This window comes from Lissotriton helveticus, chromosome 2_1 (genome assembly GCF_964261635.1).
Source record: "Lissotriton helveticus chromosome 2_1, aLisHel1.1, whole genome shotgun sequence".
NCBI lineage: Eukaryota > Metazoa > Chordata > Amphibia > Caudata > Salamandridae > Lissotriton > Lissotriton helveticus.
This window is the reverse complement of record NC_136059.1, coordinates 1,310,703-2,415,813: the sequence shown is the minus strand read 5'-3', so window position 1 is coordinate 2,415,813 and position 1,105,111 is coordinate 1,310,703. Positions and strand designations below refer to the sequence as shown.

General features: G+C 49.0%; 3 protein-coding genes across 5 annotated transcripts; 2 read left to right on the top strand and 1 right to left on the bottom strand.

The window, feature by feature from the left end:
• The first annotated feature begins 80,911 nt into the window (after nucleotides 1-80,911).
• LOC144817650 (histone-lysine N-methyltransferase NSD2-like) lies at nucleotides 80,912-265,071 on the top strand. Its single transcript, XM_078674370.1, has 12 exons — nucleotides 80,912-81,023; nucleotides 108,407-108,678; nucleotides 117,958-118,082; nucleotides 155,173-155,268; nucleotides 163,820-163,888; nucleotides 167,259-167,341; nucleotides 171,594-171,863; nucleotides 199,068-199,184; nucleotides 230,126-230,267; nucleotides 231,817-231,923; nucleotides 243,689-243,881; nucleotides 262,419-265,071. Exons 3-12 carry the CDS (start codon nucleotides 118,001-118,003, stop codon nucleotides 262,670-262,672), a joined length of 1,413 nt encoding a protein of 470 aa, XP_078530496.1. The 5' UTR covers nucleotides 80,912-81,023; nucleotides 108,407-108,678; nucleotides 117,958-118,000; the 3' UTR covers nucleotides 262,673-265,071.
• Nucleotides 265,072-292,762: 27,691 nt separating this feature from the next.
• Nucleotides 292,763-590,484, bottom strand: LOC144817647 (uncharacterized). The gene is made up of 8 exons (XM_078674368.1): nucleotides 590,332-590,484; nucleotides 542,246-542,306; nucleotides 479,897-480,108; nucleotides 463,513-465,315; nucleotides 397,494-397,796; nucleotides 395,567-395,659; nucleotides 360,022-360,096; nucleotides 292,763-294,605 (listed from the first exon to the last, which is right to left on the bottom strand). The coding sequence occupies exons 3-8, from the start codon at nucleotides 479,985-479,987 to the stop codon at nucleotides 293,230-293,232; spliced, it is 3,741 nt and encodes a 1,246-aa protein (XP_078530494.1). The 5' UTR covers nucleotides 479,988-480,108; nucleotides 542,246-542,306; nucleotides 590,332-590,484; the 3' UTR covers nucleotides 292,763-293,229.
• Nucleotides 590,485-590,917: 433 nt separating this feature from the next.
• On the top strand, nucleotides 590,918-780,257 carry INTS10 (integrator complex subunit 10). 3 transcript variants are annotated; one of them, XR_013606935.1, is made up of 18 exons: nucleotides 590,935-591,183; nucleotides 608,066-608,133; nucleotides 610,011-610,114; nucleotides 610,394-610,533; nucleotides 652,717-652,798; nucleotides 678,140-678,280; nucleotides 689,474-689,645; nucleotides 702,402-702,571; nucleotides 704,159-704,292; nucleotides 706,670-706,823; nucleotides 717,425-717,507; nucleotides 718,511-718,663; nucleotides 730,756-730,864; nucleotides 753,557-753,636; nucleotides 754,476-754,638; nucleotides 757,589-757,682; nucleotides 759,294-759,504; nucleotides 779,866-779,987. XR_013606935.1 is itself a non-coding variant. In XM_078674366.1 (18 exons), the coding sequence occupies exons 1-18, from the start codon at nucleotides 590,995-590,997 to the stop codon at nucleotides 780,020-780,022; spliced, it is 2,271 nt and encodes a 756-aa protein (XP_078530492.1). In that variant the 5' UTR covers nucleotides 590,935-590,994; the 3' UTR covers nucleotides 780,023-780,257. The 3 variants fall into 3 exon arrangements, 2 of the variants coding, with proteins under 2 accessions (XP_078530493.1, XP_078530492.1); XM_078674366.1 differs by lacking the exon at nucleotides 759,294-759,504 and adding an exon at nucleotides 758,736-758,813 and having other exon boundaries at nucleotides 779,866-780,257; XM_078674367.1 differs by lacking the exon at nucleotides 759,294-759,504 and having other exon boundaries at nucleotides 590,918-591,183; nucleotides 779,866-780,257.
• Nucleotides 780,258-1,105,111: the final 324,854 nt, after the last annotated feature.

Genomic DNA, 1,105,111 nt, shown 5'->3' with positions numbered 1-1,105,111 from the left:
GGTTACATGAATGCAGCAATCAGGATAAAGCACAACAGCAATCAGGTTAGTACGTGTACCATTAGTTATGCACATATCTCATGCCCTAGCAAAGGGAAAGTGGATTATGTCAGATGCATTCAGTAGTTTACGCAAGGGTAACCACATACAACAACAGTCCAGCACAACAGACATCAGTATCACATATGCCCTGTAAGGTAAATAAAAGAGGTTAGGCATCTGTCACCGAAGCCATACAGAGCAGGTGCCATCCAAGGCATGTGCTAACCAGCAGACACTACTCCGGCAAGTCAGTGTCAGCGCATTTCTGTCAGGTAGATCAAGCACTCTTACCTGTGTATTCACGATCCCTTACCTGTAAGGTGCTTGATTGGTTTTACAGAGACGCTATGAGCCAAACTCCCAGAAACCCTATCTTACAACCTGTGGTTTTTTAATTAACACTAGGGGGATGGATAGCAGTCAGGGAGAGAGGCCGGAGTCTGACGCTATTTATATTCTTGTAGTCGACCTGCGAAGCAACAAGAAACTCCTTAGAACATTATCCTTTTAATAGTTTTTACTTTTAAAGCACTTTTAACTTTATTGTAATGAGAAGTCTTTAAACTCCTACCTGCGATCTACTAAGCTAGGCTTCGCGTCCTGGAAGTCGTTGTCTTTTGTAGTCTGGTTGAGGAGATGTAGTTCTTTAGATTCCGAAGGTAGTTGAATTGTCCGCCCCCAGAACTTTGTCGGAATATGGTTATTCTGTGTGAAACAGCATAAATCATTTGCATTTTCTCTTATTTTTACCAATACATTTTATCAAAACTACCTTGAAATTTACTCACTTAACATTCTCCAAATGTGTTGCTCAAATCGACTTCTCACTTTTGAAATGCAGAATTTACAAACATCCTAAAACATCACAGATCCTAAAATAATGCTGTAGTTTAACACCTTGAAGAAGTCTCTAAATTATTTTGTGTCCAAGTTCCTTTTCATAAAAAGTGTCCAAAAATTATTCTTTTACTAGCGGTGGGCGCCTTTCCCAAAAGAAGCGTTACTTAGCTCTTTCTTTCTTTGCAGGAAACAGATGCATCACGGTTTTCAGAAGACTGAAGACTCTGGCCAGGGTTCCGTTTCTAGGATCTCCGGTGATTAATCTTCCAACGCGTTGCTCCTCTGAAGTGTCTGGAAGGCTAAGCACCTTCTAGAATCCCGGGTGTGGCTTTTATAGTCCTGCCACACCCCGGGACACCCTTTCAGCCGCACGCGTCAACTTTGCCCTCACGCTGTGTTGAACTGCACACAGCGCGAAAGCGTTAGTTTCGAACGCGTGCAACCTTTTAAACGCGTGTTTTTCTTTCTGTAATACCGTTCCTTTCACAAGCTGCACACTGTGCCCAGATCACTGTACTTAATCCTTATCTACAAACTACAGTCATTGGCACGGTTATTTCTGCTCTACCTGCGCGATCTCTCAGCAAGTATAGAAACGTACATAACCAAACAAGCATTGGCAAGTTCCCAACCAAACACAGATCACAGAATGCACATTACAGTTATATGAACATACTTGGAGTGCTGGATGCACGGGATAGGAGTGGGTTTCATGAAGGGAGAAGTTCTTTGGATCACTCCTTTTGGAGGGATTCATTGAGGATTAGTTTTATTGAAGAAGCTGCGACTGCTGAATCATGTAAATCATGACAGTACTCTCCCCGCAGAATCCCCCCTAATGCCGTGGGGACCGGTTTTGGTTTCTCTGGATATCTGTTATGAAAGGTTTTTAGGCATCGTGGAGCATTTCTTAAATTAGCAAGGGGTTCCCACGAGTGGTCTTCTGGACCGTAACCTTTCCAGTATACAAGATAGAACAATTTGCCTTTCACTCTTTTGGAATCAAGTATTGCTTTTACTTCATACTCGGGCATACCCTCTACCTCTACAGCCGGGGGATGACTCAGTAATCTGGTTTCTGGGTTGCATGGCTTAAGCAAAGAGACATGGAATAACGGATGAATACGGTAAGTAGCTGGCAACAACAATTTCATGCTAACAGGATTAATCACCTTTTCTATGGTGAAAGGACCTATGAATCGTGGACGAAAGGTTTTATGGCATTTTAATTTTAGATTTTTCGTTGCTAACCATACCTTGTCACCTACTGAATAAAGTGGTGGTTTACAGCGATGTTTGTCTGCAAATTTCTTTTGAGTTTCCTTTGCATGAGCTAAATGTTGTTGAGCTTTTTGTTGAACAAAAACCAAATGATTTACATATTCTGTGACTGCTGGAGTGACAGTTACGTTTTTACCTATACCTAACATGTCTTTTGGATGGAAGCCATGTACACAAAAAAAAGGAGACATACCAATTGAGGAATGATCGGAATTGTTGTATGGAAATTCTGTAGCCCATAATACGTCAGACCATTCCTGATCACAAATGGCCGACAAACATCGCAAGAATTGTTCTATAGTTTGATTTGTGCGTTCAGTTAATCCAGCAGTATGTGGATGATAACTGGATGACAAGCGCACTTCCATGTTTAGGGATTTTCCTAGGTTTTGCCAAAAATGCGAAACAAACTGAGATCCCCTGTCCGAGAGTACTACTGAAGGAATTCCATGTAATTTGACAATTTGTGAGCCAAATCAAAAGCCGAAGGAAGCTTTTTTAGGGGAATGAAATGAGCATATCTAGAAAAGTGATCCACAACAGTTAGAATGGTGGTGAAGCCAGACCTAGTACGAGGCAACTCTACAATGAAATCAAGTGATACTGTATGCCATGGTTGTGGCGGTATTGGTAAGGGTAAAAGCAAGCCATGTGGAGATCGATGAATTGCTTTGTTTTGACTACAGATAGTACAAGTATCTACAAAATTTTGGATGTCCTTGAGCATTGTTGGCCACCAAAACCGCCTTTTAATTAGTTGGTACATTTTCGTTACCCCAGGATGGATTGACAGAATGGAATCATGGTAAATTTGTAACACTTTTTCCTGTAAAGGTTCATTGGGAGCGAACACCTGATCATTCATACATAATACATTTTCTTTCCATTGCAACAACGGATAAACCTTGTTCCAATCTTCTTTTGATTGACTTTTTAGAGCTTTTTCAATGTCCGACAAAACTTCAGAATCAATAAGTCCTATACTAAAGCGTTCCGCTGGAATAATTGGATGAACTGTTTCTTGTTTAACATTCAAATCATCACTTGGACCGATTCTGGATAATGCATCAGCCTTGTTGTTATCGTTCCCAGGGCGATACGTGATGATGAAATCATAATCATTAAAGAATAGAGTCCAACGCAATTGACGAGGAGACAAAGCTTTAGCAGATCTAAGTGATTGCAAATTTCTGTGATTGGTATAAATGGTCACAGGATGACGAGCCCCCAGCAAGTAGTGTCGCCATTCTTTGAACACAGCTTTTATGTCCAATAATTCTCTATCGGCTATGGCATAATTTTGTTCAGTGGGAGATAATTTTCTGGAATAGTATGCAATTGGATGCATTTGCCCAGTATCTTTACTTCTTTGGGATAGGATGCCTCCATCTGCAAATTGAGAGGCATCTGCTTCCACAATAAAAGGTTGAGAGGGATCAGGATGTTTTAATATCGGGGCTGTTATGAATTGATTTTTTAAATCTTGAAAAGCCAATTCAGTTTCTGAGGTCCATTCGAATTTCATGTTTTTTCTTAACAGTTTAGTGATAGGAGTTACCTTTTGTGAAAAATTGTTTATGAACCGTCTATAAAAATTTGCAAACACCAAAAAGCTTTGGATTTGTTTCACTGATGTGGGACTAGGCCATTCTGTAATTGCTTGAACCTTTTTTGGGTCCATTTCAATTCCAGCTGGACTAAGGATGTATCCCAAAAAAATCCACTGTGGTAACATGGAACAAGCTCTTTTCTAATTTTACGAATAAAGAATTTTGTAAAAGCTGTTTCAGAATGGCTCGTACTTGCTTTACATGCTCAGATTTTTCTTTTGAGTAAATGAGAATATCATCTATATAGACGATACAACAGATATCCAGGAAATCCCTTAACACTTCATTTATAAAAAACTGGATTGCGGCTGTAGCGTTGCACAGTCCGAAAGGCATTACCTGATATTCATATAGTCCAAAATTTTGTACGGAATTCTGTCTTCCATTCATCTCCCTCTCGGACTCGCACCAGATGATATGCTCCACGCAAATCCAGCTTGGTATAAATGGTGGCATCTTTGATCTGGTCCAGTAATGTTGGAATTAACGGTAGTGGATATCGTTTTTTACTGTCCCATTATTAATTGCTCTATAGTCAATGCACGTGTGCAATTCTCCTCCCTTTTTTGGAATGAGAAAGAGAGGCGAAGAGACCGGAGACTTAGAATGTCTAATAAATCCGTTAGCAAGATATTCATCAAGGTAATTACGTAAATGTTCATTTTCTTTTTCTGTTAGCGCATAAATGCAGCTACAAGGTAAAGTCACCCCAGGAAGTAAATCAATCTGACAATCGAAATCTCTATGAGGAGGCATGGTGTTGGCCTTCTTTTTATCGAAAACATCCACTAAATCTTGGTATTCTTCAGGAACTCCAGCAACCACCAAGACACTTTTAGATTCTTTTGGAAAATCATATCCTTGTATTAACAATTCAGAATCTGGGTATTGTTGGAAACACTTGGCATGACAATAATCAGATTTAAGCAGCATAGTTCTATTTGTCCAATCTATGTAAGGATTATGAAGTACTAGCCAAGGAATGCCCAGAATTAAACCAAATTGAGGAGCATCGATTATATCAAAAATTATCTCCTCTACATGTTTCTCAGCACAAGTCATTCTCAGTTTTTCAGTATGATGTTGAATAGGTCCTGAGGTGAGTTCCTTACCGTCTACTGGTCTAACAATTTCTGGAGAATCTTTAACTACTTTTTGCAAACCCAGTTTTCCGAATAATTGAGTGTCAATAAAATTACCAGTGCCTCCAGAATCTATTAAAGCATCTATAGACCAAGACCGGTTTTTATCTTGTTGTGATTGAAGAAGAATCCGCATACTGAGATGACAATGAGAGGCTGTTGGAGTTAAAGAGGCCAAACTGGTATGTGCACTCGATAGATTAACCTCAGTGTCTACCGAGTTTCTTAGTTTTCCGACTGTTGTATTGCGGCAACTTCAGTAGTTTTAGTTTTTGGTCTTACAGGTCGTGTGGTACAGTCTTTTACAAAATGGCCTGTTTTTCCATAGTACATACACTGGTTTAACTTCCTACGCTTTTCCCTCTCGTCCTTAGAAAGAGGTCCTCTAATGGTCCCTATTTGCATAGGTTCAACTGGGTCTAACTTAGCTGTGGAAGGCTTTATCTTAGAATTTCCTCTTTCTTTAAACATTATCATCATATAATCTGACTTACCTCTTTCACCCTTTCTTTCATAAATTCTATGATTGAGTTTAACGACTAGATCAATAAATTCCTCGCACTCAGTTGGTGGATCTAAGATTTGTGTAATCATATCTTTTAATTCGTCGCGTAAACCGCGATAGAACAAAGACACACGTTTTTCTTCTGGCCATTCTGCTTCTATGACCAGTCTATTGAAGGTATAAATATAATGTAACAAATCTGACTAACCCTGTTTTAAATTAAGTAGTTCATGATCCGCTGTTTGAACGAAGACATGTTTTGCAAATAATTTTTTCATGGCCTTTTTGAACCGTCTAAAATCATTTAAAATCGGATCATTTCTCTCTACATATGGTACAGACCACAAAGCGGCATCACCTCCTACATATGATAAAATGAAGGCAACCTTGGAGGAATCATCGGGAAATGTAGTAGGTTTTGCCACAAAATGTAACTGGCATTGATTCAAAAATATTGTAAATTTGTTACAGTCTCCATAAAATCTCTCTGGGGGTGCTAAAGGTACTGTAACAGGAGTTATAACCTGGATCTGAGTATTTGCCGAGTTATTCGGTTTAGTGTTCCCACTATACAAAGTTTGCATGGTCGGTTGAAAAACGGGAGGTTTAATATAAGACTTTTTGGCTGAAGTTAAGGTCCAAGTTGTTGGACTAGGGGGTTGTAATCTACTCTGAATTGCTGTTACATCCCTTCATAATTCTGCATTCTCTGATCTTATTTCTAATAGCATAGCAGCTATATCCTGCAGAGATATCTGCGAAGTTTCGTCCATAGCGTCTGGGCAAACCTTTTTTCGTGGGCTTAGCCTTCTGTCAGGTAGATCAAGCACTCTTACCTGTGTATTCACGATCCCTTACCTGTAAGGTGCTTGATTGGTTTTGCAGAGACGCTATGAGCCAAACTCCCAGAAACCCTACCTTACAACCTGTGGTTTTTTAATTAACACTAGGGTGATGGATAGCAGTCAGGGAGAGAGGCCGGAGTCTGACGCTATTTATATTCTTGTAGTCGACCTGCGAAGCAACAAGAAACTCCTTAGAACATTATCCTTTTAATAGTTTTTACTTTTAAAGCACTTTTAACTTTATTGTAATGACAAGTCTTTAAACTCCTACCTGCGATCTACTAAGCTAGGCTTCGCGTCCTGGAAGTCGTTGTCTTTTGTAGTCTGGTTGAGGAGATGTAGTTCTTTAGAGTCCGAAGGTAGTTGAATTGTCCGCCCCCAGAACTTTGTCGGAATATGGTTATTCTGTGTGAAACAACAGCATAAATCATTTGCATTTTCTCTTATTTTTACCAATACATTTTATCAAAACTACCTTGAAATTTACTCACTTAACATTCTCCAAATGTGTTGCTCAAATCGACTTCTCACTTTTGAAATAAAGAATTTACAAACATCCTAAAACATCACAGATCCTAAAATAATGCTGTAGTTTAACACCTTGAAGAAGTCTCTAAATTATTTCGTGTCCAAGTTCCTTTTCATAAAAAGAGTGTCCAAAAATTATTCTTTTGCTAGTGGTGGGCGCCTTTCCCAAAAGAAGCGTTACTTAGCTCTTTCTTTCTTTGCATCACGGTTTTCAGAAGACTGAAGACTCTGGCCATGGTTCCGTGTCTAGGATCTCCGGTGATTAATCTTCCGACGCAATGCTCCTCTGAAGTGTCTGGAAGGCTAAGCACCTTCTAGAATCCCGGGTGTGGCTTTTATAGTCCTGCCACACCCTGGGACGTCCTTTCAGCCGCACGTGTCAACTTTGCCCTCATGCTGTGTTGAACTGCACACAGCGCGAAAGCGTTAGTTGACACGAACGCGTGCAACCTTTTAAACGCGTCTTTTTCTTTCTGTAATACCGTTCATTTCACAAGCTGCACATTGTGCCCAGATCACTGTACTTAATCCTTATCTACAAACTACGGTCATTGGCACGATTATTTCTGCTCTACCTGCGCGATCTCTCAGCAAGTATAGAAACGTACATAACCAAACAAGCATTGGCAAGTTCCCAACCAAACACAGATCACAGAATGCACATTACAGTTATATGAACATACTTGGAGTGCTGGATGCACGGGTTAGGGGTGGGTTTCATGAAGGGAGAAGTTCTTTGGATCACTCCTTTTGGAGGGATTCATTGAGGATTAGTTTTATTGAAGAAGCTGCGACTGCTGAATCATGTAAATCATAACAATTTCTGCCAACAGGTTCTATGCCAAGCAGTAGATGTGTCAGAGTAGCTGTGATCTGAATAGCGAGAGTGTTTCCTTGTGTCAGGGCGCAGCTATCTAGTTACAGTATCCCTGTTCATGATGACGTGCAATCCTTTCATCAACCAAATAATGCATCCTCACCTCTGGGAACCCCAACATGTCAGCATAGTATAGCCCACGCTAGCAGGCATTGATTGAGAGGGAGCCATAACTGGCCCCGTTGTCAGCATCTCATTCTTAGAACTATAAATCCAAACCAAGTTTCAATAAACCAGGAGCCGAACAAGTTGCAAAACAAACAAATCTAAAACACAAAAGTGTGTGCGTGTAGGGTGCGTATTCCGCTGATCGTGGTGTGGACAAGGCAATGTACTCACGGGCCGCCACAGCGGGGGGGGGGAAGAAGGTAGGGGGGGAGAGGGGAGGGGGGAGGAAACGTGGCCTGTGCAATGACATACAGGATCGTATGGATATAGCTATGCGACCGTACAGCGGTTATATCTGCTTCATACAAAGGGCGCCGGCATTGGGGTATCTTCAAAGTAAATCACTTTTCGCAGTACCATCCTAGAATCAGAGGGATAAAGGGGAAGCGTTCCTATATAATGCCTCTCTGCAAACACACCCGGTGAAAAGCGGCCAAGATGTCATCCCAGGCCAGGGCGATAGGGTGTTTACGAATACCTGCGGTCTCCTCCCTATGCAAAGCAACGCCCTCTGCTCTTGCCCAATTATCAAATGAATGGCGCCAGTGTATGACCTGTGGTGGTTCTCCATGTTTCCAACGTTTGGTAATGAGCCGTTTTGCAGTTACGAGTCCTAAGTCACAGAACCTGGCCGGGACTTTCGTCAACTTTGTCCGCCTGTAAAGGCCTAAAAGACAAGCCTCCCATGTGTGTGGCAATCCACCTCCCGCCCCAGCCGCCAGTGTGGACGAAACTACTGTCCAATAGCTATGCAGGGAAGGGCAGTCCAAAATCATGTGTAACAAGTCTGCATCTATTAACCCGCATCTAGGACAGGATGTTGTCTCCAACCCAAAATAGCGATTTATCTTGTCTGGGGACAGGTATGCCCGGTGCACAATGTAGTAGTGGATGATTTTAAATTGGGAATTGCGCGGGATGTCGAGCGTTCCGGCCAGTGCCCTATCCCATTCCTTGTCGGTCCAGTCCCACCCCCTGTCTCTAGTCCACTTATCACGCAAGCGCTGTGAGGAAAATTGTGTATGCATGTGTAAGGCCTGCGCTAGCCAGTGTACCAAATGAGACCCATTCCCCATCACGTGTAGATATTGTGTCAGTAGATGAGGGGGTAATTCCACCGATAGGTCCCCCCAAGCGTCTGTAAATGTGCGTATGAGCGCAGCATGTGTGAGGAATTGACCTGCCTGAATTCCCGTTCCAGCAGCCAGCGTCGCAAACGGGATCAATGCGCCTTCCTCGTACAGGTCACCCAGTGTGTCTATATCCACCCGTAGCCAGCTGCCCAGCGCCGCTTCCATAAGTGTCCCCTCTCCCCAGGACGTCCCCAACAACGGCAGATATGGGGCATATGGCTTAATGTTGTTTGTTACCTTAAGGCTGCGCACGAAGCACTTCCGCGCCACCGCCAGGTGTATTTGTACCGGGCAGCGGGACTTGGACAGTGGATGAAAAAGTTCATGGATCTGTGCAGCAGACAAAACCGTTGCAGTTGTGGCGGTATCCGTCAGATTTTTCCCACCGAACCAGTAGGCTACCCACTGCAGTTGTGCAGCTAAGTAGTATAGCTCATGGTTCGGTACCGCCAGTCCGCCAGCCTCGGCCGACGCATACAGGGTGCGTAGTGCGACTCTGGGTCGCCCCGCGTTCCAGATCAACCGTCTGGTTAAACTTTCCAGTTCACGAAATATACGAGCAGGGACGTAAACCGGCAGATTGGCTTAAAAATACAATAGTTTGGCCAGTACCACCATTTTTGACTGGGTGATGCGAGCTGGGACATTCAGTGGGAGCGAGTTCCAGAACGCAACCTGTGCAGTGAGTGAAGAGATCGCCCGCACTAGATTCCCTTCCAACACATCAGCAGGGTCTCGATAGATAAACAGCCCTAAATACCGAAACGTGGTAGGGTACCACACCATTCGTTCTCCTTGAACAGCAATGGCGCACTCTTGTGTGGCAGCATTAAAGGGATAGACACCTGATTTCGCCTAGTTTACCCGAAGGCCCGACATGTCGCCGAATTCACGAAAAATATCAGTGAGTGCCTGTGGGAAGCTGTCGTGTTGCGGCGTTTGCCGTTTCCTTGGGGGCTACTAGGCACATACGGGAGACCGGAAAACTCACATCCGGCGGAAGTCGAGTCCCGGTCCAGTCTTTTACTGTACCGACTAGGCAAGCACTTCCGGGGGAAAACGCATAACACCGCGTTTCCCCGCCGGGTCTGCGCTTTGGATTCAAGTTGAATCCCCGAACGCCAGATCCCGCCTGCAGTGCCCGTAGCAGCATCAGCGCAGGAGCGCTAAGACTTGGTTTCGTATTTTACCCGCTTTGCAGCCACGCAGGAGCGCTGCTGGTTCTCTCCACGTTTCCCACGCTGGGAGCGCTGTTTGCTACTAACACTAACGCCGCGCTGGAGCGCTGTTGGTTCCATCCTCGATTGCCGCACTGAGGGAGCGGCAGGTTTCCTTATGGTTTTCCGCGCTGAAGCGCTGTTGCTTTTCCTTACCTTTTATTTTCCTCAAACCTGTCACAGCGCAGGAGCGCAATTGATGATTTTACTTTTGCTTAGAGGGAATGCCACATATTGAGTGCTCTTCACCAAGATTGCACTAACGCGCAGGAGCGCTATACATTGGGTGTTTCACACGCGCAGGAGCGCATTGCTTTGGGTTTGTTCTACGCGCAGGAGCGCAGTACTTTGTTTGTACATTACGTGCAGGAGCGCTATTCTTTGGTTTACCTGACTTTGGAGCATCAATCCAACCCTGGGTACGGCAGACTGCGCTACGCTGGTGAGTCCGTGAGTGAACAGGCTTTCTGTATGTGATTAGATGTCTGCAATAGAAAGGGGGAGGTGAGGTCATTCCCTAATTTAGTCTTCTTTGTCTTCCAGTTGGCGCCATGACCCTACCCGAGCTCCACACAGTCCAGGCCTTTTGTTCCTTTCTGGCTTCCTTCCCTGTTCCCATCTCATCCTTACCGTGTATTACATTCTGTGCGGGTCAGGTGGGTACAGGGGCGGTGGCTCCTTTCGTCTCTGCGGAATCGCTTCACAAGAAGAGGTAAGACTTGTGGGTCTCTGACAGGCTTTCTGTATGTGATTAGATGTCTGCAATAGAAAGGGGGAGGTGAGGTCATTCCCTAATTTAGTCTTCTTTGTCTTCCAGTTGGCGCCATGACCCTACCCAAGCTCCACACAGTCCAGGCCTTTTGTTCCTTTCTGGCTTCCTTCCCTGTTCCCATCTCATCCTTACCGTGTATTACATTCTGTGCGGGTCAGGTGGGTACAGGGGCGGTGGCTCCTTTCGTCTCTGCGGAATCGCTTCACAAGAAGAGGTAAGACTTGTGGGTCTCTGACAGATTCCAAAGCCCACATTATCTATTCCGCCCAGACATGAGCGACCCGGAAATCACCTTGCAAGACATGGCTGTCATGCTAGCTGCCATGCAGGCAGAGAATCTCAGCCTGTGCAATGATATGACAGCCATGCGGGGCCAATTAGCTGCTGGTGTCACCAGTCCTTGGGGAACCACCCGGAGCCCCAGAGTTAGACAAGAAGGGCTATTGCGACCACCCACGTTCACCTTTGGGGGGTCCTCCACTGCCACCAATCAGGACACTGCCATACAAGTCGTCACACCCCACCCAGTACAGCTGGCTCCTCCTGAACGCTTTTACGGAGACAGCACCAAGTATGGCGTTTTCATCCATCAGTGCCACCTGCATTTCATGGTCAGGTCATCAGCCTTTCCCGACAACGCATCCAAGGTCGCGTTCGTTCTGTCTTACATGGGCGGGGATGCCGCCCAGTGGTCCATTGCTTTGGTGGAAAACGATGACCCCAAGCTTAACGACTTGCCAACGTTCAAGGAGGCCATGAGGCGAATGTTCGCTCGTCACACCTTTGTGCAGGCAGCAGACAACGAGCTGCTCAACCTCAAGCAAGGCAATAACGACTTACTTCACTATATCACCATGTTTAGTAGGCTTGTCATTAAGGGCCCAGTGGCCGGAGTCCAAGAAGGTGTCGATATTCTATCGGGGCTTGCCTGACGACCTGAAAGATCTCATCTCACAGTTGCCCAATCCGCCTGATGAAATAGGCCCTTTCATAGATTTAGTGGTCAAAATGAACTTCCGCTTACAGGAAAGATGGACCGAGAAAGGAAAAGGCAGTGACAACCGCTTCCTGTCCTTCGGAGACAAGGGCGCGGAAAAGGGCAAGGAAGAAGCTGCTCCCCAGAGTGACAAGCCTGAACCTATGCAAATAGGTGGCGTCAGAGGACCCATAACAAGCCAAGAAAGGGAAAAAAGGAGGAAGCAGAACCAGTGTCTGTATTGCGGCAAAAGCGGACACTTTGTTCGAGAGTGCCCGGTAAAGCCCACACAGCCACGGGGCAGAAGACCCTTTGCATTGCCCATCACCAAAGGAGACAAGTCGGGAAACGAGGCAACCCAGTAGACAAAGGGGTCCGTCCTCTGGGTTTTTCTTCCGGCACCTCAGCGATCCCTGCAGTATTCGATGGCAGTCACCACGTAGGAGTGGAAGTGACCTTGCGGAACCAGGCAGGCAGTTCTTGGCTAGTGACCGCTATGTTGGACTCTGGGCCAACAGGTAACTTCATCGACACAGCCTATTCGCAAGTCTTGGGCATAAAAACAGTACCCAAAGCACAACCGGAAACAGTTAAGGCAGTCGATGGAACGGACCTGACTTCCGGCCTTATCAGACATCGTACCGAAGACCTGACTATGTCCCTTGCAAATCACCACGCCGAACACATCAACTTCGATGTCATCGACGCTCCTCAGTTCCGGGTCATTTTGGGTCTGCCATGGTTGGTAAACCATAATCCCCCCACCGATTGGGTGTCACGAATCATACACCTGGATTCGGAACACTTCTGCAGGTCCTGTTACGTGATGGACGACCCACGAGGTGATCGCACCATACAAGCACGCTCATTACCCTTACATGGCATGGGGATGGTTACCCAAACAGAAGTCCCCGAATATTACCTGGACCTGGTGGAAATATTCGACAAGAAAGGAGCCAACACCCTACCACCACATCGCTCCTTTGATTGCCGAATAGACCTGATACCCGGCTCAAAGTTACCATGTAGCAGGATTTATTCCCTTACGGAGAAGGAGAACATCCATCTACGCTCCTATTTGGACGAATATTTGAACAACGGGTTTATCCGCCATTCCAGGTCTCCGGTGTCCTCTCCTCTCCTTCGTATCGAAGAAGGAAGGCGATCTGAGGAACTGTATCGACTTCAGATCGATGAATGCCATCACAGTGAAGAACCGGTACCCACTTCCGTTGATCTCCAACCTCTTGGATCAGGTAAAGAACGCCTCCATCTACACCAAACTGGACCTACAAGGGTGCTTACCACCTAGTCAGAGTCCGGAAGGGCGACAAATGGAAGACCGCCTTCCAGACGAAGTTCGGTCTTTTCGAATACCAGGTCATGCCTTTCGCACTCTGCAACGCCCCCGCAGCGTTCCAGTATTTCATCGATGAGGTGTTAAGGGAATACATCGACGTCTTCTGTATCGTCTATATAGACGATATCCTGATATATTCGCAGAACATCACAGAACACATCCAACACGTGCGCTCCGTACTCCAAGAGTTGGGAAGGCATCGTTTGTACGTAAAGCTGGAAAAGAGCGTTTTTCATGTCGACTCTGTTGAGTTCCTGGGACACATCATCACTCCAGCTGGCATCCGAATGGACAACAAGAAGGTAGAGGCCATTTTACAGTGGCCCGCTCCGGAATCAGTAAAAGGGGTCCAACGGTTCCTGGGGTTTTACAACTACTACCGACGATTCATCACGGGCTTCTCCGAAATGGGGGCTCCTATCACACGCTTACTGTGCAAAGGGGTGTGTTTTTGCTGGGATCAGAAAGCAGACGACGCGTTTCAGGAGCTAAAAAGACGATTTACCACAGCCCCTGTTCTGGTGCACCCGGATACAGAGCATCCCTTCATAGTGGATGCGGACGCCTCAAAAGACGCAATAGGGGGCGTATTGTCACAAAGGGACCCCAGCACTGGACTAACGCATCCAGTGGCTTTCTACTCCAAGAAACTCCAACCCGCAGAACGCAACTACACCGTGTCTGACCGGGAGCTGCTGGCGATAAAAACAGCATTCGAGGAATGGCGGTACTACCTGAAAGACGCCAAGCACACCGTCACCATCTACACAGACCACCGGAACCTCCAGTTCCTACGCTCAGCACGTGCCCTCACAGCCCGACAGCTTCGATGGATGTTGTTCTTTAATGAATACAATTTCGTGATCACGTTCCGACCCGGAAAAGAAAACGCCAAGGCGGACGCACTGTCACGACTGGACGAAACCGATGAAGAAACAGTTGCCTTCGAGCCGGTTCCCATCATACCGGAACACTTCCAGGGCGTGGTAGCGTCCTCGGAGTTCATGACTCAGGTGCACAAGGACACAAACCTAACCGATCCAACCATCCTGGCACAAGGACACGACGGGGTGACCCGTGTGGATGGCTTGCTGTACAAGGGAAGCAAGTTGTACCTACCTGGAGAACCTAGTCAGAAACAAGTCATCCACATGTGTCACGATCACGTCCTCTCTGGCCACCCTGGCTACCACAAAACGCTCGACCTTATACAGAGACAGTTCTGGTGGCCAACGTTAGTGCCTGACACTAGAAGCCATTTGTCGAGTTGTGTCGTTTGCCTACACGGCAAGAACAGATCATAACCTTCTGTTAGTCTGCTACGTCCCATCCCCATTCCCGTACCACCATTCCCATGGCACACCATCTCCATGGATTTCGTGGTTGACCTCCCTCTGACCAAGACTGACCACAACACGATACTCACCATAGTGGACCACCTCTCGAAGATGGCTCATTTCGTACCTTTGACGAAGATACCCACAGCCACTGAACTAGCCTTGGTCTTCGTGCACAACGTGGTTCGCCTCCACGGCATTCCGGCAGTGGTGATAACGGACCGGGGGTCACAGTTCGTCTCCCGTTTCTGGAAAGAGGTGTGCAGGATCTTGGACATGGATGTACGCCTTTCCTCCGCATACCATCCCCAGACGGACGGACAAGCTAAGAGAACGAACCATACCATGGAACAGTACCTCCGCTGTTTGCTGCTTATGGTTGAGAAGGAATGGTCTGAGGTGCTATGGATGGCGGAATACGCGTACAACAACAGCAAACATTTGGCCATTGGCATGTCCCCTTTCTTCTGCCTCCAGGGACGTCACCCCAGCACCTCTGCCTGGGAGGAACCTCTGGACAGCCAGTTGCCAACAGTGCGGGCGTATCATGGTACCTTGTGCAGCCTCTGGCAACAGGCCCGGTTCGATCTGGCCAAGGCGAAGGACTCCTACAAATCGCATGCCGATGCTCACAGACAGAAGGAACCCGAATACCACATGGGTGACAGAGTGTGGCTTTCCATTCGGCACCTCAATGTGCATGGTCCCAAGAAACTGCTGCCCCGTTATGTGGGCTCTTTTGTCATCGAGAAGGTGGTTAACCCTGTTGCAATGCGGCTCTCGCATCCTCCACGTATGAAGATCCATCCGGTCTTCCATGTCTCCCTTTTGCATGCAGTTCATCCTGGGAGCACCGTCCCGTCTCCTCCTTCCCCGGTGGTGGTGGAGGACCATGTTGAGTACGAGGTCAGGGCAATCTTGGGTTCCCGTCGTACCAGGGGGAAGCTCCACTACCTAGTGGACTGGAAGGGGTACGGTCCCGATGAGCGGTCCTGGGAACCCCTGTCCCATGTGCGCCATGCTCCCGTTTTGGTCTGTGCTTTCCATCTGAGTCATCCGCTTAGCCCTCGCCCTGCCTCTCCTTTCTGAGTCCGGGTGGTCTGTTTTAAGGGGGGGCGGGGTACTGTCGTGTTGCGGCGTTTGCCATTTCCTTGGGGGCTACTAGGCACATACGGGAGACCGGGATACTCACTTCCGGCGGAAGTCGAGTCCCGGTCCAGTCTTTTACTGTACCGACTAGGCAAGCACTTCCGGGGGAAACCGCATAACACCGCGTTTCCCCGCCGGGTCTGCGCTTTGGATTCGAGTTGAATCCCCGAGCGCCAGAACCCGCCTGCAGTGCCCGTAGCAGCATCAACGCAGGAGCGCTAAGACTTGGCTTCATATTTTACCCGCTTTGCAGCCGCGCAGGAGCGCTGCTGGTTCTCTCCATGTTTTCCACGCTGGGAGAGCTGTTTGCTTCTAACACTAACGCCGCGCTGGAGCGCTGTTGGTTCCATCCTCGATTGCCGCACTGAGGGAGCCGTAGGTTTCCTTATGGTTTTCCGTGCTGAAGCGCTGTTGCTTTTCCTTACCTTTTGTTTTCCTCAAACCTGTCACAGCGCAGGAGCGCTATTGATGATTTTACTTTTGCTTAGAAGGAGTGCCACATATTGAGTGCTCTTCACCAGTATTGCACTAACGCGCAGGAGCGCTATACATTGGGTGTTTCACACGCGCAGGAGCGCATTGCTTTGGGTTTGTTCTACGGGCAGGAGCGCAGTACTTTGTGTTTGTACATTACGCGCAGGAGCGCTATTCTTTGTTTACCTGACTTTGGAGCATCAATCCAACCCTGGGTACGGCAGACTGCGCTACGCTGGTGAGTCCGTGAGTGAACAGGCTTTCTGTATGTGCTTAGATGTCTGCAATGGAAGGGGGGAGGTGAGGTCATTCCCTAATTTAGTCTTCTTTGTCTTCCAGTTGGCGCCAAGACCCTGCCCGAGTTCCACACAGTCCAGGCCTTTTGTTCCTTTCTGGCTTCCTTCCCTGTTCCCATCTCATCTTTACCGTGTATTACATTCTGTGCGGGTCAGGTGGGTACAGGGGCGGTGGCTCCTGTCGTCTCTGCGGAATCGCTTCACAAGCAGAGGTAAGACTTGTGGGGCTCTGACAGAAGCAGGTCAGGTCAGCAATATAAAGCAGCAGATCGTCCGCGTATAGGGACACCGAATGTATCCTGTCCGCTAACCGTATACCCCAATTTTCGCCCAAGGCTTGCAGCCGAGCCGCTAGGGGCTCCATCATGAGAGCGAATATAAGAGGGGAAAGGGGACACCCCTGTTTAGTGCCTCTCCGTATTCTTATCGGGTCGGAAATGAGTCTGCCTGTTCGGACTCGCACTATGGGTCTCTGATATAAGAGCTCCACCAACTGTATAAAGCCCTCACCCAGGTCATATTTGCGCAACACCGATGTAAGGTAAGGCCACTCTACAGAATCGAATGCCTTTTTCCAGATCAAGCACCAAGCATCCTGAATTAGGACACCGGTGCGTAGCCTGACTCTGTACACAAAATAGTCGTCTGGTGTTATAGTTCGTGCTGCGCGTAGGCACAAACCCATTTTGGTCAATGTGGACAAGAGTGGGTACCAATGGCGCCAGCCTCTGCGCCAGTGCGGATGCTAGGAGCTTATAATCCGTATTGAGAAGTGTCAGTGGACGGTACGATCCCAAATTGGCTTCATCCCTGCCCGGCTTCAAAAGTGATATAAGGTTCGCCTCGTTGAGGGTGGGAGGAAGGGCAGTCGCCGTGAACATGCGCAACAGTTCCGGGATCAATATAATGGAAAAGGCCTTGTAAAACTCCGCGGGTAATCCGTCGGGTCCCGGGGTTTTACCATTTGAAAGAGAAAATATGGCCCCTCTAAGTTCTTCAGATGTAAGCGGCGCTCCAAGTTCGTCACGCTGCGCATCGGTGACTTCCGGCAGTGGCAGGGGAAATAAGTACGCCGAGAGCTGCTCGACAGTAACCCGTATTCGAGAACGGTAGAGGTCCTCATAATGTTTCAGGAAGGCATTGTGTATGGCTTGTTGTGTGTATACAGTCGTATTCGGTGCCGTGGTTATGGACATCACCGGTATGGCACGGGTGTCGCGTTTAATCAACCAAGACAGCAGCTTGCCTGGTTTATCGCCAGAGGCATGTGAGGGTGCCGAGTGTGCAGCATAATTCAGATGTTTCAACCTGTCTAGTAGCATTGTGTGGCGTTCCCTATTCGCCATCAGGCCCGTGTCATCACCCACAATCGCTTCACGCTCCCCGTCAATCAGTGCAGATTCAACTTGAGTGAGCTCTCCCTCAATCTGCCTGCGCATCCCTGCTTGTGTACCCAGACAGTGGCCCCTTACAACTACCTTGAAAGCGTCGCACTCCATCTGTGGAGAGGAGGCAGTGTCAGTGTTCTCCTCGAAGTAGTTCAGGAGACGGGTTTCAAGCGCTCCTCTAAATGGGGCATTAAGGAGAAGATCCGGTTGAAGGTGCCAGACAGGCACCGGTGGGTGCAGACGTTCCCAGGCGAAGTCTAAAGTGTGGGGATTATGATCAGAGTGGGTGCGGCCTAAATAGCAGGAATCCACCACTTGGGATAGCAGATCACTCATCAGCATATATCTGTCCAATCTGACATGGAGCGTGTGGGCGCCAGAGTAATATGAGTATGTTTTCATATAAGGGTTACGTATCCTCCAAACATCATGAAGATCCCACTGAGCGGCCCAATCCGTGAGCGCCCTCATAGCCCCGATCACCGGTGCACTGACGAAGGGGGGAAACGAGCGATCCAAGGCAACATCTAGTACACAGTTATAGTTCCCCCCCCCCCAACAGGAATGGAATTCCATGCCATGGCGCAAGCACTGCCGAAAGTTGCTCGAAAAAGCGAGACTGCTCTGTATTAGGGGCATAGAGGGAAGCCAGGACAATGGGCTGCCCATCTAGGGAGCCTTGTATTATTACATATCTGCCGTCAGCGTCTATCATGCAGTGGGAGAGCGCAAAGGGAACTCCAGGCCGTACCCAAATCAGTGTTCCCCTCGCAAAGTCTGAATATCCTGTAGCATAAATTTGTCCCCTCCATTTGCGGCGGAGCGCCAGTGTCTCCGCAGCTGTGTTTCTTGTAACAGTGCTATCTGGATGTGTTGCCTCTTAAGATAAGAATAGATTTGGTAACGGCGGGATGGTGTATGCATACCTCGCACGTTCCATGTACAGAACTTAACCATAGTCATAATAGTCATCCATTCTCAGCGCAGCCGTTACCCACGCACGTGCTTCGTCCCACATCCGCACATGACTGCCCAGACATATACTGTAAACAGCAATAGATCGCCACACGCACCTATCACACATTGATAAAAAAGATGCAGAAAAATTAAAAAGGAATTATCCTGAAAACAAAAGGAACAACAATGCAATACTAAAAGCTCTAGAGAGCTGAAAAAACGTTAGTTCAGGGGGAGGTCGCTGAGCACTCAACTCTGAAGGCAAAAAATACCCAGCACGAGAGCTGGTGGAGGGTGCCTTCCCCCACAGGCCGCTTTGGTCCCTTGGACTAGTTCCAGCTGTTACCTGCTATGATTCTGGAGCACTCATCAGGCGGGCCCCGGCACCCCCCGGAGACAAGGCAGTATCAGCAGAGTTCCAGTGGGGCAGAACGGAGACAAGGAAGAGCCTATCATGGGGCACAGAAAGGGGTTCATTGCCGGACAAGAAGGGCCAAGCAGGTCAGGTGGTCGCTAGTGAATAAAGTCCGCAGTTTGTGGCGTGACGTCCGTCAGATCCGCCGATATTTGCGAGTCCAGCAATCCATATATGCGTTCATCATTGCTGGGGAGTTCTTGGGGACTAGTTTCCAGGTGCGGGTCCTCTTCCAACGAGCAACTGATTTCCACCACCATCCGTAGAGCCTCCTGCTGCTCGCTGTGCATGAGTTCAGTTGGAGGTCCTATACCGGTTCCTGACCGTGCCTGCCCCGACGGCGAGAGTCTCCGCTTGCGGCGATGTCGGGGCCCTCAAGTGCGTCGCACAGTTGACACGGAGGGCATGGCGGCAGGCGCCGGTGTGGTGCCCGAGTCCAGCCATGTCTCCACCTCTTCCGGAGTACCGAAAAAATTAGTTTTGTCTTGGGCCACCACACGCAGCCGCGCCAGGAAAAGCAAGGAGTACTTAAGCTCAAGGTTACGGAGGCGCTGCTTCACTGCTAGAAAGGAGTGTCTTTGGTGCTGTACCTGTATGGTGTAATCAGGGAAGAACATTATCTTTGTGTTTTCAACCCTGACTTCGGAAAGCTTCCTTGTCTCTCGTAATACAGCATCACGATCCCAGTAATTCAGTATTCGGATAAGCATGGGTCTCGGGTTGGAGCCCTCAGGGGGGGGTCTCGCTGGTACTCTATGAGCTCGTTCCACCACAAAGTGTGGAGAGAGGGATCCCTCAGGAAGGAGTTACATAAGCCACTTTTCCATTCGCACTTCTGGTTCTCTACCTTCCCATCTTTCCGGCAGTCCCACAATACGCACATTGTTCCTTCAAGCCCTCCCTTCCGCATCCTCTGCGTGGTCTTCTAGAAACTCTACACGATTGAGGAGGTCCTGGACATGCTTATCCGTCTGTTGCACTTTGGGCACAACATCCGCTACCGTGTCTTCAAGGGTGGCCGTGCGGTCGTACAATTTCTTGTGATCAGCCCGCAGGAGCATAAGGTCAATGGCCACGCCATCGATCTTTGTCTCCAGTGACGTGCGAGTGAGTTGTAGGGATTCTTCCAAGCGCTCCATGGCTGCCAGCATGGTATCCAGTTTGGAAGCTGTCTGGTCCTGGTCCGCCGATTTCACCATCTTTCCCTTTACCAGTGCGCCGCCAGTGCCGGCTCTCGTCTTGGGTCCCCCAGACATGGGCAATATGGTGTAGGTCAATGTGTTGCCGCTCTCAAAGAAAGTCTTCAAGGAATCAGAGAAAATCCTGGTACCCGTGCCAATAAGAAAGCGTGGGTCGAAGGAGCAACAGAGGAACAGTAACTGACACGTGGGCAGCCGCCACACTCACCAGGAAGGGCGTCCGCCGCTCGGGGAGCACGATGGGCCTCTTGGAGTACGACCCCCTCCTTAGTCCCAAGTTTCCAAGCGGCATATGCTCCACCAGTCGGAAAGGCTCAGCGCTGATATTGAAGACAGTTCCCGACCCGCACCAAAACAGGCCGCTTGGTCAGACAGTCGGTCAGTCAGGCCCGAAGATGTAGTCCTCAGGGGCCGCCGATTCTCCGGCCAGAGCTGAGTCCCTCTCACAGCGCCCGGGCTCGGGCTCACCCGGGTCTCGGTCAGGGTAAGCCGGTCAAGATGGCCGTTCCCGTCCGTCACCTCCAAGCCAACCGGCACCCCCCCATCCGAGTCACAGGCACCAGGGGGTCTGGGTCATCATCCGATCGAGCCCTGCCGGAAGCAGGAGGAATGCAGGTAGGACCCCGTCCATCCCGGGGGCTAGCCACTGTCTGGTTTCCGCAGGGCCTATTCCGCAATGCCCGACCTCGGACTCACGTAGGCGTCCACGCCGGCAGAGCAGGTCAGCAGTAGGGGTCGGCGCCTTGCACCCCCACAGCAACGCCGAGGGACCACCTTTTGGCTCCAAATTTCAACCAAGTGCAGGGAACAGTCTCATGCTGCTCGGCTGCCGATGGGGACCATTTGCAATGAGTCTTTACGGAGAAATTGCCTGTGTAAGGGGAGCTCTGCACGGAGCTCTACCCAGGCACGTCTGCTGCCATTGCGTGCTTCGCCACACCCCCCTGAATGCAGCCTCATGTCCTGTGCAGTGAGGAAGCATTGCCCCTCTCCCCATGTCCTACGCCCATCTTCTTACAGTGAACATCTGGATGCTGTGCAAGGATTGATTCAAGAAACTAAGGTCTCCGCACTTTATGTTTGAGCTCTGAGGTGAGATGTATAGTAGATAACTAATTTAGATAGGCAGCATTGGTGCTTTTTCTGTTTATATTACATAAGGCTGTGGCTTGGCCTTGCTGCTTGGGAGCCCATACCCAGTGGTGTTTGGTAGTGCAAGGAGCAGCATGACATTTTGTGTGCACGTGTTTGTTCATGCACCATCAGGATTCAAGCAAGCCGGGGCGAAGACGGCTGTAATGCCAGATACCGGTCAGATACCGGTCCCCGGGAGCTTGTTTCCTTTCCAGTAAAGAATTGGCTTGGTAGTTTGGTCTGCCCTGTTCCCATGATGCACTGGGCCAGGGTCAGACTAATTTGCATGTAGCCAGGTTCTGAACTGGGATGGTGCAGTGAGCTAAAAAACGGTGATGGATCAAGCCCTGATCTCTTGACTGGGTAGGAGTGTTCTGCTTAATTCAGATACTCTGTCCATCACCACCCCCTTTATGAATCGTTTTGGCCACCACAAGTGTGGAAGGGTATGCTCAGATGTGAGTCCCTTGCTCACTGCACCATCAGGATTCAAGCAAGCCGGGCCGAAGACGGCTGTAATGCCAGATACCGGTCCCCGGAAGCTTGTTTCCTTTCCAGTAAAGAATTGGCTTGGTAGTTTGGTCTGCCCTGTTCCCATGATGCACTGGGCCAGGGTCAGACTAATTTGCATGTAGCCAGGTTCTGAGCTGGGATGGTGCAGTGAGCTAAAAAACGGTGATGGATCAAGCCCTGATCTTTTGACTGGGTAGGAGTGTTCTGCTTAATTCAGATACTCTGTCCATCACCACCCCCTTTATGAATCGTTTTGGCCACCACAAGTGTGGAAGGGTATGCTCAGATGTGAGTCCCTTGCTCACTGCACCATCAGGATTCAAGCAAGCCGGGCCGAAGACGGCTGTAATGCCAGAAACCGGTCCCCGGAAGCTTGTTTCCTTTCCAGTAAAGAATTGGCTTGGTAGTTTGGTCTGCCCTGTTCCCATGATGCACTGGGCCAGGGTCAGACTAATTTGCATGTAGCCAGGTTCTGAGCTGGGATGGTGCAGTGAGCTAAAAAACGGTGTTGGATCAAGCCCTGATCTTTTGACTGGGTAGGAGTGTTCTGCTTAATTCAGATACTCTGTCCATCACCGCCCCCTTTATGAATCGTTTTGACCCAGTAATGGCCGCTTGAATCGAGACCGAAAGCGGCCTGTTATAAGGCCTTAAGAAGACCTCGCTCTGCCGCGATCTTTAAGAAAAGTACAAGGCGGGTCATTTGAGACCCGCAACGCTACACAAGCTGTCCTGAGGTGGAAGCTGAGCCCCAGGACTCAACACTCGAGTAGCCCGTGATGCCTGTCTGGGCTGTGGCCAAACTGGACAAAGGGGAAGGGGTGTAACCACCCCTTCTCCTGGCCCTCCCATAGGTGGGGCCATAGAGTTAGTCCATCCCCTATTTTTACTATAAAGATAGAACCTCAGTCCCTAGGACTTTAGATTACCCCGGACGAAACTCTGCAACATATATCTTGGACCTTCGACATTCCATATCGACTGGAAGACGGAAGAAATCTCCCTTGTGGTCAAGGAGTGACCACCCTGTTCAAACAGGCACCAACTGCATCTTTGCCGGTCTGCATTTTCGAGGCTCCCGCCGGATCCCGAAGAATCTGCAACACAAGACACAGACTTCCAGACATCTTTTACCCGAGCTCCCAGCAAAGCTGAGAGCCGTAGCAGACACGAGGGACGTCGGACTGGAACTACTGGACATCCTGCATTTTGCAAGCTGCACCTACTTCCTGAGGTATCCCGAAGTTGTACATTGGGGTGCTTGAAGCCCCAACCTCGAGCACCTTTTGCACTGAAGCTCTGAGGCCCACACTCCACGAGTGTCCCGTGGGCCCACTTTGTGCATTTCAGCTCGACGCGTCTTCGTGGTTCCTAGTCCGTTGGCTAGTGAGCCCCCAAGAAGACCAATCTTTGATTTACTTTGCTTTCCTGGTTGCTCCAGGCTTGCTCCAACTTCCCTGCAAAGGAGAAGTTCCTCAGACCTTGCTGGTCTGCACCAAAGCCAATCTCGACATCCTGCGTGGATTGCATTTGCCAAAGCTTGTGGGGTCCAATCCGGATTCCGACACCGCAGTCCACTAGATCCTTCGTGGGACAGCTCAAATCCAGCTCCTGGTCATCGTTGACGCTTCCTGGACCACGTGGCTGAAGAGACAAGCTTCACCTCTTTCACCTGAAATCACCTGACATTGGCTGGCAACTTCCCATCGCCTTCCTGGTCACTGGCAAGTGACCCAGACTCTGTCCCATCTGCTTTCAGGTTCTTCAGATCTTCAATCTAACCTTTGATCCACCCGGATACTTTTCCGCTGGTCGTCTGCAGCACTTCTTCGCAGCGCTCCATTGGAATCGACGACGAAACCATACACCAAAAGACACCTATGCACCCGGCTTCCCTGGGTAAGTTAACACGAGTACTCCAGTGCTCCCATGGGTCTTGACTCTCGAAGTGTCCTAGTCTAAAAGGGTTCCATCATAGTTAACCTTGAAGTGTCCTTAAACTGTAAATTTGTAACTTGTTTGTTTTCCCATAGAAAGTCAATGGTACCCCACGGCTGTGTTTAGACACTGCACGCGTCTCCCGTGGGCCTCCTACATCCTAACCTTTGGTTGTTCTTAGAAGTCCCAGCGATTCCACAGGCCCTAGTCCTGCTTTCTATTCCACACGTGGTTCTTATACCACTATTTTATTATATGGTTTGTGAGGCCCCTAGTGCATAACGTATACTGTGCAACTTATCTTATGCTAAGTAAGTTCCTTGTATTGTACTTTTACCTCTGACCTTATAAAGAGTGCAGACGGGTTGCGTTTAGATTAAATACATATATATTTGATATATACCTTGTGTGGTGTTCTTTGATTTGACCATTCAAGAGATTATAAATGGTAAAACAACTTGCTTAACTAGCCTCTAAATCTTAGCCTGAAGGCTGCTCTCCACAGCTACCACTAGGATAGCTTTCTATAAGGTTGACTTTACAACCATCATCAATAAGGGTTGTTTGGACTGGTGCAAGATGTCTCACTAGAATAGTGGACATCATATACCAGGCCAACTTCTCACACCCGCGACGCTACAGAAGCCGTCCTGAGACGGGAGCGGAGCCCCAGGACACAACACGCGAGTAGCCCCTGACGCCTGATTGGGCAATGGCCACCAATCTCAGAATCACTGAGGGAACCAGCCAGAAGAAGGGCCACTCGAAGACCCAGTGCACTGGGAGCCTCCCATACAGAGTGAGTGGGTCATTTGAGACCCTTGAAGGATACGGGCCGTCCTGAGACGGGAGCGGAGCCCCGGGACACAACACATCAGGAGCCCCAGATGCCTGACCTAGGATTGGCCGCCAACACAGAAAGCGACCAGCGATAAGGCCACAAAAAGACCTCCGACGGCCTCGATATTCTGCAACAAGGACTCAAAGGTCAGTGTAGGTGGCCCCTAGGTGCCTGGCCCCTAATGGTCTACTAGGGTCAAAACAAGGACCGGTCACAAGAAAGTCTCAATCCAATGCCCCTCCAACGCGGCCTTGGTTCCATAATGCCTACCCAGGACCTAATTCTCCGATCCACCGCCACATCTAGACAGAGGTATCCCTGTCACCTATAGAGAATAACAATCAATCAATCATGCCATTTGTATAGCGCGCTACTCACCCGGAAGGGTCTCAAGGCGCTTTGGGGAGGGGTTTGCTACTGCTCGAACAGCCAGGTCTTGAGTTGTTTCCTGAAGGCGAGATGGTCCTGTGTCATCCGGAGGTGGATGGGGAGGGAGTTCCATGTCTTGGCTGCCAGGTAGGAGAAGGATCTTCCTCCGGCGGTGGCTCTTCGAATGCGTGGTACGGCGGCGAGGGCGAGGCTTGTAGAACGTAGCTGGCGGTTGGGCGTGTAGAAGGTCAGGCGGTCGTTGAGGTACTTGGGGCCCAGGTCGTGGAGAGATTTGTGTGCGTGGGTAAGGAGCCTGAACGTGATCCTTTTGCTGACGGGGAGCCAGTGCAGGTCCCTAAGGTGGCCGGAGATGTGGCTGCGTCGGGGATGTCCAGGATGAGTCGGGCGGAGGCGTTCTGTATGCGCTGGAGTCTTTTCTGTAGTTTGGCTATGGTTCCGGGGTAGAGGGTGTTCCCGTAGTCCAGTCGGCTGGTGACGAGTGCCTGGGTGACTGTCTTCCTGGTTTCGGTCGGGATCCATCGGAAGATCTTTCGGAGCATACGCAGGGTGTTGAAGCACGATGAGGAGACGGCGTTGACTTGTCTGGTCATCGAGAGGGAAGAGTCCAGGATGAAGCCCAGGTTGCGTGCGTGGTCGGTTGGCTTGGGTGCGGTGCCCAGGGCCGGGGGCCACCAGGAGTCGTCCCAGGCGTAGGGCGATGGTCCCAGGATGAGGACTTCCGTCTTGTCTGAGTTCAGTTTCAGGCGGCTGTTCTTCATCCACTCGGCGACGTCTTTCATCCCTTCGTGCAGGCTCGTTCTGGCGGTGGCTGGGTCTCTGGTGAGGGAGAGGATCAGTTGGGTGTCATCGGCGTAGGAGATGATGTTGAGGTTGTGCTGGCGTGCGATGGCAGCGAAAGGTCTCATGTAGACATTGAAGAGGGTGGGGCTGAGTGATGATCCTTGCGGTACGCCGCAGATGACTTCGGTGGCCTCGGATCGAAACGGGGGGAGGCGGACTCTCTGGGTTCTTCCGGCGAGGAACGAGATGATCCACTCCAGTGCCTTCTCTTGGATACCGATGTTGCTGAGGCGTTGAACTAGGGTGCGGTGGCAGACGGTGTCGAACGCTGCAGAGAGGTCCAGGAGGATGAGGGCCGCTGTTTCCCAGTTGTCGAGCAGGGTTCTGATGTCGTCGGTGGCTGCGATGAGGGCGGTCTCGGTGCTGTGGTTGGCTCGGAAACCAGACTGCGAGGGATCGAGGGATCCGTTCGTCTCGAGGAAGGCTGCAAGCTGTCTGTTGACGGTCTTCTCGATGACTTTGGCAGGAAAAGGGAGGAGCGAGATGGGGCGGAAGTTCTTGAGGTCGGTGGGGTCCGCTGTTGGTTTCTTCAGTAGCGCGTTGAGCTCGGTATGCTTCCAGCTCCCTGGGAAGGTGGCGGTGTTGAAGGAGGTGTTGATGACGTCCCGGATTTGGGGTGCGATGATGGAGTCGGCCTTGTTGAAGACGTGTTGGGGGCAGGGGTCGCTTGGAGATCCGGAGTGGATGGTGTTCATCGTGCGGGCTGTGTCTTCAGTGGTCACCGTGGTCCAGGTGCGGAGGGTGGTGGTGGGGGGGGGCGCTGGTTCGGCGGTTGGGTGTATGGCTGGTGCATCGAAGCTGTTGTGGATGTCGCCGATCTTGCGGTGGAAGAACGAGGCGAGGGAGTCGCAGAGATCTTGTGACAGAGTGATGTCGTTGTTGCCAGTACTGGGGTTGGAGAACTCCTTGACGATGCTGAAGAGTTCCTTGCTGTCATGGGCGTTGTTGTCCAGTCGTTCCTTCAGTGATTTTTTCTTGGTGGTGCGGATAAGCTGGTGGTGCTTGCGGGTGGCTTGTTTGAGGTCGGTCATGTTGTCTGCGGTCTGGTCGAGGAGCCAGGCTTTCTCGAGGGTGCGGCAGTTCTTCTTTGAGTCCTTGAGTTAGTCGGTGAACCAGGGAGCTTTCGTGCTTCTTGGTCTGCTGGGAGGGTTCTTGAGTGGAGCGAGGTCGTCGGCGCAGGCGGTTAGCCACTGTGTGAGGTTGCGGGCTGCTTCGTTGGGGTCCGTTGTGCTGGCGGGTGGGTTCTGGCTGAGGGAGGTGGTGAGCTGCTCGGCGGTGATCTTGCTCCAGCTCCTGTGGGGAACCTGTTGCGGGTGGCGGTGGGTCGTGGTTCTTCTGAAGCTGAAGTGGACTCTGCTGTGGTCGGTCCAGTGAAGTCCGGTGGAGTGGCTGAAGGTGATGTGCTTGCTGGATGAGAAGATGGGATCAAGCGTGTGGCCGGCGTAGTGGGTGGGGGTGTTGACCAGTTGCTTGAGTCCGAGGTTGGCGAGGTTGTCCAGCAGGGCGGTGGTGTTGCGGTCCTTGTTGTTCTCCAGGTGGAAGTTGAGGTCCCCTAGGAGGATGTAGTCAGTGGAGCGGAAGGCGTGCGGGCTGATGAAGTCCGTGATGTCTTCGCTGAATTGTGTGCGTGGTCCAGGGGGTCTGTAGACGAGGGTGCCTCTCAGGGTCGTCTTTGGGTCGGTGTGTATCTCGAAGTGGAGATGCTCGGCGGTGGCGAAGGTGTCGTTGGAGTCGGTCGTGATGCGGATGGTGTTCTTGTGTACGATGGCGATGCCTCCCCCAGTCTGGTTGACGCGGTCTCTCCGGATGATCTTGTATCCGTCTGGGATGGCGATGGCGATGTCGGGCGCTGAGGAGGCGTTCATCCAGGTTTCGGTGAGGAAGGCGACGTCCGGTGCTGTTGTGTCGAGCAGGTTCCAAAGTTCGATGGCGTGTCTGTGGATGGAGCGTGTGTTGAGTAGGATGCACTTGAGGTGGTTGTTGCTGGTGCTCGGCTTGGTAGCTGTGGTGCAGGTCCGGAGGCAGGTGAACTTGCAGGCTTGACAGGTGAAGGGTCCGTGGGTACGTCTCGGGGTGGCTCGGTGGCAGGCTCTTGTTCGGTCGGGTTTGAGTGCGATGAGGGTGGCGGCGTCGTAGGTCCATCGAGGTCCAGGGGTCCTGGCGCTGGGCACGGTTCAGGCGCAGACGGGCTTGCCTTTGGTGAGCCTTCGGCGCAAAATCGGTGCGCCCGCTGCGCGTACGCGAGGGCATCATAAGTAGGGAGCCGGGTGGGTGGATCAGCTGGTTGGCGGGAGCGGGGCGGCGAATGGGCTGGCGGGGGGCGGGGCCGCAGGGAGGCAGCGGCGGGAAGAAGCTGGTGCTGGCGGGCGGCTCAGCGGCGGCTGGGTCGCCCGAGCAGGAACAGGATTCTGGCACAGGAAGCGGCAACAGGAGGCAGGCAGCAGAGAAGCGTGGGGGCGACCAGGCCTGAGCACAGGCACTGCAGTCGCTCCCGAACCAGTGGACGCGGTCTCTTTAAGTAGGGAGCCGGGTGGGTGGATCAGCTGGTTGGCGGGAGCGGGCGGTGAATGGGCTGGCGGGGGGCGGGCCGCAGGGAGGCAGCGGCAGGAAGAAGCTGGTGCGGGCGGGCGGCTCAGCGGCGGCTGGGTCGCCCGAGCAGGAACAGGATTCTGGTACAGGAAGCGGCAACAGGAGGCAGGCAGCAGAGGAGCGTGGGGGCGACCAGGCCTGAGCACAGGCACTGCAGTCGCTCCCGAACCAGTGGACGCGGTCTCTTTAAGTAGGGAGCCGGGTGGGTGGATCAGCTGGTTGGCGGGAGCGGGCGGTGAATGGGCTGGCGGGGGGCGGGGCCGCAGGGAGGCAGCGGCGGGAAGAAGCTGGTGCGGGCGGGCGGCTCAGCGGCGGCTGGGTCGCCCGAGCAGGAACAGGATTCTGGCACAGGAAGCGGCAACAGGAGGCAGGCAGCAGAGGAGCGTGGGGGTGACCAGGCCTGAGCACAGGCACTGCAGTCGCACTCTAATGCTACAGCCCCCCCTTACTAGGAGATCAGACCAACACCAACTCCCAAACCCGGGCCCAGAGAAGCCCTTCTCCGCACGCCCTTTCCCCCACTGCTCCCTCCCTCCCGAGAGGCAGTACTCTTACTCCTCTACCCCCCCACCTGACCAGACAGCACTCTCTCCTCTACACAACATTCCATCCTATTGCACACTGGAGAGAATCCGCTTTCCTCACAACTCAGACAAAATGCTACCGGCCACGCAATTGGCTGCCGCCCCTCGAACACCAAACTACCTGATACTCCATGGACCGAACTACTTCGCAATAACTTCCCCCCCAACCTCTCTAGTAAAGCGAAGAAATACTTCAAACATTATTCGTAGACACTTACCACTGCTGCTCTAGAGGGCAGATAAAAATGGACTTCATCTTCCACACTGAAAGACCCGACAACGGGACCATCATTCTTAACACACATCTCATCATCTCCAAAACCACCATTACATCCCACAGCCGCAAATTGACGACCTCTCTCCCGAACCACCAGACGATGAGCGGTAATATCTCCATAACCATGTACGCAAATGGCACAGTCCAGATGCAGGCTAAGAGCGTTAACCTTGAGGTCTTCGACTCCCTCTCCCTCTCATTAACAAAGCCCACCGTGCTCACCACACAAACCGGACCGACCCCACCCTTCACCCCAGTGAGCCTTCCACGACAGGGGAGGCACCGGAACCCTCTCTCATCCTCTTCGAGATCCCCCTCCCTGCCATCCCGAGGCACCTACTGCAACTCTGCACCGCCGAATAACGGTCACACACCCACTGACAGACAACCTGCCCACCCTTGCCCCCCTCCCTTCCTGCCATCCAGGATCGAGCATTACCCTCAAGCTCAGCCTCCTCTCAGCCCCTCCCCTTCTTCATGCCACACGAGAGCTGACTCCCGTCATGAGCCAGCACTCCCCCTGCCCATGAGCCCTCCCATAATCAAACCAGGCAGGAAACTCTGCTTGAAATCCTGATCCGAGGCCTGAATGAAACTATCCAACCTGGCCACGACCCGAAAGCCTAATCAGCCACCCACCATGCCACCAATTCCCACCCAACCGAGTTGTGGCAAGGTACCGCCTTCCAGCGAGAACCATGTCTCCCCCCAGATCCCGACCCTGGTCCAACAGAAAGGGGAATGATAATCACTCCGAAAGACCCAGAAGAGCAACAGCCTCACTTTCCTCTCAGGAAGCGTCACTTCTAGCCTCATCCTATGTCCCCCCCAGCGAATTCCGCCCCCAAATTCACGATCCAAGTAATCCCAGGAGTTAGAAGAGAACACCCCCCTCCAAGAGACCCTAGACCCCCAGCCCACCTAGCCTTCCCACCTAGAGCCCAATCCACTGAGAACAGGAGCAAAGAAGGGCCCCCCATCAACTGCATGCTCCTAAACTGCAGATCTGCCTCTAAACATGCAACCGAACTAGCAAAAGCCATCCTCTCCCATGACATAGACATAGCATTCATCACCGAGAGCTGGCTCAACAATCTCTCCTACCCCAGCATGGACATGCTGGTGCCTCCCGGATTCACAATGATCAACAAAGACAGGCAAGTGCAAAAGGGTGGGGGCATAGCAATCATCCACAAGAACCACATCTCCATCACGGAAATTACCTCCTGTCTGTACAGCTCCTTTGAGAGTCTCTCAGTCAACCTCAAAACACGCGATACCAGGCCTACACTTTGTCATCTTCTGTACCACCCCCCCAGGCAACTCCTCCGAATTTGGGGATTACCTCTCCGACCTGATTCCCATTGCGCACTCGGCAACTCTAACATCATAATTCTGGGCAACCACAATCTAAGATGGAACAAAACAAAAAACCCGCTCATTCAAACCCTAAACAACCTACTACTAGAAAACAATCTGACCCAACATTGCTCTGAAGAAACTCACCATTGAGGAGCAATTCTCGAGACAATTATTGCCAAAAGCAACGCAGTCTCCATCGACCACATCCTTCCCGTAGACTGGCCCGATCACCACATAGTTCTTTTCCACATCAACCATGCGGTCCTAACTCAACACCCCAAGCAAGACCCCCCCCCAATGAGTCAGGAACACAGCTCAGATCCCTCGAGCTGACCTTGAAGAAAGAATTAGCTCGCTCCTCCCCAACACCACTGATAACCTCTCAACTACCAAACTCACCTCTCTACAACTCCAATAGGACGCTCACCCTGGACCACCTTTACCCCATGTAACTAAAAAAATCCAGATCATGGTTCACCAATGTGACGGGGCGGGACTGAACCATGACAACCCTAACGGAGAACTCGATATCGAAGGGTGTCAAGACTGGTGGTCAGCTGTTCCCCTTTCTGTTTCCACCAAACAGCCGATCTCTCCCTGGCCGGACGAATGGATGCGCGCAGACTGGTAAGTGACATGGGGAGCTGATGGGGAATTGGAACACGGCTCCTTTAACTGTGCCGTCGTGGGAGACGAGACTCCACCCGCCTGCAACGTCACATCCTCAAAAGAGGGTGGAACCCGGACATGGGCGGACAGTGTTTCCCGAGGAGGAGAAGACGGACGGATCTGGAGACTGAGAGCGGAATCGGAGGACGGCGGAGAGAAACCCCTGACGAGCCCAGCTGTGGACTACAAGCCAGGAGGCCAACGACCCGGTGACTCGCCCCGCCACGCTCCCGAGGGAGAAGTGTGGCTTGCAAAGGTACGGGGCAAAGTGGCGGGCTGGGTAACTCGTAATGTGCTGTAAATGAGTGAGAGTGTTTCTAGCATAGCGTAGCCTCCTGTACCCTTTCCCTCACGAGCACAAAAGGCACGATAAGGTACGCTGAAAGACACACTCCTTCACTTGGTGTCCCTCACACCCTGGTCCCTTCCTGACTACGAGGGACGTCAGACTGACTCCTTGTTATCTCCTTTCTTTCCACGCACGCCTGGAGTTGAGGTCTTGGAGCCCCGATGACCTCAGAACATTTCCGGTCTGGAGAACGCTCGACCACTGCGTGATAGAAGCCCCCTGGAACTTTCACCCCTCCCGAAAGGAGTCAGGACGGAGCCCGACGAATTTGCTCGAATTCGACAGACTAGTAGACGGCAAAAAGCATATCTGAAAATAAAACCATCTTTAAAATCTCTGTTTAAAGTGTCAGACTCGCTCCCTCCCACCACACCAGCAGCTGCTCCCTTACAACCACTGATATTAATGACGAAAGAAGACATCTAAGAGCCGCAGAAAGAATCTGGAGGAACAATCCCCCTGCCCTCCATCGCGATCAACTCCAAGCAGCCCGCAGGAATTACAAAAAGCACATTAAGAACAAAAAGACAGCTCTCTTCTGCTCTGCGCTAGACACCGCAAAAAACCAACCCAAAGAGCTTTTCAATATCATCAGGAATCAAACCTCTAAGCCTATGACATTCTCAGCACAGGCATACAAAGAACGATGCGACAACTTCGCCATCTTTTTCAATGACAAAATCGCCAAGATTGATCTCTCACTTGGCTCAAATCTTATACCCTTCACCGAGGTCAGAGCATCCGAAACTCACGATAGCGCCTCCTTGAACCCCCCTAAACATTGGTGGTCCTTCATTTTCATCCAGGAAGCAGGAAGCAGAGATAGTCAAACTAATCTCCAATGCTAAACCCTCATCCCACGCCCTGGATCAGCTATCCCCGCACCTGGCAAAGGACCTGAAGCTCATCCTAGCCCCGCTAGGGTGCAAGATCATTAACAGCTTACCGAGCTCTGGAATCGTACCTGACTGCTTCAAAGTGGGCCAAGTCACACCACTGCTGAAAAAGCCAGGGCTAGACACTGAGGGTCTGAACAACGTCAGACCTGTATCGAACTTGCCTCTTTTGTCCAAAATCCTGGAAAGATGTGTACTTCCTCAGCTGACCCAACACTTGGACAACATCAATCTCCGAGATCCCCATCAATCGGGCTTCAGAAAGGGCTGCAGCACTGAAACCGCAATCCTCAATGTCATAGACGATCTACTCAAGTCACTTGACTCGGACCAATGCTGCCTTCTCATCCTCCTAGACCTATCGGCTGCATTTGATACAGTCGATCACAAACTGCTCATCAAGGTTCTACAAGAAAGGGCTGGTCTCCAAGAGACGGTCATCCACTGGTTCTCTTCCTTTCTCCACAACCACTCAAAAAGAATAAAAATTAAAAACTTCAAGTCCGACCTCCGCCCCGTCATCAGGGGTGTTCCACAAGGGTCATTGGTCTCCCCTCAGCTTTTTTTTAACATTTACATTGAACCCCTTACCACTCTACTCAGGAAATCCAACATCCCCTTTCACTTATATGTGGACGACACGCAGCTTTAGCTGGAAACCACCTCCACTGATGACATACAGAGACTCAACGCCACGCTCATAGAGGTTCAACACTGGCTCACAATCAACCACCTGAAACTGAATCAAGAGAAAACGGAAATACTCCTCATCTCCAACTAAGACGAAAACCCCCAAATTGAAGAATGGCTCAAAGCCATTGACGCCCTCAATGGTAAACCTCCCCCTGGCGGATTCGGTACAATCTCTAGATATCACCCTAGACCCGAAACTGGACATGAAAAAACACATTACAAGATCGCTAGAAGTGCCTTTCTCAACCTAAAATTACTATACAAAATACCACCCTTCCTCCCGCCCAAGGACCTCCAACAAGCCACCCAAGCGCAGGTGCTCTCCAGAATTGACTATGGGATTGCAGCCTTGACTGGGACAGCAAAATCACACCTCGCCCCCCTGAAGACAACCTTCAATGCAGCAGCCAGAATGGTCACCTGAACTAAGAAATTCGAACACATCTCTCCCGCTCTCAGAGAACTTAAATGGCTCCCAATTGAGTTGCGAGCAAGCTTCAGAACAGCCTGCCTCATGCACAAAGCCCTGCACACAGACAAACCGGAATACTTGGCCGCCAAACTCAAAAGGGCCGGCCAGTCCAGGAACCTCAGGAGCTCCAATACCCTGCTAATCATCCCACTGAAAACTTGTAAGCAAAAAACCGCAGCCAAATCATTTGCAGGACATGCCCCAAAATCTGGAACTCCATCCCGCCCACATCAGAACTGTCAGCCTCAAGGCCACTCCTCTGGTTAAGCGTGATGCCAAAAAGGGGTCCACCTCCAGACTCCCCCAACTCTGGATAATAGGAACACAGAGTAGTAAGGTAGTCAGGCGAGGGAAAAAATGTATGAGGGAACCACCCTCGGAAAGTGGGAAACCTGTCCACTGGCCGAGGGATTCTGTGTCTGTACATAAAACATATGAGCCTTCAGCTTCTGACTTCAAAGCCTTCCCTGCATACATTCATCCAACAGAAACAAACACAGCTCCAAAGAAAAGGGGTTTCCTTCCTTTCCAATCCTAGGATGGTAAACGAACCCCAGAAGAGAATAAGACACTGATGTCGTGTAGAATCTCCAACCAGAGATGTGAAAACAAAAATAATAAACTCAGGGTCCAAAATATGTATCCATAATCCTTGGTGTATGGAAAAACACCCTATTGTACATAGGCTCTTCCTTCAGCGCGAGGACACTGGGGAACAGTTCCAAACTATATCACCAGATACTAACATCCACTGCTCCTTGCCACATAGAGAAGGAACACTAAGTCTGGGGTTAGTGTGCGAGCGCTGCAGATAGCGCGAAGGGAATTGTCGTCAATAAAACAAACAAAGAGCGAGCTCGAGGCGCGTTTACGTCAACGCGAGCCCAGAGCAGGAAAGTATTCTTTGAAAAGCGCTTCTTTCAGCCCGTAGTCAGGGATCAATCCGGGAGGAAATAAATGCGAAAGGCAAAAGAAAACAAATGAACTTCCTCCGTGATTGCAATGTCCAGCACGGCCTCCGAAGGAAGAGTTCTTACTTGGAGACGCGCTGAGGGAGCGCGTTAAGAAACCTCCGGCGAAGGACACAGCCCGCTGCAACACTGGAGGGAGTCTCCACGCAACTCGCGTGAGACCCGGGACACAGAAAACAGGAACAATGTCAGATTACGCGCACCTCCGCCCTAGCGTTGCTGTCTAATATAGACGATGCTCCTCCCCTACAGGATTTCTGGGAGATGTAGTCCTGAGTGCATTTACTAAAATCAGGTAGGCGCTCTGGACGCTGTCAGGCCAAGTCAGCGCCTGACATGAACGACCCCCTCGTTTCCAAAATTCAAGAACCTACTCACGATAAGAGCCAAGGAAGTACCTTAGCCGGCTCTCCATCTTACCTTAATTTTGGGCCCCGATGACACTGACTCGGATCAAGAAAACTTTTTAGACACCCGTCCTGTTTGAACAAGGAATCTGCTCGGATGCTCGTCTTGTTCGACCTGCACCCTTTGCCTGTTCGCTTCTTTGTTCGTTCTTCACCCGGCTCGAACCCTCATGTTCTACCAAATACCTGTACCGTCTATTTGTACATAATTGTATATGCTGTGAAGCGCTCCGATACCCTCGGGTCCAGCTAGCGATATATAAAACTCTTAAAATAAAATAAAGTACAGGACCACCTTTTTAGTGTGTAAATGGAGTGTGCGTCATTGTTTCCTAAGAAGATCAACATAAAGGTACTGCTGCGAGTCGACTCTTCCCACGCTCATCCGCATATCCTCATAGAGGCCTTTGTATTAATTTATGCACCCAGTTTTCCATTGTCAAACTATTTATGGCAGCAATGTTGCTTCCCGTTCAGTGAGCAAAAATGATGGATCCCTTGAACCATTCAGATGTTGTGCCAATATTTATTTGCCAAACGAAGCTTGTGTTCAGCAATACTTGTTTATGCTGTGATCCCTGTGTCCTGTAATTCATACAGTAATATTTGGCACGCGTTAGGGAATGTATATAAGCCCCAGTTCAGTTCTCATATTTTTTATTAAACATCTTGGCTAATCCATAGTTTAGCTGAAACTTTATTTCCTGCAATGCAAACACAGAGAAGGAATGTGAACCTTGAAATGCAATGACACTAAAAATGATACAGCACAGCAAGAAGATAGTCCATACATAACACACTTGTGTGAGAAAGTGCCATTTTAAAAAAAAATGTAAACTTTTATTGAAGAAATAATAGAGCAATTACAACATTTTTATGCTCCTGTATCACATATAGACAGTGCCCCTCCATCTTCTCGAATATCTAAAATGCATTTGTATCTTGTATCACATTTTTCTGGACATCATAACAGAATAGGGATGAATCCCAACATCGAACTCCCAGTCTCTCACGGAACCTGAAAGAACCCTTTAAATCAGAAAGGAGAGTAAAAGGGCAACAGAAATGAAAAGATAAAAAATAGCAAACAAAAAAGAAAAAACGTCATCCACATCAGAGTCCATGCACTTCCTCCGGTATCATAAGTCTATCTGGCCGGTGGACTGAGCCACGCCTCTTGAGCAAGTGTACCCCACCCACGTTCTTGTTAATCAGCTGAGGTCCCTTCCTGGTTGAGTAGATATGTTCTCAGCGGCTCCCAAATGTCCCTGGGCCTGGAGATCTCGGGCAGTTCCTCAGCATTGGTCACCAAGTTATCTCTGCAATACACCAGGTCTTTAAGCCATAATCCCGCTTTCGGCCTGCTTCTACCCCCCCAAGTCATAGCTACCCTTCGAGCCGCCATCAACAGTGCAAGGCGCACGAACTTGCTAGTTACACCTTTAACGTGAGGCACACAGCACAGCAAACAGGCAAGTGGCTCACATCGCAGCCCCCACATTCACCATTTCATTCAGACAAGTCACCACTTTTTCCCAGAATTCCCACACCGCTTGGCAATCCCAGGCCAAATGGATGAAGTCCGCGGTGTCATGGCCACAGCACCTACACCTTGCATTCGCACGCAGACCATATCTCTGCAGTCTCATCGGGGTATAATAAACCTGATGTATGTATTTAAAGTGTATGATTCTTAAATTGCCGTTCATACATAACGTTCCTCTTAGCCCACAAATGTGTTGCCAGTTTGCTTCCGTGATGGGTTCAGGCAGACACGCCGACCATTTTTCCCAGCTGCGATCCTGGCCCTCCACAGTCTCAAGCTTTATCAGTTTGTATAAGTTTGAAACCAATCCTTTGTTGCTGGGGCCAGTGAGAGCGTATTGTAAGGAGGTCAGCGTGGGTGGCTCTTGTGGATATGTGGGATAATGCACCTTGAGTGCCTGACGCAATCTATGTATCGCAAATCGGAACATCAGTGACTGGTTGTTAATGTAAGTCAGATCGTCATCCGCTATGATTGAGCCGTTTACGTAAACATCCGCCAGCACTCTGAGTCCCGCCCCAGCCAAAAGTCGAAGTGACGGTGTTTCCTGCGTGACGGACAACTCGACATGGTGCTCTAAGGGTAACGCTGGTGCGTAGAGCGGCAGTTTCTGCGCCAGCTGTCCAATTTTTCCCCAGGCGCATATGGTGGTATCCACTGAGTTAATTTCCTCCCTCGGAGTACCCCGTCTACGATGTGTGATCACGCTGTGCAGCGGGATCGGGCCGCATCTCCCTCCTCTACCGCGACATGTGGCGTGAAGGCGTGTTCCCTGTACCAGTAATATAGATACTGTGCTTGTGCACTTAGATAATACACATAGAAATCCGGAGCTTCGAACCCGCCTCTCTCATAACTCTTAGTTAGAGTCGTCCATTGTACCCTTGGCATGTTTACCTCCCCATGTCAGCCGAATCAATTGGCCCCTTAGCATCTTAAAAAATTGTTGGGTAAGTACTATGGGAATATTAAGAAATAAATAAAGAAATCTCGGCAGCACCACCATTTTTATCAATGCAATACGATCTGCTAACGACAGCGGCAACGTTATCCAACCATCCACCTGCGATTCCAACACCGTGTAGGCCCTGCCATAGTTTTCCCTCATCACAATCTGCGGGTCTCTGTGGATCCAGACCCCCAGATATTTGGCCGGTTCCGCTGTCCATATCAACGGGAATTCCAACTCCGGACAGGAAGTCGAGGTGGTCAGCGGTATGATAAAGGACTTGTCCCAGTTTATGACGAGCCCCGAGAGATGACCAAATCTGATATATTCTCTGAGGAACCCCATACGCCGTAAGATATAGTGAAGGTAGTGCCATTCGACCGAGTCGAACGCCTTGGCTGCGTCCAGAAACACAGCTGCCGCCTGTAGTTCTGGCTCCAAAACGTGGAACATGGAGAAGACCGTACGCAAATTATAGGATGTAGATCGTTCGGGTATGAAACCTGATTGATCAGGCAGTACCAGTTTCTGCATTAGTGGTTGAAGGCGAGTCGCCAGTATCTTGGCCAGAATTTCAGTATCTATGTTGAGCAATGATAAGGGGCGATATGAATCGCATCTGTCTTACGGCTTGTCTTTTATGTGCAATGTAATCACCATTGCCCTCCGCAACGAGGGGGGCAGTTCCCCAGACTCATGAGGAGGTCTGCGTATGTTTTATAGAATTCCACCGTCAGTCCATCTGGACCGGGTGCCTTCCCAATAGCTAAGGTTGCAATCGCGGTTTTCACGTCTTGTTTGTCTATCGGGAAGCATAGATATTCTCTATGAGCATCAGAGAGACAGGCACATGCCACGTCCTCCAGGTATGTATCCATATCTGCTTCCGACGCTGTCCCATGGGACTTATACAGCTTTGCATAAAACCCACAAAATTGCTCCAACACAGCTCCCTGTTCAACATGTTCACCTCCCTGATCATCTACTATTCTGTCTATCCTCGGTTGTTCCAGATGTGTCTTGATCTTAAGCGCCAGGTTCCTTCCTGGTCTGCCCCCTCCCCGTATCTCCTAGCCGTGTGTCTATGCGACAGGTATTTCACATCCGTGTCTGCTAGTTCTTCAAATTCCCCTAGCACACTTTGTAACTCAGCCAGCGTATCCGCTCTGGGATCTGCCTCGTATTGACGCTCCAGTTCGCGTAAAGCAGTCTCTTTATTTCCTAGTTGCCTGCGTATATCTCGCAATATGCCAGCCGCTGTACTAATGCAGACCCCCCGTATTGTAACTTTGAAGGCCTCCCATAAGGTGGCGGCCTCTTCCACAGACCCCTTGTTCAGTTGGAAGTATTGTGTGATAGCAGTTCTGACTGTCGACTCATACACCGGGTCTAGCAGGGCTTCGGAACGCAAGCGCCACGTGAACGGGGGACGGCGCATTGAGGGGAATACCACTTCTAGTAGTACGGGATTATGGTCTGACAATGTACGCACCAGCGGCTGAATCTCCCTTACCAGTCCATTACATCCTCCCCTACTAGCCAATAGTCCAACCTCGACCAGCTGCCGTGGGCTGCCGTTGCATGCGTACCTGCTCTCACCTGTGGGTTCCGAACCCGCCACGCATCCAGCATACCAAATTCCTCCATCACACATCTCAACGCCTGGGCCACTTTGGGAGTACGATGCGTCAGGGGGTTAGACTTGTCCAGCTCCGCATCCAGATAAGTATTAAGATCCCCGCCTAGAAATACTGGGACCTCTGGCCACTCTCTCAATACCCCACACATTTTCTGAACATAAGTCACATCATCTGTAATGGGGCCATACATATTAATAATAGTAACCATTCTTCCCTTCAGTTTGCCACATACCATCACACATCTCCCATCCTCGTCCACATATGTGTGCAGAGGCTGGAACTCCACTCCCCTTTTTATCAATATCATGACCCCGCTGGCATAGGCAGAGTAAGAAGCTGATAGTCTAAAGCCAGCCCATTTGCTGGCTATTCCCCCCTCTGTATATTTGGTGAGATGTGTCTCCTGTAATAGAGCTATGTGAATTGCGTGCCTATCCAAATACGTCAGCACCTGTCTGACCTTCTTCGAAGAGTTCAGCCCCCTGACGTTCCATGTCAGCAACTTCATGGTATCCATCATGCCTTGCCAGGCCACAGGAACTAACTAATTTATAACCCCAGTCAGGGTGCTTCACGTGCTGGCCCAGGCCCATAATCATCCAGCCTTTTTCCAAGTGTAGGAGAGTGCTCGTGTGGGTCAACAAAATAGAAAACAAAACAGATACTACATGTAATGAACCCCTTACCCGTCCCTCAAACCCACCACCCACTCCAACCTCCCAATCAGGTCGAGATTTAGTCCCTCCCCCCCCCAACAATATTCATGGAGCTCCATGTAATTCACCAATCGGTGAGCTCCCGCTATGGGAAGTGGGCCAGCAGCGAACCCCCACACTGTAGTGTGGTCGCCGACCATCAATTAATTTGCCTCCCCCACCCGCCATTTTTAAGCAGGCCTTGAACACAGTGGCCCTCGCAGTATATTAGTCAGTTCCACAGCTTACATGGTCAATACATTGCGAATCACCCTCTTCCTATTCTGGGCAGACCAGAGTGCCCGCAACGCATCCACCTCTCCGCCCAACCACTCCCTTGTCAGCGCCTAGTTCCAGCTTGATCAGTCCTAATATATCTCCACCTAGTCCGTATCATTTAGACCAGGGTCTTCGAGTGTCTTGTCAGTTAGTGGAGCTGTCTTCCTGCCCTTGCAGATATGTTTAGTAAATTTCAGCACTGATTTCGCATCTGTAAAGAAATGTGCCTGTTCCTCGTGCGTGATCTTTAGTTTGGCTGGGTAGAACATGGAGTACGGTACAGAGGCCTCCCGCAACAGTCTTTTCACCGGCACGAACTCCTTCCTCGCCGCCTGCACTCCAGGAGTGTAATCTGGGAAGAACGATAGCTTTTCACCTTTATACATTATCGGTTCTTTAGCCCTGGCCTCACGTAGCACCACATCTCTGTCTGCATAGTTCAAGAGGCGCGCTATTATAGGCCGTGGTGGTGCTCCCGGCTTGGGCCTGGGGCCCAAAGACCTGTGAGCCCACTCCACTATCATGACAGCGGACAGGGGTGATCCAAACAGTTCACGCAGTAGCTCCTCCACAAACGTCTCCATTTTGGATATGGGTGTGGTCTCCGATAAGCCTATAATTCGCAGGTTGTTACGCCGAGAGCGCGCTTCCAAATCCTCATTTTTGGCGCTTATGACCGCCAGTATCTTTTCCATCTGCAGAATCTGCGTCCTTGATTCAGCTTGCGCATCATGAGTGTCAGAGACTCGGTTTTCAAGAATGTCCAACCGTTGCTCATGTTTCTCCACTTTTTCCTTAACCACAACCAATCCGGCAGCCAGAGCGTCTATCTTGCCATCAATGGTTTTCATGCCAGCTCTGAGTTCTAATAGTATAGATCGCGTGTCGTCAGCCGCATCTTCTTCTGAGCTCAGGTTCCCACCCTGCACTCCACCATCGCCCGCTCCTTCCACTGCACGTGTGCTGCGTTTGTTTTCAAATTGTAGCTTAGCCTGTCGCGGTTCTGTCTTCCCCATGGTTGGCACCCCCACAGGGTCGTGCTCGGACTGCCTCTATATAAGGGCCCCAGCTCAGGTGTAACCTGTTGCAGGCGGGGACGCTTTCTCTCCTGCTTTGTCTCCAAGATGGCGCAGGTGAGGTCTCCTCTGTGCCCGGGAGAATGTATTCTCAAATTGCATGCAGCCCTGCAGTGTCTTGTTCAGGGCCTCTCCCCGCAGCCACGTGTGGCTTAAGCTGCACAGGGCCCCTCAGTCGGCCAGCCCCGGAGCCCAGGCCAAGAGGAGCACTGTCCACTACTCCACGGACCACCAGGTCAGGCCAGCAGCCCCCTGTTCACCCGGCAGCCCCCCGCAGCCACCCAGACCCCCCCCAACCTGAAAACGAGTCAGGGCTGATCCCGGTCTCCGCAGGTAAAGCCCCCCAGCTCCCGAAGGACAGCCCCCGACCTGCACCAGATCCCTGTGAGTGCAAGCACAAGCCTACGGCCCTCACCACTCAGCGTCCGGTCCGGCACCTCGCCTCAGCAAAATGGCGCCCGGTGTCAGCTCCACCGCCCAGCAATCTAGCCCCGGCCCATACAATGCCCCACTCACCCCCGCCTGGCTCCTCTGACCTCACCGTCCAATAGAGCCCCGTCACCGCCGCGGTCAGCCACTTCTCAGCACTGCCTCGGACCTCCTCTGCAATGGAGCCGCATACGTCCTGAGCCGCGCCTCGTCTCTCGATTCCTCGCAGCTCGCTTTTTCGTAGGGAACTTCTGCCGGGCAAGCCGAGGGCGGCGCAGTCACCACAGCCGCACTCCCCTCCGGGCAACCAGCGCGATATTCTTACTTCTCCCGGTTCGCCACCAATTCAGCAGCACACAGCCAGCAGACCTCTCACTCCTATGGACGCCGGCTCCGGAGCTCGGCCGTTACCATCAAATCGCCGCCATTTTCCTCCAGCCGGCTCTGGCTCTGTGACCGCAATATGTTCACTTCTCGGCCACTATTTCAGCCGTGTTTCCATCACCACGACCCCCAGCAAAGGAGTCGATGTTGCGCCGTGTTTTAGTTGCGGATGGGTGCTCCGGCATAGGATGGTATCATAGGATGAAAGAATCGGCTAGCGGAGCTCCTTCACCAGGCAGCCATTCCGCTTCGCGCCAAAGCCACGTCCCCTAGAAAGTGCCATCTTTCTTGCATTGGTAGGCCCCCAATTTTTTCTGAACTGCTGATGTGCTTTGAGTGTGCCCTGGGCTCCTGCCACCCATGTACCCAGGGCCTGTGTTCCTTCCCTAAAACTGTGTTGAAACTAAAACCCAATTGGCATCTCTAGCCACCTGTCAGCCCCTAGTAAATGGTACCCAGGGCATGGTGACCAGAGAAGACCCCTAAGGCTGCAGCACTTATTGTGCCACACTTAGGGGCTCTGTGCCCTGACACCCACACACTGCCTTTGCAGGCTGAGTGTCTAGGTACAGAACTAAACAAAGAGTCGACATGGCACACATCCCTGTATGCCATGGCCACAAGACCCACTGCCCTGGCATACATCAGCCATGCCTCTAGCTGGGTGCCCTATGCCAGTGGTGAGGGCCCAGGGGCATGAGCCCTCTACCCCTACATTACCCAGGGCCATTCCTGGGCACTGTAAGTGCAGTGATGCCATTAAGAGTATATGGTGCTAGGAGGTTGTCATTACGAACTCCACAACACCATAATGGCTACACTGAAGGCTGACAAGTTTGATATCAAACTTCTCAGCACATTAAACCCGCACTGATGCCAGTGCAGGATTTAATGTAAAATGCACCAAGGGCATCTTAGAGATGCCCCCTGAAAACCTAACCTACAATCCACGTCTGCACTGAGAGGCTGCCGAGGCGGCCACCCAGCAGACATGTTGCTGGACCCCTGGGTGGAGAGCTCCTGGGCCTGCAACAATGCACATCCTGGGCGAGGTGCTAGGTCTCCTCCCCCAGGATGGGCAGGGGGAAGCTTCAAAGGCATTCCGCCCTTGCGAGCTTCTCCAGACCATTTGCTGTACCCAGCAACTGGCCCCCACCACTTCTGACACCCACTCTGGTTGGTAGACTGGCTGGAAAACTTACGTCAGGAAGGGGGGCTGTGCCAATCCCACCCCTCCGGTGGGGGAGACGAGGTGAAGCAAGGCCCGGGCTCCGGCCATCTTGAAGATGGGGGGCCCTGCCCAATCACATCACAGCTAGGCTCCTGTCCCCCTCCTACAGGAGAGGAGCAGGCAAGGGGGTGTACCCACCCCAGGACAGGGACCTATTGGTCCCTGCGCTTGCCCTACCTGTAACGCCCCTAAATTCAATATTTAGGGGCTCCCTGAACCTTCCTTTCTCAGATCCCGATAAGAAAAGAAGATCAAGAAGAAGACCCGACGTGCAGCTGCTAACCACAGGACAACAACAACTGACTTGGCCCCAGCCCTACCGGCCTGTCGATCCTGGAACCTGCTCCTGCCTAATCCCGGTGACTTCTGCGGACAGCAACCTTGGGACACCCAGAGGACCTGCCTGCCTTGACCCTCTTAAAGCCTGGGACTCCCATCAGCAGAGGCTCTGCTGCAACAACACCCCATGTGCCAGCCAGGAAGCTCCGGACCAACCCACTCTGCACCCGCCGAGCCTGAGTGATCCAGGACCACGAGGACTTCTCCCCGGTTACTGGGACCCGAAGTCCAGTGCCCAAAGACCCTCCTCGGCGACCCCGACGACGCCTGCAGCCTCAGGACAAAGGACCCCTCCGACCGCGACCAGCGGGGGGTAAGATTTCCCGACCTCAAAAGACACCCCTGCACCCGATGCCCCACGTCTCCTTGTGCCCAACCCCTGGGTGCCTACCTATCCTCCAAGATCCCAACTTACCCCTCGAAGTGTTGATTGCTCCAGAAGATTCTCCATCCCCGAGCCTGAAGCCTTCGTTCCCTTTTCAAGTTCCTAATTGAATAACATAGAGCGCCCGACTGCTCAAAAGCACCCTGCACCCCGCCGCCCGAGTGCCCCTGGTCGTGCAACCTTTGCCCTAATCTACTTCCCCATTGGCCCTGAGCAAGTGACCAGGAGCCCAGCTCCCACAGCCACGTGGCTTGCTATCCAGCAGCCACCAACCGGAGGCCCCCTGCCCCTCATTGGATAACCGTGGGCCTAACTACCTCTGCACCCAGCCGCCCCTGTGGGGGTGAACCAACTGTACCTACCTGACCCTGGGGGACCCCTGAGTCCAGGCCCAGAACCCTAACTTCACCAGTCGAGTACTCACCTGGAAACCGATAACTCACTTACCTGCCATTGGATAACATTGACTGGTTTGACACGAGTTTTGGAAACTTAAAATATTCCCATAAAATCAACTGCATTCCGAATTCGGAAGTATTCACCTGTGCTCAGGAGAGAAGCCAGTACTGCATCTTGAAGCCCAGTACTGAACCGCAGAAGTAATCGTAGCCGGGTTTACTAGTAACTTGAGTTTTCTCCATAGGACTCCATTGTCTGCTTTTCTGTGAAATTTCTTCTGTCTACTTTTGAAAACTTGAAATATTCTTAAAAAATCATACCGAATACTGAAACGTAATTACTTACCTGTTTGAAGTTGAGACCCCAGTGCTGGACCTAGGAGCCCAGTACTGGATTACAAAAGTAACGAGATCGTACTTTAACTGCAACTTGATTTTCCTCCCATTGAATAACATTGCCAGATTTTCATTGAAAAGTTTGTGTGTGAACTTTTGAAATAGCTTTATATTTCTTAAAAATTATTGCAATAGCCAAATCGTTTTTGCTGAACTGTTTCCTGCTTAGACCCCAAGACGGAATCTAGGATCCAGTCCTGGGATTATAAAAGTAATCGATAAAGTAATCAGCTGCATTTATGTAGAAAAACCTATTGAGCTCAATGCTAAATTGTATTTAGAATTGTGTTGCCTACTGCAACCCCTGAACCTAGTGTGTTTACCAAGTTTATTGCCTCTTTGCAAAGTAATTACATGAGAGTACTCATATCGAGAAAAGTATATTTTGATACCTGTTGGTTCTAAAAATAAAACAACTATATCTTTCGATATAAAAACAATTGGCCGGGAGTTCAGTCCTGGAGTGTGTGAAACCCTTTGCTGACTGAGTGTGTACAACAAATGCTTTACACTGTCCTCTGGTACTGCCTTACTGCTCGAGCAAGCTACCACTTTAGAGAGTAAGGTCACACCTGGTTTTAACCTCTGTTATACATCTGGGGTCGGTGGACACACTGTACCTTATTCTGGTCCAGTATATATAGAGCCACTTTCTCACATTGGTGGGTCAGCGGTGGGATACTAACTTGAATTTGTTGGACTACTTTGTTACCATCTGATCACACGACAGAACTCATAAATTGCATTTAGAATTCTGAAATTGTTTTTTCCGAAATACTAAAAGTCTGGTAGGGCCTTGGTTAAGTCCCATTAGAATTTTTAGAAAAATAAAAGTCACTACGGCTAGGGTAGAGGGTTAGAACTGTCAGGTTAGAATGTCTCAAAAGAACCCCGCTATTAGTGAAGATAACAAAAAGGACCTGGTGGAGGAGCTCGACCTCACACCTTACTTGCACTTGAATTTCAAGGAATTGAGGTCCCTGTGCAAACTTGAAAAAATAGTCATGGGCCGGCATCCAACCAAACAAGGGCTCCAGGAGCTCCTGGCTGAGTATGCAAAAGACCACCCCTCTGAGCAGGGTGACATCCAGTCAGAGGAAGAAGAGGTGGAAGAGGAGCATGGTAATAATCCCCCCACCATCTCTAGGGAAGTAAGGGTCCCTGTACCCTTAACTCCAAGAGTCAGCCTCTGGGAGCCTGGGAACCACACAGGTGGACTGGGCCCCAGAGAACACATCGGGGAGAGCCCCAATGAAGAGGACAACTTCTTAGCAAAGTTGGCCAAGAGGTTAGACCTAGAGACCCGACTCCTGGCTCCTCTGCAAAAGAAAGGAAAGAGATGGGCTTAGCCCCCATCTCTGGTGGCAGCAATACCAATATTAAGGATAAAGAGCAATCTTATGATCCTACAATCCCCAGAGGGATTGTCCCTAAAATTGAGGAAGGTGATGACATCACCAAGTGGTTCACAGCCTTTGAAAGGGCCTGTGACATCAGAAGACTAAAGAAACCTCTCTGGGGGCACTTCTCTGGGAACTGTTCTCTGGTAACTGCAGAGACAGGCTTTTGACCCTCTCTGGGCCAGATGCAGGGTCCTATGACCTCATGAAGAAAACTCTGATTGAGGGCTTTGGACTCACCACTGAGGAGTAGAGAATTAGGTTCAGGGGGGCTCACAAAACCCAGACCCAATCCTGAATAGATGTTGTGGACTACTCAGTGAAGACACTGGATGGTTGGTTAGCTGGACACAATGTGCATGATTCTACTGGACTTTACAATTTGTTTATGATGGAACACATTTTGAGTAATTGCACATATGAAAAGTTGCATCAGCATTTGGTAGACCTAGGTCTAATGTCTCCCCAAGAATTGGGAAAGAAGGCAGACCACTGGGTCAAGACTAGGGTGACAAGGACAGCCGCTGGAGGTGACCAAAAGAAGGTAGTCACAAACCCCCCCCCATCAAAAAGGTGGTGAGAATCCCCCAGATAAAAAAGTCTGAGTCTTCCGAAGGGCCCCAAAAACCTGTTCAGGTGGGTGGGTCCCAAACTACTCCCTATGAGCCTCAGCCGGGGGCATGACCAAGATGGCGGCGGAGTAGGACGTGCTTTTGTGTCCCTCCGGCGCCTGGCCGTTCTTAGCTTTGTAAAGCACCCTTTCCGGAGCCCGGTTCCTGACGTTTGAGTGCCTCTACCTCTCCTCGAGGCGGTGTGCCCTGTTATCGGCGCTCAGCCTTCCGCCTGACGGCGAACCGGGAGCGACTCTTGGTGCGGCCCGCAGCATGGCGACCTCCGGCCTGTGCGCGAGGCTGTCGCGGGGCCCTCCCGAGTGAGGTCGCTGGACGAGGAGATTCCTGGGACCCCATCGGCAACTCGAGAGGTGACCGGAGAGGAGGGCGGACCCAGACGGCGCTTTGTGGCGGCGCCCCGGTGGAGTGCAGTGAACTGGGCGCCCAGTAGGGGAGGAGCGCATTCTCCAGCCCTGCGGACTACGCGGATTCTGGGCCTGTGCGGCCCGGACGACTGAGGGGACGAGCGGAGCGGGTGACGGACCGCCGCTCGGTGGGCGCTGCAGCGGGTGCCAGTGGCAGCGACCTTGGACACGGGGGCGGCCCGCCCCATAAAAGACCTGCCGCGGATCGGAGCGGCCCTTCAGGGCTTGGATGCCGAGCTCTCCTTGCCAGTGGGGGCTGGAACTGTACCCAGCCATTCAGGTGCGTGGGAAGTGTCCCCCGGCTGCGCTGCCCTACAGACAGTGGAGCTGAGCTGCTCGCCCGGAACCCGGACCTTTAGGGCCTCCATCGCTTGTGCTGGTGGGCCCTGGTTGGAGCGCGCTGTGCCCCCACCCCGCGCTGTCTCCTTCAGCGCTTCGGCCCTGATCATTGATCGACTGGGTGCCGGTTGGCCATGTGGAGTGCCCCATTGCAACGAAAGACTGTCGGTGCCGGCCTTTCTGCCCGGGTGGCGCCGAGCTCGGAGGCCTAATGGTGAAGCGCGGCACGTGTGGCTGATGAGAGGCCTAGCTGGACTTGTGGGCGCTTGGGCCTTGCTGTGCGGGTGGTGCGGCGGTCTCCCCTGGCTCGGGGGCGTCTTGAGAAGGAGGGGCCCCCTGTGCTCTGCCATGGCGGTGGCTAGGCTGAAGAAAGATAAGCTGGGCAAGGATGGCTTGCCGAAGAATGCAGCGCAGGCCGTGTCCCCGGTAGCTGACAAGTCCCCGGGTCGGAGCCAGGCGGAGGAGCCTGCGACCAAAGCCTTTATGTTGGAACTTTTTGCGGCAATCAAGGAGGACATTGCGGGGCTGCGTACCCTGCGGGAGGTCTGAAGGGACGTAGATGACGTAGGAGAGCGAGTAGCCACGCTGGAAGAGCACGATCTTGAGACAGGGGGGACATACATCAGCTTCAGCAGGATGTCATCAGGCTGACCGAACAGAACCTCGACCTTCAGGCACATGCGGAGGATTTGGAGAACCGGTCCCGCCGCAACAATATCCGAATCAGAGCGGTGCCGTGGAAGGGTGAGGGAGCGGATCTGCGTGAGTATGTCAAGGCCCTCTTTAAGCAGATCCTGCAGGACGAGGAGGTGTTGGAGATTCGTATGGACTGAGTGCATCGCGTAGGTCTGCCTAAGGGCACAAAGGCACCACCACCGGACATCCTCGTTTGCGTGCATGATTTTCAACTGAAGGAACGCATCCTCAGGATGGCGCGAGAGGTCGCCCCTCTGCAGTTTCGTGGGCATAATCCAGTGCTCTTCTAGGATCTTGCGGCGTCCACGCTGCAGAAAAGCAGGGATTTCAAACTGGTCACGTCACATCTGCGAGACCGCAATATCGCATATATACGTGGGGCCACCCGTTACGACTCATTTTCCGCTGGCAAAACAAACTGGTTCAGGTTCGTTCGCTCACAGCTGCCATGGACCTCCTCGGTATGGAACACACGGAGACGGAGTCTGCTGGCGGTAGCAGTACCCTCAGACGACGGAGACGCTCGGCGGATTGGCAGAAGGTGGGCCGCTCTGTACCCAAGAAAGGGCCTGATCCCTCAGTATGTCTCCAGGAGAGGGGTGCAGCTATAGCCTCCGTGGCTCTGGTTAAGGCGGCGACACAAGAGGCTTCTCCGGAGGTGCATTGAGGCCTGGGAGGGTACATTTCCGGCGTCGAAGGGGGGCATCCCATGCAGGTACTCTAGTACGCCCTACTGGATGAGTGAGTCCCGTATCGGGAATTGGAAGACTGTGGACTGGTACCTCTTCCCCTTGCCATTGTGGCCTGTATTACGAACTTTCGTATCTCACTTTGTCCTTTTCTGCTCCTGTTTGGTTCTGTTGTGGGGGGGTTCGGGTGTGTGTTGGGAGGAGGGGAGGAGGGCAGGGGGGGGACTCCGCATCAGATCTCTGCCGCTTGTGTATGAATGTGCATCTTTGCTACTTCCCTTTGTGCCAATTGGTGTGTGCGCTAGTCATGTGGGTCGGCTGTGATTTGCCCTGGAAGTGCTTTGAAGAGCATGCGATGCTGATCTGGTTGGAGTGGGATGGCTAGGGAGCTGAAAGTGGTGAGCCTCAATGTCCGGGGGCTAAACAATCCAGTGAAACGCTCTGCTGTCCTGTCCCTCCTTGAGCAATCTGGGGGGGATGTTTGCCTCTTGCAGGAGACACACCTCCTCCACAAGGATGAGCGTCGAATGCGAGACAGGAAATTCCCACTTCAGTTGTGGTCCTCGGGCCCGGCTAAGAAGAACGGAGTTGCCCTCCTTTTCAGCTCCCGACTGCGATGTAAGGTTTTGACCCAACTGGTAGACATACGGGGGAGATTTCTGGCGGTGCGGGTGCAGTGGGGAGACACGACTTTCACCATTGGGTCCTTGTATGCACCGAATACACGGCAGGAGCCTTTTCTGCGCACAGCTTTGGCCGAGGTCCTTGTGTCCCCTGATGCTCTCCTCTTGGTGGGAGGGGACTTTAATCTTGTAATGGATGAGACTCTCGATAGATCGGCGAATAGACTGCACAATTCTGGGGCCTGGTCTGCAGAGGGGAGGCAATGGTTGACGGATGGTGGTTTGCATGATGTGTGGCGGCTACCACACCCCCAGGAGCGCTACTACACATATTACTCGGCCGCACACCAGACATACGCGCGCCTTGACCACTTCCTGGCTTCTTCAGCCCTGCTACCCCACCTCCAAGACGCGGACATAGCCCCTTGATCCCTTTCGGATCATGCGCCCCTGACGGTCACGATTACCCTATGCGGCATGCGACCTCCCTCAGCTGGCTGGCGGCTACGCGACTCCATGCTTAATGCTGACTCTGTAGTGGCGAATATTAGGGACACTATCACACATTACTTTGCCGAGAACCCAATTGGAGACATGGCGATAGCATCTGTTTGGGAGGCACTGAGGCTGGTGGTTAGGGGGGACCTTATTGCTTTAGGAGCCACGTATGCCAAGCTTCGCAGAGATAAAAGGGAGGAGCTGAAGAAGGAAGTGAGGGGCTTGGAATCTGTCCATAAACGTACTGGGGCTCGCAGGGTTTGGAGGGAGCTCGAGACCAAGAGGCGCATGCTGAAGCATCTGGATCTCGATAGGGCGGAACACGCGCTGCTGCGCCTGCGTCACAAATTCTACCTGAGTGGGGACAAGGGGAGGTAAAATGCTTGCGCATCGTTTGCGGGCTCAGGCCCAATCCCATCCCATCATGGAAATTCGCGACCACCAATCCGTGTCCCGTACCACTGACTCCAATATCGTGGCGGCCTTCCGCCGTTTTTACCAAACCTTCTACACAAAAGAGGGTACACCGCCCGTAGATGGTGACCAGTACATTGAGGTGGCTGGCATTACGCCCTTATTTGAGAATGCGGTTGAGGACCTGAACATGGAGATCCGTGTGGAGGAGGTTATCTCTGCCATTGCCCGACTAAAGTTGGCCAAATCCCCCGGGCCCGATGGCTTCTCAGCACTTTTTATAAGACTTTTTGCCGGGAACTGGCTCAGTTTTTGACCCGCCTCTTTAACTCGTTCCTAGACACGGGCTCGGTCACGCCCTCTATGTCTGATGCCGCCATAACGGTCATACTTAAGCCTGGCAAGGACCCCGCTGATTGTAGTTCTTACCGGCCAGTTTCCCTCCTCAACATCGATGCCAAGCTCTTTGCGGGCATCCTTGCGGCACGGCTTAGCCCTCTCCTGGATGGAGTGATTGAACCGGATCAGTCGGGCTTCGTTCCTACCAGCCAAGGTAGTGACAACTCTAAGAGATTGCTGCACCTGCTTGATGGAGTCCACCGCGCAAAGACCCAGGCCTTCCTCTTATCCATCGACGCGGAGAAGGCCTTTGACAGGGTTGAGTGGGGGTTCCTTTTCCAAGTATTGCAGGCGTTTGGTATTAAAGGTACTTTTTTACGCTGGATTCAGGCCCTATATGCGTCTCCGAAAGCGGTCGTGCGTGTCAATGGCTGTAGGTTGGACCCATTTTCTATCTCCAGGGGGACGCAGCAGGGGTGTCCCCTCTCGCCGCTCCTATTTGCGTTTTATATGGAGCCCTTTGCCCAGCGTGTCAGGTCCCACCCCGACATTGTGGGCATTCGATTTGGAGCTGACGAGCATAAAATCAGTCTGTACGCTGATGATGCTATTCTGGCTCTACAGAACCCTGCTGCCTCTTTACGCTGCCTCTCTGCGGAGATTCGGGCTTTCCATGACGCGGCGGGCTTTTAAGGTTAATTTGACCAAATCTGAAATCTTGAACATCTCCGTCCCGCCGGAGGAAGTGGCTGACCTGCAGCGGGATTTTGACTTCCGCTGGGCGCAGTCTGACATTACGTACCTGGGCACCCACCTTGCTGCGACTGTGTCCCAGACGCTTTCCTTAAACTACACCAAACTGATAGAACAAACTACCAAATCTATCTCCGCATGGTCGCGCCTCAATCTGGCCTGGTTTGGCAGGTTGGCGGCTATTAAAATGACTCTTCTGCCCAGAATACTTTACGTTTTTCAAATGCTGCCCCTCACGCCACCGAGGGGTGCCCTGAAGAAACTCCAGGGCTTGTTGAATAGGTTTTTCTGGGATAACAGCGACCCCGGGCAGCGTTTGCAACGACCACTCTCCCGAAAGCAGCTGGTGGTTTGGGCTTCCCCCATCTTACGGCCTATTTTCAGGCCTCCTGCCTTCGCTTTGTGGTTGAATGGAACAGACCTGAATCGAGTAAGCATTGGTTGTTCATGGACCAGACTGTGGCGGGTTGCAACATCTGGTGGGAACTCTGGCTGCCTCGCAAAGATAGGGCATAGGGGCTATTATCCTTGCCGGTGACGTCCCCAACACTCAAGGCGTGGGATCGATTAGCACTCCGTAAGGGTTGGATGACCTTCCCTTCACCCATGACGCCGATTGTAGACAACCCCGCCTTTCCCCCTGGCCGTGCATCGCCGATCTTCCGCCGTTGGCGGGAGAAGGGCTGTAAGAGGGCGGGTATCCTTTTTGATCTGGAGGGGCTTGTCCCCTTTTCGGAGCTACGGTCGGAACATTCCCTACTGGACGTGTCGGATGGCTTTTCTTACGCACAGGTGGCACACTGGGTGACGCATCCAGCTAACGTGGCGTTGATGTCACGTTCCCTCACGGCCTTCGAGCAATGGCTTCTGCGCAAAAAAGATGATCGGAGCCTTATCTCTGAACTATATGCCATGATTTTGCAAGTGCGTTGGGAAATAGAGCTGGGGCGTCCACTCTCGCAGAGAGAGTGGGAACAGGTATTCTATCGCGCGCATCATACTACTGCTAACACAGCGGGTATGGAGTCGGCCTACAAACTGGCGACGTAATGGTACTATACTCCACCGTGCGTTGCATCCTGCGACAAGGCTAAATCCAGCGTCTGCTGGAGGGGATGCGGTATGTCCGGCAATCTCCTGCATTTGTTATGGTACTGCCCTAAGCTAGAACGATACAGGAAAACGGTTCTTGATGAACTAGATGCTGCGTTCCAGATCACATTACCTAGGCTCCTCGAGCACACACTGTTGGGCCTCCCACATCCCTCTTGTTTCACTCTAAGCACGCTGCTAGGGCGACAAATTGCACTAGGACTACTGACTGCACGGCAGGTCCTGCTGGCGCGCTGGGGTTCCCCGGACGTCCCTGATGTGCGTGACTGGTTGATGCGCCTGTGGCATGCCTTAGCGATGGAACGTCTCTCCTTGAATATGGATGGCAGGGGGTCCGATTATGCTACTCTGTGGGCTCCGTTTCTGCGACTTCTGTCTAAGGAGCTTAGAGAAGTCACATGTCCGAAGTACCTACAAATCCTACAGCTCATTCCCCTGAGTCCGATGGGTGCTATATCGGTGCCCTAGTTCCTAGGGACGGATCTGTCTGGGTCAGAGGGGTGGGTGAGCTGCACTTAACTTGGCTGATTGTGGATGCGGAGTGGGGAGGGAGGGAGAGGGTGGTTTGGGGGGGATCGGCTAGGGGGGAATGGGTGGAGGGGGGGTTTGGGGGTGTTTTCTCTGTTTTCTTTTTGGTTCTTGTTGGTTTTCTCCTTTATGAAAATTGCGGACTCCGCTTCGCCGGTGGGGGGTGCCTATGATTTTTACTACGCGGGACCGCCCTCCGGGTTGTAGGTCCAAACGCTGTGTTTACTTATTGCTTGCTTACACCCTGCCGGCGAGTCGATGTAGGCAGCTGGGCTGTGTATGATGCTACCTGGCCGCATAATAAAATGTTTGATTCTATGTGCCTCAGCCCTATAGGGGGAAGATCTTTGATCCTAACAAGGCCTATTGTAGCAACCGTAAGAAGTTGGGACACTTAACTGTAGACAAACACTGCCCCTACAACAAAGCCCTTAAGGCACCCAGTACAGCTACTCCAGGGACAGTGAATCTACAGATGGGATCAGAGGAGTGCCCAGAGCAAATCTGGGAATACACTCAAGCTAGTCTAGTCTCCTTGGGCAAAATGGAGTTTGCCACTGTAGCTGGTTGGCCACCCAACAGTAAATAGTATTTGCAATACCCCTCCATTAATGGAACTAGTGTAGAAGCCCTGAAGGATACAGGTGCCGGCCTCACTATGGTGAATGAAAAGCTGTTTTCTCCAGAGCAATACTTGATTGGGAAAACTTACCCAGTCACCAATGCTGACAGCATTACCACCCAACACCCTATGGCTATGGTGACATTAGGTTGGGGGGAGGTTACTGGCCTGAAACGGGTAGTGGTCTCTCCACAATTGACAGCTGACTGTCTGCTTGGAAATGATCTAGAAATCTCAGCCTGGGCTGAGGTTGAGCAAGTAACCCATGCAGCCATTCTGGGTATCCCTAGACTGGTGTGTGTCCAAACCAGAGCACAAAGCAAAAAGAAGGGTGAACAAATAGGTTTGGAGCCTGGAAGTATGGCCCAACCAACCAAGAGAAAAAGCAAGCAGACTGGGGAACCAGCTTCTATACAGCCAGCCTCTCAGGACACCTCTCCTCAGGGAAAGGACTTGGAAACCCTAGAGGGAACTGAGCCTATGGAGCTTGAGCCTTACCAGGTGGGACTCCTGGGCCCAGGGGGACCCACTAGGGAAGAGCTGTGCCAGGGTCAGCAAGACTGCCCCACTCTTGAACACCTGAGGGAGCAAGCTGTTTCAGAAGCACAGGGAAATGTCAGTGGTAAACCCCAGAGCTTATTGGGAAGAGGGATTACTGTATGCTGAGGCAAGAAACCCCACTCCTGGAGCCACCAGGAGGGTGGTAGTGCCACGGAAGTACAGGGAGTTCCTCCTAACTTTAGCTCCTGACATCCCCCTAGCTGGACATCTGGGGCAAACAAAAACTTGGGAAAGGCTAGTTAGTCACTTCTACTGGCCCCAGATTAACCAAAAAGTGAAGGAGTTTGTGAGCTCCTGTGTTACCTGTCAGGCCAGTGGCAAGACAGGTGGCCACCCAAAGGCCCCCCTGATACTACTACCAGTGGTGGGGGTGCCCTTTGAAAGGGTAGGTGTGGACATTGTGGGTCCACTTGAACCTCCCACAGCCTCAGGGAACAAATTCATTCTAGTAGTAGTGGGTCATGCTACTAGGTACCCTGAAGCAATTCCACTTAGGACTACTACAGCACCTGCAGTAGCCAAGGCCCTCCTGGGTGTCTTCACCAGGGTAGGGTTTCCAAAGGAGGTTGTTTCAGACAGAGGTTCTAACTTCATGTCTGCTTACCTGAAACACATGTGGAAGGAGTGTGGGGTGCAGTACAAGTTCACTACCCCATACCTCCCACAAACCAATTACCTTGTTGAAAGATTTAACAAGACATTGAAAGGTATGATCATGGGACTCCCTGAAAAACTCAAAAGGAGATGGGATGTCCTGTTGCCATGCCTGCTTTTCGCTTATAGGGAAGTGCCACAGAAGGGAGTGGGCTTTTCACCCTTTGAACTTCTGTTTGGTCATCGTGTAAGGGGACCACTTTGTCTTGTGAAAGAGACAGTTGGGAGAGGCCTCTCCAGGAACCCAAACAAGACATTGTGGACTATGTGCTTGGCCTAAGGTCCAGAATGGCTGAGTACATGGACAAGGCATCCAAGAATCTTGAGGCCAGCCAGGAGCTGCAGAAGCACTTGTATGACCAACAATCTGGGCAACAGGTGTGGGTTTTGGTGCCAGTGGCACCAAGGGCACTCCAGGACAGATGCAGTGGCCCTTACCCTATCCTGAAGAAAAAGAGTGAGGTCACTTACTTAGTGGACCTGGGCACCAGCAGGACACCCAAATGGGTTATCCATGTGAACCGCCTCAAACTCTACAATGACAGGGCTGACCTCACAATGCTGATGGGGACTGATGAGGAACAGGAAGCAGAGAGTGAACCTCTCCCTGATCTCCTCTCTACCAGCCCAAAAGATGGGTCAGTGGATGGAGTAGCCTTTTGTGGGTTTTCTGATCCAGAGCTCCTTGCAAGGGAAGCAGAACGCTGGGAAAGTGTGAGAGGTTGTGAAGAGTCATTGGTGAGTGATTCCGAAAGTAGTGGTTCAGATATCTTCCAGCCCAGAGTGGTGGAAGAGGCTCAGAGTAGTACAGCTAGGTCCCAGTATAGTGAGGGGGTGTAGGGGCTTACGGCCTGTCTCAGTGGAGCAGGAGTGAGTGTGTGACCGAGGGTCCCCAGATGCCCGTAGCCCTATCTCAGAACCTGGGTGGTTTCTTGAGGGAACACCAGGTTGGGGACCTAGGCTGTCCTGTTATTCTACTTGAGGAGGATCTCCTAGTGTCTACGGAACCTGGAGCATCTGTAACTAGAGCTCCGGGGGTTCCAGTGTCCGGCAGTGCTACTCTAGTTGGGCGGGCACAGGAGTCCGAAGTGAGGAGTGATTGGGGGATGAGTTCCCCAGTGGAAGAACCAGTGGACCAGAGACTAGTCAGTTGGGCTAGATTCCCTTGGGGGGACCTGGGTGACACCACTTCTGGTCGGGGGGATCTTCGCGCACTGTCAGATGGACAGGGGACGGGAGATCTGCGCCAGACAGACAGTCACACGACATATGGGTCATGTGTTAGCCTCAGGGGGATGGTGTTTAAATCCCCAGAAGTCCTGGAGTGCCAGGCAGTTATTACTCCAAAGGTTCTAGACCAGAAGTTGGAAGGCCAGGTTCAGGATACGCCTGACCTGAAGGGTGGGACGTCTGTAACCAGCGTCCTGACCAGTGCTTCTTCCCGGGATACCACTCCAGTTGGGAGGGTGCAGAACTCTGGAAGGGGGTGCAGAGGGTGGGAGAGCCCGCCTCGGAACCCGGTGCAACCTGAGGGGTTACAGCCAAGGTTAGGAGAATGGTGTTCTAAGGGTACCCCTCGCAAGAGGAGGAGGAACCCTAGACGGAGAGGTAGGGGGAGGAGAGCCTCCCCTGAGATTCCTGGTCCGCTTGAGGGTGTAGACCCTAGACTGGAGAACCAGTGGCAGTCTAGCCCTGTCCTACAGACAGGAAGAGTGGAGAAAAGCTACTATGTACCAGGGGCTACTACCCCCCACTCTGTGAATAGGCACGGACCAGTGGCACCTGGGTGGCCCAGGGCCTGGTCCTGGCCGCAGACCGCTTGGGAGTACCAGTGGGGTAGCCCAGTTGTTCCAGACAGTGGTTTTAGAAGGAATCCCATGGGTTCACCGTGGCGTAGAACAGGAGGGTGTCCCTGCTGTAGCGGGCCCGCGTCCGTGTTCTATCGCCCCAAGCAGGGAAGCCCATCACGGTGGTGATTGGTCTACCCTGCGCTTTGGCTGGAAGGGGGTTGTGTTGGACTTGGCCCTTCTGGCAGGTTCACCCCTAAACTTTTAGCTTTTTATGGTAACCCAGTGTTAGTGATTTTTGGCTTCTACGCACTTTACCACTGTGTCCCAGGGTAAAGTGCGTGCGTGTAGTAAGGTTGGCCTGCCCTCCCATAGGAATGCATGGGGAATGTATGTGTCCCTGGTAGTTCCTGATGCGTGGGGAGTGCAAGCTCGAGTTTGGTATGTACGGACTCGTGTGATTAAATGCTGCGCGATGATGTGTGCAGCGTGAATGTGTCTAGTGTGGAAGTGCCACTTCTAGAAGTTGGTGTGCCTGTGCAGTGAATGTACTGGCTTGTGATTGGCTGGAGCTGGCTGGTGTGCCAGGCTCCAGGAGTCAGGATGGGTGTGCCCCGGTGGTGAATGGGAGATCTGCATGTTGATGGCTGGGGAGGAGTGCACCTGGGACCTGAATAGGGCTGGGCTTTCCCCCACACAATAATGGCTCGGCCCCCTGTGGTGCGACTGATGACCCTACCCATCCTGTGAATAGGCAGAGGGGCTGAGCAAAACAAAGTGCTCAGGAACCAGTTGTATCTGGTTCACCCCTTGCCTGCACCCTTGTAGACAAAGGGATTTGCTGTATAAAAAGGGCTGTGTCCCCTTGCAAAATGTGCTTCCTGATCCTACTTTGAGGGGGGGCCTGCTGCTGCTGCTGGGCGCCAGGAGGACCGCCACTGGGGATTGCCTCCCTGCCTAGGAGGACCCTGTGTGCTGGCCCCTGGGTCCAGCCTTGCCCCCCCCCACCTCCTAAAGGACTTTCATGGGACATTTTGAACTGTAGCGCCTGGGAGCGCTCTCTTTTTCATCCTGTGGGCGCTGGATTTCTTAACTGCTTGGAAAAGCGCTTTATTTTCTTAGGAGCGCAGCGCTGCTGTTTTCCCTCGCAGCGCTGAGCCGCCTGTCTAGAGGGACTCCCCGGTGTGGGGTCCCCCCTGGTGTCTGGTACTTTGCGGCGCGGGTGCCCACTCCGCTCAGCCTGCCGCTTATTGCCCCTATTTCTCACCCCGTGTTTGCCTCCACCTGCCAGGCCGCTGCGCTGCCTGCAACAACCCGAAAGTGCCCCAGAGACCCGGAAGTGCAGGCCAGCGAAGGGACAGGAAGCGGGCGGGAGCCCACCCCGCGCTCCTGTCCCCAGAAGAAGATTGCTGCCGCCTAAACTGCTGTGAGCCTCGGAGGCTCCAAAGAGGAGCTGCCGCCCCGCCGCCTCCATCAGCAGAAGCGGAGAAGCTGGTGAGTGACGCGGTGGGAGGGAGTACGGATATAGTTAAAGCCCACGAGGGCTCCGGGCACCATTGCCTGCAGAGGGAGCGTTGCAGCACATTGCTGGTGCCCGCCCCCTCCTGTAGCTGCTCAGTGGATTGTGGGGCGCCATTGTTCGTAAAGGCCCGGTGGGGGCCCGGGCATAATCATTGAGCGGCCCCGAGAGGCAGCGGGCCGCTCCACCGGTGTTTCCGCTCACCCCAGGGCCCCACAGTTGTCGTTTTAAGCCCCGAGTGGCTCCCGGGGCATTCCGTTGCGAGCCCCAAGTCCATTGCCCAAGTTGAAGAAGAGAGGGGGCGTCGGGGCACATTGCCGGTGCCCGCACCCCCGCAGTGGTATCGTCATTTAAAGGCCAGATTGAGTGGTAGAGCGGCCCCCATTGGCAGCGGGCCGCTCCCACCTTGCCCCACAGTTGTTCTTGAGCCCAACGAGGCTCACAGGGCCACGAGTATTTTGGTGGCCAGAGCCTGCGAGGCTCCTGCATCCAAGGGGGCAGGTTGTGTTCAGAGCCCACGATGCTCCACCGTGTTGGTCCCATTGTCTCCACAGCTGCCCAGCACTTAGTGGGCAGCTGCTCCGTTTAGGCCCCCCCCCCACCTGACATTTTTGACACAGGTTGTGGCCTATGTGTTTTCTGCTCAATTGTTCTTACCTGCACCTCTGAATGTGTTTCTATGCATCATGTGTTATGCTTTTATACCTACACCCTTAAATGTATTGTGATGCTTAGTTGGTTGTTCCTCCTAGTACAGGTGTTGCTAGTGAGGTTCCAGTTCCCTGCGTGATATTCTCCTACGGTGGTTAGGGTTGCGTAGGTGGTACTTACCTGTTACCAGTGATTACTGGTTGTGTGCTACATTGGCTATTTGGTTCTACAATTGTTCTATGTGCTAAGGGTTATCCCTACAAAGTGCTAATTCTACCAAGTGCTAGTTCTAAAAGTGCTTATTCCTGGCAGTGGTCCATGTGGCCCTGTCCTGTAGATACATCCCCTGTAAATTCTGCCCGTGCCTGTTGGCACATTGTAAAGTGAGAGTTTTTATCTAATGTGTTTTGGTGTAATACAAAGGCTATTTATATATATAACCTTGTGTGGAGTTTCCTTTGTGGTGGGCCTTGGGTGTTGTTGCGGGGTGCATGCGCAAATACTTAGATTACATTGCCTCCGGGATAATCCTTACTGCTCGCGCCACGTTGCCTAGAGGGTGAGCAGGGGTTATCTTTGGCGTGTAACTTCCTTGCCCTGACTAGAGTGGTGGTTTCTGCCTGGCTTTGGCGCAAGCCTCAGCCAACCAGAAATCCCATTTCTAACATTGGTGGCAGCGAAAGGATCCGGATTTGTGTTTGCGCCGTACCACAGCAGTAGCTGGCTACACCACAAAACTCTGCATTTTAGATAATCACATTTAGGGGATTATTGTTTTTAAGTTTATGCTAAAAGTCATTTCTTGGGAAATATGGTTCTTGTGCACTGTGAGTTAGGTGTCCCTAGCTCTGGGTGGTTTTCTATCCCCTAAGTGCAGTTTGAATTTTCTGGATTCACCAGAGGGTAGGATCCAGTAGTAGCAGCGTAATAGTGTCCAGTACATTTTTTCCCCGCCCCGCTCCCAGAGTTTGGTACCTGTGTCACGTGTGGTCAGGTTGAGAAATCGGGAATCTAGCCCAACTGACTAGTCCCTGGTCCACTGGTTCTTCCTCTGGGGAACTTATCCCCCAATCACTCCTCACTTTGGACTCCAATGCCCTCCCAACTGGAGTAGCACTGCCGGACACCGGAACCCCCGGAGCTCTAGTTACAGATGCTCCACGTTCCCTAGACACTAGGTGATCTTCCTCAAATGGACTAACAGGCCAGCCTAGGTCCCCAACCTGGTGTTCCCTAAAGAAACCACCCAGGTTCTGAGATAGGGCTACGGGCATCTGGGGACTCTCAGTCACACACTCACTCCTGCTCCACTGAGACAGGCCGTAAGCCCCTACACCCCCCTCACTATACTGGGACCTAGCTGTGCTACTCTGAGCCTCTTCCACCACGCTGGGCTGGAAGATACCTGAACCACTACTTTTGGACTCACCAATGACTCTTCAGAACCTCTGGCACTTTCCAAGCGGTCTGCTTCCCGTGCAAGGAGCTCTGAATTAGGAGACCCATATTCCGACAGGTGTTGGCGCAACCCTGGCGAACAACAACTCGGAAACTCTGAACACCTTCATTTCCAGATCCACATCGACCCCAAGACCACACTCAGAGGCACCCTCCTCTACAGACCACCAGGACCCCGCGCAAAATTCAGTGAAGACATCGCGGACTTCGTCACTCCTCACGCGCTCCCCTCCAAAGAATACATCCTTCTGGGAGACCTCAACTTTCACCTTGAAAAGATAAACGACCGCAACACCACCACCCTCTTGGACAACCTCGCCAACCTCGGACTTAAACAACTAGTCACTTCCCCCACCCACATCGCAGGTCACACACTCGACCCCATCTTCACATCCAGCAATCATGTCTCCTTCAGCCACACTACAGATCTCCTATGGACCGACCACAGCTGCGTTCACTTCACCTACAACAAGCCGAAACCTATCAACCACTCTCAACCTACCCTGCAAAGAAACTGGAACAAAATCACCACGGACCAAATCTCCGCATCGCTCCTTCGAAACTCCCCAGCCCTCTCTTCTAACGCCAACGAAGCCGCCGCCAACCTCACCCTATGGTTGTCCAACACCGCCGACACCTTAGCTCCACTGAAAAGACGTCAAAGCAAACCTGGCAGCAAGAAGACCTCATGGTTCAATGACGATCTCAAGAAGTCCAAGAAGTTCTGCCGCTCCCTCGAAATGGCCTGGAAAAAAGACCCAACCACCAGCACCAAGGACGCCTTCAAAAGCGCCACCCGCACTCACCACCAACTGATCCGAAAAGCCAAGAAAACAGCATTCAAGGATCGACTTGACAACAACGCCCACAACAGCAAGGAACTTTTCAACATCGTCAAGGAATTTTCCAATCCCTTGGCCAACTCCAACGACATCACCCCCTCTCAAACCCTCTGCGACTCCCTAGCCTCTTTTTTCCACAACAAGATTGCAGACATCCACAACAGCTTTGACAACCAACCCGGAAACCAACCCACCCTACCATCTGCTGAACCTCCTCCCCCAGTGAACACCCTTAACGCTTGGAACCCAATCTCCACTGAGGACACCATCCGCATGATGAACTCCATCCACTCAGGATCCCCCACAGACCCTTGCCCTCACCACATCTTCAACAAAGCAGACTCCGTCATAGCACCGCACCTCCGAGACGTCATCAACTGCTCCTTCAACTCCGCTACCTTCCCTGAAGACTGGAAACACGCTGAACTCACCGCCCTTCTGAAAAAACCAACAGCAGACCCCACCGAACTCAAAAATTACCGCCCCATCTCGCTTCTTCCATTCCCGGCCAAAGTCATCAAGAAAGCTGTCAACAACCAGCTCGCCACTTTCCTCGAAGCCAACAAATCCCTCGACTCCTCACAATCTGGCTTCCGAGCAAAACACAGCACTGAGACCGCCCTCATCGCAGCAACAGACGACATTCGAACTCTACTGGACAATGGAGACACAGTCGCCCTCATCCTCCTCGACCTCTCTGCAGCATTCGACACAGTCTGCCACAGCACCCTCTTACAACGCCTCAATAACATCGGAATTCAAGGAAAAGCACTTGAATGGATCACCTCGTTCCTCACCGGAAGAACCCAGAGAGTCCGCCTTCCTCCATTCAAGTCCGAGGCCTCTGAAGTCATTTGCGGCGTACCACAAGGATCCTCACTCAGCCCCACCCTCTTCAACGTATACATGAGCCCCCTCGCGGCCATCGCACGCCAACACAACCTCAACATCATCTCTTACGCGGACGACACTCAACTGATCCTTTCTCTCACCAATGACCCCAGCACCGCCAAAACTAACCTACACGAAGGAATGAAAGAAGTTGCCGAATGGATGAAACAAAGTCGTCTGAAACTGAACTCAGACAAAACAGAAGTCCTCATCTTAGGCACATCCCCCTCTGCATGGGACGACTCTTGGTGGCCGGAAGCCCTTGGAAAAGCACCCATCCCGACAGACCACGCACGGAACCTTGGCGTCATCCTGGATTCTTCACTCTCAATGAACAGACAAGTCAGCGCCGTATCCTCTTCCTGCTTCAACATTCTTCGCATGCTCAGAAAAACATTTCGCTGGATCCCCTCCGAAACAAGGAAAACAGTCACCCACGCTCTGGTCACGAGCCGGCTGGACTACGGAAACACCCTCTACGCTGGCACCACCGCTAAACTCCAGAAGAAACTCCAACGAATCCAAAACGCCTCAGCCAGGCTCATATTAGACATCCCACGCAACGAACACATCTCTGGTCACCTTAAAGACCTCCACTGGCTACCCGTCAATAAGAGGATTACTTTCTGACTGCTTACCCACGCACACAAATCACTCTACGACATCGGACCAGATTGCCTCAACTCTCGACTGTCCTTCTACACCCCCTCCCGCCAACTACGCTCTTCCAGCCAAGCCCTCGCCACGATACCTCGCATTAACAAGACCACCATGGGAGGCAGATCCTTTTCATACCTGGCTGCTAAGACATGGAACTCACTCCCCGCTTACCTTCGCCTCACCCAGAACCACCTAGCGTTCAGAAAGCAGCTTAAAACGTGGATATTTGACAAATAATCCTCCTCCCCTCCTAAGCGCCTTGAAACCCGCTGGGTATGTAGTGCGCTATACAAATTTTATGACTTGACTTGACTTGACTTGACTTTGAGAATCATTCCAACCAATACGTCAAAATCATCTTCCGTGTGAACTCGTACCCAATCAATCAGTGTCCCAGAACATTCATCCTCAAACTCTTCCCAAAATTGGTGAGACAGTTTCCTACTGTCCCTGAATTTCAACCTATACTCCTCTTCTCGGCAAACAGGCACCATACTCTGGGATTTGGGAATGGGACTTCTTGCACTGGGATCTATATAGCTGCCACCACTGGACTCAACCATCCCTGGGGAATCCAGAAAATTAAAACTGCGCTCAGGGGACAATCTACCCTTCTGAGCTAATCTCTCTCTGGCAATGGCCCTCTCAGCCTCCGCCATCCTCTCCTGCACACCCAGCTGCGCTATTTCCTTGGCATGCTCTAACCTGAGCTTCTCCAAAGCCAGCTGGTGCTCCATTTCTTCCCTCCTATCTAGCCACTCCTCTGGGGACAGGGACTGGGAAAGGGATGAGGTACTGCCTCTGCTACTGGACCAAGCAAGGGACTCCCTAACTATGGGGTCTTCACTATCTGCTGGCATACATGCACTGTCATCTTCTTCCTCCTCTTCAGGGCTCCCCTCAGACCTACCACCCTCATGGCGTGCGGCCGGGTCCTATCTTCCTCACTGCGCTCACGTTCCCAGTCATCCTTCTGCCATTGGATTAGGTTATCCCTAAGCTTGGACTGGGTGTCTGACTCATTCCCTGTGATGTCTCTCTCCTCACAAAACTGTACCAACTCATGCATACTGTACCTAAACAGACCCCAGGTTAAAAGAAGATTCCATCTTGGCAGGATGCTCACAGACACGTGCAACACATGAGACTTAACTGTCTGAGCTGAAGCAAGAGTACACAATTCATAAAGTATTCAGCAAGCTCCCTATCCCAGAGAACTCACACTCACTTGTCCAGTGCAACACACCATTCATCCACACACAACCCCCCCCTCGGACTGGTATGGCAGTTTCTACCGCCCCTGGTTTCTCAACCTGACCACACGTGACACAGGTACCAAACTCTGGGAGCAGGGCGGGGAACAAATGTACTGGACACAATTATGCTGCTACCACTGGATCCCACCCTCTGGTCAATCCAGAAAATTTAAACTGCACTTAGGGGATAGAACACCACCCAGAGCTAGGGACGCCTAACCCACAGTGCAAAAGAACCACATTTCCCAAGAAATTACTTTTAGCATAAACTTAAAAACAATAATCCCCTAAATGTGATTATCTAAAATGCAGAGTTTTGTGGTGCAGCCAGCTGCCGCTGTGGCACAGCGCAAACACAAATCCGGATCCCACCGCTGCCTACCAATGTTAAAAATGGGATTTCCGGTTGGCTGAGGCTCGCGCCAAAGCCAGGCAGAAACCACCACTCTAGTCAGGGCAAGGGAGTTACACGCCAAAGATAACCCCTGCTCACCCTCTAGGCAATGTGGCGCGAGCAGTAAGGCTTATCCCGGAGGCAATGTAAGTTAAGTGTTTGCAAATGCACCCCCAGCAACAACATCCCAGGCCCACCACAAAGGAAACTCCACACAAGGTTATATATAAAAATAGCCTTTGTATTATACTGTAACGAGGTAGGAAGGCTGGACCTTCTGGAATGGTGGAGTCCTTGCAACACTGATTCGCCACCTCCTTCTTTCCAGACGGACCAGTGGAAGGACGGACTGAGCGACCTCGAAGAGGAGGAAGAGAACCACGGCCCCTTTAACTGGGCGTTTGCAACCGAGGAGGAGAAACCGCCCCCGGAGGACGTCAGCGAAGCCGGATTGGTTAAAGGACCGGAAGTTCAAGTTCAAGTTCAGGTATTTATATAGCGCACTACTTACCCAGAGGGTCTCAAGGCGCTTGGGGAGGGGGTTTATTATTTGTCGAATAGCCAGGTTTTAAGTTCTTTTCTGAAGGAGATGTGGTTTTGAGTAAGGCGGAGGTGAGAGGGAAGTGAGTTCCAGGTCTTGGCAGCCAAGAAGGAGAAGGATCTGCCACCCATGGTGGATTTTCGGATGCGCGGGACTGTGGCTAGGGCTTGATTGGACGATCTCAGTTGGCGGGTGGGTTTGTAGAAGGATAATCGAGTGTTGAGGCATTCGGGTCCAAGGTTGTAGAGGGCCTTGTGTGCGTGGGTGAGAAGACGGAACGTAATTCTTTTGTTGACCGGGAGCCAGTGGAGGTCCTTAAGGTGTCCGGTGATGTGATCTTGGCGAGGGATGTCCAATATGAGTCTCGCTGATGAGTTTTGGATGCGTTGGAGTTTTTTCTGCAATTTTGCAGTGATTCCGGCGTACAGAGTGTTACCATAATCCAGACGACTTGTGACTAGTGCGTGGGTCACAGTCTTTCTTGTTTCGAGGGGGATCCAGCGGAAGATCTTTTTGAGGATGCGGAGTACGTTGAAGCAGGAGGAAGATACTGCGTTCACTTGTCTGGACATCGATAGAGAAGAGTCTAGGATGAAGCCAAGGTTATGTACTCGGTGTGTGTGAACACCCCGGAGAAGGCGGAAGAGATCACGAAGCGGAGCGGAGGAAGCGAAGAAGCCGAAAAACATCCAGGAGAAGACGGGGAAGCAGAGAAGGAAGGAGAGCCAGGAGGCCAACGACCCCGTGTATCGCCGTGCCACACTCCCGAGGGAGGAGTGTGGCTGTCACAGGTACGGCGGCGTTGGGCAGCCTGGGTGGGGAGCCGGAGTGCTCGAGTGTAAATAGTGTAAATAACCCTGTGCGTCATTTCACCTTGTGGTTCTTTCCTTCCCTCCACTTCCCTTTTCCTCCCTCGTACCTCATATCCTAGACCTCACCCTCCAGAGCACTGTACACTGTCGAAAACGAGCACGTTGTACACTTGGTCTATCCTCACCTACCCGGGCCCCTCTAGGTGCACGCCCCTAAGAGGATTTGAACTAACTGCCTCCCTCTTTGTTGGTCTCTTGCATGTCGCGGAGCCGGCGGTCGACAAGAGAGGCAGCTCCCCGAACCTCACCAACTGACCAGAGAAGAACACAGCCACGGATCCCAGCGCGTTCACCCGTGATCGACTGACCCAGCGGAGGCGAAAAACTTTTGTGTTTAAAAGTGCTCTGAAAATAAAACCCTCTTTACCTGCATTACCTGGTGTCACGGTCATCCCTACTCCCACGCCCACACTGGTGTCAGAAGTGGGATCCGCCCCCGCAGGACCGACCATGGCAATGGACCAGGTGATACAAACACTCATAGACGGACAACAGAAGCTGGAATGGGCAATCGGCCAACAGATCAACACCGCGGATGCCGACCGAGAACTGTTTCGCACCACCATGACCCAGCAGATGGATAATTTACAAAAGGCGGTACAAGCCCCTAGCACTGCTCAGATGGATAGAAGACCGCTGGGACCACACCCCTCAGGAGTTGCTCTGCAGAAATACGTGGCAGGGGAAGACCCCGACGCGTTTCTCCTTAACTTTGAAAGGGCAGCGAGGGCATGTGGGTGGCCCGAAGACAAATGGCCCTTCTTCTTAGCCCCGTTACTGACAGGAGAGGCCCAGACTGCCTATCAGGTTGCCAACCATTCTGGGACTTCTTCCTACTACGAAGTCAAAGAGGTGATATTAGACCACTTAGGGATGGATGCGGAGGCCTATAGGCTCCGCTTCAGGAAGGAGAAGGGAAACACGGGAGAGAACCCCAAGATATTGTACCTTAGAGTTAAGATGGCCGCCGAGAAATGGCTGAGACCTGGAAGCCGGAGTAAGGAAGAAGTAATGACAAGTATTATACTCGAACAATTCATGGAGGCCTTGCCGTACGGCACACAGAGGTGGCTAAGACAGCATCCCGGACTGACAGCAGCTCAGGCCATCGAGATGGCTGCGAACTATACCAGGGCAGCCCCCCGTTCCTTTACCTGGGATACAGACAAGAGTGGCAAGCCCAACGTAACGCCGTCCAAACCAGAAAGAAAGAAACCATTCCCCGAACCCGTAAAACCACGTCCCTTCAGAATGGAAGCACCTACAATGAAGGGACCCCAATGCTTTGAGTGTGGGGACTGGGGTCACATAGCCCAGATGTGTCCCCACCGAAGACCCTCCGAAGAACCCATGGAGGTGGGCTACATACCCAAAGCCGTGATGTACACCGCTGAAATGGGACCGTCATTCTATGTAAGGGTACGAGTAAACCACAAACAAGTAAAAGCCCTACTTGATTCGGGATGTAGGCAATCAGTCATACAGGAACGACTGTTGCACCCTTCCCAGATAGGACATGAAGGAACCGTACATATCAGATGTGTGCACGGTGACGTAAAACCCTATCCCATGGCCCGCATAACCCTTCACCCGAATGGTACGGAGCACGATGGCCTGAGCTGCTGTCAGTCCGGGATGCTGTCTTAGCCATTTTACAAGAGGTCACAGCCTCTTTTTATACACTAAGTCCCTTTGTCTTAGGGTGCAGGCAAGGGGCGAACCAGATACAACTGGTTCCTGAGCACTTTGTTTTGCTCAGCCCCTCTGCCTATTCACAGGATGGGTAGGGTCATCAGTCGCACCACAGGGGTGGAGCCAGCATTGTGTGGGGGGAAAGCCCAGCCCTATTCAGGTCCCAGGTGCACTCCTCCTCCATTGAGGTACTCCCTTTTTGTATTCATTTTTTGGCTAACATTACCCACTCAGGCCTATTAGTTTACCGACCTCCTAAATCCAAGACCTCCTCCCTGACGGACTTTCTAGATTATGTCCTCCAGGCTAGCTCGCGCTATGCAAATTTCACCCTTCTTGAAGACTTTAATCTCCATGTGGAGGACACCTCGGATCCGACAAGCTCCAATTTCATCTCCACACTCTCTGACGGTGGTCTAAAACAATGGATCCACAGCCCCACTCATAAGGCTGGACATACTCTTGATCTGATATGTTCCAATCTGCCAGACTTAACTACTAGTGATCCTTACCCGGTGATCTGGTCCGACCATTTCTTTATTCCGTTTTCTTTCCGTCTATCTCATCAAGAAAGACCTTGAGTCCAGGCCAAAACTCTCGGGCGTAACTGGAGCAATATCTCTCCAGATAGCCTTGAAGCTCACTTGGGTACTACAGCTCCGAGGGAGGCCACTGACCTAGACTCTAGGCTGAACAACTTTAATAGCTGGATTTCTTCTGCTATTGACTCAATTGCTCCCCTCAGGCCAATTAAAACATTCCGTTCTGCCCCTCCGCACCGTGGTTCTCAGAAGAACTACGTAAATGTAAGTCTGCCTGTAAACTCTTGGAAAGGCGCTGGAGACTCTCATATTCCTCAGATAGTAAATTGGAATATAAATCAGCACTCAAAAGGTACAGAAAAAAGATCATAGATCATAAAAGAATCTACCTAGAGGAAAAAATTAATAAAGCTCATGGCTCCGCCAGGGAGATTTTTCAGACCGTGAGATCTTTCACTGACCCCTTGGCCCTCAAACGCCAGTCCCCAGTCTCACAATCCCTCTGTAACCGTCTATCAGATTACTTTGAGGATAAAATTGCCACCATTTATGACTCCTTCCCCAGAAAAAATTGCTCTGATCTTACCCATAATTCTACATCGAACACAACCCCTGACTCGGTCCCTTCCCAGATCTTATCCAACTTTGAAGAAGTCTCCCTTAATCTCTCTCTAGCAGAACTATCCAAATGTAGATCGGGCTCACCGACCGACCCATGGCCGGCCAAACAATATAAAGCCTTGGCCCCTTTCCTTAATCCTATCCTGAACAGCATCTGGAATGACTCTCTCCGGACTGGCACCTTTCCAGACTCGTGGAAGCATGCACAACTAGTTCCAATCCTCAAAAAGGCTAATGCTGACCCTAATGAGCCGGCTAACTATAGACCCATCTCTCTGTTACCGGCCCCAGCCAAGGTATTGGAAAAGCTAGTGCAAAAACAACTTGCTAGTTTTCTGGAAACCAACGGGTCATTCCATGATTCGCAACACGGATTTAGACAAGGCTACAACACGGAATCAGCTCTGATAGAGATGTCCGATGCTGTGCGTTGAAAACTTGATGGAGGCTCAGAGGCGGTGCTGGTGCTGCTGGACTTGTCGGCAGCATTCAACACCATCTCTCACTCTGTCCTCCTTGATCGTCTACATGCCAAGGGCATTCAGGGTCAGGCCTTGAAGTGGCTATCCTCCTTTTTTGTCCAACAGGACTCAGGCGGTCTTCACCCCCCGTATACTTCCAACAGCCGGCCACTAAAGTGGGGAGTCCCTCAGGGCTCCTCCTTAAGCCCCCTTCTTTTTAATGTTTATTTTTCCCCGCTTGCTGAGATGATTGCTCAGTCCGGAATCAAAGCCACCTCATACGTGGACGATATCCAACTTTTGTTCTCCTATGATAAACTCTCCCAATCCACCTTTGATCCTTTAAAAGACTGCTTACGTAAAATTGCATCCTGGATGGACTATAACTGTCTCCGACTTAACGCCGGGAAAACCGAGGTCCTTTTTTTCCATCAGCCGTCCCCCTTGGACCCGAACCTTTGGTGGCCACTCGATCTGAGCTCCCCCCTTTCACCAAAGGAATCCGTAAAGAACTTGGGAGTCAGATGGGACTCCAACCTTTCCTTTCATGCCCAAGTACAGACAGTATCAGCAGCTTGCTACTCCAAAATTAGGATTGTAAAAAAATGTATCAACTTCCTTCCTAATAACACCAGGAGAGCCATAGTCCAAGCACTGATCACCTCTCACTTGGACTACGCCAATGGTCTGTACATTGGTTTGGCCACAAGGCTCAGCCATCGACTACAGACAGTTCAAAACGCTGCGGTTCGATTGGTATGTGGTTTATCCCTTAGAGAGCACATTTCTCCTCACCGTCGTTCGCTTCACTGGCTGCCAGTACATAAGCAAGGTGAATTCAAAGCCCTCACATTAGCTCACAGGGCAATTAAAGGACAAGGCTCTGCCTACCTGTCCTCCTGTTTGCGCCCTTATAAGAATGTGAGATCTCTTCGCTCCAGCTCCAAAAATCTTCTTACCACCCCCAGATTTAACAAAACCCGCTCTGGAGGGAAAACCTTCCAGGTTTGTACCGCCAATCACTGGAACAAACTCCCTCGTTCCATCCGGATAATCCCGGACAAGCTCCCCTTTCGTAAGGCATTAAAAACGTTCCTCTTTTGCTGATTTCCTCAGGAGTAAGACTTATTTACACTCTCAGGAGCGCCGGGACACTCCGTTGGGGTAGCCGTGCGCTATATAAAATACACTAAATAAATAAATAAATATCTGGTGAGAAGGCGGCCTGATGCAACATATCAACTGCTAGTGGAAACCCACTGGTATGCCAGATGCACTGCTGAATAAAGTATGTCACTTTTGTCAAATGAACAACCAAACAGTTGTATGATATCAAATACACTTTTATATCATTCAGAAAAATCCATTATACACTTTCTTGGATTGTTCTATGAACTAAAAAATCACGTCATGCTGAAATACATGATGTCAAGTGATCAAATTTGCATTTTCAAAGCATAATGTGTATGTAAAAAAAATATCTTTGTGAGTGATGAAAATCACATTAACAATGCTAAACAGTTTTCTAAATCATGCCCAATGCATTTGGGGATGTGATCCCTTCTTCAGGGGCACTGTAAAGAAAACAACAAGAAACCAGTATGTAATGTAACTACGTAGTAAAAACAATTGTTGCTAACTTTGAGATAAAAATACATAAAAATGATGTCCAAGGTAACTCTCAAATATGGAAATCCAATATATATCTGATGCCCATTCCCTAATGTACCAGCTGTGTGTACAGTTTGGAAAGCAGTGAATCTAGGATAAAATATAACGTGCTATTCTCATAACAGAAGAATACAGAGAAGATAAATGCGAACCAACATACCTACACCGATCGTTTGTGTATTTGATGAGCAAACTGGGTGAACTGAGATGAACAGAGGAAAGGAAAAAGAGAGAAAACTTGACCAAATCGTTTGTCTGACATGCATTATTTGTGCAATTTTGTTCGTTTAATCATCTGCCCTACATCCAGTGTGATTGCAGAAACTATGACCGAGCCAATGCTTACTTACTAAGACCGTATGCTGTGTGACCACAGCGATTCGAATACAATGTGACCAAGGTGGGGCGATATCTATCTGTGGATGAGAAAACCAGATACTTTTCATGAAACTAAATGCCCCGATTCGACTAGACTGTTTCTGTAATGAATATCTGAGCTTGTACTTACTAAAATGCTGACGCGGAGGAATTGCCAGAGCTGCACGGCAGAGCCCGAGTGAGCCTAATCTACCCCCACGACGGAGTTCTGACTCCCTCTCACCTGCTGTACTGCCGCCTGCAGCGTCCCCCTCCCGCTGCCGCTTTTGAGCAAGAACTGCGGCTGCCGAGCGGAGGGGGACCTTGAAACTACATCCCCCAGCAGGCCTAGCGGCGCCAGCCGCATTTCCATCGCGCCAGGCGGCGCATAAAGGAGGCGTCACCCCCGCGTCGCGGGAGCGCGCGGGAGCGCCGGGGCTAAGCCCGGGCAAAGGGCGGGCCCTCTGTGGCCCTCCGGGGACCGAGGAGTCCGGGACGGGGCCACCCCCCTGAGATCCTGCTTAGCTGTCACCCACTAAGGTAAATGCCAATGAAAATTTAAATCATCTGCACTCGCAAGCTATCACCTCTTTATCAGCAATATTGCCTACAGCTGAAAATAACTTTGCGAGGATGAGTAAAAGTCGAAATACCCCTGTGACCACAAGGTCGGCTACCAGACTGAAAGTTGTCACCAACAGCCCTCTTCCCACAATAACCGCCATAGACTTGATGCTACAAAAAACGATCAATGTCGTGGCGGATGCAATTCAGGACTCCGAAAGACGCCTCTCACTTACTCCAGATTTATGCTTCCCCGACCTTTCTTTACACACCACAGGTAACATAAACATTCTGGATAACACTATAAACTCTGAGGAGTCTATTCTAACGTTGTCATTTACAGGGCTTCCTAGTCCCCAAACAAGAGACAACACGCAAACAGCTTTGCTTATCTCACCATCAGGCAACAGTAGGAATATCAGTGCTGCACCTACCGGTGAAAACAGCAGTAACACCCATCTGTCACCTATAGCTCACTTACACTCAGTAGCCCCTTCCTCGGGTGGTTTGACATCTACAACGACGAAACCGGTTACCAAAGTCAGTCGCTTGATAAAGAGCAAAGTCAGGACTACTGGCACACGAGGTAAACTTAAGTCATCTATTGTAAAAAAACAAAAATCTCACCTCAAGGCCAAACACCTCAGCTTAGCTAAAGACATATGGTCTACATTTAGACTGGCTAAACCTGCCCCAGAGAAGGCGACCCTATGTCCTTTTATAAGCAGTCAAGATCCAGACCTGTTCTTGAATAAAGAGACGACAGTACCCATAAACACGTCCAAACACACCACAGCCAGGGCTGATTATACAACGATAAATACGAAATCACTTCTGAGTGACCTTGAAAGCCTGATTAAGTCCCTTCTTTCACCTATTAGTGAGAGAGTCCTTAACATTGAGAATGCCTTAGGGAAGTTTGAAAGGGCTCAAAATGACGCAACAACCACCTTGCTTAAAACATTGAAGGTATCACAACCAATTTCTACCTTCACACCAGCCAGTAATTCTCTTGCTTTGATTAGCAATAAAAACCCCAGGGTAAAAAAAGCCGTAGCTACCCCTACCCTTGCTAGTAAGCAAAATCAGCTAAAGACTCCCCTAACCACCCCAGCGACAACTCAAGATAGAGGTACCATCATATCCCACCCAGTGGCAGTCATACCAAGCAGCTCTCAAACCCCACATGATGCAGAGACAGAAGATTGTGAATGGGCCGCTGAAAGCTCCCCAATTAAAATAGCAACTACCCAGGTAGAACAAACGAGACCAACTAAAAACCACAAACAGGGCATATCTTCAAAACAATTAGGTGCGACCACGACAAAACCAGTGGTAGATAAGAGACCACTTCATGTTAACCTCCCGCCTGAATCTAGCCCGTACACCATTGTAATGATTGGTGTACCTAAATTAGTGGGGGACAGGGTAGAATCACATGGGGACTTAAAAAATAAGGTGAGCCATTGGCTCACAATTCATAGACCGATCCCTAAACACATTAACGGTCATATTGCACAGGTAAGAAGAGTAGACTGGGTGGGAAATAGATTTAAATCGACTGAGGGTGATTGTATAGTGGTAACCCTTAGGGATAGTCGTGCTGCCAGTTTTATAAGTAGCTGGAAAAGCGGTGTGACAAACAGCTTGATCCGTACCATGGCCTTAAGTTACTTTTATCCAAATAACCATGGTCATTGTCGTACACAAGTGCAGTCAACTTACGGACAGGAGGGGCTGCTTGAGCCAATAGTTGATAATTCATTAGGGGCCTATACATTGCCCATGGGTCCATTTACTCGAACAAATCATACCGACTATAGGCATGAACAGCCATGGCAGAGCAGACCTAGCAATCATCCTAGTAGATATCAGGAGAGAAGCGAGCTTTTTACCCGTCCCCAGCAGCAGCTTTTCTCACATCCCCAATACTTAGATACACAATATGGGGTACCTATTTCTAATAGGTTTGATGCTTTTCATAATATCGACTACTTAGACGAGATCGATTGACAAATCGTATCTCTATCCTCCTACTCTATTCCTGTTGAGCCCCCAACTAAGGCAGCTTCCCTTTATAGAGCATTAAGCATCTGCCCAGAGTGCATAAGTGTTTCCTCCCCGGAGGCCAGTGAAGCGTCTAGGGCAGCTCCTTCAGTACAACTCCACGAAAATACATTGAATGTGAGTGGGCGCAGTCACTCAGGTTCCACCCACTTAACTCAACGCATAGTGCCCAGTGGAGTAAAAAACCCTCTAACCACTAGTAATGCATTGCAAGAACACTTAATAATGGATCACGGGGTTCAAGCAATCTCTCCTCCCGCAGATCAGGCCCAGACAGCTGGCTTGGGTCTTACTGAACAACGCTCCATACATCTTTTATCTTGGAATATAGCCGGCTTAGCCGTTAAGGTTAATGATCCAGCGTGGTTAGCCTATGTAAAAAATTATACCATTCTATGTTTTCAAGAAACCTGGCTAGCAGATGAAAATGCACACATTGAGGGCTTTCAAAGCTTCTACCTACCAGCAACCCCATCAAATAGCGGAAGATCCAAAGGGGGCCTGGTAACTTACATAAGCCTCGCACTCAGCTGCCAGGTCACAAACAGAGCATCGGACAACAAACATATTCAAATCTTAGTGCTCAGGAATGGTAAAAAGGCACTGACACTTATTAACTTTTACAATGCCGTGTTATCGAATAAGGAGTGTAATATTCTCAAATTACAAAACCTCTTAGAAACAAAAGCGGATAGTCTACCTCGAAATATCCTTATCGCTGGAGACTTTAACGCTTACCCCTGTGGTAACCCTGAAACGACACCTATTGGCCTCTTAGGCTGCAACAGGAGGTCTGGCTTCCATTTTGATCACTCGCCCCGAGGCACCTGTATTAATAACTTAATAGATGGTAGGAATCTAACCGTTGCAATGACCACACTGGAGGACTCACACCAGTTCAACGTCCCCACGTACAAAGGCCACGGTAAAGGCTCCTACATAGACCACATGTTTCTTTCTAGAGATCTAGTTGATTTAGCCACTGACTTTGAAATTCTAACAAGCATCTTCAGCGACCATAATCCTTTGTCGATCAGGATTGGAGGTGACCTTTTTGATCACAGGAAGCCTCGACCTGATCATGGTGTCTTAAAACCCATCAACGGAAATCGTCGCCTGAAGTGGTCAAAGGTCAACAGCGATTCCTTGTATGATTCAATTACTACTAGCTGTGGTAATGACCTAGATCTTTGTGTTTCTCCATCTACTTTGCCCGAAGCGACTTTGACTGCCTTTGCCGCTGTTGTTGAGAAAATCGGCCAAATGTTGTCAGTACCAATAAAGGGACATCATGAACACCAACCAGGGTGGTTCGATCAAGCCTGCTCAAAGGCCGGACGAGACTTAAAAAAAGCACTTAAGGCTACCCCAAGAGATCCTGCCCTTGTCAAGTCACTGCGTTCTAATTACAAGACAGTCCTGGCAGCCCGGAAAAAAGAAGTAAAAGCCGGTGTTTGGGAGAAGCTATGTGATCCTGCAATTCTGGGTAATAGCTCCAAGTTCTGGAGCATTGTAAACAAACCTATGTTTGACGTCCCCTTAAATTCCATGGTCGGGACTAACATACCTGAGGAAGAGTGGATGTCACATTACAGCACAATTTTTAAAAGTGATAATTCGCAAGCAGACTTTGTTTTTAAATCCTCTGATGATAATGTGTTGTGTTTCACAGTGGGAGAGGTAGAAAAGGGGATACAAGGATTAACCTGTAACAAAGCACCTGGCCCCGACGGTATACCACCCGACCTATTCAAATCAAACATTCTCTTATGGGCTCCAGTCATCACAGCAGTTGTAAATGCAGGAATCTTGGCTGGTTGCCCAAAAGCCTGGGGGTCTTCTACCATTGTCCCTGTTTTCAAGAAGGGTGATCGTGGTAGTGTTACATGTTACAGACCCATATCCCTGATCAACTCAGTCACAAAGGTGGTGGGGGGTATTATCCTAAACAGATTAACAGCCTGGGCCAACGATAATAATATACTGTCTCCAATACAATATGGGTTCAGACCAGGCCACTCCACGATAACCCAATGTCTGAATCTATATTTAATAAACAGCAAATACACTCTAGCAAGAAAAGGGACGATCCATATGGCCTTTATGGATTTATCGTCCGCGTTTGACTGTGTAGACAGAGGCAGGCTATGGGAGGTACTGTTAAAAATGGGGGTGGAACAAAACCTGGTCAATCTCCTTGTTGACCTCCACTCGGACACAAGAGCAAACGTCCGTTACACCCATGACTTGAAGGTAACCAGAGATTTTAGAATAACCCGAGGTGTCAGACAAGGGTGCATCCTTGCCCCTTTTCTTTTTAATCTTTATATTAATGAGCTGGAGGAGCACTTATTAAAAACTGGTACAGATTTTCCTTACATTGGCAAGAAGGGCATACCTGTCCTATTATATGCGGACGATGCCGTTTTAATATCCAGAACGGCGCTCGGTCTCCAAATTTTGCTAGATTCTTTTAATGACTTCATGAACTCCCGTGGCCTGAGTATTAATAATTCGAAATCCTTTACAATGACGACAGGCGTATCCCCAAAAAAAATATATCCTCACTTTGTAAATGGAGATAAAATACCCACTACAAAGACCTTCTCGTACCTTGGTGTTCTTTTTGACCACAAATTAACTTGGGCACCAGCAATACAAAAGAAAAAGGGCGAGGTAGTGCGGGCCAATGCGGCAATACTGTACTTCACCAGGAAAATGGGCAATAGTCCGGTGGCTGCTGTCTTGAAGTTATATCAAGCCAAAAGCACCGCAATTGCACGTTACGGAAGTGAAATATGGGGATCAGAATCACTAGGTGCCCTTGAAGTTACTGAGAACAACTTCTTAAAACAGGTTCTAAGGTTACCTAGGGGGACGGCCAACTTCCCGGTACACGAGGAACTTGGCATCCCACATCTAAGTGATAAGCTGGCCGTGAATCCTTTGTTATGCTGGCTGAATAGCTGGCTAAACCCAGCCATACCCCTTACCAGAAACATTCTTCAAGAGGCACTACAGTGGGATGGTAGACTCAAGATCCCATGGTTAAAATACGTAAGAATGTGGCTTTTTGAATTAGGCCGACCAGATTTATTTTTATCCCCCGAAACAATAACCAAAACTGATGTAATCTTTGTCAGGAACACTTTTATGCTGTCCAGGTGCATGACACGGGAGGAAAATGAATACAAGAAAAGCAGTGTGAGACAGTATGCCTTAACCAAAACCTGTTTATATATGGAACCCTACCTGTCCTGGCCCATGTCTGGTTATGACCGTTTTTTATTAACAAGGTTCCGATTTAACATGTTCCATTTTTTATTAGCTGTACCAAGTGGAGCGCATAGAGGACAAGTGCTGCCAGCTTGCGGCTGCGACAATAAGTCTCCGCAAGACCTGGCACACTTTTTATTTTTCTGTCAGTTTTATACACTCCCCCGTAACCTGTTTTTAAAACCTTTACTTAAGCACCTGAATTTTGTACAATTCAGACCTGCACTGTGTCACCTTCAAATGCTAAATAGTGAATGTACCATGTTTATATGTAGTTTCCTAAAACTTGCAGTTAAACATAGAAAAAGCATGGAAGGGTAATTAACTCTGCTGCTGATTGTACTCCCACTTTTAATGTATTTTATCCTTTTTAACTATATTACTGTGTAGATGCTTGTGAATATCTAGTTGTATTTCTATTCTCCCCATTTCATTATTACTGTATGGATTAACTTTTATGAAATGTTCTTTTATGATTGTTATATGCAAACAATCGAATAAAGATATTCTATTCTATTCTTCTACTAAAATGCTGCTTGCAAATCACTGTGCAGCTGCTGAAGACCAACCAATGTGTTTTCTTCCACACTAGACACATTCACGCCGCACACATCATCGCGCAGCATTTAATCACACGAGTCCGCACATACCAAACTCGAGCCTGCTCTCCCCACACATCAGGAACTAACATGGACACATACATTCCCCATGCATTCCTATGGGTGGGCAGGCCAACCTTACCACACGCACGCACTTTACCCTGGGACACAGTGGTAAAGTGCGCAGAAACCAAAAATCACTATCACCAGGTCACCATTAAAAAGCAAAAAGTTTAGGGGTGAACCTGCCAGAAGGGCCAAGTCCAACAGGCAGGCAGGCACCCCCTCACCCCTGGGGCAGGGCAGCCAGGCCCCCCCTCAACCCTGGGGCAGGGCAGGCAGGCTCCCCTCACTCATGTGGCAGGGCAGGCAGGCCCCCCTCGTGCCTAGGGCAGGGCAGCCAGGCCCCCTCACTCCTGGGGCAGGGCAGCCAGTCTCCCCTCACTCCTGGGGCAGGGCAGCCAGTCTCCCCTCACTCCTGGGGCAGCCAGGCCCCCCTCACCCCTGGGGCAGCCAGGCCCCCCTCACCCCTGGGGCAGGGCAGTCAGGCCCCCTCACCCCTGGGGCAGCCAGGCCCCCCTGACCCCTGGGGCAGGGCAGCCAGGCCCCCCTCACCCCTGGGGCAGGGCAGCCAGTCCCCCCTCACCCCTGGGGCAGCCAGGCCCCCCTCACCCCTGGGGCAGGGCAGCCAGGCCTCCCTCACCCCTATGGCAGGGCAGGCAGCCCCCCTCACCCGTGGGGCAGGGCAGGCAGCCCCCCTCACCCCCTGAGGCAGGGCAGGCAGCCCCCCTCACCCCTGGAGCAGGGCAGCCAGTTTCCCCTCACCCATGGGGCAGGGCAGGCCCCCCTCACCCCTGGGGCAGGACAGCCAGGCCCCCCCTCACCCCTGGAGCAGGGCAGGCCCCCCTCACCCCAGGCATAGCTGCCAAGGTTTCAGATTGCCATGTGTGACATTTTTGTAATTTTTGCGAAATTATGAGTGACATTTCAACAACAATGAGTGACACTTTCTCGCGGGCAAAAATCATGCAATGAAGACTTGGGAAAAATCTAAATATCAGAAATTACAGCCATTTAAGACACCAAGAAGTTCTTGAAAATGCTGCAGAGCACCAGAAATGGAAGGGCACTAACCCTAGTACGCCCCCTGGCCAGCTTCTGCCTGAAAAATCTGGAGAGTATGATGAGAGGACTCAGGGGCCTCTGAAAATGTCACAAATGTGTGAGTCAGTCAGTGCCGTGTGTGCAGCTGAGGCTGAGCTCTGTGTGACATTAAGAGTAGAGACACCCGTCACACTACTCCACGACAAGTTAGCCCAGTGGCCACGTAACTACTGCATAACACACTACACACACAGACTGGCAGAGTCTCAGAATGGCAGAGAGCACTGTCTGAGCACTGCAGGCTGCCTCAGACAGTCAGACAAGTGTTACTAGTAAAGTTCTACTAGTACTTACTGTGTTGTCTTCGAAGTTCTTCAACTTCACTACTCTCTGCTAGCCACGGGTGACACCGGGCAGTGGGCGCTGAGCCACACGGTAGGCGGGGGGGGCCAGACCTCTGAGTGCTGTTAGTGCTGCACCTGCAGGTTCTCGTTGGACGGCGCGCCGCACATCATGATCATGCCAGCCCTGCAGCAGTGTGCGCCAGTCTCCCCGCGGCACATGCAGCGCGCCGGCCCGATCATGCTATAGTGCAGCCACAGGTGAGGCCTCATGCATGCCGCGCTGCCTGGCCATGACATTGTGTGAGAGACTGCGCAGCGACTCTGAGTCCCGTCGCCGCGCATTCTTCACGTGCCTCACACGGACTTGCCGCCTTCCTGACTCGAGTGTCTCGTGCTCCTGCATTCAAATCCCCCGCCCCTTTTGCCTACTTCCTGCTTCCTCCGGGACATGACTGCACTCTCTACCGCCGCGGCCAGCACATCCGGATTATTAATCCCGGCCCCATGCTGCCACGGTGATTGACAGCAGTATCGACTGCTGGTGGCGTGCCCTGTCAGGTGACAAAATGCGTGACAATGCATTTCAGTGCGGTGATGTGGATCACCGCACTGAAATGTGTGAGCGTCACACCTGTTGCGTGACGCTTGGCAGGACTGCCCTGGGGCAGGGCAGGCCTGCTGCACCGGCTCTGCCAGGGTAACTTCTGCATCAAGAGCTCTTACCTCAGCATGCAGCTGGTTTGTTTAAATAGTAAAATTAAGATATTGTATTTGTGCTTCTACATTTAAAGCAGAAAATTATGTTTTTTAATGACTTGTACAATCAATGGGTATTAAGCTAATTTTTATGTAGCTGTCGCTCGTTAACCTAATTATAAAAAACCCAAAAAACAATAGTAATGGAAAGGCAAAAGAAAGGGGAACTAAATTAAAACTACAAGTCCCAGAATGCACGCTTGACATATGCCTGAGAGGAAGAGTGCGTGCTGCTTGAAAAGAGTGCTGTGGCAGCCGTAGAATGGGCTTCGGGTGCCCTTACCCAAGATGTCGGCCGTTCGAATAAGACAACTGTGCCCGTCCTTGCAGACGATAACGGTGCCCTTAAACAAGATGGCAGACGCCCTCGGCAGGAAACGATTGCCCTTATCCAAGATGTCGCCCGTTCCCATAAGACAACTGTGCCCTTATCCAAGATGGCACCCGTTCTCATAAGACATCGATGCCGTTATCCAAGATGGCGGACGTCCTAGGAAGACAAAGGGTATCGTCTGCTTCCCTGAGGCAAGATGGCGGCCATCCTCACCCAAGATGGCCGCTGCCGGGCCAGTGTTTGGACACTGCAAGAGGAACAAAGACCCCAAAGCCGAGGGCAGCGGCGGAGCCGGAGGGGCCGGGGCGGAGAGCAGGTGAGACCCGGGGGGAGAGGTGCAGGACAGTGGGGGGGAGGGAGGTGCAGGACAGTGAGGGGGGAGGGAGGGAGGTGCAGGACAGTGGGGGGGGGGAGAGGGGTGCAGGACAGTGGGGGGAGAGAGGTGCAGGACAGGGGGGGAGAGGTGCAGGACAGTGGGGGGGGGAGGGAGGTGCAGGACAGTGGGGGGGAGGGAGGTGCAGGACAGTGGGGGGAGGGAGGTGCAGGACAGTGAGGGGGGAGGGGGGTGCAGGACAGTGGGGGGGAGAGAGGTGCAGGACAGTGGGGGGGGGGAGGTGCAGGACAGTGGGGGGGGGGAGAGGGGTGCAGGACATTGGGGGGGGGGAGAGGGGTGCAGGACAGTGGGGGGGGGGAGAGGGGTGCAGGACAGTGGGGGGGAGAGAGGTGCAGGACAGTGGGGGGGGGGGAGGTGCAGGACAGTGGGGGGGGGGAGGTGCAGGACAGTGGGGGGGGGGAGGTGCAGGACAGTGGGGGGAGGGAGGTGCAGGACAGTGGGGGGAGGGAGAGGTGCAGGGCAGTGGGGGGGGGGGTGCAGGGCAGTGGGGGGGGGGGGGGTGCAGGACAGTGGGGGGGGGGAGAGGGGTGCAGGACAGTGGGGGGGGGGGAGAGGGGTGCAGGACAGTGGGGGGGGGGAGAGGGGTGCAGGACAGTGGGGGGGAGAGAGGTGCAGGACAGTGGGGGGGGGGAGGTGCAGGACAGTGGGGGGGGGGAGGTGCAGGACAGTGGGGGGGGGGGGAGGTGCAGGACAGTGGGGGGGGGGAGGTGCAGGACAGTGGGGGGAGAGAGGTGCAGGACAGTGGGGGGAGGGAGAGGTGCAGGACAGTGGGGAGGAGAGAGGTGCAGGACAGTGGGAGGGGGGGAGGTGCAGGACAGTGGGAGGGGGGGAGGTGCAGGACAGTGGGAGGGGGGGAGGTGCAGGACAGTGGGGGGAGGGAGAGGTGCAGGGCAGTGGGGGGGGGGTGGGGTGCAGGACAGTGGGGGGGGGGGAGAGGGGTGCAGGACAGTGGGGGGGGGGGAGAGGGGTGCAGGACAGTGGGGGGGGGAGAGGGGTGCAGGACAGTGGGGGGGAGAGAGGTGCAGGACAGTGGGGGGGGGGGAGGTGCAGGACAGTGGGGGGGGGGGGGAGGTGCAGGACAGTGGGGGGGGGGAGGTGCAGGACAGTGGGGGGAGAGAGGTGCAGGACAGTGGGGGGAGGGAGAGGTGCAGGACAGTGGGGAGGAGAGAGGTGCAGGACAGTGGGAGGGGGGGAGGTGCAGGACAGTGGGAGGGGGGGAGGTGCAGGACAGTGGGAGGGGGGGAGGTGCAGGACAGTGGGGGGGGGAGAGAGGTGCAGGACAGTGGGGGGGGAGGTGCAGGACAGTGGGGGGGGTGCAGGACAGTGGGGGGGGGGGAGAGAGGTGCAGGACAGTGGGGGGGGAGGTGCAGGACAGTGGGGGGGGAGGTGCAGGACAGTGGGGGGGGGAGGGAGGTGCAGGACAGTGGGGGGAGGGAGGTGCAGGACAGTGGGGGGAGGGAGAGGTGCAGGACAGTGGGGGGGGAGAGAGAGGTGCAGGACAGTGGGGGGGGAGAGAGAGGTGCAGGACAGTGGGGGGGAGAGAGAGGTGCAGGACAGTGGGGGGGAGGGAGGTGCAGGACAGTGGGGGGGAGAGAGGTGCAGGACAGTGGGGGGGAGAGAGAGGTGCAGGACAGTGGGAGGGGGGGAGGTGCAGGACAGTGGGGGGGGAGAGAGAGGTGCAGGACAGTGGGAGGGGGGGAGGTGCAGGACAGTGGGAGGGGAGGTGCAGGACAGTGGGGGGGGTGCAGGACAGTGGGGGGGGAGAGAGGTGCAGGACAGTGGGGGGGGAGGTGCAGGACAGTGGGGGGGGGGAGGGAGGTGCAGGACAGTGGGGGAGGGAGGTGCAGGACAGTGGGGGGGAGGGAGGTGCAGGACAGTGGGGGGGAGAGAGGTGCAGGACAGTGGGGGGGAGGGAGGTGCAGGACAGTGGGGGGGAGGGAGGTGCAGGACAGTGGGGGGGAGAGGTGCAGGACAGTGGGGGGGAGAGAGAGGTGCAGGACAGTGGGAGGGGGGGAGGTGCAGGACAGTGGGGGGGGAGAGAGAGGTGCAGGACAGTGGGAGGGGGGGAGGTGCAGGACAGTGGGAGGGGAGGTGCAGGACAGTGGGGGGGGTGCAGGACAGTGGGGGGGGGAGAGAGGTGCAGGACAGTGGGGGGGGAGGTGCAGGACAGTGGGGGGGGGAGGGAGGTGCAGGACAGTGGGGGGGAGGGAGGTGCAGGACAGTGGGGGGGAGAGAGGTGCAGGACAGTGGGGGGGGAGGGAGGTGCAGGACAGTGGGGGGGAGGGAGGTGCAGGACAGTGGGGGGAGAGAGGTGCAGGACAGTGGGGGGGAGGGAGGTGCAGGACAGTGGGGGGGAGGGAGGTGCAGGACAGTGGGGGGGAGAGAGGTGCAGGACAGTGGGGGGGAGGGAGGTGCAGGACAGTGGGGGGGAGAGGTGCAGGACAGTGGGGGGGGAGAGGTGCAGGACAGTGAGGGCCCTTGTTGACTGGAGCATGTACTGCTTGCAGTAGTAGCCCTCTTTCCCTCTTTCTTTAGGCTTCCACTTGTGTGGGCTGTGTGCTCTTCAATGCAGTCACCTGATTTTTTGTGTCTTTTCTGCTGGTGGTGGGAGTCCACTTTTGAAGCTTGTAGTCCTGTGGGTTGTGTTTTGTTGCAGTCGCGCCCTCTACGAGGCTCCTACCTTTGTTGATTCCACACATTTGTGTCCAGTTTCCTGTAGAGGCTTCAGGTGATGTCGTTCTTTAGTTCTCTGTGGTATGTAAGGGGGAAGAGTCCTTCATAACTTCTGTCCGGCTTACTCTGAAGTTGGAGCTCACCAGGCAGGCGCCTTTGTGGGGACCAAGCCTCGTCCACAGAAGGGTTAAACTCGCCGTCATTTCCGTGTAAAGTTGAAAGTGCTTTTTAATGGAGGTTTCCACATCATCGAATGAATATCAAAGAGTTCAGTTATATCAGATCCAGGGGTGCTGCTCAGTCTCCTCTGAAGGAGGCCTGGGGTGCGGGGTTAAATGCTGGTATTCAAGAACCGCGTGGATCTTGCCTTGCTCTATCAACATAATTCAGCAGCACACGGACCAAAGAGACCTCAAGAGGCTTCTACTGCTATCAAACAGATTAATATAATACCCTCGCCAGGGACATGCCCTGCGGGCATCGGCTGCTGTCGGTGAAGAGAAGGCAGCATACCTGCAGGGGCTGCAGAGGTCAAGGGGTGGGCAGTGCATGGGTACAGGGGGCTGCAGAAGTCAAGGGGTGGGCAGTGCATGGGTACAGGGGGCTGCAGAGGTCAAGGGGTGGGCAGTGCATGGGTACAGGGGGCTGCAGAAGTCAAGGGGTGGGCAGTGCATGGGTACAGGGGGCTGCAGAGGTCAAGGGGTGGGCAGTGCATGGGTACAGGGGGCTGCAGAGGTCAAGGGGTGGGCAGTGCATGGGTACAGGGGGCTGCAGAGGTCAAGGGGTGGGCAGTGCATGGGTACAGGGAGCTGCAGAAGTCAAGGGGTGGGCAGTGCATGGGTACAGGGGGCTGCAGAGGTCAAGGGGTGGGCAGTGCATGGGTACAGGGGGCTGCAGAGGTCAAGGGGTGGGCAGTGCATGGGTACAGGGGGCTGCAGAGGTCAAGGGGTGGGCAGTGCATGGGTACAGGGGGCTGCAGAGGTCAAGGGGTGGGCAGTGCATGGGTACAGGGGGCTGCAGAGGTCAAGGGGTGGGCAGTGCATGGGTACAGGGGGCTGCAGAGGTCAAGGGGTGGGCAGTGCATGGGTACAGGGGGCTGCAGAGGTCAAGAGGTGGGCAGTGCATGGGTACAGGGGGCTGCAGAGGTCAAGGGGTGGGCAGTGCATACCTGCAGGGGCAGCAGAGGTCAAGGGGTGGGCAGGGCATACCTGCAGGGGCAGCAGAGGTCAAGGGGTGGGCAGTGCATGGATACAGAAGGCTGCAGCAGGTCCAGTGGAAGGGTATGCTTACGGTGGTCGGAGAGGGAGGTATTGTTATACCACGCAAGGAGGGGTAGTGATGTTAAATAAAATACATTTATACTGGAACGAGGGGTGCATTCGGTAAACGCTCTGCATGTATGTGATGGGGTACAACTAGTGATGTGCTTGCTTTAATTAGTGTGCTACGATTATGTGTAGATCTGTATAATCTGTTTTAAGTATCTCTGGTGCGCATCACAGTTTGTCACAAAGTGTTGTGTCTCTACTCAGCTCTTTACAGTTAGTTCCGGTGTACTCATTTATGTGCACGTCCTTTGTACTGTATAGTAATGTAAAAAATGCAGTACCTTTGTACTTTTTCCTGCAAAATTACAATGTGTAAAGCAATGTACATGTGTTCGGCTCTGTCCATTCGGTGCTGAGAAAATACATTTGTGCGATAATTGATGAACACTCATTATTCATAGAGTAATGTACACTCGCTATATGTTTGGTTCTGCAGACGTCTAACGTGTTGCACATCTGATGAAATATAGTTTATAGATTATAACGCGATTTCACTTATTTACACAGTGTGCGCTTATCCTGTGCATTTATTTATCATGAGAAACTTATGTACTTGGTGCTGTACGGTTGTCACGTTTTCATTTATCTAGAGTTGGAAGGGTCTTATTTTACATAGCTCGTCGTATATTGTATTCTAAAGCTATATGGGTGCACTCAGAATTGCACAGTTATTGTTTATAAAGCATGCGTGTATTTACTGCCTTGGTTATGAGCTGTATAGAGGAAGCCAGACGAGTCAGTTCAAGTGGGACGGCTCAAAAAGAGAAAAGACTACGCCAGAAAAAGCTCTTTTCCAATGGCTGGCCACCGTTTAGCATAAACGGGGATGCCAGCCAATGGGAAAGATGGGCGGGGCTTAATGCCCGATACTGAAGCTCCCTCAAAAACATTAAATCTCAGCGAGCTGCTCATTTGCGCAGCCACGTCAGCCAAGACCTAAAAACCACAGGTTTCAGGGGTGTTATAGTTAGTTTGACATTTCACTCATACAAAACCCTAGAAATTCCCCCGTTATAGTTGGTTCAGCTAACTATAACTCGCGCGCCCGCAATGCACTGCTGATGACATGACATGGTCAATGACATCACTCATGACATCACTGATAACACTCAAATGACATCACTGATGACATCGTCCATCTGATAAATTGATGCATCTTCTCACACCCTAATACAACCTTTGATACACCCACTCTAACTTACAGACTGCCATTCTCAAAACCATAGACACTCCAACAGCAATAACTACATACCCACTCACTGATTCTTAGGTCTACACTCACATCCACTCACTCACCCGTACAGTCACTCATACTTATGGTCACCCAGTACAGGACTATCATATGCACTCATACGCCTATATAGACACTCACACACCACCACTCATCCATAGAGGTACTCACACACCTAGTCAGTCATGGAAATAATTAATCACACTGCCGTTTACTCATCTATACAGTTATACACACACCAGCTCAAACACTCATACAAATACTAGCACATTCTTATACAATCACTGATACAAGCACACTCTCATCCATACAGCCACTCTCAGAATCACACACTCTACTTATAGCCATTTAGATACTCCAACACACATATATACCCCCTTTCACATATGTAGTTACTCACACATGTACCACTAAGATATACATTCACTCACTAACACACCTATACACACACTCACCCATCCATACAGTCCATCACAGATGTACTCTTATCTTATCTTAACCAGAATTTGTACAGCGCACGTTCACCTGAGGGTTTCTTGGCGCTAACCAACATGTCTGGAGACTACACCCGAGAGAGAGAAAGGGAACTAAGCCAAGGTCTGCGCAAACAGCCACGTTTTGAGTTGCCGCCTGAACTGAAGAAGAGTAGTAGAGGAGCGGATCTCCAAAGTGAGGGTATTCCACAGCTTAGTTGCAAGCGTGGCAAACCTGTGCCCTCCCTTACGTTGGAACTTAAAACGAGGAACAATCAAAAGAATTTGAGAGGCAGACCGAAGACTGCGGGCGGGAGTGTATTTAGGCAGGAGTTCCTGAATGAACCTGGGACTACGTGCATAAAGGGCCTTGAACGTCATACAGGCAACTTTAAAAAGAGTGCGTTGTACAATAGGAAGCCAGTGAAGTTGCTTAAGCAGCGGTCTAGCAGATTGCCAGCGAGGGAGGCGATAAATGAGTCTAGCGGCTTGATTTTGGACTAATTGCAGACGCTTGCTAAGAGCAGCAGAGATACCCAGGTAGATGGCATTGACATAATCCAAATGTGATAACACCAGGGCCATTACAACCTAGGTAAGGGCAGAAGGAGTGAGCAGTCGGCTGATCTTCTTTATTTTCCGGAGTTGGAAAAAGCACGATGACACCACAGCATTGACTCGGGGCCTTAGTGAGAGCTCCTCATCGATGGTCACTCTTGAAACTATGCACCCAGTGAATCACCCACTCATACATCAATGCACAGTCACACACACCCCACCCACATAAACACTCGGGTACCCATACAGATACTCAGACAACCAATCAATAAAACATATAGACACTCATGTAGCTATTCACAAACCTTTGTAGCCAGTTACACACCAACAGACAGACAGATACAGACATTCACACAGTTTAGTCACTAACCCATACATTCAGTAAGATACGTTTAATCACTCACTTATAGAGTCAGTCACGCACCTACTAAATCATCCATTCAGACATTTATAAAACCACTCATTCTTCAATACGCCTTTCCCTATATACATTAAACATATTAACTTTACAGAAACAGTCACTGGATGATGTCATCAGTGATGTCATCAGCGAGTTAAAGTTAGCTGAACTAACTATAACGGGGGAATTTCTAGGGTTTTGTACGAGTGAAATGGCCAACTAACTATAACACCCCTGAAACCCATGTTTTTTTCAGTAAATTTCTAAGGTTTTTTATATGCTAATTTCTAACTAAAACATGCCTGAAACCTATGGTTTTTTCAGTGAATATGTATCTATCTATGTATCTATCTTTGTATCTATGTATCTCTTTGTATCTATCCCAGTAGGTAGTTATAGTTAGGACCATTTTCCATAGGAAATCCGCAACATTCTATTTGGAATAACTTTGCCGCAGGTTGATGAATCTTTGCGAAATCTTCAAAACTAGTGGAGCGCTCCCGTCCGCTCCTATCCTGAAAGTCTTGGGGTGATTCGTGAAGCGGGGGCCGAAAAAGAAGGGGGGGTCCCAAAACGTGTTTTCCCCATGCAATTTTCCATAGGACCCGTTCATCGCGTCTACAGCCTGAACTATTGAACAGAATTACACCAAATTTGGCAAAGAGGTAGTAGTCCTCTAATCAATTACTAATATAGACTTTTACGTAGCTAGGAACCAACTGGTGCAGCATTTTACACAACTGACAAAGTGATACAGATATTCACACAGTTTAGTTATTATCCAATATATTTAGTGAGACATTATAAATTAGTCAAGTAAACAGTCAATCACACTGCTACTAAATCCTCCATCGAGATAGTTATATATGCATTCAGTCTTAAATGCAGATTGCTATATATAAAATACATATTTAAATAATAAACCAAACCACATTCACTGGATGATGTCATCAGTGATGTCACTGACCATGTCATGAATGATGTAATATGTGACATCATCACCAGTAGATTGTGGGTGCGAGAGTTACAGTTTGTACAACTAACCAAAACGGAGGAATTTCAATGGTTTTGTGTGAGTGAAATGTCCAGCTAACTATAACACCCCTGAAACCTATGGATTTTTCAGTGACTATATATATATATATATATATATATATATATATATATATATATATATATATATATATATATATATATATATTACCTACTGGCGGTCGCCAGTAGGTATATATAGTTAGGATTTTTTCTCTATGGGTTTTTTGAAAATTCTATGTCTAATAACTTTGGCGTTTGTGGACGGAATTGGCTGAAATTTTCAGGAAAAAGGCACATTTTGTTTCTGAGCAGCCCCTGAAAATTGGGGGGGGGTTCGTCCAGGGGGGGTCGAGAAAAAAGGGGGGTCCCAAAACGTGTTTTTAACATTGAGTTTTCCATAGGGTGGTTGGCCTCACTTTTAGCCCGAACGGCTGAATGGATTTGCACGAAACTTGGCAAAATTGTAGGGACTGGTAGCCCGATGTGCCTTTTGTAGGTCTCAATATATGTGCTCCAGTGGATTTTGAGAAATTAACGTTTAAAAAAATATATATATCTGTAACAGCGGACCGGGCAGCGCTCTGGTTCGCGGACTTTTCGCGCAACGGAGCTTTGTGAAGCGAAGCTGATTGGTTCTCCGGCGTCTGTCAACATTCCAAACAGTCCGTAGCGGCCGCCATCTTGTCTCTCGGTAGGATCGAGAGACAAGAGGAGGTCAAAACAAAGGGGGAAATAACTATAAGGGGGCATAGTAGATCCTCGCTGACACCCTAGGTTTGATGTGGAGGTTTTAAAAGGGCCCCGCGGGGCAAAAAAAAATAATAATAATAATAATCGAACGGCTGAATGGATTTGCACGAAACTTGGCAAAATATTAGGGACTGGTAGCCCTATGTGCCTTTGCTAGGTCTCAATATATGTGCTCCAGTGGATTTTGAGAAATTAACGTTCAAAAAAAGATATATATCTGTAACAGCGCTCCGCTTCGCGTAACGGAGGTTTGCGAAGCTGATTGGTCATTCTGTCACTGGGCTATAGTTGGGCTACATCTGGCTGATATTTGGGCTACATTTGTTTTTTTGTGTGTCTGGCGGCCATCTTTGGGCTACATTGGGCTACATTGGGCTTCATTGGGCTACATTCGGCTAATTAGCAAATAGCTCATCGCAAACTAGGAATGGTAAAGAATCGCTATTTATTCCTTAAAGTTCGCTATTTAGGAAATGCAAAAAACTTTGATGATACATATGGCGGTTCATCTCTAACAAGATAAGAAGCATAGGGATACATTTATGATGACTGGCGCATCACCAGGGATGTGTTAGTCATTCTGTGCCGCTGTTCCGTCACCTATGGTGTGCTGCATTTACAATGCGGCGCATCATGGGGCAAAAACAGCACAGATGCGTGATGTATCTGTGCCGTAAAGGTGGCGCATTGCTGGAGTTGTATCGCAAGTGTGATGAAGCTCCAGCAAGGGTCGGGGGTGCCCCTGTCGCAGGGTTTCTGTTCTCACACAGAACTGTGGACAGAGGATTGGAACCTCGGCGAATGCATTGCTGGAGTTGTATCGCAAGTGTGATGAAGCTCCAGCAAGGGTCGGGGGTGCCCCTGTCGCAGGGTTTCTGTTCTCACACAGAACTGTGGACAGAGGATTGGAACCTCGGCGAATTAGGGTGTCCCAAAACTCACGTTAGTAATCAAAAACTCCTTAGCAAGCTAGGTACAGTGTCACATTGGATATAACAAACTCTCAATGTTTAGACAATCCAGAATATGAACTTATAGTACCTCAGGATACGTGGAACTCATGAACAGTCGGTCGTTATAGATTTCTTAGAAACCAGAACATGGAGTTAAGAAGAACAGATGTGTATTTGAAATGTTTATTTACTAATGCCGTCTTCTCAGGCGTAGTACCTTAGATAATAAAAGTACACATATTATCAGTAGCAAAATTACCAGCATAGTTACTAGTACATAAAAAGTGAATGGTGATAGTATGTTAACATGCTGTAAATGAATAAGAGTTAGCAACACTTATAAGCAGCCGCGGGCCGTGGAGGGAGTTACGGTGAGGCAGGGAGGCGGGGAGGGGGAGAAGCAGGGTGGAGAATACAAGTACACATATTATCAGTAGCAAAATTACCAGCATAGTTACTAGTACATAAAAAGCGAATGGTGACTGTTGGAAATGGGATCCCCGGCTGGCCAGGGCTTTCGCCAAAGTCAGTCAGAGACCACCACTCCCAAGTCAGGGCAAGGGAGTTACACGCCAAGATAACCCCTACTCACCCTCTAGGTAACGTGGCGCGAGCAGCAAGGCTAAACTTGGAGGCGATGTAGGTTAAGTATTTGCGCACGCACCCCAGCAACAACAACCAAAGGCCCACCACAAAGGAAACTCCACACAAGGTTATATAAAAATAGCCTTTGTATTACACCAAAACACATTAGATAAAACACACACTTTACAATGTGCCAGAGGCACGGGCAGAATTTACAGGGATATGTACAAGACAGGGCCACCTGGACCACTGTCAGGAATCAGAAGTAGCACTTTCAGAAATAGCACTTAGTACATAGAATATAGCACAAAATAGCACACACCCAGTAATCACTGGTAACCAGGACCTCACTAGCACCACCTGTACTAGGGAGAAAACAACCACCTATGTATTACAATACCTGTAGGGGTGTAAGAGGAAAACACATGATGCAATGCATAACATTCATTCAGAGGTGTAAGGGGGAAAACACATGATGCATCACAATACATTCAGAGGTGTAAGGCACATGACGCATAATCAATACATTCAGAGGTGCAGAACAAATACCAACTTCCCCAAACTCACCAGTCACCACCTGTGACTGTCCCGGTGTCCCAATGTCAGGGCCTAAACGTGGCAGTTGCCCACAAAGTGCTGGGCAACTGGAGCAGGGAAAGTTAGCGCAAAGTTGGAGCCTCTCTGGGCTCAAAGAACCACCACTGTGGCACTGGTGAGCCTCTCTTAGGCTCTCTGACCAGTAAAGGGGGGGGGGCTGCTGAGCCTCTCAGGGCTCCAGCAACAAAAAGGTGCAGCCTCGCTGGGCTGTGGGGTCCCCCTCTCTGGGGACCCAAAGGGATGAAGTTTGCCAAGAGCCTCGCTGGGCTCTAACTCAACTGGTGCCCCCGGGGCCCCTCGTGACTCAACAGGAAAATGCCCCTGAGCCTCGCAGGCTCCAACCAACAAATGCCGCCTTTTCGAGCCTCTCAAGGCTTTGCAACAGAAAATGCCCCCAGAGCCTCTCTCAGGCTCCAACCAACAAATGCCGCCTGGTTGGAGTCCCCCCCTCTGGGGGACTCGAGACGCAGAAATTGCCCCTGGAGCCTTTCGCCAGGCTCCACAACAATGAGCACGGGATCGCGCTCCTGGGGGGAGTGGGGGGCGGACACCGACAACGTGTCCCGGCGCCCCTCCCTTCTCTACTTTGGCCTCACACCCCCTCCCGGTCAGCTCCACTCACCGGCTGTCTCGAGGCGGCGGTCTCCTTCTCGAGAGCTCCCGCTCCCCGGGGCTCTCTCTGCAGACTTCTCACTTCCCTCCTGGGCTCTCCCTCGCTTTGGGAGCCTGGGGGGTCAAGGAAAGGTGCCGGCTTCTCCCTTTACCGGAGCACGGGGTGGGCTCCCGTCAGCTTCCGGTTTGCCTCGATGTCCTGTCCCCGGCCCGCCTGACTTCCGGGTCGCGGGGGCGGGCTTTCCGTCCGGGCCGCGCTCGGATTGGCCGGCCGGCCAGCCACTTCCGGGTCGTCGCGGGCAGCGCGGCGGCCCGTTCCAGGCACTCGTAGGCGGGGGATGAGTTTACCGAGGAGTGGGCTCCCTCGAGGTAAACCTAAAATATAGCGGCAAGGTCCCTGGCAGGGTGGGCACCTGCCAGGGGGCAAATTAACCAAAATAAGCGAGGTGGGCACTCGCTAGGCAGGCAAAGCGCTCCTCAGCGCTAAAGGGCAATTTACAGCGCTCCCTGCGCTAAATGCCAAATACAGCGCTCTCAAGCGCTAGAGGACCAAAATAGAGCGCTCCCAGGCGCTATAAGTAAAATAAAGGTCCCAGGTGCCCTCAGCAAGCAGGGCAGAGTCCCAGCAGTCTTTGGGCAGGCAGGGGGGACAAGGCTGGGCCCAGAGCCAGCACACTGGGTCTCCAGGCAGGAAGACACCCCAAGTGGCGGTCCTCTGGCCCAGCAGCAGCAGCAGCCCCCTCAGGATCCTGGAAGAGAACAACATCTGTGGGGACACAGCCCCATTTTTATACAGTGCATTCCTTTGTCTGAAGGTGCAGAGTGGGGGCGGAACCAGTCGCAGCTGGTTCTTGAGTACTCTGTTTACCTCAACCACCCTCTCTATTCACTGGCAGGGCTTGGGTCATTAGACACACCACAGGGGGGCGGAGCCAGCATTGTGTGGGGAAAACCCAGCCCATCCAGGACACAGGTACACTCCTCCCACACATCACTCATGCTAATCTCCCACTCACCACCGGGCAGACCCATCCAGACTTCCTGGAGCCTGGCATGCCAGCCAGCTCCAGCCAATCACACGCCAGCACCCTCACAGCACACGTACAGCCATGTCTAGAAATGGCGCTTCGCTACTAGACACATACATGCTGCATACACCGTTGCGCAGCATTCACTCACACGAGTTCACACATACCAGACTCAAGCCTGTACACCCCACGCATCAGGAACTACCAGGGACACATACATTCCCCATGCATTCCTATGGGCGGGCAGGCCTAGCTCAGCACATGCACTCAGAGTGCGCACGCACTTTCCACTGGGACACAGTGAAAGTGCGCAGAATCCAAAAATCACCATCTCCAGGTCACCATTTCAAGCAAAAAGTCTAGGGGTGAACCTGCCCTAAGGGCCAAAGTCCAACATAACCCCCTTCCAGCCAAAACGCAGGGGAGACCAATCACCACCGTGATGGACTTCCCTGCTTGGGGCGATAGAACACGGACGCGGGCCCGCAACTGCAGGGACACCCTCCTGTTCTATGCCACGGTGAACCCATGGGATTCCTTCTCAACACACTGTCTGGACCAACTGGGCTACCCCACTGGTACTCCCAAGTTGTCCGCGGCCAGGACCAGGCCCTGGGCCACCCAGGTGCCACGGGTCCATGCCAATTCGCAGAGCGGGGGGTAGTAACCCCTGGCACATAGGAGCCATTTTCCACTCTTCCTGTCTGCAAGACAGGACTAGACTGCCACTGGTACTCCAGCCGAGGGCCTACAACCTCAGGCGGACCAGGAGTCTCGGGGAAGGCTCTCCTCCCCCTACCTCTTCTCCTAGGGTTCCTCCTCCCTCTGCGAGGGGTACCCCTAGAACGCCATTCCAACCCAGGACTTATCCACTCAGGTTGCACCGGGGTCAGAGGTGGGCTCTCCCACCCTCTGCACCCCCTTCCAGAGGTCTGCCCTCTCCCACCTGGAGAAGTTCCTCTGGAAGAAGAACCGGTCAGGACACTGGTTACAGTCGTCCTACCCTTCAGGTCAGGCTGATCCTGAACCTGGCCTCCCAACCTCTGGTCTAGAACCTTCGGTGGAACAATTGCCTGGCACTCCAGGACTTCTGGGGATTCACTCGCAATCCCCCTGAGGCTAACAAATGTCACATCTGTTGCGTGACTGTCTGTCTGGCGCAGATCTCCCGCCCTCTGTCCACCTGACAGTGCGTGACGATCCCCCAGACCAGAAGTGGTGTCACCATGGTCACTACACGGGAACCTAGCCCAACTGGGTAGTCCCTGACCCACTGGTCCTTCCACTGGGGAACTCCCCCAATCACTCCTCACTCTGGACTCCTGTACCCTCCCGACCGGAGCGGTACTGCCAGACTCTAGAACCACAGGAGCTCTGGTTACAGACACTCCAGGTCCTCTACTCACTAGGAGATCCTCCTCAAGTGGACTAACAGGACAGCCTAGGTCCCCAACCTGGTGTTCCCTCAAGAAACCATCCAAGTCCTGAGGCAGGGCTTCGGGCGTCTGGGGAACCTTGGTCTCCCCCTCACTCCTGCTCCACTGAGCCAGGCAGTGAGCCCCTACACCCTCCTCGCTATCCTGGGACCTAGCTGGGCTACACTGAGCCTCCTCCACCACGCTGGGCTGGAAGATCCCTGAACCACTACTTTTGGAGTCACTCACCAATGACTCTAGAGAACCTCTGGCCCTTTCCCAGCGGTCGGCTTCCCTTGCCAGTAACTCTGTATCAGTAAATCCAACTTGCAACAGGTGTTGGCGCAACTCTGGCGAACAACCACTGAGCACCTGCTCTTTGACAATAAGATCAAACAAGACTTCAAAATCAGAGTCAGTGTGAACCTCTACCCAAGCCCACAGTGCTCCACAACATTCATCCTCAAACTTCTCCCACGACTGGTGAGGCAGCTTCCTACTGCCCCTGAATTTCAACCTATACTCCTCCTCTTGGGAAACAGGTACCAGACTGGGGGAACTGGGACTGGGATTTCCTACACTGGAATCTAAATAGCTGCCACCACTGGACCCAACCCTCCCTGGGGGATCCAGAAACTCAACACTGCGCGCAGGGGATAGTCTACCCTCCAGAGCTACTTCGCCTCTGGTGGAGGCCCTCTCAGCCTCCTCTATCCTTTCCTGCGCTAAGACCCTCTCGGTCTCTAGCTGTTGCTTTCTAATGCCCAGCTGTGCCATAGCCTGGGCATGCTCCAACCTGAGCCTCTCTAAAGCCAGCTGGTGCTCCCTTTCTCTCCTCCTATCTTCCAGCTCCTCTGGGGACAGGGAAAGGGATGAGGCGCTGCCTCCTATGCTGGACCCAGCAAGGGACTCCCTATCTATGGGGTCCTCACTATCTGCTGGCGTCCCTGTGCTATCATTTTCTTCCTCCTCTTCTGAATCTTCAGGGCTCCCCACAGACCCACCACCCTCCTGGTGTGAAGCCCGGGCCCTTTCCTCACTGCGCTCAAGGTCCCACTGACACTTTTGCCATAGGATCAGGCTGCTCCTAAGTTCGGACTGAGTGTCTAACTCATCCACCCCTATGTCTCTCTCTTCACAGAACCTTACCAACTCTCCCATACTGTATCTAAACAGATCACAGACATCAAAAGCAGGCACCATTCTGGCGGACGTTCTAGTGAAGAGATCACACAGGGAACCTAGGGGTCTGAGCTAACACAGGAGTACACAATTCACAAGGTATTCAGCAAGCTCTCTACCCCAGAGAACTCACACTCACTTGCCTAGTGCCACACACCATTCATCCACACACAACCCCCCCCTCGGACTAGTAAGGCAGTTTCTACCACCCCTGACTTCTCAACCTGACCACAAGTGACACAGGTACCAGACTCTGGGCGCGGGGCAGGGGAACAAATGCACTGGACACAATTGCACAATGATACCTTCAGGAGAAGAAAATATGAAACTTCCAAAAAAAACAATCCCCTTAAAATGTGGTCATCTAAAATGCAGAGTTTTGTGGTGCAGCCAGCCGCTACTAAGGTACAAGGCAAACACAAATCCTTATCCCGCCGCTTGCCGCCAATGTTGGAAATGGGATCCCCGGCTGACCAGGGCTTTCGCCAAAGTCAGTCAGAGACCACCACACCCAAGTCAGGGCAAGGGAGTTACACGCCAAGATAACCCCTACTCACCCTCTAGGTAACGTGGCGCGAGCAGCAAGGCTAAACTTGGAGGCGATGTAGGTTAAGTATTTGCGCACGCACCCCAGCAACAACAACCAAAGGCCCACCACAAAGGAAACTCCACACAAGGTTATATAAAAAATAGCCTTTGTATTACACCAAAACACATTAGATAAAACACACACTTTACAATGTGCCAGAGGCACGGGCAGAATTTACAAGGGATTATTTACAAGACAGGGCCACCTGGACCACTGTCAGGAATCAGAAGTAGCACTTTCAGAAATAGCACTTAGTACATAGAATATAGCACAAAATAGCACACACCCAGTAATCACTGGTAACCAGGACCTCACTAGCACCACCTGTACTAGGGAGAAAACAACCACCTATGTATTACAATACCTGTAGGGGTGTAAGAGGAAAACACATGATGCAATGCATAACATTCATTCAGAGGTGTAAGGGGGAAAACACATGATGCATCACAATACATTCAGAGGTGTAAGGCACATGACGCATAATCAATACATTCAGAGGTGCAGAACAAATACCAACTTCCCCAAACTCACCAGTCACCACCTGTGACTGTCCCGGTGTCCCAATGTCAGGGCCTAAACGTGGCAGTTGCCCACAAAGTGCTGGGCAACTGGAGCAGGGAAAGTTAGCGCAAAGTTGGAGCCTCTCTGGGCTCAAAGAACCACCACTGTGGCACTGGTGAGCCTCTCTTAGGCTCTCTGACCAGTAAAGGGGGGGGGGCTGCTGAGCCTCTCAGGGCTCCAGCAACAAAAAGGTGCAGCCTCGCTGGGCTGTGGGGTCCCCCTCTCTGGGGACCCAAAGGGATGAAGTTTGCCAAGAGCCTCGCTGGGCTCTAACTCAACTGGTGCCCCCGGGGCCCCTCGTGACTCAACAGGAAAATGCCCCTGAGCCTCGCAGGCTCCAACCAACAAATGCCGCCTTTTCGAGCCTCTCAAGGCTTTGCAACAGAAAATGCCCCCAGAGCCTCTCTCAGGCTCCAACCAACAAATGCCGCCTGGTTGGAGTCCCCCCCTCTGGGGGACTCGAGACGCAGAAATTGCCCCTGGAGCCTTTCGCCAGGCTCCACAACAATGAGCACGGGATCGCGCTCCTGGGGGGAGTGGGGGGCGGACACCGACAACGTGTCCCGGCGCCCCTCCCTTCTCTACTTTGGCCTCACACCCCCTCCCGGTCAGCTCCACTCACCGGCTGTCTCGAGGCGGCGGTCTCCTTCTCGAGAGCTCCCGCTCCCCGGGGCTCTCTCTGCAGACTTCTCACTTCCCTCCTGGGCTCTCCCTCGCTTTGGGAGCCTGGGGGGTCAAGGAAAGGTGCCGGCTTCTCCCTTTACCGGAGCACGGGGTGGGCTCCCGTCAGCTTCCGGTTTGCCTCGATGTCCTGTCCCCGGCCCGCCTGACTTCCGGGTCGCGGGGGCGGGCTTTCCGTCCGGGCCGCGCTCGGATTGGCCGGCCGGCCAGCCACTTCCGGGTCGTCGCGGGCAGCGCGGCGGCCCGTTCCAGGCACTCGTAGGCGGGGGATGAGTTTACCGAGGAGTGGGCTCCCTCGAGGTAAACCTAAAATATAGCGGCAAGGTCCCTGGCAGGGTGGGCACCTGCCAGGGGGCAAATTAACCAAAATAAGCGAGGTGGGCACTCGCTAGGCAGGCAAAGCGCTCCTCAGCGCTAAAGGGCAATTTACAGCGCTCCCTGCGCTAAATGCCAAATACAGCGCTCTCAAGCGCTAGAGGACCAAAATAGAGCGCTCCCAGGCGCTATAAGTAAAATAAAGGTCCCAGGTGCCCTCAGCAAGCAGGGCAGAGTCCCAGCAGTCTTTGGGCAGGCAGGGGGGACAAGGCTGGGCCCAGAGCCAGCACACTGGGTCTCCAGGCAGGAAGACACCCCAAGTGGCGGTCCTCTGGCCCAGCAGCAGCAGCAGCCCCCTCAGGATCCTGGAAGAGAACAACATCTGTGGGGACACAGCCCCATTTTTATACAGTGCATTCCTTTGTCTGAAGGTGCAGAGTGGGGGCGGAACCAGTCGCAGCTGGTTCTTGAGTACTCTGTTTACCTCAACCACCCTCTCTATTCACTGGCAGGGCTTGGGTCATTAGACACACCACAGGGGGGCGGAGCCAGCATTGTGTGGGGAAAACCCAGCCCATCCAGGACACAGGTACACTCCTCCCACACATCACTCATGCTAATCTCCCACTCACCACCGGGCAGACCCATCCAGACTTCCTGGAGCCTGGCATGCCAGCCAGCTCCAGCCAATCACACGCCAGCACCCTCACAGCACACGTACAGCCATGTCTAGAAATGGCGCTTCGCTACTAGACACATACATGCTGCATACACCGTTGCGCAGCATTCACTCACACGAGTTCACACATACCAGACTCAAGCCTGTACACCCCACGCATCAGGAACTACCAGGGACACATACATTCCCCATGCATTCCTATGGGCGGGCAGGCCTAGCTCAGCACATGCACTCAGAGTGCGCACGCACTTTCCACTGGGACACAGTGAAAGTGCGCAGAATCCAAAAATCACCATCTCCAGGTCACCATTTCAAGCAAAAAGTCTAGGGGTGAACCTGCCCTAAGGGCCAAAGTCCAACAGTGACAGTATGTTAACATGCTGTAAATGAATAAGAGTTAGCAACACTTATAAGCAGCCGCGGGCCGTGGAGGGAGTTACGGTGGGGCAGGGAGGCGGGGAGGGGGAGGGGCAAGGTAGAGAGGGCTCCACCCTGCTTCTCCCCCTCCCCGCCTCCCTGCCCCATCGTAACTCCCTCCACGGCCCGCGGCTGCTTATATCTCACCCTCCCTAATACACATATTATATTATTTGCTAAGAAGGTCTCTTTGTGTTGGTTTAGGGCGTGCCTATACTTTAGTGTCTTAGATTTGAAGGAATCACATCAGCATACACCAGCTCTCTCTTCATGTGAACCGCATCAACTGTTGTGTATGTGTGTTCGGCAAAGCAATATAAAACCCGCCTCATGCCCAGAATTGGCAGAAGTTGCACTTATGTTATGAGTATGAAGTCGTGGAGATCAGACCTCATAACAATTCTGTATCGTGTTGTTCTTGAAACTTTAGCACTCGCTGTACAGATATAGTTTAACAAGTAAAGCAGATAGTAGACCAATAACATATTATTCTCATGTAAACCACGATGAACTACTAGGTGGAAAGCTACAGCAACAACTAAGTGTCGTGTGCAGAAGTTGCAAAAAAGGAAAAATGGCGTTTAAACCGGTAATGAGCCCATGCTAACTTAACACGGTGTAAAGATATCCAGGACCTAGATGACACCTCCTCATGATCCGGAAACGAACTGAATAAGATAATAGAAGTGCCATCTCATGAGAGCAGATTGCAAGTTTATATGTGGACGGTCCGCAAGGTAAAGCATTAAAAACTAGGAAAATTTAATGCTAAAGAAAAATAAAACAGCCAAGTACTTTATCGAGTCTTAAGCCAATAGGCAAGGTAAATAATAAAAACTTGACAAATAAGTCAATGAATTGTCAATGAAATGCTAGTACTCAGCATATCAAACATGAAAAAGGTCTATGACATAACTGTGTATGCAAAATAAGCTGCAACAGCCTCCAATAGGAAGTCACCGTCTTCATCCGAAAACAGTTCAGCCATCCAATTTAAAAGCGGAAAAGAACATACGTGCTCTCCCAGCACCGGATCCTCTATCACCATCAGAGGACAGCTCGGTGGGTTTTCAAGAAAGCTCTGTTCCAAGAAAGACTGTGCTGCCGCCAGTAAATTCCAGGGACCAAGTAGTCCATGCATCAATGCCACAGCCATAATCCTTTCGCCAGGACAAACCAACTCGTGAGCAATGATAGGAGTCATCAGCTGATTAAAGTCGACGTCAGGAGAAACCGGTCCGCAGAGACACAAATCAATGGCCCAATCGAAATCACAGGTCAGGCAGTGAAATACAGGCTGGACACAGGTGAAGTAGGAGAACCGAAAAGATAATCCATATGCCGTGCTTAATATCGCCAACGGCATTGTGCCATAATATTCTAGCATGCGATTGCGGAACAGTGTCAGCAGCTGCAGGGTCGGAGGTTGCATAGGAGGGACATCCATATTTAAAAATGTAAAAAAGCACAAGAGCGTCCGCTGGTAATGCAAGTAAAAATGCCAATCCACGAACCAGAGTGCAGAAAATACAATGAAAGGAAGCAGGGATGACTCCAAAGATTTTCTCAAATGAAGTCACGAGACCACTGGTAACAACTTTAAAAAAGTGTGCCAGGGACTTTGTGGAGGATGCGTTAAAGATAGTCGGAAACATGTTGCTGAAATTGAAAGGCAAATCTTAATTGAAAAGGGTGTGCACCTCTGTACGGGTGTTCGCTATGTGAAGTACGAAAGTTTCACGGGCCGAACTCAAGGCCACCTCTCTCTGAGACAAAAGAGCTCTTATTCTTGCCATGCCGTTGAAACGTGTCCCAAGGTTGGTATTTGTGGCCAGATTGAAAACTCCCTATGTTCATGTGTGGGAGGAAATAGAACATTTCTGCAGCAAATAACCCGTTCACTTACTGTTACGATAAAAGGAATACTTTTAATTAACTCAGAACAATCTTCATTATTGAGCATCAAATAACTACCATTTTCCAACAACTTGAACGTGGGGATGATAGCAGGAACTGGCGTGCCTTGCAACACGCAAGCGATATTTGGTCGGTGTTTGTTGCATGAACCGTGTAACTGTATGTGCCTACACATTAGTGAATGATCTGGCGTCTCAGTGCATTCCTCTCCATTCAGATAAACTTCTTGATCATCTTTGAAACATCTGTATGTGTATGGAAGCGACCAGACCTCATGAAGAAAAGCACTACCTAAAGGTTCATAACGACCTATTGGTATATATTTCATACAATTTGAAAACTTATATAAAGCAAAAGGCAGCGTTATTAAACCGTGGATAAGGCATGTTGCCAAAAAACCCGCAATCCTCTGCTGATGATGTCACTGAGCATGTCATGAATGATGTAATATGTGACATCATCAGCAGTGGATTACGGGTAATGGTATCTCTAGTTTACTCCCTTATAGCTGTCTTTCTTTTAACATAAGTGTCTGTTTCCTTCCCTTATACTTACTGTTTTTGGTTCGCTTCCGGTTCGCGAACTGGGAAGCGAACTAAGAGAAATAGAGGTTGGCACAGTTCCAAATATTGTACCAATTTTTTAATAACGGGGAGGTAGTTCTGAAAAGAACTTTTTTTTTTATTTTTCTGAACATTTTTTTACTGTTTTTGAATTTTTCGGAACAGTTTTATATTTTTTTGGGTTTTTCTTGGAGGGGGCAATGAAAACGATTCATTGTAAAGGGCTCAACAGGAGCAACAAAACAAAAAAAAGAAGTATTTATTATTTTGGGCGTTTCGGACAAACTTGCATATGATAGTCAATAGCTCTGTTGATCAGAGTGATGCTTTTTTCTCCGTAGGAAATGAATCCATCGCAAAATGCGCAGATGTGTTTTACATCACCAAATCTCATTTGTATATTTGGCACCATCTCCCTGCCCTCTGGTCCCGTTACTTCCGGTACAACAGATCTTCTGGCCATAATAGGGAGATTATCTAGGTCGTTCCGAAACTGTGCAGCACTGTAGTTGTTAGGATGCCACCTAGTCATATGGCGATGCATTGTGTAGTTTCCGAAACTGTATTTTTTGTCGGTCCCTCTGGACAGTCTATCTTGACATATAAGGCAAGTTACGTATCTTGCATTTACTTTTTTCTGACCTTTGGGAATTTTAAAAAATTGCCAAATGAAGTTTTCTTTCCGGTGAGACGTCCTGGGCTGCTCAGGCAAAAACTGCCTCTCTTCGTGCTCGTCCTCCTGTTCCTCTTCTTCTTCTTCTTCTTGTTGAATTACAACTTGAGCAGGTGGTCCACTCTTCCTTGAATGTGGTGGAGGTGGTGGGGAAGCACCAGCTGAAGCTACTAAAGAAGCCATTGCTCAGTGATCACAAAGGGTCTTTCTCTCACAATGATGAAAGTCAGAGTGAGGAAAGAAGGAGGGATTTTCATCATTTGGGAAAAACAAGAGTTCTCAACCAATCAAAAGTGTTCATTTTAGATTATATGACCTAGTCTTACATCATTAGGAAACCAAAAGTGAAATGAACCAATGAAAAGTGTTATTACCAAGTCACATGACTTGCTGTGTTTACGTTAAGCGCTTTGCAGGGCCTCCCGGTTTGCTTCCAGAAACCTGCGCTTTGCGACTCGCTTCGCGTACCAGTTCGCTAACGTAGTACGTCATATGACGTATCACGCGACAACGTGAAACGTCATGCGGACGGGAGGCGTCACGATGTTGTTTTGTAACGCGGCACTTGCGGTAAAGAAACGTTTACCGGCTCGCGGTCTATTTCGCGGCATCAAGGTCAGCTAACGGGAAGCTTCCCGATTTGCGAAGCGGGAACGAAGAAAAAAAAATATTTAAAAAAAAAATTATTCATAAACATATAAAATATATTTTTGGATTTAAAGAAGAATACATTTTACAGCTACAGATATTAGCTGTTAAAAAACCAATGAAATTCACAGAAAAAACCATAGGTTATGGACCATATATAGTTAGGAATTAGCATTTACAAAACCTTGAAAATTCACTGAAAAAACCATAGGTTATAGACCATATATAGTTAGGAATTAGCATTTACAAAACCTTGAAAATTCACTGAAAAAACCATAGGTTATAGACCATATATAGTTAGGAATTAGCATTTAAAAAACCTTATTTTACTCACACAAAACCATTGAAATTCCATATATAGTTAGTTGCACTAACTATATATCGCGCACCCGCAATCCACTGCTGATGATGTCACATATTACATCATTCATGACATGGTCAGTGACATCACTGATGACATCACTGATGACATCTCAAATGACATCACTGATGACATCACTGATAACAACATCCAGTGATTTTTTTGTTTCTATAAAGTTTAAATATGTCTTACATATTGAAGAATGAGTGGATGTGTAAGTGTCTGGACGAAGGATTTAGTAGGTGCATGACTGAATGTATGAGTGACTGATTAAATGTGTCTCACTGAGTGCATGGGTTAGTGACTAAACTGTCTTAATTTGTGCATCATTATGTCTGTTGTTCTGTAAACTGCTGCATGTGTTGATCAGTAGCTATATGAGTAACTATATGGGTTATTGATTGATTGCCCAAGTATTTGTATGGGAGACTGAATGTGTGTGTGGCTAGCTGGGAGGTGTGTGACTCTGTGCAGATCAATCTGTACTTGTATCAATGATTGTATAAGAAAGTAAGTATGTGTTAGTACATGTTTGAAAATGTAAGGTGCTCTATGTTTAACTGTATGGACAAGAAAATGGAAGTCTCATTGATTCTTTACAGGACTGACTAGGTGTGTAAGTAACTCCATGGATGAGTGGCAGACTGTGAGTGTCTGTATAGGTGGATGAGTGCATATGATAGTGTTGTAAAGATGAGTGATTGTATGTATGAATGATTGTATGGGTGAATGAGTGAAGGTGTGTGTAGACGTAGCAATCAGTGAGTGCGTATGTAGTAACTAGTATTGGTGTGTCAATGGTTTCAAAAATTATACTCTTTTTAACACTGGGTGAAAGAGAGGTTATATTAAAATGTGAGGAGATGCATTGTATTGTCACATGAATGATATCATCAGTGATGTGGTCATTGATATCAAATGAGATGTCATCAGTGATGTCATCAGTGATGTCATTTGAGATGTCATCAGTGATGTCATCAGTGATGTCACTGACCATGTCATGAATGATGTAATATGTGACATCATCAGCAGTGGATTGCGGGTGCGCGATATATAGTTAGTGCAACTAACTATATATGGAATTTCAATGGTTTTGTGTGAGTAAAATAAGGTTTTTTAAATGCTAATTCCTAACTATATATGGTCTATAACCTATGGTTTTTTCAGTGAATATATATATATATATATATATATATATATATATATATATATTATACAATATACATTTGAATATTGTTCATTTGACATCTTGGAAAGCCTTTTTGTTAGAGAGTATTGCACAAATAAAACCCCAAGCCTTATTCTGAAAATATTCTGATGTTTTTTATTTTATAAAAGTGAAATCCTTTTCAGGTGGTGGTGTGTTTTTTTGTTGTTGTTTTTAATGCTTTGTCGTGTTTGAGCTTCCGTGTGGGAGGGCAGTATTTTTCATTACCTGGGAGTGAGAAGCAATACACCAGCTAAAGGATAACGTCCAGTGTAAGGTGACACTTCACCAGGGGTGTCCCTGTAGAATGGGCAAGTTTCCTACACCACCCCTTCTTGTATTTCAAGACTGAGGAAAAGGCCTGCTGTTGCTGCGACCGGAAGGAAGTAGTCTTCCTAACACGGAGCCTGACTCTGCCTAGGACTACAGGGCCATGTTCTCTGGAGCAGTGTGTATGAATGTAGATGGATAGAAATTTAATAAACAAAAACAAACTGTCTTGGCTAATGCCAGACATCATCAGGGCCCCAATTCTAAAAGAAAGTCACAAAAGTGCACCCATGGTATATGTCCTTCCTTTAGTGTAGATTTACGACTTTCATGAATTCACAAGAATTTACAGAGGTAGGCCTGGAAATCTTAATCCCAAAAAATGTTTGTGAACTGTATTTTAGCTTGGGCAAATATGCATGAGTGGATCTGCTCATGTGAAAATCTGTTGAGCATTTGCAAGTTCACTTCCCACCAACCCCTTTATTCCCACCCTTGAAGTTTCACTTCTGTAGTTAATTTTCAACCTTTTTCAGTGTAGGAAAAGATTAGAGAAAGAGCCGTTGAAAACCCTTGAACATGCAGGGTTGTAGGTTTGCACAGACTCAAAAGGGCATTCCAACCCTGGAAGTATCGCTTCCCACTACGTCCAGCCCCAAAGGTACCAAAATCAGGGAATAGTCAAGATTCAAATCTTACTACAATATGAGCGCTGGCATTTATCAGAGCTCTTATATAATGAGATTGCTGCCACAATTTGTCACCTCAGGGCATATCATGAATGGGACAAGTGGATTTTTTACGGGACAAATAGATTTACCAAGCATCCTGTACTATGGACAATTGGCTCTTTTTATTAAATTCCACACCCCTGCTATAGTTTCTGGAAAAACAGACAATACCAATCACAAGGCTTGCTCAGCTGTTCTACCTCCACTCATCCCCCCCCTCTTCCCGTGTCCAATAGGTCCTCCGGGAAACCAGCAACATGCCTCCTAAGTTTGTTAAAATGAGGATCACCGACGTAGGTCATAGCTGGGGCCTGAGATGGCTGTGACACCGAGACTATCTAATAGTTCTGAGCTCCTCCCTCCCTGCTTGCTCCTCTTAATACTGTACTGTGAGAGGTGTGGCGCAGAGGCCAGGGTGGCTGACTCCGGAACGCGGGCTCACCGTTCGATCACGGGGGCAGCTCAGCACCATGTGACGCTGGGCAATAGCTCACTCGATCTCCCGGACGGCCCCCAGTGCCTTGAGACGCTTAGAGCTGAGTAGTATGCGCTTTAGAAATACCGGATTTAGATTTTACTGTAGCCCAATTGTTAGACCTAGCCATTTTTGCAAGTTTATCGCCAAACTTTTTGTCTTTTACCTCCTATTTTTCTGACTCTGTTTTTGTTAGTGCTGGGACTCTGGGCACTTTATCACTGCTGACCAATGCTGAAGTGCATATCCTCTCTGTGTAAATTGTGATTCTGATTGGTTATCTATGATTGACATATTTTATATACTGGTAAATCCCTAGTAAAGTTCACAGGTGTGCCAGGGCCTGTAAATCAAATGCTACTAGTGGGCTTGCAGCAGTGGTTGTACCCCCCACACACGAGTAGCCCTGTAAATATGTTTCAGACCTTACACTGCAGAGTCTACACGCAGTTTTAACTGTCATGTCGACCTGGCAAATGCACCCACTTGTCAGGCCCTAACCTTTCCTTATATGTAAGACACCCCTAAGGTAGGCCCAAGGTACTCGCATGGGCAGGTTGCAGTGTATATGAAATATAGGTCTTGTACTGGTGTGTGTTACTCCTCCTGATAGTGAAATACTGTGCATTTAATTTTATACTGTTGAAAGGCTGTCTGTACCATAGGTTAACATGGGAGCTGTCTGGTAACATTTTGACAAGTGTAACTTCCCATTGGGACCAGATAGAGTAATACAGTTTAGGTTCTCTGTTCTCAGAATTTATTAACACACCTTTTAGTAAGGGTGGTTTTTAACTGGGTTTGAAAATGCCATTTTTTAAAAGTGTGCATCTTCTTGCTTTACCATTCTGTGTGCCTCTGCCCTTTTTGTCTATTCACCGTCTGTTGGAGTGACGGGAGCTGGGGATGTGCATTCACTAGACGGTCACAAGGGGGAGTGGAGGTGTGTCCTTTCTTCCTGGGTGACTCATAGCCAGGCACAATAGACCTTTCTGCATTTAGAGTGGTGGTAGGAGTATTTTTACTGGGACCTGAATAGGCTCGCTCTCCTTTGGATAATGCAGTCTCCTCCTCCTGCAGTTAAGGTTTGGACTGAGCTCAGAGACCTTTGCCACAAAAAGAACAAAGAGGAAATGGGGTATAAGTAATGGACCTAAAACCCCAGAACTTTAGATCACTCCTGGAATCAAGAGGGACCTCTGCCAAGGAAGAAGAGCGTTGAGGTGTACTGCCCCTTTGCTGTGTGTTGCTTTGCTGGGTTGGCCTGCAGTTGCTGCTTCTCCCAAGGAGAGGACAAAGACTGGACTTTGTTGTGAAACCTGCTTGAGAAGGATCTCTAAGGGCTTGTGTGTGCTTGCCTCCTATTCTGAAGTCGCAGGGACACAAAGTCTTCACCGACCGCTTCCTTGAACTCCACTGCTGGGAGTTCTGACCTTCTATGAAAGCTTGAAAATCAATAATTCTGTCTGTTAGCAGCAGTTTAGTTCAACGCAGCACAGCTGTGCAGGAGAAATTTTTGACGCACTGTCTCATGTGGCCAAAGAAATCGACGGGTCACCTGCCCGCGACCCGAAGAACCAACACATGCCAAGTCCCGTGCACCAATTTCCGAAGTCCAATATCATTGCACCGACCGCAATGCAAGCCCTGCTGCGACTAAAAGAATCAATACATTGTGGAACTGTGGCTGAAGAAATCGACGAAGGGCATGTGTGACCACCACCGCATCCACCTCCAGCGCATCCAGATTTCCACGCATCGCACTTGTACGCCACATCAACGCTGGGGCTGCAGTAAGAAATTGACGCATCACCTCCCCTCACAGTAAGAAACGGACGCATCACCCCCTCTCCAGTAAGGAACTGACGCATCACCTCCCCTGGAGCAAGGAACTGATGCGTCACCTTCCCAAAGCATAAGGATCCGACGCATCACCTTCCCTGCAGCTGTTTTTGCTTGTGGTTTTGACGCATCCCATGCACTTTTTGCTAAGAGTGACTCATCTATACTTTCCTATGAACAGAACTGTTTACCTTCTAAAAATCATGTTTTGATATCTGTATGTTGGATTTTTGTCGATTTTTAGTCTTGTTTGGTTTAGATAAATCTACTTTATTTACTGGTGTGGTGTCCATTTGTGGTATTTTCACTCTGTTACGGTGGGGTATATACAAATGCTTTACACATTGCATCTGTAGTTTAGCCTGACTGCTGTGTGTCAAGCTACCAGAGGGTGAGCACAGGTAAACTTAGGTGTGTACTTTACTCATCTTGACTAGAAGAAAGGGTCCCTTCTTAGACAAGGTGCCTACCTCTTCCAACTAGGGACCCCCAGTGCTAACACCGATGTACCATCCCTAAAGTGCAGTGAATCTGAATCATGCTTTGGTTTTCACAGGTGGATGCTAAAGAAGGGACCCCCGTCCGCATACCAGAGGCTCCTGAGGCGCAGGGATCATGCCGGCTGCGGAGGTATGAAGAGTTGAGCGGGGCTGTGCTTCTCCCAGGTGACAAGATGTCAAAGTACTGACAGTGCTCCGATACTGGCGGCTCTGGGAAGTGTGGAGTCGAGCAGGCGTGCTGCTGGGAGATCCGCTGTTGGAAGAGAGTGCCCCCCTCCATTGCCTCAGGCCAGCAGAGCGCTATTGGACAGCCAGCATTACTGCACAGGTGAGCATGGCCGTGGGAACGAGAAGAGCCTGCAGGTATCACTGTGGGTGCAGGAGGGGATCTGAGCAGGTGAAAGAGGGCAGTCTGCAGGTATTGCTGTATGCAGAGGGACTCTGGAGCTCTGAGCAGGCGGGAGAGGGCAGTCTGCAGGTATCACTGTATGCAGAGGGGCTCTGAGCAGGCGGGAGAGGGCAGTCTGCAGGTATCACTGTATGCAGAGGGGCTCTGAGCAGGCGGGAGAGGGCAGTCTGCAGGTATCACTGTATGCATAGGGGCTCTGGGGCTCTGAGCAGGCGGGAGAGGGCAGTCTGCAGGAATCACTGTATGCAGAGGGGCTCTGAGCAGATGAGAGAGGGCAGTCTGCAGGTATCGCTGTATGCAGAGGGGCTCTGAGCAGACGAGAGAGGGCAGTCTGCAGGTATCGCTGTATGCAGAGGGGCTCTGAGCAGGCGAGACAGGGCAGTCTGCAGGTATCGCTGTATGCAGAGGGGCTCTGAGCAGGCGAGAGAGGGCAGTCTGCAGGCATCACTTAATGGAGAGGGGCTGGCGGCTGTGGGGAAGAGGGGTGTGTGAGCATCAGTCTGCGGCGTTTGTTGCTCAGGAATGCTTGGTGCTGAGCTTGGAAGCAGAGAACGCTGCAGGAGTGCGTTACATTGAAGACAATGAATCAGTTATGGCGCACGTGTGGTACTAGTGGGACTGTAATTTTAAGACTAGAGTACTAGGGTCCTAACCGTTCTATCCACACAATGCTCCTGATCCTGACACCCTGTGCGGCCCACTTGCTGACTCTCCATGGATGCCACCCTTCAGGCATTTGCGCCTCGTTGTGTGCCCTGCTGAGATGCACCAGAGGAAGCTGATGAAATCATCTGGTGGTGGCACCCCGACACTGCGAGGGGATGGAGCGGCTGATCCCCAATGAGCGCCGCAACACAGCAGGGGTCATTTGCCCAATATTTGGATGGGATTGCTATCCGCCATGTTTGTTGTGCTCCACGCGGGCAGACTACAAAAGTGGACAGGTGAGAATGTGAAAGGACTCCCACGATGCGCAGCCTGAGGCCTGATGAAGTTTACTACAGATGACCTGACATCAGCAGCGAGGGGTGCAGATCGAGCAGCAGACATATTGTCTGGATTCGGTAAATATATGGAAGTTTAACAGAAGGGGACCATTTTTTCCTGAAGAATATTAATGGGTTTTAAGTATGCTTGAGCAGAACTGGGGACATTTAGAGAAGTGCTCTAGCTTGAAGACTGAGCCTTATGGATCCAGGAATGGCCCACATGGTGGAGACACTTTACGTCCCTCAAACGGAAGGCTGCCCACCCTGGAGTGAAACGGTCTGATAAGCGCAAGTATTCACTGAGCATTGGAAGACAAGGCAGTGGCAAAGCCAAGGCAGAACCGCTTGTAGAGAAAGAAAAAATGTGATGGCTGCTTCAAACCGTGGATTGACTGATTCTGAACATCGTTTGAAGAGCCTCTGGTTGGCCCAGGAGACGTGCAGCAGGCCAACCGAAATATAGTTATTCTTTGCCTTAATGAATGAAGGTCGCAGCAACGCCCAGGATAGATTTACAACTTAAGACCATTCTAAAACACATAGTTCACAGCTTCATTGTAGGTCTGGTTCTGTCTCAAAGGGGGAGGAGCAAGTGCAGGGGTTTGATGGATTCCCGTCCAGTTGCTGTTTTGTTAAACTTTGTGTTTTGGCTGCAAGAAGAAGGTCTGGGCATTCACAATAGATCGCGATGGGCGGGGGTGTAAGAGTGGGGGACCTATTGGAAGATATCTTTAAATATCCTACCCTCATTGCAAAGTGATTGTTTCTACGTGTGACTCAACCCAGCTTGCTTTTAGCTCCGAGGGTGTTTTTGAAGGGTTCAGTCCCTGGAGTCATGTAGACAGGGAAGCAAGGCAGCAGTAGCCTAGATTGAGCATCCCGCCCCCACCTCCTTTGCGCCCTCCATGAGTATCTAATCATGCAGTTCACCAAAAATAATGGCGTACAGCAGATAACACAGTTCAGCAGTGCCTTCGACGTGTAGAAACAAGATGCCAAGGAATTTGTTAGTGTGTGATGCACCTGCTAGCAGCTGTGAGTGGAGGTTTCAATACTATTAATTCTTGGTCACCCTAAGCAAGCTGGGAAAGCTTGCCTCAGGTGACCCCAAATTAACCAGGGAGCAGAGCAGCTTTTGAACCACGCAGTGGCAGTGCACTCGAGGATGGCCGCGAGCTCCAGAGCCCCATATGCAGGACGACCTTCTCCAAAATGTTTCCCCCATCCGTTAAGAGCATTGGAGGGTGTAAGACCCTGGCTTCACCCAATGGTATTGCACTGAGTGAAGCAGTGACAGAGCGTGCATGGATTACCAGGACATATGTGATCTGTAATCCGCTCAAGGCTGAAGTGACAGTCCTGTTGTGCAAGACCCATCTAGAACAATTGACTGAATGCGTTAGTGTAAGTCTGCCTATGTGTTCACCACCTTAAAGCTCAAGGCCTCCCTCGTAGCGTCAGACAGACGCGAGACCCACCCTCCAAAGTGGCCCGTCGCCCTCGCAGTCTCAAGCCCCTATGATGCATATAGTGACTGCATCGTTCGGTCAGATATGGAAGCATCCAGGTCCATGTTCTATCGACTCACCCAAATGAAGTGGGCGGACCTCAGTTCAGGGCACTGCTAACGGAGCGAATGGGTCAAACTTTGAGATTGTCTCAGGTAGCTTAAACAAACCATCCTATAGAAAACCTTTGTAGACGTGTGCAGTGCCATCCCTTTCTCCGCTGCAAGAGGTGTAAGGATTATACGCCATCAGTTGGCAGTCGTCTTGCCAGCTATTCATTCCTATATTCCCACGACGCCCTGTGTTGGGAAGAGTTCAGATGGAAAAGATTCAATATTCATTCCTATATTCCCAAGACGCCCTGTGTTGGCAAGAGTTCAGATGGAAAAGATTCAATATTCATTCCTATATTCCCACGACGCCCTGTGTTGGGAAGAGTTCTGATGGAAAAGATTCAATATTCATTCCTATATTCCCACGACGCCCTGTGTTGGGAAGAGTTCTGATGGAAAAGATTCAATATTCATTCCTATATTCACGAGACGCCCTGTGTTGGGAAGAGTTCAGATGGAAAAGATTCAATATTCATTCCTATATTCCCACGACGCCCTGTGTTGGAAAGAGTCCAGATGGAAAAGATTCAATATTCATTCCTATATTCACGAGACGCCCTGTGTTGGGAAGAGTTCAGATGGAAAAGATTCAATATTCATTCCTATATTCCCGAGACGCCCTGTGTTGGGAAGATTTCAGATGGAAAAGATTCAATATTCATTCCTATATTCCCGAGACGCCCTGTGTTAGGAAAGAGTTCAGATGGAAAAGATTCAATATTCATTCCTATATTCCCACGACGCCCTGTGTTGGGAAGAGTTCTGATGGAAAAGATTCAATATTCATTCCTATATTCACGAGACGCCCTGTGTTGGGAAGAGTTCTGATGGAAAAGATTCAATATTCATTCCTATATTCACGAGACGCCCTGTGTTGGGAAGAGTTCAGATGGAAAAGATTCAATATTCATTCCTATATTCACGAGACGCCCTGTGTTGGGAAGAGTTCAGATGGAAAAGATTCAATATTCATTCCTATATTCACGAGACGCCCTGTGTTGGGAAGAGTTCAGATGGAAAAGATTCAATATTCATTCCTATATTCACGAGACGCCCTGTGTTGGGAAGAGTTCTGATGGAAAAGATTCAATATTCATTCCTATATTCACGAGACGCCCTGTGTTGGGAAGAGCTCTGATGGAAAAGATTCAATATTCATTCCTATATTCCCGAGACGCCCTGTGTTGGGAAGAGTTCAGATGGAAAAGATTCAATATTCATTCCTATATTCCCACGACGCCCTGTGTTGGGAAGAGTTCTGATGGAAAAGATTCAATATTCATTCCTATATTCCCGAGACGCCCTGTGTTGGGAAGAGTTCTGATGGAAAAGATTCAATATTCATTCCTATATTCCCGAGACGCCCTGTGTTGGGAAGAGTTCTGATGGAAGAGATTCAATATTCATTCCTATATTCACGAGACGCCCTGTGTTGGGAAGAGTTCAGATGGAAAAGATTCAATATTCATTCCTATATTCACGAGACGCCCTGTGTTGGCAAGAGTTCAGATGGAAAAGATTCAATATTCATTCCTATATTCACGAGACGCCCTGTGTGGGGAAGAGTTCTGATGGAAAAGATTCAATATTCATTCCTATATTCACGAGACGCCCTGTGTTGGAAAGAGTCCAGATGGAAAAGATTCAATATTCATTCCTATATTCCCGAGACGCCCTATGTTGGGAAGAGTTCAGATGGAAAAGATTCAATATTCATTCCTATATTCACGAGACGCCCTGTGTTGGGAAGAGTTCAGATGGAAAAGATTCAATATTCATTCCTATATTCACGAGACGCCCTGTGTTGGCAAGAGTTCAGATGGAAAAGATTCAATATTCATTCCTATATTCACGAGACGCCCTGTGTTGGGAAGAGTTCTGATGGAAAAGATTCAATATTCATTCCTATATTCACGAGATGCCCTGTGTTGGAAAGAGTCCAGATGGAAAAGATTCAATATTCATTCCTATATTCCCGAGACGCCCTGTGTTGGGAAGAGTTCAGATGGAAAAGATTCAATATTCATTCCTATATTCCCAAGACGCCCTGTGTTGGGAAGAGTTCAGATGGAAAAGATTCAATATTCATTCCTATATTCCCAAGACGCCCTGTGTTGGGAAGAGTTCAGATGGAAAAGATTCAATATTCATTCCTATATTCCCAAGACGCCCTGTGTTGGGAAGAGTTCTGATGGAAAAGATTCAATATTCATTCCTATATTCACGAGACGCCCTGTGTTGGGAAGAGTTCAGATGGAAAAGATTCAATATTCATTCCTATATTCCCACGACGCCCTGTGTTGGGAAGAGTTCAGATGGAAAAGATTCAATATTCATTCCTATATTCCCGAGACGCCCTGTGTTAGGAAAGAGTTCAGATGGAAAAGATTCAATATTCATTCCTATATTCCCACGACGCCCTGTGTTGGGAAGAGTTCTGATGGAAAAGATTCAATATTTATTCCTATATTCCCAAGACGCCCTGTGTTGGGAAGAGTTCTGATGGAAAAGATTCAATATTCATTCCTATATTCATGAGACGCCCTGTGTTGGGAAGAGTTCATATGGAAAAGATTTAATATTCATTGCTATATTCACGAGACGCCCTGTGTTGGGAAGAGTTCTGATGGAAAAAATTCAATATTCTTTCCTATATTCCCACGACGCCCTGTGTTGGGAAGAGTTCTGATGGAAAAGATTCAATATTCATTCCTATATTCACGAGACGCCCTGTGTTGGGAAGAGTTCTGATGGAAAAGATTCAATATTCATTCCTATATTCCCACGACGCCCTGTGTTGGGAAGAGTTCATATGGAAAAGATTCAATATTCATTCCTATATTCACGAGACGCCCTGTGTTGGGAAGAGTTCAGATGGAAAAGATTCAATATTCATTCCTATATTCCCACGACGTCCTGTGTTGGGAAGAGTTCAGATGGAAATGATTCAATATTCATTCCTATATTCACAAGACGCCCTGTGTTGGGAAGAGTTCATATGGAAAAGATTCAATATTCATTCCTATATTCATGAGACGCCCTCTGTTGGGAAGAGTTCTGATGGAAAAGATTCAATATTCATTCCTATATTCCCACGTCGCCCTGTGTTGGGAAGAGTTCTGATGGAAAAGATTCAATATTCATTCCTATATTCCCACGACGTCCTGTGTTGGGAAGAGTTCTGATGGAAAAGATTCAATATTCATTCCTATATTCACCAGACGCCCTGTGTTGGGAAGAGTTCATATGGAAAAGATTCAATATTCATTCCTATATTCATGAGACGCCCTCTGTTGGGAAGAGTTCTGATGGAAAAGATTCAATATTCATTCCTATATTCCCACGTCGCCCTGTGTTGGGAAGAGTTCTGATGGAAAAGATTCAATATTCATTCCTATATTCACGAGACGCCCTGTGTTGGGAAGAGTTCAGATGGAAAAGATTCAATATTCATTCCTATATTCCCACGACGCCCTGTGTTGGGAAGAGTTCAGATGGAAAAGATTCAATATTCATTCCTATATTCACGAGACGCCCTGTGTTGGGAAGAGTTCAGATGGAAAAGATTCAATATTCATTCCTATATTCACGAGACGCCCTGTGTTGGGAAGAGTTCATATGTAAAAGATTCAATATTCATTCCTATATTCCCAAGACGCCCTGTGTTGGGAAGAGTTTAGATGGAAAAGATTCAATATTCATTCCTATATTCACGAGACGCCCTGTGTTGGGAAGAGTTCAGATGGAAAAGATTCAATATTCATTCCTATATTCCCAAGACGCCCTGTGTTGGGAAAAGTTCTGATGTAAAAGATTCAATATTCACGAGACGCCCTGTGTTGGGAAGAGTTCATATGTAAAAGATTCAATATTCATTCCTATATTCCCACGACGCCCTGTGTTGGGAAGAGTTCATATGGAAAAGATTCAATATTCATTCCTATATTCACGAGACGCCCTGTGTTGGGAAGAGTTCAGATGGAAAAGATTCAATATTCATTCCTATATTCCCAAGACGCCCTGTGTTGGGAAAAGTTCTGATGTAAAAGATTCAATATTCATTCCTATATTCACGAGACGCCCTGTGTTGGGAAGAGTTCAGATGGAAAAGATTCAATATTCATTCCTATATTCCCAAGACGCCCTGTGTTGAGAAAAGTTCTGATGTAAAAGATTCAATATTCATTCCTATATTCCCACGACGCCCTTTGTTGGGAAGAGTTCTGATGGAAAAGATTCAATATTCATTCCTATATTCACCAGACGCCCTGTGTTGGGAAGAGTTCATATGGAAAAGATTCAATATTCATTCCTATATTCATGAGACGCCCTCTGTTGGGAAGAGTTCTGATGGAAAAGATTCAATATTCATTCCTATATTCCCACGTCGCCCTGTGTTGGGAAGAGTTCTGATGGAAAAGATTCAATATTCATTCCTATATTCACGAGACGCCCTGTGTTGGGAAGAGTTCAGATGGAAAAGATTCAATATTCATTCCTATATTCCCACGACGCCCTGTGTTGGGAAGAGTTCAGATGGAAAAGATTCAATATTCATTCCTATATTCACGAGACGCCCTGTGTTGGGAAGAGTTCAGATGGAAAAGATTCAATATTCATTCCTATATTCACGAGACGCCCTGTGTTGGGAAGAGTTCATATGTAAAAGATTCAATATTCATTCCTATATTCCCAAGACGCCCTGTGTTGGGAAGAGTTTAGATGGAAAAGATTCAATATTCATTCCTATATTCACGAGACGCCCTGTGTTGGGAAGAGTTCAGATGGAAAAGATTCAATATTCATTCCTATATTCCCAAGACGCCCTGTGTTGGGAAAAGTTCTGATGTAAAAGATTCAATATTCACGAGACGCCCTGTGTTGGGAAGAGTTCATATGTAAAAGATTCAATATTCATTCCTATATTCCCACGACGCCCTGTGTTGGGAAGAGTTCATATGGAAAAGATTCAATATTCATTCCTATATTCACGAGACGCCCTGTGTTGGGAAGAGTTCAGATGGAAAAGATTCAATATTCATTCCTATATTCCCAAGACGCCCTGTGTTGGGAAAAGTTCTGATGTAAAAGATTCAATATTCATTCCTATATTCACGAGACGCCCTGTGTTGGGAAGAGTTCAGATGGAAAAGATTCAATATTCATTCCTATATTCCCAAGACGCCCTGTGTTGAGAAGTTCTGATGTAAAAGATTCAATATTCATTCCTATATTCCCACGACGCCCTTTGTTGGGAAGAGTTCAGATGGAAAAGATTCAATATTCATTCCTATATTCCCAAGACGCCCTGTGTTGGGAAGAGTTCTGATGGAAAAGATTCAATATTCATTCCTATATTCACGAGACGCCCTGTGTTGGGAAGAGTTCAGATGGAAAAGATTAATTGTTTATTCCTATATTCACGAGACGCCCTGTGTTGGGAAGAGTTCTGATGGAAAAGATTCAATATTCATTCCTATATTCCCACGACGCCCTGTGTTCGGATTAGTGTGGGTTGGAAGAGGCCCTTTGCCTACTTCTTGAATGAGGATTGAAAGAGAGCCATTTTGAGTTTGATTTCTTGATTTCATCATTTCTATCTTGCTTCTTTTTTTGATGTATTGTTTATTATTTACTAAAGGTGGGAAATATAACTGGTATTTTCTGTTTCGCATATTTATTGTCCTTTTAGAGAGGTAAGGGGATTGAGCTGAAGGGGCTGAACGTTTGCAGTTAGGACCGAGGTGGTTGATTGGGTTCAGAAGGGGCAGTTTCTGTAGTCTCTGGCTGTAGTTAATATTGGTGTTAATAGGGTGCAGTTTGTTCAGTGTTTGGCTGTAGTTGTAAATGTGTCAATGGGACACTGCTTGTGCAATCTTTGGCTGTTATTATTGGTGTGAATGGGCTGTTTGTGGAGTGTTTGGTTGTTGTTATTATTGGTGTCGACGATCTGTTTGTGGAGTGTTTGGCTGTTAATGGTGTCAACGTGCTGTTTGTGGAGTGTTTGGCTGTTATTAATGGTGTCAATGGGCTGTTTGTGGAGTGTTTGGTTGTTATTAATGGTGTCAACGGGCTGTTTGTGGAGTGTTTGGTTGTTAATGGTGTGAATGGGCTGTTTGTGGCGTGTTTGGTTGTCATTACTGGTGTCAATGTGATGTTTTTGGAGTTTGGTTGTTATTAATGGTGTAAATCGGCTGTTTGTAGAGTGTTTGGTGGTTGTTGTTAATGGCGTCAATGGGCTGTTTGTGGAGTGGTTGGTTGTTGTTATTATTGGTGTCGACGATCTGTTTGTAGAGTGTTTGGCTGTTAATGGTGTCAATGGGCTGTTTGTAGAGTGTTTTGGTTGTTATTAATGGTGTCAACGGGCTGTTTGTGGAGTGTTTGGCTGTTATTATGGTGTGAATGGGCTGTTTGTGGCCTGTTTGGTTGTCATTACTGGTGTCAATGGGCTGTTTGTTGAGTGTTTGGCTGTTGTTAATGGTGTTAATGGGCTGTTTGTGGAGTGCAATAGTCCAGGCTGCAGTTATCAATGGATTATAGTGTGTTTGCGGGTGCAAAGCTAGGATTCACGTATGGTTGTCATTGCAGGTTCATGTAACTTTGGACTCCGCTATCTCTGCTCTTCCACAACATGGAACCATTGAAAGAAAATCGAAAGCGACCCTGTAAGAAAAAAATGAACCGGGACAGAGCTTTGAAGCTGCTGGTTAAAGGTTTGTTTGATTATTTCTAATGTATGTTGACTTGTGTTTGGGTGGGCAGCGTTGTGGTGTTGGAGGGAGGGGTCGGTGGTGTTGGTATTTGCATAGATCTGTGCATTTTGGAAATCCAACAAAGTCATGCCTCCCAAACAGTTATGCTTAGACTCTTTCTGGTTCACTACAGAATTATTGACAGCGGCGGCCATAGGTAACACCCTCCCAAAGCAGGGACGCAGGTCTGAGCAGTGGAATCCTAGAGCTGCTGGTAGCAATGTCCTTTCTCCCTGGGCTGCCCATGTCTGTCGTCTTTCCCTGCGTCTGTCACGTCAGAACGGCTCAGGGAACCCCATCCTTCTTAGCATGGCAAATGTATATGGCCATTCCACGGAGTCAAAAGCTTTCGCTGCGTCCAATAAGGCCGCAACCGCCGGTAACTCAGGATCCAACTGGTGGAACATGGCGAATATGGTTCTCAGGTTTTGCATTGTGGACCGAGTCGGTATAAAACCAGCTTGATCCGGTAGTACCAGGTTTCACATTAAGGGTTGTAGCCTCAGTGAAATGATTTTTGTGAATATTTTGTTGTCTATATTTATTATTATTATTATTATTATTATGGATTATTAACGATAGTGATCGATATGATTGGCATTATACTGGATCCTTGTCTGGCTTAGGAAGGGTGATCAGCAGTGCCTCTCGTAGTGAGGTCTGCAACATGCCTTCTTCATATGCCTCTTCGTACGTGGCAGCGAGGTGTGGGATAAATAAATCTTTTTATTCTTTATAAAATTCCCCAGGTAACCCATCCATGCCAGCGGCTTTAGCGTTTGGGAGGGAGTTTATTGCTTCTTTTATCTCCTCTTCAGTGATATGGCGACAGAAATATTCACGGTGTTCGTCGGATAGCCATGCTAAGGCAATATCTTCTAAATATTTGTTAATCTCAGTTATGGATGTGTTTGACCCAGCAGAGTAGAAGTGTGCGTAATATTCAGAGAAGCGACCTATAATGGAAGGGGTGTCGTATTTAAGTGCAGCCTGCACGTCTATTATCCGGGCAGTGTAGGGCCCTGCTTGTGCGGGATGTATCGTACTGGAGAGCGAGCGTCCCGGACGGCCTCCTTCCCCATATGTGCGTGCAGTGTGCCTTTGTGAGAGATATTTGGTCTCAGTCTCTGCGAACTCATGGTATGTATCTACTTTTTGTCTGATTTTGGTCAATATCTTGGGGTCTAGAGTATTCATGTATTCTAGTTCTAGTTTTTTAATATCCTGTTCAACCATGGATAGCTGTCTTTGGATGTCCTTCAATATTCCGGCATCGTTGCCTATGCAGATCCCCGGATAGTCACTTTGAAGGCTTCCCAAAGCGTCCGGCACTGTCCACTGAGCCTAGTCTGTGATGACTCCTTGAGTTAATGTACAGCACAGTGATCTCTTCAAAAGAAATGTAGAACTTAATGCTAGCAACACACAGCTGCGTAGATCTGTGGTTTGTAACATTACCAAGCGGATATGGCTTGTGAAGGCATGAGTGTACCTGAATCTGATCTCTTACTCATCCTGTTTTGCCAGAGAAGTATAGCCGAGTGTGGTCCCTCATCCTACAGGAGCAGAGCAGTTGAGCTGAATGTGTCCACTTACCTAGACCTGTGGGACCGGATTACGATGGGTCAGTGTGGCCACGTACTGATCCTGTGGGAACACAGAAGTATAGCTGAATGGGTCACTCCTTCTGTGCAACTGGAGAATTATAGCTGAATGTGTCACTTACTCGTCCTGTGTGACCACAGAGGTATAGCAGAAAGTGGTCCGTTATCCTGTGGGACTGGAAGAGAATAGCTAAATGTGGTAACTTACTCATCCTGTGGGACCAGCAGAAAATAGCTGAATGTGTGGTCACTTATTCCTCTTGTGGGATCAGACATGTTCACCAGTTCATCCTTTTATTTATTTATTTTTATCACACGTGCCACCTCAGACGAATCAACCATAGGCAACTTGGCCTTATTCCTGCTCCAATAGAAACAGTCCAAACTCCCAGGCTACGTCGGGCCTGAACCGGAACTCCGGCAAACCCAGATTGGGTTCAGTTTATTTGGGCCTCTTCAGTATAGTTCATCTTGAGTCCTGTTACACAGTTGGCACTGGACCTATGTCTGGGGGGGCCTGTTGCACTATTTTTATATTTTATTTATTTACACAGCTGCTGCCCTCAAAAAGGTGCCCTGTTTGAAACAATAAGGAGGTCAGGAGAAAAAGAGCAGTTTTGGAAGAGCCATGCTTTGAGTGTGTGTTTATTTATTTTTTTAAACCAAGATGTGTTTGATTTGTCAGGTTAGGTGGAAGTAGTTCAGCTGGCAGTAGAGGTAAACAGCCTGCGTTGTGCAATGCCTTATGGGCAAAACATTGGCTCTCCAATGGATTGCGTATTTGCTTAGGAAGCCAATGCAGGTAAGAGGTGCAGTGACATTTGAGTGACCTGAAGACCATCTAATGCTGAGTTAGCGATGCCACAGCAGAGGGCAGTTCCATAGTCCCGCTGGAAGTGATAAGTGCCTGTATGTGGTCTTTCGGGATGACTGAGGACAACTGCAACATTTTTAAAGTCCAAAAACCTCTTGAAGTGGCTTGGTGTCCTTGTTTAGTCCTTGTCTTGTTCTGCTAGAGAAGGATCGCTAGGTTCCATAGTGTGAGAAAGCACCGGCCCTAGGGTGTCTGGCCACCAAAGAGAGGACCAAAGGCTGCCTACTTTTTTATGTTATGTGTAAAGCGCTATCACCCGGAGGGTATCCTGGCGCTGAGCAGGTGTGTGCGTAGCCCTGCCTATGGTAGGTTAGTAAATTGAAAATCCAGGTCTTCAGCTTCTTGTGGAATTCCAGAAGGGAGGAATTGGAGGCAGTTCCACAATCTTGGAGCGATGTAAGAGAGCGCCCGTCCTCCTGATCTGGGTCTGTGTATATGTGGGATGCTGGCAATTAGGAGTCCTGCAGAGCTGAGGTGTCTGGGTGGTTGGCGGAAGGAGATGTGACTGGTAGGTGAGGCCTGGGTTGAGTAGTGCCTTGAATGATGTGTGTGTGAGGAGTTTGAAATGAGTGTGTTTGTGTATCAGTAGCCTGTATAGTTCCCTGAGGTGTGGTGTGATGTGAGTTCTGTGTGGGAGGTCCAGAATCAGTCTGGCTGCCGAGTTCTGGAGAGTTTTAGTCTTCTAGGGAGTTGTTTGGTGATCTTGGTACAGAGGGTGTTCCCATACCCCAACTTGCTGGTGACAAGGGCTGAGTGAAAGCTTCTAGGGATGCTTTGGAGCCATTTGAAGATCTCCCGCTGCATCTTCAGGGTGTGGAAACAGAATACAGTGACGATGTTGACTTATGCGGTCATGTCCAGTTTGCTGTTGATGATTATTCGGCGGTTCCTGGTGTGTGTCCGAGTTCGGCCAGCCGACAGTTGGAGACCCCATGGTGAGATGTTGTTGCAGAAGATCACTACTGCTGTCTCGTTGGTGTTGAGACATTTGGCTTTCATCTAGTTGGCAAACTCGGTCATGTAGGCGCTGAAATTGTTTCTTGTGTTAAAGGACTTGTCCGAGAGGAAGATTATCAGTGAAGTGTCATCTGCAAACAGGAGGGTGTTGCTCCAGAGGGATCCTGTATGCACTGGAGAGGGTGCGGCTGAGCGATGAGCCTTGAGGCATTCTATAGATGAGTTTGTGGGCCTCCAAGGAGTGAAGTGTCAGGCTGATGGCTTGTGTTCTGTCCGGCCAAGATGACCCAAGGCTGGTCTTCATTAAGATGGAAATATTTTCTTTCATCCAAGCTGCAATGGACGTCCTGCAAGAGCAAACTTAGTCTGTGTCTCTGGGAAATTTAAATTCTGGAGAAAATGACCTGGGAGTCGGCTTCAGTTTTAACATAATTTCATGTGAAGGATCTCACCAGAAGGGCTGTAAACATTAACGAGGGTAGGACTAAGTATTGCATCAGGTGCAGAACACTGCACATGATGGTAGTTGGAGCGGAGCTAAAAGGCGCTATTGAGATTCCTTGGGCTCTATTGGAAAGAATGGAGGTAAGCCATTTAAGGGTTTAAAGACCGATCCCAGAGTCAAAAAGCTATTTGAGCAGTAGAGAATGTGACCGTGTCGGGTGCCGCAGACAGGTCGAGTATGATAAAGATTTGACGGAGATTGTCTGTGATGATCAAAGCCCATTCCATGCTGTGTGGGGCTCGAAAACCAGATTGGGAGGGGTCTACAGGAGAATTGGCTTTGTGACAAGTGGTCCGCTGAGTATCACCCTTACAATGAACTTCGTAGCCAGGACTGAAACTGGGCTATAATTGGAAGAATCTGTGGGATCTTTCAAAACCATTGTCGGAGGTGGCCAAACGTTAGTGAAACTGGGCTATAATTGGAAGAATCTGAAGGATCTGTCAAAACCATTGTCGGAGGTGGCCGAATGTAAGTGAAACTGGGCTATAATTGGAAGAATCTGTGGGATCTGTGAAAACCATTGTCGGAGGTGGCCGAACATGAGTGAAACTGGGCTATAATTGGAAGAATCTGAAGGATCTGTCAAAACCATTGTCGGAGGTGGCCGAATGTAAGTGAAACTGGGCTATAATTGGAAGAATCTGTGGGATCTGTGAAAACCATTGTCGGAGGTGGCCGAACATGAGTGAAACTGGGCTATAATTGGAAGAATCTGTGGGATCTGTCAAAACCATTGTCGGAGGTGGCCGAACGTAAGTGAAACTGGGCTATAATTGGTAAGAATATGTAGTATCTGTCAAAACCATTGTCTGAGGGGCCGAACATGAGTTAAACTGGGCTATAATTGGAAGAATCTGTGGGATCTGTCAAAAGCATTGTCGGAGGTGGCCGAACGTAAGTGAAACTGGGCTATAATTGGAAGAATCTGTGGGATCTGTCAAAACCGTTGTCGGAGGTGGCCGAACGTAAGTGAAACTGGGCTATAATTGGAAGAATCTGTGGGATCTGTCAAAAGCATTGTCGGAGGTGGCCGAACGTAAGTGAAACTGGGCTATAATTGGAAGAATCTGTGGGATCTGTCAAAACCGTTGTCGGAGGTGGCCGAACGTAAGTGAAACTGGGCTATAATTGGAAGAATCTGTGGGATCTGTCAAAAGCATTGTCGGAGGTGGCCGAACGTAAGTGAAACTGGGCTATAATTGGAAGAATCTGTGGGATCTGTCAAAACCGTTGTCGGAGGTGGCCGAACGTAAGTGAAACTGGGCTATAATTGGAAGAATCTGTGGGATCTGTCAAAACCATTGTCTGAGGGGCCGAACATGAGTGAAACTGGGCTATAATTGGAAGAACCTGTGGGATCTGTCAAAACAATTGTCGGAGGTGGCCGAACGTAAGTGAAACTGGGCTATAATTGGAAGAATCTGTGGGATCTGTCAAAACCGTTGTCGGAGGTGGCCGAACGTAAGTGAAACTGGGCTATAAGTTTAAGAATCTGTGGGATCTGTCAAAAGCATTGTCAGAGGGGCCGAACATGAGTGAAACTGGGCTATAATTGGAAGAATCAGTAGGATCTGTCAAAATCATTGTCGGAAGTGGCCGGACATGAGTGAAACTGGGCTATAATTGGAAGAATCTGGGATCTGTGAAAACCATTATCGGAGGTGGCCGAACGTAAGTCAAACTGGGTTATAATTGGTAAGAATCTGTAGTATCTGTCAAAACCATTGTCGGAGGTGGCCAAATGTAAGTGAAAATGAGCTATAATTTGAAAAATCCGTAGGATCTGTGAAAGGCGTGGTCAACGGTAGTTGAAGGTGTGCATGTACCCACTTTTCTAGACGAGTAGCACTAGTGATAGACTTGTTGCATAGATCTGCTGAAACTGGTATAATCAGTTTCTTGCCAAGGCTCAGATTAAAAGGCGTGCAGGGGTCACAAGGCAATCTAGTGTTAATGGTGGGAGCGATTATTGAGAGCATCAGGAGTAAAAAGTTTGAATTTCTCGATTTTCCCCATTGTTTGCAGCTGACTAAAAATTCAGGATATCAAGAGGCGCACGGTCTGTTTGGGAATTGAAATTGACTTGTGTAGCTATGCTATATTCTTCAGGTTCAGTCTTTTTCCATGGACGAATGATGACAAAAAACAAGGATTTGCCACATAAGGTGTTGTGTAGTTCCTACAAATCTATATAGGATCTGTACGTTTAGACAACATAACCTAAGGGATTGGCGTCCAGACTGAATCCAGACACCCTCAAAGGCTACGTTTGCCTTTAGATCAGCTAGATCGCAGTGCCACCATAAGCCCCCTAACCTTACCAAGGAGCGAATCATTTCTGGCATCGAACATGACATTCCTTGGTCCTTCAAGGATCATGGAAACAGTACAGCACTTTTCGCTCAGTCCCTTGTGCTCACTTGGTCTCAGCGAGGTACACAGAATAAACAATGGGGACATTTTCAATAAGCCTTTATTGAACCAGCGTCATTCTACTTTAAAGTACGTGCGCTGTGACGACCATTTTATTTTTTAAATATCTTTATTTGTATTTTTTCTTTTTTCAAAAGTACAGATGACAGTATACATATATCAAGCAGGGGTCAGTTGGCTACATTAAACGTGACGGATAGTGCAAATTGTGACCTCCATGCGTGCGTCGCTTTCAAATGCTCAAGAAAGTGTTCTTTTATGTCCATTGGAATCGAAAGATACTTGTCTTGCCCTCCGTGGTGTTCTCATTTTGTCCCTACGCCCAAAACGGTATTTCATGTGAATGTCTGTAACTGATCTTGCAATTGGGAAGAAAGGATGGGGCAAAATATGATACAAATTGCAATCAAGCAGGGCCATCGTCTCTTTGCGATGCCAGGGTCAATGTGTATGTGGTATCAGTGTAGTGTTGCCTTCCCAACACGTCCGTGTCAAGCTCACCACTCCGTCCTCGCCAAGAAAACCTGATAGGCTGGGTGGCTAGGTTACACCTCCCTCCCTCCGTTGGTGTTTGTGTATTTTGAGTGCAGCCCATTTTCTCATGTCAATCCTTGGTCTATCTTAAGCTTGGAGTATTGTGTCTAGGGGTCCGTCTCCGTTGTACATCAGCTGCTTGGGAAGAATTGTTTCCCCCCTCTCTATCCATGCGTGCCAAATCCGGGAGTATGGTATCCCAGTACTGTGCATTGGCGTGTTTGCGTAATCCGACTATTTCCTCTCTGCGCAGTGATGTACTTTCTACTTGTGCCCACACCAAGAGCCAGTTTTTCCAGCTGGTAACGACGGGTGCGGTACAAAAAGGGGGTGGTGATGGACGGAGCATCTGAACCAATCAAACACTCACACCCAGTCAACAGATCTGGGTTGAATCCATCACCGTTCTTTAGCCCACTCTGCCACCCCAGTTCAGACATGCCATATGCAAATCAGTCTGACCCTGTGCTTCATGGGAACAGTCCTGCCCGAACTGCCAAGCCGGTAACGACAGGTGGTCAGTGTGTTTCCATCTCTTGGTTATTAGTCTCTTTGCTACTATTAATCCTAGGTCTATGGATCTGGATGTAACCTTGTGGTTCTTTGATCTGGGCAAAAGGCCTAATGTGCATACCTTCCATGTGTGTGTTATTGGCCTACTAGTGCATGTTGCAAGTGCCATGGTAATTTCTTGCCAATATGTATGCAGGGAGGTGCAGAATCAGAGCATATGGAGGAGGTCCGCGTCTGTCTGTAGACAGCGTGGGCATGCCAAAGTCGTAACGCGAAAATATTTGTTTAGCTTGTCCGTGGAGAGGTACTTGCTTTGCGTTATATATGTCTATATAAGCCTGAATTTAGAATTTCTCGGAATGCAAGTGAGGTTAGGAAACACCGTTTTCCATTCATGGTCCGTCCACTGTTGTCCCAGGTCTGCTTCCCCCCGTAATCGAAGGGCTGTCATTGGTTTCATTGTGTGAGTAAGTAGCGCCTCAGCCAGCCAGTGCAAAATGGGTGATCCGTTGCCCATGATGTGTAAGTATTGCATCCGGAGATGCATCGCCGGCTCGGAGGTGATATCAACCCATTTTGCGGAAAGTGATTTAGTGATTGGATTATGCAGTAAGAATTGTCCTGCGGGCAGATTGTAATACTCCTCCAAAGTCTCCAAGGGTATTAGAGCGCTGTCTGCATAGAGATTGCCTAATGTACATAATTCCGCTGCATGCCAGCACCCCGTTAAAGGTGCCCTTCCTGCCCCTGGGCGTCCCCAGAAGTGGCAGTAACTGGGCATAAGGGACCGTATCTCTGGTGAGGTACAGGCTCTTCCTGTAACAGCGGTTTGCTAAAGGTCTGTGATGGTCCCGGTGGTCGGGTAAAAAAGGCGATATAGCCGAGATTGGTTCCAGGGCGGCTGCATGGTGGTTGTATCTTCTAGGCCCAGAACTGCAAACCATCTCGTCACCCATTGACTCCATTTCAATTTCAAAAATCTTTATTAGGTTATTCATACAAACAACCATAAAAGCACAATTCAATAAAAACACAAAATTAGATCAATCTAAAAACCACATCCAGAATTATCAGTCACAATTGATCATGTACAGTGCAATGTTAAAAACAACAATTCTAGACAATTAACCCTCCATGCTATTTCTAAATCTTAGGGCTAGTTTTAAAAAGCCATTGACTCATTGTCAGTGAAATTGCTCTCCCACCTTCGCAGCTCTACCATCAAGTGATACCCTCCTGAGCCCCTGCAATCTTAAGTGTTTGTGTTCGAGGCCCTCCTCCACCCGCAGGTTATACCTGTGCCTCATCCCTGGTGATCCAGTTGACCTCTAACTCCTTATCTCACTCCGCTTTTCCTCTTTTTCTGCTCTGTTTTCACTAGTTTTTCACCCTCATCTGTATTCCAGCCTTTTCACTCTTTCATTCTCTTTTCTTCACTTTTTCTTTTTCCCACTTTTTGTGGCAGTTTTCCCCGCTGCTGCTTCCCCTGAACCCCCCTTCCACTCCCCCCAGCATGACTGGTCGATGACAGTTCCCCTCCCCGCCTCCCAGCTGTCCTGCCCTCCCCGACCCCTACTTAATGGCGGCCGCTGCGTGGTTGCGCAGCAGGCGCACTGCTGGCGCGCCAAAGGCAAGCCTGTCTGTGCCCAACCGTGACCAACGCCAGGAACCCTGGACCTTCGCACCGCCAATGCTACGACCCAGCGGCACTCCACGCACTCAACCCAGGTCGCAGCAACAACTGCAAGCTAGCATCACCATCCGACACCCACAGACCCTCAGCTGCCACCGCTGCTGGCACACCTACAACACCGCCAGGAATACGGATCCAGCACAACCCGCTCGCAAGAACACTCCCGAACCCAAGACACTGCAATGCATCCTCCTCAACGTCCGATCCCTCCACAAACACACCACCGAAATCTGGAACCTCCTTAACAGCACCGCCCCGGACATAGCATTCCTCACCGAAACCTGGACTAACACCACTTCAGGACCGAACATCGCCATTCCCCAAGGATACAGGATCTCCAGGAAAGACCGCCCCACCCACCCGGGAGGAGGAATCGCCATAGTCCACAAATCCACCCTCCGCCTGAGCACACTCCCCAACGAGCCCACAGACCTGATGGAACACCTTCACTTCAAGATACTGGTCAGCCTTACCACCACCCTCCGAGGAACCCTCATCTACCGACACCCCTGGGCCCGCGGACCACTCGCCACCTCCATCACGGACATCATCTACGCGCATGCCATTGCATCCACCAACTACACCCTGCTGAGAGACCTCAACTTTCACCTCTACAACCAACTGGACCCCAAAACCACATCCATCCTGGACAACCTCAACAACATCAGACTCCGCCAGATCGTGACCGAACCCACGCACTCAGCAGGCCACACCCTCGACCCCCTCTTCACAACAGGAAACTCCATCACTTCAGCCACACCACCGAACTCCCATGGACAGACCACTGATGCGTCCGTTTCACCTTCAGAACTCCCACCATACAGAGACACCAGCATGTGCTCCCACAAAGAAACTGGACCAAAATCACCAACGACCAGCTCACCTCCTCGCTCAGCAACTCCACCCCAACCATCGTGGGAGACGACGACCCCAACACTGCAGCCCGAACTCTGCACAGATGGATCCCCGACAGCGTGAACACCATAGCCCCCCTCAAGGTAAACAACAACACTCATGCCAAAGAAAGCCAGATGGTTTATCACCGAACTTCGAGCATCCAGACACACGTGCCACCGCCTCGAAAAGACCTGGAGGAACTCCAAATCCACAGATGACCATAACAAATTCAAAGCGGCCACCAACGTCCACCACCAACTCATCAGAAAAACGAGAAAAAAAGCAATTGAAGAAAAAATCTCCACACAACCACAACTGCAAAGAACTCTTCAGCATTATCATGGAGTTTGCCGAACCCACCAGCGAATCCACTGACATCTCTCCCTCTCCAGACCTCTGCGACAAACTTAGCACCTTCTTCCACCTCAAAATCAAGAACATTTATCAATCAATCAATCATGCCATTTGTATAGCGCACTACTCACCCGGGAGGGTCTCAAGGCGCTTGGGGGGAGGGGTATGCTACTGCTTGAACAGCCAGGTCTTGAGTTGTTTCCTGAAGGCGAGATGGTCCTGGGTCAGCCAAAGGTGGATGGGGAGGGAGTTCCAAGTCTTGGCAGCCAGGTAAGAGAAGGATCTTCCTCCGGCGGTGGCTCTTCGGATGCGTGGTACGGCTGCGAGGGCGAGGCTGGTGGACCGTAGCTGGCGGGTGGGCGTGTAGAAGGTCAGGCGGTCGTTGAGGTACTTGGGGCCCAGGTCGTGGAGAGACTTGTGTGCGTGGGTGAGGAGCCGGAACGTGATCCTCTTGTCGACGGGGAGCCAGTGCAGGTTCCTCAGGTGGCTGGAGATGTGGCTGCGTCGGGGGACATCCAGGATGAGTCGGGCGGAGGCGTTCTGGATGCGCTGGAGTCTTTTCTGTAGCTTGGCTGTGGTTCCGGCGTAGAGGGTGTTTCCGTAGTCCAGTCGGCTGGTGACGAGGGCCTGGGTGACCGTCTTCCTGGTCTCGGTCGGGATCCAGCGGAAGATCTTGCGAAGCATACGCAGGGTGTTGAAGCACGATGAGGAGACGGCGTTGACTTGTCTGGTCATCGAGAGGGAGGGGTCCAGGATGAAGCCCAGGTTGCGTGCGTGGTCGGTTGGCTTGGGTGCGGTGCCCAGGGCTGGGGGCCACCAGGAGTCGTCCCAGGCGGAGGGCGAAGATCCCAGGATGAGGACTTCGTCTTGTCCGAGTTCAGTTTCAGGCGGCTGTCCTTCATCCACTCGGCGACGTCTTTCATCCCTTCGTGTAGGCAGGTTCTGGCGGTGTCGGGGTCTCTGGTGAGGGAGAGGATCAGCTGGGTGTCGTCGGCGTAAGAGATGATGTTGAGGTTGTGCTGGCGTGCGATGGCTGCGAGAGGTTTCATGTAGATGTTGAAGAGGGTGTGGCTGAGTGAAAATCCTTGCGGGACGCTGCAGATGACTTCGGTGGCCTCGGAGCGAAACGGGGGGAGGTGGACTCTTTGTGTTCTTCCGGCGAGGAACGAGATGATCCACTCCAGTGCCTTCTCTTGGATACCGATGTTGCTGAGGCGCTGGACTAGGGTGCGGTGGCAGACCGTGTGGAACGCAGCGACAACTTCGACGAAGACAACCAACACACTGAACCCTCACCAGCCAGCCCCGACACCCTGAAGCCAACGATTGACAACTGGACAGCCCTCACCACCGAAGACAATCAAGTCCATCCACTCTGGGGGTGGGGGGCCTCTGTCTTCAACAGAGCGGCCGACCCCATCGCACCCATTCTCCGCCACACCATCAACCGCTCCCTGACCAACGCCTCGTTCCCAGAGGACTGGAAACACGCCGAGATCAACGGCCTCCTGAAGTAGCCCTTGGTGGACCCCACCGACCTAAAAAACTACAGATCCATCTCCCTGCTCCCATTCTCAGCGAAAGTAATCGAGAAAGCCATCAACGGCCAACTCGCCACATTCATCGAAGAGCACAACATCCTCGACTCCCACCAATCCGGTTTCAGAAAAAAACACAGCACAGAAACCGCCCTCCTCGCCGCAACAGACTACCTCCGCTCCCCACTGGACAGAGGAGAAACAGTAGCCCTCATCCTCCTCGACCTCTCAGCGGCGTTTGACACAGTCTCTCTCTGCACCCTAATACACAGACTCCACGACACAGTGATCCGGGACAAGGCCCTTGTCTGGATCCACTCCTTCATGTTTGGCAGAACGCAGTGGGTCAGACTACCCACTTTCCACTCGGACCCCACACCCACCACCTGCGAGTCCCCCAGGGGTCCTCCCTCAGCCCTACGCTCTTCAACGTCTACATGGCTCCGCTCGCATCCATCCTCAGAACCTACGGACTCAACATTGTGTCGTACGCAGACGACACCCAACTCATCCTCTCCTTACTTAACAAACCCAACACCGCCAGACACAACTTCCAAAGAAGGCATGGAAGCCGTTGCCAAATGGATGAAAAACAGCTGCCTACTACTCAACACTGACAAAACAGAAGTACTCTACCTAGATGTGCAATGGTACTGTGTGTCTGTCGTCCAAAGATGACAATAGCTGTGACATTTGTACATAGTTATTTAGTTATTATACAGAAGATGGTAAAACTGCAGGCATGTCCTAGGCAGGGTGATTAATATATGATACTAAGAATCCTCATGCATAATAAATGAGGCTAGCTTTCGAAGATAGCCACACAACGTTTATTTGGTACATAACTAGGTAAAAGGTCAGTGCCAGAGCTGTTAAGTAGAGCCAGGTAGGACAAATGTAGGTGAAAGGTCCTGCAGCTACCTAGGCCTATATTGGGGTACATTGGGGCTCATAAAGGTAATGCACCCTTAATGCAAAGATAAAGAGAGAGGTTGCGGCTGAGTATACGTTTTTATTGAACCCCACAGGGACACCTAGTAACAGCCTGTGGTATTGCACCCTTTCCTTGAGACGTAATAAGGGAATAGAAAAACGCATAGCGCCGCAAGTGCTATTAAAGGAAAAAATAGATAGAAATGAATTGCTACATAACTAAATAAATAGAAAAGAGACGCGGCATCTGCCTGACTTTTTTTCAATCTATTTACTTTTGTAGCAATCGCGGCACGCCGCACTTTAACACTAAACATGTGAAGCGAATGCTAATGAAGTAAATAAATAGTTTGAAAAAAAGCTTTACTTTGTTCATTTTATAGTAAAGCAGGCTTTAAAAAATGTACCTCCTCTGCAGCATCACAGGTTGCACAATTGGGATAATATGTCATGCCTCATATGGCAACAACTAACCAGGGCGGACTTCAAAAGCCGGACAGGACAGCATGTTGGGTCTCCTTCAGCAAAACATTAATTAACCAAATATTGCTCACTAACTGTTAATGAAACCTAGAGAGTAAGGACACATGTCAGAGGGCCTCTCCTCATTGGAGGTAACCACGGAAGAGAGGGCGGTACCAAGGAGTGACTACTAAGCCTATTCACTAATCAAAAGCCACTGTTCACAAAGGACAGTAAGAGGGGTACACACGGTGTGTGACCGGTGTCGGCTGAGTGAGGAACTCTAGGCTGCCTCAGAGTACCTTTCCTCAGAGGCCCAGGTCCCATCACAGTGTCTGGCAGTGAGTACACACGGTGTGTGACAGGTGTCGGCTAAGTGAGGAACTCTAGGCTGCCTCAGAGTACCTTTCTTCAGAGGCCCAGGTCCCATCACGGTGTCTGGCAGGGAGTACACATGGTGTGTGACAGGTGTGTCGGCTGAGTGAGGAACTCTAGGCTGCCTCAGAGTACCTTTCCTCAGAGGCTCAGGTCCCATCACAGTGTCTGGCAGTGAGTATACACGGTGTGTGACAGGTGTCGGCTGAGTGAGGAACTCTAGGCTGCCTCAGAGTACCTTTCTTTAGAGGCCCAGGTCCCGTCACGGTGTCTGGCAGGGAGTACACATTGTGTGTGACAGGTGTTGGCTAAGTGAGGAACTCTAGGCTGCCTCCGAGTACCTTTCTTCAGAGGCCCAGGTCCCGGCACGGTGTCTGGCAGTGAGTACACACGGTGTGTGACAGGTGTCGGCTGAGTGAGGAACTCTAGGGTGCCTCAGAGTACCTTTCCTCAGAGGCCCAGGTCCCATCACGGTGTCTGGCAGGGAGTACACATTGTGTGTGACAGGTGTCGGCTGAGTGAGGAACTCTAGGCTGCCTCACAGTACCTTTCTTCAGAGGCCCAGGTCCCGTCACGGTGTCTGGCAGGGAGTACACATTGTGTGTGACAGGTGTCGGCTGAGTGAGGAACTCTAGGCTGCCTCAGAGTACCTTTCCTCAGAGGCCCGGGTCCCATCACGGTGTCTGGCAGTGAGTACACACGGTGTGTGACCGGGGTCGGCTGAGTGAGGAACTCTAGGCTGCCTCAGAGTACCTTTCTTCAGAGGCCCGGGTCCCATCACGGTGTCTGGCAGGGAGTACACACGGTGTGTGACAGGTGTCGGCTGAGTGAGGAACTCTGGGCTGCCTATGAGTACCTTTCCTCAGAGGCCCAGGTCCCATCACGGTGTCTGGCAGGGAGTACACATTGTGTGTGACAGGTGTCGGCTGAGTGAGGAACTCTAGGCTGCCTCACAGTACCTTTCTTCAGAGGCCCAGGTCCCATCACGGTGTCTGGCAGGGAGTACACATGGTGTGTGACAGGTGTGTCGGCTGAGTGAGGAACTCTAGGCTGCCTCAGAGTACCTTTCCTCAGAGGCCCGGGTCCCATCATGGTGTCTGCGCTTTCACATATCACAAGTATATGTTTGTGGAGGTGTAGATGCACACGCCTGCTCTTTTTGGCCAGGAAATGGTTGAATATGGATACTGTTACCATACTCCCATGGGTAAAACAGGCGATAACAGAGTCACAATTCAAGAATCTGCTCCAGGCAGCACCCAGCATTGAGCTTCATTCATTGAAATGTCCAGTGGCCGATTTAAAATGCAGTAGTAAAATGCTGCAAATCGGCAGCATTTGGGTGAAAAGTTGTTTTAAGATATGCACGAGGCTTGTGTTCTGGAATCTTGAAATCATATTTCCGAGGAAACATATTGGCAATGTAAAGGCCATGAGACACATGTCCAATGCACAGATCATCACTTGCATCTTTCCTGAGCTACTGTGTTAAGGGAAGCACATTCTAAGTCAGTGAGCACTCCACTGTGTAATACAGTGAGCGGGTGCAGTGGTACCCCACCCCTGGGGCTTTCTGCAAGGGCAGTGCTAAAATTCTAGTTCTCATTGACGCAACCACACCGAGGTAAAACACGAAGCGCAGGCTGCTGTCCTTCGCCTCCACCGGAACATGTCGCATATTGAAAAGTCTAGAGCCTTCTTATCCTCGTCTTGTGTTCCTTTAGTTGAGTTTATTAACGGTGCAGAAAAGCCCCTCTTCTGTCATCCATGATGTGGCCATGTCTTGAGTGCCATTCTCCTGCTCTTCCCATACAGGTGCTCCACACCTCCCTGCACAGACTTCGAGCCCTGTCCCAGGAAGCCCTATGGACTACGTCCGCCTCAGACACCCCAGCAAAGTCTGGCCTCGAGTGCCAAAGGGCCATGTTGTGGCGAGGCTGGTCATAGTGCCACCTGGTAGGTAGCGTTTACTCTCTTTTGAGGTGGTACATATTAGAAACTCGTCACTGCAGTCAGGGTCTAAAACACAGCATGTCGCTTCCAGGCCTTGCCTTGCACATGACCATCGAGTCTTCTACGAAGTGGGGCCACCTACAACAATTGACTAACATATTATGAAATAAAAACTTAAACGAATTTAAAAGTAAAGTATGGCTCCAAGTTCTACCCTCAGTACTAAAAAATCTTTCTAAGATTCTTTTGTTTTGTGGGGTAGACTAATGGCCCACTTAAGGCAGGGGGAGCATCTCAGAAATTGGCTTTAATTAGGAGTTCTGCTAAACAAATGAATATTTGTTTTCTTCTCCCAATCTTTTCCCTGTTCCAAACACACATGTATTCCTGTCATCTACTCCCCTCTCTGTAGAGCTCATTTCAGTCTTTTTAGTTTGTGCCTGGCCTTGTTATCTGTTTCTGAAAGGTTTTCAAGTGACTGGGTCCAAGAGAAAAGAAGCATTGGCATAGCCAATAGGTCTCGCTTTTGGGACCTTATAAGTGTTTAGTTATGCAGCACAATATCCTTGGTGCAACCACATCTACCGTTGCATGGCTAAACACTTATAAGGTCCCAAAGACGAGACCGATTGGCTATGCCAATGCTTGTTTTGAAGTCGCAGCTAGTGATTTTTGAAAAGTGGTGGGCCGTAATACTTACCCAGAATTGTAGCGCGTAAAGAGCCTGACATCAGAGCAGTGGCGGGGCTCTTCGCGCTACATCTACCCTCCGCTCAGTGTGGAATGAGTTTCTCAAAGGAGAGAGTGATCCTGCCATGTACAAGGTACCAGGTGAGCCTTTCCATCGTGTCTGACGGCCTGGCTCCCTTGTGCTGACACAATGGCATCTTCCTTTCACCTTTTCCTACTCTTCACGCTTGCTTACTCATTCAGTGTCTTTTGCTTACTGTGATGTTTTCGAAGATTATTATTTTAGCTGTGATGCCTTCAATCATTTTACACTCGCACACAATTCAGAGTGTCCACGCCCTGTAGCGGCTGACGAAGAAAATGAACTGCTGATCTGAGCTCTTTCATAGTTGGCTTGGTTAATTCTCTTTTGGTGTTGAATTGAAGGTATGCATGCATTATGTTAAGTGTTAAGGTGTTTTTTAATGGGAGGAAAAGAAAGAATAAGGTGTGTACAACTAAAACTGAACCGTAATTATTGTTCAACTATGCAAGTATAAAGCGAGAGGTAAAGAGTATACTTATTTTGAATCACCGCATTGTGAGCACTGAGTACATTAATTACCGCAGAATCTTACTTGTGGTTCAAAGGAAAAACTGAAAAATAAGTGAAACTGGTCTTTGTGCATTTAGTTTAAAGGAAGCCTTATTCTTAATGATGTACTACAAAGGAACGTAAAAAACAGCAATTGACAGTTTGAAATTTCTATTGCATAGAAAACTCAAAATGCCTTTGTTCTAGTTTGTTCCTTTGAAACGCCACATTTTGTCACAAAAATAGTAGAATATGAATCTTTAAGCAGCATATGACGTCGCACAGGAATGGCACAAGTTATTTTAATCACCGCTCTTCTTTAAAGTACATTTAAACAAATCTGTACGTGCAAATAATACAAAATATATTTCCTTGAGTTCTCTGCAATATGTAGAAGTATGTGACCTATTGATGACCCCAGCTGTACTTGATTCGACTACAAAAGATAAAATGCGATAAAACGGGAGCTACTCGATAAGCCCGAATTTGAGTGTCCCTGAAGACCTCCGCATTAGCGTCTTGTGGGTGATGTCTAGATTAGATGGCCGTCAGGTATGTGTGCGCGAGCGTGGTCATCAGAGCAGCCAGATCTGCTCTGCTAATGGCTGACAGCGGAGACTGCTGCAGGGGGAATGTGCGTCGGATAAAAATGAGCTTGAATGACCGGCAACTCTACCAAGCACGGACTAATGGTTTAAATTCAAACACGCGAGTGGTGCGCGCCCTCGTGCCACAGCGAGCCAACTGTTTTGAATTATTGCGCACACGTCTGTGCATGATAATTCAAAACAGATGGTGCCAGTGCGGGTAACCGCAATCAAAAGACGTAGACGGAGCAAAGACGGGACATGCACCCGCCTTTGCCCAATTGCGTGCTGTCTTTCTTAGAATGACACATGCAAACGGCAATAGCCTCTGACCAAAAACAAACCACACGCACGAGTGTGGGGTCAGATTTTGAAGCCCCCTTATAAAAAGTCTCGCAGAGCAGCGCTTGCGCGTTGGCTCAGGTGAGACCTAAAAAGGTTCATCTGAAGCATCCCCTGGTGGGGTTCCTGCACCTCCCATGAGCTCTGTACGTCTGTGACCCCACAGCATCCCCTGGTGGGATTCCTGCACCTCCCATGAGCTCTGTACTTCTGTGACCCCACAGCATCCCCTGGTGGGGTTCCTGCACCTCCCATGAGCTCTGTACGTCTGTGACCCCACAGCATCCCCTGGTGGGGTTCCTGCACCTCCCATGAGCTCTGTACGTCTGTGACCCCGCAGCATGCCCTGGTGGGAATCCTGCACCTCCCATGAGCTCTGTACGTCTGTGACCCCACAGCATCCCCTGGTGGGGTTCCTGCACCTCCCATGAGCTCTGTACGTCTGTGACCCCACAGCATCCCCTGGTGGGGTTCCTGCACCTCCCATGAGCTCTGTACGTCTGTGACCCCACAGCATCCCCTGGTGGGGTTCCTGCACCTCCCATGAGCTCTGTACGTCTGTGACCCCACAGCATCCCCTGGTGGGGTTCCTGCACCTCCCATGAACTCTGTACGTCTGTGACCCCACAGCATCCCCTGGTGGGGTTCCTGCACCTCCCATGAGCTCTGTACGTCTGTGACCCCACAGCATCCCCTGGTGGGGTTCCTGCACCTCCCATGAACTCTGTACGTCTGTGACCCCACAGCATCCCCTGGTGGGGTTCCTACACCTCCCATGAACTCTGTACGTCTGTGACCCCACAGCATCCCCTGGTGGGGTTCCTACACCTCCCATGAACTCTGTACGTCTGTGACCCCACAGCATCCCCTGGTGGGGTTCCTGCACCTCCCATGAGCTCTGTACGTCTGTGACCCCGCAGCATGCCCTGGTGGGAATCCTGCACCTCCCATGAGCTCTGTACGTCTGTGACCCCACAGCATCCCCTGGTGGGGTTCCTGCACCTCCCATGAGCTCTGTACGTCTGTGACCCCACAGCATCCCCTGGTGGGGTTCCTGCACCTCCCATGAGCTCTGTACGTCTGTGACCCCACAGCATCCCCTGGTGGGGTTCCTGCACCTCCCATGAACTCTGTACTTCTGTGACCCCACAGCATGCCCTGGTGGGATTCCTTCACCTCCCATGAACTCTGTACTTCTGTGACCCCACAGCATCCCCTGGTGGGGTTCCTGCACCTCCCATGAGCTCTGTACGTCTGTGACCCCACAGCATCCCCTGGTGGGGTTCCTGCACCTCCCATGAGCTCTGTACGTCTGTGACCCCACAGCATCCCCTGGTGGGGTTCCTGCACCTCCCATGAGCTCTGTACTTCTGTGACCCCACAGCATCCCCTGGTGGGGTTCCTACACCTCCCATGAACTCTGTACGTCTGTGACCCCACAGCATCCCCTGGTGGGGTTCCTGCACCTCCCATGAGCTCTGTACGTCTGTGACCCCGCAGCATGCCCTGGTGGGAATCCTGCACCTCCCATGAGCTCTGTACGTCTGTGACCCCACAGCATCCCCTGGTGGGGTTCCTGCACCTCCCATGAGCTCTGTACGTCTGTGACCCCACAGCATCCCCTGGTGGGGTTCCTGCATCTCCCATGAGCTCTGTACGTCTGTGACCCCACAGCATCCCCTGGTGGGGTTCCTGCACCTCCCATGAACTCTGTACTTCTGTGACCCCACAGCATGCCCTGGTGGGATTCCTTCACCTCCCATGAACTCTGTACGTCTGTGACCCCGCAGCATCCCCTGGTGGGGTTCCTGCACCTCCCATGAGCTCTGTACGTCTGTGACCCCACAGCATCCCCTGGTGGGGTTCCTGCACCTCCCATGAGCTCTGTACGTCTGTGACCCCACAGCATCCCCTGGTGGGGTTCCTGCACCTCCCATGAGCTCTGTACGTCTGTGACCCCACAGCATTTCCTGGTGGGGTTCCTGCACCTCCCATGAGCTCTGTACGTCTGTGACCCCACAGCATCCCCTGGTGGGGTTCCTGCACCTCCCATGAACTCTGTACGTCTGTGACCCCACAGCATCCCCTGGTGGGGTTCCTACACCTCCCATGAACTCTGTACTTCTGTGACCCCACAGCATCCCCTGGTGGGGTTCCTGCACCTCCCATGAACAATGTACGTCTGTGACCCCACAGCATCCCCTGGTGGGGTTCCTGCACCTCCCATGAGCTCTGTACGTCTGTGACCCCACAGCATCCCCTGGTGGGGTTCCTGCACCTCCCATGAACTCTGTACGTCTGTGACCCCACAGCATCCCCTGGTGGGGTTCCTACACCTCCCATGAACTCTGTACGTCTGTGACCCCACAGCATCCCCTGGTGGGGTTCCTACACCTCCCATGAACTCTGTACGTCTGTGACCCCACAGCATCCCCTGGTGGGGTTCCTGCACCTCCCATGAGCTCTGTACGTCTGTGACCCCGCAGCATGCCCTGGTGGGAATCCTGCACCTCCCATGAGCTCTGTACGTCTGTGACCCCGCAGCATGCCCTGGTGGGAATCCTGCACCTCCTGTGAACTGTGTGCTGAATCAAGATCACAAGAGCTGAATCAAGATCACAAGAGCTGAATCAAGATCACAAGAGCTGAATCAAGATCACAAGAGCTGAATCAAGATCACAAGAGCTGAATCAAGATCACAAGAGCTGCACCAAGATCACAAGAGCTGCACCAAGATCACAAGAGCTGCACCAAGATCACAAGAGCTGCACCAAGATCACAAGAGCTGCACCAAGATCACAAGAGCTGCACCAAGATCACAAGAGCTGCACCAAGATCACAAGAGCTGCACCAAGATCACAAGAGCTGCACCAAGATCACAAGAGCTGCACCAAGATCACAAGAGCCGAACCAAGATCACAAGAGCCGCACCAAGATCACAAGAGCCGCACCAAGATCACAAGAGCCGCACCAAGATCACAAGAGCCGCACCAAGATCACAAGAGCTGCACCAAGATCACAAGAGCTGCACCAAGATCACAAGAGCTGCACCAAGATCACAAGAGCTGCACCAAGATCACAAGAGCTGCACCAAGATCACAAGAGCTGCACCAAGATCACAAGAGCTGCACCAAGATCACAAGAGCTGAACCAAGATCACAAGAGCTGAACCAAGATCACAAGAGCTGAACCAAGATCACAAGAGCTGAACCAAGATCACAAGAGCTGAACCAAGATCACAAGCGCCGAACCAAGATCACAAGCGCCGAACCAAGATCACAAGCGCCGAACCAAGATCACAAGCGCCGACTCAAGATCACAAGAGCCGACTCAAGATCACAAGAGCTGAACCAAGGTCGCTTGGGGGCTCCCTTGGCTTTTCTGATGTAGCGTGAAACACATCGAATTATTCTTGGAGACTCCACCTGGCAAATAGTGCACTTAAAAGCCCACAGGGTCAGTAACATTCTCAGCATAACATGATTTTGAGGCTCGCATAGAATTTCCGCCCAGTGAATGACAAATGTTCTGTTTTAATACACATTCGGCCAGTAAACCTGGTGCGATGTGAATCACCAGATTCTATTTTACATCTCAATCTCGGGCAGATCGTACCCTCCAAACACTCTGGGCCAGTTGTGTCAACCTAACTCGTCTTAAAAAAATCTTTGACAAGATATTTCACCATCCTTCCACTAAAAGAATTAGAAGCAAATAATGCAGTTGAAGCACGTTTATTTAGTTACTGCTCTGTCCTGCTTCATTTACCTGCACACAATAGTTGTATGTTATTTTCTGAATATGATGTTAGTATAGTAAACAGCTTGGCCACTGTTTGGGGGCAGCTGCCTCATATCCTAGCTCCATAGCACAAAGAATGTTGAATATATGTTATTTAGTACTGTGTGACCACTCTCGCCAAATATTTTTGAATTTGTAATGCTTGGGTAGTGCTTTAGCAAGAAACTCACCCCAAGTTTGATACGATTTGCCCTAATATCATACATTAAGGATAGAAACAGAGCAAACACGCTTTATTATAGATGATACCCCCACATCAACGTGCGGGTCCGGGATTACCAAGGGTAAGAGATGTTGGCCTAGTGTTCCATGTGTCTCGCATCGCACTGCACTCAGTACCCCTTGTCTAAGTAAACGGATCAGAAAAATCTTTAAAAGTCTTATGTATTTTATACATTCCAGTCCCTCTACCGAGCCACTAGGCAGCAAATACGGAGCTGTTGTGGAGCAAGCATGGGTGAAGGGAACACACTTTGATGCCACTACAGCTATTGCTGCCATTTTAGTGAATGAATGCCATGGCAGCTCCGGGCTGACGTTCAAACCTACAACGTACCCCTCAACACAAATGGGAACAGATTATGAAATAGCAATAACACTCCTAAAAATAATTTGCAACAGTGCTCGAACAATGAGAATGTGTAAGATTCTTGCATGGTTGCCCCCACTTGTTGCTGAACTGCTGATGTGCTTTGACTGAGTGTGCCCTGGGCTCCTGCCAATCAGGTACCCCGGGCCTATGTTCGTTCCCTAAACTGCATCGCAACCACAACCCAGTTGTCACTCTTTGGCCACAGGTCAGCCCCTGGTAAATGGCACCACAGGTACTCAGGGTACTGTGACCAAAGAAGGCCTCTAAAGGCTGCAGCCCTTATTGAGCCACCCTTAGAGGTCCTGTACCCTGACACACACACACTGCCTTTGCAGGCTGCGTGTTTTGGTGCAAAACAAAGTGAAGAGTCGACATGGCCCACGTGTGCCATGCCTACAACCGACTGCCCTGGCATATATCCGTCCCACCTCTAGATGGGTGCCCTATACCAGTGGTGAGGATAGAGGTGCATGAGTCCTGTACCCCTACAGTGTCTAAGTCCATTCTTAGACATTGTTAGTGCAGTGCTGCCATTAAGAGTATATGGTGCTGGGAGTTTGTCATTATGAACTCCACAGGACCATAATGGCTTCACTGAAAACAGAGAAGGTTGGTATCAAACTTCTCAGCACATTAAACCCGCACTGATGACATTGTGGGATTTAATAAAAAATGCACTCAGAGGGCATCTTAGAAATGCCCCCTGAAAAACCTATTGTGCCACCCTTGGAAGCCCTGTACCTTTACACTCACACACACTGCCTTTGCAATCTGTGTGTTTTGGTGCAGAGAAAAGTGAAGATTCGACATGGCACACATCCCTGTGTCTAGAACGTGGGTAGTCACTAGCACACCTGTTTTCAAAAATTGCTGATCTACTTAGTGAGAAAGATTCTTACTAATTCTTCGGGCGTGCAGCTAGGTGTCATAGGGCTGCCTGTCCCTAGGGAGTTTAATTCTGAGAGTGAGGGTACGTGACGTTCTGTCACGACCTTACCTGGTGCACAGCTAATTTAATTTGTATTCCACTTGTTTCACTGTTTCCCAAAAAATGATATACTTCTGATCTCAACTCTTCACAACTTCTTTTATTGTGAATCTAATTATCTTTTACTTTTCTTTATTGTTTTCATTTAAAATTCTGATTTTTCAAAATGTGCTTACATACACATTTTGTTATTAATTCATAACAACATACAGTGTAAATCTTGTGTGTTTCATGAACAAATTTATCACAACGTTGCATATTGTTCAGTATTACAGTGCAACATAAACGGCGATTGTTGATTGTTGGGCCCGATGCATTTTGGGACAGGCATCCCTTCCTCAGGGGCCACTGTAAATAAAGCAATGTGATATGCTGTTACATAACAGGCTTTTGTTCATATTAATAGATCATTCTCATCATTTCAGCTGAAAATACAATATTATACCTGCCACTCAAAAATGCTGAGTCTCACATCAGGTTATCTATTCATTAATAATGTCATATAAACCCATATCATGATTCTGAACAATACATTCTGAGTACTTCAGCGTGCATTCACACGTGCTTGTAACGTACTCATTTGTACACATCAGTAAATAACTCTAAGCAGTAAATTAGGTCGGTCTTATTCGTTCGGTCGGCATGCAGTGAAAGGTGACTTTTACCGCAGATGCCGAGTGGCAATACTGACATACTTAAAGAGACAACATCGTGAGACACTGACTGTTTGGGGAGTGCGAGCTCTGCCCTGCGAGGTCCGTTCTCTTTGGATTTGGCTGCTTTGTCCTGCTGTTTTACCTCGCGGTACCCGCTCCGCGGGTCCCGCTTCGCCTGTGTGACTGGGCGCACCATTACTGCGTGTGGAGAAGGGGAGCTGCTGGAAACTCGGGAAGAGGGCTGCGAGCGCCAGGTGAGGATCAGGGACTCCATTGCCCAGGAGTCCCTGTGCTGCCATCATTCCCTGCACCTGGACGCTCTGCCTCTCCCTGCTGGACACGCCCCCTAAGCTCCGCTGTAAAGAGCCTGCTCGCCTTGAGCTCTTTGGGAGACACTGACTGTTTGGGGAGTGCGAGCTCTGCCCTGCGAGGTCCGTTCTCTTTGGATTTGGCTGCTTTGTCCTGCTGTTTTACCTCGCGGTACCCGCTCCGCGGGTCCCGCTTCGCCTGTGTGACTGGGCGCACCATTACTGCGTGTGGAGAAGGGGAGCTGCTGGAAACTCGGGAAGAGGGCTGCGAGCGCCAGGTGAGGATCAGGGACTCCATTGCCCAGGAGTCCCTGTGCTGCCATCATTCCCTGCACCTGGACGCTCTGCCTCTCCCTGCTGGACACGCCCCCTAAGCTCCGCTGTAAAGAGCCTGCTCGCCTTGAGCTCTTTGGGAGACACTGACTGTTTGGGGAGTGCGAGCTCTGCCCTGCGAGGTCCGTTCTCTTTGGATTTGGCTGCTTTGTCCTGCTGTTTTACCTCGCGGTACCCGCTCCGCGGGTCCCGCTTCGCCTGTGTGACTGGGCGCACCATTACTGCGTGTGGAGAAGGGGAGCTGCTGGAAACTCGGGAAGAGGGCTGCGAGCGCCAGGTGAGGATCAGGGACTCCATTGCCCAGGAGTCCCTGTGCTGCCATCATTCCCTGCACCTGGACGCTCTCCCTCTCCCTGCTGGACACGCCCCATAAACACCCACTCCCTATATTAGGAGCAGCTTCCCCCGCGGCGCGGGAGCGCGTGGGAGGGCGCCGGGAGAAGCCCGGGACAAGGGCGGGACCGTCCAAGGCCGTCACAGGCCGGAGTGGGCTGGGCTGGGCCTACTCTCTTGGTTTTGTTCGCTAGACTGTGCAGAAGTAACTGCTGGAACTGTTGGAACCATTGAACTACCAAGGTGTTTACCTGCCCTGTGAGGCATATCTGCCCATCTCTGAGTAAAATAATGCCTTCCCCGGTAAGGGAGAGTACACCACAGAAACCGGGAGGAGCGAAAATTGGGACACTTGAAAATTATTTCTCACGGGCAGTGGGGGAGGCTGACAAAGAGGGAAACTTGTCCAGGCTAAGGGCGGAACGGAGACGATCAGTAGATAATCTGAAAAATACCCCCATGGGAGAACAATCTATCACATTTAGGGAGGAGCCTACTCGCATTGAGGATGTTCCACTCCTGCTAAGGGAGTGTGTTACCACCCCACCAGTTGGGATTAGGAGTCCAGCTCTGGTCATTAGCCCCAGCCCCACCAGGGGGACTATTGATTTAATCTCACAACCGCCCAAAGTTCACAATGATAGAAACCCCAAATGGAAAGCAGTGAATACACAAGTAATTTTGGGACCCCCTCCAAAAAAGCGTAGGAGAAGGGCAAAGGGAGCGCAGGGAAGTAGTAAACCCAAGACTTCACACTTGGACTTTGGCAAATCCTTAAAAAATCCCGCATCTATAGTAAAAGTACCGGCAGAGTCACTCCCAAAATCTAACGTTCAGGAGAATACATCTCCTGCCCGGATTGATAATGCAGGGACCAGTATTGTTAATGTCCCCCTCTCTGTTGTGCCGTTGGGAAATGTGGAATTTCTGTTAAGGTCGCTGCTACTTCCAATCAGCGAAAGTATAAAAAAGATTGAGATCAGGCTAACCATATTGGAGGCTACATTGGGAAGTCTGAAAACTCGCGCTGGTCGACAGGGAAGTGACCCAGAATCTAGTACCACCATAGTGGCCCCACAAGGGTCGGCACCCCGGGTAGAAAACCCAGCTCCACCACAAGCTGTAAAGGGTGTAGTCCCGCATCAATCCCTAAACCCTAAACCTGTAACTACCAACCCACTCTGTGTAAATACACTTAATCCCTCTCTTGTACCAGTAGCTTCGGCACACCCGGTAGATAACATCTTCCCAGACCATCAAAGGAAGCCCCCTGCAAGACCCCGTCGTCCCAACTTACCACCAGAGACTAATGACCTTACTGTGGTTATGGCAGGGGTCCCGCAACTTGATGAAGGAGAAGTAGAGGATTTCTGTGCCTTAAAAACCAGGGTAATCAAGTGGCTAAACAGAAATAGACCCCTCCCAAGACATCTTAATAATGAAATTATAATGGTAAGAAGGGTCCCATGGGTAGGGAGAACCCAAAAAACCATACCTGGGGACTGTTTACTGGTGAGTTTTAGGGACAAGGGTACGGTGTCGCACATATGTCAAGGGGAAAACATATCAAGGGAATCTACCATCCAAACCCTTCGTGTGTCCTTTTTTCCCATCGCCCCAGGCCCATTTTACCCACCCCAAAATCATGATAGACGGGAGAGGGCTGGGAGAAGGGGGAATCACCAGGCCTTTCAGCCTAGGCCACTATTTGGCAGACCAGTACCTCCTCTCCCTACCTATAATCGGTTTGATTGCCTGAACGGCCTAGAGGGGGTGGATTGACAAACAGAGAAGGCCCCTAAGGAGAACATAGAAAAGGGTGTTCAAGTATTAATACCGGAGGAGCAAAGACACCGGACCCCGCAAATTCAAACATCTAGGGCGGAGGAATCTATGTTCTTTGAAGATAAGGGTATGGCTGTAGATGGGTTGGTGGGAGGAGGTGGGGGGGACACACAAGGGGAGTTGCAGGAGATGGGATCAAGGAGTCAGGGGGGTGCAGTATTGGGTGGAGAGGACATGAGAATTATTTCTTGGAATGTAGCGGGCTTAGCTGGAATATTTAATAACAAGGAGTGGGTTGACTATGTCAGGAAATTCAATGTTATTTGTTTACAGGAGACATGGGCTGTGGTGAATAATTACCATCTTCAGGGTTACAAGTGCTTTTTTGTCCCCGCCCGAAAATCCAGTTCTGGGAGAGCAATGGGGGGCTTAGCTGTTTATGTAGATTTATCCCTCCCAGGTATCTGGTTGTCTCTTGACTGGAATTTGTATGGAATACAGGCAGTTCGGTTTTCTGGTAAGGGGTTGAAATTGTCTGTTTTTAATTTTTATAACAGTGAGACATCAAATTCCAATTCACCCCTACTGGCTGAACTTGACCAGAGGCTGGGTCAAGAAATTATGTCTCAGAACAAAGGGCCGTATCATGGCGTACTTTTGGCAGGAGATTTTAATTGTCACCTCTGTCCGGCACTAATAAAGGCAAATACAGATTGGGCGCAATGCCCGATTGAGAAGGGGCCGCATTTTGTACATACGCCGACTGGGGCTGCTCTTGGGTTGCTTCGGGTTAAGTATGACCTAGAGCACACCATTAACATGATAGACCCACAGTTGGACGGTATGCTCCCACCAACTTTCAAGGGTAGGGGCTGTGCATCTATCATAGATTACATCTTGGTCTCGAGACCGTTGATTAATAAAATAATTAGTGTAGGGATAGAGTGGAGCGGTTTTAGTGATCATAATCCGCTCACCTTAACGTTTCTTTACAAAGCGGGCAGTGTAACTAAATCCCGTTGTCTAATCGAGGAGAGGGCCACTGATCAAGGCAGGAGATTGAAGTGGTCTAAAATTGATGGGGCACAGTTTTATAAAACTCTGGGCGATAAGGGTCTAGTGGCCATTAATGATTGTTTAGATTTGGAAATACAGGGTCCAAGGGTCCTGGAAGCGTTTGTCCACATTGCTAATCTAATTGACGAATTATTGAGATCTAGTGGGCCCATACGTAACCAGGCAAGTCCCCGCTGGTTCGATAGAGATTGCTCTAAGGCACTGAGGGAACTGAAATGTTCCCTCAAGACGAAACCACGGGATTCACAGATTATTAGGCTCAGTAGAGAAAGGTATAAAAAAGAGATTAAAAGGAGGAAACTTGCCTTACAGGCAGAAGCATGGGCAGATCTAAGAGAAGCTGGGGAAAGAAAAGATTTAGCGGGGTTCTGGAGAATCATCAATAAACCGACCTTTTTAGAAAAGGATTCTCCGGAGATAGGGGCTAATATTCTTCCGGAGCAATGGGTAGCCCATTTTAGGGGTTTATATAATTACGAGCCGGGTACCCATGTGGAACCACCGGAATTTTTAAGTCAGGCCCCACCAGTTACATTCACTCTTAAGGAGATTATGACAGGGATGGAGGGTCTAACAAAAAATAAAGCCCCGGGCCCGGACGGAATTCCGCCAGACCTGTTCCTCAGTAATATAGATCTATGGGCTCCCTTGATGACTAGGGTCTTAAATACCGCTATTACCTGTGGTCTCCCCCCTTCATGGTCCAAGGCGATCATTGTACCAATTTTTAAGAAGGGTAATAGGGATGACCCGAAGTGCTATCGGCCCATTTCCCTGATTGACGTATCGGCCAAACTTTTGGGAAGGGCAATCCTGAATAGACTGACCGAATGGACAGAAGAGAACAACATCTTCTCGGATACCCAGTATGGGTTCAGGATAGGGAGGTCCACCAGTGACCAGTGCCTAAACCTATATATGCTGACTGCCAAGTATACCCTGGCTAGCGACGAACCCATGTATATGGGATTCATGGACCTGGCAGCAGCATTCGATCACGTCAACAGAGGAAAGCTGTGGGATATGATGTCAGGTATGGGGATAGAAAGTGGCCTAATCACTATACTGAGGGAACTGCATAGTGACACCACGGCCAAGGTTAAATTCAACAGGGAGGGAGGCCTGTCTGACTCCTTTCCATGTAGGAGTGGAGTCAGACAAGGTTGCATACTTGCCCCTTTTCTGTTCTCTCTTTATATCAACAACCTGGAGCAGTTCCTTCTGGGTTTAAAAACAGACTGCCCGAGGGTTGGGCTGCGGCATATCCCCGTCCTGCTTTATGCAGATGATGCGGTTTTATTAGCAAGAACACCACGCAGCCTACAAACCCTGATAGAGGGGTTTGTGGAGTTCATGAGTAACCTAGACCTATTTGTTAACCTAGGGAAATCCTATGTGCTTCTGGCCGGCAAAAAACCTTTCACCAAATTTGTTTACACAATTGGCTCACATTGCTTGGAGCAGGTCAAGACGTTCTCCTACCTCGGGGTAACTTTTGACGGTGCCCTGCAATTTACCCCTCTGGTGACGGAACGTTGCACAAAAATGATCGCTTCTAATGGGGCAATAGCCGGATATGGCAGGAGGGTGGGCAGATGGAGTCCGGAACAGGTGATGAATCTGTACGGCTCCATAACATGCTCCAAAGTAATTTATGGGGCAGAAGTCTGGGGGTTTGTGAATACAATTAGTATCCAACAGGAAGAAAATAGGTATTTGAAAGCAATCCTGAGGGTGCCACCCAGCACGGCTGGTTTCATAGCCCACAGGGAGTTAGGGAGACCATATTTGGAAGATTTAGTAAAACTTAGACCTATAGTGGCGTGGTTAAAAATATGGATAAACCCGGATGCGCATTTAAGTAGAGAAATACTATTGGACTGCCTAGGTAGGACCCATTCAATGCGCATCCCCTGGCTCAAATACGTGAAAAATACCCTGGAGGAGATAGGGCTGGGGAATCTTTTCACGAACCCTGCCATTATTTCAGCACAGCACAAGAAACTAGTAGGGGAATTATTTTTGGGGCAAGAAACCCAACGTCGAGCTGATGCTGAAGGAGTGAAAAAGACTGTAAGGGCCCATGGATTGGTAAAAAGTGTGGAGGGTATGGAGCCTTACTTATTTCTTCTGCATAATGCACAGGACAGATTTTTAATGTGCCGTCTCAGACTGAATCTGCTCCCCTTCATGTTGGCTATACCTGCAGGGTTTACCTCATCTATTGAGCAGAAGGGTCCCTGCGGCTGCGACAATCGGTCTCCGCAGGATACCCTTCACTTTGTTTTGCTTTGTCCCTATTTCTCCATGCCCAGGCGTAGATTCCTTGTAAATATTTTTAAAAAAGCGCGACTGGAACACGCCAGGGATGCCCTAGTATTTCTGTTAAAAGCCTCTGACCCATTAACGCTATGTAGCATTCTGAATTTTATTAAAGTCGCTATTCGTTTAAGACAGACAGGCGGAGATGAATGAAAAATTGTGAATTTGTATTTATTTGGCCCTTTGTTGGCAAATCTTTTTACTGTATCAATTATGTACAAGGATCCCAATTAGTATTTAATAATGTTTTATTCTTATTTGTGTATATAAATTTGCTTTTATGGTGTTTTTTATTCACCGAATAAAGATTCTTGAATTGAATTGAATTGAGTGCTAAGGATAATCCATGCTTCAAAATCCCTCCCCATGCTCCTCAGAAAGAAACATGTCGAGAAGGCCACTCTCGCGGAACACCGCCTTCACTGACCTTTTATTCGACCACTAACCTGTGGTTGGATTTCACGTGATGTCAACAGTGCCGACAAAGACTCTGTGAAAAAAACATAAACCTTAGTTTGAGTGGTGCACAGCTAATCTATGCGACTATTCGCCAGTGCTCGCATGTGAAAAACTGAAGTACCTAATTCATAGACGATCGCCTGAATATCTGTAATAAATCATACAAACGGTACTGGGTGAATACGGGAAAGCGCACCGTCAACAAGGTAACTCAACATAAAGATGCAGGTATATGGTGATTAATCTCCCGTCTCGCTGACTGCTTACCTTAAGTTATGCTGCAAATTACATCGTACGTGCCATCATACTTCAGTCTGCACTGGAAGCCCCGCCCCCTCTCAGCCCATATTTGTTATTGGCTTGTGCCATTGTCCTTCGTAAATACTGGCTTCTGATTCGTAAATTGGTTTGTTAGTCCCTCCTAGGTATTGCCTTGTCTGCATTTGTTACCCATAACTACTAGACCTTTTACTTGGCTTGTTAGACGGTCTGCATTATAAGTAGGTGAGCACTATTTTTGTTTAATGACACTGATGGCGACAGTGGCAGCCGCTTATGTTATAGAGCGCTATGCAGCTCTATCTTGCATGCTGAGCGCAGCGCACGCTTTAGGGACACCGCGCTCTGTTTCTTTAAAAAAAATGTTTTACAACTTCACCATTGAGCGCGGCGCTCGCTACACGGACACCACGCTCTGCAATACGACCGGTATTGACTTTCCCTTGTGCTTCTTCCTCGCACCACCTACACTTTGTCTCTCGACCTCACTCTCAAGCATTCTTCGCTTTCTCTTCCTCCTCATAATCTTCCTGTTTCTGCCTTTCTCTCTCTTGCTCTAAGGCTAGTCTGTGTTGTCAAAATGAGCGCCGGTGCCCAGAACATCAAACACTGTTGCTTCTCTTTTACCTGAGAGAGCGGAGTGCCTTGAGATGTACGAGCAGCCCGGACCGCTCAGCAGAGGCCGCCTCCACAGTGTACACACACTAGTTCCCCATTTGTGGGAGGTGGATGTATGACCCCTGCTCCTGCTCGACCCCTGCTCCTGCTCCACCCCTGCTCCTGCTCCACCCCTGCTCCTGCTCCACCCCTGCTCCTGCTCCACCCCTGCTCCTGCTCCACCCCTGCTCCTGCTCCACCCCTGCTCCTGCTCCACCCCTGCTCCTGCTCCACCCCTGCTCCTGCTCCACCCCTGCTCCTGCTCGACCCCTGCTCCTGCTCGACCCCTGCTCCTGCTCCACCCCTGCTCCTGCTCGACCCCTGCTCCACCCCTGCTCCTGCTCGACCCCTGCTCCACCCCTGCTCCTGCTCGACGCCTGCTCCACCCCTGCTCCTGCTCCACCCCTGCTCCACCCCTGCTCCTGCTCGACCCCTGCTCCACCCCTGCTCCTGCTCGACCCCTGCTCCTGCTCGACGCCTGCTCCACCCCTGCTCCTGCTCGACCCCTGCTCCTGCTCGACCCCTGCTCCTGCTCGACCCCTGCTCCTGCTCCACCCCTGCCCCTGCTCGACCCCTGCTCGACCCCTGCTCGACCCCTGCTCGGCCCCTGCTCCTGCTCGACCCCTGCTCCTGCTCGACCCCTGCTCCTGCTCGACCCCTGCTCCTGCTCGACCCCTGCTCCTGCTCGACCCCTGCTCGACCCCTGCTCCTGCTCGACCCCTGCTCCTGCTCGACCCCAGCTCCTGCTCGACCCCAGCTCCTGCTCGACCCCAGCTCCTGCTCGACCCCTGCTCCTGCTCGACCCCTGCTCCTGCTCGACCCCTGCTCCTGCTCGACCACTGCTCCTGCTCGACCCCTGCCCGACCCCTGCTCGACCCCTGCTCCTGCTCGACCCCAGCTCCTGCTCGACCCCAGCTCCTGCTCGACCCCAGCTCCTGCTCGACCCCTGCTCCTGCTCGACCCCTGCTCCTGCTCGACCCCTGCTCCTGCTCGACCCCTGCTCCTGCTCGACCACTGCTCCTGCCCGACCCCTGCTCCTGCTCCACCCCTGCTCCTGCTCCACCCCTGCTCCTGCTCCACCCCTGCTCCTGCTCCACCCCTGCTCCTGCTCCACCCCTGCTCCTGCTCCACCCCTGCTCCTGCTCCACCCCTGCTCCTGCTCCACCCCTGCTCCTGCTCCACCCCTGCTCCTGCTCGACCCCTGCTCCTGCTCCACCCCTGCTCCTGCTCGACCCCTGCTCCACCCCTGCTCCTGCTCGACCCCTGCTCCACCCCTGCTCCTGCTCGACGCCTGCTCCACCCCTGCTCCTGCTCCACCCCTGCTCCACCCCTGCTCCTGCTCGACCCCTGCTCCTGCTCCACCCCTGCTCCTGCTCGACCCCTGCTCCTGCTCGACGCCTGCTCCACCCCTGCTCCTGCTCGACGCCTGCTCCACCCCTGCTCCTGCTCGACCCCTGCTCCTGCTCGACCCCTGCTCCTGCTCGACCCCTGCTCCTGCTCCACCCCTGCCCCTGCTCGACCCCTGCTCGGCCCCTGCTCGACCCCTGCTCCTGCTCGACCCCTGCTCCTGCTCGACCCCTGCTCCTGCTCGACCCCTGCTCCTGCTCGACCCCTGCTCCTGCTCGACCCCAGCTCCTGCTCGACCCCAGCTCCTGCTCGACCCCAGCTCCTGCTCGACCCCTGCTCCTGCTCGACCCCTGCTCCTGCTCGACCCCTGCTCCTGCTCGACCCCTGCTCCTGCTCGACCACTGCTCCTGCTCGACCCCTGCTCGACCCCTGCCCGACCCCTGCTCGACCCCTGCTCCTGCTCGACCCCAGCTCCTGCTCGACCCCAGCTCCTGCTCGACCCCAGCTCCTGCTCGACCCCAGCTCCTGCTCGACCCCTGCTCCTGCTCGACCCCTGCTCCTGCTCGACCCCTGCTCCTGCTCGACCACTGCTCCTGCCCGACCCCTGCCCGACCCCTGCTCCTGCCCGACCCCTGCTCCTGCTCGACCCCTGCTCCTGCTCGACCCCTGCTCCTGCTCGACCCCTGCTCCTGCTCGACCCCTGCTCCTGCTCGACCCCTGCTCCTGCTCGACCCCTGCTCCTGCTCGACCCCTGCTCCTGCTCCACCCCTGCTCCTGCTCGACCCCTGCTCCTGCCCGACCCCAGCTCCTGCCCGACCCCAGCTCCTGCCCGACCCCAGCTCCTGCTCGACCCCAGCTCCTGCTCGACCCCTGCTCCTGCTCGACCCCAGCTCCTGCTCGACCCCTGCTCCTGCTCGACCCCTGCTCCTGCTCGACCCCTGCTCCTGCTCGACCCCTGCTCCTGCCCGACCCCTGCCCGACCCCTGCTCCTGCCCGACCCCTGCTCCTGCTCGACCCCTGCTCCTGCTCGACCCCTGCTCCTGCTCGACCCCTGCTCCTGCTCGACCCCTGCTCCTGCTCGACCCCTGCTCCTGCTCGACCCCTGCTCCTGCTCGACCCCTGCTCCTGCTCGACCCCTGCTCCTGCCCGACCCCTGCTCCTGCCCGACCCCTGCTCCTGCCCGACCCCTGCTCCTGCCCGACCCCTGCTCCTGCTCGACCCCAGCTCCTGCTCGACCCCTGCTCCTGCTCGACCCCTGCCCGACCCCTGCTCGACCCCTGCTCCTGCTCGACCCCTGCTCCTGCTCGACCCCAGCTCCTGCTCGACCCCAGCTCCTGCTCGACCCCAGCTCCTGCTCGACCCCTGCTCCTGCTCGACCCCTGCCCGACCCCTGCTCCTGCCCGACCCCTGCTCCTGCTCGACCCCTGCTCCTGCTCGACCCCTGCTCCTGCTCGACCCCTGCTCCTGCTCGACCCCTGCTCCTGCTCGACCCCTGCTCCTGCTCGACCCCTGCTCCTGCTCCACCCCTGCTCCTGCTCGACCCCTGCTCCTGCTCGACCCCTGCTCCTGCCCGACCCCTGCTCCTGCTCGACCCCTCCTCCTGCTCGACCCCTGCTCCTGCTCGACCCCTGCTCCTGCTCGACCCCTGCTCCTGCTCGACCCCTGCTCCTGCTCGACCCCTGCTCGACCCCTGCTCCTGCTCCACCCCTGCTCCTGCTCCACCCCTGCTCCTGCTCGACCACTGCTCCTGCTCGACCCCTGCTCCTGCTCGACCCCTGCTCCTGCTCGACCCCTGCTCCTGCTCGACCCCTGCTCCTGCTCGACCCCTGCTCCTGCTCGACCCCTGCTCCTGCTCGACCCCTGCTCCTGCTCGACCCCTGCTCCTGCTCGACCCCTGCTCGACCCCTGCTCCTGCTCGACCCCTGCTCCTGCTCCACCCCTGCCCGACCCCTGCCCGACCCCTGCTCCTGCCCGACCCCTGCTCCTGCTCGACCCCTGCTCCTGCTCGACCCCTGCTCCTGCTCGACCCCTGCTCCTGCTCCACCCCTGCTCCTGCTCGACCACTACTCCTGCTCGACCCCAGCTCCTGCTCGACCCCTGCTCCTGCTCGACCCCTGCTCCTGCTCCACCCCTGCTCCTGCTCGACCCCTGCTCCTGCTCGACCCCTGCTCCTGCTCGACCCCTGCTCGACCCCTGCTCCTGCTCCACCCCTGCTCCTGCTCGACCCCTGCTCCTGCTCGACCCCTGCTCCTGCTCGACCCCTGCTCGACCCCTGCTCCTGCTCGACCACTGCTCCTGCCCGACCCCTGCCCGACCCCTGCCCGACCCCTGCCCGACCCCTGCCCGACCCCTGCTCCTGCCCGACCCCTGCTCCTGCCCGACCCCTGCTCCTGCTCGACCCCTGCTCCTGCTCGACCCCTGCTCCTGCTCGACCCCTGCTCCTGCTCGACCACTGCTCCTGCCCGACCCCTGCCCGACCCCTGCCCGACCCCTGCTCGACCCCTGCTCCTGCCCGACCCCTGCCCGACCCCTGCTCGACCCCTGCTCCTGCTCGACCCCTGCTCCTGCTCGACCCCAGCTCCTGCTCGACCCCTGCTCCTGCTCCACCCCTGCTCCTGCTCGACCCCTGCTCCTGCTCGACCCCTGCTCCTGCTCGACCCCTGCTCCTGCTCGACCCCTGCTCGACCCCTGCTCCTGCTCGACCACTGCTCCTGCCCGACCCCTGCCCGACCCCTGCTCCTGCCCGACCCCTGCCCGACCCCTGCTCCTGCCCGACCCCTGCTCCTGCCCGACCCCTGCTCCTGCCCGACCCCTGCTCCTGCTCGGCCCTTGCTCCTGCTCGGCCCTTGCTCCTGCTCGACCCCTGCTCCTGCTCGACCCCTGCTCCTGCTCGACCCCTGCTCCTGCTCGACCCCTGCTCGACCCCTGCTCCTGCCCGACCACTGCTCCTGCCCGACCCCTGCCCGACCCCTGCCCGACCCCTGCCCGACCCCTGCCCGACCCCTGCTCCTGCCCGACCCCTGCTCCTGCCCGACCCCTGCTCCTGCCCGACCCCTGCTCCTGCCCGACCCCTGCTCCTGCCCGACCCCTGCTCCTGCTCGACCCCTGCCCTCGTTTGACTCCTACTTGACCCCTGCCCTCGTTTGACTCCTACTTGACCCCTGCTCTCGTTTGACTCCTACTTGACCCCTGCTCTCGTTTGACTCCTACTTGACCCCTGCTCTCGTTTGACTCCTACTTGACCCCTGCTCTCGTTCGACCCCTGCTCTTGTTTGACCCCTGCCCCTGCTCAACCCCTGCTCCTGCTTGACCCCTGCTCTCGTTTGACCCCTACTCGACCCCTTTTCCTGCTCGACCCCTGCTCTCGTTTAACCCCTACTTGAGCCCTGCTCCTGCTCGACCCCTGCTCTCGTTTGACCCCTGCCACGAGCTCATTCCATAGCAAAGATTCCGTGACTCAGTAGAAGGGTAATCTCATAGGCGCGTTTCTGCTCTTCTACAAGAACATATATTGCTGCACAGTCTCAATCATGGACCGTTGCCTGGTCAGCGGTGACGTCACGAGAGAGACACAGGGAGTGCTTTTTCTATTTGATCATGTCTGTCACTACAGTCAGTAGATTTGAGATGTGACCTTGCGCTTAGAGCTGTGTACTAAGGATCTACTGGGGAACCAACTTCTGGCCCTGGCATTGGATCAACATCCTGCGACGCTGGGCAAATCACTTAAACTCGCCATCTTGATAAGATATCGAATTGTAATATTCTTCAGGTGCTCATGTAACGCGCTCTATTTGCTCAGCCAAACTTGGGCTGTGCAAAAAAAAAGAAATTATTAAAATAGCAGTGGGAGGTCTGAGCATTGACTCTACCAAAAGACACTCCTTGCGGGTTACACCACTACCAACCTGCGCCCTAGAAAAATTGAAGTCATTCATAAAAACAAAACGTACTGTATATTAGTCACTTCCCCCTTTTTTATAGAATGCAAAGAAATTGTGTAAATATTCCCAAAGCCCTGAAGTTTGTCCTAGAAGACACGTCATTCATTCTCTTCATTTAAAGCTCTTTTAATTGCAGAGAAAGCAAACAAATAACCAATGACACTTAAAGTACATTGTAGATCCAGTCAACCAATTGCATCCCTTCTGACTGAAAGTTACTTTGTGTTGATTTTAAGGTGGTCACTTTGGAGAGGTGTCTGGCTCGGGTGGATGGGGGATTCATTGCCTGCAGGGTACAAGGTTCTTCTGTAATCGCGTCAATGGAGTATCTGTGTCTTTGTTTACGCAGCAGCGGACTCCGTTTGGTCTCCGAAGTGGAAGAAGGGCGTTGAAAAGTCCCCTGGTTCGTTGAAGGGTGTGTGGACCGTGAGGTTACACCGACTCGGTGAGTACATGCCTCCTTCCGGATCTTTATTCTGATATTTCACATGCGGAGCTTCAGTGTCCACCTGTCCTCACAGGATTCGTACCCCCAGGGGCAGGGGAAGCAGAGGGGGCACACATCTCTCTGCATTAATAAAAACACTGCACCCCCTCCCTCAATAAAGCGATGACCATCTTCATGGTCGAATGGCCGTTGAAAGCGGTTTGAAAGGCAGCATCTGTTCTGGAGGCCATGAGACATTTATTCTTTTATGAATACTCTTTCCATTGTCGCAACTTGGGTGTCGTTTAAGTGACATACGGCTCACAAATCACATTTTTATGTTAATAGTTCACGAGCTGTTCAGGTGTTTGTATCGACAGCTTTCACTACTGGTATCTGCTTCCTGTATGTGGGAAGCACTGCGGAAATGGCTGACATTGTAATCCATGTGAAGAACCATGTGAGACTTTAGGAAAGGAGAAAATCTCATGTTTTGTCCAATTGGTGGACGTATAATCATGCTTTGAATCGTGGTTTTGACAACTATCGTGTGATCCGGAATGTACCTTTGCTGGAAGTCTTCTTGTTACAAAGCCATAGGTTGCTTTTACTCACTGTCTGAGTTTGCACGGCCAAGGAGAGGAGCGGATAGAAGTAAGGAAGAAGGCTGAGTGTGAGAGTTGAGCGTGAAGCCAGACCGCTTGGTCTGCCAGGCTAAGGCGCTTGCTGTCTGAGAAAGTAAGGAGTGAGTACCAACAATCAGGATACAAATTTGAGTGAATTTGTGTTCCTCCATCTTTGTTTCTCAAGCTCTGCCACTTCAGTCCTGGGCTTCCATTTCTTTGTCTCCTGTCAGTTCTGTAGCCTTGATTCTCTTCATTAGAAAAAATCTGAGTAAAGGCAGATTTTACTAAAACATTTGAAAGGTAAACTCGTAACTGGAACATGCTGTCCCTTGAAACGGAAGATCACACCCCTCCATGTTATAAAAGCAGCACTTTAAGGCCAGAGTAGGAAAGTGTCCCTTTTTGAGATGGTCAATCCCACTTTTTCCCTGGTACCTGATGCAATTTTGACGGACGTGCACTGGGTTCCAGCTATCCAGGTCCCGACTTCCAGTTCTCTTTCCCTAAAACCAGCTAACTGTGCAATTGTTCCCTGTATATAAACAGGTTTTAGTTGCAATAGCCCCCGCCCCCCTCCCCACACACTTGTTGCCTGATTATAGATGTGTACGGCTGTCCCTGCTAACCAGGCTCCCAGTACCAGTGTTCTTTTCCATAAAAACTCTGTACAGTTACTTACCCCCCCCCCCCCACACTTTTGGCAAAACCTTTAGCACCCTCTGTGGGTCCCTAGTAAATGGGCGCCTGGTACCGAGGGCCTGAGGTTTTAAAGCGGGTCTGTAAGGGCTGCGGCATGTATTGTGCCACCCGAAGGGACCCACCAAACTCATGCAGACTCCGTGCAGGCTGCATGAAATGATGCTGACAAAAGTGAAAACCAGACATGGCACAAGTGGTCATACAGGGGGCGTAGTGACACCAAGGGTAAGTAACGTATTGGCTACTACCCTTCACTACCCATAACTCCCCTAAAGTCAGGATTCAAGTTGCCCCGGACACCAGGAACGCCCATTCCCCTGACCAAAGAAGAAGAGCAGAAGAAGCAAGAACTTTGGACTACTGGTGGACTTTGGCGCCAAAGCGTGCCTTCTCCTGTCCCGACAATCGCGTCAGCCCGACTCGTCCTGCAGCTCTGCATCCTCCAGAAGCCTCGTAGGGACTCCAATTCAGAAAAGGGGGTGGTGATGAACAGAGTGTCTGAATTAAGCAGACCACTCTTACCCAGTCCAAAGATCAGGGCTTGATCCATCACCGTTATTTAGCTCACTGCCCCATCCCAGCTCAGAACCTGGCTATATGCAAATTAGTCTGTCCCTGGCCCAGTGCATCATGGGAACAGGGCAGACCAAACTACCAAGCCAATTCTTCACCAGAAAGGAGACAAGCTTCCGGGGACCGGTTTCTGCCATTTCAGGCGTCTTCGGCCCGGCTTGCTTGAATCCTGATGGAGCAGTGAGCAAGGGACTCATGTCTGAGTATACCCTGCCACACCTATAGTGGCCAAAAACAATTCAGAAAAGGGGGTGGTGATGAACTGAGTGTCTGAATTAAGCAGACCACTCTTACCCAGTCCAAAGATCAGGGCTTGATCCATCACTGTTATTTAGCTCACTGCCCCATCCCAGCTCAGAACCTGGCTATATGCAAATTAGTCTGTCCCTGGCCCAGTGCATCATGGGAACAGGGCAGACCAAACTACCAAGCCAATTCTTCACCAGAAAGGAGACAAGCTTCCGGGGACCGGTTTCTGCCATTTCAGGCGTCTTCGGCCCGGCTTGCTTGAATCCCTTGCTCATTGCACCATCAGGATTCAAGCAAGCCGGGCCGACGACGGCTGAAATGCCAGAAACCGGTCCCCGGAAGCTTGTTTCCTTCCCAGTATAAGAATTGGCTTGGTAGTTTGGTTTGCCCTGTTCCCATCATGCACTGGGACAGGAACAGACTAATTTGCATGTAGCCAGGTTCTGAGCTGGGATGGTGCAGTGAGCTAAAAACGGTGATGGATCAAGCCCTGATCTTTGGACTGGGTAAGAGTGGTCTGCTTAATTCAGACACTCTGTTCATCACCACCCCCTTTTCTGAATCATTTTGTCCACCATAAGCGTGGAAGGGTATACTCAGATGTGAGTCCCTTGCTCATTGCACCATCAGGATTCAAGCAAGCCGGGCCGACGACGGCTGAAATGCCAGAAACCGGTCCCCGGAAGCTTGTTTCCTTCCCAGTATAAGAATTGGCTTGGTAGTTTGGTTTGCCCTGTTCCCATCATGCACTGGGACAGGAACAGACTAATTTGCATGTAGCCAGGTTCTGAGCTGGGATGGTGCAGTGAGCTAAAAAACGGTGATGGATCAAGCCCTGATCTTTGGACTGGGTAAGAGTGGTCTGCTTAATTCAGACACTCTGTTCATCACCACCCCCTTTTCTGAATCATTTTGTCCACCATAAGCGTGGAAGGGTATACTCAGATGTGAGTCCCTTGCTCATTGCACCATCCGGATTCAAGCAAGCCGGGCCGACGACGGCTGAAATGCCAGAAACCGGTCCCCGGAAGCTTGTTTCCTTCCCAGTATAAGAATTGGCTTGGTAGTTTGGTTTGCCCTGTTCCCATCATGCACTGGGACAGGAACAAACTAATCTGCATGTAGCCAGGTTCTGAGCTGGGATGGTGCAGTGAGCTAAAAAACGGTGTTGGATCAAGCCCTGATCTTTGGACTGGGTAAGAGTGGTCTGCTTAATTCAGACACTCTGTTCATCACCACCCCCTTTTCTGAATCATTTTGTCCACCATAAGCGTGGAAGGGTATACTCAGATGTGAGTCCCTTGCTCATTGCACCATCAGGATTCAAGCAAGCCGGGCCGACGACGGCTGAAATGCCAGAAACCGGTCCCTGGAAGCTTGTTTCCTTCCCAGTATAAGAATTGGCTTGGTAGTTTGGTTTGCCCTGTTCCCATCATGCACTGGGACAGGAACAGACTAATTTGCATGTAGCCAGGTTCTGAGCTGGGATGGTGCAGTGAGCTAAAAAACGGTGATGGATCAAGCCCTGATCTTTGGACTGGGTAAGAGTGGTCTGATTAATTCAGACACTCTGTTCATCACCACCCCCTTTTCTGAATCGTAGGGACTCCAGCACTCCGCCAAGCCGTCAGCATCTCCCTCGAAGTGGAGGAGCCACTAACCTGCAGGCACCCACCGCAGTGCCTGGTTCATTGTTTTGATAACCTTGATGACTGTTTGACTACAGGTGCTTCTGACCCTTCCACTCACTCCTATATCACACATGGAGGAGTCCCCCCATCTTCGAGATGACAGGGACTGAAAGATATACTTCACCTCACCTTCACCTTAGGCGGTGAAGTTGGCAGAGGTGGGCACACCTCCTATTCTTCCTGGTTTTCCCACCCAAAGTTGGGGTGTAAACTGGGGGCTGCCATCTGCTGCTCACAGCAGAGGCCTGGGGGTCGCTTTGCAAAGACGGCAGGCCTTTGAAGTTTCCCCCTCGAGCACTGTGCTCATCCTGGGGGAGGAGGTGTGACTCCTTCGCCCAGGATCTGCTTTGTTTCTGGTCTCCGAGAGCAGGGGCTCTCGACCCAGGGATCCAGAAACATGTCTGGTGGTGGCAGAATGCCTATAGCCAGTCACAGACCACACCCCGATCGGTAGGTTTTAGGGGCACCTCTAAGATGCCCTCTGGGTACATGTTACCATAAATCTCACACTGGCATCCGTGTGGATTTATTGTGAGGAGTAGTTTGGTACCAAATACCCCTGGGTTCAGATAACCCACATGGTGCTGTGGAACTTGAGTTGCCGAGTTTCCAGCCCGTGTACTCTCTATGGCTTCCTTGGCACTTATAATATTGGGAAATAGACCTAAATATTGTACTTGAGGTTTAGTGCGCCCTGCCAGAGGGCTTGTAGGACACCCCCGCGCCGCACGGCCACCAGCTGCTGCGTGTGCCCCCCCTGCTGTGCCCTCTGCCTCGCTGCCAGCCGCGCTGCCGGCCGACCCTGCTCTCGTTGCTCTGTCCTGTTTTTAAAATCATTTGTGCTTGTTTTTTTCCCTCGTTGTTTTTGCCCGTATTAAGTGTTTTTTGTCCAGCATTTGTGCTTGTATTGCATAGTTCTGCCCGTGTTAGCGTGTTTTTTGATTCTCATTTGTGCTTGTTCTCCTCGTAGTCGCTGCCCGCTCTCCTTAGTTTTTCCCGCCTCCCTCGCCGCCCCCCGCTTCCTGCCACCACCGCCGACCCCGCCCCTTTTTTCCTTCTGTTCCCTCCCCGCTCCCGCCTCCCAGCTGCTCCGCCCACCCGCGCACTTCGCCTTAAATGGCGACCGTGCGAACGCGCAGCGTTGACGCGCAGCGGGCGCGCCGATTGTGCGCCGAAGGCGCGCCAAAGGTAAGCCCGTCTGCGCCCGTCCGCGACCGGATCGCGACCAGCGCCAGGACCCCTGGCCCCCACCGACGGAAGCCGACCCGACGAACCTACAACGCCGCCGATCTCATCGCACTCAACACCGGCCGCATCCCAGGATGTCATCGAGCCGCCCCGAAGCACACCCACGGACCCTTCAGCTGCCACGCCTGCAAGTTCACTTGCATCCGGACTCACCCTGCACCAGCACTCGCCAAGCCGAACATCAGCAGCAACCACCTCAAGTGCATCCTGCTCAACACCCGCTCCGTCCACAGACACGCCGTAGAACTCTGGAACCTCCTCGACACCACCGCCCCTGACGTTGCCTTCCTCACCGAGACCTGGATAAACGCCTCCTCAGCCCCAGACATCGCCATCGCCATCCCGGAGGGCTACAAGATCATCCGGAGGGACCGCACCGCCAACCTGACGGGAGGAGGCATTGCCATCATCCACAGAGACACCATCCGCATCACGACCAACACCAACGACACCCTGACCACCGCTGAACACCTGCACTTCCAGATCCACACCAACCCGAAGACCACCCTCAGAGGCACCCTGATCTACCGACCCCCGGGTCCACGCACACGATTCAGCGAGGACATCGCCGACTTCGTCAGCCTGCATGCCCTCCCCTCCGCCGACTACATCCTCCTGGGGGACCTCAACTTCCACCTGGAGAACAACAGCGACCGCAACACCATCAGCCTGCTCGACAACCTCGCCAACCTCGGACTCAAGCAACTGGTGACCACCCCCACCCACCTCGCCGGACACACACTCGACGCCGTCTTCTCATCCAGCAAAGACGTCACCTTCAGCCACGCAACAGGACTCCACTGGACGGACCACAGCTGCGTCCACTTCAGCTTCAAAAGAACGACGATCCACCACCACCAGCAACAGGTTGCCCGAAGAAGCTGGAACAAGATCACAGCCGACCAGCTCACCGCTTCCCTGAGCCAGCACCCCCCGCCAGCTCAGCGAACCCCAGCCAGGCCGCCGACAACCTCACGAAGTGGATCAACAACGGCGCGGACGAACTCGCCCCTCTGAGAACCCCGCCCAGCAGACCCTGCAGCAGAAAAACACCATGGTTCACCGACGAACTGAAGAGCTCCAAGAAGAAGTGTCGAGCCCTCGAGAAAGTCTGGAGAAGGGAACCAACGACGGACAACATGACCACCCTCAAGCTCGCCACCCGGAAACACCACCAACTGATCCGCGCCACCAAGAAAAATACATACAAGGACCGGCTGGACAACAACGCACACAACTGCAAGGAACTCTTCAACATCGTGAAAGAGCTCTCCAACCCCAACGCCGGAAACAATGACATCACCCCGTCGCAAGACCTCTGCAACTCCCTCGCGTCCTACTTCCACAACAAGATCGCGGACATACACAACAGCTTCAGCAACCAACCAACGCAAGCCACAACCGCAACAACGCCACCCACCACCACCCTCCGAACCTGGACTCCGATCAGCACCGAAGACACCATCCGCACAATGAACTCCATCCATTCCGGATCTCCGACTGACCCCTGCCCTCACCACGTCTTCAACAAGGCCGACGCTGTCATCGCACCCCACCTGCGGGACATCATCAACACCTCCTTCGACACCGCCACCTTCCCTGAGAGCTGGAAGCACGCCGAACTCAGCGCTCTTCTCAAGAAACCCACAGCAGACCCCACCGACCTCAAGAACTACCGTCCAATCTCGCTCCTCCCGTTCCCGGCCAAAGTCATCGAGAAGACCGTCAACAAACAGCTGGCCGCCTTCCTCGAGACGAATGGATCCCTCGACCCCTCACAGTCTGGCTTCCGAGCGAACCACAGCACCGAGACCGCCCTCATCGCTGCCACCGATGACATACGAACTCTGATGGACAACGGAGAAACAGCAGCCCTCATCCTCCTGGACCTCTCCGCGGCTTTCGACACTGTCTGCCACCGCACCCTAGTACAGCGCCTCGGCAACATCGGAATCCAGGACAAGGCACTGGAATGGATCACCTCCTTCCTCGGCGGAAGAACACAGAGAGTCCGCCTACCACCGTACAAGTCAGAGGCCACCAAAGTCATCTGCGGCGTCCCTCAAGGATCCTCACTGAGCCCCACCCTCTTCAATGTCTACATGAGCCCCCTCGCGGCCATCGCACGCCAACACAACCTCAACATAATCTCCTACGCCGACGACACCCAGCTGATCCTCTCCCTGACCAACGACACCGCCACCGCCAGAGCCAACCTGCACGAAGGGATGAGAGAGGTAGCCGAATGGATGACGACCAGCCGCCTGAAACTGAACTCGGACAAGACGGAGGTCCTCATCCTGGGCTCCTCGCCCTCCGCCTGGGACGACTCCTGGTGGCCCCCCGCCCTGGGCACCGCACCTAAACCGACGGACCACGCACGCAACCTGGGCTTCATCCTGGACTCCTCCCTCTCCATGACCAGACAAGTAAACGCCGTCTCCTCGTCTTGCTTCAACATCCTGCGCATGCTACGTAAGATCTTCCGGTGGATCCCCACCGAGATGAGGAAGACGGTCACCCAGGCCCTCGTCACCAGCCGACTGGACTACGGCAACGCCCTCTACGCCGGAACCACCGCCAAGCTCCAGAAGAGACTCCAGCGGATCCAGAACGCCTCGGCCAGACTCATCCTCGACATCCCCAGACGCAGCCACATCTCCGGACACCTGAGAGATCTGCATTGGCTCCCGGTCAACAAGAGAATCACCTTCCATCTCCTCACCCACGCGCACAAAGCCCTACACGACCAAGGCCCGAGCTACCTCAACAACCGGATCAACTTCTACACTCCCAAGCGCCTCCTCAGATCAACCAGCCACGCCCTCGCCGCCGTCGCCCGCATCCGAAGAGCGACAACAGGAGGAAGGTCCTTCTCCTACCTGGCCGCCAAGACCTGGAACTCACTCCCAACCGACCTGCGCCTGACCCAAGACCACCTCTCCTTCAGGAAGAAGCTCAAGACCTGGCTGTTCGAGCAGTAACGGCACCCCCCCCCCCCAACCCAGCGCCTTGAGACCCTACGGGTGAGTAGCGCGCTCTATAAATGACCTGATTGATTGATTGATTGATTGTAAGGCCTGCTAGGGGTGGGGGAGACTTACCTACACCTTAGGCAGTGCTGGCTTGACTTTGTCAGGTTATTTTTGTCTGCACCAGGGCATGCATGCTGCAGTGGCAGTCTGCATGGCCTAGTTGAGGGGTCCCTAGGGGTCCCTCTTCAGTTCCAATGCCCTTGGTACCCAGGGTATGTTTTACCGGGGACCTATAGGGGGCCAGAAGGACCAATTGTGGAACAGTTTTTAGGGAAGAAGCTCTGGCACAGAGACCTGGTTGGCAGGAACCCTCTGCACTACAGTTGAATGCTTCGTCAAAACCAGGCAAAATATGGGGGCTGTCCATGTCGAAAGAGGCACTTTTCCACAATTCCGTCAAGTGTTTTTACTTTTTGAACCTACTAATTAATGCAAACTTCTCTTCTAGATCCATTGTTACTGAAGGAAAACCGGGTGAAGGTTACATCTGCGCGGCTGCGGAAGCATATATCTTTCGGTAAGTCCCTCCTGGGATAGCGAGTGCAGGAACGAACGGTCATCATTCATATCCTCTGCGTTGCCTTGCCCTCTCTTAGGTACTGCACAGAAATGTTTAAAATAAATGTCAGCCTTTGCCATTGGCTCAAGATTGTTTCAGTCACCGACCCTTCATGTGTTTTACTTGGTTCCACAGCCTCCTTTGCATAATTACGATTGTGATTTAGTCTTATCTACATAATCGCACGCACAACATATCAATTGTAGTAGAACCCCAGAGGCTACATTCTTGGTATAAAAGAACCGCACCTTCACTAGTCGGTGAGAGGAGATGCTTCCACGCTGACCCAAGACGCTGGGGTCGTGGCACACCAAAGCTTCAACACGCAGTGGTCCGACATCCCTTGTGGGGTGTCCAACTCGAGACCAAGACGGGGTCCTTCATTCTTGCCCCTCAGGTAATGATGGCTCTTTCCTAGGGCATTCTTGGCTTTACACCCGCACACATGCTACACTTAGGTACACTTAGGCAGTGTCCGCATCGTAGGAGTACGCTTGGTTACTGTCATGTGTATATACCTGCATATATTCACTGTTTTAGCACCATGGTAGAATTCTACCTTCTATTTACTCTGTTGGTGCTTGTAATCTTACGTTCGCTTCTGTCTATTGATTGTTGCAGCAAACAAGTTTTATACGAGAAGGACGCGGGTTCAATAAATGCTTATTGAAAACGTCCCTAATGTTTATTCTGTGCATCTCTCTGAGACCAAGTGAGCACGAGTGACTGAGCTAAAAGTGCTGTACTGTTTCCACTATCCCTGAAGAGTCCTGGGTTGTCATGTTCAATGGTTGCCAGAAACAATTCGCTCTTTGGTAAGTTTGGGGGACTTCTAGTGGCACTGTGAGCTGGCTGGACTAAAGGCGAACATATCCTTGGGGGGTGTCTGGAATCAGTCTGGACACCAATACCTTCATTTATGTTGTCCAACAAACCCGCAGATCCTATGTAGATTTATAGGAACTACACACCAGCACCGGAACCCTGCCACTAGGCGGGAGTCCCTAGGCCCCAACTCCGCCTTACGTTAGACAGATCCTCCGATCAATCTAAGGCCCTTCGTTCCCGGCCGTCTAGCCTTGAGGTCTCGTCTCTCTGCAATCTTCCTTCGTGCCTGTCTGTCCCTGTGCTTGGCCTTCTGTGCCCGTTGTCGTCTGTGCCCTCTTTGTTGCGCTGTCTAGTCCTTTTGTACCTATTTTTCTGACTGGTCTCTTGTACCCATTTTGCCTTTTGAGCTTTGTTCTTTTTTCTTGTTTTGACCATCTTTGATGCCTTGTTTCATGCCTGTTTTACCCATTTCGCTTTGCTCCATCTTTGGGCCTGTAATTGTGCTCCCTCTTCCCTCCTCTTTACCTGCTTCCCCAACTCTCCCTTGCCCAGCACCATCAGACTCCTCCCCATCCAAGACCTCCTTAATGGTGACCGCTGCGCCAAAGGCAAGCCTGTCAGCACCCGGACTGCGCCACGGATCCTAGTCCATCCGATTGACACTGCTACACCTCAGCTAGCGCTAAACACTGAAAACCGCCACAACTGCTGCACCATATCGCAAAGTAGGTCCTTTCTCATGCTCACTGCCGCTTTTCCTGCATCAACCCTCCACGCCACCCTCCAAACACCTCCCACCTCACCCCATATTGCCTGCACGCTCCTCAACAACAGATCTCTCTTCAAGCGTGCCACCGAGATCTGGGATCTCATCGACACTCACTCCTCGGACATCCTCTTCCTTACAGAGACCTGGCTGAGCCAGTCTTCGACCACCGCCTTGGCCATGGCCATCCCCCCACCTGGATTCAAGATCCTGTTGCGACAAGCCACACATCCCGGGATGAGGCCTCAGTCATCTACAAGGACACAGTCACCTGCACGACCTCTTCAGATGAACCAACCGCGCTCAATGAACACCTGCACTCCCTACTACAGATCAGCCACTCCACGACCATCTCCGACGCCCTCACTAACGACTGCCAGGACCGCGCACAACCTTCAGCAGCCCCCTCGCCATCAGCATCAACGACTACCTCCTACTCAGTGACCTCAACATTCATCTCGATGACCCTAAGGACCACAATACTACTGACCTCATAGAAGGCCTCAACAATATCGGCTTCGCACAGCTTGTGCTCACACCGCTGGGCACACACACCACCCAATCTTCACGTCCGCAACAAGATCACTTTGAGCCATCTCTCCCTGCTTACATGAACAGACCGCTCCATGGTACACTTCTACATCGGTGCAACCCACCAAACCTAAACCGACCATCAAACTCAGCCGCATAACAGAAGCAGATTGGACCCATGGTCTCCGATCTAACCAACCCACACTGGCGACCCTCAGAAAGACCTACCCACTTTCAACAACTGGATCACAGAAAGCGTCAACAATGTGGCCCCAATGAAAGAAATCAGACACACAAGAACTCATGCTCCACCATGCTAGTGCACCAAGGACATCAGACTACAAACACCACTGCAAGCAGCTGGAAAGAAGATGGAGGACCAGCCAAGACAACACCTCCAGAGACACCTCCAAATCCACCCTCAGAAGGTGCAAGGTACAGATCAAAGAAGCCAGCAAAGTCGCCCTCGTGATCAGACTCGAAACCTGCTCCAACACCGACAGAGAGCTCTTCAACATCGTCAAGGAACTTACCAACCCGACAGCTGCCACCAACACCATAATCTCCTCGGAAATCCTCTGCGACAACCTTTCAGACTTCTTTCACAACAAAATCTGCAAGATTTAGTCAAACTTCACACCCCAACCTACCATAGAGGACATCATGACGTAACCTCCCACCACCACCAGGAACACCCACCTCCTGTCTAAAGCCCCTTCCCCACAGATGACACTATCCAAACCATGCAGTACAAGCTTCATCGGCGCTCCAAGGGAGACTGTGCCTTCCACAGCACTAGCACTGACTCGAAACTGTAGCAGCTGCAGTTGTAAAGACTTCCTGTTTGGTGGAGGGCTTTATCTTTATTCGTAAACAGCGTTGGCCTTTAACTGTTTTAGATGCTGCCAAACAAACCCATGTCAAATTAAACCCTTGACCCCCCCCCGGAAAGTCGGTGCAAAGATTTGATTGCAATTGTTGTTCGATCCTGTTTTTGTAAATTGAGTGTCATTGAGTCTTGCATGCATGGAAATTACTCCAGCCTTTGCGGCAAGGCTGCTCCTCTAATTGTTCTTTAAAAACCTGTGCCGTTCTCCTCTGTCCACAAACTATTCCAACTGATGGCAGTAGCACTGCTCCTAAAGTACTGAGCTAACTGTGACTGTTGCGTATTAATTGTTAGTTGTTCTATATTTCCCACAGCACTGAAGGAAACAGATGTTTATTTGCAACATATAAAAAGCAGTAAAAATGACCTCAAGCCTCCGCCTTATAAACCCATAAAGGTACGGTGTTCTCAAGACCTTGGTCCGTTTGATTATGAATTGTAGTTAACATGTGGATCCCTGATGGTTACTGCGATGCTTCTGCCTGATGTGTACTGCAATGCTTCTGCCTGATGTTTACTGCAATGCTTCTGCCTCATGCTTCTGCCTGATGTTTACTGCAACGCTTCTGCCTGATGTTTACTGCGATGCTTCTGCCTGATGTTTACTGCGATGCTTCTGCCTGATGTTTACTGCGATGCTTCTGCCTGATGTTTACTGCGATGCTTCTGCCTGATGTTTACTGCGATGCTTCTGCCTGATGTTTACTGCGATGCTTCTGCCTGATGTTTACTGCGATGCTTCTGCCTGATGTTTACTGCGATGCTTCTGCCTGATGTTTACTGCCTGATGCGTCTGCCTGATGTTTTCTGGGATGCTTCTGCCTGATGTTTACTGCAAGGCTTCTGCCTGATGTTTACTGCGATGCTTCTGCCTGATGTTTACTGCAATGCTTCTGCCTGATGTTTACTGCGATGCTTCTGCCTGATGTCTAATGCCTGATGTCTACTGCCTGATGTCTACTGCCTGATGTCTACTGCCTGATGTCTACTGCCTGATGTCTACTGCCTGATGTCTACTGCCTGATGTCTACTGCCTGATGTCTACTGCCTGATGTCTACTGCCTGATGTCTACTGCCTGATGCGTCTGCCTGATTCGTCTGCCTGATGTTTTCTGTGATGCTTCTGCCTGATGTTTACTGCAATCCTTCTTTCTCATGCTTCGGCCTGATATTTACTGCGATGCTTCGGTCTGATGTTTACTGCAATGCTTCTGCCTGATGTTTACTGCAATGTTTCTGTCTGATGTTTACTGCAATGCTTCTGCCTGATGTGTCTGCCTGATGTTTACTGCGATGCTTCTGCCTGATGTTTACTGCAATGCTTCTGCCTGATGTTTACTGCAATGCTTCTGCCTGATGCGTCTAGCTGATGTTTACTGCAATGCTTCTGTTTACCGTGATGCTTCTGTCTGATGTTTATCGTGATGCTTCTTCCTGATGTTTACTGGGATGCTTCTGCCTGATGTTTACTGTGATGCTTCTGCCTGATGTTTACTGTGATGCTTCTGCCTGATGTTTACTGCGATGCTTCTGCCTGATGTTTACTGCGATGCTTCTGCCTGATGTTTACTGCGATGCTTCTGCCTGATGTTTACTGCGATGCTTCTGCCTGATGTTTACTGCAATGCTTTGCCTGATGTTTACTGCCTGATGTTTTCTGTGATGCTTCTGCCTGATGTTTACTGCAATCCTCCTTTCTCATGTTTCTGCCTGATGTTTACTGCAAAGCTTCTGCCTGATGTTTAATGCGATGCTTCTGCCTGATGTTTACTGCGATGCTTCGGTCTGATGTTTACTGCAAGGCTTCTGCCTGATGTTTACTGCGATGCTTCTGCCTGATGTTTACTGCGATGCTTCTGCCTGATGTTTACTGCGATGCTTCTGCCTGATGTTTACTGCGATGCTTCTGCCTGATGTTTACTGCGATGCTTCTGCCTGATGTTTACTGCGATGCTTCTGCCTGATGTTTACTGCGATGCTTCTGCCTGATGTTTACTGCGATGCTGCCTGATGTTTACTGCAATGCTTCTGCCTGATGTTTACGCTGATGTTTACTGCCTTATGCGTCTGACTGATGTTTACTGCAATGCTTCTGCCTGATGTTTACTCCGAAGTTTACTGCCTGATGCGTCTGCCTGATGTTTTCTGGGATGCTTCTGCCTGATGTTTACTGCGATGCTTCTGCCTGATGTTTACTGCGATGCTTCTGCCTGATGTTTACTGCAATGCTTCTTCCTGATGTTTACTGCGATGCTGCCTGATGTTTACTGCAATGCTTCTGCCTGATGTTTACTCCGATGTTTACTGCCTGATGCGTCTGCCTGATTTTTTCTGGGATGCTTCGGCCTGATGTTTACTGCAATGCTTCGGCCTGATGTTTACTGCAATGCTTCGGCCTGATGTTTACTGCGATGCTTCGGCCTGATGTTTACTGCAATGCTTCTGCCTGATGTTTACTGCAATGCTTTGCCTGTTTACTGCCTGATGCTTACTGCCTGATGCTTACTGCCTGATGCTTACTGCCTGATGCTTACTGCCTGATGCTTACTGCCTGATGTTTACTGCCTGATGTTTACTGCCTGATGCGTCTGCCTGATGCGTCTGCCTGATGTTTTCTGTGATGCTTCTGCCTGATGTTTACTGCAAAGCTTCTGCCTGATGTTTACTGCAATGCTTCTGATGTTTACTGCAATGCTTCTGATGTTTACTGCAATGCTTCTGCCTGATGTTTACTGCAATGCTTCTGCCTCATGCTTCTGCCTGATGTTTAATGCAAAGCTTCTGCCTGATGTTTACTGCGATGCTTCGGCCTGATGTTTACTGCGATGCTTCTGCCTGATGTTTACTGCAATGCTTCTGCCTGATGTTTACTGCAATGCTTCTGCCTCATGCTTCTGCCTGATGTTTAATGCAAAGCTTCTGCCTGATGTTTACTGCGATGCTTCGGCCTGATGTTTACTGCGATGCTTCTGCCTGATGTTTACTGCAATGCTTCTGCCTGATGTGTCTAGCTGATGTTTACTGCGATGCTTCGGCCTGATGTTTACTGCAATGCTTCTGCCTGATGTTTACTGCGATGCTTCTGCCTGATGTTTACTGCGATGCATCTGCCTGATGTCTACTGCCTGATGTCTACTGCCTGATGTCTACTGGCTGATGTCTACTGGCTGATGTCTACTGGCTGATGTCTACTGCCTGATGCGTCTGCCTGATGTTTACTGCAATCCTTCTTTCTCATGCTTCGGCCTGATGTTTACTGCGATGCTTCGGCCTGATGTTTACTGCAATGCTTCTGCTTGATGCTTCTGCCTGATGTTTACTGCAATGCTTCTGTCTGATGTTTACTGCAATGCTTCTGCCTGATGCGTCTAGCTGATGTTTACCGCGATGCTTCTGTTTACCGTGATGCTTCTGTTTACCGTGATGCTTCTGTCTGATGTTTATCGTGATGCTTCTTCCTGATGTTTACTGGGATGCTTCTGCCTGATGTTTACTGCGATGCTTCTGCCTGATGTTTACCGCGATGCTTCTGCCTGATGTTTACCGCGATGCTTCTGCCTGATGTTTACCGCGATGCTTCTGCCTGATGTTTACTGCGATGCTTCTGCCTGATGTTTACTGCAATGCTTCTGCCTGATGTTTACTGCAATGCTTCTGCCTGATGTTTACTGCAATGCTTTGCCTGATGTTTACTCCGGTGTTTACTCCGATGTTTACTGCCTGTTTACTGCCTGATGTTTACTGCCTGATGTTTACTGCCTGATGCGTCTGCCTGATATTTTCTGTGATGCTTCTGCCTGATGTTTACTGCAAAGCTTCTGCCTGATGTTTACTGCAAAGCTTCTGCCTGATGTTTACTGCAAAGCTTCTGCCTGATGTTTACTGCGATGCTTCGGCCTGATGTTTACTGCGATGCTTCGGCCTGATGTTTACTGCGATGCTTCGGCCTGATGTTTACTGCGATGCTTCGGCCTGATGTTTACTGCGATGCTTCGGCCTGATGTTTACTGCGATGCTTCGGCCTGATGTTTACTGCCTGATGTTTACTGCCTGATGTTTACTGCCTGATGTTTACTGCCTGATGTTTACTGCCTGATGTTTACTGCCTGATGTTTACTGCCTGATGTTTACTGCCTGATGTTTACTGCCTGATGTTTACTGCCTGATGTTTTCTGCCTGATGCGTCTGCCTGATGTCTGCCTGATGTTTTCTGTGATGCTTCTGCCTGTTTACTGCAAAGCTTCTGCCTGATGTTTACTGCAAAGCTTCTGCCTGATGTTTACTGTGAGACCTATTGCATTGCAAATGCTTGTTGAGTGGTGTATCAGTTATTGGTCATGCATGCACAATAAATGTGTTACGCTCCTATGTGTTAGGCCTAAGGCTGCTCATCCACACTACCACTAATAAAGCACTTTGGGGTTACATTGAGCCCTGTACTGTTCTGGGGAATCTCTGTACTCTGTGCACGGTATAACCACGCAGTGGCATACCATCTACAGAGCCGGCTCCCTAAAACCAGTGTAGAGGAAGTAGTTCTGAAACGAGTGGTACTTGGTGCCAGAGATGTATGAATCTGTGCATATAGTAAACTAAAATGTTTAAATATAATTTTAAAACTAACAATAGTCTTTATTTTGTTTCTACAGCGGAATACACGCTGCGGTAAAGTTCATCGCCTTCCAGTGGACATTTCCCAGATCCCGAAGTGTAACTGCAAGCCGACATCTGAGAATCCATGCGGGTTCGATTCTGAGTGCATAAACCGAATGCTGCTGTACGAATGTCATCCCCAAGTGTGTCCGTCTGGCGAGCGCTGTCAGAACCGTAGCTTCTCTAACCTCGAGTATCCAGAGACCAGAGTTATCAGAACCAAAGGCAAGGGGTGGGGCCTGGTGGCCACGAGAGACATTCGGAAGGTATGAAAGTCAAGTCTGTGTTTATCTGTTTGTTCACCCCAGGGTCTCCGAGTTCTCCACCCAGAGGATCGATTAATTTGCTGTGATGACTGTTATGAGGAGCAGTCGCACCACAGCTTGTTAAAGCCAGGCGTCCCCTGGATCGCTCTTCTCTATGGTTACTCGTGCACCTGCCCCTTATGCGTGTATCACTCGTCGAACAAGGCCCTTTTTTGGTGAGTACAGTACATGTTTCAGGAATCTCTCCCTGCAGAGTGGTCCTGGTTTGATCCTGACCTTTGCCCCTGACCTTTGCCCCCTCTGCTCCTGCTGTTCACAGTGAACTTCAGGTCCCGCTTACGATACAACAAGCAGTACTAGTTGGTGACTCACTCAAAGCCTGTGCCTAATGTTTGCAGAACCTTGTTTCTGGTGAGTTCCTGTCTATTATGTGCTAGAATTTATCTGAGATTGCAGAGGAACCGCCTCCAGTGGATTAAGAGATCAGCTTCAAAAGTAACCCTGGACTTCATGGGGTGAAGATGCTGTGCCTCGCAAGGGGGATTTGGAACTCGGGCTTTAGTAGGTTTTTAATGGCACAGGAGATGGAAATTGTAGGAAAGTAGGATTTGCTTTCATGGTTACCGCCACTTTTTGCTGTTGTCATTATGTTTTTCTGACTCGTCTGACTGGCATCCTGCTAATCAGGACCCCAGTCTCTGTTCTTCTTCCCCAAAATGAAAATGGCGAGTATTTGGGTACACTCCAGATTGGCTACAGGTGTACCCTTGTAAGTCCCTAGTATATGGTACTGAGGTACCCAGGGCATTGGTACACAGGGGTCCCCCATAGGCTGAAGCATTTATTATGCCACCATGGTAGACCACTCAAATTGTGACTACAGCCCTGCCATTGCAGCCTGTGTAAGCGGGTGCTAGCACCACTGCTTTTAAAACCTATGACACCCCGAAGGCAGGCCTTTCAGTCCTGAAGGCAGTGTGCTCAGTTCTAAGTGTGAGGGTGCCACTGCATGAGCAGGACACCCCTACAATCCTCTGAGTCCATTCTCCCGGGTTGTAAGTGCATTAGCCGTTATGTTACATAGTGTCCATGCGTAATGCCGCGATGGCTAACTCTAAACTGGCTGTCACGAATCCTGGCTAGGGGCACCGTGGTCACAAGGAGAGGGTCGCTGGAAGGATGTAGTGTTGATGTGAGGTCACACTCCTTGCTGCCTGCAGTGGTGGAACAGCACCAGTCCGTTATATGGTAGGCCCTGTCTCGACCCAGTCGCGCAGGTGACAACGGACGCTTACCTTACTGGGTGGGGGGCTCACTCTCTAACGACTTGACTGAGCAGCTCATGTGGCCGATCCATTAACAGGGTTTCCAGATCAACTACCTGGAACTACTGGCTGTCCAGATAGCCATCAAGTCGTCTCTCACTTATGTTCAGCTCAAGGTGGTCCTTATTCACACAGGCAACATGACTGCTGCGTTCTATCGACAGAAACCGGGCAGAACTTGCTGACCACAGTTGTTTGTGAAACATCGCTTGCCCCAGTATTGGAACTTTCATAGATTCCCATGCTTTGTATCATTCCCCGTCGTCGGAATGGGAGCCTCGGTAGTATAACAACCATAGAAATAAAAGAGAAAAATAGGCCTAGGCCTCATCTCATTTTGTATCCTATCACCCTCTTTTTGTAAAAGAGACCAAACTTTTGCCAGGACCAATCAGAGCAGCCTCACCCCATAGAACCTTCCTGAGAGAGCTCAGAGCCTCAGATTTTTCTACCGCACATTGTGCTAGGGAGTCTCCACTGAACTCTGCTCAGTCTTTCTCATTCTTACTGGTTATTTCTTCAATTTTTGCTGAAATCAAGACATGTCTGACAAGGAGAAGAAGGCCTTGTTCAGGGCCTGTGCCTCTTGTGGGAAAAAACGACTTTTTGTGGAAGATAAGCATGACAACTGTATTTATTGCTTATACCCGGACCACAAGGCCACAGACTGCAAAATTTGTCGAACCTTCTCGACCAAGACACTTCGTGACAGAGAGGGTCGGCTTTTGACCTGGCTTCAAAAGATGAAGACTCGGAAGGAGGCGCTTTCATCTGATGAAGAGGATTCAACATCTCTAGCGTCCTCTCACAGATCCAGAAAGAGGGATAGGTCTCCCCCTGGTTCTTCTTCGGCTGAGCCCCCTCTTAAGGCCCCTCATAAGATCTCTGACAGGTCTGAGAGGGCTGGTCCCCTTCAATCTCTTCACGGAAGTGAAAAGGAGAGGCAGGGACAGGCAGCTGGATTGGTTACAGCCTCAAAAGACAAAAAGGAGGTTACTATCACTTCGTCCAAAAAGGAAAAAACTGGTGACAAATACTCTTCTGTCACTCCAGGAACCGGGCCGGAGAAAAAACAGCGTCCGTCGATGATGAAAACATCAGGTACGTCAACGACGATTGCTTCTGTGAAAATTCCCGCTGTTTCCTTGGCTCCGTCGACGGGCTCGTCATCGGTAGCAATCTCCACGTCAACGACTTCGTCGTCATTCAAGGTTCCCGGTTTGTCGACGATAGCTTCTTCCACGACGATGAGCTCCGGTAAGGTGCTGTCGACGCTGATGGTGATGACGACGAGTTCGTCTACGAAACAGTCGACGATCATTCCGTCGACGACCAAGATTTCGTCGACGAAGACCGCTGTACCGTCGACGATTCCATCAACAATACCGTCGACGACTGCTGCGCCGTCGACGAGATCGTCGACGGGTCAAAAAATGCATTTTCCACTGCAGAAGATGAAAATTACACCGGAAATGACGTCTCCTCGACGAGTTTCGTCGCATCCACCGACAATGCTTCTGGATGATGAGTCGGAGGAGGATGAGGATGAGAGTGGCCATTATGGGGATGCCTACAGTCCCTCAGACTTGAATGTAAAATTGCAGGAGACTGACACGGAGGAATATTACGAACATACACGTGGCCAACAGTTGCATCACTATGTTCCACAAGAGCGACGTCCGCCTGGTTTAGGGCAGGACATGGTGGCCATGCCCGCATCTCTAATCTCTGATCTTCAGATGATGCTGCAGGACTATAGAAACAGGTTTCCTTCGGAACCTTCAATGCAGTCTGCGCAACCTCCTCCTCAAGTGTTGTCACAAGCGCAGCCAGTTATCGGTCTGCCTCCTTCGCCAGTGGTGCCCCTCACGCCACCACCGGTTATACCTATGGTCCTTTCCCGGACACCGGATCCCGGACCAGCTAATTCTGTCCAGCAAGATACCTCTTCGGACGATGAGGCTGTACAGGTGAATCCTTTGACTGATCCATTGCAGGACCCAGACTTGGATCAGGGTGACAGTGGGCTACAAGATCGCCACTGGTGGTGATACTTCTATCTCCCCTCCAGTTGATATAGGGGGGTTCCATAACCTGATGGAAAGAGCGTCAGAGGTTTGGACTGCCGATTACGAGAGAAGAGTCTGAATGTTTCCTCTATGACTTCAAGGAACAATACAGAAGATCTGTCCATTCCCATAATTGAGCATGTGTGGCAGGAAGGTATGAAGATCATGCAAAATGTTATTCCGGTTCTCCCCAGACTGGAAAAGAAGTATAAGGCCCCAGAAGGCAATCCAGCTTGTCTTCTTGGACAGCCGAAGCCTGATTCGGTGATCTCACAGCCCGCCCAAAGCAAGTCAAAAAGCCCGTCAACACCTTTGACTACACCTCCTGACAAGGACGGTAGGCGCCTGGATAACGTGGGGAAGAGGTTTTCTTCCATGGCCAGCTTGCTTGTTAGAGCAGAAAATGCTCTCGCCATTCTAGGCAGATACGATCGCCAGATGTGGTGTGACATGGAACCGTTTGTGGAACAACTACCAGACTCCACAAGGGATGAGGCCAAGAGAGTGCTGATGGAGGGAGAGAAATCCTCCTCTGAAATTATCGACTGTGCTATGGATATAGCTTCCACGGCTTTTCGGGCCTTTGCAGGGTCAGCGGTGCTACGTCGCCAGGGCTGGTTGAGAGCCACCTGGTTTCGTCAGGAGGTCCAAAATAGGATCCTGGATCTCCCTTTTGATGGAGAGATGCTTTTCGGTAAGCATATTGACGATGCTCTGCAAAATATTAAGAAGGATAAAGACACGGCGAAGTCTTTGGGATCACTCCACTACCGTAAGGTCCCATTTAAAGGCGCTCGTGGCAGAGGTTTCTCTTCGTATAGAGGCAACACCCAACAGCGATGTTCCTCGCAATCTTCGCAGTCTTATAAGACCCAATACTCAAATCAACGGCAGGGACAATCGGCGTCTTACTCTAGCCAACCTCCGCGAGGGCGTCCGAACCGTCAGGGACGTGACAACGCCAAGCGGCAATAGCGGCCTCCTGGCTCTACCTACTGTTCCTACCCTCCCAGTCACATCAGTGGGGGGCAGGATATCTTTTTGTCTGAACAGCTGGAAGTGTATAACATCGGACCGGTGGGTCCTGAATATTGTACAGAGTGGCCATACGTTGGAATTCCAAGATCTTCCTCCAACAAGAGCTCCGGGCGCCATCCGCACAAAACATCTGGGACTGCTCCATCTCAAAGACCATCAATTGTTCTCAAAGGGGCAATAGAACCGGTACCTCTCTCTCAGAGGGGCAGAGGTTTTTATTCCAGGTTCTTCCTGGTGCGGAAGACGGCAGAGACCTGGCGCCCCATACTAGACCTACGAGAGCTCAACACTTATCTCCTCAAACTCTTTCAGGATGGTCACTCTCCAAGAAATTCTTCCTCTTTTGAACCCAGGCGACTACTTGGCGTCTCTGGATTTAGAAGATGCGTATTTCCACATACCGATACACCCAGCTCACAGGCAATATCTCCGATTCACAGTGGGCAAGAGCCATTTCCAATTCAAGGTGCTTCCGTTTGGCCTTCGGTCTGCACCTCTGGTTTTCACCAAGGTGTTGGCACCAGTAGCAGCTTTTCTACGAAAACAATCCCTGGAGGTTTTCCCTTACTTGGACGACTGGCTCGTCAAGGCTCCATCTTTCAAGGAAACCTCTCAAGCTGTTTCGACATGCATTCAGTTGTTCAGTCACCTGGGCCTTCAGCTAAACAAGCACAAGTCAGTTCTACAGCCCTCCAGAGCCACACGGTTCCTTGGGGCCATTTTGGACACCACGCAATGTACAGCTCGTCCTTCGGAAGAGCGTCAACAGAAGTTGATGGTATCAGCTCGCCAACTGTTCCACAAGAAATGCCTTTCAGTCCATCAATACAAATCCCTTCTCGGGTCGATGTCATCCTGCATACCTTTAATACCGCATTGCAGGCTGCGAATGCGTCCTCTGCAGGAAGAACCAGACAAACAATGGCGCCAAGCAGAGGGATCATTCAACGACAAGGTGTTGGTGACATCAGCAATGAGAAAGGCATGCGAATGGTGGCTGGTACAAGGCAATATCGCACAAGGTCTGACGTTCAGAATTTCACCATCCCCCCTGATCGTAACCACGGATGCCTCTTTGGAAGGCTGGGGAGCAGTGCTCCGAGAGCTTCAAGTCAGCGGGCACTGGAGTCCAGAGCAGCGCCAGTGCCATATCAATTTTCTGGAGCTGACGGCCATTCGGTTGGCTTTGCAGGCTTTCCTTCCCAGAGTTTGCAACCATACAGTGCTGGTCCGGACGGACAATACGACGGCCATGCACTACGTCAACAAGCAAGGGGGAACGAGGTCGCAAACTCTGTCCACAGAAGCTCAGAGGATCTGGGATTATGCGATTCTTCACAGCATCACTCTGAGAGCCGAACACCTGGCAGGTTCTCTCAATGTCACAGCGCATGCCCTGAGTCGCCAGACAGAGGTGAATCACGAATGGGAATTGAATCAGTCCATTCTGGAGAGTGTGTTCTCGGTTTGGGGGACACCAACCATCGACCTGTTTGCCTCTCCGGTGAACGCCAAATGCCGGTTTTACACAAGCAATGTTCACCATAAGGGATCCCTGGGTAACGCCCTTTCGATGGCCTGGTACAGCGCATTCTTTTACACTTTTCCTCCAATTCCCCTCATTCCTCGAGTACTCAGGAAAATGAAGGCGGAACCATGCAAGATGATTCTCATTGCACCAGCATGGCCCCGACAATTCTGGTACACAGAACTCCTGCGGCTCTCCCAGGCTCCTCCAATTCGCTTACAACCAATTCCGTCCCTGTTGTCAAGGAATCAGGGACAGGTTTACCATCCGGATCCGAAATCGCTACACTTGACAGCGTGGCTCCTGAACAGAGAGTACCGTCATCTGAATTTCTCCCAGGAATGTAGAGAAGTTTTGTCACAGGCTCGAGCACCGAGCACCAATAAAACTTACAAGACAAAATGGAAGAGGTTCTGCCTGTGGTGTCAAAGACAAGGTCTTCATCCTTACAAATCTCTGCCTCATCAACTATTGCCATATATACTATCATTGGATAAGTCTGGGTTGGCGCATTCGTCTGTGAAGGTACATCTTGCAGCCATTTCAAGGTTTCGGCGCAGTTCTTCAGGCCCTTCCTTATGGTCCTCTAGGATTATTAAACAATTCTTAAAAGGCTTGTTCCGGATGTATCCTCCAGTTCGCCCTCCTCCGCCAGTTTGGCAGCTCAACCTTGTCCTGGCTCAACTCATGAAAGCTCCGTTTGAGCCTGTGCACAAGGCGGATTTAAAGTTCCTGTCTTGGAAACTTGCCCTCCTCTTAGCTCTAACATCAGCGAGAAGAGTTAGTGAGCTTCAAGCCCTCTCCATAGTGCATCCATTCCTTCAATTCAAAAAGGATGTTCTTATTCTTCGCACCAATCCGAAGTTTATTCCTAAGGTGCTGTCTGAGTTCCACTTGAATGAACCTTTGATTTTAAAGTCTTTCTTTCCGCGCCCTTCTACGCCTGCGGAACGCACACTACATTCTTTGGACGCTCAGAGATGCTTGAAATTCTACTTAGAGCACACACGACCCTTTCGGAAGTCGACCCAGTTGTTTGTGTCCTACAGCGCCCCACGGAAGGGGTTTTCTTTGGCAAAGAGTGGCATTTCCCGCTGGATCTCCAGTGCGATTCAATTCTGCCATCAGGAGGCAGGCAAGCCGCTGGACGGAAGAGTCTTTGCACATTCCACAAGGTCTGTGGCATCGTCTGTGGCTCTTTTCTCTGGAGTCGCCATTAAGGACATATGCAGGGCAGCAACGTGGAGCAGTACACATACCTTCACGAAGCACTACTGCCTGGAGTCTGCTGGACGAGACGACGCGGCTGTTGGTCAGGCAGTCCTGCGGAATCTTTTTCTTTGAGAGGTGAGCTTTCCCTACGATCCCTCCATCCTGGTGAGCACATTTTGTTTATTGTTTTGGTATGCTATAAGTATTGCTAATATGGTTATGTGATGCCATGTATCTACAAAATGTGTCTTTGTGATTTACTGCTAGCTACTCTGATACAAAGCATGGGAATCTATGAAAGTTCCAATACTGGGGCAAGAAAACAAGTTACTTACCTGTAACTTTGGTTCCCCAGTATTGGTAACTTTCATAGATTCCCATGCGCCCACCCTCCTCCCCTGGGAAAGCTCAGACTTTTTACGAGAGATAGTGGCGGTTTGCACAACGGCTACGAAAATCTGAGGCTCTGAGCTCTCTCAGGAAGGTTCTATGGGGTGAGGCTGCTCTGATTGGTCCTGGCAAAAGTTTGGTCTCTTTTACAAAAAGAGGGTGATAGGATACAAAATGAGATGAGGCCTAGGCCTATTTTTCTCTTTTGTTTCTATGGTTGTTATACTACTGAGGCTCCCATTCAGACGACGGGGAATGATACAAAGCATGGGAATCTATGAAAGTTACCAATACTGGGGAACCAAAGTTACAGGTAAGTAACTTGTTTTCTTATGGCCAAATGCTCAGAGTTAACGCAAAGTCCACCTCCTAGCAGAATACCTGCAAGGAGTGGATACCGACCTGGCAGACATTATCGGAAGAATGCAAATCCATGAGTGGGAACTCTACGGCAGTGGGGGGGTTCCTCTCCCTGGTACCTCATGAGCTCAGCCCGACCGGCCTGACCTTCTGACGCAGAGCTGGGGACACTCCGGCGCCCAGAGCCCAGGTAGCTGAACTTTATGATCAAAAGACACACAATTGATGGACGGAATGCAGAACAAATCAAAACATTCACCCCCAGTCAAGAGATCTGTGTTAAATCCATCATTCTTTTGGTCACCATGCCACCCCAGTTTGTTCTACATTCTGTCCATCAATTGTTGTTTTTGCATTGGTCACTCCGAGTGGGACGGGTATGCTCAGACGTGAGTCCTGTGCTCTCCATGCCACTGGAATCAAGCTATCCTGGCTGATGAGGGCTGAAAGTCCGAAACCGGTCCTAGGATGCTTGTTTCCAGTCCAGGGAGGACCTGGCCTGGCAGTTCGGGCTGGACTGTTCCCATTGAGCGCAGGGTCAAGATTGATTTGGAATGGCATGGTGAGCAAAAATTCGATGGATTTAGGCCCAGATCACTCTACTGGGGTGGATGTTTGACATTATTCTGCATTCTGTCCATCGATTGTTCTTTTTGAACTTTATGATCAGGCTTCTGAGGTCTAATGATTTGGCTACCTCAACTTATCACAATAGACTGCGATTGTCGCAAGGAGCGCTCAGGCCTCCAACAAGAGCCTGCTGTGCAGGTGCATGGAAACGGTTTATGCACTATTGCGCTCTGACAACTCAACCTGCTCACGGCAGCAGTCCAAGATATCATCTAATATCTGCTTCACCGCCAGAGGCAGGCCGTGCTTATACTTCTGTTAACTTCATTTGGCCACCATCGCGGTTGGCCTTCAGAACTGCGAACACATTTGAATTTTTGAAGATTCAGTTATTATTAACCCCTTCGCTGCGGCGGCAATTCCGCCGCAGTGCTAGGGAGGCTGGGGGGCCGAGCGGCGCTCGCATGCTCGTGACGGAGCCGCTCCGTCACGAGCCGCGGTTGAGCTCTGCTCATGACGGAGCAGTTCCGTCATGGCCCCGCCCGCTCAATGGAACGTCCAGCGCGGGTGCGGAATTCGTGCCGCGCAGGCGTGCCAGCGGGCCTTGACGGAACCGCTCCGTCATGAGCACAGCTCAACCGATGCTCATGACGGAGCGGCTCCGTCATGAGCATGGGAGGGGTTAAAGCCTCAGTGGAGGGACTCAAGAGTACGTCTGCTCAGGGTGCCGCCCGCCCCTATGCGCAATCTCAATATTGTTCTCACCAGAATTTTGGGCCCTATTTTCGAACCACTTCTTGTGCCCCCCACAGTATCCCTCCTGGAAAGTAACCGAGTGTCCGTTGCCGCCCTCAGGCATGTCCGTGACCTTCAGGCCCACACTCTGAAAACCTTTCTTCCAAGTTCCGACAAAGGGTAGTCCTAAGGAAAAACTCTACATTTCTCCCCAAAGTGGTCCACCTCAACTCGATCTTGGATGTAGATCCAGACACAGAGAGAGGTTGGCGGCTCGGCTCCCTCTCCGTGCTAGAGGCTGCGGATTAAACTTCCTGGGGCACTGCCATTTGGTAGATGGTTGGAGGGAGGAATAGGGCTGCTGAATCTGTTTGTGGAGGGGATATTTCAGGTGAGGCGCTGCCTTTTGTCTTTGTTGACCAGAGCGGAGTACACAACCCTCTCTCCTCTGAGCGTGGTCTAGGCTGGAGACCAACCTTCTGTGAGGGGCATAGCTACACAAAGCCTGTGTCTGGGGGCAGCCAGGCGATGACGTACAGGCAGGGTCTCGATCAGGTCAAAGTTTTCAAACTCAAAGGAGAAATCAAGGATGCGGGGTGCCAATTCCATAAGTAATGTATACTCCAGAACAACTGCCAATGCTGCCAGTATGGATCACAAGATTTTTATTTTTATTTCCGTCATACGAATTAAACACTATGAGGACGAAGTTGATATTTTGAATTAATCTTGAAGTTTTAATTTCTATTTAGTTTATCATTTTTTCATTTGTTTCAGCGGATTTTTTGTACATTACAAACAAAGGAAAACATATCTACAAAAACATTGAATCAACATATATACCTCTAGTCAATACTATACCCCTTGGTATCAGTCATACACAATCACTCTCTACAGGTTCTTACATTCCACACATTCACACTCAAATATTTTACTCGCAATAACCATTTTTATGTACATTTCATATACAATTTGTACAGGAACCATAGTATACTTTGTACACGAAATCAACTCAAATACAAGTATTATTTATATTTCCTTATGGTTCACAAAGAAATAAGGTCTACGCGTTTCGAACTCCCTTTTGTTAAGGGGTTCTCATCAGGACCGTAAACTGTGAATGAAAAAAGAGAAGGGACTCTTATTAATTCTCAGATATTTACACCTAAAAGCTGTTTTGTGGTTCAACAACCACCTTTCCCCGTCTTACCTCTCTAGTGAATCTTCTAATTATGGGGTCTTTTAATTCAACACGACGCAGAACCACCTAGATGGTAAGTAAAGCATGAGCGACAAGCGGAAAGCAGAATGAGAGAAGCTCATATGTTTTTATAAGGAAAACGACAATTCTGCACTTTTCTGCTTGGCTAGTTTGAGCTACAAAAAGAACATAAGGCTCAGCAGCTCATTTCTAAGATGATCGTATAATGAACCTGCCCGTTTATGTAGGAAAGCCCTTCAACGCAAATGTGTCGCATGGCACTGAAATAAGGCATGGCGTTGTTACCCAAGTCAATGATGCTTCTTAAATTGATGAATGAAATGCTGACTTACCTCAAAGATCAAGTCAAGATTGTAGCCTGTGACATGGTTGATGCACAAGAGATCTCTTCACGAGGTGCCCAGCCCGAGGAGCAGATCACCGCTCTTCAAGGTGTTTCCTCTCCGCTGTGCCATAAGCAGATTTACCCATGACAAGATGTACACTGAAGGATTTCTTGTTTACACCTGAACTTGTTTCTTCGCAACAACTGTGCAGAAAAGGTGCCTCACCGCGACTCGACACATGCCGGGCAGATGTTAAAGCCCTAATCTTGGCGACTGCAATGTGGTTCCCAAACTGTACCCAGAGTGGATTGTGAGCAGAGAACAAGATGTACTCAAAAGATGCTCGTGCAACTACCAGCGCCTCCAGCCAAGCGTTAACGCTTTATCAAAATAAAATGAAGCAAGCAGCAGAGCATGGAAAGCACTCAACATAGAAAGGGCGGAGAGTGGTTATCAAGGACAAACTGAAAACAAGATCATATTTTCAGACATCTTTCAGGTATGATCTTCGGTGCTCTGTGAATGCATCCACAGCTTGATGGCGCTGGCTCGCTCATGCCACATAACCGTACAGAAGATGAGGATTGCAAAACAAATTCTGAAGATTTTTTTTTTCCTGTGCCTCTCAGATTTTGAACTTTGATGTAGTTTATCTGTCCGCTCTGTTCCTCCTGCTGGAGCCAACCCCATTCATGCCTGGCCATGGGGGCTATCTGGGGCAAACAGTATACATGTCAGAAACACACCATATGCTTCAAAAAGAGTGTGGTTCTGATGGGTTCCTGTTTCTGTGATGGGGCAGACTACAGCAGACGGGGAGGGGCAGATGGCAGGAGACTGGGAGGGAGGAAGACCGGGAGGGGCAGACGGGAAGTGGGGCCGAGGAGGAGGACGGCAGACTGCAGCAGACAGGAAGGAGGCTGACAGCAGGGAGGGAGCAGACAGGAAGGGGCAGACTAGGAGGGTCAGGCTAGGAGGGTCAGGCTAGGAGGGTCAGGCTAGGAGGGGCAGACTAGGAAGGGCAGACTAGGAAGGGCAGACTAGGAGGGTCAGGCTAGGAGGGGCAGGCTAGGAGGGGCAGGCTAGGAGGGGCAGACTAGGAAGGGCAGACTAGAGGGCAGACTAGGAGGGTCAGACTAGGAGGGTCAGACTAGGAGGGTCAGGCTAGGAGGGGCAGGCAGTGAGGGAGCAGACTGGGAGGGGCAGACTAGGAGGGGCAGGCTAGGAGGGTCAGGCTAGGAGGGGCAGACTAGGAGGGTCAGGCTAGGAGGGTCAGGCTAGGAGGGTCAGGCTAGGAGGGTCAGGCTAGGAAGGGCAGACTAGGAGGGTCAGGCTAGGAGGGTCAGGCTAGGAGGGTCAGGCTAGGAGGGTCAGGCTAGGAGGGGCAGGCTAGGAGGGGCAGACTAGGAGGGTCAGGCTAGGAGGGTCAGGCTAGGAGGGTCAGGCTAGGAGGGTCAGGCTAGGAAGGGCAGACTAGGAGGGGCAGGCAGTGAGGGAGCAGACTGGGAGGGGCAGACTAGGAGGGGCAGGCTAGGAGGGTCAGGCTAGGAGGGGCAGACTAGGAGGGTCAGGCTAGGAGGGTCAGGCTAGGAGGGTCAGGCTAGGAGGGTCAGGCTAGGAAGGGCAGACTAGGAGGGTCAGGCTAGGAGGGTCAGGCTAGGAGGGTCAGGCTAGGAGGGGCAGGCTAGGAGGGGCAGGCTAGGAAGGGCAGGCTAGGAAGGGCAGACTAGGAAGGGCAGACTAGGAGGGTCAGGCTAGGAGGGTCAGGCTAGGAGGGTCAGGCTAGGAGGGTCAGGCTAGGAGGGTCAGGCTAGGAGGGGCAGGCTAGGAGGGGCAGGCTAGGAGGGGCAGGCTAGGAGGGGCAGACTAGGAAGGGCAGACTAGGAAGGGCAGACTAGGAGGGTCAGGCTAGGAGGGGCAGGCTAGGAGGGGCAGGCTAGGAGGGGCAGGCTAGGAGGGGCAGGCTAGGGGGGGCAGGCTAGGAGGGGCAGGCTAGGAGGGGCAGACTAGGAAGGGCAGACTAGGAGGGTCAGGCTAGGAGGGGCAGGCTAGGAGGGGCAGGCTAGGAGGGGCAGGCTAGGAGGGGCAGGCTAGGAGGGGCAGGCTAGGAGGGTCAGGCTAGGAGGGTCAGGCTAGGAGGGTCAGGCTAGGAAGGGCAGACTAGGAGGGTCAGACTAGGAGGGTCAGGCTAGGAGGGTCAGGCTAGGAGGGTCAGGCTAGGAGGGTCAGGCTAGGAGGGTCAGGCTAGGAAGGGCAGACTAGGAAGGGTCAGGCTAGGAGGGTCAGGCTAGGAGGGTCAGGCTAGGAGGGTCAGGCTAGGAGGGTCAGGCTAGGAGGGTCAGGCTAGGAGGGTCAGGCTAGGAGGGTCAGGCTAGGAGGGTCAGGCTAGGAGGGTCAGACTAGGAGGGGCAGACTAGGAGGGGCAGACTAGGAAGGGCAGACTAGGAGGGTCAGACTAGGAGGGTCAGGCTAGGAGGGTCAGGCTAGGAGGGTCAGGCTAGGAGGGTCAGGCTAGGAGGGTCAGGCTAGGAGGGTCAGGCTAGGAGGGTCAGGCTAGGAGGGTCAGGCTAGGAGGGTCAGGCTAGGAGGGGCAGACTAGGAGGGGCAGACTAGGAAGGGCAGACTAGGAGGGTCAGGCTAGGAGGGTCAGGCTAGGAGGGTCAGGCTAGGAGGGTCAGGCTAGGAGGGTCAGGCTAGGAGGGTCAGGCTAGGAGGGTCAGGCTAGGAAGGGCAGACTAGGAGGGGCATACAAGGAGGGGCAGACGGGGAGGGAAGCAGACAGCAGCAGACTGGGAGGGCCAGGAGATGGGAGCAGGGCAGATCGCAGCAGACTGGGAGCGGGGCAGATCGCAGCAGACTGGGAGCGGGGCAGATCGCAGCAGACTGGGAGCGGGGCAGATCGCAGCAGACTGGGAGCGGGGCAGATCGCAGCAGACTGGGAGCGGGGCAGATCGCAGCAGACTGGGAGCGGGGCAGATCGCAGCAGACTGGGAGCGGGGCAGATCGCAGCAGACTGGGAGCGGGGCAGATCGCAGCAGACTGGGAGCGGGGCAGATCGCAGCAGACTGGGAGCGGGGCAGATCGCAGCAGACTGGTAGCGGGGCAGATCGCAGCAGACTGGGAGCGGGGCAGATCGCAGCAGACTGGGAGCGGGGCAGATCGCAGCAGACTGGGAGCGGGGCAGATCGCAGCAGACTGGGAGTGGGGCAGGATTCAGCAAATGGGAGTGGGGCAGATGGCAGGAGACGTGAGAGAGGTAGACAGGACAGGGGCAAACAGGGAGGGGGCCAGAGGAGGAGGAAGGCAGACGGCAGCAGCCGTGGAGGGGTCAGACTACAGCAGCTTTCACACCACATGGAGGAGAAGAGGAGCGTGAACGACGAAAGCACACAGGAGCAGCGCCTGGCCATCTCGCAGGGGTGCATAGGAGGAAGCAGGCATTGCAACCGTGGGGCAGTGATGAGATAGCTGGGAGGGGTAAAGTAGGGGTCGGTTTCTATAGCCAGGAGCACAGAGAGGGCATGAGGATGGCAGAGAGTAGTGTGGCCTGTTGGCCAAGAGGGCAAAAGCAGCAGAAAGAACCTAGTGAGGCGATGGATCAGGAGAGCAGCGTCCTGAACGAGCAGACGCCGTCGCCTGAAGGTATAAAAACGAGTAAAGTTCAGAAGAGAAGACTAGTGCCTGGTATGAGGCATATACGAAGGTTGGGGTTTATCGCGCCAGCGTGTATCTGAGGAAGAGCTATCAAGTGCTCCAAAAACTCTGTACCTTAAATCCCAAGAGATGAACTAGGTGAGAAGGTGCCCTCTTTCTTTCATGGTTGCCCCCACTTTTTACTGAACTGCTGCTGTACTGTGACTGAGTGTGCCCTGGGCTCCTGCTAATCAGGTACCCAGGGCCTGTGTTCCTTCCCTAAAACTACATTGAAAACAAAACACAATTGGCATCTCTGGCCACAGGTCAGCCCCTGGTAAATGGTACCATAGGGACCCAGGGCACTGTGACCAGAGAAGACCCCTAAGGGCTGCAGCACTTATTGTGGCACCCTTAGAGGTCCTGTACCCTGACACACACACACACTGCCTTTGCAGGCTGCGTGTCTTGGTGCAGAACAAAATTGAAGAGTCGACATGGCACACATCCCTGTGTGCCATGCCCACAAACCCGCTGCCCTGGCATCCGTCAGTCACCCCTCTAGCTAGGTGCACTATACAAGTGGTGTGGGTACAGGAGCATGAGCCCTCTGCCCCCACAGTACCCAGGGCCATTCCTGGGCACTGTAAGTGCAGTGATGCCATTAAGAGTATATGGTGCTGGGAGGTTGTCTTTACAAACTCCACAGCACCATAATGGCTACACTGAAGACAGAGAAGTTTGGTATCAAACTTCTCAGCACATTAATCCCGTACTGATGCCAGTGTCGGATTTAATGTACAATGCATGACAGGGGGCATCTTACAGATGCCCCCTGAAACCAACCCACATCCCGTGTCTGGACTGAGAGGCTGCCACACAGCAGACATCTTGAGGATGGGGAGCCCGACCCAATCAGAGCTAGGCTCCTGCCCCCCTCCCACTGGAGAGTGGCAGGATAGGGGGTGTACTCACCCTAGGACAGGGACCCATTGGTCCCTGCCCTTGCCCTACCTGTAACGTCCCCAAATTTATGTATTTAGGGGCACCCTTAACATTCCTTCCTTGGATCCCAATAGAAACAAGAAGAAGAACAAGAAACCAGAAGACCTGCAACAAAAGGAGGTCCAAAAGCACCCTGCACCGAGCTGCCCGAGTGCCACTGGGAGTGTAGTATCTGTCCTATCCTACTTCCCCATTTGCCCTGAGCAAGTGACCAGGAGCTCAGCTCCCACAGCCCCGTGGCCTGCCTGGAAGCAGCCACCAACCAAAGGCCCCCTGCCCGCCATAGGCTAGCTTTGGGACTACTCTCTCTGCACCCTGCTGCCCCTGTGCCTCTGAGTGTGTAACAACTGTACTTACCTGACCCTGGGAGACCCCTGAGTCTATGCCCAGAACCTTAACTCTGCCAGCCGAGTACTTACCCAAAGACCGATAACTTGATTTTCTCCATAGGGTATCATCGACTTTTGTAACTTTAAAATATTCACAAAAAATCATCGGATCAACTAATTCTGATTTACTCAACGGTTATCACGAGAGATCCCAGTGCTGTATCTTTCAGCCCAGCACTGAACCTGAAAAGTAATTATAACCGTGATTTACTGTTAACTCAATTTTTCTCCATAGGAAGACATTGCCTGGTTTTTACCAGAAATTATTCTGTCAATTTTCCAAACTTACAAATATTCCTTAAAAATCACCTGTGTAACAAAAACGATTTCTTTCAACTGTTTACAGGAAATGCACCAGGGTTGAATCCTGGATCCAGCCCAGAGTTAGAAAAACATTTGTAAAGTGATTTTATTGCATTTACTTAAAACTTCCCATTGAGCTCAATGTTATATTGTGTTTAAACTTGTGTTGCATATTGCAACAACTGTATCAATTTCATTTAAAGGTCTACTGCTATTTGAAAGTATTCAATTGCAACATCTCATACTGAGAAAGTATTTATGTTACCTACTATGGTTCTAAAATAAAACTACTATATATTTTTATATACAAATCAATTGACCTAGAGTTCAGTTCTTGAGTGTGTGAGACCATTTGCTGACTGAGTGTGTACAACAAATGCTTTACACTGTCCTCTGATACTGCCTTACTGCTCGACCAAGCTACCACTTTAGAGAGTAAGGTTATATCTAACTTTAGCCTCTGGCAAACCTCTGGGGACTGGGGACTCTGTGCACACTGTACCTTACTTTGGTGCAGTATAAACAGAGCCACTTTCTTACAGAGGTGAAGCACAACTCTGAGTCCATGCCATCTTAAAGATGGGGGGAACCCAGCCAAACAAGGACAGGCTTATACCCCCCTTCCACTGGAGGGTGGCATAATAGGGGGTGTACCCACCCCAGGGAAGGGGATCATTGGTCCCAATCTTTTACCTACCTGTAACGCCCCTAAATCTAGTAATTAGGGACACCCCTGAACCTTGCTTCCTCAGACAAGAAACCAGTGTGTCCTGCAGCCAGCATCCTCAAGAACCCTGAGGACCTGCCCTGCTTTCCAAAGAAAAGACTGTCTCCTGTGAACTCTGGATTTGTTAACCAACAGACTCCAGGTCCGGCAAAGACCACGAGTCTGCACCACTCTGCACCCGACTCCCACAGCCAGAGATCCAGTGGCCAAACACCAAGAGGAGGACCCCCCGCGATCCTGACCCGAGATCCTGTGAACCCTGAATTGCCTCAAGCCTCCAGCTGACGCCTGCAGCCTCAAACCAGAATGTCCCCCCAACCTCCACCAGGAGCTGGTAAGAAGATCCTACCCTAAAAGGCACCCCTGCACTCGCTGCCTCGCTGCCCAACCGACGGTGCCTAACCAACCCCCCAAACTCCCAACTTACCTCTCCAAGTGGTGGTCACACCCAGACGACCTTCGTCCCGAGCATGCAGTGTGTTTGCAAACTGGAGACTCCCCACTGAAAGCTACAGGGCACCTGACGCCAAAAAGCACCCTGCACCCGCCGCCCCAATGCCGCTGAGGTTGCAACTTTTGTGCTGGCTTGAACCCCCATTTCCCCTGGGCTTAAGTCCAGGAGCTTTACTCCCACAACCCAGTGGCCTGCTCGTCAGCAGCCACCAACCGAAGGTCCCCTATCCCTCATTGGATAACAATCAATCAATCAATCAATCATATAATTTGTAAAGCGCACTACTCACCCGTGAGGGTCTCAGAGCGCTGGGGTTGGGAATGCTGCTACTGCTCGAAAAGCCAGGTCATGAGGAGTTTTCTGAAGGTCAGCAGGTGTTGGGTCTGCCGTAGGTGGATGGGGAGGGTGTTCCAGGTCTTGGCGGCGAGGTAGGAGAACGATCTGCCACCGGAGGTCGCTCTATGGAAGCGGGAGACTGTGGCGAGGGCGAGGTCAGCGGAGCAGAGCTGGCGGGTGAGGGTGTAGAAGCGGAGTCGTCTGAGGTACGTTGGTCCGGTGTTGTGGAGTGCCTTGTGTGTGTGGGTGAGGAGCTTGAAGGTGATCCTCTTGTTGATGGGGAGCCAGTGCAGGTCTCTCAGGTGGGGTGTGATGTGGCTGCGGCGAGGGATGTTGAGTATCAGGCGTGCAGAGGCGTTCTGGCTGCGTTGGAGCCATCTCAGCAGTTTGGCCGAGGCTCCTGCGTAGAGGGCGTTTCCGTAGTCCAACCAGCTGCTGACGAGCGGTTCCCAGTGCAGTCGGCCACCAGGAGTCGTCCCAGGCCAAAGTGGTTGATCCGAGGATGAGGACCTCTGTCTTGTCCGAGTTCAGCTTCAGTCGGCTGTTCCTCATCCATTCAGCGACGGCATTCATTCCTTTGTGAAGGTTGGTTTTGGCGGTGTGGGGGTCCTTGGTGAGGGAGAGGATCAGCTGGGTGTCATCGGCGTAGGAGATGATGTTGAGGTCGTGCAAACTGGCGACGTGGGCGAGCGGTGCCATGTAGATGTTAAACAGAGTTGGGCTGAGGGATGAGCCTTGGCATACGCCGCAGATGATCTCTGTTGCTTCGGAGCAGAAGGGGGGAAGGTGGACGCTCTGTGTTCTACCAGAGAGGAAGGATGTGGTCCAGTCCAGGGCCTTCCCTTGAATCCCGCCGTTGTGGAGGCGTGTTCGTAGTGTGTGGTAGCAGACTGTGTCGAAGGCGGCTGACAGGTCCAGGAGGATGAGGGCCACCGTTTCCCCGTTGTCCAGCAGGGACTTGATGTAATCGGTGGCGGCGATGAGGGCAGTATCGGTGCTGTGGTTGCTGCGGAACCTGGACTGGGAAGGGTACAGGATGTGGTTATCCTCGAGGTAGCGGGTCAGTTGTTCGTTGTCGGTCTTCTCGATGACCTTTGCCAGGAACGGGAGCAGGGAGTTGGGCCGGAAGTTCTTGAGGTCCTTGCGGTCTGTCTTGGGTTTCTTGAGTAAGGCGTTGATCTCGGCGTACTTCCAGCTCTCCGGGAAGTTTGCCTTTTCGAAGGAGGTGTTGATGACTTTCCGGAGATAGGGTGCGAGGGATGTGCTGGCTTTGTTGAAGATGTGGTGTGGGCATGGGTCTGACGGAGATCCGGAGTAGATGGTGTTCATGATCTTGATGGTGTCGTCATCGTTACTGTTGGTCCAGGAGAGCAGGCGGTTGGTGCGGATGGTGGTCGTGGGGGCGAAGGGCTCAGTGGTTGTTGGGGCGTTAGTGGAGTGGAAGCTGTCGAGGATGTCTACGATCTTGCGATGGAAGAAGGTGGCCAGCAAGTCGCACAGATCTTGCGAGGGTGGGACGTCGTTTGTGTTGGAGCTGGGGTTGGAGAGTTCCTTCACGATGTTGAAGAGCTCTTTGCTGTTGTGCGCGTTGTTGTCTAGGCGGTCTTTGAAGGAGGCCCTTTTGGCGGATCTGATGAGGTGATAGTGTCTGCGGGTGGCGTTCTTGTTGGCTGCGTGACTGTCAGGTGTTCGTTCACGGAGCCAGATCTTCTCCAGCTTTCGGCAGGCTTGCTTGGAGGCCCGGAGGTCTTCAGTGAACCAGCTGTCTTTCTTGTTGATGTGACTGTTGGAGGGTTTCTTGATCGAGGCGAGGGTGTTGGTGCAGTTGTTGATCCACTGTCTGAGGTTGCGGGTGGCGGTGTCGGGGTCGGTGGGGTCGACGGGTGGGCTCTGGGCGAGGGTGGTGGTTAGCTGGTCTTCGGTGACTTTGCTCCAGCAGCGGAGAGGCACCTGTTGGGTGCGGTGGTGCATGGTGGGTTTCTTGAAGGAGAAGTGGATACAGCGATGGTCGGTCCAGTGGAGGTCGGTGGTGTGGTTGAAGGAGATGTGGGGGGCTTGTGGAGAAGATGGGGTCAGATGTGTGACCAGCAGAGTGGGTGAGTGTTGTGACGAGTTGTCTGAGTCCGAGGTTGGCTAGGGTGTCGATCAGGGTGGTGCAGTTGGTATCGTTGTTGTTCTCGAGTTGGAAGTTCAGGTCCACGAGGAGGATGTAGTCCGTGGAGGCAAGGTTGTGTGTGCTGACGAAGTCGGCGATGGAGCCGCTGAACAGTGGTCGAGGTCCGGGGGGTCTGTAGATGAGGGTTCCTCTGAGGGTAGTGTTGGGGTCGGTGTGGATCTGGAAGTGCAGGTGTTTGGCGGTGCTGAGGGTGTCGTCGGTGTTGGTCGAGTCTCTGAGAGTGTTCCTATGGACGATGGCGATTCCTCCTACTGCTCTGTTGGTGCGGTCCCTGCGGGTGATCTTGTAGCCTTCCGGGACTGCTATTGCTATGTCAGGTAACTAGGCAGGGTTCAGTCAGATCTCCGTCAGGAAGGCGACGTCTGGGGAGGTTGAATAGAGTAGGTCCCAGAGTTCAACGGCGTGTTTGCGGGCGGAGTGGGTGTTGAGAAGGATGCATCTGAGGTGGTTGGGTTCTTTCCTGGTCGGCAGCATGGTGGGGCGGATGCTTGTGAAGCTGCAGTTCCGGCAGGTGAAAGCTCCATAGGTGCTTTTCGGGGCGGCCAGGAAGCAGGTGTGTGATCGTCTGGTGTTGAGTGTGTGGAGGGTTCTGGCATCGTAGTGGTGTCTGGCGTCATGGCGTTCGTGGGGTCCAGGGGTCCTGTACTGGGCGCGGTCCAGGCGCGGATGGGCTTGCCTTAGGCGCTCATCATCTGGTTTTACCGTTGCTATACTTTGCATCCAGCTCGTGAAACACATGGACTAAATAACTGAAGGGAACGTCGCTGTCATGGGCCACTAGCAAGGGGCTATCAAAGGGCAGTCAAGGTCTGGCGACTTTTGTACATAGGTGGTATTTGTGTCACCGAACCTAGATGAACATCAGTAGACCTTTGTACAATGTCCCCAGCAAAGATGCAGTGAAGCAGGATTAGCGTGATGTGGGCTCCTGAGGCTGGACGCGTACTGTTACTGCATCGTGATATGGTGCCTTTATAGCCATGTGGATTCAGCTCAGGGACACTCTGCTCGAAGTAACCAGATCTGAGGCAGCCTTAGTGAATGTGAGGATATTGTTCCTGATTCTGTGGACCTACATGGAGATGGCCTGTTACCTTGTTGGCACTTCGTCTTCTCCGGTCTGATGTCTTCGTAGCACCTGGTAGCAGGTGTGCTGGGAGCCGCTGGAGGTGGTGCGATTGTTAACCAGGTAGGTGGATGTTAGCGGTAGATGATTTTGAGAGAGCTATTCTAAGGCTGCCTTAGATTTCTTTGTGATGTATTCCTGAGGGTAAAGTCGGTTCCCAGGTGATATAGTTTTGGGTGAAAGTTTGAGCTTGCGTCTGCTTAGGTTCGTATTGCTGAGCCAGGTCTAAACTCCTTATTGTTTGTTATTCTGGCAAATAGTAGGATTTCCATTTTGTTTGGGTTGGGTTGAACTTCAGGTAGGTGGTGGACGTCTGGTCTCGATTCGGTGGAAGCAGTGTGTGAGGCATTGGTTGTCTGGAGCAGAGCAGACTTTCAAATAGGATAGTGTGCCGAGCACTTCACAGATAGAATAGTGGTCCCCGCGATCAAGCAGTGTATTCTGGGATTTATACCAAAAACTAGAAGTTTGCAAAACATGTATACTGCTGGGCGCTTTGCTCGCTAGGCGAAGAATAGCCTTACATTGGCCAAGGACTAGCCGCTGGCTCATGACGCAAGGGTTAAGGATATTATAGAATGGACCACTGCAGAAAAAATTCAAATGACAAGGGATTGACAAGATGAAAAATTAACCGATGATTTGATGGTGTAGATGGAAATAATCAGGTTATTGACTGATTTCCCAGACACCATACTGCCTCATGGGACTCGAAACGGGAAATGTTTCCAGAAGGGAAGCGGTCTGACCAAGACTGGGCCAACGTTAATGAGACTGCGGCCCGGGCGTGCAGTGTTGGTTCCCCCTACGGAGTCCAGGTCACCCTGGCTGTGGATCTCGGATCAGTGTAGAATACAGGAAGGGAAGGTAATAAAGTGTAAATGAAGATGTTTGCTGGTAAAGGACTGAAGTGCTGCGGCAACACCACATTCTGTGGTTTTAATGTTATCATGAAAATTGTGAATGTTGGTGCTTTTCCAGTGTAAATGAATACAAAATAAATTAGTAAAAAAGTAGGTTATCGTGTAGTGGTCATCTGTCACAGCTTTTGTTGGCTTTATTTATCATTTGGTCAAAAGAGGACTCTTGATTCCTGCAGCCACTGAGGCCTCTACGAATACTTCACTGTGTTCAAACTCTTGCATCTCCTCAATGAGACCTGAATCGAGGACTGTCCTCATCTAATGGATGCACCTTTTCAATCTGAAGCTACTTGATAACGTGGATCTATTGACTTGAAGGCTGCTTACTTGGCTACAGTCTCTACCAGAAGCATTGAAGTGCTGCAGGCTTTTTCTTTACATAAATACGGTTATCCTTTTTTCCTAAAAGTTCTTGCAAACGGTTACATTCACGTGACTTATCGTCCTGTTTTCCAACCTGACTGTCAAGTTGCAAGGCTGAGGAGTCTCAGGATTCCAGGCTCTGAAGTTATCCCTGTAAAGGATATCCGTTACGTTTCCAGTACTCTGTGCTGCTTGACTTGGTGGCCGAAGCCTGGCCTCACATGCTCTCACTCCGTCAAGGTGCTCTGGAATCCGGTTCTCAACCCGCTGGTAGTGAACGTGGAGGGCGCAACAGTTTTAAAAAAATGCCCTTAATCCTCATTCTGTCCGTCTTGGCTCTGTTTTCCATTAGCATGTCTCCACCAACCTTCAATGTTGGTGATATTTGTAGATAATGATGTAGTAGTTAATGTGACACTGGTTGGAAAAGGCGCCTACACACACTGATGGACACGCACACATTCTTTTAAAGTTGGATGGTTAGGTCTCGCAGAGAGACCTATTGCCACCCATCCACAAAACGGACTTTTTACGATGAGGATTTCCAACAGGTCACGTGAATCACGTGACCACAAGCTCCCCGTGCACGAGCTTGCATTCGATCATCAAAGGCAGCCCAGTCTCCCTCACACGCAGGCCGTCCACCCCCCTTCCTCTCCACCCCCTCCTTCTCCAGCGCCTGCCTTTCGTGTCTCGCATTTGATCATCAGAGGCATCCCAGCCCAGCAGGCAGCCCACCCCCTCCTTCTCCATATGGGCAGCCCACCCCCTCCCTCTCCTGCGCCTGCCTTCTCTCTCGCATCGCCTCACTGCTGCTTGTTTTTTTTTGCTTTCACTACGTTCTTTCATTTTATTATGGCGCACTTGCACCTTTCTGTTGTGCACTGGGCACCCAAACATCGTTTTTTTAATTTAAATTAACAACACTGAACGCTCGACAATGGCGCCTGCCTCCTGCAGCCTCCTCCCGCCCCAGATGCTGCTCTTACAAGTACAATCAAATATTTTAGTATTTTGCTTTCCCTTTGCTTTCTAAGGATTGGCGTATTCTCTAGATTCAAGTTGCAGGCAGCCCACCCCCTCCCTCTCCAGTGCCTGCCTTCCGTGTCTCGCATTTGATCATCAGAGGCAGCCCAGCCCAGCAGGCAGCCCACCCCCTCCCTCTCTATATGGGCAGCCCACCCCCTCCCTCTCCAGCACCTGCCTTCTCTCTCGCATCGCCTCACTGCTTATACCCCTAATTATTCACTTCACAAGCCACATACTTGATCCATTACTTGCGGACAAACTTTTCATGTGATACAAGTCACAACATAAGTACAAAGTGTGGCGCACGAATTGGATTTGGCTGTATCCGTCATTGCATCTAAATATATGAGACAAGTTTGATGTTTTGTTTAATTTAAAAAAAAAAAAAGTATTTCTACTGCGCGCAAACACGCCGACTACAGCCTCTCTGTCACTTAGCTGCACGTTCTTTATTCCCCCTCCCCCCTCACTCTCATGTACGCTCTTCACACTATTCTGTGGACCATCAGGTTTTTTTTTTTTTTTCGAGGGACTGGGGGCGCCGTCTGGGGACAATACCACACCAGGATACCAAAGTGCTTTAAGCACAGCCATAAAGGTTTGTTATCTGTTGGCGGACATCCCCTGTGAAATGCAAATCGGAGCTAAAGGAAACGACAAACACAACGGCTCATCCACAGTCACATCATAAGTAGCAAGTGTGGCGCCCGGCTGGTTCCTTTGCTGTTTTAGGTATTGCATATCGATATATGATACAAGTTACATGCTTTTGGGAGTTTTCATTTACTGAAAGCAAACACGCAGATGACAGCCTATCTTACTTAGCTGCAACTTCGTCCATTCCACCCCCAGGCCCCCCCTCCCTCTCATGCACGCTCTAGTATTGAGCGTATTGATCTGGCTACAGATTCCTCCAAAATTTTAGGGATAAACATGCTAACACGCACACCACAGCCTACCTATCACTCAGCTGCACGTTCGTTCAGTTCACCTCACCCCTTCTCTCTCAGGCACGGTCTTTGCTCGCCAACCACAAGACTCAGGGCACAGACTGCATTACTTGCGTGCTATTCTTTTCGGTGATACAAGTCGACATTTAATACAAAAAGGTGATACAAGTCACACAAGTACAAAGTGTGGCGCAAGACTTATTTTGCAGTTTCGGTCATTGCATACAAATATATGAAACAAGTTTCATGCTTTAACGCAAACACGCAGACCAAAGCCTATCTCTCTCAGATGCATGTTCGTCCATTCACTCCCCCGCCCCTTCCTCTCATGCACGCTCTTGGAGCACCATTTTATTTTTTCTCAAACTCCAATACTCTGGCCACACACACACACACCACCAGCCATCAGTGCACGATTTCATCAGGCATACACACACATCAGCCAACAGTGCATGCTTGCACCAGGCACACACACACACACACACATCACCAGCCATCACTGCACAATTTCACCCGGCACACACAGATACACCAGCAGGCATCACTGCACAATTTAGACAGGCATACACACCACCGCCCGTCAGTGCACATTCTCACCATGCACACACACCACCACCAGACATCAGTGCACGCTTTCACCAGGCATACACAACACCGGCCGTCAATGCACGCTTTCATCAGGCGCACGCACACACACACGCACACTTGCAACAGGCACACACACATCACCAGCCATCAGTGCACAATTTCACCCGACACACACAGATACACCACCAGCCATCAACCAGGCCAATTAAGACATGCTTACGCCACGTACACATCCTATCAGACGATAGTGCATGTTTCTTTCACGCACATACAGGCCGTGACTCGCATTTCTGCCCAGCCAAACCTCTTATTTACTACCTTGCTCTGCTCTCGATTTAAACCTGTTCCAATGGCACAATATATGTTTTACTTTTACTAAAAAAACAATATCCGCGCAGCTATTTGTTACAACACAGCTGTTTGGTTGATGCAATTGAACGATGTTTTAAGATGGGCACAATCGATGTTATGTGCATCTAATGTTGTGTAATGTTACTTTCATGGCAGCAGGGCTTTCTGTGCACTATCAAGTGGCACTCTCCTCCAAGATGACATGGCCACATTACTAAACTTTTAGCCATTTTCAAGTGCCATATTTGCAAGTATTGGCTCATGTGTGCGAGAACCTCAGAGAAAGGCCCCAAAAGTTCTTCCTTATACTTTTCAGATCATAAGTAAGAAGTGTGTCGCATGATTTGGATTTTGAAGTATATGTTATTACATGTAAATATATAAGACAAGTTTGATGCTTTTGTTAATTTACATTCTTTATCTTTACTGCGCGCAAACACGCCGGCTACAGCCTCTGTCAGTCTGCTGCACGTTCTTTATTCCCTATCTTACTTAGCTGCAACGTCGTCCATTCCACCCCCCCTCCCTCTCATGCACGCTCTACGCTCTCCAAACACAATACCCAGGCCACATACTCCTCGGTCTCCTTTATTTTTCTTATTTATCACAAAAAAAATATTCACCTGGCCACAGATTCCTTCAAAATTTTAGGGATAAACATGCTAACACGCACACCACAGCCTATCTATCACTCAGCTGCATGTTCGTTCAGTCCACCTCACCCCCTCCCTCTCAGGCACGGTCTTTGCTCACCAACCACAAGGCTCAGGCCACAGACTTCATTACTTGCGTGCTATTATTTTCGGTGATACAAGTCGACATTTAATACAAATATGTGATACAAGTCACACAAGTACAAAGTGTGGCGCAAGACTTATTTTGCAGTTTCGGTCATTGCATACAAATATATGAAACAAGTTTCATGCTTTAACGCAAACACGCAGACCACAGCCTATCTCTCTCACATGCATGTTCGTCCATTCACTCCACGCCACACCACCACTCCACGCCACACCACCACTCCACGCCACACCACCACTCCACGCCACACCACCACTCCACGCCACACCACCACTCCACGCCACACCACCACTCCACGCCACACCACCACTCAACGCCACACCACCACTCAACGCCACACCACCACTCAACGCCACACCACCACTCAACGCCACACCACCACTCAACGCCACACCACCACTCAACGCCACAGCAACACTCAACGCCACAGCAACACTCAACGCCACAGCACCACTCAACGCCACAGCACCACTCAACGCCACCGCACCACTCAACGCCACCGCATCACTCAACGCCACAGCAACACTCAACGCCACAGCACCACTCTATGCCACAGCATCACTCCGCAACACTGAAGGCCACATCATCACTCAGCACCACTGAAGGCCACAGCATCACCCAGCACCACTGAAGGCCACAACATCACTCGGCACCACTAAAAGCCACGGCATCACTCAGCACCACTGAAGGCCACAGCATCACTGAACGCCACAGCATCACTCTTTGCAAACAATCAACAACAACAGGTTCTAATATGTTCTCTCAATGTTTTAAGCTTTATTAGAAATGTTACAAAATAATGTTAATATTTCACCTCTTTTCTTGGATTTTCATCACAGTAAAATACACTGAACATAATCTTCCCATAAGTTATTTGCAAAACTTTAAGCTATTGCCACTATACATTACAATAACTTTTATTTAAGTATTAATTATTAAAACAAATAAAAGCCATTGTTGTTTGTAATATTAATACTTCAAAGTCATGTAAAGACAACACATATTGCATTAGAATGCTATAGGTGTCACGTTTGGAAAAGTTAAAAATATTGGCATTGTAAATGACAGCTGGTAATTTACCTACTTTCAATACCAACACATAAATAAAATATTTGTCATTTGCAATACCAATACCTCAAACTTTCCTAATGCGAGACCTATTGCATTGCAAATACTTGTTTTTATTAGGAAACTGTTTCGGTTGTGACAGAGCAGGAACCAGTTCTGTGAGTACCATAATAACCTGAAAGTCATTGTTTCCTTTATTCCTTGCAGGGAGAATTTGTAAATGAATATGTTGGGGAAGTTATAAATGAAGAGGAGTGCTTGGCACGGATAAAACAGGCGCAAGAGGAGAATGCCCGTCACTTCTACATGCTGACCATTGACAAGGTATGTCGCGCATTCTGGCTCGTACGCATTAGTGTAACTCTGTGCTTTCCTCTGCTCGGAGAAATGTTTTAATCTTCAAAACATAAACAAGAAACCTTGCGCCCTACGATCCTAGCATGCGCACACGATCAATAGACTACACTGCAGCTCTGAATCTGAGTCCATCATAACCTTATACAGGCTCTTAGCGTGTCCTGGAGTCCCTGCTACGAGTCTATCATAACCTTGCGCATGCTCTTAGCGTGTCCTGGAGTCACTGCTCCGAGTCTATCATAACCTTATACAGGCTCTTAGCGTGTCCTGGAGTCACTGATCTGAGTCTATCATAACCTTATGCAGGCTATTAGCGTATCCTGGAGTCACTGCTCTGAGTCCGTCGTAACCTTACACAGGCTCTTAGTTTGTCCTGGAGTCACTGCTCTGAGTCCATCATAACCTTATACAGGCTCTTAGCGTGTCCTGGAGTCACTTCTCCGAGTCCATCATAACCGTATACAGGCTGTTAGCGTGTCCTAGAGTCACTGCTCCGAGTCGATCATAACCTTATACAGGCTCTTAGCGTGTCCTGGAGTCACTACTCCGAGTCTATCATAACCTTATACAGGCTTTTAGCGTGTCCTGGAGTCACTGCTCTGAGTCCATCGTAACCGTATACAGGCTGTTAGCGTGTCCTAGAGTCACTGCTCCGAGTCGATCATAACCTTATACAGGCTCTTAGCGTGTCCTGGAGTCACTTCTCCGAGTCCATCATAACCGTATACAGGCTGTTAGCGTGTCCTAGAGTCACTGCTCCGAGTCGATCATAACCTTATACAGGCTCTTAGCATCTCCTGGAGTCACTGCTCCGAGTCAGTCATAACCTTACGCAGGCTCTTGGCAGGTCCTGGAGTCAATGCTCCGAGTCTAGCATTACCTTATACAGGCCCCTTTTTGCATGGTTGTAAACCGCCCTCACTCCCCCCCCCACTTTTTGCCTGAAGGTTGATGCTCCTTGACTGAGTTTGCCCTTGGTTCCTGTCAACCAGGTACCCAGGGCCTATGTTCTTTCCCTAACCCTGCATTGACGCCTAAACCCAATTGGCATCTCTGGGCACAGGTCAACCCCTTGTAAATGGTACCACAGATACCCAGGGCACTGTGACCAGAGAAGGCCTCTAAGGGCTGCAGCACTTATTGTGCCACCCTTGGCGGTCCTATACCTTTGCGCACACACACTGCCCTTGCAGGCTGCGTGTCAGGGTGCAGAGCAAAGTGGAGAGTCGACATGGCACACACCCTGTGTGCCATGCCCACAAACCACTACCCTGGCATACATCAGTCACCCCTCTAGCTGGGTGCCCTGTGCCAGTGGTGAGGGTACAGGTGCATGAGCCCTGTGCCCCTAGAGTGCCTAAGTCCATTCCTGAGCACTGCGAGTGCAGTGCTGCCATTAAAAGTATATGGTGCTGGGAGTTTGTCATCACAAACTCCACAGCATCATAATGGCTTTACTTAAAACTGAGAAGTTTGGTATAAAACTTCTCAGCACATTAAACCCACACTGATGCCAATGTGGGATTTAATGCCAAATGCACTCAGAGGGCATCTTAGAGATACCCCCTGAAAAATGACCTACCACTAGTGTCCAGGCTGAGTTGCTGCTTTCAGCTGCCACCACCCGACATGTTTCTGGATCCCTGGGTCGAGAGCCTGCTGCTCTCTGGGGCCTGAAACAATGGACATCCTGGGAGGAGGTGCCAAGCCTCCACCCCCAGGAAGGGCAGGGTTCACGGAGGGGAAGCTTCAAAAGCTTGCTGCCTTCATGAGCTACCCCAGCCATTTGCTGCTCCCCAGCAACTGCCCCCCACCGGTTCCGACCCCCACTTAGGGCAGGAGAATCGGCAGGAAAACCAAGTTGGGAGGAGAGGTGTTCCCACCTTTCCTCGCCTTCCCCACCTGAGAGGTGGAGAACCTGACCTTATGGGCCAGGTGGCGCAGGGCACGCCTAGGATCTCCGGGTTCACCTGCCTCAACAGACAGTGACACGAGACACTCTGTTAGGCGTAGAAAAGTAGATTTATTAGCTGCAGCTAAGTACAGTTATCTAAGAAGTACCACACAGGTAGGTTCTCAAGAGACTGCCACTTCAATCCGTGGCGCACAGTCTATTATACAGAACAAGTTTACAATGACAACTCCCAATATACACAAAACTGACAAATAGGAATAGTTCGAAAACAAGCTATCGGATGTCTAAAACACACCCTCCTTTCAGACCCCGTGTGCTCTCCTCCCCTCCAGTTAATCAACACTAGTGCCCGTAATTCAATTTGCAGGTGGCAAAACATGTGTAGAATGCTTCAAAAGAAGGGCTATGTAACAAGAGAATAGCGAAGGCCAGTTAAACAAGATAAAGTTGAGAAGAATGGTGGGACCCAAACAGTGGAGTAAGACATGGATTAATCAGTCTAGACATGGCTTTGCGAACTCGGCCAGACCCTGACATCAGTGCCGTACACAAGGACAAGGGTTGTTCATTAACAGGAAAGACACGGAGCAGCTGAAAAAGCAGAAAGACCATATTTACCGCGTTAGCCGTGCTGCCTGAGTGAGGCAACATAAAATGGCGGCTAAACACAAAATGGCGGCTGTATGCGAAGTGGAGCCGAAAACTACGTAACCTCAGACCCTCCTTTTGCCATACTCAGGCAATGCACAAAGGGACCCATGTTAGTCTGAGTCGATATCAATGGTCATGAGGTCATTGAGGTGTTGTTGCACCATAATCTTAATATTTTCTGTCTGCTGTGCTACTGGTTTGGAGACACAGATTGTGGCACAAAGTCCACAAATGGCTGTGCCACACTGTAGACGGAGACAACAGGAAAAGATGATCGCTAAAATCATTCCAAGGAAAGTTAGTACTTTCCATCCCCAATTGGACAGTAGTCCCCAAAACCATCCCATCACAACAATCTCCAGTATCTTGGTGAATAGACTCAGAGATGACATGTAGCTTAGAGATGGCTTGGTATACTGTAGGGGCATTGTCAGGAATATAAATGCAACAACAGGCTTATCTCTTCCACTACACTCTTTAAAAAAGAAGTAAAAGCTATCCTCATGGCTAAATACACTTGATCTATCATCTCGAACTCTGTCAACACCTTGCACCGATCTGTTTTGCATGTTTGACTCATTTACTTATTTGTATGAGTTGTTTTATTACTCACGTGATGGCTTGCAGCCACCTATTTGTACTATGTGATCTATTGATTTATTGTTTGACTATGTTCCCTCATGTACCCCTCTATGTAAAGCGCTCTGATATCTGTGAAGATCTTGTTCGCGCTATATAAAACTTTGAAAATAAAATAAACAACTAGATCCAATCAGTTTACAGACTCCTCCTTTATCTGCAAGAACAATGTCTAAAACCATTCTATTCTGTAAAGTCATAAGTCGATCCGCCTGAAGTTCGGCGGTCAAATTCTTTAATGCTCCGGAAGTTACATTGATTGTGGCATCAACCACACAAACTAACTGTCTGATATTTCTGCTATTGACCATTGGACCCCAAAAGGGAAGAAACCCTTTCAGAAAATCCCCTCCTTCTTGTCCTGCTGTATCTTCCGAATCTACAACTCCTCTACCAACTCTCTTTCTGTGATAATCAGCAGGAGCAGTATATGTAGGGGGGAGGAGAAAAGCTATATAACACGTTCCCGAGAAGTATGTGGGAAGCCATGTATAAGCTTTGTCATGACATATAAAATATGTACCTTGAGATGTCACCAGTGGTACGGGAGTAGAAGGAGTATAAACATAAGTATGGGAGCAATTACTCCTCTCTTGCTTAATTTTGGTATTCTGGCCGTTTATTTGTAAGCACAAATGACCTCTTTGTGGTAGAACCCAAATTGGTGTAAAACTCTGCTGCTTAACCTTGTCAGTGAGGCTGAGAGTATAACGAGTTATATTCCACCCATCGTATGCTTTCTTCTCATCTTTTGGAATCTTGCTAATGTCAGCAATCTTTGCCATCGTTACAATACCCTTTATCAAAGGACTGTGACTGAAATCCACTTCACCATTATAGGATCCACCAGAAGGATATCGAAGTAAGTTCTGGTATGCATTGGAAAACATAGCCAGATAGGCACAAGCAGAACCTTCATACGAAAATGGGAGGACTAGATACGGCATCGCTCTTTGAGTATTATGTGGTATGAGACCACAAACCCAACAATCAGTAACATTTACTATCAATTGATGCTGGTGTAGCAATTGAATGAACGAATTGTTAAGATATTCCATTCTTCTCATTTGCTCGTGATCTGGGAGTGAGTAAAATTTATGCGGAGAAACAGTAGAAGAGGGAGTTAGAGGGACAGAAGTGGGAACAGGTACTAACTGTAGGACATGTATAGGCCATCCTATGCATGCTAATAAACTACATAAACATACTAAAACACACAATGCTACGCCACAACGACTGAATAATATTTTCTTATAATGAGCTCTTGTCATCATTTTAATACCACTCCCTTTTCCTGTACTATCCATTACTCTAAAGGCGTTGCTCACGATAATCTTACTTAATCACTTGGCTGTGATTGTTAGCCGTCCTATGACACTGCAAGTCCTGTTGACCTAGTCACTATTCAGGTCACAGCTCAAGACTCCTACCGTGACCCTGCAACTTGATGGATAAAGGAAAAAGGACGTTATCTTTTTTAGACAAAATTAAAAAAAAATATATTAAAATTGTCTTTAGGCAACCTCCTTCTCAGATTGTATCGTCTCTTTCCGGGTATCATTTGGTCCTTAAACAAATTTTCAGGATCTGTTGTATTGAGTCTTAAATGTACAGGTACAACTTCCTGTAAGATGTCATCGTCTTCCTTCTCTGAGCTAGTCCAATCCAGGCGTGCACTGCTGAACGGTACGAATCTGGGTACCTTCTCACACTCACTATCACCGACACCTTCTCGGACCCACTGGTCATAAGGTAAAGGCAATGGTACCCGTTTGCAATGCACGCCGTGGATCCAGTTTTTCTTTCCGACGACTTTGACAGCTGTACGAGTTGTGAGTAACACTTGTCTCGGCGGCCCCCAATGAGGTTCCAAGTTCTTTTTCCTCTGGAAGTTCTTCAGACACACCCAGTCCCCAGGCTGGATGCAGTGTCCGGGATCTGAGGAGGCCTCCGGCAAAGCGTTTTGGACCTGTTGACGAAAAACATGCAATTTAGTGGTGAGAACATGCAAGTAGTCAACCAACAACGGATACGGAATGTCTGAATACTTTTTGGGTCTGGGGATTCCCCAAACATTAGCTGGGCGTCCGAAAACAATCTTGTATCGGCTAAGCCCCAAACGAGAATGAACAGTCGTTCTAGTTGAAAGAAGTGCCAAAGGCGAGGCATCAGGCCAGGAAAGACCTGTGCTGGCCTGAATCTTTGCTAATTTAAGTTTGAGAGTGCCATTATAGCACTCTACCAGACCCGCTGACTGAGGATGGTTTGCCGCATGGAATTTGTCTAATGCCTAGACCCACACACACCTTTTGCATAATTTGACCTACAAATTCACTTCCATTGTCACTCCAGACAATGCGCGGCAAACCAAACCTCGGGAAAAATTCCTTCAAAAGTATTTTTGCAGTGGACAAGGCAGTGTTGTCCTTTAGGGGGTAGGCCTCTATCCATCTGGAAAAGGCACAAACCACCACCAGGACATACTTGAGATTGTTAAAGCGTTCCATATGGATATAGTCTATTTGCAGTACCTCGAATGGGTACGTAGGGGGTGCAATGTGACCTGCTGGAGTTGGAGTTCCCTTTCCTGGATTGTGCATCAAACAAACAATACAGTGTTTCACCACATTTTCTGCACATTTAGGAATACCTTCATTTTGCCATACTGGAGCTAAAAGCTTGCATATACCCCTTGCATTAATATGGGCTGGTCCTTGAGCCATAGTAACTACAGGCAGTACATGCGCATCTGGTAACAACCATCGTTGATGCTCTGACAATTCCGTCCAACATCCCATACTATCCAACATTCCCGTACTTTCTCTCCACGTACTCAATTCTTTCTCGGTGGCCTCCTTCTGAATCGCTTTCACGCTTTCTACTGTGTCTTCACACATACCACCTTCTGCGACCCATCTTGCAGGGCCCGCAACATACATGCGACTTTCAACATTCCTCGCTGTCTCCCTCGCTATTTCATCCACAATTGCATTTCCTTGACCCACGTCATCAGTAATCCTTTTATGTGCACTGCACTTCACAATCGCTATTTGAGTAGGCAAAGCAAGTGATTCAAGAAGGTCAGTTACCAACTGACCATGCTGTATCTTGGTGCCGTTGGAGGTAAAGAATCCTCTTTCCTTCCACAAACGACCAAAACTATGGGCAACGCCAAACGCATACTGACTGTCAGTATAAACAGTCACTCTTTTCCCTTTCGTCAACACACATGCTCTTGTCAACGCAATCAACTCTGCAGCTTGCGCTGAATTTTGCGAAATGCGTGCAGTTTCTACCACTGTGTGCAAAGTTGTTACTGCATAAGCAGCTGTCGTTTCGACATTAGGAAGCTTGAAACAAGACCCATCTACCCATAGGCTCCCATCCGGATCCGCAAGTGGTGTATCCTTCAGGTCTATTCGACCCTTTGTTTCTTCTTCAGTGCGAAGAAAACAATCATGCTGATCTTGTACATGTTTCGCATCCAAAATAGGCAACAATGTTGCTGGATTCAGAACATTACATCTTTTTATGTGAATATGGCTGGCTAAAAGTGTTAACTCATATCCAGACAAATGGGCACTCGTTAAGTGCTGGGTTTTCGTCCTGTTAAGAAGAGTGGCACTGCATGTGGCACCATAACATTAAGGGTATGATCTAACACTAGTCCAGCAGATTGACGAATAGAAATTGCCGCTGCTGCTGTTGCTCTGAGGCAACTAGGTAATGCCTTAGCTACTGGATCTAATGTTGCCGAAAAATAGGCACACAGCCTTTGTTTGTCGCCGAATTGTTGCGTCAGAACTGATAATGCGCAACCTTCCCTTTCATGGACATAGAGCGTGAAAGGTTTACTGTAATTCGGAGTACCCAACACAGGAGCAGAACACAAAGCAGCACATAAATCAGAAAAACTCTTCTGACATTCATCAGTCCAAGGAAGAGGCTGGGGCGTATCTTTAAGTGTAAGTGCCAACAGTGGTTTAGCAAGTAGGGAAAAATTCGGAATCCACTGTCTACAGTAAGAGGTAATGCCTAGGAAAGCACGCACTTCTCTTTGTGTGGACGGTACAGGCATCCGTGCAATTGCATGAATACGTTCTGGGGTCAATCGCCTTCCCTCCTTCGACAAGAGATGACCTAAATAGGTAACCTCTTGTCGGCAATATTGTAACTTAGAAGATGATACTTTATGATGTAAATCAGACAAATGTTGTAAGAGCGACACAGTTGCAGTTTTTCAGATATTTTCCGAATCAGCAGCCACTAACAAATCATCCAAGTATTGGATAAGAGTAGCACCCGAGGGCAAAGAAAAGGTGTCAAGCTGAGACTTCAAAGCTTGGCTGTATATTGAAGGACTTTCACAATAGCCCTGAGGTGCACGCTTAAACCGGAAGCTTCGGCCTCCGAGAGAGAAGCCAAAGAGATCCCTACTTTCTTCAGCAATAGGAATGCTAAAGAAAGCGTTCTTAAGATCAATAACCGAAAACCAGACCGCTGAAGCAGGAATCGTAGTAAGCAAAGCAGTTATATCTGGCACAACAGGAAACTAAGGGACAACAATTTTGTTGACCTCTCGAAGATCAATTACAAAACGGTACACAGGTGGCTGAGAGGGATCAGTACGTTTAAGAATAGGCAAAACAGGGCTATAGAAAACATTCCCTCTAGTCTCTTCGACCACACCTTTCTGAACTAAATCATGAACAATGGCCAACAATGCTCTCTCACCATCACTAGATATTTTATATTGAGGAACATGTGGCATCTTAACATTGGGTTTAACGGTAATCGCATATGGTGGAATTTGCAATAAGCCAACATCATTCAGACCCGTAGCCCAAAGTGCAGCAGGAAGTGAACGCAGTTCAGGTGGTAGCTGTTCTTTACATACATACATCGGAGAAGTCAATTTATCACCCAAAGTGAGGAGCACACCAGAGGGTGAACAATATAGCGTAGCATGTAAACGTTTCAATAAGTCCAAACCCAATAAATTCTCTCCGCAACCTGTTGTTAAAAGGAGCGGAGCTTCCAAATCGTATGGACCAATAGAAATGGGCAAAGGACAAGAAACCGGATTTGAAACTGGGGCGCCAGAGAATCCTACAGAAACATTTGTTAAGCCAGACAAAGGTGCCCCAGGGAGTTTAGAATGCATTATGGAACTTCTCATTGCACCAGTATCCAAGAGAAATGGTTCTGTAACACCTAATGCCATAACATTAACATAAGGTCCTTCCTGATCTACTGGAACTGATACGACTCCCTTACTTTGCCTATGGCTGTCCTAGCTAGTATGAAAATCAACGTCCTCATTATCGAGACAATAGTCATCATTGTAATATTGTGCAGATTGAGAAATCTGCTGATCAAAGTAATTTGTAGAATCCTGAGGGGGAGAGGGACGTCGTTCCTGAGTCGACGCACCACGTCCCCTACCTCTGGATATGGACCGAGAATCACCACGACCCCGTGGTGCTAATGGTCCACCATACCGCTGCAATAAAATTGGACAAGCATTCTTAAAATGACCATCTTCCTTACAGTAGGCACACTGATTAGGTCTCAATGGAACTCGTGGAACTGAGGGTACCGGTTTCTGCAACAACCTCTGAAACTGCGGGGGGCTGTTGAGATTGGGGCTGAGCAGAACGAGGGGGATAAGCCTGTTGCAGAAGAACCTTCGTTTTGAATTCTTTAATCTTTTTCTCCGCTTTCTCCTTACCTTCCTTATCCCTATTCTCATAATATTGAGCGGTAGCCAATACCTGGGCAGTGGAAGAAACAGCCCACGAACTCTCTGATTGTTTTAATTTATGCGATAATTCTGGAAGTAAATTAAAAACAAATTTATCTACGAACAATCGCTGTCCACCTTCAGTACTCATGTCTTGACCACTATGGTCGATGAAAGTCTCTTCGAAACGCGTAAAGAAGTCGGAGACACTTTCATCCGTCTTTTGCTTACACGCCGCTAACTTATCCCAGTTAACGCGCACTGCAGGCATCATAATTTTCATCAAATCTATTATTTTTCCAGGTAATTCCGTAATCAAGTCATCCGGTTTGGCACCACCTATTTGTCCTGCAGCTGTAATAGCAGCCCAATTACCGCCTAAACTGCATCATGATCCTGTTTACGAATCTTGGTCCATATTGCCTGTGGGACTACATTTCCCATAAGCAAATCAATGTCTGCCAAATTCATAATACAAGCGTCCACAGTCTGGGACAACTCTTTATAATACCCAGCAGGATTCTTACGAGGGTCCGGTAAAGACTGTTTAAGTGCCAATACTTCTGACCGTTTCCAAGGATCATGTACCCATATACGCTGAAAATGAGCAGGGACACCAGGAACATTACCTGCCTGTGCAACCGCATCTCTCTATATTGGAGGAACTTCTCGCATCGGATATTGTGCCATCGTACGACGAACCGTGGGATCAGGCTCAAGAGAATTTTGAGAGAAAAAGGCGGATCGAAAAGTAACAAGCTTTTGAATAGCATGTTCTACAGCAGGACCCACAATAAGTCCTTTATCAAATTGATCCTGTACTTTGAATAAATCCTGAGGAGGTGAATCCAGATCCACATCTCCCCATCCTTTAATCAGAGTATTGCACATAGCATTGAACACGTATCTCTGTTAGGCGCGTTCCAAAATATCATGTACACTGTACTGTACACTACTCATAATCCAATTACGAGCAAGAGAATCTAATTTAGTCCGTTCTTCCAAATCCGGAAACTGACTAAGAGATTGTCTCCTAGACGACGCAGGAGAAAAGTAGAGAGGCCCAAGAAAAGGCGACAAAAGACCTGAAACAGTGTCGACTAAACTTCGTCGAGCTGTAGGGGAATCTGACACTAAAACAGGAGACAACTTATTCTGTAAAACAGAAGAAGAATCCGTAACAAAAGAAACGACAGATGGAGGAAGCTGAGGCACAGAAGATTGGGGTACAGAAGTCGCTGGCAAAGGGGGCGGAACTGGAATCACAGGAATAGGCAATTGTGCAGGAACCAAAACCGCTGGATTAACAGCAGGTTGTAATGGCGGTGCATTAGCACCTAACACATAAGGTGGAGGTAATGTCAACAAATGGGACATAAAAGAATCATCATCGGGTGTTTTACTCTTTGATACAGTAGGTAACACAGGATAACATCTATCGATTGCCATATGATGTTGTCTTTCCGACACCTCAATCACCTGATCAGCTTTGTCATTTTTAAACTATTGGGCAGCCTGTAAAATCGACATACTCTGCTCTTTCTTATCTTTCTTCATTTGCTTAATTTCTTTCTGTTTGGCTTCCTTACGCAAGAGGCGAAAAGAGTCAAACATTGCTGGCCGGGCTTTTCTCTTGAATAGAATTGTTTCCAAATTATCTAATATATCGGGCTCAAAAGAACCATTTTGTGGCCACTGTAAAACACCATCCTTTTTAGTATATTGGATCCATGTTTCATTAAAAACAATAGGACCCAGACCATGTTTCGAGTAAAGCTCGGAAGTAGGAGTTCCAACTGGGGGAATCGGACAAGAATCCTCTAGCCGGGAATCCCTAGAATAACCAAAACAGCAACATTTCTTAAACTTACTAAATCCAGGCATTTTGTAACGAACTGGACTTCCTTACAAACGTCAAGGGATTTTTGGACAATAGAGTCACAGCACAAGCGTACTTACCCCTTGGCTTCGGTTAGCGCGCTAATCGAATAACAAAAACAAAGAGTGGGCGCTAGCCACAAATACTTAACTCAATGTTTTTCTCACGCCAACAGATGTCCGTCTAACGTCTCGCGATACCAATCATCACCAAAGGGCCAAGGCAGGGCGACAGTCGGGCAGCAGTCGTCAGCAGCCGTCGGGAAGGAGTAGCCACGCTTCAAAAGACCTTCGGTCCACTTCGACATGCAGGGGTCGCTCACGTGGTTCGCGAAGTCCTCCAGAATTTTCTTGCGAAGCTCCTCATGACTCTCGGGCAAAAACTACTACCGCTGAAGTCGCCCACACGTTGGGCCGCCTATTGGAGAACGTGACCTTATGGGCCAGCTGCAGCTAAGTACAGTTATCTAAGAAGTACCACACAGGTAGGTTCTCAAGAGACTGCCACTTCAATCCGTGGCGCACAGTCTATTATACAGAACAAGTTTACAATGACAACTCCCAATATACACAAAACTGACAAATAGGAATAGTTCGAAAACAAGCTATCGGATGTCTAAAACACACCCTCCTTTCAGACCCCGTGTGCTCTCCTCCCCTCAGGTTAATCAACACTAGTGCCCGTAATTCAATTTGCAGGTGGCAAAACATGTGTAGAATGCTTCAAAAGAAGGGCTATGTAACAAGAGAATAGCGAAGGCCAGTTAAACAAGATAAAGTTGAGAAGAATGGTGGGACCCAAACAGTGGAGTAAGACATGGATTAATCAGTCTAGACATGGCTTTGCGAACTCGGCCAGACCCTGACATCGGTGCCGTACACAAGGACAAGGGTTGTTCTTTAACAGGAAAGACACGGAGCAGCTGAAAAAGCAGAAAGACCATATTTACTGCGTTAGCCGTGCTGCCTGAGTGAGGCAACATAAAATGGCGGCTAAACACAAAATGGCGGCTGTATGCGAAGCAGAGCCGAAAACTACGTAACCTCAGACCCTCCTTTTGCCATACTCAGGCCATGCACAAAGGGACCCATGTTAGTCTGAGTCGATATCAATGGTCATGAGGTCATTGAGGTGTTGTTGCACCATAATCTTAATATTTTCTATCTGCTGTGCTACTGGTTTGGAGACACAGATTGTGGCACAAAGTCCACAAATGGCTGTGCCACACTGTAGACAGAGACAACAGGAAAAGATGATCGCTGAAATCATTCCAAGGAAAGTTAGTACTTTCCATCCCCAATTGGACAGTAGTCCCCAAAACCATCCCATCACAACAATCTCCAGTATCTTGGTGAATAGACTCAGAGATGACATGTAGCTTAGAGATGGCTTGGTATACTGTAGGGGCATTGTCAGGAATATAAATGCAACAACTAGATCCAATCAGTTTACAGACTCCTCCTTTATCTGCAAGAACAATGTCTAAAACCATTCTATTCTGTAAAGTCATAAGTCGATCCGCCTGAAGTTCGGCGGTCAAATTCTTTAATGCTCCGGAAGTTACATTGATTGTGGCATCAACCACACGAACTAACTGTCTGATATTTCTGCTATTGACCATTGGACCCCAAAAGGGAAGAAACCCTTTCAGAAAATCCCCTCCTTCTTGTCCTGCTGTATCTTCCGAATCTACAACTCCTCTACCAACTCTCTTTCTGTGATAATCAGCAGGAGCAGTATATGTAGGGGGGAGGAGAAAAGCTATATAACACGTTCCCGAGAAGTATGTGGGAAGCCATGTATAAGCTTTGTCATGACATATAAAATATGTACCTTGAGATGTCACCAGTGGTGCGGGAGTAGAAGGAGTATAAACATAAGTATGGGAGCAATTACTCCTCTCTTGCTTAATTTTGGTATTCTGGCCGTTTATTTGTAAGCACAAATGACCTCTTTGTGGTAGAACCCAAATCGGTGTAAAACTCTGCTGCTTAACCTTGTCAGTGAGGCTGAGAGTATAACGAGTTATATTCCACCCATCGTATGCTTTCTTCTCATCTTTTGGAATCTTGCTAATGTCAGCAATCTTTGCCATCGTTACAATACCCTTTATCAAAGGACTGTGACTGAAATCCACTTCACCATTATAGGATCCACCAGAAGGATATCGAAGTAAGTTCTGGTATGCATTGGAAAACATAGCCAGATAGGCACAAGCAGAACCTTCATACGAAAATGGGAGGACTAGATACGGCATCCCTCTTTGTGTATTATGTGGTATGAGACCACAAACCCAACAATCAGTAACATTTACTATCAATTGATGCTGGTGAAGCAATTGAATGAACGAATTGTTAAGATATTCCATTCTTCTCATTTTCTCGTGATCTGGGAGTGAGTAAAATTTATGCGGAGAAACAGTAGAAGAGGGAGTTAGAGGGACAGAAGTGGGAACAGGTACTAACTGTAGGACATGTATAAGCCATCCTATGCATGCTAATAAACTACATAAACATACTAAAACACACAATGCTACGCCACAACGACTGAATAATATTTTCTTATAATGAGCTCTTGTCATCATTTTAATACCACTCCCTTTTCCTGTACTATCCATTACTCTAAAGGCGTTGCTCACGATAATCTTACTTAATCACTTGGCTGTGATTGTTAGCCGTCCTATGACACTGCAAGTCCTGTTGACCTAGTCACTATTCAGGTCACAGCTCAAGACTCCTACCGTGACCCAGCAACTTGATGGATAAAGGAAAAAGGACGTTATCTTTTTTAGACAAAATTAAAAAAATAATAATAATTGTCTTTAGGCAACCTCCTTCTCAGATTGTATCGTCTCTTTCCGGGTATCATTTGGTCCTTAAACAAATTTTCAGGATCTGTTGTATTGAGTCTTAAATGTACAGGTACAGCTTCCTGTAAGACGTCATCGTCTTCCTTCTCTGAGCTAGTCCAATCCAGGCGTGCACTGCTGAACGGTACGAATCTGGGTACCTTCTCACACTCACTATCACCGACACCTTCTCGGACCCACTGGTCATAAGGTAAAGGCAATGGTACCCGTTTGCAATGCACGCCGTGGATCCAGTTTTTCTTTCCGACGACTTTGACAGCTGTACGAGTTGTGAGTAACACTTGTCTCGGCGGCCCCCAACGAGGTTCCAAGTTCTTTTTCCTCTGGAAGTTCTTCAGACACACCCAGTCCCCAGGCTGGATGCAGTGTCCGGGATCTGAGGAGGCCCCCGGCAAAGCGTTTTGGACCTGTTGACGAATAACATGCAATTTAGTGGTGAGATCATGCAAGTAGTCAACCAACAACGGATACGGAATGTCTGAATACTTTTTGGGTCTGGGGATTCCCCAAACATTAGCTGGGCGTCCGAAAACAATCTCGTATGGGCTAAGCCCCAAACGAGAATGAACAGTCGTTCTAGTTGAAAGAAGCGCCAAAGGCAAGGCATCAGGCCAGGAAAGACCTGTGCTGGCCTGAATCTTTGCTAATTTAAGTTTGAGAGTGCCATTATAGCACTCTACCAGACCCGCTGACTGAGGATGGTTTGCCGCATGGAATTTATGTCTAATGCCTAGACCCACACACACCTTTTGCATAATTTGACCTACAAATTCACTTCCATTGTCACTCCAGACAATGCGCGGCAAACCAAACCTCGGGAAAAATTCCGTCAAAAGTATTTTTGCAGTGGACAAGGCAGTGTTGTCCTTTAGGGGGTAGGCCTCTATCCATCTGGAAAAGGCACAAACCACCACCAGGACATACTTGAGATTGTTAAAGCGTTCCATATGGATATAGTCTATTTGCTGTACCTCGAATGGGTACGTAGGGGGTGCAAAGTGACCTGCTGGAGTTGGTGTTCCCTTTCCTGGATTGTGCATCAAACAAACAATAGTGTTTCACCACATTTTCTGCACATTTAGGAATACCTTCATTTTGCCATACTGGAGCTAAAAGCTTGCATATACCCCTTGCATTAATATGGGCTGGTCCTTGAGCCATAGTAACTACAGGCAGTACATACGCATCTGGTAACAACCATCGTTGATGCTCTGACAATTCCGTCCAACATCCCATACTATCCAACATTCCTGTACTTTCTCTCCACGTACTCAATTCTTTCTCGGTGGCCTCCTTCTGAATCGCTTTCACGCTTTCCACTGTGTCTTCACACATACCACCTTCTGCGACCCATCTTGCAGGGCCCGCAACATACATGCGACTTTCAACATTCCTCGCTGTCTCCCTCGCTATTTCATCCGCAATTGCATTTCCTTGACCCACGTCATCAGTACCTCTGGATATGGACCGAGAATCACCACGACCCCGTGGTGCTAATGGTCCACCATACCGCTGCAATAAAATTGGACAAGCATTCTTAAAATGACCATCTTCCTTACAGTAGGCACACTGATTAGGTCTCAATGGAACTCGTGGAACTGAGGGTACCGGTTTCTGCAACAACCTCTGAAACTGCGGGGGGCTGTTGAGATTGGGGCTGAGCAGAACGAGGGGGATAAGCCTGTTGCAGAAGAACCTTCGTTTTGAATTCTTTAATCTTTTTCTCCGCTTTCTCCTTATCTTCCTTATCCCTATTCTCATAATATTGAGCGGTAGCCAATACCTGGGCAGTGGAAGAAACAGCCCACGAACTCTCTGATTGTTTTAATTTATGCGATAATTCTGGAAGTAAATTAAAAACAAATTTATCTACGAACAATCGCTGTCCACCTTCAGTACTCATGTCTTGACCACTATGGTCGATGAAAGTCTCTTCGAAACGCGTAAAGAAGTCGGAGACACTTTCATCCGTCTTTTGCTTACACGCCGCTAACTTATCCCAGTTAACGCGCACTGCAGGCATCATAATTTTCATCAAATCTATTATTTTTCCAGGTAATTCCGTAATCAAGTCATCCGGTTTGGCACCACCTATTTGTCCTGCAGCTGTAATAGCAGCCCAATTACCGCCTAAACTGCATCATGATCCTGTTTACGAATCTTGGTCCATATTGCCTGTGGGACTACATTTCCCATAAGCAAATCAATGTCTGCCAAATTCATAATACAAGCGTCCACAGTCTGGGACAACTCTTTATAATACCCAGCAGGATTCTTACGAGGGTCCGGTAAAGACTGTTTAAGTGCCAATACTTCTGACCGTTTCCAAGGATCATGTACCCATATACGCTGAAAATGAGCAGGGACACCAGGAACATTACCTGCCTGTGCAACCGCATCTCTCTATATTGGAGGAACTTCTCGCATCGGATATTGTGCCATCGTACGACGAACCGTGGGATCAGGCTCAAGAGAATTTTGAGAGAAAAAGGCGGATCGAAAAGTAACAAGCTTTTGAATAGCATGTTCTACAGCAGGACCCACAATAAGTCCTTTATCAAATTGATCCTGTACTTCGAATAAATCCTGAGGAGGTGAATCCAGATCCACATCTCCCCATCCTTTAATCAGAGTATTGCACATAGCATTGAACACGTATCTCTGTTAGGCGCGTTCCAAAATATCATGTACACTGTACTGTACACTACTCATAATCCAATTACGAGCAAGAGAATCTAATTTAGTCCGTTCTTCCAAATCCGGAAACTGACTAAGAGATTGTCTCCTAGACGACGCAGGAGAAAAGTAGAGAGGCCCAAGAAAAGGCGACAAAAGACCTGAAACAGTGTCGACTAAACTTCGTCGAGCTGTAGGGGAATCTGACACTAAAACAGGAGACAACTTATTCTGTAAAACAGAAGAAGAATCCGTAACAAAAGAAACGACAGATGGAGGAAGCTGAGGCACAGAAGATTGGGGTACAGAAGTCGCTGGCAAAGGGGGCGGAACTGGAATCACAGGAATAGGCAATTGTGCAGGAACCAAAACCGCTGGATTAACAGCAGGTTGTAATGGCGGTGCATTAGCACCTAACACATAAGGTGGAGGTAATGTCAACAAATGGGACATAAAAGAATCATCATCGGGTGTTTTACTCTTTGATACAGTAGGTAACACAGGATAACATCTATCGATTGCCATATGATGTTGTCTTTCCGACACCTCAATCACCTGATCAGCTTTGTCATTTTTAAACTATTGGGCAGCCTGTGAAATCGACATACTCTGCTCTTTCTTATCTTTCTTCATTTGCTTAATTTCTTTCTGTTTGGCTTCCTTACGCAAGAGGCGAAAAGAGTCAAACATTGCTGGCCGGGCTTTTCTCTTGAATAGAATTGTTTCCAAATTATCTAATATATCGGGCTCAAAAGAACCATTTTGTGGCCACTGTAAAACACCATCCTTTTTAGTATATTGGATCCATGTTTCATTAAAAACAATAGGACCCAGACCATGTTTCGAGTAAAGCTCGGAAGTAGGAGTTCCAACTGGGGGAATCGGACAAGAATCCTCTAGCCGGGAATCCCTAGAATAACCAAAACAGCAACATTTCTTAAACTTACTAAATCCAGGCATTTTGTAACGAACTGGACTTCCTTACAAACGTCAAGGGATTTTTGGACAAGAGTCACAGCACAAGCGTACTTACCCCTTGGCTTCGGTTAGCGCGCTAATCGAATAACAAAAACAAAGAGTGGGCGCTAGCCACAAATACTTAACTCAATGTTTTTCTCACGCCAACAGATGTCCGTCTAACGTCTCGCGATACCAATCATCACCAAAGGGCCAAGGCAGGGCGACAGTCGGGCAGCAGTCGTCAGCAGCCGTCGGGAAGGAGTAGCCACGCTTCAAAAGACCTTCGGTCCACTTCGACATGCAGGGGTCGCTCACGTGGTTCGCGAAGTCCTCCAGAATTTTCTTGCGAAGCTCCTCATGACTCTCGGGCAAAAACTACTACCGCTGAAGTCGCCCACACGTTGGGCCGCCTATTGGAGAACGTGACCTTATGGGCCAGCTGCAGCTAAGTACAGTTATCTAAGAAGTACCACACAGGTAGGTTCTCAAGAGACTGCCACTTCAATCCGTGGCGCACAGTCTATTATACAGAACAAGTTTACAATGACAACTCCCAATATACACAAAACTGACAAATAGGAATAGTTCGAAAACAAGCTATCGGATGTCTAAAACACACCCTCCTTTCAGACCCCGTGTGCTCTCCTCCCCTCAGGTTAATCAACACTAGTGCCCGTAATTCAATTTGCAGGTGGCAAAACATGTGTAGAATGCTTCAAAAGAAGGGCTATGTAACAAGAGAATAGCGAAGGCCAGTTAAACAAGATAAAGTTGAGAAGAATGGTGGGACCCAAACAGTGGAGTAAGACATGGATTAATCAGTCTAGACATGGCTTTGCGAACTCGGCCAGACCCTGACATCGGTGCCGTACACAAGGACAAGGGTTGTTCTTTAACAGGAAAGACACGGAGCAGCTGAAAAAGCAGAAAGACCATATTTACTGCGTTAGCCGTGCTGCCTGAGTGAGGCAACATAAAATGGCGGCTAAACACAAAATGGCGGCTGTATGCGAAGCAGAGCCGAAAACTACGTAACCTCAGACCCTCCTTTTGCCATACTCAGGCCATGCACAAAGGGACCCATGTTAGTCTGAGTCGATATCAATGGTCATGAGGTCATTGAGGTGTTGTTGCACCATAATCTTAATATTTTCTATCTGCTGTGCTACTGGTTTGGAGACACAGATTGTGGCACAAAGTCCACAAATGGCTGTGCCACACTGTAGACAGAGACAACAGGAAAAGATGATCGCTGAAATCATTCCAAGGAAAGTTAGTACTTTCCATCCCCAATTGGACAGTAGTCCCCAAAACCATCCCATCACAACAATCTCCAGTATCTTGGTGAATAGACTCAGAGATGACATGTAGCTTAGAGATGGCTTGGTATACTGTAGGGGCATTGTCAGGAATATAAATGCAACAACTAGATCCAATCAGTTTACAGACTCCTCCTTTATCTGCAAGAACAATGTCTAAAACCATTCTATTCTGTAAAGTCATAAGTCGATCCGCCTGAAGTTCGGCGGTCAAATTCTTTAATGCTCCGGAAGTTACATTGATTGTGGCATCAACCACACGAACTAACTGTCTGATATTTCTGCTATTGACCATTGGACCCCAAAAGGGAAGAAACCCTTTCAGAAAATCCCCTCCTTCTTGTCCTGCTGTATCTTCCGAATCTACAACTCCTCTACCAACTCTCTTTCTGTGATAATCAGCAGGAGCAGTATATGTAGGGGGGAGGAGAAAAGCTATATAACACGTTCCCGAGAAGTATGTGGGAAGCCATGTATAAGCTTTGTCATGACATATAAAATATGTACCTTGAGATGTCACCAGTGGTGCGGGAGTAGAAGGAGTATAAACATAAGTATGGGAGCAATTACTCCTCTCTTGCTTAATTTTGGTATTCTGGCCGTTTATTTGTAAGCACAAATGACCTCTTTGTGGTAGAACCCAAATCGGTGTAAAACTCTGCTGCTTAACCTTGTCAGTGAGGCTGAGAGTATAACGAGTTATATTCCACCCATCGTATGCTTTCTTCTCATCTTTTGGAATCTTGCTAATGTCAGCAATCTTTGCCATTGTTACAATACCCTTTATCAAAGGACTGTGACTGAAATCCACTTCACCATTATAGGATCCACCAGAAGGATATCGAAGTAAGTTCTGGTATGCATTGGAAAACATAGCCAGATAGGCACAAGCAGAACCTTCATACGAAAATGGGAGGACTAGATACGGCATCCCTCTTTGTGTATTATGTGGTATGAGACCACAAACCCAACAATCAGTAACATTTACTATCAATTGATGCTGGTGTAGCAATTGAATGAACGAATTGTTAAGATATTCCATTCTTCTCATTTTCTCGTGATCTGGGAGTGAGTAAAATTTATGCGGAGAAACAGTAGAAGAGGGAGTTAGAGGGACAGAAGTGGGAACAGGTACTAACTGTAGGACATGTATAAGCCATCCTATGCATGCTAATAAACTACATAAACATACTAAAACACACAATGCTACGCCACAACGACTGAATAATATTTTCTTATAATGAGCTCTTGTCATCATTTTAATACCACTCCCTTTTCCTGTACTATCCATTACTCTAAAGGCGTTGCTCACGATAATCTTACTTAATCACTTGGCTGTGATTGTTAGCCGTCCTATGACACTGCAAGTCCTGTTGACCTAGTCACTATTCAGGTCACAGCTCAAGACTCCTACCGTGACCCAGCAACTTGATGGATAAAGGAAAAAGGACGTTATCTTTTTTAGACAAAATTAAAAAAATAATAATAATTGTCTTTAGGCAACCTCCTTCTCAGATTGTATCGTCTCTTTCCGGGTATCATTTGGTCCTTAAACAAATTTTCAGGATCTGTTGTATTGAGTCTTAAATGTACAGGTACAGCTTCCTGTAAGACGTCATCGTCTTCCTTCTCTGAGCTAGTCCAATCCAGGCGTGCACTGCTGAACGGTACGAATCTGGGTACCTTCTCACACTCACTATCACCGACACCTTCTCGGACCCACTGGTCATAAGGTAAAGGCAATGGTACCCGTTTGCAATGCACGCCGTGGATCCAGTTTTTCTTTCCGACGACTTTGACAGCTGTACGAGTTGTGAGTAACACTTGTCTCGGCGGCCCCCAACGAGGTTCCAAGTTCTTTTTCCTCTGGAAGTTCTTCAGACACACCCAGTCCCCAGGCTGGATGCAGTGTCCGGGATCTGAGGAGGCCCCCGGCAAAGCGTTTTGGACCTGTTGACGAATAACATGCAATTTAGTGGTGAGATCATGCAAGTAGTCAACCAACAACGGATACGGAATGTCTGAATACTTTTTGGGTCTGGGGATTCCCCAAACATTAGCTGGGCGTCCGAAAACAATCTCGTATGGGCTAAGCCCCAAACGAGAATGAACAGTCGTTCTAGTTGAAAGAAGCGCCAAAGGCAAGGCATCAGGCCAGGAAAGACCTGTGCTGGCCTGAATCTTTGCTAATTTAAGTTTGAGAGTGCCATTATAGCACTCTACCAGACCCGCTGACTGAGGATGGTTTGCCGCATGGAATTTATGTCTAATGCCTAGACCCACACACACCTTTTGCATAATTTGACCTACAAATTCACTTCCATTGTCACTCCAGACAATGCGCGGCAAACCAAACCTCGGGAAAAATTCCGTCAAAAGTATTTTTGCAGTGGACAAGGCAGTGTTGTCCTTTAGGGGGTAGGCCTCTATCCATCTGGAAAAGGCACAAACCACCACCAGGACATACTTGAGATTGTTAAAGCGTTCCATATGGATATAGTCTATTTGCTGTACCTCGAATGGGTACGTAGGGGGTGCAAAGTGACCTGCTGGAGTTGGTGTTCCCTTTCCTGGATTGTGCATCAAACAAACAATAGTGTTTCACCACATTTTCTGCACATTTAGGAATACCTTCATTTTGCCATACTGGAGCTAAAAGCTTGCATATACCCCTTGCATTAATATGGGCTGGTCCTTGAGCCATAGTAACTACAGGCAGTACATACGCATCTGGTAACAACCATCGTTGATGCTCTGACAATTCCGTCCAACATCCCATACTATCCAACATTCCTGTACTTTCTCTCCACGTACTCAATTCTTTCTCGGTGGCCTCCTTATGAATCGCTTTCACGCTTTCCACTGTCTCTTCACACATACCACCTTCTGCGACCCATCTTGCAGGGCCCGCAACATACATGCGACTTTCAACATTCCTCGCTGTCTCCCTCGCTATTTCATCCGCAATTGCATTTCCTTGACCCACGTCATCAGTAATCCTTTTATGTGCACTGCAATTCACAATCGCTATTTGAGTAGGCAAAGCAAGTGATTCAAGAAGGTCAGTTACCAACTGACTGACCATGCTGTATCTTGGTGCCGTGGGAGGTAAAGAATCCTCTTTCCTTCCACAAACGACCAAAACTATGGGCAACGCCAAACGCATACTGACTGTCAGTATAAACAGTCACTCTTTTCCCTTTCGCCAACACACATGCTCTTGTCAACGCAATCAACTCTGCAGCTTGCGCTGAATTTTGCGAAATGCGTGCAGTTTCTACCACTGTGTGCAAAGTTGTTACTGCATAAGCAGCTGTCGTTTCGACATTAGGAAGCTTGAAACAAGACCCATCTACCCATAGGATCCCATCCGGATCCGCAAGTGGTGTATCCTTCAGGTCTATTCGACCCTTCGTTTCTTCTTCAGTGCAAAGAAAACAATCATGCTGATCTTGTACATGTTTCGCATCCAAAATAGGCAACAATGTTGCTGGATTCAGAACATTACATCTTTTTATGTGAATATGGCTGGCTAAAAGTGTTAACTCATATCCAGACAAACGGGCACTCGTTAAGTGCTGGGTTTTCGTCCTGTTAAGAAGAGTGGCACTGCATGTGGCACCATAACATTAAGAGTATGATCTAACACTAGTCCAGCAGATTGACGAATAGAAATTGCCGCTGCTGCTGTTGCTCTGAGGCAACTAGGTAATGCCTTAGCTACTGGATCTAATGTTGCCGAAAAATAGGCACACAGCCTTTGTTTGTCGCCGAATTGTTGCGTCAGAACTGATAATGCGCAACCTTCCCTTTCATGGACATAGAGCGTGAAAGGTTTACTGTAATTCGGAGTACCCAACACAGGAGCAGAACACAAAGCAGCACATAAATCAGAAAAACTCTTCTGACATTCATCAGTCCAAGGAAGAGGCTGGGGCGTATCTTTAAGTGTAAGTGCCAACAGTGGTTTAGCAAGTAGGGAAAAATTCGGAATCCACTGTCTACAGTAAGAGGTAATGCCTAGGAAAGCACGCACTTCTCTTTGTGTGGACGGTACAGGCATCCGTGCAATTGCATGAATACGTTCTGGGGTCAATCGCCTTCCCTCCTTCGACAAGAGATGACCTAAATAGGTAACCTCTTGTCGGCAATATTGTAACTTAGAAGATGATACTTTATGATGTAAATCAGACAAATGTTGTAAGAGCGACACAGTTGCAGTTTTTCAGATATTTTCCGAATCAGCAGCCACTAACAAATCATCCACGTATTGGATAAGAGTAGCACCCGAGGGCAAAGAAAAGGTGTCAAGCTGAGACATCAAAGCTTGGCTGTATATTGAAGGACTTTCACAATAGCCCTGAGGTGCACGCTTAAACCGGAAGCTTCGGCCTCCGAGAGAGAAGCCAAAGAGATCCCTACTTTCTTCAGCAATAGGAATGCTAAAGAAAGCGTTCTTAAGATCAATAACCGAAAACCAGACCGCTGAAGCAGGAATCATAGTAAGCCAAGCAGTTATATCTGGCACAACAGGAAACTGAGGGACAACAATTTTGTTGACCTCTCGAAGATCAATTACAAAACGGTACACAGGTGGCTGAGAGGGATCAGTACGTTTAAGAATAGGCAAAACAGGGCTATAGCAAACATTCCCTCTAGTCTCTTCGACCACACCTTTCTGAACTAAATCATGAACAATGGCCAACAATGCTCTCTCACCATCACTAGATATTTTATATTGAGGAACACGTGGCATCTTAACATTGGGTTTAACGGTAATCGCATATGGTGGAATTTGCAATAAGCCAAAATCATTCGGACCCGTAGCCCAAAGTGCAGCAGGAAGTGAACGCAGTTCAGGTGGTAGCTGTTCTTTACATACATACATCGGAGAAGTCAATTTATCACCCAAAGTGAGGAACACACCAGAGGGTGAACAATACAGCGTAGCATGTAAACGTTTCAATAAGTCCAAACCCAATAAATTCTCTCCGCAACCTGTTGTTAAAAGGAGCGGAGCTTCCAAATCGTATGGACCAATAGAAATGGGCAAAGGACAAGAAACCGGATTTGAAACTGGGGCGCCAGAGAATCCTACAGAAACATTTGTTAAGCCAGACAAAGGTGCCCCAGGGAGTTTAGAATGCATTATGGAACTTCTCATTGCACCAGTATCCAAGAGAAATGGTTCTGTAACACCTAATGCCATAACATTAACATAAGGTCCTTCCTGATCTACTGGAACTGATACGACTCCCTTACTTTGCCTATGGCTGCCCTAGCTAGTATGAAAATCAACGTCCTCATTATCGAGACAATAGTCATCATTGTAATATTGTGCAGATTGAGAAATCTGCTGATCAAAGTAATTTGTAGAATCCTGAGGGGGAGAGGGACGTCGTTCCTGAGTCGACGCACCACGTCCCCTACCTCTGGATATGGACCGAGAATCACCACGACCCCGTGGTGCTAATGGTCCACCATACCGCTGCAATAAAATTGGACAAGCATTCTTAAAATGACCATCTTCCTTACAGTAGGCACACTGATTAGGACCCAATGGAACTCGTGGAACTGAGGGTACCGGTTTCTGCAACAACCTCTGAAACTGCGGGGGCTGTTGAGATTGGGGCTGAGCAGAACGAGGGGGATAAGCCTGTTGCAGAAGAACCTTCGTTTTTAATTCTTTAATATTTTTCTCCGCTTTCTCCTTATCTTCCTTATCCCTATTCTCATAATATTGAGCGGTAGCCAATATCTGGGCAGTGGAAGAAACAGCCCACGAACTCTGATTGTTTTAATTTATGCGATAATTCTGGAAGTAAATTAAAAACAAATTTATCTACGAACAATCGCTGTCCACCTTCAGTACTCATGTCTTGACCACTATGGTCGATGAAAGTCTCTTCGAAACGCGTAAAGAAGTCGGAGACACGTTCATCCGTCTTTTGCTTACACGCAGCTAACTTATCCCAGTTAACGCGCACCGCAGGCATCATAGTTTTCATCAAATCTATTATTTTTCCAGGTAATTCCGTAATCAAGTCATCCGGTTTGGCACCACCTATTTGTCCTGCAGCTGTAATAGCAGCCCAATTACCGCCTAAACTGCATCATGATCCTGTTTACGAATCTTGGTCCATATTGCCTGTGGGACTACATTTCCCATAAGCAAATCAATGTCTGCCAAATTCATAATACAAGCGTCAACAGTCTGGGACAACTCTTTATAATACCCAGCAGGATTCTTACGAGGGTCCGGTAAAGACTGTTTAAGTGCCAATACTTCTGACCGTTTCCAAGGATCATGTACCCATATATGCTGAAAATGAGCAGGGACACCAGGAACATTACCTGCCTGTGCAACCGCATCTCTCTATATTGGAGGAACTTCTCGCATCGGATATTGTGCCATCTTACGACGAACCGCGGGATCAGGCTCAAGAGAATTTTGAGAGAAAAAGGCGGATCAAAAAAGTAACAAACTTTTGAATAGCATGTTCTACAGCAGGACCCACAATAAGTCCTTTATCAAATTGATCCTGTACTTCGAATAAATCCTGAGGAGGTGAATCCAGATCCACATCTCCCCATCCTTTAATCAGAGTATTGCACATAGGATTGAACACGTATCTCTGTGTAGGCGCGTTCCAAAATATCACGCACACTGTACTGTACACTACTCATAATCCAATTACGAGCAAGAGAATCTAATTTAGTCCGTTCTTCCAAATCCGGAAACTGACTAAGAGATTGTCTCCTAGACGACGCAGGAGAAAAGTAGAGAGGCCCAAGAAAAGGCGACAAAAGACCTGAAACAGTGTCGACTAAACGTCGTCGAGCTGTAGTCAAGTCAAGTCAATAAATTTGTATAGCGCGCTACATACCCAGAGGGTCTCAAGGCGCTCGAAGAGGGTGGGGAGTTACTTGTCAAATATCCACGTTTTAAGTTGCTTTCTGAATGCTAGGTGGTTCTGAGTAAGGCGAAGATGAGTGGGAAGTGAGTTCCAGGTTTTAGCTGCCAGGTAGGAGAAGGATCTACCTCCCATGGTGGTTTTGTTGATGCGAGGTACAGTGGCAAGGGCTTGGTTGGAGGATCGTAGCTGGCGGGAGGGGGTGTAGAAGGACAGTCGTGTGTTGAGGCATTCGGGTCCGATTTCGTAGAGTGCTTTGTGTGCGTGGGTTAGGAGCCGGAAAGTAATCCTCTTATTGACGGGGGGCCAGTGGAGGTTTTTCAGGTGGCCAGAGATGTGTTCTTTACGCGGTATGTCTAATATGAGCCTGGCTGAAGCGTTCTGGATGCGTTGGAGTTTTTTCTGGATTTTTGCGGTGGTACCGGCGTAGAGGGTGTTTCCGTAGTCTAGTCGGCTCGTGACCAGAGCGTGAGTGACTGTTTTTCTAGTTTCGGTGGGGATCCAGCGAAATGTTTTCTTGAGCATGCGAAGAATGTTGAAGCAAGATGAAGAAACGGCGTTGACTTGTCTGTTCATCGAGAGTGAGGAGTCCAGGATGACGCCCAGGTTGCGTGCGTGGTCAGTCGGGATAGGTGCTTTTCCAAGGGCCTCTGGCCACCAAGAGTCATCCCAGGCGGAGGGGGAGGTGCCTAGGATGAGGACTTCTGTTTTGTCTGAGTTCAGTTTTAGGCGGCTGTGCTTCATCCATTCGGCTACTTCTTTCATTCCTTCATGCAGGTTGGTTTTTGGCTATGTTTGGGTTTTTGGTGAGTGAGAGGATCAGTTGAGTGTCATCAGCATAGGAGATGATGTTGAGGTTGTGTTGGCGAGCGATGGTCGCGAGGGGGCTCATGTAGACGTTGAAGAGGGTGGGGCTGAGTGAGGACCCTTGGGGTACGCCGCAGATGACTTCAGTGGCCTCTGACTTGAATGGTGGGAGGCGGACTCTCTGGGTTCTTCCGGTGAGGAATGAGGTGATCCATTCCAGTGCTTTTCCATGGATTCCGACGTTTCTGAGGCGTTGTAAAAGGGTGCTATGACAGACCGTGTCGAAGGCTGCGGAGAGGTCGAGGAGGATGAGGGCGACTGTGTCTCCATTGTCCAGTAGAGTTCGAATGTCGTCTGTTGCTGCGATGAGGGCGGTTTCAGTGCTGTGCTTGGCTCGGAAGCCGGATTGTGAGGAGTCGAGGGATTTGTTGGTTTCGAGGAATGCGGCGAGCTGGTTGTTGACCGCTTTCTCGATGACTTTGGCCGGGAATGGAAGGAGTGATATAGGGCGGTAGTTTTTGAGTTCGGTGGAGTCAGCTGTGGGTTTCTTCAGGAGGGCGCTGAGTTCGGCATGTTTCCAGCTTTCCGGGAAGGTTGCGGAGTTGAGGGAGCAGTTGATGACGTCTCGGAGGTGCGGTGCTATAATGGAGTCTGCTTTGTTAAAGATGTGGTGAGGGCATGGGTCTGTGGGGGATCCTGAGTGGATAGAGTTCATCAGACGGATGGTGTCCTCAGTGGAGAGTGGCTTCCAGTCATTGAGGATGTTCAGGGGGGGTGGGGGTCCTGCAGGGGGTTGGGTGGGTTGGTCTTCGGGTCGGTTGTCGAAGCTGTTGTGGATGTCTGCAATTTTGTTGTGGAAGAATGAGGCTAGGGAGTCGCAGAGGGCTTGAGAGGGGGTGATGTCGTTGGAGTTGGCCGAGGGGGTTGGTAAATTCCTTGATGATGTTGAATAATTCCTTGCTGTTGTGGGCGTTATCTAGTCGGTCCTTGAAAGCGGCTTTCTTGGCAGTCCGGATCAGTTGGTGGTGTATGCGGGTGGCGTTTTTGAAGGCGTCTTTGGTGCTGGTGGTTGGGTCTTTTTTCCAGGCCTTCTCAAGGGAGCGGCAGAGTTTCTTGGATTTCTTAAGATCATCGTTGAACCAGGAGGCCTTCTTGCTGCCTAGTTTGATTTGTCGTTTTTTCAGTGGTGCTAAGATGTCGGCGCTGTTGGATAACCATTGGGTGAGGTTGGTGGCTGCTAGGTCTGGGTTTGAGGAGTGGGCTGGGGGGTTTTGAAGAAGCGATGAGGAGATCTGGTCGATGGTGATTTTGTTCCAGTTTCTTTGCAGAGTGGGTTGGGGGTGGTTGTTGGAAGTGGGTTTGTTGTAGGTGAAGTGAACGCAGCTGTGGTCAGTCCAAAGGAGAGGTGTGGTGTGGCTGAAGGAGACATGTTTGCTGGAGGTGAAGATAGGGTCGAGTGTGTGACCTGCGATGTGGGTGGAGGTGGTGACAAGTTGTTTAAGTCCGAGGTTGGAGAGGTTGTCCAAAAGGGTGGTGGTGTTGCGGTCGTTGTTCTTTTCAAGGTGAAAGTTGAGGTCTCCCAAAAGGATGTAATCCTGGGAGGGGAGCGCGTGTGGAGTGATGAAGTCCGTGATATCTTCGCTAAACTGTGCGTGGGGTCCTGGTGGCCTGTAGAGGAGGGTGCCTCTGAGTGTGGTTTTGGGGTCGATGTGGATCTGGAAGTGAAGGTGTTCAGAGTTGGCGAGATTGACGTCTGAGCTGGTTGAAATGCGGATGGATTTCTTATGGACGATAGCGATACCTCCTCCTGTGTGGCCGGTACGGTCCTTGCGTATGATCTTATAGTCTTCCGGGATGGCAATCGTGATGTCAGGGGCTGATGTGGCGTTCATCCATGTTTCTGTTAGGAAGGCGACGTCCGGAGAGATGGTGTCTAGTAGATTCCAGAGGTCGATGGCGTGCCTGTGGACCGATCGGGTGTTGAGCAGGATGCATTGTAGATGGTTGGGGTCGGATATCTGTTGTGTGATCGTAGACGAGATGTTCTTGGTGCCGTCGAACTTGCAGGAGTTGCAGGAAAAGGGTCCATGGGTGTGTCCAGGAGCGGCTTGGACGCAGTTGGGGGAACGGCCGGGGTTAAGGGCTAGGAGGGTGGTGGCAGCGTAAGTAATGCGGGTGGGGTGGGCATTACGAGGACCAGGGGGGCTGGCTCTGGGCGCGGTCCAGGAATCTGACACTAAAACAGGAGACAACGTATTCTGTAAAACAGAAAAAGAATCCGTAACAAAAAAAACGACAGATGGAGGAGGCTGAGGCACAGAAGATTGGGGTACAGAAGTCGCTGGCAAAGGGGGCGGAACTGGAATCACAGGAATAGGCAATTGTGCAGGAACCAAAACCGCTGGATTAACAGCAGGTTGTAATGGCGGTGCATTAGCACCTAACACATAAGGTGGAGGTAATGTCAACAAATGGGACATAAAAGAATCGTCATCGGGTGTTTTACTCTTTGATACAGTAGGTAACACAGGATAACATCTATCGATTGCCATATGATGTTGTCTTTCCAACACCTCAATCACCTGATCAGCTTTGTCATTTTTAAACTATTGGGCAGCCTGTAAAATCGACATACTCTGCTCTTTCTTATCTTTCTTCATTTGCTTAATTTCTTTCTGTTTGGCTTCCTTACGCCAGAGGCGAAAAGAGTCAAACATTGCCGGCCGGGCTTTTCTCTTGAATAGAATTGTTTCCAAATTATCTAATATATCGGGCTCAAAAGAACCATTTTGTGGCCACTGTAAAACACCATCCTTTTTAGTAGATTGGATCCATGTTTCATTAAAAACAATAGGACCCAGACCATGTTTCGAGTAAAGCTCGGAAGTAGGAGTTCCAACTGGAGGAATTTGACAAGAATCCTCTAGCCGGGAATCCCTAGAACAACCAAAACAGCAACATTTCTTAAACTTACTAAATCCAGGCATTTTGTAACGAACTGGACTTCCTTACAAACGTCAAGGGATTTTTGGACAATAGAGTCACAGCACAAGCGTACTTACCCCTTGGCTTCGGTTAGCGCGCTAATCGAATAACAAAAACAAAGAGTGGGCGCTATCCACAAATAATTAACTCAATGTTTTTCTCACGCCAACAGATGTCCGTCTAACGTCTCGCGATACCAATCATCACCAAAGGGCCAGGGCGACAGTCAGGGCAGCAGTCGTCAGCAGCCGTCGGGAAGGAGTAGCCACGCTTCAAAAGACCTTCGGTCCACTTCGACATGCAGGGGTCGCTCACGTGGTTCGCGAAATCCTCCAGAATTTTCTTGCGAAGCTCCTCACGACTCTCGGGCAAAAACTACTACCGCTGAAGTCGCCCACACGTTGGGCCGCCAATTGGAGAACCTGACCTTATGCGCCAGGCGGCGCAGGGCACGCCTAGGATCTCCGGGTTCACCTGCCTCGACAGACAGAGACACGAGACACTCTGTTAGGCGTAGAAAAGTAGATTTATTAGCTGCAGCTAAGTACAGTTATCTAAGAAGTACCACACAGGGAGGTTCTCAAGAGACTGCCACTTCAATCCGTGGCGCACAGTCTATTATACAGAACAAGTTTACAATGACAACTCCCAATATACACAAAACTGACAAATAGGAATAGTTCGAAAACAAGCTATCGGATGTCTAAAACACACCCTCCTTTCAGACCCCGTGTGCTCTCCTCCCCTCAGGTTAATCAACACTAGTGCCCTTAATTCAATTTGCAGGTGGCAAAACATGTGTAGAATGCTTCAAAAGAAGGGCTATGTAACAAGAGAACACACAAAGAGAATAGCGAAGGCCAGTTAAACAAGATAAAGTTGAGAAGAATGGTGGGACCCAAACAGTGGAGTAAGACATGGATTAATCAGTCTAAACATGGCTTTGCGAACTCGGCCAGACCCTGACATCAGTGCCGTGGACAAGGGTTGTTCTTTAAAAGGAAAGACACGGAGCAGCTGAAAAAGCAGAAAGACCATATTTACCGCGTTAGCCGTGCTGCCTGAGTGAGGCAACATAAAATGGCAGCTAAACACAAAATGGCGGCTGTATGCGAAGCGGAGCCGAAAACTACGTAACCTCAGAGGTGGGGTTGGCAAAGGTGGGCACAACTGTCCTCCTAACTTGGTTTTCCCGCTGAATATCCCCCTGAGAGAGCCCCTGGGTAGGAATAAGGTCACGTTAAAAGAATGTCTCATTTTTCGTCATTATAATTGCAGATGGCTTCGACTATGCTTTAGCTTCTGATAAGCATTCATTAGTGTTCTTTCTTTTGTCTCGCGCCTACTGGTTGGGTTGGTGCCTAAGGTGAGCCTGCAGATCTTACGGACCTTTCTTGACTCATCTTCATTCTCAGGCTATAAGGTGATGAAATAGTACTCGACCTTTGAGATGTGTTTTTTCCCTTCGTCTTTGTTCTTCATTTTTACCTTACATTCTGGTTCAAGATCTCATAATTCACAAGTCTACTCCTGTTATGGTTTGTTTTTCAGGACCACATTATTGATGCCGGCCGCAAAGGGAATAATTCCCGCTTCATGAACCACAGCTGCCAGCCCAACTGCGAGACCCAGAAGTGGACAGTGAATGGGGGCACCCGAGTCGGCCTCTTTGCACTATGTGATATTCCAGCTGGTAAGACCGTGTGACCTACTTGTTTTCTATTAATATGGAACAGCCTGCATCTAAACAGATGAGTTCTTATTCCTTCCATCTAGTGTTGGGTTCAGACATTTGAGAGTTGTTTTTGTTCGAATAAGTTTCTTGAGTCACAAAATGTGCTTCGACTCACCTTGGTGTACATTTCGCATGGGTACCGACTCTGTAATCGATTGTTTCTGACATGCACTGAGCGAGCTCAGCTTTCCTCGTCGTCAAGGGAGTGAGACGGCCAAAAGTACTTTGAACAAGTGCAGAGGACCGGCCCGCACATGAAGATCATGACCGGGGCTTTCAGTATCCCTTCAGCCCCTTTGAACCACATCACCGGTATGTGGTCACAGGAGAAGTCCCATGCTGAGGCAGAGCACCACTCCCACTGGAGCTGGGCGTTGAGCCCAAAGTGCGGATGCTGAGAAGGCAAGCAATGTTGTGAAGGCTTATGTGTGGTATACACGAACAGTATTTGAATCATCCATGTTAAGTTTGCTTAGAGGGCAGTGTAATGTTAAATTATTATGGTAGTTTACTAGTTCCGACAAGTGCGCCTCTACCCAGGTTCCCTGGAAACAAGGAGAGCGGCAAAAGAGTGGCAGTTGGAGTTTGGGGTGTTGGCAGTTGGGGGTTTGTGGGGGCCAAATGCCACCTGGCTCAAACAATTCCAAACAATTCCACCACTCAATTCAATTCAAAAGACCTTTATTCGAATTTCATAAAATTCATAAAAGTACATACAATAAAAACAGTCCCATTCTCTATACAAATCTATTTACAATAATCATAATCCTTCAAATGTATACAGCTCTCATTAATCAGGGGTTTTCCATCATTTTACGTACGCGAGTTATCAATCTCAAAAAGGTTCTAATTGGAAAAGTTAATTCATCTGTGTCCAAAGAAAGCAACATTAAATAAGACTCCGCTAAAGAAAGGGGTCTTCGTTCCACCACTCATAACAGAGACAGCAGCAGGTTTACCACCAGCGAGCCAGCAGGAGGCACAACAGAGGCTCGTACAGGGATAACACCAGGGGTAGGAGCTGCCACCCACAGACGGTCACTTGCTCCACCTACCCCCATAGTCTCCTAACCTCCTCCCACACCCATCCCTTCTACCCTCCCCCTTCTTCCTTAGGGAGAGGATTTGCAACTTCCTCCCGCCCAGGGAGGAAATCACAGCTGCTGTGCATGAGAGAGCAAACCCCACACAAATAGCCTTTAGGCCGGCAGCTGAGCAGGCATGGGTGGTCTGGGTGTGAGCGCCTGTATGGATGGTAAATAGCTGCAGCTATTTAGCTCGTATTGTGCGCGTCTCCATAGTACACGGGCGAGGCTTCATTAAGCGAGCGAGTATTATGCTGAACAATGCTTGGAGATGTCACCTTACCATATTTCTTTTCACTTTTATTGTTTTGTACTAGGAGACTAGTTTTAATGGGAAATACTTCATGGTGAAAGAATACTGATGTAGTGCACAAGTTTTTGAAAACGTGTAAATTGCAAATGTGTACTCTTGTTCCATTTAGGAGTGGAGCTCACCTATAACTACAACTTGGAATGCATTGGTAACGATAAGACTGCGTGTAGATGTGGTGCCTCCAACTGCAGCGGCTTCCTTGGAGACCGTCCAAAGGTAGGTGACAGCGAGGATGTCTATACTTGTATTCTGATCATGCAGAAATGTAATTTAGTGATCACCAGAAGGTCCCAACTGCGACCCTTCGATCTCAGAAGTGTCAAGAGCAGAAGGTAAACAAAGCCCTGATATGCACAGTTTGCTTCCAGTAGATGGAAGGCTACACTAACTAAAATAAATGCATTCAGCACACTTCATGTGCACAACAAAGATTTTTTTAAATAAAAAAAAAACATTAAATGAAAGAAACACATTTGTTTAAATTCATCACTATGATTTAATATTGTGATCACATAGGAAACAAGCATTGGAAATGCAATAGGTCTCGCAGCATTAGAGTTAGTGCTTTTAGAATTGTTTATGGTTTTTTGTGTAAATCTTTAGCATTTTTGTTTCCTGTAGCCAATGCTAAAGAATTAAAAAAAAAAGCCATAAACATTTCTAAAAGCTGTAACTCAAATGCTCCGAGACCTATTGCACTGTGTGAGGGTGAGGGGTTGAGGGTGAGTGAGGGTGAGTGAGGGTGAGGGTGGGTGAGGGTGAGTGAGGGTGAGTGAGGGGTTGAGGGTGAGTGAGGGTGAGGGGTTGAGGGTGAGTGAGAGCGAGGGTGAGTGAGGGTGAGTGAGGGTGAGTGAGAGTGAGGGTGAGTGAGGGTGAGAGTGAGTGAGGGTGAGGGTGAGTGAGGGTGAGTGTGGGTGAGGGTGAGTGAGGGTGAGGGTGGGTGAGGGTGAGTGAGGGTGAGTGAGGGTGAGGGTGAGTGAGGGTGAGGGGTTGATGTTGAGGGTGAGAGGGTGAGTGAGGGGTTGAGGGTGAGTGAGGGTGAGGGTGAGTTAGGGTGAGGGGTTGAGGGTGAGTGAGGGTGAGGGGTTGAGGGTGAGTGAGGATGAGTGAGAGTGAGGGTGAGTGAGGGGTTGAGGGTGAGTGAGGGTGAGTGAGGGTGAGGGCGAGTGAGGGTGAGTGAGGGTGAGGGTGAGTGAGGGTGGGTGAGGGCGAGTGAGGGTGAGTGAGGTGTTGAGGGTGAGGGTGAGTGAGGGTGAGTGAGGGTGAGGGCGAGTGAGGGTGAGTGAGGTGTTGAGGGTGAGTGAGGGTGAGGGTGAGTGAGGGTGAGGGGTTTTGGGTGAGTGAGGGGGAGTAGTTGAGGCTGAGTGAGAGTGAGGGTGAGTGAGGGGTTGAGGGTGAGTGAGTGAGGGTGAGGGGTTGAGGGTGAGTGAGGGTGAGGGTGGGTGAGGGGTTGAGGGTGAGTGAGGATGAGTGAGAGTGAGGGTGAGTGAGGGGTTGAGGGTGAGGGTTTGAGGGTGAGGGTTTGAGGGTGAGGGGTTGAGGGTGAGGGGTTGAGGGTGAGTGAGGGTGAGTGAGGGTGAGGGGTTGAGGGTGAGTGAGGGTGAGTGAGGGGTTGAGGGTGGGTGAGGGTGAGTGAGGGGTTGAGGGTGAGGGGTTGAGGGTGAGTGAGTGAGGGTGAGGGGTTGAGGGTGAGTGAGGGTGAGGGTGGGTGAGGGGTTGAGGGTGAGTGAGGGGTTGAGGGTGAGGGGTTGAGGGTGAGTGAGGGTTTGAGGGTGAGGGTTTGAGGGTGAGGGGTTGAGGGTGAGTGCCACAGATCTGAATGTATGTAAAACAACACCCTTCTATTATTTATTGTTATGTATGTAACTGGGCTGCACAAAGAACACATCCGTCCGACTGTGATTGGTAACGGTGGCAAAAAATGAGCCTGGGCTAGCGAGAACAAATTCCTTCATAACAATCCTTTCACAGTGCTCCTCAAGCCTACATAACCACTCAGTCTCAGATGCATTTAATTCATTGTATGCGCCACTCCTGTCAGTGTAAGGTGTCGGAACACTTTACATCACACAGATTACAGAGAGACAATCAATCATAAGTGTGTAAATCAGTGCATAGGAAATGTTACATACGGCAGAGGACAAGAAGGTGTAAGAGCCACAGGCCATCCATACAGGTAGGCAGGATCGTTTCAGAGTGCTTGGTCAGGAGTATCAGAAACTTAGAATTTAAAACCTAGCAACATGGATGGGGGTTCTCTTTAATAAGAAGAATAAGAATTGATTTCTACCCAAATGAACCTATTTTGCAACATTAGTATAATGAAAAACTGGGGGGAAATCATAACGCTGTAGCCAGCCTATCCCCTGCAGTTTGCGTGCATCTTTGATAAAAGTTACTTGCTCACTGTTTCACATTAGTATTTTAACTCAGAAAGAGTTAGAAACTATATGGTCTCTCTGACAAAAGTGTAACCCACTGACCTATTTACTTTACATTATACGCACTTTGTGAGCTGCACGTTCTTTGCAGCAGGCATAGTAACCCTCTGCGCTACCCTACGATGAGTAGATACTTCTATTACACAAAACCTCGATCTCTCCCTCGCTCTCTAAGAAGTACATTAATCACTGCAGTAATTTAGACCTTTTTATTGGTGGCTGAAAATTGCCGGATTCCAGGAAAGCAGCAGCAGGTGCTTTTAAATCATCATATTAGCGCCCCCACACAAAGTCAGCATCTGGTGCGGTGGCACCGGCCGCACCGCTCTAGAGCCGGCCCTGTTGTGCCCCCAGCATATTCTAGAGCTTCATTTTCTCAAATTCCCCACTCTATACAGGTGTCATTGCTTGAATCCAAAGACCTGCTAAAAGTAATTTGTGTTTGTTGTCCTTTGCGGAAACAAGCTGCTGTGTATATCTAGTCTGCCACCTCATCTGAGGGTGGTAGGATAACCACAGGGGGAAGTGTGGTCTGCGGGTTAGCTCTTGTGACCGAATCGAAAGTACTTGTAGTCAAATCCTGGCTTGTTTTGTTTCCTCTCTGGGAAAGATTGGTTCATGCTCACCTAGAATTGCTTTGTGTATATCTGAAGTGGTTTACATAGCACAAAATGCCTTACAGTAGTTCATGGCAGAGCACGGACAAGCAGATGATAGGTTGTTTCTGGTCTACCATTCTGGAAGTCTTTTTTCCATCTTTTTGGTGAGGAATCTTGCAAGTGTGTCTGGTGTACGTCACAGTTTGGCCTGTGATGCATTACCTCAATGTGAGTAGAAACTGAAGCAGATTTTGCTCTTGCATGGTAATCTAGTGACATAAGGTAACAAAACCAGTGAGGGCACGCAATTAAAGGACCTTAGTGGTCACTGATAAGAGGACACAGAACGTAGGGGGCGTACACCCATTACAACGATGTGCTTACTTCGCGGCGACAGCACAACGCAATTTCAACATCGCGGGAAGCTTTACATCGTAAGGCGTAACAACGCAAGCCCTTGCATCGCATTGTCATTCACTTTGCATGCAATTAGGACGAATGGACGTTTCTTGTTTAACGCATGCCCTAGCGTATAGAATTCCCTATTTACAGAATGCAAATATAGTAAGTACTTTGCGTATATTTGGACAGCTGGTGAAAAACGGGGACCGTCCTGGCAAATCCGCGACGCCTGGTCCCCCTGTGACAGAAGTAATCTCTTTTTATGGGAAATTATAGGTCTTTCTTTTCAGCGTTGATGGTTATGAATGAAATCGTGCAGGAAGCTATGGTAAGGATTGCAGACACTCACTATGTTACAAAAGTGAGAGTTTCTAGTGTGTCTTCTAATTTGAGATTTGGCTAGTAAATTGAGTATCAGAATTGCTAGATAATCTTATTAAAGTTGCATAGCCAAGCCCATTCATTTGCCTTTCATCATGCCACTCTGCTGATCACTCCCACCTGGGATTGCTGTGGCGAAGGGCGTGGAGTGGAGAAAAGAATTAAAAAGTCCCTGGCGCACATTACCTCCCATAGTCTTCTGGAACGGCAAAAGCCTCTCCGTGCCCGACTTCATCCTGGCAAGTGTCAACATAGGAGAGTTAGCTTGTGGAATACAGCAGTAGAGGAGGGCTGTGCCCTGTCCCACCTTGCCTGCCCCTTATGTCACCCAGTGGAGGACCGGTGGGTCGGAGGAGTGGGTGCATGCGTCAAATAGATGTGGCATGTTTTTAAAATTTTATATCGTATTCCGAGGGTGAGTGTTATTAAGGCATGTGAAGGAGGGACTGAGTCGAGCGATTATAACTACTCTAGTTGCCATAAATGTTTACCAAAGTTGCTTATACTGTAAACATTCACACTTTATTCTTTAAAAAAAAAAACTTTATTTAAAATGTCATCATGACATAAACAAAACCAACAGTAACCCCCAGGTATGGGAGCATTATGGTGTGTACAATAGAGCAGTGTATCGAAGAGGACACCGGTAACGTCAGCTGGTACAGTACTGACAGCGAGTCCTGGAAATTGGGAAGGAAGTATAGGCGGCAGCGAACCCAATGAGAGCAGGGCTCATCCGTCATATACAGTGCGGGTCTGCAAGGCCGACTCAAGCCACAGAAAGACCACACTTGCAGTCAGGAGTTCATCTCCGTGGACTCCGATACCCGCAGGTAGTACTGTAGGGGTTGCCAAATGCCCCTTGGTCTGGAGGCTGGGGGCTGACGTGTGGCATACAGTTCACTTGTTGTATGCAGTGGGCACATGTCTGCTCCCTCAGTGTAGAGTGATTTCATGCTTAGCTAGTAGCAGTGCAATAGCACTGAATTGTTGGACATTTTTTTGGGGAGGAGGCAGGGGAGGAGAGGAGGAGGGGGGAGGAGAGTAGGGGAGGCACGGCCTAGCGGCCGTGCAATCAAGTAGTGAGGGGGCGGAGCTGGGGGAGGCTGTGGAAGAGAGTAGGCAAGGCGACACGGCGGGAGGGGGCGGAGCGGGTAAACAAAGACGGACATGCACGCGCCCGTGACTTTTAAGGTCAATGCGCATGCGCATAAGCTTAATGCGCATGCGCATTGACCTTAAAAGTCACGGGCACTGCAAGGAATCGCCACGATTCCTTGCAGTGTGGATAAAGAGTGGATAACTCGCAATACTCTCGCCTTGCTCGATGCGCATGCGCATCGACAGGCGAGACCTAAAAAGCATTGGCAACGCAAGGTGATGAGATTTTTTTTTTATTATTTAAAGGATATGCCATGGGGGAAAAAAAAGAAAAGAAATTATGCCTAAACTTGGTGACATATGCTTGCAATATCAATTTTGAATAAAAAAATAACAATCACATTCAATTTGAATAACATAGTAAGGGGCCATCCCAGCAGGCAAGTTTACTTAGAACGGGTACAGAAACTCTGAACAATATAATTCTTAGTAGCAAAAGAAAGAGCTATTGGCTTGGAATTACGGTAACCTGCCGGCACAGTTTATGCACCCACAGCACACGGCAGCCAGTGGACGCAAGGGGCTCACCCACAGCACACGGCAGCCAGTGGATGCAAGGGGCTCACCCACAGCACACGGCAGCCAGTGGATGCAAGGGGCTCACCCACAGCACACGGCAGCCAGTGGATGCAAGGGGCTCACCCACGGCACACGGCAGCCAGTGGATGCAAGGGGCTCACCCACGGCTCCATGCTGGACACTACAGTGGGAAGAAGCAAAATGTGACTGACTGCTGAACATAGCAATGGACGAAGAAACTGACCCAGAGGGGCTCTATAGATGTGTATATTTGTGTTTCATTTATGACTCTTTTTATTAACCTGAGGGTTCCAGAACTAGAGCGATCTCTAAGCCACTCCGAACGATGTGGTTCTGTATTTCCTTTCAAGTGTCCACAAATCAAAACTTCTTACGGGATAAGGAGTAAATCAGAGCAGTAACAGTTCATAGTCAGTACGTGAGCCACACGGATTATTACCGGGGGAAAGAACCACGACTGTTCCTTTCTTCGTAAATGTGTCTTGGACTTCTTTTAAACACCAGGCTGTAGTGCTATAATCACAGCCAAAACCCAGTGACATCACGTCATTATATTCAGTATTAAAGGTCATATGTCACTTGCTGAGTGTGATGTCCCTTCGGCTACACCTACCATCTGATGTATCAAGTTGTATGTCTATTACAGGGACGTGTTAGTCACTGGTCAAGCTCGTTGCTACGTCAGCACAACGCTTGATGTGCCGCGTTCACCTCCTCTTGTACAACTCTGGCGCAGTGCCTGGAAGTGTGGGCACGCGACACAGGAGCATCTTCTGCAGGACACGTCTCTGGTTTAATTCTTGGTTTGCAGTTTCCTTTTATGGCAAATAGTGGCAACACTAACCTCATCCCAGAAGATCACGCCCAAGGTGAAGGACCGGAAAAGCCATGAACTCCACTTGCCAAAGCAGCAGGGCCGCCTCTTCCATGGAGACAATTTAACTCAAAGATGTTACAGCTACATTGCAACAGACATGGCAGTTAATAGCTTAATTTGATGTTCTTGTGGTGGGTTTCAAAACCACTCTACCTAGCCAGGTACTCTGATCTTTTCACGCCTTCTATCACAGTCATCACCCGATGCCTGAGACTGGTGGTTTATAACTCTTCTCATTTCACGGGTAATTTCCTGGTCACAGAAAGATGTCCACGTGGCCCTCAACAAGATAGAGCCCTGTAAGGGCTGGAGTTTCTTGTGTCAGCTCAGACGAGCTTCAACAGGAGGCTCCTGTACCCACGTATTCCTGTGTGGTTGATGAGGGACACGTGGACCTTGCAGTAGGTTTCCTTCTTGGGGTCGTCCGTGTAGTAGGAGCTCCCAGTGACTACGGAAGGGTCTTCATTAAGGAACGTCAAGAAACCCTCTGCAGTCCTCAAATGATTCCACCTTTGTTTGGCAAACGGTTGTGACCTAGAGACGAGGGCCACTATTGAGGGCTTTTATCAAATGTATCAAAGGCCACAGTTTGAAAAATCCCCAACACATTCATGAAGCTCAAGCTTAAGTCTGTGCATGATGGAAAGGGAAGCCTAGAAGACTGTCTTTGCTGCCACCAGAGATGTGTGTATCTCCGTGTTAGAATGTATTCATACAGACGTGCCGCTGTTACATGTACAGAAAAGGGGGTGGTGATGAACAGAGTGCCTGAATTAAGCAGACCACTCTTACCCAGTCCAAAGATCAGGGCTTGATCCATCACCGTTTTTTAGCTCACTGCACCATCCCAGCTCAGAACTTGGCTATATGCAAATTAGTCTGTTCCTGTCCCAGTGCATGATGGGAACCGGGCAAACCAAACTACCAAGCCAATTCTTGTACTGGGAAGGAAACAAGCTTCCGGGGACCGGTTTCTGCCATTTCAGGCGTCTTCGGCCCGGCTTGCTTGAATCCTGATGGTGCAATGAGCAAGGGACTCACATCTGAGTATACCCTTCCACGCTTATGGTGGACAAAATGATTCAGAAAAGGGGGTGGTGATGAACAGAGTGCCTGAATTAAGCAGACCACTCTTACCCAGTCCAAAGATCAGGGCTTGATCCATCACCGTTTTTTAGCTCACTGCACCATCCCAGCTCAGAACTTGGCTATATGCAAATTAGTCTGTTGCTGTCCCAGTGCATGATGGGAACCGGGCAAACCAAACTACCAAGCCAATTCTTGTACTGGGAAGGAAACAAGCTTCCGGGGACCGGTTTCTGCCATTTCAGGCGTCTTCGGCCCGGCTTGCTTGAATCCTGATGGTGCAATGAGCAAGGGACTCACATCTGAGTATACCCTTCCACGCTTATGGTGGACAAAATGATTCAGAAAAGGGGGTGGTGATGAACAGAGTGCCTGAATTAAGCAGACCACTCTTACCCAGTCCAAAGATCAGGGCTTGATCCATCACCGTTTTTTAGCTCACTGCACCATCCCAGCTCAGAACTTGGCTATATGCAAATTAGTCTGTTCCTGTCCCAGTGCATGATGGGAACCGGGCAAACCAAACTACCAAGCCAATTCTTGTACTGGGAAGGAAACAAGCTTCCGGGGACCGGTTTCTGCCATTTCAGGCGTCTTCGGCCCGGCTTGCTTGAATCCTGATGGTGCAATGAGCAAGGGACTCACATCTGAGTATACCCTTCCACGCTTATGGTGGACAAAATGATTCAGAAAAGGGGGTGGTGATGAACAGAGTGCCTGAATTAAGCAGACCACTCTTACCCAGTCCAAAGATCAGGGCTTGATCCATCACCGTTTTTTAGCTCACTGCACCATCCCAGCTCAGAACTTGGCTATATGCAAATTAGTCTGTTCCTGTCCCAGTGCATGATGGGAACCGGGCAAACCAAACTACCAAGCCAATTCTTGTACTGGGAAGGAAACAAGCTTCCGGGGACCGGTTTCTGCCATTTCAGGCGTCTTCGGCCCGGCTTGCTTGAATCCTGATGGTGCAATGAGCAAGGGACTCACATCTGAGTATACCCTTCCACGCTTATGGTGGACAAAATGATTCAGAAAAGGGGGTGGTGATGAACAGAGTGCCTGAATTAAGCAGACCACTCTTACCCAGTCCAAAGATCAGGGCTTGATCCATCACCGTTTTTTAGCTCACTGCACCATCCCAGCTCAGAACTTGGCTATATGCAAATTAGTCTGTTCCTGTCCCAGTGCATGATGGGAACCGGGCAAACCAAACTACCAAGCCAATTCTTGTACTGGGAAGGAAACAAGCTTCCGGGGACCGGTTTCTGCCATTTCAGGCGTCTTCGGCCCGGCTTGCTTGAATCCTGATGGTGCAATGAGCAAGGGACTCACATCTGAGTATACCCTTCCACGCTTATGGTGGACAAAATGATTCAGAAAAGGGGGTGGTGATGAACAGAGTGCCTGAATTAAGCAGACCACTCTTACCCAGTCCAAAGATCAGGGCTTGATCCATCACCGTTATTTATCTCACTGCCCCATCCCAGCTCAGAACCTGGCTATATGCAAATTAGTCTGTCCCTGGTCCCCGGTAGCTTGTCTCCTTTCTGGTGAAGAATTGGCTTGGTAGTTTGGTCTGCCCTGTTCCCATGATTCACTGGGCCAGGGACAGACTAATTTGCATATAGCCAGGTTCTGAGCTGGGATGGGGCAGTGAGATAAATAACGGTGATGGATCAAGCCCTGATCTTTGGACTGGGTAAGAGTGGTCTGCTTAATTCAGACACTCTGTTCATCACCACCCCCTTTTCTGAATCGTTTTTGGCCACTATAGGTGTGGCAGGGTATACTCAGACATGAGTCCCTTTCTCACTGCTCCATCAGGATTCAAGCAAGCCGGGCCGAAGAGGCTGAAATGCCAGAAACCGGTCCCCGGTAGCTTGTCTCCTTTCTGGTGAAGAATTGGCTTGGTAGTTTGGTCTGCCCTGTTCCCATGATGCACTGGGCCAGGGACAGACTAATTTGCATATAGCCAGGTTCTGAGCTGGGATGGGGCAGTGAGATAAATAACGGTGATGGATCAAGCCCTGATCTTTGGACTGGGTAAGAGTGGTCTGCTTAATTCAGACACTCTGTTCATCACCACCCCCTTTTCTGAATCGTTTTTGGCCACTATAGGTGTGGCAGGGTATACTCAGACATGAGTCCCTTTCTCACTGCTCCATCAGGATTCAAGCAAGCCGGGCCGAAGAGGCTGAAATGCCAGAAACCGGTCCCCGGTAGCTTGTCTCCTTTCTGGTGAAGAATTGGCTTGGTAGTTTGGTCTGCCCTGTTCCCATGATGCACTGGGCCAGGGACAGACTAATTTGCATATAGCCAGGTTCTGAGCTGGGATGGGGCAGTGAGATAAATAACGGTGATGGATCAAGCCCTGATCTTTGGACTGGGTAAGAGTGGTCTGCTTAATTCAGACACTCTGTTCATCACCACCCCCTTTTCTGAATCGTTTTTGGCCACTATAGGTGTGGCAGGGTATACTCAGACATGAGTCCCTTTCTCACTGCTCCATCAGGATTCAAGCAAGCCGGGCCGAAGAGGCTGAAATGCCAGAAACCGGTCCCCGGTAGCTTGTCTCCTTTCTGGTGAAGAATTGGCTTGGTAGTTTGGTCTGCCCTGTTCCCATGATGCACTGGGCCAGGGACAGACTAATTTGCATATAGCCAGGTTCTGAGCTGGGATGGGGCAGTGAGATAAATAACGGTGATGGATCAAGCCCTGATCTTTGGACTGGGTAAGAGTGGTCTGCTTAATTCAGACACTCTGTTCATCACCACCCCCTTTTCTGAATCGTTTTTGGCCACTATAGGTGTGGCAGGGTATACTCAGACATGAGTCCCTTTCTCACTGCTCCATCAGGATTCAAGCAAGCCGGGCCGAAGAGGCTGAAATGCCAGAAACCGGTCCCCGGTAGCTTGTCTCCTTTCTGGTGAAGAATTGGCTTGGTAGTTTGGTCTGCCCTGTTCCCATGATGCACTGGGCCAGGGACAGACTAATTTGCATATAGCCAGGTTCTGAGCTGGGATGGGGCAGTGAGATAAATAACGGTGATGGATCAAGCCCTGATCTTTGGACTGGGTAAGAGTGGTCTGCTTAATTCAGACACTCTGTTCATCACCACCCCCTTTTCTGAATCGTTTTTGGCCACTATAGGTGTGGCAGGGTATACTCAGACATGAGTCCCTTTCTCACTGCTCCATCAGGATTCAAGCAAGCCGGGCCGAAGAGGCTGAAATGCCAGAAACCGGTCCCCGGTAGCTTGTCTCCTTTCTGGTGAAGAATTGGCTTGGTAGTTTGGTCTGCCCTGTTCCCATGATGCACTGGGCCAGGGACAGACTAATTTGCATATAGCCAGGTTCTGAGCTGGGATGGGGCAGTGAGATAAATAACGGTGATGGATCAAGCCCTGATCTTTGGACTGGGTAAGAGTGGTCTGCTTAATTCAGACACTCTGTTCATCACCACCCCCTTTTCTGAATCGTTTTTGGCCACTATAGGTGTGGCAGGGTATACTCAGACATGAGTCCCTTTCTCACTGCTCCATCAGGATTCAAGCAAGCCGGGCCGAAGAGGCTGAAATGCCAGAAACCGGTCCCCGGTAGCTTGTCTCCTTTCTGGTGAAGAATTGGCTTGGTAGTTTGGTCTGCCCTGTTCCCATGATGCACTGGGCCAGGGACAGACTAATTTGCATATAGCCAGGTTCTGAGCTGGGATGGGGCAGTGAGATAAATAACGGTGATGGATCAAGCCCTGATCTTTGGACTGGGTAAGAGTGGTCTGCTTAATTCAGACACTCTGTTCATCACCACCCCCTTTTCTGAATCGCTGTTACATGTACAAGCAGTTCCTTCTCGCTGTCCCAGGATGGATGTTAATAAAATACAAGGCCAGTAGCTTTTCCACAAGTCACCCGGCTCATTTTCAAAATACAACTTGGCTTGTTTTGGCTGCTACGGGAAATAACAAACTATGAAGACTGACACTCTGCCTCACCCTGAAGGCAAAGAAGGCTCTAGAACCAAACAAAGGCCTTCTGGGTCTCAGAGGCTCAGGGGGTTCGCACATGGCAATGTGCAAACATGCGTACCCAGGTGCACATCCCATAGTGGCGAGCCCTCGTCAGCTCTACCATGGAGTCCTGTCTGATGAGAATCTAGGACATTGAGGGACCGCTGAAGGCATCTCCAGATGATCCACAGTATACTCGAACTATCAGGAGAGGCCGTGAGATCGACTTTAACATTGCGTCCATTGTTTTGCATGTTCGACAGAGCAGCCTTTTCAAGGGTGCACCGAACTTTCTTCCTTGCTGGGGTCTGCTTTTTTTCTCCACTGTTTTTTTTTCCACTCCTCCCTTTTTATACAGCTAATTCTCTTGCTCCTCCCCTAAAACAGCAACAAGTAGTTTCAATCATTTTAAGGTCCTAGTATTTTAGTGATATGAGAGCTAAAGAGTTCGTTGTTTTTACAACTCGCTTGTTGTCCCTTTTCCAGAGCACATCAACCCCCTCAGACAAGAGCAAGAAGCCCAAGAAACAGAGAAGAAAAGCAGGAGGTGATGGAAGGAAAGTCTCGGAGGATTATTGCTTCCGGTGCAAAGATGGAGGTAAACTGCTGATCTGCGACCGCAAGCTGTGCACAAAGGCCTACCACCTCTCCTGCCTCGGCTTGGAAAAGCCCCCTTTTGGTAAGCACTGAGTTGGTATACATCTTCATACGAGTGAACATCCTTCTGTTGAGTGATGTTTTGTGTATCCTCAGGCAGCTGTGGATGGTTCGACTGCTTTTGTCCTGATAGCAAGACATGCTTGTTTTTCAATACCTTCAAATTCTCATTAGCACATTCCGGTGCTGACATTAAATCAACAACTTTTGCGTAGAATGTGATTTTTGGCAACAGCTCCTCATCGAAGACAGAATTCCCTTTACTGTTGTTCACTAACATGTTAGGTGAAAGCCGTGCTTGTGCCACCCATGGGTTTGCATATCACTGCATGGTCAGTGAGGTACTGGGTTTTTAAGAACCGGCACAGAACCGGCAACCCAGCGGTGTCAGGGTACACCCAGAGACCTCGAGTCCTTGCTGATTTAGACCACAGAAACTCAGTCTTCTAGGTGAAGTCGAGGATCGATTTTTATTGGCTGCAACCAAGGTAACAAGTGTCCTAGAAGTACAACACACGGGGAGTATATTCTCAGGAGACTGCTCAACTTCACAAAACCAGGCTTCTCTTTTTATACGAAATATTCAGCTTCAGGCAAACATTCTTCGAATTTACAGTATACCATTGACATATTTTAAACACAAAGGGAAAGCAGAGTCATGATGACATGTCCATATTTCACTTCGTCCAGCCCACAACAAATCACCCGGCAAGGCCCGCCCTTTCATCAGATATAGGTGGACCCCCAATAAAAACGGGCACCTCCTCATCATAAAGCAAGTGAAGCAAAAAGAGTAGAGACAGATGTGAGCAAGATACGGCAGGTGTGTGTGCGATGAAAAGGTTTTATGGCCTGTTGAGCCCTGATGCTATCTTGTTCGGCCACTGGGGAGGAACTGACCTAACAAGTTCGGCCTGGGGCAATGGTTCCAACTTGCACAGGTCATAGGAAAGTCGATTAAGGTATACGTGTCCTTTTGGGATCGAATTCAGCTGGATTATAAGCCTATGTAAAGGGCAACTCACAAAATGGCTGCCATACATAAAATGGAAACCGAGGGTTCTGAACGAAAATGACGATTTCGAGGTGAAATCGTCACTCGAATATGCTGAAAATGCTTGTACATGGTGTACTCGTCATTCTCGGTCTTTTGACACCAAATTCGTCATGTTTCAACGAAGTTTAATTCTCGAGTCCAGAATTATTTATGTGAGTCCAGAATTTTCAGAACCACAAACCCTCCTTTTGCCCTTACATAGGCAATTAATCTATCCTCATGTTAATCTGAGTCCAGATCTATATTCCTAAAGTCATTGAGATGTTGCTGTAACATCATTCTAGTACTTAGTTCATCTCTTGATACAGGCTTCCTTACACATGATGTAACACAGAGGCCACATATTGCAGGAGCACACTGTACGCACAGACAGAACAGGAAAAGAATGGCTAAGACCATCCCAATGACCATCAGAATCTTCCATCCCCAGGCGGATATCAGTTCCCAGAACTATCCCATTAATGACCAATCTCCTTCATCCACATGAATAGATTCGGAAATCTTATGTAGTTTGGAGATGGCCTGGTACACTGTTGGAGCGTTATCTGGGATAAAACCGCAGCAACTCGATTGGATCAATCTACATACCCCACCTCGGTCTGCAAGTATGACATCTAAAGCGACCCTGTTCTGAAGGGTCATAAGACGATCCGACTGGAGCTCAGCAGTCAAGTTACTAAGGGCACCAGCAGTTTCAGTCACGGTGGACTCAACTACCCTTGTCAATTGCCTTATGTTCCTGCTGTTTGCCATGGATCCCCAGAACGGCAGAAAACCCTTTGCAAAGTCCCCAAATTCTTGACCTGCAGTGTCTTCTTTGCTCAAGACACCTCTAACTACCCTTGTCCTGTGGTAGTCTGCCGCTGCTGTGTAGGTGGGAGGCAACAGGAAGGAAACAAAACATGAGCCCGAAAAGTCAGGGGGCAACCATGTATAGGCTCTATCATGGCAGATGAAATAAGTTCCCTTAGCGGCTAAAAATGCAGGGGAAGTCTGAGACCCAAAAACATACGTTTCTGTAAAGACACTTTTCCCTAACTGAGCTCTGGGATTCTTGCCAGTACCTTGCAGACACAGGTGACCCTGATGGGGTACAATCCAGATCGGGGACGATCCCTTAGCTTGCTGTTTCTCACTCAGAGTAGCTTCATATCCGGTCACGTTCCAATTTATATATGCAAATATCTCATCGTCCGGGGTATGTTCATAAGAGATTTCTCCCTTAATCATGTCGACTATACCCTTAACCAAAGCACTATTCTTGGGATTGTCTTTTGCAGAACGTAGGGGGTGGACTTCACGGGCATATATGAACATTGTTCTGTATGCCCACACAGAACCATTATGGCTGAAAGGCAGAACTAGATAAGGGATACCTTTATCTGTTGTTTGAGGCATAAGACCACACACCCAACAGTTAGTCGTGTTCATTACTAGTTGGTGTTGGTGCAACAGCTGAACAAAGGAGTTATTAATGAACTCTAACCTTCTATTGGATTCATGGTCAGGAAGAGGGTGGAAAGAATGAGAGGGAACAGTAGGAGGAGGTATGGGCGATGCAGTGGGTGCAAATGTTACACGAAAAGAGAATAAAACATAACTTATTAAGAATATCATCATACTGAATAACATACAAATGCACAATATTAAGAAGCTTTTCTTTGTCATCACTTTACATAATTTGTGTTTAAAGTTCGTTGGTTTGGCAGGTCTCTCCACATCAGGAAACTCCATCCTCTCTAAGGTGCTGCCCGCGGTGGGAGGTTGACTCTGCTAAGGGATGCTTCTGTCAGTCTAGGGCAACTCCCTTGGACCAACCAGAACTACCGACCTAACGTCGTCAGCTGCACCCCAAAGACTTTAAGCAATCGCGGCCCTAGCAGCGGAACCCGGATGGCGGTTCGAAAAACAAAAATAAGCAAGTTTCTTAGATGGGAGAGCTGCACTTTCAAAAATAGTACTTGGGAGGGAAAAGGATATATTTTTTATTAGTCCATGGGTCTTGGTCTCAAACTGTAAAAGAAATCGCTTTTATTAGCTCGTATTTCAGGGTCTCAAATTGTAGCGCTTTTTCCCTGGTACTGTCTGGTCCTGAAACAAGAGTTCGGGCTCTGTAGTGCTCAATCGCTTGGATGGTGGCACAGCCTCTTGAAAAAATTTCTCACTTTCACGTTCAGAGTTAATTCCTTTCACACGTGCATCACTGAAAGGTAGGAGACGTGGCACGTTGTCTGTTTCTGAGTCAGCGACACCCCTCTGGACCCACGGGTCATATGGCAGGGGTAAAGGTATCTTTTTACAGTGGACCCCATGGATCCAGTGCTTCTTCCCCTCCACTCGGACAGCCGATCTTGTGGAGAGAAGAACGAGGTGCGGTCCGGTCCACCTGGGCTGGTCGTTCTTGGTCCTCTGGAAGTTTCTTACCAGCACCCAGGATCCAGGATTTATAGCATGTCCTGGAGTCTCAGAGACCGTAGGCAGGGTGTCGTGTACCTGTTGATGCAAAACACGCAATTTAGCCGTCAATTCATACAGGTAATCAAGCAAAACAGGGTGTTCTAGTTCGCTGAACTTAGTGGGTCTAGGCACTCCCCATATATTGGCCGGGCGGCCAAAGACAATTTCGTAAGGGCTAAGTTTCACTCGCGAATGCACAGTCATTTTGGTGGATAGGAGTGCTAAAGGGAGAGCGTCTGGCCATTTAAGACCTGTGCTCGCTTGGATTTTGGCCAATTTAAGTTTAAGCGTGCCATTGTAACATTCTACTAATCCAGCTGATTGGGGGTGATTTGCAGCATGGAACTTCTGGCGAATGCCTAGCCCTTCACATACATTCTTCATTACACGACCCACAAATTCACTTCCATTATCAGACCAGACCATTCTAGGCATTCCGAATCTAGGGAAGAACTCTTTCACAAGGGCTTTTTCTGTGGACAAGGCAGTATTGTCTTTTAAGGGATAGGCTTCTACCCATCTCGAGAAGGCACAAACGACAACGAGTACGTACTTTAAATTGTTGCACCTCTCCATGTGGATGAAATCTAGCTGCAAAACCTCGAACGGATACGTAGGAGGTGCAAAATGACCAGCTGGAGTTGGGGTTCCCCTACCAGGATTGTGTTTCAGACACACCATGCAATTCTTGACCACATTCTCTGCACACTTGGGAATCCCTGAATTTTGCCATACTGGAGCCAACAACTTGCAAATCCCTTTCATGCTAATGTGAGCCATTCCATGAGCCATTGTAACTACCGCAAGCACGTACGCATCGGGTAACAACCATCTCTGATGCTCTGACAATTCGATCCAACAACCATTTGCATCCATTCTACCCGTACTTTCTCTCCACATGCTCAACTCTTTCTCTGTGGGATGGTGCAATGAGCTAAAAAACGGTGTTGGATCTAGCCCTGATCACTTGACTGGGTGAGAGTATTCTGCTTAATTCAGAGACTCTGTCCCTCACCACCCCTTGTTGTAAATAATTTTGTCCACCCTAAGCGTGGAAGGGTATACTCAGACATGAGTCCCTTGCTCATTGCACCATCAGGATTCAAGCAAGCCGGGCCGAAGACGGCTGTAATGCCAGAAACCGGTCCCCGGAAGCTTGTTTCCTTCCCAGTGTAAGAATTGGCTTTTGTAGTTTGGTTTGCCCTGTTCCCATCATGCACTGGGACAGGAACAGACTAATTTGCATACAGCCAGGTTCTGAAACTGGGATGGTGCAATGAGCTAAAAAACGGTGTTGGATCTAGCCCTGATCACTTGACTGGGTGAGAGTATTCTGCTTAATTCAGAGACTCTGTCCCTCACCACCCCTTGTTGTAAATAATTTTGTCCACCCTAAGCGTGGAAGGGTATACTCAGACATGAGTCCCTTGCTCATTGCACCATCAGGATTCAAGCAAACCGGGCCGAAGACGGCTGTAATGCCAGAAACCGGTCCCCGGAAGCTTGTTTCCTTCCCAGTGTAAGAATTGGCTTTTGTAGTTTGGTTTGCCCTGTTCCCATCATGCACTGGGACAGGAACAGACTAATTTGCATACAGCCAGGTTCTGAAACTGGGATGGTGCAATGAGCTAAAAAATGGTGTTGGATCTAGCCCTGATCACTTGACTGGGTGAGAGTATTCTGCTTAATTCAGAGACTCTGTCCCTCACCACCCCTTGTTGTAAACAACTCTTTCCCTGTGGCCTCAGCTTGAATAGACTTCACACTCTCTATCGTGTCTTCACACATTCCAACATCACCAACCCATCTTGCAGGGCCTGCAACATACATTCTGCTCAAACATTCCTTGCAGTTTCTTTCGCGATTTCGTCCGCAAATGCATTTCCACGACTAATACCATCAGTCACTTTCTTGTGAGCACTACATTTCACAATCGCCACTTGCAAAGGCAGGGTCAGTGATTCAAGAAGCTCATTCACCAACTGACCATGCTGAATCTTAGCTCCATGTGAAGTCAGGAACCCACGTTCTCTCCACAATCGCCCAAAACTGTGAGCCACACCAAATGCATACTGACTGTCGGTATAGACAGTCACTTTCATTCCTTTTGACAACACACATGCCCTCGTAAGTGCAATTAATTCTGCTGCTTGAGCTGAATTATGTGGGATACGTGCAGTTTCAACAATTGTATACAAAGTCATGACAGCATATGCTGCAGTCGTGTCACCATTCGGGAGCTTGAAGCATGAACCATCCACCCATAATGTACCATCATATTCAGCAAGAGGAGTGTCGTAAAGATCAACTCTTCTTTTCGTCTCTTCTTCTCTTCTAAGAAAACAATCATGCTGTTCTGAAGCATCTGATTCCTCTACAATTGGCAATAACGTAGCTAGGTTTAAAGTACTGCACCTTTTTATGTGCACATGACTTGCTAACAATGTCAATTCGTACCCTGACAATCGAGCACTGGTTAAGTGCTGTGTCTTGGTTCTGTTTAACAACGTGTCTACTGCATGTGGGACCATCACGACTAGTGTATTATTCATTACTAGGCCAGCAGACTGTCGAATATAAACAGCTGCTGCCGCTGTGGCTCTTAAACAACTTGGCAATGCTCTAGCTACCGGATCCAAAGTCGACGAAAAATACGCGCATGGGCGTTGTTTGTCCCCAAATAACTGAGTCAGTACTGACAATGCACAACCTTCCTTCTCATGGACATACAATGTAAAGGGCTTACTGTAGTTGGGGGTACCTAACACAGGAGCCGAACATAATGCTGTGCGCAATTCAGAAAAACTTTTCTGACACTCTTCAGACCAAGGGACGGGATTGGGTGTGTCTTTACATGTTAATGCCACCAAAGGTTTGGCTAATAACGAAAAATTTGGAATCCACTGTCTACAGTACAATGTAATGCCCGAGAAAGCACGCACTTCTCTCTGTGTTCTTGGCACACTCAATTTTGCTATTGCCTGTATTCTTTCTGAGGTCAGTTTCCTTCCCTCCTTCGATAAGAGGTGACCTAAGTAGGTCACTTCTTGTCGGCAGTATTGTAATTTGGAAAGGGACACCTTGTGATGCAAATCACACAAATGTCGCAACAATGACAATGTGGCTTCTTTACATATTTCCTCAGTATCTGCAGCAATGAGCAAATCGTCAACGTACTGTACAAGAGTAGCATTTTCAGGTAAAACAATCGTATCAAGCTGTGTTTTGAGAGCTTGACTGTATATTGATGGACTTTCACAGTAGCCCTGGGGAGCGCGTTTGAAGCGGAAGCTGCGTCCTCCTAAACTGAAGGAAAAAATATCCCTGCTCTCCTCAGCAATCGGGATGCTGAAGAAAGCATTCTTCAGGTCAATCACCGAGAACCACGTGGTAGAAGCTGGAATCATAGTCAATGTGGTAATGTCGGGGACAACTGGGAATTGTGGCACAACGATTTTATTCACCTCTCTGAGATCAATCACAAATCTGTACACGGGTGGCTGAGATGGGTCAGTTCGTTTTAAAACAGGTAGAACGGGACTATTGCAAACGTTGCTTCTTGTCTCTTCAATCACATCTCTTTCAATTAACTCATAAACGATCGCTAGCAAAGGTTTCTCGCCCTCACTAGAATTTCTATATTGGGGAATTCGTGGCATTTGAACATTGGCTTTCAATGTTACAACATATGGTGGAATTTCTAAAAGACCGACATCATTAGGACCAGTAGCCCAATGAATATCTGGAAGAAACAACAATTCTGCTGGAAGTTTGTCTCTCGACAAATACATTGGAGAAACCACTTTCTTACCTAAAGTAAGTTGTACTCCTGAAGGAGAACAGTACAAAGTCGCATACAATCTTTTTAACAGATCTAATCCCAACAAGTTTTCACCACAACCTGTTGTCAGGATAAGGGGTGCTTCTAATTCACGAGGACCAACAGAAAGAGACAAAGGGTCAGAAATCGGGTTTCTAACTGGGGCGCCAGAAAAACCTACAGAAACATTCATTTTGCCAGACAAAGGTGCGCCAGGGAGTTTGGAGTGCATAATAGAACTCTTTGTAGCACCAGTATCCAACAGAAAAGGTTCTGACACACCTGATGTAATCACCTCAACGTATGGTCCACTTTGATCTACTGGAACTGAAACAACTCCCTCTCTGTGTCTATGGCTGTCCTAGCAATCATTACCTTCCCAATGTTCATTTTCTGTATAGTAATCATCAACATAGAATTGAGCTGTCCTGTCTGATGCATTATTTTGCTGATCGAACCTATTCATTGAATGTTGTGCTGGAAGGGGACGTGCGTTCTGGGGGACGTTTCCACGTCCTCTACCTCTAGGCGCTTGCTGAACACCACGACCTCTTGTGTTTGAACCACCATTTGCGTGGTGTAACAGAATAGGGCCATTATACTTGAAATTACCCTCTTCCTTGCAGTATGAACATTGGTTGGGGCCTATAGGGACACGTGGCTGAGTGTACTCGACTCTTTGCGAGTTCCTCTGATACTGTTGAGGCTGCTGAAAATTATTCTGATAGTTATTCTGACCACTATTATTCTGATTACCACCACCACGTGGCGGATATGCTTGCTGTAATAAAACCTTCGTTTTCACCTCCTTAGTCTTCTTTTCTGCTCTATCTTTTTCGTCTTTGTCTCTATTTTCGTAATATTGTGCTGTAGCTAATATCTGTGCTGAAGACGAAACTGCCTAAGAACTTTCTGAATCCTTTAACTTTTTACACAACTCTGGAAGCAGATTGTGCACAAATTTATCGATGCACAGTCTCTGACCACCTTCTGTGGTCATATCTTGACCACTGTGGTCGACAAACGTTTCTTCAAACCTGGTGAAGAAATCTGATGCCGTTTCATCTTTCTTCTGCTTACACGCAGACAGCTTATCCCAATTTACATGTATTGCAGGCATTATCGTTTTCATGTAATCAACTATTTTACCAGGGATTTCGGCTATTAAAGGCTCAGGCTTAGCGCCACCAACTTGTCGGGCGTCTGCAGCAGCGATATTAGTCCATGAGTCACCTAATTCCTGATCATGATCTGTATGACGAATCTTACTCCATAAAGGCTGTGGAACAACATTCCCAAATAACATATCGATATCGGCTAAATTCATTATACATGACCTAGCAGTCTGTGACAACTCTTTGTAATACCCTGCAGGATTTTTGCGCGGATAAGGGAATGTCTGTTTAAGGGCTAAAACTTCAGCTCGCTTCCATGGGACATGTACCCACACACGCTGAAAGTGTGGCAGAATAGGTGGGTCAACAGTTGTCACCCTCTCTCCATTGTGGGGGAACTTCTCTCATGGGGTACTGTCGCGCCTTTTTCCTACCAGATGTACCATGTTCAGATTGTGATCCAGAAGTGCCCCCCTTACTCCGATATGATAACAATATCTCAATTGCTTGCTCGACATCGGGACCTACGATCATGCCCTCTCCAAACTTAAACCGTACACGACACAACTCCTGCGGGTTGAATTCTAAATCATTGTCTTCCAAATCCTCGCAGAGGAAAACACACATTTGTTCAAAAACATATCCCTGCGTCGGTGCTTCCCACTGACGGAAGACTTCCGTGACAGACTCTACATCATATTTTACAGTATCCATAATCCATTTACGAGCTAAACGATTCAATAAATCTCTCTTGATAGTCAGGCAGTTGACTTCGCAACTGTCTTCGTCCTGTGTTAGGGGTTGTAGTAGGCGACCCAAAAAGAGGTGAGAAAATATTAGTTACAGTGCTGGCCATTCTCTGTCGAACGGAAGGAGAAACTGAAGGGAGAACAGGTGGAAAAACGGGGTAAGATAAGGCAGAAGTAGAGGCAATAGCAGAGGGAGCATTAGGAGAAATAGAAGGTGCACTAGGCAAAGTCGCCGAAGTCATAGGTGAAGTAGATGTAGTCGGTGGGCCTTGAGGAGGCTGCACCGAAGAAGCAGGATCCAGCTGAAGAGCAGCTGGTGGTTGCTGTAGAGGAGCAGGAGGCAATGCAATCATAGGTTGCGCAACTAAAGGTTGCGGAGGTGCTGTAGGATTCTGTGCATAGGGGGTGGTGAACTTAATAAATGCGTCATTAACGGATCTTTTTCAATGTTTTTCGCTGCATCCTGCTTGGGACGCGGCAAAACTGGATAGCACTTATCTATCGCCATTTTACGTTGCCTGTGCAACTGCTCACTCATCTGTTCTTCTTCATTGTCTTTAAACTGCATAGCAGCTTGCATTACGGAAATATTCCCTTCTCTCTTATTTTTCTTCTCTAATTTAATTTCCTTCTGTTTGGCTTCTTTACGCCATAGGCGGAAAAAGTCAAACATCGCCGGCTGGGCTTTCTTTTTGAAAATTTTAACTTCGAGGTTATCTAAGATTTCGGTATCAAAGCTACCATATTGGGGCCATTTTAAAACACCATCTTTTCTGGTGTATTTGATCCATACTTCATTGTATGTGATGGGGCCTACTCCGTGTTTGACGTATAATTCGTAAGTTGGAGTTCCAACCGGAGGAACCGGGCATGAGTCCTCCAATCGGGAGTCCCTATTATTACAACCAAGACAAAACAAATTCCCAAGTCTAAGACCAGGCATCTTCGCTCTCTAGTCTAGTTCCAAACTTCAAAGGATTATCGATTACGATATTTCTCGTGAATACACGAGTCCTTCGACTTTGGTGCTTGCAAGTACCAAAATGATCCCAAAGGATACCCAAGACTAAGACCAACTAAGGACTGGGAGACGCTCCACTTATACTTAACTGAGATATCGATGACGTCACCAGAAGACTCGTCTTAGTGTTTCGCTCTACCAAACTTCAAGGGTCCAAATCAGGGCGATAGCCAGGGCAGCAGTCTTCTGTAGCCGTCGGGAAGCGGGGAACCTCGCAGCAAAGACCTTCGGACCACGTCGACATGCAGGGGTCGATGAAGTGGTTGGCCGTCCTCCGGAATTTTCACACGAAGCTCCTCACGAACCTCTGGCTGGACTGGTACCGCTGGAATCGCCCCAAACATTGGGCGCCAATTGAGGTACTGGGTTTTTAAGAACCGGCACAGAACCGGCAACCCGGCGGTGTCAGGGTACACCCAGAGACCTCGAGTCCTTGCTGATTTAGACCACAGAAACTCAGTCTTCTAGGTGAAGTCAAGGATCGATTTTTATTGGCTGCAACCAAGGTAACAAGTGTCCTAGAAGTACAACACACGGGGAGTATATTCTCAGGAGACTGCTCAACTTCACAAAACCAGGCTTCTCTTTTTATACGAAATATTCAGCTTCAGGCAAACATTCTTCGAATTTACAGTATACCATTGACATATTTTAAACACAAAGGGAAAGCAGAGTCATGATGACATGTCCATATTTCACTTTGTCCAGCCCACAACAAATCACCCGGCAAGGCCCGACCTTTCATCAGATATAGGTGGACCCCCAATAAAAACGGGCACCTCCCCATCATAAAGCAAGTGAAGCAAAAAGAGTAGAGACAGATGTGAGCAAGATACGGCAGGTGTGTGTGCGATGAAAAGGTTTTATGGCCTGTTGAGCCCTGATGCTATCTTGTTCGGCCACTGGGGAGGAACTGACCTAACAAGTTCGGCCTGGGGCAATGGTTCCAACTTGCACAGGTCATAGGAAAGTCGATTAAGGTATACGTGTCCTTTTGGGATCGAATTCAGCTGGATTATAAGCCTATGTAAAGGGCAACTCACAAAATGGCTGCCATACATAAAATGGAAACCGAGGGTTCTGAACGAAAATGACGATTTCGAGGTGAAATCGTCACTCGAATATGCTGAAAATGCTTGTACATGGTGTACTCGTCATTCTCAGTCTTTTGACACCAAATTCGTCATGTTTCGACGAAGTTTAATTCTCGAGTCCAGAATTATTTATGTGAGTCCAGAATTTTCAGAACCACATCAGGAGAAGGGCATCCACCAGCTGGCCACTCAATGCATCTACCAGGCAGTGACCATAAGTACAGAGACACTAAGCATTGATGGCTGCACGGCCCTCTGCTCCAGAACAGTGAGGGAGACGAAGTTACAATCTGGCACATGAAGTGTTTGGTACCTCGTCTTGATGCTGCAGACCTTTAAATGTATGGATGTGCTTCACACACTTCAATGTTTCTAATCTTTAGAGCTTTGTCCCCTTAACCTTCTATTCTGAGAAGAAGCGGCAAGTTCTTCTAACAGGTCATTTATATAACCCTGGATCTTGAGAACTAGGCAGCAAGAGTTGCAGCATCTCTGTCTTTCGGGTGTGTGTGCAGAGAGAGCTGTATCCAAATGTCTTAGCTATACTAAGGGCAGCTACAATTTTGCATTTCGCTCATAATTTGTTTGTTTACTGTGTTTGACACACAAGCCACCGCCTGCTGTACAATGTACTGATTTCAGTGAAAAAGAACGTAACTCAGACACAACATTACTTCAAGTGCCATGCAGTTTCAGACCTTTTGTAACGTTTAACGGGTGGCCTTAACGTGCTGGAAGCTGTATTCAGATTCTAAATTGCTACTAATAAGCTGCAGGCTTTGCTCAGACTGCTTGACTTTGTGTAAAAATTGTGAAAAAATAATGCCATAGAAAGTGCCACATTATGCCACATGATTGCCTTTTCTTGCAGCATAAATCAGTCACCCATCCTTAATTTGATCCAACATTGTTGCACGATTCCAGTGGGTTTCGCTATCCCTTTCATGATGCTCGTGTTTGTCAGGACACACGGATGCAGAAAGGTAGAATACGCATAGTGAGAATGAGACAATCCAGGGGAGCCTCTCCGAGGCACAGTAGTAGTATTCGCATTTGTGTAGTGCTTCATATCTTACGTACGAGTCGACAAAGCACGGTTTCAGGTAGTACTCTACACCGTGAGCGGGCGCCTGGTTGCAAGAGTGTTATGCTCAATGTGAAGCAGATTGGTGTGGTGCACGAGTGACTAGAGTGGTGTAATCGGGGCTTGTGTCGCAGTGCTCGGTGTGATGAAGGGTGTGGTGCACGAGTGACTAGAATGGTGTTATCGAGTTGCAATGCTTGGTGTGATGGTGGGAGTGGCGCATGAGTGACTAGAGTGGTGTAATCAGGTCTTGGGTCGCGATGAGGGTGTGGTGCACGAGTGATTGGAATGGTGTTATCGAGTCTCAATGCTTAGTTTGACGGAGGGTGTGGTGCACGAGTGACTAGAATGGTGTTATCAAGTTGCAATGCTTGGTGTGATGAAGGGTATGGTGCACGAGTGACTAGAATGGTGTTATCGAGTTGCAATGCTTGGTGTGATGGTGGGAGTGGCGCACAAGTGACTAGGGTGGTGTAATCAGGTCTTGGGTCGCGATGAGGGTGTGGTGCACGAGTGATTGGAATGGTGTTATCGAGTCTCAATGCTTAGTGTGATGGAGGGTGTGGTGTACGAGTGACTAGAGTGGTGATATTGGGTCTTGAGTCACAGTGCTTTGTGTGATGGAGGGTGTGGTGCACGAGTGACTAGAGTGGTGATATCGGGTTTTGGGTTGCAATGCTTGGTGTGATTGAGGGTGTGGTGCACGAGTGGTGTAATCGGGTCTTGGGACGTGATGCTTCATGTAATGGAGGGTGAGTTGCACAAGTGACTAGAATGATGTTATCGAGTCCCAATGCTTGGTGTGATGGAGGGTGTGGTGCACAAGTGACTAGAATGGTGTTATCTAGTCGCAATGCTTGGTGTGATGGAGGGTGTGGTGCATGAGTGGCTAGAGTGGTGTAATCAGGTCTTGGGTCGCATTGCTTGGTGCGATGGAGGGTGTGATGCACGAGTGACTAGAATGGTGTTATCGAGTCGCAATGCTTGGTTTGATGGATGGTGTGGTGCACAAGTGACTAGTGTGGTGTAATCGGGTCTTGGGTCGCAATGCTTGGTGTGATGGAGGGTGTGGTGCACGCAAGACTAGAGTGGTGTAATCGGGTGGTGGGTTGCAATGCTTGGTGTAATGGAGGGTGTGGTGCACGAGTGACTAGAATTGTGTATTCGTGTCTTGGGCCACAATTCTTGGTATGATGGAGGGTGTGATTAGTGAGTGACTAGAGTGATGTAATCGGGTCTTGGGTCGCGATGCTTGGTGTGATGGATGGTATGGTACACGAGTGACTAGAGGGGTGTAATTGGGTCTTGGGGCGCGATGCTTGGTTTGATGGATGGTGTGGTGCACAAGTGACTAGTGTGGTGTAATAGGGGTCTTGGGTCGCAATGCTTGGTGTGATGGATGGTGTGGTGAAAAAGTGACTAGTGTGGTGTAGTCAGGTCTTGGGTCGCGATGAGGGTGTGGTGCACGAGTGATTGGAATGGTGTTAACGAGTCGCAATGTTTGGTGTGATGGAGGGTGTGGTGCACAAGTGACGAGTGGTGTAATCGGGTCTTGGGTGGCAATGCTTGGTGTGGGGCAGGAGTGACTAGAGTGGTATAATCAGGTTGTGGGTCGCAATGCTTGGTGCGATGGAGGGTGTGGTGCACAAGTGACTAGATTGATGTAATCGGGTCTTAGGTTGCGATGCTTTGTGTGATGGAGGGTGTGGTGCACAAGTGACTAGAATGGTGTTTGTGAGAAGTTGGCCTGATATGCAGTGCTCACTATTCTAGTGATCACTATGTATCAGTCCAAACAACCCTTATTGATGATTGGTTGTAAGTCAACCTTATAGACCAGCTATCCTAGTAGCATGGATACGAGCAGTCTAAGGCTAAGACTCTAGAGGGCGTGTTAAGCCAGCTGTTTTACCATCACATTACCCCTTGAACACCCAGTGAAAGGACACCACACAAGTTGTTATGAAAATAAACAGTGTATTTATTTATAACAAGACTACCCTGGCTCTTTATGAGACAGGGAGCTAAGCACACAACAAAACTCTTATAAAAATACTTCAAGTCACACAAATGCCCGAGGGGCACGAAAAACCATATACTACAAAAATGGATGATGCTCTCGACGTCGCTGGACCCAGGATTGGGGCAACAAGTCTTGGCAAATTCAAGCCCACGCGGTGGACCTAAAATGGCGTCTGGAGTGGACCAGGAGGGTCCGGGGTGCTCCTCTCTTGGAAGGGAGCAAGGGCCAGTCTGGAGCAACCAGACCAGCAACAGTGATGTCGTCGGGCGTCGTTAAGAAGGCCACAAGCCAGCGGGCTAGTAGCCAAACAACGCGGTGAGCAGCAAAAAGCAGAAGGGCCCCACGCAGATCGTGGAGATGCTGGGAGGCTGAACTTCGGTGCTGCGGCTGCTCAGGGTCGGGGCTTCTCGGACCCCAAAGCACTCACCAGAGGATCCCTCGGCGGTCGTGCTGGAAAGAAGTCGTGTAGTCTTGAAGATGGCCGGTCCCTCGAGGTCTCGTCGCACCCACGGTTCTCAGCTTGGCTGTAGAGGTGGGTAGAGGTCAGAGGTGCCAGGGAAGCCGGTTCTCGTCGAGCTGGGCAGTCAGATTCCGGAGGAAGGACTTGCAGCAGACCGCAGTGTTCTTAAGATGGTGCCTGCGGATGCAGGGTGACTACTCCTTAGTCACAAGGGAGAATCTTGAAGAAGAAATCTTGATGTCCTTTCGTAGAAAGTCGTGTCTTGATTCCAAAGATGATCTAATTTGGAAGGGGGCCTGCTCCTACCTTTATCTTGGAAAAGGGGGCTGGCACGCGACTAAGTCCTGCCCTATGGGTGGGACCAGGAGGGGGGTGGTTACACCCCTCTCCTTTGGCGGGCTTTCCCCAGCTCAGGGGCTGGTGTGCCCCTGGAACTGGTTCAAGCCGGCCTATGCACAGTGAGCACCGGGGTGCCACTTGCAGTCACCTTCCTCTGTAGCCCTGCCTACCTGGAATACACAAAACCCTGTCTGGGACGGTGCTGGCACCACCCCTGGCAGGAAACCCTTTGTCCTTGCCTCCTGTGCTGGGAGGACTCCCAGCAGCAGGAGGGCAGACTTGTGTCTCGGTGGCAGCATCCATCTTGTGGAGCTGAGGCTATGTCTGACTTTACCCGGGGTTACAGGTTACATACATGTCGTGTCCCTCTAGAAGGGTGGAATGCTAACCCCGTCGCCAGAATTGGCGAGGGGTTAGTATTCCAATTCGTATGACACCTTACTCGACATGTTTTGATAAAGCGATACCAGAGTTGGCATATAACCGCGAGGATTATAATGCACTTAAGAGTATATGGTATGCGATATCATGGAAACGGCTACGGGATGGATCCCGAAAGCCGCAGACCGGCTCAGCTCATGCCAGAGCACTATCTCACACGATTCCAAGCACTCTGCCTTCAGGATTGTCAAGGCCTGCCATAGGAGTGACTGATAGGAGATCTGTGTGTCCATTTTTAGGGTTAGATATAGGTATACTATATCTAAAGCAAAGGGTGATTACACCACCTTGCCCAGCTGTCAAGCAGCCAGTTGTGTCAGATTTTGGATGGCCAGCCAGGGGTGGCATAATACATGCTGCAGCCCCTGGTAGCCCTGGGTACACCTATGCCCTGGGTACCTAAGGTACACTGTACAGGGACTGACAAGGTGACTCAGTATCCAATTAGATATGTACCTAAGGTACATGGAATCCATTTTACAGAGAGAGCAGTAGGCCTGGGGTCCTGAATAGCAGGGCCCCAGGTCAACTAAGTCAGAAAACCAGCAAAACACCAGGCAAAAAGTTGGGGGCAACCATAGTCAGGGATCTACCTTCCTACAGTGTTATCGAGTCACAATGCTTGGTGTGATGGATGGTGTGGTACACGAGTGACTAGAGTGGTGTGATCGGGTCTTGGAGCGCGATGCTTGGTTTGATGGATGGTGTGGTGCACAAGTGTAGTGTGGTGTAATCGGGTTTTAGGTCGCAATGCTTGGTGTGATGTATGGTATGGTACACGAGTGACTAGAGGGGTGTAATTGGGTCTTGGGGCGTGATGCTTGGTGTGATGGAGGTTGTGGTGCACAAGTGAGTAGAGTGGTGTAATCGGGTCTTGGGTCGCAATGCTTGGTTTGATGGAGGGTGTGCACGAGTGACTAGAGTGGTGTAATCGGGTCTTGGATTTTGACAGACTGACTGCAAGGTTGTTGGGCTCAGGTTGAGGTTTGTAGTTGTATATGGCTGTGATTTTGTTGCTGAAAAAGTCTGAGAGGTGGTTGCAAAGCTCTTGTGTTGTGGTGATAGTGCTGACAATGGCTGCGGGTGAGGTGAAGTCTCTGATAATAGGGAAACATTATGTGCTGCAATTGGAGGTGGTGTTGATGCAGTTTGCTCGGTCCTTCTGCCTGGTGTTCCGAATTTGGTGGTGGCAGTCTCAACCAATATATGAATTTCTCCTTGTCCGTGGATTCCTGGCTCATTCCAATGAGTTCTCCCAGGTACCAGTTACCAGAGTTTGTGTTCTTGCTGTTTAGCTTTGTCTGCGAGGGGGCAATGGTGTTGGTGCAGGTGGTGTTCCAGCCATTGAAGTTCTTGATGTCTTTCGCTAAGTTTCTGGTATGCTTGAATTGGTTCTTGGAGAGGGCGGAAGCTCCATCCTTCTGTGGTATGTTGCTCTAGCAATGGCGGGCCTGGCCTGCGGAGGTTGGTCTTCTGGTGTGGGTTGTTGATTTTGAAGCTGACATGGGTGAGGGTGGTCCAGGTGATGGTTTTCTGATCATGATGTTGAATGTGATGAACATTGGGTCCAAAATGTGCCCTGTGCCATGTGGGTGGGGGGGAGACAGTCTGATATGTGTTAGGTGAGTTTAAGGTTTCCAAGAGGGCGGGTCAGTGAGGTCCTCTAAGTGAAATTTGAGGTCTTCTAGGAGGATGAAGGTGCTGGAGGCGATAAATAGTAGTGCGACAAAATCTGTGATGTTGCTGGTGAAGTTGGCACAGTTGGTGTTGATGTTTTGTTGATCAGGGTGCAGAAGTAGGTGCAGGTGGCGGTAATTTGCAGCTTGACGGAGAGGGGCTCCGTTGTGGAGCTGATGCCGCTGATGGTGTCCTTGAAGATGATGGTGATTCCCCCTCCTTCTCTGTTGCCGGTGATATTGACAATGTCTGGTGCCGATGCTGGGGTCATCCATGTTTTTCTGATGAGGAGGTCGTCCGTGGCACAGTCGTCCAGCACGTCCCTGAGCTGTGTGCTGAGTGAGATTGTTGAGCATGCATCAAAGTGTTGTGTGGATGGAGGTTGGTTGGAGCGTGCCTCTATGCGTGGTGTCCTGGGTGCTGTTGGTTTAGTCATGGTAGGTGTTGGAGATGTAGGTTGTGCGTGTTAGAAACATCAAGAGGTGCAGGCACCTTCTGTGTTGCACGGCAGCAGTGCAGTGAGCAGCGGCTGGAGTTGAGGGCACAGAGAAACGTGGCAAGGCAGTGATGTCAGGAGAGGGTCAAGGGTCCTGGTGCTGGGTGCAGATGGGCTTTCCTTTGGCTTGCCAGCTGCATACATTTGCATTGTTGCTGCCATCAAGCAGGTCCAAGGAAGGGAAAGGAGTGGAGGTGGCGGTCATGAGGCTGTAGGGTGTGCAGTAGTCAAAGAGCAGGAAATCAGGTTCGGAGTGCTGTGGGACGAAGCACGGGATGACAGGCATAGGTGCAAGGTAGAGAAGAGACCCAGCAAAACTGGTTGAAACCTGAGGGAGAAAGGTATAACAAAATGGATCGAAACTGGGAGGGAGGCACAAAAACAAAACTGTTTAAGAACAGTGCGAAACAAGCACAAAAAGAGTGACCAGTGACAAACGAGTAGAGCGAGAGAGTAGCCGTCCATAGTCTCGAGGATCTGGAGGACGGGTGCAGGTATTGGGAGCCACTAGGGTCTAACCAGCTGCGTGCATGTTGTGAGATATCGTATAACAGACTGATTGTGACTGTGCAGGGGGTAAATCCCAGGTCTGTCCTCATACAGTGAAGGCTGATAATGTACCTTGGATGAAGTCACTGAGCCGCTCTGCCGAGGGCGACATTGCCTTATCTCCTTGTATGTTCTTCTGGGACCTGTGTGTGTTAACCTGTCTGCCTTTGTCTGCAGGGCGGTGGGAGTGCCCCTGGCACCACTGTGACGAGTGCGGGAAGCCATCTACTCTTTTCTGCTACCTCTGCCCGGTTTCCTACTGTAAAGAGCACCAGGATGTGGAGCCATTCCTGTCTGCTGCCAATGGACTCGTCAACTGCACAGATCATGAGAGTGATGTAGAAAACGAGCCGGAGGTGCCCGCGGCCAGCCCTGCCGTGGAAGTCACAGAGAAGGATGAAAATCAGTCCAAGACCGCAGTCGCCGACTGAGCTCTTGTAGTGAACCCTGGTGAATCCTGCCAAGGCTTGGAGCCATGTACCTACGGACCTACAGACAGGGCCTTGAGAAGTCTGTTTTACTCTTTGTACTGTAAACGTTACATTTTCAGGAAATATGGCATTGTCGACTGTCGTCACCTGTAGCAAACGCTGCATCTGCACTGAGACCACTTGCACCCAGTCACAGTATTACACACTTCAAGGAGCTGTGACAAAAGTCACTTTTTTTAAATAGCCGGAATTTTTTTAAATGTGAAATATTTTTTTAGATTGTAAAAACTGCTGCATTGGTATGTGTGGTGCCATTTAGCAGCCATTGTTAGAATTACTGTAATAAGACTGACCCATTATTGTTACGGGCACGGGTTGGTGTGTTTTATGTGGACATAACTTTTGCAATTGTAGCAGAATTTTCTTTTTGTATGTAACCGTTTTGTTTGTTTTTTTATATTTAAGAAGTAGCATTTGGGACCTGTGAATAGTAGTGTGGCACAGTGTCGTACATCTGGTAGCAGGTATCGTCCTGTTTAGCTGTGACTCACCTGCTGCCTCTTTTGCACCTTGACAGTCCTGTCCCGTCCCCTTTACAGCCCCTAAAGGATATAACATTTGCGCCTTGACTCCCCCGCGTTACCTCCTCCCGATGCTGCTTCCTTAAGCTGTCGGCATGATTGGACTAGTACCAGAATACGGTTGGTACAGAAGTCGTTGCTGTGCCCGAATGACCCATACACTGCCCCTGGCTGTGGAGATGCAGGAGGAGTGTAAAGTGCACTAAAGAGAGCCGGGCTCTGAAGAAGGAACGAATGTCTTAGCGAGATGTTGAGTTTGGAAGAGCAGCAACTCTGGCCACTTAGTGATGCCTCCCTCACCCCCAGTGCGCCCATGGACTTCTCTTGTTTCCCTAGACCAAGCCCATAGGGCCAACTTGCTGCTAATAGTGGCCTCTTGTCTACCAAATGAGACACATGTTGAAAACTTTGTGGAAGAGATACCTGGCCTCCATTGCTGTCAGGGGCACACACTTTTGCAAGACACGCACTTGAGCATAAGATATTTGGTCTCGCCTGCTGCAATTCTGATGTCTTTAGTAGATGGTGGTGCTAGATCAAAACCCAAAGCAAAGATATGAAGGGATGTAGCATATTCCATGGTTCCCATCTTGAGGAATAGCCTCTTTGTTACACCCCCGTCTCTTAAGTGTGCTGGTGGACATAACACCCTGCGGGCCTATGAGGTTTATCTGCACATTGCCTTGTGTGCCAAGGGAAGTCGTTCCTGGTGTATGGTGTCCTCGGCACCTGACATACCAAATTGGACCAGAAGGAAGCCCCAAGTTCCAACCTACATCACTTGGAGGTTAGAGCAAGGAGACGGCAGCTGTCACCCACTTGAAGCTCCTGTCTCACCTGCACTAGCTGGGAGCCCCGCCCCCTTCCGTCATGGGTGTCGTACTGCAGCACACGGAGGTTTCAAATAAGACGAAGCTGCCACCACAACGCCAGCCAAGACCTGTCCTGCCCTAAACGAGAACATGCCACCCAGCGTTCACTGATGCCACTGGCTGTCTTAAACCGCAACCCCCTCAAGTTCTCGAATAGTCAAGCTGTTCTTTTTGGACTCCTGGCTCATTATTCCTGCTTTAGCTGTAGTGCGACTAACCCTCCACCCAGGAACCAGAGTGCAAGGTGACAGGGAGAGGGTCTAGTGTGGACCCCTGAAAGGAGACCTTACAAGCGAAGCATAGAGAGGGGATACAGGAGGCAAACATGGAGGAAATGACTAGAGTGGGTTCACATAAGGAGGGAGCGTTGAAGAATCGTAGTGTTTCATTCAGTCACTTTAGAAAGGGTCGATTCACGAGTCTCTGGGAACCGGTCGGCTCCTGGTACTTGGTACTGGTAGCGAGCCTTTGACCTATGACAGTAGGAATTCACCTTTAAATCCGTTAATCGAAATTTGATCGAGTATTTTTCCAGTTCTGTCTTAAACATTCACAGAAGCAGTGTTACTTGCGGTGCTATTAAGTGTGATATTGTCTCTTATTCCAGTGCCACATGTGGCCAAGTCTTTACTGTATTGGATCGCTTGTCAAACGTTCTCCATGTGGCTGCTGGTGAGTTCTTTTAAAGTAAGTTATATTCACAATTTGCATCCTGCCTTACGTCATTAAATTATGGTAACATGGTAAGATTTCAACCTTGAAGTCCGCTGGCATCCTTCATCTGAGCGGAAATGAAGAAAGGTCTATTTTCCATGATTACTGATGAGTAAAATGTGCACAATATAAGCCTGAGTAAGATGCATGGAATGAATTTTGAGAAACAGGAATGTGTGTTGCTACTTGAAGTGTTTATTAAAATAAAATTTCCTATTTTCACTTTTGAAAATGTGTGCACAGTCTGGCTGTGGCCAGGTGCCTGCAGGAGGTGGTTATTTTACCCTTGGCCACGTCCCCAAATCCTTCTAGTTAAATATACACCTGTTCTAACTCATCTTTACTTTCAGGTGGGGGGTGGGGCTCCTGAGATTTTGTGTGCTGACGTGACAAGAATCGTTCCAGTGGTTTGAATTACGTTTGTCTCTGGGACACTTGTCTAGCTTTACCAGTTGGGCAGAAGGCCTTCGATCCAGGAGGGCTGAGAGTTTCCGGACATCTGCATGAATTGTATCATGTGCCAGTGTGGGTGCGGACACAACGCTGTGCATACTCCTGCCTCTAGTGTGAGGCCGGACCGTTGAAGTTGTTATGGTTCAAAGAGGTCTTTCGGGTCACTGCTTGTCCTGTGATGACTCCATTAGTTGGTAATGGCCACGATTCCATTGTTAGATTATTTTTCTTCGCCATCGGGTTTAGACGTCTACTGAATGGGCGGCCTGACTCGATGCGTACCATGCTGTTGTTTCAGGTTCTTACAGTTCAACCTTCCACTCTCACCTTTGAGGAAGATTTTGACACCTGGGGTCGACTTCTACTTTTTTTAATACTTCCCCCTTCCACGCCGACGCACTTCAGAGACTGCTGCACGACACTAAGTCCTCAATCCACTGGGCAGCTATGCCCTTTGAGGGCTTTGTGCTCTATCTTCGTTCTTTGACATTTGAGATTGTGGTGGCATAGAGGTTTCTGGAACGGGCACCCTTCAGGAAATGCCCTTTATGCCACATTAAGTATCCCTGGGCTGATCACCACAGCATCCGTAATCTTTGCCTCGTGCCAGACCACCACAACGCAGATCTGAAAGAAACAGGTTAGTATTAGATTCCTTACCTTAGAATATCCCCAGGCGTCAGTCTGGATCCGGAAACTTTTGCGTAGCAGTACCCCTGCGCGTCGGTAGGCGTCGTCTGCAGGCGTCCCCTGCGGCTCCGTGTCGTCGGCGTCGTGCGCCGTGATGACGTCGCTGGAGTATATAGACGCCGCCTCCGCGCGCTGACGTCAGTTCTTCTTTTTTCCGCGCCAGTTAGCGCAGACCTGAAGAGCAGTACTCCGGTCTTTTGACCTAAGTTTTGTTAACTCTAACTCTTTCAGGTGCCGGTAGGATGCCCGGTTTTAAAAGTTGTGACGGGTGCGACCGCCTGATGTCGGTCACCGACCACCATCGACTCTGCCTCCGGTGTCTGGGCGCGGACCACGACGTGGAGTCCTGCGTCGACTGCCGGGCCTTGACGAGTAAGGCTAGGCGGGAGCGGTCCCGCAAGCTACTCGAGCTCCGGGTGTCGGCCCCGCGTCGAGAGCGGTCCCGGTCCGGACGGAGGTCGAGGGAGCGGTCGAGAGAACGGTCGCGGAGCCCCCCCACGAGCGCTCCGGAAGTCGTCACCATTCCTCCGGTTCCTCAGGTAAGCGACACAAGAAGTCGGGGCGTCATCATCGTACCCCCGACTCCCCCCGACGCCCGCGTGATGCGGCCGGGGGTTCGGGTGGCCCCACCCCCGCGTGGGTCGCCGACGCCGTCTGCCCCATACCCGTCGGTCCCTGGGGAAGGCGCGTCACGCGAGGAGATTGAGGAGTTCCTCATGGCTATGAGGGCGCTGTCTCCTCCGGCGGGGCCTACGGCGCCTGCGGGCCCGTCGGTCCCGTCTGGGGGCCCGAGCGGTTCGGGTGCTCCTGCCCCGACGCCGCCCCCGGCGCCGCTGGGCCCTTCAGGGTCGTCGCCGGCTGGTCAACCGGCCTCTCCGGCGCCGATTCCATCGGGGCAACCCGTGGTGCCGCCTCCGCGCGGTGCCGTGACTCCGACGCCGGTTCCGGCCGACGTCGGGGCTCCGGCGCCGCGCGGTGCCACCCCCATTCCCTCTCCGAATCGGGTCGCGGAGTCGGACCGGCATCGTCCGACGCCGAGTCCGGCGCCGTTGGGGCCCCTTGGCTCCGAGGCGCCGGTCTATATCGTTGACTCAAACTATGGCGATGAGGACGATTATGGAGAGGGTTGGGAGGGGTCTGAGGACCCTCTGTCACGAGAATGCCTGTACGACGTGGACTGGGCAGGTGACTTGGGTGATGCCAGTGGTCTGGACGAATCGCCTAACCCTGGGTTTGTCTCGCCTCCCACTGTGGCGTCGGAGGCTGGGGCTGCCTATTCGGTGGTACTGATGAGGGCTGCCAAGGCCTTGAACCTTGAGCTCCCCGTCGCTAAGGTGAAGCCTAACATCCTCACCGAGGTATTCAAACCGCAGTCATGCCCACAGGAGCCTCTGCTGCCGTTTAATGACGCCTTGACGGATGTCCTTTTGGGCACGTGGTCCAGGCCCGCTTCCGGTGCGCCTGTTGATCGGAACGTTGCCAGGCGCCACCGTCCGTGTTCGGACGACCCGGCCTTCCTGTCCACCCATCCCTCCCCTGAGAGTCTGGTGATCCAGGCCTCCACTTCCCAGTCCGCATTTCCGTCGGCTCCGCCCGATCGGGAATCTAAGCGGTACGACCAGTATGGCAAGAAGGTCTTCTCGTCCCTGAGTGCCGGACTGTGGTCTTGCAACACCGCATGCCTCTTGGGCCGCTACACCCACTCTCTGTGGGATACGGTCGCAGAGTGCCTGCCGCAATGCCCGCAGGAGGTACGGGACAAGCTAGGCCAGGCTATGGTTGAAGGCCGGGACGCGGCGAGGTATTCCATACGGTGTGGTCTTGACACGACCGACTCGCTGGGCAGAGCGATGTCCACGACGGTGGCGATTCGTCGCCATGCTTGGCTGATATCCGCCAACTTCTCGCCGGATGTCCAGAATGCCCTGATGGACATGCCATTCGATGGCAGTCGCCTGTTCGGCGACAAAGCGGACAACGCGCTTGAGCGCTTCAAGGACTCCAGGGTCACGGCCAAGTCCTTGGGTCTCTCGACCCAGCGCCAGCAAACGGGTTCGTTTCGCTCCTTTCGTGGCCACGGAAGGGGCGGTCCCACACGGGCTGCCAGCCACGCACCGCAGAGCGCTCCTCAGCGCGGTGGCGGCCGTGGATTCCGCCGTGGTGGCGGTCGGGGACAGCGGCGAGGTCAGTCCACACCTCCCCCCGCAGCAGCCTCCAAATCCTCCTAGTCCGAGCTTTCAGGCCCACGTGACGCCAGTGGGTGGCAGGGTTCGCCATCACCACTCCCGCTGGCGCACTATCACATCGGACAGGTGGGTGCTGCAGCTCGTCCGAAGGGGCTACTCCCTCCCCTTCGAGACCACTCCTCCAGCCATGCCACCGCAGAACCACCGTGTGTCGGGGGACCACTTGACACTTCTGCGGGAGGAAGTTACGGCCCTCTTGGCCAAGGGGGCCATCAAGCGCGTTCCTGGGCCAGAAGTAGGGTGTGGTTGCTACTCCCACTACTTTTTGGTACCCAAGAAGGACCTACGGAACGTCAACGGCTTCCTCCGGAAGGAGAAGTTCAAGATGTTGACTTTGGCTCAGGTCTTGGCTGCTCTAGACCCACAAGACTGGATGGTAGCGTTGGACTTGCAGGATGCGTATTTTCACATCCCTGTCCTGCCGGCCCACCGGCGTTACCGGCGGTTCACGGTAGGCCACGAGCACTTTCAGTTTATCGTGCTCCCATTCGGCCTTACCAGCGCCCCACGGGTGTTCACGAAAGTGATGGTGGTGGTCGCAGCTCATCTGCGCCGGTTAGGGGTTTCAGTCTTCCCCTACCTCGACGACTGGTTGTTGAAGGCGGGCTCGCCCCAGACAGTCGTCCACCACCTTCAGGTGACGGCGGACCTCCTGCACGAGCTGGGGTTTTCCATCAATGTGCCGAAATCACACCTGTGTCCCTCTCAAAAGCTCCTTTTCATCGGAGCGGTTCTCGACTCGGCGCAGTTTCGGGTTTATCCTCCGGAACGGCGGGTCCGGGATATTCAGGCCTTGATTCCCATCTTTCAGCCGTTATCCCGGGTCTCGGTCAGGTTGACGCTGCGGCTTCTGGGGCTGATGGCCTCCTGCATCCTTCTGGTGCATCACGCCAGGTGGCGGATGCGGGCTCTGCAGTGGGACCTGAAGTTTCAGTGGGCCCAGCATCAGGGCAACCTTTCCGACCATGTCCTGATCTCGGAGGGCACTGCGAGACAGTTGCAGTGGTGGCTACAGGACCGCGATTGGGTCAGAGGCAGATCCCTCTCCCTTCCCCAACCGGAGCACGTGGTTGTGACGGACGCGTCCCTCCAGGGCTGGGGTGGCCACTTGGGAGAGGCGGAGATCAGAGGCATCTGGTCTCCGGCGGAGTCCCGGCTCCATATCAACATGTTGGAGCTGCGGGCGATTCGCCTAGCACTGAAGGCATTCCTCCCCTTTGTCAACGGGAGTGTAGTGCAGGTGTTCACGGACAACACCACCGCCATGTGGTACTGCAACAAACAGGGCGGTGTGGGGTCGTGGACCCTTTGCCAGGAGGCCCTGCGTCTCTGGCAATGGCTGGAACGTCAGGGCGTGACTCTGACGGTTCAACACCTGGCAGGTTCTCTGAACGCCAGGGCGGACGAACTCAGCCGTCGGTGCTCGGTGGATCACGAATGGCGTCTGAACTCGGACGTGGCGAAAGGCCTCTTTCTGCAATGGGGAGAGCCTTGGTTAGATCTATTCGCCACAGAAGAGAACGCGCAATGTCATCAGTTCTGCGCGTTGGAGTTTCCAAGACGGCACTCGCTCGGCGACGCCTTTCGGCGCGAGTGGAGTTGCGGTCTGTTGTACGCCTTTCCGCCTATACCACTTCTGCCCAGAGTGCTGAAGATGATCAGGTGCGACCGGGCCCAAGTTATCCTTGTGGCTCCGGACTGGGCTCGAAGGTACTGGTATCCCGAGCTACTCAGCATGTCAGTCGGTCCCTCGATCCGCCTGCCCCTTCAGGAGGACCTTCTGTCGCAGCAGCAGGGGACGGTCCTCCACCCGAACCTGTCCAGTCTCCACCTCCATGCTTGGAGATTGAGCGGCGACAGTTGAGGCCATTTGACTTGCCTCCTGAAGTCTGTGATGTGATTCTGGCAGCCAGGCGTCCCTCCACAAAGTCGGTATACGCCTGCCGGTGGAACAGATTTGTGGCATGGTGCACAGCAAAGGCTGTGGATCCCCTTTCTGCCCCTCTCTCCGAGGTTCTCCTCTTCCTTCTCTCTCTTGCCCAGCAGGGCTCTGCTCTGGGCACTATCAAGGGCTACCTTTCTGCCCTTTCCGCCTTCTTAAGGCTACCTGATCAGCCATCTTTGTTCAAGTCCCCTATTGTAACGAGATTCTTGAAGGGCATCACGCACATGTATCCACCTGTTCCGTTCGTGATGCCTCAGTGGGACTTGAACCTGGTTCTGACATTCTTGATGTGTGCTCCCTTTGAGCCGCTTCATTCCTGTCCTCTCCGTCTTCTCACTTTAAAGACGGCCTTCCTGGTTGCCATCACCTCTGCCAGGAGAGTGAGTGAGCTCCAGGCTCTGTCTGTTAAACCTCCTTTCTTGTCCGTTCATCCTGACAAGGTGGTTCTTAGAACTAGACCTTCTTTCCTGCCCAAAGTAGTTTCTGCTTTTCACATCGGGCAGTCCATCACCTTACCCTCCTTCTTCCCGCCTCCGCATCCTTCAAAAGATGAAGAGCGGCTCCATCGTCTGGACCCAAAACGTGCGCTTTCATTTTATATGGATCGCACACGCCAGTTCCGGGTGGATGACCAACTGTTTGTTGGCTACGTGGGTGAGAAGAAGGGAAGGGCGGTACAGAAACGAACCATCTCTCGGTGGGTCGTCCTGTGCATCAAAGCATGCTACTCTTTGGCTCGGAAGGAGCCTCCTGTTGGGCTGAGAGCCCACTCCACTCGGGCCACGGCGGCTACTACTGCCCTGGGCCGGGGAGTCCCTTTGCGGGACATTTGCCAGGCGGCTACGTGGGCCTCGCTGCACACCTTTGCGAGGCATTACTGCCTGGACAGTCAAGTCCGGAGGGACGGCTTCTTTGGCCGTTCGGTCCTCCAGGATTTTCTGGTGTAGGATTGTCTTGGTTCGCAGACCCACCACCGGGGTTGGTATTGCTGGGGTATCTATTCTAAGGTAAGGAATCTAATACTAACCTGTTTCTTTCAGATGAACAAGTTACTTCCCTTCGGTAACGATATATCTGTAAGAAACAGTAGTTAGTATTAGATTCCTTACCGCCCCACCCATCCTCCCCGTTCTGCGAACTGATACCTAGGGTTAAGGACATCCCTTTCAGGGCCCTAGTTTCACATGGCACCAGTGTTAGTTCTCACATGGCTCTGCGTGTTCTGGCGCGGAAATGCTGTGTGCAAAGAACTGACGTCAGCGCGCGGAGGCGGCGTCTATATACTCCAGCGACGTCATCACGGCGCACGACGCCGACGACGCGGAGCCGCAGGGGACGCCTGCAGACGACGCCTACCGACGCGCAGGGGTACTGCTACGCAAAAGTTTCCGGATCCAGACTGACGCCTGGGGATATTCTAAGGTAAGGAATCTAATACATCAACAAGACCACCATGGGAGGCAGATCCTTCTCATACCTGGCTGCTAAAACATGGAACTCACTCCCCGCTTACCTTCGCCTTACCCAGAACCACCTAGCTTTCAGAAAGCAACTTAAAACGTGGATTTTTGACAAGTAATCCTCCTCCCCTTTCTAAGCGCCTTGAGACCCTCTGGGTATGTAGTGCGCTATATAAATTCTCTGACTTGACTTGACTTGAATACTAACTACTGTTTCTTACAGATATATCGTTACCGAAGGTAAGTAACTTGTTCAATGTGCATATTGCCTCACATTCCGTTGCAAGAAAACCCTTCTGTCTCAGTGGGACAGGTACTGTGCTAACATCAGGGCCAATAAATATAGACCCAATGGGTACAATAGTGTAGGAATCTGTCCATCCGGGCAGATATTTAATATACAAATGAATGTAGTATTTATAAAAATTAAACAGAAAACAATTTTAAATGGGACACAAGCCTGTGTCCTACTTAAACAGAAAAAGACGTACAACATAAAGTAAAGGGTTCAGGCAAGGAAATTTGTTTGTTATAACCACAATTCTCATAAAACAAACAAAATATCAAATGGACATTTTAGGCAAGCGTATATGGTGTACAAGGTGTCGATGGTGTTTCGATCCCTTGAGGAGATATTGGGATCATCTTCAGGACATTTAAATAAGTATGCCTGTTTACAAATGACAAAATTGCCTGAGTGAAAGATCAGGTTGCCTGAGGAGGCAGGGGATGTAAGGCTACCTGCCGAGGCAGGCAGGAGACCAAGCAATGTGTTCTCCGTTTAGGTTCTGGTATAGCGAGATAGGGGATGAACCGATCAGAAGGGTTCCAGTGTAGGAAAAGAAATTGTCTGGGCTGCGGATGCGGTATAGGTCGGGTTGCCGATTGGCAACCCTCTCATCGTTAGATGTCACGACCGGAATAGCGGTTCCCAGGTAACCCGACCTATACCGCATCTGTGGCCCAGACAACAATTCCTTTTCATACACTGGAACCCTTCTGTTCGGTTCATCCCCTCATCTTGCTATACCAGAACCTAAATGGAGAACCCATTGCTTTGTCTCCCGCCTGCCTTGGCAGGTAGCCTTACATCCCCTGCCTCCTTAGGTAACCTGATCTTTCACTAAGGCAATTTTGTCATTTGTAAACAGGCATGCTTATTTAAATGTCCTGAAGATGATCCCAATGTCCTCTCAAGGGATCGAAACACCGTCGTCACCTTGTACACCAAATACCCTTGCCTAAAATGTCTTTATTTTTCGTGTAATGGTGTCCATTTGATATTTTGTTTGTTTTATGAGAATTGTGGTTATAACAAACAAATTTCCTTGCCTGAACCCTTTACTTTATGTTGTTCGTTTTTTTCTGTTGAAGTAGGACACAGGCTTGTGTCCCATTTAAAATTGTTTCCTGTTTTATTTTTGTAAATACTAAATTCATTTGTATAGTAAATATCTGCTGGCTGGACAGATTCCTACACTATAGTACCTATTGGGTCTATATTTATTGATTCTTTATTCTTCCCTGTCTGGGGACCATTGTTTTCAGAAACAGTCCAATTACCCAAAGGTCCCTGACCAATACAAATTGGGTCCCCTTGTTCCTGTATAACAGGGCTAACATCAGGATGCAGCTGCCACCAACGAAAGACATCCTGGAGCCAGACCTACTTGACGCTGAGGAATAAGAGCACGTTGAATCCTCAGGCGTCCCAACTCACCAGCTCAGCCTGGAGGTGATAGACTCCAGCTGCTCTGACGCTAAGGAAGATGATATAAAAGGGGCTACACCCATGGTAGTGAATATGGAAGTCGAACCTTACTATAAGCCCATTAGGAGGCCACGCACTGAGGCAGAGCACCACTCTTGCGAGAATCTGGTGTCCAAGAAACAGCCGCCTACAGGTCCTTGACAGGATCCCAATGGTGGCGGCACTAAGTGAAGGCATTGGAGCTGAAACAGGATCTGAGAAAGGGCCCAACCCTCATCGGCCTTCCAGTCCTAAGAAACCTGCTACCTAAAGCCTCAACACCCTCCGAAGCCGATAGCACAGCTGGCAGCCTGCCCGCCTTCCGCATCGATGTCTGCATTGGCACCAAGCACTTCTTCCTTGGTTGGGTCAGAACTCTCTGAACGGTCAGTACTCGAAAAGCTGTGCAGTGAGAAAGAAATGGATCTTGATTCACCCTCGTACAGGGAACATTTCCAACAAGCATCTCCACTAAATACTACAGAGCCTTTGCCAAGGAACAGGAAGCTGGCTTCCAAAGAGGAACCTATACCAGACACAGCTATGGAGCCCACGCCAATGCCTAAGAGACCCAAGACATGGCTACCAGCCTCCTCCTTACATTTGCTTAATACTTCCAACTTCATCTCCACAATACTACCCCCCAAGGATCACCACACTTATTCAGACACTGGCTGCCATTACAACATCCACTGAACTGTGAAACCCACTTCCATCCCCAGCCTGTGAAGGGCACCAGCAACATTTAGCAACATGAATCCTTTCCGGAATCACATGCTGTGTATCTATCCAGCAAGCAAGTGTTGTAGTCCGGGATTGAGTTTTGTCCTTTTGTTTTTTTTGTGTGTGTGAGGTGGGAGAGGTTGTGTGTGTGGGAGGTGCATCGTCAACCACTATGCGGGGTCAAGTCCATCCCTTGAGTGACTTCAAATGGCAGCTGCAAGTGCCTGTGCTTCCCTGCCTTCGTCAGATTTGTTTCCCCTCCATTGGGTCTGGAAGCACACCGGAGGAGCGCTGAAGAATCTCCAAATATCTGTAGAGAAGAGAAAGAAAAGAGCACTGAAAATCACCACAGGCCACGAGGAACATCGAAGCCCAGGTGAAGAGCACACTTTGATCCAGGGGCCCGTTGCTGAAGGACATGTGGCCAGAGAATGCAAAGGAGAGAGTCAAATAAGGGATCTGGAGCAGTCCCCATTTCATTTCTGCCCCAACTACCACCACAAGTTCATGCAGAGGGATCCTAACGAGGTCTGTAACCAGTGTCTTCCGATGGATCGCAACGCCAAAGCCTGCATCAGTCTTACCGCACACTCTCAAGGCTGGATTGAAACAGAGACTTGCACATTACGCCATGATCAGCACCCAGAAACCACATAAATCTTAAGGACCTGGGTCTCACCTGCGATGACTAAGAAAATGTCGTAGAAGCCGAGTCAGTACAGGGAGAAGAGTCGGACGCAGAAGGGAGCTTTGTTGACATCAAAAGAGCGGAAGCAGCTAGGAAAGCGGCGAGGAATGCCCAAAAAAAGGTAACTAAAATCCCAAAGGCAACCTTGGCGTCAAAACACTGATAATTGAAGGTCGGCACAGACACAAGGAGCAGCGCGGGTCCTGACCAAACAACCCTGATGCCGGGAGGTGCAAAGAAGGTGCCAAAGAAAAGAGCCAAGGAGGCAAAGGACACAGTCGGTTGTCTCAAAGGCGGAAAGAAAGCCCCCTCATGGCGACTAACACCAAATGCTCGCTGGAAGTAAAAAAAAAAAGACATCGACTTGAGGCTGAAATTGCTTCACTCCTGCAACATGAGGAGGAGTTCTATGCCCTCCCCCACCCTCACCCCTGTCATCCCCTCCTCTCAAGATGTTTCTAGTCCCAATGAAACCCTCAAAATTGTGGGACGTGGGAGAAGAGTTGACAGACATCGAGATGCCATTGACCTTGATCCAGACGAAGAAGGGCAGGCGGACCTCTGATCACAAGGAGGAAGAGCCCAGCGTGATGGAGAAACGGGGTCGGTTTGACAGCGAGTGACAGGGTCTTGATGCCGAATCTCCTGAGGAATGAGCCAACAGTACCTACCCCTTGTGGCCCTCTCACCTCCCGGATGATCTGTCTATGTACAATGGACTAATCAAGAGGGCAGCAGACACACATGGAGCCCAGCTAGAGGAAGAGAGGGAAGAATCATGTTTCCTCCTCGAAACCCTGATGGTATCACATATGGCGAACCTATACCTGCCCGTGCTCCCCAGCATTCAAGAGCAGGGCAAAGAAGCCTTCAAGGAACCTGCCACAGGCCGGGCGGTTACTCCACAGGTAGATACAAAATATCATCATTCGATCCAAAGCCCCCAGTACACCAAGGAGAACGTACGGGCAGACTGTCATAGTGGCCACAGCGAGAAAGAGAAACTACGCCTCCATATCGATGGGCCACCTCCAGAGAAAGCAAGAGAATGGACCTGGCAGGAAGGCAGATGGAAGGGAGGCGGGAACGCAATGGATAATTGCAAATTCCAGCCCTCTCCTCAACAGATACAGCCACCAACAAAGGGAGGAGATGGAAGGGCTCATGCAGCACCTTCCAGAGGAGTTCCGAAAGGGTGAGAACAGTTATCCAGGACGGCAAGAACATCACCAACTTCTGCCTGAAATCTGCTCTGATACAGTGGATGCTGCTAGCGGACAGATGTACACCGGCACCGCACTGAGTAGGCACGCATGGCTCAGGATCTTCGACTCCAAGGCTCAAGTACAGGCATCCGTCATAAACATGGCTTTCACAGCGGAGGCCCTGTTCTGGGAACACTGTGGACAAAGCACTCCAACAAATCAAGGAGGACAACGAAACGGCCAAGGATATGGGGGCCTTATAGTTCAGTGGTATCTTCAGGAGGGGAGGCGCCTTCAACAGACGATCATCAGGCAGAGCGGGTTTCTCACCAACCCAGCAGCAACACCAGCAGAAGGGATTCATCCAAACATGTCGCACTCCAGCCTGTTCCACAACAATGGAAACAGTCAGCGTGGGAGTCCTTTTGCGTAAAGCTCATAGGCAAGGGGGCAACCAGTAAGTGATGGTGGTGGGAGGGGGCAAATAAGTGACTCGGAACAACCAACAACCCTGCGACATAACATCAGTAGGGGGAAGAATAGGAGGATTCCTCCAGGAATGAAGGACAATATCCTTGGATAATTGGATCTTGAATATAATAAGACACGCTTAGTGCATAGAACTCACCAAACCACTGCCTCATCTTCCCCCAAAGACGAGACCGCTAGGGGAACAAGAACTCCCATAGTTACGAGACCGGGTCAAGGAACCCATTAAAAAGCAAGCCATAGAGAGAGTTCCTAAGAGGGACACAGGCAGCAGTATCTATTCAGCATACTTCCTTCTACCAAAACAAGGACCCAAAGTACCTAAACAAGACCATATCAATGCAGCATTTCAAAATGACGACTGAACAAGACGTGATCCTGCTTCTAAGAAGGGTAAACTATATGGCCACGCTAGACCTAAAGGTCGCCTATCAGTGAAACACATATTTTTAAATGAACAAGGGGGGCCCGAAAAAATGGCTGAGGACCACGGGTTTTAATACTATTTCAAAGAACAAAGGTACTAAGCAAAAAATGGATATACAGACAATATTTAGAGTATAGCCCACGTTGGTTTACTATCACAATCCAATGTCCAGCCGGACATGGAGTTTTATTCATACAGATAAGGAATTTAAGTCAAAAATACTTAGAACAGCAAAAATAGTGGGGCACAAGCCTGCACCCTGAAAGAACCGGGAAGTGTGGGGGATCGGGGTAACAAAACAAACAATAGAACCAAGAGACAGATACAGGCAAAGACTTTGAGCATCGGCCACCTGCATTCAGTTTTGAATAGCAGCAAGTTTGACCAAAAATAGATACCACAATAGTTATTGGACATTTGTGGCCCTATTTAGAAATGTCGACGTTTCGATCCCTATTAAAACGGGATCATCATCAGGACTAGAATTAACATTTGCCTAGTACAGAACATATGGTGCCAATCGGCAGGAGTTCCAAGCAGTGGTTTTGGAGGGATATTTAAGGCGGAAAATGAGATAGCAGCCGCTTAAGTTCTTGTTGTTGCTGCGTGCACGATCGCAGGTGCTCACCTGCAATCGCGCACGCCACGGAAACTGCACACCGTTGCTGTCCACAGATTCTTGCCATTATGCAAACTTGAGCGTGCCCCCTAGCTGACACGGTACGGCACCCCACCAGCCTCCACTGTGGCCCCACAAGCCACCATAGGAGAGTGACGGCTGCCCTCTCCCTCCTGCCCTGCCGCTTCAACTCTCGCCACCTCCTGGGCAGGTGACCTCATCATTGGTGCAACAACAAGAACTTAAGCAGCTGCTATCTCATTTTCCGCCTTAAATATCCCTCCAAAACCACTGCTTGGAACTCCTGCCGTTTGGCACCATATGTTCTGTACCAGGCAAATGTTAATTCTAGTCCTGATGATAATCCCGTTTTAATTTGAGCAAGGGATCGAAACGTTGACATTTCTAAATAGGGCCACAAATGTCCAATAACTATTGTGGTATCTATTTTTGGTCAAACTTGCTGCTATTCAAAACTGAATGCAGGTGGCCTATGCTCAAAGTCTTTGCCTGTATTTGTCTCTTGGTTCTATTGTTTGTATTGTTACCCCAATCCCCCACACTTCCCGGTTCATTCAGGGTACAGGCTTGTGCCCCACTATTTTTGCTGTTCTAAGTATTTTTTACTTAAATTCCTTATATGTATGAATAAAACTCCATGTCCGGCTGTACATTGGATTGTGATATTAACCCAACGTGGGCTATACTCTAATTATTGTCTGTATATCCATTTTTTGCTTAGGACCTTTGTTCTTTGAAATAGTATCAGTGAAACACAGACACAAGAAATAACCCAGATTCCTCATGGACGGAGTACACACCAATTCAGAGTGCTTCCCTTACTCTGCACTCCGGATGTTCACAGAACACAGTCACAAGAACTCCATCGGCATCACGACCAGCTCAGACGATAACCTCACAGCCGCCGAACACCTTCACTTCCAGATCCACACCGACCCCAAAACCACACTCAGAGGCACCCTCATCTACAGACCACCAGGACCCCGCACTCGATTCAACGAAGACATCACTGACTTCATCAGCCCACACGCCCTCTTCTCTGAGGACTACATCCTACTGGGAGACCTCAACTTCCACCTGGAAAAGAAAAACGACAGCAACACCACCACCCTCCTGGACAACTTGGCCAACCTCGGACTAAAACAACTTGTTGATACCCCCACCCACTATGCCGGGCACACGCTCGACCCAATCTTCACCTCCAGCAAGCACATCTTCAACCACACCACAGCTCTCCACTGGACGGACCAAAGCTGCATCCACTTCAACTACAAAAAGACCACGACCCACAACCTCCCTCAACCAATCCCTCGAAGAAACTGGAACAAAATTACCACCGACCAGCTCTTTACCTCGCTTCACAATAACCCTCCTGCCAAAACATCGGACCCAAACCAAGCTGCCACCAACCTCACACAATGGATCACCCACAGCGCCGACGAACTAGCACCCCTGAAAAACCATCTAAACAAGCAAAGTAGCAAAAGAGCCCCCTGGTTCAACGATGACCTTAAGACATCCAAGAAGCTCTGTCGTACCCTCGAGAAAGCCTGGAGAAAAAACCCAACCACTGACAACCTAACCACCTTCAAGAACGCCACCCGCAAACACCACCAACTAATCCGATCCACCAAGAAATCTGCATTCAAGGATCGACTTGACAACAACGCCCACAACAGCAAGGAACTATTCAACATCGTCAAAGAATTTACCCACCCCACCGCCGGCACCAACGGCATCACCCCATCCCAAGACCTCTGCGACTCCCTAGCCTCTTTCTTCCACAACAAAATTGCCGACATACATAACAGCTTTGAAAACAAGTCCGGTGACCAGTCCACCCCACCCACCCCCGAACCAAATCCCCCCTCTAACAACCTTTACGCCTGGAACCCAATCACCACTGAAGACACCATCCACCTGATGAACTCCATCCACTCAGTATCGCCAACCGACCCATGTCCCCACCACATCTTCAACAAAGCAGACTCCATCATCGCACCCCATCTCCGAGACGTCATCAACTGCTCCCTCAACTCCGCCACCTTCCCAGAAAGCTGGAAACATGCCGAACTCAGCGCCCTTCTGAAGAAACCCACAGCAGACCCCACTGAACTTAACTACCGCCCCATCTCGCTCCTCCCATTCCCTGCCTAAGTCATTGAGAAGGCCGTCAACAGTCAGCTCGCCACCTTCCTCGAATCCAACAAATCCCTCGACCCTTCACAGTCCGGCTTCCGAGCCAAACACAGCACCGAGACCGCCCTCATCGCAGCAACTGACGACATTCGAACACTACTGGACAACGGAGAAATAGTCGCCCTCATCCTACTTGACCTCTCCGCAGCCTTTGACACGGTCTGTCACAGCACCCTAATACAACGCCTCAACAACGTCGGAATACAAGGAAAAGCATTGGACTGGATATCTCGTTCCTCGCCGGAAGAACCCAGAGAGTCCGCCTTCCCCCTTTCAGATCGGAGCCCACCGAAGTCATCTGCGGCGTACCACAAGGATCATCACTCAGTCCCACCCTCTTCAACGTATACATGAGTCCCCTCGCATCCATCGCGCCCCAACACAACCTCAACATCATCTACGCAGACGACACCCAGCTGATCCTCTCCCTCACCAAAGACCCAAACTCCGCCAAAACCAACCTACATGACGGGATGAAAGAAGTGGCCGAGTGGATGAAGAACAGCTGTTTTAAACTGAACTCGGACAAAACGGAAGTCCTCATCTTAGGATCATCCCCCTCTGCATGGGACGACTCATGGTGGCCACCTGCCCTGGGAAACGCACCCAAACCAACGGACCACGCCCGCAACCTGGGCTTCATCCTGGACTCCTCCCTCTCGATGACCAGACAAGTCAACGCCGTTTCCTCATCATGCTTCAACATCCTACGCATGCTCAAAAAAATATTCAGTTGGATCCCCACCGAAACAAGAAAAATGGTCACCCACGCACTGGTCACAAGCAGACTGGATTACGGAAACACCCTTTACGCAGGAACCACAGCCAAACTACAGAAAAAACTCCAACGCATCCGAAACGCCTCAGCCAGACTCATACTTGACATCCCCCGCCAAGCTCACATCTCCGGTCACCTGAAAGACCTCCACTGGCTCCCCGTCAACAAGAGGATAACGTTCCGACTCCTCACCCATGCACACAAAGCCCTTTACGACCTAGGACCCGAATGCCTTAACACGCGCCTGTCCTTTTACACCCCCACCCGCCAACTCCGTTCGTCCAATCAGGCCCTAGCCGCTATCCCGCGCATCAACAAATCCACCATGGGGGGGGAAGATCCTTCTCCTACTTAGCGGCCAAAACCTGGAATTCTCTCCCCACCCACCTTCGCCTTACACAGAACCACCTCTCCTTCAGAAAGCAACTTAAAACTTGGATATTCGATAAGTAAAGTACTCCCCCCTCCTCCCTCAAGGGCCTTGAGACCCTCCAGGTGAGTAGTGCGCTATACAAATTCTGAACTTGAACTAGAACTATGCCTGGCAGTGGTGGCAGCGCACCTGAGAAGACTGGGTATACACATCAACCCAGGCCGGGACGACTGGTTGGTAAAGGCAAACTCGAAACAAAAATATTACAGGGACCTGCAGTCCTAAATATGCTTCAAAACCTCAGTTCAGCTAATTGTTTCTGACTTCCAGCTGGCATAAGCTGCAAGTCTCTGCGATTGAAAGTTACCCCAAATAGCTAAAGTTGTGAGTTTTACAGGGCTAGCATTAAGCTTGAAGGTTGGTTTAAAGTTACTCTTCTATCCTCAGGACATTACGAAGGATTTAACTGTATTAATCCTCTGGTCTATCCCCTCCCTGAAGGAGCTGAAGGCATCAAGGAGTCCCCGCAGTGCAGCAGGAGTGCGGCCCGTGATGACAGCGTCATCCGCATATAATAAAGCTGGTATTGGGCCCTTTCCAGTGTGGGGCATGTCTCCGCACCTGAACACTAGCTCCCTCCCCAGATGGTTGATATGGAGGGAGTAGAAGCTCCTTCTCTAGACGCTTGATATGGAAAGAGTACAAGCTCCCTCCCAGATGATTGATATGGTCGAGCATCACCAGATCACAGGTCAGGATACGTGGGGAGACCTCATTGGGGTGTTGGGCCACTTGAACTTGGGCTGTGGGTGTCAGGTGCTGAGTGGTGCAGAATCGCAGTGCATCCGGAACCTGGAGGTGAGTCTTGGGACGAGCAATTCTGGGGCTCACGAGAGACAAAGTCTGTAGGAAGGTCGCAGGGCAGGTCCTCCGGGCTCTGTGGTTTGCTGGCTGCTGGACACGCAGAGGTTCTTGCTGTAGGCAGGCTGTAGGTGAGACAGGCCAGTGGCGCTGGGGCCAAGGCAGTTGGTTTCCTCTTCGTCCAGGGTTGGCACGGCTTTTTGGTTCTTCTTTCTTCCTCGAATCTGAGGAAGCAAGGTTCATGGTCACCTCAAAATACTAAATTTAGGGGCATTAAATGGGTGGGCAGGTCAGGAGCAATGGGTCCCTTCCTTGGGGTGGGTACGCCCCCTATTATGCCACCCTCCAGTGGGAGGGGGCAGGAGCCTTACTCTGGTTGGCTGTCTGCCCCCATCTTTAAGTTGGCGAGGACTGAGATTTGTGCTTCAGCTTGACTCCCCTGGCTGAGGGGTGGGGTTAGCAAAGGTGGGTATATCTCTCTTCCTGGCATGGATTTCCCTCAGATTTTCCTGTCCAAAGTGGGGGTCAGAATCGGTGGAGCCGGTTGCTGGGGGCAGCACAAGGTAGGGGAGGTATCCAAAGGCATCAGCCCTTTGAACTCCCTTTTGTGGACCCTGCCCATTGGGGAGGAGGCATCACACCTCTGCCCAGGATGGGCTGTTTCTGGACCCGGAGAGCGGAAGCTTCCTCAAGGGGTCCAGCAACCTGTCTGGTGCTGGCAAATGTTGGGCACCATTCAGGAACCACAACAGGGCTGGTTGATTTTCAAGGGGCATCCCTAAGATCCCCTCTGTGTACATTTTTCATTAAAGCCCACACTGGCATCAGTGTGGGTTTAATGTGCTGAGAAGTTTGCTACCAAACTTCCCATTTTTTAGTAAAGCCATTATCGAGCTATGGAGTTCGTAGTGACCAGCTTCCAGACCATAAACTCTTTATGGCTTTACTGCACTTACAATGTCTATGAATAGACACTGTATGGGGTACAGGGCTCATGCCTCTGTACCCTCACCGTAGGGCCAGTGTACTCCGCTGGAGAGGTGACTCACCTAAGCCTTAGGCAGTGGGTAGTAGGCATGACACACAGGGATGTGTGCCATGTTGACTCTTCACTTTTGTTTGCACCAAAACACGCAGCCTGCAGTGGCAGTGTGTGTGTGTGTGTGTGTTGAGGTATAGAGCCACTAAGGGTGGCACAATAGGTGCTGCAGCCCTTGGAGGCCTTCTCTGGCCACAGTGCCCTTGGTACCCATGGTACCTTTTACAAGGGTGTTACCTGTGGCCAGAGAGGTGCCAATTGTGGAAACAAAGGTACAGTCTTGAGAAAGAACACAGGCCCTGGGAACCTGATTGGTAGGGACCCAGGGCACATCAAGTCACGTTGCATCAGATGTCAGGCAAAAAGTGGGGGTAACCATTGAAAAAGGGGCACTTTCCTACACCCCCCAAACTGCGCTGGATGATGTGCACCCAATATTGGGCCCGTACATACTAAATGGGCGCCTTTGCACAAAACAGATTCAGACATGGATATGAGGGCTTTCGAGCAGTGTAAGAAGGCTTTTCTTTCTTGCCCTGCGCCCTAGGGTGAATCCGACTCCTTTACAGACATGGCTGACAGCCCTTCCCCTGGCTTTGATGCAGAAGATGACTCCCCCCACGGCGACGCCCCTGACGAGGCTGGGCCCTCTAGGCCCTGGAGCCCATCACTGACCCCCTGAACCCGCTGAGCCTCTAGGCCACGCTGCAGAGGACTCCTCTGACATGTTGGATCCAGATGACCTTACACATCCCGCTCCACGGAGTGAGTATTCCATAGAAAGTATCCAAGTACATGGCAGGGTCGCCTTTGGAAACCGCTGGACAAACAGGTAAGAGTGTGACTTAGGGTGGAATGTCCTCGTCCTTCCCTTCCTGGCAAGGTAGTATTGACCCCGGAGGTAGATCCCCAATTGGCCGCTTTCCTCTAGAAGTATACTAGGGATTCGAAAAAGGGCATAAATAGGTCCTGACTATCTTGCCATGGTAAACTGTTGGACATTTGTTCACCCCTCACAAAAATCTTGGATCTGGTCGAGGAGGCCATGACATCTGACACCCCGGAGTCACTGTCTGGATGGGCGCAGCACGCTGTTCCCTTTCTAGGGAAGGTGACCTGCACCTGATCAAAGGAGCTGTATTGCTCCCTCCTCCTGGAGGTTGACCCCCAACTGGGGGATTTGGCTTCCACAGAGGCTTGCAAGGTGGGCTCTTCGGAGAGCCGATCATTAATGAGCACTGCAAGTTTTTAGCCACGTTTAACTCCTTAGACAAGGTGCAAGTGTTGTTAAGAAGATCTTCAACCCACACATTTATGTCGAGGCCAGCCATGGTAGAGGGCACGCGACCGGCCGCCTCTACACCCACGGCCCTCCAAGAGGATTCAAGAAGTCCCAGGATCAGTCCGAAATACAAGAATTCTACCACATGCACAAAGAGATCATTATGGCTGCAGGTCCGGAGGTTCTGCCAGAGGACAACACCAAACCCACAAGGCGCCTTGATGCCTTCGGGCAAAGTTGCGCGTTTATAAGCTTACTTTCAATTCAATTTACTTTCAATTAGGTGAGAGTTTGCACTTCTTCCCAACTAAAAGTAGAAGGTTGGTTGGCTCTATTTGTTTGAAACTGGGAGCAACTTACTTCTGATGCCTGGGTACTTTAAACCGTCCAAGGCTTTTCATATAGGGGAGTTCTATGTGTTCCCGGTCCAATAATTCTGTCCGCATATGCCGGTTTTTGCAGATCAGGCAACCTTGATCGATCAGGCAGTAGAGGATCTTCTGCAAAAAGAAGGGATCACCTGGACCGGTTTCCACCCTCGAGGTTTCTTCAGCGACATCATTTTGGTGGGCAAGGCTGATGGTGAGCAACGACCAGTGATAAACCTCAGACAGTTCAACGGCTGGTTGGTCTACCACCATTTCAAAATGGTAGGTATCTATCTTTTGAGTGACCTTCCGCCTTTCAATGACTGGATGGTGTGCCTGGACCTTAAGAATGCGCACTTAGCGGCCCCATTTATCCCCCTCACCGCAGGTTCCTGTAATTCCAGGGCGAGTGTACGAGTTTACAACGCTGCCATTCGAACTCTTTTTGGCCCCCTCGTGCTTCACCAAGGTGCTCAAACCTGTGGTGGAAAACCTCAGGGCTCGAGGTCTTCATCTTATCCTCTACTTAGATGACCTCTTCCTGTTGGATCAGTGTCCAACTGGACTGACGCAGCCGTTGCAGGTGGCAGTGGATTTGCTACAGGGCATAGGTTTTGTTGTCAATGAGAGGAATTCGTTCCTGATTCCTTCCAAACAGACAAAGTGCCTCGGTTTCGTCACAGATTCACTGGAAAGATCCTTAAGTCTTCCTTCTCAGAAAGTAACCAAGATTCACACAGAGTTGAGAAGGATGCTGTCCAGGTCCACAACCTCTCTCCGACAAGTGGCCCGTATTGTGGCTCTTCTCTCCGACAAGTGGCCCGTATTGTGGCTCTTCTCTCCGACAAGTGGCCCGTATTGTGGCTCTTCTCTCCAGGAGGAGATGAGAAGGTGCCTTGACCACATGGTGGTGTGGAATGGTTGGGCCATTTTCGGTTCAGACCCGGACATGGGGAGAGTCCAATGCCCGCAAGTCAGGCTGGGTAGCCCGCTATGAGGACTCCTTTACAGGAGGACAGTGGTCCGCAGATGAACAGCAACTATATATCAACTGCTTGGAGTTCAAGGCCGGATCCTTCACGCTCAAATGCTGACTGCAGTGTCCTCCTGAAAATAGACAATGTGTCAGCAGCGAGATATATCCATAACTTGGCGGTGTGGGGGTACCAAATCCAAGGTTTTAGCATATCTCACCAAGGAGTTTTGAACAGCAGAGTATCTCCCCGGAACGTCCATCGTGGTGGCGGGCTGGAGCGCCAGAGCTTGGACCGTGAGTCTGTGGCAGTTGAATCCCAGGGTATTCTGGAGACTGGATTCCATATGGGGTCCTTTCTCAGTAGACCTGTTTGCCTCCCGGTTAGACCACCAACTTCCCAGATGTTTCAGCAGGAAGCTGGATCCTCTGGCGACGGCCATGGATGATTTCTCCAGGACTGGTAAGTGTACACTTGCTGTAGTAGCTTCATTTTGGTATTCACAAACTACAAATGTAATTTTACTACTAGTAAAATTACTAACAGTAAAATTTAACTCGTAGATTGTGACTGGTATAATTACTAGTAGTAAAATTACACTCACTGTTTGTGAATACCAAAACATCGTAAAGGAACTACAGCAAGTGCACACTTACACCAAAGTGTAAGTTAACCTTTGTGAGCCAGGCCCTGTGAATGAGGCCTCTGTGGGCCCAGTTCACAAAGGGAAATTTGCACTTTGTAGTAGGTTTACTGCAGTTTTGGTAATCATAACCTGTGATTGCTGTTTTACTAATAGTAATTGTACCAGTAGTCAAAATTACAGTAGTAGGTTCTGAATACCAAAAAGTAGTACAATTACAACAGTAAGTGTAAACTTATACAGAAGTTTACATTTGCTTTTGTGAATCAGACCCTCTTTTTTATGGCTTTAAATGTAAGATTCCATTTGCTGGTTTCTGTCAATATAATATATACTTTTGCGTGTTACTGGCAGTTATAAAAACTTTATTTTTCACTCCTGCGCCATGGACTATCACTTTTGTGATGACAATTAAATCGGCCACTTTTAAGAATGCAGAAACCTTGTCTGTGTTTCATTTCGTTATAAGAGTCTGCAAAATGGAAAAATATAAAAGCACCTTATTAAATATATGATACACACATGCTGTTGATTGCACTAACATGTCCACCAAAGTCTTTTCCATACTGCGTGGAAGAAGAGATACGTAATTTATGACATATCTATATATGTGCAGCGACAGACAAGTACTTAAAGATGTAAATCTATAAGCTTTCACCCAGCATGACCAATAACCAGAAGATTGAGGTACTACAAGTTTATCATTTCATTACCTCTGAGAATACCTTAACAGCCCGCGTTCCCCCATGTCTCTGATATGTACCATCAACCCCAGCAGCCTCTTGAATTCCACTACATCCTCAACCCTTTGAACAAGTCCCATAAAGAAAAGCAGCATTCCACACCACTGTGACGGACCCCCCAGAATCTCTGCAATCACAATCTTTAAGACCGCATGAACTGCAAATTCCAGCAGTCTCCCTTCCTGAGTCTGTACAATCTGATAGAGACTGCTAGCTGCAGATTCCGTACCTTCAAATTTCCCAGGCATCAGGCTGGAACCGGAAACTTTGCTCAATCAATACACCTTGCGCGTGCCGTCGGGCAGCTCCATTCTGTTCCGCGTGACGTCATAGGTGTAACTATATAGGTGCCATCAGGCATGCGGACGTTAGTTCTTTTCTTTCTGCGCCAGTTAAGCGCTGATCCGAAGGGAGCTTCCCCTCTGTTGCTTTTTGACAGGCCTTTTTTCGACTTTGGAATTTTCCCCAACATTGTGTGCGAGGATGTCTTTGAGGATGACCGTTTTGATAACTTGTGTTGCTTGTCACCGCACGATGTTTGTTACCGACTCCCACCTCCTCTGTATCTGGTGTCTTGAGAGCGACCATGATTCGAAGTCTTGCTAGGACTGTCAGGCTATGACTCCGAAGGCCTTTCTGGAGCGAGCTATGAAGCTCCTTGCGGCCTGGCAGTCTACACCATCCAGCGAGAATCAGCAGAGGTCCCGGTCCCAATGAAAGAAGAGGTTGTGGGACTGCTTCAGGAGCCCCATGTCGTCTTCGTCCGACTCTAGGTCTTCGGAACACTCTGGAAAGAGGCACAAGAAGAAGAAGTCCAAGTGGAATTCATCTTTGTCTTGATTGTCGTCCATCAACGAATGAGGTAAGGGGCACCGACGCTCTAGGCACGGTTCTGCAGAACCAGAGCCAGGCACTTTGCGTCTCTATTCCTTTCTGGGAGCCGGTGCGACCCCCGCTCAAATTAAATAATTTTACGAGGCAATGCGCTGTGTTTTCGACCGGGACGGGCCCATACCCTAAGGCCCTGCGGAGTCGGAAGGGGCCCCATTGGATTCGACGCTGTTGGCTACGACCACGACGCCGGTGGGGCTTCAGGGATCCGAACAGGGACAACGCAGGTCATGCCAACACGACCTCCCCGGCGTTGGACCCAAAGTCAGTGCCTTTGGTGCAGCCGGTGCCCACCGGCAGTGCCAGCCCATTCCTTATTCCATACGTCACATAGTCGAAATGGCATAGCTCGACACCGATTCCGATGTCAATTGAACCAAGAGGTTCCATGTTGTCACTTAAACACTTTGAAGATGTTTGAGGCTCGGAAAAGGAATGGGAGGGGTCTATGGACCCTTTTGAACACCAGGATCTCTCTGCAGAGCAGATGGACTGGTGTGGGGATCTTGGGGAGACCAGTGGACTGGACACATCCCCAGATACTGGCATGCTGCCAACTGTGGCTACGGAGGAGGGTGCATCGTATTCCATGATGGTTAAAAGGGAATCCGAGGTCCTTGCACTAGAGATTCCCTTAATGCAGGTTAGGACTAATATACTGACTGAAGTGCTTCAACCTTTGAACCCGTTTTGCCCTTCAATAAGGCACTAACTGATGTCCTTCTAGGCACGTGGTCCAAGCCTAGCACAGGGGCTCCTGTGAATAGGACAATTGCAAGCCGCCATCGCCCAGCTCCGGGCGACCCAAAGTTTCTCAGCCAACACCCCACTCCTGAAAGCTTGGTGGTGCAGGCCTTCCACATCACAGGGCACGTTACCTTCTGCCCCTCCGGATAGGGAATCCAAGAATCCTAGAATCACTTGGGAAGAAGATGCTTTCATCCTCAAGCCTGGCATTGCAGTCAGTGAATAACGCATGCTTATTGGGCCATTTCTCCCACTCCCTTTGGGCGACAGTTGCCCAAGTGCTGCCGCGAGTCCCGGAGGTGGTCTGAGCTGTGCTCTCTCAGGCGGTTAAAGATGGGAGACATGCAGCGAAATTCACCATGAGATGTGGCCTGGACACATCAGATATTCCAGTGCAGAGCGATTTCTTCAATGTGGCCATGAGGCACCACGCCTGGCTTAGGACAACTGTCTTCTTGGGGAATGTCTAGGCAAATTTGATGGACATGCCATTTGGTGGAACCCATCTTTTTGGGGAGAAGGCAGACATGGCCCTAGTAAGGTTCAAGGACTCTCAAACAACGGTCAGATCCTTGGTCTGCTCTTCTACACCTCAATCAATCAGGGTTGGTAAAGCACAACTACTCACCCGCAAGGGTCTCAAGGAGCTGAGGGGAGGGGAGGCTGCTCCGATGAGTGCTGGGGTCATTCGAAGAGCCAGGTTTTGAGGTCCTTCCTGAACTGGAGCACTATTGGGATTTGCCAGAAGTAGAGGGGGAGATCGTTCCAGGCCTTGGCTGTGAGGTAGGAGAAGGACTTTCCTCCCGTTCTGGTCTTGTAGATGTGTGGGATGGGGGCTAGAGAGAGGTCAGCTGATCGGAGATGCCTCTTTGGTGTGTGGAAGGAGAGGCAGTTGTTTAGGTATGCTGGTCCGATGTTGTGGAGGGCCTTGTAACTGTGGGTGAGGTGCTTGAAGGCTATTCTTCTTTCTATGGGGAGCCACTAGAGATCTCAGAGGTGTTGGGGAATGTAGTTGCGACGGGGGATGTCTAGTGTCAGTCTGGCTGTGGCGTTCTGGACTGGATCTTGTGGCCAGTCTAGCTTTAACCCCTTTTGTGGCAACGGAAGGGGTTTGCAGCCGTGTTAGCTTATCGCAGCCATCGTCCTGCGCATACTTCCCAAGTTGTGCAAAGACGTGGCCACAGTTCATTCTGACCAAGGAATGTAAGCCAGAAGTCGCCTGCCACCCTGCCTTGGCAGCTACAGCCTCTAAGCACTCCTAGTCTGGTCTGCAAGACCACACCACTCCACTTGGTGGGAGAATTCATCATCCTCTCTCCCGCTGGAGGTGCATGACATCGGACAAGTGGGCCCTGCAGATCATTCAGGAGGGCTATTCTCTGCCTTTCCTTTCTTTTCCTCTTCCCATTCTGCAAAATCAAGAACAGCTGGCGGAGGATAATTTAAAGTTTCTCCAGGAGGATGTTACAGTTCTTTTGACCAAGGGAGCTATCGGGAGGGTCACAAATTCAGAAGTAGGCAGTGGCTGTTATTTCCACTACTTTCTGATTCCGAAAAAAAATAAAGGGGTGCGGCCCATTTTAGATCTTCGGACCATCAATAGCTTCCTCCGGAAGGAGAAGTTCAAGATGTTCACTCTAGCTCAGGTCTTATCTGCTCCAGACCAAGAAGACTGGATGGTAGCATTAGAGCTGCAGGACGCATATTTTTACATCCCGATCCTGCCGAGCCACAGGCGTTACCTGCGGTTCAAGGTAGGCGCTAGTGCTTTCAGTTTACCATGTTCCCCTTTGGCACTTACCAGTGCCCCTTGAGTGTTCACCAAAGGTGATGGCGGTGGTCGCAGCTCTACTGTACAGGTTAGGTGTGTCAGTCTTCACCAACCTTGACGACTGACTGTTGAAGGCGTCCTCGCCCCAGGCAGTCATCTCCCACCTTCAGACTACAGCGGACTTCCTGTATTCGCTGGTGTTCTCTATAAATGTGCCGAAGTCACACCTGACTCCGTCTCAGACGCTCCCTTTTATCGGGGCTGTTCTGGACAGAGTGCAGTTTTGGGCCAATCCTCCCAAGCAGCGAGTCCAGGATATTCAGGTTATGATTTTGATGTTTCAGCCTCTATCCTGGATTTCGGTGAGACTGACTCTGAGACTGTTGGGCCTCATGACCTCCTGCATCCTGTTTGTACTGCATGCAAGATGGCGGATGCAGGATCTGTAGTGGGTTCCAGTGGGCACTGCATCGTGGGAAATCTCACTGACGTGGTTCAGATCTTGGAAGGAACTGCAAGAGATCTGCAGTGGTTGTTGACGATCCATCATCGGGTCAACGGCAGACCCCTTGTCCTTCCCCAACCAGATCTCACTGTAGTGACAGATGTGTCGGGGGCTCCACATCAATTTGCTGGAACTTAGAATGATACGGTTGGTATTGAAGACATTTCTTCCCTCTGTCAAGGGGAGGTTAGTGCAGGTGTTCAGACACCACTGCCATGTTGTACTGCAATAAGCAGGGCAGGGTGGGGTCGTGGACCCTTTGTCGAGAGGCCCTGCATCTCTGGACATGGCTGGAACAGCAGGGCATAACCTTGGTGGTTCAACACCTGCCAGGTTCTCTGAACTCCAGGGCGGACAAACTCAGCTGGTGATTCTAATTGGATCACAATTGGCGTCTCTAGTCTGAGGTGGCGCAAGCTTTCTTTCAACAGTGGGGAGATCCTTGGTTAGATTTGTTCTTCTCCGAAGAGATTGTGCAGTGTCGGCAACACTGTGCGCTGGAGTTCCCAAGGCAGCTATCGCTTGGCGTTGACTTTTGGTCATGTGTGGAGCTCAGGCCTGCTGGATGCCTTTCTGCCCATACCACTCCTGGCCAGGGTTCTGAAGATCAGGCGGTCCCAAGTCATTCTTCTGGCTCCAGACTGGGAGAGTCTGGTATCCTGAGCTTCTGCAAATGAACATCAATCCTACGATCAGGCTGCCCCTTCGGGAGGATCTTCTGTCACAGCAGCAGGGGAGGGTGCTCCACCTGAACCTGTCAGCTCTGCGCCTCCATGCGTGGAGATTGAGCGGTGGCAGGTGATGGTTTTTGATCTTCCTTCTGAAGTATGTAACGTTATTTTGGCAGCCAGTCGGCCCTCCACTAAGACGGTATACACCTGCCGTTGGCATAAATTTGTATTGTATTTTACAGAAATGTCTATTGCCTGCTTTCTGCTTCTCTTTCCACTGTTAATCTATTCATTTTAACCCTTGCCCAACGGGGCTCTGCTTTGGTATCTCTCAAGGGTTAACTTTCTGCTCTATCTTCCTTTTTTTTTTTTTTTGCAGCTTCCAGACCAACCCTCTCTTTTTAGGTCTCCAATTGTAAATAGGTTTTTGAAGGGGTTGGCTCCCTTGTTTTCCCCCCACACCCTTTGTTGTGCCGCAGTGGGACCTTTATTTGTCCTCGCTTATCTTATGTGTGCTCCCTTTGAGCCTTTACACAACTGTCCCCTCCGGCTGCTTACCATCAGCCTTTCTAGCCTAGAAACCCACAGTATTCTCCCTTCCTCTCAGTCTTTACACTCTGAACCCATAGCTTTTTCCATTAGGCTCTACATTCACAGTAGTTTATCCATTTGTCTGTTTATTCTTTACTGAAAATATTTGTTTCCTGGCCCAGTATCTTGTAGACTGTGTAAACCCTAGAACTCCCCCATTTCTATGTCTACTTTTAACCCACGGCATGCCACATACAACTGAGTCAATCCTCAAGATGTTCCTGCAGCCTAAAGGCAGTTACCTCGTGGGGCGATGTCGTCCTTAGTCTTACCTATTGAGGTGGCGCCCGAGTAGCTATCCAGGAGGCCGGATTCGATTACTGTGGGGTCTACAGAGAACACAGGACTCTTCATAGAATGCTTCAATGAATGTGACGGTCAATGTTTCTGAAACTTCTCACCTGAACACCAAAGGCTCTTTTCTGGCCGCAGAGATTAACAACTTGATCAATACGTCAACGAAGTGGAAGACATTTGATGCCCCTCAAAAATACTAAAAGCAAACCTGTTGCGTGCGGCTTTACCCATGATTTCAAGAGATAGCATTTAACATATGTTACAAGCACCATCAATGTTTAACGATGCTCTGCACTCAGTCACGCCCTGCACAGAGCTGTGACTTGTGATCATCGGTCGGGACTTCAATGGAATTAAAGTATAATATGCTCGGCAGCTCCTCAAGCAGACTTATACAGCTCATGGAACTCCAAAGAATGTGAGCAATTGCGTTAGTACATAGGGAATGAGCAGAAGGAGCTTCTGAGACAGGCATCTCCATTTTCAACATATTTACTATTTAATAGCGAAGAAGCACAGCTCACCCTGCTTTGACTCACACCGATATCATACTTTACAGAAACAGCTCTTTCATCCTAAATCGGTTCAATTATTTTTAGCGTTGACTCTGTGTTCCCCTTCGAACCTTGATATGTTTTCAAGAAAGTAAAATGGATGAACCACAGACATGTCTTTATCTTAAGATTACTGTGTTCTGTATATGCAATTCCTTGCCTTTATTTATTCAGTAAGCGTTAAGGACTGATGTTATCCTTATTATTCATATGTCTTTTTTTAAATGTTCTACTTCTGTGCATGAACATTCGTAAAACCCCACAGCAGCAGTGGGGTGCAACAGTTTAGTCTAAACCTCAGGTGAGGTCTCTGGTTAATATGGTTTTCTTTGCACAGGTAGTAATTTAGCTTGTGTAGCCCCATGCCCCCCACCCCCAGTTACTTTTTCACGGTGACGGTGATTCACTCTCGTCTCTTTCATTCGACTCTTCTCTCTTGTGTACTCGTCGTTGATGTGTATACAGATTTGACGAGCAGCTGAAACTCTTCTCGCACTCTGTACATGCGTATGGTTTCTCTCCAGTGTGTGTCCTTAAATGTTTAACAAGGCTTGAGTCACAGCTGAAACCTTTCCCACACTCTGTGCATTCATAGGGTTTCTCTCCAGTGTGTATTCTCTGATGCATCAGCATCCGGGAGGAGTAATTGAAACTCTTGCCACACTCGCTACATTTGTACGGTTTTGTGCCCATGTGGATATGCTGATGATTGAGCAGAACTGAAGACTGCGTAAAACTCATCCCACATTCGCTACAAGTGAATGGTTTTACCCCTGTGTGGATCCGTTGGTGAGTGACCAGGTTGGAAGACTGGTTGAAACTCATACCACACTCCCCACACTTGTATGGTTTCTCTCCCGTATGTATCCGTTGATGTTTGTACATGGTGGACGAATCAGTAAAACTTTTCCCACATTCAGCACATGTAAATGGTTTTTCACCTGTATGCTTCCGCATATGACATTTTAAATGATGTGGGGCATTAAAGCTCTTCCCGCATTCGCTACACGCATATGGTTTTTCACCGGTGTGTGTCCGCTGGTGGGTACGCAGATTAGTGGATATAGTAAAGCTCTTCCCACATTCAGTACATACATATGGTTTCTCTCCAGTGTGAGTTCGCTGATGTTTGGTAAGGGTTCCTGGGTCAGCAAATCTTTTGCCGCAGTCCTTGCATGCATGGGGTTTCTCGCCTGAATGTATCCGCTGATGCATCTTCAGGTATGAAGGCTCGCGGAAGCTCTTGCCACATTCACTACAGGCAAATGGTTTGGCTCCAATGTGAATGCGCTTGTGTTTGATGAGGTTGGCAGACTGATTAAAGCTCATTCCACATTCACTGCAGATATAGGGTTTTTCTCCTGTGTGTATCACTTTGTGCTGGGTCAGATTCTGTAAACTGCTGAAGCTTTTACCGCAGTCACTACAAGTATGTTGTTTCTTCTTTTTCTGGGTCTCTTCACTGTCAACGCTTGCTGATTTCTTTCCATATTCTCTAAAAGTATATGCTCTCTCACCTGAGTGTATTTTAAGTTGTACTGTGGACGTTTCTGATTTGCGGGCTCTTTTTTCACTTTGGTTGGGTTCAGCCAGTTTTTTTTCTGCTGAAGTGCTCTGCTTTCTTTGGCATTTGTTTAGCCTTTTGTATGTCTTTTTGGGGCCTTTCCTTGACTGAATCTTTATTGATTGTGGTTTCTCTGCATTCAGCGTGTCATTAATGTCTTCAAGTTTCCTCTTCTTGAGTTTGTTCTGCAATCTGCTCCCTTATAGAAAAAAAAAATAAGAAAGGATAATGTAACTTACTCTGTACGCATCTGTTTGTTGCATGTCGTGCTGTAGATTCGCATGCTGTGCATACTCCTGCCATGTAGTGATGGACGTGTTTATCTTTGAAACGTCATTTGAATCACAAGGTCTCTGTGACTCCTCCTCTGGTCTTGGATGCGCATGGGAACTGACTCCATTGTTTTTCAGTGGCTGGGCGAGAGTAAGAATAGAGCAGACAGTAGAACAGAATAGTGACTTTGCGTATAGAGATTAAGTATTAATTGAAAGAAATCTGTAACAAACACTGACTTCTGGGGAGGAGAGTGGGCGCATGTCAATCTACGGCACCACATGCAACAAACAGATGTTACAGGAAGTGACATAATCCATTTGTAGCAGGTGTGGCTGAAAATACACATGCTATTTATAGACTCTAAAAGAGTACTCCCCTAAGTGGTGGCTGGCTCTGAAATCCTAAGGACAGTTCGCCCAACTTTAGCTTTTTGCCCAGCAAGAATATGCACACCTTAGTGTTTTGTGAAAGTGAGTGCGTTGAACCATGTGCCCGCTTTATAAACGTCTGCTATGGTAATGTTTCCTACAAAAGTCACAGTAGCGCCTGTTTATGGGTGGAGTGAGGATCGAGCGGGAAGGGAACGTCCTTTGCGTACAAGTTTAGGATGAACTTGACACTCCACCTGGCAATTTCCAGCCTTGGAACTAGCCAGTCCATTACGAGGTTTTGCTAAAGGATATGGTTCGAGCAATGCAGTACATTAAAGAAGGCTTGAGATCAAGTGTGTGAAGAGCCCTTTGAGCTACCGAGTCTGGGTGTGGAAAGACGACGGGCAGCTCAATGGTCTGATTAAGGTGGAATGGAGAGACCCTTTTTGGTAAGAATCTAGTATAGGTTATAAGAACCACTTTGTCCTGATGTACCTGGAAGAAAGGTGCCTAATAAGTCTTAGAGATATTATAGCTACCATGACAAAAACAACAATTGATGGGCAGAATGCACTCACCCCCCTACAGAGATCTGGGCCTAAATCATCGTTTTTTTTTTGCTCATCATGCAATTCCAGTTTTAACCCAGCAATATGCAAATCAGTCTTGACCCTGTGCCCAATGGGAACAGTCCAGCCCGAACTGCCAGGCTATGTACTTCCTGGACTGGAAACAAGCATCCTAGGACCGGTTTTGGGGTTTCACCCCTCATCAGCCAGGCTAGCCCGACTCCAGTGGCAAAGTAAGCAAGGAGCCCATGTCTGGGCATACCCGTCCCACTCGGGGTGACAAATGCAAAATGAACAAATGATGGACAGAATGCAGAACAATGTCATTCATTCACTCCAGTAAAGAGATCTGGGCCTAAATCCATTGTTTGTTTGCTCACCATGCCATTCCAGTTTGGACCCAGCCAAATGCAAATCAGTCTTGACCCTGCGCCCAATGGGAACAGTTCATCCCGAACTGCAAGGCCGGGTCCTCCCTGGACTGGAAACAAACGTCCTATGACCGGTTCCCCAGCCAACTAGAGATGCCCTTATGCTTAAGGTCACTTGCTGAGCTGGGTGTGCAGTGGGCCTGCTTTGCTACAGATTGTTACTTCCACCACTGCAGACAGCGATGAGTGTTGTTGTTAACAACACTAGATCCTCCATGTGTAGCAACTGGCTAGAGACATTCCGAAAGTGGGCACAAATGTAGTCCGGCATGCAGCTCTATGGCAACGCAAGAAGCCATCATTTCAAGAAGGTGCATTACTGTCCAAACTGGAAGTGGCTGAAAAAGAGGGAGAAGCTGCTGGAATGCTTGGACCCTCTAGGAGCAGAGAAAGCTTTGCTCACTACAGAGCTCAGTACTGACCCTAGGAAGGGTTGAATCTGAATTGGCTCAAGTGAGCCTTAGCGGCGTGGACGGTGAATCCCAGGTTGTGCAGCAGGAAGATTGCAGTCTGAGTGTGGCTTAAGCACTACTGTCAGCTTGGTCTCTTTATCAGCCAATCTTACATATAGGGGAAGACCTGAGTTCCTCCTCTTAAGGCGTTTATGGCTAACACTGCTCGGCACTTTGTAAAGACCCTTGGACTGTGTTGACAACTAAGGGTAGTACTTTGAACTGAAAATGTTGAGCCCTTACCATGAAGCGGAGGTAGCACTGATGGATGGGGATATGGAAGTAGGAGTCCTTCAGGTCTATTGTGGTCATGAAGCTGCCTTTTTTCAGAAGAAGGTTGTCATCCTGTAGAGGGGCCATGTGGAAATGTTCTGACAGGATGTATCCGTTGTGAGGTCGAAGGTCGAGGATGAGTCTAGGGGACTCGTCCTTTTTAGGAAAGAGGAAGTACTGGGAGTAGATGTCTTTGCGTGGATATTGCAGGGGCACTGGCTCTACGGCTCCTTTGAGTAGGAGAACCTGAACCTCCTCTTGCTGCAACGTGAGATGTTCTCGGCTGGGAGTGTGGGTGCAGGGCGGAATGTTTGGGGATGCTGAAATGAGATGTAGCCAGTAGCTGGGCTCGATGATGGATGGGACACATCTGTCTGTGGTGCTACCTTTCCAGTGGTGAAGGAACTGTTGAAGTCTCCTGAAGACAAGTGTTGTGTGATCGTTGGGTGGGATTCTGGAAATATTTGGTGGTCGAGGCTCCCTTACTAGGTATGTCTCTACCCCCGACCTTTGCGCTGTTTCCTCAGAAAGAGCACCACGTGAGGCCTCTGTTGCCAGGGGTATGATTAGGTGGGTGGCTTTGAAACACCCACTTAGCTGCTGTCTCCAAAAGGACCCCCTGCCACAGGATACCTTTGTGGTCTCAGTATCTTTCCTGATAAACCTGTGGTACAATGGTATCAAAGGTACTCACTCGAGGAGGCATAGTCTTGAAGAGTGGACTGGAGCTGGCCGAAGAGGAGGGAACATCTTCGGGTGTTTGTACCTCCTCCGAGAGCTCCTCCTCAACTGACTATGAGACAGCAGGGCTGGGCTTATCTGCGCTGGTGTAGAGACTTTTTACTGTGGAGCACTGTGCAGTAGTCCCAGTGGCTCTCATCGCACTCCGGCGAGAGGCAAAGATTGCAGATGGCATGAAGATTGTCCCAAGTGCTATTTAGAGCGACACTGGGGACATTTCTTGAAAGGCGTCCATTCCACTACCTCAGGTACTTTGATTATGTCTTTATTCTCCAAAGGATAGGCGTGAACGCACAGCAGCCTGAAGAGCCTCGAGGGCTTGAAAAACAACGGAACTGGAGGAATGGAAGCGGCACCATGAGCAATGGAAGAAGCCTTCTCACAACAAGAGCGAAAGAGAATGGACTCCAAGGCCCCGATGGGTTCCGACAAACTTGCCGACACAGGGAGTGCACTGTATCATGTCTGAACCCAAGGCAGAGAAAAAAATTCAAACAATGGCATCAGAACCCATTCACATCCAAGACCAGAGGAGGAGTCACCAAGGCCTTGTGACTCAAAAGACTTCTTCAAAGATAAACAAGTTGCAATTTCCCAATACTAGATGGAATGAGTACGCACAGATTGTGTATCTACAGCCACACACATGCTGCGAACACTTCATTTCAAATTGAGGCAGGCATTTGGTGACAAAACTGCTAGCCATAGTTTAAGTAATAAACAATGAAACACAATTTAAAGGTTTTTATAGAGGTTACTTTTAAAACGTGTACACCAGAGTTAGTGGTAAGACAACTCAGTCTGAGCACCTGTTGAATTTTTTTTACATGTATTTATATATTTTTTCTTTCTCTTTCTTTTTCCCCCCAACAATGCTGATAGCATATGCCTGGGCAGGGTAGGTGCGAGACGCAGGAGCTGGGGCCTGTTTGCAAATTAAGGGAAATCCCGTATTCCATTGTCAAACACAGAAAGACTCGCACTCCAGCATCATATTTCAGAGAATTAATTGGATTGGATTGAAATGAATGGCAACACGATTCGACCGCTAAGGTCTTTTTCACAAGCCAAGTAGCACATGAATACAATCACCATTTAAAGTGTAAATAACATAAACATAGAAAACATACAGCCAGTCAGTGGTGATTATTCGCATAGAAATCGAGGATAGACTACAACACTTTTGTAGAATCCTCTCATTCTGATATGTTCATTTTCACGTTTCATAAATATTTCAAAAGTATATAACTATCACATTTGATTCCAGACCACATTCTAAAATTAAATATTATTAAGGCATATGCTAGAGCTCCTATGCATGACATTTCAAGATGAATGACTGACATTGCATTATGTCAGCTCGTAAACTATTCTTTTATATTGATTCTCCACAAATCATTACAAAGCAGAGTGCACGACTTAATGAGGCAAAACCGCAAGGGTTGAGGTTGAAACTAACGGCTGTGAACTTGTCCTCACATGAACTAACTGAGGCGCAACAGTCCTTATTGGAACTAGGTCTAACTTTTTGCCCCACAGCGAAAATTTGACTATAATAGATGGACATACGTAAATCGAAGTTAATTAATATGTTGTTACAGAAGAGCAAAGAAGTGAATTCACCTAACATGTTATATGATATGAGAAGTCATGATCAAACCCTTATCTGTTTATGTTTGAAAGATATTGAAGGCATGGCTTGTCTTGTTGAGTTAAATGAAGGGGTAGGAGAATGGTCAAACGAGAAAGAACTCTTACAACAGCTGGGTCTGGAAGCAGGAGGGGCTGCCACTACTAAGTTTAAACCCAAAAGAATGAACAGTTTAGCAGACATATTGTATTCTGGATGACTTTCATAGATGACATCTTTAGGGTATGGAGTGGCACTAGAGAGGTTCTTTGAGGTGATAGCCGAGAATGAAACCAACCTTCGCGTCACATATAGGTGTGATCAGCGTGAAATGAATGTTCTGCATGTGTGTGTTAGAGTTGAGAATGGTACGATCTTGACCAATCTGTTTAGAAAAGCGACTTCAGGCAACAGTATTTTGCGTGAAGTTGTCACCATCCACACAAACTCAAGTGGAGTATCCCCTTCGGGGAACTCACCAGGGCGAAACGCAATTGCAGCACACAACAGGCCAATGAGGAAGAAAAGAGGAGGATGATGGGAAGGTTCAGGAAGAGGGTCTACCTGCAAACGGTGTTAAAAGCAGCAGATCTGAAGACCTCCACTCTGCTTATTAAGAGGCCCAATGGATGAGAAAAAAGTTAGATTGATCACTACATACAACACGGAGTCAGCATCTCTTTGAAATACCCTCAGCACTCCCTGGCATATGATTAGAAATGACCCTGTGATAGGCTCACGTTACCACACACCCATTGGTCACATATAGGAAGTCCCGATCAATGAAGGACGTTAGCGAATAGCTAACTGTGTGGTAGTAAACAGCAAGGATGGTTGCCACAGCAGAGGGGTTTCTTTAAATGTGGTAAATGTAAAGCGTGTGTTGGCAGTAGAAACAAGAAAACGTACCCATTACCAACAGGAAGGACACAGGACATTAAGAAATACAGATTTTTGTGTATATGTGATCATAAGTCCCTGTGAGAAAATGTATGTGGGGAGAATGATTTTCCCAATGAAGAAGAGGATATCAAAACCCATAAGAGCAATCGGAAAATGTGATTTGAGCTATTCTACAGCAAGGCCTTGGTTAAGATACCATAATCAGAATCCTGGCAGTCCCTTTTTCTTTGGCGTTCACAGTGTTGAGGCAAGCCCTAGGGGGGAGACCGAGGGAGGCAACTAAGAATCTTGGAGTCCAGATATATTGTGTTCCTTGGTAGCAAGTCTCCCTTTGGGATTAATGAAGATGAGGAACTTGTTGTCCACACTGGATGAGTGGCTGATCGTGTTCTGAGCTTATTATCTGCTTCCAGTGTGATCATTGTTTTCCCTGCGTGTACTAGGCTATGGTGGGGGCTCCCAACCATGATCCAGTATCAGCAGGAGGCCTAGTCTGCATGCACTTATAGTAAGTGACTAATACTAGACAATACGGCTAGTATGTATGTAAGAGAGCTATTGCTATAGTGTAACCGTGGATTAGAGTTGAGTTTCCCCTTGTGTTTTTAATTCCTCCCTTTTTTTATCTATTTTTTGCATGTTGTTCACCCTCTTATTCCCATTGCTTTTATAAATCTTTGAGTGTTGGCTGCTGCTTTTTATTTATAATTTTTATTTATTGATTGTCACAATAACCATTGAAACTAAGATACAGTACAGCTTAGCGTTAACTGTGGTAGATGTTGATATCCGGTCCATACACATGCATAAGTCATCAAAACAATAATTAATTACGACAATCCTGGATAAAGGGGGAGAGGGAAGTGCATATACATTCCTGTCATGTTGGTGTCTACCTAACAGATGTTTGGACAAATTATCTCTGCTTTTTTGGCTAAAAACCGGAGATGAGGCCCTTGATAATATGCCCCCACAATACTATGGTAAACATAGGAAGTGCATTTGCACTAGGGTGTGGCGATGCCTCGCCGAATCCCCGGTTCTGTTGGAACGATGATACCTGTAAAGGTCAAATACAGTCCGCCTGGTGCGGCTGTCCCCACTGCATTGGCATGCTTAAAGGAAATATAAGCTGAGTGGTCAGCAGTTGTTCAATGAGACTCAATGCAGCAAACCATTAGGAACGGTGACAAGGTCCCTCTAACTAGCCGAGAAGAGATCCGCACTTGCACCAGAGTCTGGGATATTTGGTGAGTGATGTGTGGAGGGGGATCCACGCTGTCGCCTGACTTGGAGTAGGCTTGGCAAAATTCCTGAGCGTTGTGAGGGGTGTCAAAGTCCACATCTACCTTTAGGCGGGCGTGGTAAAGCATCCCATAACGCAGTCCTAGTTTGCTAAGGTTTGCCTTGACTCCCTCATATTTCTGTTGGGCTTCCTGCACCATCGCAGTGAAGTCCGGGTAAATAGATATGGAAGACTCCTGCCACTCAAGTGGGAGTTTCTTTCGAGCCATCTGCAACGTGGTGTCCCTGTCTTTGAAATTGAGAAGACGGGCTATTATTAGTCTTAGAGGACAACCTGGATTGGGGTGCAGCCCAAGCATGCAGTGCTCGCGTTCCACAACAAAGGTCGGGGTGAAGGAGTATCGACCGAACATATCAATCAGCAGCGTCTCCTTAAACCCATCCAGTTGCCCTGTATTGGTGGACCCAGGTAGACACGCTACTTGTATGTTGTTGCACCGCCCCTGCTCCTCCAAATCCTCATTCTTGATGGCGATCGATTTGAGTAATTTCTCTATGCGCTCAAACTTTTTTGTGGCTTCGGCACCACCATCCTCCAAGTCGGAGATCCTGGCGTCTGCTTTTGTCAAGCGCCCTTCATGTTTATCAAGCATGATGCCCATAGCGTCTAGTCGCTTATCAAGGGACTTGAAACGGGTGTCCAGGACTTTAAAGCCCGTCCTGAGTTCCACCAGCATGTTCTCTGTCCAACCCACTGCGTCCGCAGGTGCACCACCTCCTCCGCCATGCCGGATCGCTGGGCCTCTTCGTCGCGGCCGTTTTTCTTAAATGACAGTTTACGTTGTTTTGGGTCACCATGCCCTGACCCGGGGCACTGAAAAAAGAACTCTGGGCAAAGTGACTGCTGCAAACAGCGCAGCGCAAGGGCAAGCAGGGTGTGCCGCAGGCCCATCTCTACCATTGACCCAGACTCACAGTTGTGGGGCCTATAGATGCGCTGTCCGTCTCATGGCGTGTCCCAATGTTGTTTTGAAAGCCTGGGAGAGGGGCAGGAGCATCAGCCGATGCCCTGTGGGTGCCCTGCCTGGGGTTGTTGCCGCGCGTCAGCAGGGAGGCTCCTAGGGATCATTGCGGCACTCGGCCTGATGGGGTTGCGCAAGCAGAGCTCACTGTATTAAAGCTCAGGAAGCAGGACGCCTTCGCTGCCACCGCTCACCTTTCGACCGCAGCGCCCCTCTCAACTACAGGGTTCCGGCTCTACCGTCACTGCCGTCCCTCCTTCCATGCAATTCCCGCCGGCGCCATGCAACGCAAGCCCCCGGCTTCACACCGTTTTCAGGCCAGCAGTGTTGAATCCATCTCGGCAGACGGGTGCTCTGGGGGTGAAGCGTGGCACTGGCTACTTCCGGCACCGCTCCCACATCTTTGCAACAACACAGCTGAGGCAACCGCCACCCGGGTGGTAGGATCCCAGGAAAATCGGCAGAGCTTCTAGCCTATGCGGCCATCACGGTCGGCGACTTGGCCATGCCCACTGGCTGCTGCTTTATTGTCTAACCACATTGAGAGCCGGTTGATCTACTAATTCTTGGGCCACTTGGCCAGAGCTCGAGTTTCAACCTCAACCCTTGCGATGCGATTTTGCCCCAGATAGTCATGCACTGTACTGTAAAAGAATAGTTTACGAGCTGACATAATGCAATGTCCGTAATTCATCTTCCAATGTCAAGCATAGAAACTCTAGCATATGCTTTAATATTATTTGATTTTAAAATGTGGTATGGAATCAAATATAATTATATACTTCTTAAATATTTGTGAAATGTGAAAATGAACATATCAGAATGAGAGGGTTCTATAAAAGTGTTGCTGTCTATCCTCGATTTGTTTGTGAATACCCAACACTGACTGTTTTCTATGTTTATGTCATTTACACTTTAAATGGTGACTGTATTCATGTGCAACTTGGCTTGTGAAGATCTTTGCTGTGCTGTTCATTTCAATTCAATACAATTAATTCTCTGAAATATGATCCTGGAGTGCGAGTCTTTTGACACTGCAATACGGGAATATATATATATATATTCCCTTGAACATTTATCATATTTCCGCGTCCATTAAAACATCTCTACTCAGTCATCCAGCGGAAAAAGAAAGTAGAAGGCACACTTCCGTGTATCACCAGCAATCCTTTGTTTATTCAATTACATTAAGGTGCAAGAGAAAAGTGACCTATGCGTTTCCATGTCCTTCAACAGGGTTATAGAATCTCTTAATACAGAGTGTCAATGTAAGGAACAATCCTTTAACCGTCACCAATCAAAATAGTTCAACACCTGGATTGTTACCCTTAGTTCTGTCTTAAACCAGTCAGCATTTTCTTTTATGCACATACATTTGTGACACATCTTATTAATTTTACAAAAGTATAAGAAAAACTCTCAACATAAGGAAGTATATATTTTTCCACATTGACATCCCTTTTCCTTAAAATGCATTTTTCCAAGGGGTCACTGTTTTAATTTGTGAATTACATTATATCCAATTTGTGGTATATCATTTTTTTTCTTTTTTTTTTGTCCTCAGTCGCATTTAACTCTCTTGAGAAAAAAGAAACCAGCCACCATTCGTAACCCTACTGATTGAGCTCAGGAGTCTTAGCATTTTGTTAGCTCAAGCAAGGGTACGTTTAGTAGGCAGGAGGAATATCAAGGGGTGAGGTTAGTTTTTTTTACTCCAACTCGATCTTTACAGACCTGATGGACCATATCAGTGACCTGGAAGGTAACAATAGTCCATGGAGGAACCAAGAAGAGGCATAATCATAGGACCCGGCGGACCCCCCCCCAGGACTCTCTATCTCCACTGAATCAGTAAGTCCCACAACGCGATCTTTTTCTTACTACAGGTTCTAGCTATGTCCATCTAGGATACTTCATATAGTGAGGACAACCATTCTGAGTGGGTTGGTGCAGTTTGATCCACCCAATACTTGCAGATGTGTCTACTGGCCATTAATATTGCATAGAATAGTAAAGATCTAGCAGGACCGGTGATGCAGTCATTAAGGCTGAAGATAATTAGGGGCAGAGTGATGTCTAATGATACTTTCAGGATGGACTCAAGAGTATTCTTCACATTTTCCCAAAAGGGCCGGATAGAGGGACAATCCTTAAACATATGAACGTCTGGTGCTTCAGGCATCCCACATTTGTTGCAAACTTTCCCTTTAAAAAATGTCGATAACTTGAGAGGGGAAAAGTACGCTCTATGAACCGAAAACAAATGATTCCACTTCAACCAAGCAAGTTTAACTATTCTATGTAGGATTTTAAATGAGTCCAGCCATGCGAGATCACACTGAATATCAATCTGCTCTCCCCATAACTCATCTGCAAGTTTAAAGACACCATCCACCACCTCCTCAATTGCCCAATACCATACTGACGATACAGAAAAGGGGGTGGTGATGAACAGGGTGTCTGAATTAAGCAGACCACTCTTACCCAGTCCAAAGATCAGGGCTTGATCCATCACCGTTATTTATCTCACTGCCCCATCCCAGCTCAGAACCTGGCTATATGCAAATTAGTCTGTCCCTGGCCCAGTGCATCATGGGAACAGGGCAGACCAAACTACCAAGCCAATTCTTCACCAGAAAGGAGACAAGCTACCGGGGACCGGTTTCTGGCATTTCAGCCTCTTCGGCCCGGCTTGCTTGAATCCTGATGGAGCAGTGAGAAAGGGACTCATGTCTGAGTATACCCTGCCACACCTATAGTGGCCAAAAACGATTCAGAAAAGGGGGTGGTGATGAACAGAGTGTCTGAATTAAGCAGACCACTCTTACCCAGTCCAAAGATCAGGGCTTGATCCATCACCGTTATTTATCTCACTGCCAGAAACCGGTCCCCGGAAGCTTGTTTCCTTCCCAGTGTAAGAATTGGCTTTTGTAGTCTGGTCTGCCCTGTTCCCATGATGCACTGGGCCAGGGACAGACTAATTTGCGTACAGCCAGGTTCTGAAACTGGGATGGTGCAATGAGCTAAAAAACGGTGTTGGATCTAGCCCTGATCTCTTGACTGGGTGAGAGTACTCTGCTTAATTCAGAGACTCTGTTCATCACCACCCCTTGTTGTAAACAATACCATACTGAGACCTCCCTTTTACCCGCCGGTCTCATCACTAACTGTTCTTCCAGTTTACTAACCTTCCCAAATTATGTGTTTTGACAAGACTGGGCTTGAGCCCAGCTTTTCAACTACTTAATTCTGGAGAGGCCAATCCCTACTCTCTCGTATAGCTCTTCCCAGGAGAGTAAGGAACCATCATTTAACAGCTCTCCCTACACTGTGATCCCAGAATCTCTCACTGGTTTAACCCCTTCCGTGCGGGGGTAATTCCCCTGCTGTGCTGGGGGGGTGGGGAGGCGGGGGGCACGCACAGCGCCCCGGTGCTCATGACGAGCTCAGGTCGTCATGAGGCACAGTGCTCGTGTGCCCGTTGACGAGCTGAGCTCGTCATGACTACACCCGTTTCTGTGGAACGATCAGCACAGCAGGGAAATTATCTCCACGTGTGAGCGTTCCACGTCTCATGATGAGCTCAGCTCGTCATGAGCACCGGAGCACCGTGCCTCATGACGAGCTGAGCTCATCATGAGCACAGAAAAGGTTAATCAAACTATCCTGGAAGCATACGGGTGTACCTGGGAGTCTCACAGTGGCGCTGAATTTGAGAAGTAGGTGAGCCCCACTTTGTTTCTTATTATGGTCCAGTTTTTTACCATCTTTTAGTTTAACTTTTTTGAAAAATTGTTGATCTCCGAACTTAAACATAAAACCTTCCTCCGGTAACCCTGCCCCTCTTAACATAGCCCGAAACATCTCTCCTCCCCCTGTACTAGTGGGCATTTTCAACAGCATTCTTGAATTTGAGAGCTGAAATGCCCAGGCATAATATTGCAAGTTAGGCAGTGCCAATCCTCCCTTATCCCTCTGTCGCCTAAGCTTCTTCCATGCCAACCTGGTAGCTCTGTACTTCCAAATAAAGGAATGTAATTCTCGTTGACATTTTTCTATCGGTGCTTGTCAAAAAAGAGCGGGATGATATTAAAAAATAAGTGAGCTTAGGCAGGATTGACATTTTTACAAAGTGAATCCTCCCAAAGATGGATAAGGGAAGATGAGCCCACGATTTTATCTGCTTTTGACAGTCTTTAAAAACACGCTCAAGGTTATATTCTGGAATTTTACCTACCTACTATATGATTCTAATCCCCAGATATCGCATAGTGGACCCAACTTGGTGTTGTGTTTCTCCAATATTCCATGCCATTATTTCAGTATTACTAGCATTGATTTCGTAACCTGAAACTTGGCCAAATTCTTCCGCTCGTTTAATGACTGTAGGAAAGGCTGTATCCAAGTCAGCTGTTAGAATGAGGATATCATCTGCGTACAGGGCCACCCTCCTCTCCCACTCTCCAAATTTAAAGGAAGTGATGTTATGATCTTCCCTAAGTACCTGTGCGAATGGTTCAATGTACAAATTGAAGAGCAGCGGGAAGAGAGGGCAGCCCTGCCTCGTGCCCCTAGTGATCTTAAAAATATCTGTTAGCGTACCATTCACTAGTAATCTAGCTGTCGGGCCTGATATATCAGATTTATGGTACGGCAACATTTTTCTCCCAGATTAAATTTCCTCATTACCTCAGACAGGTATCCCCAGTTTACCCTGTCAAAGGCCCTGGTTGCGTCTAAGGTTAAAACTGCCAAGGGGAGTGTAAAAGTAGAGGCAATATCGATTGGGCCAACCAGATCGTAGGTGAGATCCGCGAATTGGCGCCCTTTAACAAAGCCCTTTTGATCTGGGTAGAGAATAGTAATCGGCCACCCCCCCAACCTATTTGACAAGATGGCAGCGAAGAATTTATAGTCATTATTCAGGAGTGAGATTGGTCGATAAGACCCACAGTTAGTTGGGTCTTTACCAGGTTTCAAAATCAATACAACTGTGGCCTCACGCCACGACTTAGGGGTGTTTTCTCCCTTCAAAAGTATATTGTTGTAGACTTTGACTAAAACTGGGATGATAATCTCTTTTAAAGATCGATATAGTTCCCCTGGAAGCCCATCCGGCCCGGGCGCCTTCCCTCTTTTGGACTGATCTATGACCTTTCTTAATTCGTCTTCTGTTATTTCCTGTTCTAAATCTGACTTTTGATCCTTACGTGATAGTAGGCAGGATGACCTTCTCCAGCCACCTTTTTCTTTTATCGCTGTCCTCGATGATAGACTCATTGTATATATCTTGAAAAAAGTCACGGAAGGCCAAACTGATGTCTTGGTTTGAGGAGCGAGATGGTAGCTCACCTTCTACTTTTATCTCTTTTATATGGTTACGGACCTGATATGTTTTGGCTTTCCAGGCGAGTAATTTCCCTGCCCCTTCTCCAAATTCGAAATGGGAGATTTTGCTTGCTTCCCATCTACGAGTTATCCTCTCTTGGAGAATACACTCCAACTGTTTTGTAAGCGAATCTAGGGGCATATTACCAAGCCCGCGATAAATGCGTCAGCGACTTTTTAAAGTCGCTAACGCATTTATTTTTCCATCGCACTCTTACCAATACGTCTCTAACCTGAGTTAGAGACGTATTCTTGACGTCATCGATCGCCCCGCGCTGGGGGCGATAGATAACGCTAATGGGATGCAGGGTGGGCGTTCCCACGTCCAACCACATGTAAAATGTGGTTGGAGGTGTGAACACCCTATTATCCAGGCAGGCGTTGGGAGAAGGAGACCTGCGATAAACTCATGTATCGCAGGTCTCCCAACGCCTGCTTTGACCAGGTGTTAGGCATTGATAACATGGGGGTGTGGATCCTAAAGCTGAATCCACCCCCCATATTAGCAAGGCACACATTAGTGCGTGAAAAGAACGCTTGTTTTCATCCGCTAATGTTCCCTATTGCAGACTATCGCCGGATTTAATTTCACCTACGTATTGCACGTTGATAATTACGCGCTATCACGGTGATTAAATCCGGCGATAGGGAAATGTGCAATGTGCTTTTATTATCGCACATCTTGTTAATATGCCCCCTAGTTTGTCCAGATCCTCCTTCGAATCCATTCCTGTTTGGCTATTCAATTTATCCTCAATTGCCTTCATTTCTGCTTCTAAGCCCATAGTGGCTTCCCTGAAGTTTTGTTTTCTGAAGCTTGCTCTATTGGTAATACAGCCTCTCCAAAAAGCTTTCAAAGTATCCCAGACCACGGAAATATTGGCTGTATCCAGATTAATGTCAAGGAAATATTTAGTTTCCAAGAGGAAAAAAGTGGTTTCATCTTCCTCAAGCAGAATTGTTTGATCGAAGGACCAAGATCTAGCCTGCTGTTGTTGTAGTAATTCTAAGCTTAAAAGAATTGCAGAATGATCAGAGAGATGCGACGGCAGATAATCAATATATTTAACTCTATCTTTAAGATTGTAACTGATCAAAGCATAGTCGATTCTAGACTTATGTTTATATTTCAAGTTTCTAAACGAAACTCCCAGTTGGTCACCGTCCCGTTCCCTCCATATATCAGATAAACCCAACTGGTCCATGATTGTCAAGAGCAGCTGCCGAGATTCAGAGGGGACTGCTGCCCTGGAATTTGGTGATTTATCCAACTTGGGATTCAATACTATAATAAAATCACCCACCCAGATTACTAGATCTGGGAAATCGATAAGTTGGCAACGAATGGCATTGAGATATGAGACGTCGTCCTGATTAGGACCGTAATATCCCTCTAAGGAGAGAAATATACCCCCTAAAGAAATCCTCAAAATAAGCCATCTACCACTATGGTCTTCCCTGTATTCCAATATTTGGGCCTTGGTATGTTTTTTAAATAAAAACAGCACCCCTCTGATATTTGCAGACTGATCAGTGCAGATGGAAACATCCGCCCATTTCTGACTTTTTAAGAATTCTTTTGTCTCGGTCTTAAGAGATGGGTTTACTGGATGGCAATGACCTGCGCCGGAGAGTCTCTTAGATATTGTAACATTCTAGCTCTTCTACCCTTCGTGCGCAGGCCATTGACATTCCAGGACAAAATCTGCAGAGAGGTCATGATATTTCTTCCTTTGCCTCGACAGGTAGCCCACTAACTTTCCACCCCCCACAGCCTAGCCCTAACCATTCCTGAGCACAAACGGCCGTATGGACTCCATCTCTCAGGTCACTCCTGACTTTTAACATGAGTAGTACTGACAGGGTCTTGATGAATGAGGAATTTTTTCCCTCAACCCCTCTGTGCCCCCCTCTGATCGCCCCTCACACCTTAGGAAACCCTTCCCCTTTAACTCTGGTCTGATGAATCACTAGGTTTACGTCCTACAGCCACTCTCACCTTCCCTTTACCCCAATGTTTTGTCTGTGACAGTGTGTAAAAAAAAAGAAAAAAAACAACCGGGCGACCTCATAGTGTATTTATATATGTACTTTCTCTATATCTCTCTTTTTTATTTATTTATTTATTCTTTCTTTTTTGCTCTTTCTTCCCTCTTTCCTTTTTTTCCCCTTAATCTTTAATCCCAGTTCCAATTTTCTTTTTGTTATTTAACGCTATTTATCACTTAATTTTTTTTCTTTCATTTTCTTTTCTTTAATCTCTTCCTCTTTTCCTTTCGCCTTCCCCGTTTCCATATGGCGTAATGCTTAGCTAATAAACCTCAATCTATTTTTAATGTATGCCTTCAAAAATTTGATTTTCTTTCAGATATACCAAACCTGAGACATAAACAAAAAAAATACAGATTAGGAAATAGAGAAGAGATTGAAGGAATGAGACTTGATGTCCGCAGAGGACCCAATAGGAAGAGAAATCAATTAATTAATTAATTAATTAATTGTGGGCTTATAAAGCGCTAGAATCGACTCCCGAAGGAGTATCTCTGCGCTGTAGACCGCTGGGGAACCTGTCCTGGCTTTCCCTGTGAGATGGTCCCTACTGGGTATCTCCAAGGTGGAGCCAGGCATCCCCGGCGTATGTGGGGGGCCATTGTGGAGATGAGGCAAGCTAATGCCCAGAGTTGCCGAGTGTGATCCCTGGTTAGAGTGGGCACCAAGGCGAGAATTATCAAGTCCGCTGACCCTGGTCCACGACCCTGCCGCGTCGGGAATAGAACCCTGGTCCCGGGCCGTCCTCTGTTTCCGGGTCTGCCGCCTCTAACCAGTGAGCCACACCACTCCATCAAGACAGACCGACCCTACCATATCATATCATATTCATTCCTTCCCAGAAGATGCATTACTTAAGGATTCTAGTAGCTAGTCTGCCTCAGATGGAGATCTAATATTATACATCTTGTTATTAAACAATATTTTTTGGAAAGCGGGAAAGTTTAGTTGGCCTGTAACACCAACTTTCCTAAATTTTTACATCCTTTGACCCAGTTCCCATTGGCGCTCGAGTGTAACTTTAGAGAGATCCGAGCGCACCTCAAAAGAAAAATCACTGCCTCTTAGAGATTTAGCCTTCAGAGCCGAATTCAAAATCTTCTCCTTAACCGCATAGGTAAGGAAATTGATAAGAATCTTCCTAGGTTTAGCTCTAATAGGATTGAGGCGAAAAGGGTCCCTGTGGATTCTCTGTATATCCTTCTCCAAAAAGTCCTCCAGCTCCTAGAGATTTAAAGACTGCTTAAGGAGCATGACAACGAAGGTCTTAATATCAGTCCCTTCCTTACCCTCTGGGACCTTCAAAAGAAGTAGGTTATTCCTACAAGAATTATTTTCGAGTGACTCCACTTTGTCCCGTAGAGCATCTCCATCTCTGCGTAAAGTTTGAATTTTTTTCTCTGCTAACCCCAGATTTGCCTTAACCGAGTTATCCAAGGACTCAGTCCTTGAATTTAATAAATCTACTTTTTTTCCAGGATTTCACACGCCGCTCTGATCTCGGTCTGGTTATCTGCTGAAATTGCAAAGCTTTCTTTCATATCTTCTTTTAAAGAAGCAAATAAATCTTCTATCGAGCTCCCGACTGAGCTTTCTGTAGCTCCTCTTTCGATCTGTCCCTGATGCGTAGTCTGTCGTTCCAGGGTAACCTCAGAGACTTCCGAGGGCCTAGGAGCTAAGGCTAGTGCTGAGGGTAGTGTAGGGGTTTCGGGAGTAGTAGCGCTAGTGTACACGTGCATGGGCAAACTACTAGAGATTGCCAGGGGCTCTTTGGAATCCATAGTGGCAGAGATTTTAACAAGATTGGCAGGACCTTTGAGTTGGGGGAGTCCCCTGTTTTGAAATAGTCAGGATCTGAGGCTGTACCCTAAAGAATGAGCGTAGATATGGTGTGACTCTGACACTGTTATGTTTAGTAGATCCTTTATTTCTAACTTCCTTTATGCTCCTTCCCTTCATCTGATAATTCTGGAAGGCTGTGTTGTGGGCAGAGGAAGTCTCCCCCTTAGCTGTTCCTTCCTGGTATTGAACCCCCAATATCTCTTTTGTCTCTATTATGCCTTTTGGGGCACTCAGCTCTTTGTCCTGCCCCGCAAGGCTGCCTGCTTGCCCAGTTTGTCTAGGTATGCCCTCCCCCCGCTTCCCCCTCCTCTTACCACCTCTCTTACCAGCACTTAATATGGGGGAGCCTGGTTCTATCCCCTCCTCCTGCTCTGCAGCTCGAGACCCCTCTTGTAAAGAGAGGGTCTCACTCTTACCACCTCCTCCACCACCGCCATCGCCGCTGTACTCCTTATTGTCCTCTGGAAAAGACTCCTCTCCACTGGCTGCTCGTGGAAAAAAATCACCGATCCAGCTTGTTCTGCCTCTGCCGCTATTACCCCGGAGGAGACCGTGGGCCGCAGCTCTGCGACAATTTGTGGTATATCATATAATATGAGTCATATATATGGTAAAGTACCAGAATGATTTAAAGATTAACAATGCCAAGGGGAAGATGTGCTTTCCAACAATTCACAAGAATATAAAGAATTGACTTGATGCAATTCTGGCCAAGTCCTATTGATATGCCGGTTCTAATGTGCAGCAGTTCTTCTAAGCCCAATATTTTTGTGCTTATGTACTTACACAAAATGTTCTTGTGCAGAATATTTTAAACTAAACAAATGTGGACGGATCCACTATGTTGGTATGATACAATCACAATTATGGTAAGTCCATGGACCCATTAGGGTTGTTTAAAAGCCCCTCACACACCAACCTGGTTGGTGTCATGCTTCATCACTGGGGTCCCCAACGGGTGGCCGTATGGCCCCCCAGTTGTGCTACGATGCCTGATTACAGCGGAGCTGGTGTGGTGTGAATGTGTGATGTGATGTGAATTACTGTTAGGAATATCTCTGAGAATCCTTGCCTGTAAACTTTATTAGTGTGGCTCAGGGTACGGTTAAAAAATGTGTAGTGCAACTAGTAGCAAATTATTGTCCTTAGTTGACTATGTGAGTGCATTATTGTCCCCCGATTAGAAACATACGAAAACGCTCACTAAGAAGGGCCCACGCGACCTACTCGGGAAGTCGTAAATCATTCCCTTATCCACTCCTGTTTCTATCGGAGCAAGGAGTCATGGCTGACGGCAGTTTGGAAACCACGTGACATCTGACCGATGCTACATAATCCACACCGTTTTCCACCCTCTCCACCTACAGGCCAGCAGAGAGGGGTAGGTTCAGAGGTGATCTCCAGCGAGAATTAAGTGAGTTGAAATTTAAACTGCACACTACGTCCAGCCAGTCGGGGCAACGCTTTTCTACATACATGATACTATTGTATAATGACTTGCAACAAATTAGTTCTGTCTGGTGCTGACCAGTTTCTCCCGCAGCTGTGTCATGGACCTCTGCCTCACCTAAGGGGTATTTCTATCCCGAATTTCAGGTAAGGTCTTGAGGCATACCCTTTTGTGTTCATGAGAAGGACATGGTTTCACCACGTAGTCCCTCGCTTATGATCATTGCCGCTAATGTAAATTACATGGTTACTTTTATCCACCGTCGTCCAGAGAATACTTTGCAAATGAGATGTGTCGCCAGAGATGTGTGGTCACTGATGTTTTTATCCTTTGAATTCCATACTAGTGACCCTGCCTTACAAGGGTACCGGCTGTATTTCTGGTACTTATGCTCTGACCAACACCAAGCTTTTGGCCGTCTGTACTTTGGGCTCACATCTATTGTCCCTGCATTTCTTTTCTGAATAGTATTCCCTGTATGTCATGGGGCTCTGCATGTAGGGCTGGTATTTCATGGGCCTGTGACCACCTAATACTCTACCTTTTGGGCTCTGACTTTATTACCTTACTTGCAGAGCGATTCATGTCTCTCTTGCTTTACCCTTAGTTTCGGTGCCTCAGAGCTTGTTAGTCTGAGGCTTGCTCAGTTGCCGGGCTCCCACGAGCTCTCTTCAGCAGTGAGCGGGCGGTCCTCCCACAGGTAGCCTTCTGGCCCCCACACAGCGGGGTGCGTTGCCCACCTCTCTTTTGTGCCTCATGACCTGATTTCGCCCTGCCTCCACCACCGCGTTAGTGGTAGGCTAGAGACAGGACATTGAGTGCGTAGCCCATTTTGTCTCCCAGTTGTTCTCTACCTGGGACATTTCCACTCGGCTAGCACGTTAATAACATAGCCAACAGTATATCCGTGTATATGTATGACTGCATTTTCACAGTCAACCATTTTTTTGTCCCCAGCCCTTCCGAATTTAGGATTTGGATGCCACCTCGAGTGCGTACACCTAGGGTAAGGCACCATTAGGTCACCCGACAATACGGGTAAGTATCATAAATGGAAGATCCTGATACTGTGTGTGGCCACATCTGCACTGACGTGTATGCATGTGGCACGGTTTAAGAGAGTGCGTGTAAAATATGTTCACATTGTTCTCGTAACACTTGTCTCTTTTCAGGGAAGACGCTGACCAGCAGATCTCCCGAACGGTTCAAATACCTACTAGCTGGTTCTATGCTCCTTAACCACCAACTAAACTTGGTATGCGTGGTTGATTCACCTCAGTCTGCACTTTTTTGGTCCTGAACAAAGCCACGTCACCTCCACGGAGGGCATAGCGGCTGAAAGATGTCGACCGCTTCGAGTCTACGACAGGTTAAATTCTTCTGCCAAAGCCCACTTTTATTTAATCCTGACCTCTGGATGTCCTATTAAAGGTTGTCCTGACATACCATGGAGTTACTTTTAATCTCACTTATACCTTCTTTCTGCACTCCCTCCACGCCCGGCTCAACTAAAGGTTTTAGAATACCTCTTGAAAATATCATAAACATTCCTGAGCTTCTCCCTCTCAGTGAGGGGGTTGTAGCCCGCAATGCGACTAGGTTCGCAGTGCAAGGAGCTCACCAATGATGAAGCATGCCACAGTCCTTTAAAAGGGATCTCCTGCACTCCTTTTTCACTCTAGACCCCGGGGGGCTTTTTTGTGTTGCCATAAACCCTGTACCTGCCAGCCCTGCAGTGCTGTGTATAGCCCCTGTGTATCCTATCCCAGCAGAGCTGTGTGTATAAACCCTGTTCACACACACTCAGATAGGGGGAAAAGCAAAATTCCACTACTCGAGCCTCCCCTTGCACATAAGCTTTACACACAGTGAGGAGTAGGGAAAGTGTAAATGATTGGCGCGTGCTTTCTGAAAAAATACTGCCCTCACTCACAAAATTGTGACATGCTTCATCATTGGGCTTGCTTCAATACGCCCCTGCACAGACCAACGCCATGGGGCGGAGTAAACGGAGGGGAAGACAAAACTAACATATAGTATGGGATCACCGAAAGAAAAGTGCAGTGAAGGTAAAACCAGCTCGGAGGTGCCCCCTTTCGACTGTTTATACCTGGGCCCTCTGGCTAGGCGTAAAAACATGAAGGATGGTGTGATAGGAGAAGATTAAGAATTCCTTCATCCCTCCTTACTGCCAATTTGTCGACATGTTTCTGCCGTTAGTTACGTGCCCACAGTGTTGGGTCACACCGGAATTCCTCAGTACCCTTCGGATCCCAATTTGTGTAACCCTCTGTACCTCGCTTAGGTAATGTCGGGAGGTCACTGACATGTCTAAGTGAGGTAATAGCAACTAAAAAAGCTACTTTCAAAGACAAGAATTGTAGGGAACAGTTGTGCAATGGTTCAAATGGTGGACCCATAAGTCTGGTAAATATAATATTAATATTCCATGCAGGTGCAGGTGGACTTACTTTTTTATGGCCTTCCATAAACGCCTGATTAACTGGTACCACAAGCGAGGACAAATGCTACCTGTTTTGTAGATAGGCAGCAACTGAGACTAGATTTAAATGTGTAGAAGTGTAAGCGATTCCTGAGGTTTGTAAATGCAAAAGGTAGCAGGCAATGTTTTGGACAGCTGCATCAACAGATTGCTTTGTTTACTGCGACAGTAAAAAAGAAATCATTTCCACTTTGAGGCATAACAAGCCCTAGTTGTAGGTCTAATAGCTTATTTATGAATGTTCATACATCCAGGTGGAAGATTCAGGAATTCATTTTCTAGGACTTAAGAAGCCAAAATGCCAGATTGAGCGCCTCTGGACTTGGGTGCCTGATTCCGCCACGGTTCTCAGTAAGGAGGTCCGGGTCGAGGGGACGCTTCTTGTGGGAACTACTGAGAGTTTTACTAGTGTGGCAAAGTGGTTGTCCTTCTCTGGGAGGTGTTCCGCCAGCTGACTGATGTTGTGACGTTGTGCCCAATGCCAAATCGTCTGAGCTAGAGAGTCCCCACCCCCCTTTTTTAGGTCTCAGCTAGCCGCACGGAAGCGCGTCTCCGCCGAGAACCTATTGCTGCCGTGTCTGCTTCCCAGGAGACAATCCTGGCCACGCGCATGGCGATTTGAAACTGCCACGCGCACGCGCGCTGTGGCCAGGCGCTGTCTCCTGGGAAGCTCGAAACACCACACACGCATGCGCATACACACAGACACACACACAAGCGCCCATGCACGCACGCACATACATACAGAGACACACCCCCCCACATACACACACACACACAAGTGCACCAATGCCCCCCCTCCCCTCCCCGCCGCCGTCACCATCACCGTCGCACACATACATACACACACGAGCATACACACACACACACACGAGTGCACCAAGCCCCCCCAGCCCTTTTAAACTTACCTGGCCAATCTCGGAGGACTCTGCTCTCAGCACGCGGCGCGCAACCTCCTGCTGGCGCGGCCCCGGGGCTCTCCACTGCTCACAGGAGCCCCGGGCCGCGAGACGCATTGACTCCGCCTGCCTCCTCTTCCGGTCCGGACGCGGCCCCGCCCCCGTCACAGGCGACCTTGCCTGACTCCCGGTGCGGCCGCTGCGGGATTCCGGGGGCATTTTCTGTTGCTCCCCCTCCCCCTTTTGCTCCTGCTGCTTGTTGTTTCCACTGCTCTGCCCTTCCAGTCCGCCCCTTGAAGACTGTTGTCTGTCTTCTGCAGGCTTCGCTGAGGCAGAGTTTAAGTAGTCAGGGAGGCAGAGCGTACGTTCAGCATGGACTATCCCCTCTGCATCTATGCCCGGCAAGGTAAGAATGGAACGAGCGGAAAAAGTGGTTTTTGACCAATTCTTTCACTTTGGCAACTTTTACAATGTTGTGTTTTTTTATTGTTTACATTTCGTCTTTTTGCTATACAATTGCATTTACGGTTTGTTTCAGCTTTTGCACTCACTCTAGCTGCCACATGCATCTAATACATTTATTGGACATTGGGTTTGTAAATTAAGCTACCGACATTCTGCAGCCTGCCGTGGGGCTGCTTCGAGGCAAAACACCACATCGGCCCCACCCCACGCACACAGAATACACACCAAGGTGACGTGGGGTCTGGTCCAACGACAGAGACACAAACCCAACAGGCTGAAGACACACTCTCATTTCACCACTACCCCGAATTAGCATTTCAGGGTTTTTACATTTTAGACAGTTATGTGATATGTTTATTTGGGCGCCGATAGTATGAAAGTTGCTTGTTTTTCCAAACAAGAAACGTTATTTATTTTTTTAAACAGAAAGTGAAATCCTGCACAGACTGTTCTGCTGTCTGCTGTCTGTATACCCAGCACATACGATATTTCAGTGTGTACTTTCAGTGATCATGCCAGGCACTACAAACAGCATATTTCGACTACAGAGGTCGAGAGTTTTGAACTGCTGTCTGCAGGGTTCAGGGGCCCCAGCTTTCACTGGGCGACAGACCTTCTTTACATGTCATGCACAAGACACTTCAAAGGGCGTGACGAAGAGCCGGCATCATGTATAACGTCTGTGGTTCATCACAATTACGTCACGCTCAATAACATGAAACCACCGTGGAATTTGGACTTTGAAACCACTGCTTTTATGAGAAAAAAAATCAACCCACGCGTCACCCCCCCCTCTCTCTGTAAATAAGCACGGGTGTGTACTTAAGTGTACATGTATGTGCATTACATGATTATAAACATTCCCTCTTAGGCACAGGCACAGATCTGTACGAGTACTGATGTGCGCCATTCAGGAGGTAGCTAGGGGGATAAAGATGAAGAGTTGCGGGGCAATAGGGCAAATAGGATGATTGATAATGGGATCAGGCAATGGGGATACTGGTGTAAGCTTGAGGGCCAGCGTGAGTGGCATTGAGAGATAAGGGCTTTGGTCTTGAGCACACAGCAGAATGTACACTGTTATGCACCATGCATGCTTTGAGGTGAATGCATTAATACTGCACATTCACAATAATACTCGTCAGTCTTATTTATCTATGACATCTCAATCCTAACAGGATCCTATACTTTATTCTTGCTATGACGACCAGATCGTATGCGGCTCTGTGTGTGGGTGTGTGGCTGTGTATGTGTGTGTGTCGCTGTGTGTGTCTGTGTGTGTCTCTGTGTGTGTGGGTGTGGCTGTGTGTGTGTGTTTTTGAAACATAAGTAAAATGTGTTATTTGCAATGTTAATAGCTCAAACTCAGGCAAATACGCGACCTATTGCATTGCAAATCCAATAGGTCTCGCATTTGCGAGAGATTAAACTATTGGCATTGTAAATGACAATGCCATTTATTTCTCTGTTTTCAAAACCAACACATAAATAAAAATATTGTCATTTACAATGCCAATAGCTCTAACTTTTGCAAAGGCGAGACCGTAAATGCTTGTTTTAAATAGTACATGGTTGTCATATAGTCCGTCCGGACTAAGGCAACCTTTCCTATTGAGTTAGAAATGCTTTCAATGTTCGGTGAATAGATTGAAGCTCCAGGAAGGAAGTTAATGTAGAGACCCCGAACTGTGAGATCTTGTAGGTGAGCACCCCATCCTGTAAGATATGCATCCTCTCTGAGAATGATCTGGGGAACAGGGTGGAGGAATGGCTGCACTTTTGACGAATTTTGTGTGTTCCACCACTGCAGAGAGTGATGAGTGAGGCTGTCCACCAACAGTAGATCCTGTAACTGACCCTGTGATTGAGACCATTGGCGTGCCACACAGTCTTGCCGCGGGCACCTATGCAGTAGAGCATGTGGCACTATGGCTCGGCAAGATGCCATCATGCCTAAACGTCTAATAACTGTTTTGACGTTATGTGTTGTCTCGGTTGAAACTGCTCTATCAATGTCTGGATGATTTGAATTCAGCCTCTCCAAAAAGCTTTCAAAGTATCCCAGACCACGGAAATATTGGCTGTATCCAGATTAATGTCAAGGAAATATTTAGTTTCCAAGAGGAAAAAAGTGGTTTCATCTTCCTCAAGCAGAATTGTTTGATCGAAGGACCAAGATCTAGCTTGCTGTTGTTGTAGTAATTCTAAGCTTAAAAGAATTGCAGAATGATCAGAGAGATGCGACGGCAGATATTCAATATCTTTAACTCGATCTTTAAGATTGTAACTGATCAAGCATAGTCGATTCTAGACTTATGTTTATATTTCAAGTTTCTAAACGAAACTCCCAGTTGGTCACCGTCCCGTTCCCTCCATATATCAGATAAACCCAACTGGTCCATGATTGTCAAGAGCAGCTGCCGAGATTCAGAGGGGACTGCTGCCCTGGAATTTGGTGATTTATCCAACTTGGGATTCAATACTATAATAAAATCACCCACCCAGATTACTAGATCTGGGAAATCGATAAGTTGGCAACGAATGGCATTGAGATATGAGACGTCGTCCTGATTAGGACCGTAAATTCCCTCTAAGGAGAGAAATATACCCCCTAAAGAAATCCTCAAAATAAGCCATCTACCACTATGGTCTTCCCTGTATTCCAATATTTGGGCCTTGGTATGTTTTTTAAATAAAAACAGCACCCCTCTGATATTTGCAGACTGATCAGTGCAGATGGAAACATCCGCCCATTTCTGACTTTTTAAGAATTCTTTTGTCTCGGTCTTAAGAGATGGGTTTACTGGATGGCAATGACTTGCGCCGGAGAGTCTCTTAGATATTGTAACATTCTAGCTCTTCTACCCTTCGTGCGCAGGCCATTGACATTCCAGGACAAAATCTGCAGAGAGGTCATGATATTTCTTCCTTTGCCTCGACAGGTAGCCCACTAACTTTCCACCCCCCACAGCCTAGCCCTAACCATTCCTGAGCACAAACGGCCGTATGGACTCCATCTCTCAGGTCATTCCTGACTTTTAACATGAGTAGTACTGACAGGGTCTTGATGAATGAGGAATTTTTTCCCTCAACCCCTCTGTGCCCCCCCTCTGATCGCCCCTCACACCTTAGGAAACCCTTCCCCTTTAACTCTGGTCTGATGAATCACTAGGTTTACGTCCTACAGCCACTCTCACCTTCCCTTTACCCCAATGTTTTGTCTGTGACAGTGTGTAAAAAAAACGAAAAAAAAAAACCAGGCGACCTCATAGTGTATTTATATATGTACTTTCTCTATATCTCTCTTTTTTATTTATTTATTTATTCTTTCTTTTTTGCTCTTTCTTCCCTCTTTCCTTTTTTCCCCTTAATCTTTAATCCCAGTTCCAATTTTCTTTTTGTTATTTAACGCTATTTATCACTTAATTTTTTTTCTTTCATTTTCTTTTCTTTAATCTCTTCCTCTTTTCCTTTCGCCTTCCCCGTTTCCATATGGCGTAATGCTTAGCTAATAAACCTCAATCTATTTTTAATGTATGCCTTCAAAAATTTGATTTTCTTTCAGATATACCAAACCTGAGACATAAACAAAAAAAATACAGATTAGGAAATAGAGAAGAGATTGAAGGAATGAGACTTGATGTCCGCAGAGGACCCAATAGGAAGAGAAATCAATTAATTAATTAATTAATTAATTGTGGGCTTATAAAGCGCTAGAATCGACTCCCGAAGGAGTATCTCTGCGCTGTAGACCGCTGGGGAACCTGTCCTGGCTTTCCCTGTGAGATGGTCCCTACTGGGTATCTCCAAGGTGGAGCCAGGCATCCCCGGTGTATGTGGGGGGCCATTGTGGAGATGAGGCAAGCTAATGCCCAGAGTTGCCGAGTGTGATCCCTGGTTAGAGTGGGCACCGAGGCGAGAATTATCAAGTCCGCTGACCCTGGTCCACGACCCTGCCGCGTCGGGAATAGAACCCTGGTCCCGGGCCGTCCTCTGTTTCCGGGTCTGCCGCCTCTAACCAGTGAGCCACACCACTCCATCAAGACAGACCGACCCTACCATATCATATCATATTCATTCCTTCCCAGAAGATGCATTACTTAAGGATTCTAGTAGCTAGTCTGCCTCAGATGGAGATCTAATATTATACATCTTGTTATTAAACACTATTTTTTGGAAAGCGGGAAAGTTTAGTTGGCCTGTAACACCAACTTTCCTAAATTTTTACATCCTTTGACCCAGTTCCCATTGGCGCTCGAGTGTAACTTTAGAGAGATCCGAGCGCACCTCAAAAGAAAAATCACTGCCTCTTAGAGATTTAGCCTTCAGAGCCGAATTCAAAATCTTCTCCTTAACCGCATAGGTAAGGAAATTGATAAGAATCTTCCTAGGTTTAGCTCTAATAGGATTGAGGCGAAAAGGGTCCCTGTGGATTCTCTGTATATCCTTCTCCAAAAAGTCCTCCAGCTCCTAGAGATTTAAAGACTGCTTAAGGAGCATGACAACGAAGGTCTTAATATCAGTCCCTTCCTTACCCTCTGGGACCTTCAAAAGAAGTAGGTTATTCCTACAAGAATTATTTTCGAGTGACTCCACTTTGTCCCGTAGAGCATCTCCATCTCTGCGTAAAGTTTGAATTTTTTTCTCTGCTAACCCCAGATTTGCCTTAACCGAGTTATCCAAGGACTCAGTCCTTGAATTTAATAAATCTACTTTTTTTCCAGGATTTCACACGCCGCTCTGATCTCGGTCTGGTTATCTGCTGAAATTGCAAAGCTTTCTTTTATATCTTCTTTTAAAGAAGCAAATAAATCTTCTATCGAGCTCCCGACTGAGCTTTCTGTAGCTCCTCTTTCGATCTGTCCCTGATGCGTAGTCTGTCGTTCCAGGGTAACCTCAGAGACTTCCGAGGGCCTAGGAGCTAAGGCTAGTGCTGAGGGTAGTGTAGGGGTTTCGGGAGTAGTAGCGCTAGTGTACACGTGCATGGGCAAACTACTAGAGATTGCCAGGGGCTCTTTGGAATCCATAGTGGCAGAGATTTTAACAAGATTGGCAGGACCTTGGAGTTGGGGGTGTCCCCTGTTTTGAAATAGTCAGGATCTGAGGCTGTACCCTAAAGAATGAGCGTAGATATGGTGTGACTCTGACACTGTTATGTTTAGTAGATCCTTTATTTCTAACTTCCTTTATGCTCCTTCCCTTCATCTGATAATTCTGGAAGGCTGTGTTGTGGGCAGAGGAAGAGGTGTGGCGCCGCGGCCAGGGCGACTGACGCTGGAATCTGGGGACCACGGTTCGATCCCCGGCTCCGGCGGCAGGTTAGCCCAGCACCATGTGACTCTGGGCAATAGCTCGCTTAATCTTCCCGACGGCCCCCCAGCGCCTAGAGACCCTTACGGGTGATTGTGCGCTTTACAAATGTGGACTTTACTTTACTTTACTTTTTCCTTCCTGGTATTGAACCCCCAATATCTCTTTTGTCTCTATTATGCCTTTTGGGGCACTCAGCTCTTTGTCCTGCCCCGCAAGGCTGCCTGCTTGCCCAGTTTGTCTAAGATGTGCTTTCCAACAATTCACAAGAATATAAAGAATTGACTTGATGCAATTCTGGCCAAGTACTATTGATATGCCGGTTCTAATGTGCAGCAGTTCTTCTAAGCCCAATATTTTTGTGCTTATGTACTTACACAAAATGTTCTTGTGCAGAATATTTTAAACTAAACAAATGTGGACGGATCCACTATGTTGGTATGATACAATCACAATTATGGTAAGTCCATGGACCCATTAGGGTTGTTTAAAAGCCCCTCACACACCAACCTGGTTGGTGTCATGCTTCATCACTGGGGTCCCCAACAGGTGGCCGTATGGCCCCGCAGTTGTGCTACGATGCCTGATTACAGCGGAGCTGGTGTGGTGTGAATGTGTGATGTGATGTGAATTACTGTTAGGAATATCTCTGAGAATCCTTGCCTGTAAACTTTATTAGTGTGGCTCAGGGTACGGTTAAAAAATGTGTAGTGCAACTAGTAGGAAATTATTGTCCTTAGTTGACTATGTGAGTGCATTATTGTGCCCCGATTAGAAACATACGAAAACACTCACTAAGAAGGGCCCACCTGACCTACTCGGGAAGTCGTAAATCATTCCCTTATCCACTCCTGTTTCTATCGGAGCAAGGAGTCATGGCTGACGGCAGTTTGGAAACCACGTGACATCTGACCGATGCTACATAATCCACACCGTTTTCCACCCTCTCCACCTACAGGCCAGCAGAGAGGGGTAGGTTCAGAGGTGATCTCCAGCGAGAATTAAGTGAGTTGAAATTTAAACTGCACACTACGTCCAGCCAGTCGGGGCAACGCTTTTCTACATACATGATACTATTGTATAATGACTTGCAACAAATTAGTTCTGTCTGGTGCTGACCAGTTTCTCCCACAGCTGTGTCATGGACCTCTGCCTCACCTAAGGGGTATTTCTATCCCGAATTTCAGGTAAGGTCTTGAGGCATACCCTTTTGTGTTCATGAGAAGGACATGGTTTCACCACGTAGTCCCTCGCTTATGATCATTGCCGCTAATGTAAATTACATGGTTACTTTTATCCACCGTCGTCCAGAGAATACTTTGCAAATGAGATGTGTCGCCAGAGATGTGTGGTCACTGATGTTTTTATCCTTTGAATTCCATACTAGTGACCCTGCCTTACAAGGGTACCGGCTGTATTTCTGGTACTTATGCTCTGACCAACACCAAGCTTTTGGCCGTCTGTACTTTGGGCTCACATCTATTGTCCCTGCATTTCTTTTCTGAATAGTATTCCCTGTATGTCATGGGGCTCTGCATGTAGGGCTGGTATTTCATGGGCCTGTGACCACCTAATACTCTACCTTTTGGGCTCTGACTTTATTACCTTACTTGCAGAGCGATTCATGTCTCTCTTGCTTTACCCTTAGTTTCGGTGCCTCAGAGCTTGTTAGTCTGAGGCTTGCTCAGTTGCCGGGCTCCCACGAGCTCTCTTCAGCAGTGAGCGGGCGGTCCTCCCACAGGTAGCCTTCTGGCCCCCACACAGCGGGGTGCGTTGCCCACCTCTCTTTTGTGCCTCATGACCTGATTTCGCCCTGCCTCCACCACCGCGTTAGTGGTAGGCTAGAGACAGGACATTGAGTGCGTAGCCCATTTTGTCTCCCAGTTGTTCTCTACCTGGGACATTTCCACTCGGCTAGCACGTTAATAACATAGCCAACAGTATATCCGTGTATATGTATGACTGCATTTTCACAGTCAACCATTTTTTTGTCCCCAGCCCTTCCGAATTTAGGATTTGGATGCCACCTCGAGTGCGTACACCTAGGGTAAGGCACCATTAGGTCACCCGACAATACGGGTAAGTATCATAAATGGAAGATCCTGATACTGTGTGTGGCCACATCTGCACTGACGTGTATGCATGTGGCACGGTTTAAGAGAGTGCGTGTAAAATATGTTCACATTGTTCTCGTAACACTTGTCTCTTTTCAGGGAAGACGCTGACCAGCAGATCTCCCGAACGGTTCAAATACCTACTAGCTGGTTCTATGCTCCTTAACCACCAACTAAACTTGGTATGCGTGGTTGATTCACCTCAGTCTGCACTTTTTTGGTCCTGAACAAAGCCACGTCACCTCCACGGAGGGCATAGCGGCTGAAAGATGTCGACCGCTTCGAGTCTACGACAGGTTAAATTCTTCTGCCAAAGCCCACTTTTATTTAATCCTGACCTCTGGATGTCCTATTAAAGGTTGTCCTGACATACCATGGAGTTACTTTTAATCTCACTTACACCTTCTTTCTGCACTCCCTCCACGCCCGGCTCAACTAAAGGTTTTAGAATACCTCTTGAAAATATCATAAACATTCCTGAGCTTCTCCCTCTCAGTGAGGGGGTTGTAGCCCGCAATGCGACTAGGTTCGCAGTGCAAGGAGCTCACCAATGATGAAGCATGCCACCGTCCTTTAAAAGGGATCTCCTGCACTCCTTTTTCACTCTAGACCCCGGGGGGCTTTTTTGTGTTGCCATAAACCCTGTACCTGCCAGCCCTGCAGTGCTGTGTATAGCCCCTGTGTATCCTATCCCAGCAGAGCTGTGTGTATAAACCCTGTTCACACACACTCAGATAGGGGGAAAAGCAAAATTCCACTACTCGAGCCTCCCCTTGCACATAAGCTTTACACACAGTGAGGAGTAGGGAAAGTGTAAATGATTGGCGCGTGCTTTCTGAAAAAATACTGCCCTCACTCACAAAATTGTGACATGCTTCCTCATTGGGCTTGCTTCAATACGCCCCTGCACAGACCAACGCCATGGGGCGGAGTAAACGGAGGGGAAGACAAAACTAACATATAGTATGGGATCACCGAAAGAAAAGTGCAGTGAAGGTAAAACCAGCTCGGAGGTGCCCCCTTTCGACTGTTTATACCTGGGCCCTCTGGCTAGGCGTAAAAACATGAAGGATGGTGTGATAGGAGAAGATTAAGAATTCCTTCATCCCTCCTTACTGCCAATTTGTCGACATGTTTCTGCCGTTAGTTACGTGCCCACAGTGTTGGGTCACACCGGAATTCCTCAGTACCCTTCGGATCCCAATTTGTGTAACCCTCTGTACCTCGCTTAGGTAATGTCGGGAGGTCACTGACATGTCTAAGTGAGGTAATAGCAACTAAAAAAGCTACTTTCAAAGACAAGAATTGTAGGGAACAGTTGTGCAATGGTTCAAATGGTGGACCCATAAGTCTGGTAAATATAATATTAATATTCCATGCAGGTGCAGGTGGACTTACTTTTTTATGGCCTTCCATAAACACCTGATTAACTGGTACCACAAGCGAGGACAAATGCTACCTGTTTTGTAGATAGGCAGCAACTGAGACTAGATTTAATTGTGTAGAAGTGTAAGCGATTCCTGAGGTTTGTAAATGCAAAAGGTAGCAGGCAATGTTTTGGACAGCTGCATCAACGGATTGCTTTGTTTACTGCGACAGTAAAAAAGAAATCATTTCCACTTTGAGGCATAACAAGCCCTAGTTGTAGGTCTAATAGCTTATTTATGAATGTTCATACATCCAGGTGGAAGATTCAGGAATTCATTTTCTAGGACTTAAGAAGCCAAAATGCCAGATTGAGCGCCTCTGGACTTGGGTGCCTGATTCCACCACGGTTCTCAGTGAGGAGGTCCGGGTCGAGGGGACGCTTCTTGTGGGAACTACTGAGAGTTTTACTAGTGTGGCAAAGTGGTTGTCCTTCTCTGGGAGGTGTTCCGCCAGCTGACTGATGTTGTGACGTTGTGCCCAATGCCAAATCGTCTGAGCTAGAGAGTCCCCACCCCCCTTTTTTAGGTCTCAGCTAGCCGCACGGAAGCGCGTCTCCGCCGAGAACCTATTGCTGCCGTGTCTGCTTCCCAGGAGACAATCCTGGCCACGCGCATGGCGATTTGAAACTGCCACGCGCACGTGCGCTGTGGCCAGGCGCTGTCTCCTGGGAAGCTCGAAACACCACACACGCATGCGCATACACACAGACACACACACAAGCGCCCTTGCACGCAAGCACATACATACAGAGACCCCCCCCCACATACACACACACACACAAGTGCACCAATGCCCCCCCTCCCCTCCCCGCCGCCGTCACCATCACCGTCGCACACATACATACACACACGAGCATACACACACACACACACGAGTGCACCAAGCCCCCCCAGCCCTTTTAAACTTACCTGGCCAATCTCGGAGGACTCTGCTCTCAGCACGCGGCGCGCAACCTCCTGCTGGCGCGGCCCCGGGACTCTCCACTGCTCACAGGAGCCCCGGGCCGCGAGACGCATTGACTCCGCCTGCCTCCTCTTCCGGTCCGGACACGGCCCCGCCCCCGTCACAGGCGACCTTGCCTGACTCCCGGTGCGGCTTTCGGGGGCATTTTCTGTTGCTCCCCCTCCCCCTTTTGCTCCTGCTGCTTGTTGTTTCCACTGCTCTGCCCTTCCAGTCCGCCCCTTGAAGACTGTTGTCTGTCTTCTGCAGGCTTCGCTGAGGCAGAGTTTAAGTAGTCAGGGAGGCAGAGCGTACGTTCAGCATGGACTATCCCCTCTGCATCTATGCCCGGCAAGGTAAGAATGGAACGAGCGGAAAAAGTGGTTTTTGACCAATTCTTTCACTTTGGCAACTTTTACAATGTTGTGTTTTTTTATTGTTTACATTTCGTCTTTTTGCTATACAATTGCATTTACGGTTTGTTTCAGCTTTTGCACTCACTCTAGCTGCCACATGCATCTAATACATTTATTGGACATTGGGTTTGTAAATTAAGCTACCGACATTCTGCAGCCTGCCGTGGGGCTGCTTCGAGGCAAAACACCACATCGGCCCCACCCCACGCACACAGAATACACACCAAGGTGACGTGGGGTCTGGTCCAACGACAGAGACACAAACCCAACAGGCTGAAGACACACTCTCATTTCACCACTACCCCGAATTAGCATTTCAGGGTTTTTACATTTTAGACAGTTATGTGATATGTTTATTTGGGCGCCGATAGTATGAAAGTTGCTTGTTTTTCCAAACAAGAAACGTTATTTATTTTTTTAAACAGAAAGTGAAATCCTGCACAGACTGTTCTGCTGTCTGTATACCCAGCACATACGATATTTCAGTGTGTACTTTCAGTGATCATGCCAGGCACTACAAACAGCATATTTCGACTACAGAGGTCGAGAGTTTTGAACTGCTGTCTGCAGGGTTCAGGGGCCCCAGCTTTCACTGGGCGACAGACCTTCTTTACATGTCATGCACAAGACACTTCAAAGGGCGTGACGAAGAGCCGGCATCATGTATAACGTCTGTGGTTTATCACAATTACGTCACGCTCAATAACATGAAACCACCGTGGAATTTGGACTTTGAAACCGCTGCTTTTATGAGAAAAAAAATCAACCCACGCGTCACCCCCCCTCTCTCTGTAAATAAGCACGGGTGTGTACTTAAGTGTACATGTATGTGCATTACATGATTATAAACATTCCCTCTTAGGCACAGGCACAGATCTGTACGAGTACTGATGTGCGCCATTCAGGAGGTAGCTAGGGGGATAAAGATGAAGAGTTGCGGGGCAATAGGGCAAATAGGATGATTGATAATGGGATCAGGCAATGGGGATACTGGTGTAAGCTTGAGGGCCAGCGTGAGTGGCATTGAGAGATAAGGGCTTTGGTCTTGAGCACACAGCAGAATGTACACTGTTATGCACCATGCATGCTTTGAGGTGAATGCATTAATACTGCACATTCACAATAATACTCGTCAGTCTTATTTATCTATGACATCTCAATCCTAACAGGATCCTATACTTTATTCTTCCTATGACGACCAGATCGTATGCGGCTCTGTGTGTGTGGGTGTGTGGCTGTGTATGTGTGTGTGTCGCTGTGTGTGTGTGTGTGTGTGTGTGTGGCTGTGTGTGTCTCTGTGTGTCTCTGTGTGTGTGGGTGTGGCTGTGTGTGTGTGTTTTTGAAACATAAGTAAAATGTGTTATTTGCAATGTTAATAGCTCAAACTCAGGCAAATACGCGACCTATTGCATTGCAAATCCAATAGGTCTCGCATTTGCGAGAGATTAAACTATTGGCATTGTAAATGACAATGCCATTTATTTCTCTGTTTTCAAAACCAACACATAAATAAAAATATTGTCATTTACAATGCCAATAGCTTTAACTTTTGCAAAGGCGAGACCGTTGCATTGTAAATGCTTGTTGTAAATAGTACATGGTTGTCATATAGTCCGTCCGGACTAAGGCAACCTTTCCTATTGAGTTAGAAATGCTTTCAATGTTCGGTGAATAGATTGAAGCTCCAGGAAGGAAGTTAATGTGGAGACCCCGAACTGTGAGATCTTGTAGGTGAGCGCCCCATCCTGTAAGAGATGCATCCTCTCTGAGAATGATCTGGGGAACAGGGTGGAGGAATGGCTGCACTTTTGACGAATTTTGTGTGTTCCACCACTGCAGAGAGTGATGAGTGAGGCTGTCCACCAACAGTAGATCCTGTAACTGACCCTGTGATTGAGACCATTGGCGTGCCACACAGTCTTTTGACTAAAAACACTCCGATTCCCCTACCATGGACAGATGAATGCCAAAATGCTTTTCGTCAGTTAAGACAAGCTCTTTGTTCTGCACCAGTGTTAGGCACACCAGATTACACGAAGGGTTTAACACTCTATGTACACGAGAAAGATGGGTGTGCATTGTCAGTTCTAGTACAGACACAGGGGACGCCTTTGCCTGCCGTAGCGCTGTTCCAGGCGCTGTTGTTGGATTCCTTGCAGCCTGTTGTTCCTGTGGCCACTGCTTGCCGCACCCGCTCCGCGGGTGCCGCTTCGCCCCATTTGGCTGGGGGCAGCTTCTTGACTTTGTGAGGAGCTTGGAGTTGGGCGTGGGAGCGAGGCGCAGCGGGGCTGCGAGCGTGTGCAGGGACTCCATTGCCCAGGAGTCCCTGCGTGACCAGCAAGACCTTCCGGTCCGCTCTCCCCGTGGCCCGCCCACCGCCCACAAACGGTCCCTATATCCGGATCCGGGTCTCCCGCGGCGCGGGACGCGCGCGGGACATAGCCCGGGGCGAAGACCGGGCAAAGAGCGGGCCGTTTGAGGCCGTTCGAGGACAGAGAGGACTGGACTGGCCCACCCCCTTTTGCTCGATATCTTTGGAAACCATCTCAACAACCGAGAGGTAAAGACTTATCTTCGTCTCCATGCACCTAGCGCTATGAATACAAGGGTAACCCGTAGTAAGACCTCCAAAGGTGGGTCACAAATTAGTGGTCCCATGGATGACTTTATTACCCGCACTAATATAGCCATAGACGAAGAGATATCTAAACTCCAAACACGGGTCTCGCTAGAATTAGAAGCCGCCAGAAGAGTGTCCCAAGTCATTGCACTTTCCAAAAAATCCTCTCTAGGCCACATAGCCACTTCAGTCACCCCCGAGCGACCAGCCCGCCCTCATTGTTTAGTCACTCAGGTCGATGTTCATCATTCCCCGACCCCTGCTATTTTCCAACTGGCCCTAGGAAGTAAAGATGAGGTAATTCCACCGACACCACCTAGTGTGTATAACCCTGTCCCCATTGTACCCCCTCTGATAACTTTGTCTAACACTAATTCTAGTGGCAAGCAACCAAAAAGGAAACGCAATTCTCGCTCTGCCTATTTTCGCAAAAAAGCGAAAATTGCTGTTCCCAAAGATCTGCCAATGACTAATGTCACAGCAATTAATGCTGGCGCAGAGCGTACTCTTAACACACAGCCACCTAGTGAGGGAAAGGGTTTATCTACCCCCCCTATTAATACCCCAGTAGGTGAGGACCCTGATGTGGACGGCCTAGGCAAAAATAACAAAGAATTTATAGAGATGGTTTGGGAGACACTTAAAAAACTTTTGTCACCCCTAGACCTCAGACTATCAAGGATAGAAAATAACTTGCTAGAAATGGAGAAGAGCATCATCGCTCTGGCCACTCTTGGGTTGAAAAGTCTTGAAAACCAGGGTATTACAGTAGCTGACCCAATGCCACAAGCTACCGCATGTCAAACTAACCAAATCCCCCCTTCAGTATTACCCACTATAAAGCCCGTCCCCAAACCAAGGACTGTCGCGGTGGAGCAAGCTCGTGTTAAACCAAAGGCTCCTCCACGGGGCTCCACGCGACATCCACCACCCTCCAAACCTGAAATGTCTAATAGACCCATTCCCAGTGAAACCCAGGTTCCCCCAGTTAAAGACAACTTTAGAGGTGGCTACATTGACCTCCCACCAGAGGCCAATGACTATGTGGTTGTGTTGACGGGTGTTCCTACGATAGGCAATGGCCAAATTGAAAATTATTGGTCGTTGGAAAATAAAATAATACATTGGTTAAATGTAAACAGACCAATCCCTAATGGCAGAAGGAGCCGCGTACTGATGGCTCGCAGAACTCCCTGGGTAGGTCCAACGGTGAAATCCAGTCCTGGGGATTGCATAGTAGTGACCTTCGAAGATCCACACACGGCGCACCACATTTGCTCTTGGCTCAGTAATGATGACTCTTTAGTTACACCTAAACCACTGTCCTTTTTTTACCCTCCCCGACCAAGCCGCAACCAGGGGGATAATTGGACATTGGTTCAACATCGTCCGTGGCTGCGTAATCCCAGGGGCCATAAGGAAACCCTCCTACACTGGAATGGCCTCTCTACTTACAACAGATTTGGGAGCTTAGAGGAGGTGGATTGACTCCCTGTGCAACCAGCCAAACAACCCCGAAGGGAAATCTTGTCATCGCAGGGGCAACATCTCAATGCTGGTCCTGCTCCTGAGCTTGTAGCAAGCCGAGTAGGACGATCAAACAACCCATTGCTTGATGGCGAGCCATCTATATCCAACACAACGGAAAATCCTAGCAAGGATGATTGGTCACTCTTACCCTGCATGACCCCTCCTGTACCTACCTCTACTGAACTATCAGGGTCTACCTGCTTTGGCCTTCACGTGACCTCTAATTACCAGCAAACCGAGCCACCTGCGAGGTCTTCTAACCTTGTGGCCACGACTGTTTCTCCATTATTTACTGTCTCTTCCAAGGCTTCTCCACCCGGTAATTTTGTTCTAAAAATCCTATGTTGGAATGCGGCCGGGCTCGGTCGTAACTTTGACATCCCTGAATGGAATGATTTTCTGGAACCCTATCATATTTGCCTTTTCCAGGAAACCTGGTGTTTAGAACCAAGACATAGAGTGGGGTTCTCCACCTTCTTCATCCCCGCCGCCCAGCATCAAGGATCTAAAGGTCGCCCTTCCGGCGGCCTTATCATATGGGTCAGTATTGCACTAGGCTTCAGTGTAAAAGAAAGGACTACTCAGTCACCAGATCTTCAGTGGCTAACGATAACCCACAAAGGGGGAAGAAACATGGAAGTATTCAATATCTATCTAAGGGGTCCTAAAGGCGGTGTATCCCATCTACCTTCCACAGGCCTAAACCGCAATTTGGCTGCCTGCAGCGTTGACTCTTATATAATTCTTGCAGGCGACTTCAATTGCTGTTTCGAGCCACTGGCTAGAGAAGACATTTTGGACACCTTTGAGGAGGACACCAGGAGAGGCATCCCGATTCTGAACCTGGATCCGATCCCTAAATGGTCACAAAATGCAATAGAGATCAATGCTCTTTGTATGGAGCACAATTTGAGATCGACAAACGGTCAAACGGTGCTCACACATACAATAGACCAGGGCATTCCTCAAGAATTGATTTCATCATGCTCAATTACAACCTCTGGCCATACCACCAAGACATGGAGGTTATAGTGTCGGGTGACAGCGATCATAACCCACTATCACTAACCATTACCCCTCCCTGGCAGGTTGGAAGCCATGGTACACCCGATCACAAGTGGAAATCTTCCCATGAATTAGCCCCCACAAACTGTAGTAGACGCTTGAAGTGGGCGAAAGTCTTAGCAGACGAAACAAGGATGACCCAAGCCGGGACTATTCTGGCAGGAGTGGAGCCTCAGATGGACACTTTAAGTCCCACTGGTAAAAAGATCTTACCCCTATTCACTGAGACTATAATGGCACTGAGTGACCTATTTATTGTTCCCCAATCCACTCGTAGGGGTCCTTCGAAAACTTTTCCCAAACCGACAGATAAGTGGTATACTGCTAAATGTCGTACAGCTAAGAGGGAACTTGTCGCCACATTAAAGTCTAAAGACACAGCTAATATTAGGGACGCGAGAAAATTTTATAAAAAAATCATATCTGAAGCCAAGCAGGACTATGATTCTAATTTTTGGGGAGATCTAGTAGAGGCAAGCAATAGGAAGGATGCTAAGAGGTTCTGGGACCTACTAAGAGCTAGGGAAAAGCCCACTGACCAGCAGCTAACTTGCAATATTCCTGGGGACGTATGGTTTAACCATTTTTTGAAATTGTACTCCGCTCCTCCAAGTGTGTCTCAGTTAGCTTGCCCACCTCTGGGTTCACTGCCTAATTCTATAATTGACCTCCCATGTCCTGATGGTCTATTCACCAGCTTGGAAGTAGAGAGAGCGATTCGATGTATTGTTTCGAATAAAGCGGCAGGTCCCGACGGAATTCCAGGAGACCTAATTAAAAATTACCCTCCTTTATGGAGTAGACTAATTGCCTCCCTTTTGAATGAGGTATTGTTGGGCGGGGTTTTTCCTGACTCGTGGAGGGGTGCTGAAGTCGTACCTATTTTTAAAAAAGGCTCTAGGGACGACCCGGCGAATTATCGACCCATTAGTTTATTGGACTCATCCCAAAAGGTAGCAGGAAAGGTGGTACTGGGCAGGATTATCCAGTGGGCCGATGAAAATCGGATTCTGTCAGATCTTCAAGCAGGCTTCAGAACAGGAACAGGCACAATCGAGCAGACGTTCCGCCTTCTTATGATCTATTGGAAAGTGGTGGTGCTGGGAGGGGGCAGTTTGTACTTAGTCTTTATTGACTTGCGGACTGCCTTCGACCTAGTACCACGCACACTTTTATGGAACGTCCTCGATGGGCTAGGCCTCCCTCCTTATTTGCTGTCGTTGCTTGTAAAATTTCATGACAGGAATTTTGCCCAAATTAGATGGGGTGTACAGGGAGAGAAAACACCTCGCATCCCCGTGGACAGGGGCGTCCGACAAGGGTGTGTGCTTGCCCCCACTCTGTTTTCTCTTTATATTAACGGAGTGGTGGAACACCTTCTTCAGCAGCCATCAGATGCACCCACCCTGGCTGGAAGGAAAATCCCAACGCTCCTATTCGCGGACGATACCCTCCTTATTTCGAAATCACCAATGGGCATCCAATCGTTGCTCTCCAGCTTTAAGGCTTTCTGTGATGGAAGGGGCTTGGCTATAAACATAGGCAAAACTAAGTTTTTAGTCCTTAACCCGCCCAAAAAGTCTGTTTTTCCACCGGCCCTAGACTCTGTCCCACTTGATCGAGTCAAAGAATTTGACTACCTGGGTATACGTATCAGTGATACCATGAGCTGGAAGGCACACCACCAAAAGGTGTTTCTGACTCACAAAAGGGTGGCAGGTGCATTGCTCAAGGAACAGCGTGCCTCACCACTAAAACCAATTGGGGCCCCCTTAGATATTTATAGGGCAAGGGTTGTGAGCGCGGCACTATATGGTGCCGAACTGTGGGGCACTCATAGAGTTGACACTCTGGTTCATCTTGAGAATAACTTCCACAAAGACCTCATGGGTTTGCCCCACAGCACACCAACAATCCCACTGCTGCTAGATGCAGGTACCCGGGCAATATGCGACCAAGCGAAATTACGCCCGCTTCTCCTATGGTGTAGAATCTGGAATGTGCAAGAACTTAGCAGTTATGCAGAAGCCTTAAATGACATTATGTCCCTACCGGGTTCACATAAGATCATCTGGCTTAGGGAGGTCAAAAAGCTGCTTTATAAATTAGGACTAGGAGAGGCTTGGGTCAACAAATCTGCACCTCCAAAACAACAGCTAAAGAAGGCTTATTGGGCATGGGTAGACAATGAGAGGGTTCGTAGTACAAATCATTGTAAATCCGTAGCCCTGTTTCTGTTAGTCAAAGAAACCCCGTATAGGGAACCTTATTTAGACATTATCCAGAGCGCATGGGACAGATCATTGTACATTAAGTTTAGGGTGGGGGTGCTTCCATTGTGTGAGTTTACTTCCACCTGGAAACCGCCCGCCCAAACCGTACCTTACTGTCCCTTCTGTGATCTAAGGGTAGAGTCCGTGTCCCATGTGTTGTTCGAGTGCAGTGTCTATGCAGCCCCGAGACGTAGGTGGCTGAAGCCCCTTTGCAGGTGTTTGGGAACTCGTTCTCACTTAGAAGCCCTACGTATACTACGTACAGATGCCAGACCCCTCTTTTCCACTTGTATGGCAAAATTCTTGGGCTGGGCCTGGCGCTTAAGAACGGCAAAAAAACTACTAATCCAGTGAATGAGCCCCCCTACCCAATATGCTGCTTTGTATACAAAATGTTTTAATGTTAATGATTGTTGATAAAATTGTTTTTAAAGATGTAAGAAATGCTTTTATGATATGTTTTTATCGAATAAAGCTATTTGAAACAAGTACAGACACACGGTGATAAGCAGCGTCCCTGTGCACACTTTTCTGCAGTTCTTGATCCTGTTGCTCGTGCATTGCCTGTGTGTTTCCGTTCATTTGCAGTGATAGCTATGTCCATATGTCAGAGGGAAGGGATAGTTTTGTCACACAAACTGTAGGTGCTAGTACCTCAGGCAGTAGATGCCCTTTTGAATCAGACCAAGATACAACACTTAACTAGTGCTCGCCTGACAGGATACAAATTGACACTGTTAGCACCTCATATTACCTTGAAGAGGTGCGCAACACTGAACCCAGCCACTTTGTTGCCATATCCTGTGACTCAATCTCAATCAAAGAAGCCTCATGATTGTATATTCCTTACTGAGGAACAGACAAAGGGTCGCATCGATTTGCAAGATACGCCCCTTCCAGATATAGATGGGGAACTGTGGGTTGATGGGTCTTGTTTGAAGTTACCAGATGGCACAACAGCAGCTGCATATGCAATTACCACACTTGAGACAGTAGTGGAAACAGCTCTCATACCTCAGAAGTCGGCTCAAGCATCTGAACTAATTGCTTTGACACGAGCGTGTGAACTTAGTACTGACTTGTGTGTGAACATTTACACAGATAGCCGCTATGCTTTTGGAGTGGTTCATGATTTTGGCCTACTCTGGAAGGAAAGAGGGATGCAGATAATGCACGGAGAATTAGTGCATAATCTCGACTGCACTTACATACCCGAAGAAAGTTGCTATTATGAAGTGTAGCGCACACAAGAAAATCATTGACAAAATAGGACAAGGTAATGCCTTTGCAGATCGCGTAGCTCGTGAGACTGCGATGCAGCGAAGCACTACATCCATGTACGTAGTGAAGTCTCAAGTTGAGCGTTGGCATGACACTAGAGAGGAAGTATTGGATATACAGAGATCTGCCTCTGTGGAAGAGCTTGAGCAATTGTCTAAAGAAGGAATGTTAGATGATGAGGGCTGTTGGCGTAACAAAGAAATGAATAAATGGAAATTGCCTGCAGCCTATTTACAACCTATGGTTCAAATGGCACATGGGCTGGCACATGTTGGAGCTCTAGCAATAACTAAATTGCTTACGCAAGTTTGGGAGCATCCTGAAATTGCCAGCACAGCTAAAAGAGTAGTACAGTCCTGTTTGATCTGTTGGCAGTATAATCCTGGAAAAGGGACACGCACTCCTACAGGAGGGTTTGCTACACCAACCGCACCTTTTGAAGTTTTTGAAGTTTTGCAGATGGATTACATGCAACTTGAACGCTGCAATAATCTGAAATACGTCCTAGTGGTGGTATGTGCCTTCAGCAAATGGATAGAGGCGTACCCTACACAGGATAATACTGCTCTCACCACAGCAAAGGTGCTTCTGAAGGAGTTTTCCCCTAGATATGGTGTCTGTAAATTTTTGTGGAGTGTGGATCTCACACCGCCCCCGTCTCAAACCCTTTGCGACGCTTTATCAGAATTCTTCTTCAGCAAAGTTGATGACATTTACAGGGTTTTCGCCAATAATGCTATTCTCCCCCACAGGCCATCCATTCGACCTGAAGGACCCATTCTCTCACAGTTTTGTGAGGTCACGTGTCCGGAGGTGCTAAAAACAATATCCACCATCAAATCGGGATCGGCTCTCGACCCATGTCCCTTGAAGGTCTTGAGACCTATCATGGATGCAGTCTTACCCTCCATAACAAACATCTGCAATTCCATGTTTAACACCGGCATCTACCCCGAGTCACTAAAGAAAACCCTAATAAAACCGTTGCTCAAAAAACCCACCCTCGATAAAGAAGAACTCAAAAGCTACCGCCCAATTGCTAGTCTCCCACTACTAGCTAAAATAGTGGAAAAAATTATGAATGCCCAACTTTCCTCCTTCATCGAGGATAATAAATGCCTAGATGAATCTCAGTTTGGCTTCCGTCGCTTCCACGGAACCGAGACGGCCTTGGTCAAAGCGGCGGACGACATCAGATCCATCCGGGATGCGGGAGGCACCGCCGTCCTGATATTATTAGACCTGTCGGCTGCCTTTGACACGGTCGACCACACCACCTTGGTCGACCGTGTCGAGAGCATAGGCATTCAAGGTAACGCCAAAAATCTTCTGGCCTCTTTCTTGGCCAACAGGACCCAGGTCGTTACTGTGGGACCTTTTGAATCGTCTCCCCTGTCATTACCGTGTGGAGTGCCCCAAGGCTCATCCCTCAGTCCGACACTATTTAACATTTATGTGTCGGACCTTGCCAATGCCATCAGGGCACACGGGATGAGCCTCACTTCATACGCCGATGACACTCAATTGGTCCTAGCCGTAAAAAATGATGGGCTTCAGAAAGCCAACATGTTTAACCAGGGTATGTCGGCTATCGGGAACTGGATGTCCCACAATTGTCTGAAGTTAAATTCCGATAAATCGGAGGTGGTACTTTTTGGCAATCTCTCTCCGGAGTGGTCCCCCATTTGGTGGCCATCATCCATGGGCCAGGCTCCAGTCCCGGTCGACAAAGTGAGGAACCTGGGAGTCATGTTCGACAACCGCTTGAACTTCCTTCCACACGCCAACCAGATATCCTCCTCAGCCTTTTATAAACTTAGGCTCATTAAAAAAATTCTGCCCTTCATACCTGAAAACATGGCGAAAACGCTGGTAAGCTCCCTGGTGCTCTCTACCCTAGATTATTGTAATGCTTTGTTTCTAGGGGCCCAGGAGAGAGTGTTAACAAAAATGCAGTCCATACAGAACGCGGCCGCCAGGCTCTTAGGACGAATCCCTAAATTCCACCCGGTTTCACCCACCATAAAACAACTTCACTGGCTTCCGGTGAGGAAGAGGATTAAGTTTAAGACCTTATGCCTGGTATATAAGGCGCTACATAACGCTGCTCCATCGTTCTTTACTCAGAACCTTACCCTCTACTGCCCATCCAGAGCATTGCGTTCTTCCAGCTCCCTGGACTTGGTGATCCCCCGAACTAAATCTGTCAACTGGGGTGACAGAAGATTCCTTGTTGCTGCTCCAAAACTATGGAACTCTCTGCCTCACTCTATTAAGTCCAGCACTTCCTTATGGTCTTTCCGAAAAAACCTTAAAACTTGGCTTTTTAATCAATGATCTCCTGGCCCTCTCGTTGGCCAAACATTGCAGTTACTCAGCGCCGAGATGCCCACGGGCCTTCGTGTCGCGCTTTACAAATGTTAAAATAAATAAATAAATAAACAACAGACCTCATTTTATTGGGCAAGTTGTTGAGCATGTTCTGAAAGGATTAGGGATCAAACAGAAGTTCCATACAGTCTTCCACCCGTGGAAAGATACAATGCTACTTTAAAATTGAAGTTGGCGATAATACTAGCTTCCACGTCTTTAAAGTGGCCAGATGCATTAGCCTTGGCATTGTTGTCCATAAGATCGGCGCCACATTCACGATCTGGTCTCACCCCGTACGAAGTGGTCTTTGGGAGACCGATGAATATCTGGGGAGTTCCTAAGCCACGCCCCGTACATGATGTTCCTTGTGTTCTGATGAATGATTATTTGGCACAGTTAACCGACAGTTTGATCTCTACTCATCAACAGGGTCGAGAAGCGCTTCTTGATAGATCTACAGGTGAGGCCCACAAACTCCGTCCTGGCGACTATGTGATGGTCAAGGTCTTTGACAGATTAAACAGCCTGGAACTGAGGTGGCGAGGTCCAGAGCAAGTGCTCCTTGCGACAAGGACAGCAGTTCGAGTGACGAACAAGAAGAACTGGGTCCATAGCACACACTATAAGCGTGTGGCACCTGCCTTGGTGGAACCTGCTGTGCTGACCGACCATCGAGAGATTCTGGAGACGGAGAAAGGTCAAGCTATCTCACCTGACGAATCTGCGGAAGTCTTCCCGGACCACATGATTCCTGGAGCATCGCGATACCACTTGAGACTGAGGAAATAATCTGCAGTGTTGAAAAAGACTGGTTGAGCTACCGCCCCTGGTTAGTGAAACGGAGAGCCGATGTGGCAGGGGGGTGGGGGGGATCAGCCCTGCGTTAGTGTAGTGACACCTGTCTTCGCCCGTGGTGAAGAAATCAGCGGCTGCCCAAGGGATAAGAGCTCCAACGATTGTTTTCAATGAGTTTTAGAAAGATCAATTATCGCTGTTGCTGAAATGAATAACAAAAGAATCATTTGTGCTGTAGGGTTTGTTGTTGCTCTGGTGGTTATGGCGATAATCACCTGGTTTGTTGAGAAAGGGGCTCCTGCTCGACGGCTTCTTGTTGCCACTACTCCAGCTTCAGTGGAACATCATTATTTTGCACTTCCCTACCATGAGCAGAAACATCGACAATCCTACTTAAATAACACATTCATCCAGATGTTGCATCATACACACAATGCCACGAATGCTACCAACTGTTGGGTGTGTGGAATGATACCTGCACACCAAAAGAAGGAAGGAACATCTTTTATTCCTCTATCGTTTTCCCATAATGGTTCTTGTCAAGCTTGGTACGCTCTTTTGTTTGCTCTCGGAATGCCCTCAGTAGGAGGAATTATCTTTCGTCTGAATAAAGTATGCTATCAAGATGAAGATGGTTATCCTCAAGCTAAAGGAACTAAATGGGAATGGGAAGAGTACCAACCGGACAATATATCAACACCATATGTCTTCACGAATATGAGGAACCTTAAAGACAATGGACCTTGTGTAATTTCTGTAGATAACAAACCTTTTCCATTTAGCTGCGTAGCATGCTCTAGTGGTCGGTTTACATCCATTCTTAAGAAGGGTCATGCAATCTGGTGGTAGATTTTGATATCCAAACTCTAGGACTTCAGAAGCCAAATCGCTAGGTTGAGCTCCTTGGGGTTTGGGTGTCTGATTTTGCCATGGTTCTGAGTAAGAAGGTTTGGGGTGAGGTGAAGCTTCTCGTGTGGAACTACTGAAAGTTCTAGAAGTGTGGTGAACCATGGTTGATGAGCCCATGTGAGGGCCACTAGAATGAGGCTGAGAGACGACTGCCTGAGTTTCTGAAACCGAAATGGAAGGAGTGGGAGAGGCGGAAAAGCGTAGGCAAATATTCCTGACCAATTCATCCATATGGCATTGCATCAGGATAGAGAGTGCGGGAACCTGGAGGGGAAGTTTGGGCATTTTGTGTTCTTTGCAGTTGCAAAGAGATCTATTTGTGGAAAGCCCCACCTTTGGAGGTACGGAGGAAGGCTTAAGGGTGGAGTTCCTCCTGGTGGACTCGTTGCCTCATCTTGCTGAGGAGGTCGGATTTCCCGTCCGGTCACGTCGCTATCGATTCACAGACGTTCCAGTGCCTACATATTACGAGCCATCGGGCACGTATCTTGATGATTGCATAATATAAAGAATGAGATATTGACGAGGCGGACCGGCATAAAATGATTAAATGTGACTGATTCTAATATCCTGCTTTATAAGGAGAGTCAACCCTGCTGATATAATTCATGTGTCGACATTACATTTAGTGTACAGTACATAAGGTTTTTAGAACGTGTTATCTCAACTAAGAAGTTGAATTCCTGCCACCACGAGGCAATCAACCCTCTGAAGTAACCCTGGTGTCACTTAAATCAGCAACCTGGGCACGAGCATTCACTGAACATAGTGCGATTTTTCGGGAATGGGGCATTAAAATCTACTCCCATAACCCCCCAGGTTATCCTCTGCAGCTGCTTAACCACCAGGACACCCTGAAAAAAGCCGAAACTATAGAATCAGGAGCCAAACCTAGGCCTTATTCCATTTTAAGAAACACCCTGGGGACAACGGAGGGGAACCCAATTCCCTTGAACATAATCTCCAACCTGGACAAAACGCAAGACTGGAGGTGGCTCCCAGCAGCCCTGTCTCACAACAAAATGGCCTGACCCCCGAGAACTTATTCTTTTAAACTTAAATTGTAAGACCTCGGTCCCACCGACATCCCGAGCTGTATCACTCGTAAAGCCCCCAATTTCGGGCCAAGAGTCCTCATTTACTTTGTGCTCATGGAACATCAGTGGTTTCCATAACAAAAACATTAACTTGGATACACACTCTTTTATATTTGGGCACACAGTAATAGCACTTCAAGAAACATGGGCCACCCAAAACTCTCCAGTAACAGGGTTCATTGAATTTTGGAAACCAGCAATTAGAGACCGTCTCAACGGCCACCCCAAAGGGGGCCTGTCGATCTATGTCTCCGAAAATCTAAAAGGCCCGATTGTGTCTTTAAATTTCGACGAAGACTGGCTACTGCGTGTCAAAATCTATTCGAGGAGCAAACAACGTCCACTCCTGTTGCTTAATATCTACATCAATCCCAGTACCCGCACAAAAAAGAACCATCTAACTCGTCTAATGAAAATCGTGCGGGCCCTGGCTGCGGATCAACCCCACGCGGACTGTAGAATCCCAGGGGACTTCAACACCAATCTTTTTCAAGGTAATACAGAAGATTGTGAAGGGCTAACCCCATTTTCATTTGCAGAGGTAGAAGAACAGTCCAAACCATCAAACCAAGGCTACTGTTGAGGTTCCGTGACGATTTTAACCCGTGTTTTCATCATTGTCGTAAACACATGATTTTGGTATCAGTGAACCGCAAATGATCCATTTAGTATATCCTGGTGTTTTCGCTATGCTACGAACAAGAGCACTCCTGTTATGAACACATTTCTGATCTACCCGTGGCATCCATCTTAGAACACGGAAGCCATTTTGTATTCCTTGCCCTCACATAGTCAATGGACACGCAATGACCTCTTTTCATTTAAGGACACGTAGGCTTTAACCGGCGATTCACCTTGCTAGTGACACGTGCACCTTAGGCCAGCAATGCTGTGGCAGCATGACTCGGCAAGAACTGCCTCCCCAGCCTGAGGCCAGTCCTGCTATACTGGTTCTTGTGTCCGTTAGCCTGATCATGATTAGGCGGCCGAAGCTGGTAACCGTGCCCATTTACGACCCACAAACATCTCTTATCCTGTCTTTCTATCTTATGCACCTGGCTCTGCTCCTTTCCTTCTGGGCCTTTATTAGGGGGAGGTAACGAAATTTACGATGAGGCGGTCCGGGTCTTGAATGAGAAATTGACATGGGATTATGATGGAATAGTGGGAACCCCTCATTCGTAATGTTTTGACATCAGATACTGTTGACGATTCCTGTACGACGCCAAATATTTATTGTTTAAGACACGAATGTTTAGAACTGTGGTAACATGTAAAGAATTTGCCCCGAGCAGAATATTTAGTATTTAAGGAGTAACCCTCTTTGTACAAATTGAACAGGCTCCTAGACACTGCCCGTGTGCAGTTTCTGTGACTTCTGTGTCCCTGCAGTAATAAACCTTTGGTCTTTGACGCCACCATCGAGAAGCCCGTGTTTCTGTTTATTTGTGCACCGAGACAGGTAGAACTCCGGGGTCTTCGGGTGTTATCCCTGACACCTCTGGACAGAACCAAAAAGTCCAGAACTCCAATTGGCGCCCAACGTGGGGCGACGTCATTCGGTACCGGTCCAAAAGCCTGAAGAGTTCGAGGAGCTTCGTGTGAAGATTTCAGAGGGAGGCGCCCCGCTTCATCGATCCCGGCATATCGCAAAAGTGGCCCGACGTTCTCTTCCACGAGGGTTCCCGTTCAGACGGCTGCAGTGGTCCGTTGCCTTGACCGTCGCCCTGTCTTGGACCCGAGGTGCAGTCCTTAGTACGGCGAGACGTGACGGGTTTCTCCTTGGTGACGTCTTCAGTGCCTCAGTTAAGTATTTTGTGAGGGTTGCTCCTGTTTGAATAATCCTTTTAGTTCTCAGTTCAGTTCAGTTCTGTAAGATTATCACTGGTTATTCTGGTTACGATAATCATTCTGTTCAGTTCAGGTATCGATACATGTGTCAGTTCTGGTAGGCCTAAGTTCTTGGTTCGAGTGCGCATCTTTTCTGTTTGTGTCTTGTTTGTTTTGTGTTCCGGATTATAAAATGGTAAGTCGGAAAAATTGTATGTTGTCTTGTTTTAGTTGCAACAGTGATTCCCAGTTGGAGGACTCGTGTTTGGTTCCTCCGATTGGAACTCCCCTTTATGATCTATATTGCAAGTTTGGTGTAGGCCCTATCTCTTATAACGAGGTATGGATCCACTATACAGAGAAAGATGGTGTCCTTAGTTGGCCACTACATGGTAGTTTTGAACCTGAAGTTCTCGATAATCTAGAAAGAAGGTTGTTTAAGAAGAAAGCCCGGCCGGCAATGTTTGATTCTTTCCGTTATTGGCGAAAAGAATCTAAACAGAGAGAAATTAAAAAATTGAAGAAAGAACAGAAAGAGCAAGAGTTGACTTTAGAACAGTCTGCTAAACAGCTGCAACTCAACGAGTCTGAGAAAACGAGGGAGGTGGCCAATAGAGAGCGTAATTTAGCGATAGACAAGTGCTATCCTGCTTTGCCATCGAGTACGGCTAAGATAGTAGAGGACCCTGAAAAGGATTCCCTGTTGTCTTACTTGTTACGATCACCCCCACCGTATGCACAGGGTGCTACGGCTCCACCTATACCGAATGTTCAATTACCGGTTGCTGGACAACCTGGTGTCCCTGTTCCCGCTCCCCTGAATCAAGTTCCTGTACCGCCTGTGGTCAATGTTAATGTTCCTTTGACAACGCCTCTTCTAGGGTTGCCGGCTTCTTTGCCTATGCCTGTGTCGCTCACACCTGCTAGTTTACAAACTATTTTGCCTGCTACTCCTACTGTTCCTGATCTATCTGTTCCAACTGCTACTCTATTTACTGCTTCTGCTAATATTATGACTCCGCTTTCTGTTCGTCGGAGAATCACTGATTCTGTCTCTAATATTCTATCTCCCTTCTATAAAACTCTGATTAAGACTCCTACCTCTGACTCTGTACAGAGACGTAGTCAGCTTCCCAGTACTGAAGAAAGAGGAATACTAGATTCCACTGCTCTTAGATGGGTTTCAAAAGTTGGAAGATATAATGTACAAGATGTATTAGATACATTTATGCAATGGAATGAACCGACACAACGATATGTGTTCGATGAAATGTGTTTCCTTCTACGTGAGGAATTGGAAGAGGATGACCCTGAATCAAATCTAGGAGAATTAATTAATGTTCAGAAAGAGTTTGCTGCAGGTATGATAGTTGGTCAAAATATAAAAGAAGCGATGGAACTAATTTTAAGTTATAGGAATGACCCATCCCTTCGTTCACCAAGAGAGTTAGAGAAACGTAGTACGAAACAAAATCGTCAATATCCAATGAGAGAGGTTCCACCAATTTGGCGTGAAGCTGTACAAGCTAATGCACCGCTTGGTATTGCAGCCGCTCCGGCACAATTCCAGAGAGTATGGATACATATTCCATGGAAGCGAGCTGAAGTATTAGCAGTGAAACAGGCCTTGCCAGATCCACGTAAAAATCCTGCAGGGTACTACAAAGAGTTGGCTCAAACAGTTGACGCTTGTGTATTGAATCTTGCTGACATAGATCTGCTATTTGGTAATGTAGTACCACAACCAATTTGGGCTAAAATTCGTAAAGAGAATCATCCAGTTGCCCTAGGTGGTGATTGGGCAGCTATAATTGCAGCGGATGGTCAACAAATAGGTGGTTCTAAACCTGAACCCTTAATTGCTAATTTACCTGGTAGAATAATCGATTTAATGAAAACCCTAATGCCAGCATTGCGCGTTAACTGGGACAAATTGTCCGCGTGCAAACAAAAGAAAGACGAAAGCGTCTCCGACTTTTTCACAAGATTCGAGGAGACTTTCGTGGATCATAGTGGTCAGGATATGAGCACAGAAGGAGGCCAGAGATTATTTGTTGATAAATTTGTGCACAATCTGTTGCCAGAACTTAGTGGTAAATTAAAGAATTCTGAAAGTGCGTGGGCTGTCTCTACGACTGCGCAAATACTTGCGACTGCCCAGTACTATGAAAATAGGGATAAAGAGGAGAAAGAAAAAACAGATAAAAAGACGAAAGATTTAAAAACTAAAGTACTTTTACAGCAAGCATATCCGCCTCGCACGAATCAGACTAACATGCAGCAAGGGTCCTATCAAAGAACGGATTATAATTTTCAAAGGCCACAATACCAATGGAATCAATGTGCTTATTGCAAAATGGAAGGTCATTACAAAAGTGAGTGTCCAGTTCGAACGCAAAATAATACTGCGGCTGCTCAGAGAGGTCGTGGTAGTTCTATGCAAAACTCTAGAGGTCGAGGACGAGGTGCTATGCCTCCGCAGACGAGTGATCGCCCTTCTAATTATTTCGACCAGCGAAATGGACAATCTGCCCAACAGAATAGGTCTCCACAGTATCATGTTGAAGACTATTATGAAGCTAGTGAGGAAGTTCAGCAAAGTGAGTACTAGGACAGCCATGGACAAAGAGAGGGAGTAGTATCAGTTCCAGTAGATCAGAGTGGGCCTTATGTCGCAGTAGCAACATCAGGTATAGTCGAACCGTTACTGTTGGATACTGGTGCAGCAAAAAGTTCTATCATACATGCGAAACTCCCTGGCGCACCTTTGTCTGGCTCAACAAATGTTTCAGTAGGTTTTTCGGGCGCCCCTGTTCATAACCCTGTTTCTGGTCCTTTGTCTATTTCTGTTGGACCCTGTCAATTGAAAGCACCCCTGATTTTGACGACAGGTTGTAACGAAAATCTGCTTGGTTTAGACTTGTTAAAACGCCTGTACGCGACATTGTACTGTTCTCCAGCAGGAGTACAGCTTACGTTGGGTAAAAGAATAATCTCTCCGATGTACTTGTCGATGGATGCGCTCCCACCAGAGCTGTGTTCACTCCCTGATACTCTTTGGGCGACTGGTCCTAATGATGTAGGTCTATTGGAAATTCCACCCTATATAGTAACTTTGAAAGCAAATGTCAAACTTCCACGAATTCCACAATACAGGATCTCTAGTGAAGGTGAGCGTGCGCTCCTACTGATAGTACAAGATCTGATCAAGAAGGACGTTATAGAAGAAACTAGAGGTAATGTCTGTAATAGTCCTGTACTGCCTATTTTGAAAAGAACGGACCCAACAAAACCTCCAGTATATAGGTTTGTAATTGATCTTAGAGAGGTTAATAAAATTGTGATTCCACAGTTTCCTGTGGTTCCAGACATTACTGCATTGTTAACGTTGATTCCTGCTACAGCAGCATGGTTTTCGGTTGTCGACTTGAAAAATGCCTTTTTCAGCATTCCGATAGCCAAGGAAAGCAGAGATATCTTCGGTTTCTCTCTAGGAGGACGAAGCTTCAGGTTTAAACGCGCTCCACAAGGCTATTGTGAAAGCCCATCCATTTACAGTCAAACATTAAAAAGCCAGTTAGATTCCTTCATACTTCCTCCTGGTTCTGCTTTAATACAATATGTTGATGATCTTCTAGTGGCTGCTGATGACAAGGAAACTTGCAAAACAGCTACGATTTCTTTATTACATCACTTGTCAGATTTGAATCACAAGGTGTCACCTTCAAAAATGCAATACTGCTGCCAAGAAGTGACCTACCTAGGTCATCTCTTGTCAAAGGAGGGAAGGAAGTTGACCCCAGAGAGAATAAAAGCAATTACACAGATGAATGTTCCTAGCACGCAGAGAGAAGTACGTGCCTTTTTAGGTATTACCTCATATTGTAGGCAATGGATCCCAAATTTTTCTCTTTTAGCAAAACCATTGGTAGCCTTGACTGGGAAAGGTGTTCCGAGTCCGGTACCATGGTCTGCAGAATGTCAGCAGAGTTTTTCTGAATTGCGAAATGCACTGTGTTCAGCACCTGTATTGGGTACACCCGACTACAGTAAGCCATTCACGCTCTATGTCCACGAGAGAGAAGGTTGTGCATTGAGTGTGTTGACACAGAAATTTGGTGATAAACAACGCCCTTGTGCGTATTTTTCATCAACATTAGATCCAGTAGCTAGAGCATTGCCTAGTTGCTTGAGAGCTACAGCCGCAGCTGCAGCTTCCATTCGACAATCTGCTGGTTTAGTAATGAACAACATGCTAGTGGTCATGGTTCCTCATGCTGTGGATACACTCATGAACCGAACCAAGACGCAGCACCTCACCAGTGCTAGATTATCAGGTTATGAACTGACACTGTTAGCTAGTCACGTTCAGATCAAGAGATGCAATGTATTGAATCCAGCAACATTGTTGCCGACTAGCCAAGAGTCGAGTGATTCCGAACCACACGACTGTTGTTTCAAAACTGAGGAAGAAACAAAAGGACGAATTGACCTAAAAGACACTCCGTTATCAGATCCAGATGGAACGTTGTATGTTGATGGGTCTTGCTTCAAATTGGAGAATGGTGATGTGACTGCTGCTTATGCAGTAACGACCTTGAGTACGATTGTGGAGACTGCAAGAGTGAGTCAGAATTCTGCCCAGGCTGCAGAATTGATCGCGCTAACAAGAGCGTGTGTTTTAGCTAAGGGAAAGAGAGTGAATGTGTTCACAGATAGTCAGTACGCGTTCGGCGTGGCCCATAGTTTTGGCCGCTTGTGGAAAGAGAGAGGTTTCATTACGTCCCATGGGACTAAGATTCAACATGGTCAGCTAGTTAATGACTTGTTGGAATCTCTAACCTTGCCGACTGAAGTTGCGATTGTGAAATGCAGTGCTCATAAAGCAATCACGGATGATGTTGGTCGTGGGAATGCTTTTGCTGATGAGACTGCAAAACAGACAGCTAGAAATATGATGAGTAGAATGTATGTTTCAACGTCTGCAAGATGGATTTCTGAGTCTGGAATGTGTGAAGACACAGTGGAAAGCGTGAAAGAAATTCAGAAAGAGGCGACTGAGGAGGAAAAACTTGCATGGAAAGAGAGCACGGGTAAAATGGACTCGAGTGGGTGTTGGATTGACTTGTCGGAACAACAGCGTTGGATGTTGCCTGATGCGTATGTGCTTGCAGTAGTAACGATGGCACATGGAACAGCGCACATCAGTTCAAAAGGGATTTGTAAGATGTTGGCTCCGGTCTGGAAGAATGATGGGATTAGTAAGTGTGCAGAGAGAGTGGTGAGAAATTGTATGGTATGCTTGATGCATAATCCTGGCAAGGGAATCCCCACACCTGCAGGTCATTTCGCTCCTCCTTCCTGCCCCTTTGAAGTGATCCAGCTAGACTTCATTCACATGGATCGTTGTAATAACCTAAAGTACGTCCTAGTGGTAGTTTGTGCTTTCTCCAGATGGATCGAAGCATACCCGCTAAAGGACAATACTGCCTTATCCACTGCCAAAATTCTTCTTAAAGAATACTTCCCCAGATACGGAATGCCACGGATTGTATGGTCAGATAACGGAAGTGAGTTCGTAGGGAAAGTTATGCAGAGTGTGTGTGCCGGCCTAGGGATTAGACAGAAGTTTCATAGTGCGAATCATCCCCAGTCCGCGGGTTTAGTCGAGGGTTACAATGGCACCCTTAAACTGAAACTTGCTAAGATACAAGCATCCACGGGTTTGCCCTGGCCAGACGCATTGCCTTTGGCTTTGCTATCAACAAGAGCAACTGTACATTCTAGAGTAGGGCTTAGTCCATATGAAATTGTTTTTGGTCGTCCTGCAAATGTTTGGGGGGTACCTAGACCAAAAGAATTCAAGCAGCTGGAATACCCAATGTTAATTGATTACCTTTTCGACTTGACTGCTAAATTGAGTCTTATTCACCAACAGGTTTTCGATGCATTGCCAAAGCCACCGGAGAGTCCAGGCCATCAGCTGAAACCGGGTGACCAGGTGGTCATTAGAAATTTTGCAAGAACGAAAAATCTTCAGCCCAGATTCATTGGCCCTTTTCAAGTCTTACTAGCAACGAGAACTGCTATTCGTGTGGCCGGAAGGAAGAACTGGATCCATACGACACACGTCAAACGTGTGCCTCTGCCACTTCCTTACGACAACTGGGTAAAGAAAGGAATCGGTGCCTCTGAAACGGAACAAGTCCCCAGGTTCATACCTTTCAGCGATGCAGAACTGATCACGGATACATCAAACACTGACTCTCCTCCTGAAACTGCTCTTTTGAACCCTGAACATTTGTCATCTGAAAACGTGAACATTGCAACGTCGGCTGAAAATACACTGTTTCCAGATCAGACAGCTCCTGCAAAACTGAGATACAACTTGCGACCTCGCAATATGGACAAATAAAGCAGGAAACTGCCTATTTTCAGATTTGAATTTTCTATACATTGCCTCCAGCCAGGAAGTTTGCTAATACTTTGTATTTTTTTCTTTTTGTTTTAAAATTGCCTTGCCGTCTGGGTAGCCGTAGGGTCGTGGCTGTGTGCCTAGTTGAATCTGCGGGGGTCAGACACAAGGTCGATCTTTCTGTTAGTTCTGGGAACTCCCAGGGCTGATAGAGGCATTTTCATCTACGTACACATCATCAGTGGTCGCGAACGGTCGTAGAAGATGGAGCTTCCTGAGCTGCAAAGAAAGAATGTAATTTATGTTCGCAGAAATAGACTGTACAGAATACTTCACAGCAAATGCTTTCTAATGCAATGTGCAGTTACATTTTAAATTGTTTTGATAACGTTGGTGGGTGGAATCATCTTTGGTGTACATTTGATTTTTATGCCAGTAACTACAGTACCTCCCCTTGATCCTACTACTTCTACGGTTTCTTCTATGCATTCTTTTCACTCATTTCCTGAACACGAACAAGCTCGACGCTCAGAATTTATTAACAATACATTTGTACAGCTCTTGCATCAACACCAACTGGTAGTTAATACTACAGACTGCTGGGTGTGTGGCTTGATACCTCACACTATGGATAAAGGCATTCCCTATCTAGTCTTGCCTTTTAGCTACAATGGATCATTTCAGGCCTTTCAGACCATTTTTTCATATGCCCTTGAGACCTATCCTCCGCGTCCACCACGGTCCACTAAATACAACTCAGCCAACAAAGCTTTAGTCCAGGGAATTATTGACATGATTAAAGACGTCAATAATACTCCATCTTACCCTAGAGATGAATTACGGGTGTATTTGAGTTGGAACTCTACAGAGTATCGCCTTAGTTTGGGAGAAAGCAAGCGTAAAAGCTCCACTTCAGTTTGGGTCGTGCCTCACCGAGGTCAGGTCTGTTTGCAAGGAAATGGGAGAAATCTGAGAGCTCAGCTAGGGAGGAGTGAGTGCGTTGAGACTTACGTATTTCCGTCTAACTCCTCCCCTGCCTTTCTGACTGCTAGGGGTACCTACTTCATCTGTCAGGACAGAGCATATACATGGCTGCCTGCTGACTTTTCAGGTTCATGTTATATTGCTCGATTGTTACCTCCGACATACACTGCTTCTTCAGATTATCACAAGACCAGAGTAGCAAGAGGTGTCTTCAGCAAGGAAGATACCGCTGGTCAGGAAGCTGGAGACTTCTTCAAAGGTTTCCTTCCGTTTTGGGGGCCTATGGCCAATAGTAGAAATCTACGTCAACTAACACGGGTAGTTGAATCTACTATTACAGAAACGGCTGGTGCCCTTAGTAACTTAACAGCTGAGCTTCAGGCGGATCGTCTCATGACGTTGCAGAACCGAATGGTTCTAGACGTAATACTTGCAGATCGAGGTGGGGTATGCAGAATGATCCAATCGAGCTGCTGTGTTTTTATTCCCAATAATGCACCGACTGTCTATGAAGCGATCTCTAAGCTACACAAGATTTCCGACTCTATACACGTAGACAAGGGAAACTGGTCCTTCATGGAGTGGTTTTGGACTCTGGTATCAGCGTGGGGATGGAAGGTTCTGATGGTCATTGGTGTCATCCTAGTATTTCTGTTCTCGTGCTGCCTTATTATCCAATGTGGTCCCGCTTTGTGTAGTCTCTGTGCTGCAACCTGTTTCAGAAAACCACCTGCATTAGGAGAAAAGGCACGAGACAGGATGATGATGCAACAACATGTTGCTGACCTAATGAGCATAGAGTTAGACTCTGACATAGACTGAGTAATTGCCTATGTAAGGGCAAAAGGAGGGTCTGAGGTTCCGTGACGATTTTAACCCGTGTTTTCATCATTGTCGTAAACACATGATTTTGGTATCAGTGAACCGCAAATGATCCATTTAGTATATCCTGGTGTTTTCGCTATGCTACGAACAAGAGCACTCCTGTTATGAACACATTTCTGATCTACCCGTGGCATCCATCTTAGAACACGGAAGCCATTTTGTATTCCTTGCCCTCACATAGTCAATGGACACGCAATGACCTCTTTTCATTTAAGGACACGTAGGCTTTAACCGGCGATTCACCTTGCTAGTGACACGTGCACCTTAGGCCAGCAATGCTGTGGCAGCATGACTCGGCAAGAACTGCCTCCCCAGCCTGAGGCCAGTCCTGCTATACTGGTTCTTGTGTCCGTTAGCCTGATCATGATTAGGCGGCCGAAGCTGGTAACCGTGCCCATTTACGACCCACAAACATCTCTTATCCTGTCTTTCTATCTTATGCACCTGGCTCTGCTCCTTTCCTTCTGGGCCTTTATTAGGGGGAGGTAACGAAATTTACGATGAGGCGGTCCGGGTCTTGAATGAGAAATTGACATGGGATTATGATGGAATAGTGGGAACCCCTCATTCGTAATGTTTTGACATCAGATACTGTTGACGATTCCTGTACGACGCCAAATATTTATTGTTTAAGACACGAATGTTTAGAACTGTGGTAACATGTAAAGAATTTGCCCCGAGCAGAATATTTAGTATTTAAGGAGTAACCCTCTTTGTACAAATTGAACAGGCTCCTAGACACTGCCCGTGTGCAGTTTCTGTGACTTCTGTGTCCCTGCAGTAATAAACCTTTGGTCTTTGACGCCACCATCGAGAAGCCCGTGTTTCTGTTTATTTGTGCACCGAGACAGGTAGAACTCCGGGGTCTTCGGGTGTTATCCCTGACACCTCTGGACAGAACCAAAAAGTCCAGAACTCCAATGTGGTCTGGGAGAACTTTGCGTGCTGCAACTCCACAGCGCAGGATTTCTGGTAATGAATGGAAGATCCAAAAATGACACTCCTCCAAATTGGTCTTGGACAAATGGCCGCAAGCATTCCTATTTAGATTATACCATCTGCAACTCGGCTTTGCTGAAACACCTGGGCAACTTTAGCATCCACCCGCGAACTGAAAGCGACCATCGACCTCAGTCCGTAATCCTTAAAATAAAGCCAGAGTTCCACAAAACCGCTCCAAACACATTCACAGGAACGCACTGTGACAATTTGAAACGCCTAAGATGGAGCGATGACATAATACCCCTCGTTAAGGAGGCAAGCCAGGCTTTTATTTCAGACTGTTCTGACCCGGGGTTTTCTCCAGCCGCAGCATGGTCGACGCTTTGCGTACAACTGATATCCCTTTTCCCAATCAAACACCATTATCAGATGGACTCGGCTAGTCGCCAGCACTCAATCTCACGAGAAACAAGGGCACTGAAGACATCTAGGAACAGCGCCCTGCGGTCTCTAATGAAATCTCCGGGAGATGTCGAGCACCGTAAGGCGTATAAATCTGCACAAAAACTGTTCAGGCAGGCAGTACAGAAAGAAAAGCAACTTCAACAAAATGAATTCTGGTGCAAATTACTATGGGAAAGTAAAAATTGCAACGCAAGAAAATTCTGGGCCTTAATTAATCGCCAGAACTCCAGCAAGTGCAGCTCTGGGTCAGCTAACATTCAAGAAGACAGTTGGTTCACTTTTCTGGCAGAGCACTTTAAGTCCCCAGAAGGAACAGCGCTTACAGATACATGGGCTCTCAGGCTGACTCAAACAGGTACGAGCAACAGCTGGAGTGGGTCCACTGGTTGCTTGGACCCCTGCACCGACGATCTCCAGATCACTCAAGAAAGAGTCACTACAGTATTGTTAAAAGCAAGGTCGGACGGAGCCCCGGGTCCCAATGGCCTACCACAGAATTTATTTAAATCAAATATACCATTTTGGTCGGGTCATCTAACCAACCTTTTTAAATACTCCCTCAGAACCTCAATTATACCGGATTCTTGGCGTGGGGCAATAATCCACCCAATTTATAAATCAGGCTCCCATTCATCCCCAAATAACTACAGACTAATTGCTCTCTTGGACATTGAGGCTTAGCACTACGCCAGCATTCTCCTGAATGATTTGAGAGCATGGGTGGACGTGAATAATCTGATCCCAATGGCTCAAACAGGCTTCACTGCTAAATCCGGGACCATGACCAACTTATTAACATTGGCCATAATTGTTGACAAAGTTTGCGCCACATCCAGGGCGTTTTTTTGTTGTTTCGTTGATTTTAAAGCCGCCTTCGACCGGGTCCCCAATGCAGCATTATGGGGAAAGTTAAAGAAATGGGGAATCCCACGAAAACTCCTGGAGGCAATTATTCAGCTACACTCAGATACATGGGTTCAGGTGAAGCTGGGGTCCGGCACACATCTCTCCCGGAAAATAAGGACAACCAGGGGTGTCAAACAGGGCTGTGTGCTGGCCCCGCTTCTCTTTAATCTGTTTATAGCTGATTTGCCGACAGCCCTAGAAGAAACCAACAGCCACCCACCAAAGATGGGCGGAGCTCCCATAAGCAACCTGCTCTACGCTGACGATTTAGTGCTTTTTAGTCTCACACGAGTAGGGTTACAACGGCTCCTGGCTAAAATATACAATTACACCACTGCAAATCAACTAGAGGTCAACCTAAAGAAAACCCAAGTGGTCACCTTTGGGAAAAAAAGAAAAGCCGGGGGAGGATGGTTGTACAACAACATGAGTATTGCAGTAGGAAGCACATATAACAAGCATTGGAAATGCAATAGGTCTCGCATTAGGAAAGTTTGAGCTATTGGTCTTATAAATGATTTTTTTTTATTCATGTGTTGTTTTTGAAAATAGCTAAATTATTAGCTTTGTCATTTACAATGCCAATAGTTATAACTTTTCGCAAATGTGACACCTATAACATTTGTAATGCAACATGTTTTGTATTTACGTGACTTTGATGTATTGATATTCCAAATAACAATGGATTTTAATGTTTTTAAATAATTAATACTTAAATAAAAAAAAGAGGGGTCATAATCAAACTAGCCGCAACGTCCATATAACTATTGTTTTTGATTCAAGAGAAATTAATACGATTCTCTTTAGTCAACAAGGACGTGATCAATCCATCCCGTAGGGGTAGAGGCGCTGAGCTCAATTAAGCAAGGAGAGGCCTCGGCGCACCCATTGACGCGCTGTGTAATTTTCAACAAGCAGTTCACCAATCAATCCAAACGTGACTGTCTCTGTACTAAATTGTAGTCCGCGACAGTACTATTTTAAATATCTCTTGCCCAAACACTGTAGTCTATTATTATTAAAACATGGAAAGTCCTGCAACTGGATGGTATATTCAAGTGAAAGCATTCCCATGAAAGAAAAGCAAATCATCTGAGATAAAGCAAAGGGGGGAGGGGGAAGCAGACAGCCTCGGCTTCGACTGTCTCGCGACTCCCTCCCCTGCCACACTGAAAATGGGAAAGACAGTTTAGGACCTGCAGTTTTTAACAGTTCAGACAAAATGGAAGCTGCGCTGTGATTGGCTATGGCAGAGTAATGTCTTTAAATAGACACAATTACTTTTTTTCTGCATTTTGTCCGGATTGTGTATTAAGTGTCAGCTTCAGATTTTTGGTAGAAAGGTAAAACAAATTTAAATGGCCTGCTCCTCTAGTCATAAGGTAAAAAGCACGCCCATAAAAATTAGTATCTATCAAATAGGGTTAGCAAGAAGTTTTCGTGCAATTTCAATTTTTCAATGACCTGAACTGATTGCACGAATGACACCTACAATAATAAGCAGTTTTTGTGCGGTTTGAAATTTACAAACTATCTGCACGATTAACCTCTAAATTGGTATTTCACAATGGAATCTCCCTTATTTTAAGTAAATTGCCGGTTAAATAGCGGTTAACGATTAAATGAGGGGTGATTTTATGTTTAAATAGAAAAAATTGAAGGTAAGCTTATTTGTGCACTTTAGCACCCCTGACATGGAGTATTTTGTATAGTAACTAAGAAAACAGCAGAAGCAATAATGAATCCACGTTTACCTCAGTCTGGCATCTTCAGTCTTTGATAACCTGCCGATACGAAGTGCTTGAAAAACGGTAAGGCTCGAGACCACGTTTATTAAGAAAACCATCTGAATTTTAAGAAAAAAAACTTGATTCGGGCGACATTTTAATCTTGAATGTTCTGTTAAATAAAAATACATACGAAATTACGTGAACTGCTCAGAATTCCGGGCACTACGACAAGCCTCTAGGTTTCTGCAGCTTATTTTGAATCCGTTTATTTTTAAAAACAAATAGTTTTTAATAGGTGTTCCATTAAGCTGTCAAACCTAAAGAGGTTACATTGGGATTCCATGGCTGTATAGAAAGACAGCCTTTAGTTAAAACGCAATCTAAAACGGTTGAAAATTGACGATTTGGTTTCAAAAGGGGGGCGCGGTGGTTTCCATCGTTGTGGCCCAAGAAAACGTGCCTTATAGCAAGACGGAGGGCATTGCTGTGGGAAGGGGGGGGAGGAGAAATGAGACACAGCCGAGTAAGGGGGCGGAGCGGGGAGAGCGGCGATGAGGGAGAGACACGGCCTGGCGGCCGTGAATAGTGTGAAGCAGCAGGGGCCTTTGAAGTGAACCTAAGCTTCACTTCAAAGGTGTGGGAGGAGTGAGGAGTGATACAAGTTGCGGCTGATTCAGAGCGCACGCTGGGGGAAGCTTGTGGGGCGGAGCGGGAAGAGCTGCTGGGGAACAGATGGCTGGCGATTTGATGCTGTGCACGCGCATTTTAACTCATTGCGCTTGCGCATTGACCTAAAAGCGCACGTGCACTGCATCAAATCGCCAGTCTGATTAAACTCTGTTTAAGCCCTTATAGTCTCGCAAGCTCAATGCGCATGCGCATTGACAGGCGAGACCTAAAAACCTAGGGGTTAATCTCGACTCAAGGGGCAATCTTGCGAAACAACGTAAGGAGATATCAGTTAAAGCTGTGACCTTACAGGTGACCCTCTCAAAGTTCTCAAAAAAGTTGCCCAGTCCAAGCCTAACACCCTTTACTTGAGGAAATGAGAGCAAAAATTGGCCCGACACTGTCATATGGTATTGAGACTTTTAACCGCATGCGTGCTAGCGAAATTCCGCTCCTGTGCTGAGTTTGTTAAAACCGCACTTTACATGACGAGCTGGGCTCGTCATGAGCGTGCGAGGAGGCTACCTCATGACGAGCCCAGCTCGTCATGAGCGTCGAAGGGGTTAAGGGTAAACTAAATAAGATTCTAACCCAACACGTCACTAAAATCTACAAAAAGGTCCTCCGCTTGCCCAAAAGTGCCTCTGCTGCTCAGATTAGGCTAGAACTTGGCCTACTAAACTACGAAGTCTCTAGCACTGGCACGTTTTTAAATTTTTGCCATAAACTGAGACAAGCAGATGCAGGCTCACTGGAGTCACTAGTTTGGCTAGATATCATCGAGAAAAACCCAGGGGGCTCATATGGTCGCCTTTTTAAAGACTCCATCTTAGAACTCTCCGCCGGCGACCTATGGGACCTCAACCCCAGCATGTCAGTGTTTAAAAGCACCGTCAAGAAATGTGTCAGGATGAGTTCCCTCATTATTGATAAAAACCTCCTTGCCAAACGTATACACGCCTGGGCTATTATGAACTCGTACGGGCATTTAGCTCCCGCAACCTACCTGTCATGCACGTATTCCCTGCACCTAAAACTTAGTTTTATGGCCATTAGACTCGGTGACTGGCAATTTCTAAAAGATCTGCCAGGCTGGCGCCGTATGCCCGATGTACTATGGAGCAGAGGGTGCGGAAGGACGGTTGAAACAATGGAGCATGTGATTTGTCTCTGCCCAGCACTCATGTCACTGCGCAGACTCAAATTGAAAGCGGAGTGGAACAGGCTGGGAATTCAGTCTTGCAGACAGGCAATCATCGCGGCCCTAAGCCCAGAAAACACAGCTTTAAATATAGGCCTCACAACCTACATTCGCCTTGCATATCGCCTCCTGTCGACAACAACCTAAATCAAATTGCAAGATTTTTAAACTGTTAAAAAGTCTTTTTATCTTTGCATTTTCTTATAACCCGCTGCTATTGAACTGTTGCTGCTATTTTTATTCGTATTCATTTTTAATATTTGTAACTATTTGCTAACGGTTGTTTGGTCCACAAGTCCATTATTGCTAATTACTGGTAACATAACTTTCTTCCCTTTTAAAGTCAGTTTAATGCTATTTGGATTGTTTACAATAGGGAGTTGTATAATGTCTCTGACCTGTACTTACCCATCGCTGCTTATGTGTTGCTAGTTTTTAGTTTTCTCTTTTTTACATTGTGTATCGTTGTTGGTGTTTCTTTTAAGGATATTATTTTATATCCAAATAAAGATTTCATTAATTACAACTAATAAAATAGCCAAACTGTCAGTGGCTTTCTTTTCGATATTAACAATACTAGTATTCCCTGGGTGTGTTTTATTAGTCTGATATCTAGCTAAGGTCCTGAGGAAGGTGGTGCTACCATTCTTTGAGCCACCGAAACGCGCGTCGACCAATGCTGGTCAGATCTTGCTAATCGCAGTCACTCTAATTGGTCGCGGAGACTCTGCAACCTTTTGTCTCCTACTCTCCAGATACATGTATTAGTGAATGTGGTATGAGTGCATATAAGGTGGTATGTATGAGAGGTAGTATGATTGAATGTTTTCTTTTGTTTTGTGTCTCCGGCCATTGATTCAAAGACTGTATTCAAATTGTATGTAATAATTATGCAATTTTGTTTGTATATGTCTAAAATATTGGTTTTATATATAAAAAAGCAAAAGAAAGTAAAAACATTTTTGATAAAATAAAGAAACCAAATAAATAATGTTAATATTTACAAATATGCTTATCTTTTGGTATTTTGTTGTTGTTTAGCCCATAATATCATTTTTTTACTTATAAAAGAAATCTAGGTCACGAGGGAGTCATTTCAGATTGTTTTATAACTCCTGTGTATCCCGTCCCAGCAGAGCTGTCTGTATAAACCCTGACCTTGCATCCCATGCAGTGCTGTGTATAGCTTCTGTGTATCCGGTAAGAGCAGAGCTGTGTGTATAAACAAACAATGTCCCCCCTGTCCTGCAGTGCTGTGCATAGCTCCTGTGTATCTTGTCCCAGCAGAGCTGTTTGTAGAACTTGTGTGTCCGCTATGCTATGAGACTTGTACATCATAGACATGTACACTATTGATGCACACACTGTCCCAGGTGGTCTGTGCGTATAACTCCTGTACCCCCGCAATGGGAGACATGTACATTGAAGACGTGCATTTTATTAATGCACACACTTTCCAACTGCTGTACCCACTATTCGGAGACGTGTATATCAGAAATGTAAATGTGTACAAGTCTGATATCTGCTATCCCAGCAGCACTGTGTGTACAAGTCTGATATCCGCTATGCCAGGAGCACTGTGTGTACAAGTCTGATATCTGCCATCCCAGCAGCACCGTGTGTACAAGTCTGATATCAGCTATCCCAGCAGCACCGTGTGTACAAGTCTGATATCAGCTATCCCAGCAGCACTGTGTGTACAAGTCTGATATCAGCTATCCCAGCAGCACTGTGTGTACAAGTCTGATATCAGCTATCCCAGCAGCACTGTGTGTACAAGTCTGATATCAGCTATCCCAGCAGCACTGTGTGTACAAGTCTGATATCAGCGCTATCCCAGCAGCACTGTGTGTACAAGTCTGATATCAGCTATCCCAGCAGCACTGTGTGTACAAGTCTGATATCAGCTATCCCAACAGCACTGTGTGTACAAGTCTGATATCAGCTATCCCAGCAGCACTGTGTGTACAAGTCTGATATCAGCTATCCCAGCAGCACTGTGTGTACAAGTCTGATATCCGCTATGCCAGGAGCACTGTGTGTACAAGTCTGATATCTGCCATCCCAGCAGCACCGTGTGTACAAGTCTGATATCAGCTATCCCAGCAGCACCGTGTGTACAAGTCTGATATCAGCTATCCCAGCAGCACTGTGTGTACAAGTCTGATATCAGCTATCCCAGCAGCACTGTGTGTACAAGTCTGATATCAGCTATCCCAGCAGCACTGTGTGTACAAGTCTGATATCAGCTATCCCAACAGCACTGTGTGTACAAGTCTGATATCAGCTATCCCAGCAGCACTGTGTGTACAAGTCTGATATCAGCTATCCCAGCAGCACTGTGTGTACAAGTCTGATATCCGCTATGCCAGGAGCACTGTGTGTACAAGTCTGATATCTGCCATCCCAGCAGCACCGTGTGTACAAGTCTGATATCAGCTATCCCAGCAGCACCGTGTGTACAAGTCTGATATCAGCTATCCCAGCAGCACTGTGTGTACAAGTCTGATATCAGCTATCCCAGCAGCACTGTGTGTACAAGTCTGATATCCGCTATTCCAGCAGCACTGTGTGTACAAGTCTGATATCTGCCATCCCAGCAGCACTGTGTGTACAAGTCTGATATCTGCCATCCCAGCATCACCGTGTGTACAAGTCTGATATCAGCTATCCCAGCAGCACTGTGTGTACAAGTCTGATATCCGCTATCCCAGCAGCACTGTGCGTTCAAGTCTGATGTCTGCTACCCCAGCAGCACAGTGCGTATAGGTCTGGTACAGGTCGGCTGGAATCACTATTGTGTATTGCACCTCAGTGGGGCTTTGGAGAATAATCCATTATCCCATCAGAGATGTGTACAGATTTGCTTATCATACTGGGAGCGTGCACTTCCTGAATCCCCTGAAAGTTAAATGTAGATGGCTTGTACCTGTTGTGGAAGATGCTGCCTTCTTGAGAGGAGTGGAGACAGCTGTCCTTCTACTGGTCTGCAACAAATCTGGATCTGCAAAAAAATACAATTTTAATATTTGTAAACTCGTCTCAAAAAGCTAGACCTTCTATTTAGAGTGATCTATTGCTTGATTGGAACGCTCATATGGCAAACAAATTACAAGTTAAGGAGAAGTCCTGCAGCCACTGGTGAGATGTAAGGTGCCCGCATATCATACTTGCTGGAACGCGGATCTTATAGGAGAGACGGGTGATGACATCCTCGCTCAGTGGACATTCTGTCAGAGGTTCACGGAGACCCGCTCCGCGCTCAGTGGATGGTTCTATTGCAGTAGTATAGACACCGTCAAAGAGTCACTATGCCCTCCTATTCGCTTAAGAGACAATCTGTTTGAAGTGTCCTCAGACACCATAAGAAACTCTCCATTACCCACTCCAGGGTCAGTAGGCTAACACGTGACATTACATAGGCATTGTTAGATTTGGGGGTCTCTAGTTGGCACAGGTAGGTACTTGTACAAATAGGGACCCTCTCCTCTAGTCAGGACAAGGGGATTACACTCCTAAAATAACCCCTGCTCACCCTCTAGGCTGCGAGGCACGAGCAGCCAAGGCTTATTTCAGAGGCAGTGTGTAAAGCATTTGTGACCACACACAGTAACCCAGTGACAACACTACAAATGGACACCACACAAGGTTTTATATAAAAAAAATAAGTAGACTTTATATAGAGTTAACACAAGACCATAAACGACAAAAATACACAATACTGTTACTTTAAGATGGTAGATTTAGAGGAGGAGCTTAGCGCGCACCCAAGATGGTCGCGTGAGCTTAGAGCTCCCGGACCTTCGCCACCTCCACCGATCATCCTGCATCTTATCCTGATTTAGACGACGGGCTTTTGTTGTCGTGACCCTGCTGATCATTTATCCGTTTTCAGGTTGTGATTTGGTCCTTGGGAACCGAAGATAAGGACTTTTGAACATTTCTGGCCTGCTCCAGGGTACCGCCCCGGGCTTGCTTTCTTTGCCAGCCGGGTGGTAATCGAATAACAACGGCCCAGACGAGACTTCCATGCCCGGTCTCCTACTTTCGGTTTCGATTCCTGTGATCTGGCCTCATTGACTTTGCCTTGATCGCCCTAGCTGCTTGTGTCTTTCACTGTCACGTCATCATTTGGTGAGCTGGACTTTCGCTGCTCTTTGATCAGTGGCTGGCCCTCCACTTATTCTCCGAATTGATCCGGGCACACCGAGTGTAGCCATTTTTACTAGGTCTCAGAATACCCTCTGGGGCACACGACCTAAAATGGCCACCAAGCCCGAGGCGGAGAGGCGCAAGACCAGACCGGCTACTCGAGGAGGTCCTGTACAGTCCAACGTAATGGATCGCTATACCCTCACTAAGGGCTCTCCGAGTGGCCTGACTAAACCCCCGGTCACCTTCGGGGACGAATCCCTGTTGGGTGAAGAACCGTCGTTGAAAGACGTCATGGGCGCCATTGCTGGGATGAAGGCCGTGTTGGGACAACAGTATGAGGCCCTGACTCATAAGCTAGACACGGTTGCTATAGATGTTACTCTGATCAGGGCAGACCTCGCAAAGACTAACGAGAAGGTCAAATCCCTTGACTTGAAGACATCCAGCCTTGTCACCGATGTCTCTGAATTGCAGACGGAGGTCGGTAATTTGAGATCCGCCCGGGACTACCTCACTCGACGCTTGGACGATTTTGAAGGCCGCGCACGGCGGAACAACGTCCGATTGGTTGGTGTCCCGGAGACGACGGACTCGTCGGCGGTGGACCTACTGGTGGAAGACCTTGTCCTGAATCACCTGGCACCTAAGGGCCTGAGCAAGTTCTTTGCAGTGGAACGGGCCCACAGAATCCCGAGTGGCCCGCCCAAGCTGGGAGCTTCTCCGCGCCCTATCATTGCGCGGATCTTTAACTTTCGTGACAGGGATGCGATACTACAGGCATCCCGCACATCGGGCCCTACGAAATATGAAAACGCCGCGGTCAGCTTCTACCCGGACTTCACCCAACAGGTTCAGAAGCAGCGATTGGGCTTTCAAGGAGTGAAGAAGAGACTGAGAGAAAGAGCCATGAAATATGCCATGCTTTTCCCGGCTCGTCTGCGTGTGATTCACAATGATAGAACATTTTTCTTTGACCATCCTGGAGCTGCTAGTGACTGGTTGGACTCGTTGCCCCCTGGACGGGAACAATTTGAACATTCGGAAAACTCCGCTGGAGCAGAGGGCGGCCTGATGGAGCAGGAATAGGGAGTGAATCGGCTCCTGGACCAACATATTGACTTTCGGCAGCGGTTTGATGCTATGCTACGATTGTCCGCCATTGTGTTGTCTTAATGGGGTGTGGGAGGGGGTCGGGTGTGTCTTTCTCCTCTGGGGTTCTTTTTGTAGATTAGTTGAATGTTAGGGCGACAGGCACACTGCAAGTTGGGGCTGAGTCTTACGCAGGGGTGCGGGGTGGGGGGTATGCTGTTGTACGGGGGGGTTGGGGGGTTCAAGTTTAGATTTTTTTGTTTTATTCAAGGCATGGTACTGTTGATCTCCTGTGTTGCAGTGTCACGGCTGGTGTGGGGGGGGACCTGGGGTGGATTCTGGGATGGGGGATAGGGGACTACGCATTCTGTGTTGGAACGTAAATGGGTTGGGAGACAGGATTAAACGGGGAGTAGTGTTACAGTTGCTAAGACGCTTATCTCCTGATGTGGTTTTGCTTCAAGAAACGCATTTGCTTGGTAATACGTGCCACGCCATGAATAGGTGTGGATACCGTCTTATAGCCCACTCGGGTTTCACTTCCGGCTCCAGAGTGGTGGGCATTTTGGTTCGGACCTCCCTCCCTTTTGCCGTTGATGATGTTATACTAGATGATAGGGGGCGTTATGCCGCTATTGTTGGGCGCTGGGAAGGGAGGGTGATTACTTTGCTCTCGGTTTACATACCCCCGGGCCTCCAGGCCACGACCTATGCTGATTTGGGAAGAGTGATCCTGGGAGTACCCGAGGGTGTGCTTGTAGTGGGGGGAGATTTCAACTCAGTAGTGTCTGGAATGTATGATCGTCTCCCGCCCAGAGTCCTTGTTAAGTCCCAATCCTGGCTGGGAGACTTCCTGGAGGCACTGGGGCTGACCGACTGCTGGCGTTTACATCATCCTGGGCAACGGCAGTATACCTTTCACTCCGGGGTCCATGGCAGCCTTTCAAGATTGGATTATGTTTTGATGCCCTCCTCCCTGGCTTCCCTCATAGCGGAGGTGAAACATCTTGCCAGGGGTATTTTGGATCACTCCCCGCTGTGGTTGGTTGTGAATGCTCGTATGGGGTCGGGAGGTCGGGTGGCTCCGATTAACCCTTGGTACCTCCGTGATCCTAAGATTAGAATGGAATTACTTAAAGCGATTGAACATTACTTTACTGAAAATGTGGGTTCAGTGTCCTCTTCTGTCTCTTTGTGGGAGGCGTATAAAACTGTCATTCGGGGACAAGCCCTCTCATCGATTGGCAATGTTAAAAGATGTAAACGGGAGGAGGTTGTCCGTCTTGAAACTGAACTGACTGTCCTTGAGGGAGAGCTGGACTCTGGAGCCTCCCCTGAGAAGCTGCATTTGTTAGACCTCAAACAACACGAATATAGAGCACTTGTGACTGACGCTGCGAAAGAGATGGGTCGTGAACAGCAAGGACGTCTGTATGATGTGGGAGATAAAGCTGGGAAATTGCTTGCTTGGTTAGATAGGAGAGAATGTGCGAGTCGAGTTATCCCTGTCATAGTTGATGTGAATGGTGAAAGTATAACCGACCCTGCTGGGATCGTTGCGCGGTTCGCAGAGTATTTTCGGGTAGTGTACTCCCCTGTGTCCGATAGACCGGAGCAGGACTCCCGACTGCTTCTACGTGATATCTCGCTGCCTTGCTTGTCTGACCCGGAACGGGGCCTGCTGGACGCTCAGCTCACGGTTGATAAAATTGCGACCGCTATCCAAACGATTCGCTCCGGGAAGGCCTCTGGCCCTAATGGACTCCCTATCGAGCTGTACAAGCTCCGTCCGGATATATTGGCGCCGTATTTGCGATCGATGTTTCTGGAATCCCTGGAGAGAGGGTCTCTTCCTCCTGATCAAAGATTGGCCTCCATAGTGGTTATTCATAAGGAGGGAAAGCCGCGTGACCGTTGCGAATCCTTTAGACCTATTTCTCTGATCAATGTCGAACCTAAGATCTTGGCCAAAGTCCTGGCTACTCGTTTGGCAACTGTTATAGGAGATCTTGTTCACCCGGACCAATCCGGTTTTATATCACATCGCAATACGGCACTTAATCTTCGGCGCCTTCATGGAGTTCTGGCGCGAGCCGGGACCCTGCAGGAGTCGGCCATTTTGGCGTCCTTAGACGCCACTATGGCGTTTGATACGCTTGAGTGGCCTTATCTTTGGGCGGTCCTTTCTAAATTCGGCTTCGGGCCCACCTTTATCCGTTGGGTGCAGCTGCTTTATGCTGACCCTCTGGCACAGGTGGTGGTGAATGGGCGTGTTTCAACCTTCTTTGCGCTCGGCAGGGGTACGCGCCAGGGTTGTCCTCTGTCCCCACTTCTGTTTGCTCTTGCTTTAGAGCCATTGGCGGCTTGGTTGAGATGGGAACCGTCCTTGAAGGGTATCAGATGGTCTCCGGACTTTGAAGATCGTATATCTCTGTACGCAGATGATATACTCCTATACCTTACGTCGCCCCGGAAGTCGTTGATCGTCCTTTTTGACGTTTTGACTTCCTTCAGTAAAAATTCCGGCCTGGTTATCAATTGGTCGAAATCTTGTGTTTATGTTCTTTCCGGCGATGCCCCTCTCCTACCACGTGGATGTCCGATTTCGGTGGTAACCGAGGGATTCAAATATTTGGGGATCTTTGTTACCCTGGACCCCACGCTTCGTTACGAGCGCAATTTGTTGCCCCCTCTCCGGCGTCTCCGGGCGGATATAGAAACGTGGAGCAGACTCCCTCTCTCTCCCCTGGGTCGAGCGGCGTTGTTTAAGATGATGTCGCTCCCCCGATTTCTTTATGCGCTTCAAAACACGCTTGACGTAGTACCTGCCGGTTATTTCCGGGAGATTGAAAGTCTACAGCGACAGTTGATTTGGGGAGGCCGTTCCCGTATTGCCCTTTCGAAGCTCACGCTCCCCTGGTACGATGGCGGCATTGCACTCCCGGACATCCGTCGATATTATTGGGCCTCTCAATTAGGAGCCATCAATCACGGCACCTATGCCCCCTCACTAAACCCGGCCTTTGCGATGGACAAATGGTTGCTACCAGGCGGCGATTACAACAGAGCTTTATACGCAAAATCGGCCGGCGGATCTCTTACGGGTCCCACTAAGACAGCGGTGCAGGTGTGGTATCGGGCTACGGCGGCCACGGGATGGGCTGATAGACCAACCCGGGCTACTCCACTCTATGCCTCGGGTAAACTAGGCTCCCTTTGGCAGTCGAAGGGATTCGATCGATGGGACATGATTGGGATCAGCAAAGTCGAAGATGTATGGGTCAAGGGTAGGATCAAAACGTTTGAGGAATTGAAAGTTGAGTATGGATTGAATGATAGGGAGTCCTTTCGGTATGCGCAAGTCCGGCACGCAGTATTGTCAGTATTCCCCCGAGGCTCGGACGTGCAGGAAGCATCCCCGCTTGAAGATAGGATACTAGATGGACATATCCCCAATAGCACTATCTCGCTCATCTACAAAAAACTGATTAATACCAGGATTGATTTATTGGAAGGCCTTCGAGGGTTGTGGACCAGTGATGGTCTGGAACTCGATGATGAAGATTGGCAAGCCGCGATCTCTTCTCCGAAAGAGGTTGCTATTCCGGCACGCCTTCGGTTTGTCCAACTTAAAATTCTGCATAGGGTGTATGTGACTGGTCCGCGTCTGGTGCGAATGGGGTTTTCGGAGGATGGATTGTGCAGGCGGGGTGCGGCATGGTGGCCACGTTTCTTCATATGATTTGGGAATGTCCTGCTGTACTGAGCTATTGGAACCGCGTGCATGCGGTAATGAGTGAAGTTACGGGTGTACGACTGATGCCTGAGGCGCGAAGGTGCTTGTTGAACGTCTGGGAGCCGAATGATTACAATCTGGCACAGCTTCGGTGGGCGACCTTGGGTAACATGATTGCCAAGCGTGACATTGCCCAGCTATGGGGCGCCCAGAGGCCCCCGACAGTCCTAGTGTGGAAACAAAACATGGACTGGTGCATGTTTCGAGAAAAAACGGTTTATGTTTCCCGTGGTAAACCTAACAAATGGGGGAAGATCTGGAATCAGTGGAATACGTATCGTGGTGATATATGTGCCCCCCCCATGTCGGAATGTGATATTGATTTGTCTTCCTCCCAACCTGATGTTTCCTCCACAGGAATATAGATGTTTTGTATACTTCTGGTCTCCTTTCCCCCCCCTCCAACCAACTTATTGTCTGCGAATACTTTGATTAATGTTTGTAACCTCCCCCACGGGCTAGCTAATGACACGTTTCTATTGTAATGCCTTGCCAATGTTTGTTTTTCTGTTTTCATGTTTTTTAATTTTCAATAAAAAGTTACAAAAAAAAAAAAGATGGTAGATTTAGCTTAGTTCAGTTCAGTTCTTAAGATGCAATACTTTGCGTCAATGTACCTTACGATGCATTGCGCTTCCACGACAAGCAATGTCGCAGCGAGGGAAATGCGGCAAAGTTCAGGTGCAAAGAAATAAAGACGTGGAGATCTTCCAGATGCGGGACGCTTCTCCAGGGATGCGAGAAGTTCTCAGTTCGATGTGTTGACTTCAGCTGCGACACTCTTCTCCCACGATGCGTGAAGCTTCCGCACGATGCGACAACTACAGCGGCGACATCCTTGTTCAGAAATGCGACAGCAGCAGCTCCGACTGCGGTGTGCTTCTCGGGGATGCGAGGCGCTTTCCTCGATGCGGTGCAATGCGACAGTTCCAGCGGCGGCACCCTTGTTCAGAAGTGCGACGGCAGGCACAGCGACGGCGACACGCTCCGACCTCGTTACGAGACTCTTCTTTTGATGTAGTGCCGTGCGACAACTCCAGCAGCGACACCCTTGTTCAGAAGTGCGACGGCAGGCAGCAGCGATGGCGACACGCTTCCTCTTCGTTGCTGCACGCTTCTCTCGATGTTAAAACCATCTTCACTGTTCGGGCATACTAAACTCGAATTTCTACCATGTTCTGAGTCAATTAGGATTATAAGAATGTAATATTCTAACTGCCCATTCTGGCCTATGGAGTACAGGTAGTCTTGCAATAGTGAAAAACACAAATGGTTGTAATTCACTATTAGGACATGCCACACACATCAGGGCTTGTCCTACCTTATACTTACAATGGACCCTGCCCTTGGGCCTACCATAGGGGTGTCTGATATGAAGAAAAGGGAAGGTTTGGGGACTGACAAGTGGGTGCACTTGCCTAGTCAGCATGACAGTACCAGACTGCACGCAGGCTCTGCAATGGCAGACCCGAGACACACTTTACAAGGCCGCTTCTGTGGGTGACGCAACCAGTGCTGCAGGCCCACCAGCAGCATTCGGATTTACACGCCCTATGCACACTCAGTACACTAGACTAGGGACTGACAAGTAAACCATAAAGCCAAACATGGAATAATACATCAATTCACAAAATGGAGCACTTGCACTGTGGCACTGGACAGCAGTGGCACAGTGCCCAAAGCATCTAACACCAGCAAAAACACATGAGGCAACAGCATAAATGGAAGGGAGACCCACGCCAATGCTGCCAGGTCTAACAGGCATCATTAAAGGCTCACCAGGTGTCTAACTCAGTGGAAAACCCTTTAAAACAAAATATATATATATAGACAATGTTACATGTAAGATTTCCAAAGTCACTTGCCCTGCCAAAATATATGTTCCAGTTACTTACCAAACACCTTTTCCCAATTTTCTGTATCAACGTAATCACTGCACACAGAATGTCGTTGAACCATGCTGTGGGACTTGGTAACAGCGCAGGACAAATACATGTGTTCAATTATTTCTGGTGCAGTAAAACAGGATCCTTTATAAGGCACAATGTATTAACACCTTGGCTGCTAGAGATATTTTCCTCCTGTGCTGCATTCCATGATTTTCCATTGTTCATGACAAGGTCAGCACGTCATTAGTACAGCTCCAGTGTGCCTCATGACGAGCTGAGCTCGTCATGAGCATGGAAGGGGTTAAGGAGACTGAACTGTACCCAATAGAATTCTAAAGGGTATAACATTTACTACTGTGGTTAGCCTGATAGAAGTAGAGGAGTGCAAATACTCGACTATGTTTAGCCAGGTGTGTCTTTTCCCATAAGCCGTCTGGTAGGGGCATTTATGGGAAAGAACGGACCTCAAAGGTTTTGTTGCCGAGTCTATTCGCTCTTTTCCGAGCGCCACGTATCTGCAGTAAGTGTCACAAACAATCTGAACGTAATCGACCAAATCATGATGAACCGGATTCGAAACTGTGTGCTGCTTCTTAACACACCGGGGCCCATATTACAGATAGTCAAGGGGTGCGTGGCTGTGTGCATCAACGTTTTGCACCCTCGGGCTCTAGGGTATTGGACAGGCCGCAGATGCTTGTGCGGCCCTATCTGTAATACTGATAGCTCAAATGTTGGACCAGCGTTATCTTCAAGGCGCGCTGCCTCAGTTTCATGGGCGTGGCCCCATTGAAAGGGGCGTGGCCCCATGCAAAGCCAAGGGGGGATCACTTCGACTCTGCGCAACGCTGAAGTATGGACTCGCGCACACAGGCAAACATGCTCTTAGGAGGCATACTGACAATACAAAAAGGTGCCTCCCAGCTGATCCCCCCTCGCCCCTCCCCCTCCACTATCCTCATATGACCGAATCATTTGCGCGCAGCGTTCACGCGCAGCGGTCGCGCCCCATGCGCGCCGAAGGTGCGCCAAAGGTAAGCCCGTCTACGCCCGTCCGCGCCGGGACCGCGCCCAGCGCCAGTCCCCCTGGTCCCCGCTTCACCCATCCCTCCCGCATTACATACGACGCCCCCACCCTCTTAGCTCTTAACCCCGGCCGACTCCCTAACTGCGCCCAAGCAGCACCAGGACACACCCATGGTCCCGTCAGCTGCCACTCCTGCAAATTCACCTGCATCAAGACCCACACCAAACGAACAAACACCAAACAGAATTCCAACACCAACCACCTTAACTGCATCCTTCTCAACACCCGCTCGGTTCACAAACACGCCATCGACCTTTGGAATCTACTCGACACCATTTCTCCGGACATCGCCTTCCTAACAGAAACCTGGATGAATGCCTCTTCAGCTCCAGACATCGCCATAGCCATTCCGGACGGCTACAAGATCATCCGTAAGGACCGCACCATTCAAACAGGAGGAGGCATCGCCATCGTCCACAAGAACACCATCCGCCTCTCAACCAGCTCAGAAGACAATCTCGCTATCACCGAACACCTTCACTTCCAGATCCACACCGACCCCAATACCACACTCAGAGGCACCCTCCTCTACAGGCCACCAGGACCCCGTACAAAATTCAGCAAAGACATCACTGACTTCATCAGCTCACACGCCCTCCCTTCTGAGGACTACATTCTACTGGGAGACCTTAATTTCCATCTGGAAAAGAACAACGACAGTAACACTTCCACCCTTCTGGACAATCTCGCCAATCTCGGACTCAAACAACTTGTTAACACCCCCACACACTATGCAGGACACACACTCGACCCTATCTTCACTTCCAGCAAGCATATCTCCTTTACTCACACCACACCCCTCCACTGGACGGACCACAGCTGCATCCACTTCATTTACAATAAGACCACGATTCACAACCACCCTCAACCAACTCTGCGAAGAAACTGGAACAAAATCACCATCGACCAGATCTCCACATCGCTTCTTCAAAAACCCCCTGCCTATTCAACGAACCCTAACCAAGCCGCCATCAACCTCACACAATGGCTAACCCAAACCGCTGACAAACTAGCGCCCCTGAAAAAACATCAAATCAAACAAGGAAGCAAGAACACCCCCTGGTTTAACGATGACCTTAAGAAATCCAAGAAGCTCTGTCGTTCCCTTGAGAAAACGTGGAAAAAAGACCCAAACACTATCACCCAAGCCGCCTTCAAAAACGCCACCCGCAAACACCACCAACTAATCCGGACAGCCAAGAAATCAGCACTCAAAGACCGACTAGACAACAACGCCCACAACAGCAAGGACCTTTTCAACATAATCAAAGAATTCACCAACCCCACCGCCAGCTCTAACGACATCACCCCCTCTCAAGTCCTCTGCGACTCCCTCGCCTCATTCTTCCATGACAAAATCGCCGACATTCATAACAGCTTTGACAACCAACCCGTAAACCAGTCCACCCCACTCACCTCCGAACCTGTTCCTCCTCCGAATAACCTTTTCGAATGGAACACAATCACCACAGAAGACACCATTCGCCTGATGAACTCCATCCACTCAGGATCCCCTACAGACCCATGCCCCCATCACATCTTCAACAAAGCAGACTCCATTATCGCACCCCATCTCCGAGACGTCATCAACTGCTCCCTCAACTCCGCCACATTCCCAGAAAGCTGGAAACACGCCGAACTCAGCGCCCTTCTGAAGAAACCCACAGCTGACCCCACCGAACTCAAAAACTACCGCCCCATCTCGCTCCTCCCATTCCCTGCCAAAGTCATCGAGAAAGCCATCAACAATCAGCTCGCCGCCTTCCTCGAAACCAACAAATTACTCGACTCCTCACAGTCTGGCTTCCGAGCCAAACACAGCACCGAGACCGCCCTCATCGCAGCAACAGACGACATTCGAACACTACTGGACAACGGAGACACAGTTGCCCTCATCCTCCTTGACCTGGAATTCAAGGAAAAGCATTGGACTGGATCATCTCGTTCCTCGCTGGAAGAACTCAGAGAGTCCGCCTCCCCCCTTTTAAGTCAGAGGCCACCGAAGTCATCTGCGGCGTCCCGCAAGGATCATAACTCAGCCCCACCCTCTTCAACGTCTACATGAGCCCCCTCGCAACCATCGCACGTCAACACAACCTCAACATCATCTCCTACGCGGATGACACCCAGCTGATCCCTGATCCTATCACTCACAAAAGACCCAATCACCGCCAAAACCAACCTACATGAAGGGATGAAAGAAGTAGCCGAGTGGATGAATCACAGCCGTCTGAAACTGAACTCGGACAAAACGGAAGTCCTCATCTTAGGTTCATCCCCTTCCGCCTGGGACGACTCTTGGTGGCCAACGGCCCTAGGAAAAGCCCCCATACCGACGGACCACGCACGGAACCTGGGCATCATCCTTGACTCCTCACTCTCGATGACCAGACAAGTCAACGCCGTCTCATCATCATGCTTCAACATCCTGCGCATGCTCAAAAAAACATTCCGCTGGATCCCCACCGAAACAAGGAAAACGGTCACCCACGCACTGGTTACAAGCCGTCTGGACTACGGAAACACCCTTTACGCCGGTACCACCGCAAAACTGCAGAAAAAACTCCAACGCATCCATAATGCTTCAGCCAGACTCATACTAGACATCCCCCGCACAGACCACATTTCCGTTCACCTGAAAGACCTTCACTGGCTCCCCGTCAACAAGAGAATAACGTTCCGTCTCCTCACCCACGCTCACAAAGCCCTATACGAAATTGGACCTGATTGTCTCAACACGCGCCTTTCCTTTTACACCCCCACCCGCCAGCTGCGTTCGTCCAACCAAGCCCTAGCCGCTGTTCCGCGCATCCACAAAGCCACCATGGGGGGGGGGGTAGATCCTTCTCCTACTTAGCGGCCAAAACCTGGAATTCCCTCCCCATCCACCTCCGACTTACGCAAAACCACCTAGCCTTCAGAAAACAGCTTAAAACCTGGATATTCGATAAGTAACCCTCCCCCCCTTCCTCAAGCGCCTTGAGACCCTCTGGGTATGTAGTGCGCTTTATAAATTTTGACTTGACTTGACTTGACTTGGCAGGGCTCCAGCAGGGACACTTTAAGGATTTCGGGGGCTCTGGGCCGAGCGTAATTTAGGGCCCCAGTTTGTAACAGCTTTGGAATTATGATCCAACTTCAGCTCTTTCCTGCTCTCTTTGGCCAGGTCACTGAAAGTGCACATGCCACATGGTCCAAATTCCAAATGTGTTTACATCTAATATTCAAGGATAGTGATGTGATTCCAATATTAGAATACACAGCAGCAGCTCACTTATATCACTGTAAATAATCTTTTCAGCCCCTGCCCATTTCTCATAGGTGAGGACCTGGTTGGATCTAAAAGGAACTTTTTAATGGATGTTGTAAACTGTTGAAAAACTAACATTTCGCTGAAAATGTTTGTTACAGACTCACACAACAATCCCATTAAAATCAAAACAAAGGAAAACAGTGTTTAAAACAATCTGGCCAAGAATTATTCAAGGTCACCAGAGCTGGCTGTATCAGGGGCCCTCCTGAGAGGCTGAGGCCCCAGGTCAGGGCCCACTTTGCCCATGCCTTAAAACATCTCTGCTCTAAGGAGGACATGAAGGGAGATCCTGCACCCGCCACCAGGGGGGGCTCTAACCACTCTTTAAAGTGCACAAATAAACACGGAGCGACTTTGAAGCAGCCGCTCTGTATTTCACTGACTCTGCTGCCCCCAGAGCAGAGCAAGTTCACAGCTGCCCCGGGAGCGGCACGCTCATCGCAATAGGGCGCGTTGTCCCTGTTTGCACCTGGTGCACCTATTCAAAGGTGTGCCGTGGCTCTAACAGGGAACGTGTGCCCTGTTAGTAATACGGGCCCAGATCCGGAGGCTGCATCTAAACAAATTATCTTTCAAATTTCCACAAACTTATGGTCAGGAAACCTGGAGATGACTGGATCCAGAATCCTGGAGTTGCTCGAGCAACTCCCTAAAAAGGAAAAGAAACATACAAAATATACGGCCAACCCAAAACTGGAACATCTGCTTACTGGACCACCCTCATAAATTGTTGACTGGAAGAAGAAACATTCCCTCACTCCCTCAAAAAAGGATACGCAAAACCCCTACTAAAATTCCATTAGCTGATACTGAAGAAGTTTACTTCAGGCAGAAACTGGATCACCTATCACGGGCAAAACACAGGAAAGTGGATTCAACAAATAAAACACGGCATGAAGAATAGCAACTTACCTGACCGAAGCACTCGTGCTTTACAGAGCGGCGCGGCCCTCGGCCAGCAGCCAATGTGAGATGAAAATGTGTGGAGTTTTAATGACACTAGACTCAGAGATATTAGATAAAGGAGGATCCTGCCTTCTAGAGGTCTTTGACGTGGTGACCCAACTTCACTAGAAAAGTATCAGGGGGGCGGGGGACGGCGCGGTCCGAAACGGTTAAGATCTTACCTAGTTTACATTTACAGTTAAAATGGAAAACCTCTAGAATCTAACCCCATCGTCATATGTAGAACCACAAGCTCTGCTCTAGATCCTTTACAATTTACCCTCGATATAGAACCATTCAATGAAGCAACCAGAGAACGCGCCCTAAAAAGAGACCAATACGCTGATGACACCGAACTCTCTATCAAGACAAGCTCAGTCCAAAACGCTCTAAATGTCAACAAAGGCCTTGAAACAACATGGATATCAAAGAACTTCGGAAAGCTCAATACAGACAAATCTTGTGTCTCCTGATTCTACTAAATGAGAAACTAATATCTGACCACAAATTGATACAAAACATCTAAGAATTTAGAAACTAGAGCAATGTTCGTAAGTAAAGCCACATCACAAACAATGCTCAACGCCAACTTCATACCGGTTGTAACTTTAAATACTTGAGCCCAAGTTAGATTTACAAACTAAAGTCCATGACCTTCCACCGACCGAGCAGACACCTGCGATCCACCGCCCTCTTCACCACAGACACCCTCCAGATCCACCGTGGCAACGGCGGAGGAAAGCTCTATCTCAAACTTGGCGACCAAACTTGGATCGGCCTTCCCCTGAACCTCAGAGTCACCTCATCACTCCACGATGGGACCTGATATTTCAAAGTTCATAAAACAAAAAACTCTGCAACATTCAGTCTCCAGCGCAGTATGCAAGATGTGGAATAAAATTCCTCCGGAACAGATGAAGACCCATTACACGCATTATTCAAATATAAAATAAAAAATTACTCTCTCGACATTAATTACCAATAATCTGCTGCCTTCCTGCTCATCCAGCTTTGTGAGACAAGTGTGGTATTTCTAAAGCGCAAACTCAGCCAAAAGGCAGATGAGCGCTGTATAGGGTCACAGACAAGTCAACGAGTGACAAGATAGGCAGCTGGTATGTGCGAGGTTCATTATTATCGCTACGACTGAATCTCATCATGTGAGCCGCATTTTGCTTCTTTCTTCATGCATTTAAATAAGTTACTTACCTTCATTAACACCTTATCTGGTACAGACTCTATCGAGACGCAGTTTCCTTACCTTAGAATATTCCCGAGGCATTAGACTGTATTTGGACATTTTTGTGAGCAGTACCCCGGCATGCATCACAAAATTATTTAAACGGGGGGGTTTTAGGGAAAATATTTAAAGACAAAACAGAATTTTATCCCCAATCTAAACATTAAATATCACAAAAAAAAACGTTGGTCTGATAAAAATAGATCTAACAACAACTGACTAATCTGAATTGATTATAAGAGTCCTTTTAAAGAGGATAGAATCCCATCACCCACCGAGGTGGCGTGCTTCATCATCTGGGATCTCCCGCACAGTATTTGCAGTAGCAATTCCATTTCTAAGGTCCTGATGAAAGCCTGGATCAGATGATCCATAGGCTGAAACATGTAGACCTGTCATCCATTTGGACTTTTTTCAGTTATTTGTTGGAAAATGTACACGCACTGTTCTAGTTTTGACACCAGGATAACGCCTTTTAAAGTTGTTTTGTGTCCTGGTAGCCAATTTTAAATCACTCTGTTTCACACACAATTGTCACATGCACTGCAACCATCACCTCTGGGATCATAGTAGATCCCATCTTATGCTACTCTTTAACCGCATCGCTGCGGCGGCTTTTCCCGCTGTACGCGGCAATTTTAAAATTACCGCGTTACATGATGAGCTTAGCTCGTCATGAGCGCACGGCAGGTTACGCTCATGACGAGCTGAGCTCGTCATCAGCCCGGAAGGGGTTAAAACATCCGTGAGCTCCCTTCTACCGTTGAGAAGGTCGCAGCCCTTGGTTTCACTAGGGTTTGCAGCTAAGAGGAGATCCCAGATGATAAAGCACGCCACCTCGGTGGGTGATGGGATTTTGTCCTCTTTAAAAGGACTCTTAGAATCAATTCAGATTAGTCAGTCGTTGTTAGAGTCTATTTTTATCAGACCAACAGTTTTTCTAACAGAAGCCCGGCACACCAAAAGGTGGCGCCAATGGCGTCGGAAGTGATGTGCTCAGTGCCCATATAGGTGCCCCCCCCACCGCACTGGCGTCAGTTTCTTTTTGCAACTTTCCATGGCAGAAGTGCGAAGTCATGAAGAACACTGACCACTACTGTGTAAAACTGGAGTCCTTGAAAGAGGAAAGCCCTTTACTCTGAATCTGTTCACAGAGCAAGGAGGAATGCTTGGGTCAGTAAGGAATCCGCAGCTAGATAGAGTCACTCCCAGATAAGCATTACCGAAGGTAAGTAACTTCTTCATGTGATAGAGACTTCTATCCGCAGATTCATTACCTTACAACAGATACCCAAGTGATGGGACTGCGACACAGGTTACATTAGAAAGTCCTCTTGTACCTGAACTGGCATAATACCCATCTCGACAGACCTGGCTGTCAAGAGAGTAGAGCTTCCTAGAGAAGCCCACTTTGCTAACTGACAGATATCCAGGACGGGTACTCTGCGTGCTAACGTGCTTGCAGCCTTGGTTCCAGCAGAATGAGATCGCAGGCCCTCAGGCAGCCTCTTCTTGGCCAATGCATAGAAGCGTTTGATGCAGAGCACGCTCCATCGTGAGATGGTCTGCTTATGCTCCGCCTTTACTATTTTCGCTCTGGAGTACTCTACAAACGTTGGTCGTCCACCTGGAACTCCTTTGTGCTGTCATGGTAGAACGACAATGCTCTGATTGGGTCCAACTGATGGAATCTCTCCTGAGCCTGTAGCTCACTGACCCTCAGGGCAGATGTTACTGCCAATAGAAAGGCTGTTTTAATAGTAAGAACCCTGATAGGACAGTTATGTAACAGCTCGAAGGGAGCGCACATCAGGAACGTTAGGACTAAATTGAAGTCCCACTGACGCATGATGCAGGGAGAAGGTGGGAACATGTGATGGAGACCTTTCAAAAACCTATGTTCAATAGGTAACTTGAACGGGATGGTTAATCTGACAACCGCAGCATTGCCGAGATGGTAGAAAGATAGCCCTTTAAAGTGTTCAAAGCAGAGCCCTGCAGGGCCAGAGTAAGAATAAACAGAAGAACTTTGGTCTGTAGACCATGCCACTAATTTGCCCCAACGGCAGGCATATACGTCTTCATGGAGGGAGGCCTTGCTGCCAAGATAACATTGCAGACTTCGAGCAGGAGGTTGAAAGCTGTCAATAGTTGCCTCTCAATCTCCACACATGAAGGCGAAGCGTTGTCAAGTCCGGGTGCAGAACCCCGCTCAGTTGATGTGACATAAGATCCTCCCAAAGAGGTAGTCTCATCAGAGGGCTCGTACCATGCGCAACAGCTCGGCATACCAGACTCTCCATGCCCAAACCGGAGCCACAAGAATGACTTTGGCCCGGTCATTCCTGATCTTCTTGAGAACTCTGGGCAGGAGTGGTAGTGGCGGAAAGGCGTACAGGAGGCCTGAGCTCCACTCAAAATGAGTCTTCGAGCATGAGCCGCCCTGGAAACGCCAAAGTGCGAAACTGCTGCATTTTCAACAGAGGCGGACAGATTCAACCAATGTTTTCCCCGTTCTTGGAAGAGACCTTTAGCCACGTCTGGATGGAGACGCCATTCGTGATCTGCTAGGCATTAACGGCGGAGTTCGTCCGCCCCCGGCGTTCAGAGAGCCCGCCTGTTGTTGAACCACCAAGGATATGCCCTGCTGTTCCGGCCATGTCCAGAGGCACTGTGCCTCGACATAGGGTCTACAGCCCCACCCTGCCCTGTTTGTTGCAGTACCACATGGAGGTTCTGCTGTTCGTGAAAACCTGAACAAGCTTTCCCCTGATTGAAGGAAGGAAGGAAGGCCTTTACTGCCAGTCGGATCGCTCTGAGCTCCAACAGATTGATGTGGAGTCCAGCTTCCGCCGGAGACCATAGTCCTCTGATCTCCACCTCTCCCTGATGGGGAATATAGCCCAAAAGTGATGCATCTGTCACAACAGTGTGCTCTGGGTGGGGAAAGGAGAGGGGTCTGCCACTGACCCAATCGTGGTTCGCTAGCCACTATTGCAGGTCTTTTGCAGTTCCCTTCAAGATCTGGACCATGTCAGAGAGATCCCCCCGATGCTGTGTCCACTGGAACTTCAGGTCCCACTGCAGAGCCCACGTATGCCGGAGGGCATGTGTCACAAGAAGGATGAAAGAGGCCACAAGACGCAACAGCCTCAGAGTCAGTCTCACAGAAATAAAGGATTGAGGCTGAAACATGAGTCTCATAACCGGAATATCCTAGACTCGCCACTCAAGAGGGTAGGCTCGAAACTGCACTCTATCCAGGTGTGACTTCGGCACGTTGATAGTAAACCCCAGCGAGTGCAGAAGGTTCGTCGTAGTCTGAAGGTGGGAGATGGCTGCCTAGGGAGAGGCCGCCTTCAACAGTGAATCATCGAGATAGAGAAAGACTGGAACTCAGCAGATGGGCTGCAACCACCGCCATCGCTTTCACGAACACCTAAAAAAGGCACTGGTAAGGCCAAAGGGGACCATGGCACACTGAAAACACTTTTAGCCTACAGTGAACTGCAGCCTGTTCGCAGGCAGGACGGGGATGTGAAAATAAGTGTCCTGTAAGTCCAGTGATACCATCCAGCCTCCTGGTCGCAGGGCAGACAGGGCTTGTGCGAGCATTTCAAATTTCTTTTTTTTCAGGAATTTATTTTACTTTATTTTAGGAGTTTTAGATGGCGCTGACCTGACCCGGGGGTATCGGTTCGCTTTACAACAGTGACAATTAAGAAATTACACTAGTAGAGGGGTCTTGAACATAGAGATTCTGGATTAGCGAGTGTTGTGGGTTCCTGAGGTAGTGGATGGGTCGTGAGGTAGCTTCATTGAGTGCATTCTTGAGGTAGTGCGAAGAGATTTGCAGCAGCCTCGCCTTACAGACCTATTTGTGTGGTGGTGGACTTTAGTGGATCCTTATGATGCAGAGTCTGAAATCTACAGGATCATGGTTGGCGTGTAGGTGGCAGCTATCCATTTGGAAGAGAGCGGTTGAGGAGGTAGGCTTTTAGGAGTTTTTTTGAATTTTGTGAAGGACCGGGTGGTCCTGATATCTACTGGGATGGAGTTCTAGATTTTGGGCGTGTTTCCGGCGAATGATCTGGTTGCGTTTTGTTTGTTTGCGTGCTTTCATGGGGATGAGAAGGAGGGAGTTGGAGCTCCTGAGGATCCTTGTTTGGCCTGCCTTCTTTAGTTTGGCGGCCAGGTAGTCCGGTTTTCCTGTGTGTAGGGCTTTGTGCGTGAGGCAGGCAGTTTTGAAATTTGCCTGCTGTTCCACCGGGAGCCATTTTAGTTCACTTAGGGCAGGTGAGATGTGGTCGTACTTACTGATTCCGGTGACCATTCTGGCTGCCGCATTGAGGGTTGTTTTGAGGGGGGCTAGTTGGGCTTTACCAGTGCCGCTTAAGGTAGCGTTACCATAGTCTAGTCTGGATAGCACCAGTGCTTGTGTAGCTTGTTTGAGGTCTTTGGTGGGGATGAATGGTTTAATTTTGTGGAGAAGTTTCAGGTTAAGGAAGGCAGACTTTGCAGAGTTTTTGATGTGGTGTGTCATTTCCAGTTTTGGGTCAAGGGCGATTCCAAGAGATTTTACTGAGTTAGCCATGGTGGGAGTGCAGCTTAGGGCATCCATATCCTTGAGCCATTCTACAATTTGTTGGTTCTCTTCCTTGTTGGAGATTAGGAGGAACTCTGTTTTGACTTGATTGAGTTTGAGGTGGTTTTGGGACAGCCATTGTTGAATTTCTTTAATTGTGTTATTGAGTCTGGAAATGTCGTCTCGGGAGATAGTTTCTAGATAAATCTGGGTGTCATCAGCGTATAGGTGGAAGGGGATCTTCGCGTTTTTGAGTATCGTGGTGATGGGTTGTATGTATATGTTGAACAGTGTTGGAGACAGCACGGAGCATTGGGGTCTGCTGACTGGGCACAGGTCGGATTCAAAGTCTTTGATTTTTATCCTTTGCGATCAGTTTTGTAGGAAGGCTGTGAACCAACGGAGGACCGTCTCATCTGCGCCAACACTTTCTTGTAGGGCCTTGATGAGGAGCTGGTGATCAACCGTGTCGAAGGCAGCCGACAGGTCTAGGAGAATGAGTAGGTAGCAGTGATCGGTATCCAGTGATTTACGGATGTCATCTGTGATGCTGAGAATCGCTGTTTCAGTGCTGTAGCCTTTCCTGAAACCTGATTGGTGAGGGTCAAGAAGGCTGATATTGTCCATTTGCTGAGTCAGTTGAGAGAATGCACATTTTTCGAGGATTTTGGATAGGAGGGGGAGATTGGAGACGGGTCTGAAGTTGTTTAGATATGTGCAGTCAAGGCTTAGTTTCTTAATTATTGGTGTTACTTGGCCAACTTTAAGGCAGTCAGGTATGCTTCCGGTTCTCACTGAGCTGTTGATGATTCTGCACCAGAACGGGGCTATGGAGAGTTTGAGTTCTTTGGTCAGTAGGTATGGTGTAGGGTCGAGGGCGTGGGAGGCAGGATTGGTGGTGGAGATTAGCTTGATAATCTCGGCTTCTGAGATGGGATTGAAGGATTTCCATGCATTAGTGTGTAGCCGGCAACTGTTATCTATTGCAACTGGGGGCGGGTTTACGGATGCAGAGTTGGCGTTGGAGTCTGTGTCTAGTGAGAGCTCAATCTTGGAGATTTATTCTTCAAAGAAGGTGGCGAAGTTTTTGACACAGTTCCTTGGAGGCCTGGGTAGAGGATGCGACGGGTTTGGAGGTTTGCTGTTTGATGATTTTGAACAGTTCGTTGGGCCTGTTTTTAGCTTTGTCCAGGGCAGAGCAGAAGAAGTTGGATTTAACGCTATGGATATGTTTTTTGTATTTTCTGCTAGCTGCTTTGAGTCGTTCAAGTAGGCACGTGAAGGTTTTTTTTCTCCAGAGTCTTTCTGTGGCTCTAAGTTGTCTCCTTTCATTGTTGACATCCGTATTGAACCAGGATCTGGATGGGATGTTTCTGGGTTTTTTTAGTTTCAGGGGGATCCAGAATGGAGGTCATGGATGTGTTGTAGTGGTCAGTGAGTTCTGTTGTGGTGATGTTGAGTTGTTTATTGACTTTTCCCTTCAAGTCAGTCATGTTGACCTGGGTGAGGTTTCTGGTCCATTTTGCCTATTCGCGGGTGGGTGGTTGTAGGGTAGCTGGTTGGGTGAGGTGGAAGAGCATTAAGTGGTGGTCAGACCAGTCCACGGGCAAGGTGTGCATTATTGCTACTGACTCTCGTTTGGCTATGATGGCATCAAGGGTTGATCCTTTGTTAGGGGTCTCTTCTGTGCAGTGTTGCGAGAGGTTGTTGTTGAGAAGTAGTTCCTTCAGGTTGCGTACTGGCGGATTGTTGGCGTCATTCCAGTGAAGGTTGAAGTCGCCTAAAATTAGGTTGTTCGTATCTTGAAGTGAACAGTGGGCAATCATGTCGGACAGGTGTTCAGTGAACGCAGCTGAGTTGCCTGAGGGGGGGTAGATAAGGTTGCAGGTTAATGATTCTTTGTTGCTTGTACCAGTGGTGGTGGATTCTTTGTTGCTTGTACCAATGGTGATAGTTAGGCATTCAAAGGTGTTATAGTTGAAGGAGTCTGCTTCCGACTTGGAGATATTGTCTCTGTGGATGATTGCTATGCCTCCTCCTCTTTGGTCTTTTCGGTCTTTGCGAGTGATTAAGAAGCCTGGGAGGACAAGGGTGTCCAGGAGAGGTAGGGAGGAGTCCTTGAGCCAGGTTTCAGTGATAAAAGCTATATCAATGTCATGGGTGAGAATGGATTCTGCAAGTTCGGTGGCATGTTTGATGGCTGATCTGCAGTTAATGAGCAAGCAGCTTGTGGGAGTCGTCTCTATTATGGGAGTCTTTTTAAGGGGAGCCCTAGGGATGACCGTGCGGGTGGTCGACGGTCTAAGTGATTTTGTCGAGTCGTGTTCTCTTCCTAGTTCGGTGATCACCTGTATTTTGGATTGTAGGGTGATAGTCCTGAGCTTGTCGTTCGGGTAGGCAAGGACCGCTGCCTCACTCTCGGATTGAGGAATCAGGAAGTACGACCACATCTCACCAAAATGGCTCCCGGTGGAACAGCGGGCAAATTTCAAAACTGCCTGCCTCACGCACAAAGCCGTAGCTACACACAGGAAAACCGGACTACCTGGCCGCCAAACTAAAGAAGGCAGGCCAAACAAGGATCATCAGGAGCTCCAACTCCCTCCTTCTCATCCCCATGAAAGCACGCAAACAAACAAAACGCAACCAGATCATTCGCCGGAAACACACCCAAAATCTAGAACTCCATCCCAGTAGATATCAGGACCACCCGGTCCTTCACAAAATTAAAAAAACTCCTAAAAGCCTTCCTCCTCAACTGCTCTCTTCCAAATGGATAGCTGCCACCTCCACGCCAACCATGATCCTGTAGATTTCAGACTCTGCATCATAAGGATCCACTAAAGTCTACCACCACACAAATAGGTCTGTAAGGCAAGGCTGCTGCAAAGCTCTTCGCACTACCTCAAGAATGCACTGAATGGCGGGGGGTAAGTGGGGTTGCTCGAGCGTGTCGGCCCGTTGTGTGTCGGGAGGTGGGGAGAGCTGGCGGTGGGAGGATGGGGGTCCTATTCTCCTTGGTGGATGTGGGGAGGGTGTCACACGGAGGTGTGTGTTTGCGGTAGTTGGGGTGTACCGCCGAGGTAGGAGTCAGTGGGGTGTGGGAGCCAGGTAAGGAATGTGGAGGGCCGTGTTCTTCCATAGGGCGGTGTGCGGGGTGTCACATAGCGAGAGGGGTGCGTGGTGTCTAAAGGGTACCGAGGCGGTAGGTGAGTTCAGGGGGGCGGGTGTGTTTCTTCTGGCAAGGGGGACGGGTCGGGCGGAGAGGGGGAGCATGAGAGGGTGCATTCCGGAGAGTGGGGAAGAGGGTGTCAAATGACTCTAGATTGTCATTATTGGCTTGTATTAGAACCGTGCCATTGTAATATATGGTCACCGGGGTGTTACTCATACGCCTTGCGCGGTCTGGGAGTGAAATTGACAGTTTTTAGCTATGTGAGGTGTTAGTGGTTTTGGAGATGTTGAGTTGCGGTCGTAAGATGGATTTCCAAGCTTCGTGTTTATCAGTGTGGAAGATAAAGTCCATTTTTAACTTTCCTTTGGCAGAGCAGTGATAGATGTCTGCGAAAAGGGATTCTGGATGTTGCCTGATCACTTTTTGTTTGAAATTCTTCTTTGCTTTGGAAGAAAGGCTGGGGGGGAAGTTAATCGAGAAGGAGTTCAAGCCAGGAGGGATTACATGGTTCGAAGAGGGGTGGTCACTGTGGGTTGCCGAGGCGGGGGGCATATTATGAGAGGGGACGGCTCTGTGTTTTTGGGAGTGGGTAGGATGCTCCTGGAGGGCGTTCAGCGAGTAGTGGGCGGGTGGTGTAGAGATTCGAGTTTCTCTAATTAGTGGGTCGGACGATTGTTTCAGAGGAGGGGTGGATTTGGGTGCGGATGGAAAGGAGTTGGGGGTCGCCACTATCTGGAGTTTCTTTCCTGGGCACTGCTCTGGGGCATTGGCTGTAGATTAGTGACGTTAGTGTGTCCGTTCTCTTAGGCCTCCACTTGTCTGGGGGGAGGGGTTCTCCTCCGTGTTGAGGGTGGAGGGGCTCTGTCCGTGGCAGAGGTATTGCTTCATGATGGGCCGAAGTGACCAAGTGAGGAAAAGATATAGACAAGGTCAAGGCTTGCACAGCGTGTCGCTTGGTGCCCGTGTCAGAGACAGTTATTTACCCTAGGTGGGGTAGTTAGGGACTGGGACTCTCTGCCCTCTTCCTGCGTTGGGAGGGGATCACAACCCCGGTTGGGCACTGAGATTGAAAAGGTGCAGGTCTAAAATAGGACAAAGTCCTCTGTCATTGGACACCAGAAAGTAACAGGAATAGCAACCTACTTCTGATGCTGGCACCTTCTCTATAGCTCCGCTGGCCACGAGAGCCAACATGTCATAAGCAGGTGGCACGGGCCGGGGTGGTCACAGAAGGGAGGGAGTAGCCCCTCTGGACACACTGCAAAACCCAATGGTCGGATGCTATTGACCTCCACTATGCAGCTGATTGTGTATGCTGCCACCCACTGGATGCCCATGATATTGTCAGAGGGCATACTAAAGTTTCTTGGAGGCTGCTACTGCTGATGGTGGGTGGGTGCTGAGGGGGTGAGCAGGTGTGGACTGGCTCGGCCTTGGCCACGTGGTCTGTGGGGGGCGCATCCTCAGGCCACAAAAGAATTGTGTGTATTGCTGGCTGGGGTGGCTGAGCGTGAACAGACATGGTTAGAAGGGGGGGGAGACAGGCCTAAGAACCTCGCCGTAGCTCTGCATTCCCAAAATCAGAGTCCACCTTCTCATCAAAAAACAGAGAGCCATCAAAGGGCATGTCCATGAGCAAGGCCTGGATATCCCCCGAAAAACCAGCGGTTCTCAGCCTATGGGCCAACGACGATGAAATCTCTGTGCCCAGGGAGTTAGTCGTAACCAGCCCCAAGTGTATAGTGAACTTAGTTGCAACCCTCCTGTTAGACCTGTCAGCCCTAGGGTGGTCTTTCCCTATTTTTTTCGCTTTTGCCTCATTTTTCCCACCTACTTTTTGTTGGCCATAGGTCTCTGGGCACCTTCCCATTGCTTATCAATGCTAAGGTGCAGGTGCTCTCTTCCCCTAACATGGCTGCCACTGACCCCTGCTACTGCAGCGTGGTCGTTATAGGCGCACTCTAGTAGCCAGGAGCTGGCTGGAACCCTTAAACATTGTTGCCATACCAGCCTGCCAGCCTGCCCATAGCTAGAGTGAGGAAGCTCCTGGAACCTTCCAGAATAGGGGAGTGGACACCAACTGCCACTGCCAACTGCCAACTAACGCTATAAAAGGAAAGTGAGGGAAACTTTCTAGTCAGTTGGGGTATCACTGACCTGGGTGACCCACGCAGGAGACTTTGGCGGTAGGGTCTAGTCAGGGGCCTAAGCCACTGGGAGTGACAGGGCTTAGGTGCTGCCTTCCAAGTAGAGTGAGGAACCCTGAACTAGCCCACTGATCTGGCCCGGCGGGAGGGGAACCCAGGGACCACCTGAAGTGACCTGCTGAGGAAATCCTCCAACTCAACCCCCCCCTCTCAAGGAACCAAGAACCTCCTTCAACCAAAGGGCGCCAGAATCCATCAGCGCCAAGAAGAAGAACATCTGCTTTGACCAGAACTGCTTGGGATCAACCAGGTACCGGGCTGTGTCACCTCTGCGCCCCTTGCTTCAACCTGGGCCCCCAGTGCTGTCCGGCCTCATCCCCCTCGCTAAACTGAGTTGCTGGGTGCTTCGTTCTGAGCACTAACCCCACCTTGAACTGCGGCCTGAAGTGAACTGCCTGTTAAGCGCTCCCTCCGCGTAGCGCTAGAACTCTGACCTGCTGCCTGTGGCCCAAGCGCTGTATGCCCCTTAAGTGCTGCGGCACAGAGACCCTCTGTGGACCCAGAGACTGTTAGTGCGGAGGCGCCACTTGTCCCCACGTGTTGTGCCCCCGGCGAGCGCTGCAGGAAAGAAAGCGCTGGCCGGTCCACTCACCGCAGCGGAGTCTGCTCCCCAAGCGCTTCCTCAGTTGGCGCGAAATCACCGCCGCAGCCCGTGAAGTGCTGTCATCTGCCCCCGGTGGCCCTCAGTGCCAGGAGAGGGCCGACGCCGTGTCGTTGTGGGCCGTGTCCGGCCCGGGAAGGCGATCGGGAAAAGTGCTGCCTGCTAGTGCGCCTGGGAACTCTGGTCACCGCCGCGGCCTGTGAGGAAGGACCCCTGAGGAGAACGCCGCGCTAGGCGGGCCCAACGAGGCCTGAAGCCTCAACCCGGCGTCACGTGACGGGGGGTGTGCCGCGTCATCAGCCGCGCTCCTGCCTTCTTTTCCAGCCATTGGAGGACGCCCCCGTGGGTCGCGCTGCCATTGGCGGACGAGGGCGCGCCTCCCCTCAGCCAGCGGTGATTGGTCCTGAGGTCCGAGCAAGGCCAAGGGAGAAGCCGGGTCCGTCCTGCTGCTGCCCGCGCTGTGTCCCCGACTGGTCCCAAGGCCGGAGGAGCGGGGACCGGTCCCACGGCAGCGCAGGGCAAACTAGAGGGCTCCCGAAGGTGCCCGAGCCCTCCCCCCAGCGAACTGAACCGCCGCAAGAGCCCCGAGGGGGCTGAACAACAAGGTAACCCTGGGGGAGGAGGGCGGAAGGTCGAAGGAGGCCCCGAGTTGCCCCTCCCCTGGGAGAAAGCTGTAGTTGGGCCCCGTTGGCCCCAATTGACCCTTCAGCCCCTAGAACTGGGCAAGAGCCCCACAGACTCTGTTGGGGGCATCCATTCTGAACTGGAAACCCCTGGTTGGGGAAATTAGTTGTTACAGACAACGTCTAGGCCTACTCCAGGGAGAGTTGATTCCTGCCATAAGAGAGATTTATGCCTGAATAGGGAACTGTTTATTGTTGCCTTCTGAAATGCTCATTTTGGCCTGATGTGTTGTTTATCTATGCCCAGTGAAAGGCTCATCCTTGCTTGATGATATGTCTAGTCATGCGTAGTGAAATGTTCTGCCACTATCTAGAGAAAGGTTATAATCTTGCCTAATGAAATGTTGCTTCATTTTAAATGTCATGCTTTAATCCTGTCTAGTGCAGTGGTTACTGAACACCTTCCAGTATATGCTGAAATGTTCTACGCTAGGTTAATGACCTGTTACTTGAATGTCTCTCCCATGACTTCTTTGCAGGTGCTGACTAGGAGCAAGGCTGATGCCGGGCCTACCGTTATTTAATATTTATTTATTTAAGAATTTATAGCCGAGCAATGCAAGAAATGTGTTGTTAATGGAAAGTAATAAGTTGTACTTCTGTGATTTTTGATTGCCCTGAGCTGAAACCTAGATAAAACTTATTTATTTGAATCAGCCATACTGGTGCGGTCTCCGGCATTGCATGCCCTTATTGTCTCAGTGGATGCGTGTGCTGTGTAGTCACTTTACACCTAAGCTTTTGGGTGCCTACCCGCTCGAGCCAGGCTACCCCCGGGGAACTGGTGACCCCAGTTTCCTACACCTCCCATCAGCATCTGTTCGAGAGAGTATGGCTCAGGCCTCCTCTGAGACCAAGGCAGCACTTGCGCAACCAAGCCCCACATGTTCTGGGAGTATCTGCGCAAGAGCTATGTGGGGTTCACCGACCGCAGGGCCAGGCTGGTGGAAGAGATCATCCTCTTCCCCAAAGTATCCAGCCTTTTGGATTCTCGGTCTAATGGAGTGGGAGGGTGTGCACTGTGGTGAACTTTGGAGGTGGAGATATGAGCCATCAGACTATCAGGGTTGGGGTGTTGGGTGAAGAAACTGGCGGGTGATGGCGGCAGGCAATTGTCCTATGCACAGAAGCCCCTGTGCAAGGCTTGGGCCAGGCTCTGAGTAGGACATCCGCAAGGGCTTCATAAAATGGAAGTAATGGTTCTGTGGGGGCAACTCTTGGTTGAAACACCTCCGTCAAGACATTTGCCTTGACTGCCACTGAGGGTAGCATAAGGTCCAGGATCTCAGCCGTCCTTCACACCACCATTGCGAATGAGGTATCTCCTCCATAGCCACGGTACAAGGAGAGACCCGGCCAGTGTCTGGGGAGGTGTCCAGTCCACTGGCAAGCGCAAGATCCTCGTACCAGTTGTCCTCCGTCTCTTCTAACTGGTACCCATAAGGGTTTGCAGGCTCCTCCATTCGTTCTCCAAACCAGGCCTATCATATGAATAAGGCACTAGTTCCGTCATGGGCAGTGTGTCCCCCACCAGCCCTGCTCCGTTTTTGAGTCGGGGTTGACGATGGGGATGGCGTCAGCACTGGAGCAGACATCGGAGAAGGTCGAAATGGTTTGACCGGCAGCGCTATGGATCCACAGGGCTTGACTGGCACCGGAGGCGAACCCAACAGTGGAAGACAAGAACAGGTCCTCCTGAGCCTGCGGGGCCCAAAGGTGCTGCAGCAGGGACAGGCCGCCCAAATATGAGGTGCTTGGCGTCTTAAAACTTGCATAACCATGCGGGGGTTGCTCCAGCTACAGGAAACTCTGGGAGGTGCAGAGATGATCCAGGAACAGGCTGCACCACAGAGCTAGGCCTCGTCTGCTGACGCTGCCTCACCTCATCAGATGACTTTAACAGATGTGGTGAAGTTGAAGATCTTTCTGACTTCTTGCACGTCTTGTGCCGGTGGGAATTACCTAATTTTCCCGACGACCGTGACAACAAGTGCTTGGAGTGGCTCTTTGACTGATCTCTGGACCTACCTCTCGACCGGGATTGTGAGCGTCGCAGCATCACACATCAAGCAGCTTGAGGGAATGCTCCCTCAAAGCCTTGGGGTGCATGGCATGGCAATAAACAGGTCTTAGCATCATGGTCGCGCTCCAAGCGCAGAGGCGTACTAAATGTGGGTCAGTCACCGACATTTGAAACCAGCCTTCCTAGCAGACATCCTCGATGCACAAGGAGACAGAGTCTTCAAAAACTTGACAAAACATTGAAAAAAGGTCAGTCAAAAATTGCTGGGAGTAGCACTTCTCTGGAGCTGTGTTGACGGGCTTTGAAAGAAAAGAAGTGATGTTAGCGTGCTGGAATGGCTTTGGTGCGGATGATGCCCCCTGCTGGCGTGCAGGGGTACCGCTCACGAACATTTCAGTATCCAGTCTGAAGCCTGGGGAATATTCTAAGGTAAAGAATCTGTGGCTAGAAGTTTCTATCAGACCTGAGCGTTACCCCAATGTATGGAACTCTGACATCAACCAATGTGACCGATGCTATATAAAACCACCAATTTACAAATATCAAAAGAGTAGCTTTACCTACTGCATCAAACCCTGTTGAGCAGCGTCTCTAGAAGAGAAGCATTGAGCAATAATTATAGATAATTATTCCCAGAAAAACAACAACACACACTTTTCCTTGCCTCTCCTTCTTCAAAGAAGGATCAGAGTCACCAATCCCTGTGAGCCTGAGAATTCTGCTGCAAACCAGGATATCAAGCCGAAAGCGCAAAATACACTTGACTGTACAGGGCCGGCTACTGCAGCAAAGGTGGCCAATGAGATAGCCAACTGAATGGAATGGAAGGATCCAGCAGGTGCCACAAGCGGTGCATGCGGTACCAGGGCCGTGGATGTGTGTGAACCGTGTGACAGTCATCAGACAACTATGCAAGGAGGAGGTGCTATACCTTCCCTTGTAAATAGCATGTCAATGTTGTGCAGCAAGAGCAGACACTGCACGGGTGGAATTCTGCGCTCACATTTACGGTAACTATTACTTACAACGGAGTGACTTTGAAAGAACAGTGGTGGAAAACCTCTCGGCGGAGCCTCTCTGACCCCTGTTCCATACTTTGCCTCTGCTCCTCATTATGGACCCGTCACAGGCATCACATGTACGAGTCTACGCTTGAACGTTCATACAACAGCACTGTGAACTCGAAGTAGCGTAAGACTCTCTCCAACTTACCCTGCGTCTTGGAGACCAGATCAGTAATCGCTCAAACAGCCCAAATACCAGCTCTTTTATGAGAAGCTCCTTCTCCGGCCTCGCTGTGAACACCTGGAGCTCCCTGCCCTTGCACCTACGGCAATCACCATCACTGCTGCAATTCAGGAAGGACCTCCAGACCAGGCTCTTCGACTGACCCGCAGACCCAACCCCCAAGTCCACCCCCTGCCCCTTCAGCGCCTTGAGACCCTAACGTGGGAGTAGTTTACAAGAAACTTGATTGATGAAGCGCAACATTTGTTGCTTCGACTGCTTTTACCCAATCTAGTGGTGCTGAGTGTATCGGCTTGGAGTGAACAAAGGCTTCGCTGGCTAAGGATTCATGCCAGGGGGAGAGAAGACTGAGAGCTCTATAGTTCCTTTGAAGAGCAGAGCAGAGAGGAGCATCACATTCTACGTCATGTCCAAACCTCAAACAATGCTTGTGTCCTTCAGTGCTATCCACCCGCCGTTGACGGGTGCAATGGACACCTGAGCTGCGGATCTGTTGATTGGTGGAGCTCAGAGCAAAGTGAGACGAAACACGTCGCGAACAAGGATACAATGCGAGAGAGGGTCATAAGAGCGCGCTAAGGCTTACGAAACGATGCCCTTGGGATTTCATTCTTTACAGAACCAAGTGGAGATGTACACATATTACTGTTACATTATACACATTTTTATATATATATATATATATATATATATATATATATATATATTCTGCAAGTTGTCGCTTTGGTAAAGAAAAGTTCACCAACAGTGTCCAGCAACAAAGAGTCGACCCAGAAGTGCTGGTGCAAGGTGATATTTATTCACGTAAAGCCAGCGCTGCCGCCATGACGCGTTTCGCCTCCAGGGAGTCTTGATCACATGATATATATGATGATGATATATATGTAATTGTGAATTGTACATACAGCTCCTGAGGTTGAGTCCTTTGACACTTGTTGGGCGAGCGAAGGATGGAACCTTTCTGAGGTGAACCAAGAGGGGGGGAGAAGGGTCAATAATTGAGCTCCGATCCTCGCGGATTCCTCTTCCAGATTAGAGTATAATATTGAGATGTTATGTTATGTTATGTTAAAATGCGTTTATATAGCGCACGGCTACTCTAAAAGAGTGTACCGGCGCTTTCCACAACAGCTACAGTGTAAAACATAACACAGAGAACAGATCCCAAAAGCAAGAAAAAGAAAATCCACCTAAACAGAAAGATTAAAAAGCCAGGTTTTCAGGTTCCTTCTAAATTGAAGCAAATTGGGAGTGCTGCGAAGTACCAGTGGGAGCGAGTTCCACAACTGGGAGGCCTTGAGGCTAAAAAAACGCCCCCCCATACGAGCCTTCCTCACCCGTGGGACCACAACAGTAAAGAGGGATTCAGAGCGAAGAGAGCGGGCGGGACGATAAAACACCAGTCTCTTCTGTAGATATCCCGCACCTGAGCCAAACAGAGCTTTGTGCACCAGCGTCAGGGCTTTAAACATAATCCGTTTACGGATCGGCAGCCAATGCAACGACTGCAGCAGCCCAGAAGCCCGTGTTCGTCTATGCAAACCAAAGATCGCACGGGCTGCAGAGTTCTGTGCCACCTGCAGGCGCTGGACCAGATAGTCCGGTAAACCTAGAAAGAGAGCATTGGCATAATCGAGCCTCGACCCGATTAGCGCCTGCACTGTAATCCGTCTGTGCTCCGCAGATAGTAAAGGGAGAAACTTGCGGAGCATTTTCAGAATACCGAAACAGGTGCCGGACAGGCCGAGAACATGCGCTCTTAAAGAGAGCTTGTTGTCAAGCCTAACACCGAGGTTCTTGGCAACCTTGGGTTTTCTCGTTAGTGAGGCTTTTCAAAGATCCCTTCAGGTATTGCCCGTATATCCTTTCTCGGTTTACAAATGTACGCGGTTTGAGCACAGGGCGGACACCATCGTACCGTGGCCATCCAGGCTGAGATGAGGATTGTTGACGCTCCTACGATGCTTTGATTCATGAATATACATTAGAATACTAGAATTCAGCTTACAGGTGCAAACCAGGCACATCTGCCCTGTAATATTCAGAAATGTAGAGATCAGTTTGTGTACAATGCACATTTGTATTGTGTGTATGCTGTTGAATACTAATAGTGAATGCAGTTCTCTCATTGTGATATACTTGTTGCCAAAATGCATTGTTTCTCCGAGCTCATTTCATATCGTTTTATCATCTTAAAAGCATGACCACCCTTGCCTCCTTTCCATTTTCTGCTCTCTACAGGCAGAGGCCAGGCGTCCTCTGGACGCAGCAGTGGTAGCCCCAGTCTCCACCCGCCACAGGCACACCCTAAGCATTCATGTCACTATCGCTTGGGGTACAACTGTTGCCCACATTTAGAAGAGCGCCGGGGGGGGGTACGGAGAGGACACCTTCCTACAGCTATGATTTATTTTTTTGTAAATCATAATAGTTTCAGAGTCTCAGACCCTCAGCTCGTTTCTGTAGCTTTTGATTTACACGCAGGGGGTATTTTCAATGCCAGTTTCATGAGCTTTCATTCACTTCAGAGGTTCAATTGTTATAACACTTTCTTCTCATGAAGTATGTTCTGCCTCTCACCCCCAGCACAACAGAAATATCATCTAGAACAACCGATCACTGTCGTCTCTCAGAACAGCGTCTGCTGCCTGGGACACATGCAAAGCTGGACTGGCCACTTCAGTGACAAGATAACCATCCTTATCTTTGATATCAAAATGAATCCCAATTCTATGTCTAACCGTAACTTCCAAACCACTTGTCTGCCCCCCACCAGTCACCGAATCTATCAATATTACAGCCACAATTTATGATAATAATCAGCTTCGAAGACACCTGCTTAGGGCCTAACTGAGTCTGTGCTTCAGAGTCCTAGGCTCGGATCTCTTTTACTGACTGACTGACTGAGGGTATTTATAGAGCGTGCTTATGCCAAGGCATCTTGGCACTGGGTAGAGTGAACTGAGCGCTATATCAAAGATTAGCGTTGTGGAAAGCGCCTGCTTTTAATAGCTTTCCTAAAGATAGTGTGAGAAGGCTGAAGACGGAGCGAGACGGGAAGGGAGTTCCATAGTTTGGTCGCCAGGAATAAAAAACGTTTACCTCCCCAACTAACTCTTTTCATCTTGGGAGGGAGAACCAACCCAGTGTCCATAGACCTTAAGCAGCGCGAAGTAATGCATCAGGGGAATAGTGATTGTACGTCTTCCGCCCCTCCTCCATAGAGGGCTTTATGCACTAAGCACAGGGCTTTAAACTCCACCCATCGTCTCACCGGAAGCCAGTGTAGTTGTTTAATGCTTGCTGAGGGGGAGTGGTACTTAGATAGACCATACAACACTCGAGCTGCAGCATTTTGAAGTGACTGAAGCTTATTAAGCTGTTTCACTCCAGTGCCCAAATAAAGCGCATTGCAATAATCGATCCTCGATAGGATAAGCGCGCCCACCTTTGTTTACCTGAGGGAAAACGGGATAAAAGGGAGGATGTTACGCAATATCTTGAGTGTAAAAAAGCAGGCGGAGACTACTTGATTTATTTGAGGGGCGCAAGTAAGATCTTTGTCCATGAAAAAACAGAGGTTTCTTGCCTTAGACATCCGCGACGGACAAGTGCCAACTTCAGGGAGCCACAAAAACTGGTTCCAGATTGAAGGTTTATTGCCAAATTCCAGAATCTCTGTCTTTTTGGTGTTAAGTTTAAAAAAAGTTGACATTCATCCATGAAATCACAGAGGAGATGCAATCACGAAACCGTTCTGCTGACATACTATCGTTTTGAGGGACCAACACCACCAATTGCGTGTCGTCAGCATAAGATACGAGCGCGAGACCATACCTTTTAATTAGTCTTGCCAAAGGGTTAAGTAAATATTAAACAAGGTGGGGGAAAGTGCCGAACCTTGGGGGACTGCACCCGGGAGGGTGAACCGTTCCGATCTGAGGCCGTCTCAAAATATTATTTGTTCCCTGGAGTCAAGAAAAGAGGTGAGAAGGGTCAGGGCCTTACCACTGACTCCCACGGACTGCAGCCTGTTTATTAACACTGTATGGTTTACAGTGTCAAAAGCTGCCGTGAGGTCTAGCAGTATTAAGGCCGTCCTACCACCCTCATCGAGCATCCTTCGAATCTCCTCTGTAGCCATGATCAGAGCTGACGCGGTCGAGTGTCGAGCTCTGAAACCATGCTGGGTGGAATCAAGGATGGTATTATCCTCAAGGTAGGCAGTCAATTCCAGATTGATAGCTTTCTCCAAGACCTTAGAGGGCAGAGGTAAACAAGAGATGGGGCAGTAGTTTTTGGCCTCCAAAGGTTCAAGTGATGTTTTTTTTAAGAATAGGCCTAATACAGGCCATTTTCCATCCTGCAGGAAAACACCCCTTTCCACTGACTAGATTTAGTAATGGGGTCAGTGCGGTGCTTTGCTGATCCCTAGCTAGATGTAAGATGTCTGGGGGGCATGGATCAAGTGGAGACCCTGACTTAGTTTGTGAAAGTATGTAAGTATGTGTTTTCCTACTTTACATATATTCCCTGGCTCTTTTAGTTTTCTGTGTCTACTCACCCCCAGTAAGTCACTTTTAAGAGCTTCCTCTCATCTGCTGGAAGTTGTCATCGGAGCAGAACTATATCATTGTATTACATGATTCATTACCTGAATGGACTCACCTCATCGTATTTTATTAATCATCACCTGAACGGACTCACCTCATCGTATCACATTAATAATCACCTGAATGGACTCACCTCATTGTATTACATGAATCATCGCTTGAACGGAATCACCTCATTGTATTACATGAATCATCACAAGAACGGACTCACCTCATCGTATTACATGAATCATCACCTGAACAGGATCACCTCATCGTATTACATGAATCATCGCTTGAACGGAATCACCTCATCGTATTACATGAATCATCACAAGAACGGACTCACCTCATCGTATTACATGAATCATCACCTGAACAGACTCACCTCATCGTATTACATGAATCATCCTCTGAACGGACTCACCTCATTGTATTACATGAATCATCGCCTGAACTGACTCACCTCATCGTATTACATGAATCATCACATGAACGGACTCACCTCATCGTATTACATGAATCATCACCTGAACAGACTCACCTCATCGTATTACATGAATCATCCTCTGAACGGACTCACCTCATCGTATTACATGAATCATCACATGAACGGACTCACCTCATCGTATTACATGAATCATCACCTGAACAGGATCACCTCATCGTATTACATGAATCATCGCTTGAACAGACTCACCTCATCTTATTACATGAATCACGCCCTGAACAGACTCACCTCATCGTACTGCATGAATAGTCGCCTGAACTGACTCTCCTCATCGGATTACATGAATCATCCCCTGAACGGACTCACCTCATCACATTAAATACATCTTAAGGCATAACTTCTGACTCAAAACAAATCTGCAAGAGATGCATCTTTTCTACATTATTCAATTGAGCAAAAGTGTGTCAAGTAATCTATCAATGTTCTTAAGAGATGCTCTATTCCTTGAACTAATTCGAAGTCTGGTCACAAATAATTAACACATCAACTCACGAACCTTTGTGTCAAGGTGATCAAGAAGATGCTATTAACATCTGCAACAATATGTACACAAAAAGCCCACTGGTTCACATCACGGCAATCACTACCTCAGGCAGCTGTTGTGTTATCGTGCATCTGACGTAGACTCTCAAAAGAGGCGATGTTTGAACGCCTCCGAGACCAATGTCGCCAATAACCTAGCTAAGCAAACACAGGGAGACGATATACGGAGCGCTGAAACTTTTTAGACACTCACCCCTAGTCACAGATCTGTGTTGAATCCATCATCATTCTTTAGCTCACTTCGCCACCTCAGTTCAGACCCAGCTTTATGCAAATCAGTCTTGACCCAGTGCCTCATGGGAACAGTCCAGCCTGAACTGCCAAGCCAGGTCTTCCCTGAACAGGAAACAAGCATCCTGGGACCTGTTTCTTGGTAACACCCTTCATCAGCCAGGCTCGCTTCAATCCAATGGCAAAGTGAGCAAGGGACCCACATCTGGGCATACCCTGCCAACTGGACTGTTCCCATGAGGCACAGGTTCAAGACTGATTTGCATATAGCTGTGTCTGAACTGGGGTGGTGCAGTGAGCTAAAGAATGATGATGGATTCAACCCAGATCTGTGACTGGGGGTGAATGTCTGAAAAGTTTCAGCACTCCGTCCGTCATCTCCTTGTGTTTGCCAATAACCTAGCTTTACTGGCTTCTGACTGGCCACCCTCAAATGGCCTAACGCTGCCTTTTTCAGCACAAGGCTCTTACCTTCAAATTAATCACTGCCCTCCAGCGAACAAAGCCTCAAATACTACATTTTACTGCCAAAGTGGTGGCTTCATTTTCTTGATGTCTTACCCAGTCGGATTAAGCGCACAGTCCAGGTGCCTTTCAATGCAGAGTGAATCGGATCAGGCTGGTCGCTCCCCTTCTGTGGCTGCGCCAAGGCTGCTGCATTGGAAAGAGAGAAGAGATGTTGATATAAAGTGGCTTTGAACCTGCGATATCTGCGCATGCTCCGGAGGAACCCTCTTCAACAGGCAGCAAAGAGTGTAGGGCATCCCTCAGATAAGGTACGCTAGAAAACTCTCCTCAGATAAGCCATGCAAGAAATGTCCTTTACGCATGCCAATGGCACCAATCCGCCTGGACATGCGCTGCTCCTGAAGGAAGCGCACACAGCCAGCCCTACCCAAAAGTGAATCAAAGCTATGGTGCTACCAGACAGCTGCATAGTAAGGCACATTGGGCCTATGCCTCTCTTCTCATACACAATACCTGACATGCCTATATACAAGTTATTGCAGATACAGTGACCTCAGCACACAGCTGGAGACCTGATTTCTGTGTACATTGCAGAATCTGTAAACTTCTCTAGCTCCAGTCATAGGTAGTGCCTGGCGGTCCTATGCATACATATGTGCACGGAGTATTTCAGTACAAAGAAGGTCTGTTGACATGATAACAAGCTCCAAAGGAAAGGGTATGAGACGTCCGGGCTTGTCGATAGCAAGGTGGCTTCCAAAATGTAAAAGATATGCTTTGCAGTGGCTGGTTTCAAGGACTATGCATATATAAAGACATTTAGGAGGTCATACCTCGATCAGTACACATCAACATGTTTATAATGAAACCCCTCTCATATTGATACACATAATGAGGTGTGTGGTGACAGGGCTCTGAAGTGAAACATTGTCAGATCTATACAGACAGCGAGATGTATGGTAACAGTGCTCTGAAGTGAAACACAGCTCAATTTTATACCCGTAATAAAGCGTATGGTGACAGGGGTCTGAAGTGAAACGCCTCTCAGATCTATACACATAACGCAGTGTATGGTGACAGGGCTTTGAAATGAAACACCTCTCAGATCTAACCACATACAGCCTCTTTACAATGTCAGTCGGAAAGCATTCCGACCGACTCAGAATAATTTCCAACCGAATTGGATTCTGGGAGTCCGACCGACCACTTATGTTTCCGAACACCGTACGATCAGACTCCCATTGACTTCAATGGGAGCCTGTGTTGTGACCGACAACACAGGCTCCCATTGAAAAAAGGGGTGGTTGCGGAAAACCTTGCACCCTGTGGCAGACACCCCTTGGTGCCTGCCATACCATGCATGGTTGGAACGAAGGGACCCATGGGAATCCCCATGGGCACCAACCGGAGGTCTCCGGGTGAAGGGGGGCCTGTCACGGGCCCAAAAACTCTGATTCCAACAGCTGATCTGTGTCGGACAAACTGAGTCAGAAAGGCTGTTCGAATCTGACATTGTAATGCATCGGTCAGAAACGTGGCCTGTAGACCTGTACGATTCGGCTCCGAGCGACTCGGTTTCTCCGAATGTTGATCGGAACCGAGTCGGAATGACCGAACGGTTTCTGACTATTGTCATCTGTTGGATGAGTTTCCTAATTAGTCGGAAAAGCGAGTTCCGAATCAGATTCGGACAAACTGAATGCCTTTTGGAGCATTTCCGACCAACATCGTAATCGGCCCCTTAATGAAGTGTATGGTAACAGGGCCCTGAAGTGAAACACCTCTCAGATCTGTACATATAATGAGGTGTATGGTGAGAGGCTCTGAAGTGAAACACCTCTCAGATCAATGCACATAACGAGGTGTATCAAAGCAGGGCTCTGTTATGAATCACCTCTCAGATTTATACTGATATGGACATGTATCTGATGACAGAGCTCTGATGTTAAACACCTCTAAGGTACATACACACAGTAGCATTTCTTTGGTGATAAACGCATCATGGATGTGAAAGTCTTACACAGGCTCTGACTTGTGGCTCCTCGTGCAGATCGTCCCACATCCTGGTGGGGGGCCTTGTCCATCTCCGGCTCGGCTGGAGTTTGCTGGCTCTTTGGGCTGGAGCCTGGTCCACATTGCTTGAAGGTTTTTAAGGTTAATTGCTGTTTTTTATTCCTTCCACTCTGTTTTTTATTCCTTCCACTCTTAACTTCTCGACACCTCTTTGCTGAAGCAGCTCGTGTTCTGGGCAGCCCCAGGGCATGGATGCGGTTGGCAATTCCTTGCCAGATCGCTTTTTTGGCCTCTGCTCCAAGTTTTTTCCCTGTTGAAGCAAAAAAACTTTAATTAAACTGCAGAAGAGCAGGGTGTATTTGAAATCCATGCGCTGAGAGCACACGCTTCTAACCGCATAAAAAAGGAACACAGGTTTAATGTTTAGATGGTAGGCAGCTCAGGCGAGTGAGCAGGTGGGGGTATGGAAGGAGAAGGAAGAAGAACTCTCAAGAACAGGAAAAGGTCCTCACACTGGGAGATCCTGTCATCATGTGAGTCTAAAAGAACCCAACGAGTCCCAAAGCTGCTCTTGAGTCTGAGGAAACATCCCCATGTGTCACAGCTGGCCTTTGGGTGTGAAGGGAAGAGGAGGAGGTCCCATGACTGGTGTATGAGGGGAACACCCCTGGGTGTGTCATAGCTGGTGTATGAGGAAAGAAGACCTGGGTGTGTCATATCTGGTGTATGAGGGGAGAAGACCTGGGTGAGTCATAATTGATATATGAGGGGAGAACACCTGGGTGTGTCATAACTGGTGTATGAGGGGAGAAAACCGGGTGTGTCATAACTGGTGTATGAGGAAAGAAGATCTGAGTGTGTCATAACTGATGTATGAGGGGAGAAGACCTGGGTGTGTTATTACTGGTGTATGAGGGTAGAAGACCAAGGTGTGTCATAAGTGGTGTATGAGGAGAAAGACCTCGGTGTGTCATAACGGGTGTATGAGGGGGAAGACCTGGGTGTGTTAAAACTGGTGTATGAGGAGGAAGACCTTGGTGTGTCATAACGGGTGTATGAGGAAAGAAGGTCTGAGTGTGTCATAACTGATGTATGAGGGGAGAAGACCTGGGTCTGTCATAACTGGTATATGAGGGAAGACCTGGTTGAGTCATAAGTGGTGTATGAGGGGAGAAGACCTGGGTCTGTCATAACGGGTGTATGAGGGGGAAGACCTGGTTGTGTTAAAACTGGTGTATGAGGAGGAAGACCTGGGTGTGTCATAACGGGTGTATGAAGGGGAAGACCTGGGTGTGTCATAACTGGTGTATGAGGAAAGAAGGTCTGAGTGTGTCATAACTGGTGTCTGAGGACAGAAGATCTGGGTGTGTCCTAACTGGTGTTTGAGGGTAGAAGACCAAGGTGTGTCATAAGTGGTGTATGAGGAGGAAGACCTCAGTATCATAACGGGTGTATGAGGGGGATGACCTGGGTTTGTTATAACTGGTGCATGAGGGTAGAAGACCAAGGTGTGTCATAAGTGGTGTATGAGGGGAGAAGACCTGGGTGTGTCATAACTGGTGTATGAGGAAGAAGACCTGGGTGCATCATAACTGGTGTATGAGGGAAGACCTGGTTGAGTCATAAGTGGTGTATGAGGGGAGAAGACCTGGGTGCGTCATAACTGGTGTATGAGGATAAGACCTGGGTGTATCATAACTGGTGTATGAGGGGAGAAGACCTGGGACTGTCATAACCGGTGTATGATGAAGAAGGTCTGAGTGTGTCATAACTGGTGTATGAGGGAAGAAGACCTGGGTGTGTTATTACTGGTGTTTGAGGGTAGAAGACCAAGGTGTGTCATAAGTGGTGTATGAGGAGGAAGATCTCAGTATCATAACGGGTGTATGAGGGGGATGACCTGGGTGTGTTATAACTGGTGTATGAGGGTAGAAGACCTGGGTGTGTCATAAGTGATGTATGAGGGGAGAAGACCTGGGTGTGTCATAACTGGTGTCTGAGGACAGAAGATCTGGGTGTGTCCTAACTGGTGTATGAGGGGAGAAGACCAGGGTGTGTCATAATTGGTTTATGAGGAAAGAAGATCTGAATGTGTCATAACTGATGTATGAGGGGAGAAGACCTGGGTGTGGCATTACTGGTGTATGAGGGTAGAAGACCAAGGTGTTTCATAAGTGGTGCATGAGGAGGAAGACTTTGGTGTGTCAACGGGTGTATGAGGGGGAAGACTTGGGTGTGTTATAACTGTGTATGAGGGAAGAAGACCAGGGTGTGTCATAACTGGTGTATGAGGGAAGAAGACCAGGGTGTGTCATAACCGGTGTATGAGGGAAGAAGACCTGGGTCTGTCATAACTGGTGTATGAGGGAAGACCTGGTTGAGTCATAAGTGGTGTATGAGGGGAGAAGACCTGGGTGTGTCATAACTGGTGTATGAGGAAGAAGACCTGGGTTTGTTATAACTGGTGTATGAGGGTAGAAGACCTGGGTGTATCATAACTGATGTATGAGGGGAGAAGACCTGGGTGTGTCATAACCGGTGTATGAGGAAGAAGACCTGGGTGAGTCATAATTGGTGTATGAGGGAAGAAGACCAGGGTGTGTCATAACTGGTGTATGAGGGGATAAGACCTGGGTGTGTCATAACTGGTGTATGAGGGAAGAAGACCAGTGTGTGTCATAACTGGTGTATGAGGGTAGAAGACCAGGGTGTGTCATAACTTGTGTATGAGGGGAGAAGACCTGGGTGTATCATGACTGGTGTATGAGGGGAAAAGACCTGGGTGTGTCATAAACAGTGTATGAGGGAAGACCAGGGTGTGTCATAACTGGTGTATGAGGAAGAAGACCTGGGTGAGTCATAACTGGTGTATGAAGGAAGAAGACCAGGGGGTGTCATAACTGGTGTATGAGTAAAGAAGATCTGGGTGTGTCATAACTTGTGTAAGAGGGAAGAAGACCAGGGTGTGTCATAACTGGTGTATGAGGGGATGTTAGGACACAAATCAGTGCCCCGCAGCAGATTACGGTATAAACCCCAAGGAACTACAAGACCCAGAACAACCCCCGCCCAGAACTACATTTCCCAGAGGGCATAGCAAGGAGCATGCGCGCGGAGTGCGCCACCATAAAACAGACCAGGAAGTCAGCAGACGGCGTCGGATATTCTGAGTTCAAGCCGCAAGACCGCATTGCCGAGGCTTCAAGGAAGGTGAGCTTTGGATTCCGGTTAAGGGTTGTGGAAGTCGAGGGCGCTATTGCCGAAAAGCGTCACAGTCACAAGACCGTCCCTGTTATTACGAGTATTTGTGAATCCGTCCCCCCTTTGAACCTTCCCAGTCCCCGCTCGAGGGTTATCGAGCGCTTGGGACTCCGTCCACCCATTGATCCTTACCAGTACCCGCTCGAGGGTTATCGAGCGCTTGGGACTCCGTTCCCCCCATTGACCCTTCCCAGTCCCCGCTCAAGGGTTATCGAGCGCTTGGGACTCAGTCCCCCTTTTGAACCTTGCCAGTCCCCGCTCGAGGGTTATCGAGCGCTTGGGACTCTGTCCCCCCTTTTGAACCTTTCCAGTCCCCGCTCGAGGGTTATCGAGCGCTAGGGACTCCGTCTCCCTTTTGAACCTTGCCAGTCCCCGCTCGAGGGTTATCGAGTGAGAGGGACCACGAACCTTCTTGTAAAGGCCCATAACAGGTTGGCCAGTTCATCCCGTGGGTTGCCCTCCGTTGGAGAGTGTCGGGACCGACACAACTGCGGAGGACGACTAGAGGAGCACCAACCTCCTTGCTCTTAACTCGAGTGGCATTGTCGGCCACTGCTTAGCACGGTGTCCTCTGTTGGTGAATGCCGGGACCGGCATTAGTGCAGAGGACGGTTGGACCTACCATCGTTACTCCTACACAGGGTGTCTATCCACCGTAACGTTTTGTTTACTGTTTCCATCTGGCAGTGCAGTGCGATAATAAAGAGCTGGTTTACATAACACGGCCGGTCTGTTCTCTATTCTTGCGGTACAGACCTGTGCGTTCAAGGGGGTGTTCGGGTTACCCAATCCCGAGGAATCAAAGGATTACAGGGGAGACCTGAGTAAATCATAACTGGTGTATGAGGGAAGAAGACCAGGATATGGCATAACTGGTGTATGAGGGGAGACCTGAGTGAATCATAACTGGTGTATGAGAGGTGAAGACCAGGGTGTGTCATCACTGGTGTAGGAGGGGAGAAGACCAGGGTATGTCATATGTGGTGTATGAGGGGAGAAGACCAGGGTGCTTCATAATTGGTGTATGAGGGGAGAAGACCTGGGTGTGTCATAACTGGTATGTGAGGGGAGAAGACCTGGGTGTGTCATAACTGGTGTTGTCACGTGGCCGGTAGGGACATTGTCGACATAACTAAGTTAGCATTAGCCTAGCAGCCATGATGCAGCTTTTGCGCACATTACTACATGGCTTTAGTTTTGCAAGACTCTGTTTATGCCTTTCACATGAGAACCTTCTGCTGTGTTCAATCTCTGCCTGTTCCTGGAGTTTAGTCGTAACATTGCGAGCATAGTCGATAAACAATGCCCCCTTGTTATTCTGTTCTGGTCAGTCCCTAGCACCTAGACAAAACATGATAATGCAGCTGCTGCTGGAAACTCGTGCTTTGATAGTATTGGAATACATGTTTAGGTAACACACATGGAGAGGGAGCTTTCCAGGGAGAAGAGCAATGCGGTTCCTATGATGTAAATATACCATCTAGGCCCTAAGGTATGGGGTCTGCTGACAAAACCCAGAGATCTTCTATTATAAAATAATACTTATTCTTACCAAGGGCAGGAAGGTAAGGCATTATAGTCTTTTCTCCATTGTCTTTATATGATGACATCTCCCTTTATGATATATGGCCTAGCTGCAATGCTAACTGCATTTTTATGCTTGTTGTGGCCCGTATACTGCATTTTAGAGCACAGTAGTTAAAATAAACATTTTAAACTATAAACTATATGCGTGTCTCTGTCAGTTCTTATTGTGGACAAGTATGAGGGTGTGAGCGAAAAGGTGTGTCTTGTTACTGCGATTCCTGAGAGATCCGGGAGTGTTGTGTTCTGGGGTGTCAAATCATTTGCTTCTTCGTGAGTGTGTAGGAGATCGAGTGCAACACTATAGCTAGTCGGTCCTGGGCTCGTGGGCACTAAGGTGGTGGGAAGAGTTAGCCCCTACACACCGAGGTCCCATAATACTGCGCATAGTTCTGTGTATGTGCAGAATGCATGCAACATGCCGCCACCAATGTTTGGTCTGGTACTTATTCATGGGACCCCTGAGTAGCGATTGTCCACAATACCCTCTCACCAGTTGCGGAGACGTCCGTGGTGACAGGGGTTAAACCTCCTATATTAATTTGTATTGGTTTTTCAGGCTTGATGTTTAAAAGGTATTTTTTCTTCACCCTGTATTGTGCTACCGATTTCCAGGTTTCATTTCCATAGTTTATAATGGCACAACCGATAAATATTGCTCCGCCTAACTGCGCCGCGGTTACTGCTCATTTGATACCGTTTCAAAGTTTTTTTACTCTTGGGTTAAGTTTCCAGCAGTTGATGGGAGCGATAACTTCTCTCATGAATATGAATGTGGTGCAGTTCCGTAGCTTTATCATCCATATTGTTAACTTGAAGTTCTGTTATCAGCTTGGGAGCACACCATATGGTTTAATGGCACCCTTCCTCACCATTTATCTGTGGTCCGTCTCAGCCCCTTATCGGTCGACGGGGCCACACGGCCCGTTTTAGTACGATTTACACCACATCCAAATTATCTTGGTGTTTCACACGTAGTATATGCATTTTACACACTTAATTCATATACACAGAAGAGTCATTCAATACTTGTCACATAATGTACCGGCGGCTCTGGCTGGTGCCGCTCAGTCACCAGGGCAAGGTGGTGGCGTGGTTATCAGTCTTATCATGATTCCTGTGGATAAACGCAGGATATTTACAATGAGCTTACCTAAAGGCCTTATTCCCAATCTGGCTGATTGCACCACTTGGGGAAAGTGTCTGCGGCACTTTATTCGCTGTGTTTTGGCACCCCCTCTGTGACTGTACTTCTGACGGTTCTTAAAAAGGTTCAAGATGAACATGAGGCAGAAGCAGCCCTGGAGTTGGGGATGCAATTGGTTGGTGTTTTCCCTATTGTCTCCGACATGATTCTTGCTAATGTCATGGGGGAAGCAGTTAGCTTGCAGGTGAGTCAGTGCCTTGAGGAAGTGGCTGACGAGGATAAACAACCTGAATTGCCAAAGATTTTTGCAAACGTTTATAAATCATTGGGGCGCAATAATCAGCGAATTAGACCATTTACTTAACCGCAGAATAAGCTCCCGCCTGAAAAGGGGGCGTCCAGTTTTTCCTAAAAATGCTTGGAATATGAATCAGCGGCAGCAACAGCAGAAGCAAGGTTTGCATGCGGGTTCACAACACCTGAAGCTTCTGAACATAGATATAACTTGAGTGACCGCTCTAAAATTAAGACACCAGAGAGGTTTCAAGTTACCGATCAGCGCTCTCCTCGTTCCTTACAGGAATCATCAGATCCACAATTCGGTGGTAGGGAGTGACAGGATCACAGACAAGGTGAGACAACTCTGCAACAACATGATCCGCCACACTAGTTTGACGTAAAAGCCAAACCGAAGGGATTACCTCATTTTCGAGCCCCATTTCAGAAGAAGAAAGTTGCCGCTTTAACAGCAAAGTATGCCTCAGACGGTGAGAACCCTGCTCCTTGATTGGAGTTGGGCGGTGACACTCCTCAACAGCGCTTTGGAAATTACCATAGTGCGGGAGACACTCTATCCTTGTCTGGAGGTGAGAGCAACTGATACTTTTATTACAGTGGGACAGCAGATACACAAGTTGTACCCCAGATAGGCTTTAAGAGATAGTCCTCCAAATTGACCGCGAGTGGAGGATGTGATACTCCTAAGTTTTTCGAGTTACATCTCTGAGGAAGCTTACGCCTCAGAATGGGCATAAGCCCTAGTGCCGGCTGTGTATCATAATCAGGTGGGCTGGGATAAAGATTCCCCACCACATGAAATTTCTTTACGATCTTTGCACAGCCTCAGGCATAATATCAGATTAAACGTGAAGCAAAAGCATAAGAAAGTGAAATTTTGACTCATTTGGAATATCAGGGTGTCATTGAGCCCTGTGTTTTATCCATGAATAATTCTCTTTTTCCGACATCGCAACCGGATGGTTTATATCGAATCGTTTTGGATTATAGACATTTAAACAGCCAGGTTCGTATAAATTTTCAGTTCAAAACACACACAGCTCTGCATTAGTGAATAATATTGTATGTAAAAAATACAAAACAACACTGGATATTTCCAATGTCTTTTATAGTCACAATTTGGTTCCTGGTACCCGTGACTTGACCACATTTACTGCGGTCTGCAATCAGAAGCAATTTACGTGTTTACATTTGGGCTATAAGAACAGTCATGGGGCTTTTGATGCATGTGTTGTGTCTCTTTTGCTCGACATAGACCCTGATGCTTTCTCATACGCCAATTACATTTATTTGACAGACAAGTTAATACCGCTTCGTGTCTGTGTGGATCGCATCATACTGTCTTTTGCTAACTTGGGCTACAAATTTGATTTGCTAAGTCGCACAGTGCCTATTAATTGGTACATTTCTTGGGCTACGAGCTCAATAACGAAGGTAGGGCTTTGGCTCCCACTTTCTGGAGAAATGTGTACAATTGCAACCTCTGTCCACGTTGAAAAAACTGCAATCCTTGCTGGAATTTTCAAACTTCGGGAGGACATACATTCCTGATTATGCCCAGCGTATCAAACTGGTTTACGCGTTGATACAACTCTCTTTTTCGTCTTCCAGCTAGCTTCCGGAACATACTACGATTCTTTGGTCTTTGCAGTCTGACCTGCTTGCGACCAACTTCTTGTTAACACGTGACAGTTCTACAGACTTGGTCATACGAATTGTACCTGGTACAGTAGGTTTGACTTGTTTGAGATTCAATGAGGGAGATACAGTCCCCATTGCTTACAAATTGCACTTGTACACATCGGCTGAGCTGAGTTCTTCCACCATTGAGAAGATTCTTATAGCAGTCCAGATGGCGATTCTGAAAGAACGCTCTCTGGCGCAGGGAAAACGCATTCTTATGGTCTCGCCTGTACCTACTTTAGAGGCAGTGACAAAGGCGAGTGTTCCGAATTCTAAACCTTTGCATCTACGTTGGATACAATGGGCGCGTTTTTAATATCGGCTGATGTCATTTTTATCTTTAATACTTCTTTGCAGACAGAGGAGTTTTTACAATATGAACATGTTAACCCTTCTCCGTTGTCTTTGCTTACTCTAGATCAGGTCAAATGTATCATGTACACCGGCGGATCTGCTCAGCCAGCCGTTGAGTCAAAGCACGCGTATTCTGCGGTTTGCGCTATAGTGGCTGGCTCAAATGAAAATGGTGAATTTAAGTCTTCCATATTCCATACACAGGTGCTTGGGGACTGTGCAGCTCAATTAGAGTAGCTGTGTGCTTTGATTTTGACTCTAGAATTCGCTGATCCTGATGTGAACACTCTTGTTGTGTGCGATTCTTAAGACTGTGTACAAGCTTTCACAGACAACTTGTTCTTTTGGTCTCAGAATGACTATAGAGACTCTAAAGGAAGCACAATAAAGCATAAAACGCTTTGGGTACGAGTGGCAGAACTTAACAAACATTTGCCACTCACACGTTATCCATACTTTTGGACATCAGTGTGTGGGAGCACATGTTGTTGATAATTCTTTGGCTGATGAGACAGCAAAATCTGCAGTGGCCACATGTACAGTAGCAGCAGTCACTAGGTCCATGACTAAAATTGATAATGAAATTCTAGCGGAAAATGCTGCTACGTAGAGTGGCATGTGTTCCCACAGGCTTTCCCTTCGAAATATTCCTATCATTTGTCATCTGAGCAAGTCCGAATCGCTACAATACCGTCCGTTGGGGATTGGCTGATTCCCAATGAGGACCACAGACTTCCTTTTATCATAGCCGCACATGTAGGCATGGCTTCTGCACATGCCGGAGTATCTGTGACTTTTTCTATTTTACAGCAACGTAATTGGTGGCGTGGTTTATACAAACAAACCAGTAATTATATACTGTTTTGTGACATTTGCCAACATATTAAGCCCTCTACGGTTGCGCGTCCACCACATACACAGCTATATATTTCAAATCAGCCATTTGATTGTATTTATCTTGGTCACTGTGGTCCTTTGACATCTGACACTGCATATAAACATATTTTAGGTGCAGTTGATTCGTGCACTCGATTCCTTTGGGTTTGGCCACAACTCAGTGCTGATGCTCAAAATGTCATTCAAGATTTGTGTGTCTTACTTTTGCCTGTGGCACCTTCCATATTGACCAAGGTCCTGCGTTTGCCTCTAAGGCTTACAAGGATGTAATGAGGTCTCTGGGGGTGCTGGTGCAGTTTTTGTCTCCATACAGGCCTGAGGGCAATTCTATAGTGGAGCAAAAAACCGTGACTTAAAGCAACCTTTGACAGCTAGAGTCTTAGGTACTGGCAGGGGTTGCCTGACTCATTTGTATGGGGTTCAATGTGCACTAAATAATCTCCCAAGTAAGGTCTCTGGGTGGGTGGACACCATATGAAATGCTCTTTGGCATTAACATTTTTGTCTTATGAAAGAAAGAGAGTACCCTCTGGACCCAAAGGAACTGGGTAGAGTAAGACTAAAAGAATTTATAGGTGTTCCCTGGGTTATTAATTCTTATTTAGAGAGACACCATGTGCCTACGTGCAGACAAACGGCTGTCACTCACACATTCATTATTAGTTACCCAAATATGTAGAATTAGTGTATTGCATCCCATTTAGTAGTAGAACCACAAAGGCATCAATAATTTGGCATAGAACAGTTAATTAAAATTCATGAATCTTTTATTCTTAAAAAAGCAAATACGTGTGCTTGAAAAATGGAGCCATACACGTTCCACTTATTAATACAGTGCCTAGTGCGCGTTAATTACACATCTCAAATATACACAGTTTTAGTAAAATTAAAAACAACATGTAACAACCAAATTCATAAAAAATTATTTTTAAAAACCCTTGTCAGGGGTGTCGACGCGTTTCGGTGGATAAGGCTCTGGGCCCCACCTTCTTCAGGACAATTTATATAACATAGATCTGTATTTCCTTAAGCTTAAATATGAACCGGTTCATATGAATTTGGTTGTTACATGTTGTTTTTAATTTTATTAAAACTGTGTATATTTGTGATCGTACCAGTTTTTTGTAGACTCATGTTCTACTTCCTCATCTGCGACAACCCCTCCAACATGTACACGTCTTTTCATTGCTTGGTTCAATAAGACTTACCTGGTCCCACCCTGGACATACATTTGGATGGTGCTCTCGTTTATATTCCTTTTCATGTGGATTGGGTTTGAGACGGTGTTCTTGCTCATCAATGGTCATATTTGCCTGAATGCTCTGCTGTAAAGTTTGTTGATGGTGTTCTAGCTCCACATATGTCATCCCATATAATGAAAAGAGAACAAGCCCTCGTGAACATTTCGGCCTTCCCTGTTGCTGTTGGCATGGTTTGGGATAAAGTTGCTTTCGATATTCATGGTCCGACTGTCGTGTTTTGGCAGCTCCTGAGTTAGCGTTTAGCACAGCTACACGGTCTTTTCTGTTAACTTGACCAAAACGAACGGGGGCCATTTTGAATCCCTCTGACTTCCGTTTCTTATGAACACGCTGCCTCGTGGTCAGTGTGCCCTTTCGTCCTTTCTCGATATCCATGGTCCCTTATTCTGCTCAGCAACAGGCTATTTTTAGTACTGGTCAAGCGCACATGCGCATCATGCATTTACTGGTCACTCTTTAGGAATGTTGGTACTAACTGACCAGTGCTATTTAACTCCTCCCACATGCTGGCTGTGTTCCAAAAATGACCTTATATGTACCTAAAATGTGTAACTTGTGACCGCCTATCTTTTTATTGCTATTAAACTGTATAAAAGAGGTCGCGCACCAATGTTCGGTGTGCTACTTCTTACACTGCCGAAGGGTGCTGTAGGAATGTATCACCACCCCATGGGGTCTTAATAAACTTGTCTTTTACCTTTTCCAGTGTCCGTGCCAACTTCTATACTAAGGTGTTCGAGAGCTTAGCAGAGTATGTAGGCCTGATTTGAACCCAACACCACAATTGGCGACCACGAAGGGACTCATCGGCGACTCGGATGCCCGAAGGAGAGGTCGTGACGAAGGTTAGGAAACTCGCCATGGACGCGTATGCTGCCACTGAGTGACCCGAGTCTTGGCACCCACGGTGTGTTTTTCCTTCCTTCCGATCTGACCTTCCAGGTGGCGCCGGTCTCCGACTGAGATTCTGATCTTGGATTGTCGTGATGTGCCGTTTTGGCTGATTTGACCACAGAACTTGGCAGTTGGACTTTGGACGTTTGAAAATATTTGGTAAGCTTTTGATTGGCGAGGTAGTCTACTGACACTTACTGTGGCTTTTTTAATTTTGAATTTGAATTTGTTTGAAGTTAGCTAACGTTTGAATCTTTGAATTTGAATTTGAATATGTGAAGTGCACCTCACATAGGCAGGCATGTAGGGATATTTCTCTGATATTATTTGATTTGAACGGTACACCGCGTTAGGTGTCATTTTTGTAGTATCGCGTTCTCGTGGTACTTTTTGAAACATGCCTGTTTTTAGCACACTCCGCAGGATGTGCTGTCCGGAAAATGGTACCAATTATCGATTAAGTAAAAAACAGCCGGCTCCCCCAGAGGGGACTCCAAATCGTGAAATGTATGTCAAATTCGGTATTCCACCAATAATGTATAGTACATTATGGCATAAGTATACTAAGACTGATCGCGAATTACAGTGGCCACTATATGGATCGTTTGACATTCGAAAGGTACAATATGTAGAGCAGTGTTTGTTTCAGCGAAGGTCTAGACAAGATATGTTTGATTGTGTGCGTATGTGGGAGAAAGAGGTGCGTGAGCGAGCGAAGCGTGAGGAAGCCTTGGCGGAGAAAGTGCAGCGGAAGGCTGCACATGACAAAGCTTTACAGCTACAGGAGAAGGAATTACAGGAAAAGAAAGAGAGGGAGAGACGAGAACGCAATTTACAGGTTAATGGTCAATTCCCTATCAGGCGTCCTCTTTATCCAGTCCTTACTAATGAAACAGATGATTTTTCATTACTAGATCGTTGTCCGCCTCCGTACATCGCACCTACGGCTCCGAACGAGGAATCAGACGAGGATAGTGATCGAACACAGCGTACCAGGTTACATGCGGAACGAACTGCGGAATTACGTTCGTTTGCACGAAAGCTAAATATTAATACTGTTACTGTTTCTGACATTACTGCGAAAATGGAACAGTGGTCTGATCAGGAGCGACTGTATTTTTTAGATCATTTTGGAGATGAAGTTGTTGAGCGGTACAGAAAATATTCTCTCGAGTTAGAGCCAAAGGAGATATCCGAGGGTCGTGAGAATTTTCGTAAAGGTCTTTTTGTTCTTTCAGATGCGGACGACTTCTTCAAGCGTTTGATTCAACTGCGAAATGAGGCGACACGACTACGGGAGTTGGCAAAGTCGAAGAATTCGTCTGCGTCCGGAGCGACGGGGATATCCAAAGAATGCCCTATCTTTGAAACAGATAAGATTGCTGCGATTAATGTTAGACCTATGCGAGAAGCTGCGCCTTTATATGTCCCTCATAAAGGGGATGGCACAGATGATGATAAAAGATCCAAAGATGCGAAAGGGTATTTTGTACATAACTGGGTTTATACGCCTTGGAATAGAGCAGATGTTATGGCGCTTAAGAATGCTTTACCTGATCCCCGTAAAAATCCTGCGGCTTTTTATGAAAATGTTGAAAGCGCGATTTCTTCGTGTATTATGACGTTAGTTGATATTGACCTGTTTTTCGGGTTGATATTGCCTCCTGATATGTGGAGAGCGATTCGTAAGTTTGATGACCTCACGACTCTCGGGGCCACTTGGAAAGATCTTGTTCAGGCTGATTTAGATAGAGAACCAGCATGTAAGCCGTGTCAATTAATATTAGACCTTCCACAGGCCATACTAATAAAATTAAAGACTCTTGCTCCCGCTAAAAAGATTGATTGGACTATGTTAGCTTCTTGTACACAAAAAATGGATGAATCGGTTTCTGATTTTTTCTCTCGCTTCGAGGAAGCGTTCCATGATTACAGTGGTCAATCATTGACAGAAGATACAGGCAGGCATTTATTCGTTGATAAGTATGTGGCTAATCTCCTACCGGAGATTGCGAAACGATTAAAAGCGAGTGAAAGTTCATGGACCACAGCAACCCCTGCTTCTTTATTGACTATGGCTCAATATTATGAACGACAGGAATTGGAGGCAAAAGAAAGTAGTGAAAAGAAGGCGAAGGATTTGAAGACGAAGGTAATGTTAGCTCAGGCAAAAAACAACAAGTGATGGACTGAATGTGGATCAATGTCACACACTCCCCCAGTCAAAAGATCTGGGCCCAAATCCATCGTTTTTTTGCACTCCACACCACCCTGGGTCAGATAATGGCTTTATGCAAATCAGCTCTGACCCTGTTGCCCCATGGGAACAGTCCAGTCCGAACTACAACAGCCATATCTTTCCCAGACCGGAATCAAGCATCCGAGGACCGGACCGGTTTCGAGGTAACACCTCTCTTCAGCCCGGCTAGCTTGACTCCAAGTGGTGTGGAGTGCCTGGGACCCACGTCTGGGCATCCCCAGCGCACTTAGGGCGGCAATTGCAAAAAACAACAAGTGATGGACTGAATGTGGATCAATGTCACACACTCCCCCAGTCAAAAGATCTGGGCCCAAATCCATCGTTTTTTTGCACTCCACACCACCCTGGGTCAGATAATGGCTTTATGCAAATCAGCTCTGACCCTGTTGCCCCATGGGAACAGTCCAGTCCGAACTACAACAGCCATATCTTTCCCAGACCGGAATCAAGCATCCGAGGACCGGACCGGTTTCGAGGTAACACCTCTCTTCAGCCCGGCTAGCTTGACTCCAAGTGGTGTGGAGTGCCTGGGACCCACGTCTGGGCATCCCCAGCGCACTTAGGGCGGCAATTGCAAAAAACAACAAGTGATGGACTGAATGTGGATCAATGTCACACACTCCCCCAATCAAAAGATCTGGGCCCAAATCCATCGTTTTTTTGCACTCCACACCACCCTGGGTCAGATAATGGCTTTATGCAAATCAGCTCTGACCCTGTTGCCCCATGGGAACAGTCCAGTCCGAACTACAACAGCCATATCTTTCCCAGACCGGAATCAAGCATCCGAGGACCGGACCGGTTTCGAGGTAACACCTCTCTTCAGCCCGGCTAGCTTGACTCCAAGTGGTGTGGAGTGCCTGGGACCCACGTCTGGGCATCCCCAGCGCACTTAGGGCGGCAATTGCAAAAAACAACAAGTGATGGACTGAATGTGGATCAATGTCACACACTCCCCCAGTCAAAAGATCTGGGCCCAAATCCATCGTTTTTTTGCACTCCACACCACCCTGGGTCAGATAATGGCTTTATGCAAATCAGCTCTGACCCTGTTGCCCCATGGGAACAGTCCAGTCCGAACTACAACAGCCATATCTTTCCCAGACCGGAATCAAGCATCCGAGGACCGGACCGGTTTCGAGGTAACACCTCTCTTCAGCCCGGCTAGCTTGACTCCAAGTGGTGTGGAGTGCCTGGGACCCACGTCTGGGCATCCCCAGCGCACTTAGGGCGGCAATTGCAAAAAACAACAAGTGATGGACTGAATGTGGATCAATGTCACACACTCCCCCAGTCAAAAGATCTGGGCCCAAATCCATCGTTTTTTTGCACTCCACACCACCCTGGGTCAGATAATGGCTTTATGCAAATCAGCTCTGACCCTGTTGCCCCATGGGAACAGTCCAGTCCGAACTACAACAGCCATATCTTTCCCAGACCGGAATCAAGCATCCGAGGACCGGACCGGTTTCGAGGTAACACCTCTCTTCAGCCCGGCTAGCTTGACTCCAAGTGGTGTGGAGTGCCTGGGACCCACGTCTGGGCATCCCCAGCGCACTTAGGGCGGCAATTGCAAAAAACAACAAGTGATGGACTGAATGTGGATCAATGTCACACACTCCCCCAGTCAAAAGATCTGGGCCCAAATCCATCGTTTTTTTGCACTCCACACCACCCTGGGTCAGATAATGGCTTTATGCAAATCAGCTCTGACCCTGTTGCCCCATGGGAACAGTCCAGTCCGAACTACAACAGCCATATCTTTCCCAGACCGGAATCAAGCATCCGAGGACCGGACCGGTTTCGAGGTAACACCTCTCTTCAGCCCGGCTAGCTTGACTCCAAGTGGTGTGGAGTGCCTGGGACCCACGTCTGGGCATCCCCAGCGCACTTAGGGCGGCAATTGCAAAAAACAACAAGTGATGGACTGAATGTGGATCAATGTCACACACTCCCCCAGTCAAAAGATCTGGGCCCAAATCCATCGTTTTTTTGCACTCCACACCACCCTGGGTCAGATAATGGCTTTATGCAAATCAGCTCTGACCCTGTTGCCCCATGGGAACAGTCCAGTCCGAACTACAACAGCCATATCTTTCCCAGACCGGAATCAAGCATCCGAGGACCGGACCGGTTTCGAGGTAACACCTCTCTTCAGCCCGGCTAGCTTGACTCCAAGTGGTGTGGAGTGCCTGGGACCCACGTCTGGGCATCCCCAGCGCACTTAGGGCGGCAATTGCAAAAAACAACAAGTGATGGACTGAATGTGGATCAATGTCACACACTCCCCCAGTCAAAAGATCTGGGCCCAAATCCATCGTTTTTTTGCACTCCACACCACCCTGGGTCAGATAATGGCTTTATGCAAATCAGCTCTGACCCTGTTGCCCCATGGGAACAGTCCAGTCCGAACTACAACAGCCATATCTTTCCCAGACCGGAATCAAGCATCCGAGGACCGGACTGGTTTCGAGGTAACACCTCTCTTCAGCCCGGCTAGCTTGACTCCAAGTGGTGTGGAGTGCCTGGGACCCACGTCTGGGCATCCCCAGCGCACTTAGGGCGGCAATTGCAAAAAACAACAAGTGATGGACTGAATGTGGATCAATGTCACACACTCCCCCAGTCAAAAGATCTGGGCCCAAATCCATCGTTTTTTTGCACTCCACACCACCCTGGGTCAGATAATGGCTTTATGCAAATCAGCTCTGACCCTGTTGCCCCATGGGAACAGTCCAGTCCGAACTACAACAGCCATATCTTTCCCAGACCGGAATCAAGCATCCGAGGACCGGACCGGTTTCGAGGTAACACCTCTCTTCAGCCCGGCTAGCTTGACTCCAAGTGGTGTGGAGTGCCTGGGACCCACGTCTGGGCATCCCCAGCGCACTTAGGGCGGCAATTGCAAAAAACAACAAGTGATGGACTGAATGTGGATCAATGTCACACACTCCCCCAGTCAAAAGATCTGGGCCCAAATCCATCGTTTTTTTGCACTCCACACCACCCTGGGTCAGATAATGGCTTTATGCAAATCAGCTCTGACCCTGTTGCCCCATGGGAACAGTCCAGTCCGAACTACAACAGCCATATCTTTCCCAGACCGGAATCAAGCATCCGAGGACCGGACCGGTTTCGAGGTAACACCTCTCTTCAGCCCGGCTAGCTTGACTCCAAGTGGTGTGGAGTGCCTGGGACCCACGTCTGGGCATCCCCAGCGCACTTAGGGCGGCAATTGCAAAAAACAACAAGTGATGGACTGAATGTGGATCAATGTCACACACTCCCCCAGTCAAAAGATCTGGGCCCAAATCCATCGTTTTTTTGCACTCCACACCACCCTGGGTCAGATAATGGCTTTATGCAAATCAGCTCTGACCCTGTTGCCCCATGGGAACAGTCCAGTCCGAACTACAACAGCCATATCTTTCCCAGACCGGAATCAAGCATCCGAGGACCGGACCGGTTTCGAGGTAACACCTCTCTTCAGCCCGGCTAGCTTGACTCCAAGTGGTGTGGAGTGCCTGGGACCCACGTCTGGGCATCCCCAGCGCACTTAGGGCGGCAATTGCAAAAAACAACAAGTGATGGACTGAATGTGGATCAATGTCACACACTCCCCCAGTCAAAAGATCTGGGCCCAAATCCATCGTTTTTTTGCACTCCACACCACCCTGGGTCAGATAATGGCTTTATGCAAATCAGCTCTGACCCTGTTGCCCCATGGGAACAGTCCAGTCCGAACTACAACAGCCACACCCCCCTTTTCCAAAATGTTAGCTCAGGTTCAGGCTACGAGAGGAAACAATAGAGGAGGGCGAGGATCGTACAGTAATGCTCCTCCCCCTCGTTCTGACATTTCTGTGAATCAATGTGCATACTGCAAACAGTTTGGGCATTGGATTGCAGACTGTCCGGTGTTTCGAGAGCAGCGTAATTTGAGGGGACGAGGAAGTGGGAGGTCTAGAAGTAATTACGGGGGGTCAAGAGGAGGCTATGGAACGACTGATCGAGGAAGTTATGGCATGAATGATCGCGGAGGATATGGAGCAAGGGGTCGTGGTCAGACAGACTATAATACGTTTGATAATCGTAATCAATATCAGATAAATGAGGGTGGTTCTGCTGAACCACGGGATGAGCACTATGCATAGGATTGCGTAGGATGGGGTGTGGAATCGGTTGAGGTACCGGTTGATCAAAGGGGTCCATATATAGAAGCACATGTTCTGGGTTCTACTGATCAATTTCTGGTCGATACAGGAGCTACTCGTAGCGCCTTGTCCAAATACTTGGTTCCAAGGGCTCCCCTGTCTGGCGAGGTAATTACAGCTATAGGGTTCGATGGAACACCTACTTCTAGCCCACTGTCTCAACCAGTTGCATTTCATGTTGATAAATTTGCTGCCCCTTGTCCTTTTTTGTTGTCTCCAAATACACCAGATAATATTATGGGACTCGATATGTTAAAACACTTTCGCGCCACTATTCGCTGTGCCCCAGAAGGAGTGCGAGTTGTGTTGAATGAGAATTACCCAGAATTAGAACGAGTGTGTTTTCTCCATGAATCTGAAGTACTGGCCTCTTTACCGAAAACGTTGTGGGCCACTTCCGATACGGATGTGGGGCGGATGATAATTCCTCCAGTACGTATTACTGTAAAGGAGGGAGTATCTCTACCACGTGTCCCACAATATAAGATTTCCCGAGAGGGTGAACTTGCTTTGATACACATTGTAAATGATTTGATTTCGGCAGAAGTAGTTGAGGAAGTCCCCTACAATGTTTGCAATAGCCCCATTTTACCGATCCTTAAAAGAGATACAGATGCTAAGGTTTACCGTTTCATTATTGATTTGAGGGAAATAAACAAGATAGTAGTACCTCAATACCCGGTGGTGTCCGACATCACCACGTTGCTTACGTTGGTTCCTTCGACGGCAACTACTTTTACAGTCATCGATTTGAAGAATGCCTTCTTTTCGATCCCTGTACATCCTGACAGTCGATATCTATTCGGCTTTACATTAAATAACAAATCGTACAGATTTTGTCGAGTTCCTCAAGGCTATACTGAAAGTCCTAGCATTTATAGTCAGGCATTAAAAAGACAGCTTGATTCCTTTGAATTACAAGATGGAGTGGCTCTTATTCAATATGTAGATGATATCTTACTTGCTGCAGACACGCCAGAACAATGTGAGAAGAGTACCTTTTCCTTGCTTTCCTTCCTGGCCAAACATAATCATAAAGTTTCGAAAAAAAAGCTGCAATATTGTAGACCAAAGGTGACCTACCTCGGTCATCTTTTGTCTAAGGAGGGCCGTGCATTGACACCAGATCGAATTCAGGCAATCCTAGACACTCCAGTTCCTCGCACCCAGAAGGATGTTCGTGCCTTTATAGGTTTGACGTCTTTTTGTAGGCAATGGATATTAGGTTTTTCACACATCGTTAAACCATTGTTGGCCTTGTTGTCTAAAGATACACCGATCCCCATTGAATGGACGGATGAATGTCAGAATGCTTTTGAACAATTAAGACAAGTTCTTTGTTCTGCACCAGTGTTAGGTACACCTGATTACACGAAGATTTTCACATTGTATGTACACGAGAAGGATGGGTGCGCATTGTCAGTGCTAGTGCAGACACACGGAGACAAACAGAGGCCTTGTGCTTACTTCTCGGCGGTACTCGACCCTGTGGCTCGAGGATTGCCTGGATGTTTTCGAGCAGTTGCAGCAACAGCAGTTGCGATACGACAAAGTGAGGGAATAGTTTTGTCACACAAATTGTTGGTGTTAGTTCCCCATGCGGTAGATGCGTTACTGAATCAAACGAAAACACAGCATCTAACCAGCGCCCGTTTGACAGGATATGAGCTAACATTGTTGGCGCCGCACATCACACTAAAACGATGTACGACACTGAATCCTGCTACTTTACTGCCGGATCCTGTTGCTGAGACTCAGAAGGAAGAACAACATGATTGTGTTTTTCTGACTGAGGAACAGACAAAGGGTCGTATCGATTTACAGGATACACCGTTTCCAGATGTAGATGGGGAACTGTGGGTTGATGGATCGTGCGTGAGGTTACCAGATGGTACGACTTCTGCAGCCTACGCGATCACGACACTTAAGACAGTTGTAGAGGCAGCACGAATACCCCAGAAATCGGCTCAAGCAGCTGAACTGATAGCCTTAACGAAAGCATGTGAGTTAAGTACTGGACTATGTGTGAACATTTACACGGATAGTCGTTATGCTTTTGGAGTAGTGCATGATTTTGGCTTACTCTGGAAGGAACGAGGATTTTTGACTTCACACGGAGTACACATCATGCATGGAGAATTGGTACGCGATCTCCTGAATGCACTGTTGTGCCCAAAGAAAGTTGCAATAGTCAAGTGCAGTGCACACAAAAAGGTGACGGACAAAATAGGGCAAGGCAATGCTTTCGCAGATCGCATTGCGAGAGAGACCGCTATGCTGCAAAATAATTTCCCCATGTATGTGGTGAAGTCACAAGCTGAGCGGTGGCATGATGCTAGAGAAGAAATATTAGATATACAGAAGTCTGCATCTGAGGCAGAACTTACGAAATGGGCCACTGAAGGAGTATTGGATGATGAGGGTTGCTGGCGTAGTAAAGATATGGAGAGATGGAAACTACCCATGGCCTATTTACAAACAATGGTGCAAATGACACACGGGCTGGCACACATTGGAGCTCTCGCAATTACTAAATTGCTTACACGAGTTTGGGAAAATGCTGATATTGCAAGCACGGCTAAGAGAGTAGTACAGACTTGTCTGATATGTTTACAGCACAATCCTGGACAAGGGACTCATACTCCCAAAGGAGGGTTTGTTCCACCTACTGCACCATTCGAAGTACTGCAAATGGATTACATCCAGCTGGAGCGCTGTAATAATCTCAGGTATGTCCTAGTGGTGGTGTGTGCCTTCAGCAAATGGATTGAGGCTTACCCTACGAAAGACAATACAGCATTGACAACAGCTAAGGTGTTACTCAAAGAGTACTTCCCGCGCTATGGTGTTTGTAAACTTATGTGGAGTGATAATGGTCCTCATTTCATTGGGAAAGTAATTGAGTACATCCTGAAAGGATTGGGAATCAAACAACGATTCCACGCAGTCTTTCACCCACAATCAGCAGGTTTGGTCGAGAGATACAATGCAACTCTGAAACTGAAGCTAGCAAAGATAGTGGCATCCACATCTCTGAAATGGCCGGATGCTTTGCCTTTGGCATTGCTGTCCATTCGATCAGTCCCACATTCCCGATCTGGCCTCACACCCTATGAAGTGGTGTTTGGAAGGCCGATGAATATTTGGGGAATTCCAAAACCTCGTTTAATACACGATGTGCCTTGTATAATGATGAACGATTATTTGGCACGATTAACAAATGATTTGCTTTCTATTCATCAACAGGTTCGAGAGGCGCTCCCTGATAACTCCACTGGTGAGGCTCACGATCTCCACCCTGGGGACCACGTGATGGTCAAAGTATTTGAGCGATCCAGCAGTTTGGAACCGAGATGGCATGGCCCTGAACAAGTGCTGCTGGCTACACGGTGTTGGACAGGCCACATGAAGGGCCGCTCTCCCCCGGCCCAACCAGGCCCGAGCCAGCCACGCAAGTACCCCACACCACCATTGCACGTCCACCGTCCCCGCAGGGACCCCTACACTCGAACCTGTTGACCGCGTAGGCCGACCCACTACCGGCCTGCGCGCCCATCCTGGGCGCCATCTTGGACACTCCACCACGAGGCCGCCTGGCCCCCGATCGACCTCAACCCTGGGCCTGGCCAGGCCCCAGACATTCCGGCACCAACATCCACCCAGGAGGTGAGCGGGCTACTTGGTCAAGTCAATGGGAGCAAGAGGTGTCGATGGCTCTCCCCCGCCAAGTACCGCTCGCCCATCGCCTCCCCGGGCGCTGGCTCCACCCCCCTGCTGGGTGTCTGAGCTCCCTCATCCCGGACCTCCCGACCTCCAAGTGCGAGGGTCCGGACATCAAAGCACACCAGCCCTATAACTGGGGCAGCTCCAGAGCAGGACGGGAGTTGTATCTTGGAGTCGAGAGACGCAAAGAAGAACTCATCCTTGACGGACTACTGGCGCTGCCGTAGCTCTGTCTTGTGCACCCTCGTCTTGCCTGCTGGCGCTGCCGCGGCTTTGGGAACCACCCTATCCTTCATCATCCTCGGGACCTGCTGGCGTGGCCGCGGACCGTTTGTAACCACCACCTTCATCGGGACCTGCTGGCTCTGCCGCGGACCGTCGTCTTCCTTCATCCATCTCGGGACCTGCTGGCTCCGCCGCGGCCCGTTCATCTACACCACCGAGCTCGAGGATTGAGAGCTATTTCCATCTTTTTGGTAACAAGACTGTCCCGCTACCCCTTTCCCAAACAGAGACCAGAATAGAGGGGACCCCTGAGTCCAGACCTCCTTGTACCCTTCTACCGTACTTGAAGAATTGCCTATAAAGTATCGTTGAACTTTATCATTGTGTGGTGTCCGTCTGTGGGGGGGAAGTTACTTGTCTGTACGATTCACTGGAGACGGCTCTCCCCGGAGACCTCTCCCCTTATCCTCGGCCGACCCTCCCGGTCCGTCTAACATTGGTGGCCAGCGACGGGATCCGAATCACCGCATAAACCGTACAGAGAGTAGCTCACCCCACGGCGAATCACGATGTCAACTAAAGACAGCGGATCAACGGAGAAATTCCAGATGGAGAAATTGGACGAGTACAGCCATCGTGAACTTAAACAGTTCTGTATCGAATTAGGTATCGCTACCACCGGACTAAATACCAAAGATGACTTTAAGCAGGCCCTAGAATCCTGGGCAGAAACCGGGGCTGCCGGAACCCCCGATCAAGACATCGCAGCACAAACCCCCATGGCCCCTGAAGAACGAAGAACGGGTCTCTCGCCAGACGAGATCCAGGAACGAGAAAGAACCCGACTACACGAGCTGGAAATGGCCCGGCTCAAAATGGACGTTGAACTGAAGTTGGCCGAACAGAAAATCAACTTAGAGCACCTGCGTCTCCGAGAAGAAAGAGAGGAGAAACAGAGACAAAGGGAGCTCGAAGAAAAGAAACTGGCATATGAACATGAGCGGAAATTAGCTGAAATCGACCTACGCAAACAGAATAAAGAAGCAGGGGTGCCCGAGCAACCCCACACTCCAGGGGCAACAGAGAAGAAGGTACACATCCCCAAGGATGTCGTTCGAGAATACTTCCGAGAGGACGACATCCAGCAATGGTTTAAGGCCTATGAAATCGCTATGACTGCACACCGGATCGATAGAAGCGATTGGGGGGCCGGTCTGTGGGGGAGATTCCTCAATGAGGGCCGCGACGCCCTGCTGCAACTCCCGGACCACCAGATGACCTCCTATGACCATATGAAAGCTGCACTCCTCACCCGCTATGGCCTCACACCCGAGATGTACCGGCAGAGGTTCCGAGACTGCACCCGCATCCCAGGTACAACTTGGGTGGACTATGTCAATTACTTTAGCCGAGCCTTCGAGGGCTGGATCAAAGGAAGCAGGGTCACAACCTACGAACAACTGTTCAATCTTATGGTATGGGAGCACCTGTCGAACAATTGCTTCATTGAACTTCGCCAGCACCTCCTCGACAGCAAGTTAACGGATCCCCGGCAGCTCGCAGCCGAAGCAGACCGGTGGGAGATCACCAGAGTGAGTCGAAATGGGTCCTGCGAACAGAGCCGGAACAACAATGGTCAGCACCGTCCCCGAGGAGGTGGAGGCCAAGGACGCGGAAGAAGCAACGCTCCGGTCACCCCCACTACCAGCCCCACCCCCCCGACCAACCGGGGCAGCACCCCAGCGCGACCGGGACATCGAGCCAATGTTACCTGCCATCGATGCCAACGAGTCGGACACTATGCAAACGACCCAAACTGCCCCCAGTACCAGAGCCCAAGACCCCGCCAAGTAGCCGCTGCTGCTCTGGGGGAGGAACAGATCTCAGAGGAACAAGAAGAATATGAACAGGAACACCAAGAATGGGAGCCAGCCGCCATGGCTCTCGCCTGCCTAGGGGGGAGAGACATGGTCCCGCGGGTCCCCCTACCCGCTAATACCCAGAAGTACAGCCAATGGGTGGGCATCAATGGACGCCGGGCTGAAGCCCTTCGTGACACTGGGGCCAGTGTAACAGCCGTCCGCTGTCACCTGGTGAACCCCGAACAATACTTACCAAACATTCTCTGCCCTGTACGCTCAGCCGATAACTCAGAAAGTCTGTGTCGGATGGCCTGCGTCCCCTTCGAATGGGGAGGGGTCTCCGGCATGTTGAAGGTGACGGTCCGAGATGATGCCCCCGTAGACTGCCTCCTGGGTAATGACCTGGAAAGCTCTCCATGGGCAGCAGTCGAACGAAAAGAGCACCTGGGGATGCTGGGCGTCCCGGACTGGGCGTGCGTCACCACCCGGTCCATGACCGCCCGTGCCAACACCCGCCCAGAGGAACTCGAATGGCCGGCGCCACCGCCTCCGGTCGCCCCCGCCGAAACCACCGACCGTGACGTCCCCCCCGGACCAGCTCAACCTCCAGACCTCGCTAACCTCGACCAGTGGCCTCAAGAGGGGGGGCCCACGCAAGAACAATTTCGCCAAGAACAAAAGACCTGTCCCTCCCTCGAGGGACTCCGCCAGCAAGCGCTAGCCCAAAGCGCAGGGGATACCTCCGGAACTCACTGGGTCTACTGGGACAATGATCTGCTGTACAGTGAGCAAAGAATCGCGGAGCTGGGGGCCAGCCGAGTCCTAGTGGTACCCCTCCGTTTTAGAGACTTTCTGCTAAACCTGGCCCACGATGTCCCCCTGGCAGGACACTTGGGTCAAGACAAAACCTATAGCCGCCTGGTGACCCACTTCTTCTGGCCCAAAATGAGGGACAATGTACACCAGCATTGCCGATCTTGCCCCACGTGCCAAGCCAGTGGGAAGAGCGGCCGCAAACTGAAAGCCCCCCTGCAACCTTTTCCCGTGGTCACCACCCCGTTCGAGAGGGTCGGAATCGATATCGTAGGGCCCCTGGACCCGCGCACAAAACAAGGCCATCGATTCATCCTGGTGCTAGTGGACCACGCCACCCGCTACCCGGAGGCTGTTCCCCTGCGGACTGTGACAGCCCCGGTAGTCGGCCGGGCTCTGATGGGGATCTTCTCCCGGGTGGGCTTCCCCCGGGAGGTCGTCAGTGACAGAGGCACGAACTTTATTTCGAAATATATGAAATCTCTCTGGCAACAGTGCGGGGTTACCTACCGGTTCACGACCCCCTATCACCCTCAAGGAAACGGACTCGTTGAGCGGTTCAACCGCACGCTCAAAGGGATGATCGGGGGGTTGGAAGAGCCCCTCCGTCGCCAGTGGGATGTGCTGCTGCCGTGCCTCCTCTTCGCATATCGAGAGGTTCCCCAGAAGTCCCTGGGCTTCAGCCCATTTGAACTGCTATATGGACACCCCGTGCGCTGGCCGCTCAGCCTAGTTAAGGAAGGCTGGGAGATGCCCCCTCTAAAGAACCCACCAGATGTTTTCCGCTACCTCCTAACACTCCGCAACCAGACCCGACGATTCCGAGAACTAGCAAAAGCCAACCTAGAGGCCAGTCAAGAGGACATGAAAAGGTGGTATGACCGGAATGCCTCCTCCATCGAATTTGAACCTGGGCAACAGGTATGGGTGATGTCCCCCACCGAACCCTGCGCCCTACAAGACAAGTGGACAGGGCCCTTCAAAGTGGTCGAGCGCAAGGGTCCGGCTACCTATCTCATCGACTTGGAATCTTCCCGGAACCCCCTCCGGGTCCTCCACGCTAACAGACTGAAACCGCACTTTGTACGGACAGAACTCAGCCTCCTGATGGCCACAGACAATGGGGCTGAAGAGGACTCCGAGCCCCTCCCGGACCTCCTACGAACGCAGGAGAAAGACGGCTCCGTAGATGGGGTCCGACTCTCAGAGGCCCTCACCCGAGAGCAACGCCAGGAGTGCCAAGTTCTCCTGTCACAATTCGCCAGCCTGTTCTCCCTCACCCCAGGTGTCACTTCCTGGTGTACGCACGATGTGGACACGGGGGACAGCCCCCCTATCCGCCACCGGGCCTACCGCGTGCCAGATCGGGTACGGGCCTGCATCCAGGAGGAAGTAGCCAAAATGCTCACGCTCGGGGTCATCGAGCCCTCAGACAGCCCCTGGGCCAGCCCTGTAGTACTGGTCCCCAAAGCAGCTGCCCCCGGCACCACACCAGAACTCCGGTTCTGCGTCGACTACCGGGGCTTGAATGCGGTCACCAGGACAGACGCACATCCCATCCCCCGGGCAGATGAACTAATCGACCGCATGGGAGCTGCCCGCTACCTCAGTATCTTCGACCTGACGGCGGGCTACTGGCAAATCGGCCTCACACCCCGGGCACAAGAACGTTCTGCCTTTTCCACTCCCGATGGCCATTACCATTTCACCGTCATGCCCTTCGGCATGAAGAATGCCCCAGCAACATTCCAACGGCTCGTCAATCAGGTCCTGGCGGGGCTCGAAGGATTCAGCGCCGCCTACCTAGACGACATCGCTGTATACAGCAACCAGTGGTCCGAGCACCTCCACCACCTCCGAGCAGTGCTGCACGCCCTTCAGCGAGCCGGCCTCACGATCAAGGCCAGCAAATGTCAAATTGGGCAAGGGTCTGTAACCTACCTCGGGCACCAGGTGGGAAGCGGCCTGGTGGCCCCTCTGCAGCTAAAAATTGCCGCCATCCAGTCCTGGCAGCCCCCCATTACCCAGACCGAGGTACGAGCCTTCCTGGGCCTCACGGGCTATTACCGAAGGTTCGTGAAAGACTATGGGACTATCGTGAGGCCCCTCACAGAACTCACGTCAAAAAATCAGCCCCAGAAAGTCAACTGGACCCCAGAGTGTCAAGCTGCATTTGAACAATTGAAAGCCGCCATGTGCTCCGCCCCTGTGCTCCAGGCCCCCGACTACAGCCGGGAGTTCATCGTCCAGACGGATGCCTCAGACCATGGCATTGGGGCCGTCCTGTCTCAAGTGAACACCGAAGGCCGGGATCAACCGGTGGCCTTCATCAGCCGGCGACTCCTACCACGGGAACAACGCTGGAGCACCATAGAGAGGGAGGCCTTCGCGGTGGTATGGGCCCTCAAGAAGCTCCGGCCCTACCTTTTTGGCACACCCTTTCGGGTACAGACCGACCACCGACCCCTGCAGTGGCTGATGCAGATGCGGGGGGAAAACCCGAAGTTACTACGCTGGTCCATCTCCCTACAAGGGATGGACTTCACAGTTGAACATCGGCCGGGGCCAGATCACGCCAACGCAGATGGCCTGTCCCGGTTCTTCCGCCTCGACGAGAAGAGTCCCCAAGAGAATGGGTAACTCTCCCCGCCTTCAGCTGGGGGGGACGCATGTTGGACAGGCCACATGAAGGGCCGCTCTCCCCCGGCCCAACCAGGCCCGAGCCAGCCACGCAAGTACCCCACACCACCATTGCACGTCCACCGTCCCCGCAGGGACCCCTACACTCGAACCTGTTGACCGCGTAGGCCGACCCACTACCGGCCTGCGCGCCCATCCTGGGCGCCATCTTGGACACTCCACCACGAGGCCGCCTGGCCCCCGATCGACCTCAACCCTGGGCCTGGCCAGGCCCCAGACATTCCGGCACCAACATCCACCCAGGAGGTGAGCGGGCTACTTGGTCAAGTCAATGGGAGCAAGAGGTGTCGATGGCTCTCCCCCGCCAAGTACCGCTCGCCCATCGCCTCCCCGGGCGCTGGCTCCACCCCCCTGCTGGGTGTCTGAGCTCCCTCATCCCGGACCTCCCGACCTCCAAGTGCGAGGGTCCGGACATCAAAGCACACCAGCCCTATAACTGGGGCAGCTCCAGAGCAGGACGGGAGTTGTATCTTGGAGTCGAGAGACGCAAAGAAGAACTCATCCTTGACGGACTACTGGCGCTGCCGTAGCTCTGTCTTGTGCACCCTCGTCTTGCCTGCTGGCGCTGCCGCGGCTTTGGGAACCACCCTATCCTTCATCATCGTCGGGACCTGCTGGCGTGGCCGCGGACCGTTTGTAACCACCACCTTCATCGGGACCTGCTGGCTCTGCCGCGGACCGTCGTCTTCCTTCATCCATCTCGGGACCTGCTGGCTCCGCCGCGGCCCGTTCATCTACACCACCGAGCTCGAGGATTGAGAGCTATTTCCATCTTTTTGGTAACAAGACTGTCCCGCTACCCCTTTCCCAAACAGAGACCAGAATAGAGGGGACCCCTGAGTCCAGACCTCCTTGTAGCCTTCTACCGTACTTGAAGAATTGCCTATAAAGTATCGTTGAACTTTATCATTGTGTGGTGTCCGTCTGTGGGGGGGAAGTTACTTGTCTGTACGATTCACTGGAGACGGCTCTCCCCGGAGACCTCTCCCCTTATCCTCGGCCGACCCTCCCGGTCCGTCTAACACACGGACTGCTGTGAGAGTCACCAACAAGAAGCGGTGGATACATTCAACGCACTGCCGACGTGTCTCTCCGGATCTGGTGAGCCCTGTGGTGCTATCCGACTACAGAAAGATTTTGGATACAGAAAAGAGCCCAGCTGTCACGCCTGATGAATTGGAGGGAGCCTTCCCGGACCACGTTGTTTCTGATAAAGTGAAGTACAATCTACGTCCCAGGAAATAAGATTCCCTTTTGTGTTTTTGAAACTGGTTGGTAACCGCTCTCAGGTTTGTGAAACGGAAGCCGGGAATATCAAGGGGGGGGATCAGTTCTACCCAGTGTAGCGACACCCGTCTTGAATCCCGGAGAACAAATCTGCTCCTCCCATGTATCACAATGATTATGTTCTGTACCATGATTTCGTGCTGAACAGAGTTAAACGAACGTTAGATCTTGATGAAATTGATCAGACTGATACCACTTTACAACAATATGTAGATTTCAACTTGGGGTTATTTTCATTTGTAGGAGCTGCACTGAATAGCAGGAAGATAAGGCGGCTTACACGTGTGGTGGAAGCTGTCGCCAATGAAACTGCCTCTGCTTTAGGGAATATTACTGAGGAATTGCAAATTACCAGAATTGTAGCGCTCCAGAATAGAATGGTTTTAGATGTGATACTAGCTGATAGGGGTGGAGCATGCCGCGTCATCGGGAGTAGTTGTTGTGTGTACGTGCCAGATAACTCACCTTCTGTGTATGATTCAATTACGAAATTACATAAGATAGCTGCTGAGATCCATCCGGAAAATGGAGCATGGACTTTTTCTGGGTGGTTCTGGACTCTGCTTACTACTTGGGGTTGGAAATTATTAACGATTCTCTGTGTCTTTCTTGGAGTACTATTTACCCTTTGTCTATGTATTCAATGCGGCCCTACGTTATGTTCTGTATGTATCACAGCCTGTATTCCGTCCAAACGAGCTATTGTTAAGCAAGAGAAACTGATCAACGACGAAGTATTGAAACTAATGGCTATTAACATTGATGATGAACATTCTGATTATGTTCAGTATGAGGTAGCTTTTGCTAAACGCTAAAAGGGCCGTCTGTCGTGTTTTGGCAGCTCCTGAGTTAGCGTTTAGCACAGCTACACGGTCTTTTCTGTTAACTTGACCAAAACGAACGGGGGCCATTTTGAATCCCTCTGACTTCCGTTTCTTATGAACACGCTGCCTCGTGGTCAGTGTGCCCTTTCGTCCTTTCTCGATATCCATGGTCCCTTATTCTGCTCAGCAACAGGCTATTTTTAGTACTGGTCAAGCGCACATGCGCATCATGCATTTACTGGTCACTCTTTAGGAATGTTGGTACTAACTGACCAGTGCTATTTAACTCCTCCCACATGCTGGCTGTGTTCCAAAAATGACCTTATATGTACCTAAAATGTGTAACTTGTGACCGCCTATCTTTTTATTGCTATTAAACTGTATAAAAGAGGTCGCGCACCAATGTTCGGTGTGCTACTTCTTACACTGCCGAAGGGTGCTGTAGGAATGTATCACCACCCCATGGAGTCTTAATAAACTTGTCATTTACCTTTTCCAGTGTCCGTGCCAACTTCTATACTAAGGTGTTCGAGAGCTTAGCAGAGTATGTAGGCCTGATTTGAACCCAACACCACACGACGGAGGCCCTGAACATTCCATACGTGTTCCGCGTTTCATTAGGAGATATGGTATGACCGGACATACACTCAGATAACTGGGATGTTCAGGCCGTTCATTCATTGTTTTCGGATTTAAAATATGATGCGGTTATTGATGCAGAAGATTTGTATTTGAATTTGGCCAATCATGCAGAGTTATTCTGTTAACAACATAATGGTCATCTTTTCTTGCATAAAGCCAAAACACTGAGACCGGTTTTTAATTTTACACAGTGGGAATATTGTCCAACTCCTTTACGAGGGAGTTCTAATTTGGCCTTACGTGCATGTCTAATTCCAACTCAAACTTTGTTTTTAAGTGACACTTGTTTTGGTTTGGCTACCGCCAAAAATTTGAATGTTCCTTCTATTCCCTCATTAGCTGAGTATGATACATGGCGTACACACACCAATCACATGCTTGATGTATTGCTTGCTATGCTTCAAACTGGTATTTTGACCCCTTGGCGTGGTTATTATGGCCAACAGGTTCAAATGCATGTCAACTGCGTTTTCTTAATGCAATGCCAGGTTTCACACAGAGCAGATCTGATCCTCGTTTTCTACATTCTCATTCAGTCACCACGTATTCGGTGGGTAAAATGTGTCAGCAAAGGTTGGGACACTCCACCCTGTCTTCAGTGAAACAACACCTATCCCTTTTGTCGGGTGACATCGATTGGCTGATTTTACTTTAGGTCCAATATCACTTAGATCAAAACTATTTATTTATGAAGCATATAAGGAACTGTGGAAGCTATCGCAGATGGAGGCTGCGGTGCGCCTGTGCCAAATTGTCCAAGCTAATTTGGAAAAAGTTCTTGCAGTGGTAGAATAGCATTAATACATTGTCTTCCCGTATTTACACCTAGGATAATGTTGTTTCCTCTGTTACTGTACAGAATTATGTATTTGTGTTGTATCATGGTCAAAATCAATTGCGCTCTGTAATGCAATTTGTATGGACGTTACAAACGTTCAAAATGGGAAAAGTTCCATGGGATTATTTGAATGCTTCTGCACTTTTTTACCCTTTAATTTGACCGATACACAGAAATGTATGTCCATGAAAGACACAACTTACACGTTGTTACATATAGAACAATTAGAGCAGTTACCTTTTTCTGTGCCAGAGACTGAGTCAGCTGTGTGGTTAATACATGGAGTTATTTCACTGCCCTTCTCACTATTTCAATTTACATCTTGCATGAAACACTTCCCAGTTGGACGCTTTGAGCCTCTGGGAAGTGCTCTTATTCATGAATTGTGGTCCTTACCTATTAGGTGTCAGCGAGAGGAGAAGGAAGTTTTCTTAACAGGGGAGGACTGCGATTCCACACTAGGACATTCCCTAGTTTGCAAACAAGTTAAATTGCACGGCGCCCATCAAGTGTCGGCACCTAATCTGACTTGTTTTTTAAAAGGAACGCCCTTTTGAATAACCACGACTGCTGTGGCTTACGGGCTGGCATCCCGTATATAGTAACGGTTTTGCAACGTGCTACTTGTTGCAGCAATGTCCTTTTTCCACCGCCGCATGGGACTGTAGATAGTTCGCTTTGGCCTTCCATTCCAACTCTGAAAACAGATTAAAAAAAACTAAACAAACTCAAATCGCTATTGTTTCAACAAGAAGTGGCTCTCACATCAGCGCGAGAGACTTTTGAATTGCAGGTGGCGAGAACCTCAGGTGAGATACATCCGATGCTAAACAAAAATCTCCCACTCCCTTTTGGAGAGTTAATGCATCAAAAATGTAATGCGTCTGTTACTAAAGGCCTTGCTCATATTTGTAAACTTGTGGGACCCGGCCTTGTTTCCTCTTTTCAAATGATGTTTGGAGTAATACAAGCTTTTATTCATTCTATTTTTTCCAGCGCCTTCTCAGGGTTTCCATTGATCCTCTTACTGGCGTGTTGGTACTTCTGCTCCTGTTACACAATGGCTGCCCATCTTGTCGTACTGCACAGACCCGGCCAATTGCAACTGTACCAAGACCTATTGCAACAACTATTTGGATGTTTGCCATTGGCAACGCTTGGTGTGAGTTATGGACTTACCTTTCGATTCGCCTACTTCACTTGCGTGCAACCTGTGTTCTATTGCCGTCGGTGCCCTTTCTGCTGGGCTTTGGATATCTGCCTCTTCAATACATCCGGCACTGACCTGGTTTATGATCTGTTAATCTGTCCACAACTGACCCATGACCAGGCCTGTTCTGGGTTCGGCCGTTTGATGCGTGCAGCTGCACTTGGAGTATTGGCAGGTTTGAATACCTGTGAGGTTGCACAGCGCCTCTTGCAACGGAGTTTCATCGAATATCACGCAAGTTGCCCGGATATGCTCCTGGAGGCATTGGATTATGAGAAGCACGTGTGTTGCTTCGAACTGCTCAAATGGATGACGTCCCTCTTTGCTAGGAATGACAGGGATGACCTTTTGGACTAGCTTGAATTTCATGGTTCAAGGAATCTGGTGAATTTTCCGGACACGCCTTAAATACTTTTAAACTAGAATTTTAGCATTTTTATGATTTGGCTGTTTTACAAGCATTTTTTCACTCTGCTTACAGTTGCTTTCTGTTTTTCTATATGCTACGACCTGCCCAAGGGGAGGGTGTCATATGGCCGATAGGGACATTGTCGACATTACTAAATTAGCATGAGCCTAGCAGCCATGATGCAGCTTTTGGGCACATTACTACATGACTTTAGTTTTGCAAGACTCTGTTTATGCCTTTCACATGAGAACCTTCGGCTGTGTTCGTTCTCTGCCTGTTCCTGGAGTCTAGTCTTAACATTGCGAGCAAGGTCGATAAACAATGCCCCCTTGTTATTCTGTTCTGGTCAGTCCTTGGCACCTAGACAAAACATGATAATGCAGCTGCTGCTGGAAACTCGTGCTTTGATATTATGGGGATGCATGGTTTAGGTAACACACACTCCTCGCCACTAAGCTGCAGCCCCTCATGCCACTACTTGTACTGCCCGACCAGGCTGGGTTTATTCCGGATCGCTCCACCTCCCTCAATTTGCGCACTATATTCGCCATGCTACATGTTTTAAATCCCGATCTCCCTGCAGTCGCGGTCCTATTGGATGCCGCGAAGGCATTTGATTCCATAGAATGGCGATACATGATGCACATACTCCGCAGAATGAGCTTTCCTTCAGTATTTTTGAGGTGGATTCAGATACTATACACAGACCCATCAGCGAGAGCCCGAGTGGGTGGAGACACATCCGAGCAATTCGCAGTGGGCAGAGGAACTCGCCAGGGTGCCCTCTCACCCCACTAATTTTCGCCATTGTCCTAGAGCTGCTGGCTTGTAAAATACGTCAGATACATAGGGCGGCGGCTCTGAACTTTAATAATCATCCGGTTGGAATTTCGATGTATGCGGACGATATGGTCCTGTACGTTCATGAGCCATGCACATACCTATCCCCTATTTTGCGCGAATATGTTAAATTTGGCCTATTCTCCGGTTTACACATCAACTGGGATAAGTCTGTGATAATCCCCCTGACGGAAATAACCACCCCTCCAACAGTCGAATGCCCATTGGTTTGGTCGGCAGACCCTGTTAAGTATTTAGGGGTGTGGATACATAGAGACCCCAAGATTGTGATAACCGAAAATTAAGGCGCTGCGTATGCGGCATTGGTTGCGCAGATAGACAGATGGCAATGTCTACCATTGTCCCTAGCGGATCGTATCTCCATCATCAAAATGGTGGTACTACTGAAATTCTTGTATCTCTTCTGTAATATTCTGATTCCGCTCACCCTCCACTTTTTTAAAACGCTACAGACTCAGCTCTTAAGACTCGTATGGGGCGCCAAGCAGCCTCGCATCAGCTGGAAAACGCTGTCATTAACGTACGACAGAGGGGGATTCAACGCGCCGGACTTTTATGTCTACTATCTGTGCTGTCAGGCACACTACGCATATTATTGGTATAAGCCGCACAGTTTTGTTCCACATGTCGCGGTTGAAGCGGGTGATGCCCACCCCATTCCTCTGCGTGGTATACTGACACACACACGCCGACATACGCCCAGGGTGGAGATCAACACACTCGATACCACGGTGCTGGCGTGGCAGGCAATTGGTCGTCGGAAGAACAAACTCCCACTGTTCGCCCCTGCACTGCCCATTGAGGGACACGCAGCACTGTCAGTTGGGGGGTACGGGGGTCTGTGCGGGCACTAAGGGAAGCTGGAATCACACACATGAGTGACCTATTCCTGGAGGGTACATACCTCACGGGGGACGACCCAGCCTATATCCAGAATCCAACGCTCCTCTTCCAATTTACATGCTATAGGTTGCGGCGCGTGATGAAAGAACACTACACGAGTTTCCCAGATGAACCCGAGACTCTGCCCGCTTTGCAAAGTACAAATTACAAGTACAAATTACATTACAAATGATCATCACCGCACCCACGAAGGGCAAACTGGTCACTAAATTATATAAGGCCATACAAAAAGACACGCCACACTGCTAAGCCCCCGGCTTGACCCGTTGGAATTTAGCTATGGACACTAACATAACGGAGGAGGAGTGGCTGGAAATCTGCTCGGTAACGGGGCGTCTGTCGTCAAACAGTAACCTTCGCATTATCCACATAAAGTTTTTGCATCGTTTATCACACTCCTCACTGGCTGTGGAAAATAGGGCTGAGAACGACTGCTAGTTGCAAGAGGTGTGGAATGGGAGAGGCGGGCTTTGTCCATGTGGCATGGCAATGCGTCCGAGTCTTTCAATACTGGGAGAAAGTGCTAGCTCTCCTTGCGAACATGACTGGGTTGTCTCTAGTCAACACACCTGCTCTGTGTCTGCTGGGGTACGGTCAGAACCTGAAGGGGATCATTGGGAGATTTGTGCAGCTGGCTCTGCTATTGGCAAAGAGGCGCACCCTGTTTACATGGGACAGTAAACGATATCCAAAAGCAGACTGCTGGCTCAAGGACATGGTATACTGTAGAGACCAACTGAACACTTATGCTGAAGAATTGCCACGTGCTTCACGCCCTAGAGACATATGGTCGCCACTACGTGAATACTTACTGACCCAGGCTGAAGTTGATTCGGATTGACTGTACATACCCTGACTAACTTTTGTTGCAGGATGAATACTTGTGCATGGTAAAAGAGAAAAAGTTGTGATGAGGTGTTTGGGAGGGAGGTAGCTTCCAGCGAGACACATCAAGATGTAAGTTGATAGCTATGATCGTAATGATAATTATGCAACAATGTGCGATATGACTTTTGGCACTGTTTTCTGTTAATTATTTTTCCGATGTTTTGGTTATGGGATACAGAGCAAGGCATTGTACTACTGTAACAAGCCATGATGCACGCCTTCTATGTGATGACTTTATGCTCAATAAAAGTTTTACAAAAAAAAAAAAAAAAGTATGCCTCAGATGGTGAGAACCCTGCTCCTCGATTGGAGTTGGGCGGTGACACTCCTTGACAGCGCGGTGGAAGTGACCAAAGTGCGGGAGACACTCCATCCTTGTCTGGAGGTGAGAGCAACAGATACTTTCATTACAGTGGAAACAGCAGATACACAAGTTGCACCCCCTGATAGGCTTTATGAGACGGTCCTCCAAATTGAAGGTGAGGGGAGGACGTGATACTCCAGAGTTTTTCCCGTTACGTCTCTGAAGAAGCTAAACAAGCTTATGCGGCTGAATGGGCATAAGCCCTAGCGCCGGCTGCGTATCATAATCAGGTGGGCTGGGATAAAGATTCACCACCACATGAAATTCCTTTACGATCTTTGCCACAGGCACAATATCAGATTAAATATGAAGCAAAATGTATTTATTTATTTACTCATTTGTATGGCGCAACGAATCATCCCCAGAGGGATCTCTCGGCGCCTGAGAGAGGGACTCCCAAAGGGCAGTAGAATCTAAAACAGCCATGTTTTGAGTAGCTTCTTGAACTGTGCGAATGTAAAACAGGCCTGAACATCCTCTGGGAGCCTATTCCAGTGCTGTGGGGGCGAGATGAGAAAAAGCCCGGCCGCCTATTCCGACCTTTCTGATTCTCTGAGTACACAGTAGAGAGCGATTGCTAGATCTTAACTGCCGCGTTGGTCTGTACCATTCAAGTTTTTTCTTCAAAAAGGTAGGGCCGATCCCCTGTAGAGACTTAAAGACCGTACATAATAATTCAAAGATGGCCCATTTCCTGATGGAGAGCCAGTGCAGTTGATGTAAGAGAGGAGCAGAGGGTGTATGTGCCACCTTATTCAGGGCTAGGCGGGCTGCCGTGTTTTGGACCACCTGCAGTTGTGATGCCAGGTCTTCCCTAATTCCCACAAGCAGGGAGTTGCCATAGTCTAGTCGAGTGATCAAAGGTGACTGAATCAGAGACTGCCTGGCCGCAAGAGGGATCCATGGGAATATCTTCCTAAGAATCCTCATTGTTCCAAAGCAGGCGCCCGAAAGTGATTTAACATGTTCTTCCATCGACAGTTTGTTGTCGATTCTGATGCCTAGATTCTTCACTCATTTCTTTGGGGAAGGTGCCGCTCCCAGTTCTGAAGGCCACCGATCTGAGGTCCACAGCTCTTCTGCTGTCCCAAATAGCAATATCTCGGTTTTGGTGTAGTTCAGCTGAAGGAAATTTTTCCTCATCTAGCTTGCTATAGTGGACATGCAGTTTTTGAACTCATGCTTTGTTATTGTGACATCTTCCTCTATAGGAACAATCAATTGCATATCGTTGGCGTAAAATATTGTCTCAAACCTGCAGCTTCTGATAGTGTTAGTCAGGGGAGCGACATAAATGTTAAACAAAGTGGGACTAAAGACAGATCCCTGGGGAACTCCCTTGTCCACTGTGGTCATTTGAGACAAAAGAAAGACCAACTGAACACATTGTGACCTGTAAGTGACATTTTGACCCAGTTGGAATATCAGGGTGTCATTGAACCCTGTGTTTCATCCATGAATAATCCTCTTTTTCCGGTATCGGAACCGGACAGTTCATATCGTATCGTATTGGATTATAGACATTTAAACAGCCATGTTCGTACATTTGCAGTACAAAATACACACAGCTCTACGTTAGTGAATAATATTGTACGTAAAAAATACAAAACACTGGATATTTCCAATGGCTATTTTGCTCACAATTTGGTACCCGAGACTTGACCACATTTACCACGGTCTGCTATCTGAAGCGATTTACGCGTTTGACTATGGGCTATAAGAACAGTCCAGGGGCTTTTGCTGCATGTGTTGTGTCTCTTTTGCACGACATAGACCCTGATGCTTTCTCTTACGTCAAAGACATTTATTTGACAGATGACGAGTTAATACCGCATCTTGTCTGCGTGGATCGCATCATACTGTCTTTTGCAAACTTGGGGTACAAATTTAATTTGCTAAGTCGCACATCACCTATTTATTGGTACTTTTCTTGGTCTAAGAGATCAATAACGAAGGTTGGGGTTTGTCCCCCCACTTTCTGGGGAAATGTGCACAATTGCAACCTCCGTCCACGTTGAAAAAACTGCAATCCTTGTTGGGATTTTTCAAATTTGGGAGGACAAACATTCCTGATTATGCTCAGCGTATGAAACCTGCTTTAGGCGTTGATACAACCCTCTTTTTCGTCCTCCAGCTGGCTTTCCGAACATACGATTCTTTGGTCTTTGCAGTCTGACCTGCTTGCGACCAACTTCTTGTTAACATGTGACAATTTTACAAACTTGGTCATACGAATTGTCCCTGGTACAGTAGGTGTCACTTATTTGACATTCAATGAGGGAGATACAGTCCCCATTGCACTTGTACACATCGGCTGAGCTGCGTTCTTCCACCATTGAGAAGATTCATAGAGAAGTCCAGATGGCGATTCTAGAAGAACACTCTCTGGCGCAGGGAAAATGCATTCTTATGGTCTCGCCTGTATCTGCTTTAGAGGCAGTGACAAAGGCGAGTGTTCCGAATTCTAAACCTTTGCATCCACGTTGGATACAATGGGCAAGTTCTTTGACATCGGCTTATGTCATTTTTATCTTTGACACTTCTTTGCAGAGACAGGAGTTTTTACAATATGAACATGTTCATCCTCCTCCGTTGTCTTTGCTTCCTCTAAGGCAGTACACATGATTCATTTATACCGACGGATCTGCTCAGCCAGCCGTTGGGTCAAAGCACGCGTATTCGGCGGTTTGCGCTATAGTGGCTGGCTCAAATGCAAATGGTGAATTTAAGTCTTCCATAGTCCATACACAGGTGCTTCGGACTGTACAGCTCAATTAGCGGAGCTGTGTGCCTTGATTTTGACTCTAGAATTCGCTGATCCTGATGTGAACACTCTTGTTGAGTGCAATTCTTACTACTGTGTAAAAGCTTTCACAGACAACTTGTTACTTTGCTCTCAGAGTTACTATAGAGACTCTAAAGCTGGCACAAGAAAGCATAAAACGCTTTGGGTCGGAGTGGCGGAACTTAAAGAACGTCTGCCACTCACACATGTTATCCATACTCTTGGACATCAGTGCGTGGGAGCGCACGCTGGTGATGATTCTTTGGTTGATGAAGCAGCCAAATCTGCAGTGGTCACATGTTCAGCAGCAGCAGTCTCTAGACCATGACTAAAATTGATAATGTAATTCTAGTAGCAATTGCTGCTACGAAGGGTGGAATGGAGTACCCACAGGGTTTCCCTTAAAAATATTCCTATCATTAGTCATCTGAGCAAGTCCCAATTGCTGCAATAACGTCCATTGGGGATTGGCTGATTCCCAACGAGGACCGCAGATTTCCTTTGATCATAGCCTCACATGAAGCATGGCTTCTACACATGCTGGAGTCTCTGCGACTTTTTCGATTTTACTGCAACGTTATTGTAGGATGAGGTTGGTAGCCAATGGGCTACTAGGTTCCCTGCCTCCCTCCTGATGACCACTGCCTGAGAAGTGCGTCATCTGGCTATTCCAGGATGCACTATTCTGCCCCCTCCCAACATGGTGTAACCCCTCTCTCAACACTCAGAGCTCCTTAGCTCAACCTCAGAGCTGCGGCCTCCAAGGGGCTGCGTTTTGACAACGGGCTGCTCCCCTCTTGTCCCCAGGGACTGCCTGTCTGTCAAAACAAGAGAGTGCACCTCTCCTGAGTGTTACCCATTTGCCCTTCAAAAGCAGCTTCTACTTTGAAGCTCGACTAGTGGGCTTGCCAAAAGGAGATAACAGCTCTTCCCATGCAGGTCCCTATTGCCTACTTTCCTGGGTGTCATTAGCACCTCCCCCCAGCGGGCAGACAACTGTCTAAAGGACAAGCCCTGTGTACATCAGTAAAGGGGCATTTGAAGGGTTGGGAAACTGAAGTGGCAACTTCTAAAGTTGCACTTTGCCAACCAGTGACATTAAATTCTATTTAAGCAATCTGATTTAATGCATTGATTCGTTTGATACCAGACAGTACTAACCTTAGTAGCCCCATTCCAAAGTGGGCAGGGCAAGAGTGCTTTTTTTATTTTTTTTATTTGAACAGAGCATATGGTTCATGATACATTATGTACTAAAAAACAATCATCAATAATCAATAAGGCAGCTTTTTAACTAAAGCGGCTAAGCTTATAGTCATCCAAGAAACAAAGTGCAAAGTGCAAATTTATCTTATTACACAGCAGCAATGAATGAAAAAAGATTTCCTAATACACCTAAAGTGCAAAATCCGTAAGTTGCTGAGGCAACTAAACCTGCAATCATTTGCCATACAAAGTGCAAAGTGCCGATTTATAAAAATTTAAAGTGCAAAATGCAAAGAAATTCCTACTACACCTAAATTGCAAGTGCTAGTGCCTACTTATCAACAATTTATAATAACTCATCATATACATACATAAATGTAACAAATATTTAGAAAAGAAAGATACTAATACTCCTAGACTACAATTTGATGAAGATGCAAATGTCTCTTAATAAAAAGCTGCTGCATTGCTCTACCACTTCCAGTATTATGAACACTCTTTAATCTTCTCTAATTCTTTAAAAAACTTCCAATTTTTTTTGTCACTCCTACCCTCATGGCATAGGCTTCTTCAAATCGTTGAGTCCTTTTCATTTTATTAAACCATTTCAGTTGGGAAGGGACTTCCCTAGATCTCCAATTTGGTAAAATTAGGGAGCGAGCTACCAAGCTACAAATAAACATAAAAGCTTTTTCAGGTTCAGATAATATTATTTCCCCTCTTACAAATTCCGAATAAAGTGACTTCAACCTCAATCGGAATTCTCCTTCCAATTGCTTGCTCAACATCTGAAAAGACTGTCTCCCAAAAAATCCTTAAGCCTGGATATGAAAAAAAGGTGTGGTACCACCCACCTTCCCCATCTATTTGGCATCGAAAACACTTGTTTTCAACTCCCGGGAATCTTTTACTTAAAGTAGCCGGAGTTCGATAAGAAAGCCATCGTGATAGGAAGGCCATCCTTTTATAATTGGCAGCTCGTAATGCTTTACTTCCTAAAAAGCTGCCCGACTCACACTCCTTCCCTGACAGCCTACATCCAATCTCCGGAGTTATTTCCTCCAGGTGATTGTTTATCACAGGGGCAATTTATGTAACAATCTATACCAGTTTCCTATCCCTCTTATATGGGCCCCATAAAAAACTACCACGAGGTGATTGAGGGAATCCAGCATACCACTAGTGTTTTTTAACAAAGAGACAATTCGTAGATATTCAAGAAAGGTCGGGTTCCTGTGGCTCTCCGTCCTTGCCAATACTTCCTGCCAGGAAATCGGCCCATTTTGCATTATCAAATGCCTTAGCTCAGACAGTCCAGAACCTTCCCGGATATTTATATGTCTTAATTGTAACTGAAGGCCGAGACTAACACATTCTCTATTTTTTAAATACTGGAGACCCGTCAAGCTAATTCTTTTATAAAAGGACTGAAATCTGAAAGAATAATCTCTTAAAATGTTATACCGTGTTTTTTTGGAAGTTTTTTAAAAATACTGGAGTTGTTGATCCAATTTCCTGTATCATTTAACTATAAAAAAGCTGTCTCTAGTAAAATTTGATCCCATCAAGCCAGACAGTAAATCCAGAAACGCAGCCTCATAATATGTTCTTAAATGCGGCAATGCCAAACCCCCTTGCTCTATTGGTAGCTGTAACACATTCAGTTTGACTCTTGGAGCTTTCTTACCCCGAATAAATTGCCTGAATAAAGTATCAATTTCCCTGAAATATGACTGATTTATTTTTATCGGGACATTATAAAATAAAAAGATTAGCAGCAAAAGTATGGACATTTTAATCAGTGATACCCACTATCGATAAGGGGAGTAATGTCCATTGCTCTGACAGTTTCTTAATCTTACCCTTCATTCTCAAATAATTTAATTAAAATAATTGCTGAAACTGTGTAGGTACATATATCCCGAGATACCTTATAGGGTCAGTTTTCATCGCTTGTTGTTTCAGACAAGGTGGAAAAGCATTCAGATCGGCATTAAGGGCAAGAACCTCTGTTTTGTTCGCATTGATTTTGTCCCCGCCTATTTTTTCGAACTCAGAAAACTCCCTCAAGACACTTTCAAAATTCACTCTATCTGGAGTTAAATACAAAATGATGTCATCCGCAAATAATTTAAGTTTAGCCATATTAAGGATCGGTGATTGGATAGCGGCATTATTCCGTATCTTTAAAACCAAAGGTTCAATAAAAAAAGGTAAAAAGTAAGGGCGAAAGTGGGCAGCCCGGTCTGGTCCCGCGACTTATTTTGATGGTTCTTGCACAATTTGCATTTATAATAATCTTCGCTGTAGCCCCTGGTAGATATTACGCAACATATCCACCACTTGTGCAGGAAACCCAAACCGGCCAAGGGTAGCAAGCAGAGTTTTCCAGTTCACAAGGTCAAAAGCTTTTTCTGCGTCGACCATCTCAATGCTCGCTGGGATGGAATTTGTGCTAATGTAATCCAGGGCATGTATTAAGAACTGTGTATTTGCTGCCATTGATCTGCCCGCTATAAAGCCTGTTTGATCCCTATGCATTGCCTCCTGTGCGGCTTTTAGAAAACGCTCTGCCCATACCGTCATCAAATGTTTATAGTCAGAATTCAAAAGGCTGATAGGCCTATATGAATTTATGTCTTCCGGATTTTTATCTTTTTTAACAAAAGACACAATTATTGCTTCTTTAAACACAACTGGAACTGAGCCCCCCTCTCTAACAAAATTAAATAGATTTTTCAAAGGGGTAGTAAGTTCCTTAGAGAAAACCTTATAAAACTCAACGGGGAAACCATCTTGCCCGCAGTTTTAATAGCTGCTAAAATTTCACTCATCTCAACTTCCCTTTTCAATTCGCCAGTCCGATTCTCCAAAAGCTTTGGAACATTCATATTTTTAAAATATTTCTGGATTGACTTGTCCCCCACTAAATACTCTGTAGAATACAACCGGCGAAAATGGTCCATGAAAGTTTGCAAGATATCGCTACTATCAATTATTTCTAAGCCAGTCAGAGGATTTAAGTTTTTCGATAATATAGCGGATTCTTGCTTTTTTCTAGTGGAATTTGCCTAGAGTTTTCCAATTAACTGGCTTTCCTCATACACCCTCTGTTGGAATATCTGCGAATTACACACTTCTTCTAAAATAAAAAAACTCCTTCAACGCTATTCTTGCCTGTTCGTATTTATTTGGAAGAAACTGGAGTTGATGAGCATATTCCTAGTCCACTTCTGATTGTATTTGAGCTATCTTACCCCTCCGTGTGCTGGACTGGGCCGACCGTATAAGCTATTATGTGCCCACGGGCTGCTGTCTTAAACCCTCCCCAGACAGAGAATGGGGTAGCGGTATTCTCATTAACCTGGAAATATTCCAGGATCCATTCTCTAAATCTTTTGACCCACTCCTTATTTTGCAAAAGGTGACGATCCCCCAAGTATAAATTCCACCCCAACATATGCATGATCTGAGAAAGAATTACATCCTACACCGACGTCTTCAATCTGAATCTGAAAAAAAATCTATTCGAGATGCCGTTCGAAAATGGTGCGTATAACAAGTGTAAAATTCCTTATTTACATTCGCTTCCCTCCATGAATCCACCAATTGGTATTCTTGTATAATGGCTCCCACTATTTTTTTTGTGTTTGGCTTTAGTTGTTTTTTATTGTTATTCGAGGTGTCCTTTCTAATGTCCTGTATAAAATTAAAATCCCCACCAAGTATCACCTGCCCTGAAGCTCCAATCAATAAATCGTAGATTAGTACCAGAGGTCTTGTATCATCTGAAATAGGACAATAATAGTTTATAAAATTTAACGTCTTCACCTGTAGCTTGGTTGCAACCCATATACACCTCATATGTGTATCTCTATGGACTTCTAAAATTTCCCAGGGAAGTTTTACTTGAGAAGTAAATTGCTACGCCTCTGGCTACTAAACCAAAAGATGCAAAAATCGCTTTAGAGAAAACTTTAGGTCCAAAAAGTTTCGGAGATTTCGACTTCAGATGTGTCTCCTGTAGAAACAGAACTTCGGAATTTAATGAAGATAGCCATCTAATAAGAGAGCGCCGTATTTCTTCTTATTTAATATTCCATTTACATTGGCTGGCAGGTTCTTGCATTTACTAGTTTCCATAATTAACTATTCCTAATATATTTTCCAAACCTTCATGAACCTTCTGCTCCTGCTCTTTTCTCTGCTGTGCAACCCCCCCTCTCCCACCCAAAAAAGCTACTAACCACCCCCTCGAAATGTGGAAAAGCCCCGGACAGCCACGCTATCCACATTCCGACCCTCCCATCTAACCTAATGGGTGTCATGAAATTACACCCCAAGTGACCCCACGAACCCTCCCCGAAAAATTATCAACATCATAGAGTTAACTACCTAGCTGACTTGTAGTATGTGTAAGGAAAGTGCAATAAATGACTCCCCCAAATGTAGATTTAACCAACAATTCCTCACCATATTATGGGTCGAATTAATCAACAATCATATCTCCACCAGAATATATACCCCCAGCAGTATCATAGAGCCCCTGTGAGATATTGCCATTAGCCCATCTATCCATATATAATTCTTCAAGATTAGACCCTCCTGACATCTCCTTTAGCAGTGCTTGTGCCTCTTCTACATCTGAAAATATGAAACATTTCCCTTTCACTAAAACTCTGAGTTTCGACTGCTGAGCGATTGATACTTGTGCATCATGAGCTTTAAATAAATGAAGAATTTTAACAAATTCTTTTCTCCTCTGTGCAGCAGCGGCAGTCATGTCCGAGAATATGCGGCATTTACTAGTCTCTGTCACAGACAATTGTCTCTGCTGGAACACTTTTGACAGGATTCTCTCCTTAATCCTGAAATCTGCGAAATTCCACAAGATAGTTCTGGAAATGGTAGAGTTAGAGAAGCGTTGTGCAGGAACTCTGTGTGCTCTTGTGATTGTAAGGTCACCCTCAAATTCCGGGAGTACATTCTGTTTAATGAATGAGTTCACCCACTGGATAGGTTTGGTACCTTCTATACCTTCAGGGACCCCTACAATCCTGAGGTTTGACCTGCGAGAATGATTCTCAAGTCCTCCACTTTGGCCTCAAGAGAATTTTTCTTTTCTGCCAACTCCTTAAATTCTCCCACAACCATATTCATTTGATCCTCCAGTACAGAGATTCTAGTGTCAGTCTCCTGTAGTCTAATCGGGAACCCAGTCATTGTCTCTTCAATTTTCCCCAATCTCACATGCAAGGCAGCAATCTCTATTTGCTGTGCTTTTTTCATCTCATGTATTTCTTCTAGAATTAAATTCAGCATATCTCTAATGTCTAGCTGATACGTCGCCTTGGTCTCTGAGCTTTGGCAGGATTTAGTGAACAAGATGTCAGTGTCCACATTCAAACTTCCTACCTTGGGATCTATCTGCACCAATGGAAGCAAAGGGACCAATGGAACCTCTGGTAGCACTTCTCTTGAGCTCTTATTTGCAATTTCCACAGTAAGAAAATCAATATAGGGTTTTTACAGCTCGAATCCACAAAAGTAGAGGTTCCACTTTTTAACATACAGCGCCTTACCTTAGGGCTCATTAGGCTTTCCATAGGGGTGACTTACATACATCAACATTCATTAGCAAAGCCAATAGTTCTCACCTATACATCGGCTATTTGCTGTGCCAATGTGTTTAGACATATTTAGGCTGTCCGGTTTTAGGTTTAAACCTATAATAACTGATAAAGCCCCACCGGAAGAGAAATAGCCCTCACCAGTGTACACATATAAACACTGAAAAAAAACCTGCACAACCACAAACTAAATGCCATTCAAAGAAAGGAAAAGGAGAGTGAAAGAGTCATTTTTATTCCTTCCTAAATGGGCCAATACAAGGTAACTTTGTTATATAAGGTAGCAGTAAGGAAGACTGGGCTAACATTATACTATTTGAGTTTTGTTGTTTGGGGAGGTCTCTAAAATATTGTTTCTTGTTCCTTTTTTCAGTTTTGTGGTCTTTGGTCTAAAGATACAGGATTTAGAAGCATGTTTTGGGTATTGTTTATTTATTTTATAAATTGTAAAGAATCAGGTATCTAAATTATATTTGATCTTTTGGGCTACGTTTGAGTCTTTCACTGATAGGAACAATGTAGGTTTTATAGGAATCTTTTCCAATATGTACCATCACATTTACCCACAGAGAATGGGTAAAAACCCTTCAAACATCAGCCCCCTTTTCTAGTGAGTCAGTATTGATAGTAGGTGAACTGCCAAACACCCCAGGCTTTAAACATTCAATGCAAGCTTGGTATAGTCACAGGTATATGTGAGTGCAGTCACAAAGTATCTAGGATACTGGTGAAAACATCACACCAGACTTTTGGAAAACATGAAACGCAGTGTCACTTGAAATGCTACTGTAAAAAGCTCTTACCAAGTTCAACAAAGATTGGAGTGATATTGTTTGTATTTGCAGTGATTCAGCTACGTATAGAAAATGTTGTGTGATGACCTGTCAAAATCGATACCTGAGCTGAAGTGCTTCCCTGTAAGAGATTCTTGCCACTTGTTAGATCGTATGCTGAAAGCATCTTTACAATCTTCAGAGTCAAAGAAGAATGCTATTGAATATTTTAGACCATTCTGGTGCACTGTTTTGTTATGCGCAGAAACTAAAACGCAAATATTTCTCATGTTGTGCTTTGTGTAGCCTCAAAGTAAGAGTCGTCTCAGTTGTGTCATGTAGCTGGTGGTTCTCAGTCCTAGGGGCTATGAATGCTATATTATCCATGTGGCAACCGTTTACAGAACCTTTGCTGAGTGATGATGCAAACGGCAAGAATTGTGAGGAACTTTGGTCGCATATTGATGGTCACATATTGATAGTGATCTGAAAAAAGTACACTCTGCTGCATTCTTAGATTTTTACAGGAAAGCATAACTGCTTTAGTGGACATGGGGGGTCCTGATTGCAGGGTGGAAGTCCCACAAGAGTCTCTATGGTCAGGCCGAAGTCCAGTCACCACTTGACTTTTAGTTGCCTGGTGTCACGGCCACAGGTCAATCTTTCTTGGGTTGGCAACTTGCCATCTAAGGGTTCCAGCAGTTCCAACAACAATCCTGGGCTCAGTAGACTCAGGTGCAACTCTGTCTCTTGGTCCCAGGTGCTGCATGGTGGCGATGGTAGCAGCTTCAGGACTGCGGGATACCAATTTGCTCCAGCAGGATTCTTCAACTGTTGTGTCTCTGTGCTGAGAACAGGAGGCCAGTGACTGGCCCTTGGAGTCTATTGGCTTGAATGGGCTCTGGAGACAGCCCCTCTTTGAGGAGGACACAACAGGCACAGTCCCTCTCTTCACTAGCCACTGGGTGCAGCAGGTGCAGTTTTCAACAGTGAAGCCTCTCAGGGTAGGATGCAGTTGATAGTTAATGGCCAATCAGGTTCCCTCCCTCTTGATGTAATCCTGTCCCCAGTGCCAGCCAGTCTGTCTAAACAATAGATTGCCCCTCTCCTGAGTGTTACCCATTTGCCCTTCAAAGGCAGCTTCTCCAATGAAGCTCGTCTTTTGGGCTAACACCCAGTCCTCTCCTGGAAGAAGGAAACCTCCCTCCCCTCCTCAATGGCAGCATTGTGAATGGTAAGGACGCCGACCAGCCAGGAAAGGCAGAATGCTCATGACTGGTTTGGTCAGACCAAACATTCAGCGCCTTCAGAGTGGGCAAGCCACTCCTCCCCTTCCCTAGAGCAGGACCGCCCACCCCCAACCAAACACTTCTGCTTTCTCACACTGCGAGAAAGTAGTGGGGCGACGCTCCTCCGCCCACATGGCGGAGCCGCCCCTGCTAACATCTGAGTAGCTTCCCCAAGGAAGGAGGTAACACCGCTCTCCCATGTAGGCCCCTCTTACCTCCTTTCCTAGGAATCGTTAGCAAGTCACCCCAAGCGGCCAGAAATCTGTCTGCAGGACAAGCCCCATGTACTTCAATAAAGGATAACCGAAAATGTTGGGCAACTTAAGTGGTAACTTCTAAAGTTGCCACTTTGCACACCAGTGACATTAAATTTGATTTAACCAATAAATCGGATTTAATGCACAGATTCTTTTAGTACCAAATAGTACCAACCTTAGTAGCCTTAGTGAGCAGGCTGGGGTGCTAGCCTGAAACCCTTTACTTGCAAATGGGGCTACTAGCCTTTCCACAGTAAAATTGACGATTTAAGGTTTTTGCTGCTGCAACATGTAAAAATTACATCTTCCATAGATTAACACACATCACCCTGCCTTAGGACTCATTAGGCCTGCCTTGGGGGAGAGTTACATACATTAAAAAGAAAGGTTTGGGCTTTGTCATTACTTTAAATGTCAAAGTCGAGTTAACCGTTTTAACCCGGCCTTTCAGTCTGCAGTGGCATGTTTTTCCTTGTGGTACCCATGGGGGCACAACTAGCGCTGCCATCCAAGAGAGAGATTTCAGCCTTCAAGCCCTGGGAACCCCTGGTAGCATATAGTAGGGACTTTCAAGTAAGTCAGGTTATGCCAATTGGGGACAAACCAAATAAACATACACTTTTTTTAAAGGTCAGAGCACATGCCCCGAGGCAGGACATTACAAATCTACTCTGCGCCAGGCAGGACGTAATAAACATCTTGCAGGACCAATGTTTCCTCTAATTTTTTTCCTCTGTGTGCGGCAGTGTAAGGTCTATGTGCGCTGCAACCAAGGCTATGCGCGCCAGTAACCAGACCGGGTGTGTGGGCTTAGCCTAGAGTAGTGGCGGGAGGCTGCCTGCTGGTTGCTTCCTGTTCCTCCACCAGGATTAAGAACACGCGGCCAGGAGCGGACTCGGAAGCAGCGCGGAACCTGCAGTAAAGGTACCTACCTTTTAAATGTATTCCCAACCCACGCTCCCGCGAGCCTGCCGGCCTCGGCTGCATATGTTCCCCTTTCAACCTAGGACACACTCCAAGCAGTGAACCTGCTCCCACTCCAACTCTTGAGGCACCTGCCATACCAGGTCCCAGTCTCCCTCTAAGCCACCCTCCTCGGGTAAACCAAAGATGAATAAGAGAGACACTCGTCATGACAAATGCAAGGTGCCCAAGAGTGACTCGTCACCATCCCATTACTTCTGCTTCAGACAGAAGTCAGTCATTCAGCATTCAAAGGACCTGACTCTGCTTCCATCCTCCATCTCTGAACTCATGCCGAAACTGGCTGCAGCTTGCCCAAGTGTGCTGGGTCAAGGTTTATTGCTGATAGAAGCCTTACTGGAGGCCATGCTGCAGCTCCGTAGGACAATGCCAGCTCACTGTAGACAGCGTTCAAGTCCATCTCAGCCACAGAGACCCACAGTCGGGCTTTTGTTCACGGGGCCTGTCCTAATGCCGACCGACTCAGTTGGACTGCCACCCGGCCCTCATCTGTGCTGGCCTACAGCTTCACTACTGTGGTGGAAGCCCTAATGATTCTGACTGCTCTGGCGCCTGCTCTGACCTCAGTGGTGCCTACTCCAGAGCTGACGCGGACACCTGTCTCCGATCTGGAACCAACATCAGCCCGGACCAGGTCTGTCTTTTTGTGGGATTGACAAGGAACAACCAACTTTGGAGGAGCTCAAGTCTCTTCCCCAATGCCAGTACTATCGTAGAATCGACTTCTGATGCTGTTCGAGGGCTTCAAGACGCTCCACATAATGAGGACGACGACAGGGTGGACGGTTTACTCACCCATCATTAAACAGATTTCAGTCTCTTCTTAGACCTACAGAATGCTATTAGTGTAGATGTCTTCCAATAGACTGATATCATCTCCCTACCAGGCCCTTCCCACACTGAGGAGAGTAGTTCATTAACAATTAGTCTATTTTAGAGACATATTCAAATTTCCCAATAGAACTCTTGCAGCGTGGGCCGACAGCTTCACAGCTTTAGTTCCTTTCAACAAAGCTTTGATAGGAAAGCTCTTAGCAACCGGTTCTAAACCATGTTCAACTCCCTCTGTAAGCCAATCCGGGTTAGAGGACATAAATATGCCACAGAATACCCATCCTTTCTCGCCCAACTAGAGGGGGCTTGGTGATTCAGGTATCTACCAGCAAGGGAAATGCCAGCACAATCCATACTGCACCTCCGGACAGAGTCAAAGCGCGAGTCAAAGCCACCGGATTTCCTTGGCTGCCCCTCCCGCGTGTCTCCATTTCTCCTAGTCTCCCTTCCTTCCCAGCAGTATCTGGACTCCTGTGATCCGAATTCCACCCTCTAGTGCCTATGGCGCCTCCTCGCCCTGCATGAAATACACAGTGCTGGCCTGGAGGAATTGTTACTGCAGTCAGCATCGCCATCCTGCCCCTTCCACACCAGGTCATGTATTTCGTGCTGTGGTCTAGATACTGATGAGTTACATGGTGCCAGCAGCAACTCTGATTTTAAATTAAAATCTGCACTTTTTTTGCACTAGACATCCCTCTTCTCAGCTTTCTATTGCCTCAAGGCACAGTGCTTTGTTGTTGCTTCTACAACTAGGTCACAATATTTTTGTGATCGGCGCATCTTGTGCCTGCCACAAAAATACCAACAAGAAATTGCTTTTTTGGGCTGCATATTGCATATTTTTGAGGCTGCAAAATCTGAAACTGAGTCACAATATCACGGGGTTACCTACCCATCTTTTTATCTCTCATCTTTCCTTACTGTGACCTCTCTAGTTATGACATTTTCTATCTTTCCAGCCACTTAGTTTTTCCCCTATTTGGGACATTTCGCTTCCTCTTTTTCCTTCACCGTGGGTCGGCACACTACTCGCACCCTACACCCCAGTCTTGGTAGCTCCCAGCATTGTTATTTATGAGCACCAGATAGAAGAGGCTCACGAATAATGAATTACATTTTAGTGGGACTGGGTTCAGTAGGCCCGGTGGCAGCCGCGCTTGAGATACTCTAGTTGGATAGCTCACTAGTCACTACGTCCATACCTTTAATAGGGCTTTTTTTTGCAAAATCCTTTATTACACCTTCAATTCACACAGCGAAATGCCTACATCCCAATGGGCTGGCCGCTATAGTAGTTTGTATGAGATATGATATATGATCTCAGGTAATACAACATTCGTGAACATTCCTACATCATGTCCGCTGCTAAGAAGAAAAGGTGCGTTATAAGCGAAATCATACTCGTGAGGTTAGGTTTTTGGTTTTCATATTTTCTTCCCCCCCCCCTGCAAACAATAAAAACTGAAAAGAACAGTCAGGAATAATCACGTGTTCATAGAAGTGTTACCACCGAATTATCGTGTCCCCCGCAACCATGTGTCTTTAAGCATTTCTCTTGCTAATTCTCCTATCTTTCCCAACTACAATACATGTGTTGAGGTATTGATCCTTTTTTAGCTATGGTCCGTATCCCCTCTTGACCCCACCCCTCACTGAAGTGTGGCTATACGCCCTGCCCCACAGTCCCCCTTCCTCCCCTGGTACATTTTACTTCAGCCCTCCTCCTCCTCCTCATCTTACTCCGCTAGGTCCTCCTCCGGCAAAGGGTCACAGATGTCCCCCCTGTAAATGTTCCAGTTGGACCAGATTTTATTCCATTTCCCCGGGCAAGCACGGTTGGAGTATACCGCCCTCTCGGTTATCATTATTCTGTCCATGTTCAGACACCAGGCTGATGTGGTTGGAACCTCCGCCACTCCCCACTTCTGTGCAATATCACGTTTAGCTACAACCAGTCCCACCGTTGCCCAAAGTCGCCCATGTCTAGTAATATCTGTAGGTGCCCACACGTTTAACAGGCATCTTTTTGGTTCTGGCACTAGGGATAATTCCAATGTTTGTGAGATCGTTCTCATTATTTGTCTCCAGTATTCCCGTATGTGGGGGCAGTCCCATATGGTGTGGAAAAAAGTACCCTCCTCCCCACATCCCCGAAGGCAATAGGGGTGCTGAGCTCGAGATATACGGTGTAGCATTGTCCTCGTGTAATATACTCTGTGTAGAATTTTTAATTGCACTAGTCTCAGCCGTGCCGAGATGCCCACCTCCTTGGGCGAGGCTAATGCCTCATTCCATTCGTGCTCATCCATCTCCTCCGTGTCTCCCTCCCACTTCACCTTTAGGGAAAGCATTGGGTCCGGTAGATTATTAATCAGTTTGCGATATGTGAAAGATGTGGCTCGCTCCAACATAAAATCAGTAAGGATGCGGTCCTCCAGCGGGGAGGATTCTGGTAGGTCCGTTCCCGCGGGGAGGGCCGCCAGTAGTGCGTGTCGGATCTGAATGTATCTATAGAGTTCCCTGTCATTAAGTTCGTACAGTTCTTGCAATCTAGCGAAGGGTATGACCCCTCCCCGTTCCCATAAATCGCCCACGGTGGAAATGCCTATGGTATCCCAGTGCGAAAAACCCTTACTAATTCTCAGGTTACCAAGGACTCGAGAGTCCCACAACGGGGTTAGCTTGGTGATCTTACCCTTCCAACCCAGGGCTGCCGTTGCTGTGTGCCAGAGTGTTACTGTCAGTCTAGTAGGACCCACCAGCGTGCGCGTTTTACGTTGGTCATAGAGTGGGGCCAGGAGAGTGGTGGTGCCCAATTGCATTCTGTCTGCTCGGAATGCAGGCTCAGTCTGCGGAGCGTGGATCCATTGGTTAATGGGTTTAAGGTGCGCCGCCCAGTAATATATTTTTATATTGGGAAGGGCAATACCTACGTCAAACCACCCTCTATGCAATTTGGATTGGGCTATACGTGCTGGGAAGGTCCCCCATAATAGGGTTGACACCAGCGCCGATATCTTTTGGAAGAATCCCGGGGCTACCGGAAAGGGAGTATTCTCAAGGACATACAAAAGTCTAGGTAGAGTCATCATTTTATAGAGTGCAGCCCGCCCCAAAAGCGTCAATGGGAGTCCTGACCAAAATTGCACATCACGTTTGAGCCTGTCCACGTGGGGTCCTAGATTTTTGTACATAAATTCCACAGGGTCCGCGGTGACCTGAATGCCCAGGTATTTAAACGAGGTACCCGCTATCCGTAGGGGACAGTCCGCTGCCAGGACCGGGGCTCTCCCTTTCAGTACGTACATCTCTGATTTGTTCCAGTTCAATGTATAACCGGAGGTCTTACCATAGGCATCGCAGAGGTGTAGGAGCGCAGGGATTCCGCTGTCGGGGTTGGAAAGGTATATCAGCATATCGTCTGCATATAGAGACAGCCGGTCCTCCCACCCCTCCCTCCAGCTGATGCCCTGAAGTCGAGGCGACTTCCTAATCAAAGTGGCCAAAGGTTCTAGTGCGATTGCAAACAGCAACGGCGACAGAGGGCAGCCCTGTCGCGTGCCCCTGCCCAGTGGGAATTCACGTGAGATATGCCCATTCGCCACCACCCGCGCTGTCGGGGCAGTGTAGAGCAATCGCACCCATGCAATAAAACGGGGGCCGAACCCCATGTGCGTCAACGTTTTAAATAGGTGGGCCCACTCCACGAGGTCAAAGGCCATCCTAGCATCGAGCGCTAAGATGACCGCCTGAGTAGTGACCAAGTCAGCACGAGCCAACACTCTGTGCAATCTGCGTAGATTTAGTGCAGTGTTTCGATGGGGCATGAATCCGGACTGGTCCGGGTGTATTAGTGAAGCCAAGTGGGGCATCAATCTCAGCGCTAGAAGTTTGGCGAGGATTTTGGTTTCTGCGTTAAGCAGCGATATGGGACGGTAGGAAGAGCACTCCTCAGGTGGCTTGCCCGGCTTGGAGATGGCCACTATCGTGTACCCCTCCCCAGGCATTCCCTATACATTTCCAGCAAATGTGCACTGATGGTCTCAGGCATTGCCTGGTACCATTCCACTGGTATCCCGTTGGGGCCCGTCGCCTTACCCGGGTTTAAAGCGTTGATCGCCAGTTGTATTTCCTCAGCGGTAATGTCTGCATCCAGTTCTACAGACACCTCCGGGGCCAGCGTACTGACCTCGATAGGAGCCAACACCTCTCTGGCCATTGCAGGCGTCACCTCTCTTTCAGGGGTGTATACCCGTTCGAAGTGGTCTGCGAGCAGTTCCACAATGTGCTCCGGGTTGGTATGCGCCTCTCCACGGTCGTCTTTCAACCTATGGATTCCCCTTGAGTTCCCCTCTCGTTTGTCGAGCCATGCCAACATCCTTCCCGCCTTGTCTCCCACCTCATAAACCCTGTTCTGAGTGTTAGTCATGTCATTCTTAACGTGCAAGCGAATGTGATCTGTATACATCTGCTGGTGTAATGTAAGCGTGTGTAGTGTAGCCGGGGTGGGATGTTGCTCATGTGTTGTAGTTGAGTCCTGCAATGTCAGTTCCAGGTTCGCTAGCTCCTGGGATCGTTCCTTCTTGTATCCCGTGATGGCATTTATAGCGTGCCCCCGCAGAACTGTTTTATATGCCTCCCAGAGGATCTCTGCAGAGTCCACCGAGTGGACATTATCAGAGTAATATTGTGTCGTGGCCTTTTTCAGAGCTTTGCGAATCTGGGGCACTTTGAGGTAGGTAGGCTGTATAAGGTATATGCGCCTACGTGTCGGTATCTGGGAGGAAAGTGTAAGAGTCAGTGGGGAGTGATCAGAGATCCCTCTAGGGTGAATTGCTATTTCGTCTACATATTGGAGTCCCTCCCCCAGCATTAGGAAGTGGTCGATCCTAGACAGACTCCCATGCACCGCTGAATGATAAGTGTATGCCTGATCTGCGGGGTGGAGATGCCTCCAAATATCTACTAGGCCCATGGCTGTTAAGAATTGTTGAAGCCGTGGGATCCCTCCCCCGGAGACCGGTGCCGGGAATCTGTTGAGTCGAGCATCCATGATTGCATTGAAATCTCCACCGAGGATGACTTCCCCTTCTGGGAGAGATAGGATAAAATCGCCCAGTTTAGGGAGTACCACCGAGTGTAGTGCCGGTGGGATGTACACTGAAACGAGATTAATGAGTTTCCCCTCCCACCGTCCCTGCAGGGCAGCAAAGCAACCTTGATCATCAGACTTAGTCAACAGGGGGATGAATAGCGCATTTTTTCGTAACAGGATTCCGGTCCCACGGGATCCGGACGTGAACGCCGAGTGGACCACCATTTTGTACCCTCTTCTATCCAAAGCCTTAACTGCCCCCCCCGTTAAGTGAGTCTCCTGCAGGAACACTACAGTGGGCTTCTGTCTCTTAATCGCTGCTAGGACCAAACCCCTTTTCACTTTGTCACCTAACCCTCTCACATTCCATGTCATGAGTCTCAGGGTGGGACGCGTTCTCTCGGTATCTGCGGTGCCTCCGCCATTTAAAGGTATGTCAGCCATCTTGAACTACGGGTAGCATGGGGTGTCGGCAGGCATACTTAGCATCGGCAATGAATGTATGGTCATGTAGGGGGACGGTGGATGACCCCACCGGGTCAGTTTCCCTCTTTGCTCTCATCCCCTTCGGGGCAAACACAGACAGGGGCCTGACATTCTTCCGTGATATACTATTCCAACTCCAAACTACAAAAAACCAACAGCAACCCTCCAACCAACCCCCCCTCCCTGCATCCCTGCCTAACGGACTTACAACTGCCCGCCTCCCCAACTGAGCAGAGTGCTTTACCCATCCCATAACCAGAGTACTTGCTTGTAGGGGGGAGAGTGTCTCCCTGAGCAGGCGGCATCCCTGCGTGCATCTGGGGTGTCCTTGCCAGTGTCCATATGCAGCTGTGAAACTGTGCTGAAACGGACAGCGATCGTCTCGACCTTAGAGTTCATTGGGGTGGGGGGGGGGTTAGGTCAGTCTCCACCGCCCGCCCCTGCAAGTCCACGCGGCGGAGAGCCCTCCGCTTCTTCCCGGCCAGACGTCAGTGAAGCAGGCCTGCTGTCTCCTCTGCGATCCTGGGTAGATCTGTTTATCCTCCTCTGTCTGCCCACGGTGTGCCATCCCTCCAGCCAGTCCCGAGCAGCGTCCGGGGAGTCAAAAAACCACACCTTCTTGTCCGCTACCACTCGTAGCCTCGCCGGGTAGATCATTGAGTACGGCAGTTCCTTCTCCCGCAAAGTCTTTTTCACCTCCAGAAAGGTTTTTCGCCGTCTGGCGACCTCTGCCGTGTAGTCCGGGAAGAAGGCTATTCTCGAGTTCTGGATTTGAATGGCCGGTGCTACTCTTGCGGCTTGCAGAATGGCGTCGCGGTCTCTGAAGTTGAACAGCCGGGCTAAGATTGGTCTAGGCGGTCCTCCCGTCCGGGGTTTGCCCCCTGGCACTCGATGGGCCCGTTCCACCGAAAAGAAGTTCGAAAGGCCCTTGGGCTGGAGTCTGGTTTTGATCAAGCCTTCAACATAGATGTCCATTGCACCCGTGTCCTCCGATTCGGGCACACCTAAAATTCGTACGTTATTGCGCCGGGAGCGCCGTTCTTGGTCATCCAACTTTTCTCTGAGTAGTTTGTTGTCAGTTTGAAGTTGCTCCATCGCCGTTTGTAAAGTAGAGACATCCTCTACCAAGGATTTAGTGACCACTTCAACTTGTTTGACCCTCTCGCTCATTTTCTGGAGGTCCGCCCGGATCAAGGTAACTTCTGTGGCTGTAGCTCCAACCGTCGCCTGTACTTGGGCCAGTGCCATCAGGACGTCCTCTAACGTGGCCTTTTTCGCCCCCTCAGTTTCTGTCGCCTTTCCGGCGTTCTTGCGTTGCTCCGGCGGAGGAGTGTGCCTCTCGTACGCAAACTTATCCAGCTTGGCCTGGGTAGCGTTGTGTTTGGGGCCTCTGTTGGACATAGTTGCGTACTTATGGGCTGGTATTGGGGGATAGCGCTCGGGCCCGGGAGGGATATCTGTCGTGTTGCCGCGTCTATCCGTGAGGGCGCCGCGCAGGCAATTGTTCAGGGCGTGAGCCTCACTGTCCCCCTCGGCCGTTAGGTGCAGGGTCCCAGCCCAGCAGGGATGTTAGGTCAAGCAAGGCCACCGCTGTGTGCAGGAGGCAAGACGCGGTATCTTTCCTACTGGTGTTAGCGCTCACGTGGCTCGCTGAGCCTATATGGCAGCAGAGTGTCCCAAGGAGGCAGGCGAGTACGCAGCATAGCAGGCGCAAGGCCGCGGCTCAGCGTCTTACCGCGGCATAGTGTCCCAATGGTAGGTGTGCTGGCACTTTCTCTCGCAGCTATTCAATACCGAGGTGTCTCCCGGGGGGGGGCCTCCAACTATCGCCCCCACCTCCGAGGAGAGGCACCAGGCAGTTCGTCCGCTCCCTCCTGTTCAGTGCTTCAAAGACAGCGGGTCTCAGTATCTCCGCCCTGGAGAGCAGGCTGCTTTCACTGGGGCCCCGGGCGTGATGCGTCTCCGGCGCTCAAAATGGCGGACCCGAACCGCGGCTTGCCGGTGTTGTTTGCGCCACCTCAGAAAGGGGCCTCACAGCCGCGTCCGCCGTCGCTGGATGCCTCCGGGTCTCACCCGCCACTCCAGGCCGTCAGGGGATGTTTCAGGTCGTTGGGCTCCGGGGACCGGCACTTCCGGTCTACCGTGGCCGCCAAGGGGGTCACTTCCGGGCGGATTCACTCATCCCACTACTCCGCTGCTCCCAGGATGTAGGAAGGCCCCTCCCCACTCCGGACGGCGCCGCACGATTTTTGCCAGCTTCCAGGTCGTCGCCGCTCCGAATTTTGCCCGGCGGGTGCTGCAAGGACTCAGGGTCCGGTCCACCCCGTCAGGCACTGTTTTACAAAGGATAATTAGGTCGGATATTAGCGGGAAGCCGCCTCAGCACGGGAGCCCCTCTAAGCTGTGGCCGCCATCGTCGGCTGCCAGCCACGCCCCTCCAATAGCGCATTTTTTAATTGATTGCTGTACTTTAAACTCTAGACCGCATTTAATTTTGTTTTTTCAAACCGCAAATTGTCAGTATCATCGAAGGATGCTACGTCATTGTATCGTATTGTGTTAGTGTATTCACTGTTTTGCTGATGCTGTGTTACTTGTGGGGAATCGTTATTTTGTGTATTGGTGAGTTGACTTGGAATGTGGTGTTTTGTGTCGGTTGTGTTGAGATACGTCATCGGCAAGCACGTCAGGAAGGATGTCTCAGTGAGATGAACGGTTGCTGATAATCAGCGCACGGTAGCCGTAAAGGTTCTCCTAACACAGGTTACAATTCCTGGATAGCAGAAAAGATGAAGCCAGTTATCTATTAAAATTTAAGGTTCATAGGACTTTTGGTCGCGGGACTGGGGCATTCGGTTTGAGGAATTTGCTGCCTAAGAAGAAAAACAGAGCCGTCTTTGACAACATTTATTGATTTTAGGTAAGGCACCTGTTTACTGCAAAATTTTTCTTGAATAATGGAGGGGCTGTTTTGTGCAGAGGTTCTGAACAAATACGGAAATATTTGAAAAACTCCTCTGTTTATTGGCCGTCAGTAGAGATCTCAAAAAAACGGCCAAAAATAGAGGCATGATGAGGAAAACTAATGAGCAGTGCAGTACAACTATAATGTTACGCCAGCAAGTTTAAAATGTCACCAGCAGACACTGTTTTCATGTTAATGGCAGCCCCCTTCAAGAGCTGCAATTAACATGGAAACTTTACAAAAAGGCACACAATCACCCCGCAACAAGAGATGAAATGCAGTAAGTCTGCAAACACAGCATGTGCTTTTTGGTGACGATAAAAGCACACGCTGTGTTTTGTGTGGCATTTCTTTTGTTTTCTAGAGTTTGGCGGCGGGCAGATTCTATGCTTTTGTTTAAAGCATTCATGTTAATTGCAGCTCGTGACGGGCTCTGCAATTAACACGAATATTTAAACAAAAGCACACAATGAGCCCCACAGCCGCACTCTAAATGCCTCTTTCTCTGCATGTTGGAAATGCCAGTTTTTCACACTGCAGCGGCGGCTGCGCCAATGCTCCCTGGGGATGTGTGTGCGCGCCACACACACAGCAGTGCGCGCTCGGGGGCACTGAGGTGCGCGGGCGCACAGGCGCGCACGTTCAAGGGAACACTGCGCAGGACAGATCCATCTGTTTCAGAATATAAATAGACTCTGTCTTTGCGAACAGACATCTGTATTCAAGCTTTGATATCCAGCATCGCACATAAGGAAGGAAATTCAATAAGAGGACCTTATGAAGAGCTCTGTCCTCCAAGCAGTTCCATCAATGTTCTGTGTGACATAGCCATTGTGTACCCCTCTACGTCTGCATATGTTATATTAATCTGTGGATCACATCTAACCACTCGATATTCCTTGCTCTGCATAGTCCAATTAGGTTACATCAGTGGTGTTCCTGATGAAGGCGATTTTGTCGCCGAAACACGCGTGGATATGAATCCACCAACAATTAGCCATGGTTTATACCTATAAATGGTTTACATATTGTGTTGATGGATATTGTGAAAGTATTACATATGCACAAAAATTGTTTTGTAATTTGATCATGTATGGATTTTATCATATTTAGACAAAGTAATATGATGTCTTAGCTTACACATAGCATAGGACTCGATTATTGGAGGCATCATTAATTTGTCTTGATTTTATGATCTAAATTTTTATTAACTAAAATTATGAATGTTCTTGGTTTTTTCTTGCTTCATTCAACTCATTATATTGCAAAGTAGATCAAACAGCTGCGTTAGGTCGTTACACACACTACAAAGAAATATTATACGAGTATATACATTACGAAATCCATAAAACTTTCACAGAAACTAATACAAAAATAATTCTAATATGAGACATTTCATAATTTACATTAGCCACAATCAGGATACAGAAGAAAGAACAAATCTCAGTAGGAATCATGGAAATAAATTACAATAGATCTCATAGATGCAGCAAGCAATACAGCATGAGGCCGGGTAGGAAAAGAGCACAGCAGAGTACAGAAAGCAGTAAAGTAAAGTAAAGTCCACATTTGTAAAGCGCACAATCACCCGTAAGGGTCTCTAGGCGCTGGGGGCCGTCGGGAAGATTAAGCGAGCTATTGCCCAGAGTCACATGGTGCTGGGCTAACCTGCCGCCGGAGCCGGAGATCGAACCGTGGTCCCCAGATTCCAACGTCAGTCGCCCTGGCCGCGGCGCCAACTCCAACTCCCAGTAGGCTGCTCCATAAACAAAGCGGCCTCAGTTATTGCTAAGCGGTTAACGCCCTTCTTCTTATAAGCCACATTCGTCCCAAAAATTTGGCAACCGAACAAGCATACAATGGGAGAGGATCTGATCTGACGATTCTGAGAGCAATACGGAGGCTGCGTGTGCCCAACTGCTTGCAAAGAGGCTCGATCCATTCCTATCATGGTCCAGCATGGGCTGGACAAACAAAGCATGGGCTATGGGTTCACCAACATTATTGCAGGCAGGACACAAAACAAAATCATTAGTCACCCATTAAGGCGAACGTTTATAGTGGCAGTGCACCAATCCTTAATTGAAAATAGAATTTCCTATCCATCAGAACAGTTATGTGCCAATATTGTTCCAGGACTGTAGTGCATTTACAGTCAATAAACTCCCCTGTAAATGTGGCTCTGGCAGCTTTAATTGCATCACTCTGCAATAGCCAGCACCAAAATTACTTTTTCAGAAACTCTTTTGACCGAATGGAATCTCGAGACTGAGTCTCCCCAAACTCCTTCATACCCACTTAGGTCACCATCTTCTTAATGTGTGAGAAACAGTAGATTTTAATAAATATATCAGCATTCACAAGATCCGGCAGAGCAGCAGCATAATGGTCCAGTTCGGGAGTACCCCAGCTCCTTCTCCAGAATAATAAAGGACGCAGTCTGGTCTTATTTTCTATCGCCTTCCGACCCATGTCAAGCAACAATGGATATAGCAGAGTCCACAGTGGGCAAATTCCTTAAAACGCATTCTACGATCTTGATAACCTGATACAGTTGGAAACCACCATAGTTCAGAACCATATAAGGCGGAATCCAGATCGGGGGGCTCCACTACAGAAGGCACTCCCTCTGCAGAGTCTGGAATTCCCTCAGAATACAAGTTTGAAAAGTATTCAGACCAGTCTAAAAGGGATATGTGACTTGTAGGTGGAGAGGAGATCCATTACCACTCCAAGTGACCAGAGACCAAACCTTGGTGGCGTCATTTCTGTAACGGGTTTCTTAAAATCTTAACACCTCCAATCATCCAATGCCCTTCTTGATTTGGCCAGGGCCAACTTACAAACCTTTCTCAAGAAGGAAATTCGATCAACGCCATTCTTTTTTACGGACAAAGCCAGAAGACTTCTCACTTGTCTGCATTCCTTGTTAAAGCAGGTGTTTTGGGTATGGGACACCAGGATAGAGAAATATGATAAGATGTGTGTAAAGAAATTATTATGTAGGTCATGATTATACTTAAATCCGTTTCGAGTTGGGACAACTACTCAACTTAGCTAAAGTTGTTTGGAAAGGATGGCTAATGGCTGATAGAATGTCTGGACGAACAACTAAGTAGTGCTATTTACGCCCATGCATAGCATTAGTAGGCACTATAACCCTAGCGAGGGAGATGGTTGGGGGTCGTTAAAGTGCCTACCACAAAAAGCTGTCATGCTAAGTTATAAAGGATTATGATCACTCTCCGTTCTTTCCCTAATGACCATATCGTTGATATATGGCCAAAGTCTCAAGTCGACAAATGTATAGTCGAAGCTGCTCATATGAAATGGTTTATTAAACGTGAAAACACCCATCTGGTCCAATTTTTATCCATTCATTCATAGCCCTGGTTATAGTTCAAAGAGCATTTAACTGTAAAGCAGCTCGAGTCCACCATTTTATAGGAGGTAAACCGAGTTGTGGGATCACCCATATCACATCTCCCCTTGAGATAGGTTAAAGTTATCTCTATCCAGGGGCTCAAAGGTGGAATTAAAGTCCTCTGCAAGAATAAGTTGGGATTGACGCAGACTCCTGTCAAAATACTCTTCTAGGCATTGAACAGTTTTCAACACCAAGCCTCTCTTAACCCCGCTAGAGTAGATGTTGTAGATTTCAATACTAGAAGACTTGTCAATCGCTAGCTGAATGGCTAAGATGTCCCGGCAATCAAGGTCAAGTTTATGGATTTAACAATCTAGAGTTGCTCTAAATCAAATCATTAGCTTTTCGATGATTCCCCAGTCCAGCTTGATTTTGCTGGAATATGGAAATGTAAGTAACCTGGTTTAATGATTGGATCAATACACCAGGTTTCTTGGAACAGACAAATATCATGTAATTCAATAAAATAGTTCCAATTTGGTAAGACGACTTTTGGCTTCTGGCCACCATGTTTCACGAGACAGGCGTCACCAAAGAATTTTTAGGTGTTGATGTGAAAGTATTAGGAAGGCTTGTATAAGCCAGCGAATCATGGTCTGGTGTACATAAAACAGAGCCACGCGGACACGGCGGCACAGCATGAAGTTGGTTGCTTGTTGGAACGAGCTCACCAAGAGTAGGCTCCCTAGGGTAGACTTGTGAAAGCTGGAGGCTTAGGATGTTGTCTGGAAGGCTACTACCAAGTATGGGCATAAATGATGAAGGGATTGGAAGATTGGTGTTAGTAGAGGTTAGTAGGGGCGGACGTCCACCTACTGCACATAAAAGAGTACACAGAACACTCGGGGGCTACTGTCAACCCACTGGTATTGAAACCGAATATTTGTATTGTGGAAAGGAGATGTTCTAATGTCAAAAGCCACCACTACCAACCATTTTCCCATCTCTGACGAGTAGTTGAACACTAGATTTGAGTTTTTTGTTGAATGTCTTCTAGCACCGAGAATATCATCGCAAATTACTTAACGACACTCCCTCACCTGGCGAATCCAATGAATGTTTTTTTTTTTTTGACATTTCGCCCCTAAATATCGAGAATGTATATGGATTTTGGGAAGAGCGACCAAAAATAGAGCTTGCACGTCGAAAGGGCCTGTCGCAACCAGAGGTTACAGGCAGACGGCTAACACTTTGCAGGAGCCCATTACAAAGACTACCTCAAGATTCTTCACCGGTGCAATTACTGAGTTGTTTAGAATGTTGGAAGGGGCCTAGATGTCTCATAGGCCTTGAATCTTCATAGAAATCAAGCCTCTTGGGGCCCCCCAGGGTAGTTTATCATAACTCAAAAGGGCAACTTCTGGTAGTCCTAAAGAAGAACATCTTAAAGTGGGCTCAGTTACTTGCGCACCAGGCCAGGATTCCCGTGAGGATAGAATTTGCTGTTATTTTGCCATTAGTTATAGCCGTGATTACTACTACTAGTTGATTCAGCTTTCTAGATAGGCGTAAGATCAATAGTATTGAATCCCGAACGTTGTCTCTTAGCTCCTTTATTTGCAATCTAAGGTGAACCAAGTCACCAGGGAAGGGGGTGGAGGGTGGAGGGGCGAGTAGGCGGCAGATTTGATTCACCTTTGGGCCTACTAGATGTTTCCAGATTTACTTGCCCCCGCCAATTCTGCTAGGGGCAAAATACGATTGCTACAAAGAGGCTTGTATATAGAGGGAGGTTGGTTTGGCGTCTCTCGTACAGGCTGGGTCAACAGACACTGGAACAAGGGGGGCGGATTTAGAAGTGCATTTTCTGGTTGTGTTCCCTTTAACCCCTTCGCAGCTGGTCAAATTCCTCTGCTGTTCTGGGGGGTGCGCACAGCGCCCCCGTGCTCATGACGAGCTCAGCTCGTCATGAGCCACGGTGGCCGTGTGCTCATGACGAGCTGAGCGCCTCATGACCACACCCGTTCCTTTAGAACGCTCGCACAGAAGGGGAATTTGCCCAGCATGCGATCGTTCTAACGGTCATGACGAGCTTAGCTAGTCATGAGCACACGAGCACCGTGGCTCATGTCGAGCTCAGCTCGCCATGAGACTCGAAGGTGTTAAACTAACTCAGCAGAGATTGTGCTTGTTTTGGAGGAATAGCCTCTAATTCACCTTGAGGAGTAGGATACACTCCTTCAACGGATTCCACCTATTCTATTAAGCGGTCGATTTCTTTAAGAATGCAATCATTAGGTTTAGTTGAACCCTGGCAAAATGTAGCAGTACGCTGCACTAAATCAGAGGGCGTACGTTTCCCCATTTTAGATATGTAAATAAAAAGGGGGGGGCACGAGACCAAAGGCCTACTTAGAGAAAGAGGCAGCCACAAATAAAGAGCACAATCAATAATAAAATATCAAAAGATACAATAACTAAAAATCCCTAATACAACCCACAGAGGCTAAATAAAGGTCAGTCCTGCACATAGAGTGTACAAAGGGGACAAAAAAAAGATAAACAATAGTCAAGAGTCTTGTTACACAGGGAGACACAGTAAAGTAGCTTAAATGTCCATACAAAAAGTAAAGCCAAGTATTGATGGGACATGTAGTCCCCAGCGGCCCAAATGCATCGGCAGCTCCTGCCCGCAGTGTGGCTCCTCCAAAAAGGTACAATTTGCCCAGGGCAGCGGGGTTGCAGCACTCGATGCAATGTCATTTGAGCAAGGGATGATGGGACATGTAGTCCCCAGTGGTCAACGGCTCCCAGCTGGCAATGTGGCTCCTCCAAACAGGTACAATGCCCCCAGGGCAGAAGGGCTGCACTGCTCAATGTGATGTCATTTGAGCAAGGGATGATGGGACATGTAGTCCCCAGCGGCCAAAAAACGCCAGCGGCTCCCGCACGGCAGCGTGGCTCCTCCAAAAATGTTAAAATGCCCTGAAGGGTTCTTGAGTGCGAAGGTTTGGAAGGACATACAATCTCTTTGCACTGCTCTACATTGGAAGGGATACACATCTGCCTTGGGGTTACCCTGCTGCAGGACAGCCACGTCAAACCTCAGCTCTAATAGAACCATTGAGGGTTTTAAGATACACATACGCAGAGAGGGCTTGATTCACAAAGGGCCTTCGCACTTGTGGCGAAGGACTCACAGTTGTAGGAGAACCGCTGCACTCATGGCGGAATCTTTGCGATGAGAATTCTCAATGACTAGATTCTGCTACAAGTGCGGAGATTCCAGCCACAAGTGTGTGGCCTCCCCCATGAGAGCGGAAGCCCCGCCACGGGTGTGGAGGTACAGCCACGGGTGCGGAGACTCCCCCACAGGTGCGGAGACTCCCCCACAGGTGCGGAGACTCCCCCACAGGTGCGGAGACTCCCCCACAGGTACAGAGACTCCCCCACAGGTACAGAGACTCCCCCACAGGTACAGAGACTCCCCCACAGGTACAGAGACTCCCCCACAGGTACAGAGACTCCCCCACAGGTCCAGAGACTCCCCCACAGGTCCAGAGACTCCCCCACAGGTCCAGAGACTCCCCCACAGGTACAGAGACTCCCCCACAGGTACAGAGACTCCCCCACAGGTACAGAGACTCCCCCACAGGTACAGAGACTCCCCACAGGTACAGAGACTCCCCCACGAGTGAAGAAACTCCCCCATGAGTGCAGAAATCCCCCACAAGTGCAAAGACAACCTAACAAGAGACTCCCCCACGACTGCAGAGACTACCCCACAAGTGCAGAAACTCCCCCAAATGTATCAGCAGCTCCTGCCCGCAGTGTGGCTCCTCCAAACAGGTACAATGCCCCCAGGGCAGAAGGGCTGCAGTGCTCAATGTGATGTCATTTGAGCAAGGGGTGATGGGACTTGTAGTCACTAGCGGCCAAAAAGCGTCAGTGGCTCCAAAAATGTTAAAATGCCCTGAAGGGTTCTTGAGTGTGAAGGTTTGGAAGGACATATAATCTCTTTGCACTGCTCTACATTGGAAGGGATACACATCTGCCTTGGGGTTACCCTGCTGCAGGACAGCCACGTCAAACCTCAGCTCTAATAGAACCTTTGAGGGCATTATGATACACATACGCAGAGAGGGCTTGATTCACAAAGGGCCTTCACACTTGTGGCGAAGGACCCACAGTTGTAGGGGAACCTCTGCACTCATTGCGGAATCTCCGCAATGACAATTCTCAATGCCGAGATTCTGCTACGAGTGCTGAGACTCCCCCCACGAGTGGTGGCCCAGCCACAAGTGTGGGTCCTCCTCCACGAGTGCAGAGACTCCCCCACGAGTGCAGAAACTCCCCCACGAGTGCAGAAACTTCATTACAAGTGCTGAAACTCCTTCACGAGTGCAGAAACTCCATTACAAGTGCTGAAACTCCTTCACGAGTGCAGAAACTCCCCCACGAGTGCAGAAACTCCATTACAAGTGCTGAAACTCCTTCACGAGTGCAGAAACTCCCCCACAAGGGAAGAAACTCCCCCACGAGTGCAGAAACTTCCCCCGACAAGTGGAGAAACTCCCCCAACAAGTGGAGAAACTCCCCCCACAAGTGGAGAAACTCCCCCCACAAGTAAAGAAACTCCCCCACAAGTAAAGAAACTCCCCCCACGAGTGCAGAAACTCCCCCCACGAGTGCAGAAACTCCCCCGAATGCAGAGACTCCCCCACGAGTGCAGAGACTCCCCCACGAGTGCAGAGACTCCCCCACGAGTGCAGAGACTCCCCCATGAGTGCAGAGACTCCCCCACGAGGAGACCCCCCCCACGAGGAGACCACCCCCACGAGTGCAGAGGCACTTTGTGAATCAGGCCCTTAGTTCTGAATTAATTATATGTGGAAGCTTTTGACCCGTTGCTGACCGTAGATTGCTGCATCTTTAGCGGTAAGCACTCACCTTTGTCTGAATCTGTGGGCTTACGCGATGGAGATGACACTATGTTTTTGCAGTGTCGTTGCTTCTTGAATGGTGGGGGACTAGCATGAAAATGATGTGCACTTTCCTGTAAAGAAAGGGCAGCAGTCTGGCTTTGGTCGGAAGTGTTTGTGACATTCAAGGAGGATGGTTTGCTCCTATCTGCTGGCTCCTTGACAGGTAGTGAGCTAGTCTTGGCAATGTCTGTTGGTTTCAGGAGAGGTACAGAGGTATTCCTGCCACGGTCTAGTGATTTGTGAACATGTGCGGAGGCTGCCATGGCAAGGCCAGATTCCTTTTTGGGAGAAGTTGAGGAAGTCTTGACCAGGTTTACAGGTTTCTTGAGAGATTGGGCAGCAATACCACCAACCACTGCTGGTTTCTTGAGAGGTGCAGCAACAACTTTGCCACGGTCTGCTGGTATTTCCAGAGGTGTGGAAGCGTTCTTCACAACATCCAGTGACCTTTCGGAATGCGGCAAAGAATCCTTAGACCGGCTGTGAGATGAGGGGGGGACCTTTCTGTCCCTTTCCTTTTTCTGGCGAGGTGGTGATGGGACTTTTGCTTTATGTGGCATTTTTTGCGGGGGAGACGCCACCACGTTTACCCCCCTCGAAAGTTTGAGAGATTGGGAGTTTGTTTTGTCCAGGTATGATCGGTTCTCTGGAGTCAGGGGGGGTGTCTTGCCACTGTTTGGTCTGTCGTATGAAGATGGGGATGCAGTGATCCGGTTTGCTTTGTTTAATGAAGTAGCTTTGGAATGGTCTGGAGGTTTCTGCTCGGATGGAGAGGCAGCCTTGGCCTGCTGAGCTGGTTTCAGGGCAGGTGAGGATAGGACTTTGGGACGGGCTTCTTTTTTACACACAGGTTGATCAACAGACTTGTTCACGCTCTGCAGTTTCTTAACTGATTGGGAGGCAACCTGGTCCCCTGTTTGTCCTTTCTTTTTCTTGGCAGGAGGACAGGCATCTTGGTTCTCTACTTGGTTTTTCTGGACTCCAATGGAGGCACCCTTGTTCACTGCAGGTTTCTTCTTGACATGTGAAAAGCCAGCAATATCCCCCGTTTGCAGTTGCTTAACGAATGCGGAAGCAGCCTGGTCCTCTGATAGTCTTTTATTTGTCTTGGCAAGAGGAGACCCATCCAGGTTTTCTACTTGCTTTTTCTGGAAAAAAGTGGAGGCCGCCTTGTCCACCGTATGCGATTCCTTTTCCTTTGCAGTTGTAGAGTCTGCCTGGTCCACAACATGTGTTTTCTTTTCCTTTGCAGTTGTAGAGTCTGCCTGGTCCACTGCATATTTTTTCTTTTTCTTTGCAGTTGTGGAGGCAGCCTGTACCGCTATATGCGTTTTCTTTACAGTTGTAGAGTCTGCCTCGTCCGCTACATGCGTTTTCTTTACAGTTGTAGAGTCTGCCCTGTCCGCTGCATGTGTTTTCTTTGCAGTTGTAGAGTCTGCCCTGTCCGCTGCATGTGTTTTCTTTGCAGTTGTAGAGTCTGCCTCGTCCGCTGCATGTGTTTTCTTTGCAGTTGTAGAGTTTGTCTCGTCCGCTGCATGCGTTTTCTTTTCCTTTGCAGCTGTAGAGGCAGCCTGGTTCTCTGCTTGTTTTCTCTTTAACTGTGGGAAGGAAGTCTGGTTGTTTGCTTGCTTTTTTTTAATGTGGGAGGAAGCAGCGTTGTCTTCTGCGTGTTTTTTCTCGAAGACTGGGGTGGGAGCCTTGTCCACAGCCTGTTTCTTGGTTGGTGAGAAGAGGTTCTGGTCTTGCTTCGCTTCTAGCACTGATGAATCTACAGAATAAAATGTGTAGTTGTTAAAAATGGTCGACCAGTTAAACTAATCACAACATGCTCTGGCATACCCACACTGAGTGCACTTTTCTGCAGAGCCAACTAGGGCTGCCTCCACATTACAGGTATTAATTCCCTCACGGCGCAAATCGGAATTAATTGCTTCTTGAGGGGACATGTTCCTCACTTGTCAGATGTTTACTGGCGGACGGGGAGCGCAGCATTGCAGGGAGCGCAGCATTGCAGGGAGCGCAGCATTGCAGGGAGCGCAGCATTGCAGGGAGCGCAGCATTGCAGAGAGCGCAGCATTGCAGAGAGCGCAGCATTACAGGGCACGCAGCATTACAGGGCACGCAGCATTACAGAGAGCACAGCATTACGGGAACAAGCCGCAGATTTACCTCTGGGCTCATTATATTACTTCCCTACATATATTATTAATACAGAATGTGTAAGGAAGCAGCTCCAGTTCAAAGAAGTGTGTGAAGGGTGAAGAGAACCTGCTTGAGCTGCCAGTGCAGCATTACAGCAGCATTACACGGAGCGCAGCATTACACGGAGCGCAGCATTACACGGAGTGGAGCATTACAGCAGCATTACACGGAGCGCAGCATCACACAGAGCGCAGCATTACAGTACGTGTAAGGAAGCAGCTCCAATTCAAAGACATATGTGAAGGGTGAAGAGAACCTGCTTGAGCTGGGAGTCTAATCTGCCGATGCCCCAGAACCAAATACAAGGGTAACGTGAAGCAGGAAGGCCGTAGACTGTACAAGGCCTCATCACTGTGGACATGAGGTGCGGATTACCTTGGTGATAAAGTTCAGCCTCATAGACCGGGACCGAAACTTTGAGGTCCCATTAGCCTTCGTAACCAGAAACTTCAGCAGCCCAAGTCCCTGCCGGACTTGGTTTTATCTGATCGTGCTTCAGTCCCTCTCTTGACGTTCACCAGAACGATTGCGGAGGTTCTGTATGAACAATGAGGTCATGGGTGTGAACCACCAGTGTCCGGTTCATGTTCTACCCAACCCTAAATCAGGTGCCTGTAAGTTTGGGAAGTCAACCGATGGGCCAGGCATTAAGCATCCTCCTCTTTCTAGCTGATCTTCTCTCAAAAGAATGGTGTCTCAGAGTGAGAGGTTTGTGGCTCTATCCGAACCTCCATGGACCACAGGCCAAAGGAGGTATGGCTCTACCACAGGTGTGTTACTGGCTTAAAACTGTGCTGCTGTGACATTTATGCAAGAGTGCATCCTCCAGAGCTGAATGTATTCATCTGGCACAGTAACGGTTCGGTTATCAACTCGTGCTCACAGGCCGAACGAGCTGGACAGCTTGTAAATTTGTGTGGGATTTTCCAAATGTGTGAATATCAGGGAAGCAGGTGGCCAAGATGTGGCACAGGTAAGAAACACTTTTGGATTTTGAACCTTGCCAAGTTGGACTACTTCATCTTAGCCTCCGCTGGCTGTGCTTTCATTACTTTTCCATCGTGAGCATCTCACGTCCTCCAGCAAAACAGGCAAGACTTCTGCATCAAACGGAATCATTATCCTAACAACATCGTAGCCTCTTTCGGAGATCCAACTCTCTGGTGACCTCTCCACACCAGAGGTCAGATCCCCTTGTGGATAAGAAGACAACACTGTTCTTGATTAATGGACACGATTCACGAAAAAAAGGCTAACTCCAAAAAAGAAATAAAACAGAAAATGGTTCAATGTGACTGAAAACAAATTAAAAAAAAACAAAAATAAAAAACAACAGGGGTCATTGGATCATGACCTGACAATACAGGGGTCATCGGAGCATGACCTGACAATACAGGGGTCATCAGTGCATGACCTAACATCACAGGGGTCATTGGTGCTTTCCAGGGGTCATCAGTGCATCACAGGGGTCATTGGTGCATCACAGGGGTCATCGGTGCATGACCTGACATCACAGGGGTCATCGGTGCATGACCTGACATCACAGGGGTCATCGGTGCATGACCTCATGAGGAACCAGCTTTATTGCAGTGATGCAAAGAGGCCCTTTCTGATGTCTCTTGTCACGTTCACACTGGCTCCGCCTCTCACGTCTCAAGACGGGGGTGGACCCCACCTCACAGCCACCATGGAATGAACCACACACCCCTCTCTGCAGCCTCTGATCCAGGTTTCAGCCTCTGCATTAGAGGAGAACATCTCACGGCATCGGATGAAGACATGGCTCATGCAAGGATCTTTCTGAACCTCTGAGCAGCAAACCATAGGATTGTCCACAAAATACGACTGGTGCGGCTCGCGTCACCCCCCGCTATTAGACCAACGGCGCTTTGATATCACTCTTGGGTAGACCTCGCCAGGGAGCACCGGCTGCACCTTACCCAGGTACACAACATCCCTTTAGGGGTCCCAAGATAGGCAGAGGTGTCCAGGACTATTCTGTCGGTATGGCACCCCATCACACATCCTTCACAGTCACACCTTGAGCAGCTGCACGTGTATTAATACCACATCAGAGCAGATAATGGTCCTGGGGTCTATTGGCAAGACCTTGCCTGCCTAATAGCCGCCCAACACCAGATGGATTTATTAAATATTTTATTAGAAAATAATGTTTATTTACATGTGTTTTTTAGTGCACATAACTAGGACTTAAATGGAATTGACTCTGCCTTTAATGTTTGCAATGACATCCATTTTAAGACTACTGAAGAAAATGTGGCTTTTCAATTGCAGGAACAATTCACCTCCACTCATGTTGCCCTTATTTTCATCAAACACTGGCATTGGATGCATTTCGTGGTGTTGTTTTGTTCTCTCGTCAAGGCCTGGACTGTCCAGACTCTTGCTGCATGCCTGCCTCGCTCCCACTGCTGCACCAAACAAGCTGCACTGGCTTCCCGAGTCCAAAAAGGATCATAAATCTCTGTGCATTGTTCGCCGGGCCATCCATCATGTGTCCATGGATCATACGTCTCTGTGCATTGTTCGCCGGGCCATCCATCATGTGTCCATGGATCTTACGTCTCTGTGCATTGTTCGCCGGGCCATCCATCAAGCGTCCATGGATCATACGTCTCTGTGCAGTGTTCGCCGGGCCATCCATCATGTGTTAATGGATCATACGTCTTGTGCATTGTTCGACGGGCCATCCATCATGTGTTCATGGATCATACGTCTCTGTGCAGTGTTCGCCGGGCCATCCAACATGTGTTCATGGATCATACGTCTCTGTGAATTATTCGCCGGGCCATCCATCATGTGTCCATGGATCATACATCCCGTGCATTGTTCGCCGGGCCATCCATCATGTGTCCATGGATCTTACGTCCCTGTGCATTGTTCGCCGGGCCATCCATCATGTGTCCATGGATCATACGTCTCTGTGCAGTGTTCGCCGGGCCATCCATCATATGTCCATGGATCACACGTCCCTGTGCATTGTTCGCCGGGCCATCCATCATGTGTCCATGGATCTTACGTCTCTGTGCATTGTTCGCCGGGCCATCCAACATGTGTCCATGGATCTTACGTCTCTGTGCATTGTTCGCTGGGCCATCCATCAAGCGTCTATGGATCATACGTCTCTGTGCAGTGTTCGCCGGGCCATCCATCATGTGTTCATGGATCATACATCCCGTGCATTGTTCGCCGGGCCATCCATCATGTGTCCATGGATCATACATCATGTGTCCATGGATCATACATCCCGTGCATTGTTCGCTGGGCCATCCATCATGTGTTAATGGATCATACGTCTCTGTGCATTGTTCGCCGGGCCATCCATCATGTGTCCATGGATCATACGTCTCTGTGCAGTGTTCGCCGGGCCATCCATCATGTGTCCATGGATCATACGTCTCTGTGCATTGTTCCCCGGGCCATCCATCATGTGTCCATGGATCATACATCCCTGTGCAGTGTTCACTGGGCCATCCATCATGTGTCCATGGATCATACGTCTCTGTGCAGTGTTCTCCGGGCCATCCATCATGTGTCCATGGATCATACATCCCTGTGCAGTGTTCACTGGGCCATCCATCATGTGTCCATGGATCATACGTCTCTGTGCAGTGTTCTCCGGGCCATCCATCATGTGTCCATGGATCATACATCACTGTGCATTGTTCGCCGGGCCATCCATCATGTGTTCATGGATCATACGTTTCTGTGTATTGTTCGCCGGGCCATCCATCATGTATTCATGGATCATACGTCTCTGTGCATTGTTCGCAGGGCCATCCATCATGTGTCCATGGATGATACATCCCTGTGCATTGTTCGCCGGGCCATCCATCATGTGTCCATGGATGATACATCCCTGTGCATTGTTCACCGGGCCATCCATCATGTGTCCATGGCTACCCTTGGAATAAATGTTGACATTACCACCCAGCTGACTAGAGGCAAACCTACTGTTTCGGCCAGCTTCAAACTTTCGAGAGTCGGTGTCAGGGCGTTTACTGTGCAACCTCCCCCCGCTCAATTTCAGATCTGAGCCCTTAGGAAGCTCCTCAGGGCTTGGCTGCACTCCTTGTCAGGTGGTCATTGGGGCATTTTAGAAATAATGTATTCCATGTGTTGGACTTGGCCCTTCTGGCAGGTTCAGCCCTAAACTTTTTGCTTATGAATGTGAATTGGTGGTAGTGATTTTTGGTTTCTGCGCACTTTACCACTGTGTCCCAAGGTAAAGTGCGTGCGTGTAGTGAGGTTGGCCTGCCCTCCCATAGGAATGCATGGGGAATGTAGGTGTCCATGTTAGTTCCTGATGCGTGGGGAGTGCAGGTGCGAGTTTGGTATGTGCGGACTTGTGTGATTAAATGCTGCGCGATGATGTGTGCGGCATAATTGTGTCTGGTGTGGAAGTGCAACTTCTAGAAGTTGGCATATCTGTGTAAATTATGTCTGGCGTGTGATTGGCTGGAGCTGGCTGGTGAGCCTGGCTCCAGGAGTCAGGACGGGTCTGCCACGGTGGTCAGTGTTGAGATTAGCATGCTGATGTGAGGGAGGGGTGCACCTGGGACCTGAATAGTGCTGGGCTTTCCCCACACAATGCTGGCTCTGCCCCCTGTGGTGCGTCTAATGTCCCTAGCCTGTGAAATGAAAGGGTGGCTGAGGAAAACAAAGTGCTCCAAAACCAGCTGCGACTGGCTTTTCCCCCACCATGCACACAGACATAGATTTACTGTATAAAAAGGGGCTGTGTTCCCTTACAAAATGTTCTCTCCTTGAATCCTTTCCTGGGGGGGCTGCTGCTGCTGGGCGCCAGGAGGACCGCCACTGGGGGATTGCCTCCCTGCCTAGGAGGACCCTGTGAGCTGGATCCTGGGCCCAGCCTTGCCCCCCCCCCCACCTCCTGAAGGACTTGTTGCTGGACTTTTGGGCCACTAGCGCCTGGGAGCGCTTTTATTTGTTTATTTATTTGTTGAGATTTATAGAGCGCAGCGAATACCCTAGGGCGTCTTGGCGCTAGTAAATTCCACCAGTCCACACTCGTTGCATGAGGCTCATTGGTTGAATAACCATGTTTTTAAGAGTTTCCGGAATTGATAAAGGGACGAGCTCGTCCTGATGTTGTGCGGGAGGGTGTTCCAAAGTTTGGGGGCAGCCACTGTGAAGCGACGGTCACCCCAGGAAACTTTCTTTGATCGTGGAATAACTAGGTGGTGCAAAGAGGAAGAGCGGAGCTGCCTTGAAGGTACATAAAGTTTCAGTTGGTCTTTAAGCGAATGTGGTCCTTGATTGTTTAAAGCCTTGTAAACTATACACAAAGACTTGAACTTAATTCTATTTTCGATTGTGAGCCAATGATACTGCCTGATTATTGCTGATATGGATTCAAATTTTGAAGTTCCTGAGAGCAGACGTGCCGCCGCATTTTGAATTGATTGTAATTTGTTTTTGACCCTAACCTGAGCGTTGAGGAAAAGACCGTTACAATAATTCAACGCTGTTAGAACTAAGGAACTCACCAAGGTTTTGATTAAGGTCTCCGGAAGAAAGGGTCGAATCTTTCTGATCATTTTCAATCTGAAGTGTGCCGTTGAAGCCACTTTGTTTGCGTGGTCCTTTATTTGGCCCCTAGCGCTTGAGAGCGCTTTATTTTGCACTAGCGCCTGGGAGCGCTTTATTTCGCCACGAAGCGCTTGGGCGCGCTCTCTTGTTACCCTCGCAGGAGCCCACCCTGCAGGTTTGGCCGCTTTTGATATTTAAAACCTCCCAAGCGGCTGACCACACAGCATATTTTTCCTCTATTTTATTATTAGAACGGGTGCCCACCCCGTGTTGAGCCCGTGAGGATACAACGCTGTGCCGCGCTGTGATTGGTCAGGGTTCCCGCCGCATCATCCTGGGGCCGCGCAGGGATTGGCCCTACCTCGAGGGCTTCCCCACGCACACCCAGGAAACAGCGCGACCCGGAAGTACTGGAGGCCCGGCAGGAAGCGGACGGGAGGCCACCCCGCGCTCCTGCCCTGTGAGGAAGCAACAGAGAAGCCGCCGTCGTTCCCCCCCCCCCGGGCTCCCAGAAGCGAGGGAGAGCCCTGGGGAGCGAGCGAGGATAGCGGAGGGAGAGAGCCCCGAGGAGCGGGAGCTCTTCTGCCGCCTCCGCAGGAAAGACCCGGTGAGTGTGCATCTGTGCTGGGGAGAGGGGGGCGTCGGGGCACATTGCCGGTGCCCGCTCCCTCCCCCCCCCCCCCCCCCCCAAGTATTGTGAGCTGATCTTGGGGGCAGTTTCTGGTTGCATAGAGCGGCCCGGGTTGACAGCGGGCCGCTCCAACGTCATTGGGGGCATTTGCCCATTATAGAGCCCACGATCCCAGGGGCCTTTCTGTTTTAGAGCCCCCGAGGCTCCACCTGCCAGAGGGCATTGGTGTTTAGAGCCCGCGAGGCTCAGGGGGCATTTTGGTGTTCGAGCTGAGAGGCTCAAGGCGGCATATTTGTTCTACGAGCCCTGAGAGGCTCTTGAGTGCCACAATTGTTCTCGAGTCCCCCGAGAGGGACTCCGACGTCCGGGGGCATTCTTCTGTCGTGGTAGAGTGGCCCCAGAAGGCACCGGGCCGCTCTCAATTGCCCCACAGTTGTTCTCAAGCCCAGCGAGGCTCACAGGGACTCGAGTGCTTTTGGCCAGGGCCTGCTAGGCTCCACCGTGTTGGCCACATCATCCCTACAGCTGCCCACTAGTGGGCAGCTGCTCCGTTTAGGCCCTATGACATTGCGGACACAGGGCGTCCTAGTCCCAGAGAGGTCAGTTGGCCTGGGGACAGTTTATGAGTTTATACCTTATGTGATTTCTGCGCAATTGTTCTTTGCTGCACCTCTGAATGTGTTTTGATGCATCATGTGCTTTTCCCTACACCACTGAATGTATGTTTATGCATCATGTGTTTTTCCCTACATCTCTGAATGTTGTGATGCACCATGTGTAATGTTCTTATGCCTATACCCCTAAATGTATTGTGATACTTAGGTGGTTGTTTCCTAGTACAGGTGTTGCTAGTGAGGTCCTGGTTCCCTGCGTGACATTCTCCTAAGGTGGTTAGGGTTGCGTAGGTGGTACTTACCTGTTACCAGTGGTTACTGGTTGTGTCCTTTATTTCCTATTTGGTTCTACAATTGTTCTATGTGCTAAGGGTTATTCCTACAAAGTGCTAGTTCTACTAAGTGCTAGTTCTACCAAGTGCTAGTTCTAACAGTGTTTATTCCTGACAGTGGCGCCCGTGGCCCTGTCCCATGCACCTAATCCCCTGTAAATTCTGCCCGTGCCTATGGCACATTGTAAAGTGTGTATTTATTACCTAATGTGTTTTGTACAATACAAAGGCTATTTTTAGATATAACCTTGTGGAATTTCATTTGTGGTGGGCCTTGGGTGTTGTTGCTGGGGGTGCGTGCGCAAACACTTAACTCACATTGCCTCCGGGATAAGCCATACTGCTCGCGCCACGTTGCCTAGAGGGTGAACAGGGGTTATCTTTGGCGTGTAACTCCCTTGCCCTGACGTAGGAATGGTGGTTTCCGTCTGACTTTGGCGCAAGCCTTAGCCAACCGGACATCCCATTTCTAAACCATGTAATCTAGTAATTACTTTAGGGAACAGAGGCAGATGCTGCTCGACAGGACACCTTCTCCAGGGCTTCACACGCTCTATATATGGCAAGAAAGCCTCGTGGAGATGGCCTTGTGTCGCAATATTCAAAGCTGCGACTGCCGAAGCCCCAGCGGTGTTTTCATTCATCTTAAAATGGTTTACTGTAGGATTTGCTTCAACAGTGCAGTGTCATTTCCAACAATGTAATGTTTGTAGAGTAAAGGGCATGTCACATTTATTCATGATTTGGGTGTTTTTTAAAGAAACCTATTTTATGTAGCTAAATTTCTACAATGATGATTGGTTCCTGTCATGTACCCTTGTTAGACCAGCCCCATGGAACCCATCACACTGTCACGTGTGCTCTGAGAGGTTAAAGTTCACCCTTTCTGGGATGAGTGCCAGACCTTTCTTCCGTTCTCAAAGGCAGACTCCATGACAGTCTGTTGAATGATTGATGCTTAAGGACTTTTCTAAAACTTATACCGATCAGTCCACATGTGGGACTGTTATCTAACTTTATAATTAGACTTCCCTTTACTTTTGATCTGAGCAGTTCCCAAGTCAGACTGTGGCTGAGGAACCCCTTTTCTTGGAGGCAGGCTCCATGTCAGTCTTCTTGTTCATTACTCTACTTTGACTTACGAAGTGAGTAGATTTATCCGAGGTCATTATTGAACTATTCATGTATTTGTGGCTAATTCCCATGTTATGACCTTTCACAATTGTATTTATTTCTATGCGTTGTAAATGCAGATTTGAATTTGGCTTCTATTATGATTCTTAATTTTGAATGGACCTTCATGGTTTGAACTTTGGTGGCCTGCAAAGCTTTTCTTTATTTGTTGTGGGGCCTCTCCCCTATGGGACTCTCACAGCCACAATCCTGCACATATATATGGCCGTTCAAGTTTAGTGCAAAGCTCTGACATATGGAACAGTTACACCAAAATGCCTCCATTACAAAGGTCTCGCTTCCAGCCGCACAAGATCATTCCACTTTCATGTTCTTGGCCTGATTTCCTTCTCGATATGCGACAGCCCCGGAGTAAAGCCGTGGCGCGCCGCTCGCCTGACGCGAAGTCTGAAGCACACAGACCGCGAGCACTGGACATTAGGGCCATATTTCAGGAAAGGATGGATTCCTAACATTGGGTTGGTGCAGTTCCCATGCCACCCTTGATTTATATTCAGAACAATTGAAATTATGTGATTGTGCGGCTGCAGTGATTTTTGCATACTTAAAAATTTGCCACATAATCCATCGCCTGTCGCATAATCTGCAGATTTTTACAATAACAACATTTTGTTTCTAGCTTAAACAGTTCAAAAGTTACACAAAATACAGCGACACGTGTTGCCGTGCAGAGCCATTCCCTTTGCAAATCTGGACTGGCCACCTTACTGAGGCTTACTGCTATATTTGGGTATCAAACTAGTACCAATGAGGTGCAACCAATGCAACCAATGCCCTGACCGGGTTTAAAAAATATAACAATGCAGAAATAATGAAGAAATACTACTACAAAATGGGCAGCATTATGCTGCATAATTTGCCTTTTCTTGTCACATAATTTACTTAACCCTGCGACATAATTTGGCCCTCTCCTGCCGCACAATTCTAGTGGCCCTGGTTTAATTAAAATGTAAATCTAGCGAGGCATGGGAACCATACCAACCCTACGCTAGTAAAACAGCAGCTAGGTACACCTTTTCGCCAGTAAAAATCAGCTGGGTGCACCTGTTCTAGCAAGTAAAATACAGCTCGGTGCACCGTTTCCAGCCTAAAAAATACAGCTAAGTGCACCTTTTCTAGCCTATAAAAAGCAGCTAGCTGCACCTTTTCTACCCAGCAAAAATCATCTAGCTGCACTTTTTCTAGCCGTGAAAAGGAGCTAGGCACACCTGCTCTAGCCAGTAAAATGTAGCGAGGCGCACCTGCTCTATCCAGTAAAAAGCTGCTAGGCGCACCTGCTCTATCCAGCAAAAAGCAGCTAGGCGCACCTGCTCTATCCAGTAAAAAGCAGCTAGGCGTACCTGCTCTAGCCAGTAAAATGCAACTAGGCGCACCAGCTCTATCCAGTAAAAAGCTGCTAGGCGCACCAGCTCTATCCAGTAAAAAGCTGCTAGGCGCACCTGCTCTATCCAGTAAAATGTTGCTAGGTGCACCTGCTCTATCCAGTAAAATGCTGCTAGGCGCACCTGCTCTATCCAGTAAAGAGCTGCTAGGCGCACCTGCTCTATCCAGTAAAAAGCTGCTAGGCGCACCTGCTCTATCCAGTTAAAAGGTGCTAGGGGCACCTGCTCTATCCAGCAAAAAGCAGCTAGGCGCACCTGCTCTATCCAGCAAAAAGCAGCTAGGCGCACCTGCTCTATCCAGTAAAAAGCAGCTAGGCGTACCTGCTCTAGCCAGTAAAATGCAACTAGGCGCACCAGCTCTATCCAGTAAAAAGCTGCTAGGCGCACCTGCTCTATCCAGTAAAAAGCTGCTAGGCGCACCTGCTCTATCCAATAAAATGTTGCTAGGTGCACCTGCTCTATCCAGTAAAATGCTGCTAGGCGCACCTGCTCTATCCAGTAAAGAGCTGCTAGGCGCACCTGCTCTATCCAGTAAAAAGCTGCTAGGCGCACCTGCTCTATCCAGTTAAAAGGTGCTAGGCGCACCTGCTCTATCCAGCAAAAAGCAGCTAGGCGCACCTGCTCTATCCAGTAAAAAGCTGCTAGGCGCACCTGCTCTATCCAGTAAAAAGCTGCTAGGCGCACCTGCTCTATCCAGTAAAAAGCTGCTAGGCGCACCAGCTCTATCCAGTAAAAAGCTGCTAGGCGCACCTGCTCTATCCAGTAAAAAGCTGCTAGGCGCACCTGCTCTAGCCAGTAAAAAGCTGCTAGGCGCACCTGCTCTATCCAGTAAAAAGCTGCTAGGCGCACCTGCTCTATCCAGTAAAAAGCAGCTTGGCGTACCTGCTCTATCCAGCAAAAAGCTGCTAGGCGCACTTGCTCTATCCAGTAAAAAGATGCTAGGCGCACCTGCTCTATCCAGTAAAAAGCAGCTTGGCGCACCTGCTCTATCCAGTAAAAAGCTGCTAGGCGCACCTGCTCTATCCAGCAAAAAGCAGCTAGGCGCACCTGCTCTATCCAGTAAAAAGCTGCTAGGCGCACCTGCTCTATCCAGTAAAAAGCTGCTAGGCGCACCTGCTCTATCCAGTAAAAAGCTGCTAGGCGCACCAGCTCTATCCAGTAAAAAGCTGCTAGGCGCACCTGCTCTATCCAGTAAAAAGCTGCTAGGCGCACCTGCTCTAGCCAGTAAAAAGCTGCTAGGCGCACCTGCTCTATCCAGTAAAAAGCAGCTTGGCGCACCTGCTCTATCCAGTAAAAAGCTGGTAGGCGCACCTGCTCTATCCAGTAAAAAGCTGCTAGGCGCAACTGCTCTATCCAGTAAAAAGCAGCTTGGCGCACCTGCTCTATCCAGCAAAAAGCTGCTAGGCGCACTTGCTCTATCCAGTAAAAAGCTGCTAGGCGCACCTGCTCTATCCAGTAAAAATCTGCTAGGCGCACCTGCTCTATCCAGTAAAAAGCAGCTAGGCGCACCTGCTCTATCCAGTAAAAAGCTGCTAGGCGCACCTGCTCTATCCAGTAAATAGCAGCTTGGCGCACCTGCTCTATCCAGTAAAAAGCTGCTAGGCGCACCTGCTCTATCCAGTAAAAAGCTGCTAGGCGCACCTGCTCTATCCAGTAAATAGCAGCTTGGCGCACCTGCTCTATCCAGTAAAAAGCTGCTAGGCGCACCTGCTCTATCCAGTAAAAAGCAGCTTGGCGCACCGGCTCTATCCAGTAAAAAGCTGCTAGGCGCACCTGCTCTATCCAGTAAAAAGCAGCTTGGCGCACCTGCTCTATCCAGTAAAAAGCAGCTTGGCGCACCTGCTCTATCCAGTAAAAAGCACCTTCGCGCACCTGCTCTATCCAGCAAAAAGCTGCTAGGCGCACTTGCTCTATCCAGTAAAAAGCTGCTAGGCGCACCTGCTCTATCCAGTAAAAAGCAGCTAGGCGCACCTGCTCTATCCAGCAAAAAGCAGCTAGGCGCACCGGCTCTATCCACCAAAAAGCAGCTAGGCGCACCTGCTCTATCCAGTAAAAAGCTGCTGGGCGCACCTGCTCTAGCCAGTAAAATGCAGCTAGGCGCACCAGCTCTATCCAGTAAAAAGCTGCTAGGCGCACCTGCTCTAGCCAGTAAAATGCAGCTAGGCGCACCTGCTCTAGCCAGTAAAAAGCTGCTAGGCGCACCTGCTCTAGCCAGTAAAAAGCTGCTAGGCGCACCTGCTCTAGCCAGTAAAATGCAGCTAGGCGCACCTGCTCTATCCAGTAAAAAGCTGCTAGGCGCACCTGCTCTATCCAGTAAAAAGCTGCTAAGCGCACCTGCTCTATCCAGTAAAAAGCAGCTAGGCGCACCTGCTCTATCCAGCAAAAAGCAGCTATGCGCACCTGCTCTATCCAGCAAAAAGCTGCTAGGCGCACCTGCTCTATCCAGCAAAAAGCAGCTAGGCGCACCTGCTCTAGCCAGTAAAAAGCTGCTAGGCGCACCTGCTCTAGCCAGTAAAAAGCTGCTAGGCGCACCTGCTCTAGCCAGTAAAAAGCTGCTAGGCGCACCTGCTCTAGCCAGTAAAAAGCTGCTAGGCGCGCCTGCTCTAGCCAGTAAAAAGCAGCTAGGCGCACCTGCTCTATCCAGCAAAAAGCAGCTAATCCAGCAAAAAGCAGCTAGGCGCACCTGCTCTATCCAGTAAAAAGCTGCTAGGCGCACCTGCTCTATCCAGTAAAAAGCTGCTAGGCGCACCTGCTCTATCCAGTAAAAAGCAGCTAGGCGCACCTGCTCTATCCAGTAAAAAGCTGCTAGGCGCACCTGCTCTATCCAGTAAATAGCAGCTTGGCGCACCTGCTCTATCCGGTAAAAAGCTGCTAGGCGCACCTGCTCTATCCAGTAAAAAGCTGCTAGGCGCACCTGCTCTATCCAGTAAATAGCAGCTTGGCGCACCTGCTCTATCCAGTAAAAAGCTGCTAGGCGCACCTGCTCTATCCAGTAAAAAGCAGCTTGGCGCACCGGCTCTATCCAGTAAAAAGCTGCTAGGCGCACCTGCTCTATCCAGTAAAAAGCAGCTTGGCGCACCTGCTCTATCCAGTAAAAAGCAGCTTGGCGCACCTGCTCTATCCAGTAAAAAGCAGCTTGGCGCACCTGCTCTATCCAGTAAAAAGCACCTTCGCGCACCTGCTCTATCCAGCAAAAAGCTGCTAGGCGCACTTGCTCTATCCAGTAAAAAGCTGCTAGGCGCACCTGCTCTATCCAGTAAAAAGCAGCTAGGCGCACCTGCTCAATCCAGCAAAAAGCAGCTAGGCGCACCGGCTCTATCCACCAAAAAGCAGCTAGGCGCACCTGCTCTATCCAGTAAAAAGCTGCTGGGCGCACCTGCTCTAGCCAGTAAAATGCAGCTAGGCGCACCAGCTCTATCCAGTAAAAAGCTGCTAGGCGCACCTGCTCTAGCCAGTAAAATGCAGCTAGGCGCACCTGCTCTAGCCAGTAAAAAGCTGCTAGGCGCACCTGCTCTAGCCAGTAAAAAGCTGCTAGGCGCACCTGCTGTAGCCAGTAAAATGCAGCTAGGCGCACCTGCTCTATCCAGTAAAAAGCTGCTAGGCGCACCTGCTCTATCCAGTAAAAAGCTGCTAAGCGCACCTGCTCTATCCAGTAAAAAGCAGCTAGGCGCACCTGCTCTATCCAGCAAAAAGCAGCTATGCGCACCTGCTCTATCCAGCAAAAAGCTGCTAGGCGCACCTGCTCTATCCAGCAAAAAGCAGCTAGGCGCACCTGCTATAGCCAGTAAAAAGCTGCTAGGCGCACCTGCTCTAGCCAGTAAAAAGCTGCTAGGCGCACCTGCTCTAGCCAGTAAAAAGCTGCTAGGCGCACCTGCTCTATCCAGTAAAAAGCTGCTAGGCGCGCCTGCTCTATCCAGTAAAAAGCAGCTAGGCGCACCTGCTCTATCCAGCAAAAAGCAGCTAATCCAGCAAAAAGCAGCTAGGCGCACCTGCTCTATCCAGCAAAAAGCAGCTAGGCGCACCTGCTCTATCCAGTAAAATGTTGCTAGGCGCACCTGCTCTATCCAGTAAAGAGCTGCTAGGCGCACCTGCTCTATTCAGTAAAAAGATGCTAGGCACACCTGCTCTATCCAGTAAAAAGCTGCTAGGCGCACCTGCTCTATCCAGTAAAAAGCTGCTAGGCGCACCTGCTCTATCCAGCAAAAAGCAGCTAGGCGCACCTGCTCTATCCAGCAAAAAGCTTCTAGGCGCACCTGCTCTATCCAGTAAAAGCAGCGAGGCGCACCTGCTCTATCCAGTAAAAGCAGCTAGGGGCACCTCTTCTAGTCAGTAAAAAGCAACTGAGCGCACCTTTTCTAGCCAATACAAAACAGCTGGGCACACCTTACTCATGAAAGAAATTAACAGCTGAAACACATACCAGAAGGCACTACCACCAGCCGCGCCACAAAGCTTCTCCAGCGGACACGAGGGAATATCTGTCTGGGATGTCTGAGCTGGACACACTCCATGTGGCTCCTGATTGGTCGTTCTGCGACGGTAGCGCATGTACGCTTGCATCAGCAAACAGGGAGGCCTTCCTCCATCAGAAGACAGGGCGGCACGCCTCTATCAGAAGACAGGCAGGTGTACCTGCATTAAAACACAAGGAGACATGCCATCATCATAAGACAGGGAGGCGTGCCTCCATCAGCACAAAGAGAGGCGTGCCTCCATCAGCACACAGAGAGGCGTGTCCTCCATCAGCACACAGGGTGGCGCGCCTCCAACAGCACACAGGGAGGCGCGCCTCCATCAGCACACAGGGAGGCACGCCTCCATCAGCAAACAGGGAGGCGTGTCCTCCATCAGCACACAGAGAGGCGTGTCCTCCATCAGCACACAGGGTGGCGCGCCTCCATCAGCAAACAGGGAGGCGCGCCTCCATCAGCACACAGGGAGGCGCGCCTCCATCAGCACACAGGGAGGCGCGCCTCCATCAGCACACAGGGAGGCGCGCCTCCATCAGCACACAGGGAGGCGCGCCTCCATCAGCACACAGGGAGGCGCGCCTCCATCAGCACACAGGGAGGCGCGCCTCCATCAGCACACAGGGTGGCGCGCCTCCATCCGCACACAGGGAGGTGCGCCTCCATCAGCACACAGGGAGGCGCGCCTCCATCAGCAAACAGGGAGGCGCGCCTCCATCAGCAAACAGGGAGGCGCGCCTCCATCAGCACACAGGGAGGCGCGCCTCCATCAGCACACAGGGTGGCGCGCCTCCATCAGCACACAGGGTGGCGCGCCTCCATCAGCACACAGAGAGGCGTGTCCTCCATCAGCACACAGGGTGGCGCGCCTCCATCAGCACACAGGGAGGCGCGCCTCCATCAGCAAACAGGGAGGCGCGCCTCCATCAGCACACAGGGAGGCGCGCCTCCATCAGCACACAGGGAGGCGCGCCTCCATCAGCACACAGGGAGGCGCGCCTCCATCAGCACACAGGGAGGCGCGCCTCCATCAGCACACAGGGAGGCGCGCCTCCATCAGCACACAGGGAGGCGCGCCTCCATCAGCACACAGGGAGGCGCGCCTCCATCAGCACACAGGGAGGCGCGCCTCCATCAGCACACAGGGAGGCGCGCCTCCATCAGCACACAGGGAGGCGCGCCTCCATCAGCACACAGGGAGGCGCGCCTCCATCAGCACACAGGGAGGCGCGCCTCCATCAGCACACAGGGAGGCGCGCCTCCATCAGCAAACAGGGAGGCGCGCCTCCATCAGCAAACAGGGAGGCGCGCCTCCATCAGCACACAGGGAGGCGCGCCTCCATCAGCACACAGGGAGGCGCGCCTCCATCAGCACACAGGGAGGCGCGCCTCCATCAGCACACAGGGAGGCGCGCCTCCATCAGCACACAGGGAGGCGCGCCTCCATCAGCACACAGGGAGGCACGCCTCCATCAGCACACAGGGAGGCACGCCTCCATCAGCACACAGGGAGGCACGCCTCCATCAGCAAAGAGGGAGGCAGGCCTCCATCAGCACACAGGGAGGCGCGCCTCCATCAGCACACAGGGAGGCGCGTCTCCATCAGCACACAGGGAGGCGCGCCTCCATCAGCACACAGGGAGGCGCGTCTCCATCAGCACACAGGGAGGCGCGCCTCCATCAGCACACAGGGTGGCACGCCTCCATCAGCACACAGGGAGGCGCGCCTCCATCAGCAAAGAGGGAGGCGCGCCTCCATCAGCAAAGAGGGAGGCACGCCGCCATCAGCAAAGAGGGAGGCACGCCGCCATCAGCAAAGAGGGAGGCACGCCGCCATCAGCAAAGAGGGAGGCACGCCGCCATCAGCAAAGAGGGAGGCACGCCTCCATCAGCAAACAGGGAGGCACGCCTCCATCAGTAAACAGGGAGGCACGCCTCCATCAGTAAACAGGGAGGCATACCTGAATCAGAAGCGGAGGAGCAGTACTTTCATCAGACAACATCTGCATCAAAGCACAAGGAGATGTGCCTTCATCAAAAGACAGAAAGACACGCCTATATCGAAAGACAGAGAGGCACGCCTACATCGAAAGAGAGAGGCATGCCTACATCAAAACACTGAGAGGCATGCCTACATCAAAACACTGAGAGGCATGCCTACATCAAAAGACAGAGAGGCACGCCTACATCAAAAGACAGAGAGGCACGCCTACATCAAAACACTGAGAGGCATGCCTACATCAAAAGACAGAGAGGCACGCCTACATCGAAGGACAGAGAGGCACGCCTACATCGAAGGACAGAGAGGCACGCCTACATCGAAGGACAGAGAGGCACGCCTACATCGAAGGACAGAGAGGCACGCCTACATCGAAGGACAGAGAGGCACGCCTACATCGAAGGACAGAGAGGCACGCCTACATCGAAGGACAGAGAGGCACGCCTACATCGAAAGACAGAGAGGCACGCCTACATCGAAAGAGAGAGGCATGCCTACATCAAAACACTGAGAGGCATGCCTACATCAAAACACTGAGAGGCATGCCTACATCAAAAGACAGAGAGGCACGCCTACATCAAAAGACAGAGAGGCACGCCTACATCAAAACACTGAGAGGCATGCCTACATCAAAAGACAGAGAGGCACGCCTACATCAAAAGACAGAGAGGCAAGCCTACATCGAAGGACAGAGAGGCACGCCTACATCGAAGGACAGAGAGGCACGCCTACATCGAAGGACAGAGAGGCACGCCTACATCGAAGGACAGAGAGGCACGCCTACATCGAAGGACAGAGAGGCACGCCTACATCGAAAGACAGAGAGGCACGCCTACATCGAAAGACAGAGAGGCACGCCTACATCGAAAGACAGAGAGGCACGCCTACATCGAAAGACAGAGAGGCACGCCTACATCGAAAGACAGAGAGGCACGCCTACATCGAAAGACAGGGAGGCGCGCCTCCATCAGCACACAGGGTGGCACGCCTCCATCAGCACACAGGGTGGCGCGCCTCCATCAGCACACAGAGAGGCGTGTCCTCCATCAGCACACAGGGTGGCGCGCCTCCATCAGCAAACAGGGAGGCGCGCCTCCATCAGCAAACAGGGAGGCGCGCCTCCATCAGCACACAGGGAGGCGCGCCTCCATCAGCACACAGGGAGGCGCGCCTCCATCAGCACACAGGGAGGCGCGCCTCCATCAGCACACAGGGAGGCGCGCCTCCATCAGCACACAGGGAGGCGCGCCTCCATCAGCACACAGGGAGGCGCGCCTCCATCAGCACACAGGGAGGCGCGCCTCCATCAGCACACAGGGAGGCGCGCCTCCATCAGCACACAGGGAGGCGCGCCTCCATCAGCACACAGGGAGGCGCACCTCCATCAGCACACAGGGAGGCGCGCCTCCATCAGCACACAGGGAGGCACGCCTCCATCAGCACACAGGGAGGCACGCCTCCATCAGCACACAGGGAGGCACGCCTCCATCAGCACACAGGGAGGCACGCCTCCATCAGCAAAGAGGGAGGCAGGCCTCCATTAGCACACAGGGAGGCGCGTCTCCATCAGCACACAGGGAGGTGCGTCTCCATCAGCACATAGGGAGGTGCGCCTCCATCAGCACATAGGGAGGCGCGCCTCCATCAGCACATAGGGAGGCGCGCCTCCATCAGCACACAGGGAGGCGCGCCTCCATCAGCACACAGGGAGGCACGCCTCCATCAGCAAAGAGGGAGGCACGCCTCCATCAGCAAAGAGGGAGGCACGCCGCCATCAGCAAAGAGGGAGGCACGCCGCCATCAGCAAAGAGGGAGGCACGCCGCCATCAGCAAAGAGGGAGGCTTGCCGCCATCAGCAAAGAGGGAGGCACGCCGCCATCAGCAAAGAGGGAGGCACGCCGCCATCAGCAAAGAGGGAGGCACGCCGCCATCAGCAAAGAGGGAGGCACGCTTCCATCAGCAAAGAGGGAGGCACGCCGCCATCAGCAAAGAGGGAGGCACGCCGCCATCAGCAAAGAGGGAGGCACGCCGCCATCAGCAAAGAGGGAGGCACGCCTACATCGAAAGACAGAGAGGCACGCCTACATCAAAAGACAGAGAGGCACGCCTACATCAAAAGACAGAGAGGCACGCCTACATCAAAAGACAGAGAGGCACGCCTACATCAAAAGACAGAGAGGCACGCCTACATCAAAAGACAGAGAGGCATGCCTACATCGAAAGAGAGAGGCACGCCTATATCAAAAGACAGAGAGGCTGTGGTTCTGAAAAATCTGGATTCATATAATAGTACTGGACTCGAGAATAAAAACTTCGTCGAAATAGGACGAATTTGGTATCAAAAAACCGAGAATGACGAGTACATCAAGTACATGTATTTTCGGCATATTCGAGTGACTATTTCACCTCGAAATCGTCATTTACCTTCTGAACCCTTAGTTGCATGTTGCCCTCTACATAGGCCTTAATCCAGTCGAATTTGATTCCACAAGGACACATACTCCTTAATCGACTTCTCCCTGACCCCAGTACAAGTTAGAACCATTGCCCCAGGCCGAACTCGTTAGGTCAGTTCCCTCCCAGTGGCCGAGCAAGATAGTATCTAGGCCCAACCGGCCATAAAGCCATTTCAGCACGCACACCTGCCATATCTCGCTCACATCTTTCTCCACTCCTTTTCCTCACTTGTTTTATGATGGGGAGGTGACCATTTTTATTAGGGGTCCAGCGATATCTGATGAAATGTTGGGCCTTGCCGGATGATTTGTTATGGGCAGCACGACGTGAAATATGTACATGTCATCATGACTCTGCTTTTCTTTTGTAAATCAGTAACCATAAATGAAATACCGCGAATCCAAGGAATGTTTTGCCCAAGGGTGAAAATTGTGTATAAGAAGAGAAACCTAACTTTGTGAAAGTGTGCAGTCTCCTGAATATACTTGTATCGTACTTCTAGGACCCTGTCACCTTGGTTGCAGCCAATAAACGAATCTTTGACTTCACCTGGAAGACTCTGAAGTTTCTGTAGGTCTGACTCAGGAGAACCCGAGGTCTCTGGTGTGTTGATCCCCTGGCACCGCTGGGTTACCGGTTCTGTGCCGGTTCTTAAAAACCCAGTACCTCATTTGGCGCCCAGCGTTGGAGCGATTCCAATGGTACCAATCAGCCTGAAGATCGTGAGGAGCTTCGTGTGAAAATTCCGGAGGAGGGCCCACCACCTCATCGACCCCTGCATGTCGACGTGGTCCGAAGGTCTTTACTACGAGGTTCCCCGCTTCCCGACGGCTACAAGGACTGCTGCCTTGGCTATCGCCCTGATGTTGGACCCTCGAAATTTTCGGTAGAGCGAAACGCTGAGACGAGTCTTCTGGTGAAGCCATCGATATTTTTCAGTTAAGTATAAGTGGAGCGTCTCCTAGTCCTTAGTTGGACTTACTTTGTGGTATCTTGGAGATACATAAAGGTTTTTATTGGTACTTGCAAGCACCATAACCGAAGGACTCGTGTATTCACAAGAAATATCGTAATCGATAAATCCTTTGAAGTTTTGGAACTAGACTAGAGAGCGAGGATGCCTAGTCTTAGACTCGGGAATTTGTTTTGTCTTGGTAGTAATAATAGGGACTCCCGATTGGAGGACTCATGTCCGGTTCCTCCAGTTGGAACTCCGACTTACGAGCTATACGTTAAACATGGGGTAGGCCCCATCGTTTACAACGAGGTATGGATTAAATACACTAGGAAAGATGGTGTTTTAAAATGGCCCCAATATGGTAGCTTTGATTCTGAAATCTTAGACAACCTTGAAGTTAAACTCTTCAAAAAGAAAGCCCGGCCGGCGATGTTTGACTCTTTCCGCCTATGGCGAAAAGAAGCCAAACAAAAAGAAATTAAATTAGCTAAGAAAAATAAGAGAGAAGGGGGACTTTCAGTAATGCAAGCTGCCGTGCAGTTTAAAGATAATGAGGAAGAGCAGATAAATGAGCAGTTGCACAGGCAACGTAAAATGGCAATAGATAAGTGTTATCCAGTTTTGCCGTCTCTTCAGCAAGGGACAGCAAAAGAGCGTGAAAAAGACAAATTAATGTCGCAATTATTAACTTCGCCACCCCCCTATGCGCAGAATGCTACAGCACCCCCGCAACCTTTAGTTGCACAAGCTGCGCCTCCGGCTCTTCCACAGCACCCACCAGCTGTTCTTCAGCTGGCTCCTACTTCTTCGGTGCAGCCTCCTTCAGGCCCACCGACAACTTCTGTTTCTCCTGTGTTTTCTACGATTTTGCCTAGTATCACATCTATTATTAGTGATCCCTCTTCAGCCATCTCTACCACAGCCTTATCTCACCCCGTTTCTTCATCTGTTTGTCCTTCAGTTTCACCTTCCCTTCGGCAGAAAATGGCCAGCACTGTTACTAATCTTCTTTTACCCCTCTTTGGGTCGCCTGCTGCGACCCCTAACATAGGACGAAGACAGTTGCGAAGTCAACTGCCTGATTATCAAGAGAGAGATTCTCTGAATAATTTAGCTCGGAAATGGGTCATGGACACTGCAAAATATGATTTACAGTCTGTCATGGAAGTTTTTCATCAATGGGAAACGGCGACACAGAGATATGTGTTCGAACAAATGTGTGTCTTTCTTGGCGAGGATTTAGAAGACAATGATCAAGAATGCATCCCGTTAGAAATGTGTCGTGTACGATTTAAGTTCGGAGAGGGTATGATTGTAGGTCCCGATGTAGAAAAAGCAGTTGAAATGCTATTATCATATCGAAGTAAGGGAAGTAGTTCTGGGTCACCATCGGAATCCAGTGCATCTAGTAGGAAAAAGGCACGACAATACCCTATGAGAGAAGTTCCCCCACAATGGAGAGAGGGTGACGCGACAGCTGTCCCACCTGTCCTGCCCCACTTTCACCGAGTATGGGTACATGTTCCATGGAAGCGAGCTGAAGTTTTAGCACTCAAACAAACACTACCAGATCCGCGTAAAAATCCTGCAGGGTACTATAAAGAATTGTCGCAAACTGCTGGGTCATGTATAATGAACTTGGCCGATATCGATATGTTATTCGGGAACGTTGTTCCACAGCCTTTATGGGGAAAAATTCGTCATGTAGATCATGACCAGGAATTAGGTGACACGTGGGCTAATATTACTGCTGCAGATGCACGACAAGTTGGTGGTGCCAAGCCTGAGCCCCTGATAGCGGAACTACCTAGTAGAATAGTAGATTACATGAAAACGATAATGCCTGCAATACGCGTAAATTGGGATAAGTTATCTGCATGCAAGCAAAAGAAAGAAGAAGCTGTTTCAGATTTCTTCACCAGATTTGAAGAAACATTCATTGACCACAGCGGTCAAGATATGACCACAGAAGGTGGTCAGAGATTGTTTGTCGATAAATTTGTGCACAATCTACTTCCAGACTTGTGTAGGAAATTAAAAGATTCAGAAAGTTCTTGGGCAGTCTCATCTTCAGCCCAGATATTAGCTACCGCACAGTACTACGAGAATAGAGACAAGGATGAGAAAGATAAAGTAGAGAAGAAAGCTAGAGAACTCAAAACGAAGGTTTTGCTACAGCAAGCCTATCCGCCACGTGGTGGTGGTAACAGAAATATTAATGGTCCGAATCAGTACCAGAACACTTTTCAGCAGCCTCAGAGAAACTTGCAGAGATTGGATTACAATCAAAACCGCGTAGGTCCCAACCAGTGTTTATACTGCAAACAAGAGGGTCATTACAAATATGACTGTCCTGCCCTGCCACAACGGGCACATGGATTTTCTGGCGTAAGAGGTCGTGGTAGTCAGCAAGCGCCTAGAGGTAGAGGGCGTGGAAACGCCCCTCAGGACGCACGTCCCCTTCCACCACAAAACTCTATGAACAGGTTTGACCAGCAAAATAACGTATCTGACAGGACAGCTCAATACTACGTCGATGAGTATTACACAGAAAATGAGCAGTGGGAGAGTAATGATTGCTAGGACAGCCTTAGACAAGGAGAGGGAGTTGTTTCAGTTCCAGTAGATCAGAGTGGACCTTACGTTGAGGTGATCACATCGGGTGTGTCAGAACCTTTTCTGTTGGATACTGGTGCTACAAAGAGTTCGATTATGCACTCCAAACTCCCTGGCGCACCTTTGTCTGGCGAAATGAACGTTTCCGTAGGTTTTTCTGGCGCCCCGGTTAGAAATCCGATTTCTGACCCTTTATCTCTTTCTGTTGGTCCTTGTGAATTCGAAGCACCCCTTATTTTGACAACAGGTTGTGGTGAAAATTTGCTAGGATTAGATTTGCTAAAAAGATTGTATGCGACTTTGTACTGTTCTCCCTCAGGAGTACAACTTACTTTAGGTAAGAAAGTCGTTTCTCCCATGTATTTGTCGAGAAATGCACTTCCAGCAGAATTGGCACTCCTTCCAGATATTCTTTGGGCTACTGGTCCGAATGATGTAGGTCTTTTAGAAATTCCACCGTATATTGTAACATTGAAACCGAATGTCAAAATGCCACGAATTCCCCAATACAGAATATCCAATGAAGGCGAAAAAGCTTTGCTAGCGATTGTTTACGAGTTAATCGAGAAAGACGTAATTGAAGAAACACGAGGCAATGTTTGCAATAGTCCTGTTCTGCCTGTTTTAAAACGAACTGACCCTTCTCAGCCACCTGTGTATAGATTCGTGATTGATCTTAGGGAAGTAAATAAGATAGTGGTGCCACAATTCCCAGTTGTCCCCGACATTACAACATTATTGACTATGATTCCAGCATCCGCATCCTGGTTTTCGGTGATTGACCTGAAGAATGCTTTCTTCAGTATCCCGATTGCTGAGGAAAGCAGGGATATTTTTTCCTTTAGTTTAGGTGGTCACAGCTTCCGCTTCAAACGCGCTCCTCAAGGCTACTGTGAAAGCCCCTCAATATACAGTCAAGCTCTGAAAAGTCAGCTTGACACAATGGTTTTGCCCAAAGGTTCCACTCTCGTACAGTACGTGGACGATTTGCTCATCGCTGCGGATACTGAGAAAATTTGTAAAATGGCCATGTTGGAATTACTGCGTCATCTATGTGATCTACATCACAAGGTGTCACTTTCCAAGCTCCAATATTGTCGACAAGAAGTGACCTACTTAGGTCATCTCTTATCGAAGGAGGGAAGGAAACTGACCCCAGAAAGAATTCAGGCAATAGCTAAATTGAATGTGCCAAGAACGCAGAGGGAAGTACGCGCTTTCTTGGGCATTACATCGTACTGTAGACAGTGGATTCCAAATTTTTCGTTATTAGCCAAACCCTATTGGCACTAACGTGTACAAATACACCCAATCCCATTCCTTGGTCCGATGAGTGTCAGAAAAGTTTTCTCGAATTACGCACAGCATTATGTTCGGCCCCTGTGTTAGGTAACCCCAACTACAGTAAGCCTTTCACATTATATGTCCACGAGAAGGAGGGCTGTGCATTGTCCGTGCTGACTCAGTTATACGGAGATAGACAGCGGCCATGCGCCTATTTTTCGTCAACTTTGGATCCGGTAGCACGAGCATTGCCAAGTTGTTTAAGGGCCACAGCAGCAGCAGCTGTTTCTATTCGACAGTCTGCAGGTCTAGTAATGAATAATACACTAATCGTGATGGTCCCACATGCAGTAGACACGTTGTTAAATAGGACCAAGACACAGCATTTAACTAGTGCTCGACTGTCCAGTTATGAATTGATGCTACTAGCGAGCCATGTAAACATCAAAAGGTGCAGTACCTTGAACATAGCCACATTGTTACCAATTGCTGAGGAATCGGATGTTTCAGAACAGCACGATTGTTTCCTCAGAACAGAGGAGGAGACAAAAGGGAGAGTTGATTTATTAGACACTCCTCTTGCTGAGTGTGATGGTACATTATGGGTGGATGGTTCATGCTTTAAACTCCCAAATGGTAACGTGACTACAGCGTATGCTGTCACAACTTTGCACACAATCGTTGAAACTGCGCGAATACCACATGGTTCAGCTCAAGCCGCTGAACTCGTGGCGCTAACGAGAGCATGTGTGTTATCCAAAGGAATGAAAGTGACTATCTATACCGACAGTCAGTATGCTTTTGGAGTGGCTCACAGTTTTGGACGATTGTGGAGAGAACGTGGGTTCCTGACTTCGCATGGAGCTAAGATTCAGCATGGTCAGTTGGTGAATGAGCTTCTTGAATCACTGACGTTGCCCCTGAAAGTAGCGATCGTGAAGTGTAGTGCACACAAGAAAGTGATTGATGATGTTGGTCGTGGAAATGCATTTGCTGATGAAACTGCTAAGGAAACGGTAAAGAATATGATGAGCCGAATGTATGTCGCGAGCCCAGAAAGATGGACTGGTGATGTTGGAATATGTGAAGACACGATAGAAAGTGTGAAGTCCATCCAAGCTGAGGCCACGAAGAAAGAGTTAAGCATGTGGAGAGAAAGTACAGGGAGAATGGATGCAAATGGTTGTTGGACTGAATCGACAGAGCAACAGAGGTGGTTGTTACCCGATGCATATGTGCCTGCAGTGGTTACAATGGCTCATGGGATGGCCCATATCAGCGCGAAAGGGATTTGCGAGTCGTTGGCCCCAGTGTGGAAGAATTCAGGGATTCCCAAGTGTGCAGAGAATGTTGTCAAGAATTGCATGGTATGTCTGAAGCACAATCCTGGTAGGGGAACCCCAACTCCAGCTGGTCATTTTGCACCTCCTACGTATCCGTTCGAGGTTTTGCAGCTAGATTTCATACACATGGAGAGGTGCAACAACTTAAAATATGTGCTCGTGGTTGTTTGTGCCTTCTCAAGATGGGTAGAAGCCTATCCCCTAAGGGACAATACTGCCTTGTCCACAGCGAAAGCCCTTGTGAAAGAGTTCTTCCCCAGGTTCGGAATGCCTAGAATGGTCTGGTCGGACAACGGAAGTGAATTTGTGGGTTGTGTGATGAAAAGAGTGTGTGAAGGGCTAGGCATTAGGCAGAAGTTCCACGCTGCAAATCACCCCCAATCAGCTGGATTAGTGGAATGTTACAATGGCACGCTTAAACTTAAATTGGCCAAAATCCAAGCGAGCACGGGTCTTAAATGGCCCGACGCTCTATCCTTAGCACTCCTATCCACCAGAATGACTGTGCATTCGCGAATGAAACTCAGCCCCTATGAGATAATCTTTGGTCGGCCAGCCAACATATGGGGAGTGCCTAGGCCCATGAAGTTTAGCGAGCTGCAACACCCCATTTTGCTTGACTATTTGTATGAATTGACGGCTAAATTGCGTGTTTTATATCAACAGGTCCACAACACCTTGCCTCCGGTCTCTGAGACACCGGGTCACTCCATTGACCCCAGTTCCTGGATATTGATCCGCAATTTCCAGAGGACAAGAAACGACCAGCCCAGATGGACCGGGCCTCACCTCGTCCTCCTGTCCACAAGGTCGACTGTTAAAGTGGAGGGGAAGGCCAATTGGGTCCACGGGATCCATTGTAAGAAGATACCCTTCCCTCTGCCACATGACCAAGGGGTCCGAAAAGGAGGCACTGATGAACGTGTAAAAGAAGCTAAACGTGATTGTAAGAGTGGGAACATTTTTCAAGAAACTACGCCGCCATCAGAACAATTGAACTCTGTGGAACCTGAGCTACTATTTCTGGACCAGACAGTACCCGGGAAAAGATGCTACAATTTGCGACCAAGAAAAACAGACTAAAAGTAAAAGTGATTTATTTTATGATCCGAGAGAAAAACCTGTGGACTAATAAAGAAAAAAATTTTTTTTCCCCCAAATCCTATTTTTGAAAGTGCAGATTCTCCCATCAAGGTAACTTGCTTATTTTTGTTTTTCTTGAACCGCCATCCGGGTTCCGCTGCTAGGGTCGCGGTTGATTAAAGACTTTTGGGTGCAGCTGACGACAATAGGTCGCTGGTTCCAGTTGGTCCAAGGGAGTCACCCTAGACTGACGGAAGCACCCTTTAGCAGAAACAACCTACCGCCGCGGGCAGCACCTTAGAGAGGATGGAGTTTCCTGATGTGGAGAGAACTGCCAAACAAATGAACTTTAAGCAGAGACTTTTGAAAACAATGAGAAAGAAATTTTTTATAATAATGTGTATTTTTATGCTATTTAGCGTAATGGTCTTTTTGATAAGCTATGTTTTATTCTCTTTTCATGTGACATTTGCGCCCACTACATCACCCATACCTCCTCCTACTGTTTCCTCTCATTCTTTCCACCCTTTGCCTGACCACGAATCAAATAGGAGATTAGAGTTCATTAATAACTCCTTCGTTCAGCTATTACACCAACACCAACTTGTAATGAACACAACCAACTGTTGGGTGTCTGGTCTCATGCCCCACACCACGGATAGAGGTATCCCCTATTTGGTCCTGCCATTTAGTCACAATGGGTCAGTATGGGCATATAGGACAATGTTCATATATGCACGAGAAATCCAGCCCCTACGTTCTGTTAAAGACAACCTCAAGACTAGCGCCCTAGTCAAGGGTATAGTTGACATGGTCAAGGAAGTAACTTCTTACGAAGATACCCCGGATGATGAGATACTTGCATATGTAGGTTGGAATGTGACCGGATATGGCACTACATTAAGTGAGAAACAGCAAGCCAAGAGATCGTCCCCTATCTGGATCGTACCCCATCAAGGTCACCTGTGTCTGCAAGGTATTGGTAAGAATCCCAGAGCTCAGCTAGGGAAGAGTGTCTGCACAGAAACGTACGTTTTTGGATCCCAGACTTCCCCTGCCTTTTTAGCCGCTAAGGGTACTTATTTCATCTGCCGTGATAGAGCCTATACATGGTTGCCCCCTGACTTCTCGGGCTCATGTTTTGTTTCATTCCTGTTACCTCCCACCTACACAGCAGCGGCGGATTACCATCGGACAAGGGTAGTTAGAGGTGTTTTGAGTAAAGAAGACACTGCAGGTCAAGAATTTGGTGACTTTGCAATGGGTGTTCTGCCGTTCTGGGGAGCCATGGTTAACAGCAGAAACATAAGGCAATTGACAAGGGTAGTTGAATCCACCGTGATTGAAACTGCTGGTGCCCTTAGTAACCTGACTGCTGAGCTCCAGTCAGATCGACTGATGACCCTTCAGAACCGGGTCGCTTTGGATGTAATACTTGCGGACCGAGGTGGAGTATGCAAATTGATCCAGTCCAGTTGTTGCATTTTTATTCCAGATAATGCTCCAACAGTGTACGGGGCCATCTCCAAACTACATAAGATTTCCGAATCTATTCATGTGGATAAAGGAGATTGGTCATTAATGGGATGGTTCTGGGGACTGATATCTGCCTGGGGATGGAAAATTCTGATGGTCATTGGGATGGTCTTAGCCATTCTTTTCCTGTTCTGTCTGTGCATACAGTGTGCTCCTGCAATATGTGGCCTCTGTGTTACATCATGTGTAAGGAAGCCTGTGTCAAGACATGAGCTAAGCACTAGAATGATGTTGCAGCAACATCTCAATGACTTTAGGAATATAGATCTGGACTCAGATTAACATGAGGATAGATTAATTGCCTATGTAAGGGCAAAAGGAGGGTCTGTGGTTCTGAAAAATCTGGATTCATATAATAGTACTGGACTCGAGAATAAAAACTTCGTCGAAATAGGACGAATTTGGTATCAAAAAACCGAGAATGACGAGTACATCAAGTACATGTATTTTCGGCATATTCGAGTGACGATTTCACCTCGAAATCGTCATTTACCTTCTGAACCCTTAGTTGCATGTTGCCCTCTACATAGGCCTTAATCCAGTCGAATTTGATTCCACAAGGACACATACTCCTTAATCGACTTCTCCCTGACCCCAGTACAAGTTAGAACCATTGCCCCAGGCCGAACTCGTTAGGTCAGTTCCCTCCCAGTGGCCGAGCAAGATAGTATCTAGGCCCAACCGGCCATAAAGCCATTTCAGCACGCACACCTGCCATATCTCGCTCACATCTTTCTCCACTCCTTTTCCTCACTTGTTTTATGATGGGGAGGTGACCATTTTTATTAGGGGTCCAGCGATATCTGATGAAATGTTGGGCCTTGCCGGATGATTGGTTATGGGCAGCACGACGTGAAATATGTACATGTCATCATGACTCTGCTTTTCTTTTGTAAATCAGTAACCATAAATGAAATACCGCGAATCCAAGGAATGTTTTGCCCAAGGGTGAAAATTGTGTATAAGAAGAGAAACCTAACTTTGTGAAAGTGTGCAGTCTCCTGAATATACTTGTATCGTACTTCTAGGACCCTGTCACCTTGGTTGCAGCCAATAAACGAATCTTTGACTTCACCTGGAAGACTCTGAAGTTTCTGTAGGTCTGACTCAGGAGAACCCGAGGTCTCTGGTGTGTTGATCCCCTGGCACCGCTGGGTTACCGGTTCTGTGCCGGTTCTTAAAAACCCAGTACCTCAAGGCACGCCTACATCAAAAGACAGAGAGGCAAGCCTACATCGAAAGAGAGAGGCACGCCTACATCGAAAGAGAGGCACGCCTACATCAAAAGACAGAGAGGCACGCCTACATCAAAAGACAGAGAGGCACGCCTACATAAAACGACAGAGAGGCAAGCCTACATCGAAAGACAGAGAGGCACGCCTACATCGAAGGACAGAGAGGCACGCCTACATCGAAAGACAGAGAGGCATGCCTACATCGAAAGACAGAGAGGCACGCCTACATCGAAAGACAGAGAGGCACGCCTACATCGAAAAACAGAGAGGGACGCCTACATCGAAAGACAGGGAAGCACACCTACATCAAAAGACAGTGAGGCAAGCCTACATCAAAAGACAGAGAAGCACGATTACATCAAAAGACAGTGAAGCAAGCCTACATCAAAAGAGAGAAGCACGCCTACATCAAAAGACAGTGAATCAAGCCTACATCAAAAGACAGAGAGGTACGCCTACATCAAAAGACAGAGAAGCACACCTTAGAGGAAATGCGCTACTCCCGAGCGCTTAGGGACGCCTGGGAGATCTTGTGTCCTTTTTAAGAAATAAGGGAGACTGGCCCTTCCTTCCCTGTAAAGTTCTGTCGTACCCGACACACCCATGGTGTGGATAACGGTCCCAGGATGCCTGACCCAACATGGCCGCCAGTGGTGACTTTTTTCCCCCTTGCTCTACTTTTCCTTACATAACCCTACGAGGACTGTGCCTGACCTCAAAATTACATCTGGAATTCTTTCAGACCATGTCTTCCCGCCTCCCCCGCACTAATCTGACAATCCCTGAGTACACTTGAGCTCTATCCTGACAGCGGAGTTCGAGCATTATGTCCGACGCCCGGCGGAGCTGCTCTGTTCAGCTAATGAGGAGATCGGCCTTGGTTCATCCCCTGTCACCTACCCAGCTGGACCTTGGGCACAGTTTTCTCCCGGTCTTGCCCACCCCCACCCCCCCCTTCATCGTATTTCTGCAATTCTGCTTTTTCCTCGTCTCCTTTCTAACTATCTTTCTGACCGATGCCAGTTGGAGCTACCTTGAGAGCTATAGGGGGGAATGGCTGTGGATTACATCCTCGGCCGTCACCTACCCATTCGATCTTTAGGCTGACTTTCCCTTTGTCTCTCATCTCGTTTTCCCCCTCGTTCTTTCCCTTCTCACTCCCCCTCTCCCCCATTCCGCTCTACTTGTCCCTCCTTCTCTTCCTTTAATGTGTCGCATATATTTGATATAACGTGTAATTGTATCATTGTTGTAACATTGTTGACCTTATGTAAAGTGCTCTGATACCTACGGGTCTAGCCAGCGCTATAGAAAACTCTTTAAATACCTAAATAAATACATCAAAGACAGAGAGGCACGCCTACATCAAAAAACAGAGAGGCACGCCTACATCAAAAGACAGAGAGGCCCGCCTACATCAAAAGACAGAGAAGCACTCCAACATAAAAAGACAGTGAGGCAAGCTTACATCAAAAGACAGAAAGGCACGCCTACATCATAAGACAGAGAGGCACGCCTACATCAAAAGACAGAGAAGCACGCCTACATCAAAAGACAGAGAAGCACGCCTACATCAAAAGACAGAGAAGCACGCCTACATCAAAAGACAGAGAAGCATACCTACATCAAAAGACAGAGAAGCACGCCTACATCGAAAGCAGAGAAGCACGCCAACATAAAAAGACAGAGAGGCACGCCTACATCAAAAGACAGAGATGCACGCCTACATCAAAAGACAGAGATGCACACCTACATCAAAAGACAGAGAGGCACGCCTACATCAAAAGACAGAGAGGCACGCCTACATCAAAAGACAGAGAAGCACGCCTACATCAAAAGACAGAGAAGCACGCCTACATCGAAAGCAGAGAAGCACGCCAACATAAAAAGACAGAGAGGCACGCCTACATCAAAAGACAGAGATGCACGCCTACATCAAAAGACAGAGAGGCACGCCTACATCAAAAGACAGAGAAGCACGCCTACATCAAAAGACAGAGAAGCACGCCTACATCAAAAGACAGAGAGGCACGCCTACATCAAAAGACAGAGAGGCACGCCTAAATCAAAAGACAGAGAGGCACGCCTACATCAAAAGACAGAGAGGCCCGCCTACATCAAAAGACAGAGAGGCAAGCCTACCCACCTGAAAAAATAAATTTTTGATCTTGGGCTTCCAATGTGAGGGGGTAAGAAAGCAACAAATAATTGCTTAGTTTTCGGAATGCTTTTATTCTGTCGATATAATACATTAATGCTCTTTTGGCGTCCAGAGTATGAAGAGCTCTCTCAGCAACAGAATCAGGTTGCAAAAGGAAGACAGGCAATTCTATTGACTGATTAATATGAAAAGGAGAGACTACTTTGGGAAGAAACGTGAGGTTTGTTCGGAGCACTACCTTGTCTCAGTGGAGTTGGAAGAGCGGTTCTTGTAAGGTTAGTGCCTTGAGCTCTCTGACACGTGTGAGTGAAGTGGTGGCTATTAAAAAGCTATTTTCCAAGATATGTGCTGGAGTTGGCAGGAATGTAGTGGCTCAAATGGAGGCCTCATGAGCCGTGCTAGTACAATGTTAAGATTCCATACCAGCGCTGGTGGAAGTGTAGAGGGAATTACTCTCTTTAGAGTCTTTCATGAATGCTTTAAAGACTGGTCTTTAGAAAAAAAGATATATGTTGTCTATTTTGTAGATAAGCTCTATGGCAGTAAGGTGTATGCATATAGGAGTGCAGGCTAAACCTGAGGTTTGAAGATGTAACATAACAAAGAATTATTTATACCTGAGCATCTAAAGGGTTTACTTTTTGATGCTGGCAGTATGAAACACACCTATGGTAGGAGGACTCTCGGGTGGAGTTTCCATTTGTGGACTTGCTGCTGCATCCTTCTGCAAAGGCCTGCAATTTGATTGCTTGTCCCTGGCACATGTTCCGCCAGGAGATTGATGTGATGAATTGCTATGCGCCTTATGGTTTGAGCGAGGCGTGACAACTGTGGAGAGTGATTCCCCCGTTTTTAGGTCTCACCTAGGCAGCGCTTACGCTGTCTCTTCGAGACATGCTATATTTAGGTCTGGACTGGAAGCTCAGCCCATTTTTCCGCCCATCTTTTCAATTGACTCCTGTTACTGTCCTTTGTAAATAGTGGCTTTTGATTGGTGAATAGGCTTAGTAGTGCCTCCTTGGTACCTCTTTTTCTCATGTGGTAACCTCCCATACAGACTCGATTCCAGCCCTCTTGTATGCAGACGATGCGGTACTTACGTCCCGCACTCAAGTAGGACTTCAGAAGGTACGAAATAATTTCACCAATTTTATGAATGATCTAGGGCTAAGAGTTAACTCCTCAAAAACATCTATAATGCGTTGCGGTTCTGGCAACATAAAATCCAAAGACATGTTTGTATCTGGACAAAAGATAAGGCCTACTAGAACATTTTCTTATTTGGGCATTCTTTTCGCCAACAATGATCTATGGACACAGGCTGTGGCTGCAAAAAAACTAGTACTATTACGTAATACATCTACTATTAGCTCCTTTGCTAAAAAACTAGGCAAGAGGCCTCCGGAGGAACTTATTAAGATTTATAAAGCAAAATGTGCCTCTGCAGCTGTTTACGGGACTGGGGTATGGGCGCCAGTTGACCTGCTTCCCATTCAAAAAGTAGAACATTATTTTTTTAAATATATTTTATCCGTTCCTAATGGTACCTCAACATACATACGCCATGCGGAGCTGCGCCTCACCTTTATTTCGGATTTGATTAAACTTGAGCTTGTGCTGTTATGGCACAGACTCTGGACAAAAGAAGAGGCAAAATTAAACAGAGATATACTCCTGGATGTACTGAGTTTGGACGGGCCCTGAGGATCCCATGGTTAAATTACGTTCGTAACTTTCTAAAAGATCTTGGCCACCCAGAATATTTTACTAATCCTAGCTCCATTGGGGACATAACTAGGAAGGATCTATGTTGGATACTATCAGATTGACATATGAGATAGTAAAGCCCACTATCCTACACAATCAGATAATTTTAATTACTTTTAATATTCAACCCTATCTTACTTATGTCCTGGGGGCATACGAAGGTTCCTTCTAATCCGATTTCGGTTGGGGGTTTTCCATAGGCTAGTCACTTTTCCTACCCTAAATGACTGGTCTCAAAACCTCCAGCCGTGCCCTTGTGATAACATTTCTGAACAAACTTTGCTCCATGTTATCCTTTTTTGTAAATTTTATTCTTCTGTGGGGAAATTGTGTCTGCTCCCTGTGCTGAAAATTCTTGGGTTCCGTCAGTGTCGTCCCGCCCTTTTGGCATTGCAATATCTAGATAATGTACACAGCATTTATAGGATGGCTTTTATCCTGCAAAAGGTTCTTAGCTTAAGGAAACAAATGCTTATCTAAATGTTCTTTTAACTTACAGTGGGAGCATAATAACCTGTTTCATGTATAGTATCGTTATTACTTTTTAACTTGAGATGAACTGACAATTTAATAACGACTTATTCCCCATGGAATGCTAAACATTTCTGAATGTAATGAATTTGACTTTGTAACACATGTAATGTTGTAGTAATGATATGCTTTAAGTGCTTTTAGGATTGCTTGTCAACAATCGAATAAAGCTTTTGACTCTACATGTGTCAGTAAGCTTTATTTACAGTCTGTGAGCACTTTGTTCTCACGTGACTTTCTCCTACCTGCTGTTGCAAGCGCAACTCGCTCTCCGCACCGTAATGATTTTCTTTTTGCAGTTCAGCCGTGCTTGGACATTAACAATGGCAGCCGCGCTACTTTTCTTTTGTTGAGCGTGGCTCGCCCAACTCTACTTTTTGCAACATTTGTTTTACCCAGCGCTTTATTTTTTCAATAGTAATGGTGGCCGCGCATGATATTTGCAAAATTCGTGGCTAACCAGACTTAAACCTTCTAATTTATTAAGTATGTTTTTTAGCAACATGGCATGCTTTAAAATATCATCTGTGTGCCTTTCTTTTAGTCAGACCAAGCAGCCAATGTTTAATATCTGAGGTCTGGTGTTGAGTGTTTCCCCCTCTTTTTTAGAGGAAAAAGGAAGTGGGAGCTCTCAGCCCACGATCTGCAGAGCCAAAAAGACTCGGAGACCGCAGCTCAGGCGCCTCGATTGGCCCTGGAGAGGTCTGAGCTTCTGAGGTCGGGCGGTCGAAAACCACGGCCTCCATGATGTTGGCTCTGAGCCCTCATGTTCTTTGGTCACTCTGGGGCTCCTGGATTTTATGCAGCTCTATCGTCTACTCTTATTTCTTCTATACTCTGAACAATCTAGCTCTCAGGGTAAATGCTCCTGCAGGAGGTTCCATCCCAGTAAATCAGACTGGGGGTTAATGAGCCTGCTACAGATATCGGTTTAGGACTCGCAAAATGTTGATGAAATGACAGTGTAGCTCTAAAAGGGAGACAAGGAAGGGAAGCCTAGTGTTTCTTTGCCTACCTTGAACTTTCTGATCCCCCCCCTCCAGGCACCCCTGCACCCGCCTTCCTTGCTATTGGGGACCCGGTACCCACCCGTCCTGCCTAGTTCTTGCAGGAGTTATCTTCACTTTGCCTACCTATCTTACTACTTCTTTGCTTGCCCCGGACACCGTCCCTACCACAGCTTATTCTACTGGGGGCATTTTTCGCTCACAAGATACGCAGGTGAAAGTTGGTCCTTCACACCTGCTTAAGGTGTGTTGATACCTGCACACCCTAGGCAACATTTTTAGGAAAGTGAGTCCCGACTTTTAGCTACACTTGTTCATTTTAAAAAGCATTGTGGGTGGGCGTGGCTAAGATGGCAGGCTGATCGGACGCTCTTTGTTCGGGAGACGTCTCAGCCGGGCCTCTGAGCATCACTATAGCGCCCTGAACCCCCTCTTTCCTGGCACCGGAGGGCCTCTGAGCATCACTAGAGCGACCGAACCCCCTCTTTCCTGGCACCGGAGGGCCTATGAGCATCACTATAGCGCCCCGAACCCCCTCTTTCCTGGCACCGGAGGCGCTGCGCAGCTGTGGGGCACTGGAGGCAAGAACGAGGTATCCCCTGCTCCGATCCGACGCCTTCCCTTGCAACGGGGAGCAAAGCTCGGCCTCTCGAGGGCCGGTGACTCTCGGATTCACCTAGGCAATCCCGACTGACTACCGTCTCTACCCCGCCCGCTCTGCTCCGGAGACAGACAGACAGACAGCGGGTCCAGCCCGAGGGCAGAGGGGGCGCTGTCCTGATCCGACTGTCCTGGTCATTTTTAGGTCTCGTCCTATTCCATTCCGCAAGGAATGAATAGGACGAGACTATTGGGGCTAAACTAAGAGCTAAACTAAGCTCTGAAAAATGCGGATTTCCAGAAGTACATGTGGTCTCGCGAACGCGCTTCTATCCGCCTGCCTCGCATCACCACATGAAAGCCACACACACTTCAAAGGCTCCGCACCCGCCCCCCGCCTGCACTTCGCACTCTCCGACTTCCCCTCCCACGGCCGCTCTTCCCATTCACGCGCTCATTACCATTTGCTCCCGAGCCGCATTTCTCCCCCCCCTAATCACAGCAATGCCAAGAGCTTGTTCCTGCATGAGTCCTCTATGTAGCGGGCCTAGCTGGCCGGCGGGTGTTGTGGCCCAATCTGGCGCTCTTGGAGGCTGTCTTGCTCCTGGCAGTATTCCAGGGGCACCTGAAGTCGGCGGTGCTGACGCAGTAACGCCGCAAGGCCAGCTGAGCCCGGGGACACTGTGGATCGGCTGAGGTGCGGCCTAACGGATGGCCATGCACAAAAGGACTCTCCCTCCCTGGTTTGGCCGGTAAGGACTCATCGCACGGGGAGCGGCTGTGGTTTGTGCCCGGTGCCCGAGGAGGGAGGAGGTCGAGGTACCCCCGAAGTGTCCTGACGCAGGGAAGTGGATCTTCGTGGACCCACACCTACTAGTGAGGTGCTTCACGGGGGCACACTTGGAGGACACTGAGGAGCCCTTGAGGAGCAGTGAGTCCAGTCCTGCACAGCTGTACCATCAGATGTATGAGTGAAGGCATCAAGGGATGTACCGGGACGGTTCCTAGTGCACCCCTCATAGAGTGGTATTAAGAGGGGACGACTGTCGCCGGGAGCCTCCCCCAGAGACATTGTCTGGGGCTCAATACGTGTGGCGGCGGACTATAGCCTACCCGTATTGAACTCATTGTGTTTACGGGTTCATCCACTCACCAAGAACAGGCACGTAGGCCAACAGTCTGGGCCTAGTCGGTGATCCCCGGAACATAGCAACCCAGTCCTGTCTGGTATAGCACTGCCTTGCTGCGCTTTAGATTCATGATATCATAGTTTGGGCCTCGGCTCTGTGGTTTCTTTGCCCGGGGACATCGCCCACCAGTGTCCGCTTGCGTTGTGACTAGGGATCCTGAGACTGTTCCTTTGGCTTAACACTTTGTGGAGCCATGACCTATATGGTGTACAGAGAACCACAGAGTGCTCCCATTGATAGGGGTCCGGCGCATACAACTTGGAGCTGCTTATTGCCTCGCCTGCTCTCCTATGGGCCTGCTTCTACAATTGGCTTCCTTAGCCCCAATTAAATCGCCCTACTGGAACCGGCAGAGCGGGGATCATGATGACCGCCAAGGGGAAAAAAGAACGGTCTGTGCGTGACCTACTCCTTAAGAATACTGGGGATCAGCGCAGACCAGGGGAGACGAGGGCCCCGACGTCGCGTGCCCTGAGAATTTTTGGAATCCCTGTTCGCTTCTCTTTGGGAGGATATCCTGAAGGTGAACACAGACTTGCAGTCTGACCTGAGAGAAGTCCGTTGTGATGTGGACGCCGTTGGGTAAAGGGTGGCCGTCGTGCTGGAAGAATGCTCGATATCCAAAGAGGAGGAATTTTGACTGCTTTAACAGGAGGTTATCCGGTTGCAAGACCAACAACTTGACCTCCAATCGCATACAGAAGATTTAGAGAACAGATCGCGGTGGAAAAATATTCATATCCGGGAGGTCCCTACCGGCGTGGAAGGAGATAACCTAGAACGCTACGTACAGGCCTTGTTTAGCGCTGTGCCAAGTGATCAAAGTGGACCGTTGCCATCGAGTGGGCCCCCGTGTATACCTAATCGCCAATCAGCAGATATTTTAGTTTGCGTCCAAGACTTTAAAGTAAACATAGCCATCTTGAAAGCAGCTCGATCCACCCAATCGCTACAAATTTGAGACCACTCACCACAATTATTTCAGGACCTAGCGGCCAGTACATTGCAGAAAAGGAGAGATTTTCAACTTGTGACAAATCACCTGCGATCTGCAGTAATTTCTTAATCTTGAGGTCACCCATTCTGCCTCATTTATCGATATAAGGGCAAGCTTCACCAGCTTCGCTCTCTAGCAGAGACATGCAGACTACTTAACCTCACCCTTGATGGACAAGCGTCGCAGGGTTTCCCTCCTGGAACCGGGGGCCTGCCTGGCCGTCGACCAGGCTCCAAGACCGAGTGCAGATTGGACAGATTGCGCCCCGATCCAGCTGATATCACCAAAGAAAGGTCAGCCGTGATTCGTTCACTCTCTGGTGCAGAGGGTGATGCTGCTAATCCCCACAGCTAAAGGCTCTTGTGGCCTCTGAGATCTTGCGGCGACAGGCCTGGTGTGGGCGGGGCTGGCTAAACCATGATATTGGTATGTGTTTTCTGCCTTCTTGGTTGCCCCCTTGTGTTTGGACTTCCAGTCATTAATGGACTTTGAACACTCTTTGTTAAGTCATTTATTCATTTATTTTTTTGGAATGTTGGGGTTCTTAATGTTTTGCGTGGGGTTCCCCTCCAGCGAGCCAATTCCTCAACACTCTTTCACTCCGTGTGTTACTAGTGGGTTATCCCATATTTCACGAAGCTCCTTCGGTCTCCTGTGGGTTTTGCACAAGACGACTATGTCTTCCCTAGATCTGTTCTCCCTCGCATAACTGCTGAGACTAAAATAGTTAGCTTAAATGTGGAAGGTCTTAATAACCCTACTAAGAGAAAAGCGGTTTTATATTTGTTAGAGCATTCCTTAGGGGGATTTGTTTGCTCCAAGAGACTCACCTACTCCCAAAAGACACACAGAATGCATGCTAGAGGGTTCCCACAGCAGTTCTGGTCCTCGGGGAAGTGCAGGAGGTGGGTAGGATGGGGTGGCAATCTTGTTTTCCAAGCATTTTCCTGGGGCTTGTGGCTGAAATCAAGGGCTGATTACTGGCCCTTAGGGTACGAATAGATACATTCTATTTTACGGTGGCTTCCAATGAGCACCAAGAGGCCTTCTTATTGGACGCCCTAGCTAAGGTACTACACTCCCCTGATGCGGCTGTTGTGGTGGGAGGAGATTTAATTGTGGTGATGGATGGTGAACTAGACCGCTCTATCCAGAGGGTTGGTGGTAGGGTTGCCCAGTCGGTAGGAGGCCGGGAATGGTTTGATGATTGTAGCCTGCGTGAGGTGTGGCGGGCCCTACACCCTTGGGAACGGGACTACACCTACTTTTCTGTGGTTCATAAGACCTATGCCCGGTTGGTTCATTTCCTAGCTTCCCCTTCCGCCTGGGAACGTGTCCGTTCATAACATTATCGATATCGGTTTCTCTTTCCTACGATAGGGCTCTTCAGTGGCGCCTCCAGGACACTATTCTGCTGTCCCTGGCGATAGTGACCTCACTGAGTAATACCATTCGGGAGTATCTTTCGCTGAAGGAGGAAGGCACCGCAGCTTTGTCTTCGGAATGGGAGGCATCGAAGTTGGTAACCCGGGGTGCTCTCATAGCCAAGCCTGCATTTGATAATAAAATGAGGAGATATAAGAGGCAGAGCTTGAGCTAAAGGTAAGGGAATTGGAGACTATCCATAAATGTTCTGGTGCTCCGTGGATATGGGGACTGCTTCAAAAAGAGCGGCTATACCTCAAACGCTCAGAATTAGATAGGGCTGAACATGCAATACTATGTCTGAAGCATAACTACTATGTGGGGACCAATAGAGGGGGCCGAATGTTAGCACATAACTTACGCAGCAAACAGCAGGCACAAGCTGTTAAAAGGATCCGCAGTGTGGCGGGGATGGAGTCCACCGAAGCTACTGGTATTGCTGATAGCTTCCCGGCTCGTTACGCGGATCTGTATGCACGTGATGCTTCAATTTCCTTGGATCCGCTGCCCTACTTAGACGCGGCATCTGTTAGCCCCTACCAACTAGTAACACAGCAGCCTTGGATAAGCCTATCCGCCTTGACAGCTTGTGCCTCCTGTTTGCTGCGTAAGTTATGTGCTTAGCATCAATATTCAGTAGAGAAATCTGGCGGTACGAACTACAGAGTTCAAGGTCCTTACCCGATTTGGTATGACTGTAATCACAGCTTGGAGCATTGTTTCAGTAAGTGTGTCTCAGCAAAGGAATGGAACAGTCGGGTAAGTATGGGGGCTCGCTCCGGACAAAAGGTCTTGTAAAAGGCAGCACTGAACACGTATGGACCAGGCGCCTTAAGGGGTTTCAAACGTGCTACTGCCGAGACTATTTCCAAATTGCCTGATCTTATTCACAAGGATTTGTTCCACTGGCAGCGACTTCCGCTGTCATGGTTTGGTAGGCTTGCCTCAGTAAAGAGGAACATCCTCCCTACAGCCCTATATATTTTTCAGACGTTTCCGCAAAAACCACCCCTTAGCTTCCTTCCCAAGCTTCAGAGGGCAACTGAGCGTTTTATTTGGGGGACCATAAAACCCAGATTGCAGAAACCCCTCCTGCAATGATCAAAAGGGTACGGAGGCCTAGCGAAACCCAATGTGACGCAATACTATCAGGCCGCTCAGTTGCGTTTCTTGGTGGAGTGGAATCGACCACTCACAGAAAAGCATTGGGTCTTTATGGACCAGACGGGGGCGGGTAGACACATCTGGAGAGAGGGGTGGTTGCCTAGGTCTTATAGAGCTTGGGGGCTGTATTCCTACCCTGTTACCAGCCCGGTATTTTGGGTCTAGGATAGGGTGGCAATCGCTGCTGGCCTCACCACGTTCCCTTCTCCCCTAGCCCCCATATTCTCGAATCCAGACTTTCCTCCATGTATGCCTAAGGGTGACGATGGACGGAAGGTGGGTGTAAACGGCTTGGATGTCTTTTCGATTACAATGGCCCTATTCCCTTTGCCCAACTTAAGGAGAATTATGGCTGGCTAGATCGGGACCAATACCTCCACGCGCAAATCCTGCATTGGGTGGTTGGTGCTGCGACTAGAGCTCAGGCAAGCCTGTCCCCCTTCGAAAAATGGTTGTTTCCTAAGAAAGATGATAAAAGTATCATGTCAGAAATGTACTCTCATCTCTCATTGCAGCTGCGCAAAGGTAAATCTCCGAGCCAGATACGATGGGGGGGAGAACTGGGGTGAACATTGTCCACGCAGGAATGGAACAACATATTTTATAGAATACAGCATACAATATGGGGCACATAGAGACTTCTTATAAAATTGCTTCCTATCGGTATTACACTCCCGCCCGAATGCAGAAATGGAACCCTCGGAGTGATGGCCTATGTTGGCGGGGTTGTGGCAGCCCCGGCACACTACTACCTGCTATGGCACTGCCCGAAACTCACTAGATATTGGGAGCGGATTTTGGACGAGGTTGATCAGGCCTTTGACACTATCATCCATAGATTCCCTCTGCATATACACTCTTGGGTCTACTGAACGCTCTAACATTTCCGCTTCGATCTATAAAAGGTAGACAGATGGCCCTGGCACTCAACGCCGCCCATCGGGTATTATTGTCCAACTGGAACTCGGATAGATTACTGGGAACGGAGCGCTCGTCAATGGCAACTTTAGGGGACAAGTCCGACTGCGCTGGAGAATGGGCCCGTTCATTTCCATCCTCTCATGGTAGTTTAGAGAATTGACTTGTCCGAAATACTTGCGTCTATTGAGATTGACCCTGAGATCAAGAGCACGCAAGATACTATAAAACGTCCCCTATGAACTGTCTTTTATATTCTTTTTAATCTTGTTTTAACTGATATACCTCGCCACATGAATTCGATTGAAACGAAATTGTTTATTTGTATTTTACTTGTACATAAATGTTTTTTATGCTCTTTGTATGATTTTTAACTAAATCGAATAAAGACTATTTGACTGACTGACTGACTGACTGAGATTGACCCTGTCTGGGCGGGAGGAAGAAGTTCCTGTGGGGGGCACCTGATGATCATTGCTCCATCGCAGACCGCAGGCTCGCTGGGAGGGGGTTGGAGGTTTTGTGGGTTTGTGTTCTTTGTTAGGGTTTCTATGTTGTTTGAAGTAATAAGACGATGCCTAGCAACAACTAGCAGCTACTTTGATATGATGAAGATTATAGGGGGTGGTCCAGCCAGGCTTTTGGTGAAGTTTGACGCCCATGATCTCTAGATGACGCCGCCGGCCCTGGATGGGTTGTAGGCGGCTTACTCTGTATTACTTTACTAGGTGTATTGTCAAGAAAAACGATTTAATTGTGTGATATATTTGATCCTAAAATAGGTTTGACTAGTGACGTGTAAGCTAATATTCGTGCTTACTTCTTTCCTTTTCACATCTCTGTGTTTGTACTTATTCAAAATCCGGCCCCCCCTAACTAAAAAAAAAAACAACAAAAAAAACAGGGACGCGCAGCTTTTCGGAGGGCTTTAGCAATAAACACCCTAAAACGCTTTGGCTGGTGCACCCTGGAGATGCCTGTAGCGGTCTGCTCAAGTGTTCTCTAAAGAAGCTGCGCATCACTCCTGCTGAAATAACTCTGCATTTCTTGACTTTGTTCGGATGTAAAACTTTTCCGGGGACAAGCTTTTTTCCCATTCAAATGCCTGGGGCGAACGTGAAAGGGCTCACAGTAAACCGAAGGCAAACTGGTCCATGGGGTCTGAGTGGTAATCTTCTCTTGGTCCCGGTAGCACAGGGGCTGAATGCATTAAAAAAACCCAATTACTGATTATGAAGCTTAATGTTCGAAGCATGTGAGTTTATTGTACATATATTAACCCCTTAAGTGATGCCGTCGGCCAACGGTCGTCACGGGCACTACCCCCCCAGTGCTGCGTGCGACCGTTGGACGTCCATTCAGCACTAGTTCCAATGGACAGCGCAGCACTGGGGAAGTATTTACAACGCTCCTAAGGTGTTAAGCGATACCCTTTAAACGCCTACACCACGTCTTTTTATAAGGATCCATTGTAAAGCCCACCCCTGCTTGTCTCATCTCACTTGAAACACGGCTCTCACACCCTGGGATCCCTTGTTTGTTCCCCCCCCTTACTCTTCCTGACAACGCCTCTATGGCCATCTCACTGACTGCAAGCAACAGAACCGAGAACGCAAATGAAAAAGCGAAAGTAAAAAACATTGTCATTTTTAACCCCAACTGATCTAACTTTCACAAATGAGAGACCTATTGCATTGACAACTTTGTTTTTACGGTGAGGTAGGAATGTTTTCGATGACAGGTGATCTGCTTGAAGCTCTAGGTTCTTTATATGTTTGGAGTCCCATATACCCTGAACTATTAGATTCTGAAGGTGGGCTCCACATCCTTCAGTGAAGCGTCCATTGTGAGAATGGCTTGGGAACTGGGTCTAGAAACGGCCTTGGACAGGTTTTGTGAGTTCTACTACTACAGGGAGTAACATGTGCGGCAGTCTACCAATACTAGATCGTGAAGCGGACACAGTGAATGCGTCCATGGACGAGAGACATTCTTGCAGCGGCCTCATATGCAAACTGGCATGAGGAACTATTGCGATTCAGGACCCCGTCATGCTTAAAAGGCACATTACTGTTTAGACTTTGACCTGATGGCCAGTTTGAAACTCTTGGATCAGGCTTAGAATATTGTGCACTTGGTCTGTATTTGGGTACAGTGTCCCCAGGTGGGCATTGAGTATGGTCCCTGAATACGGCTCTGCTTGGGATGGATTTTGATGGGATTTTTGCAGATTGATGGTAAACCCTAGTTGATGTTGTAGGATTCGTGTTTGTTGTGTATGTTGGCTGCAAACTTGAGAGCGGTTTACTTTTCTGAGTCAATTGTCTAGATATGGAAATACATCCATATTCTGTCTGCGTAGATGTGCGAAGCACCTTGTGAATACCCGTGTGATGATTGTGACTCAAAAGGGAAGAACTCTAAACTGAAAGTGCTTTCCCTTGAAGACAAACCAGAGGTATTTGAGGTACGAGGGATGGATGGGTATATGAAAATAAGCGTTTTATGTCTAAAGCGGCCATGAATTCCCCTTTTTGCAGCAATGGTATCACCTCCTGCAGAGTGACCATCTGGAAATGTCCCGATAGGATGCAGTGATTGAGAGGTCGGAGGGCTAGAATGGGTCGAAGAGAGACGTCCTTTTTGGCAATGAGACATAAACTCTGGTTCCTTGATGCTGAAGTGGGCTCCATGGCTTCTTTGAGTAAGAGAGCTAAAATCTCCCGTTTGAAAAGAGCTTGATGTTGTATGGATAGTTTGTGTTTCCGGGGTAGGATATATGGAGGAGGGGAATGAGATCCAGGCAGTAATCATGTTGGATAATGTCCAACACCCATTGATCTATTGTGATGGATTTCCATGCTGTATGCACATTTTGGAGACGTCCTCCTACAGGTGTTAAATGTTCGGGGGGAATGGCGAGCAAGTCATTGCTTGGTTTTTGCATTTGTGGTACGGGTTGAATTTCCGCGGCCACGCCCTTTGTAATTGTTCCCTGTATACGAGTCTCTGTGCTCGGCTTTAGAGGTTGATGATTGTGCTCGAGTCTAGTAAGAGGACCCTGTAGCATCTGTAGCAGCAGATCTGGCAGCTTGTTTGAACGTTGGGCGATGACAAGACCCACAATAGGAGGGAGATTCTAGAGCCGCCATGGATTTTGCTACTTGAGTGTGTTTTTTCATTTTTTCAAGGGCCGTATCTACTTATAGACCGAGGAGGTGCTCTTTGTCAGATTGGAGATTGAGTATTGCTTGCTGTACTTCAGCTTTTAAATCAGACACACAAAGTCAATCCTGTCTCCAGAGGAGAAGGCTGGCATTTATGCCTCTTGCTGTAATGTCTGCTGAATCTAGTGTAAATTTAATGGAGTCATTAGTAATAAACTTCCCTTCATTAACAATTTCACACCGCCTTTTTTGTATTCCTCTGGGAGGTGTTGGAGGAGTTCTTCCATTTCGTCCAAGTGTGCCCTGTGGCAACGTGCCAAAAGTGCTCGTCTGTTTGCAATCCACCAGCAATTAGCAGATTGGGATGCAACCTAATTAGCTTGGACTCCTTAACTGGGGGAGGTGCGTCCCCAGTTATTTTAGAGTTTGCCCGTTTTCTAGCGTTGGCCTACAAAGGAGCCTGGTGTTAATTGCCCTTTAATTATATATGGTCAGATGGAGCGGTCTGATTTTTTTTTGCAACTCTTGGTGTGATGACCCGTGATTTGACGGGGTCTTTAAAAATGTCATCAGCATGACGTAGTACTCCTTTGAACATTGGTAAATACTGAGATCCTCGCTGAGCAGTAGTGACGGCCTCAAAGAGGAAGTCATCATCTAAAGGGTCCTTAGTCATCATCTATAGGGTCTGTAGGTATGGGCACCAGGTGGCATGCTGCAGCTCTGGATATTAAGTCCTGATAAGCTGCAGCATCATCTGGTGGGGTGGGTGAGAAGGGTAAAGGTCTGGATCTGTGTCCCTTTTTGCTCTTCATCGTAGGCGTCCCATGGGTCCCTAGGCTGTGTATCCTCTCCTATATCATCATCCTCGCCTACTATAGGGGAATGTGGTGAGAAATGGCTCTCTTCAGATTTATGTAGTGAAGTGGGTGGTGGAGTGTGGGGGGTGTTGATGGAATTGGAGTGGTAGGAAGAGGAACGTATAACGTGCAAGTGAAAATGTCCCTTTTCTTCTTTTTAGGAATTGGAATTGGAACTTCAATAATCTCATCAAAGGATAAGCGTCTCTTTGAAGGTTGAGGAGTTGCAGGATCTTCTTACTGAAGGTGATTTTAAACAGTCTGACAAGATAAGTGAGAGACGCACCACAGCCCTGCACACTCTTCACTTTGGAAAGTTGAGCCACGCTGCGGCCACTGGATGGTTCTCTCATAATAGACAGAGATTCAAGCAGTAGTACAGTGCTATGGGTTCCCATTGATTCTTCGCTGCTAGTAAGTTCAGGTAATGCTGCACCGAGGTGTTAGACTCTTTTATACAGAAAGAGGTAACGATGCCTTTCGATGGATGGCATGTTTGAAGGCTACGCAAAACACAATGTCATGGAACATACATGTAGTTCTATGAATGTTACAACATGTTACGGGGGACTGCCTATAACTACTAAGAGTCACAGTACCATGTATTCTAGAAAGCGCTTGTGTAATTTAACATATAGTTTGTAACAGCGGCTTGGAATGTTACCACGTATAGTAGAATAGCAGCTTCATAAATTGGGGAATTACAGGGTTTGGTGTGTTGATGTATGGTGGCGTGAGCTGTATAATACACAGGGCTTGGAAAATCCACTCGCCCACACGCATTGTCGAGCAAGATTTAATCAGGATGAGCTATTTTAGGGACTACTTGCCTTGTCTGGTGAGCTGAAAATCCTCTATCTTCAGTAACAGAACAAAAAGTAGAGGTAGGAAGACAAACTGACTTTTGACCTCTGTCTCTGAAAGCAGAACGAATGTGACAAGATAACAAGATTTAAAGGGTCTTTATCTCTCGCAAAGCGAAAGAGCAATACAGATGCCTTTGAATCTTGTTATCTTGCCACATTTACTGCCTTTTAGAGACTGAGGTCACAAGTCAGTTTGTCATCCTGCATTTATGTTTCTTTCTGTGAATAAAGTTAGAGGATTTTGTAAAGTGAACTGTGTGACAAATGAACTGAGCAAAGCATGTGAAATGAAGGCTATACGATGTCAGGCTTTTTTCTAACACAACACTGAAGTGAACTGTTCAAACATTACAAATATATTTCACTAGTTAGGGAGACTGATTTTTATGTCTCGCACCTAGCGTTGCAGTGCGCAGCACGAGACATTTTGTAGGGGGTTTCAGAAACGGGTCTAGGAATCGCACATGTACGAGCGTGTGCTTTTACTTTTGGGGCACGCTATTGGGCTTTGCGTGCAAGTTTTTTTACAAGAGCACGCAATAGGCCATAGGCGGGCGCATGGCTCCGCCCATGACCTACTGGTGTCTGTTACGAGCACCGCTGCCATGTGATTTCAATTAGTGTGCCCAGACACAGGCACGATAATTGAAACCACATGTTTCACTGTGGCGCGCGTACCACTCGTGGGTTTCAGTGTTTTGCAATTGCATTCACAGTGACAGTTCTTTTACATTTTTTTAACTGTGCTATCCATATTGCACTCACATTGACACAGGCTTTTTATATATTTTTTCAGCCCATCATTGCCGTTTGAGCTGACTGAAGCCAAATTTTTTTTTTTTTGGGATGTGGCCCTTTGTCCACTGTCCAATAACTGGCGATGAAAGTATGCAGCTCCTGTTTCCAAGAGTTTAACTGTGATACGGGATCGAGTGACGAAGTTAAATCTGCTTTTAACATTGTAACTTGCGCTCGTAATTAGGGTTTAAAGCGGACATCTTGCTTTCTGCGGAATCGGTTACTGTACACACAATGTCAGATTTCCCCTGTCAAACACTCCTTTTCTTATGTCTGGCTGATCGCATTTTAAACAGCGATTAAAAGCAGCAGCCATGTAATGAGCTTGCCACCTGGCGCAGTGAGTTTTCTCTGCATGGCACCCCCGCACAAAGTGTTCAGCGCTCGCAAGCACAGGGCAGGGGGCAGAATGACACCCGGGAGGAAAGGGGCTAGGCTGCCCTTTACCGTGTTCCACATAATGCGGCGCACTGCGGTTCCCACACCGCCTGTCAGCCAGTCGAGAAGTAGGCCGCTGTCACTCAGTGCTTTTTAGGTCGAACCCTAGAGCTGCGCACATGCACAGTCTCACTCGCAAGATCTAATGATTTGTAGTAGCTTTGACTAGCGAGCTTTAAGCCCAGCCCCTCTTTCCCATTGGCTGGCGTCACCGTTTATGCTTAACGGTGGCCAGCCATTGGGAAAGAGCATCCTCTTTTATCAGCAGAGTACGCGTATCTACGCGTACCGCGCGATTTAAAAAATAAATACATTGGGGGCCTTGGGGTCCTTGTGGGACCCCCTAAGCAGGCCTAGGGGGTCAGGGTGTTTCTACCCTGCCCCCTTTTCGCATTTTTCACGTTTCTTTTTCTGTTTTCTTGTGCCTCGGTTCAAGATGGCAGCCAACACTTCCTGGTTTGGAGTGTTGACAGCCAATTAGCATAAAGCTCGTGCTCGGGAAGGTACGCGTACGGTACTTCGTCTATAGATATATCTATGATTTTACTTTTGAATTTCTAAGGAGCTACTGACCGGATTTACACCATTTAACAAAAAGCGTAATCTGCGAACCAAACTCTACCTTTTTGCCAAATGTGATGTAATTCCGTTCAGCAGTTCGGGCTGTAGCCGTGTCTAAAGGTCCCTATGGAAAATTGCTTGGGGAAAACACGTTTTGGGACCCCCCTTTTTTCTCAGCCCCTGCTTCACGAATCACCCTGAAACTTTCAGGGAAGGAGCGGAGCAGGCTATTTTCTTGGAGAAATTCGCATGTATTCATCGACCGGCGCAAAAGTTATTCCAAATAGAATGTTGCGGATTTCCTATGGAAACTAGGTCCTAACTATAACTACCTACTGGCGACCGCCAGTAGGTAATAGGTAGATATAGGTATACTATATCTAAGTAAGGGGTGCTTACACCACCTTACCCAGGCTGCAAGTGCAGACCTGTGGTGCCATTTTGGAAGGCTTCCTAGGGGTGGCATAATACATGCTTCAGCCCCTGGTAGGCCTCTGGGGTACCTATGCCCTTGGTACCTAAGGTACCATATACTAGGGACTCACAAGAGTAACCCAGTAACCAATCAGGAGTGTACCTAATGTACAGGTAACCAGTTTAAAGAGGAAAGCAGATAGTTGACTGGGATCCTGCTTTTCAAGGCCCCAGCCTAAGTCAAAAACCATCAAAACACCCAAAAGAAAGCAGGGGTAACCATGCAGTCGGATTCCACCTTCCTAGAGTTAGGTATTCTAGTGTATTGTATTTGAAGGAGTCCGTTTCCGTTAGAGAGATGTTCTTTTTATGAATGATAGTGGTCCCTCCACCTCGCTGTTTTTTTCTGTCCTTGTTTATGATTGAGAACCCCGGCGGTACTAGCATATCGAAGATGGGGGGTGAGGATTCGTTTAACCAAGTTTCTGTGATGAACGTGATGTCAATGTCGTGTGTTAGGATGGTTGCTGCCAGTTCGGTTGCGTTATTGTTCGCAGATCTGCAGTTTATGAGCATGCAGTTAGTCGCCCTCTCGTTGTTGTGCTGCTCCCTTGGGTGAGCCATATAAATATTGGCGAGGTACGCTGGCGGTCTAACTGTTCTCAGCGCGATATGTCCTCTACCAAATCCAGTGATTACTTGCATCACAGCCATAGGAATGTTAGTGAGGTGAGCTGGAGATCTCACTGTTCTTGGTGCGGTATGTTCTCTACCAAATCCAGTGATTACTTGTATCACAGAACTGGGGGCGCCCGTTGGAGCAGCTTCATAGGATTCGGCGAGATTCCTCGCCTCTTGGATGGACATTACAGCGCTCGTCCTTTTGGGTCTTTGAGGTAGGATTCTAAGGGGTGTTGTCTTCCATCTGAGTCGTTTCGCCGTGTGGTGGTCTGTGTGTTTGTTGGTAGTGTAGGAGAGTAGGGTCTGCTTCCTATGGTCACCCCACCTTTTTGCTGTGATTCTCTGGTTTATCAACTTTAGTGTGGCTGTGGGCCTGCTAATCAGACCCACAGCCCAGCTGTTCTCTCTCTAAATTGATACCATGTACTTTAGGTGCATAACAGATTGGGTATTGGGTCACCTCTGTGAGCCCCTATACAGTGTACCATAGGTACCCAGGGCATAGGTGCATCCAAGGCCTACCAGGGGCTGCAGCATGTATTATGCCACCCCTGGTTGGCCTTCCAAACTGACATCACAGGCTGATCACTCAGCTGGGGTAAGGTGGTGTAATCACCCCTTACTTAGATATAGTATACCTATATCTACCTTTACATATAGACACATATACACCTATAAGTCACACCTATGGTAGGCCTCGACAATCCTGGAAGCAGAGTACTTGGTTTTATGTGAGAGGGTGCCCTAGCATGAGCTGAGCCCCTCTGCAGCTTTCGGAACCATCTCCTTATAGCTGTTCTATAATATAGCAATATCATATACTCTGAAGTGCATTATAATCCTCGCTGTTAATGCTATCTTTGGTTTGGCTTTATCAAAACATGTTGTGTAAGGTGTCAAACACTTTGGAATACTACCCCCTCCCCCCCCCCACCAGTTCTGGCAGGGGGGCTAGCATTTCACCCTTCTAGAGGGAAAAGACATGTATGTTACTGCTTTACCCGGTTAAAGTTAAACAGAGCCTCAGCATCACAAAATGGATGCTGCTGCCACAGACACGAGTTTGACCACCTGGTGCTGGGGGAAACTCCGGCAAGGGCGGCCTTGACAATAGGTTTCCTGTCCAGGGAGGTGCCAGCACCTCCCCAGACAGGGGTTATGTGTATTGGGGCAGGGAGGGCTGCATTCAGTGAATGCATCTAAACATCGCCTGGGGCACACAAGGTGCCCCATGCATAGCCCGGTTCAAACCAGTTGCTGGGGCACTCCAGCCCCGCTCTGGTGCGAAACTGGACAAAGAGGAAAGGGGTGTAACCACCCCCTTCTCAGGTCCACCCATAGGAGGGACCTAGGCAGGTAATCCAGCCCCTTAGCTTAGTATAAGTATAGGAGCTGTGTCCCCAGGACTTTAGATTATCCTGGAAAGAAACTTTGATACAGAACTCTTGGACCTTCGACATTCTATTCTGGCTAGAAGACGGAAGACATCTCCCTTGTGGTCAAGGAATGACCACCCTGTGCAAACAGGCACCACCAGTAACTTGCCGATCTGCTTTGCCGACGCTCCCGACGCTCCCGCCGGAACCCGAAGACTCAGCAACACAGGAACTGCACTCTCAGACTTCTCTGAATCCGACCCACATCCACAGCAAAGCTGAGACCCGTGGCGGACACGAGAGACGTGGGACCGGACACCCTGGACATCCTGCATTTTGCTAACTGCTCGACGACCGAGGTACCCTCGCAGTTGTGCATTGGGGTACGAGAAGCCCCAGACCGGAGCGCCATTTGCACCGAAGCTCAGCCCTCCACACTCCACGAGTGCCGCGCGGGGCCTGCTCTTGCATTTCAGCTCAACGCGTTTTCCCGGTTCCTTGCCTGTTGGCTAGTGAGCCCACTGAAGACTTTTTTTTTTTTTACCTAAACTGCTTTCCTGGTTGCTCCAGGCTTGGTCCAGCTTCCCTTCAAAGGAGAAGTGCCACAGACCTTGCTGGTCTGCAACAGAGCCAAACTCTCGACATCCTGCGTGGGTTGCGGTTGCCAAGGCTTGTTGGGTCCAATCCGGATACCGACTCCGCAGTCAACTAGATCCATCGTGGGACAGCTCGTATCCAGGTCCTGGTCATCGTCGATGCCTCCTGGACCTCGTGGCTGAAGAGACAAGCTCACCTTCTTCACCTTCAAGCACGCGACATCGCCTGGTTCCTTCCTGGTTCCTTCCTGGTCACTGGCTAGTGACCCAGACTCTGTCCCCTCTGCTTTCAGGTTCTTCACATCACCGATCCACCCTTGGATTCACCCGGACACTTTTCCTCTGGTCGCCTGCAGCACTTCTTGGCAGCTCTCCATAGAAAACGATGACGAAACCCGACACCAAAAGGCAGTTATGCACCCGGCTTCCCTGGGTGAGGTAACACGAGTACTCCAGTGCTCCAGTGGGTCTTGTCTCTCGAAGCGTCCTAGTCTAAAGGGGTTTTATTGTAGTCCATCCGGAAGTGTCCTTAAACAGTAACTTTGTAACTTCTTCGTTTCCTATTATAAGTCAATGGTAAATCGCAACTGTGTTTAGACACTGCACGCGTCTCCCGTGGGCCTCCTCCTTCCTAACCTTTGGTTGTTTAGTGTAGCCCCAGCGATTCCACAGGCCCTAGGCCTGCTGACTAACTCTCACGTGGTTCTTATACCACTTCTTTAGTATATGGTTTGTGAGGCCCTTAGGGCATAAATGTATTTGTGCACCTTATCGTATGCTAATTGAGTAACTTGTGATGTACTTTTACCTCTGACCTCCTAAAGAGTGTAGAGGGGTTGTGTTTAAAATAAATACATATATATTTGATATTGTTAGACGGGGACCTGGAGGGTCGGCCGAGCACAAGGGGAGAGGCCTCCGGTGAGGGCCGTCTCCAGCGATCGTACAGACAAGTAACTCCCCCCCCCCACAGATGGACCCACACGAAGATCAGATTAACACCTTTTATAGGCAGTTCTTGAAGTAAGGTAGTACGATACAAGGAGATCAGGACACGATGATCCTCTCAATTCTAGTCTCTAGTAGGGAAAGGGGGTAGCGGGACAGTCTTGGTACCTACGGGTACTGAGGTGAAACGGCGGTAGCTCACAATCCTCGAGCTCGGCGGTCGGACGGGTCGGACGGGTCGGACCGCGGCAGCGCCAGCAGGTCCCGAAGAGATCGTAGGTGGCAACGGGCCGCGGCAGCGCCAGCAGGTCCCAACGAGGATGGAAGTTACAACGGGCCGCGGCAGCGCCAGCAGGTCCCACGAGGATGAAGGTTGCAGAAGGCCGCGGCAGCGCCAGCAGGCAGGACGATAGTTCACAAGGCAGGGCTGCGGCAGCGCCAGCAGTCCGTCAAGGATGAGTTCTTCTCGGTGTCTCTCGACTCCAGGATACAACTGCCTTCCTGCTCTGGGGCTCCTCGGTTATAGGTCTGGCGCCCTTTGATGTCCGGACCCTCGCACTGGGAGGTCGGGAGGTCCGGGATGAGGGAGTCCAGACACCCAGCAGGGGGGTGGAGCCAGCACCCGGGGAGGCTGGGGGCGATCGGCACCTGGCGGGGGAGAGCCATCGACACTTCTTTCTCCCATTAGCCTGCCAAGTGGTCCGTTCACCTCCTGGATGGATGGTGGTGCCGGGATGGCGGGGCCTGGCCGGGCCCAGGGTTGGGGTCGAGCTGAGGCCACGCGGCCGCGTGGTGCAGTGTCCAAGATGGCGGCTGGGCCGGGCAATGGGGCTGACGGGGGCCCGGGCCCGTGACACAGAGATATCCGGGAGCAGGCGTCCCGGAGGGGACGGGTTGCGGGTTGCTTCTGCGGGTAGCCCCCGGAGAGCCGGTGTCTGGGCCCTGTCCTGCGGGGAGGGAGCGAGCCCTTCGTGGGGCCTGTCCAACATGCGTCCCCCCCAGCTGAAGGCGGGGAGAGTCACCCATCCTCTTGGGGACTCTCCTCGTCGAGGCGGAAAAAGCGGGACAGGCCATCCGCGTTGGCGTGGTCTTGGCCAGGGCGATGCTCCACAGTGAAGTCCATCCCCTGCAGGGAGATGGACCATCGCAATAGTTTGGGGTTCTCCCCCCGCATTTGCATTAGCCATTGCAGGGGCCGATGATCTGTTTGTACCCGGAAGTGGGTGTCAGGAATGGTCTAGACCCTAACATAAACCCGCTTACAACCCCACACCAAATGGTTCCTACAGACACGATGTTATGTAGTCACGCTGTAAATTGGACACAACTGGTGGCTAAATTCAGATGCAAGATGGATGTTGCCGCCTCCTATGCCACTGACTGCGCTGTTGGGCAGCGTTCTAGTCTTGCACTCTGACGCGCGATAGCTGGAAATATGATGCGCGAGCATTTTGACCGCTGCGCACTTCAACTGTAATTTCCTGAGAGACGGTAGCCTAACCGTGCTCTCTAGCCCTTTTGAACCGCTTCTCGCGGTAAATACAAGTCCGTTATTCCTGCAGACACTTGTGTTCCTGTCACCCCTTCTCAGCTTCTGTTTTGTGACAGCGCTTCATTTTTGGGTCGTGACCTTTTGAACTTCGTCAGCTGTGTAGCGTCTACGAAGTTATTTTCCTTGCACGTATTCCAGAGAAGACAGCGTTTATTCCTGACAAGCTGTGTGGGGCTTCAGCAGTTATTTCCCTGTGAACGCACTTCAAAGAGAACAGCGTTTCTTTTCTGACAAGCAGTGTCTGAGCGTCAGCTGTTATTTACCGGTAAGAACTTTCCTTGTAATACCGGTTCAGTCCTCGCTGGTGTCAACACTGGAGAACTTTTTCCTGTCTCTGTTAAACGTCACATTATTCATTTGGAGAGAAGCTCCTGACTATTTGGTCTCAGACGAAGACGTGTGACATTTTCTGAGTTCCTGTTATTAAAAGACTATAACTATGTACAGCGCAGCTATTCCTGAGATAGCATTAGAACGTAATCTTCTGGGTTAAGCTTCAGTGTTCATTCTTCGCAAGACTCTGTGAAGTTGGCGGCAGCTGGGATATTAGTCAAGCAGGTTCCTGAATGTAGATAGAAATATATATATATATTTTTGCTTACCAACTCTACTCTTCAGCTACAGCGTTCTATCTTCTGAGAATTCCATTTCCCCCCAGAAACTATTTCTAGCCTATCAGCTCCAGCTCCACAGAACAGTATTCAGACTTAACTTCAGCCAGAAAGACTCATGGTCAAATCTTACGTAAACCAACTATAAGTCTATTCAGCTTTTGAGTCTTTTCAGAGAGAGGCTTATGTACACACTCAGTCAGGTAACGCAAGGGGTTAGAGAAAAGTATATTCTAGTTGAATTCAGATGTTGTGAGAATGTAGTAATGGTTTGTTAACTCTTGCAGGTGAATAACCATATTCAGAAGAAGAAGGAAGTCACCAGTGTGTCTGTCTCTCTGTTTGTAATCCACTTCCCCTTTCCCCCTCGCCTCTGGGTACAGAGAAATCTGGTTCAGTGGTGGAAGGGAGTTGGGAAATTAGCATCACATCTTCAGCCAGGCGTTCCTACGGAAATCTGGAATTCCAGGTACTTACCTTTGACAGATTGAAGTGCCCGCAGTTGCCTTCCGTCTGGGCGTCATGGCTGAAGGTTTAGATTTGAAGGCCCTGGGCTCTATTTTGGAAGGTTTACAAAAACAGTTGAGTGAGACTAGAGAGGAGGTCAAAAAATCTAATCAGGAGACTAGTTATCTTCGCCAGAGGCTTAATGAGCTTACTATTAGTCCCAGTCCAAATTTTGGTGGTCAGAGGTCTCAAACATTCAGTCCTTCCCCTTCGTCCTCAGAACTTACAACTCAGGTAGTGCATGCTATGTCCCCTACAATTCCTTTAGCCCCGCCTGAAAGATTTCTGGGAGACCCAAACAAGGCACAGGTATTTGTTACTCAATGCTCTTTGCATTATTTGTGCAAACCAATAATTTTTAAAGAAGATCAGTCAAAAGTGGCTTTCATGCTGTCTTACCTGAGTGGCGATGCTGCGGCGTGGTCAATGCCTCTGGTATCCACCAACGATCCAGTGTTATATAATTTTGAAAATTTCAAAACTGAATTTTTGCGCATTTTTGATCGACGAACAATTTCTCAGTCAACCGACAACGAGCTTTTGGATTTGAAACAAGGAAATAGAGAGTTGGTGGCATATCTTGCTCAGTATAATAAGCTGATAGTGGAAACGAAATGGCCAGAGGCCAAAAGAGCAGCCATATTCTATCGAGGTTTGAGGGACGAATTAAAGGATGGATTGGCTCAGATTCCTAAAAGACCAACTGATGTTTCGGAATTGATAGATTTGGTTCTTCAAATTGATCAGAGACAATCTGAAAGACGTTCAGAACGAAGAAAAGATATCCGACCAATTCCTCCAAGGTTTGACCGAATGCGTTCAGAAGTTGGAAAAACTAAAGAAGAAGTAACTCCAGAAGAACCGATGCAAATTGGTACTGTCCGAGGACCGTTGAGTAAAGAGGAAAGAGAGAAGAGACGAGTAGGGAAGCTGTGTATGTATTGTGGAGGTTCAGGTCATTTTTTAAGGGAGTGCCCTAGACGACCCAAGACTGCGTCATGGGTAAAAGACAAGCTCCACCAGTAGAAGGAGTTGCTCTGGTGGAAGCAGATTCTAAGACAACTCCCAACCTGCAAAGTTTGGCGAATACCTTACAATTTTCTGCTCCTCATCTTATTCTCTCATGTCAAATCTCTTTTGGTAAATCCGGTCTGGCCACTGTGGCAATTATGATTGACTCAGGAGCCACTGGAAATTTTTGCGATCTAGTTTTCGCTAAGAGTTTGGGTATCCAGTTTGTGAAAAAGGCCAAACCTGAGCCAGTACGCGCTGTTGATGGAACTCCTCTATCCTCAGGTCCAATATCCTTTGATACGGAAGTGATCACGATTTTGGGGCCAGGAGAACATTGTAGTTACATCAGTTTCAATCTAATAGATGCCCCGCAATTTCAGTTGATTTTGGGGTTACCTTGGCTAACAGAACACAATCCCAAAATTGACTGGGCTAGGCGAACTGTTGAATTAAGTTCTGACTACTGTCTACAACATTGTTTTCATCCAGTTTCCAAGGAGAGTGAGCCAATTATCTCCTATTGTCTAGCTAATCAACCTCAGATGATTTGCACGGTGGAAATTCCTGAAATCCCAAAAGAATATCAAGATTTAAGATCAGTATTTGATGAAAAAGAAGCTCTTAAACTTCCCCCCCATCGGGAATATGATTGTAAGATTGAGTTAGAGCCTGGAGCGTCTTTGCCATGTAGTCGGATCTACGCTCTTTCAGAATCTGAGAATCTGCATTTAAAAGAGTACCTTGATCAGAATTTGGCCAATGGCTTTATTAGACCTTCGCAGTCTCCAGTCTCCTCTCCTCTTTTCTTCATCCCAAAGAAGGACAAGAGTTTGAGGACTTGCATTGACTATAGGGCTTTGAACCTGGTTACAAAGAAAAATCGTTACCCGCTACCACTCATTTCTGAGCTTCTGGATCAGGTGAAAGATGCCCATATTTACACCAAATTGGATTTAAGAGGGGCTTACCATTTGGTGCGGATGGCTGAAGGAGATGAGTGGAAAACGGCATTTAGAACTAGATTTGGTTTATTTGAATACCAGGTTATGCCTTTTGGATTGTGCAATGCACCCGCTGCCTTCCAACACTTTGTTAATGATATCCTTCGGGAGTATCTGGATAGGTTTGCGGTAGTCTACATAGATGACATCCTTATCTTTTCTAAGGATTTAAAAGAACATGTTCATCATGTACGTACCATCCTAAAATGTTTATTGGAGAATCAACTTTTTGTCAAATTGGAGAAATGTGTTTTTCATTCATCACGAGTCGAATTTTTGGGCTTTATTCTTTCCCCACAAGGAGTTTACATGGATGATACTAAGTTAAAGGCAATCCAAGATTGGCCTGCTCCAAAATCCGTAAAAGAAATCCAAAGCTTTTTGGGGTTTGCTAATTTTTACCGACGTTTCATCCAAAACTTCTCTGAAAAGGTGAGTCCCATCACACGATTGCTCAGGAAGAATGAAAAGTTTGTGTGGGGTTCCGCGATGGAGGAAGCCTTCCAGTTCTTAAAAAAATCTTTTATCTCAGCACCTATTCTGCAGCATCCAGACTCATCAGAACCATTTTTTGTAGAAGCAGATGCCTCAAATTGGGCCATTGGAGGAGTCTTATCACAACGACACCGAAAGACTGGACAGCTTCATCCAGTAGCTTACCATTCTCGAAAGTTATCACCTGCGGAGATTAATTATTCCATTGCAGATCGAGAATTATTGGCTGTGAAGGAAGCTTTCCAAGAATGGCGTCATTATTTACTGGGCGCAAGACATGTGGTCACAGTATTTACTGATCATAGAAATTTGCAGTTCCTGAAATCAGCTCGAACCTTGACCCCCCGACAACTCAGGTGGTCTCTTTTCTTCGCAGATTTTGATTTTGTTCTAACTTACAAACCTGGGACTGAAAATGGAAGGCAGATGCTCTTTCTCGATTGAATCCAGAAAATGATCCAGCTGATGAGCCAGAGACTAAGTCTGAAGAATTTATCATTCCTAAAGAAAGAATTGTGGCAGTTTCGGTGGTTCATGACCTGGAGGATCAGATCAAAGAAGAATTTCTGAAAAAAGAATATGAGAATTGGACTTCAGAGGGTCCAAATCGGTCAGTAAGGGATGGAAAACCATTTGTCCAAGAAAAAACATTTGTTCCTGGAGCGGAGTTACAAGAAAAGACAATTGGTTTGTTTCATGATCAGCAATTGGCCGGACACAAGGGAGTAACTAAGACTTTGGAGCTCTTGAAGCGGAATTTCGATTGGCCGGGCATGGAAGCTCAGGTGAGACAGTATGTTGCCACTTGTGAACAATGTTTAAAAGGGAAGAGTCTTAGACAGTCTCCACAAGGTCTTCTCATGCCTTTGCCAATTCCTCCTCATCCTTGGCACACAGTGTCGATGGACTTCATAGTCGAGTTGCCATCTAGCCAGGGTAATTCCGTCATTTGGGTAGTGGTAGATCAATTTTCCAAGATGAGTCATTTTGTCCCGCTGAAAGGTCTTCCAAATGCCACTCAATTAGCTACTCTGTTTGTTCAACACGTGGTAAAACTGCATGGAATTCCCCGGGTGGTCATTTCTGATCGAGGGTCTCAGTTCGTGTCTCGGTTCTGGAGATCCTTTTTGAAAGGGTTAGGAATAGACTCTCGTTTGTCCTCCAGTTATCATCCTGAAACGGATGGACAAACGGAGAGGGTTAATCAAGACCTTGAACAATATCTCCGGATCTATTTGATGGAACAAGCTGGGGAGTGGCCATCTTTACTTGGTACAGCAGAGTTTGCGTACAATAACGCAGTACACTCTGCTACCGGGTTCTCCCCTTTCTTCTTAAATTATGGCAGACATCCCAACATGTTGGCAGGTCAAGTAGAAGTTGAGGTTCCGGCAGCTGGTGATTTAGTTCTGAAATTACAACAGGCATATCAGTTAGCTTCAGCAAATTTGATTAAGTCAAAAGCTAATTACAAGAAGCAGGCGGATAAGAGTCGTAAGGAAGGACCAGTCTTGGCACCAGGGGATCAAGTTTGGGTCTCTACTCGCCATATGCGGTTGAGAGGTAACCGAAAATTTCAGCCAAAATTTGTGGGCCCTTATCCAGTGGTGCGAATGATAAATCCAGTGAGTGTCAGGGTTGGCTTGCCTAAAACCTTTAAAATTCACCCGACTTTTCATGTGTCCTTAATCCGCAGACATCCACCTAATTTGCGTAAGGTCCTGCCTCCAGCTCCAATCCAAGTTCAATCAGCTGAGGAATTTGAAGTAAAAAGGATTCTTGACTCTAAGATTAAAAAAGGTCAGGTCTTTTACTTGGTTGATTGGAAAGGCTATGGTCCAGAGGAAAGGTCCTGGGAACCCAGTTCAAACATTCATGCCCCCAGATTGGTGAGAGAGTTCCATAAGGTTTTCCCACAGAAGCCTAGAGAGGGGGTTTTGGTGGGGGGTACTGTCAGGAATGGTCTAGACCCTAACATAAACCCGCTTACAACCCCACACCAAATGGTTCCTACAGACACGATGTTATGTAGTCACGCTGTAAATTGGACACAACTGGTGGCTAAATTCAGATGCAAGATGGATGTTGCCGCCTCCTATGCCACTGACTGCGCTGTTGGGCAGCGTTCTAGTCTTGCACTCTGACGCGCGATAGCTGGAAATATGATGCGCGAGCATTTTGACCGCTGCGCACTTCAACTGTAATTTCCTGAGAGACGGTAGCCTAACCGTGCTCTCTAGCCCTTTTGAACCGCTTCTCGCGGTAAATACAAGTCCGTTATTCCTGCAGACACTTGTGTTCCTGTCACCCCTTCTCAGCTTCTGTTTTGTGACAGCGCTTCATTTTTGGGTCGTGACCTTTTGAACTTCGTCAGCTGTGTAGCGTCTACGAAGTTATTTTCCTTGCACGTATTCCAGAGAAGACAGCGTTTATTCCTGACAAGCTGTGTGGGGCTTCAGCAGTTATTTCCCTGTGAACGCACTTCAAAGAGAACAGCGTTTCTTTTCTGACAAGCAGTGTCTGAGCGTCAGCTGTTATTTACCGGTAAGAACTTTCCTTGTAATACCGGTTCAGTCCTCGCTGGTGTCAACACTGGAGAACTTTTTCCTGTCTCTGTTAAACGTCACATTATTCATTTGGAGAGAAGCTCCTGACTATTTGGTCTCAGACGAAGACGTGTGACATTTTCTGAGTTCCTGTTATTAAAAGACTATAACTATGTACAGCGCAGCTATTCCTGAGATAGCATTAGAACGTAATCTTCTGGGTTAAGCTTCAGTGTTCATTCTTCGCAAGACTCTGTGAAGTTGGCGGCAGCTGGGATATTAGTCAAGCAGGTTCCTGAATGTAGATAGAAATATATATATATATTTTTGCTTACCAACTCTACTCTTCAGCTACAGCGTTCTATCTTCTGAGAATTCCATTTCCCCCCAGAAACTATTTCTAGCCTATCAGCTCCAGCTCCACAGAACAGTATTCAGACTTAACTTCAGCCAGAAAGACTCATGGTCAAATCTTACGTAAACCAACTATAAGTCTATTCAGCTTTTGAGTCTTTTCAGAGAGAGGCTTATGTACACACTCAGTCAGGTAACGCAAGGGGTTAGAGAAAAGTATATTCTAGTTGAATTCAGATGTTGTGAGAATGTAGTAATGGTTTGTTAACTCTTGCAGGTGAATAACCATATTCAGAAGAAGAAGGAAGTCACCAGTGTGTCTGTCTCTCTGTTTGTAATCCACTTCCCCTTTCCCCCTCGCCTCTGGGTACAGAGAAATCTGGTTCAGTGGTGGAAGGGAGTTGGGAAATTAGCATCACATCTTCAGCCAGGCGTTCCTACGGAAATCTGGAATTCCAGGTACTTACCTTTGACAGTGGGTTCCGAAGAGGTAAGGCCGGAGCTTCTTGAGGGCCCATACTACTGCGAAGGCCTCTCGCTCAATGGTGCTCCAGCGCTGTTCTCGGGGCAGGAGGCGTCTGCTGATGAAGGCCACTGGTTGGTCGACTCCCTCGGGGTTCAGTTGGGAGAGGACGGCCCCGATGCCATGGTCTGAGGCATCAGTCTGGACGATGAACTCACGGCTGTAGTCGGGGGCCTGGAGCACAGGAGCGGTGCACATGGCGGCCTTCAGCCTCTCGAAGGCCGCTTGACAGTCGGGAGTCCAGTTGACTGTTTTTGGGTTGGTCTTGGATGTGAGTTCCGTGAGGGGCCCCACAATAATGCCATAGTCCTTTACGAACCGCCGATAGTATCCGGTGAGCCCCAAGTAGGCTCGGACCTCGGTTTGGGTTACGGGGGGGCGCCAGGACTGGATGGCAGCGATCTTGAGCTGGAGGGGGGCCACCAGACCGCTCCCCACTTGGTGTCCGGGGTAGGTCACGGACCCCTGGCCGATTTGGCACTTGCTGGCCTTGATTGTGAGGCCGGCCCGTTGGAGGGCCTGCAGGACCCCTCGGAGGTGGCGGAGGTGGTCTGACCAGTGGCGGCTATACACCGCGATGTCGTCCAGGTATGCGGCGCTGAACTCTTCGAGGCCCGTCAATACCTGGTTCACAAGTCGTTGAAACGTGGCTGGAGCGTTTTTCATGCCGAATGGCATCACTCTGAAATGGTAGTGTCCATCCGGGGTGGAGAAAGCGGATCGTTCTTGTGCCCTGGGGGTGAGGCCGATCTGCCAGTAGCCCGCCGTCATGTCGAAGATGCTTAGGTAGCGGGCCGCCCCCATGCGGTCAACTAGTTAGTCGGCTCGGGGGATGGGGTGAGCGTCGGTTCGGGTGACAGCGTTCAGACCCCGATAGTCGACGCAGAACCGGAGCTCGGGTGTGGTGCCCGGGGCCGCAGCTTTGGGGACCAGTACAACCGGGCTGGCCCAGGGGCTGTCCGAGGGTTCGATGACTCCGAGTGCGAGCATCTTGGAGACTTCTTCTTGGATGCAGGTGCGTACCCGATCTGGTACTCGGTACGGCCGGTGTCGGATAGGAGGACTGTCGCCAGTGTCCACGTCGTGCAGACACCAGGGGGTGACCCCGGGTGTGAGGGAGAATAGGTTTGCAAATTGCAGCAGGAGGGCCCGACAGTCTTGGCGCTGCTCCGGGGTCAGAGCCTCGGAGAGTTGGACCCCGTCCACTGAACCATCTTTTTCCCTGGCCCCCAGTAGGTCAGGGAGGGGCTCGGAGTCCTGTTCCGCCCCACTGTCTGTAGCCATCAGCAGGCTGAGCTCCGAGCGCACGAAGTGGGGTTTGAGTCTGTTGGCGTGGAGGACCCGGAGGGGGTTCCGGGGGGATTCCATGTCGATGAGGTAGGTGACGGGGCTCTTACGCTCGATCACCTTGAAGGGCCCCGTCCATTTGTCCTGTAAGGCACAAGGTTCGATGGGGGACATCACCCATACCTGCTGGCCAGGCTCGAATTCGATGGAGGAGGCATGTTGATCGTACCACTTCTTCATGTCCTCCTGACTGGCTTCAAGATTGGCTTTGGCGAGCTCTCTGAATCGCCGGGTCTGATTACGGAGGGTCAGGAGGTACTTGTAGAAGTCTGGAGGGGTCTTCAGGGGGGCCATTTCCCACTCTTCTTTAACTAGGCTGAGAGGCCCGCGAACAGGGTGTCCGTACAGGAGTTCGAAAGGGCTGAAGCCGAGGGACTTCTGGGGGACTTCTCGGTAGGCGAAGAGGAGGCACGGTAGTAGCACGTCCCACTGGCGGCGTAGGGGTTCTTCCAGCCCCATGATCATCCCCTTGAGAGTGCGGTTGAATCGCTCGACCAGTCCGTTTCCTTGCGGGTGATAGGGGGTTGTGAATTGGTAGGTGACTCCGCACTGTTGCCATAGGGATTTCATATATTTTGAAATAAAGTTTGTGCCCCTGTCGCTGACGACTTCCCTGGGGAAGCCCACTCGAGAGAAGATCCCCATTAAGGCTCGACCTACCACTGGTGCTGTTACAGTTCGAAGGGGAACCACCTCAGGATAGCGGTTGGCGTGGTCCACCAGGACCAGGATGAATCGATGCCCGTGTGCTGTTCGGGGGTCCAGGGACCCCACAATGTCTATTCCCACCCTTTCGAACGGGGTGGTCACAACGGGGAATGGTTGCAGAGGTGCCTTGAGTTTGCGGCCGCTCTTCCCGCTGGCCTGGCAGGTCGGGCAGGACCGGCAGTGGGTGGAGACGTCATTTCTAATTTTCGGCCAGTAAAAGTGAGTCACCAGGCGGTTGTATGTTTTGTCTTGCCCCAAGTGTCCAGCCAGGGGGACATCATGGGCCAAGTTCAGAAGGAAGTCTCTGAAACGGAGGGGCACCACCAGCACTCGACTGGCCCCCAGCTCCGCTATTCTTTGTTCGCTGTACAGTAGGTCATTGTCCCAATAGATCCAGTGGGCCCCTGCTGTGTCTCCTGCGCCCTGGGCGAGCGCTTGCTGTCGCAGTCCCTCGAGGGAGGGACATGTCTTTTTCTCTTGCCGGAATTGTTCTTGGGTGGGCCCCCCTTCCTGACGCCACTGAGCCAGGTCCGGAAGGTCTTGGGGCTGAGCGGGCTCTTCGTGGGTTTGTTCCGGGGTGTCGGTAGGGATGGAGTCTCCCTCTGGAGCGATCGGGGGAGGAGGTGCTGGCCATTCGGGTTCTTCAGATCTAGGGATGGTGTCGGCGGCCATGGACCGGGTTGTTACGCACGCCCAGCCCGGGAGGCCTAACATCCCCAGGTGCTCTCTTCTTTCAACGGCTGCCCACGGGGAACTCTTGAGATCGTTCCCCAGGAGGCAGTCCACGGGGGCATCGTCGCGGACAGTCACTTTTAACATACCGGAGACTCCTCCCCATTCGAAGGGGACGCAGGCCATCCGACACAGGCTCTCCGAATTGTCGGCCGATCGGACGGGGCAAAGAACGTTTGGCAGAATTTGTTCTGGGGTCACCAGGTGACAACGGACGGCCGTCACACTGGCCCCTGTGTCACGCAGGGCTTCGGCCTTACGCCCATTTATGTTCACCCACTGGCTGTATTTCCTGGTGTTGGCTGGTAGGGGAGCCCGCGGGATCAGGTCTCTTCCCCCTAGGCAGGCCAGGGTCATGGCGGCAGGTTCCCACTCGGGCTGCTCCTGCTCATACTCTTCAGGCTCTTCGGAGACTTGCTCTTCTCCTAGGGCGGCGGCAGTCACCTGGCGGGGTCCGGGGGTCTGGTTCTTTGGGCAGGTCGGGTCACTGGCATAGTGGCCGACTCGCTGGCATCGATGACACGTAACGTTGGCTCGGAACCCCGGGCGCATCGGGGGGTTGCCCCGGCCGGCCGGGGGCGGGGTGTTGTTGGCGGGAGCGGCCGGGACGGCGTCTCTGCCCCGGCCCTGTCCTCCTCCTCCTCCTCGGGGACGATGATGACCTTGGTTGGTTCTGTTCTGCTCGTTTGGCCCACTCCGGGTCACTCGGGTGCTCTCCCATCGGTCAGCCTCGGCGGCGAGCTGCCGTGGGTCAGTCAATTTACTGTCGAGGAGGTGCTGCCTGAGCTCGACGAAGCAGTTGTTGGAGAGGTGCTCCCACACAAGGAGGTTGAAGAGCTGTTCGTAGGTTGTTACGTTGCTACCCTTGATCCATCCCTCGAAGGCTCGGCTGAAATAGTTCACATATTCTATCCAGGTTGTACCCGGGATCCGGGTGCAGTTGCGGAACCTCTGGCGGTACATCTCGGGCGTCAGCCCATATCGACTGAGGAGGGCGGCCTTCATGTGGTCATAGGACGTCATTTGATGGTCCGGAAGCTGCAGCAGGGCATCCCGGCCTTCATTGACGAATCTCCCCCATAGACCGGCTCCCCAGTCACTTCGAGCGATCCGGTGGGCAGTCATGGCGATCTCGTAGGCCTTGAACCACTGCTGTATGTCGTCGTTCCGATAGTATTCACGGACCACATCCTTGGGGATGTGGACCTTCTGTTCGGTAGTACCTGGGGGGCGCGGTTGCTCGGGCACCCCTAGGTCTTTGTTCTGTTTGCGCATTTCTATCTCCGCTAGCTTGCACTCGTGTTCGTATGCCAGTCTTTTTTCTTCGAGTTCTCTCTGTCTCTGCTTTTCCTCTCGCTCTTCTTGGAGCCGTAAGTGTTCTAAGTTCATCTTTTGTTCTGCCAGTTTCAATTCTCCGTCTAATTTGAGCCGTGCCAACTCTAACTCGTGTAGTCTATTTTTCTCTCGTTCTCGGATCTCTTCCCGGGAGAGATCCGTTCTCCTTTCTTCCGTCAGAGTGGTGTTTGTCTCCGGGGCTTCGGGGTCCCGGGGTCCGGCGATATTTGTCTCTGCCCAGGATTCTAGGGCGTGTTTGAAGTCCTCTTTCGTGCTCAGACCGGTGGTGGCAATGCCTAGTTCTATGCAAAATTGTTTTAGCTCTCGGTGGTTGTACTCTTCCAGTTTTTCCATCTGCAATTTCTCTGCAGATCCGCTCTCTCTGGTCGTCATTGTGGATTAGTCGTAGGGTGAGTTACTCTCTGTACGGTTACGCGTTGGTTCGGATCGCGCCGCTGGCCACCAATGTTAGACGGGGACCTGGAGGGTCGGCCGAGCACAAGGGGAGAGGCCTCCGGTGAGGGCCGTCTCCAGCGATCGTACAGACAAGTAACTTCCCCCCCCCCCACAGATGGACACCACACGAAGATCAGATTAACACCTTTTATAGGCAGTTCTTGAAGTAAGGTAGTACGATACAAGGAGATCAGGACACGATGATCCTCTCAAATCTAGTCTCTAGTAGGGAAAGGGGGTAGCGGGACAGTCTTGGTACCTACGGGTACTGAGGTGAAACGGCGGTAGCTCACAATCCTCGAGCTCGGCGGTCGGACGGGTCGGACCGCGGCAGCGCCAGCAGGTCCCGAAGAGATCGTAGGTGGCAACGGGCCGCGGCAGCGCCAGCAGGTCCCAACGAGGATGGAAGTTACAACGGGCCGCGGCAGCGCCAGCAGGTCCCACGAGGATGAAGGTTGCAGAAGGCCGCGGCAGCGCCAGCAGGCAGGACGATAGTTCACAAGGCAGGGCTGCGGCAGCGCCAGCAGTCCGTCAAGGATGAGTTCTTCTCGGTGTCTCTCGACTCCAGGATACAACTGCCTTCCTGCTCTGGGGCTCCTCGGTTATAGGTCTGGCGCCCTTTGATGTCCGGACCCTCGCACTGGGAGGTCGGGGATGAGGGAGTCCAGACACCCAGCAGGGGGGTGGAGCCAGCACCCGGGGAGGCTGGGGGCGATCGGCACCTGGCGGGGGAGAGCCATCGACACTTCTTTCTCCCATTAGCCTGCCAAGTGGTCCGTTCACCTCCTGGATGGATGGTGGTGCCGGGATGGCGGGGCCTGGCCGGGCCCAGGGTTGGGGTCGAGCTGAGGCCACGCGGCCGCGTGATGCAGTGTCCAAGATGGCGGCTGGGCCGGGCAATGGGGCCCGGGCCCGTGACACAGAGATATCCGGGAGCAGGCGTCCCGGAGGGGACGGGCTGCGGGTTGCTTCTGCGGGTAGCCCCCGGAGAGCCGGTGTCTGGGCCCTGTCCTGCGGGGAGGGAGCGAGCCCTTCGTGGGGCCTGTCCAACAGATATATACCTGGTGTGGTGTCCTTTCATTTGATATTCAAGGGATTATATATGGCAAAACAGCTAGCTTCCCATGCTCTCTGAAGTTTTAGCCTAAGACTGCGTTGTCCATGCTACCACTAGGATAGCTTTCTATAAGGTTGACTTTACAACCACCATCAATAAGGGTCGATTGGACTGGTGCCAGGTGCCCACTAAAATACTGGACATCATATGCCAGGCTAACTTCTCACAGTTAGTATCCCTGTGTGTAGGGGGTGGGCAATAAGTGGTGGAGGTGGGTCGGGTAGATAGGATTTTATTAATACCCTGTATGACTATTTCTAGCTGGTATTCCAGTCGTGCCAATCTTTGGGCTGAACTCATGGAGGGAGGAGTGGGGGGGGTTTGGTCTCGGTGTGTCCAGAGTCTGGTCATCTATGGAGGGGGGGTGCTTGGTTGGGTTTGGGGATGAAGAGAACTTACCTGTGCGGGTGAGGCTCCCAGAACTTCTAGTGGCTGTGTGATGTTTGGGGAAAATTGTGGGGGTGGCTTGTGAAAGGTTGTTTCGGGAATTGTGTGGCACTTTCATTGGTTTAGGTGCAGGGAAGGGGTTCGGAGCTGTTGTCTGTGGGCCGGTTTCGTTGGTTGCTGAACGGGGGTATAGGGAGAGGGGGCGACAGTATAAGGCCTGTAATGTATCCTCTTGTGCGAGCCTTGTGTTAGGCCTGTTTAATATGGATGAGCTGTGTGAGTTGGGGGGGTGGGGAGTTTGATGGGATGGTGAGGCTGGGTGTAGATGGGTCGGAGTGGTGGGTTTGAGTCGATGGGGTATTTTGATAGTTTTCCAGGGATGGCTGGCTCAGGGTTACTTTCAAGTGGGATATGTGAGTGAAGGCGATGCGTAGCGTGGGGAAGAGTGAGTCAAATGCATCTAGGTTTTCATTGGTGACTTGAATCAGGGCTGTTCCATTGCTGTAAATGGTCGCAAAGGTGTTGCTGTTGCGTGTGTGGAGGTTAGGAATTATGAACGTTAGTTTGCAGCTGTGAGGGGTGCTAATTGTTTTAGCGATGTGGAGGAGTGACCTGAGAGTGGAAATCCATCTTGCCAGATTTTGGGTGTGGAAAATAAGGTCCATTTTCTGCATGCCTTTTGCGCAGCAGTAGTAAATGTCTGCAATTAGTGTTTCTCGGTGTTGTCTAATCAGCCTGTGTTTAAAGTTTCTTTTCGCTTTAGGTGAGAAGTTGTGGGGGTAGATTACGGAAAATGAGTTCTGGCTATGAGGTTTTGAGCCATGTGCGGAGTTGATTTGAATCAGGGTTAGACTGTCCTGTGAGTTATTTCTTCTGTTATACGTGTGCATTGTTGTATTGGGTAGCAGACTCTTTTTAGACAGCGTTCTGACTGTACCTGGTTGTTGCGTGTGTTCGATTTGTCAGGGTTGTCAAGGGGTTGGTTGGGCCTCTCTATTGGGAACCTTTTTGGTCGCCAGCTTACTGTAATGTACTGAGAGTTTACCTGCTTGCAGGACCGCAATGCTACAGTTTGTTAGAGAACTGTGCTATTATGGTTGTTGTTATAGAAATAGAAATTAGGTCATGTTTTTCCATTTGCGTCACAGTGACCTGACCTGGAGCTTGAGGTAGTCAATGGCTGTGTGAGGTTGATTCGCTGGGTTGCCCCTCTCTGGACAGAAGAATTTTATCATCAGGGTACCTTGATTTGGGTGTGAGAAGTTAGCCTGGCATATGATGTCCACTATTCTAGTGGGCACCTTGTACTAGTCTAATCGACCCTTATTGATGGTGGTTGTAAAGTCAACCATATAGACCTGCTATCCTAGTGGTAGCATGGACCAGCAATCTTAGGCTAAGACTTCAGAGCCCCAGCAACTGGTTTGAACCGGGCTATGCATGGAGCACCTTGTGTGCCCCAGGCAGTGTCTGGAAAAGCATCTTTCCATTCAACCCACCCTGCCCCAATACACTACAGGCTGTCTGGGGAGGTGCTAGCACCTCCCTTGACAGGAAACCTATTGTCCAGGCCTCCCTTGCTGGAGTTTCCCCCAGCAGCAGGAGGTCAGACTCATGTCTGTGGCAGCAGCATCCATTTTGTGATGCTGAGGCTCTGTTTAACTTTAACCGGGTAAAGCAGTAACATACATGTCTTTTCCCTCTAGAAGGGTGGAATGCTACCCCTGCCGCCAGAATTGGCGAGGGGTAGTATTCCAAAGTGTTTGACACCTTACACAACATGTTTTGATAAAGCCAAACCAAAGTTAGCATTAACCGCGAGGATTATAATGCACTTAAGAGTATATGGTATGGCTATATCATAGAACAGCTATAAGGAGATGGTTCCAAAAGCTGCAGACAGGCTCAGCTCATGCTAGAGCACCCTCTCACATAAAACCAAGCACTCTGCCTCCAGGATTGTCGAGGCCTGCCATAGGAGTGACTTATAGGTGTATATGTGAAATGTAAATGTAAATGTAAATGTCATGGTATTTATAGAGCGCACTGTCACCAGACGGTCACCTTGCGGTGTCGCCTATTCGGCTTCCTGGCACTGATACTCATACCACTGTGGAACCCCTCCTGGCTTTCCCTGTGAAGTGTCCACTCCTGGGCACCCCCAGGGTGAAGCCAGGCATCCTTAGCGCTGTTGGGGCCGGTGTGGAGGCTAAGTAAGCTATTGCCCAGAGTTGCAGCGTGGGGCCCGTGATTAGAATAGGCACCGAGGCGAAAATTAACAGGTCCGAGGAAATTGAGCCCGAGAGCCGCCGAGGCGGGAATTGAATCCTGGTCCCGGACCAGACCTCTGCATCAGGGTCTGCCGCTCTAACTATTGAGCCACACTCCTCCATATGTGTCTATATGTAAAGGTAGATATAGGTATACTATATCTAAGTAAGGGGTGATTACACCACATTACCCAAGCTGAGTGATCAGCCTGTGGTGTCAGTTTGGAGGGCCAGCCAGGGGTGGCATAATTCATGCTGCAGCCCCTGGTAGGCCTTGGATGCACCTATGCCCTGGGTACCTATGGTACACTATACAGGGGTTCACAGAGGTGACCCAATACCCAATCTGGTATGTACCTAAAGTACATGGTATCAATTTAGAGAGATAACAGCAGGGCTGTGGTTCTGATTAGCAGGCCCAGAACCACATTAAAGTCGAAAAAACTGAAAACCACAGCAAAAAGTGGGGGTGACCATAGGAAGCAGACCCTACTCTCCTACACATGGGAGCCGCCATTTTGTGGTCAGGCATCCGGGGTGAATTGTGTTGGAGCTAGAGGTAGAAGTTATTTGGTTGACTCACTTCCAATTTGGAGTATACTGGGGATTGGATGCAGCCGTTTCTTGTGATTGGTGGATCGGGCTACAGTTTTAAAGCTCTGCCGGTGGATTTATGTCTTTATTTGCTTGCCTGGTGATCGCCGTTAGCACCGGGTACTATGAGGACTGTGGATGACTTTTTTCCGGAGTGCTTGTCCTCGTATGGCCGCTATTTTGGAGTCAGGCCTCCCGGATGTTTCAGTTATAGTACTACGGTTTTGATGCAAGACCGTCATTTGAGTGAGTTAGCTGGTTAAGGAGACCATGTTGACTGCTAATTGTGCTGGTCCCAATGCTTAATTGTGAGGCTCATCTATCAATTGTCTTGAATAAATTATTTCCTGTTGTTTGTTCGTCGAGGCCCGAGGCACCGCCATTTTAGGGTCAGGCACACCGTGACGATTTACCGGGGCCTCCTCTCCAGACCCACCGGGCCTCCCGCCGTGTATGCAGGCCCCTCCTTGGGGAATCAGCCCATCAAACCTACTCCATTTTCCTCCCCCACACTTAATGGTGACAATGTGGCGCACCTGTCGCGGGCAGAAGACCAGAGATCCACACAACGGGGGACCTGAGCCTCTGCCGCTAGCTCCCTCTCCAGAGCAGGAATCTTCCGAAGGTCAGCACTTCAGCAATCCTCACCGCAGCTGCCTTGTCGCTCGCATGTGGTGGCGGCACTATCTGTGGTTCTCTTCATGGACGCCTGGTGTTCTCAGAGAGCCCGTGGGGCCCGACTCCGGTTTGGGACCGATGATGGTACCCTACACTGGTAGTTCAGAATCAATGGCGGTGTACTTTGCTGGTCGGCATTATCTGGGAGGGGGCACTCGACCAGAATGCCCTGATGGTCGCCACTCTCCCGATCTCGGACCTCTTCGTGGACGTTAGATATTCTCCAGAGGTCCTGACTCCGGCTCGGGACCTACAACGGTGTAATTCGCTGGTCGTTTCTTTGTGGTGCCTCTTAGCGACCTGGGGGTGATGTGCCCGCAGATGCGCACCTCTACTGTCCTGAGTAGTGTGCACACCATTTCTCTCCTCACTGTCTCCTTCTCTCGCATCCTTGTGAACCCTTATTCGCTCCCTTTGTATATCACTTTCTCCTGCTCTTTCGTCTTGCCCAATGTCTATCGGAAGTTTCTAATATGTATTTTTCTGTTCATCTTCTACATTTACTGTTAAGTCCTCTCTCCAGTCCGGCATTCCCCTCCTCTCTAATATATTTATTCTGCGAATTGATCTTTTTCTGCCCTTCCCTAAATTAGTTATGATTTTGTCCGTCTCTCTTGTATTTTTAGCTCTGTCGCACTTTGCCCTTCTCTGTGCTCCACTTTCTCTCTGCTCTCTTATACCGCCTCTTCCCATTCCTGTCAGTCTGTACTTGTCATGTGGAGAAGTGTGGCTCACTGGTGTGGAGAAGTGTGGCTCACTGGTTAGAGGAGGTAGACCCTGATGCAGAGGTCAGACCCGGGACCAGGGTTCAATTCCCGACACAGCAGGGTCTTGAGCCCAAATGTCCATGGACTCGATAATTCTCGCCTCGGTGCCTACTCGAATCATGGGTTCACACTCTGCAGCTCTGGGCAATAGCTTGCTTAATCTTCACTACGGCCCCCGCGCGGCGGGATGCCTGGTCTTCACCTTGGGGATGCCCAGTAGGGGTAATCTCGCAGGGAAAGCCAGGACGGGTTCCCAAAGCAAGCGCTAAGAGACCTGTCGGTGATTTGGCGCTATATAAATCGAAATTAACGTAACATAACATACCATCTCCTCTTCAATATTTTTCTTCTGTCCACTCTCTATCATCTGATGTCATTTTGTTCCTGCAGTTTTGCTTGTTGGCCCCTCTCTATCTGCTGCACTTTTTCTCTTTCTCTATCTCGCCTCCAGAATAATTCTTGTTCTGAAGCTCTGACCACCATATTTTGTTCTGGGGCCTCTCCCCATATCTATCTGTCTATCTATCTATCTATGTATCTATCTATCATCTGTCTGTATCTGTCTAATATTTCTTGGTTTGACCCTCCCACCAGCACTCTTTCTGCTGTTGCTCCCCTTCACTTTGTGTATTTCTTACCCTTCCCCAGAATTCCAGATGGATGTTTCCTTAACCCATAATTTTGGCCTTTCCTCATGTCGATCCTTCCTTCTCTCGCTCTACTCTTTTTACGGCAGCTGTCTCACTACAATTTTGTTTTCGAGCCTCCTCTCAACTGCCATTCACTCTCTCTCGTCCTTGCACAATGCTTTTTTCTGTTTCCCCTCTGCCGCGTCACTAATGCCTTCTATTCTCTCATCTCCCTCTCTCCTCACCAGTGTTTCAGCTAATTTTTAGGTCGAGCCTGTAGCAGCGCGCATGCAAAAAAAACCATTTGCAATGCGATAGCTCTTGCTATTGGCGTTGCATTATTAGCAATGCCAATAGCTCAAACTTTAATAATGCAAGACCTATTGCATTACAAATGCTTGTTGTAATTCTATGGTGAAAAAATATGCTTATAGGATCAAAACAAATTAGAGCACATTTTGATGAAACCCAATTTCCAAACATTTCAATGGAACATATGCGGAATGTAGATGAAAGTGCATTACCATATCATGCTTGTGTTATAGATTTAAACATGAAGTGGGAATTCTTACTGCTCCTGCCCAGATGACAATGATATTAGTGAACTAAGAGGCAAGCCAGGAATCGTGTGTATCCTATATATGAGCTCGATTTTTGTTTTACATGGAGCAAACATTTAGTCTAGTAAATAAAAAAAGTTTTTTTGTACAGTAGAAATAGTGAACTTGCATAATTGAAGATGTTCTCTTATGCAATAAAGACAGCTCCATAAGACAAAATATGTGCCTAGGATCACACAATTTGAGAGCAGGTTCACAGGTCAAGTACATTACAGGTCGAGCAGATTATTCAAGTTACTAGACCTGCAAGTCTAGTAACATTTTTATGATTTTTCGAGCCCCGATATGGTATAGTGGCATTACGTGTCGGTGTAGTAGGGAGTCGGGTGTTAAGGTATATCTGCAATCAGTTGTTGCAACATGCTGTACAGTACTGTGGCTTCATGTACTGATGTAACAGGGATTTCGTAAGTTGATGTATGGGCAGCCGGGTGTTGCTATGCATAATATAGTATAGTGGCTACACACATTGGAGTAATCGGGTTCTGTGTGTTGGCATATGTGCAGCCTGGTGTCGCCACGTGTGAAGTGACTTCTCATGTTGGTGTAATAGGAGTTCTGAATGTTGCTGTATGTGCTGCCAGGTGTTGCCATTTGTAATACAGTACAGTGGCTCCACACATTGGGGTAATGGGGGTAGTGTGTGTGTTGGCATATGTGCTGCCAAGTATAGCACAGTGGCTTAACACACTGGTGAAATAGGGATTGTGTGGATAGGTGCGGCCACGTTTAGTGGCTTCACAAGTTGGTGTGATTGCGATTCTGTATCTGTAAGTAGTGTATTTGCTGCTGGGAGTTGCACTGTGTGATATAGTTTAGAGCAGTGGTTCACAAACTTTTGACTCCTGAGGACCCCCATTGAGTCACCACTGGAATCTGGGGACCCCCAAGCAATTTGTATGAGTTAAATTTCAAATATTAAAACAGTAATTCGAAAAAATACACACGTGTGCACACAAAACAAATACTCAAAGTTCTAACATTTAGTCACAGGTCCTGTGAGATAGGCAGGCTGTTGTTTTCCACCCCCCACTCCGCCGGTCTACTGGTACTCTAGTAAAAGGACTGGTCTTTTCCTTATGTGTTGAATGTCTTTTGATCTCAATTTATTTGATATGTATGTAATGTATTCCAAGTTGCACTTTGGTGTCATGTAATTGTTTCAACATTCAGTTTGTACGTTTGTATATTTTGGACTTATTGTGCACACAATTATTCGTTTTTGCCTTTGACTTTACTGTACATGACATTGTTTCCCTTTTCGATTACATGTTTTTATGAATTCTGAAACTTGATTACAAATTCAAAATAAATGGTTTGCTAAATAAATGGCTTGGTCACGCAGTACTTATGGGCTGTGTGGGTTACAATTTGAATTTGAAAATACCCTGGCTAGCCACTTTGTTCTGTTTCGCAATTGTTGAGGTCCAGGCTGGTCAGGTGTTTGGACCAAAACCTTTCTGTGTACATACATGCCATTTGTAATACAGTATAGTGGCTACACACATTGGGGTAATGGGGGTAGTGTGTGTGTTGGCATATGTGCTGCCAAGTATAGCACAGTGGCTTAACACACTGGTGAAATAGGGATTGTGTGGATAGGTGCGGCCACGTTTAGTGGCTTCACAAGTTGGTGTGATTGCGATTCTGTATCTGTAAGTAGTGTATTTGCTGCTGGGAGTTGCACTGTGTGATATAGTTTAGAGCAGTGGTTCACAAACTTTTGACTCCTGAGGACCCCCATTGAGTCACCACTGGAATCTGGGGACCCCCAAGCAATTTGTATGAGTTAAATTTCAAATATTAAAACAGTAATTCGAAAAAATACACACGTGTGCACACAAAACAAATACTCAAAGTTCTAAGGATTTTGGGGCCAGATGTACGACCATTTCATTTAGCGCCTCGCAATTGGAGACACATTGCGAGTGGCAAATTGCGAGTCGCTAAATGATATGTACAACAGTGTGTTTAACACTGTTTGGGATTCCCAATGGGGGTCGCAAATTGCGGGGTTCAGTAATATTAATGAGCCTCTGCAATTTGCGAGCCCATTGGGAATGCCAGCCCTCCAAGGGATGGTGGCCTGCTGGGCTCTGCAGGCCACCATGTCTGGGACTGCTTTTAAATAAAGCAGTTTAAAAAAATGCAGCCCTTTACCATGCATTTAAAAAAAAAAAAAAAGAAAATGAATCGTTTTGATTTCATTTTCTAAGGGCAGGCAGATGTCCCTGGGACCACTGCCTGCCATTAAAAAATAATTTTGTATGCATTTGCAAAGGGGAAGGGGTCCCCAGGGGACCCCTTCCCATTTGCGAATGCATTACCATCTACTTGAAGTAGGTGGTAATTGCGACTGCTTTGCGACCGCAAAACATTTGTACATGGTTTTGAGACTCGCTATTTGGAAGGGAATGCCCCTTCCAAATAGCAAGTTGCAAAACCTATTTAGCTAGTCGCAAACAAATTGCAACTCGCGAAATAGGCTATGTACATAGCCCAATAGGTTTTTTCATGCACAAACGGGTTCGCGAACCCGTTCACGCATATAGAAACGGATCGTACATCTGGCCCTTAGTATTTTATATTGAAGTAATAGCCCCTCTGTCACATTTATTTCATTTATTTTATAGCATCTCTCATACTATTGTAGGATGTCAGAGCACTTTACATCAGACACATATAGAGACATTGAATCATACATGTAAATCAGAGTGTATATAAAATGTTTAAAGAGTGCTTGGTCTGGAAAAGCACAAACTCAGGATTCAGAACATAACAGTGGCTAGCACTGACTTTAACATTAAAAATGTATTTCCACCCAAATAAATCTTTTTAGCAGTATCAGGATAATGAATAACTGGGAAAAAATATAAGTTACTAAGTGGTACCATGCAGTTTGCAAGCAGCTCTTTAAACAGTTTATAGGTCCCTCTACTAGATTACGATTGTCACTTATGAAGTGCACAGTAACGAAAGAATCTCTGTGACAACAGAAGTATCCACGAACCTATGCACATAAAATACTGCTTTTTAAAATGCATGTTACACGTTCTTTGCAGTAGGCACATTAACCCTCTGTACTACATTAGTTAAATCAAAGCTGCCACTGAACAAAACTCTACTCACGCTCCAGGAGGTACATTAATCACTGGCATTATCTTGACACTTTTATTGTGGCTGGAAAGCTGCTAATTATACAAGAAACTTTTCTGTGCTTTAAAAACGGTTGCCTACGGACCACCTGGTAATGTGTCACGGACCCCTGGGGGTCCGCAGACCCCAGTTTGGGAAACGCTGGTTTAGAGGCTTCATATGTTGGTATACTAGCAGGTTCTGTGTGTTGCTGTATGTCCTACCTGGCGTTGCCACCTATGCTACAGTAAAAGAGGGTTACATGTTGGCGTAATAGGGGTTGGATATGTAGGTATAAGTTCAGTCGGGCATTGCCATGTGTGGTATTGCACAGTAACTTCATACGTTGATGTAACAGGGGTTGTGTGAGTTGGTATATGTACTGCGGGTGTTGCCACCTATAGTATAGTACTGTACTTAACAGCAGCTTCACGTGTTGGTTTGTTAAGGGTTCTGTGAGTTAGGATATGTGCTGCCACGTATAGAATAGTATAGTGGCTTCACAGGTTGGTGTAATAAGGAGTCTGTATGTTGGTGTATCTGCTGAGTGGCGTTTCCATATGTAATATGGTGTAGTGGCTTCATATGTTGATGTAACAGGGGTTATCTGACTTGTATGTGCTGCTGGTAGTTGAACGTATAGTACAGTATCGGACAGCACAGAACAGTGGCTTCATGTGTTTCCACGTACAGTACTGTGGATTTACGTGTTGGTGTATGTGCTGATGGGTGCCACCAAGTATAGCATAATAGCTTCACGAGTTGGTGTAAGAAGGATTCTGTATGTTAGTGTATGTGATGCTGGGTGTTGCCATAAGTAATATGGTGTAGTGGCTTCATATGTTGATATAACAGGGGTTCTGTGAGTTGTATGCACTTCTGGGACTTGCATCGTATAGTTCATCACAGAACAGTGACTTCACGTGTTGGTGTAAGAAGGATCCCATATGCTGGTGTATGTGCTGCTGAATGTTCCATGTGTAACACAATGTAATGGCTTCATAAGTTGATGTCACTGTGGTAATATGAGTTGTATGCACTGCTGGGAGTTGCCTCGTACAGTTTATCACAGAACAGTGGCTTCAAGTGTTGTTGTATTGGAAGGCCTTTACTAAAAAACTGGGCATAGAAACCAGGTATTCCACGAGTTTTCACCCACAAACTGATGGTCAGACAGAGAGAACCAATCAGCAGTTAGAGATATACTCTCCGTTAAAGAAGGTGTCACCTTATTTTGAAGAATTACAACCTCCAAAACCACTGTTGATTGAAGGCAAGGAAGAATATGAGGTTAAAAAGATTTTAGATAAATAAATGGTTAGAGGAAAGACATATTACTTGATCGATTGGAAAGGCTATGGACCAGAGGAGAGCTTTTGGGAGGAGCAATCAAACATTCATGCTCCTAGATTGATAGCAGCCTTTCATCGTCAGTATCCTCACAAACCCATGTCGGAGGCTTGGCTTTGCGGAGGAGTACTGTCAAGGTTCTCCGTTCGACTGCCCAAGCGGCACACTGTGTGGCTGTAATTTATCGCAGTCGGATCGGGGGACGCAGATTAGGGTACGCGATGTCCGGAGTTGAGCGCGCCCCCTGCAGTGATCTGAGAGAACACTGCAGGCGTGCGGGAAAGACTTTTGAAGTCGCCGCTCTAGTTTTTGCAAGCCTTTGAAGGCACAAGGACAGACTCGGCAGCGAAGTGCGTTGGCAGCGTTTGAAGCCACGCACTTCAACAACGATTAGAGAAAGTGAGAGAGCTCAGGAATTTTCTTAGTCAGTGAGGGGTTAGTGTAGTTCAGATTCAATTGTACAATCAGTTGGAGGAACCAGCGTTTGTTTCGTGAGCAACGTGGAGTTAGATAGGGTTATTATAAGATTTGATGAATAGGAGTTGGGTGTAAAAATCGGGAGAAACATTATCTACTAGAGTACCTGTTTAACTCACCTGTTCATCCTACGAAGTCTGGCGCCAAAGAAGAAAATCCAGACTTCAAAACCGCAAGCACCTGAAAGAAAAAAGAAACATTTTTAGTTAAAAGAAATATTTGACAACAGACAGGTAATTTCATTATTGAGTATGGTTACGGAAACCACAGTTATAAGTTAAAGATACCAAAAGACTTATAGAAGAGAGGCTAAGCCTTGACAAAAAAGGGGTAAGCAAATGCATAAATAAAAAGAGAATTCAAGAGAATGTGTCCGAGAAGTTTATTTAAAATTAGGTTATTTTAATTGCAGTTCGCATTGAAGTGTTACGCCAGAAGTACCGTAGGTGCCTAGCGGTGCTGAAGTGAACCCAGAAGCACGGCGGTCTCTTCTCTGTCCCCTTCCCTTTTCCCACTGCGGGGTTCATGCGAGGGCTTGGAACTAGAGAACTCGTGTGGAGATCTGCGAGGGAGTTTGGAATTCGCAACATTCTGCTCCTTTGAGTATAATGAGGATAGTGAGTATACCGGTTGGGCCTTGACAGAGTGAAGTGCCCACGTAAAAAAATGAGCAGAATGGCTGAAGGTTATGATTTGAAGAGTCTTGAGAAAATTCTGGTAGTAATACAGCAACAGTTAATGGCGGTTAGAAAGGAGAACAAGGCCCTGAAGACAGAAATGGAAGCTTCTAGAAGGGAAACTTAAGAATTGGCAGTCAAGTTGAGAAGTGAGGGTTCAGGGGCTAAATTTCACCCTCCCCCCTTTAGTTCAGCTACGTCAGGTACCAGTGCAGTCCTGAATCCAGGCAGTACCACACAAGTAGTACATTCCTTGGACCCCGTCATTCTCCTAGCTCCACCAGAACGTTTTAGTGGAGATCCCCAAATGGCTCAGGTCTTCCTTTCTCAGTGTTCATTACATGTTGTGTGCCGTCCAACCATCTTTCCAGATGCACCGTCTTGAATTGCTTTTATCCTCTCTTATCTCAGTGGAGATGCAGCTTCATGGTCGATGCGTTTGGTCACGCAAGATGTTCATTTAAAATGATGTTATTATAATTGCAGTTCGCATTGAAGTGTTACGCCAGAAGGAGTAACCGTAGGTGCCTAGCAGTGCTGAAGTGAACCCAGAAGCAAGGCGGTCTCTTCTCTGTCCCCTTCCCCCCTGCGGGGTTCATGTGAGGGCTTGTAACTAGAGAACTCGTGGGGAGGTCTGCGGGGGGGGATTTAGAATACATAACATTCTGCTCCTGTTAGTGTACTGAGCATAGTGAGTGCACTCGTCGGGCCTTGACACCGACGGACCATTGCCCTTACCACAATGTTAGCAAGAGTCGAACTATCTACTTCGGTCAAACAGTGCTTGGTCTCACAAAATATGCATCATGGCTTTAACCAGTGCTCTTAAGAGACCACGCGGTCCTCCTCAAACCTGGTAAGGCAAAATGTACTCACCAGGATTCTTGCTAGTCATGCAGCGCATGCCCGTCCAGAGATGCAGCCCGAGCTTTTGCCTATTGACAGAGCAGTGACTGGAACGTGAGTGACATCTGAAGCCAGCACGTGATGAGAGAACACAAATAGATGGATGTGCAACCGTCGCAGTACACTAACATCAAGCTGGCACACAGGACCATCCAAAGGCATGCCTTAGCTTATGCCAGTCACCTTAATTGTGAAGCACACTGTACACTCAAATGCTTCTCTTTAGGTGACCATCACTGTTGAATGTGTAACTGCCTGAAGTTATGTTTGCTGCAAGGGAGATTTTCCCACGACTGCACAGCATTAGGACTACACACAAGCACACATCACCTCAGTTTGTAACTCTCCTAAGCTGGCTGCTTGTCCATGCCAGACCCTGCAGACTGGGCTCCTGCTGCCCAGCAGCTTAACCGCATCGCTGCGGCGGCTATTCCGCCGCAGCGCTAAGGGGGCGCGGCGGCCACATGCTGTTGACGGAACCGCTCCGTCATTAGCCGCGGTTGGGCTGTGCTCATGACGGAGCGGTTCCGTCATGGCCCCGCCGGCTCAATAGAACGCCCAGCGCAGGCGCGGAATCCGCGCCGCGAAGGCGCGGTGGCTGGGCCATGACGGAACCGCTCCGTCATCAGCACAGCGCCACCGCAGCTTATGACGGAGCGGTTCTGTCATCAGCATAGAAAGGGTTAAGCGGACATCAGGAACCAGTGGATTACAGAGTGGGTGGCCACACAGTCACCGGGCCATCATCCTTCGGATAACATGGCTCCCAACTACCACCAAAGCATTGATGCATTTACACAGAGCTCCATAGCAACTCATCACCAACTCAGGTTCTTCATTTCACGTTAGACCCTTACAACAGCAGGTAGGTCATTACTGGGCTCACTTCTCTTTCCACCTGTTCCTATCTCTCAACTTATAGTCCAGACCAGACGCCAACTTTCTAGGACATCAACCACATCCAGCTCTGGACCAGACACCAACATTCTATGACATCAACCACTTCCAGCTCTAGACCAGACACCAACATTCTATGACATCAACCACTTCCAGTTCTGGACCAGACACCAACATTCTATGACATCAACCACTTCCAGCTCTGGACCAGACACCAACATTCTATGACATCAACCACATCCAGCTCTAGACCAGACACCAACATTCTATGACATCAACCACTTCCAGCTCTAGACCAGACACCAACATTCTATGACATCAACCACTTCCAGCTCTAGACCAGACACCAACATTCTATGACATCAACCACTTCCAGTTCTGGACAAGACACCAACATTCTATGACATCAACCACTTCCAGCTCTGGACCAGGCACCAACATTCTATGACATCAACCACTTCCAGCTCTGGACCAGGCACCAATATTCTGGGACATAAACCACTCTTAGCCTTGCAGCTCCAGACAAGACACCAACATTCAACACAATTTGCTCCAGACCAGACACCCACATCCTATGACACCAACCACTCTCAGCTCTAGACCCAGCGCCAACATCCCATCACATCAACCACCCTCACCTCCAGACCCAACACCTACATTCTGTGACACCAACCACTCTCAGCTACAGCTTCAGACCAGACACAAAAATTCTAATACATCCACCACTCACAAGGACAATCTCACACTTAAGATGAAGCTATAGGATACATATTTTAAGTTGTTTTCATACAAAACAAACCTACTGATAACTTATGGAACTTGTGATGCCGAAAATCATTTCCCAAAGGAATCCTAATGGGAGGAAGTGGATCATCCACACTCCAAACCATTGCTGATTAACTTGTAGTACAAATAAATACCGGGTCCTATAAAATATGAGATCTTTGGGGTCCTTTAAAAAGGAAATCAAGGTTAAAAATGAAAATGTACAACACAAATGTGTGAGGGATGCTCTCCCCTCCTCAAATTAAACACATTCTCAGAAACTAAACAGCTTGGAGACCCCTTGTACTGGACACTGACACTACAGCGCACCGGAGGCGACAGAGCAGCGCAGGCAGCCTTCTGAACTTGCCACAGACCAGCTTTTCCACTAAACCTATTCCCAGCCCCATCCACAGCTGGAATCAGACAGGACTTTCTGGGAACGTGGTACCTTTGAAAGGTCTGTAAAACAGGGTCAGAGTTAGGTATGTACGTTGTATATCCATGCCCTGCCTGACACACAGACAACTCTTCTTCAGTCTCCTGGGTGCACCGCCCTCTCAGGGTCAGAGTTAGGTATGTACGTTGTATATCCATGCCCTGTCTGACACACAGACGACTCTTCTTCAGTCTCTCGGGTGCACTGCTCTTTCAGGGTCAGAGTTAGGTATGTACGTTGTATATCCATGCCCTGCCTGACACACAGACGACTCTTCTTCAGTCTCTCGGGTGCACCGCTCTTTCAGGGTCAGAGTTAGGTATGTACGTTGTATATCCATGCCCTGTCTGACACACAGACGACTCTTCTTCAGTCTCTCGGGTGCACCGCTCTCTCAGGGTCAGAGTTAGGTATGCACGTTGTCTATCCATGCCCTGCCTGACACACAGAGGACTCTTCTTCAGTCTCCCGGGTGCACCGCTCTCTCAGGGTCAGAGTTAGGTATGTACGTTGTCTATCCATGCCCTGCCTGACACACAGACGACTCTTCTTCAGTCTGTCGGGTGCACCGCTCTCTCAGGGTCAGAGTTAGGTATGCACGTTGTATATCCATGCCCTCCCTGACACACAGACGACTCTTCTTCAGTCTCTCGGGTGCACCGCTCTCTCAGGGTCAGAGTTAGGTATGCACGTTGTATATCCATGCCCTGCCTGACACACAGACGACTCTTCTTCAGTCTCTCGGGTGCACCGCTCTCTCAGGGTCAGAGTTAGGTATGCATGTTGTATATCCATGCCCTGCCTGACATACAGACGGCTCTTCTTCAATCTCTCGGGTGCACCGCTCTCTCAGGGTCAGAGTTAGGTATGTACGTTGTATATCCATGCCCTGCCTGACACACAGACGACTCTTCTTCAGTCTCTCGGGTGCACCGCTCTTTCAGGGTCAGAGTTAGGTATGTACGTTGTATATCCATGCCCTGCCTGACACACAGACGACTCTTCTTCAGTCTCTCGGGTGCACCGCTCTCTCAGGGTAAGAGTTAGGTATGTACGTTGTATATCCATGCCCTGTCTGACGCAAAGATGACTCTTCTTCAGTCTCTCGGGTGCACCGCTCTCTCAGGGTCAGAGTTAGGTATGTACGTTGTATATCCATGCCCTGCCTGACGCACAGTTGACTCTTCTTCAGTCTCTCGGGTGCAACGCTCTTTAAGGGTCAGAGTTAGGTATGCACGTTGTATATCCATGCTCTCCCTGACACACAGACGACTCTTCTTCAGTCTCTCGGGTGCACCGCTCTCTCAGGGTCAGAGTTAGGTATGTACGTTGTATATCCATGCCCTGCCTGACACACAGACGACTCTTCTTCAGTCTCTCGGGTGCACCGCTCTTTCAGGGTCAGAGTTAGGTATGTACGTTGTATATCCATGCCCTGCCTGACACACAGACGACTCTTCTTCAGTCTCCCGTGTGCACCGCTCTTTCAGGGTCAGAGTTAGGTATGCACGTTGTATATCCATGCCCTGCCTGACACACAGACGACTCTTCTTCAGTCTCTCGGGTGCACCGCTCTCTCTCGGTCAGAGTTAGGTATGTACGTTGTATATCCATGCCCTGCCTGACACACAGACGACTCTTCTTCAGTCTCTCGGGTGCACCGCTCTTACAGGGTCAGAGTTAGGTATGCGCGTTGTATATCCATGCCCTCCGTGACACACAGACGACTCTTCTTCAGTCTCCCGGGTGCACCGCTCTTTCAGGGTCAGAGTTAGGTACGTACTTTGTATATCCATGCCCTGCCTGACACACAGACGACTCTTCTTCAGTCTCCCGTGTGCACCGCTCTTTCAGGGTCAGAGTTAGGTATGCACGTTGTATATCCATGCCCTGCCTGACACACAGACGACTCTTCTTCAGTCTCTCGGGTGCACCGCTCTTTCAGGGTCAGAGTTAGGTATGTACGTTGTATATCCATGCCCTGCCTGACACACAGACGACTCTTCTTCAGTCTCCCGTGTGCACCGCTCTTTCAGGGTCAGAGTTGGGTATGCACATTGTATATCCATGCCCTGCCTGACACACAGACGACTCTTCTTCAGTCTCTCGGGTGCACCGCTCTTTCAGGGTCAGAGTTAGGTATGTACGTTGTATATCCATGCCCTGCCTGACACACAGACGACTCTTCTTCAGTCTCTTGGGTGCACCGCTCTCTCAGGGTCAGAGTTAGGTATGCACGTTGTATGTCCATGCCCTCCCTGACACACAGACGACTCTTCTTCAGTCTCCTGTGTGCACTGCTCTTTCAGGGTCAGAGTTAGGTATGCACGTTGTATATCCATGCCCTGCCTGACACACAGATGACTCTTCTTCAGTCTCTTGGGTGCACCTCTCTCTCAGGGTCAGAGTTAGGTATGTACGTTGTATATCCATGCCCTGCCTGACACACAGAGGACTCTTCTTCAGTCTCTCGGGTGCACCGCTCTCTCTCGGTCAGAGTTAGGTATGTACGTTGTATATCCATGCCCTGCCTGACACACAGACGACTCTTCTTCAGTCTCTCGGGTGCACCGCTCTCTCAGGGTCAGAGTTAGGTATGTACGTTGTATATCCATGCCCTGCCTGACACACAGAGGACTCTTCTTCAGTCTCTCGGGTGCACCTCTCTCTCAGGGTCAGAGTTAGGTATGTACGTTGTATATCCATGCCCTGCCTGCCCTGCCTGACACACAGAGGACTCTTCTTCAGTCTCTCGGGTGCACCTCTCTCTCAGGGTCAGAGTTAGGGATGCACGTTGTATATCCATGCCCTGCCTGACACACAGACAACTCTTCTTCAGTCTCTCGGGTGCACCGCTCTCCCAGGCTCAGAGTTAGGTATGTACGTTGTCTATCCATGCCCTGCCTGACACACAGACGACTCTTCTTCAGTCTCTCGGGTGCACCGCTCTTTCAGGGTCAGAGTTAGGTATGTACGTTGTATATCCATGCCCTGCCTGACACACAGACGACTCTTCTTCAGTCTCCCGGGTGCACCGCTCTTTCAGGGTCAGAGTTAGGTACGTACTTTGTATATCCATGCCCTGCCTGACACACAGACGACTCTTCTTCAGTCTCCCGTGTGCACCGCTCTTTCAGGGTCAGAGTTAGGTATGCACGTTGTATATCCATGCCCTGCCTGACACACAGACGACTCTTCTTCAGTCTCTCGGTTGCACCGCTCTTTCAGGGTCAGAGTTAGGTATGTACGTTGTATATCCATGCCCTGCCTGACACACAGACGACTCTTCTTCAGTCTCCCGTGTGCACCGCTCTTTCAGGGTCAGAGTTGGGTATGCACATTGTATATCCATGCCCTGCCTGACACACAGACGACTCTTCTTCAGTCTCTCGGGTGCACCGCTCTTTCAGGGTCAGAGTTAGGTATGTACGTTGTATATCCATGCCCTGCCTGACACACAGACGACTCTTCTTCAGTCTCTTGGGTGCACCGCTCTCTCAGGGTCAGAGTTAGGTATGCACGTTGTATGTCCATGCCCTCCCTGACACACAGACGACTCTTCTTCAGTCTCCTGTGTGCACTGCTCTTTCAGGGTCAGAGTTAGGTATGCACGTTGTATATCCATGCCCTGCCTGACACACAGATGACTCTTCTTCAGTCTCTCGGGTGCACCTCTCTCTCAGGGTCAGAGTTAGGTATGTACGTTGTATATCCATGCCCTGCCTGACACACAGAGGACTCTTCTTCAGTCTCTCGGGTGCACCGCTCTCTCTCGGTCAGAGTTAGGTATGTACGTTGTATATCCATGCCCTGCCTGACACACAGACGACTCTTCTTCAGTCTCTCGGGTGCACCGCTCTCTCAGGGTCAGAGTTAGGTATGTACGTTGTATATCCATGCCCTGCCTGACACACAGAGGACTCTTCTTCAGTCTCTCGGGTGCACCTCTCTCTCAGGGTCAGAGTTAGGTATGTACGTTGTATATCCATGCCCTGCCTGCCCTGCCTGACACACAGAGGACTCTTCTTCAGTCTCTCGGGTGCACCTCTCTCTCAGGGTCAGAGTTAGGGATGCACGTTGTATATCCATGCCCTGCCTGACACACAGACAACTCTTCTTCAGTCTCTCGGGTGCACCGCTCTCCCAGGCTCAGAGTTAGGTATGTACGTTGTCTATCCATGCCCTGCCTGACACACAGACGACTCTTCTTCAGTCTCTCGGGTGCACCGCTCTTTCAGGGTCAGAGTTAGGTATGTACGTTGTATATCCATGCCCTGCCTGACACACAGACGACTCTTCTTCAGTCTCTCGGGTGCACCGCTCTTTCAGGGTCAGAGTTAGGTATGTACGTTGTATATCCATGCCCTGCCTGACAAACAGACGACTCTTCTTCAGTCTCTCGGGTGCACTGCTCTTTCAGGGTCAGAGTTAGGTATGCGCGTTGTATATCCATGCCCTGCCTGACACACAGACGACTCTTCTTCAGTCTCTCGGGTGCACCGCTCTTTCAGGGTCAGAGTTAGGTATGTACGTTGTATATCCATGCCCTGCCTGACACACAGACGACTCTTCTTCAGTCTCTCGGGTGCACCGCTCTTTCAGGGTCAGAGTTAGGTATGCACGTTGTATATCCATGCCCTGCCTGACACACAGACGACTCTTCTTCAGTCTCTCGGGTGCACCGCTCTCTCTCGGTCAGAGTTAGGTATGTACGTTGTATATCCATGCCCTCCCTGACACACAGACGGCTCTTCTTCAGTCTCCCGTGTGCACCGCTCTCTCAGGGACAGAGTTAGGTATGTACGTTGTATATCCATGCCCTCCCTGACACACAGACGACTCTTCTTCAGTCTCTCGGGTGCACCGCTCTCTCTCGGTCAGAGTTAGGTATGTACGTTGTATATCCATGCCCTCCCTGACACACAGACGGCTTTTCTTCAGTCTCCCGTGTGCACCGCTTTCTCAGGGTCAGAGTTAGGTATGCACGTTGTATATCCATGCCCTGCCTGACACACAGACAACTCTTCTTCAGTCTCTCGGGTGCACCGCTCTCCCAGGCTCAGAGTTAGGTATGTACGTTGTCTATCCATGCCCTGCCTGACACACAGACGACTCTTCTTCAGTCTCTCGGGTGCACCGCTCTTTCAGGGTCAGAGTTAGGTATGTACGTTGTATATCCATGCCCTGCCTGACACACAGACGACTCTTCTTCAGTCTCTCGGGTGCACCGCTCTTTCAGGGTCAGAGTTAGGTATGTACGTTGTATATCCATGCCCTGCCTGACAAACAGACGACTCTTCTTCAGTCTCTCGGGTGCACTGCTCTCTCAGGGTCAGAGTTAGGTATGCGCGTTGTATATCCATGCCCTGCCTGACACACAGACGACTCTTCTTCAGTCTCTCGGGTGCACCGCTCTTTCAGGGTCAGAGTTAGGTATGTACGTTGTATATCCATGCCCTGCCTGACACACAGACGACTCTTCTTCAGTCTCTCGGGTGCACCGCTCTTTCAGGGTCAGAGTTAGGTATGCACGTTGTATATCCATGCCCTGCCTGACACACAGACGACTCTTCTTCAGTCTCTCGGGTGCACCGCTCTCTCTCGGTCAGAGTTAGGTATGTACGTTGTATATCCATGCCCTCCCTGACACACAGACGGCTCTTCTTCAGTCTCCCGTGTGCACCGCTCTCTCAGGGACAGAGTTAGGTATGTACGTTGTATATCCATGCCCTCCCTGACACACAGACGACTCTTCTTCAGTCTCTCGGGTGCACCGCTCTCTCTCGGTCAGAGTTAGGTATGTACGTTGTATATCCATGCCCTCCCTGACACACAGACGACTCTTCTTCAGTCCCCCGGGTGCAACGCTCTCTCAGGGTCAGAGTTAGGTATGCACGTTGTATATCCATGCCCTCCCTGACACACAGACGACTCTTCTTCAGTCTCTCGGGTGCACCGCTCTCTCAGGCTCAGAGTTAGGTATGTACGTTGTATATCCATGCCCTGCCTGACCCACAGACGACTCTTCTTCAGTCTCTCGGGTGCACCGCTCTCCAAGGCTCAGAGTTAGGTATGTACGTTGTATATCCATGCCCTCCCTGACACACAGACAACTCTTCTTCAGTCTCTCGGGTGCACCGCTCTCCCAGGCTCAGAGTTAGGTATGTACGTTGTATATCCATGCCCTGCCTGACACACAGACGACTCTTCTTCAGTCTCTCGGGTGCACCGCTCTCTCAGGGTCAGAGTTAGGTATGTACGTTGTATATCCATGCCCTGCCTGACACACAGACGACTCTTCTTCAGTCTCTCGGGTGCACCGCTCTCTCAGGGTCAGAGTTAGGTATGCACGTTGTATATCCATGCCCTGCCTGACAAACAGACGACTCTTCTTCAGTCTCTCGGGTGCACCGCTCTCCCAGGCTCAGAGTTAGGTATGTACGTTGTCTATCCATGCCCTGCCTGACACACAGACGACTCTTCTTCAGTCTCTCGGGTGCACCGCTCTTTCAGGGTCAGAGTTAGGTATGTACGTTGTATATCCATGCCCTGCCTGACACACAGACGACTCTTCTTCAGTCTCTCGGGTGCACCGCTCTTTCAGGGTCAGAGTTAGGTATGTACGTTGTATATCCATGCCCTGCCTGACACACAGACGACTCTTCTTCAGTCTCTCGGGTGCACCGCTCTTTCAGGGTCAGAGTTAGGTATGCACGTTGTATATCCATGCCCTGCCTGACACACAGACGACTCTTCTTCAGTCTCTCGGGTGCACCGCTCTCTCAGGGTCAGAGTTAGGTATGTACGTTGTATATCCATGCCCTCCCTGACACACAGACGACTCTTCTTCAGTCTCTCGGGTGCACCGCTCTCTCTCGGTCAGAGTTAGGTATGTACGTTGTATATCCATGCCCTCCCTGACACACAGACGGCTCTTCTTCAGTCTCCCGTGTGCACCGCTCTCTCAGGGTCAGAGTTAGGTATGCACGTTGTATATCCATGCCCTCCCTGACACACAGACGACTCTTCTTCAGTCTCTCGGGTGCACCGCTCTCTCTCGGTCAGAGTTAGGTATGTACGTTGTATATCCATGCCCTCCCTGACACACAGACGGCTCTTCTTCAGTCTCCCGTGTGCACCGCTCTCTCAGGGTCAGAGTTAGGTATGCACGTTGTATATCCATGCCCTGCCTGACGCACAGACGACTCTTCTTCAGTCTCTCGGGTGCACCGCTCTTTCAGGGTCAGAGTTAGGTATGCACGTTGTCTATCCATGCCCTCCCTGACACACAGACGACTCTTCTTCAGTCTCTCGGGTGCACCGCTCTCCAAGGCTCAGAGTTAGGTATGTACGTTGTATATCCATGCCCTCCCTGACACACAGACGACTCTTCTTCAGTCTCCCGGGTGCACCGCTCTTTCAGGGTCAGAGTTAGGTATGCACGTTGTATATCCATGCCCTCCGTGACACACAGACGACTCTTCTTCAGTCTCCCGGGTGCACCGCTCTTTCAGGGTCAGAGTTAGGTATGTACGTTGTATATCCATGCCCTGCCTGACACACAGACGACTCTTCTTCAGTCTCTCGGGTGCACCGCTCTTTCAGGGTCAGAGTTAGGTATGTACGTTGTATATCCATGCCCTGTCTGACACACAGATGACTCTTCTTCAGTCTCTCGGGTGCACCGCTCTCTCAGGGTCAGAGTTAGGTATGTACTTTGTATATCCATGCCCTGCCTGGCACACAGACGACTCTTCTTCAGTCTCCCGGGTGCACCGCTCTCTCAGGGTCAGAGTTAGGTATGTACGTTGTATATCCATGCCCTCCCTGACACACAGACGACTCTTCTTCAATCTCTCGGGTGCACCGCTCTCTCAGGGTCAGAGTTAGGTATGCACGTTGTCTATCCACGCCCTGCTTGACACACAGACGACTCTTCTTCAGTCTCTCGGGTGCACCGCTCTTTCAGGGTCAGAGTTAGGTATGTACTTTGTATATCCATGCCCTGTCTGACATACAGACGACTCTTCTTCAGTCTCTCGGGTGCACCGCTCTTTCAGGGTCAGAGTTAGGTATGTACGTTGTATATCCATGCCCTGCCTGACGCACAGACGACTCTTCTTCAGTCTCTCGGGTGCACTGCTCTCTCAGGGTCAGAGTTAGGTATGTACGTTGTATATCCATGCCCTGCCTGACACACAGACGACTCTTCTTCAGTCTCTCGGGTGCACCGCTCTTTCAGGGTCAGAGTTAGGTATGTACGTTGTATATCCATGCCCTGCCTGACGCACAGACGACTCTTCTTCAGTCTCTCGGGTGCACTGCTCTCTCAGGGTCAGAGTTAGGTATGTACGTTGTATATCCATGCCCTGCCTGACGCACAGACGACTCTTCTTCAGTCTCTCGGGTGCACCGCTCTCTCAGGGTCAGAGTTAGGTATGTACGTTGTATATCCATGCCCTGCCTGACACACAGAGGACTCTTCTTCAGTCTCTCGGGTGCACCGCTCTCTCAGGGTCAGAGTTAGGTATGCACGTTGTATATCCATGCCCTGCCTGACACACAGACGACTCTTCTTCAGTCTCTCGGGTGCACCGCTCTCTCAGGGTCAGAGTTAGGTATGTACGTTGTATATCCATGCCCTGCCTGACACACAGAGGACTCTTCTTCAATCTCTCGGGTGCACCGCTCTTTCAGGGTCAGAGTTAGGTATGCACGTTGTCTATCCACGCCCTGCTTGACACACAGACGACTCTTCTTCAGTCTCTCGGGTGCACCGCTCTTTCAGGGTCAGAGTTAGGTATGTACTTTGTATATCCATGCCCTGTCTGACATACAGACGACTCTTCTTCAGTCTCTAGGGTGCACCGCTCTTTCAGGGTCAGAGTTAGGTATGTACGTTGTATATCCATGCCCTCCCTGACACACAGACGACTCTTCTTCAGTCTCTCGGGTGCACCGCTCTCTCTCGGTCAGAGTTAGGTATGTACGTTGTATATCCATGCCCTGCCTGACGCACAGACGACTCTTCTTCAGTCTCTCGGGTGCACCGCTCTCTCAGGGTCAGAGTTAGGTATGTACGTTGTATATCCATGCCCTGCCTGACACACAGACGACTCTTCTTCAGTCTCTCGGGTGCAACGCTCTTTCAAGGTTCTGACTGTATGGCCCGGTGTGGTGTGCTGGTGGCAGCACATCTCAAGGAGAAACTCACTCACCAGATCTTGCTCCACAGTCACACAGGAGTTGTGCTGCTCCTTGAAATACCGGCTGCCAGGGGCACTTCTGCAGTTTGCTTTAAAAGCGCTGGATGCAAAGCAGCTGTGGCGATCCGTTGAACTAGAACCCAGAGAGGTGCGATTCGCTGGGTCTTCTGGTCTGGAGAATCGCTCAAATAATGATACTGGTGGTGTTCCTGCTGCACTACACAATATAAATCTCTCATCCTTCTATTGTGGGGATCTCTTTACAGGCGAGTTGACAGGTGCATCCCAAACTTGTGTTCCACCTTACCCCTGTCTGTGCGCGACCACTATGCCTGCCTGAAGGCCCATTACCTGTAACCACGGCCTGTGCCCTTGCAACACTGATACATCCCCATGCCCACACTGCCAGAGTGACCAGTTATCCCAGATTTTGTGGGGCAATCTCTGTTTTTCACCATCCGTCCTGGAAAATAGAGGCAACTCAGCAAGGTCCCGGCGTTCAGCAGGCGCTGGTTGATCACACAGGGAAGCATGTTTTCATGTGTTCTAGTGCAGCCGCCACTAACAGTGATCAGTCTGGTTACCTCAAGTGATACATCAACTACAGGCTGCATGTCATTCCTCCTGGCAGAGCACTGGTTATGTTTCTATACTGGTGAGTGCAGTGAGCAAAGTCACTCTGTGCCCCTCAGCCAATGTCGAATTGTAGCTCCCACCTCTACTTCAGAGGAATGCCTCAGTTGGGCTTCTGAAAATCTGGTCACCCGGTCCACTGTACCACCTGCCCAGCCAAGTGCCACGCAGCGCATGTTAGCATGACGCATTTTAGTGCTGAGTGTAGTTCCTGCCCTGCATTGCAGCACTAACATGCGAATGCATGCAATCAAACAGCCTGTGTGCGAGGATCGCTCAAGGTGCTCATCCTCTGCAGTTGTCAGGGTGTGAGCCGGGTCGAGGGGAGAGGACTGGTGGCCAAGCTTCTAAGTGACCAGCTTGGGCCTAGCTTCTTTGTGTTTCATAGCACAGAGCGCCAGTCTACCCCTGGCTCTCTCTTCACGTCGCACCCGGCCCTGCTCTGGCGCTTGCATGGTTGTTTCAATGCCACGGACACCATAGATCTTCCTGCCACCCACACCCTTAGGAGACGATGCGGCGTAAGGTCCAGAAAGGCTGACTGTGGAACTGGGCAGGGTACCCAAGTTCAACAGCCTGTGATTCTGGGCCAATCACGTCCATCTCCCTGTGCCAAAAAAATGAATTGAACGCAAGCGGTGCTCATGTAAAGCATCCCAGTACATTCAGGTCGAGTTTGCGCTATACAAAACAACAACAACCACAAAATCAAGCCAGCAATGCAGCCATGTTCACGTTTTGCAGTTTTGTTATCTTGCATTCCTTAAGAATGGCCGGTTACTTCCAGGTAATCTTTATTACTCCGAGTCTTAGACCTCCCCGTCACAGTCCTTACATACGCGAGTCCGCTCCCCCTGCAGACAACCTCAAGCAAATAAAAAAAAAACACCACTGCTCCCATCCCTACCCTCCGGCCTCGCCCACACCCTGTGGAACATAACCTCGGACACTAACCTCCAGAAATCCTGTCAACCAAAGCACAAAAAGCTGAACACACGGCGGGAGGGATGGGAACCAGGACTGGGACGGGGAGCTCTAAGCGTCGGGGTAATTAACATTACCGGTAAGTAACCAGCCCTACACTTCTCATCAGACCTCCCTGTCCTTACATATGTGAGCATAAACCCAAGCAAAACAAGCATTTACAATGCAATAGGTCTCGCAGCATTAAAGTTTGTGTTATTGCCATGGTGTATGACAATGCGTTGCATAACTTTTTTAGCAAACTTTGAATTGGTGAGCAGTCAGAGTGTGTGCAAGAGTATGCTGTTCTTGAAAGCAGTGTGGTAGAGAGTGCAGGAATTTGGGTGACTTGAGCAATGTGGATGATGCACCTCACGCACGGGGCTGACGCAGTTATTATTCACACAGCTCTGATGATGCACCTCAGTAGCCCTGTTTATATCCTGCAACTTGTCATTTATTTTGTGATCATCGGTACAAGTTATTTTGGTATAAGCACAGAAAACATACTTAGTTTGTAATTGGCCCAATTCATGTCAATGGTCATATTTTGATTCAAAAAGACCACCTTGCTGCTTGTAACGTGTCTTGAAAGCCAGTTACCTTTCTTTCTATTATTTATTTCATCAGTACTAGTTGCAAACACAAGAATACATTTAGTATAGTACGTATAAGAAGCATGTAATAATATAAATTATTAGCTGAATTAACTCACATGGGCTCTCACCAGTGACTCTGTATCAGCATTTCTTGTCCAGTGGCAGTGAGAGAGAATATGGTGCTCAATCAAGTTATGCAAAGTATTTCTCTTGGAAAACATCTGGTGTACAGGTTTAGCAAGCTCGGGGCATCATAAATAGCGATAAAGTGGATAGCTCTGGGTGGTTAATGCACTGTTTATATCCTGCAACTTGTAGGGAATTGCTGTTTATGTTCATCAAAGTCTATAGGACCGGGGTATTTCATTATTGACTGAAGTGGGAAGGCCGAGTAAGCATGACGAGAGGGTATTGAATACACTGCTGCATTCCACATATTTTCCTGTTTTAAATCGCTCTTTCCCTTTCTTTTTTTGCTCTTTGTAAACATGTGCCGTGTTTTCTTTTGAGCCAACTTTTAAATGATTTGGGTAGACCGTGCTTAGAAATACTTACTAATTACAATGCTTATATGAGGCAGGCTTCTGGTAAAGCACCAGCAGGAAGGAACTATTTGTACATAAAATAAAGCTTGCGATTAGCCCCTGCGCTGTCGGTTTCTGTTGGGGATCAGGGGAGATGACTGCAATATGTGCGCGCGCATTCCAAAACGAAACCTAGCGTGGAGGCGGGACTTCCGTCTTGTGCGCGAAGCCCGTTCCCACGGAGTTCCTGCTCCGAAGAGCAGTGCGTGACGCGGGGCTCCCATGCCTGAGGGAGAGCCCCGCAGAGGCGACAGAACACCGGATTGGCGGGAGGTGGGCCTTGGGGGGCGCTCGTGTGTGTGTGTGTGTGCGCGTGTGTGTGTGTGTGTGTATGTGTGCGACGGCGGGGGTGTCTCTGTATGTGTGCGTGTATGTGCGCTCCTGTGTGTGTCTCTGTGTGCGATGGCGGGGGGAGTGTTTCTGTCTGCGTGCGTGTATGTGCGCTCGTGTGTGTGTGCGCATGAATGCAGGGGGAGGTGTGCCTGGGTATGTTTGCGCTTCCCAGGAGACAGCCAGGCCGAGCGCGGCGCGTGCCAGTTTCAAATCGCCTCCAAGGCGATGCGCGCGACCAGGATTGTCTCCTGGGAAGCAGACCGGCCACAATAGGTTCTCGGCGAGAACGCGCTTCCGCGAGCTTAGCCGAGACCTAAAAACTCTGCTTCAAACACCACAGCTGCAAAACAGATATTATAAGGACCAAGCAGCACCGTTACACCTCCTGCACAGATAGCAACAATGCCGCCCCAAAACTGGCATACACCCCCCTCCACCCACAACCAAGCGTTAATGGGACATAAAGGTGTGAGGTGAAGTTCAAGTGGCAGCCAGGCAAATCTCAGCCATGGAAGCCCCTCGCAAACGAGCCCAGGAAGCAGCCACCACCCTGGTAGAACAACCCTGCACAGCCCCAGGCACCGACACCCCTCGGGAGTCATAAGCCGCAAAGATAACCCACGTCAACCACCAACTGAAAGTAGCAACAGAAAGCTTCAGGCCCTGTCCCCTCATGCCAAAGGCCACAAAAAGGGAATCCATCTTACGAAGAGGGCGCGTACAATCCAGGTACACACCAAAGGCCTGCTTGACATCCAAACAGTGCAAGAACCTCCACCTCAGACGGCGGATCAGCACACAACACAGGCAAAACCAACTCCTCCGAACAATGGAAAGAGGAGGGTATCTTGGGAACAAAACCAGGATCCGGCCTGAGAACCACCTTATCTGGATAGCACCGCAAACAAGCATTTGCAATAGGTCTCGCAATGACATTATTTTGCGCTATTGACATTGTAACGGCAATGCCTTTAAAAAAATTCAAAGGCATGGTTATTTACAATACCAAAAGCAACACCTATTGCATTGCATAGCGCGGTGTCCGTGAATACGGCTCAGCGCTTATTAAAGTACAATTTTTTTTTTAAAAGAGTGTGTGGGGGCAGAGAGAGAAGAAACATGCGAGATGGGGAAATAGGGCACGGAGAAGACAGTACTCTGCTCAGGGTGTGGCGAGTTTGGTGAGACACAGTTGTGTATATTTTGGTTGGGGGTGTATAGTTTGGTATGGTTGTGTGGTATGATAGGTGGTGGTGTGTGTTTGGTTTGGGTGGTGGAGAATGTACTTATGTGAGAATGCACGTGTCTGTAGCTGTGCTTGATGAGGGATGGCCGAACTACCTGGCTTCGGAAATGTGCTGATATTTATTTAGAAAACGCAAAAAGCTTGTCCAAGGCCCCGCACTAAAAATACGCCACACATGATTCAGATCACAAACACAATAAGCACATGACAAAAGACACTAAACACATGAACATATACACACTTCATATAATCCCAGGACTGCCCTAACTTTTACCACTAGCCCTAGAAGGTAGTTCACAGGCATAATATTCCATCGAACACAAACCTCTTTAGCATTTGAGAAAGGCGTGGGACCATTTTGGAAACGTTACTTTGTTCCACGGAAGGAAATTGTAAGTGCTGGGTGAAAACCTTGATTGGCGTTGCACTTAGTTTTAGCACACACATTTACATTTATCTCTTTAGAAGATATTTTATGTGTATGTTATCCTCGAAACCCAATGAACAGTAAATGGATTGCTCATTGCGCCACAAGAAGAAAATTAAAACATGAAGGAGAAGGTCTCAGTTTATGTTAACTTGCAGACATCCCAGCCACACCTTCTGGGATCTCTTAGTATGCATGGGTGGCCTTGTAAGTTTGTGAATGCAGAGAAACATACATATTTGTAGCAATTCCCAAACTCCAGTCTGACCCCTTCCAGCCCTGGATCTGGTCAGGAATGCAGGGTGGGAAGGGAACAGACCGTCCCCTGAATTGGCAGGAGTGTAGGGAAAAGAATGTTTTGGCATTGGGGTATAAAAGTGCATTTTCACGAGAGGCCTGGGCTCTGGTCTCCTTTACACTATCTGGATTTATGCACGGGGAGAACAGGAGTCCATGCAAGATGTCACATGACATTACCAATTGCTATATTACCCCAGGAAATGTGCAATTAGCACAGCATTCCAGGCATACTTACATGTGGACTCCCACTGAGGATCAGTGCAAGCTGTCAAGAGTTTATTACTAAAAGGTTCAGATTCCTGTGTGAGCAGAGGGAGCTTGAAATCCTGCTTCGGTCAGTTCTACAGGAAGGCTGTGCTATGGACTCTGTGCCAGCCCCGCCGTCTTTTCATGGACACCACCTACCTGCCTTAGCGCCAGGGTCGGCTGTAGTGCTGGAGGTGCCCGCGGCAAGCCTGGTAACATTTGTATGTGCCTTTCCCTTTTGTTTTAAAAGGAAAGAACCCGAGAAATGTGGTTTTATATATGGATTTATTATACCCTCGACCTCCTTCTGCAGGATTCCCTTACTCCCACCTTCCACCAGTGCCCCTCACCTCTCCATATCCTCCTCTCTGATATGCATTTCATTCTTTTTTATTGAGCTGGATTGTTTACGGACACTCAGTTCTGTGATCTCTATATGATGCGAGCTCTTTGCAGCCGGCACCTTAGCCTTCTGCGCGAGCCTAGGGTAGAATGATTCAAAACTTCCACAAGACAAAAAAATCCGATCCGTCTCCAGCAGGAACATTCATCAGCAGTTATGTTGAAATTTTTATTGTTACCTGGAAACTGCTTAATACACAAGGATCCTTGAAGGATGTGCAGTTTTAAGTTGTGAGAAGTTGGCCTGGGATATGATGTCCACTATTCTAGAGGGCCCCTTGCACCAGTCCAAAGGACCCTTATTGATGGTAGGTTGTAAAGTCAACCTTATAGAAAGCTATCCTAGTGGTAGCTGTGGGGAGCAGCCTTCAGGCTAAGACTTGGAGGAGAGTTAAGCAAGTTGTTTTACCATTTATAATCTCTTGAGTACCAAATGAAAGCACACCACACAATGTATATATCAAATATATATGTATTTATTCTAAACACAACCCCTCGGGGCTCTTTAAGAGGTCAAAGGTAAAAGTAGAATACAAGGAACTTAATTAGCACACGATGAGCTGCACAGTATACGTTATGCCCCAGGGGCCTCACAAACCATATACTAAAATAGTGGTATAAGAACCACGTGAGAGTTAGAAAGCAGGCCTAGGGCCTGTAGAACCGCTGGGGCAACCTGGAACCACCAAAGGTTAGGATGCAGGAGGCCCACCGGGGACGCATGCAGTGTCTAAACACACCCGTGGATCATCATTGACTTTCTATGGGGAACGAACAAATTGCAAATTTAAAGATCAAAAGCACCAGAGGTGAACTACGATGGAACCCTTTTAGACTTAGACACTTCGAGAATCAATACCCACGGGAGCACCGGAGTACTCTAGTTATCTTACCCACGGAAGCTGGGTGCATAGGTGTGTTTTCGTGTCGGGTTTCGCCGTTGATTGTAATGAAGAGCTGCGAAGAAATGCTGCAGGCGACCAGAGAAAAGTGTCCGGGTGGATCGGAGATATGAAGAACCTGAAAGCAGAAGGGACAGAGTCTGGGTCACTAGCCAGTGAACAGGATGGCGAGGAGAAGATGCCAGCCGATGTCCGCGATTTCAGGTGAAAGAGGTGAAGCTGGACTCTTCATCCACGAGGACCAGGAGGCGTCGACGACGACCAGGAGCTGGATTCGAGCTGTCCCACAAAGGATGTCGAGTGCTGCAGCACCAGAATCGGGATTGGATCCAATAAGCCTTGGCAACAGCAACCCAGGCAAGATGACAAGATTCAGTTCAGACCAGCAAGGTCTGAGGGACTCCTCCTTTGGAGAGGAGTGGGAGCAAGTCTGGAGCAACCAGGAAAGCTCAGGTAATCAAAGCTGGCCCTTCGTGGGGGCTCGTTAGCCAACGGACTAAGAACTGCGACTCTCAAAACACACCTTCCCCTGCCTCCTTTACCAGGAAAACACTTTCCACACAAAGTAAAACTTGCCAACTCGCAGCCCACCTGGCCAAATCACCTGACAAGTACCCCGAACGCACCGCAATCACTCTATCAAAAACCGCGAAATCACACTTTTAGCAGCCTCAGGCCTCAAATCCACTCAAAACGCACTTTGAAACTAGGCCCAAAACACAGCTTCTGGTGCTTCAAATTGCATCAAAACACTTTTGCTCGATAGTCAACATTCCCATGTGTCATCCCAGCTCGCTCATTCCGCTCACACGTTCCTGGAACATACTGAAATCTGGCCCGGACAATTCACAACAAATCACAGCTACACAGGCATGAAATAGTGCCAAAGCACACCCCCACACTACGCAAAAAACACCCCTTGCCCTTCATCATTTTCCTTCCAACCACTTTGCCGCAAAACTAGACACTCCCAAATTTCAGCCCATCACGCAGAATCTGATAAGAACTATCTAGCGCACCCTGAAATCTCGGCCTAAAAGCACACAACAATCAAAACAGCACAATTTTCCCAAAATACACATTGGCCAAACACACCCTTCCGCTCAACCCAAAAATCCCCAAAATTCAGCACACCTGGCCATCCACCTCCTCTACCGATCCAAAACCCAGACCCCTGGCGCAACTGGAAGACCCCCAAAATAATTTCTCAATTTCCACAAAAACGCCCATTGGATAACATGGCAAATCACACCTCCGCACAAAACATGCTTTTTCCACCACTTCCACTGCTCAGATCCTTTTCAAATTTGGCATGACACTTGTTCAAGCGATTTCCTAAATCGTCACCAAAAAGCAACAAAATCCATCCACTGGAACGGGTACGAATTTCCGCTCAAAAACACGCCCCCGCAAACATCAAAAACGGCCATAAATCGGCCAATTCTCGACCAAAAAACGCCAAAATCCCTCAAAACCTGGCCAACACCAGTATGCACGAAACTAAACCGACCCCTGAACCCTAGACACCTGGCAATCCTACTTACTTGGCCCAGAGCCATAAAAAACACCAAAAAAACGCAAAAAAACCCACCCAAAACGCCCTCACAACCCTAAAAAACGGCCAAAATCACAGAAACAGAACCCTCATCCCTAAACACTAGCACACAACCCTAATCCGGAGCCCTGAACCCTAACCCGGAGCCCTGAACCCTACAAACGGAGCCTTAAACACCCTCCCGGAGCCCTTAACCCAAAACCGGAGCCCTGAATCCTAATGCTGACCCCTAAATGCCAGCCCAAAGCCATACTTCCCAGCCCTGAACACTAATACCGAGCCCTGAACCCTATCCCGGAGCACTAAACCCTATTACCGAGCGGAAATGCACAAAGCGGGCCCATGGGACACTCGTGGAGTGTAGGCCTCTGAGCTTAGGTGCAAAAGGTGCTCAGGCAGGGGCTTCAAATACCCCAATGCACAACTTCGGGAAACCTCGGGAAGTAGGTGCAAAATGCAGGATGTCCAGGAGTTCCGGTCCCACGTCTCACGTGTCCGCTACAGGTCTCAGCTTTGCTAGGAGCGCAGGTCAGTGTCAGAGATGTCTGTAAGTCCGTATCCTGTGTTGCAGATTCTTCGGGATCCGACGGGAGCCTCAAGAATGCAGACCGGCAAAGATGCTTCTGTTGCCTGTTTGAACAGGGTGGTCACTCCTTGACCACAAGGGAGATTGCTTCCGTCTTCCAGTCGATGTGGAATGTCGAAGGTCCAAGATATATGTTGCAGAGTTTTCAGGTAATCTAAAGTCCTAGGGACTGGGATCCTATTCTTTTAACAAGTTTAGGGGTTGGACTAACGCTAGGGTCCCACCTATGGGACGACCTGGGAAAGGGGTGGTTACACCCCTTCCCCTTTGTCCATTTTCGCGCCAGAGCTGGGGCTCAGTGCCCTAGCAACCGGTTTGAACTGGGAAATGCATGGAGCACCTTGTGTGCCCCAGGTAGTGTCTGAAACGCATTCACTCTCGACCACGAAGGACGCCACGCCATGGAGCCGGCTCAAACCTCTTTTTGAATGCATTGGGGAATGATGACGATCAATCTGAACTGATCTTCCAGTGCAAGAGTTTTTATACTGCAGCTATCCTGAATATAAAAGAAAGAGATATTCTTAAGGTAATCTGAAATCAACCTGGATCCCATTGGGGAGATATTGAAAATATTCGTTAAGATTAAAAACAGATACATGTTCTGCCCTGAAGAAGTCCGTGATGGACGAAACGCGTTGTCTACGGTCTTTTTTATTGGAAGAAAATTGTAAGAAATAAAGAATGCACTACAAACAACTCCATTAAGCCACTGGAGTCAAGCTATCCTGGCTGAAGATCCAGGAAAGACATGGCTTGGCAGTTCGGACTGGACTGTTCCCATGAGGCACAGGGTCAAGGCTGATTTGCATATGGCCATGTCTGAACTGGGGTGGGGTGGAGTTAAAAAAAACGATGGATTTAGGCCCTGATCTCTGTACTGGGGTGAATGTATGACATTGTTTTGCAATATGTCCATCAACTGTTGTTTTTGCATTTGTCACCCCGAGTGGGATAGGTGTGCTCAGACGTGAGTCCCATGCTCTCCACACCACTGGAGTCAAGCTATCCTGGCTGAAGACGGCCGATAGCCAGAAACCGGTCCTAGGATGCTTTATTCCGGTCCAGGAAAGACATGGCTTGGCAGTTCGGGCTGGACTGTTCCCATGAGGCACAGGGTCAAGGCTGATTTGCATATGGCCATGTCTGAACTGGGGTGGTGTGGAGTACAAAAAAACGATGGATTTAGGCCCAGATCTCTGTACTGGGGTGAATGTATGACATTGTTCTGCATTCTGTCCATCAACTGTTGTTTTTGCATTTGTCACCCCGAGTGGGATGGGTAAAGCGCAGACGTGAGTCCCATGCTCTCCACACCACTGGAGTCAAGCTATCCTGGCTGAAGATGGCTGATAGCCAGAAACCGGTCCTAGGATGCTTAATTCCGGTCCAGGAAATACATGGCTTGGCAGTTCGGGCTGGGCTGTTCCCATGAGGCACAGGGTCAAGGCTGATTTGCATATGGCCATGTCTAAACTGGGGTGGTGTGGAGTGCAAAAAAACTATGGATTTAGGGCCAGATCTCTGTACTGGGGTGAATGTATGACATTGTTCTGCATTCTGTCCATCAACTGTTGTTTTTAGGTCGAGCCTAGACGTGCAAGCAATGCGAAGCATTGCTTGCTGTCTGCTCGAAAACTATTGCTGTCCGTTTCTGGGAATGTAGACACGAGATGGGCACGAGCGCAGATTTCACCTCGTGGGCGCGCACGGCGCCGTGCCCATCTCCTGCCTCAGATTCCCGTGCGCAAACACACATACAGCCACACTCACGCATGCGCACATACACAGCCACACGCATACACAGGCACAGGCACACACACACTGCATACACACACGCACCCCCCTTAAACACACACACGCGCACACAGACAGACACACTCGAACACACACAGACCCACGCGCATACATCCCTCCCCCTCCACTCACCGGGCTCTTTCCGCGTGTCCCTCGGCAGCCAGCATTCAGCGTGCAGGGTTCCAGGAAGTTCTCCCGGCAGTTCCTTCCTGTTTCTTTGCAAGCCCCGCCCACGTCCCAACGAAGGCTGCCTGACTTCCGCTAGCACTCCGTGGCATCACGCTGAAGTTGGCTTTCGGTCACGAAGCACACAATGCCGGACACGGGTGAGTGACGACAATGGTTCCCTACAGAGGTGTTTGGGTGCTGCTTGTTCAATACCTGACTTGGTTTTTTTGTTGCTGGCTTGTTTAAAACTGCACTTTGTCTTTAATATGACGCACTTGCGCCTTTTCTTTCTTTTCTTGTGCACTCGGCACCCAAACATGAGGTTTTTTAATTAAAATTAACCAAATGGGCGCACAATCAACAATGCCACCTGCCGCTTTCAGTCCCCTCCTGCACCCGGGCGCCACGCATTAGGCTTCAGCACGACACCCGCTTTTAAATTATTATGGGCGTACAGTCATGACTGAAATTGAGGGAAGGGTGTAGGGCTGCTGAGCTTTCCAGTCTTCGCTAATAAATCATCCAACATTGCACGAGCCAAATTCGGACCATAGCTCGGGAACCCTCATTTACAGGAAAACCTATTCTATTCTCTGCCTTGGAAAACTATCAATAGCTTCTTTGATTAAAACAAGATTCCTATTTTCGAACATGCCAGTGGGGTGAAGGGGATGGGGGTGGGGGGGCACTCTTTACGTAAACGCCTTCTTAATCAATTTAGCACGTGAGGAAAGATAGCGGAGTGTGTCCAAACTACTCTGCCTTATAAATGATGGGGACCTACTACTCTGTCACCAGGAACATATGTGCTCAACACGCATTTTAAGGTTATTTTATTTCCCGTAGTACTTTTTTTTCTGTATGGTTGTCATGCTGCAACACTATTTCAGAGCAAGAATATTTTTCAAATGCAGGACAAATATAATAAATTAAAATACAGACAACTCTTCAAAGTAAGCCTGCCGAGTCACCACTCAATTTTCTAACAATGCTTTTTAGGGTGACAAAGACAGGTTCTCAAATGTACAAACAAAACACTTCATTTGAAGCCATGTGTCACAAATGGTTTAGAGTGAAAGCAAGAAGTTTCAGCAATGTTTTGGGTGGACATCTCCTAACAAGACCAAATAAACGGTCAGCTATGACAGTTTTAATTGCCATGTACGCAGAGAAGCTACATTCAATTATTTCATATTAAAATGTTAATGGGATAAGCAATATTTACAATGCAGCAAATGCAGAAATGTTATTTTGGAATAGGAAGGGTCAATTGTTCATCCAAATCTTGTTGTTTATTTTTATAGCACAGGTGCCAAATACATTTGAAATGCAATATGACTCACATTTCAGACAGTTGGAGCTATTTGCATTGTAAATGACAAAGCCTTTTATTTATCTGTTTTAAAAACAACACGTAAATAAAAGGCATTGTCATTTACAATGCCAATAGCTCAAACTCTCGTAAATGCGAGACCTATTGCATTGAAAATGCTTGTTGCATTTGTCAACCCCGAGTGGGATGGGTGTACTCAGATGTGAGTCCCATGCTCTCCACACCACTGGAGTCAAGCTATCCTGGCTGAAGACGGCCGATAGATAGAAACCGGTCCTAGGATGCTTGATTCCGGTCCAGGAAAGACATGGCTTGGCAGTTCGGGCTGGACTGTTCCCATGAGGCACAGGGTCAGCTATCCTGACTGAAGACGGCTGATAGCCAGAAACCGGTCCAAGGATGCTTGATTTCGGTCCAGGAAAGACATGGCTTGGCAGTTCGGGCTGGACTGTTCCCATGAGGCACAGGGTCAAGGCTGATTTGCATATGGCCATGTCTGAACTGGGGTGGTGTGGAGTACAAAAAAACAATGGATTTAGGCCCAGATCTCTGTACTGGGGTGAATGTATGACATTGTTCTGCATTCTGTCCATCAACTGTTGTTTTTGCATTTGTAACAAGAGTGCATCCTTGACCCTGGGGGACCCCACAGTCCACCCCAGAACCTCAACTCCCACTGCCAAATAGTTACCTTGAAACCGATAACAGCATTTTCCTCCATAGGATAACATTGACTGTTTTTCTTGGAAAAGTTTTGAAGTGTGGAGTTTAAAACCCTAAAGAAATTCTTTAAAATTGTACCCTTTTACAAAAACGCTTTTACTTAGCTGTTTACAGGAAATTCCCCAGAGTAGTATCCAGGTATATTACTCCGAGTAAGAAAAGTAGTCTCAAAAGGAACTTACCTGGTATTTGACTGAATAACCCATTTAAGTCTAAGTACTGCATTTACAAAGTATTGCATTTTTCCGCAACCATACTGTAAGTCAAAACAAAGTGCATATACAATTACAAATTCAAACTGTTTACAAACTGCATTACTACTGTAAAGTATGTATTGTTTACCTGTGCCAGGCTTGCTTGGTTCTAGAAAATAAAATAACTAAAAGAAAATTTTTATACAAAACAAATTGGGCTGAATTCAGTCTTTGAGTGTGTGAATTCATTAGCTGACGGAGTGTGTAGAACAAATGCTTAACACTGTCGCCTGATACTGCCTTACTGCTCGACTACACTACCACAAATAGAGAGTAAGGTTCTATCTAACTTTACCTCTGCCTACTTCTGGGGTTCCATTGGACTCTGTGCACATTGTACCTCACTTTGGAATAGTATATACCGAGTTTGCTTCCTACATGACTGTCTTCAACAGAACATCCCAATGTACAACTAAAGGGAAAAAAATTAACCAGGGCCAGCTTGACTGGCTTCAACTCCCTCCAGTTAGAAGACATCCGAGCTTCCAGGACTGACCAGATCCCCTGAATCGAATCATGAGCAAACTCGGTCCCCCAAACCAGTTCACCGGCATCTGTTGTCAAAATCATCCTGTCCTGGTGCACAAAAGGAGAACCTTTCATGAGATTCCCCACATCCAACCACCAAGCCAACTCCTGGAAGATGCCCGGACCCCCCAGAATCAACTGGTCATGATCCTGTGACCCCAGATACCAGAGGCGAAGGATGTGATTCACAAGTGCAACGTAGAACAAGAAATAATCATGACAGTAGCGTTCATCAACCCCTGCACACTTAACCACTGCCTTGCCGTGGAAGCTGGAGAGGCCAAGACCGCCCTCAGTTCTTTCACAGGAGTCATCCTGCGTGGTTAGGAAAGGAACACATTCCCCACCCTCATGTTGAAGACCCCACCAATGAACAAGAGCTCCTGAGTGGGATTCAAATGAGACTTCTCCAGGTTCAGCAACCACCTGGACCTCAGTAGGAGACTGAAGACATCCTGAATCTGAGATTGAACCTTAAGAAAAGAAGAAGAGGAAAGAAATAAATCAGTCATCCAAGTTTGGAAAACACTTGTATCCCCTGCTCATGCAACAACCCCACCAAAGTAGCCAACACCGTGGTAAACACCCTAGGTGAAGCAGATAGCCCAAATGGCAATACCTGAAACTGGAAATGCTCGCTGCCCACACAGAAACTTCCGGGAGTCCCGGTGCACCGGCACATGAAAATAAGCGTCCCTCAGATCCAGAGAGGTTCAACAATTCCCCACTGGCAGGAAGGGAAGAATCAACTGCAGAGTCATCATCTCGAATGACTGGTGAGGAATGCACAAATTTACAGCCTTTAAATCCAATTGGTAATCACCAATCGGATTCCTGATCAGAAAAATGACAGAGTAAGCCCCCTTGCTCTGTTGCCCCACAGGAACTCTTACAATGGCCCCCTTGTCCAACAGGTCCTGAACTCCCCTCAACAGGGCCTGACACTTCGCAGGTGACCCCGAAACAGGGGCAGAACGGAAGACTTCCAAGGGAGGAGTCGCAAACTCTATATGATACCACAGTCTGATGATCTGAAGGACTCACTGATCCCGGACACACTCCTCCCAGACTGGCAAAAACATCCTGCGGCAGTCCGCCACCAGGCCCCTCCTAGTAACAAAGGATAGTCACAAATTAGCCTGACTGGCGGTATCTGAACCTCCCAGCTGGACCTGGGACTTATGAAAGGAAGGGACTCCATAGCCACGTCACATACCGCGAAAGGGCTGACTGGCCATTTCGGTCTAAAAAGCCTGCCCAAAAGCCCTTTTATAGCCAGCAAACTTCCCCTTCAGGGGTGGACGGACAGGGGCCAACAATGTCTTGTTCTCCGCCATCTTCTTGGTCATAGCCACCATGGGATCTCCAAACAGCTTGGAGCCTGTGAAGGGAATCTTCATGAGAGCACCCTTCTGGGCCACTTCTGCCTTCCAAGGCTTAAGCCACAACTGTCAACTAGTCACCACAGAGGCCCCAGCTGCCCCAGCCGAGGCACTATGTGAATTGAAAGACAGGTCAGACAAAAAAACGCAACGGCTGCTCCAACATAGTGAACGACTCAGATGGATCATCATCCTGAAGCAGTTATTCTGCGATACTCTAACAGCCCTTCCGCAGAGGCTGGACCAGATAACTAGTATACGCCACAGACCTAACTGCCAAACTGAAAGAAGCAAACTACCTCTTCAGAGTCCCTCAACCCTTTTTAGGTCTCGCCTGGCGACGCAGCGTGAAAGCGCTGTCGCCTGCAAGATCTATTGTTACTGACTTGCTTCGGAGAGGAGACAGGAGATGTGCACGCGCAGGACAGACTGCAATTGTGAACACGCACGTACAGACAAGCGCGATGTGCACATTTCCTGTCCCCCTTCCGTCCGCGCAAGCTAGCTGCAAGCACTAACTGCGCCAACAAACACACACAGGCACCAGCCGCCCCCAGCCAGTGCACGGGTACTCGTCTCCCTCAACGTGCGCATGGCGTGCTTTCATTTTCCCTCCCTCCGGCATTTCAGCCAACGCTCCACCTTCTCTATGTCTTCTCTCCGACCGGCCCTGCAGCGCTGGTCCCAGTAGAATAATGCCCAAGATGCGTGTGCTATGCCTCCTCTGGCCCTGTGGGCCCCCGGCTGGGCCGGCATGTACTCCCGGGAAGACCCGCTGGCCATCTTGGACTCCGACTCGGCCCGCTCTCACCTGCTGAACTCCAGCAGCGCCTGCTTCGCCGAGTTCTACGCGTCCTGGAGCGGACACTGCCAGAAATGTGCTCTCATCTGGACGAAGCTTGCCTTGGACGTACAGCGTAAGAGACCCCTCCCCATCCCCCAAGACAGAACGTGAGACACACTGGAGACTGCTTGCAATAATCTCGCTGTGCTGATGCGGGTCACTTAATCAAACAGCTCCACTGTCCTGAACGTTTCAATTCAACCAGTGGTTTCTTTCATTTTTAGAGAGTTTCAATTCCCCATCCGCGTTGGTATTTCCGTGGGTGTATCATCAGAAACAAGTGTGGGATAATGTGTTCCAATCTATGTCATGAGTTGACTTATAACTGTGATTTTCAAAGTAGTACAGACAAAGGATTCCTGCATGCGCACGACTTAGAGGAGAGCTTGCGTCGCGTGTAGGTTTTTCATTAAATATACTTGTTTTCTCACCCACATACGTGATGGCTGTGAATGCATCATTTACGGAGTGGTAGTTTAAAATATTTCGATCCAAGATTTAATCAAAATGTACATAAAATTAACACGGTTTTGTCAGCTCTTCGTGTTAGCGGGAACTTTGGGGCGCTGGAAAGGAGCCTAAAAGTTTCATACAGTAGCACTTTGCGCTAAATTGCTCCTATGGAGCATACATTGGGATGTCTTTGCAACCACACATGGGTTTTGATGAAAGTCCAGGGTCGGATTAGGATCAAAATTAGGCCCGGCACCAAACAAAACAAGCATTTGCAATGCAATAGGTCTCATTTATGCAAGTTGGAGCTATTCACATTGCAAATAACAATGCCTTTTATTTTTGTTTTTAAAACTTAAATAAAAGGCATTCTCATTTACAATGCAAATAGCTTAAACTCGCGTAAATGTGAGACCTGTTGCATTGCAAATACTTGTTTCACCAGGGTCTGAAGGCACCGCATCATCAGAAACCACCACACTCAGAGAGGAAAGGCCAGCCAACAGCATATCAACCTGCAAGATGGAAGAGAATTCCTCAGCAAACCCCTGCAATAAATATCTTTTAGCAAGGAACCGTGGAAAGGTATGCTTGTCCACACCCCACCATTCCCCTTCCAGCACATTCTGGACAGACTTGTGAATGGGCAGACATTCAGGCTCCTTTCTTTGATAATTCCTCAGCTACTGAGGGCACTGGAAAACCCAAATTGTCCCGCACATGTTGCAAAACACTGCGAAGGTCTGACCTTTGAATGAATCCCCCCTTCACCTCCTCCTCTGAATCACAGTCAGGATCAGGGGACTAGCTTCTGCCTCTTAGGCCCCACTGCTTCTCTGGCCTGAAAAGCAGCAGCCTCCATCATTCTCTGGACATCAGCCAAGGAACAGGGGTGTGGAATTTAATAAAATATCTACTTGTCCATGGGGCAGGCTGCTTAATAAATCTACTTGTCCTGTAATAACATCCACTTGTCCCCTTTGTGCCATGTAATGCAGCAACAAATTATGCAGCAATCTCATTATATAAGAGTTTGGATATAGCCTCTCTGATTATGCCAAGGTTCATACCATAGTAGTGTTTGAATACTAGCAATTCCCTTATGCTGCTATGTTTCTGCAGGTCAACATACTGGGGCTGAAGGTAGTGGTAAGCAATATTTCCAGGGTTGGAATGCCCTTTTTAGTCTGTGCAAACCTACTAACGTGCATGTTTTAAGGGTTTTCAACTATTCTTCTCTAATCATTTCCCATACTGAGAACGGTTGGAAATTTACTACTGACAGTGGCAGACTTCAAACTTCTTCCAGGGTTGGGAAAAAAGTGGTTGGAGGAAAAGTGAACGTGAAAACATTCAGATTTTCACATGAGCAAATCTACACATGCATATTTGCTCATGCTAAAATGCAGTTCACAAATATTTTCTAGGAGTACTATTTCTTGGCCTACTTCTGTAATTTCTTGTGAATTCATGGAAACTGTAGATATGCACTTAATGCAAGGATATATACCATAGATGCACTTTTGAGACTTTCTTTAATAATTGGGCCTCTAATTAGGCTTAGCGTTAACCATGACCTTTTGTTTTGTTTTTTATTCTGTCTCTCTCTATCAGCTGGCGTCCCTGTAAGTGACAGTATTTTGCTCTTTTAGAAGAAGCATATTGGCATACAAAGTAGTTTTGTTCAGTGCCCAGGACCGCTGTGTGGCAATGTGTGCTAAGACCAACTTTTGTTTTGCCTTTGCCAATGCTTGTTAGAATGGTGAGGTCGCAGCAACTCCCACACTGTTAAGGTTTTACAAAAACCATGCCTAAACAAGTCGCCTTGAGAAAATCAAAAGGCTGACCACCAATTTCAGACCCACTAGCTTTGCCAATGCTTGTTTGTTCTTGTTTTCCATATTCGTATTTAAACTGGTTACACCGATATTCCATTCTGAATATTTTTGGGAAATACTAACATGCATCAACATGTTACTAAATGATGCTGCAAAGATACGGTACCTAAAATCTTACAGTAGTTTAGCTAAATGTTTCCTTTTCTTACATGCATTTTTTTGTGAACGTTTTATTTTGAAAGCAAAGAACCAGCACTCTTGCTTTCAAGCTTCTGCAAATATTTGCATATAATCAGAGAGCATTCTGGGTGCATTATACAGTGCCTCATATTATTAAACTTTTAAAATGTGTGTACACTTTTATACTTGAACCACCGTCAGTAGTGCAGGCTGAGCTTAAAACATTTACTTTTAGTGCTCGCCCTAATAATAAAGGCTTTGCGTTAATGAACCATATATACAAGTTTGAACAGAATTAACACACATATTACATATAACACACACTTTACCTTAATTGTAGAGAATGCCCTTCCCTGAGCCACAATGTGGTACTGTAAACTGGCAGCCAAAGGGTCTGTGCTGCAGGGGGTTGGGCCTACTTGTCCCAAGGGCAAAATACACATTAAAACTTGTTGCCCTTGACCCCAAACAATATGTCCCGGGCTTTGGGCTATAGGAATTCCACATCCCTGTAAGGAAGGAGAAGCCAGGGGGCCAGCCAGCACCTCATCCTCCCTATGATTCCACTTCTCTGATCCATAGCTGCCAAGCTTTCAGATTGCTATGTGTGACATTATAATAATTTTAGTGTAATTCTGAGTGATATTTCTCCGACTGTGAGTGATACTATTTCTTGCCACCCTCCATGATGAGTAAGAGACCAGAAGACAGTACACCTCGTTTTAGATTCCATAACCAATCAGGGCAAAGTTGCTATGATGCCAATCCAGCTAATGGACATGTCCCAGCACACCCCACAGCCACATCCTGCCAACCCACGTGGCCCACAAGCTGTATGCCAGCCAATCACAGCGCGGACCCCAGAGCCCAAAGTCCAAAGCAAGCGCCCTCGTGCACCCTGTAGACACCACAAGTCTCTTCAAGGCAGCACCGCAGACACTATAGCCAGCGCAGCGTACGTGCGGCAATGGGACCAGAGATACACCGTGCCCCAAGCGCGCCGGTCCATAAGTCCAGAACCCCCTGCCCTGGGAGAGAGGCAATCCACGGGATTCGTTCCACAAAGCTCTTAAGTACGAAACACGGAGCAGGCTACCATCCCGCTAAAGCAGGCACCCAAAGCCAAGCCTCCGCCCGCATCAAGAAGAGGTCGCAAGAGCAGACCGTAGTTGTTAATACATACTTACCAGCCACATCCGGAGACATGTACTGAGTCCATCTGCTTGATCTAGACTTAAAAAATAAATAAACAAGCATTGAAAATGCAATAGGTCTCGTCTCTGATTAAGTTAAAGCCATTTGCTTTGCTGATGGTATTGTATAGCAAAGCAAATGGCTTTAACTTAATGAAAGACGAGACCTATTGCATTTTTAATGCTTTTTAGGTCGAGGACCGTCGCACTGCATAGCAGTGGGCGGAGCCCGAGATTTAATGTTTCTTAGAGGGGGCTTGGAACCCGCCCCTCTTCTCCATTGGCTGGCCTAGTAAATGCTGGCCAGCCATTGGAGGAGAGGGGAGTCACTCGGTTCAAGCCCCGTCTTTTTCAGAGGCGTTTTTTTAAGCTTCTTTCTTGTTTTCTTTCTCTCCTCTTCCCATTGGCTGGAATTTTACCTTCCAGCCAATGGGAAGAGGAGAGAACGAAAACCACGCCCCCGAATCTGAAAAAGACGCTGGTTTCTCCGAGGCATTCCTGCCTCGCCTCGGAGAAACGTGGTCATGGGGAGCGCTCCTCTCCAAGTAATTTCTGCCCTCTGTTCTCTCGTTTTTCTTGCCCTCTGTTTTCTCGTCTCGTTTTTCTTGCCCTCTGTTGTCTCGTTTTTCTTGCCCTCTGTTCACTCGTTTTTCTTGCCCTGATTAAGCTATTGACATTGTAAATGACAATGCCATTTATTTATGATTTTAAAAAATAATGTCATGGGAAATGCCAATAGCTCTACCTTTAATAATGCAGAGACCATTGCATTGTAAATGCTTGTTTTATACTGCCAAATGGATCAATTCCATGCTGACTCGACTGTGGAAAAACCCTGAGGATGCTAACAATGGAAGAGTGTGAAATTTAAAACGGGGGAAGGATTAGCATTTTTATTAAATTGCCTCTTGCCGTGAGACATAGTAGGAGACAGTTCCATTTTTGAGATTGAGAAGTACTAGAAGAGAGACACAAGCCATAATTAAGTGTAAACATCTCACCATGAATAGCAATTGCAACTCCAGATATGTTACTACAAAAACATAGCTGTTCTCCATCTCATCCATCTGTTGATTACAAAAATAAAAATAAGTGTCTGTATCTGTGCCAACAGATACTGGCTCGATATTGGCCGTGAAAGTTTGGGCTTGGCCCCATCAAATCCAGAGGGAATATAATAATTGAGTTTGTCAAAACATCAAAATACAAAGCTAACAATAATGGCAAGGCTAATATTCATCCTAAATGTATTCTGTTTACTTTTATATTAGTTTTTCTGAGCACTCATATAATTACAATGTAGGTTATATCGCAGTGGCTAGGAGAGCACTTCTAAGGTGTTGTAATTCATACTTAGCCTGTTTCTTGTGATTGATAGAATAGCTAAGAGTACTCCATTCTACCACCCTCGCAAGTTAATCCCACACTATCCTGAGAGGAGCAGAACCCACATTCTCCTTGATAAAGTCTCCAACATACATTTCTGATACTTGATTTTGTGGGAAAACTTGATCAAAAGTCAACCTTCTATATGGAGCCAAACCACTAAATTATGCAGCTATAGATAAAAATAAAGGACCTTGAGAAATCTACGATATACAAGTCCTTGAATGCTGTTTATGTGGAGATAAATAATATGTAAATCACGGCCGAGACAGGTGGTAGGAATGTCATCCATCCATGCATTCCAAGGAGTTTGCCTAGAATAGGGCAGCTCTGGGACAGAATAGTCTTAAAACATCCTCAAGGGTAAGGTGAAGCCCAAGATGTCGGACTCCTAAATTCAAAGTTCCCATACAGGCCAGGGCCTCGCTGACTCCCCACTGCTCCATCCGACCCCATCTCGCTTGCGGTGTTGTGCGCAGGAGTTCATGTGGAGAGCTTGAGGGACAGTACAGATCATCTTTCAACACGGCTGACTAAGCAGACTGCGTCCGAGTGGAAGGTGAGCCGCAGAGCAAACGACTCTCACAATGGCAGTGAGCGGAAGCTCGAAGGTAGACCCGTTTTGCAGCAGTTAGACCCTCAAAGCTGGAGACCGAATATGATAATTCCGACCCTGATCGATCACGTAGGGGTTGAGAGGGGGCTTAGCTACATGCCAATCCTGCCTCTGGAGGCTCCTAGTGGCATGATGCAATACGGGGCGAGCCTGGCCCTTTGAGCCAGTGTAGATCACATCAACCTCCTCCAATACACTGCGGAGTAAGTGTTGTGATGTGGACACTCTTTTAGGAGGGTGCAGGGGAGCTGTGGAACGATGGTGCCTGTATTGGGTGTTCCTGTGACCACAATATGGGATCCTTCAACACCGCTGATAGCTGGGACCTGGCTGGTGAAACAGTGCGAGGCCTCTACCACTAATAAGGATGAAGGGAGTGCCAAATCAGTCAAGTGCTTGAGAAGTGAACTTGTGCAGAGATTGGACTGCCGCCCACACCCACCCTGAGAAGACAAAGAGAAAGTAATGAAAGGCCTCGTGATTCAGTTGTTCACCGACCTTAAAAATGAGACTGGAGCAGTCCGAACAGATTTTGAACAGAGCCTTGGCTAAATGAGGAAACCCTAAGATGACCTTAGCCACCGAGTGCACTGGTTAAAGTCTACCCAGAATGAGCGATCTTGAGAACTTGAGGAATATAACTCTGGTTTTGATGGATGAGCAGTTGAGAACGCTCCAGGAAACACTTGATTTGTTCCCAAAGAAGCAATTAACGAATCGGAGGGTCATGAATGTAGAATGTTCCTATCTGCTTGCCAGGATCCCAGTACGCTTCAAGCCCATTAACACAGCCTTCAATAGAGTTAAGTTTCCGGTCACGTGACATGCAGAGCAAATGAACTGAGTGAGCCGAGGATGGGTCGCTGCAGCTGCCGTGGTGTTGCTGCATCGGAGGGCTGCAACTCAGTAACAAGTGCTCGCCATTGCGGGAAGACAGCCGCTGTTTATTTTTTCATTGCGCTTTCACTTAAAGGAAAAGTGTGATGCACAAATAAACACGCGGCGCCCTGTGTCTTTATGGGATGGCCCATCTGGACTGGATCTCACGGCTTGTTTATCTAACACGCCTCCTTGAGATAAGAAATTGCTTCACGACAGCCGTGAAGCAGGCGATCCAGTCCGGACCAAAAAGCGGAAGGGAGGCAACGCAAACAGCTCATTTCCAATGGCAGACCACCTTTTAGCATAAACTGTGACGCCAGCCAATGGAAATGAGGGGAGGGGCTTAACGCAGGCGAGACCTAAGAACTGGGTTTCTGGAGGTAAGGTCAGGGGGTTATGTTCCACAGGATGTGGGCGAGGCCTGGAGGGTAGGAATGCGAGCAGTGGGTGTTTTTTTGCTAGAGGATGTCTGCAGCGGGAGCGGATGCTCACGTATGCAAGAACTGTGATGGGGTAGTCTGACGTGAAGGTAATATCTGCATCTCAAAGATGTTATAGTTGTTCTTCAACGTGTGTTTAGTGTAGCGTTCTGCAAATGACACGCGGACACGAGCTGTAGATTTGAATTCTTTACTCTAACTGCTCCTTACATCGACTGCCGCTTCCCTGCGCCGCCCCTCAATTCCACTTCCTGCCATGCCTGACTCGGAAGTTCTGGACAGAGTCAGGCATGGCGACATGACATCTCCCCCTTTTGTGATTTGTCAGTTGCCTTAGATTTTTCTTTTCTTTAGAGTTCTTCAATGAGTCGAACCAGTCTTTGAATGGTCCTCTGTGGTCGGCGAGGAGGACACCGCTCTCTGGTTTCATTCGTGTCGATTACACAAAGGCGTTCTTCTGGGTTGTCCGCTCCTGCGTCTGAGGTGTATGTGTCCCCGTCTGTTTTGTCTTCTTGATCATATGCCGCTGGATTGCACTTCTTGAAGTACGACACATTTCTCGTGGTCCTCTTGGTTGTGGAGGCAGCTGTGATCATGGTTCCTTTCCTCCTCACTACTTATAGGGGGTGAGCATGATAACGGCTGTCTGCTTTAGTTCTCCGTTCTTGCTTCACTAGTACCCAATCTACTTCTTGTATGTCAGACATCTTTGCATGACGGCGATTGTTATGTTACTTTGGTTTATATATGTTATGTTACTTTGGTTTATATAGCGCCAACTCACCAACAGGTCTCGAGGCGCTCCAGACCAAAGAAAACACACTAGATTCTTACTCGCAGAAAAGGTAAAAGTAATGTACAGGATTAACCTGTAGATCCAAAAGCCTCCCTAAACAAGATAGTTTTCAACTGCTTTCTGAAGCAAAGAAGATTTGACTCCTTGCGCAAGGAAATTGGTAGCTTATTCCATAACAGATTATCAGCGTAATCCTTCATCTTTGCTTTCTTGTCTCTATCAAGGTTCATCAGTGTGTCGTGGTCAGGAGTCTGGATTGTATGACTACATCCAAAGTCGGTATCCTGGTGTGCGGGGTCCTCCCGAGCATCAGGGTGGCGGGGCACCGGTTGGTGGTGCTGTGTGATGTGGTTCTGTATGTTCGCAGAACTTCATTGAGCACTGGTTGGATGTCACGCTGGGACAGTTCAGCTTGTTGTATTTTCTTCAGGGTGGCCATAAAGCGATCAACCATCCCGATTGGCATGAGGCCATTAAGGAGTGATTTTGCGGTGTTTAAAATTCAGGTGATTTGTGAATTCTGTGAACTTGTGTCCATTGAAAGGTGGTCCATTGTCTGTCTTCACTATCTTGGGGATTCCGCATGCTGCGAACACTTTGTCAAGGATGTGCATAATGGCGGATGCTTTTGTGGATGAAAGTTGATGTGCAATGGGTTTGTGAATGATGGTGTATGTGTAGTCTTGCAGGCGGATCCCCCACCTCTCGATATTTGGAGGCTGCTCGTGGGTTGCTGAAGATGGTGATTAAGGCCTGATGGTCGGTGATGAGTGTGAAGTACTTCCCATATACAAATAAATGTAAGCGCTCGCATGCCCACATGACTGCCAGACTTTCCTTCTCAGGTTGAGAATATACCTTCTCCGTATCAGTGAGGCTGCGGCCGGCATAGGCAACGATGTGACGCTGGTCTCTCATCATCATACTGGGCCAATGGGGCTAGCGTCAACTGTGACTGCAGTTTTTCGTCTGGGGTTGAAGTATGCCAGATGGGCGGCAGAGCTCACAGCCCTTTTGATCTTGTTGAAAGCATGCTTGCATGCTTTGGACCAGTGGAATGTTTGGCCTTGTCTCGTGAGTTCTCGCAGCGGGTAGCTGATGGTGGCATAGTCTTTGATGTATCGGGCGCAACAGCTGGCCATGCCCAGGAAGGACCGAATGTCGCTGACATCTAGGGGTTGTGGAGTATCAGCGAGTGCCGAGACTTTTTCGGGATCTGGTCTCATGCCGTCTTCGGAGAAGATGTGGCTGTAGAACTTGAGAGTTGACTTGTGGAAGTCACACTTGTCTCTGTTGAGTGTGAGGTTGTCGTTAAGAAGGGCATGACACAAGCGGTCTAGGGCTTTGCCATGGTCTTCGCGTGTTGCGCCAAATACGAGGATGTCGTCACTATAGTTAAATGAGTTTGGAATGTGGTGGATCACCCACCCAACAGCTTCTTGAAAGATTTCTGGTGCTGAGGAGTTACCAAAATGAAGGCGCTTGTATATGAAGAGTCCTTGATGTGTGGTTAACGTGGTGATGTATCTCGACTTTTCATGGAGTTCGAGCTGGTGGTATCCTTTGTTGAGATCTAATTTTGAGAAAACTGTCGCTCCATTCAGGCTAGTGATCATGTCGCTGATATGAGGTCCGGGTGTCTTTCTCGTTCAATGACTGTGTTCGGGGCTCGCATGTCCACGCACAGGCGCACTTTGTTCTCAGGTCCTCGTTTAGGCATGACTACTACAGGTGACACCCATGGAGTAGGTCCGGATGACCTTTCTATGATGTCCGCTCTTAGCTGGTCTTGAAGCTCATCATCAACTGCTTGTTGGAGATGGAACGGTACTTTCCTGTGGTGTTGAGCCACTGGCGTTACTTGCTCATTTATATGTAGTTTGACTTTGACTAATTTTCCGAGGCCTGAGAACAGCTTTGGGAATTTGTTTATTATGTCAGGTGAGCCGTCCACTTTGAATAGGATCTCTACCAGCTTCAGCCGTTCTACTGTAGGTAGGCTGAGAAGACAGTCAGCAGCTTCAGAACCTTCTATTACATGAATTTGAGCCTGGATTGTCCTGTCCTTGTAAGTTAGCATTCTGGGGAATCGTCCTAGGTACGGCAGTGGTTCCTTGGACATCCACGTGTAGACGTGGATTGCAGCTGGTTCTAACTTCGGCTACATCTTCTCATATTCTGTCGTGCAGATGTAATTGCGTGATGCTCCTGTGTCGAGAACAAATGTGGCAGAATAGTTTCCCATTTGAATATCTAGCCTGGGATATTTCTTCAACCGGTCTGGGTCTGCCACCATGCACACATATTCATCACTTTCTTGTGATATGGGAGTGAGGGCGGAGGATTCTCTTGATGTCGACCAGCGAGATCGATATGAGGCCTGTGACTGGGTGATGGATCTGGACAAGCTAGCTGAGGGGTCTTTCCTTCCATGCACTGCCCTCCCATGGTGGTGTGGTTCGCCTGGCTGGTCCTGGTTCTTTACGCCGAGTTTGGCACATAGCTTCGAAGTGATTGTCTCTCCCACATAGGTGACATTGTTGTCCCATGGCTGGGCAGGTGCCTGTATGTGGGTAGTCTAGGCCACAGCGATAGCAGTGTGGCGGTTGTTTCTGGGCAGTCCTGCTTCTGGTCCCACCACGAGACGAACTTGTGAACTTACCAACCAGGCCTCCGATGATCTGACCGACGTCTTCCTTCCGTCTGGGATTGAACTCTGAGGGCTTGCTCTCGTTTTTCTGTTTTCCCGGCTTCCATTTTCTTTGCATTTTCTTCAGCTTGATCTTTTATATATGTGAGTTCCTCAATGTCGTCAAGTGAGTCTTTAGTAGCTGTCGTCGTAGTTACTCTTATTGGCAGCCTTCGATGATGCGTAGACGAAACGCATCTTCAGTGGTACAGTTGTCAAACTCACAGTATCGTGCCAGGTGTTTTAGTCGCGAAATGAAGTCGCCCATGGATTCGCCACGTTCTTGAGATGCGAGATTGAATGTGTTTGTGTAGCTTTCGTAATCTAAGTTACGTTTGTGGAGAAATTTTGTGTTCAAATCTTCTTTCACGTCTGCATACGACGCAGTATTTGCCAGAGATAGTTGTTTGAATATTTGTCCAATGTCTTTACCCACTAAGTTTCTCAGTGCTATGAGTTGAGGGTCGGGGTCATTTACGCTGGAGCCTTTCAAAAAATCTTCGAAGTCTTCTATCCAGCTGTTCCACTTGGGACCCATGCTGTTTCCAGAAGTCAGTATTATGGTTCGGGGGGGACGCAGGAACGATACCCCCATTAGTATGGGTCCATGTGGCGCAGCTGGACCTGGCATCACATCTCGTGTGGAGTCAGGCTGAGTGGTCATGGTGAAGTGTTGCTATCTTCACTGGCCCCTCTGATACTCCCAGCAGCGTTTACGAGACCTCAAAATATATTTTGGCGAGCTCAGCGGTGCTTTTCTGTTATTTGACTGACTTCAAGATGGCCGCCAGACTGGTGACAATGCTTCACTAAGGAGCGCGCCGGACTTCAAAATGGCCGCCAGATGCGACTTCTGGTTGCTGGCTTTAGTTAATGGGGCTGGATGGGGGGAGGAAATCAGTGTTCTTACCCAAATGCCGTGCACTTTCATCCGATTGGAGCTTTAGGAGCCTGTTTCACAGGGCGCTCTCGTTGTGGGCTGTAAAATGAGCCGATCAGCAGTGCTCGCTCGCTTTAACGACACCACGCCCGGCTTCGTAGCTGTAGCGGTCTTCAAGTAGCGTTGTGTCTTCAAGTAGATCTGGGGGGGGGGGTGTTCGCATCCCATCCTCGTTGCCAGTTTTAGTGTTGTACGCTGTAAATGACACGTTGACACAAGGTGTAGATGTTGGACCTGGCCTCGTGGCGTGGTTCCCCCCGTTCCTCAGCACCCCGTTAGCGCAGCCGTGCACCCAGAGTTCCCTGCGCCGCACCCCGCTAGCGTAGCCTGCACCCCGAGTTCCCTGGTCGTCCTGCTCCCTGTATGGCCAGACCCGTAACCGACGACCGGCCCCGCTTATCCCGTCCCACTCCCGGCTCCGAGCGCCTAGAACCTGCATGCCCCACAAGGCCCGGCAGCCATTTTCCCTTCCCAAGAGCCCTGGCTCCCTATACCTAGCGTGACCCCGGCCACAGCGAAACTCAGACTCCCAGGCGCGACAGTCCCGGCTGGGGGGTAAAGGGCTCCCAGAGTGAGATAAGCCAGGGAGTTTCAATCGCACCTCTGGCCTTCCCGAGTGCTGGCTCCAGTCCCTGCTGGGCGTCTGGGAATTCCCGGGCGCATCCTCAAAGGATCAAAGAGCCAACCGCCGGACCTCGCCAACGACCAGCCCCCAAGGCATGAGACCTCCGCCTGTGAGGGTCCGGACATCAAAGGGCCACTGGACTATATTAAGGCCCGCACCACAACTAGCGGGCAGTTGTATACTGGACAAGAAAGCCCTGCTGATCTGATCGCGGCTGACCTTATGGAGAACTGAACCTTTTGAATCGCTGAGCCCTGCTGACGCTGTCGCGGCTCCTTCTCGAACCTGGAACTGAACCATCAGAGCCCTGCTGTCGCGGCTCGTCCTCTCAAAGACCTCGGAGCCCTGCTGACGCTGTCGCGGCTCGTCCCCTCAAAGACCTCGGAGCCCTGCTGACGCTGTCGCGGCTCGAGCTTGAACTCGAAATCATCTGAGCCCTGCTGACGCGGCTCCTCAAGAACTTCTCCGGATCGAGCCCTGCTGACCTCGTCGCGGCTCGAGGAGTACTCTGGTCCGGCTGGACCATCGACGCTACCATCACGACCTGAGCCGACTCGACGTGAGTGAAGCAGCTAGTACGACCACCACCTTCCATACCCCCCGGCTCAAGGATTGAGAGATGTGCGCAGGGTACGCTTCGTACTGGCCGAAAGGCTAAGACTGTCCCGCTTCCCTCTTCCCGAATCCCTAAAGACTTTACGATCCCTTGATCGCTTGTACATAAGAGTGCTACTTCCTTTTTACTGTTTATAAAGAACTTGTTACAGAAAACCTGCGGTGTGGTGTCCGTTCGTAAGTGTGGTGTGAGCTCAGTGTGTACGATCCTAGACTCGAAGTCCTCCCCGGTAGGGACCTTCACGATAAGACTCGGCAATATCTGTGGTAGAGGTGGGTCCCGGGGTGGTCGGGTGAGCATAACCTGGCCCTCTGAGATCGCCCCTTCTAACAGTAGATTTTACTTCTTTATTCTATATGCGCCTTACATCGACTGGCGCTCCCTCGCGCCACCCCTCACAGCTCCTTTCTGCCATGCCCGAGTTGGGAGTCCTGGACAGGGTCAGGCATGGCAACATGACATTGTGACACTTCAATAGTGCAAACTGAGAACAGAGTTGGTTCTGGGTGAGTTCAGGGTGTGAGTGGGTGTTTATATCTGGGTATAATTGTCAGTTCTGGAGTTGAGGGTGCTGACACGGAGTTTCTAACACTGCCTGGTTTTTTATAGAGTTTTATATAGCACAAACTCTTCCTAACTGTATCAGAGCACTTTACATGAGCACCAGTTTCTTCCAGACGGACACATTCATTTATTTTTGATGGGGAGATTAAGGGATTTGCACAGACTCACAGGATGTTGAGCATTGTTGCAAAGGATCGAATGGGGTTCCCTAATTTTGAGGTCGACGGCCCTAGCAGCTAAATTACACAAAGGAGAAAGTGTAACACATTTGTCAACTGAATGTCACTCACGCCGAAACTATAGAAATGTCACACATATGCAAATTGAAGCGTGACGGCGATGCACCCTGTCCCTGTGGTGCCAGTGTTTGCCCTGATAAATACACACCCGCCTGTGGCTACCCTGGTGTGACCGTGCACCTCATGCCCCTGCCCGGGCCCCACATGCCCCTGCCCCTGGGTGGGCCCCTCACGCCCCTGGGTGGGCCCCTCGTGCCCCTGCCTCTAGGTGGGCCCCTCATGCCCCTGGGTGGCCCCCTCATGCCCCTGGGTGGGCCCCTCATGCCCCTGGGTGGGCCCCTCATGCCCCTGGGTGGGCCCCTCATGCCCCTGCCCCTGGGTGGCCCCTCATGCCCCTGCCCCTGGGTGGGCCCCTCACGCCCCTGGGTGGGTCCCTCGTGCCCCTGCCTCTAGGTGGGCCCCTCATGTCCCTGTCCCTGGGTGGGCCCCTCATGCCCCTGGGTGGGCCCCTCATGCCCCTGTCTCTGGGTGGGTCCCTCATGCCCCTGCCCCTGGGTGGGCCCCTCATGCCCCTGCGCGGGCCCCTCATGCCCCCGGGTGGGACAATCGTGCACCTGGGTGGGCCCCTCATGCCGCTGGGTGGGCCCCTCATGCCGCTGTCCCTGGGTGGACCCCTCATGCCCCTGGGTGGGCCCCTCATGCCCCTGCCCCTGGGTGGCCCCTCATGCCCCTGCCCCTGAGTGGGCCCCTCATGCCCCAGGGTGGGCCCATCGTGCACCTGGGTGGGCCCCTCATGCCGCTGGGTGGGCCCCTCATGCCGCTGTCCCTGGGTGGACCCCTCATGCCCCTGGGTGGGCCCCTCATGCCCCTGGGTGGGCCCCTCATGCCCCTGGTGTGGCTCCTCATGCCCCTGGGTGGGCCCCTCATGCCCCTGGGTGGGCCCCTCATGCCCCTGGGTGGCCCCTCATGCCCCTGGGTGGCCCCTCATGTCCCTGGGTGGCCCCTCATGCCCCTGGGTGGGCCCCTCATGCCCCTGGGTGGGCCCCTCATGCCCCTGGGTGGGCCCCTCATGCCCCTGGGTGGGCCCCTCATGCCCCTGGGTGGGCCCCTCATGCCCCTGGGTGGACACCTCACGTCCCTGGGTGGGCCCCTCACGCCCCTGGGTGGGCCCCTCACGCCCCTGGGTGGGCCCCTCATGCCCCTGGGTGGCCCCCTCATGCCCCTGTGTGGGCCCCTCATGCCCCTGGGTGGGCCCCTCATGCCCCTGTGTGGGTCCCTCATGCCCCTGGGTGGGCCCCTCACGCCCCTGGGTGGGCCCCTCATGCCCCTGGGTGGGCCCCTCATGCCCCTGGGTGGACCCCTCACGCCCCTGGGTGGGCCCCTCACGCCCCTGGGTGGCCCCTCATGCCCCTGTGTGGGCCCCTCATGCCCCTGTGTGGGCCACTCACGCCCCTGGGTGGGCCCCTCACGCCCCTGGGTGGCCCCTCATGCCCCTGGGTGGGCCCCTCATGCCCCTGGGTGGGCCCCTCATGCCCCTGGGTGGGCCCCTCATGCCCCTGGTGTGGCTCCTCAGGCCCCTGGGTGGGCCCCTCATGCCCCTGGGTGGGCCCCTCATGCCCCTGGGTGGGCCCCTCATGCCCCTGTGTGGGCCCCTCATGCCCCTGTGTGGCCCCTCATGCCCCTGTGTGGCCCCTCATGCCCCTGTGTGGCCCCTCATGTCCCTGGGTGGCCCCTCATGCCCCTGGGTGGGCCCCTCATGCCCCTGGGTGGGCCCCTCATGCCCCTGGGTGGGCCCCTCATGCCCCTGGGTGGGCCCCTCATGACCCTGGGTGGACGAAACACCACAAACTGCAAAACAAGGAGAGGCAAAAGAAACGGAAGAGGAAAGAATAAAAAGAGTCACAAGGAGCCAAACGAAAGTGACTTAGTCATTAACATTTCTAAGAAACAACTCAATGAAACTGAAATAAAAATCCTGAACAAAGGTACTTCGTTTGTCCCTACTTATCAATCTAATTCAGCTGAAACAGAAATAGCCCTTTTTAAATTCTTTAGGAATCTTAAATTACGTTATTTCTTCAAAAATAATGAGAACATACCGCTTGAAGAACCAGATAACCAAACCAAAGAATTCAAGCCCAAAAGCACATTTTGCGCTCCAATGACCCACAAAACGATTGAAGCCTTCGAACGCTCAATACTAACTGATTTACAGAAGATCAAATTTGCTAAACCTAAAAGAACGAATCTTTCTCCTCGTGAATGGAACATCCTAAAAAATTTAAGTCAAAACGAAGAACTGACCTTCCAAAGAGCGGATAAAGGGGGAGCTCTAATAGTTATGGACACTAGCTTTTATCTAGAAAGTGTCAATGCACACGTGCAAGATACCAATACATATATACCACTGAATATTGATCCGACTGATGAATACAGAAGCATATTGCAACAAATAACCAATAAAGCACTTGATATGAAAATCATCAGTAAAAAGACCCATCAATTTTTTGAAACAAAATATCCAAGACGACCCAAACTGTATATGCTACCAAAAATACACAAGGACAATAAAAATCCACCATTCAGACCAATAGTCTCTGCCTGTGGCTCAATCTCCGAACCGGTAGGTCAATATATCGACTGGTTCCTACAACCGATTGTACAAGAAGGTAAAACGTATATAGAAGATACAACAGATTTTCTCAAAATTCTCAATGAAGTGACTCTCTCATCCGGTAATGAATATTGGCTATGCACAATAGATGTGACTTCACTTTATACTTCTATCCCTCACAACAAAGGAATGGAAGCTCTGGAATGGAGCCTATTAAAAAGAGATGACATGGAAGAAAGTCAAAAAATCTTTCTGTTGGAATTAATGCAATTCGCCCTATTCCACAGTTATTTTGAATGGCAACAGAATTTCTATAACCAAAGCATCGGAACATCTATGGGCTTTGGGGGAGCCCCAGCATATGCATGTATTTTCATGTCTAAATTCGAAACAGACTTCATCCTAACCAACCCGGATTGGAGTAAAAATCTAATTATATTCAGAAGATACATAGACGATATCTTTATCCTGTGGCAAGGGAACAAAGAATCACTTGAAAACAACATCAATTTCATAAACACCAGGTATGAAAGAATCAAATTCACACACACAATTCATAAAGAATCTATTGTATTTCTGGATGTAAAAGTCAACATGACTGATTTTCATTTTTCCACTCAAGTTCACATTAAACCCACTGACAGGAATTCAAGTTTGCTTTTCCAAAGTTTTCACCCTATCACTTTGAAAAAACATTTACCAACATCTCAACTAATTAGGTTGAAACGCATCACCTCAGATCCACAACAATTGGAAATTTCCATGAAAGATCAAATTAATAAATATCTGATGAGAGGATATCCCACAACTGTTCTAGATGAATCTATGAAAAGAATCAACACCATCCCAAGAGAAAAACTTTTCACACCCAAGACTAACACAACAGAACAAAAAACAGTATGTGTTCTCAAATACTCCACTGAAGCAATGAAAATTAAAAAAATCATCAATACCCACTGGAACTTAATAAAAATGGAACCAGACCTGAAGGATCTGTACAATGACAATATTACATTTGCGTTCCAAAGATCAAAAAATCTAAAGGAAATCCTAACTACCAAACCTAAGAAAATGAAGAAATTCAAAGGAATGAGTAAATGTTTTAATTGCACTCACTGCAATAACGTCATAGTGGGCAACAAATTGAGACACCCCACCCAAGGCTATGAAATTGATCTCAAACACACCAGCACCTGCGATACCACCAATACTATTTATGCCATCAAATGCCCATGTGGCAAGTTATACGTAGGCCAAACCGAAAGAAAAATCAAAATACGGATAACAGAACATAAATCCAATATCCGACTTCATAATCTGAAATCTACTGTGGCTACTCATTGGGCCGAAGCAAACCACCAAATCTCCCAACTGAGATTCACGGTATTGGAGACTATACCACATCGCAGCGACATGGACCCCACCAAACAAAGACTAAGAGCTGAATATTTCTGGATCAAAAAACTGAACAGTCTGCAGCCATCCGGGATGAATGACCGGATTGAATATTCGTGTTTTTTATAAATGGCATCTTTAAGGACTTTTCTAACCCCCTCTTTTGAACTCACCAGATTAATTATCTTATGTACAGAATTTGCCCGGTGACAATTATCATGTGGATTCAACCATTTATTTGTTAATTATGTCACCCTTATGACCGTAATGTTAGACACAATCGGTATACTTGTAGTACTGAAGGTATTTTGCTGGGTTACATTTTACGGAGACATCTTTTATCTATTTCTTTTTCCCTCTTCTATGTCCATTCCTATGTCCGTTTTCTATTTCTATTTCTTTTGATTCACCGACACATCAGACTGACCATATTTCACACATGTTTTCCAACTTTCATTCACATTTGTCAACCTCACGTTATTTATCATTTCCTTGACATCTTTTATAGTATTATGCACCTTGAGCCGATACATCGCCTACTACATTCCCGAGAAGTCTTTCCTCGACTTCCATAGTTTACCCGATCACGTGATCGGAACTAAGCGCGCTGATTTAAAACACAGCCGTATTTCGCTTTCCTTTACCCGTCCGGGACTGACCTTCATTACCCGAGATACCAGCCTGAAGTGAGCGTGTTCAATACTCTCGTAAGTGTTCTTAGATTTTCTTTATGTATTTCTGATACTAGTCTCTTGACCCGCTTGTGCTTTACCTCACCCACCCCCTTGATATTTACCAGCATACCGCATATAGCAATATCATGCTCTGTAAGTCACCGCCACATTACCCATGACATTGTTGTGGTTAGATCTGCTCTATAAATCTGACAATTCATAGGTTCTTAAGATGTTTAACTAAATACTGTGTTGTCTTGTGCATGACCATAATGCATATGTTTGAACTTTATTGTATATATGGATGTTGGCTAAGGTCCTGTATTTGTCTTGTTCACAGGCCCCTGATGAAGGGTCACATGACCTGACCCGAAATGCATTGGGCAGAGTTGTAATGGATTTATGTTGATAATCAAAAGAAAGTGACTGATTAACTCATTATAATGCATGAAGTAAAATGCATAATCAATAAAAACAGAAATTGAGAGAAAAAAATGGAGTCATGAATTTGTATCAATGAACTGTTAAAAAAGGAGAAGAAACAATTAAAAGTTTCAAGTAAAACATCAGCGCGCAGTTAGTGAAAGGTGGTTATCTTTCACATATTTTACCTGGGTGGACACCTCACGTCCCTGGGTGGGCCCCTCACGCCCCTGGGTGGGCCCCTCACGCCCCTGGGTGGGCCCCTCATGCCCCTGGGTGGCCCCCTCATGCCCCTGGGTGGCCCCTCATGCCCCTGTGTGGGCCCCTCATGCCCCTGTGTGGGCCCCTCATGCCCCTGTGTGGGTCCCTCATGCCCCTGGGTGGGCCCCTCACGCCCCTGGGTGGGCCCCTCATGCCCCTGGGTGGGCCCCTCATGCCCCTGGGTGGACCCCTCACGCCCCTGGGTGGGCCCCTCACGCCCCTGGGTGGGCCCCTCATGCCCCTGGGTGGGCCCCTCATGCCCCTGGGTGGGCCCCTCATGCCCCTGGGTGGGCCCCTCACGCCCCTGGGTGGGCCCCTCATGCCCCTGGGTGGCCCCTCATGCCCCTGTGTGGGCCCCTCATGCCCCTGTGTGGGCCACTCACGCCCCTGGGTGGGCCCCTCATGCCCCTGGGTGGCCCCTCATGCCCCTGGGTGGGCCCCTCATGCCCCTGGGTGGGCCCCTCATGCCCCTGGGTGGGCCCCTCATGCCCCTGGGTTGCCCCTCATGCCCCTGTGTGGGCCCCTCATGCCCCTGGGTTGCCCCTCATGCCCCTGTGTGGGCCCCTCATGCCTCTGTGTCGGTCCCTCATGCCCCTGGGTGGCCCCTCATACCCTCCCATGTGCAGGCCTCACCCTCACATCTCCCCCTCCACCTCCTCCCCCCGGAGTCCGCGGCTGCTTCTCACCTTCCAGCGCAGGGCGCGGCCTCCAGGCGCTGTATCTCGCGGGGGGCCGGCTCTCACCGGCGAGGAGAGCGGAGACGGTGCGGGGCCAAGAAGAGGCCAGGACCGGAGGCCGCCATGTCTGTGAGGGGCAGAGGGGCAACGTCTACGAGTGATGACGTCGAGGCCGCCATGTTTGTGAGGGGTGATGCTATGAAGCGGCCATGTCTGTGAGGGCACGGGCAATGTATACGAGTGGTGATGCCGCCATGTCTGTGAAGGGCAGAGCGATGAGGCCGAGGCCGCCATATTTGTGAGGGGCAGAGGGGCAAGTGTGAAAGAAGGAACCAAGGTGAAACCCTTGTGAGCTGCGAGAAGCAAAGCGGCCATATCTGCGAGGTCAGGGAGTGAACGTCTACCAGATAAATCCCGAACATCGAAGCTTTGGTGACAGTGCTACACCAGATATCACCCTTTCTGACTGGCATGGGTTAATAAGATCACGCCCACAAAGTAAGACGGTGCCTGACTCTAACATGGCCGCTACACGGTTACGCTATTACGCCGCATACGTTTAAAGGCAATGGCGTGCCTGACACCCAGTTGAAGTCTCGCTCAGGGCGTGACGCCTTGCCTGGCTCTAGCATGGCCCGCTAAAGACGGAGCCAGCCCCCGCGCGCTCCAGACATGCGCAGTGCGGCGCTAGAGGCCGCCATGGCTCTGTCGGTGGTGCCCGGCGGAGCGGGCATGTCGGCGCAAGGGGACTGCGAGTTCCTGGTGCGGCGGGCACGGGAGCTGGTCAACGAGGACGTGTGGGCGGCCAAGGCCTGGCTCATCACCGCGCGCAGCCTCTACCCGGCCGACTTCAACATCCAGGCAAGTGCGAGGACGTTTGCGCATGCGCGCCTGTCCGCTGCCGCGCGCAGGCGCAGAGCGGGCGCAGGCTCGTGCCAGCCAAGGATGTCCCGCAGCTGCATCATGAATGTTCGGTTCTCTTGAGAGGCGAGGGCTTCTCTGACGTCACTGCAGACCAGCACAGCAGCCAATGAGCACTCAGAGCCGCACTCCCAATGAGGAGGCCCCCCTGGTCATGGTGTGCCAACCAGGCAGGCCCCACAGCAGCCAATGAGGAGGCTTCCCTCGTCATGGTATGCCAACCAAGGCGGCCCACAGCAGCCAATGAGGAGGCTTCCCTCGTCATGGTATGCCAACCAAGGCGGCCCACAGCAGCCAATGAGGAGGCCCCCCTGGCAGTCCTGTCAAGCGTCACGCAATAGGTGTGACACTAACGCATTTCAGTGCGGTGATCCGCATCACCGCACTGAAATACATTGTCACGCATTTTGCCACCACCTGCCAGCCAGCCAGGCGCGCCACCAGCGCCGTCTGTGCCCGGGCTCTGCTGCTCGAGACGTGCCCAGGCTCTGCTGCTCGAGACGTGCTGTTTGCTGAGCCCGAGTTCGTAAATAGTTAACCGGTCTGCTCTCAGCCTCTCTGGAGTGGCTGAGAGCTCTACAATGTGTCTCTTCTTCACTCAGATGCTGTTGTTATGATGCCCTGCTGTCAATCACCGGCGTGGCACCATGGGGGCCGGGATTATAATCCGGATGTGCCGGCGGTAGAGTGCCGTCATGTCCGGTCTAGGAGGAAGTAGGCAAAAACGGCGGGGGAATCTGAGTGCAGGCAGGAGACTTGACTTTCTGGGGCCCTCGATCTGTTATGCGGGCGGTGGTGAAAATTTCGTCCTGGCTGTTAATTACTCCCCCTTGCCGAATGCAGTTGGAGAGGAGTCAGTGATGACCCGGGTTGCTGCAGTGAGTTATCGGTAGGATATTCACAGGACGATGGCCCCACTCAGCACTCTCCCTGAACAGTCAGCCTGGACGGACAACTATCACTAGTTCCGAATTGTCGAGCCTGCGGTGGCTCAAGGCCTGAGCCTGCCTTGCACACTGAGTGTGAATAGCCTGCAATTAATCGAGCGCCACCGTCCTCCGGCCCAAGTAAGTACCAGCCTGCGTTTATGACACAAATGCAAATGGCTGCGCGCGACAGGCAGCTCAGCAGCTGCTGTGCCTCCCGGTGTTAGTTCCTCTTAGGTGACAGTGAGTTGCTTGCTAAGACATAGGCCATTCGGTTTACAGACTAATGATAAAGGTGATTTATAGTTTGACATTGGAGTCGTCGATAATAATACCTTCTCTTTCTTATCTACTACTTCGTACCTCGGACCGTGATGAGCCTCAATTGTACCTCGTGAGGAAAGTACGTAAGGGAGACCTGTAGTATCCTGGCATGGCTGCACAGCATATTCCACTCTTGCTAATTTATTTACCATATATTTACCATGTTTGAAACTGTTCTTTTCATTGTGAGCCTAATTGGGGTAAACGGCAGAGTGGGCCTTTTTCGATTACAAACGTGGGAGTGAAATATGAAATGCGCATTGATGATAGGGCAATGATGTTGACACCCTATGTAAATAGCCTAATTTTACTCTGCTCCATGGATGAAAATGCCCCACTGTATTCACACCCGCTCGCTGCATTCTCCATCTCTACTGAAGACTTCCCCTAATCACTAGCATTCCCATGCCCAGGGGGAGGGTCAGTGAGAAGGACCACCTGTACCTTCCGACCCGTCCCCGAGCCCGCCCTCTGTGCTCCACGCCCCTCCATTCTGCTTCGCAGGCACAGAGCCGATCAGGCTGCACTCTGGTCACAGAGACGCCTGCCACAGGCTTAGATCTGCCAGAAGCTGCACTGGAAGCCTCCCGTCCGTTTGCCTTCTGTTAAAAAATATAATAACCGGAGAAGCAGACTCGGGGTTCAGTCTGAGGGTGTGTTCTGCCAAGGCGTGCCAACCGATGCCTGCACGATGCTCCTCTGTCACACTGCTACTACCCCCTGCAGCCCCCACAAGGCTACGGAAGTTTTTTTAATCCATGCAGCATGCTTTTCGAAAGAATCGGCATTCTGTGGTCTGGTGACCTTGGATTTGTCTCTCATAAACTGGAAGAGCTCAGTACAAGAGCAAATTCTACCGGCTCGAAGGAGAAGAGTCTAAAACTCAGACTGCCAACTGTCTCTTTAAATGTAGAGCACAAAGCAAACATATTAAGGATTACTTGTCACACCTGAACCATTACTGCTTACCACTCCCTGGCAACCTCAATGTGCATAAGCATTTCGTTTATCCTAGCATACGTGTACTAGTTTAGCATGCACAGTGGAACCTGTGGGGCACAGAAAGACGGGGATCCTCAGCAAAGATGGAACACGTGTTGCATTTAGGGCCCCCCTGACACTACTTATCACTGTACTCAGAAGGTGCAGGGCGCTCGCCAGCAACAGTACAGTAATTTACAGCAGAGCACTTCAGTGTTCCATTCCTTAACAGAGATCTTAGTTCTAATTCAACTGAGCTGTCCAGCGCACGTCTGGCTATATTTACTTGCTGCGATAGCCATGTCCAGTGCCTCACATTTGCATTCCCCCTTCCATTTCTGCTTTTAGCCATCTCTCTCTCTCTCTCTCCCTCTCCTCCAGTCTCACTGATACCCCTTCTTTTTATCTCTTTCCCTCTCTCCTCCTTTTGTCTATCTCTTCCCCTCTCCCTACTCCCACTGTATCCCTCCTTGTCTCTCTCTCCTTCTCTCCCTCAGTTTTTAGGTCTCGCCTGTCGATGCGCATGCGCATCGAGCAAGCGAGACTATAGGGGCTCATCCAGACTTTATCTAACTTGCAAGGAATCGTGGTGATTCCTTGCAGTGCCCGTGACTTTTAAGCTCAATGCGCATGTGCATTGAGCTTAAAAGCGCGTGCACAGCCGCCCGCATTCCTCCGACACCTTTGAAGTGAAGCTTAGCTTCACTTCAAAGGCCCGGCTTGTTCACACCCACATGCCGCTCTGCCCCGCTCCGCCCCCTCCCCTGAGTCATCCTGCCTGCCCCTTCCCGCCGTGTCGCATTTCTCCTCCCCCCTCCCCTCTCTTCCCTCCGTCTTGTTCTTCTTGCTCACTTGTCACTCTTTGCCCCTTACTTCTATCCCTTCCTTTCGATTCCCTCTCTGAACCTCCTTCTATGCCCATCTCCTGTTCCTTTCTTTTCTCCAACATTTGCCACGTCTGCTTTCCTCGTCTCCCCACACGTTTGCCTCCCTTTACCTCTGTTTCCTTAGCTCCTCGTTTCTCCCGCCTACTCTCACATCTTTCTCTTTTCTTTCTACCCTCTCGCCCCCACTTCTCTTCGTGCTCATCTGTTCTCCACACATTTCTCTCACTTAATTCTTCCTGCCTCAACTCTCCGCCTCCCGCCCCCTCCCCCTAGTTTTTTATTTTTTAATTAATTTCCTGCTGAAAGCCTGACGAGCGGTACATTTCCCGTCCCTTGAGCCGTCAGACCTCGATGTGCCGCCAATCATCTACTTAGCATCTGCATCGTTAGAAGTCATCCTGGCCACTTGCAAGCACCCTGGCAGCCTGCTCTGGCGTGGGGGAGGGGCGCCTGCTCTCATAGGAAAGCTGGCAAACAACCCAAGTGTAACTAGCGATAGCAGGAGCCAATTAAGATCAAAGCTGATATATGCAGCAATAAGCCTTCATCCCTTTAATATTCAACATTCTTTTTCACTTTGACACAGATCAAGAGGTGTTAATGCATATTCTTTCAAATGAGTCGAGCAGTGCTTTAAAGTGACAAAACTGTTATTTGTTCTTTCACAATCAATTAGTATCATGGTTCAGCCTACTCTGAATTGCTCTACAGCTGGGGTGAAACATGCATCCTTGTCGCTGCAGTGCCACAGTCTATTCGAGGCTATGTTCTGCTGCAGAATAGCTCGAAGGGGCCTATAAACAATAGACCGAGCACACCCTTGGAGGAGCACGCGGGGGTGCAGACATTTTGTTCAGTTCATAAACGATCTGACAGATGCTTGCAGGTATGCAGTCATTTTTAGCAGGAGTAAAACAATTAAAAATGTGCTTCGGGGTTTGAGGCGCTCCCATTTGCATCTGACAAAATGCATTTCTCCAAGCAGACAAAATGTCCTAATGTTAACACGTTCCGAACTGTGAATTCATTATTGAACAAGCAGGCTCTGAGCAGCAGATGCGAATGTAACGCTAGCCAATTCGAAGTAACAACACATCTTGTGACGATGGTGTGTTCGTGTGGAAAAGCACCCACGAGAACTCGTTATCCCTGCTATATAAAGAGGTCAGTTAGCAGTGATTGACTCTTTTCCAGGGTACTGGGTACTCGGCTATGTCACTGTATTCTTTTCTGTTGCACCTCTGTTGCAGTGGTGGACTGGGAGGAAACAGCAGCCCAGGAAATGTGTTTTTATCAGACCTATTGCATACCCAGAGAATGTAGGGAACGAGTCTGCCATCTACAGGCACCCTCACAACCCTCTCACCCTCACTCACTCTCACAACCCTCTCACCCTCACTCACTCTCACCCCCTCACTCACCTCACTCACTCTCACCCCTCACTCACCCCCTCACCTTCACTCACCCCCTCACTCACCCCCTCACCCCCTCACTCACCCCCCTTACCCCCTCACCCCCTCACTCACCCCCTCACCCTCACTCACCCTCTCACCCACCCTCTCACCCACCCCCTCACACCCCCTCACTCTCACACCCCCTCGCTCTCACACCCCCTCACTCTCACTCCCCCTCACTCTCACTCCCCCTCACTTTCACTCCCCCTCACTCTCACTCCCCCTCACCCTCACTCCCCCTCACCCCCCTCACCCACACACCCCCTCACCCTCACACCCCTCACCCTCACACCCCCTCACCCTCACACACCCTCCCCCTCCCACCCCCTCACCCACACACCCCCTCACCCACACACCTCCTCATCCACACACCCCCTCACCCACACACCCCCTCACCCTCACACCCCCTCACCCACACACTCCCTCACTCACACCCCCTCACCCTCACACCCTCACACCCCCTCACCCTCACACCCCCACACCCCCTCAGACCCCCTCACCCTCACACCCCCTCACCCCCTCACCCTCACACCCCCTCACACACCCTCACACACCCTCACACACCCTCACCCTCCCTCACCCCTGCACGCCTCTCACCCCTGCACGCCTCACACTGCTGCACGCCTCACACTGCTGCACGCCTCACACTGCTGCACGCCTCACACTGCTGCACCCCGCACACTGCTGCACGCCGCACAACACCACCATATCACTCTGGGACGGCGCCACATCACTCTGGGACGGCACATCCACCGCCACCACCACATCCACCGCCACATCCACCACATCCACCACCACTACATCCACCACCCCATCCACCACCACCACCCCATCCACCACCACCACCCCATCCACCACCACCACCCCATCCACCACCACCACCACATCCACCACCACATCCACCATCACCACCACATCCACCACCACCTCCACATCCACCATGACATCCACCGCCACATTCACCACCGCATCCACCACTGCATCCACCACCACATCCACCACCACCACATCCACCGCATCCACCACCACATCAACCACACCCACCACCACCACATCCACCACCATATCCACCACATCCACCACCACATCCACCGCATCCACCACCACCACATCCACCACATCCACCACCACATCCACCACCACATCCACCACCACATCCACCACCAACACATCCACCACATCCACCACCACATCCCACCACATCCACCGCATCCACATCCACCACCACATCCACCACCACATCCACCACCACATCCACCACCACCACATCCACCGAATCCACCACCACATCCACCACCACATCCACCATCACCTCCACATTCAATCGCTGACACACACAGCACGTTCCCATCTAATTGTGTGTATACAGTACAACATATTATATCCTATGTCTTCATTAACAATATAGTGTATCTGTACTGAATATATATCCAGCATTTCAGACTGCATTTCAGAGCTTTTAAAAATGTTTATGGCTTTTTTTTTTTGAAATTCTTTAGCATTGGCTACAGGAAACAAAAATGCTAAAGATTTACAAAAAAAACCCATAAACAATTCTAAAAGCACTAACTCTAATGCTGCGAGACCTATTGCATTTTCAATGCTTGTTTTTCTTCTTCCTTCTCATCCTTTTACCTCCACCTTTTAGAAATGTATACATACATAGTCTGCAGTGAATGTCATGTGATGTCTTAATGAACAGCCTGTATTTTACAGCATGTTAAAAACTGAACATGTTCAAAACCGCATGCATGCCGTATGCACTATGGTATGTACTGCCACTGTCCCTGTGACTTTAGTGCTAAAAGAATGATCATAGCTGTGACCAAGTGTGTGTTTCTGTACCTTCTTTTACGTTTGCGGTTTATTTCTCGAAACTGCCGGGGGTCTTTAAAACAGGTTTCAGACAGCCATAAGCTATCATCTATGTTGTATGGGAGATTATTGCGCCGGCCTCCGCCTGTGAGGATAATGCGGAATGGTGCTAGACAGTCTGTCTGTGCACGTGTCAGCTGAGACAGTGTGACACTTAGGCAACTGAGATGGCTCAGTGGGTAACTTGTCATGTTGGTGCCTTACACATCCTTCCTGTTGGGGCAGTTCCATGTGGACAGAGAGCATTTCTGGTGCTTTGCAGCACTTTTAAGATGTTCTTGGAGTTTCTTGTTGCTCAAATGGGTGTACTTTCTGATATTTACATGTTTCCCTCATCTTCATTGCTTGATTTTGCTTGCGAGAAAGTGTCACTCCTAGTCATTGAAATGTCACTCATAATTACACTGACATTTCGAACATGTCACACATAGCAATCTGAAACCTTGACAGCTATGCCCTGGTCATGGTATGCCAACCAGGCAGGACCCACAGCATCCAATGAGAAGGCTCCCCTCGTCATGGGTATACCAGGCAGGCCCCACAGCAGCCAATGAGGAGGCTCCCCTGGTCATGGTGTGCCAACCAGGCAGGCCCCACAGCAGCCAATGAGGAGGCTCCCCTGGTCATGGTATGCCAACCAGCCAGGCCCCACAGCAGCCAATGAGGAGGCTCCCCTGGTCATGGTATGCCAACCAGGCAGGCCCCACAGCAGCCAATGAGGAGGCTCCCCTGGTCATGGTATGCCAACCAGGCAGGCCCCACAGCAGCCAATGAGGAGGCTTCCCCTGGTCATAGTATGCCAACCAGCCAGGCCCCACAGCAGCCAATGAGGAGGCTCCCCTGGTCATGGTATGCCAACCAGGCAGGCCCCACAGCAGCCAATGAGGAGGCTCCCCTGGTCATGGGTATACCAGGCAGGCCCCACAGCAGCCAATGAGGAGGCTCCCCTGGTCATGTTAGCCAACCAGGCAGGCCCCAGAGCAGCCAATGAGGAGGCTTCCCTGGTCATGGTATGCCAACCAGCCCCCACAGCAGCCAATGAGGAGGCTCCCCTGGTCATGGGTATACCAGGCAGGCCCCACAGCAGTCAGTGAACACTCAAAGCGCTTCAGAACACACTGTCGTGTAGTTCCTATATGTTCCAATACAGAATCTGCGCGTTGGGATAACATGAACTGTGGGTTTGGTGGCAGACTGATTCTGAGAACCCTCGCTGAGAAATGTTCCCCTGTTTGCATTCGCTAGCTCACAGGGCCACTAGTATCTCCTCTTACCGGGCAGAGAATCGTTTCTGGCAACCTTAGAACATGACAACTCTGACCCCTCAAGATCGTGGAAACAATGTGCTACTTTTCGCCCAGTCACTCGTGCTCACGTATTAAGTCTCAGAGAGTTACACAGAAGAAGCAGTTGTGCATGTTACAATAAGAATTTATTACACCGTTGTTCTAGTGTAAAATATATGTACTGCGAAAACCGTTAGACAGTAGCAGAGATATATGATCAGCAGTACAGTGAATATAAAAGGATAGTACAGATCTACTGTTTTGCAATGAGCATGAATATAAGATGCATGATAAAAGAAAGTGCGCACACTCCTACGATGCTATCTAGATGTACCTAGCATGTGATTTGGTGTGAAGCCAAGAATCCCTCTATGATTTAGTCGAACACCATTACCTGAAGTGTGAGAATGTAGGAGCCCATCCTGGTCTTGAGTTGGACACCCCGCTAAGGATGTTCAGACCACTGTCAGCTGGAGTGACTGCATGCAGGAGCCTCAGCGTCTCTGGTCAGTGTTTCGGCCACAAAGTCTCGGTTCCCTCTCTCTAACACTATCAAAATATGCTGTATTTATGCAGAACGTATCTAGGGTTCCTTTGTCTCGTGTATTAGCCATTGTTGGATTTGAGGATGACGTGTGAGAGGAACCTTGTACGTAGATATGGTTCAGGTGGCGTAGCCCCTGCCTGGTTTCTAAGAACCCATATGAATACTCATTCATACTGTGTGAGTCTATTGATGAAGTTATAGGACTCTATTTTTTAGGAGAAACCCTCCTTCTGCACCCAGGAATAGAACTAGATAGAGGTTCAATCCTAAAGGCTCGTTACTGTGTAGTATTAGGGAGATAATGTAGGTGACGGTGTATGATATTATCCCGGCCTGTATTAGGGTACCTTTATGAAACATAACACCCACTCCTCTTCAGAATAGTCAACAATAATAAAATGCTAGCGAACAACTTATTTTTACTAGGTAGTAGCGCATAAAATTATCAGGGAGCCACGTAAAAATATATTTCTAAAACATTAAAAAGATTTCAAAATAGTCTAAGAGGTGAAAAATTCTTCTGAAAATTAGTTTTAGGAAATGTTGTTTAAGCCAAAGTCCTAGATGAGTTCGTTTATAGAAGTTGAACCACTACAAGCTTTAGAAGGCCATGCTTTTTTAGCAAAAGTGTCAATTTTAGGAAATGTTCCAAATTTAGTTGAATTTTGAAACAAGCATTTGCAATGCAATAGGTCTCGCATTACTGAAAGTTTGAGCTATTGGTGTTGCATTATTGTTTGCAACAGCAATAGCTCAAACTTTCAGTAATGCGAGACCTATTGCATTGCAAATGCTTGTTCAGATGGAGATGGTGTTTTAACCACCCATCATTTCCGTGACTACATTTGGACACATCCAGTATAGCCATCTGATTGATTGTTTTCAATTTTATTGTTGCATGCAGATTGATTTGATTTGTTTCCTGGTCCTGACGAATGCCTAAGAACTCCTTTTGGAGTCTACACAGGCAGACACATGTTGACCACTATGGGGGTATATTTGCTCTGAACTCCCGGTCATCTTGGTTTTTAACTCTTTTCCAGGGTACCACCAAATAGAGTTATTGGGCCCCTGAGATAGTGTTAACTTATCACTTGTATTGGTTTTGCACTCTGCCCCTCACTCACCCATTTGCTTAGTGCCACCCCCCACTTAAAACACCTCAGCTCCTCTCCACCTACCCTCCTTGGTGGAGAGTCAAAGCCCACATCTGGAATCTTGCGGCCCCGATGTGAGGAGGGAGCCCAATGACGAAGCATATCACCTTTAGTGAGTGAGGTGTCAGGTGTCAGTAGCGCCAACAATACTAAGCCACTAACCTTAAGAACAGCCAGCAGGAACGATGCCGTGAAGAGTAGTTCCCAATGTCCCCTAAACACTACACCCACCACAATGAAGCAGAGCACTATGGGTAGTGAAGTATTCTAGGGAAAAGGGGAAGGGGACAAAATAATAAAGAAGCCTGTTTCGCTCACAGGAATAGGAGACCTGTTCTAGACTCCCTCTTGGACCCCTGCAGTAGGGAGAAAACAAGAACAGAATGAGTAGCACTGTATTCCCTCCCACTCCTACTCAGACACATACCATTCACACATACACTTACATGAATGCGTCCTGAATGTTGTCCACAGGACTTTTCTTATGGCTGAGGGGTGTCAGAGAAGGAAGGCTCCTGGGAGTGCTGGTCCGGCGTGCGGAGAGAAAAGAATACCGGCAAGCACCGTCGCAGGCAGCCAGGCGCTGTCTCTGTATCTCCTCCGACTCCTGTCCTCGGAGCAACGGAGGTTTCAAAAGGGTGGCTTGCCAGTTTCCACGGGCACCGGGAAATCCAACATCAGTTTCGCGCAAAAAGTAAAGTATAAATCCACAAAGTCTCTAAGGTTCGGTTCCAGAACCGAGACTGCAGGTGGAAACCAAAGTACCGCTGTGGAGAGGTTAAACCACTCTCCCACACAGCGCAAGGGTCGGCGTCTCCTGAGCGGCTCCAAGGAAACAGAGACGCGGCTCCTCCCTCTGTTCCGCGGCAGTTGCCGCGAGCTAAGGCAGGATAAAACAAAGCGCGGTGGCGCTCCAAAGCTTGCGTTTCTTTTAGGTTCAAAAACGCACGGATTACAGGAAAGTGTAGACCGGCTACGGCAACCAGCATCTAGGCTCCGACGGCAGTTTGTCAAGCGCCGTTTTCTCTGGAGGCGGGACTTATATAGGAGTGTGCTCCTTCCTGTGTTCCTGTTACTTGTCCCTTGGCCTTATGGGAGATGTAGTCCCTACAACTTTCGTACTTTTCAGGCGCAACCTGGAAAGGTGAGGGTTGGGGGCTGTATGCTGCCTCATGATCATGACATGAGGGTTCTTGTCCTTAAAAAGGATCACTTTCTGTTTTCTTTTTCCTCTAATGCACAACCCCGGTACATCTTTTGTGGGTTTCATTCATAGACAGGGAGAGATACGTTCTCTTTTGGGATTCCCTCCATTGGATCTCTAGTGTGGGTTTGTTTTGGGATTCCCTCCATTGGATCTCTAGTGTGGTTTTGTTTGAAGAAGTCCGAATAAAACAAGAAAAGAATTTGAGTTGAAGATTGAAATTGTTGACCTATACCTTCTTTGCATATGATATATGTAGGCTTTCCTGCTTCCAGTTTCTATTTTTGGTCAATTCTGGTGGTGTTTTGTCAGTGTTTTCCAGTGATTTCAATACCTGAAAAAAACAGTGCTTCTCAGTGATTACTAATTTTCGTGCCATAAAAAACAACTGAAACTGTGTGTTTTTCCGGTGTTTATGGAACGTTTTGCTTTTATTAGTGCTGGCTTTCTTAATTGATGCATGGCATATAGACAGTGTACGTACGTGTATATGAAGTCCAAATACATATTTACAAGTCAAATTTATTGTAGTACACCATACAATATTTCTTCAGTGATTCTTTAGTCATTCGCGCTCTCTCTTTCCTTCCCATGTACACTTTTATTTGTGAAAACGCCCTCTCAACATTGGCACTTGAGACTTGCAACGCCAAAACAGCCAGCACACAATTTGCCAACTCTGGCCACTGACGTAGCTTTCCATGCCAGTACTGGTGCACCTCAAGGTTGACCTTCTCTGGGACAGGTTCTGCAACATATGCATTGAACTGGGTGCACATGCCCTCAGAGGTATAAAAGCAGTCAATAATGAAGCAGCACTTTGCAAAGTCCGGAGAAAATTCCCCTTTACGGAATGGATCTAAGACTTGTGCAAAGTACCAAAGTGAGGCTTCATTGACTTGAAACGCCATGGTTGGTGAAGGGACATTTCTATGCATCATAAGGGCAAATGCATTTTTGTTAGGGACGGGTAGATAACGTGGTTTGCCCAGATTCTCAGGATTAACGCATCCACAATTAACTATTCTAGCAATCGCAGTATGGTGTTGCAATATTTAGCAATGCCAATACCTCAAACGTAATTAATGCGAGACCTATTGCATTGCAAATGCTTGTTTAGAGTGAATTGCAGAGAAAGGCTGACCAACATTAAAATAACGGTGTTACACTGACAGTCACTTTTTATGTAGGACTGATTTGTTTACCTTGTTATATTTTAATTATGTCTTTTATTGTTATTTATCTGCTTTCAAATAAAATGACAAAACAAAAAGATATTGGCAATTGGTCATAGAATGTTGTATCCGTACCTTAATATTAGTATTCAGCTCATTAAAAAAAAAAAATGTAATCAGCCCTTTATACATTTTTGACCTTTATAAAACATAATTTTCAATTGACAAACACACATGCCTATTCCTCTTTGAAATTATTTTGCGCCAAGTTAATTGCAATAATCTGACACCCACAGGCATTGCAGGCGCGCGATGCTCATTGAGATTAAAGCAGTTCTGGGGGATATAAATGTATATAAATATATTTATATATATCTCTGAGCCTGTTTGTAGCAGCTGCTGCTTCAGATCGTGGTGGAAATGAAGGCAGCTAATTCTATTTGCCCTGTGCCCCGACTACATTTCCAAAAGCCTCTGTGTGTGTGCGCGCGCAGGGTAATAAATATATTGAGAAGGCAGAGATTCAGTTGGGGCTCACTGCACCGTTGACGCACGCGACGGCTGAGTTAATGGGGGTGCTAGGCCACTGCACCACCACTGAGCTCAGCATCTGATCGACAAAAGGGGGACATGCAGAGGGGGTTTGTTGCCCCAAAGAGTTTTCACATGCCCTTATATGTTTATCATGAATACATGGTGTTTTGTGTATGCCCTTCGATTGCAGCAAAGACCTGCCATTAGGCAGACAAACGGCAGACCTCAACAGCTCCTCTCCCCCAAAGCCCTGCTTGAAGCAAATCAAAGTACCCCCCCCCCCCCCCCCCCCCAACCAAAGTCATGCATGTAATAAGAGGTCGGATAGCTCCTCCGTTTTGCTTTAGGGAGAGCAGTGAGGCAATGGGATAGGGTTACGAAGTCCGTTCCAAGTGGAGCGGTCTAGGTTGGACAAAGACCTAATGGTTTAAAAAGAAAATGTGCTTGTGCCGCACCCCTGCACTTTATGGTTGAGTCACCAGACCGCCAGAGAGAATGCCCACCCCCACGTTAGCCATTGCAAGCATTTCAAGCCTCATTATGTAAATGGTCTTTTTAAAGAACTGAAGTAATGGGGCACGACCGCAGGCTAACAAACGGCAGATCTCAACAGCTCCTCTCCCCCACCGCATTAAACAATATTGCGCCTCTTTCATCGATGCCCACCCCACGTTAGCCAGGCAGGGGGCCCTTGCTCACGTGCCAATTTAAACAATAGAATCTTGATTAAAAAAAAACAAGCATGCCGCCTCTTTACCCGGCGCACACCCGGAAATAACTAGAATCTCTCCAATATTGTAGAACGCCCCAAAATGTGGTGATCTACAATTCACGTAGGTCAGTTCTCCCACAGGTCGATCTTGTCAAACGTCTGGGCTGTAATTCAAGCCACTGTTATCTCCAAAATTGATTAAGGCTCCTAGCTATGATACTACATTCAGCGTCCCGTTCAAGTTCTGGGCTGCTTCCTTCTTGGTGCCTTAATTGCAGTTTGGTCTGCAATGCTTTGGCTCCATCAAGTGCCCAAGTGGTGCAACAGCAATGAAATTCAGTGACACTCAGTTTAAACAGTGTCAGCTGATTTTCATTCGGTAGTGTACTTTCGTTCTGAGTCGGTTTTAACCGAATTCCGGACAGCCTATATATGTGTGTTTTTTGAAAGAAAAGGGAAACCCTATTTATAAACATACGTGTGCTTGGGAGTTAGAATTTGTGTTTTGAGAGACTTGTCTCTCGGTTTATGGAGTTTGTGGTTCTCCATTCCTTTGAGCACCGTTTTAATTATTTGGAGATATTTGATTATTTAGTGCGATTCTAAACCCTAAGCGCCCTGAACCTATGAGTAAGACCACGCTGCTAATTGTGGTCCTAAGGGGAATAGCTTCTGGGTATCTGGTGGCATGATCCACTACCACCAGAATAAATCTGTGCCCAGATGCTGTTTGGGGATCAGTTGGTCCAACAATGTCAATCCCTACACGTTCAAAGGGAACGCCCACCACAGGTAGTGGTATAAGGGGGGCCTTCGTTGTGCCACCTGATTTGCCACTGGATTGGCAGGTGACACATGAGCGGAAAAACTCTTTTGTGTCTTCAGACATATGAGGCCAGTGAAAGTGTGGGGCAAGCCTGTCCCAAGTCTTGTTCTGGCCAAGATGTCCTGCAAGGGGAATATCATGGGCTAGTGTTAAAAGGAAGCCCCTGAATGCCTATGGTATGACCAACCTCTTGGAAGCACCAGGCTTGGGCCTCTAGCCTCTGAATACAGGAGCCATTCATCCCAGTAAACCTTATGGGTCCCACTAGCATTCCCTACAGCCTCAGCAGTACCTTGCTGTCTGAGGGGTTCAAGAGAAGGGCAGTCCAACTGCGCCTGCCTCAGATCTAACCTGGAGGGACCCCCTGTCCCAAGAAACTCAACCTGATCAGGCTCAAGTTCTTCTAGGACAGTTCCTTCCTGGGTCTCACAATCAGCTTCCTCAGAAGGCTGATCCTCTTCCTGAGGCAAGGGGGAAGGCACTGCCTTAACCCTACTGCTTCTCCTCCTGGTAGGCAACTGGTCCATTGTTCCAAATTCCAGTGCCAGTTCAGTGTTGCAATTTCTGACCTGTGACCTAGTCACAGCAAGGGCATGTGCTGAGATTCCTAACATTTCTGCATGGGTCCTATACTCCACTTCAACCCAGGCTGAAGTCTCCATGTCATTGCCAAGCAAACATTCTACAGGGAGGTCTGAGCTAACCACAACTCTTTTGAGGCTAGTTACCCCTCCCCAGGAGAAGTTAACAATTGCCATACTGTGAGTGGTAGTGACATTGCTAGCATTGGTCACTAGGTAATTTTCACCTAGTATGATCTGTCCAGGGTTCACAAAGCTGGGCGTCACCATTGTGACACTAGCACGTGTCCCTGTAGGCCTGAGCCACTTTGTCATTAATTAAAGGAGTTTGTCTGTACTTGCCCAAGTTATTGGTACTCACAGTAGAGGACAGAAATATGTCCACATCACAGATCAAAACAGCTTGAGTTGGTATTCTGACTAGGCCAGAATCCATCTCAGTTCCCTGGGTTAACCGTACTACACCCTTCTGTTGAGAACCACCACTTGGAGCTGAACTAGGGGGAACAGTTGCCTTAGGGGCAATGGTGGCTGGAGCTGCCTCCTTCTTGGTGCATTCACTGGTCCAGTGAGTAATTACTTTACAAAATTTGCACCATGGTTTCTTTGGGCCTTCTTTCTTCTTAGATTGTTGGGAACCCCCACCATTAGAAGCTTTTTGGGGACCTTGAAAAGACTTCTGGTCTTTTGCTTTCTCCCCACCCTTTTGGTCTTGCTTCTTCTGATCACAACCTTGGTTCTGTACCTTCTGCTTCACCCTGGTTCTGACCCATTTGTCCGCCTTCTTACCCAATTCTTGGGGAGAGGTCAAATCAGAGTCAACCTAGTGCTGATGCAATAACTGGTTTTGACAGTTTTCTCATAAGGTTATACAATCCCGTATAGTCACTTACTTTACTGCCCAGTAACCAGCCTTCCAGAGCCTTAGTAGCACAATCTACAAAATCAGTCCAGTCCTGAGTCTGTGTCTTCTGGGTGTCTCTGAACAGCAACCTGTACTGCTCAGTGGTTTGGCCAAACCCTTCTATCAGAGCACACTTCGGGTCAGTGTAGTTGTCAGCATCCTCTTCTCTAACAGTGAGGAGCTTGTCTATTCCTTTGTCTGCAAAGTAGAGCCACAAGATAGCTGCCCACTGACTATGGGGTACCTGCTGTACTTTGCAGCCCCTCTCCAAAGCAGTTATCCATTTGTGGATGTCATCCTCAATCTGATAGGGAGGGACAATCTTGTTCATCTTTCTATGGTCATGAGACCTTTCCCTACCACTAGGGTTGTTGCTGCCACAGTGGGCTCTAGCCCACACAATTTCTTCTCTCTTTCAAGAGCCAGGGTCTCTTTTGCAAGGGCAACTTCATGCTTCTTGATCCCCAGCTTGCCCTCTTTCATCCTAGCTTTGTGCTCTCTTCTCTGAGGGGAAGTCATCCTCCTCAGAGCAGAGGCATCAGACCCCACTGAGGAGTCAGAATGCTCGGAACCACTGGGCAGTGACCTGTGCCTTCTGTGCCTACGGTTAGGGCTACTTGGAAGGTTAGAGTGGGGCCTACCATTGCCCTCTCCACCTCCAGATAGTCCTGTGTTGCCCAGGTCAGGTCCATCAACCTCTTCCTGGTCCGCATCCTCATCATCATCAGGACCACTGGGTCCTCCCCAGTAGGATCCTCTTCTGATGAGGGATGGCCCCCTCTCTACCCCCTTGGCTACTTGGGTCTGATGCATTCTCTACATCATGTTCCACTAAGATATCTACCAGGTGGTTAAAGGTTGGACTCTGTCCTTGTCTCAGTCTTCTGACCACACACAGGCTTCTCAACTCTTGAAAAGAGAATGTGTCATTCTTAGAAGGCAACCTTGGGTTGTCTTCTGGCAGAGGCCCACTAGACCATTGGACGGGTTGTGCCGCCAGAGTCTTTCTCAGCTCTAAGTTGTCTTCTTTCTGAGTTTGTCTGTGTTGAACCACAATCTAGATGGAATGTTCCTGACTCTTTTTTTGTTTCAAGGGGGCTATTTGTTCCAGGATGGAAGTCATAGTAGTATTGTAGTGAGAGGTGAGTTCTGTTACGGAGAGGTCGCCTGTGGATATGGGCAGGAGAGAGCTAGCCCTTTCCTCCAGGCCCTCCCCTGGTTTTGTCGTGTTCAGCTTCTGCTTATCTATTGTAAAATACTGCACTACATCACCGAATTGAACCCGGGATGACTGAGGCCGCTAAGTGTTGGACAGGAGCTAGTGGGTTCTCGACTCTACTTAGAGGCACCGTTTCATTGACAGCATTTATTTTGATTTATCTGTGTTAAGTTTATACAGAATCGAGCTTGCTCAGTGGTAAGTGAGTGGAAATGTGTTCTTTCTTTCAGTATGAGATGTACACCATTGAGAAGAACGCGGAACGGACATCCTCAGCCGGCAGACTTCTGTATGACATGTAAGTCCATTACACTCAAGCTGGTATCGCTGTTGTTATTGAATTCTAGGCAAATCTTTAAATATGCGAAAAGATTGAGTATCTGGCTTGATGCATGTGCGCTTGAGGTCAACTTGGTGAAGCATCTTTTTAGCGACGGTAAGATAGCAAGAGGAGTAAATCACTGAATTTTCGCGGAATCTACATATTTTGTTTGAACCTAACACATACAGTACTGATACTTCTGATGAAATGTTCCTAGACCTTGCACATGAGATGGTCACCAGCGTATGTTTAAATGTAAGGAACAATGAATTGGAGTGGGTCGGTGTCGGCCTCTGACCAGCTGATCAAGACTTGCTTAAAAGGATGACTGAGTCCATGCTTGCGCGGGTCGGTGAAGCAGTCTGAGTCAAACAGCATCCCTGTTTTAGGAGACGTTCACATGGTTGTTGACTTGCTGCTGAATCCTGGCTCCATGGCGTCCATGATTGGTTATCCTTCTACGGAGATTGACAGTGAGACCAGTTGGAGCTGTGACCGGTCTCCTCTGGACTGTCTTGCATACCCTGGTAACAGATTCCCCTATCGCTGTTGTCTCCTTGTTGCAAGTCCTACTTGCTTGTCGTTAGATTCGTAGTTGCTCAGCACTAAGTTTGAAGGTTGTGAATCCTTTTGAACCTTTCCTGGTGGGTGTCTCCTATTTGCAGCTCTTCATAGCTCACTACCCTTCGTTTCAAGGCGTTTAAGAAACTAGAACTTAATGCATCGATCATTTCTGTACTGTTGATCTCTTGTGACGGTCTGTTTGAGCAAGGCTTTCCTTGAGAGGCGTATTCAGTAGTAGAAGATTGATACATAAATATGTCCTTACAGTTTGCGAGCCTGTTGATCTCCAGGCCACAAATTCACTTTGCACATCGGGTGCAAATTCATGTTGAACGATACCGCCTTACAGTGTAATTACTGTGAAATGATTTGGGCTCAGACATTGATCCACAAAGTTGTAGGATCTTGTGTTTTTTGTGTGCATGTTTTAATTACTCTTCTGGATTTTGCACTTGTCAGTGAAGATTGATGGTAAAAAGATGACGCTCGCTGGCATGTTGCATTATTGCTTTGCGTCATAACTCCTCCCCTGCGCATCTCGACCTCCTATCATCGTAGCCCAACCATATCCTAATATTGATGGTATCCGTCCTCTCATTTGCGGGTCAGACAGAGCACTGTAGAGCCTCTGGAAGCTAGATTGTTATGTATAGTTCCACCTCTCCCTAGATATGTGTGTTTTGTCGTGCTTTTGGGAGTCTTCATGAGTACTGCAAGGTTGCGATGTCCATCCGGTCGCTATTTCCATTCTTTGCTCTTTTGGCAGGAGTCTGCTCCGTGGCTCAGCTGTCTAACCTCTTAGATCAGTAGAAGGCAGGATTCTTTTCCACTTCACTTGTCCCCAAATGTCATGTTGGAAAGATTGCCCGACTTTTACTTTTGTTTACCCCGGTCACTTAGATTTGAGAGCAGGAGAATCCAGCCTTTTGTAGCTAAGAGTACACAAATGCGTCAGTGGTCGAAGGACAATGTTACGTTCATTTATAGGTTAGCATCTCTACCACCACTCTTGGGCTCATCCATGCACATCAAACTCCAACACCTCATTGAATGTCTGAGAGTGAGTGTCCCAAAGACACACACACAAAGTGTCATAACAAAACGCATGATTTAAAGGCTTGCGACATAGGAGATCTCAAACGCTTGGAGGACATTTACAGCTCCAACTTCTAAGGATTTTAATTCCCTCCAGACGTTTGTCAAAATGTGTTCTATGTTCCTTTTTTTATGGTCAAGCAGTCTTTGCGCATTGGGGTGAGTTAATTCTCTCACTAATATCTGTATTGTAGGTTTGTAAACTTTCCAGAACAACCTGTTGTGTGGCGCGAAATCAGTGTCATTACTTCAGCTCTCAGGAACGACTCGCAGGACAAACAAACTCTGTTTCTTCGAGGTAAGAGTTCCGCACATGAGTGGTGGCGGTGGGCAGCAAGTTAGGAATTCTATCTCTGTTATAACTAAATACATTGTATTGTGATCTCTACTGTAGTTAATTTGTAACAATAAGGAATTTCTATCACTCAAAATACCTCCAATTCCTCGCACAATACTTTGAGTTTTCCAATCTTCTGTGTCCTCGGGATTGTTCTTCTTTCTTGCTCTAGGTCATCTGTTTTCAGCTGTATTTTATGTCCGTTTTCCTTCATTTGAAGTGTTTGCCTGTGTTTTCCAGGCCTCTTTGAGACTCTTCCGGGTCGAGTTCAATGTGAGATGCTCTTGAAGGCCACGGAGCAGTGCTTCAATACCCTGGAGCGAGCCGAGATGCTGCTGCTGCTTCTTAGACGTTTTCCAGAGACGGTGGTACAGCACGGGGTAGGTGATGGAGTGGAGGCCGACATTGGGTCTTGGCATCCAAAGTTATCCTTACTCTTTTCCGGCACACAGATATTTTCTAAGATGATTCATGATAGTGGAAACGCGTGAGAGATGGTGATGCTTGAACTGAACCTCTGGTACTAACTTTCAGTGTTCCTTCCTGTCAGCTGTATCCCTCCAGCAGGGTTAAACCCATATGAAAATCACCCCTGGCCCTGGTTAGAATGGTCTGGCCCTGCTCAGGCTGCCCTCCAAAGCAAAGACGATGAACAGGAGCCCCATGGCACAGTGAACCACAGGGGCCAAGATCTGATCATTCCCTCGCTCCAGGCGTCGCGCTGAGCAGACTAAAGATACGATAGGTGGAAAGCTTGAATGATCTCGGCCACTGTACGACTAGACTCAGGCCAGCGTCCGCCGATCATCATTGGTCTTCTACAAAGGAACACTCGAGCCCAAACCACTTGGACGTGTCTCCTCTACACAGGAACACATGCTTCGTGGGCTAGATTTAGCCGTTCTGGATCTCATCCACTAGATCCAGTGGGATCCACGTGGCTCAGAGATCAAGGGAGCAGTATCCTGGCACAAGCGCCTCCTGTAGAGCGGTTCACTCAAAGGGATTGATGGAAATGCTTGAACTTCTTTGAACCACCAGCCAGCGGTCCGGGACCGCTTTGTCCTCGTCGTTCCCTTTGCAGACAGGGACTGCCATATGCAAATCATTCTGGGCTGGTTCCAGCGGACCCGTCCAGAGTGGACAGTGTGGCCTGTCCCTTTTGAAGGGGAACACTAGCAACACCAAAGCATGTTGGGATAGTTCAGGTTGAGTTTACTGTTACTCAAGCATCACAAGTCTGTTTCTTGCTCTTTGTTCACCTTGGTAAAAGCAGCTCCTCATCTGGTGTTGGTAGATATCTTCCACCGTCCAACACTTCGCTACAGTATAGATGTGACACTTTTTACATATAACATATGTACAGTTTTATACAATTGTGTATTTCTTCCAAAACCTCTGGTGCAGCGTCTGCTGCTTTGAAAGGGTTGTTTTCCTCGGTCATAGGCATCCCCGGGCACTTGGCAGCTCTGTCCTGAGTTTTACTCTTGGATCCTGGGTGCGAAGGGTTTCCAGAACCCATCTTCCCCAGAGCTGTGAAGCAAATCAATGAACTGACCGTCTGACTACACTGTGCCTGGTACAATGTCCAGAGATGTGCAGTATTACTCACAGTACATGATTACTCTTGTGCTTCTCTTGAACACCCAGCGTTCGTCGCTAATAATATAGAACAGTGTTGTGAAAGGTGTCTGCGTTCGCTCTCCCTGTCGATGCTGGTGTGTCTGCATTCGCTCTCCCAGCCAATGCTGGCGTGTCTGCATTCGCTCTCCCAGCCGATGCTGGTGTGTCTGCATTCGCTCTCTCAGCCAATGCTGGCGTGTCTGCATTCGCTCTCCCAGCCGATGCTGGCGTGTCTGCATTCGCTCTCCCAGCCGATGCTGGCGTGTCTGCATTCGCTCTCCTAGCCGATGCTGGTGTGTCTGCATTCACTCTCCCAGCCGATGCTGGCGTGTCTGCATTCGCTCTCCCAGCCGATGCTGGCGTGTCTGCATTTGCTCTCCCTGTTGATGCTGGTGTGTCTGCATTCGCTCTCCCAGCCGATGCTGGCGTGTCTGCATTCGCTCTCCCAGCCGATGCTGGCGTGTCTGCATTTGCTCTCCCTGTTGATGCTGGTGTGTCTGCATTCGCTCTCCCAGCCGATGCTGGCGTGTCTGCATTCGCTCTCCCAGCCGATGCTGGTGTGTCTGCATTCGCTCTCCCAGCCGATGCTGGCGTGTCTGCATTCGCTCTCCCAGCCGATGCTGGCGTGTCTGCATTCGCTCTCCCAGCCGATGCTGGCGTGTCTGCATTCGCTCTCCCAGCCGATGCTGGCGTGTCTGCATTCGCTCTCCCAGCCGATGCTGGCGTGTCTGCATTCGCTCTCCCAGCCGATGCTGGCGTGTCTGCCTTCGCTCGCCCAGCCGATGCTGGTGTGTCTGCGTTCAGTCTCCCTGTCGATGCTGGTGTGTCTACGTTCGCTCTCCCAGCCGATGCTGGTGTGTCTGCATTCGCTCTCCCAGCCGATGCTGGCGTGTCGGCATTCGCTCTCCCAGCCGATGCTTGCGTGTCTGCATTCGCTCTCCCAGTCGATGCTGGTGTGTCTGTTAGAGTGAACTTAGGGCTCCGCCCCTAGCGTTTCCAGGAACAGCCCTGCAAGTACAACTCAAGCTTACGCCATGTGTCGTGGCACGCAATGTCTAAATGAACCTCCTAAGGAGTGAGTAAAAAGGCCTGTATAGTGTGACTGAGAGCTGCCTCAAAGCCCGTCTGGGCAGTAGGCCATGACACCTATATCAGAAGAGGTACATACGCTTTCCATGGGGTTTGTGGACCCCATGTTCTTCAGATGTCACATTTATATTCAGTATTTGTTGTTTTACGATACTCTTTTGACTTTGTTCCTTGCCATAAACTATGAGAGAGCTTAAAGAAAAATGAAGTCCGTCCAGACCTTTTGTACATCCTTGTGTTTGCATCGTGACACAATGCCTGTACTAGGGACGAACTAACAAAACGCATAGGGGTGCACAAAGGTGCAGGCCAGGGCTGTGTACTTGCCCCAACATTATTTTCCCTCTATCTTAACAATGGGGTTGCCTATGTTGAGGACTGTGAGAGTGATACCCCAAGGGTGGCGGGACAGAAGATTCCTCCTTCGCAGATGATACGTTGTTGGTGTCTAAAACCCCGGCTGGCATACATATCCTGGTGGATGGATTCACAGAATTTTGTGCGTACCAAGGACTGGTGACAAACTACTCCAAAACTACATTTATGACCGTCAACTCTCACAGATCTGACAGAGGCACTATCATGCTTGAAGGAAATTCCCTAGATAAGGTTACTGAGTTTGACTAACTTGGAATTAAACTAACCAAGAACGTTGCTTGGTTCACCCAAGTTAAAAAAGAAGCCCGGGTCTAATCGACCAAGCAGCGGCAATCCTGAGATTATACAAGTCTTCAAACGTTCGGCGCATAGCACCCTCAGTAAAAGTATATAGCACAAAGGCAGAGGGTAGTGGAAAGTTATGCCAAGGACACTGTGTCTTACCTTGGCCTTGGGCATTACTGGCTTGATAATGCCCGCACGCCACGACAGTCTAGGGACACACTCAAGGATGCTTTCTGTGGCTACAGATAGGGCCTGGGTGTGAGGAATGCAACCCAAGGCTCCCTGTTGGACTTGGCCCTTCTGGCAGGTTCACCCCTGAACTTTTTGCTTTTAATGGTGACCTGGTGATGGTGATTTTTGGAGTTCTGCGCACTTTCACTGTGTCCCAGTGGAAAGTGCGTGCGCACTCTGAGTGCATGTGGTGAGATAGGCCTGCCCTCCCATAGGAATGCATGGGAAATGTATGTGTCCCTGGTAGTTCCTGATGCGTGGGGTGTGCAGGCTCGAGTCTGGTATGTGCGGACTCGTGTGATTGAATGCTGCGAAATGATGTATGCGGCATGTATGTGTCTAGTGTAGAAGTGCCACTTCTAGACATGGCTGTGCGTGTGCTGTAAAGGTGCTGGCGTGTGATTGGCTGGACTGGCTGGGGTGCCAGGTTCCATGAGTCATGATGGGTCTGCCCGGTGGTGAGTGGAGAGATTAGCATGCTGATGACTGGGGAGGAGTGCACCTGGTCCTGAATAGGGCTGGGCTTTCCCCCACACAATGCTGGCTCCACCCCCTGTGGTGCGTCTAACGACCCTAGCCCTGCCAGTGAATAGAAAGGGTGGTTGAGCACATCAAGGGTGCTCCAAAACCAGCTGCGACCGGTTTCTCCCCCACCCTACACCTCAGACAAATGGTTTAACTGTATAAAAAGGGGCTGTGTCCCCTTGCAATTTGTTCTCTTCCTGATCCTATCTAGAGGGGAGCAGCTGCTGTGGCTGGGCGCCAGGAGGACCGCCACTGGGGATTGCCTCCCTGCCTAGGAGGGCCCTGTGAGCTGGCTCTGGGCCCAGCCTTGCCCCCCGCCTCCTGAAGGACTTTGACTGGACTTTAGGTGCTCCTAGCGCCTGGGAGCGCTTTACATTCACCTCTAGTGCCTGGGAGCGCTTTTGGTTGGCATCTAGCGCAGGAAGCGCTTTATTTGTACTTATAGCGCTTGGGAACGCTTTACCTTTCACTAGCGCTTGAGAGCGCTTTATTTAACTTTGTGGCCGGTGCCCACCCGGCATCTCTCACCCCTCGTTCTTGCCAGAAGCGCCGCCGCCGCCCGGCTGGAAGTCAGGCAGGCCGGGGGCAGGACGACAAGGACAGCCGGAAGCCCAAGCGAGTGCCCACCTCGCCTTATTGTTGATTTTGGGGGAGCCAGCCCCTCGTGTGTCACCCCGAAGTCACCGCCGCCGGCCCGGCGAACGCAGGGAGCAAAGCGGGCCGCCTGACTGTGGGCGGGCCCACAAGACGGAAGCAGTGGCAGGAAACCGGAAGTAGGAGGGCGGGAGACTACCCCGCCTCCCCCGGAAGAGTCGCGGCTACACGAGCTCCGGAGCAGGCAGGACCCTACTCTGCGTCCGGTGCACTCGCCAAGAAGAGGGAGACGCCGCCCGTCCAGCAGCGGAGCCCCCGTGGTGTAGGGAGAGCCCTGCAGCTGCCGGCAAAGAGAAGCAGGCGAGCCTCCCGAGCCAAAGGAGAAGAGCCCTGCCGCACCCGGAGAACCCGGTGAGTGGGGCCTGGGGTTGCTTGTTAGAGAGGGGGGGCGTCGGGGCACATTGCCGGTGCCCGTCCCTCCAGTGTGCTCTCTCTCTCCGCATGAGTGCAGTTTCCTCTTTTGTTCCTAGAGCGGCCCCGGTTGACAGAGGGCCGCTCCAACGAAGGGTGCATTATGGCATTTCTTTAGAACCCCCGAGAGGCTCGGGGCATAGTTGGTTTAAGAGCCTGAGAGGCTCCAAAAGGTGGCATTTCGTGTGCGAGCCCAGAGAGGCTCGTGGGGGCATATTTGTTGAGCCCTGCGAGGCTCCCAGTCCACAGTTGTTTCAGAGTTCCCAGAGAGGGAGTCCCCCCATCCCGGCGGCAGTTCTTTGCGTTCTTGAGCCCATGAGAGGCTCAGGCAGCAGTTTTGTTATTTAGAGCCCCCGAGAGGCTCAGGGGGGCAATAATTTCGCCAGAGCCTGTGAGGCTCCAACGTTGTCCCCACCAGTGTTGCTACAGCTGCCCATCACTTAGTGGGCAGCTGCTCCGTTTAGGCCCCCCTGACTTTGGGACACAGGGCATCCTAGCCCCAACAAGGCCAGTTGGCCTAGGGACAGTCACAGGTGGTGACTTATGTGAGTTTGGCGCAATTGTTCTTTTGCTGCACCTCTGAATGTGTTTTTATGCATCATGTGTTTTCCTTCCCTTCCCTACAACTCTGAATGTATTGTGATGCATCATGTGTAATGTGCCTATACCCCTACAGGTATTGTGATACTTAGGTGGTTGTTTTCTCCTAGTACAGGTGTTGCTAGGGAGATCCTGGTTCCCTGCGCAATATTTTCCTAAGGTGGTTAGGGTTGCGTAGGTGGTACTTACCTGTTACCAGTAGTTACTGGTTGTGTGCTATTTTGTGCTACAGTGATTTTCTATGCTATGTTCTAAGTGATATTCCAAGTGCAAGTTCTAAAAGTGCTGATTCCTGACAGTGGTCCAGGTGGCCCTGTCTTGTACATATCCCCTGTAAATTCTGCCCATGCCTTTTGGCACATTGTAAAGTATGTGTTTTTATCTAATGTGTTTTGGTGTAATACAAAGGCTATTTTTATACATAACCTTGTGTGGGGTTTCCTTTGTGATGGGACTTGGGTGTTGTTGCTGGGGGTGCGTGCGCAAACACTTAACTTACATTGCCTCCGAGTTTAGCCTTACTGCTCGTGCTACGTTACCAAGGGGGTGAGCAGGGGTTATCTTGGCGTGTAACTCCCTTGCCCTGACGTGGAAGTGGTGGTCTCTGACTGACTTTGGCGCAAGCCCTGGCCAGCCAGGGATCCCATTTCTAACATTGGCGGCAGCAAAAAGGATAAGGATTTGTGTTTGTGCTGTACCGCAGTAGCAACTGGCCGCACCACAAAACTCTGCATTTTAGATATATCACATTTTGGGGATTATGGTTTCTAAATTGTTCTTAATGTCATTTCTCTGGAAATGTGTTTCTTGTGCACTGTGAGTTAGGTGTCACTAGCTCTGGGTGGTTTTCTATCACCTAAGTGCAGTTTGATTTTCTGGGTTCACCAGAGGGTGGGATCCAGTGGTAGCAGCGTAATAGTGTCCAGTACATTTGTTCCCTGCCCTGCGCCCAGAGTCTGGTACCTGTGTCACGTGTGGTCAGGTTGAGAAATCAGGGGTGGTAGAAACTGCCTTACTAGTCCGAGGGGGTGTTGTATGTGGATGAATGGTGTGTGGCACTAGACAAGTGAGTGTGAGTTCTCTGGGATAAGGAGCTCGCTGAATTCTTTGTAATTTTGTACTCTTGCTTCAGCTCTGACAGTTAAGTCCCCTGTGTTGCACGTGTCAGAACGTCCTGCCAAGATGGAGTCTGCTTTTAATGTCTGGGGTCTGTTCATGCATGAGTTGAGAGAGTTTTGCGAAGAGAGAGACAATGCAGTGAATGAGTCAGACACCCAGTCCCAACTTAGGGGTAACCTAATCCAATGGCAGAAGGATGACTGCCAGCGTGAGCACAGTGAGGAAAGGGCCCGGGTCTCACACCATGAGGGTGGTGGGTCTGAGGGGAGCCCTGAAGAGTCTGAAGCAGAGGAAGAAAATGACAGTACAGGGACGCCAGCAGAGAGTGAAGACCCCATGGATAGGGAGTCCCTTGCAGGGTCCAGTGTAGGAGGCAGTGCCTCATCCCTTTCCCTGTCCCCAGAGGAGTTGGAAGATAGGAGGAGAGAAAGGGAGCACCAGCTGGCTTTAGAAAAGCTCAGGTTAGAGCATGCCCAGGCTATGGCACAGCTGGGCGTTAGAAAGCAACAGCTAGAGACTCAGAGGGTCTTAGCGCAGGAGAGGATAGAGGAGGCTGAGAGAGCCTTCACCAGAGAGAAATTATTTCTGGAGGGTAGACTATCCCCTGCGCGCAGTTTTAATTTTCTGGACTCCCCAGGGCGGGTTGAGTCCAGTGGTGGCAGCTATATAGAGCCCAGTGCGAGCAGTCCCACTCCCCAGAGTATGGTACCTGTTTCCCAAGAGGAGGAGTTAAGGTTGAAGTTCAGGGACAGTAAGAAACTGTCTCACCAGTCTTCGGAGGAGTTTGAGGATGAATGTTGTGGAGCACTGTGGGCTTGGGTAGAGGGTCACACTCACTCTGATTTTCACAAACTGTTTGATCTGATTGTCAAAGAGCACCTGCTCAGTTGTTGTTCACTAGGGTTGCGCCAACTCCTGTTGGGGTGTGGATTGTCTGAGGCATGTGAGCTTGCAGATGAAGCAGACCTCTGGGAGAGTGCTAGAGGTTCTCTAGAGTCATTAGGGTGTGACTCCAAAAGTAGTGGTTCAGGTATCTTCCAGCCCAGCATGGTGGAAGAGGCTCAGTGTAGCCCAGCTAGGTCCTAGGATAGCGAGGAGGGTGTAGGGGCTTACTGCCTGGCTCAGTGGGGCAGGAGTAAGTGGGTGACCGAGGGTGCCCAGACGCACGAAGCCCTGCGTCAGGACTTGGATGGTTGTGGTAGGGAACACCAGGTTGGGGACCTAGGCTGTCCTGTTAGTCCATTTGAGGAAGATCTCCTATTGAGTAGAGGACCTGGAGCGTCTGTAAACAGAGCTCCTGTGGTTCTAGAGTCTGGCAGTACCGCTCCGGTAGGGAGGGTACAGGAGTCCAGCGTGAGGAGTGATTGGGGGATGAGTTCCCCAGTGGAAGAATCAGTGGGTCAGGGAATACCCAGTTGGGAAAGGTTCCCTTGTAGTGACCATGGTGACACCACTTCTGTTTTGGGGGATCTTCGCGCACTGTCAGGTGGACAGGGGACGGGAGATCTGCGCCAGACAGACAGTCACACAACATATGTGTCATTTGTTAGCCTCAGGGGGATGGTGTGTGAATCCCCAGAAGTCCTGGAGTGCCAGGCAATTATTCCACCAAAGGTTTTAGACCAGAGGTTGGGAGGCCAGGTTCAGGATCAGCCTGACCTGAAGGGTAGGACGACTGTCACCAGTGTCCTGATCGGTTCTTCTTCTAGAGGTACCGCCCCAGTTGGTAGGGAGCAGGACTCTGGAAGGGGGTGCAGAGGGTGGGAGAGACCACCTCTGACCCCGGTGCAACCTGAGGGGTTAAACCCTGGGTTGAAATGGCGTTCTAGGTGTACCCCTCGTCGGAGGTGGAGGAACCCTAGAAGAGGTAGGGGGAGGAGAGCCTCCCCTGAGACTCCTGGTCCGCCTAAGGGTGTAGACCCGAGGCTGGAGAACCAGTGGCAGTCTAGTCCTGTCTTGCAGACAGGAAGAGTGGAGAATGGCTACTATGTGCCAGGGGTTACTACCCCCCCGCTCTGCGGATAGGCAAGGACCGGTGGCACCTGGGTGGCCCAGGGCCTGGTCCTGGCCGCGGACAGCTTGGGAGTACCAGTGGGGTAGCCCAGTTGGTCCAGACAGTGGTTTTGGCAGGAACCCCATAGGTTCACCGTGGTGTAGAACAGGAGGGTGTCCCTGCAGTTGCGGGCCCGCGTCCGTGTTCTATCGCCCCAAGCTGGGAAGTCCATCACGGTGGTGATTGGTCTATCCTGCGTTTTGTCTGGAAGGGGGTTGTGTTGGACTTGGCCCTTCTGGCAGGTTCACCCCTAAACTTTTTGCTTTTAATGGTGACCTGGTGATGGTGATTTTTGGTTTCTGCGCACTTTCACTGGGTCCCAGTGGAAAGTGCGTGCGCACTCTGAGTGCATGTGGTGAGATAGGCCTGCCCTCCCATAGGAATGCATGGGGAATGCATGTGTCCCTGGTAGTTCCTGATGCGTCGGGTGTACAGGCTCGAGTCTGGTATGTGCGGATTCGTGCGATTGAATGCTGTGAAATGATGTATGCGGCGTGTATGTGTCTAGTGTGGAAGTGCCACTTCTAGACATGGCTGTGCGTGTGCTGTAAAGGTGCTGGCGTGTGATTGGCTGGAGCTGGCTGGCGTTCCAGGCTCCATGAGTCATGATGAATCTGCCCGGTGGTGAGTGTGGAGATTAGCATGCTGATGGCTGGGGAGGAGTGCACCTGGGTCCTGAATAGGGCTGGGCTTTCCCCTCACAATGCTGGCTCCGCCCCCTGTGGTGCGTCTAATGACCCTAGCGCCCTAGTGAATAGAAAGGGTGGTTGAGCACATCAAGGGTGCTCCAAAACCAGCTGCGACTGGTTTCTCCCCCACCCTGCACCTCAGACAAAGGGTTTAACTGTATAAAAAGGGGCTGTGTCCCCTTGCAATTTGTTCTCTTCCTGATCCTATCTAGAGGGGGGCAGCTGCTGTGGCTGGGCGCCAGGAGGACCGCCACTGGGGATTGCCTCCCTGCCTAGGAGGACCCCGTGAGCTGCCTCTGGCCACAGCCTTGCCCCCCCCCCATCCCCCGCCTCCTGAAGGACTTTGACTGGACTTTAGGGGCTCCTGGCGCCTGGGAGCGCTTTACATTCACCTCTAGTGCCTGGGAGCGCTTTTGGTTGGCATCTAGCGCAGGAAGAGCTTTATTTGTACCTATAGCGCTTGGGAGCGCTTTATTTATCTTTGTGGCCGGTCCCCACCCTGCATCTCTCACCCCTCTTTCTTGCCAGAATTGCTGCCGCCGCCCGGCCGGAAGTCAGGCAGGCCGGGGGCAGGACGACAAGGACAGCCGGAAGCCCAAGCGAGTGCCCACCTCGCCTTATTGTTGATTTTGGGGGAGCCAGCCCCTCGTGTGTCACCCCGAAGTCACCGCCGCCGGCCCGGCGAACGCAGGGAGCAAAGCGGGACGCCTGGCTGTGGGCGGGCCCGCAAGGCGGAAGCAGTGGCAGGAAACCGGAAGTAGGAGGGCAGGAGCCTACCCCGCCTCCCCCGGAAGAGTCGCGGCTACACGAGCACCGGAGCAGGCAGGAGCCTACTCTGCGCCCCGGTGCACTCGCCAAGAAGAGGGAGATGCCGCCCGTCCAGCAGCGGGGCCCCCGTGGTGTGGGGAGAGCCCCGCAGCTGCCGGCGAAGAGAAGCAGGCGAGCCTCCCGAGCCAAAGGAGAAGAGCCCCGCCGCACCCGGAGAACCCGGTGAGTGGGGGCCGGGGTTGCTTGTAAGAGAGGGGGGGTGTCGGGGCACATTGCCGGTGCCCGCCCCTCTAGTGTGCTCTCTCTCTCCGCGTGAGGGCTGTTTCCTCTTTTGTTCCTAGAGCGGCCCCGGTTAACAGAGGGCCGCTCCAACGAAGGGTGCATTGAGGCATTTCTTTAGAGCCCCCGAGAGGCTCGGGGGCATAGTTGGTTTAAGAGCCTGAGAGGCTCCAAAAGGCGGCATTTCGTGTGCGAGCCCAGAGAGGCTCGTGGGGGCATATTTGTTGAGCCCTGCGAGGCTCCCAGTCCATAGTCATTTCAGAGTCCCCAGAGAGGGAGTCCCCCCATCCCGGCGGCAGTTCTTTGCGTTCTTGAGCCCATGAGAGGCTCAGGCAGCAGATTTGTTATTAAGAGCCCCCGAGAGGCTCAGGGGGGCAATAATTTCGCCAGAGCCTGTGAGGCTCCAACATTGTCCCCACCAGTGTTGCTACAGCTGCCCAGCACTTAGTGGGCAGCTGCTCCGTTTAGGTCCCCCTGACTTTGGGACACAGGGCATCCTAGCCCCAACAAGGCCAGTTGGCCTAGGGACAGTCACAGGTGGTGACTTATGTGAGTTTGGCGCAATTGTTCTTTTGCTGCACCTCTGAATGTGTTTTTATGCATCATGTGTTTTCCTTCCCTACACCTCTGAATGTATTGTGATGCATCATGTGTAATGTGCCTATACATCAAAAATAAAGCGGAAGGTTCCCCTGGTTTACTTTGCACACAGGTTGGGGGATTATACTACATTTAAAAACAGTGGGCCTGTGTTTTTGGAAAAAGACTCAGTTGAAGTTTAGAGTCATAGATTGGAAAATACCAATAACTGCACAGAACCTACTTTCGTTCAGGACTTAAAACTAATAGCCACTCTATAGCGTGTAGAAAAGCTTATCCAACAAACACCATCCCAAGTGAAAATGATATACTTTGATAAAAAATGGACATCTATATTTAGACAGGTAGGTAAACACACCAGAAAAATTGAAAGTGATAACAAAAATTTATTAAAATACCTCCCACTAGGGGTTACATTCTAAAATAAAAACAATAAAAACCATAAAAAGGTCAAAGTACAAAGAGTCGACGCTGCGTTTCGGTGCAATTTCCAAGTATGTACACCTTCTTCAGGACAACTTTGACAGTTTCATAAATAATCTGTTAGTTTTCTCTATTCTATCTTAAGAGAGACTTCCACTGTTCAATAGAGGTCGTCAGTGCCTTCACTCTTGCTCAATGGCTGATATAAGTAAAGGTGCACGGTAAAGAACCCCGGAGGAGCCACCAGATCTCTCACATTCAATTTAGACCTTTCAAATCCTATCGGAGTTGAGCAAAAAACAGGAGAATTCGGAGTCTCCCATAAACTGTGACACCTTCCAGGGGTATTTCCTAGATAAAGTAAAGACCATTATCCTGGAAATAAAGAATAGTATGGTGAATAGTGATACCATACACTCCAAGGATCATAATCCTGCTTACTGTTCTATGTTACAGTTCCCTGTGCTGGACGAGCTGAGCTTAGAGCAGCTAATGGGTAAAATCAAATCTGGCTCCCCAGCGGATCCATGTCCCCCTAGTGTCTTCCGTGTGGCACGGCCGCTATTGGAAGCTCGGATTATTTCTCTCCTTAATAGGTCCCTAGAGACAGGATACCTGCCAAGTGATCTTAAGGAGGCACGTGTTAGACCTCTGCTGAAGAAACCAGGTGCAGACCCGTCTGCCCTGAAGAACTACAGGCCGATCTCCCAGCTGCCCTTCCTTGCAAAGGTCCTAGAGCAACATGTGCTGAAGTCCCTGTCCCTGTACCTCGAATCCCATTGCCTACTGCATGAACGACAGGCGGGGTTTCGAGCACACCATAGCACCGAGTTAGTGATGCTCTCGGTGCTAGATGAACTGAGAGGCATGGCTGACGGCAAAAAACCGAGCGCCCTGATATTATTAGATCTGTCAGCGGCGTTCGATACCGTCAGCCATGACCTGCTCCTGGGAAGACTGGAGGCCTTTGGGATCAAAGGCTTGGCCTTTAAGTGGTTGCAATCTTTCCTTTTGGGAAGGACACAGAGGATACAACTGGGGGAGTCGATATCGGAGGTGGGGTTCTTAGAGTGCGGGGTACCGCAGGGTTCCGCACTGTCCCCACTTCTGTTCAACCTTTATCTGCAGCCCCTGATTGCGTCCTTGGCTGAGATGGGTTGTAGAGTCTTCAACTATGCTGACGACACTCAACTTGTGCTGAGCATTGATAATACAGGGACAGCACAAATCCAAGCTCAAAACATCTTAAGGTTTACCGTGGGGTGGATGACGGAAAACCTACTAAAGATCAACCCGGATAAAACCGAGGTACTGGTAATTCCATCTACCACCTCACCGTGGAGTGATCTATATTGGCCTGCAGAGCTTGGATCAGCCCCAAAACCTAGTGCTAACGTGAAGAGTTTGGGGATTAAACTAGATTGTGATCTGTCAATGTGCAGCCAAATTTCCACCGTCGTTGGAACCTGCACGAACATCATCAGACAATTGAGAAAGTTAGCCCCCCTCCTTTCTCATTCTATGATGCGCTCAATTGTAGTAGCAACCGTCATTTCACGGATCGACTATGGGAACGCCTTGTATCTTGGCCTCCCAAAAACATTGACAAACAGACTTCAGGTCGTAATGAATGACGCCGCACGACTGATCTTCGGAGTACCCAGACGAACAAAGGCCTCCCCTCTACTCCAAAATCTTCATTGGCTCCCTGTGAAAGAGAGGGCTGAGTTTAAGAGCCTCTGTATAGCGCATAAGGCGATTTATGGCCATGCGCCGGCATATATTAAAGCCCGTCTGGAAGTATACAGTCCGAAGAGAACACTTAGATCATCGGTTTCTCAGCAACTGGTTTGCCCCCGCTATAAATTAGTGACCAAGGGAGGGAGAGCCTTCTCTGTCTTGGCCCCTCAGTTATGGAACAAGCTGCCTGAGGGGCTACGCAGGGAGGTGAATCTCCTACGGTTCAGGAAATCCCTGAAAACACTGTTGTTCAGAAGAGTCCTGACCGCAATGTAGGCGTGGTGTGGTGTCTCTCGGAGGAGGGAAGCTAAGTTATTGTAACAACATCTATTTCCAATGCGCTTAGAGGCCTGTAGGTGATTGAGCGCGTTACAAATCTAAATTAACAATAACAATAACGGTTGTATCACTCCTTTTTGTCTTTTTGGTCAAGCAGCTTTTTTTTCATTTAGTGCTCTTTTCCGTGGTTTTGTTTAATGAAACCGGTCTCTTGTAAGTCGGCCTCCCTGCTCCTCCGTGTTCCGCGGCATCCGGGTAAAAAAAAAATAAAAAAAAATGCATCATGTGTTTTCCTTCCCTTCCCTACACCTCTGAATGTATTGTGATGCATCATGTGTAATGTGCCTATACCCCTACAGGTATTGTGATACTTAGGTGGTTGTTTTCTCCTAGTACAGGTGTTGCTAGGGAGATCCTGGTTCCCTGCGCAATATTTTCCTATGGTGGTTAGGGTTGCGTAGGTGGTACTTACCTGTTACCAGTAGTTACTGGTTGTGTGCTATTTTGTGCTACAGTGATTTTCTATGCTATGTTCTAAGTGATATTCCAAGTGCAAGTTCTAAAAGTGCTGATTCCTGACAGTGGTCCAGGTGGCCCTGTCTTGTACATATCCCCTGTAAATTCTGCCAGTGCCTGTTGGCACATTGTAAAGTGTGTGTTTTTATCTAATGTGTTTTGGTGTAATACAAAGGCTATTTTTATACATAACTTTGTGTGGAGTTTCCTTTGTGGTGGGCCTTGGGTGTTGTTGCTGGGGTGCGTGCGCAAATACTTAACTCACATCGCCTCCAAGTTTAGCCTTACTGCTCATGCTACATTCCCAAGGGGGTGAGCAGGCGTTATCTTGGCGTGTAACTCCCTTGCCCTGACGTGGAAGTGGTGGTCTCTGACTGACTTTGGCGCAAGCCCTGGCCAGCCAGGGATCCCATTTCTAACACTCCCTAACTAGTGAATTCCTTGACCTCAAGCCCCATATTGAGTTTGAACCTTTCCTTGATTATATACTTACTGCAGCGTCAGACATGTGGATTTCAAATGTCAGCACGCCAATCAGGTTCCCAGGGCCTGTGTTCTTTCCCCAAACCTAACCCAATTGGCATCTCTGGCCACATGTCAGCCCCTAGTAAATTTTACCCTAGGTACACAGGACACTGTGACCAGAAATGACCTCTAAGGGCTGCAAGACTTATTGTGCCACCCTTAGAGGCCCTGCTCCCTGACACACACACACTGCCTTTGCAGATTGAGTGTCTGGTTGCAGAACAAAGTGAAGAGTCGACATCGTCCACAACTCTGTGTGCCATGCCTTCAACCCACTGCTCTGGCATAGATCAGTCACCCCTCCAGCTGGGTGCCCTATACCAGTGGTGTGGGCACAGGTGCATGAGCCCTGTGCCCCTACAGTACCCAAGTCCATTCCTGGGCACTGTAAGTGCAGCGCTGCCAGAAGAGGATATGGTGCTGGGAGGTCGTCATTATGAACTCCACAGCACCATAATGGCTACACTGAAGACTGAGAAGTTTGGTATCATACTTCTCAGCACATTAAACCCACACTGATGCCAGTGTGAGATTTAATGAAAAATGCACACAGAGGGCATCTTAGAGATGCCCACTGAAAAACGACCAGCCTCTGGTGGGTTCCCGGACTGGTAAATGCCAGCCTGCCACCACGAGACATTTTTCTGGACCCCTGGGGTGGGAGCCTTCGCTCCCCGGACCCAGAAAGAAAGCCTTTCCTGGCGAGCTGGTCACACCTCCCCCAGGCCCGGAAGAGCCATCAGTGGCAGAAGAGCTTCAAAGTCCTGGCAGCATTTGTAATGCGACCCCCCAGCCTCTCCTATCAGGAGGAGGCCCCCTTCCTGTCTCCACTTCTTTTTGGCAGGAAAAATTAGCCATCCCAGAAGGCGTGTCCACCTCTGCCAACTCCACCCCTCCGGTGGGGGTGGCGAGGTGAAGCCCTCTCTTCAGTGCCCATCTTGCAGATGGCAGGCACTCCCCAATCAGGATTAGGGACTGTGCTCTCTCCCTCACATGGAGTGAGCACACCAAGGGTATATCCACCCAAAGGTCAGTAGCCCATTGGCTACTGACCTGGAGACCCCTAAAACGCCCCCTAAATACAGTATTTAAGGGACAGCCCTGAACCAAGAAGGCAGATTCCTGAAACCTAAGAAGAAAAAGGACGAAAGAAGATGCCCAGCAGAGGTGACTGCAGAGAACACCTGACTTGGCCCCAGCCCTACCGGCCTGTCTGTAGTTTTTAGAGATCCTGCGCCAAAAATCATCTTGTCCTACAGCCAGCGACCTCCAGAACCCCTGGGAGGACTGACTGCCTTCAACAAAGACCGGATCTACTGTGAAAAGCAGCTCTGTTCAGAAGAAACACCAAACAAAGACTCCAAGCCTGCTGAGAAAAAAGAAACCCCACGCCTGGAACCACCACTGCACCCGTCGCCTACGGCCCAAGTACGAGTGGCTCACCGGTCCCAGCGAGGTCCCCCAGCCCTCCACAGTCCGATTCCACTGTGGGTTGACCCCTCCAGGACTCCCCGACGCCGCATGCAGCCTCTGCCCTGAGACCCCCCCAACCGCGAGTGGCCCGGTAAGGTGAATACCGACCTCAAAAGACACCCCTGCATCCAGCCGCCCTGCGCCCTAGAGAAGAGAACCCGAGGTGCACCTACGTCCCCGAGCCCTCCAACTTACCTGCCCAGCTGTTGGTTCCTTCTGGAAGTCTTCCTGGACCAAGCCTGCAGCTGAAAACCGAAACCGAAAATCCCCATTGGAAATAACTGGGCACCCGACGCCAAAACTGCACCCAGCCGCCGCTGCGGGTGCACTTTGTGTGCTAACTCGATCTCCCCGTTGCCCTGAGCCTAACACCAGGAGCTTGGCTCCCACAACCTTGTGCCCTGCCTGCCCCGAGTTGACACAAAGGTCTTATTGTATCACACTGGGGGACTGGGGCTACCGAGACGTTCTGGGCCAGAACCGGGCTAATAAATTAGTTGCACAATCTAGACATTTTATGTCTAAATGAGCTTCAACAGTACTGTTGATACAATTACTTGATTAAGTATCATTTTCTTAAAGTACAACTCTGCCTGGACATTATTACTGAGTGCTGTTTCCTGTGTCCCACTGAATCCGAGGTTTCTGGCCCTCTGCCTCCTGGAGTGATCTTTGCGTGGATGCTACAGTGGGACAGAAGAGTGCCTGAAGGAAATTGCGTGACTGGACCTCTGGATTGTACCACTGCTGTGGCCCTGTGACCCCAGCTGTACAAGATATCCTCAATAAGGGTAATGTCCAGCAACGTCTACAGCCAGGGAACCCCAATGTCGTTGAATTCTTTATGGAAAATATTCTATATAACAGCAGGAAATTATATAGTCCAAAGCTCGGTTTTTAATATAGAACCAGGGCCTTCGGTGGTCATATCAGTGACAATACAAGATTTGAAAAAAACATTATCATCTACGGGTGCTCGTGGAAGACAATTTCTATGGACCAATCTCTGTGTGGGCAGAAGGACATGGAGGAAAGCTGGACACAGGAGACATTATTAGCACTTAGCATGCATTAATGAACCTCACGACAGGATCCAGAGAGGCTTGCTAATCACCATCTCCAGGTTTTAGTTTGAAATGCTCATTCCCCTTGTGTTCGATATTATAAAGCACAATATGCTCTAAATGCGAACTTAAAGGGAGTTGCAAGATTCAATGAAACGCACACGGTATAAAAGTATGAAAATAAAACCTCTTAGCCAAGCACGAAGAACAAGCTAAGTCAAATGGTGCTTAATCTAGTTGTTTAGTAGAAAACTTTGAGGGGTGTTCACCGCAAAAGTAAAGTTTTAAACCACTACCACAAAACTAAACCAGTCCCGCTCACTGGCCCTTTGGCTGCCAATGCAGCAAAAACAATGTGCGATTTGCACTGGGGCAGGTGGAGGTGCAACTCACCCCTTCCCTATCGTCATCAAAAGAAGTGGCCCCAACTTGCAGCTGCCCACGCGCCTGCGGTGCAGCTGAGGAATAATCTTTGGCTCTGCAGTACCTCCTGAGCCCCCACTGGGATTCTAGACATAAAATTGCCCCCAAAAAGAAATCAGAACGGGCTCTAATAGTGCCTCAGGGAGCTCCGTTCTCTGGGCTCCTCCCGGTGCACTGCACCCAGCACCAACTGTTGGCAAATTCGAGCCCCACTCACTGGGACTCTCCTTGAATCCTCCGTCTTGCCCAACGCGAGGAAGCCCTGCACTGGGAGCCCTCTAGGCTCCGGTCGAGCTCCTCCTCTGGGGGCTTTCTATCTGGAACGCAGGACTCTGGCAGGGAGCCCGTGAGGCCCCGGTCTCCTTTTCCTGGGGTCCAGTGAGCCAGCCGGACTCCTCCTCCACTCACCGGCAAACGGGAACTTCCTCTGCTGGGCTGTAAGCTCTGCCAATGTCCGGCAGCCCTGCCAGACTTCCGGATTACTCAAGGCTGCAGTTCTGGTCGATCTTGGGGGTTCTTGACAATTGCGGGGTGGGATCCCGCTTCTCAGTGCCCGCAAATGCGGGGTGGGCTCCCGCTTCTAAATGTTTGTAAATGCCGGGTGGGCTCCCGCTTCTCCATGAGCCCAAATGAGAGGTAGACTCCCGTTCAAAGGGGCATCAATGCGGGGTAGGCTGCCGCTTTCGTCCCGCAGCGCGGGCGGAATCCCCACGCCGGGATCTCATTCAGGAGACTTCACAGCCAAGCACTGCTGGTCTAGCAACTGCTATCTGACTTTTGGCGCGCATGCATATGATATAAGGCATCGCTGCGCACTACTTTAAAAACAAGCATTTCTAATGCAATAGATCTTGCATTTACGCGAGTCTTATTGCATTTTAAAAGGGAGTACGGGTGGGCAAAAACGCACAAACAGGAGTGCAGGGGTGATGGTGTACCAAGAAGTCATGGACTGCGGTAGGGGACGGGGGAGGCACGGGAACAAAATAGTGTTTACAATAAAGTGGCCGATGGCCATGTTGTCATTTGTGTCCTTCCATGGCTATCGGGAGGAGGGACTAACAAGCCTAAAACCAATGGGAAGGGGGCGTGGCCAAGATGGCGGGCTAGGAGGACGCTTTCCTAGCGAGCTCCCGAGACCCCGGAGCCTTCGTACCGCCTATTTCTGCTGATCTCCCCGGATCCAGTGGGCGACGGTGCTCGGCACCAGTGCACAAGCGCCGGCGCAGTCTGGGGATCCCCGGTGCCCTGTGGAGCGTAGCGGAGCCGGGCTGGGAGAGTCTCCGGGAGAGGGCCTACCACCGGGCCGGAGGGCGTCTGCAGGCCGCCCCGTGGAGCAAGCCAGCGGAGCGGTGAGGAGCCCCGGGGAGGCGGCAGAGGCACACGGAGGAGGGGCTCGCCCTAGCAGGTCGCTGCCGGGAAAGGAAGACAGCGCATCGCGGTGACCCCGCGGGGAGCTGGCCGGGGTCCCGCGCAGCGGATCCGGGGAGTCTTGACTACGCGACCCCAGGGATCCGGAGAGCCGGGAGGCCCGCCCCGGGGCGCCGGCTTCTGGGACCGCACACCGGGAGGCCGGGAGGATCGACGCGACATCCGGGGGGCACTCCCGAGCGCCCGGAGTGATCAGAGCACAGCACGGGGGCCCTCGCCCCGACGCACTTCTTAACCGAGCCCCGGTGGGCCTCCCGGGGGGAGCCGCCGCATGATTCGGGGCCCTGCCTGCCTGCGGGCCCTTCCTCCTGCGCCGCATGGGCCGCCAGACCTAGACTGTGCGGCTGGACCCCCCGGGGGCCCTGCCTGGGTGACGAGCTGTCTGCCTGCGAGGACCATTGGGCGGAGGGAGAGCGGGGGTAGAGGATGCCGACCTCGGAGAACATTACCTGCACCACCTCCATGGCGACACGGTAGGGGGCTCCCCAGGCCCCTCTAGGCGGCCCGCACTTCTGCATCAGCCCGGGAGGCGCTGGGCCCTCCGCTGCGCTTCGCGGGGTCCGGGGGTCTGACGCAACGACCAGAGAGCACCCCCGGTCGCGCGGGGCGGCCCGGGCGGGACACAGGGACCCAGCCCCGGCACACCTTTCAGGCGGCCCCCGGGGGGCCTGCGGAACTGTGTCTACATAGGAGCCCCCTCTCCTGCACCACACAGGTAGCTGGAACTGTACTATGCGACTGACCCCTCGGAAAGGCCCCCATGGGTGATGAGCTCTCGGCCTGGGCATTGATTTAGACGGGGCAGGGGCAACGGTGGAAAGCGCTGGCCTTGGTGGTGATTGGGCTGCACAGTCTATACGACGACACAGTGGGGGGCTGCCCAGACCCTTCTATGCGACCTGAACTTCTGCATCTACTCGGGAAACGCTGTGGACGGACCGGGTGGAGTGCCATTGAGGAGTGGAGGTGACGGAGTGGCCTGGTTGCCATTGGTCCTGGATGCTTTCCGCGCCCACCCTGGGGAAAAGTTGTGAGAGACTGTGGATACCGTAGCATCGAGAGTGCAGCCGCGCATATCACGGCCCGCGGGGCCTGGTCCCTTCTTGTTACCCACCACGACACGGACACTCCCGCTCCCACGATGTCTGGCAACCGAGGGGGTAAGAAAGGTGAGCGCACCTTACCCGAAATGCTGAGCAGAGCAAGGCATGATAGGAGCCAGCCGGCCCCAAGCCCCCCATCCGGCTCTCGAGGGGCGGAAGGTGGGGAACCCCCAGTGACCAGATCATTTTTGGAATCGTTGTTCAGCACCCTCAGAGAAGACTTTCAGGCACTGAAACAAGAAGTGGCTGGGGAAGTGCGGGAGGTGCGGAGGGAGGTCGACTCCCTTGGTGAACGTGTAGCCGCTGTGGAAGAAACTAACCACACCCGCGATGAGGAGATAACGCACCTGCAACAAGAGGTTCTGCGGCTCAGGGATCAACAGATTGATCTCCAGGCCCACGCGAGGATCTCGAGAATAGGTCCAGGCGCAACAACATTAGAGTCTGAGGCGTTCCATCCGGAGAAGAAGGGGAGGACATGACGGCTTATCTGGGAGATCTGTTTCGCGACATCTTGGGGGAACCGAGCGATTTCCCAGTGCGGATTGATAGAGCACACAGGGTGGGCCCGCCACGACGGGCTTCGGCGCCAGCCCCGGACATCTTGGCTTTCCTTCCGGACTTCCCCTTGAAAGAACGGATCATCCGAGAGGCTCGACGTCGACAACCGCTGCATTTCCGAAGTCATCCGGTAGCGCTGTTTCAAGACTTATCCACGATAACCCTTCAAAAGGTCAAATCCTTCAAGATCGCCACGGACTTCTTGAGAGAGCACGGCACACAGTACTCCTGGGGCCATCCTTTTCGGCTAATCTTTCGCTGGAACGGACCCTTGCATCAACTCCGGTCCCTCCAGGACACTTGCGAGGTGCTGGGGATCACAGCGGTGGACACCGACACTCCCACGATCTCCCGCCGACGCCCCACCAGGGATGGCTGGCAGACTATTCGAAGACGCCAGCCCGCTAATTTGCCATCGAGACCAGACTCACCCACGGTCAGAGCTGAAATGGACAGCGCGATACTGGTGGTATCCAGAGACACGTCGTCTGGTGATATGGCCCTAACGGCCTGAGCACACTCCGGGGGAGATATTGATGGCCTCATCTTCACAGCAGGTGCGGGGGCTCCGGGGGGGGAGGGGGCGGCGGGGGGGTGCACGAGGTGGCTGGACGTCCACATAAATAACTTACCACAGACTTGTCCGATAAGGACCAGACTGGGACTATGATCCTTGCTCAAAGGGAGTTGGGGAGGGGGGAGTGTTGGGGGGTAGAGGGGGACACAGGGGGGGAACAGTTGGGATCGGGGAGGATGTATCCGGGGGCTCGAAGTTCGGGGTGGAGTTGCCGGGAGTTGGGTTGGTTGAGGGATGTTGGGGGGGGGACTTGGGGAATTCTGCTGGCTTATGATGTTTTGTTGCTATTTTTGCGCTGACTTCACACCGCATGTACTGAGCTGCGATTGTGGTGCTCTTGGGCTCCGGCATCTGCTCGGCCTTATGCCATGGGTGCGCACGGCGGTCCCTACCGCCGTAGCCTCTTTTGAACGCTTTTCTTGGGACGACTACTCATGGCCCTTAAGATAGTCACCCTCAATGTGAAAGGACTGAACAACCCGGTCAAACGTAGAGCGATATTATCCCTACTTGAGAACACCCAGGCGGACATCTGTCTTTTACAAGAGACTCACCTCCTATCACGTGACTGCCTTAGGATGAGATCACCGAAATTCCCAGTACAGCTCTTTTCCTCGGGGCCTAACAAGACAGCGGAGGTTGCCATCTTCATATCTAGGTCATGCCCGCTTTCCAGCTCACTACTCAACCATTCACCAATGGCTCTCACCACCATCCCCATCCCCAATACACCTCCTGACCTGACTATATCCACCCTCCAACAATTCAAAGAGGATATTCTTCAAATAAAAAAAGATGTCCACGCAATCAAAGACCTTCTCTCCTCACAGCCCAGTCTACCTCCCACCTTCCCTCTACCCTACAAACGACGCACCTTCCCTACATACCCTCGCCTCCAACGACACCCACGCTGGCCGACTATCCCCGCTCGCAACAACTCCCTCCGCCCCCGTCGTGTCCTCAACACACTGTCGGACCGCGACCTATGCTCTCTCCTACGCACTTATGGCCCAGGTCCAGTAAAACACTTACCCAACACACACACCCCCATACCCACAATTCATACAAACCCTCTGAGGCTCCCAACCCTCAACAACAGAGGTTCCGTCCCTAACAACCTCAGAAAAATTACCCTCACACTAGAAAGCTCGACCACCCTTCTCGCTCCCAAACTTAAATGCATCCTACTCAATTGCAGATCGGCCCAGAGACACTCCACCGACATCGCTGATCTAGTCTCAGCTAGGGATCTCGACCTAGCCATTCTAACGGAAACGTGGCTTACTGAAGCCTCTACCCCGATTATGGACATACTAGTCCCCCCCCCAATTATCACATCATCAGGCTGGACAGGTCTCCAGGCAAGACGGGCAGGGGAATTGCATGCATTTTTAGGAGCAACCTCTCCGTCACCAAAGTCAACTCCCCCTCCCTCTCATCCTGTGAACTCCTCTGCCTCGACATCACCAGCGAGGGCAAACAAGTTTGTGCTTTACATCTCATCTACCACCCGCCTGGTGAGAACATCATATTCACCCAACAACTCATGGACTTGATCACCTCCAATGCCGGTCGGCAGACCACTCAAGTATACCTGGGTGACTTCAATCTCCACTGGAACGACCAGAAAGACACAGTGGTGAATAGTCTCAAAACTTTCCTTAAAGCTCTTGACCTCACCCAAATATGCGAAAGACCAACACACGACAAAGGCGCGATACTCGATCTCATCATTGCCAAAGAGAACTCTACACAACTGGAAGCGATACAACCCTGCGACTGGTCAGATCACCACATTATCACCTTCTTTATCAATGAAAAAGTTAAACCTAACCCGGCTCAACCAATCAAATCCAAAACATGGAAAAGGGACATGAAGAATCTTAACCCCGCTACCCTGCCTCCCCACATAGGCAATCGCCTCCTTCCCCCTTCAGGTACCTCGGATGTTCACTCACTGACTGACCACTACCTTGACTCTATGAATACAATAGTCAATGAAGTCGCCCCACTGCAACTGAAGAGAGTCTCCACCAAAATTTCTAACCCCTGGTATGATGATAGACTCAATGACGACAGGCGTACTATGCGAATGGCAGAGCGCACATGGAGATCGGACCCCTCAGCATTGCACCTCAAAAGGCTTAAGAACAAGAGAAATGCCTACTTCAGGAAAATAAAGCGCGCAAAATCGAACTTCTTTAGCCGCCAGTTGGACCAAGCAAAAAACAGGCCAAGAAAGCTGTTCGAACTAATCAAGACCCAAACGAAGACACAACCCTTACAATCAAACAGTGCAACAAGCGACACCCCACACTGTGAAGCCTTCTCTGCTTTCTTTAAACTAAAGACTGACAACATTAGAAATGACCTCATCATGGATGTAAGCCGCTTCCCCAGTCACACCAGAATGGCAGACACTCAACCTAAAAACAAGGCATCATGGCTGTACTTCGACACCTACTCGGAAGAAGCAATACACAAACTGCTCTGCACCTTGAAGCCCTCTAATCACCTCACAGACCCTCTACCTGCTAATGCTGTAAAAGAGTTCATCCCCTTGCTCCTCCCTCTCTGGACCAAAATCATCAACAGCTCCCTTCAACAAGGCCTCATCCCAGACTCCCTTAAGGTGGGGCAAGTCACGCCTATACTCAAGAAACCTACAGCTGATCCTTCTGACCTAAACAATTATCGGCCCATCACCAATATCCCCACCCTGGCCAAACTGCTGGAGAAATGTGTCCAACTCCAACTAACAAAACACATTGATCAATTTGACCTCCTCAACCCTCATCAATCTGGGTTCCGAGCGAAACATAGCACGGAAACAGCTATGACACACATAATTGATGACGCCCTCCAAATTCTTGATCGCAATGAGTCCTGCCTCCTCATCCTTCTTGACCTCTCTTCAGCATTTGACACGGTCAAACATGAGAACTTGCTGGAACTGCTAAGCACTAGAATGGGTCTATCAGGAACTGTTCTCAAATGGTCCTCGTCCTTCCTTCACAACCGATCTCAGAAATTCAAGATCAACAATGTGCTATCTACACCCGTGCCTGCAGATCTAGGTGTTCCACAAGGATCCTCCCTCTCCCCCACACTGTTCAACCTCGTCATGGAACCGCTCGCCACCCTGCTCCAAGCCTCCAAGGTCCAGTTCCATATGTACGCCGACGACACACAACTTTATCTAAAGCTACAATCCCCGGAAGATATCAAACTTCTGAATTCCACGCTTATCAACACTCAATCCTGGCTGGCCGATAATCACCTCAAACTAAATGCTCTGAAAACTGAGTTCCTACTCATCTCACCCCGGCGAAAATTTCCACCCCCCAAACGTGGCTCAATAACCTAACAGCACTTAATGTCCAACCTACCATCGTGGACTCGGCGAAATCCCTAGGCATCACACTCGACGCCAATCTCAACATGCAGCAGCACGTTAGCAAAGCCACAAAAGGAGCTAACTTCCAAATCAACACACTGAGGAAAATTAAACCCTTCCTCCCTGCCGAAGACTTCCGAACGGCTGTGCAAGCTTTAGTCATCCCTCGAATAGACTACGGAATTGTGGCCCTCAGCGGACTCCCGCTATCCACAACAGCACCCTTAAGAGCCTCCCTGAACGCTGCCGTGAGACTCATTACTGGCTCAAGAAAACATTCGCCTATATCCCCAGACTTAAAGTCCCTAAAATGGTTGCCTTTTGAAGCCAGAATACAGCTAAAAATTGCAGTCATGACACACGCGGCCGTGCACCACAATGCACCCAACTACCTCGCTCAAAAGTTGTCTATATCAGGAGGTTCGAGATCCAATAGAAGTGCTAAAAATCTACTCCTGAAGCCCCGTAGATTCCGGAAAGAGAAAACATACAAGCGCTCCTTCTCCGGAATGGCACCCAGGACCCAGGATCTGGAAGGCTTATCTCCTCCACCGCACTCTTCAAGAAAGAAGTGAAAACCATCCTTCTGGCCAAGATCTCCTGAACCTTACAGGTGCTGGATCAGAGACTCTGCATTGCTCTGTACCTCTGTTCACTTTGGCCTTTGGCACTATACTTCTACTTGGTGGGGATACCACTACATTACGCTCTCACTACCGACCAATATATGTTACACTTAGTTTACTGATTCACTCTCCCGATGCCCCCACTCAGTGTTCTCTCTATACTAGGGTATTGGTATAAGCCTTCCACGCACCCAAGGTGTACCTGAACACCTAGGTAGTGGGGTCAATGACTTGTGCCGTCCTATATTATCCTATATTATTCTGTTTACCTGATTGTATTTTGATATGTTCTATGTATGTTATTATTATCCTACCATGTTTGTACTATTATACTGCTCCCACTATCTCTGTTCACCCCTTCTGCCCTCTCTCCGTTGTGAAGCGCTCTGATATCTGTAAGGATCTTGTTCGCGCTATATAAAACTTTGAATAAATAAATAAATAAATTTAGGGGAGAGGTCCTACACAAAGTTGCGGAGCAGAAGGGAAGGCTCCTTGCTTACAGGCTCAAGCTAGGGGGTTTCCTATTTACTGTGGGTTCCATCTATAGCCCGAATGACCACCAAGACCTGTTCTTACAATCGGCCCTCGAGAACATAGCGACTACACCGGACAGACACATGATCATTGGGGGGGACCTGAACATGGTCTTTGATTCACTCTTGGACAGGTCGGCACAGCGACGCCCACACACCGGGGAGTTCTCAGACCTATGTCGCTCCCACCTAGGCGATCTCGACCTGCATGATCTGTGGAGACGCTTACATCCGAACGCCCGGACCTATTCCTATTACTCCCACGCACACAGGACATACGCGACATTGGATCATATCCTTGTTACGGGGCCGATGGCCGCACTTGCGACGGATTCCGACATAGGGGTTCTCAAGCTATCGGATCATGCCCCGGTGACGGGCTCTTTTCAACTGCCGCCGGTGTCACCCACTCGGGGAGTCTGGCGCCTCAGGGACACCCTGCTGCATAAGCATGTGGTGGTGAAGCAGATACGAGACGCGATCGCCGACTTCCGGTCCCATAACAAAAATGGGGATACCTCACGCGCGACGCAATGGGCCGCCTTGAAGGCGGTGCTCCGTGGGGAATTCATCGCCACTTCGTCTGCGGAAAATAGAGAACGACAACAAAAACGAGATGAGCTTACCACCAGGGTGCGGGAGCTGGAACAAATGCATCAAAGAACAGGGACCACCAGAATCTGGAGGCAACTTAAGGCGGCTCGGAAAATGCTCTCCGCGCTGGACATGGACAGGGCGGAATATGCAGCGCTACGCCTGAAGCATGCGTACTACACTGGTGGAGATAGGTGCGGCCGCCTCCTGGCGAACAAGCTCCGGGTAAAACATCAGCGTCAGCGGGTTGCGGAACTGTCGACTCCCGACGGAGAGACTGCTACGGAGGACCCTCAGATTGCGGAAGAATTCCGCCGATACTACGCTGACTTATACACAGGCGAACCACCCTCGGCATTGGCTGAGACTGATTACCTTGAGTCGGTCGAGCTTCCTGCTCTCACCCCGGAACAGGCGGAACACCTGGAACGGGGCATCCGGCCAGAAGAGGTGATTGCAGCCATCTCCCGTCTTAAACCCGGGAAGGCCCCAGGGCCCGATGGGTACACCCCTCTCTTTTACAAGACATTCTGTCAAGAATTGGTCCCGCTGTTGACGCGTCTCTATAACTCCTTCACGGAGCTGGGAGCTATCCCTCCAGACTTACTCCGGGCGACAGTGTCGGTTATTCCCAAACCGGGGAAAGACAGGTCTGAGTGCGGCTCCTATCGGCCAATCTCCTTGTTAAACGTGGACCTTAAGCTCTACACAGGGATCCTGGCGAATCGGCTAGCGCAATATCTGCCGGGACTTGTAGACCCGGATCAAGCTGGGTTTGTCCCCGGACGGCAAACGGTGGACAACACAAAAAGAGTGGTACACGTCCTAGAGAAGGCCTCTCGCGTCCCTGGGGAGCGCATGTTGTTATCGGTCGACGCGGAGAAAACGTTCGACCGGGTGCGCTGGTCTTACCTTGATAGAGTCCTTTGCAAATTGGGGGTGGGGGAGAAATTCCCTTGTCTTTAACTGTTACAAACACCCATCAGCAGTGGTGAGGGTGAACGGGTGCAGTTCAGCGCACTTTGCGATAGAAAGGGGGACCAGACAGGGGTGCCCACTGTCCCCACTTCTTTTCGCCCTCTACATGGAGCCGTTTGCCCAGAGGATTCGCCGGAACCAGCAGGTGACTGGAGTCCGGATGGGAGGCTACGTTCACACCATTAGCCTATACGCGGATGACGTGATCCTCATGCTTGATAACCCGAGGGACACTCTCCCGGCCTGCATAGCCGAAATGGAGGCCTTCGCCGCGGTGGCGGGCTTCAAGATGAACATGAGGAAGTCGTCCGCCCTGGACCTCTAGCTGACCACTGCCACAAGACTCGAGCTACAGAGACGCTTCCCCATGAGTTGGTCTAAAGATCTGATCCCGTACTTGGGCGTCTTATTGGCACCCTCCTTGGCCGCCATGGCGACGGCGAATTACGCGGCACTGGGTAAAAAAATGAAGGAGGAACTGTCCCGCTGGAACAAGGGCACGCTGTCAATGCTGGGGCGGATCGCTGCGGTGCAGATGACTCTTTTGCCACAGATCCTGTATTTGTTTCGGGCCCTACCACTTCTGCCCCCGAAGGGCTGGATCAGACAGGCACAGGCTGACATCGCCCGCTTTGTCTGGCAGGGACGTAAGCCTCGGCTTAAAAGGACCTTGTCTACGTTAGCCCCGGAATCCGGAGGCCTCGGCATACCGGATCTCCACAAGTACTTCCAGGCGGCGCAACTGAGGTATTTTGTGGAGTGGAGCAAATGGGAATCTGACAGGCACTGGTTGTTTCAGGACCAGGCAGTAGCAGGCAGAACCTTACAAGAGATACCCTTCATGCGCAGATCTCATCGCCCTCCCAATCTCTACGCGTCCTTGGTCACGCAAGTTCCACTTAGAGTGTGGGACGCCGTGAATGCTACACGGGAATTCACCACCTTCCCGTCGCCGCTTACACCCTTGATTGGGAATCCTGACTTTCAGCCCGGGATGGAACCTGGCGCGTTCTCGCTTTGGCAAGCGGCCAGGTGCTGCGCTCTGGTTCACATGTACGGTTCTGAGGGGGTCGTGTCGTTCCAGGACCTCAGGCGAGAGTACAATCTGCCTGAGACTGAACGTTTGCGATATCTACAGGTTCGACACTGGGCGCTGCAACGGGCGGTACAGGACCTAGCCGACCGGAAACTTACGCCCTACGTGATGTGGCTGGCGACACGCTCATCGGATGCCAAGCTCGTCTCGGACCTTTACAAATTGTTGCAGCCCCCCACCTTCCACATCTATAATCCCGGTCGGAACCGGTGGGAGCGGGAGCTAGGGAGGGAACTAAGTCATAAGGAATGGGACTACATCTCCTACCGCGCGCGTCACTCGGCATACCACACGGGGCTCACCGAGACCTTCACTAAAATAACCACATACTGGTACTACACTCCTCAACGACTGCATGAGATGAACCACATCATCCCGGACACCTGTTGGCGCGAGTGCGGACAGACTGGCACACTGACACATATCCTGTGGGACTGCCCGTTGCTAGGTCCATACTGGGAAGAGGTCCTAAATGAGATTGACCAGTGCTTTGACATTGAACTGCCTCGTTTCCCCGCCTATGTCCTATTGGGGTTGCCTAACGGGTTGATGTATCCTCTGAGGTCCAGAAGGGGTAGGCAGATAGCGATTGCACTGGGTTCTGCGATACAGAACATACTCATTTATTGGCGCACCACCACTACTCCCAACGTTATAGGCTGGTGTAACCCAGTGACCGGGACAAGGACTGATAGTCAGGACTGCAGTAATGAAAGTAACTGGTGGTCTGTTAACAATGAAGAAATGGTTGCTCCTTCTCCACAGGACGAGCCTTTCACGTGGGGAACATCGTCACCAGAAATACAACACGGCTCCTTTAACTGGCATACAGAACGGGACGCCAGGACTGCCCCTTGTGACGTAGCCTTCCTTTCATTGGATAAAGGACCGGAACCTTGGAGGTCGGCGTGTGACGTCACCACCGGAGGCGAGGACCGGGAAGAGGAGAGCGTGGAGAAAGGACGCCGCCGGGACGTGGAACCCACAACGCGAGGACGAGAAGCAGACGAGCTGGAACAAGGTGAAGCCCTGTCCGAAGAAGACGTGCCAGGAGGCCAACGAGACCGCGCAGCGCCGTGCCACGCTCCCGAGGGAGGAGTGTGGCTCCGACAGGTACGGGACCGTATCTCGAACTGGGTGGGACGACGGGGAACTTCACCCGCCTTAAAAGAACAGCCCCCTCCCTGACGTGCCAGGAGGCCAACGAGACCGCGCAGCGCCGTGCCACGCTCCCGAGGGAGGAGTGTGGCTCCGACAGGTACGGGACCGTATCTCGAACTGGGTGGGACGACGGGGAACTTCACCCGCCTTAAAAGAACAGCCCCCTCCCTAGTATCCCTGCACTACCCTTTCCTGTAAATATACCAACCCTCACGTCCATCACTGGAATTCTCCGTAAGAGAGTGCAGCACTTATAGGTGATCCCTCACCCCTTGGTTCCTGGGAACAAAAAGAGTAATAGGACGTGACAGTAATTGGTCCTTTTCTTTTTATTTTTGTTTCTGGCATATCCCCTGCGAGAGGTCCTTTGGGAAGAATCGCCTGCCTGACAATCCGAACGACGAAGTACACCCCAACCCAGTCGACATCACGGATCCTGCAGGGTTTGCCAAAGAGAGACTAACCTTTAGGAAAAAGAAACTTTATGTTCAAATAAAACCCTCTTTACCAAGGCAACGTGTCCAGTCCATTCCTGACCCCCCTTTACAGCTGGTTACACAGGTTGTGGCACGTTCTGGGTATGGAGAAACTGTCACTAACGGTTGCGGGTGAGGTAGACAAGTAGGAGGAATTGTGGCAGCCTTTTCTCACCCTACTACAGTCAGAATTTAAGGAAATTTCTTGCCCTCGATACCTCGGGCTCATGAGACTGACGTCCTTGACTACTCCGCAGGTTTGATTGAAGTGTGGGTATCCGCGATGTGAGGCGAGGTGCCAGCGCGGTGGTGTGGAGGGCGCGAGACATTGGCTCAGCACATTCGGGAGGGAGGGGGGATGACACGGAGGGTAAGGGGGAGGGGGGAGGCTGGGGTGGTTCGGGGGGAGGGTAGGGTGGGGGTTTGGTGTTAGTCGTCATTGCTCTTCCACCTAGCACGTGGCTCCATAACATGTAATAATTGTAATGTCTAAATTTCTGATGGCACTCATGGAGCGGAGACTCTGATTTGCAATTCTTCGACGACAAGTTTCACACTGTTTGTATTCTTTCTTTGTTGATAACTGTTGGAAATGGGATCCCTGGCTGGCCAGGACTTTCGCCAAAGTCAGTCAGAGACCACCCCTCCCAAGTCAGGGCAAGGGAGTTACACATACACAACAAATCATTGGTGGAGGGTCAAAGGGCGAGTTTAGCGACCAACCAGGTACAGGCCCCAAACATTACTATCACAACACGAAATACCTGGGGGTCAAAATCATAAGTCAAACAGAGAGGATCACAACACCGAAATTACACCAATAACACCCGTGAGGACATTTTGTGTGTTAAGGATGCCGGCCAAGTCAAGGCTCAAGAGCATATGGAGAAAATGATTCCCATCAGAAGCCACACTGTACCGCCCTCTTTCTCATCATTTGGGTTCTCCTTACCCAGGAGACAAAAACGGCTGGTCAGATGTTACCGTAGCCGATAAATGTGACAAGGGGGAGGTATATTGTGCTGAAATTAAGGAGGCTCCTGAATAAAGCAGTGTATAGTGATAATAGTGAGAAGTGAAAGGTAATCGTAAAATTAGGTGAATTGGGTAGAGAAACAGAATTTATTAGTATCTCCCAATCCCTAAGGTTTAAAAAGCAAGTGTAAGTGCGGGTTTGAAATAATAACCGTACTTAATAGTGGTCAACATGTTTCTGCATGTAAGTGGAACAAAGTTTCCAATGCATTCGTCAGGACCTATTGGTGGTAAACACTACTGCTTATAATAAATAATGAAAAAAATATATCACCTGAAAGTCCCAGGTGTGTACTCAACCATGTACTGTTATTGCGTTGCATCACACGGTATTGGATCCAAACAGAAAGACAAAGACACAAAAACAGAAAAACATGAATAAATCATATTCTCAGGGTTTTTTTTGCAATACAAACCCCGTATGATGGAGACCCATTCACAACTATTCGGACGTCACGTTCCAAATTTCACTCACCCATAGATGTTGGTTGAGAGGCTTCACCCCACCTGGCTGCAGCTCAGGTTGAAGGAGCACCGCTCTAAAAGTAATGTTATTTTGCTTTTAGAGTTGATTACACAATAATATAAAAGAATTTAAAAAGGTTTAGGCAGAGGTCAGATGTGGCTGTTGTCACTCCTTCACTATTTTCCATGGGCGCCCCACCACCACAATCACCCAGCGATCGTATCAGAGTGGAATATTCCACCGAAGTACCCATGCAGAATCAAATGGCAGATTGCAAATCTGATAGCAATGCGGCGAGCGAGTATGCTCTCAAGGTTAGGCAATGCTGTTTTAATTTATAGCGCGTGTCATTCAAGCGCGTATTGTGCATCTAGCTGGACACGCGTTTTTGAATGCAAAACGCGCTGACAGGTCAAAAACGGGCCGCCCGCCGCCCGCGATGCACTGAGCGAAGCCATTACCGCTCCCTAGCATACGCGGGTGTGTGAACAACAGATGGATGCGTTCTAGCAGGCAAAGCGGCCGCCTACCTTTCCGTCGGTGTCTCCGGGCAGTCGTCTGTACTGTCTGGGGGGGCACCGGCGAGCAGCAAGAACAGATGTTTGTATCCTTGGATTCTGCTGAGGCGCATCACGTGATGAGAGAACAGTCACGTGATGCAGGGCATGATGGAACATGTAGTTCAAACTGTGCTTTCACAAATATTATGATAAATACAAGTATAAATGTCCAGATAATTAACAGGACGTGATATGTATTATAGTATTAATCATAAAAATCACCAAGGCCTCCAATACAAGAAGATATTTGGAAGTGATTATAAATAAAATTTATTTGTTAAGCACAGGGAACTGTAGAGAGGTCTGGATAGAACCCTGGTCTATCTAATAGTGTAAGGTTCATTAGAAGTGATACTATTGGTCATTATAAGGATTAGAGAGAACTCCAGGGAATTGGCTCGTTCAAACCCTCCTTATCGCAGTTCAATCGATAGACCCATTTTTGTTCTATCTTGAAAAGGAAGCGACTGATGTCAGTACAAGACTCCGGAATATGAGGTTGTTCCAAGACCGTCCAGCAAAAGTCATCCGGGCCATGCCCTTTTTCCAGGAAGTGTGCCGTGAGGCGGGTGGCTTGCTTACGGCAACGCACTGTACTTTTATGCTCTTGTATGCGTGTCCTTATCTTCCTAGTCGTCATCCCAACATATCGTAATGGGCACGGACATGTGATCTGGTAAATTAGATTGCTGCTGTTGCAGTTTGTAAATCTATTTTGTGTCCATGGGCGATTTGTCCCTATGTCCACCACCGTTGATTTACAAGTTTGGGATGACGACTAGGAAGATAAGGACACGCATACAAGAGCATATACAAGGTTATATAAATATAACAAGGTTAAATATAACAAGGTTATATAAAAATAGCCTTTGTATTATAATAAATATACATCAGATAAAACACACATCTTGTTACACTGTGCCAGAGGCACGGGCAGAATTTACAAGGGATATTTGTACAGGACAGGGCCACTTGGACCACTGTCAGGGGTATCAGCACTTTTAGAAATAATACTTTCAGAAATAGCACTTTAGAAAGTAAAATCAGTGTAGCACACAATATAAAAGTAGAGCATACAACCAGTAATCACTGGTAACAGGACCTCACTAGCACCACCTGTACTAGGGAGAAAACAACCACCTACATATCACAATACCTGTAGGGGTGTAAAAGCAAAACACATGATGCATTAACATTCAGAGGTGTAGCAATAACATTGCGCAAAACTTAGATCAGTCACCACCTGTGACAGTCCCTGTGTCCCAATGTCAGGGCCTAAACGTAGCAGTTGCCCACAAAGTGCTGGGCAACTGGTGCAGGGAAAATTAGGGAAACGTTGGAGCCTCTCTGGGCTCAATAACCACCACTGTGGCACTGTGGGGCCTCTCTGGGCTCCTGGACAAGAAATGGGGCCCTGAGCCTCTCTCAGGCTCTTCCTTCCAGAATGGGCACTCGAGCCTCTCTGGGGCTTGCAACGCAAAAGGGCTGTAGCCTCTCTGGGCTCCAACACGAGGGAATGGCACCCTCAGAGCCTCTCTGGGCTCAAAGAACAAATGGCCCCCAGGAGCCTCTCCGGGCTCCTCAACAATGATGTGGGCGTCGGGGCCCCTGACGGGGGACCCTCGAACACGTGGGGGCGCTTCGGTGGGAGTCCCCACCTCTGGGGGACTCGGGAAACAACTGTGCGCCCTGGTGGAGCGGCCCGCTGTCACGTGGGGCCGCTCGAGTAGAGGCAGGGAGGGGGAGAGGGTGCGCGACCTCGCGCCTCTCTCCCTAGCCGGCTTTCACTCACCGGCTGCTGGGCGGCGGCTCTGGTGCCGCGGGCGGCCTCCTCTTCCTCTCCGGGGCCTCGAAGGTCCTGGACTCTTCCTGGTCGGCGGGGCTCCTTTCCTCTCGTCCCGGGGCTCTCCCCTCCACTCGGGGAGCCTCGGGGACCCGGCCGGCAGCTTCTCCCTTCCCGGCTCGGCTTCGGAGGCGGGACTTCCGGTCGGCCTTTCCTGGGCCGCGCTGGGATTGGCTGGCCGCCTCACCACTTCCGGGTCGCCGCGGGCAGCGCGGCGGCTCGCTTTTAGGCAGGCAGGCGGGCTCCCATCCGAGGAGTGGGCTCCCTCGTGATTCACAAAAAACGGGCAAAACAAAGCGGCAATGAGCGGGTGGCACCCGCGCCGCTAACTCGCCACACGGGGCAGTCCGATGCCGGGTGGGCACCGGCTGTGCACACCCAGCGCTAGCAGCGCTAGAAACGAAGGGCAGGCGCTCCCAAGCGCCTCCAGGACCAAATACAGCGCTCACAGCACTAGGGCCAAAATCAAGCGCTTTCAAGCGCTAGGCAGGCGATTTCAGCGCTCCCAGCGCTGAAGGGCAGAGAGCAGCGCTCTCAGGGCTGCAGGCAAGGAGTCCTCAGTGCTCCCCAGCACTGGAGGACAGGACAAGGCTCCAGCAAGGGCTGGAGGCAGGCAGAGGGGCAAGGCTGGGCCAGAGCCAGCACACTGGGTCTCCAGGCAGGGAGACACCCCAAGTGGCGGTCCTCCTGGCCCCAGCAGCAGCAATAGCCCCCTCTGGCAGGATCCAAAAGCAGAACATTTTCTAAGGGGACACAGCCCCTTCTTATACTAACAAATCCTTTCTTTCAAGGTGCAGGGTGGGGGGAAAACCAGTTACAGCTGGCTTTGGAGCACTCTTGATGGCCCAACCACCCATTTCTTTCACTGGGGAGGCTAGGGTCGTTAGACACACCACAGGGGGGCGGAGCCAGCATTGTGTGGGGAAAACCCAGCCCATCCAGGACACAGGTACACTCCGCCCACACATCACTCATGCTAATCTCACACTCACCACCGGGCAGACCCATCCAGAATTCCTGGAGCCTGGCATGCCAGCCAGCTCCAGCCAATCACGCTCCAGCACCCTCACTGCACACATATCTCAATGTCCAGAAGTAGCACTTCCCTTCTAGACACATACATGCCGCAGACACCATCTCGCAGCATTCACTCTCACGAGTTTACACATACTAAACTCGAGCCTGCACTCCCCACACATCAGGAACTACCAGGGACACACACATTCCCCATGCATTCCTATGGGAGGGCAGGCCAGCCATGCTACACGCACGCACTTTCACTCTGGGACCCAGGGGAAAGTGCGCAGAGACCCAAAAATCACTGACTCAGGGTCACACATAAAGCAAAAAGTTTAGGGGTGAACCTGCCCTGCGGGCCAAGTCCAACAATAACCTTGCAATAAAATGCTTTAAACCTAAAACCAATGGGAAGGCTTCATTTAGGACCTAACCAATACAGAGGATGGGCGGAGAGTAGACGGAGCTTAAACAAAGGTTCCACGCTATAGTATATACTGCATGTCACAAAGAGACGGCGCAAGCACTGCCTAGGCGAGACCTAAAAAGTGTGCTTTTGTAATAAAACAAATAATAATACATTGATGAAGCTAAAACTAACAGCAGCTTTTTGATATTTTAGAAAGTAAAAGAGTAAAAGTATTTTGCTCCATTGACTGTGTGTTTTAAAGGCTTGTTCAGGGTGTGACATAGACTATCGCCCAAAACAGACCCCACACATCCATCATAAATATACCAATCTGATCATTTCTAAAGTGCAAGGCGTGTGCCGTGGGGTGAAGCAGTGAGGCAGGGGTGGCATGTCCGCGCCGGGGATGCTCATGGCCGGGTTTTGTGTCTGTTAAAGGTCCACATTTTTTTAGGTCGAGGATCGACGGCTGGCTTGCCAGCCGGAAGTCGGAGATTTATTGATGTTCAGTACGGCAGTTTAACCCGCCTCTCTGCTCTGTCTCTCCTCCATTAGCTGGCTTCCTAAACGGAGGCCAGCCATTGGAGGAGAGTGGTGCCCCTCGAAAGACGCTCCGTGTCTTTTGGTTTCGGGGGCGATCTTGCTCTGTTGGTTTCACTTTTAAGCCACGCCCCCGAATCCGAAATTTGCGGAGCTTTGCGGTCGCCATTTTTTTTTCCTTGTGTTGCTCTGTGGTGCGTGGTGCCGTTCTCAGCAGCCCATCGGAGAGCACTACATTCCCTTGCCTCCCCAGGGGATTCACTATTATGCCCGGGAGCTCAAAGACACCGCTTCCTCCGGCCCACCAGCTTTCCACTTTTATAGTAAAGCATACCAGTGTGCAGCTGTAAGTTAAGACTTCCACACTCCAGCCTCGTGAAAATGCTTGTCTGTGCCCGGGGGGCGGATCGGGTTGCAGCTGTGTGCCGGCGCCTCACCTTGGCTTTGCCCTCGGCACACGCAGTTTCCCAGCAGGCTGATAATGTTCTGACCCGGCCCAGGCCTGGTTGAGCAGCGGCTGTCAGACCTGTTCGCGTGCTCACTGTCCTGGTGTCCGTCCTGCAGCCCGGTCAACGAGGGCACTTGGGAGACCTGTCACTCCCAGTGAACCCGCGGGCTGGCCGCAGCCCCCGCTAGGGGCGCCCCCGAGCTCGTGGCCGCCCGATGCGCTGGACCTGGGGAGGACGAGGAGGAGACCCCGGTGCTCCGGAGAAGGAGGAGTTCTAGCTCCGTGGTCCCACCGGAGGACCTCGCGGCCCTGCATCCCGCGGGAGCAGGTAGGACAAACTTTGGAAGTAATCGCATACGTTTCCCCTGGCGCGCTGCAGCCTCCCTCCCGCCCTCTCCAGCGCCCAGAGTCTGACAGCTTGAGGCTCCGCCGGGGAGAGGCTGGCGCTTCTCTCAGACCGATGTGCTGCGCTCGCCGGGAGTCTGCTGGGCACTAGTCCCCGTGGGGAGGCGTCACCAGGGCAAGGGCCCCGGTCCCGCAGCCTGGAGGGTGTGCTTGACAGGGGCGCTAATGCAGTAAAGTTGTGTCTCCATCAGCCTAGGGGAGGTGTGACAAAAGCAATACCCATCAACCACAAATGCCAGCCAAGGGGTTTGTGACAAGAGTACTAGCGCATGGAAGACTGTCAGGTCCGCTGCGAAGCGAAATGTGATAAGGCGCTAGTAACTGCAAATGTAGGACTCGCATGCCCACGAAGTGTGACAAGAGCATTAGCGTTCGGAGTTTGCCAGTGCTACTCAAGGGGGAGGTTAGACAGGAGCGCTAGCGCCTGGAGTCTATCAGTGCCGCTGAAGGGGGAGGTTAGACAGGAGCGCTAGCGCCTGGAGGCTGTCGGCGACGCTGAAGTGAAGTTTGACAGGAGCGCTAGCGCCTGGAGTCTGTCGGTGACGCTGAAGTGTAGTTTGACAGGAGCGCTAGCGCCTGGAGGCTGTCGGTGACGCTGAAGTGAAGTTTGGCAGGAGCGCTAGCGCCTAGAGTCTATCAGTGCAGCTGAGGGGATGGTTGACAGGTCAAGTGTAGGGACATTGGCAGTCCCGCATCACAGGGAAATTGTGTGAAAAGAGCACTAATGCCAGGAGATCGTCTGTCCCGGTGACCTGTCCTCACACTCACAGTGCAGGTGACAGGAGCACTATTGCCTGAGACTGTTGGTGCCCCCTGGGGGGAGGTGTGTTAAGACCCTCGTAGGGAAGGCTTTCAGGCATTAACCAAACCAGTAAAAGCCAGATCCATCCTACAGTGTGATGGCCCAAGAGTCATTCTGTTGGTTGAGACCGGGGTGGAACCAGAATCGCGGTTTAGCTCATCTTTCTTCTAAGCTTTCTCAGCTCCCTCTAGTACCCAGCAAGAGAAGCCTATGGCCTCTGGCAGATAACAAGGAGAGAGTCAACCCAGGAGGCAGGTTAAGTCTTGGCTCACCATTCAAGCACAAGAAGACTAACCGGAGAATACCTTTTATAACAGTGAAACAAGAGCATAAAAAGAAGTTTCTGGAGTACCTTTATTTAGTGCTTCTTTTGTGCACTGAGTCATTTCTGTCTCCTTCGCTCTGACCCTTGGGCAGACATCGCTTCACCAAGCGTGCCATCTACAGACGGACTCTCCCTGCTGTCAGGTGACCGCCAGTCTCACTTCACTGAGGAGTGTGACGCGTTGGTGTGTGTGTGTGGGGGGGGGGGGGTGAGGGGATTAGTGAGGGTCACTCCTGCTCTCAGTGCCGGGTTTCAGTGGCGCCTAGTGCTTCTGGAGCAGGCCACTGGTGCCCCGGGAATGTAGGTGCCTTCTCGAGGTAAGGTGTGCCAAGGGCAGCCACTGGCGCTGGGCACCGACGGTTCCGCGTCCCAGGGGGTGGAACAAGAGTCCAGAAGACTCTGGTCCCCGCTCCCCGGAGAACTGTGAAGGGGCCGGGTGTTTGGCGTCCAGGAGCAGTGTCCCCCGAGCGGTACCGGCTCTGGCCGTGCCGCTGGCGGCACCCTCAGCTCTGCCCTGCTCCTCACTCTGTGTCAGTGATGCACAGGACGCGGGGCAGAGGGCAGACGGCCCTCGGCCCCCGCCACTGCTCCTACTCTGTGTCAGTGATGCACAGGACGCGGGGCAGAGGGCAGACGGCCCTCGGCCCCCGCCACTGCTCCTCACTCTGTGTCAGTGATGCACAGGACGCGGGGCAGAGGGCAGACGGCCCTCGGCCCCCGCCACTGCTCCTACTCTGTGTCAGTGATGCACAGGACGCGGGGCAGTGGGCAGACGGCCCTCGGCCCCCGCCACTGCTCCTCACTCTGTGTCAGTGATGCACAGGACGCGGGGCAGAGGGCAGACGGCCCTCGGCCCCCGCCACTGCTCCTCACTCTGTGTCAGTGATGCACAGGACGCGGGGCAGAGGGCAGACGGCCCTCGGCCCCCGCCACTGCTCCTACTCTGTGTCAGTGATGCACAGGACGCGGGGCAGAGGGCAGACGGCCCTCGGCCCCCGCCACTGCTCCTCACTCTGTGTCAGTGATGCACAGGACGCGGGGCAGAGGGCAGACGGCCCTCGGCCCCCGCCACTGCTCCTACTCTGTGTCAGTGATGCACAGGACGCGGGGCAGAGGGCAGACGGCCCTCGGCCCCCGCCACTGCTCCTCACTCTGTGTCAGTGATGCACAGGACGCGGGGCAGAGGGCAGACGGCCCTCGGCCCCCGCCACTGCTCCTACTCTGTGTCAGTGATGCACAGGACGCGGGGCAGAGGGCAGACGGCCCTCGGCCCCCGCCACTGCTCCTCACTCTGTGTCAGTGATGCACAGGACGCGGGGCAGAGGGCAGACGGCCCTCGGCCCCCGCCACTGCTCCTACTCTGTGTCATTGATGCACAGGACGCGGGGCAGAGGGCAGACGGCCCTCTGCCCCTGCCACTGCTCCTACTCTGTGTCAGTGATGCACAGGACGCGGGGCAGAGGGCAGACGGCCCTCGGCCCCCGCCACTGCTCCTCACTCTGTGTCAGTGATGCACAGGACGCGGGGCAGAGGGCAGACGGCCCTCGGTCCCCGCCACTGCTCCTACTCTGTGTCAGTGATGCACAGGACGCGGGGCAGAGGGCAGACGGCCCTCGGCCCCCGCCACTGCTCCTCACTCTGTGTCAGTGATGCACAGGACGCGGGGCAGAGGGCACTGCTCCTACTCTGTGCACGCGTGAGAGCGTGAAAGAGGTCCTGGTTAGGAACTGTCTGTTGGGTGTGCGTGCTTGATATTCGGAGCACCCCTGGGCGCTGGAGTACCGTGAGGAAGAGTTTGTGGCAGTCCACTGGGTGTTTACAGCGTTTCGAGCCCATGGCTGTCTGTGCACAGTGAGGCCGCAGCTGTGGCCGGGCGGGGGTCCCATGGCACAACCCTCACACTGCATTAGTGTAACGTTTTGTTGTTTCTAACCAAAGAATGTCTCCGGTACCACGTTTCTTTGCCAGACTTTCTGTTGCCCTCTAACTCTGGGGGGAGGACTATGTATTACGTGCACTCCGCCGGGCACCAGGGCCCTGGCGCCCACCTGAAGTGTGTGCTGTGGCACAGTGCCCAGGCACCATGACTTTTGTGGCTCTTATGTTTTTAACCCAGCTTTGGTTTATTAAACAAAATAAACAAAAATTCTCCTCACATTACTGTCAAGGAAAAGTCTGAAATATGTGGGATCTACAAATTTCTAAACACTGTTTTTCCCCATGTCCTCCGATTAAAAGTGGTACCTCACTTGTGTGGTTGGGCCTAGTCCTCACAACAGGAAAAGGCCTTAACGCAGCTTGAAACTTCAGTTTTTTTTAATGAAAACTAACCCCCATTTTTAGGGCTGTAGAGTGCTGCGTGCTGTAGAGTGCTGCGTGCTGTAGAGTGCTGCGTGCTGTAGAGTGCTGCGTGCTGTAGAGTGCTGCGTGCTGTAGAGTGCTGCGTGCTGTAGAGTGCTGCGTGCTGTAGAGTGCTGCGTGCTATAGAGTGCTGCGTGCTATAGAGTGCTGTAGAGTGCTGTGTGGAGAGTGCAGTTGAGTGCAGAGTGCGGTGTGCTGTAGAGTGCGGTGTGCTGTAGAGTGCGGTGTGCTGTAGAGTGCGGTGTGCTGTAGAGTGCGGTGTGCTGTAGAGTGCGGTGTGCTGTAGAGTGCGGTGTGCTGTAGAGTGCGGTGTGCTGTAGAGTGCGGTGTGCTGTAGAGTGCGGTGTGCTGTAGAGTGCTGTGTGCTGTAGAGTGCTGTGTGCTGTAGAGTGCTGTAGAGTGCTGTGTGCTGTAGAGTGCTGTGTGCTGTAGAGTGCTGTGTGCTGTAGAGTGCTGTGTGCTGTAGAGTGTGGTGTGCTGTAGTGCGGTGTGCTGTAGAGTGCGGTGTGCTGTGGTGTGCTGTAGAGTGCTGTGTGCTGTAGAGTGATGTGTGCTGTGTGCTGTAGAGTGCTGTGTGCTGTAGAGTGCTGTAGAGTGCTGTGTGCTGTAGAGTGCTGTGTGCTGTAGAGTGCTGTGTGCTGTAGAGTGCTGTGTGCTGTAGAGTGCTGTGTGCTGTAGAGTGCTGTGTGCTGTAGAGTGCTGTGTGCTGTAGAGTGCTGTGTGCTGTAGAGTGCTGTGTGGGGTAGAGTGTGGTGTGCTGTAGAGTGTGGTGTGCTGTAGAGTGTGGTGTGCTGTAGAGTGCGGTGTGCTGTGGTGTGCTGTAGAGTGCTGTGTGCTGTAGAGTGATGTGTGCTGTGTGCTGTAGAGTGCTGTGTGCTGTAGAGTGATGTGTGCTGTGTGCTGTAGAGTGCTGTGTGCTGTAGAGTGCTGTGTGCTATAGAGTGCTGTAGAGTGCTGTGTGCTGTAGAGTGCGGTGTGCTGTAGAGTGCGGTGTGCTGTAGAGTGCGGTGTGCTGTAGAGTGCGGTGTGCTGTAGAGTGCGGTGTGCTGTAGAGTGCGGTGTGCTGTAGAGTGCGGTGTGCTGTAGAGTGCGGTGTGCTGTAGAGTGCGGTGTGCTGTAGAGTGCGGTGTGCTGTAGAGTGCGGTGTGCTGTAGAGTGCGGTGTGCTGTAGAGTGCGGTGTGCTGTAGAGTGCGGTGTGCTGTAGAGTGCGGTGTGCTGTAGAGTGCGGTGTGCTGTAGAGTGCGGTGTGCTGTAGAGTGCGGTGTGCTGTAGAGTGCGGTGTGCTGTAGAGTGCGGTGTGCTGTAGAGTGCGGTGTGCTGTAGAGTGCGGTGTGCTGTAGAGTGCGGTAGAGTGCTGTAGAGTGCTGTGTGCTGTAGAGTGCTGTGTGCTGTAGAGTGCAGAGTGCAGTTGAGTGCAGAGTGCTGTTGAGTGCAGAGTGCTGTTGAGTGTGTCTGTGTGAGGGTGGCTCTGTGTAGGGTGTAGCTATTGGCAATGTAAATGACAATGCCATTGATGATTTAAAAAAAAAAGAAATGTCATGAGCAATGCCAATAGCTCTACCTTTAATGATGCCAAGACCATTGCATTGTAAATGCTTGTTTTATTGTTGCATTCGGAAGTGAATCTGTTCCCTCCATGCTAGTGGTGTTTTTTCCCCTTTTTTGCTTCTGTGATTTGAGAATGGTAGGAAAGGCGTGCTCATTTCGGACCTGATGCTCTTCACCTCCTAGTAAAGGTTCTGCATGGTGCAGTTCCTGCTGGCCTACCTTGTGTAAGACCAGATCACTTATCTTTCCTTGATACCCAACACAAGGTTATCTTGGCACAAAAGGGGCAGGCCTGGAAAGGTGGCCATTATACCAGAATGACCACTGTTACCAGCTGCGGCTGGTTAGCATCCGACTCTTTCACCTCTGGAGTAGTACCGTGAGACTCTTTGCTCATCCTCGTCCCCGTCCTCTGTGCAGTCTAACCTGGACCCTGATACACAGTTGTGCTTTGTTTTGTACTATGTGTTGTATTTGAGCTGTTTTTATCATTGTTGACTGTTTTCCCCCTTCACAATAGGTCAGCCTCGGGGAAACCTTGCTAGAGGCAGAAAGTATTGAAGAGCAAGAGTCCCCGGTCAACTGCTTCAGGAAGTTATTTGGTAAGAAACAAACTATACTGGACACGTCTGACACCATTTTAGTCCCACTAACGTTTCTAGTACCGACATGCGTAGCCAGAGTTGTTTGCTTCCTCATTCATTAATGCATTTAATCCATACGTATGACTTTGCCATCAAAGGTGTGATATATTTCATTCGTGAAATTTGAGGGGAATGTTTCTGAAAGTATGTTTTTGATGAGTCTGCTAAATAACGATTTTTGTACCTGTGATGTGATATGATTTTATTAAAGAGGATGTTCCACATTCTCAGTAATGATTGACATTAGCAAATGAAACCATGCAACACTGCCCAAATAAACTGTTTTGTAGTTTGCAAAAACAGTGGTGTGTCAGCATCATCACTCTGTCGGCTGCACCGCTCTGTCGGCTGCACCGCTCTGTCGGCTGCCTCGCTCTGTCGGTTGCCTCGCTCTGTCGGCTGCACCGCTCTCTGTCGGCTGCACCGCTCTCTGTCGGCTGCACCGCTCTCTGTCGGCTGCCCCGCTCTCTGTCGGCTGCCCCGCTCTCTGTCGGCTGCCCCGCTCTCTGTCGGCTGCCCCGCTCTCTGTCGGCTGCCCCGCTCTCTGTCGGCTGCCCCGCTCTCTGTCGGCTGCCCCGCTCTCTGTCGGCTGCCCCGCTCTCTGTCGGCTGCCCCGCTCTCTGTCGGCTGCCCCGCTCTCTGTCGGTTGCCCCGCTCTCTGTCGGCTGCCCCGCTCTCTGTCGGCTGCCCCGCTCTCTGTCGGCTGCCCCGCTCTCTGTCGGCTGCCCCGCTCTCTGTCGGCTGCCCCGCTCTCTGTCGGCTGCCCCGCTCTCTGTCGGCTGCCCCGCTCTCTGTCGGCTGCCCTGCTCTCTGTCGGCTGCCCTGCTCTCTGTCGGCTGCCCCGCTCTCTGTCGGCTGCCCCGCTCTCTGTCGGCTGCCCCGCTCTCTGTCGGCTGCCCCGCTCTCTGTCGGCTGCCCCGCTCTCTGTCGGCTGCCCCGCTCTCTGTCGGTTTCCTCGCTCTGTCGGTTTCCTCGCTCTGTCGGCTGCACCGCTCTCTGTCGGCTGCACCGCTCTCTGTCGGCTGCACCGCTCTGTCGGCTGCCCCGCTCTCTGTCGGCTGCCCCGCTCTCTGTCGGCTGCACCGCTCTGTCGGCTGCCCCGCTCTCTGTCAGCTGCTATCATCTTTTTCAGCTCTGTCCCCGTGGACATTTCCTGCGTTAAATCTGTATCTTTTAGCACTACAGCTGCTCTTAAGCAAGAACCCAAAACACCGATCTTTCCTTTCCACACTTCTGTCTGTAAAACGGCGTTCTGTGTGTCACACTTGTATTTTGGTGACCCCATTGACCTCTATGGGATTAGGTACGTTCCCGATCCAATGGAGCTGCAGATTGTCTAAGAGCCAATGCTTAATGTGTTAAAAAAAATAAAAACAGCAAGTGGCAAATATCTGGTCAGGAGGCCACTGTAGCTTGCAGCACACACTGCCGCTCCTATGCTGCCGTGATAGTACCGGAAAGCACCGGCTCTAAGTAAGCGGTAGTAAGACCCCACGGAGGCCTTCACTGCGCACCTTCAGTTTGTCACACAGGTTCCCCATGTACTGCTAATATCTCCACACCGGATTGGTGGGCTTGGCTGCGGTCCTATAAACCCCCGCGGGGCCAGGGACGCGTGTGGTGTTTATACCCGGAAGTGGGCCGCGACTTGCCTCACTAGTGCTTTTGGTTATTGCATGATGGAGATTTGAAGCTAGTTTTAGTAATCGAATGTTTTTGTGATCAGTCGTCCGTCCGCATCTGAAGACAAACCGATGCGGGCTTCAGCCTTCGAGAGATGGAAAGTGTTGTGGGTGTGGAAATGCAAGTTCATGTTTGTAGTTAGGTTTCTCCAAAAGCAACAGAAACAGATCTTGTCCCCCTTGGTACTCGGTAGCAAGGACACTGAATTCAAATTTTGGCCACAAGTGCTTAAAAAGTCAATAAATAGAAAAACAAGCATTTGCAATACAATAGGTATCATATTCCTGAGAGTTCGAGCTATTGGGGTTGCATTATTATTATTTGCAACGTCAATGTCTCAAACTTAAAGTAATGCGAGACCTGTTGCATTGCAAATGCTTTTTATTTTGGCACCACAGCTAAAAGTACAATTCTGGTGCACTTTTTTTCCTTACTAAATATACATGTTTTTTCCCCCACATGACACTATGATTTGATCACATATTTTATGGACAGGAGGCCTATGTTACCCTTATAACATAGAAACCGCATTAATATTTTATAGAAAGGGAGATATGATTGGTCGCTGTGTTCGGTCCCATCAGAGATGTTGAGGGTGCCCCAGGGCAGCAAACAGTGTGGGAGGAGCAGCAGCAGTGTGGGTGGAGGAGCAGCAGTGTGGGTGGAGCAGCACCCAGTGTGGGTGGAGCAGCACCCAGTGTGGGTGGAGCAGCACCCAGTGTGGGTGGAGCAGCACCCAGTGTGGGTGGAGCAGCAGCAGTGTGGGTGGAGGAGCAGCAGCAGTGTGGGTGGAGGAGCAGCAGCAGTGTGGGAGGAGGAGCACCCAGTGTGGGTGGAGCAGCACCCAGTGTGGGTGGAGCAGCACCCAGTGTGGGTGGAGCAGCACCCAGTGTGGGTGGAGCAGCACCCAGTGTGGGAGGAGCAGCACCCAGTGTGGGTGGAGCAGCACCCAGTGTGGGTGGAGCAGCAGCAGTGTGGGTGGAGCAGCACCAGTGTGGGTGGAGCAGCACCAGTGTGGGTGGAGCAGCACCAGTGTGGGTGGAGCAGCACCAGTGTGGGAGGAGCAGCACCAGTGTGGGAGGAGCAGCACCAGTGTGGGTGGAGCAGCACCAGTGTGGGTGGAGCAGCACCAGTGTGGGTGGAGCAGCAGCAGTGTGGGAGGAGGAGCACCACCAGTGTGGGAGGAGGAGCAGCAGTGTGGGAGGAGCAGCAGCAGTGTGGGTGGAGGAGCAGCAGCAGTGTGGGTGGAGCAGCACCCAGTGTGGGTGGAGCAGCACCCAGTGTGGGTGGAGCAGCACCCAGTGTGGGTGGAGCAGCAGCAGTGTGGGAGGAGCAGCAGCAGTGTGGGTGGAGGAGCAGCAGCAGTGTGGGTGGAGCAGCAGCAGTGTGGGTGGAGCAGCACCCAGTGTGGGTGGAGCAGCACCCAGTGTGGGTGGAGGAGCAGCACCCAGTGTGGGTGGAGGAGCAGCACCCAGTGTGGGTGGAGCAGCACCCAGTGTGGGAGGAGGAGCAGCACCCAGTGTGGGTGGAGCAGCACAAGTGTGGGTGGAGCAGCAGCAGTGTGGGTGGAGGGGCAGCAGCAGTGTGGGTGGAGGAGCAGCAGCAGTGTGGGTGGAGCAGCACCAGTGTGGGTGGAGCAGCACCAGTGTGGGTGGAGCAGCACCAGTGTGGGTGGAGCAGCACCAGTGTGGGTGGAGCAGCACCAGTGTGGGTGGAGCAGCACCAGTGTGGGTGGAGCAGCACCCAGTGTGGGAGGAGCAGCACCCAGTGTGGGAGGAGCAGCACCCAGTGTGGGAGGAGCAGCACCCAGTGTGGGAGGAGCAGCACCAGTGTGGGAGGAGCAGCACCAGTGTGGGTGGAGCAGCACCAGTGTGGGTGGAGCAGCACCAGTGTGGGTGGAGCAGCAGCAGTGTGGGAGGAGGAGCACCACCAGTGTGGGAGGAGGAGCAGCAGTGTGGGAGGAGCAGCAGCAGTGTGGGTGGAGGAGCAGCAGCAGTGTGGGTGGAGCAGCACCCAGTGTGGGTGGAGCAGCACCCAGTGTGGGTGGAGCAGCACCCAGTGTGGGTGGAGCAGCAGCAGTGTGGGAGGAGCAGCAGCAGTGTGGGTGGAGGAGCAGCAGCAGTGTGGGTGGAGCAGCAGCAGTGTGGGTGGAGCAGCACCCAGTGTGGGTGGAGCAGCACCCAGTGTGGGTGGAGGAGCAGCACCCAGTGTGGGTGGAGCAGCACCCAGTGTGGGAGGAGGAGCAGCACCCAGTGTGGGTGGAGCAGCACAAGTGTGGGTGGAGCAGCAGCAGTGTGGGTGGAGGGGCAGCAGCAGTGTGGGTGGAGGAGCAGCAGCAGTGTGGGTGGAGCAGCACCAGTGTGGGTGGAGCAGCACCAGTGTGGGTGGAGCAGCACCAGTGTGGGTGGAGCAGCACCAGTGTGGGTGGAGCAGCACCAGTGTGGGTGGAGCAGCACCAGTGTGGGTGGAGCAGCACCCAGTGTGGGAGGAGCAGCACCCAGTGTGGGAGGAGCAGCACCCAGTGTGGGAGGAGCAGCACCCAGTGTGGGAGGAGCAGCACCCAGTGTGGGAGGAGCAGCACCCAGTGTGGGAGGAGCAGCACCCAGTGTGGGAGGAGCAGCACCCAGTGTGGGAGGAGCAGCACCCAGTGTGGGAGGAGCAGCACCCAGTGTGGGTGGAGCAGCACCCAGTGTGGGTGGAGGAGCAGCAGCAGTGTGGGTGGAGGAGCAGCAGCAGTGTGGGTGGAGGAGCAGCAGCAGTGTGGGTGGAGGAGCAGCAGCAGTGTGGGAGGAGGAGCACCCAGTGTGGGTGGAGCAGCACCCAGTGTGGGTGGAGCAGCACCCAGTGTGGGTGGAGCAGCACCCAGTGTGGGTGGAGCAGCAGCACCCAGTGTGGGTGGAGCAGCACCCAGTGTGGGTGGAGCAGCACCCAGTGTGGGTGGAGCAGCACCCAGTGTGGGTGGAGCAGCACCAGTGTGGGTGGAGCAGCACCAGTGTGGGTGGAGCAGCAGCAGTGTGGGTGGAGCAGCAGCAGTGTGGGTGGAGCAGCACCAGTGTGGGAGGAGGAGCACCACCAGTGTGGGAGGAGGAGCACCCAGTGTGGGTGGAGCAGCACCCAGTGTGGGAGGAGCAGCACCCAGTGTGGGAGGAGCAGCACCCAGTGTGGGAGGAGCAGCACCCAGTGTGGGAGGAGCAGCACCCAGTGTGGGAGGAGCAGCACCCAGTGTGGGAGGAGCAGCACCCAGTGTGGGAGGAGCAGCACCCAGTGTGGGTGGAGCAGCACCCAGTGTGGGTGGAGCAGCACCCAGTGTGGGTGGAGCAGCACCCAGTGTGGGTGGAGCAGCACCCAGTGTGGGTGGAGCAGCACCCAGTGTGGGTGGAGCAGCACCCAGTGTGGGTGGAGCAGCACCCAGTGTGGGTGGAGCAGCAGCACCCAGTGTGGGTGGAGCAGCAGCACTCAGTGTGGGTGGAGCAGCACCCAGTGTGGGTGGAGCAGCACCCAGTGTGGGTGGAGCAGCACCAGTGTGGGAGGAGCAGCACCCAGTGTGGGTGGAGCAGCACCCAGTGTGGGTGGAGCAGCACCAGTGTGGGAGGAGCAGCACCCAGTGTGGGTGGAGCAGCACCCAGTGTGGGAGGAGCAGCACCAGTGTGGGTGGAGCAGCACCAGTGTGGGTGGAGCAGCAGCAGTGTGGGAGGAGCAGCAGCAGTGTGGGTGGAGGAGCAGCAGCAGTGTGGGTGGAGCAGCACCCAGTGTGGGTGGAGCAGCACCCAGTGTGGGTGGAGCAGCACCCAGTGTGGGTGGAGCAGCAGCAGTGTGGGTGGAGGAGCAGCAGCAGTGTGGGAGGAGCAGCACCCAGTGTGGGAGGAGCAGCACCCAGTGTGGGAGGAGCAGCACCCAGTGTGGGAGGAGCAGCACCCAGTGTGGGTGGAGCAGCACCCAGTGTGGGTGGAGCAGCACCCAGTGTGGGTGGAGCAGCACCCAGTGTGGGTGGAGCAGCAGCAGTGTGGGTGGAGGAGCAGCAGCAGTGTGGGTGGAGGAGCAGCTGCAGTGTGGGTGGAGGAGCACCCAGTGTGGGTGGAGCAGCACCCAGTGTGGGTGGAGCAGCACCCAGTGTGGGAGGAGCAGCACCCAGTGTGGGAGGAGCAGCACCCAGTGTGGGTGGAGCAGCACCCAGTGTGGGTGGAGCAGCACCCAGTGTGGGTGGAGCAGCAGCAGTGTGGGTGGAGCAGCACCAGTGTGGGTGGAGCAGCACCAGTGAGGGTGGAGCAGCACCAGTGAGGGTGGAGCAGCACCAGTGTGGGAGGAGCAGCACCAGTGTGGGTGGAGCAGCACCAGTGTGGGTGGAGCAGCACCAGTGTTGGTGGAGCAGCACCAGTGTGGGAGGAGGAGCACCAGTGTGGGAGGAGGAGCACCCAGTGTGGGTGGAGCAGCACCCAGTGTGGGAGGAGCAGCACCCAGTGTGGGAGGAGCAGCACCCAGTGTGGGAGGAGCAGCACCCAGTGTGGGAGGAGCAGCACCCAGTGTGGGTGGAGCAGCACCCAGTGTGGGTGGAGCAGCAGCACCCAGTGTGGGTGGAGCCGCACCCGTGTGGGTGGAGCAGCACCAGTGTGGGTGGAGCAGCACCAGTGTGGGTGGAGCCGCACCAGTGTGGGTGGAGCAGCACCCAGTGTGGGTGGAGCAGCACCCAGTGTGGGTGGAGCAGCACCCAGTGTGGGTGGAGCAGCACCAGTGTGGGTGGAGCAGCACCCAGTGTGGGTGGAGCAGCACCCAGTGTGGGTGGAGCAGCACCCAGTGTGGGTGGAGCAGCACCCAGTGTGGGTGGAGCAGCAGCAGTGTGGGTGGAGCAGCAGCAGCAGTGTGGGAGGAGGAGCACCACCAGTGTGGGAGGAGGAGCACCCAGTGTGGGTGGAGCAGCACCCAGTGTGGGAGGAGCAGCACCCAGTGTGGGAGGAGCAGCACCCAGTGTGGGAGGAGCAGCACCCAGTGTGGGAGGAGCAGCACCCAGTGTGGGAGGAGCAGCACCCAGTGTGGGAGGAGCAGCACCCAGTGTGGGTGGAGCCGCACCCGTGTGGGTGGAGCAGCACCAGTGTGGGTGGAGCAGCACCAGTGTGGGTGGAGCAGCACCAGTGTGGGTGGAGCAGCACCAGTGTGGGTGGAGCAGCACCCAGTGTGGGTGGAGCAGCACCAGTGTGGGTGGAGCAGCACCCAGTGTGGGTGGAGCAGCACCCAGTGTGGGTGGAGCAGCACCCAGTGTGGGTGGAGCAGCACCCAGTGTGGGTGGAGCAGCACCCAGTGTGGGTGGAGCAGCACCCAGTGTGGGTGGAGCAGCAGCAGTGTGGGTGGAGCAGCAGCAGCAGTGTGGGAGGAGGAGCACCACCAGTGTGGGAGGAGGAGCACCCAGTGTGGGTGGAGCAGCACCCGTGTGGGTGGAGCAGCACCCAGTGTGGGTGGAGCAGCACCCAGTGTGGGTGGAGCAGCACCCAGTGTGGGTGGAGCAGCACCCAGTGTGGGTGGAGCAGCACCCAGTGTGGGTGGAGCAGCACCCAGTGTGGGTGGAGCAGCACCCAGTGTGAGTGGAGCAGCCCCAGTGTGGGTGGAGCAGCAGCAGCAGTGTGGGTGGAGCAGCAGCAGTGTGGGTGGAGCAGCACCCAGTGTGGGTGGAGCAGCACCCAGTGTGAGTGGAGCAGCCCCAGTGTGGGTGGAGCAGCACCCGTGTGGGTGGAGCAGCACCCAGTGTGGGTGGAGCAGCACCCAGTGTGGGTGGAGCAGCACCCAGTGTGGGTGGAGCAGCACCCAGTGTGGGTGGAGCAGCACCACCAGTGTGGGTGGAGCTGTTAAAACTAAGTCAGGGACAATCGATATTTGCCCGGCGGTATCGCCTCTTTAACCCACGAAATATTAATCAATGAAGAGGCAGGCGCTGGGGACGGGAAGGCAGGAAACAAGGTTTATTCTCTCCGGAGGAGAACACATCAGTTCAAACAGCAGGTATCGTTCTGAGGTGCTCTAACAGCATCTCTGAGGCCTGGCCTCTTATACACAGGTTTATTGCTCTATTACATACAACACATTCTTGGCAATGCTTTGATGTACGGAAGGATATCCTCCGAATCTCCCCTTCAGGCCCGTTCCCACACACATTTACAGTTGAAGTCCCCACCCCGGTCACAACAGGTGATGATTACCGCGCAGCTGGACATTCCGCCGATTCATGGAATGTGGGGGTTTGATCGGATCTCATAGGGTGGGGGCTTTGATCAACTCGGGGGTCCTTTGATGAGGGAAGCTTTCTACTGTACGGGGAGGGGCAAGGAACAGTATCGGCAGAGCTAGGTGTCGGCCTGGGAACGAGGAAGACAAACGGGCACACAGGAAAAGGGGATTTGTATCAAAAGGGCCTGGGACCATGAAAGAAATGAAGGGAGGTGTCGCGCTGGGAGCAGGATGGGGTTCTGAAGCAGAGCTTGTGCTGAAGAGGGGTTTATGACCCAAGGCATGTGTGAGCGGGGGTTGTCAGTGTGCGGGCTTTTGTGAGGGTGAAGGGCTATGCTGGGGGCCAGTGGCATGCAAAAGGGTTGTTCTGATCGAGGCACCTAAAATGGCGGGTGCGCACGACAAAAAGTGTGGCATCAGGGGAAAAAGGCAAGATGGCGCAGATAATGTTTACCAAACCGTACTAATTTTCCACAGTCCTCCCTTTAACATATCCAAGACATCTTGCTGGCCTATTTCCTATTCATGTCTACTGTGGTGGTCATAAGAAAAAGCAGTAGGAACCCAGGTGAAGGAGTCATAAACATTACATTTAAATCTTTCATCTTAGGAGGCGGGTCTATCGATAAAAACTCGTTTGCAGGAAAGTCATAGTGATGCAATATCGGACAAAAATGGTTCTGTAGTGAGAGCATTGGGTACATTTCATTCGGAATGTAAACTGATAGGTCATTACATATGTAAGTTCGGTTCATATTTGGTTGGAGCATAATCAATACAATGGTGGCTGGGAGAGAAATGAGACATAGTAGAAACGATAATTAAGGGTGTCAATGTTCGAAGTTAATGAGTTCTCAGCATTCTTTGTCGTCTTTTGTTGGCGCTGTGGAGCACCGGCGGTGGAGCTACGGGTCCAGCTCTATTCTAGGTCCCGCGTTGCAGGGCACGACCTTTTCCTCGCGTTTCTGGTCAAAAAGGTCCTTTTCGCCCTGTGTCCTTTGAGTTGATTGTCAAAAAAGTTCAGATGGAAGAAATGTGCGTGTGAGCAGTCCTTTAGGGTAGGTCGGAGAAAAAGGGGGATGGAGCAGGGCCAGATCGGGAACAGACTAGGGGGACGGAAAATTTCAGGTAGGCGGGCTCATGACCGAGTTTTAGAGAGCGGGGACTTTTCGGCATACGTTGAACATCGAGCAGGGGCATCAGGTTAGCCCTCTCCTCTCATTTTGTCGAAAACAGTGCCTCGTCCTGCAGCTCCTTACTGTCGCGGTCTCGCCTTGGCCAATGTCGCAGATGTTCCAAAGTCTGTAGTCAGGCCACGTGCTCCCACATCCGGTCCTTCTTTCCTCCGACAGTTGTACCCTTAAATGAGTTTGAAAAGACAGTCTTTAGAGAATTGGCAGAGGAAGGTAATCACATAAGTCTATTTCTCTCCCAGCTCCAGGCAAAAATGGAAACGTCCGTTATATTGGGGTTCACAATTAACATATAAATGATTGATGACGGGCCTGCTGGATTTACTATAACTTTCCTTCACAGCTATTTCTTTGGTGTTTGTTGGTCGTGGTGCGAGATCTGGTACCTTTTATTGCATTACAGTTACGTCAGTTCTTCTGACGGAGACCCACCTTCTTAATACGAGCCTTACGAAGCTATACCGTTCTCCAGGGCTTTATATTTAAAAAAGGTGCAATGTGCTATCACCATGGTCTGATAGGTATCTTGCTGAGGGACGAACATAGGCTAAACATTTTTCATTCTATCAATGCATCCTGCCTTTCAACTAAACATTTTCGCTTTCAACAGGGTTCATTGCAATGATTTCTTCACTTCGGTCTAATCTTTAACTTTGTAAACATCATTCTGGTTCCTACATAGCCTCTTACGGCCTGATTACTTAATTAGAAAAGACAGGGGTCTTATGGGAAACAACTAGGGACATAGAAAACTGTGGTAAGGGCGTAAATCGACCCATCTCTTACAACCGGGGGTGAGGGACAGTTTTATAACTCTCGTCTGGGGCAGCTGATACGAAACAGGGGGCGTTCTGGGAACATGAGGATGTTTCGATCACCTTTACTGTTTGGGTATTGCGACAATTCGGGACGGGGAAGGTCGCGTTATCTGAGGCATCTTTTTATAACACAGGAGCCGCTGACATGTAGTTCCCTTATTTCGGGTCAGATTAGGGAACCTCAGTCGTCTTACCTGTCCTTTCCCTAATGGCCAAATCTCGGTTTCATCAATTTTTAGCAGAAAGGAGAGGTAGTGACACGGCGTCAGGGTGATTTTTATTTAGGATAAATTTTGAGCAAATACTTGTGGTATTTGGAGCCAATTGGGTGGTGCACTAGGGGTGGCGGTTTGCCAATTTAGGTGCTAGTCGTTCGGAAGAGCGAGAGAGAGAGAGAGAGAGAGAGAGAGAGAGAGATGTGCAACAACAGGCTAAATAGTACACGTGCGACATGGGGAGTGGCCGTGTATTAAGATAGGCTATTCAGCGCATTACACAACATAAGACATTACGGGTCTGTGTTAGAATTTTGAAAGCATGCAGTTTGGGATGGACGAGCATTAGGCCGGGTACAGGGGACATGCATCGAGTAAAAAGGGCACCATTGTGTCGCATTTCTTGCATTCTCGGTCCTTTAACCAGTTAAGTCAACGCGTCAGTCATACACAAACATCATCTCATAGTTTCAGACATACGTGACAGGTGTCCATTCACGCAACACGGAATAAGGGTGATTGCTTTCATCATGTCATACAATTTATTGGCTCTTCTGGTACAAGAGCAGTTTGTGGGTGTGTTTAGGTGCCACCAGGCAGTGTTAGTCCGCTTCGTGTATCAGACATGGCGAGGCTTCAGATCTTCACCATACCTCGGTCGTGATTCCGATGTGGCCTGCAGGGGGGGGAAAAAGAGGGGAGGGGAGGGGGACAACATTCGAGCATATCAAAAGCACGGGTACGAAAGTCTTTTACTTACCTCATACTCGTCTTATCTCTTCGGGATAGAATCCCTGGGGTTGTGGTTTCTGGAGCCAAGGGGGGGGGGGGGCAGTGTGTCCTTATAGGCTGTGAGTAGGGAAACGTTAGAGAATCAGAAGCACTTAGCGCGAGGTTTCTAGTTGGTAGGTGTATTTAGCTATCGGGGTCCTTAAATCTCTTTCAACGCTGTGATGCAGTGGCGTCACTAGGGGGGTGCGGGGGGTGCGGACCGCACCGGGTGACACCCTCACATGGGGGTGACACCATCTGGTTGCGCCCCCCCCCAGCAGGCCTCTGTACATGGCACCCCCTGCACCGCACCCGAAGGCCTCGGAGAGACTCGATCCGCTTTAAAAACAAAAGCGAACAGAGATATTTTCTCGCCTATTCGAATTAAAATGTTCTCATTAGTTAAAGTTTGAAAAGTGTACTAATGAGGGGCCCCCGCCGTTTATATGGAAAAAGACACGGTGCTAAAGAGGGGGGCCGGGGAGGGGGGGTATTAACCGCTTGGAAATTAGCTTTTACTTTAGCTGTTTTATATCGTAAAATTCTCACGTCTACAAACTCGCTGGTGCCTTGTACACAGATTTCTTTTGCATCTTGCAAAGCTTTAAAAGAGAAACCACATGAAAGCGGTAAGGGGGGGGGTCCTGCCCCCCCGGGTTTAATGTGCGAGAGAGAGGGAGCTAGAGGGAGTACGAGAGAGAGGGAGCTAGAGGGAGCAAGACAGAGAGAGAGGGAGCTGGAGGGAGCAAGACAGAGAGAGAGGGCGCTAGAGGGAGTAAGACAGAGAGAGGGAGCTAGAGGGAGTAAGACAGAGAGAGGGAGACAGAGGTAGCTAGAGGAAGTAAGACAGAGAGAGAGAGAGGGAGCTAGACAGAGAGAGGGAGCTAGAGGGAATAAGAGAGAGGGAGCTGGAGGGAGCAAGACCGAGAGAGAGAGGGCGCTAGAGGGAGTAAGAGAGAGAGAGGGAGCTAAAGGGAGCTGGACAGAGAGATGGAGCTACAGGGAGTAAGACAAATAGAGAGGGAGCTAGAGGGAGTAAGACAGAGAGAGGGAGCTAGAGGGAGTAAGACAGAGAGAGGGAGCTAGAGGGAGTAAGACAGAGAGAGGGAGACAGAGGTAGCTAGAGGAAGTAAGACAGAGAGAGAGAGAGGGAGCTAGACAGAGAGAGGGAGCTAGAGGGAATAAGAGAGAGGGAGCTGGAGGGAGCAAGACCGAGAGAGAGAGGGCGCTAGAGGGAGTAAGAGAGAGAGAGGGAGCTAAAGGGAGCTGGACAGAGAGATGGAGCTACAGGGAGTAAGACAAATAGAGAGGGAGCTAGAGGGAGTAAGACAGAGAGAGAGGGAGACAGAGGGAGCTAGAGGGAGTAAGACCGAGAGAGAGGGAGCTAGACAGAGAGAGGGAGCTAGAGGGAGTAAGACAGAGAGAGAGGGAGCTACAGGGAGCTAGACAGAGAGAGGGAGCTAGAGGGAGTAAGAGAGAGAGGGAGTCAGAGGGAGCTAGAGGGAGCAAGACAGAGAAAGAGGTAGTGTTAGACCTGGCACCTTGGCGTGAGTTTCCCTTCCACTTTTTGCTGTTGTGCCTCAAATGCTTTGCTGGTGTCTGCTACTCAGGGCACTGCGCCACGGCCAACCCGTGCCGCAGTGCAAGTGCTCCCTACTGTAAAGTGTACATGTGATTGATGTCCATGATTGGTTCATTGGGTTCACTGTTAGTCCCTAGTAAAGTGCACCAGGAGTGCCAGGGCTTGTGAATGCCAATACTGCTAGTGGGCCTGCAGCGCTGGTTGCGCCACCCACAGAAGCAGCCTTAAAAATGTGTCTAGGGTCTGCCATTGCAGAACCTGCGTGCAGTCTGGTACTGTCATGCTGGCTGGGCAAGTGCACCCACTTGCCAGCCCCTAAACCTTCCCTTAACTTCATATTAGTCACCCCTATGGTAGGCCTGAGGGCAGGGTGCATTGTAAGTATAAGGTAGGACATGCTCTGATGTGTGTGGCATGTCCTAATAGTGAATTACTGCCAAATTCGTTTTTCACTATTGTAAGGCTACCTGCTCCCTTTAGGCCAGATGGGCTGCTGGAATTATTACACTCTATAATCCCAGCAGGCTCAGGGAACATGGTAGAAATTAATGTTTAGTATGCCTGAACTCAGAATAATAAAATACTTCTTTTAGTAAAGTTTATTTTAATATCCTGTGTTTGCAAATGCTACTTTTAGAAAGTTAGCATTTGCTGGCCTAACCATTTCAGCCCGCCTCTGCTTGGATGTGGATCTGACTGTCTGGTGTGTGTGAGTGACAGGGCTGGGAGTTGACAGGTAGTGATTAGCAGGATGACCCCTTAGTGGGTGGTGGGAGTTTCCCCTGAATGATGCATCAGGCTGTGCTCTGGCTCCGCCCTCCTGGGGAGCGACTGATGACTCAGCCTGCACCTGGCCCAGGAAGGACCGAAGCCTGTCAACAAGGTGCTCAAGCTGCCCCTGCCTTCACAATGCCGGCTCCGCCCCCCTGGGGAGCGGCTGATGTGCCTGCCCTCACACTGAATGCAGAAGCCAGAAGTACCCACAACAAGTGCTCAGAGACTGGAGCAGTTATGCAGAGGCCCCCCTGGCTTGCTAGAACAAAAGAAACTGGGTATAAAAGAAGGAGCCCTGCTCCTTGTAAATTAGATCCTGTTTGTGCTACAGAAGAAACTCTGCCCGAAGAGAAGGACCTGGAAGGACTACAAGGAGGAGTGCTGACTCTGGCCTGTGTCTGGTGCCTTGCTGCCAAAGGAGAGGGAAGAAAAGACTACCAAAGACTTTTGCTTATTGAAACTTTGTGCCAAACTCTGCTGAAAGATCTCCAAGGGCTTGCCTGTGAACTTGCCCCCTGACCAGCGCTCCAGGAACAGTGAGCGCTACCCCCTGACCCAGGAACCACTGGAAGACGTTGTTTTCCTTTTGCAAGCCTCCCCAGGAAAAAGCGGAGCGCGCTGTGTCCATCGCGCTCCTCAGCAGCGCTCTGGGAGCTGCCCGTCCTCTAAGCAAAGTGACTGCCGCCTGCCTGGCCCAGAAGCATCGTGAAGACCAGCCCAGCTGATCTGAACACCGTGACTGACCCCGAGCTGCAGCTCGCAACGTGAAGAAGGGTGGTGCCCGGTGCCTGCTTGCACCCCTTCGTGTCTGTGTGCCCCTGAACGCGCCGCCGCTGTCCGAGGAACAGCTGTTGCGTGGGGTGCCCGAACGTCGCCTGGATTAACAGAGGCCTGCGCCGAGGATCTCTGCCCTCTGCGTGTGCCCTCCTGGTCAGGAAATCTCAAGGCGCTTCGTCCCTGTGGCCCGGCCCGCGCCGCAACGCCAACCTCCGAGCCAGAGCCGAGCCGCCGCTCGCTCCAACCCCGGGAGGAAGACACCGCGACGTGGACCACCGAGCCGACCTGCGCCTAGACTATCTCAGCAAGAAAAGGTACTGTTGAATTGCCCCGCGGTGCGAGCCTTTGCCAGCCTCGCTCGCACCGCCCTCCGCCTCGCTCAGCTCTAGGAGCCGCTTGTGGAGCGCTCCCAGGGCCCCCGCTCTCTCCCCCGCCAGCCGCGCACAGCCGTGCAGCTCGCAGAGAGAGGCGGAACTGACCTGACCTGCCGCCGCTCCCGCTAGAAGCGTGAGCCCGGGCCGGTCGAGCCCAGTCTGATCCCCGAAGGCGCTCTGAGGCTTCAGCAGGCACCCCGCCTTCCTGAGGACATTCACCAAGACCGCCCCAGATCATATCGAACTGGGGGAAGAAAAGAACTGCTTTGAAACGCTAAGATTGCCTATTGCTAGAAAGAACTGTGGCAACCCAACTAAGTAAACTGGAACCGCTATTGAAAGTTTGACAACTGTATTTACAAGCCTGCTTGAGATTTATATAAAGAACATATATTTTTACAAAATACAGTTTGGTGTCATTGTGTGGTGGGTTAGTGGTGATGGTGTAATGTTGCAAATGTTTAACCCTACATGCCCCAGAGATTAGCCTAAGACTGCTTAAGCCACACTACCTAGAGGGTAAGCAGAGGTTGTCTTGAAGGTAACCCTCAGCCCTGACGAGGAAGAGAGAGGCCCTGATTGTCGCCAGTGCTGCACTGCGCCAACCAGATACTCCCCCTTCCTACAGGTAGCAAGACAGAGAGAGCGAGCAATAGGGAGTAAGATAGAGAGAGAGGGAGCTAAAGGGAGTAAGACAGAGAGAGAGGGAGCTAAAGGGAGTAAGACAGAGAGAGAGGGAGCTAGAGGGAGTAAGAGAGAGAGAGGGAGCTAGAGGGAGGAAGACAGAGAGGAGCTAGAGGGAGTATGACATAGAGAGAGGGAGCTAGAGGGAGTAAGACAGAGAGAGAGGGAGCTAGAGGGAGTAAGACCGAGAGAGGGAGCTAGACAGAGAGAGGGAGCTAGAGGGAGTAAGACAGAGAGAGAGGGAGCTAAAGGGAGTAAGACAGAGAGAGCGGGAGCTAGAGGGAGTAAGAGAGAGAGAGGGAGCTAGAGGGAGGAAGACAGAGAGGAGCTAGAGGGAGTATGACATAGAGAGAGGGAGCTAGAGGGAGTAAGACAGAGAGAGAGGGAGCTAGAGGGAGTAAGACCGAGAGAGAGGGAGCTAAAGGAAGTAAGACAGAGAGAGAGGGAGCTAGAGGGAGTAAGAGAGAGAGAGGGAGCTAGAGGGAGCAAGAGAGAGAGAGGGAGCTAGAGGGAGCAAGACAGAGAAAGGGAGCTAGAGGGACCAAGCCGGAGAGAGAGGGAGCTAGAGGGAGTAAGACAGAGAGAGAGGGAGCTAGGCGGAGCAAGACAGAGAGCGAGCTAGAGGGAGTAAGAGAGAGGGAGCTAGAGGGAGTAAGACCGAGAGAGAGGGAGCTATAGGGAGTAAGACAGAGAGAGAGGGAGCTAGAGGGAGTAAGGCAGCGAGATAGGGAGCTAGACAGAGAGAGGGAGCTAGAGGGAGTAAGATAGAGAGACAGGGAGCTACAGGGAACTAGAGCGAGCAAGACAGAGAGAGAGGGAGCTAGAGGGAGTAAGAGAGAGAGAGGGAGCTAGAGGGCGCAAGACAGAGAGAGGGAGCTAGAGGGACCAAGCCGGAGAGAGAGGGAGCTAGAGGGAGTAAGACAGAGAGGGAGCTAGAGGGAGCAAGACAGAGAGGGAGCTAGAGGAAGTAAGAGAGAGGGAGCTAGAGGGAGTAAGACAGAGAGAGAGGGAGCTATAGGGAGTAAGACAGAGAGAGAGACAGAGGGAGTAAGACAGGGAGAGAGGGAGCTAGACAGAGAGAGGGAGCTAGAGGGATTAGGATAGAGAGAGAGGGAGCAAGACAGAGGGAGAGGGAGCTAGAAGGGAGTAAGAGAGAGGGAGCTAAAGGGAGCTGGACAGAGAGATGGAGCTACAGGGAGTAAGACAGATAGAGAGGGAGCTAGAGGGAGTAAGACAGTACCTAGCACCGTACATTTCCGACAGAGGTGGTCCATGCGGTAAGTCGTGAGGGGGTGACACCATGAGTTACCCGCACCGGGTGACACCAACCCCAGTGACGCCACTGCTGTGATGTTCTAAGGTTTATCAGCTCTTCGGTCAACTCTGTTCCCTAGTACCTTTGAGTGTCGTATCTTTATAATATTCTATCATTTACACCGTTTCGCTTTACCCATCCCCAGAAGTCGAGGTCTTTCTCCATGCGCGAGTCCCTGAGTCAGTCGCATATTTGACGGCAGAGTGTCGTGTCTTAGATTCGATCCTCCATCCGGGGCTGGGCAACCATCTTCTATTAACCTTAAAGAGAGAGCAGAGTAGGGTGCACAGAAAAAAACTCTCCCGCCGATCCCACATTTTAAATAAAGCATGCAATACCCGTTCATAGTTTCGAAAACCTTTATTTGCACAATCGTTCAGCATGTTGATAGGACAGTGTGATCGGGGTTGGCCGGATACGGCAATGGCTAAAGTGCGTACAGTAGGGGGGGCTATTTTGTAGGATTAAAAACATGTTAAAAAGGTTCATTCATTCATTTGCAGGGAACTAAAAACGTCTATCGAATAGTTGAGGGATCAAGGGGCATTCATTTCATAGTTGGAAACACAGTTGGACTAGTTGTAATCAAATTCCTATAGGTATACCATGGGAGTGTGTCATAAGCGAGGTTACATGTCAGACATGATAATATCATAATGAATCGTACATTGAAAAACATTTTTCACGGGGTCCTTTTACATGTTCGTCGAGTGAATCCTCCCTCTTTTCCGTCAAGTGTACAAAGGATCATAACATATCTCGGAACATCGAGTCTTTTTAGCAAAAGAAAACACCACAAGGTGTTCATAAGTTCCTATTGTTACCGGCGCCATTTTGGGCGGGGCCGGGTTAGTCCGGAAGTAGTATCAAGGAAAAAATGTTTCCTACAACCGGCAGTTGGACCAGAGTCCTTTTCGGCAGTTCGAGAATTCATGCTAACAGAAGGAGTGGCTATGTCATGCTTATTTCGTTAGCGATCAAGGCAGTTGTCCCTCACCGGAAACCTGCAGGGGCCGAGGGCTCCTGGGACTTTTGTAGAATCTTCAAGGCTGTGGGGGTGCTGTCGGAGGTGGGGGCTCGTGCCCCGGTGGGCAAGCGCCCGAGTTGCATTGCTGGTCAAAGTTACTCTAGCGGCCTAGACCCGCCTTCCAGCGGACCCAGACGCCATTTTGAGGCCCTGCAGCAGCCCCCCCTCGTCGAGTCTGCAAGAGTGGAAGAGACCCTTTTGGGGACAAAAAGGAAATAGAACTCCGTGTTGTGGAAGCAGGACATTCGGCTAGGGTGCAGCTGTGGTGCCCCCCACCTGGGGGGGGCGAGGGAGACTCGTTCGCGCCGTCTCCCTCTCCCGGTACACTCCATGCCGCTCTCTTTCATGGGCATGCACGATGGCCTCTCCACACCCCGTGCTCCACAAGTCCCATGCCCAGTGCTGCGGAAGTATGGCCACCTGCGGCGCATGTTCGGTGCTGCGCAAGTACTGGGGCGCCACCATGGTATGTTCGGTGCTACGCAGGTATTGGCACCACCGCCTGGCTGGAGGAGTTCGGCGCCGGGCCGGGGGCTGGGAAACCTCCTATCCGTGGAGGTGGGAGAGGCTCGTCCGCGTCGCCTCTCCCTCCCAGCCCGACCTGGACTAATTTTCGCGGAGGTATGTACAAGACATTCCTCCCCCCCCCAGAGTTGTCGCAGCCATTATTCAAGTGGCGCCTGGCGTGCTGCTGCTGCTGCCATTACGGAGGAGAAAAGAAAGAAGTGTCTCGTCCTTCTCTGGGCCGGGCTTCCGGTGGATGTCGGCCGGACGCCCCTGGCTCTGGCCCCATGAACGGGTTCCTTGGTTTATCGGCTGCAGCCGGATCCAGTTGGCCCCAGTCCCTGGCCATTGGTGGCCGGACCGGGAAGACATGTGGCGGGACTACCTGAAACTCCCACGCGCCACCGCGGCCGGACTGGGGGAGAGAGAGAGGGGGGTCGAGGACATAGACATTCCCCCCCCCCCCTACAACTCTCCGGTGTGGTCAAGGTGATCCCCTGGCTGGGTCCCGCTGGCCCCTGTCTCTCCTCCGGCTCCACCCTATGTTACGATTTCCTGGCCGACTGTTGGCAGCAGGACCCGCCTTATATGGGTTGCTGCCGGCTGGGCGTAGCCGTAACCCTGCCCTACCTTGGAAGGTTCCAGAGTGGGGGGGGGAGGTTCTGCTGACTTTCATTTTCTACAGTTTACCGTTCTTGTTTCTCACGTTTTCTGTTGTTAGGGCATTAATAGGTGTTATTATTACGTATTGTTATTTGTTTCTTGTTCGTTATGTTAAATAAAAGTTCAAGTTCATCAGTGGCCTACGGCTTTTGTTTTCCCATTCCTTTCTTTCCAGTTTGTTTCATGCTAAAGCTTCTGTTAACAGAAGTTAAGTAACACGGAAACACAGGCAGGGGGATGACGTAGATTCATGCATCACGCACACACAAACTCAGACGGGGAGACAGTACAAGTATTATATACAAAGACCCAAGACAAACATAAAACAGTTTTTTTGGCCATAATTATCTTTTTCTGTATGCTGCGCATATTTATCGTTAGAGCAATGGGGCAGGTTTTAGTTATATGCCTATAAGGATGCGGAAAAAGGAGGTAGTAGGTTTTCAAACATTGGCAATATCCCTAGTCCTCTCGGCGAAGGATACTTGTGTAACCCTTACCTCGAAATACCCTAAACTTTTCCCTACTTGGCTAAACGTAAGGATGCTTGATCATGTGTGTACATTATTCTTTCTGCTTTATTCGGGGTTTGTCGTCTGTTAATTTAGAGCTAGACTGGGTTTCCCGTCTTAGCGTTGTTTGATCTATGAGGACTCGAACATGTCGCTGAAATCGGCCTGGCGAAATCTGTGCCATCGGGCATAATCGAACGTGGTGGTTCTATCTGGCCTGTCCATGTCAGTCTGATTCATCTTTGTCTCGCGCCTTTTCCCTTTCTGCCGGCCTGTTATTCCTGTCGGTCCTCTGCTCCTACTCACGTTCAGTAGAGTCTGGCATTGGGCTTTCCAGTGCCCGGCATATCTACAAAAAGCACATTGGTTTTGCCCTAAGTCTGGCCGTCCTGTGCGTAGTGTCGGGGGATTACTTTCGGGACGTTGTGTCCTGGGGTCGTCCTGTCGATATATTCCTTTACCTACTCTGTCCTCGTCTCTTTTCTTTCGTTGCATTGCTTCTTTGCGCCACATACCGAGGCAGCCGAGCATAATAGGCGTTGTCTTATTATCACGAAGGGCTATTTCCAACGTTTCTATTTTATCAAGATCGAAGGATCCTATCAGTAGCCACTGTTTCTCTTGACTTTCTTTGGTATACCTGTGCCACAGTTTACTATAGGCTATGGTAACTAATCCATAGTTTATGAACATGTCTTTATTAGGGGTGCCTTCCAGCGGAGCTAGATGATCCACCTCTAATAAACGGTCCGGGCTGAACCAGCTATCGACCAGTGGGGAGAAGACACACATGACAGCTCACAACGAGGGACAAAAAGTCAGCACTGCCTATCTTATCACTGTGTGCAAAGACTAGACAGAATAGTTCTATTCTACGTTGTTTGCAGGCAGTGAATACCTCATGAACCAATATCAAATAAACAATAAACGACCAGTGGGAAGAATAAGTAGATTCGCAAAAGATCTGCGTCCTCTACCCTTTCACTATCTGCAAAGGGGAACCTGTTCTTTCCTGTTTGCAGACAGAGAATCTCCAGAAAACAATCCGCAAACAGTAGCTCGGGGTCAAAAACAGTTAATCAGTGGCCGTTAATAAATAATCAATTCAGTGGGGGAGAAAGATAGGCGCGACGGCTGCGTTACTTATCCTTCACTGTTTGCAAAGAGAAAGAGTCTACTGTTTCTCCGTGTGCAGACAGTGAATCTCCAAATAGGTCAACAAAGAGTAATACTAGTATTTTCTGAACAATTAAACAATTATTTCGTGATTCGTCGTGTCTACACGACCTTACCCGGACCGTATGGACAGTTTCTTGTCTTCCGAATCCAGCGCCCGATCGTCCTCTTTTCTTTGTATTCCTCGCAGCACTCCTGATGGTTCCCAGTCAGGACCGTAGATCACTCGGGAGAGGTCTGTTCGGAACCAGTGAAGTTCGGATGATCGGCTGCCAGACGAGGGTCTATTGGGCAAGAGCTCTCCCGATCGTTGCAGTCGTTCACTCTGTCGTCAGGACCTCTCCCACTGGATCCACGAGTCGCTGATGGGCCCCACGCTTGGGACGCCAATTGTTAAAACTAAGTCAGGGACAATCGATATTTGCCCGGCGGTATCGCCTCTTTAACCCACGAAATATTAATCAATGAAGAGGCAGGCGCTGGAGACGGGAAGGCAGGAAACAAGGTTTATTCTCTCCGGAGGAGAACACATCAGTTCAAACAGCAGGTATCGTTCTGAGGTGCTCTAACCGCATCTCTGAGGCCTGGCCTCTTATACACAGGTTTATTGCTCTATTACATACAACACATTCTTGGCAATGCTTTGATGTACGGAAGGATATCCTCCGAATCTCCCCTTCAGGCCCGTTCCCACACACATTTACAGTTGAAGTCCCCACCCCGGTCACAACAGGTGATGATTACCGCGCAGCTGGACATTCCGCCGATTCATGGAATGTGGGGGTTTGATCGGATCTCATAGGGTGGGGGCTTTGATCAACTCGGGGGTCCTTTGATGAGGGAAGCTTTCTACTGTACGGGGAGGGGCAAGGAACAGTATCGGCAGAGCTAGGTGTCGGCCTGGGAACGAGGAAGACAAACGGGCACACAGGAAAAGGGGATTTGTATCAAAAGGGCCTGGGACCATGAAAGAAATGAAGGGAGGTGTCGCGCTGGGAGCAGGATGGGGTTCTGAAGCAGAGCTTGTGCTGAAGAGGGGTTTATGACCCAAGGCATGTGTGAGCGGGGGTTGTCAGTGTGCGGGCTTTTGTGAGGGTGAAGGGCTATGCTGGGGGCCAGTGGCATGCAAAAGGATTGTTCTGATCGAGGCACCTAAAATGGCGGGTGCGCACGACAAAAAGTGTGGCATCAGGGGAAAAAGGCAAGATGGCGCAGATAATGTTTACCAAACCGTACTAATTTTCCACAGAGCAGCACCCAGTGTGGCAGGAGGAGCACCCAGTGTGGCAGGAGGAGCACCCAGTGTGGGAGAAGCAGCACCCAGTGTGGGAGGAGCAGCACCCAGTGTGGGAGGAGCAGCACACAGTGTGGGAGGAGCAGCACCCAGTGTGGGTGGAGCAGCAGCAGTGTGGGTGGAGGAGCACCCAGTGTGGGAGGAGCAGCACCCAGTGTGGGAGGAGCAGCACCCAGTGTGGGAGGAGCAGCACCCAGTGTGGGAGGAGCAGCACCCAGTGTGGGTGGAGCAGCACCCAGTGTGGGTGGAGCAGCACCCAGTGTGGGTGGAGCAGCACCAGTGTGGGTGGAGCAGCACCAGTGTGGGAGGAGGAGCACCCAGTGTGGGAGGAGGAGCACCCAGTGTGGGAGGAGCCGCACCAGTGTGGGAGGAGCCGCACCAGTGTGGGAGGAGCCGCACCAGTGTGGGTGGAGCAGCAGCAGTGTGGGTGGAGCAGCACCCAGTGTGGGAGGAGCAGCACCCAGTGTGGGAGGAGCAGCACCCAGTGTGGGAGGAGCAGCACCCAGTGTGGGAGAAGCAGCACCCAGTGTGGGAGGAGCAGCACCCAGTGTGGGTGGAGCAGCACCCAGTGTGGGTGGAGCAGCACCCAGTGTGGGTGGAGCAGCACCAGTGTGGGTGGAGCAGCACCAGTGTGGGTGGAGGAGCACCCAGTGTGGGAGGAGGAGCACCCAGTGTGGGAGGAGGAGCAGCACCAGTGTGGGAGGAGGAGCAGCACCAGTGTGGGAGGAGGAGCAGCACCAGTGTGGGAGGAGGAGCAGCACCAGTGTGGGTGGAGCAGCACCAGTGTGGGAGGTGGAGCAGCAGCAGTGTGGGTGGAGCAGACCCCAGTGTGGGAGGAGGAGCACCCAGTGTGGGAGGAGGAGCACCCAGTGTGGGAGGAGGAGCACCCAGTGTGGGAGGAGCAGCACCCAGTGTGGGAGGAGCAGCACCCAGTGTGGGAGGAGCAGCACCCCCAGTGTGGGTGGAGCAGCACCCAGTGTGGGTGGAGCAGCACCCAGTGTGGGTGGAGCAGCACCCAGTGTGGGTGGAGCAGCACCCAGTGTGGGTGGAGCAGCACCCAGTGTGGGTGGAGCAGCACCCAGTGTGGGTGGAGCAGCACCCAGTGTGGGTGAAGCAGCACCCAGTGTGGGTGGAGCAGCACCCAGTGTGGGTGGAGCAGCACCCAGTGTGGGTGGAGCAGCACCCAGTGTGGGTGGAGCAGCACCCAGTGTGGGTGGAGCAGCACCCAGTGTGGGTGGAGCAGCACCCAGTGTGGGTGGAGCAGCACCCAGTGTGGGTGAAGCAGCACCCAGTGTGGGTGGAGCAGCACCCAGTGTGGGTGGAGCAGCACCCAGTGTGGGTGGAGCAGCACCCAGTGTGGGTGGAGCAGCACCCAGTGTGGGTGGAGCAGCACCCAGTGTGGGTGGAGCAGCACCCAGTGTGGGTGGAGGAGCACCAGTGTGGGAGGAGCAGCACCCAGTGTGGGTGGAGCAGCACCCAGTGTGGCAGGAGGAGCACCCAGTGTGGGAGGAGGAGCACCCAGTGTGGGAGGAGGAGCACCCAGTGTGGGAGGAGGAGCACCCAGTGTGGGAGGAGGAGCACCCAGTGTGGGAGGAGGAGCACCCAGTGTGGGAGGAGCCGCACCAGTGTGGGTGGAGCTGCACCAGTGTGGGTGGAGCCGCAGCAGTGTGGGTGGAGCAGCAGCAGTGTGGGTGGAGCAGCACCCAGTGTGGGAGGAGCAGCACCCAGTGTGGGAGGAGCAGCACCCAGTGTGGGAGGAGCAGCACCCAGTGTGGGAGGAGCAGCACCCAGTGTGGGAGGAGCAGCACCCAGTGTGGGAGGAGCAGCACCCAGTGTGGGTGGAGCAGCACCCAGTGTGGGTGGAGCAGCACCCAGTGTGGGTGGAGCAGCACCCAGTGTGGGTGGAGCAGCACCCAGTGTGGGTGGAGCAGCACCCAGTGTGGGTGGAGCAGCACCAGTGTGGGAGGAGGAGCACCCAGTGTGGGAGGAGGAGCACCCAGTGTGGGAGGAGGAGCAGCACCAGTGTGGGAGGAGGAGCAGCACCAGTGTGGGAGGAGGAGCAGCACCAGTGTGGGAGGAATAGCAGCACCAGTGTGGGTGGAGCAGCACCAGTGTGGGTGGAGCAGCACCAGTGTGGGTGGAGCAGCACCCAGTGTGGGTGGAGCAGCACCCAGTGTGGGAGGAGGAGCACCCAGTGTGGGAGGAGCAGCACCCAGTGTGGGTGGAGCAGCACCCAGTGTGGGTGGAGCAGCACCCAGTGTGGGTGGAGCAGCAGCACCCAGTGTGGGTGGAGCAGCAGCACCCAGTGTGGGTGGAGCAGCAGCACCCAGTGTGGGTGGAGCAGCACCCAGTGTGGGTGGAGCAGCACCCAGTGTGGGTGGAGCAGCACCCAGTGTGGGTGGAGCAGCACCCAGTGTGGGTGGAGCAGCACCCAGTGTGGGTGGAGCAGCACCCAGTGTGGGTGGAGCAGCACCCAGTGTGGGTGAAGCAGCACCCAGTGTGGGTGGAGCAGCACCCAGTGTGGGTGGAGCAGCAGCACCCAGTGTGGGTGGAGCAGCAGCACCCAGTGTGGGTGGAGCAGCAGCAGTGTGGGAGGAGGAGCACCCAGTGTGGGTGGAGGAGCACCCAGTGTGGGAGGAGGAGCACCCAGTGTGGGAGGAGGAGCACCCAGTGTGGGAGGAGGAGCACCCAGTGTGGGAGGAGGAGCACCCAGTGTGGGTGGAGCAGCAGCAGTGTGGGAGGAGGAGCACCCAGTGTGGGTGGAGGAGGAGCACCCAGTGTGGGAGGAGGAGCACCCAGTGTGGGTGGAGCAGCACCCAGTGTGGGTGGAGCAGCACCCAGTGTGGGAGGAGGAGCACCCAGTGTGGGAGGAGGAGCACCCAGTGTGGGTGGAGGAGCAGCACCCAGTGTGGGTGGAGGAGCAGCACCAGTGTGGGTGGAGCAGCACCCAGTGTGGGTGGAGCAGCACAAGTGTGGGTGGAGCAGCAGCAGTGTGGGTGGAGGGGCAGCAGCAGTGTGGGTGGAGGAGCAGCACCCAGTGTGGGTGGAGCAGCAGCACCCAGTGTGGGTGGAGCAGCAGCACCCAGTGTGGGTGGAGCAGCAGCACCCAGTGTGGGTGGAGCAGCAGCACCCAGTGTGGGTGGAGCCGCACCAGTGTGGGTGGAGCACCACCATTGTGGGTGGAGCAGCACCAGTGTGGGTGGAGCAGCACCCAGTGTGGGTGGAGCAGCAGCACCCAGTGTGGGTGGAGCCGCACCCGTGTGGGTGGAGCCGCACCCGTGTGGGTGGAGCCGCACCCGTGTGGGTGGAGCCGCACCAGTGTGGGTGGAGCCGCACCATTGTGGGTGGAGCAGCACCCAGTGTGGGTGGAGCAGCACCCAGTGTGGGTGGAGCAGCACCCAGTGTGGGTGGAGCAGCACCCAGTGTGGGTGGAGCAGCAGCACCCAGTGTGGGTGGAGCAGCACCCAGTGTGGGTGGAGCAGCACCAGTGTGGGTGGAGCAGCACCAGTGTGGGTGGAGCAGCACCAGTGTGGGTGGAGCAGCACCAGTGTGGGTGGAGCAGCACCAGTGTGGGTGGAGCAGCACCAGTGTGGGTGGAGCAGCACCAGTGTGGGTGGAGCAGCACCCAGTGTGGGTGGAGCAGCCGCTGTCATTGGATGGTATCCCAGTACTATTCATATCTTCTTTGATCTCACTAACCATGAATTATTTCCATTTTTTCCAGTTTGTGATGTTCTCCCTTTAATAATTAACAACCCGGATGTTCGTCTCCCTGCCAGTTTACTCTGCAAGTATCTCAACAAAGCAGCGGAATTTTATCTCAATTATGCGAGCAGATGCCCCCAGACGGAGAGCGCTCACCCAGGTAAGGGTTGTCCCTCAGTGTGGTGTGAAGTGTGTCTGTGCTTGAGGGGGGATGGAGTGAAACCCTCACACGTGCAGCCTTCGGGGGGTGTGAGACAGCCAACCCCTGGGTGTCAGCTCACCCCATGCCACTGTACTCCGCTTTACCATAAGACCTGCAGGTCCACCAGTCATCAAAATTATTCAGGCTTTATTCAATGTTATTAAATTGATTCTGTAGAAATAGAAACATTGTAGATTATTTAAAGGTGTTTTTATTAAACCCTAAATATAAAGTTGTCTGTTTTCGTTAGTAAGCAAACCTATTTTGTCTACATTATGAATGTTAGTTGATAAACCCATTTGATGTTGTGGGTGTTTGTTTACATTGCTCGTTTTGTTTGAAATGTAATGTGTACAAAGATATGTACGTACCATACAGAACAGTAGTTTAGGAAGTATGAAAAAACATACTGTTTTCCACTGAGGATTTCCAATTGACTTTCAAGAAAATGAGCGACGTTTCTCTTCTCTTGAAAGTCTGTCTGAACTAAGTTTGAAGCGCTTCACTGCTCCACAGGTATGTTATGGCGCTAGGTGAAATAAGCAGGAGGTGTGGCTAGCAGGCTGCGAGTAGCCAGATGGAAGGAGCTCTTAAGGAAGGCTGCTTTCTTCCTGTTTGGAAGTTAACTGATAGGTTCTTCAGTCAGTTGGGATGCACAGAATCGTTTAAATATCAATTTAAAAAATAAATGGGGGGCTGAAATGTGGGCCCAAGCCTATTTTATGCAAATTGTATTTAAATGATCCCAGGTTGGAGCCAGTTTCTACCTTGAAAGGGTGTTGAGGACCACATGCCGTGCACTAGTTTCGGGGGGCACTGGATTAGTTTTGTCCTGTCTTAAAATCTTCATCAGCCCTATGGCGGCCTTTTCTGTGGTTAGGGTCACCCCGGTTGGTTTGTAGGGAGTACAAGTGTGGGGAGTGGGGGGGCATTTATCAAGAAGGCGGCTGTGTTCGAAGGGCTGATAAGCACATTGTGCTCTCTGCCTTCAATCTCAGGCCAGACGTATGTAACCGTCTTTGGGGGAGGCTGCCGCCCCCATACGATGCTTCAGCTCACCAATGGGAACTACTACGGGCAATGTTTCATGAAACCTCGACTGCCAACTATAGTGTGTATACTAACGTTTTAATGTTTCTTTTGGTTTTAAAGTTTATACACAATTTGTCTAAAATATTGTTTTTAAACCAACATCTGTAAATAAATAAAATAACTGAATGGCAAAGAAAATTGTAGGAAAGTCTCAGATTGTATGACGAGTTCTAAACCTTTGGTTTAAGTCTGACAAGAGATGGTCACTGGTCTGAGATCATCTGATTAGTTGAAGTTTAGAGGCCTCTGGGTAGAATGATCTACAAAAATACAGTTAGTAGCACACCTTTTCCCTCTTCTCCATTTAGAACAAGTAGGCAAGCATTTCTTGTTAAACGAAAGAAAGGGCCTGTCGCTGTAGGCATGAACCTACATGCTCCGGGGTCGTCTTGTGTCAGGGAGGCAGCGCAGTCACCTTGGGTGAAGCACAGCTCATTTCCATTCATAAAACCCAGAGTAGATCTGGCAGAGGCATTCTGCACTATTTGGAGACAACACAGCAATAGCTTTTCAGCCCTAAGTGTAAATGTCTCACAGAATCCCTCTGTGCAGAAATGCTTGCATTGGTTTTTATTCTTTTAATTTAATGTAAGCAGCTGAAGAATCTTTCCCAAAATGAGCAGTCCATAAAATCAAGATAGTGCGTGTCTAGTACTCGAAAGCATCAAACTTAACTTGAAAATCGCGTATGAGCTGTCAGGAGTAGGAGGGTGAGGTGTCGGGAGTAGGAAGGGAGGTGTCGGGAGTAGGAGGGAAGGTGTCGGAGGTAGGAGGGAAGGTGTCGGGAGTAGGAGGGTGAGGTGTCGGGAGTAGGAGGGAGAGGTGTCGGAGTTGGAGGGGAGTAGGAGGGTGAGGTGTCGGGAGTAGGAAGGGAGGTGTCGGGAGTAGGAGGGAAGGTGTCGGAGGTAGGAGGGAAGGTGTCGGGAGTAGGAGGGTGAGGTGTCGGGAGTAGGAGGGAGAGGTGTCGGAGTTGGAGGGGAGTAGGAGGGTGAGGTGTCGGGAGTAGGAAGGGAGGTGTCGGGAGTAGGAGGGAAGGTGTCGGAGGTAGGAGGGAAGGTGTCGGGAGTAGGAGGGTGAGGTGTCGGGAGTAGGAGGGAGAGGTGTTGGAGTTGGAGGGGAGTAGGAGGGTGGGGTGTCGGGAGTAGAAGGGGAGGTGTCGGGAGTAGGAAGGGAGGTGTCGGGAGTAGGAGGGAAGGTGTCGGGAGTAGGAAGGGAGGTGTCGGGAGTAGGAGGGTGAGGTGTCGGGAGTAGGAGGGTGAGGTGTCGGGAGTAGAAGGGGAGGTGTCGGGAGTAGGAGGGTGAGGTGTCGGGAGTAGGAGGGTGAGGTGTCGGGAGTAGGAGGGAGAGGTGTTGGAGGGGAGTAGGAGGGTGAGGTGTCGGGAGTAGGAGGGTGAGGTGTCGGGAGTAGGAGGGTGTGGTGTCGGGAGTAGGAGGGTGCGGAGTCAGGATTAGGAGGATGAGGTGTCGGGAGTAGGAGGGTGCGGTGTCGGGAGTAGGAGGGTGTGGTGTCGGGAGTAGGAGGGTGCAGTGTCGGGAGTAGAAGGGGAGGTGTCGGGAGTAGGAGGGTGGGGTGTCGGGAGTAGGAGGGTGGGGTGTCGGGTGTAGGAGGGTGAGGTGTTGGGAGTAGGAGGGTGTGGTGTCGGGAGTAGGAGGGTGCGGAGTCAGGATTAGGAGGATGAGGTGTCGGGAGTAGGAGGGTGTGGTGTCGGGAGTAGGAGGGTGCGGAGTCAGGATTAGGAGGATGAGGTGTTGGGAGTAGGAGGGTGCGGTGTCGGGAGTAGGAGGGTGCGGTGTCGGGAGTAGGAGGGTGCGGTGTCGGGAGTAGGAGGGTGCAGTGTCGGGAGTAGAAGGGGAGGTGTCGGGAGTAGGAGGGTGGGGTGTCGGGAGTAGGAGGGTGAGGTGTTGGGAGTAGGAGGGTGAGGTGTCGGGAGTAGGAGGGTGCGGTGTCAGGATTAGGAGGATGAGGTGTCGGTAGTAGGAGGATGAGTAGTTGGGAGTAGGAGGGGAGGTGTTGGGAGTAGGAGGGTGAGGTGTCGGGAGTAGAAGGGTGCGGTGTCGGGAGTAGGAGGGTGGGGTGTCGGGAGTAGAAGGGGAGGTGTCGGGAGTAGGAGGGTGGGGTGTCGGGAGTAGGAGGGTGGGGTGTCGGGAGTAGGAGGGTGGGGTGTCGGGAGTAGGAGGGTGGGGTGTCGGGAGTAGGAGGGTGAGGTGTCGGGAGTAGAAGGGTGCGGTGTCGGGAGTAGGAGGGTGCGGTGTAGGGAGTAGGAGGGTGAGGTGTCGGGAGTAGGAGGGAGAGGTGTCGGAGTTGGAGGGGAGTAGGAGGGTGAGGTGTCGGGAGTAAGAAGGGAGGTGTCGGGAGTAGGAGGGAAGGTGTCGGAAGTAGGAGGGTGAGGTGTCGGGAGTAGGAGGGAGAGGTGTCGGAGTTGGAGGGGAGTAGGAGGGTGAGGTGTCGGGAGTAGGAAGGGAGGTGTCGGGAGTAGGAGGGAAGGTGTCGGAGGTAGGAGGGAAGGTGTCGGGAGTAGGAGTAGGAGGGTGAGGTGTCGGGAGTAGGAGGGAGAGGTGTCGGAGTTGGAGGGGAGTAGGAGGGTGGGGTGTCGGGAGTAGAAGGGGAGGTGTCGGGAGTAGGAAGGGAGGTGTCGGGAGTAGGAGGGAAGGTGTCGGGAGTAGGAAGGGAGGTGTCGGGAGTAGGAGGGAAGGTGTCGGGAGTAGGAGGGTGAGGTGTCGGGAGTAGGAGGGTGAGGTGTCGGGAGTAGGAGGGTGAGGTGTCGGGAGTAGAAGGGGAGGTGTCGGGAGTAGGAGGGTGAGGTGTCGGGAGTAGGAGGGAGAGGTGTCGGAGTTGGAGGGGAGTAGGAGGGTGAGGTGTCGGGAGTAGGAGGGTGAGGTGTCGGGAGTAGGAGGGTGAGGTGTCGGGAGTAGGAGGGTGCGGAGTCAGGATTAGGAGGATGAGGTGTCGGGAGTAGGAGGGTGCGGAGTCAGGATTAGGAGGATGAGGTGTCGGTAGTAGGAGGATGAGTAGTTGGGAGTAGGAGGGGAGGTGTCGGGAGTAGGAGGGTGAGGTGTCGGGAGTAGAAGGGTGCGGTGTCGGGAGTAGGAGGGTGGGGTGTCGGGAGTAGAAGGGGAGGTGTCGGGAGTAGGAGGGTGGGGTGTCGGGAGTAGAAGGGGAGGTGTCGGGAGTAGGAGGGTGGGGTGTCAGGAGTAGGAGGGTGAGGTGTCGGGAGTAGAAGGGTGCGGTGTCGGGAGTAGGAGGGTGCGGTGTCGGGAGTAGGAGGGTGCGGTGTCGGGAGTAGGAGGGTGCGGTGTCGGGAGTAGGAGGGTGCGGTGTCAGGAGTAGGAGGGTGCGGTGTCAGGAGTAGGAGGGTGAGGTGTCGGGAGTAGAAGGGTGCGGTGTAGGGAGTAGGAGGGTGCGGTGTCAGGAGTAGGAGGGTGCGGTGTCAGGAGTAGGAGGGTGAGGTGTCGAGAGTAGGAGGGTGAGGTGGCTGGAGTAGGAGGGTGTTCAAGAGAGAAAGATCAGAAGTCAGAGGACCCCAAAACCAAGTTGAGAGAATAACCTCGGTTTTACAAAACTTGAACTTTGACGACATTTGTCTCTTCTATCGTCCCATTGGCGACTAACATCATTGAAACCACTGGGCCCCTACATCCAGTCAGTATTTACTTAACAGTGAACTGAGTGTCATTGGCATAAATTACAGTTCAATGTTGAAAACCCGATTGATGGGTAGCTGCAGGGGTGTAAGAATATCTGCAAAAATACTAGTGCATTTGAGTGAGTGCTTGAGTACAGAATGAGAGTGGTTATCTGTCCCTGAGTTGGGATCGCTCTGGCTTCGCACTGTGTTGTGTTGCTCTCGACTCTGGTCTGAGTTGGGATCGCTTGGGCTTCGCACTGTGTTGTGTTGCCATTGACTCTGGCCTGAGTTGGGATCGCTCGGGCTTCGCACTGTGTTGTTTTTCTCTTGACTCTGGTCTGAGTTGGGATCGCTCTGCCTTCGCACTGTGTTGTGTTGCTCTCGACTCTGGCCTGAGTTGGGATTGCTCGGGCTTCGCACTGTGTTGTGTTGCTCTTGACACTGGTCTGAGTTGGGTTCGCACTGTGTTGTGTTGCTCCCGACTCTGGCCTGAGTTGGGATCGCTCGGGCTTCGCACTGTGTTGTGTTGCTCTTGACTCTGGTCTGAGTTGGGATCGCTCTGGCTTCGCACTGTGTTGTGTTGCTCTCGACTCTGGCCTGAGTTGGGATCGCTCAGGCTTTGCACTGTGTTGTGTTGCTCTTGAATCTGGCCTGAATTGGGATCGCTCAGGCTTCGCACTGTATTGTGTTGCTCTTGACTCTGGCCTGAGTTGGGATCGCTCAGGCTTCGCACTGTGTTGTGTTGCTCTTGAATCTGGCCTGAATTGGGATCGCTCAGGCTTCGCACTGTATTGTGTTGCTCTTGACTCTGGCCTGAGTTGGGATCGCTCAGGCTTCACACTGTGTTGTGTTGCTCTTGAATCTGGCCTGAATTGGGATCGCTCAGGCTTCGCACTGTATTGTGTTGCTCTTGACTCTGGCCTGAGTTGGGCTCGCTCAGGCTTCGCACTGTGTTGTGTTCCTCTTGACTCTGGTCTGAGTTGGGATCGCTCCGGCTTAGCACTGTGTTGTGTTACTCTTGACTCTGGCCTGAGTTGGGATCGCTCAGGCTTAGCACTGTGTTGTGTTACTCTTGACTCTGGTCTGAATTGGGATCGCTCTGGCTTAGCACTGTGTTGTGTTGCTCTTGACTCTGGCCTGAGTTGGGATTGCTCAGGCTTAGCACTGTGTTGTGTTGCTCTTGACTCTGGCCTGAGTTGGGATCGCTCAGGCTTAGCACTGTGTTGTGTTGCTCTCGACTCTGGCCTGAGTTGGGATTGCTCGGGCTTCGCACTGTGTTGTGTTGCTCTTGACTCTGGTCTGAGTTGGGATCGCTCAGGCTTCGCACTGTGTTGTGTTGTTCTCGACTCTGGCCTGAGTTGGGATCGCTCAGGCTTCGCACTGTGTTGTGTTGCTCTTGAATCTGGCCTGAATTGGGATCGCTCAGGCTTCGCACTGTATTGTGTTGCTCTTGAATCTGGCCTGAGTTGGGATCGCTCAGACTTCGCACTGTGTTGTGTTGCTCTTGAATCTGGCCTGAATTGGGATCGCTCAGGCTTCGCACTGTATTGTGTTTCTCTTGACTCTGGCCTGAGTTGGGATCGCTCAGGCTTCACACTGTGTTGTGTTGCTCTTGAATCTGGCCTGAATTGGGATCGCTCAGGCTTCGCACTGTATTGTGTTGCTCCTGACTCTGGCCTGAGTTGGGATCGCTCAGGCTTCGCAGTGTGTTGTGTTGCTCTTGAATCTGGCCTGAATTGGGATCGCTCAGGCTTCGCACTGTATTGTGTTGCTCTTGACTCTGGTCTGAGTTGGCCTCGCTCAGGCTTCGCACTGTGTTGTGTTGCTCTTGACTCTGGTCTGAGTTGGGATCGCTCGGGCTTCGCACTGTGTTGTGTTCCTCTTGACTCTGGTCTGAGTTGGGATCGCTCCGGCTTAGCACTGTGTTGTGTTACTCTTGACTCTGGCCTGAGTTGGGATCGCTCAGGCTTAGCACTGTGTTGTGGTACTCTTGACTCTGGTCTGAATTGGGATCGCTCTGGCTTAGCACTGTGTTGTGTTGCTCTTGACTCTGGCCTGAGTTGGGATCGCTCAGGCTTAGCACTGTGTTGTGTTGCTCTTGACTCTGGCCTGAGTTGGGATCGCTCAGGCTTCGCACTGTGTTGTGTTGCTCTTGACTCTGGCCTCAGTTGGGATCGCTCAGGCTTAGCACTGTGTTGTGTTGCTCTTGACTCTGGCCTGAGTTGGGATCGCTCAGGCTTAGCACTGTGTTGTGTTGCTCTTGACTCTGGTCTGGGTTGGGATTGCTCTGGCTTAGCTCTGTGTTGTGTTGCTCTTGAATCTGGCCTGAATTGGGATCGCTCAGGCTTCGCACTGTATTGTGTTGCTCTTGACTCTGGCCTGAGTTGGGATCGCTCAGGCTTCGCACTGTGTTGTGTTAGTCTTGACTCTGGTCTGAGTTGGGATCGCTCTGGCTTCGCACTGTGTTGTGTTTCTCTCGACTCTGGTCTGAGTTGGGATCGCTCTGGCTTAGCACTGTGTTGTGTTGCTCTTGACTCTGGCCTGAGTTGGGATCGCTCAGGCTTAGCACTGTATTGTGTTGCTCTTGACTCTGGCCTGAGTTGGGATCGCTCAGGCTTAGCACTGTATTGTGTTGCTCTTGACTCTGGCCTGAGTTGGGATCGCTCAGGCTTCGCACTGTGTTGTGTTGCTCTTGACTCTGGCCTGAGTTGGGATCGCTCAGGCTTAGCACTGTATTGTGTTGCTCTTGACTCTGGCCTGAGTTGGGATCGCTCAGGCTTAGCACTGTATTGTGTTGCTCTTGACTCTGGCCTGAGTTGGGATCGATCTGGCTTAGCACTGTGTTGTGTTGCTCTTGACTCTGGCCTGAGTTGGGATCGATCTGGCTTAGCACTGTGTTGTGTTCCTCTTGACTCTGGCCTGAGTTGGGATCGCTCAGGCTTAGCACTGTGTTGTGTTGCTCTTGACCGGTCTGAGTTGGGATCGCTCTGGCTTCGCACTGTGTTGTGTTACTCTTGACTCTGGTCTGAGTTGGGATCGCTCTGGCTTCGCACTGTATTGTGTTGCTCTTGACTCTGGCCTGAGTTGGGATCGATCTGGCTTAGCACTGTGTTGTGTTGCTCTTGACTCTGGCCTGAGTTGGGATCGCTCAGGCTTCACACTGTGTTGTGTTGCTCTTGAATCTGGCCTGAATTGGGATCGCTCAGGCTTCGCACTGTATTGTGTTGCTCCTGACTCTGGCCTGAGTTGGGATCGCTCAGGCTTCGCACTGTGTTGTGTTGCTCTTGAATCTGGCCTGAATTGGGATCGCTCAGGCTTCGCACTGTATTATGTTGCTCTTGACTCTGGTCTGAGTTGGCCTCGCTCAGGCTTCGCACTGTGTTGTGTTGCTCTTGACTCTGGTCTGAGTTGGGATCGCTCGGGCTTCGCACTGTGTTGTGTTCCTCTTGACTCTGGTCTGAGTTGGGATCGCTCCGGCTTAGCACTGTGTTGTGTTACTCTTGACTCTGGCCTGAGTTGGGATCGCTCAGGCTTAGCACTGTGTTGTGTTACTCTTGACTCTGGTCTGAATTGGGATCGCTCTGGCTTAGCACTGTGTTGTGTTGCTCTTGACTCTGGCCTGAGTTGGGATCGCTCAGGCTTAGCACTGTGTTGTGTTGCTCTTGACTCTGGCCTGAGTTGGGATCGCTCAGGCTTCGCACTGTGTTGTGTTGCTCTTGACTCTGGCCTCAGTTGGGATCGCTCAGGCTTAGCACTGTGTTGTGTTGCTCTTGACTCTGGCCTGAGTTGGGATCGCTCAGGCTTAGCACTGTGTTGTGTTGCTCTTGACTCTGGTCTGGGTTGGGATTGCTCTGGCTTAGCTCTGTGTTGTGTTGCTCTTGAATCTGGCCTGAATTGGGATCGCTCAGGCTTCGCACTGTATTGTGTTGCTCTTGACTCTGGCCTGAGTTGGGATCGCTCAGGCTTCGCACTGTGTTGTGTTAGTCTTGACTCTGGTCTGAGTTGGGATCGCTCTGGCTTCGCACTGTGTTGTGTTTCTCTCGACTCTGGTCTGAGTTGGGATCGCTCTGGCTTAGCACTGTGTTGTGTTGCTCTTGACTCTGGCCTGAGTTGGGATCGCTCAGGCTTAGCACTGTATTGTGTTGCTCTTGACTCTGGCCTGAGTTGGGATCGCTCAGGCTTAGCACTGTATTGTGTTGCTCTTGACTCTGGCCTGAGTTGGGATCGCTCAGGCTTCGCACTGTGTTGTGTTGCTCTTGACTCTGGCCTGAGTTGGGATCGCTCAGGCTTAGCACTGTATTGTGTTGCTCTTGACTCTGGCCTGAGTTGGGATCGCTCAGGCTTAGCACTGTATTGTGTTGCTCTTGACTCTGGCCTGAGTTGGGATCGCTCAGGCTTCGCACTGTGTTGTGTTGCTCTTGACTCTGGCCTGAGTTGGGATCGCTCAGGCTTAGCACTGTGTTGTGTTGCTCTTGACTCTGGCCTGAGTTGGGATCGCTCAGGCTTAGCACTGTATTGTGTTGCTCTTGACTCTGGCCTGAGTTGGGATCGATCTGGCTTAGCACTGTGTTGTGTTGCTCTTGACTCTGGCCTGAGTTGGGATCGATCTGGCTTAGCACTGTGTTGTGTTCCTCTTGACTCTGGCCTGAGTTGGGATCGCTCAGGCTTAGCACTGTGTTGTGTTGCTCTTGACCGGTCTGAGTTGGGATCGCTCTGGCTTCGCACTGTGTTGTGTTACTCTTGACTCTGGTCTGAGTTGGGATCGCTCTGGCTTCGCACTGTATTGTGTTGCTCTTGACTCTGGCCTGAGTTGGGATCGATCTGGCTTAGCACTGTGTTGTGTTGCTCTTGACTCTGGCCTGAGTTGGGATCGATCTGGCTTAGCACTGTGTTGTGTTACTCTCGACTCTGGTCTGGGTTGGGATCGCTCAGGCTTCGCACTGTGTTGTGTTGCTCTTGACTCTGGTCTGAGTTGGGATCGCTCTGGCTTCGCACTGTATTGTGTTGCTCTTGACTCTGGTCTGAGTTGGGATCGCTCTGGCTTCGCACTGTATTGTGTTGCTCTTGACTCTGGTCTGAGTTGGGATCGATCTGGCTTCGCACTGTATTGTGTTGCTCTTGACTCTGGTCTGAGTTGGGATCGCTCTGGCTTCGCACTGTATTGTGTTGCTCTTGACTCTGGTCTGAGTTGGGATCGATCTGGCTTCGCACTGTATTGTGTTGCTCTTGACTCTGGTCTGAGTTGGGATCGCTCTGGCTTCGCACTGTATTGTGTTGCTCTTGACTCTGGTCTGAGTTGGGATCGATCTGGCTTCGCACTGTATTGTGTTGCTCTTGACTCTGGTCTGAGTTGGGATCGATCTGGCTTAGCTCTGTGTTGTGTTGCTCTTGACTCTGGTCTGAGATGGGATCGCTCGGGCTTCGCACTGTGTTGTGTTGCTCTTGACTCTGGTCTGGGTTGGGATCGCTCAGGCTTAGCACTGTGTTGTGTTGCTCTTGACTCTGGTCTGAGTTGGGATCGCTCGGGCTTCGCACTGTGTTGTGTTGCTCTTGACCGGTCTGAGTTGGCATCGCTCAGGCTTAGCACTCTGTTGTGTTGCTCTTGCCTCTGGTCTGAGTTGGCATCGCTCGGGCTTCGCACTGTTGTGTTGCTCTTGACCGGTCTGAGTTGGCAACGCTCAGGCTTAGCACTGTGTTGTGTTGCTCTCGTCTCTGGTCTGAGTTGGGATCGCTCGGGCTTAGCACTGTGTTGTGTTGCTCTTGACTCTGGCCTGAGTTGGGATCGCTCGGGCTTAGCACTGTGTTGTGTTGCTCTTGACTCTGGTCTGAGTTGGGATCGCTCGGGCTTAGCACTGTGTTGTGTTGCTCTTGACTCTGGTCTGAGTTTGGATCGCTCGGGCTTCGCACTGTTGTGTTGCTCTTGACTCTGGCCTGAGTTGGGATCGCTCTGGCTTCGCACTGTGTTGTGTTGCTCTTGACTCTGGTCTGAGTTTGGATCGCTCGGGCTTAGCACTGTGTTGTGTTGCTCTTGACTCTGGCCTGAGTTTGGATCGCTCAGGCTTAGCACTGTGTTGTGTTGCTCTCGACTCTGGTCTGAGCTCTGCTAATAACGTGATCCTGTGGGCGCAGCCGTCCCCCAGCACAGAGCTGCTTAAGGTGACCAGTGGGAGGCTGGTTGAGGTTTTTAGATGCTGCCTCTCCTTTACTTCTAGGCTAGAGTGGGTTTTGAGACGTAAAGGGAACCCAAGGTACACTGTGGAAAGGGGACTTTCAGGAGGTGGAATAACAGTGACAGAAAATTGCTTGGTTATTTGCGGTCCAAAGTTAGAAAAATATGATGACCCAATATGGCAGAATCATTAACTTGGTGCATGTTTTTTTATTCTCAGAGGTGACGTAAGCTCGACTCGTTTTATTTATTTTTGGATTCTAGGCACTCAGGAAGTTCAGGATCTTCTTTCTCCTACTAAACGCTGCTCCCAGAAGTATGTAATCGAGGGCCTGAGTGAGAAGTCCTCGCAGATCGTTGACCCGTGGGACCGGCTCTTAAAGATCTTGACGGTTGTCGGGATGAGGTGTGAATGGCAGATCGACAAAAGTAGTAGGTAAGAGGCCAGCCCCACTCAGAGGCCAGTCTGCTTGTAAGTCACCCTTGCGCAGTCTGCTTGTAAGTCACCCTTGCGCGGTCTGCTTGTAAGTCACCCTTTCGTAGTCTGCTCGTAGTCTTCTTGTAAGTCACCCTTGCCCAGTCTGCTTGTAAGTCCCCCTTGCGTGGTCTGCTTGTAAGTCCCCCTTGCGTGGTCTGCTTGTAAGTCACCCTTGCGTGGTCTGCTTGTAAGTCACCCTTGCGTGGTCTGCTTGTAAGTCACCCTTGCGTGGTCTGCTTGTAAGTCCCCCTTGCGCGGTCTGCTTGTAAGTCCCCCTTGCGCGGTCTGCTTGTAAGTCCCCCTTGCGCGGTCTGCTTGTAAGTCCCCCTTGCGCGGTCTGCTTGTAAGTCCCCCTTGCGCGGTCTGCTTGTAAGTCCCCCTTGCGTGGTCTGCTTGTAAGTCCCCCTTGCGTGGTCTGCTTGTAAGTCCCCCTTGCGTGGTCTGCTTGTAAGTCCCCCTTGCGTGGTCTGCTTGTAAGTCCCCCTTGCGTGGTCTGCTTGTAAGTCCCCCTTGCGTGGTCTGCTTGTAAGTCCCCCTTGCGTGGTCTGCTTGTAAGTCCCCCTTGCGTGGTCTGCTTGTAAGTCCCCCTTGCGTGGTCTGCTTGTAAGTCCCCCTTGCGTGGTCTGCTTGTAAGTCCCCCTTGCGTGGTCTGCTTGTAAGTCCCCCTTGCGTGGTCTGCTTGTAAGTCCCCCTTGCGTGGTCTGCTTGTAAGTCCCCCTTGCGTGGTCTGCTTGTAAGTCCCCCTTGCGTGGTCTGCTTGTAAGTCACCCTTGCGCAGTCTGCTTGTAAGCCCCCCTTGTGTAGTCTGCTCGTAGTCTGCTTGTAAGTCACCCTTGCGCAGTCTGCTTGTAAGTCACCCTTGCGCAGTCTGCTTGTAAGTCACCCTTGCGCAGTCTGCTTGTAAGTCACCCTTGCGCAGTCTGCTTGTAAGTCACCCTTGCGCAGTCTGCTTGTAAGTCACCCTTGCGCAGTCTGCTTGTAAGTCACCCTTGCGCAGTCTGCTTGTAAGTCACCCTTGCGCAGTCTGCTTGTAAGTCACCCTTGCGCAGTCTGCTTGTAAGTCACCCTTGCGCAGTCTGCTTGTAAGTCACCCTTGCGCAGTCTGCTTGTAAGTCCCTCTTGTGTAGTCTGCTCGTAGTCTGCTTGTAAGTCACCCTTGCGCAGTCTGCTTGTAAGTCCCACTTGCGTAGTCTGCTTGTAAGTCACACTTGCGTGGTCTGCTTGTAAGTCACCCCTGCGTGGTCTGCTTGTAAGTCACCCTTGCGCAGTCTGCTTGTACGCCCCCCTTGTGTAGTCTGCTCGTAGTCTGCTGGTAAGTCACCCTTGCGCAGTCTGCTGGTAAGTCACCCTTGCGCAGTCTGCTGGTAAGTCACCCTTGCGCAGTCTGCTTGTAAGTCCCCCTTGTGTAGTCTGCTTGTAAGTCCCCCTTGTGTAGTCTGCTCGGAGTCTGCTTGTAAGTCACCCTTGCGCAGTCTGCTTGTAAGTCACCCTTGCGCAGTCTGCTTGTAAGTCCCTCTTGTGTAGTCTGCTCGTAGTCTGCTTGTAAGTCACCCTTGCGCAGTCTGCTTGTAAGTCCCACTTGCGTAGTCTGCTTGTAAGTCACACTTGCGTGGTCTGCTTGTAAGTCACCCATGCGTGGTCTGCTTGTAAGTCACCCTTGCGCAGTCTGCTTGTACGCCCCCCTTGTGTAGTCTGCTCGTAGTCTGCTTGTAAGTCACCCTTGCGCAGTCTGCTTGTAAGTCACCCTTGCGCAGTCTGCTTGTAAGTCACCCTTGTGTAGTCTGCTCGTAGTCTGCTTGTAAGTCACCCTTGTGTAGTCTGCTCGTAGTCTGCTTGTAAGTCACCCTTGTGTAGTCTGCTCGTAGTCTGCTTGTAAGTCACCCTTGCGCAGTCTGCTTGTAAGTCCCACTTGCGTAGTCTGTTTGTAAGTCACCCTTGCGCAGTCTGCTTGTAAGTCACCCTTGCGCAGTCTGCTTGTAAGTCACCCTTGCGCAGTCTGCTTGTAAGTCCCTCTTGTGTAGTCTGCTCGTAGTCTGCTTGTAAGTCACCCTTGCGCAGTCTGCTTGTAAGTCCCACTTGCGTAGTCTGCTTGTAAGTCACACTTGCGCAGTCTGCTTGTAAGTCCCACTTGCGTAGTCTGCTTGTAAGTCACCCTTGCGCAGTCTGCTTGTAAGTCACCCTTGCGCAGTCTGCTTGTAAGTCACCCTTGCGCAGTCTGCTTGTAAGTCCCTCTTGTGTAGTCTGCTCGTAGTCTGCTTGTAAGTCACCCTTGCGCAGTCTGCTTGTAAGTCCCACTTGCGTAGTCTGCTTGTAAGTCACACTTGCGTGGTCTGCTTGTAAGTCACCCATGCGTGGTCTGCTTGTAAGTCACCCTTGCGCAGTCTGCTTGTACGCCCCCCTTGTGTAGTCTGCTCGTAGTCTGCTTGTAAGTCACCCTTGCGCAGTCTGCTTGTAAGTCACCCTTGCGCAGTCTGCTTGTAAGTCCCCCTTGTGTAGTCTGCTCGTAAGTCACCCTTGCGCAGTCTGCTTGTAAGTCCCCCTTGTGTAGTCTGCTCGTAGTCTGCTTGTAAGTCACCCTTGCGTAGTCTGCTTGTAAGTCCCCCTTGCCCAGTCTGCTTGTAAGTCCCCCTTGCGTGGTCTGCTTGTAAGTCACCCTTGCGTGGTCTGCTTGTAAGTCACCCTTGCCCAGTCTGCTTGTAAGTCACCCTTGCCCAGTCTGCTTGTAAGTCCCCCTTGCGCGGTCTGCTTGTAAGTCCCCCTTGCGTGGTCTGCTTGTAAGTCACCCTTGCGCAGTCTGCTTGTAAGTCCCCCTTGTGTAGTCTGCTCGTAGTCTGCTTGTAAGTCACCCTTGCGCAGTCTGCTTGTAAGTCCCACTTGCGTAGTCTGCTTGTAAGTCACACTTGCGTGGTCTGCTTGTAAGTCACCCCTGCGTGGTCTGCTTGTAAGTCACCCTTGCGCAGTCTGCTTGTACGCCCCCCTTGTGTAGTCTGCTCGTAGTCTGCTTGTAAGTCACCCTTGTGTAGTCTGCTTGTAAGTCACCCTTGCCCAGTCTGCTTGTAAGTCCCCCTTGCGTGGTCTGCTTGTAAGTCCCCCTTGCGTGGTCTGCTTGTAAGTCACCCTTGCCTGGTCTGCTTGTAAGTCACCCTTGCCCAGTCTGCTTGTAAGTCACCCTTGCCCGGTCTGCTTGTAAGTCCCCCTTGCGCGGTCTGCTTGTAAGTCCCCCTTGCGCGGTCTGCTTGTAAGTCCCCCTTGCGCGGTCTGCTTGTAAGTCCCCCTTGCGCGGTCTGCTTGTAAGTCCCCCTTGCGCGGTCTGCTTGTAAGTCCCCCTTGCGCGGTCTGCTTGTAAGTCCCCCTTGCGCGGTCTGCTTGTAAGTCCCCCTTGCGCGGTCTGCTTGTAAGTCCCCCTTGCGCGGTCTGCTTGTAAGTCCCCCTTGCGCGGTCTGCTTGTAAGTCCCCCTTGCGTGGTCTGCTTGTAAGTCCCCCTTGCGTGGTCTGCTTGTAAGTCCCCCTTGCGTGGTCTGCTTGTAAGTCCCCCTTGCGTGGTCTGCTTGTAAGTCCCCCTTGCGTGGTCTGCTTGTAAGTCCCCCTTGCGTGGTCTGCTTGTAAGTCCCCCTTGCGTGGTCTGCTTGTAAGTCCCCCTTGCGTGGTCTGCTTGTAAGTCCCCCTTGCGCGGTCTGCTTGTAAGTCCCCCTTGCGCGGTCTGCTTGTAAGTCCCCCTTGCGCGGTCTGCTTGTAAGTCCCCCTTGCGCGGTCTGCTTGTAAGTCCCCCTTGCGCGGTCTGCTTGTAAGTCCCCCTTGCGCGGTCTGCTTGTAAGTCCCCCTTGCGCGGTCTGCTTGTAAGTCCCCCTTGCGCGGTCTGCTTGTAAGTCCCCCTTGCGCGGTCTGCTTGTAAGTCCCCCTTGCGCGGTCTGCTTGTAAGTCCCCCTTGCGCGGTCTGCTTGTAAGTCCCCCTTGCGCGGTCTGCTTGTAAGTCCCCCTTGCGTGGTCTGCTTGTAAGTCCCCCTTGCGTGGTCTGCTTGTAAGTCCCCCTTGCGTGGTCTGCTTGTAAGTCCCCCTTGCGTGGTCTGCTTGTAAGTCCCCCTTGCGTGGTCTGCTTGTAAGTCCCCCTTGCGTGGTCTGCTTGTAAGTCCCCCTTGCGTGGTCTGCTTGTAAGTCCCCCTTGCGTGGTCTGCTTGTAAGTCACCCCTGCGCAGTCTGCTTGTAAGCCCCCCTTGCGTAGTCTGCTTGTAAGCCCCCCTTGCGTAGTCTGCTTGTAAGTCACCCTTGCGCAGTCTGCTTGTAAGTCACCCTTGCGCAGTCTGCTTGTAAGTCACCCTTGCGCAGTCTGCTTGTAAGTCACCCTTGCGCAGTCTGCTTGTAAGTCACCCTTGCGCAGTCTGCTTGTAAGTCACCCTTGCGCAGTCTGCTTGTAAGTCCCCCTTGTGTAGTCTGCTCGTAGTCTGCTTGTAAGTCACCCTTGCGCAGTCTGCTTGTAAGTCCCACTTGTGTAGTCTGCTCGTAGTCTGCTTGTAAGTCACCCTTGCGCAGTCTGCTTGTAAGTCACCCCTGCGTGGTCTGCTTGTAAGTCACCCTTGCGCAGTCTGCTTGTACGCCCCCCTTGTGTAGTCTGCTCGTAGTCTGCTTGTAAGTCACCCTTGCGCAGTCTGCTGGTAAGTCACCCTTGCGCAGTCTGCTTGTAAGTCCCCCTTGTGTAGTCTGCTCGTAGTCTGCTTGTAAGTCACCCTTGCGCAGTCTGCTTGTAAGTCCCCCTTGTGTAGTCTGCTCGTAGTCTGCTTGTAAGTCACCCTTGCGCAGTCTGCTTGTAAGTCACCCTTGCGCAGTCTGCTTGTAAGTCACCCTTGCGCAGTCTGCTTGTAAGTCCCCCTTGTGTAGTCTGCTCGTAGTCTGCTTGTAAGTCACCCTTGCGCAGTCTGCTTGTAAGTCCCACTTGCGTAGTCTGCGTGTAAGTCACCCTTGCGCGGTCTGCGTGTAAGTCACCCTTGCGTGGTCTGCGTGTAAGTCACCCTTGCGTGGTCTGCGTGTAAGTCACCCTTGCGTGGTCTGCGTGTAAGTCACCCTTGCGTGGTCTGCGTGTAAGTCACCCTTGCGTGGTCTGCGTGTAAGTCACCCTTGCGTGGTCTGCGTGTAAGTCACCCTTGCGTGGTCTGCGTGTAAGTCACCCTTGCGCAGTCTGCGTGTAAGTCACCCTTGCGCAGTCTGCTTGTAAGTCCCCCTTGTGTAGTCTGCTCGTAGTCTGCTTGTAAGTCACCCTTGCGCAGTCTGCTGGTAAGTCACCCTTGCGCAGTCTGCTTGTAAGTCACCCTTGCGCAGTCTGCTTGTAAGTCCCACTTGTGTAGTCTGCTCGTAGTCTGCTTGTAAGTCACCCTTGCGCAGTCTGCTTGTAAGTCCCACTTGCGTAGTCTGCTTGTAAGTCACACTTGCGTGGTCTGCTTGTAAGTCACCCCTGCGTGGTCTGCTTGTAAGTCATCCCTGCGTGGTCTGCTTGTACGCCCCCCTTGTGTAGTCTGCTCGTAGTCTGCTTGTAAGTCACCCTTGCGCAGTCTGCTGGTAAGTCACCCTTGCGCAGTCTGCTTGTAAGTCCCCCTTGTGTAGTCTGCTCGTAGTCTGCTTGTAAGTCCCCCTTGCGCAGTCTGCTTGTAAGTCACCCTTGCGCAGTCTGCTTGTAAGTCCCCCTTGTGTAGTCTGCTCGTAGTCTGCTTGTAAGTCACCCTTGCGCAGTCTGCTTGTAAGTCACCCTTGCGCAGTCTGCTTGTAAGTCCCCCTTGTGTAGTCTGCTCGTAGTCTGCTTGTAAGTCACCCTTGCGCAGTCTGCTTGTAAGTCACTCTTGCGTAGTCTGCTTGTAAGTCACCCTTGCGCAGTCTGCTTGTAAGTCCCCCTTGTGTAGTCTGCTCGTAGTCTGCTTGTAAGTCACCCTTTCGTAGTCTGCTCGTAGTCTTCTTGTAAGTCACCCTTGCCCAGTCTGCTTGTAAGTCCCCCTTGCGTGGTCTGCTTGTAAGTCCCCCTTGCGTGGTCTGCTTGTAAGTCCCCCTTGCGTGGTCTGCTTGTAAGTCCCCCTTGCGTGGTCTGCTTGTAAGTCCCCCTTGCGTGGTCTGCTTGTAAGTCACCCTTGCGTGGTCTGCTTGTAAGTCCCCCTTGCGCCGTCTGCTTGTAAGTCCCCCTTGCGCGGTCTGCTTGTAAGTCCCCCTTGCGCGGTCTGCTTGTAAGTCCCCCTTGCGCGGTCTGCTTGTAAGTCCCCCTTGCGCGGTCTGCTTGTAAGTCCCCCTTGCGCGGTCTGCTTGTAAGTCCCCCTTGCGCGGTCTGCTTGTAAGTCCCCCTTGCGCGGTCTGCTTGTAAGTCCCCCTTGCGCGGTCTGCTTGTAAGTCCCCCTTGCGCGGTCTGCTTGTAAGTCCCCCTTGCGCGGTCTGCTTGTAAGTCCCCCTTGCGCGGTCTGCTTGTAAGTCCCCCTTGCGTGGTCTGCTTGTAAGTCCCCCTTGCGTGGTCTGCTTGTAAGTCACCCTTGCGCAGTCTGCTTGTAAGCCCCCCTTGTGTAGTCTGCTCGTAGTCTGCTTGTAAGTCACCCTTGCGCAGTCTGCTTGTAAGTCACCCTTGCGCAGTCTGCTTGTAAGTCACCCTTGCGCAGTCTGCTTGTAAGTCACCCTTGCGCAGTCTGCTTGTAAGTCACCCTTGCGCAGTCTGCTTGTAAGTCCCCCTTGTGTAGTCTGCTCGTAGTCTGCTTGTAAGTCACCCTTGCGCAGTCTGCTTGTAAGTCCCACTTGCGTAGTCTGCTTGTAAGTCACACTTGCGTGTCACCCCTGCGTGGTCTGCTTGTAAGTCACCCTTGCGCAGTCTGCTTGTAAGTCACCCTTGCGCAGTCTGCTTGTACGCCCCCCTTGTGTAGTCTGCTCGTAGTCTGCTTGTAAGTCACCCTTGCGCAGTCTGCTGGTAAGTCACCCTTGCGCAGTCTGCTTGTAAGTCCCCCTTGTGTAGTCTGCTCGTAGTCTGCTTGTAAGTCACCCTTGCGCAGTCTGCTTGTAAGTCACCCTTGTGTAGTCTGCTTGTAAGTCACACTTGCGCAGTCTGCTTGTAAGTCCCCCTTGTGTAGTCTGCTCGTAGTCTGCTTGTAAGTCACCCTTGCGCAGTCTGCTTGTAAGTCCCCCTTGTGTAGTCTGCTCGTAGTCTGCTTGTAAGTCACCCTTGCGCAGTCTGCTTGTAAGTCACCCTCGTGTAGTCTACTTGGAAGTCCCCCTTGCGCAGTCTGCTTGTAAGTCACCCTTGCGTAGTCTGCTCGTAGTCTTCTTGTAAGTCACCCTTGTGCAGTCTGCTTGTAAGTCCCCCTTGCGCGGTCTGCTTGTAAGTCCCCCTTGCGTGGTCTGCTTGTAAGTCCCCCTTGCGTGGTCTGCTTGTAAGTCCCCCTTGCGTGGTCTGCTTGTAAGTCCCCCTTGCGCGGTCTGCTTGTAAGTCCCCCTTGCGCGGTCTGCTTGTAAGTCCCCCTTGCGCGGTCTGCTTGTAAGTCCCCCTTGCGCGGTCTGCTTGTAAGTCACCCTTGCGCGGTCTGCTTGTAAGTCCCCCTTGCGCGGTCTGCTTGTAAGTCCCCCTTGTGCAGTCTGCTTGTAAGTCCCCCTTGCGCGGTCTGCTTGTAAGTCACCCTTGCGTGGTCTGCTTGTAAGTCCCCCTTGCGTGGTCTGCTTGTAAGTCCCCCTTGCGTGGTCTGCTTGTAAGTCCCCCTTGCGCGGTCTGCTTGTAAGTCCCCCTTGCGCGGTCTGCTTGTAAGTCCCCCTTGCGCGGTCTGCTTGTAAGTCCCCCTTGCGCGGTCTGCTTGTAAGTCCCCCTTGCGCGGTCTGCTTGTAAGTCCCCCTTGCGCGGTCTGCTTGTAAGTCCCCCTTGCGCGGTCTGCTTGTAAGTCCCCCTTGCGCGGTCTGCTTGTAAGTCCCCCTTGCGCGGTCTGCTTGTAAGTCACCCTTGCGCGGTCTGCGTGTAAGTCACCCTTGCGCGGTCTGCGTGTAAGTCACCCTTGCGCGGACTGCTTGTAAGTCACCCTTGCGCGGTCTGCTTGTAAGTCCCCCTTGCGCGGTCTGCTTTTAAGTCCCCCTTGCGCGGTCTGCTTTTAAGTCCCCCTTGCGCGGTCTGCTTTTAAGTCCCCCTTGCGCGGTCTGCTTGTAAGTCCCCCTTGCGCGGTCTGCTTGTAAGTCCCCCTTGCGCGGTCTGCTTGTAAGTCCCCCTTGCGCGGTCTGCTTTTAAGTCCCCATTGCGCGGTCTGCTTGTAAGTCCCCCTTGCGCGGTCTGCTTGTAAGTCCCCCTTGCGCGGTCTGCTTGTAAGTCCCCCTTGCGCGGTCTGCTTGTAAGTCCCCCTTGCGCAGTCTGCTTGTTAGTCCCCCTTGCGCAGTCTGCTTGTAAGTCACCCTTGCGCAGTCTACTTGGAAGTCCCCCTTGCGCAGTCTACTTGGAAGTCCCCCTTGCGCAGTCTACTTGGAAGTCCCCCTTGCGCAGTCTGCTTGTAAGTCACCCTTGCGCGGTCTGCTTGTAAGTCACCCTTGCGCGGTCTACTTGGAAGTCACCCTTGCGCGGTCTACTTGGAAGTCACCCTTGCGTGGTCTGCGTGTAAGTCACCCTTGCGTGGTCTGCGTGTAAGTCACCCTTGCGTGGTCTGCGTGTAAGTCACCCTTGCGTGGTGTGCGTGTAAGTCACCCTTGCGTGGTGTGCGTGTAAGTCACCCTTGCTTGGTGTGCGTGTAAGTCACCCTTGCGTGGTGTGCGTGTAAGTCACCCTTGCGTGGTGTGCGTGTAAGTCACCCTTGCGTGGTGTGCGTGTAAGTCACCCTTGCGTGGTGTGCGTGTAAGTCACCCTTGCGTGGTGTGCGTGTAAGTCACCCTTGCGTGGTGTGCGTGTAAGTCACCCTTGCGTGGTGTGCGTGTAAGTCACCCTTGCGTGGTGTGCGTGTAAGTCACCCTTGCGTGGTGTGCGTGTAAGTCACCCTTGCGTGGTGTGCGTGTAAGTCACCCTTGCGTGGTGTGCGTGTAAGTCACCCTTGCGTGGTGTGCGTGTAAGTCACCCTTGCGTGGTGTGCGTGTAAGTCACCCTTGCGTGGTGTGCGTGTAAGTCACCCTTGCGTGGTCTGCGTGTAAGTCACCCTTGCGTGGTCCGCTTGTAAGTCAGTGGTCCGCTTGTAAGTCACCCTTGCGTGGTCTGCTTGTAAGTCACCCTTGCGTGGTGTGCGTGTAAGTCACCCTTGCGTGGTGTGCGTGTAAGTCACCCTTGCGTGGTGTGCGTGTAAGTCACCCTTGCGTGGTGTGCGTGTAAGTCACCCTTGCGTGGTGTGCGTGTAAGTCACCCTTGCGTGGTCTGCGTGTAAGTCACCCTTGCGTGGTCTGCGTGTAAGTCACCCTTGCGTGGTCCGCTTGTAAGTCCCCCTTGCGTCGTCTGCTTGTAAGTCCCCCTTGCGTCGTCTGCTTGTAAGTCCCCCTTGCGTCGTCTGCTTGTAAGTCCCCTTTGCGCAGTCTGCTTGTAAGTCCCCCTTGCGCAGTCTGCTTGTAAGTCACTGTTTATTATCCCATCAACGTAATCCATGCAAAGTATTTTTTCAGTGTCTATGCACGTTTAGTTTAAAATGAGAACAACTGATCACTCCGCTTTCTTATGATTAAAACCCAGAGAGGGTCGAAACACGTTATGCTTATAGACTCTCTGAAATGAATGACGTTTAGCCATTATCGGATGGTGGCTCGTTCACGTTGCTGGAGTAAGGAAAGTGTGGTCTAAGGGAGAAAAGCACACATGCATACGTGCTGACACTCACACTCGCAAGCGCACACATGCACACGCGCTGACACACACTCACAAGCGCACACACGCACACACATGTACACGCGCTGACCCTCACACTCACAAGCGCACACATGCACACTCGCACACACTCACTCGCGCACACACTCACACACTCACAAACACACACATGCACACTCTGGAAGTGACATAGCTAGGTAGTGAAATAAGATAAAAACTAATGACTAAAAAACCAAAAACCATTGAATTTCCCTAAGGGTACCAGTTCTAGTTCACTAGGCTAACTACAACTTGGGCCCTCCGTGCTCTGCTTATGACTTCACATATTGCGTCACTCATGACATGTTTAATGACGTTATGAGTGATGTCATCAATTATGTCATACAGTTACTGAGGGCACACGTGTGGGTTTGTAGAATAGGAATAGCCTAAGCCTCGAAGGCAAGTGAGTTTGCGCGTGCTAAAAGTCATGTGGCGCATCACTAACGTTTTGCCTGGAAATGTATTCCATGTTCAACAAGGTAAAGACTGAGCGCACCGGATGTAGGCAGCCGAGGTGTCACTGGAACTAGGTTGTGGCTCAACGCCACTTCCCAAAAATCTGTGAGGAAAGCCAAAGCTACTACTGACAATAGATTATCCAGCAGTGGGTGTCTGGTATGCGCCCCTATTAAATAGTCGTAATGCAGTGGTATAGTCGAGGTCTTTGTAGTAATGACATTTATAAGGTGTCAATGTATTTTCCACAACGTTGCTGACGATTTTTAGGCATTGCAGTTTGGAGAATAATGTAGAATGTATGGGTGTGCCACTTACAGGTGGCTGTTCTCACAGTGGTGTTGTAAGAATGGATCTAAGGTTGTATGTCATTGTGCTCATCTCAGGAACGTGTGTAGTGTGGTTTTATAAACCTAGGAGGGTTGTCTACAGGGCCTCACAGAATGTGTTTTCAGTGGCAAAGACAGACCTCCAACCCTCTTGACTTACAATTGCGGGTCGTGTGAAGAGGGTGATTCCAGTGAGGTGAATAGAAAAGTGTCCGCAGGTGTAAAGTGTTGAGTTGCTTCAAGTCCAAAAAACCTGTAGTACACTGTCCCAGTGCGTGGATGATGTCACCAGTGATGTCATTTAACATGTCATGAGTGATGTCATATGTAAGATCATAAGCCGTCCATGACTGGAGCACAAGAAAATGTTATCTCCGTAAACTATAACGGATGAATGTCAGTGTTTTATTTTTGTTTTTAAACTTTACTTCGGTTTTGCCTGAGATGAGGCTTGCGCTGTCTCTTACCTCACGGGGGGCTTCGAAGCGACGCATTACCCACGATCAGTTGGGTTCATTGTCGCGTCGCGTCGTGTAAGTACAATAGGTACCCTAAAATCAGCGAAGAGCCAGCTGGAGCACACTCCAATTCAGCCCATAAAAACGCGAAATCAAGTATTTTACTTGGCGTCTAAAACATGCAAAGATCACCTTTAGAAACTCATTCCAAAACACCACTTTCCGTGGATGTATTTTCTCCAAATAACTTGCAAATAAAACAGGAATATTCCAGCTACTGGATTCAGGTGTCAAATCCACTAAGAATTTAACTATAATATTCATGGCAGTAAAATGAGATCAGCACAGAAACCTCAGGAAACCTCCTCCGATTTTGGAAACCTACTACTTTCATGAGGTTTCGGTGTACACAAAATGGATGTTAATTTTGTGTATAACTATAGATGCTACAACATTAATCTCTCTCTCTCTCTCGGTCAGTCTCTCTTTGGGAATAAACCCCGTTTGCGTTGTACATTCCCATTTCAGTCAGATTTGAGTCTCCGTACTGCGGTGGGCTCTTACCTGACTGTACATCTGTCCGAGTCAGACCGGCTGTATTCACCCCAAGGGTGTAGAGAAGAAACCGCTCCGCTTGGAATTAAAGGTGTCTCAGCCTAGAAATAGGGTTACTGTGCTACACCTGACAATGCTTGGTTTCGGGTCACCGAAGGGAAAGATATCCAGGTAATCCACCCCATAATCCGTTAGAAGTGCTCAACCCTGTGAAGTTGCTTAAACTGGATTCCTTGACAGTGAAATGCAATGGGGAAAGATGAATTCTTCTGTATCTGACCTGGCCGTGGCTCTTACGTTGCCGTCCTGTTTATTCTCATTTATTTGAGTTTAAAATCTGAATTTTTGTAATATATTCATTCTAAACCTTCCTTTAAATATCGTTCTAATATTTGACTTGGTAACGTTTTTTTTATTATACAAAAATACTTTAAGAAAAGATCCCTGAGGGTACTCGGGCGGCCCTCAGCGGACAGTGGTGCCTTCTGTGGTTGAGACATGGAGTAGGGTGTCTATGGGGGTGTCTCTAAGATCCCTGAGGGTACTCGGGCTGTCATCAGCAGACAGTGGTGCCTTCTGTGGTTTAAACCCTTGTTGAAGGAAGCATGATGTCTATGGAGTTATCGTAAAGAGCTCGCCTTATTCCTGCTAAGAAGCAGTCTCTAACCTTGTTAAACCTCAACCAGTTGTAAAAGCAATGCTTGTTAATTGAGAAGCAGAAGCGCCTGGCTGTCACAGGTGTCCTAGTATCTACCACCTCTCTTTGACTCTCTGTGCTTCCCACGCTGGGTCTGTGCCTCAGCTGATCACTCTCATACCTCCTATCTCTTTTATCCCGTCCTTCACTTTGACTTTCCCTTGAAGGTCTTAGGAGAGGTGTATGCAGCTGTCTGAGATGGCCGGGGTGTCTCGCGAGATGGCCAGGACACTTCACATTCGGATGGAAACATGAGATATTTATCCAATGCTTCTGTTGGGACAAAATGCATTCAGCACGAGATAAATAACTATTTGAAAACTTGTTTGAAAAGATGTCCATGCAAATCTACCGCTTGTTTTGAATTGTTTTGCGTCTGAGTCGTCTGTCGTCTCATGTATACGTTTTGTTCGTCAGGAGTTTCGGAGATGTGTTCCACAGAATGAAGGACCTCTGCAGATACATCAGCAACTTCGACAGTGAAGCGCATTCCAAGTACAAGAACCAAGTGGTCCATTGCACGCTCCTGGTGTTCTTCAAGAGCGCGTTCCAGTACGTCAGCGGCATCCAGCCCTCTCTCTTCCACGGTGGGTTTCCAGTGCTCTCTGTTTTATAAAGAGTGTGTGAGCACAGATCATGAATCGACAGTAACCTGGATGGTGGACTCTGTGCGCCTGAACAAAGAATGTGGACTACGCTCATTATTGTACGTATTTTACTACGAGTGATACACATCTGTACTTGGCCAGGTCAATGGTTTTGGTGGCGTGGTGTATGCAGGAGTGTACCAGGAGGACTGTCCCAGGTGTCCTGCTGGGTTTTGTGATGTATGTGAGTGCAGACTAGGATGCTCTTATTGGCTGCGCTGTTTGGAGCCCCTTGATAGCGGCCTGTTGAGTATGTAAGCTGTTTCGGTTGCGAGTTCATCTGCGTAGTGTGCTGTGCTGGAGGCTTGAGTGTGTGACTCTTGGTGGCAAGTATTGTTAATCTCCAAAGGCAGGTGGCCGTACGGCCCATCTATGGCTGCATAAGACGCAGCGAGTGACACAGTTTACCTCAACCCATCTGATGCAATGCTCTAACCTGGTTTGTTCCACTCAGTCACATGTTATACCATTGTATGTCGTCGTATAACATTACAACCAGTATGGTAGATGCTCTGCCTCTCAAGGTTCAAGTCAGTTGTGCGTCAGAAGCCCTTTGCGTTTATAATCAGACTCTGACGCCATGAAGACTGTGCCCACCTTGCATGTTGTTGTGGATTCCAGCTCGGTCACCCCTGAATCTGTCAAACTGAAGGTGCAGATTCAAGAACAGAGTGAAAGAGACGCGACGCGAGAAAATTGGGAATTACTTGGGGTAGTATATGTGACTGAACCCCGAAGCATATTAGAACATTGGAATGTTTGGAGCTCCATTGTAGACAATGGAGTGCTCCGGGCGTCTACGGGCTGGTAAAGGCCGCAGAACAACTTTCCAATGTCTTACAAATGCCTCTCGGAGCTCGAGGGGATTTAAATCCCCTCGAGCTTCGAGAAGCCTTTGTTTTATGTGTTAGAACATTCAGCCCTCTAGTGGCAGAATGTTCTAATAGCCTTATAGCCCTTCATAGCAAAGCTATACCAGCTATTAAAGTCCCGCTCCCTTGTTAAAGTCCATCGCCTTCAGCTCGGGGCTTTAACGCAGAAGTGGGCTTTTAATAGCCCGTATATCCCGCTACGACGAGCCATAATGCTATTTTAAACTGATCTCACAGATTTACTCCTCTCTGACAACAGAGCTAAAGGAAAGCATGCGGTCTGTGCTCATCAAGTTGTGGCTACGAGAATGCAAGTGTCTCTCTAGAATTAGATGACTTTCTATTTCATTATTATTTTGTTGGTATTATCAGAAGTAATTTTTTAATATAAATTATTGTTTTCATGGTCAATGATTATTATAATTCTTTATTACTTACAATTATAAACTGTTATTTTGTATTGTTATACCAATATCTATATTTCAAATATCTCCACTGATGGCTCCCTGCTTGGGGGGGGGGGGGACACACTCCTTCTTAAAATACTGCGAAGCTTGTGTATAGAGAAGCCGGGTTGTTTTCAGCCGGCCTGGCTGATCTAACACACTTCTGAGGCGACCGCATGAAATGCTTTCATTCCTGTCGTCCTCCACAGGCACAAACGCTCCGAACCAGGTTCCACTGATTCTCCTGGAAGATGTCGCCAACGCCTTCAGCGACATAGAGGTTGAGCCGGGCAAACACGTGCACAAGAAACGCAAACTCCCGGAAGGCAGAGAGAAGACCATGGTTTGTTTCTTCTTGTGATCCTTAATCCTTCTGTAGGTGTGTTTTCATTTCCTGCCTCTTCCGTTGAGCAGGAACCTTTAAATGTAGTTTGCGGGAGGAAAACGTCCACTGTGTAAAATCTGGTTTCTGGTATGAAGAGTTTTGTTTAAACAAATACTTCGAAGTGAGTGGTACAAGCAAGTGATGTCATGTTTAGTGTCCAAGGTGACACCCTGGCTTGAGGTTCTTGATCTCTGCAGCCCACAACGCAGATTCCAGAGTCTGAATGGAGGAAGGAGCCCCTTTCTGACATGGTCACCCCCACTATCTGCCTGGTATCTGATGCAATTTTGACAGAAGGGCCCTGGGCTCCTGCAATCCAGGTCCCCAGTGGCAGATCTCTCCCTACAGCTGTACAATGGTTCCCTAAATTAGCAATACCTTTAGCACCCCTGTAAGTTCCCTAGTAAATGTTACCCCCTGGTACCTAGGGCAAGGAGGCTAAAGACGGTCCCTTAGGGCTGCAGCATGTATTGTGACACCCTAAGGGACTGCTTAGCACCAACATGCAAACTGTCATTGCTGGCTGCTTGCCCTGGTGCAGAGAAAAGTGAAGACACAACATGACACCCCTCCTGTGTGCCTTGGCTGTAGACACTGCATGCAGTATAGGTAAGCCGCACCTACAGCAGGCCTTACATCCCTGAGGCAGGGGTGTAAGAAGTGGCCCTGTATACACTGCACCAAAGTGAGGTACAGTGCGCACAGAGTCCACAGTCCCCAGAGGTATGACAGAGGCTAAAGGTAGATAGAACCTTACCCTCTACAGTGGTAGCTTGGTCGAGCAGTAAGGCAGTATCAGAGGACAGTGTAAGGCATTTGTTGTACACACTCAGTCAGCAAAAGGTCTCACACACTCAAGAACCGAACTCTAGGTCAATTGTTTTGTATATAAAAATATATTGTTTTATTTTAGAACCACAAGTAGGTATAAAAATACATTCTCAGAATAAGATGCTACAGTTGAATACTTTCACTTAGCAATAGACTTTGCAATGCATTAGATACAGTTGTTACAATATGCAATACAATCTTAACACAAGAATTTTAAGTAAATGCAATATCAATTACTTTGCGTAGGTTTTTCTTACTCGGGCTGGATCTTGGATTCAGCCCTGGTGCATTTCCGGGTAACAGTTGAACGAAACCGCTTTTGTACACAGGCGATTTTTAAGGAATATTTGAAGATTTGAAATAAAAAAAATCGAGACTTGGAAGAATATCTGGCAAAAACCAGGCAATGTAATCCTATGGAGGAAAATCAAGTTATAGAAAATCACAGTTGTAATTACACTGGCACTGCACACCGCTGTTGAGCGCTCCGGCACCGCACACCGCTGTTGAGCGCTCTGGCACTGCACACCGCTGTTGAGCGCTCTGGCACTGCACACCGCTGTTGAGCGCTCTGGCACTGCACACCGCTGTTGAGCGCACTGGCACTGCACACCGCTGTTGAGCGCTCTGGCACTGCACACCGCTGTTGAGCGCACTGGCACTGCACACCGCTGTTGAGCGCTCTGGCACACCACATTCTGTTTCTTGAGCACACCCCACTAGAAAGAGGGGAGCTAGAAACCCCTCATGGGAAACATGCCAGTAGGCGTCATCAGTGAGGGTACCACCTCCAACCCCACTCGCATTCACTAAGAATCACCGGTTGATTTTGAAGTCCGTCAGGAGGCTCTGGTTGGCCAAGCTGCATCAAGACTGTGCTCCAAACATCTGCATTATCTGCTCACCAGCCGGCGCTCTTCATGGGTGAGCACTGTTTGCAGTCCATGCAAAGCACGTGTTCTTCAGTAGCACATGCTTCAAACGTGAAAGGTTAGCCTGTATTCATCTGTTTCTAGCTAATAGTGCTGTAGATTCACGTGACCCTCTCCAGATGTTGCATATCTATAATAACATATTCACAATGCACTGTACACGTTTACTATCCTGCTTCGCTACACGCCCTCTCGCACCCGTTGGGGGCGGGGCACAACTGGAGGCGGAGTCTTTATCCTGGTGCATTGTGGGCTTAAGGGGGAGTCTGGAGCTGGCCCAAGACTGAGGACTTCAAAGAAAACCACCGTGTGCAGTCCTCGCCCACAGTCCACGGCAGGCGTGTGCAAAGCATGTGAATCTACAGCACGAAGCGCTACAAACAGGTCATCAGGGCCATGGACCGTCCTCATTAGATATTTTACTGAATGATCGAGGGGGCGAGGGAGTGCGTGAGCTAAGAGCCCCGCTCTCTTCCTGTAAACCACAGATGCTGCAGTTCTCTTGCCTGAAATGTATTAACCTGAAATTCCATTCAAATTAGTTTTTAAAAAAAACTTTTCTTTGTTGACAGAGCTCAGATGATGAAGAAGCTTCTGGAAAGGGCCGTAACCGTCATGTAATAATAAATAAAACTGAATTTCCCAACTCCGCCGAACTGCTGGACAGCTTTAAATTGGCCAAAGAGAGCTGGGAGCTGCTGCACTCCGCGGAGTCTCTGGAGAAAGGTACGAGCGATCACCTCCAGCCTCGCTGCCCATGAGGAGAGGGTAACCTGTTACTGATCTTTTGTATGTTTGTTTGTCTTATTCATACCTGTTTTGTGTTACGAGAGAGTTGTGGCACAGCGGCCAGAGTGGCTGACTCTGGAGCGTGGGGTTCACGGTTCGACCGCCGGCAGCAGCTCAGCATCATGCGACTCTGGGTAATAACTTACTTAATCATACTGACAGTCCCTAGCGCCTTGAAACCCTGATGAAGGGGTGATATGTTTGCGCTTTACAAATAAGAATTATTGGTCCCTGCTGCAGACACCGGTGATTTTGCGGCGTGTGCCCCTTCAGGTCATTTGTTGAAATGTGAATACCATCTGGCAGTGAGGGGACCCTCCAGCCCGGAGGCCATGAACAGTGCCCAGCTGCTGTAACATCTCAGCCCTTTGCTCTGGTGCATCTTATGGTTCCCCTGACCATGGGGTGTCTGTCCCCCCCCCCCTCCTGCCACACTTATGATGAGCATCGGACCTTGTGCCTAAGGCGAGCATGACGCTTGTCTTTTGGCTTGTGACTAGCTGACCCGGGGCACATGACTGGCCCTGGCCACTGGGCTACTAGTGGGGCTCAGAGGCATTATATCGCTTCCTGCCCTCGCCTCCTCGGGGATCAGGGCTGAAGTCGCTATTACTACTACTTATGTTTTCACAATACGTGCAGGCGTTTCAGACCTCCTGGGGCCCTGTAGTTTGAACTACTGGGGGTGCACCCTCTCCGGTCCGGCACCCTCTCCGGTCCGGCATCCGCTCCGGCACCCGCTACGGTCCCGCTCCGGTTCGGCATTCGCTCCTGTGCTGCACTCGCTCCTGTGATGCATTCACTCCTGTAGTGCTTTAGTGGACACTAGAAGCTTGCGATGTACGGCCTTAACGTAGCTGCTCCCCACACCAAGTCCTGTCATTCCTTGTTGGGCGGGACTCCATCTATCGGCCCCGCAGACAGTTCTGTTCAAGTGGGTGATGGTGGTACCTGTCCGAGGGCCTCTGGCTCCATACCTGCCACCTTATCACTATTAGGGGGTGGGAGCGCACCGCTGACATGCCCCAACGTAATTACCTCTTGCATGATGGTTCATGTAGTTCATGATTTCTTGCTAAGTTCAAAGTGTTCATAGCCAGTGCTGCATTATTAATTTCCAATTCGTATCCCTAGACACGTGTTTCGTAATCAATTCTTTGAAGAATAAAAATGAGTTCCGGGTCTGGAGTAAGCGGCAACACTCGTGTGAGCAAGACGGAACTACAGTGAAGGGCAGTGCCGGCTACTTTCGCCCATTGAGGCTTCCTCGTGGAATACTCAAACGGCCACTACCTCGTAATCTACGACATATTCGATAACGGTTAGAACCATCATTAATTATTCTTTTTCTTACTGCCCTTGCTGTTCCTGGCGCATAGAACTCATTTGTATTCTTCAAAGAATTGATTACGAAGTGTATTCAACACTTGATTGGCGCGCCTCTTCAGAAGATCCTTTGTACCCGGACTGGGTTGGAATTATCACCAGTCGTGGGGGACTACCCATCATTTCCATTTGGAGATAGCCCTGAAGATTTGGAGTGTAATCCACTCCAATGAAACACGTGTCGGCTGGCGCAATAAACATTATTGCTGCACTTACCAACTGTCCCTTGTTGTTGTTGTGAAATCAAGACCAAAGAATTTATTACAATTTGTATCAAGTTTGTGTGTGCTCAGGTCTTTCTCCTCACAAATTTATATGTATGTGCTTGGCGCATTACATTGTTAAGGGGTTGTACAGGTCACCCCTTTTCCTAGCAGCACCACTCCAGCATAACCACTGCATAATCCATACCAAATACTCGTTGGTGCGCAAAGCCCCCTTCAGTTAAGTACCTGGTCCATTCCTTGAAACATTGTTTTACAACTTATTTTATCTTGTGGCAGCAAGAAAATCACCCTCACGCGGAGTCGATTTATTGTCTTTATCCCAAGCATTAGTCAGCAGAGTGTAGGATCTGTAGTCTTTCTCCACTAAGACTCTTAAGATCAGAGAAAGGAGGTTGGCATTGTTTCATATGCATAAAGAGCATTTCCCTCCTTCTACAGGAGACGCACCCTCTTCAGGAGAAGATTCCGTGAGAAGTGCCCCTACAAGCGCTTCCATGAAGGCAACGCACAAGAGGAGGCTTGTACAGTCTCTTAAGCATGATTTATTTGTTACAGCGCGTGCAGTCGCATCCTCTCCTGACAAACCAGATGAGGACGCGTCTAAGCACAACAGAGATTCACACAACAGAGATTCACACAACAGAGATTCACCTGTAATAAAAAAGAAGTCTTCAAAGGAAACCTCGTTGACGACTTTAACTCCATCGTTGATGTAGGAACCTGGCTTTTTGTTCAAAATATAAAATGAAGTAGACAATGTAGAAAGACCTTAGAGAGCAGAAGGTGATAATGCACTTTACAGATGCCAATTACAAAGTCCAGATGACCCTTATTGGTTTACAGGGCTTAAATTAATAATCCCAAATGCCCTCTGTTGTGGTAGTGTGAGGGAGCAGTTTAGGCGTATCACAGGGTAGTGTTTAGTGGCGGCTGGTGGTCTTTGAAACTGGTGAATCATAAAAACGGACGGAATGGCTGTGGGCTAGCGCAAATTATTCTATATTCTCATTCTCATTCACAACCATTCTTAATCAAAATAGGAATGTTGTACTTTAATATACTTAAATGTTTGTGCTTGAATTCTGCGACTGAGCTGGCAGCCCCTATGTGAGCAACACCTCTGACCTCCTGGTCAGGGAAACTGCTCTCCCCCTGGCAGCTCCGTCGTTGTGTCTCTGCCACAGCACCTCTCTGGTCCAGGCAGATGTTTGAGGCCCTCCTCCACCCTCAGGGAAGCTGACTTCAGAGTTCAGGGCTCACGTTCGATCCCCGGCTCCGGCAACAGAACAGCTCAGCACCATGTGACTCTGGGCAATATCTCACTTGATTTTCACAATGGCCCCCATCATCTTGAGACCCTTAAGGGTGAGTAGTTCGCGCTTTCTAAAATACCGGATTTTCCTAGCCGCTACAGACATCATCCACACACTCCTCGACCAGGGCCACAATGCAGCCCTCATTCTACTAGACCTCTCAGCAGCCTTCGACACCGTCTCCCACCGCACACTAGCCGTCAGACTCCACGATGTAGGAATACAGGGATCTGCCCTCGACTGGATCCGCTCCTTCCTCACCGTCCATACTCAAAGAATCCGACTCCCGCCCTGTCTCTCCGAACCCACGGAAATCAACATTGGAGTACCCCAAGGATCATCGCTCAGCCCCACTCTCTTCAACATCTACATGGCCCCCCTTGCAACCATCGTCAGAACACAGACTCAGCATAGTATCCTACGTCGAAGACACCCAGCTAACCTTCTTCCTCACCAAGGAACCCAACACCACCAGGCACAGCTTTCAGGAAGGAATGAAGGACGTCGCAACCTGAATGAAAAGCAGTTGCCTGAAGCTCAACTCGGAGAAAACGGAAGTCCTCATCCTCGGATCTACCCCCTCTGCGTGGCACAACACCTGGTGACCCCCGCCCTTGGCAACCTTCCCACAGACCACGCCCGCAACCTCGGCATCATACTCCACTCCTCCTTCACCATGAACCGACAGATCAACACCGTATCCTCCGCATGCTTCAACACCCTCTGCATACTCCCGAAGACCCCCGTGAATCCAAAAAGAGCATCACCCACGCACTCATCACCAGCAAGCTGGACTACAGGATGACATCCGGTTGACAGAGATCCCGAGAACTCGCCACAGTTCTGAAATTTGGCTGTATCAAACGGCTTATTCTGCCGTCCGGTATTCTATAGTTGGCACTCGTATTGGTAGCGCCGCACCAGGAGCCAATTGATAGGGCTTAGAGGACCGGACCAGACACAGTTTACTGTATCTGAGATCTGAAGTGTTTTTATTTCACTGAATACAACACTTATTACGTGACCAGCAGGTTTGGAGTTATCACCGGTTGAGAGGTTCAAACAGACATCCTATTCACAGAAAGCCCTGAAGAAATCAAGAGTGTCAATACCCACAGACAAAACACGTGTTGGCTGGTTATGTGAAAGATTAACACATCAAAATTGAACCACACCGATTAATGACCACATCTTCATTATGAACTTCAAGGAACAGTGTTTCATCACTACCTTTTACTCTGTTGTGTGTGCAAAGGATTTGATGTTATATTGGACTACGGGAATGCCCTCTATGCCAGAATCAACACATCTCTACTACACAATTACTAGACTGTATAGAACTCTGCAGCTAGACTCGTCCTCCGCATCCCACGACAAGACCACATCACCCAACACCTACGAGACCTCCACTGGCTCCCCGTTGAAAAAAGAGTGACCTCCAGGCTGCTCACTACACAACACCAAACCCAAATACCTCAAAGAAAGACTCTCCTCTACGCCCCCAGGGGAAACCTCCGGTCTGCTGATCAGGCCGTGGCTGAAATCTCCCGCATCCACAGAGCCAGAATGGGAGGCAGGTTTTTCTCATACATGGGGGCAAGACTTGGAACTAACTCCCCCCTCAGCATCAGACAAACCCCCCACACTGCAAGCATTGAAGAGGAGCCTCAAGACATGGCTTTTCGGTTGACCGGCGTCAGGTAGAGCCCCAGACCTGGCTGTCCGACGCCTGGAGCTGCCGAAATCACACCCCAGAGCGCCTTGAGACCCTCACGGGTGAGTAGTGCACTCTACAAATCACTGATTGATTGATTGATTGACGGGGTAGTATGTTTCAAACTTTAGCACCCGGGCACTGGCTGGCACAGCCGCCGGGTCTGGCTCTTCGGACGCAGGGACAGCGGTGAGCAGGAGGTTTGCAAGGTCAAGGAATCTGGCAGTGATGTGAACGCTGGTGCAGTTGTTGAGGCTGGTGGGACCTAAATTGTGTAGTGCTTTGTATTTGCCAACATAACGTGGGCTCTCCTCCCAGCCCGAAATGTAAAAGAAAAATAATTGGCCTTGACACCTGCCCCCGCCGTTCGGTCTTCCCTTCTCTCCCCTTTGGAAGGGAGAGGGTGTGGTGCTGCAGCCAGATTGGAGTCTTGACTGCAATAAAAATTACTTTAAAAAAAAATCGAACTGCAGAAATCAGGTCAAAAGAAACTCAACTTAATCAATAACTTAAAGAAATCAGAGCCAATAAACGTTGTTTGAGAGAACTAAGACAGAACTGCACCCCAAAAGCAGTTTCAGGTCTCACATAATCACCAAAACATGGTTTTATTTTTTTCCTATTTTACTATGAGCATGGTTTTTAAAACACAATTGCTATTTTCCATAACTTCTAATGCGCGCACTGTGAACAGTCACCTTTAGGCCTAGGAAGAATGCTGTCAATATTGGGTTTTGACAAATAATGTGAATTGGTCGACTTTCTTGTATTTTTATTTTCTGCGTTGTTTGGTTCTTACCATTTATGCCGTTCCACAGTCATTGGTACAGTCAGTCCTGCAAGAGGCCTTTCGTCATCTCGTTCACTTGATATCATGAGACACGGTAGAGACGGCAGGCACTGGGACATAGGCCAGTAACAAAATGAGCGCAGAGAAGATCTAGACAAACGCTATGTAAAGGAGGCTAGACAAAGTCAAGAGAGCCGAGGGCAGCGCATGCGAAGGTTTAAAGGCACTATTCGATGTCGGGACACATTTGTGGCCACTTCAGATGCAAAACTCTTCCCAGTAACTGTTGCGGTGATACTCCTGGGAAAGGTTTTACTGCAGTTTATAAAACATGTGGTACATGTGTCTTTTAAAAGCCACACGTGCTCTGTCTGGTGAGAATGGTGACTCGACGCAATCATGGAGGAGGCCGGAGCCCAGGGGGAAGGCTGCCAGGACGGGAGAGCGGGCTTACCTGGGTAACCAGGCCTTACCAGTCTGCCAAAGCTCCAATTCTTGGAGGACGTTGAAAGTGAAAGTAAATAGATACTCATGCTCAGTGTATCTGTGACTGCCTGTGATCCGACGCCAGGGTCATCCGACTCACGTGGTGAAGGCCCGTCCCGGTGTCCCACCCTCCTGGATGGCCCTTTGGGATTGACCGGTAGCCCCGGGTAGGGCAGGGCGGATCCTCACAGCGCCCCGGACCACCTTACTAAAGTACGCTTGCAGTGCGTCATTATGGGAGTCACCAGGACGGCCTGGGATTGGACAGACCAGGGCTGGAAGAAGGTAAGCCCTGGCTTCGCCCAGCATTAGGTTGGCGCATGCACACCAGCGCGTGTGCCTGAGAAAAGTGCCTGGATGCCTGACCCTCGCTGCTGGGAGGGTCAGAAGTGGCAGCCAAGCACGCACAGCTAATTTTTTAATACTATTGTAATCATTATAATAGTAATTGGAAAATTAGCATGGTGCTGATGTTAGGGGAAATAGAGGGGGCGCAGCCCCTTTGCCCAAAGGGACCAGCTGCCCCTGGTAGCGCTAAGCATTGTTGAGCACACACCGTCAATAAATGAGAGACACACTCCAGAAGAAACTCCAGACCAATTTAGGAATGTAACATATTTTTTTATAGAATTTTTAACACCAAGCGGTTTGTAATCGGGTAAGTACTTTTGACGTTCTCAAATTTTACGGTAGACACAGTAGAAACTGACAGCTGTCAGATTTGAGGCCTGAGCCTCGAACGTGGTAATGTTATCCTGTGGGTTAAAATTTCTCTGAATAGGGTCACTTGAAACGACTTCAGGGATTGATCTTCTGAACTTGAGGTAAGTACTTGAGGTAAGTAGGGGCCAAGGCCCTTAGAACTCCAGCAGCTTCAGTTTACTGGTGTGTCCGGGTGCAGAGGCCCGAACGCTACAGCTGACGTCCATGCAGAAACCTGTAAGCTGAAACATGCTGCAAGTGTTGGATTGGGTACTAGTCCGTCGGAGCCCAAAGGGGGCTAGGTTTTTCAGCCTCAGGGACGCTGTCGATCCGCTCGGACTCAGGCTGTGAGGCTCAGGGACACTGTCGGTCCGCTCGTACTCAGGCTGTGAGGCTCAGGGACACTGTCGGTCCGCTCGGACTCAGGCTGTGAGGCTCAGGGACGCTGTTGGTCCGCTCGGACTCAGTCTGTGAGGCTCAGGGACGCTGTCTGTCCGCTCGGACTCAGTCTGTGAGGCTCAGGGACACTGTCGGTCCGCTCGGACTCAGGCTGTGAGGCTCAGGTATTGAGGTGTTTTAGTCTGCGGGTCGTTGATGTTAGAGGCTCTACCGTTCGGTGTCGACCTGGAGAACGGGACAGGACAGTTGAGCCACTCTCTGTTTTGGCCTCTGCGATGCTGACGTCTGTTGTCGGCTGGTTGATCTTGGAGATTTTTGTAGTCCGGATTGGGCTCCAAACAAACCTTGGTTGCCGTAAGGGGTCCGGTATCCCGGTTATTGGTGCAAAGTGGCTCTTGGGGGCCCATGCATCTCTAAACGTGGTGGGGAGACGGTACTGACCTCTTGGACCATAGTGACCTCCTCCTGGGTGGCTGCTGCGTGTGTGGACCCAGTGGTCAGCAGAACGGTAAACCAGTCGTAGTCGGTGCCTGCAGAATGCGAGGAACGTTCTCCTCCTCTTCAAGGGATATGCTGGCTGGTTGGCGAAGTGCTGGCAGCTCGCCGAGCGTTTTGGAGGATGAAAGCTGCAGGACGAGTTCCTTTGAAACAACTAAAGAACTGTAGGGACATCATTCTTCCTCGGATGCTGGAAGTAATGAATGGAGCCTTGGAACAAGGCAACTTCCCATCACTCTGGAAGAAAGCCATTGTAAAGCCACTGCTGAAAAAGACCACCCTAGACCCCGGAGTACTGAAGAACTTCAGACCCATCTCCCTCCTGCCGGCCCCTGCCAAGATGTTGGAGACCCACTTGAACTTTCACCTTTCTAATTTCCTGGATGCCTCAGGTTTCTTGGATGGGTCCCAACATGGCTTTAGAAAGCTGCATAGCACGGAGTCTGCCTTGACTAAGGTCATGGATAACATCCGCAGGAAAGTTGATTTGGGTCAAACCACCGTGCTGGTGCTGCTGGACCTTACAGCAGCTTTCGATACCCTGTCTCCCTTTACCTTAACATCCAGGTTAAAGGAGGCAGGTATAGAAGGACCGGCTCTCAGTCTCCTGAGCTCCTTTTTACATCAACGAGAGCAGCGTGTCATGCTAGGTGAGTACCTCTCCCCTGCTAAGTCTTTGCAATGCGGGGTGCCACAGGGGTCGGCATTGAGTCCGACCCTGTTCAACATCTACGTGGCCCCCCTTGCAAGACTAGTAAGATCTCAGGGGATGGAGGTAGTATCGTATGCCGACGATACGCAGATTATGGTACCCCTGACCCACTCTGTGACTGAAGCCGCGTCAAACTTTAGAGCCTGCATGCAACTTGTTGCAGAGTGGATGATTTCCAACTCCCTAAAGTTGAACGGGGACAAGACAGAGGTCCTGGTCTTTGGCAAAGATCAGGGCATGTGGTCAGGTGAGTGGTGGCCTTCCTCTTTAGGCATTTGCCCCACACCTACACAATCTGCCAGGAACCTTGGTGTCATCTTTGACACCCAGCTCTCTATGGAGCTTCAGGTCAATCGAACGGTGGCTACCTGTTGGGGCGTCATTAGGACCCTGAAAAGGATTGTCCACTATCTTTCCACACAGGCACGGAAACAGGTGGTGATCGCCCTTGTTGGCTCAAGGCTGGATTACTGCAATTCACTCTATGCCGGGGCCAACAAGGGTCTTCTGCAGCGCTTGCAGGTCATACAAAACGCGGCAGCGCGTTTCGCCCTTGCCCTGCCTTGGCTGTCATCTATGACCTTGGCGAGGAAGAATCCACTGGCTCCCTATTCCCTCAAGGATCACGTTCAAACTTCTCTGTCTAACATATAAGGCGTTAAGTGCAGGTTCGGCTGATGCCCTTGGATCCCTACTTACTAGATATGTCCCGAATAGATGCCTTCGCTCTAGTGAGCTCAATCAACTGGTAATCCCTCGAGCCATGAAGGCTAGATGGGGGAGCAAAGCTTTTTCCATTCTGGCACCCCAGATGTGGAATTCACTCCCCCTTGAGATCAAGTCATTGCCCTCTCTTGACCTTTTCAGGAAGTCATTGAAAACTTGGCTTTTTATTAAAGCATACCAGTAAGCTCTGTTTCTGACTATTGACAGCTAGTTATTTGATTTAGGCGCCTTGACGCCCATTGGGCATAGCTGCGCATGATAAATGCCATTTCATTCATTCATTCATTCACGAGTCGAGTTGTTGCAATTGTCGAGACAGGAGCAGGTAGGCAGGGTTAGCCGCCAAAGTCTACAGGTAGGTGACCGTTCTCGCTTCTTCGGCTCTTCTGTTTCCTTCTTCTTTAGTCAGGTGAATCTGCTTTCCTGGTGTGAGGGGGCCACCCAAATACTCAATTTAGGGGCATAGAGGGGAGTGAAGTGTCGTAGCCAATAGGGTACTTACCCTTGAGGTCACTACACCCCTACCCCCCATATGACCACTTCCTGTGGGGAAAGGACATAACCCTGTCCCAGCGTTCCTAATTCCACCAAAATCGAGATGGTGAACCCTTCTTTTATGGAGCACATCGGGCAGCTCAACCTCTGGGTGTGGCTAGCCTGGTGGTGCAACACGTCTACTTGGGAGAGTGCTGAGAGTCCATTTGTAATCTTTAATGTTGGCGCCGTGGTCCCAGATCCCATCAAAAGTGCAAAGCACAAGCCAAGTTCTTCACTGATAGAGTGCAGCTGCCTTGTGGCTCTGGCTAGTACTGGCTAGTGAATGTGCGACTGCACATCGGGCAAACATCCGACTGTTTGTAGGGTGTCACAGGGACCAAAGTAATTCCAATGTTGGACCCAAACCAGTGCCAACCTCTTGCCCAAACTCATGCCAGTCTCTTACTCAAACCAATGCCAACTTCAGGCTCAAACGAACGCCATACTCCTGTCCAAACCAACCCCAACCTCTGACCCAAAGCTAAAATTGGGCTCAAGCAATTTTCATTTTAGAGGATAAACCAATGTCAGCCTCTGGCCCAAACCATTGACCACCTCGGGCCGAAACCAGTGCCAACCTCCCACAATGACCAATCAGACTCCGGTGATGCAAATCAGATGCAGAAGAGCGATGGTGCAGGGCAGTGTCCAGTGACCAGTGCCCACCGGTGAGTCCACCAGGGTCTGAGAGTTACTGGAAGAAACACAGTACACCCACCTTCCAGCCATGCCCCGTCCAATGGAAGACAAGGACCTCAGTTACGGGAGACTGACGGAGCCTTTTAAAGCAGGCATCCCCCCCCAGGGGTCTGCTAACAGCTTTCCTTGCCAGACTTATTGAGGTTGGTGGAGGGGGTAGTGCCCACTCTCTCTCGAAGGGGCCCTGCGGTGTTGGGAGAGCAGAACATTTAGGACACAGTGCCTTCATGGAAGGACACTTTCTATCTAGAAGTCCCCAAAGCAATCATTCATTGAAATATGATATTAAATGCTGTATTTGTTCGCTGCTGTACCCTAACCTAAACTTGTCTCCTCTCTGATTGTGCAGAATTTGCAAGAATCCGCTCGTCCTGGAAGACGGACACCTGGGTGTGGCTGAGAATATTCCTCACAGACATGATCATTTTTCAGGTACATTTGAGGCCTCTGATTTCATGTTTATTTTTCAATAACAGAATCACAGGATCAACGACATAGAGCTTGAGACAGGAAGAGGCAGCGCAGTCCTGCAGAGGAGAGAAGTACTCTAGAGAACCATTAAAGTCACTGCAGCCCTGCAGAGGGGTACCCTAGAGCACTCTTAAAGATTCTGTCATTTTGTAGAGAAGAGTAATTAATGCCCTAGAGTTCCATTAAAGGTGCACACGTACAGCAGGGACGCAGAGTGCCCTGGAGTCCCATGACCGGTGCAGCAGCCCCGCAGAGAAGACGAGTGCCCTGAAGTTCTGTAAAGGATATAGCAGGCGTCCCGAGAAGGGTTTTAGAGTCCCACTGGTCCTCTTTAGAGACATACATAGAGAATCAAACTGGACATCTCATAGGGTGTGGAACACACCATATGCCACCAAATAGGCCCTCGTCGGCAGAGGTTGGTGTAGAAATAAATGAGGTCCAGTAGACAGCTCTTGTAGTTGTAGTTTATTCCTTAAGTTACAGCTTAGTAAGTTGCAATATAAGTCTTAATATAAGCCCCACCAGGAGCAGACTCCTGGCTGCTCAGCCCATCTTCTCCAACAGCTCCCCCTTCAAGAACAAACATCCATAACATTCCAAATGACATCATATAGCTAGAGCATCAGGCAGAGAACCAGGGCCAGGGAGATGCATTACATAAGAAGCAGATTACTACAGTTGGCCTTGCAGTGGAATATTTTTATTTTTTTGCTTGTTTCAGCAGATGTCGATTCTGGGCTTAAAGTCACATGTCATTTATAAATGCAAAGTTTCGACCCTTCTAAACCTTTTCTGCTGAATAATATATTTTACTTTCCTTTTGTCCCTCGCTTGGGATGTTTGACCAGAGCCGGCTCAGAGAGGAGCTTGCTGTGTTTCTTCCAGTTTCACTGGTGTGCAGATAGCTGTTGATTCTGCTCTGCTCTTCAGACCTTCTCCAGTTCTACCCTCTTTCTTTCAGGGGCAGTACAAGAAGGCGGTCTCCAGTCTCCACATCCTGACCGCTCTCCAGGGTGCGCACGCCCCGCTGCAGATCCTCGGACAGGTCTCGTTGGAGCAGCATCGGGCGCTCATTCAGCTGGCGACCTGCCACTTCGCTCTCGGTGAATACAGGGTAAGTGAACCTTTGGAGCCGGGGAAGACGACGGTGGCTGGCACAGCTCGTGTGGCACCGCCATCCTTGGAATGGTGTAAGCCGGCAGGGGTGGCCTCTAGTCAGGGCAGTGCTTTAGGGACAGAGAGCTCTGCAATAAAGTGTGACATGTGTTGCTGATGTCCTTGGAACCTCAGAACCAGATGACACTGCGAGCTGCCTGGACTGTCAGGTGCCTCCTCTGTAGGGCTGGTCAAAGCATCAAGGCTCATCTTGGACGTTGGTGCGGTATTGAAGCTTAGATGCAGGTAACACACAAATAACTCTCAATAATTGTCTTGTCCAATCGGTCTTATGTCTTTGAGACTTTATTTCAGTATTCGGTTCAGTCGAATGATAGGCTAAAGTTTCACAGTTAAAAATGTATTCCCTTAATCTGGGGCAGTTCTGACTCCTTCTTCCTGGCCAGTTAGAGCCTGAACTGAGCAGACAAGATAAATGATGCAGAGAAAACACCCTCAAGAGACAAACCCTTCGGTCATGTTCCCTTACTGAACCAGTTTGTAAATAAATCAGTCAATCGGTATTTATAAAGCGCGGCTAATCACCCATGCGGGTCTCATGGCGCTGGAAGCTTCACTGTGCTTCGTAGCATTTGTTTCGGTCTAGTTTTGCGCTCCCCCGCTGCGTCTTGGTACATTGATGCTTCACATTACAAACCACAGGTAACCTCGCTATTTCAAAACCACTAGCTGTGTAATGTGTTTGCGATTTTTGTTGAAGTAGTTTTTCTTTGTCAAGGTTTGAATATAATCTTGTCACTATTGTTTTTTTGTTGTTCACATACACGCCTTGGGTGTTGCAGATTTGCTTTCTTCCTTCAAATGACCGACTAGAATGTTTGATGTTAAACATATGAAGCCCATATTTGCCAAAGATACCATTTGTCATGGAGTCTTCTTTCCGCCGTTGACTTGCAAGACTGTTCTTGCATTTTCAACATGTGACACGTGGTTTTATTACTACGTTGTTAGTGTACACATGTCACAGGTGCTTCTGTGTCTTTACTCCCACAGATGACCTGTGGGAAGGTGTTTGGATGTTTAGCCTGTGACGTTTGGTTTTATTTCGCCATAGTCAGTGTTTGTTTCCTATGATGTCTTGTTAGAAGGTACTTGGATATAAAATCTCTGACACCTGGTTTTATTTCTTTGTTGTTTACTCACCCACTCGTTAAGGTTGTTGTGTCCTGGTGTCTTTTTCCCTAATTGAACAGTGAGAAGGTGCTCAGATGTTCAGCATGTGACACATGGTTTTACTGTGATTTCTGAATACCAGATTTCATCTCCAGAATACGCTAAACATCTAGTCTGTAGAGCAATCCTTTCATCTGTTTCCCTGCCTGTTTGACAGCAGGCAGGGAATCAAACGAAAACTTTGATCTCAGCAAGCGGGAGCAGTTTCACAGCTCCCTCTTGCTGAGAGCAGAGTTAGTGTTTGTTCTTACTTGGCGGGAGCTGTCAAAGCTCTGGACAAGTCAGAGCAAGCTGTTATGTGCGGAAGGTGGGCACCCTGGAACATAGCAGGAGCCGGCCCTGGGGGGTGGCAGTCCCCCGGGCCATGTATTGCTCCTGGTGGGGAGCCGCGCGGCCCCCTCCTTCCTACCCTGAGCACAGGCCGGATCGTTTCACGGATGTTTACTTACAAATGTGGATTTACTTTTGCTCATCATAGTATTAATTGTCTGTGGACTGATTGCCTACACTTCAGAAGCGCGTTGTGCAGAGCCTGAAATAAGTGCTCCTGTCACAGTCGATTGTTAAACTATCAGAGTACACCTAGTGTTCTTGAGGTCCTCTCAGGACTTTTAAGTCACAATAGGGTTCATAGTCAGCAGGTAATGCTACAGCTCTGTGTGTATAAAATGTTCTTAGATTGGGATCCATAGCGACAAATCGAGTTAAATATCTCAGCAGGGAATGCAGCATATGCGTTTACAGTGAAAGTTACCCACCTCCTCTGTTTTACCTCTTTCTGAATTGGTTGCCAAACAAATTGAAAATTGCAATCGAAATGGGAAATAATCTGTTAGTCAACCGTCTAACAAACCCACAGCATAGAGGGCCAAATTCACGTCGAGATTTGAATAGTAAATCTTTATTCCAAATTTGCACATCAGCCTCAAGGCTTTAAGATTAATAGTTCTCTCTTAGAAATAATTATTCAGTGTCATTTAGTACACTTGTTGAATGGACGCAACAATGCTGAACAATTTTTGGCTTGGACAATGATTGAATTGCTCGGACTATTTCTATAGTGACTTTGCTTTGGTATGCTGCAGTGTTTATGAGGTGGATTTGGATTTGGACTACTTTGTAGTTCCAAAAGTTAATACTCTAGGCGGACGAGTATTGGGCACTGTCTTAGCACCCAATATCCAATGGTTGGAGAATGACGTATTGAAACCTTCATGACTTCTGTACACATGGTGATGTGCAGATCATGATAGCATATCCACCCTTTTGCTCGATCCACAGCATAGAGGGAGCAACTACGTGAACTGAGAGAGGAGACTAATATTACATGGCTCCGCTTTTACTAAGAATTGGCAACGTTTGCCTGTGTCATTCAAGATTACTCGGATTGCATCAGCCAGTGTTGATGGGCGCCAGTGATGATGGGCGCCAGTGTTGATGGGCGCCAGTGTTGGGCGCCAGTGTTGATGGGCGCCAGTGTTGATGGGCGCCAGTGTTGATGGGCGCCAGTGATGATGGGCGCCAGTGATGATGGGCGCCAGTGTTGATGGGCACCAGTGTTGATGGGCGCCAGTGTTGATGGGCGCCAGTGTTGATGGGCGCCAGTGTTGATGGGCGCCAGTGTTGATGGGCGCCAGTGTTGATGGGCGCCAGTGATGATGGGCGCCAGTGTTGATGGGCACCAGTGTTGATGGGCGCCAGTGTTGATGGGCGCCAGTGTTGATGGGCGCCAGTGTTGATGGGCGCCAGTGTTGATGGGCGCCAGTGTTGATGGGCGCCAGTGATGATGGGCGCCAGTGTTGATGGGCGCCAGTGTTGATGGGCGCCAGTGTTGATGGGCGCCAGTGATGACGGGCGCCGGTGTTGATGTTTTCAGAAATTCTTCTCCAGAACATGACCTCCGAAAGGATTCTCTGGACCGACTGATACCTTAAACGTAGTTAGTATATCAACATGGGACAGAGAACATTATGGATTCACCGTGTATTGAATAAAAAAGTTGTGCATTAACTAAAAATCAGTCTCTGATTGGAATTGTTGTAGGCTCGGAGCCCCTTTTCATCATGAATAGACGCACTCAAGAATTCATACTAGGAATGTGTTTTTGTTTTTTAAAATCACAAATGCATAGTACTCGCAATATGTGAAGCTGTTACTTTGAAAATAAGCTAGTTGTAATTATATTACTAACTAGGTAGATCAAGTAAAAATATTTTAACATATTAGTGCGGATTTCTCTGCAACTCTTTCCTTCCCTTTGGCTAAATAATCTGAGCAGGAAAAAGTCTTTCAGATGAACTTGCACCTTTTAGATGGACTTGCTGACATCTGCATACCATTTGCAATAACTGAAGCTGTGTGTTCGAGGCGTGTGTGCTGTAGATACACATGCTTTGCATAAGTCCGCCATCTAGTGTTGGGCTCAGATGATTATAAGTTGTTTTTGTTCCAAGAAGTTTGGAGGGTGTGCAACTCCTAATCTTGGAAATACTGCACGTGGTCATGGATGCCATCTTCAGATTGTTTTTTTCCAGCGACGGGTTCGGATGTAGTATCTTGCACTCTGGTTCGAGTCTCCTTCGGTCCCCTTTCAGTCCGTTCTCTTTCAACGGTATTGTCTCATTCGGTATTGTATTAACTCTCATACTTGGACTTTGGTAGCAGTTTTTCGACTCGTTCCCTTGACCTATGGGCCATGCCCGTCCAGGCAATACTTCTCCATTTCCAATGATTTTGCGAATGACCTGCTAATGGAGCATGCTCCGTTTCTGTCCGGAGTGCCACTCCACATACCCTCACACAGGCCAACATCCCGTTTGCAACTTCTATCTCTCGCCAGAACAGCAAGAACGGCAAGAAGACACTTGTGATGCCTCTAAGTCTTTCTGGTCTAAAAAGACTCTTTGAGATCGAAGGGCTAGCGCAAGCAAATGGACGATGTCCCTGACATCAGCGGTCAACAAGATGAGGAAGAAGAGGCTTCTGCGGCACAGAAGGAACCACTTTCCATACATGATTCTGGGTCTCAATCAGAAGAGGACTCAGCCACTCTTCAGCCAGCGCAGAATCAACGCACGATTAGTACTTCTACCTCTGCTCCATAAACCAAACCATCAGCTTCCAACGAAAAAACTGCTCATGGGCCGCCTCTGCACACAAGCCATGGTGCGCACCGAAAACATGACTCTGAAGCCTCGCCCTTCGGCTCGGCTTTGATAGTTCCGCCTACAGCAGGGGTCTCAATATCCCTTCCATCTGAGACCAAAACACCTCAGTCTTCGGTCTCTGCACCGTAAAAAAGGCGTGTTATTTTGGAATCTAATCTTCCACCACCAAAATGGTTTGTTTTCGGTCTGAAATCTCCTCCAGAGCCAATCTTCGAGCAATTTCATCAAAAGCTCGATGTAAAGCAGAAAATACTTCAAATTCAGCCTGGAACAAAGCAAACTCTGGTACAGCCACCAAAACAACATGCTCCTAAAAAGCAGTTACATTTTGGGGAGTCTTTGATCATTCGTGTTCAACCCCTGAAGAAGAGGAGAAAGGATGCTGCAACCAGTCAATTGCACAAATCCCATTCCTTCTTCAACGTTACCACTATCAACACCCCCGCCACCTACGGTACCACCCACTCTATCACCCACCCCACCACCCGCTCCACCACCCACCAGCTCCACTACCTACTCTACTACCCGCTCTACTACCTGCTCCACCACCCGCTCCACCACCCGCTCCACCACCCACCCCAACACCCGCTCCACAACCCACCCGCTCCACTACCCGCTCTACTACCCGCTCTACTACCCGCTCCACCACCCGCTCCACCACCCGTCCCACCTCCCGCCTCACCACCCACCTGCTCCACTACCCGCTCTACTACCCGCTCTACCACCCACTCTACCACCCGCTCCACCACCCTCCCCACCACCCACCCTGCCACCCGCTCCACCACCCACCCACCCCGCCACCCGATCCACCGCCCACCCCCCCCCCACCGATCCACCGCCCACCCCCCCACCGCCTCACTCACCACTGAATCAGGTAACATGTCTCCTCAGCCAACAGTGGAGGATGTTCAGGACATCCCTGATGACACACAACCAGGGGATCCCTGGGATGATTATAATACTGACCCTCATGTTGTCACTGATCCTGATTCATACCCTCGCCGTCCATCACCACCTGATGATGCATCTGCTTATCAGGATCTCACAGCCAGAGCAGCCGCTTTTAATCAGGTGCCTTCATAGAAGGACTAAATAGGGGAGGATTTACTCTTTGTCGAGGGGCACAATATTTAGCACTTTTAAAAGGTATGACACTTCACACAGATGAAAGTTTAAAACTGCCTGAAAAAGCAAGAATAACTGCTCCTCACATTGGCAGGAAACACAAACCACCACCATCAAACCCCATTTTTATTAGTGGTCAGTTAACCCATGACTCTTTAGTGGTGTCTAATGCTAGGACAAGAGCTAACTCCCAAACCACCGGAGAAGCACCCCCACCAGAAGAGGAATCCAAACTTATGGATGCCTCTGGTAAAAGAGCTGCGGCACAAGCAGCTAATCATTGGCGTATGGCCAATAATCAAGCATTACTAGCAAGGAACGGCAGGGAGGCTTCTCCAGCACCTCCCAGAGGAGCACAGAAAAAAGAGGTCAAGAGATTGTCAATGAAGGAAAACTTATCACCAACAATTCCATTAAGTCTGCACTAGATGCAGCAGACACTGGGGCAATACCAGGGGCCTAATAAGGCATGCTTGGTTGAGGGTATCTGGTTTCAAACCTGAAGTACAACACACCATATTAAATATCCCATTTGATAAGGAACATCTCTTTGGCCCTCAAGTGGACACAGTCCTGGAGAAAATGAAAAAGGGCACGGAGGTAGCAAAGTCTAAGGGAGCCCTACAAACACCTACAGAGGTTCCTTTCAGAGGCCCAATCACAAACGAAGGGCAATGACCGCTTTCACAGATACCTCTGCTTCGCAATATAAAGGTTGCGGACAAACCTCAACAACAACATTCTACAGAGGTTCTTACAGAGATAACCATTTTAAAGGAAACAAAACCTGTTCATCAAATAACAATACTAAGCAATGACTCCTTTACCTCCTCCCCGCCCCCCCACCCCCCACCCCCCTCCAACACCAAACACCTGTTGGGGTTCATCTACAACAATTTCTCAAAAACTAGAATTCAATTACAACCGACCAATGGGTCTTCGAGGTTATCCAACATGGTTATTGTCTGGAACTTATAACAACTCCTCCAACTATTCTACCTCACAAACATAAACTATCCATGCAACATCAAATCCTCCTGCTACAAGAAATAACAGCCCTGTTGCAAAAAGGAGCAATAGAACCGGTTCCACTACAATTTCACTGGACAGTGGTGTATTCACGATACTTCCTTATTCCCAAAAAAGATGGATTCCTCAGGTGCATTCTAGGTCTCAGACCACTAAATCATTATATAATATCGGAACATTTCCCCATAGCCACTCTTCAAGAGATCATCCCTTTACTACAAAAAGGAGACTTCATGACAACCTTCGCTCTGAAGGACGCCTGTTTCCATATATCAATTCATCCTGCACACAGAAAAGACAACAGATTTCTATTTCAGGGAAAACTTTATCCTTTCAAAGTTCTTCCCTATGGGATCACTACGGCACCAAGAGTGTTCACAAAATGTTTAGCAGTTGTGACAACACATTTGCGTAGAGAAAACATTCATTTCTTTCCTTATCTAGACAACTGGCTAATCAAAGCAAACACAGGCACACTTTGCAAACAAAACACTCAGAACATCCTAGATTTACTACATCACTAGGGTTCACTGTCAACCTACAAACATCTCATCTACAACCAGCTACTACTTTAAAGTGTTTCCAGGGGCCATGCCCAGCACACATTTTGTGTTGGCATCCCCAAACACAAACAGAATATGCAATATGCTAACATCAATTTCAATCTAGAACTCACATTCCAGCCAATACACTTCTCGGACTTCTGGGCATGATGGGATCTTGTTTTTACATACTCCCACGTGCCAGACTAAATACAAGACCTCTTCTGCAATGTCTCTCAACAGTGGACTCAGTCACTGGGTCAACTTCACGATCCAGTGTTGGTAAACAGCTGCACGCATCACTCTCTGCAATGGAGGAATCCGCAAAATCTATCCACAGGGCGGCCGTTTCAGGACGCAGGTCCACATATAATTCTAACAGATACTTCCCTAACAGGATGGGGAGCACATCTCCACAACCTTACTATTCAGGGAGTGTGGGATTCCAAATCCAAGAATCTCCACATCAATCACCTAGAGCTGCAAGCTGTTCATCTAGCAACCAAAGCCTTCCTACCTCACCTGCAACACAAAGTTGTCCTTCCTCGAACAGACAATATGACAACAATGTATTTAGAAAAGCAGAGGCGACGCACTCTCTCCAATTATTTCCCTTAGCTCAGAAAATATGGAAGTTAGCAATACATCACAACATTCATCTGCTAGCAGAACATGTCTCGGGGACAAGCAATCCGATTGTGGACTTTCTGAGCAGATCACAAAAACAAGTCCATAAATGGTAGATTCACCCCAATGTTCTTCAACCATACTTTCACAAGTGGGGGCTTCCAGAGATAGATGTGTTTGCAACAAAAGAAAACGCAAAATGCCCAAACTTTGCAAACAGATCCATCAATCCAAAGGCAATGCTCTATTGATGAACTGGTCAGGGATATTTGCATGTGCATCTCAACCTCTCCCACTACTTCTGATAGTGGTCCGGAAACTCAGACAAACATCTCTCACCATGATAATAATAGCTCCCACATGGGCCCGACAGCCATGGTTTTCAACTCTCATGGAGCTATCTCTAGTCCCACACGAGAAGCTTCACCTGAACCCGGACCTTCTCACGCAGAACCGTGGGACATTAAGACATCCCAGTCCCAAAGACATGAATCTTTCAATTTGGCTCCTGAAGTCTTAGAGTTCGGATACTTAAATTTACCTCAAGACTGTAAGAGCGTTCTTAAAGAGGCTCGTAAACCAACTACAAGGTAATGTTAAGCAGCAAAGTGGAAACACTTTTTTATGTTCTGTCACAAACAGCCCATTAACCCTCTTCTGGCAAAGCTACATACACTTATTTTATACCTATTGCATTTACAAACTGTTGGATTAGCATATATTTCTATAAGATTACATCCTGCAATTATTGCTGCATGTCTCTAGGATAAACACATACAGGTGTTTAAAATTCCTGTTATAAAAGCTTGCATGGAGGAACTTAAGAGGATAATTCCTTCTACACTTCCACCTAACCAGCATGGAACTTAAACACTGTCCTAACAGGATGAATGGGCCCTCCTTTCCTACCATTACATTCTTTTCAATTGCAATATCTTTCATGGAAACTTGCCTTTTTAATCGCTATTACTTTGCTTAGAAGAGTACGTGAAATTCAGGCGTTAATCCTACAAGAGCCTTTCTTTCAACTACATAGGGAGAGTGTAGTGCTTAGAACTATAGCTAAATTCCTACCAAAAGTAGTTTCCAATTTCCACAGTAATCAATCTATTGATTTACCTGTGTTTTTCTCAAAACCAGACTCTGTTGCAGAAAGAGCATGACGCACTTTAGAAGTAAAAATGGCATTAATGTATTACATCAACAGGTGTCAGATCTCGGATATTCTCAGCGTGAGAATATCCGAGATCTGACACGTTGACGAATCACGTCTAGAACGAAACGCGTTGGCTGAGGTTTTATGTTCATATGAAATTTTGATGAGCTTCAATAAAAACTATTTCCTAAAGGAAGAAAATTGATTGTGCTTCATAATTGAACATTATTCACCTACGGTAGTGCACCACTCCACCCAGTTTCGCATTCAGACATGTTATGCAAAATCAAAACGACTTCTACCTGTTCCCCCTTAAAGCTCACTCCACTAGGAAAATTGGAGCTTCTATGGTTCCTTTTTAGGGAACATTCCTATTGCTTATATTTGCAAAGCAGCAACATAGTCTACACCACACACCTTCGCAGAACATTATTGTGTGGATTATTTGCACGCCAACCAGGCAATGTTGTCAGGCAGTATTTAAAACTGTTTTTCCGACCACTGCAACCCCCACAGGTTAACCACTGCCTAGGGAGAGGGCTTCTTAACAATCTATGCAACGCGTGTGTATCTACAGCACACATGCCTCGAACGGATTGTGTTACTGACCTTGTAAGGATGTCTTCTTGGCATGAAGAGCTGTAGATTCACATGCGCCGTCCCTCCTCCCCAAAAGATTCTTGTGTAAGTTGCAGTTTATACACTTTATTTCATACTAATGCATGGACACCTCAGTGCTTACATATACAGCATTCTCACCTACCCACAGCAAAAGAATCTGAAGATGGCGTCGATGACCATGTGCAGGATTCCCAAGAGGAGGAGTCGCACAGTCTTGTGACTCGAAGAACAACTTTTTGGAACAAAAACAACTTGTGATGATCCGAGCCCCACACTAGATGGCGGACTTATGCAAAGCATGTGAATCTACAGCACCACATGCCAAGAACAGAGGCTTACAGGGTAAGTAACATTATCCTTTTTTTAAGGAAAAAGTTGTTGTGTTTGTGTGCCACGGTGGCTCTATTGTCCTCATGCAGACAGATGAGCCAGTGACAGGGATGTGCCTTCTCTGCAGCCTTCAACAAGGGATGGTGTTAGCACCGATAGTGATTATGTTGTGCGAGCCTAAGCCGACAATCCCGGAATTTTTTTTCCTCTCCAACACAACTAAACCTTAGTATAGTTTATGTGCTTTGTCTGAATCTTGTTTAATATTTTAAAATAAACGGCCTTTCAGCTGTAAATATTGTTTAAAAATAATAATAAAGAATGAAATGTTGGGTTCATTAAAGCCTTATTTACTGTTTTAAACCATAACTAGAAATCAATATATCAGACTATGGCAGAGCTAACCTAAAATATGTATTCAAGGTAGTGTAAATATCACATTATACTGAAACAAATACTTTACCGACTTTAGCAAGTATGCATTCCTATTTAAAAATATACACCTGAATATTTGAACATAGATAATGAAAAAAGGTGCATCTCTAAAGAAAGGTATGTGAGGATTGTATGTATCCGTGTCGAGAGTGCCGGGTGTCATGTGTATTTCTCCCCTAAAATGACTCATGAAAGGGTGTTTGGATGTTCGGCGGGTGACACATGATCTTATTTTGTTCTAGTCGTACTTGTGTCAAGGGTGTCACGGTGTCTTTCTTCTCTCAGAATACCTGCTGGAAGGTGCTCGGATATTGAAGTTGTGCTGCATACTTTTATGTTGTCCTCTGTACACGCATCAAGGGTACCATGTGTCGTCTTCTCTCTCTGTACACACGTCAAGGGTACCATGTGTTGCGTCTCTTCTCTCTGTACACACGTCAAGGGTACCATGTGTTGCGTCTCTTCTCTCTTTACACACGTCAAGGGTACCATGTGTTGCGTCTCTTCTCTCTTTACACACGTCAAGGGTACCATGTGTTGCGTCTCTTCTCTCTGTACACACGTCAAGGGTACCATGTGTCGTCTCTTCTCTCTTTACACACGTCAAGGGTACCATGTGTCGTCTCTTCTCTCTATACACATGTCAAGGGTACCTTGTGTTGCGTCTCTTCTCTCTGTACACACGTCAAGGGTACCTTGTGTTGCGTCTCTTCTCTCTGTACACACGTCAAGGGTACCTTGTGTTGCGTCTCTTCTCTCTGTACACACGCCACGGGTACCTTGTGTTGCGTCTCTTCTCTCTGTACACACGTCAAGGGTACCATGTGTCGTCTCTTCTCTCTGTACACACGTCAAGGGTACCATGTGTTGCGTCTATTCTCTCTGTACACACGTCAAGGGTACCATGTGTCGTCTCTTCTCTCTTTACACACGTCAAGGGTACCATGTGTCGTCTCTTCTCTCTGTACACACGTCAAGGGTACCATGTGTCGTCTCTTCTCTCTGTACACACGTCAAGGGTACCATGTGTCGTCTCTTCTCTCTGTACACACGTCAAGGGTACCATGTGTTGCGTCTATTCTCTCTGTACACACGTCAAGGGTACCATGTGTCGTCTCTTCTCTCTTTACACACGTCAAGGGTACCATGTGTCGTCTCTTCTCTCTGTACACACGTCAAGGGTACCATGTGTCGTCTCTTCTCTCTGTACACACGTCAAGGGTACCATGTGTTGCGTCTCTTCTCTCTGTACACACGTCAAGGGTACCTTGTGTTGCGTCTCTTCTCTCTGTACACACGCCACGGGTACCTTGTGTTGCGTCTCTTCTCTCTGTACACACGTCAAGGGTACCATGTGTCGTCTCTTCTCTCTGTACACACGTCAAGGGTACCATGTGTTGCGTCTCTTCTCTCTGTACACACGTCAAGGGTACCATGTGTCGTCTCTTCTCTCTTTACACACGTCAAGGGTACCATGTGTCGTCTCTTCTCTCTGTACACACGTCAAGGGTACCATGTGTTGCGTCTCTTCTCTCTGTACACACGTCAAGGGTACCATGTGTCGTCTCTTCTCTCTATACACACGTCAAGGGTACCTTGTGTTGCGTCTCTTCTCTCTGTACACACGTCAAGGGTACCATGTGTCGTCTCTTCTCTCTTTACACACGTCAAGGGTACCATGTGTCGTCTCTTCTCTCTGTACACACGTCAAGGGTACCATGTGTTGCGTCTCTTCTCTCTGTACACACGTCAAGGGTACCATGTGTCGTCTCTTCTCTCTGTACACACGTCAAGGGTACCATGTGTCGTCTCTTTCTTCCCTCAGATGACCTGTGAGAAGGTGTTGGAACTCATGAACTTCATTTTGCCGCCTTCGCAAGATGCAGCGAAATGCAAGCCCGAGTCTTCCAAAAGTAAAACGAAGTCACGAAAAGGTAAACTGCTTTCATTTATGTTCACTAATAGTGACCAGAAGCTTTTGGGCCAGGTTTATATTCAATCCTCTCCTGAAGCACAGAGATGCAAGACCAGAGTTCATTTACTCTCAACTGCAGTCTCAAAAATATGAATTTTCATTTTAATGGGAAGGTCGGAGCTTTTCAATGTGTGGTTTTATTTCTATAAGATGAAGCGTTGTGCTAGAATGTAAAATATCACTTTGTCCTTTCCTGCACTTTTAGCACACTGTATGTGTCGGCTCACGCAGGGATTTATTTGAGGCTGTCAGTCATCCATACCCGATTCTGTTTGACATACTTTGCTGCTCCAAGGAATCCACCTCATTTTACCAATGTTATTATTAGTCTCCAATTTCAAATTCCATCACACATAGACAACATTTAAATTTTTTTTACAATTTGCTTTTTATGTATACACACTCTATTAACCTGATGGCTTAATTTTCTGAACAGCCTGGCCCCTGGAGTTGGTGTTGCGAACCACAGTTTAAGAGCTGCTACTATTGGATTGATGGTTTTTTGCTGACCTTGCGTTTATCCTCAAACATTGGCTTCTATGTTGTCAAAAACATTAGAATATCCTCTGTAGCTGCACTGGAGTGAGGAATCTCGGACATGAGCGTGGGCACCTCAGCGTCAACCTCGCTGCATATCTGCCCTGTCAGTCTGAGCACCCAAATTAGCATTAACAGAATATCAGGCAGGTTAGTGGAGAAGTGGAAAAGTGAGGCTCAATGGTTAGAGCGGCAGACCCTGATGCAGAGGTCTAGCCCGGGACCAGGGTTCAATTCCCGCCTCGGCGGGTCTTGGCCTCAATTTCCTCAGACCTGATATTCTCGCCTCAGTGCCTATTCTAATCATGGGTCCCACTCTGCAACTCTGGGCAATAGCTTGCTTAATCTCCACAACGGCCCCAGCAGCGCTGGGATGCCTGGCTGCACCTGGGGGGTGCCCAGGAGTGGACACTTCACAGGGAAAAACCAGGAAGGGTTCCACAGCGGTATGAGTACAGCGCCGAGAAACCTCTGGGTAGTTGTGCGCTATATAAGTACAATGTTTACGAGTTTTACGTTAGAAAGGTCTACATCTGATGGTCTTTAGTCCTAGTTTTATGAATGAAATGAATAGCAATATTGAATATCTTTTTAACAATTAGTTTTATTTTCGCTATTTACTGCACGTATCGATATGTTTTTTATGACTGTTTATTTTGTACAATGCTACAGCTTGCCTTTCACTAACTTCCAATCGCTGGCAGGTAGGCCATGCAGCAGGATTGTTGAAAAGGGGTGTTAGTGTCCTTTTAAGCCTTGTGAGTATCCCAAATCTATTGTTTTGCAGCGTCAATCCTTTTCTGGATTCACATGCTGTGCTTTATTCCAACATCTAGTGGTTGGGTCCAGAATAGTCCTTGTTTGTTTTTTGTTTTTGTTTTTTTTCTTCTTTTGAGCGCTGTTGACCACCATTTTGTGCCAGGTACGTCCCCTGTGTGACATCAGATGGCGCCCTGGAGGTCATTGTGCGTGGTAGCCATCTTCAGATTATTTTTTCCACCGTTGGGTCTGGAAACAAAACTGGAAGCTCTGAAGTTTTTTCAGGATATCCCCAAAAAATAGAAGAAATGCCGAAAAGTTCCAGTGAACTCCATCGATTTACACTGCAACCAAAGATAAGAACAGGACTCCGGGATTGACGCAACAAAAGACCTTTAAGGTCAACAAATGGCAAGGTAGGGGCCATAAAAAAATACCCCCTTCAAGTTCTGACCCAAGTGCCACCACAAGTTTGCACAAAGCGACCCACACAACGTGTGCAACCTCTGCCTGCCAAAGGACCATAAGTACAAGGACTGTGAGCCCTGCGCGCAGTTCCATCCGAAAACACTCAGGACTTGTTGAAAACAGAGAGAGGCCCACTATGCCACGATGTCTCAGACCTCGAAGAAAACTTCCCTAAAGGACCTGAGGTTTTCCAGTGGCGACAACGACCAGGGAGTGCCAGCAGAATCGAAGTACGAGGGATCCGACGTCGGAATTCTGGAAGGCGACTCCGACCAACCACACACCCACAAGAAGGCGAGTGACACCGCGAAGAAGACAGATAAGGTAAGACACTATACACATCCGTCGAAACTAAAGGGCCATGAGAGCAAGACGCAGCATAAGGCAGCCCCGATTTGAAGGAAAAAGGCGACGAAGGCCAGCCGCGATCTAAGGAACCCCACAGAACCCTGCCAAGGGACACGGAGGAGGGAAAATCGCATAAGATGCCGAAACAGAGGGTCGAACATGAACTCCCGAAGGGAAGTGTAACACCTTTGAAACCAGTGGCAAGCGCGACCAAGAAGAGAATGTCTCTGGGCTCCAACGCCAAGAGAACCCTCGAAGTCGAAAAGAGAAAACGGCTCGAGGCAGAAATTGCAACGGTCCTCCCAAAAAAAGAGTTTGACGCGTCACTAAAAGACTTCCGGATTCCCAAAGTACCAGTCACTGAACCCGACAACATCAACGCCGAAGAAGCGGAAGACTCCAAAGGGGAAGAAGAGGATAATCTTGAATCGCCTCCAACCCCCGAACCTCGCGAGGAAGATCTCGAGGACTGTATAGACGCTCCTGAAGAGGAGGAAGCCTCTGAAAATCTCGATGACACATCGAACGACCTCGACACCGAAAGTCCCCAAACGGGGAAATATGCAGCTATCCATCAAAAGCATCACCACTAGATGATATAGCCTTCTTCAACGGGCTAGTTAAAAGGGCAGCAGACACTTTCAGAGTCCCCTTCGAGTAAGAAAAGGGAGACACTCATTTCCTTTTAGAAATACTAGCCCCTGCCAACTAGGAGACACACTATTTTCCAATGCTACCAAGCATCCTAGACCAGGACAAGGAAGCCTTTAAGGAACCAGCCTCAAGCAAAGGGGAAACACCATGGGTCGAGAAGTACAAAGTCTCCTCCAAATGACCCAAAATATATTCAGGGGAACACTGTGCCTGGCTCCATCGTCACCATGGTCAGGAGAAGAGTTAATGCACTCTGGACCTTCACCGGAAAAAGAAAGCAAGAGGATGGATATGGTTAGGAGAAAAATGGAGGAGGCAGCGACGCAGTGGCACATCGCAAACTCTAATGCCCTGCTGAACAGATACGGACACCAGCAGTAGGACGACATAGAGGAGCTCATCACAAGCTCCCCGATGAGGACAAAAAGGGATCAAAATCTAATGTCCAAGAAGACAGAAACATTGCAAACACATGACTTAAATCTGCACTGGATGCAGCAGACACGTCCAGCAGACAAATGTGCACAGGCACCACCCTAAGAAGACATGCCTGGCTTAGAATTTCAGGGTTCAAGCAAGAGGTTCAAACCATCATCAACTGGCCTTTCACAGGGGAGGCACTGTTTGGGAAGGAGGTGGACGAATCCCTCCAACCAATCAAAAAAAGAATGAAACCGCAAGAGCAATGGGAGCCCTGCAGCAAAGGGGTACCTTCAAAAGAGGAAGGTTCAGCAACAGGAAACCCACAGGAAGAGGCACATTTGGTCAGGGACAGCAAATTGCACAACAATGAGGCCAAGGAAATGGACAACAAACAAGTCAACAAACAGGGTACCAAGGTTGACAGCAACAACCAAAGCAGCCCTTTCGAGGAAGAGGCAGGGGCAGAGGCCAGCCCTCTAGAGTTAGAGGAAACAGCTCAATTTGACTCCCACACTGAGAAGGACCCACACCAAACACCAATGGGGGGAAGAACATCCCAATTCTTACAACAGTGGCAAAAAATCACAACAAAAATGGGATATTAAATCTCGTAATTGTTTAAAGCATTCTCTCCAGCACTCTGTCCTGAATTTTTAAGACTAGCAAATTATTTATTACAAGGAGGTGACCCACCTCTATCTTTTCGTACGGCAGTAGTGGTCAGTATTTTAAAAAAAGATAAAGATAGTGAAAATGTGAATTCCTATATTTAGATTTGGGGGTCTCTGGTTGGCACAGGTATGCACTTGTGACAAACAGGGACCCTCTCCTCTAGTCAGGGCAAGGGACTTACTGCTGGAAATAACCTCTGCTCACCCTCTAGGCGGCGTGGCGCGAGCAGCCAAGGCTAAACCCCAGAGCGTTCAGAGTTAAGCATTTGTAATAACACAGTAATCAATTGAGGCAGGCGACCCCGGTGGCAGAGGGTTCGCGCCTGCAGTCAGGAACGAGACTGTGCTTTGCTGAATGCGACAGCTACGCCCTGCTGAATCAGAGCTGTGGCGTTGGACTGCATAATTGATTTTATTATCTCCGAGTCAACAGGAGACTATCTTTTAACCTTACCTCTCCAGGGCTCGGTGGAGTGTGGGCGCCATCTTCCTTTGGGCTGGTCAGGCGACCCAGCTCGGCGCCACACCCACCGCGCTCCGCCCCTATTTAAACGTACCCAATGAGGAAGCGCAGCGGACGAGCGCAGCGGGCGCGACGAAGGCGCGCCGAAGTGGCGCCTAAGTCAAGCCCGTCTGCGCCCGTCCGCGGCCGACTGGGGCTTGGGGCGCGTCCTAATGTCCTTTCCTATTCATCTGACGACCTACGTACCATTCAGGGTCATTGGCCTCTGTCTGTGCCTATTATTAGGCACATCTCTGCTCTTGGCCTTGAACCTACCTCTAAACACACCATCCCTTCCCATATGATCCCTTCACTGTCCTCTGTTCCCGATCCTGGTTCCTCATCCCTTTCCCCTCCTCTGTCTATTATTTTACTTAACACTAGGTCGGCAGTAAAGCATCACCAGGAGTTATTTGTGCTGCTCGATACTCACCACCCCGATATGTTACTTTTAACAGAAACCTGGTTTTGTGAGTCCTCCCTGCCCTCCCTTTTGGCTGCCCTTCCTTCGTCTTATGTGGCCCTCCGTGCTGATCGTTCAGCAGGCAAGGCAGGGGGTGGCGTGGCTCTTATAGCCCGATCTGAGCACAATTTTCAACTCCTTCCCTCCTCTCCTATTAACCCCACCGAGCACCTTGTGGCTCGTTCTCTTGCCTTTTCTCCCCCGCTTACATGTTTATTAATGTATCGCCCCCCCCAGCCCTCCCATTCATTTTTGCCAGCATTTCAGGACCTACTGGCCACTTTAGCGATTAATCACGCTTCAGTCCTAGTACTAGGGGATTTTAATTATTGGCCCTCAGACCCTCATGAATGTACCGCCTCTAAGCAATTCTCTGATTCACTTGTATCCCAGAATTTTGTCCCTCACCTGCAGATTCCCACACATATTCACGGCCATAATCTAGACCAGGTCTGGTCTCTTAACATCTCGGTCTCTTCCATGTCCGTGTCCCCATGTCCTTGGTCACATCATGCCTTGATCTCGTTCTCCCTCCGCCTTAAGTCGGCAGCAAAGATTCCGCTTGCCAAAAACACCTGGGCGCGGAACTGGAACAGGGTAGACTTTCCTGCATTGTCATCCTCCCTCTCGAACTCTGTACCTAACCTAGAGGGGTTATCTTCTATCTCTCAAGCCGCTGCCATCGATACCTGGCTTGCGGGAGGCTGCGATACGGTAGCCCCATTACGTCGGATTTCAACTCGAAGATCTAAGGAGTCAAACCGGTGGTTCGGCGATGACCTGAAGATAAAAAAACTGACCCTCAGGCGGGCCGAGAGGCAATGGAGAAAGGACTACTGCCCTCTATCAAAAACCCACTACATGACTTTGCTGAGTGACTATAAAAAGGCCATATTAGGCGCCAAAACTGCATATTTTTCAGCAAAAATGTTGGTGGCGGAGAACAAATCTAGGGAGATTTTCTCCATCGTTCATGACTTGGCTTATTCTGACAGGGCCACACTTAAGCCTCTCCCTACCCAGTCCCTCTGTGACTCTCTGAACTCCTATTTCTTGGAAAAAATTAGCAATATCAAAGCCAATATCCCACTTCCTTCCCCTACTTTTGTTGAGCCCCTTCCCCCGGCTGTTCACGGCTGTCTCTCTTCTATCCCCCCGCTTACCGAAGAAGTGTTCTTTGCAATACTTCCCAAAATAAAGTCTGGTTCCCCGGCAGACATCTGCCCAGCCCATATTCTGCAACAAATTTATTCTGCCTGCCCCAAACCGCCAATCTCCCTCCTCAATAGCTCGCTGGCTCAGGGGGTGGTAATCCCAGCACTCAAATCTGCCACCATAGTGCCCATCCTGAAGAAGCCTGGCGCGGACCCTTCTGCTCCAGCTAATTATCGTCCCATCTCCCTTCTGCCCTATTTGGGCAAGGTGCTGGAGCGACACGTAACATCGGTCCTCAGTGCCCACGTAGAAGCCAATGGGGGCCTAGCGTCCCGCCAGGCAGGCTTCCGGCCTAGGCACTCCACCGAGTCCGTCGTGGGGTCGGTCTTGAATAACCTCAGGGAGGGCATGGACCAAAACAACCACCAGGCTCTGGTGCTCCTCGATCTCTCCGCCGCCTTCGACACGGTGGATCATTCCATCTTACTCTCCCGTGTCGGAGCGGCGGGGGTCGAGGGCTCAGCCCTGGTTTGGATATCGTCCTTCCTGAGGGACCGCACCCAGGCGGTCCGGCTGGGGGATTTCTCGGCCACCCAACTCAAGGTCACATGTGGTGTCCCCCAGGGTTCTTCTCTCTCCCCTCTTTTGTTTAATCTTTACATCTATCCTCTGATCTTTGCACTTCAACAACTGGAGGTCACCGTTTATAATTATGCGGATGACCTCCAGCTTATCTTTAATCTTTCTTCTTCTTCTCATTCTATTTCTAATTTTCAGACTATTATGATTTTCATCAGGGACTGGATGAACCACAACCATCTGAAGTTGAACCCTGATAAAACAGAATTGGTCCTTACGGGTGGTTCCTCCAGTCCCTGGAACTCTTCTTTCTGGCCTTCTTCTTTAGGATCCCCTCCCCCGTCTTCTTCCTCAGTTAAGACCCTGGGCATTAAAATTAATCACCATCTTAATCTTCATTCACAAATAAATTCTGTTGTTTCTTCTTGCTTTCTTGTCCTTCGAACTATTCATTCTGTTTCTCATTTTTTTTCTCCCCTTGCACTTAAACTTATCATGTCCGCCCTGGTGATTTCCCGGCTGGACTACGCTAACGCCCTATGCAACGGCATTCCAGCGTATAGCATGCGGAAGCGCCAGCTGGTTCAAAACCAGGCGGCCAGACCGGTGTATGGTCTCCCCCGTTCCCATCATTCCACCCCCTTATTGAAGGCATTACACTGGCTACCTGTCAGGGAGCGATCCCTTTTTAAAACTGGTTGCATGGTCTTTCAGGCGCGCCAGGGTACGGCTCCTGCCTTAATTTCTTCCCTGCTAAAAGAGTATACCCCTACTCGTGAGCTCCGTTCATCCACCCAATCTCTTCTCCAGGTACCCCGTTACAGACGTAAGAAATGGGGCGGAGCCAACTTTTCTTTCTTGGCCCCATCCTTTTGGAATTCCCTCCCCGATCACTTACGTCTGGCCAGACATTATTCCCTCTTTCGAAAAGACCTCAAGACCTTCTTGTTTACCCAGGCTTTTCCTAATGTAGACTGATTTTATTTTCTGCTCCCCTCACTAGTTTTCTCGTTCCTACTGCTAAATTAGCCTCCACAGCGCCAAGAAACCGTATGGTGAATGTAGCGCTATATAAATATTTTAAATTCAAATTCAAATTCACACTACAGATGGACACAAGGCTGGCTTTTATGTAAAAATATAATGCTTTTATATTCAGGCTTAAGCAGGCTATCACAAGTTCCAAATAACACAGAAATATACCATAATACTCATGTAGCAATCAGTTCGTTTTGGGGCAATGTTCTTAAAAAGGGTGTGCGCGTCGTAGCGCCCCAGTGTGCTTTTTTCGGTGCGAGACAAAAGGCCTTATCGAGTCTCAGGCGCCTCGCGGACACTTTAATCCGAGGCGCAGTGCATGGTACGAGGCGTACAGCACTGCAGGTTCACACTGGGGTACGAGTCGTAGCACTCCCGTGCGACTCGTACCTCGCTGACAAACTAAGGCTTTCCAAATAGTACTCGTCTCTCGGACACTGCAGTCCGGGGCGCGGCGCACAGGACGATGCGGTCACAGTATCTTTAATCTTTGGAGAGTTCGGGGCGGACGGTGCGGGCCGCTCAGTCGTCCCACGTCGCGGAGCCCCCGAGACTACGGCTCGGGGGCTCAGTGGTCACTTTACGTCGGGCAGCGATGCGTTGTGGGGCGAAGGCTCGTCGTTGCAGAGTCCGCTCTGGTCCTGAAGGGTGGAAGCGGCGGACGGCGATGAAAGGGGCAGTGCGGTCCCAAGGTACGGGACGGACACCAACCACACTACGCGCCCAGCTGCTCAGTCACAGCGGCGGGGCGTGTTCAGCAGGGCCACACGGGGGAAGCGAACACGTGAAAAAGGTCCGTCTTTACGTTGCGAGCTACGGCTCGGGGGCCACAGTATTACGGTGCTTGGACCGGACGGGTCCATTCTCACGTTGCGAGCTACTGCTCGGTTTGGCAGCAGTCACGGTGCTCGGGCCAGGCGGGGCTGGTCCTTACTTTGCGAGCTGCGATGCGACCAAGCAGAAGTCGCGTTGCTCGGCAGGACAGGGGTGCACAGGCTCTTCAGAGTGCGCGACGAAGGGTCACAACGCACTCAGCTTTCCTCAGTCAGCGCTGCAGGGACAGGCACCACAATCCGCAGCTTTTTCTTCAGGGTGGGGTAGAGCCCAATGTTCCTAGGGCGCAGTTCAGGGGGCAGGCTCACACGCAAGCCCTTGGAGATCTTTTTCAGAGATTGCACAAGTTGAAATAAAAAGTCACTTCAGTCTTTTCTCCTCTCCTTCTTGCAGCAAGGCACCCACCACAGGCCAGTCTCCCAGGTCAGAGACAGTACTCCTCCATGCAGCTTTCCCAGGTCCTTCTCCTCGGTCAGAGGTTCTTCTTAGCGCAAATAGGATCTTATTTCTTAGAAGCAGGGCTCCTACTTTTATACAAAATCCTTTGTTCTTGCAGGCCAGGGGGGCCTTTGCCTAATCCAGTCCAGGCCCTGAGCACTTTGTTTTGCAGACTCTGCCTTTTCCTTTCAGTGTGCAGGGCAGAGACATCAGATGCTCCCCAGGGTGCGGAGCCAGCGTTGAGGTGGCAGAGCACAGCCCTATTCAGAGTCAAGGGGCACTTCCCTTACCCATCCTGGTGTAATCTCTCTATTCACCACCTGTCATTCCCAGCCCTGTCACTCACAGAAACCAGACAGCAGATACACATCCTAGCAGAGGCGGGCTGAAATGGTTAGGCAAGCAAATACTAACTTTCTAAAAGTAGTATTTGCAAACACAGGATATTAAAATAAACTTTACTAAAATATGTATTTTATTATTCTGAGTTCAGGCATACCAAACTTGACTTTCTACCATGCTCTCTGAGTCTGTTAGGATTATAGAGTGTAATAATTCCAGCAGCCCATTCTGGCCTATGGAGAACAGGTAGCCATACAATAGTGAAAAACGAAATTGGCTGTAATTCACTATTAGGACATGCCACACACATCAGGGCCTGTCCTTCCTTATGTTTACAATGCACCTTGCCCTTGGGCCTACCTTAGGGGTGACTCACATGAAGTAAAGGGAAGCTTTAAGGGCTGGCAAGTGTGTGCACTTGCCCTGCCAGCATGACAGTACCAGACTGCACGCAGGCTCTGCAATGGCAGACCGTAGAAACATTTTACTAGGCCGCTTCTGTGGGTGGCACAACCAGTGCTGCAGGCCCACCAGCAGTATTTGTATTTACGAGCCCTGGCACTCCTGGTGCACTTTACTGGGGTCTGGCTGTAGACCAAATAAGCCAATCATGGAAACTAATCAATGTATACACTTTTCATAGGGAGCACTTGCACTGTGGCACTGGATGGCAGTGGCGCAGTGCCCTGAGCAGCTAACACCAGCACAACACATGAGGCACATCAGCAAAAAGTGGAAGGGAGACTCACGCCAAGGTGCCAGGTCTAACACTATAGGCCAATAAGCCTTTTAAATACTGACTATAACATTTTTACTAAACTTCTTGCCAATAGGCTAAATAAGATGGTGGGATCACTTATCGGGACAGATCAGTGCGGTTTTATAGCAGGGAGACAGCTTTATACTAATACAAATTTTTTATTAGAGGCACTTGATTTTTTTTATATCAATAAGGTTAAGGCACAGGTCTAGATTTTAGATGCTGAAAAAGCATTTGATCTTGTTTCTTGGAACTGTCTTTTTATAATTTTAGAAAGGTTTGGCTTTCCAAGTAATTTTATAATCTTATTAGAACAGCTTTACAAGAATTCCCAGGCACAAATTCTAATTAATTCTGCTAATATAGGGACATGCCTAATAAATAGAGGCATCAGACTAGGCTGTCCCCTTTCCCTGATTTTATTCGCTCTATTTATCGAGCCTTTAGCAATCACGATTAGAGAAAAAAGAGCTCATACGGTCCCGGTCCAAGGAATGACGAATATAAAATTATATGCTGGCGACATCGCTCTTTCTTGGACCCAAAGATAGATACTCAGGCGGAAGTTATGAGAATCTTCGCAGACTTTGAAAGAATAGGGGGTTATAAGATCAATAAGACCAAAACTGAAATAATATTATGCAACTGCGAGGTGAATTCTCTTTTTACAGAATTCAGACAGACATATAATACCAGCCCAAAGAGGTCTCTAGGGATCTATGGAACTGAGAAAGTAGAAGATTGTTTTCTCTAAACTACATCCCATTGTCGAAAAAGGTGCACTCTCAGTTAATGCGATGGAATCAGCTGCCGCTATCAATAATAGGCCGAGCTGCGTTAATACGGATGTCTATTCTTCCGTTATTTAATTTTCTCTTTAGCGCAGCACCATGTGCAATACAGGCTTCTTTTTTTTTAAAGAAATAGACAGTATGTTCTCCTCTTTTCTATGGACAAATAAGATACCAAGATTGGCACTCAGCTCTTTAAACCATCCTGTAGCAGAAGGAGGACTATCATTACCAAATATTAGATATTATTATTATGCAGCATTCGCACATCATAGTTTTAGATTTTTCTTCTTGGACCCTCAAAAGGCAGATAATTTTTTTATGAAAAAGATTTCAAGGGAACATAACATAGCAGACCCGACGAGTTACGAAGTACCCCAAAAAAGTACGTTATAAGACCTTGCAAAGGATACATAAACAAAAAGCTCAGCTTTTAACACACTACGATATTTTGAGAGTTAATATCTCAACTAGGCTCTCAAATCTATTGATGGGGGAAATAAGTCTGCTAGAGAGTAACATATTAAGACTTTGGGAAGAAAATTAATACGTTCAGATCCAGGATTTCGCAAGGGGGAATTTTTGGAAAAACCTGGGCGGAGATTGAAACAGGGCTGCAACATTCAAGCACAATTTTAAAATGGTCATTCATTAGATTAAAACCCATTTTAGAACAGTTAGACATGGAAAACCTGTATTATAAAACTACTATTAGTGAAGCCCTTAATTCCCCCATACAGCGGAAAATCAGTAATTGGATTAAAATCTTCAATGACAATAAATCTCTCTATATGAAAAAGTGAGGGATAGATGGAAGAAAAGGGAAGGTAAGCAGATCCTTAGAGCAACCTGGAATAGGCTTAATAAGTTTAACATAGCTATATTTAGGGGGACAAATTTCAAACGCATGCAATACTATTCGGAATGGTTGAAATATATATAGAACACCCTCTTTTCTTCATAAAATATACCCACAGATAGAAGACAAATGCTTTAGCTGTGCAGAGAAAGGAACCTGGACACATATCATCTGGGAGTGCCCAAAAATCCAGAGCTTTTGGAAGGAGATCGAGAAATATCTTAAAATCATAATTGATCCCCTCATTTTTATTGATAAATCCATTTCAGTTCTGGGCTGCTCTTCTGCTATCTCTGTTCACGATGAGGGTTTATTTATTGCAGCTTTAATAGCAAGATCTCTAATCCTACAACTCTGGAGAACAGAGAAAGTACCCACTTTTAATGCTTGGAGGGCCAAATTAACAAGAGTGCAAGAAATGGAAAAGAAATACGCAATGAGATCAGGGTCTGTAAAAAAAATATGAGAAATATTGGAGTGTGTTTGAAATATAGGAGAATCTATCGCAGTCGGTATAAAAGGACAGAACGTATGTACTCGTCCGGGTATAGCACTCTGCACCTTACTTTAAGGTCCATAATTTCGCTGTGCTCTCTCTTCAAATTTCATATAAAATGATAGGGTTCCTATTTGTATATGCATCTCGATTCTGCACTCTGCACTTTAACTTATTAGGATCTCTCTGCATTATACGTATATTGTAATTATATTGCTGAGCATTTAAAAAGCAATATTTATCAAACTGTGATATTCTGTACTGTAGACTTAATCTAATCTTTACTTTTGAAATTTTGTAATACGTAGCTATATATGATGTTATTGTATGCTGTAATGTTTATGAACTCTCAATAAAAAAAAAACTAGAACTAACAAAAACGCCACCTGCAAACCAACCAAGAATAAGAAAACTTCTAAAATCGGAACTCATACAGTGAAATTCAGAGATCAAGGACCTACTCCAAAAGCAAGCAATAGAATTGGTACCAAAACAAAGAGATTTTCAAAGGAAACTACTCCCCATATTTCCTAGTCCCCAAACAGGACCCATCACTAAGGCCAATGCTGGACCTACGGATCATAAACCAGTTCATTGTAAGTCAAAACTTCAAAAGGTCATCTCTCCAAGAGATAATCCCACAATTTCAATAAGGAGATTACATGGCAGCAATAGACCTCAAAGACTCCAACTTATAGATTCCTGTGAACGAAAAACACAGAAAGTACCTACAGTTCCTACACAAGGGAACACACTATCAGTTCAAAGTATTCCCTTTTGAAATAAAGTCGGCACCATGCGTCTTCACCAAGTACCTAGCCGTTGTGGTGGCACACCTGAGAAAGGAGGGAATACACGTCTACCCTTACCTGGACGACTGGCTCATAAGATGCCTCAATCACATTCAGACAACAATCCACACGCTACAAGAACTAGGGTTTTCAATAAACCACAAGAAATCATCCACAAAAACCAGATAGAGAAAAGACTTTCCTAAGTGCAAGACTGGACTTAAAGAATGCACGGGCATACCCACCGCCAAAAAGGATACAAGGGATAAAAAAAGAAACATCCCTCCACCAGAGGGGTCAATCTCTGACAGTGAGGAGAGTTATGAAGCTTATGGGCATGATGGCGTCATGCTTCCCACTCATCCCTCATGCCCCCCTACATATGCGCCCCTTGCAGGAATGGCTCACCAACTAGTGGTCACAAGCCACAGGGAGTTGGGAGGATCTAGTGGTTATTGCACACAAGCTGCAAGCAGAGATACAATGGTGGGCATCCAACAACATAACACAAGGCAAACCTTTCAAGAACCCAACTCCTTCTGTGACAATCACTACAGACGCATCCCTCAACGGATGGGGAGCACGCTGCAAACAACTGAAGGTACGTGGTCAGTGGAACAAACAAGATTCCATAAAACACATCAACTACTTGGAAATAAACTGTTTTCCTAACACTGAAAGCGTTCCAGAAACACATTCAAGGGAGAACTGTCTTGATTCAAACAGACAACACCACCACAATGTGCTACCTCAACAAACAAGGAGGTAGGAAATCTTTCCCACGGAGCAAACTCGCACAGGAAATCTGGCAATGGCCAGTATCCCGGGCAATCAGTCTGCAAACAGTACATCTACCCGGAGTATACAACGCAACAGAGGATCAGCTGAGCAGACCAAACAACTGCTCCCACGAATGGGATCTGAAACACATAACTGCACAATACATCTTCAGACGCTGGGGACCTCAGTGATGGACCTTTTTGCAACAATACAGAAAAAGAAATGCCAGTTCTTTGCATCGAGATTTCCTCACCACCTACCAGAAAGGAATGCCCTGTCGCTAAACTGTTCAGGGACATTTGCCTACGCTTTTCCGTCAATTCCCCTAATACAAAGAGTGTTGGAAAAGGCAGGACCACCAGGAACAAACCTAATTCTCATTACCCCGCAAATGCCACGGCAGACATGGTACTCCAGTCTGCTAGAGATGTCCAGGGGACAAATCAGAATCAAAGCAGACAAGGACCTGCTAGCAATGCGACAGGGCCAGATCTTTCATCCGGAACCAACAATGCTGCACTTAGCGGCCTGGCACCTGAATACGTAGAATTTGATCACCTCAACCTGCCTCAACGAACAATGGAGATTCTAAAGAAGGCAAAGAAACAAACGACAAGAAAATGCTACACCGCAAAATGGAAACGATACACCACCTGGTGCACCGCTAACAATCAAATGAACTCCATCAACACACAAACAGTGATCATATACCTGACTCATCTAGACAGTCACATCAACTACTCAAGCTTAAAGGTGCATCTCACTGCCATCGTTGCGTGCACCAGGGGAAAGACCTGCAAAAGCTTCTTCACAGGGCCTGTCAGAAAACGAGTCCTAGAAGGATCAAAAGGAATCGCTCCTCCTAGAACAGCCCGTGTGCCCATGCGGAGTCTGAAGACAACGCTCACACAACTGATGGCAAAATCCTTTGAGCCCATGCATTAGGCAAAACTCAAACACATCACTTAAAAACAGAATTTCTCATTGCCATTACATGCTTACGGAGAGTAAGTGAACTACAAGCATCAACCATACAGGAAACATTCATGCAAATTCACAAGGATAAAGTTATTCTAAAAACAAAACCACAGTTCCCGCCAAAGGTGGTAGCCAAATACCGCTTGGGTCAAAATATTCTCCTCCTGGTCTTATTCAAGAATCCAAAAATTAAAGGAGAAAGAAGCCTCCAGACCCTGGATGTATGGAGAGCACTACTGTACGACCTACAGAGAACGGAACAAACCGGCAAATCCAAACACTTGTTTGTTGTCTATGTACATACTAACACAGGGACGCCTGTCACAGGAGCAACAATCTCACGATGGATAGTCCAAACCATCCATCTATGCTATGCCACCGCTAACTAGGAATTAACGGCACAACGACCAGCTCACTCCACTAGAAAGAAGGGAGCAACCCTGGCGTTTATGGCCAATGTGCCCATAGAGACTATATGTGCAGCAGCCACGTGGGCATCACCCCACACCGTCACCAACATTACTGTGTGGTCACACAAATGAATAAGGAAGCACACATTGGACAGAAAGTACTTCAACACCTGTTTGCAAAGTCTTCATCTTACCACAGCCTGCCCAAGATGGGAGAAACCGCTACGTAATCTGATGCACAGCATGTGAATCAAGAAAAGTATTCACGCTGCAAAATGAAATGGTTACTTACCAGGAGGAGGAGTTTTGCAGCTAGAAGAATTTTCTGCATTCACTTGCGACCCACCCGGCCTCCCCTATAAGGAAAACAAACCTGTGGTAATGCAAGGTACAATAATTATGTAAAAGACCATCTAAAGGACCACAAACTAAGAAGATAAACAGAAAAAAGAATCCAAAGATGGCTACCACGCACAACAACCTCCAGGGCGCCGTCTGACGTCACACAGGGGACGCACCTGGCACCAGATGGTGGTCGACAACTACCAAAACAAGGGAGGGGGGAAGAACAGCAAGGACTATTCCAGACCCAACCACTAGATGGCGGAATAATGCACAGCATTTGAATCCAGACAATTCTTCAAGCTGCAAAACTACTCCTACGGGTAAGTCACCATTTTGTTCTTCAGCACAAACCCTGTTCCTGTAGAACCTCAGCCTGTGGCGGAGCTCAGAGGCTGCCGTACAGCACGGCACACTGAGTGCACTCTGGAACCAGCGGATGCTTTACTGATGTATGAAATGCACTTTATTTGCAGCTATAAGAATAGTTTAGTTGAACACATGATGGAAACAAAGAAGTAGGAAATGCATACCTCTGGTGCTGAGATGTGACGCTGATAATGAAGCCCTCATAGCTAATGTTATCCTTCTGCCTTTTTCAGGTTGACTCAATAGATTTTTGGAAACTCTTGTGACCTTAGTCTTTGCCAAGAGATTTTCTTGCTCAAAAGGATTCACATGTAGACAAAGGATACAAACGGAACGACTGAGCAAACGAAGGACCAGATTTAGATCTTGGCAGACGGGTAACTCCGTCACAGCGGTGGCGGGTAACCCTTCCACCAAAATATAAATCCCATTACATCCTATAGGATTTATATCTAAATACCATTATATCCTATAGGATTTATATCTAAATCCCATTATATCCTATAGGATTTATATCTAAATCCCATTACATCCTATAGGATTTATATTTGGCTGGCAGGATATACATCACCGTTGTGACTGAGTAACCCGTCTGCCGAGATCTAAATCCCGCCCTCAGGCTTCTAACCCCAGCCTCCATCCCAGCTCGGCAGCTGTTCTTCCAGGCATGGAAGGGGTTAACTTAACATAACATAACATACTCTAAATGCAGCCAGGTCTATTCAGGCTGGGTGTGAGTCACCCAGGAAAGGCAGAACACACCTCAAGCCCTCTTGTCCCTGTCTAGTGTGAATTCCCAGCTCCTGTTATTCCAAACCCAGACTGGAATACACAAAAGGAAGAGGCACACAGGATGGTTAAGCAAGAAAATGCTCACCTTGTAAAAGTTGCACATTGTGTGGCACGTGAGCTTGTGACACTCAGTCACACAGCCTTGAACAAGAACCTTGCTTTTCACAATAAACCAAAAGTTCATACGCCGTATTTAAACCATTTTTTCATTCATACATTGTTATTCCAAACTCCATCCCTTGTTTGTCCATGCACCTCAAAGGTAGTGTTAATTCACTTTATTTTCAAATGCCACAGGCATGCCATCCGGGCCTTATCAGTAGCGCGTGGGAATTAACCATTCGTTCTGGTTTGCCCCATCCTTACAGACCCAATGCATTTCGGGCTCTGTAGCCTTTCGTCGGGGCAACTGAAATGATAAATAAAACATATATAAATGTTGAACTGTCCTGTTCCTCTGATTTTAAATCGAACCAATCAAAAACATGCAGTTTAAAATTTGATTCCTATTCTATTTCCTGTGCCTATTTTTGACATAAAACATTTGAACAACCAATCGTGCCGAAATAAGGCCCCCTCCCTTCTACAAGCCCTCACTTATAACTACTGCCTTCTAACCACATCTTCGCTCCGTGACTAGCAACTTAAACCAATGAATCTCTACCACCTGATCCCCACTCGATTTTCCGTGCCTATTTCAGACATAAAAACATTTACATAACCGATTGTGTCGAAATAATATTAAAGGCCCCTATCACTCACCTTCGCTCCATGACCAGCAACTTAAACCAATGAATCTCTACCTTTTAGGCCATAACCGACAGCGCCATCGCCTCCTACACATTATCTTCGGCTGCCATCACCACATCCTTCTTCACCTTCAAATTCCCGCCTGCGATTCCTCACGTGAACACCATTTAAATCAAGATACCGCGAGTGCCTGCTCCGGCCCCGTGGTCTTCAGGTCTTAACAGGTCCAAGCAGGTGATGTCCTTGTCTTAGCGACTGTAGCTTGGCACACTCGGTGAGAAATGCCATTGGTGATGGGGAGCGGCTTTGAAGGCAGTGCCGTTACTTCCTGATGGTGGTTGGGCAGTGCATTGATGTCACTTCCTGTTTCAATGGATACTTGGGAATCCAGAGATGTCTTTTTGTTGAGATGAAATGAAATGAAATGAAATGAAACAAATATTTATAAAAGCGCACTGCGGCCAAGCGGCTTCCTGGCGCTGAGGATCACAGCCAACAATTTGCAAAGAAAACCGGGGGGAGATTAAACAGGAAAAGCCTGAAGAAAGAAAAAAGTTTTAAGATGAATGAATGGTGGGAATCGAAAGATGAATGTGATCCCTCGCAGAACCCCTCAATGTGCTAAACTTTCACTGCTCTGCAAATCTTGCAATGCAAAAGATTGACTCTCTGCTACTGCATTCCTCTTGCAATGAGCAGAGAATCGCGGTGTGCACGTTATGAGCTAGAAGGACATCTGCAGCTCGCAATGAGATTGTAACACACTTTGGTTTTCCACCCTTGGAAAGCCCTGTGCTTTGGACACATCTGACCCTTCGCTCCCAAGAGCTGGAACTGAAGTGAAGTTGTGTAGGAAGCTGGCTGTGGTATGGCGTTCGGTGGTTATACCGTGCACAGAGTCCAGAGATTCCCCCGCAGTATACAGGGCTCGGTGTAAACCCAAAGCGCTCTATTAGTGGCAGTGTGGGCGAGCAGCCTTAGGCCCAACACAGAGGAGTGTAAGACGTTTATTGCACAACACTGACCAATAAGGGACACACGACTCAAAAAGCAGATCAGACCAATTTTATAAATAAAAATACGGTTTGTTCAAGTTCAAGTTTTATTTGAAGACCAAGCTCTTCGCAATATGGTAAGTACGTTTTGCATGAAAAATACATAAGACTTTCAAAAGTCGACACAATGCAATTTTCAAGGAGTTCAATGTTATCCTATGAAGGAAAACAATAATACGGTTATACAGGTAAGTACGACTTACAGTTCCAGTCTTCAGGACTAAAGGTCAGCAAGGGTCATATCGGCACCAAAACTGCACCACCAACAAAACCGGGGCAGCCGGGCGCAGAGGTCAAAATCGGAGTTCGGCCCAATGCGTTTCAATAGAGACTGGGGGTGCTTGAAGCCACACTGATTGCAGGTAGGTAAATGGGTTGCAGGGACCAAGATCTGGGGGTTAGAACAAGCACAGGGGGGCCACAAAGCAGCACCAAACATACACCACCAGTGGCACAGGGGCGGCTGGGGGCAAATTGAGCGTCGGGCCCCCAATGCCTTCCATTAGGGAATTGGCGTCGCACCGGAGGCTGAAGGATGGAGACCAGCGGCTGCAGGGGTATGTAAAGATGTAGGGGGTCGTAGGGACACCATCGGTTGAGCTCACCAAGGCCCAGGGACTTCGGGTGCAGGGGTGTCCTTAGACGTCAAAGTCTTCTTACCGGAGCCGGTCGCGGTCCGGGGAGCCTCTGGATTCAGGCTGCAGGTATCGTTGTGGAGTCCAGGCGGGGCCAGCGAGCGCTGGACTAGATGTCGGATCGATGGGAACCTGTTCTAGGTCGAAGGTCCATCTGGACACAGGCCGGGTGCAGAGTGGACAGGACTCGTGGATCCGGAGTGTACTGAAGTCCGTGGTGTAGGTTTCTTGGGGACAGAGCCGCTGTCCTCGAGAGTCTCTAGTGTTTGTCAAAGGGCAGGCAGTCTTCCTCAGCTTCTAGAAGCTGCTGTCTGCAGGACAGGCGTCGTCTTCTTTGAAGGGTCTTTGAACCTGGAGACAGGCCAGTAGGGCTGGAGCCAATCAGTATTTGTCTTCAGGCGTCTGCTTCATCCTTATCAGGTCGGCAGGCAACTAGCTTCCAGGTCTGGGTGAGCCTCCTAAATACTAAATGTAGGCGCGTTTTAGGGGAGTAGCAAGTAGGGCCAATGGGCACCTTACCTGGGGTGACTACATCCTTAATTATGCCACTCTCCTGTCTGAAGCGCGTAAACCAAGCCCTGATTGGAGGGGTCTCCCCATCTTCAAGATGGCGAGGACTGAAAGATGTGCTTCACCGCCCCTCTCCCACATTAGGGGGGGGGAGTTGCCAGAGGTGGGCACTGTGAGAAAGTGTCCTCTTTCTGCATGGTTGCCCCCACTTTTTGCTGAATTGTGCTTTGACTGAATGTGCCCTGGGCTCCTGCTAATCGGGTGCCCAGGGCCTGTGTTCCTTCCCTAAAACTGCATTGAAGCCTAAACCAAATTGGCATCTCTTGCCGCAGGTCAGCCCCTGGTAAATGGCACCACAGGTACCCAGGGCACTGTGACCAAGGAAGGCTTCTAAGGGCTGCAGCACTTATTGTGCCACCCTTAGAGGCTCCGTACCTTTACACACACACACTCACTGCCTTTGCAGGCTGCGTGTCCGGGTGCAGAGCAAAGTGGAGAGTCGACAAGGCACCCATCCCTGTGTTCCTTGCCCACAAACACACTGCCCTGGCATACATCAATCACCCCTCTAGCTGGGTGCGCTATGACAGTGGTGTGGGCACAGGTGCATGAGCCCTGTATCCCTACAGTGTCTAAAGTCAATTCTTAGGCATTGTAAGTGCAGTGCTGCCATTAAGAGTTTATGGTGCTGGGAGGTTGTCATTAAGAACTCCACAGCATCATAATGGCTGCACTGAAAACGGAGAAGTTTGGTATCAAACTTCTCAGCACATTAAATCTTACATTTACAATTGCAATTGAACTGTATTACACTGAAAACAATCAGCATTTATTACTGTAAAGTATTTATTGCTTACCTGTGCCAGGCTTGCTTGGTTCTAGAAATAAAATAACTAAACAAAAACATTTGGTCTGAAGTTCAGTCTTTGAGTGTGTGAATTCATTTGCTGAGTGTGTACAACACATGCTTAACACTGTGCTCTGATACTGTCGTACTGCTCGCCCACACTACCACAAATCGAGAGTGAGGAGCTATCTAACTTTACCTCGGCCTACCTTTGTGGTTCCACTGGACTCTATACACACTATACCTCACTTTGGTATAGTATGTACAGAGCCAGCTTCCTACAGATATGCCCACACCTGTGCTCTAGTGCACCCTGCCTTGGGGCTGTAAGGCCTGCTAGAGGAGTGACTGACCTAAATCTTAGGCAGTGCTACTTGGCGTGGCACGCCGGCAGTGTGCCATGTTGACTTTGCAATTTTGTCTAAACCAGGCCATGGCTGCTGCAGTGGCCGTTTGCACGGCTTATGTGAGGGGTCTCTAGGGAGGCACAATTTGTGCTGCTGCCCAGTGGACCCCCTTCAGTCCCAATACCCTCGGTACCAGGGTACCATTTACTAGAGACTGACAGGGGCCTGAAGGGAATCGTGTTTAGGCAAGAAGCTCTGGCACTGGGGACCTGGTTGGCAGGAACACTCTGCACTACAATCGAAAAACATCAGGCCTCAAAAATCTACTCGCCCACTTGCAATGGCAAGTTAGATTTGATCCGGTCCCACTCGACAGGACTTGATCAGGTGGAGCTATTTTTAGCATCTTCTGGTCCGGTCGGGCGAGTGGACATAATCTGGAAAGGAGCAGGTGTTCTGTTCATTCAGAAACTGAATGAGGGATAAAGATGCCTTTAACTCTTGTTTTTATCTTGACACATTTGATTTGAGGTCTGGTGTAGGAAAGAGGTCAAACGTCCATGTGTCTTTTTACTTTTTGCTGCTTGGAAAATGGATTTCATTTTTCTTTCTCTCTCTACAGTTAGAGGTTTTTGTCGAGTGAGCTGTCTGACAATAGTGAAACAAAAGGCTGTAAGATGTCACTTTTTTTGCAACCCATAATATTTAAATAGCTTGTAAATGAAAAGTATAAATATTTTTTAATATATCCGGAATTACGAAAGCACTTTTTTTGTAATTAAGTGTGATGCAAACAAAGATTTAAGTTGGAGCAAAGAAAATCAGAACACTTTACTTTATGATGGGCAAATGACAAATGATTATAGAAACTCGATTTGCAAACATTTTCTGTACACCATATAGTTCTATATCTGTAAAGCCGCATATAAGTGAGAAATTTTGTGGCCCTTTCATTATAAAATCTGCTGATTGCAAATGACAGTGTGCTACCACTTTATGCTTTAGTTCTGTATTTATTAAAAGTGCTGGGTTTTAAACATGTTTTGAGAAACATTCCTGCCTCAGCCCTGATGACAAAGCTGTTAATGAACTAAGAGGCGAGTCAGGGTCACGTTTATTCTGTATGTGGCTGGATTTGTAATATATATGGAGCAAAGGTTTAGTATATCAAATCAAACAAAATAGTTTTCTGTACAGCAGAAATTGTATATTTGAAGGCGCTCTCACATGTGATAAAGAATAAAATGGCGGCTCAATGAATTCAAATACTTGCCCAGGATCAAGGAATTCGAATCCAGTTTATGCCCCAAGTACATTACAGTCAGCATGAGTAGATTATTGAAGTCTCTAGCCCTGCAGGTCTGGTAACATTTGTAGGATTTTTTTCGAGGCCGGCACTGCAATGTCCAGGCAAAAAGTGGGTCTAACCATGCACTTCCTCACAGGTTGTGAAGGGTAAAGTTTCCTAAAACCGACACATCAAGCAGCTGGGTGGGCTCAAGGGCACCTATTTAGGTCCAACCTGCATACTCAGTGTCCACTCACCGTTCACTGTGGAACTCGCGCCCCAGACCAGCGCCTGCTTTCGTTCGAAGCCTGGCCACTGCGCCATTGACCCCGGGTGGTGGATTCTCCAGGTCCCAGCACGTGGACCTAGCGGCCATTGTCTATGTTCTCATAGCAGTCCTCTCATCTAGCACTGTCTCCCGTGCCTGCTCGTGGCCAGCACTAGGTCTAGTCGCAGCAGTGTTTAGGTTCTGGAGTGGATACGGCACTGTCAGCAGCACCACAGGACGGGATGAAGCCACGCCACGTCCTTATCGTTGTGTGTCGCGTCTAGAGTTGATCACCTTTTAACTCTCAAGAAGTCAGATTTTGCTTTTGTGTATTTGTTCTCTCGTGATGGACTATATTTGTCTCCATTCCAGGTTCTGATCTGAAGCTGCTGCCGTGCACCAATAAAGCCATCATGCCGTACTGCCTGCAGTTAATGCTTGCATGTTTTAAGGTGAGTGTGACAGGCGTGACCTTTTGACAGATATAAGGAAAGCCTGCTAGTGCCTCTGACAATATGTATGTACTGCAGTTTCTAAGCACTAGAAATGCATTTCATTTTTAAAGATTTTCTTTCACCTCGATCAGTTAGCATTAAATGGTGAACGCTGCACCGTTAGGCACTTTACCTTATTTCTGCTGGTTTGAAAACTTTGAAAAGGTGCAATGTAACAAGGTACTTCCAGCTGCCCGTCCCAGCATACGTTCATACGGTGGAGTCGGGTATCCTATATCTCGTGCTTGGCTGTATCATGTTAATAACTTACTGCTGGCCCTGTGAGTCCTGGCTGTCCCTGTGAGTCCTGGCTGTCCCTGTGAGTCCTGGCTGTCCCTGTGAGTCCTGGCGAGTCCCTCCGTCAATCTTACAATGGCGCTGTGAATCCTCCCCGGGCAAACAGAATCCTCTCCTAGATCTCACTCATCTCCTGACCATTTTATTAGCTCGAACAACAGTTGATGGACAGACTGCAGAACAATGTCATATTTTTCACCCGAGTACAGAGATCTGGGCCTAAATCCATCGTTGTTTTGCACTCCACACCACCCCAGCTCAGACATGGCCATATGCAAATCAGCCTTGACCCTGAGCCTCATGGGAACAGTCGGCCCGAACTGCCAAGCCATGTCTTCCCTGGACCGGAATCAAGCATCCGAGGACCGGAAGACGGCTAATAGCCAGAAACTGGTCCTAGGATGCTTGATTCCGGTCCTCACTTCTGGAGTGCGACGTATTCTGCTCTTGTACTAAAGTCTCTGCTTGCTGCTGTCTAATTATCTGCTCTTCCCCCCCAGCTCCGAGCCTTCACGGACAACAGGGATGACATGGCGCTGGGGCACGTCGTCGTCTTACTGCAGCACGAGTGGCCCAAAGGAGAGGCCCTCTTCCTGAAAGCCATCAACAAAATATGCCGCCAAGGGAACTTCCAATATGAAAACTTTTTCAACTTCGTGACAAGTATCCTTCGTGTTTGTGTGTGCAGGGGAGCGGGGTGGACAATCAATCAATCGGTTTTGTAAAATGTGACTAATCGCCCGTCAGAGTCTCAGGGCGCAGGGGAGGATCTGCAGTTCATCTGAAGTTCCAGGTCTTGAGGTCCTTCCTGAAGTGAGGCAGTGGCAGTGATTGCCGGAGGTGGAGAGGCAGGGTATTCCAGGTCATCGCGGCAAGGTTGGAGAAGAATCTTCCTCCGGCCGTGATCTTGCAGATCTGTGGGACGGTGACCGGGGCCAGTTGGACGGAGCAGAGATGTCTGGTGGGTGAGTAGAAGGAGAGGCGTTGCTTGAGATAAGCAGGTTCAGTGTTGTGGAGGGCTTTGTAGGCGTGCCTGAGGAGCTTGAAGGTGATTCTCTTGTTGATCGGGAGTCAGTGAAGGTCTCTGGTGACTCGAGATGTGGCTGCAGCGGGGGATGTCCAGGACAAAGTGATATATTTCCAAAATATGGATATAGCCTGTTTTTGTCATTGTTAGTTATTTTGTTGTTTACCTTACAGTCATTGTTGTAAGTTGTGTGTGTGAAATTAAGGGTAAGGTTCTGTGCAGGAGAGCTTGTGAATGCCCCAGTTCCTGCAGTATTGACACAAGTCATCTCCTTAGATTAGCTGGACGTGGGGTGTGGCCAGGGTTTGTGCTCACACTGTGGTTCCTTAATCCTCTTTTGGCCCCTCATCCTTTATAAGCCTTAGCCTGGACACCATCTACCGGTGGACGATGATTTGTTCATTTAACTCAAGTCTCTACATATCTAAACCACATCTAAAAGTCTGCGTAAGAGTAGGATCGTGTTAGTGCGGCCCTGGAGTTTATCCTGAAGGTTTGCATTTTCCTGATCAGCTGGCCAGTAATGCTTAAAAGACTGCTGAGTCGACAGTCAATACAGGCCTGCCTACTTTACCCAACCCATCTGACTCAAAGTGTCTATTACTGTTTTTTACTGTTACAAGTTATCGCAGCTCCAACAAATCTAATTGACTGATCTTAAAATTAATCCACTCCGCTGCTATTTGTTTGTAAGACAATAACGACAACGTCTACTTTTTCTGCATTGAAAGAACAAACAGTTCACAATGATACCGTTTTTGGTTAGTAAAGTCCTGCCCGGTTGGCTTGGAGTGTTTACTGGTCATGGTTGTGTTACTAAGCACCAAGAAACTGGAGTTGGGATAGCGCCTTTCTGTTCCTTGCGGAATGTGTGCGCTACAGCAACAACTTTTACATTAATTTCTAGGTTGGCGCCACTTGAACATCTACAGTCTTTGGAAAACACCAACATTTCGCTAAGAAGAGTTGAAAATTGTCAGAGCTTCATAACATAAATACCAACTAGCCGGCCCCTTTGCTATCCCGAGCGCTGCTACTGTTTATTTGGTTACATGATTTTTCCAAAGCACCGATGTGCACACGCCCTGTAAATATTAACAGGTTTATGGCAGATTGGATGCAGTAAACATTTCTGAAACGTGAGGGATGGAACACTTAATCTCAGCCACATAATTATTCGGGTCTACATCCCTGTGCTTAGTTTTTTGGCCCCCATACCGCCTCAGATTAGACCCATCTATATGCAAATCCGCCATGAACCCGCTCCAGCTGGTACAGTCCAGTCGGAGCTGCCAAACCAGGTCCTCTCTGTACCGGAGCATCATGGCAGCACCAACGCGTTTCGGCTCAAGTTAGACTTTCTCAAGGCGATGTGCCCCACCAGTCATAGAAACTAAATACAGACCAAATGATAGACAGAGAGAATAGCAAAATCATATTTACACGTGTCCGTTAGTAAAACAAAATAATAATAATACTCAAATGCAATTCATATATCATGAATACATTTACTATGCTCGTAATATTAAAATCAGTATGCGCATTGAATGCGGCCGCGCTGATTGACATTACATGCCTATATTTGTGAGCATGTGCAACACAAGGCTCGTTTGAGGGAGAGTCCCACGAAGATGCACGGAAGGTTTGAATATATTCTCAAATTTGGGTTTGCTGATTCCGTGGTTTTCATCTTGTTGAGCAGGAGAGAGACCAACGGTGAGAGACGGGGACACCCACAGAGTGAGAGAGAGTGTAAGACAAAATGTGATAGAGAAACGAAAGCCAGAAAGATGTGGATAGAAACAGAGAACTTCACAGGAAGGATCCTTGGAATCGAGCTAGTCCTGCACTTAATTCGAAGACGAGAAAAATCCCACATGGATCCACAAAAGAAACCTAAAGAGTTAGAAACCAAGTGGCTTTGAAGAGGAGGAATTAGTGTAAATCTTTGGACATGGCAAAGAAGCAGCTAAGAAGCGAGACAGAAGCCTCGCATGCTACCCAGGTACTTGTGGCATGAGGAGCAATCGTTGTGAAATCCAGAAGTGTCTGAAACCAACCAGGGTTGCTGTGTGTACCCCCCCTCCTCCGTAGAACGGGTTGAAGGATGTCCTCAAGGCACGCACTCTGGTCTTTGCTAGATGGAAACAGTCGCCACATACTGGACGGAGATATCTGTATCCTGAAGGTCAAGGAGGGGGCCTTTTACAGAGTCACACACCCTAGAAATAAGTTCCCACGTAAAGCTGTGGCACACACTGCAAGGTTTGTGCGCACAGGTAGAGCAGGAACAGTGCAGAGACCCCACATGCCCCCCAGCCCTGCCCTGAGGAGCAGAGATCCATCGGTTTACCACCGAGAAACTGATATTGGAAACACCAGGCGAGGAGCTTACAAATGAGCAGCTTTCAGCTATTAACTGTAAGGGTGATCTCTCCGTTCAAGCACATTTATACAATTCAGGCAGTCTCCTCTCTGTGCTCAGGAATGTGCATGTCTTCATGGTAAAGGTTTCTTTTGGTAATCTCTGCGCTGAGTAAATGTAAATCCTTGGCGCCTCACATCTATACCTTAACCACCTCCCAGATATCGACATGCTCGAGGAATTTGCCTATTTAAGAACCCAGGAAGGAGGAAAGATTCACCTGGAACTGTTGCCAAACCAGGGGATTTTAATCAAGTAAGTTTACGAGCCGGCAGCTGGGGCGGACTGCACACTAGTAACTTTGTAATTTGTTGTTTGAGGGGTTTGTGAAGCATCGACAGCCCTGGTGCATCATGGGTCTTTGCAGTTTTATTCTTTAAGGATACAATGTTTAGCACTGAAACGTTCAAAGTACAAACCACCAGAAGAGACTTGAGGATCTGACAGACACCACCATTGTCTCAAAGAGAACTACAGCGCATGTCGCGGTGCAGCGCACGTCGCAGTGCTGCTGCTTAAATTATCTGTTCTGCGGTGGAAATTGTTTATTTATTATTTTTTCTGAAGAATTTGAAGAGGCAAGAAAGGATTCAATTTGTACTTTTTTTCAAAAAGTCAAGATAATTGCCAGCTAATTAATATCCTTTTAAAATATGGTGATAAAATCCCTATTAAAGTGAAATAAACGTATTTTCAAATGTTGTTGCTTTTACCGTTGACTGTAATTGAGTGCCTCCAAACATTTTTAAGTTGGCTTTAAACCCCAAAGCATTCCACCGTCCAGGTAGATATTTTATCTTATTCCAAACTGGTGGTTGAAGAGTTTTCTGAACTCTGATTCTGAGGCTGGCGATGCCACCGATGCCCGATGGGTCTCGACAAAGTCTGAGCTCGCCGCCTTAAGTCACCGCCTCGTATTGTAAATTTAGACCAAAAGGCTCGTCTCACCGAAGCCTTTCACTTCACTTGTACTCCCTGAGCTGTGACTTCCTGTGGGTCTGAACCAGCTGTTGAATGAGGTGCTTCTCCTAAAAGAGAAACCATAAACAGTCCTCTGTCTTGGCACACATGATCTTGAAGGAGGATCAGGACCACCCCTTCCCTCCTTCAACTCTAGAAAGTTTTAGAGGCCACTCCTTCAAGATCAGTAGATCTCAGTGCCGCAGAGACCCCCTCCGTAATGCCCAGCCTGTAGCAGTGCTTGCCCTGTCTTTTCCTCGTTTCTTTCTCACCTTGTTCCCGAGTGTTGTTTTGCTTTAGCTGGTGAGTCGTGTGGGTGTTTGAATGCTCCCGTTTGCTGTTTTTAAGGACCGCTAGCCCTGCCATGGGTTTACTGCAGCAGGACTTCATGCCTATGCTACAGCCCAGCTTTCCGACTCCCGACAGGTACCAGCCACCCCACAAGGCTGCTCATGGTGTGCTGTGTTTGTCACCGCCCATGTAACTTCATTCATGCTTTCGGTGTATTTTGCGTTACTGCTTTTTGGTACCTCATCTGATGTGATATTGCTACATGCCTTATTTTCCATAAGCTTCCAGTGTTTGTGCTCGATTCATATCCACTCTTTGGTGCATTAAAACGTTATCTTTTGATTGTCATCGTTTCGATTTTGATCAGGTATATGGTGTGTGACGAAGAGACCAAATATTGGTCGTTGGAGCCATCCTTCAGATGTTTTTGCAACGCATTTCTTATTGTAAGGTATTAAAGCTGTGATTCCATCATAAAAACAAGCTCACCCGTGACTGTGGCACATCTCTCCCTGAGTGCTTCCGAGGGCCCACCTTCGGTGGCTCCTCACTTGTCGCTCAGTGACCGCCATTGTAATTGTAATTCACATATGTAGATCGTGTTATCACCTTCAGGTCTCTAAGCGCTGTGAGAGAGAGCCCAACCCAACCCGCGAGGAGATGTTTGTTAGGTGGTGCCCCAGCCCTAGACGGATCGCTAGTTGTGTTGAGCTGAGCTCCTTGGAATGGCTGCCCTCGAGGACACCTCTCGCCGCGTGCTCTGTCCTGCCTCCCACCTGCACCCCAGCGGGGCAGCCATTGCGGAGGGGAGCACACACCAATCACAGTGAGTAACTTTCATGGCATCTAGAGAGCCTGGACGTTGGACATGAACAGTTTTGTACAAACTCAGTGATGTTTGGACACAACACCTGGGCCATCGCCAAGGTGGTGCTTTCCTGGTGATCTTAGTGTGTGTGTGTGTGTGTGTGTGTGCGCGCATATGTGTGTGTGGGGGAGGGTGGGGTGTGTTTGGGTGTGTGTGTGTGTGTGCGCGCATATGTGTGTGTGGGGGAGGGTGGGGTGTGTTTGGGTGTGTGTGTGTGTGCGCGCGCATATGTGTGTGTGGGGGAGGGTGGGGTGTGTTTGGGTGGGTGTGTGTGTGTGCGCGCATATGTGTGTGTGGGGGAGGGTGGGGTGTGTTTGGGTGTGTGTGTGTGTGCGCGCGCATATGTGTGTGTGGGGGAGGGTGGGGTGTGTTTGGGTGTGTGTGTGTGTGTGTGCGCATATGTGTGTGTGGGGGAGGGTGGGGTGTGTTTGGGTGGGTGTGTGTGTGTGTGCGTGTGTATACATACACCGCACAGATGGTTGTATGCTAGTTACCAAGGACAAAAATATTGTGAAGGTTAGTCCATTGCTGTGTCGGTCGCCAGTGTGATGTGATTCTGCAGCGCTTTCCACTGACAAAGAATACTTTTAAATTGCCTTTGACTTTTGACCCTATGAACAGATTTGCCTAAAATTGAGCAAATCACTAGCTTAGTCAGCGATGGCGCTGCATTAACATTTGTGTGCAGATACAAGGAGGCGAAAAAGTTAAGAGGTAAATGGGTAAAAAAAGACGTGATTTCCCATTTTAGCGTCCATAAGAAATTTTGCTCACACCTTCAAAAAGTTTCCTAGCAGCTTTAAAGGGTTAATTCTTTTGTGTATCGCTGCCATTTTAACTGGCTTAAAATTCATGTCAATCACATTTCGATTTTTTAAAGAAATGTGATTGGCTAGATAAGGGCTCAGAAACCTTTTTTTGCCATCTTGAAATTGACTCGCGTTTAGCGCTGTGGGAAAAAAATTGCGGCTGGTCCTTCGCCTGTCCCCAGTGGAGTGATAAGAGGTGCTCAGTGGTGTTGAAAATTCAAGTTCAACACCAGGAATTTTTTCAAAAAATCAGCATTCAGCTCTCAAGTCACACAGGATTAGTTTGGGAAACTTGGTTCTCGTTGCAGTACCCACCCACTTTATGCCGGGGTTTGTGATTCGACTTTGACTGTGGTGTACTGGGACACTGCTAACCAGGTTCCCAGTGACAGATCTCTTTCCTAAACTGTACTACGATTGGCACAATTTCAGTTACCCCTGTAAGTCCCTAGCAAATGGTACTTCTGGTATCTAGGGCATTGGTACTGAAGCAGGTCTTTTATGGCTGCTGCACCAGTTGTGCCACCCTCAGGGACCCCTCACCAAAACCGTGCACACTGCAATTGTAGGCTGCGTGTCTATGTGCAGAGGAAACTGAAGTGTCGACATGGTACACACACCCTGTATTCATGCAGTGTGTCAAGTAAGCATGTACCTGAGTAACTGTGTGCACAGCTATCCGCTTTTAAAATTGGCAAATGTTCTAATTTTTTTTATATCAAATAAAATTTCAACAACTTGATCATCAGTTGATTTATCTTTCCATCTGAAAGAGACCATTAGTTATAGATTCCTTACCTTAGAATTACCCCCAGGTGTCAGACTGGATGCAGAGAATTGTTTACGTAGCAGTGCCCTTGTGCGTCAGTAGGTGGCGTTGGTCAATGCCGCATCTGTCGTCAGCGTCGTGGTCGCCGGAATGACATTGTGGTGTCTACTTAGACGTTGCCCCTGCGTGCTGTCAGTTCTTCCTTTTCCGCGCCAGCCAGCGCAGATCCGGACAGAGTGTGCCCTTAGTCACTCTCTCGACTCCTGGTGCATGAGGGGTATCTTAACTGTCGACCCTGCTTCAAACCTTGTGACTCCTGTCACAAGTTGATGTCAGTGACCAATCCGCACCTCGTGTGCTTTTGGTGCCTGGAGCGCGACTACAGCCCGTAGTCGTGCTCTGACTGCCGGGTGTTAAACCCGAAGTCTTTGCGGGAGTGGTCCCAAAAGCTTTTAGATGCCCAGCAGTCCACTCCGCACCGCTCGAGGTCCCGTCGAGGGGAAGGTCGCGGGACCGGTCGTGGAGCCATCACCATTCATCATCGAAGTCTTCGCACTACTCAGGTAAGTCAAAGCACAAGAAGAAGGGGAAAAAGCACCGTCACTCTTCGCCTTCTCCCTGGACGTTGTCTGGCGCGGCGAAGGGACCCGGGGCATCGTCACTCTCCAGCTCCTTCCGTGGAGCCTACTGGGATAGCTCTGCGCTTCACTCCCTTTCCCGGACCGTCCCCAGCCCAGCTTTGTCAGTTCTACAAAGCACTGCACACCATTTCTGGGCAGCCCGACTCGGCAGCCGCGCTTTCGGGCCCCACGGACCCAGCAAGGTACCCTAGGCCTTCAATGACAGCGGCTCCGGCCATGGTGCCGCAGGGAAGCCATGGATCCAGGCCTGGATCCGGATAGGTGCCGGTCGACCTCACGGTATCTTCCCCGGTGCCGATTCTAGTGATGACGCCCCCGGTGCTGGTTGTGCCCCCAACCAGCGTCGACCCCAGCTTCACCCCTGATATGGACACATCGTCGGACCTGCGTTATCCGACGTCTGCACCAGTACCGGAGGGTACTTTTGTCCCACTGTTCATTCCTGGCGTTACCTATCGCCCTGACTGGCTGCCAGAGGAGGGTGAGGAGGACTTGGAGGGGTCTGGTGACCCTCTAGCAGACCAACCTTAGGAGCTGTACTGGTGAAAGGAGTTCGGTAATGCCAGTGGTTTGGATACCTCCCCAGACCTTGACATGTTGTCTCCCCCTACCGTGGCCACGGAGGAGTGAGCATCCTATGCTGTGGTGTTGCGTAGGGCGACTGAGGCCTTGAACCTTGAGCTTCCTACATTAGCAGTCAGGACTAACCTCCTGACTGAGGTGATTCAGCCGGCAGCCACCGCTTCGGAGCCCCTGCTGCCTTTTATTGAGGGCCTCAAAGACATCCTTCTGGGCACTTGGTCCAAGCCCAGCACAGGGGCTCTTGTGGATAGGATAATTGCCTGATGCCACCGCCCAGCCCTGGGCAACCCACTTTTCCTCTCCCAACACCCGACCCCCGAGAGCTTGGTAGTACAAGCTTCTACCTCCAAATGGGCGTTCCCTACTGCTCCCCAAGATAGGGAATCCAAGAAGCTGGAACATATTGGGAAGAGAGGTTATCTTGGGAAGATGTTTTCTTCCACCAGCTTAGGACTGTGGTCGGTGAACACTGTATGTCTCTTGGACTGTTACACCCACTCTGTGTGGGACACGGTCGCGCAAGTGATGCCACAGTGCCCGGAGGAGGCCCAGGCCATACTCTCCCGCGTGGTCGCAGAGGGTAGAGACGCAGCAAAGTTCACCATCCACTATGGGCTGGATACCACCGACTCGCTGGGTAGAACGATTCTACATCAGTAACCCAGAGGCGCTGTGCCTGGCTGAGATCCACTGGCTTGATGGCCGTCGCCTGTTCGGCGACAAGGCGGACAATGCGCTTGAGCGCTTCAACGACTCTAGGGCTATGGCAAGATCCTTGGGCCTCGCTGCCACCTCCTGTCCTGTGCAGTCTGCCTTTCGCCCCTTTCATGGCTGCGGAAGGGGTGCCTCACCACGTTCCACCCAGGGCCACAGGCCTGTGCAAGTTACTCAACCTCTGCGCGGCAGGGGACGTGGGACCCAGTGCTGGGGGTCTGGGCCCAGCAGGCGGGCCAGTCCCCCAATGCCCCCTCTGCAGCAGCCTCCATGCTTTTCTAGTCCAACCTTTCAGGGCCACCACCTGCCTGTGGGCGGCAAGATCCACCATCACCTCACCCATTGGTGCATCATCACGTCGGACAGGTGGGTTTTGCAAATAGTCCGAAGGGGCTACTCCCTTTCCTTCAAGACTATCCCTCCCCACATGCCAACTACACTCCATCGCATGTCGGAGGATCACCTGGCCCTTTTCCGTCAGGAAGTTGTGAGTCTCTTGGCCAAGGGTGCCATCGAATGCGTCCCTGTGCCAGAAATAGGTCCTGGTTGTTGCTCCCACTACTTCTTGGTACTCGAGAAGGAAAAATCTCGTCAACCGCTTCCTCCACAAGGAGAAGTTCAAAAAAGATTTTCCTAGGATCAAGAATCAAGACGGTGAAGACGAGAGCCTTCCCCACCCTCAAGAGGATCAAACCAAAGACAGAGCATGCTTGCCTCTACCGCTGGGGTCAGTCTCTGACAGTGAGAGCTGTGGGGGAAACGATAGCCTGATGGATCCCACTCATCCCACATGCAAGACTACACATGACACCACGTCATGAATGGATCCAGAGCCAATGCACACAGGCAACGGGGAGTTGGGGAATATCTAGTGGCTGTAACGTAAAGAATGCAGGAGGAGGATGACATGTGGAATGTGGCCAACATAACCGTGAGCAGACAGTTCACACCGCCAGCTTCAAAAGTGGCAATCACAACAGATGCGTCCCACACGGAATGGAGAGCGCACATGGGGAAACTAAAAGTCAGAGGGCTATGGAAGGCGGAGGAATCTATCCAACACATAAATATCCTGTAACTAAAGATGGTCTTTTTGGCCCTAAAGGCCTTCCAGACAGGGGTAGAGGCAAGGGCAGTGCTTATCCAGACGGACAACACAACCACAATGTTCTACCTAAACAAGCAGAGTGGAACAAGGTCGCATGTTTTGTCCAAAATTACCCTAGAGATCTAGGAAATGGGCCTTCCAGAGAGAAATAACCCAATAGCGATAAGCCTGCCAGGCGTAGACAACGGAGACGCAGACAGACAAAGCAGACCAGCATCCGTCTCACACGAATGAGAACTGAAATAGCTACTGCTGCAAGATATTTCTCACCTGTGTGGTACCACAGACAATGCAAAATTCCCAAACTTCACATCCAGGCACCCACACCGCCGATCCTAGGGGAATTTTCTGTATATAGACTGGTGAAGGAAATTTGCATACCCCTTTCCACCAATTCCCCTGAGGCCCGGAGTGATCAGCAAGTGCAAGAGGTCACAGATGACTTTGATTCTCATCGCCCCAGAGTAGGCAAGACAAGCCTGGTTCTTGGACCTGGTGGAAATGGTGCAAGAAAATGTAAAAAAAAAGGTACCATAAACTCATGACCTCCTTTCTATCCAGGGAGGATCCAACACCAAGAGGCAAGCAGCCTCAGCCTAGCGGCCTGTCTCCTGAGGACATAGTTTACACACTTGAACCTACCTAAACGATCCATTGACATCCACAACGAGACTAGAGAAGGACAAGCCCATGGAGGTGCTACACAGCAAAATGGCAGAGGTATGTCCTGTGGTGCACAGAAAAGAGAATGTTTCACGTCAGACTAGGGGAGACCACAGTGATCAGATATCTCGCGTACCTGCTAGATAACGTACTGCGTATGCCTCACTGCATGTACACTTGGTGACAATAGTAGCCTACAAAGGGAGGCACTTGGAGAGAAGCCTCTTCACAGCAGCACTAATTAAGAGGTTTCTAGGGGGAACACAAATTACAGCTCCACCCAGGTCAACACTGATGCCAATGTGGAACCTCAACCGGGTATTGACGCAACTTATGAGTTCACCATTTGAACCACTGCAGAGGGCGAGCTACGGTTCTTAAACTTGAAGACCGCCTTCCTGATTGCAATCACGTCATTGTGCAGGTTGAATCGTCTTCCAAAATAAGATTTTTGTTGGTGGGGGAGCTTGAGAAGACGGTGAGAGGAGCAGACTAAACATGTGGGATCATATCTAAAAATTATAGAATTCCGAGAAGAGGGAGTATTCGAACATCATGTATAAAACTTTGACGTGCACTCTTGCACATATGGAAAGCCAGTGAAGGTTTCTTAATCGCAGCTTAGCTCTAGGAAAGTGTAGAGCTGCAGAAAGTAATTTGGCCATGGGATGGGGAAGGATAGGAAGTACTGCACAAGAGTTTTGTTTTTGCCCGATGTCGGTGTATGAGTGCAGAAATCGTATCTGTCCTGCTTCTTGAGGAAGAATGGTGATACGAGTTTTGGGTTTGCACATATTGTCTTGTATTGTAATTGCATTTATATATCGCTTAGTACCCCTGACGGGGCGTCAAATCGCTTTTTCGTCGAGTAGCACGCAACTCCGGAACCCATAAAGAATTAGTGTTGAATTAGTAGAGTGAAATATGAAAGTAATTTGAGTGGTGGATAGGTTAGTCAGTTATTTGGATTGAGAAGGATAGCAGAGGGATAGAAGAGGGAATAAAAGTTTGCATTTATATAGTCCGAGGGAAGAGTTTAGAAAGGCTTGTTTTGGGGGATTGGTATAGTATAGAGGTGTCAGATGGTGCAAAGAGGGGTAGCATAGGGGTTATTTTGGGGATCTTAGTAGTGGTATGGGTTTTGGGAAGAATGAGAGATTGGATGTAGAGGATTTATTGATAGAGGTATGGGGTGAGAAATAGGGTAGTGCATGGGAAAGAGTAGTAGAAAGAGGTTTGAGATGACTCAGAGTTGAGGTAGAAGATATATTAAGAGCTTTATAGGGTGAGAATAGGGTAGTGCATAGGATATGCTGGATTAGAAGAAAGTAATAAATATATAGATCCATAAGTTCATGGAAAGTATATAGATGCATAAAGGAAGGACGTATACGTAGATTAAAGATATTGATAGATGTGTCGGGTGAGAAATAGGGGAGTGCATTGAAAAGAGTAGTAGATAGAGGTTTGAGATGAGTCGGAGTTGAGGTAGAGGATATATAGAGAGCGGTATAGGGCGAGACATAGGGTTTTTGCATTGTATGCTCTTTAAGAGAAAAGTAATAAATCTATAGGTCCAAGTACATGGAAGGTATATAGTAGTTAATTATGTGTAGTTTAAATATGCATTAGATAAACCCTGCTTTTCAAGTGTTGTACTTAAAAGTTTATTTATTTTAAAAAAAAACATAATTATTCTATATGTTTATGCAAAGCAAAACACATATATAGGTACATATCGAGTTGGGTAAGCCAATCGATACTGACGAGATTATTCAGTCAATTAAGACTACTCGATCTGGGGAAAGCTCCAGGACCAGACGAGTTTCCTTCTTCAATAATTAAATATCTTAAAAATATTTGACAATTATGTTCTCTCTGTCAAGGTTTCGGGTATGGCTGCTAAGGCTACTATTGTAATCATATCAAACGAAGGTAAGGATCATTCTAATCCAAAACACTTCTGTTCCAATTTCTTACTAAATATGGAACCAAAACTGTTTGCAAACATTTTAGCAAATCGTCTAGAATGTCCCATTCCTAATCTCATCTATGATTCCCAAACAGGTTTTGTGAAGGGTAGGCTTGCTAGGGACAACTTTTGTACGTTCTGTCACATTTTATAAAAAGCCAAACTTTCCTCATTGCCGGCAATTGCCCTTGTCACTAAAAAGGCATTCAACAAAGTTTTTTGGCCTTTTTTATCAATCTGTGTTAGAATCTCATAACCATGGTAATTCTTTTATTAATATGGTTATGGCTCTATATGCACAACCTAAAGCTAATATTAGGATTAATGGCACAGCGTCCTCTTTTTTTAATCTCTGCCAAGGTACTAGACAAGGGTGTCCACTTTCACCCCTTCTTTCTCTCCTATGATTGATCCTCTTCTTTGCTTGCATAATCTGAACCCGGAGATTAAGGGGTTTCAATTTGGAACGCATATACTTAAAAGGGCTGCTTACGCCGACGATGTACTTATGTTTCAGAAGATATTGAATCAGCGATTCCTTCTATTTCTAATCTTATTGATTTTTCTGTTGTTTAAGGATATACTCTTAACAAAGAGAAAACAGAAATCCTTTTTGTTTTCCTTCTCACCTGGGTGATTCAGGTTTTAATGGCAATCTGCTCGCATTAAATATCCGGGGATCTGGTTCTGTAAAGATCTTTCAGATACTTCTACTTATAATGAATCCCACGTAATAAATATAGTCAGGGTTCTTTTGTTCTCTTTTGTTCTCTTTTGTTCTCTTGATCTCCTAAATATATTTCTTGGTGGGGTAGGTTACAAACTCTTCAAATGATGATCACCCCAATCATTAATGTTTTATCTTCTATGCTACCTATAAAGCTTTCTTCCATGAGATTGATGCAATCACTTTCAGATTCCTGTGGAATGATAAGAGAGCTAGAATTGCTTTCAAATATCTTAGGAAGCTTTCTATAGTGGGAGGCTGTAACCTCCCAGATTGAAATCTAGATCAGATTTATATTTTGGCGGCTCAGGGAGAAATTTTGGTTCTTACCAGAATCCCAACATATACCTCCATGGATTCATATTGAACGAGAATTCTGCGCTCCCTTTTACAATCTTTCTTTACTCACAGCTTCAAAACGTACCTTAGTATACTCTCAGCAAATTATATCTCATACGGTTAGTGCGTTGAAATATACAATAAGAAAGGTTCGAAACCTGTTCATAAATCAAGATGGTCATCTTTATGGTTTAATCCTAAACTTCTTACTGACATCCTAGCACAGTTCTCTCGTGGGCCGCCAAGGGTATCCGACTGGTGAAAGACCAATATGATAATCATGATCCTCTTCCTTTTTCTTTCCTAGCCATCAAATATAATCTTAGTAACGTGGATTTTTATTCTTTTTTTAAGCTAAAAGTCAAACTTTCTAAGATAACCCTTCCCACAGATCCGGGTATTGTCACACTTCTTTCTATGTGGGTACACTCGGGCCATACCGCTTCTAAAATGTATCCATTTTTATCTGCTCCACTGCCTACAAAATCTACAATTACTTGCGTTAAATGGTCTCACCATTTTGAAGACCAAATTTTTAAATCTATTTCACAGGATACCTGGCAACTGATTGGGAAATTATCCGTTCGTAACAAAATTGCTCCTTCACTGATCCAATCTAAATTCTTCACAATGAATCTTACACCAGACTCCTGCTCGCTTGCACAAGATGATGTTACGAGATGGTGATCTTTGTTGGAATTGCAATTTAGTACCAGGCACCCATCAACATATGTTCTTTGAATGTACGCTATTAAACTCCTTTTGGGGCCCGATACAAAACCATTCATCAATAATCATTAATATACCTATAGTTCTCTCTTTAAGTATGATTTTGCTGGGTCTTTGGGCTATGGTTACCCCTTTACCTCTTGATAATACGGATATGGAGCTCTTAGGTTTGCTTTTATCCATTGCTGTTAAAATTATACTCACAGAGTGGAAATCTTCATCTTCTTTCTTACCACACCTGGTGGGCGTGGGTTTCGTATCTTCATGGAGCTCATAATTCCAGTCATCTGTAGAAGTCGTCTATAGAAGGTGCAGGAAGAGGTGAGCGCAGAGTCTTGGGCTTTGATCTTCAGTTTGGAGTCAAACTAGTCTGCCAAAGTTTTTATTGTATTAATTGTTGCTGGAAAAGGTCCAAAAGTCTATGTCCAGAGTTGTGACCAGGGGAATGATTGTCACCTGTGACCAGGACTTCTGTCTTGTTGAGCTTAATTGCCAACTAGTTGGTATCATCCACAAATGACCTTTCTAAGTCTCCCATAGTTGAAGGATTCGAATATTTTTTATTTGGACAGCAAGCCGTCTGGGTATCGTCTGCACACGCATCCAAATGGACACAAAAATGTCTAAAGAAGTTGAAGAGAGGTCGTACAAGTGTCTTAGGCAGCCTGACAGGATGAATCCCTGAGGGATGTATGTCTTTACTGATAGTAGCTGAAGGGGACAAACAATGGTCAAGAGATACTTTTTAATTTCTATATTTCACAACAGAGAGAATCCTGTCCAGGCAGGTCCCCAGTTTAGAGGCTGTGGTCAGTAGTGTCTGCTGCTGCGGTGTGGCCAAGCAAAGTGAGGTCCCCGGCAGCGTATGAATCTGCTGCCGCGAAGTATCTGTAGCTGCAATCGTGGCTGAAGCCTCGCTTCTCTTCGGGAAAAACCCTACTCAGCTAGAATTATGTGGTCTTCTAAACAGGTGGCAGATTGTTTATCCGCATACATTTCCTTAAATGTGCCCATTCCTCGAAGCAAGGTAACACATCTACAACTGGAAAGGAGTTCAGGCTCTTGTTTAGGAGTGGTTTTATTACTCTTTGTTTATGTTCTGAAGCGGATACGCAGATCAATAATCTTTCTAATCAGCTCAGATAGAGGGGGCTTTCGTGTAGCATCTTCAGCGGCAGAAGAGCTAAATGGGAACTCCATTCGCATCTATTGATGCGCTTATTTTACATTTTTAATTCACCCATAGAGTTTTTATAGAAAGTCGATAGATCTGAATCTGGAGCGCCTGTGGGAATGCGTGGGTTTTGATAAGAAGAAAGTATGGAAAAAGGGGTGGCACTACCAACCAGAATATAAGATCCTTAAGTATTGCCCGGCGGTGTCGCCTCTTGAACCCACAAAGAAGTTAAACTATTGAAGAGGCAGGCGCTGGAGACTGGAAGGCAGGAAACAAGGTTTTTATTCTCTTCGGAGGAGAACACAACAAAACGGGCAGAAGGTATCGTTCTGAGGTGCTCTAACTGCATCCCTGAGGCCTGGCCTCTTATACACAAGTTTATCTCTTTATTGCATGTAACACATTCTCGTCGATACTTTGATGTACGGAAAGACATCCTTAGAATCCCCCCTTCCCAGCCCGTTCCCACGCAAGGTTACAGTGGAAGTCCCCGCCCCGTTCACAACAGGTGATGATCATCGCGCAGCTGGATATTCCGCCGATTCACGGAGTGTGGGGGGTTTGATCGGATCTCATGGAGTGGGGGCTTTGATCAACCCGGGGATCCTTTGATGGGGGAAGCTTTCTATTGTACAGGGAGGGGCAAGGAATGGTATCGGCAGAGCTGGGTGTCGGCCTGGGAACGGGGAAGACAAACGGGCACACGGGGAAAAAGGGGGTTTTGCATCTAAGGGCCGGAGATCATGAAAGGGAAGAAGGGAGGTGTCACGCTGGGAACAGGATGAGGGCCTGGGGCAGAGCAGCGCCGAAGAGGGGTTTATGATTCTAGGCAGGTGCAAGCAGGGGGTTGGTCAGCGTGCAGGCTTAGTGAAGGCGAAGGGCTATGTCAGGGGCCAGCGGCATGAAAAAGGGTTCGTTCTGATCAGGGCATTCTAAAATGGCGGGTGCGCACGACAAAAGTGTGGCATCAGGGGAAGAGGCAAGATGGCGCAGATAATGTTCACCAAAACGTACTAATTTTCAACAGTCCTCCCTTTAACATATTCAAGACATCTTGCTGGTTCATTTTCTACTCGGTTCTATTGTGGTGGGCATGAGAAAGAAAACGGTAGGAACCCTAGATGAAAAAGAGTTGTAAACAATACATTTTAACATTTCTAGGTTTAGGAGGTGGACCTATTTGATAAACTTTGATCAAGTTGTTTTAGCAGGAAAGTCATAGAAATGTAATACAAAAAAACGATTCTGTAGCGAGAGCAGCAAGTACATTTCATAACGTGGACTGGCAGGTTATTACATATATCAGATTCGGATTGGAGCATGATCAATACAATGGCGGCTGGGAGAGAAATGAGGCATAGCAGAAACGGTGATTGAGGATGTCAAATGTTCGAAGTTAACGAGTTCTCATTATTCTTTGTGGTCTTTCGTTGGCGCTGTTGAGCACCGGCGGTGGAGCTACAAGTCCAGCTCTATTCTAAGTTCTGCGTTGCAGGGCACGACCCTTTCCTCGCGTTTCTGGTCGGAAAGGTCCTTTTCGCCCTGTGTCTTTTGAGGTGATTGTCAGAAAGTTCAGATGGAAGAAGAGCGTACAAAACAGTCCATAGGGTAGGTCGGAGGAAAAGGGGGATGGAGCAAGGCCAAATTAGGAACAAACTAGGGGAACAAGAGACTTCAGATAGGCGGGCGTGTGACCGAATTCAGAGAGCGGGGACTTGTCGGCAAACACTGGACATCGAGCAGGGGCATCAGGTCGGCCCTTTCTTCTCATGTTGTCGAAAACAGTGCCTCGTCCTGCAGCTCTTTTCTGTCGTGGTCTCGCCTTGGCTAATGTCGCAGGTGTTCCTTAGTCTGCAGTCAGGCCTCGTGCTCCCACATCCGGTCCTTCTCTCCTCCAACAGCAGTGCCCTTAAACAAGTTTGAAAAGACAGTCTTTAGAGAATTTGCAGATGAAGATAATCAAAAAGTCTATTTCTCTCCCAGCTCCAGGCAAAGAATGAAAATGTCCGTTATATTAATGTTGACAACTGGCATATGAATGACCGGTGACGAGCCTGTTGGATTTACTATGACTTTCCTTCACAATTATTTATTACAGTCACGACAGTTCATCTGATGGTGACCCACCTTCGTAAGACGAACCTGGCAAAGATATGCCGTTCTCTAGAGTTTTACATTTACAAAGGGTACTGTGAGTCGTCAACATGGTACTACACAGGCATTTTGCTGAGGGACGAACATAGGCTAAACATTTATTTTCTATCAATGCCTCCTGCTTCTCAACTAAACATTTTCGCTTTCGGCATGGTACAGTGTAATGGTTTTCTTTGCTCCAGTCTAATCTTAACTTTGCAAAACATCATTCTGGTCCCTATGCAGCCTCTCGCGGCCGGATTACTAAATTAGAGAAGACAGGGGTCTCATCGGAAGACACCTAGGGACATAGAAAACTTATGGTAAGGGCGTAAATCGACCCATCTCTCATAACCGGGAATGAGGGGTAGTTTCATAACTCCAATTTGGAGCGGCTGATACAGGGGATGTAACAGGGGTGATCATTTTTCCTGTCTGGGTATTGCGACAATTCGGGGCGGGGAGAGTCGCGTATTCTGAGGTCCTTGTTTTATACCATAGGAGCCGTTGACATGTAGTTCCCTTATTTCGGGCCAGATTAGGGAACCTCTGTCGTCTTACCTGTCCTGTCCTGTCCTGTCCTGACCCAGTTGGGTCAACGCCTCAGTCACACACACACATTCTCTCATAGTTTCGCATCATACGTGACATGGGTTCATTCGTCCGGTCTGGTTTAAGGGCGATCACTTTTTATCAGGTTGTGCTAATTATTTTTTTCGGGTTTGTTCGACACGTGAGTAGTTTGCAGGCGTGCTTAGGCACCACCTTGCGGCGCTAGTCTGCTTCGTGTATTAGACATGGCAAGGCTTCAGATCTTCGCCACACCTCGGCTGTAATCTCTGATGTAACCTGCAGAGGGAGGAAAAAAGGGGGTGGGGGAGACAGCATTCGCGCATATTCAAATACATGGATTCATAAGTCCTTTACTTACCTCTTACTCGTCTTTCCTCCTCGGGGCAGGGTCCCCGGGGATATGGTTTCTGGAGTCGAGGGGGGTAGTGTGTCCATATAGGTCGTGTGCGGGGAAACGTGAAAAGGAAACCAGAGGTGCTTAGTGCGTGGTATCTAGTCAAAGGATGTATCTCACTATCGGGATCCTTAAACCTCTTTCAACGCTGTGGCGTTCTAAGGTTCTTCGGTTCTTGGGTCAGCTCCGTTCCCTGATACCTTGGAACGTTGTACTTTATAACATTTACATTATTTCATTTCACCCTCTTTTTACATTCCCTCATTTACACCGTTCGTTTTACCCATCCTCGGAAGTCAAGGTCTTCCTCTACGCGAGAGTTCATGAGTCAGTCGCGTACTTTGAAGGCGGAGTGTCGTGTTGTCGATCCGATCCGTCCTCCAGGGCTGGGCAACCATCTTCTTTTAACCTTAAAGAGAGAGCAGAGTAGGGTGCACAGAAAAGAACTTTCCCACCGATCCCACATTTTTTTTTTTTTTAAATAAAGCATGCGATACCCGTCCATAGTTTCAAAAACTTTATTTTGCAAAATCATTTCAGCACGTGGATTATGAGGGTGCGGTCGTATTTGGCCGGTCGTGGCAATGGCTAAAGTGCGTACAGTGGGGGTGTCGTTTGCAGCAATAAAAACATCGGAAAGTTTTATTCATTCATTTGTAAGAAACTAAAACGTCTATTAATTGGCTGGGGGTTCGGGGGGCATTTATTTTCATAATTTAGAAGCATAATCATAATAGTTGCAATCAGATTTCCTATATGCATACTGTATGTGTGCATCGTAGATGAGGTTATACATCAGCTATAAAAAATATAATACATTGTACATTTGTGATCAACATTTGTAACGGGATCCTTTCATACTGTTCGTCGAGTGAGCTCTCCTTGTCTTTTCTAGCCAAGTGTACAAAGGATCATATAAAGTCTCAGAACATTAAGTTTATATTAGTGCGAAGGAACACCACGAGGTGTTCGTAAGTTCCGATTGATACCAGCGCCATCTTGGGCGGGGCCGGCTCAGTCCGGAAGCAGCATCAGGGGGAAATGTTTCCCATTACTGGCAGTTGGACCAGAGTCCTTTTCGGCAGTTCTAGAATTCATGCTAACAGAAGGAGTGGCAATGTCATGTTTGTTTCGTTGGCGATCAAGGCAGCCGTCCCTTACCGGAAGCCTGCAGAGGCCGAAGGTTCCGCCGGGGACTTTTGTAGGGTCTCCAAGGCTGCAGAGATGCTGTCGGAGATGGGGGCTCGTGCCCCTGTGGGCAAATGTCCGAGTTATATTGCTGGTCGAAGTTACTCTAGTGGCCGGGGCCCGCCTTCCAGCGGACCCAGACGCCATTTTGAGGCCCTACAGGGGCCACTCTCGTCGAGTTTGCAAGAGCGGAAGAGATCCTTCGGAGTGAAAGGAAGAGGTCCCTGTTGTGTGAAAGCGGGACGTTCAGCTGGGGTGCAGCTGTGATGCCCCCACCTGGGGGGGGGGGCGAGGGAGACTCGTTCGCGCCGTCTCCTTCTCCCGGTGCACTCCATGCTGTTCTTTTTCATCGCCCCGCATGAAGGTCTCTCCACATCCGGTGTTCCCCAAGTCTTGTGCTCAGTGCTGTGGGAGTATGGCCACCTGTGGCGTGCATTCGGCGCGGCACGAGTATCAGTGCAGTCATTGCAGGTTCGGTGTTCCGAAAATATGGCCACCATTGCACGTTCGGTGCTGCGCAAGTACTGGGGTGCCACCATGGTGTGTTCGGTGCTGTGGAAGTATTGGCACCATCGCCTGACTGGGGGTGTTCGGCGTCGGGCCGGGGGCTGGGAGACCTCCTATCGGTGGAGGTGGGAGAGGCTCGTCCGCGTCGCCTCTCCCTCCCAGCCCAACTTGGACAAATTGTTGTGGAGGTGCGTGCAGGACATCCCGCCGTCCAGAGCTGCTGCGGCTGTTACGGAAGGGAAAAGAAAGAGGTGCCTCGTTCTTCTCTGGACATGTGGCGGGACTACTTAAGTCTATCCAGGCCCGTTGCGGCTGGCCGAGGAGACATGTGGCGGGACTACCTACAACTGCCCAGGCTGCTGGCTCCTGCCTCTCCTCCGGCTCCCCCATACGTTAAGATTTCCTGACCAAGAGTTGGCGGCGGGGCCCGCCTTATATGGGTTGTCGCTGGTTGGGCGTAGCCGTAACCTTACCCTCCTTCGGAAGGTTCCAGAATGGGGGGGGGCGAATGTTCTGTTTGACTTTCATTTTCTACAGTTTACCGTTATTATTCCTTGTTTGTTGAGTTAAATTAAAAGTTCGAGTTCATCAATGGTCTACGGATTTTGTTTTACCATTTCTTTCTTTCCAGGTTGCTTTTATGCTAAGTTTCTGCTAACAGAGGTTGAGTAACACGGAAACACGTGTAGAGGGATGACGCAGATTCGTACATTACATACACACAAACTCAGACGGGGGACAGTACAAATACGACATACAAAGACCCAAGACGAATAAAAAACAGTTATTGGTCATAATTATCTCTGTCCGTCTGTGAATTTTAAAGCGAGGCTGGGTTCCCGTCTTGACGTTGCCCGACCTAGGAGAACTTGAGCATGCCGCTGAAATTGTCCTGGCGAAATCTGTGCCATCGGGCATAATCAAACGTGGTGGTTCTATCTGGTCTGTCTATGTAAGTCGGGTTCTTCTTTGTCTCGCGCTTTTTCTCGTACTGCCGGTCTGTCGTTCCTGTCGGCCCTTTGCCTTTACTCACGCTCAGTAGAGTCGGGCATTGGGCTTTCCAGTGTCCGACATATCTACAAAAAGCGCATTGGTCTGGCCCTAAGTCTAGTCGTCTTTTGCATAGTGTCGGGGGATAAGTTGTGGGTAGCGGTGTCCTGGGGTTGTCCTGTCGGTATATTTCTCTACTTGGTTTGTCCTCGTCTTTTCTCTGTCGTTGCATAGCCTCTCTGCGCCACATACCGAGACTGTCGAGCATAATAGGCGTTGTCTTATTATTTCGAAGGGCTATTTCTAACGTTTCTATTTTATCAAGGTCAAAGGATCCTGCCAGTGGCCACTGTTTGTCTTGACTTTCTTCGGTATACCTGTGCCACAATTTATTATAGACTATGGTGACTAATCCATAGTTTATGAACATGTCCTTATTAGGGGTGCCTTCTAGTGGAGCTATATGGTCCACCTCTAATACACGGTCCGGGCTAAACAGGCTATTAATCAGTGGGGAGAAGACAGACATGACGGCTCGTAACGAGGGACTAAAAAGTCAGCACTGCCTATCTTATCACTAGGTGCAAAGACTGGACAGAATATTTCTATTCTACGTTGTTTGCAGGCAGTGAATACCTCATGGATCAAAAATAACAAAAGACCAATAAATAACAATGGGGAGAATGAGTAGGTCCGCAAAGATCTGCGTTACCTACCCTTTTCACTGTCTGCAAAAAGGGTGGTCTCTTCCCTGTTTGCAGACAGGGAATCTCCAGGAAACAATAGTTTTGCGAACAACAGTTCAGTTTCAAGTGATTATTGAGTGGGGGAGAAAAAATAAGCACGGCTGCTACCCTACCTATCCTCCACTGCTTGCAAAGAGAGAGCCCGTTGTTTCTCCGTTTGCAGACAGTGAATCTCCAAATAAATAAAAAGAGCAATACTAGTATTTTTAAACAAACAAGCAATCAAGCAATTATTTCGCAACTTGTCGTGATTACACGACCTTACCCGGACCGCATGGACAGTTTCTTGTCTTCCGAATCCAGCGCCCGATCGTCCTCTCTTCTCCGTTATCCTCGCGGCACTCCTGATGGTTCCCAGTCAGGACCGTAGATCACTCGAGAGAGGTCTGTTCGGAACCAGTGAAGTTCGGATGATCGGCTGTCAGACGAGGGTCTATCGGACAGACGCGTTCCCGATCGTTGCAGTCGTTCACTTTGTCGTCAGGACCTCTCCCACTGGATCCATGGGTCGCTGATGGGCCCCACGCTTGGGACGCCAATTGTTGAAATAAGGGGTGGCACTACCAACCAGAATATAAGATCCTTAAGTATTGCCCGGCGGTGTCGCCTCTTGAACCCACAAAGAAGTTAAACTATTGAAGAGGCAGGCGCTGGAGACTGGAAGGCAGGAAACAAGGTTTTTATTCTCTCCGGAGGAGAACACAACAAAACGGGCAGAAGGTATCGTTCTGAGGTGCTCTAACTGCATCCCTGAGGCCTGGCCTCTTATACACAAGTTTATCTCTTTATTGCATGTAACACATTCTCGTCGATACTTTGATGTACGGAAAGACATCCTCAGAATCCCCCCTTCCCAGCCCGTTCCCACGCAAGGTTACAGTGGAAGTCCCCGCCCCGTTCACAACAGGTGATGATCATCGCGCAGCTGGATATTCCGCCGATTCACGGAGTGTGGGGGGTTTGATCGGATCTCATGGAGTGGGGGCTTTGATCAACCCGGGGATCCTTTGATGGGGGAAGCTTTCTATTGTACAGGGAGGGGCAAGGAATGGTATCGGCAGAGCTGGGTGTCGGCCTGGGAACGGGGAAGACAAACGGGCACACGGGGAAAAAGGGGGTTTTGCATCTAAGGGCCGGAGATCATGAAAGGGAAGAAGGGAGGTGTCGTGCTGGGAACAGGATGAGGGCCTGGGGCAGAGCAGCGCCGAAGAGGGGTTTATGATTCTAGGCAGGTGCAAGCAGGGGGTTGGTCAGCGTGCAGGCTTAGTGAAGGCGAAGGGCTATGTCAGGGGCCAGCGGCATGAAAAAGGGTTCGTTCTGATCAGGGCATTCTAAAATGGCGGGTGCGCACGACAAAAGTGTGGCATCAGGGGAAGAGGCAAGATGGCGCAGATAATGTTCACCAAAACGTACTAATTTTCAACAAAAGGACTTTGACAGAATACTAACTCCAATCTGGCTGATCCTCTCGATGTCGAATGTGTTCAGATCATTGGATATGTTTTGAGAAGGACTGATCGAAGAAGCCAAATTAGAAACGTGCTATTGTTCATTCTCAACCTAAAAAAACATTATTTCTGTTTGTAATTGCCCACTAGGATGTGGTTCGAGTATAATTCCTGTGGGAAGTGGAGCTGTCCATTTATAGGTTAGCAGATGAATTTTGTAATCTGGTTTGAGATCCGAATTGCTCGGTGTCCTTAATTTGCACTCGACTTGTCTGGTGACTGTAAACCTGGCGTGAACCAGGGGAGACTGTCTCGCTTTCACAAATGAAGTCACCTCCGGAACAGCTTCAGCAGTTGCTGGTACTGCTCAAGAACAGTAGGACGAGTCGTTGGCTCTGGGGCTGGAGATCTTGCATCGATAGGGAAGAGTCGCCTCTAGGTTCAGTGAGCTCAGTACTGGGAGTACTGAGTGCTATGAGGCAAAGATAGACCAATGGTACTGCCACCCGTGAGGAATCTATAGAACTACAGTATTTCTGCTGCTACGAGTATTGAGCTCCATCAGGCGGCAGTAGACCTGTGGTACAGCCACGGAGACTAAAGACCTACAGTACATCCTCTTATGTGACTACTGATCTCTGAGGAGACTATAGACCTACCGCACTGCTACGTCTGCGAGTACTGAGCGCTTTGAGGTGATGATAGACATAAGATACTTCAACCTCTGCAAGTACCGGGCTTTATGAGGCAGGGATAGACCAATGGTACTGCCACTATAAGTACCGAGCTCTATCAGGCAACAGTAGACTTATAGTACTGCCACTTCTGTGAGTACTGAACCTTGAGGTGAGGATAGACCTGCAGTTCTGGCCGCTCTACTGCTGCGGATCTCTCACGAGATGATAGACCTACGGTATTGCCACCTCTGGTTGTCATAGGTAGCAGGTCGTGGCTGCACAGCTCTGAAGTTCTTGGAGTTCCTTTTTTCAGCTGAGATAAATGAAGATCATAAAAAACTGCAAATAGCTAGATTTTCCATGCAAAGCACAGATAAGTAACATGCTCTTCCTAAGACGCAAATAAATTGAGATGTTTTATTAGCGTGTTCACCTTTAGCCATCGTACCACTAAAGATCCTGACTCTTATCCAGTTACCACTGTTTAGAAGATCTGTAATCGAGGAGTCTGCGTCGCGCATCTGCCTCTTGTGAGTGTGGTTGGGCAAGAGCTTGTCTCATGAAGATCAATACATTGTGATGAACGGTTTAACTGAGCCCTCAATATATCCGATTATCTGATTCAAAACTTTAAAACCCAGGCCCTTTGCTTTGCCATTTCACACAAATGTCATTTGCCGCTTGCTTTAAACGTGACTCGTGATCGAAGGGATAAATTACAAGCATGGGAAATACAAGCCAGTTTTACACTGTCCTGTGTATTGTTCATAAACCTCTGCTGGGGTCAAAATAAAATGCAAAAAACATCTGAAGGATGACAACAGGGCGACAACAAGGGGGCCAGGATGTGTCTTTTTAATTTAGCGATACATCATCAATGCCGCAGCCTTCTCTTCAGCAGGCCGCTGGCCTTGTTGCTGTGCAAAGCAAATGTAACTGTGACTTGCAAAGATGGGGAAGCACAACCAGCACATGCGAGCGCCGCATCCTGGGGATCTCACATAAAAAACCCTCCCTTCAACTCAGGCTAGTGATAACTGGAATTAAACGTGTGTGTATTTTATTTTCCCAATTTTCACTTTTGTGGTAGAATGTTGGGTGTATCACGCCCAAACCCTTCATGTGGTTGGTGATAAACACCGCTAGCGTCACCTTGAAGCATCATCACATCGCTGCATTAGAGGTTTAACATATGTTAACATGTTTTCTTGGTTGAGGCTCATCTTACATCCTTCATGTTCATAGTAAAGTGTTCTCTTTTCGTTGTTGTTTGAGCATTACGCGTACATGAAGCTCTTCTAGGGGAGCCTGGCATGAGCCCCAGGGGGTCTTTCCATGGATTTGTGGTTATTAAAGATCAAAGACGTTAGTAGTAAAAGAAAGGCATGTATGTTCTTGTATTTCCGCTCATCATTTGCTACTCTTTACTGCAGGCATCACACAGTCACACGCGGTATCACCAAGGGGGTGAAGGAGGACTTCCGCCTGGCCATGGAGCGGCAGGTGTCGCGCTGCGGCGAGAACCTCATGACAGTGCTGCACCGCTTCTGCATCAACGAGAAGATCTTGCTGCTCCAGTCTTTGGTCTGACCCTAACGGAGCAGGCAGTCCGCTGTTTCAGACGTTGTTTCTACTGTAAAGGGCATGCGTGACGATTAGCTATCCCAAACTTTCACCTGATGGAGCATGTGTGGTGATATTGTTAAAGAGGCCATGTTCTCCTGGAGTATGTGTGTGTCTATCTGAATTAAAAGGTGTTATCTGTCAGTAAGTACTTGTAAGTGTCAAGTTATGGTTAATTTTTCATTAAAAATCAAATGGAATATTTTCAGTGTTGTGAATTATTCTCCTACAGTTTTTGGAATGTTTGGGTAGGATTGTCTGTGCTCTGCTCACTCATCAGGATGTTGGAACTTCCCCCCCCAAAAAAGGGTAAATGAGTTTGCATCTCGATTCATGAAGGCAGTGATTACGTTTTGAAACAGGTTGCTGAATCTAGAGGGATCGAAGTGAGTTGATTGGGGTTTCAGACTTTTGTCGTGGAGTCACCTCAGATTTAGCTGATGCCAAGAGCTGCAGATATATTGGTAAATAAGATTTACCTTAAGTCAGAGGAGTTCCACCATTTGTTGAAGGCTGACTCATTACATTTATTTTCTCTACTGAAATAAGATTCACTTGCAGGATGCTTTGGAAAGGCAATGGGTATGCACAACGATGAAACAAAATGTTCAAGGCATGTGTGGCTGTAGATACACATGCTGTGCATACTCCTGCTAGCTAGTGTTATGCTCCGATGTGTGCAAATTGTTTTTCGTTGAACAACTCTTCTCTCAAGTCATGAGGTAGCGTGACTCTATCTCTTGCTCTCAGTGCGCATGGTCATCTGCTCTATTGTTCGTTTTTTTTTCCCACCCTCAGGTTCAAAGGTTTGCTTCCGTGCTCCAGATCAGCACAGTCACAATCAATCAAATATTTGTAGAGCGCGCTAATCACCCGTGAGGGTCTCAAGGCGCTGAGGGGGTGGGGGTGCAGCTGCTGTTCGAACAGCCATGTTTTGAGACGTCTCCTGAAGGTCAGCAGGTCCTGGGTCTGTCACAGTTGTGTGGGGAGGGTGTTCCACGTCTTGGCTGCGAGGTAGGAGAAGGATCTGCCGCCGGTGGAGGACCTGTGGATGCTTGGGACGACAGCAAGGGCAAGGTCGGCAGAGTGCAGATGGCGATTCGGTGTGTAGAAGGTGAGACACTTGTTGAGGTATGCTGGTCCGGTGTTGTGGAGTGCTTTGTGAGCGTGGATGAGGAGCTTGAAGGTGATCCTCTCGTTGATGGGGAGCCAGTGCTGGTCAGTGATGTGGCTGTGGCGGGGTATGTCGAGGATGAGGCGTGCAGAGGCGTTCTGTATGTGTTGGAGTCTCTTCTGGAGTTTGGCAGAGGTTCCCACTTAGAGGGCGTTTCCGTAGTCGAGTCGGCGGCTGACCAGGGCCTGGGTGACCGTCCTCCCAGTTTCGATGGTGATCCATCTGTAGATCTTGCAGAGCATGTGAAAGGTGTTGAAGCAGGAGGAGGTCCAGGATGACTCCCAGTTTGCGTGCGCGGTCGGTGGGTGTGGGTTCGGCTCCCAGTGCGGCTGGCCACCAAGAGTCGTCCCAGGCAGAGGGGGTGGATCCAAGGATGACTTCTGTCTTGTCCGAGTTAAGTTTCAGGCGGTTGTTCTGCATCCACATGGCGACTGCCTTCATTCCTTCGTGGAGGTTGGTTTTGGCGGTGGTAGGGTTATTGGTGAGAGAGGATCAGTTGAGTGTTGGCGTAGGAGACGAAGATGAGGTTGTGCGAGCGGATGATGTTGGCAAGTGGAGCCATGTAGACGTTGAAGAGGGTGGGGCGGAGAGATGATCCTTAGGGTACGCCGCATATGATCTTGGTGGCTTCGGAGCGAAGGGCGGGAGGCGGACCCTCTGGGTTCTGTTGGTGAGGAAGGAGCTCATCCAGTCCAGGGTTTTGTTGCGTAGTCCAGTGTCGTGTAGGCGTGTGCGTAGGGTGTGGTGGCAAATGGTGTCGAAGGCGGCCAAGAGGTCCAGGAGCATGAGGGCCGCGGTTTCGCCGTTGTCCAGTATGATCCTGATGTCGTCTGTGGCAGTGGTGAGGGCAGTTACGGCGCTGTGGTTGCTGCGGAAACCGGATTGGGACTGGTCCAGGATGTTGTTCTCTGACAAGAAGTGGGTCAGTTGCTTGTTAACTATCTTTTCGATGACTTTTACAGGGAACGGGAGGAGGGAGATGGGCCGTAAGTTCTTGAGGTCCTTTGGGTCCACTGTGGGTTTCTTGAATAGGGCGTTGATCTCAGCGTGCTTCCAGGGAAGGTGGCGTCTCAAAAGGATCTGTTGATGTTCCGAAGTTGGGGGGGGGGCGATGATTCGGCTTGCTTCGTTAAAGATGTGGTGAGGGCAGGGGTCAGTAGGTGAGCCGGAGTGGATGGTGTTCATTATCTTGATGGTAACCTTGTTGTTGACTTGGGTCCAGGAGAGCAGGTGGTCGGTGAGGTTGGGGGGCGTTCGTTCTGCAGTGTTGGCGGCTGTTGGGGAGGTCTGGGTATTGAAGCTGTCGTGGATGTCTGCGATCTTGCGGTGAAAGAAGGTGGCTAGGGAGTCGCAGAGGTCTTGTGACGGCGGGATGTCATTGGTGTTGGAGCTGGGGTTGGAGAGCTCCTTCACGATGCTTGTTAGATTTGGGGGTCTCTAGTTGGCACAGGTAGGTACTTGTGACAAGTAGGGACCCTGCCTCTAGTCAGGATAAGGGGATTTTACTCCTAAAATAACCCCTGCTCACCCCCTTCGTAGCTTGGCACGAGCAGAAGGACTTTACTTCAGAGGCGTTGTAAGTTAAACAGTTGTGACCACATACAGTAACCCAGTGACAACACTACAAATGGACACCACACAGGTTTTATATAAAAAAATAAGTAGACTTTATATAGAGTTACCACAAGACCATAAATAACAAAAATACACACTATGATTACTTTAAGATGGTAGATTTAAGCTTAGTTCAGTTCTTAGATGCGACACTCTGTGTCAATGTACCTTAAGTTGCGTTGCGCTTCCACGACAAGCAATGTCGCAGCGATGGGAAATGCGGCAAAGTTCAGATACAAAGAAATAAAGACGTGAAGATCTTCCAGACAAGGCACACTTCTCGGGGATGCAAGAAGTTCTCAATTCGATGCGTGGACTGCAGCGGCGACGCTCTTCTCCCACGATGCGTGAAGCTTACGCTAAATGCAACAACTACAGCGTCGACATCCAAGATGCGACTGCAGCAGCTCCGACGGTTCCGGGCTTCTCGGGGATGCGACGTGCTCTTGGTCGATGCGGTGCAATGTGACAGTTCCAGCGGCGACACCGTTCTTCGGAGTTGCGACGGCAGGCACAGCAATGGCGACTCGCTCCGACTTCGTTGCGAGATTTTTCTCCTGATGTGGTGCAGTGCGACATCTACAGCGGCGACACCCTCCTTTGGATTTGCGATGGCATCAAGACGGCGACACGCTTCCTCTTCGTTGCGGCACGCTTCTCTCCGATGCAGTGCGTCAGTTCCAGCGGCGACACCCTCCTCCGGAGTTGCGATGGCAGGCACAGCAACATGCTTCTTCTCGTTGAGTCACGCTTCCAGCTCCTTGAGACTCGCAGTTCCTCAGAAGGCCCAAAACAGCAGCAGGCACTTCCAAAGAACTCTGGGGAGCGAAGTCTGTTGTCCCTGAGACTTCAGCAGGAGGCAAGCTCTTTTCCAAGCCCTTGGAGATCCTTCACTAGTTGAAAGCAAAGTACATAAAGTTCCTTTCTCTTTCCTTTGGCAGTCAGGCAACCACTGCAGGCCAATCCCCCAAACAGCACTTCAGCTTGGGAATAGTCTCTCCTCAGTTTCTTCAGGTTCCTCTCCTCAGTAAAGGTTTCATCTTGTAGCCCAAAAGTGATCTAATTTCATGGGATCAGGGTCCCAATATTTATACCCCAAAATCCTTTGTTCTATGAGGGGAGAGGGGCCTTTGCCCAGTCCAAACCAGTTCTGAAGCACTCTGTTTACCAGACTTCTCCTTTCCTTTCACAGTGCAGGGCATGCACATCAGACGCCCCACAGGAGGTGGAGCCAGCATTGTGGAAGGCAAGTACAGTCCTGGAGCACTTAGTTTACAGGACTTCTTCTCTTCTTTCAGTGTGCAGGGCAGAGACATCAGCTGCACCCCAGGAGGTGGAGCCAGCATTGTGGAAGGCAGGCACAGCCCTATTCAAGGTTCAGGTGCAATTCCCTCCTCCCATCTAGATGCAGATCTCTCTATTCACCACCGGGTGACTCAGCCTGTCTCCTGGAATTAACCAGCCCTGTCACTCACAAAACCAGACATAGGAATACACAAAGTAGCAGAGGCAGGTTTGAATGGTTAGACAAGCTAATATCTACTTTCTAAAAGTGGTATTTGCAAACACAGAATATTAAAATAAACTTCACTAAAAGATGTCTTTTATTATTCTGAGTCCAGGCATGCTGAACTCTAATTTCTACCATGTTCTCTGAGACAGTTAGAGTTATAAAATGTAATAACTCTAACAGTCCATTCTGGCCTATGGAGAACAGGTAGCCTTGCAATAGTGAAAAATGAAAATGGCTGTAATTCACTATTAGGACATGCCACACACATCAGGGCTTGTCCTACCTTATACTTACAATGCACCCTACCCTTGGGCCTACCATAGGGGCGACTGATATGAAGAAAAGGGTAGGTTTAGGGACTGGGAAGTGGGTGCACTTGCCCGGTCAGCATGACAGTACCAGACTGCACGCAGGCTCTGCAATGGCAGTCCTTAGACACATTTTACACGGCTGCTTCTCTGGGTGGCACAGCCAGTGCTGGAGGCCGACCAGCAGCATTTGGATTTACACGCCCTGGGCATACTCAGTGCACTAGACTAGGGTCTGACAAGTAAACGAAATAGCTAAACATGGAACCACTGATTAATACATCAATTAACAATAGGGAGCACTTGCACTGAGGCACTGGATAGCAGTGGCACAGTGCCCAAAGCATACAACATCAGCAAAAATACATGAGGCAACAGCAAAAATGGAAGGGAGTCCACGCCAATGGTGCCAGGTCTAACACTGTTATTTGTGGACTTTGTAGGGGTATATGTGTGTGAGAAGTTAGCCTAGCATATGATGTCCACTAGTTCTAGTGGGCACCTTGCACTAGTCTAATCGACCCTTATTGATGGTGGTTGTAAAGTCATCCTTATAGAAAGTTATCCTAGGGGTAGCAGTGACAAGCAGTCTTCAGGCTAAGACTTCAGAGAGCGAATTAAGCGAGTTGTTTTACCAATTATAATCCCTTGAGTACCAAATGAAAGCACACGACACAAGGTATATATCAAATATATATGTATTTATTCTAAACACAACCCCTCAGCACTCTTTATTAGGTCAGAGGTAAAAGTACAATACATGTTACTTAACCTCATTGCTGCGGCGCGAATTCCGCCATAGTGCTGAAGATTCCAATCACGGGCGTGGTCATGACGGCTCCCGGCCGTCATCAGCACTCGCCCACCGTGACTCATGATGGCCGGGAGCTATCATGAGATGGAAGAGGTTAATTGGCATACGATAAGTTTTACAGTATACGTTTTGCCCTAGGGGCCTCACAAACCATATACTAAAATAGTGGTAAAAGAACCACGTGAGAATTAGAAAGCAGGACTAGGGCCTGTGGAATCGCTGGGGCTACCTAGAACCACCAAAGGTTAGGCTGTAGGAGGCCCACAGGAGACGTGTGCAGTGTCTAGACACAGCCGCAGGTTACCATTGACTTTCTACGGGAACCAAACAAGTTACAAATTTACAATTTATGGACACTTCTGAATAAACTACGATGGAACCCTTTTAGAATTAGACACTAGGAGGGCCAATACCCTCGAGACTACCAGAGTACTTGTTTTACCTCACCCACGGAAGCGGGGGGCATAGGTCTCTTTTGTTGTAGGGTTTCATCGTTGATTTCAATGGAGATCTGCAAAGAAGTGCTGTAGGCGAAAAGGGAAAAGGGTCTTGGTGGATACAAGGGTGGATCGAAGATCTGTAGAACCTGAAAGCAGAAGGGACAGAGTCTGGGGCACTTCCCGGTGACCAGGGCGGCAATTGGAAGATGCCACCAGATGTCGGGTGATTTCAGGTGAGAAGGTGAAGTTTGTCTCTTCAGCCACGAGGACCAAGAGGTGTCGACTACAACCAGGAGCTGGATTCGAGCTGTCCTACGAAGGTGTCGGTATCCGGATTGGACCCAACAAACCTTGGCAAACGCAGCCCACGCAGGATGTCAAGATGGTATTCGGTGCAGACCAGCAAGGTCTGAGGAACTTCTCCTTTGCAGGGAAGTTGGAGCAAGCCTGGAGCAACCAGGAACGCAAGTTAGATTCAAAGAAAAGTCTTTGGGGGCTCACAATCCAATGGGCAAGGAACCGCAAAGACGCGTCAAGCTGAAATGCAAAAGCGGGGCCCACGGGACACTCTTGAAGTGGGGTCCCTGAGCTTCGGTGCAATTGGTGCTTGGAGCTGGTTCTTCAAGCACCCCAATGCACAAATTCGAGATACCTCATGAAGAAGGTGCAGCTTGAAAAATGCAGGCTGTCCAGGAGTTCTGGTCCCACATCCCTTGTGTCCGCCACGGGTCTCAGCTTTGCTGTGAGCGAAGATCGGGGTCAGAGATGTCTGGAAGTCCATGTCCTGTCTCACAGATTCTTTGGGATCCAACGGGAGCCTCGAAAATGCAGACTGGCAAAGTTGCTGTTGGTGCCTGTTTGAACAGGGTGGTCACTCCTTGACCACAAGGGAGATATCTTCCGTCTTCCACTCGAAATGGAATATCGAAGGTCCTGGATATATGTTTCAGAGTTTCGTCCAGGGTAATCTAAAGTCCTAGGGACTGGGATCCTATACTTATACTAAGTTTAGGGGTTGGACAAACTTTAAGGTCCCTCCTATGGGTGGACCTGGGGTGGGGTGGTTACACCCCTTCCCCTTTGTCCAGTTTCGTGGCAGTGCTGGGGCTGAGTGCCCCAGCAACCGGTTTGAAATGGGAAATGCACGGAGCACCTAGTGTGCCCCAGGCAGTGTCTAGAAAGCATTCACTGAATGCAGCCCTCCCTGTCCCAATACACTAAAGCATGTCTGGGGAGGTGCCAGCACCTCCCTAAACAGGAAACCTATTATCCAGGCCTCCCCTGCTGGAGTTTTGTCCAGCAGCAGGAGGGCAGACTTGTGTCTGTGGCAGCAGCATCCATTTTGTGATGCTGAGGCTCGGTTTAACTTTAACGGGGTAAACCAGTAACTACATGCCTTCTCCCTCTAGAAGGGTGGAATGCTACCCCCGCCGCCAGAACTGGCGGGGGTAGTATTCCAAAGTGTTTGCCACCTTACACGACATGTTTTGATAAAGCCAAACCAAAGTTAGCATTAACCGCGAGGATTATAATGCACTTAAGAGTATATGGTATGGCTACATCTTAGAACAGCTATAAGGAGATGGTTCCGAAAGCTGCAGAGGGGCTCAGCTCATACTAGAGCCTCACCTCACATAAAACCAAGCATTCTGCCTACAGGATTGTTAAGGCCCGTCATAGGATTGACTTATAGGTGCATATGTGTCTACATGTATAGATAGATATAGGTATACTGTATCTAAGTAAGGGGTGATCAGCCTGTGGTGTCAGTTTGGAGGGCCATCCAGGGGTGGCATAATACATGCTGCAGCCCCTGGTATGCCTTGGATGTACCTATGCCCTGGGTACCTATGGTACACTATACAGGGGCTCACAGAGGTGACTCAGTAACCAATCTGGTATGTACCTAAAGTACATGGTATCAATTTAGAGAGAGAACAACTGGGCTGTGGATCTGATTAGCAGGGCCACAGCCCGACTAAAGTAAAAAAAACAGAGAATCACAGCAAAAAGTGGGGGTAACCATAGGAAGCAGACCCTACTCTCCTACACTATGGTGGGAAGTTAATTAAGTGATCATTATTTAACGATTCATTAGTTTTTTTTATTGATTTTAATTATGTAATTTATGGACTACTTATTTTTTTTACTTATATTTTAGTTGTGGGCTGCTAGGTTTGCAGGGGTCTAGAGTGGAAAGTTAATTAAGTAATCATTCATAAGTTTTAATTAATTATTTGTTTAATTTGTCATTATGTAATATGTGTAATACTGACTTATTTAAACTGATATTCTAGTTGCGGCATGCTAGGTTTGTTGGGGTATAAGGTGGGAAGGTAACTCATTATTAATTAATTAATAATTATCTGTACATTAATTATCTAATTGAATTTTGAATATTAAAATGAGACTCTCTGTGTCTGCCCTACAATTGCTTAACTTTACCATTGAGAAGGGTTTGAGATCGTGCAATGGCAGAAGTCAGCTAGACTCTAAATGCTCATAAACCTTTTCAAGAGGGATATCATGCTCCCGAATTGATTATATTATGATAGGTATTGGTCATTGGGATCTTATTAAGGGATTTAGGGTAGACAGTGTTAGGAAAGATAGCGATCACTTCCCTTTGTGCCTGGATCTTTTAGGGAGTCCCTTCATGTTCCACTCGTCCTCTAGATCTGTTAGGGCTCCAGATGTGATTCAACCACATGTTTCTAACAATAGGAGGGCCTTGAAGTGGCCGGCTATCTTGGGCAATATTGACCTTCTAATACTTATCTATAACACCTTTGCTGATTTGTTATCATATTTTTTAGCAAGGTGCCCTAGTGGTCTTACGATAACTCAAACCCACCAAATGTTGATGGAAAGCATTAAACCCCATCTAACTAAACCAGCCTCTGGAAATATTAAATCAAAAACCAAGGTTGGGTACTCTAACCTATGGTTTGACTCTGATTGTTCCCTTGCTAAGAGAAACTTATGTAAGGCCCTGGATACCAAAAATATAATCTTGATCAGGGAAGCAAGGGTTGTTTACAATAATGCCCAGAAAGCTGCACGCAGGAAGTGGGAAGATGATAGCTGGGATGAACTGCTATCAGCCTCTAAAAGAAATGATCAATTCCTGTTTTGGAGAATTATAACAAATGATACAAAGGCAGAAATCCCGGCCCAAGACTATAACCTGGATCCTAAGACTTGGTATAGTCATATTGCCCACCTTTATGCTGCTCCGGCTAATGTAAATGAAACATCTTTAGCTACGGTTGTCACATTTAAGTCATCGAACCAAGCACCCACCCTTCAGTTTACCATGGCAGAAACAGCAAGAGCAATCGCTGCTATAAAACCGTCCAAAGCATCAGGCCCTGACAAGATCCCGGGGGACCTATTTAAACATGAGCCAGATGTATGGGCCCCTTATATAAATCTTCTTTTTAATGGTATTGCTAATGGTCAGCCTGTTCCTGACTCATGGAAAGGAGCGGAGATAGTCCCAATCCTAGACATACTACAAAAGGTTTACGACAAACATATTCTAGATAGGTTGAATGACTGGATTGTGGATAATAATGTCCTCTCCTCTTGCCAAGCTGGTTTCAGGAAGAAAACAAGTACCATAGACCAGGTCCTGAGATTAATAATTATTGCGTGGAAGTATACAAGGTTGCGCCGTGGGAGTTTGTACGTGGCCTTCATTGACCTAAAGGCAGCTTTTGATCCCATTCCAAGGGATTGTCTTTGGGCTAGACTTTTGCAGCAAGGGGTTCCTAGCAACATTGTACTACAGCTCATTAGGCTACATGAGAATACATATGCAAAAGTGCGTTAGGGGAAAGCGGGTGAATTGACAGAGGAGATACCCGTAAAAAGGTGCGTGCGCCAGGGCTGTGTCCTGGCGCCAACCCTGTTTCTCCTGTATGTCAATGATATGATTGTGGCACTTAAAAAAGCTAACCATGACTCCCCGAAACTGGGAGGTGAACACATTTGTGCATTAACTTTTGCCGACGATACCATCTTACCATCTCAAACCCCAAGGGGTCTTCAAAACCTCGTAAATGCGTTGGATGGGTATTGTAGACAAAAGGGTCTTGAAATTAATCAGAAAAAACTAAGTATATGACTATCAGACCGCACAAATGCTTAAAAAATAAAATGCAGTCAAGTGGAGTTAGCTTGGAGCATGTGTCAAATTTCATTTACCTGGGGGTGACAATAAATTCTAATCTCTCATGGAACCCCCAGATTGTAAAATCTAAAAATATTCTCAATCAAAATGCTGGTCCAATTGCCCAAAAACCTTTTTCAACATCATCAAAGGCAATCACCCCTGTTTGATTAGTTTATAATTCTAGGGCTGAATGAGCTGCCCTATATGGCTCAGAGTTATGGGAGGGGGGCCTTTCTCCACTAATCCTAGAGGAGAATAAAATTATGAGGAGGATTACTGCCCTTCCACAAAATACCCCGGTGATTCCTCTCATGTTGGACCTAGGTCTTAAGCGGATTGAGCACAGGGCCATATGGATGTCTCTTTTCTACTGGATTAGAATATGGACAACAGAAGAGCTGATCCATATCCGTAGGTGGTTTTTGAGCCTGGGTTTGAGCAGATACTGGGAATACCCCGAACAGCTGGAATTATATTGATCAAAGTATTGCAATAAGCTCTGGTAATGGCTCACTCACTAATCAGTTTTTAAGTTTCAAAATAAGCCCCCGCTTCGAGTCCTTTATGGATGATATTGAGCCCCTTCTAGCCAAAGTATTGTATCTAAAATTTAGATACGGTATGTTGCAAATTAAGACATTCACGTCTAGGTGGGGAAAAAGGGCTGACGAGGGTAATGATTCTATCTGTACTGAGTGTGCCTCCGGTAGACAAGAAGACCTAGCTTATGTTCTATCTTTTTGAACTCTTTATGAAATCCCAAGGAAAAAATGGATACGCCCCTTGGGTAGGAATCTTGGTATTAGACAACACATTGAAGTGTTACGCATCCTCAAAACAGATCAGCCAATTTCATCAGATTAAAGGTTTAAAATTCTAACCAGCGCTGGAATATGCTAACATTTGATGCTAGGCTTTGCCCAGGAATTGTATTTTATTTATTCGTGCCTTTATATCTTGGTAATATATATATTATATAGCTAAAAAGATAAACCTACAACTATAATTAAATATTTTAGGATATATGTATTTTAGGAATCAAGGACCCAGTAGATGATATAATGCTTATATTTTACATTGACCACGAACAGTAATGCATTTAGGAATTGGGAATTTATAGTGCTGTTATTATTAATTAATTGCAGGTCTATATAAATATCCATTATATGCTGCTAAAATTAGAATAAATTAAAAATGCACTTTATGATGAGAATTTTAGGGAACTGCACTTTATAAACTATTGAATATACTGTTAAAATTGCACCTTACATATACTGTTTTTATTCTATTTATATATTTGTTAATGAAATTGAAGAGTTTTTATTGCTTTGATGATTTTGTGACTCGAATAAAGATGCTTATGAGAATTATTTGTACATTAGTATTCATTTGAGCAAGTTTCATCTCAAGGCGGAGTTATGGGGTGACCGGTGGTGGCCCCCTGAACTGGGTGTGACCCCCTCTCCAGCATCGGAGATAAAAAACCTAGGGGTTTGGCTTGATCCGACCCTCAGTTTCACCTGTCACACCAAGAAGGTGGCGGCTACCTGCTATGGTATTATCAGAGGTTTAAGACCTATCCTTAAATTCTTTGACGCACCCACCAGGCAACTGGTGGTTCAAGCGTCAGTGCTGTCCCGGCTGGATTATGCTAGCTCGCTTTTGGCGGGGATTAATCAGTCGGAACTCACCCGGCTGCAGCGAGTTCAAAACGCTGCAGCCAGAGTGATGATAGGTCTGCCAAGGCAGTGTTCGGTCTCTAATACGCTGCGTTCTCTTCATTGGCTCCCTGTGAACCAGAGGATCAAATTCAAGGTACTATGCCTTACGTTTAAAATCCTCAAGGGTACGTCCCCCCAAATTCTGGAGAATTTGTTGGTACCTTATGTACCCTCGCGAACCCTCAGATCTCTGGGCCAAAATCTGGCAGCTGTTCCGCGCTTCAGGCTGAGCAGAGCCGGTGGTCGCTCTTTTCGAGTGTTAGCGGCGAAGTGGTGGAACTCTCTCCCCCCTCACACCCGGGCTCTTGATGACCTCCTGCAGTTTAGACGCACCATCAAAACTATTTTATTTGTTTAGCTTTTAAATTGTTTGCTGCTGTTCCCTTTTTCTGGCTTTTCAACGGAGTTGTGTTTTGTGTACCTTGTTAAGCGCCAGGACGCCCCTTTGCTGGGGCAGCTGTGCGCGATATAAGTGTGAATAACATAACAAGGGCTGTCCTGCTTTTAAAGACCAGCACTGGTGGTTCTGCTGAACACGGGACGACAACGCATTCCTTTTCCTTGCGCACCGCTGTGCGCTCACACACTCTGGTGGGACTTCGAGTCCCAGAGTGCAACGTATGTTTTTTGCCTCCCACAGCTGAGAGGGAGGAGTCGTCACCAGCACCCATGCGCTCAAAAGCGATGCGCATCCACCGCGCTGCAGGACGCACCAGGGGCGAAGCCCGGGCCCATCATTGCCCGTCAGTGGCCGGAAGAGGCTGGGCTGGGCCACCCCTCCAAGCTCCACAAGGTGAGACAGATTAATCCATGGAGAACGGACTCTAAAAAAAATGTCCATTAAGGTCAGTGACTCTGGGCCGCTGGCACAGAATATTAGTGGGTATTATTTTGTCCTCGCTGCAAAATGGGGAGAAGAGCAGGGGTGGGGAAACCTAATGGTGCAACAGTGCAACTGGCCTCTTCTGTCCAGAAAACCTCAATAGATCGGATGTTACAGAGAGCCATTGGTGTAGTGGCAACTGAGATCGAACTAACAGAAAGACGATTGTCCATTACACCAGACCTAGTCGCTCCCCCAAGCCCCCTCAACATAACAAGATCGCCCATGTCCACTGGTTAGGAACACACAAACAGTGTCCCAAGAGCCCATGCGGCGAGCAGGAGGGATGAACTGCCTGTCCCAAAAAAGGGACACCCACAACCGCTGCATCTAGGGGGCCCAAACGTAAAGCCTCAACCCCTGCGACACAGAGTGCTGCAGGAGCGGACAACCAAAGATCATCACCCAGAGGAGGACTAGAACAGCCAGCCTGAGGTATGGACGTGATGGTGGACATGCAGGTCCAAGTTAGGGCAATATTGAGGGACAAACTAAAAAACTTGTGGGATCGGGTTGTAAACCTTGCCAAATTGGTAGAACGCTGGATGGACAGGACTGAGGTGATTTTGAGGGAAAAGGAATTAGCCAATCTAGTGGTTCCCACAAGCCCCAGCCCGGAGCCTTTAAAGGCCAACACGCTCCCCCTCCCCTCCCCCCCATTAAGGTACCACAACCCTCTCAGGAGAAGGAGGGAAAGTAACCTAGTAGCCCCAAGGGGTTGGGGAAGGGAAGTAGTACCCAAGGTCAGGGGGCAGAGTGGGGTAAAGCCAGCGACCCAGGGGTAGCAAGGCCCCCTGTGAGTAATCCTACTGGAGAGAGGGCCGGGACAGGAGGGACCACACAAGGTGGGGGCTGCCCTCCCGTACATCAATCTCCCCTCGACCTCATCCCCCTATGTAGTCATCCTAGCAGGATTACCAGAATTAAAAAAGGGTCCAGGGAATCCTATTCTGATTTAAGGAATAAATGCCTACACTGGCTTGTTAACCACAAACAGTTCCGAGGCAGAGACAAAATTCTCATGATTCGCAGGGTGGTTTGGGTAGGATAGAGGCCGAAAGATAGATCTGGTGACTGTGTTGTGATAAACTTTAGAAATATGGCGCTTGTAGATTCCATCTTAGATCAACATAACTAGAGGATTGGGGGGGTCCATTAGCTCACTACCCTTTGCCTATTTCTACCCCCTCAGGCCAGATCCCACACAAACCTAGAGGACACAATCACATGTGGAGGGAATGGCAACGGAACAACCAATTCTCCCCATTTATGCAGGCACAATCGTCTCCACTGTATTTTAATATCCCAGTAACCAATATGTTGAGTCCTCTTGAGGCAGTGGATTTACTCTCAAAGGCAGAGCCTCAAATCAAAGATTTAATGATCGTTCAATGGAGAGCCGCCCGACCCAGCCTGCGGCCATGGCGCAGGTCAACAAAGTGGGAAAACTTAGTTTACTTGAGGGTAAACTAATAACAGACACCACGGGTACACAGAATAATTACACACCGTATAAGGACACGTTAATAGCTAAATCACCACTCTGGGAAGTAGCCTCTCCACTAGTAACCAAAAGCACCCATACTTCGAAACCCAGCTCAAGTTTTCCTGGTTTAAAGGAGCGCTCTTTAGTGAGCGAAAGTTAGATCTTGAGGAAAAGAAAATGCAGTTTGAGCATGAAAACGTTTTGAGGGAGTTGGAGTTTAAAACCCAAAGTTTAGCAGTTACTCCCTCTGGAAGCAGAATACCGCTAGTACATACAGAAAGTAGAATGTATATTCCCAAGGATGTGGTGAAGGAGTTTTACCAAAATTATGATATTGGTCAGTGCTTCAGATCCTATGAGGTAGCCATGTCTTCCCACCGGGTCCCTGAGAGAGATTGGGGAGCGGGGTTGTGGGGAAGGTTCCTTAGTGAGGGGCGGGATACATTGCTAGACCTGCCTTCTGATGTCCACAATTCATACAGCCACATGAAAGATGCATGAATGTCTAGATATGCTTTGACACCTGAGCTCTATAGCAGAGGTTCAGGAAATGCAAAAAGTTTGAAAACAGTGCGTGGGTTGAATATCTCACTTTCTTTTGCAGAGCATTGGATGGTTGGGTCAAGGGCAGCAAGGTTAATGATTTTCAAGGTCTCTTTGATTTGATTGCATGGGAGCACTTGTCTGATAATTGTTTTCCAGAGCTGCGCCAGCACATGATTGATAGCAAGCTGACTAACCCTAGGAATCTTGCTGAGGAGGCGGACCGCTGGGTCAGTACCAGGGTCCACAAGGGTCACATGGGAGACTCAGCCAAAGGTGGGCAGGGGCCCCAGCAGAAGAGTGGGGGGACAAGGGTAAACAGAAGGAGTTCCGCAGAGGGTCCCAAAGTAGTCTCCAAGGGAACCCCGTGAAAGGTTCCCAGCCTCTCCCTGAAAGAAAGCAAGGGGCCCGACAGGCAGTCCCGTTCCCCAGGGGCCCCTGAAATGTTACAAGTGTGGTGATCTGGGTCATAAGGCGAGTGAACCCAGTTGCCGCCTGTTTGGTAAACAAGCACCCACTGGTGCTCCGCCCCGGCAGATGGCTAGTGTAGCCTTGGGGGCGGAGATTGATGTCCAAGGTGGGTGGGGTCCCACACAGATGACCCTTGTCTCTTTAGGAGACAGAGAGATGATCTCAGAAGCTCAGTTGCCCAGGAACACTATGAAATATGGGCAGCGAGTGACCGTCAATGGCCAAAAGGTGGAGGCTCTTAGAGATAAAGGAGCCAGTGTGACAGCTGTCAGGTGTCACCTGGTGTCTCAAGAGCAGATTGTCCCTCATGCATTTTGCCGAGTTGTTAACGCCGACAACACAGAGAGTCATTGTCCAATGGCTCAGAATCCCTTTGAGTGGGGGGTCTCTGGTACTCTTCAGGTAGTTGTGAGGCCCACCATGCCTGTAGACTGTTTGTTGGGAAATTATTTGGAGAGCTCACCTTGGGAAAAGGTGGCGAAAAGTACTCACCTGATGATGGTGGGTCTGCCTGACTGGGCGTGCGTGACCACCCGGTCAATGTCAGCCAGGAGGGGTTCCCAAGAGGACCTGGAGCCTGAGAGGGAGGCCAAGGAACCTGCCGAAGAGAGAAGTGGCGAGGGGTGCGGGAAACCGACCCCCGAAGTTCCCACGGCCCAGGAGGAGGTAAACCCTGAGGGGGATGCCCTGGAGCCTACCAGGGAACAGGTAGCTGAACTGGGGGACCTGCTAATGGGTCAGCTCAGGCAGGTCCCCCAGTTCAGGGACCTGCCTGAGCTGACCCATTGGCAGCAAGAAGGAGGCCCCTCCAGGGAGGAATTTTGCAAGGAACAGAGAGAGTGCCCTTCTCTTGTGGGCTTGCGGCAACAGGCTGTAAGCCAGGCAGCAGGTGATTAGTCAGGGTCACACTTGATTTACTGGGAGAATGGTCTTCAGTATAGTGAGCCTAAGGTTCCTGAACCTGGGTCAGCCCGGGTGCTGGTGGTACACCAGAAGTTCAGAGCCTTCCTAATGGGGCTGGCTCATGATGCAATCTCCCAGGAAACATCCCCAGGATGTATATAGCTACATGCTGGCCTTCAGAAACCAGACTAGGTGTTTCAGGCAACTCGCTGAGGCGAACCTGGAAGCCAGCCAGGAGGAGATGAAACGCTTATATGACCAGATACCACTCTGGTCGAGCTTCAGCCTGGTCAAAAGGTGTGGGTCTTGGCCCCTGTGGAGCCCTGCGTGCTCCAAGATAAGTGCACCGGACCTTTTTGAGGTTGTGGAGCGCAAGAGTCCAGTTACCTACTTGGTGTACTTGGTCTCCTAGGAACCCCTTGAGGGTCCTACATGTCAACCGCCTTAAGCCCCACTTAGAGAGGTCTGAAGTGGGCATGCTGTTGGCCACAGATGCTGGGATGTAGGAGGAAACTGAGCCTCTTCCTGACCTCTTAGCAGCCAAAGAGCAAGATGGGCCAGTGGATGGTGTTAACCTCTCTTCCACCCTGACCCCTGAGCAACAGAATGACTGCCGCCAGTTGCTGGGACAGTTTTCTGATCTGTTCTCCCTGGTTCCTAGTGTCACGGATTGGTGCGTCCATGATGTTGACACAGGAGACAGCTTACCTGTGAAGCACAAGTCTTACAGGGTAACTGACAGGGGAAGGGCTTGCATTAAAGAGGAGGTCTCAAAGATGCTTGCACTTGGGGTGATTGAGTCCTCTAGCAGTCCTTGGGGCAGCCCAGTGGTCTTGATCCCGAAGGCTGCAGCGCCGGGTGCAACACCGGAACTCCGGTTCTGTGTGGACTACCGAGGACTCAATTCAGTCACCAAGACTAACTCGCACCCCATCCCCAGAGCTGATGGGCTCATCGATCGGTTGGGGGCTGCCCGGTACCTCAGCACGTTTGATCTAACGTCTGGGTACTGGCAGATCGCCTTGACTGATGGGGCAAAAGAGAAGTCGGCATTCTCCACACCAGATGGGCATTTCCAGTTCTGTGTTATGCCCTTTGGTCTGAAGATTGCCCCTGCCACCTTTCAGAGGTTGGTCAATCAGGTGTTGGTTGGACTGGATGAGTTCAGTGCCGCCTACCTTGATGACATCGCAGTGTTCAGTGCCAGTTGGGAGGAACATCTGCGTCACCTCTGGGAAGTGTTTTTGGCGCTGCGGAAAGCAGGCCTCACGATCAAGGCGAGGAAGTGCCAGATCGGGCAGGGTTCCGTGGTGTACTTGGGACACCAAGTTGGGAGCGGCTAGATGGCGCCCCTACAAGCCAAGATTGAAACTATTCTTGCTCGGGAGCCCCCTAAAACCCAGACAGAGGTTAGGGCCTTTTTAGGACTCACAGGGTACTACAGGAGGTTTGCCAAGGGGTATGGCAGCATGGCTGCCCCCTTGACAGAGCTGACTTCCAAGAAGCAGCCCAAGAAGGTGATCTGGACTGACAACTGTCAGAAAGCTTTTGAGGCCCTGAAAGCTGCCATGTGCACGGAACCTGTGCTCCTGGCACCCAACTTCTCAAAAGAGTTTATCGACCAAACAGATGCTTTAGAGCATGGTGTGGGGGCTGCTCTGTCACAGATGAATGAGGAGGGCCTAGATCAACCTGTAGCCTTCATCAGTAGGAGGTTACTTCCACGGGAACAGAGGTGGAGTGCTATAGAGCGTGAGGCATTTGCTGTGGTCTGGACACTGAAGAAGCTGAGGCCATACCTGTTTGGGACTCACTTACGGGTTCAGACAGACCACAGGCCCCTAAGATGGTTGATGCAGATGAGGGGTGAGATTCCAAAGCTGTTGAGGTGGTCCATCTCCCTACAGGGTGTGGACTTTATGGTGGAACACCGCCTTGGCACAGAACACGCCAACGCTGATGGTCTGTACAGATTTTCCCGCCTTAGTGAAGAGAACTCCCAGGACTTAGGGTAGTTCTCCCCAATTTTCAGCTGGAGGGGACACATGTTAGACCTGGCACCATTGGCGTGGGTCTCCCTTCCATTTTTGTTGTTGCCTCGTGTATTTTTGCTGGTGTTAGATGCTTTGGGCACTGTGCCACTGCTATTCAGTGCCACAGTGCAAGTGCTCCTTATTGTAAATTGATGTATTAATCAGTGGTTCCATGTTTGGCTATTTGGTTTACTTTGTATAAACACAGAGAGGAGTATCACCACTGGACCAAGAAGGTCCTAATGGAGTGAAGGGAAAGGGATGTATTCAAAAGAAAATTATTCTTTTGATAGAAGACCCCTCACTCACCAACCTGGTTTGTGACATGCTTCATCATCGGGGTCCCACCCGGACAGCCAAGTGCCATCCGGGTGTGCTGCGACACCAGATTACAGTGGAGCGGGTAATTTTTGTAAATGTGATGAGAAAGTGAGTTAAAAATTGGCACAGTATTTCTTTAATAAAACTTTAATCAGAAGTTACTGGACAATGTTAAAAGCAGATAGCAGATATAAGAGTAGGCTAAATTGACCGACTATATCTATGTGGGTGTGTTAAGATCTACATGTTTCAACCTGTAGAGGAAATTCCCAGGTTTTCTTCAGGACCAAGTGAAAAGGAACCTGGGCGGTCTACACACGCTAAGGTGTACCCAACCCTCGGCCCTTGTGACTTAACTGTTAATCACAGTCAGGAGACCTTGCATTCAGATATTGGAGTAAGGAAAATAAAAACTCTATTATCGAGTGGGTTACGGCCCATAGGAAACGGAGGTCAGGCGGGTACAACCAAATCTATTGAGACCGAATAGTAGCGGTGGCCGTTATGCCTATGCCCTGGCCTCGGGGGCCCCTGATCAGGGTAGAGGCCGTTGAGGGACTGGGTTGCTGAGGCAGGGGACGAAGTCCGTATGAGCCGTGGATGGGGGTACCAGGCCTCACCGGGCTGTGCAGGCCATGTCAGAGGCCCAGGGTGCAGGAGGCAGCAGTGCAGGCCCTGGCCGTCAGCAATCAGGGGGGCAGCCAGGGGTCTGCACCCGCAGAGGCTCAGAGAGACTCACCGGGTCCGGAGGAACAGGACAGCAGGGCGGTAGAAGCAGTCCTCGCGGAGGGGGGATAGATAAATCACTGTGGCTGCCGTATTCTGAATGATGTGAAGTCCAAAGCTCCTGAGTACTGGCTTCCTCAATTGCAGGGGATCCACCCGGAACTTTTCTTCAGCCGGCAGAGGATCATGGAGTAAGGCTCGCATACAGCCGCAATCGGATGCATTTATACTGAGTTCATCACCCAAAGGAATTCTCTGATTCGTTGCTGCCTTTTTAGGAGAAGCGGGAAGAGTGAGCATGTGAGGCCAGCACTCATCTGGCCTTGTCTTGTTGGTCTTGACAAACAGGACAATCGTGGCCTTGTCTCAGTTTAATTTGAGACGGTTCTTTTTCGTCCAAGTGCAGCTGATCTCAAACCTTAGATTTGAGAGGTTCAGCCATAGATCCCGCCAGCCGTGTGCCGTCCGCATCGGATCATACCTCAAAACTATCAACAGGGGTAATTTTAGCCAAAGGTGCCGTATGCATTTTGAAAAGTATGAGGCTCAGGGAATTGAGTTCCCTGAGGAACCTCACATACAGCACCGATGGCCTTTGATCTCAAAGGTGGCACCGATGGCCTTTGATCTCAAGGTGGCAAGTAGATGGTTTGAGCTCTCTGTATGTCAAATACCCCAGGCCCAGCCAGAGGCTTCAAAGAATTCCAAGGTTGTGCCGTCTTCTCATCAAGATTCCATGATTCACACATCGAAGGCTGCTAAGAGGTAAGTAGGATGAGGCCAGCGGAGGTCTCCGCGTCCAAGCGGATCCTCACGGCATGAATAATTCTGGTCTCAGGTCCGTGCCCTACTCTAATGAACCATTGGATCCTCAAACATGAAGGTGTGAGATCCTTGAAACACTGTCCAATTCTTCACATCATTGTGGGTTTCTCTGCCATGGTACAACGGTGTCAATAGCACCCCTGTCCACAAATGCAGTGTGAATGAAACAAAATACACCTGTTACTAACTTACAAGGTGTGCTGAAAATAAGCAGGCCAGGGATTGGGTAAGAAATTGTTGGAAATGGGATCCCTGGCTGGCCAGGGCTTGCGCCAAAGTCAGTCAGAGACCACCACTCCCAAGTCAGGGCAAGGGAGTTACACGCCAAGATAACCCCTACTCACCCTCTAGGTAACGTGGCGCGAGCAGCAAGGCTAAACTTGGAGGCGATGTAAGTTAAGTATTTGCGCACGCACCCAGCCACAACACCCCAGGACCCACCACAAAGGAAACTCCACACAAGGTTATATAAAAATAGCCTTTGTATTACACCAAAACACATTAGATAAAACACACACTTTACAATGTGCCAGAGGCACGGGCAGAATTTACAGGGGATGTTTACAAGACAGGGCCACCTGGACCACTGTCAGGAATCAGAAGTAACACTTTCAGAAATAGCACTTTGAATGTAAAATTACTTTAGCACAAAATAGCACACAACCAGTAATCACTGGTAACCAGGACCTCACTAGCACCACCTGTACTAGGGAGAAAACAACCACCTACACATCACAATACCTGTAGGTGTGTAAGCACATTACACATGATGCAATGCATAACATTCATTCAGAGGTGTAAGGGAGGAAAACACATGATGCATCAACAGAGGTGTAAGATGAACAATTGCGCCAAACTCACATAAGTCACCACCTGTGACTGTCCCCAGGCCAACTGGCCTTGTTGGGGCTAGGACGCCCTGTGTCCAATGTCAGGGGGGCCTAAACGGAGCAGTTGCCCACAAAGTCCTGGGCAACTGGGTAGCACAATGATGGGGCCAACACGATGGGGGAGCCTCACAGGCTCTGCAGAATGACTGTCCCCTTGGAGCCTCGCTGGGCTCTGAATAAAAAAATGGCCCCTGAGCCTCTCTGGGCTCTTAAACAACAATGGGGGGCTCAAGAGCCTCTCTGGGCCCTTCACAACAACTTTGGCGCCTGGAGCCTCTCTCCGGGCCCTAAGAAATAAATGTGGCCCTCCAGAGCCTCACTGGGCTCTAAACACATAGGTGGCACCTTGAGCCTCTCACAGGGCCCCAAGTAAATCAAAATGCCCCTCGAGCCTCTCGGGGCTCAATCAGGAATGCGGCCGTCTCTGGAGTCCCTCTTGGACTCTGCAAGAATGCCCCTGGAGCCTTTCGCCAGGCACCACAACAATGAGCCCGAGATCGCGCTCCTGGGGGGGGGGGGGGGCGGACACCGACAACGTGTCCCGGCGCCCCTCCCTTCTCTACTTTGGCCGCACTCACCGGTACTCTGCAGGCTGCAGCACTTCTCTGGCGGTCGCTCTGGGGCCGCGGGCGGGGCTCCTCTCGCTCTCCGGGGCTCTCCTCTTCAGGCCGGTCACCACGGGCTCTCCCTGAGGCGGAGGCAGTAAAGGAAGCCTCTTCTCCACACGCAGGAGCGCGGAGTAGGCTCCCGCGGCTCCTGCTTCCTGGTCCGCGTCACGTTGTCCCTCCACAGCTTGCCTGACTTCCGGGTCAGACCTCGGGGGCCGCCAATGGCAGCGCGGCCCTGGAGGTGTGGAGGCGGGACTTCCGGGTCGCACTTGGCAGCGGCCCGGCAACGTTTTCAAAACACTCCGGGCTGCGGCGGTGACCCTCTAATTTAAATATAAGGCGAGGTGGGCTCTCGCTATCGGCGGCAATGTCCCTGGCAGGGTGGGCACCTGCCAGAGGACTCGAAAATCAGCACGGAGCGGGGCAAAACTCTGGGTGGGCTCCGGCTTCCACAAGTAAAGCGCTCCTAGCGCTGAAACGCAATTTAAAGCGCTTCCTGCGCTAAAGTAGCAAATAAAGCGCTATTAAGCGCTGGGGCCGAAATCAAGCGCTCCCAAGCGCTAGGGGAGAGCTCAGACCCCCAAAGTCCAGGCAAAGCCCCTCAGCAAGGCAGGGGGGGCAAGGCTGGGCCCAGAGCCAGCTCACTGGGTCTCCAGGCAGGGAGACAGTCCAAGTGGCGAAACTCTGGCCGAGCAGCAGCAGCAGCAGGCCCCTCAAGTAGGATCAGGAAAGAACAACCTCTGTGGGGACACAGCCCCATTTTTATACAGTACATTCCTTTGTCTGAAGGTGCAGGGTGGGGGCAGAACCAGTCGCAGCTGGTTCTTGAGTACTCTGTTTACCTCAACCACCCTCTCTATTCACTGGCAGGGTTTGGGTCGTTAGACACACCACAGGGGGGCGGAGCCAGCATTGTGTGGGGGAAACCCAGCCCATCCAGGACACAGGTACACTCCTCCCACACATCACTCATGCTAATCTCCCACTCACCACCGGGCAGACCCATCCAGACTTCCTGGAGCCTGGCATGCCAGCCAGCTCCAGCCAATCACACTCCAGCACCCTCACAGCACACGTACAGCCATGTCTAGGAATGACACTTCCCCACTAGACACATACAAGTCGCACATACCGTTGCGCAGCATTCACTCCCACGAGTTCACACATACCAAACTCAAGCCTGTACACCCCACGCATCAGGAACTACCAGGGACACATACATTCCCCATGCATTCCTATGGGCGGGCAGGCCTAGCTCAGCACATGCACTCAGAGTGCGCACGCACCTTCCACTGGGACACAGTGAAAGTGCGCAGAATCCCAAAAATCACCATTGCCAGGTCACCATTTCAAGCAAAAAGTCTAGTGGTGAACCTGCCAGAAGGGCCAATTCCAACAGAAATCAAACTATGAATCCAGTGGATTCCGTTGAAGGCCGATTCTTATTCAAAACACTATTTTAATTTTGGTTAAAATCAAAGCAACTTCAACGAATATGTCCAGAATATGTCCAGCAGCTGGCCTTACTCAGCCTGTTACTCACATCAGTGGACGTTCATTTGCTCTGATACAGCAAAGGTGGTGTAACGACTGGGTTTTTTGGAATCGGTGGCACATCTATAATGGCTCCCTCAGCCGTCACGTAATTACACCCTTCTCAGGCCACTATTTACAAGATACTTAGAAGACTCACCTGAGAAGGCGATTATTAGCTATTTACAAGCCTATACAAATAGAGATATAACTAACATCTAAGGAATTCCATGTCTTATATCCTATGATCTTTACTTTATAGCCCCACGGTAATCTGCCCTGGGCCAACCTACCCCCTCTTGCGTCGGAGGCCAGCTCCTCGTTTTTAGGGTTCGGCAACCACTTTCTTCTATCTTTAGAGTCCCGTAAGACTGTTTTCTATCTTTAGAGTCCCGTAAGACTGTTTTCTATCTTTAGAGTCCCGTAAGACTTACCTGATTTTACGTCGCCAGACGGTTCCCTAACTCTTGGGGCCAATGCTATCTACACTTCCTGACGGTATACCTTATGTCTCCCGGCAGGGTATTCTATCAGGGCCAGCGGCACACCTAAGGTGCGCCGACGATATTAACTAGTCTCAATTCAGATAGGAGCTGTCTGATTAGAACATTTGGGAGTTACTTCCTGCATTGAATCTACCCAGTCCTCCATTGCTCAGTTACCTACTAGAAGGGTCCAATCACCTGCTAACCTGCCAGTATCTGGTTGAAAGGAAAGGTTAGTCCTGTTATGGAAACAACACTCAAATATGCAAGTGGGGTCCCTTTATTTATACTATACTATGTGGGGTAGCTCTATCAACAATTTGGGCATTCCTGCTTAGGAGCCGATTTCCCTTCACCAGAGAGGAATCACCCATCTCTCTGTCAGCACCAAGGGGCCCGACCTTCCTTCACAGAAACTAACGGTCAATTATATGTTCTGGTTTGCAACCATCCTTGATTCTCAGAGACGATAAACAAACAGAATTTGACTGCGGTTTCTTTATTACAATGACAAGGATTTAAATGACTAATGCTCTCTATATAGCGCAATGATAGCAGATACATTTATATAATGAACTGAAAAGTAAAGATAGTTAAACATGAATGCTACTTATAACATAAACAATACAGTAGGAAATTATTACTGCAGGTGGGCAAATAGCTGAAAGAAAAGTGATTAGTTGAATGGGTATGATAGAAGAACACCTCACCCTATTAAGAAGGGTCCAACTCTCTGTCCTTCTCTGTTGGAACTTAGGACTCTGTCCATCACCATGGCATCACCACCAACGTGCTAACTTCACTCTACTGGTTCAATTACTCCAAAAGCTCTCCAACTCTTCCATCTGACTGGCAACTGCTTACTTCTCCACTGCTGTAAATCATCTAATTGTTCTCTTCTCTTCCAGGATTCATCTGACTGTTACTTCTTCTCTCCCAGGAGCTTTCTGACTGTTCTCTTCTCTTCTAAAATCCATCTGACTGTTCTCTCCAGCTTCAATAGCCATCTGACAACTCCGTCTCTCTGCAATTTGATAATATAGAGTGCTCTCTACTCATGGAAATTTCCAGTCTTAGGCCAACCCCCACCAAATTCCTGTACCAGCCTCTGGCTTCTCACGCCGTCCGCAGTCTTCTACCAGAGAGCAAAATACATTCTTTCGATAAGGGCCGGTCTCAACCGGTTTTCCTCTAGCACACAACAGGCTTAACTATAAACATCACCTCTGCTCTGCAAGGCCGCAGTCAGCAGAGGCAACTATCTAAACTGAATGAGACAGCCATACAAGATGGCTGTCCTATGGTTTTCGGGCCTTCAGGCCTAACTAAGGGGAAAAAGGCACAGAATCATGTCAAAGCCAATAGGCAAACCTAGAAATAGGCTAAAATAAAGGATTCATAGCTATATACTGAGATGACATGCCAAAGTCTATAGGCAACACCCTACAAATAGGCTTGAATAAGGGAAAAGTAATATACTGAGATGGCAGTGGACTATAAGTCATCACTAATCCAAAATAGGGCAAATTATCAGGGCGCTACAGGTGGTATCGCTTTAAACGATTAGAAGCTGCCCCAGTGTGAAGGTCTCATTTTTGTTGTGCCTGGTTTTAGCTCCTGAAGTGGCCCTTTGACAATAACTAAACAGAACAACAGATACTGTTTCTAACCATAAGCAGCAATGACATAGGACATAAACAAATCCATTTAGAGGTTTGATCTGACCTCAAGGGAGTACTGCCTTTAACCCTTTAACCACGACAATGTCTGCACCGAGGCCCCAGATGGTCCCGCGTCTCCAACTCTTCCCCGTTACAGTCCTTGCTCCATTGCGGTGTGTCGGCTTCCTTAATGCAGCCAATCTGCATCCCACCACACCAGACTATCTTAAACATGCTCCCGCCCTGCATGGACGCCTTAGACATAAGAATACCCCTCCTGAACTGATCTCCGTTGACTGTAAAAGCAATGTTCAAGCAAGGCTGCAGCCAGCTGGACAGAGGGCTGGAAGGCAATGTGGACAGCATTGGCCTGAGGAAAGAGAGTTACAAGTAATAATTACTACCAGAAACCAATCTGGGAAGTATTACCCCATGGACCACTGCCTTGTCACAGTCTCCACTGAAGATACACCAAAGCAGGGCCCAGCTGCCCTTGACCCCAAGCAACCAGCAATGTCTAGATGCTAATGCCAAGATCCACACACATGCAGGCTCTGGAGGAGTTTGAGTCACCCTGCAGGATATCCTTCATGACAGCCATCAATCAACCAAGACAGAGACTGTTGGAGAGCAGAACCTCAGCCAAGCCTATGGCACTGCCATTGCAGATTCAACAAGCACTGGAACCCCCATCCAGCCCAGTTGTTGAGTAACTCCTTGACTGGCTTCCAACACTCAGAGATTTAAAGCAAAGCAGCACATTTCTGCAGGAAACAAAACACAAGCACCTTTGCCTCCAAGGTACTCACCATGTCTTGTGGCACCTGGGTAAACGGTATGGAAGAGCCGTGAGGTCAACGAGCAGGTTTACAGGTGCTCAAAACTACAAGACGATTCAGTGTTGCTGATGTTCATTTACATCTCCCTGGACTCAACCAACATGATCCCTTCTGAGGCACATACTTCAAACTGGCCCCTCATTGCCTATACAATGAGTGAACTGGGTTGTCATAGCACCCCTCCTCTGTGCAGTGTCCTTCCCAGATCTGGCTATGTTTTGGGGGAAAACCCATGTCTTTCATATCAGGATTTTAAGTGCCTGACACCTGTCCATAGCCCTTTTCTACTTGATTACACCGGGGGGGATTCACGCCTTCGATTCTGCACAAGATCTCTTGTTTGCGGTATTAGGCACAGCCCTTTTCCTCAAGGACGTGTAATAATGCAATGTTTGGATGCAATTCATTGGGCGTTTCAGGGCTGCCTGGAATGTACAGGATACCTCCTTCCAAAGGGCCCTAATATGTACACAGGGCCAACTTGTTTGATGAAAATGTCCCACCTCTCCGACACTAAGGAAGTCTGGAAAGCGACCTCCTCAAAAACGCAATCGCTTCGCTGGAGTCAAATGTGCTGCGCGTAGAGAGTTCAACTGTGTTTAAAATATTCAACTTGAAATTGCAGATGGACCTGGGGCCCTGAGTGGAACGGTCCACTCTGCCTCTAGGGGTCTACCGCCTTCCCCTAGGCCACTCGAAGATGGAGGTGTCTGGGCAGTTAATATTCAAGGTCCTATAGAAACAGGTTATTTTCCCATACAGGTGGAGTTTTGACATATTCAACTTGGCTTCTAAAGGGCTAAAGTCCGGAAGATCAGACTGGTCAACAGAAGTCAAATATTGCATGACAGTGTGTTGGACTTCGCCCTCTCTGCAGGGTCATCCCTGAACTTTTTGCCTTCCTCCAATATTCTCTCTGACCTGTTTTTGTTGGTTTTATGACTCTGGGCACTTTACCACTGCTGACCAGTACTAAAGTGCATATGCTCTCCCAATGAAAAGTGTATATGTGATTGGATTCCATGATTGGCTTATTTGGTAAAGTGCACCAGGAGTGCCAGGGCTTGTAAATCCACTGGTTGCGCCACCCACAGAAGCGGCTTGTAAGATGTGTCTCAGGTCTGCCATTGCAGAACCAGCGTGCAGTCTGGTACTGCCGTGTGGTGGGGCCAATCCTCCTGAGGTCGCCTCTGGGTGTTAGGAGTTGGGACTGTCCACTCTCTTCTTTTTCTTGCTGTTTGTATTGTTTTTTTTTTGTTTTTTTTAACTGCGCAGTCATATCAGTGGCCCCATATAAATCCTTCAGTCCCCATCCCCCACCCCGCCTGGTAGACAATTAGTATAAATAATGTTTGTCCATCCATGTGTGTCCGTTCCATCAGGTTCAACTCATGACGCGCACCGCAGCTCCCTCTCGACCCCCCCCCGCAGCATCAGTCGTGATCATGGGCCTCCCATTCCCAGCCCTCCATCCAACCCGTGATAGTGTCTCCATTTTGACCAGACCTTTTTAAACTTATTCGGGCAACCTCTTGCTTTATACGTCACCCGTTCCGCTGCCATATAAAGGTCCAACCCTCTCCTCCACTCTTCCACAGCAGGTACAGTCCCTGCCCCCCAATATTTTGCAATGTCCCGTTTTGCCACTACCAGCACCAAGGTCAGGAACACCAGCAGAGGGCGCGGGAGATCAACATCATTAGTCATTCCCAGGATGGCTAGCTTGGGCTCCTGTTCAAGCGGCACAGACAAGACATCTTTAAGTTCAGTAAATAGGAGGGTCCAGTAGGACTGTATTCTATCACACGCCCATATTATATGAAAGAAGTCCCCGCCCTCAAGCTGACATCTTAGGCATTTGTCATCCAAGGTCTTCCCCATTTTGAATAATCTCACCCTATCGAAGTATGTTCTGTGTAGTACATTGTACTGAATAAGACGGAGCCGGGATTTAATAGCCACCTCCCTAGGGTGCATTAGAACTGTGTCCCAGTCGATATCCTCAAGTGTGCCCACATCTTTCTCCCAGTTGTCTCTAAGATTTGCCAGGTCCCCCAGCATGTTATTGGTAAGTGTTTTGTATGTGAGTGATACAGCCTTATTCGGTATCCGTTCCTGTAGTAGCCTACCTTCCAGCGGGGCATACTCGGGAAGGCCTTCTAGATTCAAAGCCTGTGCCGTCCACGCATGTCGCAATTGGGTGTATTTATAAAACTGTGTTCGAAGGAGACCATATTCCGCCTGTAAGGTCGCGAAGGGTTTCAGTTCTCCTCTAGCAACGACATCTCCGACCGTGGATATCCCAATATCATCCCATCTCTTAAATCCGGTAAGTTTATGCAGCTCGGGGAGCCACCTACAGCGCCAGAGCGGAGTCTGCCTGGTAGGCCGCTTATCCCACCCTGTGCGTCTTGTGGCCATTCTCCAGGCTCGGAGTGTGATGCTTGTGGCCGGGAGCAGCGATTTCGTCGCTGATCTTCCATATAAATACGACAACAGATTATGCGGGGATAGTTTGTCACGCTCCAGCGCATACGTGGGGTGGTCCGCCGGAGCGTGGAGCCAGTCGTTAATGGGGGAGATGTGTTCCGCCCAATAGTAGGCTTCAAGATTAGGGAGCGAGATTCCACCACTATATTGATGGCGCTGGAGTGTGGTCAACGCTACTCTCGGCTGCTTGCCCAACCATATAAAAGCTCAGAGGTCCGCATGAATTGTACGTAGTATGCTGTCTGGGAGCAGATAATATTCATTTTGCAAGGCGTATAAGTACTTGGGTAACACTATCATCTTATACATTGCTGCTCTGCCCAGGAGCATCAAGGGGAGCTGTCGCCAACGATCCATATCCGATGCGGAGTTCACGAGTATCCTCTCTACATTGTTACGGCGCGACAGTTGCCTGTCTAGCGTGATGTATACCCCTAGATATTGAAAGCCTGTCTCAGATACCACCAGCTTATCTGGAAGCGCCTCTCCGCTTGTATCTCCTTTGGGGTCAAAGAGGACAGATTTGTGCCAGTTGATAGCATAGCCGGAGTAACTGCCATAGTGTTCCAGCTCTCTGAACAATTCGGGCACTGTGTTCTTTGGGTCAGTGATGTATAAAAGGACATCGTCCGCATACAGGGATAGTTTTTCCTGCGTGTCGTCCGTGTCAGTGACCCGGAATCCTGAGATCTTGTGGTTTTGCCTAATCCTGGCCGCCAGCACTTCAATTGTTAGTGTGAAAAGAAGCGGCGATAGAGGGCAGCCCTGTCGGGTGCCTCTTTGAATATTAATTACGCGAGAGAGCCTACCATTTACCCTCACCCTGGCGCGTGGGTTAGTATAGAGAAGGCGGACCCACGCACGGAATTTTGGGCCGAGGCCAAATTTTTGCAGCACGGCCTCTAGGAACGGCCAGTGCACTGAGTCAAAGGCCTTCTCGGCATCTAAGGAAAGGAACCAGTGTGGCGGTTCCCTATCCCTCACCTCCTGCAGCCAGTTGTGCGTGCGTCTGAGGTTGAATTTCGTGGCTCGGTCCGGCAAGAAGCCAGTTTGATCTAGGTGTATCAGGTCAGGCATTACTGTCTTCATCCGTCGCGCCAAAACCGTGGCCAGGATCTTCACCTCCGTGTTCAACAGGGAAATGGGTCGGTATGAGGCGCAATCCTCGTGAGGTTTGCCCTCCTTATGTATCGGGATTATGGTTGCCATGGCGAGGTCAGCCGGCAGGCCTCCCTCCCAGCACGCCTCAGTAAAGAGGTTTTTCAAGTGGGGGGCTAGGATATCAGCCGTACCCTTAAAGAATTCCGGAGGGAAGCCATTCGGCCCTGGAACCTTGCCCGGTTTCAGTCCCGAGGTGGCGGCTTTCACCTCCTCGAGGGAGATGTCGGGCTCCAGCACTGGTAGGGCCACATCGTCCACTACAGGTAGAGCGACTTGTGACAAGTAGAGAAGGGCGTCTTCGCACGTGCCCAATGGTCTGGCTTCGTAAAAGCGCTCATAATAAGCCGCGTACGTGTCTGCAATATGGGGGTCTGAGCACACAGTTCTCCATGCCTCGTCCATAACTCCATCCACCCATATCGCCGCTCTCTCCTTACGACTAAGCCACGCCAGAAGTTTGCCCGACTTATCCCCCACGTCATACAATCGGCGAAGTGTCGCCAGGTTTTGCGTTCTAGCCTCCTCTGAGACTAGTTCCCAATATCTCCTCTGGGTGTCCAGAAGTTTACGAAGTGCTGTGGTGCTTTTAGTACGTAGGTGTTCTCTCTCTAGCTCCACTATCTCCCGCTCAACATTCCCCACCTCCTCCTGCCGTTTTCTCTTCTCCTCCCCTAATCTACCGTTTATTCTGTCCCTCATTACTGGCTTCAGTGCTTCCCATAGGGTCACTGCCGAAGCCACCGATCCGTCATTTTCGGCCAAGTAAACCCGTGCATCAGCTCTAATGCCTTTAAGTACTGCTTTATTTGTTAGGTCCCAGGCGGCAAGACGCCACGAGGCCTCACCTCTGTACCCAGGGCGGCCCATCGACACTAGGAGTGGCGAGTGGTCAGAGAGACCCCTCGCCAGGTATTCTGCCGTGTCTTCCACGGTAAGTTCCTGCCTGTGTGTGAAGATATAATCCAGCCTAGAAAACACCTTGTGTGCAGCCGAGTGGAAGGAGTATGCAGCAGCGTCGGGGTGTAGCAGCCGCCAAACATCGGTCAAGCCTATTTCGGACATTGTTTGTGCGCGGGGAGTCCGAAGTCCACGGGTGTTGGGCGTCCCTGACCTATCCAAACCCTTATCCATCACATCATTAAAATCGCCTCCCACTAACTGTATAGAGTCCGAGGTGTCTAGGAGTATGGTCGCTAGCTTCTTCAACGCCATTGCCTGTAACTGCGGGGGTGCATACACAGAAACAAGAGTGTAGGTGCGCCTACGCCAAGTCCCCTGTACCCCTACACACATTCCCAGTGGGTCCCCCCATGTACGGGTGATACGAAATGGGGAAGTATTCTTAACAATAATCGCTACCCCCCTGGAGCCAGTCGTGTAACCCGCATGCCCCAGCACTTTATACCTACCCCTCGCTAGGAATGCACAGGCCGTGCCCTTAAGGTGAGTTTCCTGCAAGAAAACGATGTCCGGGCCTATTCTCTTTAGATAGTTATTCACCAATCCCCGTTTTATTTTGTTACCCAGACCATTCACGTTCCATGTCAGGACTTGTATTTTGTCAGTACCCTTAACATAAGCCAATAGTGTTTTTGCCATCCGGGCATTGAGGTCAGGGGACCTCCAGTGCGAGAAGACTTCACAATGTACCAGACCACTTGACTGCAGATAACCAACATATCCCCCCTACCCCCCAACCAAGACCCCTCCCCGCAAAAAACTGTAGTAACTGTTCCCCCACTTCCACCCCCTTCCCCACCTTTTCCCCCCATCCAGGCCATCCATGCAACCTGAACAACTATATCAAACTAACCCCAGGGTTCAAACGAGAGTTCCACAAGGGCTGCCGACCCTGTGAGTGAGTTGTGCTCCGAGTCCTATCGTATCTGGAACAAACCAGACCATATGTCTCACAGTAGCAACCCTCAAGTAACCGCTTGAGTCAATGAAAAGAAAAGAAGAAAAGTAAGTACAACTTGCTTGGTATCAGCATCGGCGTGCTGCCGATACGAATGTTGGCCCCAAACCTCTTCACGACTGTGAGTCTTGTGTATCAAGGTCCTGCTCCTCTGTTCCGCCAGTCGCTCCCTGCTCCATCTCCCGGATCAGCACCTCCAGCGGATGCGTCGAGTGGTCCGTTGCTTCATCCAGCTCCGACAGTGTCCCATTGTCTAGTTCTCCCATGTCCGATGAGTGCAGGGGAGCTCGTCCCCCGGTACTTATCTCCCGATGTCCGGAGGTAGCGGAGGAGGCCTCGCAGTCTTCTCTTCCTCGTCCAGCCAAGCGGGGGTTCAGATAGGGAGACGGTTGTGAGCCTCGCTGCATTCGCGGGATTTGGGATCTCGGGGGTTTCGATGAGAGTCTCCGAAAGTTAGCTGCCGCGAGCTCCGTTCGGATCCTGCGGCCCTCCTCCTCAGCTTCTCGAAGCAGGGGTCTCTCTTCCAGCCATTGCCAGGCCTCCTCCGGGCGGTTGAAGAAGTGCGACTTGCCTTTGAACATCACCTTCAGCTTAGCCGGGAAGAGCAGCATATACGAGATATGTAGGTCTCGGAGTTTCGCCTTGACCGAGTCATATGACCTCCTCAGCTTCTGGACATCCTGACTATAGTCCGGAAAAATCATGATGTGCGAGTTCTCGAAGTTCAGTTCACCCGCCTTTCTGGCTTCACGGAGGATGAGGTCTCTGTCTGCGTAGTTCAGAAAGCGCGCAATGATCGGCCGCGGCCTCGCCCCCTCCGGTGGTCTTGCCAGCAGTGCCCTGTGCGCTCTTTCAATGATGAAACAGTTAGAGAACTGGGTATGTGGGAAGGTGGTACGCAGCCAGTCTTGAAGGAAGGCCGCCGTGTCTGTCCATTCAATGCCCTCCCTAAAGCCCACGAAGCGGAGGTTATTCCGTCGCGCCCTATTCTCGGCGTCATCCACCCTCCAGAGCAATTGCCGGTGTGACGCCTGCAGTTCCGCCATTTCCCTGCGGAGGGTCGTTTCACTGATTCTGGATTCCGCTGTAGTCACCCTCTACGTAAGGTTGCGAAAGTCCTGGCGCAACAACAGCACTTCGGATCCCACTTCGCCTATTTTAGTTTCCAACGCTGCTCTGGAGTCTTTAATATCAAGTCTGGAGGCCTGAATCGCCTCCAGGAGCACGCCCATATAAGCGTGTTTTTCCTGGGGATTCTGAGGCGGCTCTTTCTGCTCTTTCTGCGTTTTCTCCATAGTGTAGTGTTCAATGGATTCTTGCCTAGCAGCCCGTGCAGGCGGATCCCGTTTCCCCATATCTCTCCACTGGTCAAATACAATGTGCAGGAGGGGGGGACTGCACACTGGGCGGGGGTCAGGCCCAGAGACTCTCCCGCAGTGCGCCCGTCCTCCACACACTGTCCGAGTACTAGGCACCACCGTTTAACGCAGCCGGGGGGGATCAGGGGTCAGGCAGGTGGGGAGGGCCCTACACGGCAGTCCTGTCCTCCAGCGGAATGAGCGTACCTGGCAGCACTCACGGCGGAGCGCGGGGGGCCCTCGGGGGACCAAGTCTGTTCCGGTAGCTGCAGGCTGTCTGTGGCGACCCAGGGCCCGGTATGTTGGGGGCCGCTGACTGATCAGGCCCCTCTCACCCCCACAGCGACGGGGCCTCCGTCGCACTCCGGCTCGCCCACCGCCCACAGTCACGGGGGGGGGGGGGTGGGGGGGGAGAAGAGGGGGGCAAGCGACGCTCTTCGCGGCCTCTTCGGTGGCAGTGCCAAGCCCAGGTCCCGGCTCCCTTGCCTCGGGGCAGAGTCCTCCACCGGGCCGATCTTCCACACCACCCAGGCAGGCACTCACCGGGTGTGGGGGGGCCGAGCGGGCGCCCGTTTCTGTCTCTGCCGGGACTCCCCGTCTCTCGACTCCGTCCGCAGGCGGGCTCCGCAGGTCGGTGTGCCGCAGCTCAGCTCGGATCAGGGCTAGGCCGTTCGCGGCTCCACAGGCGCCATCTTGCCTGCGCAGCGCAGCGCCGCTCCGATCGCCGCTCCTTCCCTGGCAGTGTTCGGGCTTTTATCGGCAAATTACTCGGCTCAATCGCGGTCAGCGCATCCGCAAAGCTGCCGGTGAAAGGTGCATATTTTTAAACGAAGTTTGAGGTGGAAATGATCGCCGGATTTATGCAGCGGGCCGGGAGCCGAGCCGAGACACGTCTCACTCCTTCATGCCGCTGGCCACGCCTTCTGCTGTTTGTATTGTTGCCTTTGCACCTAGAGGATTCATTTCCTTTTTAACTAGTGAATAGGATTCTTAACTGTCACAATTTGTTTTTTAATTATTTGTATAATTATTTGCAAAAAAAACTTTTTACTCAGTGTAGACATTGTGCTTTTTATGGAATAGAATAAGGGAATCGTACAGTCACGTGGTCCTACCTTCATGTCTCAAGGGAAACATATGGTACGCTGAGTGAAATTGTGAGTAGAGTATGCATTGGTTGTGAGATCGAGTGAGTCATATCCAAAGAGAGTTTTATATATAACTGGATAATCTATATTTTTCCGACGCAGGCAAACCAGAAGGAAGGCCGCCCAAGACATGGCTCAAGACATGGCCTTCCTTCTGGCTTGCCTGTCTTGGAGTTTGCTTGGAGTGAGTGTATGCAAATTATCTTCCATGTGATCGGATCCATCTTTGCATTCAGTGTCCAGGACTTGTTGATCTTATTCAATTGTTCCTTTTTTTGGAGTAAGACAGCCCTTATTACTTGGCCTCTTCCAACTTACTGTTCCTGCGTTTGTTTCAAAATAATGTGCTGTGTCTTCTGAAAGGGCATCTCTGACCTCTTGTTCCTGTGTCCACCAGGGTCTCCGCCACCACGGAGACGGATCATCAGGAGGTTCACCATAACATGGTGGCATGGTGGCTCCATGGGTGTGCGGTCAGAGCTCCCCGGCGTGCAGACAAATGATCTTAACTGTTTGGCTGTGGGTATCGAAAAGTAATCAATGTGTGAAAACAACCTCTATGACCCTGAGAGGAGCGTGAAGCCGGTCTCGCGAGGGTGGTCGCGCCTTCATAGATCACGGAGTCTCATATCTCAGACAAACAGCCGCGGTGACGACTCGGGTACCACCAATAGTGGAGGGTCACAGGTCCACTGTGGTATTTATCAGGTTATTAAAATCAGCTCCCACCGTTGTGAACCCTGTCAACGCCGCCGGGAGGATGGATCTGATGAGAGAGCTGCAGTAGCAGTCCTGTGGTGTCATTTTGGAAGGCTTCCCAGGGGTGGCATAATACATGCTGCAGCCCCTGGTAGGCCTCTGCAATATGTTTTTGATGGGCATATTAAACGACATTAGACCGCGTTATGTAGGGTTCATGCACCACGCACCCTCTAGACCTTCCTATGGTCACCCCCACTTTTTGCTGGTGTTTCACTGTTTCCCGACTTTAGTCTGGCTGGGGCCCTGCTATCCGGGACCCCAGCCTAGCTGCTTTTTCTCTAAATTGATTGCTTGTACTTTAGGTGCACTCCAGTTTGGTTACTGGGGCACCCTTGTGAGTCCCTAGTATATGGTACCTTAAGTACCAATGGCATAGGTCCCCAGAGGCCTACCAGGGGCTGCAGCATGTATTATGCCACCCATGGGAAGCCTTCCAAAATGACACCACAGGACTGCTACTGCAGCCTGGGTAAGGTGGTGCATGCACCCCTTACTGAGACATAGGTTCACTATATCTACCTTTAATCACTGACACATATAAACCTATCAGTCACTCCTATGGCAGGCCTTATCAATCCTGAAGGCAGAGTGCTTGGTTTTGTGTGAAAGGGTGCCCATGCATGAGCAGGACCCCTCTGCAGCGTTCGGAGCCTATTCTCTGAGGCTGTTCTGCGATGCAGCCAGACCATATACACTTTGGAATCATACCCCCTGCCAGTCCTGGGTGTGGGGTATGATTCAACCCTTCTAGAGGGAGAGACATGCACACACCGGTATACCCTGTACCAGTTTAAAAGAGCCCTGGCATCAGAAAATGGATACTGCAGCCACAGACATGAGTCTGGCCTCCTGCTGCTGGACGAAACTCCGGCAGGGGAGGCCTGGACAATGGGTTTCCTGTCACAGGGCGGTGTAACCACCTCCCAGACAGGCTTTAGTGTATTGGGGCTGGGTGGGTGCAAACTGAGAGTGCTTTGATGTCTGCACCGGGGGCACATTTGGTGTCCCTGTGCATAGTCCAGTCCAAACCGGTTGCAGGAGGACTCAGGCCCTGCTCTGCCGCGAAACTGGAAAAAGGAAATGGGTGTAGCCACCCCTCTTTCCAAATCCTCCCATAGGTGGGTCCCCATGTGAGAAGTTAGCCTGGCATATGTTGTCCACTATTCTAGTGCGCACCTTGCACCAGTCTAAATGACCCTTATGATGGTGGTTGTAAAGTCAACCTTATAGATCAGCTATCCTAGTGGTAGCATGGACCAGCAGTCCTAGGCTAAAACTTCAGAGAGCATGTGAAGCCAGCTGTTTTATCATATATAATCCCTTGAAAACCAAATGAAAGGACACCACACAAGGTATATATCAATTATATATGTATTTATTTCTAATACAACCCCTCTGCACTCTTTATGAGGTCAGAGTTCGAGATACGTTACAAGTTACTCATTAAGCATACTATAAGTTGCACAAATACAATTCTGCCCATGGGGCCTCACAAACCATATACTAAGTAAGTGGTAAAAGGACCACTTCAGGAATAGTGAATAGGCCTAGGTCCTAGGGAATCACTGGGGCTACACTACAGAACCAAAGGTTAGGGAGTAGGAGACCCACGGGAGACGCGTACAGTGTGAGAACACTGTCGCGAGTTACCATAGAGTTCTAATGGGAACGTAAAAGTTACAAAGTAGTAGATTAAGGACACTTCCGGATGGACTATGGTAAAACCCTTCTAAACTAGGACACTTCGAGAGTCAACACCCACGGGAGCACCGGAGTACCCGAGTTACATCACCCAGGGAAGCCGGGTGCATAGGTGTTCTTTCGTGTCGGGTTTCGACGCTGTTTCCTATGGAGAGCTGCAAAGAAGTGCTGCAGGCGACCAGGAGAAAAGTGTCCAGGTGGATCCAAGGGTGGATCGAAGAAGAGAAGAACCTGAAAGCAGAGGGGACAGAGTCTGGGTCACTAGCCAGTAACCCGAAGTAACCAGGAAGGAACCAGGCGATGTCGAGATGCAATCAGGTGAAGAGGTGAAGCTTGTCTCTGCAGCCACGAGGACCAGGAGGCGTGGACGATGACAAGGAGCTGGATTCGAGCTGTACCACAAAGGATCTAGTCGACTGCGGTGTCGGTATCCGGATTGGACCCAACAAGCCTTGGCAAACGCAATCCACGCAGGAAGGGAAGATTGGCTTCAGGTCAGACCAGCAAGGTCTGGGGAGCTTCTCCTTTGCAGGGAAGCTGGAACAAGCCCAGAGCAGCCAGGCAAGTGGTGCTGTTTTAAAAGATAGTCTTCAGAGGGCTAACTAACCAACAGGCTAGCAACTGGGAATACACGTCGAGCTGAAATGCAAGAGCAGGCCCCACGCGGCACTCCTGGAGTGTGGAGGGCTGAGCTTCGGTGCGAACGGCCCTCGGGTCTGGGGCTTCTCAAACCCAATGCACAACTTTGAGGGTGCCCCAGAAGCTGCACGTTTTAGCAAAGAGCAGGTAGTCCAGTGTGCCTGGTCCCACGTCTCTCGTGTCCGCCACGGGTCTCAGCTTTGCTGTGGATGTGGATCGGAGTCGGATAAGTCTGGAAGTCCAGTTCCTGAGTCGCTGAGTCTTCGGGCTCCGGTAGGAGCATCGACAAAGCAAACCGGCAAGTTACTGGTGGTGCCTGTTTGCACAGGGTGGTCACTCCTTGACCACAAGGGAGATGTCTTCAATCTTCTAGTCGATATAGAACGTCGAAGGTCCAAGAGTTCCAATTCAGAGTTTCAGTGCAGGATAATCTAATGTCTCTAGACACAGCTCCTATCTTTATACTAATATAAGGGGCTGGATTACCTGCTAGGTCCCTCCTATGGGTGGACCTGAGAAGGGGGTGGTTACACCCCTTTCTCTTTGTCCAGTTTTGCGCCAGAGCGGGGCTGGAGTGCCCCAGCAACTGGTTTGAACTGGGCTATTCATGGAGCACCTTGTGTGCCCCGGGCAGTAACTGGAAAGCATCTTTCCATTGAACCCACCCTGCCCCAATACACTACAGGCTGTCTGGGGAGGTGTTAGCACCTCCCTTGCCAGGAAACCTATTGTCCAGGCCTCCCGTACCGGAGTTTCGTCCAGCAGCAGGAGGTCAGACTCGTGGCTGTGGCAGCAGCATCCATTTTGTGATGCTGAGGCTCTGTTTAACTTTAACCGGGTAAAGCAGTAACTACATGTCTTCTCCCTCTAGAAGGGTGGAATGCTACCCCCGCCGCCAGAACTGACGGGGCGGGGGGTAGTATTCCAAAGTATTTGACACCTTACATGACATGTTTTGATGAAGCCAAACCAAAGTTAGCATTAACCGCAAGGATTATAATGCACTTAAGAGTATATGGAATGGCTATATCATAGAACAGCTATACGGAGATGGTTCCGAAAGCTGCAGAGGGGCTCAGCTCATGCTAGGGCACCCTCTCACATAAAACCAAGCACTCTGCCTCCAGGATTGTTTTTTTTTATATTTCTTTTTATTATTTTCAAAACAAAGAAGGAAATAAACATATCAGGTGCCATACGATCCACATTAAGCGCAAACCCTCAGAGCCTGCCCACCCATAAATCAGGATAATAAGTGGAGTATGAGCACCGGATACTAGAATACAATCAGTCAGGATGTTCCATCAACTTACAATTATAAAAGGGAGAAGTGAAAGAGAGTGCGAAGAAAAAGAAACCATAAAAACAAAAAACAAAACAAAACAATAAACCCATCCCCCCACCCTGCACCCCTGCATATGGCTGTCGCCTAACCCCAACTAGCAGCGTGCCTGTCACCCCCACTAACTAAATACTAAAAGAAGTAGAAAATGGAGGAGGGCATATTCAAGCAAGCCCCCGGTCTCCCCTCCCCCCGGCCAGAACCAAGAATCCCCAGACTGAGGTCAAGAAATCTATTAGGCTGCAAATACTTATAGCAACAAGGGAAACTTCAAACACCGCCCAGCCTCCCGAAAGCATCATGTTAGCAAACCCCATGTCCAGCAATACTAGATGTCAAACCCAGTCACTCAGACTCATCCTTGACCCTTCCGATCAGACGTATGAGCCCCTTCCGGATGAACTGTCGCTTCCACAGGATAGTCAAAACACGAAAAAGCTGTAGCGGAGCTCAAGCCGAGACGTAGCAGGGAAATGAAAGTGCTGAGAACACCGTCTGGTCCAGAGACTCCCCTCACCGTTATGAACTCCCAACGTTGTTCCGTCCGCCATCTTAGCGGTGCCGATGTATAGGGGAGTGACGCAGTTTCAAACCAATAACAGTTCCCATCAAAAGTCTCCGGAAAGGGGAGATCAAGTAGTCCTTCCATAGTCGTCAATGATCGTAGACCTGACAATCCATTTGCGGCATCGAGCTCGCTCTCACCGCCCAAAACACTGGTCAGAGGATCCAACACCTCGCATAGTACGGGGTCTGCTTCCTCCATCGAAGTGGCCATCTTGGGTATCTCGAGTCGTTTCATTTCTTGTAGTGGAGCAGGGTGCGGTCCACTCCGTCCAACTTCAGACAGACGCGCCATCATTCCATGAATGTGGGCTTCAACAAAAACATGAAGTGACCCTAGGGCTGCCAGCACAGTCTGCAGTGATGGGTCACTCTCGGTCCGTTCTGCCACTCCTCGCTCGGTTTCGGTCATAGTTACGTCCCCCAGAGAGCCCGGTCCCCCCGCGGGGAACAGATGGATGTGGAACGGACGACTGCAGAGGGGGACTTATCGGTGGTTACAATAACATCCGGACTCCGCCACCGCGGGCGGAGATCCCAACCCAGCGAACACCGGCGGTGCCCTGACCGGGCCACCTGGCCAGGGACCCCCGTCCACCGCTTCAATTGTGCATCGTCACCCCTCCTTAGATATTCACCAAGTCAGCCAATCGTCGTCAACATCGATCCAAGAAATCATCCACTTCGGTAGACCAGACCCTGTCACACCCCTACAGCCGATATTGTTCAACTGAAACCTGGCTGGGTCAGTACTCGAGACCCCGGCTTCCAAGCTGATCTAGGCCGTAAACTGCCACACGATGTATCTTTGTCTACCAAATAGGTAGAAATCTCGGGATCGCACCATTGGTCTCTAGTCTGGTTCATACACACGGAGGCAGGGCGCTAAAACAGGATAAATAACAGGATTTTCTGGCAGGAGTCGGAGGTCGGCGGAGCCGGGAGCCTACGCGGCCATCTTGTTTGCTAGCGTAGCTCCTCCCCCGCCTCCAGGATTGTTAAGGCATGCCATAGGAGTGACTTATAGGTATATATGTGTCTATATATAAGGGTATATAAGGGTAGATATAGGTATACTATATCTAAGCAAGGGGTGATTACACCACCTTGCCCAAGCTGAGTGATCAGCCTGTGGTGTCAGATTAGATGGCCATCCAGGGGTGGCATAATTCATGCTGCAGCCCCTGGTAGGCCTTGGATGCACCTATGCCCTGGGTACCAATGGTACACTATACAGAGACTCGCAAAGGTGATCCAATTCTCAATTAGGTATTTACCTAAAGTACATGGTATCAATTTAGAGAGAGAACAGCTGGGCTGTGGGTCTGATTAGCAGGCCCACAGCCACACTAAAGTCGAAAAACCAGAAAATCACAGCAAAAATTGGGGGTGACCATAGGAAGCAGACCCTACTCTCCTACAACCCAGAGTAAGTCCAACCCCTTCCTTGAGTATAAGAAAGGAACCCTCGACTAAAGGACTTTAGATTACACCTGGATGAAACTCTGCTACAGATATCCTGGAATTTCGACGATCTTCACGACTAGATGTCTGAAGAATCTCCCTTGGAGTAAAGGAGTGACTCCCCTGCGTGGCAGGCACCAATGAAGCATTTGCCGGTCTGCATCTCTGAAGCTCCCGATGGACTCAAAAGTACTTGCAGCCCAGGAGGTGGATTTCCAGACTTCTCAGAGACCGACCCGAGTCCCCAGCAAAGCTGAGACGCGCAGCCCTCGTGAGTGACGTGGAACCGGAACTCCTGGAAACCGTGCACATTTGCAAGTACATCTGCTTCTCAACGTTCTTTGAGGCTATGCATTGGGTTACTTGTAGCCCAAGCCCGAGCAATGTTTGCACAGAAGATTATTGGCCTACATTCCACGAGTGTTCCGTGAGCCAGTTCTGAGTGCGTCCGCTAGGGGCCCCTTCGTGATCCCTGGTCTGTCGACTGGTGGGTCCCTACGAAGGCAACTCTGATTTTCCTTGGGCTTCCCTGGTTGCTCCAGACGTTCCCTGACTCCCCACTGCGTGGTGAGTCTGTCCGACCTTGCTGGTCCGCACCGAAGCATCTTTCTCCTTTCTTCATGGGTTGCTGTTGCCAAGGCTTGTTGGGTACAATCCGGGCACCAATACCGCAGCACTCGACATCCTCCGTGGTGCAGCTCGATTCCAGATCCTGGTCGTCGTCAACAACTCCTGGTTCTCGTGGCTGAAGAGTCAAGCTTTCACCTCCTTCACCGGAAATCACCCGACATCGGTGGGCATTCGCCTATTGTGCCCCTGGTCTCTGGCTAGTGACCCAGACACTGTCCCCTCTGCTTTCAGGTTCTTATCATCGATCCAGGCTTGGATCACTCCGGACACTTTCCTCTTCGACGGCAGCAGCACTTTGCAGCAGATCGCCATTGAAATCAACGACGATTCCCGACACCAAAAGACACCTATGCACCAGGCTAAGCTGGGTGAGGTAACTCGAGTACTCTGGTGCTCCTGTGGGTGTTGGATCTAGAACCCCTTAGTTCTAAAGGGGTTTGCTCAAAGTCCTCTCCTAAGTGTCCTTTATCTTTAAATATCCAACAGCGACTTTCCCCATTGAAGTTAACGGCAATCTGCGGCTGTGTTCTCACACTGCACGCGTCCCCCGTGGGTCTCCTGTGTCACTACCTTGGGTGGTTCCTGGTGGCCGCAGCGGTTCTACAGGCCTTAGGCCTTGTATCTGTGTCAGTCGTGGTTCTTATACCACTTTCTTAATATATGGTTTGGTACGCCCCTAGGGCTCAATGTATATTGTGCTAATTTACTGTGTGCTATTAAGTGTAAGTTATGTGTTTTGACCTCTAACCTCATAAAGAGACTAGAGGGATGTGTTTAGAATACATACATATATCTTATAGGTGTGGTTCTCCTTTCATTTGGTCATTCACGAGATTATAGACTGGTAAAACAAGCTGCTTCACATGCTGTCTGAAGTCTAAGCCTTAAGGCTGCTCTCCATAGCTACCACTAGGATAGCTTGTCTATAAGGTTGACTTTACAACCACCATCAATGAGGGTCGTTTAGACTGGGGCCAGGTGCCCACTAGAACTAGTGGACATCATATGCCAGGCTGACTTCTCACAATTAGTAACTGTAGTCACAGGGGACACAAGGGTCTTCCATTCCCCATCAGGCTGCCATATTAGTGGACAACTGGGAACCCTTTTATTTGCCTCAATGACATTTACATGAATTGAGAGAATGATAACAAATGGGATATTGCACAGTTATTTCATATCACTCCGATCCACTTTGAAACATTAAATTCAACATAGACTGACTACATCTGGGGGGCGGGGCAGTCCCAGGGATTCCTTCGCTCTTCCACCAATTTTCCAAACTTCACATTCATTTGAGCTCAAACTTTTCCATGATGCTGGGCAAATGCAACGCGGAACAGTTTTCTTACTTTCAGAATCCATTCTGCACAGATCACGTCATTCTCAATGCTCGTACAGATGTCATGGATGCCACAGCACACGGACAGACGCCTGTACCCACAGATACAGAGGGAATGTGGAGGAACGAGATTCACTGCCACCTCTGAGCATCAACCGGCCGGGCTCATCGAACCAGGGAGGGCGCCCGCGTCTCCTCCAATGCTGCCCTGTTCTGGTTCTTCTCCTCTGAAGGAAGGAAAGTTGAGGCCGCTTTCACAAGACTTACTGCCCCACGATTGGGTGAATAAATTCTGCCGGAGCAGGCTGGTCAGCTCCTCTACCAATCGCTGGCTCCTGGGTGGCAGTGGATGGTGCCAAGGCAGATGGTCATAACTCCACCACCTACACGCCCAGCCCTCGATCATGTCCGTGCTGGCAATGGACTCACTCTGAGCACCACACGTGGCCAGAACAGCAGCCCTGGGGTCTCAGCTCAGCAGCCCTGGGGTCTCAGCTCAGCAGCCCTGGGGCCTCAGCTCAGCAGCCCTGGGGTCTCAGCTCAGCAGCCCTGGGGCCTCAGTTCAGCAGCCCTGGGGTCTCAGCAGCCCTGGGGTCTCAGCTCAGCAGCCCTGGGGCCTCAGCTCAGCAGCCCTGGGGTCTCAGTTCAGCAGCCCTGGGGCCTCAGTTCAGCAGCCCTGGGGTCTCAGTAGCCCTGGGGTCTCAGCTCAGCAGCCCTGGGGCCTCAGCTCAGCAGCCCTGGGGTCTCAGCTCAGCAGCCCTGGGGTCTCAGCAGCCCTGGGGCCTCAGCTCAGCAGCCCTGGGGCCTCAGTTCAGCAGCCCTGGGGCCTCAGCTCAGCAGCCCTGGGGCCTCAGTTCAGCAGCCCTGGGGCCTCAGCTCAGCAGCCCTGGGGTCTCAGCTCAGCAGCCCTGGGGCCTCAGTTCAGCAGCCCTGGGGCCTCAGTTCAGCAGCCCTGGGGCCTCAGCTCAGCAGCCCTGGGGTCTCAGCTCAGCAGCCCTGGGGCCTCAGTTCAGCAGCCCTGGGGCCTCAGCTCAGCAGCCCTGGGGTCTCAGCAGCCCTGGGGCCTCAGCTCAGCAGCCCTGGGGCCTCAGCTCAGCAGCCCTGGGGTCTCAGCAGCCCTGGGGCCTCAGCTCAGCAGCCCTGGGGTCTCCGCTCAGCAGCCCTGGGGCCTCAGTTCAGCAGCCCTGGGGCCTCAGTTCAGCAGCCCTGGGGCCTCAGCTCAGCAGCCCTGGGGTCTCAGCTCAGCAGCCCTGGGGTCTCAGCTCAGCAGCCCTGGGGTCTCAGTTCAGCAGCCCTGGGGCCTCAGCTCAGCAGCCCTGGGGTCTCAGCAGCCCTGGGGCCTCAGCTCAGCAGCCCTGGGGCCTCAGCTCAGCAGCCCTGGGGCCTCAGCAGCCCTGGGGTCTCAGCAGCCCTGGGGCCTCAGCTCAGCAGCCCTGGGGCCTCAGCTCAGCAGCCCTGGGGTCTCAGCTCAGCAGCCCTGGAGCCTCAGTTCAGCAGCCCTGGGGTCTCCGCAGCCCTGGGGTCTCAGCTCAGCAGCCCTGGGGCCTCAGTTCAGCAGCCCTGGGGTCTCAGCTCAGCAGCCCTGGGGTCTCAGCTCAGCAGCCCTGGGGTCTCAGCAGCCCTGGGGTCTCAGCAGCCCTGGGGCCTCAGTTCAGCAGCCCTGGGGCCTCAGCTCAGCAGCCCTGGGGCCTCAGTTCAGCAGCCCTGGGGCCTCAGCTCAGCAGCCCTGGGGCCTCAGCTCAGCAGCCCTGGGGCCTCAGTTCAGCAGCCCTGGGGCCTCAGCTCAGCAGCCCTGGGGCCTCAGCTCAGCAGCCCTGGGGTCTCGGCTCAGCAGCCCTGGGGTCTCAGCTCAGCAGCCCTGGGGCCTCAGCTCAGCAGCCCTGGGGTCTCAGCTCAGCAGCCCTGGGGCCTCAGTTCAGCAGCCCTGGGGTCTCAGCAGCCCTGGGGTCTCAGCTCAGCAGCCCTGGGGCCTCAGCTCAGCAGCCCTGGGGTCTCAGTTCAGCAGCCCTGGGGCCTCAGTTCAGCAGCCCTGGGGTCTCAGTAGCCCTGGGGTCTCAGCTCAGCAGCCCTGGGGCCTCAGCTCAGCAGCCCTGGGGTCTCAGCTCAGCAGCCCTGGGGTCTCAGCAGCCCTGGGGCCTCAGCTCAGCAGCCCTGGGGCCTCAGTTCAGCAGCCCTGGGGCCTCAGCTCAGCAGCCCTGGGGCCTCAGTTCAGCAGCCCTGGGGCCTCAGCTCAGCAGCCCTGGGGTCTCAGCTCAGCAGCCCTGGGGCCTCAGCTCAGCAGCCCTGGGGCCTCAGTTCAGCAGCCCTGGGGCCTCAGCTCAGCAGCCCTGGGGTCTCAGCTCAGCAGCCCTGGGGCCTCAGTTCAGCAGCCCTGGGGCCTCAGCTCAGCAGCCCTGGGGTCTCAGCAGCCCTGGGGCCTCAGCTCAGCAGCCCTGGGGCCTCAGTTCAGCAGCCCTGGGGTCTCAGCAGCCCTGGGGCCTCAGCTCAGCAGCCCTGGGGTCTCCGCTCAGCAGCCCTGGGGCCTCAGTTCAGCAGCCCTGGGGCCTCAGTTCAGCAGCCCTGGGGCCTCAGCTCAGCAGCCCTGGGGTCTCAGCTCAGCAGCCCTGGGGTCTCAGCAGCCCTGGGGTCTCAGCAGCCCTGGGGCCTCAGTTCAGCAGCCCTGGGGCCTCAGCTCAGCAGCCCTGGGGCCTCAGTTCAGCAGCCCTGGGGCCTCAGCTCAGCAGCCCTGGGGCCTCAGCTCAGCAGCCCTGGGGCCTCAGCAGCCCTGGGGTCTCAGCAGCCCTGGGGCCTCAGCTCAGCAGCCCTGGGGCCTCAGCTCAGCAGCCCTGGGGTCTCAGCTCAGCAGCCCTGGAGCCTCAGTTCAGCAGCCCTGGGGTCTCCGCAGCCCTGGGGTCTCAGCTCAGCAGCCCTGGGGCCTCAGTTCAGCAGCCCTGGGGTCTCAGCTCAGCAGCCCTGGGGTCTCAGCTCAGCAGCCCTGGGGTCTCAGCAGCCCTGGGGTCTCAGCAGCCCTGGGGTCTCAGCAGCCCTGGGGCCTCAGTTCAGCAGCCCTGGGGCCTCAGCTCAGCAGCCCTGGGGCCTCAGCTCAGCAGCCCTGGGGCCTCAGTTCAGCAGCCCTGGGGCCTCAGCTCAGCAGCCCTGGGGCCTCAGCTCAGCAGCCCTGGGGCCTCAGTTCAGCAGCCCTGGGGCCTCAGCTCAGCAGCCCTGGGGCCTCAGCTCAGCAGCCCAGGGGTCTCGGCTCAGCAGCCCTGGGGTCTCAGCTCAGCAGCCCTGGGGTCTAAGCTCAGCAGCCCTGGGGTCTCAGCTCAGCAGCCCTGGGGTCTCAGCTCAGCAGCCCTGGGGCCTCAGCTCAGCAGCCCTGGGGCCTCAGTTCAGCAGCCCTGGGGTCTCCGCTCAGCAGCCCTGGGGTCTCAGCTCAGCAGCCCTGGGGCCTCAGTTCAGCAGCCCTGGGGCCTCAGTTCAGCAGCCCTGGGGCCTCAGTTCAGCAGCCCTGGGGCCTCAGCTCAGCAGCCCTGGGGCCTCAGCTCAGCAGCCCTGGGGTCTCAGCTCAGCAGCCCTGGGGTCTCATCTCAGCAGCCCTGGGGTCTCAGCAGCCCTGGGGCCTCAGCTCAGCAGCCCTGGGGCCTCAGCTCAGCAGCCCTGGGGCCTCAGTTCAGCAGCCCTGGGGTCTCAGCTCAGCAGCCCTGGGGCCTCAGCTCAGCAGCCCTGGGGCCTCAGCTCAGCAGCCCTGGGGCCTCAGTTCAGCAGCCCTGGGGCCTCAGCTCAGCAGCCCTGGGGCCTCAGTTCAGCAGCCCTGGGGTCTCAGCTCAGCAGCCCTGGGGTCTCAGCTCAGCAGCCCTGGGGCCTCAGCTCAGCAGCCCTGGGGCCTCAGCTCAGCAGCCCTGGGGCCTCAGCTCAGCAGCCCTGGGGCCTCAGTTCAGCAGCCCTGGGGTCTCCGCTCAGCAGCCCTGGGGCCTCAGTTCAGCAGCCCTGGGGTCTCAGCTCAGCAGCCCTGGGGCCTCAGCTCAGCAGCCCTGGGGCCTCAGTTCAGCAGCCCTGGGGCCTCAGCTCAGCAGCCCTGGGGCCTCAGTTCAGCAGCCCTGGGGTCTCAGCTCAGCAGCCCTGGGGTCTCAGCTCAGCAGCCGTCTCAGCTCAGCAGCCCCGGGGCCTCAGCTCAGCAGCCCTGGGGCCTCAGTTCAGCAGCCCTGGGGTCTCAGCTCAGCAGCCCTGGGGTCTCAGCTCAGCAGCCCTGGGGTCTCAGCTCAGCAGCCGTCTCAGCTCAGCAGCCCTGGGGCCTCAGTTCAGCAGCCCTGGGGTCTCAGCTCAGCAGCCCGGGGGCCTCAGCTCAGCAGCCCGGGGGCCTCAGCTCAGCAGCCCTGGGGTCTCAGCAGCCCTGGGGTCTCAGCTCAGCAGCCCTGGGGCCTCAGCTCAGCAGCCCTGGGGCCTCAGCTCAGCAGCCCTGGGGCCTCAGCTCAGCAGCCCTGGGGCCTCAGCTCAGCAGCCCTGGGGCCTCAGTTCAGCAGCCCTGGGGCCTCAGCTCAGCAGCCCTGGGGTCTCAGCTCAGCAGCCGTGGGGGCTCAGCTCAGCAGCCGTGGGGGCTCAGCTCAGCAGCCCTGGGGTCTCAGCTCAGCAGCCCTGGGGTCTCAGCTCAGCAGCCCTGGGGTCTCAGCTCAGCAGCCGTCTCAGCTCAGCAGCCCTGGGGTCTCAGTTCAGCAGCCCTGGGGCCTCAGCTCAGCAGCCCTGGGGCCTCAGCTCAGCAGCCCTGGGGTCTCAGCTCAGCAGCCCTGGGGTCTCATCTCAGCAGCCCTGGGGTCTCAGCAGCCCTGGGGCCTCAGCTCAGCAGCCCTGGGGCCTCAGCTCAGCAGCCCTGGGGCCTCAGTTCAGCAGCCCTGGGGTCTCAGCTCAGCAGCCCTGGGGCCTCAGCTCAGCAGCCCTGGGGCCTCAGCTCAGCAGCCCTGGGGCCTCAGTTCAGCAGCCCTGGGGCCTCAGCTCAGCAGCCCTGGGGCCTCAGTTCAGCAGCCCTGGGGTCTCAGCTCAGCAGCCCTGGGGTCTCAGCTCAGCAGCCCTGGGGCCTCAGCTCAGCAGCCCTGGGGCCTCAGCTCAGCAGCCCTGGGGCCTCAGCTCAGCAGCCCTGGGGCCTCAGTTCAGCAGCCCTGGGGTCTCCGCTCAGCAGCCCTGGGGCCTCAGTTCAGCAGCCCTGGGGTCTCAGCTCAGCAGCCCTGGGGCCTCAGCTCAGCAGCCCTGGGGCCTCAGTTCAGCAGCCCTGGGGCCTCAGCTCAGCAGCCCTGGGGCCTCAGTTCAGCAGCCCTGGGGTCTCAGCTCAGCAGCCCTGGGGTCTCAGCTCAGCAGCCGTCTCAGCTCAGCAGCCCCGGGGCCTCAGCTCAGCAGCCCTGGGGCCTCAGTTCAGCAGCCCTGGGGTCTCAGCTCAGCAGCCCTGGGGTCTCAGCTCAGCAGCCCTGGGGTCTCAGCTCAGCAGCCGTCTCAGCTCAGCAGCCCTGGGGCCTCAGTTCAGCAGCCCTGGGGTCTCAGCTCAGCAGCCCGGGGGCCTCAGCTCAGCAGCCCGGGGGCCTCAGCTCAGCAGCCCTGGGGTCTCAGCAGCCCTGGGGTCTCAGCTCAGCAGCCCTGGGGCCTCAGCTCAGCAGCCCTGGGGCCTCAGCTCAGCAGCCCTGGGGCCTCAGCTCAGCAGCCCTGGGGCCTCAGCTCAGCAGCCCTGGGGCCTCAGTTCAGCAGCCCTGGGGCCTCAGCTCAGCAGCCCTGGGGTCTCAGCTCAGCAGCCGTGGGGGCTCAGCTCAGCAGCCGTGGGGGCTCAGCTCAGCAGCCCTGGGGTCTCAGCTCAGCAGCCCTGGGGTCCAGCTTGTGCCAGGGAATGGATCCCAGGGATCCAGGCCTTCAAGCAGAGATCACGCAGGACATTTGGCCATAATTTAATGTATCATCACAATGCTTTGCAGAGAATGAACTGATATTACAGATCAACAGACCCTGGCAGATTCAAGAGCAATAATCACACTATTTAGATCCACGTGCAATGCCTTGGAAGCCCTGCAGAGTGATGTAAGGTCACATACACCCATCCAGACCATCACATTCACCAACCCAGACCATCACATACACCAACCCAGACCATCACACACACCAACCCAGACCATCACACACACCCATCCAGACCATCACATACACCCATCCAGACCATCACATTCACCAACCCAGACCATCACATTCACCAACCCAGACCATCACACACACCAACCCAGACCATCACACACACCCATCCACACCATCACACACACCAACCCAGACCATCACACACACCCACCCAGACCATCACACACACCCACCCAGACCATCACACACACCCACCCAGACCATCACATACACCCACCCAGACCATCACACACACCCACCCAGACCATCACACACACCCACCCAGACCATCACATACACCCACCCAGACCATCACACACACCAACCCAGACCATCACACACACCAACCCAGACCATCACACACACCCACCCAGACCATCACACACACCCACCCAGACCATCACACACACCAACCCAGACCATCACACACACCCATCCAGACCATCACACACACCCAACCAGACCATCACATACACCCACCCAGACCATCACACACACCCACCCAGACCATCACACACACCCACCCAGACCATCACATACACCCACCCAGACCATCACACACACCCATCCAGACCATCACACACACCCACCCAGACCATCACACACACCCACCCAGACCATCACACACACCCACCCAGACCATCACACACACCCACCCAGACCATCACATACACCCACCCAGACCATCACACACACCCATCCAGACCATCACACACACCCACCCAGACCATCACATACACCCACCCAGACCATCACACACACCCACCCAGACCATCACACACACCCACCCAGACCATCACACACACCCACCCAGACCATCACACACACCCACCCAGACCATCACATACACCCATCCAGACCATCACATACACCCACCCAGACCATCACACACACCCACCCAGACCATCACACACACCCACCCAGACCATCACATACACCCACTGAGACCATCACACACACACATCCAGACCATCACACACACCCACCCAGACCATCACATACACCCACCCAGACCATCACACACACCCACCCAGACCATCACACACACCCACCCAGACCATCACACACACCCACCCAGACCATCACACACACCCACCCAGACCATCACATACACCCATCCAGACCATCACATTCACCCATCCAGACCATCACACACACCAACCCACACCTCACATACACCCACCCAGACCATCACACACACCAACCCAGACCATCACACACACCAAACCAGACCATCACACACACCAACCCAGACCATCACACACACACCAACCCACACCATCACATTCACCAACCCAGACCATCACATACACCCATCCAGACCATCAAATTCACCCACCCAGACCATCACACACACCAACCCACACCATCCCATTCACCAACCCAGACCATCACACACACCAACCCACACCATCACATTCACCCACCCAGACCATCACACACACCAACCCACACCATCACATTCACCAACCCACACCATCACATACACCCATCCAGACCATCACACACACCAACCCAGACCATCACACACACCAACCCAGACCATCACACACACCAACCCACACCATCACATTCACCAACCCACACCATCACATTCACCCATCCAGACCATCACACACACCCACCCAGACCATCACACACACCCATCCAGACCATCACACACACCCACCCAGACCATCACACACACCCATCCAGACCATCACATACACCCATCCAGACCATCGCACACACCAACCCACACCATCACATTCCAGGACCACTTTAGGTCAACGAGATTCACTGAAACCTACAAACCTGGTCATCAAAGTGTCAAACAAGAGGAAAAAGGATGTTTTAAGAGTCTCTTGGGCACCATTCTCCTTGATGGGGCAGATACACTAGAAATGTTGTTGGGTAATACTCCTTTTTGTTTGGCATCCCGGAGGCGTGGGCGACTTGGGTATGTGTGTGCAGAGTGCGGGGCCCCTCGGTGAAGCAAGACTGTGATAAGGAAGTGGGAGGAGGAAGTCCTCCATCCCTGGTACCCAGAAACCTGCCGGCTGTGCATAATTGAAGAAGCTGAGGTCAGCGACTTCACGCGTACAGGAAGTGACAACACCGCGGCATTCCTTCAACCGATGCACATATTTCTTCAGAATTGAACCTTTTCCTGCAACACACAGCCTCCTACAAGGTAACCATGCTTCAGACAGGGGCCTCTTCCTCTGTGACTTTATATGCCCCTCAGCAACTACTGCATGCATCCACCGGAAGCAACCACCTCATGGAGGGGTCATAGGAGTGAGTGTGCTCAGGGAAATGAGGGCTACTCCTGAAAGTGTCTTAAAACTTTACATTTCCAGCAAATCAGCAGAAATAATCACTCTGTAGACATTTCTAAAGAGAAAACATTAACAGGAAGGCTAGCACTCTATGCATTTCCAAATCTGCAACTCCTGGAAAGGTAAAGAAAAAGGTGTTTTTTTGTCAGTAAACAACAAATAGAGAATAAAAGATTGACTGCCACCACAGGCTTGACACAGAAGCAGGATGGAAAGGTTTGGAGACATTAGAGGGAAATCAGTTCCAAAGAATCTAACAGATGTTCATTCCAGAATGTATTCATCAGGCTCCAAGGGTCGAATTTAAAATATATTCTGGGCACCCAAGTTCAAATTGGTTGAACAAAAAAATCAACATAGAAGATCTTATTTTGTTAAATCAAGATATCGGGGCATTTAATGTCACATATTGAAGTTAAGCCAGAGAATCTGCCACTCTTGGTGATTTGACACAGCGATAGGTTCATGGTTAGGAATGGGAAGGAGGGTGTTTTCCTGAGAAGGCTAGGGCAACAATCCGTACGCGTAGGACAGCAAGCCGCCGCATTGAAATATCGCAGCTTTTGTGCAAATTCCTTAAAAGAAGCAAATCCACTTAAACCATGAGGGGAAATCATCCCAAATAAGTGCACACCTGAACACAGGTTTGTGAATCTGCAACACAGTAAGATGTGGGCTGCTCTGAGAAGGATGGGTGTTCCACCTGCGCTACTTGAACTTACTATCAGATTGCACGAGGGGAACTTCGCTAGAGTGAGATGGGGTCGTCAGGGCCAGGTTACTGAATCCTTCCCCGTAACTCGTGGAGTGAGACAGGGCTGTGTCCTGGCCCCCACTCTCTTCATACTCTTTATTAATCAGGTGGTTAAGTTCCTGTCAGCTATCCCTACTGACGCCCCATCATTGGGTGGGACCAAATTTCCCCTTTTAATTTTCGCAGACGACACACTTATACTGGCCAAAACACAGAAGGGACTACAGGCAGCTATAAATAAATTTGTGGACTTCTGTAACGAGAATGATTTAGAAATTAATATTAATAAGACCAAATTCATGGTGTTGACAAAGAAAAAACCATTGAGGGGCCATGTCACGATGAACGGGTCTAGTTGGGAGCAGGTTGAAGTAATGACATACCTTGGTGTAACAATGGATTACAGGCTACGCTGGAAAGAGCAAATAGCGGCGCTTAGTCTGAAATCTGCTCGTTTGTCCGGCTGTTTAGTGAAGGAGCAGCGGTGTTCTTTGACTAAAAGAGTTCTGCCCGCACTTAAAATCTACAATGCAAAAATCAGATCAGCAATATTATATGGGGCTGATATTTGGGGATGTGTGAACTTGGCTGTCCTTGACAGGATCCAGAACAAATTTCTCCGTAATTTAGTCAATCTTCCTTCCTCAACACCTGCATTACCACTCCTGATGGACATGGGCTTTTATTCTATAAAACACCAAGCTCAGTACAGGATGGTGGCGTTATGGAGACGCATTTGGTCTACTCCGGATCTTGCCATGTTTGCTCAAGAATTACAGGACGTTAGAAAGCAACCAGGGGCAGCTGAAATATTATGGTTTAAGTTAATCAGAAACACTCTCATTGGAATGGGCCTTCCCCTGTTATGGTCAGATCCGGGCTCCCAAATCTTTCCCTCAAAGAAAGATTTTAAACTACTCTTTTGGTCCATGGTGAAAGAAGAACACGTTGCTCTTTCGGAGAAACCGAATCTGACTGGCCTGTTTCTGCTTTACAAAGCAGTTCCTCATACTGAGACCTATTGGGATGTAATTCCTAAAACCTTAGACAGGAAACTCTACCACCAGTTTCGTCTAGGTACACTGCCACTAAGGGATTTCACTAGTGGCTGGTTGAAATCGGAGTCATCCTTCTGTCCTTGCTGTATTGGACATAAAGAAACAATAGGTCACTTTTTGTTTGTATGTACTGCTTACTATGAACCACGCCATAAGTGGTTAAAGCCCATCTGTAATAGATTAAAGACCAGGGTGAGCAAGGAAGCTTTATTTATCCTAAAAACTAACACCTCCGAATGGCTATCCATTGGACTAGCAAAATTCCTTGGATGGGCCTGGTTAATAAGGATTAAGTCAGTTCGCAGTACTCAAAGTTTAATTTCAACCTGAAAAATCCAAAGAGCATGTTAATTTATCATCTCTTGACCAGTATTGTCGTTGTGTTTATAATCAAATGTAAGAAAAATACTCTCTCAGTTGTCTTTATATGCATATTTAATTGTGGTTTTTAACTAAATTCTTTTGTCTAATTATAAATACTTATGACTATGTTATTTTGATTGCATGTAAATATTTTGTCTTTTATGAAGAAATTTCGAAATAAAGACGTTAAAAACTGAAACTGAATCTGCAACACAGTGAGTTACATTTTAAGGAAAACCGGGGGACATGGTCATGTTTCTTCTGTAAGAATTGTTTTAATGTTCTTAACGTCAAAGACACCCGTGGTCACTGTGCATAGATGTGGCGTCAATCTTATTCTGGCGCTCCTGTGCGGACACAAGGGCTGAAGTGACCTGGCTGCACCTGTCCATCTGGATCAGAGCTCCAACATATTCAATGAATGACGTCACGGGAGTGCCTGCTAAGAAGGGCAAAAGTAGAATACTCCTGTGATTCAGATGTGCACGGGGATCAATAGACGATGCAGGATAAACGGGGTTACTCCGCTGCACCCCGACTCTGGTGGGGTGTGACGCGAGGTCAGCACTAGAGTCCAATCGAAGGGACAGAATCCACGTCCAGGGTGGCACCCGCTGTACAGTGCTGTCCCCACCCATAGACCAGAGGTGGGCAGGGAGATGGGTCATGGCACCCGCTGTACAGTGCTGTCCCCACCCATAGATCAGAGGTGGGCAGGGAGATGGGTCATGGCACCCGCTGTACAGTGCTGTCCCCACCCATGGATCAGAGGTGGGCAGGGAGATGGGTCATGGCACCCGCTGTACAGTGCTGTCCCCACCCATGGATCAGAGGTGGGCAGGGAGATGGGTCATGGCACCCGCTGTACAGTGCTGTCCCCACCCATGGATCAGAGGTGGGCAGGGAGATGGGTCATGGCACCCGCTGTACAGTGCTGTCCCCACCCATGGATCAGAGGTGGGCAGGGAGATGGGTCATGGCACCCGCTGTACAGTGCTGTCCCCACCCATGGATCAGAGGTGGGCAGGGAGATGGGTCATGGCACCCGCTGTACAGTGCTGTCCCCACCCATGGATCAGAGGTGGGCAGGGAGATGGGTCATGGCACCCGCTGTACAGTGCTGTCCCCACCCATGGATCAGAGGTGGGCAGGGAGATGGGTCATGGCACCCGCTGTACAGTGCTGTCCCCACCCATGGATCAGAGGTGGGCAGGGAGATGGGTCATGGCACCCGCTGTACAGTGCTGTCCCCACCCATAGATCAGAGGTGGGCAGGGAGATGGGTCATGGCACCCGCTGTGCAGTGCTGTCCCCACCCATAGATCAGAGGTGGGCAGGGAGATGGGTCATGGCACCCGCTGCGCAGTGCTGTCCCCACCCATAGACCAGAGGTGGGCAGGGAGATGGGTCATGGCACCCGCTGTACAGTGCTGTCCCCACCCATAGATCAGAGGTGGGCAGGGAGATGGGTCATGGCACCCGCTGTACAGTGCTGTCCCCACCCATAGACCAGAGGTGGGCAGGGAGATGGGTCATGGCACCCGCTGCGCAGTGCTGTCCCCACCCATGGATCAGAGGTGGGCAGGGAGATGGGTCATGGCACCCGCTGTACAGTGCTGTCCCCACCCATAGATCAGAGGTGGGCAGGGAGATGGGTCATGGCACCCGCTGTACAGTGCTGTCCCCACCCATAGATCAGAGGTGGGCAGGGAGATGGGTCATGGCACCCGCTGTACAGTGTTGTCCCCACCCATAGATCAGAGGTGGGCAGGGAGATGGGTCATGGCACCCGCTGTACAGTGCTGTCCCCACCCATAGACCAGAGGTGGGCAGGGAGATGGGTCATGGCACCCGCTGTACAGTGCTGTCCCCACCCATAGACCAGAGGTGGGCAGGGAGATGGGTCATGGCACCCGCTGTACAGTGCTGTCCCCACCCATGGATCAGAGGTGGGCAGGGAGATGGGTCATGGCACCCGCTGTACAGTGCTGTCCCCACCCATAGATCAGAGGTGGGCAGGGAGATGGGTCATGGCACCCGCTGTACAGTGCTGTCCCCACCCATAGATCAGAGGTGGGCAGGGAGATGGGTCATGGCACCCGCTGTACAGTGCTGTCCCCACCCATAGATCAGAGGTGGGCAGGGAGATGGGTCATGGCACCCGCTGTACAGTGCTGTCCCCACCCATGGATCAGAGGTGGGCAGGGAGATGGGTCATGGCACCCGCTGTACAGTGCTGTCCCCACCCATAGATCAGAGGTGGGCAGGGAGATGGGTCATGGCACCCGCTGTACAGTGCTGTCCCCACCCATAGACCAGAGGTGGGCAGGGAGATGGGTCATGGCACCCGCTGTACAGTGCTGTCCCCACCCATGGATCAGAGGTGGGCAGGGAGATGGGTCATGGCACCCGCTGTACAGTGCTGTCCCCACCCATGGATCAGAGGTGGGCAGGGAGATGGGTCATGGCACCCGCTGTACAGTGCTGTCCCCAGCCATGGATCAGAGGTGGGCAGGGAGATGGGTCATGGCACCCGCTGTACAGTGCTGTCCCCACCCATAGATCAGAGGTGGGCAGGGAGATGGGTCATGGCACCCGCTGTGCAGTGCTGTCCCCACCCATAGATCAGAGGTGGGCAGGGAGATGGGTCATGGCACCCGCTGCGCAGTGCTGTCCCCACCCATAGACCAGAGGTGGGCAGGGAGATGGGTCATGGCACCCGCTGTACAGTGCTGTCCCCACCCATAGACCAGAGGTGGGCAGGGAGATGGGTCATGGCACCCGCTGCGCAGTGCTGTCCCCACCCATAGATCAGAGGTGGGCAGGGAGATGGGTCATGGCACCCGCTGTACAGTGCTGTCCCCACCCATAGACCAGAGGTGGGCAGGGAGATGGGTCATGGCACCCGCTGTACAGTGCTGTCCCCACCCATGGATCAGAGGTGGGCAGGGAGATGGGTCATGGCACCCGCTGTACAGTGCTGTCCCCACCCATGGATCAGAGGTGGGCAGGGAGATGGGTCATGGCACCCGCTGTACAGTGCTGTCCCCACCCATAGACCAGAGGTGGGCAGGGAGATGGGTCATGGCACCCGCTGTACAGTGCTGTCCCCACCCATAGACCAGAGGTGGGCAGGGAGATGGGTCATGGCACCCGCTGTACAGTGCTGTCCCCACCCATAGACCAGAGGTGGGCAGGGAGATGGGTCATGGCACCCGCTGTACAGTGCTGTCCCCACCCATAGACCAGAGGTGGGCAGGGAGATGGGTCATGGCACCCGCTGTACAGTGCTGTCCCCACCCATAGATCAGAGGTGGGCAGGGAGATGGGTCATGGCACCCGCTGTACAGTGCTGTCCCCACCCATGGATCAGAGGTGGGCAGGGAGATGGGTCATGGCACCCGCTGTACAGTGCTGTCCCCACCCATAGATCAGAGGTGGGCAGGGAGATGGGTCATGGCACCCGCTGTACAGTGCTGTCCCCACTCATAGATCAGAGGTGGGCAGGGAGATGGGTCATGGCACCCGCTGCGCAGTGCTGTCCCCACCCATAGACCAGAGGTGGGCAGGGAGATGGGTCATGGCACCCGCTGCGCAGTGCTGTCCCCACCCATGGATCAGAGGTGGGCAGGGAGATGGGTCATGGCACCCGCTGTACAGTGCTGTCCCCACCCATGGATCAGAGGTGGGCAGGGAGATGGGTCATGGCACCCGCTGTACAGTGCTGTCCCCACCCATAGATCAGAGGTGGGCAGGGAGATGGGTCATGGCACCCGCTGTACAGTGCTGTCCCCACCCATAGATCAGAGGTGGGCAGGGAGATGGGTCATGGACAAAATGCCAGATCCTTAAACTGTTGTATGATTTTGTAGGTGGCCAGGAGTTCCCCAAGTTCTTGATCATCTGTCCCGCTCTTCTGGTCAGTTTCCTGAAGAACCCTCATTTCCATTGACCTCTTCCTGCTGGTCAGTCTCCCCGCTGGCTGGGGGTGGGTGGCTGAAGCGGCTGGTGCTGCTCAGGTGCTGCAGAATCCAGAACACGGCAGCACCGCCTGTGCTTTGAACATCTTCAACCAACGTGGCGACCATCTCACCAAAGAGAGAAAATGCAGGGTCAGCCTGGGAGATGCGGCCTTTGGTTGCAGCAAGAGTGGTATCTCTCCGCCCCATCGTCCAGGCATCGCGCCAACCTCTGTAGGACTCTGCAGGGGTCTTCGGCTCACTACATCATTCCTGAAATGAAAACATTCAGGTGAAAATAAACTTTCCATGGTGTAGAATGTAGACGGCTCACAGCATTATTTAGTGTCAAGTGGCAGAATTGCAGCTTTCAGTTGTGCTGCAGCAACACTTTAACCACGTTGCAGCCTCATTTACACAAGTTCCACAGTTCTACCAGGTTTAGGAATCGAGCAAACATAAGCAGGACAGTTTGGTTGGTGTATAAACATTCTGTGGTCTCACCTGTATTGATTGACATGCTAGAAAGCCTATATTAGTATCTGTATTGTTTGCAAGCATAGCTCCTGATTCCAGCAGGGCAGTGTCCTTACTAACTGCTGCTCCCAATCAGCAAACCGTTGGCCCAGTTCCATTCCACTGTCATGAGGCAACGAGACTTGAAATGTGAGTAGCTTTGTATCTACTTGATTTCCTGAGAAAACATTCTCTAGGATGTCAGATGTGTTCTCTGAAAGAGGGCTTTTAAGAGACGCTTATGGCCTTGATTACGATGTCAGGCGGACCGCCTCCGACAGGCTGTGGGTGGTGTTCCGACCGTCGCCTCTCGATGCATGCGGTCGAACCGTCAGCAGTCGGGGAAGACCGCTGCCTCCTCCAGGATCTCAGATCCTGGAGGGACGGCGGTCGGAATCATAGTCCCGACAAGAGGCGGATCCGAGGCAGTTACCGCCGTCGGGATTACGATGTCAGGCGGACCGCCACCGACAGGCTGTGGGTGGTGGTCTGACCGCTGCCTCCTCCAGGATCTCAGATCCTGAAGGGACGGCGGTCGGAATCATAGTCCCGACAAGAGGCGGATCCAAGGCAGGCACCGCCGTCGGGATTACGATGTCCTTTTCCGACAGCCTTTTCATGTTGGGACGACTGCTATGAAAAGAAAAGGCTGTCCAAAAGGGGCTTTGGTCTACCCAAACAAGACCCCTATCGCTTGTGGGCCTCTGCAAAGTGGCCCTGGGGGCACATGTTGTGCCCCACGCACCGTGTGCCGTGCACCACAATGTGCACATCCATACACTGCGTGCCATGCACGAAGTGCTCTGTAACACTGGCTTTTGATGCAGCCCTTTTCCTGGGCTGCAGCACAAGCCACAGTGTTAATTAGCACTTTCTGACTGCCAGCACGGTGGCCCTTTCGTAATTGGGTGGTCAGCCTGCTGACCGCTTATTGGGCAGTCTCCTGACCGCCGCGACAGCAGTCGGCAGTCCAATGGCCTGATATTGTAATCAGAGCCTAAGTCTCAATAACTCCACACTTTATATGACATTCAGAGACTGCCTTTCTGAGTGTGAGACTGATGCAGGTGTGTGGTTCCTAGTACTACCTCCACTGGGACACCCAGCATTCAGAGACATGCTCCCCCCATGAGGAGGTCTTCCCTGCAGAAACACGAGCAAACATGCTGAACTGATTTCCAACTAAAGCATCGGGTGTGGTGGAAAAACCTCGAGCATAAAGTGTGCCCCAAGAAGAACATTGCGCTGTGTGTCATCTACACAACATTATCTCACACTTTACAAAAGCCAAAGCACTTTCAGGGCAAACAGGTGAGTTTTGACTCCATGAGTTACACATGGCTGGAAGAGTGTGGGCTGAAGTCAGCCTGTGATTTGCAGGAATTCATGTTTTGTGTGAGATTCAAGTCATTTCACAACAGGGGCCCGTGCGGCTCCGCCAATAGAACCGCCAAAGGACCCTTGTTCGGATCTGTAGAAACAAACATTGATTATATATAGCACATCTTCAGGGGCCAGAACGGTGATTAGCCTCACATGTAGAATATTCAAAGTTGAACTCTAAGGGCCCCATGTATCATTCCAAATTGCAATCGCAAATGCCGAAATTCGCAGTATTTCAGCGTTTGCGATCGCAATTGGGCTTAGTGGTATGTATGAATGAAAAACTGTCTCACAAAATAAGGAATTGCAAAATTTGCGATGCCCTATTTTGCGATTGCATTTGAGGAATCGCAACTTGCGATTCCTTAAATGCAATGTAAGAAGCACAGAAAAAGTGCAATTTGGCCTTAAGGAATCGCAAATTACCACCAACTTCACGTTGGTGGTAATTTGCGATTTCTTTGAAAAATGCTTTTCTTTGCATTTTTCAAAGTGCTATGTGGCGCACATACATGTCCTTTGAGCATGTATGTGCGCCACATGTGCACCCATGCTGATTTCAGCGGTGCAACACGGTGTCCTATTGACACCCCTGCACCCTTGAAATTGCATTCTCAATTTGAGATTCTCTAATTGCTAATCGGAAATTCAGAATGTCTTCCCATTCATTCCTATGGGCCTCTAGGTCTATAAGAATGAATGGGGAGGGTTTCCTTCATTGCGAGTCGCACTTTGCGACACGGCGCATGCTGTTTTACCGTTGCCATTGCAGACTAGAGTCTAAAAGTGCTTGTGATGACGTGTTTGGGCCGATCTGGCCCTTGTACTGTGTGGTGTGACCCGCTTGGTGTGAGCCTGCTCAAAGGATTGATAGACACAGGGCCATATATGGTGTCGGCTAATAAACTAAACATGCACTGCCGTATGCTTCTCACGTTCCTGACGCCCCGCCTGCAGCAGGTAATGGCCTGCACAGCGTCTAATGACTAAAGTCACTGTAGTGACCATATGTGGGTGTGATGTCTGCCTTGTACATCGGAATTCCTGTCAAACCCTGTGAAGTGTAAAGAGAGTTTCAAGTTCGACCTAGCCACAAGGGCAAGTGGCCAGTCGCTGGAGCGGATGTGCTCCGCAGTTAACAACAAGCATTTGCAATGCAATCGGTCTCGCATTAGTGAATATTTGAGCAATTGGCGTTGCAAATGTTATTGTTTTTTTTGTTGTTAAAAATATATATCTTTACCCATATTCAATCTTTATTTCGATCGGTTAGATCATCAAAGATATACAAATAATCACAATCATTATAAAAATATTCATTATAAAATTCGACTGGCAATATATAAAACAATTAATCAACAAGAACCTAGGAGTCATTAATAAATAAAGTTGTTATGAGTCCGCCTCCGCCTTCAAGATGCGGGTACGAATAAACCACATTGCTGTGAGATATTTTGCCAGTGCAAAGACAGTTAGGGGTGACATATCAGTTTTTAAGGTTCTGTACGCAGGGGAGAACTGTCTGAAACCCAAGTTTTTTAGAAGGGGAACAAGCCAGTATTTTCTGATGCTTTGGTAGGCCTTGCAGAATAGAACCACATGTAGGTCACTTTCCGGGCATTGCTTGGTAGTTGGTGGAGATGACCAAGAACTAGTAAAGGACCTGAGGGGTAGTGTGCCGTATCTCCACTGGAGGAATAACTTCCTGGTTAGCACAGGGGTCATACCATCTAATACACTTTCCAGGAAGTAGGAGTCTTTGCTTTGGGTAAATAAATTCGTCAGAGAACCCTCACGCTTGGTGTCCAGAGCGATAGTAAGCTTTAGATCATAATAAGCTTTTGACAGAACTTTGCGTGGTATCCTGGCAGATGCATTTGCTGGGTCAGTCCACAGTTCTGAGAACCCTAGGCTCTCGCATGACCTTTTTATGTATTTTAACCAAGGAATATGGGTGGCTTTTGGTAGAGTTAAAAACTCCTTTAGCTCGGACCTGTAGATGGTTAGATCTTGGCTGCTCCATAATCTTCGCCAGAATGTTAAAGGTTTGAGACCCATTTCCTCTATGATCGGTCTAACTCCCAAATCTAGTCTCAGGGGGAGTAACGGCGTGCTTGATGGAAGTGCAACCAATTGTCTGATGAATTTATTTTCTGTTATCAACATATTTTGGGCAGAAGTGTGACCCCACAGTTCGGCCCCGTAAGTGACAGCTCCCCGTGCCTTGGATTTGTAGATCTGGATAACTGGACCAAGTGGACGATATGTTGATTTGTTCATCATCCTAGTGATCCCTCCCACGATCTGCACCAGTTTCATATTTGCCTTAATCTGGTGTGTCCCCCATGTCATATTCTCGTTTAAGGTTACACCTAAGTATTCAAATGTGGAGACCCTCTCTAAACGCGATGAACCAAGCAAGGGATTGGGACGTGTCGTTGGGGTGGGGTTCAGGATCATATATTTTGTTTTGAGAGCATTGATCTCTAAACCCCTCTCTGTACAGAATATTAGAAAATAATCAATTATTCGCTGAATCCCCATGGGGGTTTTGGACAGCAGCAGGGTTATGTGCCTGCTACAGAGATCCGCCGAATGCACAACCTGCCATCCTTCCAAAGAATGTTAATAACTCTTCCCTTCCCTGCTTCCCCCTGGAAACGCTACTGGCCAACTAGCTGCAAAAAATGTGCTTCTTCTGTGTCTGTCGGCGGCGGCCGGTGTGCGTCAGTGGTGGGGGTTGCACTTGTAGCACGCTTGACGGCCGTGGGGTGGTCTGTTTTTCCGTAACTTCGTGGGAGGCTAGCGCGGGGTGTAGCCTGTGGCTCCTTGCCTCTGTCTCTAGACGATGGTCGGTGGCGATAGACTTGTCTGTGGTTCTCTGTCCCGCAGCGTAGTGGTCTGTGGCAGAGTTGCTATGTTCTAGTCTGTGACTCCCTCCCTCACGTGCCGCGTGCCGTGGGACCGCTGTCGATCTCAGTCCTGCCGCAAGTAGGTCGGTGGATCTGAAACTCTCTGGTCAGCTGTGGAATGACCCGTGGGTGCAGAGAGAAGCCACAGGCAGTACCAGTTCCTGAATTTAGAGGGCTTTCTCCTCCCGAGCGGGGAATCTGCTCCCTCATTTATCTGACTCACATGCCTCATGCAGCGCCTCGACATCACTTGCTGGAAACACTGGAATTCAGACACAGAAATATTGTAAATGAGATATGATTTGTATTGATAAAAAAGAAACTGTGAGCGTTAACAAAGGGTGTAACATACGGTAGAATATTCTGATATTGTACAACAGGTAATGACATGGTGTGCTAGGGAAATCTATATACAGTATCAATCAATCAATCAATCAATCATGCCATTTGTATAGCGCGATACTCACCCGGGAGGGTCTCAAGGCGCTTGGGGGGAGGGGTATGCTACTGCTCGAACAGCCAGGTCTTGAGTTGTTTCCTGAAGGCGAGATGGTCCTGGGTCAGCCAAAGGTGGATGGGGAGGGAGTTCCAAGTCTTGGCAGCCAGGTAAGAGAAGGATCTTCCTCCGGCGGTGGCTCTTCGGATGCGTGGTACGGCTGCGAGGGCGAGGCTGGTGGACCGTAGCTGGCGGGTGGGCGTGTAGAAGGTCAGGCGGTCGTTGAGGTACTTGGGGCCCAGGTCGTGGAGAGACTTGTGTGCGTGGGTGAGGAGCCGGAACGTGATCCTCTTGTCGACGGGGAGCCAGTGCAGGTTCCTCAGGTGGCTGGAGATGTGGCTGCGTCGGGGGACGTCCAGGATGAGTCGGGCGGAGGCGTTCTGGATGCGCTGGAGTCTTTTCCGCAGCTTGGCTGTGGTTCCGGTGTAGAGGGTGTTTCCGTAGTCCAGTCGGCTGGTGACGAGTGCCTGGGTGACAATCTTCCTGGTCTCGGTCGGGATCCAGCGGAAGATCTTGCGAAGCATACGCAGGGTGTGTGATGTCGCATAGTATAGAAAGCAAGGTTATGGTATGGGCGTTGCGGATGGAATGGTACAGATAGCGCGAGATGACGAAAATGACTAGGCACATTGGGGCAGATTTATGATTGCCTTGCGCCGCCGGTGCGTCATTTTTAACATGGGAAAAAGTGACGCACCGGCGGCGCAAGGCCTTCATAAATCTGCCCCTTTGTGTGTTACACAAAGGTACTTAACACTGTAGGGGCGCATGTCATTCCTGTAGCACAAGCCTCGCCAAAGGCGACAGAATAATAAACATAAGGTGATATATTATGGAGTATTATGGTATGGTAGTTCTGATATAGCTCGTCAGTGGGATGTTATAGCTTGGCTTGGCCCATTATCTAATTCTGTGTACCTGATGCTATGCTATGCACTGTTATGATGTGTTATATTCCAGGTCGTTACATCACTGTTTGTTAATGGCGCTTGTGAGAAGTTGGCCTGATGTGCAGTGCTCACTATTCTAGTGATCACTATATATCAGTCCAAACAACCCTTATTGATGATTGGTTGTAAGTCAACCTTATAGACCAGCTATCCTAGTAGCATGGATACGAGCAGTCTAAGGCTAAGACTCTAGAGGGCGTGTTAAGCCAGCTGTTTTACCATCACATTACCCCTTGAACACCCAGTGAAAGGACACCACACAAGTGTTATGAAAATAAACAATGTATTTATTAGAATCACAACAACCCTGTACTCTTTATGAGGACAGGGTGCTAAGCACACAACAAAACTCTTACGAAAATACTTTTAAGTTAGCACGTTACACAAATGCCCGAGGGGCACGAAAAACCATATACGCTAAAAGTGGAATGCGAATTACTAGCAGGTAAGTAACAGTTCTAATAGGCTTTGGAATCGCTAGGACTGGACTAGGGAATCGTTAGATTACTACTAGGAGGCCCAGGGGACTCGGGTGCAGAGTGTGCACTCTCACGCGGGATGCGGGACAAAGTCTATGGAAGCTAGAATTCACAAAGTTAGTGTTCACGGGCGAACCCGACCTGGTAGGGAGAAAACGACAGTGGATCCTGACCCTTGGATAGTGAGGCTATGCGGGGACACCGGAGTGCCGAAGTTACCTAGCCCAGGGGCTGCAGCTGCATAGGTCTGAAAAGACGTCGGGGATCTCGTTGCCGGACCAGGAGCCTGGAAGGAAGAAGTTGCTGGCAGGCGACCAGTGACGAAAAGTTCGATGGATCCAAGCCTGGATCAAGGAAGAAGAAAACCTGAAAGCAGAGGGGACCAAGTTCTTGAATCACTAGCCAGTGATTAAGTGGGCACCAGGATGGCACCGGGCGAAGTCACCGCAGTCAGGTGAGTGGGCGCTGCTGGGCTCTGCAGTCTCTCGGACCAGGAGGCGTTGTCGGCGACCAGGATGGAGGTGCGAGCTGTCCCACGAAGGATGAAGTCGTTGGCGTCGAAGTTACCCAGGATTGGGCAACAAGCCTTGGCTAATTCAAGCCCACGCGGTGGACTCAAAATGGCGTCTTGAGTGGACCAGGAGGGTCCGGGGTGCTCCTCTTCTGGAAGGGAGCAAGGGCCAGTCTGGAGCAACCAGACCAGCAGCAGAAATGTCGTCGGGCGTCGTCAGGAAGGCCACAAGCCAACGGGCTAGTAGCCAAACAACGCGGTGAGCAGCGGAAAGCAGAAGGGCCCCACGCAGATCGTGGAGATGCTGGGGGGCTGCACTTCGGAGCTGGAGCTGCTCAGAGTCGGGGCTTCTCGGACCCCAAAGCACTCACCAGTGGAATACTCGGCGGGCTTGCTGGAAAGAAGTCGTGCAGTCTTGCAGATGGCCGGTCCCTTGAGGTCTCGTCGCACCCACGGTTCTCAGCTGGGCTGTAGAGGTGGGTAGAGGTCAGAGGTGCCAGGGAAGCCGGTTCTCGTCGAGCTGGGCAGTCGGATTCCGGAGGAAGGACTTACAGCAGACCGCAGTGTTCTTAGATGGTGCCTGCGGATGCAGGGTGACTACTCCTTAGTCACAAGGGAGAAATCTTAGGAAGAAGTCTTGAGTTCCTTTCGCAGAAAGTAGTTTCAGGATTCAAAGATGATCTGATTTGGAAGGGGGCCAGTCTCTACCTTTATCCTGTAAAAAGGGGCTGGCACGCGACTAAGTCCTGCCCTATGGGTGGGACTAGGAGGGGGGTGGTTACACCCACTTCCTTGGCGGGCTTTTCCCCAGCACAGGGTCTGGAATGACCCTGGAACTGGTTCAAGCAGGCCTATGCATAGTGAGCACCGGGGTGCTACTTGCAGTCACCTTCCTCTAAAGCCCTGCCTACCTACAATACACAAAACCCTGTCTGGGACGGTGCTGGCACCGCCCCTGGCAGGAAACCCTTTGTCCTTATCTCCTGCTCTGGGAGGACTCCCAGCAGCAGGAGGGCAGACTTGTGTCTCGGTGGCAGCATCCATTTTGTGGATGCTAAGGCTCTGTCTGACGTTTAACCGGGTTATAGGTTACAGGCATGTCGTGTCCCTCTAGAAGGGTGGAATGCTAACCCCGTCGCCAGAATTGGCGAGGGGTTAGTATTCCAAGTCGTATGACACCTTACTCGACATGTTTTGATAAAGCGATACCAGAGTTGGCACATAACCGCGAGGATTATAATGCACTTAAGAGTATATGGTATGCGATATCATGGAAACGGCTAAGGGATAGATCCCGAAAGCCGCAGACAGGCTCAGCTCATGCCAGAGCACCATCTCACACGATTCCAAGCACTCTGCCTTCAGGATTGTTAAGGCCTGCCATAGGAGTGACTGATAGGAGATCTGTGTGTCCATTTTAGGGTTAGATATAGGTATACTATATCTAAAGCAAAGGGTGAGTACACCACCTTGCCCCAGCTGTCGTGCAGCCAGTTGTGTCAGTTTTAGTTAGTCAATCCAGGGGTGGCATAATACATGCTTCAGCCCCTGGGAGACTTCTGGGTGCACCTCAGCCCTGGGTACAGGGACTTGGAGAGGGCCCAGTGCCAATTCAGTACCTGGGTACAATTTGGATAGAGAGAACAGCTAGGCTGTGGGTCTGATTAGCAGGCCCACAGCCAGGGAAAGTCGTAAACCAGTGCAGCAAAAAGCAAAAAATCTGGGTGATCATAGGATTGCAGACCCTACTCTCCTACATGACCCCCCCCCAAACTTTGGGACAATAAACTAACCTTGACCAGGTGAGTCTTCTTGCTCTAAGTGGAAATACCTGGAGAGCCCATCAGCATTGCTGTGATCAGTCCCAGGTCTATGCTCCACTGTAAAATCCATCCCCTGTAGGGAAATGGACCACCTAAGCAGTTTGGGGTTTTCACCCTTCATCTGATTTAGCCACAAGAGGGGCTTATGGTCTGTCTGAATGGTGAAGTGAGTGCCAAACAAGTAGGCCCTCAGCTTCTTCAGGGCCCAGACCACAGCAAAGGCCTCCCTCTCAATAGCTGACCAATTTTTCTCTCTGGGTGTCAACCTTCTACTAATGAAAGCAATAGGCTGATCGTTACCATCAAAATTCAGTTGAGACAGAACAGCTCCCACACCCAACTCAGAAGCATCTGTTTGGACAATGAATGGCTTGGAGTAATCTGGACTCTTGAGGATAGGTGCTGTGCACATGGCCTGCTTTAGGTCATTGAATGCTTTCTGACAGCTTGCTGTCCACTGAACTTTCTTTGGCATCTTCTTGCTTGTCAGGTCATTAAGGGGGGTCACTATGGACCCATAATTTCTGACAAACTTCCTATAGTACCCAGTCAGGCCCAAGAAAGCTCGAACCTGAGTCTGGGTGATTGGAGGAGTCCAGTCCTTGATGGCCTGTATCTTACTCTCCAGTGGCTGAACCTGGCCTCCACCTACAAGGTGGCCCAGGTATACAACCTGTGTCTGCCCTATCTGGCACTTTGTGGCCTTGATAGTGAGGCCTGCCTTTTGCAGGGCCTCTAACACTTTCCTCAGGTGGACCAGGTGATCCTCCCAGGTGGAGCTAAAGACAGCAATATCGTCAAGATAAGCTGCACAGAAGTCATCCAGCCCAGTGAGGACTTGATTCACCAACCTTTGGAAGGTGGCAGGTGCATTTTTCAGTCCAAAGGGCATTACCACAAATTGATAATGCCCTCCAGGGGTAGAAAATGCTGTCTTAGGTTTGGCTTCCTCAGCTAACCTGATTTGCCAATACCCAGCTGTCAAATCAAATGTGCTTAAGAAGTTGGCAGAAGCCAATCTATCTATAAGCTCATCTGCTCTTGGGATTGGGTGGGCATCAGTCTTAGTGACTGCATTGAGGCCTCTGTAGTCTACGCAAAACCTCATCTCTCTCTTACCACCCTGGGTGTGAGGCTTTGGCACTAGAACTACTGGGCTAGCCCAAGGGCTATCTGAGGGCTCAATGACTCCCAGTTCCAACATTTTCTGCACTTCAGTTTTTATGCAGTCTCTAACATGATCAGGCTGTCTGTAGATTTTACTCTTGACAGGCAGACTGTCTCCAGTGTCAACATCATGGGTACACCAATCAGTTTGGCTGGGGGTCAGAGAGAACATATGTCGAAAGGATTGCAGAACTTGCCTGCAATCCTGTTGCTGATGTTCAGTGAGGCTGCCACAAAAGACAACACCATCAACTGACCCATCATCAGGATTCTGAGTGAGCAGGTCTGGGAGAGGGTCACTCTCTTCCTCCTGTCCCTCATCTGTGGCCATGAGCAAGCTCATGTCCTTCCTGTCAACATATGCTTTGAGCCTGTTAACATGGAGCACTCTGAGAGGGCTCCTGGGAGTTCCAAGGTCCACCAAGTAGGTAACCTCTCCCTTTTGCTCAATGATGGTGTGGGGCCCAGACCATTTGTCTTTCAGAGCTGCTGGGGCCACTGGCTCCAGCACCCACACCTTCTGTCCTGGCTGGTACACAGTCAGTACAGCCTTTTGGTCATGCCAAGCTTTTTGAAGTTCCTGGCTGGCCTCAAGGTTTTTAGATGCCTTCTCCATATACTCAGCCATCCTGGAGCGGAGACCAAGTACATAGTCCACTATGTTGGTTGCAGGCTTTTTGAGAGGTCTCTCCCATCCTTCCTTCACCAAACACAGGGGTCCTCTTACAGGATGCCCATACAGAAGCTCAAAAGGGCTGTAGCCAACCCCCTTCTGTGGGACCTCTCTGTAAGCAAACAGGAGGCAGGGGATCAGGACATCCCATCTTCTCCTAAGAGGTTCAGGTAGTCCATGAATCATCCCTTTCAGGGTCCTGTTGAATCTCTCAACAAGCCCATTGCATTGTGGATGATAGGGCGTGGTGAACTTGTAGTTCACACCACACTCTTTCCACATGGCAGTCAGATATCCTGACATGAAGTTTGTACCTCTGTCAGAAACGACCTCCTTAGGGAAACCCACTCTGGAGAACACTCCAACTAGGGCTCTTGCCACTACAGGGGCTGTAGTGGTCCTAAGGGGAATAGCCTCAGGATACCTGGTGGCATGGTCCACCACCACCAGTATAAACTTGTGTCCTGATGCTGTCTGGGGTTCCATTGGACCAACAATGTCAATCCCCACTCTTTCAAAGGGAACCCCCACCACAGGTAGTGGTATGAGGGGGGCCTTTGTTGTGCCACCTGACTTACCACTGGCTTGGCAAGTGACACATGAGCGACAAAACTCCTTGGTATTCTCATTCATATGGGGCCAGTGAAAGTGTGAGACAAGCCTGTCCCAAGTCTTTGTCTGACCTAAATGACCTGCAAGGGGAATCTCATGGGCCAAGGTGAGAAGGAAACCTCTCAGAGACAAGGGGATGACCAGCCTCCTGGTTGCACCAGGCTTGGGGTCTCTTGACTCAGAGTACAGGAGTCCATCTTCCCAGTATACCCTGTGGGCACCTGTGGCATTCCCTGCAGCCTCAGCAGCAGCCTGCTGTCTGAGGGGTTCAAGGGAAGGGCAGCTCAACTGTTCCTTCCCCAGGTCTGCTCTGGAGGGTCCCCCTGAGCCCAGAAACTCAACTTGATCAAGTTCAAGCTCTTTAGGCTCAGTTTCCCTCAGCTCTGCTAGATCAGCCTCCTCAGAGACTTGATCCTCAACCTGGGGCAAGGGGGAAGGCAAAGCCTTACCCTTACTGCTCTTCTTCTTGGGAGGTGTCTGGTCCATAATTTCAGGATCCAGCACCTGTTCAGTGGGGCATCTTCTGGCCTGTGACCTAGTCACAGCAAGCACATGTGCTGGCAAGCCTAACATCTCCATGTGAGTCCTCTGCTCCACTTCTGACCATTGTGATGACTCCAAATCATTGCCCAACAAACAATCAACTGGGAGGTCTGAACTGACTACAACTTTCTTTTGTCCCTTCACTCCACCCCAGGAGAAAGCCACAATTGCCACACTATGACTAGTAGTGACATTGCTGGCATTGGTCACCAGGAAATCAGTACCTGGCATGATCTGTCCAGGGTCCACAAAGTTAGGTGTCACCATGGTGACACTGGCACAAGTGTCCCTATAGGCCTGAGCCATTTTGCCATTAATCAAAGGTGTCTGCCTGTATTTGCCCAAAGTATTGGGACTTATTTCAGGGGACATATCCATATCCCCTGTACAGACAAGGACAGCCTGAGTGAGTGTGCCAACTAAGTTGTCAGACCCCTCAGTACCCAAGGTTAACCCAACTAATGCCTTGGGAGTGACACTACCACTACTGACTGTACTAGGGGGTGCAGTTGCTTTAGGAGCTGTAGTGGCAGGAGTTTGTCCTCCTCCTCTTTTGGTGCACTCACTAAACCAGTGAGATTTACTTTTGCAGTACTGGCACCACCTTTTTGACTGGCCTTCTTGAGTCTTCTTCTTCTGGGAAGCCTGACCCCCACCCTCTTTGGTTTGTTGGGGACCTGGTGAAGACTTCTGGTCATTTTGCTCATTCTTAACATTACCCTTCTGGTCTGCTTTCTTCTGACCACCCTGGTTCTGGTTCTGGTTCTGCTTGATCCTTGTCCTGACCCATTTGTCTGCCTTCTTTCCCAATTCTTGGGGAGAGGTCAGATCTGAATCAACAAGGTGCTGGTGCAGCAACTGGTTCTGACAATTGTTCAAAATTTGTTCTCTCATCATTAGATTATACAATCCCGTGTAATCTGTAACCTTGCTACCCAGCAACCAGCCCTCCAAAGCCTTAGTGGCACAATCCACAAAATCAGACCAGTCCTGAGACTGAGTTTTCTGGGTGTCTCTGAACAGCAACCTGTACTGCTCAGTGGTTAAACCAAACCCATCAACCAGTGTATTCTTCAGGACCTGGTAATTGTTAGCATCCTCCACTCTTGTAGTGAGGAGCTTATCTCTACCTTTACCATCAAAGGAGAGCCACAGTATAGCTGCCCACTGACTCTGGGGAATGTTCTGCACAGTGCAGGCCCTCTCCAGAGCAGCCATCCATTTCTGGATGTCATCCCCTTGCTTAAAGGGGGGCACTATTTTAGTCAGGTGTTTAGTATCTAAACCCTTCTCTCTATCTCTTGGGAGATTGCTGCCACCAGTGGGAGCTAGCCCACTCATCTGCTGCTCTCTTGCCAGGGCAAGCTTCTCTTTGGCCAGGGCAATTTCTTCCCTTTCAATCCTCAGTTCAGCTTGTCTCATCCTAGCCTCATGCTCCCTTCTCTGAGGGGAAGTAAATCTCCTCTGTGGAGGATTCCTTCTCCCCTGAGAAGAGGCATTAGAGTGCAGAGATCTATTGGAGTCCCTAGAAAGAGATCTATCTCTCCTAACTCCAAGGTTAGGCCCACTTCGGGTTAGTACTGGGGGGCCCCCAGATCCTAGCCCAAGTAAGTCTAAGTTGGTCTTGGTTAGCCTTCTGACTACCTCAAGATTCTTGTCTGCCTCATCCCCAGAGAGTACCTCCTGATCCTCCTCCTCAACTGCTGAATCAGTGTTGGGGAGGTCTGGATCCCCAGAGGTTCCCTCTAAGGCTGGCATGCTCCCATGTAACTGAGAGAGCTTTCTGGCATCATATGTCTCTAAGAGACCTATCAGAAAGGGAAGGGTGGGGTTAGACCCCTGCTTCAGTTTCCTGGAGACACAGATTTGTCTCATCTCCTGAAAATTGAGAGCTGCATATCTCGAAGTGACCTGTGGAGGGTCAACACTGACCAGGGGAGTCTCAGTAGAGTCCCCCTGAGTCGACATGCTTTTCTAGTGAGGTGTAAGTGGTGCACTTACCTACACTATATGTTTGCCTACTGATCCCTTGCTAGAGTTGTAGTTTAGGGTGTGCTAGGCCCTAGGAGCTACAACAGCTGGTTCAGTAGAACTCAGAGTATTCTAAGCTAAGTTATATGTACCTTTAGTACTTATGTGATCTTTCACAAGATATTCTTAGGGCATGTGTGGTAAAACAACAGCAAGCTCAAATCCCAACCGCTGCTCACCAATGTGAGAAGTTGGCCTGATGTGCAGTGCTCACTATTCTAGTGATCACTATATATCAGTCCAAACAACCCTTATTGATGATTGGTTGTAAGTCAACCTTATAGACCAGCTATCCTAGTAGCATGGATACGAGCAGTCTAAGGCTAAGACTCTAGAGGGCGTGTTAAGCCAGCTGTTTTACCATCACATTACCCCTTGAACACCCAGTGAAAGGACACCACACAAGTGTTATGAAAATAAACAATGTATTTATTAGAATCACAACAACCCTGTACTCTTTATGAGGACAGGGTGCTAAGCACACAACAAAACTCTTACGAAAATACTTTTAAGTTAGCACGTTACACAAATGCCCGAGGGGCACGAAAAACCATATACGCTAAAAGTGGAATGCGAATTACTAGCAGGTAAGTAACAGTTCTAATAGGCTTTGGAATCGCTAGGACTGGACTAGGGAATCGTTAGATTACTACTAGGAGGCCCAGGGGACTCGGGTGCAGAGTGTGCACTCTCACGCGGGATGCGGGACAAAGTCTATGGAAGCTAGAATTCACAAAGTTAGTGTTCACGGGCGAACCCGACCTGGTAGGGAGAAAACGACAGTGGATCCTGACCCTTGGATAGTGAGGCTATGCGGGGACACCGGAGTGCCGAAGTTACCTAGCCCAGGGGCTGCAGCTGCATAGGTCTGAAAAGACGTCGGGGATCTCGTTGCCGGACCAGGAGCCTGGAAGGAAGAAGTTGCTGGCAGGCGACCAGTGACGAAAAGTTCGATGGATCCAAGCCTGGATCAAGGAAGAAGAAAACCTGAAAGCAGAGGGGACCAAGTTCTTGAATCACTAGCCAGTGATTAAGTGGGCACCAGGATGGCACCGGGCGAAGTCACCGCAGTCAGGTGAGTGGGCGCTGCTGGGCTCTGCAGTCTCTCGGACCAGGAGGCGTTGTCGGCGACCAGGATGGAGGTGCGAGCTGTCCCACGAAGGATGAAGTCGTTGGCGTCGAAGTTACCCAGGATTGGGCAACAAGCCTTGGCTAATTCAAGCCCACGCGGTGGACTCAAAATGGCGTCTTGAGTGGACCAGGAGGGTCCGGGGTGCTCCTCTTCTGGAAGGGAGCAAGGGCCAGTCTGGAGCAACCAGACCAGCAGCAGAAATGTCGTCGGGCGTCGTCAGGAAGGCCACAAGCCAACGGGCTAGTAGCCAAACAACGCGGTGAGCAGCGGAAAGCAGAAGGGCCCCACGCAGATCGTGGAGATGCTGGGGGGCTGCACTTCGGAGCTGGAGCTGCTCAGAGTCGGGGCTTCTCGGACCCCAAAGCACTCACCAGTGGAATACTCGGCGGGCTTGCTGGAAAGAAGTCGTGCAGTCTTGCAGATGGCCGGTCCCTTGAGGTCTCGTCGCACCCACGGTTCTCAGCTGGGCTGTAGAGGTGGGTAGAGGTCAGAGGTGCCAGGGAAGCCGGTTCTCGTCGAGCTGGGCAGTCGGATTCCGGAGGAAGGACTTACAGCAGACCGCAGTGTTCTTAGATGGTGCCTGCGGATGCAGGGTGACTACTCCTTAGTCACAAGGGAGAAATCTTAGGAAGAAGTCTTGAGTTCCTTTCGCAGAAAGTAGTTTCAGGATTCAAAGATGATCTGATTTGGAAGGGGGCCAGTCTCTACCTTTATCCTGTAAAAAGGGGCTGGCACGCGACTAAGTCCTGCCCTATGGGTGGGACTAGGAGGGGGGTGGTTACACCCACTTCCTTGGCGGGCTTTTCCCCAGCACAGGGTCTGGAATGACCCTGGAACTGGTTCAAGCCGGCCTATGCATAGTGAGCACCGGGGTGCTACTTGCAGTCACCTTCCTCTAAAGCCCTGCCTACCTACAATACACAAAACCCTGTCTGGGACGGTGCTGGCACCGCCCCTGGCAGGAAACCCTTTGTCCTTATCTCCTGCTCTGGGAGGACTCCCAGCAGCAGGAGGGCAGACTTGTGTCTCGGTGGCAGCATCCATTTTGTGGATGCTAAGGCTCTGTCTGACGTTTAACCGGGTTATAGGTTACAGGCATGTCGTGTCCCTCTAGAAGGGTGGAATGCTAACCCCGTCGCCAGAATTGGCGAGGGGTTAGTATTCCAAGTCGTATGACACCTTACTCGACATGTTTTGATAAAGCGATACCAGAGTTGGCACATAACCGCGAGGATTATAATGCACTTAAGAGTATATGGTATGCGATATCATGGAAACGGCTAAGGGATAGATCCCGAAAGCCGCAGACAGGCTCAGCTCATGCCAGAGCACCATCTCACACGATTCCAAGCACTCTGCCTTCAGGATTGTTAAGGCCTGCCATAGGAGTGACTGATAGGAGATCTGTGTGTCCATTTTAGGGTTAGATATAGGTATACTATATCTAAAGCAAAGGGTGAGTACACCACCTTGCCCCAGCTGTCGTGCAGCCAGTTGTGTCAGTTTTAGTTAGTCAATCCAGGGGTGGCATAATACATGCTTCAGCCCCTGGGAGACTTCTGGGTGCACCTCAGCCCTGGGTACAGGGACTTGGAGAGGGCCCAGTGCCAATTCAGTACCTGGGTACAATTTGGATAGAGAGAACAGCTAGGCTGTGGGTCTGATTAGCAGGCCCACAGCCAGGGAAAGTCGTAAACCAGTGCAGCAAAAAGCAAAAAATCTGGGTGATCATAGGATTGCAGACCCTACTCTCCTACAGCGCTTGTATTTTAGCGCTGCGTAATACATAACATGTGGTCGCCGTTTGGCATGTTGCTTTATGTTATGGCCACGTGCAATGCGGGTGTCGTGCCATAATGTGTTTTATGCATGGATATTTGATGCATTATTTGTAAAGCGCGTATTCACCCCTGATGCGCTTCGAGGCGCTGATCCCAACTCACCTGTGGGTTTTTGCATACACCACGGAAGGCACTAATGGCAGGTGCAATATACATTACGCAACCGGCCCTGCCGGGGTCTGCCCCTCTGTAACATGTCCTGGGGCCTGCTGTGCCTCTGGGCGCCCCTCCCTCCCACCCAGGCACAAGGCGCTATGTTGTGAGGCGCACCAGGTATACCAGAAAGTGAACCTTCCTCCGGAGCGCAAGAAAACATGACCCTCCAATACCATTACAAGTGTTGTTTTTGATTGTATTTTTTATTACCTCACTTGTGTTGTAATTATTATTATTATTATTATTATTATTATTAATAACATTATTATATTTATTATTAATATCGGCGTTATTTTAGATTAATATTAGGTTTACTGTTTTCATTTTTATGTATATTATATTACGCATGTTATTATTCCTTATTTGATAGTTTATACTATAATCGCAATTATTAGCGCCACCGTTACTACTTCTAGTAATGATGAGTAATAACGCAGCGGTCTGTCGCATGCCTTCGTACCGCTTGCTGTAAATAACTCCAGATCGCTAATTTCACTCTCCGCGGGAGGATTTAGGGGCATATTACCAAGCAATAGCGATAATTATCGCTATTGCTTGGTTAGAGACAAAAATTTACCGCTGAGCTGCGGCGCTTTTTATCGCAGATAAACCTTGGTATTACCAAGGTTTATCGCAAATGCGATAAAAATCGGCCGCAATGCATGAATATCGCTGAAAAGTCAGCGATATTCATGCATTACCGAGCTAATGCTCTTAGCCATGTTATCCACCTCCCATTGGATAACATGGCTAAGAACTGCTCAGGGCAGGTGTTAGCGTTTGGAGATATTCACGCTTAGCGCGAATATCTCCAAAAGTTGGTAATAGGAGATAGTGATGTTAGCGACTGTTTCCAGTCGCTAACATCTTGGCACGCCCACTTTGCATGTCATTAGTGATAAATATCACTGACATGCAAAGCGGGGCCCAAGATGGTCGCTATCTCCTACTAGCTGTTGCTAACTGGTGTTAGCGACAGCTTGGTAATAGGGAGATAATTTTATCTCCGCTTTCTTGGCTTTTAAAGCCAAAAAAGCGGAGATAAACCCCCTTGATAATATGCCCCAGAGTTCTCTAACCCCGGCCTCGAGATGTTGCCCCTCAAGACTCAACCCACCGGGCTGTCTTTTCTCCCAATGCATTTGTTCTCGAGAGTGATATCCTGCTGCAGCCATATTTCAGACCGAAATTATTTGCTTCAAAAATGAGTTTTTATTCAACCTCCCGCCCCCTTCCCCCAGGACGAATAGAGCTGCTTTATATGATTAATAATTTACTTAACAAACAGTGAAATTAGAGGTCTACAAACATCTTGACAATCTAGCACTTTTACAGAAAATGGTTTACACTAGCACACAAAATAATTAATTTACATACACTGAGCAAGTTTTCCAGAAAAGATCAGAGTAGTTTAAATTCTCTTGGCTTATCGCATTTGCGTAGCGCACAAAAATCATGGTTCTATGGCCAGGCTCTTTCAGAGAAGGCAGAAGGGGGATATTGCGTTATTTACACAGAATCACACATTCGGTCACAGTGACGATGCCAGGATTTAAACCCCAAAGTTCCCTCTTGCTGCCTGCCGCAGCCGGTACTACTGGGAACCTCTTTAGTTTACTGCCCATATTCCCGCTACTCAGCAGGGCCACGGCTACACATCCGAAATCTAAACTGTATGGAAATTCTGTTGGGTTTTCATTCTAAGTGCTCACTCTCTACTACTCTCGACTACTCTCTTCTACTCTTTACTAACTCTCTACTATTCTCTACTCAATCTCTACTACTCACTCCCACCTACTCTCTACTACTCGCGCTCTACTACTCTCTACTACTCGCTCCCTACTACTCTCTACTACTCGCTCCCTACTACTCTCTACTACTCGCTCCCTACTACTCTCTACTACTCATTCTCTACTACTCATTCTCTACTACTCGCTCTCTACTACTCACTCTCTACTACTCTACTACTCTCTTCTACTCTCTACTAACTCTCTACTATTCTCTACTCAATCTCTACTACTCACTCCCACCTACTCTCTACTACTCGCTCCCTACTACTCTCTACTACTTGCTCCCTACTACTCTCTACTACTCGCTCCCTACTACTCTCTACTACTCGCTCCCTACTGTAGTGTAGTTCCTATCTTCCCAATAGGCTCTGCGCATTGGAATAATACCTACTGCAGTAAAGGCCTAGGCCAGACGTTAACTAGGTCTACTACTGTCGATACTAGACTTAAGTTTTGGGTTTGCCAGCGTAGCTCAGAGTTCGCTAGAAACTTTCTCGAATGTTCAAGGAGGAATTAACTTCCCTGATTAGACAAGAAGGGATTTAGTTTCTGACAACCATAGAACATGACAACTTTGCTCTCCCCTAATCAAGAGTCAATCTCGAGAGTCGTGTGAGCACAAGGCAATTATTTTACTCAGTCAGTACGTGCATTCTTAGTCTCATCAGATTGTAGAGAAAAGGAAGAGACGGGCGTGTTCAATAAAAAGGTGTTATTTATTGATCAGTCTCTTTTCTCGTACAAGAGAAATGGATCGATATTATTGCAATACTTATAGTTAAGTAAAGTGCATACATTAAAAGCAATAGTATAAAATAATACTGTAAAAACATTGATATGGTTTCTGAGCCATATGATGTTTAAAATGATTAAAATATATTTACATACACGTATACATTTGACTAAACGTACTCAACTGGTGTTTCTAAATACGCCTACCCCGTGTACCTAACCTAAGTCTAATGCGTGGGCAGGAATAGAAAGTTACAGTTTAAGTTAAGTGTGTTTTTGCCAAGTGAATAACTAAAGAATTCTCTGTGAGGGGTTATTCAGTTCTGTACCTGGAAGTTTGGATGAATGAGGAATGGTATCTCTTTCTCTGCTCTCGATATTCCAGGCTGCCTGCGAGGGCTGCCCAGAAGCGCCGGTGCTGGGTCTCTCGGCTTGAGATAGCAGCGCGTCTCTCAGCGCGTCAGGAAGGCGGGGCTGCTGCCAGCGGGGTCTGCTTCTGCTCTCGGCTTCGGCAAGTATGGCTGCTCCGTCTCGTCACCACGCGTGTGTTTGCATAGGGCAAGATCGGCAATATTTATACCTTAAAGGTGCCGAGATTGACGTAAGGATGGACATAGATACGTCAATAAAGATGTCATACGACTTGCTCGTTAGCACATTCTTTACTAAAGTTCTCTGTGAAATCAAAACAATGGCCGCACGGATTTTCCAGGTTGTCATAGGTTTGATTTGTTATGAGAACGTCGTATGCCTTATCAGGGGCTGGAGGAATGTCGCTTGTCTAATTAGATCTCAAGCGTTATGACCTAATCAGATAACACGTTCCTGTGCCGTAGTGTGACTGCGTCAGATAACGGTATCTGCATCATGGGGGCTGTTCTTGCCTCATGGGCTGACTGTTAGTTAACTTGATAGTTAGTTTAACCAGAATAGTGTCAGGAATAGGGGGATCGATTCAGAACCTATAGGAATACACGACACCCACTCCACGCTAACTATGGTCATATTTACTAATCTATGCATAGTATAACATAGTACAACATACTATAGAGTATAGTGTATACCTTACCACCCCAAAATACATAAATGCATTTTGAAACTTTCAAATATACTGAAAAATTGCAGTCATATATATTGTATGCACTTAAGCTATGAATTAAACGCTAAAGTAAACATGCATTTGTAGACATTATTGCTTATTTGGTATATGAGAAATACACATGAAATGGCTCTTAATATGGCTATACAGAAAGGAAGTTCGAGACCATTTCATCACATAATAAAATATTTGTGAACATCCCAGCGGGCAACTAAAGTTTATAAAGTATCTAAAAATAGAAATCTTAGTTCTCTAGGAATAGTTTCTTACTTTAAGCAGAAGATAAGTGTCCCGAAAATTTTGTAAAAAACAATTTGGGGCTGCTAAAAAATTGCTGTCCGTGAACTGGTGGGAAAAATTGTTCATGTGACTTTATTTTTAAAGTTGAAGGCCGAATTCAGGGAACGCCGTGTGCGAGCTTGCTCAAAAGTCTCTATTTCTGTTCTGGAGAGAACATCATATCATTAAGGCTTTCGAAAAAACTGTCAACAGCTTCATGGGAAAGTTCCACTAAGTCGGAAATAGGTGTAACCATGCATTCGTACGCATGATTGTCTCCATTGACATTCTGATTCGCATTGCTGACAGAAGGTCGTACCTGATCGATGCTGCTTTCATCTTGAACTTCACTACTCTTCAATCGTAGTGGTGAAGATTCCAGGAATGCCGTCATCAGGATTGGCAGCCGTTGAGGGCAGCACAAAGCGTGAACCTTGGTAGGAACCAACAATGTATCTGCATCCACTGGCGCATCCGATTGTAGCGTCAGACAGGTGTCTAACACGCATTCTTCTCCGCATAGCAGACACCTTAGTACAGGTAAAACACACCTTTGCCACATTGGTCGAAATGATAGAAACCAAGTCATGTTTAGGTCTCTAAGCCGGGAGAGTCCCAGGATTTTTGATATCCGGTCCCGGTATCCAATGGCTAGGATCGTATCTTCCATTGTCGCGAGAGTTTGATCTGTGACATGGGTTGCCATAACGAAAAATAAGGACTAAGAATAGGATTCCTGCAATTAGTCCCAGGATCAGGGGAAGTCCGCCAAAAATCGAATGGACGAAATCTGGAAAAATACCCAGTATGGCTTTGAATGGTGTTAATGCCATCGAAAATACTGTCCTAAATACCTTTGAGACCCCAGTGGTATCAGAAATATTTAAGATTTCGCTCAGGATTTCCGCGAAATGTACGGGGGAATTAGTCGATAATAATGTATGTATCTCTGCAGTCGTCCTTGCGACTTGTAGATCATACGTTTCTTTTGATGACGTGAGTCTTGTAGGCGTCTGAAGAAGCACTGTTTTCATTCTGCTTAAAGTATCTATTCGAATAGAAGTAATTTTCAAATTGGGCCATGCCCTTGCCTCCCTGTCTGGAAAGGAGCTGGGGAACAAAGAACGTCCACAGATCTTGACCTTCGCAGTCGTAGTCACTAGATAAGGAGTCCCGGGCATAAGACTACAACATTTGCGGTCTACAATAAGAATGTAACTCCCATTATAGAGTCTTTGAAAGAATGGTTCTATTTCAGTTGCAGGTGCGCCTTGCTGGTGACATGAAAGGTTGTATGAATTCCCTTCACAGGCTCCATGCAAACTAATTCCGTTACACAGAAGCGTGCCGCTTAGTGACATAGCACAATTGTTGCCACTAAGAAACACTTTCTGTCCTTTATTACTGACACATGCATGTGAATAGGGCAGGTTCCAAGTTGTTTTAAGGTACCCCTTCCCCAATTTCTCGTACATGCCAGCCTGTATATATTTTTGGCAGTATTGAAACCTGAAGGTTGAGATTGGAATATTTATGATTCCGTGTATTATCCATTCACTGACAGGTCGTTCTGACATTGTCATTGGTAATCTTTCTAGTTTTTCAATGCTCAAGATTGTATAATCAGCACCCTTTTGCGCCATACCGATTTGTCTATCAGTAAGGTTAAAGATTTGGAATAGTGACGTTGTGTTGATTAAACGCCAAGGCACATAGCCTGAACGCAGATTTTGTAACGTCCAGCCAAGCTGTACAATAGAACGCAATTGTGACTGACCATGTTGTAATAACAGTAAGTCTTGCGATAATATATCGATTGCTGAAGACACAATGCTGTCCAATGAAAAAATTCTGGAGGACAGAGTCATTAACCCATTGTCCACTACAGAAAGTGATTTTTCCAAATTAATACGGTCAATTTCCCGTATTCTCTCTGCTGTCTCAATTTGAGTAACCTTCCAGGCCTCATTGTATGCGGCATATACAGAGGCTGCTATGAAACGCTTTTGACTCTGTTTGCGTGGTCCCATTATGAAATCACGCAAGTCAGCACCATCAGTAAGTAAAGTTAGGTGTTGCTTAATTTCAGGCAGTGTGGAAGTTTGTAGCCATTGAAGGCGTAATTTGCCCACACTGTAGGTTGTTATTATCCCTGGGTGATGTCTTTGGGGATATCTAGGGTCTGGCCTGGTCATTTTGAAACCCTGTGTTTTATTCAGGAATCTATCTTGACAGTTATTTGTATCTGTGGGCCAGATCAACCATTGTTTCCAATCAGGATGTGTTCTGTTTTGGTTTAATATATGGTTTACGTCTATCTCTTCATCTGTATCAGAGTTATTGCTAAACATTATTGGCTTTGGAATAGACGGTTTATTTAAATCTTTGATTTTGGCTAAGCCAAGACAGGTGGTTTGTTGAACAGTGTCATTTAAAAATATCATTTGTTCTGGGATCATGCAGGCTCTAAACAAAGCTTCTAAACCCTGTACTTGCCAATCTTTTGTACCCCAAACACTTTTCAATTATTTTTGTTTAACAGAGGTCCTAGGTTTTATGAGTAATATTTAGAAAAATAATTAGCACAGGCTCATGATGAAGGCTGTGTTTATCTTCTTCAATGTCCAGCCGGACCGAGAAGCATTTATTTTGAAAGCAATTTTTTGTATAGGCAGAATAAAGCGAAACAGGTCGCACATTGGTAACTGGGCACAAGCCTGTACCTAGTCAGAAGAAAACAATACAAGGGGAAAGAAAAAAGAGTTTACAGGCAAACAAGGAGAACAGGGTGGCTTATAATACAATACAAACAATTTATAGGTAAGCACAAACCCACAGTAACTGCCGTGAAAAATCTGAGTCATAAAACAGGCAGTACTGCAAAACAGTCGACGAACGTTTCGATCCCTATCTCCTAAGGTATAGTGGGATCATCTTCAGGACTATAATTGACTTTGCCTGATTAGTCGAGTGAGCCACAAAAGAGGCAATGTTGGCCGGGAGTGGCTGGAGACACTTCGAATGGGCAATAGGCTTCCGATATAGCTGATGCCGTGTCCGCCTCGTGGTCGAGCGGCGTCAGGAAATGTACGGATATAACCCCGGCCTGGTGTTGTCCAACACCAGGCAATCGAGCCTCCAGACGGGAACCCATTGCGGCCCCACTACGAACTAATCACGGTTCGCACGGATAAGGCCCACGCTATTGAGCGCCATGCGGAAATTACAAACCGCTTATTACGGTTGAAACTTTCATTGAAGTTCCACGTCGAGCCAACGCTAGATGCTAGGCTCCAAGGGTCTGAACTGAACCGACCTAACCGGGGTTATATCCGTACATTTCCTGACGCCGCTCGACCACGAGGCGGACACGGAATCAGCTATATCGGAAGCCTATTGCCCATTCGAAGTGTCTCCAGCCACTCCCGGCCAACATTGCCTCTTTTGTGGCTCACTCGACTAATCAGGCAAAGTCAATTATAGTCCTGAAGATGATCCCACTATACCTTAGGAGATAGGGATCGAAACGTTCGTCGACTGTTTTGCAGTACTGCCTGTTTTATGACTCAGATTTTTCACGGCAGTTACTGTGGGTTGGTGCTTACCTATAAATTGTTTGTATTGTATTATAAGCCACCCTGTTCTCCTTGTTTGCCTGTAAACTCTTTTTTCTTTCCCCTTGTATTGTTTTCTTCTGACTAGGTACAGGCTTGTGCCCAGTTACCAATGTGCGACCTGTTTCGCTTTATTCTGCCTATACAAAAAATTGCTTTCAAAATAAATGCTTCTCGGTCCGGCTGGACATTGAAGAAGATAAACACAGCCTTCATCATGAGCCTGTGCTAATTATTTTTCTAAATATTACTCATAAAACCTAGGACCTCTGTTAAACAAAAATAACTAGTTCCACCCGTGGTCCTTGGCCAATTTTACGGGTTCCCTTGTATACTGATACCTACTCCAAACACTTTTCAAATCAACATTTTTGTCCCAATAACAAATCCAAAGGTATTCATTTTTTCGAAGAATGAATCTGAATATATCAACTTTGTGTTGGTTACCATGGTTTTCATCCCTGTCTTGTTTGACATTTTAAAATAAAATGTTTCAGCATTACTTGTGTTAAAACCTGAAAAATATGAATATTTGTCGTAAACAGTTCTTGAGCTCCCTTTTGGAGGTGTTGCACAATGTTCCCATTGATTATAATTTAAAACATTTCTAGGTTGTGCAGATTTATGTAAAAAGTGGTTACCATAGTGGTTGTAGCAATACATACTATCATAATTTGTAGAACCTTGCAAATAATCATGTTTTGTAAATTTAGCAGACATTACTAGATCAGACATCATGTTATTAATGCTTTCGAAGTCCCAATCATCAGCAAATGAGTTTGGTTTTGCAAAGTCACTCAAGGAGATCTTGATTTGGTGTGGATATTTCAGGATCTCAACCGGACCATAAATTTCATAGTCAGTGTTGTCCCAGGCTACCCCACCAGGTATCGGATTGGCTGTGAAGTTGACTGAAGAAAGTTCTCTTTTCTCGACGTGTGAAGATGTGTGTGGTTTGAGGACCAAGTTGATGTTCTGACTTGCTGTGTCCATTTTAGCATATTTTCCCTCAATGAAGCGTCCCAAAGTTAATACCATGATGAGCCAAAGTATGAGGATAAATGTACCAAAACCCACCCAAAATTCAATCCATGGAGAAATCAGATATGTTTCTTTCAGTTGTTTCAAAAGTTCCTTAGTTTTGTCTTTAAAGGTTTTTGATGATGGCTGTGTCTTTGATTCACTGAAGCCTTCAGAGGAATCATCGAAGTTGATGAAGTACCCGGATGCAGTTCTGTCAATTGTTCCAATTGCTTCAGGATTTTTGTTTCTTGCATTGTCACTTGGTACTTCATTGTAGATTGGTGTGTCTCTGCTAAATGTTTTTATTTGGGTTTTCAGAGGTCTGAGTTCTATTGCATCGTTGCATAGTCCTTGTTGTTCTTCTGCAGGCATTTCGAATGTGATTAGCCTCCTCGATAGGACCTCTGTACTGGTAGCAAACCTTGGTGTTCTGCTACTTATTGGGAGTCCACTTGGCCTACTGTTTGTTATCGGCCACATGTTGTGGTTTTACCAGGTCGATGGATACAACTCGGTCCTCCTTTTTACCAGCAAGTGGCGGTAGTACAACTGATCTTGTCCCGTTGACAGACAAGACAGGAACTGCTTTTCTGTAAGAAGGCCCAAATTCCTTCTTTACCGCGATCTTCTCCCTGACTAGATCCCCGACTTTTGGAATCCAGACAGGTCTTGCTGGGACAGGTGGTGATTCTTCAGTGGTTGTTGGCTGTTGTTTCAACTGTATGTTGCTCAGGTCTTTTCTTGTTTTGTTTAAGTCCTGCAAAATAGCCAAACGGTGTTTGACATCAAAGCTTTTTTCTTTAACCACTGAAGTCTGACTGTCGAGGTCAGAGATAATCATTCTAGTTCCAAATAATAATTCGTACGGACTGAATCCCTTCAGAGAATTTCTTGGCAAGTTATTTAGACTACGTTGGACACTTATTAGATGTTTGACCCACCCAGCTCCCGAACCTAATATCCTTTCTATTATAGATTGCTTTCTGCCTTGGTTTTTTCTTTACACCATCCCGTACCCTCAGGAAGGAAGTGAGAAGATTCCCGCTGGGCTGTGCTCATTTGGCCATGTTTCCCCCCAGGCTGGTGTGCATGAGTGAAAACAATGGTCTAACGTAGCATGCTCTTAGCGTATATGCCATTTAGACTCGCAAATCTTTGTATAACAGTCCGGACGTCAGCCGAGTGCTGAGGATCTACATTATAAGTGGAAACTAGCCTGTATATGTTAATCGCAAGCCATTCTTTTTACTGGTGATGTTATCTGCAGTCAGATTCCACCGTATTATATTTTTTCTCTCCCCACTGCGATTTCTGTTGCAGTTTGGGCAGTTTTTTACAAACATGGTATGATGTAGGCTCATGCCTGGCCACCAGTACCGTGATTGTAATTCTTCCAGAGAATCTTTCAGTTTGAGGTGTCCAAGACCCTCACCCATATGTGCGTCTGTGATTAACAAGTGTCTCCTGTCCATGTTTGGAATCACTCTATCCCCCACTCCAGGGATTCGAGCAAAAGGGACGGAGTTTGCATCGATTATGTATGTATAATTGAGTGGGTAGTTGATCGGTAACGCTGAGCAGTCGCCTTTTGATGACGTTTTCACCGCCAGCAATGTTTCACCGTCAATGTATTTTAATGTACGCTTTTTTCGATCTACGGGAGCCGATTTAGTGGCTGCCGCTGCGGCTGTTTCAGCCAATGAATTCCCTACAACGTGAACGCCATCACGTTGATGACTCAGTGAGTGAGTCACGTGAGTCTTTGGTAGTTCTTTTTGTAAAAGAGCTATTTGTTCCCAGAGCAGTTTCTGCTTTATTGGTGCATCTGTGTCATCTTTGTAACCGTTTTGGATCCATGTCTGCAAATCGCTGTTATATGATTTGACGCAGTAATATGAAGCTGACACTATAAGTGTCGGGAATTCGCGATCCGCATTATCTAGCGCCATTTTCAGTGCTATTATTTCAGTTTGTTGTTCTGAATTAGTTTCTACTGAGTGTGATTTTGTTAATAGAGGTTTTAATATACCTCCGCGCCACACTTCTTTTGTAATCTCACATGTGGGGTTGTATGCTTGTTCTCCCCAAACGGAGGGTTGAGCATGTCCGTCTGTATAGATTACACAGGCGTAATGTCGTAGAGGCAGAATGTCGATTGGCAGAGGATACGTCTTTTCATATTTTAGATTTTTTAATTCTTCTAGTTCTTTAGAAAATTGTCAACCAGGCTATACTTGATAATTCATATCCTACGTATAAGACCCTTAAATGGGCAATTCTGGATTTTTTAAAGTTGAATTTGTAACCCTCTGCTGCGAACCCAAGTATTATGGTGTTCACTCTTTTCAATTGAGTATCCAAGTCATCATCTGTTAAGTAAATGTCATCGACATAAGATAATGCTTCATCATCATATAGCTGTAGTAATTCTGTTACTCTCGCTGAGAATACCCCCGGGCTGTTCTTGTACCCCTGGGCTAACCGACAGAATTGTTTTTGAGTGCCATTCACTGAGAATGCAGTTAAATATCTGCTCTCTGGTGCTATATTTTGACAAAAGAATCCATTGGAGATGTCCAAGGTTGTTTTGTATTTTTTGCGCACTATGTTATTCATTAGTGCAGCACTGTGTGAGTTTTGCACTGCAAAGGTTTTGCAACATGTGTTAAGGTGTCGGTAATCCAAAACTAGACGATATGTATTGTCTGGTTTGGAGACCGGAAACAAAGGATTGTTCATTTGTGAGGTGCAAGTTTCAATCACCCCCTGGTATTCTAGCTGATCTAGTATTTCATTTACCTGTTTTTTAGCTTCTTGCTTAATTGGGTACTGCCTTTGTGCAGTAGGTTGTGATTTTAACTGGATTTTGTGAGGAGGAGAATCCTCATCCCATCCTACATGATTTTTATATAAAGCAGGTGCTAAGGCCACTTCCCACTTTCTAGCAAGTGTGTATTTTTTATGAATCGGGATTTGATTCGAGAAGGCAGGCATAATTACTTCTTCGCCATGAGGGCACTCCCTGACAAACTCTGGTGGCCAGTCTTTTTCAGCTAGAAGGATATCATAGCCCTTGGAGAGATTATCCCAAAATAGTCCCCTTATTTTCCTAGTCTTATCTCCCTCTATACGTAATGTTATCTCATATATCTTGTGGGGTTTGCTAACTCTGGTGTCTGCAGTTTCCACTTGAAGATATTCATTCGTGTCCACTGTCTCCAGATGATTCATAAGGACTTTGAGAGCTATGCTCACCTCTGCTGCGCTGTCTAGCATTGTCTGAGCCCACTCTCCGTTTTTCAGTTGTGTCCTCAGTATTCTCGGCATTGTTAACTACCTTGATAATGGCTACCTTCTTTTTTGGAAATTGTAATTTCTTTTTTAGCTGAGCAGGTTCCTTGTCTTTGGACTTGGCGTGCTCTTCTCTTTGTTCTGATCGTCCTCTTCTTTCCGATTTCTGCGAGGAATTCTGAAAAGATTGAGAGGGACGTGTATCAATGTCTTGATATCTATCAGGTTTTTTAATATTATCCCTATTTCTAAGGTTATATCTATTCCCAGAGGGGTCACTCTGTGGTGACCTCAGTCTTCGGTTTGGAGATTTTTCTCTTCGCCTAGGAGACCTTCCTCTGGACTGGAATTTCTTTTCTTTAGGATTGGATTGTTTGTTTCCATCCCAGTTCTTTTTTGGTGAATTATTATTAAAAAATATTTTTTCTGGACTTTCAGTCAGTTGCGGTTTTACTGGTATTCCACCTAAACTATCTCTACCTAGTTCCTCATAGGATTTTTCTATGATTCTGGCAATTTCAGCTGGTTGGTCTGCTATATCTGTCTCTTTTAACCTCTGGCGGATCGCCACGTTTGCTGCTTCACCTTTTATGTTGGCTAATAATATAGCCGAGACCTGCTTGAATTCTTTCAGTAATTTCATACCAAGAGTTAAAGCTGGTTCTGGACCGTATTCATCTTGAATTTGTTTTAGCACATCTGGTATCACCGAAATGGATAGAACACCGTGCGTTTTCGTGTAGATGGAAGCAAAGACTGTACCCCAAGTGTCACAGTCCTCTATGTGTGGTGCGATTCCCATTGGGAGACATATAGTCAGAATCCTGTGTTTTTCTAGCGAGGTGGTGTCAGGAAACACCGCCTCTATTTGGGTGATTTTCTGTGCCAACCAGAATGGTATCTGTTCCCGTTTAGCCGGAACTTTACCTAGGCAGGATTGGATGTTCTGTGGTGTGATTTTATTTGTGTTCCCCTGGTGAGGGGTCAGCTGTGGAAGTTTAATCGCTGGCTGAATTGTTGAAGTCCGCATTACATACTGAACTAATTGTCTATGAATTTTTAGTAATTGTTTTAGCTGTATTAACAGCTCTCCTGTGGACATCCCTTCGATGTCTGGGTGTGGTGTGTATCCGGCTAAGACCGGCCACGTTGCTCCTGGTCTACCTAAAGGACCGAGCCTTGTAATGTGATTGTTATGTTTTAGGGCGCCATCAAATAAGAGCAAATGCTCTTGGAATTTGAGTGGTACTTCCACCTCCTCGAAAGGAGTGTAAATGTCAGGTGGTACCTCTATTTTGTAATAGTGGAAGTACTTTGTTACAGCATTTGCTGCTGGAAAATGTATCCATGTATAGTATACCTCTGTCTGCCGATATTCGTGTGCCTCAATTACGAATATGACTGTGCCACCTCTAGGTGTCAGTCCATTTTCTATAAGTTTTAGAGTTATAGATCTTCTTTTGATGACCGGAATGAGTATTATATCCGCGTCTGCTGCTTGCATGGTAGCATCAGCATCTGCGAGTTCAGTTGCTAATCTAACTGCCTCTCTTTCATCATCACTCTCTGCCATTTTACCGACAGGAAGCTTATTTTGTTTGTTTGCAGATCAGGTTTCTTATGGAAACAGAGATTAGATGCACAATATTTTGGAACAGTTTATCCTTCAACGTTGACTAAACCAAGAACCTTACATAGGAGTTCCCTCCTGCGAGGTTTTGGAGGATATTACCTTTCACCCACTCCAGACGTCATTGGAGTATTTGGGAAAAGGGGTCTGAGTGAGAAAGCACGACTGAGTTACTCTAAATGTCTTACGTTAGTTTTATCGCCCTTTCCAAACGCGTTGGGCGCCATGTAGTGTAGTTCCTATCTTCCCAATAGGCTCTGCGCATTGGAATAATACCTACAGCAGTAAAGGCCTAGGCCAGACGTTAACTAGGTCTACTACTGTCGATACTAGACTTAAGTTTTGGGTTTGCCAGCGTAGCTCAGAGTTCGCTAGAAACTTTCTCGAATGTTCAAGGAGGAATTAACTTCCCTGATTAGACAAGAAGGGATTTAGTTTCTGACAACCATAGAACATGACAACTTTGCTCTCCCCTAATCAAGAGTCAATCTCGAGAGTCGTGTGAGCACAAGGCAATTATTTTACTCAGTCAGTACGTGCATTCTTAGTCTCATCAGATTGTAGAGAAAAGGAAGAGACGGGCGTGTTCAATAAAAAGGTGTTATTTATTGATCAGTCTCTTTTCTCGTACAAGAGAAATGGATCGATATTATTGCAATACTTATAGTTAAGTAAAGTGCATACATTAAAAGCAATAGTATAAAATAATACTGTAAAAACATTGATATGGTTTCTGAGCCATATGATGTTTAAAATGATTAAAATATATTTACATACACATATACATTTGACTAAACGTACTCAACTGGTGTTTCTAAATACGCCTACCCCGTGTACCTGACCTAAGTCTAATGCGTGGGCGGGAATAGAAAGTTACAGTTTAAGTTAAGTTTGTTTTTGCCAAGTGAATAACTAAAGAATTCTCTGTGAGGGGTTATTCAGTTCTGTACCTGGAAGTTAGGATGAATGAGGAATGGTATCTCTTTCTCTGCTCTCGATATTCCAGGCTGCCTGCGAGGGCTGCCCAGAAGCGCCGGTGCTGGGTCTCTCGGCTTGAGATAGCAGCGCGTCTCTCAGCGCGTCAGGAAGGCGGGGCTGCTGCCAGCGGGGTCTGCTTCTGCTCTCGGCTTCGGCAAGTATGGCTGCTCCGTCTCGTCACCACACGTGTGTTTGCATAGGGCAAGATCGGCAATATTTATACCTTAAAGGTGCCGAGATTGACGTAAGGATGGACATAGATACGTCAATAAAGATGTCATACGACTTGCTCGTTAGCACATTCTTTACTAAAGTTCTCTGTGAAATCAAAACAATGGCCGCACGGATTTTCCAGGTTGTCATAGGTTTGATTTGTTATGAGAACGCCGCATGCCTTATCAGGGGCTGGAGGAATGTCGCTTGTCTAATTAGATCTCAAGCGTTATGACCTAATCAGATAACACGTTCCTGTGCCGTAGTGTGACTGCGTCAGATAACGGTATCTGCATCATGGGGGCTGTTCTTGCCTCATGGGCATAGTTAACTTGATAGTTAGTTTAACCAGAATAGGGTCAGGAATAGGGGGATCGATTCAGAACCTATAGGAATACATGACACTACTACTCTCTACTACTCGCTCCCTACTAATCTCTACTACTCGCTCCCTAATACTCTCTACTACTCATTCTCTACTACTCATTCTCTACTACTCGCTCTCTACTACTCACTCTCTACTACTCTACTACTCTCTTCTACTCTCTACTAACTCTCTACTATTCTCTACTCAATCTCTACTACTCACTCCCACCTACTCTCTACTACTCGCGCTCTACTACTCTCTACTACTCGCTCCCTACTACTCTCTACCACTCGCTCCCTACTACTCTCTACTACTCGCTCCCTACAACTCTCTACTACTTGCTCCCTACTACTCTCTACTACTCGCTCCCTACTACTCTCTACTACTCGCTCCCTACTACTCTCTACTACTCGCTCCCTACTACTCTCTACTACTCGCTCCCTACTACTCTCTACTACTCATTCTCTACTACTCGCTCTCTACTACGCACTCTCTACTACTCTACTACTCTCTTCTACTCTCTACTAACTCTCTACTATTCTCTACTCAATTTCTACTACTCACTCCCACCTACTCTCTACTACTCGCGCTCTACTACTCTCTACTACTCACTCCCTACTACTCTCTACTACTCGCTCCCTACTACTCTCTACTGCTCGCTCCCTACTACTCTCTACTACTCGCTCCCTACTACTCTCTACTACTCATTCTCTACTACTCATTCTCTACTACTCGCTCTCTACTACTCACTCTCTACTACTCTACTACTCTCTTCTACTCTCTACTAACTCTCTACTATTCTCTACTCAATCTCTACTACTCACTCCCACCTACTCTCTACTACTCGCGCTCTACTACTCTCTACTACTCGCTCCCTACTACTCTCTACTACTCGCTCCCTACTACTCTCTACTACTCGCTCCCTACTACTCTCTACTACTCGCTCCCTACTACTCTCTACTACTCCCTCCCTACTACTCTCTACTACTCATTCTCTACTACTCATTCTCTACTACTCGCTCTCTACTACTCACTCTCTACTACTCTACTACTCTCTTCTACTCTCTACTAACTCTCTACTATTCTCTACTCAATCTCTACTACTCACTCTCTACTACTCTCTACTACTCGCTCCCTACTACTCTCTACTACTCGCTCCCTACTACTCTCTACTACTCATTCTCTACTACTCGCTCTCTACTACTCACTCTCTACTACTCTACTACTCTCTTCTGTTCTCTACTAACTCTCTACTATTCTCTACTCATTCTCTACTATTCACTCTCTACTACTCTACTACTCTCTTCTACTCTCTACTAACTCTTTACTATTCTCTACTCTCTACTACTCACTCTCTACTCATTCTCTACTACTCACTCTCTACTAACTCTCTACTATTCTCTACTCATTCTCTACTACTCACTCTCTACTACTCTACTACTCTCTTCTACTCTCTACTAACTCTACTATTCTCTACTCATTCTCTACTACTCACTCTCTACTACTCTACTACTCTCTTCTACTCTCTACTAACTCTCTACTATTCTCTACTCAATCTCTACTACTCACTCCCTACTACTCTCTACTACTCGCTCCCTACTACTCTCTACTACTCGCTCCCTACTACTCTCTACTACTTGCTCCCTACAACTCTCTACTACTCGCTCCCTACTACTCTCTACTACTCATTCTCTACTACTCATTCTCTACTACCCGCTCTCTACTACTCACTCTCTACTACTCTCTTCTACTCTCTACTAACTCTCTACTATTCTCTACTCATTCTCTACTACTCACTCTCTACTACTCTACTACTCTCTTCTACTCTCTACTAACTCTCTACTATTCTCTACTCATTCTCTACTACTCACTCTCTCCTCATTCTCTACTACTCACTCTCTACTAACTCTTTACTATTCTCTACTCTCTACTACTCGCTCCCTACTACTCTCTACTACTCGCTCCCTACTACTCTCTACTACTCGCTCCCTACTACTCTCTACTACTCATTCTCTACTACTCATTCTCTACTACTCGCTCTCTACTACTCACTCTCTACTACTCTACTACTCTCTTCTACTCTCTACTAACTCTCTACTATTCTCTACTCAATCTCTACTACTCACTCCCTACTACTCTCTACTACTCGCTCCCTACTACTCTCTCCCTACTACTCTCCACTACTCGCTCCCTACTACTCTCTACTACTCGCTCCCTACTACTCTCTACTACTCATTCTCTACTACTCATTCTCTACTACTCGCTCTCTACTACTCACTCTCTACTACTCTACTACTCTCTTCTACTCTCTACTAACTCTCTACTATTCTCTACTCAATCTCTACTACTCACTCCCACCTACTCTCTACTACTCGCGCTCTACTACTCTCTACTACTCGCTCTCTACTACTCGCTCCCTACTACTCTCTACTACTCGCTCCCTACTACTCTCTACTACTCGCTCCCTACTACTCTCTACTACTCGCTCCCTACTACTCTCTACTACTTATTCTCTACTACTCATTCTCTACTACTCGCTCTCTACTACTCACTCTCTACTACTCTACTACTCTCTTCTACTCTCTACTAACTCTCTACTATTCTCTACTCAATCTCTACTACTCACTCCCTACTACTCTCTACTACTCGCTCCCTACTACTCTCTACTACTCGCTCCCTACTACTCTCTACTACTCGCTCCCTACCACTCTCTACTACTCACTCCCTACTACTCTCTACTACTCGCTCCCTACTACTCTCTACTACTCATTCTCTACTACTCATTCTCTACTACTCGCTCTCTACTACTCACTCTCTACTACTCTACTACTCTCTTCTACTCTCTACTAACTCTCTACTATTCTCTACTCAATCTCTACTACTCACTCCCACCTACTCTCTACTACTCGCGCTCTACTACTCTCTACTACTCGCTCCCTACTACTTTCTACTACTCGCTACCTACTACTCTCTACTACTCGCTCCCTACTACTCTCTACTACTCATTCTCTACTACTCATTCTCTACTACTCGCTCTCTACTACTCACTCTCTACTACTCTAATACTCTCTTCTACTCTCTACTAACTCTCTACTATTCTCTACTCAATCTCTACTACTCACTCCCACCTACTCTCTACTACTCGCTCCCTACTACTCTCTACTACTCGCTCCCTACTACTCTCTACTACTCGCTCCCTACTACTCTCTACTACTCGCTCTCTACTACTCTCTACTACTCCCTCCCTACTACTCTCTACTACTCATTCTCTACTACTCATTCTCTACTACTCGCTCTCTACTACTCGCTCTCTACTACTCTACTACTCTCTTCTACTCTCTACTAACTCTCTACTATTCTCTACTCAATCTCTACTACTCACTCCCTACTACTCTCTACTACTCGCTCCCTACTACTCTCTACTACTCGCTCCCTACTACTCTCTACTACTCGCTCCCTACTACTCTCTACTACTCATTCTCTACTACTCGCTCTCTACTACTCACTCTCTACTACTCTACTACTCTCTTCTGTTCTCTACTAACTCTCTACTATTCTCTACTCATTCTCTACTACTCACTCTCTACTACTCTACTACTCTCTTCTACTCTCTACTAACTCTTTACTATTCTCTACTCTCTACTACTCATTCTCTACTCATTCTCTACTACTCACTCTCTACTAACTCTCTACTATTCTCTACTCATTCTCTACTACTCACTCTCTACTACTCTACTACTCTCTTCTACTCTCTACTAACTCTCTACTATTCTCTACTCATTCTCTACTACTCACTCTCTACTACTCTACTACTCTCTTCTACTCTCTACTAACTCTCTACTATTCTCTACTCAATCTCTACTACTCACTCCCTACTACTCTCTACTACTCGCTCCATACTACTCTCTACTACTCGCTCCCTACTACTCTCTACTACTCGCTCCCTACTACTCTCTACTACTCGCTCCCTACTACTCTCTACTACTCATTCTCTACTACTCATTCTCTACTACTCACTCTCTACTACTCACTCTCTACTACTCTCTTCTACTCTCTACTAACTCTCTACTATTCTCTACTCATTCTCTACTACTCACTCTCTACTACTCTACTACTCTCTTCTACTCTCTACTAACTCTCTACTATTCTCTACTCATTCTCTACTACACTCTCTACTCATTCTCTACTACTCACTCTCTACTAACTCTTTACTATTCTCTACTCTCTACTACTCGCTCCCTACTACTCTCTACTACTCGCTCCCTACTACTCTCTACTACTCATTCTCTACTACTCATTCTCTACTACTCGCTCTCTACTACTCACTCTCTACTACTCTACTACTCTCTTCTACTCTCTACTAACTCTCTACTATTCTCTACTCAATCTCTACTACTCACTCTCTACTACTCTCTACTACTCGCTCCCTACTCTCTACTACTCGCTCCCTACTACTCTCTACTACTTGCTCCCTACTACTCTCTACTACTCATTCTCTACTACTCATTCTCTACTACTCGCTCTCTACTACTCACTCTCTACTACTCTACTACTCTCTTCTACTCTCTACTAACTCTCTACTATTCTCTACTCAATCTCTACTACTCACTCCCACCTACTCTCTACTACTCGCGCTCTACTACTCTCTACTACTCGCTCTCTACTACTCGCTCCCTACTACTCTGTACTACTCGCTCCCTACTACTCTCTACTACTCGCTCCCTACTACTCTCTACTACTCGCTCCCTACTACTCTCTACTACTCGCTCCCTACTACTCTCTACTACTCATTCTCTACTACTCGCTCTCTACTACTCGCGCTCTACTACTCTCTACTACTCGCTCCCTACTACTCTCTACTACTCGCTCCCTACTACTCTCTACTACTCGCTCCCTACAACTCTCTACTACTTGCTCCCTACTACTCTCTACTACTCGCTCCCTACTACTCTCTACTACTCGCTCCCTACTACTCTCTACTACTCGCTCCCTACTACTCTCTACTACTCGCTCCCTACCACTCTCTACTACTCACTCCCTACTACTCTCTACTACTCGCTCCCTACTACTCTCTACTACTCATTCTCTACTACTCATTCTCTACTACTCGCTCTCTACTACTCACTCTCTACTACTCTACTACTCTCTTCTACTCTCTACTAACTCTCTACTATTCTCTACTCAATCTCTACTACTCACTCCCACCTACTCTCTACTACTCGCGCTCTACTACTCTCTACTACTCGCTCCCTACTACTCTCTACTACTCGCTACCTACTACTCTCTACTACTCGCTCCCTACTACTCTCTACTACTCATTCTCTACTACTCATTCTCTACTACTCGCTCTCTACTACTCACTCTCTACTACTCTAATACTCTCTTCTACTCTCTACTAACTCTCTACTATTCTCTACTCAATCTCTACTACTCACTCCCACCTACTCTCTACTACTCGCTCCCTACTACTCTCTACTACTCGCTCCCTACTACTCTCTACTACTCGCTCCCTACTACTCTCTACTACTCGCTCTCTACTACTCTCTACTACTCCCTCCCTACTACTCTCTACTACTCATTCTCTACTACTCATTCTCTACTACTCGCTCTCTACTACTCGCTCTCTACTACTCTACTACTCTCTTCTACTCTCTACTAACTCTCTACTATTCTCTACTCAATCTCTACTACTCACTCCCTACTACTCTCTACTACTCGCTCCCTACTACTCTCTACTACTCGCTCCCTACTACTCTCTACTACTCGCTCCCTACTACTCTCTACTACTCATTCTCTACTACTCGCTCTCTACTACTCACTCTCTACTACTCTACTACTCTCTTCTGTTCTCTACTAACTCTCTACTATTCTCTACTCATTCTCTACTACTCACTCTCTACTACTCTACTACTCTCTTCTACTCTCTACTAACTATTTACTATTCTCTACTCTCTACTACTCATTCTCTACTCATTCTCTACTACTCACTCTCTACTAACTCTCTACTATTCTCTACTCATTCTCTACTACTCACTCTCTACTACTCTACTACTCTCTTCTACTCTCTACTAACTCTCTACTATTCTCTACTCATTCTCTACTACTCACTCTCTACTACTCTACTACTCTCTTCTACTCTCTACTAACTCTCTACTATTCTCTACTCAATCTCTACTACTCACTCCCTACTACTCTCTACTACTCGCTCCATACTACTCTCTACTACTCGCTCCCTACTACTCTCTACTACTCGCTCCCTACTACTCTCTACTACTCGCTCCCTACTACTCTCTACTACTCATTCTCTACTACTCATTCTCTACTACTCACTCTCTACTACTCTCTTCTACTCTCTACTAACTCTCTACTATTCTCTACTCATTCTCTACTACTCACTCTCTACTACTCTACTACTCTCTTCTACTCTCTACTAACTCTCTACTATTCTCTACTCATTCTCTACTACACTCTCTACTCATTCTCTACTACTCACTCTCTACTAACTCTTTACTATTCTCTACTCTCTACTACTCGCTCCCTACTACTCTCTACTACTCGCTCCCTACTACTCTCTACTACTCATTCTCTACTACTCATTCTCTACTACTCGCTCTCTACTACTCACTCTCTACTACTCTACTACTCTCTTCTACTCTCTACTAACTCTCTACTATTCTCTACTCAATCTCTACTACTCACTCTCTACTACTCTCTACTACTCGCTCCCTACTCTCTACTACTCGCTCCCTACTACTCTCTACTACTTGCTCCCTACTACTCTCTACTACTCATTCTCTACTACTCATTCTCTACTACTCGCTCTCTACTACTCGCTCTCTACTACTCTACTACTCTCTTCTACTCTCTACTAACTCTCTACTATTCTCTACTCAATCTCTACTACTCGCTCCCTACTACTCTCTACTACTCGCTCCCTACTACTCTCTACTACTCGCTCCCTACTACTCTCTACTACTCATTCTCTACTACTCGCTCTCTACTACTCGCGCTCTACTACTCTCTACTACTCGCTCCCTACTACTCTCTACTACTCGCTCCCTACTACTCTCTACTACTCGCTCCCTACAACTCTCTACTACTTGCTCCCTACTACTCTCTACTACTCGCTCCCTACTACTCTCTACTACTCGCTCCCTACTACTCTCTACTACTCGCTCCCTACTACTCTCTACTACTCGCTCCCTACCACTCTCTACTACTCACTCCCTACTACTCTCTACTACTCGCTCCCTACTACTCTCTACTACTCATTCTCTACTACTCATTCTCTACTACTCGCTCTCTACTACTCACTCTCTACTACTCTACTACTCTCTTCTACTCTCTACTAACTCTCTACTATTCTCTACTCAATCTCTACTACTCACTCCCACCTACTCTCTACTACTCGCGCTCTACTACTCTCTACTACTCGCTCCCTACTACTCTCTACTACTCGCTACCTACTACTCTCTACTACTCGCTCCCTACTACTCTCTACTACTCATTCTCTACTACTCATTCTCTACTACTCGCTCTCTACTACTCACTCTCTACTACTCTAATACTCTCTTCTACTCTCTACTAACTCTCTACTATTCTCTACTCAATCTCTACTACTCACTCCCACCTACTCTCTACTACTCGCTCCCTACTACTCTCTACTACTCGCTCCCTACTACTCTCTACTACTCGCTCTCTACTACTCTCTACTACTCCCTCCCTACTACTCTCTACTACTCATTCTCTACTACTCATTCTCTACTACTCGCTCTCTACTACTCGCTCTCTACTACTCTACTACTCTCTTCTACTCTCTACTAACTCTCTACTATTCTCTACTCAATCTCTACTACTCACTCCCTACTACTCTCTACTACTCGCTCCCTACTACTCTCTACTACTCGCTCCCTACTACTCTCTACTACTCGCTCCCTACTACTCTCTACTACTCATTCTCTACTACTCGCTCTCTACTACTCACTCTCTACTACTCTACTACTCTCTTCTGTTCTCTACTAACTCTCTACTATTCTCTACTCATTCTCTACTACTCACTCTCTACTACTCTACTACTCTCTTCTACTCTCTACTAACTATTTACTATTCTCTACTCTCTACTACTCATTCTCTACTCATTCTCTACTACTCACTCTCTACTAACTCTCTACTATTCTCTACTCATTCTCTACTACTCACTCTCTACTACTCTACTACTCTCTTCTACTCTCTACTAACTCTCTACTATTCTCTACTCATTCTCTACTACTCACTCTCTACTACTCTACTACTCTCTTCTACTCTCTACTAACTCTCTACTATTCTCTACTCAATCTCTACTACTCACTCCCTACTACTCTCTACTACTCGCTCCATACTACTCTCTACTACTCGCTCCCTACTACTCTCTACTACTCGCTCCCTACTACTCTCTACTACTCGCTCCCTACTACTCTCTACTACTCATTCTCTACTACTCATTCTCTACTACTCACTCTCTACTACTCTCTTCTACTCTCTACTAACTCTCTACTATTCTCTACTCATTCTCTACTACTCACTCTCTACTACTCTACTACTCTCTTCTACTCTCTACTAACTCTCTACTATTCTCTACTCATTCTCTACTACACTCTCTACTCATTCTCTACTACTCACTCTCTACTAACTCTTTACTATTCTCTACTCTCTACTACTCGCTCCCTACTACTCTCTACTACTCGCTCCCTACTACTCTCTACTACTCATTCTCTACTACTCATTCTCTACTACTCGCTCTCTACTACTCACTCTCTACTACTCTACTACTCTCTTCTACTCTCTACTAACTCTCTACTATTCTCTACTCAATCTCTACTACTCACTCTCTACTACTCTCTACTACTCGCTCCCTACTCTCTACTACTCGCTCCCTACTACTCTCTACTACTTGCTCCCTACTACTCTCTACTACTCATTCTCTACTACTCATTCTCTACTACTCGCTCTCTACTACTCACTCTCTACTACTCACTCTCTACTACTCTACTACTCTCTTCTACTCTCTACTAACTCTCTACTATTCTCTACTCAATCTCTACTACTCACTCCCACCTACTCGCGCTCTACTACTCTCTACTACTCGCTCTCTACTACTCGCTCCCTACTACTCTGTACTACTCGCTCCCTACTACTCTCTACTACTCGCTCCCTACTACTCTCTACTACTCGCTCCCTACTACTCTCTACTACTCGCTCCCTACTACTCTCTACTACTCATTCTCTACTACTCGCTCTCTACTACTCGCGCTCTACTACTCTCTACTACTCACTCCCTACTACTCTCTACTACTCGCTCCCTACTACTCTCTACTACTCGCTCCCTACAACTCTCTACTACTTGCTCCCTACTACTCTCTACTACTCGCTCCCTACTACTCTCTACTACTCGCTCCCTACTACTCTCTACTACTCGCTCCCTACTACTCTCTACTACTCACTCCCTACTACTCTCTACTACTCATTCGCTACTACTCATTCTCTACTACTCGCTCTCTACTACTCACTCTCTACTACTCTACTACTCTCTTCTACTCTCTACTAACTCTCTACTATTCTCTACTCAATCTCTACTACTCACTCCCACCTACTCTCTACTACTCGCGCTCTACTACTCTCTACTACTCGCTCCCTACTACTCTCTACTACTCGCTCCCTACTACTCTCTACTACTCGCTCCCTACTACTCTCTACTACTCGCTCCCTACTACTCTCTACTACTCATTCTCTACTACTCATTCTCTACTACTCGCTCTCTACTACTCACTCTCTACTACTGTACTACTCTCTTCTACTCTCTACTAACTCTCTACTATTCTCTACTCAATCTCTACTACTCACTCCCACCTACTCTCTACTACTCGCGCTCTACTACTCTCTACTACTCGCTCCCTACTACTCTCTACTACTCACTCCCTACTACTCTCTACTACTCTCTCCCTACTACTCTCTACTACTCGCTCCCTACTACTCTCTACTATTCGCTCCCTACTACTCTCTACTACTCCCTCCCTACTACTCTCTACTACTCATTCTCTACTACTCATTCTCTACTACTCGCTCTCTACTACTCACTCTCTACTACTCTACTACTCTCTTCTACTCTCTACTAACTCTCTACTATTCTCTACTCAATCTCTACTACTCACTCCCTACTACTCTCTACTACTCACTCCCTACTACTCTCTACTACTCGCTCCCTACTACTCTCTACTACTCGCTCCCTACTACTCTCTACTACTCATTCTCTACTACTCGCTCTCTACTACTCACTCTCTACTACTCTACTACTCTCTTCTGTTCTCTAACTCTCTACTATTCTCTACTCATTCTCTACTACTCACTCTCTACTACTCTACTACTCTCTTCTACTCTCTACTAACTCTTTACTATTCTCTACTCTCTACTACTCACTCTCTACTCATTCTCTACTACTCACTCTACTAACTCTCTACTATTCTCTACTCATTCTCTACTACTCACTCTCTACTACTCTACTACTCTCTTCTACTCTCTACTATTCTCTACTCATTCTCTACTACTCACTCTCTACTACTCTACTACTCTCTTCTACTCTCTACTAACTCTCTACTATTCTCTACTCAATCTCTACTACTCACTCCCTACTACTCTCTACTACTCGCTCCCTACTACTCTCTACTACTCGCTCCCTACTACTCTCTACTACTCATTCTCTACTACTCATTCTCTACTACTCATTCTCTACTACTCGCTCTCTACTACTCACTCTCTACTACTCTCTTCTACTCTCTACTAACTCTCTACTCATTCTCTACTACTCACTCTCTACTACTCTACTACTCTCTTCTACTCTCTACTAACTCTCTACTATTCTCTACTCATTCTCTACTACTCACTCTCTACTCATTCTCTACTACTCACTCTCTACTAACTCTTTACTATTCTCTACTCTCTACTACTTGCTCCCTACTACTCTCTACTACTCGCTCCCTAATACTCTCTACTACTCATTCTCTACTACTCATTCTCTACTACTCGCTCTCTACTACTCACTCTCTACTACTCTACTACTCTCTTCTACTCTCTACTAACTCTCTACTATTCTCTACTCAATCTCTACTACTCACTCCCTACTACTCTCTACTACTCGCTCCCTACTACTCTCTACTACTCGCTCCCTACTACTCTCTACTACTCATTCTCTACTACTCGCTCTCTACTACTCACTCTCTACTACTCTACTACTCTCTTCTACTCTCTACTAACTCTCTACTATTCTCTACTCATTCTCTACTACTCACTCTCTACTACTCTACTACTCTCTTCTACTCTCTACTAACTCTTTACTATTCTCTACTCTCTACTACTCACTCTCTACTCATTCTCTACTACTCACTCTCTAACTCTCTACTATTCTCTACTCATTCTCTACTACTCACTCTCTACTACTCTACTACTCTCTTCTACTCTCTACTAACTCTCTACTATTCTCTACTCATTCTCTACTACTCACTCTCTACTACTCTACTACTCTCTTCTACTCTCTACTAACTCTCTACTATTCTCTACTCAATCTCTACTACTCACTCCCTACTACTCTCTACTACTCGCTCCCTACTACTCTCTACTACTCGCTCCCTACTACTCTCTACTACTCGCTCCCTACTACTCTCTACTACTCATTCTCTACTACTCGCTCTCTACTACTCACTCTCTACTACTCTCTTCTACTCTCTACTAACTCTCTACTATTCTCTACTCATTCTCTACTACTCACTCTCTACTACTCTACTACTCTCTTCTACTCTCTACTAACTCTCTACTATTCTCTACTCATTCTCTACTACTCACTCTCTACTCATTCTCTACTACTCACTCTCTACTAACTCTTTACTATTCTCTACTCTCTACTACTCGCTCCCTACTACTCTCTACTACTCGCTCCCTACTACTCTCTACTACTCGCTCCCTACTACTCTCTACTACTCATTCTCTACTACTCATTCTCTACTACTCGCTCTCTACTACTCACTCTCTACTACTCTACTACTCTCTTCTACTCTCTACTATTCTCTACTCAATCTCTACTACTCACTCCCTACTACTCTCTACTACTTGCTCCCTACTACTCTCTACTACTCGCTCCCTACTACTCTCTACTACTCGCTCCCTACTACTCTCTACTACTCATTCTCTACTACTCGCTCTCTACTACTCACTCTCTAGTACTCTACTACTCTCTTCTACTCTCTACTAACTCTCTACTATTCTCTACTCATTCTCTACTACTCACTCTCTACTAATCTACTACTCTCTTCTACTCTCTACTAACTCTTTACTATTCTCTACTCTCTACTACTCACTCTCTACTCATTCTCTACTACTCACTCTCTAACTCTCTACTATTCTCTACTCATTCTCTACTACTCACTCTCTACTACTCTACTACTCTCTACTAACTCTACTATTCTCTACTCAATCTCTACTACTCACTCCCTACTTCTCTCTACTACTCGCTCCCTACTACTCTCTACTACTCGCTCCCTACTACTCTCTACTACTCATTCTCTACTACTCATTCTCTACTACTCGCTCTCTACTACTCACTCTCTACTACTCTCTTCTACTCTCTACTTACTCTCTACTATTCTCTACTCATTCTCTACTACTCACTCTCTACTACTCTACTACTCTCTTCTACTCTCTACTAACTCTCTACTATTCTCTACTCATTCTCTACTACTCACTCTCTACTCATTCTCTACTACTCACTCTCTACTAACTCTTTACTATTCTCTACTCTCTACTACTCACTCTCTACTACTCTACTACTCTCTTCTACTCTCTACTAACTCTCTATTATTCTCTACTCATTCTCTACTACTCACTCTCTACTACTCTACTACTCTCTTCTACTCTCTACTAACTCTCTACTATTCTCTACTCAATCTCTACTACTCACTCTCTACTACTCTACTACTCTCTTCTACTCTCTACTATTCTCTACTCATTCTCTACTACTCACTCTCTACTACTCTACTACTCTCTTCTACTCTCTACTAACTCTTTACTATTCTCTACTCATTCTCTACTATTCACTCTCTACTCATTCTCTACTACTCACTCTCTACTAACTCTTTACTATTCTCTACTCTCTACTACTCACTCTCTACTACTCTACTACTCTCTTCTACTCTCTACTAACTCTCTACTATTCTCTACTCATTCTCTACTACTCACTCTCTACTACTCTACTACTCTCTTCTACTCTCTACTAACTCTTTACTATTCTCTACTCTCTACTACTCACTCTCTACTACTCTCTTCTACTCTCTACTAACTCTCTACTATTCTCTACCCATTCTCTACTACTCACTCTCTACTCATTCTCTACTACTCACTCTCTACTAACTCTTTACTATTCTCTACTCTCTACTACTCACTCTCTACTACTCTACTACTCTCTTCTACTCTCTACTAACTCTTTACTATTCTCTACTCTCTACTACTCACTCTCTACTACTCTACTACTCTCTTCTACTCTCTACTAACTCTCTACTATTCTCTACTCATTCTCTACTACTCACTCTCTACTACTCTCTTCTACTCTCTACTAACTCTTTACTATTCTCTACTCATTCTCTACTACTCACTCTCTACTACTCTACTACTCTCTTCTACTCTCTACTAACTCTTTACTATTCTCTACTCACTCTCTACTACTCTACTACTCTCTTCTACTCTCTACTAACTCTTTACTATTCTCTACTCATTCTCTACTACTCGCTCTCTACTACTCGCTCCCTACTACTCTCTAGTACTCGCTCCCTACTACTCTCTACTACTCACTCACTACTACTCTACTCTCTACCTCTCACTCTCTACTTCTTACCTCTCGCTCTACGTCTCTCTACCTCTCTCTCTACTATCTACCTTTACACCTCTCTAAGCGCACACATATGCACATATATAAATATACTTATATGTATATATGCATATGCATTTACATGTGTGTGTGTGTGTGTGTATATATATATATATATACACACACATGTAGGAGAGTAGGGTCTGCTATCCTATGGTCACCCCAAATTTTAGCTTTTTGCTTCACTGGTTTATGACTTAATGTGGCTGTGGGCCTGCTAATCAGACCCACAGCCTGCTGTTCTCTCTAAATTAATGCCAATGCACCTTAGGTGCATTACGAAATTGGAACTGGTTCACCTTATTGGCCCCTGTAACAGTGTACCCAGGTACCCAGGGCATAGGTGCTTCCAAGGCCTACCAGGGGCTGCAGCACGTATTATGCCACCCCTGGCCTGGCCTCCATATTTGACACAACTGGCTGATCACTCAGCTGGGGTAAGTCGGTGTAACCACCCCTTACTTAGGTGTAGTATGCCTATACCTAACCTAAAATGGACACATATGTTCCTATCAGTCACTCCTATGGAAGGCCTCATCAATCCTGGAGGCAGAGTGCTTGGAAATATGTGAGATGGTGCTCTGGCATGAGCTGAGCCTGTCTGCAGCTTTCGGAACCATGTCCTTTAGCTGTTCCATGATATTGCCATACCATATACTCTTAAGTGCTTTATAATCCTCGCGGTTAAATGCTATCTTTGGTTTGGCTTTATCAAAACATGAATGAATGAATGAATGAATGAAAACAAATTTATATAGCGCTACTAAGCCCAAAAGGGCATCAAGGCGCCTAACCAAAGAACTAGCTGGAGCAAATATGTTCTATTACTGGTAGGCCTTGATGAAAAACCAAGTTTTGAACCCTTTTTTAAAAAGGGACAAGGACGGTTGGGCTTTAATCTCCAATGGGAGTGAATTCCACAACCTGGGGGCAACGATGGAAAATGCTCTGCTGCCCCAACGGACCTTCCTAACCCGGGGAACCACCAACAGATTCATCTCAGATGATCTGAGGGTTCTACTGGGCACATGGCGAGTTAGCAGGGAACCCAGGGGGTCTAGAGGACCAGCTGCGAGAGCTCTAAAGGCCAGGCACAAGATCTTAAAAGAAATCCTCTGTTGTATAGGAAGCCAATGCAGGCTCTTTCTGGCCATTGTAGCAGAGGATGCATTAGGTAAGGCAAGAACAAAACGCGCAGCCGCGTTCTGGACGACCTGAAGGCGCTGAATGAGTCCCTTGTTGGAGTCTGCATAAAGTGCATTACAGTAATCCAACCTGGAACCCACTAATGCCACCACAGTCTGCTTACGTGCTTGGGGAGAGAGATAGTGCAAGATTTTTTTAAGAATCTTGATGACCCCCCAGCAAGTGGCCACTGTTCGATTGACCTGTAGCGTCATGGACAAAGTAGTGTCAAATATCACGCCGAGGTTTCTGGCTGATTGGGAGGGAGATGGACACATTCCCAAAGATGGAGGCCACCACTCACTCGACCAGATATCCTGGTCCTTGCCAAAGACCAGGATCTCAGTCTTATCGCCGTTCAGCTTTAGGGAATTTTGGATCATCCAGTCCGAGACTGTCTGCATACAAGTCCTAAAGTTGACGGCGGAGGTGGTAACGGAATGGGCTAGAGACACCATGATTTGTGTGTCATCGGCATATGACACAACCTCCATCCCCTGCGATTTTACTAGCCTAGCAAGGGGAGCCACATAGATGTTGAATAGGGTCGGACTCAAGGCCGACCCCTGTGGCACCCCATACTGCATGGCTTTAGCAGGGGAGAGGAACTCTCCGAGCATGACTCTCTGCTCTCTCAGATGTAAAAAAGAGTGCAGAAGGCTCAGGGCAGGGCCCACAGGGCCCGCAATCCCTGCCTCCCTCAAACGCGATGTTAATGTAGAGGGAGACAGGGTATCAAACGCTGCTGTGAGGTCAAGTAATACCAACACAGTGGTTTGTCCCAGATCCACCTTCAGACGGATGTTGTTCACCACCATAGTCAGTGCAGACTCCGTACTATGGGCCTTTCTGAATCCATGCTGGGAGCTGTCTAAGAACCCAGAGGAATCCAGAAAGGAGGAAAGGTGTGCGTTCAGGTGTGATTCAAGCATTTTAGCGGGGGCGGGTAACAAGGAGATGGGCCTAAAATTCTTAAGCTGTTCTGGGTCCAGGGTGGGTTTCTTCAAAAGGGGCTTGACTATTGCCCTTTTCCACACCGAGGGAAAGGTACCTTGAGCCATGTCGAATAAGGTGTCATACGATTGGAATACTACCCCCTCGCCAGTTCTGGCGACGGGGGTAGAATTCCACCCTTCTAGAGGGACACGACATGTACCTAACCTGAACCCCGGTTAAAGTTAAACGTGAGCCTTAGCATCACAAAATGGATGCTGCCACCACAGACACAAGTCTGACCTCCTGCTGCTGGGAGTCCTTCCAGCGAGGGCAGCTTGGACAAAGGGTTTCCTGCCTTGGGAGGTGCTAGCACCACCCCAGACAGGATTTTGTGTATTGGATAGGACAAGGCTGAATAGAATCAGACATGCCTGGGGCACACAAGGTGTCCCCGTGCATAGGCCAGTTCAAACCGGTGCTGGGGCTTTCCAGCCCCAGTCCTTGCACGAAGCTGGACAAAGGAAAGGGGGTGTAACCGCCCCCTTCCTGGTCCCACCCAGAGGAGGGACCTAGTAGGTGATCCGGCCCCTAGAATTGGAATAAGAGTAGGAGCTGTGTCCCAGGACTTCAGATCATCCTGAACTCGACTTGAAACTAAGAAGAAAACTGGACTTCGACATTCTGCTGCACAGAAGACTGAAGAGAATCTCCCTTGTGGCAAAGGAGTTACCACCCTGTGAATACAGGCACCAACCAGCAACTCGACGTCTGCTTTGTCGCTGCCTCCCGCCGGAGCCCGAGCCCAGAGCCTGACAAGACCCAGACTCCCAGACATCTCACAGCCCGATCCACAGTCCCTGCAAAGAAGAGACCCGTGGAGGCACCGAGAGACGTGGGACCGGACCTCTTGAAAGACCCCCGAGAAGCTGACTGCGCAGCACCCGAGGCACCCTCGATGCTGTGCTTTGGGGTTTGAGAAGCCCCAACCTCGAGCAGCATTTGCACTAAAGATCAGCCCCCCAGCATCTCCACGATCTGCGTGGGGCCCTTTTGCACTTTGCCACTCGACGCGCCATCCCGGCCACTTGCCACGTGGCTAGCGGCCATCTTGGCGACAAAAACAACAAACTACACCGCTGGTCTGGTTGCTCCAGACTGGCCCTCGCTCCCCTGAAAAGGAGCAACCGCTCTGACCTTGCTGGTCCAAGTGAGAAGCTTGCATCGATTCCTGCGTGGCTTGCATTAGCCAAGGCCTGTTTGCTCCAATCAAGTTGCCGACACCGCCATCAGCGAGAGCCTCTGTGGGACAGCTCGTGATCGACTCCTGGACGTCCTTGACCTCTTCGTGTCCACGTGGCTGCAGAGACAATCTTCACCTTTTCACCTGTTTGCACCCGACATTGCCTGGTTCCTTCCTGGTTCCACGGTAGTCACTGGCTAGTGACTTTGAACATTGTCCCCTCTGCTTTCAGGTCTTCACCTCTTCAGATCCACCCTTGGATCGCCCGGAACTCTTCTCGACGACCCGCCTGCAGCATCTTCAGCTCCAAGCACCATCGACCTGCGTGACGAAACCCGACACTACTTCACACCTGTGCACCCGCTTCCTGTGGGTGAGGTAACTCAGCAACGCCAGTGTTCCCACACTGGTATACACCTCTAGTGCCTGTGTCCAAAGTTTTATCCTTGTAGGTCCATCGGAAGGTTCCTTAAACACTAACTTTGTATCTTTTACGCACCATTGACATTGCATTGGTGCATGCGTGCGCTTTAAGCGCTGCACCCGAGCCCCGCGGTTCTTTCCCGACTTCATCACTGTTAGTCCCGAACAGCTCCAGCGATTCCCCAGGCCCTAGGCCTCTTCACTTTCCCCATAGTGGTTCTTATACCACTATTTTAGTATATGGTTTAAGTGGCCCCTAGGGCTCATCCATATTTGTGCAACTTTTGTATATTTAAACTGTGTTTTGTTTTAATGCATTTGCTTCTGTGCTCATAAAGAGTATAGGGGATATTTGTAGAAATAAATCCATATATATTTTCAATATATATCTGTGTGGTGTCCTTTCATTTGGTATTCAAGGGATTGTGTATGGTAAAACAGCTTGCTTCACATGCCTTTACAGAGTTTAGCCTAAGACTGCTTAGTCCATGCTACCCCTAGGATCAATCAATCAATCAATCAAGTCATTTGTATAGCGCACTACTCACCCGTAGGGTCTCAAGGCGCTGGGAGGGGGGGGGTGCCGTTACTGCTCGAACAGCCAGGTCTTGAGCTTCTTCCTGAAGGAGAGGTGGTCTTGGGTCAGGCGCAGGTCGGACGGGAGTGAGTTCCAGGTCTTTGCAGCCAGGTGGGAGAAGGACCTTCCTCCTGTTGTCGCTCTTCGGATGCGGGGGACGGCGGCGAGGGCGTGGCTGATCTGAGGGGGCGCGTGGGAGTGTAGAAGTTGATCCTGTTGTTGAGGTAGCTCGGGCCTTGGTCGTGTAGGGCTTTGTGCGCGTGGGTGAGGAGGCGGAAGGTGATCCTCTTGTTGACCGGGAGCCAGTGCAGGTCTCTCAGGTGTCCGGAGATGTGGCTGTTTCGTGGGATGTCGAGGATGAGTCTGGCTGAGGCGTTCTGGATCCGCTGGAGTCTCTTCTGGAGCTTGGCGGTGGTTCCGGCGTAGAGGGCGTTGCCGTAGTCCAGTCGGCTAGTGACGAGGGCCTGGGTGACAGTCTTCCTGGTCTCGGTGGGGATCCACCGGAAGATCTTCCGTAGCATGCGCAGGATGTTGAAGCATGACGAGGAGACGGCGTTGACTTGTCTGGTCATGGAGAGGGAGGAGTCCAGGATGAAGCCCAGGTTGCGTGTGTGGTCCGTCGGTATGGGTGCGGTGCCCAGGGCGGGGGGCCACCAGGAGTCGTCCCAGGCGGAGGGCGAGGAGCCCAGGATGAGGACCTCCGTCTTGTCTGCGTTCAGTTTCAGGCGGCTGGTCGTCATCCATTCGGCTACCTCTCTCATCCCTTCGTGCAGGTTGGCTCTGGCGGCGTCGGGGTCGTTGGTCAGGGAGAGGATCAGCTGGGTGTCATCGGCGTAGGAGATGATGTTCAGGTTGTGTTGGCGTGCGATGGTCGCGAGGGGGCTCATGTAGACGTTGAAGAGGGTTGGGCTCAGCGAGGATCCCTGGGGTACGCCGCAGATGACTTCGGTGGCCTCTGACTTGTACGGTGGTAGACGGACTCTCTGCGTTCTTCCGTCGAGGAAGGAGGTGATCCATTCCAGTGCCTTGTCCTGGATTCCGATGTTGCCGAGGCGCTGTACTAGGGTGCGGTGGCAGACAGTGTCGAAAGCCGCGGAGAGGTCCAGGAGGATGAGGGCCGCTGTTTCCCCGTTGTCCATCAGAGCTTGTCTATATGGATAGCTTGTCTATAAGGTTGACTTTACAACCTGCACCATAAGGGTTGCTTGGCATGATACAAGGTGATCACTAGAACTAGTGAGCATCATATACCAGGCCAACTTCTTACAACACATACATATATAAACATATATATGCATCTGCAGATCTATATAGATGCATGCATACATATACATATATTCATACATATGCTTGTTTATTGTGTGTGTTTTTAAAACCTAAATAAAACGTGTTATTTGCAATGTCAATCGCTTAAACTCTCGTAAATACGCGACCTATTCCATTGCAAATCCAATAGGTCTCGCATTTGCGAGAGATTAAGCCGTTGGCATTGTAAATGTTATGTGTTATGTTATGTTAATATAAACTTTTATAGCGCACGGCTACTCCATGGAGTGTCCCGGCACTTTTATTGAGAAAACAAAACAGAGAGAACACAACACAGTAAAATAAAACAGGCCCAGCAAGGAGAAGAAGGAGGAACCTAAAGGGCGAAAAGCCAAGTTTTAAGGCCCTTCCTAAAATTCAGCAGATTGGAGGTACTACGTAATGCTAGGGGCAGAGTGTTCCAAAGCTGAGGCGCCAAAAGCTTAAAAGAGCGACCTCCAATACGAGCCCTTTTTACTCGTGGGACCACAGCAAGGAACAGTGATTCAGACCTCAGAGATCTGGCCGGATGGTAGAAGGCAAGCCTCTTTTGGAGATATTTTGCTCCCGAGGCGTGGAGAGCCTTATGGGCCAGGGTCAAAGCCTTAAAAACTATCCGCTTCCGGATAGGCAGCCAATGGAGCGACTGCAAAAGACCAGAAACTCTAGCTCGCCTGTGCAGACCAAAGATGGCCCTTGCGGCCGAGTTCTGGACCACCTGCAGCCGTTGCAAAAGATATTCCGGCAGGCCAAGATATAGAGCATTAGAGTAGTCCAGTCTAGAGCCTATTAAGGCCTGCACCGTCGTCTTCCTATGCTCCTCTGAGAGCAAGGGATGAAACTTACGAAGCATCCTGAGGAGGCCAAAACATGTTCCCGTGAGACCAAGGATCTGAGATCTTAACACCAGACCATTATCAATCTTGATCCCCAAGTTCTTTGCCAGCTGGGACGAGCCCGCTGGAGGGAACATGTTAACCGGCCACCATTCCTGCCAATTTGGCTCGGATGGACAGCCGAAGAAGAGTACCTCAGATTTATCTGAGTTGCACTTGAGGCTGTTTAGCTGGAACCATTTAAAAACAGCCCCAAGGCACTCACGGATACTCTCTCCATCGAAATCTTCTCCTTTCCTGCACATAAAGAGGAGCTGGGTATCGTCGGCATAGGATACGATCTGGGCCCCAAAAGACTCAGCCAATGCCGCCAAAGGGGTCATAAAGATGTTAAAAAGAGTCGGGCTCAACACAGAGCCCTGCGGGACTCCGACTCCCAAAGGCGACATCACGGCAGAGCTGGGTGGGACCCAGACCGTTTGTCGACGGCCAGCCAGAAAAGATTTAAACCAGCTGAACACCGTCCCCCTCAGACCGATCTCATGAAGTCTGGCGAGGAGACCCTCATGGGGGACGGTGTCGAAAGCCGCCGACAGATCTAGCATTACAAGCATAGCCTTGCCCCCCGAGTCCAGTACCTCATTAATGGCCTCAGACACCTCCAAGAGCGCCGTCTCGGTGCTTAAATTGGGGCGGAAGCCAGATTGAGTAGGGTGCAGCAGATTGTATGATTCCAAGAAATTGGAGAGCGCGGTGTGCACATGCTTCTCCAAGATCTTAACCAACGCAGGGAGAAGAGAGATGGGCCTGTAATTGGCCAGAACCTCAGGGTCCAGGCCAGGTTTCTTAAGGAGGGGAATAACATTCACCTGTTTCCAGGCCTGTGGTACCACCCCCTGGCTCAAGGAGAGGTTCAGAAGTGGGTTTACTAGCGGGTTCACCACTTCTGCCATTTTAGCCAAAAATTTGGTCGGACAAGGGTCCAGAGGTGACCCAGATTTAAGACTGGCCATAAGTGCTAATGAGGATACAGCTGAAATTGGCGGAAAGTCTACCAGGACTGGACCTACCGGAGCCACCAAGACAGAGCTGTCCTCAGAACTAAGGGGTCTTTCGACCACCTTCAAGGGAAAGGAATCCTGAATCAGTTTCATCTTGGTGGTAAAGAAATCGGCAAGGGCAGAGACCCACGGCTCAGAGGGAGCGGCCTGAGTCGAATTGGCACGTGGGGCAATAAACTCCCTGACGATCGTAAAGATCTCTCTACAGGAATTTGAAGCGGCCTCTATCCTCCTTGCCAAGTAATCTTTCTTTCCAAGGAGAATATCCCGATGGTATGCTTTGACCGCTGTCCTATAGGTAAGCTTAGCCACGGGATCATATTGAGACCGCCATACCCTTTCCGCTACCTTGCACTGCCGACGAGAGGCCGATAGCGCTTCAGTAAACCACGGAGCCGAGACCCGCCTAGATGTTAATCGAGGGGCCATCTCAGGGGCTAAATCATTCAGCCTATCCATTAACCACACTTGCAAGGACTCTAGGTCCCTCTCCAAGTCTCCCGTCACAGGGCACGGATGATCAAGGGCCGCCTGGGCCAACATTTCAGGAGTCACCCGATGAAGTGCCCTTGGGGCTCGGCCCTGCTGCCTGGAAGCAATGCTAGATGGTTTCTTTATACCAAGTATATAGAATTTGGCCATCAAATGATCTGACCAAAGCACTGGCAAAAGTGCCAGCACCTCCAAGGGAGACGTAGAGAGAACCTGGTCCAAGGTGTGTCCCTTTTCATGCGTTGGTCCATAGAGGTAAGGGGTCAGACCTAAAGGAGCTGTAATATCGACCAGTTTGATCACTTCAGGATCCTGTCCTTCATCCATATGAAAATTGAAGTCCCCAGCCAGTACACAGTGCTCAGCTCTCAGAGCCAGCACCGAAATTACCGACTGGAGCTCGTCAAAGAACGATCCGACTGGACCAGGGGTCCTGTAAACTAAAAGCCCTTTAAAAGATTGATGGGGCGCCAATGCTATGGAGAAAGCAAGGGATTCCGATCCTATAATGGCATCCATGGGGATAATAGAGCATGCAGCGAGTTTGTTCACTACCAGTGCCACACCACCACCCCTCCCCTCCAATCTATCTTGCCTGTAGATGTTATATTCTGGGGGAATTGCTATAGCTATGTCAGGGTTAGATGAATCTCCTAGCCATGTCTCTGTCAACATTAGACATAACGGTTTTTCAGTGACCAGAAGGTCATAGATGTCCTGTGCATGTCTGCACACAGACCTGGTATTTAGGAGCAGACAGAGATGTTTCACACTAACCTCCTCCCTATTGGGTATAGTAATCGGGGTAATGCCTGGAAACCAACCGCAACCAGGACAACGTTTCTTGCCCTTGTAGCGGCCAGGAAAGACTTTGTAGCAGGCACAAGAAACCTCCTGCAAAGCCCGTAATTCAAGCGACGTATAACATACCATAGTGGCAGAAAAGATAGGCACATGCGATGTTACAGCCCAGTCCGCTGTCCAGCCGCCTCCGGGACGCTGACGGGCGCAGACGGGCGTGACTCCAGCATCACTACGGCGAAACGCTGCGCGTAGAAGGGTCGCTTTAAATGCAGGCCAGCGTGTCCTTGTGACAGCTGGTCTGCTCACACACTCTGGCGCCGCCCGGCGACCAGCACCACTACCCCCAATATGGCGGCCGAAAAACCGGAGGAGCTGGGGAATCCAAGGACCCGCCAAAGAGCGGTGAAATACCGATTATAGTGCAGGTGAGTGGGAAGCTACAGTAAAATGAGGGTAGAAGAAACAAAATAATAAATAAAATACAAAACGGGGCGAGTTAAAAAACGCTGCTGCGTCTCACACTGCTTGTGCGCTGAAATGCGCTGTTCGTATCCCGGTATCCCAGGTCCGAGAAGTATATCTTTGAGGTACTTATCTTTCAGCAGATAATCCTGTGGTCATCCTTTTGGCGCTGGAAAGTCTTTTAACTTCTCGGAGGTAATTTTCAGAAAGTCACCACTCCTCCAAAACACAATCAGAAGTTGGTGCGGGTTTCATTAGAGCAAATCTAAGCTTAGATCGCCATCTAGCTTCTTTAAGCCAAGCTGGAGCAGGTACAGTGGTTTTCAAGGAAACAAAGTTAAGCACATCCGTAGCACTAGTGCTACAATGCTGGTTTGTGTCAAAAAATGGGAAAATGGAAGAATTTATGAGGCTCCATAAACAAAACAGGGCTAATCCATCGGCACCCACAGATAAATGTGCCGCTTGTTGGAAATAATAATTACGGAGCAAGTGTGAAAGTTCCTCTGTTGCAAGCTCGAGTGATCTTGGGGCATATTATCAACACAGGCGATAAAATTATCGCTGCTTTTATCGGCAGAAAACTGCCGCTAAAGCCGCTTTTGCGGCAGTTTTCTGCCGATAAAAGCAGCGATAATGTTATCGCCTGTGTTGATAATATGCCCCCTTGTTATTCCAGCGGCCACACAGCGTGAAAACACCGTGCCTCTACAAACAATTCCCTGCTGAAAGAAGCCAACCGGGGCTCGATGTTGGTAACCGCCCACCGCGGTTGAAACGGCAAAAACAGGAAACACTCTGTCTGATTCCTCCGTGGAATCTAAGGCTGAACATATTACCTTTCCCTGGTGCCATTTATTTATCTGTTTTCAAAACCAACACATAAATAAAAATGTTGTCATTTACAATGCCAATAGCTCTAACTTTTCCAAAGGCGAGACCGTTGCATTGTAAATGCTTGTTTCCTGAGTGACCCACATTCCTTGGCACTTGTGAAATGCACGGTATCTAAAGCGCCTCGAGCGCGGCGTGTTCACGGATTACCTTTACTTTTCTCCTTCCATGCGTAAAGTGTATACCGTCCCTCGAGGTCATAACGTGCAGCATTTTATATCTATGCATGATGATGTTTGTAACGAGCACAGTATTTATAGCGCCTCGTAAACCGTGTGCTCGCAGATTGCCTTTCCTGTTCTGTCTCCGGGTGTAAAGAGTGTGTGTTGGCTCCATCCGCAGCCCCTAATGTGCAGTCTGGCTACGGACAGTCTGCTCCTAGCTCTTGGTGCAGCGTACACACATATCCATGGCTTCTACTGTGCAGTGTCTGTGTGTACTTCTGTTATTTTCATCCTGCTCGCTCGAGGTACTAAGAAAAAATTAACATCTTTGACATCACATTTTTTAAGAGACATATTCGGGTCATCTTGCTGGTCCTCACTGGTCGACATAACTCACGTGGTCCGGAGGAAATCCAGAATTATATTGAGTAAGTTCTAAATATAGATTTTCAGTATGTAGCACTGCATTTCTGTGTGCTTCTTGGCGCTTTATGCCACAAATAACTCATGGCTGCTTGCAGATTTTCGTTTCTCAACGTAATCTAAGCGAAAAAAGCAGTGGAAAGGAAAAAGCAAAAGAACTCAGATATTTGTATCTTTTCGTGACACTGTAAGAGTTTCGATCCACAGCATGGCTGTTTATGACACTGTGAACATCTTACTTCTAGGTGACTGACCCAGTGCGGTACTGCACATCATACACTTTTAGCTGCAAAGTTCTGTGAACCCTCACCTCTGACTGCACAACCACGTCTGGCACTCTGTAAATTGTAAATTGATACTTGTATAGCGCACTACTCACCCGCAAGGGTCTCAAGGCACTTGTATTCATACCGCTATGGAACCCATCCTGGCTTTCCCTGTGAGGTGTCCACTCCTGGGCACCCCCAAGGTGGAGGCCAGGCATCCTTAGCGTTGTGGGGGCCGTTGTGGAGATTAAGCAAGCTATTGCCCAGAGTCGCAGAGTGGGGCCCATGGTTAGCGTAGGCACCGAGGCGAGAATTATCAGGTCTGGGGAGATTGAGTCCAAGAGCCGCCGAGGCGGGAATTGAACCCTGGTCCCGGGCTAGACCTCTGTATCAGGGTCTGCCGCTCTAACCATTGAGCCACACTTCTCCCCCCAATGCAGATTTCGTTATCACTCTGTGATTTTATCCCTCCTGGTGGGCCAATTACAATAGGATATTGTTCAAATGATATGTTAAAATAATAGATTTAGTTAAGCAATCTTTTGGAGTCACTCTACTTGAAACTAATAACTAACACAAACCCTACTTCACATTAGATTAGAAACGAAGGCGTTCCCCCTCGCTCTTTACTCATATCATCTGCCATGCCAATCAATGAGAGCACATTTAGAGAGATCTAGTCCTGTTGGACTCAAAGCTGCTTATTGAAGGGGTTCTCGTATCTATGTCGCCTATACATTTTAACAGTATTATATCCCTTACCAAAACTTATACCTGTTTTTATAAATATCACTTTTGTATAGCTTCTACTCCACTTACAGACTCACCCCTTATTCTCACTTGCTGCAGAGAGGTTGCTCAAATTTGCAACAACAACAAAATTATTAAGAATCACAGAGGCGAAACCTGTTCCATTTACCAATGCTTGCTAAAACTACATGTGGTCAGTACCGGCAGGACCATGTCCACTTAAAGCCCTGCTTGTTGGATATATGTACCCCCCCCCACAATATGCCAGTTACACACTTGTGCCCTCCCCTATGTCCTTACCCATAAAATGTATATGCTGTGAAGAAGCAACATGCTAGTTCAACAGGCACTACCCGTTGGGCCGTAACTTGTTTTTAGGTCGAGCCTGGGCAGTGCATGCACTGCTCCACGAGGAACGATGTATTAGAGTATGGACTTGAAGCTCCGCCCACTCTATGCCCATATTTTTCATTATTTGGTGTCATTGTCCTTTGTAAATGCTGGCTTCTGATTCGTTAATAGGCTTGTTAGTCCCTCCTTAGTCCTGCCTTATCTTCATTTGTAAACTCCATGAGGACTGGTCCTTTTACTTCCGTTGTTACACAGTACGTCTTATTTAGTTTGGAAGCACAATTTTCTTTGATGAGTTTCTCCTACTGCAGGTACGACACCCTTCCCTACAACATTCAGCGCGCCACGCACGCTTTCACTTTCCAAGCAGCCCGAGACATTGGCAGCCGCTTCTTTGAAATAAAATAGCCCTCACATGTATAAGAGTTTCAGCTACTGACATTATAAATGACAATACCTCTTATTTATGTTGCGATTGTGTGGGCGTGCGCAAAGAAAAGAAGTCCGAAGATCACAGAGTGAGTTTAATGAAGTTCCTTTATTTCCTGTTCAATGTCCAAACAAATTCTTTACTTTCCAACCAATGCGTTTCGTTCTATATAGAGAACTTCATCAGGGCTTATTGTTAGTAAGACGCTGTTCTGTAAATGTAAATGTAAATGTAGTATACTTGTAAAGCGCACAGCTGCCCCAGCAACGGGGCGTCCCGGCGCTGTATAACTCTGGAGAACCCGTCCTGGCTTTCCCTGTGGGAAGGTCCCTTGCTGGGAGTCCCCAAGGTGGAGCCAGGCATCCCCGGAATTGGTGGGGCCGTTGTGGAGATTAGGCAAGCTAATGCCCAGAGTTGCCGAGTGGAAACCCTGATTAGAGTAAGCACCGAAGCAAGAATTATCGAGTCCACTGACCAAGGTCCACAACCCTGCCGCGTCGGGAATTGAACCCTGGTCCCGGGCTGACTTCTGCTTTCAGGCCTGCCGCCTCTAACCAGTGAGCCACACTACTCCGCCAGTGAGCCACACTACTCGCTTAACATTATCAATCAAGTTTCACTGGTTCACAAATGCATGTAGTCGATGAAAGCCCGTGGTGTATCACTCTAATTTCAATTCAGCTCAAACTTGATAGCTTTTTATCAAGAACATAGGTCCTGAGCTTAACAAATACTTCAGAAAGATATCAAACATAGACTTAATTAAGAACTATGGCTTAGTTTCCAATGTCCAGCCGGACAAGGATTTATTTGAGAATTTTTGAAAATAGGCAAATAAGTAAGACACAACATGTATCAACAAAACTGGGCACAAGCCTGTACCAAGTCAGGAAGAAGGCATAATAAGAGTAAAGGAAATTTAGACAGGCAAAAGAGTTGGAGCAAGTGGCGGCTTACAGTACAATGCAATCTTGCGGAAGCACGCACAAACAGTTACTGCACTTAAAATATAAGTTTATGGACATGCAGTTCTGTTACAACAGTCGACGTGACGTTTCGATCCCTTGCTCCTAGTGTTAACTGGGATCATCTTCAGGACTAATATTTATGCTATTGCCGGAGTTATTTAAAAGCCTGTGGAAATAAAACAGGAGGAAAAAAGGGAAAAGGGGATGTCAAGCATTTACAATCAGATATAGGCATGTCATCTACTTACACATTATTACATCACACTTGGTGACAGAGTGCTCCCGTGCACTGCAGGCAGTGATAACTGTGGGAAGTGATATGCGAAGGAACGTGTTGGGTTGGGCGAATAGAATTGTCGTTGTTAGGTGGGAGAATTACTCAGCGCGATCGATCAGTGTGCGAAAAGTGGGCCGCTAGCTCCATGACTAGAGTGATCGGTAGGCGAGAGTGCTCCTGCTAGGAGCCGTAAGTCGGTTGTGCGGCAAGTGAGTGAGGGAATCGCCGAGCTGTGAGAGACAGCGTGAGGGGCTTCGCAAGTACCGTGAGTAGGTATTTGCAGTACTAACCGAGGCCGGTGGGCAAGGGAGCTTCAACCGGCATCTGAAACGGAGGCATAAGCTGCAAGGTCGATCACCTGTTAAAATTAAGGGGATGGTAAAACAAGACTGTCCTCATAACATGTGCCTTTTAGACAAGGGCAAGGATTGGCGATTACCTTAATCGGTTATGCTTCAGCTTGTGGGACGGGACAGCAAGAGTCAGATTGCGGGGGCCTCGTCCAAGGGCGTATTAGCCTGTGAAAAGAGGCGAACAGTGAAAGACTGTTCCAAATGGAATTCGAGTCGCCAGGGGGTGGTGGGGGTGGGTTCGATTTACCTTAGGCTTGGCTCTTAGGGTCGAGAATGGACGAGCCTGGGCGAGTTTGGATTGGCGGCTGTCACGGTGAACAGTCCGAAAACATTGTGTCCTGTGGAAACAAGGGTGGGTGGAAATCAGGCACGGGACAGAAAAGGAGCTTGAGAGCAGTTCGGCGGGAGAGAGCCAATTACCTTGATAGGATCGTGTGCTGAGCCTGACGCCAGTAGTATCTTCCCTCGTTCTTCACCAGTTCTTTATAACTTGACTCGTATATTCGGCATCATCCTGTCACGAAAAACGAGCAAATGCGGTAGAAAATATTTCCGCTTCACATCTATGAAGAAACCCCACTTTGAAATACCGCTTCGGTAGTGTCTACTGGTTCACTGAAAGATTAGAGACTCAATCTCTTAATAATTTTAGATAATATTGTTGCCATAAATCATGGGCACATCTCGCCTGCTTACACGGTTTTGCAACCTGAACTGTGTTCCATCCATTAGATGTTCTAAACATATGATCGTGATTATTTTTATATAAAGGTGTTTACAACACTGATGTAAAGACTGAAATCGTCTTCATGAAAACCCTGCCAAATGCACTGTAGGTTCTGTACCTATCAAGTTAAAAGATCATCGACAGATGTACCCTGTCCCTGTTTTTAACATTTGTGTGGCTCCTGAGGAAGGCGTTGTCATATACGCCGAAACGCGCGTCGAATACAATTTCTTGCCACTTTTTCCTTTTTAATATTAATTGTGTTGTTTTGATTATTGTTGGCTCTTTGCTAGTATTTTATGTTTATTTTAAATGTGTATTTGAAACTGTGATAAATACTTTTTATCAGATTATTATGTGTATAATGCTTTGATAGCTTAATAAATACGAATGTATGTGCATTTACCTTATTGTCCGTCCCTCCCTATACCAGTTCCCTTGTTTTTTATTATGATTGCCTAGGAATTTTTCGCACATGTACTCATCCTTATTGACCTATCTGCTGCATGCAACACAGTAAATCATCCAGTGCTTCTGGAGACCTTGTCGAAGCGCTCCGGCATCAATGGCACAGTATTAAATGGTTCACCTCCTTCCTTCAACACCGCTCGCAACAAGTTAAAATCAATTTCTGTCTCTCAAAGCCTACTAAAGTCACACTTGGGGTCCTGCAAGGCTCGATCCTCTGCCCGTCCCTCTTCAATCTATTCATGGAGCCCCTCACAGTAATATTGAAAAAAGCTGGAGTGAATTACCACCTTTACGCGGACGACACCCAAATATATTTCAAAATCAAGTCTCCCAGCGACATCCGACACCTCAATGCCACCCTAACTGAGATCCAATCTTGGTTCAACGCTAACCAGTTAAAGCTCAACCCAGATACAACAGAACTAATCCCATTCCCCCCAAAAAGCAACCATTGACCAATCCAAGAGTGGCTCAGGAATCTGGTTGCCCTAAACTGCCCCCTCGTCCTATCCGACTCAGATAAGTCTCGAGGCATCACCCTTGACAAGAACTTATCAATGGAGGCTCACAACAAAAACTCTGCAGAAATTGAAACCTTTTCTACCCCATGATGACCTCAAGACAGTAGTCGTATCCCTGGTTCTCTCTAAAATCGAATACGGGAGCACTATACTTACAGGGACTCCAAAAGCTCACCTAGCCCCTCTAAGGGCAGTGCTGAACATGTCCGCTCGACTCGTATCTGGAGCTAAAAGATTTGAACACATCACTCCAGCCCTCAACTGCCTCAATTGGCTACTCATGGAAGGGAGGTGTGTTTACAAGCTGACCTGCATCACACACACAAAACCCTCCACTCTCTGTCCCCAACTACCTGAGAACAAACTGGTAAGAGCAGGTCAGTCCAGATGAGAAGCACCAACTCTCCCTCTCGGAAGCACTTTTTTATTTCATTTCTCCTGCTGTATTTTTGTTATCTTTGTTTAGTTTCTTACTGCTATGTAATGCAATTTCCGTCAGTTTTTTACAGTGTGTATGTAAGGCGCTCCGATACCTACGGGAGAAACTAGCGCTATATAAAACTCTTGAAATAAACTTATGAAGTAGTGTCTTGTAGCAATAATCAGCATGGCAATAGAGGTGGAAGTCACGACATATGGTCTGTTCAAGGAAGGACATTTTGCCAGAATGTAGGCGCCATAAAACCGCTTCTTCTATAAAACCCAATGCATGATGAAGCTTTTTGCAGGGAACATCGTGGTTTTCCAGCGATGTTCCCTGCAAAAACGGCGATAACCTTGCTGATACGACCCACAGGGTCGTATCAGCATAATCCACCCCAATGTTAGGGATAGGTAAGTCTGCATCTTTCTTCTAACGTGTGCTAAAATCATGAGAGAGGCGTTGTAAATATAGCGATATTTGCAAGGGTGACGCCCACTTTGCATCTCATTAGAGATGCAAAGGGAGGCGTTGGGAAAAAGTTGTTAGCACCCTCTTGTTATTAAGCTATAGTTTATATTTTTATCTCCGCTTTTATGGCTTTTTAAGCAAAAAAAAGCGGAGCTAAAGCCCTTGTAAATATGCCCCGTAGTTACTTTACCCATGTGAAGGCGAAAGTCTTAGTAAATCGCCCCCCAGTGTCTGCGATCTCTGTGGCCTGGTTAGTTTTGCAAGTGCATCCCAGAAACCCCCCCCCCCAGCACCTGTCGCGCCTCGTTAACTCTTTGGCTCCCGGAGTTTTCCAAAGACTCGACGCCCTTTCCGGGAAACCAGTTCGTTTCCCAGCAAGGGGGGGGGGGGGGTGTAGGAGGGAGGGGGGCAGACCTGGAGGGGGAGGGAGGGGGGAGGCGCTACAGAGGGGAGGGGGGGGGGCGTGATCTTCCCTCTCAGCTGCCACCAATATTGTCTTCCACATAGTGCTCCATACACACCGCTGACGTTTCTAAGCGCTGGAATTCAACGCTCACGTCAAAGTTCATTTGTATTTGTGGCTGCAGGGGGGAGGGGTCGGGGGTTTGTTGTGTGTCGGTGTCTAAAGGACCTTCGAGTGTGCAAATGTCTGATATTGTTTGGTGTCGAGTGTGCACTTGGAGTGACAGCGCTGGCAGAGGGGGGGGGGGTACTTTAGATGCCAAGTGATTGTTAGTTGGTTTGCTGGATTGTGGCCTGCAGATGGTCGGTAGATGGCTGGTAAATGTCGGTGGGTGGTAAAGGGTGGGTAGTGTGTGCCTGGCTGGTCGTCGTCGTTGGTTGGTAGATGGCTGGTAACTGGTAGGGGTGGATAGCTGCTATGGTTGGTGGATCTCTCATTCTTGGTGCATGGCTGGTCGTCGTTGGATGGTTGGTAGATGGCTGGTAACTGCTAGGGGTGGATAGCTGCTGTGATTGGTGGATATCTCATACTTGGTGCATGGCTGGTCGTCGTTGGATGGTTGGTAGATGGCTGGTAACTGCTAGGGGTGGATAGCTGCTGTGATTGGTGGATATCTCATACTTGGTGCATGGCTGGTAGAGGTTAGATTGTGCTTTGCAGATGGTCGGTGGGTGGTACAGGGTGGGTCGTTCGTGCATGGCTGGTAGTCGTCGTTCGTTGGTAGTTGTCTTGAGACTCCATCTCAGTCTCCACGAACCAAACAAAGTCTTCAGAGTTACCTGCTGTCTCATTCACCAGCAGAGACTTTTCACAAGGCTGATTGGGTTTACCAGTGTTTGTTTTCTCTCATCTTTACCCTCTGTCTTGGCTTGCCTTTGTCAAACCAATAGTGCTGTAAACGAAAACTATATTTGGTATCCGAAACCCCCTTTCGGTGCCCTCAGCCGACCCCTGTTTGCCCTGAGCTGAAGATTGCCCCTTCCTGCCAGCCTCTGTAGTTTCACTTTCGAAATGACTCGAGGCTTGAATAAAAGGGAGGCTGGGGCGGCGGCGGCCTCAGATCTGCCAGGACTCGGAGCCGGAGCCACCACAGACTCTGGAAGAGACCACCCGACCCGGGCCCCCCAAGGACAGGGAGAGCTGCAGGTGAGTGAGCACTGAGGGGTGCAGGGGTCCCTTCCAGCCTCTGGGACTGAACCCACCGAGCTGCGCCCCCCAAGGACAGGGAGAGCTGCAGGTGAGTGAGCACTGAGGGGTGCAGAGTCCATCACAGCCTCAGGGACTGAACCCACCGAGCTGCAGCCCCCCAAAGACAGGACGAGCTGCAGGTGAGTGAGCATTGGAGGGGAGTGCAGGGGTGCATCACAGCCTCTGGGACTGAACCCACCGAGCTGCGCCCCCCAAAGACAGGGAGAGCTGCAGGTGAGTGAGCACTGAGGGGTGCAGAGTCCATCACAGCCTCAGGGACTGAACCCACCGAGCTGCAGCCCCCCAAAGACAGGACGAGCTGCAGGTGAGTGAGCATTGGAGGGGAGTGCAGGGGTGCATCACAGCCTCTGGGACTGAACCCACCGAGCTGCAGCCCCCCCAAAGACAGGGAGAGCTGCAGTGAGTGAGCACTGAGGGGGGCAGGGGTCCCTCAAAGCCTCTGGGACTGAACCCACCCAGCTGCAGCCCCCCAAGGACAGGGAGAGCTGCAGGTGAGGGGGCACCGAGGGGGGGGGGGGGGGGGGGTTATCACAGCCTCTGGGACTGAACCCACCGAGGACAGGGAGAGCTGCAGGTGAGTGAGCACTGAGGGGTGCAGGGGTCCCTTCCAGCCTCTGGGACTGAACCCACCGAGCTGCGCCCCCCAAGGACAGGGAGAGCTGCAGTGAGTGAGCACTGAGGGGGGGGGGGGGGTGCAGGGGTCCTCCCAGCCTCTGGGACTGAACCCACCGAGCTGCCCCCCCCAAGGACAGGGAGAGCTGCAGTGAGTGAGCGCTGAGGGGGGCAGGGAGGGGTCTATCCCAGCCTCTGGGACTGAACCCACCGAGCTGCGCCCCCCAAAGACAAGGAGAGCTGCAGTGAGTGAGCACTGAGGGGCGCAGGAGTCCATCACAGCCACTGGGACTGAACCCACCGAGCTGCAGCCCCCCCAGGAGAGGGAGAGCTGCAGTGAGTGAGCACTGGGGGGAGCAGGGGTTCATCACAGCCTCTGGGAATGAACCCACCGTGCTGCAGCCCCCCAAAGACAGGGAGAGCTGCAGGTGAGTGAGCACTGAGGGGAGCAGGAGTCCATCACAGCCACTGGGACTGAACCCACCGAGCTGCAGCCCCCCAAATACAGGGAGAGCTGCAGGTGAGTGAGCACTGAGGGGAGCAGGAGTCCATCACAGCCACTGGGACTGAACCCACCGAGCTGCACACAAAAGGCATACTCACATTAGCCATGGCTCTGAATAGTTATGTTAAAGTATGTGAACTCAGGAGTTCTCTCGTCATTCCATGGCTCTGAATGGTGCTGTTTAAGTATGTGAACCAGGGCACAAGTCCTAAATAAAGAAGTGGGGGGACGCTCACAGACAGGAAGTGACGTCACGACCGGACGTGACGTCACGAAAGGCAAAAACCTAGAAGTGGGGACACGCTCACAGACAGGAAGTGACGTCACGACCGGAAGTGACGTCACGAAAGGCAAAAACCTGTTAAAATAGGTATGTGTTGTAGCGCTTTTGCGCAGGGGGGACGGCGTCCATCCATTGGTTGCAACGGCAAACCTGGTAGGTGAAGGGGCGTGGTGACCGGCGTGGTGTCCTGCAGCAGTCCGAGAAACTTCCGATTTCAGCCATCCAGCTGCACGCACCTATTTTGTAAGGGTGGACGCGGTTTTGATTGTAAATGGTGGACGGCTTTTTGATTGAGCAGGGTGGACGGCGTCCACCCTGGAAAACCCTCGAAAATAAGTGGGGGGATGCCGTCCACCCGCGTGGTACCCCGACTCGTGCCCTGATGTGAACTCAGGAGTTCTCTCGTCATTCCATGGCTCTGAATGGTGCTGTTTAAGTATGTGAACTCAGGAGTTCACTCGTCACCTCATGGCTCTGAATGGTGCTGTTTAAGTATGTGAACTCAGGAGGTCTTTCGTCACCCCATGGCTCTGAATGGTGCTGTTTAAGTATGTGAACTCGGGAGTTCACTCGCCACCTCATGGCTCTGAATGGTGCTGTTTAAGTATGTGAACTCAGGAGTTCTCTCGTCATTCCATGGCTCTGAATGGTGCTGTTTAAGTATGTGAACTCAGGAGTTCCCTCGTCACCCCATGGCTCTGAATGGTGCTGTTTAAGTATGTGAACTCAGGAGTTCTCTCGTCACCCCATGGCTCTGAATGGTGCTGTTTAAGTATGTGAACTCAGGCGTTCTCACATTACCCCATGGCTCTGAATGGTGCTGTTTAAGTATGTAAACTCAGGAGGTCTCTCGTCACCCCATGGCTCTGAATGGTGCTGTTTAAGTATGTTAACTCGGGAGTTCTCTTGTCACCCCATGGCTCTGAATGGTGCTGTTTAAGTATGTGAACTCAGGAGTTCACTCGTCACCTCATGTCTCTGAATGGTGCTGTTAAAGTATGTGAACTCAGGAGGTCTTTCGTCACCCCCATGGCTCTGAATGGTGCCGTTTAAGTATGTGAACTCAGGAGGTCTTTCGTCACCCAATGGCTCTGAATGGTGCTGTTTAAGTATGTGAACTCAGGAGTTCTCTCGTCATCCCATGGCTCTGAATTGTGCTGTTTAAGTATGTGAACTCAGGAGTTCTCTCGTCACCCCATGGCTCTGAATGGTGCTGTTTAAGTATGTGAACTCGGGAGTTCTCTCGTCACCCCCTGGCTCTGAATGGTGCCGTTTAAGTATGTGAACTCAGGAGGTCTTTTGTCACCCCCATGGCTCTGAATGGTGCTGTTTAAGTGTGTGAACTCAGAAGTTCTCTCGTCACCCAATGGCTCTGAATGGTGCTGTTTAAGTATGTGAACTCAGGAGGTCTCACATTACCCCCATGGCTCTGAATTGTGCTGTTTAAGTATGTGAACTCAGGAGTTCTCTCGTCACCCCATGGCTCTGAATGGTGCTGTTTAAGTATGTGAACTCAGGAGTTCACTCGTCACCTCATGGCTCTGAATGGTGCTGTTTAAGTATGTGAACTCAGGAGTTCTCTCATCACCCAATGGCTCTGAATGGTGCTGTTTAATTATGTGAACTCGGGAGTTCACTCGTCACCCCATGGCTCTGAATGGTGCTGTTTAAGTATGTGAACTCAGGAGTTCACTCGTCACCTCATGGCTCTGAATGGTGCTGTTTAAGTATGTGAACTCAGGAGTTCTCTCATCACCCAATGGCTCTGAATGGTGCTGTTTAATTATGTGAACTCGGGAGTTCACTCGTCACCCCATGGCTCTGAATGGTGCTGTTTAAGTATGTGAACTCAGGAGTTCCCTCGTCACCCCATGGCTCTGAATGGTGCTGTTTAAGTGTGTTTACTCAGGAGTTCCCACATCACCCCATGGCTCTGAATGGTGCTGTTTAAGTATGTGAACTCAGGCGTTCTCACATTACCCCATGGCTCTGAATGGTGCTGTTTAAGTATGTGAACTCAGGAGTTCTCTCGTCACCCCATGGCTCTGAATGGTGCTGTTTAAGTGTGTTTACTCAGGAGTTCCCACATCACCCCATGGCTCTGAATGGTGCTGTTTAAGTATGTTAACTCGGGAGTTCTCTTGTCACCCCATGGCTCTGAATGGTGCTGTTTAAGTATGTGAACTCAGGAGGTCTTTCGTCACCCCCATGGCTCTGAATGGTGCCGTTTAAGTATGTGAACTCAGGAGGTCTTTCGTCACCCAATGGCTCTGAATGGTGCTGTTTAAGTATGTGAACTCAGGAGTTCTCTCGTCATCCCATGGCTCTGAATTGTGCTGTTTAAGTATGTGAACTCAGGAGTTCTCTCGTCACCCCATGGCTCTGAATGGTGCTGTTTAAGTATGTGAACTCGGGAGTTCTCTCGTCACCCCCTGGCTCTGAATGGTGCCGTTTAAGTATGTGAACTCAGGAGGTCTTTTGTCACCCCCATGGCTCTGAATGGTGCTGTTTAAGTGTGTGAACTCAGAAGTTCTCTCGTCACCCAATGGCTCTGAATGGTGCTGTTTAAGTGTGTGAACTCAGGAGTTCTCTCGTCACCCCATGGCTCTGAATGGTGCTGTTTAAGTGTGTGAACTCAGGAGTTCTCTCGTCACCTCATGGCTCTCAATGGTGCTGTTTAAGTATGTGAACTCGGGAGTTCTCACATTACCCCCATGGCTCTGAATGGTTCTGTTTAAGTATGTGAACTCAGGAGGTCTCACATTACCCCCATGGCTCTGAATGTTGCTGTTTAAGTATGTGAACTCAGGAGTTCTCTCGTCACCCCATGGCTCTCAATGGTGCTGTTTAAGTATGTGAACTCGGGAGTTCTCTCGTCACCCCATGGCTCTCAATGGTGCTGTTTAAGTATGTGAACTCAGGAGTTCTCTCGTCACCCCATGGCTCTGAATGGTGCTGTTTAAGTATGTGAACTCAGGAGGTCTTTCGTCACCCCCATGGCTCTGAATGGTGCCGTTTAAGTATGTGAACTCAGGAGGTCTTTCGTCACCCAATGGCTCTGAATGGTGCTGTTTAAGTATGTGAACTCGGGAGTTCTCTCGTCACCCCCTGGCTCTGAATGGTGCTGTTTAAGTATGTGAACTCGGGAGTTCTCTCGTCACCCCCTGGCTCTGAATGGTGCCGTTTAAGTATGTGAACTCAGGAGGTCTTTCGTCACCCCCATGGCTCTGAATGGTGCTGTTTAAGTGTGTGAACTCAGGAGTTCTCTCATTACCCACTGGCTCTGAATGGTGCTGTTTAAGTGTGTTTACTCAGGAGTTCTCTCATTACCCACTGGCTCTGAATGGTGCTGTTTAAGTATGTGAACTCAGGAGTTCTCACATTACCCACTGGCTCTGAATGGTGCTGTTTAAGTATGTGAACTCAGGAGTTCTCACATTACCCACTGGCTCTGAATGGTGCTGTTAAAGTATGTGAACTAAGGAGTTCTCTCGTCACTCCATGGCTCTGAATGGTGCTGTTTAAGTGTGTTTACTCAGGAGTTCTCTCGTCACCCCCTGGCTCTGAATTGTGCTGTTTAAGTGTGTGAACTCAGGAGATCTCTCGTCATTCCATGGCTCTGAATGGTGCTGTTTAAGTATGTGAACTCAGGAGTTCTCTCGTCACCCACTGGCTCTGAATGGTGCTGCTTAAGTATGTGAACTCAGGAGGTCTCTCGTCATCCCATGGCTCTGAATTGTGCTGTTTAAGTATGTGAACTCGGGAGTTCTCTCGTCACCCCATGGCTCTGAATGGTGCTGTTTAAGTATGTGAACTCAGGAGTTCCCTCATCACCCCATGGCTCTGAATTGTGCTGTTTAAGTATGTGAACTCAGGAGTTCTCTCGTCACCCCCTGGCTCTGAATTGTGCTGTTTAAGTATGTGAACTCAGGAGTTCTCTCGTCACCCCCTGGCTCTGAATGGTGCTGCTTAAGTATGTGAACTCAGGAGGTCTCTCGTCATCCCATGGCTCTGAATTGTGCTTTTCAAGTATGTGAACTCAGAAGTTCTCTCGTCACCCCATGGCTCTGAATAGTTATGTTTAAGTATGTGAACTCAGGAGGTCTCTCGTCATCCCATGGCTCTGAATTGTGCTTTTCAAGTATGTGAACTCAGGAGTTTTCTCGTCACCCCATGGCTCTGAATGGTGCTGTGTAAGTATGTGAACTCAGGAGTTCCCTCATCACCCCATGGCTCTGAATTGTGCTGTTTAAGTATGTGAACTCAGGCGTTCTCACATTACCCCCATGGCTCTGAATTGTGCTGTTTAAGTGTGTGAACTCAGGAGTTCTCTCGTCACCCCATGGCTCTGAATTGTGCTGTTTAAGTATGTGAACTCAGGAGTTCTCTCGTCACCCCCTGGCTCTGAATGGTGCTGCTTAAGTATGTGAACTCAGGAGGTCTCTCGTCATCCCATGGCTCTGAATTGTGCTTTTCAAGTATGTGAACTCAGAAGTTCTCTCGTCACCCCATGGCTCTGAATAGTTATGTTTAAGTATGTGAACTCAGGAGGTCTCTCGTCATCCCATGGCTCTGAATTGTGCTTTTCAAGTATGTGAACTCAGGAGTTTTCTCGTCACCCCATGGCTCTCAATGGTGCTGTTTAAGTGTGTGAACTCAGGAGTTTTCTCGTCACCTCATGGCTCTCAATGGTGCTGTTTAAGTATGTGAACTCAGGAGTTCTCTCGTCACCCCATGGCTCTGAATGGTTATGTTTAAGTATGTGAACTCAGGAGGTCTCTCGTCATCCCATGGCTCTGAATGGTGCTGCTTAAGTATGTGAACTCAGGAGTTCTCTCGTCACCCCATGGCTCTGAATGGTGCTGCTTAAGTATGTGAACTCAGGAGTTCTCTCGTCACCCCATGGCTCTGAATGGTTCTGTTAAAGTATGTGAACTCAGGAGTTCTCTCGTCACCCCAATGGCTCTGAATGGTGCTGTTTAAGTATGTGAACTCAGGAGGTCTCTCGTCATCCCATGGCTCTGAATGGTGCTGCTTAAGTATGTGAACTCAGGAGTTCTCTCGTCATCCCATGGCTCTGAATGGTTCTGTTAAAGTATGTGACCTCTGGAGTTCTCTCGTCACCCCATGGCTCTGAATGGTGCTGCTTAAGTATGTGAACTCGGGAGTTCTCTCGTCACCCCATGTCTCTGAATGGTGCTGTTTAAGTATGTGAACTCAGGAGTTCTCTCGTCACCCCATGGCTCTGAATGGTTATGTTTAAGTATGTGAACTCAGGAGGTCTCTCGTCATCCCATGGCTCTGAATGGTGCTGCTTAAGTATGTGAACTCAGGAGTTCTCTCGTCACCCCATGGCTCTGAATGGTGCTGTTTAAGTATGTGAACTCGGGAGTTCTCTCGTCACCCCCCGGCTCTGAATGGTGCTGTTTAATTATGTGAACTCAGGAGTTCTCTCGTCACCCCATGGCTCTGAATGGTGCTGTTAAAGTATGTGAACTCAGGAGTTCTCTCGTCACCCCATGGCTCTGAATGGTGCTGTTTAAGTATGTGAACTCAGGAGTTCTCTCGTCACCCCATGGCTCTGAATGGTGCTGTTAAAGTATGTGAACTCAGGAGTTCTCTCGTCACCCCATGGCTCTGAATGGTGCTGTTAAAGTATGTGAACCCAGGAGTTCTCTCGTCACCCCAATGGCTCTGAATGGTGCTGTTTAAGTATGTGAACTCAGGAGTTCTCTCGTCACCCCATGGCTCTGAATGTTGCTGTTTAAGTGTGTGAACTCAGGAGTTCTCTCGTCACCCCAATGGCTCTGAATGGTGCTGTTAAAGTATGTGAACCCAGGAGTTCTCTCGTCACCCCAATGGCTCTGAATGGTGCTGTTTAAGTATGTGAACTCAGGAGTTCTCTCGTCACCCCATGGCTCTGAATGTTGCTGTTTAAGTGTGTGAACTCAGGAGTTCTCTCGTCACCCCAATGGCTCTGAATGGTGCTGTTAAAGTATGTGAACTCAGGAGTTCTCTCGTCACCCCATGGCTCTGAATAGTTATGTTTAAGTATGTGAACTCAGGAGTTCTCTCGTCACCCCATGGCTCTGAATGGAGCTGTTTAAGTATGTGAACTCAGGCGTTCTCACATTACCCCATGGCTCCGAATGGTGCTGTTTAAGTGTGTGAACTCAGGAGTTCTCTCGTCACCCCATGGCTCTGAATGGAGCTGTTTAAGTATGTGAACTCAGGCGTTCTCACATTACCCCCATGGCTCTGAATTGTGCTGTTTAAGTATGTGAACTCAGGAGGTCTCACATTACCCCCATGGCTCTGAATTGTGCTGTTTAAGTGTGTGAACTCAGGGGTTCTCTCGTCATCCCATGGCTCTCAATGGTTCTGTTTAAGTATGTGAACTCAGGAGTTCTCTCGTCACCCCATGGCTCTGAATGGTTCTGTTTAAGTATGTGAACTCAGGAGATCTCTCGTCACCCCCTGGCTCTGAATGGTGCTGTTAAAGTATGTGAACTCAGGAGGTCTCACATTACCCCCATGGCTCTGAATTGTGCTGTTTAAGTGTGTGAACTCAGGAGTTCTCTCGTCACCCCATGGCTCTGAATGGTTCTGTTTAAGTATGTGAACTCAGGAGGTCTCTCGTCACCCCATGGCTCTGAATGGTGCCGTTTAAGTATGTGAACTCGGGAGTTCTCTCGTCACCCCATGGCTCTGAATGGTGCCGTTTAAGTATGTGAACTCAGGAGGTCTTTCGTCACCCCATGGCTCTGAATGGTTCTGTTTAAGTATGTGAACTCAGGAGGTCTTTCGTCACCCCATGGCTCTCAATGGTGCTGTTTAAGTATGTGAACTCGGGAGTTCTCTCGTCACCCCCATGGCTCTGAATGGTGCTGTTTAAGTATGTGAACTCAGGAGGTCTTTCGTCACCCCCATGGCTCTGAATGGTGCTGTTTAAGTATGTGAACTCAGGAGGTCTTTCGTCACCCAATGGCTCTGAATGGTGCTGTTTAAGTATGTGAACTCAGGAGTTCTCTCGTCATCCCATGGCTCTGAATTGTGCTGTTTAAGTATGTGAACTCAGGAGTTCTCACATTACCCACTGGCTCTGAATGGTGCTGTTTAAGTATGTGAACTCAGGAGTTCTCTCATTACCCACTGGCTCTGAATGGTGCTGTTTTAGTGTTTTTACTCAGGAGTTCTCTTGTCATCCCATGGCTCTGAATTGTGCTGTTTAAGTGTGTGAACTCAGGAGATCTCTCGTCATTCCATGGCTCTGAATGGTGCTGTTAAAGTATGTGAACTAAGGAGTTCTCTCGTCACTCCATGGCTCTGAATTGTGCTGTTTAAGTATGTGAACTCAGGAGATCTCTCGTCACCCCATGGCTCTGAATGGTGCTGTTTAAGTGTGTTTACTCAGGAGTTCTCTCGTCACCCCCTGGCTCTGAATTGTGCTGTTTAAGTATGTGAACTCAGGAGTTCTCACATTACCCACTGGCTCTGAATGGTGCTGTTTAAGTATGTGAACTCAGGAGTTCTCACATTACCCACTGGCTCTGAATGGTGCTGTTTAAGTATGTAAACTCAGGAGGTCTCTCGTCACCCCATGGCTCTGAATGGTGCTGTTTAAGTATGTAAACTCAGGAGGTCTCTCGTCACCCCATGGCTCTGAATGGTGCTGTTTAAGTATGTTAACTCGGGAGTTCTCTTGTCACCCCATGGCTCTGAATGGTGCTGTTTAAGTATGTGAACTCAGGAGGTCTTTCGTCACCCCCATGGCTCTGAATGGTGCCGTTTAAGTATGTGAACTCAGGAGGTCTTTCGTCACCCAATGGCTCTGAATGGTGCTGTTTAAGTATGTGAACTCAGGAGTTCTCTCGTCATCCCATGGCTCTGAATTGTGCTGTTTAAGTATGTGAACTCAGGAGTTCTCTCGTCACCCCATGGCTCTGAATGGTGCTGTTTAAGTATGTGAACTCGGGAGTTCTCTCGTCACCCCCTGGCTCTGAATGGTGCCGTTTAAGTATGTGAACTCAGGAGGTCTTTTGTCACCCCCATGGCTCTGAATGGTGCTGTTTAAGTGTGTGAACTCAGGAGTTCTCTCGTCACCCCATGGCTCTGAATGGTGCTGTTTAAGTATGTGAACTCAGGAGTTCTCTCGTCACCCCATGGCTCTGAATGGTGCTGTTAAAGTATGTGAACTCAGGAGGTCTCACATTACCCCCATGGCTCTGAATTGTGCTGTTTAAGTATGTGACCTCTGGAGTTCTCTCGTCACCCCATGGCTCTGAATGGTTCTGTTAAAGTATGTGACCTCTGGAGTTCTCTCGTCACCCCATGGCTCTGAATGGTTCTGTTAAAGTATGTGAACTCAGGAGTTCTCTTGTCACCCCATGGCTCTGAATGGTGCTGTTTAATTATGTGAACTCAGGAGTTCTCTCGTCACCCCATGGCTCTGAATGGTGCTGTTTAAGTATGTGAACTCAGGAGTTCTCTCGTCACCCCATGGCTCTGAATGGTGCTGTTTAAGTATGTGAACTCGGGAGTTCTCTCGTCACCCAATGGCTCTGAATGGTGCTGTTTAAGTATGTGAACTCAGGAGTTCTCTCGTCACCCAATGGCTCTGAATGGTGCTGTTTAAGTGTGTTTACTCAGGAGTTCCCACATCACCCCATGGCTCTGAATGGTGCTGTTAAAGTATGTGAACCCAGGAGTTCTCTCGTCACCCCAATGGCTCTGAATGGTGCTGTTTAAGTATGTGAACTCAGGAGTTCTCTCGTCACCCCATGGCTCTGAATGTTGCTGTTTAAGTGTGTGAACTCAGGAGTTCTCTCGTCACCCCAATGGCTCTGAATGGTGCTGTTAAAGTATGTGAACCCAGGAGTTCTCTCGTCACCCCAATGGCTCTGAATGGTGCTGTTTAAGTATGTGAACTCAGGAGTTCTCTCGTCACCCCATGGCTCTGAATGTTGCTGTTTAAGTGTGTGAACTCAGGAGTTCTCTCGTCACCCCAATGGCTCTGAATGGTGCTGTTAAAGTATGTGAACTCAGGAGTTCTCTCGTCACCCCATGGCTCTGAATAGTTATGTTTAAGTATGTGAACTCAGGAGTTCTCTCGTCACCCCATGGCTCTGAATGGAGCTGTTTAAGTATGTGAACTCAGGCGTTCTCACATTACCCCATGGCTCCGAATGGTGCTGTTTAAGTGTGTGAACTCAGGAGTTCTCTCGTCACCCCATGGCTCTGAATGGAGCTGTTTAAGTATGTGAACTCAGGCGTTCTCACATTACCCCCATGGCTCTGAATTGTGCTGTTTAAGTATGTGAACTCAGGAGGTCTCACATTACCCCCATGGCTCTGAATTGTGCTGTTTAAGTGTGTGAACTCAGGGGTTCTCTCGTCATCCCATGGCTCTCAATGGTTCTGTTTAAGTATGTGAACTCAGGAGTTCTCTCGTCACCCCATGGCTCTGAATGGTTCTGTTTAAGTATGTGAACTCAGGAGATCTCTCGTCACCCCCTGGCTCTGAATGGTGCTGTTTAAGTGTGTGAACTCAGGAGTTCTCTCGTCACCCCATGGCTCTGAATGGTTCTGTTTAAGTATGTGAACTCAGGAGGTCTCTCGTCACCCCATGGCTCTGAATGGTGCCGTTTAAGTATGTGAACTCGGGAGTTCTCTCGTCACCCCATGGCTCTGAATGGTGCCGTTTAAGTATGTGAACTCAGGAGGTCTTTCGTCACCCCATGGCTCTGAATGGTTCTGTTTAAGTATGTGAACTCAGGAGGTCTTTCGTCACCCCATGGCTCTCAATGGTGCTGTTTAAGTATGTGAACTCGGGAGTTCTCTCGTCACCCCCATGGCTCTGAATGGTGCTGTTTAAGTATGTGAACTCAGGAGGTCTTTCGTCACCCCCATGGCTCTGAATGGTGCTGTTTAAGTATGTGAACTCAGGAGGTCTTTCGTCACCCAATGGCTCTGAATGGTGCTGTTTAAGTATGTGAACTCAGGAGTTCTCTCGTCATCCCATGGCTCTGAATTGTGCTGTTTAAGTATGTGAACTCAGGAGTTCTCTCGTCACCCCATGGCTCTGAATGGTGCTGTTTAAGTATGTGAACTCGGGAGTTCTCTCGTCACCCCCTGGCTCTGAATGGTGCCGTTTAAGTATGTGAACTCAGGAGGTCTTTCGTCACCCCCATGGCTCTGAATGGTGCTGTTTAAGTGTGTGAACTCAGGAGTTCTCTCATTACCCACTGGCTCTGAATGGTGCTGTTTAAGTGTGTTTACTCAGGAGTTCTCACATTACCCACTGGCTCTGAATGGTGCTGTTTAAGTATGTGAACTCAGGAGTTCTCACATTACCCACTGGCTCTGAATGGTGCTGTTTAAGTATGTGAACTCAGGAGTTCTCTCATTACCCACTGGCTCTGAATGGTGCTGTTTTAGTGTTTTTACTCAGGAGTTCTCTTGTCATCCCATGGCTCTGAATTGTGCTGTTTAAGTGTGTGAACTCAGGAGATCTCTCGTCATTCCATGGCTCTGAATGGTGCTGTTAAAGTATGTGAACTAAGGAGTTCTCTCGTCACTCCATGGCTCTGAATGGTGCTGTTTAAGTGTGTTTACTCAGGAGTTCTCTCGTCACCCCCTGGCTCTGAATTGTGCTGTTTAAGTATGTGAACTCAGGAGTTCTCACATTACCCACTGGCTCTGAATGGTGCTGTTTAAGTATGTGAACTCAGGAGTTCTCACATTACCCACTGGCTCTGAATGGTGCTGTTTAAGTATGTAAACTCAGGAGGTCTCTCGTCACCCCATGGCTCTGAATGGTGCTGTTTAAGTATGTTAACTCGGGAGTTCTCTTGTCACCCCATGGCTCTGAATGGTGCTGTTTAAGTATGTGAACTCAGGAGGTCTTTCGTCACCCCCATGGCTCTGAATGGTGCCGTTTAAGTATGTGAACTCAGGAGGTCTTTCGTCACCCAATGGCTCTGAATGGTGCTGTTAAAGTATGTGAACTCAGGAGGTCTCACATTACCCCCATGGCTCTGAATTGTGCTGTTTAAGTATGTGACCTCTGGAGTTCTCTCGTCACCCCATGGCTCTGAATGGTTCTGTTAAAGTATGTGACCTCTGGAGTTCTCTCGTCACCCCATGGCTCTGAATGGTTCTGTTAAAGTATGTGAACTCAGGAGTTCTCTCGTCACCCCATGGCTCTGAATGGTGCTGTTTAATTATGTGAACTCAGGAGTTCTCTCGTCACCCCATGGCTCTGAATGGTGCTGTTTAAGTATGTGAACTCAGGAGTTCTCTCGTCACCCCATGGCTCTGAATGGTGCTGTTTAAGTATGTGAACTCGGGAGTTCTCTCGTCACCCAATGGCTCTGAATGGTGCTGTTTAAGTATGTGAACTCAGGAGTTCTCTCGTCACCCAATGGCTCTGAATGGTGCTGTTTAAGTGTGTTTACTCAGGAGTTCCCACATCAACCCATGGCTCTGAATGGTGCTGTTTAAGTATGTGAACTCAGGCGTTCTCACATTACCCACTGGCTCTGAATGGTGCTGTTTAAGTATGTGAACTCAGGAGTTCTCTCGTCACCCCATGGCTCTGAATGTTGCTGTTTAAGTATGTGAACTCAGGAGTTCTCTCGTCACCCAATGGCTCTGAATGGTGCTGTTTAAGTGTGTTTACTCAGGAGTTCCCACATCAACCCATGGCTCTGAATGGTGCTGTTTAAGTATGTGAACTCAGGCGTTCTCACATTACCCACTGGCTCTGAATGGTTCTGTTTAAGTATGTGAACTCAGGAGTTCTCTCGTCACCCCATGGCTCTGAATGTTGCTGTTTAAGTATGTGAACTCAGGAGTTCTCTCGTCACCTCATGGCTCTCAATGGTGCTGTTTAAGTATGTGAACTCAGGAGTTCTCTCGTCACCTCATGGCTCTCAATGGTGCTGTTTAAGTATGTGAACTCGGGAGTTCTCACATTACCCCCATGGCTCTGAATGGTTCTGTTTAAGTATGTGAACTCAGGAGGTCTCACATTACCCCCATGGCTCTGAATGTTGCTGTTTAAGTATGTGAACTCAGGAGTTCTCTCGTCACCCCATGGCTCTCAATGGTGCTGTTTAAGTATGTGAACTCAGGAGTTCTCTCGTCACCCCATGGCTCTGAATGGTGCTGTTTAAGTATGTGAACTCAGGAGGTCTTTCGTCACCCCCATGGCTCTGAATGGTGCCGTTTAAGTATGTGAACTCAGGAGGTCTTTCGTCACCCAATGGCTCTGAATGGTGCTGTTTAAGTATGTGAACTCGGGAGTTCTCTCGTCACCCCCTGGCTCTGAATGGTGCTGTTTAAGTATGTGAACTCGGGAGTTCTCTCGTCACCCCCTGGCTCTGAATGGTGCCGTTTAAGTATGTGAACTCAGGAGGTCTTTCGTCACCCCCATGGCTCTGAATGGTGCTGTTTAAGTGTGTGAACTCAGGAGTTCTCTCATTACCCACTGGCTCTGAATGGTGCTGTTTAAGTGTGTTTACTCAGGAGTTCTCACATTACCCACTGGCTCTGAATGGTGCTGTTTAAGTGTGTTTACTCAGGAGTTCTCACATTACCCACTGGCTCTGAATGGTTCTGTTAAAGTATGTGACCTCTGGAGTTCTCTCGTCACCCCATGGCTCTCAATGGTGCTGTTTAAGTATGTGAACTCGGGAGTTCTCTCGTCACCCCATGGCTCTCAATGGTGCTGTTTAAGTATGTGAACTCAGGAGTTCTCTCGTCACCCCATGGCTCTGAATGGTGCTGTTTAAGTATGTGAACTCAGGAGGTCTTTCGTCACCCCCATGGCTCTGAATGGTGCCGTTTAAGTATGTGAACTCAGGAGGTCTTTCGTCACCCAATGGCTCTGAATGGTGCTGTTTAAGTATGTGAACTCGGGAGTTCTCTCGTCACCCCCTGGCTCTGAATGGTGCTGTTTAAGTATGTGAACTCGGGAGTTCTCTCGTCACCCCCTGGCTCTGAATGGTGCCGTTTAAGTATGTGAACTCAGGAGGTCTTTCGTCACCCCCATGGCTCTGAATGGTGCTGTTTAAGTGTGTGAACTCAGGAGTTCTCTCATTACCCACTGGCTCTGAATGGTGCTGTTTAAGTGTGTTTACTCAGGAGTTCTCACATTACCCACTGGCTCTGAATGGTGCTGTTTAAGTATGTGAACTCAGGAGTTCTCACATTACCCACTGGCTCTGAATGGTGCTGTTTAAGTATGTGAACTCAGGAGTTCTCACATTACCCACTGGCTCTGAATGGTGCTGTTAAAGTATGTGAACTAAGGAGTTCTCTCGTCACTCCATGGCTCTGAATGGTGCTGTTTAAGTGTGTTTACTCAGGAGTTCTCTCGTCACCCCCTGGCTCTGAATTGTGCTGTTTAAGTGTGTGAACTCAGGAGATCTCTCGTCATTCCATGGCTCTGAATGGTGCTGTTTAAGTATGTGAACTCAGGAGTTCTCTCGTCACCCACTGGCTCTGAATGGTGCTGCTTAAGTATGTGAACTCAGGAGGTCTCTCGTCATCCCATGGCTCTGAATTGTGCTGTTTAAGTATGTGAACTCGGGAGTTCTCTCGTCACCCCATGGCTCTGAATTGTGCTGTTTAAGTATGTGAACTCAGGAGTTCTCTCGTCACCCCATGGCTCTGAATGGTTCTGTTAAAGTATGTGAACTCAGGAGATCTCTCGTCACCCCATGGCTCTGAATGGTGCTGTGTAAGTATGTGAACTCAGGAGTTCCCTCATCACCCCATGGCTCTGAATTGTGCTGTTTAAGTATGTGAACTCAGGAGTTCTCTCGTCACCCCATGGCTCTGAATGGTTCTGTTAAAGTATGTGAACTCAGGAGATCTCTCGTCACTCCATGGCTCTGAATGGTGCTGCTTAAGTATGTGAACTCAGGAGGTCTCTCGTCATCCCATGGCTCTGAATTGTGCTTTTCAAGTATGTGAACTCAGAAGTTCTCTCGTCACCCCATGGCTCTGAATAGTTATGTTTAAGTATGTGAACTCAGGAGGTCTCTCGTCATCCCATGGCTCTGAATTGTGCTTTTCAAGTATGTGAACTCAGGAGTTTTCTCGTCACCCCATGGCTCTGAATGGTGCTGTTTAAGTGTGTGAACTCAGGAGTTTTCTCGTCACCTCATGGCTCTCAATGGTGCTGTTTAAGTATGTGAACTCAGGAGTTCTCTCGTCACCCCATGGCTCTGAATGGTTATGTTTAAGTATGTGAACTCAGGAGGTCTCTCGTCATCCCATGGCTCTGAATGGTGCTGCTTAAGTATGTGAACTCAGGAGTTCTCTCGTCACCCCATGGCTCTGAATGGTTCTGTTAAAGTATGTGACCTCTGGAGTTCTCTCGTCACCCCATGGCTCTGAATGGTGCTGCTTAAGTATGTGAACTCGGGAGTTCTCTCGTCACCCCATGTCTCTGAATGGTGCTGTTTAAGTATGTGAACTCAGGAGTTCTCTCGTCACCCCATGGCTCTGAATGGTTATGTTTAAGTATGTGAACTCAGGAGGTCTCTCGTCATCCCATGGCTCTGAATGGTGCTGCTTAAGTATGTGAACTCAGGAGTTCTCTCGTCACCCCATGGCTCTGAATGGTTCTGTTAAAGTATGTGACCTCTGGAGTTCTCTCGTCACCCCATGGCTCTGAATGGTGCTGTTTAAGTATGTGAACTCGGGAGTTCTCCCGTCACCCCCCGGCTCTGAATGGTGCTGTTTAATTATGTGAACTCAGGAGTTCTCTCGTCACCCCATGGCTCTGAATGGTGCTGTTAAAGTATGTGAACTCAGGAGTTCTCTCGTCACCCCATGGCTCTGAATGTTGCTGTTTAAGTATGTGAACTCAGGAGTTCTCTCGTCACCCCATGGCTCTGAATGGTTCTGTTTAAGTATGTGAACTCAGGAGTTCTCTCGTCACCCCATGGCTCTGAATGGTGCTGTTAAAGTATGTGAACCCAGGAGTTCTCTCGTCACCCCATGCCTCTCAATGGTGCTGTTTAAGTATGTGAACTCAGGAGGTCTTTCGTCACCCCATGGCTCTGAATGGTTCTGTTTAAGTATGTGAACTCGGGAGTTCTCTCGTCACCCCCATGGCTCTGAATGGTGCTGTTTAAGTATGTGAACCCAGGAGTTCTCTCGTCACCCCATGGCTCTGAATGTTGCTGTTTAAGTGTGTGAACTCAGGAGTTCTCTCGTCACCCCAATGGCTCTGAATGGTGCTGTTAAAGTATGTGAACTCAGGAGTTCTCTCGTCACCCCATGGCTCTGAATAGTTATGTTTAAGTATGTGAACTCAGGAGTTCTCTCGTCACCCCATGGCTCTGAATGGAGCTGTTTAAGTATGTGAACTCAGGCGTTCTCACATTACCCCCATGGCTCTGAATTGTGCTGTTTAAGTATGTGAACTCAGGAGGTCTCACATTACCCCCATGGCTCTGAATTGTGCTGTTTAAGTGTGTGAACTCAGGGGTTCTCTCGTCATCCCATGGCTCTCAATGGTTCTGTTTAAGTATGTGAACTCAGGAGTTCTCTCGTCACCCCATGGCTCTGAATGGTTCTGTTTAAGTATGTGAACTCAGGAGGTCTCACATTACCCCCATGGCTCTGAATTGTGCTGTTTAAGTGTGTGAACTCAGGAGTTCTCTTGTCACCCCATGGCTCTGAATGGTTCTGTTTAAGTATGTGAACTCAGGAGGTCTCTCGTCACCCCATGGCTCTGAATGGTGCCGTTTAAGTATGTGAACTCGGGAGTTCTCTCGTCACCCCATGGCTCTGAATGGTGCCGTTTAAGTATGTGAACTCAGGAGGTCTTTCGTCACCCCATGGCTCTGAATGGTTCTGTTTAAGTATGTGAACTCAGGAGGTCTTTCGTCACCCCATGGCTCTCAATGGTGCTGTTTAAGTATGTGAACTCGGGAGTTCTCTCGTCACCCCCATGGCTCTGAATGGTGCTGTTTAAGTATGTGAACTCAGGAGGTCTTTCGTCACCCCCATGGCTCTGAATGGTGCTGTTTAAGTATGTGAACTCAGGAGGTCTTTCGTCACCCAATGGCTCTGAATGGTGCTGTTTAAGTATGTGAACTCAGGAGTTCTCTCGTCATCCCATGGCTCTGAATTGTGCTGTTTAAGTATGTGAACTCAGGAGTTCTCTCGTCACCCCATGGCTCTGAATGGTGCTGTTTAAGTATGTGAACTCGGGAGTTCTCTCGTCACCCCCTGGCTCTGAATGGTGCCGTTTAAGTATGTGAACTCAGGAGGTCTTTCGTCACCCCCATGGCTCTGAATGGTGCTGTTTAAGTGTGTGAACTCAGGAGTTCTCTCATTACCCACTGGCTCTGAATGGTGCTGTTTAAGTGTGTTTACTCAGGAGTTCTCACATTACCCACTGGCTCTGAATGGTGCTGTTTAAGTATGTGAACTCAGGAGTTCTCACATTACCCACTGGCTCTGAATGGTGCTGTTTAAGTATGTGAACTCAGGAGTTCTCTCATTACCCACTGGCTCTGAATGGTGCTGTTTTAGTGTTTTTACTCAGGAGTTCTCTTGTCATCCCATGGCTCTGAATTGTGCTGTTTAAGTGTGTGAACTCAGGAGATCTCTCGTCATTCCATGGCTCTGAATGGTGCTGTTAAAGTATGTGAACTAAGGAGTTCTCTCGTCACTCCATGGCTCTGAATGGTGCTGTTTAAGTGTGTTTACTCAGGAGTTCTCTCGTCACCCCCTGGCTCTGAATTGTGCTGTTTAAGTATGTGAACTCAGGAGTTCTCACATTACCCACTGGCTCTGAATGGTGCTGTTTAAGTATGTGAACTCAGGAGTTCTCACATTACCCACTGGCTCTGAATGGTGCTGTTTAAGTATGTGAACTCAGGAGTTCTCTCATTACCCACTGGCTCTGAATGGTGCTGTTTTAGTGTTTTTACTCAGGAGTTCTCTTGTCATCCCATGGCTCTGAATTGTGCTGTTTAAGTGTGTGAACTCAGGAGATCTCTCGTCACCCCATGGCTCTGAATGGTGCTGTTTAAGTATGTGAACTCAGGAGGTCTCTCGTCATCCCATGGCTCTGAATGTTGCTGTTTAAGTATGTGAACTCAGGAGTTCTCTCGTCACCCCATGGCTCTGAATGGTGCTGTTAAAGTATGTGAACTAAGGAGTTCTCTCGTCACTCCATGGCTCTGAATTGTGCTGTTTAAGTGTGTGAACTCAGGCGTTCTCTCGTCATTCCATGGCTCTGAATGGTGCTGTTTAAGTATGTGAACTCAGGAGATCTCTCGTCATTCCATGGCTCTGAATGGTGCTGTTTAAGTATGTGAACTCAGGAGGTCTCTCGTCATTCCATGGCTCTGAATGGTGCTGTTTAAGTATGTGAACTCAGGAGATCTCTCGTCATTCCATGGCTCTGAATGGTGCTGTTTAAGTATGTGAACTCAGGAGGTCTCTCGTCATTCCATGGCTCTGAATGGTGCTGTTAAAGTATGTGAACTAAGGAGTTCTCTCGTCACTCCATGGCTCTGAATTGTGCTGTTTAAGTATGTGAACTCAGGAGGTCTCTCGTCATCCCATGGCTCTGAATTGTGCTGTTTAAGTATGTGAACTCAGGAGTTCTCTCGTCACCCCATGGCTCTGAATGGTTCTGTTAAAGTATGTAAACTAAGGAGTTCTCTCGTCACCCCATGGCTCTGAATGGTGCTGTTTAAGTATGTGAACTCAGGAGTTCTCACATTACCCACTGGCTCTGAATGGTGCTGTTTAAGTATGTGAACTCAGGAGTTCTCACATTACCCACTGGCTCTGAATGGTGCTGTTTTAGTGTTTTTACTCAGGAGTTCTCTTGTCATCCCATGGCTCTGAATTGTGCTGTTTAAGTGTGTGAACTCAGGAGATCTCTCGTCATTCCATGGCTCTGAATGGTGCTGTTTAAGTATGTGAACTCAGGAGGTCTCTCGTCATTCCATGGCTCTGAATGGTGCTGTTAAAGTATGTGAACTAAGGAGTTCTCTCGTCACTCCATGGCTCTGAATGGTGCTGTTTAAGTATGTGAACTCAGGAGGTCTCTCGTCATCCCATGGCTCTGAATGGTGCTGTTTAAGTATGTGAACTAAGGAGTTCTCTCGTCACCCCATGGCTCTGAATGGTGCTGTTTAAGTATGTGAACTCAGGAGGTCTCTCGTCATCCCATGGCTCTGAATTGTGCTGTTTAAGTATGTGAACTCAGGAGTTCTCTCGTCACCCCATGGCTCTGAATGGTTCTGTTAAAGTATGTGAACTCAGGAGTTCTCTCATTACCCACTGGCTCTGAATGGTGCTGTTTTAGTGTTTTTACTCAGGAGTTCTCTTGTCATCCCATGGCTCTGAATTGTGCTGTTTAAGTGTGTGAACTCAGGAGATCTCTCGTCATTCCATGGCTCTGAATGGTGCTGTTAAAGTATGTGAACTAAGGAGTTCTCTCGTCACTCCATGGCTCTGAATGGTGCTGTTTAAGTATGTGAACTCAGGAGATCTCTCGTCACCCCATGGCTCTGAATGGTGCTGTTTAAGTATGTGAACTCAGGAGTTCTCTCATTACCCACTGGCTCTGAATGGTGCTGTTTTAGTGTTTTTACTCAGGAGTTCTCTTGTCATCCCATGGCTCTGAATTGTGCTGTTTAAGTATGTGAACTCAGGAGATCTCTCGTCATTCCATGGCTCTGAATGGTGCTGTTTAAGTGTGTGAACTCAGGAGGTCTCTCGTCATCCCATGGCTCTGAATGGTGCTGTTTAAGTATGTGAACTAAGGAGTTCTCTCGTCACCCCATGGCTCTGAATTGTGCTGTTTAAGTATGTGAACTCAGGAGGTCTCTCGTCATCCCATGGCTCTGAATTGTGCTGTTTAAGTATGTGAACTCAGGAGTTCTCTCGTCACCCCATGGCTCTGAATGGTTCTGTTAAAGTATGTGAACTAAGGAGTTCTCTCGTCACCCCATGGCTCTGAATGGTGCTGTTTAAGTATGTGAACTCAGGAGTTCTCTCGTCACCCCATGGCTCTGAATGGTGCTGGTTAAGTATGTGAACTCAGGAGATCTCTCGTCACCCCATGGCTCTGAATGGTGCTGCTTAAGTATGTGAACTCAGGAGGTCTCTCGTCATCCCATGGCTCTCAATGGTGCTGTTTAAGTGTGTGAACTCAGGAGTTCTCTCGTCACCCCATGGCTCTGAATGGTGCTGTTTAAGTATGTGAACTCAGGAGGTCTCTCGTCATCCCATGGCTCTGAATTGTGCTGTTTAAGTATGTGAACTCAGGAGGTCTCTCGTCATCCCATGGCTCTGAATTGTGCTGTTTAAGTATGTGAACTCAGGGGTTCTCTCGTCACCCCCATTGGCTCTGAATGGTTCTGTTAAAGTATGTGAACTCAGGAGGTCTCTCGTCATCCCATGGCTCTGAATTGTGCTGCTTAAGTATGTGAACTCAGGAGTTCTCTCATCACCCCATGGCTCTGAATGGTTCTGTTAAAGTATGTGAACTCAGGAGTTCTCTCGTCATCCCATGGCTCTGAATGGTTATGTTTAAGTATGTGAACTCAGGAGTTCTCTCGTCATCCCATGGCTCTGAATGGTGCTGCTTAAGTATGTGAACTCAGGAGTTCTCTCGTCACCCCATGGCTCTGAATGGTTCTGTTAAAGTATGTGACCTCTGGAGTTCTCTCGTCACCCCATGGCTCTGAATGGTGCTGTTTAAGTATGTGAACTCGGGAGTTCTCTCGTCACCCCCTGGCTCTGAATGGTGCTGTTTAATTATGTGAACTCAGGAGTTCTCTCGTCACCCAATGGCTCTGAATGGTGCTGTTTAAGTATGTGAACTCAGGAGTTCTCTCGTCACCCCATGGCTCTGAATGGTGCTGTTTAAGTGTGTTTACTCAGGAGTTCCCACATCACCCCATGGCTCTGAATGGTGCTGTTTAAGTATGTGAACTCAGGCGTTCTCACATTACCCCATGGCTCTGAATGTTGCTGTTTAAGTATGTGAACTCAGGAGTTCTCTCGTCACCCCATGGCTCTGAATGTTGCTGTTTAAGTGTGTGAACTCAGGAGTTCTCTCGTCACCCCAATGGCTCTGAATGGTGCTGTTAAAGTATGTGAACTCAGGAGTTCTCTCGTCACCCCATGGCTCTGAATGGTTCTGTTTAAGTATGTGAACTCAGGAGTTCTCTCGTCACCCCATGGCTCTGAATGGTGCTGTTAAAGTATGTGAACTCAGGAGGTCTCTTGTCACCCCATGGCTCTGAATGTTGCTGTTTAAGTGTGTGAACTCAGGAGGTCTTTCGTCACCCCCATGGCTCTGAATGGTGCCGTTTAAGTATGTGAACTCAGGAGGAGGCGCTAGGGGGCGCACAGCGGTATGGCTGCATGACTGCGCAGCTCCGCCGAGCAGAACACGATCCTTCAAATTAATATGGTGAAACGGATCGCAGATGGATAACAAACATCACGCCATGGAGGAGGATACTCAGGGCACATACTGAACCGAGTGCGGAGTCCCTGGAGGAAGTGTAGACGCGGATGCGACCTGTCAGCTGCAGAGGCTACGCGACCTAACATGTCGGACAAGCGGCGGCTCGCATAGACCGGACCCAGAGGACTTACTGCAAGTATCGCAAAGCTACCTTCCAGCGCCGCTCCGACCTTGAGGGCGACCGACACTGCGGAGTCATGTCTCGTGCACGGCTGAGAATGGGAGAGACATGTAGCCGGTAAGGAGACACTCCATGACACGATCTATTTCACTGGGGACAAGATGGCGGCGAGACGCACCGCTCAGGAATAAACGGCCGTCTGCCCGCATCACACACTGCTCTTCCCGTGCCGCGAGCAAGGGGGCTCTAAATACGCACGCTATACATCATACCCGGGCGGCTGAAAGGTTGGGGTGGAAGACGCGATAGCGACACCCGCTATTCTACAGCGGTAGTTGACAAAACATCACGTTGCACCTACATAACGTCGGAAAACATACCTGGCTCCAGTCACCAAACAAATGTTATTACTGAACTCGCGTTTATGGTGGAAATGCAAATGCACACGGCTAATTCAGTATGACATGATGCAGTCTTGCTGGGAAATAGACACTGCCTAAATGTAACGTGCAAAAGGCGCGAAATATGGTATACGTCCCGCCGGCCGCCAAAAAAGAGCTGAGAAGCTGAATTGCCTGGGACACACTACAACGAACGCAGCGGGAAGACCAGGTGACATACCCCCACCTTGATAGCTGCTTTCACCTCGTGGTGCCAGATGCATTAACCGACAGATCATCAGGTTCATATGGTCACCTGCAAATATACATAACGCATACAGGACGAGGCTGATACAGCGCGACACGGGACTTCCAGTGGCGAGTGTTGCCCAGCTAACCTGACCCTGTGAAGGCCGGATCGCTGAACACCGAGTCGATTTGTAGGGCGGAGTGGTGTGGACATCCTCCCACATTACCCAGGGAGTGACTCGAATACCGACCCCCACGACGTACACTGAACCAGACATCATGGGGAAGCCAGACAACAGGCAACCCAAGATCAACTTTGAGACCCGCAAAACACCACGGGGCCAAAACGGCGCGACAGATGACGATCCCCAAGAAGGTAACGCAATGGAGAGTATACTGAAAGCCATCCAAACGAATCTACAAGACATAAATGGCAAACTAGACCATCTAACGGGTAGAGTCGACAGCATGGCGGCGAAGCTCGACAAGCAAGGTGAAAGACTGGAAACTGCGGAGAAGAGAATATCGGAAGTGGAAGACGAAGCACGCTCTACGACTACTAAGTGCTCAGGTATGGAAAAAGTGCTGGACGTCATAAAGGCAAAGTCGGAAGAGTTGGAAGCTAGGTCAAGACGAAATAACATACGAATAGCGGGATTGCCGGAATCGACCAATACTGGCCGCATGGAGCACTATGTAGAACAGCTTTGCAAGGAATTGTTCGGTGCTGATAACCTATCCTCCATTTTCATTATCGAACGGGCGCACAGGTCCCTAGCTCCACAGCCAAAACCAGGAGCACCGCCCAGGCCGATAATAGCAAGAGTACTAAACTACAGAGACAGAGATTCAATTCTGAGACTAGCACGAGAAAAAGGAGATATTCAACACCAAGGTAACAAACTGGCGTTTTTTCCGGATTTCACGTATGCAGTACAACAAGCACGTAAAGAATTCAACGAGGTCAAGGCCAAATTACGAGACCTACAAGTCCCTTACGCTATGCTATATCCTGCACGACTGAAAATCACCTGGGAAGACAAACCGATCTTCTTCTCGTCACCCAAACAGGCGGTCGACTTCATCAAACACACGATCATCAAAGGTAAAAAATCGAATAGGAAGGAGAGGCACACAGACTCAGACTGATGGTAAGACAACCCAATGCATTATACTTACGCGTAAATTGGTGCCGCTGGCGTATTAAGAGTTGGGTAAACGACCACTGGGCGACACCCCTGAACTACATATGGTGCATAGTGGCATTCACCTGAGCCGTCTACAGTGGTAGACCTTGACAATGGAATAGGGGCAATCCGCAGGAAGTGATTGTTTGGGTTGATAGCTATTGGACGTTTCCATTGCCACACATGGTCGCACCAGAACACAATGCAGAGGCGTGTGGACGATGGATTCGCCTCCGGCTGTGGTCTTCTGACTCTGGGTGGTGGAGGGCTTTCGTGTAAAATGTACCGAGTGCTGGGCACTGTAAGAAGTGATGTAAGCTGGTATACTGCGCGATGGGTTGGCTTGATAATGTGTATATTCCCTATAACTTAAAAGACACCCCAAGACATTGTACTTGCGCGTAACTTGGTGCCACATGCGTATATTACGTTGGGTAAACGACCACTGGACGACATCCCCGAAATGCATGTGGGGTTCAGTGGCATTTACCAGAACCGTCCACATGGGTAGACCTTGACAATGGAATAGGGACAAACCGCATGCAGTGATTGTTTGGATTACTAGCTATTGGACACTTCTATTGCCACACGGGGTCGTACCAGAACGCAAGGCAGAGGCGAGTAAACGCTGGTATCGCCTTCAACTGTGGTCTCTGACACTGGGTGATAATGTGCTTAAGTGCAAAATGTACCGAATATTTGAACATTGTAAGGAGTGACGTAAGCAGGTATATTGCGCATTGGGATAGCTTTAGAATGTATGTATTCCCTATAACTTAGCTGCGATCTGTTTAGCGAACTGTTAGTTCTGCTCCCATCCTTCACTTAGGATGGTAAACTGTGCCCTCGGCGGACCTCTATCAGGGCGGTCCCCGACCAGTTATGTTGATGTCCGACTTATTGGGGAAACAATGGCTTCGGCAGGTTTGGGTTGCTGGAGTGGGTGGGTTGTGGGTTAGTTGGGGGTTATTGCTTTTAATAGGACCGGGACGATTAAGACGCACTGCTGTACACTGGCCACATTACACCAGACAGAGGTTGAAAATGTATGTTGTCATTTTACACTTTAATGTGCTGAGGGTGAATAGATGGCATACCCATAGCTTTCCTATCCAGACTATTGCACAGGCAAAATGAATAGAATCAATCTGAAATTATTAACATGGAATGTAAGGGGCCTAACGAATCCTAAGAAAGTTCGACAGATCTTTGCATTTCTTGACAGACATAACATTGACATAGCGCTACTACAAGAAACTCACCTAGACCCCACAGTGTGCAGACCTATAGGGGCACGGTGGGCAGAATCGAGCACATCGGCAGCGTACTCGTCATATTCTAGAGGGGTACTAACGCTTGTTAAGAAAGGCACAGATTACAGGATTGATCACACCATTATAGACAAAACTGGTAGATATGTGATTTTATCCGGGAAACTAAGGGGGCAACTGGTTACACTCGTGAATATCTATGGCCCAAATACTGATTCCCCCGAATTTTTCCAGGAGATATGGGATCATCTACTGAAATTTATTGACACTACATTAATCTGGGGGGGGGGATTTTAATGTTACTTTAAGTTCTGTAACAGATCGCTCTACTGACTCTATAGAACCCCATAGAAGAGCCAGAGAAAAGTTGAAGGACATACTTATTGATAGAACCCTTGCAGACATTTGGAGGATGAAACATCCAACTATACCAGGTGCAACCCATGTTAACATGGCACACAATAGCTGGTCAAGACTGGATTATTGGTTAGGGACTGCTGAAACGGTCTGCTGGACCACAAACATCGAAACACTCCCTCGCACGCTCTCTGACCACAGTCCAGTTGCCATATCGCTACAAATCCCCCACCACACATCACCGCCTTTCAGTTGGCGCTTTAACGCACAAGCACTATTAGATTCCACATATGTAACGACTGTATCTGACGCCATTAAAGAGTACTTCAAGCTGAATGTAGGTACAGTGGACGACCCATGTGTAATTTGGGAGGCGTTCAAAGTAACAATACGGGGGGTGTGCATCAGCACTTCTGCGGGGATCCTAAGGGATATCCGAACGCAGATCACCAAGCTGGAGACTAAACTAATAGCCCTGGAGCGTGAATACGAACTTACAGGGAGACCGGGGATACAAGGCGAGATTAAACTGACACTGATAGAACACCAGAAATTTGCAGATGACGAATTGAAATATGTCACGAAGCGTCCACTAGCTCGACAGTTTGGTGAGAGTGGCCGCCCTGGTAGAGTGCTGGCGCAGAAAATTTGTGGGAGGAAGGGAGACCAGATAGTTACACAGATTCAGGATGATAGTGGTACATCACACATGTGCACCGAAGATATTCTTCAGAGTTTTGTACAGGCGTATTCGACCCTCTATACCTCGCAACATCCAGCCCCATCACAAGAAACGTTAAGTTATTTACACAACATAGCCATAGGCTGGCTTTCTGACAATCAGCGGGAATATTTGGCACAGCCCATTACTGTCGAAGAGGTGACCGAAATAATACTGGCCCTACCTAATGGTAAGGCGCCAGGACCTGACGGGTTCACCTGTGAGTTTTATAAAAAATTTGTAGATCTGATCGCCCCCCACATGGTCGAAATGTATGGCGCGGCATTTGACCAGGCAACTTTGCCACCGTCTCTTCGCGAGGCAATAATAGTGACTCTTTTAAAACGAGGCAAACAACCAGACCGTTGCGATTCCTATCGCCCTTTGTCTCTATTAAATGTGGACTCAAAAATTTTGGCTAAACTGCTGGCGGAAAGATTGCGACCCCTGATGACTAATCTAGTCCTACCGGACCAAGCAGGGTTTATCCCCGCCAGAGATACGTCCCACAATACACGAACGCTGTTTGCATTATCCCACTATCTGTCACCCCACACGAAGGCGGTGGCTGTAATGCTTGATGCGGCTAAAGCCTTCGACTCAATTGACTGGTCTTATATACACACGGTGTTACAGAGAATGGGATTCCCAATACGCTTCATTAGCTGGGTAACGCTACTCTACACGAACCCACAGGCACGAGTTCGAGTAAATGGGTACGTCTCAGGCCCCTTTAATATTGCAAGGGGAACGAGACAGGGATGCCCCCTATCTCCATTGATATTTGCCCTGGTATTGGAACCCCTTGCTTGCATAATTAGACAAACACATAATCAGTCAGCACTGCATTTTCCCAGCAGGCCGTTACACATTTCGTTATATGCTGACGACATGCTTTTATATGTGCGCGATCCTGAGCAACATCTCGGTCCCCTATTGAGAGAATACGTAAAATTTGGCCGTCATTCAGGGCTTCAAATCAACTGGGAGAAGTCACTAATCATTCCCCTCACTGACTCCACTACCCCCTTTGTCCCTGACTTTCCACTGGACTGGCAATCTGGCCCTACCCGGTATCTGGGCATCTGGTACAGTCGTGACCCTGACGAAGTGGTGAGGACGAACTATGGAAGAGTTCTCACGGAACTTGATGAAAAAGTATCAAGATGGATACAGCTCCCACTCTCCTTAGCAGATAGGGTAGCGATAGTCAAAATGAATGTACTACCAAAGTTCCTCTATCTATTTAACAATATACCAATCACACCACCCAACGCTATCTTCAAAAATATAACCTCCTTAGTGCTGAAACTGATATGGGCAGGTAAACAAGCACGTATTGCACTACGTACATTAACGTTACCCTATGACAGGGGTGGATTTAGCGTACCAGATTTCAAACTCTACTATTTATGCGCGCAAGCCAAATATGCAGCTCACTGGTACCACCCCACTCCCTATCTGACGCACGTCACAGTGGAGGAAGGAGATGCGCTACCAGTGCCACTCACCTCGATAGTAACACATGAGAGACCGCCATTACACGCCTGGGACATAAATACAATAGACTCCACTAACCGCGCGTGGAAAGCTCTAGGGCGAATGGCACACAAGCTGCCACTATATGCTCCGGCACTACCACTACAACATCATCCAGCACTATCGGTAACAACAGAGAAGGTAGGAATGAATATACTGAAGGCGGTGGGCATTTCCAAAGTTGGAGATCTCTATCATGATGGCACCTTCATCAAAATGGAGGATTTGACTTATATCAGCAACCCCACACTTCTTTTTCGCTTCACATACTATAGGTTTCAGAGGGCCATTCGGGAATTGTACACGTCCTACCCAGAAGAACCACCCACACTAAAGACACTACAACTGATAATCGAGTCCTCTAATACCTCCCATCTGGTATCACGATTGTACAGAACAGCTCAGGGCGAAATCCCACACTCTTCCGAGAAAGCCTGGCGGGGGTGGAATGCTTCCCTACCAGAACCACTGACGGAAAGGGAATGGTCCGAGACGTGCACGCTCCTAAAGCTGCTTACTCCTAATGGTAACCTCCGCATCACACACTTGAAATATCTACATCAAACCTACTATACACCGCTGAGGTTACATAAACTAGGTCTCCGTGAGGATGCAAGGTGTAAACGTTGTGGATATGGGGAGGCGGATTTTGTACATCTAGCATGGTATTGCCCTAAAATACAGGCGTACTGGAAGGCGGTCACTAATCTGCTTAGTAAAATGGTGGGGAGCGAAATTGGGTGTATAGCGAAAGTATGCTTACTAGGCCTATTGACTAATGTGAGAGCAGGGAAGCGCAAGTTCTGTGCTGTAGCGCTGTTGCTAGCTAGAAGGCAGATCTCCAAGTGTTGGGAGGGAGCTACTATCCCAATCGTCCAGACTTGGATCAGAGACATGACATATTGTAAAGATACTCTGCTCACGTATGAAGAAGAACTGCCCACCAGGGCACGACCCAAAAATTATTGGTGTTATCTTTCAGACTACCTCTTCACACTTGAAGTGGGCGAGGATGTGACGCACCAGAATGGGGAGAGCTAAAGGTCAATGATACACCACTGATACAGATTGCTCTTAGCACGACTGAAAAGTATGGACCTCGCCACTGTGAGTTTAAACTTGAGTGAGATGAGGGTGGTGTCGGAGTGCTGTATTGTCCTGGTATGTCCTAGAGTTACTGTTCTGTTAAGTTTAGTGTATTCGACTACATGCAACATGTGGGAAAAATGAAGTTGATCATAAATGCCATTAATGGGAAAGGGTGTTTCACACGTCACAATCACATGTTACAGTTGAAGGATGCGCCGCCGGACCCCTGGGTTGTCGGCTGAATGGCTGTGGAGTGTTAACTATGTATACTTTATAAATGCGGCCGGCCCCCGGGTTGTAGGCCAATGGCTGTGTACGTGTGCAAAACTCACCAAATAAAGCTTTTGTTGAACTTCAAAAAAAAAAAAAAAAAAGTATGTGAACTCAGGAGGTCTTTCGTCACCCCATGGCTCTGAATGGTTCTGTTTAAGTATGTGAACTGAGGAGTTCTCTCGTCACCCCATGGCTCTGAATGGTGCTGTTTAAGTATGTGAACTCAGGAGTTCTCTCGTCACCCCATGGCTCTGAATGGTTCTGTTTAAGTATGTGAACTCAGGAGTTCTCTCGTCACCCCATGGCTCTGAATGGTGCTGTTAAAGTATGTGAACTCAGGAGGTCTTTCGTCACCCCATGGCTCTGAATGGTGATGTTTAAGTATGTGAACTCAGGAGTTCTCTCGTCACCCCCATGGCTCTGAATGGTGCCGTTTAAGTATGTGAACTCAGGAGGTCTTTCGTCACCCCATGGCTCTGAATGGTTCTGTTTAAGTATGTGAACTGAGGAGTTCTCTCGTCACCCCATGGCTCTGAATGGTGCTGCTTAAGTATGTGAACTCAGGAGTTCTCTCGTCACTTCCTGGCTCTGAATGGTGCTGCTTAAGTATGTGAACTCAGGAGGTCTCTCGTCACTCCATGGCTCTGAATGGTGCTGTTTAAGTATGTGAACTCAGGAGTTCTCTCGTCACCCCATGGCTCTGAATGGTGCTGTTTAAGTATGTGAACTCAGGAGTTCTCTCGTCACCCCATGGCTCTGAATGGTGCTGTTTAAGTATGTGAACTCAGGAGTTCCCTCGTCACCCCATGGCTCTGAATGGTGCTGTTTAAGTGTGTGAACTCAGGAGGTCTCTCGTCACCCCATGGCTCTGAATGGTGCTGTTTAAGTGTGTGAACTCAGGAGGTCTCTCGTCGCCCCATGGCTCTGAATGGTGCTGTTTAAGTATGTGACCTCAGGAGTTCTCTCGTCACCCCATGGCTCTGAATGGTGCTGTTAAAGTATGTGAACTCAGGAGTTCTCACATTACCCATTGGCTCTGAATGGTGCTGTTTAAGTATGTGAACTCGGGAGTTCTCTTGTCACCCCATGGCTCTCAATGGTGCTGTTTAAGTATGTGAACTCAGGAGTTCACTCGCCACCTCATGGCTCTGAATGGTGCTGTTTAAGTATGTGAACTCAAGAGTTCTCTTGTCACCCCATGGCTCTGAATGGTGCTGTTTAAGTATGTGAACTCAGGAGTTCTCTCGTCACCCCATGGCTCTGAATGGTGCTGTTTAAGTATGTGAACTCAGGAGATCTCTCGTCACCCCATGGCTCTGAATGGTGCTGTTTAAGTATGTGAACTCAGGAGTTCTCTCGTCACCCCATGGCTCTGAATGGTGCTGTTTAAGTATGTGAACTCAGGAGTTCTCTCGTCACCCCATGGCTCTGAATGGTGCTGTTTAAGTGTGTGAACTCAGGAGGTCTCTCGTCACCCCATGGCTCTGAATTTTGCTGTTAAAGTATGTGACCTCAGAAGTTCTCTCGTCACCCCATGGCTCTGAATTGTGCTGTTTAAGTATGTGAACTCAGGAGTTCTCACATTACCCACTGGCTCTGAATGGTGCTGTTTAAGTATGTGAACTCAGGAGATCTCTCGTCACCCCATGGCTCTGAATGGTGCTGTTTAAGTATGTGAACTCAGGAGTTCTCTCGTCACCCCATGGCTCTGAATGGTGCTGTTTAAGTGTGTGAACTCAGGAGGTCTCTCGTCATCCCATGGCTCTGAATGGTGCTGTTTAAGTATGTGAACTCAGGAGATCTCTCGTCACCCCATGGCTCTGAATGGTGCTGTTTAAGTATGTGAACTCGGGAGTTCTCTCGTCACCCCATGGCTCTGAATAGTTATGTTTAAGTATGTGAACTCAGGAGTTCTCTCGTCACCCACTGGCTCTGAATGGTGCTGTTTAAGTATGTGAACTCAGGAGATCTCTCGTCACCCCCTGGCTCTGAATGGTGCTGTTTAAGTATGTGAACTCAGGAGTTCTCTCGCCACCCCATGGCTCTGAATGGTGCTGTTTAAGTATGTGAACTCAGGAGATCTCTCGTCACCCCCTGGCTCTGAATGGTGCTGTTTAAGTATGTGAACTCAGGAGTTCTCTCGTCACCCCATGGCTCTCAATGGTGCTGTTTAAGTATGTGAACTCAGGAGTTCTCTCGCCACCCCATGGCTCTGAATGGTGCTGTTTAAGTATGTGAACTCAGGAGATCTCTCGTCACCCCCTGGCTCTGAATGGTGCTGTTTAAGTATGTGAACTCAGGAGTTCTCTCGCCACCCCATGGCTCTGAATGGTGCTGTTTAAGTATGTGAACTCAGGAGATCTCTCGTCACCCCCTGGCTCTGAATGGTGCTGTTTAAGTATGTGAACTCAGGAGATCTCTCGTCACCCCCTGGCTCTGAATGGTGCTGTTTAAGTATGTGAACTCAGGAGTTCTCTCGTCACCCCATGGCTCTCAATGGTGCTGTTTAAGTATGTGAACTCAGGAGATCTCTCGTCACCCCCTGGCTCTGAATGGTTCTGGTTAAGTATGTGAACTCAGGAGTTCTCTCGTCACCCCATGGCTCTGAATGGTGCTGTTTAAGTATGTGAACTCAGGAGATCTCTCGTCACCCCATGGCTCTGAATGGTGCTGTTTAAGTATGTGAACTCAGGAGTTCTCTCGTCACCCCATGGCTCTCAATGGTGCTGTTTAAGTGTGTGAACTCCGGAGGTCTCTCGTCACCCCATGGCTCTGAATTTTGCTGTTAAAGTATGTGACCTCAGAAGTTCTCTCGTCACCCCATGGCTCTGAATTGTGCTGTTTAAGTGTGTGAACACAGGAGGTCTTTCGTCACCCCATGGCTCCGAATGGTGCTGTTTAAGTGTGTGAACTAAGGAGTTCTCTCGTCACCCCATGGCTCTGAATGGTGCTGTTTAAGTATGTGAACTCGGGAGTTCTCTCGTCACCTCATGGCTCTCAATGGTGCTGTTTAAGTATGTGAACTCAGGAGTTCTCTCGTCACCCCATGGATCTGAATGGTGCTGTTAAAGTATGTGAACCTAGGAGTTCTCGCATTACCCACTGGCCGGCTAGCAGTTCTGACAGACATTTGGTTTCCGAAGTGTCTGTTTCTCTCCCTTCTCTGTCTGCTTTCAGTGTTGATAGTCTTAGTGCTGTGATGCCCTCGTGAGACTCTCTGTGATTGACGACTAAATGGATATCTGTAAATATTCCTGACTAAGACTTGTGCTTTCCTCTTTTTCCTCTACTTGGTCACACTGACCCTTGCACATTTCATCTCCATGTAAGCTGCCCCTCCCATCTGACCCTTCTTCCAGATCTCCTGCATTGACTCAAGTGTGTTTGGTGTATGTTTTCTTCTTCTCCCAGGGAGCACACCCCCCAGGAGCGCCAGAGGCTTGACGCGCCCCCACCATGGGTAACGTGTCTGTTAAGAATGACACCCCGTACACTTACACCTTCTGCTTCACCTACGCTGGCAGTGACTCCGTTATTCAGGTGAGTGTCTCACTTGAGATCTGGGCCTTTTCCACCTTTGCTTTTTTTATGTTTCTTTGAATATTCACATATGTAAGCACTATTGAGCTTGTTCACTAGGTGAAAGTGCATAAAAGGGACTGACATGGATGGGTTTAACATCCCTCAGGGAACGGGTTCTCACTCCACAAATCAGCTTGGAGTGTGGGTTGTATTGCATAAAGTAATCACAGTGAGGCAGGTAAGTGTGAGATAAACTGGTTTAATGACTGTCTGTCTCCACAGCTTCCAGGGACACTCAACAACCGTCCCTTCCAGTTCAAACCATGACATTCAATCTCAGTAGCTGTGACTTACTGGGTTCTTATAGGAACAGTAATACAAAGGGAGATGCATGCTTTAACAAGACTGCTACAACATCTCCTTTCATAAAACAAAAGCTAAACAAAAAGAGAAATGAAAAACAAAAGAGAAAAAACAAGTAAAGCAATAATAAGCAGTTGACTACAAAGTAGTAATAACTTATAGATCTAAACATTTAGGTGGAACAAGTCTCCTTACACTCTTCCGAGGAGTGACATACTCCAATGACAACTTAGAGGGATGAACAGATTGCAAACAACCTTGTTGGACCTTAGGAGGGTGAGCAGATTTCAAATGACATTGTTGAGCCTGAGCTGGATCACCACCAGACTCTAGACCCAATTGCAACAGAACCGTCCTAGGAAGTTTATAGATTCTTGATAGATTGCACCCACTCCTCCCATTGACTCTTAAATCAAAGCGTGACGTTGCATCTACTTTAATAGGAGGACCATATTTAGACAGACCTTTTGCCACATTGACAGGAGATTTAATCCTCACCCAATCTCCTACGTGAGCGCTAGACTTAAATCCACCTAGGTCAGGTAGAGCAGATCGGGCAGGAGTCGTAATTTCATTTTTTGAATTTGCAGACACGGACCATGAGCCCCATTTCTTCATCCAAGCCGGGCACATATAAAAATAAGTCTCCCTACCTCAGAGCAATACAAAGGGGCTAGAACCCATGAGAGGACTGGGAGCAGTACGATGCACCCACAACATACTCTGAACTGCTTCCTTGATGTCAATCTTAGAGGAAACAACCCACTGGACACACTCCACTAAGATGCGATTTGTGTGCTCAATGAAACCATTGGTTTGTGGATGATAAACAGCGACACATTGATGTGAAATACCAGATTGACATAAAAATGACGACATCTCTTTGGAGGTAAATTGCAACCCATTATCAGATACAATCTCTTTCGGGAAACCTTCTCTGGCAACAAGAGATTACAGGAATTTGATAACTTCCTGTGTATTGGGATCAGGCATAAACTGAACCTCCCAATATATACAGGAGGTAGTGGTGGTGTACAGGGTAGCACTTCAATTCTACAAAACATCAATATTTAAATACATATTCTCTAATCAGAGAGGGTCAATAATGGTGCCCCACCACTTACTGAAATAATCTGCTACAACCAAAGCAAATTAGCTTTTATATGCTAAGACATTAAAAGGACCCACAAAATCAATGGCTAATTTCAACCAAGGATGTTGGGTACATCAACCTCTTGTACAGGAGGGACAGTGACCTTGATTACTTTATCCCTGGTACACCATGTAACACATCCCTCAACAACATCATTAACCTGGCCATCCATTGAATGCCACCAGTAAACGCATCGGATCCTTATTTTGGTGCTAGTTTGTCCAAGATGACCCGCATGACCAAAATCGATAATGCGAGACTTCAAAGATTCAGGAGGAACAAACGTATCCCCACGCATAACCATTTCACCACCCTCCAAAGTAAGCTCATCAGCAATCTTGGCAAAAGGATAGAGCTCACTATCCAAATGCTTTTCTTTAGGCCAACCTGAACCGATGACATTTTTAACCTTCTTTAGGACAGAATCTGACTCCAGAGCGGAAAACCACTCATGTTCAGTGAAACACCCTGACTGCAAACAACCACAGCAGCGATCAAACATTCTTCATCAGCATTGTCATCACAAAGTTCATGCTTCTTCAATGGTAGAGGTGATCTCGCGAGGAAATCAGCCCTTGTGTTTTTCCCTCCTGGAATGTGAGCAACAATAAAATCATTCTGCAATAATTTGGAGCTTAATCTAGCAATTCTGGGATCGTGGTCCTTGACAATATTACCATTCAGTATGGGGATGAGAGGTTTATGATTGGTCAATAATCTGAAAGTTTTTCCCTAAAGAAAACATTTGAATCTTTCAACAGCCCAACAACATGCCAGAAGCTCTCGCTCAATTACAGAGTAATTGTTTTCATTAGGACGTAAAGCACGGGAGGCAAACCCAATGGTGTGCCCCTTTCCGTGCTTAAACTGAGATATCATGCCTAACAATCCATCCAAACTGGCATCCACAGACACCGTACACTGACAAAGGGATCAAAGGGTGTAAGTATATTGCACGATCCCAAGTTTTGCTTAATACCTGTGTGAACTCATTTTAGCAGGAATTGTCCCAGATAAAATAACTTTATTCTTCAGTAGATTTCGCATATGCGCATATTTTGCAGCACAATTGGAAATAAACTTTGTGTAAAACTCCCACACATCCAAAAATGAGGAGACTTGTTCTTTTGAAGTGGGGCACGGAGCATTCACAATATCCTCAATAAGACCTTCTCTAGGTACAATACCATCATCTGAAATACGATGACCCAAGTATTCAATAGTTTCCCCCCAAAAACACATTTGAGTTTGTTGGTAACAATCCTTTTCTCTTGTAACCTTTCCAAAACAATAGCAAGATTTTTGTCGTGAGAGTCTCTGCAGTTTCCTGCAACCAAGATATCATCTTGGAAGACCACCGTGTTGGGGACACCCTCTAAAACCTTTTCCATAAAACGCTGGAAGACTGAGGCTGCCGAAGGTAGTCCAAAAGGCATTCTCATGAACTGAAAAGTTCCAATGGGAGAAACAAATGCAGTCAAATGTTTACACTCCGGATCCAATTCCACCTGGTGGTAGGCAGAGGCAGGATCAATTGTTTAGAAGAATTTTGCACCCTCAAACTTGGACAGAATATCAATGCTAGGCAGGGGATGGGATTCCACCCAGATTTCTTTGTTTAGACTGCGTAAATCAATGCAAACACTAAGACGACTGCCATTCTTCTTACGGACCTCTACTAAGGGAGACAACTAAAGAGAAGACTCAACTGACTCTTTGACGCCCAATTCACACATCCTTTTAAGCTCACTCGACAAATCATCTCTAACATTAAAGGGAATATTGCGTAGTTTGTGCTTGATCGAAATGACTTTGATGAAGTGTCTAAAACCTTTGATACATCCCAAACTGTCAGCAAAAACACAGGGAAATTTGTTTGACCACGTACCCAAATCCTCACAAAGGGGGTTTCATCAACTATTGAAACTTGTTGGGTAGTGCCGGGGGGGCGGGGTGGGGGACGCTAGAGGGCTCATTGCGGAATGGCTGCCGTCTGAGAAAGCTCCACTGGCCAGGTCCGTAATGTGTTAAAAAAGGACACTTTGCGGACTCGAAATTGACCAACGATGGCTGGAATGGGCATCGGAATGCTTCTGTCAGGACTGATCAGACAGGCATTAGTAGACAACATCCTGCTCCAACCTTTAGGATAAAAAGGGGCTATTCTGTTGTATATTTCCCATGGGGATGGACCCAAACACTGGCCAAAGCTTTTGCGAGTGATTTGGAGGGACAGTACTATTTCTATAAGACTTCCTGGAAGAACGCTCCCGATTTAGCAGTTAGCGTTTGTCGCGCCTATGCCCGCCCAAATTAAACACAGCACACAGAGCTCGGCTGAGGGCAACTTACTTTATTCCCTGCCAGGAAGCTACTGGCTTACAGGCTACTCGCTCCTCCTTTTCCTGTGTGTCCATTTCCTGTTCCTCACTGCCTGACCTGTCTGGAAGGTCAGGCATAACGACGTGACATCTCCCCCTTTTGTACAAAGAACTGATGCTACATTTCTTCGACGAGTCGCCGTGGTTTCCTCACCAGGCGTCTGGGGCGAGTCTCTCTCTCTGGTGTTTGGCTGCGTCGCTCAGGACTGGTAGTCATTCTTGGACGGTGATGGTGTTGAATCTCGGCATGATCTCCTGGACTAGCAGAGTCACTCGAGGTGTGTCCAGAGGAGGATTCCTGCCTGTTCACCGGATGGTGTCTTTTGAAGTGAGATATATTTCTCGTTATTTGCTTGCGATCAGCTTTGGCTGTAATCATGGTTCCTTTCCTCTTGTGAACTTGTAAAGGAAGATTCAGGTATCGGCTGTCTGCTTTCGTTCGCCGGTCTCCTCTCACTATAACCCAGTCGCCTTCACGGATATCATTTTCTTTGGCGTGTCGGCGATTATCGGCATATGTTTTCATTTTCTGTTTCTTTCTTCTGTCAATATCAACGAGTGTCTCGTGGTCGACGGTCACAGTCTTTGAGTGAGGCGTGGTGCTTATCATGGGCACTCTTGTCCTCGGTGTCCTTCCCAGCATTAGGGTGGCCGGGCACTGATTTGTGGTGTTGTGAGGAGTGGTCCGGTAGGCTCTCAGTACTTCGTTCAAGGTTTGCTGGACATCTCGACGTGTTATCTCTGCTTGTTGGATGGCTCTCTTTAGTGTACCCATGAACCGCTCCACCATGCCGTTGGCTTGTGGCCACAGTGGAGTTATCTTGTGATGTTTGAAGTCAAAATGCTTCGCGAATTCTGCGAACTCATGGCCGTTGAACGGAGGCCCGTTATCGGATTTGACTCTTGCGGGAACACCCCATGCTGCAAAGATGTCGTCCAGTACGGGGATGACGGCTGTTGCTCTGGTGGACGCTATCATGTGTGCAAAGGGGAATCTGGAATATTCATCCATGACGACCATGATGTACTGTCCTGATTGGAGTGGTCCAAAGAAGTCAACTGCTACCTGCTTCCACACCTCATCTGGCAATTCAGACATTTGGAGAGGTGCTGGGGGTTCTTCACGGCTCACTAGTTGGCACGTCATACAGTCTTTTAGCATTGTTTCCACCATGGAGTCGAGAGAGGGGAACCAGACCCGTTCTCTCAGAGTCTTCTTTGTGGCATTCAGGCCCCTGTGGCCTTCATGGGCTAGGTTGATGATGCCTTGGCGCAGGCTGTGAGGAATCACGATCCTTCCCCCTCGCAAAAGAAGTCCAGTGTCACTGATGGACAGTTCTTCATGAACACAATGAAACGCTGTGAGGTCGTGCAAAGGAGGATCTGATCCAGGCGCAGTGTTCAACGCTTGCCGCCAGGAGTTGTTGCGAACGTGGGTCATGACTGTTTGAATCAGCGGATCAGAGGCGGACGCATTCTGGATGGACTCCACGGGGACTGCAGGTGGACACGCAGCATCAATGACGAAGTGGATGTAGTTGTCCGCTAGAGAGTCAGGTTTCGTGACAATCGGCAAGGGATGCCGAGACATATAGTCCGCAGGGTTTTCAGCTTTGCCTGGTTTGTGGACAATTGTGTACACATAGTCTTGGAGTCTCAGACCCCATCTTTCGATGCGAGGTGGCATCTTTGCGTTGGGATTGCCAAAGATTGTGAGCAAGGCTTGATGATCAGTAATGATGGTAAAATGTTTTCCGTACACAAACAGGTGAAAGTGTTCGCACGCCCACACTACAGCTAGGCTTTCCTTCTCCGGCTGGGAATACGCCTTTTCCGTGTCCGTGAGGCTACGGCTCGCGTAGGCGACTATGTGTCGCTGGTCAGAGTGTTCACGGTATTGGGCTAGAATGGCACCCAAACCCACCGGACTGGCGTCGACAGTGATTTCTGTTCTTTTATTTGTATCAAAGTATGCCAGGTTAATGGCAGACCCAACGGCTTGCTTTATTTCTGTGAAGGCTTTGGTGCACGCTCGTGACCACTCAAAGGGTTGTCCTTGACGTGTCAGTTCTCGGAGCGGGTAGCTGATGGTGGCGTAGTCACGAATGTATCGCGAGCAGTAACTTGCCATCCCCAGGAATGAGCGGAGATCGCTTACGTCCTGTGGCGTTGGAGTGTCAGCTAGTGCGGCTACCTTGTCGGGGTCAGGCGTCATGCCTTCACTGGAGAAAGTATGTCCATAGAATTTGAGAGTGTTTTTGTGGAATTCGCACTTGTTTGCGTTTAGGGTCAGGTTGGCCTGCAGCAGTGCATGGCACACTCTGTCCAGTGCGGTGTCATGTTCGACTTGGTCTTTCCCGAAGACTAGCAAGTCGTCGCTGTAGTTGAAGGAATTCGGAATCCCTTGTATGACCTTCCTGATGGTTTCCTGGAAGATTTCGGCAGCAGATGAAATGCCGAAATTCAGGCGCTTGTATCGGAATAGGCCTTGGTGCGTGGTGAAAGTCGTGATGTAACGTGACTGTTCATGGAGCTCTAGTTGGTGGTAACCTTTGTTCAGGTCGAGTTTGGAGAATATTGTGGCCCCATTCAGTTTTGTGATCATATCACTGATGTGCGGCCCTGGGTGGCGCTCGCGTTCGATGGCGGTGTTGGGCGCTCTCATGTCCACACATAGCCGGACTTTGTTGTCCTGTCCTTTCTTCGGGACCACCACCACCGGTGATACCCATGGGGTGGGTCCAGACGTGCGCTCTATTATGTCGGATTGTAGCAGGTCTTGTAGTTCATCATCAACGGCTTGTTGCAGGTGGAAGGGCACTTTCCTGTGATGCTGGGCAACGGGTGTGATGTTCTCATTGATGTGAAGCTTTACTTTGAAGTGGGTCAGTTTGCCCAGTCCTTTGAACAGTTTCGGGAACTTTGCCACGATGTCAGGGGCATCTTCCGTCATGTACAGCAGTTCCACCAGCTTCAGTCGTTCTGCCGTTGGCAGACTGAGCAAGCAGTCAGCGAAATCGGGTCCTTCCACGACGTGAACATATGCTGGAATTTTTCTGTTCTTGAAGGTCAGTGTGGTATGGAATCGGCCAAGGCAAGGCAGAGGTTTTCGACACATCCACGTGAAGATGCGGACTGCCGCTGGCTCTAATTTGGGTCGATTCTTCATTTTCTGGTACTCCAGTGCACATATATAATTCAACGAGGCACCCGAGTCCAGGACAAATTTCGCTGGATGCTCTCCTATCAGGATGTCTAGCTTCGGATAACGTTTGAGTCTGTCCAGGTCGGCCACCATGCATATATATTCGTCACTGTCCTGCATCGTTGTGGATGAGGCAAACACCCTGCAGACATATTCATCACTGTCTTGTGACACTGTGGTGAGTGCCGATGAGCTGTTGGATGAGGAACGGTGAGTCTGGCGTGATCTCGTTGAGTGATGACGAGAGCGAGGCGTGCTTGTGGATCGACTGTGTCGTTGGTGGGAGTATGTCGAGCGGATGCTGGAGCCTGAGGAGTCTGATGAGTGACTTTCTTTTCTCGTCACGGCTCGGGCATGGTGCCGAGTGCTAGCTCGTGGAGTGGGTGACCTTCGGGAAGATTGTCTGGCTTGGCAAGCTATTTCAAAATGATTGTCCTTACCGCACCGGTGACATCGTTGACCAATGGCCGGGCACTGCCCTGAGTGGGGGTAATCTTGGCCACATCGGTAGCAGGCAGGTGCAGGTTTAGTGTGGTTTGTTTGTCGTGAATCTCGCCGGGGTGATGATCTCCGGGGGCTACGGTGGTGCTTGCTTGTTCTATGTGCACTTGACCTTGGGCGGATACTTGTGCGCGATTGTATTCGAAAAACCTGCTCTTTATGGTCTTTGTCTTTGTGTTCAGGCTTGTGTGTTTCCATCCTTTTGGCGTGATCTTCTGCCTGGTCGTTGATCCTTGTAAGTTCTTCGATTTGTTCTAGGGTGTAGGATTTCTTGAGAAGGCGTCTGCGTAGTGATTCTGAACGGCATCCATCTATGATGCGGAGCCGTAGTGCATCTTCCGTCTTGAAGTTTTCGAAGTCGCAGTGACGCGTCATCCTCTTGATGCGTGTGATAAAATCGCCCATGCACTCCCCTTTTTCTTGAGACGCTAGGTTGAACACATAGCGCTCGTAATCAACATTGCGCTTGTGGAGGAACCGCCGATCAAGGGCAGTCTTCACTTCATCATACGTGGCCGTGGCGACATTGGGCATTTCTTTGATTATCTGTGCTATTTCTTGGCCAGCAAGATTCCGCAGCGCAACCAGTTTGCGCTTGGAGTCCTGTACAAGGGACCCTTCCATGTAGTCTTCAAAGTCCTCACTCCAGGTTTTCCAAGCAGGCCCCATGGTGTTTCCAGGCGTCAGCACCAGTGGCTGCGGTTGTCGCATGAATGGCGCTCCTATGGACGCAACTTGAGGCACCGTCGTCATGTTGGGTTGCGAGGGTGCGCCTCCAGTTGAGGACGTGCTTTGAGCATCAGTGTCCGACATGGTTAGCCTGTGTTCCGTTACAGTAGCTTGTAATCCCTTTGCTGAGTGAGGGTAGTCTTTGCTTGTTTCTGCGCTCTTTGTGGTAACTTGTAGGTATTATAGTCTTCTTTTGCTGTTGGTGGCAGTCTTTGGGCTGGTTACAGGTCTTGTGTAGCCTGAGCGTGAGGTTAAAGGCGAGGTTCCCGCTTATTTTCTCATTTACAGTCCTTGCCTGACTCTAAGATGGCCGCCGTGATGGAAGCGTGGGTTTACTGGGGGCTGGCGCCTGACTTCAAGATGGCCGCCATGTTCTCCGGCCCCGGCAGCCTCTAACACGTGCACAGGCCGCGCTTTCACTTCTGGAGCGGCCGCAGACGCTGCGGGACTCACCCTCGTGGTCCTCCGGCCTCGGCGGTGATGGAGCGCTCGCGCTCACCTTGCTTCCGCTCTGCAGGGCTCTTCGCGTCTTTTGGCGGGGGTGGAGCATTCGCGCCCGCTTCTGTTGCTCTGCTGGGCTCGCTCTTGCCTCACGGTTGCTCTGCTGGGCTCCTCGCTTCTTCTGCGGCGGGGCACCTTCTTGTGTGCTCTCCTGCACTCTGCTCTAGTGGTGAGCCAGGATGGCGCTGTAGGCGTCGGTCCGTTTCGCGCCCTCTTCTTGTGGCGCTTCTGGAGCAGCCGGCTGGTCGTTTGGGGCCGTTTCTTGGCTGGGCTACGCGACGTTGTGTGTGGGGATCGACTTATCCCACCCTCGTCGCCATTGTCGCGCCTATGCCCGCCCAAATTAAACACAGCACACAGAGCTCGGCTGAGGGCAACTTACTTTATTCCCTGCCAGGAAGCTACTGGCTTACAGGCTACTCGCTCCTCCTTTTCCTGTGTGTCCATTTCCTGTTCCTCACTGCCTGACCTGTCTGGAAGGTCAGGCATAACGACGTGACAGCGTTCTAGCCTTTTTGACCTCGTCTGACGGTTGGTATGTGAAGCCCGAGCATTTGGAATGCTGCGCACTTCAACCGTCTCGCTTGACTGGGAAGCAGCCTTTCTTCAGTGAGCGCATCGTAGACGATTTTCCTGGACTTTGTGAAGGTTCCTGTTTGTTCAGTTTTCTTCAATTCTGTCTTCGCTCGCATTCCAGTTGTGTCTTCTTGCGAGGAAGTTCCAAACTGGTCCTGTCAGGTAGCTCGTGCCCATTACACTCTGACTTCTTGAGTGAGAGTCTTCTGGCTTTGGTAAGAATTTTCCATTTTCTAACTGCGGAGCTAAGTAGCATTCAAGTTTTAGTTTGCAGCCAGTATTCAGTTTATTCAGAGCATATCAGTGAGGAGTTTAGGAAAATGCTCAGTTTGAATTCTCTTTGAGGTTGACTCGAAATATAATTACGACAGCGCTAGAAGAGACACTAAATCTTAGTTTGACTTTGGTACTTCTTAAGCGTTATTTGTTGGACAGTTAAAGCTGCATATTAATTAAAGACTTTTGCTTATTATTTGCACAGCTCATTTTTGTACATACTGATTCAGCGTTGCAAGGCAAGAAAACCTTTTTTTTCTTCAACTTATCCTCTATGTAGATATAAATATATATATATATATATATATATATATATATATATATATATATATATATTCACTGAAAAAACCATAGGTTATAGACCATATATAGTTAGGAATTAGCATTTACAAAACCTTGAAAATTCACTGAAAAAACCATAGGTTATACACCATATATAGTTAGGAATTAGCATTTAAAAAACCTTATTTTACTCACACAAAACCATTGAAATTCCATATATAGTTAGTTGCACTAACTATATATCGCGCACCCGCAATCCACTGCTGATCATGTCACATATTACATCATTCATGACATGGTCAGTGACATCACTGATGACATCACTGATGACATCTCAAATGACATCACTGATGAGATCACTGATGACATCATCCAGTGACTGTGTGTTTCTGTAAAGTTTAAATATGTTTTACATATTGAAGAATGAGTAGATGTATAAGTGTCTGGACGAAGGATTTAGTAGGTGCATGACTGAATGTATGAGTGAGTGATTAAATGTGTCTCACTGAGTGCATGGGTTAGTGAGTAAACTGTCTTAATTTGTGCATCATTATGTCTGTTGTTCTGTAAACTGCTGCATGTGTTGATCAGTAGCTATATGATTAACTATATGGGTTATTGATTGATTGTCCAAGTATTTGTATAGGAGACTGAGTGTGTGTGTGGCTGGCTGGGAGGTGTGTGACTGTGCAGATCAATGTGTACTTGTATCAATGATTGTATAAGAAAGTAAGTATGTGTTAGTATATGTTTGAAAATGTAAGGTGCTCTATGTTTAACTGTATAGACAAGAAAATGGAAGTGTGATTGATTCTTTACAGGACTGACTAGGTGTGTGAGTAACTCCATGGATGAGTGGCAGAGTGTAAGTGTCTGTATAGGTGTATGAGTGCATATGATAGTGTTGTAAAGATGAGTGATTGTATGTATGAATGATTGTATGGGTGAATGAGTGAATGTGTGTGTAGACGTAGGAATCAGTGAGTACGTATGTAGTAACTAGTATTGGTGTGTCAATGGTTTCAAAAATTATACTCTGTATTTAACACTGGGTGAAACAGAGGTTATATTAAAACGTGAGGAGATGCATTGTATTGTCACATGAATGATATCATCAGTGATGTGGTCATTGATGTCAAATGAGATGTCATCAGTGATCTCATCAGTGATGTCATTTGAGATGTCATCAGTGATGTCATCAGTGATGTCACTGACCATGTCATGAATGATGTAATATGTGACATGATCAGCAGTGGATTGCGGGTGCGCGATATATAGTTAGTGCAACTAACTATATATGGAATTTCAATGGTTTTGTGTGAGTAAAATAAGGTTTTTTAAATGCTAATTCCTAACTATATATGGTGTATAACCTATGGTTTTTTCAGTGAATTTTCAAGGTTTTGTAAATGCTAATTCCTAACTATATATGGTCTATAACCTATGGTTTTTTCAGTGAATTTCAATGGTTTTTTAATAGCAAATATCATAAGCTGTCGAATGTCAAGTACGTGGTAAGTGAAAACATTTTCGTGTTTATGCACACTGATCTGCTTTGAATGGTGCCCCCCCCCCCTCATTTCTATTAGGAGTACTCTCTCTTTGCAGATAGTGAAAGGTAGTTAACGCAGGCCTTTGCCCCCGTTGTAATCCGTCGTGCCTGCTTCTCTCTCCATTTGATTGATTGTTATCCAAGTATTTACTGTTTTAGAATTAGTTCTCTTTGGTTCATTCTCTATTTACAAACAAACACAGTCGCAATACTCTGTTTAGTCTTTGCAGATAACGAAAAATCGTGTAAAAAAAAAGAAAAGGAATCGAGCAAAATCAGTAGGCCACTAATGGGATCTCTTTTTGACCTCGCTAAAATAGAAACATTAGGAACAACCCCTCATGACAAATACAAAACTAGTGAGATGAACTGAACTCCACACAATGATGGCTGCAAAACAGCTCGGCTCCGCCACCCACCCCGCCCAAAATAACGATAAAGAGCGGCTGCCATGATTGGTTGCGGAATGGCCACAACGGAGCTACGAAATGGTGCTGCTCTCATGCTAACCCCAGCTTCGGTCTGAAACATCCAGAAACACTGTAGACTACCAATTCGATCAGTTCCGGTAGCGCCCCAATGTAACCCGGTAGAGAAGAACTAGCCCTCCCCTCTTTGACTGATGGTTCTTGTTGCCTGTCCTTTCTGTTGTCATTTAACAGAACTATTTAGCCTGCTGAAAGGGGTTGTGTTTCGACCGCTGGTTGGTGGAGACATTTTGACTATATTCTGGACCTGCGTTGTCGCGTAATGCGTCATATGACGCGCCGCGTTAGCGCATCCGGAAGTCATCCGGGGCGCGCAGCGCGTAACGTAAGCATAACAAGTCATGTGACTTGTTAATAAAACTTTTCATTGGTTCATTTTACTTTTCTTATTCTAATGATGAAAGCCTTGGTCATATCACCTAAAAATTACGCTTTTAATTACTTCCGAACATTATTTTCTCTTAAATATATGTTATAATGTTCCAGGCTAATGTACTTTCCCGGAAATTTTACAACTGTCCTGCAAGTAAAATATATTCTTTTTTCGAGAAAAAGAGCGTTTCTTCGTCCCATGACGGAGCCGTTGAGCAAAAGAGGGTCGACCTGCTGTCTTAGTCGCCGATACGCCTGAATATGAGATTCTTATCGATCACTTTATGTTGCAGGAATAGAAAACACAACAGCCCTTGACCATTTATCTTTACTGCGTTCCTTCGTATTATACCTTTTACCCTTCATGTAATTGGTCTGCTTTATTTCACTTGCCTTTTAATGATTCTAAAACAGTGACTATTATTAAAAACTTTACCAATGTATACACTACTACCATGTTTTCTTTTAAAAACCTTTATTGTGAAAATTTCATTATACAAATACGAGCCTATAACCACGTGGGCCTGCCACGGAGCAAACTGTAATCGTATATGATGAATAGACATTTACACTGTAGAGGAACGTAACGGGCGGGCCATTAGGTTGCAAAAACTAAGGTGTCTAACAGTTACGGAATCGGTGGACGTACATTTTATAATTAAAATACGACAGGGCCAGTTACAATAAAATTATCTAGATATACATTTGCGGGCAAGTACCATGGGTGACGTTAATTCGAATTTTCAACAGTACAGTAATCAATAACACATCAGAACTTAATATCAATAGGGATGTCGAAATATTCAATCAATTCTCGTCCCCGCCCGCCATGTGCTTCAAAACTGCATACGTATCTCGTGATTTCAAGGTTCTGCAACCAGTACACAACAAGGAGTTACGAGTCCCATTTATTCCGGCGCCATTTTGGGCGAGGACGGGCAGGTCCAGGATATAGTCAAAATGTCTCTACCAACCATCGACTATGATGATGTTCATATGCTGTATTTATTAGAGTAACACTCATCTGCCCACATGAAATTAATTTACCACAATCTAAACATGTCATTTTAATCTTTCCAAAGTTCTTCTAAATATTTGGGACCGTTTCCCTTACCTCTGAAGCTCTCAGTGCCACTTCTTTGATGAATGTACTAGCAGGTCAGGGGTTCTCCTCCAAATCTCTCTTTTATGCAGCACTATAATTAATTGGTGCCACCTCTCCATATGACGATGCATGGTATAGTTACCACAACTATATATTTTTTCGGTTCCTCTGGAGAGTTCATCGTGGCAGATGAAGCGTGTAACATACCGGGCATTTACCTTTTTTTGCATGTACAGGAAAGGAAAAAAAAATCGAGCGTTCGAGTTCTTAGGTGTCCCAGGGCCATTTTAGTGGACCAGGCCCAAATCCAAAGAACAGCTATCTCACAGGCTAATGGGGCGACCCACGCCGAGTTTCAGCATTGTAGGATGACCACACAAGTACAGCAACTTGCTAGACATCACCTCGGTGCCATCCGGATCTCGGCGCCCCACTGCAGATGAAGTGCCTCTCAACTATGAAACCACCACGGTGACATCCGGATCTTGGCGCGTTGTGCTGCCTTTGGCCTATTCGCACATCGGTCCGCTACTGACGCCATCTCACAGGCTAATGGGGTGACCCACGCCGAGTTTCAGCATTGTAGGATGACCACACCAACTTGCTAGACATCACCTCGGTGCCATCCGAATCTTGGCATCTCAACGCCTAGTGGTATCTTCCATACAGAAAATATTGTTACGCTGCCTTTGGCCCCATTCGCACATCAGTCCGCAACTTAGACATCACCTCGATGCCATCCGGATCTTGGCATCTCAGCGCCTTGTGGTGTCAGTCAGAAAATATTGTTGCGCTGCCTTTGGCCCCATTCGCACATCAGTCCGCTACTGACACCATCTCACAGGCCAATAGGGCGCCCCACGCCGACTTTTACCATTGTACGATGGCCACACCAGTGGCACAACTTGCTAGACATCACCTCGGTGCCATCCGAATCTTGGCATCTCAACGCCTAGTGGTATCTTCCATACAGAAAATCTTGTTACGCTACCTTTGGCCCCATTCGCACATCGGTCCGCAACTTAGACATCACCTCGGTGCCATCCGGATCTTGGCATCTCAGCGCCTTGTGGTGTATTCTCTTCAGAAAATATTGTTGAGCTGCCTTTGGCCCCATTCGCACATCCGTCCGCAACTTACACATCACCTCGGTGCCATCCGGATCTTGGCATCTCAGCGCCTTGTGGTGTCTTCTACTCCGAAAATATAGTAGAAAATATTGTTGCGCTGCCTTTGGCCCCATTCACACATCAGTCCGCTACTGACACCATCTCACAGGCCAACAGGGCGCCCCACGCCGACTTTTACCATTGTACGATGGCCACACCAGTGCCACAACTTGCTAGACACCACCTCGGTGCCATCCGGATCTTGGCATCTCAGCGCCTTGTGGTGTCTTCAAATCAGAAAATATTGTTGCGCTGCCTTTGGCCCCATTCGCACATCGGTCCGCTACTGACGCCATCTCACAGGCCAACGGGGCGCCCCACGCCGACTTTCAACATTGTAGGATGGCCACAGAAGTGCGACAACTTACTAGACACCACCTCGGTGCCATCCGGATCTTGGCGCGTTGTGCTGCCTTCGACCTATTCGCACATCGGTCCGCTACTGACGCAAACTCACAGGCCAACGGGGCGCCCCACGCCGACTTTCAGCATTGTAGGATGGCCACACCAGTGCGGCAACTTACTAGACACCACCTCGGTGCCATCCGGATCTTGGCGCGTTGTGCTGCCTTCGGCCTATTCGCACATCGGCCGCTACTGACGCAAACTCACAGGCCAACGGGGCGCCCCACGCCGACTTTCAGCATTGTTGGATGGCCACACCAGTGCGACAACTTACTAGACACCACCTCGGTGCCATCCGGATCTTGGCGCGTTGTGCTGCCTTCGGCCTATTCGCACATCGGTCCGCTACTGACGCAAACTCACAGGCCAACGGGGCGCCCCACGCCGACTTTCAGCATTGTAGGATGGCCACACCAGTGCACCTTACTAGACACCACCTCGGTGCCATCCGGATCTTGGCGCGTAGTAAAGCTGCAGCAGCTGCAAATAAGCTCCAGACAGTGTTACAACCGCTGCTCAGAACTCTCAACTATGACACCACCTCGGTGCCATCCAGATCTTGGCGCGTTGTGTTGCCTTCGGCCTATTTGCACATCGGTCCGCTACTGACGCCGCCTCACGTGCCAACGTATTTTCTCCTAATTTTACACCCTATGCCGCATAACAGGTCATGTGACTTGTTTATAAAACTTTTCATTGGTTCATTTTACTTTTGATTTCCTAATGATGGAAGGCTTGATCATGTGACCTAAAAACAACACTTTTCATAGGATGAAAACTTTTTTTTTTCCCCAAACGATGAAAGCCCCACCTTGTTTCTGGATGTTTCAGACTGAAGCTGGCGTCAGCATGAAAGCACCACCATCTCGTAGCTCAGTCGTGGTCATTCCGCGAGCAATCATGGCAGCCGCTCCCCACCAGAAGCCTGCAGGAGTCGGAGCCCCCAAAACTTTTGATGAATTCTCAAGGCGGAGGGGACGCTTTCGAGAATGAGGTCCAAGACCTAGCAGACAAGCGTCCGATTTCCAAGGTGTCCCAGGGCCATTTCAGTGGACCAGGCCCAAAAAGGAAACAGCCTGCCGCCATTTTGAGAGTCCTGTGACAGCCGCCTATCGCTGCACCGCAAGAGTGGGCGCAACTCAGCTGAATTGCGGCTTTTGACACAGTGGACCAAAAACGGACGGAATGGCAACTGAAACGGTAAAGGGGCGCCCCACTACAACAGATGACACTCCACCTGGAGAGGCCCGTTCACGCCGCCTCCCCCGGGGCGCTCCACGCCGTTATTCGGAGCAGCATTGTAGGATACCAAAACCAGTGCGGCAACTTACTGGACATCACCTTGGTGCCATCGTTCTGCTGCCTTGGAACTATTCGCGCAACAGTTTGCTACTGATGACCCACCCCCCGCGACGCCCCATGCCGTTATTTGCTGGGTGGCAACTTACTAGACATCACTTTCGTGTCATCTAGATTTCAACGCGTTCTGCTGCCTTGGAACTATTCGCACAACAGTTTGCTACTGATCACCCACCCCCCGCGACGCCCCACGCCGGAAATCTGGACGTTGTGCTGCGTTGGGACTATTCGCACAGCCGACCGCTACTTCGTTGTTTTTCCCTAAAAATGTTTATATGTTATTACTATTTTTGTTTTCTTGTATATATTTATAAATTATTAAAGTTTTATAATCTTACTACTTTGTCGGAGTGCTATATATTTTTAATGTGACACATAATTGTAAAAACTTTGATGTACAAACAGTCATCCCTGGAATCTTCCGCTTCAGGCTCGGTCCCCTCCCCAATCACAATACAGGATGGTTTTCAGATAATAGCAACGCTTCTGCTGTGACGAATCTCATCGAGTGTGGGCCTTGATCTACTATAACTCCTTTGAAGAGGGGTGATTCTTTACAGCTGTGGCCATAAACTACATCTGCAGGGCTAGCTGATACCCTAGGACCAGCCTGGACAATCGGACACAGAGGAAAAGGAGTGTCAGAGGGTGCGGTAGTGAATAGGGCGAAAGGGAGGTGTCGGGCGGGCACAGGGTGTGATTCTCAGGGAACAGCAGCGCAGATGGGGGAGGTTTATTACCCATGCATAAGACAGAGAGCGGGGGTGACCACTGCCTGGGGGAGATGTTTGCGAGGGTGGGGAGCCATGCTAAGGATCGACAGCGTGCACAGAGTGGGTCTGGTCAAGGCATCTAAAATGGCTGCCGTGCACGACAAAAGTGTGGCATTTGAAAAAAGACAAGATGGCGCAGACAATGTTTTTCAACACTTCCTGATTTCCTTCGAATCGAACGTTAACAGACGTTGGGGCATATTACCAAAGTTAAGCGATATTTATCCCTAACGATGCTTAGCAACGATTTTTTTACCGTCAGAAATTATCGCAGATAAACCTTGCTATTATCAAGGTTTATCGGAAATACGATAAAAAACGACCGCAATGCATTAATATCGCTGAAAACTCAGCGATATTCATGCATTACCGAGCTAATGCTCTTAGCCATGTTATCCACCTCCCATTGGATAACATGGCTAAGAACTGCTCAGGGCAGGTGGTAGCTTTTAGAGATATTCGCCCTTATCTCGAATATTTCCAAAAGTTGATAATAGGAGATAGCGATGTTAGCGACTGTTTCCAGTCGCTAACATCTTGGCATGCCCACTTTGCATGTCATTAGTGATAAATATCACTCACATGCAAAGTGGGGCCCAAGATGGTCGCTATCTTCTACTAGCCGTCGCTAACTGGTGTTAGCAACAGCTACGTAATACACATATAATTTTATCTCCGCGAAGCGGAGCGCTGTTACAGATATATATCTTGTTTCTGAACGTTAATTTCTCAAAATGCACTGAAGCACATATATTGAGACCTAGCAAAGGCACATCGGGCTACCAGTCCCTACAATTTTGCCAAGTTTCGTGCAAATCCATTCAGCTGTTCGATCCTACCGAGAGACAAGATGGCGGCCGCTACGGACTGTTTGGAATGTTTACAGACACCGGAGAGCCAATCAGCTTCGCTTCGCAAAGCTCCGTAACGCGAAAAGTACGCGAAGCGGTGCGCTGTTACAGATATATACCTTTTTTTGAACGTTAATTTCTCAAAATCCACTGGAGCACATATATTGAGATCTAGCAAAGGCACATCGGGCTACCAGTCCCTACAATTTTGCCAAGTTTCGTGCAAATCCATTCAGCTGTTCGATTATTATTATTTTTATTTTTTTTTGCCCCGCGGGGCCCTTTTAAAACCTCCACATCAAACCTAGGGGGTGAGCGACAATGTACTATGCCCCCTTATGGTCATTTGCCCCTTCGCTTCGGCCTCCTCTTGTCTCTCGATCCTACCGAGAGACAAGATGGCGGCCGCTACGGACTGTTTGGAATGTTGACAGACGCCGGAGAACCAATCAGCTTCGCTTCACAAAGCTCCGTTGCGCGAAAAGTCCGCGAACCAGAGCGCTGCCCGGTCCGCTGTTACAGATATATATATATTTTTTTAAACGTTAATTTCTCAAAATCCACTGGAGCACATATATTGAGACCTACAAAAGGCACATCGGGCTACCAGTCCCTACAATTTTGCCAAGTTTCGTGCAAATCCATTCAGCCGTTCGGGCTAAAAGTGAGGCCAACCGCCCTATGGAAAACTCAATGTTAAAAACACGTTTTGGGACCCCCCTTTTTTCTCAGCCCCCCCTTGACGAACCCCCCCAAAATTTTCAGGGGCTGCTCAGAAACAAAATGTGCCATTTTCCTGAAAATTTCAGCCAATTCCGTCCACAAACGCCAAAGTTATTAGACATCGAATTTTCAAAAAACCCATAGAGAAAAAATCCTAACTATATATACCTACTGGCGACCGCCAGTAGGTAATATATATATATATATATATATATATATATATATATATATATATATATATATATATATATATATATATATATATATTTGTACTTACCGCCAAAAGCCAGTTCTTTGAGAGTCTTCAGTTCCTTGTTAATCTGCAAAGAAAGAGAAAGAAAGCTCAAGTCCAGATTGTTCACTCCTGGTTGCATTTCTAGTTTCCTGCAAAATAAAGAAACCTAATAAAGGCGCTAGGGCCGCCTGGATGCGAGATAGAGGTGGCAGTGCCGACTGGGACCGGCATATGGCCTGCTAGAGCTTGGTGCCCTGCAGCGGGGATCCCTGAACTGTGCCTGGAATACTGAAAGAGCAGACCGGAGGATGATTGGCGACGGAGGCCCTGGGGTGAGGGTGCACTTCTCCCCCTTCTCCCTGTGATCAGATGCAACCATCGAAACCCTTCTGCTTCCATGTGCCATCGCTGGGGTGCTTCCGTTAAGTATCACGATGGGTGACATCTTTGGTGTGTGACGCAGCGGTGAGGGGGACTGTGAACACTCTTTGTGTTTGGGGCAAGGACTGATGAGGCCCTTGTAGAGCGAAAGAACCAAGGTACAGCAGTGTGGGATTACTTTATGTTCGCGCTTCCGTCCCGGAGCCCTCCTCTGAATGACGGTACTGTCTACTGCATGGAACTACCTGTCCCTCCTTCCCTGAAAAGTGGCATTTATTGGGGACACCCTGTTTGATCTTGGCCAGTGACGTTGAGTTGGTCATCTGCTGACCTATACCGAACGACCTGCTCTGAAGCGCAAGTGTGGACAGATTACGAATGCACCCGGCAGATATCGCTGATATATTCTAAGTTAATACCTGCTATTGAAAAGCGTTACTGGGCTCTAGAGCACCGCGGACAGCCCGGAGTGCAAGTTGTCGCCCCTGACGATCTGTAGGATAACATAACAGGCTGCAGTAACTGTTGGTGCACGTGCTCCTAGCTCATCCTATATGCCGCCGAGGAGGATGGCTACAGGAGGCAGAGGTTCCAAGAGCGCCCCTCAGGCGCAATTGGCCAAATTCGCCTGGACCAAGGGAGGTGATAAAGGAGACTCGCCAAGATTGAATAAAGATAACGCTGCGGTGTCGCCATCGCCGATCAAGGAGCCCACGCTCCACGGCGTAATGGCAGCCATAGGAGGCATGCGCACGTCAATGGACTCAATCACAACGGAGGTTTCCCTGCTTCGTGCAGACTTTAAACAAATGAACGTAAAAGTGAAGGAACTCAAGGTGGTAACGGCGGCACTACAGGAGGATACTTCTGAACTGCAGCGACAGGTGTTGGACTTGGAGAATAAACAGACCCGCATGGCGCAGCAGTTGGATGATTACGAAGGGAGAGCCCGTCGGAACAACATACGAATCCTCGGAGTTCCGGAAAAAACAGAGGGGCCTGCGGCGGACTTCTTTGTGGAAGAGCTGATCACGAAACATTTGAAACCGAAGGCTCTCTCCACTTATTTCTCCATTGAGCGAGCCCATAGAGTGCCCGACGGTCGCCCCAAGCCAGGGGCTCCACCTAGACCCCTAATTGCAAGAGTTTTTAATTTTTTGAGATAGGGACAACATCTTGCAGATGTCCAGAGCGGGTCCTCCGTTGAAAATAGACAACTATGAGGTCACTTTCTTTCCTGATTTTACAGCATGGGTTCAGGCACAGAGCCGTAGCTTCCAGGCAGTGAAACGGGAGCTATGTAGCAGAGAAATCAAATACGCTGTGCTCTTCCTGGCCAAATTAAGAGTAGAAAGGGACGGTAAACTCTGTTTTTTTGACTCTCCAGAAGCAACCTGGGAATGGCTGGAAGGGTGGACGAGGGTCGGCGACATGAGGGGTTCCTGCCGCGACAAGGCAGACCGGAAAGGAGGTGATGAACCTGGTGACCCTACGACTGAGAATGCGTTGGAGACCAGTGGACTGGACGAGCAGGAATGAGTGACATTTGTCATCGCCAGAAGGGCCCACTCCTTATGACACTCGCAAGTAATGGGCGGGGGGAGGAGCTGAAGGGCCGGGCGGGATCAGATGGGGGGGCATATATTTTTAGGGGTTCCGGAACCCAGTGTTCCAGTTATGTAACAGGTCAAATTTATGGTTTAACGTAGACATGTTATGATAATGTTCTAAAGGCTGTGTCTTACAATACTAAGTACTGTTTTACTGAAGTCACTATAGGTGCCACGGGTCGGGTGAGCGCGCTTCACCTCTGCAAGTTAAGCACGGGTAGGGAACATATAGGCACTCTGCCATGTTGGGGGGTGGGCAGTTCGAGGTCCACGGGCAGGGGAGCAGGGTGGGGGGTGGAGGGGAGTTGGAAAGGGGTTTTTGAGGCAAAGCAATTTGATGTTATTGACTACTGTGAAAATGTACGAATTAACATTACAGTGTTGGAGGGGGGAAGGGCTGGTTGCACTTTGTTCTGAGCTTTAGTTCCGGGCTGTATTTCAAGGTTACGGGCATGCAAATGCGTGATACAGTGTTGAGCTTTCAAGGATGTTTTGAAAGTGATGGCAAACGAGGTCTTGGGTGACAAGATAACAGATAATACCGCCCCTGTCTTGGCCCCGGTGTCCCCTTTAACCCTGGTTACCTGGAATGTACGCGGTTTGGGAGATAAAATTAAGAGGGGATTGATTTTTTTTTTTATTTTTTTTTTTTTTATTTTTTTTTTTATTTATTTATTTTTTTTTAAGACCAACGGTCCCAAACTTCATTCAGTTTCACAAATAAGCCAGTAGGTAAACATACAGTGTCAGAACCACGGAGTATTGTTACAGACATTAATCTAGCAGATAGTACATGTCGACAATTCAGGTGGGCATGAGTGAAAACAAACAGGTGCTGGTGGAAGTGCATCAGTTAATAAATGACGGTGTCAGGAAATGCCACATGGTGCAGTGTCTACAGTTCACAGCACTGCAACAAAGAACCTGCGTGTCCAGAACGACAAGCCCACAGTCATTGTTTGAAATGAAGTTCCCTGGTCATCGTAGCAGGGGGTTAAGGCAGCATCATACCCTCTGGCGTCTAGTGGGTCGCTGGGTGCCCGCTTCCTGGTTCTGAGCACATCAAAGCAGCTGTACATAAGACGTAGACAAGGAAGGGTACTCGGGCGTTATCCAGAGTATAGTATGAACGGCCTCTGTGTCAATCAAAATAATTAACTGGGTAGCCGAAAACATGGGGTGGGGGGGGAACATTGCAATAACTGTTAGACTAGTGTTCGTGTGTGTGGTAGTGCATCTAGTTTTCCAGCTGTGTGTGGTGCATCCTATGTGGGCTGTGCGGGGGCAGAGACAAAGGATGAGGCGGCGTCGCCGTGACTGTAGGGCAATAGGGGGGGGGAACTGAGCGGCGGGGGGGGGGAGGGGCGGGAGTGGCAGGGGACATCTCCATCGCGCAAGACCTCTGTCACCGGGAGGGGGGGGGCTGTGGAGGTTGGTAAGCACGCGGGGCGGGGGGGAGGGCGGGGGGGGGGGTCGAGGAGAGGGGGGGGGGGGAAGAGGGGTGGTGGAGTCTGCGCCAGGTGCGGACAGCATTCAGGTGGGCCCTCCCTGTTCTGTGTCGAGTCGGTACTCTATGCCGGCTTGGGTGCATGCGCGGTGATATGCAATCAGGGCAGCGTCCCAGTCTTGGGCGATCGGGTATTTCCGTAGACCCGCGGTCTCCTCTCTGTGGAGCGACACACTCTCCGCACAGGCCCAGTTTGCAAAAGAGCGGCGCCAGTCTGCAGGGCGCGGCGGAGTGGGGCTCTTCCACCGTCGGGTAATGAGACGTTTGGCCGTAATTAGGCCCAAGTCCCAGAAGCGTGCCCGTAGCTTGGTCTGCTTGGTTCTCTTGTAGAGCCCCAGTAGGCATACTTCCCACGTCGTGGGGAGGGTTTCGCCCGTCGCCGCTGTCAGCATATCCGTGATCGCGGACCAGTACGGGGTAAGATGGACGCAGCTCCAAAGTGCGTGTAGGAGGTCTGAGTCCAGGAGGCCGCATCTGGGACATGCCGATGAAGTGAGCCCGAAGTAGCGGTTTAGCTTGTCCGGAGACAGATATGCACGGTGGATAATATAGTATTGGATAATCTTGAAACGTGCATTGCGGGGAATGACCCTTGCGCCTGCTAGGATGGCATTCCATTGTTTGTCCGTCCAGTCTGAGCCGTGGTCAGTCGCCCATTTTTCCCTCAGTTTCTGGGAAGAAAATTGCGTATGGCTGTGCAAGGCTTGTGCGAGCCAGTGCACAATGTGGGACCCATCTCCCATCACGTGCAGGTATTGGATGAGCAGGTGAGTGGATGGCTCGTGGCTAAGATCGCCCCACGCGTTTGCCAGCACACGAAGGAGTCTGGCGTGTGTCAGGAATTGACCTGCCGGTAGCTCTGTGGCCGCAGCCAAGGTCCCGAATGGCAGCAGCTCTCCGTCGCTGTACAGGCCGCCCAGGTCATCTAGGTCTGCTGCTGTCCAGCTGCGCAGCTCAGCTGTGGACAATATGCCCGTGCCCAGAGGTGTCCCTAGCAAGGGCAGGTTCGGGGCGTAGGGCACCGTATGTCTGGTGAGCCGGAGGCTCCGTGCGAAGCATCGCTTTGCCACTGCTACATGAAGCTGCGTGGGGGGCCGGCCCACTGTCAGCGGGTGGAAGAGTGTGAGCACCTGTACGGGTGATAGGATAGCATCGGCCGTGGCCGTGTCCGCCAGGTTCTTACCGCTCAGCCAGTAGGCAACCCACTGTAGCTGTGCCGCTAAGTAATAAAGCTCCTGATTGGGAACCGCTAGGCCTCCGGCGTCTGTGGGTGCATACAGGGTCCTCAGCGCAACCCGGGGTCTCCCCTTATTCCAGATGAGGCGTCTGGTAAGGGCGTCCAGCTCCCTAAATATGCGCGCCGGTACATACACTGGCAGATTAGTATAATAATAAAGAAGCCGGGGTAGCATTATCATCTTGGTCAGGGCCACTCTGGCTGGCACATTTAAAGGGAGGGAGTTCCAGAATGCGACCTGGGCTGTGAGCGAGGAGATGGCCCTCACTAGGTTCCCCTCCAGCAGATCCGCAGGGTCCCGATACATGAAGATCCCTAGGTATCGAAATACCGTCGGGTGCCATCGGAGCGTCTCCCCCATCATACGCACATCACACTGTGGCAACTCGCCATCGAATGCGTAGGTCCCTGATTTGGCCCAGTTGACACGGAGGCCCGACATGTCTCCAAATTTCCGGAAGGTGTCCGAGAGCGCCTCAGGTATGCGCGTGAGGTCTCTGACAAATAATAACAAGTCATCGGCGTACAGAGACACCGAGTGGATGCCGTCCGCCAGTGGAATGCCCCAGGCGTCTCCGGAAGTGCGGAGCATCTCCGCTAGTGGCTCCATCGCCAGGGCGAATAAGATGGGGGAGAGGGGGCAGCCCTGTCTGGTGCCCCTCCCAATGCGGATCCTGTCCGAGAACAACCGTCCGGTCCGGACCCGGACCTCGGGTGTTTGATAGAGGAGCCCCACCATCTGGATGTAGGTGTCTCCCAGTTCGTACTTCTCAAGGACTCGGAGGAGATACGGCCATTCCACCGAGTCGAATGCCTTCTCTAAGTCAAGCACGATACATCCCGAGCGTGGCCAGGCCGGGGTCGCATAACGTTGGACCCGGAAAAACCGGCGTAGGTTGTGGGACGTGCTCCGTGTGGGTACGAAGCCATTCTGGTCAGTATGCACCAGAGTGGGGACCAGTGGTGCAAGCCTCCGGGCTAGGGCTGCCGCAAGTATTTTATAATCGGTATTGAGGAGCGCTAACGGCCGGTACGAGCCGAGTTCATTCGCCTCTTTACCTGGTTTCAGCAGGGAGACCACGTTTGCTTCGTTCAGGGACGACGGGAGTGCAGCGTCTTCCAGCGCCGCCTTGTACATTTTCAGCATTTCCGGTATCAGCACCAGAGAGTAGGCTTTGTAGAACTCCGCCGGGAGCCCATCGGGGCCCGGCGCCTTGCAGTTGGAGAGGGAGAAAATCACCTCTCGCAGTTCCTCACCAGTGAGCGTGGCTCCCAGCTCTGCCTGTTGGGCAGCAGTAGCGGTCGGGAGCTGCAGTGTCGCCAGGTAGTCTGTAATCTCCGCCACCGTGGCTCGTAGTCGCGAGCTGTATAGGGATTTGTAATGCGATGTGAACGCATCATGGATTTGTTGCTGGGTATAGACCTCAACGCCCTGGGCCGTGCGGATAGATAAGATCGACGCGGATTGCGCGTCTTGTCGCACCAGCCACGACAGGAGTCTGCCAGGCTTATCTCCCGTGCTGTGGGTGCGTGCGGAGTGCGCTGCGAAGTTGATATTCTTGAGGCGTTCCATCAAGGTAGCGTGGTCCGCCCTGGCCGAGACGAGTTGGTGGTCATCGCCCCCCATTGCCCCTTGTTCTGCACCCAGTAGCGTCCTCTCCGCCTGTGCCAGATCTCGCTCTACTTGCCTACGCAGGCCCGCTTGTACACTGAGGCAGCTTCCCCGGGTCGCCGACTTAAAGGCGTCCCACTCGATTCTCGGGGAGGAGGTCGAGTCTGTATTGTCCTCGAAGTACTGCAGGATCTTCCCGGAGATTTCCTCTCGGAATGGGGCGTCGAGTAGGAGATCCGGCTGTAGGCGCCATGTTGGTATCGGCGGGTGCGGGCGCTTCCATCCATATACCAGCGTGTGCGGGTTGTGGTCCGAGTGGGTCCGACCGAGGTAGTCAGTGTCGGACACAGAGGGGAGCAGGTCACGGGACAGCATGAATCTGTCTAGCCTGACATGCAGTGAGTGGGCTCCCGAGTAGTAAGAATACACCCGGGCGGTGGGGTTCCTGACACGCCAGGCATCTTGTAAGTTCCACTGTGTTGCCCAGTCGAGGAGGGCCTTGGAGGACGCCTGTACCGGGGCTAATGTCGCTGGGAGAGATGAGCGATCAAGGGAGGCATTCAACACGCAGTTATAATCCCCGCCCACCATCATGGGTACGTCCGGCCATGACGCTATCGCTGTCGACAGTCGTGTGAAGAATTTCCCCTGTTCTACATTAGGCGCATATATGGAGGCTATGACCAGCTGCTGCCCGTCAAGTCTGCCCTGTATGAAGACGTAGCGTCCCTCAGTGTCTATGTTGCTGTGTGTTAGCGCAAACGGGACCCCGGGCCGGACCCAGATCAGGGTCCCCCTCGCAAACGCCGAGAAGGCCGTGGCAAATATCTGTCCCCTCCATTTACGGCGAAGTGTGGCTACCTCCGTGGCAACTAGGTGTGTCTCCTGTAGCAGTGCAATCTGGATCTGATGCCGTTTAAGATAGGAATATACCTGGTATCTACGTGAGGGTGTGTGCATGCCCCTGACATTCCAGGTACAAAATTTAAACGTAGCCATCACAGTGGTGAATGCGGTCAAGTACCCACCTCCCCCCCCTCAGGGCCCCACCCGCCCCGCCCACACCCACACAGCAGTGGCGAATAATGAGCATTGTTACCTCACGCCCCACCCCACAGACCCACAGAAGCACACAATAGCAAGTCAGTACCAACACTAGTCTCAAAAGAAATAACTTGAACATAAACATAATGCCAAAAGGGCAACAACAAGAACAAGTCGTCGCCCAAACGCTCTATCGAGCTCAATCAATCCGTGAGTACAATGGGGGGTTGACTAAGTACAGCACTTAAAGTAAACAGGGTAGTTCGTTATGCCGAAAGAGCCGAAGCGGCTCCCCTCCACGGGCAGTGGGCCGGAGGAGCACCAAGAGCCAGTGATAGTGTCCGTGGCCAGTTCAGGGTTCCCAGTGTCACTTGACCCAGAGCATTGGTCCCACAGCGGGGCCCCATCTTTCAGTCCCCCGGAGGAGGGGCACTCACCTCTAGGGGTCCGTCCACCCCTCTAAAGTCAAGGTCCCGGCAATGTTCCAGCAGAGGAGCCCCGGCCCCCCACTCAGTGCCACTGTAGCTCCGTGGCAAGCCGGAAAGCGGGGTTCGGCAGCAAAGTACAGGTCTCGGATGAGGTGGCAGTCGTGGCCGTCAGGCCTTCAGAAGCATTCATGTAATTCCCCGGTCGGGCCATCAATGGGGGGGGAGCCGACCGCTCCTCCGCACGAGTCGCTGTGGTCCAGCCAGGGCTGGGTTGGGGAGGAGCACTTACGATATCAGATCTGAAGTTTGGGGGGTGACGTCTGGCAGGCCCCCTGGGTTCGAGTCGTCTGGCAAACCGTAGATGTAGTCGTCGTCCTCGCTCCCGCGTGAGCGCGGGCTGGCGTTGGATAGCAGTAGAGGCGATTGCGACCCGCTGATCACAGCTGTTATGCGGACGGCTTCCAATTGTTCATTCTGTATTTGCTCCGGGGTTGGGCCAATTTCCGTGTCCATGGTCGGCGACCCGGCTCTCGAGGTGCGTCACTGTCTCCGTCTGCGCGTGCCTCGATTCCGGCGCTGTTCTCTCGGTGCGGGCTCAGGGTTCGTGTCCACTCCTGAATCCAGCCAGGCCATTGCCGCCTCTGGGGTGTCGAAGAAGTGGGTCTTGTCTGACGCCACCACTCTGAGGCGTGCTGGAAACAACAGCGAGTATTTGAGAGCCAAGCGTCTGAGCCGGTGTTTCACCTCAAGAAAGGACTGGCGTCGTCGCTGAACTTGTATAGTATAATCAGCGAAGAACATCACCTTCGCGTTGTCTATCTGTATATTTGTTAGTTTCCGCGTCTCGCGGAGGATGGCGTCTCGGTCGCGGTAGTTCAATACCCTCACGAGCATCGGTCTTGGGTTGGAACCTTCCGGGGGCGGGCGGGCCGGTACTCTGTGTGCCCGCTCCACTACAAAGTATGGCGACAGTGTGCCTTCTGGCAATAATTCTCTGAGCCAGGTCTCCATATGTTCCGCTGTCTCTCTCCGCTCCCAGCGCTCCGGCAGGCCCACTATGCGCACGTTGTTCCTCCTGGCCCGTCCTTCCGCGTCCTCTGCTCTATCCTCAAGGAACTCCACCCGGTTGAGCAGGTCCTGGACGTGTTTGTCCGTCTGTGCTAGTTTGGGGGTGGCCTCCGCCATCGTGTGCTCCAGGGTCGTGGTGCGTTCAGACAGTTTCTTGTGGTCCGCCCGGAGGAGTGTCAGATCCACGGCCACCTTGTCGATCTTGTTCTCCAGCGACGTACGGGTCAGCTGCATGGATTCCTCCAGGCGTTCCATGGCTGCCAGCATGGTGTCTAGCTTGGAAGCGGTCTGGTCAGACTCTGCGTTTTTCACCATTTTCCCTTTGCCGAGGGTCCCTCCTGTGCCAGTCTTTGCCCTTGTCCCCCCTGACATGTGGGAGGCCTTTGCGGCTGGTCAGGCGGGTAGGTATATTTTCGCAATGCGCGGCGGAGGGGCCAGAGCACGTGGGTCTCTCGGTCAGGTTCTCTGTGCCCCCTATTGTGGATGCCGTGTAGCCGTAGGTGGGGGGGGAGAGTCGTCCCACCGCTGGATTCCGGGGATCTGTGGCACGTGGCCGCCTAGGGAGGACAGGGTGGTTGCGTGGCGGCCGTTGTGGGGACTCCCGAGCGTGGCGGCCAGTGCCGCGGGTGTCCCGGTTGTTGCTCGCTTCTCGTCTGAGCCACTCGGTGGTCCGGTAGGTCGGGGTGGCGGGTCGCCCCCGAATCGTCCGCCCGCTGGGCTTGGGAGGACGCGCTCTGCCGGGTGACGCTAGGCGGCACCTAGCTCCGTGCGTGGGTCTGGCTCGTCCGGTACAGGTCCGGTGGATGTGGGGCGTGCGAGCTGCGTAGGCCTCGTGGCGCCAGGGCGGGAGAGTCTCTCAGTGTTGGGCTGAGTATTGGCGGGGCCGGTGCAACGCGGCTGCAGTCCGTGAGCGGCGCGCTTTAAGCCTCACGTCACCAGGAGGGTCCGATGTCGATCCGTGTCGTCCCGTATGAGACGGGCAGGCGCAGAGGGCTGGTGAGAGAGGGCCGTGTAGCCTCCGGTGGCGGCTCGCTGAGCGTGGCGGTGACGGTGTCTGCGTGGGCCTCGTGGTGGCCCCGCTCGGCAGCTCACAGATGCCAGATCTACCTGTTCGGGTGGTTCCAGTGCTCGCAGGTGCAGAGGGGCAGTGTCACAGACCGCCACGGGCCGGCTTTGTGTGAGTGCTTGTAGCGCTGCGGGCCCTCGGGTGGCCGGGTCGCCGGGGCCCTCTGGCACCGCGTCGCGGGTTCCCTGCGTGTGTCGTGGGTCATCAGGGCCCCGGGGCAGAGTTATGATAGTGCGGGCCCCCAGCCAGGCTCGTGCGCTCACCTCCTGTTGGTCCCGGGGCTCGGCGGGATGGCCCCAGTGGCGGCGGGCGAGGCGTGGAAGCGTCGCGGCCTTCCGTGGATCCGGGCGACGAGTGTCCACTGCTGTCCGGGGCCCCTGCAGGGTCTGGTCGCCGGTGGGCGTCCGGCGTGTGGGGCGCGGTCTTGTCCCTCCGCCGGACCGCACTTTGCAGGGCACTCGCTTTGCGGCCTATCCCGCAGGGCCGGATCCCCGGCCTCAGGTAATTGGGCCGCCGGCCGGAAGTGCACCCCAGGCGGCCAGTCAGCAGGGCCGCTGCCGGTCGGAGGGCCAGTCGCTCCGATGCGCCTGAAAGTCGCCCAGGAGGTGGTTCGGGTGTCCGGGTGCACTCGGTCCGAGTTTGGGCTCGGTACCGCCGGTATTTCAGGATAAAATGCCCGTGGCAGGGGAGCTTCGCACGGAGCTCAGCTCGGGCACTTCTTCCTACATCGCGTGCTTGGCCACGCCCCCCCATTAAGAGGGGATTGATGTTGCAATATGTACGTAGGGCAGCCCCGGCATTGGTATTGCTTCAAGAGACGCACTTGGTGGGGTTGACATGCAGGGTTCTGGATCGGTGGGGATACGCGATGGCAGTGCCTTCTGAGTTTTCCTCTGGCTCCAGGGGGGGTGGGAATCCTGATACGTAAACGCTTTCCTGTGATAGTACAGCAGGTATGGAAAGATGCACAAGGACAGTTTGCAGCTATTTCCTGCTTGTGGGAAGGAAAGAGGTTCAATGTGGTATCGGTGTACATTCCACCTGCCCTTCATTCAGTCGCTCTCCCCGCCCTCAGTGCTTTTCTACTGACGCTGCCGGAGGGCGAGCTCATACTGGGTGGAGATTTTAATGTGGTTCTAAACAATGGACTTGACCGCCATCCCTGCAGGATGACAGGGCTGCATAAATCACGGCTGACTCGCTATGTAGAGGCTATGGGTCTTACGGATGGGTGGAGGATTAAACACCCTGGGGATCGAGGCTATACCTTCTTGTTGGAAATGGGATCCCTGGCTGGCCAGGGCTTTCGCCAAAGTCAGTCAGAGACCACCACTCCCAAGTCAGGGCAAGGGAGTTACACGCCAAGATAACCCCTGCTCACCCTCTAGGTAACGTGGCGCGGGCAGCAAGGCTAAACTTGGAGGCGATGTAAGTTAAGTATTTGCACACGCACCCCAGCAACAACACCCAAAGGCCCACCACAAAGGAAACTCCACACAAGGTTATATAAAAATAGCCTTTGTATTATAATAAACATACATTAGATAAAACACACATACTGTTACACTGTGCCAACAGGCACGGGCAGAATTTACAAGGGATTATGTACAGGACAGGGCCACCTGGACCACTGTCAGGGGTATGCACTTGTAGAAAAAAATACTTTTAGATACTTTGTAGAATCAATACTCAGCTATCAATCATATAATGACTGTAGCATAAAAAATATCACATGTAACACACAACCAGTAATCACTGGTAACCAGGACCTCACTAGCACCACCTGTACTAGGGAGAAAACAACCACCTACATATCACAATACCTGTAGGGGTGTGAGAACATAACACATGATGCAATGCATAACATTCATTCAGAGGTGTAAGGAAGGAAAACACATGATGCATCAACAATACATTCAGAGGTGTAAGAAAATGAGCAATTGCGCCAACTCACATAAGTCACCACCTGTGACTGTCCCTAGGCCAACTGGCCTCTCTAGGGCTAGGACGCCCTGTGTCCCAAAGTCAGGGGGCCTAAACGTGGCAGTTGCCCACAAAGTGCTGGGCAACTAGTGCAGGGAAAGTTAGGGCAAAGTTGGAGCCTCGTGGGCTCAAGAACCACCACTGTGGCACTGCTGAGCCTCTCTGGGCTCTAGAACAAGAACTGGCCCTCCTGAGCCTCTCTCAGGCTCTTCAACAGGACTGCCGCCTCACTGGGCAGTGGGGTCCCCCACGGGGGACCTAGGAACACTTGAAGAGCCTTTCAGGGCTCGAAAGAACAGGACCTGGCCTCGAGCCTCTCAGGGCTCGCGAAACAACATCTGGCCTGGGAGCCTCTCTGGGCTCAAAGAACGATGGGGCCGGGTCTGAGCCTCGCAGGCTCCAAGAACAAAGGGTCTGGCCCCTCGAGTCTCGTCAGTACAATGGCAGGCACATTGGAGTCCCTCGCGGGGGATTCAGAACAAGGGCAACTGCCCCCAAGAGCCTCGCAGGCTCACGAACAGAATGGTCCCTCAGAGCCTCTAGGGCTCACGAACAACAAGGTGCGGCTTTCTGGGCCGGTGGGGCCCCTCACGCGGGACCCTCGAACACGTGGGGCCTTCGTTTGGAGTCCCCCCCCTCTGGGGGACTCTAGATGCCGGGAATGCCCCCTTGAAGCCCTCGTGGCTTCGCTCTGAAAACTAGCGCGAGCTCGCGCTACCGGGAAGGGGGGGGCGGACACCGACAATGTGTCCCGGCGCCCCTCCCTTTCTGTCACTCACCGGCTGTCTGGGGCTGCGGCCGCTCCTCTTCTCTCGTCAGCGCGGGGCTCCTCTCTCCACTCGGGGAGCCTCGGGGACACGGCCAGCTGCTTCTCCCTTCGCTGCTCGGCTGCGGGGGCGGGACTTCCGGTTCGCCTCTCCCGGGCTGCGCTGTGATTGGCCGGGCCAACGATCACTTCCGGGTCGCCGCGGGCAGCGCGGCGGCTCGCCTCAGACAGGCAGGCGGGGTCCCAGTATCCGAGGAGTGGGCTCCCTCGTGATCAATTAAAATCCCAGGACGGGGCAATGCCGGGTGGGCACCGGCCTCAAAAACGGCAATAATCCGAGGTGGGCACTCGGACATCAAACGGTGGGCACCACCAAAGCAGCAGATGCCGGGTGGGCACCGGCTGGGCTCTCAAAGCGCTAACAGCGCTAACAACGAAGGCAAGGCGCTCCGAAGCGCCACAGGACAAAATAAAGCACTCACAGCGCTAGGAGCCAAATAAAGCGCTCTCAAGCGCTAGCCAAGGGATTCCAGCGCTCCCCAGCGCTGAAGGACAGAGAGCAGCGCTCTCAGGGCTATAGGCACAGCACAACCTCCAGCAGGGGCTGGAGGCAGGCAGGGGGGCAAGGCTGGGCCAGAGCCAGCACACTGGGTCTCCAGGCAGGGAGACACCCCAAGTGGCGGTCCTCCTGGCCCCAGCAGCAGCAACAGCCCCCTCTGGCAGGATCCAAAAGCAGAAAATTTTCTAAGGGGACACAGCCCCTTCTTATACTAACAAATCCTTTGTTTCAAGGTGCAGGGTGGGGGGAAAACCAGTTACAGCTGGTTCTGGAGCACTCTTGATGGCCCAACCACCCATTTCTTTCACTGGGGAGGCTAGGGTCGTTAGACACACCACAGGGGGGCGGAGCCAGCATTGTGTGGGGAAAACCCAGCCCATCCAGGACACAGGTACACTCCTCCCACACATCACTCATGCTAATCTCACACTCACCACCGGGCAGACCCATCCAGACTTCCTGGAGCCTGGCATGCCAGCCAGCTCCAGCCAATCACGCTCCAGCACCCTCACTGCACACACACATCAATGTCCAGAAGTAGCACTTCCCTTCTAGACACATACAAGCCGCACATACCATCATGCAGCATTCATTCTCACGAGTTCACACATACTAAACTCGAGCCTGCACTCCCCACGCATCAGGAACTACCAGGGACACACACATTCCCCCTGTATTCCTATGGGAGGGCAGGCGAGCCATACTACACGCACGCACTTTCACTCTGGGACACAGGGAAAAGTGCGCAGAGACGCAAAAATCACTAACACAGGGTCACAAATAAAAGCAAAAAGTTTAGGGGTGAACCTGCCCTAAGGGCCAAGTCCAACACTTCTACTCCGGGGTACACAATAGTCTCTCACGTATTGATTATTTTTTTGTCTCTGCAGATAGCCTGCCCCATATAACTGAGGTAAAGATAGGCCCGAGAGGTATCTCAGATCATTCCCCAGTCTCCATGGTATATTCCTCTTATGTGAAAGCCCGGAGGTGCATCTTCCCAATTTCGCCTCATTATTTACAAATTCCACAAATTAGAAAATACCTGGCCAGGGCTACGAAATGCTACTTCCAAGAAAATACCACTTCCGTTGACTCGCCAGGGGTCCTGTGGGGGGCATACAAAACGGTGCTAAGGGGCCAGACTATAGCCTCCATAACGGGTCATAAAGGGACTGTGCAAGAAGACCTTAGAGTACTCGAGTACGACCTGGACATTTTACAATCCAGACATGATCTTGATCCAACTGAGGAGGCTGCGCGCCAGTTGCGCCTCAAACAGGCTGAATTTACGGAGTAATAGCGGGTGCAGGTTAGACAGCGGCTTATGCGCACTCAACATCTTATATACGAGGTAGGCGATAAGGCAGGGAGACTTTTGGCATGGCTGGGAAAGAAAGACAGGGCCCAAAGGACGATAGCGCAGCTTCGCAATGCCGACGGTGAGGTAAACACTACCCCTATGGATATAGTAGACGCCTTGGCCAATTATTACGAGGCGGTTTACACCCCCTCCTCCTGTATGTCAACTGAAGAGGCACAGACTTACATTAAGGATATCCAAATGCCCTCCCTCTCGGACTCTGACGCCGAACTGTTGGAGTCGGACTTTTCGACTGATGAGGTCCTGGCTGCAATTCATTCTTTGCAGTCAGGTAAGACTGTGGGGCCGAATGGGGTCCCCATAGAACTCTACAAGCGCGTCTCTGATCTTACAGCTCCGCACCTGCTGCGAATGTTTGAAGACAGCTTGGCTAAGGGGAAATTGCCCCGAGAACAACGGACGGCTACGATTATAGCCATACCAAAACCTGGTAAGCCTCCGGACGAATGTACATCATATTGTCCTATTTCATTATTAAATGCGGAGGCGAAAATACTGGCCAAAATGATAGCCGTACGATTAACCCCACACTTAGAGACGCTTATCCACCCGGATCAATCCGGATTTATGCCTAACAGGAACCCTGCTCTCAATTTAAGACGAGTCCACGCGGTATTGGCGCAGATCCCGGCTCTGTCGGAACCGGCGGTGATCTTTTCTTTAGATGCACGAATGGCCTTCGACATGGTCGAGTGGCCATATCTATTTGCGGTATTGCGACATTTAGGCTTTGGACCAAAGTTCTGTGCCTGGGTGAAACTCTTGTATACAAATCTGCTTGCACATGTTGTAGCCAACGGCCATATTTCCAGGGACTTCCGGCTGGGCCGTGGTACGCGTCAGGGATGCCTCTTATCGCCACTGCTTTTCGCACTGATCTTGGAGCCGTTGGCAGCATGGATACGGTGGGACCCCATGATAAGGGGTCTCGGCTGGACCGAGTCCTGGGAGGACCGCATATCGCTATATGCCGATGACATCCTTCTTTACTTAACTCTTCCTAGGCGGTCACTCATAGTTCTTCTTAACATTTGTGAGATTTTCGGGGGAGCCTCAGGATACAAAATCAACTGGTCCAAGTTGGTGTTGTTTGTCCTTAAAGGGCCCACACCGCGACTTCCGGACGGCTGCCCCCTGGTGATCACTGATGGGCCCTTTAAATATCTAGGGGTGTGGGTGTACACCTAATCAGGAGATATTTTATCACCGCAATTTACTGCCCCCACTTGAGCGATTCCGCACGGATGTGAGGCATTGGCACACCCTACCACTGACCCTTTGAGGAAAGGCGGCGTTATTTAAAATGATGACCTTACCGCGACTACTGTATATCCTGAAAATACTCAGTTTCTCGTGCCTCCAAAATATTTTACGTCCATAAACGTATTGGTCTCTGGTCTCCTTTGGGGGGACAAACCAGCACGCATTTCCCGGCAAAAGTTAGTTCAGGGATGGTTCGATGGAGGCATAGCGCTCCCAGATGTCTAATTGTATTACTGGGCAACCCAACTAAAGACTATAAATCTCTGGCTCCACGCTAGGCAGACTGAGCCAGCGTTCAAGGCGGATAGATACGACCTAGGGGGCGGAGGAGTGATGGCTGCGCTCTATGACCCCAGAGGTGCGACGGCCCTGCTGGGCCCTATGGCACACACAGTGAAGTTATGGTACCTGGCTTCTGCTCGCCTTAAATGTAAGGACCAGATCACGCAGATGACTCCACTCTGGATGTCGCGGCACCTCGGCCGTCTCTGTAATAGTAAGGGATTTGAGACCTGGGACCGGATAGGCATATCGATGGTTGGAGACCTCTACAGGCGGGGTGCCATCCTCACCTTTGACCAGCTAGCGGCCCAATTCAACTTGGTACAGGTGGAACGTTTCCGCTACCTACAAATCAGTCTGTGCTCCCGATTGATGAAAAGCTGCCAGAATCCACTCCTTTAGAAGATAGACTGCTTACGAGGCATAAAGAAATCCTGTTTCCTTTCACAAATGACCGAAGCTATGAGCCACGCCAAAGTCGTATTGGCTATCGGTGTAAACAGTCACTCTTTTTCCTTTTGCCAACACACATGCTCTCGTTAGTGCCATCAACTCAGCTGCTTGTGCTGAATTCTGTGTAATGCGTGCAGTTTCCACTACTGTATGCAAACTGGTAACAGCATAAGGTGCAGTCGTCTCGCCATTAGGAAGCTTGAAACAAGACCCATCAACCCATAGGATCCCATCCTGGTCCACGAGTGGTGTATCTTTTAAATCTATTCTGCCTTTAGTTTCCTCCTCTGTACGAAGAAAAGAATCATGCTGTTCTTGTGTATCTTTCTCTTCTGGAATAGGTAACAGTGTTGCTGGATTTAAAACATTACATCGCTTGATATGTATGTGACTAGCTAAAAGCATCAACTCATACCCAGATAAGCGAGCACTCGTGAGATGTTGCGTTTTCGTTCTATTCAGGAGAGTGTCCACTGCATGTGGTACCATAACGACAAGAGTGTGATCCAATACCAATCCAGCAGATTGACGAATGGAGATCGCTGCTGCTGCTGTTGCTCTGAGACAACTAGGTAATGCCTTGTCTACTGGATCCAATGTAGCCGAAAAATAGGCACATGGCCTTTGTTTGTCTCCAAATTGTTGCGCTAAAACTGACAATGCACAACCTTCTCTTTCATGCACATAGAGTGTGAAAGGCTTACTATAATCTGGAGTACCCAACACAGGAGCAGAACACAAAGCAGTACGTAAGTCAGAGAAACTCTTCTGACATTCATCAGTCCAAGGAAGAGGTTGGGGTGAATCTTTCAAAGTAAGTGCCAACAAGGGTTTAGCCAACAAGGAAAAATTCGGAATCCACTGTCTACAATAAGAGGTAATGCCCAGAAAGCCACGCACCTCCCTTTGTGTAGATGGTACAGACATTCGTGCAATTGCCTGAATACGTTCTGGGGTCAATCGCCTTTCCTCCTTCAACAAGAGATGACCTAAATAGGTAACCTCTTGGCGGCAATATTGTAACTTAGAAGGTGACACCTTATGATGTAAATCGGACAAATGACGTAAAAGCGAAGCAGTTGCATTTTTACAAATGTCCTCTGAATCGGCAGCTACTAACAGATCGTCCACATACTGAATAAGAGTAGCACCGGAAGGCAAAGAAAAAGTATCAAGCTTGGATTTCGAAGCCTGACTGTAAATGGAGGGGCTCTCACAATAGCCTTGAGGTGCACGTTTAAATCGAAAACTTCGGCCTCCAAGAGAGAAACCAAAGAGATCTCTACTCTCCTCAGCAATAGGAATGCTAAAGAAAGCTTTTTTGAGATCAATAACTGAAAACCAAACAGCCGAAGCAGGAATCATTGTGAGCAAAGCAGTAATATCTGGGACAACAGGAAACTGAGGGACAACAATTTTGTTGACCTCTCGAAGATCGATCACAAAACGGTATACAGGAGGCTTAGAAGGATCAGTGCGTTTAAGAACAGGCAGAACAGGACTATTGCAAACATTTCCTCTCGTTTCTTCAACAACACCCTTCTGAACTAAATCATAAACAATAGCCAACAGAGCTCTTTCTCCATCGCTAGAAATCTTATACTGTGGAATGCGTGACAAGTTAACATCAGGCTTGACAGTAATCACGTAAGGTGGAATTTTGAGCAAACCAACATCATTCGGACCCGTGGCCCAAAGCGTAGCAGGAAGTGAACGCAATTCAAGTGGCAGCTGATCCTTAGACAAATACATAGGAGAGACCAAGTTATCACCCAAAGTAAGATGTACACCAGAGGGGGAACAATACAGTGTTGCATGTAGATGTTTTAATAAATCCAAACCCAACAAATTCTCACCACAACTAGTCGTTAAAATGAGCGGGGCTTCCAAATCATAAGGACCAATGGAAATAGGCAAAGGACAAGAAACCGGGTTGCTAACTGGGGCGCCAGAGAATCCTACAGAAACATTTGTTAAGCCAGACAAAGGTGCCCCAGGGAGTTTGGAGTGAATGATAGAACTTCTCATTGCACCAGTATCCAAAAAAAATGGTTCTGAAACACCCAATGCAACAACGTCACCATAAGGCCCATTCTGATCCACTGGAACTGATACCACTCCCTTGCTTTGTCCATGGCTGTCCTAGCTAGTATGAAAATCCTGAATTTTGCTTTCAGTACAATAATCGTCATTGTAATATTGTGCAGACTGAGAATTCTGTTGATCAAAATAATTCATAGTATTCTGAGGGGGAAAGGAACGCTGTTCCTGAGACAACGCACCTCGCCCTCTACCCCTAGGTGCTGACTGAAAACCACCACAGAAAACCACCACAGGCAGTCCACCATTACGCTGCAATAAAAACGGACAACTACTTTTAAAATGACCTTCTTCTTTACAATAGGCACATTGATTAGGACCCAACAAAGGTCGCAGAACAAAGGGTGCAGGTTTCTGTAGCAATCTTTGCAGCTGTTGCAATTGACGCTAAGCAGAACGAGGGGGATAAGCTTGTTGCAAAAGAACCTTCGTTTTCAACTCTTTAGTCTTCTTCTCCACTTTATCCTTTTCTTCCTTATCCCTATTCTCGTAGTACTGAGCAGTTGCTAATATCTGGGCAGACGAAGAAACAGCCCACGAACTCTCGGAGTCTTTCAATTTATGCGATAATTCGGGAAGTAAATTGAATACAAATTTATCCACAAATAATCGCTGTCCACCCACAGTACTCATATCTTGACCACTGTGATCAATGAACATCTCCTCGAAACGAGTAAAGAAATCGGAGACACTCATCTTTCTTCTGTTTACACGCAGCTAACTTATCCCAATTAACTCGTAGGGCTGGCATCATCGTTTTCATTAGAGCTATTATTCTACCAGGCTACTCTGTAATCAAATCATCGGGTTTAGCACCACCTACTTGTGCTGCATCTGCAGCAGGTATAGCAGCCCAATTACCACCTAAAGCTTGGTCGTGGTCTTCCCTACGAATCCGAGCCCACAATGCTTGAGGGACTACATTTCCCATCAGCAAATCAATATCTGCTAAATTCATAATACACGCATCAACAGTCTGGGACACTCCTTGTAATACCCAGCAGGATTCTTACGAGGGTCCGGTAAAGACTGTTTAAGCGCCAGAACTTCAGATCTTTTCCAAGGGACATGTACCCATATACGCTGGAAATGAGCTGGGATAGGCTGATTACTACCCTGGGCTGGAACCGCATCTCTCCATACCGGAGGAACTTCTCGCATAGGATAATGTTTCACTTTATGCCGGACCGCAGGATCAGGTTCAAGAGAAGCTTGAGAGAAAAAGGAAGACCTAAAAGTGACAAGTGTCCGAACAGCATCCTCGACATCGGAACCCACAATAAGTCCTTTATCAAATTTAGCCTGTACATCTAACAGACCCTGGGGAGCTGAACCCAAATCCATATCCTCCCATCCTTTGACAAGAATGTCACACATGACATCAAAAACGTATCTCTGCGTGGGCGCATTCCACTGAAGAAAAGTATGCAGGATATCGCGCACAATATACTGTGGACCATTCATGATCCAATTGTGAGCTAGAGAGTCCAACCTAACTCGCTCGTCAGAACCTGGAATTTGACTACGAGATTGCCTTCTAGACGAAGCAGGAGTCAAATTAAGAGACCCGAAGAAAGGTGATAAAAGACCAGAAACAGTATCAACTAATCGTTGACGAGCCGTAGGAGAATCTGACAGTAAGACCGGAGACAACATGTTAAGCACAGCAGGAGAAGAACTGACAGTGGTAAGAGGAACTGACGGTAAAGGAGACTGAGGTAGAGAAGTCGATGGCAAAGGAGGTGGAGGTGGAATTACTGGAAGTGGCAATTGTGGAAGAACCGGAACAACTGGTTGAACAACAGGTTGCTGAACAACAGGTTGTAATGGGGTGCATTAGCACCTAGTACATAAGGCGGAGGTAATCTCAACAAATGAGACATTAAGGGATCTTCGTCAAGATCCTTACTCTGTGGGGTAGTAGGTAACACAGGATAACATCTATCTATTGCCATACGATGCTGTCTTTCTGAGACTTCAATCATTTGATCAGTCTCATCATTCTTAAACGGTTGAGCAGCCTGTAAAATCGTCATATCTTGCGCTTTCTTATCTCGTTTTTCCTGTTTAATTCCTTTCTGTTTGGCTTCTTTACGCCATAGGCGGAAAGAGTCAAACATTGCCGACCGGGCTTTTCTCTTAAACAAAATTCCTTCTAGGTTATCTAATATGTCAGGCTCAAAGCTACCATTTGTGGCCACTGCAGAACACCATCTTTCTTCGTATATCGAATCCATGTTTCATTACAAATAATGGGGCCAAGACCATGTTTTGAATAGAGCTTATGAGTGGGAGTTCCAACCGGAGGAATTGGACAAGAATCCTCTAGCCGGGAATCCCTATTACAGTTAAAACAGCAAAACTTCCTAAACTTACTAAGCTCAGGCATTTTGTAACGAACTGAACTGTTCACAAACTTCAAGGGGATAAAATAATGATCACAGTATAAATGTACTTACCCCTTGGCTTCGACAAGTGCACTAGTCGAATAACAAACACAAGATAAAAGGGTGGGCGCTACCCACGAATACTTAACTAAGTGTTTTCTCACGCCAACAGGTGTCCGTCTAACGTCTCGCGACACCAATCATCACCAGAGCGGCAGTCAGGGCAGCAGTCGTCAGCAGCCGTCGAAAAGGAGTAGCCGCGCTACAAAATACTTTCGGTCCACTTCGACATACAGGGGTCGCTTGACGTGGTTCGTGAATCCTCCAGAATTTTCTTGCGAGGCTCCTCACGACCCTCGGGCTGAACCGCTACCACTGAAGCCGCCCACACGTTGGGCGCCAGTTGGAGAACCGGGCCTTATGGGCCGAGCGGCGCAGGGCACGCCTAAAATCTCCGGGTTCACCTGCCTTGTTAGACAGAGACACAAGACACTCTGTTAGGCGTAGAAAATCAGATTTATTAGCTGCAGCTAAGCACAGTTATCCAGGAAGTACAGATGTAGATTCTTAGGAGACTGCCACTTAATTCCGTGGCGCACAATCTTTTATAGTACACATATTTACAACGTCTACTCCCAAAACATACAAAACTGACAAATAGGAAAAGTTTGAAAACAAGCTATCAACTGTCTTGAATACGCCCTTCTTTCAGACCCCGTGTTCTCCCCTCCCCTCAAGTTATTCAATGCTAGTGCATGTAATCCAATTTGCAGGTGGCAGGACGTATTTACGAGCCTCAAAGGATAGTTGTGTAATAGGAGAATACAAGGAGAGAATAGTGAAGGCCAGTCAAATAAGATAAAGTAAAGAAAGAAGGGTGGCACCCAAACAGTCAACTAAGACAAGGATCAATCAGTCTAGACATGGATTAACCAACTCGGCCAGACCCTGACATCGGTTTATAAACAAGGACAAAAGGGTTACTTTTTAACAGGAGAGACGCATAGCAGCTGGAAAAGCAAAAACCACTACGTTCGCCGTGCTGCCTGAGTAAAGGCAACACAAAATGGCGGCTGTCACAAAATGGCGGCTGAATACGAAGCGAAGTCGAAAATCACACAACCTCACTTATTAGAAAATCATCTTTTTGTCAAACTTGAAAAGTGTGTGTTCCACTCTACTCGGGTGTAATTTTTGGGATACGTACTCTCCCCTGAAGGGGTCTCTATGGATGACTCCAAGGTTAGAAGATCCGTCAAGGAGATACAAAGTTTGTTGGGCTTTGCCAATTTTTACAGGCGTTTTATTCAAAAAATTCCTGAGAAAGTGAGTCCCATTACACGTCTGCTCAAAAAGAATGAGAAATGTAGTTGGGGTGTGGAAATGGAAGAAGCCTTTCAACATTTAATGAAGATGTTCATTACAGTGCCTATTCTTCAACATCCAGATTTGATGAACCATTTTTTGTAGAAGCTGATGCTTCCAATCTAGCGATTGGAGGAATCCTTTCCCAGAAGCATAAGAACACAGGTCAACTTCATCCGGTGGCTTTTCATTCACGAAAATTGTCAGCTGCAGAGGTTAATTATTCCATTGTAGATAAGGAACTTTTAGCTGTGAAAGAAGCCTTTCAGTAGTGGAGGCATTATTTGTTCGGGGCGAAACATGTCATCACAGTCTTTACAGATCATCGGAACTTGCAGTTTTTGAAGTCCGCCCGGTCACTCTTTTTTGCAGACTATGACTTTGTTTTAACCTACAAACCTGTTTCTGCAAATGGGAAGGCTGAGCTCTTTCTCGTATGGGAATTGGTGATGGACAGAAAGTACCAGTTCAGGGACACATTATTCCAGAAGAAAAGATTGTGGGAACCACATTATTCAATTAATTGGAAGACAAGATCAGAAAAGAGTTCCAAAAAAAAATGTTGAACTTTGGGAAACTAAAGGACCGGATCGAGAGATCAAGGAAGGAGCCCCATACTTTCAAGGAAAACTTTTTGTGCTTACTGATGAATTGAGAAAAGAGGTCGTATATTTGTGTCATAATAATCTATTGGCTGGACATAAAGGAATAAAAAAGACTCTTGATCTATTGAAACTGACCTTTTGTTGGCCAGGCATGGACACTCAGGTGAGACAGTATGTAGCCACTTGTGAACAGTGTGTTAAGGGAAAAATGTTGGCAGTCCCCTCAGGGCCTACTCATGCCCTTACCGGTAGCTCCTTATCCTTGGCACACTTTTTCCATGGATTTCATAGTTGAGATGCCTTCCAGTCAGGAATATTCGGTAATTTGGGTGGTGGTTGATCAATTCACTAAAAATAGTCATTTTGTCCCTTTAAAAAATCTTCCCACATCTCCTCAATTGGCAACATTGTTTATTCAGCATGTTGTAAAATTGCATGGAATCCCTATGGTAGTGATTTCGGACCGGGGCCCACAGTTAGTGTCTCGTTTCTGGAAATCATTCTTGACTGGTTTGGGGGTGGATTCTCGTTTGTCCACTAGTTTTCACCCTGAAACTGACGGGCAGACTGAGAGGGTAAATCAGGACCTGGAGCAATATCTGCGATTGTATTTAATGGATCAAGAGGGTGAGTTGCCATCCTTACTTAGTACTGCAGAATTTGCTTATAATAATTCAATTCATTCGGCCACAGGATATTCCCCCTTCTATTTGAACTCAGGTAGACATCCAAATATGATCTTTGGGAAGAAATAAGTTGAGGTTCCAGCAGCTGGGGAAGTTATTCAGAATTTGCAAGAAGCATATCAATAAGCCACATAAAATATTACTAAAGTTAAGGACTTGTACAAGCACCAGGCAGACAAGAGTCGTAGGGAAAGTTCAGCCTTTGAGCCTGGGGATCAGGTGTGGATTTCAACTCATCATATGAGACTGAGAGGAAATCGGAAGTTTCAACCTAAATTTGTGGGACCCTACCCAGTGCTTAGAATGGTAAATCCCGTAGATGTCAAAATAGATCTTCCCAAGAAATTAAGAATCCATCCAACTTTTCATGTATCTTTGGGAAAGCATAGCCCTCCAAATAGGGGAGAGGGGTTGGCCTAACGGCTAAGGCGGTCGACCTCGGACCTGGGGATCTGGGTTCGAGTCTCGGTAACGACGCCAATAACCCCCTGTGATTCTGGGCAAATCACTTAATCTCCCCGTGCCTAAAAAAATGAAAGTGTGTCCTCATGTAACGTAACTGGTGCTATGTAAAGCGCTCTGATAACTGATTCGGTTCGGTTCTAGTTCGCGCTATATAAAACTCCCAAAAAAAAATAATAATAATAAATATTAGACAGGGTTCATCTTCTGTTCCTGTTCAGGTACATTCTGAAGAGGAATATGAAATCAAAAGAATTCTGGATTCCAAGAGGAAGGGAGGTAGATTGTTCTACTTGATTGACTGGAAGGGGTTTGGTCCTGAGGAGAGATCCTGGGAACCTAGCTCCAATGTTCAAGCTCCCAGATTAGTGACTGCATTTCACAAAACAAGTCCACAGAAGCCTAGGGAGGGGGTTTTGGTGGGGGGTACTGTCCGGACTGATCAGACAGGCATTAGTAGATGACACCCTGCTCCAACCTTTAGGATAAAAAGGGGCTATTCTGTTTTATATCCCCCATGGGGATGGACCCAAACACTGGCCAAAGCTTTTGCGAGTGATTTGGAGGGACAGTAATATTTCTATAAGACTTCCTGGAAGAACGCTCCCGATTTAGCAGTTAGCGTTCTAACCTTTTTGACCTCGTCTGACGATTATTATGTGAAGCACGAGCATTTGGAATGCTGCGCACTTCAACCGTCTCGCTTGACTGGGAAGCAGTCTTTCTTCAGTCAGTGCATCGTGGACGATTTTCCTGGACTTCGTGAAGATTCCTGTATGTTTAGTTTTCTTCAAGCCTGTCTTCGCTCGCATTCCTGTTGTGTCTTCTTGCGAGGAAGTTCCGAACTGCTCCAGTCAGGTAGCTCTTGCCCATTACTCTCTCGGACTTCTTGAGTGAGAGTCTTCTGGCTTGGGTAAGAATTTTCCATTTAAACTGCGGAGCTAAGGAGCATTCAAGTTTTAGTTTGCAGCCAATATTCAGTTTATTCAGAGATATCAGTGAGGAGTTTACGAAAATGCTCAGTTTGTCGCCAGTTTAAATTCTCTCTGAGGTTGACTCGAAATATAATTACGACAGAGCTAGAAGAGACTCTAAATATTAGTTTGACTTTGGTACTTCTTAAGCGCTATTTGTTGGACAGTTTAAGCTGCATATTAATTAAAGACTATTGCTTATTATTTGCGCAGCTCATTTTTGTACATTCAGCATTGCAAGGCAAGAAAACCTTTTTTTCTTCAACTTATCCTCTACGTAGATATAAATATATATATATATATATATATATATATTTGTACTTACCGCCAAAAGCCAGTTCTTTGAGAGCCCTCAGTTCCTTGTTAATCTGCAAAGAAAGAGAAAGAAAGCTCAAGTCCAGATTGTTCACTCCTGGTTGCATTTCAAGTTTCCTGCAAGATAAAGAAACTTAGTAACCAGTAAAGAGAGAGGCTAACCCCACACATTTTCAGGTAACACCAGCTTTAGCTGGGACATTAGATTAGGGTAGAGGTAGATAGGATTGTTTTAACCTCTGCTTTTCCCTTACAGGAGATCTCGCACATAGAAGATAGTGGTGAAGACTCCAGTGTGGGCAGTCTCTCTTGTTTGTTATCCCATTCCCCTTCCCCCATACTCAGTGTCCAGTTTAGTCTTGGTCTTGGGGTGTAGGGGAGTTGGGAACTAGCTACGTGACCTAGCCTCAGCTGTACGGCTCCTACGGAACCAGCAATTACAGGTACTGCTTCTTGACAGCTTCGACTCTGAGATGAGCAAAACGTAAGACTGTTGTAACGCTGCTGCAACCACAAATTTGACTGCGGGAGCGGGGCGCCGGACGAGCCATGACCCGAACAACATGGCGGCGCCCTGATGCGGGGCTATATTGGAGCAGACAAAGAACGGGACCGTGAGGTGAGGCGCTGCGAGGGATGAAGATCGTATCGCTGTACGCACAAGGCATGAGGCACTGCTCCTATTAGACTGCCAGGAAGCATCAGAGGTATCACAGGGAGCAGTGCACATATTTGGGATGCGGACTGCGAGGTGTTGGCACAAAATGGCGGCTCGCACTGGCGGCGGGATCCGTTAGTGTCCTACGGCACGATATAGAGCTATAAATGACAAACGGAGACACAATGAGAAGCTTGCCCCCAAATGTCAACACCGCCTGACCTTATTCTGCTGCTAGAACGGATGCTGTCATAGATGGACCCGTGAGCAAGTTTCAAACCTCAGTCCGCGCGGTGAGTCGCCCACCCGCTGCGCGAATGCAGGATCTCGGAGGCACACGGAGACACAGTGCAGTACACACGACATTGGGGCATGGGTGAGGCGCGCACTGTCTGACAAACCCTGCGGCACACTGAAAACAAGCGACTGTCAAGCTGAGTGTACTGTGGACACTGTCGTATATTGAAGCGGAGGGCAGTGCACAACGTGGATTCCGCTGGTTGGGAGGCTCTTGCCCTAGTGTTCCTATCCTGAGTGTCTGTTCCAGTCGTGTGCAGCTCCTCACACTGTGATCATGGAAATCAGGGGTCCCCACCCCTACAGCGTAGATCCGTAACGATGCCTCTTGCCGGGTGACTTATCTGGTGGAAGGGACTGCCCTCGAACTAGCACCTCACTGAAGCTAAAGCGCCACTCCCGCTACCAGATATCTGCGGGCTCTGCTGAGGACTGACTGGTGCACAGCGGCTGTTGTACTAAAAAAGCGAGGTAACACTCATTAATCCTGCTGTAGCAGGGATTCCGTTCTCCTACAGAACTGTGCATAGAGATTTGGAACCTCAGTGAATTAGGGTGGCCCAAAACTCACCTCAGTACCCAAAATCCCCTTACCGATCTAGCTACAATGTCTCATTGGTCATAACAAACTCCCAATGTTTAGACAAACCAGAACATGAACTTAGAATACCTCAGGTCACGTGGAACACATGAACACTCTTTCGTAATACAATCATTTCAAACCAGAACGTGGAGTAAATGAGGACGCGTGCACATTTGAAATATTTATTTACTAATGCAGTGTTCTCAAACGCAGTATCTTAGATAATACAAGCAAACATATTATAAGAAGCAAAGTTATCAGCATAGTTACTAGTCCATAAAAGGCAAAAGGTGACAACATGCTAATATGTTGAAATGAATAGGAGTTAACAACACCTAATTCTCACCCTCCCTATCTAGCATATTATATTATATCTAAGAAGGTCTCTTTGGGTTTTAAGCAGGGCGGGCCCATACCTAAAGATCTCAGTGGCAGAGGATGTTATGTTATGTTATGTTATGTTAGTGAAATTTGTAATGCGCACAGCTGCTCCAGCAAAGGAGCGTCCCGGCGCCCGACAAGATAGCCACACAACATAACGAAGGAACAGATTTATTTAAAATTCAAAATTTTAACAAGGCTGAGGAAACAGGAGAGTCTTGACGGCCTTGCGAAAGGAAAGCAGATTGGCAAGGGACCGAATTTCGCGAGGCAGTGCGTTCCACAGAGCTACTGCCCGCACCTTAAAAGAACGTCCCCCGGCTCGACTAAGTTTGAATCGTGGGGCAACTGCCAATTCGAGGAGCGAAGGGAGCGGCCTGGGATATATGGGCGCAGAAAATTATGCAATATGGGGGCAGAAGGGCCCTTTAAGATCTTAAAAGCCAAGCAGAGCACCTTGAAGTGAATCCGCTGCCTGATCGGCAGCCAGTGGAGAGCACTTAGGGTGCGGGAGACCGAGCAGAACCTAGGGAGGCCTACAACTGCTCTGGCTGCTGCGTTTTGCACTCGCTGGAGACGAGTCAGCTCGGCCTAATTTAACCCAATAAAAAGGGAGCTGGCATAGTCTAGCCGAGCCAACACCGTCGCCTGAACCACAAGTTGGCGGGTTGCGGCATCAAAATATTTGATCATATCATCTTCCACCAGCCCTCTGCATGCGAAGCACCATCAAGTGTGTAATGTTTGCTCTATGCAAAGCAATATAAAACGCGCCTAAACTCAGATTTTGGCAGCAGCTGCATTTATGTTATGTCTAGGAAGGTGCGAAGATCAGACCTCACAACAACACTGTGTCGAGTTATCCTTGACGGCTTCAGCACTCACTGTACAGACATAGTTTACCAAGCAAAGTTGATATCAAAGCAATAACATATTATTCTCATGTAAATCACAACGCTCTTCTAGGTTGAAAGCTAAAACAACAATTATGTGTCGTGCGCAGAAGCAGCAAAAGGCAAAATGGTGTTTAAACATTTAATAAGCTCATGCTAACTTAACACGGTATATAGGTAAGCAGTAACTATATGACATCCCCCCATGATCCAAGCACGGATAAGATAAGATAAGATAAGATAAGATTAGGCAAGGGGGACATCATGAAAGCAGAGTTCAAGAACGATGAGCCAGATCAAATTTCTAAAAATCGGGGTTAAAAAAGCTTTTTCGTAAGTCAATTTAAAAAATCCAACTTGCCAATCCATTGTTCACTTTTACTCAAGTCAATAGGTCTGGGTTGTGAAAAATGTACGCATAATTTTCAAATAAGAAACTTTGTAAGTAAGAATAGGTTGTTATCAAAAGCCTCGAAAGCCTTCAGGACAGGACCGAATATGCAAAATATGCAGCAACAGCCTCCAGCATGAAGTCACTGTCATCATCCGAAAACAGTTCAGCCATTCAATTTATTAGTGGGAAAGAACATACATGTTCCTCCAGCACCAGAGCCTCTAGCATCATCAGAGGACAACTCGGCGGGTTCTCAATAAAACTCTGTGCCAAGAAATCTTGCGCTGCTGCGAGTATGTTACACTGACCCATTAGTCCATGCATTGCTGCCAAGGCCATAATCCTTTCACCAGAACAAACCAACTCGTGAGTAACTATGGGACTCATCAGTCGATTAAAATCCACATTAAGAGACACCGTCTTGCAGAGACACAAATCAAGGGCCCACTCGAAATCGCAGCTCAGGCAATGAAACACAGGCTGGACACATGTGAAATAGGAAAATCTAAATGATAATCCATATGCTGCGCTTAAGGTGGCGAGCGGCAGCGGGCCATAATAATCAAGCATCCTGTTGCGAAACAGTGCAAGGAGGGGCTGCTCGTCGTGTAACACAGGAAGGGCATCCACTTTTAATAAAGCAAAAAATCACCAGAACACCTGCAGCCAGCGCCAGCAAAACAGGACAACCACCAAATAAGCTTGAAAATATTGAATGAAAGAAAGCAGGAATGACTCCAAATATCTTTTCAAATGAAGTCACAAGACCTCTGCTAACTATTTTTAAAAAGTGAGCGAGGCCAGAAGTGGAGGACGCGTTAAAGATTGAATGAATCAGCTCGCTGAAATGCAATGGCAAGTCAGTATTCAATAGCGCCTGCACCTCTGTGCGGGTGTTGGCAACGTGAAGGACAAATGTTTCACGAGCCGAACTCAGGGCCACTTCTTTTTGAGAAAAAAGGGCTCTTATTCTACTCATTCCATTGAACTCTGCCGTCAAGGTTGGGATTCGTGGCCAGATGGAAACATCTGAATTCCCATGCGGAGGAGGATACAGAACATTTTTGCAACAAACTACACGTTCAGATACTGTAACCACATAAGCTACACCTCTAACTAACCTACAACAATCCTCATTATTTAAAAGTAAATAACTGCCGTTTGCCAGTAATGTGAAAGTGGGGACGATAGTGGGAACCGGAGTACCTTTCAAAACACAGGCTAAATTTGGCCGATCTTGGTTGCAAGAACCATGTAATTGGATGTGTCTACACATTAATGAGTGATCTGGTGTTTCCGTGCACTCCTCACCTTTAAGATAAACTTCTTTCTCATCTTTTAGACATCTGTAAGTGAACGGAAGTGACCAGGCTTCATGAAGAAACGAACTACCCAGTGGTTCATATCGGCCTATCGCAACATATCGCATACAATTTGTAAATTTATACAAAGCAAATGGTAATGTGATTAATCCGTGGATAAGCCACGTCGCAGCAGTGGCTTCTGCCACAGAGAACGGTAAAGACTCCAACCTTTCAATGTGTAACATAGAAAAAGATGCATCTCGCATTGAAAGTATGCGCTGCTTGTCAGTCAAATTAAAAGGGGCAAAGAGTGAGGACACGTTCATGTAATTCCAAGGCACCCTCCCAGATTTCAGCGTCTGCAGTGTCCACGCAAATTGCATAATGGAACGCATTTGATTTTGACCATGGTACAACACAGATACTTCATCTTGCACAATATCAACAACAGAAGACACAATATTATCTAACGTGTAAATGCGGGAAGAAAGCATATTAATGCTGTTATCTACAACAGCAAGCACTTTTTCTAAATTAGCTTGATCAATGGCCCTAAGGCGTTTAGCAGCTTCAATCTGTGAAGTTTTCCAGATTTCATTGTAAATCGCATCTATCCATCTTTTTGTTCTACCGCTAGCTGGGCCTTTTATGAAATCATTTAAATCCACATCATCTGTCAACTTGGATAGATGCAGTTTAACTGATGCCAAGGTAGAATGTTTCAACCAATTCTGACATAATTTGCCTACTGAATAAGTGGTGACAGAATGGTCCGTTTCAAAACGAGGATCAGGCCTAACCTGAGTAAAGCCATCAGCTAAACCCATAAAAGGGGATCACTGAAATAATATCGAGGGACAGAATATCGACCAACAAAAATATCGTTGACAAAATATCGAGAGACAAAATATTGAGTTTCTATCTACAAACAGGTAAGTACAAAAATATCGATTTAAAAATATCGTTTACAAAAATATAGTTGTAAAAAATATCGACTTTAATAAAAACAATGTTTAATTACATTAATATAAAAAATGTATTACTAAAATATACTTAACAATACTTAAAATAACTTTTAATAATTAAATAATTAATGAAAGTAAAAAAATAATATTTTTTTAATCCTATTTCTTAAAACATATATATATATAGTAACAAAATTTAATTAAATAATAGCCAATATTATTAACGTACCTTTACAACGCATACCATTACAACGTAAGTATTGGTAAGTATATAATAATTTTTTTAACTTAAATTATTTAAAATTAATTTAATATAATTTAATTTAATTTCATTTCATTAAATTAATTTAATGTAAATTTAATTTTACTTTATTTTTACACTGTACCCCTGTACCCCAAAAACCCAAAACTGACCCTGAATCCTAAAAAAACCCTTTACCCAAAAACCCAAAACTGACCCTGAACCCTAAAAATACCCCTTTACCCAAAAACTGAAAACTGACCCTGAACCCTAAAAATACCCCTTTACCCAAAAACTAAAAACTGACCCTGAACCCTAAAAATACCCCTTTACCCAAAAACTAAAAACTGACCCTGAACCCTAAAAATACCCCTTTACCCAAAAACTAAAAACTGACCCTGAACCCTAAAAATACCCCTTTACCCAAAAACTAAAAACTGACCCAAAACTAAAAACTGACCCTGAACCCTAAAAATACCCCTTTAATTTAACATAATTAGCAATTAATCAATTAAATTAAATTAATTACCAATTACATTTTAATTAATTAACAAATATTTTTAAATTAACAATTAATTAAATATTACTACCAATTATTAAATTTACATATTTAATTACTTATAATTAAATTACTTCCCACCCTATTCCCCTATAAACCCACAACCCGCTACAGGAAATACATTTTTTAAATTTACACAATTAGCAATTAATCAATTAAATTAAATTAATTACCAATTAAATTTTAAATAATTAACAAATATTATTTAATTACCAATTAATTAAATATTACTACCAATGAATACATTTACATATTTAATTAATTATAATTAAATTACTTCCCACCCTATTCCCCTATAAACCCACAACCCGCTACAGGAAATAAATTATTTTAATTTACATAATTAGCAATTAATCAATTAAATTAATTACCAATTACATTTTAAATAATTAACAAATATTATTTAATTAACAATTAATTCATTATTACTACCAATTAATAAATTTACATATTTAATTAATTATAATTAAATTACTTCCCACCCTATTCCCCTATAAACCCACAACCCGCTACAGAATAAAATTACACAATAATTAAAAAAAAATCATTAATTAAAAATAATTATAACATAAAATGACACTTTTCACACATATTATAACATAGAAAAACACTATAAATAATTAAATATTATTTAAAAAACGATATTTTTTACTATCTAGATTATATACTTGGATATTTTTACTTTCTATATTATTTACAGTCGATATTACTTCACTTACCTTAAAAACGATATTTTGGCTGTCTATATTCTGTCCTGTCGATATTTTGTCCAAACGATATTTCAAACTCGATATTCTGTCCAAACGATATTTTGGAGTCGATATTATGTCTGTGCACCCATAAAACGACGTTGGCAGGAATCTGCACTCCTGTGCCACACTAGCCAACCCTGTGGGCTCAAACTGGATATGTTAAACGAAGAATTTTGCAAAAGAGTTTGTGAATTTCTAATAGAAAACTCAGTAGTATAACGCCAACCGGAAAATTCCTCTAAATCAGGTAGGGCAGGAGAATTAAATTTTTTAGAAGTAGCCAATCCAAAGCATGTGGTTTGAAAAATGGTAGAATTAAAAAAAAACATATGATTTGGGATGAGACATGCACGGTGCAAAGCCTCAGTGCCTTGTATCTGCCAATTTTTAGAACCCCAAACGGATTTAAGGTCAATGGTTTCCTTCCATAGTTCGTAGCCTTCTACAGCCAACTTGTCTAGAAAGGACTTCGAATACAACAATTTAGTATCGGTAAGTCTAACCTTGGACATGGACTTCTGTGTCATTTTAAAATAAAAAGACTCAGGATTGGACTGATTAAAGTCGGTAAAATAAGTGTACGTTTTCAAAAAAGTACTCGAACTGCCTTGTACAAATCTTCAGCATCAAAGGCTGCATAATATTTCAAATCAGAAAACAATGCCTCCACGGCCTGAAAATCCCAATCATCAGAACGTATGTTTTGTTTTACTACATCCCCATGTTTACCCTGAGCACAGTAGACACATTTACAACTTCAGTAGGGCCATGGATTTGAAATTTAACCGCATCCCACACAATCCCATCAAGGACAGGCCAAGCAGTGATGTTAACAAAAGTCAAGTCTCTCTTCAGTCTGTGTGCTGAATGCGATGAGGAAAGTGGGGCCAAAGTTCCATTTAGATGTCGAATGCATGTTCTCTCCTCGACATAATGTCCATTGACAATTCGAAAAAAATAAAACACAAAACCAATTGACATAAAAAGGTAAATTGAAAAAGTATCAGCCAAATATATGTCCAAGGGGGGATCAAAAAATGTTTTTTAAATAATGTGGCATAAATTGCAAAACGTGAGGGCTTTTTAGAATTGTGTGACACAGTGTCAAAAGTAAATCTTGATTCTGTGGCCAAACGTGTCTGCAAATCAGGCATAGATAAGTCAGTTGGGTAAGTGTAATCAAGTTCATCAACGTTATCACCAGTTAAAGTACTTAATAAAGGACTGGAAACAGCAGGCATCTCGAGGGCCACTTCTGGCTCAGCATTAGAAGTAGTGGCCAAAACAGAATTTCTCACAATCGAAGGACAGGAGACCGCCGGTGTCATACTAAGAAGAATCGGCCACTCTGTGTATCTTGACATAGTAAATTGAGATAAACCTGTTTTCCTTACGACCTGGAAGTGGTGGTAAAATGACTGTTCTTGTGCCCTTCACTCCAAGCACGGGAACTGGAGCTCGATAGGAAGGACCAAACTCTTTCTTGTTATTGATCTTCTCTCGAACCAGTTCTCCAACTTGGGGTAGCCAGCCAACTACCGGGATCTGCAACTCAGCATCCGATGTGGAGGGCAACTGTTCCTTTGCAAGACTGTCTCTGGTCTTTTGTAGATCCTGTAAAACACTGCCATGTTCATCTACGTCAAAGGTTGTGGCGCGAACCACACAGTCTAGACCGTCAAGGTCAGGGACGTACATCTTGATACCAAAGAGCATTTCGTATGGGGTCCGCCCACCCAGAGACCTTCTAGGGAGATTATTAAGAGCATGCTGCACACCATTGAGATGGGCCAACCAGTTTCTGCCAGTGCCTATAACTCGTGCTGTCAAAGATTGCTTTAAGTCACGGTTCATTCATTCCACTACACTATTACCCTCAGGTCTGTATGGAGACGAAAACTTGACTTGGACCCCCAACGACATCATAGCATCCTTATACGCCTTAGAGGCGAAAGCAGGACCCTGATCCGAATGGAAGGTGGCACAGGCAAAAATCCCTACAAAGACACGCAAATCTCTTATGACAGTCCGTGAATCAGCGCTGCGATGTGGCCATACCCACACAAAGCGTGTGCATGAATCAACTGCTACTAAGATGTACTTATACGCAGTATCCGAAGAAAAAGGACCGCAGTGATCTAAATAAACGCATCCTAGTGGTTTATTAGATATGTACAACTGTGTCTGTGGCGGACTCGCAGCAGTAGAAGGTTTAATCTGCTGGCAAATGTCTGTTTGTACAGTCCCCGCCACCAGAAACGTTGTTGTAATTGAGAAACAGTGGCTGCGAAGCCCGCATGCGCAGACGCCACACCTCCATGTGCCGCTGTAATCAACGTAGCCCTGCGATCCGAGTTGGGAATCAGCCGTTCCCCAACTTCAGGAATTTTCACATAAGGAACCTTATCGGGAATTAAGTGGTATGTGTACTTCGAAGGGAACCCCGTAGGATGTTTACCTCCCTTCTCAATGGCAGCAACAGCCGCCAAGATGTCACCATCTATCTTACTTTTGGACCGTGTAACCGCTGCAACTAAATACGTCGATACTGCAGATTTCGCCGCTTCATCAGCAAGCGAGTTACCTACAGCGTGAACTCCAACACGCTGATGGCCGAGAGTATGAATCACAAACACAAGTGGCAACTGTTCTTTAAGCTCAGCCATTCGAACCCAGATCATTTTATGTTTTATTGTGCTACCCTTGGAATCACGAAAGTCATTTTGAATCCAAAAGAACAAGTTTTCATTGTAAGACTGGACACAGTAGTAAGAATTACTCACAATAAGAGTCGTCACACTAGGATCAGCGTACTCCAATGCAAGCATCAGAGCACAAATCTCTGCCAATTGTGCGGTGCAGTCCCCTAGAGTTTGCGTGTGCACGACTCTGGACTTGAACTCAACGTTCACCATGGCACCGACCACAATGGCGCATGCGGAAACGTAGGCATGTTTAGAGCCATGCGCAACCTGCGCCGAACCATCAGTGTAAATGATGCAATGGAAATCCTCCAAAGGTCACATTGCTAAAGGAGCTGGATGAACAAATTCATACTGCAAATACTCCTGCGACCGTAAGGAGGCGTCAAACACAAATGTGACATACGAGGACGTCAGTGAAGCCGCCCATTGAATCCACCGAGGGTGCAAAGCTTTTGAATTCGGTACACTGGCTTTCGTCACTGCTTCTAAAGCAGGACACGGGGTAACAACCAACATGCGTTTTCCCTGTGACAGAGCAAGTTCTTTAAGAATAGCCATCTGCACAGCCGTTAAAACTTTCTCCACAGTGGAAAATCGCATTTCAGTCGAAGTGTACAAGTGTGACTTGTAAGCAATAGGTACAGTGTCTCCTTTATTAAAAGTAAGGTACGTGAAACCCACCGTCCCAGGGATGATTCTTATCACCAGGTTGGTGTGGTTGTCACGAGTCAGTAAGAATTTAGAAGCGAGAAGATTGCAAAATAGCAGAGTGCTCAGGCAGCCAGCATTATTTGGAAAAAGTTGGTTGTTTCAAAGCATACAAAGGCTTGATACGCTGGGAATATTCCGGAATGTATGTTCTTACGAAATTTAAAAAACCTAGTAAAGACTGTAATTTTTTCAGCGTTGTTAGAGCGCGCATTGTGCGCATTTCTCCAAGAAGTGAGGAGTCAAACCTCTACCTTCATTGTTGAGCTCATAGCCCAGGAACAACACTGTGTATTCTGCAATGTCCGATTTTGCAAAATTGAATTTGTAAGCCATGTCTGCAAAGCTCCAAATTAAGCGGTCAACTCGACACAGATGCTCACAAAGTTCGTCGTCTGTGAGATAAATTTCATCCACATACGAGCATGCATCTGGATCGACTCTCTCTAAAAGAGAGACTATGCGGGTAGTAAAAATCCCAGGACTATTCTTAGAGCCCATAGGCAAACGCCGAAATTGTTTTTGCACTCCGCTGCAAGTAAAGGAGGTCCATTGGGAACTTAGACCATCCAATTGATGGGCATAAAAACCGTTGGAAATGTCAAGCGTGGTCTTAAAACGCTTACGCACAAGACTATCCACTAAGGCAGAGCCATGAGTATTCTGTACTGCACAGGTACGGCAATGCGAGTTTAAATGCCGGTAATCCAATACCAAACGATATGAACTGTCTGACTTGGTCACAGTAAAAAGAGGGTTATTCATTGGTGACACACAAGTTTCAATCACTCCTTGATATTCCAATTGTTCAAGGATAGCCGCGACTGAAGCTTTGGCTTCACGTCGAATGGGATATTAAGGTTGAGGCTGTGGCTGAGACCGCAAAGGAATCTCGTGGTTCGGGGAAAATTTATCCCAACCACAATGTGTACGGTACAGAGCCGGAGCTAGAGCCTTAGCCCACTCTTCTGCAAAATTCAGCGCATGCTCCTTCAAGACTGTGTGCACGAAACTGGGGAGGATCACCTCCTCCCCTCGTGGAGCTGCGAGAACAAAAGGTGGGGGCCAGTCAGCCTCCGAAAGTAAAATGTCATACGTAGACGAAAGATTTTCAAAATACCCCTTTTAAGGTACGTTGTATGTCACCTTCGATTAACAGGACAATTTCATAAAGTCTATCAGGGGGACCAACTCTAGTATCAGCTGTTTCTATTACAACATAACGGTCAGTCGCTGTCACCTTCAGTAGTGGACGGAGGGCCTCTCGCACTATGGTAATCTCCGCCGCGCTGTCCAGCAAGGTCAGAGCCCATGTCAGATTCCGAAGACGCGTTCTCACTATCTGTGGCACATCTCACTGTTAAAGCGGCGACTTTCTTCTTTGCAAACTGCCGTCTTTTCGGTGTAGAGCCGTCCTGCTTTCCTGCACCGTCTTTCGGGCGGGGCTGGTCACGTCCTTGCTGGCCACCCCGACCCCTTCCGTCTCCTCCACCACCGGTCGCCGAGGCCGATGAGTCCTGAAAGGAACGAGGAGAGCGTTGATCAGAAACCTGAAATCGATCAGGAGATTTAATCTTCGCGCGATCACGCAAGTCATAAACACGTTCTGTGGGCGCAGGCAATGGAGACGCAGGACGAGACTCCTGTGTCTGTTGTTGTTGCTGTTGCTTTCCCTGTTTTTGTTTTTTAGGCCAATTTTGTTTTTTAGTCTTGGGCTGAACGTCCGTTTCAGACTTCTGCCCTTGGGGTTGCGTTTTCTCTTTAGTAGAAAAAGGCTTGAGACCCCTACTATTGCGACCCACGGTTTTATAAGCCGCCACAATAATCCTCGCCAACTGTCGGGGTTTCTCGACATCGGGAAGCGCCGCCAAAGCATTGGCTACTTGAATGTTCACTGCATCCCCCTTGACATTAGCAAGAATGAGATCGCAAACCACGTCAAAGGAGCCACACAGGCGCATACCCAATTCAACCGCAGCTTCAGGTCCGTGCTCATCTTGAACACGTTTAAGGACCGTATGCAAGACAGCCATAGACGTAACACCTTGCATAGACTGCCGCGAATGTTCTACCCCAGGTCTCACAGTCACCGAGTTCAGGGGCCAAGTCTTTGGGCATACTAATTGTCAGAATCCTGTGTTTTTCACCAGGAGTCGTGTTAGGAAATACAGCTTCCAGCTGGTCAAACTTCTCAGCAAGCCAGAAAGGAAAATCATCCTTATCCTGGGGACGCCTGCCCATTACAGCATTGACCATTACGGGACTGAGCTTCATACCGCCCTGTCTGGCCAGAAGCGCCGCACCCCCCGGGGGCCCACCCGGAAGATTACGGGTTATGTATTGCACTAAAGCTCGAATTACGGCAATAGAGACTACATGTAGTCTACGAAGTTCAGCAAGGGTACAATTGCCGTGTTGAGGATGAGGAGTAAATCCAGCCAAAACAGGCCAATTTGCGCCTGGAATGGACAAAGGACCTAACCTCGGAGCGGTCAAAGTATGGGGTAGGGCGCCACCAAACACGATGCTGCCAAGTATCTATAGGTACTTCCTGTGCCCTGTATGGAGTATATTCATTCGGTACAGGAGAGGGAGTGTAAGTGTGGAACACACCAGAATTAGCGTCCACAGCCGGAAATGTCACCCACAAATAAAAGATTAGAAAGGTAAGCTGTCTCCGCACTCACCACCATTATCACGGCCAAGCCTTCCACGGTGACATTGTAATTCAGCAAATGATTGCGCACCGCAATGTGACTATGTTGCGGAATGTCCACGGCAGCAGCCATGACGGCACAGAAACTTAAAAGGACAAAGTAAACTTTGTAGCACAACTGGGTAGTAATTCAAGGAAACCTTTTAGAAAGATTCAAGCTGGAAAAGACCTATTTCACAAATAGGTAGGTTTTTTCCGACACCACCGTTTTCCGGAAACGGCAGCGAAGGGGTTAAGGATTGAATGATATACTACTCAAGTGTCATGATATAAGGCCACCAACGTATGGGCGCCATGTAGCAGGGATTCCGTTCTCCTACAGAACTGTGCATAGAGATTTGAAACCTCAGTGAATTAGGGTGGCCCAAAACTCACCTCAGTACCCAAAATCCCCTTACCGAGCTAGCTACAGTGTCTCATTGGTCATAACAAACTCCCAATGTTTAGACAAACCAGAACATGAACTTAGAATACCTCAGGTCACGTGGAACACATGAACACTCTTTCGTTATACAATCATTTCAAACCAGAACGTGGAGTAAATGAGGACGCGTGCACATTTGAAATATTTATTTACTAATGCAATGTTCTCAAACGCAGTATCTTAGATAATACAAGCAAACATATTATAAGAAGCAAAGTTATCAGCATAGTTACTAGTCCATAAAAGGCAAAAGTTGACAACATGCTAACATGTTGAAATGAATAGGAGTTAACAACACCTAATTCTCACCCTCCCTATCTAGCATATTATATTATATCTATGAAGGTCTCTTTGGGTTTTTAGCAGGGCGGGCCCATACCTCAAGATCTCAGTGGCAGAGGATCACATCATCTTCCACCAGCTCTCTGCATGCAAAGCACCATCAAGTGTGTAACGTGTGCTCTATGCAAAGCAATATAAAACGCGCCTAAAGCCAGATTTTGGCAGCAGCTGCATTTATGTTATGTCTAGGAAGGTGCGAAGATCAGACCTCACAACAACACTGTGTCGAGTTATCCTTGACGGCTTCAGCACTCACTGTACAGACATAGTTTACCAAGCAAAGCTGATATCAGAGCAATAACATATTATTCTCATGTAAATCACAACGCTCTACTAGGCTGAAAGCTAAAACAACAATTATGTGTCGTGTGCAGAAGCAGCAAAAGGCAAAATGGCGTTTAAACATTTAATAAGCTCATGTTAACTTAACACGGTATATAGGTAAGCAGTAACTATATGACACTGCAGAGTACTACACAGCGCCCCATCCACTTCAAGGTGCTCACAGTTGCTTTCCTTCTGGGCTGGTGGTGTCAAATCGCGGGACAATGGGGAAGCCGGAGAAGCAACAGTCCAAACTACCATTCGAAGCGAAAAGGCACACCAAAGGTGCGACGGCGCACTCAGACACTTATTATTATTGGCATTTGTAAAGCGCACTGTAACCCTGCGGGCATCCTGGCGCTAAGAGATAAACCGGAACAGAGACTGTCAGCTGTGCGAGAAAAGGCATCCCTGAGAGATTATACCCTAGGGAAGAGCCAGGTCTTAATTTGTTTGCGGAACAACAGCAGGCTTTGTGTTTTCCTGATTTCTAGAGGGAGATCATTCCAAAGGCGAGCTGCTGCCACGCTAAAGGCTCTTCCTCCCAAGGTCACCTTCTTTACCCTGGGGACTCTAGCAAGATTGGTAGAAGAGGAGCGAAGGGTCTGGGTAGGCTTGTACCACTGAAACTTATCCTGGAGTGGCTTAGAGCCATGTCCATGAAGTGCTCTAAACACAATGCACAGTGATTTGAACAGAATCCTTTGAGCTACTGGGAGCCAATGTAGCTCTGCCAGTGCTTGTGTTGTTGATGATCGACGAGTTTGGGAGAGTGCTAACTTAGCTGCTGCCGCCTGGATACTCTGTAATCTGGCAATCAGGTATCCCGGAGATTCCAGAAGCAGGGCATTACAGTAGTCCAGGCGGCTGAGGATGATACTCCTGACTACCGTTGTTCTTGCCGGTACAGGTAGCAGTGGCAGCACCTTCGAAGACCTCGAATTAAAGTAAAGCAGCTTCCCACCAGTTTGTTAACGTGGGTCTCCCGGTTTAGATTTTCATTAAAACTGTTCCCCAGATTGCTCATCGTGTTCACTGGTGTCAGTGTGCCATCTGATGTTAGAGGCCAGAAGTCTGCTGGCAGACTTTGAGTGATCCCCCCCACGTTGCACTGTAGGATCTCCGTTTTCCCACTGTTAAACTGGAGCGAGTTTTCCTTCAACCATGTCGCCATTTCACGCATACAAGCATGAAAACAGTCCAGTGAGTCCGCCTGAGCACCATCCAGGAATATCAAAAGCTGCATGTCATCAGCATAATTAATCACGCTGACATTGTGCGCTTTGATGATTCCCAGTAAGGGTTGCATATAAGCATTATCAAAATGGGACTAATTGACGAACCCTGTGGTACCCCATGTAGGACTTTCACAAATTCAAATTGGTACGGAGGGAGTGCCACCGCCTGCCATGTATCGGACAGATAAGATCGCAGCCACCTAAGCGCCACTCCTTTCACCCCAAAGGTCTCCAGCCTTGAAAGCAGAGTGTCATGGTTCCCCGTATCGAACGCATCCGAAGGCTGTCCAACACCACCACCAGGGCTGATTTTGCCCCATGACCCGATCTAAAACCAAACTGTTCCTCCCCCAGTATGTTGTTTCTCTCCAAGAAGTGGGACAGGTTCCTACTGACCAGATGTTCCACAATCTTGATCGGGTAGGGCAGGAGGGAAATTGGTCAGTAGTTCTTATGACAACATGGATCACGGGTAGGTTTTTTCAGGAGTGGCTTAAGAACAGCCTGCTTCCAATTGACCGGCACAATACCTGTATTGAGGTACTGGCAGCATAGCGGTCGTAAGATGGGAAAGATCTCTGACCCAAATTCCTTCATTAGCTTGTGGGGCAGAGGATCCAATGGAGAGCCAGAGGAAATTCCTAGGGCCACTCGAGTGAACTCCTCCTCCGAGGGAATTGGAAAATTGCCCAGAGAAACCCCAGGTGCAGCCAACTCGACAGCACCCTCTTCATTTAAACTTCTTGCCCCTTCTTTCTGAACTAACAGGGTGGATTGAGGTAGAACTTTCAAACTTTCCACTATTTTATTTATTTTTTCTTGGAAGAAGAGCGCCAATCCATCGCACAGCTCCTGGGAAGGTTTGATTTTACTGTTGGTGCAATCAGGGTTGGTCATGCCTCTCACTATCCTAAAGATGTCCCTGGATTTGTTGGAGCTTTTTAGTATAGTAGATGCAAAGTTCTCTGCTTTGGCAGTGGTTAATTTTTTTTTTTTATATTTTATGATTGTGAGCTTCCAGCTTATTCTATCTTTTTCCAGATATTCCCTCCTCCACTGTCTTTCAGCCATTTTACACGAGAGCTTGAGATTCCTCAAGTTTTCTGTGTACCATGGTGCTGACAGGCTTCCTCTTTTCCTAATGACTTTCAGTTGAACAAGCTGATCCAGTTTCCTAGTTAAATGTTCATTAAAGATGGTGTAGTTCTCTGTAACCTGTTTCTAAGGGTTAAACAGAGTCTCTGTATGAAACAGGGAGCCACCCGCTTTTGCCTTTCTCACAAGCCCTTTCCAGTCTTGGCCGAGGAACGTCCTAACTTGTCTATCCACAGGCCTCATTTTATTCAGGCTTTGGACACTAAAGGTAATTAAGTGGTGATCCGTCCACCCCACCGGCAGGATTTCCCCCATGACAATAAGGTCTTCCTCTGCGAAGATCAGATCTAAAATATGACCATCTCTGTGTGTCGGTTCGGTCACCCATTGCTTCAGGCTCAGATTGGCACAGGACTGAGTGATGTTATAAAAAGCTGTATCCATTTTTCCGTTGGCCCACAGATTGAAGTGCCCCAGGACTATTAATCTAGTGTATGTAAGTGCCATATTATTAATTACATTGATCAGTTCCTGATGTTGATGTGCATTAATTACCCCCGGTGGTCTATAGCAGATCATGCCCGATAAGGAGTGACCGGACTCATCCTTAATCGAGAAACCTAGAAACTCTGCACAAGAGACTTCACCTATGTCTAGTATGGTAATATTCAGCTCTTCCTTGAAGATAATTCCCATTCCACATCCCCTACCCCTGGGCCTAGGTCTGTGCTGGACTTTATATCTCACTGGGCAAGCCGGTTCAAGCTCTAGCTCCATCCCTGCTGCAGTCCATGTTTCTGTCAGAAACAGAGCATCAAGGTTATTGGTCTCTATCAATAACTGTATCTCAGTTGAGTGCCTGGGAAGTGATCTAATATTGAGCTTGACACAACTTGACAACGAAATGGCAGCGACCAATGGCATGGAGCGCGTGCTGCAGGCCATACAGCAGAGTCTGCAAGACATAAAAGGGAAATTGGACGTCATCACACAACGGGTCGACAACATGGCGGCTAAACTGGATAAGCATGGGGAACGTCTCGTAGAGGTCGAAAATAGAATCACCGCAGTGGAAGATGAATCCCATGCCATGATCCAAAAATGCTCGGAAATGGAGAAACTCTTGGATGTTATTAAAAATAAAGCGGAGGATTTAGAAGCGAGATCCCGCCGCAATAACATCCGAATTGCGGGCGTTCCAGAATCCACCAACACAGGGAGGATGGAAACATACGCGGAGGAAATGATGGGCAACATATTTGGTGTGGAGCACTTTTCGACGGTTCTACCAGTGGAGCGTGCGCATAGATCCCTAGCTCCAAGGCTGAAACCTGGCGCAACTCCACGACCCATCGTCACCTGTATTCTTAATTACAGAGACCGTGATGCCATTTTGAGGATGGCTCGAGAGAAACGGGATATAAATTATCAGGGTAACGCGCTGGAGTTTTACCCAGACTTCACTGTGACGGTCCAACTTGCGCGCAAAGAGTACAACCCGGCGAAAAAGAAGCTGTGTGAACTGGGAATAGAATACGCTATGCTCTACACCGCTCGGCTGAAAGTGACACATGACAGCCGCTCCACGATCCTCCAAACACCAAAAGCAGCACAGGACTTTCTAAAGAAAATCAGCCACGAATGCAGAGAACAGAAACGCGATGGGCAGAACCAGGATTCGGAATGAACATTCTCCAGCGGGGTAGGAAGCACAATGTCCCTGAGTTCAAAGACTGGTAAGGCATGTGGGCGAAATGTTGCTAAAAAGTGAACTATTGACACTCTCAAGCAGCAATACAGGTCCAAAATCTTGGGGACATTCGGAGTTTTACTCCAAATTGACACTGATGACCCTCTGTGCTGCCAAGAGTGCACTAGATCGAACCTATATGTTTAGCTACTGTCATTAAGGTCCTGCTTGGCGGTGTTACCTACACAGGATGGGAACCCTTTGCATTACGCTCACTGCATTGATTCTGACTGTGATAACTGCGGTGGTGGTTCTGTGTGGATAAACTAATCTGGTGCACATACTGAGCTACAATTGTTGATTGTTTTATACATAGGCAGCAGGGGAACAGTAGGAGTGTCCTGCAGGGCACTGTATTGTGCGTGCTATATATATTCAATAATATGTTGTAGCTCTACACTTGGCTGCACCTCCAAATCTAGCGCCACTAGGCACTGAGATATCTGTGGGGGGATATGAGAAAGATTGAGTAATTGTGTATTGTATACATCGGGTATGGACATCTGGCAATCTTGCTGCTAACCGTTACACTTAGGCCACGTTTAGTCTGCATAACTAATGAATACCTTCCCACATCCACTATGTTGGATGCAGATGTGTGCACTTGGTGGACCCCCAAGCGGGTGCTCCCCGACCAAAGTTTGGTTCTAATGTTTCTTTTTGTAGGGATATGTCTTTGGCATAGTTGGGATGCTGAAGTGGGTGGGGGGATGATGTTGGGATTTGTTCTACAGACCAATGCACTTGAGAAACATCACTGAAATCCAGAGTAACATCGCATTGTGTAACGCTATTACTTCTTTTCAGACAAACATGCGAGGCGTGCATGCTACAAATGGTACATTGAACTGTAAAAGGCATTGAGTGCTAATGATGACCACTGAGAACTTACAACCTAAACATTTAAATTTGTTATCTTGGAACATTAGAGGGTTAAATAATCCGAAAAAGATTCGCAAATCTTTGCGTACTTTGACAGGCTGAAGGTTGACATAGCCCTCCTGCAGGAGACACATATTGTCCCTCATGCAACCAATAATATCAGGCGCAGATGGGCGGAGTCAATACATAGGTCAACCTATTCCTCTTATTCCAGAGGGGTCCTCATATTGATTAGGAAAGGTCTGCATTTCAGCATAGATGACGTCATCACAGATGAAGAGAGGTGCTATATTATTATAACCGGGGTCATAAGAAGGCAAAAACTTGCTTTAATAAATACATATGGCCCAAATATAGATGACCCTGACTTCTATCACAAAGTATGGTGCAAACTTAATGATTTACAAGACATCCCGCTAATTTGGGGCAGGGATGTCAATATTGCACTGCATGACGTTCTAGATAGGTCTGGTATGTCGGTGGAACCTCACAAACGGGCACTGGGTAAATTGGAAGATATTATGGCCGACATGCAATTTACTGATATTTGGAGAGCCCGACACCCTGAGTGTATGGAGGCCACACACATCAGCAGCACACAATAGCTGGTCACGTATAAATTAGTTGTTGGGCACTGACGACATATCACTGTGAACAAGATCCGTAACGCACCTACCTAGAACATTATCTGATCATAATCCGGTGCTACTTTCAATAACTATACCGCATTATGTACCGCCACCTTACAGCTGGAGATTTGATACAAAAGCATTATTAGACTCAATATATACCGACACCATTAATCAAGCCATCACTGAGTATTTTGAGCTGAATGCTCCAACCACTGAGGATCCAGGCCTATTATGGGAGGCTTTCAAAGCTTCAATTAGAGGGGTCAACATAAGTACCATAGCTGGCATTCTTAAAGATATACGGCGGCAACTTTCCATGTAGGAAGTTAGACTACGTACATTAGAGCAAGAATATGAACATACACAAGATACAAAGCTTTTAGGGGAAATTAGGACTGTACTAACGGAATATCAAACATACGCAGACGATGAACTAAAATATGTAACGAAACGTCAGGTAGAGCGATCCTACGGTGAAGGGGGTAGACCTGGTAGGAATTTGGCAGCTAAAATATGCGCAGGTCATGCACCACAAGTAGTCCGGGTGATCAGTGATACCTAGGGGGTTCTGCAGCATGATGCACAGGGTATAGTGCGGGAATTTATGACAGCATATGGATAATTATATACATCCCAACCCACTGCCACCCCAGAGGAAATTATGGAATATCTAGCAGACGTATCGATAGCATGGCTGTCAGATGCGCAGAGAGAATACCTATCGCTACCCGTTACCGTTGAAGAAGTAACTGCAGTTATTAAATCACTGCCAAATGGAAAAGCGCTGGGCCCCGACGGATTCACGTGCAAATTCTATAAGACATTTGCTGATCAGATAGCATCTCATTTAGTGTAGATGTACGGGGATGCCCACGATAAACAATAACTTCCACCAACACTGAGGGAAGCTATGTTAATTGCCCTTTTGAAGCCAAAGACTCAGAATTCTGTGATTCCTATAGGCCCCTGTCCCTAATCAACGTAGATACAAAGATTATAGCCAAACTGCTTGCTACACGACTGCAACCGCTGATGACCAACCTAATACTACCGGACCAATCAGGGTTCATTCCATCACGATCGACAGCCCATAACACTAGAACACTGTTTGCGCTATAACATTATTTAATCCCCAGTATCAAAGCTGCTGCGGTTTTATTAGATGTGGCTAAAGCATTTGATTCCATACAATGGCCGTACCTACACGCGGTTTTACGACGAATGGGATTCCCCCTATGTTTTTTACAATGGATACAAGCGCTATATACTGCCCCAACGGCATGTATTAAATTTAATAAATATATATCTGACACTATACACCTTGCTAGAGGGACAAGACAAGGCTGTCCTTTGTCTCTTTTGCTATTTGCAATTGCGCTTGAGCCATTGGCTTGCAAGATAAGACAGGGGCACCACTATTCAGCGCTTCAATTCCCACAGAGGCCATTGCATATCTCATTATATGCAGACGACATGATGTTATATGTCTGAGATCCCGCGCAACATCTGAATGCTCTACTGAGGGAATATATTAAATTCGTGCAGCAGTCAGGACTTAAAATTAACTTGTCCAAATCCCTAATCATACCATTGACAGATACCACAATTCCGCACTCCATAGATTATCCGTTGGATTGGCAATCGGAGCCAGTGAAATATCTAGGAGTTTGGTATCATCGGGACCCAGAAATAGTCATCCGCACAAAATTATGGTAGGGCGGTCAGTGCGATGGAAGACAAAATAAAGAGGTGGATCAGTTTACCGTTATTGATCGTTTAGCCATTGTGAAAATGGTCATCCTACCAAAGTTTCTGTATCTCTTTAATAACATTCCAATTAAGTCCCCGGCGGAGGTGTTTCGTAGAATTTCCACCATGGTTCTAAACTTGATATGGGAGGATAAACAGGCCCGGATTGAAATGCTCGCTCTCACACTGCCCTATTCACAAGGGGGTTTCAAAGTTCCGGATTTTTTGCTTTATTACTTATACGCGCAAGCACAATAAGCACATTTTTGGTATCACGAGGTCCCTTACCTTACACATGTCGCAATTGAATAGGGAGATGCACTTCCAATACCATTGACAGCGATCATAGCGCACCAAAGTCCCCCGCTACACAATCGAGACATAAACACCATCGATACGACGAATAACGGCTGGCAAACGATGGGCCAAAAAGCACACAAATTACCAGTGAATGCTGCCGCAATGCCTCTACACTGTCACCCAGAACTCTCAGTCACTCAGGAAGAGGTGGGTATGGGTTTACTTAAACAAGTTGGCATAGATACCATGGGTGACCTATACCACAATGGCCAGTTCAAGTCACTTGACGAACTCTCCTTCATAAGCAATCAAAAATGGCTATTTATATTCACATATTACAGACTACAAGGTGCAATAAAGAAACTGTATCCATCTTACCCTGAGGAGCCACAACAATTGTCCTCATTATAGCTATTGATGATTACTACTCCCACAGCTAAGCAAATAGTGTCTAGAGTGTATGTTAAATTACAAGAGGATATAGCGGGCACTACACAGAGAGCACTATAGAAATGGTATGATAGTCTAGACATTCTGCTGACAGAGGAGGAATGGGCAATAACCTGCACATTAACGGGTTTGTTAATGCCCAATGGGAACCTGCGTATGTTACACTATAAATATCTCCACCAGACCTACTATACACCTGCTAGGCTCCGTAGATATGGCCTACGAACAGATTTGAAATGCCAAGGCTGCAATGCTGAAACTGCAGATTTTATACACCTTGCATGGTCTTGTTCAAGGGTAGGGGAATATTGGGTAAAGGTAACGCAGATGTTGAGTACCATGGTAGAGATGTCCATTGAATGTACTGTTCGCACATGCCTGCTGGGCCTTGTACCTGATGTACGCACCACAAAGCGCAAATTTTGTGTAATTGCATTACTCCTGGCTAAACAAAGAATATCACTATGCTGGGGTGGTAGAAAGGCCTAGAAGATTAAACAGTGGATCCAGGAACTAACGTATTGTAGAGACACCCTGCTAGCTTATGAGGAGGAATTACCTGCGGGATCAAGACCCAGAGATTACTGGAAATATTTAATTGAATACTTGAAACTGTACCAAGTTGACTATTTGTATGTACTAGCTGCACCACAGTGAATGTATATATGGAGTATAATGTAAAATTACCAAAACTGGATGATGGATGTTGTTGTGCAACGGTCTGTATGTTTATTACCTGTTGATGTTATATGTCTTGAACATGCCAATTAAAAAAAAACAAAGAAACTTGTTCGGTAGTGCCGGGTCTAAGCGTCATGCCAAACAAACCCTGATGATACTAACCTAGTATGTTAAGACCCTCCTGTGTCACATAGACCTTCCCATTGATATGCCTGTCTTTGAAGACAAGACTCCTTTAAAAAAATCCCTTTAAATCAATTATTCTTCCCTCATAAGAAACAGGACATCTGTCTGGTGGATTGAGAGGTTTATCCCCCCACACACTTTCAAACAATTCATCAGTAAGCATCGTCATGCGCGTTCCGGAATCTGCCAATAATTGTAAAGGTTTTGCATCAACCAAAACCTCTACGGCAGGATCAACAAAACTTTCCGAATCATCTCGAACAATCACCAGAAGATCAGTCAAAGGACTCACAAATTCACTTTCTGGATCATCTTTGTCCTCCACTGAGTAAACAACATTGACATTATCCCTAAAATCGTACATGTTTGCCAAATGTCCTTGTCTACCACCTTTCCGACAAGAGGCATTCCTGGCGGGACAGATGCGAGAATTAGGAAAATGCATATTTAGTACAAGTATTTTTAGAAAAACTCTTTACGCTCCTTGACTACACCCACCATACTTTTTTCAGGTTTAAGCTCTTTCAAAGCTTTTTGGGACAATTCAATACTTTTAACAATGGTATTAGTTTCCTGTAAGGAGGGAGATATTAAAGTTAATAACTTTTCATGAACTTTCTTGTCCTTACAATATACTACAATTTGGTCCCGAATAAGTTGAGATGAAAAATGCGCGAATTCACACTCAGACGCAAAAATGTGCAACGCTGCAACATAGGAACCAATGCTTTCATCAGCATCTTGTACTCTAGTGAAAAATGTGTGTCTGGCTACCACCAGACTACTCTCTTCATCAAATTGCTTTTCCCACATTTTGACTGCTTGACCAAATACATTCCACTCCTCCTCACCCTCAACAAAATCAAGAGGAGGTATATGTTCTAGGACAGCTTGGCTCTCAAAACTGAAAATAAATCTTTTCCTCTCATCACTGAATCTAGTACCCCCCATGGCTACTAAATACTTTTCAAAAGCCCTGTACCATAATTTCCACCGGATTGGTGGATCACCTGGAAGCTGAAAAAAAGGGGGGGGGGGTTGTACATTTTGCATCTTGCACAATATTGGAGACCTAAAGACAAGATAAAATAAAAATAAACAAAATACAAGTCAATAACCGAATCCTGTGGGAGGAAAAAAAGGTTAGAACACTGTTGCACCCATTGCACAGAATGAAAATAGTAGCATTAGCTATAAAATAGTATAAGCAGAAGTATATATAACCATAAGAACCAAACCACAGTTTGAAAATGAATAAAAACTAAAACTAAACAGTGTTATTGCTTGTAAATCATTTGAAAGCAACTCGTGTACAGGAAAGAGGGAAACAGCAAAGCGTTCCAATCCAAAATTGTGAGAAAGCCTCAACGCGTCTGAATTATACATAAAACACATTCACAGTTACAGGAAACACAGAGGGAATCGAGTCTCAGCGCGTAACACCCAGCCTACAAGCGCACACCATAGCTCACCGACCAGAGGATGAAGTTTCAAAAGATGCTGAAAATATTGCGATGTCCCCAGCGACACGTGATTGACAGAACACCAAACTGCCGCAGTCTGCACTCCGTTTAGAATACCTCTGTGCGCATGACTGTAGCCTACGCAGGGCCGGACTGGGAACAGAAACCGGCCCTGGCACACTGCTCAGCTGGCCCCCCCTGGGGTGAGGGGGAGTGCAGTCAAGCAGTTTGCAACGGCCGGTTTCGGCCGATTATGTTACAGGGGGCCGATATTGCCGACCCTCGGTAACAAAATTAGCCCCCCAGGGGACCAAAACCGGCCCCCACCCTACCGGCCTACCGGGAAAACGCCCGGTGCCCGCTATGGTCAGTCCGGCCCTGAGCCTACGACATGCGTCATGACTCTTTAAGACTCACTGGAGTGATGACATCAACTGAGCCAACACCAGAAGCAGGTCGAGAAGATCCTCGAGGGACAGGAATGCCCAGCGGACTGACGGCAATGTCAAACCCCTCAGCAAACACGGCTATAAAGAAAGCAGCTGGGCACGGAGCTACAGTACTATGCCGAGTCACAGTGTCCCCTCGGCTCATACACGTCACACTGCCAAAGTTGCCACAAGCTCCAAAGCAGAAGCGAACTTGGGATAAAATGCTCCCAACAAGGAGAATGAAGAACGGAGACTTCCAGGAACACACAGCCGAAGCCACACGCGTGGGTGGAGACGGAACCAGTCGCCCAACTCGTCGCCAATGTAAAGTAATCACAGTGAGGCAGGTAAGTGTGAGATAAACTGGTTTAATGACAGTCTGTCTCCACAGCTTCCAGGGACACTCAACAACCGCCCCTTCCAGTTCACACCACGACATTTTATCTCAGTAGCTGTGACATTATGGGTTCTGATAGGAGCAGAGATGCATGCTTTAACAAGACTGCTACAGTTGAACATCCCTCAAGTGATGGGCTCTCACTCCACAAATCAGCCTGGAGTAGGGAGTGGGATTGCAGCCCCAGGCCCTTCCCCCACCAGCCACTGAGGCTCGTTGCTTTAACTCGCCCTTGACTTAGTAGAGCAGGAGCCCTGAGGCGCTCAGCAAACAGAGCAATTCAGAGAAGTGCAAACCAAAAATGATCCCACCTGGGCAGTAAAATCAGCCCCTGAAATAGAGAATCTTTTCCCGATATCCTCCTTTAGACTTAGCAGGATATCAACTAGTGACCCAGGTGGATTCGTAGTCGGAGGCAAGGGAAGAGTAGAAGTTCCAGCCAACAAATTCCCAGATGTAGAAGGGAAAACATCGACTTTCTCCTTAACATTACGAGAGAGAATTTCGTGGTTGTCCAGTACTGAGAAGCTATTAGATAGCTCCACCGATGGGTGGACAGCCACCTGCTGATCTGACGATGTATCCACCACACTTATTACAATGGGAGAGGGGCTAGAAGAAGGTTGACAGTTTTCTATAGATGCACAAGGGCCAGGCCGAGTAGTAATAGTAGTAGAGGCCATAGAGGGGTTTTTATTCTGTCTCTTTTCAGAAGTGATAGTACGTCTTTAATGATGGTGTTATTTTGAGTTTAGTAGACAGGCCCCTTTTGGCATTCCCCCTCCCCATTCCCCTACCAAAGGGGGCACTCTCCACAGCAAGACTCCCTTTCTTTTGTCTAACAGTGTCCTTAATTTCTGTAATTGGGGGAGGAAGACTGAGGGCGATTTTATCCGAACCAAAATTAGGCTCAGACGGTTGTTTTACAGTCACACAATGAGGGGTACTGTGGGGGACACTACTACCAACCTTCTCCATGCAGTTCTTATGACACCCCGAGACTGCACGTTCCTGACCGGACCCGTAACCTCACTTAGACTCAGACTGTCACTTATCGTTGCAAAAGGCTCGTAAAGATCTCTCCGAGTGGCGCCCTCAGCAATCTGCTGAGTTGTTACATCCTCATGGTACACGCTGGGGGGAGAGGCAGGCAAGAAAGTTAAAGAGTCCAAAAGGCCCAAAAAACCTCCAGGAAAAAATCCAGGACCTTACCTCCTCCTTTACGCACATAAACACCAGTAGCGATTTCAATAAAAAATACCGAATGCCATTTTTGGCCGCCTGAGCTCTCTCCGCGTTATTCTCCTCGTTGCTCGCCTGGCCGTCTGTTCGCGTCGGCCTGCTGCACTTCCTGCTCGGGGCATAATGAGGGACGCAGGCGCCAGGAAGAAAAACCCAGAACTGCCGACCAGGAGTCCGCCTCCTCCACTCCCTTGCCGCGCCCACGAAACGGAGCCACGAAGGTTCCGGGACTGCTCTCTCCTTTTCGTCACACACCATTCGAACTTCAGTGGAAAAAGCTTCAGAGGTTGTACAGATGCCTTTCAAGGGGAAAAAAAAGAGCCCCAAAATCAAGGTAGAGTGATGATAATCCTGGGGGAGGGGGGGGCGGCATTTACTTATTACCAGAAAAAAAATTCTTAGAAGTGTCCGCTGCAGCTCCTGGCGAGATCAAGCATTACACGCCAGAGGAGCTCAGCCGCGGCCGTTAGCTTCCGACCGCCACGCAGACAAAGGCTGGTTATGAAACTCTTAGAGCAATCTTCAGCTCAGGTCTGTCTCCTGCAAGAGACTCACCTGATCAGTTTGAAATCCAGGGCAGTCTTTGGAAAATATCGATGGGTTGAGCATTATTGCTCATCTGAGCAGACAGTTCATAGCAAGGGGGTGGCCATTTTAATTAGATCAGGCACCGGGGGTACTATTAAATCAACCTCAACTGATTAATCTGGAAGGTGGAAAACAGCACAGGTGGCCATTGAGGGAGCCGATCTTACTATTGTTTCATTTTATGGCCCTAATGTCGATGATCCAGTCTACCTATATAGAGTACAGACCAAATTAATGGAAGTCACTACCCCGGTAATAATTGGAGGGGATTTCAATGTTCTTCTCAACCCTCTTCAGGACAGGTCAAACTATAGTAAATATGCTGCTGCCCCCCGCACTCGCCGGGCTATGATTAATATGATGCACGAGCTTGGACTAGTTGATGTTTGGAGGGCTAAAAAGGGTATTGAACAAGGTTTTACGTTTTTTGGGAAAAAACACGGTCATTCTTCTAGAATTGACTATATACTCACAGACAGGCTGGGCCTGTAGAATTTAGTAGATATTACTATCCTCCCTAGTATCCTCTCAGACCACGCTCCAATCTCCTTTTCATACTCAGGGAATAAGCCAAGTCCTGAAAAGGGCAATGCTGTCTAACCCTGAAATCATCGGTGCCCTTAACATTACAAGGGTAGATTATTTTTCTGATAATATTGGTTCAGCATCTCTGGACTATGTCTGGGACGCGTTTAAGGCCCACCTGCACGGACAGCTACATAGCCTGATATGTGCCAAGAATAGGGAAGAAGATCTAGAATTTCAGGCTTTGGAGAGTGAGATTTTTAAGCTTGAAGGAGTCAGGTTAAATTGTCACCCTGACTATTTGGCACAGGTCCTCAGAGATTTAGAGCGTCTTCGCCTGGCCTATTGGGGGAAGCTAGACCACAAAGTAAGAGCACAGTGGTTGGCCCACAACATGGAAAATTACGAGTACGGTGAAAAGGCGGGTGCCCTTTTGGCATGGAAAGCAAAGGCCGACCGGGCCAAGAATAATATTGATAATTGATGAGACCGGAGTGACCTCCTGTAAGGCACCTGGTCTCTATTTTGTCTGAGCTGTATAAAGGGGAGACAACTTCAAGCCCCGGGAATATTCAAGAGTGGCTGCGAAATAGGGCACTACCCATATTATCAGAGGGCTGCCGAGAAACTTTCGATGCCCCCATATCAGAAGATGAAATTAAGCTCCATATAAAAAAGATTAAGAACAACAAAGCTGCAGGGAAGGATGCTCTCCCTGGGCAAATATATAAGGTCCTCCAGGTCGAGATAGTTCCTAGATTGTGTAAACTGTTTAATTACATTTACAGTTCTGATGGCAGGGTACCTGTTAGACCTGGCACCATTGGCGTGGGTCTCCCTTCCATTTTTGCTGTTGCCTCATGTATTTTTGCTGGTGTTAGATGCTTTGGGCACTGTGCCACTGCTATTAAGTGCCACAGTGCAAGTGCTCCCTAGTGTAAATTGATGTATTTATCAGTGGTTCCATGTTTGGCTATTTCGTTTACTTGTCAGACCCTAGTCTAGTGCACTGAGTGTGCCAGGGCGTGTAAATCCAAATGCTGCTAGTGGGCTTGCAGCACTGGTTGTGCCACCCACAGAAGCAGCCTTGTGTCTAAGCTCTACCATTGCAGAGCCTGCGTGCAGTCTGGTGCTGTCATACTGACTGGGCAAGTGCCACACACTTGCCAGTCCCTAAATCTTCCCTTTTCTTCTTATCGGTAACCCCTATGGTAGGCCCAAGGGCAGGGTGCACTCTAAGTATAAGGTAGGACAAGCCCTGGTGTGAGTGGCATGTCCTAATAGTGAATTACAGCCATTTTCGTTTTTCACTATTGCAAGGCTACCTGTTCTCCATAGGCCAGAATGGACTGTTAGAATTGTTACATTTTATAATCCTAACAGGCTCAGAGAACATGGTAAAAATTCGAGTTTAGTATGCCTGAACTCAGAATAATAAAATACATCTTTTAGTGAAGTTGGTTTTAATATTCTGTGTTTGCAAATACCACTTTTAGAAATTAGGCATTTGCTTGCCTAACCTTTCAAACCTGCCTCTGTTAGGATGTGTTTTCCTATGTCTGGTTTCATGAAGTGGCAGGGCTGGGGGATTCCAAGAGACAGGCTGAGTCACCCAGTGGTGAATAGAGAGATCTGCATCTAGATGGGAGGGAGGAGTGCACCTAAACTCTGAATAGGGCTGTGCCTGCCTTCCACAATGCTGGTTCCACCTCCTGGGGAGCGGCTGATGTCTCTGCCCTGCACACTGAAAGAAGAGAAGGAGTCCTGTCAACAAAGTGCTCCAGGACTGTACTTGCCTTCCACAATGCTGGCTCCACCACCTGTGGGGAGTCTGATGTTTCTAACCGGCACTGTGAAAGGAGAGGAGAAGTTTGGTAAACAAAGTGCTCAGGAACTGATTTGGACTGGGAAAAGGCCCCTCTCCCCTCAAAGAACAAAGGATTTTGGGGTGTAAATATTAGGACCCTGATCCCATGAAATTAAATCACTTTTGGACTACAAGAAGAAACCTTTACTGAGGAGAAGGAACCTGAAGAAACTGAGGAGAGACTATTCCCAAGCTGAAGTGCTGCTTGGGGGATTGGCCTGCAGTGGTTGCCTTGCTGCCAAAGGAAGGAGAAAGGAACTTTGTGTACTTTGCTTTCAACTTGTGAAGGATCTCCAAGGGCTTGGAAATGAGCTTGCCTCCTGCTGAAGTGTCAGTGACAACAGACTTCACCCCCATCTCTCCAGAGTTCTTGTGGAAGTGCCTGCTGCTGTTTTGGGCCTTCTGAGGAACTGCGTGTTGCAAGCAGCTGGAGGCGCGACTCAACGAGAAGAAGCGCGTCGCCGTCGCTGCTGCTGCCATCGCAACTCCGAAGGAGGGTGTCGCCCCTGGAGCTGTCGCACTGCACCGCCTCAGGAGAAGAATCTCGCAACGAGGTCGAAGCGTGTCGCCGTAGCTGTGCCTGCCGTCGCAACTCTCAAGGAGGGTGTCGCTGCTGGAACTGTCGAACTGCACTGCATTGACCAAGAGCACCGCGCATACCCGAGAAGCACGCCGCCATCGGGGCTGCTGCCGTCGCATCTTGGATGTTACCGCTGTAGTTGTCGCATCGAGCGGAAGCTTCACGCATTGTAGAGAAGTGTGGCTCAATGGTTAGAGCAGGCAGACCTCGATGCAGAGCTCTGGCCAGGGACCAGGGTTCGATTCCCGCCTCAGCGGGTCTCGGGCTCATTAATTCCCCTGACCGGATATTCTCGCCTCAGTGCCTATTCTGATCATGGGTCCCACGCTGCAACTCTGGGCAATAGCTTGCTTAGTATCCACAACGGCCCCCACAACGCGAGGGATGCCTGGTCTGCACCATGGGGGTGCCCATGAGTGGACACTTCACAGGGAAAGCCAGGAAGGGTTCCCTTGCGGTATTCGTACAAGCGCCGGGAAACCCACTGCGGGTAGCTGTGCGCTATACAAGTACAAAAAAACAAAAAACAAAGAAGAGTGTCGCCGCTGGAGCTGTTGCTGTCGCATCGTAAGGGTGTCGCCGCTGCAGTCCACGCATCAAACTGAGAGTTTCTTGCATCGCCGAGAAGCGTGCCGCATCTGGAAGATCTTCACATCTTTATTTCTTTGTATCTGAATTTTGCCGCATTTCCCATTGCTGCGACATTGCTTGTCATGGAAGCGCAACGCAACCTAAGGTACATGACGCAGAGTGTCGCATCTAAGAACTGAAATGAACTAAGCTTAAATCTACCATCTTAAAGTAATAGTATTGTGTATTTTTGTCGTTTATGGTCTTGTGGTAACTCTATATGAAGTCTACTTATTTTTTATATAAAACCTGTGTGGTGTCCATTTGTAGTGTTGTCACTGGGTTACTGTATGTGGTCATGTGAGAAGTTGGCCTGATGTGCAGTGCTCACTATTCTAGTGATCACTATATATCAGTCCAAACAACCCTTATTGATGATTGGTTGTAAGTCAACCTTATAGACCAGCTATCCTAGTAGCATGGATACGAGCAGTCTAAGGCTAAGACTCTAGAGGGCGTGTTAAGCCAGCTGTTTTACCATCACATTACCCCTTGAACACCCAGTGAAAGGACACCACACAAGTGTTATGAAAATAAACAATGTATTTATTAGAATCACAACAACCCTGTACTCTTTATGAGGACAGGGTGCTAAGCACACAACAAAACTCTTACGAAAATACTTTTAAGTTAGCACGTTACACAAATGCCCGAGGGGCACGAAAAACCATATACTTTAAAAGTGGAATGCGAATTACTAGCAGGTAAGTAACAGTTCTAATAGGCTTTGGAATCGCTAGGACTTAACTAGGGAATCGTTAGATTACTTCTAGGAGACCTAGGGGACTCGGGTGCAGAGTGTGCACTCTCACGCGGGATGCGGGACAAAGTCTATGGAAGCTAGAATTCACAAAGTTAGTGTTCACGGGCGAACCCGACCTGGTAGGGAGAAAATGACAGTGGATCCTGACCCTTGGATAGTGAGGCTATGCTGGGACACCGGAGTGCCGAAGTTACCTAGCCCAGGGGCTGCAGCTGCATAGGTCTGAAAAGACGTCGGGGATCTCGTTGCCGGACCAGGAGCCTGGAAGAAGGAGGTTGCTGGCAGGCGACCAGTGAAGGAAAGTTCGTTGGATCCAAGCCTGGATCGAGGAAGAAGAAACCTGAAAGCAGAGGGGACCAAGTTCTTGAATCACTAGCCAGTGATTAAGTGGGCACCAGGATGGCACCGGGCGAAGTCACCGCAGTCAGGTGAGTGGGCGCTGCTGGGCTCTGCAGTCTCTCGGACCAGGAGGCGTTGTCGGCGACCAGGATGGAGGTGCGAGCTGTCCCACGAAGGATGAAGTCGTTGGCGTCGAAGTTACCCAGGATTGGGCAACAAGCCTTGGCTAATTCAAGCCCACGCGGTGGACTCAAAATGGCGTCTTGAGTGGACCAGGAGGGTCCGGGGTGCTCCTCTTCTGGAAGGGAGCCAGGGCCAGTCTGGAGCAACCAGACCAGCGGCAGAAATGTCGTCGGGCGTCGTCAGGAAGGCCACAAGCCAACGGGCTAGTAGCCAAACAACGCGGTGAGCAGCGGAAAGCAGAAGGGCCCCACGCAGATCGTGGAGATGCTGGGGGGCTGCACTTCGGAGCTGGAGCTGCTCAGGGTCGGGGCTTCTCGGACCCCAAAGCACTCACCAGTAGATTACTCGGCGGGCTTGCTGGAAAGAAGTCGTGCAGTCTTGCAGATGGCCGGTCCCTTGAGGTCTCGTCGCACCCACGGTTCTCAGCTGGGCTGTAGAGGTGGGTAGAGGTCAGAGGTGCCAGGGAAGCCGGTTCTCGTCGAGCTGGGCAGTCGGATTCCGGAGGAAGGACTTACAGCAGACCGCAGTGTTCTTAGATGGTGCCTGCGGATGCAGGGTGACTACTCCTTAGTCACAAGGGAGAAATCTTAGGAAGAAGTCTTGAGTTCCTTTCGCAGAAAGTAGTTTCAGGATTCAAAGATGATCTGATTTGGAAGGGGGCCAGTCTCTACCTTTATCCTGTAAAAAGGGGCTGGCACGCGACTAAGTCCTGCCCTATGGGTGGGACTAGGAGGGGGGTGGTTACACCCACTTCCTTGGCGGGCTTTTCCCCAGCACAGGGTCTGGAGTGACCCTGGAACTGGTTCCAGCCAGCCTATGCACAGTGAGCACCGGGGTGCCACGTGCAGTCACCTTCCTCTAAAGCCCTGCCTACCTACAATACACAAAACCCTGTCTGGGACGGTGCTGGCACCGCCCCTGGCAGGAAACCCTTTGTCCTTATCTCCTGCTCTGGGAGGACTCCCAGCAGCAGGAGGGCAGACTTGTGTCTCGGTGGCAGCATCCATTTTGTGGATGCTAAGGCTCTGTCTGACTTTAACCGGGGTTAGGGGTTACATACATGTCGTGTCCCTCTAGAAGGGTGGAATGCTAACCCCGTCGCCAGAATTGGCGAGGGGTTAGTATTCCAACTCGTATGACACCTTACTCGACATGTTTTGATAAAGCGATACCAGAGTTGGCACATAACCGCGAGGATTATAATGCACTTAAGAGTATATGGTATGCGATATCATGGAAACGGCTAAGGGATGGATCCCGAAAGCCGCAGACAGGCTCAGCTCATGCCAGAGCACCATCTCACACGATTCCAAGCACTCTGCCTTCAGGATTGTTAAGGCCTGCCATAGGAGTGACTGATAGGAGATCTGTGTGTCCATTTTAGGGTTAGATATAGGTATACTATATCTAAAGCAAAGGGTGATTACACCACCTTGCCCCAGCTGTCAAGCAGCCAGTTGTGTCAGATTTGGATGGCCAGCCAGGGGTGGCATAATACATGCTGCAGCCCCTGGTAGGCCCTGGGTACACCTATGCCCTGGGTACCTAAGGTACACTGTACAGGGACTGGTAAGGTGACTCAGTATCCAATTTAGATAGGTACCTAAGGTACATGGAATCCATTTTACAGAGAGAGCAGTAGGCCTGGGGTCCTGAATAGCAGGGCCCCAGGTCAACTAAGTCAGAAAACCAGCAAAACACCAGGCAAAAAGTTGGGGGCAACCATAGTCAGGGGTCAACCTTCCTACATAACCCCCCCCCAAACGAAAGGAGATAAGGCTATCCTTGTCCAGGTAAGCCTATATTGCCTAAGTGGCCATTTAAGGAAGTACCAGCACTGGCATGGTTACCCCCTATGTCATGGTCCACTAAGCAATCCCTCACCCTAAGGGTGTCTGAGGGTCTCCACCATAGGGAATCTCTACCTGTGGTGTGTTTTGTCAAAGAAAAAGGCTGGTGCTGAAATGGAGTACTGAAGTGAGGCTCCACTAATTGTGGGCTCAGCTTCCTCCAATCATTTTCCACCATATAGGCCTTTCTTTCCAAGACTGAGTTGTTTTGGGCTCTCAGGGTCAACCTCTGGCTACCTACAGCTGGAGGTTGGGTCCCTCTGTTTGGCTTACTGGAGGGACAGGTCAGGTCTGGGGCCCTCAGGTCCCAAGTTTGGCTGTGCCCAACAGTGTCCATCTGTGGGAGGTCCCTAACTAATTTTAAGGGGGATCCCTCAGGAGTATGTTTTATTTTCACTTGGCTAGGACTACTAGCTTCAGTGCCCTTAATCTGCTGATTGGGAAATTCTTTTGGACAGGGGGCCCTTTGGGGTCCAACACTGGCCTCCCTGACCTCTACAGCCCTGGGCTGACTGAGGCAGGGTAGAGAGGGGCAGGTTACCTGCTCCAGACTGGGTCCCACCTTGGAAGGGTCCACTGACATCAGGGGTTCTGCCAGGCTAGGCCTGACTACCTCTGTGGCAGTTGCTTCACAAGGGGTCAGATCAGTTCCCTGAGGAGGCTGATCTGTTCCTAAAGTCTGGTGGGAGGGAGATTTCTCTTCCTCCTCAATGCTCTCTGTCTGAGTGGAGTGATCCATAGTTTCAGGCTTCACAACACTATCATCTGTCTGAGTTTGAGCTGTGGCCATCACAACTCTCCCAACCTTTTCAGGAGGGGGCTCAGTTTGGGTGTGGGCTGTTACCATGACAGCCTTGACAACCTGTTCTGGGAAGGAAGTTGTCTGAGATTGGGTTGTGACTGGCACAACCCTCCTGACCTGTTCAGGGAGGATATCTTGGACTGGGGCTGTGGCTACCACTGCCCCACTAACCTTACCATGGATGTTTACCATTCTAGAATGGGTTTCTTGCTCTACTTCAGCCCAGGCTGAGAGCTCTAAATCATTCCCCAGTAGGCAATCTACAGGCAAGTTTGGTGACACTGCCACTCTCTTGTGGCCAGTGACACCTCCCCAGCTGAGATTGACCACTGCCATGGGATGATCTCTCTGCACTCCATCAATATTGGTCACCTGGTATGTGGCACCAGGTAAAAGTTGCCTTGAGGGGACTAGACTCTCAGTCACCATAGTGATGCTAGCCCCTGTATCTCTATAGGCCTCAACTTTTATACCATTGATGAGGGGCTCCTGTCTGTACTTGCCCAAAGTGTTGGGACAAGTTGTGAAGTTGGCAAACCCCATGCCAGTCTCACAGACAAGAGTGTCTAAGTTTGGGGACCTGGTTAGGCCAGAGTCCCCAGGAACTCCCACAGTAAATGCACCCAAATTCTTGGGGGCACTCCCACCACCTGGGGGATTACTACTAGTAGTAACAGGAGGTTTGGGAATGTTACTTGGGGGTATGTTTTCCTTATTGTTATTCTTGGGGCAACTGCTGTCAGTTTTTAAATGACCCACCTGTTTACAGGGATAACAATAAGGTTTCTTCTGGTTGTTGGAAGGATTCTGGGACCCACCCCCCTCAGAGGATTTTTGGGGCCCTGATGTGGCTTGATCTGTAGATTTATTCCCACCCTTCTCTTGAGGCTTGGTTGATTCCTTTTTCTGGTCACCACCTTGGTTCTTGGGCCTAATCCTGGTTCTGACCCATTTGTCTGCCCTCTTACCCAATTCTTGTGGAGAGGTCAGATCAGAGTCTACCAGGTGCTGGTGTAATAACTGGTTCTGACAATTATTTAAGACTTGCTCTCTCATAATAAGATTATACAATCCTGTGAAGTCAGTAACCTTGCTACCCAGTAGCCAGCCTTCCAAAGCCTTAGTGGCACAATCAACAAAGTCTGACCAGTCCTGAGACTGAGTTTTCTGGGTGTCTCTGAACAGCAACCTGTACTGCTCAGTGGTTAAGCCAAACCCATCAACCAGTGCATTTTTCAGGACCTGGTAATCATTAGCATCCTCCACTCTTGTAGTGAGGAGCTTATCTCTACCTTTACCATCAAAGGAGAGCCACAGTATAGCTGCCCACTGACTCTGGGGAATGCCCTGCACAGTGCAGGCCCTCTCCAGAGCAGCCATCCATTTCTGGATATCATCCCCTTGCTTAAAGGGGGGCACTATTTTAGTCAGGTGTTTAGTATCTAAACCCTTCTCTCTATCTCTTGGGAGATTGCTGCCACCAGTGGGAGCTAGCCCACTCATCTGCTGCTCTCTTGCCAGGGCAAGCTTCTCTTTGGCCAGGGCAATTTCTTCCCTTTCAATCCTCAGTTCAGCTTGTCTCATCCTAGCCTCATGCTCCCTTCTCTGAGGGGAAGTAAATCTCCTCTGTGGAGGATTCCTTCTCCCCTGAGAAGAGGCATTAGAGTGCAGAGATCTATTGGAGTCCCTAGAAAGAGATCTATCTCTCCTAACTCCAAGGTTAGGCCCACTTCGGGTTAGTACTGGGGGGCCCCCAGATCCTAGCCCAAGTAAGTCTAAGTTGGTCCTAGTTAGCCTTCTGACTACCTCAAGACCCTTGTCTACCTCATCCCCAGAGAGTACCTCCTCATCCTCCTCCTCAACTGCTGAATCAGTGTTGGGGAGGTCTGGATCCCCAGAGGTTCCCTCTAAGGCTGGCATGCTCTCATGTAACTGAGAGAGCTTTCTGGCATCATATGTCTCTAAGAGACCTATCAGAAAGGGAAGGGTGGGGTTAGACCCCTGCTTCAGTTGCCTGGAGACACAGAGTTGTCTCATCTCCTGAAAATTGAGAGCTGCATATCTTGAAGTGACCTGTGGAGGGTCAACACTGACCAGGGGAGTCTCAGTAGAGTCCCCCTGAGTCGACATGCTTTTCTAGTGAGGTGTAAGTGGTGCACTTACCTACACTATATGTTTGCCTACTGATCCCTTGCTAGAGTTGTAGTTTAGGGTGTGCTAGGCCCTAGGAGCTACAACAGCTGGTTCAGTAGAACTCAGAGTATTCTAAGCTAAGTTATATGTACCTTTAGTACTTATGTGATCTTTCACAAGATATTCTTAGGGCATGTGTGGTAAAACAACAGCAAGCTCAAATCCCAACCGCTGCCCACCAATGTGAGAAGTTGGCCTGATGTGCAGTGCTCACTATTCTAGTGATCACTATATATCAGTCCAAACAACCCTTATTGATGATTGGTTGTAAGTCAACCTTATAGACCAGCTATCCTAGTAGCATGGATACGAGCAGTCTAAGGCTAAGACTCTAGAGGGCGTGTTAAGCCAGCTGTTTTACCATCACATTACCCCTTGAACACCCAGTGAAAGGACACCACACAAGTGTTATGAAAATAAACAATGTATTTATTAGAATCACAACAACCCTGTACTCTTTATGAGGACAGGGTGCTAAGCACACAACAAAACTCTTACGAAAATACTTTTAAGTTAGCACGTTACACAAATGCCCGAGGGGCACGAAAAACCATATACTTTAAAAGTGGAATGCGAATTACTAGCAGGTAAGTAACAGTTCTAATAGGCTTTGGAATCGCTAGGACTTAACTAGGGAATCGTTAGATTACTTCTAGGAGACCTAGGGGACTCGGGTGCAGAGTGTGCACTCTCACGCGGGATGCGGGACAAAGTCTATGGAAGCTAGAATTCACAAAGTTAGTGTTCACGGGCGAACCCGACCTGGTAGGGAGAAAATGACAGTGGATCCTGACCCTTGGATAGTGAGGCTATGCTGGGACACCGGAGTGCCGAAGTTACCTAGCCCAGGGGCTGCAGCTGCATAGGTCTGAAAAGACGTCGGGGATCTCGTTGCCGGACCAGGAGCCTGGAAGAAGGAGGTTGCTGGCAGGCGACCAGTGAAGGAAAGTTCGTTGGATCCAAGCCTGGATCGAGGAAGAAGAAACCTGAAAGCAGAGGGGACCAAGTTCTTGAATCACTAGCCAGTGATTAAGTGGGCACCAGGATGGCACCGGGCGAAGTCACCGCAGTCAGGTGAGTGGGCGCTGCTGGGCTCTGCAGTCTCTCGGACCAGGAGGCGTTGTCGGCGACCAGGATGGAGGTGCGAGCTGTCCCACGAAGGATGAAGTCGTTGGCGTCGAAGTTACCCAGGATTGGGCAACAAGCCTTGGCTAATTCAAGCCCACGCGGTGGACTCAAAATGGCGTCTTGAGTGGACCAGGAGGGTCCGGGGTGCTCCTCTTCTGGAAGGGAGCCAGGGCCAGTCTGGAGCAACCAGACCAGTGGCAGAAATGTCGTCGGGCGTCGTCAGGAAGGCCACAAGCCAACGGGCTAGTAGCCAAACAACGCGGTGAGCAGCGGAAAGCAGAAGGGCCCCACGCAGATCGTGGAGATGCTGGGGGGCTGCACTTCGGAGCTGGAGCTGCTCAGGGTCGGGGCTTCTCGGACCCCAAAGCACTCACCAGTAGATTACTCGGCGGGCTTGCTGGAAAGAAGTCGTGCAGTCTTGCAGATGGCCGGTCCCTTGAGGTCTCGTCGCACCCACGGTTCTCAGCTGGGCTGTAGAGGTGGGTAGAGGTCAGAGGTGCCAGGGAAGCCGGTTCTCGTCGAGCTGGGCAGTCGGATTCCGGAGGAAGGACTTACAGCAGACCGCAGTGTTCTTAGATGGTGCCTGCGGATGCAGGGTGACTACTCCTTAGTCACAAGGGAGAAATCTTAGGAAGAAGTCTTGAGTTCCTTTCGCAGAAAGTAGTTTCAGGATTCAAAGATGATCTGATTTGGAAGGGGGCCAGTCTCTACCTTTATCCTGTAAAAAGGGGCTGGCACGCGACTAAGTCCTGCCCTATGGGTGGGACTAGGAGGGGGGTGGTTACACCCACTTCCTTGGCGGGCTTTTCCCCAGCACAGGGTCTGGAGTGACCCTGGAACTGGTTCCAGCCAGCCTATGCACAGTGAGCACCGGGGTGCCACGTGCAGTCACCTTCCTCTAAAGCCCTGCCTACCTACAATACACAAAACCCTGTCTGGGACGGTGCTGGCACCGCCCCTGGCAGGAAACCCTTTGTCCTTATCTCCTGCTCTGGGAGGACTCCCAGCAGCAGGAGGGCAGACTTGTGTCTCGGTGGCAGCATCCATTTTGTGGATGCTAAGGCTCTGTCTGACTTTAACCGGGGTTAGGGGTTACATACATGTCGTGTCCCTCTAGAAGGGTGGAATGCTAACCCCGTCGCCAGAATTGGCGAGGGGTTAGTATTCCAACTCGTATGACACCTTACTCGACATGTTTTGATAAAGCGATACCAGAGTTGGCACATAACCGCGAGGATTATAATGCACTTAAGAGTATATGGTATGCGATATCATGGAAACGGCTAAGGGATGGATCCCGAAAGCCGCAGACAGGCTCAGCTCATGCCAGAGCACCATCTCACACGATTCCAAGCACTCTGCCTTCAGGATTGTTAAGGCCTGCCATAGGAGTGACTGATAGGAGATCTGTGTGTCCATTTTAGGGTTAGATATAGGTATACTATATCTAAAGCAAAGGGTGATTACACCACCTTGCCCCAGCTGTCAAGCAGCCAGTTGTGTCAGATTTGGATGGCCAGCCAGGGGTGGCATAATACATGCTGCAGCCCCTGGTAGGCCCTGGGTACACCTATGCCCTGGGTACCTAAGGTACACTGTACAGGGACTGGTAAGGTGACTCAGTATCCAATTTAGATAGGTACCTAAGGTACATGGAATCCATTTTACAGAGAGAGCAGTAGGCCTGGGGTCCTGAATAGCAGGGCCCCAGGTCAACTAAGTCAGAAAACCAGCAAAACACCAGGCAAAAAGTTGGGGGCAACCATAGTCAGGGGTCAACCTTCCTACAGGTCACAACTGCTTAACTTACATCGCCTCTGAAGTAAAGCCTTGACTGCTCGCACCACGCTACCTAGAAGGTGAGCAGGGGTTATTTTATGAGTGTAATCCCCTTGTCCTGACTAGAGGAGAGGTCACAAGTACCTACCTAAGCCAACAAGAGACCCCCAAATCTAACAGTACCCAAATCCTGGAAAGAGGCAACGATTGTCCTTATCCTGACGCCCGGAAAAGACCACCTTAAAGCAGACTCCTATAGACCAATCTCTCTGCTTAATGCTGACTATAAGATCTTTATGAGCATTTTAGCTGGGAGATTGGTCAAGATAGTCTCGCAGCTGATAAACGTAGACCAAAAGGGCTTCATCACAGGCTGATTCATTCAGGAACAAACGTTGCAGCTAAAAGGTTGCATCAATTTAGCAATGGCACGGTCGGAGCCCTTGGCTGTGGCTGCATTCGACGCAGCCAAGGCGTTCGATTTTGTCAATTGGGTCTTCCTTTGGGAAACCCTTAAAATGATGGGATAAACAGACCCTTATTAGATGCTATGAAGGTGCCTCGGCAGTTATTCTTCTGAATGACTTATTGACACCAAGCTTCAAAATAACAAGGGGGACAAGGCAGGGGTGTCCCATCTCGCCCTTATTGTTCGATATTTACATCGAGCCACTTGCCCAAGTCCTGAGATTGGATGACCAAATCACCCCCTTCCAAGTCTTAGATTACAGCTGTAAGTTAGCCTTATACGCGTATGATCTACTGGTCTATACCAACAACCCAGCCGAGGTACTTCCAAGGGTGGAGGCTGCCCTGAAGGAATTTGGTCTGTGCTCTGGATATCTTGTCAACCCTTCCAAGACAGAGGTTATGTGCTGGGGTATTGACAATTGGACCAGAAGCTGTAGTAAGGAATTCAGGTACTTAGGGATCTCCATAGTTCAAGATCTAGTGGACATCCCCTTGATAAACCTGAGGAAAGTGGCCAAGGAAATTGACCATCTTTTGTCCAAATGGCAGAATTTACCTTTGACTGTTTACGCCCGGGTAAATCTTGTCAAGATGGTCATTCTGAAAAAACTGAATTACTTGATCAGTACTATTCCTTTCGACTGTCCCAGTAAGCTTTGAATAAAATCCAAGGTAAAATAGGAAGTTTTGTATGGTCTAACAAAAACTCCAGGCTATCATGGAAGAAGCTGAGAAGAAGGCTCCTTAAGGGTGGCCTAGCTCTCTGAGGTGTGCTATGGTACTCATTAGCCTTCCAGTTTAAAAACATATGCATAGATTCATCAACACAAATTGCGATCGCAATAGTTGCGAAACAGCTATTGGGATCGCAATTCCATGAACCTCAATTCATGAAATGAAAAACAACCAAATTGCGAAATCGCTAAATAAATTTTGCGACTTCGCAAATAAAATCGCAGAATCAAGGTGGAACCCCCTTTGCGATTGTGAAATAGCAAATTTCCACTGATTCTGCGAATTCATTTGCGAAATCGCAAAAAAATCGCAAACCAAATGCATGAAAAATCGCAATTAGCGAAAAAGCTCAAAATCGCAAATTGCGAGGCGCAATTTAAGGAGAACTCAAACCAGGTGGTAACCATAAAGTTAAAAAAAAAATAATAATAATTTAAACTAGATACAGGTGCGGGGCTGAACAAACACACTTAAGGAGACACAGTAGGAGCATGAGGATATTCACAATGCCAGGACTCTACATGGTGGTTAGGCGGCGAAGGCTCCAGGCTGCAGCAAGGAACAGACGCAGGATCCAGGAGCGCATTTTCCGGCAGCGGATCATACTCCTGGGCCAGACTGAGGAGAAAATCTACTCGAAGTACAGGCTGAATGGGGCATGATTACCAAGCTCATCCGGGACCTTGACCCCCTGATGCAGCACCCAACAAGGAGGACCAATGCCGTGCCCACCCATGTCCAGGTCTTGTGCTGCCTGCACCTCCTGGCCTCCGGAAGCTTCTAGGGGATAGTTGCAGTTGCAGGGGGGATGTCCCAGAGCACACTGTCCCACTGCCTAAGGAATTTCCTGGTCGCCATGCTGACCCGGATACACCACTACATAACCTTCCCAACCACCCAACAGGACTTGAATCAAACAAAGGTACAATTTTACAACATTGTGCAATTCCCCCATGTAATTGGATGCATTGACTGTACCCACATCCACATCTGCCCACCCGCTGAGACAGAATACATGTACTGGAACTGCAAGTCCTACCACTCACTGAACATCCAGATGGTCTGCAACGCAAAGACAATCATCACCGACATAGTGGCACAATACCCGGGGAGCACGCATGATTCCTTCATATTCCGGCACAGCGGCATGCACACACGCCTGGCCAGGGATGACTTTGGCGAAGGACACCTCCTAGGTAAGTACACATGCCAACAAACAGTACGTCGAGACCATGTAGCTGCGCATAACAGGCACTGACCCTCTGCTCCTTTCATTCAGGTGACAGCGCCTACGGCCTCCGTGAGTACCTCCTCACCCCATACCTCCACCCTGCCACACCACAACAACGGCGTTACAATGCTGCACACATTCGCACTAGAAATTGCATTGAACGGACATTTGGGCTGTTAAAGAGCCGATTCCGCATCCTACATAAGACTGGTGGGGCCCTCAAATACCAGCCTGAGGTCTGCTGCCACATCGTGGCCGTGTGTGCAATACTCCACAATATTGCTACCAAGCGGAGGATACCTGTGGAGATCTCTGGCAGTGAGTCAGAAGGGGATAACCGCCCCCCTGCACATGTGCATCATGCACGCGGGGAGAATCCTGCAGAAGGAGACAGGCGCCGCAACCAAATCACAATGAACTGTTTCTAGTGCACCCATACCCCTCACACAACACTGCACTCATGCATGCCAAATGTAATAATGACATGAGTCGGATTTACGTGTGACATAAATTCCTATTGTTATTTTCACAATAATGTGTCTTTAAATTTTTTTTTCTAAATACATGACAACTGTATTTCCTCATACAGCCCCATGATAGCGAAGCAGGCGGGCTTGTCTTATCAGCATGGCCCTGCTGCTAGAGTACATAGAGTCACTGGACGCACCCAGTCGCCTCTCCACGTCCTCCACGACAGTATTGGCCAGTGATGCTGCAGTGGGCCTGGTGCTGCGGCGGCGTGCAGTTACCACCGGCAAGGACAGGCTGCTGTGACTTGATGTGCCCTCACTGGCATCATACCCCCCACTTGCTTGGCCATTCTGGACAGCTGTTGTGACCTGTTCCAAGGCCTTGGCGACGTCCTGGCAGCATTGTACCATCTGAATTTGCATCGCAAGGGAACGGCGCAAAAGTTGGGAGGTCGCATTACCAATCAGATGGTTGGATCTTGTGTATGCTGATAGGCGGGTCAGCAGCTGGCGGTGGTGGCAGCGGGTGATGTCCTGCTGTGACACCAGGATCTGGCTGTTCTCCCTGACATCAGCCGTCCGTGAGCTGGCTCACATTTCGCGCTGTCTTATTAAGCTGCAGGTGGATACCTGCCAAGTGCCATGCCTGCTTTAGGTTGACAGCAAGCATCCAGTGTTCTATGCCCAGCCAAGGATCTCGGACATGTTCCCCCCTGCCAGCGCATGTTGACACGTTGCGCTGCTGCCTCATCAGTCCGCTGGACTGCGATTGCACAGTGGCTGTGCGCCGTGTCTGCCTCCTGGGCGGTGGTGTGACCTGTACCACTGCCATGGGTGTCACATGGGGTGGTTGCTGTCCTCCTGTGGGTGCAGGGGTGGCCCTGTCCACATGGGGAGGTGGTGGTACTGGTGCTGGTGGTTGTGATGGTCCAGGTCATGGGGCAGGATGGCCCTCTCCCTCGGTGTCCTCAGGGTTCTCCTCAATGTGGAATGCCTCGCTGTCTGTGCTGGGTTGTTCTGACGCACCTGTGATTTAAATGGGTGCCTGATTAATGATATGTATCTTGCACATGGGATGTTGCAACATGCATGCAGGCTTGCATTCCCTGACTGGCTTTAGAGATATGTTTCACTTGACAGGTATGGCTGTGTGTGGCTATCCGGGAAATATTGCCACACTACATGTCCCACAATGCAATAGGGCATTTCAGGTGTGCATGGCCTGCATTACTGGGGTTATCAAATGGCTAGCTCTGGAGTCATGGGCATTGTTAGGGGACGGGGTCGCAGTTGCATGGCACTTACCTTGGGATTGTTGGGTGGGTCAGAAGGTCTCCAGCTGGGTGACCCCCACGCAGGCTGCAGGGTTGAGTTTGTCCTCCACCAGGTCTTCAAGTGGAGTGTTGGGTGCAACTGTGGGGTCTCCTCCTCCGGTGGCATGTTGCTCCCCCAGCCTCTCAGCAATGCGTTCTTTGGCACGACCTCTGAGGTCGTACCACCTCTTTTTAAGCTCATCAATGGAGCGCTGGGTCACTCCAACCGAGTTCACCTTGGCCGGGATGCGCAGCCAAATGCGCCTCTTGTCAGCTTCAGGCACCCTCCGGGATTCCTTGCCAAACAGCCTGTCATGGTCCCTGGATACTCCCTCGATGAGGTACTCCAACTCCTGTTCCGAAAATTAAATTTTTCGCTTTCTGCCAGGTGCACTGCTTCCTGCTGCTTCCTGGGACATTCTATTTTGGTTTTTGTGTCCTGTTGTGGTGCTGCAGGATGTGTCTTGCGGAGCTCTGGGCTGTGCTTCTTCCACTCTCAGGCTCTGTGTTCTGAATGAGTGAGGGAACTGCCTTCTTCCTGGTTGTGATGTCATCATTGTGCTCGAAATGCGACTTCCCATTTTTGCGATCTCGCAATTAGCGAGATCGCAATTTGCGATTTCGGTAATTGCGAGTTCGCAATTTGAACATGGAAAACGGGCGATTCTGCGATTATTGTTCGATTTAGAGAAAATCGCAATTGGCAATTGCGGCCGACTGCGATTCGCTTTTTATAGTCGCTTTTCTTGATGCATCCCATTCTGCGAATTCTAAATTGTGAATCGGTATTTTCCGCAATTTAAAATTCGCAGAATCTGGGGTTGATGCATCTGGGGGTATGGTCTTTGCTCACAAGTTCTGTTGAAACTAACCGGGGGAAGATCTTGAGAGTGATGGCCAGTCTTATGGGGGGGTGGGGGTGGGGGGAGTTGGATTTCTCTATAAGTTTGGGGCACCAAGGTTCTTAAAGAAGGTTCGTCTAAAAGTTCTAAGAACAGCGCTCAATGTGTGGTATAGAGTGAGAGTGTGATGGGGGATTAGCTACTATTCCGACTTTGCTCCTATTTGGGATTCTCACGGGCTACCGCTATGCCTATCAAGAATGCAGGAATTACGATCTGGTCAGACCTTATATCATCTGATGGGGTTCTCCCCTGGGAGGCCTTAAGATAAAAAATAGGCAGCCCTTTCTCTGCAATTGTGCTCCTGGTTCTCAGCTGAGAAGGAGAACGTAGGTGGCAATTGGGAAATTGAGCACCGACTTCAAAATGTAAAGTTTACAAAAAAGGAGGTATAGGAGCACTTACTCATTTTGGTATTCACAAAAGTCACTTACTCATTTCGGTATTTACAGAAGTTAGATGCTTTATCTTATATTGTAAACCCAGTATTACTCTGCATTGAATATAACAAGTGTAGGTGCGGTTATTCCCATGTGGGAAGCACCACTACCAAACTGTTCTGTTATTACTCCTGAATTAAGTTTGACTATAGAACCCAAGACTGCTCACCCCATGTGTAGAGCAGGGGTTGGAAAGGATAGACACTGCCAAAAAAAACCCTCAAGGAAAACTTGGGGGCACTCAGGACCCAAGACCGGATATCTCATGAGGCAGTGGGACCAGAAGACAGGCCTTCAGGAAAGGAAGTCTTGTTTAGGCCCAAACTACTGTCATACATTGTGAGAGTTAGAGAAACGCCCCCACAGGCCTCCGGGACACACCTACCTCGGGTCCCATGCATAGAGGGAGTGCATAGAGGGAGTGATCATGGTGCCTTGGTACGAGAAGCAAGTCTGGCAGTAACTGCGCCTCTTTCACTGCTAGCTTTGCTTCTCATCTGCAATGACTATAAGTACAGTGTGTGTTTATGCAATGCCTGCAGGTTTTCAAAACACATAAATAAAAGGCTTTTCATTTACAATGCTAATAGCTCAAACTCTCACAAATGCGAGACCTACTGCATTGCAAATGCTTGTTCTCTTTTTGTGTGGGTGGTATGCTTTGGGCCCGAGTTAGTGGGTGGTTTCCCACTTCTGTGCAATAGCCGAGGTGGATGATGTTGAGAATCCATTTGTCAAATGTAACCTCACTCCACTCCTGGAGGAAGACGCCTATTCTTCCCCCACAGGTGTTGTGCGTGGGTGGAATCCATTTTTTTAAACAATGCTCTTTATTAAACATATACCATGGAGATGATCACACATTTGAACTGAACAACATTGAGTACACGAGATCCAACCTCGACATTTGCACCCAAGACTGTGGGCCCGATTCACAGAACTAACAAGACAAAATCCTAAACTTACTACCATTTCGGTATTCACAGAAGTTAGGAGTCCTAACTTTAGGATTCCTAAATTCCTTCTGTGAATACTGAAAGTCTTAAAGTTAGGATTTTTATCAGATACAGCGCATTCCTGTCCTCTTCCACTGCGCCGGTGCACAACGGTGCAAGGGTGTCTGCCTTGCGGGGATGATTATTTTTGTACAGGAAGGGAAACCTTCCTGCACAGAAACAATCACAAGAGGCTTTTCCTCTTTCTATGTGTGCTGCAGGATGCAGCACACATAGAAAAAGGAAAAACGAGGAGAAATAAAGATACAATCCCTGTTGCGCCTCCCTTACGCCGCCCCTTGTAAATCTGGGGCAGTGTCAAAAGGCCCTGGATGTTGCTGGGAACGCCCCCAGCAACACCTATTGCACACCCCTTTAACACAGAACACTGCATTAGAGGGGCTGATATTTATCAGGCAACAGTACACCAAAAAAAGTGCCGTAGTGCTGCCTGATAAATATCACGCAGGCTTCAGCGCCATCGAACGTCACAAAAAGTGGCCTTCCGATGGCTCAAGGGGCGTCATAAATGAGGCCTCAAGTTTTCTAATTTGTTTTGATCCTATTAAAATCTTTGGCTCCATCACACTTTAGAATTACAAAAAGTGCTTTCCTAACTACTGAAAGATATTTTTAAATATTTGTACAATTCATTTAGAAGCTATTTAAATATTGAGTGTTAGAAAAAAGCTGACATCCTACAGCCATAGATGTCACACTGCCTGTCCAGCAGTACCACTGTCAGACAGTTCACTTTACTTTTATTCCTCTGACTGCAGAGTTAGAGGATTTTGTAAACCCAATCTCCACAATAAAATAAGTAGCAGGCTGCAGCACACAGAGAAAGAGGAAATGTCCCTGAGGATTGTTTCTTTCGCAGGAAGGTGCCACTTCCTGCACAAAAACAATCCTGCCTGCAATGCAGACACCCTTGACCCATGATGCAAGGGTGCCTGCGTTGGCGCTCTGCACCAGCGCTAGGAAAGCTCGAGAATGCGGCATATAATGTTAAATACGGCACATACCTGCCCTTTCACACAGCACAGCACATCAAGGGGGCGTGCTGCGTTGCACTGCATGAACAATTATAAATATGTACTTTGGTCTCTGAAATGGAAGCTCTTTTCGGTTAGTGGGGCGAGGCATCCGGCTGTACCAGGTCAGCGCCACAAGGCACAATACCTTCTCGCCGAGAAGTCACTGTATGCACTGCTGCAGAGAGCTGCGCTGGGATGAACCTGCAACCTCAGCCCAGAGGCGTTGCACCTTCCCTGGATTGACTCTGGTCCTTGGTATCATCCTCAGCAGCATTCATTTAAAAATGTCTATGTCCCATACCTTTACAGGCATGATCCCCTTTTTCAGCAGCTCTTTCAAGGTAGACTCTTAGGACTTCAGGGCTTGATCCAGTAAAGACCTTGAGCAGGATACAGTACAGATCCAGGTGTTACTGGGCAACTGGAAATCCAGGGACAAGTTTCAGTTTTTTGGGTCCTTGAAGCAACTCAGGAGGACAGCCCACTCACTCTTAAAATTCACTTCTCTGTCCTGGGTACAAGAGGGAGCAGGTCCATTTTTAAATACATGGGAAACATAACTTTTAGAAAATTATCTGATGGGCTCACAGTCGAATTCTACAAAGCATACATCGATCTGGTTACACCCCACATGCTTGAAATGTATACAGAGGTGCACGAATCTGGCGTGCTGCCACCGTGTCTTCGCAATACCCTGCTCATCAAATTGTTAAAAAAAAATAAGGCACTGGACATGTGCGAATCTTACAGCCGGTTGCCGTTAACAAATCTTGATGCCAAGATTCTGGCAAAGATACAAGCTACTAAACTGCAGCCCTTAATGCCTAACCTGGTCCTCCCGGACCAGTCAGGTTTTATTCCGTAAAGATCCACGTCTCATAATTTAAGAACTATCTTTGCCATGTTTCACGTTTTAGATCCTGATTTACCTGCCGCCGTGGTCCTATTGGATGCGGCAGAGGCATACAATTTCATTGAATGGGATTATATGTTTCACATACTGAGACGTATGGGATTTCCGCCACTTTTCCTCGGTTGGGTACAGCTTTTATATGCCAACCCCTCAGCACTAGTGCGCATCGGAGGACTGACATCACAACCATTTCGGATTCGGAGAGGCACTCGCCAAGAGAGTCCATTATTGCCATTATTGTTTGCGTAGGCTCTTGAGCCGCTGCCGTGCATTATTCGTCAACGTCACAGGGAATCTGCACTACATTTTTTGCATCGGCTAGTTGGCCTATCACTCTATGCCGATGACATGGTATTATTTTTAAGAGAACCAAGTCGGTACTTGGCTGGAGTACTGAGGGAATACATGCGCTTTGGACTCTTCTCGGGTCTGCAAATCAATTGGGATAAATTGAAAATTATACCACTTATGACCAAGACAGCCTCTCCGAGCGTGGAATAGCCATTGGTGTGGACCACGGAGCCGGTGAAGTACTTGGGGGTTTGGGTACACCATGACCCCGAGATAGTGATTAGAGAAAACTATGGCAGGGCATGCACCTCTTTGGAACAGCGGGTGGAAAGTTGGAACAGGCTACGACTTTCCCTGGCTGATCGTATAGCGATCATCAAAATGGTTATACTTCCGCGTTTCCTTTATTTATTTGCCAACATTCCAATTAAGCTGACACAACAGTTTTTCGAGGAGGTGCACTCCTCTCTTACTCATCTGATATGGGGGAAAGCCGGCCAGAATGAGTTGGTACACACTGACATTAGATTATGCTAAAGGAGGCTTCAGCGCCCCAGACCTCTTTATATACTATCTGTGTGCTCAGGCACAATATGCCTATTATTGGTTCAAATCAGACGCGTACACGCCACATGTTGCGGTGGATTATGGGGACGCACAGCCGGTTCCACTGTCTGGAGTTCTCACACACACCCATATAGGTACGCCACAAACAGAAATCAACACGCTGGATACGACCATAGGAGCATTGCAAACTATTGGTACTATGCCTAACAAACTCCCTATTTAGCAATCAATCAATCAATCAGAACATTTGTAAAGCGCACTACACACCCGTGAGGGTCTCAAGGTGCTGGGGGGGATGATGCTACTGCTCAAAGAGCCAGGTATTGAGGAGTCTTCTGAAGGTCAGCAGGTCTTGGGTCTGCTGTAGGAGGATGGGGAGGGTGTTCAAGGTCTTGGCGGCGAGGTGGGAGTACGATCTGCCACCTGAGTTTGCTCTTTGGATGCGAGGGACGGTGACGAGGGTGAAGTCAGCGGAGCAAAGCTGGCGGTTGGGGGTGTAGAAGGTGGGTCGTCTGTTGAGGTATGCTGGTCCAGTGTTGTAGAGTGCTTTGTGTGCGTGGGTGAAGAGCTTGAAGGTTATCCTCTTGTTGTCGGGGAGCCAATGCAGGTCTCTCAGGTGGGGTGTGATGTGGCTGCGGTGAGGGATGTTGAGGATCAGACATGCAGAGGCATTCTGAATGCGTTGAAGTCGTTTCAGGTGTTTGGCCGAGGCTCCTGTGTAGAGGGCGTTTCCGTAGTCCAACCTGCTGCTGACGAGGGCCTGGGTGAACGTTCTTCTCGTTTCAGTGGGGATCCACTTTGTAGATCTTGCGGAGCATGCGGAGGGTGTTGAAGCAGGAGGACGAGACGGCGTTGACCTGCTTTGTCATGGATAGAGTGGAGTTGACGATGAACCCTAGGTTGCGTGTGAGGTCAGTGGGTGCTGGAGCTGTTCCCAATGCGGTCGGCCACCAGGAGTCATCCCAGGCCGAGGAGGTGGAGCCGAGGATGAGGACTTCGGACTTGTCCGAGTTCAGCTTCAGTCGTCTCTTCAACATCCACTCAGCGACGGCTTTCATTCCTTCGTGGAGGTTGGTTTTGGCAGTGAAGGGGTCCTTGGTGAGGGATAGGATCAGCTGGGTGTCGTTGGCATAGGAGATGATGTTGAGGTTGTGCTGTTGTGCGACGTGGGCAAGCGGTGCCATGTAGATGCTAAACAGCGTTGGGCTAAGGTATGAGCCCTGGGGTATGCCGCAGATGATCTCGGTGGCTTCGGAGCACAAAGGGGGAAGGTGGACGCTCTGTGTTCTGCCGGAGAGGAAGGAGGTGGCCCAGTCCAGGACCTTCTCTTGGATCCCGGTGTCGTGGAGGCGTGTACGTAGTGTGCTGTGGCATACCGTGTTGAAGGCAGCTGACAGGCCCAGGAGGATAAGGAACGCAGTTTCTCCGTTGTTGAGCAGGGCCCTGATGTCTTCGGTGGCAGCGATGAGGGAAGTTTTGGTGCTGTGGTTGCTGTGGAACCCGAACTGGGACGGGTCCAGGATGTTGTTCTCCTCAAGGTAACGGGTTAGTTGTCTGTTGACGGTCTTCTCGATGACCTTCACCGGGAATGGGAGAAGGGAGATGGGCCAGAAGTTCTTGAGGTCCTTGGGGTCAGCCTTGGATTTTTTGCGTAGGGCGTTGATCTCGGTGTGCTTCCAGCTCACCGGGAAGGTCGCTGTCTCGAAAGAGATGTTGATGGCTTTCCGGAGATGGGGTGCGATGGTGGTGCTGGATTTGTTGAAGATGTGGTGTGGGCATGGGTCTGACGGGGATCCGGAGTGGATGGTTTTCATGATTTTGATGGTGTTGTTGTCTATGTTGGTCCAGGAGAGCAGGCGTTCGGTGCTGATGATGGCCGTGGGAGCAGAGGCCCCAGTGGTAGTTGGGGCGGTTGTGGCATTGAAGCTGTCGTGGATGTCTGTGATATTGTGATGGAAGAAGGTGGCAAGGGAGTCGCACAGGTCTTGCAAAGTTGGGATATCGTTGGTGTTGGAGCTGGGGTTGGAGAGTTCCTTCACGATGTTGAAGAGCTCTTTGTTGTTGTGTGCGTTGTTGTCTAGTCGGTCTTTGAAGGAGGCCCTTTTGGCGGATCTGATGAGGTGGTGGTGTCTGCGGGTGGCGTTCTTGTGGGCTGCGTAGCTGTCCGGTGTTCGTTCACGGTGCCATTTCTTCTCTAGATTTCGGCAGATTTGCTTGGAGGCCTGGAGGTCTTCAGTGAACCAGCTGGCTTTCTTGCTGGTCTGGCTGTTGGAGGGTTTCTTGATCGGGGCGAGGGTGTTGGTGCAGTCGTTGATCGGCTGTCTGAGCTTGTGGGTGGCAGTGTCAGGGTTGTTGGGGTCGGCGGGTGGGTTCCGGGCGAGGGTGGTGGTGAGCTGGTCTTCGGCGACTTTGCTCCAGCAGTGGCGAGGGATCTGTTGGGTGCGGTGGTGCGTGGTGGGTTTCCGGAAGGTGCAGTGGATGCAGCGATGGTCGGTCCAGTGGAGTTCGGTGGTGTGGTTGAAGGAGACGTGGGAGCTTGCGGAGAAGATGGGTTCAAGAGTGTGTCCGGTGGAGTGGGTGGGTGTTGTGACGAGTTGTGTGAGTCCCAGGTTGTCGAGGTTGTCAATCAGGGTGGTGGAGTTGGTGTCATTGTTGTTCTCGAGGTGGAAGTTCAGGTCCCCGAGGAGGATGTAGTCTGTGGAGGCGAGGGCGTGCGTGCTGATGAATTCGGTGATGGAGTCGCTGAACTGTGGTCGGGGTCCAGGGGATCTGTTAACGAGGGTTCCTCTGAGGGTGGTGTTGGGGTCGGTGTGGATCTGGAGGTGCAGGTGTTCGGCGGTGCTGAGGGTGTCGTCGGTATTGGTCGAGACTCTGAGAGTGTTCCTGTGGACGATGGCGATTCCTCCTCCTACCCCCATTTGTGCGGTCCCTGCGGGTGATCTTGTAGCCGTTCGGGATTGCTACGCTGATGTTGGGCGCTGAGGAGTGGTTCAGCCAGGTCTCCATTAGGAAGGCGACGTATGGGGAGGTTGAGTCGAGAAGGTCCCAGATTTCAACGGCGTGTTTGCGTGCGGAGTGGGTGGTGAGAAGGATGCATCTGAGGTGGTTAGGTTCTTTCCTGGTCGGAGGGTTGGCGGTGGGATGCTGGTCAAGCTGCAGTTCCGACAGGAGAAGGGTCCTTCGGGGTGGTCAGGAAGCAGGTGTGTGATCGTCTGGTGTTGAGTGCGTGCAAGATGCTGGCATCGTATCGGTGTGGCGCGTTGTGGCTTCCGTGGGGGCCAGGGATTCTGGCGCTGGGCGTAGTCCAGGCATGGACGGACGCAGAGAGGCTTGACTTAGGCTCGCCTTTGGCCCACCAGCAGCGCGCCCGCTGCGCGTGGCCACCATAAGAAGGGTAGTCACTACTCTTTGCTTTCGGTCGCCATGGTGTAGTGTCTTGTGTCTCTACACATTGTTTTTTAATCAGACTTGCGGGCCATTTCCAGTAAGATAGAGTCCCACTTAACCAGGATTTCATTTTTGCCTGCCTCTTACCTCAACCACCACCCAACCACATCCTCTGCTTTCACCTATTTGAGCACTTCAACTTTGTACGCCTCCTGAGCAGGTGCTGAGAAGCTTTGCACTTATGCCATATTGCTTTTTTGAATAAAAATGCTGGGTATATAAATTTGAAGTTGGAATAATCCGTTTTGAGACTTCTCATCAGCCCTAATTAGCATCCCATAGGGTTGTGTTAGTGTTCCTCTCAGTCAATCTGCTTATTTCATTAGTTACATTTACCCTAAATGTGTGTAATTTTAGGCATGGCCATATGATGTGGTAAAAAGAAGCTGCGTGGCCAAGTAAGATGGCGGAGCAGTCGTGAACTTGCTCTGCTCCACACCTTACCAATCGACTAATGGCCTTACCTAGTGTCTAGGGATGGTGATTTTGGCCTCTTTGGTGTCCGCTGCCTCTTGTGTGCTGTCCGACCGGCGGGGGATGTATGCAGAGCCGAGAGACAGGTGTGGTGGCTGATCGAGTAGCGAGTCGGAGGAGATCTCAGGCTCCGGGCGCCATTTTGTAGGTGCCTGAGCCGGGAGACCCGTTCCAGCTTCGGAGCGCCAGGGAGGACCGGGGGCCCCTGTTTGACATCGAGGGGGCTTCTCATTTGGGCGCTGACGAGACGATCGGCCACTGAAGGAGTTGGTGACGCCGGGGGAGAGTGCAGCAGACGGAGGGACGCGATCCGGCAATGGCACTGCTGCTACGGTAACGCACTGCGGAAGCCCTGGCGGGGCGAGGTGGCAGCAGGGGGCACCTCATGGGCTTGTGATTCATTGCAATTGTACCCCCTTGCCCCTCCTCATTTGCTCAGACATCGCAGCACAATGTCTTTTTCGGTGGTTTAGACGTGCCCTTTCACATGCCTGATCTTAAGATGGCGGCAGTTGTGGACCCGGTAATGTCGGCGGCAGCGTAGGGAGCTCGGGCCTGATGGAGCAACAACTGTAGTGGGGCGGCGAGGAGACAAGGCAACGAGCATCGCCAGGGAGATCGCCCTTTGTCCTAAAACATGTGATAGCGTTGCCATTAACAGAGGAGGACTGGGTAAAATTCCTCAAAAAGACCTTATATGTTGAAGATGATCTCCGCTCTCAGGATGTCAATCATACAGAGTTCATTGAGAGGGAACAGGAAAATGAACTGCTGAAAAACTTCTCAGAGAGCGAGGTAGTGAATTTAATAAAGAGACAAAAAGATGGAGCACCGGGCCCAAACGGTATTCCATTTTCAGTCTATAAAGAGGACCCTGCCTTATGGGCTACCTATTTGACAAAGGTATTTAACGTAGTTATCCAAACAGGGCACATACCGGAATCCTGGAGAGGATCACTAATATCACCTGTTTACAAAAAGGGTATTGGCAACTACCTGAGAACTATCATTTGATCACTCTCCAAGACACGGACGCTAAGCTGTTTGCGGGTCTCTTATTATTAACTCTCTCAGATTGGGTCAAAGAAAAGCTAATATTACCCCCAAACCAAACCGGTTTCATTAAAGGCTTAGGAACCTTTACTAACATTTTAATCTTATCAGTTCTAATGGATAAAGCACTTTTAGCCAACCAGTCCCTTTATTTTTGCTTTGTCGATTTTAGATCAGCCTTCGATCTCGTTAATAGGACCCTACTATGGAGAAAACTTGTAGATTATGGTATCCCAGTTCCATTATTGAACTTTATCAAACTACTGTACTCTGACACCTGGGTCAGGGTACGGGTCGCTGACGGCCGATCATTATCGAAAAAAATACCGGTGACACGCGGCCTCAAGCAGGGTTGTGTCCTTGCACCGTTACTTTTTAACTTATTCATAGCTGATCTCACCAAAACATTGAACAAAGTTAACTCACATCCACCGAGGCTAGCGGGAAAACAAATATCGAATTTGCTATATGCAGACGACGTGGTGTTGATGAGCCACACAAAAGTAGGTCTGCAAAGACTGATTGACCGATCACTTAGGTATGCAGAGGATAACCAAATGGTAATAAATGAGACAAAAACAAAAATAATGGTTGTCACAAGGAGCAAAAGACAAAAAAATAAATGGATGCTAGGACAAACCCAACTAGAAAAAGTTAATAGCTATCGGTATCTTGGTGTCCTATTTAACGAGAGTGGAAGTTTTCTCCCTCAAAGGAAAGATATCACCAGGAAAGCAAATAGCCTTGTTGCCGCATTTAGAACCATACAAAAGAAATTAACCGCCTTGACATACGGTCCTTTATTAAAAATCATATCTGCCAAACTATTACCAACTTTAACATATGGTGCCGAAGTCCTAAATGGGAAGGATGCGGAGCTAATTAACAATGCAGTGGCAAAAACATACAAAATACTTTTTAACCTACCAAGTAATGCCTCACAGGCACAAATAAGGCTGGAGTTTGGGATAAATAATCAGCTTTACGCCCGGCAAGGCCAAATTCTAAAAGTGTGGAATCGTGTAAAAAACGACCAGGTCAATCAATTGTCACAAATATTATGGAAAGAAGTAAGAGACAATCGGAAACTTCAAGCCTGGGCATACTTGAACAAAGCAAAAGAAGAACTTGGATTAACAACAATTTGGGAAAATACAATCACCCAGGAAAGTTTAAAAAAAAACAGTTAATAAACTGGTTATTCATCTATCGCTGTTAAAAGATAAAGAGCTACTGGTAAAAAGAAAACACTCTTGGCCAATTGTTAACGACTATAAGAAAAAACAAGTCCAAAAATACCTAGAAACTCCTTGGTCTGTCCAAAGTAAGCGAACATTTATTAGAGTGCGCTTTGGTCTATGGCCAGGTTTGTGTCATCTATCACCGTGGAAGTTAACTGAGAGCAATACGTTATGTAGGTTGTGTAAAGGGGGACAAGAAGATATGTTGCATCTTTTATGTTTGTGTCCTACAATAGAAGCAGAAAGGAAAGTAATCCTCAGGCGGTTATTCAATGCTCGAGGTGTAAGAACTTGCAGACAAGCACTAATGGCGTGCCTAAATCCGACCGATCTATTAATGAATTCCGCTTTTGTAAATTTTTTATCTGTGATTGCAAAAGGCCTAAAGGCAAATTTTATTTAGAGTTCCGCTTTTTAGAAGATTAGTAAATTATTTGCTTGATGTTCCTAAACTTTTTATTGTTGAAGATATTTTAAAGTGTACTTTTTGTAAGATTTTAATTAATCAAACAAATAAACTTGAACTGAACCCTTTGTCCTAAATGCAGTTTAAGGCTTCAGAGGAGGTTCCAGCAGGGCATGCCCTCTCCATAGGTGCCCCCATTGCGCTACTTGCTTTGGAGTTCCTTTTCGATGCATCCAAGGAGGCGCTGAGTTCTTGGGATTTAGAGAGCACCCCTTGAGGCACGGTCTTATAGTCGTCTAGTCTTCTGCCAGAACTTGCAACTCACCGGGCAGCGCGCTGGTCTGAGGAGGGGACCCTATCCCTCCAAAGGAGAACTCCAATAAAGTCTCTCAATACTTCAAGACCTCTGCGAAGAAACCTTCCTTGGGGGACACCACACACTCGCCCGAGATGGTGCTCACGCGTGACGACCTGGTGGCTCCCCTCCGAGATTTTAAAGTGGAGCTATGCCGGGAGTTCAAACAGGACCTTAGATCCTCTGTAGACCAACTGAAGGCCGATCTTACTGAAAAGCTTACTACTCTTCGGCAGGATGTGGATGCCGTGGGATCCCGAATTCTGGAGGTGGAGGAGCAAACGCAGAATCTGGCGGCGACTCAGGCCAAAATGCAGGATAGACAACAATCCCTTCAAGCCCAGCTTCAGCAAGTTATGCTTAAAGCAGAGGACTTGGAGAACAGAACCCGGAGGGAAAATATTCGGATCAGAAATAAGGAGGAGGGGGCAGAGGGGACTGACCTCGAAGCCTTTGTATCTGGCCTCTTCGCTGAGCTTCTCGCACCTCAACAGCTCAAAATCAAAATAGACAGAGTGGGATCGCTTCAGGCGGGGAGTCGCAAGCGCCCTCGAGATGTCTTGGTCAAGCTTCATTCCTTCGGGGTGAAAGAAGCCATCCTCTCGCCGCCAGGAAAAAGAAGGACGAGTCCTTTTAGGGCCATGCTTGCTTTCTCTTCCAAGACCTGGCCTCCGCGACCCTGGCCCGCCGGCAAGTGCTGAGACCAATTACCGCCAAACTGCAAGAGGATACAATTTGCTAAAGGTGGTCCTTTCCTTTGGGCTCATCTTTGAGCATGGCAACAAAACTCAGCACATCTCTGATCTTTCGGAGGGGTTGCGGGTCCTGGGGCTTCCCCTTCCAGAAGCGTCTCCTGATGCGGGGACTTCAACAGCGGCAGTACCATCACGGGGTAGCCCCAACCCTTGGCACACCGTCACGAGGAACCACTGAAGTTGTATTGCCTATGGGGGAGTTCCTGGCCTCACAAACGCCTGTTCCATGTTTAATGGACTCTACAGGCTGTTGAAGGAATTTTGTTTCTTATTTTTTCTACCTAGTAAAATATTGCGACCTCTGTCCGGCTGGACATGTCATAACGAATATAGTATCCATTGTGTCTATATTGATTGCTGTGTGAATATTTCTTGTGCATGGGACCACTGTTGTTTTCAAAAATATGTTCCCCGAGGTCCTGTGCTGACTCGTTTGGGCGCCCTTGTTGACATTTAAACAGGACTCTTCAGGCCGAGCATGTTGTTGGCAGATCCATGGTTGGTTGGTTTGTCAGCTGGGCCCCCGGAGATGACAGGAGATCCTGGTCTTGCTCATCAAGACCTCAGAGAATCTTTTTTTTTTCTCTGGGATTGTCCTGTCCAAAGGGGGTTCCCGCTTCGATGACCACAGAAACTCAGGAAGAACCCCAGTTTTTGGCGTACGACCTCGAGAGCTTATTTCTGCCTCTTATTCTCCATGGGGACTTATGTTCTTTGGTATGCTCATCGTGTGACTCTGAGGTTTTCCGCAGAGAAATGGACGATGGTGGCGCCATGACTGGGCTCCTAGGCAGGTGGGGCCACTGGGGAGTTGGTAATCACCCGAACTGGCATACTAAGGACACTGAAGTTTTTATTTTCTGGGTTACTTGTTACTATACCGTTCCCTAGTTTTCTTGACTTTACAATCGGGTGGTGCGAACCTTTTTCATGACACCCATTATTCCTCCCTTTGGTTTGGGGGGTGTTTGAGCCGTGTTCCTCCGGGCCCTATGGCTTTGGGCTTTTGGGTTCATTGGGGGGGGGGAGGTTTGGGGAGGGAGGGAGCACGGTGGTGACTGTTGGGGGTGGATTTCTGCACTTTGTTTTTTCTTTTTTGTGAGACAGGCTTATAACCTTCTAGTGATGAGAGGGGTAAGCGGAGGGCTGCGGTGGTGGAGATGGTCGTGCGCTCAGTGTAAAACAGCTTGTGAGGAGTGGTGGTGATCACTGAGGCAGTCTGGAGAAGGGGGAGGGGGTACTATTTGTTGATAGTTAACATTGCTTCTTGGAATGTTAAGGGATTGAACTCCCCATAGAAACGCCCAAAAATTTGGAAGTACTTTAATGATCACAAATCTGAGGTGGTAGCATTGTAAGAGACGCATCTCAAACGGGAAGAGGTCACTAGGTTGCGTCACAGGAGCTATCTGATGATCTATACTGCCTCTGCCTTACTTTTCCATGTCTCAGCGAATTTCCAACTCGAGTCTGTCAAATCCGATTGGGAGGGGAGACTGCTGTTAGTCAAAGGCCGATTGAGGAGCAAGCTCTGCACCTTTGTCTCATTATACGCACCTAACTCGGGGCAGTCTGCCTTCCTTTCACATGCTCTTGATCAAATAGGGGGATTTGCCGAAGGTCCCATTGTACTTTTGGGGGATTTTAATCTTACATGGCAGGGGTCTCTTGATAGTTCTAGTTCCAATAGGGCTGCCGCTAGTACCTTCTCTAGCAGAGTGCGACAGAAAATCACTGACCTGAGGTTACTTGATGCATGGCGTTCCCTTCATCCAAATACCAAAGACTATACACATTTCTCCCATGTCCATTGGACGTACTCCAGAATTGATTATATTTTTATCAGCCAATCCTTATTAGGGGCTCTCCAGGCTGCTCAGATACTCCCGATAGCAGTCTTAGACCATAGCTTTATTATCATGGGCCTTCGCTGGAATGGATCCTTGCCAAGGTCTCCTCGATGGTATTTCCTATTAGCTCTCACCTGAGATCCAGTGGCCAGAGAGGCCATAAGAGCGGCCATTGCTGACTTTTTTGTACATAATGACCCACAGGACACAACCCCTCAGAACACCTGGGATGCCTTTAAGGCCGTGATTTGAGGGAAATGTATCCCACTTAATTCGACCCTAAACAAACAAAAGACGAGGGAAAGGGAGGCCCTGGAGAGCGAATTGGAGGTTGCAGAACAAATACACAAACCCAATCCTACCAGAGTTCTTCAGAGATGACTCACTACTCTCAAGGGCAAATTACGATCTATATATTCCAATCCAGCGGAATTCACTCTGCTAAAAATTTGTCAGTCTTCCTTCGCACAGGGCAACAAAGGGCCATATGTAGGTAATTGTAATTTACCGATTCGAAAATAACAAATTTTACTGATTCAGTATTTTTGAATCGGTAAATGCAATGTAGATAAAAAGTCGGTAAAAAATACCGAATCGTTAAGATTCGGTATTTACCGAATCGGTATTTACCGATTCGGTAATTGCCATTCAGAATGAATGTCAATTACCGAATCAGTCAATACAGATTTGGTAAAATAGCTAAAGAGTCAAGGGTGGCAGGGTGTCACTTTGACATCCTGTTGCACCCCTGAATAGTGCTGGTGTGCACATGTGGCACACATACATGCCCTATGTCTGTCACATGGCACAGGTGTAAATGCACAGATTTGCATTTACACAGGTATTCGTTATTTACCACCAACTAATAGTTGGTGGTAAATAATGAATCCTTAACCCCTTCGCTGCTAGGCCTTTTCCCCTCCTGTGCTAAGCCTTTTTTTGGCGATTTGGGGTAGTGCGCGCTTAGGCCACTGTAACTTTTTGACCACATAAGGTATCTACGCCAAATTTGCGTCCTTTTCTTCCAACATAATGTGGATTCTAAAGGTGCCCAGGGTTTGTGGATTCCCTTGCAGAGGTCCCAGAAATTAAGCAAAATACAGTAAACATTTTATTTTTTTCAGAAAATTGGGAAAATCGGGCTGCAAATGAAAGCCTCTGGGTTTTTCCCTGCAAATGTTATCAAAAAAGGGTTTGTGGGGCTAAAATCTCCATTTTATCAACTTTTAGGGAATGACAGTCTTTTGTCAGAGAACCAACATTTTTCACACAGTTTTGGCATTTTTCTGTGACATTGCCTATTTTTGCTATTTTTAGAGCTTTCAACCTCCTTCTAGTTAATGGTAGAAATTAGTTTGAAGGCAATAATGGATCCTGGAAAGCTATACATTTTCAAAAAGTAGACAAAATTTTGAATTCCGAAAGGGGTCATTTGTCTAAATACATGAAGGTTTCTTTATAGAAACTAACAGTTAGATATTGGAATAATTGAAAATTAGTTGAAAAAAACAGCCTTTTGTCTCAACGTTTTCACCTGAAACTGCTTGTAATTTTGACAGCTGTTTGAAAGCAATATACCGTTTGACCTTCCTGGTTGGGGGATATGTAGGACTTGCAGTTTACCAAGAACCCGACGAACCCAGAGCCAAAAACTGAGCAGCAACTTGCAATGGCATTTTATTATTTACTGGGTATAGAGCACTTATTCTTGGAAAATGTATACATGGAAAAATCGGTATGAAAGACACCTATGTATTTCTGAATTGGGTACAAATTATAGGGTTTACAAACAGAACATATTTGCACATTTTCAAAATTGGGAATACTCATAGTAACATGAGAATTATTGGTCATTTTTCAAAAAGATTTTTTTTTTACACAATGTCTTTCATTGGGAAGGGAGAAATGCATGAAAAATCAATAGGTAATTACAGTTGATTTACAATTCTGAATTACGCTAAGTCTCCCGATAAAAACGGTACCTCACTTGTGTGGGTCGGCCTTGTGCCTGCGACTGGAAACGGCGCAAAATGCAACGTGGTCACACCTCAATTTTGCAGTTAAAAATTGACCCTTTTCTGGCAAAGTGCCTAGCTGTAGTTTTTGCCCCCCTGCTCTGCCGGCACCTAGGGAAACCTAGCAAACCTATACATTTTTTCACACTAGACACGCAGGAGAATTTAAGATGGGGTGACTCGACTGCCTCCCACCAGGTTCTGTTACCCTGTATCCCTTGCAAACCTAAAACATTGGGGAAAAATACGCATTTTCCTCACATTTCTGTGGTGGAAAGTTCTGGAATCCGCGTGGATCAACACATTTCTACCCACCCAGCGTTCCCCCAGGTTTCCTGAGAAAAATGGTACCTCACTTGCCTGGGTCTGCCTAGTGCCTGCGACAGGAAACAGCGCAAAACGCAACGCGGTCGCACCGAAATTTCGCAGTGTAAACGGGCCCTTTTTTGGCAAAGTGCCTACCTTTTGTTTTTGAACCCTAGCTCTGCCGGCACCTAGGGAAACCTAGCAAACATTTACATTTTTAAAAACTAGACACCCAGGGGAATTCAGGATGGGGTGACCCAACTGCCTCCCACCAGGTTCTGTTACCCAGAATCCCTTGCAAAGTTAAAAATTTGACAAAAAAACGCATTTTCCTCACATTTCTGTGGTGGAAAGTTCTGGAATCTGCGTTGATCAACAAATTTCCACCCACCCAGCGTTCCTCCAGGTCTCCCGAAAAAAATGGTACCTCACTTGCCTGGGTCTGCCTAGTGCCTGCGACAGGAAACTGCGCAAAACGCAACGTGGTCGCACTGCAATTTCGCAGTGAAAATGGGCCCTTTTTGGCAAAGTGCCTACCTTTTGTTTTTGAACCCTAGCTCTGCCGGCACCTAGGGAAACCTAGCAAACCTATACATTTTTGAAAAGTAGACACACAGGGGAATTCAGGATGGGTTGGCTCAACTGCCTCCTACCAGGTTCTGTTACCCAGAATCCCTTGCAAACCTAAAAAATTGACCAAAAAAACGCATTTTCCTCATATTTCTGTGGCGGAAAGTTCTGGAATCTACGTGGATCAACACATTTCCACCCACCCATTGTTCCCCCAGGTCTCCCGAAAAAAATGGTACCTCACTTGCCTGGGTCTGCTTAGTGCCTGCAACAGGAAACAGCGCAAATCTACAAAATTCACACAAAAAACGCATTTTCCTCACATTTCTAAGGTGGAAAGTTCTGGAATCTGCGTGGATCAACAAATTTCTACAAACCCCGTGTTCCCCCAGGTCTCCCGAAAAAAATGGTACCTCACTTGCCTGGGTCTGCCTAGTGCCTGCAACAGGAAACAGCGCAAAACACAATGTGTTCGCACCGCAATTTCGCAGTGAAAACGGGCCCTTTTTTAGCAAAGTGCCTACCTTTCGTTTTTGAACCCTAGCTCTGCCAGCACCTAGGGAAACCTAGCAAACCTATACATTTTTAAAAACTAGACACCCAGGGGATTTCAGGATGGGGTGAACCAACTGCCTCCCACCAGGTTCTGTTACCCAGAATCCCTTGCAAAGCTAAATAATTGACAAAAAAAAACGCATTTTCCTCACATTTCTGTGGTGGAATGTTCTGGAATCTACGTGGATCAACACATTTCCACCCACCCATTGTTCCCCCAGGTCTCCCGAAAAAAATTGGTACCTCACTTGCCTGGGTCTGCCTAGTGCATGCGACAGGAAACAGCGCAAAACGCAACGTGTTCGCACCGCAATTTCGCAGTGAAAACGGGCCCATTTTTGGCAAAGTGCCTACCTTTCGTTTTTGAACCCTAGCTCTGCTGGCACCTAGGGAAACCTAGTAAACCTATACATTTCTGAAAACTAGACACCCAGGGGAATTCAGGATGGGGTGACTGAACTGCCTCCCACCAGTTACTGTTACCCAGAATCCCTTGCAAAACTAAAAAGTCACACAAAAACGCATTTTCCTCACATTTCTGTGGTGGAAAGTTCTGGGATCTGCGTGGATCAACAAATTTCCACCCACGCCGCGTTCTCCCAGTTTTCCTGAAAAAAATAGTACCTCACTTGCCTGGGTCTGCCTAGTGTCTGAGACAGGAAACAGAGCAAAACGCAACGTGTTTGCACTGCAATTTCGCATTGAAAACTTGCCCTTTTTTGGAAAAGTGCCTACCTTTCGTTTTTGAACCCTAGCCCTGCCGGCACCTAGGGAATCCAAGCAAACCTATACATTTTTTTAAACTAGACACCGGGGGAATTAAGGATGGGGTAACTCAACTGCCTCCCACCAGGTTCTGTTACCCAGAATCCCTTGCAAACTTAAAAAATCAACAAAAAAAACACATTTTCCTCACATTTCTGTGGTAGAAAATTCTGGAATCTGCGTGGATCAACAAATTTCCACCCGCCCCTCGTTCCCCCAGGTCTCCCGAAAAAAATGGTACCTCACTTGCCTGGGTCTGCCTAGTGCCTGCGACAGGAAACAGTGCAAAACACAATGTGTTCGCCACGCAATTTCGCAGTGAAAACGGGCCCTTTTTTGGCAAAGTGCCTACCTTTAGTTTTTGAACCCTAGCTCTGCCGGCACCTAGGGAAACCTAGAAAACCTATACATTTTTAAAAACTAGACACCCAGGGGATTTCAGGATGGGGTGAACCAACTGCCTCCCACCAGGTTCTGTTACCCAGAATCCATTGCAAAGCTAAATAATTCACAACAAAAACCCATTTTCTTCACATTTCTGTGGTGGAAAGTTCTGGAATCTGCGTGGATCAACAAATTTCCACCCACCCCTCGTTCCCCCAGGTCTCCCCAAAAAAATGGTACCTCACTTGCTTGGGTCTGCCTAGTGCCTGCGACATAAAACAGCGCAAAACGCAACGTGTTCTCACCGCAATTTCGCTGTGAAAACGGGCCCTTTTTTGGCAAAGTGCCTACCTTTTGTTTTTTAACCCTAGCTCTGCCGGCACCTAGGGAAACCTAGCAAACCTATACATTTTTTAAAACTAGACACCCAGGGGAATTCAGGATGGGGTGACCCAACTACCTCCTACCAGGTTCTTTTACCCAGAATCCCTTGCATAGCTAAAAAATTCACAAAAGAAAAGCATTTTCCTCACATATCTGTGGTGGAAAGTTCTAGAATCTGCGTGGAGCAACAAATTTCCACCCATCCCGTGTTCCCCCAGATCTCCCGAAAAAAATGGTATCTCACTTGCCTGGGTCTGCCTAGTGCCTGCAACAGGAAACAGCGAAAAACACAACGTGTTCGCACCGCAATTTTGCAGTGAAAACGGGCCCTTTTTTGGCAAAGTGCCTACCTTTCGTTTTTGAACCCTAGCTCTGCCGGCACCTAGGGAAACCTAGCAAACCTATACATTTTTGAAAAGTAGACACACAGGGGAATTCAGGATGGGTTGGCTCAACTGCCTCCTACCAGGTTCTGTTACCCAGAATCCCTTGCAAACCTAAAAAATTGACCAAAAAAACGCATTTTCCTCATATTTCTGTGGCGGAAAGTTCTGGAATCTACGTGGATCAACACATTTCCACCCACCCATTGTTCCCCCAGGTCTCCCGAAAAAAATGGTACCTCACTTGCCTGGGTCTGCCTAGTGCCTGCAACAGGAAACAGCGCAAATCTACGAAATTCACACAAAAAACGCATTTTCCTCACATTTCTAAGGTGGAAAGTTCTGGAATCTGCGTGGATCAACAAATTTCTACAAACCCCGTGTTCCCCCAGGTCTCCCGAAAAAAATGGTACCTCACTTGCCTGGGTCTGCCTAGTGCCTGCAACAGGAAACAGCGCAAAACACAATGTGTTCGCACCGCAATTTCGCAGTGAAAACGGGCCCTTTTTTAGCAAAGTGCCTACCTTTCGTTTTTGAACCCTAGCTCTGCCAGCACCTAGGGAAACCTAGCAAACCTATACATTTTTAAAAACTAGACACCCAGGGGATTTCAGGATGGGGTGAACCAACTGCCTCCCACCAGGTTCTGTTACCCAGAATCCCTTGCAAAGCGAAATAATTGACAAAAAAAAACGCATTTTCCTCACATTTCTGTGGTGGAATGTTCTGGAATCTACGTGGATCAACACATTTCCACCCACCCATTGTTCCCCCAGGTCTCCCGAAAAAAATTGGTACCTCACTTGCCTGGGTCTGCCTAGTGCATGCGACAGGAAACAGCGCAAAACGCAACGTGTTCGCACCGCAATTTCGCAGTGAAAACGGGCCCATTTTTGGCAAAGTGCCTACCTTTCGTTTTTGAACCCTAGCTCTGCTGGCACCTAGGGAAACCTAGTAAACCTATACATTTCTGAAAACTAGACACCCAGGGGAATTCAGGATGGGGTGACTGAACTGCCTCCCACCAGTTACTGTTACCCAGAATCCCTTGCAAAACTAAAAAGTCACACAAAAACGCATTTTCCTCACATTTCTGTGGTGGAAAGTTCTGGGATCTGCGTGGATCAACAAATTTCCACCCACGCCGCGTTCTCCCAGTTTTCCTGAAAAAAATAGTACCTCACTTGCCTGGGTCTGCCTAGTGTCTGAGACAGGAAACAGAGCAAAACGCAACGTGTTTGCACTGCAATTTCGCATTGAAAACTTGCCCCTTTTTGGAAAAGTGCCTACCTTTCGTTTTTGAACCCTAGCCCTGCCGGCACCTAGGGAATCCAAGCAAACCTATACATTTTTTTAAACTAGACACCGGGGGAATTAAGGATGGGGTAACTCAACTGCCTTCCACCAGGTTCTGTTACCCAGAATCCCTTGCAAACTTAAAAAATCAACAAAAAAAACACATTTTCCTCACATTTCTGTGGTAGAAAGTTCTGGAATCTGCGTGGATCAACAAATTTCCACCCGCCCCTCGTTCCCCCAGGTCTCCCGAAAAAAATGGTACCTCACTTGCCTGGGTCTGCCTAGTGCCTGCGACAGGAAACAGTGCAAAACACAATGTGTTCGCCACGCAATTTCGCAGTGAAAACGGGCCCTTTTTTGGCAAAGTGCCTACCTTTAGTTTTTGAACCCTAGCTCTGCCGGCACCTAGGGAAACCTAGAAAACCTATACATTTTTAAAAACTAGACACCCAGGGGATTTCAGGATGGGGTGAACCAACTGCCTCCCACCAGGTTCTGTTACCCAGAATCCATTGCAAAGCTAAATAATTCACAACAAAAACCCATTTTCTTCACATTTCTGTGGTGGAAAGTTCTGGAATCTGCGTGGATCAACAAATTTCCACCCACCCCTCGTTCCCCCAGGTCTCCCAAAAAAAATGGTACCTCACTTGCTTGGGTCTGCCTAGTGCCTGCGACATAAAACAGCGCAAAACGCAACGTGTTCTCACCGCAATTTCGCTGTGAAAACGGGCCCTTTTTTGGCAAAGTGCCTACCTTTTGTTTTTTAACCCTAGCTCTGCCGGCACCTAGGGAAACCTAGCAAACCTATACATTTTTTAAAACTAGACACCCAGGGGAATTCAGGATGGGGTGACCCAACTACCTCCTACCAGGTTCTTTTACCCAGAATCCCTTGCATAGCTAAAAAATTCACAAAAGAAAAGCATTTTCCTCACATATCTGTGGTGGAAAGTTCTAGAATCTGCGTGGAGCAACAAATTTCCACCCATCCCGTGTTCCCCCAGGTCTCCCGAAAAAAATGGTACCTCACTTGCCTGGGTCTGCCTAGTGCCTGCAACAGGAAACAGCGAAAAACACAACGTGTTCGCACCGCAATTTTGCTGTGAAAACGGGCCCTTTTTTGGCAAAGTGCCTACTTTCCTTTTTGAACCCTAGCTCTGCCGGCACCTAGGGAAACCTAGCAAACCTATACATTTTTGAAAAGTAGACACCCAGGGGAATTCAGGATGGGTTGGCTCAACTGCCTCCTACCAGGTTCTGTTACCCAGAATCCCTTGCAAACCTAAAAAATTGACCAAAAAAACGCACTTTCCTCATATTTCTGTGGCGGAAAGTTCTGGAATCTGCGTGGATCAACAAATTTCCACCCACCCCGCGTTCCTCCAGGTGTCCCAAAAAACTGGTACCTCACTTGCCTGGGCCTGCCTAGTGCCTGCGACAGGAAACAGCGCAAAACGCAACGTGTTCGCACCGCAATTTCGCAGTGAAAACAGGCCCTTTTTTGGCAAAGTGCCTACCTTTCGTTTTTGAACCCTAGCTCTGCTGGCACCTAGGGAAACCTAGCAAACCTATACATTTTTGTAAACTAGACACCCAGAGGAATTCAGGATGGGGTGACTCAACTGCCTCCCACCAGGTTCTGTTACCCAGAATCCCTTGCAAATCTAAAAATGTCACACAAAAACACATTTTCCTCACATTTCTGTGGTGGAAAGTTCTGGAATCTGCGTGGATCAACAAATTTCCACCCACGCCGCGTTCCCCCAGGTCTCCCGAAAAAAATGGTACCTCATTTGCCTGGGTCTGCCTAGTGCCTGCGACAGGAAACAGCGCAAAACACAATGTGTTTGCACCGCAATTTCGCAGTGAAAACGGGCCCTTTTTTGGCAAAGTGCCTACCTTTCGTTTTTGAACCCTAGCTCTGCCGGCACCTAGGGAAACCTAGCAAACCTATACATTTTTAAAAACTAGACACCCAGGGGATTTCAGGATGGGGTGAACCAACTGCCTCCCACCAGGTTCTGTTACCCAGAATCCCTTGCAAAGCTAAAAAATTCACAACAAAAACGCATTTTCTTCACATTTCTGTGGTGGAAAGTTCTGGAATCTGCGTGGATCAACAAATTTCTACCCACCCCTCGTTCCCCCAGGTCTCCCATAAAAAATGGTACCTCACTTGCTTGGGTCTGCCTAGTGCCTGCGACAGGAAACAGCGCAAAACGCAACGTGTTCGCACCGCAATTTCGCTGTGAAAACGGACCCTTTTTTGGCAAAGTGCCTACCTTTCGTTTGTGAACCCTAGCTCTGCCGGCACCTAGGGAAACCTAGCAAACCTATATATTTTTGAAAACTAGACACCCAGGGGATTTCAGGATGGGGTGAACCAACTGCCTCCCACCAGGTTCTGTTACCCAGAATCCCTTGCAAAGCTAAAAAATTCACAACAAAAACGCATTTTCTTCACATTTCTGTGGTGGAAAGTTCTGGAATCTGCGTGGATCAACAAATTTCCACCCACCCCTCGTTCCCCCAGGTCTCCCATAAAAAATGGTACCTCACTTGCTTGGGTCTGCCTAGTGCCTGCGACAGGAAACAGCGCAAAACGCAACGTGTTCGCACCGCAATTTCGCTGTGAAAACGGGCCCTTTTTTGGCAAAGTGCCTACCTTTCGTTTTTGAACCCTAGCTCTGCCGGCACCTAGGGAAACCTAGCAAACCTATATATTTTTGAAAACTAGACACCCAGGGGAATCCAGGAAGGGGAGACCCAACTGCCTCCTACCAGGTTCTGTTACCCAGAATCCCTTGCAAAGGTAAAAAATTCACAAAAGAAAAGCATTTTCCTCACATATCTGTGGTGGAAAGTTCTAGAATCTGCGTGGATCAACCAATTTCCACCCTTCTTATGTTCCTCCAGGTGTCCCAAAAAAATGGTACCTCACTTGCCTGGGTCTGCCTAGTGCCTGCAACAGGAAACAGCGCAAAACGCAACGTGTTCGCACTGCAATTTCGCAATGAAAACAGGCCCTTTTTTGGCAAAGTGCCTACCTTTCGTTTTTGAACCCTAGCTCTGCTGGCACCTAGGGAACCCTAGCAAACCTATACATTTTTGTAAACTAGACACCCAGAGGAATTCAGGATGGGGTGACTCAACTGCCTCCCACCAGGTTCTGTTACCCAGAATCCCTTGCAAATCTACAAAATTCACACAAAAAATGCATTTTCCTCACATTTCTAAGGTGGAAAGTTCTGGAATCTGCGTGGATCAACAAATTTCTACCCACACCGTGTTCCCCCAGGTCTCCCGAAAAAAATGGTACCTCACTTGCCTGGGTCTGCCTAGTGCCTGCAACAGGAAACAGCGCAAAACGCAACGTGGTCGCACCGCAATTTCGCAGTGAAAACGGGCCCTTTTTTTGCAAAGTGCCTACCTTTTGTTTTTGAACCCTCGCTCTGCCGGCACCTAGGGAAACCTAGCAAACCTATAAATTTTTGAAAACTAGACACCCAGGGAAATTCAGGATGGGGTGACTCAACTGCCTCCCACCAGGTTATGTTACCCAGAATCCCTTGCAAATCTAAAAATGGCACACAAAAACACATTTTCCTCACATTTCTGTGGTGGAAAGTTCTGGAATCTGCGTGGATCAACAAATTTCCACCCACGCCGCGTTCCCCCAGGTCTCCCGAAAAAAATGGTACCTCATTTGCCTGGGTCTGCCTAGTGCCTGCGACAGGAAACATTGCAAAACACAATGTGTTTGCACCGCAATTTCGCAGTGAAAACGGGCCCTTTTTTGGCAAAGTGCCTACCTTTCGTTTTTGAACCCTAGCTCTGCCGGCACCTAGGGAAACCTAGCAAACCTATACATTTTTAAAAACTAGACACCCAGGGGATTTCAGGATGGGGTGAACCAACTGCCTCCCACCAGGTTCTGTTACCCAGAATCCCTTGCAAAGCTAAAAAATTCACAACAAAAACGCATTTTCTTCACATTTCTGTGGTGGAAAGTTCTGGAATCTGCGTGGATCAACAAATTTCCACCCACCCCTCGTTCCCCCAGGTCTCCCATAAAAAATGGTACCTCACTTGCTTGGGTCTGCCTTGTGCCTGCGACAGGAAACAGCGCAAAACGCAACGTGTTCGCACCGCAATTTCGCTGTGAAAACGGGCCCTTTTTTGGCAAAGTGCCTACCTTTCGTTTTTGAACCCTAGCTCTGCCGGCACCTAGGGAAACCTAGCAAACCTATATATTTTTGAAAACTAGACACCCAGGGGAATCCAGGAAGGGGTGACCCAACTGCCTCCTACCAGGTTCTGTTACCCAGAATCCCTTGCAAAGGTAAAAAATTCACAAAAGAAAAGCATTTTCCTCACATATCTGTGGTGGAAAGTTCTAGAATCTGCGTGGATCAGCCAATTTCCACCCTTCTTATGTTCCTCCAGGTGTCCCAAAAAAATGGTACCTCACTTGCCTGGGTCTGCCTAGTGCCTGCGACAGGAAACAGCGCAAAACGCAACGTGTTCGCACTGCAATTTCGCAATGAAAACAGGCCCTTTTTTGGCAAAGTGCCTACCTTTCGTTTTTGAACCCTAGCTCTGCTGGCACCTAGGGAACCCTAGCAAACCTATACATTTTTGTAAACTAGACACCCAGAGGAATTCAGGATGGGGTGACTCAACTGCCTCCCACCAGGTTCTGTTACCCAGAATCCCTTGCAAATCTACAAAATTCACACAAAAAATGCATTTTCCTCACATTTCTAAGGTGGAAAGTTCTGGAATCTGCGTGGATCAACAAATTTCTACCCACACCGTGTTCCCCCAGGTCTCCCGAAAAAAATGGTACCTCACTTGCCTGGGTCTGCCTAGTGCCTGCAACAGGAAACAGCGCAAAACGCAACGTGGTCGCACCGCAATTTCGCAGTGAAAACGGGCCCTTTTTTTGCAAAGTGCCTACCTTTTGTTTTTGAACCCTCGCTCTGCCGGCACCTAGGGAAACCTAGCAAACCTATAAATTTTTGAAAACTAGACACCCAGGGAAATTCAGGATGGGGTGACTCAACTGCCTCCCACCAGGTTATGTTACCCAGAATCCCTTGCAAATCTAAAAATGTCACACAAAAACACATTTTCCTCACATTTCTGTGGTGGAAAGTTCTGGAATCTGCGTGGATCAACAAATTTCCACCCACGCCGCGTTCCCCCAGGTCTCCCGAAAAAAATGGTACCTCATTTGCCTGGGTCTGCCTAGTGCCTGCGACAGGAAACAGCGCAAAACACAATGTGTTTGCACCGCAATTTCGCAGTGAAAACGGGCCCTTTTTTGGCAAAGTGCCTACCTTTCGTTTTTGAACCCTAGCTCTGCCGGCACCTAGGGAAACCTAGCAAACCTATACATTTTTAAAAACTAGACACCCAGGGGATTTCAGGATGGGGTGAACCAACTGCCTCCCACCAGGTTCTGTTACCCAGAATCCCTTGCAAAGCTAAAAAATTCACAACAAAAACGCATTTTCTTCACATTTCTGTGGTGGAAAGTTCTGGAATCTGCGTGGATCAACAAATTTTCACCCACCCCTCGTTCCCCCAGGTCTCCCATAAAAAATGGTACCTCACTTGCTTGGGTCTGCCTAGTGCCTGCGACAGGAAACAGCGCAAAACGCAACGTGTTCGCACCGCAATTTCGCTGTGAAAACGGGCCCTTTTTTGGCAAAGTGCCTACCTTTCGTTTTTGAACCCTAGCTCTGCTGGCACCTAGGGAAACCTAGCAAACCTATAAATTTTTGTAAACTAGACACCCAGAGGAATTCAGGATGGGGTGACTCAACTGCCTCCCACCAGGTTCTGTTACCCAGAATCCCTTGCAAATCTACAAAATTCACACAAAAAACGCATTTTCCTCACATTTCTAAGGTGGAAAGTTCTGGAATCTGCGTGGATCAACAAATTTCTACCCACCCCGTGTTCCCCCTGGTCTCCCGAAAAAAATGGTACCTCACTTGCCTGGGTCTGCCTAGTGCCTGCAACAGGAAACAGCGCAAAACACAATGTGTTCGCACCGCAATTTCGCAGTGAAAACGGGCCCTTTTTTGGCAAAGTGCCTACCTTTCGTTTTTGAACCCTAGCTCTGCCGGCACCTAGGGAAACCTAGCAAACCTATACATTTTTAAAAACTAGACACCCAGGGGATTTCAGGATGGGGTGAACCAACTGCCTCCCACCAGGTTCTGTTACCCAGAATCCCTTGCAAAGCTAAAAAATTCACAACAAAAACGCATTTTCTTCACATTTCTGTGGTGGAAAGTTCTGGAATCTGCGTGGATCAACAAATTTCTACCCACCCCTCGTTCCCCCAGGTCTCCCATAAAAAATGGTACCTCACTTGCTTGGGTCTGCCTAGTGCCTGCGACAGGAAACAGCGCAAAACGCAACGTGTTCGCACCGCAATTTCGCTGTGAAAACGGACCCTTTTTTGGCAAAGTGCCTACCTTTCGTTTGTGAACCCTAGCTCTGCCGGCACCTAGGGAAACCTAGCAAACCTATATATTTTTGAAAACTAGACACCCAGGGGATTTCAGGATGGGGTGAACCAACTGCCTCCCACCAGGTTCTGTTACCCAGAATCCCTTGCAAAGCTAAAAAATTCACAACAAAAACGCATTTTCTTCACATTTCTGTGGTGGAAAGTTCTGGAATCTGCGTGGATCAACAAATTTCCACCCACCCCTCGTTCCCCCAGGTCTCCCATAAAAAATGGTACCTCACTTGCTTGGGTCTGCCTAGTGCCTGCGACAGGAAACAGCGCAAAACGCAACGTGTTCGCACCGCAATTTCGCTGTGAAAACGGGCCCTTTTTTGGCAAAGTGCCTACCTTTCGTTTTTGAACCCTAGCTCTGCCGGCACCTAGGGAAACCTAGCAAACCTATATATTTTTGAAAACTAGACACCCAGGGGAATCCAGGAAGGGGAGACCCAACTGCCTCCTACCAGGTTCTGTTACCCAGAATCCCTTGCAAAGGTAAAAAATTCACAAAAGAAAAGCATTTTCCTCACATATCTGTGGTGGAAAGTTCTAGAATCTGCGTGGATCAACCAATTTCCACCCTTCTTATGTTCCTCCAGGTGTCCCAAAAAAATGGTACCTCACTTGCCTGGGTCTGCCTAGTGCCTGCAACAGGAAACAGCGCAAAACGCAACGTGTTCGCACTGCAATTTCGCAATGAAAACAGGCCCTTTTTTGGCAAAGTGCCTACCTTTCGTTTTTGAACCCTAGCTCTGCTGGCACCTAGGGAACCCTAGCAAACCTATACATTTTTGTAAACTAGACACCCAGAGGAATTCAGGATGGGGTGACTCAACTGCCTCCCACCAGGTTCTGTTACCCAGAATCCCTTGCAAATCTACAAAATTCACACAAAAAATGCATTTTCCTCACATTTCTAAGGTGGAAAGTTCTGGAATCTGCGTGGATCAACAAATTTCTACCCACACCGTGTTCCCCCAGGTCTCCCGAAAAAAATGGTACCTCACTTGCCTGGGTCTGCCTAGTGCCTGCAACAGGAAACAGCGCAAAACGCAACGTGGTCGCACCGCAATTTCGCAGTGAAAACGGGCCCTTTTTTTGCAAAGTGCCTACCTTTTGTTTTTGAACCCTCGCTCTGCCGGCACCTAGGGAAACCTAGCAAACCTATAAATTTTTGAAAACTAGACACCCAGGGAAATTCAGGATGGGGTGACTCAACTGCCTCCCACCAGGTTATGTTACCCAGAATCCCTTGCAAATCTAAAAATGTCACACAAAAACACATTTTCCTCACATTTCTGTGGTGGAAAGTTCTGGAATCTGCGTGGATCAACAAATTTCCACCCACGCCGCGTTCCCCCAGGTCTCCCGAAAAAAATGGTACCTCATTTGCCTGGGTCTGCCTAGTGCCTGCGACAGGAAACAGCGCAAAACACAATGTGTTTGCACCGCAATTTCGCAGTGAAAACGGGCCCTTTTTTGGCAAAGTGCCTACCTTTCGTTTTTGAACCCTAGCTCTGCCGGCACCTAGGGAAACCTAGCAAACCTATACATTTTTAAAAACTAGACACCCAGGGGATTTCAGGATGGGGTGAACCAACTGCCTCCCACCAGGTTCTGTTACCCAGAATCCCTTGCAAAGCTAAAAAATTCACAACAAAAACGCATTTTCTTCACATTTCTGTGGTGGAAAGTTCTGGAATCTGCGTGGATCAACAAATTTCCACCCACCCCTCGTTCCCCCAGGTCTCCCATTAAAAAATGGTACCTCACTTGCTTGGGTCTGCCTTGTGCCTGCGACAGGAAACAGCGCAAAACGCAACGTGTTCGCACCGCAATTTCGCTGTGAAAACGGGCCCTTTTTTGGCAAAGTGCCTACCTTTCGTTTTTGAACCCTAGCTCTGCCGGCACCTAGGGAAACCTAGCAAACCTATATATTTTTGAAAACTAGACACCCAGGGGAATCCAGGAAGGGGTGACCCAACTGCCTCCTACCAGGTTCTGTTACCCAGAATCCCTTGCAAAGGTAAAAAATTCACAAAAGAAAAGCATTTTCCTCACATATCTGTGGTGGAAAGTTCTAGAATCTGCGTGGATCAACCAATTTCCACCCTTCTTATGTTCCTCCAGGTGTCCCAAAAAAATGGTACCTCACTTGCCTGGGTCTGCCTAGTGCCTGCGACAGGAAACAGCGCAAAACGCAACGTGTTCGCACTGCAATTTCGCAATGAAAACAGGCCCTTTTTTGGCAAAGTGCCTACCTTTCGTTTTTGAACCCTAGCTCTGCTGGCACCTAGGGAACCCTAGCAAACCTATACATTTTTGTAAACTAGACACCCAGAGGAATTCAGGATGGGGTGACTCAACTGCCTCCCACCAGGTTCTGTTACCCAGAATCCCTTGCAAATCTACAAAATTCACACAAAAAATGCATTTTCCTCACATTTCTAAGGTGGAAAGTTCTGGAATCTGCGTGGATCAACAAATTTCTACCCACACCGTGTTCCCCCAGGTCTCCCGAAAAAAATGGTACCTCACTTGCCTGGGTCTGCCTAGTGCCTGCAACAGGAAACAGCGCAAAACGCAACGTGGTCGCACCGCAATTTCGCAGTGAAAACGGGCCCTTTTTTTGCAAAGTGCCTACCTTTTGTTTTTGAACCCTCGCTCTGCCGGCACCTAGGGAAACCTAGCAAACCTATAAATTTTTGAAAACTAGACACCCAGGGAAATTCAGGATGGGGTGACTCAACTGCCTCCCACCAGGTTATGTTACCCAGAATCCCTTGCAAATCTAAAAATGTCACACAAAAACACATTTTCCTCACATTTCTGTGGTGGAAAGTTCTGGAATCTGCGTGGATCAACAAATTTCCACCCACGCCGCGTTCCCCCAGGTCTCCCGAAAAAAATGGTACCTCATTTGCCTGGGTCTGCCTAGTGCCTGCGACAGGAAACAGCGCAAAACACAATGTGTTTGCACCACAATTTCGCAGTGAAAACGGGCCCTTTTTTGGCAAAGTGCCTACCTTTCGTTTTTGAACCCTAGCTCTGCCGGCACCTAGGGAAACCTAGCAAACCTATACATTTTTAAAAACTAGACACCCAGGGGATTTCAGGATGGGGTGAACCAACTGCCTCCCACCAGGTTCTGTTACCCAGAATCCCTTGCAAAGCTAAAAAATTCACAACAAAAACGCATTTTCTTCACATTTCTGTGGTGGAAAGTTCTGGAATCTGCGTGGATCAACAAATTTCTACCCACCCCTCGTTCCCCCAGGTCTCCCATAAAAAATGGTACCTCACTTGCTTGGGTCTGCCTAGTGCCTGCGACAGGAAACAGCGCAAAACGCAACGTGTTCGCACCGCAATTTCGCTGTGAAAACGGACCCTTTTTTGGCAAAGTGCCTACCTTTCGTTTGTGAACCCTAGCTCTGCCGGCACCTAGGGAAACCTAGCAAACCTATATATTTTTGAAAACTAGACACCCAGGGGATTTCAGGATGGGGTGAACCAACTGCCTCCCACCAGGTTCTGTTACCCAGAATCCCTTGCAAAGCTAAAAAATTCACAACAAAAACGCATTTTCTTCACATTTCTGTGGTGGAAAGTTCTGGAATCTGCGTGGATCAACAAATTTCCACCCACCCCTCGTTCCCCCAGGTCTCCCATAAAAAATGGTACCTCACTTGCTTGGGTCTGCCTAGTGCCTGCGACAGGAAACAGCGCAAAACGCAACGTGTTCGCACCGCAATTTCGCTGTGAAAACGGGCCCTTTTTTGGCAAAGTGCCTACCTTTCGTTTTTGAACCCTAGCTCTGCCGGCACCTAGGGAAACCTAGCAAACCTATATATTTTTGAAAACTAGACACCCAGGGGAATCCAGGAAGGGGAGACCCAACTGCCTCCTACCAGGTTCTGTTACCCAGAATCCCTTGCAAAGGTAAAAAATTCACAAAAGAAAAGCATTTTCCTCACATATCTGTGGTGGAAAGTTCTAGAATCTGCGTGGATCAACCAATTTCCACCCTTCTTAAGTTCCTCTAGGTGTCCCAAAAAAATGGTACCTCACTTGCCTGGGTCTGCCTAGTGCCTGCAACAGGAAACAGCGCAAAACGCAACGTGTTCGCACTGCAATTTCGCAATGAAAACAGGCCCTTTTTTGGCAAAGTGCCTACCTTTCGTTTTTGAACCCTAGCTCTGCTGGCACCTAGGGAACCCTAGCAAACCTATACATTTTTGTAAACTAGACACCCAGAGGAATTCAGGATGGGGTGACTCAACTGCCTCCCACCAGGTTCTGTTACCCAGAATCCCTTGCAAATCTACAAAATTCACACAAAAAATGCATTTTCCTCACATTTCTAAGGTGGAAAGTTCTGGAATCTGCGTGGATCAACAAATTTCTACCCACACCGTGTTCCCCCAGGTCTCCCGAAAAAAATGGTACCTCACTTGCCTGGGTCTGCCTAGTGCCTGCAACAGGAAACAGCGCAAAACGCAACGTGGTCGCACCGCAATTTCGCAGTGAAAACGGGCCCTTTTTTTGCAAAGTGCCTACCTTTTGTTTTTGAACCCTCGCTCTGCCGGCACCTAGGGAAACCTAGCAAACCTATAAATTTTTGAAAACTAGACACCCAGGGAAATTCAGGATGGGGTGACTCAACTGCCTCCCACCAGGTTATGTTACCCAGAATCCCTTGCAAATCTAAAAATGTCACACAAAAACACATTTTCCTCACATTTCTGTGGTGGAAAGTTCTGGAATCTGCGTGGATCAACAAATTTCCACCCACGCCGCGTTCCCCCAGGTCTCCCGAAAAAAATGGTACCTCATTTGCCTGGGTCTGCCTAGTGCCTGCGACAGGAAACAGCGCAAAACACAATGTGTTTGCACCGCAATTTCGCAGTGAAAACGGGCCCTTTTTTGGCAAAGTGCCTACCTTTCGTTTTTGAACCCTAGCTCTGCCGGCACCTAGGGAAACCTAGCAAACCTATACATTTTTAAAAACTAGACACCCAGGGGATTTCAGGATGGGGTGAACCAACTGCCTCCCACCAGGTTCTGTTACCCAGAATCCCTTGCAAAGCTAAAAAATTCACAACAAAAACGCATTTTCTTCACATTTCTGTGGTGGAAAGTTCTGGAATCTGCGTGGATCAACAAATTTCCACCCACCCCTCGTTCCCCCAGGTCTCCCATAAAAAATGGTACCTCACTTGCTTGGGTCTGCCTTGTGCCTGCGACAGGAAACAGCGCAAAACGCAACGTGTTCGCACCGCAATTTCGCTGTGAAAACGGGCCCTTTTTTGGCAAAGTGCCTACCTTTCGTTTTTGAACCCTAGCTCTGCCGGCACCTAGGGAAACCTAGCAAACCTATATATTTTTGAAAACTAGACACCCAGGGGAATCCAGGAAGGGGTGACCCAACTGCCTCCTACCAGGTTCTGTTACCCAGAATCCCTTGCAAAGGTAAAAAATTCACAAAAGAAAAGCATTTTCCTCACATATCTGTGGTGGAAAGTTCTAGAATCTGCGTGGATCAACCAATTTCCACCCTTCTTATGTTCCTCCAGGTGTCCCAAAAAAAAGGAACCTCACTTGCCTGGGTCTGCCTAGTGCCTGCGACAGGAAACAGCGCAAAACGCAACGTGTTCGCACTGCAATTTCGCAATGAAAACAGGCCCTTTTTTGGCAAAGTGCCTACCTTTCGTTTTTGAACCCTAGCTCTGCTGGCACCTAGGGAACCCTAGCAAACCTATACATTTTTGTAAACTAGACACCCAGAGGAATTCAGGATGGGGTGACTCAACTGCCTCCCACGAGGTTCTGTTACCCAGAATCCCTTGCAAATCTACAAAATTCACACAAAAAATGCATTTTCCTCACATTTCTAAGGTGGAAAGTTCTGGAATCTGCGTGGATCAACAAATTTCTACCCACACCGTGTTCCCCCAGGTCTCCCGAAAAAAATGGTACCTCACTTGCCTGGGTCTGCCTAGTGCCTGCAACAGGAAACAGGCAAAACGCAACGTGGTCGCACCGCAATTTCGCAGTGAAAACGGGCCCTTTTTTTGCAAAGTGCCTACCTTTTGTTTTTGAACCCTCGCTCTGCCGGCACCTAGGGAAACCTAGCAAACCTATAAATTTTTGAAAACTAGACACCCAGGGAAATTCAGGATGGGGTGACTCAACTGCCTCCCACCAGGTTATGTTACCCAGAATCCCTTGCAAATCTAAAAATGTCACACAAAAACACATTTTCCTCACATTTCTGTGGTGGAAAGTTCTGGAATCTGCGTGGATCAACAAATTTCCACCCACGCCGCGTTCCCCCAGGTCTCCCGAAAAAAATGGTACCTCATTTGCCTGGGTCTGCCTAGTGCCTGCGACAGGAAACAGCGCAAAACACAATGTGTTTGCACCGCAATTTCGCAGTGAAAACGGGCCCTTTTTTGGCAAAGTGCCTACCTTTCGTTTTTGAACCCTAGCTCTGCCGGCACCTAGGGAAACCTAGCAAACCTATACATTTTTAAAAACTAGACACCCAGGGGATTCCAGGATGGGGTGAACCAACTGCCTCCCACCAGGTTCTGTTACCCAGAATCCCTTGCAAAGCTAAAAAATTCACAACAAAAACGCATTTTCTTCACATTTCTGTGGTGGAAAGTTCTGGAATCTGCGTGGATCAACAAATTTTCACCCACCCCTCGTTCCCCCAGGTCTCCCATAAAAAATGGTACCTCACTTGCTTGGGTCTGCCTAGTGCCTGCGACAGGAAACAGCGCAAAACGCAACGTGTTCGCACCGCAATTTCGCTGTGAAAACGGGCCCTTTTTTGGCAAAGTGCCTACCTTTCGTTTTTTAACCCTAGCTCTGCCGGCACCTAGGGAAACCTAGCAAACCTATATATTTTTGAAAACTAGACACCCAGGTGAATCCAGGAAGGGGTGACCCAACTGCCTCCTACCAGGTTCTGTTACCCAGAATCCCTTGCAAAGGTAAAACATTCACAAAAGAAAAGCATTTTCCTCACATATCTGTGGTGGAAAGTTCTAGAATCTGCGTGGATCAACCAATTTCCACCCATCCCATGTTCCTCCAGGTGTCCCAAAAAAATGGTACCTCACTTGCCTGGGTCTGCCTAGTGCCTGCGACAGGAAACAGCGCAAAACGCAACATGTTCGCACTGCAATTTCGCAGTGAAAACAGGCCCTTTTTTGGCAAAGTGCCTACCTTTCGTTTTTGAACCCTAGCTCTGCTGGCACCTAGGGAACCCTAGCAAACCTATACATTTTTGTAAACTAGACACCCAGAGGAATTCAGGATGGGGTGACTCAACTGCCTCCCACCAGGTTCTGTTACCCAGAATCCCTTGCAAATCTACAAAATTCACACAAAAAACGCATTTTCCTCACATTTCTAAGGTGGAAAGTTCTGGAATCTGCGTGGATCAACAAATTTCTACCCACCCCGTGTTCCCCCAGGTCTCCCGAAAAAAATGGTACCTCACTTGCCTGGGTCTGCCTAGTGCCTGCAACAGGAAACAGCGCAAAACGCAACGTGGTCGCACCGCAATTTCGCAGTGAAAACGGGCCCTTTTTTTGCAAAGTGCCTACCTTTCGTTTTTGAACCCTAGCTCTGCCGGCACCTAGGGAAACCTAGCAAACCTATACATTTTTGAAAACTAGACACCCAGGGAAATTCAGGATGGGGTGACTCAACTGCCTCCCACCAGGTTATGTTACCCAGAATCCCTTGCAAATCTAAAAAAGTCACACAAAAACACATTTTCCTCACATTTCTGTGGTGGAAAGTTCTGGAATCTGCGTGGATCAACAAATTTCCACCCACGCCACGTTCCCCCAGGTCTCCCGACAAAAATGGTACCTCATTTGCCTGGGTCTGCCTAGTGCCTGCGACAGGAAACAGCGCAAAACGCAACGTGTTTGCACCGTAATTTCGCAGTGAAAACGGGCCCTTTTTTGGCAAAGTGCCAAGTGAGGTATCATTTTACTCGGGAGAACAAGGGGAACGCTGGGTGGTAGGGAATTTGTGCCAGCACGGAGAACCCACGCAAAAATGTATGGAAAAGTGTTTTTTAACCTAAATTTAGGGTTTGCAGGGAATTCTGGGTAGGAAAACGTTGGGGGACCCATGCATGCCATACGTCCTGGGACTCCCCCGGGTGTCTAGTTTTCAGAACTGTTTGGGTTTGGTAGTTTCCAAAGATGGCCGCCGAGCCCCGGGCCAAAAACTCAGGTGCGCACCCCCCAAAAATAAGGTAGTTTTGCTAAAGGTAATTTTAAAGTCTCCACCGTACGAATTAGGGCTTTTCCTGTTGCAGCCACTATGCCTACCCACGCAAGTGAGGTACCATTTTTATCGGGAGACCTGGGGGAACGCTGGGTGGGAGGAAATTTGTGTGAACCCAGTGATGCCACGCTTTCCCACACAAAAATGTGTGAAAAAACTGATTTTTTCAGCTAAAATTGAGGTTTGCAAGGGATTCTGGGTAAAGGAACGTTGGAGGATCCATGCAAGCCATACCACCTTGGAAGCCCCCAGGTGTCTACTTTTCGGAAATGTGTGGGTTTGGTAGGTTTACCTAGATGGCTGTCTAGCACGGGGCCAAAAACCCAGGTAACCCCCTTGCAAAAGCTGGTGGTTTTGACATAGGCAATTTGTCTATGTCAAAACCACCAGCTTTTGCAAGGGGTGTTACCTGGGTTTTTGGCCCCGTGCTGGACAGCCATTTAGGTAAACCTACCAAACCCACACATTTCTGAAAAGTAGACACCCGGGGGAGTCCAGGGAGGTATGGCATGCATGGGTCCCCCAACGTTTTCCTACCCAGAATTCCCTGCAAACCTTAAAATTAGGTTAAAAAATCACTTTTCCATACTTTTTTTCGTGGGATCTCCGTGTCGGCACAAATGTCCTATGACCCAGCGTTCCCCTTGTTCTCCCGAGTAAAATGATACCTCACTTGTGTGGGTGGGCCAAAGCAGAACAGGCCAAAAATGTATTTTTAAGAAATTGTAGCATTCTGGATTGACAAATTAAGCACAGAGAATTCTACTGTTTTGGGGTCATCCTAGTCACAGGCCTTTGGCCCACCCACACAAGTGAGGTATCATTTTACTCGGGAGAACAAGGGGAACACTGGGTGGTAGGACATGTGTGCCGGCACGGAGATCCCATGTAAAAATTTATGGAAAAGTGTTTTTTTTAACCTAGATTTAAGGTTTGCAGGGAATTCTGGGTAGGAAAACGTTGGGGGACCCTCGCATGCCATACCTCCCTGGACTCCCCCGGGTGTCTAGTTTTCAGAACTGTTTGGGTTTGGTAGTTTCCAGAGATGTCCGCCGAGCCCCGGGCAAAAAACTCAGGTGCCCACCCCCCAAAAATAAGGTAGTTTTGCTAAAGGTAATTTTTAAGTCTCCACCGTACAAATTGGGCCTTTTCCTGTTGCAGCCACTATGCCTACCCACGCAAGTGAGGTACCATTTTTATCGGGAGACATGGGGGAACGCTGGGTGGGAGGAAATTTGTGTGAGCTCAGTGATGCCACGCTTTCCCACACTAAAATGTTTGAAAAAACAGATTTTTTCAGCTAAAATTGAGGTTTGCAAGGGATTCTGGGTAAAGGAACGTTGGAGGATCCACACAAGCTATACCTCCTTGGAAGCCCCGGGGTGTCTACTTTTCAGAAATGTTTGGGTTTGGTAGGTTTACCTAGATGGCCGTCTAGCATGGGGCCAAAAACCGGGGTAACCCCCCTTGCAAAGCTGGTGGTTTTGACATAGGCAACAGAACTGTTTGGGTTTGGTAGTTTCCAAAGTTTGCTGCCGAGCCACGGGCCAAAAACTCAGGCGCCCCCCCCCCCCCAAAAATAAGGTACTTTTGCTATGGGTTATTTTTAAGTCTCCACCTTTTGATTTGGGCCTTTTTCTGTTGCAGCACCTATGCCTACCCACGCAAGTGAGGTACCATTTTTTTGGGGAGATCTGGGGGAACGCTGGGTGGGTGGAAATGTGTTGATCCACGCAGATTCCAAAACTTTCCACCACAGAAATGTGAGGAAAATGCGTTTTGTTTGTCAATTTTGTAGCTTTGCAAGGGATTCTGGGTAACAGAACCTGGTGGGAAGCAGTCGAGTCACCCCCATCCTGAATTCCCCAGGGTGTCTACTTTTCAAAAATGTATAGGTTTGCTAGGTTTTCCTAGGTGCTGGCAGAGCTAGGGTTCAAAAACGAAAGGTAGACTCTTTGCCAAAAACGGGCCCGTTTTCAATGCGAAATTGAGGTGCGACCACGTTGCGTTTTGCGCTGTTTCCTGTCGCAGGCACTAGGCAAACCCAGGCAAGTGAGGTACCATTTTTTTCGGGAGACCTGGGGGAACGCTGGGTGGGTGGAAATTTGTGTGACCCCAGTGATGCCACACTTTTACACACAAAAATGTTTTTAAAAAAATAAAAAATTCAGCAACATTTAAAGTTTGCTAGGGATTCTGAGAAAAGGAACGTTGGAGGATCCACGCAAGCCATACCCCCTTGAAAGCCCCCGGGTGTCTACGTGGATTTGCTAGGTTTCCCTAGATGGCAACTGAGGAAGGAGTGAAAACCCCATGTGACCCCCCTAACTAAACCAATTTGTTTTGACAAAATTAGTTGTTTACTTGTGCAGCGTGTCAATTTGGGCGCAATATTGCAAGGAAAATATGACGGACATTATGAGTTTTGCAGGATATTGTGGATAAAATTAATTGTTAGATTTCACCAGAGAGACATCACCATATAGTCCCATGGGTTTAACAATATCTACAATTGGCAGGTTATTTGTAGGCTGAATGTACACCTTGTCAGAGAGACTAAAAAAAAAAACCCTGCACAGCCATCTATTCCTCAAACACACACATACTGGTTGGATTTGGCACGAGGACGAGTGATGGTTCAGTATATATAATTTAATTAACAAGAGATTTCACAAAAATGAAATGCACTGTCAATTACATGGACAAAAAAATGGAACCAATGACTCGCAGCTCGTGAGCTGTAAAGCCACTTCAAGGCACCAACCGCTTTACAGGCCATTCACACACCTTTCATACCAGACACACTGAAGACCATTCACACCACCAGGCACAAAATCTACACATCACAACATTTACAAAAAAGTGACAAGGTGCGTCCTGCTTAAAAAAGAAAATATATATATATATATATATACGCAGACATCAAGTTTTCAAACACACACACATACATACTGGTTGGATGTGGCACGAGGGTGAGTGATGGTTCAGTATATACAATTGTATTAGCAAGTAATTTCACAAAAAATGAAATACACTTTTAATAATGGAAAGGACAAGAAACAGAACCAATTACTCACAGCTCGTGAGCTGTAAAGCCACGACAAGGCACCAACCTCTTTACAGGCCATTCATACAGGCCATTCATACACCTTTCATACATGTGACACATACAAAACATTCACACCGCCAGCCGCGGACCCATCACATTACTACACTTCCACCAGCAGACAACGCCAATCAAGGGCCCATCACTTTCACACGCACACATTCCTGACACAGCAACTACACAAAGTCATGGATTACATGGAGTGGCGCTCAGCTAGCACTGTGTGTAGTAACCAGCATTAAGTCACTTCCCACACACCGCCAGCCAAGCACCAGTCCACGCACACCACCAGCCAAGCACCAGATCACACACACCGCCAGTCAAGCACCAGACCACGCACACCACCAGCCAAGCACCAGTCCACACACACACCGCCAGGAAAGCACCAGTCCACAGACACCGCCAGCCAAGCACCAGTCCAGGCACACCACCAGCCAAGCACGAATCCAAACACAACACCAGGCAAGCGCAAGACCACACACCCCCCCAACCAAACACCAGACCACACACACCACCAGCCAAACACCAGTCCACGCACACCGCCAGGCAAGCGCCTCTCCACACACACCGCCAGCCAAGCTCCAGCCCAGGCACACCACCAGCCAAGCACCCATCCCAACACACCACCAGGCAAACGCAAGACCACACACCCCCCCAACCAAACACCAGACCACACACACCACCAGCCAAACACCAGTCCACGCACACCGCCAGGACAGCACCACTGCACACACACCGCCAGCCAAGCACCTGTCCAGGCACACCACCAGCCAAGCACCAATCCAAACACACCACCAGGCAATCGCAAGACCACGCACACCGCCAACCAAACACAAGACCACACACACCACCAGCCAAACACCAGTCCACGCACACCGCCAGGCAAGCGCCACTCCACACACACCGCCAGCCAAGCTCCAGCCCAGGCACACCACCAGCCAAGCACCAATCCCAACACACCACCAGGCAAACGCAAGACCATGCACACCGCCAACCAAGCACCAGACCACGCACACCGCCAGCCAAGCACCAGTTCACAGACACCGGCAGCCAAGCACCAGTCCGCAGACACCGCCAGCCAAGCGCCAAACCATGCACACCATCAGACAATGGACACTACACGCAAACCAACATCATACTTTAGTTTTTTTCCAATACAAATAAACAACAAAAACAAATTGCAAATTGATACAAATCTACTAACACAACAACTAAATCTAAATACACTACACAAATGCCAACTTTGAAACTGAACAATAAGTTTTAAAGAATAGACACCAGCCTGTTCACTTTACCACTCATGGATGCTCCCAAAAATTCTTTTGTGTGTGGTACATTCTAAAACAAGCAGATACACACAGCCCAGGGTAAGAAGGACAGTCGGGGCAGTACATACTAACCTCCTTCCGCAAACCTCTTCGCCAACAGATTCTACATCTCCGACTGGGAAAGTCTTTTGAGGTTGTAGGATGAATTTGATCAGGAAAGTGGCGATATTTCAATCTGGCAACATCCTCCACCACTCCAACTCTAGGAACACTTGCCTGTTCCACTAAAACAAGGCTGCCTATTACAGACTCCTGAAACTTTACAAAAGTCATCTTTGACTGAGGACAAGATTGCTGGAACACAAAAAAAGCATTAAAGGTTGCCAAGTGGAAAAGATGGATAGCCAACTTTTTGTACCAAATGTAAGACTTACGAAGAGCAGCATACGGTTCCAACCTCTGATCTACTCTGTCAACACCACCCATGTACCTATTATAGTCTATAATACACACAGGTTTGCGCGCTTCTGCAACCTGACCCCAAACAGTCACCGCTTCAGTACTTTCATCACGTATGGAAGTCAACATGTAGATATCTCTCCTGTCTGAAAACTTCACAGCTAAAAGCTCCTCACAACGCAATGCACTGCACTGTCCCAGAGCAAGCTTTTGACAAACAAGTTCTTTTGGGAAACCCTTACGGTTAGAGCGGATTGTGCCACAAGCAACAGTGTCCACTTTGGCCAATTCCCTGAACAACCGCACACCAGTGTAGAAGTTATCTACATATAAATGATGGCCTTTGTTAATAAATCCTTTACCAAATTCCCACACAATTTTCTCAGTCACTCCAAAAGTGGACGGACAACTAGGGGGGTTAATCTGGGTTTCCTTACCGGTGTACACCCTGAAATTAGAGACATATCCAGTCCGACTGTCACACAGCATATAAAGCTTAATACCATAGTGTGCCCTCTTACTAGGAATGTATTGCCTAAATACCAAGCGGCCCTTGAACAACACCAAAGACTCATCAACTGCAATTTCTTTCCCATGAGCAAAGATCTCAGGAAATCGATCAATAAAATGATCAATGACAGGCCGAATCTTGAAAAGACGGTCAGGAGGTGGGAGAGGTGTGGCGCCGCGGCCAGGGCGACTGACGCTGGAATCTGGGGACCACGGTTCGATCCCCGGCTTCGGCGGCAGGTTAGCCCAGCACCATGTGACTCTGGGCAATAGCTCGCTTAATCTTCCCGATGGCCCCCAGCGCCTAGAGACCCTTACGGGTGATTGTGCGCTTTACAAATGTGGACTTTAATCAGGGTGATCTCGTGGCAAAGCTAAACCATTGTCAAGAAAATGCATCATCCGAAGCAGAAGCAAATACCTATCACGGCTCATGACTGCCGGAAATATAGCTGTTGCCATCAAAGGACTAGTAGACCAATGTGAAGCAATTGATGGTTTCCTAAGCAAGCCCATCAAAAAAAATAAACCGAAAAACTTTTTCATCTCCTCCAAATTTGTGGGAGTCCACCGGGTAGCTCTAGCCTGGGGCTTAAGGCTGGCACTGTTCTCCCTCAAAGACTGTATACAAATTAGTCTGATCTACAATCTCTGCCAAAAACACATCATCCATAAACAACTTGAAGAAATCAATTGGCAAAAGGTTTTCAGTGTTCACCCTACACCCTGGAACACCAGTAAATTCAGGCAATGCCGGCTGCACCATGCCTGGGGCAACCCAGAGGTCAAAACTTTCAATGGCAAGTCTTGCAGCCCCAGGCTGCAGCCCAGATGCCTCTCGCCGCACTATACCAACGTGAAGTCTAGCAGCCCCAGGCTGCACCCCAAATGCCTCTTGCCGCACTATCGGCACAGCAATGTCCTACTCTTAACACAGGCACTTCATCCACACCAAAAGTAGCTTCATCAGCACTCAGGGTATCTTCATCATCAGACAATGCCATGTGGAGAGAAAACTCACTACCAGAATCTTCACCTCCCACCTCTGCCTCAGAATCAGAGTCAGTCTCTGCACCATGGTCAGAGGAACAAACAAAAAGCATTCCAACAACTTGCTGAGTGGTAATCCGGCGACTAGCCATTATGCTCACTAAGAAATGAGACTGCACAAACAACTCAACAACCAACACTGTGCAAAGTAGGTAAAGAAATGTAAGCCTTTATCACAAAGATCTATAAACTGAATAATTACACAATTCACTTACAAAATACAGCCACACTCACCAGCACCAACTCTGCAAAGACACAGCAAATAGTCAATGATATCCCACTGGAAAAAAGAAAAAAGCACTAATGCAAAACATGTTTTACAATCAGAAAAAACAGAAACAGAACATACTGGTATTATTGTAAATATATTTTTATTGCAAATTAAGTGGTACAAACAAAGCATTAGCATCAATCCCCTCGGTGCCCTACATATCCATTAGTCTTCTGTATTCGTTCCACACAGCCGTTTAGCTCACACCCCGGAGGTCGAGCGGCGCAACCGGAAATGAAAATTCGTGGAAGGAGATATAGTATGCCTCCGTAGCATCGGGGTGTTCTTGCAATGGCAATGCTACTTTCCAGCTCACCTTGTCTTGCCCCCACGCACAGTTCCTAGTGGGATCAGTAAATATTCACCTGCTTTGCTGTCCAACAATCTTCACCCGTTCAAACTGCTAAACCTCGCCTTACCCTCTCCCTCCCTCCTGAAGCTACCCCTCCCACCCTTAGCTCTGCCCCCCACCCCCCCCAAACGTGCCAGTGGAACATCAGTGTGCATCCACATCCATCTCGATCAATCCAGACCCGAAACAGACTATCAGGTATTATTACACACTTTTCATAAAACACATTTACATTGAAATAGTACAAAAAAGGTCTCTTACCAAACACATTTAACTACACAAACAGCAGAACCACCAGTAACAAAACCGCACACTCCAACAGTCTAAAGAGCAAAAGCCTACAACAAGAACAAAAAAAGGGGAAATTAAAACATTACACTTTACAAGAAAAACAATACACATTATAACAAGCTATGTCACCGGCTATGTCACTACACAAACGGGGACAGAAAGGCTGATTACACATAAACAAATATATGTCCCCTGGAAGCAAGCACAATATTTATTTTCAAATGGGCTTCCATTTAAAAATAAAAGAATTCCCTGATGTCTAGTGGGTTTTTCTGCCCCTCCTGGGGGCAGAAAGGCCAAATTAAAAAACTAATCTGCCCCCAGAGGGGGCAGAATATACTTTAAAAAAAAAAGTGGGCCCAAGGAAGCAACCCTTGCCCAAGGGGTCGCCTCCAATTTTACTAATAAAAAATTCCCTGGCTCTAGTGCGCTTTTCTACCCCCCCCCCCCTCCGGGTTCAGAATTGGCCAACAAAAACGGCCGATCAGTCCCTAGGGAGGGCAGAAAAGTCTGGAAAAAAATGTGCCCCCTTAGGAAGGGACCCTTGCCCAAGGGGTCCCTTCCAATATTAATAAAAACAAATTCCCTGGCTCTAGTGGGCTTTTCAACCCCCCCACCCCCCGGGTTCAGAATCAGCCCAAAAAACGGGGTATCTGTCCCCAGGGAGGGCTGAAAAGTCTGGAAAACAAATTACACCTTAGGAAGCGACCCTTGCCCAAGGGGTCGCTTCCAATTTTAAATAAAGTGAAAATCCCTGGCTCCAGTGGGCTTTTCTTCCCCCCCGGGTGCAGATCGGCCAAAAAAATGGCCGATCTGCCCCAGGGGGGGGGGGAGAAAAGTCTGAAAATCTATTTGCCCCTCAAAGGAAGCGACCCTTGCCCAAGGGGTCGCTTCCGATTTTGAAATGATTGCAAATCCCTGGCTCTAGTGGGCTTTTCTGCCCCCCCCTGGGTGCAGATCGGCCAAACAAATGGTCAATCTGACCCAGGGGGGGCAGAAAAGTCTGAAAATAAATTTCCCCCTCGAAGGAAGCGACCCTTGCCCAAGGGGTCGCTTCCGATTTTGTAATTATTGCAAATCCTTGGCTCTAGTGGTCTTTTCTGCCCCCCCGGGTGCAGATCGGCCCAAAACACGGCCGATCTGCCCCGGGGGGCAGAAAAGTCTGAAAATACATTTGACCCCCTAAGGAAGCGACCCTTGCCCAAGGGGTGGCTTCCTGCACACATTTAGGCACAAACAAACAATCCCTGGTGTCTAGTGGGGCATTCCTGGTACACGATCGCGACGCTGTGCGCGATCGTGCACCAGGAATGCCCTGCATTGGGACATCAGGGGAGAGGAAACACTGTTTCCTCCTCCCCGATGCCTCAGGCACTGAAAAACGCCCCCCCCGCCCCACCGGAGGACAAAACCTACCTTTACTCGCTGGACGTGCTGGAAAGAAATAGCTCCCAGTGCGTCCAGCACTTTCTGATGATGTCGGCGCGCTGTGCGCGCTGACGTCATCAGGAAGCGTTGGGGGGACCCGGGGGTGGCAGCAGAAACTCTTCCGTTGCCACCCCTGCTTAAGGCACATGGATCGATGCCCCAGGGGGGGAGCCCCAGCGCTCCCCCCGGGGGCTGTGCTGATGACGGAGCGGTTCCGTCATCAGCACAGCCCAACCGATGCTGATGACGGAACCGCTCCATTATCAGCATCGAAGGGGTTAAAGCAGAAAAGCACTCTTTAAAGTGCTTCCTACATCTCATTTACCGATTCGGTAAATACCGAATCGGTAATGATGATTCGGTAACTACCGAATCGGTAAATACCGATTCGTTATTTACCGAATCGGTAATTATACCACCTACATCTGAAAAGGCTATTACCGGTCAGTATCGGACGATTTCGGCCCGGTACCGACCGGTAATAGCCTTCCTACATCTGGCCCAAAGTGTGCTCGCACTTAGCATGCCAGCTTAGGGTACAAAGGGAAAGGGACTTCATTGGGGGGGATTTTAGACCGTCAGGGACACCTCACTCACTCCGACACCGCTAAAGCAAACATCTTCGGGGAGTTCTATAGTCTACTTTATCAGGGCACCACTCCAGACAGGGCACGGCAACAAAATGTTTAGATAACCTTGCTGTCCCGCAGTTATCAAGGGCGTCAGATTCCCCCATCACACAGGAGGAGGTTAAGGAGGCTATCTCAAGACTCAAATTGCATAAAGACCTGACGGCCTTACAGACCATTTTTACAGGTGTTTTTCGACAGAGCTCATTCCTCATCTTATGGCTTTATTTCAGACCGTCGCCTCCAATGCGCAGGTCTCCAGTTCTATGGCAGAGGCTGTAATTACGGTGATCCCCAAACCTGGTAAGGATACGCATTTCTGCGGCTCCTACAGATCCATCACACTTCTCAATCTGGACGCCAAGCTTTATTCCGCGATTTTAGCAGCGCGTTTAGAGACTCTAATGCCGGAGTTAATCAATCCCGACCAATCGGGCTTTATAAAAGGTAGGCAAACGCATGACAATATCAGGCGTACAGTCCATCTGATTGAGAAGGCTACGAAGTTTCAGGTCCCCGCAGTACTAGTGGGCCTCGACGCGGAAAAGGCCTTTGACCGGGTGGACTGGGCCTTCCTCTTTTTAACTATGCTGAAAATATGGTTTGGAGACACTTTTCTTAATATGGTGAAGGCCAACTATCACCGTCCCACCCCTCGCGTGACGGTAAACGGCTATTCCTCCTCCCCCTTTGCTCTAAGCAGGGGCACCAGACAGGGTTGTCCCCTTTCACCCCTTTTGTTTGCCCTTGGCATCGAACCCTTGGCGGTCAGGTTTCGGTCCAACGATGTGATCCCTTTTGGTGGTACTGAGCATAAAGCCTCCTTGTTCGTCGATGACATCCTCCTTTCGCTTGCGGGTCCGGCGAACTTGTTGCAAGCGGTCCAGGGAGAGCTACGCAGCTTTGAGCAGGTAGCTGGGTTCAAGATAAATTACACAAAATCCTTCATACTTAATCTTACCCTCTCCCCTGCCGAGGTGCTGCGCTTGAAACACCTGATGCCTTTTCAATGGGCTAAGCACTCTCTACTCTATCTGGGAGTGTGCCTCACGGCTAGACTGGGTGACTTATATAAAATGAATTACCCACCTCTGCTGACCCAACTCCAGCAAGACTTTAAACGATGGTCGCCTCTCGACATTTCTTGGCTGGGGCGAATAAATGCAATAAAAATGACGGTATTTCCTAAATTTTCATACTTATTTCAGGTACTCCCTATTGAATTGGAGTGTACCATGTTATCGTCCCTCTGCACTTTGATCACCAAATTCATCTGCCAAGGGGGGAGGGTACGCTTGCCCCAACATGTTCTTAGACGTCCTCGTGATAAAGGGGGTTTAGCCCTCCCTGACTTCACCTTATATTACCAGGCTGCTCAGTTACGGGTATCAACTGAGTGGTCGGCCAAGGAATCCGACAAGCATTGGCTCCACATGGACCGCGCTGTTATGGGGCGTTATATCTGGGATGTGCTGTGGAAAGCCAGAAGAGATCGTCCTCCCAATGCCTATCTTCGCACCCCCACCCGCACGACTCTGCTCATTTGGGACAAGGTTACAAATAGGGAGGGGTGGACCCACTTTCCCTTCCCCGTACACGCCCATTCATTTTAATCCAGATTTCCCCCCGGCGCTACAGGAGGGGCACTTTGACTGCTGGAGGAAGGGGGGTTGCCTCAAAATATCTGATCTGTTCCGCTATGGGGAGGTCTTGACGTTTGCCGAATGTAGGAAAGAATTTGCGCCCCCGCAGAGTGAACATTACCACTATCTTCAGCTCAAACATTGGGTCTCGACACCTCCCTTTAGAGAGGCGGCTACTAGGGAGCTTACGGAAAATTAGAAGTTTGTGGCCCATAAGGCGGGTTCCATGAAAGGCGCTATTTCATCTCTCTATGACATGTTGCTTCATACTAGACATTCTCCACGGGCGTGTTACATGATCTTCTGGGAGCAAGTTTTGGGTAGGCACATCTCAGACGGGGAATGGGCTCATATATGGGGGGGGGACATCCCTAAGCACAATAGGTCCATGGCTCTCCAAGAAGCCCACTATAAACCCCTATATTATTGGTACCTTTACCCTACTAAGCTTCAACACATTTTTCCAGACACCTCAGATCTCTGTTGGCGGGCATGTGGGCTGCAGGGGGACTTTAGGCATATATGGTGGGATTGTCCTAAGATTCGACCTTTTTGGGACGAGATTTTATCTCATATTAAAGATATATTCGGCTACCAAATTCCGGTTTTAATTGACTTTGCTCTCCTTGGACTTAGAGACCCTATCCTGATCAGGCAAACCAAGACTGATAAAGCGATTATGTGGATATGTTTGGGGGCAGCCAAGCTCACTTTAGCAGCGGCATGGAAAAAGACAGATGCCCCGCCGATATCGTTGTGGCACGCCCGACTGTGGAGGATACTTTCCATGGAGCGTCTTGCGGATATTTTCCGGATTGATTACGAAGATTTTACGCTCCGCTGGGGCCCTCTGGTGACCTTCGTGTCTCAGGGCCTGCCTTCTGCGGTTTGTCCCTCGACGGTGCGGGCCATGCACCTCTTCCAACTATAGGTTATCTCTCTTTGACTCGTTGCCCACAGGGGGCTCCTTAGCTATTTTTCTTTTGGGTTTGCCTGAATCTCAACACTAGTCAATGTGCCAATGTCCATTTTTGCCTCCTCTGTATTATTTCCTTACTGTTTTGTGAAGCTGAACCCACCATAGCCACTTATATTGCAAACCCGGAAACTGCACGCCCTCTGGTACCCTTGAGGTCGCTATCCTCGGTGTTTTGCCTTGTTTGATGCTTAATAAAAAGTATTTTGACAAAAAAAAAACCCTCCTGGCACCCGTGACATGTGTGTAGACTGTGTGGGTACATCTTTTCTAGGCATGCTGGTGTGAGATATGTGCGATGTATGTCGTTAAAATGCAGTAGTATGAGAAAAGCAGATTATTATATGATCTGCTTGTGGGTTCTCACCTTGTAATAAACTCCCAGATCCATTTTGGGTGCAGTCAGGCTCGTTTACAAAACCTTAGCTCAACCCTGGGTTGCTGTGTCGTCGAACAATCAGACTTTGTGTAAGGTATTTAGAAGTACCAAAACAACTGAATAAGAAAGAAATACAACACAAATGAAATCCAACACCAAATAGATCTTATTTTTATGAATTTTTAGTCATTAATTGATTTGAAACATTCAATGACAATCCCTGCACAAAGGGAGCCCCTAAAGCTTCCGCAGCCGTCTCTACTGGACGGGCAATGGCTGATACCTTTCAAACACATACGGGAGCCTATCAAGACAGTCTGCTGACAACTCCCCTTTATTCTGTTGGAGTTATTTTCACTGGATCTACTTCTGCGACCGCATTCAACAATGCATCCTTCACAGCGCTCTGGGTCTCCTTGATCCCAAGGTCCTGTCACAGCCACCCTTCCATCTCAACCAATCGATTTCTTGCTGCACTTGGTACAATCAGATGCAACAACCCAATCACATCCTCCGAGATAGGTTTATACACCTCAAACACACTTTGAACTTCTTTGTGAAACTCTGTAGGGTTTTCTCCAATCTTAGGAAACCATTTTTAAATTCTAATTTTCAACAAATCAGTAAGGATCCTGGGAGCATGGACAGTAACCCTGCCCCAGGGTGGTCCCTCAAGGGGAGGGGAGTGTTTGGGCTGGCAAAGAGGGACTTTTGTGTCTGGTTTGTAGTGCTAGAATGAGTGAAGGCCCCTTTCCCTCTTGTTTAAAATCCTATTCCTTGCCAGTAGCTGTGTGGTCCACCTTAAACTGTCTGGAATGATAGTACTTGGGACTGAACGATATTCCGTCAACAGTAGAGTCTGCATCTGGTCTTGCTGCTCAGTCGCTACCATGTACATCCTACTGTTGGTTGCTAGTATTTCAGCGCTCGCTTGCGTTGTCCGTGCTTCACGTTCTGGTGCTTCAGTCTACCTTCTCCATATCTACACTATTTACTACAGCCCACTAGCGCTGTACCATGGATTACAGGTCTGGGGCATTCCGTTCATTCCCATTTACCCAACAAGTCTGTTATTGAGGCGTCACATACCCACATGACAATTTGGTGCACTTTTAACATATCATAGCACATCACATACAAAGTGCACTGCAACACAAAAAACATGATTAGACTTCACCTAAATATAGTTTAGCACCCTTACATTGTTTTGCCAAATTACTGGGCCCAGCACTGGAAGTTTTCCACTCCTGTGCCCTGTGATAAATCGCTCTCTTTCCTTGGAGCCTGAGGTTATCACTTGGATGGTCCAACTCTTGTCCCCTTTGGTTTCAGAGGGAAGAACCTTCTTGCCTAATGCCCCAGGTACTTTGGAAGAAAGAAAAATTTGGAGATGACCCCAGAAGTCTTATACACGTGTAATGCAAAAACATTGCAAGCAGCAAAAATATTCTAAGTGCGAATTCCCAATGTCAACGGACAAGAGCTTCGGTGTCTCAGCCATTGGAGAGCACAATGTTAAATTTACTTTTTTTTAAAATGTTCTATAATGCACAAAGCGGAGGATAGAACGTGATCCCAATCAATCGGTCAATCAGTTTTTGTAAAGCGCAGCTTATCACCAGGAGGGTGTGAAGTCACTGTGCTGCAGGTATTTAGTCAAAGAGCCAGGTCTTGAGTCCCTTCCTGAAGTCTGTCAGAGATGGTGCAGTTCAGCGGTGGAGGGGAGAGCATTCCAGGCTTTGGTGGCGAGGTAGGAGAAGGAACATCCTCTGGTGCACTGGTGACAGATGCGTGGTGTCTGGGAGAGGTCAATTGGTCGAAGCATAGGGGTCTGGGTAGTAGGTGGAAATTCAGGAGGTGGTAAATGCCTTCATGTATGCAGGTACTTGGTCGTGGAGGGCTTTGTAGGCGTGGGCCCTAAGCTTGAATTAGCATCTCTTCTAGTCGGGGAGCCAGTTGGGGTCTCTCAGGTCTTGAGTGAATTGATTACTTTTGGGCAGGTTGAGGACCAGTCTGCCTGCTGTGTTCTGGATCATCTGGAGCCTTCTCATGAGTTTGTTAGTAGTTCCTACAGTAGTCCAGGTGGCTGGTGATAAGGCCTGTGTTCCTGTTTTCCTGGTGTTGTTGGGTAGCCACTTGAAGATTCTGCAGAGCATACAGAGTGTGAGGAAACAGGCAGAGAAGACGGCATTGATCTGCCATTTTATGGATAGTCCACTGTCTAGGAAGATGCCAAGGTTGCGGGCATGGTCTTTTGGAGTGGGTGCGAGTACCAATGGCTACCAAGAGTCGTTCCAAAGAGCGTTGTCTGTGTTGAGCTTCAGCCAGTTCTCCTTCATCCAGACTGAGATGCTCCTCCTGCAATTGTAGGAGTTGGCTTTCATGGTGGTGGGCTCTGCTGAGAGCGAGAGGACGAGGGGATGTCATAGGTATAGGAGATGATGTTGATGTTGTTGGCTCTAACTATGTCTGCTAATGGCGTCATGTTGATGTTGAAGAGGGTAGCGCTGAGGGATGCTGCAGATGGTGCGCTTGGACTTTGAGGTGAATGGAGGGAGGCCAACACCCCGTGAGGAATGACGCCATCCATCTGAGTGCGATGTATTTGATTTGGATCAGGTGTAGTTGGCCGATGAGCATGGGGTGGTAGACTGTGTTGAAGGCTGCGGACGTTCTACAAGGATCAGGGATGCTGATTCTCCTCTGTCGAGTAGTGTGCAGATGTCTTCAGTTGGGGCAATCAGGGCTGTCTCAGTGCTGTGGTTGGCTCTGCAACCTTTTTGGGAGGGTTGGAGTAGGTTCTTTCTCTCCAAGTGTTCGGTGGAGGTTGATGGCTTTCTCCAGGACATTGTATGGAAACTGGATTATTGAGATGGAGCGGTACTTCTTTAAATCGTTGGGGTTTGCAGAGGGTCTCTTGAGGGGACGGACCTATGTGTGTTTGCATGTGCCAGGAAAGGTGTCTGTGGTGATGGAAGAGTTGCGGATGGTGTTCAGCCGGTGACTGTATGAAACTGGCTCTATATATACTGCACCAAAGTGAGGTACAGTGTGATTAGAGACCAAGGGTCCCCAGAGGTTTGGCAGAGGTTAAAGTAAGATATAACCTTACTCTCTAAAGTGGTAGTTTGGTCGAGCAGTAAGGCAGTATCAGAGGACAGTGTAAGGCATTTGTTGTACTCCGGTTTTCAGGTTTTAAGTCTTTATTTCGATATCAAAATCATAGAAGACAACATTTAAAACACATTTCATTATAATAACATTTTCCCTTTTAAAAATAGCAACACCATTATCATAAAAAGTTATTAAACATACAGAAATACAAAGACTAACCTGAACGTGGCATGTTAAAAGTTATAACACAAACAAAAGTATACAAAAAACATACCTCATACTATATACAAATTTTTCCTGAATTTGGTTAGAAGAGGCATGGGCAAGCCTTTATGAGCGGATTAAGAGGCCCTGATGAAGGTTTTGTCTGCTTCTTGCCCTGATAGCCCAGGCCCACACTAGGAATTTAGCTGTACTCACCACAATCAACTCTGAGGAATTGTTTTTTAAAACCTGAATAGCCTCCGAAGACCTTCTAAAAGGGAGGTGCTGGAAGAAAGGTTTTAACCATTTTGTTCGAGGCGCAGAGTAGCACGGGCAGGCAAACAGGAAATGACCCTCAGTTTCTTTATGACTTGACTTGTGCACCAACTACAAAATTCAGTTACTCCATTAACCCATTTTTTTGTGAAGGAGTTCAATGGCAGTGATCCTACCCGAAACTGATGGTAAAGTTTCTTGTCCAGCGGTTTGGTGATAATATCCCAGTAGGTCTCGCGGGAGGGATCCAACTTAATGGTCAGAAACCTTCCCGTAAGACCAACTGAGCTGGAGGCCGTTATTAACGATAAACGGACCGAGGCCCAGTATAATGCCTTGAAGTCCTGTTTGGATGGAAAAGCGTTGGTGCTTGGAGATATCCACAGATGTTCTAGTCCCATTTCAATCAGAATGGTTTTTACGCTTTTTAACCAAGGGATTCTCCCTGATCCCCCAATTGACCTAACGTCTGTCAATTCCTTAGCAAAAAGGGTAAGGTCAGGGGATGTCCATATGCGCCTCCAAAAGGCCACCAGTCTAAATCTTGCCATCTCATTGATTGGGTTGCATCCCATATCCAAACATAGGGGTATAGAAGGTGATGATTAGGGTAGCCCAATCAAGCTCCTTAAGAACTTACACTGAGTTCTGAATAGGCAGGAGAGGTCGGTGTATCCCCAGAGATCAGCACCATATAAAATTGCGGTGTTGATCTTGGTGTCATAGATTTTTAGCGCCGGGGTAACCCGTTTAGTAATTGATCTCCTTTGCTCACTCAGAAGGCAACCAGTGAGTCGGGCAAGTTTAAGCTGTTGGGCACCAACCTGATCTTTCCATCCCAAGCGACGATCCAAAGTGACCCCCAAGTACGTCATGGTTTCAACCTGTTCCAAGTTGACTCCACTCAAACTTACGGAGCTACGGGCAAGGTGCCTCCTATTGAGAACCATGAACTTGGTTTTACCAACGTTTACCTTAAGGTCGTTGATGGCACAGAACTCCTCAAAGCGGTCCAGCGCCCGCTGCGAACCTCTGCGTGTTTTTGAGAGGAGTAGGGTGTCGTCAGCAAAGATAAGCATCGGAAATCTTGTCCCTGCCAACAAGGGGGCATCAGTGGGGGTGTCTGCAAAGAATTTGATCACTTGATCTCAGTCAGCAAATGAATTCACACACTCAAGAACTGAAATCTAGGCCAATTGTTTTGTATAAAAAAATATACTTATTGTATTTCTAGAACCAAGCAAGCCTGGCACAGGTAAGCATAAAAATACTTTCCAGAAGTGAATTACTTATATGAACACAGTTCAAAATTGCAGTATAACTTGTCCTGGTTTTGGTTAAGTTTTAAGTAAGCAGTTTGCATCACATTGCCGGTGCATGCGAATGAATGGGCTTTTTAAGTAAAATTCAGTTAATTACTTTTCAGATTAGTTTTGCTAACACAGGGCTGGATCCTAGATTCAGCCCTGGGACATTACCTGAAAACAGGTGAGTAAATGCGTTTTAGTCAGAGGTACGATTTTTAAAGAATATTATTGCATTTCAAAAGTTGACACAGAAACTTTTTCACATAGAATCACCAATGTTATCCTATGGGAGGAAATTCATTTAGCAGGTAAGTTATGTTAACAATACTTTTTCTTACTCAGTGCTGGATACCTAAATTCAGCACTGGGACATTTCCCGAAAATAGTTGAGAAAATGCGTTTTGGTTATTCGGCTGATTTGTAAGGAATATTTGTAGTTTTCAAAAGTCGACACATTGAAACTTTTTGGGAGCAAAAGTGTCAATGTTATTCTATTAGGAAAAATAGGTTATTGGTTTCGAGGTAAGTAATGGGTCTTTGGAGTTAGGGTTCTGGGGTTAGACGCAGTGGTCTCCGAGGGTCAGTGATGCACTGTTGTTGCACCCTCAACGGCATTCGGGCGGTCGGGTGCAGAGTGTTGAGGCCCAATGTTATCCTACAGAGGATAGGGGGACTACGGTTGGTGGCCACTGGCAAGCAGGCCACGGGAATGTGGGAGTAAAGCTTCTAGGGTTAAGGTCAGGGCAATTTGGGGACCAAGTTAGCAAAAAAGGTGCACCCTTAGCGGCACTAGGACAGCCGGGTGCTGTTTTGAGGTCGGGTGCCCTGTTGATTTCAATGGAGATTCTCTGGGACAAAGAAATACTGCAGGCTCTGGGACGAGGATCTTCCTGGAGCATCCACCACTTCGAGGGGTAAGTCAAGATGTAGAGGGTTGGTTAGACACTTCTGGATTGGGCACACAAGGCTGTGGGGGCGTCGGGTGCAGGGGTGCCTTGGGGCTTCGGATTTTCTTATCCGATCTGGTCGCGGTAGGGGGGGTTCTCTGGATTGAGGCTGCAGGCGTCGTCTGGAGGCTTGAGGCAGGTCAGGGGTCGCCGGATCTCGGGTCAGGATCGCCGGAGGACCTCTCCGTGGTGTTTTTCCACTCGAGCTTGGACCGGATTCAGCGGGTGTAGAGTGGGCTGGATTCGCGGTTCCTGGCTGGCACCAGAAGCTGCAGTTCAAACACGTCCGGTGTTCACGAGAGAAACAGCTTGTAAAGTAAATGCAGGCAGGTCCTACAGGGTTTTTGGGGCTGCTGGCCGCTGGACACGCTGTGGTTTCGCAGGAGCAGGTTCGAGGGGAGACAGGCCTGTAGGGCTGGGGCCAAGTCAGTGGGCATCGTCCTCTTGTTAGCTCTGCACGGTTTTTCGTCCTTCTTCTCTTCTTTTCTTGTGGTTGCTGGATCTGAGGAAGGAAGGTTCAGGATGCCCCTAAATACTAAATTTAGGGGCGTAATAGGTAGGTAAAGGGCAGGGACCAATGAGTCCCTTCCCTGGGGTGGGTACACCCCGTATTCTGCCACTCTCCAGTGGGAGGGGGGCAGGAGCCTGTCCCTGGATGGCTGGTTTCCCCCATCCACAAGAATGCAGGGACTCGAGTTTGTGCTTCACCTCGCCTCCCCCACCTTAGGGGTGGAGTTGGCAGAGGTGGGCACACTTCTCTTTCTCACTTGTTTTTCCTGCAGTTCTCCCGCCCAAAGGGGGGGGGGTTTGAACCAGTGGGGAGCAGTTGCTAAAAGCAGCAAATGGTCTGGAGAGGCTCACAAAGGTGGCATGACTTTGAAGCTTCTCCTTCGGGAACCCTGCCCATCCTGGGGGAGGAGGCTTGGCACCTCGTCCCAGGATGTGCATTGTTTCAGGCCACCGAGAGCAGCAAGCTCTCGAGCCAGGGGTCCAGAAAAATGTCTGGTGGTGGCAGCCTAGGCAGCCAGTCAGTCAGGTCACTGGGAGTTGGTCGAGTTTCAGGGGTCATCTGTCATGCATTTTACATTAAATCCCACACTGGCATCAGTGTGGGTTTAATGTGCTGAGAAGTTTGAAACCAAACTTCTCAGACTTTAGTGCCATTATGGTGTTGTGGAGTTCGTGATGACAAACTCCCAGCACCATATACTCTTAATGGCAGCACTGCTGTAGTGTAGTTTCTATATTCCCAATAGGCTCTGCGCATTAGAATAATAGATCCTATAGATATGATGTAGGACTTAGGTCAGGATGTCTCTATCAAGTTCAAGTTCAAGTTCAAGTTCAGGAATTTGTATAGCGCACTACTCACCCAGAGGGTATCAAGGCGCTTGTAGGATGGGGTGCATTATTTATCGAATAGCCATGTTTTAAGTTCCTTTCTGAAGGCAATGTGGTTCTGTGTGAGGCGGAGATGAGTGTGGAGAGAATTCCAGGTCTTGGCCGCCAGGTGGGAGAAAGATCTTCCTCCCATGGTGGATCTGTGGATGCGCGGGACTGCGGCGAAGGCTTGATTGGAGGATCTTAGTTGGCGGGTGGGTGTGTAGAAGGACAGTCGTGTGTTGAGGCAATCGGGTCCTAGTTTGTAGAGGGCCTTGTGTGCGTGAGTGAGGAGACGGAACGTTATTCTCTTGTTGACGGGGAGCCAGTGTAGTTCTTTCAGGTGGCCGGTGATGTGAGCTTGGCGAGGGATGTCCAATATGAGTCTGGCTGATGCGTTTTGGATGCGTTGGAGTTTTTTCTGTAATTTGGCTGTGGTTCCGGCGTAGAGGGTGTTACCATAATCCAGTCGGCTAGTGACCAGTGCGTGGGTGACAGTCTTTCTTGTTTCTGTGGGGATCCAACGGAAGATTTTTTTGAGCATACAGAGTACGTTGAAGCAAGAGGATGAGACGGCGTTGACTTGTCTGGTCATCGAGAGGGAGGAGTCTAGGATGAAGCCTAGGTTACGTGCGTGGTCTGTCGGTATGGGTGCTGTGCCCAGGGCCGATGGCCACCATGAGTCATCCCAGCCAGAGGGGGATGACCCTAGGACGAGGACTTCCGTTTTGTCTGAGTTAAGTTTAAGACGGCTGTTTTTCATCCATTCGGCTACTTCTTTCATGCCTTCATAAAGATTAGTTTTGGCGGTGTTTGGGTATTTGGTGAGGGAGAGTATTAGCTGGGTGTCGTCAGCGTAGGAGATGATGTCGAGGTTGTGTTTTCATGCTATGGATGCGAGGGGGCTCATGTAAACGTTGAAGAGGGTGGGACTGAGTGATGATCCCTGTGGTACTCCGCAGACGACTTCGGTGGCCTCTGATTTGAAAGGGGGGAGTCGGACTCTCTGTGTTCTCCCGGCGAGGAATGAGATGATCCAGTCCAAGGCTTTTTCTTGTATTCCTACGTTGCTGAGGCGTTGTATGAGGGTGCTATGACAGACTGTGTCGAAGGCGACGGAGAGGTCTAGTAGGATGAGGGCAACTGTTTCTCCGTTGTCCAGTGGAGATCGGATGTCGTCTGTCGCTGCAATGATGGCGGTTTCGGTGCTGTGTTTGGCTCGAAATCCGGACTGTGAGGGGTCGAGGGAGTTGTTGTATTCAAGGAAGGCGGAGAGCTTGTTATTGACGGCTTTCTCAATGACTTTGGCAGGGAATGGGAGGAGTGAGATGAGGCGGTAGTTCTTAAGTTCAGACGGGTCTGCTGTGGGTTTCTCCAAGAGGGCGCTGAGTTCGGCGTGTTTCCAGCTTTCTGGGAAGGTAGCAGAGTTGAAGGAGCAGTTGATGACATCACGGAGATGGGGTGCGATGATAGAGTCTGCTTTGTTGAAAATGTGGTGGGGACAGGGGTCGGTTGGATAACCTGAATGGATGGAGTTCATTAGGCGGATGGTGTCTTCAGTGGTGATTGGGTTCCAGGCGCTAAGGTTGCTAGAGAGTGGTTTAGGTTCGGAGGTGGGTGGAGTGGACTGTTCTGTGGAAATGTTCTTAAAGCTGTTATGTATGTCGGCGATTTTGTTGTAGAAGAAGGAGGATAACGAATCGCAGAGGTCTTGGGAGGGAGTAATGTCGTTTGAGGCTGCGGTGGGGTTGGTGAATTCTTTGACGATGTTGAAAAGTTCCTTGCTGTTATGGGCGTTGTTGTCGAGTCGATCCTTAAATGCTGATTCTTGGTGGATTGGATCAATTGGTGGTGTTTGCGGGTGGCTGTCTTGAAGGTGGTCAGGTTGTCAGTGGTTGGGTTTTTTCTCCATGTTTTCTCGAGAGTACGGCATAGTTTCTTGGATTTCTTAAGGTCATCGTTGAACCAGGGGGCCTTTTTGCTACCCTGTTTGGTTTGGTGGTTTTTCAAGGGTGCTAATTCGTCAACGCTGTGAGTGATCCATTGTTTGAGTTTGGTGGCAGCTTCGTTTGGGTCCGATGAGAAGGTGGGGGGGTTTTGGTTGAGCGAAATGAGGAGTTGGTCGGTGGTGATTTTGTTCCAGTTTCTTCGAGGAATAGGTTGTGAGGGGTTGTGGATCGTGGTAGTTTTAAAGCTGAAGTGAACACAGCTGTGGTCCGTCCAGTGGAGAGCTGTGGTGTGATCGAAGGAGATGTGTTTGCTGGAGGTGAAGATAGGGTCGAGCGTGTGTCCGGCGAGGTGGGTGGGGGTGTCGACAAGTTGTTTGAGTCCGAGATTGGCCAGGTTGTCCAGAAGGGTGGTGGTGTTGCAGTCGTTTTTCTTTTCCAGGTGGAAGATGAGGTCTCCCAGTAGAATGTAGATCTTGGAGGGGAGGGCATGTGGGCTGATGAAATCAGTGATGTCTTCGCTGAATTGTTTACGGGTTCCTGGTGGTCTGTAGATTTGGGTGCCTCTGAGTGTGGTCCTGGGGTCGGTGTAGATCTGAAAGTGGAGGTGTTCGGTGGTTGCAAGGTTATCGAATATACTAAACTTAATTGTTAGTGCCAGCTTGCTCAGAGGTCACTAGAAACTTTCTCGAATACACAAGAAAGGATGTTTCTGACAACCGCATAAACATGACAACTTTGTTTCACTGGGACTGGAACAAATATGTTCAGAGTAGTGGAAACAATAGATAACTATTTTACTCAGTCAATCGTGTATGCTTAGTTTCTACAGAGTATTTAACAACAAGGGGTGGTGATGGACAGAGTTTCTGAATTAAGCAGAATACTCTCACACAGTCAAGAGATCAGGGCTAGATCCAACACCGTTTTTTAGCTCACTGCACCATCCCAGTTCAGAACCTGGCTATATGCAAATTAGTCTGTTCCTGTCCCAGTGCATGATGGGAACAGGGCAAACCAAACTACCAAGCCAATTCTTACACTGGGAAGGAAACAAGCTTCCGGGGACTGGTTTCTGGCATTTCAGCCGTCGTCGGCCCGGCTTGCTTGAATCCTGATGGTGCAATGAGCAAGGGACTCACATCTGAGTATACCCTTCCACGCTTAGGGTGGACAAAATATTTAACAACAAGGGGTGGTGATGGACAGAGTTTCTGAATTAAGCAGAATACTCTCACCCAGTCAAGAGATCAGGGCTAGATCCAACACCGTTTTTTAGCTCACTGCACCATCCCAGTTCAGAACCTGGCTATATGCAAATTAGTCTGTTCCTGTCCCAGTGCATGATGGGAACAGGGCAAACCAAACTACCAAGCCAATTCTTACACTGGGAAGGAAACAAGCTTCCGGGGACCGGTTTCTGGCATTTCAGCCGTCGTCGGCCCGGCTTGCTTGAATCCTGATGGTGCAATGAGCAAGGGACTCACATCTGAGTATACCCTTCCACGCTTAGGGTGGACAAAATATTTAACAACAAGGGGTGGTGATGGACAGAGTTTCTGAATTAAGCAGAATACTCTCACCCAGCCAAGAGATCAGGGCTAGATCCAACACCGTTTTTTAGCTCACTGCACCATCCCAGTTCAGAACCTGGCTATATGCAAATTAGTCTGTTCCTGTCCCAGTGCATGATGGGAACAGGGCAAACCAAACTACCAAGCCAATTCTTATACTGGGAAGGAAACAAGCTTCCGGGGACCGGTTTCTGGCATTTCAGCCGTCGTCGGCCCGGCTTGCTTGAATCCTGATGGTGCAATGAGCAAGGGACTCACATCTGAGTATACCCTTCCACGCTTAGGGTGGACAAAATACTTAACAAGGGGTGGTGATGGACAGAGTTTCTGAATTAAGCAGAATACTCTCACCTAGTCAAGAGATCAGGGCTAGATCCAACACCGTTTTTTAGCTCACTGCACCATCCCAGTTCAGAACCTGGCTACATGCAAATTAGTCTGTTCCTGTCCCAGTGCATGATGGGAACAGGGCAAACCAAACTACCAAGCCAATTCTTACACTGGGAAGGAAACAAGCTTCCGGGGACCGGTTTCTGGCATTTCAGCCGACTGGGTAAGAGTGGTCTGCTTAATTCAGACACTCTGTTCATCACCACCCCCTTTTCTGAATAGTTTCTACAGAGTTGCCAGAGAAAATAGTGATGAGGGGAGAATGGAAGACCTCAAGGGTGTGGTCACGAGTCACAAACCACCCTGCTGTGGTCATGAGCCGTGGTCACAGGTCATCGACGCAACACTTCACTGAGGAACAAGGAACAATGATATGAGATGACAAAGATCACATTTGTAGTGGCATTTTATTCGTTAAGTCTTAAGTACATCAGAAAATGCATTTATTACCCATGCAAGTTTAACATTCCAAAGAGATCCAAGGAGCAAAAGCACTGGGATCTTTTAAAAAGGCACAATTGAAATTAGTTAGGGAAACCAGAACACTCTATAAAGTCTAGTGCCTAGAAGCACCTCAGCTATAGAGACTATCCCAGCAGGACCTAATAGCTTAAGGGAACCTAAAATGCAAGGAATTGGGTGTGAATGGAAAATACAGAGCAAGGACAGAGATTTAAAAAGACAAAAGTATTATCTGGCTTAGGAAGACCACCACCTGAGAGAGAGGAATTGACATCCTAAGTCAGACAATCGACTAGCCGGAGAGCTTGCATGCAAAAGTCGCATTAGCAGAACTCTGCTTCAGATTTGACGGTTGGGTCTGATATACCTGAAAATGCGGAACCAGGTTTTATGGTGACACACTGGCCTACGCCCATTCAGTGCAGGCGGTCTAACCACATGTGTTCTAGGACACCGGAAGGACATCTTTAAAGAACATTTTGTACATTTCTGACAAAAGAACATTTTGTTACGTACATTTCTAAAAAATATCTGCAAGTGCGAAACTTATGATAGGTGCTGATTATTGTGAGAGGTTGCTGCTTTTACTTTGTGCAAGCTATCTTTCAGAACAATATTTCTGCAAGATTCCAAGATGTGCCAACTTGTAATGGCTGAGTCTGTGTACGTGTGTGTGTGTGGTGTCTTGCAATGGGGCTTGTGAAAGGCTACTGTACTTTTCAGGTTTGCTCAATTGCCTCGCTGTGTTCAGCACATCAGAAATGCACGTTTAAAACTATTTAGGCCCAGTGGATTTTGTTAACATAAGGCGGTGGCCTTTGGCCTTTGGCTTGGGCCTACAAACCCGGGATTCAGGGGATCCATGGGATTTCATTCGCTGATTTAATATGGTGAAAATTGGTCATTTTAGCCTATTTTCAGATTTCGTCAAGTAGGGCTCACATCAGACCTTCATCCTACCAAGGTCGATAGAAAGGCCCCTCTATCATCTCCCTCCTCTTGATCATTCAATCATTCATTCAATGATCACTTATTTTCAACTGAGTATCTCTGTGACCCTTCAGCCAGTGGCCGTATCCAGGGCATGTCACTAACATAACACTTATAGTGGTATTTTCGCACACTCTGCATCTTGCTCATTTAGCAGGCGTTCACATTGGGCTGCTGTTGGGCTCTTACTCAGACAGTCTCTACCTGGGAGAAGTGGCGGAGCTGTTTGTATTCCATAGTATGTGCTATGTTCTTCTAACTTGCTCATCTCCATTTGTATTCCAGTCCCATCCCAATGAACGTCATCTTTGTCCTCATACTCAGCTAACTGTAAATCCCTACACTAGTGTAACTTGTCCCTACTATCTTGGTGCTAACTTCCTTTTCCTACAATGACACTCATCTGCGTGAGGCAACACAAAAAGAAACAGCAAAAAATAAAAACTTTTTAGAACTGCCACAAACGTATCCAGTCAAAGTTCAACAAATCAGTGGCTATCTCCTATGACACCTCCTCCAGCAATCCATTTCTTTTCTATCTTGTTCAAGTTGTTGATGGCATTGGTCAGTTGAGCCATTTTCTTCGTTGTTGGAAATGTACAGCTCACTCCTGATCCAAAGGCATACTCTCCTCTCGGTATTCCGGAGCCAGAGTCCTTCTGCCTTGGTCTGGAGCATCACAATGATGGTAAAGGAAAAGGAACTGGACTCTGCTCAACCGGCAAACCTCCTTTGGCGGGACTTTGAACACTGTCCACCCTTATAACTGAGCACACTGCTCTTGTCCGTGGTGCCAGATAACAGAGCCAGAGATGGGCATCGATGTTGGAGATATTTGCTGCTGGAACCATCATGGTGCCTTTGTGCAATGTTCTAGTGAGCTCAGGCTGCTCCTTCGTAAGGGCTGTTCGTTATTCATCCATTCTCTGCAGGCCCAGTAACATTCAATTTGGATAGGGTGTCATATTTATTGTCCGGAAAAAAAACCAGTGCTGTTTGCTGTGTGCCGTCCCACAGGTAACATGCCATTCTAGAAAACAGAGAACACATGTCTTTTAGTTTGAAATTAGTTCATACTCTTGCACATTTTTATTTTATAAACCCTAAGGAGAAAATCTGTCTATCTTAACTTTTAATCCTAGTCTACCCTATGTTGCCCTAATAGCTCTTCTTTATACCTTAACTAACCTCGAGCACTCAATTTTGCCATGTGTGTAACTTCGTGCGAATAACAACACCACCGTTCTAATCTGTCATGGGCAATGTAGGGTGTGGGGGACGGAGCAATGATACTCTAACAGAGAACCTGCTATCATAAACCCATTGATGTTGCAAAAACCTACACTATGGGCCATACCATTAACAGTCATCTAAAATAGCCTTGTTGCCTTCACCTCTATTCTGCATGTGCCAGTGATGACCTTATGCATCATAGAGGTGGAGGGGTAGTCCCTTCCTGTTCTATGTATAAACACTTTAGAGACAGTGGCCTCAATAATCTGACATTAGTTTGTGTATCCTGCAGGATGTGTTCCACAGACTGTGGTCGTATCTGCCTAGGTGAAAAAATCTATCTGTTCTTCCTGCATGGGGAGTATATGAGTCATGTAGCAGTGCGCCTTAGTCTTCTGTCTACCTATTGTTGTCATCTGACTGTATCTCATACTGTGTAGAGAATCGTGAGCAGGATGCTGTCTAGCTGCTTGGGCACTATTTCTTTTTATTGCATTAGTACTTCCATCAGTGGAGGGCGATAAAGACACATGTTACAATTATTCTGGGGTGCCAACTGTGCTGGCAGAGGGACTGTTGAACCTTTCTGCATGCTTGCAAGGGTCATTTACTCCATGGGCTAACAGATATATTGGAGGTGACTTTGTTGTTATTGGCAACTTCATGAATGTGAGCAATACAAGTCTTCCTATTAACACAATGAGACAAAACCAATTCAATCTACCTAATGCCACTTCTGCCAGTATTGCAAAATATTATAATACAAAATACATAACTTTAGATAAGACACTTCTGTGCGGCCGGTGTTGTGGCTACGTCTGAATCCATAAAGGACCAAGCTGTCACCGCCTTCTTCCTCTTGGACAGTCAAATGGAAACAAGTTAATCTTTTCTAATTTGCAGTGTTGACCCTGAAGTTTGTTCTGTTATTTCTTTCCTCTTGGCAATGGGGACAGCTGCTTGTTAGTAGTCTATTATTTCCAAAAGTCTTTGGGCCAAGATTGGTGTTCCATTATTGAAATGTCAAAGGCCAGAACTGATGTGGCCCCACTTCCTGGAAACCTGACGTTGAAAGAAACCTCGCAGTGCATGTTAGTGTATACAAATATTTTTCATTATTTCAGAAAACTTTTCACTTGTGTTAATGCATAAATAATAATTTTGTGAAACATTGGAACCTCCATTAACTTAAAACATGCACTATGCACCAAAAATATGATACTGTCATAATTCCAATGGTATTTAAACTTTTAAAGCTGGTAAAAAATATACACAACCATCTGAAGTCTGCAACTGTACTTCTGTGCTTATTTACTGCTGTATGCTGTATGTTGGCTAGCTTGGCCATGGAAGGGACTCTAAATGAAGGAAAGAATCTGGGAATTATATTGCCTTTTCTATAAGATACTTTAAGGAAAAATCCATTATCTAAAAAAAAGGAATTTACAAGATGTTGGGCTATAGTTTGTCTCAACGTCAAACATATTTGAAAATCTCTGTCACAGTGACACCTGTTCACAACCTGCCCCAGGCTCATAAAACAAAATGCTAAAACATTTCACTAAACTACTCGAATCAGGTACGTACCATTTCTTTGCAACATAAAAATAAACAAGCCTTGCCAAATCCAGTAGGCCTCAAATATTTTGTTAACCTTTTGGCTTTGCCAATCCACATACAGTATTGCAGTCCCTGGCTTATGTACTGCTTAAAAAAGCATTTTAGCACAGTCGCCTTACAGTATGAGTACACATTATTTCCTGCAATTTTGAAGAACCCACAAATAACAATTATTAATATACTCACATATTACTTTTGTTATTGTTGGACTTTGGCCCTTTGGGCAGGTTCACCCCTAGACTTTTTGCTTGGAATGGTGACCTGGTGATGGTGATTTTTGGGTTCTGCGCACTTTCACTGTGTCCCAGTGGAAAGTGCGTGCGCACTTTGAGTGCATGTGCTGAGCTAGGCCTGCCTGCCCATAGGAATGCATGGGGAATGTATGTGTCCCTGGTAGTTCCTGATGCGTGGGGTGTACAGGCTCGAGTTTGGTATGTGTGAACTCGTGAGAGTGAATGCTGCGAGATGGTGTATGCAGCATGTATGTGTCTAGTAGGGAAGTGTCATTCCTAGACATGGCTGTACGTGTGCTGTGAGGGTGCTGGCGTGTGATTGGCTGGAGCTGGCTGGCATGCCAGGCTCCAGGAATTCTGGATGGGTCTGCCCGGTGGTGAGTGGGAGATTAGCATGAGTGATGTGTGGGAGGAGTGTACCTGTGTCCTGAATGAGGCTGGGTTTTCCCCTGACAATGCTGGCTCCGCCCCCCTGTGGTGCGTCTAATGACCCAAGCCCTGCCAGTGAATAGAGAGGGTGGTTGAGGTAAACAGAGTACTCAAGAACCAGCTGCGACTGGTTCCGCCCCCACCCTGCACCTTCAGACAAAGGAAAATGGTGTATAAAAATGGGGCTGTGTCCCCACAGAGGTTGTTCTCTTCCAGGATCCTGAGGGGGCTGTTGCTGCTGCTGGGCCAGAGGACCGCCACTTGGACTGTCTCCCTGCCTGGAGACCCAGTGTGCTGGCTCTGGGCCCAGCCTTGCCCCCCTGCCTGCCCAAGGACTTGTTTGCTGGGGCTCTGTCCATGCCCCTGGGAGCGCTTTATCCTGTTTGTAGCGCTAGGAGTGCGCTTTATGCCCTCTAGCGCTTGGAAGCGCTTTGTTTTTGATTATAGCGCTTGGAACGCTGTGATTGTCTGTCTAGCGCTTGAGAGCGCTTATTTCGTCCTAGCGCTGCAGTTTGTGCCCACAAAGCGCTTGGGAGCGCTTTTGTAAGGCAGGTGCCCATCCTGCATTTTGCTGCCCTAGCGAGTGCCCACCTCGCTTATTTGTAGTTTGCTGCTTTTACCTCGAGGGAGCCCACTCCTCGGTAAAATTCATCCCCCGCCTAGAAGTGCTGGAGACGGGCCGCCGTGCTGCCCGCGACGACCCGGAAGTGGTTGGTCGGCCGGCCAATCAGAAAGCGGGCCGACGGAAGTCCCGCCCCCGCAGCCGCGACCCGGAAGTCAGGCAGGCCGGGGGCAGGACAGAGAGCCAACCGGAAGCGGACAGGAGGCCACCCCGCGCTCCGGCAAGAGAATTTGCCTGCAACCGGCACCTTCCACGGGGCTCCCAGGAGTGAGGGAGAGCCCCGTGGTGACCGGCCTGAAGGAGAGGGAGCCCCCGAGGAGCGGGACCTCCCGTGCAGAGCCGCCCAAAGCCGAGGACTAGCCCCTGTGAGGAGAGCCCCGGACCTCCGCAGCCAGACCCGGTGAGTGCCTCAAAAGGAAGGGGGAAGTGTTGGGGCACACTGCCGGTGCCCGCGCCCCCCCGTGCATTGCTGTGGTTGTTGGGGCCACAAGGCTCTGGTATCTTGGGGGGCATCTTTTGGCTAAGAGCCCACGAGGCTCAAGAAGGCGTCACAGGGTTGTTTGAGCCCCAAGAGGCCCAGAGGCGCCAGTGTGTGGTAGAGCCCCGAGGCCCCCAGCTCACAGTTTGTTCTTGAGCCCTGAGAGAGGCTCTAGGTGGCAATCAGTGTTGAAGAGCCTGCGAGGCTCAGGGCAGCATTTGTTTAGAGCCCAGTGAGGCTCTGGAGGGCCACATTCATTACTGAGAGCCCACGAGGGGCTCAGGCGCCACCATTGTTGTTTAGAGCCCAGAGAGGCTCAGGGGCCATTTGTTTATTCAGAGCCCAGCGAGGCTCCAAGGGGACAGTCATTCTGCAGAGCCTGTGAGGCTCCCCCAGCGTGTTGGCCCCATCATTGTGCTACCCAGTTGCCCAGCACTTTGTGGGCAGCTGCCACGTTTAGGACCCTGACATTGGGACACATGGACAGTCACAGGTGGTGACTTGTGAGATTGGCGCAATTATTATTGTTTTTGCGCCTCTGAATGTATTGTGATGCATCATGTGTTTTCCTCCCTTACACCTCTGAATGTATGTTATGCATTGCATCATGTGTTATGTTCTTACACCCCTACAGGTATTGTAATACTTAGGTGGTTGTTTTCTCCCTAGTACAGGTGGTGCTAGTGAGGTCCTGGTTACCAGTGATTACTGGTTGTGTGCTATTTTGTGCTAAAGTATTTTTACATTCCAAGTGCTATTTCTGAAAGTGTTACTTCTGATTCCTGACAGTGGTCCAGGTGGCCCTGTCTTGTACATATCCCCTGTAAATTCTGCCCGTGCCTCTGGCACATTGTAAAGTGTGTGTTTTTATCTAATGTGTTTTGGTGGGATATATGACGATACAACGCATACTGTTACTCCGCATACCATTACAACGCGACTTTTACTCCGCATACCATTACAACGCATAGCGCCTTGGGGCGCTGGATAGTGGTAAGTTTAACTTTCTATTCCAACACCAGTCCCCGTGGACACTAGGGAAGGTGTTGGATAGAAAAGTAAACTTATTCCCTATCCTAGAGCGCCCCCCAGCGCAATGTGTTGTAATGGTATGCGGAGTAAAAGTCGCGTTGTAATGGTATCGCGTTGTAACAATTGCGTTGAAACAGGTGTATACCGTTTTGGTGTAATACAAAGGCTATTTTTATATAACCTTGTGTGGAGTTTCCTTTGTGGTGGGTCCTGGGTGTTGTTGCTGGGGTGCGTGCGCAAATACTTAACTTACATCGCCTCCAAGTTTAGCCTTGCTGCTCGCGCCACGTTACCTAGAGGGTGAGCAGGGGTTATCTTGGCGTGTAACTCCCTTGCCCTGACTTGGGAGTGGTGGTCTCTGACTGACTTTGGCGAAAGCCCTGGCCAGCCAGGGGTCCCATTTCCAACAGTTATGCACATATATATATATACTTCTATATATATATGTGTGTATATTTCTCATTCTGTTCGATCTTGCGATCTGTGTTCCAACTGCCTAAAAACTCTTGTTACAAACCACAGGAAATGTATTTCCTGCCTGGCTCAATGCCCAGAATCTGTGGTTGGCTACTTCCTAACGGCAGCCTGAGAGACAAACTGTTAACTCTTCTGTTACCTTGTAACATCTAAGAACATGTGTAGTTTAGTTATATGCTATGCTAACCAGAATATTTAATATCACATCAAACACATCCTAATCCTGTGCACCAAAGGGCCTATACATCCTAGTGTATTCCATTCCACTATTTTATCCCCCTATTCTCTCACTATTTCTGTACATAAGAAATTGTGGGATTGTAAAAATAGGTCAGGGACAACCAATATTTGCCCGGCGGTATCGCCTCTTTAACCCACAAAATATTAATCAATGAAGAGGCAGACGCTGGAGACTGGAAGACAGGAAACAAGTTTTATTCTCTCCGGAGGAGAACACATCAGTTCGGACAGCCAGTATTGTCACAAGGTGCTCTAACCGCATCTCTGAGGCCTGGCCTCTTATACACAAGTTTATGATCTTTATTGCAGGTAACACATTCTTGCAATGCTTTGAAGTATGAAAGGACATCCTCGGAATCTCCCCTTCAGGCCCGTTCCCACACATATTTACAGTTGAAGTCCCCACCCCGGTCACAATAGGTGATGATTACCGCGCAGCTGGACATTCCGCCGATTCACGGAATGTGAGGGGTTGATCGGATATCATAGAGTGGGGGCTTTGATCCATTCGAGGGTCCTTTAATGGGGGAGGCTTCCTACTGTACGGGGGGGGGCAATAAACAGTATCCGCAGGGCCAGGTGGCGGCCTGGGAACGAGGAAGACAAACGGGCACGCAGGAAAGGGGGTTTGTATCAAAGGGCCTGGGACCATGAAAGGAGTGAAGGGAGGTGTTGCGCTGGGAACAGGATGGGGTTCCGAGGCAGAGCTGCGCTGAAGAGGGGTTTATGACCCAAGGCATGTGAGAGCAGGGGGTGGCCAGTGCGTGGGGGCTTGTGAGGGCGAAGGGCTGTGCTGGGGGCCAGTGGTGTGCAGAGGGTGGTTCTGATCGAGGCACCTAAAATGGCGGGTGCGTATGACAAAAAGTGTGGCATCAGGGGAAAAGGCAAGATGGCGCGGATAATGTTTACCAAACCGTACTAATTTTCCACAGTCCTCCCTTTAACATTCCCAAGACATCTTGCTGGCCTATTTCCTATCCATGTCTACTGCGGCGGTCATAAGTAAAGAAGTAGGAACCCAGGTGAAGGAGCTATAAACATTACATTTAAAATCTTTCGTCTTAGGAGGCGGGCCTACCGATAAGCTCGTTTGCAGGAAAGTCATAGTAATGCAATATCGGACAAAAACGATTCTGTAGTGAGAGCGTTGGGTACATTTCATAGATGCTTATAGTCATTCGGAATATGAACTGATAGGTTATTACATATGTAAGTTCTTTTCGCATTCGGTTGGAGCACAATCAATACAATGGTGGCTGGGAGAGAAATGAGACGTAGTAAAAACGATAATCAGGGGTGTCATTGTTCGAAGGGGAAGTCCTATTGTCATGGACCATTATTAGTGAGTTCTCAGCATTCTTTGTCGTCTTCTGTTGGCACTGTGGAGCACCGGCGGTGGAGCTATGTGTCCAGCTCTATTCTAGGTCCCGCGTTGCAGGGCATGACCTTTTCCTCGCTTTCCTGGTCAAAAAGGTCCTTTTCGCCCTGTGTCCTTTCGAGTCGACTGTCAAAGAGTTCAGGTGGGAGAAGGGGGTGTGTGAGTAGTCCTTAGGGTAGGTCGGAGGAAGAGGGGATGGAGCAGGGCCAGATCGGGAACAGACCAGGGGGACGGAAAATTTTAGGTAGGTGGGCCCATGACCGAGTTCAGAGAGCGGGGACTTTTCGGCACATGTTGATCATCGAGCAGGGGCATCAGGTCAGCCCTTTCCTCTCATTTTGTCGGAAACAGTGCCTCGTCCTGCGACTCCTTACTGTTGCGGTCTCGCCTTGGCCAATGTCGCAGATGTTCCACGATCTGTAGTCAGGCCGCGTGCTCCCACATCCGGTCTCTCTCTCCTCCGACAGTGGTACCCTTAAATGAGTTTGAAAAGACAGTCTTTAGAGAATTGGCAGAGGAAGGTAATCACATAAGTCTATTTCTCTCCCAGCTCCAAGCAAATGAGAAACATCCGTTACATTGGGGTTCACAACCAACATATAAATAATTGATGATGGGCTTGCTGGATTTCCTATAACTTTCCTTCGTAACTATTTCTTTGGTGTTTGTTGGTGTTATATTCATTGTCGTGGTACGAGATCTGGTACCTATTCATTGCATTTTGTTTATTACAGTTACGTCAGTTCTTCTGGCAGAAACCCACTTTCCTAGTACGAGCCTTACGAAGCTATACCGTTCTCCAGGGCTTTATATTTTACGAAAAAGTGCAACGTGCTATCACCATGGTCTGATAGGTATCTTTCTGAGGAACGAACATAGGCTAAACAATTTTCCATTCTATCAATGTATCCTACCTTTCAGCTAAACATTTTACTTTAAACAGGGTTTATTGCAACAATTTCTTCATTTCGGTCTAATCTTAACTTTGCAAACATCATTCTAATTCCTACATAGTCTCTTACAACCTGACTACTTCATTAAAAACCGGGGTCTTATGGAAAACAACTAGGAACATAGCAAACTGTGGTGAGGGACTATCGTCTTGCTTTGTGTCATGAGAGCGTTATCTAGCAGAAGGCCACAGTTCAGTTGGTAAGCGTTCAGTGACATTTCCTGAATTCTAAACTCTGTAGCTTGCTCATCAACAAATCATTTCTAGGAACAACGGCTGGCCTGTGTTAGTCGTAAGTCGACCCATCTCTTACAACCGGGGGTGAGGGACATTTTTTAAAACTCTCGTCCGGGGCAGCTGATACAAAACTGGGGGTGTTCTGGGAAGATGGGGATGTTTCGATCACTTTTACTGTTTGGGTATTGAGACACTTCGGGACGGGGAAGGTCGCGTTATCTGAGGCATTTTTTTTTATCATAGAAGCCACTGACATGTAGTTCCCTTATTACGGGTCAGATTAGGGAACCTCAGTCGTCTTACCTGTCCTTTCCCTTTTGGCCAATTCTAGGTTTCATCAATATTTAGCAGAAAGGAGAGGTAGTGACACGGCATCAGGGTGATTTTATTTAAGACAAATTTGTGCAAATACTTGCGGTAGTTGGAGCCAATTGGGTGGTGCACCAGGGGTGGCGGTTTTTTACAATTAGGTGCTAGTCGTTCAGAAGAGTGAGAGTGTGGAGGAGAGAGAGAGAGAGAGAGAGAGAGAGAGAGAGAGAGAGAGAGAGAGAGAGAGAGAGAGAGAGAGAGATGTGCAACAATAGGCTAAATAGTACACGTGCGACATGGGGAGTGGCTGTGTATTAAGATAGGCTATTCAGCGCATTACACAACATGAGACATTACGGGTCCGTGTTAGAATTTCGAAAACATGCAGTTTGGGACGGACGAGCATTAGGCCGGGTACAGGGGACATGCATTGAGTAAAAGGCACCATTGTGTCGCACTTCTCGCACTCTCGGTCCTTTGACTAGTTAAGTCAACGCTTCAGTCGCATAAAAACATTTTCTCATAGTTTCAGACATACGTGACATGTGCCCATTCACGCAACACGGATTAGGGGTGATCGTGTTTCATCATATCATACAACTTATTGGCTCTTTCGTTACAAGAGCAGTTTGTGGGTGTGCTTGGGTGCCACCTTGCAGCGTTAGTCCGCTTCATGTAACAGACATGGCGAGGCTTCAGATCTTCACCATACCTCAGTCGTGATTCCAATGTAACCTGTAGAGGGAGGAAAAGAGGGGAAGGGAGGGGGACAACATTCGAGCATATCAAATGCATGGGCACGAAAGTCCTTTACTTACCACATACTCGTCTTATCTCCTCGGGATAGAATCCCTGGGGTCTTGGTTTCTGAAGCCAGGGGGGGGGGGCAGTGTGTCCTTATAGGCCGTGTGTAGGGAAACGTTAAAAATCAGAGGCACTTAGTGCGAGGTATCTAGTTGGTAGATGTATCTAGCTATCGGGGTCCTTAAATCTTTTCCAACGCTGTGATGTTTTAAGGCATATCAGCTCTTCGGCCAACTCTGTTCCCTAGTACCTTTGAGTGCCGTACCTTTATAACATTCTATCATTTACACCGCTTCACTTTACCCGTCCTCAGAAGTCGAGGTCCTTCTCCATGCGTTAGTTCCTGAGCCAGTCGCATACTTGGAGGCAGAGTATCGTGTCTTAGATTCGATCCTCCATCCGGGGCTGAGCAACCATCTTCTAATAACCTTAAAAAGAGAACAAAGCAGGGTGCACAGAAAAACTCTCCCGCTGATCCCACATTTAAAAAAAAGCATGCAATACCTGTTCATAGTTTGGAAAACCTTTATTTGCACAATCGTTCAGCATGTAGATATGAGAGTGCAATCGTATTTGGCCGGACACGGCGATGGCTGAAGCACGTACAGTAAGAGGGGGGCTATTTTGCTGCATTAAAAGCATTTAAAAGGGTTTATTTAGTCATTTGCAGGAAACTAAAAAGGTCTATCAATAGGTGAGGGATCAAGGGGCATTCATTTCATAATTGGAAGCACAGTCAGACTAGTTGCAATCAAATTTCCTAAATGCATACCGTGGGCGTGTGTCACAAGCGAGGTTATGTATCAGTTACAATAATATCATAATAAATCGTACATTGAAACCAACATTTTTAACGGGGTCCTTTTACATGTTCGTCGAGTGAACCCTCCCTCTTTTTCGTCAAGTGTACAAAGGATCATATACATATCTCAGAACATCAAGTCTTATTAGCTAAAAACACCACGAGGTGTTCGTAAGTTCTTATTGACACCGGCGCCATTTTGGGCGGGGCCGGGTTAGTCCGGAAGTAGCATCAGGGACAGAATGTTTCCCACAGCCGGCGGTTGGACCAGAGTCCTTTTCGGCAGTTCAAAAAACTCGTGCTAACAGAAGGGGTGGCTATGTCGTGGTTATTTCGTTAGCGATCAAGGCAGTTGTTCCTCATCGGAAGCCTGCAGGGGCCAAGGGCTCCGGGGACTTTTGTAGAATCTTCAAGGCTGTGGGGATGCTGTCGGAGGTGGGGGCTCGTGCCCCGGTGGGCAAGCGTCCGAGTTACACTGCTGGTCAGAGTTACTTTAGCGGCCTAGACCCGCCTTCCAGGGGGCCCAGACGCCATTTTGAGGCCCCGCAGCAGCCGCCCTTCGTCGAGTCTGCAAGAGTGGAAGAGACCTTTTGGGGTGAAAAAATGGAACACCGTGCTGTAGGAGCAGGACATTCGGCTAGGGTGCAGCTGTGGTGCTCCCACCTGGGGGGGCGAGGGAGACTCGTTCGCGCCGCCTCCCTCTCCCAGTGCACCCCACGCCGCCCCTTCTCACGGGCATACATGATGGCCACCCCACATCCCGTGCTCCACAAGTACACTTGAGGACCATCGTATGTCTTGTGCTGCGCAAGTATGGTCGCCGCCATCCTATGTCCTGTGCTGCGGAAGTATGGCCGCCTGCGGTGCATGTCCTGTGCTGCGGAAGTATGGCCGCCGCCGTTGCATGTCCTGTGCTGCGGAAATATGGCCGCCGCGGTTGGAGGAGTTCGGCGCCGGGCCGGGGCTGGGAAACCTCCTATCCGGGGAGGTGGGAGAGGCTCGTTCGCGTCGCCTCTCCCTCCCAGCCCACCCTGTACCAATTTCAGCTGAGGTATTTGTGATGGCCGGACCAGGAGATACGAGGGAGGGGGTCATCTGCATCCGCCCCCTCCCTACTCGTGGCCCGGGGGACGCCACCCCAGGAAGAAGGGGATGGGAAGGCCATTTCATGCCGGGCCCGTGGTGCCTCCTGGACATCCCACTGGCGATCTTTTCGATCGATGGCTGTCAGCAGGCCCCGCCCCACACGTGCTGTGTGTTTCACCTTCCGGATGGGCGTGACCGGTGACCTGCGGCATTTCGGGAACTTCCGGAGTGGGGGTAGGTATTTTGTTTGGACATGCATGTCTGGGTAATGGGGGGTTGTCTATGCAGGCCTGTAATTGCTCCTTTTTCACAGAGTGGGGGGGGCAACAGAGAGTAATCAGTCCCATTGCACTCAGAGTTTGAGTTCATTAATGGAATGTATACTAATCTGCACTTTTACTACTCTGTGTATTGTTTCTGTAGTTTATCCGAAAAAGGGTGGTTTTTGTGTTCGGGAACAGTAGCGGTAGTACGGGGTTCGTCACCGGGTAACTTAGAGCTAGACTGGGTTTCCCGTCTTAGCGTTGTTCGATCTATGAGGACTCAAACATGTCGCTGAAATCGGTCTGGCGAAATCTGTGCCATCGGGCATAATCAAACGTGGTGGTTCTATCTGGCCTGTCCGTGTCAGTCTGATTCATCTTTGTCTCATGCCTTTTCCCTTTCTGCCGGCCTGTTATTTCTGTCGGTCCTCTGCTCTTACCCTTGTTCAGTAGAGTCGGGCATTGGGCTTTCCAGTGCCCGGAATATTTACAAAAAGCACATTGGTTTTGCCCTAAGTCTGGTCGTCCTGCGCGTAGTGTCGGGGGATTACTTTCGGGTCGTTGTGTCTTGGGGTTGTCCTGTCGATATATTCCTTTACCTACTCTGACTTCGTCTCTTTTCTTTCGTTGCATTGCTTCTTTGCGCCACATACTGAGACTGTCGAGCATAATAGGCGTTGTCTTATTACTACGAAGGGCTATTTCTAACGTTTCTATTTTATCAAGATCGAAGGATCCTATCAGTGGCCACTGTTTCTCTTGATTTTCTTTGGTATACTTGTGCCACAGCTTACTATAGGCTATGGTAACTAATCCATACTTTGTGAACATGTCTTTATTAGGGGTGCCTTCCAGCGGAGCTAGATGGTCCACCTCTAATAAACGGTCCGGGCTGAACCAACTACCAATCAGTGGGGAGAAGACAGACATGACGGCTCACAACGAGGACAAAAGTCAGCACTGCCTATCTTATCACTGCGTGCAAAGACTAGACAGAATATTTCTATTCTACGTTGTTTGCAGGCAGTGAATACCTCATGAACCAATATCAAACAGTCAATATTCGGTCAATCAAACAATCAGTGGGGAGAATAAGTAGGCCCGCAAAAGGTCTGCGTCCTCTACCCTTTCTCTATCTGCAAAGAGGAACCTGTTCTTTCCTGTTTGCAGACAGAGAATCTCCAGAAAACAATCCGCGAACAGTAGTTCGGGGTCAAAAACAATTAATCAGTGTGGGAGAGGGAAATCTCCCGAGAGTTCAAACAATCAATCAGTGGGGGAGAAAGATAGGCACGATGGTTGCGTTACCTATCCTTCACTGTTTGCAAAGAGAGAGAGCCTGTTGTTTCTCCGTTTGCAGACAGTGAATCTCCAAACAAGTCAACAAAAGAGTAATACTAGTATTTTCCGAACAATCAAACAATCATTTCGCAATTCGTCGTGTTTACACGACCTTACCCGGACCGTATGGACAGTTTCTTATCTTCCGAATCCAGCGCCCGATCGTCCTCTTTTCCTCGTATTCCTCGCGGCACTCCTGATGGTTCCCAGTCAGGACCGTAGATCACTCGAGAGAGGTCTGTTCGGAACCAGTGAAGTTCGGATGATCGGCTGCCAGACGAGGGTCTATTGGGCAAGAGCTCTCCCGATCGTTGCAGTCGTTCACTCTCCCACTGGATCCACGTGTCGCTGATGGGCCCCACGCTTGGGACGCCAATTGTAAAAATAGGTCAGGGACAACCAATATTTGCCCGGCGGTATCGCCTCTTTAACCCACAAAATATTAATCAATGAAGAGGCAGGCGCTGGAGACTGGAAGACAGGAAACAAGGTTTATTCTCTCCGGAGGAGAACACATCAGTTCGGACAGCCAGTATCGTCACGAGGTGCTCTAACCGCATCTCTGAGGCCTGGCCTCTTATACACAAGTTTATGATCTTTATTGCAGGTAACACATTCTTGCAATGCTTTGAAGTATGAAAGGACATCCTCGGAATCTCCCCTTCAGGCCCGTTCCCACACATATTTACAGTTGAAGTCCCCACCCCGGTCACAATAGGTGATGATTACCGCGCAGCTGGACATTCCGCCGATTCACGGAATGTGTGGGGTTGATCGGATATCATAGAGTGGGGGCTTTGATCCATTCGAGGGTCCTTTAATGGGGGAAGCTTCCTACTGTACGGGGGGGGGGCAAAAACAGTATCCGCAGAGCCAGGTGGCGGCCTGGGAACGAGGAAGACAAACGGGCACGCAGGAAAGGGGGTTTGTATCAAAGGGCCTGGGACCATGAAAGGAGTGAAGGGAGGTGTTGCGCTGGGAACAGGATGGGGTTCCGAGGCAGAGCTGCGCTGAAGAGGGGTTTATGACCCAAGGCATGTGAGAGCGGGGGTGGCCAGTGCGTGGGGGCTTGTGAGGGCGAAGGGCTGTGCTGGGGGCCAGTGGTGTGCAGAGGGTGGTTCTGATCGAGGCACCTAAAATGGCGGGTGCGTATGACAAAAAGTGTGGCATCAGGGGAAAAGGCAAGATGGCGCGGATAATGTTTACCAAACCGTACTAATTTTCCACAGGATATCCTTTTAGTTTATTATTATCTGCTCCGACATCTACGTTGCTCTAAGGCCAGTGGCATCATTCAACTTGAACGTGAGCCAAAATTAAAAAAACCCTATTTTGTAATGGCGAACATCAACTGTCAGTGCTCTCTTCCGACACCCTTCAAAATTACGGGCCATACGCCTGTACCTGCCTTAGCTGCTGCTAAATTCAGACGCAGGTAGGAATGAATTATTCTGTACTTAGTATCTTAGGGCTGCAGTATTTTGTGTAATCTTAGTATTGTTAATCTAGCTGACATGGTAGGCCTTTGCATTTTGTACATTGAAATACGGATGCCAATAGATAGTCATCAAGTCTATAATGAAAAATTATTTTATGAATTATAATTGGTCATCTAAATAGAGGGATCTTCATATACATTTTAACTTGAAAGTATTTTCTTTTCTGCCACGAAACTATATTACTTATATTAATGGCATTTTTTTTGTCTTTTAACATTGTGGGTGATAGAACATTATTTTGTAAATATCCATTTTCAATAAGGAAGAAGATATTTTGTATTTTACCAGCAAGGCACTTTACTCATTTTTACAATCTTTGTTTATTGCTCTCTTGTTGTCAATCTAGATGATGGGCCAAGTCTAGGGGGTAATAGCAACCAGAAAACGTAAAAAATGTTGCTGTGTGATGTGATCAAGTAATGCCTTCAAAATCCTTCCTCCCCCTCTTCCTACCATTTGACTCAATATTCAAGTGGGAGGATCCTTTATCAAGTGGTCAAGCACGCCAGAAATATTTAGGTGAGAAGCGTGAGGTGCGGCAGTCAAGGAACAGAATGAACTTCAATCAGGGTGTAATGAGTTAAAACAGGGGAGCCTATTTAAAACCGTGCTCAAAAGACGTAATTATGAGCCGTGAAGGCAGCTACTTGGTAGCCAGACACAGTATATATTCAGTTACAGTGGGTGTGCTTGGCACTTACCCAGATGTTCCTGCTGAACACTTCTCACTGCAGAGCATAAGAGAGATGTAAACCCATATATAAGATCTCGCTACACAGGAGAGAAAGCCTGTGGTGTCACTGTGAGCGAGAGAGCCGAGAAGGGCCCATAAAGCAAGGCAAGAGATGTAGAGAGACGCTACATGTAAACCGAGGGAAGGAGTGGTAGCTGCTGAAAAAGGAGAAGAGCAGAGGGCACTTTCTACAATGTGGAGAGAGTAATCGAAAGGCGTCGGACGCTGCCAGGCCCGAGAGAGGAAACCACAAAGTGACGTGATGAAGGGGAAATATGGTGACTTTCGTTATCCGACTGACAGGTGCAGCTAACATGGCAACTTATTATTTTAGAATGACTATTTAAAGGTACAATAGAAATCAGTCAGAAATTCCCAAATGCGGAAATTTTAACCATGCACAAATTTACAACTTCAAAGTACATTTAGATGCACGGAAAAGGGTGACATTTCACAGTCCTGGGAAACTGAATCAAGGCATTCTAATTGGAGGGGGTGCCTTCGCAAATCCATGACAAAATAGATGTACAAATGATAGAGAAACATACCTGTCTCATTTATATGGTAGAAGAACCTTTTTCAACATTCACTAATGAGCATTGGCAAAGTCTTGGCATTTAAATGCACATTTCTGGAGTGTAAATCAAACTTATTCAAATGCAAAGAATAATATTTTAAATCAATGGAAATACTTAAAAAATGTAACCTACAATGAAAAACACACTACATGCTCATGTCAACCACCACTGCTATGTAATTGCAACAATCTTCTCCAACCAGTAGCTTTCCAGTATGTAGCTCAATTTACGAAATTAAAACCTATTTAGTACTTTGTTGAATTAATGTATGTATATCAGAATTGAAAAGCATATATTAGATATAAAAAATGGGTATATTCTGAACGCGTGATGTTATTTTGGAAGAAACAACTTCTGAATTTGCCAATATTTGTAAAGCTTATTTTAGAGTACTAAATCATGCAGAATTGGGAGTCTTATTCCTCATAATATTTCCTTGGTGCTAGGGTCATTGAAGCCGTAGCTGCTATTTATTGCCCACCTGGATGCATTCCATGTTAAACCCCCCCAGTTAAATGTATAAATGCAAGATAATCCTTTAATGGGGTTTTTCTGGTGTGAACCACACTCTGCCTGTGCTCTTCTTCCTTAGTGGCTGTAATTGAGATCTGGTATAGGCCCCTCTCCTATACCCTTAATGACACAGGGGTATACACCGTCTTGTAATTCTTGATCCTGTGCAGCAACCAGGGTGGAACTGGCCGCCACAACTGGCATAGGCAATCTTAGACTGAAGTGGGTATTTTGTTCAAAAGCTTGACAGAATTTAGCAGTCTTTCCCAACTTTCAATTTTCAAGATAAAATATATGTGAAAGGCAGTATGTATTCTTATATATAGTAGAACTCAGTATCCTATTCATAGGGACAAATTTATCTATGTTGATCACTGTGAGCCTGTGAGGAGAAATGCTATTTTCTTGCTCGGGTGTGCCCTACTTATGTATCTTTACCTTAGATGTTGGGAAAGTTGGGGAATCGATCTAGTGTTCCTTTCTCAAACACTGCCTGAATCTTCTGCATGGGGCTTTTTGTCTTGGTAGTGACGAATGAGTGGACTTACAACAGACTGCGTAGAATCTGATTATTCTGCGTCTTCCCCATCAGAGATGACAATGGAATTTGAGCCGTCTGGAGGACCCGCCGGCGGCGGATCCAAGATGGCGGAGTGAGGATCTGCGCTAGCGGCTCGCCCGAGAGGCTCTGACCCCTTCTCCCTTCTCTCCCTCTTGAGAAACAGCGGTCCCGCACCTAGAGATGCAGCGGGTCTGCTATATGCCGAGAGATTGATGGAAAGCGGCGGAGGCGATTAGAAAAATTTCTATATTTCTTTTTGGAGGTTGGAGACCGGGCAGCTGTGTTTTCCGACGCGCTTGCAGGATACAGGACGGGACGCTGATGCTCAGCTTTTCGGACCCGGCAAATCTCCCCTGGCGGCTGCTCCGTGACTGGTTCGGCAGCTCGGGCCTCTATTGGTTAGGTCTGAGCCTCCGTGTTGCTACCAGCGGTGGAGGTGGCTGGTGGTGGAGACGGAAACGGAGTAAGATGTCGCCCAAGGCTCCGAAACCCCCCCGAACAACAAGGAGTAACAAGCAAGCTACTCCCACTCCCGCTCAACACATGGCAGCCCCTGCAGTGAATCTACCTCCGTCAATTACCGAAGAGCCGGTTACTGAAACCAATGAGGTGGCGGGGGCTGTTGTGAACGTTAACAACAACAGCGGAGGCAACGACTGCGCAAAAGCCAGAGCCAGAGCTACGGAGATACCGGCTCAGCAAGCTCCGACCTCCAAGATACAGAACCAAGTTGGAGACCAGACTCAGGCCAAAGGCAAACAGGTACTGAAACCTTCAACATTGGGTAAAGAGGCTAAAAATCTATGTACTAAAGATGCCAAGGCTGGGGGTAAGCAGATTGCTAAGACTGGGGTTTCAATGGAAGAAAATGAAAATGAAAAAGTCAATGGTTTGTGCCCCTTAGCAATTACTCCAGTGTCTAACATTCACAAAACTACCCCGGTTATGCTACCCTCTGGCTCTATTCGGGAAGGGGCCACTTCTACTTCTAAAGATCCTGACAGTGCAGCAATACAAGTGGAGGTGGAGGTGGAAATACAGACGGTAACAGCCGGGCTACTGGCCCCAGTCACAATGCTAGATAGCCCAGGTGGTGCTCCAAGCAGGGGGAATGTGGTGGATATTTACTCACCCACAACACAGGTTGAAGATAAGAGAACTGTCCTCTTATCGTTTAATGAGGCGGATAAAGCTATCGCGGGTAGAAGCAAAGAGCCCATTCCCCCTAAAAAACGACCTGAAAAACAACCTGAAAAACAACCAGAGACTGAAGGGCATACAGGGCAAATAGACATAGTGGACACTGATACCGATATCGAACTGGAATCTTATGAAGACTTTGAGGCTGAATTTGATGAGGACCTTGATGATAGCAGATCTAACCCTCCGATGGGGGGAGGGATCTGCAAGGCCAAAAATAAACAAAGAACCAAAAGAAGGAGCAAGTCTGCCGGGACCTCAGTTAAACCTAAAGGTAATAACAGGCAGAAAGTAAAAAAACCCTTACAGGCTAAGGCTAAAAGTCCACTGAGAAAATGGATAGAAGCAAAGGGTCTAGTCAAAACTATGGCGCTAAGACTATCTGGAGCGAGCCCTTCGGACCTTATGCCCATAGGATCCCCCTCAGATAAAACAGATAAAACAACCCCTACGAGTATTACGTCTAGTACTGCTAGCCCACAGCTGACTGAACAATTGGTGGAGCTAACCGCAGAGGGACCAGGGGGCGCTATTACTCCCAGATATTCTATGCCTCCACCATCACCGGCAGGGGACTTGGCTCACGCAGATACATCGGCCTCTGCCAGTAAGCGCCAGACTTCATCCACTGAACTTATTAATGCACCGTCATCCAAAACGACTTCCGAGGGCACATTCTCAGAAGTGCAGTCAAGATCTGTCCTGGGATCCGCCTTAGCCAACCAGTCACCTTTGGATGAGATACTACATATATTAAGCAATCAACGGGCCGAAGCGCAAGAACACTACCTTCAACTGAGGGAAGACAACAACAAGATGCAGTCCTCTCTCTTTGAACTCACGGCCAAAATCGGTGGGATCTCCCAAGAAACAACTGAGCTACAACAGCGGCTGGTGGAGGTTGAAGAGACCACCACTAAGGTGGCTTCAGCATCCGAAAAGCATGAAGATCAGATTTCTGGTCTTCAAAGGAAAGTCGAAGATTTGGAGAATAGACAAAGACGCTCTAACCTGAGACTATTTGGGATCCCGGAAAAACTGGAAGGATCAGACCCAAGGGCCTTCGTCGTTGGCATACTCAAGAATGCTCTCCCTGACTTGGCTGACTTGGATTGGGACTCCCAAATACAACGGGCTCACCGGCTGCCATTATTTCAGAGAAACAAAGATGCACAGTTCCCTCGTCCATTTTTAATATATTTTGGGAATTTCCTTTTGCGTCAGGCAGTCTGGCAGAGAGCACGTCCTAACTCCCCAATCTTGGCCGGGGATTTGTCGCTCTTTACCCGCTCGGATTTAAGCAAGGACACTATGGACAGACGGTGGCATCTCCGCAAACTGATTGACCCTCTCAAAGCTTGTGGTGCTCAGGCATTTCTGCAAGAACCTGCGCGCCTTAAAGTCATAAAAAATGGGCGAACTTATTTTTTCAATGATACTAAGGAGGCTGAAGCTTTTTTAGGCAATAATAATTCGGGAAAAAATTAGATTTAGATCACTATAAGAGCTCTATAGGGTTTTTCGCATTCCTCTCCCTCTTCCTTTTCTTTTTCTTTTCTTTAGGGGATTGACAACCAGTCGGATGCTAAAGTGTTACTATCAGGAGGGCTTATCCCAATTTGTAGACGACGAGGCTATCTAAAAAAAAAAAAAAAAAGGGGGGGGGGGGGAAAGGGGAAAAAAAAAAAAAAAAAAACGACAAGAGACTCTGCCGTCTTGGGCAGGTCTATTGTGGGCTTTGAGGAGGCTTTGAGGAGGAGAGGGGGGGCGGGGGGCGGTCAGGGCGATCCTCTACAAGAGCTGCCTCTCCAACGGCAGCTGAAGCTGAAGGTTGGTACTTCCCCGGCTGGGGCAGGTACCGGGAGGGGTCGGGGGGATCGGGGGGGGACCTTCTCTGCAGGTCTTGGTGGGTGGGTTGTGGGTGGGTGGAAAATAGCTAAAACAAGTTTACAGGCTGACAGGGGTTTGACGGAGGATAGACAGGACATGGACATTATGGTACTTAATGTGAAGTACACAAGATGTGATATTAATTGCATGAGAGATCAAGTATTTACGATGTTTTCGCCCCCTTTACTGTTGCTTTTTTCTATATATAATTATCAACGTTTGACGTTTGACTATCTATTGGGTGCCGGGATCGATGCTTTCACCACCTTTTAAATGCA

Coding starts and splice junctions, on each gene's coding strand:
- INTS10 (XM_078674366.1), top strand. CDS start 590,995: ATGCGCAGTGCGGCGCTAGAGGCCGCCATGGCTCTGTCGGTGGTGCCC. Junction 591,184..608,065: donor CGGCCGACTTCAACATCCAG/GCAAGTGCGAGG, acceptor TCTTTCTTTCAG/TATGAGATGTACACCATTGA. Junction 652,799..678,139: donor CTGCTTCAGGAAGTTATTTG/GTAAGAAACAAA, acceptor CATTTTTTCCAG/TTTGTGATGTTCTCCCTTTA.
- LOC144817650 (XM_078674370.1), top strand. CDS start 118,001: ATGGAACCATTGAAAGAAAATCGAAAGCGACCCTGTAAGAAAAAAATG. Junction 230,268..231,816: donor ACTATGTGATATTCCAGCTG/GTAAGACCGTGT, acceptor TGTTCCATTTAG/GAGTGGAGCTCACCTATAAC. Junction 243,882..262,418: donor CTTGGAAAAGCCCCCTTTTG/GTAAGCACTGAG, acceptor CTTTGTCTGCAG/GGCGGTGGGAGTGCCCCTGG.
- LOC144817647 (XM_078674368.1), bottom strand. CDS start 479,987: ATGGAGTGTGTCCAGCTCAGACATCCCAGACAGATATTCCCTCGTGTC. Junction 360,097..395,566: donor TGTGCGCTTAATCCGACTGG/GTAAGACATCAA, acceptor ATTTTTTTGCAG/ATCCAGATTTGTTGCAGACC. Junction 294,606..360,021: donor GGCAGCATCTTCCACAACAG/GTACAAGCCATC, acceptor TTTTTCTATAAG/GGAGCAGATTGCAGAACAAA.